This window comes from Myotis daubentonii, chromosome 3 (assembly GCF_963259705.1).
Source record: "Myotis daubentonii chromosome 3, mMyoDau2.1, whole genome shotgun sequence".
NCBI classification, from domain to species: Eukaryota; Metazoa; Chordata; class Mammalia; order Chiroptera; family Vespertilionidae; genus Myotis; species Myotis daubentonii.
Genome location: NC_081842.1, coordinates 167,377,319 through 168,530,751, shown reverse-complemented (window position 1 = coordinate 168,530,751; position 1,153,433 = coordinate 167,377,319). Strand labels below are relative to the sequence as shown.

General features: G+C 37.5%; 2 protein-coding genes and 2 pseudogenes across 2 annotated transcripts; all 4 read right to left on the bottom strand.

The window, feature by feature from the left end:
- Window positions 1-143,621: 143,621 nt before the first annotated feature.
- On the bottom strand, window positions 143,622-143,766 carry LOC132232224 (small nucleolar RNA SNORA48; annotated as a pseudogene).
- Window positions 143,767-197,723: 53,957 nt separating this feature from the next.
- LOC132229744 (chromatin target of PRMT1 protein-like) lies at window positions 197,724-198,474 on the bottom strand (annotated as a pseudogene).
- A 19,299-nt stretch (window positions 198,475-217,773) lies between these two features.
- NEGR1 (neuronal growth regulator 1) lies at window positions 217,774-1,111,000 on the bottom strand. Its single transcript, XM_059689178.1, has 7 exons — window positions 1,110,586-1,111,000; window positions 778,104-778,336; window positions 611,698-611,823; window positions 534,816-534,947; window positions 432,343-432,463; window positions 408,957-409,108; window positions 217,774-220,882 (listed from the first exon to the last, which is right to left on the bottom strand). The coding sequence occupies exons 1-7, from the start codon at window positions 1,110,759-1,110,761 to the stop codon at window positions 220,758-220,760; spliced, it is 1,065 nt and encodes a 354-aa protein (XP_059545161.1). The 5' UTR covers window positions 1,110,762-1,111,000; the 3' UTR covers window positions 217,774-220,757.
- On the bottom strand, window positions 300,535-300,968 carry LOC132229468 (mediator of RNA polymerase II transcription subunit 10-like). Its single transcript, XM_059686079.1, has one exon. It carries the CDS (start codon window positions 300,966-300,968, stop codon window positions 300,597-300,599), a length of 372 nt encoding a protein of 123 aa, XP_059542062.1. The 3' UTR covers window positions 300,535-300,596.
- Window positions 1,111,001-1,153,433: the final 42,433 nt, after the last annotated feature.

Here is a 1,153,433-nt window from a genome sequence, read left to right as displayed (position 1 = left end):
CACAAATGAAAGACTAAAATGCAGGTGAGAAGAGATATAATGTTTGTTGATTCATTAGCACATGCAACTCAATTATGCATTGGAGTCTACTGACTAAGATCCGTGTCATGGAAAACATAACTCTCTCTTGAGTGCTGTTCTTCTAGGCTCTTCTAGCAGAAAGATATTTTTAGGAAATACTATGAAATTCAAAGAACTGTATGAGGTATTGGAAAAGGTAATGAGGTATTCTGCACAGAGCAGTGTACCATATCCATTCCATCACTGAAAGATTAATGGCATGAGTCAGAAAAGCTGAACACATATACATGTAAATTTCTTAAAAATGATGTGGGTGTGCAGTTAGTTAATTATTTGGATGTTTTGTCAATGTTTACTTCCTGCTTAGACAGTGAGCATCTCCACATTCAGCCATGTCACAGATTTACGAGCATAGTTGAACTTCCCTGCTTGACGGAGATTGGAAAATGATCCACTGTTGTGAAACAAGTTGGAGAAAATGAGTTAATAATTCGGTTCCAGGATGAAGAGAAGTACGAATCCTTATTCAAGACCCTGGGGATCCTGTGAGCCAAAGGAATTGAACTTCAAATTTTAGAGGTCAGAAGAAAGAAGGGACATTAGATTTGCAGAGCCACATATTAGGCCAATTTTTTTTTTTAGCCAAAAACTGAAGGCAAAATAATAAAAAAGAGCAAAAGCCATTTGGGAGAGAACAGATGGTTCCTCAACAATTCCTTCATTTGACAATGCTAGGGGATAAGATGACTGAGGTTCTTTTTATGGAACAGTGGTGGGCACATGATAAGTGGCAGGGGTCACGCTGGATAAAAGGGCAGAGAGCCACGCAGATGATTATTGGTTATTCTTCCCTACAATAGACATTACTTAGTATTCTCAGACACAATTTAAAATATTCAACACCAAAAAAAGTGACAAATTTAGTCAATTATTTAGTTTTTCTATAGGATTCTAGTTTTTCTATAGTACTGATTTTTAAAAACTGAATTGGATGATTTTGGAATTCAATTAGTTATATAGAGCCACAGACTCAAGATAGGAGAAAATTTTCAAGATTATCCAATTGCTCTTGTTATGGGAATTCTTGCTGTAGTGTTTAGGTTGAGTGACAGTCTAGTGTTTGGTTCTCTGTTGACAAGGTCATGCTACTTTATGTGGCACCCCAATTCCATTGTGTACATCCTTATATTTGTAATTATTTTTGGCTGCCTAGACAACTTTACTGATTTCTAGCAGCATTTTAATTTATGTGTATGAAAATTCCTCTTCTCTATTGGATACAGTACAGGAGAACTACTAATCATGGATACCAACATGAACAAGGCGGACCAGCAGTCACTCTCTTCCTCAAATTTGAAACTGAGCAGTGACAAATGTTTGGTGTTGTTTCATTGCCAGCAGTGGTGCCCTGACCAGATATTTGTTTTCCTCTGAGACTCTGTAGTTCCTGCTTTCTCATTCTGTGAATGAATCTGCCCTGGTTTTTCTTATTTCCAAAATTGATTCTCCAGTTTCCTGTCAATTCTGTGTATGACAATAACCAAGGGATCCTATTAAAAATGAAGATTCCCAGACCTCGCACCCCTCAAGTATGTAATTTAGTAATATAGGATGGGGGCACAGGAAGTTAACTTTGTAACACCCACTCTGAGTGTCACTGATGCAGTCGGACTAATGAGATGACTTTTGGGAACCACTGTTTAGATGATATAACTCAAATGTATATTTGCACTTCAATAGAAAAATGTTTGAAAATATAAAAGGCTTGCTGGCCAACTCATTAAATGAAGAATCCCAGTTCTTTCATTCATTCACTAATTCAACAAACAGATATTGAGCATTTATAGTGTGTCAGGAACCATAGTGTGTCCCGGGACACATAATACCATTAAGACGAGTTGAGACTGGTTATCCTAGCTCATTATTGGTGGGCATTGAGGCACTGAAAAGAGAGCAAGGAGTACTTATCTGCATGTCCAGGTCCTATATTCAGTAAATATTACCAATAATATTCAAAAGAAATGGAAAAAACATTTATTTTTGTATTTCCATATAACCCATACTTATAACTGCAGCAGTGCAGATTTTAAATTCTAGGCATGTTGCTTCACGCATCTAAAAAAAAAAAAATCCAGGTAAAACTGGAAATAGCAGCTCTAATTAATTAGTGTTAGACACAGTAATAAAATTCCATCATACCGATTTTCTGCCAGGTTTAATAAAACAAGATTTTCTTCTTTTATTGTGCTACTAAATTGCCTCACAGTTACACACAAAATATATAGCAAAAACAACTATGTAGTTGAACAGGATATGAAAATGTTTAGAAACTCTTTCAGCTAACAAAATATAACTCTGATGTAAAATGCTTGCTGTGAAATTGGCTAATATTTCATATTATTTTGGAGGGTAGTTTAGGATTTTAAATCAATGGTCCTAAGTAAATTATATTTTATTTTTATTTTTTGTCAATCCTCACCCGAGAATATTTTCCATTGATTTTTAGACAGAGTGGAAGGGAGGGGGAGAAGCAGAGGGAGAAACACCAATGTGAGAGAGAGAGACATTGATTGGCCAGGTAGAGCCTACAAACGAATCAAATGTGTCCATTTGATTCTCTCCAAAACCCATATTAAAATACACGAATGAACTTATTTTTACAATTGGAAATTCTTTATTTTCTCTCTCTCTGAACTCCTATTTCCAAACCACTTTTCCAATAGAATTTTATTCTAGTTTAATATATTTTAAATGCCTGAAAGTCTGTTTTTTAGTGATCACTTTTTCATACTATGAAAAAGTGCATGCAGATTGAAAAATAATTTAAAGTGTGTGACCATTAAACTCCAGGTGTTAAAATTTCTTCTAATTGAATTTTTATTACACTTATTAATACAAAATTAATCTAAACAACATAAATAATCGCACATTTAGGTAATAAACATAAAGATAACATTTATTAGAAATGTATCCATTATTCCAATGGTTGTGTTATTTTTTGTTTAATGAATATATGTATCTGTGGCTGCATATTATTTATTGCTAGAATGAGACAAAGCTCAGCATCAATCTATTCTATTTTTGCTTTTATGGATGAAAGATCTGAGAAAACATATTCCCATAAATAAGTAGATGAGAATGGAAAGAGTTTTGTTTTAGCAATGTCACACAAAGATTTGAATTCCTTCCAAATTATATGCCCAAAGTACATAGTTATCTATCATTAAAAATTATTTTAAATGATCTACCAGCTGTCACCTTATTTTTTTCAACTTCATTAAATGCAAAGTATCAAAACTAATCCTAGATGTTATGACTTAGTTATTAGTCATTTACTTTCTCAACACTAAAACCAATATTTTGAATTGCCCCATTGTTTGGAGATCTGGAGATTTTTTATACTCAGGGTCAACGTACCACAGTAAGATGGAAAAATGGGTGACAGGCATACCCCTCTTTTTAAAAATGACCAACTGGTGTGAATATTCTCAGCCAGACAAATTTTGGAAAAAGTACACGTGAAGCTTAGAATCTAGAAATTATTTCCTTAAAATTATTCATGCCTCCAAAGTGCATATACCCCCATCTGAAATCTGATGGTCTAAGCATTTCTCCTTTAGAAGATAGTTACTGGTTATTCAGCCTTATGTGAATGTAGATTTTTCAACATCGGAACAAAGAGAACAGTGGCAGATCATATATATCAAAACAGCTGCACAAAGACCCCCTGTCCCACATTCTCTTCTTACAATGTGACATTGGCACTCCTTTTGCGAAGTGGAGGGCTATTTTTTATTCCTTTGGATTTTAGGGGGATTGTGACTATGGAGGAAGTAACGCTATGTAATTTGGGAGGTTACATCATAAAAGGTGATAAAACTTCCTCTGTTCCACTTGGGATAGGAACTCTTAAAATGCAACTGCAGTGCTGTGAGGAAGCCAGACCACAGGGGTAGAAGATGGGTAGCTACATCATCTGACAGCCTTATGTGAGGTCCCAGAAAACAGCCAGCCTCAACTACTGCATGTATGTGAGAAAGTCTCTGAGATTACTCTAACCCAGCGTGGGCAAAAAAAAAAAAGACCGTACCCTTTTATGTAATGATGTTTACTTTGAATTTATATTAGTTCACACAAACACTCCATCCATGCTTTTGTTCCGGCCCTCCGGTCCAGTTTAAGAACCCATTGTGGCCCTCGAGTCAAAAAGTTTGCCCACCCCTGCCAGCTTCCCTCTTCATTTGAATATAATTGCATGAGAGATTCCTAGCAAGAAACCTAGAACTAAGAGAGATAATAAAATAATTATCATTGGTTTAAGCCACTATGATTTAGGATGATTCAGTCTGTAGTAATAATAATCAGAACATGACCTAACAGATGCCTTAGTAACCAAAATAATTTGACACACATTCAATTCAAAATTTAGAAAAGTTTCATCTGATTTGGCCTGAAATGCATCTTTGTATATTATGAAAATCACAAAGTACATTAGTAGTGCATAAAGTCATGGAATTTATTAAACAGTCATTTTTTAATTTTAATAAAGAAAATATAGCTTGACTTTCATATGTCCCAATTTATTAGAGTACTATATATATATATATATATATATATATATATATATATATATATATAAAATTATCCAAACTCCTTATCTTTTATTTTACTTACTTAAAAATTAATTATTGTTCTCAAAGTAATACTTATGTTTGAATTTAAAAGCCATCCAGTACAGCGAGCCTAAAACAAACAAGCAAACAAACATATGGAAACAAACTCCTGTCCTCTTATTCTGTTCATATAAACATTTATATTCAATCTCTGTTAGTTGTTTACCTCCCAATTTCTAATACTATACTTTATTGCTAGTTCTGTGCATTTTTGTTTTCAACTTTAGACATTATCTATTAGATAGAATGATCTCGTTTACACTGGCCTCCTCAACCCTAATTTCCATGCATGCACCCATTTTTCCTCCTATTCTTCCACTATAGTTATACGATGCTTTTCTGATACGTCAATATGTATAGTTTAAATTTGTATTGTACGTTGATTACATCTCTCCTCTCCTCCTCTTTACAAGTTTTTAATTATATCATAGGTTCCTGTGACTATTTGAGACCCAAACGGTCTCACAGAACTGTAAGGCAGCTTTCTATACCGTTAATGCCTTTGAACATATGCTCTCCTCCCCTCTATTTTCTATCTTTTATCCCCCCCACCCCCGCATTAAATCCCTCATTTCTTGGGTTTTATGTCTTCCTCTTACTTGGTCTATTTCTTTGTCTTCACGGAGCACATCTTCTAGAATTTTTTTTTACAAAGCCTACATACAGGATAAAATGTTTGGAGATCTTACATGCTGAGAATATTCTAAGTCTACCTTTGCATTTGATTAAAGTACAGCTGAAGACAGGGATTTGGTTTGGAAATCACTTTCTCTTAGAACTTAGAAAACATTGCTTTGCTAATTTCTATTGATTTGTTTGTTACAATTTGTAAGTCTGAAGCTACTTAAATTTCTGATTTTTAAAATATATTCCTGAGCCTTTTTGATGATTTGCTACTTGAATCTTTTAGTTCAGCTTTATGAGCTCTGCTAGGCAGCTTCCACTATCCATGTCCTTTCCATCTTTCACAATTGTGTTTTGATTTCTTGTCTGCTGTTCATGCTGCCCCATTCCCTCTTCCACTTCCTTTGTTCTTGTGGTTTTATACATTTTTCATTCCTTAGCTCTTATTTTAGTGTTACTTCAGGATTGAATGTACGTGTTTAATTCACCATGTTTAGCCTGAACTCTATAAAATTTTAATGTTTTTTACTTCAGAGTTAGTAGTACTACTCTCTGTAAGTTACTTTTACTTCATAAAATTTTTGCACATTTATCAAATATGTATAAACCTATATGAAATTAACAAAATATATATCTTTATTATTTTCTCTTGATTCATTAGTATTATGAGAGATAAAGACGGTGTGTTATTAAGTGTTAATTCAGAAAAGCTAGGTAACAACATAAGGAATTAGTTAAAAATTGTTGGAAAGCCCTAGCTGGTTTGGCTCAGTGGATAGAGCATTGGCCTTCGAACTGAAAAGTCCCAGGTTCGATTCCGGTCAAGGGCATGTACCTTGGTTGAGGGCACATTCCCCAGTAGGAGGTGTGCAGGAGGCAGCTGATTGATGTTTCTCTCTCATCAATGTTTCTAACTCTATCCCTCTCCCTTCCTCTCTGTAAAAAATCAATTATATATATATATATATATATATATATATATATATATATATATATATATATATATTTAAAAAATTGTTGGAAAGACTAAAGGAGTGAAGAGGGGAAGGAGAGTTGCCTACCTACCACCTGCCTGGTTGGAGGAGCAGCAGGGGAATAGGGTTTTCCAGAACCTAGGATTGCTGTGCTCAGGAGCCTGTTGAGTTTCTACTGCTGCTCTTCTGCTGTTGCAACTATCACGGCCCTTTGCAGGCAGCTGGGAGCCCATACCCCCACTCATGCTGCAGCAGCCCAGGAGCCCACAGTCTCCTGCCACAGAGGCCTCAACTGCTGCTGCTGGATGGAGGCACAGCCCATTAGCACCGTGTTGCCGAGCACCGTCTCTGCCACTGCTGTGGAATTGCACTGCCTGAGCAGGAGCCCGCAGCCTGCACTGCCCTGGCCTCTGGCTGATGCTTCTCTCTACCACCAGAAGCAGGAAAAAAAAACCCACACCTGCCTTTCAATTCCCTGGTAGTGCCTCCCATTGGCAGAACCTCACTAGAAAGCAGCTGGCAAGGAAGTCTGTGCGATGTAGTTGACAGGCTCCCAGCCATCTTGTGGTACTGAGGAAATTCCAGGAGGCTGGGAATAATGCTGAGAGCCAAATGACAGGGAGCCAGCCCAGAGGGCTTAAAGGGAAAGTCAGTAACTGACTTGTGAATATTTTTGTTTTTTGGGGGAGGTATATCTATCTGGCATATTTTCTAAGTGTGATATATATATAGTAGTCAATGCCTTTGAGAATAAAATCAGAACTGCTTGTGGCAAAGAGGTTTGGTAATTCTCCAACTGTGAAGAAAACCTTGATGATTATGGTATTTCATTGATTATTTTGGCATTTCTAGAGTTTATATCTTATAAATTGCTGTGTGTTTTTTCCTGACATTTTACAGAACAGATTGCAAGTGACACTTTTTCCATTGTCTCAGATTTTTGGTTAAGGCCAAAACCTGAACACAAGAGATGTTAACTTTCTCACATTCTAAAGGCTGCTGTGAAGACAGCCAGGCTTAGGTTCAGAGACCATCCCGAAGGCCAGCTAAGAGAGCAGGGCTGGACCCACTGTCACCAATCTGCTCCCTTCCTCCCACTTTCCTTCCCTTGCCCTGAACACACTCTACTAGAATGAATGACTGGACACTTCTTTTTTTTGAGCTTATATATTAGAGTGAGTATGATCTTTCAGGTGAATCTGGCTATTTTTTGCTGCTAAAATTGAAGATGAAGAAATTTCTGTTTGACTGGTCAATGTGTAATTGTAGACAATAAAAGGATGTCTGTCTTTCAGGTTCTAGCATTAATCCTGCCAGAGATACTAGGAGTTCAGCTCTGCTCCTTAATTAGTTGCTCATGTTTTGAAAAAGTCAAAGGCAGGGCACATTCATTGCAGGATATAATAGTCTCATTTACTTGTTCTTATTTCTTAGGTAGAACTCAGAATAAATGAAAGGGTGTTTACTAGAGTTGATGGCAATGTGACAGTTGGATGGCATGTGGCCAGAGGACACATGAATGTCCAAATCCTTTGCTGCCTAGACTATTCTTCCCTGAGTATATGTGCAGGGCACTGACTGACAGAACACAGTGACATCACACCATGAGAACAACCAGAACTTCTCTTCCAAACTCCAAAGCAGAACAAGAAGAAACTTGTTTCCAGGACTCTATGGCAAACCCCTGGCGTATATATACTGGAATCCCTGACCTATGTATAAATGTCCTGGAAGCAAACAACTGACTTACAATATTATGTTAATTTCAGGTGTGCAACATGGTGATTCAGTATTCATATACATTACTAGAGGCCTGGTGCATGGATTTGTGCACCGGTGGGGTCCCTCTCAATCCAGGACCCCTCAGGGGATGTTGGAGAGCTTGTTTCAGCCCTATCTCCACAGGCCACGCCGAGGGACCCCACTGGTGCATGAATCCATGCACCAGGCCTCTAGTATACATACAAGATCTTTGGTTAATCTCTCCCCACCTTCCCCCATCCCTCCTTCCCTCTGAGATTCATCAATCTGTTTCATGTTTCCATGCCTGTGGTTTCCGCTCCTGTGTTGAGCATCTGCCCCCGGAGGTCAGAGCATGTCATCGCTACTGGACGGTCAGCCGGTCAGCCAGTTGGCCAGTCAGCTGGTTGCTTAGGCTTGTATATATATACTAGAGGCCCGGTGCACAAAAATTAGTGCACTCTGGAGGGAAGGGGGGGTCCCTCAGCCAGGCCTGTGCCCTCTTGCAGTCTGGGACCGCTCGGGAGATAACGCCCTGCTGGCTTAGGCCTGCTCCTGGGTGGCAGAGGGCAGGCCCAATCCCTAGGTGCAGCCCCTGATCGGGCTCAGAGCAGGGCCGATTGGGGAGTTGGGGCACCACCCCCTGTCATGCACAGAGCAGAGCGGATTGGGAGGTTGCGATGCCACCCTCAGTCACGCTCAGGGTAGGGCCAAGTGGGGGTTTGGGGCACCACCCCGTGTCACACTCAAGGCAGGGTCGATGGGGAGGTTGCGGTGCCACGCACAGAGCAGGGATCATCAGGGGGGTGGGGCTCCGTACCCTGTCACGCACAAAACAGGGCCAATCAGGGGGGTTGGGGAGCTCCCCCCTGTCATGCACAGAGCAGGGCCCATCAGGGGGTTGAGGAGCTCCCCCCTGTCACCCACAGAGCAGGGCCGATCAGGAGGTTGGGGTGCCGCTTCTCTCACACTCAGGGCAGGGCCTATGGGGAGGTTATGGCTCTACCCTGTAACACACACAGCAGGGCCCGTGGGGGTGGGGGGGTTGGGGCGCCGCACTCTGTCACACACAGAGCAGGGCCGATCAGGGGGTTGGGGCACCTTCCCCTGTCACAAACAGAGCAGGGCAGATAGGGAGGTTGTGGCCCCACCCCCTGTCGCCCATAGAGCCACAGGGCGATCAGGGGGTATGGGCACTGCCCCCTGTCACACTGATCCCGGTGCCAGGAAGCCTCGCGGCTCTGCTGATCCTGGTGCTGAGAGGCATATTACCCTTTTACTATATAGCATAGAGGCCTGGTGCATGGGTGGGGCTGGCTGGTTTGCCCTGAAGGGTGTCCTGGATCAGGGTGGGGGTCCCCACTGGGGTGCCTGGCCAGCCTGGGTGAGGGGATGATGGTTGTTTGCAGCTGGTCACACCCCCTTCAGGGTGGGGGTCCCCACTGGGGTGCCTGGCCAGTCTGGGTGAGGGGCTGAGGGCTGTTTTCAGGCTGGTGGGTGACTGAAGCTCCCAACTGCTCCTTTTTTTCTTTTCTTTTTTTTTTTATTCTGGGCCAGCTTTAGCTCTGGCTCCAGCTCTGAGGCCTCTGCTGCTGAAAGCAGGTATCTGGTTTGTTTGGGTTCTATAATCGAAACAATGTATAACTCCAGCTCTGAGATCTCAGCCTGCTGAAAGCTGGTTTCTGGGGTTTCGTTTAGCTTCTATATTTGTTACAATGTTTCAAACTGCAAGCTCAGAGGCCGGCAAGGCAGGCGAGGAACGTTGGAGTCCTCCGTCACTGAAGCAAGCAAGCCTCATGTTCGCTTCCAGCTGCCTGGCTGCCGGCCGCCATCTTGGCTGGCAGTTAATTTGCATATTGCCCTGATTAGCCAATGGGAAGGGTAGCGGTCGTATGCTAATTACCATGTTTCTCTTTTATTAGATAGGATATGTAGATGAGGTGATTACCATGATAAGTCTAGTTATCTTCTGTGACCAAAGGCCATGTCTTTTGAATTAAAGTGGTACCTGAGAAAAGAGCGATAGAAAGCTCTTCCTTTGAAATGACTCAGCTCAGGGGGTTGAAATAGGAAGCTGTGATGAATCCTAGAAGGATAGGTTGAATTATTTTTTCATTCTCATTATACCTGTGACTATTGTTCTCTTTCTCAGAGCCAAACAACAATTACAATGAGAAATTATAAATGGAAGAAAAATAATGGAAAGTGATTATACTTTCCAAGTCAACATGCTGTTATGTATATCAGATCATTTAATCCACACAATGACTTTATTAAAAACAGAGTTATTATCTTTGATTTATAAACTAGAAGCCTAAGGCTCAGAGGATTTGAACAATTTGCCTAAATCCCATTATCAGTCATGGCAGAGCTGTGCTATGAACACACCCTCATCTAGCCCATGACCTTGACCACCAAAATGGACTCTCTTGAAGGCTAAGAAGTATCCTTGGAAAGAAAAAAGGTGGAAACCTTGGAGAACAGGAATGGCGTATGCTTCAGACAACTTTTGGGAAGTTACCCAAATCATCATAAATTTGAACCTCACATTTTATGAAAATGGCAATCGGGCCCATTGAGGGTTTTGGACTCACACATTTACTGAGGTTTAGAAATAACCAAGAGACACTTTAGGTTGAACTTTAAAACTGACATGTTTTGCTTACTGTTCTGCATGATAGTCATTCTCTGCTGAAAAGAATGATTTACTTGTATACAAAAATGACCTGTGATTGGTTTATTGTCAGAAACATATAAAAAAAGTTATAGTAAACTATGACAGGTTATTTTGAAGGTCTTAAAAACCTGGGCTCAGGTGCAGTATTAGTTTTTATTTATGTGTACAATTTCATTTACTTTGTCTAGAGCAAGTGTTTTTGTGGGGTATTTTTTTTTTGAATAATGAATGGAGTTATTTTAACTGAGTGCTAATGTGGTGAGTGCCAGGTGAAAAATTCAATTGAAATGCTGTCACAAGATTCTTTTGTTTTACTGACAAGAAGTGTCATGTTCTCTTGATTCCCGCTATATGGAGAGTGAACTGATAAATAGTTTGGAGATGAAATTGTCAGTCACCATTATCACACTCAAGCAATTATCTTTTCAGGTGGCTTGCACTGCCATAAAATTCAAGTTCTGGAATTTAGAAGCAAAGAGAAGGAAAAAATAATATGGATATGACTATATATTGAAGAAGTGCTTAAATTAAAAAGTAAGATTCCAAAGGGGTTTAGATATAGGGGGACAATTTGCTGCTACTTCCATGACTGCAAGAGGAAGGAAGCCACAATGAGGTGGCAAATCAGAGGAGGATAAACCTTGAAGGTAATGAACTTCAGGGTCCTTCCATGACAGAGATTATTCCAAAGCCTTGATAAAGACCCTCTCAAAATGTGTTCACACAGCCAAAGACTATTGTAAAATTTATACAAGATATGTATTTAACTGCATCAGTTAAGTATCCTGTCTTTTCCCACTCTGTCTTCTCTTCCATTACATTTCTCCTTCTTTGGGGTGGCTTTGGAGTGACCCCAGACATTGTTTGAGGTCTAGCCAAGAAAATTTGAGTAGAGAATATATTTTTAATTTAGTGGGATATATTTATGTGACTCACACCATCACTTCCCACATATTTAAGTTGCTGCTTCCTCATTCTGACAGAGGAATAGCTTCCAGGAATACTCTTATTGCCCACTCTGCCAACATGATTGATGCTATAACTCACAGATATGTGGCCAAAGTGATATGAATATGTCTTAAGGTGTCTAGTATCTAAAGTATGTGTGTAGTGAAACAAAAACAAGGTTTGAAATATATGGAGCCAGAAGTTAGTTTATGGAAAACTTTTCTAATCATTAGATATTTAAAACTATAATTGGAGTATTTGGTTCCTATCGATATCCTCACCTGTCAGGTATATACTTAATAATACAGTGTATGAATTAATCACGTTTTTGCTTTTTTGGGGGGTGGAAATTGTGTGAAAGAGAATTTGTCAAAATTCCTGCATTTGTAGGGAAAATCTCCAGTATTTCTACAAATAGTGATTATGTCTATAATCCCATATAGAAAAGGAACTTTAGAAAAGTTGTATCATTTTTTATTGTTGTATAACTAACCTCCCCAATATTTACTGACTTAAAACCAAAATTATTATTCTGTGGTTGGCAATTTGGCCTGGGCTCTTCTAAAGTGGCTCATCTTACTCCATGTGGTGTTTTTTCTGAGCATGCACATAATTCTGGGATCTCAGATGGAGGGACTAGTGCTTTTTTAAAATATATATTTTTATTGATTTCAGAGAGTAAAGGAGAGGGAGAGAGAGATGGAAACATCAACGATGAGAGAATCATTGATCCCACACTGGGGATCGAGCCTGCAACCTAGGCATATGCCCTGACCAGAAATTGAACTGTGATCTCCTGGTTCATAGGTCAATGCTCAACCACTGAGCCATTCTGGCTGATCTTTGACTAGTGCTTTAGATTTTTCCCACAAAATATCGAATTCTTTACGAAGCAGCCAAGGTTTGTTTACATTCACAGAGTAATAGCATAAGCAAGGTCTCTTGAGGCCTAGGCTCATACCTCATACAATGTTGCCTCTGCTGCATTTTATTAAACAAAGCAAGTCACAAGGCCATGTTAGAGTCCTAGTAAGTCATGGAGCGGATGTGACTGTCCTGGACAACAAGAGGCTGCTCACTCCCTGTCTTGTCCTTGTAATGTATGTTCTGCCCACTGTTCCTGTACTAGGAGTTATTTCAAGGATGCAGACTTGAGAGAGCAATGTGTTGTTGAGACAATCTGACCTGAAAATGTGACTGAACCCAGTTAAGGCCTCTATCTAAACTTTTAAGATTCTGGCAGGCAAGTGAGGAGATCTATGGGTTTTGTGGTTACCCAAGATAAGCATGGTAAATAGTTCTCTTACCTATTAAACCTGTCAATTACCAATCTGGAATGATCTGCCTCTTTCTTTGATCTCTACTTGCCCATTGCTTGGGGGCCAGTTTCAGATTCCAACTGGGAAGCTCCTGAGGTTGTGAACTGTCAATTGGCGATTCAGCCAGGAGACTGAAGAAATGGGCTCTTGACCTCTATGTGGGGAGGGGTAGCCATATGTTAGATGGTTGTGGACCATCGTGTGAATTTAGGGATGCTTGGAAAATGCCGGCTGCTGTAATGTGTTTGTTTGAGGAACCGTGTAGCATGCACTGTGGCAAAGAAGGGACATGGATGATTGGCACAGTGGGCAGACCTCTACCATGGGCAGAAGCTGGGCACTGATGTATATCTAGGGGCTGAAACTCAAGTTAGAAAGTTGGAAGAAGAGCTGAGATTAGAGAAGGGCATGCAGTTGTCTACTAAGTTGTTAGCTTTAGGGCCGGGGACAAGGTGGGTGAGCAGGCTAAGTTGGAGAACTTATCACGCCTTCAACAAAGCTAAGAAGGCACCAGCTGCCATGGATGAAGGTTCAAGGGCTTATGACAAAGCTTGATTGGTACACTAAGAGGTGGAATTCCTGGGAAAGTGAAGAGGATACTGTTGTGATTGACAAAGAAATGGACACCCCAGTGCTGTCTGATCCCTAATGCGAAAGAAATCCAAAGCATAACAATAACCTCAGCCAGTAGGGCAACCCCAAATTCAGGGAATATTCTATGATGAGAGAAGATATTCCTGCTGAGCTTATTGATGTAGCTGTCAAGTTCCAACAATAGGCCAGGGAAAGTATCCAGGCATGGTTAGTCTGGCTAGAGGATACAAGGGCTGGTGACATTTCTCTGACCTGGTAGGAGGCAGAGAAAATGAGAAACATCACTCCACCACCTGCTCTCTGGCAGTGCCTGCATGGCAGTTGGGGGAGGGGAGGCATTCAAGGCACTCACTCCCTTATAGATTGGATTATTCCAGCCTGCAGAGAGACTTGGCCCAATGAGGGGTTTCTCCCTGGGCGCGTGGGTCCCTACAAATCTATAGAGGAGGCACAACAAATTCTTAAGGAGTTGGGAATAGAGGCAGGCAACCTATGCCCCTGTCTTTGAAAGCCCTGATAGGGTCACATTCACTGCAGGAATTCACTTGCTATGGGACACTGATTCCCATGCTGACCCCAATCCTGGGACAAGACATTGATAGTGTTGGGCAAGCCACTGCTGATGTGGGAAAAACCAACAAAATCTGGGAACAGGTATGAGGTGTAGGAAACACCCCAGACTAAAAACTTGGAAAGCCAGAAGTCTATCTCAATCTGCTTTAAAGTGTCCAATAAAAGTAACCAGTAAACAAATGTGGTTTGATCTCATTATTGCTGGGACTCCACCTGCAAAGAGAGACTTGGCAACCCAACACTGTGTTTGACAGCCTGTGGGAAACTTAAAACCTGAACAACAACTCAGACCTACCCCACCTGCCCCTATCATCTCTGATGCTCTACCTGCTCCAATGAAGGCCTCAGGGATACAGTCCTGTTCAGGGTGGGTGCCTCCATGTTCCTGCGTCAATTTCAGATTTTACCCAGGAAGCTCCTGAGGTTGTGACCAGCCCTGATTCAAGGAGTGGCAAAATGAGTTGCTGCAAAGAACTTAAGGTCACTTTTTGTACTCTCCCCAATAGGATTTTTCAATTTGACCAAAATATTGAACATTAACATAACAATACTTCGAAATCACTACATTAGCAATAATAAAAATATTAAGTCAGTTATGCTAGAGGCAAAGCTGAATTACCATTCTATTCTCTCTAAAAAATGATATTAGAAAATTGTCATATGGAGAGGCAAATCCAAGAGCATGGAGCCAAAAATAAGGTGAGCATGGAGAGAAGGATCAATGAAATGTCTTTGAGATCCAGTTGAATCTGCACTAGGTTTATATAAGCCAAATGTCCGCACCATGCTCGGGAACTCATAGGCCTGGGTCTGTATACATTAACATTACTGAACAGTCGAGAGATTCTGGGAAAGTTACCTATTTCTTTGAGAATCAATTTTTCATCTGAGAAAAAGAGTAATACTTATGTTTTTATGTTCTCTTGTGTGGATATTAGTATATTAAGTAATGTTTAAAGAGCTTATTGTTATTCTGGTATGTAGTAGGCATAGAGAGAGACATTGTTATTGAACATGCCTACTGTGTCCCAGGTTCTGTGCTAGAAACTGAGGTATAGTGGTGAACAAGAAAAACATTTGCCAGATTTCCACGCCCAAGAAACTTACTCTTTCTCTTCCCACCCCCAATAGTTACTCAATAAGAGTGCATTGAGTTTCTTCCATGCTCTCTTTTTTAAAATTCTTTATTATTGAAAGTACTACACATGTCCCCTTTTCCCCTGTTGTCCTCTCCCAGGCTGCCCCCAAAACTTACTCTCGAGAAGCTTATATCCGAGCCTTCAACAAATTTTACTTTCCCTTAATAGTTAGCAAAGACATTAATAGAATTGTAAGGAAAAATACTTGAAGTGATAGTCTATGGAGATTTTGTACATTTTCTACTTAAAAGTTCATTAATTGATCAAAAAGGGTTTAAAGAGAGGAGATGCTGGGAGTTCACCTATAATGAACTTGCTCAAACTATAAATGGAGGCTCAATTATTTAGGATTACTCTAATCCAGTTAGCTACAAAAATTGGAACTCTCTCTGTCACATTTGAAAGAAGAATTCTTATCGAAGGCAAGCTGTTCCTCCGTTTCTTTAGTATCCTGGAGAATTTAAAGAAAGTCTAATTTAGGAAAGCTTTTCTGTCTTTAAAAAACAACAACTCAGTATGGTGAAAAGGCAACATTAAAAATGCATTCCCTATCTGAATCATGATCATATTGAAAATATCAAATATTGAGCTTGTATGCATTTTCTTTTACCATCTACTCTTTCTATAGAAAGGACATTACAATATGCATTAAGCCTATTAATTTATTTTTTCTCCTAGAGATGAATAAATTACCGATATATAGTTGCCTTTCTGGGAGGGGGAAAAAAGCTCTCAATTTTCATTGAAATTATAATTTCAAAGGAGGGCTCATTATAAATCTTGTCTATCTTTAAACTTTGGCAAATGGTTTTGTGCTTGTGATTAAATATAGTTTTTCTGAAAACACCAGGAAATACTAGGAAAATAGAACAACCTCTCATTTTATTTTTAATTTAGCTGTAAAGCCTATTAATGTTCTAAGGTTTTTAAAATTATATTTCCTTAGGTTTTACAACATGAATGAAAAGTGATGAAAGGCACAGTTATTTTGTCTACACATGCCTGGGAGGACGTGGAACATTAGCTTATTGACTGGTATGAAGTATTAAAAAATACAACTTATAATTAGAAAAACCCATTTTCAAAAGGCGTCTCCCTCTAAAAGTAGTTAGGTATTTTTGCTTATTTCACATATGGTCCAGACTTAATTGTGTACTGGAATTAAATTTGTGTTTTCATGTTAAAAACAGTTTTCTGGCTTTCCTATCTAGAATATAGTTTAATATTTCAACTGAGCCATACTCCAAATTCCCCTTTCTATTAATTTCCCTACCTTTTTCTTTACAAAAAAAGATTTTTTTTCTCCCTTTACTATTCTTAATTAATTAAGAGCCGACTCCCTCCTGCTTTGGGCTTTATTTTGAAGAAGGGTTTGAACAAAGATAAGCACGTTTGACTTCCCTTCTCTACACCAAGACTAAACTATTTTAAAATAGTAACTTCTATTATAGAATTGATCTTTTCTTTTCTTTTACCCTAAATCAAATACCTTCTCAGTCAGGTATTATGAGCAAGGTTGTGCAACATTCTTTGTATTCACACTAGTCCTTTTTGCAAACAGTCCATTTCGGCCACGCAAATAGATGGTTTAAATCTCTGAATTTGAATTGCCCTGGTTAGACTGATCAATCTATCTCCTTAACCTTTCAGTCATTGTCGAATCCTTTTCATATAACTTTTTTTTCTATAAAGGGAAATTGCACAAACAGCACAGACCATTAAAAATAGATAAATTGAACTTCATCACAAATAAAACTTTTGCTCATTGGAAGACATTATTAAAAAACTAAGATAATTTGTGTATATCTGACAAAGGACTTGTATTAAGAATACATAAAGAGCTCTTAAATTGTAACAATAAGGAAATCAAATAAAAAGTGGGCAACAGTTTTGATCAGGTGCTTCACAAAAAAACACACAAATGGTATCACTAGTCATCAGTTTAATGCCAATTAAAGTCACAATGAGATACTACTACATAAACTGAAAATGACCAATGATGCTTGGTCTTGGTGAAGAGGCGGAGCATCTTGAGCTCCCATACATTGCTGCTGGAAATACAAAATGCACAGGCATTTTGGAAAAACAGCTTGACACTTTCTGATTACATTAAATATATACTTACCATAAAGCCAGAAATCCCACTCCTAGTTAATCAGTTCTGAGAAAGAGAAATGTATTCAAATATTCACAACCACTTTATTCAAAATATCGAAAAAGAAAAAGAAAACTCAAATGTCTTTTAGCTTCTGTATATATAAACAAATGGTGCTGTATTCATACAAAGGAATCCTACTCAGCAATAGGAAAGGAAAAACTACTGTTACATACAATAACATGATTCATCTTAAGAACATCACCAGGTGAAAGAAGCCAGTCACAAAAATACTTTATACTGTATGGTCTCTTTTATAAGCAATTTTTAGAAAATATAAAACTATAGCAACAGAAAGCAAACCAAAGAGCAGATTGGATGGACAAGGGAATATATTTCAAAAGAGCATTAAGAAACTCTTGGGGAGAGGAGATGTTTTATATCTTGACTATGGTGTTGGTTACACAGCTTTATACATTTGAACTGTACCATGAAAATGAGTTCATTTTATCCATGTAAGTTATGCTTCAGGAAAGCTATTAAAAAATGGGCCCTCGTCAGTTTTTCTCAGTAGTTAAAGCATTGCATGTGGACTGAAGAGTCCCGGGTTCGATTCTATCAAGGGCACAGACCTTGGTTGTCCTTGGCCCTGGTCGGGTAGCATGCAGAAGGCAACCAATCGATTTATCTCTCTCACATCGATGTTTCTCTCTCTCTCTCCCTTCCACTTTTTCTAAAAATCAATGGAAAAATATCCTCAGATAAGGATTAACAAAAAACAAATAAACAACAACAACAACAAAAAGAAATGTCCCCTACTAGTTGGATTTCTCTATTTTTCTGATGAATCTGGGGAAAAGTGAATGGAGGAGGAAGCCTGTGTGACTGCAATTCTTATTGAGCAGGGAGGACACTGGTATAACAACTATACTTTCTCCCTCACTCCCACCCCATTCAATGTAGTGGCTACAGGACCAGGGCTGCAATTACAAATGCTGGAAGCAGGGATAATTCCTAAACAAAACTGTAACTATATCTTTAAACCTTTATGTCAGAATTCCTAAGGGCCTGATGGGGTGGGTTGTGCTTTCACTCTATTGGTGTTAACAATGAATGTGGTTATATTGCCTGGTGGTAAAAATAGACCTCTAGTTGTTCACCTATGTAACTTTACCTGTATGATGGAATAGACTGAGAAACTGTGGAACTTGCTAGACTGGCATTGCTGCTTGTAGCCAAACAAGCCAAACCCAATGTTCTTCCCAAAGTTAGAAAAATTTGAGTATAAATGAAGAGGAGGAATAGTAGCTGAGCGTGAAAAGTGAGTAAATGGGTATTTAACTAGGCAAACCCAAAATTACATTAACAATTTAAAAGAGGTCCAGGGAAAGAAATGCTATTGTCTTTTATTTTTATTATTTTTTAAGATTTTAAAATTGATTTTTAGAGAGAGAGGGAGAGAGAGCAAGCAAATTGATGTGAGAGCATAGCACCGATTGGCTGCCTCCTACACATTCCCCACTGGGGAACCTGCAACCCGAGTATGTGCCATGACCAGGAATCAGACTGGCAAACTTTTGGTACATGGAATGACACTCAACTCACTGAGCTGCACTGGCTAGGATATGATGATATTGTCTTTTAGCTTAATTATACCAGTTGTCTGAAAAAGTGAAGTCATGTATTGCTGAGATTGCTCCTGTTTTTTTTTTTTTTTTATAAATATATTTTATTGATTTTTTACAGAGAGGAAGGGAGAGAGATAGAGAGTTAGAAACATCGATGAGAGAGAAACATCGATCAGCCGCCTCCTGCACATCTCCTATTGGGGATGTGCCCGCAACCCAGGTATATGCCCCCGACCAGAATCGAACCCGGGACCCTTCAGGCAGCAGGCCGACGCTCTAGCCACTGAGCCAAACCAGTCTCGGCTTGCTCCTGTTTTTGGAACCTGAGGAGATTGCACAGAAAAGTTTGAAAACCTGAGTGGCCTTTCCCTGGGATACATTATCATATAATATGGTGATTTACTGGACTAATTACCAATGACTGAGTGGAATTCTAGAAATGTACCATTATCTTTGGACTTTTACAATCTCTTTGCCATAAGAGGTCTATGACCAGAGACCAGGGGTGGACTGTGATAATTAGAAATCTATAGTTGGTCTCTGCCCCTGTTCTTGACACAGAGCTTCTGAGATCCTTGGACTCTCTAGTGTGATGTCCTTTTGTATATTAATAAGATGACTGGTAGCTAGCGGCCCCTAGATAGCCTCAGGAAGAGGGCTGGTTGCCAGAAAGCCCAAGACATGATTAGAATGTTGGAATTTCAGTCCCACTCCCATCCTCCTGAGAGGGAGAAGGGGTTGGAAATTGAGTTAATAACTAATCAAGCCTATGAGATGAACCCTCTATAAAAAACTCCAACTGAAGGGTTCAGAGAGATCCCCAATTGGTAAATACATCATATTCTGGAAGCATGGCCCACCTCACTTCAACTCAATGAAAAGAGAATCTCTTGCATTCTGAACCCTTCCAGACCTTGCCCTATGTACCTCTTCATCTGGCTGATTGTATCCCTTATCAATCCTTTATCTTCTATCTTCTATCAACACTAATAAAAGAGAAAAATGGTAATTGGCGTACGAGCTACCCTTTTCATTGGCTAATCAGGGCTATATGCAAATTAACTGCCAACTAAGATTGGCAGTTAACTGCCAACAAGATGGCGGTTAATTTGCATACGTAGGCACAATGCAGGGAGGCGAAAGGGAAAGCAGGAAGAAGCTCCCTGCCACTGACAGTGATCGGAAACCCAGGGGGGAGCTAAGAGCTGGGGGGCAGGGCAAAGGCAGCCCTGGGGCCACCTTTGCCCTGCCCCCCAGCCATGATCAGAGAATCAGGCGCCTTTGCTGCTCTGGCCAGTGATAGCAGGAAGTAGGGGTGGAGCCAGCAATGGGAGCTGGGCACGGTCGAAGCTGGCAGTCCCAGGAGCTAGGGGTCCCTTGCCTGGGCCTAAAGCGGAGCCCATGATCGCGGGGCCGCTGCAGCTGTGGGACCCCGCTGCCCGGGCCGGACGCCTAGGCCAGAGGCCTCAGGCCTGGGCAAGGGGCCGATCCTGTGAATGGAGGGTGATGGGGGTCAACGCCTGAGGGCTCCCAGTATGTGAGAGGGGGCAGGTTGGGCTGAGGGACACTCCCCCCGCCCCACACACACCCAGTGCACGAATTTCGTGCACTGGGCCCCTAGTTTATATATAAAAGCCTAAGTGACTGTTATGGTGGAACGACCAGAATGACTAGAACAACAGGTCACTATGATGTGCACTGAGCAGACAGGCAAACAAGTGGTTAGGGGTGAGCAGGCAGGCAGGCAGACGAGCAGTTAGGGGCAAGCGGTCCTGGATTGTGAGAGGGATGTCCAACTGCTGGATGTCCGACTGCAGGTTTCGGGCCTAAACCGGAGGTCAGACATCCCCTAGGGGTCTGGGATTGTGAGAGGGTGCAGGTTGGGTTGAGGGACCCTCTCCCCCCATGCATGAATTTCATGCACTGGGCCTCTAGTTATATAATAAACTGGCAAATGTAGGTAAGTGTTTTCCTGAGTTCTGTGAGCTATTCTAGCAAATTAATGAACCTGAGAAGGGTGTCATGGGAACCCTTAACTTATAAGCCATTGGTCAGTAGTATGGGAGACCCAGATTGTGATTGGCATCTGAAATGGGGGGCAAGTCTTGTAGAACTGAGCTCTTAAGAGATCTGATGCTAAATGCTGGTACATAGTGGCAGAATTCAATTGAATTGTAGGGTAACCAGGTGGTGTTGGAGAATTGGCTGGTATGGGGAAAAACCCACACAGCTGTCATTCCTTTTATTCTATTGTCTCTCCAGATTTTACATTGGTGGTTTGTTTTCTCTGAGACATCATTTCTATGAAAAGAAAATCCAAGAGAAGTTGTTGATTTTTAATTTGTTCAGCTTTTTTCTTGTAAGGATGGGAGTAACGTTCAAACTCTTTATGTGTCAGAGCTGAAACTGAAGTCCACAGATAGTAATTACATCTATTGTTTCTTCTAAATTTTATGCTAGAGCTTGCTTATTTAGGCTATAATGCGGATGACCAGAGATTTGCCTGGGATCCTGGTTATATTAGTTGGTAACATGTTAAAGCCTGTAACTTATTTTAGCATCCCTTTTCAATCTTAAATGTTTCTCAGTTTGGATGTAAATCATAGTCACCCTTGCTATATAACACCCTTGAGAATAATTAAAGACTTCTCTGACGAAGGCAGTTATATTTGTTTTTTGCACCCATACAGTTTGTTACTGGAAAACCATATGCTACTCTTTTTCCTTTCTTTCCTCCCTTGGTGTCTCCTTTTTCAGCATTTGTGTTTATTTTTGTTGTTTTCTCAGAGAGTCCTGTTGAAGTAACTAAGATACGTTCTACGGTGACAATTAAAATCTGTGTGGCCACAGAGCTTAACTATCAGGACCCAGATTTGAGAATGTCCATCCTAACATGACTCTTTTAGTCTGTTCAGGCTGCTATAATGATTTCAAACACTGCTACTTTATAAACAATAGAAATTTCTTACTCATATTTGTGGAGGCTAGACAGCCCAAGATCAAGGTGCCAGTAGATTTGGTGTCTGGTTTGGACCTGTTTCTTGGTTCTTAGATGACTGTCTTCTCATTGTGTCCTCTCACGCTAAAAGGACAGCGGAGCTCCCTGGAGTCTCTTTGAAAAGGGCATTAATCACATTCACAACAGCTCTGCCCTCGTGACCTAATCACCTACTAAAGGCCCCACCTCCAAATACCATCACATGGGGGGTTAGGTTTCAACGTATGAATTTGGGGGGGAGGCACACAAACAATTAGTTTATAGCATTCTGCCTCTAGGCCCCCCAAATCTGTGCCTTCCTCACAGGAAAACACATTTATTATACCCTAACTGCTCCCAAAGTCTTGACTCATTGCAGTACAATTCTAATGTCTAAAATCCAAAGTCTCTTTTAAATATCACCTAAGACAGCTGTGGATAGTATGATTCACTGTGATGGAAATTCCTCTGTAGTTATGAATCTGTGAAATCAAACAAGCAATGTGTGTCTAAAATATAATGGTGGGACAGCATAGTACAGACCTTCCATTCAAAAAGAGAGAAATATAAAAGAAGAAAGGGGTAATAGATATCAAGTAGTCCAAACTATAAGGCAAACTCCATGAGATTTTAAGGCTCAAGAATAATCCTTTTTGGCTCTAGCCGGTTTGGCTCAGTGGATAGAGCGTCGGCCTGCGGACTGAAGGGTCCTGGGTTTAATTGCAGTGAAGGGCATATGCCCAGGTTGTGGGCTCGATCCCCAGTAGAGGGCATGCAGGAGAAAGCCGATCAATGATTCTCTTTCATCATTGATGTTTCTATCTCTCTTCCTCTCTAAAATCAATAAAACTATATTTTAAAAAAAGAATACTCTTTTTTGGCTTAGTGCTCTGTGTCTCCAGGCAATTTGCTTGATCTACAAGTTATTCTGATGGTCCTGGACTCCTTGTAGTATTAGAACTTTTGAGGCAAGTACATTGATTAGACTCCGCTGTAATCCTTAAAACACTGGACTCCCCCTCCTGAGGAATTAAACCAGGTAGAAAAGATAGACACATTTTTTCTTTAGGTTTCATTGCTTGTCTCTATATGGCCAGACTCTAATTCAGCCGTGGGCAAACTACGGCCCGCGGGCCGGATCCAGCCCGTTTGAAATGAATAAAACTAAAAAAAAAAAAAAAAGACTGTACCCTTTTATGTAATGATGTTTACTTTGAATTTATATTAGTTCACACAAACACTCCATCCATGCTTTTGTTCCGGCCCTCCGGTCCAGTTTAAGAACCCATTGTGGCCCTAGAGTCAAAAAGTTTGCCCACCCCTGCTCTAATTCCACTGATTCCCATAATAACAACCATTAATTCTTACACATTTCTATGAATTAAGAATATTCTTATCTCAGCTCTGCAAGTTGGGAACATGGGGCAGAGGCTAAGTGACTTGCTCAAGGTCACAACATGAACCGAAAACCTGGCTGAGATACAGCCCAAGTCTCTTGACTCTCAGATCATGCTCTGTGCACCAGATGTGCTCTGCCATCATTCTGCCACCAGTCAGCTCTGCCGTCAATAAGCTCCTGACCTTGTATCCGTCTTCGCTGGCAGAAGTCTACCACATGTGCTAATATTATTTCTGTAGTTTATACCTGAATTACTTTTCTGCCTGGCCAACTTTGCAGTGTTTCAGCATTTTCAGAGTATGGGAAACACACTGTAAAATAGTATAAAAATTATATTAGATATAGGAGTTAGAGAATACACAAAATATACTGAGTCTTGCAACATATAGCTTCATCCTAATAGAAAAGACTCAAATAGGTTTCAAAATTGAGCTTTGCTTGTAGGTAAGATCTATGTAGCCAACCATATACTATATCCTTCAAAAGGAAAATGGGTAAACTAATGTTGCTTTGTAGCACCTAGGATAGCTAACAAATCATAAGTTATACTGTAAATACAGGGCCCCTTATGAAAACTCCCTTGATTTAGGCAGGACATCTTTGAATTATAACCTTCTTTCTATTTCTATCTTCACAATGCTTCTCCCAAAATGTCATAAATTGAAATGGTTTGTCTTCCAATAAAGTCCACTTTCTTTGTTTTATATCCCCCTTTCTTCATTCATTAGAATCATATTTACTATAAAGCTGCCTCCTTGATTTGTTTCTTTGGAGGCCAAGCCCGATCAAATAGACTGTTACATTAAGGTCTACTGAGGGCTTGATCATTCCCACTCACCTCAGAAGGCTTGAAGAGGTAATAAATCTCATTTTAAAGAAGTTTCTGAAGCATTGCCAGTGATGACTAGAAAGATCTTTCAAGGAGCAAGAAGCGAGTTTACTCACCTGAAAAGAGAAGCTCCTGAGAATCCTGAGTAACTGCTCCCAGCTAAAACAAGCCTTCGGTGGCCTCTTTACCCAGAGCTTAATTAGGACTTGTTGCAGAATTCCTGGACCCTCAAAAGCTTACCTCTAACATTTTAAAGGGGAAGGCCAATTCTTCCTTAGTCTCTTTGCTCAGCATTGCCTGAAAAACTTTTGTTTTGAAAAGTTGCTACTGTTTATTTTGAGAAGATAGATACAATTCTTGGACTGTACTTATGTGAATCAGAGATAGTATCGCATAAAAGGGTTTGGATGGCAGCTGTAGGAATAAGGGATAGGAAAGAACTGGTCTTGAAAATAAATCCACTGGAAAGATAGCAACACTAGGCACCAAGTAAGAAAGAGTAAACAAAGTGTCTGTGTTGATCCAGGCACCTCCATGCCTTGTACGGCCCGTAAAGATGATAAATAGTTCCTGCCTAGATCTAGCTCAATGGGGAATACATTTATAGAAACAGGCCGCCAGAAGAACAGCGAAGTTTAGAAATAGGATTCAGCTAAGCTAAGGAGGGCTTCCTAGATGATATAATACCTGAGAATATTTTTAAGTAACTAACCTCTGATATTTAACATGTGTACTAGTTTGCTAGGGCTGCCATAACAAAATACTGCAAACTGGGTGGCCTAAACATCAGACATTAATTTTTGCAGACTTCTGGAGCCTAGACTCTGAGATCAAAGTGTCTGGCAGGTTTGGTTTTCTTCAGAGGCCTCTTTCCTTGACTTGTGTCCTCACATGGTTTCTTCTGGGCGCACTCCCATCCCTGGTGTCTGTGTGTGTCTAAATGTCCTCTTCTTATAAGGACACTTGTCAGATTGGATTAGGCTCCACCCATGTGACCTCATTTAACATTAATTACTTTTTAAAGGCCCTATCTCTGAATAGGGTCACATTCTGAGGTACTGGTATGCATAAGTATCATATTGTATAATTTTATGCCCAGAAATTATTGCTATCTTTTATACTTTACACTTATTCAGTGTTTATTATATGACAGACACTACTAAGGTATGTCATATGTATTCATTCATTTAGACTTCACAGCAACCCAATAGGTCGTTATTAACACCTCCATTTCACGGGCAAGGAAGTTGAGATACAGAGAAGTCAAGCACCTTGCCTTCGGTTACTCACCTAGTAAATGGTACAGCAAAGACTGAATTCACACTGGCTCCGGAACTCACGCTCTTAGGTGTTATGCTATGTTGAGCAAGAAATCTCAGCCCTGTACTCTCTTTTAAATCCATCAATTCTTAAGGCTTCTCAGGTTGTACCTTGTAGGATTTAAAAGGCATCTTGGATATCTTCAGAGGAGCAGAGATGGCATGACCCCGTGTTCTTGTGCATCTGTGCAGCCCTCTGGACCCTCCTGTTGTAGTGTCGGACCTGTGCTGAGCTGTGTGGAGCTATGCTGCTAACATATGCTGACTAGCAGGAGGGAGGAACGGTGCAGTTTGAAAGATGTGATGTAGTTAATATGCTACACTCTGCCTCTCAGGCCCTTGGGGGCACATCTTTTGTTATTCTGCTTATTTCTCCTGACAAGGGCATGATTTGGCAGTTTGTTAGGGAACAACATTACCATTTAGTGGAAGAGCATTTTTCGTTTTAAAACTTTTAACTTGAATTAATGTCACGTAGAGTATATTTGTTTTAACCTATTGGCTCTTAGCACTTAAACACTTTAGTCAAGATCCATCTATATGTACAGAACCTGATACCATTTGCAATTTGGGAATGTGTCTCATTGTAACATTTTAAAATTTCGTTATGAATTAAATATAGTAGTATCCTCCTATATTCCACTTTAAGATTTTGACGTTGACACTAAGTTTCTGCAAATAAATCCCAAGCAAAAATTGGCATGGTATGCTTTCCAGCTTACACATTTATGGTATTTTAATCTTTTCATTTAAAACCCTGAATAGTAATTTTGGAGACTATTTTTTTTTTAGTCCTAGAGATATATTAGGAACCAAGAGATGCCTATATTAGGAGTTATATTAAAAAGTTAAGTAATAATGGGTACATTCAGGACTGTCTCCAAATCAAATATCAAGCTTAATGAAACTTGACCTCAGCTAGAGCTTCCTACTGTGTGTCCTCTTCCTCTGGTGTCCACTGTCCTCTGGATGGCCTGTTACCTTGCCTCTCTTGCATGTGTCTTTTTCTATGCCTCCAGGAGTATGCGTTTCCTGCATCATCAAAAGCCATGACAACTCCTTCCCCCCAAACCCTGCTCCCCGCTTGCACAGAGGCGGACAATGAGTCACACCGCCTGTGGGGCACACAGAGCTGGGACCAGGCCGGCAGCCACCCCCACCTGGCTGCTGGGCCACTGTCTGCCTTGAGGCCCCAGCTCCCTTGCCCCCATGCCCCCCCTCCCCTAGGCCCCTCACAGGCACTTGGGCTCAGGCCCCTGGATGCTCTTGTCTCCTCTCCCACTCCTCCACCAGGAGCATACCCCCCACTCTGCCCCTGGAGCCAGCAGGTTCTCTGGAGGGTGAAGCTGGTGTGGGGACCCCCAGGGACCCCTCCTGCACCAGCCCTGGGGAGGCTGGGACTCCCCCACCGGAGCTTGGGCTGAAGCTCGCGTCCAGGAGGAAAGAGGCCGGGCGGAGCGCCCCTGCCCCGGCACCGAGGCCCCTGGGGCAGGGGGAGGCTGGCTGCAGCCCTTTTATAAATATGACACACACACACACACACACACACACACACACACACGCACACGGGTTGAGGACTTCTTCTTGACGGAGTCCAGCATGAGCAGAGCAAAGACATCCGTGGGCCCCCCACTTCTAGCTCAGCCTCCTCACTCAGGAGGGCTTCAGGCTAACGTGGATCCTCCAAAAACCATTACTTTTACTTTGACACAATGTAGTTTAAACATTGAAGGGAAAAGTGTTGCCTTATTAGCATGTCTCTGACCTTGTCTTTTTAGAAACACTGGCTATCTATAATAGGCCTGAAGACAAATAAGATATTTTTTTGTTTGGTAACTTGATAGTAAACTCTACTTTAGTTTTTATGGGCTATTTTCTTTGTTGTTTGGGAAATGACTTTGGGAACCAGATTCAGCCTCCTAGGTTCAGAGACCAATTTTGATTCTTTCATCTAAAAAATGTAACTGAGTGCCAATTATATGATAGGATTTGTTGAGGCAGTAATGAGCAAGGCAGACAAATTCCAAACTCTAATGAAGTGAATGTTCCAATGGAGGTGGGGAGACAAACAAAAACTTGATAACTAAAGAAGAAAAATACAAGTTTAAGTGTTTTGCACAGTGTTAAAGTGGAGTGGTGTGCGAGAGAGAGAGAGTGACAGGAGTTCCTTTTCAGCAGTTCTCAACTTATGGGTCGCGACCCCTTTGGTGGTCGAACGACCCTTTCACAGGGGTCGCCTAAGACCATCCTGCATATCAGATATTTACATTACGATTCATAACAACATTATGTACTACGATGTTCTACGATTCAGTAGCAACATTACAGTTATGAAGTAGCAACAAAAATAATTTTATGGTTGGGTCACAACATTAGGAACTGTATTTAAAGGTTGAGAACCACTGCTTTAGATGATCAGGGAAGGCTTCTCTGAGGAGGTAATGTTTAAGGGCTAGCTGAATAACAAACAGCAGTGAGCTATCTGTGATTTAGAGGGACAAGATTCCTGGCAGGGCAAAGGCCCCATGGTGAGAATGAAGAGATGTTGTTAGTTTAGCAGTGATTTTCAACCTTTTTCATCTCATGGCACACATCAACTAATTACTAAAATTCTGTGGCACATCGCAAATTGACTGTACCTTTCCTATGCCCCAAGTCACGCCCACCAGCCAATCAGAGCGACTATATGCAAATTAACCCAACCAAGATAGTAACTGGCAGCTGGAGCAAGCAGGAGGCTTGGTTGCCCTGGTGATGGAGGAAGCCAAGCTTCCTGCCTGCCCTGGCGGGCTCTGGCCTCTGCTGAAGGCAACAAGGTTTCAATTATAGAAGATAAATAAACCCCAGATACCTGCTTCCAGCCAGCCTCCACTGGAAGCTTGGGTGGCTGGGGACCGTGGCCAGCCTGCAAACAGCCATCAGCCCCTCACTCAGGCTGGCTTGGCACACCACTGGGGACCCCGACACTGAAGGGGCTGTGGCCAGCCTGCAAACAGCCATCAGCCCCTCACCCAGGCTGGCCACACCCTCGTGAGGTCAGGGTCCCCGCTGGGGGGCTTCGCCAGCCTGAAAACAGCCATCAGCCCCTCACCCAGGCTGGCCAGGCACCCCAGGGGGGACCCCTAACCTGAAGGGGCTGTGGCCAACCTGAAAACAGCCACCAGCCACTCACCCAGGCTGGCCACACCCTTATGAGGTGAGGGTCCCCGCTGGGGGGCTTGGCCAGCCTACAAACAGCCATCAGCCCCTCACCCAGGCTGGCCAGGCACCCCAGTGGGACCCCCACCCTGATCCGGAATACCCTTCAGGGCAAACCAGCCGGCCCCCACCTGTGCACCAGGCCTCTATCCTATATAATAAAAGGGTAATATGCAAATTGACCCTAATAGCAGAATGACTAGGAATGACTGGTCACTATGACACACACTGACCACCAGGGGCAGATGCTCAATGCAGGAGCTGCCCCCTGGTGGTCAGTGCGCTCCCACAGGAGGAGCTCTGCTCAGTCACAAACCAGGCTGACGACTGCCAGTATAGTGGTCGTGGTGGGAGCCTCTCCCGCCTCCTCAGCAGTGCTAAGGATGTCCGACTGCAGCTTAGGCCTGCTCCCCGCTGGCAAGTGGGCATCCCCTGAGGGCTCCCGGGCTGCCAGAGGGATGTCTGACTGCCAGTTAAGCCCAATCTCCCGGGGAGCGGGTCTAAGCCAGCAGGTGGTCATCCCCCGAGGGGTCCCAGGCTGCGAGAGGGCACAGGCCAGGCTGAGGGACACCCCTCCTCCTGAGTGCACAAATTTTTGTGCACCGGGACTCTAATATATATATATATATTTCTGATCTGACAAAAATATAGGTATAATTTTGATCCATTCATACCAGATGCCTATTGTTGTGTTGGCTGTTGTCATTTTTTAATTTGACAATCTAAGGGAGAAGAGGTCAGTGCTCCTGACTAAATAGTCAGGTATTGAATGTTTTGAAAATTCTTGCAGCACACCAGTTGAAAATCACTGGATTAGAGGATTTAAGACAACTGAAGAGTTCCAGGCAAGAAGAAGAATGACAGGAGAAGCTATGAGAGAAGTAGGCAGAGGTCATATCATGTAGGGCATATTAAGGAGTTTGGATTTTATTGTAAATCTATGGGAAGTCACTGGAGCTTTTATGCAGGATAGTGCTATTTTAAGATGATCACACTGGTTGCTTATGGCAGGTCAAAAGATGCTAAAAACTTACAAGAAGAAGCCAGAGGAAGAGAATTGGCTAATAAGCAGGTTTGTTCCCTTGGCAGTCTTCCTTTTTCTTCTTCTTCTTGAGAGTTCTTAGGATCTTTTGACTTTTGATACTTTTATAATCATTGAAGCTTTACTTGAAATCTTGCCTCAACAATAATGCTTGGTTTCCAGCATTAATACATTCAACAAATACCAAGATTTCATATCCTTTTTATCAGCTAAGGGAACCAGGAAGAAAACACATTTTAAGATAGAGGGATTACTGAGCACGACCAAGCAGCTACATTTAATACATATAAAAAATTAGAGGTGATAGAGAGTTGTGACATTGCTTAGCCCTAGAAGAAAGTGGGTAATCAGAAGTTCAACTGGAGTGATTTGGATGTGAAAGCCCTGTGTTTAAAGTAGGAAGTTATAAATAACTCCCCCATTGACCAATTTTGCTTAAAGTTTCTCATAAGGCTGCTGATGAGGATCATTAAAGTATTGTTTATGATGCTTCAATTTCACATTTCAATTTGAATTTCTTTCTTCCTTCCTTCCTTCCTCCCCCGCTTCTTTCCTTCCTTCATTTTTTTTTTTGTTGTTGTTCTTACTGTGTGTCAGTTACTAGACTAGACTGAGATAATGTTGAGAACAATATAGTCATAGAACTTGAAGTCTTAGAAGGAGAGAACAAGATAGTCATGGAGTTTGGAGTCTAGAAGAAACAAGACCAATTAGCCTCTTTATTGACTGCGAATATGATAAGTGCATGAGTTGTTCTATATGCGTCTCTGCATTTGAAAAATGACTGATGCCCAGGCCCTAAAGCCAACTAGAATCTCTGGGTAAGACCATACGCATAGTATTTCTGAAAACTCCCCAGATGATTCTATTGTGCATGCAGGATTGATAATCATTGTCCTATAGCAGGATTTCTCAGTCTCGGCACTATTGACATTTTAAGTGGAATAATTTGTTATTTGGGGGCTGTCCTGTTTATTGTAGGATATTTAGTAGCATTCTGGGCTCTACCCACTAGGTGCCAATAGCACTCCCTGCAAGTTTTAACCACCCAAAATGACTCCACACACTGCCCAATATTCTGGGGGGGGGGGAGGGGGCGGTACGGGGGTCGGGGGGAGGCACGGGGCGGGGGGGGGGGGCTGGGGACAAGCCCTCCCTCTCCTTGTTTAGAACCACTGCTCATAGGAAGTAGTTCCCTGACTATCTCTTTGGCATACACTTTACCACTCTCTCCCTTGTGGATTCAGCAATGACAGCTCCTGAATGTTCCTCGAATCCCATGCTCCTGTTCCAGCTTTCAATGACCACTGGCAAGGTTAGAATCTGGCTAGCCTTTGAATTAATGATTTCTTCCTGCCATTGTTATGAACAGAGAATTTCCTAGGGACTCAAATGTAGTAAATTCCTTTGGAAGGGAGGAGTATGCAGTCAGAAGTATGAGCATGGACTTGCCTGGAGCCGAGAGACCACATCAGTGGGTAGTTGGCAGTCAGGAGCACTCTGCTTGGATCTGGGGACAGAATATAAAGTAGGAGGGAAATTAACTAGTGCATACTCTTTTTTCTTATTTGTCAAGGACTTTACATGCATTATCCTATTTAACCTTCACAATGACCCTACTAGGCAGATGTTACTAATCTTATTTTACAGAAAAGAAAATCAAAGTTCAGAGAGATGAAATAACTTGCTACTGTTTCAGAGTTAAGAAATCATAAAGGCAGGATTTGAGCCATGTTCTAAAACACTGAAAATCAATGTTTTTACTGCTGTATCACATTGCCAAGAGGGAAAGAGGTGATAGAGACAAACTTTGACACTATCACAATGTTGTGTCATTAATACGAGCGCAACACTACAGTCTTTTAATAGACCAGGTATAAGGAGTAATAGTGGAACATCATGTAAAATAAGATATATTTTGGATTTAACAAAGAAAGTCACACTATCAGAACTCTGGAAGTCACTGGAGTAGGGGAGTGCAAATTAGCATAAGAGCCTCAAGTGCTTTTGGGAGAGAAAAAATTATAAATCCCCAAACTAGCTTTTAGCACTGGACTCAGGTAGATGCACAAGTGTGTTTATCACACTGGTAAAATAAGAGAAACCAAACCCGAAATACAAACCCGGGACGAGTGAGCCAGGGAGACTTTTAGGACATCCTTGTGTTGAGAGTTCAGAGTTATATACATCTGAATGTTAAAAGAAATATGACCTAAAACAGTGATGGCGAACCTTTTGAGCTCAGCGTGTCAGCATTTTGAAAAACCCTAACTTAACTCTGGTGCCGTGTCACATATAGAAATTTTTTGATATTTGCAACCATAGTAAAACAAAGATTTATATTTTTGATATTTATTTTACATATTTAAATGCCATTTAAAAGAGAAAAATCAACCAAAAAAATGAGTTCGCGTGTCACCTCTGACACATGTGTCATAGGTTCGCCATCACTGACCTAAAATGTACTCACAGGATGGTATGTGGTACATAGTTGCAAATATATCATCACATGAAATGGCCAGTGGATTTCCCTTTACCCTCTAGCATGCTAATTTTCCCTTGAAAATATTATTTCCTCTCTATTCTACTTTCGAGGGCATTTCAAAGCTCTTTACTACTACGTTTTAGCTAGTGCCACCCAAAGTTCACAGGGGCACCCTAACACTTTGGGGTGTTTCTCTTAAAACTTTTAGTTTGGGGTTGGCCAGGACTGGCAGTGCCATCAGGAAGGAGCACACCAAGACTGGATCAATACCGCATCGGATCTGGTCCTGTTTTATCCCCTTTGTGGTGATTTCAAACCTTCTCTGACCCCCTCATATGGTCAACCAGATGCCTTAAGGAGCTCTGGGACTTACACCTATGAGATCATCCCAGGGCTCTGGACTGGGACTAAGTGTCAGGAGGGTGGCATGCTGGCTAGTGTGGTATATCTTTCATAGGATCACATGAGATTTTGGATTATTCCCATTTACACAGAATGTAGGGTGAGTTTAGGGTTCTGATTATGGACAGTCCAACCCCAGCCCTTGGCCTTGTGCTGCATGTGGCAGCTCTTGACTGTGTTCCAGTTGTGGTGCCGCCTCTGGTCCACAGCGCTGAAGGGCTGTGGTGATGGCAGCAGATGTCTTTAACTCTGTCCATACTTCACCTCTGACAACCAGGGCATCATCCCAACTCCTCTGCAGGCTCCATAGCAGGTAGTAGGCAGTCTTTCTGGGGTGAATTCATCTATTTCCTCTGAGACTTTTTGGGACCATTGTTCTGCAACAATGTTAGACCCTTTCAATCAATGTCTTTTCCTGCTTCTAATGGATATGAAAATTCTATGCTATCCCTGGATAATCTTAAGTTGTGCCTGCCAAAGGATGGCAATTCCTTCAACGATTGGCATCACTCTTCCACCATGCCCATGGGCTCTTTTTGCATTCTCTTAGCTGGTGGTAATGTGGAGGCAGGGGTGGTCAACACAAAAAGCAATCACATTTTAGGAATACAATTAAAATTGCTTAAAGTTGCTGTAGACTGAATATGACTCCCTACAATTTATAAGTTGAAATTGAACCCCCAATATGATAATATTTGAAAGTGGGGCCTTTGGGAAGCAATTTGGGGGAAGCCTTCATGAACAGAATTAGCTCCCTCATAAAAGAGACCACTGAGAGTTCCTTAGCCTCTCCGCCAAATGAGGACAGAGTGAGAAGAAGACCATGTATGAACCAGGAGGTTGTCCCTCACCAGATACCAAATCTACTCTCACTCTGTCTTGGACGTTCTAGCCTCTAGAAACATGAGAAATAAACATTTGTTGTTTATGAACCCCCTCCCTCCCCAATCTGTGTATTCTGTTGTAGCAGCCCAAATCTACTAAGAGAGAGCTCAGGAGAAGATATGATTAGAAGAAGTAGTTTCCTATGTTTATGTTATAAGATTCTAAGTGGCAAATTTAATAATCAGAAAATTAACTATCATTCAGTTTTCTCATACTCTGAATAAGACCTACATTAAGGATCATCATTGATGAAACACAGCAACAACCTTTGAAACTGTCATTAGAAACCAATATTCATGGGTGACACAATGAATGATTACATCTATATATATAAAAGCCTAATATGCAAAGTGTCCCCTCGGAAGTTCGACTGGGAGTTCTATCACTTACTGTGACATGCGCTGACTACCAGGGGGTGGCATGGAACAAAGGAAGGCCCTGGCCAGCAGCCGGCAGCTGGGGAAGGGAGGCCCCAGCTGACAGCCAGAAGGAAGGCCCTGGCTGGCAGCCAGAAGGCCCCAATCGGCCCGGATGGCCTTCCAGGCCTAGGGACCCTACCCGTGCATGAATTTCGTGCATCAGGCCTCTTGTTTTTATATGAAACTAGGGGTCCAGTGCACAAATTTGTGCACCTTGAAAGGAACTGTGGGCTGTGAGGCTGCAGTGGCACAGGGGTGGGTCTCAGCCAATCCTCCGTGCCCCCGCCTGGCCCCTGTCTGCCAGCAACCCTGCTCCTGCTGCCACCACTCCGATGCACTGATGGTGCTAGCCCTGCTTGCACCCACTAAAGGCGTGGAGTGATTGGGGCCGGCACCAGCAGTGGGTGCGAGCGGGGCCAGCGCCATCAGCAGGTGCAAGTGGTGGCTGCTGCCCTGATCACCCCTCAGGAGCAGGGGGAAGTGGAGGAGCCCTGAGGGGCAATCAGGGTCGGCAGCCGCCGCTTGCACCTGCTGTGGTGTAGAGTGATAGAGGTTGGTGTTGGGCACTGGCAGCAGGTGCAAGGAACGGCTCTGGCACCAGCAGTGGGTGCGAGCGAGGCCAACCGGAAGGAAGGTCCTGGCTCGCAGCTGGAAGGCCCCGATCAGCCCTATCGAACCAGCAGCAGGTGCAAGTGCTGGGTGGGACTGCGGTGCATGGGAGCAAAGAATTTTCAGTAACCATCAGAGGCTCGCCCAGATGACAGTGACCCACGCCCTGCCTTGGTCTGGTGCCCCCGCTCACCTACTCCACCATCCCACCATGGCCTATGCCCACCATGTTCTGTGCTCTGCTGCCTGTTGCCAACACAGGCCATGTTCTGCATGCGACCCCTGGTGCTCAGCGCACATCATAGTGACTGGCTGTTTGGTTGTTTGGTTGTTCTGCCATTCGGTAGATTTGCATATTAACTTTTTATTATATAGTATAATGAAGTAACCAGTATTAGATATATGGCATTAGGGAACTACAGAGGCAAGAAGATCTATCATGTTTCAATATAAAAGTTTTCAAAGAGCCAGGGGATTGTGAGTATCACAGCATTGCTACATTGGCCTCTTAGCAAGATGTATGAAATCAGCCAGGAATAGAGTATTTGGCAATAAAGAACACAAGGCGATAGTTACTGTACCTGAACAGAAAGAGATAGTAGCTGGACACTATAGAGAATCTTTACTGGCACGGGTGGGACAATAAAATATGTAAGTATTTCTTCTCTACCCACTATTCTAAATCTTTATTCAGACAACTCACTACACCTATTGTAGGCTTGTCCATTTTTAAATACACTTTGAGCTCAAATTGTTTACAGTGTATATAAAAAGTATTTTCCCAGGGTCGGTCCTGCATCACCTAGGGATTCTGTGGTGTTAACAGAGGAAACTAAAAGCATCACAGGATGTCTCCATTGTAAAGAACCCGAATGGATCCATCAAGTTATGAAGCAAATCCTTTCAGAGAAAATCAATATGTGTATCTAAATGGCAGGCTGAGGAGGCAGCCTTGAAAAGGGGAATCTCCCCAAAACATTAATCAGGAAAAAAATGAATAGACTACTTTTTGTGCTAACAAGAAAAGTGTAGCATCAACGTGAGCATTACACATCTCCAAGTGTTAAGTGTTAATAACAGGGAGGGATATGGTACAATAATAGGCCCAGCTCTTGATTACTTTTCCTAATGAGAGTGAAGCACAGCATATGAAAGTGACAACTTGAGATAATTCAAAATGTCACATTAGCTTTGAGTATCAATCTCTTCTATAACCAGTCTTCATAAAAACTGCTAATGAGTAGTAAATTAGACTGATTTGAGTTTTACTTCAATTTGCTTCTTGTGCTAGTCTTTAGAGAAAGGGTGTAAGGCAGTGGATGTCATAGATAACACATCAGAGAAGTCAAATGACCTAGGTTAGAGTCTGCATTCTGCAATTCACAGTCTGTATGACCCTGGGCAAGGAAGGGGGAGAAATTAGCTGTTCATCAACATCTGTCAGGTGCCATGCTCTGTGTTAGGTCCACAGGAGACAGGTGAATAAGGCTGGAGTCTCTCACAGTCTAGCGGTGGCTCTTATTACTCTAGTGGAGTAACTTATTACAAGTCTCTTATAGAGTTATGAGCAATGGACTGTGGTAGCCCAGAATACAAACAATGGGAAAATCAATCGGGATGCATGCTAGTCAGTGCTGCCCAATAGTAAATAATGCAAGTAATAATTAAAATGTATAATTTTATTATTTCTAGGAAGTACATTAAAAAGAGTAGAAACAGGTGGAATTAATACTATATTTTTAATTTAATCCAAGTATTCAAAATATTATTTTAACATACAAAAATACAAAGTTATTTATGCGATGGTTTTCATTCTGGTTTTATCTAAGTCTTTTTGTTGTTGCTGTTGTTAATACTCTCCCCAGGATATTTTTGCATTGATTTTTAGAGAGAGTGGAAGGGAGGGGGAGAAGACATAGAGAGAGAAACAATGCCCCAACCATGGCAGGAAAGCCTTGACCAGAGCAGGGGATAGAGCCTACAACCGAGGTACATGCCCTTGACCGAATCGAACCTAGGACCCTTCAGTCTGTGGACCGACGCTCTACCACTGAGCCAAACCAGCTAGGGCTTAACTAAAATTCTGTGTTGCCCCCAAGTGATGGACATGTTCTGACAATGAGAATGAGGAGCAAATGAGAAAAGGCCAACAGTCATGAATAGGGCAATTATGTATCTGCGTCTGTTTCTCTGCTCCAGAACAGTAGAATCTTCTTTCTCTGCACCAATCCTCCTGCCACGAGATTGGTTAGGCTAATGACACATCAGAATACCATGAGTTCAAGCCCTCCTGTGCTATGATAAAGACAGTGTGTTATATTGAGTGAAAACTGACAGTAGTAAGCTGATCATACTCCTCCATTTATTACTGTTCCTTGTTTGTGATATTTTTAACCAAGAGCATAGCCCTATGTTTCAGCACTGTGCAATCTCTGTACAATGTAAGGTGAATTGCTGATACCACCCATTTTAGACAGAGAGCTCAGAGTAGCAAACATTTATTGAGCACCTTCTGCATCTGGTACTATATTAAGTGCAAGGGATACAAACATAAGTAAGCCATGGCCCCTGCCTTTGAAGACCTCACATGGCAGTAGAATTTGGGTTTGGGGTATACTATAGATTTAGCTGAAAATAATGATAATAATATTGGCAATAATCATCACTATTTAGTTAGCATTAGCACCTTTTTTTTTTCTTAAAGAAAATGCTGTGTGTTTTACATATATTGCCATAAATTCTTTTGATAACAGTGCGATAAAATGCAACCTATTTGCATTTTAATTAAATAACTTTCTTGTTTTATTCAGATATCCTATCTAATAAAAGAGAAACATGGTAATTGGTGTACGACCGCTGTCCTTCCCATTGGCTAATCAGGGCGATATGCAAATTAACTGCCAGCCAAGATGGCGGCTGGCAGCCAGGCAGCTTGAAACTAGCATGAGGCTTGCTTGCTTCAGTGACAGAGGAAACCAACATTCCCTGCCTGCCTTGCCGGCCTCTGAGCCTGCAGTTTGAAACATTGTAACAAATATAGAAGCTAAACAAAACCCCAGAAACCTGCTTTCAGCGAGCCAGGATCTCAGAGATGGAGTTATACATTGTTTCAATTATAGAACCCAAACAAACCAGATACCTGCTTTCAGCAGCAGAGGACTCAGAGCTGGAGCCAGAGCTAAAGCTGGCCCAGAATAAAAAAAGAAAAAGAAAAAAAAGGAGCAGTTGGGAGCTTCAGCCCTCAGCCCCTCACCCAGACTGGCCAGGCACCCCAGTGGGGACTCCCACCCTGAAGGGTGTGTGACCAGCTGCAAACAGCCATCATCCCCTCACCCAGGCTGGCCAGGCACCCCAGTGGGGACCCCCACCCTGATCCAGGACACCCTTCAGGGCAAACCAGCCAGCCCCAACCATGCACCAGGCCTCTATCCTATATAGTAAAAGGGTAATATGCCTCCCAGCACTGGGATCAGCATGACAGGGGGCAGCGCCCAAACTCCCTGATCGCCCTGTGGCTCTGTGTGTGACAGGGGGTGGGGCCACAACCTCCCTATGGGCCCTGCTCTGTTTGTGACAGGGGAAGGCGCCCCAACCTCCTGATCAGCCCTGCTCCGTGCCTGATACGGGGGAGCTCCCCAGCCCCTTGATCTCCCTGTGGCTCTGTTTGTGACAGGGTGTGGCGCCCCAACCCCCGCCCCCCCACGGGCCCTGGTCTGTGTGTGATGGGGTAGAGCCATAACCTCCCCATCGGCCCTGCCCTGAGTGTGACAGTGGCGGCGCCCCAACCCCCTGATTGGCCCTGCTCTGTGGGTGATAGAGGGCGGTGCCCCAACCCTCTGATCCACCCTGCTCTGTGTGTGACAGGGGGTGGTGCCCCAACTCCCCTATTGGCCCTACTCTGTGAGTGACAGGGGGGAGCTCCTCAACCCCCTGATGGGCCCTGCCCTGTGTGAGACACGGGGGAGCTCCCCAACCCCCTGAACGACCCTGCTCTGTGTGTGACAGGGTAAGGAGCCCCAACCCCCCTGATGGGCCCTGCTCTGTGCGTGACAGGGGGCAGCGCCCCAACCCCCTGATTGGCTCTGCTCTGTGTGTGACAGGAGGTGGCTCCACAGCCTCCCCATCGACCCTGCCTTGAGTGTGACAGGGTGCGGTGCCCCAACCCCCCAATCGACCCTACCCTGAGTGTGACTGAGGGTGGCATCGCAACCTCCCAATCTTCCATGCTCTGTGCATGACAGGGGGCGGCGCCCCAACTCCCCAATCGGCCCTGCTCTGAACCCGACCAGAGGTTGCACCTAGGGATTGGGCCTGCCCTCTGCCACCAGGGAGCAGGCCTAAGCCAGCAGGGTGTTATCTCCCGAGGGGTCCCAGACTGCGAGAGGGCACAGGCCAGGCTGAGGGACCCCCTTCCCCCCGAGTGCACAAATTTTTGTGCACCAGGCCTCTAGTATATATATAAAAGGCTGAGCTAGAAATTGAACCCAAGGCTTTCTGACTTTCCATCATAAGAACTTATCTAGCAATTAAATATGCCTTGGCAAAAGCAAGACATAATTCATAATGGGCTAATAGAAGCCAAGGAAAAATCTGCCAAAGAAACCATCTTGGTGTGGGAACGAACAGTTAGAGCAGGACTCACAGAATTTCTCAAGACCAAAAGTGGGTGGAGCTGGAGCTGCCTTTTCTATTTACACACAGAGAAAGCAGCATTCACTGAAGCGGTTGGGTTAGTGGCAGAAGGACACTCTCAGTGGCTGAAGTGCATTAATTCTGAGCTCATCTTCATTCAGAATATCATAGTTCCTTGGTCTCTGAGTCCAATTGTGTCCAACCTCCCAACATTAACCATTTCAAAATATGGTGACTTTCTTTGCTTAGATATGAATTAAGAGAGCCAGTAGATATGCTTATTAAGTAAAGCAAAGTAAGTTTTACTTTAGGTTTCTTACATCTTTACAAAGTATGCTGTGAGGATTCTTTTGATAGTCAAATGCATCTATTTATGTATCCAGTAGATGTCAGCATTGGGCTATTTCTGACCACTTAATGTTTCTATATTAATTTGAAAGAACCATAAATATTCAGTATGAAATATACTGAGATGTAAAATAGCAGGTGCAGCAAATCTGTGGTGAGGATACATTTAATGGGTGAAAGATTCAATATTCCATCTACTGAGCAAACAACTGTATATAAAAACCCCATCTGTAGCTTTTTTATCCATGTCCATTTAAAAAAATCAATTTATTTCAAAAAAACCACCATACTATTTTGTAGAAGACAGCTTTATACAATTGACAAAATGGATTAGAGTCATTGTCATAAATATAAATATTTGAGTAATTTTAGGTTGCATCTGCTTAAAATCAGAAAGGGACACTGAAAGGTTTTTTAAAAAATCTCATTAGGATATAATTTTAACCACAAGTTTTTGGCAAAGGAGTTTTTGAGCTACTCTCTTTTCTCCTCAATATTAAGTTTTCAGCTTCTTTGGAGCACCTTAAGACTCCTCCTGGTAATCTGTATCCCTGTGAAGCCAAATGGGTGGGTGATCAACATTAAATGGATGATATGTATAATTCATGTCCCTACCAGATTCTAAAATTGACATGAATATTTTAGATTCTTGGCATATAGAACACAAGTTTACTAGGAAATTCCTCAGTTCTGTGGCTGAGCTAAGTACATCAGGCCAGTATCAAACAGAAATTGATTAAGAAGTGAAGGTATCTTTGTTTCCTGGAGAGTGGAGTCTGATTTGTCCAGTCATTGTCAATTCATTTTATGTAAATATACAGTAGCAGAGAGATGAAAGATGAAAAAAAAAAAAAAAACACCCAGAGAAAACATTTAGCACAGCATTTCATGAAGACATGGAAGACCAAGAGATCTTGCTTAAGATATCAGAGCTAGTGTGTGAGCATGTGTCTTCCTGTAGCATTCTAGCTTATTTAACAACAAAAAAGTATATATTTTGAGAAGATATGCAATATTTGATAGTAGTCACCAAGAGGAATTAAAGATTGTTCTTATTCTCAAGAACGTTGGAAGAGAAGACAATTGATAAGGAATCAGACACCTTCAGTGAATATCAAAATACATTTTAGCGACTTTAAAGATGATGCGCAGATAAACGCCACTTAGCTCAGTGAAGGAGGGTCTTCATGATTTCTAGACAATGAGCTATTTCTTATTTGAAAACTCTTCCAGGAGTTATGTTGCCAAACTAGGAACAGGCAGCATCATTATTTGATGGGGCAGCACATGGGGTCTGAAGATCGCTTGATTGACCTACTACATTTTTGGTGTTAGGGTTTTCTTCTCCCCTCAGGTGAGGATTTGTCTAGTCCAATATTTCCCAAGTGCTCATAAATGCCTGTATATTAATCATCTCAGAGATTAGGATTCAGAAGTTTAGGCGGCCTAAGGAACAGAAAAACAAAAATAAAAATAACAGTAATTTTGAGGCAAAGGAACCACTGATCTAGTCTATACTGAACTGCCCATATTGGTTCATCTTGAGACCAACAGCAAGAAATTTTCATTATAAGGAATAGTCTTTGGTCCTATAAGAGGTTCATATAGAAATGAAAAGTATAAGTGTAACCTCATTTATGCTCTGTTCTTTCTTATTTATTTATTTTTAAATCTTTATTTTTGGAAGTATTACATATGTCCCCGTCCCCCCTACCCCCCGTCCCCATTGACCCCATCAAGCCTGACCCCCCTCCCCAGGCCTTCACCGCACTATTGTGTTCACCCACTGTGTCTGTCCATGGATTCTGCATACAAAGCATATAAAGTCTTTGGTTGATCTCTTCCCACGCACTCACCCATCCTTGCCTTCCCTCTAAGATTCTGTTCTTACCCATAAAACTCCTAGGTTACCATGTGTGATGACTACCTCCAAAATGAGTGCTTTCAGGCTTTGGAAATATGTGTATCTGGTCATATCAATACGTTAAAAATGACATTCAAAGAATGCTCTATTTCAACATAATTTAGGTGAATTTCAGTGGTCACACAATAGACTGCTCTCTGGAAATGAGAGTTTAGCCAATCTTTTCCTTGCTTTTTTTCTGAATGATGGGAAAGAACACCTCTTTTATGAGCACTAAATAATATTTCCAGCCACCTTTTTTCATCTCTTTGGGACAGTGCAGGGAAACACATTAGGCCATAACTCAGTACTGGAGAAATATTCTGATGATGAACCTAGCTTGTTCAAAGCCTCTTTGACATTAATCTGCCGTATGCAATCATTGTGTGTGAGATTGAAGATCGTATTTCAGGTCTGTGTACCAGAACACACAACCTTATCATACACTTCATCCAAATCACTGGAGAGGTATTCCTCTCCAGATAACAAATCTAGCACTGGAAATATGGACAGATTCCAGGGAACACAATGACCTAGTTTTTCAATTCATAGACTACTTGATATTATGATCAGTGACAAAAATTATTGTATATTCCCCTGAGTTTCTGTGAACTGGAATTATTCACACCAGTGGGAAGAAAATGTGCTTTTATATTCAAGCACCTTTTTATTTGGATTAAGCACCAAACATTCTAAATAATACCTTTGGTATATACTCAACACTCCCTGTTTCTGTATGCAGAGGAGGAAAGGGGATTAAGGGTAGAGGAGATGGCTATGAGGATGCTGTTCTTCAGAAATTGGGTGTAGCAGTTGTTACACTTTGTTTGTACAATTATTTTAGAATTAAAAGTCGTTTGCATTTAAATTAATTTATCTTAAGTATATTTAATTATTTTCAGATTTAATTCATAAGGTTTAAACATTCAAAGCCCAGGTTTTCTCTCTCAAGATTTTCATTTATCCCTTTCCAAGATAAGTTATTTTAGCATATTTATCAATCTTATTTTATTACTCTTAATTCTTTAATTTGCTTTTATCAATCGGTTGCCATTTGCCCACACTCCTTTCTGCCATGTAAGTAAGGCACTTTCTTTGGTGTTAAAGACCTAAGAAATGGGGGTGTGATACTGAAGGAGTATTTGTTTTTCCCCCCCATGAGTATCCTAGAAATTTAATCTTTTTTACTTGAGGCCATGTATTTTGATTTCAATGGCTAACCTTTGATCACTGTACAAAATACTATCTCACTGATGGGCATTGATTATAAAGTTAATTAAAATAATTGGCTATAATTAACCACAATCCCATGACGAAAATGCAGATTTCGGGGTTCAGTTGCCATTCAGAGAGATAAATATCCCGGTACCTGCTGCTGTTGTGTAATCTCTAGGGACAGTCTATTTATTTTTGCCAGTGTGCCAATCTAGTCTCAGAGGATTTTAGTGTACTTTTGCTGGTGTTAACTAAGAAAAGTGACTGTTTGTGTATTTTATTTGAATTTTATTCATCGTGATAATAAGAGTGATCTGCATACCTTTTAATTCAGGGTTAGCTTTTCTATTTCATTTTCCCTGCAGTCTGTCAGTGCTTCAAAAACACCAACAACTGATAGATTTCTATGCAGCTGCCCAGGCAGCTGTGGTAATGAAATGTGAATGTGCTTTCACAATATCTGGAAACTTCTGCTTGAGATTTTAAGCAGAAAGAAAGAACAGCATTTTAAGAAGATGTTGGCATATTCTTCAAATGTTGTTCTGAAAATAAATAATTTATTATTCCAGGGCTGCTGTAGCTTTATTGGTTTTAACAAGATACCCTCCCATTATAATCCTTTGTGTGTCTCTCTCTCTTTAGGGCTCATTATAACAGAAGTCTGGAGATCTGGCTTGCAAAGATGGCACAGTAATAAGCACCAAAGGGTTGGTCTCAAAGAAATGAGATACAATCCTGCATGGGTGAAACACTAGAGAAAAGAAAAAGGCCTTTTTTAGTGCCTTCATGCATATACTCTTATGATATTCAGTGATTTAGAAATTATTTTCTGTAATTTGAATGAGACAGGTCACATCTCCACTGAATATGAATACTACAGACTACTTTTTTGTATTATATTAATCTGAGCACGAAATAACTATTCCTAAAAAAATAAAGATTTAGAGTCTACATAAAATCAGTATGTTCAGACTGCATTTTTATTATTTCCCTTAAATACATAGAACAGAAGTTTTATTTTATTTTGTATATTGAAATTAACAATTGCTGGTCATCCAAAGAAAATCAGTGATAAATAATGTTTAGAAGTACAAACTCAACATGCTGACTCTGTCTCAAGCCTAAGGCAGCCCTGTGTGCGGCTTGCTCTCAGATCCCAGCCAGGGAACAAGCTAGAGGCCCAAATGTCACTGCTGGAAAAATGCAGTATATTCCAGAGTCATTCATTTTGGGTTCTGAGGCTGCCAAGAACTCTGCAATTAAGTTGGTATAGAGAACATTTCATCAATGAGGGGGGTAAGAGAAGAGCACTTCCACCCACCAGGAACAAAAGGAGATGACTCTTATTGAAACATAATATATAGATTTTAGAGGCTATAACTAGGGTGTCTAGTTAATGAGATATTTATTAAGAACCATAGGCAACTAATACTATTTCACCTCAAATTATTAGAGCCCTTTGAAGTGAACATCTACACAATATCTTAAAATCTTAAATTCCCACAGGAAATTTTTGTCTCAAAATATAACTTAGGAAGAAATATGGCCAAAAGAATTGTTGAGAAATATACTTGAATCTTTTTCCTTTACAAAAAAATCCACAATCTCTCAGCAACATCTAACATGATGAGAAATTCATATTTTTGTTTGTCCTAAAATGTAATGTATTTCTGTCTTAACCTTTTAGCCTCAAGCTTTATTCCAGGAAGGTAGCTATGAACATACCTATCTTTTTGAAAGTAAAGTTTTATGGAATAACATCCAGGAATAATATAACATATACTAGAGGCCCAGTGCATGAAATTCGTTCACAGTGTGTGTGTGTGTGTGTGTGTGTGTGTGTGCGCGCGCGCGTGCGCGCGCGCGTGTGTCCCTCAGCCCAGCCTGCACCCTCTCCAATCTGGGACCCCTTAAGGGATGTCCAACTGCCCGTTTAGGCCCAATCCTGAAACCAGCAGTCGGACATCCCTCTCACAATATCCAGGACTGCTGGCACCCAACTGCTCGCTTGCCTGCCTGCCTGCCTGATTACCCCTAACCACTCCCCTGCCAGCCTGATCGATGCCTAACTGCTCCCCTGCCAGCCCGATTGCCCCCTACTGTCCTCCCCTGCAGGCCTGGTCACCCCCAACTGCCCTCCCCTACAGGCCTGGTCACCTCCAACTGCCCTCCCCTGCAGGGCTTGTCTCTCCCACTGTCCTCCCCTGCTGACCTGGTCACTCCCAACTGCCCTCCCCTTCAGGTCTGGTTGCTCCCAACTGCCCTCCCCTGATGGCCCTGGTCTCTCCCAGCTGTCCTCCCTTGCAGGCCTGATCACCCCCAACTGCACTCCCTTGCAGGCCTGGTCATCCCCACTGCCCTGCCCTGCTGGCCTGATCGCCCACAACTGCCCTCTCCTGCAGGCCATCTTGTGGTGGCCATCTTGTGTCTACATGGGGGCGGCCATCTTGTGTGTTGGAGTGATGGTCAATTTGCATATCATCTCTTTATTGTATAGGATAACTTTCCTCAGTTAACATAGTTTTACTAATTTATCTATTTTGGTTTATGTGAATATATGCATCAAATCTAAACATTTGTAATCCCAAGGAAAGTTCTAAGTATATAACTTAAAATAATTTAGTTTATGCAAGTAAATTTTATCAGAAGTTATTAAAAATAAATCCTTAAGGACCAATGCATTTTCCATCTTAATTTTTAAATGTTTGAATATAGGGTCAGAATAGATAGCAATACTCTTGCTAAAAAGTCTAAGTATCTCCCTAAGCACAGAAAACATAGTCAATAAGGTCCAGAATTTTATCTTTTCACAGGTAAATGGTATCAGGTATCAAATTAAAATTGGTTTCATTTGGTTCAGATCAAATTTTGTACCAGTATCATATTTTTGGTATTTTTCTAGGCATAGGGGTTTGAAAATGTTATGAAGATTGTGTAAAACCAGTGTCTTATTTTCAAAGAGCTGATGATGGTTGGGATGTTAAGGAATATGATCCACACACAAGACACATGTATTAGGCTGCACTCACTGGAACAGAGCTCAGCTCAACCTGCATGTGTGAGACACGCAGCTTCTCCCATTGTTCACTTTGATGATTTTTGAATCGGATGCTAAGGGCAAGGATTCTGTGTGTTGTGGTTTGGGTTCCTCTAGAAGCCAACCCTGAGACAGGATTCAAAGGTGATTGGTTTCTCAGGAGGATGCCAGGAAATCATTGTAGGAGAATGGGGAAGAAGAACAGGGCATGAAAGAAAGAAAATAGAGGCTGAGATGCTTCTCTGTTATACCTACTTTTGTCTCCCCAATCTCTATAGCAATGCCTGGCCACAGCTATAGAGATTGACCATAATAATTGTGGTCAATAAACAATTATTATGAATGGTGGACGGATGAAGGTGATTTCCTTCCTGGCATATAGCCAAGTCCCTGATTTCCAAGTTCTAGGAACCCCATAGGAAGGCCCTTGAAGCCTGTCCATAGGAAACAGGGTTCAGAGATATTTACCAGGGAAGGATGACAGGGTTAGGGAAAGCCTAAAAGAAGCTAGATCCAGTATTATGATAAGTTTCCATGAGTGAAAAGGGACATGATTTCCATGATAATTATCTTTTCCCCTCTTCTGTCTCATCAGTGGGGATAGACAGTGGGTAGAACGTGGTCTGTGGGCACCTGGAATCCCATGAAACTGGGATATTCTGTGTATTCTCAGAGATACATGGTGGCTTTCACAGTCTCTGACTCCACAGCTCTACGTCCCCGAGGACAGGCCCTGGGGAGTTTGACCTTTGTATCCTTAGCTCCCAGGGATTTATCAGCTGAATGAGAGGATGCCACTATGAAATTGCTTGACGATTTCCTTACTGCCTTGAATGCTAAAATCTGAATGTGAACCACCTAGTACTGAAGGATGATTAAACCTTGGCATCCATGTTCAGTTTTTGACCCGGCTAACATCTAGAAGATAGGAAACATTAATTCTATCCTGTCTCAGTCAGTATTTGGATTTATGGCCAGAAAAGAACTACTTTAGTTCCTTGAAGCATTTACCTCATCTATAAAATAAGAACTATGGCTTCCTATCACTTAAAATTGGAGGGATTTATTGACCTTAACCAAGTGGTTAGTCTTGTATTATACTTTGCATTCTTAGAATATCTTATTTCTTTCAAAGATGTTATTTGGTCCTTTCAGCAACAAAATGAAGAAAGTGAGACAGCTATTATAAACTCAAGTGGCAGGTTAAATAAAAAAGACACAGGAAAGCCCTTTGAATTATTTAACTCTTATAGCTGGTTAATGATAGAGCCACATGATTTTTGATATATAGACAGGTCATTCAGAGCATTTATTTATCTCCTAACATACGCAAGGCTGTTCTGTGTATGATACGTGAAACTTACTCCACCCTCACAACAGCCCTGAGTGGTAGGATGGTAGGCTGAAATTTTGGCCTGATTTTTAATTCCTCCCCGTCTAATTCTTCACATTATTGCCATGCCCTCATTGTGGGAGAATCATATTTCTCTTCCCCTTGACTTGGCCTTGTGAGCTACTTTACCCAGTTACATGTGGTCCTAACACTGTGTATTAGTTAGGCTTCTTCATAAAATCAATAGGGTAGATATTATCCTACTTATCATAAACTTATTGTAAGGCATTGGCTTACATGATTACGGAGGCCGAGAAGTCTAAGGCCCTGTAGGCAGTAAGCTGGGGACCCAGGAGAGCCGATGGGGCAGTTCTCGTCTGAGTTTGTGGGCCTGAGAATCAGGAGAGCCAAGGGCATAAGTTTCAGTCTGAGTCCAATTCCTAAGGCAGGAGAAGACCAATGTCCCAGCTCAAAAACAAGCAGAGAGTGAAGTCACATTTACTGACTTTCCTTCTTCTAGTCATTCCTTCAACACATTGGATGAGGCCCACACACACTGGGGATGGTAATCTGTTTTACTCAGTCTACGGATGCCAGAAACCCCTTCAAGTATACACACATAATAATGTTTAGCCAAATATCCGGGCACCCCATAGCTCAAATTGACACATGAAATTAACATCGTGCTCTGATTTGGGAGGCGATCAAGAAGTCTTCCCAGAGGAGATGGTGCTTATACTGAGTCTTATCTAAGAGGGAGTATGTATATGTACAGCATAAGCCTAACATATATTTGATGCTTATTAAGTGCTAAATTATTTTTTTCTATCTCCTAAAAAAGTCATAAGGACAAATATTACTTTCTTTGTCCAGTGGAACTTTTCAGGCCATCAAGCATGAGAGATTTTTTTTTTTTTTCCTCATGTGCTGAACTAAAGAAATGCTGACTTTCTGGCTGATGATGAGGGTCACTGGCATGGTTCACTTGTAATTGCACAACATAATTCCACTCCCAAATCGAATGTTTTTTGATGGTGTTTTAAAATCTCCAACTGCTTTTTACTTATGAGGTGAATTTACAGTGAGTTATGTTACAAGGTAATTTAACCTGACAAGACACACCATACTAAACACTCACAGACACAGTTTTGTTTTTCCCTCGAGAAGAAGCTGTTAGAATAGAGTGGTAATCGCTGTAACATGATCAGCATGGGGGAGATTGATCACACCTAGGAAAGTGACCTCGTGGAGTTTCTTTGCAAAAGGCACACCTTTCCTGTTGATTGATTACACATCATGGTGACCATTCCTGGGTGGGAAAACCCAGTGTGGTCCCTACCTTCTGCTGGCACATGCATATTTTTTTGTGTTGGAGTTCATGCAAGATTGATGTGCAGCAGCTGTACTGTAGGGTCCCAAATATTCATGCCATGAAAATCCAGCTAGTTTTGGAGAGGGAGAGAAAAGGATGCACTCTCCATAAATATAAATACAAAAAGCCCATGCAAGATGGTGACTAAATTTGAATAAACCCACGGAGGGTGGTCCTTTTCAGAATTGCTGAGGAGGGGATTGAGATGTATTCATGGAAGAAAAGGCCACTGCCCTCTACCTTTTGTGTCCAACATGCCTCGGGGTTAGTGGTGTATCAGTAGTTTTCACTTTTGACTTTTATTCCAGATCATTACTCTTTCACTTTCATACAAAATCTCTGTTCATTGAGGCTTACTCCATCCTCCACACAAAATTGTTGGTGTCATCACTTGCCTAACCAGTTATTTTCCCCTCACTCCTGAAGAAATCGACACTGGCCTTATAGTCCTTTACTTCATGCCATTTCTCTCCACCCTCCTGAGTACTTGCTTCAAGGATAGTACATCCATTCCAGTCCCTCTGTGCCTTTACCTCCCCACCTTCAGTGATCTTGACCTTTATTTACACACTCCCCAGAGCAAGTCAGCACCTTGTTGTCATCATCTGAAACTGCTTCAATTTTGAAATACTAACTAAAAACATTGTAGTTTCTGACCACATCATCCTATCTTTGCCTCTTCCTCAGCTTTGTGACTAGATTTGTTCCTCACGTTCTTAGGGCTTCTAATCCCTTGGTGATTTTACTTTTCCTCTGTTAGCTCCCTCTCACTGTTACTTTCTTACCCAGCCTAAACCCTCTCATTTATTACTTCAAACAATTTTTATTTTTGCTGTTATCCTCAAGTCCCTTACACTATTTTATGTATCAGTCATTGGGAAAAATTCTAAACTTTACTTCAATCTGATTTTCCCCCTCTTCTCTTTAACCAGGATGAACATTACTTAAAAAAAATGTCAATCACGCAACTCTGAAAATTAATGCCACTTAAATGCTATTAATTCCATTTAATTTCATGATCTCCAAACTTAGATGGATCAATACCGCCTACAATTTTTTTCCATAGATCCCTCATTACTTTTTCTCCCATTCTGAGCGTCAGCTTTCTAAAATGTCTCCAATCTCTTCAAATATCCATGCTTCCTATCTCTCTTTCTCTCAGCAGATGGTGTTGCCTCTGACTTCATAAAGAAAAGAGAAATCACTGGATTGAAACTACTTCAAAGTTCTGGCACCTCACCCACAAACTTATTCTATTCAGCCAGTTCTTCTGGTTCTTATATCTCTCAGTGAAAGTGGAAAATGTGATTTTTGTTTTAAAGCTAGTCCTCTATGACTCTATATCTTTCCCCTCTCATCATTGCTTGCTTTTCTAATATATCCAATTTCTTACATAGAAACTTGTTTCTCACCTTTGACTCTTCATTTTCCCTCTTTTTCATATTAGACAATCAATAAGACTTGTCAAAACTATCCCCTAAAATACTTGTATGCATGCATATAAGCATAACCAATGGACATAAGACACCGGGGGATAGGGGAGGCTAGGGGACTGTCTAGGGCGGGGGGAAAAATGGACACATTTGTAATACCCTTTGTAATACTTTAAGCAAAAAAAAAAAAAAAAGAAATGAAAAAAAACAAACAAAAACTATCCCCTAAATATTTCTCAAATTCATATTTTTTCTCCATCCTGAAGCCACTGGGTTGCCACAATAGCCTTTTTATGACCAACCAATTGGCCTCCAGTTGTACCTCAATCCAATCTGTTCTCTGTATCTCAGCCAGAGTGATTTTTCCAAATGCCAGCACGATCCTGTGACTCTCCAGCTTAAAATATTTCTTTGCTCCATGTTGCCTTTAAAGTTCAAAGTCTTTAAAGCGGGTTTCAAGTCTTACCTTGTAAACTTACCTCTCTTGCTTTATTTCTCACCAATGCCTCCTACCTAACCTAAACCAAACTAAGCTGTAAATCAACTGAATTTTCACAAATGTGAAACACCTGGTCTTATGGTCATGGCACTTGTGGTAGCTTTTACATTTTTTTTTTAAAAAACTTGTTTTTTATTTCAGGTTTCAACTTAGTACCTCCTCCATGATCTTCAAACTTGACCCTCTCTTCAAGACAGAGTTAGACATTCCATTGCATCTTGTATTTTCACCATTTTAGTTCTTATCACACTGTGTTGCAATTGTTTGTTTTTTCTGTGCTCTCCCATATTAGCCAATGAGTTCCTGGCGGGGGCAGGGGTCGTCTTTTTCACTGGGCTATCCCCAGTGGACTTGACACAAAATAGAGGCTCAATAAATGTTTGTTGACATATCGGATTCCAGTAGCATAGTGATATGTGCTATGCTATTTCTCTTTCCTGAGTGTAGAAAGATATAGATGGTTGGAACCATTGGTAGTCACCTTGAAGAAATAAAGAGAAAATGTGGGCAACTAATTCACCAAAGTAAGGAAGAGAGTCAAGAGAGAATCATAACACATTTTAAATTCATGTTCATTTAAAAATAATTTTTATTTTTGGGATATGCATGGGCTTCTGATACTCTAACAGTGGTTGGCAAACCACGGCTCGCAAGCCACAGGCGGCTCTTTGGCCCCTTGAGTGTGGCTCTTCCACAAAATCCTGGCTCTTCCACAAAATACCAACTTCTGTGCATGGGCCACGAAGTTTCAATCGCACTGTACGTGCGCGTCCGCACGTGGTATTTTGTGGAAGAGCCACACTGAAGGGGCCAAAGAGCCACATGTGGCTCGTGAGCTGTGGTTTGCTGACCACGGCTCTAGGACATTCATTTTCATACATCTGTCTTTGTTATAAACGAGATGATTCTCTACAGAGTTTTTGTTAGAAGGGAGGTGGGTGGGTGGGAAAGATAATCTCTTGGTTTTGTAGCCATTTTATGACAGAAATTTTTTCACACACGATGCTAGGATGTAGTAGTTTGTTTTCATGCCAGGTGGTAAGGCTTCTTCCTTCAATAGTGGCATTTTATTAGGAATTATCATTCACAGATAATTTCCAGGAGGACATTTGAAATGGACTATTATAAGAAAAGGAATTTTCAAATTGTCAGCTTCAAACTTAAAACTCTTGGATGAGCCTGGCCAGCGTGGTTCAATGGTTGAGCGTTGACCTATGAACCAGGAGGTCAAGGTTTGATTCCTGGTCAGGGTACATGCCTGGGTTGCAGGCTCATTCACTATTTGGGGCGTGCAGGAGGCAGCTGATCAATGAGTTTTTCATCATTGATGTTTCTATCTCTCTTTTCCTCTCCCTTCCTCTCTGAAATCAATAAAAATATAAAATGTGTGTGCGCGTGCGCAACTCTCTTGGATGAAACTAAAAGTGTGGTTGATCTAATCGACCAGTTGGAACTCTTTGTTGCAAATATTATTGCTAAAGACAACTTTTAGGTCTTTCATAATTCTGGGTTGCACCCACTTACTGCTAGTTTTAGTCATGTTTCAGGGAGGGTATTTGAAAATTGAGTACTAATGAGTTTTGGTGTACAAATGTAACCTTCTATCAGGTAGGCCAATTAAAATGTCACATCTGAAAAAGCACATATTCTGATTTCTGCTTAGGGATGTATTATATTAACTTACATTTGGACATGATTTTGCTTTATTCTCTTCAATTAATGACATCTCCCAATTTATTCTCTTGTTCAGGCTAGCTCTCCTCCTCAAGGGCAAATGAAAATAAACCCCAGACCATGGATTTGATCCCATAAAGGATAGTTGGTGCTCACTGAACAGAACATAGAAAGACATGCCTTGCTCATGTCCACACTTTAGCTCTTTTTCAATTGTGATTTTTAAAAAAAGTTCAAAAGTGAGATTGGATAGATTTTTTTTCAAGGACATCATTTTCCTCCTGAAAAGATAAATCAAAGCAACCTGGTCAAGAGGGAAATATTACTGTTACTGTCTCCCTTTCTTGGATACTTTGGTTTTTTAGAATCCCAAGGTAAGGTAAAGAAAAATGGACTAGTCTGGCTCACAAAACCCTAGGGAACTTGATTGTCTTCATAATAATACCAGGATCATAAAAACAAGCAATGTAACAAATTAAGCCTAATTCTAAGGCAGAAACTTTTTTCCATCATGTATTTCAATTATTTATTTAAACATAAAAAATGTAAAATTAAACAATGATAATTAAATATAAAAGTACAGACAAAACAACCATGAGAATACTTAGGACACAGAGAAAGGAAGCTGAACATGCTATGTCTTCTCTATAGCACAGATTCTTATTATTAGAATTCAATTATGCCATTAATGCTATCATGTCAGCCTATGAACTGTAAATTACATGGTCTAGTTATTTGGCAGGTTTTGGATATGACCTTCAATTTTGGTCCTTATTAGTCTGCTTGGGCTGCTATAAAAAAAAACACACCCACAGACTGTGGCTTAAACACAAACATTTATTTTCCCACAGTTTTAAAGGCTGGAAAGTTCAAGATCAAGGCTCCAGTAGGTTTGGTTTCTGGTGAGAGCTTTTTTCCTGGCTTGCAGACTGCCACTTTTGTGCTCACATGGCCTTTCTTTGAGAGTGCCCAGAGAGAGGGAAATTTATCTCTTCTCTTCTTATAAGGCCAGCAGTCCTATAAGATTAAGGCTCCACACTTATAACATCATTTAACCTTAATTATCTCCTAAAGACACTATCTCCAAATACAGTTACATAGAAGGTTAGGGTCTCAACATATGGAATGGGGGGTAGGGGGCACAATTCAGTCCATAGCAGACCCTAAGAAAGACTAAGAGAGATTATTAGAATTTAAGAACAAATGTATAGCTCATATTCAGGGACAGGGCTATGAATGAAGAGTATGGAGCAATTGAAATTAGCATCCCCAAATTTTAATCTATAGCTGCTGAAATAAAAGGAGACAAGTTGTGTGATGGAAATGAGATGCATTATCTGTTCCTCCTTCAAGAAAGAACTTATTGCCGAGCTATTGGGAGTGCTGTTTGCAGACAGATTTCAGTGGTCAGTTCCTGCAGTTTAGAGAGCTCCTTGGCCAAGGTTACAACTTTCACAGCACTGCCAATATCCAAAAACTGGTCAAGGTAGGGGTGTTAAGAGATTGCTATTTTGACACAGCAAGTGACAGCTCTTATGGGCCAGTTTAGCTCCAGAGTGCCCCATGGGGTAGGCTGAAGCTATCATCAGGCTGCTTCCTTTTTCTCTGTTCTATGGGTATTAATCCGATGGCACAGCCTAATAAATATTCTGCATATCCTTTTTCTCTGTTCTATGGATGTTAATCTGATGGCGCAGTCTAATAAATATTCTGCTATATAATTATATAGCCTATCTCAGAGTCTGCTTCCTGAAGAACCTAACCTGAAACAGGTTGTGATCCAGTTTCATATGACTAATCAGTTTAGAACCATTATAAATTATGATCAGAAGCAAAATAATGAGCTGACTTTATGTATAATGACAACTAACTTTACATCATGATTCATTTGACCCATCACTGTATCCAAGGATTTCTATTGTTCATTTGTATTTAGTGCACAAAAGGGTGTGTATATAATTTTTATGAAGTTGGATTATTATATATATATATATATTCATTTGTTTATGTCTGCTTATTAAATTGAGGTCTTTCTTCCATGTCAGTACCTAAAGAGTTTCACAATACATAGACGGTTTCAACTATCCCTCCCAATTTTCTTTTTCTTTTTAGGGTTTGGGTTGATTTTATTTATTTTTTATTACAATATGAAAAATAAACCTATTACCAGATTATGGATACAAAATAATTAGCCATTTACATACAATAAACATTAATATTTCAAGAAAAATGATTTTAAATATAATAATATTACCAAAACTGTACTAACATAGTAAAATTTCACAAAAGTAGGAAATATTAAAAATCTGCAAATAATAGGATTATTTCTATTATATTCTAAAATATTTTTTTTCTCTGGCTCTATTTTTGTTCATTAGTTTATGTTGTTCATTATATTTCACAAATGAGTGAGATCACGTGATATTTATCTTTCTCTGATTGGCTGATTTTGCTTAGCATAATGCTCTTCAGGTCCATCCATGCTGTTGCAAATGGTAAGAGTTCATTCTTTTTTAAAACAGCACTCGTAGCCCGGTGCACAAAAATTTGTGCACTCGGGGGGCATCCCTCAGCCCAGCCTGCCCCCTCTAATAGTCTGGGAGCCCTCACAGGATGTCCTACTGATGTCCCTGTGGGGACCGGGCCTAAGCCGCAGTCTGGCCTCCCTCTGTGGAAGGCAACTGGCAGATCAGGTATATAGATACTTTCTGAAGGCAGCACAGACTCCTTCCTTATTTCTTTCCTCTGTGGTTGGAGAATAGGGTACTAAAAGGTGGAGACAGAACTGTGGCCGGGCCTGGGGCTCTTGTAGGCAGCAGAAAGAAGGAGAGGGCTGGGGAAAGTCTAGACATGGTTTTCTTCTATTGTCTTCCCTTCCTCTGGGCCCCTCACTCTGTTCTTTCCTTGTCATGGTGGACGCTTGGGCCTCGGACTGACAGGAGCCCAGCGATGGTGGAGTTCAGCCCCCTCACTTCTCAGCTGAACATACAACCGCCTCACATTCCAAGGGGAGCTGTTTTCAAGTGGCTACAGTGCTGGCAATTCATGCCTCCTGGCCTTTCCCCTCTCGGGTTTCCTCCTTGGGTCAGTTGCAAACTTCACCGAGACACCGAAGCAACTCTGCCCTGGTACTTCTGCACCGGCCCCTGCACTCTTCCTTGAGGTCTCTGGGTCCACAGTCTGAGCTCAGGGAGGTCACCCAGAGCCCGTTGCCCCGGACAGGTGGGGCAGGGGGGCTAGCTTGAAGAGCTGGAGGAAGATGGCAGAGTAAGAGTTGGTATGAACCGGCGCCTGCTTAGCCAGACTTCCTAAGCTCCCCACCGGGCCCAGGCTGGGCCCCTTCCCCTTCCCCAGTTGAGGTCCCCTCCCTGCACCAAGCGCTCTCCTCCCTGTTCTACCACGAGGGGAAGGGAGCAGCTCACCTGCTCTGGGCCCTGCCAACCTGGCAGGCTGAGGCACAGGTGGTGCAGCCCAGGGTGCTGGTGGCTGCGAGCCTGCTCCCCTGCCCTGAAGCATGGGGTGGGATTGCAGCAGCTCACAGCCACCCCTGGGCACCATGAATGGAGAAACCGCTCTCCACTGAGCCACCATCCACCCGAGACCTGTGGGGGTTGGGGTGGCCTCAACGGGCTCCCACTGGCCCCACTGAAGCCAGACTCGGCTTGGCCGGCCACCCCCGCTGCCCAAGGGCTGCACATGCCCCACGGGCCTCATCACCCTCATGAATCGCCGTGGTCTGACTGTCCCATTCCAGGAAGTGGCCATCCTGATCGCCGTGGCTCACTCCCCGGTGCAGTTGGGCCTGCCCAGCAAGCATGTAGGCAGGAGCTGGGCCTCTGAGGGGAAGGAGGAGGCATGACGGGCCAGGGCAGAAGTGAGGAACTTGGTGGTGTAAACACAGCCTCCCCCAAGCTGTGCCGGCCCTTCGTGGTGCATTCCCAAACCCCTGGATGTCCCTGCCCAGCACTGTGCTCTCAGGCCTGGGGTGGGGGTGAGGGGCCTGGAGCAGCGGCCTGAAGGTAGCCCTCGCTGGCTTGGAATCACAGTGGTTGATCAGGGAGGGATGCCGGATGCAAAATTCCGCCTCTCTAAATCTCTCTCTCTCTCTCTCTCTCTCTCTCTCTCTCTCTCTCTCAGAGTGGGCCCCATGTCTCGGGTGGGCGGGTGAGGGCTCTGTTGAGGCAATGGGCACCGCTTGCCTTGCCCCAGCCCCCAGATCGCATTGGGATGTGTCTTAGGTTGGCAGGCGAGGGCTCAGGCGAAGCGATCTGCACTGCTTGCCTTCCCCCAGCCCCCGCGAATTGGCACATGTCTCTGGTGGGCAGTTGAGGGCTCTGGCAAGGCGATCCACACCACTTGCCTTTGCCTCAGCCCTTGCCCGCCCCTGGGTCGCATTGGGACATGTCTCAGGTGGGTGGGCGAGGGCTCTGGCGAGGCGATCTGCACTGCTTGCCTTCGCCCCAGCCCCCTTGCATTGGGAGGTGTCTCCAGTGGGCGTGCGAGGGCTCTGGTGAGGCAATCCACACCAGTTGCCTTCCCCCAGCCCCCGCGCATTGGCATGTGTCTCCGGTAGGCAGCCAAGAGCTGCTTGAGGTGATGGGCACCGCTTGCCTTGCCCCAGCCCCCGCGCATAGGCATGTGTCTCCGGTGGGCGGGGGAGGGCTCTGGCAAGGCAATCTGCACCACTTGCCTTCGCCCCAGCCCCAGCCCCCGCCTGCCCCCAGATCACATTGGGACATGTCTCTGGTGGGCGGGGGAGGGCTCTGTCAGGGGATCCACAACGCTTGCATTGCCCCAGCCCCCGCCACCCCTGGGTCCCATTGGGATGTGTCTCCAGTGGGCGGGGAGGACTTGGGTGAGGCAATCCACCCCAGCCCCTGCCTCCACCCACCCCCGGTTTGCACAAAGGAGTGGGCCCCCTGTCTCAAGTGGGTGGGGAAGGGCTCCCGCAAGGCAATCGGCACTGCTTGCCTTAGCCCACACGCAGGCCTGGATGGTGGCTTGCGCTATCCCGCCCTGCTTGCAGTATGCAAATTAGCCGCCATCTTTGTTGGCGGTTAACCTCCACCTTTGTTGGCAGTTAATTTGCATATCCCCCTGATTAGCCAATGGGAAGTGTATCAGAGGTACGGTTAATTATCATGTTTGTCTATTATTAGATAGGATAGTATTCCATTGTGTAGATGTACCACAGTTTTCTAATCTACTCATCTGCTAATGGGCACTTAGGCTGTTTCCAAATCTAAGCTATGGTGAATTGTGCTGCTATGAACATAGGGGTGCATATATCCTTTCTGATTGGTGTTTCTGGTTTCTTGGGATATATTCCTAGAAGTGGGATCACAGGGTCAAATGGGCATTCCATTTTTAGTTTTTTGAGGAAACTCCATACTGTTCTCCATAGTGGCTGCACCAGTCTTCATTCCCACCAGCAGCCCACGAGGGTTCCTTTTTCTCTGCATCTTTGCCAGCACTTGTCGTTTGTTGATTTGTTGATGATAGCCATTCTGACAGATGTGAGATGGTACCTCATTGTTATTTTGATTTGTATCTCTTGGATGATTAGTGACTTTGAGGATATTTTCATAGGTCTCTTGGCCTTTTTTTTTTTTAAATTAAATCTTTATTGTTCAGATTATTACAGTTGTTCCTCATTTTCCCCCCATAGCTCCCCTCCACCCAGTTCCCACCCCACTCTCTGCCCTTACCCCTCCCCACTGTCCTCATCCATAGGCATATGATTTTTGTCCAGTCTCTTCCCTCCCCCGCACACCCCTTTCCCACCCGAGAATAGTAAGTCCATTCCCTTTCTATGCCCCTGATTCTATTATATTCACCAGTTTATTCTGTTCATCAGATTATTTATTCACTTGATTTTTAGATTCACTTGTTGATAGATGTGTATTTGTTGTTCATAATTTGTATCTTTACCTTCTTCTTCTTCTTCCTCTTCTTAAAGGATACCTTTCAGCATTTCATATGATACTGGTTTGGTGGTGATGAACTCCTTTAGCTTTTTCTTATCTGTGAAGCTCTTTATCTGACCTTCAATTCTGAATGATAGCTTTGCTGGGTAAAGTAATCTTGGTTGTAGGTTCTTGCTATTCATCACTTTGAATATTTCTTGCCACTCCCTTCTGCCCTGCATAGTTTCTGTTGAGAAATCAGCTGATAGTCGTATGGGTACTCCCTTGTAGGTAACTGACATTTTTTCTCTTTTTTGCTGCTTTTAAGATTCTCTCTTTGTCTTTTGCTCTTGGCTTTTTAATTATGATGTGTCTTGGTGTGGTCCTCTTTGGATTCCTTTTGTTTGGGATTCTCTGCGCTTCCTGAACTTGTAAGTCTTTTTCTTTCACCAGGTAGGGGAAGTTTTCTGTCATTATTTCTTCAAATAGGTTTTCAATATCTTGCTTTCTCTCTTCTTCTGGCACCCCCATAATTCTGATGTTGGTACGCTTGAAGTTGTCCCAGAGGCTCCTTACACTATCTTCATATTTTTGGATTCTTTTTTCATTTTGCTTTTCTGGTTGGGTGTTTTTTGCTTCCTCATATTTCAAACCTTTGCCTTGATTCTTGCGATCCTCTAGTCTGCTGTTGGAACTCTGTATAATATTCTTTATTTCAGTCAGTGTATGCTTAATTTCTAGTTGGTCCTTTTTCATATCCTCGAGGGTCTCACTAGATTTCTTGAGGGTCTCACTAAATTTATCGGCGATTTCTAGAAAATTCTTGAAAAACCTTAAAAGTATGGTTTTGAACTCTATATCCAGTAGTTTGCTTTCCTGCATTTATGTCATTTGTGACCTGTTTCTTTGTCTCCACATTTTTTATGCTTCCCTGTGGTGATAGAGTGGCTTTCTGTGCTAGATGTCCTATAGGGTCCAGTGGCTCAGCCTCCCCAATTACCTGAGGTGGACACTCTTGGTGCACCCCTTTGTGGGCTTTGTGCACAGTCTTGTTGTAGTTAAGCCTTGATTGTTGTAGGTATCACTGGGAGGAATTGACCTCTAGGCCAATTGGCTGTGAGAATCAGCTGTATCTACAGTGGGAGAACTTCTGTGCTGGAGATACCCTTCTGGGGCAAGATTTGCTTCAGTGGGGCTTTGGTGCTCACTGAGTCTGCCCCCTGAGTGTGTTCCTTATGGATCTGAGGAGTTGTAATCTGGATGGTCCCACTCTAACCACTGGGTACACTGGCTCTTGGATCTCTAAGGAGGTGCTAATTTAGCCTCTGCCTGAGGCTACCCAGCAGGAGCTATGGAGAGATCTGAAGATTCCTCTTCTTTGTTTGGGGTTTGGAGGTGCCTAGATGAGGCCCAGCTGTGAAGCAATGCAAGCTGCTGTGGGGCCTTGGGACTTCTTTTGGAAGTTCTGGGTCTCTCTGACACAGCTGCAGTTTGTTAGGTAATTTTCAGATTGCAAAGGGCCAAACCTTTCATATGCAAAAGCCTCTGCACACAGATTGGGTGGGGCGGGGTCTCAGGGAATCAACAGGGCAGAGCAAACAGTTATGGCTGCTCCTCAGTCCTACCCTAAGAGGCCCCGCATCTCAGTGTCCCGGTAATCGCTGCAAGCACCTCTGAGAGAAAGCTGCCCTCGAGTTCCGACTGATGCCAGACAGTCCAGTTTCTCCCCATATGAGTCTGGGTCCCCAGAGACTGGCCCAGAACTGGAGTTCAGAGCAGTCGGGAGCTTGAGACTCGGTCCAGATTGAAAAAGACAACCGTGTCCTCAGTTGCCATCCCTTTCCATGTGTGCCTCTGTATCTCTGCACTTTACTTCTGCACCTCCTCTGAGTCTCAGTGTGCTTTTCTCTTTCCTTCTAGTTGTAGAATTTCCACTCAGCCAGCCTTCCTGTGGTTCTGGATGATGTCCGTTTTGTCTTTTAGTTGTATTTTTGAAGCGGTTGTGCGAGGCAGCAATTTCCGGTGTTTACCTATGCCGCCATCTTGGTTTTTTCTCTTGGCCTTCTGTATGTCCTCTTTCAAAAAGTGTCTATTTAGGTCCTTTGCCCATTTTTTTAAAAATATATATTTTATTGATTTTTTTACAGAGAGGAAGTGAGAGGGATAGAGAGAAACATTGATGAGAGAGAAACATCGATCAGTTGCCTCCTGCACACCCCCTACTGGGGATGTGCCCACAACCAAGGTAAATGCCCTTGACTGGAATCGAACCTGGGACCCTTCAGTCTGCAGGCCGATACTCTATCCACTGAGCCAAACTGGTTAGGGCCTTTGCCCATTTTTTGATTGGGTTGTTTATCTTCCTTTTGTTCAGTTGTATGAGTTCCCTGTACATTTTGGAGATTAACCCCTTATTGGAGGTAACATTGGCAAATATGTTCTCCCATGAACCGGGCTTTCTTGTTGTTTTGTTGATGGTTTCTTTTGCTGTGCAGAAGCTTTTATTTTGATGTAGTCCCATTTGTTTATTTTCTCCTTAGTTTCCATTGTCCTAGAAGCTGTATCAGTAAAGATATTGCTACGACATATATGTCTGATATTTTGCTGCCTATGGATTCTTCTAAGACAGACGGAAATTCCCGTATTGGTGAGGGCTCCCCTGAGGGCTCCAAGATTGGAGAGGGTGTAGGTCAGGCGGAGGGACCCCCACACCCTCCAGTGCACAAATGTCGTGCACCGGGCCTCCAGTATATACATATCTATCTATCTATCTATCTATCTATCTATCTATCTATCATCTATCTATCACCTATCTATCTATCTATCTATCTACCTACCTATCTATCTATCTATCTATTTATTTAACTGTCAATTAAGAGCGAGTTGCAAACCTCAGGACAGTTTACTATTAAGTACTTTAGTACATATTTCCTAAGCACAAGAATTTTCACTTAATTGAATCAAAATACAAATAATTACCATACTTCAAATATTCAATATTGTTATAGTGTTTCTAATATATAATCCATCATCAACTTCTACCATTTATCTCAAAACATGTGTTGTTGTTTTTGATTTGACGTCCAATAAAAGATGATATACTGAATTTTAGTTGCTTGTGTTAGTATTCTTTAATTTTTCCTTTTCCATTTTTTATAGCATTACCATTTTTGAAGAGTTCAGGCTGGTTATTCTGTACAATGATCTTCAATTTACAAACATGTAAAATGTTTGCTCAATGCCCAAACGTGTCTGAGAGATCCACACATTATAACATCTAAAGGTGGGTAAGAGGGATTAAACTGGGGAGGTGAGAAGGGAGAAAAGCTGAGCTAATCTACCATCCTGGAGAGGGGAGAATTCAGCCTGGAAGAGCAAAGAGATACAATGAGCATTCCTGAATTAGTGGGTAGGACTAGCTGAAGCTGAGCCCAGTGACTTGGGACGAAGAGAGGTGTGGCCACAGTTGTCTGGCAATTGGTATTCCAGAGAGAGAAACAAAGTCACAGAACTTGGCTACCATCCCTGAACCTCCCAGAGCTTACCTCCCTCACTCATCAAGTTGCGTTGCAGAGCACATTATCTGCAAACTCAAGAAATACCACTACAGAAACAGTTTTATTCCTAAATGAAGGGAACACTCTGTAACTAATTGAAGGGTTGGGTGGGGTCCACTGAGGTTCAAAGTTGCCATTGTGGGAAAGGTATAGCAACAAAGGAAGTGGCTGGGTTCTCCTAGTTTACCCCACCCCCACACATTGAGGCTGCACTGCCAGTGGCATCTGACTATGGTGTCAGCACTGGGATTTCACAGATTTGGAAGCCCCATTGCCCAACACATTCCCCTGTGTAGTTGTTCTCCTGGGACCAGAACAACCAGATCACAAGGGAGGCACCCATCTTTCTAGGGAACACAGGCCATTTTCCACCACCCTGCAGAGACCTGAAAAGGCAGAGAAGTGCAAGAGAGCTAAAAAAAACTTGTGATTCAGCACCGCCTACTGGAAAACAATAGAAAGACTTCTTATGACTGATAAGATTGACATTTCTTTAGTAAATTTACTAGAGAAATGCCACCCTTACATAGATGCATAGACAGAGGAGGAATCCATCAAATACCATGAATAACCAAGGTAATGAGGCAACTCAGAAAGAAAAAATAATCTCCATAAAATAAACTTAAAGACATGGAAATATGTGATTTAAATGACAGAGAATTCAAGATTGCAGTTCTGAAAAAAACTCAACAAGATGATACATAGGTAGGTAGTTCAATGAACTCTGAAACAAAATAAGAGAACAAAATGAGTACTTTACCAAAAAGACTGAAACTTTAAAAAAGACCCAAATAGAAGTTCTGGATATGAACAATTCAATAAAAAAGATAAAGAATGAACTAGTGAATATAGAAAATAGAGCTGACCAGATGGAGGAAAGAATTAGTGACATCAAAGATAGAAATCTAGAAATGATGCAGAGAAAAAAAGAAAGAGACTTGATAATGAAAAAAATGAAAAACCTTTATGAGAACTATCTGACTCCATCAGAAAGACCAATATAAAAATAATAAGCATACCAGACGAAGAAGAGAGGGAGAAGGGAACAAAGAACCTATTAAAAATAAATAGTTGGCAAGAAGTTTCCAAACCTATGGAAAGAACTAGATCCTCAAAGCCAAGAAGCAAACAGAACACCTAATTACATCAATTCATAAAGGCCTTCTCCAAGGCACATTTTATTAAAACTGTCAAAAATTAATGACAAAGTAAGAATTCTCAACGTAGCTAGGGAAAAGAGGAAAGTAACCTATAAATGAAAACCCATTAGGTTGTTGAACTTCTCAGCATAAACTCTACATGCTATAAGAGAATAGAACCAAATATTTAAACTAATAAAAATTACCAGTCAAGAATAATATATCCAGCAAAGTTATCCTTTAGATATGAAGAAGAAATAAAAATGTTTTCAGACATAAAAACACTGAGGAAATTTATCGCCACAAGACCTCCATTGCAGGAAATACTCAAAAGAGTTATTCTACCTGAAAAATAAAAAAGTCACGAAAGTACTATTGAGACCACCAACAAACTCACAGCATAAACAGGGATAATTTGTGACAAAAAAAAAACACCCAACAAAAAACAAAACCACGAAAGGACAGGTAAAAGTCTGAATTTGTAAAAGAATATGGAGATTAAATGTATTCAAAAAAGAAAGGACTACTGTGTACATGAAACTTTTTTGTGTGTGAACCTAATGCTAACCACCACCACAAAAAAAAAACAACCCAAAATTGAGACAAACAACTAAAAAAAAGAGGAAATAGGAGAGAAAGGAGTTACACCACTAAACAAAAACAACAGACAGAAATACAAAAGAATTAATGAAGGCACAGAACTGTCCAAAAACAAAAGATACAATGCTGTAAAAAATTTTTATACATCAATGATTACCCAAAATTTAAATAGACTGAATTCACCAATAAAACTGCACAGAGTAGCAGTTTGGATCAAAAAACAAAATTAACCATATGCTGATTTCAGGAGACACATCCAAGCTGCAAAGACAAAGATAGAATCAAAGTGAAAGGGTGGAAAATGACTCTTTAAGCAAATAACATCTACAGAATAGTCAAAGCAATCCTGAGAAAAAAGAATGAAGCCAGAGGTATCACATTACCTGACCTCAAATTATACTGTAGAGTAATGATAATCAATATAGCATGATGGTATTGGCAGAAACAGACACACAGACCTATGGAACAGAAGTGAGAGTCCAGAAATAAAACCACATGTATATGGGCAAATACTTTTTGACAATGGAGCCAAAAACATACAATGGAGAAAAGAAAACCTCTTCAATAAATGGTGCTGGGAAAATTGGAAAGTCACATTAAAAAATAAAAAAGAAAGAAAGAAAGGAAGAAAGGAAGAAAGAAAAAGAAACTAGACTACAGTTTGTCCCCATATAAAAAAATTAATTCAAAATGGATGAATGACCTGGTATACTGAAACAAATTACATAGAAGAAAACATAGATATTAAACTTATAGACCTTGGTCATAGAGAACATCTTATGAATTTGACTCCATAGGCAAGGAAATTAAAGACAAAAATAAATGAACAGGGCTACATCTAACTAAAAAGCTCCTGCACAGCAAAGAAACTGCCAATCAAAGAAAAAAGAATGCCAAGCAAATGGGAGAAGTTCTGATAAGGGGTTAATATCTAAATTATATAAAGAACTCATACAATTCAACACCAAGCAAAAAATCCAATTAAAAAATGGGCAGAGGACATGAACAGACACTTCTCCCAAAAAGACACACAAATGGCTAAAAGATATATGAAAAGAGGCTCAACTTTGCTAGCTATTAGGGAAATACAAATAAAAACTACAATGAGATACCACTTCACACCTGTTGGGATAGCTATTATCAACAAGACAAGTAACAAAATGTTTTGGAGAGGTTGTGGAGTAAAGGAACCCTCATTCACTGCTGGTGGGCATGTAAATTGGTACAGCCACTATGGAAAGAGTATGTTAGTTCCTCAAAAAATTAAAAATAGAGTTATCATATTACCCAGCAATTCCTCTTTTAGGTACCTATCCAAAAATTTGAAAACATTATTTGCAAAGATATATGCACCCCTATGTTCATTGCAGCATTATTCACAGTGGCCAAGGCATGGAGACAACCAAAGTGTCCTTTGATAGATGATTTGACAAAGAATATGTAGTACATATATACAATGGAATACTACTCAGGCATAAGAAAAGATGAAATACTGCCATTTGTGGTAACATGGATAAAACTTGAGAATATCAAGCTAAGTGAAAAAAACTCAGAAAAAGCTAAGAACCATATGATTTCACTCATATGGGGGATATAAAATGCGAATTCATGGACACAGACCATAGTATAGTGGTTAACAGAATGAAGGGGGTGGGGTGTAGTAAAGGCTAAAGGGAGTCAAATATATGGTGACAAAAGATGATTTGATTTTGGGTGGTGGGCATACAATGCAATGTACCGATCATGTGTCATAGAAATGTACACTTAAATCCTATATAACCTCATTAACCAATGTCACCCCAATACATTTAATAAAAAATATTATAATACATGTAAAAAAAGATCTGGAGTAAGTGAACTTGTAAATATGACATTGGTTCTCAACTCAAAAATGTCCTTAGAAGTACTATTTAGGTATCTTCTTCTTGTGGCCTTTTGTTATTTTATGACACACAGTGTCTACCCAAAAATACTTAGGAAAATTCCTTCATGGATATGAGCATTTCTACCCTCTTGTCACCTAAGATATTGCTTGTTTCTTCCTCAGTGCCCAGTGAAACTAAATTAGATCAGATGAACATCAACATTACGTAAATTCTACATACCAAGTGGAAGAAGAGTGAAGGTAAACCTTAAAGACAAGACATACTGTAATGCAGAAAGTCTCCAAAGTTAGAAAGTGAAAGGATATTTGAGACCATACTGATAAAGGAAAATAAAATAAAAAAGGTAGAGGCACAAATGTAATCAAATTCTCTGTAAATTACTGTAAATAGTTCATTCCAATCTAAGTGGAATATTTCTCTTTTAATATTTGAATGAGACAGTTTGGGTTTAAAATTCTGGCTCCTCCCTTTTATTATTGTTTGATCCTGGATAAGTTAGTTAATTAAATTCCCTAAGCCTTATTTTCCTCATTTATTTAATGGGGATAATAACACCTAAATTGTATAATTTTTGTTAGAAATATTGAATGCTCAATTCCTAACTTTCAGTAGCCATTGAACAAGTGGTATCTACTGTTATAAGTATTACTAATGAACCTTTTTGTGGTGCTTTGAAGTGTATAGGCAACATTCACATCAGACATTCTCTCATTTGATTCTTTCAAAAAAAATTTTACAGATAGGAACTGGAGGCTCAGCAAGATTAGCAAAATTAGCAACTTGCCAAGTCACAAGATTATAAACATTAAAGCTGAAACCCAAACCCAAGTCTTTTCATTTTTAACTTGTATTCTCTTCACTATACAACATTAAATGAAGAATAAAGCAATTGTGCCATCTTCCTACACAAAGAAAATATTTATTATTAATATCTTCAAAGTAGATGAATAAATAGTAGACACCTCATTTATGCAATGCAAATATTAATAAGAAATAGTAGACTTGAAAGAAAAGGAAATAAACCATTAAACAGGATTGCAATAAACAATGTTTCTTAGAAACAAAGCAATTATCTCAACATTTCTTTAGAGAAGCTATCATCCCCAAATATGTTCCTGAAGACCCAACCACTGTTTTTTTGTCTTTTTAAAAGAGCTACAACAAGATGGGTTTGGGGAACATGATTATTAGATATTCTAGCACTATTTGGCAGGAATTCATGCTTTTTATAAAATCAATTATTCTTTTTAGTTGGCTTTGTGGGCAATTGTTTATACTCAATTGAGTTAATTAATTATACAATCAATTAAATAACCATTTAAATATGTAAGCTATGTACTGGCTTGTGCCTACATAAATTGGCTTATGTCTACATGACCTTTTAATCTATTGGAAGACAGGCAAATAAATACATATGTAAATATATAAAATAAATACTTATTGAGCTCCTATTATACGTCGTGTACTGTGCTAAGCCCTGGAGATGAACAGCAACAACAAAAGACTCACTTATTGCCCTCAAGGTGATTATAGTTTGTTGGAAGGAAAAATGTAAACAATGAAATATATAATGTACCAAAAGAAGTTCGGTGAAAGCTAGTTTGCGATATAGGTCACAAAAAAACCAAAAGCACCTCATTTCAGGATTGCATAGATTGAATTAGGGCCTTTGTTCTTTTTCTACAAAGATCTGAAGGGAGTCAGCGAAGATTATGCACCTTCAGAACAGGTTCAACCACTGGGCTGAGCTATGGCCCTTTCGATATTTCCCTGCTTGGAGTTATATCTTTATGGAGTTGGAGTTTGTTTTCTGTAGAGTCAGCAGAAATGACTTGGCCTTTTATATGACTTTTGGATGAACTCTGTCAAATTATATGGCATGGGTATATAATGGTGGACTGATTTTTTTTGGTTTCCACTGGATTGCTTTTCTCACTGAATAAAGTTGGGTTGGGGTGAAGGTGCCCAAAGAAAGTGAGGCTGATATTCAGAGGCCATCAAGATGTGTTCTGATACCTGGACAAAAGTGACCCTTTCAGTATGACTTTTCTCTCTGACCATCTGCTTTGTTAGGCAGTCAGACTCATAGGAGTCCTAAATCATAGCTCTTTTGGTTTATAAAGCATTTTCATGGATCACTTCATCATACAAGAACCCCACGAAATAACACAGGCAGTACTTTATCCTTCTCTGTCAGATGGAAAAGTTGAAAGAGAGCAAGTTTATTCACATACAGTACAAAGGTTGAGCTGAAAGTAAAACCCTGCTATTCAGGCTCTAAAATATTTACTTTTTTTTTTTTACTCTAGCACACCAACTTCATGCTGTGCAATCCCAAATATTATGGTGTCTTATTTTTTGCTCTTCTTTTCTTCTTCTACTCTCTTCCCCTTCTGTTTTGCTCTTCTTTTCCTGCCCCTTCTTCCTCACTCCATTCTCCATTTCTCATTCTTTGCCTCCCCTCCCCTCCCCTTCCATCCCCTCCCCTTCACTCCCATCCCCTCCTCTCCTCTCTTCACCTCTCCTCTCTTTTTCCCCTTTCCTTTCTTTTCCTATCCTTTCCATTTCTCCTCTTCCTTCTGCTGCTCTCTTCTATATTCTTATGCTTGAAATTTAGAACTAGACTGTCATTGGTTAGCTGAGGGAAGACCTTGATCAAACTGTCCCTGCTCTAGAGGTTTAAATCAGGAGGGCTATCCATTTCAAAGAAGTATATATAAACCAGGATATGTAGACTACCTGGGTTGGAATGGAACGTCAGTCATTTTGGATTCTTCCACTGAGAAGTTGATCTCCCTGAGTCCTAATATTCAAGCCTGTGAGGGGCAGAGGGTTGGAGGCCAAGGCAGCAAGGGACAACTTTCATGGAAAAGAGCGAGAGAAAAGTAATATGGGTTTTTGTACACTGACAGCTCTTGTAAGCAGTCCCAATGTTATTTCTGCTCCTGCCCATTTCTGGGAGATTCAGAGCAAAAGTAGGCCAACTAGGAACACCTGTGTATGAAGCATAACAAAAATTATATATACACATATATGATGTGTATTATACAAGGATGACTTTCTTTTTTGCTGGTGCTCTGCAATGAGAGGATTGTAAGAATAGCTAGGAAGTGGGAGATTGAACAGAAAAGTCATCCTAAGCACAGTATTTCCATTCTTCTTTTCTAAACATGAAATAAGCTTTCCATTTCCTTTGCCTATTTTGCTAATGCCTCTTTAAAATAAAGCACTTGTTGAGATTTGTATTGGAAACTATTTTTGGAGATAACTGGAGCATGCAATCACTTGAGTAACATCCTAAACATTTAGTTCCTCTCTTTCCAGAGCTCTAGAATTGCCCCTTTTGGAATTTGCAACTCATCTACCCATCTGTGCATTTGGTCCCCAAAGACCAATGCAAAGGCAGAAAAGATAAAAGTCCTTGGGAGTCTTTAGGCTTTTGGACATTAAAACTAGGATGAAAACAGTATTGTCCTGGATCTTGGATCAGGACAATCTAGATTCTGGATCCAAGATCTGCATTTAGTACTCTGTGACCTTGGGGAGGGAAAAACACACACACTTGATTTCTATGCAATTTTCTTATCTGCAAAATGAAGAGCCTGAACTAGGGCAAGATCTTATTATTTTTAAAAATATGTTTTTATTTATTTCAGAGAGAGTAAAGGAGAAGGAGAGAGAGATAGAAACATCAAGGATGAGAATCATTGATCGGCTGTGTCCTGCACGCCCCACACTGAGGATTGAGCCTGCAACCTGGGCATGTGTCCTCACCAGGAACCGAACTGTGACCTCCTGGTTCATGGGTCTATGCTCAACCACTGAGCCACACCAGCTGGGCGAAGATCCTATGATTGTATGATAGTCTAAGAATAGCCTGTGTTTTCAAAGCCCTAAAATGTCAAAGGAAAAGTGAGACCACTTGGATGGATGGAAATCACTTTCTGGTTTATCTTTCATTGACTTTTATAATAACATTATAATAGGACAGATGTTTTTGATATTTAATGAGTGATTGATATAAATTGCCATAATAATATTGCTTTACTGTTTTCATACTGGTTCATTAACTGTCATTAAAGACATCACATGACTTTGTGTTGCATGTGTTGTGCTGTAATCATCCAGAAGCTGCGTTCTTTCCCCAAGTCTACCATTTGAATCAATGATGGTGTGAAATTCATTTCCAGACCATCTCTTTAGGAGATCGCAAGGTCATTGACTCTCATCAAGAACATGGATGAGGAAAATGAGATACTGGAATAGAGCAAGAAAGAGAGAAGCCAATTCCCACTGCTCCCTGAAGTTTAGATAGTTCCCCTGTGGTTTTAAGTTCAATTCTGTTCTGCTTTTAATTTAAAACCATTCTCTACCAGGCAACTGATTTTTGCTAGTCTCTTGGGTGATTTTCTAAGACAGATTTCACTGTATTCTACCCTAGTGTGAGCACTTAGCTCCCATTAGCTGTAATGGGTGTTATGCATGTATAGCTCCCATTAACAATAATGGAAATTATGCGTGTGCATCCAGAGGAAAGTATGCTCCCCAATGTTGGAAATTTTTTCAGGAGGAAAAGTACTCCTTATGCAGCATTTGGCTTTTGTTTTAGTCTCTCTATTGTGGTGACGATTGGTGCTGCAGAGAATGAACACTGTATGAAAGACTGCCAGCCTCCCCAGGAGAAATCTGTACAGTATTTTTTAAAAATCTTGGCTTATCATTTTTTGCCTGACTAAAACAACAGTCAGGCAAAACTCGTTAAACAAGTAAAACAGATCCAGATCATTTATCACAGGGTCAGGGAGGGGGCTAAATAAATTCCTTAAAGCCAGGAATTCTGGCTTTAATGTTACCTGTTTCAGGCTAACGCAGAGTAGATTTGAACAGATGGAGAAAATAATTCTTCAAAAATAACTGAGTGTTACTTATGCAGACCAAAATGAAATTTTTCCAGAAGAATATTCTTTAACCAAAAGAGACAATTTTTATCACACTACAGTGATGAAAAATGGTAAACCAAAGGTGATATTACAAGAGGTTGTGAATCATCAGCATATTAATTTTGGAATAAATCATGCAAAAAAGGATATTTAACTTTAATACAGTATCAAGACTATGATTCATCTTCATTGCTATGATTGGCAGAACGCATTTAACACTTAAAATGTTTTTTGGCTTTTCAAAGTGATGGTCTAAGTATTTATCTATTCTGAGAGTATTATTGTTAATCCGGAACAGAAACTGCTCTGGGTCTAGTCTCGAATACCCCTGGCACTGCTTGGAGCTGTATAGAGTCCGATCCTGTGTAAGGCCTGGGCTTTGGTTGTAAGAATGAGGCACATAAAACACCTTGGAGTGATTAAGAGCACAAACCTGGGGAGAGACCTACTGAAGTCCAAATGATGACTCTGTCACTTGGGAATTTATTTTACTTCGCTGAGCCCAGGTTACCTCACTTGTAAAATCAGGACCATAATTCTCATCTTGTAGTTGTTGTAAGGATTAAATGAGGTCTAAAAATTGCATTAGCTGAAGTATTACTAAACTATTAAGGAGATTTCTAGATAATATCAGAAATCAAAACATTTTTCTAGCCAGACCATGTTGACTAGATTCTAATTGTCTTTTACCTATTGTATATTTTAAATATAAACTTTAATTTTTCATAACCTAAAACATGCCTGCACTTTTATTTTGAGGAAAAGATAAACATAACCATATTCCCAAGAAAAGATTCCCAAATGACACCTCCTTTATGCTTCATATTATAAACTTTAAATTTTTAATTTTAAATTTAAAAAATTATAAACTTTAAATTTTTAAAGAATATATACAGGAAACTAAATTTCTTTTTGAGGATGGTGAGGACCCATGTTTTCTTCACCTTGTTGACTCATCACTGCACACTGAATGTGCAAGAAATTTGTAAACAACGTAATTTTTTGCAATGCTTATAAATACATTCTGACCATTACTGTCTTAAAGGTACTAAGACATTATGTAAAAATCTAGATCTTACCATTCAATTGGTATCTTAGCTGGTCACATAGCATGTTACATTGGAAGGAGAAAGAGACTACCTGTGTGACCACAAGCATAATACTTAATCTCCATAAACATCAATTTCTGCAAAATAAAACTAGCTGAGTTTACTTCATGAAGTTATGTTGGGGAGTAAGAAACAACATGCACCATGTATAAAGCGCTTCACGTGGTGCCTAGTAAGTGGTGTTTCTCTGAGCAAGGTCTTGAGAATGGAGAGAGCAGCCTTAAGAAGGCTCCATAGTTGTAGGCTGTGGGCAGCAAGCACACATAGGGTATCGGGATGGGAAGAGTAAGTACTTCTGTGAATGTGGAAGGCTCTAGAAAGTGATAAAGGATGTATACATTTTGCTGAATACTCAGGTTTACCTGGGCCAGCGTCAGCAGCTGTAATAAGGGCATGCCTAGTTATTTTTCAGAGTAGTTGGCCCTGAGGCTGAAAGGGCAAAGCTTATCTCAAAGAGATACCAGGGCAGAGATCCCCGCTGTCTTAAGATGCATGGTGAATCCCAACCTTGTGGGGGCCAAAGACTACTTTGTTCTAGTAAAATCCCTAATTTTTTGAAGGATTCTTTTTTTTTAAACCGGACAAATGTCATTTATTAAGTAGTGACTGGGATCCTCATGTTTATGACATGTGTATCTGTCAATTAGGATTTATGATTAAATCTAGTCTGTGATTCCACAGAGGTGAGGTAACCTGTAAGTTAAAAAACAGTTTCTATAGTTTTCTCTTAGTAAATACTCAACTTATTCTTTAATGGTTTGTTTGTTTACTTATTTATTGGAAAAACTGAATATAGTTTGTAGACCCCTAACAATCCGGGAACTTGGGCTTGTTACTATTGCTTGCAGGTCATTGCAGATCAGATCTGTGCATGCTGATTTGCCCAGGCTTGGGCAGAGCCACTGGGTGACTAGTAAGTGCTATCTCTACTACCCTCTGTACTCCTAGCTTACTTTATATTTTCTTTTATACTTTATTTTTCACCTACATGTACATGTTATGTTTTCATTTATTGTCTGTCTCCATGAGGGCAGTAACTTTGCCTATTTTTCTTACTGCTCTATCTTTATGACCTATGCAATTGCTTGGTATGCAGTAGGTACTCAGTACCTATGTGCTGAATGAAGTGGTTGATGAACAAGGGCCTCCTTTAAATAGATACATTCTTCTGTAAAGGTGCAATGGAGCAAGGGAGAAGGTGTTTTTATGGCATTTTAGCTGAAACAAAGGCAGCATGGGACTGGGAACCAACTCAGCCTCTTGGGCAGAAGATGCAGGTGTGAGTCCTACCTTTTGCATGAGCTCTTTGGAGATGTCAGTTGATTTTTTTCTCTGAGCCTTGGGTTTTGAATCTGTGAAAAGGGGATAATAAATACTACCCTCACAAAGTTGCAGTAAAAATCAAGCACATATGTCCTATTGTCTTTCAGACTGCAAATCTTTGTTGTTATTAGCAGGGCATCACTGGAAAAAGTAAGATGTTTTGGACATTGTCCAAATAGTTGTGCTCTGTCTTAAAAAGCCAGATGAGTTTGGGTCAAATCTATGAACTTTTCTAGGTCTCAGTTTCTTCACCTGGAAAGGGAATTGTTATTATAATGACCCTGAACACCCTAGCCAGCTATAAAAGGTCCATGTCACGAAGGACATTATTTTTATTTTTGTGTGTCTTCCTGAGGTCAGGAGTGTAGTGTCCTCCAATTTCTATGAAAATAACATAAAAGAGATTTAATGTCAGGTGTTTGCTTTATTTGCTTTATCACTATTAGGCATTGTTCTACTTAGAGTGACAAATGCACCATTGAACAGTACTCAAGTTTGCAGTATCTTTTACCATGACAGCCGCAGTGGCTACAAGGAACACCTTTTCTCACCTAATTACCACTGTTAACATGAAACTCAGCACATTGGACAGAGGCGGCTTGCTGTAGTGGCAGGGTAGTGAGTTACACTGGAGTTCAGCTTTCATGTTCACATTATTCTGTCTTTGGAAAACATACCCTCTACTCACCCCCCCCCCCCAAAAAAAAAATGGGAGAGAGAAAACTGCTTTGCCTGTAGAGAACATTCTATTTAAAGATATTCTGAAACGATCATGACCGCCATGGGATGGGTTTATAGGTGAACTGTACATACCAGGTTATATCTTATATCCTAGGCCAATGAAACCCAAGGTTCAAGTTAAGGCATCTGGGCTCTCTACATGGCAGAGCCCAGGCCTTTCTCTAGGATGAAGGCACGGAGGGGCAGGTATTCCTATAGAGGAATACTGTTGTTAGGAAAAGAAACCTCTTTTAGGGCAACGCCTTTTTATGTCCACATAAGGGATATGGAACTGCCCTGTACCTGTCTCAAATCCTAGTTGGGGTTGGTTAACAGCTATTGGGCCTGAAGCTATTGGGAACTGGTAGTGAACATAGATGGAAAGTTATTAAATCAGTGTCTGGGTGGGCAGCTACATACTTGGGTTTTGGTGAGATAAGTGGAGTGACAGTGACTGCAAAGATTAACTGGAGTTCAAGTACCTTATATTTTAATTAATTAAAATGTTTTAAAGCTTGCTGTAATTTCGTTCCAATTTATAGGTCTAACGCTTTCCAATTTCTCCTCAGAACCTACCCTTCATTCCAATCAGGTAAATCTTATGGCCTTTAATAAGTCACATTGAACTTCATCTGTGTTGCTTTGCTCATGTGACACCTTTAGTCTAGAGAGGTCTCTCTCCTTTGCCAACATTCATCTAATTCCTGTACTATCTATTCTTCAGGTATAAATCAAGTCCTGGCTGCCTCATTTGACCCTAGGAGCCGTATAAATTTATTCGCTTTCTGAACTATTACTATATTTTATGTTCACTTGTCAGATTTAACTCCTTCACAGATTACATGGCCCTCTGATGTCAGAGTACACTTTTTTTTTTAACTTCTTATGATCCTTTGTGAAGTGTTGGAAATATAATAATTCTACACAAGTTTCTTATTTATTGGTTGCAAAGATCTAAATGATTTTAACAATTGTTTTCTTTCCTCTCTAAGGTATATTGATCCCCAAACTTTCATTTATTTTAAACTATCTTCTTTTTAAATCTGTAAAGAGCCATGTAAAGAGTCTAGCACAGATCCTGGCATATACTAAATACTCAATAAATGTTGGCTTTATCAAAGTCACCTTCACTGGCTTTGATTCTCACAGCCCAGGTTGTAATGCCAATACAGAATGGGTTTCACTCTTAGTCCTTTCTAAACACACACACCCTCACACCTTCTCCAAGTTCTCAAGCAAGCAGAGTAATTCTAATTCATTCTTGGGGGGTAGTCACTATCCTTTTTCTCCCCCCTCCACCATCATAATACTTCTTTCTGCTAGTCAGTATTATTTCCAGTATCTTCTAAATTTATTTTTTTCTTTAACCAATATGCTGACCTCTTTCCCCATGGAGTCTTTCATAATTCATGAACTATTTGTGCTTAACCATAGCATTAAAAATTCATTAACAAAACTACTATGAATGATAATCATTCGGGCAGGTTTTTGTGTATATTTTTTTTCTAAAATAGTAGCAAGATCCTTAAAGTGATTCTATTTCATATACTTTATAAAAAGCATTCAAAGTCTTTTGCTTAGATTTATTTTCCTGAATGCTTCCAAATCATTTTGAATTAATTTAAATGTAAATAATGAGACATCTTTTCTGTTTAAAGAAACGTTATTTACAACAAAAGTAGAGCATGCAACAGCTGGTTGAAAATAACCCAAGATGAAGAATGATAACATCATAAACAGAAAGATTAATTATTTTTCTTTTTCTTTTTTTTAAAAAATTGTTTTATTGCTTAAAGTATTACAAAGGGTATTACATATGTCTCCTTCCCCCCCCCCCCGCAATTATTTTTCTTGATAACTTGTTTTTGTACTTGAAACTAGCTTGCATTTCTTCTAAAAGTTGGCTAGGGGCGTGGGAGGAGAAGAACATAATCTATATGTGTGTATACTGCAATCAGATTTAATCAGTAGTAATTCTGGCTGTGCCATTTTCTATATGGATGAACTTGGGCAATTTATTTAACTTTTCTGGGCTTTTCTCATATGTAGAATAGGTAGAATATAGTTGTAACGACTTTGTAAGATTTTCATATTTTTAAAATTAAATAATGTTTGTAAAAGATAATCCAATGTCCTGGCATATAGTAAGTATGTGTTACAACTCTGCAGTGGCTGAGTCAGCCAGGGGAAAACTTTGCTTGTTCATAGTCCATCAATAATTTCCCAGGCAGCTACCTTGGCCTGACATTCTCTGTAGCTTTGAATTCACTGGAATGACCGAAGCTATAGCCCTCTGGGGTGCGCAGAGCTGGGGCTTCATTAATTTAACTATTGGCCAATGTCTGGAGGCTTCCCTATGAAAACAGGGGAGGAATATGAGGAGGTTCAGTTATAAACAAAAGTACAAAGGAGAACACTGATGGTGTTTAATATCTGAGCATTTACTTTTCCTATGCCTGTTGTTTAAAACTGTCATGTGCCTGGGTATGTGTGGCAGAAGCTGTAGGTAATTCTAGACTTGTCATTTACTCAGTTCATGGACACAGCTTCAAGCAGAACATGGTAACTGGAAGCCATGGTGATAAATGACAGGGGCAGTTCAGCAAGGAACCAGGGAGTTCTAACACGGAGAAGTCTTTTATGCACGTATTTATTCATTCATGTACTCATTTATTTATTCAGTATTTATTGAGGCTCTTCTATGTTCTAGGCAGTGGTCCAGGTGCTTGGGATATTCAGGTTAACAAAACAAAGACAGGATGTCCCGTTTCAGAAGCTTAAGACTTAGAAGAACAGATACACAAATAGAATGGATACACAATAAAATGCCAAGAGAAGGGTTGGAAGATAGCAGAGCATAAAGGACTTTGCTTTAGCCTATGATCGAGGAAAGACCCCCCTTAAAGGAGTGTTGTTTAAGCTGAGGGGGGCATGGGGGCATGAAGCTTGTTTCAGGGAAAGGAAATGCTATATGAAAAAGCAGATGACCTTGCAGGAATATGCTGAAAACCAGGGCTAACACTTTGTCACCCCTTAAAATGGACATTTGAAAAACTATTTGTTTAGTATTTATTTCTTGGGACCAAGGAAAATTTGATTTTTTTTATTACAAAAAATTATATGCAAAACACATTCACTTATAATTCACTTAAACTGGGTCAAGGCAGAATCAATATTATAGAATTATTCAGTGAAATGTTCCCTATTTTCTTCTCTTCAGTTTGTGTGTGTTTTGAACCAGAGAACTTCTTGGGAGCTATATTTAAAATGCAAAATTTAGAGAATAAAATAAACTATTCATTTCTAAAAATGAGCTCTGTGCCATATATGACTTGGTTTTGTATTTTCAACTTGCTGCCCACTTTCAGTATGTCTCGAGGACAAGGAGACTGTTTTTCTTCTCTTTTTTAAAAATTTATTTATTGATTGTCAGAGAGATAGAGAGAAAGGGAGAAAGATAGATTTGTCGTTTCACTTATTTATACATTCATTGGCTGATTCTTTTTTTTTTATTTTTTTTTATTTTATTTTATTTTTTTATTGCTTAAAGTATTACAAAGGGTATTACATATGTATCCATTTTATCCCCCCGCCCTAGACAGTCCCCTAGCCTCCCCTATCACCCAGTGTCTTATGTCCATTGGTTATGCTTATATGCATGCATACAAGTCCTTTAGTTGATCCATTGGCTGATTCTTGACTAGGGATTGAACCCACAACCTTGGTGTATTTGGACAATGCTTTAACCAACTGAGCTACCAGACCAGGGAACTCTTTTTATTTTCCTCTGTGGGTGCTGACTCTTTTCCCAGGAGCAACACCAGTATAAATTTTGCTAGTTAAACAAGAAGTTGGTGGAGAACCAAGATGGCGGCGATATAGGCAGACGTGTCCCAGGTCGTGTCCCGGAGCAAATGGAGCGAGCAGCTGAAGCTAGTAACACTCACACCGAATTGGCGAAATTGCTCAGCTGCTGAGAGGGTTTGCAGCCAGGAAGAGCAGAACTCCCCTGGAAAGGTAAAAAAAAAAACCAGGGATTTGGGCAGGAAAGTTTGCCAGACCTCTGAGCCCAGAGAGTCGGAGGGAGACCGAGTGGCAGACAGCCGCTTCCCTTGGGACAGGCACAGCCCCTGACGGGGGAAAGGAGAACCGCGGGATTCCTGGCGCCGCCAGGGAAATTGAGAGCTGGGTTCTGTGATCACGGAGGACTGAGCCTAAAGGGGCCAGCCTGAAGAGCTGACCTGACCATGCAGTCCCGGTAAGAGAAGAAGCTTACAGAAACCAAGCCTTCCCCGTTTCCGCGGCCGGCATTTGTTTGTTTGTTTTCACTGAATCCTGTTCATGGGACATTTTGGATACAGACACTCACCTGTGCTGAAGAGAGGGAGAGTGTGCTGAGGAGTGGAATCTGGGGAGAGACTGGGGAAAGAGGGGGAGCCGGGAGAGGTGGTAGTGAATTGAGTGCTGAGACACCCCTGAGCCCAGGACTGGGGCAGCCACCCTCTCCTGAGAGTGAGTCTCCTCCCCCCAGCCCCCAGGCAAGGAGCACAGCCACACCCAGATTCCACCCTATACGAGATCAAGGATTAAGATAACCTGATCAGTCCCTGGGAGTTAACAGGGTCTGGCCTCTAGGGGGATTTTCAATCCCAGCAACAACATAGCGCCGGTAACTAACTATTACGCAGTCAGCTCTGGGCAGTGAACTTCCACTGGACAGAGAGGCCCTATAGCCTCAGAGGCCAACCCCAGAACACTGCCACCCAGAGGCTGACCCACAAACTGACTCTTTGCTAAACACAAAATAAGGCAGTCTGGGAAATAAATGCGGCATGCTTTAAAATAAGGACTGTGGTTTACAACACAGAGGAACAGTATATCGCAGGGAATCTCAACACTCTCCTGAATACCTGGAAGGTCTAAGGCGAGCCACACTGAAGAATAGAAGAAACGAAGGACCTTCACTACTGCAATTTTTTTTCTTTTTTCACTTTTTAACTAAGAAACCAATTTTTTTCATTCTTTTTTTTCTGTTTTTTTTTCTTTCTTTTCTTCTTTTTCCATCACCTGATTTTACCCTTTTAATTACTACCTTCTTATTTTTAACCAGTATTATTACTGCTACCATTTTACCATTTTTTAAAGTGCCATTTTATTTTTTCTTTATTTTATTTTGGGATTAGTGTTCACCATTCTATTTTCATCGTTATATTATTGGTTGTTTCTAGTTTGCATTCATATCCAGGGAGCTGTTGCTGGAATTTGTTGGGATTAATGGCTGTTCTATAGGAGTATTCTCCTCATATAAAAAGTCTCTTCCCCTCTTCCACTTCATTCTCTCTTTTCGCTCTTTTTTTTTCCTTTTCTTTTCTCGCTTTTATTTTCCCCCTTCCTTTTTCCCAATTCCATTTTTGCACTCCCTTTTTTTTGGTCCCTACTTTTCTTTTCCTTTTTCTCTTTTATCTTTTTCTCTTCCTTCTTCCTTATCCCCTAATTCTCTTAATTCAGGTGGTCACCTTTAATTGGGGTTATTAATATCGTGAATATATTTGTGTATAGTGCCTGGTACGTGGTGCCTTGTTGTGTTGTATTTTGTGTCTTTAAATCAACGCAGCAGATCCAAGCAACAGCAACCTCCTGAGCACCACATCCTCTGCTGAGGAACAGCAGCTGTACGTGAAACCTCGCCCCACCAGCCAGAAGAGCCACCACAGCTGTGAACAGCACCCACCAGAGGAGCTGCTGACAACTGAAGAGCAGCTGCTACCGCAACCGCCCGAAGAGCAACCACAGACCAAGGAGTCACTGCCACCAAGGGAGCAACCACTGAACAACTCAACGTCTAGATATGTCAGTGAGATCAAACATGGGTAGACAAAGAAACCCCCAAAGGAAAGAGAAGGAGGACTCTCCAGAAAAGCAGCTAAGTAATACAGAGGCATGCAACATGACAGATAAAGAATTCAGAATAAGGATCCTAGAGTGCATAAACCGGATGGAGGAAAAAATCGACAACCTCTGCAAGAAGCAAGAAGAAACAGATGAAAAAATCGATAATATATGGAAGAAGCTAGAAGAAACAGATGAAAAAATCAACAACCTAAGTAAGACCCAAGAAGAAATGAAGAGTGATATAGCTGCAATGAAAAACTCCATTGAAAGTATCAACAGTAGACTAGGAGAAGCGGAGGACCGAATTAGTGAATTAGAAGACAAGGAAGCAAAACACACCCAAAATGTACTGCAATTGGAGAAAAAAATTAAAAGACAGGAGGAGAGCCTAAGGGAGCTTTGGGACAACATGAAACGAAACAACATACGAATAATAGGAGTACCAGAACAACAGAAGGATGAACAAGGATTAGAAAACCTACTCGAAGAAATAATATCAGAAAACTTTCCTGAGGTGGGGAAGCAAAAAGTCAGACAAGCCCAGAGAGTCCCAAACAAGGTGAACCCGAAAAGACCCACACCAAGACACATCATAATCACCATGGCAAATGTTCAGGACAAAGAGAGAATCTTACAGGCTGCAAGAGAGAGATGGATAGTTACATACAAGGGATCTCCCATTAGATTGTCAAATGACTTCTCAACAGAAACACATCAGACCAGAAAAGAATGGACTGAAATTTACAAAGTGATGCAAAGCAAAGGACTGAATCCAAGAATACTCTATCCAGCAAGGCTATCATTCAAACTTGAAGGGGAAATAAGAAGCTTCACAGACAAAAAAAGGCTAAGGGAGTTTGTCACCACCAAGCCAGCAATGCAAGGAATGCTAAAGGGACTGGTATAAAAATAAGAAATAAAAAGCTCAGAAAGAAAACAGCCACACAAAAAAAGAAATGGCTACAAACAAGTACCTTTCAATAATAACTTTAAATGTAAACGGACTAAATGCTCCAACCAAAAGACATCGAGTGGCTGAATGGATAAAAAAACATGACCCATACATCTGCTGTCTACAAGAGACCCACCTCATTAGAAGGGACTCACACAGACTGAAAGTGAAAGGATGGAAAAATATCTTTCAGGCAAATGGAAAGGAAAAGAAAGCTGGGGTAGCAATACTTATATCGGACAAAATAGACCTCAAAGTGAAGGCCTTAACAAGAGATAAGGAAGGCCACTTCATAATACTAAAGGGATCAATACAACAAGAAGATATAACCCTGGTAAACATATATGCACCCAATGTAGGAGCACCCAAATTCATAAAAAAACTCCTGGAAAATATCAAAGGAGAGATCGACAACAATACAATCATAGTAGGGGACTTTAATACACCATTGACAGCACTGGATAAGTCCTATAGACAAACAACCAGCAAAGATACAGCAATCCTAAATGACTCACTAGATCAGATGGATTTAATAGACATCTTCAGAACACTTCACCCCAAAGCCAGAGAATATACGTTCTTCTCAGGTGCTCATGGGACATCTTCAAAAATAGACCACATATTGGGTCACAAGCAAAGTATCCCCAAATTCAAGAAGATTGAAATCATAAAAAGCGTCTTCGCAGACCACGATGGCATAATATTGGAAATAAACTACAATAAAAACAACCCAAAATACTCAAACACCTGGAAGCTGAATAGCATGCTATTAAATATTGATTGGGTTACCAATGAGATCAAAGAAGAAATTAAAAACATCCTGGAAACTAATGACAATGAAAACACAACAATCCAAAACCTATGGGACACATTGAAAGCAGTCCTGAGAGGGAAGTTTATAGCTCTACAGGCCTATCTCAACAAACAAGAAAAAATGGTAGTAAATCATCTAACTCTACAACTCAAAGAATTAGAAAGAGAGCAACAAGAAAACCCCAGAGTGAGCAGAAGGAAGGAGATAATAAAGATTAGAGCAGAAATAAATGACATAGAGACCAAAAAAACAATACAGAAAATCAATGAAACCAAGAGCTGGTTCTTTGAAAGGATAAACAAGATTGATAAACCTCTAGCCAGACTCACCAAGAAGCAGAGAGAGAGGACCCAAATAAATAAAATCAGAAACGATAGAGGCGAAATAACAACAGACCCCACAAAAATACAAATGATTGTTAAAAAATACTATGGACAGCTTTACTCCAACAAACTAGACAACCTGGAGGAAATGGACAAATTCCTAGAAAAATACAACATTCCAAAACTCAATCAGGAAGAATCTAAAAATCTCAACAAGCCAATAACTATGGAAGAAATTGAAGCAGTCATCAAAAAGCTTCCATCAAACAAAAGCCCAGGACCAGACGGCTTCACAGGGGAGTTTTACCAAACATTCAAGGAAGAACTAAAACCTATCCTCCTCAGACTACTACAAAAAATTCAAGAGGAAGGAACACTTCCAAGCTCATTCTATGAAGCCAGCATCACCCTAATACCAAAACCAGGTAAAGACAACACAATGAAAGAGAATTACAGGCCAATATCCCTCATGAACATAGATGCCAAAATCCTCAACAAAATCTTAGCAAATCGGATCCAGCAGTACATCAGAAAGATCATACACCATGACCAAGTAGGATTTATCCCAGGGATGCAAGGATGGTACAATATCCGCAAATCAATAAACGTGATATATCACTTAACAAATTGAAAGAAAAAAACCACATGGTCATATCAATTGATGCAGAAAAAGCATTTGACAAAATTCAACACCCATTTTTGATAAAAACTCTCAGCAAGGTGGGAGTAGAAGGATCATACCTCAACATAATAAAAGCCATATATGACAGGCCCACAGCCAACATCATACTCAATGGACAAAAACTAACACCATTTCCCCTAAGAACAGGAACAAGACAGGGATGCCCCCTCTCACCACTCCTGTTCAACATAGTACTGGAAGTGTTAGCCATTGCAATTCGGCAAGAAGAAGAAATAAAAGGCATCCAAATTGGAAAAGAGGAAGTAAAACTGTCCTTATTTGCAGACAACATGATATTATACATACAAAACCCTAGAGATTCCATCAAAAAGCTACTAGACTTAATACATGAATTTGGCAATGTAGCAGGATACAAAATTAACCCCAAGAAATCTGAGGCATTTCTATACACCAATAGTGAACTTTCAGAAAGAGAGATTATAAAAACAATCCCGTTTACCGAAAAAACTAAGCTACCTAGGAATAAACTTAACTAAAGAGGTAAAAGACCTCTACTCAGAAAACTACAGGACATTGAAAAAAGACATAGAGGAAGACATAAACAGATGGAAGAACATACCGTGTTCATGGATTGGTAGAATCAACATCATTAAAATGTCCATACTACCCAAAGCAATCTATAAATTCAACGCACTTCCCATTAAAACACCAACAGCATACTTCAGAGATCTAGAACGAACTTTCCAAAAATTCATCTGGAATAAAAAAAGACCCTGAATAGCTGCAGCAATCCTGAAAAAGAACAAAGTAGGTGGGATCTCAATACCAGATATCAAGTTGTATTACAAAGCCACTGTTCTCAAAACTGCCTGGTACTGGCACAAGAATAGGCATATAGATCAATGGAATAGAATAGAGAGCCCAGAAATCGGCCCGAACCAATATGCTCAATTAATATTTGACAAAGGAGGCAAGAACATACAATGGAGCCAAGATAGTCTCTTCAATAAATGGTATTGGGAAAATTGGACAGATATATGCAAGAAAATGAAACTAGACCACCAACTTACACCATACACAAAAATAAACTCAAAATGGATAAAGGACTTAAATGTACGACAGGATACCATAAAAATTCTAGAAGAATCCAAAGGCAAGAAAATCTCAGACATATGCCGAAGCAATTTCTTCACTGATACAGCTCCTAGGGCACTTGAAACTAAAGAAAAAATGAACAAATGGGACTACATCAAAATAAAAAGCTTCTGCACAGCAAAAGAAACCATCAACAAAACAACGAGAAAACCTACTGTGTGGGAAAACATATTTGCCAATGACATATCTGATAAGGGCCTAATCTCCAAAATTTATAGGGAACTCATACAACTTAACAAAAGGAAGATAAACAATCCAATCAAAAAATGGGCAAAGGACCTAAATAGACACCTTTCAAAAGAGGACATTCAGAAAGCCAAGAGACATATGAAAACATGCTCAAAGTCACTAATCATCCGAGAGATGCAAATCAAAACAGCAATGAGGTACCATCTCACACCTGTCAGACTGGCTATCATCAACAAATCAACAAACGACAAGTGCTGGAGAGGATGTGGAGAAAAAGGAACACTTGTGCACCGCTGGTGGGAATGCAGACTGGTGCAGCCACTATGGAAGACAGTATGGAGTTTCCTTAAAAAACTGAAAATGGAACTCCCATTTGACCCTGTGATCCCACTTCTAGGAATATATCCCAAGAAACCAGAAACACCAATCAGAAAGGATATATGCACCCCTATGTTCATAGCAGCACAATTCACCATAGCTAAGATCTGGAAACAGCCTAAGTGCCCATCAGTAGATGAATGGATTAGAAAACTGTGGTACATCTACACGATGGAATACTATGCTGCTCTAAAAAGGAAGGAACTCTTACCATTTGCAACGTCATGGATGGAACTGGAGAGCATTATGCTAAGTGAAATAAGCCAGTCAATAAAGGAAAAATACCACATGATCTCACTCATTCATGGACAATAGAGACCATTATAAACTTTTGAACAATAATAGATACAGAGGCAGAGCTGCCTCAAACAGATTGTCAAACTGCAGCGGGAAGGCCGGGGAGGGTTGGGGGGCAGGAGTTAGGGGGGTAAGAGATCAACTAAAGGACTTGTATGCATGCATATAAGCATAACCAATGGACATAAGACACTGGGTGATAGGGGAGGCTAGGGGACTGTCTAGGGCGGGGGGATAAAATGGATACATATGTAATACCCTTTGTAATACTTTAAGCAATAAAAAAAAAAAAAAGAAGTTGGAGATTCAAGTTAGCAAACCCAATATTCTTAATGTGCTCCAGTGAGGTGATCATCCCAGCTAGTCCAGTCCCTAATAAAACTATTAAATAGTTGGAGTGACTAGTGCATAAAATACAAAGGAGAGGTGGTGTGAGGCAAGACCAAAAAGACAAATGGGGCCTTGAATGACAGAGGAGGAGTTTGCAGTTTGTCTATAAGAAATGGGAAACTATTGAAGGGCTTTAAGTAGGAAAATGACACAGCAAAATTCTTGCTTTAAAAATATATTTCTTGCTGATCCAAAGAATTGGAGGGAAGCAAGATTTGATAATGGAAGATATGTCCGTAGAACATTCAAATAATTGAGGTAAGAAATCATAGTAACTTGAATTATGAGGGTGTTAGTAAGAATGGCGAGATGTAGAGTTAAGCTGTGTCTGGCAGTGGGGTAATTGGTAGCACTAGAGAAGGCATTATCAGGTGATGGCATATAACTGTTGGCGATAACAAAGCCCCATCCCCTGGACTGGAGTTCAGGGGGAGGACTCCAGTCCATGGGCATAGGGCGTGAGATGTAAGAGTGAGATGAGGCTTAACTAGGCAAGATCTTCGGGTAAATAAACCTCCCTCATTAAAATAGGGATACTGGAGAAGGAACTGACATGTCTGGTAGAGACTTTATTAAAAGAAAAAGACATGAGAAAAAGTACAGGAGAGATGTGTAGAGAAAAGGACAGTTCAGTGAATATGTGTATACGTGATGGCTCTTAGTCTGAGGGTTCTAATTGTCACACTCTGACATCAACAGTTACTTGGAAAGAATTTGAGACTAGGATGCTAATCACTGATAATGGCATAATGTTTTACATATTCAATCTTTGCCTCCCTCCAATTCATTCTCTGCATAGCAGCCAGAATTTTTAAATAGAAATCTGATCATTCATTGCTTTGCTTAAAACACTTCAGGGTATTTTTGATAAAGACGAAAATCTTTGCTATGTTTTACACAGCTCTACAGACTCTAGCCCCTGCTCGCCTTCTGATGGCCTCACTTTGAGGCACTTTCTCCCACGCCTAGGGTTCAGCCACCAGAGTCTTTTGCTTTTTAAATTCTAAATAATATTGTGTTTATTTTAAGGCCTCCAGACATTCTATGTCTGATGCTTTGCTTTAGAACCATCTTCTCCTCTTCCTTTACGTTTAATTTAACTAAAAATATGTTTTTATTGATTTTAGGGAGAGAGGAAGGGAGAGGAATAGAGAGAAACATCTATGAGAGGGAAACATTGACTGGCTGCCTCCTGCACATCCCCTACTAGGGATAAAGCATGTGCCTTGACTGGCATGGGTTGAACTGGTGACCTTTTGGTTCCTGGGTTGACACTCAACACTGAGCCACACCAGGCAGGCCTCTTCATTTACTTTTTAAGTTTTGGGCTAAATGCTGCTTCATCAGGAAAGTTCCTCTGTTACATACTCTCATAGCTTCTCCATTTCTTTTCATAGCCCTTATAAGTATAGCTAGAGGCCTAGTGATCAATATTCTAATGCTTGGAACTGGGTAAGATTTTAGAACCTCAACACAAACCTGAGGGTGGAAGAAAGCCTAGAAATAACTGAGGTTGAATGTCTCACTAACACCATGGGACTTAGTTCTCAGAATAGAAACAAATTGATTTACAGATAATAATAAAATGTGATTTTTTGTTCACCTGGTTAAGAATTATACCTACTACATTAAGCAAATGAACAATAACAATAAAAATGCTGTACTAGTCTGCTTCCTATTTTGAGGGTACAGTTAATTTTTACTTAACAAAGCTAAAAAGTATTTCTGAGTTAAATGCTCAAAATATTACAAAGAGCTAAGCACTGAACTATCTGCACTGAACAAACTGATGTCCTCATCAGTAGACAGAACTTAACAGTACTTTGATGATAAGAATACTGTAGTCTCCACTTATCCATATTTCACTTTCCATGGTTCAGTTACCTGTAGTCAACCACAGCCCAAAAATATTAAATGAAAACTTCTAGAAATAAACAAGTCACAAGTTTTAAATTGCACACCATTCTGAGTAGCATGATGAAATCTCTTTCAGTCTATCTTGTCCCATCCTGGATATGAATCATCCTTTTGTCTGACATTTTATCCATGGTGTATGTTAGCCACTTAGTAGCTGCCTTGATTATCAGATTGACTGTCTCAGTATCACAGAGCTTGTGTTTGTGTAAGCCTTATCTACACTAATAAAAGAGAAAAATGGTAATTGGCGTACGAGCTACCCTTTTCATTGGCTAATCAGGGCTATATGCAAATTAACTGCCAACTAAGATTGGCAGTTAACTGCCAACAAGATGGCGGTTAATTTGCATATGTAGGCACAATGCAGGGAGGCGAAAGGGAAAGCAGGAAGAAGCCCCCTGCCACTGACTGTGATCGGAAACCCAGGGGGGAGATAAGAGCCATGATCGGAGAATCAGGTGCCTTTTCCGCGCTGGCCAGTGATAGCAGGAAGTAGGGGTGGAGCCAGCGATGGGAGCTGGGCACGGTCGAAGCTGGCAGTCCCAGGAGCTTGGGGTCCCTTGCCTGGGCCTAAAGCGAAGCCCACGATCGCGGGGCCGCTGCAGCTGCAGGTCCCCGCTGCCCGGGCCGGACGCCTAGGCCAGAGGTGTTAGGCCTGGGCAGGGGCAGAGCCTGCGATTGGAGGGTGATGGGGGTCAACGCCTGAGGGCTCCCAGAATGTGAGAGGGGGCAGGCTGGGCTGAGGGACACTCCCCCCACCACACACACACACACACACACACACACCCCCAGTGCACGAATTTCGTGCACCAGGCCCCTAGTCTATATATAAAAGCCAAACAACCAGAACAATGGAATGACCAGAACAACGGGAATGACCGGTTGCTATGACGCACACTGCAGCGGCCAACCGGCCTGATCGAGGCCCCAATTGGACCTCCCTAACCTCCAGCATCCCCTCCCCCTGACCAGCCCGCCCCCAATCTGCCCCCCACCCCGATTGGGGGCGGGCTCGGCCAGTCAACCTCCCATGTCCCCTTAACCCCCGCCAGCCTGGCAGGCTGGCTGGACCCCACCTGTGCATGAATTCATGCATCAGGCTTCTAGTTTTACTTAATAATGGCTCCAATACAAGAGTGGTGATGCTGGCAATTTGGATATGCCAAAGAGAAATCATAAAGAGCTTCCTTTAAGTGAGAGTACAGTACACTAAGATATTTTGAGAGAGATACCACATTCACGTAACTTTTATTAATGTGCATTTTTATAATTGTTCTATTTTATAATTAGTTATTATTGTTAATCTCTTACTGTGCCTAATTTATAAATTAAACTTTATCATAGGTAGGTATAGGAAAAGACAAAGTATGTATAGGGTTTGGTGTAAATTGCAGTTTCAGGCATCCTCTGAGGGTCCTGGAATGTATTCTCTGTGGATAAGGGGGGGGGGGGGACTACAATCATACATACAATAACATTTTGTAATTCATTCTGATAGTGATATCATGCTGAACAAGTCTGCGGGGCTACCATCATTATTTAGAAGAAAAAAGTAACACTGTGTTCATCTATTATCAGCAAAGACTGGTTATCTCAGTGAAGCACAAAAGAATGATCTTATATGACTGTCAAACCTCAGAGGGAAGGCAGGGAATGGTGGGGTAAGAGATCAATCAAAGGACTTGTATGCATGCATATAAGCATAACGAATGGACACAGACACTAGTGGGGGGAGGTGAAGGCATATGCTGGGGGGTAGGAGTGGCCCAGGAGAGGTCAATGGGGGAAAAAGGAGACATATGTAATACTTTCAACAATAAAGAGTTTAAATTTAAAAAATAATCTACACATCAAAAGACACCATTAAAAATAAATATGCAAGCTACAAACTGGAAAAAAATAATTGCAGCAAAATAATCTAAATATAAAAAAATAGGATAGCTAACAAGCTTCTACTAATCAATTATAAAAAGACAAATAATCCAAAAAATAAGGGCGAATTTACTGATTTCACAAAAGAATATGTGACTGGTCACAAAGTTCATGGAAAAGGTATTTAACATCATTAGTCATCAGGGAAAAGTAAATCAAACCACAGTGAGAAACCATTCATAGTCATGAGAATGATCAAAATAGAAAAGAGATTGACATCTCTAAATGCATGTCGTTAAAATAATCTTTTTGGTTTTGATTTTAGTTTCATTAGAAAATAAATTAACTGTGTGCTCAACCAGATTTTTTAGCTTTCCTTTCTTTCCATCAATCTCAGAGATTCTTGTCACCAATAAACAAGCCAGGTTAAAATAAAATAAAAATTATCTTACACGGAAGAAGGCAATCAGTCATGTGCTCCCCATTATAGGAGGAAGATCACAGGCCAAGGGTCTACTGTAAGGCATGTTGATGATGGCCTGGCGATGCCAACTTGACATTGGTGAATTGATGGCTAACGTAAAAGGAAATTCAGAAATCAGAATGCTGACTACTTATTTATGTGACTTTATATTAAAACAAGCTTTTTCTATTTAATCATTTCTCTTGTGAAATTATTTACTCATTCATTCCATTGTTTTTCCCAACAAATATTTATTGAAGGCTCATTGTGGGCTAGGCATTGAGCTGGATGCTGTGGGCAACATTGGAATGAATCATACATACGTTAAGTATTTAAGGTATTTTTAACTTGGGAAAATAATGATACATTATGACTAACCCAGAAGTAATAGGTTTGTAAAAGACAGAAAGAATGATACTTTTTTTCTCTTCTTCTTTTCCTATGTCTTTTTTTTCTTCTCTTTCCCCCCTTTTCATTTCTTTTCTATCAATATTTGCATACAAAATGTATAAAAGTTCTACAAACAAGTAGAAAATACCAGGTTGAGGATTTCAGCCTCTGTCTGTGTACACAAACAATATAATTTAGGGAGTAGCAAAGAAAGCGGGCCCTGTGAATTTATAGGGAATAATGTTTTCGAAGGCAACCGGAGGTGATTTTTTTTTCCCAGGTAAAAATCCATAAAGAAAGGCTGGGATAAGGCAAAATGAAGAAAGCAGGGCCAAGAGCATGTTGAAGCTAGCTCACGTTCATGAGAGATGCTTGTCAATTGTTTAAGAAGTTTATGAGCCAGATGTTAAGCTGTTGGTAGCTTAAAATTAGCCATCGTGGAAAAATTTCCATCACATAAAGAGGTAAATGCTACAAATAATCACACACACACACACACACACACACACACACACACACACACACACACCCCTAACCAGAAAATAGAAAGCTGCTTTATCAGCCCACCATGGAAATAACAATTTGGAGTTTTTTACCTTTCTAGTGGGCAAACTTGTGGATATTCTGTGTGTGAGCTTCAAAAACATTTAAGGGAGGCAATAACATATTTGAAGACATGCCAGAGATCACGAAACTACTTATGGGCCCCAGAAAAGCAGGAAGCTCATGGAGCTGTAAAGAATAGAGCAGGCGGGCACACTGATGGTGAGAAGAGAACTCACCCTCTACTTCTTCAAGCATCAGGAGTAAGCCAAAGGGCAAATAGATGAGTGGATAATAGTTCTTTGGGGAAAGAGAATTCTCATTCCATATGCCAACCACTAATGATACCTGTTTTCTGTTAAATATGTTTCTTACTGCAGGTTTGTGAGAAGGCATGGTACATAAAAGAACCTACGCTTTCCCCTTGTTATTTAATCCGGACTTGACCTACATATTAAGCATTAGTTATGGTTTATTTATTTATTTATAATGATATACATATTTATACACAGTAATAAACATCTAAATAGTACAGGGAGGTACAAAACCAACCAAACAAACAATAAGTCCTTGGTTTCTCATTTCAGTAAAATGTTTCAATTTCATCCTGAATTCTACCACTTTTAATATGCCACATACCCAAAGGGTCCTAGTTCCTTTCATTAAAAAAAAAAAGCAATAAAGATAAAATCTAGTGGCTAAAAGAAGAGATCTTAGTTGTTGTTGTTGTTGTTTTTTTAATTGCCAAATAGCAGACTTTATTCATGCACAGGACAAAATATTTCCTGAGTGCCGTCTGATGCCATGGCGGTATTAGAACTGTAAGCATTAAAGACACAATCCTATTCTCAGGTAGTGCAATGCCCAATGGAGGAGTTGGGAAATTTTCTGCTAGTTTTTTCTTTAAGTGTGGGGAGCACCATAGCAGAGTGCTATTTGGTGTGGGGGTGGGGAGGAGAGGAACAAAACACTTTACTCTTTCTGGTCAGATCAGGGATGACTTCTGAATACAAGGTGTTTATAGATGAATTTTGAGGGCCCACAGTTTCAGTAGGTTTCTTTCTTCTTTTCCATTCAGTTGAAATGGAGATTAACTGGGCTACTGGCCACTTACATAGATTATCTCACTTACTAATAACCCGATGAGGTAAGTCTATTTGTTCCTTTTTTTAACTATTGTTTTAAGTTTTACATATGTCTCCTTTTTCCCTGATTGACCACCCCCTCCTGCCACTCCCACCCCTGAGGGCAAGCCCCCAACACCCCAGTGTCTGTGTCCATTGGTTATGCTAATATGCATGCATACCAGTCCTTTGATTGATCTCTACCCCTCCCTCCCCTGCCATTTGTCTCTGGCTCTATTTTTGTTCATCAGTTTATGTTGTTCATTATATTTCACAAATGGGTGAGATCATGTGATATTTATCTTTCTCTGACTGGCTTATTTCGCTTAGCATAATACTCTCCAGTTCCATCCATGCTGTTGCAAGTGGTAAAAGTTCCTTATTTTTTATAGTGGCATAGTATTCCATTGTATAGATGTACCAGGTTTTCTAATGCACTCATTTGCTGATGGGCACTTAGCCTGTTTCCAAATCTTAGCTATGGTAAATTGTGCTGCTATGAACATAGGGTTGCATATATCCTTTCGATTGGTGTTTCTAGTTTCTTGGAATATAGTCCTAGAAGTGGGATTACTGGGTCGAATGGGAGTTCCATTTTTAATTTTTTGAGGAAACTCCATACTGTTTTCCACAATGGCTGCAACAGTCTGTATTTCCACCAGCAGTGCACAAGGGTTCCTTTTTCTCCATGTCCTCTCCAGCACTTGTCAATTGTTGATTTGTTGATGATAGATAGCCATTCTGACAGGTGTGAGATGGTACCTCATTATTGTTTTGATTTGCATCTCTTGGATGATTAGTGACTTTGAGCATGTTTTCATATGTCTCTGGGCTTTCTGAATATCCTCTTTCAAAAAGTGTCTATTTAGGTCCTTTGCCCATTTTTTGATTGGATTGTTTATCTTCCTTTTGTTAAGTTGTATGAGTTCTGTATAAATTTTGGAGATTAAGCCCTTATCTGAAATAGCATTGGCAAATATGTTCTGCCATGCAGTGGGATTTCTTGTTTTGTTGATGGTTTCTTTTCTGTGCAGAAGCTTTTTATTTTGATATAGTCCCATTTGTTTATTTTCTCCTTAGTCTCTATTGCCCTAGGAGCTGTATCGGTAAAGATATTGCTACAACATATGTCTGATATTTTGCTGCCTATGGAGTCTTCTAGTATTTTTATGGCTTTCCATCTTATATTTAAGTCCTTTAGCGATTTTTTAGTTTGTTTTTGTGTATGGTGTAAGTTGGTGATCTAGTTTCATTTTTTTGCATGTATCTGACCAAATTTCCCAGCACCATTTATTAAAGAGACTGCTTTGACTTCATTGTATGCTCTTGCCTCCTTTGTCAAATATTAATTGAGCGTAATGGCTTGGATAGATTTCTGGGTCCTCTGTTCTGTTCCATTGGTCTATATGTCTGTTCTTGTGCCAGTACCAGGCAGTTTTGAGAACCGTGGTTTTGTAATATAGCTTGCTATCTGGTATTGAGATCCCTCCAACTTTGTTCTTTCTCAGGGTTGCTGTGGCTATTCAGGGTCTTTTTATTATTATTACTAGAGGCCCGGTGCACAAAAATTTGTGCACTAGGGGGGAGGGGGGGTCCCTCAGCCTGGCCTGTGCCCTCTAGCAATCTGGGACCCCTTGGGAGATAACGACCTGCTGGCTTAGGCCTGCTCCCGGGTGGCAGAGGGCAGGCCCAATCCCTAGGTGCAGCCCCTGGTCGGGCTCAGAGCAGGGCCAATTGGGGAGTTGGGGCGCCGCCCCGTCATGCACAGGGCAGGGCGGATTGGGAGGTTGTGATGCCACCCTCAGTCATGCTCAGGGTAGGGCCAATTGGGGGGTTGGGACACCGTCCCCTGTCACACTCAAGGCAAGGTCGATGGGGAGGTTGTGGAGCAACCCCCTGTCACGCACAGAGCAGGGCCCATCAGGGGGTTGGGGCTCTGTACCCTGTCACGCACAGAGCAGGGCCCATCAGGGGGTTGGGGTGCTGCCCTCTATCACCCACAGAGCAGGGCGGATCAGGGGGTTGGGGCACCGCCACTCTCACACTCAGGGCAGGGCTGATGGGGAGGTTATGGCTCTACCCCATCACACGCAGAGCAGGGCCCGTGGGGGGGGGGAGCTCCCCCTATCAGGCACAGAGCAGGGTGGATAGGGAGGTTGTGGCCCCGCCCCCTGTCACACACAGAGCTTCAGGGTGATCAGGGGGTTTGGGCGCTGCCCCCTGTCACGCTGATCCCGGTGCTGGGAGGCATATTACCCTTTTACTATATAGGGTAGAGGCCTGGTGCACGGGTGGGGCCAGCTGGTTTGCCCTGAAGGGTGTCCTGGATCAGGGTGGGGGTCCTCACTGGGGTGCCTGGCCAGTCTGGGTGAGGGGCTGAGGGCTGTTTTCAGGCTGGGGTGACTGAACTCCCAAACGCTCCTTTATTCCTTTTTTTTTTTTTTTAATTCTGGGCCAGCTTTAGCTTGAGGCTTGGCTCCAGCTCTTAGGCCTCTGGCTGAAAGTAGGTTTCTGGCCTTTGCTTACAATGTTGCGATTCTGCTGGCTGAAGTTGGGCGTATTTGTTACAGAGTTTCTTAAACTGCCAGCTCAGAGGCAGCGGCAGGCGGGGAACGTTGGTTTCCTCCGTCACTGAGGCAAGCAAGCCTCATGTTAGTTTCAAGCTGCCTGGCTGCCGGCCGCCATCTTCGCTGACAGTTAATTTGCATATCTCGATGATTAGCCAATGAAAAGGGTATCGGTCGTACGCCAATTACCATGTTTCTCTTTTATTAGATAGGATTCTTATTCCAGATGAATTTTTGGATAGTTTGTTCTAGGTCTTTGAAATATGCCATGGGTATCTTAATGGGGATTGCATTGAATCTGTACAGTGCTTTGGGTAGTATGGACATTTATTTTAATGATGTTGATTCTACCAATCCATGAACATGGTATATTCTTCCATTTGTTTATGTCTTCCTCTATCTCTTCTTTCAATGTCCTGAAGGTTTCCGAGTACAGGTCTTGTACCTCCTTAGTTAAGTTTATTCTTAGATATCTTAATTTTTTTTTTTTTTTGGTGCAATGGTAAATGGGATTTTTTTTTCCATTTCTCTTTCTATGAGTTCATTATTGGTGTATAAAAAGGCCATGCATTTCTTGGTGTTAATTTTGTATCCTGCTACATTGTCTGCATCGATTAATATGATGATGTGATTTTTGTCTCTTAATTTGTTTATGTGATGTATCACATTTATTGACTTGCGGATATTGTACCACCCTTGCATCCCCGGAAAAAATCCCGCTTGGTCATGGTGTATGATCTTTCTGATGTAATGCTGATCCAATTTGCTAGAATTTTGTTGAGGATTTTAGCATATAAGTTCATCAAGGATATTGGCCTGTAGTTCTCTTTTTTTGTGGTGTCTTTATCTGGTTTTGGGATTAGGGTAATGCTGGCTTCCTAGAAAGAGCTCAGAAGTGTGCCTTCCTCTTGAATTTTTTTGGAATAGTCTGAGGAGCATAGGTTTTAGTTCTTCTTTGAATGCTTGGTAGAACTCCCCTGTAAAGCCGTTCAGGCCAGGGCTTTTGTTTTCTGGACGATTTTTGATCACTGCTTCAATTTCTTTGGTAGTTATCAGCCTATTCAGGTTTTTTGATTCTTCCTGATTGAGTTTTGGAAACTTATATTTTTCTAAGAATATGTCTATTTAATCTAGGTTGTCCATTTTGTTGGAATAGGGTTGTTCATAGTATTTTTTCATAATCTTTCGTATTTCTGTGGGATCAGGTGTTACTTTACCTCTTTTATTTCTGATTTTGTTTATTTGGGTCCTCTCTCTTTGCTTCTTGGTGAGCCTGGCTAGATGTTCATCAATCTTTTTTTTTTTAATATATTTTATTGATTTTTTACAGAGAGAAAGGGAGAGAGATAGAGAGTTAGAAACATCGATGAGAGAGAAACATCGATCAGCTGCCTCCTACACACCCCCCACTGGGGATGTGCCCGCAACCCAGGTACATGCCCTTGACCGGAATCGAACCTGGGACCTTTCAGTCCGCAGTCCGAAGCTCTATCCACTGAGCCAAACCGGTTTCGGCAATCTTGTTTATCCTTTCGAAGAATTAGCTCTTGGTTTTGTTGATTTTTTTTTTTTTTTTTTGGTGTCTATGTCGTTTATTTCTGCTCTGATCTTTATTATTTCCTTCCTTCTGCTTATGCTGGGCTTTTCTTATTGCTTTTTTTCTAGCTCTTTGAGTTGTAGTGTTAGATAATTTATTACCATTTTCTTCTTGTTTTTTGAGGTAGGCCTGTAGAGCTATGAACTTACCTCTCAAAACTGCTTTCACTGTGTTCCATAGATTTTGGATTGTTGTGTTTTCATTTGGACTGTTGTGTTGCCATGATGCTTTTTATTTCTTCTTAGAGCTCTTTGGTAACCCAATTATTGTTTAATAGCATGCTATTTAGCCTACAGGTATTTGATTTTTTCATTGTTTTTATTGTAGTTGATTTCTAATTTTATGCCATTGTGATCTGAGAAAATGCTTGATATGATTTCTATCTTCTTGAATTTGAAGAGACTTTACCTGTGTCCCAATATGTCGTCTATCTTTGAAAATGACTCGTGCACTTGAGTAGAATGTATATTCTGTGGCTTTGGGGTGAAATGTTCTGAAGATGTCAATTAATTCCATCTGATCTAGTGAGTCATTTAGGATTGCTGTTTCTTTACTGATTTCTTGTTTAGAGGATTTATCTAGTGGTGTTAGTGGGGTATTAAAGTCCCCTACTATGACTGTATTGCTGTCAATCTCTCCCTTGATATCCTCCAGAAGTTATTTTTTATGTATTTGGTTGCTCCTGTATTGGGTGCATATATGTTTACCTGAGTTATATCTTCTTGTTGAATTGCTCCCTTTAGTATTATGAAATGGCCTTCCTTATCTCTTGTTATGGCCTCACTTTGAGGTCTAACTTGTCAGATATAAATATTGCTATCCCAGCCTTTTTTTCCATTTTCATTCACCTGAAAATTTTTTTCCATCCCTTCGTTATCAGTCTGTGTGAGTCCTTTGTTTTGAGGTGGGTATCCTGTAGACCAGGGGTCCTCAAACTTTTTAAACAGGGGGCCAGTTCACTATCCCTCAGACCGTTGGAGGGCCGGAGTATAGTTTAAAAAAAAACTGTGAACAAATTCCTATGCACACTGCACATATCTTATTTTGAAGTAAAAAAACAAAACGGGAACAAATACAATATTTGTATTTGCATGTGGCCCGCGGGCCATAGTTTGAGGAGCCCTGCTGTAGACAGCAGATATATGGGTCATGTTTTTTTACCTATTCAGCTACCCTATGTCTTTTGATTGGGGCATTTAATCCATTTACATTTAAAGTTATTATTATTATTATTATTTTTTATATATTTTATTGATTTTTTACAGAGAGGAAGGGAGAGGGATAGAGAGAGTTAGAAACATCAATCAGCTGCCTCCTGCACACCCCCCATTGGGGATGTGCCCGCAACCCAGGTACATGCCCTTGACCAGAATTGAACCCGGGACCCTTCAGTCCGTAGGCCGACGCTCTATCCACCGAGCCAAACTGGCTAGGGCAGGAAAAACAAAAGCATAAAATAAAAAAAACCCAAAGTAACAAACAAACAACAACAAGAAGAAAGAAAGAAAAAGAAAAGGAAAAAAAAATTTGGCTAGTGAAGAAAGAGCAAAGGGAAGTGTGCATGGCCTTGGAGCAGGGGAGAGGAAATTATATATATGAGTAGGCCAACAGAGATTACTTTAATAGTAATGCATCAATAAAGCAGATAAAGAAGATCAGTTTTTAACAGGGAGTGAGAGGTAAGGATAGAGAAAAACTAAAGCAGGAACGGGGAAGAGAAACAGGATGAAAAAGGGAGAAGTGAGGAAGAAAGTGTTGGCATAACGAAAAACTTGAGGTAGAGTAAAATAATGATATAAAAATAAAAATAGAATGTAGGACACTGATCCAAAAAACATAAAACTTAAAAAATGGTAATAATAATAATAAATAAAAATATAATAAAAAATAAAGTATACTGAGAAAAAAAATTCAGTTTCTTAAGTAAAAGATAAAAAGTAAAAAAATGAAGTAGTGAAGTTCGTTCGCTTCAGCGGAGTTTCAATGACCCATTGGGGCTGGTTTAAGACCACTCTTTACTGTTCTGCCTGCCATGTCTCAGTTTCCTGTCAGGTATTCAGCACTGTGTTGAAGCTCCCAGGGATCCACTGCTCCTCTGTGTTGTACACCACAACCTTGGTTTCAAGCAGGTGGGATCAATCTGTCCACTTTGTTTTTCTACCTGCTTTCAGTTGTATTTACACAAGCTTCTATTTCTGACACGGCCCGCTGGGTGGTGGTGTTTGTGTATTAGTTTCTGGGACCAAATGGCCCCTCAACCCAGTCCCCCAGGGCTCCCTGGGGGTATTTAAAATCTTCCTTTCCCTGTCACGCTCAAGACTGGGTGTGGCTTTGCTGCTATGAGGAGCCTGGTCTTTAGGAGAAAAAAGTCTGTTAAGGGTTGGAGAGATGGACTGTCCCAGAGCTGGCTTTCTGCTTGTCTCTCCCTATTCTGATCCCCAGTTTCTACAAAAACCACCTTTCCCTGCAGTCTCAGTGAGTGTTTTTAATTGAAAGATTCTATGGACCGGGTTTAGCAAGTAAAAGCAAGGAAGTTATAAAGACAGAGCAACCATGCTGCCTCCTGTCTTTCTGCCCCTGGCACCACGCGGCCGGTTTAGAACTTCAGGCTGCCTTTCTGGGCACAGTCTCCCATGGCTGTGGGCTTAGATCTAGAGTCCCCCTCTGCAGGCAGCCCTGTGGACCCCCTTCCACAGTTGAGGGCTACACTGACCCCAATGGGCACGGATTTGGTGCAGTGCAATCTCCCTCTGAGACTCTAGTCCCCGCTGCACGCGTTTCTCCCTCCAGCCCAGGTCCCTGATCCCACCTCTCTCCAGGTGATCTCAGACCTTTCTGTCCACAGATTGCCTCACCAGCTGTGTTTGATTCGCCAATTCTGGGTGGACGTTATTCTACTCAGCTGTTTCTTCTATCTGCTCTGTGAGAACCCGTCTGCTCAGGACCCGTCTGCCTATTCGGCTGCCACCTTGTCTCCCTCTGGACAAACTTTTTAGGCGCCTGTGGCCAGGGAGGCTAGAGTCTCAGTGTTCGTGGGTTTGCAGCCAAGGCAGCTGGTCCCTGGGCATTGTGGCTGTAGGGTCCCGGGAGGTCTCCCCGGGTGAAGGCTGGGCTTCTGATTACAGCTACTCTCCCCTTCAAGATGGCATGGTCTTTCAGCAGAGCTGGCCAGCCTGGGAGAGATTTCAGCAGTAGTAGAGGCTGCCCAGCCAGGGGAGCTTGGTCCGCCAGTCCCCAACAGTCCTGTGGAATATAGCTGTCCCTCACTTACAAATACAGACACTCCCCGCACCGCACGTCCATGCACTCTCCTTTCGCTCTCTCACTCACTCACACTATCTTGCTCACTGCTGTCTTGTGGGCCGCCATTTAGGATCTGAAATTTTAGCATTTTAAATGTGAATTGGGGATGCAGCATGCCAAAGAAGCCACTTGAGCTACATAGAAGAAAATACAATTTCTTTTTGTTTTAAAGAAAAGATAATCCTATGATGTTATTTTCAACTAGGTTTCCAAGATGAGACTTTTAAATGTAATTTCTTTCTCCAGTATTTTTGATGTAACTTATTGTCATACCAAGTAACATTTTGTCATATATATTTAGGAGTCTTTCCTTATTCTGGTCTTATTCCCTGCCTTAAGTACTCTAGAACTGGCTACCCAAACAACTCCCTTTATCAGCATTTTGGAGGGCAAACTGAGAAGTAAAAGCAATTTACTCTCTTTCCTAAGAAATTATAAAGAATATACAGGCTGCACATATCTAATATTTCAAGTGGAATGATATACAGTTAGCCAGCAATAAAAGGATGTCTTTGAGAATTTTCCTAAAAATAACCTTTAACTTTTTGTTTCCATGGGCACTTTAGTCAACATATAACTTTTATTTCAGATAGGTTTGGTATTGAAATACAGTAGGTATATACAAATATTTATTAGCTCAATATTACTGTTTCAATGTAACTATTTAGAGAATGTCAGGTAGTGTATATAAATGTTAAAAATCAGAATGTTTTCAAACCTCAAGAGGTTCAGGAGAAACAATTTCTGCAGGTAATAGTGCCTGGTTCCACAAGATTCAACTCGAAATAGACAACAGCACAATGCATTATAACATATTTCATATTCAATGCTATGTCTAAATTATATTTAAATATCTATAATTGATTCATTAATAATTCTAGAAATTTTCGGTCCATTTCTAATACTTTTCATGTTCACATAAGATAAAAACAGAAGTTATCAACTTTTAGCAACAGAAAGTTTCAATTCATATATATGAAATATGAATATATAGAAGATATATCAATGCATAGTATGCCTGTATTCCCAACTTGGAAATTCGTGTTCATCAAATGATCCTCCCAATATAAATAGCCAATTACCTTATTCTTGCAATTTGTTAAATTTAGCCTTACCCACAAATGTTAAAAATGGTTTTGCCAAAATCTTGACAGGCTAACTAGGCATTGAGCTTCCTGCTTTGGGCTATGATCAGAAATTTGTTCTTAAAATTCTGTGGGTTATTTTAAATTCTTCCCCACCAAAGATAGTCATAGGAAATTAAATGCTTCCAGTTGACTATCATCTGTCAGGGACCTGTAAAACTATAATGTCCCATTTTCAGTTAGTATCAGACTTTACTTAAGGACACGCTGCCATTGGAGGGCCTTGTGACATCCTACACCCAGTTCATTCAAATGTCACTTCTACAAAAGACTGCTGGCCTTCCCTCCAGTTTTCTGGAGCAACTTGTGCTGCTCTGTTGTGCCAGTTCTCAGCACGTGGCTGCTCCCCTGCTCATTCTTCTCCCACATTCCTGAAGCTAGAATTCCTGATATTTTATTAACATTGATCCATTTTTAATTCCCTTGTATAATATATATTTCCTCTGCTCAATATTATCAATTTGATAACCCCTCCAGTCAGTCTAAGTAGGAAAATATTTAGATAGACATGTCTGAAAAATTGACATCTATAAGTTCATTTCCAGGATGACACATGGTTCCTAACAATACTGAATGATAATATTAACATAATTCATCTAAAGAGGATAAATAATTTATTCCCACAGACATAATTATGTTTAAAAGAGATGACTCTCTTAGACTGGGCCCAACTGAGATAAGGAGGAGATTGACATTGCAGCTGCTTTCTCTAAGCTTACAAATTAGGGGGAAATAATTTTCCTTTCTCTTTTCATCCATTTTTAAATAGGTGATTTAGAATATCAATGTAAGGTTGGCATTTCTTAATAGAAAAGGGATGGATGTTCATCATTGCAAGATAAATTGAAAGATTTTAAAATATGGGTTCCAAACTATGGACAGTGAGCGAAATTTGGCATGCACCCTAATTTTGTATGGCCTGTGATCTAAACATGGTTTTTACATTTTTAGAGTTGTAAACACACACACAGAAGAATATGCAACAGGAATCATATTTGGCCTAAAATATGTACTATCTGGCCTTTTACAGAAAAAGTTACAGACCCTGTTTCAAAATAGCTTTAACAAAATCCTATATAATAAAAGGCTAATATGCAAATTGGCCAAATGGCAGAACACCTGGTTGCTATGATGCACACTGACCACCAGGGGGTAGATGCTCAATGCAGGAGCTTCCCCCTGGTGGTCAGTGTGCTCCCATAGGGGGAATGCCCCTCAGCCAGAAGCCTGGCTCACGACTGGTGAGCGCAGCGGTGATGGCAGAGCCTTTTCCACCTCCGCAGCAGTGCTAAGGGCCCCTTGGGGGATGTCCACCTGCTGGCTTAGGCCTACTCCCCACGAGGGGACACAGGCTGGGCTGAGGGACTGCCCTCCCGGGTGCACAAATGTCATGCACTGGGCCTCTAGTGATAATATAAAATACTAGGGGCTCAGTGCACAAATTCATGCACCTTGAAAGGAACTGTGGGCCGCAAGCCTGCTGTAGGCACAGGGGCGGGCCTCGGCCCATCCTCCGTGCCCCTGCCCAGCCCCTCCCACCACGGTTCCCTGTCTGTCAGCAGCCCCACTCCCACTGCCACTGCTCCCATGTGCTGATGGCACCGGCTCTGCTCTCACCCGCTGAAGGCTTGGAGTGATTGGGGCTGTCTCCAGCAGCAGGTGCAAGTGGGGCCAGCGCCATCAGTGGGTGCGAGCAGCAGCTGCTACCCCAATTGCCCCTCAAGAGCAGGGGGAGGTGGAGAAGCCCTCAGGGGCAATCAGGGCCATCAGCTGCTGCTCGCACCTGCTGATGGAACCGAGCGATCAGGACCAGCGCCAAATGCTGGCAGCAGGTTCGAGCAGTAGCTCCGGCACTGGCTGTGGGTGAGAGGGGGGCCAGTACCGGCAGCAGGTGAGAGTACCACGCGGGACCGTGGAGCACAGGAGCAAAGAATTTTCAGTAACCACCAGAGGCTCACCCCGATGGCAGCGACTGGTGCCTTGTGTTGGTCTGGCACCCCTGCTCACCTGCTCCACCATCCCACCACAGCCAATGCCCACCATGTTTCCCGCATGCTCCCTGGTGGCCAGTGCACATCATAGCGACCAGTTGTTCTGTTGTTCCAGTTGTTCCGCTGTTCAGTGTATTTGCATATTAGCCTTTTATTATATAGGATTTTTTATGTGACAGGTACAAAGAATTTTGTATGTATCAACTTATGAAATCTCATAAGAAAGGACCTTAAGTGTGTTGAGAATTAAAGTATTGTCCCCATTTTGGAGATGAGAAAACTGAGGTATGAAAGGTTAATATCGTGTAAGTGTCAGAAATAAGATTTGTAATAAGGCAGCTGGGGACTAGAGCCTGTACTTATAACCACTCTACCATACTGCCTCTGAATGTGAGCTGATATTTTTTATTTTAGTTATGTGTGTGTCGTATGTGTGGGAATTCCACTCTTGACACCAATCTACAATTAAACAAAATAAGAAGGTGATATGATTGACAAAACATTGCTCACACACAAGGCAAACTATACAAGTCCTTTAAGCATGTAAAGGCCGTAGTTACTACACACAAACTGGCCGTACTGTGCGATGAACACAGCAACACTATCAGTTGCATGAGCATGACCCTCTTACTCTTAAGTCCCTGAGAAGTTGCCTGACTACTAATAATGTTACTTGGTTTGGGTGATGATTCTTCAGGGCACTAGCCTTGACATCCTCAGTGGTTTTGGAGTTTGCTGGTCCCTTACAACTCTCTCTTTTGAGATTTTTGCTATGTGCCTGTCTGCCAACATTTGAAATGACTGTAGTTGCTACATTCCCAAAGCATTCCTCAGTACTATTGTAGACTGGGGAGATTAAAGGTAAAATCTAGGTTGCTGCCTTGTTGGCAGGTTTAGGCTTCAGGCCTGCCTGAAGCGTATCTCTGCATAGCCAGTTTGCTGCTTTTTTCAAGTATCTTTTCTGTTCTTATTCTTGGTATCTCACCTATAAATTCAGGGAGAGGTTTTGGTTTGTTGTGAGATGAGTTTCCTAGCTCTGCTGCAATGTTCTTCTATGTACATCCTGAGTTCTGGATCCCTCAATTATAGTGTTGTTTTTTTTAATTGAATTTTACTTGCCTTTGGTTTTGCAGGTATCTGTTAAAATATTTAGCTTACCATTATATTTTCATAAATTTGTTCCTTTTATAATTTTATAGCATTATTTCAAGAGACTTTTGGGGAAGAAAGGAAAAGTAAACAGATATACTCGCTTCACCAATCTGAAATAGAACTTATTAAAATGTAAGTGACAAGAAAATGCATTTGGAGACATACTGATAGGTTTCTTTTCATTTCATGCATTATTGTATCTCTTCTCTTATATTTTGGGAGCCTTCTCATTAGTTCTGGAATGATGAAAATAAGAGAATCTAAGAAGCAATTCTTGATTTTAAGTTAAAAAGTCCATGGTGTAAGACAAAACATTTGGGCAGATACATTATTGTCCTATCCCTAGACTACATAGGATTCCATGCAATGGGAAAGGGAAGAAAACAAGGACTATGTGGACTGGAGTGATGTCAGCATCAAGAAATGACCAAGCTCTGTGCAAACCAGAACCCTATGTTATTATCCTGTGGAATGCCAGGAACTGAGGCTACTTCTGGACACTATCCAGTCTCTATTCCAGTGAGTAGTATACATTGCCTGGATTGAGAAGCTGTTAGGAGTTCTTTTTGTTTCCACTGATGAAGGTCACCCATTAACAGCAGTCATCAGCTTGCTTGTTTACCCTTCCAGAAGGATTGAAGCCTTGAGATTTTGTCTAACCTTTAAATTATCCAGTGTAAATAGCCTCATTTCATGGTCAAGGATATGTTTCAGCCAAAGAAGTAAAGACTATGGCTCCATGTACCTAGTGAGGAAATGATGGGAAGCTGTGTCTATCAGTCAGGGACCTTGTAGGAAAAAGTCGACACTTAACTAGGTAATTTTAGAAGAGTTTAATTGCCTTTATGAAGGTTTTGACAACTTTAGGAACATCAATAAGAGTGGTTACAAAACCCCGTGGTTAGCTATAGTTGGGATTTACCTTCCTAGGACCTAAAGGGTCAAGGGGAGAGAGTGGCTCCCAGAAGCTAGAGAGGGTTCCTGCATGAAAAGGAATTGTAATAAAATAAAATTAATAAAAAATATCAGTCCTTCTCAAGCTTATTTGACTAATCCCCTTTTCAGGTAATATTTATTACCATCTTGTGGAACTTTAGGGAATGCTAGTATAGATATATTCCTGCCTAATGAGGTAAACTAAATGATTCCGCCTGACAGTAGTCCTAATTTTATGGTTCTACGAAACTTTCAGAATTGGAACTGTCATCCAATAAGGCCAATTTAAAAAATAACCTAAGCTAAACTTTCAGTTTCTGAGTTGTTATTCTACACTTTGTAGCAGCTCTTTATTGGAGAATAAGGAACTGTGTTAAAGGTTCACCTGTAATGAAGCTATTTCTAATTTTATATTATCTTTTGCTTTTCATGTTTGCCTGTAGTTTCCTGGAAACTTGTGATTTAGAGGAAAACTTAGAATATATTACTAAATACTTGGCTGTTGAAGTATTTCATTTATATCAAGTTCTGAAAATTTATAATAATTTCATAAATATCTTTAAACAACAGTATTGTGTAGCATTAATAGAAGAGAATAATTCATTTTAATTTCACTAGACACATATTAGCATGACTTAACTATGCAAAACAAACTGTTAAATTCAAATGGGAATTGAGAATAAAAATTTTGGCTCTTGTGACTCTTATAGCTAGATTAAATAAGATACACAATGCAGTGGAAACCAGAGGTTCTTTTTGCCCAAATTCTACTAGTTACTTCTTACTTAAAATCTAAATTTTCTGCAGGCAAATAATTTATTTAAAATCATTTCATATGTCTCTTTTGCTGTCTGTAGTCTAAACAAGAAGTTCTATTTTTTGTATTTTTCATTTCCTTTTCCAAATATTAAATTTCTTCCTTGCTCAGAAAAGTCATTTAAGAGGAACAACGATCCATCATTTCATTGATACTTGTTAAATAATTAATGTATTTAATGTATTGGGCATCTAGATAGCCTGAGGATATTGGATTTTGTTTTTTTTTCTATTACTGTATGATATAGAACATTTATGTACCTACCCTAGTCCACAGTGTGTGGAATATTTAAAGATATGTAAAATCTTTAGTTTAAAGGGGTACAGGATTACTTGGCAGTGATAAGACAAATTCTTTAACACATAGATTATGTTATAACATTTTCTTAGAGAGAAATAATCACTGTTTAAAGGTAGAATATAGTGTAATAGTTAAGATAATAGTGCAATGGTAAATATTTGACAGCCAGCCCTGGTGGGGTCAGGGAGTGGAGGGAAACCCTGATTTGAGTGCTGCTAATTTCCATGGTATAAATGTTTCCATCATGTCCACTTTCAAATTAGGAATATGACTTTATCAAACAATGAACTGGAAAAATATGTGCATTAGCCCACCATTATTTAGTGTTTCTACCATGAAGTATAACAAGACATACATAAACTCAAGAGCATTGATAATAAGGTAGTTAAATCATGATAAATTAATGTGTTTTGACTACTTATTATCTTTGTGTTTAAATAATTTATTTAAGTGTAAATTTATATAATTTGTTTTTACCAATGGCTATATTTAACAGCCAATTTTAAAAAGTTCTAATAATTTAACAATTGGCTTTCATGAGTTACTACACTGGATAAAAGTATGAAGTTTAAAGTTAGATAGTTCTGAATTTTATTACTAGCTCTGTCACTTACAAGCTTTGTGGACATGTAAAGTTTATATTTATTCTTAAAGCTTAGTTTTCTCAAATGAAAGGCAGAGGTAAAAATTCTATCCACTTCAATTAGTTGTGATGACTAAATAAGATGATAATAGCTCCACCTCCTCTGGGGAGTAAGGATCCCTTGGCTAAAAACATCACAAGTTCCCTATTAGAACTGTAATCACGAAGGGTACACCTAAAAGACGGAACGGACATCATCCAGAACCACAGGAAGGCTGGCTGAATGGAAATCTACAACTAGGAGGAAAGAGAATATCATACCCAGACTCAGAGGAGGCACAGTGCTAAAGTGAAATACTCAGGTGTGGAGTGCAGAGGGCGCGGTTGTTGTTTTCAATCGGGAGGGAGTTTCAGACTCTGAGCTCCAGATCTGGGCGAGTCTCTAGGGACCCAGACTCAAACGGGAGAAGCGGGACTGTCTGGCTTCGGTCGGAAATCGAAGGCAGCTTTCTCTCCGAGGTTTGCAGCGGTTGCTGGGACTTAGTGAGGCAGAGACCCTGGGGACGGGACTGAGAGCAGCCATAACTGCTCGCTCCACCTGACCGCCCTGTTTGATCCCATGCGACCCGCCCCGCCCCGCCCAAGCCCTGCACAGAGCCATTTGCCAGATAGCCTCAGGCAAAGGCTAGATTAGCACCTCCCCAGAGGACAGAAGTTTTCCCACTGCAGACACAGCTGACTCTCACAGCCAGTTGGCCTGGAGGTCAAATCCCCCCAGTATTAACTACAACAATCAAGGCTTACCTACAACAAGACTGCGCACAAAGACCACTAGGGGGTGCACCAAGAAAGCATAAAAAATAATGCGGAGACAAAGAAACAGGACAAAATTGTCAATGGAAGATATAGAGTTCAGAGCCACACTTTTAAGGTCTCTCAAGAACTGTCTAGAAGCTGCCGATAAACTTAATGAGATCTACAAGAAATCTAATGAGACCCTCGATGTTATGATAAAGAACCAACTAGAAATTAAGCATACACTGACTGAAATAAAGAATACTATAAAGACTCCCAACAGCAGACCAGAGGAGCGCAAGAATCAAGTCAAAGATTTGAAATGCGAAGAAGCAAAAAACACCCAACTGGAAAATCAAAATGAAAAAAGAATCCGAAAATACGAAGATAGTGTAAGGAGCCTCTGGGACAGCTTCAAATGTACCAACATCAGAATTATAGGGGTGCCAGAAGATGAGAGAGACCAAGATATTGAAAACCTATTTGAAGAAATAATGACAGAAAACTTCCCGCACCTGGTGAAAGAAATAGACTTACAGGTCCAGGAAGCGCAGAGAACCCCAAACAAAAGGAATCCAAAGAGGACCACACCAAAACACATCATAATTAAAATGCCAAGAGCAAAAGTCAAAGAGAAAATCCTAAAAGCAGCAAGAGAAAGAAACTCAGTTACCTACACGGGAATACCCATACGACTGTCAGCTGATTTCTCAACAGAAACTTTGCAGGCCAGAAGGGAATGGCAAGAAATATTCAAAGTGATGAATACCAAGAACCTACAACCAAGATTACTTTATCCAGCAAAGCTATCATTCAGAACTGAAGGTCAGATAAAGAGCTTCACAGATAAGGAAAAGCTAAAGGAGTTCATCACCACCAAACCAGTATTATATGAAATGCTGTAAGGTATCCTTTAAGAAGAGGAAGAAGAAGAAAAAGGTAAAGATACAAATTATGAACAACAAACATGCATCTATCAACAAGTGAATCTAAGAATCAAGTGAACAAATAATCTGGTGATCATAATAGAATCAGGGACATAGAAAGGGAATGGACTGACTATTCTTGGGGGGGAAGGGGTGTGGGAGATGTGGGAAGAGACTGGACAAAAATCGTGTACCTATGGATGAGGACAGTGGGTGGGGAGTGAGGGTCGGGTGGGAACTGGGAGGAGGGGAGTTATGGGGGGAAAAAAAGAGGAACAAATGTAATAATATGAACAATAAAGATTTAATTAAAAAAAAGAACTGTAATCACAAAACATCGTTTTGTAAACTAAGAGAGAACCATAAGAAGAATATGCAAGGCTCCATGGAGATGTAATTTGCATAATTCAAGGAAAGATTGGCAGGCTTCTTTAAGAATTCATACTGTGCTATAACTGAGAATGAATGCTTTCCCTTGTGATATGTGTAGGTAGTTCCAACAAGCATTCTTCCTGCCTTCAGTGGTAAGATACTATTTATGGAGAGTTTGCACATGTCCTTTTTTTTGAGATCTGTAGGCCAAATCCTTCTCCTTGGCTCATCCTTTACAGAGTCAGTGGAAGATGGTAAAAACGGGTGAAGATTCACATGGGTTACCTTAGAAAAGGGAGGGAGTGATTTAGGAGACTGGCATAAATTTGAGAGTAGGAAATAAGACTAAGAACTGAAAGTGTTATGATCAGAAAGACCAGCAGTAGTTTGCCTTGATGAAGTCATTGAGTTTAATAAATATTGTGATCTTTCATTATGGACTGCTCCACTGAAAAATATTATCATTCAACACTTCAATACCAATAGTTTGTTTTGAAATTGTTTCTGGTAATTTTACAGAGAATTAAACAGAACATAAAATAGAAAATAATGTGACCTGAGTTGATATTCTGAAAATACAATAAAGTGATAAAACTGTTTTACATCCTGGCTTGTCTATTCCAAGACTAAAAGGTTGTATCTATTGTTTGGTTTAAGCTGTTTTTAACAAGACAGTCATTGCTTACAACAGGTGAGTTTCCAGACCAGATGTGTATAATGAGAACCTTGAAAGTCGTGAAGATTCTTAGAGAACAAGAAATCTATATTTACTTGGATTATAAGTAAATCAATTACAAATGCCTCTATACTAATGCCTTGAATAACAGATAAGAAAGAAAGAATACCTAGTGCTATTTTGAAGAGCTTAATGTAAGTAATTAGTATTATTACGTTTTTAAGTGAAAGACATTTGCCCTTCAGAGATCATAATAAAGACTGTCTGTCTTCAAATTGCTAAATTTGATCCATATTTACAAGAGCAGTTGGGAAAATGTCAAAATAAAGAAAGGAAATGTGACATATGCAAAATAGTTTAAGAACTAACTGTAATAATGGGAAAATATGTGCGAAATGAAGCAGTAAACAAAACTAACAAAAAGACACCCAATATTAATCATTTTTCTAAACTGGAACAACACCAATTAATTAGTAATTATTGTGCCTTACTGTTTTAACAAAAACACAAACAAACTGATGAATAATTTTTAACATTTTTTTGCCCATTGAAAACCATCCAGATTTTGTGACTTTAAATTTTAAAAAAAAGAAACAAGTATGGAAAATGGTAACTAACAACTGAAAAAAATTAGCAGTAAATGGTATGACAATGCAGCTGCTATGAAAGGTGAGAACAAAGGCTGCAAACACTCTTTAAAAACTTTAGTAAGTTAGCAGAATATGTGTCATGCCAGCTCATCTCCTTAATCTTGTCAGAGAGAAAGCTGCTGTGACAGTAACTGAAGTTGTTGACTGCTTCAGTATCTTCCAACAGTGATGTTTTCTTCCCAGACCCATCATAGATAATTTGCAACAATGGAGTATTTTTAAAACACATGCAACTTAGATTTTCATTAGAACATATCTGCCGTACCTAGACTACTGATTCAAGTTTTTCTTATAATTATTTGCAGCAACCCTCTGTGCTAAGAGACTGGCTTCTGGAATCAGACCACCTGAATTTGTGGCTCTCCCACTTAATAGCTATGCCAACTTGAGCAATTCTGAGTTTTGTCTTTTTCATCTGCAAATAAGGATGGTAATATATTGACCTCTTTTAGCTGTTATGAAGATCAAACATAATGAGGAACACAATATGTATCATTTAATGAATGAAAAAACAAATAATAAATACAAAGACCAGGGTGCAGAACTGAGCAAAAATTCAGGAAAGCAGATCTATAGGAGGAGCGTGAATCCCAAAAAATGTCATGATAGGAGGGCCTTCAGAATTGTGAGAAATAAATTTCTGTTGAAGCCATCCAGTCTACAGGATCTTGTTATAGCAGCTCGAATGGACTAAGACATGCCCTTTCTTGGCCAGGACATACCTTAGGCTTTTTGCTGTCCATTGGCTAGGAGAGCAGCCCCTCATAAGGAATGATCTTCCTCAAGCCACTCGCACTAATAACACAAATGACAATCAATATGATTGAGCCATGGTTATGTGCCAATCCCAGGCCAACGGTTTAAATGCATCACCTGGTCCATATATACCATGCCCTTTTTTCTCAGGGAAGCCTCTGCTGGAACAGAATGATAAGTGGAAAAATTTTGATACCTCCCTGAGTTGTTCACTTGGAAGATTCTCCTCAGTGGTGTGTGCTCCTCTCCAAAACTCCCACTTCTCATGAGCTGCCAGCACCACGTTTGTTATGAAACTTGAACACTTATTATGTGCCAGACATAGTTCTAGGTGATTGAGGCACAGCAGTAACAAAACAAAATACTGTAAATGCAGTTTTCATTTGGCGTATATTTGGTTGGTGTGTTTCAAGTACTTTTTTAAAGTCTTTGCCAAATTCTTAACACCTCTCAGTCACATTCTTACTACCTTGGTATTAAATCATGCATCAGAAAATTTCTAATGTGAATACATATAGTGATAATCAGCAGTAACTTCTCTGTATGAGGTCAATTTTAGGTATAGATATATTTTAGATTTTTCTTAGGTTTCATAACCATTTACCCAGACATGTCATGCTCTCTAGAACCACTGGAGACATGTACTTAAGTGTAAACTAATGCTGCTTAGAAGCCTGAAATGATTCTGGATGTTATATTTTGTCTAATGCTCTGTTTCTTATCAGTGACCATTACTTTCAGGCTAGTGGACTATCAGCCTTCAGGCAAAACTTAAAAAAAATGTTGGTTCATACATTGCTCCAGTCTCATACCAGAGCAATCTGTAAAATTGCAATTTTCTTAATCAGGTTATATATATATATATATATATACAGAAATAACATAGCTGTGGTTAATTATAAAATTTATTTTGCTGTTAAACAAAACAACAGTTTTCTTTAGATTTTTAGAACCCAGGGCATGTATCTGAGAGAAGAAAACACCAGGGATACTGTAAAATTAATAAAGTGGGCATAATAATCCTGCTAAATTCCTTGTATTGTGGGTGTACTCAGGTATGAGAAGTAATTAGGATTTCATATGTGAAACTTCTGCAGACTCTTGGAATCCACATGGGAGATGGGCTGCAGAACTATAGATCAGGGGAAATATGTACACATATCTTGTCTTGAATTCAGCGAAAGATTTGATAAAGTGCCTCCATATTGTTGTCACTGAGCTGGAAAAATATGAGTGGAATGTGCTGTAGTTAAGTAAATCTGCACAACTGTACTCAGATAATCTATTTGACTTATAGATGTTCAGTAAATGTTTGTGGAGCTAAATTGAAATGAATTGATCTATGTTAGCCTGTATGGAGTGCCATAGTAGTGTACATTGCATCATCCTAAACTCTGCTCAGTATGCTGATCAAAGATGTGTGAAGATTTCCAGGACCAACTTGTTGACTTACATGTCTTCAGTTAAATTGCTCTAGCAGTTGCTTCCTAATAGTTCAATCTAACAAGACGCTTTCAGCTCTATCTTATCTGCTGCCTCTGTCGCATGGAATGCTGACTTCCTCCTGTTTCTTGCTTTTACTTCCAAGGTACCATTATTCTAGTTTCCCTCTTTGAGAAGGAAAACAGGGGGGCAACTTTGGAGGCTTACAGCTTAGTTCAGTATCTAGTTAAACAGTAATCTTACTTCCCCATTCTAACTGACTTGGGCGGAGCTACAAAGCCCACCTGAGGGGCCCGCCACGAGATGATATATATATATATCCCCACATTGGCCATTCAGGCTTTGGATCAAAGTCCCCTGGACTAGCAGCACTGTGTAATAAAGGTTTTACTTTCCTGATTCCTCTGGGTGCTGGCTGTCGCTTCTCTGGGTCATTCGCCACAACATCTTAACTCTATAAATATTCCTTCTCCTTCCTTGATTTCACTCCTGTTGCCCTCTTATATATTCTTTCTACATCATCTTCACAATTTTACCACACTGAGCGATTTCATTCATGCTCTTGGCTTTACATAACCATTTTATAATAGACCCCCCAAATCTGTACCTGCAGTCTAGACCACTTTCCTGGGCACCACAACCATCTGTCCCATATCATTCTTGGCATATTGATGCCTCTTTTAATTTAATTAGTGCCTTGAAACTATTTAACATGAGCTATCTCAATCTCTCTTCTCTCAAACATAAAGTCTCTGATAATTGAAAATGCATTGGCATTGGACAAAGCACCGTGTTTGATATTTTACATTCATCACTTAGTACTTACACAAGTCAGACAAATTACTTAACCTATGTGTATTAGTGTTCTATTGCTGCACAACAAATTACTACAAACTTAGTGGCTTAAAAAAAACACTCATTTATTATCGCTTAGTTCCTGTGGGTCCAAGATCTGGGCATGGCATAGTTGGATCTTCTGGTTAGGATGTCTCATGAGGCTGTAAATCAAGGTTTCAGCAGGCCTGGGTTATCAGATACTGTACCGGGGAAGAATCCACTTATAAACTGTATACAACTTATTTGTATTTGTTTATAAAATGGGTTGAGGTATAAAACTCAGATAATTATAAACAGGTGCTTTACTTACACTAATATTTGATATGACATTTGGAAATCCTGTGGGATGTGGGTTGATTTTATATTATACAAGATGGTCCTATGAGTTTTTGGTCCCTAGACATTAAATACCATTAGTGTCTCCCATTTTTTATGGTTACTAAAAACACCTCAACAATTTAAAAAACATCCCTTGTGGATGATACTGCCCTACTGAGAGTCACTTGGTAAGGGGTTTAAAATATTATTTCTAACAAACAAATGTGAATTCTCTTTTTTTAAAAATATTTTTTTATTGATTTCAGAGAAGAAGGGAGAGATAGAAACATTAATGATGAGAGAGAATTATTGATTGGTGCCTCCTGCATGCCCCCTATTGGGGATCAAGTCACAACCCTGGCATATACCCTTGATGGGAATCAAGCCCAGGACCCTTCAGTTTGCAGACCTATGCTCTATCCATTGAGCCAAATCAGCTAGGGCCAAACGTGAATTCTTATTGAGAACCTCCATGTGGAAGACACTGTTCTAAGTGCTGTATTATTCACATAGTAAATAAGACATTATCTCCTCTGCTTCAAAGATAAACCTCTTAAAAATGTAGAGCTTATTAGATACATGAACTCTTTTATTTTTTAACTCCTTGTACAAAGTTCAGTTGAAGTTTACCAGGCAATGTTCTATGAAGAACAGGCATGTTTAAATACACAACATAGTTTTTCAAAATATAACCATAAACTTTTCCCCCAAGATTTTTGTCCCCCCCCCCCCACACACACAAAAATTTTCTTTTTCAATCAAATTGAACCATTGGCTATTTTGTCGAGCACTCTTAAACTCTTCCACTTCTGTGCCTCCTTTACACTGTTATCATTGTCCAGAATGTTCCTTATCTGGAAGACAAGGGAGATGGGGAGCAGAGGGCAACTTTAGATAAGGTGGCCAGTGAAGACTCAAAAAATTTCAATAAAAGCTATCAAAATTTTCACCTGTCAAAATTCTCTTTCATTTTCACAGCCCTTCCATGAAGTCTTTTGAGTTAGTAAAGCAGATGTGATATGTGATATTTTTAAAAATATTCTATTCTCTTAGGTTTGATATAGGGACAGAGATATCAAGAGGTCAGTAAGTATTTGCTAAAAAGAAATTCTGCTTTATAGTATGGTTACCTGTGAATTTGACTAATCTGTAATTCCTACTTTATCCTATTTATTAAACACTATAAGGGTAGGGTCTCTATCTTACTCATCTTTCAATTTCCCTGATAACCATTACAGTATTATGTACTTATTGGCTTATATATTAATCAGGAAATACTTGTTGAATCTCCTCCATCAGTTGGAAACTATATAGGTGCTGGGGCCAAACACCTTGGCTCTGGAATTAGAGAACCTGGGTTCAAATGCTACCTCTTCCACTTACTGGCTGTACTTGACTTCCTCATCTTTAAGGTAATGATGATAGTGGTAATTACCATGGTGGTGGTGATGACGATGATGGTGGTGGTGATGGATAATGTACTGTGTACTGGGCACTCTATTAAGAATTAGGCTCAAGAACTAATGTCTTTGGAATCAGACTGATAGGAGATCACATTCTAGCTTCATTGTATGCTAACTGAGTAACCCTAAACAAGTTGATCAGCATCACTAAAGCCTCCATTTTATTTTTTAACTGTTAATTTATTGAGTGAGGATAAATATGTCACTGCTTTTTATTGCCCATAAAATAAAATACAAACTACTTAATGGTCTAAAGACAACACCTAAATTATCTGACACCTCCCTATCCATGCCAACCCTTCATTTGCTTACTTCAGAGTGGTTCATTTTCTGTTTTCAAACAAGCCAAGCCCCTTTCTACTTTAGTCCTTTATACTGTCACATGAGAGCCTCGTTTTTATGTTTACTCAAATCTCACCTCTTCATTAAACCTTTCACTGTCCATATTATCTGAAGTAGTCATCTGCTCCCATCTCTCTCATCATCCAGATATTCTCTCCAAATTTATAAATCCTGACAAATACGTTATTTGTTGTAATTATTTTTATTTACTTATTTGGGTTTTTGTGGGTCTAATTGGGGTTTAATAGCATATTTCATCTAGTGGAAGCTTTATCGGCTGGGCCAGAGTGTGCTGTTTGCAAATCTAGTTCCAGTGTCTGGCATATTGCTCCACCCAATAAAAATTTCAAAAAATAGAATTGTTGTGCATAAATGGAAAAATAAATACTTCATAGGTTGTAAAGAAGATTAAATGCGTATACTACCTGGCAAAAATAAGTGATGAGTTGATATTAGTTACTATTATTATTGCTAATTATATGAAGATAGAAACAGTACATGCTTTTGTAAAGTTTGCAGTGTCCATAGGAAGATACAGGTATGTAACAGGCCAATTATAATTATTCTAAGTACTGCAAGAATGGTGCTTTTGTGATATGGAAACATGTAAATTTGTTTAAGAAAGATTTGCTAAACTGCTATTTTTATGTTCTTAAAGAGCACGGTGTAAGAATAAGCACAGCTCAAGAATAAAGAGTGGGGCCCATGCCAATCTTTCTAAATAGATTTAACATTCTGTTACCTTTATGGGTAATGATCTGCTATCCAGTGTAGGAAATGGCTTTCTTTTATATTTGTTGACTTTACCATCTTCTCCATCATAGCTCCTGAACGTATAACATATTCTAGTTTAGATAATGTTTATGCTTTTATGACCTTTTCCCCCTCATTCCTACTGCTGACATCAAAAAGGATTTTAGTTTTCCCATAATCTCCCAAAAGCCTCTCCAGCACTGCCCAAATTAAGTTTATTCTACGTGAAGGCATGTACCTGCTATATGATTGTAGCTCCCAGAACAGTCCTCTAGCAGCATCCCCTTTTCCAACTGGGTTGCTGCTCCTAATCTTCTCCTATGTAGACATTTAGGGGCTGCCACCTCTCTCTTTACATCTTCCTCTGTCCATGCCCTGTAACTGCTCTCCCCAACTCTATAGATTATATATTTATCTTCACAGAATATTATATATCTGTATCAACTATATCTATATCTATAACAACTTTCAGTAATTACAGTTTTATTTTTAGAAAACATATTTTCTCCTATTAGAAAAATTTCAGAGCACAGTCGTGAAGCTGTGAAGCTAAGACTGGCCTCTTAAATTTTATTATTAGAACCATAATGTTTCCATGTTGATAAATTATAGATACAGCAAGGCAGTTACTTTTCCCACCAGGATAGCAGCTGGGGCATACTAAAACTGCCAAACAGTAAGAGAGAGACAACATGATCATTTTTTCTTATTGGTTGATTTCCCACATCAGGGATATGCCCTAGCAGGGGTTGAAATAAGAACATTAATTTTATTTTAAAATAAAGAAATACATAAAGCAAGATCTTAGTATAATGTATAAATATGTGCTGCTAAGGATGGTTCCGGTGAATCATCTCTAAGTACTTTCAGTTGGTGATTTTGTAGACACACAAGTTCAAAGATCAAATAATGTCTTCAGAGTTTGATAAGATACTAATGACAGTTAGCCATCTGGCAATACTATCAGTAAGCTTGTTAAGAGCAGCAAAAAACCACTGCTGAACCTCTCTGAGGACATATCAGGTCCCTGGTAGGAAAACAGACAGGAGGGACTGTGTAGATAGATAATGACTATAATTGGCCAACTTTTAGAAGGAACAAGATCCACAACACTTTCCTCTAGATCAGGGGTGGGCAAACTTTTTGACTCGAGGGCCACAATGGGTTCTTAAACTGGACCGGAGGGCCGGAACAAAAGCATGGATGGAGTGTTTGTGTGAACTAATATAAATTCAAAGTAAACATCATTACATAAAAGGGTATGGTCTTTTTTTTCAATAGTTTTATTCATTTCAAACGGGCCAGATCCGCAGGCCGTAGTTTGCCCACGGCTGCTCTAGATTATCATGCAATAGATTTCCTATGAGTAACATTTTTAGAGAATCTCTCTGCCTTAGAACTTTAACAAGAAGCTTAAAAGAAAATTCTACAAAAATGGATGTGTGCTGTTAGAACAAGAGATTTTAGGGTGGCAGTGGTCATCATTATAATTAACAGTAATAATAATAATAATAATAATTGTTATTATTACAATAATATACAGGACAGACAACATACACATATAGCAATATAAAAACAAAATATCAGAGAAAATAAAACTAATGATGGTAGGTAAGAATTATTTAGCATCTAATGAATGTTTTTATGCTTATTATTTTATTTACTCACACAACCAACTAAAAATATAATCCTATCAAATAAAGACAAAATATGCAAATTGACTGTCACTTCTGGACAAAGATAGCGGTGCCCACAGCCAGTAAGGAGGGAATATGCAAAGATGGTGGTGGCTGGCCCAGAGTGAAGGCAGGAGGAGGCGGCAGCCAGAGCAAAGGCCCAGGTCCTGCGTACCAGAGGGAAACCGGTGCCGGCAGCCAGGGGAAGGAAGGCCTATTCTTGCATGAATCTTCGTGCATCAGACCTCTAGTAATCAAACAAAGTTGAGCATTCTACTTCTGGGAAAAGGAGTATAATATTATTGTACATATTTCCTTTGAAAAACTTAAATTCTATTCATGTTTTACTATTGTATGCCATAACTTAAGAAAGTAGATAAACTAGGACATTGCCATTAGCAGGCAGAAGACAGTGGGCTCAGGTAGGAAAAAAGAGAGAAAATTATCTGAAAGGCTTTTGCTATATGCTTGTCAGATTTTTAAAAGGCTCAGCAGATAACTATGCATGGCAGAAGTTAAATGTGAGAAAAGGCTCCCTGAATCCTGAAAATCTGTTCTATTTTAGTTACAATTTTATTTTGAAGAATATAATAAACTTGACTAAGACATGAAGTATGAACTCCTCTTGGATCTTAGTCCCTCATACTCCTATCCTACAGAAAAAATTGTCTGATCTGGATTGATTGGAACAACTAAGTTATGTTATTACAGGCTTTTTGTTGAGGACACTGGTAGGTCCAAGAGTAGCACATATCACCCAACATTCCAAAATCTCACCAATCTATGGATATGAATGAGGACAATTATATCAATACTCACACTTTTCATTTGTAAGCTAATGTAGGAGCTTTAGTACCTTGTAAAGTTCCACAATTCCACAAGTATTTTGGGAAATCATGAAGTTTCTTATAGAAGTTTATTAAATTCACATAAGCTTCCATCATTTGCATTTTGGCTATAATCATTAAGGCCCCTGATGATTCACTCCAGTACTGATGCTCTTAATCTTTATGGTGCAATAAAATTTGGAGTCATCAATGCTCAGTTGTGTGGTTGTTTGGGCCCTCTAATATTAAGCTATTTGTGGGGGGATGATCCTTTTTCTCCTTGGAGTCTATGCTGCCAGCAAGGAAGCCAAGCTAGGATGAGATTTCAGTATCTGTCATCTCACTATATCTTTGCTGTCATCTAATCCTCAAACCCTGTTGTGAAATTGTCATTCCAGATTCTTTCTTCCCTTGGAATAAATTCTTTCTCAGGAGCTTTGCCATCTTTCTGTGCCATCTGGCAATCTTACTCTCTCCCTCTCCCAATCCAGTCCAAAAAAACATGTATATTAATCTGAATTCCTCTCACCATGTTGAGAATCAACCCCCATGTAAATCAGTGCAGTGCATACAAATAATATGTAATATGCCATCTAACTCCATATGACAGTCATGTCTGATTCTGAGCCTTGGCCCAACTGTGACCTCACCATGTTATAAATACACTGTAATCTATTTGGTTCCTAAGTCACAAGATATGTCTGTCAGTAGCCAGGGCTTCACTGGAGATTATATTCATTTATTCATTGGAAGCATTCTTCCCTTTGGAAGTGAATAAAAATATTTGCGGATTGTATTAGTCAGGGCTCTCCAGAGAAACAGAACTAATATAATATAACAAATATAAATACAAATATAGAATTTATTATAAGAAATTGGCTCATGCAATTATGGAGCCCAAAATATCCCTATATCTACAGTATAGTCAGTAAGTTGAAGTCCTAGGAGAGCTGATGATGTAGTTTTAGTCCAAATACCAGCAGACTCAAGAGCCAGGTAAGAACCAATGTTTCAGTTCAAGTGTGAAGATAGGAACAAACTGATGTCCTAGCTTGAAGGCAGTTAGTCAGGAGGAGTTACCTTCTACTCAACAGAGGATCAACTTTTTGTTCTGTGTAGGCCTTCAACTGATTGGATGAGGCCCATTCACATTAGGGAGGGCAATCAGCTTTACTCAGTCTACTGATTCAAATGTTAATCTCATCTAACACCATCATCAAAACAAACAAACACACAAACAAACAAATAACCTTACCAACACACCCATAATAATGGGTATAATAATAACCAAATACCTGGGTACTACATGGTCCAGTCAAATTGATACATAAAATACAAGGATCATATGCCCCAATTCCCAGCCTCAAAAGATGTGGTTAGCTGCTAAATAGTCTAGACCTGGGTAGAAATAAACAAGTTTCCAAAAAGCTACAAAAATGAAATCTTGTTCTTTGGATTAAAAATGAAGAATAGGCTTATATTGTAGAATCTCTAATATAATAAACTAGAGGCCCAGTGCACAAAAATTTGTGCACTCGGGTGGGTCCCTCAGCCCACCCTGTGCCCTCTCGCAATCTGGGGCCCCTTGGGGGCCCCTTCCCCTGGCTGCTGGCACCAGTTTTCCTCCGGTGCCCGGAACCCAGGCCTTCGCTCTTCGCTGGGAGGGGCCCACACGGTGGGCGAGGGGCTTAGCTCTTTTAAAAATACTTCTGAATGTTTGGTAAATAACCCTGTAGGAATCTACTTTCTGAAACATGCTGGTTGTTAAGGGCTGATTTGGGTAATCAACAAAATGTATGTTAAAATCCTAATCCCCAGAACCTCAGAATGTACCTGTATATGGAGATAATATCTTTAAAGAGGGGATTACATTAAATTGTGGCAGTTCCAGTGGGACCCTTAGCCCATCTCACTGAAGTCCTTATAAGAAGAGGAATGTTGGGGTCCAGCCCCAGCAGGTCCAGGGGTTCCCAAAGAAGGAATGACACAGAGGCAGCATTCAGGTTATCATCATAGCCAGGTTCTCTTTTTATTGTCCTGTTACATCTATATTTATACTATTTGATCCTATAAACATGCCTCTATAAGCTTTTTTTCTTTTTTTTTGCATCGGGTCCATTTATTGGGGGGTCAGTCAAAGGGGGAGCTGGCTAGGGTGGGGTAGGGCAGCAGCTTGTCTGGCCCCCGAGAAACCCAACTTAAGTCCAGAGCCTCGAGGGCTTAGAAGCCAAAGTCTTCCTCCACCTTTATCTGCACAGGGGCCAGCTCCGGAGTCAGCGGGACTCCTGCCCAGTGCCCTTCCTATGGCACTCGCCGCCTCTTCCAACTGCTGGGCCCCTCGCCAGGGGCCGGGCTGCTGGCTTCTGTGGGCGCTGGCGTCCTCCTGGGCGGGGACAGCCCCTCTTTCTCTGGAGGCTCATTCTCAGTGTTGCCTGGGTTGGGGGCGTCTCTGCCCTGGCTGCCCTCGTCCTCCAGTAAGATGGTGAACTGGCTGGCCCGGTAGTTGTCACCGTAGGAGTCCAGCACCTTCATGAGGAACCTCCGCTCCTGCTGGAGTCTCCATGTTATCCTCTATATCTGATGGAGCCTGTTCAGGACCCGCTCCTTCGCCTGCTCAATCTCCCTCCAGCGCCGATCCAGCGCCTGGTACTTCCTGCGATTGAGTTCCTGTTGGCGCCGCCCTTGCTGGCCTCAGGCTGCCTCCTCCTCTTTGTCTCGCTCCTGGAGGCTGGAGCTGCCCAGACCCCCAGACACGAACTCCACTTCGGTCTCAAGCTCGCTCTCCAGGATGTGACCACCTTCAGCGGAGGCAGCGCCAGCTCCCAGCCGGGAGGTTGAGAACTCCTCAAAGCCCACAGCTGCCATGGACCCCTCTCTCTGCTCCAGCTCCATTTCTCCCTGGCTCCCAGCAGAACTTCCAACCTTGCAAGCCTCTAGTTTAAAGTGGCTTTCGAAACTACAGCCCATCCGATTTCACAGCCAGGCACCCAGGCCCTGGCCGCTAAGCCTCCTGGGAGTTGTAGTTCTCTATTTCCGGCTTGCCTCCCTCGCCCCACCCGCACCCCAGTCCCAACTGAAAGGCCCTGCTGGCTGGTCTAACCCTGTGGCCAGGCATCTGAGTCACCTCGGGTCTTTATTCCTGTCCCGACACCACGCCATCTGACCATGGAGACTCTCCTCTTGCGAGGCCCCTGGGTCTCCTTCTGGGTCTCCTCAGCCCAGGTACTGGATCGCATGCCCCAGCAGCGATACAGCCCTGGTGCCTGGGTCTCCTTCTGGGGCCTGGCTGTATCGCCCCCGGACCGGATGGCGTGCCCCAGCTGCGACGCAGCCCCGGGCCCTGGGTCTCCTTCTGGGGCCTGGCTGCGTCGCCCCTGGGGTCCAGATGGTGTCCCCAGGCAGCTATGCAGCCTGGCCTCTGGCCCCGCCGCTGGGTGTTCTCCCATCACTGGTGATCAGTGATCTGAGAAGCCAGGCAGACATCCGCCTCTTCCCTGCCCCACCCAGCTTCTCCCATTACTGGCCCAGGGCCGGCAAAGGCGGCCAGGTTCTCTTATCACAGAAGCCGGAAAAGGAGGCCTGGCTTCTCCGAGCAAAGGCAGCTCGGTTCTCTGGCTCTTGGCTGCCGCCTGGGTTTCCGATTGCAGTCAGCGGCAGGCAGCTTCTTCCCTCCTTCCCCTTTCGCCTCCCAGCATTGCGCCTATGTCGGCAGTTAACTGCCAATCTTAGTTGGCAGTTAATTTGCATATAGCCCTGATTAGCCAATGAAAAGGGTATCGTCGTACGCCAATTACCATTTTTCTCTTTTATTAGATAGGATAAAAAATGGAAAAAATCATAAACAAAGATTCAGACAAAAAATGTAGCCACCAACAAAAACTAATAAGAAAAGGGGAACAGAACACTATCAAACACTTCAGAACAGGCAGCAATGATGGAAAGAAACTGAAGTTTCTAGAGTGAATCACCCCATCACTGAAAAGCCATTTGGGAATGTTAACAAAGCCCTGAGCACGCTCATAAATTCTTCCAAAGCTGGAGAGAATTGAATTAGGAGCATACACTTATGTTTTTCTTTCTCAACATAGTTGGTTGACAATATGAAACCATAGAAATGAACAAGTGCTGATTTTCTCTGAAAGAAGCTGTATTATTTAGGTCAAAATTAGGCTACAGATGACAGAGAACTGAAAATAGGAGCTAATCAAGATAAGCATTATTTCTTTCTCCCAGAAGGAGGCCTCAGCCTGGGTTATGACACTTTCTTTGTATTATGGGTGACCTGAAGCATCTTCTCTCTTGGTGCTCCAACTAATAGTTGTTTTGATCTCATTGACATTCACATTCCAAGCAGTGGGATGCAGGAAAGGACAAGCATGCTGTCTCTGAAGAAAGGTATCTGAAAGCTTTCACATACTTTCCTTGCATTCTTGTAGCTAGAAATTGACTATACTAAACTCTAAGGGAGGTTTTTATTCTGATCAGCAGTGAGTCGAGCTTAATATCAGGAGTTCTATCCTATATAATAAAAGCGTAGTATGCAAATTGACCCCTTGATGGAGTTTGTCTGGGAGTTCGACCAGGGGGTGGGGCCACTGGGGGAAGGGAGGGAATACCTGGCTGGCAGCCAGCAGCCACTGAGGACCCTACCAGTGCATGAATTTCTAGTTACTATATAAAAGAGAACAGATGCTGGCATGTGGCAATCCTAATACATATGAATTTTAAGGACCAACCTGAAGTCTGAGACTATTACCTAGGTGTCATGGTATTTTTCCACAATTAGAAGAATTTAGCTTTAGTGTAGGGCGTTTAACAAATTCTAGAAGAGCAGAACTAAGGGAGTATAGAAGACTGAAAATTAGTTTATTATGCCAACTTTGATTCCTTCACCTCACCCTATCTGCCATGCCCTCAGGTTATGGAAAATGTGCAAGGAAATTTTAGGTAGTTCAGAAGAGAAGACAAACTTGTGTCTGATATTAAAGGATGGAATCAGAAAGTCTCTTACACTATAGAACAGTAAATGATAAAATAAGACAATTGGGATAAAAATCAATAAAAGAAAATGGCTTGGCACAGCTACTTAAGTGATCTAATTTTTAAAAAATTTACAATGCAAAAGACAAAACCCAACTTTGAAGAAATAAAACCCCAAGGGACAGAAACATATTCTCACAAGAGATTCATGCTGTGAAACAACTTAATAAGAATATAATTAAATAAAACAAGAAATCAGAGAAGATGACAGAACAGTAGAATGAGATTAGAATAAAGATTATATGTTAAAGGAAATGGAGTAAGGATCAAATAATATCATTTGGAACTACCAAAGATGCTGGACTAAGACTTAGAAAGTATCAGTTATTAATACTGTATTTGCATTACAATGAATAGATGCAGATAATTCAGGGTTGGACCTCTGATTGTATTTCCATTTCAGACATGATAAAAAAAAAACTCTGGGGCTTGTGCAGCATATATATCTTGATGACTACACTCAACTCCAAGGGAGGTTTTTATTCTGATCAGCTGTGAGCCTAGCTTAATATTGAGGAGATTTTTATAGTTATCCACAGAAAAACTATTTTTTTCCAGTGGATTAAATTTCTTTTTTTTTTTTTAAACCACCCAAGATTGAAGAAACAAGTGTGGAGTGTGAAAATGTCATGCAAGATTTGTTTTTTTTTTTTTTAATTTTTTTTTTTTATTGCTTAAAGTATTACAAAGGGTATTACATATGTATCCATTTTATCCCCCCGCCCTAGACAGTCCCCTAGCCTCCCCTATCACCCAGTGTCTTATGTCCATTGGTTATGCTTATATGCATGTCATGCAAGATTTGACATTTTGAGATTTATTTTCTAATAGTTTCATACAAAGAATAGCTTGGTTACCTCTGAATTCACATGATGCTTCCCTCCATATGAAGAAATTTATATAAAAGTAACACTTTTCTTTATACAACGCTGGTCTGAAATTTAGACCACAAACAAAAGCTCAATGGTGAGGTTAATGCCCTGTATAGACTAGACAGAGCAATTTACTCACTCTTCTTGGTAGCCTTTGTTCCACCCACTCCCTTCCTTGTTGGTTTCCTTGAGATTGCTGCAAAAGTCAGGGAAGACACATATACAACTTTGAGAAATGGTTTACTCAATTGTTTCTGCTTGCCTGAACTATATTTATCTAAACCAAAACTTGACTTGAAAAGGTATTTATATTATGGATAGGTCTGTTTGTTTACATTTCTATAATTTATTCAGTATACGTTAATCACTTTTTAAGTGTGAAAATATTTTGACTTTGCTTTTTCTCATTTCTTTGACTTCTTGAATAATTTTATCCTGAGATTGGCTCTAAATCACATCTGTTCTCTGGGCTTCTAGCCCTTTATTTAATGTATACATCCTTCAGTGTTGGTGCTCATGGTTCTTGTTCCTGGAATCTGAAAAACATTTTTAGCTAATTGGAATATTGTTATGGAGGTGGCTTTAGCCAATCTCATTTTTGATGGTTAATTCTGGATAATCACCCCATCTGCATATTCAAAATAGTAAAGATACACCTTTAGACTAATCAAATTTAGATTTATTCATGTTCCAAGAACAAAACAAGATACTTAGTTTTGAGCTAGGAAGGTCAGTCAACAAAATTAGATCTGCTTGACCCTCTCAGAAGCTATATAATGTGTTTTATCTGTTGCTAAAAGATTTATAAAAAATGTAACTTTTCTTTATATGAAAGGAATCATGTGAATTCAGAGGTAATGCTTCTTATCTGCTCCTCACTCTTAAAAGCTACCTAAGAAATGCACAGGAGGAAGACATGTATTTGTGGACTTGAAAAATGGATTTGGAAAGTTTCATCTCCTTAATCTAATGCATTTACAAGCTTTGTAAAATCAAATGTCAAAACCTAGATGGTGCCCACACTTAGAGATGAGTCCCTTTTCCAGTCATTACCTAATTTACACGTCATGTTCCGCATCACCATCCTTTTCTGACAAAGCATCATTCTAATGGGCCATTTAAGTGATTGACGGAGAAGATGAACATGTAGTGCAGAAAGGCTCTTGTTGACTAATCACTTCTCCACACAGTTGATGTCTTTATGGTTTTTGGAGCGGGTATTCCTGAAACATCTTATTAACAGTTACTATTAGGAAATGGTCACAAGTACAATGGGAATATATATTATGCTTCTTGCTGTTACTAGCTTGATATCTGGCGTATTAGAAATTCAGGAAAAAAGTGGAGATTTTTCTCAGGGCATGTTAAAGCAGCCTTTGCTATAGCTGTGAGATTTTTAAAAGTATTTTCCAAGACATCTATCTTGCACAGACAACACCATTTTAAATTGGACTCATTAAATCATTTGTTGTCACAGCCAACAGCCTTGTGGAGGCTAGTTAACAAATGAAAAATGAGCCTTTCTAACTTGTTTACTTTATATGGATGCTTCTTTTATGTCAAGTTTTTTTTTCTTCCTCTGGTAGCACATTGACTTGGGGGATCTTGTTACAGTGCTGCCTGACAAAATTTAAAAATGTGAAGGCTGAAAATACTATAGATGCAATGCCCAAGTTTACATAAAATACTGATGAAGTGGTTCCCACTTAGTGATACCTGGGCCCATCTTCTAGTTCAAGAAAGGGAGCTAATTAAAACCTCATTCACATTCTTAAAAGGTAACAGGGAATCACTTGAGAAACACAAAATTCTTGACACAAAAAGAAAAAAAAATGATGGTCCTAAATTTGTGTTCGAATTTTTCCTTCCAGCCCCTGTCCACCAACCGAAGATTGTTCTCACAATTAGACTAAAGTATCTTTGTTCATTTAATCGTTCATTCATTCATAACTTTGTTCATTCATTCAATTGTTCATTAATCTGCTTCTAAATGTCATAATTGAATGAAAGCCAGTTTTTACAAGTTTGTGGGTGTGTTATTTTGCTACTTGGTATCAATTAATCTTCACTTAATTTAAGTTTATAAATATTCTCTTTCTGTTGTGGGTCAATATTTTTGGACTGTTTTCATAGCATTGCTTTCTTAGCTATGGTCTAGAAAAATACATTTACTTTTTTTTTTTTATTCAGGAGTTGTTGCTGTTTTACATTTCCTTACTTTTGTTTATTTCTTAATAGCTTTCAGTGAATGTGTTGGCAAGTCTTAGGTGAAGTGGAATGGTATTTTCTGATTAGCCTTGTGCAATGCTGTGTATTTCAGAGTTTGCAATAGGAAAATGTTAATGATAAAGAAGAACTTCAGAAATAGGTATATCAATGTTTAAATCTCACTTCTACCAATTTTCTTACACAGGAGTAGGCAAAAGTAGGTTTTCAGTTGTAATACAAATAAATGATATGATAATAAATAATGCAAGAATGAATGTTTAGCATAATTACAACTGTATATAAAATGGACATGATAAACTAGGAGTTAGACTGAAGATAAAGTAAAGCATACATAAAATTCCCTGCACATAGTAGGCAATAGATTTCCCATCTACCCAGAAAACTAGAAAAATAAACGAAAACTGTTCTTTTTAATTGTCAAGTGATATCTAATTTTCTGCCTAGTATCTAACACTGGTTCCTTTTAGCTCCTTAACTTTATCCTATTTGAGTGATTAGAATTAAATTCAAGTGAATTTTTGTACTTTAAATATTTATACACAAATATTTGTACTTTAAAAGGTGTTCAAATCAATTCTCCTTAGGTTTTTGAGGTAGTTGGTATTACTTGAGAACTGGGTCATTACTAATATTTGCATCAAAATTCAATTTAGGATTATCTACATTTCCATTAATACAACACATATTTTCTTTTCCAGATTATTAATAACAATGTTGAATAAGCAGAAATGTCACAACAACCCTCGAAATACTACTTAGAACATTCCTACATTTAATTTATTCCTATTCATCATTGCTCTACTCTGTGGTCTACTGGTCAGTTTGCTTTGTAGAGTAATATAGCATAAAGCACATTTGAATTAATTCCTCAAGTTATTGTACGTCCTCCAAATTTCCCATTAACTTGTATAGTCTATTCTATATTATATTAATTTAGTAGCTCCCCCATTTACCCAAAATTTTATCTTTTCTAACTCTCTTTTCTGTTTCCAAGTTTGGATTAGATGTATCTCATATATAGTCTTGTATTTACTTAGTAAATTTGTACTGAATACCTAATATGTGTCAGGTATTCTTGGCACAGAGGAGGGAGCAATGAATAAAACATAGTCTCCTGACTTCTTGGGAGTTACATTTTAATGGAGGGTAGAGAAAGGCCAATGATTATTGTGTAAGCAAATAGACAACATGATTTAAAATATTGATGCTTGCTATGGAGAAAATAAAATATTACAATGGGATAAGGACTTGGTGGAGTGGTGATACAGTAGCAATTATTTCAGCCAAGATGGTCAGGGAAGGCTTGCCAGAAGAGGTGAGACCTAAAGGATAAGAAAGGAAGAATGCTATAGGCAGAAGGACATCAAGTTAAAAGGTCCTGAGATGAGAATGGGTTTAGTATCTCTGAGGCATGAAATGAAGGCTAGTGTGGCTGGGGTGAGATAGACAAGGTTAAAACATTGATAAGACCAGATGTGGAAGAGGTAGGTAAGAGTCAGACCATGTAAGGTCTGGTTGGATATAGATAGTTGTTTAGATTTTTTCCCCCTCTAAAGTCGATAAAAGGACCTGAAGGTTTTTAAGCAGCAGAATGCTTTCAGAAGATGATTTTGGCTGCTGAATAGAGAACAGACTGGAGATGGGAAAGCTGCAAGAGTTGAGGCAAGGAGACTACTTAGGAGACTATTGCAGTAGTTGAAGTGAGAGATAATTGGGACTTGGACTAGGGGTGTAAATAATGGAGCTATGAGAAATAGTCAGATTTGGGGGGCATACCAACAGAAGTAGTTGAGAGGTTGGATGTGGGAAGTGAAAAACAATGGCACCTTGTTGTATTTACCAGTTGAGAGAAAAACCTTTATAGGACACGTGTATGATATAAGAATAAAGGAGACAACTTCTTGGAACACACTTTAGGGAATGAGATGATTCAGCAGATTCACACAAGCAAATGTATAATCTAGAAAGGAACCTGAATGTTTACAGGTGAAAAGCAAGTGTAGAACATACATATGGACAGGTCATATATATCTTCTCATTTGAATGCTTAAAGTTCAAAATTAGATAAGATGCAGGTCTTTCATTAATTGCTTAAAAGAAAATATAACTACCTTAAATATTAAACTATTATTTGCAATATAAGGGAGACATCTCTATTAATTAGAATACTTTTGGGTATAACTGACTTCCCAAACCTAAATGTTTTAGGCAGAGAGACTATTGACCCCTGTAACAGAAATCCAGGAGAAGGCCTACTTAGAAAATGACTTACAAGGGTTTAAATGATGGGCTCCTTTCCCTTATTTTATAGCTTTGTTTTTTACTCTTGCTTTAACTTTATTTTCAAAAGATTACAAGATGGGAACATCAACTCAAGAGTCACAGCCTCTGATTTTCAGCGGAGACAGGGAGAGCTTCAACAGTGAAACAAATGTCTTGACCCTGGCTCCCACTTGCTCAGTTTGGATCATGTGTCTGGCACTAAATAATTTGTGTGGCATAAGATAAGTGGCTCCTCAAAGGAACTTGTGGAACTATTGGGAAGAAGGAATAGAAAATGTCAAAATCTTTCAAACTTTTAAGCATGTGTGTATGGCTGAAAAAATATATTTTGAGATACATTTGACTTTCAGCTTCAAGAATACAAGAATACAAGAATTGGCCCTGGCTGGGTAGCTCAGTTGGTTAGAGCATTTTCCTGATATACCAAGGTTGTGGGCTTGATACCCTGTCAGGGTACATACAAGAATCAATCAATGAATGCGTAAGTAGGTAGAACAACAAATTGATCTCTCTCTCTCTCTCTCTCTCTCTCTCTCTCTCTTTCTTTTGCAAATCAATCGATAAAATAACATAAAAAAAGAAACTACAAGAACCTTCAATTATTCCTATGTCCCTGGGACTTAATGAGTGCATGGTATAAAGTACATACCCCATAATACTTGTTGAATGAATGAGTAAACACAAGACTGCTTAACCTTACAGAAATCTTTGCTGGACTTCTCTATCAACTTGTGTGATAAAGCAAAATAAATAGTTTGGAAAAATTATTTATAGACTACCAAAAAAATGTAAAGATTAAATTGTTAGATTCAATTAATTACAGTAACCTGAAAAGGTTTTACAAAGAGAGAGATTTTGGCCTGTATTTTAAAATTTGGTTTCCTTTTGATCTCTCTCACCTTTTGAGTATAAAATAAACGCCATATTTCCTCTGGCATTTCAGATAACTGAACTTGATAATTCTGGCGATGCTACTTTGCTCTTTTGAGACATTCAACAGCAAGCACATGTGTGTCTGACTAAATGTCACCGTGCTTAAGGTTTCTGTAATTTGGATTTGGAAGCTGGCAAAAGGAGAGGGAAGACAGAACATTTTAGTTTCTTATTAACCTATCCCATGATGTTTCTTTGTTCTTTTGATTCTAATGATTCCAACAGGAGTTGAAACAAAAGCTGGAGGATTGGCCTACCATGGGTTAATTACTTAGTGCAAGGGCTGATGGTGGGGAATGAGTGGGAAAAGACTAATTAGATAAGCTTCAAGTTCTAGGGAAATGGTAGTGGAACAGGTGAAAATAAACTGGTGATAATTGAGGGGCTAATTATCCTTCATCTAGGAATTGGCCACCAGTGTTCTGTAGTACATAAAAGAAGGGACTGGCAGAGTGGCAGAGACTGTTTTGTTTAGAGAAAGGAGAACTGGTGGAGGGAGCGGAGGGAGGGAAGGCAAAAAAACAAAACAAAACAAAACAAAACCATAAACAAAACACACCAGAGGATTTAAAATCCATAAAACTGTGTTTCTTATATTTTTCACTTGTTTCCTACTTCATTGAATAGAAACTGGACCAAGGATATGTGCTGGTGTTTTGTTTTATTTATTTCTTTTTAAAGAACTTGTTCCCCTTTTCATCTGTATAATCATGATGTTATTAATGTTGGGTATACACATACATGTATTCTTGTAATTGAGTTTATTAATTACAATCTTGTCATTTAACAGTCTATATGGTGCATTTAGTAAATGGAACTTTATTGGCATTTAGAAAGGCCAGGATTAATAACAGAATGGAAACCAACCTGTCTGAATTGTTATGAGCATTGGTTTTGTAATGACCAAACTTTCTTTTATTTGTGCTATATCAGAATGTAATGAGTTCTTAGACTATTTTTAGTGGTATCAAACTATTTCATAAAGGAACTCTCTTTTACTGCCCTAATTTGTCATTTTGAAAAAGTCAATATTCAGAATTCAGTAGCTAAACAAGACTATCCTTGATGTAATATTTATAGGTAACATAAGTCAATTAAAAGATGGGGTTAATGATTACCATTAAAATAATATAATAACCCATTCATAAATAGTTCTACAAGACAGGGAGAGCATGACAAAGGCAGAAAATAATTTAAAATGGCAAAGTTGAAAAGTAGACTGTAGCTCAGATATATGTGACTTACCGCATGCTGTCCTTGTAACACACAGGCTCATTTGGTCTAGAGCAGAGAGAGCATTGCTCCTTTGGAGCAGGCAGTTTCCTGTGGAGCTAAGACCTATCCTACGAGACCCCTCAGTGCTCAGTGGGGGTGAAGCTCTCAATAGTGAGACTGTACTGGCCTAGGACATCTATGCTGCAGGTTAAATGATTGCTTTCAGGCTAAGAGTTGCTTTTTGTTGTCTTTTTCTGCTTCCCCTGGCTTTGGTGTTGCCTTTGGAAGGCAGAACAATGTTAAGAGTGACTTTGGGAGTGGATTTGAATCATAGCTCTACCACTGATTAGGGCTGTGACTTTGAGAAGAGACTTTAAATTCACTGACTTTTGCTTTTCCTCATCTGTAAAACAGAAGTAATGGCTATTGGCCTGGAGAGAACTTGTAAGTATTAAATAATATGTAAATATTTTTTATCACTAGGGTCTAAACAGAAAAATGAAACTACAGTGTAGAGTATAAATACTATGAGTATACTGGAATTGAATGCAGAGAATATGTAACAAATGTAGTGGAGTCATTGAACAGCTAAACAAGGAATGGTTAGGCAACTTGGGTGTTAGTCGCAGCGGGAAGCAAGTCCCACTCCTGTGCTGAGAGGACAGGGAGAGTGGGCAGTGCTATTGGAACCCAGGTATGAGGTCAGACTTGGCAAGTCAGAATTGCAGCTGATGTGTCTCCATAGAGGACACATTGACAGTGATGCTCTCAGAAACAGGGGAAATACCCTGCTTCTCCTTGATCCTATCCTCCAGTCTCCATCTCTTGCCTCCCATCAGCTCAACATAGCCAGAAGCCCACCAGGCATGGGAGGCAGCCTGAGAAATGCAGCAACCTGTCAACTCAATTGCCCTGAGATACAGAGAGAACCGGAGAAAGGCAAAGGGTGGCTCAGATAGCAGTAATCCAAGGACTGGTGCCCAGGACATGTTGCCTGATACGTGGTTAGTACTTAATGGAGGTGTCAATGGATCCATAGCTTTTCTTTCCCTTGGGTCCTGGAGTCTTGCAGCTTTCTTTCCTCTCCCTTACTCTGATCTTGTGAAGCCTGGAGGGGTCAGAGAAGAAACATCATCCTCTGCATACGGGCTGTATACTAGTGCCTCTACCTTTCTATACTACCGACCTCCTTGGAATCCATCTCTTTTCCTCCATTTCTCTGAGAGAAAATAATTTATCCTTCAGATGAATATAAGGAGTGAGGTGTTTTTTAAGTCCTCTTTTCCCAGATTCCCAATTTGTCATCTTAAATCCAGGGAACCTGATTTACTTTAAAAGCACACATACAAATCATTTAATCACATTAGGTGCTAGAAAACCCTGCTATAACTGACTTTGATGAATGTTACTCTTCAGAACAATGCCCATGCCTGATTAAAGGAAGAGCCATTTTTAAGTAGCTGCTAAAAGTTGACAAACTTAGCTACATTTATTATAGAGTTCTTAATAGGCTGGTGTATCTTTCTTCCCTACCGTCAGCAGCTCATCGTAACTGAGGACACTGTAGGGGGTAAGGAGAATGGGGACAATAAAAAAGTACACACAGCCTTACAAGTAGGTCTGGATTTGGTGGAGAAATATCAAGAAAGGAAGAAGGAGAGCCAAAATGAACCAAACTGTGTTCCCTTGCTGGTCTTGATGTGGATGATGATCTTGAATAAAGGAATATTGAATTATTTTCAGCATCTTCTGGAGAAGGAGGCTGGATGCCTCCTAAAAGATTTTGGATAAAAAAAATGTTAAAGACTTGACTTAGTAAGAAGTAAGCCTCAGTTGTATGAATAATTATCCATTCTGGGTTATTTTGGTCTGCTTTTATGCCATTTAAATGAGGTATTACTCTATAGTAGAGCCTGCTTTTTGTTTTAAATAAGTTGCCCCACATAGAATCATCAAAGGTTTATCACTTTCTAAAAGCCGAACAAAGAACAGATAACATTTGTATTGTAAAACAGATGACTTTTTTATTTTTCGGTGTTTACCATGTATGCAGAAATTAGATGTTAAAGATCAGAGAAAGACTACAATCACCTTTTTAAAAAATTATTGTGCAAGTACCCATCTAAGAAGTCCTCATACTTAGAACTAGGCATTATGAGAGGCATCTGTGGAGAAGGGAGTCATGGGGATTAAAGGTTAAAGATAAGAGAAGTCTGAGTGTGTATATTAATCCACTGGGGAAGCTGTCAGCAGCATAATTAGAAGGATAAGCTGCGAAGGGACCATTCAGAATACAGCTGCTAAACTACAAGTCTATGACAATTTAGAAAATCCATCTTTTTTAGTCTTAAAATAAAAGCTTTCCCCACATCAAGGACTGTCTGGAGAATATGTCTTCCATAAACTCTGCACGAAGACCTATTTAAGAATGCTGAAATAAAAAACAACGTATTTCATTGGGGACACATTCCAAATTTGAATAGCTTCTCTTTTACAGTGCTCCATCTTGTTAACTCTGGAGTTGCTTGAAGTTCTTGATTTCGTATGGCTCATGTATTCCACTTTTTGAAAAGATGCTTAGCAACAATGTAAAATATTTCAGAGGAAGAGTCAGCAATGGTTTGATTTAGTCAGCTCCAATAGCCTCCAATTCCCAAGAGAAAGGATAGGTGAATAAATCAGCTGAGTACCACACTAAAGCATTTAGACAGCCCAAAAGATCTATTACCAAGAAAGCCAGCACTTGTCAGAGTAGAGGGAATGGTGACAAAGAGGTGATTATAGATGCTAAGCCAAAGTAGTAAATTTTATAAACACTATAAGGTTTCAGGAGAAAGCTCTATGTTCCCATTAGTTAAGTGTTATTATTGTTGTTTGCAGGTAATAAAAAATTCACTGAAGCTAGTGAGACAAAATAATTTATCATAATATTAATTTTTTGGTTATTCTTCTTTAACTTCTTTCTTTCCTCATTTCAAATAGATAGCCAGCTCTTTTTTATTTCATATCATTATCAGGGTCATTTGCGGGACCTTAATTAGAAGCTGCTTAAAAACAGCACTTTTTACCTTTTCTGAAAGCCTAAACTCCTTGAAGAGATTATGAAAGGAGGGCAGGGAAAGGGAATATCTTTAAGAGAATTTGGAAGGGAGAGGGTGAGAGTGAGGGCTAGAACAAGGGCTCTTTTCCTCTCTCAATATGGTGAGAGGTGAGGGTTCCATGGGTAGTAGGGACTTTTTGATGCTTATGACAGTGACATCAGAAGAGGCAAAACCTCAGGAGGGATGGAATTGTGGTCATTGCTGGAGCTAGGCACAAGATCCTCCAGCTTTACTCAAGTTTCTGACACTCTACGCTCTGCATGAAAGTTGCTGAGTCTCCAAACCCTAAGAAACCCTAAGGAATGACATAACGTGTCTCAGGTGTAACCCCTCATGATAATGATAGATTACTGAAGGAGCCTTTCAGAGCCATTGATGTTGTCCAAGATGCTAGAACTTTCACATAATACTTAGGGTGGATATGAAAGTGGGAGCAATGACAAATGAGATCAAATTCCAGTCAGTATGGTAGGATAAGAGCAGGATGATCAATGTAAGTAGACTTAGAAACAAAATTTGATAGTTTTCATAAGTTACTGACTAAGGAGATTTAGACTCACTATACTTAAGCAGAAATGAGAAAAGTTATCTAAGGATAAAATGATATCCTTTCCCTTGCTTATGTCTCCAAATCTATTTCATTTTATCACTCTCCTTCCTTCCCCCAGACACGCTAATTGGTCACCAATTTACCGTGCTCCTTTATGCCTAAGTATCTTTCTATTTAAACTTCCTTTTGCCTGAAAAATGCTCCTCCAAATATTTGTATGCTTGGGTTTTTCTCACTTTCAGATCTTACTTTAAATGCCATTTCCTAGTAGAGGTTATCCCTGACCACCCTAATAGAAGGAGTCTTCTCTCACACCCACTTCTATGGCAAAGCATTTATTTTATTTTTTTATTGATTTGAGAGAGAGAGAGAGGAAGAGAGAGAAAAACATCAATTTGTTGTTCCATTATGCATAACAAACCATAGAAAAGTCAAATCACATTAAGTTACTAGCCATCTATCTATATCCTATCTTCTGTAATATTGTTGGCATTTGTTACTGGCTATTTTCTTTCATGCACTTTTCATTTTGATTTTACACATTTGTTCTTCCTTTACAATCATTTTAATAGTGGTGTAGGCTAACTGTACAGATTCAATGTTTCATGTTTAATTTAAAGTCAGCTATGTTACTTTAAGCTTTGTTTAATATAACTTTAAAGTCCTAAACCCAGGAGAATTTCTTATTCTTCACTGTGCTAAACTTCCATTCTTAGTGCTTCAACACATATATTTTTAAAAATTAATTATGTAAGAAGGTATTATTTAGGAAATTATAAATGGTATATATAACATTGGCTCTTTTTGCTGTGGATACAGTGAAATTTTACATATGAATCTGGGTTAATATAACAAAATAATATCAGGTTACATAACAACATTTACGTTGTTAAGAAGGATATTTGGCTCAAGGTAACCTTCAGTTTCAGTTCTCATCAATTGCCTGGACAAGTCCTACCTATAGTCCACCAAAACCATCAGCTTGCTGGTCTCCAAAGAAAGCTTCACACATTTCAGTCTTTGTGCTCTTGTTTTGTGTATTTCTTCTTAGAGCGATTCATTCTCACTTGCTATAATCCTTTTCATTTTTCAAAGCCAACCTCAAAAATCACCTTTCCTGAGGCTCTTAACTAGGTATTCTGTCTCTCCTTTTTTTTTTTTGTTTAAATCCTCACCTGAGGATATTTTTCTATTTATTTATTTATTTTTTTTTTGAGAGAGAGAGCAAGTGGAAGGGAGGGGGAGAGACAGAGAGAGAAAAACATCAATGTGACAGACATATCAATTGGTTGCCTCCAACACCTGTCCCGACCAGGGCCAGGGATCAAACCTGGAACAAAAGTACTGTGCCCTTAACTGGAATCAAACCCAGGACTCTTCAGTGCTTAGGTGGATGCTCTATCCACTGGGCCAAACTTGCTAGGACTCTGTCTCTCCTTTGAACTGAGTATTTGTACTTCTGGTCCTTTCTTGACTGTAGTCAAGTTGTGAATGATCTTGGTTTATCTTTCTTGCTAGACTATAATAGTCTAGAAAACAGAGAAAGTCCTAGTCAGTTCTTTTTGAGTGCTTTTTCATTTATTAAGAGCTCAATAAAATCTCTTTTTATTTTTTGACATTTATTTATATTTATTAAATTTAAAATCATTAATAATTTTATATTTTACAGAACACAGATATAATGACCAATTTGATTTCAATTTAACTCCCACATCACAGTAACTTTTATTTAATTAGTATTGGGAGGTACAAACTTATTTAAATACTAGTCTCTACAAAATTGAGAGCTATTTGTTAATACTATTATGCACCCCCAACCTGCCTAATTGAAACCCAAACCAAAACATTCTAAATCCAAAAATCATACTTAATTATCTTATGACGTAGATAATCTGGGTATTTTTAAAAATTAGGGCAGTGCCTTAAGAACAGATTTCATAGACTTATAAGGAAAGGTTTTAGAACAAATTTCATGTAGGCTTAAAGACTTGCCTGTTCAGTGTAAAAGACCTAAGGAGTGTCTTCGGTTATTATTAGAATAACAGGAAATGAAGAAGACATCTGTTTAAAAGATATTCCTGCTGAAGCAAAATTGGGAGCAGAGATCAGTAGTTTAAGAAGGGAAGAGAGCAGAACTAAGCAGATGATACATGGAGCAGTTTTTCCCCAAGAGGTTTGACTGCAGAGAAGAGGTATTACCAATGTACTAAAAGCCCTTCAGGGAGTCAGACAGCTTCAGTGCATTGATCTGTGCACAGAATTGGATATTGAGAGGCATGAAGATAGGCCGGCCTCAATAATTTGAAAAGAGTTTGACTTCCTCAAAAGCCACACACATTTCAATATAACAAATAGTATATTTTTTCAACTTTGCACAGCATTCCTGAGTAATAACCAATGATTTCTTCATTTTATTTTTTCCATGGCTATGTCATCAGGGAGAAAAATAAAGCATATTTTCTTTTTCTACATACTGTACACATGACCAAGTAGTGGCATGTCACAAGAAAATGAAAATAGAGGAGGACATAGGACTTTGACAAATTAAGCAAAAGGAGTGGCTAATAGACCAGTACTTTGTCACATGACAGGTAGGTAATAAATATCTGCTAAATAAATAATAGGTGAATGCCTCAAATCTGGTCACTGAAGACTAAGTAGTAATTGATAGTTTTAAGCTGATATGAAAGGAGTAACAAGAATGAATCAAAAAATACTTTTCTATATTGTGACAGCGAAGCATGCTCCCGACACAGAACCATAGCATGTTAGAACAGGTTATATCAAATAACTCATAGTTCCTCATTATGCCACTGGGAGCCTAGAACATGGGTTGTTGAAGTCTTGTCCAGTGCCCAAAGTTAGGACTAGAATTCCAGTCTCCTCCTTTTTTGGGGGTGCATTTATCATGCTTTTTCTAATCTCTACTCTGCCAGAAACAAGCCAGGATTATTGAGCAATATATGCAACAGCTATTCATTTGCCAAACAAACAAATAAACAAACAAACAAATAAACAAAAACCACTTTGCATACTTCTTTTTTTAAAATCAGGACAATTTATATGATTCTTCACTTATCTTTGTGTGTAGTGGTATTTGTCTCCAACTAGAAGGAGTGTCATAACCATATGCCTTCATTCATTCACTTGATCAATATTTACTGTATTCCTACTATGTGTTAGTCTCAGAAAAATCTACTGTTTCCATTCATTGACTATACCCTCAACAATGATGAGTTTTGGATACAAAGAGCTGGATCCATATGTTTTAAGGGGAAATAGGCTTTATAAAGCACATGACCCTGCTTTACTTAAGATCCTTGCATTTGGTACCCAACCTGTTTTATTCTTGGCTATATCCAATTCCTTTAACCTCAGGCAGTCATTTGTAAACCAATGCCCTTAATTCCAGAACTATAGAGAATATGAATCATTGTACTTCAGTCTTTTACATGGTAAATATATAGCAGAGTCATATTATTATGGACAGGGCTACGAGGAAACAGAACTGGTCTATATTGCAGATGCGATTTTATTTCTTTTTCTTTTCTTTTTTTTTTAAAGAATATAGTACTAAACATAATGTTATATAAAAGTAAAGTAATCTTAATAGCTATTTAACTCTCTTCCTGGAACTTGGTCGTTGGGTGGTAGTAAGGAGCTTTTTGAGGGCATCTGCAGTGGCTTTCTTTTTATAGCTTTCATGATTATTAGGCAAAAGCATGTCATGAGAATAGTAAAACCATGTCTTTTGATTCCTGGGCAGGTCTCTGTAAGCAATTTAATATGGTTCACCAAGAGAGGGTATGGTAGCTAGTCCATGTTAAGCCTAAACAAACTGCAGTAGAAATTGAAATGGTTGTTCCCGGCTCAATTCATGCCACTGGATTAAACTGAAATATTACCCATGTCATGTAGGGATATTGAAGAGAGTTGTAATTCTGTTGGTTTCAACTAGGTACTGCCAGCAGTAACTGCTATATGAAAAACAGTGAAAACACATTTCCTGAAGAATTATTAGTAAAAGGTGAAACTCCAACAAGGAGTGCAATTCAAAATAGTAATAAAATACAGAATAAAAAATTACTTGCCATCTATCTAGAAGAGTAAAATTATGAAAAGCTGTCATCAGTGAAATTACCCTCCTCATAGAATTACAGAATTGTTTAGGTTTCTTTTACAGCTTCTGTTGAATAAGCCGAGTTTACATTGTTTCAAGAGACACACATGTTCTATTATTTATTTTTGTAAGTGGTAAAATTCCAGCATCATAAATAACTTTTTCTACAGCCTGTATGGCTTTATTTAGTGTGTACATATTAATGCCTTAAATTACATTTCGATAGCACATTCAATGAGCATACTAATAAAATCACAGCCGCTTCAATGACCTTGAGACTGAACCCCAGTCTTTCACCTACAGAATTTTAAAACTACAGACATAGAGGAGGCATGGGGAAGATGCATAAGTAATTGTGGATTCAAAGCATATGTTTATCTCTGGGAGTATTTGCTCCCCAAATGCTATTAATATTTAAATATACTTTTCTGAAAGCAGCCATCCTCTAATAATGAGAACTCTTGCAACTAACCTAAGATTATGTAGGTGCTGATCTTTCAGTTGGTCCCCTTAACTGTGCTGGTCTCTGTAATAGTGATTGTCAGCTTGGCAATCCCTTTAATCACCAAAGCACTTCACTAATATTAACCAGGAAATCTCACATAATTCCTCTGAGATTATAGTTTTCTTCCTTCTTAAAAAAGGAACAACTGAGCATAAGAAACTTGTCCTATAAGTGCAAAGGAGAGTGAGGGACAAGACTGGGATTAAAATTCTGGGACCAGCAACTACTAAAACCAACAATCTTGTATTAGCAAAGCCATTTTGTATTTTGATTCCCTAATGAGGAAAGGAGTATAAAGACATGAAGGAATTAAAGTGTATTTAGTTAAGTGTGTTCATGCTTTGCTTTTGCCATGTAGGTTTATGTTTCCTTAATTCCTAAGAGTGAGGTTACAATAAAGCACAATGAGTCTAACAAAAACCCTAAAGTAATGATAAGCTTTTTGTTTTTTTTGTGTGTGTTTTTTTTTACACTATTGCAAGCTGGAGTATTCCCAAAGCTCACTACTACTCAACCCTCAGAAAATACTTGAAAAGAATATTTTCTCTGAGAATATTATGATTGAGGACATTCCAGGGATGGGTAATGTGGATTTTCTGGTTATCAAATGAACTAAGTATTATACCTGTTATTCCTCATATATTTCTAGTCTAATAATACCATAGTATTTTATTTTTTATTAACCCTTGCCCAAGGATATTTTTCCATTTATTATTTTACAGGGAGTGGAAGAGAGAAGGAAAGACAGAGAGAAACATTGATGTGAGAGAAACACATCTATTGGTTGCCTCCTGGGAGCTCTGATTAGTGTCCAGGCCTAGGAGGAACCTGCAACGGAGGTATGTGCCCTTGACTGGACTCGAACCTGGGACCCTTTGGTCTGCAAGCCAATGCTCTATCCACTGAGCCAAACAGGTTAGGGCTGTACCATAGTATTTTAAAAAGTAGATTAAAAAATGCACTTTTGGGCCCAGCCAGCATGGCTCAGTGGTTGAGTGTCGACCTATGAAAGGAGTTCGCCCTTGGATTTCTGGTCAGGGCACATGCTCGGGTTTTGGGCTCGGATCAATGATTCTCTCTCATCAATGATGTTTCTATCTCTCTCTTCCTCTCCCTTCCTCACTGAAACCAATAAAAATACATTAAATACACACACACACACACAAATGTACTTTTATAGATGGTTACTTTTTTACCTCCTGCTGCTTTGAGGAAAAATCAAAATTAAAAAATATATTTTTTGAAACATTTATATTCTACTTTGAAAATTTTTATTAAATTTAGACCATCATATTTTTATTGTGATTATAACATATACTTATAAAACAGTATGATAGACATGTAACAAGAATAGAAAATCTATCAATTAGGATAACAATGCAGGAAGAAGACAGAAGAAAAGAGAGAGACATGACTAATATTCTGGGCAATTATTAATGTGCTCTACTTTTTACAAAATTCTAAACCATAAGCTCACTGAATATTTTAGACCTAGAAGGACATAGATATTATCTTTTAATATAATGTCTTCATTTAATACTGCATTCTCAATACTTTAAGACCACATTTTTTTTCACATGTTAACACCCCTAATATTGAAGTGCATCTAACAATCAAAAGTATCTTATTATTGCTTTTGGTTAATGTTTCTAATTTTCCAATAGATATTCATCTTTGGAATTCATAAGTGAAAAATCAAAATTCCTGGAAAAAATTAAGAATTGGCTTAATTATGTTATTCTGCATTTTTCATAATACATTATGTATTTTAAATAATAACCAGTGACCATAATGATAAACAATGAATCATTTTTCTGTGATAAGATTATACTAAGAGTTTCAGAGGTTTCTTATTTAAAAATGATAGGAAATGCATGGCTTATTGACATGATGAGTCAATATATTATAATAATTCATAAATGTCTACCTGATATAGACATCTCATAATAAGACACATTTTTGAAGCTAAATAAATATCATTTAAGATATAAAAAGAGTATACTAGGTATTTAATATTTAATATTTACATTATTCTTAAAGTTTTAAAACATAAAGCATTCATTACTCCAATTGATAATCTTCATCTTTGTTTTGTAACAAATATTCCAGATATAAAATAATTTCATTTTGTACTGATGTTGATCTGATTGAATGAATACTATATCCAAAGCAACCTCAACTTTGTCAAGTTTGTTGTTAAGGTATATGTTGCTTCACATGAACTCTTTAAAAAAAAAAAGTGAAGATAATTTCTTTAGTTGGCCTTGATGTTGAAATCAACATTGCTTTTGCTATTTCTTATTTTAGACTGGTTTTTATTTCATATTGTAGTGTTCTACAACAATGTCCACAATTTTTGTTGCATTTCTTTTGTTACACTATTCATAGAGAAGTGGACCTACAGCAAATATTAAAAAACTACAGAATGCCAGTGAGTATAACTGGGTAGTATGATACAGGATTTGGATGTCCTACTAGAGTTAACAGTACTACACAGATTTACATGTCAAAATTGATGATTTAAGGATTCAAAATTTGTTAGTTTTTAGAACACCACACAGGATTGATATAAACATATTATGCTTATAAACTTCCCAATATTTATTTTATTTGCAAGAAAAGCTCACTGTTAGCTGCAGAACAAGGTCACAGACTCATATACGACATGGAAATGACAACAATAATGATTGATTAGTAGTGGCTTTCCATTGATTGTTGAGCTTTATTTGTTCCCAAGAATTATAATACTTTTCCTGTTTTCTCTATTGATTTTCTAAAAGATTTTTGATTCAGAGACATGTATAAATTTCCTAAGGAATTTTCATGTGGAAACACTACTGTCAATCAGACAGCAGTTATGACACAGTTGTTGCCTATGCAGTTATAAACATCAAAAGAACCAGCATCAAAGTTTATAGAATGAGTGACATCAACTTAGAAGAAAATTCCAGAGATAATAGTAGAGCACTCTTTTAATCCTCACTCTAGACTAGAGGGTTGGGAAGAAAAGGTAGAGGAGGGGATGTATCATAAATGTTTGACAACATTGCTGAAGCGAGTTTCACAAGTAAGACAGTTCTACATAATTGTAAGGTGTGCTTAAAGCCCAACACCAAAGGCTTTAGTTTTCTTAGCATTTTTTTTTTCTTTGAATGCTGCACTTTTGATGGCACATAAGATGCTATAGTGTGGGGAAAATGGACATCAAATGACTTTCAGTCAAAAAATGATTCAGAAAAGCTGGAGTCTGCAAGTGGAGATCTTTTAGAAGGACCTTAACCAATTGAGATTGCTTAAATTTTTCTTTTTATGCAGGCATATGATAAATGATAAAAATGTCATGCACAATTAAGTTTGAGAACTCTTTCTATAGTATTAAAACATTTTCAAAGTGATAAAGTACTTTCTCATAGTTTAATTGGTAGTGTTTTACTTTCTTAATGGTACATAAAATAACAATACATCTTATAATCAATGATATGTCTGATTTGATAAAATAGAGATGCAGGGATTGATACAGAGAATTAGATGACTTCCCAAACATACCAATACATGTGATGTTTTGATATACGTGCACACATGATGTGAAACTGTATATGTACATTTTAAATTGATTCTAACATTTTTGTGGTCTACCTATATTAAAATATATGGATCAAGCACATTAACTTAATTATTGAATCAGATGATTACATGAACTTCCCACAATTTACCAAATCTCAACTGATGAGCTTTTCCTGTGTTTCTTATTAACAATGCCACAGCAAACATCTATATTGGTAAAGAAATGTTAGCAACTCTGATTACAAATTTCCAAATGTATCATGGTTTAAACGTGATAGAATTTTATTTCCAGATCACATAAAGAACAAAATGCAGGTGGCTGATTAGTGGAGGCTTCCCTCCAAGTAAGAGGGGCCCGGGTGTTTACATGTTAAAATTCCAATATTTTCATCATATAGTTCTCAAAGTCTCTGCTTGTTTGGTTCAAGCTAGTGGGACAGGAAAGAGCATGGGGATTATGTATGGCTGTCTGTATTTTTATCAGGCAGGTCTGGAAGTGCTACACAGTAAATCCTCACTTATTATTTACTAGAGTTTATTTGCAGGGGTCACATCTGATGAAGAGGAGATGAGGAAATTTAGTCTAACTGTATGCCAAGGAAAAGGAGGATATAGGTTTAGTGAAGTACTAGTCAACCCCTGTCCCAATGTTCTTATACATGTCTCCTCATACCTGCTTATGAGGGTCTATCTAGGGCATATATCTAATGGGGAACTGTTGAGTCTTAGTGAATAGATCTGCAACTTATTTAGATATGAGTCACTGTGTAAGTGTGCTACTATTCTCATATCCTTGTTAGCTCTTCAGCTTATCAGCTTTTAAAATATTTGTCATTTTATAACTGTGAAACAATAACCATGGCTTTAATTTGCATTCCCTTGATTGATGGAAATGTTGATAATCTATTTTGATTATTTGCTACTCAAGCAGCTTTATAAAGTCCCTGTTATTATTATTATGTTTTGCTGATTTTTTTCTTTTTGATTATTATTTGTTCATTATATATTCTAGGTAATAATTCTTTGATGGTAATTTCCATTGCAAACATATTCTCCCAGTTGTGGCTTATATTTTTATTTTGTATATGTCTCTTGATATACAGAAGTTAATTTAAATTTATCCTTTCCTCTATCTTTTGTGCTTTTTTGTGTTTTGTTTAAAAAAATTCTTTTTTCTCTGATGTCATGAACATATTTGCCTACATGTTCTTTTAAATGTTTAAAGATTTGGTTTTTTATATTTAGCTTTTAAATCAACATAAAATTTTTTTATAGATAATCATAAGGCAGTAATCTAATTTTTTCCATATGTATAGCCAGTTGTCTCAGCACCACTTATTGAATTATCCTTCCTTTCTCAACACATCAGTAATTATGTTCTATAACATGATTTTCCATATGTATGAGGCTGTTTCTAAGTTCTGTTTCATTGAACCTACTGTGTAGCCTTTAATATTTTTTCACAGAATGATATACTGATGTAAATGCACCCTTAAAATGAAGTTTCTGTTATTTTTAATAACAATGAGATATGATATAGATATTTCTCTTTGTCTTGCTCTTTTCATTTCACAATCCTTCTCTGAACATTTTTTCAAGTCATACTAATTCATCTTCTTGGATGACTACCTAATAGTTTCTGGTATTAATATGGGATATTAAACTATTGGCATGTAAATGGAAATTTATTTTATTTCAAAATATTTAACCTCTGAAAATAATGCGGAACTAAGCATTCTTGAATATGTGGACTAAGATTCCCTCTCTACAACACTCAGTTCAAGTAGCAGGTCTGAATTATATGGTAGCTAAATAGAGGATTTTAGCACATTTTTCCAAATTGTTCTCCAGAAAAATGGTGTCAGCTCCCATTTCTATCAAATACACATGGCATCCTCCTACCTCCTCTTCTCTTCATTGTGCCCAGCAATAGGTGTCACTGCTCTTTGTAATGTTCAGCAGTCAGGTGCATGGGCCTTGTTATTATGCTTTACATTTCCATTAGTAATAATGAATTTTAGTATCCTGTCATATTTTTGACCATTTGTAATTGTATATTCAATGGAATTGTCAAATTGCCTTTTGGATTTTTGCCGTTTCTTAACATTTTGAAACAGTTTTTTTTTTATAGTATAGATCAGGGGTCCTCAAACTATGGCCCGCGGGCCACATGCAAACACAAATATTGTATTTGTTCCTGTTTTGTTTTTTTACTTCAAAATAAGATATGTGCAGTGTGCATAGGAATTTGTTCATAGTTTTTTTTTAAACTATAGTCTGGCCCTCCAACGGTCTGAGGGACAGTGAACTGGCCCCTGTTTAAAAAGTTTGAGGACCCCTGGAGATATTAGCCTTTTTTGTCATTATTCCACATTATGAATTTTTCTAAATCTAACATATAATTATTTTGACTTTATTTGCAGTACCTTCTCAACAATATATATTTTTTATGTGCCTTAGGCATGAAACAGCTCTGGCCACCGACACAGGCATCAAGCTAGGATGAACTAAGGACTGTACATCTGCTTTGCCCCTGACTGATATAAGAGCAACACCACCAATCAGGTGTTTCCTTACCCATTGCCAGGAGGTTTACAATATTTTTACTTCTTTTTTTATTAAATTTATTGGGGTGACATTGGTCAATAGAGTCAAATAGGTTCCAAGTGTACATTTCTATGATACTTGATCTTCATACTGCATTGCGTGCCCACCACCCAAAGTCAAATCATCTTCTATCTCCATATATTTGGGCCCTTTTATTCTTTACTACCTGCCACACCCCATTCCCTCTGGTAACCAAATTTTTGCTACAATAAATTTTTAAAAGTATATCTTTATTGATTTCAGAGAGGTAGGGAGAGGGAGAGAGAGATAGAAACATAAATGCTGAGAGAGAATTATTGATTGGCTGCTTCCTGCACTCCCCCTTCTGGAGATCGAGCCCACAACGTGGGCATGTGCTCTGACCAGGAACCCAACCATGACTTTCTGGTTCATAGGTCAATACTCAACTACTGAGCTTCCCCAGCTGGGTGTTGCCACAATAATTTAAATGTGAATATAGTCACATTTATTTTTTTCTTATTAAGACAGTCATCCCACTCAAAATAATGTGTTACTTCATACCTCCTAGGATGGCTATAATGAAAAAACACACATAAACAAGTGTTGATGTGAAAAAAATTAGAACCCGCCAACATTGCTGATAAAAATATAAAATAGCCACTGTAGAAAATCGTTTGGTGATTCCTCTAAACGCTGAACATAAAATTACCATTTGACCCAACAATTCCACTCCTTGGTATATACTCAGAAGAACTGTAAACAGTGACTCAAACAGGTCCTTATATCACAATGTACACTGCAGCTTATTCACAACAACCAAAAGGGGGCTCCTGGGCTAGAAGCAACTTGCTGACCCCTGCTTTAAGCTTCTAAGTTTTGTAATCTTGCCTGACATTTTCTTCCCCCCCCCACCCCCATGGATAATCTGCAGCTCATCAGGATTTCTAGAAACCCTGTATAGACGCTTCCCATTTGCCAAAGTCACACTCCTTATAGTAGCTGTTCAAACTTCATCTTCCCTTTCTACTCTCTCTCTCTGCCAGATCCTAAGCCCCTTTATTTCCATCAATGTACCTCCAAGTTATTTGTTCTGTGAAAATATTAACTCTCTTATCACGTTTTCTTCCATTTTTCTTTTATTCTTAATATCTGAAGGATAAAAGGGACCTGCCCTCTTAGAAGATCAGGTACATGGGAAATGTACATATTTATCATTTACTCAGCACACATTATTTACTCATGCCAGTGATACTACCACTTGAGGCTATAAGAAAATTCTTAAAAGCAATGTTGTGTATTAAAACTAAACCCTTTTAAAAAGTAATGTTTCATATGGATAGGAATAAACAGAAGGCAGGATTGAGTACCTCTTAATACCAAGGCAAGAAGAAATGACCACTAACTGATATATCATAGTTAAATGCAACCACAAACCCAGATATATTTAAAGTGTGATTCAGCACTGCAAATATTTTCAACTCCATTTCAATAGATACTGACGTTTAAACTGGAAGTGCACTGTGACAACTTCAGCAAAGCACTATTAGGTTACATGCATCTGCACTTGTTCAGATAAACGTACTTACCAAACTGTGTAATTCCCTTCGGCGGGATAAGGAAGCCCATTAACCGAATCTCATCACTGACCAGGATGGAGCTGGTTATCGTTTGTCAGGGACAGTTTATAACACATCCCTTGGTACCCAGAGGTACTTGATGTGCTGGTGGTGTCTCACACCGTGGAATACATTTTCCAGCCTAATATCCAAATAAAATGAAGAAGGGTAAATTCGGGCTCTCCTTTCACTATTTTCTTTTCCTCGTAGCTTCCCTCATACAATTTTAATCTGACAATCTTCTTTCAGAATATTTTCTAGGACAAAGATATGGATCAGGACATCAACCCACAGTGGTCAAGTCTAGTTAATGTTGACCAAAACGACAGATGGAGAAGGAAAAGAGGAAAGACGAAGAAAAGAGAAGGGGAGGGGAGAAAGAGGCGATAAGGCCTGAGAGAGGGCAACATAGGGAAGGGGGAGGTTAGGAAAAGGGAAACAGTGAGGAGGGCACAGGACAGAGAGAGTAGAACTTACATTAGAAAATAAGGGTTAACTTCTCCTAAGACCTCCTGGCTACAGAAGAAAGAAGGAGCTGTCTTAGATCCTGCCTGGTAGAAAAGGATTAACAAATTTAAAACTGCTGAAAGCTCTGTTTTATTGGCAGAGGAGCTGTGTCAACGTTAACAGCACTTTTGAATTGTTTGAACTAGGTTTTGTCCCTAGTTCAAAAACTTCGGAAAAGGGATAAGCTTTAAAAGTTCAAACAGGAAATACCTCAGAGACTGGGGCCTCAAATTTTGATGTCGGGATACAGCGTGATGATTTCATCTTACCTGCCAACTGTCAGCACTTGCTCTGTTCAGAGTGCTGTGCAGAGAGCCCTGTGCCACTTCTGGGTGTGATATTGGCAAGTGCACCATCCAGATCATTCTCTCAGGAAGGCTTTTTCTGTCCCCAGCTTCCAGAGAGCAGTTGGCAGACAGCTTCCAGCATTCAGCTGCCTCAGGGTCTGCCTCAGCTGCAGAGAATCATTTCAACCAAGGCAGCCTGCATCCAGTGATTGATTGTGGTGAGGATAGGAGGCCCAGCCATTTTTGTCCTCTGGCAGTAGAACAACTCTGATGGGCGTACGCTCCGGAGTTTTCACAGTCGTTGTCTGAGGCTTTGTCAGGCCTGCATCACACTCCATTTCTCCCTCTGCCTGATCCTGTTTCCTCCCCGTGGCTTCCATGGTGTTAATCCCTAATCAATACCCGGCACCCACGCTCCATCTGCATCCGTGTCTGCTTCCAGAGAACCCAGCCCGCAGCACTTGCTTCAGGAAGAGAATGTTGTAATTGATTTGTCATGTCTGCCATGGGCCAGGGCAAGACACTTCTTGCCAGGACTTTACCATTCTTGTTCTTCAAGCCTGAAACCATCAGGACAGAATAATCAGGAACTTTCTGGGCCTGAGAGTTAACATCAAGGGGAATATTGGAATCTTGTGGGAAAGACACCAGAAAGATTCAGTCATTTATTTATAAAACACTTGATATTAGCTCCAAACTAGTTAGAATCTAGTAGAACATATTAACAATTAAAACTTAACTTAGCTTGCCAAACTGGTTCAGTGATTGAGCATCAACCTATGAACTAGTTCAATTCTCTGTCAGGGCACATGCCTGGGTTGTGGGCTCCATCCTCAGTGGGGGGCATGCAGGAGGCAGCCGATCAACGATTCTCTCTCATCATTGATGTTTCCATCTCTCCCTCCCTCTCCCTTCCTCTCTGAAATCAATAAAAATATATTAAAAAAACACACCAAAAAAAACACACAAACAAAAAACATAATTTAATAGCTACCACCTGGGACCTTTTAAAGAGTGTGTGGAAGCATAGATAAAAAAGGGAAAACTTTGCTGAGAGAAGTTGGGAGGAAGAAATGACACCCATTTCCCTATCATAGAAAGAATGTGGCAGGGCTCCTCACATTCTCCAGGTGGCAGGTACACAGGTGGCGAGTCAGGCAGCATGCTTGGTGGTTCAGCAGGATGGAGTGTAAGGTGGGGAAGCCTGCAGAGAGGATCAGGTGGGGAGGCCGAATATGAGACTAGAACATTTAGTTATTGCCAAATGGAGAAGGTCTTTTTTTTTTTTTTTTTCTTGCTTGGGAATTTGGACTTTATCCAGCAGCCAGTGGGCACTTTGGGACGGAAACTGTGATTATTTTGTGTGTATCAAGGTCTTGAATAGATGTCAGGCTTTTCTTGTGTTGTCTGGATTCTAATATTGCTGTCCTTGAGATTAGTTTACACCTGTGTGGGCCCTTTATCCCCTAAAAAGGGCAAGTGTTTCAGGGACCAATTGAAAGATGAGTAAAACATGACCTGTGAATCAGATGTCTGAATTAACTTTCCCTCTGTTATCCCAGAGCTTTAGGGAAATTGTGTGTAATGGTGTGTGTCTGAGCTGGACTGGGGGTATCTCCCTGGTGTGCCAGCAAGTGGAATTAGGAAACAACCTGCTGGAAATCCTCCAATTGCTCTGGGCAGGCTGTCTCCTTACCCGGGATAGGATACTTAGGGACACAAACAGATGTCCGGCCACATTGCCTGATTTGTCTGGGTCTCAGGAGCCTCATGAGAAAGTCCATAAACTCATTCACACTTAGAGTTCATTACAGATACAGCTGATAGACCCAGGGAGGGGGTGGGAATTCAGGATGGCGGGAGGGAGGCAGGATGGCGCGTGACTGGGGGAGGAGTGGACTTTCAGGAAGTATGATGTAGGAGAATCAACAGATAAGTGTAAGCTGAGGAGTACACGCAGCAGCAGGCCTACAGGTGGAGTCATTTAGGTACAACAAGAAGTAGTACTTAGAGCTGTGCTCACAATACTGCCTCCTGTGGAAACAAATGCTCACTGGGAAGGAGGAAGCTAGGTAATCAGATGGTTAGGATTATCACACAGGTAATTCTACCATAAAACCTCAGCATAGAGAGCTGGACTAGAGAAGGGCTAGATAACACCCCCAGCTAGAGCGACAGGTGTGGTCCAGAGACTGGGAGGCACTCACTGGTGTCATTAGAGAGAAGATAAGATTCTAATCTATCAATGAAACTTGACACTGAAGAGAGAGGAGAATGTAGGTGGTAACATTAATAGGGCACTGGCATTAAATGTGAGGAGTGAGTGAGGCTGAGGATCTAACAATGTGTCTGTGACTTTTTGGGTAGACAATGTTATAACAATTTAGTAAGGAATGCAGGTAAAAGAACCAGCATGAAGAAAAATGAGAAAAATGATGCATTTTTTGGGGGGAAAGTTTTCATATGTTGGAGCGTGTTGCTTCATTACCTGGTATCATATTTGGGATACTAATACACCAGGCATTAGGGTAACTTGGATTAGGAACTTTTAAGAGAGTGGCTGAGGAAGAATTAAAATTGAAGATGGCTAAGAATAGAAGCCTAGAAAATACCATATTTAAGGAACCATCAGAGACAGTGGGATGAAAAGGAAGCAGAGAGTGCATAACAAAAAATATAGGGGGAAACAAGGAGCTACCAGGATGAGCATTTTGTGGAAGTTTTAGAGATTATTGCTATCCTGGAAATATATATTGGGTAAGGTCACCACTGTGAGGTCAGGTGGTCATTCAGTAAGATCAGAAGATGTGGCCTGTGAAACTGTTGATCTGTGGTCACAGAGCTGGGGAAAGTTCCTCCGATTACCAGGAGTATAGCTTGTGAGGATACTGACTCTGTAGCCATGTGGCCTAACGCATTGTAGTGTAGAGAGAAGATGCTAAGGATCTGCTCTTAGGAACCAAAGAGAACGTCCAACCCTAAGAAACAAATGCAATTATTGGTAAAGGGAAGGAATACAATTAGTGCCACTCGGTTACCTACCCTGTTATTTCCCCTTCTCCATTCTCTGCTCATGGCTCACAGCATGCCCCGGGGAGCTGCCTCTGAATCTCAAGGGGGTAGACATGGCACTGGGCAGGTATGTGTAGTTTGACAAACATTTCTCAGGAGATTTTATCATGTCTTCCCATGGCTGAGAAACTCCTGCTTTAGAGCTGCACTTGAACCATTTCTCAAGTGCCAGGGCTGAGGAGTGTTCTAATAGTTAGAGGACCCAGGTGGCTACTAAATGAAGATTGTAGTGTCTAAGGAGGAACTACCTTCACATGGTCATCAGTGCTTCAGTGACCCGGCACTATGTAGGAAGGGCTGTACAACTTGGACATGCTGCTTTTCCGGGATTATTATTGGGTTCAGGTGCATTTTTGTTGAAGAGAAAAATCAGCTCCCTCTCCTTTGGCACCCTTTTCAGACCCTGCCTTGGATGCGCCATGCTTCAGGGGAATACTTGGAAGTCTCACTTCCTGCCTGTGCTCTCTCCCCACCCCCCACCCCATTCCTCCTTTCCTGGGTATGCTCCAGGAGCCCCAGCTCCTCCACAAAAATTGCCACAACTGGGTATTAACACTGAAGAATCGCAGTGTGCCTCTCTCCAAAGAAGGGTAGATTTTTCATTTTTCCTCACATATAAGGAAATAGACTAATGCCCTATTTTTCTTGTTTTATCATGCACACGAGAAGGAGAACAGCAGGATTTACTGAAGAAGAACACGCAAATATTTGTTGTTTATAGTGTGGAAAACTAAGTTAAACCAGCAAAGGCAATTTTGGCTCTTGTAGCCTCTGAATAATATTCACTTTTCTTGTAAATGATGTTTAACTGAGATCTGGTTTTCAAACTGCACAAAAGTAGAATTAATGAATACTTTCCTCTTTTAAAAAAACTGTGGCTTTGTTTTCAAACTTGATTGAGACATTTGAGTCTATTAATAACAAAAATGTAAATGTTATTATTAGCATAAACTAAGCAAAACTGAAACTCCTTTATAAAATGATCCTTACAGAGGCAAGAGAGCTGCCTGATAAAAATCAATCAAAATAAGTCCAGAAGTGCCTGTTCTTCCTGAGAAAAAAAATAGTGTAATTGTTTAGCCAGAATAGAAGAGAATAGCTCCTCTAAATTATTGATTAAAGTTCAATGAGCTTCTCTATAGTGCTTTGAAAAAAGTAACTATTTTGTAGGTAATGGAGACCTTCTGAGATAAATAAATGGAGTTAGGTAAAGACATTTATATTAGGGGGATCTCATTTTATTAGTCACTCACATTAATTGAAGCATAATAAAATGAATTCTTAGAAATTCTGATATAATTTCTTATAGTATCTTAAGGCACAACAGTCTATATGCTTTCCTGACATTAAAAAAATTCATTCATTTGTTCTCAGATATTTACTGAACACTCACAATGTTCCAGGCACTATGTTCGGAACTCTTAGCAAAAACTCCCTCAATTTAATTTTTCTTTATGAAGAATTAAGAGTGAAAACATTTCCTCTTATAATCATGCCTGGATACAACTTTCTTTTATCTCTTTTCATGCAGAACTTTTTTTGGCATAAACATATTTTCACTTTTGACAAAACAAAATAAGTTTTATCCTCACAGCTAACAACAAATCTAAAGGCATCTTTTTAAGTTCTTGTCTCAAATTTGATTATCATTTCCTTTTCCTTTCAGGGTTCTCAGCATTACACAGGAATATACTTAACTTCCTTTCTTCTCACTGCCCTTTACACTATTCCTACTGCTCTCCTTAGAACCTTTCCTATGAACTCTTATCTGGCCAAATAAGAGCAAACAACTTTACTGGCAAACATAAACAAAGTCTAGTTAAATATGCTAATATCTCTAGTATATTCGTTTTAGAAATTGACAGCAGCTATGGCAGAGTTCACTTTAACCTTCTTAGGCCACTGGAAGTCACCAAAATGCCTGTTTCAGTTTTATTTAACTGAGAAAAATTACATTAACCAATCACATTTAGAAAGCAAATCAACCAACCAAATCAACAAACCAATTAACTTAGAGGAGCCCAGAGACAAAACTGGAGATGGCATCGTAGCTGATTCATGGGAGGGACCTGAAGAGAGAGTGGGTTGGAGAAGACAGCAAAGCCCTTCTTATAATCAGATTTTGCAGATCAGCAGTGAGAAAACGGATAATTCCTTAATGTATTGACAACTGAGTGAAGCTGAAATTTCATATGAATGGAGGTATGTGGTGATGTGCACTTCTAAGTGGTCTTTGTTGTGAATTCCTGACCTCCATTTCCTCCCTTCCTTCCTCCCTTCCTTCCTTTCTCCCTCCCTCCCTCCCTCCCTCCCTCCCTCCCTCCCTCCCTCCCTCCCTTCCTTCCTTCCTTCCTTCCTTCCTTCCTTCCTTCCTTCCTTCCTTCCTTCCTTCTTCCTTCTCCTCATTTACTGACAAAACAACATTATTCTTACTTTATGAAGATGAAGCAGGAATAGATGAAAGCTTCTATGTAGGGCTCCCTTGAGGTCTTAGACAGATGTTAATATTCTTAGCCTCAAAGAAGTCATGGTAAATTTAGTGGTTAAAAACATGAATTTTGAAGTCAGATGAACCTAGGTTTAAGACTCTACTCTCTCGCTTATTATCTGTGTGACCTTTAGCAATGTACTTATCCTCTCTGTATCTCAGTTCCCTCCTCTGTAACATAAAGATAATAATAGTATTTACCTTATAGGTTTGTACTAAAAATTGAATAATAAAAAGCAGCACTGCACATGTTTTAAAACTTAGATAAATATGTTTTGAACATCTTTGAATGAAGAGCAATGACACATGGCTCATGAGTACTTGAAAAAAGTGCCCTGGAAATAAAGGCCAGTATTATGTAGAAAGGGTTCTTCTGCCATTTACTGTTTTCAGGGTGCATGACTTATTCATCATTGCATTCCCTGTATCAAGCACTATTGTCAAAGCAATAGTGGATGGACATTCAGTCTTTGCTCAATAAATAAGTGAATGATCTTGAAGACTAAATAAATTTCATCTTCTGTACCAAGTCTTGTTGGTAGGATTTAGGAAGAATTATAAGGGTACATATGTGCTTGCTGCACCAATCAGTCTGCCATGTCTATCTAGAGACAAAGCATAGGCAGAGGGAGCGGTGGCTTGAGTGCTACTGAGGCATTGACCTAAGCCTTGGCCCCAAATCTATTCAAAGAAAGAGATGAAGAGTTAGAATTGAGGCGATAGTATTTCCTTTTGTGTCCACTTGCGCTTAATTAGAAGAGACAAGTAATCTTACCACATTCACCTCGGAAGGACTGGCATCAGAGAAAGTTGTGTTGTTCACAACCTAAGGTCCAATTATGCAATCCACGGTCAGTACTTTTCTCATTATTTCTTTTAGACCCAGAAAAACAGATGTTTCTTCCCCTTTAATTCTTCCCATTATTTTTTAAGGTTCCTTTTCAACTCAGATACTGGGGTGTCTTTCATTTAATTTGCTTTCTGACAGGTTTTGCTCCACTAAGCTAGGTCAGATTTACCAGTAGAGATTTTTAAAAGTAACAATGGAGCACTGTTTATGTCTGGTTTTCTCTAAAGCTGAGGTGGCAGCTAAACACTCACTCTCTGAGGAGTATAGTGATGCTATTAATCATGTGGCATCTTATAAGCTGCATGTCAGTGATGCCTTTTATCTGTGGCCTATAATTCCATTGAAGATTCAGTACAACCTCTTTTTGCGGCATTCTTTGAAGACCAAGCTGAGGTAAAGAGGGAAAATGGAAAGCAAATCCCCAAATATCTAAGAGGATATGAGAGTAAACTCTGCCTTCCAGTGTTTAAGAGGCCTGAGATAGATAACTGACAAACTGGCACAAAAGCTCCAGAGTCTTCCCTGGAATTGGAGAAGAAGTTAACCAAGCTCCTGCTGGACCTGAAGACCACAGCTTCTGCCAACAATGACGTTAATGTCTTATGCTTCATGGGAAAGTACCTGGAGGAACAGAAGGATAACAAAACCACCTGCAATTCCAGCTAGGATAGCGTAAGGAATTAGAAATCAGGCCCAGGAGGAGGAAGACCCATTGGGAAAGCCTGCTGAAGTGTTAGGTAAATAGACCTAACATCTGAAGGCAACAAAGCAAGCCCTCCCATTATAGTAGGTCCCCAGATAAGCTCCTTGAAGCTCTTAATCTTCCCCATTTGCCAGAAGACTGCTTTCCTTCATTGGTGTGTGATATATGTTAGCAGTTTGCGCTGCATTCTAGGGAGGGCAGGAGTAGGGACTGAATTCCCTGCTATTCTAAGCCCTGAGGTTTCAACACTACTGGGAGGCCATTATTTATACGCCAAACAGTAAAACAGTCACACCCTTGGAATAATACTTGCCTTACCAAGTTTTCATGAAGATAAAGTGTATTAACATTTGTAAAAACACGGAAGGGCTTGGTCCTTGTCTCTCTTATCTATCTCCAAAGCCTAGAAGAGTCCTTGAGAATATCTGTTGAATGACTAAATAAATGTTATTCTTCCTTTCCTCATCATCTGATCCACCTTAGCACTTTTACTCTATCTTTCTAATGATATTTATTATATTTTATATTGTAGTCTTGTTAGTCATATAATCTCTTGCATTGTACAATCAGCTCCTTTAGCACAGGGTTCATATCTCTTACAGCTTTGTTCCCCTACAGAACATAACATAGTATCTGGAACAGGAGTTGAATGAATTTATGTTGCATGTATGTATGTCGCAAGTAAACACAACACATCTTACCTAATAATAGACAAACATGTAAATTAACTGTCCCTCCGCTAAGCTCACCAGCCAATCAGGAGAGTATGCAAATTAACCCAACAAAGATGGCAGTTAATTTGCACACATAGGGGCGAAGCGGCAGAGTGAAGGCTAAAGGCTCCATCTGGAGCGAAGGCCTGGGTGCTGGAGAAAAACCGGTGCCGGCAGCCAGGCGAAGGGAAGGCCTATTGCAATGGGCCTCTAGTATGTATAAAAAATGAGTGCTCATCTTTTTATTTTCAAAAGTGGTGTTAATTGGTAATAGAAATAGTCCATCCCAAATCTTCCAAGTGAATTTGGCAGAAAAGAGAATTATTGACAATATCTGACATTTTTTTCTTTCAACATTGTTGGATAACACTGCTTGGTTTTTAAATTCTTAATACATATAATGACTATTTCAATGATATTTAAAGTCACACAAATATATAAAACCTATTATAATAGGATTTTTGTAAACAGAAAGTTATTCTAAGTAGTGCGGTTCTTTTCTTTTTGCAGAATGCCTTCAGCGTTAGGCTCAATGGGAAAGAAGGGAAAATTGGGTTGATGCCTTATTTTTAGCCTCTGTTAGATGATTGCAATTCATTATTTGCTAGGTTACCTGAGGGTATACTTTATCAACTTTGATGCATTTAGCATGCAGCTGCTTTGTGACTTCTGAGATCTAGGGTTTCTCAGCCTACCATTCCTCCTGAAATCTCCCCACTGTTTCCCAAAGAAGTAGTGTGTCAATATTATGCTTTTATTGATAGCCACACAATTCACATTCTACTTCTTTTCTTAAACTTTTTCATTATGTGATTATATCTGCTGGCTTAGCCCTTCCATGCTAGCCATTTGTTTTGCCCCCAAGCTTCTGGCCTGTAAAACTATAATGCATCTTCCTGGCTTATTGAATAAGAGATGTATGACTGTGTTTGTAGTCAGGCATGACTGTGCTTACACACTAAGTCTTGCTGAAGTACTCAGCTTCTTCAATACTGTGTTAATTCTCATAATGGCCTGACAAATTTCCTACTTGATATGTGATTATTAAGGTTATGCTGCATTAAAAAAGTAAGTTAGGCCTGATATTGGTTCTAAGACTAAAGACTTTAATCTCCTCCACTCCCAATATACTAGAACATACTACTCAGGCCATCAAATGCACATGCAAAGTTATTCTGTATAGTGATGAAGTGATACTCCTTATAAACAAAGAAGAAACAATAGATGTAAAATATTTAGTTTTCAGAAGCACTTGATTCTGCCTCATATCATATTTTCACTCACAAACTAAAAATTAATGGCTTAGAAAACATTCTTCTAAAATGTGAGTTCACTATTTACAAAATAATTATAGATACAGAGAAGGCAGAGAAGGCAATTATTTTAACTAATCTAAATGACTTGCTTTAAATGCTGTCAATGAGCCCTGGCTGGTGTGCTCAGTGCTAAGAGCGTCAGCTGACCCATTGAAGCGTCACAGGATCAGATTCCTGGTCAGATTCAATCCCAGCATGGTCAGGGCGCATGTGGGAGGCAACAAATGGATGTATCTCTCTCACATTGATGTTTCTCTCTCCCTCTCCCTTCCACTCTCCAGAAATCAATGGAAAAATATAGCCTCGTGTGAGGATTAACAAAATAATAATAATAAAAAAATAAATGCAGTCAATGAGTAGAAAATGGATATTTGCTAAATATCAATGTACATTTTTAAATGTTATTTTACGTAAGTGTTAGAGACAAGCTTAAGATGGTTTAAAAAATCTAGGGAAAAATAGGAATAGAATTTATAACTTTGATATTTTAAAAACATTAACTATAAATAACTCATCAAAAATGGTAGAATATATATAGAGATGTACCAGCCTATATATAGTTGTAATATAGGGGGAAATAGATAGGCATGACTTTAAGAAATTTTTAAAAAGTGCTGGAAATCAGAGTGAAAGTCCTACAGGTTAATAAGCTATTAGTAGAATGTTATCCTTCAATTAGTACTTTAATACCTCAATAATAGCATATGGTAGCACTTATCAAAATGTATGCTAAAGGTTCATGTGCCCATTTCCCCCCATTAAATTATGAGCTCATCCTGTGGAATGGAGTATACTGTTCATTGTATCTGCAGCACTTAACCCAGTGCCTAGCACAGTGCAAGTTTGCATTAATCTTTAAAATTAATCAATTATTATCAATAATTTAATGAATTAAATAAATATCATAACTAAAATATAAAAATAAATGTGTGCTATAGTAAGAGGGAAGTAAAATTAAGAATTAAAAATAATCTGTATACTATAGTTAACATTTGATGAACTTTTTAAAATTATGGGTTTAGTTTTAGAGTAGAATAATAATATTGAGAAACTTGCTAGATTGGAAACAAGACAACATTCCTCGTGGAGGAGCTATGAAGCTTGTAATTTGATCAACTCCTCCAAAAGATTAGGCAAATTCCCATGGAGTTTTGCTATAAGGATTTAAAAAAGGGCAGGACTCGTAATTCCAAGATTTCATATATTTGGCTGTACAGTTATCCTTAAGGTTAAATTTTAAGTAGCTGTTTGAATAATGATACTACTTCTATATTTGCTAAGACCAGGTTAGTTAGGCTGCCAGTAACAAAGGCCTGAACCATTCACTCCGGCCCCAAAAGTGGCTTAAATAAGATAGACATTTTTCTCTCATTTAAACATGACTACAGTGAGTTAGTCCAAAGTTGAGCAGCACTTTCAAAAGAAACATATGTTCTTTCTCTTAGGTTTTATCATCTTTAGCATATTGACTATGATTAAAAGTGGTTGATCAAATCAGTCATGTTTCCATTCCAGCAAATAGGAAGAAGAAATCAAGAAAGTTCCATTCTTTTTCTTATGGAGACCACTTAGAATTTGCATACCGAAGTCCTGCATATATTTCATTGGCTGGGTTCTCTTTCTGTTAAAGAGGAAGCTCAGCTACATATTGAAAGGCAATCAGCAGTTCCTGTGACATGATTTTAAAAAATGCCCATGGTAACAACAACAACAAAAAGAAAATAAAACAAAAACATACATGCACAAGAAACAAAAAACATACAAACCAACAGTGTGGAAGGATACAGGTGCACAGTTGAAATTTCCCTGTCCCTAAGGGAATCTGTCATTGCAATTTGCTTAGACTTTTTTTGAACACCTCTCATTTTTTCAAAAGAAGAGAAGAACAAATTTGTATTTTGTAGTTTTTCTTCCAGCCAGGATACACGTATGTGATTTAGATTATACCAACAGAAAGTCTGTATGAAGCTTTGATTTAGAACTAAGAGGTGGGGTTCAGGGCATCCATTTGCTGGAGCAAATTGTGGCAGAGACACATGGTTCTGGAGTCAGTGGCTATGGTGACAAGTTCCTGGGTCTTCCCTCCCTGACTGGGGAACTGCTAATGTGAGGCGCTGGCAGTGAGGTTCTGGAATGGGCAGCCAAGGGGGCAGCTTTTGGATTCAGCAGCTCCTTGATTGTTGCAGAGGCGGCAGCTCCATTAGTTGGCCATTCCTGCTGTGTGTGTCTGGGCATCTTATGGACCCTTAGTTTAGGGGCTCTATGTCTGGCTTCTGCAGAGATTCTTTCAGCGTAAGAAATTAAACATTCCTATGGAGTTGAAGCTTCTGTGCAGACCCGTCCTGATCAGCATCTCCTTTAACGCCTTCTTTAAAAAAAAAAAATATTTTTATTGTTGATAGTATTACAGATATCTCCCATTCTCCCCTTTCCCCTTTCCTTTACTCCCCTCCTCCCAGCCTCTACACCGCCCCCCCCCCCCCCCGCAGGGCTTCACTACCCTATTACCCATGTCCATGGGCTATGCATATAAATGTTCTTTAGTTTATCTCTTCTGGACCCTCCAATACCACATTGAGGTATGTCAGTCTATTACATGCCTCCATGTTTCGGGTCTTATTTTGTTGGTCAATTCATTTTGTTCATTATATTCCACAAATAAGTGAGACCATATGATTCCTTTGTCGCCTTTGACATCCAATTCTTCCCCCCACCAAGATTATCACTGTCCTGAATTTGCTACTTATCATACCATGCAGTTACATTTTTAAAATCTCTCTCTTTCTCTCTCTCTCTCTCTATATATATTCTTAAATATAAAATACCTATAAAATATTGTTTTATTTGAATTTACTTATCCTATCTAATAAAAGAGAAACATGGTAATTGGCGTACGACCGATACCCTTTTCATTGGCTAATCAGTGAGATATGCAAATTAACTGTCAGCCAAGATGGCAGCCGGCAGCCAGGCAGCTTGAAACTAACATGAGGCTTGGTTGCCTCAGTGACGGAGGAAACCAACGTTCCCCGCCTGCCGCTGCCTCTGAGCCGGCAGTTTAAGAAACTCTGTAACAAATACACCCAACTTCAGCCAGCAGATTCGCAACATTGTAAGCAAAGGCCAGAAACCTACTTTCAGCCGGAGGCCTAAGAGCTGGAGCCAAGCCTCAAGCTAAAGCTGGCCCAGAATTAAAAAAAAAAAAAAAAAAAAAAAAAAGGAAAAAAGGAGCGTTTGGGAGTTCAGTCACCCCCAGCCCGAAAACAGCCCTCAGCCCCTCACCCAGACTGGCCAGGCACCCCAGTGGGGACCCCCACCCTGATCCAGAACACCCTTCAGGGCAAACCAGCCGGCCCCACCCGTGCACCAGGCCTCTACCCTATATAGTAAAAGGGTAATATGCCTCCCAGCACCGGGATCAGCGGAGCCGTGAGGCCTCCCGGCACTGGGATCAGCATGACAGGGGGCAGCACCCAAACCCCCTGATCGCCCTGCGGCTCTGTGTGTGACAGGGGGCGGGGCCACAACCTCCCTATCCACCCTGCTCTGTGCCTGATAGGGGGGAGCTCCCCCCCGCCCACGGGCCCTGCTCTGTGTGTGACGGGGTAGAGCCATAACCTCCCCATCAGCCCTGCCCTGAGTGTGAGAGTGGCGGCGCCCCAACCCCCTGATCCGCCCTGCTCTGTGGGTGATAGAGGGCAGCACCCCAACCCCCTGATGGGCCCTGCTCTGTGCGTGACAGGGTACAGAGCCCCAACCCCCCTGATGGGCCCTGCTCTGTGTGTGACAGGGGGTTGCTCCACAACCTCCCCATCGACCCTGCCTTGAGTGTGACAGGGGGTGGCGCCCCAACTCCCCAATCGGCCCTGCTCTGAGCCCGACCAGGGGCTGCACCTAGGGATTGGGCCTGCCCTCTGCTACCCGGGAGCAGGCCTAAGCCAGCAGGTCGTTATCTCCCGAGGGGTCCCAGACTGCTAGAGGGCACAGGCCAGGCTGAGGGACCCCCCCTCCCCCCCCGAGTGCACAAATTTTTGTGCACCGGGCCTCTAGTCTATATAATAAAAGCCTAAGCAACCATTACAGTGGAACAACCAGAATGATCAGTTGCTATGATATGCACTGACCACCAGGGGGCAGACGCTCAATGCAGGATGCTCCACAGGGGGAGCGCCACTCAGCCAGAAGCTGGGCTCATGGCTGGTGAGTGCAGCGGTGGTGGCTGGAACCTCTCCCACCTCTGCGGCAGTGCTAAAGAGCAGTGAGCAGGTGGGCAGTGAGGATCGAGGGGTCCGGGAATGCGAGAGGGATGTCCGCCTGCAGTGGACGGACATCCCCCGAGGGATCCTGGGCTGCAAGAGAGCACAGGCTGGGCTGAGAGACCCCCCCGCCCCCTCCAGTGCACGAATTTCATGCACTGGGCCTCTAGTATATGAATAACATCATTCTTCAAGTGTTTTGTAGCTTTATCCACAACACATTATGTTCATGAGATTCACATATATTGATTCATGCAACTTTGGTTTATTCATTTTCACTATTGCATAGCATATAAATTCAACACAATACATATCCATCTCATGCTAATGAAAAATTAGTTTTTGCTATTATTAATAAACCTGCTGAAAATTCACTTTTAAAAAACATATATGTGCACTTGTGTGTACAACCAAGAGTTTATTTAGAAAGTATGCCTAAATTTTTATTCTTTTAATAAAAATAAATTATAATAAATGTATTTACATGTAATAAATCACATATACTATATAAATGTCAATAAAAATAAATAGTAATAAATATTATCCTCATCTTTTTACATACCCTAGATGTTTACATCAAAGTTTGATAAGAACTGGCTTTAAATAAATATCATAACTAAATTAAAATATGTCAAACACACCTATAGTCATGATTGAATAATTGTACTTATAATCAATGTACACAATTGCTTGATGATTTTTAAAATGTGATATTTTAAAGCAATACAGCTATAATTTTTGTGTGGAAGACAATTTTCTTTTTTAAAAAATCACAGGCGAGAACCAAGATGGCGGCGATATAGGCAGACGTGTCCCAGGTCGTGTCCCGGAGCAAATGGAATGAGCAGCTGAAGCTAGTAACACTCACACCGAATTGGCGAAATTGCTCAGCTGGTGAGAGGGTTTACAGCCGGGAAGAGCAGAACTCCCCTGGTAAGGTAAAAAAAAAAACAGGGATTTGGGCAGGAAAGTTTGCCAGACCTCTGAGCCCAGAGAGTCAGAGGGAGACCGCGTGGCAGACAGCCGCGTCCCTTGGGACAGGCACAGCCCCTGACGGGGGAAAGGAGAACCGCAGGATTCCTGGCGCCACCAGGGAAATTGAGAGCTGGGTTCTGTGATCACGGAGGACTGAGCCTAAAGGGGGCAGCCTGAAGAGCTGACCTGACCATGCAGTCCCGGTAAGAGAAGAAGCTTACAGAAACCAAGCCTTCCCCGTTTCCGCGGCCGGCATTTGTTTGTTTGTTTTCACTGAATCCTGTTCATGGGACATTTCGGATACAGACACTCACCTGTGCTGAAGAGAGGGAGAGTGTGCTGAGGAGTGGAATCTGGGGAGAGACTGGGGAAAGAGGGGGAGCCGGGAGAGGTGGTAGTGAATTGAGTGCTGAGACACCCCAGAGCCCCGGACTGGGGCAGCCACCCGCTCCTGAGAGGGAGTCTCCTCCCCCCAGCCCCCAGGCAAGGAGCACAGCCACACCCAGATTCCACCCTGTACGAGATCAAGGATTAAGATAACCTGATCAGTCCCTGGGAGTTAACAGGGTCTGGCCTATAGGGGGATTTTCAATCCCAGCAACAACATAGCGCCGGTAACTAACTATTACGCAGTCAGCTCTGGGCAGTGAACTTCCACTGGACAGAGAGGCCCTATAGCCTCAGAGGCCAACCCCAGAACACTGCCACCCAGAGGCTGACCCACAAACTGACTCTTTGCTAAACACAAAATAAGGCAGTCTGGGAAATAAATGCGGCATGCTTTAAAATAAGGACTGTGGTTTACAACACAGAGGAACAGTATATCGCAGGGAAACTCAACACTCTCCTGAATACCTGGAAGGTCTAAGGCGAGCCACACTGAAGAATAGAAGAAACGAAGGACCTTCACTACTGCAATTTTTTTTCTTTTTTCACTTTTTAACTAAGAAACCAATTTTTTTTTTCATTCTTTTTTTTTCTGTTCTTTTTTTTTTCTTTTTTCTTTTCTTTTCTTTCTTTTCTTCTTTTTCCATCACCTGATTTTACCCTTTTAATTACTACCTTCTTATTTTTAACCAGTATTATTACTGCTACCATTTTACCATTTTTTAAAGTGCCATTTTATTTTTTCTTTATTTTATTTTGGGATTAGTGTTCACCATTCTATTTTCATCGTTATATTATTGGTTGTTTCTAGTTTGCATTCATATCCAGGGAGCTGTTGCTGGAATTTGTTGGGATTAATGGCTGTTCTATAGGAGTATTCTCCTCATATAAAAAATCTCTTCCCTCTTCCACTTCATTCTCTCTTTTCGCTCTTTTTTTTTTTTTTTCTTTTCTTTTCTCGCTTTTATTTTCCCCCTTCCTTTTTCCCAATTTCATTTTTGCACTCCCTTTTTTTGGTCCCTACTTTTCTTTTCCTTTTTCTCTTTGATCTTTTTCTCTTCCTTCTTCCTTATCCCCTAATTCTCTTAATTCAGGTGGTCACCTTTAATTGGGGTTATTAATATCGTGAATATATTTGTGTATAGTGCCTGGTACGTGGTGCCTTGTTGTGTTGTATTTTGTGCCTTTAAATCAACGCAGCAGATCCAAGCAACAGCAACCTCCTGAGCACCTCATCCTCTGCTGAGGAACAGCAGCTGTACGTGAAACCTCGCCCCACCAGCCGGAAGAGCCACCACAGCTGTGAACAGCACCCACCAGAGGAGCTGCTGCCAACTGAAGAGCAGCTGCTACCGCAACCGCCCGAAGAGCAACCACAGACCAAGGAGTCACTGCCACCAAGGGAGCAACCACTGAACAACTCAACGTCTAGATATGTCAGTGAGATCAAACATGGGTAGACAAAGAAACCCCCAAAGGAAAGAGAAGGAGGACTCTCCAGAAAAGCAGCTAAGTAATACAGAGGCATGCAACATGACAGATAAAGAATTCAGAATAAGGATCCTAGAGTGCATAAACCGGATGGAGGAAAAAATCGACAACCTCTGCAAGAAGCAAGAAGAAACAGATGAAAAAATTGATAACATATGGAAGAAGCTAGAAGAAACAGATGAAAAAATCGATAACATATGGAAGAAGCTAGAAGAAACAGATGAAAAAATCAACAACCTAAGTAAGACCCAAGAGGAAATGAAGAGTGATATAGCTGCAATGAAAAACTCCATTGAAAGTATCAACAGTAGACTAGGAGAAGCGGAGGACCGAATAAGTGAATTAGAAGACAAGGAAGCAAAACACACCCAAAATGTACTGCAATTGGAGAAAAAAATTAAAAGACAGGAGGAGAGCCTAAGGGAGCTTTGGGACAACATGAAACGAAACAACATACGAATAATAGGAGTACCAGAACAACAGAAGGATGAACAAGGATTAGAAAACCTACTCGAAGAAATAATATCAGAAAACTTTCCTGAGGTGGGGAAGAAAAAAGTCACACAAGCCCAGAGAGTCCCAAACAAGGTGAACCCGAAAAGACCCACACCAAGACACATCATAATCACCATGGCAAATGTTCAGGACAAAGAGAGAATCTTACAGGCTGCAAGAGAGAGACGGAAAGTTACATACAAGGGATCTCCCATTAGATTGTCAAATGACTTCTCAACAGAAACACATCAGGCCAGAAAAGAATGGACTGAAATTTACAAAGTGATGCAAAGCAAAGGACTGAATCCAAGAATACTCTATCCAGCAAGGCTATCATTCAAACTTGAAGGGGAAATAAGAAGCTTCACAGACAAAAAAAGACTAAGGGAGTTTGTCACCACCAAGCCAGCAATGCAAGGAATGCTAAAGGGACTGGTATAAAAAGAAGAAATAAAAAGCTCAGAAAGAAAACAGCCACACACACACACAAAAAGAAATGGCTACAAACAAGTACCTTTCAATAATAACTTTAAACGTAAACGGACTAAATGCTCCAACCAAAAGACATCGAGTGGCTGAATGGATAAAAAAACATGACCCATACATCTGCTGTCTACAAGAAACCCACCTCATTAGAAGGGACTCACACAGACTGAAAGTGAAAGGATGGAAAAATATCTTTCAGGCAAATGGAAAGGAAAAGAAAGCTGGGGTAGCAATACTTATATCGGACAAAATAGACCTCAAAGTGAAGGCCTTAACAAGAGATAAGGAAGGCCATTTCATAATACTAAAGGGATCAATACAACAAGAAGATATAACCCTGGTAAACATATATGCACCCAATGTAGGAGCACCCAAATTCATAAAAAAACTCCTGGAAAATATCAAAGGAGAGATCGACAACAATACAATCATAGTAGGGGACTTTAATACACCATTGACAGCACTGGATAAGTCCTATAGACAAACAATCAGCAAAGATACAGCAATCCTAAATGACTCACTAGATCAGATGGACTTAATAGACATCTTCAGAACACTTCACCCCAAAGCCAGAGAATATACGTTCTTCTCAGGTGCTCATGGGACATATTCAAAAATAGACCACATATTGGGTCACAAGCAAAGTATCCCCAAATTCAAGAAGATTGAAATCATAAAAAGCGTCTTCGCAGACCACGATGGCATAATATTAGAAATAAACTACAATAAAAACAACCCAAAATACTCAAACACCTGGAAGCTGAATAGCATGCTACTAAATATTGATTGGGTTACCAATGAGATCAAAGAAGAAATTAAAAACATCCTGGAAACTAATGACAATGAAAACACAACAATCCAAAACCTATGGGACACATTGAAAGCAGTCCTGAGAGGGAAGTTTATAGCTCTACAGGCCTATCTCAAAAAACAAGAAAAAATGGTAGTAAATCATCTAACTCTACAACTCAAAGAATTAGAAAGAGAGCAACAAGAAAACCCCAGAGTGAGCAGAAGGAAGGAGATAATAAAGATTAGAGCAGAAATAAATGACATAGAGACCAAAAAAACAATACAGAAAATCAATGAAACCAAGAGCTGGTTCTTTGAAAGGATAAACAAGATTGATAAACCTCTAGCCAGACTCACCAAGAAGCAGAGAGAGAGGACCCAAATAAATAAAATCAGAAACGATAGAGGCGAAATAACAACAGACCCCACAGAAATACAAATGATTGTTAAAAAATACTATGGACAGCTTTACTCCAACAAACTAGACAACCTGGAGGAAATGGACAAATTCCTAGAAAAATACAGCATTCCAAAACTCAATCAGGAAGAATCTAAAAATCTCAACAGGCCAATAACTATGGAAGAAATTGAAGCAGTCATCAAAAAGCTTCCATCAAACAAAAGCCCAGGACCAGACGGCTTCACAGGGGAGTTTTACCAAACATTCAAGGAAGAACTAAAACCTATCCTCCTCAGACTACTACAAAAAATTCAAGAGGAAGGAACACTTCCAAGCTCATTCTATGAAGCCAGCATCACCCTAATACCAAAACCAGGTAAAGACAACACAATGAAAGAGAATTACAGGCCAATATCCCTCATGAACATAGATGCCAAAATCCTCAACAAAATCTTAGCAAATCGGATCCAGCAGTACATCAGAAAGATCATACACCATGACCAAGTAGGATTTATCCCAGGGATGCAAGGATGGTACAATATCCGCAAATCAATAAACGTGATACATCACATAAACAAATTGAAAGAAAAAAACCACATGGTCATATCAATTGATGCAGAAAAAGCATTTGACAAAATTCAACACCCATTTTTGATAAAAACTCTCAGCAAGGTGGGAGTAGAAGGATCATACCTCAACATAATAAAAGGCATATATGACAGGCCCACAGCCAACATCATACTCAACGGACAAAAACTAACACCATTTCCCCTAAGAACAGGAACAAGACAGGGATGCCCCCTCTCACCACTCCTGTTCAACATAGTACTGGAAGTGTTAGCCATTGCAATTCGGCAAGAAGAAGAAATAAAAGGCATCCAAATTGGAAAAGAGGAAGTAAAACTGTCCTTATTTGCAGACGACATGATATTATACATACAAAACCCTAGAGATTCCATCAAAAAGCTACTAGACTTAATACATGAATTTGGCAATGTAGCAGGATACAAAATTAACCCCAAGAAATCTGAGGCATTTCTATACACCAATAGTGAACTTTCAGAAAGAGAGATTATAAAAACAATCCCGTTTACCATTGCACCGAAAAAACTAAGCTACCTAGGAATAAACTTAACTAAAGAGGTAAAAGACCTCTACTCAGAAAACTACAGGACGTTGAAAAAAGACATAGAGGAAGACATAAACAGATGGAAGAACATACCGTGTTCATGGATTGGTAGAATCAACATCATCAAAATGTCCATACTACCCAAAGCAATCTATAAATTCAACGCACTTCCCATTAAAGTACCAACAGCATACTTCAGAGATCTAGAACGAACTTTCCAAAAATTCATCTGGAATAAAAAAAGACCCCGAATAGCTGCAGCAATCCTGAAAAAGAACAAAGTAGGTGGGATCTCAATACCAGATATCAAGTTGTATTACAAAGCCACTGTTCTCAAAACTGCCTGGTACTGGCACAAGAATAGGCATATAGATCAATGGAATAGAATAGAGAGCCCAGAAATCGGCCCGAACCAATATGCTCAATTAATATTTGACAAAGGAGGCAAGAACATACAATGGAGCCAAGATAGTCTCTTCAATAAATGGTGCTGGGAAAATTGGACAGATATATGCAAGAAAATGAAACTAGACCACCAACTTACACCATACACAAAAATAAACTCAAAATGGATAAAGGACTTAAATGTTCGACAGGATACCATAAAAATTCTAGAAGAATCCAAAGGCCACAAAATCTCAGACATATGCCGAAGCAATTTCTTCACTGATACAGCTCCTAGGGCACTTGAAACTAAAGAAAAAATGAACAAATGGGACTACATCAAAATAAAAAGCTTCTGCACAGCAAAAGAAACCATCAACAAAACAACGAGAAAACCCACTGTGTGGGAAAACATATTTGCCAATGACATATCTGATAAGGGCCTAATCTCCAAAATTTATAGGGAACTCATACAACTTAACAAAAGAAAGATAAACAATCCAATCAAAAAATGGGCAAAGGACCTAAATAGACACCTTTCAAAAGAGGACATCCAGAAAGCCAAGAGACATATGAAAACATGCTCAAAGTCACTAATCATCCGAGAGATGCAAATCAAAACAGCAATGAGGTACCATCTCACACCTGTCAGACTGGCTATCATCAACAAATCAACAAACGACAAGTGCTGGAGAGGATGTGGAGAAAAAGGAACACTTGTGCACTGCTGGTGGGAATGCAGACTGGTGCAGCCACTATGGAAGACAGTATGGAGTTTCCTTAAAAAACTGAAAATGGAACTCCCATTTGACCCTGTGATCCCACTTCTAGGAATATATCCCAAGAAACCAGAAACACCAATCAGAAAGGATATATGCACCCCTATGTTCATAGCAGCACAATTCACCATAGCTAAGATCTGGAAACAGCCTAAGTGCCCATCAGTAGATGAATGGATTAGAAAACTGTGGTACATCTACACGATGGAATACTATGCTGCTGTAAAAAGGAAGGAACTCTTACCATTTGCAACGTCATGGATGGAACTGGAGAGCATTATGCTAAGTGAAATAAGCCAGTCAATAAAGGAAAAATACCACATGATCTCACTCATTCGTGGACAATAGAGACCATTATAAACTTTTGAACAATAATAGATACAGAGGCAGAGCTGCCTCAAACAGATTGTCGAGCTGCAGCGGGAAGGCCGGGGAGGGTTGGGGGGCAGGAGGTAGGGGGGTAAGAGATCAACTAAAGGACTTGTATGCACGCATATAAGCATAACCAATGGACATAAGACACTGGGTGATAGGGGAGGCTAGGGGACTGTCTAGGGCGGGGGGATAAAATGGATACATATGTAATACCCTTTGTAATACTTTAAGCAATAAAAAAAAAAAAAAAGAAATAATTAGGTCAAAGGTGTAAAAAAAAAAAAAAAAAAAAAAATCACAGGCATTTATACTTTGAATAGTTTGGCATTTTTTGCACTTATATGACTTTACACTTACAAAATTATTTTCTGTCATAATAAATATAAATTCATGTATTTTATATCAGATCTGTCTCTGAGAAAAGAAACATTTTGCAAACAATTTACAATAGAGTTCATATCTACTATGCCTACTAACAGTGTTACATTGATCGGGAAATCAGTAATATTTTGCTAGTGGTGCAAATGTTATATTATTTGCTTCTAAAAATACTATATGTTTTATAATAAATTATATGTTACTTGAAGTTTGGGCTTGTTAAATTGTTCATGGTTCACACAGTACTTTCTATTAAGTTTTAAGCATCGCTTTGAAAATATGGCATGCTGACCCTCTTTGTATCTAGAGATGCAATTAAAAATAATGGCCAAAATATTCAAGTGGTAGAGAGCGTTGGCAATATGACACTGAGAGTATTCATTTGACCTTCTTTTGTGGCTTGCAGGCATATAGTTTGTTTTTAAATGGATGGCACGTTAAAGATCTGCAGTCATGTCATTTTTCTCCTTGACAATTAGGAAGATATAGAAGGAGAAAACTTTCATGAAGAGAAATTCCAACTCGGCTACTACCCACACATCAATAACATCGAGTGTTTCCATAATGTAAATATACTTTAAATCTCTAGGGACTGAAGAAAGATCAGCTTTGTGTACACAGATTTTTCATTTGATAAGTAAACAATAGATAAAAAAAAAAAAGTGCCATAGTTCTTCATGGAGTGTTTCTGGGATTTAGAAGTGATTTACAGATATAATCAATTAAAAGATAAGTTACTTTAGTTAAGTATCCCATAATCTGTAACCATAAAAAAGATTCGGAAACCACATCAAAATTACAACTAAAATACTGAACAACTATCATTCAGAAATACCTGAATCTGGCTGAATGGAAGTCTTACAACTAGAGAAGTAAAGAAGAAAGCACACCCAAACTGGTAGATGGTGCAGAGGCATAGAACTCTGGTTGGGCTGGCCCAACACCCACATGTGGTATTTTTGTTTGTTTGTTGTTGTTTTGTTTTTAATCAGGAGGGATATCTCAGCTGTGGAAGCCTTCCTAGAGGAACAAGGGGTCCCAGACCCACACCAGCCCACCAGCCCAGGGTTCCAGAGCTGGGAAGAGAAGTCCCTGTTATTTTGGGCTGTGAAAACCAGTGAGGCTTGTGGCTGAGAGCTGGAGAACCAGGCAGTTCCTCTTAAAGTGCCTGCACACAAACTTACTGGGAGTCACTCCCTCTGAGCTCCAGCACTGGGCAATGGCTTTGGGAGGTTCCAGGGACATATGGGGAGGAACTGGATTGTCTGGCATCAGAGCAAGAACTCAGGGGCACCTTTCTCATAGACAGAGGTGTTTGCATGGGTCATTTTTCCTATGCTGAGAGAGAACCCGGCCTGCATGGCTCAGTGGTTGAGCATCTACCTGTGAACCAGGAGGTCAACATTCAATTCCTGGTCAGGGCACATGCCTGGGTTGTGGGTTCAATCCCCAGTGTGGGGTGTGCAAGAGGCAACCGATCAATGATTCTCTCTCAGCATTTTTTGAAAATATATATTTTTATTGACTTCAGAGAGGAAGGGAGAGGGAAAGAGAGATAGAAACATCAATGATGAGAGAGAATCATTGATTGGCTGCCTCCTGCATACCTCCCAGCTGGGGATTGAGCTCTCAACTTGGGCATGTGTCCTGATAGGGAATTGAAACATGACCTCCTTCCTGGTTCATAGGTCAATGCTTAACCACTGAGCCATGCGAGCCAGACAGGATCTAGTATTTATTCAAAGGGATTGAAAACTTATATCCACACAAAACCCTACACACAGATGTTTATAGCAGCTTTATTTGTTAATTGCCCAAACAGTAACACCCTCCACTGATTAGTTTGGGGGAGGTGGTTAAGTATAACATTTTTTTTCTATTATAGTTGACATTCAATATTACTTTATACTAGAGGCCTGGTGCATGAAAATTCATGCACTGGAGGGGGAGTCCCTCAGCCCGGCCTGCCCCCTCTCAGTCTGGGAGCCTTCAGGGGTGGGAGGCGACCTGGCAATCAGGGGAAGGTGATGCCCCCATCACACCTCTGCTGCTGCCACTGCCGGCAGCACGAGCCTAGTTCGGCCCTGGTTTCCTCAGCCTCGGGCCGGCCCTGGGCGGCTGGGGGGGCTGAGAGGACTTGGGGACTCTGGAGGCAGGCATGCAGAGTGGCCGGGTCCACCTGGGGGCGGGCCTGGCCTTGCCATGCACCTGCTGCCCAGGCAGGGGTGAGGGGACTGGGCACCATCATCTTGTGGCTGTGGGCGCTGCCATCTTTGAGGGCAGGGCAGTCAATTAGCATATTCTCTCCTTATTGGCTGTGGGCGTCACCATCTTTGCAATGGCATAAGGATCAATTAGCATATTCCCTCTTTATTAGATAGGATTAGTTTTATGTGTACAGCATAGTGGATAGACATTTATATAATTTACTAGAGGCCCATTGCCCGAAGATTCGTGCAATAGGCCTTCTTTCCCCTGGCTGCCAGCACCAGTTTCCTCTGGCACCCGGGACCCAGACCTTCACTCTGGCCACCACCTTCCATCTTCACGCTGGATACAGTCTTCTCTGTGGCTGGAGCCTTCAGTCTTTGCTCCTTGCTCCGGTGGGAGCCTTCAGTCTCCGGCCAGAACTGCTCCTGTAGCTCCTTCTGCCCCCCCACTGTCCCCCTCATAGCTTGATCGCTGCTTCGCCTGCAGACCTCGCCGATGGGCTCCTGGGTCCCGGGGTGTCGCCTTGCCTGCGGCCAGGCTTTCTGATCACGAACACAGGCTACAGGAAAGGGGGCTCCTGGGTTCCGAGGGGCCGCCTTGCCTGTGGCCCGGCTTTCTGATTACAATCATGATCACGGGCCCAGGCAAGGTGGCTCCTGGGCCCCGGGGTGCTGCCTTGCCTACGGCCCGGTTTACAATCACAATCACTATCACGGCCGCAGGGTCCCACCGCCCAGGGCCACACACGGGGGTCCCAGCTGGCGGCGGGGCTTAGGCGGCACAGGGGGGCCCGGATGGTGGCTCGTGCTGGCCCACCCTGCCTGCAGTATGCAAATTAGCCACCATCTTTATTGGTGGTTAATTTGCATATCACGCTGATTAGCCAATGGGTACAGTCAATTACCGTGTTTGTCTATTATTAAATAGGATGAAGTGATCCCCCAGATAAGTCTGCTACTTACCTGATACCATAAAATGTTTTTACAATATTATTGACTATAACATATTCCCATACTGTGCTTTCCATCCCTGTGAATACTTTGTAACGACCAGTTTGTAGTTCTTACTCCCTTTGCCTTTTCCACCCAGGCCCTCTTCCATCTGGCGACCATCGATTTGTTCTCTGTGTCTATGAGATTGTTTCTGTTTTGTCTGTTTGTTTATATTCTTCTTTAGATTCCATATGTAAGTGAAATCATGTGGTATATGTCTCTCTCTGTCTTACTTATTTCACTTCTTTAAATTGTTCTTTCCTGAGAGTGCCCAGGATTTGTTCTGTTCTGAAGCTGTTCTCTTAATTTTATTACTGTTTGCCATCTGAAGACACTAAAATTTCAAAACCACTGAGTCCTGGATACTTTCTGTTTAAGAGTTCTGATCTTTCTTTGAGGTTTTACTATAAGAAACTTGAAACCAGGTAGCACCTTCAGCATTCTACCTTGAAATCTTTTATAGTTAGGTCACTTGGCGAATTAGATACATTTTCTATTTTCTACATTAGCATAGGCAAAAGCATTGCTAAATTTTCTACCACTGCGTACAGGAACCCCTATGCTCTGATTTCCAAGAAAAGTTTTTATACTATCCTCTAAGCTCTCACTAGAAACTCCTCAAAGCCATCATATTTCCACAAATAATTTCTTCAAAGCACTTTGCATTTTTACTAAAACTCTCCTCCAAGTCCCCCCGTTTCTACACTGCCCAAGAATCAAAATTAGTATTTGTTATCTAGTGCTGCATAACCCTTTGCTCTATAATATAGTAATTTAAAACAACAGAAAATATACTGACATTGTTACATTTTCAGCCAACATGTACATAGAGATACACTACATTGGATTTTTGAGATAGTGTTGTCCTATAGCTGAAAGATAATATTGAAATAGCCTCAGAGGCAACTAGATTAACTTTTAGTCATAGAAATATATGCACAATGAATTATTTCTAGATCTATTTTGTCCAACTGTATTCATAGGAAGTCAGAGACATGTGCAAAATATAATGTGTGAGTTTTTTAAAAATACAGAAGCTAAAGAGAAATGAGGGATTAGTCATTATCGCAATTCATAACTGCAAATAGACCTTTTAAAACTGGTGAGTTGTCTATTTTGTTACCATGGACATTAAGTGATTTGCTGATTGGGTCTTATTTATATTTGCTGGACAGCTGAAAGGAAAGAAAGACTATTTTATAAGAAATATTCTCTCGTTTAAAAAAATAACAGGAGTTCAACAAAGTTTTTGTAATTTTGAATTGGTTTTGATAGATGAGGGTAAGGATGGGACAGGAGGAGGGAATCTTAGAAATTGCCTGCGATTTCTGGTAATATAAATGATGTACAACTAATCTAATTTAATTAAATTTAGAATAATAACAGACCTCTTTTAAGAGCTAGTGAATTGCTTTTCTTTTGTATATCTCCTTACTGCTGAAATGCAGTACATTAAAATGAATAAGAACAATAGAGAGTTCCCACGAAGCTCATCTGCAACTCCATCTGATCGAATGTGAAGATTTTAATTAAAGCTGGACTTTGTTCAAAAAGAGGAACTATTATAACAAACCATAATTAAGTTGATTTTTTTTCACAGTGCATGGGTCACACATTCATTTTTTATTATATTTGGTCCTCCTAGTGTCTTTAATTTTTTGTTTGTATATTAATAACAAATTATGAATTTTCTCTTTTTTCTATAACAAGCATTATTCATTCACCTCAGTGATGATCTGTCTTGAGTTATTCCATCCTTAGAAACTTTTGGACACCTTTCACACATAAATATAAAACAGATATTAATTCATTATGTTCCTGTTTCCTTCTATCAAAATTAAACATAATTATGCATATAACTTATTAGTCTAATTTACTTGACAATGTACAGTCCACACACACATGCACAAGACATAAAATATACTGTTTTTCCTCTATTTTATGTTCAGTAGTTCCCCCTATGTTATAAGTGTACCTTGTTTAATTTTAGTGGGGTCTCCAGGAATAACTATAATTGCAGCCCCCATAATAATCAAGGCCATGGAGCTTTGCCAATTGGTGCATTTCAGCAGATGTTAAAGTTACTAATATAATATTGAACGTCAACTGCAATTAAAAAATCAAAATGAAGACAAAAAACAAAAATACAGTTAAACTCTTTAATTCAGGTTCTTTAATGCTCTAATTTTCACTTCTTTGGAATAATCTTTTTCCCCTCTAGCTTATTTCTCTTCAGGTTTGAGTCTGTTTTTATTTCTCTTGCTTGGGATACATGCTAGTAGAGCTTCTCAGATCTGTATATTTGATATTTCCCCAGTTCAGGAATATTCTGTCATTATCTCTTCAAAAATTGTCATTACCTCGCTTTCTCTTTCCTCTCATTATGAAACACAAATTTGTCATGTATTAGACTCATGTCTTCTAATCTCTCTTTCACAATTTTAATCATGTTACCCATGCATTTCCCATTCTATCTCATGACCTCTATTCAAAATCAATAGTCTATTCTTCAGTTATAGCTACTTTCCTATAAGCACATTGATAGAGTTTTAAATTCTAATAAATGTAATTTCCATTTGTAAAAGTTTTAATTATTACTTTTAATATAATGAGTCATGTTTTAACGTTTGATTGCCAATCTTTGCATTTCAATTCCTTTCATTTATTCATAGTTTGATAATTATAGTATCAAAACTTTCTGTATATTCTGCTGTATGACTTGCCATCTGCTTCTCACTCATAGTACTTTGTTCTCCTTTCAGGTTTGACTGTGAAGTTACATTTTTAAGCTTAACTGTAAAAACTATTTGCATTTCAGGAGGAACACAGGTTACTTTAGAGTATATTTGATTTGCTTCTTCCAGGAACCTGGAGAATTGGTCTAGGGTTAATACATTTTTAATTCTTTACATAAAGCTTTTTGGACCATCCACACAATATTCATTTTTATCCCAATGGTTTGAAGAAATGCTTTTGGGTTAGGAATTCCTAAAGAAGACATTTTCTCTTCTCTATTTAGCATCAAAATTCAAGACGGAACTTTCCTTGTGGTATTGAATGAAAACTGTAATTGAAAAAAATGAAAAAATAAAGTACTAGTACTTTTCACTTGCAGTATTTCTTATGGAATTGTTTTAATTATAAGGGGATAACAATTTTTTTTCTTATCACAAAGTAATGCAGAAAAATGGAAATTCAATCTCATAGATTCTATGTGAATGTAGAAAGATAGCTCATGTGTGCTAAGCTATCATACTGAGAAAGAGCAATGAACATGCTCCCTTTCTTTATATCTTTCGTAGGTGCCCTCACACAATTATATGGGCTTGCTCATACCACAGTTTGGGTCAGGGAGACATTAGCTTCCACACTGAAGCTTATCTTCTAAGAACTCCCCCTCTTGGAATTCAGTATCTATGTTGTAAGTTAGTCCTAGCTCCCTTACTGGAGAGAAGTTATGTGGAGGGGCCCTGGAGGATACAACATCACACAACAATGAAGGTAACTGAGGCCCCCAGGAGGCAGCCAGTTCTAAGGCCCAGATGTGAGCGAGACCTTCTTGAATCTTCCAGCTCAGCCAACTTTTCCTTTTTTTAGATCAGTTACATTTTTAAAATTGATGTGTAATTGACATAACTAGCTCAGCCTATTTGGATACATGCAGTCTCAGAGTGACCCCAGTGGACAGCCACTAAATGGAGCCGAAACATGAAAAGTAATACATCTCTGTTTTTTTAAGGCACTCAGTTTTGGAATGGCTTATTATTCAGCAATAGAGAAGAAACATCATGTAAGACGATAAATTTTGCTTTCTTGCATAAAATCATGACATTAAAAGCCAAAATAAGTATGCATTCCTTTTATTTTGATGCTGTTTATTTCCAAAGTACTTTGAAATCTTTATTAAAATATACATTGGAGACCTTTTTCACATCCTCCCTCTTTTATAATATTTCACAGATATTTTATTTGTAATGAACCCATTTGGCAGAACTCAAATAATTCTATTATTATTTTGATCTATTTTAAGTAAAATATTATGCAAATGTTTGCTTTCACTGCTAAGAGCTGTCATGAAGAGATTTATATTCTATACTGATTAATAATCCCAAGGCTGTGTTTCATGCCCTTTAATAAAATTTTGACCTTATTTGCTCTTTAAAACATTTTCTTCTGCTCTCAAAGGCTGCAATTCTGTTGAATGATTTCTCAAATGCTTGAGGAGTCATACTGTGTAATATTGGCTATTCTTCACAGTGTGCAACATTATATTGCATGTGTTTTACTATCAAGTGATTTTATTTTGTAGTCTTGCTAGTACCATCATATAATTAAATTGTAAACTCCTGTGGTGTAAAGGTCGGGCACTTTAAATACACAAAAGCAAATGCTAGGTGGATTTAGGGTTCTACTCTGCACACTGAAATCTGCATAAGGAATGGAAAAATCATGTATATTTCAAGTGAAATTTCTAGTCTCTGGAACAAGGTTTGACAGCATCCTGTTACTATAAAGGAAGTTTCCACAAATCCTTAAATTAAAAAACAGCCTCCATTTTTTTTAGAATATTCACAGAAGAAACATATTCCTGTTAGATATTTTCAACCTAGTCAGGAATAAGACTGTTCACTGTAGCTGGTGGCTGTTTTTTCCTTCTTAACAATTTTCCCTGTAAATACACCTTGATTTTTGCTTTGTGGTTGCTTTCACAGTATGCCTTTTGGGTGACCAGAAATTTGGATGATCCTAGCTGACTTATTCTTCATATCATAGCTCTTTTAAAATGGGTACAATGATTTATAACTATTTCTAACTTTCTTTAAAATCCAAGAAAACATGTATGCATATACTAATTATATTTATTCTATGTTATCCTTGTACCATGGAGATTCCAGAGAAATCAAAGCTTAACCAATCTTGGGCAATATTGTTATTAGATGGACCATGAGGCTGTTTATATAAATGGTTCTTTGTAAAAAATAAATATTCCAGTTATTCTTTGAGAACATTCTGAATTAAATTTAAATGTTCCAGGTGCTAATATGATAGAATAATCATATCATTCATAACACATTACCTCTTCAGAAGAAGAGCATTAGATTATTTATTCATTTACTTAGAATCTGAGAATTACTTTGAGTAGGCATATATATATTAAAGTTTCATTTCTTCCCTTGATCATTGATATCTTCTACCCTAAGTCTTCATAACAAGTGAGTCCATGACAAGGCTTCCTGAGAAGTTCTATGTATATATCCATATATGTATTCATCTGGGAAGAATGTTCAGCACTTTCATTAGATAACTGCAAAGATGTTATGAACTTGATTGTCCACCTCAGGCTTTACAACCCAAATGTGAATACTTTCCATGATGAATAATATGCAATTTCTTTAAATTCTTATGTTGAGATTAAATATATTTCCACATTTTTTTCTATTCTTAGTTCTATCCCTTCCAATAATTAAAAATAACTATTTTGATTATTCTCATTACTTGTGGATGATAGGTAATGTAAGAAAGTATTTTATAGTAAACCCATTAATAATTTAATATCAGCAAGACCTTGATTTATGTGCAATGATGGAAGGAAATTTTGGCTTCATCTACTGTACTCTTGATTTCCTGTAAATTATTCTTTATTTCAGTTACTGTATATTTCATTTCTGACTGGTCCTTTTTCATGCTGTTGAGATTCTTACTAAGTTTATTAAGCAAACTTATACCAGTGTTCTAAACTCTGCATCTATGCCTGGCTGTTATGACTCGGTGCTTGAGCGTCAACCCATGAACCAAGAGGTCATGGTTGATTTTCCTTATTGGGGCACATGACAGAGTTGTAGGCTTGATCCCCAGTAGGGGGCTTGAAGGAGGCAGCCCATCAATGATTCTCTCACATTATTGATGTTTTAAAAAAAATAAAAGTCCTGCCTGGCAGGTATGGCTCTCTGGTTAGAGCACAGGCCCATTGCTTTTCTCCATTTTGTTTTAGTTCTTTTTCTGGAGTTTTGTTCTGTTTTTTTTTTTTTTTTTTCATTTGGCACATGTTTCTTTGTCTCCTCATTTTGTATGTGTGTGTGTGTGTGTGTGTGTATGTGTGTGTGTATGTCTGTATTAGCTAGAGCTGCTACATCTTCCAGGCTTGGTAGAGTGGCCTAATGTATTCAGTATTCTGTAGGGTCCAGTGGCACAGCCTCCATGATCACCCAGGTTGGGGACTCGAGTTTTAGCCACTGTGTGGGCTGTATAGACACTCTTGTTGTAGATGAGTCATCACTGCTATAGGCATGTCAGTGGGAGGAATTTACCCCTGGGCTAATCATCTACAAGGACTGGCTTTGACCGTGGACCACTGATCTCTTACCACTGTGGAGAATCGGCTGTGCTGAGGCCCACCCCACAGAGCAGGACTTACCAGAGTAGGGCTCTGGTTCCCACTAAGTCTACTCATTGAGTGTGTCACTTGTGAAGGTGATTGTGTGGTGGTGCTATGACATAGACTGAAACTGTCTACCAGGTGCACTGGCTCTGGAGCTTCCTGGAAGGTGCAGGCCAAGGTCAACCACCACCTGTGCTCTGCCCAGGGTCACCCAGCATGAGCTACAAAGCAATCTGCAGGTGGCTGCTACTTGTGCTGAACTTATGCAAGGCAAAACTATGAACCAAGACTGGTTGCTGCTAGTGCCAGGGCTTGGGCCACTTAGCAAGATGTATGGGGCACACTGAGACCAAATGCTGCTTGTTTGAGAGATTTTAGAAAAATCTGAAGCATGAGATAAGACAGGCCATTTGTATAGAGAAGCCACTGGCAACAGCTTGGGTGGGCCTGAAAGCTGGGTGGGGCAGGGTCTCAGGGAATCACCAGGATGGGACAACCTGTGAGTCAGGTTGATGGAGTCTCAGATATGGTGCCCACCTGCGAGCTCTATGTGGGGAGGGCTTGTCAAAGGAATGATGGTCTCTGTCAGCTCTTCTGTCCCAGAGAATATTGCCATCCCTAGCCCCTAGTTCTCACTTTGATGCCAAATGTTCAGTTCCTCCATGCATATTTCTGGTGCCTTTCAAGCTGCTGTCCCAGTGCAAGAGCTCAGAGGGAGTGAGTCTGAATAAGTCCATGCACCACTGGTTTGCACAGCCAGAGTTATGGGGACTTCTCTTCCTGGCACTGGATGCCTGTGATGGGGACCCTGGTATGAGGTGGGCACTCCTTGCTCTTCAGGGTGGACCTCTGTAGCTGAGATATCCCTCCCAATATTCATCTAGTGTGGAACCTGCCCATTCCAAGTCTCCTCCCCTCCTACCAGTCTCCATGTGGCTTCTTTAATTCCCTTGTTGTAGGACATCCATACAGACAGATTTCAGATGTTTCATTCTGTAGTTCACTTGTAATTTTTATGTGGTTGTGGGAGGAGGTAAGTACCACATTTAACTATACCACCCTCTTGCCTGGAAGTCTAAGGTTTATTCTTAAAATAGATATAGTAGTTATATTTTACTATTAATATCTAGTCATAACCTTTCAAAAATAATTGCTCTGGACTATATCTCAGGAAATATCTGAATATCACTAATATATGCACAAAGGTTACAGATTCTAAAAAATTTTTAAACATTTACCTAGAACTGTTAGAATTGTAGAGACATACTCTGCAGAAATACTCATTTATATGTTGTGACATTATATGTCTTTCCCATTAGATGCTTTTGCTTTTGTTAGTGATTTTTGTTGTCTTTTTATTTTTATATTTCTATAATAAATTTTTATTGATTTCAGAGAGGAAGGGAGAGATAGAAACATCAATGATGAGACAGAATCATTGATTGGCTGCCTCCTGCATACCCTCTAATGGGGATCAAGCCCACAACCTGGGCATGTACCTTAACCAGGATTTGAACCGTGAATTCCTGGTTCATAGGTCAATGCTCAACCACTGAACCACACCATATATTTTTATATGCAGATAGTTAAAATGTCTCCTGTATCTGATTGTACAGAGAGCATAAGAATATCTTTTTCATTCTGGGTCATTGTTCTAACTACATCTCATCAAAAGGAAGAAAAATATGAATTTATCAACTTAAGAGTATCAGGATGTGTACAAAGAGTTGACAGAAAATCTTGTTTAATTATGATTATATTTCCTATAAAATTGAAGTCAAGACCATTACATAGACATAATTCAATCATTTATTAAACATTTTAAATTTAGCATTTAATTCGAAGAAAATTGTATTCAGTTTTTGCACTATTGAAATATATTAAGTATTTCTGAGGGACAGACGAAATGTTTCCTTTTGTATTATATTTTTATGGAAGAGATAATTTTATTCTGTATCTGACTAAGTGTGAGAGTTTTGTTATATTATGAACACTATTATAAACAAATTACTTTGATAATTTACCATGATAATACATAATAATTGGGTATGCCCAATTTGACTTTTAAGAGTATATTTAGAGAGGTATAAAAATAGTGAAGAAGATGAAGTTAAATCCATCTTCTGATACTAATTTTGATTCCAACCATCTGATATCAACAGAATACTACCCTAAAATTAGAATATTTACTAGATTAGAAGAAGGTATCATTCACAATTACATAAGGATTATTTTCCATATTCTTAAGCTTAAAGATTTTGAACATCTTTTTTTATTCTTCCTGTGAATCTGGAAGGTTGACAGAGTTGCTTGGAGGTTACCTTTAAACAGGTTTCTGAATACTGCCAGAAAATGTGTTACTTATGTACTTGCCAATATTTGGCTCTACATTTTTATTTACATATCAAAAATTGTATCCAAAGGAGCTTTTGAAGCTATAGTTAAAAATAAATTAAAAATTACTAAAATATTATTTTAATGAGCCATTTAGAAAATTAGCATTTAAATAGAATTAGCTCCCACATATTCATCACCTAGCTTCTACAATTTTGCCAATTTTGTTTAATGTATTCCTTCACTTTTTTTTAAGAAAAAAATATTTTTAAAGAAAATCTCAAAAGACATTATGCTATTTTAACACAAACAGTTCAGTATACATCTTAAGTTGATAAGAACTTTTATTTTTAACTGCCATTCAATTTTCATACTTTACACAAATGTTTCTGTGTAATTATTTTTCAAAAATAATTATTTTTCAATGTTTAGCTATGGAAAAATATTAAATTTTCTGAAAAGTTGAAAGAAAAGTGAAATGAATACCTGCATATCCTTCCTTCATTTAAAATCAGCAATTGTTGAAAGAAAAGTGAAATGAATACCTGCATATCCTTCCTTCATTTAGAATCAGCAATTGTTAAAATTTTCAATGTCTCTCAATTGTCCAGACTACCCATTATAGTTGTTTATTTTATTCTCAATATAGGGGTTAATCAAGAATAATACTTTGTAGTTAGCTTCCATTAATCTAGAACATTTCCCAAGTTCTTTTGTTGTTGTTGTTGCTATTGTTTTGTGTGTCTTTCATGACATTGAAGTTTTAAAATAGTCCAGACCAATTGTTTTGCAAAATGGCCTTCAATTTTCCTGGCCTTCAATGGCCTGATTGTTGCCTTATGATTAGATTTTATTGATTGATTGATTGATTGATTGTTAATTTTCACCAGAGGATTTTTTTTCCATTGATTTTTCTAGAGAGAGTGGAAGTGAGGGGGAGAGACAGAGAGAAACATTGATGTGAGGCACATTGATTGGTTGCCTCTCATATGTGCTCCAACTGGGGCAAGGGATGGAGCCTGCAATCAAGGTACCTGTTTCCTTGACGAGAAATTGAACCTGGGACCCTACAGTCTGCAGGCCAATGCTCTAACCACTGAGCAAAAATGGCTAGGGCAATATTTTTTTTCTTTTTTGGCAGGAACATTGCATGGTGTTTATGTAATATTCAAGAGTTATATGGTATAAATTTGTTCCATTAGTGTTGATATTACATTTGCTCATTTGGGTAAGGTTGTGACCACTAGATTTCTTCATTATAGTTTTTCTCATTATAAATAATAAGTAATATGAAGAATAAAACTTAAATAATATGTAAATATCTTATGTCCCCCAAATTTTCACTAAAAAATTACTACCTGTATTATATTATCTTATACACAATTTTCATATAAAGTTTCTTCTTTGCCTATAAATATCTTGAGTTGTTTAGTTTAAATTATGATCCAAAGTTTACACATTTTCTCTAACAGTATCCCTTCCCACTTTCCTCTCTCTTTCATATCCTTCATTGCTTTGTTACATAAATTGGATCAATTACCATGTAGAATGATCCTTTCCTTGTGTTGTATTCAACTTGAACTTTTATTTTCCTTATTTCTTGTAGACTGGTATTGATGTCTAGAGAACTGATTAAATTTAATTTCAGATTTCTTTTCAAAAGCAAATACTTTATGTGCTGCTGAAGTTTCCTATTTGTGTCTTAAAGATAACATCTTAACTGGTTTTATTTTGCAACTAGAGCCCCAGTGCATAAACTTGTGCACAGGTGGGGTCTGGCCAGCTCGCCTCGATCAGGGCCGATCAGGCTGGCTGGCTTGGGGGAGGGGACTCGGGAGGTTGGCCAGCTGGCCCCGCCCCCCAATTGGGGTGGGGGGCACCAGGGGCGGGGCCTGCTGGGGGGAGGGGCTGTGGGTGGTTGGAGGGCCAGCCTTGCCCCTTGGTTGAACTCCCGGTCGATGGGACAATTTGCATATTAGCCTTTTATTATATAGGATGGTGTGACAACAGATGACACAGTTCTATTCTGTGAAGGTGGGTTCACTGCCTGTGTAGAAAGTGCCATTATGTTCAGAATCTGAGTAGGGACAAACATTCAAATCAACATTTTCTTGCTCATAAACACCTTATTATAGCTATGACCATAAAATAAAGAGAAGACTAACAGAAAATACATCTGTGTGTGCAAGTTTAAGACTAAAAGTGGGAAAACTTGGAGCAATAACTACCTTTGTCCTATAAAAGTTGTATTTCATCTGCCTACATGACACCTGAAAGACAGAGATGATTTTAAAGCAGAGCAAGAAGAATTTTCCAGTTGAGTAGCTATGTAACATCTGAAGTTGTACTACTTTCATATACACAAATATAATGCAATGACCATTTTAAATAGGATCTTTAATTTTTAAAACTAAGAGGACAATGCGATTAGTCACCCAAGTTTTGCCTGAATATCTCTAATGAAAGGGTGCACTCTTCTCTCTGAAAAAGACAATTCTATTGTTAAGTAGTTGTATTTCAAATGATACAAATTTTCCTACATTTTCTTAAAAGCTGTCTCCCTATAAACTCCACATTTAGTTCCTACTTATGCTTACTGTGAAAACTTAGAGTAAATTCATTTTCTTAAATGACTGAAAAGCACAGCTATAGCTCCTTCTTTTTAGACCACATATCACCAGAGCCTCATCCAGGGATCTGTCAGGTCAGAAACTGACACACCTATGGAGACTGGCTGGTGGCATGGAGGTGTAAAGTTGGCTGGGCTAAGATGGAGAATCCATAGCTTTTCTAAAGAAGCTAGGCAGCAGCATCCCAGATTGTCACCAAAGGGAATATGCGGGGTTTATGCTGCCAGAACTTTTAATTTCAGAGAAAAAACTAGAAATCTAGTTTGTATGTGAAATCTTCTGATTTCTAAATATTAGTATACATTCTAAACTTCAAAGCACTGTGTAGTTTAGCACTGTCCAAGCCAAACAGAAGTCATTTGAATGGTCAGATTCTACTTGTCCACTTCCCCCTCTGACTTGTATTTTAATAATTCTAACATTGAAAGAAACCCATAATCCTGGTCTTTTTCTTTTGGAAGTCCTGTAATTTATCCATCACCTTCTTAAAATATAGTTCATGGAGTTGAAACCAGTTATGTTATGATGCTAAGATCATAAAATTGTCAGTTCTATTAATTCAGCTTAGGTATTACTCTCTTTTGCCACTTTATCATTCATTACCTCATTTCAGTGTGGTCTACTAGAATACCCAGATTTTTTTCACATAACCCGCATTTAAGCCATGCAGTGCCTCTCTAATAGATATTCTTTCCATTACTCTAATTCTGCATCTGTTTTTAAAACTTACTGTTCTTTGTTATTTGAAAACTTTTACATGGCAGTTGCATGTTTTTCTTTAAATAAATATGTTTACCTTTGAAGAAATAAGAGTTTGTAATGGGAAAAATCTAAATAATGTTTCTGTGTTTAACTTGAACAGAGGTTGTGTAGATCACAGAAATATGACAAAGATATTTGTTACATAAAAGTCTGATTGGGAAGAAGTGATGCTTTTCTTTTTCAGCTCTTTAAAGAAGTGAAATAAACATTTCCATAAAATAGAAACATGTTGTTTAATTTTGTATCTGGCAGGATAGGCTGAATCTCAATCTGATTATCTGATATAAACTATTGCAATATCCATTAAAAAGTCATTCTGTTAATGGCAACAAATGTGCAAATGTTGCTTCCTTTACAAATGATAATATACTGCTATAAATAGTTGTTATTATCTCATTAGCTAAGATAGCAAGCAGTTTTTGTTTTGTGTTTTTTTTTTTAAAGTGTTTCTAATTTAAGACCATCCTCTGCTGGATGCCAGTGGAAATTCTGAAAAAATAAGTAGTTTTATTTTTTTTACATGGCTACAATTGATCAATTTGTTTAAGGTCTTCAATACAAATTTGATTTTTAAGATGGAATTAATGAAAAATACCATCATATATTTAAATATCAAAACATGATGAACAACACCAATTTCTAGATTTTTCAGTAGTGCTTAGTCTTTAATTAAAACTACAATAAAAAAAAGAAAGAAAAGAAAACAGAAAAATGGACACAGGACATGAAAAGACATTTCTCAAAAGAAGACATACAGAGAGCCAATGGACATATGAAAAGATGATCAACAACACTAATCATCAGGGAAATGCAAATCATAATCACAATGAGAAATCGCCTCACACCAGACATAATGGCTACTATCAAAAAGCCAACAAATAACTTTTTGGGGAAGAAGAGGAGTGAAGGGAACTCTTCTGCACTGTGATTGGGACTGCAGACTGGGTCAGCCCCTATGAAAAACAGTGTGGCGATTCCTCAGAAAACTAAAAATAGATACATCACAGGAACCAGGAATTTTACTTCTGGGTATTTATCCAAAGAAAATGAAAACTCGAATTTGAAAAGATATATGCACCCTTATGTTCACTGCAGCATTATCTACAGAAGCCAAGATATGGAAACAACCTATGTGTCCATCAGTAGATGAATAGATAAAGAAGATGAAGATGTAGTATATATTTATATACAATGGAATATTACACGGCCATAAAAAAGAATGAATTTTTGCCATTTACAACAACATGGATGGAACTGGAAGGTATTATGCTTAGTGAAATAAGTCAGGCAGAGAAAGACAAATGATATATTATTTCATTTATATATGTAATATAAAAACAAAACAAATAAAAAACAGACTTGTAGAAACAGAACAAAAGGATAGTTAGCAGAAAAGTTGGGATGAGTGAATGGTGAATGTAATCAATAATATTGTGATAAGTTTACATGGTGATAGATGATTACTAGAATTAGAAGGGTGATCACATTGTAAGGTATAAAAATGATGATCACTATATTGTATACCTGAAACTAATATAACCAATTTAAGATTGTATATCAACTACCTATATATATAAAAGCCCAGCGACTGGAATGGTGGAATGACCAGAATGATTGGTAGCTATGACACGCACTACAGCAGCCAACCAGCCTGATCCAGGCCCCTATCGGCCCCCCAACCTCCTGTCCCAGACCCCGATTTGCCCCCAACACCCAGATCGGGGGTGGGGCCGGCCGGCCAACCACCTGCGGCTCCTCCCCCCCACCAGCCTGGCCTGATGGGCCCCCATCAGAGCAAGCCAAGCCGGACCCCATCTGTGCATGAATTTGTGCACCAGGCTTCTAGTACTTAAATAAAAATAAATTAAAATTTTTAAAAGAGGAAGAAAAAGAAAAAAAGAAGCTTGAGTCCTACATTCTTATTTCATGTTTCAAAGTTCAAATTTATTTATAATTTTTATTACTGCATATTTTGTCATATATATTTTACTTTTGCAAAGTAAAATCATAACATTATCTCACATTTTTTCTCTTCTCCTGTCATCTCTTAAAGTTCAGTGATGTTTGATATTGGGACTTTGTAGGATGAAAATCTGGTTATATGGAATAATAAAATATGTGATAATAAAACTGGGCAATTGAAATTCTATTTAAGTTTTGAAATTTAAATTTTACTGCCATTTGTAACACAAACACAACCAAAAGAGAAAGCACACTACTCTGAAAGCAGCATAATCATCAGCTCTAAAAGTGTTCACGTAAAGAAGAAAAAGTCACATAAATGTTACCTTTGTTCTACTAAGTGTTCCACAATTTTCATGAAAATAATCCTGATTATGAAGCCATTTTTATGCAAATTTAAAGTAAAAATACAGTCAACTTTATAAAAGAGGACTGTGAGTTTTATAAGTATGTATCTCATGTTATAGTTGATATTGTCTTTATTCCTATCACCTATTCATTATGTTAGGTGTTTTTTTTTTAAGTGCTAATAGAAAAATGCTAACAGAATGGACTGTGATAGTGTGTGACCACTATAGGGTCTGCATGTGTGCATTGCTGGGAAGCATAGATTTCCTACTTACACAGCATTTGCTATCAGTCTTTTTGTCCAAATATATTAAAGCACTTTGTTGATGATTAGAATTGAAAAGTGTTAATGACATAATGAAGCCAAATGCCAACTCCAAGTAGCAAGAATATAGGACACATTTAAAAACTTGATTTCTAAAGGTTAATTTTAAGGCAAAGAAGCATTCAATGGTTTCATTTACAATTAAAAGCATAGGGAGTAGATTGCCCACTGCTCAAATTGTTAAATATTTTTTCCCCCTGAAAAAACAGTTTAATGACTTCTTGGTGGAAGAGGTGCAACAACTATAGTATGTTAGCCATTTCAACACATCCCAATGGCTGTGTTATTATAAAACGACTAAAAAGTTGTGAATGTTTCCATTTACTTTCAATCAACAATGTTTGTGAAAATTGGTAAATTTCCATAAGGCTCCACACATAAATATCCAGAACTCTGAAATTTGAGCTATTGGCTGGGTATGCATCCAAATAGAGGAGAAACAAGTGATATATAGTCTCCATCAAGTTCTTCAGTTCAGGGCCACCTCCTGTGTGGGCTGTGGACCAGTCCACCCGAAGAGGAGATAAGTTGTGTGTGGGCGATTAGAAATTGTCAGAGCACGTTGCCATTGCTGCTATTTTTAAGCACATGATCAGTGGGCTTGTCTGTTAAATCTAATCAGAAGTAATTGAGCTTATTTTCTGCTATCTCGCTGCATATTTTCATTTCATGTTTGTAACTTATTTTATCACATTTACAAGGAGATGTTGTACAATGGATGGGAAATTAAAACAAAACAAAACAAAGGGTTCTTCACCAAAGTTTGACAAGGACTGCTCTAAATGTTAACCACCTGGGGCCCTGAGTTGTGCTACCCTCTTTTCAGAATCCACCAGGCAAGTAAGCGTCAGGGGTGACACTAAGCTACTGGATGCCTGGCTTCACAGATGTCAGCACTATGTAAGAATTCTAATTATTAATTTTTAATTCACCCTTTCTTCTCTTATTTATTAAGATGGATTAGTTTAGAAAAGATGACAGACAGTGCCGAGTGAAATCTGGAACAATATTGATGTACTAGTAGGTTCAATCCTGTCTCCATTCCTCATTGACGAGGCTCAACTTTCTTATCTCTGTAACATCAGTAGTCTCTCTTGCTGGGCCACTGTAAGTACCAAGGGGTGTAGGTTATGCAAAGTACCTGAGACATGGTAGGTGCTCAACAAAGAGAGAAAAGTTGGCCTTTTCCTTTTCCTTTCTCCTCTGAACACAACAGAGAAAGCTCAGTTTTAAAATGCATGGCTGAAACTGGCTCAGATGCTCCTGATCAACAGTTTTGACAAATGTATATTCATTTCTTAAGAAATCCTTTGGAGGAGTCCTATATTTTTTGCTTTTATAAAACTTTTTATGAGTGCAGATTGCTATGAATATACAACTAAAGGAAAGATATAAATCAGTTAGATGTTTTTCTCTACCTGCTGATCCCTACAGGAAAGCTGTGACAATAGACAAGGGGATAATATCATAAGCCATTATTATTTTCTCTATCAATGAAATGATTTATAATGATCATTGGGCAAGCTGTGTGCTAATAATGAAGTCACTCGGTATAATTTGTAAAAGCGACATATGGTGATACACCACTTCCTACTGCTTTACATTTATTTATAGCTTAATTATCTGTTGTTATTGTTAAAGGGGTTGTTTTGAGATTGAACAGTAACTGAGCTCAGCTGATGGCAAAAAATGTGTAAAAATGTGTTTAGCTTATTTTGTTATGTCTCTCTTTGCGAGGTAATGCCCAAATCCCTATGATTTGAATAAGTATTTTGTGTTTGGTTTATAGATTAGATACAGTATTTACTTTCAATTTCTATTTGCATATAAAAAAGTTTTTATATCTGGTGCCATTAGTAACATGATTGCATTGTTAGATCCAGTCAAGGAATAAATTAGGCTCATTTGAGAACATTTCTTGTCTGCTGATAAGATACTCTTTCTAAAATTATTATGGTGGGTAATGACCACAAAAGTGTTAATGCCCTCAGCAATGTACCTCACTTACTTCCTCAATGACTCGTTGGAAATGTAGGTAGTCATATTTTCAATTTTTCCCCTTGAATTCCCTTTGGCTTGAGCACTATCATGCATAGCAGTTTTCCTTTTGTCTTTTGAGTGTGCATGTGTATGTGTGTGATGCAATTAGGTTGCACACTTTTTAACAGCAGTTTAACAATAGTTACTTCGAGAGTTAAATAATTGATTGTGTTTCCCCTAATTTGCCTTTGTTTATAGTTATTTGATATCCTATCAAATTATTTGGTTTTAAAGCAAAATAATTAACAACACAGTGTTTAAATGATGTGGGAAGGCTCTAGATAAATAGTTCTTCGAAGAACATTTTGGCAGACTGAAATGATTAAAACTAATTATTGGTGTCCTACATTCATAGTGCTGCTAGAAAATTACTCTCCATAGTGAAATATCGTGCTATTTTGGCTTCCATACAAGTTGACTTCAGGGGACACAACCAAATTTATTATAAAAGGTCACATCATTGAAGATACCACTGTCTAAGCAGAAAACAAAAATGCCTTAGTGGGGCATTATGGTATTCACACTACTAGCTAGAGAATGACAAAGTTACCATTCTTTAAATTAGAATACATTTAACAATTTTGTGTTGTGGAACTGTTTAATATATTAAATGATCTGCAAGATCCTCAGTTTACGTAGCATCCCCCAAAACATAAGGTTGTTTAATAAGGGGCTATGACAGTGATCCCTGCCAATTATTAAAATGAATAAATAAGCACATTAGTTAAACTTTAAAAAGCATTAAAAGTGTTATTTATTTAAGCTATGTTATGTCAGAAGCAAATGAATGGTCATCATTGTTTTGTTTGTTCCTTTATTTATTTATTTATTTATTTATTTATTTATTTATTTATTTATTTATCTATTTATTTTTAATTTAAATTCTTTGTTTAAAGTATTACATGAGTCTCTGTTTTCCCCCATTGACCTCTCCCTGCCGCTCCCATCCCCCAGCACATGCCCTCACCCCCCTACTGTCTATGTCCATTGGTTATGCTCATATGCATGCATACAAGTCCTTTGGTTGATTTCTAAGCCCCCACTCCCCTGCCTTCCCTCATAGGTTGGACAGTCTGTTCAATGCTTCTATGTCTCTGGTTCTATTTTTGTTCATCAGTTTATGTTGTTCATTATATTCCACAAATGAGGCTTATATTACTTAACATAATGCTCTCTAGTTCCATCCATGCTGTTGCAAATGGTAAGAATTCCTTCTTTTTTACAGCAGTGTAGTGTTCCATTGTGTAGATGTACCACAGTTTTCAATTCCACTCATTTGCTGATGGGCACTTAGGCTGTTTCCAAATCTTAGCTTGGTAAATTGTGCTGCTATGAACATAGGGGTGCACATATCCTTTCTGATTGGTGTTTCTGGTTTCTTGGGATATGTTTCTAGAAGTGAAGTTACTGGGTCAAAACGGGAGTGCCATTTTTAATTTTTTGAGGAAACTCCATACTGTTCTCCACAGTGGCTGCACCAGTCTGCATTCCCACTAGCAGTTCAGGAGGGTTCCTTTTTCTCCGCATCCTCACCAGCACTTGTCGTTTGTTGATTTAATGATGATTCCATTCTGACAGGTGTGAGATGGTACCTCATTGTTGTTTTGATTTGCATCTCTCGGATGATTAGTGACTTTGAGCATGTTTTCATATGTCTCTGGGCCTTCTGTATGTCCTCTTTTGAAAAGTATATATTTAGGTCCTTTGCCCATTTTTTGATTGGATTGTTTATCTTCCTTTTGTTAAGTTGTATAAGTTCTCTGTAAATTTTGGAGATTAATCCCTTATTGGAGGTAACATTGGCAAATGTGTCCTTCCATGCAGTGGGCTTTCTTATTGTTTTGTTGATGGTATCATTTTCTGTGCAGAAGCTTGTGGTAAATGTTTCCCTCCATGTCCCGCATGGTTCAGGGTTCAGGATCTGGAAGAAGAGCCCCACACAAATGAAAGAGAAGAGACAAGAGATAATTTGCGAATATTGGGGGACCAGACGGGCAACTCCAACTCAAGGAGTAGGACTTCCACTTGTGCTCAGGCTGCGCCAACCTTTTATTGGTCTGGGATACACACATAGCCCTTAGGCAGGCAATTTCCAGTAACAGGCAGACTAGCCCATCAGCAAGGATTTACATAATAATAAATGGGGAAGTTGCTTCAGCTACCATTGTCTGGACTACCAATGGGTGCACAGCCCTGATCTTTTCAAGGGCTTCAAGGATCACCAGCCTTCTGGGTTCCTTGTCCACACCTCTCTGCTAGTGAAGACAATAGGTGGTCTCCCACAGAAGCTTTTTTTAAAAAAATATATTTAATTGATTTTTTACAGAAAGGAAGGGAGAGGGATAGAGTTAGAAACATCCATGAGAGAGAAACATTGATCAGCTGCCTTCTGCACACCCTCAACTGGGGATTTGCCTGCAACCAAGGTACATGCCCTTGACTGGAATTGAACCTGGGACCTTTCAGTCCGCAGGCCGATGTTGTATCCACTGAGCCAAACCAGTTAGGGTTGTGCAGAAGCTTTTTATTTTGATGTAGTCTCATTTGTTTATTTTCTTCTTAGTTTCCATTGACCTAGGAGCTGTATCATTAAAGATATTGCTATGACATATGTCTGATATTTTGCTGCCTATGGATTCTTCTAAGATTTTTATGCTTTCCCATCTTATGTTTAAGTCTTTTATCCATTTTGAGTTTATTTTTGGGTATGGTGTAAGTTGGTGGTCTAGTTTCATTTTTTTTTTTTTTGCATATATCTGTCCAATTTTCCCAGCACCATTTATTGAAGAGATTATCTTGAATCTACTGTATGCTCTTGCCTCCTTTGTTAAATATTAATTGAGCATAATGACTTGGGTCGATCTCTGGGTTCTCTGTTCTGTTCCATTGGTCTATATGTCTGTTCTTGTGCTAGTACCACGCAGTTTTGAGAACAGTGGTTTTCCACTATAGCTTGATATCTGGTATTGTGATCCTTCCAACTTTGTTCTTTTTTCTCAAGATTGCTGTGGCTACTCAAGATTTTTTTTGAATGGTTATCATTTGATACAAATAAAGGACATTTAAGGTCCCATACATTTTTCTGGTCTTTGTGCAGAGTAATAAAGATCCAAACCAGAACTATGGCCTGTAGTGCCTTGGTAGTAGTCCAGGTTCTCTTTAATCATCTTTTTAGCTGGTTGGGAGCTGATTCATATGGAGGTTATAGAATAGAGTATGTATAGTTACCTTCTCCCTGGAGAAAGGGCTTGGGCCTTATGTGGAAATGGAAGTAGGCAATGAACTTGGATCTCATGCTCCCTCCTGTGACTTCAAGAAAACATTTAGCATATTCACTTTCAACTGTGGGAGCTTGACCAAGTGAACTGAACCCTTCTCACCCTGGGTGCCAATGAACATTAAGTTAACCCAGCTATGGCTTAGACCAAACCAGAGCCTAGAAATCCAGGCCTGCTACTGCCACTTTTGACCTGGACAGCCACAGTGTCACTTAAGGCATTTTAAAGAAAACCTAATAAACTTTATCTCTTTAGAACAGTTGTAGGTTCAACAAAATTGAGCTGGAAGTAGAGTTTCTGTAAATCCCATTTCCCCCACCAACTCCCCGCAACCTGTCGCATTATGGATATCCTGCACCACATGAACTTACAGAGATACAGCAACCAATATCTATAGTTTGCATTAAGATGCTGTAAATTCTATGGACTTGGACAAATTATAACAACATGTATTCACCATTGTATTATCATATAAAATAGTTTCAATGACCTAAAAATCCTCCTCTCTCTGCTTATTCACTCCTCCCTCCTCCTAAGCCCAGACAACCACTGATCCTTTTACTGTCTCCATAGTTTTGCCTTTTTCAGAAAGTTATATTTTCCTTAAGATGATTGCAACCTCATTGAGATGATAATTTATCAATGGAACTTTGCAAATGCTAATGAGCTAACTGGACTATTTATGAATATGGCATGCATGAAAGGTACTATTAAATTTCTATAGGTTTGATTTCAAAAGCACTACACATGAAGAGTAAGTATGCAAGTTGTAACACTGTGTGTTTTTTTTATACCTCATAGCCTTATTATACCAACTTGCCATGGGGAAATCAAAGTATCATTACTTTATTAAGGTACCTAATGTAAACTGAAATTTAGTACAGGAATTAAAAAAAATATATCAGATAGCTTCTTAATTAGGCAACACATAATTATTAATTGTTCAGTCCTTTTACTTGAAGCAAAACAATAAAACTAACAATATGGACTTACTTTTCATTTGAGAAAAAGGTGCATGCTGGGTTAACAAAATGCAATTACATTTTATAGCTACAAAATTATTTCAACAGGACCATTAATTGCTCTCATGATATAACAGGTAAAATTTACTGCTAGCAGCAGCTTATTTTGTAATAATCACACGGGAGAATTTTTCCTAAACTTTAATTTCAATAGATATTGGTTTAATTTATCAGAATTTGCCATTATTGTGTTTTTAAGTAAGGCATTAAGTTATTACTCAAACACAATGGTGTCTGAGTTCTTATGTATTACAAACTGAGTGAGCAGACAGAAACAAAATTATATCTCATTCTAGTGAAAATGACAGAAACATTTTTTTCTCTAATAGCATCCTACAGGAGGCCCAAACTGATTTGCAGTCTGCTCTCTTTGTATAGTTAATTAATCTAAAAGCAACATTTATTAACTTGAGTTTTTAAAGTTTGCTTAACTATAATTTTTAAAGCCCCTCTTAAGTTCACACATTGTTTACCAGACAGAAGCAAGCAAAGTTGATGTAGTTCCCTAAGACCCTAAAATGTACTTGATAAGAACATGTATTCCCAGTTGTGAAAACCCATAGTTTCCACCCCCCTCCCTATTCTCTTTCTCTCCCTTTCTTTTTATAGATATACTAGAGGCCCGGTGCGTGGAATTCATGCTGTGCTGGTGGCAATTTTGAATTCTCATCCCTGATCTAACCTTCTTACAGTGCGAGCTCTGTGAAGGCAAGCATTAGTCTTGTTCATTCTTAGTTCACTCATGGACTTTACCTGTGTCTATGTATCTATGTTAGCACAGCATGGTGACTGGTCGTTTTGGTTGACATGGTCACTGCCTTTTTATATATATAGATAAGGGATAGGGGTGTCCCTCAGTCTGGCCTGTACCCTCTCCAATTTGGGACCCACAGGGATTGGGCCTAAATCAGCAGTCAGACATTTCTCTCGCAATCCAGGACCACTGGCTCCTAACCATTCACCTGCCTGACTGCCTAATGCCCCCAACTGCCCTCCCCTGCTGGCCTGGTTGCCCCCAATACCCCTCCTCTGCCGGCCTGGTCGCCCCCAACTGCCCTCCCCTGCAGGCCTGGTCAACCCCAACTGCCCTCCCCTGCCAGCCTGATTTTGCCCCTAACTGCTCTCCCCTGCCAGCCTGATTACCCCTAACTGCCTCTGCCTTGGCCCCCACCACCATGGCTTTGTCTGGAAGGAAGTTGGACGTCCAGAAGATGGCTGGTCAACTGGGTCTAATTAGTATATTACCCTTTTATTACTATAGATAGATTATATAGGATAGGATTGCTTAAATGGCAGGGGTGGGGGGGAGCCTTTTTCAGCAGGAGGAGATGCTCTTGGCAGACAAAAATACATAACCCCTATATCTGGACTGATAGCCAGCCATATGCACTATACTGTCAAACCAGTCATTAAAAAATTGAACCGCTTTCGTACACCTTACACAAAACAGCTGTTGCCCTTAAAATCCCTCCTCAGCCCCCACCTTAGGTTCTGACTTAGCAGTTCACCCAGATTATGTTCTGATTGGTTGATTCTATGCCAGTCAGCATCAAAAGCTCTGCCTCCTAGGCAGCCGTTGGCTCCTCTGGGAAATCCAGAAAGGCCCCACCATCACATCAGTGCCAGCCCTTCAGTCACGCCCCCAGTCCACTACCAGGTGTATCTCTGGTCTGTGCTGGTGGCAATTTTGAATTCTCATCCTCGACCTAACCTTCTTAGAGTGCAAGCTCTGTGAAGGCAAACATTTGTTTTGTTCATTCTTAGTTCACTCATGGACTTTACCTGTGTCTATGCATCTAGCACTGCATGGTGACCAGTTGAAGGTCGTTTCGGTTGCCACGGTCGCTGCCTTTTTATATATATAGCTAAGGGATAGGGCAGTATAAAGGGAATTAAATTGGATATTGTATTGGTTTCCTATTGTGGGTGCATTATAACAAATGTAATTACTTAAAACAACCCAAATTTATTTTCTTAGAGTCTGTAGTTCAAAAATCCAAAGTGGGACTAATTGGTCTAAACTCAAGGTGTTGGCAGGGCTGCCTTTTTTTGTTGGTTTGTTTTTTAATGGCTCTAGGTGAAAATCTGTTGTCTTGACTTTTTATTTATTTTTTTATTGATTTCAGAGAGGAAGTTGAGAAGAAAAGAGAGATAGAAACATCAACGATGAGAGAGAATCATTTATTGGCTGCTTCCTACAAACCCCACACAAGGGATCCAGCCAGCAACCGGGGTATGTACCCTGGTTAGGAATCAAACCTTGACCTCTTGGTTTATAGGTCGATGCTCAACCACTGAACCATGCCAGCCTGGCTTGACTTTTTAAATAGTATTAAAATGAGACTACAAAAAGGAATGAAGTATTTGAATGATATTTTAATACAATACTGTGCCTTAAAATTATACTTCCAAAGCTCGTAATTAGTTAAGAGTTAATGTGATTCAGAGGCTGGACATTTGTACTATGGTTTCAAATTTAGACTATTTTAAGATTTAATCCCTTAATAAATGTTAAAATACAAGTTCTTCTATCTCAGGTTATTAATGCTAGTCAGAAACTCAATTTCCCTACTGAACCATTTTTTTCCTGCAACCTGAAATCTGGTAAATGAAAGTTCCTTGTCGCTTGCATTCTCTGTAGATGTTGACCTGAAAAGTCACATATAATGAGAACATTGCTAAAGTAGTAACCATGTCATTTTTATAAAATTTCAGCCAATAGTTTCCTGATATCAGCAATAGTTTCAACAGATAGAAGAACAAGTGACTCTCTTGAAATCCTATGACCTCAATAGAATGTGAAAGTAATAAATGCATTCCTCAAGAGAGATGGTGTGGTTGAAGCAGCAGATGTTTACAATTTGTCTCTCAGCTCTCAATAATAAGAAATTACACAGATTCAATACCTAAATGAAATTAATCATTGTCTCTTTGTCCAATACAGTACATATAATGAGTTATGTATAAATGGCAATTCATACACAGATTTGACACAGATGGTTCATGTTCTGTTATATCTTAATTAATCATATCAATCACTCTAATGTACTAGAATTTTTAAGATTTTCAAACATGCCATTTTAAAAATAAAATGCATGAAAGTAGTATAGAGTGATGGTTAAGAGAACTGACCCTGGAATTAGATCATGCTAAAAAAAACAAATTTTACTCACAATTAAAGAAGTTCAAAAAATTAGATTTTATGTACTCGTTTTAAATGGACATCAATTTTAGACTTAAAGCTTGAAGAAAAAAGTCATAATTTTATTAATTGGAAATTTTATGTAAAAACTAGAGGCCTAGCGCACAAAATTCGTGCAAAGGGGAGGTCCCCTCAGCCCAGCCTGCACCCTGTCCAATCCAGGACCCCTTGGGGGATGTCCAACTGCCGGTTTAGGCCCAATGCTGGGGATCAGGGCCTAAACCGGCAGTTGGACATTCCTCTCACAATCCTGGACTGCTGGTTCCTAATCGTTCACCTGCCTGCCTGCCTGGTTGCCCCTAACTTCCCCCTCCCTGATGGCCTGATCACCCCTAACTGACCCCCTGCTGGCTTGGTCGCTCCTAACTAACTCCCCCCTGCTGGCCTGGTGGCCCCCTCTGCCAACCTGGTCACCCCTAACTGCCCTTCCTGCCAGCCTAGTCACCCCTTACTGCTCCTCCGCTAGCCTAATTGCCCCCAACTGCTCCCCATGCCAGCCTGGTTGCCCCCAATTGCCCCCCTGCCAACCTGGTCACCCCTCACTAACCCCCCTGATGGCCTGGTTGCCCCATACAGCCTGCTTGTTCAGTCGTTTGGTCATTCCTCACTAACCACCCTGCCGGTGTGGTCTTAGGCAGCCATCTTGTGAGGGTGCGAGGGTTAATTTGCATATTACCTCTTTATTATATAGGATACTCAAAGAAGTCAGTAAAGATACTAAAGGTATTTATAAATTTTACTAACTAAATATGTACATTACAGACTTTGAAAATTTCATTTTGTTAAACTTTTACTTTTATGTTGAATTTAAACTTTTAAAGAAATATTTGCCTATATAAATGGACTTCAAGTAGTGCCATGAGTATAAATATGTTTAACCTAACACTACATCCAAGTAGGAAATAAGATTCACTGAGACTAGCTTCTTGTGTGAAAACTTTTCCAAGTGTATGTGCTTTGCTAATTCATCACATCAGGAAGTCAGTGAAAAGAGTCATTTGTTAGTAGGGATTAGACACAAAAATCTGGGTACTTCATCTGAATGTAAGATTTGAAGTAGAGAAAATGGTCATTTTAGTGTGACTTTTCAGCTATAGAATGAGTTACCTAGATATTGTCTTTGTACCTACACATCCTTTCCATGTCTTTTTGATTAGGCTGTAAATCTCACTGTCTTATCTAGTACTAATATGGATTTTCTTTTATTGTTTTGTCAGTTTATGTTTTTATCCATTTTTTCTTCTTAATATTATAATTCTATAATTTCATTGCTATCAAATAATCATTTCCTTTAAACCTAGAGTAAATTTGGAGTCAGGAAAAGATAAAGTCATAGAACTAATAGAATGCAGTTTGTACAGGGAGCTCTGGTTTTTAGCTTTCTTGTTATAATAAGCCAGACATACAAGATTCTACTGACAAAATACAGTTGACCTTACAAACCTTCAAGGGAAATAAGAGGATCAAACAAAGCCAATGTATGGAAAAGACTGGTTTAGGATAAACCTAAGAATTACATCCAGCATGGGTATCTTTCTTTTACTTGTTAATCTTCACTGAGGATATTTTTTTCCATTGATTTTCAGAAAGAGTGGAGGGAAGAAGAGAGAGAGAAAGAAACATTGATGTGAGAGAGACACATTGTTTGGTTGCCTCCCGCACACGGCCTGACCAGGACTGGGGATTGAACCTGTAACCCAGTATGTGCCCTTGACCAGGAATCCAACCTGAGACCATTTGGTGCGCAGGGCCAATGCTCTAACCACTGAGAACACTGGCCAGGTAGCATTGGTATCTTTGACCCTCCCCAGCAGGTATCTGCCATAGTTCTCCCATCCCTTCTGAAGCTTCTGTTTTCCTTCTCTATTGAAGGTAAAAGCCAACCCAACAGTACCCTATTCCATGATGCAAAGCCAAGAGGAAAGTTTATAAATCTTATTCCAGGGTAGAAAGTATCAAACCACACAATCAAACCAGCACACATTATGTGGTGTCAATGCACATGGTAGCAACTTCAATCAAATCAGAGCCACTACCATGTGTAACCTGTTATGTGAGCCTGTAGCCAGGCCAGTGTTCCTAATTTACTATACTAAAATATCAACAAGGCAGAATGCATTTTTGAATCCTAGATTTTCTAAATACTTCTAAGGGGCTATTAAAGTGATGTAGAACAGAATTGTATTTCAGAAAAACAGGCACGAGAGCGGGATATTGATGGATGCTTTCTGGGACTTTTTCAGGGGCACAGTGAGGAGCAGAGGAAATGTTAGAACACCACACCATATATGGCAGGTGAGGGGAGGCAGCGGTGGAAAGAGGGCTGACATATTCATGTTCAAAGAAAAGTCTGGGAGAAGAAGAAAAGAAAAAGGAACAAAACAACAAAAGGTAACCAAACCCAAGTCGGAGTAAAAAAAGGTTTCAGACAATACAATATCAAAAAAGTAACAGGGGGATGGGGGGTAATGTGGAGATAAGGACACATATGTAATAACTTAATAAAAAAAAGTAACAGGAACACACTAAATGCACAAGCTGGTGGAAGGTAACATTGTGATAGGTCCTTCCAGCATCGGCCAGGTGGGTTTCTTCTGATCCGTTACCTCAAGGTTATTTACAGAGGCGATAACTTTAGCAAGAGTCTCTCACGGGAGGGCAGGCATGCTTCACTCGTCGGTTCGGGATCTGTCGGTACCTTGTAGGTACCCAGCTCAGCATCCAGGTGTCCTTTTTTTTTTTTTTTTTTTTTTTTTTGACATGTAGGCTTCCAACTGGCTGTCCAGCTGCTCCTTGATCAGTACAGGGCGAGCCAGCACACCTGTCCCTGGTTACCCTGTCCTCTGCCTCCAAAGTCCCCTCTTGCCGACCTATCATACCTCGACCTCCACCACTGATTCTGCCGCCTCTCCCGGACCTCCACGACCTAAAATACCACCTCTTCTTAAGCCCGTTTGGGGAGCTAAGGCTTGTCCACCTCGGAGCAGGTTTTGACCTGGGAGAGACACCTACGTAGGGTTCTTGTGGCACGTTCTCTCCCGCCCCCATAGTCCTCCTCTGGGCAAGCCTCTCTGAATTAAGGGCAGACCTCGTCCCCGATCGCTCACCTGGTCAGGCCCCCTGGGCCGGCTAACTGTGACTGGAGGTTCCTCTTACCCAGGCGCTGCTTTAAGCTCTTCTGCTTAAGTGTCCCTGCTGCCAGGACAGAGGGCCAGTCTTCTGATTCTGGCGCTGGCTCGCTGCTGCTGTTGCTGCATCGAAGCCCGAGTAATCAGGGGCACTGGCTGTTTGTTCTTCAGCTTATTAGAAAAGCGCTCATTGAGAGACACCTTGGTGGGGCGTTTCAGCACAACTTCCGGTGCAGCCATCTTCAAATTCTGAGAATGGGAGGAAAAGGACGCCCGTGTTCCTCCTAGGGCTGCCACCACTGTTGCGGAAGGCAGGCGGGGGCCGCGGAATCTGAGTTGATGGTGAGGAGGCTCTGGTTAAGTTGTTCGGGGTTGGGTAGGTGTGTGAGCGGTACACTGCCAGGTTAGTTCGTTGTTATTGGCTGTTTGTCTGGTCAGGGAGTCCACCTGCTTGCCCCGCCTGCCCTTTCCTGCCTCTTGTCTGTGCCACCACAACCCCAGCCAACTTCTTCTTGGTGTCCAAACAGAACGCACTGTTAGTTCTCTTGCTATGTGATGACCTTGACTTATGCTGGCTCCTCAGGTTCTGATCCCATTGATATGTAGCAATGGGGCCTCATCCTGTATAATAAAAGCCTATGTGGCCGTGTAAGGAGCAATCACCAGGAGGCTGCATGTGCAGAGGGTGCATGCGGGTGGGCGGAGGCTTGATGCCGCGAGTGCAGTGCGGAGGTGGGTCCCCCGGCTCCCCTCTACCTCTTTGGGGCAATCCATGAGGGACTCCCGCATGGGTGGGCAGGGCCTATCTCTTTGGGGCTATCAATTGGGGGCTCCCGCACTGTGAGAGGGCACAGGCTAGGCTGGGGGACCCCCCTCGCCCCCCAGTGCATGAATTTCATGCACAGGGCCTTTAGAGTTCAGCTAAAGAAAAAAAGAATAAAGAATGTGGGGGAGAAATGATGACAGAAATTCTTCTTCCTTATTATTAGTAAGCCCTTTACAGAGTTGTACCCATCTAAACACCAGTGAGAAAGGCGAAATTATGGAGTTATCATGATACCTCATGGGGCTGCCTGTGAGTTTTTACTATAGGTTGCAAAACCACATAGCATGCTTTCCCTAGAGCATGGCTATTATTTCTTGTCTTCATGGGGGAAAAATGTTGCTTTTATCTGCCATGGTACATCTTAGCCTTTGAGCTGGGAGAAGAAAATATGCTCTTTGAATTGTGCATCTTTCTGATGAAGCTGTGCCTGTAAACCTAAAGTTTATGTTGTCATTATTGGTCATTTTTTAGTGACAAATGAAACCTATCAAAGGAAAAACTCAATAGTGCATTGGGTCTAACCAGCGAATATGATTACAGAATACTGAGATTGGAAGAAATGTCTTGTACATTATGTTGATTACTGTGAATTCAGCGTTGGATTAATTATGCAGTTTGGGATGAAAATACACTTGATGTGTGAGAGTTCCATAAAGGCTTGCTTTCTGTCATTTACTTGTTATGTATGTGGTCCAATTTTTAACTCATGAAAAAAAAAATAGCCCAAATTTGTGATGTGATTAGCTTACCATGTCAGGTTTTACCATCTCAGTAGTGATGTTTTCAGATATTAATCAGTATTGCTTGACCTGTGTTAGAAGACAGCATTCACAAATAATATTCTATCAACATAAAAATAGAAGACTGGTTCAATTTATGTTTCATTTCCCCTTGTTCTTCTGAATACCTACTCAGCTCATCTCAGACAAACCTAATTATTATCTGCTGCCTGCACTTTTCTCTCTCTGTGGATTCTTTCTTCAGCTCCTGAATACTTTTCTTAATTTATCCAATTATGCCTTAAAATGTACACTATGTATGTCAGATACCATAGAGCACTTACATTCAATAATGTTAATTGACATTTAAAATTTTTTTCAATGGATTTCTGATGTAAAGTTGGATTTCTCACATACTTTGTTGGTTTTTTTCCAGTACATTTTTATCATAGCTAGGTGACCATATAATTTATTGAGCACAACAGAATACTTTGGATTGAAAGGGAGAACTATTAATAATTATGCCACGCCAATAGATACAATTGGACCTATCCTGGGAAAACTATGGAACATGGACTAAAGACAAGCCAACATCTGCTTTTGAAGAGTCCACAGACTAAGAACAACTTTTACATTTTTCAATGGAAAAATTTCAAGAGAAGAATAATATCTCATAATGTGAAAATTATATAAAATAATTTGTGTTCATAAATAAAATTTTATTGGAACATGGTCACATCAAATCACTATAAATGGTCAATGGATGTTTTCTTACTGCAGTGGCAGAGTTGAATAGCTGCAATTCACCAATTGCTTAGGATATTTACTGCTTGAATCTTTAGAGAAAAAGGATACTGCCCCCGAAGTAGAGTAATCCTAAACCTAGCCCAATTTAGATAATTCATTTCCATAGGGCAGGATCCTTTTTTATAATAGTGCCCATGAAAATGGCATATCTACAAATAATACTTGCATGTATTATTATCTATATATATAAAAGGCTATGTGACTGACCATCTGTCCATCTGACCATCCAGTACATATGAAGGGGAACTGGCAATTTAAAACTAAATGTTAACTCATACATGTGCGATACATATAAAGCTCTCACTGGCACCAATCGCATGCTTGTGTTTCTATCTGTTATCAATTGTGAATTTGGTGAATTTTGGATATACTCGATGGAGATTTTCACACCTATTTGAGTGATGATTCCATCGATTCAACAGATAATGCCGAAAAGGAAAATTTTCCCATTGGATTTTAAAATAGTATTACACCTTCAGGAATGCCGTGTCATAAATTAAAATTCAAAGTAGGTGCAATCATCATGCTACTGCCAAATCTTAACAGTAAATGGGGTCTTTGTAATGATACTAGATTTATTATCAAAAGATTGTGACCTAACATAATTGAAGCTGATGTATTAACAGGATCTGTGGAAGGAGAGGTTGTTCTGATTCCAAGAATTGATTTGTCCCCGTCTGACACTGGCCTCCCATTTAAATTAATTTGAAGACAGTTTCCCATGATGCCAGCATTTGTGATGACTATTAATAAATCACAAGGACAAACTCTAGATAGAGTCGGAATATTCCCATCTGAACCTGTTTTCAGACATGGTCGGTTATATGTTGCTTTCTCTTGAGTTTGAAGAGCATGTAACATTAAAGTTAAAGTTGTCAATACTTCATCACAAGGGAAATTAGTCAAGCACTCTGAAAGTGTTTTTACTCTTAATGTGATATACAGGGACATATTAGAATAAGTTTAATCAATTTATCAGTTATTGTTTTTATCAATGTTGTTTTTATATCATGTTTTTGTTGTTTTTATATCATGTTTTTGTTATTTTATATCATGTCTTTGTTGTTATATCATGTTGTTATTGTTTATTTATTAATCAATTTATATATTATTTTCATATATATTTTACTATTTTCTTTCATCTCTGACACTTTTATTATAGAAAAAGGGCAGATAGTGATATTAAAATATTTATTCTAATTAATTTTCTTTCAATGTGCACAAATCTGTGCACCGGCCCACTAGTATATTATAATGCTGATGTTGATGATATTTCTGGTGATATATTTACCCACTCTGTAGTTTCCTATTGACAAATCTCTTCCAGGTCACATTTTTGGCTCCATCATAAAGTCCGCTAGAAGATCTTTAGTTCTTCAACAATCTACTTTTATTTATCTTTTCAACAATATACGTTTGCATGCAATTATTCAAGTTAATTTTGATATGAGTTAAAAATAGATTTTTCTTCAAGAACCATACTGCTTCTATTTTCTCTAACTTTCTGAAAGCAGCTTTGGGTTTTTGTCTGAATGCTTTTAAAAGTGTGGGGTAGAGTAATATTTTAAAACAACCTCATGCTGTCTCTTTGATATTGAATCAAAAGAGCTACAGAAATTCAACCTCATTGTCCAGTAGGCCAGATACGTTTCTCTTTTAAAGCGAGTCATTTATTTATTGGTTAATTAACAAGGCAGGTGCTCTCATCAAAGCTGACACAATTGGCGTATGTGCATCACCATGTCTATGAAGCTTAGCTGAATGTGTGCTTATTGAGACTCTTTACTGCTTTTCAGATCACTTTGGCTCTGTCCTAGGCATATGTGGAATATTTTTGAGACCAACACGAAATACAAAAATTATGTAGATCTTGAAATTAAGTTAATTGGAAATTACATTATCAATAGAACAAGTTTATTGTCCTTGTACCTCTTGTTAACCATTTAGATGTCCAAATGTTGACTTTTGTGAAATATGACAGCCAGAATGAGCTGGAAGCCTGTTAGGAATGAGGTCTGAATTAGTATTCTCTTGGCACCAAAAATGTGCCATTCATATTTTCTTTTGTAGCTCTAATTACATATAATAATTCTAGGTTTTTCGTTTTTAAAAGAGCCCTTCATGTATAGAATACTGTATAACTATTCAGTTCATATGTCAACCCTAATTAAAACCTATCTCAGAATTCATTAAAATTGGATCAACTGTTTAATATCCCTTACAGCAGTGCACCTTTAGATGAAAAAAACTGCACCCTCCATTTTCCCCTTTTCAGTTTTTGTGGTCTAATTAATAGAAACCATTAATTTGGAGGGATGAATTAAAAATGGAATGAATAGTATAGCCTTTGTGTGATTCTCTAAAGGTTTTCTATGCCATAATCAAGGTGAAGAAAAAAATGCTTATTGCAAATGTCCTGAGCTGACAGAACCATATATTTGGAATCATTAAGTCTGTGGTAACTGGTGAAAATAAAATGTATATAATGAGGATAAAATTAAATGGATGATAGATTCCAAGCTTTAATGACTCAAAGAAAAAAACAACAACAACTCCAGTTCCTAAGTCCATGCTAGTCAAAGGGAAATAAAACTCATTATTTTAAAAAAAAATAGCAAGATGCTTTACGATTTTTATCCAATTTGTAGTGTGGTGATAGAAATTTGTTGAAGTGGCCCTAGTAGACATTATAAATATGTATGAAAAAGAATAATGAGTCTTTGCTATTCAGAGAAAATGAAGTAAAAGATGTGATCAGCTGAGTAATTAAGAAAATATATGCTTTCCAGGAGGGCAGAAGTGTGAAAAGCTCTGTGTTTTCACACCAGTACCAGAGTGGTTGTCCTTCTATTTCAAAAAAAAAACACACAAAAAAACACAAAAAAAAACCAAAAAACTTTGAGAAGGTGTTCATAGACAAAAGTCTGACTCCGATGGCTATGTCTTAATCCATTCAGGGAAATTACCATAGACTTGGTATCTAAACAAAACACACACAGAAAAACATCTATTTTTTCCCAGTTCCAGAGGCTGGGAAGTCTAATCTCAAGGTGCTGACAGAGCCGATGTCTGGTGAGAGCTGCTTCCTGGTTCACAGACGACAGTCTTCTTGCCGTGTCCTCAAATGTTGGAAAGAGAGCTAGTTTTCTGGGGTCTCTTTTCTAGGGCACTAATCTCATTCATGAGGGTTCTACTCTAATGACTTTCACCTCCCAAAGGCCTAACCTCTTAATACCATCACATTGGGGTTAGGATTCTGACATTAATTTGGGGGACACAAACTTTCATTATATGCGACGGTGATAACTCTGAAGATGATTCACAATGAAGCCATTGCCATAGCTTTGCACAGATGATCTACTAGAGAATAAAACAAGTACTAAAGAGCCTAACATGATGATTAGAGGCTAACGCTAGAGGTAATGGTCTAAGAAGTTATTCCTTTAAGAGATGTGTTGTGGGCAACCTCCATTAAAAAATTTTAGAATGGTTAAGCTAGTGATACTTTAATTTCTACTCCTGGTTCTATCTTTAACCATTAGAAATAAATTATTTGTATGCAAAAATCTCCCAGTAAAGTAAACTCACATTATTATTCCTGACCTGAATCATTTTCAAAGCTGAGCTACTACTGGGAACTGGAATTTGTAGTGCTTCAATGGGAAAAACTATCTTGGAATTTGATACAATGGATACCAACACCATAAAGCCTCTGTCTGCACCCTAAACTTGCTCCTGGGACTTCTGCATGAAAACAATGCTACATACTAGTCATTCATATATAAATTAAAAATATAACTTAACAATGATTTTATACTTTCAACAAAGAAAAACTAATTTTGTCTTAGGAAACATGTTTCATCTAATGCTTAAACAGCTCATTAAAGACACATGGTTGATCTCAGTGATATTGTGAATTATTAGTTAATTTCTGAAAAATTTATAAGAATTCATTCATATCCTTTTCTACTTCCCGGATTCTTGAACACTTACCAAGTTTGGTATGGGTGTATCATAGTGAAAACTGTCTTTCATGAGATAAGAAACATGTTCAGAGGACATGATTCTAAACCCATGCCAAAAAGATAAGCCTGAATGAGTTTTTTATGTCTTCAAATTATACTACTTGTTGCTTATTTTTCATTTTTTGGAAATCAAACTGCTAATATTAGGGCAAGAGTTCTCAGAAAATGGAGTACCCGTAGACATTATACATTTCATAAAAGTTCTGAAACCTTTTTGTCATCATCATATTTGCTATCATATAACCTGAAAATAGGACAAAATAAAAATATTCTCTCCAGATAGTAACAATCCTTCAAACTTAATAGCTATGGCAGAAATTGGCTGCTAACCAAACTGGTTTTCCTTTCTGCTGAATCCACAGATAGACATCATTTATAAGCCTTTCTTGAAGTTGGATGGGACCACATGTCTGATGTCTGGCTCCGTGGCCCGTAGACTGTGAATAGAAGCAATGTATCCTACTTCTAATCTGGCTCAAAAATCAAAGTGAATGAAGTACAGAAATTTTGCAATTGAAAGAGATGGGAAAATGGCTGTCACTACACTTCTAAAAATAGAAAATAAAATTGAAATACTTCTGGAGAATCCAATGGCCTATGACAAAGATCAGACCAAGGGTGTGGAATTCTTACTGAAGCAGGAATCAGACTTCCAAGGCCTCCACAGCCCCGAATGAGGACCTAATTGCCCACACCAACTTCAGATATGGTGATGGAGGTGGTAGATATTTCCACAGGGTAAAGGAAAGGGCCAGGGAGAAAAAATGGATGAGAGCTGTTCTCAGAAACTAAATTCAGAGCCCAATCAAGAAATATCCCCCTATCTATGTTTAGCAACCTTCCAAATGTCTGCTTGGCAGGATTTCATAAATTCTTACCATAGTCACTTAATTTGTTTATTTTTTCCTGAATGGAAGCTTTTATTGTAGTGTTTTTTCTTTTCTTTTCTTTTTTCTTTTACTAACTTTGTAAATTGGGCATGTGTATGTTTTGAGAGTAAGGAATGGAAATATGCTGATTTATATTCATAGTGTTATCAGTCCATAAGGAACCACGTTCAGATTTAATGGAGAGTTTTTGCATCACCAGAAGATACTAAACTTCTAGCTAGATGCAGAGACTAGACAGGACTTTAGGGAAATGTGAGAATGAGTTCTACATTTTGTTGTGGGAATAAAACTAAAATGAACATTTAGTGACTATAAGACTGAGGCATAAACTGGCTAAATTTAACAAAAATCATTTCTTCTTTCTTTTTGGCACACATTTTCTGGTCTTTCTTATCATGCTTAGACATGGCATATAGAAACTTTTCACGTGTACTTCTACACTTTCTCTTCTTCTGCCTTGCAGTTGATGTTGAATGCCTGAGTTGACTATAGAAGCCATGTTTTGAAGACGACAGAGGCTTCATCAGCCTGGGCTATTGAACACCTGTATGGAGGAAAGTACCCCTCACCTCAACCATGATTTTGCATAAATGAGAAATAAACTTCAATTGAAATAAACCACTGAGATTTCAGCATTTATCTGTTATATATATATATGTATATATATATATATATATATATATATATATATATATATATATATTATATATATATACTAGAGGCCCAGTGAACAAAATTCGTGCATGGTGGGGGGTGTCCCCTCAGCCCAGCCTGCACCCTCACCAATCCAGGACCCCTTGGGGGATGTCTTACTGCCAGTTTAGGCCTGATCCTGGGGATCAGGCCTAAACTGGCAGTGGGACATCCCTCTCACAATCCAGGACCACTGGCTCCTAACTGCTCACCTGCCTGCCTACCTGATTGCCCCTAACTGGTCCCCCTGACAACCTGATCAGCCCTAACTGCCACTGCCTGCTGACCTGATCACCCCTAACTGCCCTCCCTGCTGGCCTGGTTGCCCCCAACTGCCCCCCACCCCCGCCAGCCTGGTTGCCCCTCACTGCCCACCCCTGCTGGCCTGGTTGCCCCCAACTGTCCCCCTCTACAGCCCCTGGCTCTCTCTCTCTCTCTCTTTGTCAAAATACACAGCTTTTAAAAGTCCCACTTAAAATAGTATTTTAAGATTAAGAAATCCAACATAGCATATTGCTGATTTTAATTGAAATTATGTTTGAAGTGATAAAAATCATAAAATTTTGGGTTATGTTATAATCTCAACAACTAAACAACTATTCTGTTTTCAGTACTATCAATCTTATTGACATGGAAAGACAAGAGAGTTCTTCTTCTTTTTTTTTTTTTAAATATCCCAATGATAGTATTTTGCATGAATTTTTGGAAGGAAATAGAACATGAAGTTGCAAAAATCTCATTACATACAACATAAACCATTTGTGTATTAGGAAGTTCTTCAATAGAGTGAAAAATTACAATTAGAAACATCAAGACAAATAAAATGAGTCTGTGGAGAAGGTTAAAACTGGGTATATTTTTAGGGAAATTAGAAGAAAATTGGGAAACATTTTTCATAGCAAGAATGTTGGCATCCATTAAGGTTCAGCTCAGAAAAGTCACACCTCAGTTCTGCAGCTGAAATTCTAGCCTGGGAAGAAATCAGTGGAGACTGTGGGACAGGGAAACTTTCCTTATGTATTACTAGTTTCCTCCTCCCAGTTGTACTAAGGGCTTCTGATTTGGTAAGAAATATACATATTCACACTGCCTTTTTAGTAGTTTCCTAAGAACAAGTGTGCGTCAATACTCAGTACTGAAATTGATTTCTATAATCCTGAGACCTTATGTAGCATTTTATTTATTTATCTACCTATTTATTTAACAACTATTTATTGATCATCTATTATGTCAGGCACTGCTTATAAATATTAGAGATACAGTAGTGAACACAAAATTCTGCCATTATGGAGCATACTTGCCGGGGTCCTGCCCCAGCGGGTCCAGGGGTCCCCAAAGGTGTGGACGGAGTCGGAGAAGGAAGGGCATGGAGACAGTGTTCAGTTGATCTCTTGCCAGGCTCCGCCTCCAGGCTCCGAGGCCAGTCCCTGTCCAGGATCCTCCGGCATGCTCTCTCCAGCGAAGTTCTTCTGTCTCTAGAGAACGTTCTGTGTAGGTTCTGTGCCTAGGCTCTGTCTCTCTTGGTCCTGTCTTCCAAGCCCTGTCTTCTTAGTTCTGTGTTCTTAGTTCTGTGTTCTGAATTCTGTCTCATGAGTTCTGTGTTCTGAGTTCTGTCTTCTTGAGTTCTGTGTTCTAAGTTCTGAGTGTTTCTGTCTTGTTACAACTGTATTTATACCAGTTGATTCAATCCTATCAATCTCTATTACAAAGGTTAGGGCGTTTCTTATCTCCATTCCAGGGAGAAAAGATTATGTAGTTTAAGCATGATTGTTCGTAGTTAAAGGGATTAATTACCCGCCTGGCACTTAGTTGAGGGGTTTTATTCCCTCCCTAACTTCAGGGGAAAATCCCTACCTGGGGATTCAACCTTTCTCGGAGAGGTGACCTTGGTTAAAACACAGTGCCAAGAAGGTGAGCAAACATATTTAGAACCGTATGCCATATATGCCAGGTCCCTTGAAACAGCAAGGATGGACCGGCTCCCGGCACATACTTTGATGAGAAAGACAGAAATTATGAAAGATAAATCGCTAAGTTATATATTGTTAGTTAAAAATGCTAAAGAGAAAAGCAAAGAGAGAGAAAAAAGAAGGATACAAATAATTGAGATAGAAATTATAATTTTTAAAAGAGTGGTAAGATTTCAATGAAAAGGTAAAATTTGAGGAAAGATATAAAGGAACTTTTGGACCTATCCACACTGATATGAAAGCAAGATCATTCCAAGTAGAAGGAGGAGCAAGTATGAATACATGAATAGGTAGCATACTTGACATGTGTGAGGAACAGTAAGGAGGTTCATGAGACTAGAGTTAAATGAGTGTGGAGGGAGAGTTGCAGGGAAATATTTATTGCAATTTACCATCAACATGAAACATATTGCAAGTTCAACTTCAATGTCATTTCTTTGAAGTCTTTCCTACCTTCTTCATACAGTTAATTATTGTGTCTTCTGTGCACCACAAATACTTTATAAACATACTTGCAATATTTGTGTTGTAATATTATATTGCAACATTTTCATAATTTGTGTTGTAATCATTTACTTATGTTTCCAACTCTTTCATTACATTGTGAGTCCCTCATCCTTATATAACAACACAGTGTTTTGGTAAAAGTGTGCACTCAATAAACATGTGGTGAATGAATGAATGATTATCACATTATAAGTCAGTCTAAATGATATAGAGCAATGCAAAAAGGAAATTTATTGAGTGTTAAAAATTACCAGTAAATATAGGGTTGTCATTCACTTTTCTAAAGATGAAAGCCTGATAGGTTAGGGAAATAATGATACCTCTTTTTTGACTGTAGCCATGCATTGCCATTATGAAATAAAGGACCTACAAAATAATTAGTCATGAATGTGCCATTCAACTAATAATTATGATTTTATATTTGTATTTTTCTAGGTTATAAATTTTAATCTTTTCTCATTATTAATATTATTCAAATTATTGAATTAATACCTTTATAGAGAACAGAGTTTAGATACAATTTTCTTTCTGAGGCATAAATCTGGAACTTGGTTCAAAGACTTTTTGAAAATGTTCATGTTATGAGAACTTATCAGTGTTCAAACTAACATTACTATAATCTCAATTTAAAAGAGAGACAGTTGATCTGATTTGGAATTCTAGGCTGTTCTATGAAGCTGCTTTCCCAAGGGTAATTAGCTTTGATATAAATTTTAATATGATTCTTACAATTTGCTCACACACATAATCTTGTTTTAGGCATTGAATTAGAATACAAGAAAAATGCCTCTTAAGACTAAAATATCAAACACATATATAAAATCCTTTATGCTTCTCTACACTTTAAACAAATAATTGTCATGAACACAAAACTACTATTAAAAAACCCCTTGTTTGAACTATGCACTGAAAGTGTATAGGTTTAAAATAATATGCTATTTCTATTCTAAATAATATTAGGCAAATATTTTGAGTGAGAGAGACTTTTTGTCTGTGTGCTTTGATTGCTCTTTTAAAAAAAGCAAAGAAATTGCTTGCTCATTTTTTTCCCTACTAGAAAATGTCCATCTTGAGGAAAGAAAAGTTGTTTTTATCTATCTATCATCTATCTATCTATCTATCTATCTATCTATCTACCTACCTATCATCTATCTAATCTATCTATCATCATCTATTTATAATCTATTATCTACCTAGCCAATCATTCTACCTCCCCAAATTGAATTTTTCATCTTTATGAACTATTAACTTCAGACTTTATATAAACTACACTGTACTTGTCAAGACTACATCAAAGAAAATATAAAATTCTGATGAATTTTTCAATGCATTCATTTTAATGAACAGCTGAAGAACTTTGGTGTAGAAGACCCTAAATATGAAGACATAATTGGATCTTTTTCTCTAATTACATTAAAATAGATAAACTTTAATAAATTAGTACGGCAGCAAACATATAATGGTATTCCATGTATAATTTTTTACACTCACTTACAGGCATGTGTAATGGACAATTTTTATATTTTTACTAACTTGTATCTGAACACCCTGCCTCTTTCTAAATGTCTCCAATGAATGGATTTTTGTTAAAAAAAAAAAGGGCCCTGTCTTTTGATTCTAAAACTTCAGTGGGGTTGATATTGCATGCATCTGACAGCTTAATTCTTGAGTATATAAGCTTAGGTATGGCCAACTGCTCAGGACTATGGGTCTTGGGAAAGTGAAGCAGATGGGAAGAAATAGATATTACTTAGGGTAGCAGTAATAGAGCTGAGATTCAAGTGGAGGTGACAGATGTCCATGAAGGTAGTGCGCTTACCTGTGGCATGACCTTAGCTGGGTTTGGATGCCTACTGGCTGCATTTTTGGTTGCATTTCCTGTCTTGGTGTTATTTTGTTCTCCTGATTTTCCATCATTGTGAAAGCTATCCAAAATTCTTTCAGTGAATTTCTTTTCTGCTCAAATTAGCCAGTCTGTCCCTGTTGTTTCCAACCAGGACTGATCAAATATGACATGTGAATATATTGATAGCATAAATTTATGAAACACTGACACCCCTTAAAATAAGTTTCGCTTTAATTTGGTTTTGGAAAACATTTTCCAATTTCTCTTAAAGCCTGATATTAAGAATTAAATTCTTAAGGCTTTGGAGATTTCTTTTTTACAGACATCACCAAACGTTTATATCTGACCATTATAGATCTGACTTTACTTCACTGTGAATATTTACGAAGTGCTGACCTATCCAAATTCAGATGTTATTTTTTTGACTGAGCAGTTTTAGCAATTGTTAGGAGAATTCATCATTAACAAAGTCATAGAGCAATGGAATTTTTATCTCTTTCATTATGTTATGTGATGAAATAAAATATCGTCATATTTTCTTGAGAAATGGGTTCACTGCTGTCAAAATCTAATTTTAGAGGAATAACAACTAAAATTTTAAAACTTAAAGGAAGCAAGAGGAGTGGCAACTTGGAAAATATAGAAAACCAACCTTTATTCACATCACTGTGTTTACTAATTATAAATGTGGAAATTGAAATCACATTGCAAAAAGGAGATATTATTTTTCATGATAGATCCAGGGAGCAGGAAGTACACACACACACACACACACACACATACACACACACACACGAAGTTTTTCCTTTGGCAATATTTTATTTTATGTTTTTAAACTTAAATTTATATAGGTGACATTGGTTAATAAAATTGTATAGGTTTTAGTGCACATTTCTATGATACATGGTCTGTATGTCGCATTGTGTGCCCACCACCGAAAGTCAAATAATCTCCTGTCATCATATATTTGGCCCCCTTTCTTTCTCTCCCACCCCTTTCCTCTGGTAATCGCTATACTATTGTTTATGTCTATGAGTTTCACTTTTATATTCCACAAATGAGTGAAATTATATGATTCATGATTTTTCTCTTCTTTTTTGACTGACTTATTTAATTTAGCATAATATTCCCAAGGTCCATCCATGTTGTTGCAAATGGCTGTATTTCATCTTTTCTTATGGCTGAGTAATATTCCATTGTATGTATGTACCACATCTTCTTTATTCAGTTATCTACAAATGGAAACTTTGGTTGTCTCCATGTCTTAGCCACCATGAATAATGTTGCAGTGAACATAGGGGTGCATATATCTTTGCAAAAAATGTTTTCAAAATTTTCTCCATGTCAGCATTTAAAGCAGTTTCTAACTTCTGATTAATTAAACACAATATGTTACTTGTGCTACAATCTTAGTAAATGAATCTTAAACAGAAACTGTTGGCTTCACTCTTGTCAATTTTTTTTTCTTCTCTTCCTTCTCCTCCCCCTCCTCCCCCTCCTCCTCCTCCTCTTCCTCCTCTTCCTTCTCTTCCTCCTCCTCCCCCTCCTTCTCCTTCCCCTTTCTTCTCCCCCTTCCCCTCCCCTCCCCCTCCCCTCCCCCTCCCTCTTCTCCTCCTCCTCCTCCTCCTCCTCCTCCTCCTCCTCCACTCCCCTCCCCCTCCCCCTTCCTCTCCTCCTCCTCCTCCTCCTCCTCCTCCTCCTCCTCCTCCTTCTCCTCCTCCTCCTCCTCCTCCTCCTTCCTTTTTTTAAAAATTACCCAGAACATCACATGCCTGGCTTGCAAGATTATTTTCCAGACCACTGATAGCAATGCGGGTTTGTGTTTGTGTGGATATGTTTTGTTTCATCAGCTTGAAGCAGTTTAAAATCTCTAGCTATAATTTCTTAAGGAGTATGTCATAAATGAGCTAATGACCACTTTATGCCAAGTCACTTGTCAAACGTTTGCTAGGGACATGTCGAATTTGGGGATGACCACAGTCCATGTTTAAGAAACTACTTGAAGTATGGTGGCAACCATACTTGCGTGGGAATTGCTGTTTAATATTTTAACCCTGCTGACTTGGCTTCTGTCATTATTTGCTTGCTATTTTGATTTCCTGAATTACATAAAACATCCTATTGATTGTATACCCTATTGAATACCCTATTGATTGTAATGTAAATATCCCATTGGTTGTGGTCATACTGTTTTTAGAAACCACATTCCTCTGTACCTGGAGACCAGCGCTGTACAATTACTCTAAATTGCCTCAGTGGCTACAGATAATGTGTTTCCACTGACTCAGTGGTCCCAAGACCCGATGGCTTCAGATAATGTGTTTCTGTCAATTCAGTGGTCCCAAGACCCGAAACTATAATTAATCTTTGTAGATAACTAATCTGCTCAATTTAGCTTCTGTAACAAGCTGCTTTTTTGCAAACCAGGTTCCTCATTCCAAACCCCGAGATGTAATGAATATCTTTGTGATTTTTGCCTATATAAATCTGGTGTTGGGGCTGTGTAAGCACTACGAGATTTGGAGAGCAAAATGCCCCCTCGTAGTCCGGGCTTCAAAATAAATGTGACTCCTTAAGTCGACTTCTTGAGGCGTCCTTGTGTGATTCGCGGGGTACATTACAACACACTTAGAAGACTATGAAGGAGTTCTGTGGATCTTACCAGGTGCTTTAGAACCAGCAAGAAACCTTTGTTCTTTATTATTAGCATATTATAGTCTCCAAAGAATATTCTGTAAGTCTTTTTTCTAAAATATAGTTCCCAAATTTTCCCAGAAAATTCCATGAGCTTGGAATACTTGCTGAAACACAACTCAGAACTGCAGGAGATAGAAGTATACTGTGGTTAAGTGTGAAGTTAACTTTTTTTTTTAATGTGAAAAGGTCAGAATTAATGAAGAAACTAGCAAATTCTAAGTTCCACTGAGGACATTCCAATGCTTTTAGCAATTCTCTTGAAATGGAAGAGGAGAACCACCCCTTAAACATTTTAAAGCTTTGAAAGCCTAATGAGCCATGCTACCTCCTGTAGTTTCTACCAAACCAAGATTTGTGCAAGGACTGGGCTCATTAACATTTAGTGGAAACAGATCATTCAACTCTTGGAATAGCTTCTTGAAATATTTTCATCATTACCCTTGTATTTGGTTGCTGAAATATTTCTTTCTCAACTGTTACTTCATATTTCTTCTTGTTGTTAATGTAAATGTAAAATGTTGATTTCAAGTCCCATATATGCATAACCCGTGGGCATAGATAAATGGGGTGGAGAGGGCTTGGAGAGGGGGGGAGACGGGAGCTGGATGGAAGAGGTTAATGGGGGGGGAAGGAGAACCTATGTAACACTTTCAACAATAAAGATTTAAAATAAAAAAAATAAAAACCCACAAATTAAATGTCCCTCTCTCCAAATGACAAAAATACTTTTTCTTTTCATGTGTCCAAAATATATTCATTTTTCAACAAGGTAGGTTCTTGATGCAAGTTGTTCCTGTTATAGTTTAATTGTTTACTTTTCCCCAACTAAATAAGGAAGAAAATTAGTAATTAGAATATACAGAAAATAGAATATTAGGTATATAGATAACTTATGTTTTTTGATTCATTACAATAAATGTTACTATGTTATCAAAATATTAGCAATATATTTAACTCAACTATTTTTAAGATTTTTACATCTCATAATTTTAGGGAAAATTTTGTGTTACAGTAAAAAAAAAACCCCTACATTATTTAGAACACACCCTTCCAGGTTACTTAATTCTAATTCTATGAGGACTTTAACTTTTATTAATTCGAGCTATTCTATAAGGTTTAGGTAAGTTATACTAAGGCAAAATGTACAGGGGGGTGGCAAAAGTAGGTTTTCAGTTGTTGGTATGGAAAATAATGCAATAATTAATACATAATAATAGAAGAATAAACTGTTTTATGTACTAGCAACTGTAAAACTACTTTTGCCCCACCTTGTATCTTGTGTATAGACATGTAAATGAATTCTGCTGGTTAAAGATTCAAGTGAATTCTCCTCCTTCTCTGGAAAAAGCCAGTTTTGTTCCACTAGCAAATTAATTTCAATATTCTAAATTTATAAATGTGTCTGTTACTTATTGTCCTTTTATCTGGTTGTAACATCTTACCCTGGCCTTCATTAAGTAATTGTGTTCATTTTGTATGTATATGAAAGTCACTCTTCATTTTTTTCTTCAAACTACGAAGTTATGGCCACAGGATTGGTATTATATTTGTCTTTTTACAACAAAAATACAAATGTATTTCTTAGGTTGTATATAATTTAATTTCTAAAATTAGAATCTCCCTCTTGTTTTACTGTCCCAGCACAAGCAGATGTGCAGAAAATTAGTATTTTGACATAAATTGTCTGAAACATAACTCAAAATTAAAATCAGTATTCTATTGTGAATTTTAAAAATGTTTTCATGTATTTTGGTCTCCATTTCCCTAAGAATTCTGTTGATTGAAGATGCCTGGGAAATAATCTTAGTGGATTATCCCAAAATTAACAGGTCTTTTGCAAATTGCTATGTTAGAAAGATATATATGATGATGATAATATTCTCCATTTGGTGTGATGGGCCTAACATTATAAGGGCTGTGTGTCCAAAAGCAATTGCATTATATGTTTCATACCCCAAAAGTTTTAGATGAGATGTATACCATGATCTGCCTTTACACCACATCCCCTCTGAAGACATTGGAAAATAAAGAGATAGATTTAAAGAAAAATAATAAAGTTACTTATATGTAAATATAAATATACTTACAGTTGTTTGGGAAGCTAGAGATGTAATTACATCCTTCTTCTGTTCCTAAGGAGGCTAATGGAAATAGAAACACATTTTCCATTGCACATCTGGCTCAAACCTACCTCTTAGTAAAGTATAATCTTCAGCAAATGACTTAAAATATCTGAATCTCGTTTTCATCAATACATAGCAATGGCTGCTCAAGTGCTCTGCCACTGGAAAAATGTAAGGTAGAAATAGTTGTGGCCCTTCAGGAGTAATTCTAGCGGCTGCATCTGTCTCTGAGGCAAAGCACATTTCTTAGATTCAAGGTGTTGGTAGAGTCATGCTAGCCTTAGTATGATTGTGGGCGGAGCTTTTAGGAAGAAGTCCAAACAGTGTTCCTTCTTTCTTCCTCTCCCACAGACTGAAAATTATTTATTTGATTCATTTGTCAATCTGTTCTCTTTCCTCTAGAAATGTGAATCCCTAAATATTTTCAGTAAATAGAATTGTTAGAAAAAGGTGCATATGAAGGCGAAATCATATTCATTTTGGGAAGTTCAGAGGAGGTACTTTGGTGTTTGGATCAAATTTCACTGTTAAATGAATTATTCTTGGAAAGTTTTCTCTTAAAATTCTTAAATTTCTGCCTGACAGGCTAAAGTAGGTAACTATTTCCCAAATACCTGGGTGTGGTTTTGAAGTATCTGTGTTCTAATCCTGTCATGTTCAAAGAAAAAATAGCTCTGCTTCACATGCTAGCTTGCAGGGTCTGAGACTTGATGCTTCTGTTTCCATGCGATCAAGTGTAGTACAAAAGTTACAAGGGGATAAATAATGAGCCAGTGGGAAAATCAGATGTTTATTAGTGTGTTTTTATTTTTATGGGGGGGTAGGGATTTGGTAGATGTGGTTTTCCCAGAATAGCAATGACACGCATATTTCAAAACAGCTTATTTCACCAAGCATGTATCTTTTTCAAAGGTTTGCTGTTTTGTTTGTTTATGTTCCTTTTTATTTGGTTGACCATCAGAGATGGACAGATTTGGAGATGAGGGCCTAAGTCATTCACTTAGGGTGGCTCTCATTTGCATATTATAGTAGTCACGAACTAAGAGCTCTCAGAAAAATGATGTTTTACTTGGAAAGCAGTTTTTAAGAAAATTGAATTTGAATGCCTTGAGGTGGAGTATATGCTCCCTGTTTTATACCCAGCTGTCTTATAAAATTATGCTATCTGTCTGAATCCTATAGACATTTGAGTTTTTGGATACTTAGCCCATAAAACCAACAAGATTTTATCATCAGTCTCTTGAGAACTCTGCTGCTTTTTAGCAGATAAAAGTCCTAAATAATGATAATAAAATCTTTCCAGAAAAATTCTTCTTAGGATGGATGTCAAAGCTTTTGGAAAGGCTACAATGTGGAGCCCTTTGATACTGTAGCATCCACATTTTCACCCTGTATTTCTTTGGAGTACCTGAAAGATATGAGTGTGGTACAGTGGATGGATGAAACACAAAGAAGGGAATAGCAGAAATATGTTTAAATTACTTTCTTCCTTTTTTTCTCTTAAACTAATAACGTTTTAAAATAAATCAAATACATATTTTAATTGATAAACTGAATTTATATTCACCTATTGGAAACAGTACAACATATCTTACATCAGATTACGAAATATGGATGTTTTACTAAAAGACAGGAAGAGTTTTTCCAAGTCTTTAAAGTAAATACATATTCAAAGGATCTTAAGGCATACCATTTATTCATATTCATATCTATTGAAATACTGTACATCCACATACTTCAATAAATAGTTAAAAACCTGACCTCTTTTTAAATCATTTCTAAAATTCAAAAAACAATTTTTATTGAAAAGATTAAATAGGTAACTTTTGGCTGTGTCACAAAGCTAAACACAATGGATAAATTAACAATAGTCAATAAATTTGATTAATATAGATGATTGGCTTTGATAAACTTCTCAGAGTTTTCACACATTGGGGTATTTATGTATATATAATTTTTCCTGAATTATCTGGCTAATTTTCTCAGTTCTCCAGTCTACTTTCTAGATATAGTTTAAATGTCATGATGAAGCATTAATTTTTCAGTTAAGTTTTAAATCCTCCAAAAGTAGCTTTAAGTTTGACATTCGCTCTCTCAAATCTTTTAGAGTCCCCCATAATACACAATATTATAATTTGGGTAGCACTTTTCATTATATAATTGCTGCATAATAGGAACTTCATGGTGTAACAGGACTTTTGTTTTGAATAGGATCACTGTAAAACATAATTACACCATTTTTAATTAAACCAAGAATGCAAATGAACTACCCTAATATTCCAGTTCTTCCTCTCTTCCTCCTATTCTTGCTTTCCTTTTCTCCCTTCATTCTTTTCTTCCTCCCTTCCTCCCTCCCATCCTCCCTTCCTTCCTTCTTCCTTCCTTCCTTCCTTCCTTCCTTCCTTCCTTCCTTCCTTCCTTCCTTCCTTCCTTCCTTCCTTCCTTCCTTCCTTTTCTTCCTTCCTTCCTTCCTTCCTTTCTTCCTTCCTTCCTTCCTTCTTCCTTTTTATCCCACTGTCTTTACCTCCTTCACTTTTCTGTCTTTTCCTTTTCTTTCTGCTATCCTTTCTCAACTTCTTTTTATTTTTTTTCTTTCTTCTTTCTTTGAAAAAGAAATTCAGGGCAACAAAAGGAATCCCACAAATGTAAGTTGTGGAAATATAATGCTGAAATGAATAGCTAGAAAAAATTATTATACATCAAAAGATAAATCAATTTCATAAAACTGCTATCTGAAATTGCAACAATCTTGTACAGTCAGGACTGATAAAATGAAGTAATCAGACGTCTCATATGTCCATAAATGTAAAATCATCTACTTGAACATTATATGCAATACATTCACACAAAAAAGCAAATACTGTAGCCTTATTTGAACAATATTGAACTCATAAATACTCATGATTTCACTCTGTCCAGGGGTCTAGGAACTAGGAATGTTGCTGTGATACAGAAAAACATAGTGAATACCTCCTCTATTTAAAAATATCACCCAAGAACGTCTCTTCTAACATAAAGGCAAATACATATAGCTACTGAGCTATGACTGTACTTCTGTCACATTCTATGGTAATAACACCAGACTCCACAAATTTGGAATCATGACAACACTTTGAACTAATTATTTGGTTCATCCATAGTTTATATCTCGATTTACCTCACATTTACCCTACAAACCTTACAAAGAGGAGGTATTTTTAACTCTAGGAAAGCGGTCACTGTATAATATGCATTCTTGATCTGTTTCTTTCTTCCAAACAATGATACTGATGGTTAACACTTTTGTGGTAGCACCACTATTTCTAGTAAGTAGATTATTATGGAGTGTGCCACTTTAAAGCTGCAATACAAAAACAAAAAAAACAAAAACAAAAACAAAAAAACAACTTTGTAGTTTGCTCCCAAATTCCACAAAGGATATTTTAAAAAATCAAGTCAATAATAATCAAAGTTATAATGCTGTATGTATTTAAGAGAACATTTTAAATACATCAGTCAAAATAATATAATAAATTATTAGTGAGTAAATTTAATAGCATCATGCCATGTTATTGCCATTTTGTGAAAACATTGTATATTTACGCCTCCTCATTTAGGATTCATTTTTCTAATTAAAATAGATTTACGGTGTACTTTGGGACTAATTTTACTTGGAAAAAAACACAATTTCCAAGTTCTCTCTTTCTGGGAAAAAATATTAGATATCCTAAATATTTATAATTTCTATGGAATTTCCTGTATTTATCTTTATTAGTAAGTTTTTGGTGTTCTTATGGCTTGCAAAGGGGACTGAATGTTTGCAGAAATCTCTGTTGGTGTAATGAAATTGGTAAATTTATAAAACTTGTAAAATGACTTTCAAGGCTATGGCCTTTTTTTTAGTAAAGAATAAAACCATCAAACTATTCCTGTAATATAAACTACTTCTTAAAGTAACAGCATTTTCCTTAAAAAATGTAGTTTTCACTGTGATATAATTTAATACTTATGATAATTTAATAGTTAATATCTTAAGATATTCTCATCACTGGTCTTGTCTTCATTTGGTCATATCATCCTTATACCATGTAAGAAAAAGATAAAGCATGGCAGTATGTTTTTCTTGGCCTTACTTGTTTGGGTTGACATGGCTATAGAGAATTATTACAGAATTTATTACAGAATTAGTTATTTCAGGGATTGATCTGCTGCAGACCAGCATGAAACATTTGTTGTGATATATTTTGAACAATTGTTTTATATAACATGCATCCCAAACTATCAACTGAGTGACGTTTTCAGATGAAAAATATGCAAAATGCTCCAGTCAACAGGAGCACCTTCTCATACCACCTCTCCTGCCACGGAACCAAATTAATTTTGAGTGCTTACCAAGTCAGGCAATATTAGGTGATTGGAATTGGTGTCCTTTCTGAAAAACCATCCTGGCAATTTTGGCTTGGAATGGTGAGAGGAAAAGGTGGGTTGCTGGGCAATCTATTGGCTGGACTGTGCTGCCATTTTAAAAGGATTATTTCCCAAAGTGGATCTAATATTTAGCTACATTGAAATAAATCATATGTCAAAGGTACCTGTATTATGTTAATTAAATTGTTTTTCATCACAAAATTGAGTTATTGTGGGGCAAATTTCACAAACCTCACTGGTAACGAAGGGATTTTTACAGTCTTATAGTTACTTTACCCTTTAGAGATTGGATATGGATTAACTTTATCATTATAGTTTATTTTTGTTTTCAATTGTAGGGTTTGGCAATATGTTTTTATTAGTGGAAGGCAAAGAGAGAAATACTTCGTGAAGGCACACCCATGCTGAACTTACAGGAAAGAAGCAGAGCTGAACAGCCAGTTATATTACAAGGCTCATTCCTGAAACCTGAATATCATGCGAGCAGAAAAATCTAGATATGTGTGTGTTTTGAAGAAATGATCTGAAGGCAATACTATTTGCTTTTTTTTTTTTATCAAAAGAGAAAAAAAAAATGCATCTTTGTAAATGCGGATTGATTCTTATTGAAACAGGGAAATGAATGCTTGTATTGCAGCCTTAAAGAATCACATATTCACTGCAATATTCGTTTTTGTAAACTACAGCCTGCAACCTAGCAGACCATGACTGAATGCTTTTGAAAAGTTGTAGATTACAAACATGAAATCACAATTAATATCCTCTAAAAGTAATTTCAGAGCCTTCACATCTTAAAAAAAGGACAATGTGTACTGCTTCACAAGGTAATGTAGCTAATCAAAAAAAGAATAGAATTAAAGTATTTACATAATGAGCAATTCTACAGAAGGCGATCATCCCCTTGTAAGCACTGCTGATTATATCCCACGCTGCTTTTAACAAACTGTACCAGATTGGATCCAGCCATCAGCACTTTCAGAGAATTCTTAAGAGCCTTTTATGGGTCTTTAAACCTATTGTAGAATGGCATTCTTCAGGTGGAATATGCTGGTGAAAGAGGACAGTGTCAACACAAGGTACCAGCAGGAGAAAAGGACGTCGGCGCTCCCGGTAATTCCATACTGGGCTGTACTTGGAGCTGGAAAGAAATGGAGAAAGACTAAATCAAAATCTAATTCGTGTCTTTCAGGATCTTAACGATAATCAAAAGGCAGCTGTGTATATTGGGGAGAGCCCTGGTATTGGAGTCAGACAGAATTAGGTTCACATCTGTTTCTGCTGTAGGACAATGTGTGACCTATTCGACTAACCTTTCTGGGCCTCATTTTTCTTAAGGAAAAAAACAGAAGTGATATAATCCACTTGGCAGGGCCGCAGTGAGAATTGGAGATGAAGTACATATAATAACACATTGCACTGGGCTGAACTCATGCTAAATACTTACTATTTCACAGCTAACATTATTCCTCTTATATGCATTGATAATATTTGTAGTAGTGAACGATATTCACTCATGCATATTTTTCAAAAACATATTTTTATTGAGATAAAATTGATGTATGACATTGTGTAAGTTTAAGATGTACAACAGTGTTGATTTCATATGTTTATATACTGCAATATTATTACCACCATAGTGTTAGCTAACACCTCTATTATATCATATAATTATTATTTCTTTCCTGTGGTGAGAATAATTAAGATCTAGTCTACTAGCAACTTTTAAGGTTATAATATAGTACTTTTGACTATAATTACTATGCCGTGCATTAAGTCTCCAGGACTTAATCTCTTGATGAGTTCCAAGTTTACACCATTAAACAACAATCCCAAATTTCCCCACCCCTAGCCTCTGGAAAACACCAACCTACTCTCTATTTTTATATGTTCAGCTTTTTTAGATTCAACATATAAGTGACATTATACATACATATGCACATATATTTGTAAATATTTTTTACTGGTAAAATATTGTACTAAATGCTGCAACAACAAACAAGTTATCTCTTCCACCAATGTTTTTGGCGGTGAAGAAAGATATTCAAAAATATAATACAACCCTAGAAATATCAGAGTTGCATGTGCAAACTTCAATGACACAGAAAATTGTGTATTTAAATCTGTCTGTGCAAAGGAGGGATGATTTAACAGAGAATTTTATCATAGGGGATGGTCATTTGGATAGAGGTTACAATATATTCAAAAGCATGAGGAAAAGAGAGAGCACAACATATATTCTAGGATCTAAAAGTAGATTAGTATTGTTGCACCATGAAAATGGAGGCCTGAAGTAGAGGGAATTAAAACTGGGACTCTAGGCAGATAGAATGATCTTAACTATAAAGAAAAAAGTTTACCTCTTTATAATAAAGGAAATTTTGAAGAATTTGGAGCTGTTGAATGATATGATTACATTTATTTACACATTAGAAAGATCACTGTTTTATACATGAGAAGCTCATGTGGTACCTGGCTAACAGACATGTTGAATATTTACTGAGAGATTTCACCCAGAGACTGACCACACCTTGGGAGTCTACTGAATGAATTCCACTTCATTTCACAAGAGAATAGTTACCTCTTTGAATGCGAATTAAATTGTGTTCCAGAAATTGAATGTCGCAGACATGCTCAGCCTTGCCTGAGACTGATTCTCACTTACCATAATAATTATAACAGCAATAATAAAAGAAACCTCACCAACATACTTTTAACTACTTTTTCTTAATGAAACCTGGATTTCAAGCACTGTTTTCTAATACAAAATAAATAATGTAATAAAAATATATTATTTCACTGCCAAATCCATAACTCAAACCAGGAAGCAGTTTTAGTCACTGAATTTGAATTACCAGCAGGTAGTTTTTAATGGAACTTTCACCAAAGACTATATTTCCATGTTACAAGAAGAATAAATTGCCTTGTTTATACCTCTAAGAAATTAGAGGGGATGACAGATGCATTGGACCCTGCCAGTGGGAAGTTTTCTTCACATTACAATTGTTGGTTCCAGGTGAATGAGATTCAAGGGCTAAGATTACTACTCTTTAGTAAACACAGTGCAAAATCAACTATTTAATGCTTCTATTTGCATCACAAATGAGTCCTAAAGAATGAAAAGATTATGAAGAAAACACATCTTTATCATTGGACAAAGGCTTGATATATAACAAGTCTAATATAAAACCACAAAACTCCTTAAATTACTTTCCTTGTTCAAGCTTACAAAGATGTTGTATTTTTTAAAATATAAATAAATATTTAATTGGTCTGTTGCCTTCTCAATGACAGCTATTTCAGAGTTATTTTTGCTGTGGTTTTTAAAGAATCTTGAGTGCAATCAAACCAGTATAGCAGTACAGGACTAATAACAAACAAAGCATATAAAATGATTTCATAAATAAGAAATAAATCTCAAAAACTAAGCATGTATAACAAAGATAAAATTTTATTATCTTGACTAATTAAAAAGTGCATTAAGTGGGTAGACTATAAAGGGCCCTCAAAACTCCATATCTATTCTTTAAAGTGCATTTTGGGGGCAATCTTTTCTAAATCTCCTCTTCTCCAACAGGCTGAGCAGATTACCCTAGTGTGTCATTAGGTCACCATATATATTTTTTTTTATACAACTATAACACTGCACTGCTAATATATTTATACATAATCTATTTTACTAGATTGTAAACTCTCCTAGTTCATGTTTTATTTATTTTGATGTTTCCAGACACAAAGTCTGGCAAAGTCTGGTACCTAGTAGATGCTTAACAAATGTCTGTTGAATGAACAATTCAGTTAAATAAATAGGTCAGAATTAAAAGGGGTATTTTTCTCTTATAAAAGGACTTTCTTCTAAGGCAGTGGTTCCCAACCTTCCTAATGCCACGACCCTTTAATACAGTTCCTCATGTTGTGGTGACCTTCAACCATAAAATTATTTTCATTGCTACTTCATAACTCTAATTTTGTTACTGTTATGAATCATAATGTAAATATCTGATATGCAGGATGTATTTTCATTGTTACAAATTGAACATAATTAAAGCATAGTGATTAATCACAAAAACAATATGTAATTATATATGTGTTTTCCGATGGTCTTAGGCGACCCCTGTGGAACCCAAAGGGGTTGCGACCCACAGGTTGAGAACCGCTGTTCTAAGGCAAGCCACTTGCCTACAGGCTAGAGAGTCTTCAATACACCTCTTTCAGTCATCCAGCAAATAGGCACTGAACTAGGTACCAGGCTCTGTACGAAGTACTGGGAATACAAAGGCTAATATGATAAACATGGTTCTTTTGTTCCTTAATTCCATATATGGCCATAGGTACTCTATATTCTCCTTTTCATCATATACCTTCAATGCCATCTTTTCCCCCTACATCCTTTTACCTTCTACCCAGTCTCCTATTGTGTTAGATAAAGGTATATCAATAATATATTTAAAAATTAAATACTACTTTGCAACTAAAAGTATATATTTGTCCATTGATATCTCATATTGATGTACTTTTTAGTCTTGTGAATGCAATACTTCTATTAGTCCTAAAATAAAGTAGGAACCTGTTGCTGCATTGTTAGCATGCAATTACTATAAGAAATGAACTGTAGAATAGCTATTGACAATTAGTAGGCCAAAAAACAGAGTGGAGGTAGTCAAGGGAATGTGAGGTCAATTACCTAGTGCCAAGTCATCTATCATGATTCATACTCCTTAAGTAGATGTTGAACATCTTTCATGTGCTGGGAATTGAACACAGCTAAAAATCAATACAACTCAATCTCCACACTAGGAAAGGTTCATTCTAGTTGAATATATAAATAAAAAATCAAATATAGAACATTAGAATATATATAGTGAACAAACATGAGAGGGCTCTCCAAAGAGTCATGGTAGAGGTGAGTAGTCTAGGTGGCAGATACAAATACAATTATTTTTCACAAAATGCAATGATATACACATGCTAGTACATGTATATCTCACTGTAAAAAAAATGGTGGCATTGGGGTTCTTGACTTGGGGTATCCTATTACTATATAACCTTAGTTCCATTGACTGATATTTATTTTTGTTTGTGTGTGTGTGTGTGTGTGTGTGTGTGTGTGACTTGTTGACTCAGTGATTTAGAGCACAAGACCAATAGCACTAAACTTAGGAGTATCAGTACTATTTGGACTAATTAGATTTGCTTGGCATGTTAAATCCCAATCAGCTCCATAAGAAATTATAGGAAATCTTAAGAAATTACAGAAAATAGCTGTTAGTTATTAGTAATTAGTTATTAGAAATTAGCTTCAAGACCCAGTTCAAGTATCCTCTCCTTTAAAAGAGAAAACTCTTTATAAAATCCCACTTGCCAAATTAATTTGGCATCATTTTTGATATCTTATTTACATATCAATCACATCATATTTACATATCAATTTTTTTCATTAGACCAAGAATGTCAAGCCAAAATTTATTATATGCATCTTTATCATTGGTATTGAACAGAGTCTGATACTTAGTAAATGTTCACTAATATTTATTGAATACTGATAGTCCATTTCCCAAACTATCACCATAAACATACAAGGAGGTACAATGCCTTGAACACTTTTTCCAGAAGAATATTGCTTTTCACCATTCAGTGTTTACTTTCTAAGACTTGTTCAGAGTCAGAATACTTCCCTTCAGTATTTGAGCAAGAACTAAATCTTGAGGCAGCCTATATAACGGATGAGCAGGCACCCGACTTTGTACCTCATCCTCTTTCAGCAAGAGACTGGGAGTATAGATAAACTTATGGCCCTTAATATACATCTGAATTTCTTAGGAGACATTCAACTGTACCTTTGGGATGGTCATATCTTTTGTATGTTCTTTGCCATGTTTTTAGTTGCCTGAGAATATCATACTGCTTCTCATCCTAAGTAAAATTAGGAGGAATAGGACATGTGAGGGTTTTGGTTTCATTCTGAGTGATATGGAAGCCTTAGGAGGAGTTTGAGCAGGAGAGGTTAGCTGACAGTTTTAAATAATTGCTTGGGTATCTTGTGACCAACTGACTGTACTAGCAGATGTGAGTAGAAGACTATGTTAGCCTGAAACCTTCAGGGGTCTCCACTGACTATTGAGGGAAGCCAAGGATCTGTAGCTCAGTGCTCAGGGCCTCTGTTATCTGGCTCTAGTCAACGTATCCAAACTCATGCACACTCAGCTCCAGTCACACGACCCATTTTCTGAACACAAAAGTGTTTTTATTACTCCCTGTCATTTACACACTCCATACCCTTAAGCCTAAATGGTCTTCCTTCCTATTTCTCTTCTTTATGCATCAAAGTCCTACTCATCCTTAAAGATCTAAAATACCGCCACCTCCAAGAGGCCCCCTAATATCTCTAATAAGAAGTGCTAGTCTTCTTATTCCTGATTTCAGAAACAGTTCTTTTAAAATTTATTAATATATATATATATGTAAATGTATAGCTTTCTCTTTGGTTTATAAAACATACGGAAGTCATGGAACATTCCTCCTTATAATGTGAGCATCTGTATCTTTTATAAATGTGTTCAATAGATGTGTATGACAATGAATATGGAAAAATGTTCTTAAATATGCATTTATCTCATTCAGGACAACTTCTATAAAATACTTCATTAGTTGCTCCTATGATTTTTTTTACTCTTAAGACAAAGTGTGTGAGAGGGAAACTGTTCTCTTTCTTTTCTACTACGTCTTTAATTGTCTTTTTTTAAAAAAAATTGATTTTAGAGAGAGAGAGAGAGAGAGAGAGAGGAAAGGAGAGGGAGATATTTAAAGCACACACACACATACACATACACACACACACACACTCAGAATGAATTTGCTCATTCATTTAGCAAATTGGATGTGTGCTATGTGCTAGGCATTCTCTGAGCAAAATAGAAGTGGCCTCTGTCCCCATAGAACTTTCTCTTTAGCTTAAGATGTTTTCCATGAAACAAGCATATTTTACTTCAATCTTAATCTACACTTGGTTAAGAAATCAATGTTTCTCTGCCTTTACAAACTGTCCTCCAAGTTATCTGCCAAAATATGTATTCTCTTCATTTTCTGGGTTTATTTTATTTAATGCCATTTACTGTACTGTTAGATATTTGGCCATTCTCCTGGTTTTCAGGCTCCTTGAAGGCAAGGAGTATGACCTCTTCCTTTCCCCTTCCTCTGTCTTTCCCTGAAGAGAAGGGTGCGGTGCATGGCCTTTAGAAGTGGTTCCAGGGCTTATCTAGTGCTGTGTTTGGTTTTGGCAGGGCGCCCAGGCCTGGAGCAGAAGGGCCTGGGCTAGTTGTGGAGTCCAGGCCTTTGGGATCTCTCCCAGTTGTCAACAGGAAGATCCAATCTGTGTTTTAACACATATCTTACATCTTGTCTAATTATAATTAACACCCCCAATTACTTACAGCTGCTGCATATTATTTTCAGTGTTGGCAGTTTTCCCTTGTATTGCTCCAGTTTTTATTTTTAGGCAAAAGCCAATGTAACTGTGAAATATTTAGTTTTGGTATAATACCAATTACTTGCCTAGGCAATTTTCTTAAATTACTCAAGATCATTACTCAAACTGCTAAGATTCTTGTTGCAATCTTAGGTAGAGTTACTTAAGCTACATTAACTTTGTTTCCATAAGTAAAAATTGGCCTCAACTTACGTTTTACTGAGGAAGATTATGCCTTAATGAAAAAGCGAATTATTTACACCTAAGTTAGACTAGAGCCAGGGGTGGGCAAACTTTTTGACTCGGGGGCCACAATGGGTTCTTAAACTGGACCGGAGGGCTGGAACAAAAGCATGGATGGAGTGTTTGTGTGAACTAATATAAATTCAAAGTAAACATCATTACATAAAAGGGTACGGTCTTTTTTTTTTTTTTTTTTAGTTTTATTCATTTCAAACGGGCCGGATCCGGCCCGCGGGCGGTAGTTTGCCCACGGCTGGACTAGACCATATAAAAGAGATTAATGTGGATTCAAAATACAGTGCACATTAGTTTACTCAGAAATCACGCACCACTGATTCTATCCAAAAGACAGTGAAACTCCGTTTCATTACATACTGTGGGAGGCATTTGCTCCACAGATATTTGAGTCCTCTCTTCAGGGACATCTGCCTCGTAACCCCATCAGTAGATGGAGAAGATACCCAGAACCTCAGATGACCCCCACACTTTTTTTTATATTGCTTAATTCTGCCTAAATACTTGGGGGAGATTAGGAGAGTGGAAGAGCCCTAGAACAGGATATGCTTTACAATAGACTGTATAACCTTGGGTGTGGTGTCTGGAAGAATCAGGCAAGTCTCAGCACAGATAACATCAAGTCATTATTCCTTTTTATACTATTTCCTGGGCAATCATATGGCCCAGGCCCTACGATGGGATGTGTTAAAAACAGCACAAACCATGTCTTCTCATGGACTTTTCACATCTGGGCACAGTGCCTTCTGAGGGAAGGGCTTTGTTGGTGTAGACATTGCACGCTCCTGTACTTAGAGCCTCAAGATCTTCTGCTTCCCCTTTGGCTTTGGGGTTGAGGAATGCCTGAGTAGCATAGTTGTCATGTGGCCGGGGCACCGATATATATACTTATGGATTCCTTTTACACAAAACACCTTTATTGTACAAATTTCGTGCACAGGGGCGGGGGGGTGGGTGGGGGAGGAGGTGTTCCCCTCAGCCCAGCCTGCACCCTCTCTAATCCAGGACCCCTTAGGGGATGTCCGACTGCTGGTTTAGGCCTGATCTCCAGGCAGTCGAACATCCCTCTCACAATCTGGGATCACTGGCTCCTAACTGCTCACCTGCCTGCTTGCCTGATAGCCCCTAACTGCCCCCCCTCTGCTGGTCTAGTCAACCCCAACTGCCCCCCTCGCTGGCCTGGTTGCCCCCACCTTACCCCCCCCCCCCCCGTGGGCATGGTTGCCCCACTCAGCCTGCTGCTCGGTCGTTTGGTTGCCCCTCACTAACCCCCCTGCAGGCCTGGTCGCCTCATGCAGCCTGTTTGGTTGTCCGTTCGGTTGTGATGGTCACTTAGGCTTTTATATATATAGATAAGCAGTTCTCAGACTGGTAGAATAAGGTTTAATTTATGAGCTGCTATTATCATAGCCAGCTTTGAATTCCTGCCAGTCAGCCTTTGTTTTTAACATTTTTAGGAAGAATTAGGCTAACCAGTGCACATTGGTACATTTTTATGAAATTCGAGGTCTATGTTATAGAAAATCTGTATGTAGATGCTTATTTATGTTCATTGCAGCATTATTTACAATAGCCAAGATTTGGAGGCAGCCCAAGTATCCATCAGAGGATAAAAAAGCTGTGGTACATTTACACAATGGAATTCTACTCAGCCATGAAAAAGAAGGAAATCTGACTCTTTGCAACAGCATGGATGAACCTGGAGAGCATTATGGCAAGTGAAATAAGCCAGAAAGAGAAAGAACTACCACATGATTTTAGTTGCATGTGGAAGCTAATGAACAAAATAAACTAACAAATCAGATAGAAACAGACTCAGTGATAGTGAATAAGCTGATAGCTGTCAGAGGCGAGGAAGGTTGTAGGGCTGGGTGAAAATAGTGAATGGATTAAGAAAAGAAAAATACAAAAACACTCTGAGACACAGAAAAAAAAGATACATATTCTAACATTTTACATTTTTACTTTTTCACTTGGTCAAACTATCTTTAACGCATTCCAACATCTTTTACAGACCAAGCCTTCACCAGCACAAAATTATAGAGTACTTATTTTCACTGAAAGTATTTCCACTTTGATTTATAAACAATGAGGGGAATGGCTAGAGAAATCACACCATTCCTTTTTCTCTCTGACTCATGGAATTTTCCTGGCAGCTTTTCCCCAGTCACCGCTAAGCTGTTTCTCTGGAAGACCCCCAGCCTTGAATCTTTTCTGCTTGCTGACTAGCCATGTTGCCAAAGTTCATGGTACACAGTCCTATTTACTCAACGTCAACTACATTAGGAATATTAAGCATTTGTTTGATCCTGCTATTACCTATATTCATAAATCTGCCTATTTGTAGATAAATACTTTTATCTGCAAATAGCCAGCTAAAACTCTTCAAGAGAAACAAATTCTGCTGCCCTTTTCTGTCCTTCATATTCATTGAAAATGTTTCAAAGCTTGAATTGAATTGTTCACTGATATCTTGTCAATGTATTTTTTTGTTTTATTTTTTAGCAAGTCAGAAGTGATTTACAATCATCTATATATACTAGGTCTTCAGGAGAAGTGTGTTGCCAAAAGAGGTGATTTTGTAGAACCCTAACTGGTTCTTTGAACTTGAGCAAAGCACAGTTGTTCAGTCCAGGTAGGTTTGCAGATAGGTTTCTATATATGTGCTATCACATATTTTGGAGTGTTTGTGTCTATGTGTGTGGAAGGGAGTATGTGTGTTTTAAAAGCTGGCTTTTTGTGTGTGAAATATTTACCCAGACATACAATACAAATTGCCTTGACTACATAGGTTTTTAGTTTGGGCCTTTAAGGAATCATTTAGGTGAAGAAAAGAGGTTTTCACAGCAATAAAAATAGAAACCCAGCTGTGCTCTTAAGGTCACTAATAGTCACTGCCATCAGCTGTATCATCAATGTGACATTGCTAGTGTGGTAAAAAAAAAAAAAAAAAAAAGGGGGAGAAGTTGCAAACCAGTAAACACTGTTGCAAGTTGAAGGCATTTTTAAGGTCTGCATGCGAGGTTATGTGAGTGTGAAATTATTTTTGATATAAGTGTTTAAACTTGGAGCTTTGATGATCAAATTGTCTTGTTTATTACATTTTATTCTTTACCTCTTTTGTGTTGGGAAGGTTATCCTAAACTAGCTTCTTTTCTGTTATTCTGCAACATTGTTCTTTAAGAATGAAAAAAGAATTTCAGAAGGTTTGATTATTTCTCCCATTATTTTTTTTTTGGGGGGGGATACTCCATTTACCTTCCAATTTTTTTCTTAACTTTTCAAATGCAATAAAGCCAGTGATTACCTGGCCTGTAGTTCTGATTCACTTAAATTGCTCCAATTGTTATGCTCCAGGTTGATTTTCAGTGACTCTCAATGATTCGCTAATCATTTCCATTATACTTGGACTATTTAAAAAACCTTCATAACATCCAAGGCCCTCTTTAATCTTCCTGAAAGTACCTCTGCAGCCCTATCGCTGACTGCCCTCTGACAGGGTCCTCTAGTCACAGGAGGCAGGAAGGCTCTTCATTCTCAGAAAATGGCCAGACACTTGTGAATTTGCTCACATACTGCCTTCCTCTGGGATTGACTTCTGTATCCTTTATTCTAGAATATGCCTATGCCTATCTCAAATGCAAACTGCTCACAAAATTAGACTCTGTTAGAACTTTAAGGATTATTTATTTTTTTAAATATGTTTTTATTTTTTAAATATATTTTTATTGATTTCAGAGAGGAAGGGAGAGGGAAAGAGAGAGAGAAACATCAATGAGGAGAGAGAATCATTGATTGGCTGCATCCTGCAGGCCCCCCACTGGGGATCAAGCCTGCAACCCGGGCATGTGCCCTTGACCAGAATCAAACCCAGGATCCTTCAGTCCACAGGCTGACACTCTATCCATTGAACCAAACTAGCTAGGGTAGAACTTTAAGGATTGTGGAGGACAGCCTAGCCTGCTGCCGCAGGGGTACAGGAGCGGGAGCCCTCTTGCTTGTGGGGTTCTTGGGGAGCCACTGAAATAGCATTTTCAGAAGCCTCCACGGCACAGAGTTATATGCCTTGGGTTGTCATATCCCAGTTCTCCCAAGCCAGTCCTGAAAGAGGCAGCTGGGACTTCAGCGGAGCCAGAAGCTGGGCCAGTGTCCAGAGTTTCCCTTCCATGTTGCAGCCGGTGTGGGTCAGCATTCAGGCCAGATTCAAGCCTATCAGTCCATCTGTAGAGCCCCACATGGCCCTGCACCATGCCGCACAGGGAGCCCAGACCCCTGCAGCAGGCAGGAGTGTGAGAGCCGAGAGAGAGAGAGAGAGAGAGAGAGAGAGAGAGAGAGAGAGAGAGAGAGAGAAAGAGAGAGCCACTGACTCGCCCAGGTTTGATTGATGGGCAAGTACCTTCCCATGTCACTCAGACCTTACTGGGCATGTGTCTATCTGGTCTTCCCTTTCACTCCTTTCCTGTTAAATATTAACAATGGTATCAGCACAACCCTTCAGTTTTATAGATGAGATGAGGCTGGTGGAGATTGAATGATGTGCTTAAGGTGGAGGCAAAAATAAAACTAGAATTCAAGTATGCTGACTTCTTGTGCTTCTGTTTCTATGAAATTTCCTGATTTGCTACCTAACTCTAGTTGGAATTAATCTGCCACTTCCTCTTTTCTCTTATAGCCATTTGTTTTTACCTATACTTTATCACTCCCCTGTTAATTTCCTTCAGTAGAGTCTAAGTTTCTTGAAAACAAAAATCGGATTTAATTTAATTTTGTATGACTCACAACACTTGATCAAGTGATTGGCACTGCAAAATATTTATTACAGAGAACCATAGAAAAATTGTTTTAATTTCTGTAGTTTAATGAGATTTTGCTATGAAGTTCAAGAAAAAGAAAGACATACTATAGGGAAGGTAATATCAATGAAGAACTCGGGATTTGGAACTATTGATGACCATTGTAGAGGGAGACTGGTTCTATTTTACTGAAAAGAAGAATCTTGTGTTCTCTAGATGTCTCTGACGATATCATACCATAAACTGGCAGAGCTACACACACACACACACACACACACATTGAGAGAACTGTTGGAGAATCGCTCTTGTCGGTGACTTCTATTTGAATGCATTAGTTATGGATGGAGACCTTATTTGTATCAAGCACATCATGTACTAGCTGAGCATTTCTAAGCCTCAGTTTTCTCAGCTGAACAAAGGCGGTAAAAGCATCTTCCTCATAGTGTTGCTGAATAAGCAAATGAGCGAAGAAAGTGCTTAGTTACCTAGTGCTCATTTAAGTGTTCATTAGATGGTAGCTTTTAAGATGCATTAGTATTTCTACAGACCAATGCAAACCCCTACTTTGGTCCAAGAAGAAATATCCAGCCCTAGCTGATTTGGCTCAGTGGACAGAGTATTGGCCTGCAGACTGAAGGGTCCCAGGTTTGATTCTGGTCAAGGGCACATGCCCAGGTTGCAGGTTGATCCCCAGTAGAGGACATGCAGAAAGCAGCCAATCAGTGATTCTTATCATTGATGTTTCTTTCTCTCATTTCCTCTCTGAAATCAATAAAAATATATTAAAAAAAGAAACAAACAGAAGAAATATCCAGTTGTTGGAATGAGGTTATGTGTAACTCAAAATTCTACCACACCAACAATACGTTACAGCTGTAAAAATGAAGACCAGGAAATTCACTTATTAAACCAATTAATGCCTGAGTATCTAAAAATACTTATGAGGACTTCTTGTGCTCTGTATACTGTTCTGTGGGCTGGGATATAGTCTTCATATATAATTCATCTAAGTAGAGCACAATGCTCTGAGCAAACCATACCAATAACCCCTTGGGTTTCAATTCATGTTTGTTTGTTGTTTTTTCTACTTGGAATCACCTTCTTCGACTTCCTTCCAAATTTCACGCCTCCATATAGAATGCTTTTACTTCTCGTTAAGGACACAATTCAAAAGTTATCTCTGTGATAACTTATTTGGCCCTTTAACCACCACTTGTTCTCTCTGCTGAGGCCCCATTGGAATTCAAACCCCTCCGTCATGGCCTTGCTCACTGACTTGCCTCCTCACCCAGACGGTGAGTTCCTAAAGGGCAGGAACCTTGACTTTTCCATCTCTCTTTACTTCTTTTTTTCTTTTCCCTAGTGGCTAACACAATGATTGCACATAATAATGTTTTAATGTATAACTGCTTCTTTTCCCTCCACATAAGATAAATTTGCAGAATATATTTGTTTCACAGAACTTTTGTGTCCTACCTTATATCCTGTTATTTATTACCTCTTTACTTTAGCTACTGCTATGACAACCAGCTGTGTGCAAGGCAAACAATTCTGAGATATATTCCATATGGCTCCTCAGAGGGTCCCCAGGAGGGAGGGGCCCGTGACCCAGGGACCAGTTCAATAATATGCTCTTGGACTGGCTTTCCCTTCTTCCCTGTTTAACTTGTTCCAATCTCCTTGAAATTCCTTTCCAAAATAATCACCTATAAGTGAGCTGCTCATTTTGGGAGGACCCAGACAAAGATACCACTCTTATATGAAGCAGAGAACAGTAGGTTTTAAGTTCCATGTCTAGTGTAACTTCCTACCCCCCTACAATGCACGGTCCTTTGCACATAGTAGGTGTGCAGTAAATTAATTTTGGATAAATTGATAAAAAGTAAACATCCTATCTCTTCATCTCCACTTTTCTTTGCCTTTAATAAGTCACTTGCGTTGCTTTTATGAGGTCTGCATTAATTATATTGTTAGCAGACACATATTCTTAATAATGTAAAAGGGGCCTTAATTAAATCTGATTATTTTTTCCTCATAGATTTTTATCCCGGGAATATTACCCACTGTTTTATACCATCATCATTTTGGTTTCTGCTATACCAGCAACATTGCCTAATGAAAGTTCTGTCTCCTATTGTATTTCTTAAATATTTAAAAGCACCCATGGCTCTTATATTTTTTATTATGATTTCAACTATAAAATACTCATCTCCCTACAACCTTGAAACGCTCATTTTCAAGGTTTCAGACTGCCTTGCAGTTTCTGCTTAAGTTGATCCAACTTGTAAAATGGGAAAGTGGAAAGTACAACTGCTATGAAAGGAGCTTGAGGACGTATGCACAAAAATTAGGTATTTAGAGAACTCTAGTGCAAAGATGGTCTATCCGAGGATTCAAAGAAAAAATGATAAATACATTTTCATAGTGATTCTAGCACTGAACACATTACCCACTATGGATTAATATTGATTTTTAAGGATATTTCGTCACGTTCTTTCCTCCAAGTAGAGACAATATGATGCTTATAATTTCTCTGGACACTAGTCAAGCTATTTTTTTTAAAAAGGGGAAGTGGGGATAAAGAAGGGGAAAATTGGGGGACATCTGTAAACAATAAAATAAAATAAAATAAAATTTAAGAAAAAGAAAAAGAGGGTGGGAATTTTCCAAACTATTATATTAGAAAACCTTACCACTGCCTCATTTTTTTTTTATAGATATGGCAAATTTGATCGCATTATTGTTTGAAAGAGTTTTTTTTAAAAAAATATATTTTATTGATTTTTTACAGAGAGGAAGGGAGAGAGATAGAGAGTCAGAAACATCAATGAGAGAGAAACATCGATTAGCCGCCTCCTGCACATCCCCCACTGGGGATGTGCCCGCAACCCAGGTACATGCCCTTGACCGGAATCGAACCTGGGACCCCTCAGTCCGCAGGCCGAAGCTCTATCCACTGAGCCAAACCGGTTTCGGCTGAAAGAGTTTTTGACTATAGCTGAAGTAAGGCTTCCTGGAACTACATTAATAAGTTTTTCAGTCAATCATCTGATAAAATTATATCCACAGTTCCTTTGATCACAAATCACAAGGAGAAGCCTTGTCATTTCATAAGACAGAGCCTTTAATATATTAACAGAAGCCACACTTTAACAGTATTTTTTATTATCCTTAATCAAAATACAGCTGACCCTTGAACAATACGAGTTTGAACTGCACAGGTCCAATTGAGGATATTTTTCAAAAAATACTGTAAATGTATTTTCTCTTCCTTACGATTTTCTTAGTATGTTATTTTCTCTAGCTTACTTTATTGTAAAAATACTGTATATAATACATAATATATAAAATATGTTTTAATTGACTGTTCATGTTATCAGTAAGGATTCTGGTAAACAGTAGAATATTAGTAGTTAATTTTGGGGGAGTAAAAATGATAGGTGAATTTTCTACTGCATAGGATGTTAGTGCCCCAAACCCAGTGTTCAAGGGTCAACTGTATATACATTTAAACGTCAAACTGGAAAATTAATCTCAGACTCAAATAATTCAGAAAATGAGTAACTTAAGAAGAATTGAGTTTTATAATATTAATCACATTATTCATTCAACAAATGCTTACTGAAATTCTACTTTGTGTTAGGCATTGGGCTCAGTGCTGAATGTACAAAGATGAACAAGACTTACTCCTTGGCTTTGAGGAATTTTTATAGTCAAGTAGAAACAAAATATTCTACTCTGGAAGAAAAGGGATGACTTTTTACCAAATCATGTATTATTAGAATTCCAAGTTTAAAAGAAACGTTGAGAGACTCTATTCCCCTTTGTCAAGTATAATCAAATCAGAAATCTAGTTAGAGAAAGGCATTGTAGGGTTATGCCATTTTAAAGCCAACAGGACTGAAACCTAGACAGGAGAGAGCTGCACAGAGAATTAATTTAAATCTTCAGACTTTGAGTTTTGTGTCCTTTCTAGCACATTGCACTACCCACATTAATTTTAGTATTGTGTTTCAGGTTTCTATAACTCTTACTGCTTATTAATATTGAATGAAGCAAATACCATCTGCAAGTGTTTCTAAATAAAATATGATCAAAATAATTTCATAATCTACTAAATTATCCAACAGTTACACATCACTTTAATTAGTCATTTCAAGTAATAAAACACAAATTAGTTTGTTCTATATACATGCTAGAAGTGATAGTTATTTTTCAAAATATCAAACCTTTGAAATAATTTCTAAGATATGTAGTCAATGTATGTTTTATGGATAGCTATCATAATGTGTTCAACTTGTAATTTTTAATGCATCAGGATATTGAAGCTCATAGTATTTCTTGATCAAATATTAGTGGTATCTGAATAATTATCATATTAGAAATCTAATATGAATGGTTAATTTATTTGTATAAAGAAGACTGAGAACACTACCTAGAATCAAAAAAGTAGGTATCTAAAGTTCTGCAGAATGTCTAGATTATGTGTTGATTTCTCAGTTTCTCAAAGGTACACATGAATTCAGAAAAAGTAGCATTCAGAATATCTCTGCATAAAACAGTGCTTTTTCTGTTTGCTTGTTTTGTTTTTAAGTAAAAACCAGTTTCAGTTTGTTATTCATGTTTGAGGTCAGGACTTTAAAACTTGAAAAATGGAAAAAGAATTAAGGGAACTCTAGATTTTTAGAAAGTAAGGTCTGGTATAAAAACAATAAATGTGACAATTTGGTTTTATTGCATTAACAGTTTCTGTACATCAATTTCTAAATCATTGCTAATGAAATCAGAAAGTCACATGTAAATATATTTATTCTAATATACATTGCCGGGGTCCAACCCCAGCAGGTCCAGGGGTCCCCAAAGGTGTGGATGGAGTCGGCGAAGAAGGAATGACACGGAGACAGCGTTCAGTTGATCAGCAGCCTAGCCAGGATCTCCAGCCAAGTTCTGGTCTTGATCTCCAGAGAGGCTCTGCTTCAGATCTCCAGCCAGGTTCAGTCACCAGGTTGTAGTCAGGTTCTCTTGCCATGTTCTATAGTCAGGTTCAGTCCAGGATCTATTGCCATGTTCTCTCCAGCGAAGTTCTTCTGTCTCCAGGCTCCGTGTAGGTTCTGTCTTCTGAATTCTGTCTCCTGAGTTCTGTGTTCTGAGTTCTGTGTGTTTCTGTCTTGTTACAACTGTATTTATACCAGTTGATTCAATCCTATCAATCTCTATTACAAAGGTTAGGGCGTTTCTTATCTCCATTCCAGGGAGAAAAGATTATGTAGTTTAAGCATGATTGCTCGTAGTTAAAGGGATTAATTACCCGCCTGGCACTTAGTTGAGGGGTTTTATTCCCTCCCTAACTTCAGGGGAAAATCCCTACCTGGGGAAACAACCTTTCTCAGAGACCTTGGTTAAAACACATAGTGCCAAGAAGGTGAGCAAACATATTAAGAACCGTATGCCATATATGCCAGGTCCCTTGAAACAGCAAGGATGGACTGGCTCCCGGCAATACATTTTCTATTTCACACTAAATTTAAATATAATTGCAATTAATAAATTTAGTATTATTCTAATGGTCAAAAAGAGTTTCTAAAATTCCCTGTAAATTTATGCGCAAGATTTACGGAAAGCAACCATAAAGCCATTTCTTTTGTATTTTTAGAGAAGTGTCTTAATATAAAAAGGCTTGGGCTATGTAATTGAACTTGGGTGTACTTTAAAAGTCTTAAAATTAGAAAAAAAACAGATGATTATTTTCTCCCTTCAGCAAAATGGAAAAATATATTAAATGTTAATATCACATTGTTACAACCCCCACTCCCCCGAAGAAATGGGATATAAAAAGGTTGCAATAAACACTGTGAGTATTTCTACTAATCTTACCAGAATATCTTCATATATTAAACCATTTCTTGTTTACCCTGTTTAAACTGATATTCTTCACATATGAACAATATGATCCTTTGTTTAAGCATTATGGCAGATACCACATTATAAAAAAACTAGGGGCCCGGTGCACGAAATTCATGCACTGGGTGTGTGTGTGTGGGGGGGGGAGTATCCCTCAGCCCAGCCTGCCCCCTCTCACATACTGGGAGCCCTCAGGCGTTGACCCCCATCACCCTCAAATCGCAGGATCGGCCCCTTGCCCAGGCCTGACGCCTCTGACAGAGACGTCAGGCCTGGGCAGGGGACCCTCATTTCCCCCCATCACTGGTTCTGCCCCCAGCCCAGGCCTGATGCCTCTGGCCCAGGAATCATGCCTGGGCAGGGGACCCCATCTCCCTCTGATCGCTTGCTCCACCCCCCGCCCAAGCCTGACACCTCTGACCCAGGCTTCAGGCCTGGGCAAGAGGACCATCCTATCCCCCCAATCCCCGGCTCCACCCCCCACCCAGGCCTGATGCCTTGGCCAGAGGAGTTGACCCTCATCACCCTCCGATCACCAATCACCGGATCGGCCCCTTGCCCAGGCCTGAGGCCTCCAGCAGAGGTGTCAGGCCTGGGCAGGGGACCCCCAGACCCCTCCGATTGCTGGCTCTGCCCCTTGCCCAGGCCTGATGCCTCGGCCAGAGGTGTAGACCCCCATCACCCTCCGATCGCCTGATTGGCCCCTTGCCCAGGCCTGACGCCTCTGACAGAGACGTCAGGCCTGGGCAGGGGACTCCCATCTCCCCCCAATCACTGGCTCTGGCCCCCGCCCAGGCCTGAGGCCTCTTGCCCAGGAATCATGCCTGGGCAGGGGACCCCCATCTCCCTCTGATCGCTTGCTCCACCCCCCGCCCAAGCCTGACACCTCTGACCCAGGCTTCAGGCCTGGGCAAGAGGACCATCCTATCCCCCCAATCCCCGGCTCCACCCCCCACCCAGGCCTGATGCCTTGGCCAGAGGAGTTGACCCTCATCACCCTCCGATCACCAATCACCGGATCGGCCCCTTGCCCAGGCCTGAGGCCTCCAGCAGAGGTGTCAGGCCTGGGCAGGGGACCCCCAGCTCCCCGCGGTTGCAGGCTCCGCCCCTGCCCAGGCCTAACGCCTCTGGCCTAGGCGTCCGGCCGGGCAGCGGGGACCTGCAGTGGCAGCGAGGGGCGCCGCAATCGCGCGGGCTCCGCCCCTGCCCCTGCAGGACGCCTCTAGCTGAGGCGTCCGGCCCGGGCAGCGGGGACCCGCAGCTGCAGCGGCCCCGCGATCATGGGCTCCGCTTTAGGCCCAGGCAAGGGACCCCTAGCTCCTGGGACTGCCAGTTTCGACCGTGCCCAGCTCCCATCGCTGGCTGCACCCTACTTCCTGCTATCACTGGCCAGGGTGGCAAAGGCTCCTGATTCTCCGATCATGGCTGGGGGGCAGGGCAAAGGCGACCCCAGGGCCGCCTTTGCCCTGCCCCCCAGCTCTTAGCTCCCCCCTGGGTTTCTGATCACTGTCAGGGGCAGGGGGCTTCTTCCTGCTTTCCCTTTCGCCTCCCTGCATTGTGCCTATGTATGCAAATTAACCGCCATCTTGTTGGCAGTTAACTGCCAATCTTAGTTGGCAGTTAACTGCCAATCTTATTTGGCTGTTAATTTGCATATAGCCCTGATTAGCCAATGAAAAGGGTAGCGTTGTACGCCAATTATCATTTTTCTCGTTTATTAGTGTAGATAATAGAGCAGCCTTATCTACATGTCTGAATTAGGAACAAGAAACTCACCAATAGTATAGATAGAATTTTTTCATTAAGCAGCATTCCTATTTATTACAGAGCAACAATATTTTTTTTTAGATTTCAATTTAACACTGAAAACAAATCCCAATTTTCCATCTCTTTGATGCAGCTGGCTGATATACAAGGGCAGTGTCTATTGTTATAGAACTGGCTTATTTGTGTACTGAAAGCTTCACTCAAACTTGTATGGTTTAGAATTTCCATGAAATGCACACAATGACTCATTTCAGTATTCCCTAATTTGTCTTAACGGTTTTTTTGGGTGAGAATTTTTCTTCTTTAAGATAGCCACAATGTCATTTTTTCCCATAAGGAACAAGGTGGCAATTCCTATGAAATCTCAGAGTCCAATGCTGAAGGTAAGGTCCTAGGTCAAGCTCAAAGTCATTTATAGGACTATGAAAACTACCTCAGACTAAATCTGGGGTTACCAGCTATGGAAAAAATAAGCCATGGAAAGTCTTGTTTTATTGTTTGCTGATAATGAAGTAAAATATAATGTGGACATATTATGAAGAGGATTTTTAAGTGAAAGGAAGTGGCTGAGAAGAAACAAAGTGATTTAAAAACATATTGAAACATAAACAATTCTGGGGAAGGAGTTGTGTAGGGAGATCCCATGATTAAAAGCATTAGCAAACAGATGATCATATTCATTTTGGCAACTTGCAAATACATCTCTGCACGTTAGACATTTTGAGTCCTTTTCTACTTAAGGATGTGCTTACTAAATTATGAGTCTGTTAATTCCAACCATTCTTTGAATATCCACCCTAAAATACACATTATACTATTGAATTACAATTGGGTTTGTTAAGTTACAGAAAAGGAATCTTAAGTCAGTAAATATGGCTTGACCTCTAGACCACTGGATCATAAAAATAGATTCAAAAGCTGTATTTGTAAAAGAGAAAACTACAAATCCTTGGGGAAAAAAAATTGACTGTCAGTATTTCTGAGGTACCAATTAGAGCAGCGGTTCTCAACCTGTGGGTCACGACCCCTTTGGGGGTCGAACGATCCTTTCACAGCGGTCGCCTAAGACCATCGGAAAACACATATATAATTACATATTGTTTTTGTGATTAATCACTGTGCTTTAATTATGTTCAATTTGCAACAATGAAAATACATCCTGCATATCAGATATTTACATTATGATTCATAACAGTAGCAAAATTAGAGTTATGAAGTAGCAATGAAAATAATTTTATGGTTGGGGGTCACCATAACATGAGGAACTGTATTAAAGGGTCGCGGCATTAGGAAGGTTGAGAACCACTGAATTAGAGACATATTTGTCTGTTGTTTATTTGAAGAGAGTACCTTTTTGTCACTTCATTGGTAGTAACGATCAGAAGCCCCTTTCCAGCTGGTAAGACATAATGCTGGAAAAAAACTAGACTCTTCTACTTGACATTGGTGACTTACTATTTTAATTCCTAATAAGACGTACTTCCACTGTTCAATACAGAGTGGTTATTACAGTATTAATAATCTTTGGTTATTGAGAGTTTTAGGGGAGATAATGTTTGTGACTATGCTTTATAGTGCATACATCAGTTTATAAAAGCAATTTGGTTCCAGGGCATAATTCTCAGGTGCTGATAGTTGGTGTTTAAAGAAAAAAAGTCCCTTTTAAATTTTTTGTCATTTGTTAAACGAAGAATTGCACTCTTCAGGTGATCAATCAACCCCCTCAAGGCCATAAGGTGAAGAATAATGACCATCAAAATCTTCTTACCTGGATGCTCAGCTTTACCTATTAGTACTTGGTGTGATGAGTTATCTGACTTCCAAAAGTATCTCTTTTACCATTCATTTGTTCATGCATTTGTGAATTAATTTAGGAAATATTTACTTAGCATCTACTCTGCAAGAGTTCTCTGGGTGTGACAGGTAAGCCCATCTCCCACGATTCCCATTTCCGGCTAATGAATCAAACACTAATCAAGATACTGCTGTGCGTGGATTTTGTGAGTATAATTAAAGTCCCAAGTTAGTTGACCTTAAAATATGGAATGATCTGGGTGGGCCTATTCAAGTCTCATGAACTCCTTTAAAAGTAAGCTAGGTCTGCGTGGCTCAATGGTTGAGCGTGGCCCTATGAACCAGGAGGTCACGCAGGGTTTGATTCAGGTTGGGGCACATGCCTGGGTTGCAGTCTCGATGCCCAGCAGGGGGTCTGTGGGGGGCAGCCAATGATTCTCTCTCATCATTGATGTTTCTGTCTCTCTCTTCCTCTCTCTTTCTCTCTGAAATCAATAAAAATATATTAAAAACCAAAAAGAAAAGTAAAAGTAGGCAGTTTTCTCCACACGTGGCAGAGAGGAAGTCAGAGACTACAATCCAGAGGGACATTCCACTTGCTCTTGCTGGCTTGAGGACCGAGGCCCTGTGCTAAGGAATGCACGTGAGCTTCAGAAGCAGAGAGCAGCCTCAGTCTTATAGCAGCATGGAAATGAGGACCTCAGCCCTGTAACCCAAAAGAACTGGGGCCTGACACTAATCTGAATGAACCTGAAAGTGGATTCTTTCCTGAAGCCTGTAGATGCCTTGCAAAATTATACATGCATCTCACCAAAAACTTTCATTTCTTTTAAAAAAGTGTATATTTTTAATTTATAGTTGACATACAATAAATTACTTTGTGGTATAAAAAATTATTCACGGTAGTTATTTCCTAGCGATAGAAAACAAATGCAACCAATGATCTCCTTTCATACTGGAATACATCACAAAAGCAATGCAAGGGTTAAGGAGACAAGATTTAGAAATAGGAAACCAAAAGGTGGAATGATTGAACATCAAATGAGCAGCCCATATAATAAGTGCTCTTAGCTCCAAGAAAGCTGTTTCACAGAGGGCTGGACTGTTCTGAGTTCTTCCCAGACTAGAGTGGGTATAAAGCATAGGAATGCTTGGCAGGGCAGAATTTCTCTTATAACGTCAAACAAATCTCTCTTTGAACCAATTTGTCTATCTTTAATTCATGCTTTTTTTAGGTGACATTCTAGAATCCTATGCTGTGTCTGATGTCTGTGTTTTCTACAAACCTTTCCTCAGTTTTGCAAACAATAAAAACAAAGGTTCCAATCAGAGACTCCAGGGGTCAGTACTATTGTCCCATTGAGTTGAAAGGAAATAATCAGAAGCCACTTATAAATCCAAAATTATTCCAATTCCACGCTGAGTCCTGAATGAGATAATATGTACATCTGTGTAATCTCTACCCAGAGGACTGCACGAAAGCTTGACCAGAAGCTGTGTGTGCATCCCCCCTCACACCTTTTAATTGTAAAAAGCCTACAACTGCATACTTATCAATGAATAACTAATCCTCGTAAGCACATAACCATACTCATTTTCTAACCCCTTTGTGATCAAATAATGAATACAGATGCTACAGAAAATAGGCACCATGGCAAATTTGGACAAATAGCACTTAGAGGCAGAGACAGGAAGCTTTGTCAAGCATGATGCTAACAAAACATAAAGCAAAAATCTGGACCAAAAGACAAAACAAAACACCAAATGGTCCCCAGTGGCTCATGATTGCACAAGAGCCTGTATCTGGACTCTCTTGGTTTAACATGACGCCCTCTATTTTTCTAGCAAGCACACTCTTACAGCTAAAAGATATTTGCAGTATAACGATCATTATTTACAGCAGCTATTGAAGCTACAAGAATAAGTAAATAAATAAAAGTAATAAGTAAATAAACAGATAGATAAATAATAAGTAAATAAATACATACATAAATAAAATAAAGCCCTGAACTCATCTTGTTTTCCCAAGGTTATCATCTAATTGTGTTTCCAGTGGGGGAAAAGGCACACACACACGCGCCCCTAAAAATGCTTTTTTAATAGACAAAAAGTAAAGCTGACGCTTTTTTTACTTGTACAATTTCTTCATTTAAGCTGCTATTTGCTTCTTTTCATGCATGAGTAGAAGAAAGGATGGAATGAACAAAGCATGGATTTTCATTGTTCCTGCCATGTAAAGTTACAGCAAATAAATTACACAGAGGAAAGGATAAATGTAGAAATAACTGAAATCTTTTTATGTAGATGAGGTGAAAAGCAGTCTCCTTTAGAATTGCTTCTCTAGGTTATAATAGCAATTTATGTTAAAAGTCACTATGACAAATCAGCCCATAATTTATTTTAAGAAGTCAAACTAGCAAGATCAAGTGGACGGTAGGTGGTATTTCATCTTATCATATTAAAACAGTCTTCCCAAATGTAAAAGATAATCTCAACTGCAGTGTTCTGTAAGCAAGCAGAAAATTATGTAAATCTGATTTCCTTACTAGGCGTTTGCTATCTCTTTAAAGCTTACTAAATCATATCCAGATTTGTAAACACAAAAGCACTGGATCCAAGATACATTTGCTTTTCAAACACTCAGAACGAAAAAAATAAAAGGTATTTTGCAGGGTGTAATTGAAAATTTCCTATCTGTTTTCAAAAGCTAACAAATCAACCATTGTGTGAAATTTTAAAAAAGTACAAAACATCACCTCTTTACTTATTATGGGCTTAATTGCTTCCTCATAATGGAGTGTGATTGCAATAAGAATAGCGCCAGCTTTGAAAATTACATATCAAAGACATGCCAATGAGGAGCTGGAAGCCAACCTGGCAGCCAGGCTGAAGTTCTTCATCTGTACCTTAGTTTGCACGACTCCCTACTCCATCTCCTTTGGGCCTGTTTAGGTTGATTCCTAGAATAACTCGTATTTACTGTGTAAGCTCACCTAAAAATGTCTGCACCTGTAGGCCCAAACCTTGAAACTCGAAGGCATGTAGGCACACGCAAGTAGTTGGGTATTTACCTGAGCCCAAACTCAGAAATTGTCTTCCTTCTAGACACACAAGCCCCCTGCATCGCCCAGGCTACAGCCTGCTTTTCCAGGGTAGAGAAGACAGACCTTGTGAGCCAGATTGCATAAGCATCTCAAGTCAACAAGCATGCCAATGGATAGACTGTCCTCATTTCCCTTGTTTTTTTTTTTTTTTTTTTTTTCTGAAGAAGAAAATCTTTTGATGTTAAGGTTAATTAGTTAAGTTCATTCCAATCATGGATTTGCATCCATTTGTGTTAACATAGCTTAATCTTTTTGTAAATATATGTCTGATCTTATATATTCTTTCACCAATGATTTCTTACTTTGTGTTCATAGCAAGAGAGAAAATCCTTTACTTTTTCTATGAAGAGCTGACCAATGGAAATAAATCAACAGGTTAAAAAAACCCATTTACATTACTAGCTATGTTTTAGTTAATAGAGATGCATAGTATTTCCGGCACCTTTTAAAAATGAGCATACTAAAAAGCAACTCCATTTCCAGATCCTGGCATATAATATGTTTAAGTGTTTGTTGAATAAATGAATTGTATTCAATAAATACAGTAAGCAATAAAATATAAATTTAATTTCTATATTAAGGAATCATGTCAGTTGTAAAATAAGTCAATACTCCATTCTAACTGTCTAGAATTTTAAGTGATAGACTAAGACAATGACACGAAGAGAGTAATGTTGCACTTCAATATGGCATGAGCCCTACAAGAATAATATGCAACAAAGAGTGTAGGAAAACCAAGAGATGTGCTCAAAGGGAACTATGCAGCCACACAGAAGAACACACAGACTGCCAACACACACACTTCTCATATATGCCACTACTTCAGAGACACATGTAGACACTTACCAAAGGGACAAAGGAAGGCTGATAATTATCATTATGGGTGGGGAGGGAGACTGCCCCAGCATTTTGTGTATAGACTCCGAGCATCCTCTTGTATTTTCACAGCTGAAAATACGAATGGCAATGCTAGCACTTGGTGCTTGCCCTTCTTGCTGGATGGCATTCAGCTGAGCTCTGTGTTTAGCCTGTGGGCAGAAGGGTTACACACCTGCTGCAAAGGCAGCCTGTGTTAAGTCTCATCCTAAATAGCAGACATGGAGAGACCAAGCCAAAGCTTCACAGAAATAAAAAGGACTTGTCTTTTTATCCATAAAACAGCTACAATGTTAAGGCACTGAAGATAAGCCCTAATAATTTCAAATGCAGGGAACATAATGTCAGTGAAATACAAGGCTAAAGAAAATAAAACAATTTACATGTTTGAAGACCTCTTGGACTTAGGAGATAGTAAGACGAATAGCTGATTCTTTTATAGACCTATATATGATGTTTAACTATTGTTCTAAAAACTCTGCAAATATAAATATATTTACTCCTCACAATAGTCTTATTCACCCCAGTTTATAGATAGGACAAGCTGACACACTGTAAGTGCTGCAGATCTGTTTTCAACCCAGCCTATATGATTTTAAGATCTTTGCTCTTAACCACTTTATCATGCTGCCCTCACAGAGAAGCAAAAAATCCAAAGGTAAAAATTTTTTAGAATAAGATCTGCCATTAAGAGCAAACAAGCGAACACACAAACAAACAAAACCACCTTTGGAGTCAAATAAAGAAAAAAAGAGCACTTTAAAAATATTTAGCACCTAGAGTTAAGGTACAGATAAAACCTTTTAAGACACCTCTTTTACAAACAAACCAGTATGAGTAAGGAGAAACCTTTGCGTGACCTACACATCATTTTTTTTTTTGGTTTTATGGTTAAGAAATAACATCTGGGTAGTTTCAGTATATTTTTCAAAAACCACCTTGCCTTGAATTGCTGATACCACGTTATAGCATAGCCATGTTATTTTCAAGGAACTTAGATTCAATGTACCATCTATTTCTAAAGAAGGAACAAACTACCACCCAGTATTTAAATGGATTCTTTTACAAGTAAGGAATATACATTGCCTTGTACCACAGCAGTTTTTATTATTTTTAAGGTAAAATGAAAAAAAAAAAAGCCTGAAAGATTAAGTAAAGTCTAAACTGCATTTCATTTTTAATTCAAATGCTCAGTTCATTGCACGATAAAATCCTTACTGGTGAAAATCTGGCTGAGTAAAACTTCCTTTTGTTAATAGCCTGAGCCAAATCACCCGGAGCCAGTGGCCTCTGAGGCAGTCTGCACAGAGAGCCATCCATCGGGGGCTTTGTCCATCTGTCAGGCCCACTGTACAGAGCGTGCCATTTTGTTCTCACCCTGGGAGCTCCTCTAGCCAGTCTAGACACTCCCCCCACCACCTCATTATTCTGCAGCCAGACAAATGGGGGCAATTAGAACATCGTGGTAGGGGTGACATACGATGGCATGGTGGAGAAGGCCCTTCCATTAAAAAACACACACAGGTTGCTTTGCTTAACACTTTCAGATGGAAACTTTGTGTTTGTTTTCAGTTCAAAGTGATTCTGCAAGTGAATTTTTTAAAAGATGTATTTTGTTTTATAGTGAAAATACATCTTATGGGTTCCCTGTGCTCATTTATGGAGGATTCACTGGTGTGTGTGTGTGTGTGTGTGTGTGTGTGTGTGGTGATTTACATTTGTTATTCAATGAAGTGTGTTTAGTGCCTACTATATGTTATAGGCCCTTTGCCAGCCCTGGTCTCTCTTCTCAGAATGCCAACTGCCTAGTAGGGCAGGGAAAACCAATGCCTAAAAAAATGCTACTCGAGTACCAAGTCCCCAGGGCCACTGTTTATGGTCTCGTGCTGCAGTATCAAACGGGGACAATGTCCCTTTAAACCACTTGGGCAACTCATCTCTGCACTTTTGTTGTTTGGCATCTTTTGGCAAACTTTGGCCATTAGTTGGAAGATGCCTTTTCTCCCTTTTAGCGAATAGGAAGATACCTGTTAGATCTTTGGTTTGCTTTGAGCCTCAGCTGCTTTCCTGACCCGACCTCTGCTCCCGGGTTTTGCCCTAATACACCCTTTATCTGCAGCTGTCTGCTGCTTTTTCTTGAGGCTTCACTAGGTAACTGGGAAATATAATGTGCCTCTTTTCCTTGTTTTTATTTAAAATTAAGTTTTGTGTTTCAGATTTTTAAATGAAATTAAATACTGTGTAGTTAATGCAGTCATACTGTATTTTCACTGCAAAAACTCTTAGATGTGTAAAAGTCCTATACCACAGAATTACTTATAAAACACTGAAATTTTAGCTTGATGATACAGAAAATATATAATTCATACATATTACTAAATTTTCAGAAATGGTGTGTCTTAGGGATTTTTTATAGCTGTGACTCTCCACATAAGAATAAAGATAGAAGTGATTATTTTTTGTTCAGGCAATAAATACATATTCCCTGACATTGTTTAGATGTATTTAAAACCCACAAATACTGATTTGAAAGCAAAAGAAAATGTATCTGGAAATATGATGCAGCTATAAATCATGAATTCAGTTTAATATTAAAAAAGTACAGTTTGGATAAGGTAAAAAATGGCTATAAGATTCTAAGTTTTCTAGTAAAACATGCACTAATGGAAGAAGAGGAGATGAAATATGTGTATGCAGGACCCTACAGAAGAATGTTCATGATCAAGCCTCCTCATTGTTTCAAATATTTCATCCAGTGACTATAAAATGTCAGCTCTAAAAGCAGGTTTATAGTTAGCTTGTCTGATTAGAAAATTCTCTCATATTTTGAATCTTTCAAAGTTTCCTTCAGGTCAAAATAAAATCAGGCATTCTTTTTACCTAATTAAATTATTCTAGGATTGTATTCATGTTATACAATATTAGGAATAATTTTAGGACAAAAGCTTATTTATAGCCCTAAAAGCAGAGTTGATAATTTTAAATTGTACTCAGAAAAAAAATGTTATGTAGAAATTCCATGCTTCTATATTGGAGATACTTTATCTGAAGAGAAAAAGGATCCATATTTCATTCATTCATTCACCCATTTGTCCAGTTATTATCCATTCACCCATTCAACAGACATTTATTCAAAATCTACTATTATCCAGGTACTACTTACACACTAGGGATACAGCAGTAAACACACAAGTTTCTTGCAATTAGGGAGCTTCTATTCAGTCAGGGGAAGGGAGAAAAAAATTGATCAATTAATCAATCATTAGGTGGTGATAAGTGTTGAGAAAATAAAAAAAAATAGAACATGGGAATAGAAAGTGATCGGAAGGGTTGGGTGCTGCTATATGTATGGTCATGAATTTGGAGACTTGTAACTAGAGAGTTGAATAAAGTAACAACATGAGCCATAAAGATATTTGAAGGAAAACTGTATTAAGCAGGAGGACCAGTTAGCATTAAGGCCCCAAGGCAGGAGCATGCTTCATGTGTTTAAAAACAGAAATAAAATGAGAACAGCTAAAATACAGTAGGAGAGTCCAATGAGAGGGTGATTGTAAGAGATGGGGTTATAGAACTGGGGACAATGTCATACAGGCCACAGTGGAGACTTTGGATTTTATTTTTAGTGAGACAGGAAGCTACTGGATGTTTTTGAGCAGAGGAATGACAAATTTTAAATGTATCACTCGGGCTATTGGTGGTAAAGAGTAGATGAAGCTGGGGAGACAAATTAGGAGTCCATAGGCATAGCCCAAGCGAGAAATATGTTTTTGCAGTTGCTTTTAAGGAATCTTCAAAGTAGACACCAGTCACTGGGCTCCGCACTGTCCCGTAACTGTCCTGGGCAATACAGAAGTGTGACTCCTGGGGCACAGTGTGCATGGGAGGCAGAGAGGGAGATTATTCTCTGCAAGCTGAAAGGTGTGTTGATACTGATACTAAACATGGTAGTTCTCTATCTTTCAAAACAACTTGATAAGCAAACAGAAACAACGGAAAAAAATGACTAAAAATATGTTTTCAGTCAAATATATATTTTTATGAATTGAAACCATATTGAGGTCGTTGAATCAGTAATGAGCCATCAACTTAGAAATAAGTCCTGTTTCAAAGTGTATTTATATATATTCTCAACTATATTTTAGAGCTTTAAATATAAGCTATATTAGTTCTACAAACATTGTAGGTACATGACTGTAAATGTATGGTTCAGAAAAAAATTAATAATATGAAATATATTTATCTGCATAAAGGTAATCAGTAAGATCATTATAAAACATTATTATTCCATTTATATGAAATGTCTAGAATAGGCAAATATATAGAGACAGAAAGATTAGTGGTTGTAGGGCTGAAAGGGATGGGATGTTTTGGGGGGTGATAGCTAGAAGGTATAGTTTCTTTCATAGGTGGTAAAAAATTTATAAAATTGATTGTGGCTATGGTTGCACAACTCTGAATATACTAAAAACCATTGAGTTGTATGGTATGCAAATTATATCTCAAAAAAGCTATTACCTCCCCCCTCTCCCCAATGATGATGAAACTGATGGATGAAGTCTTACTCATTCATAGAAAGCCATGGCCACATAAATTCATGTTTTAAAAAAATCTAACACATTAGTGAGTCAAGAATTTAAAATGCTTTGCACCAAATATGAGCATGTTTACAAACTTTCTGTCCACTTTACATTTACGAATGATTATGAGAAAATTGGGGACAGGGGAAGTCAGGCTGAGAACAAACTTGTTGGAAAGAAAAAGTACCATTAATCATCATTTGACGGCCACTTATCATTAATTAACTGCTCCATGGAAATTAAGTGCCTGAATTTGTGCAGTCTAACATATGTCTAGAAGATCTGTTTGAAGTATCCTTTGTGCTTATAGTAAATTTCAGGCAACGAGACCTCATCAGGTCAGGCATCAAGAAGTATGACTTTCTTTAAGTCAAAGGAAGATTTATAGTGAACATGTTCTTCTTAAAGCAGCACCGCTGTTTAGTGGCTTTAAGTCTTCTCATTATTAACAATTTTGAAATCTGGAGACACTTTCTCACAGGGATTGCATGCCCTGATGGGCATGGTTCTTACATTTATTTTTTATCAGCAATAGCTACCAATCCGTGGTTCAAACCAGCTACCTACCAAATTACAATGCAATAAAGAAAATATTTTTTTCTTGTTTTTGTTTTGTTTTAGGTTGAAAAAGTACCTAGGCACAATAGTAGTTTAGTAGTTTTCACTGGTTTGGAGCATCACACAAAAGAAGGCCCTGGATTAGGTGCTGTGATGAACTGGTCTCAATCCAAGCTCATGATTCTAGTTGTCAAAGGAACCTAGACATCTCCCACAGAATATTGCAAGTGAAGTGGGGCCAGACACTCTTGAGTGAGCACCTGGCCCCATTTGGCGCCAGGACCTGAATATGCTGATCTGAAAGACTGGCAAGTGTCCCTGGCCAGTGACAGAGCAGTGGAAACCTGCCTCTTCTTGGTAGCTCAAAGGAAAAGCAGGTTCCAGGGGTCAGAGGCAAAAAAAAAAAGTGATTACTTTGTGTCTGGCTGGATTATATTCATTTTTATCCTGCCCTGACCAGCAAATACCAGGTAGTTAGCTGTTCATTACCCTGTCTAAAATTCCCACAAAAATCAAAGTTCCCCTACATAACTTTCCAAACAAATCCCCAAATCCTATTTTCTTTCTTTACTCCTGATTACATTTTCTATCACTGTTTTTATTCTTCTCCAAACTACTCTAATTAATCACGTCTTTCAAGCACTATACAGTAAGCCTTTACTTAATTTGTCAAGGTTCTTAGAACTGTGGCTTTCATCAAAACGATGTATAAGGAAACCAATTTCCCCAAAAGCTAATTGATATAAACAAGAATCAAGTTCCTTTGGGGTATTTTTGGTCACAAAAACATCACCAAACTTCTTAATAAAAATCCAAAATGCTTCTAATATTAAACATTGTAATAAATGTGAACTACACAAACATTTAAAGAAGATCAATAAAAACAAGTGAGATAATTCTTTCTTAACTTGCTTATTCCAGTTCAGGGTCCTGGTTGGCCAGAGCCTGTCCCAGCAGCTCAGGGTGCACCGAGGGAACCTATACTGGACAGGACACCCTTCCATCAGAGGGCGCACTCATAGCCACACCCCAAATCACTCAGACTGGTACAATGTACATGTGGTAGTTCACCCCACATGCACATCCTCGGGATGTGGGAGGAAATCAGAGCACCTGGAGAAATTGCAGGCAGACCTGGGGAGAATGTGCAAACTCTGCACAGACAGTTGCTCTGGGCAGGAATTTCCCTTTCTTTCTTTCTTTCTTTCTTTTTCTTTTCTTTCTTTCTTTCTTTCTTTCTTTCTTTCTTTCTTTCTTTCTTTCTTTCTTTCTTTCTTTCTTTCTTTCTTTCTTTCTTTCTTTCTTTCTTTCTCCTTCCTTCCTTCCTTCCTTCCTTCCTTCCTTCCTTCCTTCCTTCCTTCCTTCCTTCCTTCCTTCCTTCCTTCCTTCCTTTCTTCCTTCCTTCTTTCTTTCCTTTCTTTCTCTCTCTCTCTCTCTCTCTCTCTCTCTCTCTCTCTCTCTCTCTCTCTCTCTTCTTCCCCGCCCCCCATTCGTGTTATAATGAAACAATGTTGGTACACCAAGGAAGCATAACAAAATGAGGAGACAAAGAAACAGGACAAAATTGTCAATGGAAGATATAGAGTTCAGAACCACACTTTTAAGGTCTCTCAAGAACTGTTTAGAAGCTGCCGATAAACTTAATGAGATCTACACGAAAACTAATAAGACCCTCGATCTTATATTGGGGAACCAACTAGAAATTAAGCATACACAGACTGAAATAACGAACATTATACAGACGCCCCACAGCAGACCAGAGGAGCGCAAGAATCAAGTCAATGATTTGAAATGCGAGGAAGCAAAAAACATCCAACCGGAAAAGCAAAATGAAAAAAGAATCCAAAAATGCGAGGATAGTGTAAGGAGCCTCTGGGACAGCTTCAAGCGTACCAACATCAGAATTATAGGGGTGCCAGAAGATGAGAGAGAGCAAGATATTGAAAACCTATTTGAAGAAATAATGACAGAAAACTTCCCCCACCTGGTGAAAGAAATGGACTTACAGGTCCAAGAAGCGCGGAGAACCTCAAACAAAAGGAATCCAAAGAGGACCACACCAAGACACATCATAATTAAAATGCCAAGAGCAAAAGATAAAGAGAGAATCTTAAAAACAGCAAGAGAAAGAAACTCAGTTACCTACAAGGGAATACCCATACGACTGTCAGCTGATTTCTCAACAGAAACTTTGCAGGCCAGAAGCGAGTGGCAAGAAATATTCAAAGTGATGAATACCAAGAACCTACAACCAAGATTACTTTATCCAGCAAAGCTATCATTCAGAATTGAAGGTTAGATAAAGAGCTTCACAGATAAGGAAAAGCTAAAGGAGTTCATCACCACCAAACCAGGATTATATGAAATGCTGAAAGGTATCCTTTAAGAAGAGGAAGAGGAAGAAAAAGGTAAAGATACAAACTATGAACAACAAATATGCATCTATCAACAAGTGAATCTAAGAATCAAGTGATTAAATAATCTGATGAACAGAATGAACTGTTGATTATAATAGAATCAGGGACATAGAAAGGGAATGGACTGACTATTCTTGGGGGGGAAAGGGGTGTGGGAGATGTGGGAAGAGACTGGACAAAAATCGTGCACCTATGGATGAGGACAGTGGGTGGGGAGTGAGGGCGGAGGGTGGGGCGAGAACTGGGAGGAGGGGAGTTATGGGGGGAAAAAAAGAGGAACAAATGTAATAATCTGAACAATAAAGATTTAATTAAAAAAAAGAAACAAGAAATAAAAGGGGAATGACAAACAGGAACAAATAAAAAAAAAACAATGTTGAACTAAATGGCAGTTATTTGAGTAACTGCTGTATAGCGCTGTAATCAATTTTGGGTAGGGCTCTGTGGATAAGAAGATCAACTGATTTTACAGAAGCAAAAACTGAGACAGGTGAATGAGAACCATAAATGTTCAAATAGGAGCAAAAGTGTCAAGTCTATTATTTATTGGCTGGGTTTCTAGGGTGTGAATGGAATTTTATCATATTACCTTTCCTTCAATAAATTTTAAAATATACTGAGTATTTCCACTGATGCCCTATGTCCTTTCCATGGCTCATTAAAGGTCCTAAGAAGGACTCAGGGTGAGAGATTCCTATTTTCCCTTTTTTAAACGTTCTTAGCTCTTCTGTCTGCTTCCCAAATTGTTTTACTGTTATTTGATGATCTATTTCTGTTCCCTGGTTTGTAAGCCTATTGAAAATAGGTGTCATGTGTCACCAACTATCACTGATTCACCTACAGTATCTACCACCAGGTAATATCCTGGTAGGTGCTAAATATTTTTGAGTGAACAAAATAAGTGCCTTTATCCAAAATATATTGCACCTTATTCTACAAGTAAATCAATGCATTTTGTTCATGGATGAACACAATGACTGATGGTTTATTAGGAAGTGAGACATACTGAATTATCAGTAAAGTTTCATGAGCATTGATCCAATTTACCTGTCCAGGTGTAATTCTGCATTCATTGCCAATAACCACAACCTGTAATAGAGTAATAAAGTAGTTGCTATTTGATGAATATGATTTTATTTTGATTACAGATCTGTTTCCAAATTATAAATTCTATTCATTTTCAGCATACAAAAGTATCACAGAATTTTGATACATGAAAAAAATCTTCAGTAGTCTACATGTTGAGTCACTTCTCATTATTTTAAATGGATAAGGATTTTATTCAGAAAGGGTTATCTTTAGACCCTTGCCATGTCAGTGTGGTTTGAGCACCAATAGCATCAATATCAGCTAGAGGTTGTTAGAAATACAGAATATTAGGCTTCAGCCAGACTATTGAATTAAAGTGTGCAATTTAACAAGATCTCTAGGTGATTCAAATGCACATTGAAGTTTGAGAGGCACCACATTAGGTCTTTATTTCTATCAAGGAAATTAGAAATGTCATATTTGCAGAATTGAAAGGATAAAGTCTTATTGTGTCTGATTTTGATTGGTCCTACAAACTCAATCAGCTTAGCGGATGCAGGTGAGGAGCTTAGTAAGGTTTTGAATATTAATGTTTCCACATGATCAGAATCACAGAAACATATTGGTCACCTTTATTTTGAAATGGGATAAAACAAAGTAGCATTTATAGGGTGCTCACTGTGTGCAGAAATTTAGGTGAGGATTTCCAGGCCATTAAAAATAAATATATTTCTTGGATGGCATGTTTGTTTCAATATATAAACAGTTGAATCTAGGGGACATGTGGCTAAAATCATTGTTATGTAAATTAGACCAGAATACATTTCTCCCAGGCAAAATTCATGGCCATGTCTGAGAATGTGATCAACCACATGACCCATGTGCTATGTGATCAACCATCACTTGGAAATTAAGTGAGGATATCAACTACTTTGAAGTCAGTGTGACTGGGTACAAAAAGGAGTCAGTGATCAGAAAAATACAATCATGAATTTGTATGTAACCTGGTGTGGTAAGTTGTGCTATTGGCCCCAATCCATTAGCCCTCCCTGTATCCATACGCTTTGCCATGTACTTTTCAGAGCCTCCCACTGTAGGTAGTACTTCCCTGCTCATGACTTTAGTTCAGTCATGAGACTTGCTTGAGCCAATGACAAGATAGAATTTGCACTGCACCAGTTCTGACCCTAGGCATCAAAAGAACTTGGAGAACAGTGATGCACAAGAGTGCATCATGTGAAGCTGGGGAGATGAGCAGAAGTCAGAGCATTCAGGGTCCTGTAGACAACAGTAATAGATTGGATTATATTTTTAGTGATGGTGGGCTTTTAAGAAATCCTATTCTACCCTCTAGCATAGGTATCTGAATACATGTTACCACCTTTACTAGATTTTTATAGTCCCTTGATGATGGAAATCTATATAATCTATCATTGAATTCTTCTATGTAAGCACAAGATGGGTGTTTTGTAAATATGTCAAGTGGTAATTGCAATGGTTATGTGTGTTAATATGCTACCAATAACACCATTGGGCAAGCATTTACAAAAATATAATAATCAGATGGGGAAAAAATATTGTTTGTACTGACCACATCTTTAGTACTTTTTTATTATTATTATTAGTTAAGGGATTACAAATGTGTCCTCATCCCCCCATTAACCCCCAATCTCCCCGCCCCCCTGCCCCGCACACTCATGCTCCCATCCCCCTGTTTTCCATGTCCATTGGTTTGGCTTATATACATGTATACAAGTCCTTCGGTTGATCTCTTCCCCTTACCCCCGCCCTCCCCTACTTTCCTTCTGGGAATTGATAGCCTGATCGCTGTTTCTCAGTCTTTGGATCTGTCCCTTTTCATCAGTCTATGTTGTTCTCTATAATCCACAAATGAGTGAGATCATGTGGTATTTATCTTTCTCTGACTGGCTTATTTCACTTAGCATAATGCTCTCCAGTTCCATCCATGCTGTTGCAAAAGGCAAGAGTTCCTTTTTTTTTTTTTTTTTTTTTTTTTTTTACCGCAGCATAGTATTCCATTGTGTATATGCACCACAGTTTTCTAATCCACTCATCTGCTGATGGGCACTTAGGCATCTTTAGTACTTTTTGGTCCTTGAAGATGGGAATCTAAATTACCCAACACTGAATACTCTCCATGGTTATCACAAGGTTGATATTTGGTAAATATGTCAAGTGGTAACTGAAATAGGTACATGCCATTTATAGGTCAATGTTTTTAAATTGCTGATTATGACATCCTATAAAAGAAACAGAATTACAAAATGGATGTGTTCATTTACCATGTTAGAAAACACATTTCCATGATTTACATTGAATGAAATACCACCTTTACATACTAGTAAATGTTTAGCAAATAGAAACTCCACATGTTACATGAGCATTCATATATGAAGCATTTTAAATAGTTTTACATTACTTTCCAAAATAACACATAAACAATTTGCTGTTATGAAATAATTAGACATTTTAACTTCATGTGGCACAATCTTAGCAAACGTTTAAAACTGTAGTGACAGTAGGCCAGGGTAATGGGAATTAGCCTTAAAACAAAAACATGGGACAGTTCTGAAACAACATTAGGGATCTGCCTACTGGGCCTTGTTTTGATAGAAGGTTATGGCTGACTCTGACCTTTTGTCAGAAACAGTTGAGGGTTGTTGTAGACAATCATCTTCCCAGATGTTACAGCATCTTTACAGAAAAATTCCTATGTTCTTTTCCCCCTTTATTCAGGATCCTACTGTGTTCAAGTTAATCTGTTATCTGCACATTGAGAGGCTCAGATAGCAGGTGGAAAGAGGGAAGAATTGGTGATTTCTGTCACTGAGTAAATACTTGTTTACCATGAACCTCCTCGTGGGTCTAGGTCTAGGACCAGGGTACAGAAAACTGACAATTTTGCCTACTTTCTTCAGCTATGTAAATCTTAGATATATATTTATGCATCAAATATTTACTGGGTGTTATTTACTCTTGAAATTCCTTTGTAAATCTCTTCTCTACCAGGAAGCCTTCACTGATCATTCTAGTTCTTAATGGTCCATTCCTTCCCACAAGTCCCTATTTCTTGTATTACTTATTTGGCACTTAAGAGATATATCGCCTTTGAATGCCTTTTATCTTAAGATTATATCAAAACATTTCATTGGGTCCACTTTTATGATCTATGTTATTTCTACAATTAAAGAATTGCTGAGGGGCAGAGGGAGCTCCTCATATATCTTTGTGTCCCTATAGCACTTAGCGGGGAATAGACAATATATATTTGTTGATCAAATGCATGCATGCATGCATGCATGAATGAATAAATGAATGGCTTTGTGAGCATTATTCATTTTTTTTTCGTGAAATTATATATAGTGGGGCCTTGACTTACGAGTTTAATTTGTTCTGTGATGGAGCTCGTAACTCAAATTACTCATATGTCAAATCAACAGTGAACGAGTGAGACACGTGATGCTGGGCTGATGTAGTGGCGTTCACTGTGACGTTCGCTGTGCCAACTAGTGGTGGGGTATCTGAAGCTGGCTCATAACCCGAACTTTAGCTCGCAACTCAAAGCAAAAAATCAGCCGAGAGACGGTTCATATCTCGAAAAACTCGTTAGTCGGGAAACTCGTAAGTAAAGGCCCCACTGTAGTGTCTATTCTTGTGAAGCTCATATTTTAATTGGAAAAATATCGCATTCGTGTATTTTTATAAATTCACCTAATGCTAACAGTTTTTTATGATTTGTGAGAAATATACACTAGCCTATTTTTTTCTAATAGATGTAAGTAATATTCATTTGATGTTTATTTACAGTTTTTAGCAGATGGTAATATATAGCCAACTCTTGATTAAATGATGTGCAGATTTTCTAGATTTTTTCATTAGCAACTTCAACTGTGTTAGAGGGTTAAAATGAGAAGTAAATTTCAGCTTTTGTTGTAAAAAAACTGTTGTAAATTGACAGAAAGATGAAAGCCTAGCCCTATTGATTTCTGTGACCCTTTAACATCATCTGTGGACATCATTTATGCTTTTGGTTCTTGAATCAATAATTATCAGTAACTGAGAATTGTGTTCTGTATCTACAGATTCTCACCAACACGTGTGGAAATACATCTTACTCTTTCTACTTCTACCCCTTACTACATTTTAGCTATAGGAATCCTAGGGCTTGAAGATATGGAAATTGTTATAATCAGAGAATGTAAGGACAAATGCCCCATCATTTCCAGTCCCCTTCTTTAAATGTTCTGCTGTATAGTCTATTTAATAGTTGCAACTACTCAACTCTGAATGCATTAAAACACAAATGCATTCAGAGACAATAAGAAATCAGTGGGCATGGCTATGTTCAATACAACTTTATTTCTGAAAATGGACATTTTAATCTTATATAATTTTTAAGTGTCATGACTTTGGATTTAAAAAGAAATATTTAGTGCCCGGCCACCATGGTTCAGTTGAGCATTGACCTATGAACTAGGAGGTCATGGTTCGATTCCCAGCTGGAGCACATGCTTGGGTTGTGGGCTCAATCCCCAGTGTGGGGCGTGCAGGAGGCAACCGATCAATGATTCTCTCATCTTGATGTTTCCATCTCTCTCTCCTTCTCCTTTCCTCTCTGAAATAAATAAAAATATATTTTAAATAATATTTAGTAATTTAAAACCCATTTTAGCTGAAGGACCATATAGAAACAATCATTAAAAATATATAACTACTTTTTTGCTACTACTGCAGAGTTAAATCCTTGCAGCAGGGTTAAGTACTTGTGAGAAAGAACATAAACCCACAAGACAGACTATTTACTATTTGGCCCTTTAACCCTTTGAGTGCCAACCAATATCCTAGGAACTATGCTAAAATTGCCAAGGCATTGTTGCTGATTTTACAGTAGTTTAGGAAAAAAATTATGAATTGCAAGTAAATGAAGTTACATACTCAAAAACTTAAGGAAACCTTTACTATATTTATTTTCATCTTTGCCATATATTGTTTGCTGATTGTATTATAAAATACTAGTAGAAAGAAATTGAACAAAACATATAATGTTAAAATAGAGGGACACCCTTCTCCAATATCTTCCACAAAATCGTCATCTTCACAGCAAGAATTGACATATTTAGCAATATCATCATCACTAATAAAAGCAGACTTCGAATTGGACGCCATTTCGAAGCTTTAGGGCTACAAAATCTGAGTAAACTTCATAAAATCGTAGTACCTGTAAAAAATTAGGCCGATAAATGCCAGTGGTCAATTTTAGAACTACAAACATTTGGCATCATAAGTAACCTGCACTTAGGTGCCATCTGTCAATAAAGAATGAACTACTAGCATCTAATAGTGACACTGCAGGCGGAGCGTGATAGCGCTCCCGGCACTTTTGGCCAAAGACTGGAGGAGCCGCGATTGCACTCCCGGGGAAACTCTAGGGGTTAAAAAAAGTTTGCCAATCCTTGGTTTAGATAGTAAAATAGCAGTAAGTATTCAAATGCTGTACAAAGTATAATATAAAATACATTTTTGCCCCCAAAGCAACACACATTATAACATAATAATATTCATGAACTCACATAATGTATTTTGAACAGCTACTATGTACCAAGCTCTGTTCTAGGCATCAGTTACTACAGCTCAATAACATAAATGGGCATAATATCCACCCTTATGGAATTTACATTTCTGTTTGAGAGCCACATAATAACAAATAAACATGCACATACACAATGCATAAGGTAATGTACAGTTAAAATGATTCCCACAAATACTTCTGGCTTCTGAGCAAAATTAGAAATCACAGAAGTAGTACCGACAATTTTATTTTAGGGTTGTCCAAGCTTGAGGCTGCAAGCTGCCCATTTAAACTCTAGTTGGGGTTAATGACTAATGAAGAAAGCTTAAACTTTGTCTGCTCAGAAATGGTAATAAATCAAAGAGAAAATACAAGCTCAAGGTTAAGATAGCCTCAATGTATTTTTTAATGAGTTTAAGCTTCAAAACTGTTTCAAAGCAAATATTTTAGATAATAGAAGAATATAATTAGAGAAATGTAGAATTCTCTATGGAGCCCTAGAAATAAATGTCTCTAAATATTGTTGCACTTGAAGTTAGTTGAAGATTTATGGTTATGGAGGAGCAGATTGATAGACCATAAAAATGAATTAGAAATTATGACTGGATAGACTAGAGTAAGTGATCTGCTTGGGGTCTGACTCCTGAGTGTTCTGACTTCAGTAAAGTTCTCAAAGCAAGAAACTTCAATCTAAACTGTGGATACCTGAGAACAATTCAATTTATGATACTGGGAGATTAAGACAAGAAATATTCATGGCTTTAAATAAAAATGGAATTCTTCAATATGCTTATTCTTATGTTCTAGCAAGCAGTTGGCTTCCTGATGAGAACCTGCATGGGAGAAGTCCAATGGTCAAGTACAGTGTTTCAGTCATAGTTATATGACCTACTGGATATCTACAAGGACATTTAGCAAATACTATATACAATGTGACTCTGCAGCGTAAAATCCCTGTCACTGAATGTCCTAGCTTTCTGTTGTAAGAATTAAAAAGAAAAGCACAAGAAGGAAACAAGATCATATTGTATCTTTATTTTCAAATCCTCCCTCATATTTTCACTTTACTTATTAGAGTATCCTTTTGTAAGGAATTGTCAAAATAGCACTAAAATGAACACTACTATTGTTGGTGAAATAGTCAAAGCAACTCAGAATATAAAATTTCAATCATGTTGCCGTAAAGAGTTATGAGTGCAGAGGACCTCATGTGGCCTTTAGAGCATCTATGACCACATTAGAAGATATTTTCTTCCTTATGAGAAGCCACGCTTCCTCAATTGAGATGAACTCATTGGAAATCATTTCACAGAAAACCGCGAGGAAAAGGAAATAGGAGGCATTTCAAATCAGTTGTATACCAAATAGATTTCTGTTTATTTTGTCCTGAGACAACCATCTCAGAAAACAAAGCCGGGGAGGTTTCTTAAATGTCATCAAATAGTGATTGTTTCCTAAAATCAGGAAACAAGCCTCTGCAATGTGCTCATTATTTTGAGAAAGTAAAATGAATTATTTTTGACAAGATTGACTTTTAAGAATTGTGCACAACACTATTGAGAAGGGGAAATAATTCAAAACTGACATGTTTTACATGGATTATGTCTCTATGACCAATTTAAAGGATTACAAATTTAGTTGGCATGTTGTGATTTTAATTAAATACGGCCATATTAGATTGTTGTTTGTTCAGAACAAACACTGGGTATTCATTATTACTTTATTTTCTTTTTCTTTTTAATGTAAACTTTTAAGTGAAGTAGAACAGAAATGTGCATAAATTGTAATGTATAGCTTGAAGAGTTTGTACAAAGGAAATATATTCATGCCACCAGCGTCCAGATCAAGAAGCACCCCTGAAGGAACTGTGACCTACTTCTGAGGTCACAGAATATTTTAAAATATTTAAAAAATATTTTTTATTGATTTCAGAGAGGAAGAGAGAAGGAGAGAGAGATAGAAACATCAAGGATGAGAGAGAATCATCTATTAGCTGCTTCTTGCATGCCCCCCTACTGGGGATTGAGCTCACAACCCAGGCATGTGCCCTGACACCATGACCTCCTGGTTCATGGGTTGATGCTCAGCCACTCGGCTATATCAACCAGGCAACTGTCCTGATTTTTAAGAGTAATTACTATATTGATTTCTAACTGTGGCAATGTTTTAACTTGAAATAAGCAGAATCAAACAATATATACTCTTTTATGTTTAGCTTATTTTCATTCAATATTATGTTTGCAAAATTTATTCATGATAGTGTATGTAACTGTAGTTCATTCATATTCATTTCTGTATAAAATTCCATCTGTTCTGTTGATGGACATTTGGGTTCTTTCTAGATTTGGGCCAACACTATTATGAATAACACTATTCTGTGCATTCTTGTATATAACTTTTGGTAAACATATGTCTATTATTTCTATAGGTATATCTAAAAGTGGAATTGCTATGTCATAGAGTAGGAATATGTTCAGCTTAAATTAATACTGCCTAACAGTTTTCCCAAATGGCTGTGCCAATTTACACCCTTCCCCAAATGTTTAAGAGTCCTGTTTGTTTGATCCTAGCCAACCATTACACTCTGTCTTCTTCATTTTAACCATTCTGTTGGGTTTGGAGAGGTTTCAAATTGTGGTTTTAATTTTTATTGCCTGATGACTAATGACAGTAAGTGCCTTTTGAAACATTTATTGCTTATTTGGATGTGGTCTGTGTAAAGTACTTATTCACTTTTTTCCCCACTGATTTGTTGCTTGCATGTCCAGCCATAATTTTATTGTTTATAGAAATTTTTCTATATATTCAAGATAGAAGTCCTTTGTTGAATATATGTATTAATTACAAATATCTTCTCCAAAACTGGACAAGTGGTTTGTATTTTTATTTTTTATTATGTTGTATCATATTATTGAATAGAGACATTACCACTTTTTAATATTATCTTCAATTATTTATTTACCAATTAACCGTAGTAAGATACATGATTTATTTGAGTCTTATGAAGTCCCAAATAGAAGGATCTATTTAACCAGCATATTCAAGTTTGGCCTATATTGCAAAATTCTATTCAGAAATTTTGCCCCTAAGGTATGATTGAAAATCAGGCTATATAATTTGTTCTACCTTTTTAATTATCAAAATAATTTGGCCTCAGTGTTTTCTTTGTAATTAACTATCTCAATTCCTGTATTTAAAATATGATCTTTTCCAATTTTGAATATAAATAAATGCTCAAAAGACTTGAAGATCATTGAAAATAAAAATAATTATATCGTACTGACTCTATGAGTATGAGGGTTTCGTACCCAGTATTTCTATGCCACAACCTCTTCTTGCACTGTAAGTGACTCCTTTGAGTCTGTTTTATAGTGCATTATCCTCTTGACTAGTATCCCTACAATGCCTGCTCCACCTCTGCTGGAAGCTAATTCCAGCAGGGCATAACAAAATGCAAGAAGTCCTCAAAAGGTTGATGGGCTTCTATATTCAGCAGGGCTGAATCATGTTATTGCTGCTGGAATAGTTGAAAGCATTTCCCCAAACCTAAAGATTTGCATATATTATTGCCTGCTGCCTGATAGCCAAGGGCAGTTCCTCTAACCTGACAATGCCTACTGTTTACCAAACCTTACCTTTGATATGTATATCTGCTTTGCTATAGGGCAAAATGTGTGAATAAAGAGCCCTGGTTCCAGAGATAGAGAGAACTTGGTTGCTTTAGCTAAGTCTCCTCTGGCTCCCCCATGTATCCCAAATTTATATTTCTAGTCTCTTTATTAATTTACATGCAGCCCCTTCTCCAGATTCCTGAATGCTTCTAGATGCTGAGAAAGACCCTGGCACACCTCTATTAAATATACCCTCCTTCCTGTTACCAGCGGTATCTCTATCAATGTACATTGACATAGATCACATCCCAGGTAGAAACATTCCTATGCCTTAGGATAAACATTACTTGCAATTCTTTAAACAGCCAGGGGTTAGCACTCTTCCACAATTAGAATGACTTTACCCCCCTTATTTTCTTTCAACTCTGACTCCTTTAAATCTCAGTTTATACACCTTTGTAAGGCCTTCCCTGACCTTCATAAGCACAATTGATTCCACCATCTGGGCTCCCCAAATATTTGAAAACAAGTCATATTTATCTCCCTGTTTATACATTTTTCTCCCTAATTGACTGTGAAATTTCAGGCAGAGACTAATGTCTTACTCATTTTTCTGTTCACAGTGCTTGGAATAGGCCCAACAAAGTGTCTGGTATAAGTCTGTTGAGTGAGTAAATGAATGAACCATTATTTTCTGTAAGGTTTTTTCCTTTTCAAAATACTACAAAAATATTAATAAAATTTGAGTGCAGAAATTATGTCTCCTATCACAAAGAATGATTACAAATAAAGAATAAAGGCAAAGCTCTGGTCAGGTAGCTTAGTTGGTTAGAGCTTCATCTTATATGCAAAGGTTTTGGGTTCGATCTCCAGTGAGGGCTCATACAAGCATCAACCAATGAATGTGTAAATAAGTGCAACAACAAATCAGTGTTTCTCTCTCTCTCTCTCTCTCTCTCTCTCTCTCTCTCTCTCTCTCTCTCTCTTCGTTCCTCTCTTTCTAAAAATTAATAAATGAAAATTAAAAATAGAAGAAAGCATACATTTACATGGAGACTAAAAGAGGAAATTCTTCAGTAAACTTGCATTTTTTGATACTTTCCCAGAGCTGAACGTGAACCCTATGGGAAGGAAAAATATGACCCTAGAGAAGGACATTATAAGCTGTTTCCTTTTGTCCAGCTGGGCTGTGTACCAGTCACTAAATGGTTATTTGAAAATTTTCGTATTTGGGGTCTTTAGTCAGTACTGAAAGATAGAAGTGTTGAAAGGAGAGAAGTAAGGCTTTACAGAGCTGCGAAGAAAGAGATGCTTTGCAGTGCCTGCTGAGAAAAAAAAGCCATTGTTCCTTACACCCTGTCAGATAAGAGAACTCCTTGATAAGAAGAGGCTGAGAGAGATTAGAGAAGTTGATGCAACATTCCAGAAGCAGAAAACTCTCAAAGCAGGTGGCAGGGCAAGGTTTCCCAATGGATGCAGGGCAGGCTTCCAGCAACCACTATCTAACAAAAACACAAAGAAGGTTAAGGTGCTCCCCAACTGAAATGTAAGTTATACAATTGGCTCCAACTGTTTCATAGGAAACATTCTAAGTTACATCACGAAGAGCTTTCTGAAATCTTCAAGTACAGTGACAACTGCACAATAAAAGGGCATAGGATAAAAATCTCATTACTTTTTATTTTTCCCCTTTTCGGGAGGCTTATGTTTTGATGCTGTGTCTTTGTCAAATTTATTTGAGTTGTCAAAGAGTAACATGAGACTGTCACAGAGATAGTCTTAAAGCATAATGCTTTCCTGCCTAGTCCGTGTGCTATTCATACGCAGGTACCATGGTATTATCTACACTACCCATGCGATGTAGGTGTTAGATACTTCAGTGGCTCCCTCAATTCGAACCTGATCATAGCAGAATTCATATTGACTATTGCAATATCAAGGCTGGGAGAGGTATGAGAGTTAATGCAAATATTTAATCATCCAGCCCTGGGCACTGTGCTCAGTGGGTTGAGCACTGTCTCATGCACCAACAGATCACAGGTTTGAGTTCCCAGTCAGAGCACATGCCTGGGTTGTGGGCTCAATCCCCAGTAGAGGACCTATCATGGATGTTTCTCTCTCTCTCTCTCTCTCTCTCTCTCTCAAATCAATGAAAACATTTAAAAAATTCAATCATCCATTAGAAAATTTTACTGTTTCACAATATAAGCTAGACTGATTAGAAATCGCTAACATTTAATTACTTTGTCACTATTTACATTGACTAAAATTATATTCAATGGTACCTACATTTTTGTGAATTTTGAACAATAAATTTTATGTGGAAAAATAAAACAGCACTACATTTAAGGCAGTTATTTGAATAAAGGGTCACCTTACTGATCAAATCTGAGCTTCAAAATTACCTCTGAATTTTTTAACTTGGAAGACAGACCATGCTGGTAATATTAATTTTAAGTTAGATTCTATGAACCATTATGCAATGACAGATATAAAGAACTACAGTTCAATTTTTGGAATTAAATTTAAGAGCTACATTTTTATTGTTGTTGTTAATCCTCACCTGAGGATATTTTTTCCATTGCTTTTCCAGAGACAGTGGAAGAAAGGGAGGGAGGGAGGGAGGGTGAGAAAGGGAAACATTGATGTGTGAAACACATCAATTCCCTGCCTTCCACGCATGCCCTGACGGAGGGTGGGCAGTGAACCTGCAACCCAGGTATGTGCCCTTGATCAGGAATCGAACTCGAGACCCTTCTGTGCATGGATGGACACTCTAACTTAGTACACTGGCCACAGCAAGAGCTAAAATTTAAGTTTAACATAAGTAAATTATGTGCTAGCATTATTTGAGTAGCTACTTCAAGTTTATAATACAATTTCATGTACATTACTAGTATATCACTTAATTCTCATAATACATTTTTCAGCAAATTTTATCCCCGCCCCTTTTTTATATATGGTAGAACTGAGGCTCAACAGATTGAGTCATGTGCTCAGGATTATACAGTAATTAATTAAATGGACTCAGGACTCACACTTATGTCTCAGAACTTCAAATCCTAAACCACATTGTCATCTCAGCCTGGACTGTCTTTTTTTCTTTTCTTTGTATTTCTATTGATTAGTATAAACCCAGAATATAATTTAAAAAAATGAATAAATTTATATTTGCTGTTTTTTTTAAATTAGGGGCTTATCATTGTATACCCATTATTTTTTTACTAAAACTTCTTTCTGTCATGAGTTCAGTGCATATCAAGAAAGGATGTGATGTAACATTTAAATTATAAATGCTGTACATAACTAAAACATGAGAATCATTTTCTTAAGAGGAATTATTAATATGTTATTCTAAAAAGTAGATGTAGTTTCAATAGTGGTTATCTTTGGGTATTGAAAATATGGATGACTTTTTCTCTTTTATGTTTCTATACTTTCCAGATCATCTTTAATGACTATGTAATACTTGTGGCACTGGAAAAAATGTTTTAAAAGAAAGTGTATGGTCTCCTGTTGGTCTTCAATGTTTTGAAAATTTGAGCCAGCCCAACCTCTAGTGTACTGGACTTCAGAGAGCAGTCCAATTCTTACATCCTCTCCTCCAAACCTTCCATTTCTAATCAATTACACCAGTTGGGCATTTGGAAGATGCTCCTTCCAACTCTAGAATTCTTTAGCACTTTTTCGGGTAGGTCAGATCTGCTTGTTCAAGATAAGCTTTAAATAGACGTTCTTAAATTGTTCCAAGACTGTTATAAAAAAAAGTCTGAGTTTCTTTTTTTATCCTACTCTACAGTGAAAAACTTATTTCAGGAAAGAACCAGTAGAACCAACAGATGCTAGTAGGTGCCACAGATTTCCTAGGAGTTGGAATCATCACTCATTTTACAGCTTGACTATTGGTCTTGAGGCCAATACTAAGCATATAGAAACAGACAGAGCTCTGCCTTTGTCCTTGAGGAGACTGTGTGAAAACTATGTTACTATATTTATAACAGCAAATATTTAAAGTTCCTTTGAAAAAGGATACTTTAAAAATTGGTTATTCCCATTAAAAATATTCAACAATCCTATTCTATATTCTAGTACATAATCCTAAAACATGAGTCCCAGGTGTGATTTTGATTTTTAACATGTAATATTCATTAGACTGTAAATTCTTTCAGGGAAGGGTCCATATCTTATATATGTTTACACCCACATCCTATCTCCCAGCATCAGTAGGGACTGAAAATTATCAGCTGAATAAATTCCATTCAAACACCATGAGGCATCTTTCATGTTACACTGAAAATATTTGTGATTTTATTGTGAGGAAAATAGTAGGTCCTGATAGCTGATAAATTGTATCAACTTATAAACTACCCCAACACATACACACACTCATACATATGATTACCTTGAACCTCCTTTTATTTTATTCCTTCAAGTATTTATTTAGGTGGCTAATTCTCATCCCATTAGGTTTTATTAGTGCAGAGATGTGAAGATAATCCTCAATGATATCACTACACATAAAGCGCAACAAAATGTCTTAATTTTTAAAAGTTTAATAAGATTTCCTGTTAAAGTAGTAATCTACATTGCTACAAGGATTGAAAATAATTTTTACCTTTTATAACTGATGTGGTGAAACTTCTCATTTAATGTTCCAGATACAGCAAGGGTTTCCACAAGGGCAAGATAAAATGGTTGCTTTTAGACATGCTCAGAGTAGGAGAAAATGCATTGTGAAAACACAGTTCATGGGGGAAATACAGACTTGAGTAGTCATTAAATCCATGTCCCTGTCTCATCACAGGGTTCATACTATCACTTCAGTTAATGATTTTGAAGCCTCCTTTGCCTTTTTTCTCAGCCATCCAATCATGTTAACACTCCCTACCATCTACCACACTATGAAGTTTCAGATAAATGAAAGCGGTTATTAATGAAGAAAAGTTGAAGCCTATTCATTTAAAACAACTAAGAAAGGTGAGTAAAAAATAACTTCAAGGAAGACACAACATAATAGTTCTAGCTCCAGCAATGTCATCTGTACTAACAACCTTTATAAAAGCACCTATAGCAGATTTATTTCAGTAGCATAAACACTGGAAGAGTCCTTTGACTTCCAAGAGGATGAAATAATTCGTAGGTCATGAATACATAAGGTTTATTTCTTTAACCGAAAGTATTTCACCACTTCAAGAAGTATTTATGAGGCAAATTACTGGAATAGTATGGAATTAAATTTGGTTTTATATAGCATCCTTCATATCCCAAGTACCTCAATAGCTTTTCTAAAATACAGAAATGCAGTGACAATTGGAACTTGAAGAAGCTATTATGCATTTAAGGACAGGCTTGGATTCAGAGATTTGCTTTATGGATTCAGGGAATAGGATATTCTCCCACTCATCTTTGACAAGTTCTGTGTCATCTTTATGTCCTACCTGAGCTGCTGCAACCAAAGACAGTCAGTGGGCCTTAGTGTAGTAGCTCCCTTAATTAGAGAGTAACCTGTCCCTAGGGTTGCAGGGATGGGGTTGCAATATTAGAAAAACTTTGGTGATAGGATTTGAAATCCTCAAATCTCTGGCCCTGTGATCAGTGAGTCATCATACTTGATCTAACAGGGGTGGGCAAACTTTTTGACTGGAGGGCCACAATGGGTTCTTAAACTGGACTGGAGGGCCGGAACAAAAGCATGGATGGAGTGTTTGTGTGAACTAATATAAATTCAAAGTAAACATCATTGCATAAAAGGGTACGGTCTTTTTTTTTTTTAGTTTTATTCATTTCAAATGGGCCGGATCCGGCCCACGGGCCGTAGTTTGCCCACGGGAAAATACCAGTCAGTGCCCAGGCTATGAATAAACTTGCATTTAATTTCCTGGGAAGACGACAGTGACTAAACCAAGTTTTATGCCAAGATGGTCAAGAAATGGGAAAACTGGAGACATATCAGCTTATTGTGTGGTGGAATTATAATTATTGCCAGGCTGGAGAAAGGTCTGAAATAACAACAGCAGCCTTTTCACTAAGATGTGGGGAAAAGAAGCACAAACAAGTGCTATTGCCCTTCAAGGTATTTTATATGGCAGAACTGTTTGTAACTGGAAAGTATTGTTCTGTCAGAGAGGAACTCCCAGGGAAATGAAAAACTAATAAAGATCAACATGAAACCTGGAGTGGTTCTGAGCAGAATGTTCACTGATGGGGAACAGTACTAAATGGAGAAGGCCCCACATGCAGTAGTTGAAAGGTTAGAACTCAGCATTGCACACAAAAGAAATAACCTCTGCCCTTTACTCTAAAGTAAGCCACAATTACCCTGCAAATGTTAGTCTCACATTTGCCCACAAAAACTGGTGGCTGATATGGCCCCACTGTTTTCTTCTTTTTTGTTTCTTCTCTTCAACCCTAATTTGCGAGCTTGCTTTCTTATTTTTGAACTTATATAGCACATTCTATAGACTTGAATTGCCCATTTCTCAAGAATATGCATAGCCTTAATTTACTCTCCACCCACCTTCTCAACTCTGTGCCAATCAGCATCAAATGACAATTTAAATGACTCATATTTCCGCCAAATTTAAACATTTCCTGTGCAGTTTGTGTTTAAGAAATTCTCACTAGAGTGTTTGCCTGCTCTTCTTATAGTACTGTCTGTTGTCATAATTCTAAATCCAACTGGTTTTGGCTTGTTTGTTTGTTTGTTTGTTTGATACAGCTTCTTGTCCCTTTACTTGATAGGAAGAGTCTTAGATATTTACATTATCTTCCACATAGATACTGTTCACATATATTACCACTACTCTCTGAACGTATTCTCATCTTCTAACATGTATTCACATCACTTAATTGAATCCTTTTTTAATTTGTGTGAGGGGACATGGAATTTACTCAAATATCCAGCTTTCCTTTGGGAATTTCTTTTATTTACCTTCCATTCTTACAATGTGAACCCCAAAACCCTGAATTGGGTGGAAAATTCTTGATTCTTGAGAGGAGCATGGGAAAACAGAAAAAGTATCACATCTGTGACCAGAAGAACCACCTTCAGATTTTGGTCTCCCACTTAGTGTGTATGCTTCGGCAAATCACCCCTTTCTATTGCCTTGTCTAGAAAATTACCTATACCACAAAGTGAATTGGGGAATCAAATGTGGTAAATGCAAAGAGGCTTTGTAAACTACTGTAGTGGACATACTAGTAAGGTGTTATCTTACTCAGCATCCTTTCTTAAGACACCATTCCTTCCCTCTTAGAATTTGTGGTTATATGAAGGTGGCTCTCTAGCCTCTTTCAGCCCTACCTTGTGGGTAAGCAAACTTTCCAAGTTTGGCCTGTTAGATCTCATGTCAATTGCTTTTGAATGCCAGTGAACCAATAAGACTTAAATTTTGAATAACAGTTGGGAAATTTATTGAGACCAATGATCACATTCTGAAGAAGCTATCTATTATTTCCCATGATGCAAATTCCAAGAACTGGTCTCTGTTCTTTTGCAAAGGTAAGTTTTTCAATATTGCCTGTAATTCCATTATCCAACTTATCCAAAGTATCAACAGTATTGAGGTTGAGGAATTTTTTTATTGTTTGAAGTATTACATGTCTCCTTTTCCCCCCTAATAACCCCTCCCCCCCGGCCACTCCCACCTTGTCTGCTCAGTGCCGCCTTGTCTCTGGCTCTATTTTTGTTCATTAGTTTATGTTGTTCATTATATTTCACAAATGAGTGAGATCATGTGATATTTATCTTTCTCTGATTGGCTGATTTCACTTAGCATAATGCTCTCCAGTTCCATCCATGCTGTTGCAAATGGTAAAATGAGGTTGAAGAATCTTGCTCTAGAAACTTGTGTAGTGCTGGGTATAAAATACACTTATTCTGTCACTCTTTACTCTCTCAATAAGTATTAATTGAATGACTATATGACTGACTGAATGAAGGTTGGTGATCAGATGGAAGTCTGTTATCATTAAGCAGCTTGTTCAAGTTCATTCAGCTAGCTTTTTGCAAAGGTGGGAGTTGAGTTAAGACTTTTGACTAAGAGATGGTGCTTTTATTGCACTGTCTCTGTTATCTTTTCATGTTTTCCAATTAAAGTTCTTAATTTATGATTAATCACTGTAAAATTATAAATTTATGTTCTATCTCCTGTGACTTATAAGCTCAAAGACATAAAACTTGAGGTTATAGTATGTGTATGTTTCACTGCTAGGTTACAAAGTATTGTGTGTTACTCCTCAAAAATCCCAGTTGGATCAGAATTTCAATATGGAGAAGTTCCCTTATTCATTACAAACACATTTTCAACAAAGAATATTCCTTTGTAATTAGTTTTCAATAAATGGGAATACATATCATAAAAATGTAATCAAAATTCAAAACTAGAGTCAAATTAGATTTCTAAAATCCCTCTAAGGTTTGAAGATATATTTAAATACTTGCTTAAGTATAATATATATATATCTTGAGGGACTCTAAGCAGAGCATTGTGGAAAATCTGACCAGCAGAAGAAATCCTTGCTAGGTTTCAGTAAGGGTGTTTTTTGTAGAGTGGAGGATCTCACTGCTTGGTCCCTTTTAGTTCATAGGTAGGTAGAGAGCTTTTTGTCCAGTGTAATGAGGTGTGCACAGATCTGGTCATACTATAAGGGACTTGATTATTTTGGAAGGTAGTAAATGTTCCCTAATCATTTTTTTCATCTTCACAATGACTGGCTCATGGCAAAATATTTGTAGGAAATTTGTAGGCTGCTATTACACAAAACTCTGTGGAAAGTTGAGAGGTAAAGGAAATTCTGAAAAAGTTCCTATAAGACACACAAATAACTACAAGCACCAGTGAACGCGTCCTGAAAATTTTACCATATAACTCGGCACAGATAAATCTCATTTTGTTCTTCTTTTCCTACATTTCTCCCTCCTCCTATGCTTATTTTTCCCAATTTTTAAAATGTCTTATTTTGGCATTCCAGCAATTTCACTGTACCTCTGTGAAAGGGAATGAATGACAACTCATCCCAATTTATTTGAGACTTTATTCATTTTAGCACTGAATTTTCCTGTCCTGGGAAGCTCTTTGACTTCTTGCTTCCCCGATTGGTTTCTATTGGATGCACTACTACCTTCCTCTAGTTTCTAGGAGTCCTCACATCTCTTCCATACTCCTCTCTCTTCATTTGATCACTAGGTCCTGGGATTCTACCTTCACAGGGCTCACATCTACCTCTTCCCCTCCTTCTACTCTCACGGTCTATGTCCTCCTCATTTCTCCCCAATGCCTGGACACCAGGATAATATTTGTAATGTAGCATCTCATCAAATCATTCCTCTCTGCTCAAGGACTTTCAATGATGTGTCATTGCCTAATAGATAAAGTTAGGATCCAAAGATCAGGATCAGCCTCCTACTTCAATTTCTAATATTTTCTTTTATTTATTTCGAATGTGAACTCTGTAACATAAATGGATATGCTCAGTACACTCAAATCCACTTTTAATTTTTTTTCAGTCATTTACCACATGTTTATAGTCCCTGTATGACTCAAAAATGGTGCTGTGTCCTAGCGCAAGGATTTTCAATCTTTTTCATGGCACACATAAACTAATTACTAAAATTCTGCAGCACACCAAAAATACATATTTTGCCAATCTGACAAAAATAGGTATAATTTTGATTTATTCATATTGAACAGCTATTGTGTTTACTTTTGTCATTTTTTTTTTAATTTGACAATCTAAGGGAAAAGAGGTCAGTGCCCCTGGCTAAATCAGTCAGGTATTGCATGTTTTAAACATTCTTGTGGCACACCAGTTGAAAATCACTGTCCGGGAAAAGGGGAAATGAGAGAGAAGGTTTCTGACCTTATGTGTATTGTTGTCTAGCAAGTTTTTCTTATTGCAAATTTAGTGAGGAACTAACATTGTTGACACTCACACTTGAATTTACATGTATTATTTCCCTTAGTTCTTACAACAGCTATTGTTTTTCCTATTTTATAAGAAAGGTAAATAAGACTCAGAGAAGCTACACTACTACCCAACATCACACATCACACAGATACACAAGTCTTCCCTTACAGTCATCATAGTCTCTAAACTCCCACAAACTTTTATTTTCTGTACCAGTCCTTTGTCATTAGATTAAACATTGTCTTGTCTTAATATAGTGTGTATTTGTGTCTTGCAAACTCAGGTGAATTGTGAGCTCTTTGATGACAGGGATTGAGTGATATATTTTACAGTTGCCTCTGTAATGCCCAGCATAGTAGTACTTTACACATAGTAGGTTCTTATTAAACATTTATTTTCTATTGTCAGTTTGCATTGCCATGTTTTAAATAATTTCATTCAGACTGTCTCTTTGTTGCTCAATTTTGATATGGCTTTAAGTATCTCAAAAGTTGGAACTGTGTCTTTATTCACTTTTGTGAAGCTACTTCCTATCACGGGGTCTGGTGCACGTGACACACAACACGTATTCCCTAAACGATTGGATGACTGAATTAGGAGTCTGACTTCCTCATGGTAACAAGGGACACGTTTTCTACCTTCTTTTCCTAGTGTTAATCAACTACGTCTTTGACATAGAATTATATTGGATCCACAACTTGGTTATTTGTTACCTAAATGACTTTAACTTTCTCTTTAACAACTCTCATGCTTCAGTATCTCCCAGTTTCCATCAGTCTCATATGTCTCTGACAAACTTATCTCCCCTCTGCCTCTTTGATCATGCCACCCCATTCCTCAAAACCCTCCCCTGACACGCAAAACCAAACCAACTCGCAGACTGCAAGCTTCAGGTTCTTTATCAGTCCTGGCTATTTTCCCCCCTTGTCTAGTTTATCTATTTTCATTGCTTTAAGCATTTTCTTTCTTCAAAAATTAAATTCTCCCCTTCTATCTTTTACTCAATATTTTGAAAACTACTATTTCAACTTGGGGATACCTTTTCTTCAATTACATCCCTTCTTAAATTTAAAAGATCAGCTCTGAAGAGGACATCTGTAATACTTTTAACAATAAAGATACATTAAAAAAATAATAAAAGATCAGCTCTGGTATTTTTCTCTCCCATAAAGTCTTCTCTAACCCTCTTCTAAGAAAAAAACCCCACAAAATAAAAAATAAAAAATTAAACCCCCCACAAAATCTCTTTAAGGGTACCAAATTTATCTCTCAAATGGTTTACAAATCTGAGATTAGAGTGCTCACACCTCAATTTTCATTTTTTTCTCTGATATGTGACTGCATTAATAGATTTTATACCTCTAAATATGTAACTTTCACACTCAATATCTTTTCAAAATGTTCTGCTGCCCACCAAATTAGGCTTGCATTTAAAGCGCCTAATGATTGCATTACACTTCTATTTAACTCTCTACCTTACCTACCATCCCACTATCCTGGCAAACGTTGCTTTGTACCCCACCAAACCTTTTCTACCTCCGTTCCATTATTCTTAATAAACCCTTCAGCCAAGCATGCTCCCCTTACCCTACGTCTGCATGTCCAGATCCTGCCAATCCACCAACACACAGGCTAAGTGCCAACTCTTCCAGGGGCTTCCCTTAACTACCTCCACCGAGAATCCCAGCCTAAGCACTCATAATGTTTTCTTCACATAATCGATTATGTTCTGCATTACATACAAATTACTCATGCTTGTGTCTTTCCCTACCTGCTATCATGCCCAGAATTTCCTTACTCTCCTCTTCATGTACTAATTTCTTCAACTTTTGCATATCACCTCAATCATCACTTCTCATAATGCTTCTAAGAATTATCTGAACAAGTCAAATATCAGTATTATTGTCACTCACAGCACTATGTACTTGGTCATGACACTTGTCACAGTTGCAATTTACTTTCAGTTGAGTGATTATTTCATTAATGTCTGGCTTTCCCTCTATGCCACAAAAGCAAGTTGCTATGTCTCTTTTGCTATGCCAATGTGCACATTCCTAACTAGACACAGTATTTGGATTGTAGCAGGTCCTTAATAGTTGGATAAATAAATCAGTGATACATATATCTACAGGCTGAGGATAATGTTTCATAGAAAGGATCACGTATTAAAGTGATTTGTCACTTGATGAATACCATCAGTATTTCTGAGTTGGGGAGCACAGCTGAATGAGCCACACAGGAAGTGAGTTAGATTGCTTCAGTTCTTCTGAATATTTGTGAGACCATGGACAACAGAGCCCGGGATCTGGTGGGATAAGCAAGGCGCCCACGGCTAATGTATAAAATTTAAGTAGGTTCTTACATCTTGGAGAGTGAATGCCACACTAAATTTTACATTCTGGATACTTTACTTCCTTCACCCCAGTCTCTAAGCCTTGATAGACATTTTTCTTAACCGGTTTTCTTAATTATAAAAAGAGAATTAAAAAATGTATCTACCATATAAAGTTGTTTTTAATATTCTATGAGATAAAATGATAGTGTACCTGGTGCATAGGACTTGTCAATAGGTATTAGTTTTATTACCTATTGTCACCAAGACTAGAGTAAGGCCTTGAGGCAAGGTAGGTTTAGCTGGCATGATAAAGCAGGGCACCTTCTGCAATTACCTGGAAAAAGAAGTCAGAAAGCACTACAGATAGTTAAAAGAAAGATATAAAGAGCAAGAATAAAAGAAAGAGGAGTAGACAAGTGTCAGAAACAAACTCATTTGCTTACTTCTGACTAGGCCTAAAAAGCTTTATAGTGATAGTAAAAGCAAGTTTTGAGGTTTTGGTTTTTGGTTTAATCCAGGTTGTATAATTTAAAAGAAACTAATTCCATATCATTGACAAATAAAATATGTTTGAGGCTGGCTGGTGTCTGAACCTGACCTAACCCTCTCTGGTCTTCCTCACGGAAGATGAACTTTCTATTTAAGTGCTGACTTGTCTTCTTCATGATTGAAAAACTCTTCCTTATTTTCAATCAACAGGTGTTCATCCAATGTCACCTATTTACAGTATCAACACTAAAACCCCTTAATGTATAAAAACATTATTATCCATTGTTATTCTCAAGAAAGGTAGTTGTTCCACATCTTTGGCTAAATTAACAAAAATATAAATTTTTTCTTGCCAATCTATCATGTTACAAAGATTCCTCCCCAAATTGTATATCTTCCTAATGTATGCTTCTTAAAATAAGACAGATCACTTCTAAATGATGGTCTTTAAGATTTGTATAATTAGCCAAACTAAATTAACATCCTGAACTTGGTCATGACTGCCAAATGTGGTCTTACATCCATTTTTTGTTGAAGAAGTTTGGATTAATTTATTCTCTTATAAAGTTTGAATGCATAATCAGATTCTAATTTGATTAAGCAAACTGGCCCAGAAAATTTTGCAAATTACTCTAATAGGTTCTCTTGGTATTTCCCACAGAAGGCCAAACGGATGTTGACAGAGGGACACACTGTTTTGCTTATAGTCTAATTTTCACATCTGACTTATATAAATGTCACAAATGAATCTCAGACACATGGCCAATGTCAAATATCCATATGATGTCCTTATGAAAAAGCAATCTACATTTAAAGACTGATTAGAGAAGATGAATATTTAGCCTGAAAGAAACTGATTATTGAGGTGTGAGAATCAGGGAAGGCATAACGGTATGGTGAGAACTTTGAAGAAAGGTGTGCATTCAGAAAGATATTCAGTGAAGATATTGTTGAGAAAATAGTCCACAGCATTTTCTCTCTGAATGCCATGTGCTATTCATTGTAATAAAGGCTTTCTATAACTCTTCCTATTTAGTCTTTATGGTCTCTTTAGCCTATGAGGAAATGGGATCTTAAATAGCTCAAATAATAGCCAGTGTCAGAAAACTGGCCGAAGAGGATTCAAACCCTGGTTTTCCTATTCCTGAGGTTACAATTTTAATCATCACATCATACATGGGTTTGGCTACATTAACCTACTAACCTTCATTCTTTAAAATGAGGTGTTACAGAACAGTTAACATTATTAGAGTAGTAGGTAATTGCATAAAAAACCTATAAATAAAATTCACTTATCAGTAAAATCAATGATGTAATCCAATGCACTGAGGGGAAAAAGACTCAGCAGCTTTTAGCGTGAAACCCATAATTGCTCCTTAAGTAGGAATAGCCTCAGTTTGTTAGGGATGCCTTTTAATCTTCTTTCAGGATAGGACCCATCTTTTAAGATCAAGTAAAGATTTAATAGCTGGTATTAGGAAATTCAACAGAACCTTTTAGAAGAGGAGCCTTTTCATGCCAGTGTGCCAGTTAGAGAGCAGTGGAAATGCAAAGAGGAAAATCAAGCACTAATAGGTGCTCTCAAGGTAGTTTCCTTTTGTAGTGCAAAGCAGGCCTTAGAAAGCGGGGCTGTGCCCAGCAGGATGACCTCCTGCCTGGCTGGTGACTGTGAGCATTAGGCCAATCACAGAAGATACTTCAAATGATTTTACCCTGGGGAGTGTAGTGAAAAAGGCTTTTGTATTAAAAGACAGAGATTGCTGGAATCTAATGAACAAAATAAACTAACAAACAAAATAGAAACAGACTCCTAGATACAGAGAACAGTATATTTTCTTTTCTTTTTATTTATTTATTTTATTTTTTGAGGTTCAAGGCTGAGGTTTCTTTTTGTTTTTGTGGGGATTTTTTGTTTGTTTGTTTTGTTAATCCTTACCCATGGGTACTTTTCCATTGATTTTCAGAGAGAGTGGAAGGGAGGGGGAGAGACAGAGAGAAAAACATTGATGTGAGAAACATCGATTGGTTGCAGCCTGCAACAGAGCGAGGTGCGTGCCCTTCACCAGAATCGAACCTGAGACCCTTCAGTCTGCGGGCCCACACTCTATCCTCTGAGCCAAACTGGCTGGGGCTATTTTTTTCTTTTGAAGTAAAATATAAGGAGCATATTTTTTTTTGTACTGTTTATTTAAAACAGTCAATTGATTAATTGGTAAACAAGTTTTGACACAAAATTTTATTTATAAATTGTGAGTTTCAAAAGAAATAATCCATTCTCAATGACCAACTTGAGAAGACTTACACATATGTGTGTTTGTGTGTGTGGATTTATGGTCACACTAGATAATACATATGATGAAATAGGGGAAAACATGGAAAGAAAATAAGATGAAGCTAGATGTAGACATGCTGTAAGGACTTGTGTAGTTCTTTCTTTTTACTGGATAATTCATTGACTTAACAAATATTTATTGAGTGCACCTTATGTACCTGACCCTTCTTTAGATACTGAACGTTTGAAGTGAACAAGAAAGATAAAATGTCTGCCTTCATGTAAATTACAATGGAGATTGGATAGGGTTGGGGGGGGGGGCGTGGGGGGGAGGATGGATAAGCATAATAGCTCAGTAAATTGCATGCATCGGACACAATAAAGTAACAAAGACTAAGCAACAAAATTAAACAGCAGAAAGGAGACAGTTGAGGAATGCTGGGAGAGGGGCATCGAATTTTAAGTGGGGTGCTTTTTTAGGGGGATTCACAGTATTCTTGTTCATCTGCTTCCAGAACTATGACAGGACTACACTGCCCTGCCCTGTTGAATTTTGTCATGGTCACATGACTCACTTTGACCAATAGAATAGGATCAGAAATGATGTGTCACATTTGAACAGAAATCTTTAAGGGAAGTTAATTATTCTCCAAGTTTTCTTTTTCCTCATATGGCAATCAGTCACTGATGGTACAGGTTCCTGCGTCCACAGGTAAGGACACAGGGGCAGTGCTCTCTGCTGACCCTGACAATCCTGCAATGTGAGCAAGAAGCAAGCACACTTGATGGCCATTTATTATTTCACTATCCCACCCATCCTGAGAAGTATAAATGATCTGAGTCCATTTTAAATAGTTGCTGAAACCAGACTGCCAATGGGATGCTTTATACAGGAGGTTGCTGAACTATAGGCCAAATCTGACCCCACCATCTATTTTGTATGTTCTGCAAGTTAAAAATAATTTTTACATTTTTCAGTGGTTAAAAGAAAGATAAATCCTATTTTGTAACCCATGAAAATTATGTAGAATTCAAATTTTAGTGACTAGAAATAAAATGTTACTGGAACCGAGCCACATCATTCATAATGCAATGCTTCTGGCAGCTTTCCTGCTACAACAGCAGAGTTTGTAGTTGTGTTGAGATTGCAAAGCCTAACACACAATTAGGCCCTTTACAGAAAAACTTTGATGAACCCTTCATTATAGCAGTCACATGGCTATATCATTGCTTAGAAAATGTGGTGTTACTCTTCCTGGGCACGAGAGTTCTAGTGTATAAAACCTTTCCATAGCTCCTGTAACAGGAGAACCTGTGAAATGTCATGAACACATTCACCAGGAGACTTTCTTATTTGTATTTCTTTTTTTATATACTTTATTGATTTTTTACAGAGAGGAAGGGGGAGGGATAGAGAGTTAAAAACATCGATGAGAGAGAAACATCGATCAGCTGCCTCCCGCACACTCCCCATTGGGGATGTGCCCACAACCAAGGTACATGCCCTTGACTGGAATTGAACCTGGGACCCTTGAGTCTGCAGGCCGATGTTCTATCCACTGAGCCAAACCGATTAGGGCTCTTTTAAAAAATATATATTTTATTGATTTTTTACAGACAGGAAGGGAGAGGGACAGAGAGAGAGTCAGAAACATCAATCAGCCGCCTCCTGCACACTCCCTACTGGGTATGTGCCCGAAACCAAGGAACATGCCCTTGACCGGAATCGAACCGGGGACCCTTGAGTCCGCAGGTATTTGCATTTCTTAGTATGGCACATTGCAGATAAATTCATAGTTCATTAAAAGCAGTTCTACACTGGGACAAAATGATGCAACTACATGTTTTGTACAGGCTCTGTACTAGACTTTAACTCTCAAGGAATTTATACCCTAATTAGAGAGCAAATGCCCCCAAGAATACTAACATTAAATAGACGGGGCCTATGCTAGATTACTTGTATGGCCAAAAACCCAAGGGAGACTTCATCAGTCAGAGTGAGGCATGTCCCCTTGGAGAAGGTCGGAGTTAGACTCATCTCTTTCATGGGCTGCTGCTGTTGCTGTTAAACCCCAGTTGGATTTCAAGACATCTGCAAAGGCTCCATGTAGTTAATAAAAGTAGATTAAAGTCAAGTTTTCATCTTCTATCAACAGATTGCTTACGTAGCCTCTTCATTAAAGAAACAGAGCAAAAAAAAAATCAGATTCTCAGGTCAAAGTTGACCCCATATTGTGTTATCAAGTCAGGGTTGCACAACTACTACATATTATTATTATTACTGGGCTGCACATTACTGTATCCAGTAAATATGCTATACTATACATTACTCTGATTTTAAGTATGACTCAGGATGGTTAAGGAATATGGGACATCTGTTGGATTAGGAAAGATTCAATGGCTTTTAGTTATTAGCAACATGGTTAAGTTTAAAAGAGAGAGCAAATGAACTAAAGAGAAATGTAACTGAACAGCATGCACCAAAGGAAAGTGTTGAGGGAATGATAAAGAAAAAGGCAATGAATGACATCTAGTCAAATTAGGGTCCAAGATTCCCCCCACCCCCCGCCCAATACAAATACCAAAATCTGTGGATGCTCAAGTCCCTTATACAAAATGGTGTAATATTTGCATATAACCTACCACATTCTACTGTATACTTTAAATCACTTCTCGGTTACTTGTAATAACTAATACAATATAAATGCTATGTAAATAGTTGTCATACTATATTGTTTAGGGGATAATGACAAGGGAAAAAAAGCCTTTATGTGTTCAGAACAGACACAACCATTGCAGGCCTAGCCATATAGTACATGTCAGCAACAATTGAAACTTTTTTTTTCTAAATGGTTTTGATCCTCAGTTGGTTGAATACACAGACCTAAACCTGTGGATCTGGAGGGCTGACTGGATGTATCCATGTCAGTGCCATTCCCCTTTTAATTTTACCAGTTTAACTAAACCAATATGGTTTTTAAATTGTCTAAAATGGAAAACTAAAGATACTGAGTTTTATTATAGAGTACCAAACCCTCCCAAGGATACAGTTGTACTGCAGATGTAAGTCCATGCAGAACCTACATGTGTATAAATTAAAGAGCTTTCTTTACAGACCACAGAAAATGAAGCACACCTGCAAGCCAAGTCCTCTGGGAAAATATGCTTTCCAAACGAAATACAAGCATGCTGCCTCAATCGTGTGCACATCATTGACTAGACAGAGCACCTCACACTGGAAACTTGTTGAGGGAAGCCTGCACCATGGAATCCTATATAATAAAAGGCTAATATGCAAATTGTCCCCTTGACTGAGAGTTTGATAGGGACTTTGACCAGGAGTTTGATCGGGGGCAGGGTCGACCTGCCAACTGCCCATGGCCCCTCCACCTGGCCAGCCCTATCGGCCCCAATTGGGGTGGGCCGGCTGGACCCCATTCATGCACAAATTCGTGCACCAGGCCTCCAGTCTAAGATAATAAACTGAATCTGTGGTTGAAGCACCACCAAAGGCAGTGTGGTGGCACACAGTTCTGCAGCTGAAAGGAGCTTGGCTGGTGATTCACTCAAGAAAATCCAAGTCAGCTCTATCTTCAGGGGAGGATTACATTTCCAAGAGAGAGAAAGGCACTTCTCATCCTTCCTTCATTGGGCAAATATCTGGGGATGCTTGGATGCTGGTTCAGACCTTCGAATTTGCACGTTTTATTTCTTCACCATCTCAAATTCCTGCACCTACTGCAATGTTAATACAATTATAGTACAAATAATGGGAAACAATTTTAAATTGGAGTTTTGGTGAGATCAACAGCAATAAAAACAATAAAGTCATTTATTGAGTGTTATTTTGTTCCAGCGACTGAGGTAGATCTGAGGATGCAGCAATGAATAGGACAGTGTCTGCAGTTCCTCCTGAGTGGCTGCCAACACAATCCCTAATTATCCGCTTCATTATTTCAGGAGCAGAACAGTGCTGGGCTGCACATTGGTCCTGCTGACAACTTGTCCCCTGTCTTTGTGATTTGGGTACTGGATCGACCCCTAGTCTTCTAGAACTTATTTTAACAACGTCCCCACGTGCTGATTTGGAGAAAAGGAGTGATACATTTTTTTGAAGACAGTGATGATATCAGGGTTGCAACTTATTTAAAGTTGTATATTTATGAGTCCATTAAGTTACATACACAACTCAATTTTGCAGTTTTTTTGTTCATTTTATCACTACTTTCTTCAAGTCCAACTTTCTTACAGGATGGGCATTGGGGAGAGAAAGCTGCATCAGTGAATAAAGAGAAACTGTACTTCATGGGAACACATGGGGGCCTCTGATCAGATTAATGGTATTATTATAGCTACACTTTAGGCAGAGGAACCTAGCACAGGTTATAGACTGGATAGAAATAGAAAAGAATATTATTTGGGAAGATATCTTAGTTTATGTTACAAATAATAGGTCCTTAAAATAGAATGTATATATACAGGATATTGAGGAAAAAATGATTATTATAACCGACTTCTGCCAAGTTGATATTAGAGATTAGTATTTTATGGGTTGTAAAATGATTAATAATATAATCTTTGAAGATTAACAAACCCACATTATACTCCTAACTCCCAGTTATCCTAGCTGTGAGATAACTTACACTCTTTGAATCTCAACCTGTATGCAAACAATACGGACGATAAAAAGAAATATGATGATTTGTGTGAAACAGTTAATGGTGCCTGGCATACAATATATAGATACCAAATGAAAGCCCTTAGTAAAAGAAGTAGCATCAGTAATGGTAGTAACAGTACTACTAAAATGCTATGTAATTACATATAATCAACCACTGTCCAGGGCTTGATGTACATGTTCACTATTTTCAATCCATTTATTCAACAAATATTTACTGACCACTTACTTTCTGACAGGTTTTCCCTTCTCTGGGACCGGGGACACATGTACTTAACATAGTACCCCAAATTCCTGTCCTCTCAGAGCTTAAGTTCTAGTAGGAGCAGATCGATTACAAAATCTACAATAATAAAAGCATAATATGCTAATTAGACTGGACGTCCTTCCAGAGGACCTTCCGGATGAGGCCGGGGCTGAGAGGGAATCCAGGATCCCGGATGCCAGAGAGAAGCCAGTGCCAGCAGCCGGGAGAAGGAAGGCCTACTCTTGCATGAATTTTGTGCATTGGGCCTCCAGTACAAATCATGGGCAGCCCTTGAGCCAGCTCTCAAACAAACCTGGAAAGTGCTTTTTCACATCTTTCATGCTTTTTATTTTACATGCCACAGCCAGAAGATTTAGTCCTTGTCCATGGACAACATTTATGTAGTAATACTAAAACATGTATTCATAAAATATGCCTTATGAAATTAATAAAGGAAAGGAAAGTAAGGTAAAATTGGCCTCTGTCTTCTAAGAAGTCATGCATTTTGGCACAGACCTTGAGGCTGAAAAATTGCCTTAGGTTAGTCAGTAGGTTAAATTTAGAACTGGAATCATATGACTGGATCCTGAGGCTGTGTTGGTGTGTAAGGCCCGAGAGAGGCCTGCCTGAGGTCTGGTGGTTTGCTAAAGTGGGTGTCATCATGTGAAAATACAAAACACGGTAATAAACGAATGCTCAGATAATGATATAATCTGCATTGCTCTTGTTATCTGTCATTCATGCTGTACTGCAGAGCCAGATTTCACTAATGCTTTAGGAACAGTAGGTGAAGGGCGCCTTTACTTTTTAGTGCCATATTTTTAAAAGTAGAAGGTTTTTAATATGAGAGGAAATTTTAACTAGTGAACTACTTATTTTGATGTGGTAGAATTTTTCTCATTTGCATTTTGGACAATTATTTATGACTTATATAGATAATTAGGGGTTGTGTGCTTTTTAGAATACTGAAAATAGCATTAAAAACATTAGCTGAACCAGTAATTTCAATGGAGGTATGAAGCACTTTATATTTTGACCTTTTAAACATATTGTCCTATTGGAAAAAATTGCCTGTCAAAATTATAGCTATCTTTCCAATTGATATCCAGCATTGTAAACAGCTCTTGACTTAGATATAACACATTTAAATCTAAATATTTGGTGGTAACCACTGATAATTGTCCTCATAAATCAAACTTCACTGGTTTTGAATATTTTAAATGGAATCGTATAGTATATTGTAAATAATAAATTATCTTCTAGTGAAAATTCTGTGCTTTCCAGAATGTTTAATTATCATTCCTCTCAACATATCTAAGGGTGAGAAACTTTTGTTTGTTATCCCACAGACAAGAAAACAAAATAGATTACACATATACAAGTATCTTATTAGCAACTTAAAATGATCTGGCAGTATCATTTGTCTTGTCCTTATAATCACATTGATGACTTGGGGGGGGGAGGGGAATGGTATATATATTTTTGATGATTATTTTGATGTTTCATCGGTTACTTTTATTTATTATGTTAGTTTAGACAGTGGGGCAATGGGCTATGTCCAACCACGACTATTAATGAATCTTCTACATGGGATGAATCCATCAGTGTTAAAAGTCTTACTGCCAAACTGAGCAAACACATTTCCTAAGACCTTATCAACCTTGACATGGAACAGATGAGCAAAAAGCTGAGCTGAACTGATGAAAAGTATCCCAAGTCATTAACTACTAATGATGGAGCTTGTAAAGTACCACATCTCTGGAGGAAGAAACTGGCTTGCCTTCTATGCATCATATTTTTATCTGCATTTCAATACTGCTTAAATATGTACTTCATTACCGGGCACAACTACAATAGAAGGGCACCTACTAAGTCAGAGCCATAAAACAGATCTACAGCCTGCTGGCATGTGAAATTTCTCTAATTTATATTTTTTATGAAACTACCCTCACATTATGTGGTTGGCAGCATAAATAATAAAGCATGTTACTTAAGCAATTTTACATTTACTGTACTAGTAAGTAAATGCAATGGCCACCCTTATTCTCAAACAATAAAAACTACCCAGCCTTTTCATGACAGATGATTGCAATTTCCATTGGCCTGTATGTGCAATAAAAAACCATAACTCATCAAAATTTCAGCTATTTTCTCTTAAGATAGAAGAGCATTTTGCTTAAACATCGAACGTGATATTAAATATTCATGAAACTGAATAGAGTTTAAGTACTAAGTAAAACTCAAATTCTTTTCAACTAGATTGAAATTCTTTTGAACTAGGTAAAAACTGCCACTAACCTGGAGAAGTGTTCAAAAAAATACCATAAAGCGATTGTACGATGTGTTCAAAGGGCTACAGTTATTTGGAATTGATTTTTCTGAAAAACGTGTTCCTCCTCTGAAATTGATTCATGATAACAGGCTCCATTTGGGTCAAACAGTATTTAACCGCTTGTAAATTTTAATTAAATGATTTGTCACTTTGAACACATAGTTTGTCATCTTGCAACTAAACGATGTGTCTTTATCAGAAAATGACTCAGGGGGAAGGCATTCATCTAATTTGTCACTTGGACACCCATTAAGATAATTTGGCTGTTGCATAGGGATAAAGTTGAAAATTTATAAAATAGGGTGCACCACTTTTAGTAAGCAGGATCACATTGTAAACTATTATAAAAACATAATTTTCTCTATAATTAAATTCTAATAAGTACTTTACTTCTGGTCATTTTTCATTAGCAGATGTTTAACTTTCTGAGAAGAGAAAATTCTCTGGCTGAATTTAGTATCTGCGTGAAAATATGGGGCTACAAATGAAAAGCTATCCGCTGAATTACAATGATCTGGGTTGGGGGGCACTCATTCATCACAAGCATTTACATCATCACAGACCCAGCTGAGACCTTGTCTGCGGCCCGATTAATTTGACCAGAGATAGCCTGGGACAGAGTGACAGGGACACGTGACTAGTTATTGAGACTGCAGAGATCATAAAGCCTTTCTCTAAAGAAGGGCATATTTGGCAGAAAGGAAGGCACTAAAAATATTCATTTAGTGCCCAAGGATTATTCAAAGGTTAGTGTATATATGTTTAAGTGCTCAAGTCAAATAGGCCAAAGCCGATAATCACTGTAGATGACAGTGCAGTTGGATCTTTTCCACACTGACATAGTGGTGACATCACCCAACAGGGAGCAGACATATTAGCCAACATAACAGAACATGAAATTAAAGAGTAGAGTCTTTTTAGTCGTATTACTCTCAGGAAGTCCTGAACAACTCGGTGATAGAACAGGCTTGTGTGAAGTGAATTGGACCTTACCTATAATACCTTTTTCCAACTAAAGTCTAAGTCCCTTGAAGTCAGTGACCAAGCCTTAGATGCCAATATTCCCCTTCAGAGTCGATGAACACAATGCATCAAAATCTTCTGGGAGTGTTTTTATTTATTTATTTTTATTCCAATGGCCCAATTTTCATATATCAGGTTCAGATCTGGAGTAGGGCCCGGGTACAGGTATTTTCACATTCCGATTTGTAGCCAGGCTTAAGAAGCGCTGAGCCGGCATAGGCAGTGCTCAAATAATGTGCAGTGCTCATACAAGATTTGAGAAAGGCTGGTTTCTATTAGTAGAATAGGTGATCTCCTAGGCATTCACATTTAAAATTTAGCACTCTCTTGAATTTCTATTTCTTCCTAACATCCTTTAATCATCCCTCATCCCGCCACTACCAGCCTACCAACTGTTTATTCTTCTTTGATCTCCATTTGTTCTCTCTCCTCATTATGTTTCATATATTCTGACACATTTACTAATAGCTATTACAAATCTGTTTCCCAGCTAATGCTGTTTTCTGTCTCTCACATATCTCATAACTCCATTAGTAAATGCTCCAAAAATCTTTGTAAAATACAACGCTTATTAAGTTATGCCTCCGCTTGGAAACCTCCAATGGCTTTGGAAACTGAAACCATCTATCCCTACCTAGTTTACTAGTTACATTAATGTATTTCTCTTCCATTGTCTTTATTATCAAAGGAGATTCTTGCCTAATAAATAAATGATATTGTGCATTGCAGGGACTTTCTGAGAGATCCATTTATTCTTCAGCAAAAAGCATCAGTAGTTTATATCCTAGACTTTTTGAATTCCTCATCTCAAAAGTCTCAAAATCCTCTCCTTGCTGTGTCCAACAATTCTAAACAATTATATGGTGATCCTTACCCTATCCTAACCAAGTCCCATGTTGAAAGGCCTACCCTAAACTACACAGCAAGTTCTCAATAAAACCTAACCTGATCTTCTGCCTCTGGGGCACTACCAAATTTCTCAAGATTGTCTTTTTAGTTACCTACATGAACATCAAAACTCAACACTGTCTTATCAACATGTTGCCTTAGTGATATTTGGGAAGCCAGTATTCTACACTTCTTCAATCCCAGCAGAACTGTGTCCCAGCATTCCTTCCCAGCCTGGTATTCCAGATCTTCCAGAGCAGAATCTCAACGATCTTTCTTATCTTATCACTTACAATTCTCCTTTACCTTCTCCGTGTGTCAGACTGTGTGGGCAAACTTCTACTCTCTGCAGACATCACTACCCTTCTTATTCCATGTTGCTCCCTCATACTAACATCTCTCTTCAGCTTAGTTTTCACCTGAACTAACATTTGAGGAGAATTTATAACACAGCTAAACAATTGGGATTAGATTATTTTTATGGCCCCTTTGAATCTTTTTATGTTAAGACCTATCATTGAGTCTATGCCAGCAGTGAGGTAAGGAGTGAGCAATAGAGGGATATTGGCTAAAAGGATGGAAAGATGTTGATTAATGATATACTATCAACCACAAAATCCCCTGACTGGCTATGATCTTTTTCTAATTTAGAGATATTTACAAACTTGACTTTCACTTTATCTTCTTTCATTCTTTGTTAATATCAGCCTTCATAAGGCTTTAGTGAAATTTTAATAGGTGAAGGTTTTGATCCCTCCTCCTCCAGGATCATAACTATGGTGTAAAAAAATGAAATTCAATTGGCTTAGTGAGATGTGTGCCTCCCAAAGACATTTTGATTCTTAGTACTCTAAGATCTCTTAGGCACTTGGAAATTGGATGTACCTTGATTTATCTGTAGCTCTATTATCATCCTGGGCTGTAGAGCCAAGCTGACTGATCTGAAATTCTCTTGGTTTCTATTTGTTTAGAAAGAGTGGTGGATTTGAAACCTTTCCTTAGACTGGGGGTTGGTGGAAAAGCTATTTTGTTTTATTCTGAGTCATGAAAAGGCAGTACATTTATATTATGTAAGTGATAATTCATAAGGCATTTGGGAAATGAGTATCACTTAGACACTTAGACATTCATTAAAAAAAGAAATTATAAAACAAAAACAGGTAGAAATAAAATAAAAACAAAAATATGGAAAAATATATGAGATCAAAAAATGAAGAATTAAAAAAACCTTACTTTGGGACAGTGGGGCAGGAAAAGAAAAAGCGAACCATAGAATAAATTCACAGGAAGGGTGCTAAAATAATTTTAAAATGTGTATTAATAAAATATATATAAGATAAAATAAAAGCAGAAGGTAAATTGAAGGACTCCAACAATTGTATGAAATAGATTTCTGCAGAATAAAACAGAGAATAATAGGGAAGCAATACTTGATAAGAAAATAGATGAGAATATTCCAGAATTAAATAAACATGAGTCCTAAGATTAAAAGTTCTCATTGAATATCAGCAAGATAAATGAAATTAAATACATACTTGACACATGAACATTATAATGAACCTGCAAAGGACAATAATAGGGAGAATATCTTAAAAGTTAAGAGAAATAGAGGATAGATTATCTCCAAAAGAGCAAAAATTAGACTGAAAGAAAATTTCTTATTAGAGTAGATGTCAGGAGATCAGGAACGACAGCTTGGAATTACTTAGGGGGGAAAAAAACCACCTAAAAAACCCCCCCAAAAAACCTGTCAACCCAGACATACAATATCCTATAAAACAAATGGGAGGTAAAATGTTAACACTGGGCCTATGATTCCCTCATTATTTATTGGGTTGGCAACTGGGGGGAAGTGAATGACCTTTAGCTTCCCTATAAAATACCAATGACCTTGAACAGACCTCTTTGCAGTATGATAATGGTAATTACTATAGACAGGGAGTCTTTATCTAGAAAATGCTTTTCAAAGGATATGCTTTGTGTAACTAGATTACTTCTTGTAAATGAACCTGGAGTTTATGGATTTATGGAGCATGGCTTGCTGGAGAATGGGGGGTAGTCATCTAAGCACTCCCCTATGTCTGTAATTATCAGAGTATAAAATAAAAGAGCTCCAAGTCCCTAATGTCTTATTTTATGAAAAATTTAGCATACAGGGGTTGGCAAAGGTAAGTTTACAGTTGTGAGTACATGAAACATGAAGTTTATTCTTGTACTATTATGTATTATTTATTTTATTATTTACTTGTATTACAACTGTAACCTTACTTTTGCCTGACCCTTTATGCTGCTCAACATTATTCTGTTTATCTGAAATGGAAACACATTCTAACACAGGGAAAGGAACATTTTCAGAAGCTGCATATGTTGGTTTTGAGTTCTTGCAGGAAATGAATGTCTTGCCTGAGCTCTTGCTTGCCTGTATCCTTTGAATCATTAATCAAGTTTGGTGCTGGGTAAGTTCTATAATGTGCAGAATGTTCTTTGGCAATTCAACCCTTTGGGTTAACACAGCTATCATTAAAATATCCTGAACAAATTTTCAAGCATACCAAGAATAAGAAAGCTTGCCACCCACAGACTCGTACTGGAAGAACTAGAAGATGTTAACAAAAAGAAAAGTTAACCCAGAGGGAAAGAGGATACAAAAGAAACAATGGTGAATACAGAAAGTGATATATTTTGGTAAAGTTAATTAACTGTTAAAGGAAGAAAACATAACAAAATCAGTGAGGGTGTACAGTCTTGTGTTACTTTACAATGGGGATGCGTTCTGAGCAATGCTTCATTAGTCAGTTTGTCATTGTGCAAACATAGATTTCATTTACACCAATGCAGGTAGTATAGCCTCTACACTATAAAGTATACCGCTATCATATATGCAGTTCATCGTTCATTGAAACACTGAGCATGGATGTGTGTGTATATGTTTGTGGGTGTGTGATGCTTTATATAAACTCTCATGAGTTTTTCCTTAAACTAACTTGACTTATCTAGAGAAAATATGAGCCAGTTGAATGATTTATAATTGAATGGCAGGAAAGAAAAAAAAATAAGGGGAAGACCATACTAGTCTTTAATAGCTTTAACAGATTATAGAGTCAGTTCTTGACTCATGTCCCTTTTGTAGCATTCAATTGTCATTTTTGACAATACAAATTAAAATAAATTTATAAAATAATATATGGCCACTCACATTTTATCAGGTGTGTCTTAAACAAGTTAACCTTGCCAACAGACGAGTCTGTCCTTTGGTCTTTGCTTCTGGGAAGCCACATCTAAGACCTTGGAATAGTTGGTAGGAAGGTCTTTTTTTTTTTTTTTTTTTTTTTTTTTTTCAAGTTCATCAGGGGATTTTATTTTTTTTTTTTATTTTTTTTTTAATTAAATCTTTATTGTTCAGATTATTACATTTGTTCCTCTTTTTTTCCCCCCCCCATAACTCCCCTCCTCCCAGTTCCCGCCCCACCCTCCGCCCTCACTCCCCACCAACTGTCCTCATCCATAGGTGCACGATTTTTGTCCAGTCTCTTCCCACATCTCCCACACCCCTTTCCCCCATAAGAATAGTCAGTCCATTCCCTTTCTATGTCCCTGATTCTATTATAATCAACAGTTCATTCTGTTCATCAGATTATTAATTCACTTGATTCTTAGATTCACTTGTTGATAGATGCATATTTGTTGTTCATAATGTGTATCTTTACCTTTTTCTTCCTCTTCCTCTTCTTAAAGGATACCTTTCAGCATTTCATATAATCCTGGTTTGGTGGTGATGAACTCCTTTAGCTTTTCCTTATCTGTGAAGCTCTTTATCTGACCTTCAATTCTGAATGATAGCTTTGCTGGGTAAAGTAATCTAGGTTGTAGGTTCTTGGTATTCATCACTTTGAATATTTCTTGCCACTCCCTTCTGGCCTGTAAAGTTTCTGTTGAGAAATCAGCTGACAGTCGTATGGGTATTCCCTTGTAGGTAACTCGGTTTCTTTCTCTTGCTGCTTTTAAGATTCTCTCTTTATCTTTTGCTCTTGGCATTTTAATTATGATGTGTCTTGGTGTGGTCCTCTTTGGATTCCTTTTGTTTGGGGTTCTCCGCGCTTCTTGGACCTGTAAGTCCATTTCTTTCACCAGGTGGGGGAAGTTTTCTGTCATTATTTCTTCAAATAGGTTTTCAATATCTTGTTCTCTCTCATCTTCTGGCACCCCTATAATTCTGATGTTGGTACGCTTGAAGCTGTCCCAGAGGCTCCTTACACTATCCTCGCATTTTTGGATTCTTTTTTCATTTTGCTTTTCCGGTTGGATGTTTTTTGCTTCCTCGCATTTCAAATCATTGACTTGATTCTTGCGCTCCTCTGGTCTGCTGTCGGGCGTCTGTATAATATTCGTTATTTCAGTCCGTGTATGCTTAATTTCTCGTTGGTTCCCCAATATAAGATCGAGGGTCTTATTAGTTTTCGTGTAGATCTCATTAAGTTTATCGACAGCTTCTAAACAGTTCTTGAGGGACCTTAAAAGTGTGGTTCTGAACTCTATTTCTTCCATTGACAATTTTGTCCTGTTTCTTTGTCTCCGCATTTTGTTATGCTTCCTTGGTGTACCCCCTAGTGGTCTTTGTTCGAAGTCTTATAGTTAAATCTTGATTGTTGTAGCTAATTCCAGGGAGGGTTTGACCTCCAGGCCAAGTGACTATGAGAATCAGCTGTGTCAGCAGTGAGAGAACTTCTGTCCTCTAGGGAGGTGCTAATCTAGCCTTTGCCTGAGGCTATCCGGCAAATGCCTTTGCCTGAGGCTATCCGGCAAATGCCTCCGTGCAGGGCTTGGGCGGGGCGGGTCGCACAGGATCAACAGGGTGGGCCGGAGAGAGCAGTTATGGCGGCTCTCAGTCCTGTCCCCAGGGGCTCTGCCTCTCTGAGTCCCAGCACCCGCTGCAAAGCTCGGAGAGAAAGCTGCACTCGCTCTGACCGAAGCCAGACAGTCCCGCTTCTCCCGTTTGAGTCTGGGTCCCTAAAGACTCGCCCGGATCTGGTGCTCAGAGTCTGCGACTCCCTCCCGATTGAAAACAACAACCGTGCCCTCCGCCGCCAGCCCGCTCCGCGCACTCCGCACCTCAGAATTTGACTTCACCACTGCGCCTCCTCTGAGTGTCCGTGTGCGTTTCTCTTTCCTCCTAGTTGTAGGACTTCCACTCAGCCAGCGTTTCTGTGGTTCTGGGTGATGTCCGTTCCGTGTTTTAGTTTCACTTTTGAAGTAGTTGTTCAAAGCAGCAAACTCCGGCGTTAACCTATGCCGCCATCTTGGTTCTCTCCCGGTAGGAAGGTCTTTATTTGCCTGGGAGTCTTGGCCAATGTAACAATGCGGCTTTGAGCCACATCAAAAATGTGATTGAGGGTGGGGGCTTTGGGTCACATGGTATCAGCTGTATCTTCTGAAGGGCTGAAAGCTGAGATATCCTATGGGCAGTCAACAGTGTTTATGTGATAGAGGCCCAGGAAAGGCTTGGGACACAAAGGTTCAGGTGCGCTTCCCTGGTTGGCAATGCTCTGTGCGTGTTTCAGACATCAGTGCCAGGAAAGGAAATCTTGACTCCCAGGGGAGAGAACAATGGAAACTCCACATCTGGAAGTTTTCCTGGATTTTGCCCCATGTTCTTCCCTTGGCTGATTTTAATGTGTATCCTTTAATGAACAGTAATGAACAGTAATCCCAAGTATAGCAGTTTTCAGTGGATTTTGTGAGTCCCAGTCTAGTGGATCATTAAAACTGAGGTGGTTTAGGGGGACCCACCAAACTAATACTAGGTAAAATGAAAATACTTAATGCATGCTCATCCACGTGATTATAAGTTTATTTCTTTCACCCTGGCTTGTCAATAAGCACATATTGTTGAGTATCAGTTTGATATGTACATGAAGAAGAATATTGTCTATGAATCAATTTTAATTCTAACCAAGGCTATTTGGTAATATTCCTTATGTTAAAAATTGCTGAAAGTATGCAGTTTTATTATTTATTTATGTTTTTATTGAATTTATTGAGGTGACATTGTTTAATAAAATTATATTGGCTTCAGGTGTACAAATCTATAATACATCATACGTATATTGTATTGTGTGTTCACCACTCCAACTCAAGTCTCCTTCCATGATCATTTATCGCCCCCTTTACCCTTCTCCACCTCCCTTCCCCTCTGGTAATCACCATGCTACTGTCTGTTTCTATGAGGTTTTTTTGTTTGTTCGTTTTTGCTTACTCCCTTCACCTTGTTCACCCAGCCCCACAACCCCCTTCAATGTGCACAATTTAAAGTGTTACAAAAACAATAACCAGGCAGCTTTGCTTTATATTGTTTATATGAGGCAGGTATTTCAAAGTCTGCTTTTTGTGTGTGTGTTTTAGCAGCAAATTTTGTTGACTTTCACTGGAAGCCCATCTTTAGGGCAGAAGATTTTGGTGGATGTTTTTGTGCAGCAGGTTTCTTGACATCTGTGTGTGGAAAGCTATTTTTCCCCTCTCACAGGGACTGGTCAAAGGCTGAGGTTTGCTTTCAGTGACATTGCGTTAATTGTCTCCCTTGAGGATGCCAGAGCGCTGAGGGCAAGTTAGCATTTCCTGACTTCTGCTTCCTCTGGATTCCATGCTCCTTGCCTCTAATAGCACTGTTTATGCCTGCAGCGTGGCTGCTGCCACCTCCTGCTTTGCTGGGACTTGCTCTACTACCGTTTACTGATGCCTGTCTAGTGAACTTAAGGGAGAAAGTGTCCAGTTACTTTGGTCTAGTTAGCTGCAGTTGATGCTAGATGGACAGAGGGCTGGTTTTAAGGAGAAGCAGGGTTGGTTCCTGGACAGTGAAGCCCTTGCTTGAAATCCCATCACCCTTCTGCTCGAGGCATTTTGTTCTCTCAGTGGATTATAGAGCTTCGTTATATTTATTTTCAGTCTACATTTTGGGTTTGATCTCAAATGTCTCCCAGAGAGAATGAGGAGCTATCCCAATAAACAGATCACGATATTTTCCTCTGGGAACGGTTTTTTATTGTTTGTTTGTTTTGCTGCACAAGATCAACACCTGTAGGGAGTCTGAGGGCATGAGGAATAAAAGAAGTCACGATGATCTTTCACATGTATCACTTTATCAGTGTTTCCAAATAAACTGAAGCCTGTTTCTATTGATTTGAGATGCTTTTTCATAGGCTCCTCATAAAAGGAATGTAAGCTGTTATCCTTTGTCTCACTCTGCTTTGTTCTCCAAGAACGGACACTCCGTATATTATTGATTTCTTTTGCTATTAAAAGACACAATGACTGTGGCACACTGAGGACGTGTGTGCTGCGCACATGTGTACATGGCGTAAAGAAACTCTGACCAGTCTACGAAGGTACAGGCTGAACATGTTATTCCCCTGATTAAAATCTTTCAAAATCTCCGATAGCAAGGAAAAAAAAATCTCAAATCCATTGACATGGCATTTGAAGCATTTCATGGTCTGGCCCATAGACCCTTTTCCAGCTTCAATAATTCACAGTTACAATGATTATTTGTGAATATGACATTCCTCACTCATAAAACATGTTTCATAGTAAATAGGTTTAACTTCTGAAAAGGATTTTTAAGTTCCCTCCCCAGTGCTATATCCTTCTCCTTTGTCCATAGTAAGTTGATATTTATCTGGAAACTGTACTCTTCTCCTAGTCTCTGTTTGGGTGGGATTAATCCCCTACATCAGCACATCCTATTCCTCTGGATAGTAAATAGTTAATGAACCAAATTGGGCCACAGAATGAAAGCAAGTCACAAAATATAGGTAGGATCTACCAGAAGAAATCACTTTTTCGCCATTCCCCCGACCATGGTATTGAAAGGAATTTTAGAGATAAAACAGTCAGGGTTAGGGAGTCCTAGGAATAAAGAGGGTCCATGGGGGAGGGATGCATAGGTGAGGAAGGCATACATGCACAGAGAATAGAATAGTGCCACAGGATAAGGGGAGCAGATGGCATACACTCACAGAGGATAAAGAAAAGTCACAGAGTATTGGGAAGAAGGAAACATACTTTCACAGAGGAGAGAGAAATGTCTACAGATGCTGGAAAGAGGGAAACATTTTCACAGGAGATAGAGGAATGTTGCAAGATAAGGGGGGGGAGCAAGAGGGGGAACCACGTGGGTTTTGGACTTTGAAGCTGATACTCTGCAGAAGGGTGACAAATTAGAAAGCATAGGGTCATAAAATGGGGAAGGGGTCCAATTAGAAAGGAGCATGAAGAGATAAAGAACTACAGCATTTATAAACCTTAGAAAAAATGGGGCTCAGTTGGTTACTCCCTTGGGAACCACTTCCTACGTGTGAGTCTGTATTTGCTTCCAATAAATTTCCACCCTTTTACTAACAAGACCTTTTAGTCTGCGAATTTGAGGCAAGAACTTGCAAGGGGGAGATCTGCTTCCCAAACCCCATGTTTTAGTATTGTGTGAGAATGAGAAGTCTGGAACTTGTCTATCATTTTGCTTCTACAGGGAGAGAGAATTTGATTTGTTGGATGTTGGTGTAGGCATGTGAGGATGAAGCTGATATCATGGATGATGAATAGACAGACACAGGGCAGAAGTAATTTCTCAGTGACATTATGAGCAGCTTAATCAAACATTACCTGAAGCCTACCCTTATTTCTTCCCAGCTTTATTGAGATATAATTGACACATAACATTGTGTAAGTTTAAGGTGTACACTGTGTTGATTTGATCAGTTATATGTTGAAAAATATTTACACTATAGATTAAACCTTACCTAAAGACAGCACCCCTTACAATTTTTGGTTACGTGAGCCAATATATTCCTTTTGTTATGCCATTTCAAATTTTTGTCTGACACTTTAAAATGTAGCCAATGGTCCTACAAACAACTGCTTTGTAAAAACATATAAGAAGTATAGTCTAATTATAAAAGCTTCCTTATTGATAAAATATTTTCTGTATGAACTAGACAGAACTAATCATTTTACTTTTCTAATATAAAAATAATTTAGCTCAAGAAACCTGATTGAGCTTTATACGTTTTCAAATCTTTACTTATCCTAGGTTCTGCTTAGCTGAGCCAGTCAGTTGAATCTGCTCTAATGATATTCCCTGTGCTTCTTTAGTTGGCCTGAACTTACTTCCTGCTGCGTTAGTCTTGCTTGCTCCTTTCTTTACCTGCTGCACCTCTCTTAGGCACGTATGCAGTACCCTGACATGGCATGAGAAAAGCAGTCAGAAAACCAGCATCCCATTGTAGCTGGTTAGATGTAATCCAAATCAATTCACTATCTAGTAGAATCAATCAGCAGAAAAAAAGTCATTATAAAAGTATATCTCACTTGCTTGTTTTCTATCCCAGACAGGCTAAATATTTAATAGGAATCCAGGTGTTATTTATTCATTTTTATTAGGTTCTTCTGACACCCAGTCCTACATTGTGATGGGCAATTAAGGTAAATATATGCATATGGAGAGAACTTTGCTCTGGGAAAGTATTTTTACACCAGTCCCAGTCCAATTGAGTTATGGTTTAAGTATCTCTTGCTTAAAAACTTTATTTATAGGTAGTATATATACCTTAAACTATTTGTATTCTTTTATTCGTGAGAAAATCAGAAACTCTGATTGGTAGTGAATCTTTTTTTCATGCCAATATGCAATTAATATTGTCATTGATTTTGTTATCTACAATGGTGGTGTTGCTTATTAAAGATTCTTAGTAGCTCTGAGATTGCTTGCATGTAAATAAATTACAACTACACAATTGTTTAGTGTGCTTTGAATATTTATATATTTTTTTACATGGTTTATCTAAATTTTACTTGATTATAAAATTTTCAAGGATGGCTCGCTTAATATTTTCAGGCTTTTAAAACATTGAAAATAAAAATAATTAGAAGGGCCTGAAAACAATGAAATTGGTAGACTACATTTCAGTCAACCTATATAATTACAGTGGCCATATTTCCCTAACTCCTTTTAATAATAATAAAAATAATAATAATAGCAATATTAGCCAATACCTATTGTTTACTATGCAGCAGGCATTATTCTGCTCTTTATAGGGAATATAAGTTCATATGAGCTCTTTATAGGGAATAATTTATTTAAGCATCAAAGCAATCTTATTAATGACAATATTATTTCCCCCAATCTACAGATGAAGCAACTAAGGCCAGAGAGATTAGGTAACTTGGCTTGACCTTTTAGGATAATAAGTAACTAATAAGTAAAACTGCAAATCTCTCTCCTTCTTACTTTGTTGTACCCACTCCCCTTCCCCTCCTCCTTTCTCTCTCTCTCTTTTTCTCTCTTTCTTCAACCCTCCCCCTCCCTCTTCTCTCTTTCTTAGAAAATCTTTATCACTTTCTAATATACTGCATAGTTTACTGATTTATTATGCTTACTGTTTGTCTCCCCTGTTCGAAGGAGAGCTCCATGAGGGCATGAATCTTTGTTTATTGTATACCCCAGGCCTGAAGCAGTGAGGGCACAAGGTGGGTAGGCAATGCCTACTTGCTGAATGAATGAATGAATGAATGAAGTTGTAGCACCAGCAGTAAATAAAGGGTGTCTGGCAGCAGAGTACTTGCTTTTATTCACAACTCTATCTCGACTCAGAACCAACTGGGAGCAAGTAGAACTGGGCTCTATAGTAAAAGAAAAGATATTTAAAATAATAACTTATGAATCACGGGCACACCAGGACTTTTTGTATCCCTAACCTCTAATTCTCTCGAAGAACCTTACAGGTGGGAATACTTATTCCTAGTTTAAAATTAATGAAACAGGAGAAACCAAGATGGTGGCATAGGTAAACACCGGAGATTGCCGCCTCGCACAACCACTTCAAAAATACAACTAAAAGATGGAACGGACATCATCCAGAACCACAGGAAGGCTGGCTGAGGGGAAATTCTACAACTAGCAGGAAAGAGAAAAGCATACCGAGACTCAGAGGAGGCGCAGTGCTGAAGTAAAATACAAAGGTGCGGAGGTGCGTGCAGAGCTGGCTGGAAGCTGAGGGCACGGTTGTCTGTTTCAATCGGGAGGGAGTCTCAGGCTCTGAGCTCCAGTTCCGGGCGAGTCTCTGGGGACCCAGACACAAACGGGAGAAGCGGGACTGTCTGGCATTGGTCGGAACTCGAGGGCAGCTTTCTCTCCAAGGGGCTTGCAGCGATTACTGGGACACTGAGAGGCAGAGCCTCTGGGGACAGAACTGAGAGCAACCATAACTGCTCACTCCATCTGCCCTGTTGATCCCCTGGGACCCGCCCTGCCCAAGCCTTGTACGCAGGCATTTGCTGGTTAGCCTCAGGCAGAGGCTAGATTAGCGCCACCCTAGAGATCCAGGACAGAAGTTCTCCCACTGCAGACACAGCTGATTCTCACAGCCAATTGGCCTGGAGGTCAAATCCCTCCCAGTGTTACCTACAACAATCAGGCTTGGCTACAAGTCTGTGCACAAAGACCACAAGGGGGTGCACCAAGAGTGTCTACCTCAGGTAATTGGGACACTTAGCACAGAAAGCCACTCTATCGACACAGCAAAGCACAAAAAATGCCGAGAAAAAGAAACAGGACACAAATGACAGAAATGGAGGAAAACAGGCTGCTGGATATAGAATTCAAAACCACACTTTTGAGGTCTTTCAAGAGTCTTCTAGAGACTGCCAATAAACTTAATGAGATCTACAAGAAATCTAATGAGACCCTCAATGTTGTGATAAAGAACCAACTAGAAATTAAGCATACACTGACGGAAATAAAGAATATTATACAGAGTTCCAACAGCAGACTAGAGGATCGCAAGATTCAAGTCAAAGATTTGAAATACAAAGAAGCAAAAAACACCCAACCGGAAAAGCAAAATGGAAAAAGAATCCGAAAATACGAAGATAGTGTAAGGAGCCTCTGGGACAACTTCAAGCGTACCAACATCAGAATTATAGGGGTGCCAGAAGATTAGAGAGAGCAAGATATTGAAAACTTATTTGAAGAAATAATGACGGAAAACTTCCCCTACCTGGTGAAAGAAATAGACTTACAAGTCCAGGAAGCGCAGAGAACCCCAAACAAAGGGAATCCAAAGAGGACCACACCAAGACACATCATAATTAAAATGCCAAGAGCAAAAGACAAAGAGAGAATCTTAAAAGCAGCAAGAGAAAGAAACTCAGTTACCTACACGGGAATACCCATATGACTGTCAGCTGATTTCTCAACAGAAACTTTGCAGACCAGAAGGGAGTGGCAAAAAATATTCAAAGTGATGAATACCAAGAACCTACAACCAAGATTACTTTATCCAGCAAAGCTATCATTCAGAATTGAAGGTCAGATAAAGAGCTTCACAGATAAGGAAAAGCTAAAGGAGTTCATCACCACCAAACCAGTACTATATGAAATGCTGAAAGGTATCCTTTAAGAAGAGGAAGAAGAAGAAAAAGGTAAAGATACAAATTATGAACAACAAATATGCATCTATTAACAAGTGAATCTAAGAATCAAGTGAATAAATAATCTGATGAACAGAATGAACTGATGATTATAATAGAATCAGGGACATAGAAAGGGAGTGGACTGACTATTCTTGGGGGGAAAAGGGGTGTGGGAGATGCGGGAAGAGACTGGACAAAAATCGTGCACCTATGGATGAGGACAGTGTGTGTGGGGGGTGAGGGTGGAGGGTGGGTTGGGAACTGGGAGGAGGGGAGTTATGGGGGAAAAAAGAGGAACAAATGTAATAATCTGAACAATAAAGATTTAATTTAAAAAAAATTTCCAAGATAATTCTGCCATACAGGATCAAATGCATTGTGCTCAAAAATGTGCACTCACCAGCCCTCTGCAAAGGTTATGGTGATTCACACAGGACTGGATGTTCGAAGAGGAAGTTATGATGAGGGATGGTCCTCCCCTCAGATACTTCGGTACTTAGCCATGTCTTCTGAAAAGACTTTAGAAAGTTCTTGAGTCAACAGGCTTTTAAATTTCTTCATGGTATCAATCTTCCCTTTAACTTGTTCATTTTTCGCCAGAGCTCTTTCCAGGCACTCTTTGGTGTAGAGTTGTGGGTTTTGACCTTGATTTATATATTCGAAAACTTCTAAAGGTACAGTCATGTCTGGAAGCTGCTGTCTGCACTTACCAATATCCTGTAAGCCGGCCACGATCAAATTCAGTTTCTGGTTGAGCCCGGCCTGGCTGCTGGGCTGGAAGTCGCTGGCGATGATGCCGAGCTGCCGGATGTTCTCCAGATGCTCCTCCAGGTGGTCCCAGTTCTCGGCCATGGCCCCACGACCCCCTGCAACCCCATTCGTGTCTTCCTGCTTCCGCCGGAGCCCACGGCCACTTCCCTTTCCTCTAGGGGCGGGAGGAGGGGGCTGGATCTGGATGCCTGAACACCTCATCATGGCGGGATTCCAGGAGCACATAGCTCAAGAGAAGCAGCAGTGAAAGGGCGAGTCGTTGCGGGACCTACGTGGGCCGGCCGCCGGGCCCCATGAAGCACAGCCTGACCACGCTGCTGGCGGCCTCGGGCACCGACTCCCCAGCCCACGGCGGGAGCCCGCCACCCGCCTGCCGCCCCCGGACCAGGCCCACGTGGCAGCAGCGGCGGCGGGGGGGGGCATGTGCCCTCGCCCGAGGAGATGGAGGAGGAGGCGATCGCCGGTGCCCCCGGGAACAAGACGGAGGACGTGGACTTCCTGTCTGGGCTGGAACTGGTCAATCTGCTGGACCCCCGGCAACTGGACTGGCCCCTGGAGCCTGGGCTCAGCTCGCCCTGGGGGTGGGGCTAGGACTGCGCCCTCCATCTTGCCCTGGGTCTTCCATTTTTGGGGCAGAACCATGTGCTCGGAGGCGGGGGCTTCTTCCCGGAGGCCCAGGCCTCTGCTGGCCACGCCCAGGATTTCTCTGGACTAACCAATGATAATCAAGGGAAGTGCACGCCATCAATATGACCACATCCTGTGTAACAAGACCCGACTTGCACCTGGCCAATCGGTGGGGCCCACAGTCCCCTCCCCTGCCCTTACTATAAAACCCACAATCCCATCAGGCCTTGCTCTCTCTCTGCCACTGGTCTACTGTTGCATCAGTGAGTGTTGTTGGGGAGCTGAACTAGTTCGAAATGAAGGACTCTTTGCTTTTGCATTGGACTCGCTGGCTCCCTGTGGGTTCTTGGGAATCTTGAAATCTGGGCACAACAGCAGAAGCTGTACTGCCTTTTATGGCGATGTTGGGGTCCAACCCCAGCAGGTCCAGGGGTCCCCAAAGGTGTGGACAGAGTCTGGCAAAGAAGGAATGACACGGAGACAGCCTTCAGTTGATCAGCAGCCTAGCCAGGATCTCTAGCCAAGATCTCCAGCCAAGTTCTGTGTGTTATTGTTTTGTTACATCTGTATTTATACCAGTTGATTTTAATCCCATCAATTTCTATTCTAAAGGTTAGGGCGTTTCTTATCTCCATTCCAGGGAGTAAAGATTATGTAGCTTAAGGGTGATTGTTCGTAGTTAAAGTGATTAACTACCCTCCTGGCACTTAGTTAAGGGGTTTTATTCCCTCCCTTACTTCAGGGAAAAATCCTCACCTGGGGAAACAACCTTTCTCAGAGAGGTGACCTTGGTTAAAACACATAGCGCCAAGAAGGGGAGCAAACCTATTAAGAACAGTATGCCATATACGCCAGGTCCCTTGAACCATATGCTGTGCAGATGTTTTTTCCCTGCACCGACTGTGCCAAACAGCAAAGATGGACCGGCTTCCGGCATGGACTAACCTTAGAAGTCCTATCATGTCACTTCTACCAGAGCCTTGGTACATTTAGATTTCTGGAGAGGGAACCTAAACCCAACCTGCCCATGGGAGAAGCAAATTACATTGTTGGAAGAACAGGTAACATGGAAAATCTTATTGAAGCCATTTTCAGATAATACAACCTGTCACACTTCATATTGCAAAGAATAACAATGATCTACCGGCCTTTTCCTAGGACTGCACAAATGGTTAAACATCTTCAAATCTTTTCTATAACTAAGTCCATGAAAGAGTTTGGAAGAAAAATACCACCGGTAGATTTAAAAAGTACACAATTGAAAAATGCAACCTAAATTCATGATTAATTAACTAAAGAAACTTCTGAGAAAATTAAGAATAGAAAGAAACGTCCTGAATCTAATAAAGGATAAATAGTAAACTCTTGCAGAAGGCAGCAGACTTAGTGATGAAACTGTCACCCCAACTATTCAGTATCACTTTACACTGGAGTTCCAGTCAGCTTAGAGACAGTCATGGAAGTAAGTAGCACGTGGCCATTCCTTATGTCCTTGCTATTGTCTGCAGTTATTTTGACATTGAATCTCCTGAATTGTCATTAAAATTTATTTTTCATAAAAAAATAAAATAAAATTAATGAAACAGGGTCTCAGAGATGTCAAATAACTTACCTGAAAATTACAGTGTATGACTAGTAAAGATGAAAGCCTGAGTCTGATGTGCTTTTTTCACACTTAAATATTAGGTTCCTTCTATCAAGCTCTTATTTCTTTATTTTATAAAATATCAATAGCTAATGTTTATTAATGGACTAGAGGCCCAGTGCACGAATTCGTGCACCATTGGAGTCCCTTGGCCTGGCCTGAGGGATCAAGCCGAAACCAGTTCTTCAACATCCCCTGAGGGGTCCTGGATTGTGAGAGGGCACAGGTCAGGCCGAGGGACCCCACCGGTGCAAGATTGGGGCTGGGGAAGGACTTGGAGGTGGGCCATCTGGGGAGGGACCACGGGAGGGCTCCAAGGTGTTTCCGGCTCATCTCGCTCAGTCCCAATCAGTCGGATCCCAGCAGCAAGCTAACCTAAAGGTCGGAGTGTCTGCCCCCTGGTGGTCAATGAACGTTATAGCAAGTGGTTGAGTGGCCTTAGCATATTATTAACATATTACGCTTTGATTGGTTGAAAGGCCAACGGGTTGACCACTATGACTGTTTTGCATGCTTATTTCATGTAATAAATATTATTCCATAACTTCATAATTCAGGCACTATTATTAAGCCTTCACCAGGAAAGAAAATGGATATAGCATTTGATTGAGGTCACATAGCTGGTCAGTGGGAAAAGTACTTCAGAAAACCCAAACCCAGGCCTTTCCACACTGTCCTGGGCAGCCTTCTTCTATAAGTTCCTGCTAGATCCCAGCCCAGTAGATGTTCAGTCCATGCCCACCCACATGAAGAAATGAGAAATATATATATATATATATATATATATATATTCATAGAATATATAGGAATAAAATATATGACATAATTGAAAAATTAATTTAGCATCTATAAGCAAAATTTTTGCCAACTGAAAAATTTCTCTTTATTATAACCAATGACTCTTCTTTTGGGAGCATAATCACTTGGGTAACAATAACCCTTTCTTGGTTTAGTCCATATATATTGAGTATACTTGTAGGTGGCTCACTTTGCTTTGTGTTCCTCTTTTTAAAATGGTACAAATGATAAGAATGAACTCTATATCAAAATGAAACAAAACTTTTGAGTGGATTGGTGTTCCTTGGAGCATGGTTTTATGGGAGTAGTCTTTAGCTATTTCTACCAATGAAGACTTTAGAAACTATCACACTTATTCACAGAATGACCCTTTAAAATAAAACTATTTTGTAAACTGTATTGCTAAGAGATAATGTATAATGTTAGGCACTGACTTTCTTAATCTTCCTCTCCCTGTTTTTTTTTTCCTTTTAAGTGTTTATTTGAGCGACTGCTTTTATAAGTATCAAATTTTATTTAAATTGTTTCCCTTTTCTATTCATTTGTTTTCCTGATGAAGAAATGCTTTTTAGTCACGTAAAAATTACATTCATGCCTTTGGTTTAAAATTTATTAAATTTCCTTTTGTTGTTGTTTTTCTCTTTGTTTCTCTCTCTGAGCCCCATTTTTCTCATGTTCCCTGTATCCTTGTTTTCTGGACACTGGCCCAATCCTGAAGACCAGAGCCCAATTTCTGGAGCGGATTACAAATAATTGAGCCTTGGGACTAATGTACCATCTCATTTCAAGCACCAGGTCTTTTGATATTGATGAAACACTGAATCAGGAGCAATGAAGATTAAACCCCTGCTTATTTTTTAAAGTGCCATTAATTCTTTTTTACTAATACCTCTATACACTAAACAGCCAAAAGACAAAAACAAAACCCATGCCACAAATAACTGTTCATCTTCATTGCTGCCAACGCATAAACACATTAATATTAAATAACTAGTTTTCGAAACATTACAAAAAGGTATTTTTGGTTGAGTCACTGAGAAACATCTTGCATACATAGGATTTTTTTTAGCATAGAGGGGAAAAAACACCTGCCACAGCTCATCTCTCTAAACCAAATAAACTGTTAGGTAGGTGGTAGGCAACAGTGAGAATTATATTTGCCTAATACACAAAATCTTTTCTGACTTAAATATCTTTTTTCATATACAAAATAGCAGTCACTATTTTAAACATAAACTCCAGCATCAAAATATGACTAAGACATGTTGTTCTGCCTTTTCATTTTTATTATTTATTTAGTTTTGACTTTTAAATTTTTATTGTTGAAAGTATTATGTATGTCCCCCTTTTAAGTTCTCATTTCTTAAGTCTTATATAGGAATTTGTGCCAGTAGAGAATTTTTTGATTGTTTATTAAGAATAAAAATATTTGGGTATCTGTCATTTTTAAGCCCCATATAGAAAGTCCAAACTGGACATGGCGAATAGAAGTTGTGTTAATCATGATTATCTCAATGCCTACTTCACATCTGTACTTCCCCTAGTCCTTGAGGCTGGGCATAACTTAATCCAGTGAGCCATGTAGGCATTAATTCAACAAATAATTGACAGGTAACTATATATCATCTGCAATGGGTGCTGGGGATAAAGTCATGAGGAAAGCACTGCCCTGAGGACACTTCCATTCCAGTTGAGCAGGGGAAACACACTTTTGTAATTCAAAAAATTATTCAGTACAAGTGAGATAAAGACACAGATTAACCAGGGAAGATGCATTGAGAATGGCTGGGTGGGCTGCATTTAGAAAGAGCCTGGCCAGGGTAGGACACACCCAGAGAGGACATCTGAGCAAAGACTTGAAGAAGTCATTACAAGGGCACATGGATATAGAGAACTATATTCTATGAAGAAGGACAGCCAGTGTCATGGCCCTGAGACAGAGGCCACTGGACAAGTCATGTTCTAGGAATAACACAGAGCTTAGTCTGAGTCCACCGGATTGGCCAAAGGAAAGAGAATTGGGAAATACAGTCATAGTAATGGCAGAGTGCCCGATGATGTACATTTATGGAGACTGTTACATGGTGCTGGGCTTTTACTCTAAGTGAAAGGGGAACCTATGGAGAGTTTTGAGGAAATAATCCAAGTAGAGATGATGGTGTTAGTATTATATTTTCACCTCCAGAGATGATTGGACTCCAGTGAGGTGTATGTGTGCATGTTTAGTTATATATAGAGATAAGCCAAAGTAGGTTTACCATTGTGAAGCACAGAGTTTATTCTTGTATTATTTTATGTCTTTTTCCTATGAACAACTGTAAACTACTTTTGCCTGCCCCTGTATATGTAACTATACATAGAGATGTATCAAACCTTTAAGGTGGGCATGGCTCATAGGTTTTATCTCCAGTGCCAACTCTCATCTGTTGGTAGTGGCTGCCAGGTGTGTTGTGATGAGAAAGAGTCTGAGACCACGTTCTGGCTCAGAGGGAAAGTGTCCCGCAGTGTGTGAGGTGGTGTGGAGGTGATGGCAAGTATGTTCAATCTCTGTTCAAAGGCAACCGTCACTAGTAGATTTTAAATAGCAAAGACTCTTTCTCTTGGCTTAGAACACATAAACTATCATTTAACAGTAATTTCTACAATAGCAGTACCTAAAAAGGTTTTTAAAATGGCACTTTCACTAAGAATTTTCTTCATCAAGATATCTGTTCCTTAGCACTAAAGAACAAAATGCACCTCATTTTCTATACTCTCTGGAAAATAACTGATGTGTTCTTACAGAGGATAAACTTAAAAACCATACAGGCTTTTTAGGTAAACTAATTAACTATTACCATGTTCTCCTTGATAGGACTATGGACTTTGAGCCCTGACTGAGAAGTACTTTTGCTAATATCAGCCTTCCATTCTGTTTCAGCTTTTGCAATGGGCTTCGCGTATACCAATTTTCATGATGATTTCAGAATTCTTAGAATGACTTCATTTGGGCACATGGATAAAATACAGGCTAGATGTTACCCTCTAGTACTATTGGGATAATATTCCCCTTCACATAATGTTATATTTTTCACCCCCAGGGCCAACTAATTTTATTTATTGCTACTGTCTGTAACCCTTAAAGAATACATATGAATCTCCATATACATGTGTATAAAATAAAGCCTTAAAATGATTTATTCAAAATAGCAATCATTTGCATTTAGCAGGCATTGCAAATTTATCTTCTGTATAATGCTGCTACATCTTAAAAAGGCAATATCACAAATGAGATTATCCCATCAGAAAGCAATCCCAGACTAAAATAAATCAAGATATGTAGACTTTACAAATGGCCTCTAATGAATATTACCAGAAAGTGTGTGCAACTCAGATGTTCTAAGACAACAATTCATTGTGGAATTCTCAATGAAGGTTTTCCTTTAAAAATATATTACCAGCCTCAATCCAAGAGCATTAATAATCTTCTACCTTTTCAGAGCTGAGAAGATGGACATGGGATCATACAAACTGAAGTCTTCCAGTCCAACTCCCTCTTTTTAGGGATGGAGAAACCGAGGTCCAGAGAGTGAACAACAGTTTAGTGAGCAACAAAGACAAGAAACTACTGGTGTTAACTCACTAAGGACTCTTTATTATACTACACTGACTTGGTCCAAATTTTCTTTGTATGAAACTCTGCCTCCAACTTCCTTGCCATCGAATAGAACACAATAAACATTTAATATGTGGAGGTGATAAATTGGCTATACCATTTTTTGGCTAGTGGAAATATTTACAGTGCTTTCCAATAGGAGCCAAAGTTATGAATTAAATAACCATCACCAAGATTGAGGTTATTTTAGTGAGATGAGGAACAGGATTCTGAGTTTGGTAATTTTCGTCTTTGTTTAGTTAGTAGATAATTGTGGGAGTCAATTGAGAAAGGAAAGCAAAGCAGGAGGTGTGGTGGGAGGGGACGGAGAAAGGAAGAAAGGCACATTTACTCTATCACTTATCCTCTTCCTTTCTGGCCATAGCCTTTACCATATGATTTTTTAAAAAAATATATTTTTATTGATTTCAGAGAGGAAGGGAGAGGGAGAGAGAGATAAAAAATCGATGATGAGAATCATTGATCGGCTGCCTCCTGCACAGCCCCCATTGGGGATCGAGCCTGTAACACGGGCATGTGCCCTTGACCAGAATTGAACCTGGGACCCTTCAGTCCTATCCACTGAGCCAAACGGGCTAGGGCCCATATAATTTTCATAGTAAATAAAAGAAGACAAAATTCAACCTATCTGTCTAGGCAGGAGAAGACTATAAGAGGTTTGAGACAGACCTCTCTAATAACCCAGCTGATGCTTCAACTAGTATTAGCATAGCCCCAAACAAAGTGACATTCAGACTCAAGCATAGCATACTGGGCACAAAACAGGTTTTGCCCTTGTAGTCTCTGAAACCTTTCTATTGCTAGTTCAGCTTCCACTGTTAGAAAGTTGTTTTTAATGGCATATTTTTCTGACGGTATGTTATGTGTCCTACACTGACATTTCAAAATCCTTTCCCCTCCTGAATTCAAAGCAAGCTTAAGAGCTAGAGATAAAATAAAATTATCACAGTTCCTGGCAACAGTATCGAGTGAATAAATACTATTAATAATATTAACAATACTTTAGATTATAAGTAATATGCTATTGTTTCTCTTTTTGTTATGTGAATTCATATAGTACCTAACATCTCCAGTTATCCCCCCCCCCCCACAATGTTCTGTACCATCATCTTTTTTTTTTTTTTTTTTATTAAATCCTCACCCGAGGATATTTTTTCCATTGATTTTCAGAGAGAGTGGAAGAGAGAGGGAAAGACAGGGAGAAACATCAATGTGAGAGAAACACATTGATTAGTTGCCGCCTGCATGCTCCCTGACCAGGACCCGCAAGGAGGAGCCTGCAACCGAGGTATGTGCCCTTGACTGGAATTGAACCTGGGACCTTGGGGCCTGCAGGCTGATGCTCTATCCACTGAGCCAAACCCGCTAGGGCTGTGCCATAGGCTTGAAAGTTTGGTCAGTTGAAGGAGGGCGTATACTTGGCTATGCAAAACAGCAAGGCTGCACAGCAGTTGGAAGGGTCTTAACCACTTGTGCTCTACCCAGAGACAGAAAAAATTAAGAGGAAGGGAGAGAATACCTAGAAGATTTTTACACTTCAAAGCTGTTTATAAATGAAAGAAGATTCATCCTAAAATTGGCCAGTCTTTCTTTCATAAGACCACGCCACACTTTTAGGAAGTAATCCCTAGTAATTACTGTGAGAGCCCAGCAGAGAAGAATCAAGGATGTTCTTGATGGCACAGTCCTACCTACTAATGCTTTGTTTAAGGTGACAATGACATCTGAAGATGCATTCTCCTCCCCGGCTACCGGAAACTACTTTCCCCTTTGTCCTCACTGCTGCCTCCCAGGCAGATGATTTTAGCGTGATACCTGTAACTACTCGGCAGCCCCTCCGGAGCGTGCTCTGTTCTCTAAAGCCTTTCAGCTGCATCCCTCCGGTTCTGGTCCCAGAGCTTTGTGGCTCTTACACATTGTTATTGTAAATTCCACAAGTTGTCTATTCACTTATCAAACTCTCTGAGTTGCATACCTTCTTCCACACTATGTGGCCCTATTTTAGTAACATTAGTCAAATTTCCTAATATGAAAGTTGCCAGGGTGGTTCAAAATGAAAATAATGAGCTAGCTGAGAAGTAAATAGTACTGATTTATAAAATGACAAAGTTTTGCTCAAAAACTTTGCTTATGGTGCGAACGGTTTATGTTGCCTAGATACCCTGACATCCGGTAACATAAAAACAAAAATATTTTGTGAACAATGGACAAAAGTTACCTTTTGTAAGCAAGTGTACTTTTCCTTTAAATTTAAGAAAATTTTGTTTGCTCATTAATTTTTCTTTACAATGTAACAAATTTGCAGCAACCAATCCTATATTCTTTATTTTTTTTTAAAAGATATTTTTATTGATTTCAGAGAGGAGGGAGAGATAGAAGCATCAATGATGAAAGAGAATCATTGATCAGCTGCCTCCTGCATTCACCACCTACTGGGGTTCCAGCCCACAACCTCAGCATGTGCTCTGACTGGGAATGAAACCATGATCTTCTGGTTCATAGGCCAAAGTTCAAGCACTGAGCCACGCAGGCTGGGCTATTCTTTCTATTGATATGCGTATTTTCTAAAACATGTTAATAGTGTGGTCAATGGAACAGATGAGCTTACTTGGCATTTTTTCCAGCATCTTCCTGATGGGTCTTGTACTACAGAGGCTGGAGAGCTAAAAAATGGCATTCCCTGACTCACCTGGAGTGAGACTTCTAGATGTGATATACAATTCGCAAATAGCTGTATATAAGACTCAACCTCAGTGCTTAGGTTAACAGACAGAGAGGGAGTGGTATGTGGGTCCCTTTTGCTCCTGTGAAACTTACAGGAATAGTGCGGTTCTGGAGTTGACAATATGGCCTACCCCTTGATGATCTCAAGATTCTAATTAAAGAAGGGTGTTTCCAGAGGCATTAGTTTTTTTTTTAATTAATTTTTTTTATTGCTTAAAGTATTACAAAGAGTATTACATATGTCTCCTTTTTTCCCCCACCCTTGACAATCCCCTGGCCTCCCCTACCCCCCAGTGTCTTATGTCCATTGGTTATGCTTATATGCATGCATATAAGTCCTTCAGTGGATCTCTTACCGCCCCCTCACTTCTGCCCAATGCAGTTTGACAGTCTGTTTGAGGCAGCTTTGCCTCTGTATCTATTTTTGTTCATAAGTTTATAATGGTCTTTATTATCCATGAATGAGTGAGATCATGTGGATTTTTCCTTCATTGACTGGCTTATTTCACTTAGCATAATGCTCTCCAGTTCCATCCATGCCGTTGCAAATGGTAAGAGTTCCTTCTTTTTTATAGCAGCATAGTATTCCATCATGTGGATGTACCACAGTTTTCTAATCCATTCATCTACTGATGGGCACTTGGGCTGTTTCCAGATCTTAGCTATGGTGAATTGGAGGCACTAGTTTTTTGTAGGTTTTCACTGATTCTCCAGCTTTCTGGCATTGGCTAATGTAGTAATTTTCATGGAAGGAAGGTATGAACTGCTGTTCTAGAGCCAACCATGGAGGCCAGCCTAGAAACTGTTATTGCAGCCTTCCAAAAATTTTGTTAGCATAATTCCCTGTAAAAGTCACTTTCTGCTTATGATTCCACAGAGTTGTTTTTGCCACTGAACTTTCACTGATTCAAGTTTGAGGTCCTAAAACTAGGGTTTGAGGAACTGGATGGTTTTGAATATTCTCCAAATTCACCATTCCATTCCTCAGAGTCCATTCTTTCCCCAAACAGTGCTATGATTTTCTGCCCATGGCCTTATTCAGTAATTCACAGAAACAGATACTTCATGCAATTGTTGGCTAAATTAACCAAATATATTTGCCACTTTTGCCGCCTAGTGGTCAGTGTGCATCACAGCGACCGGTCGTTCAGGTATTGGTCGATTTGCATATTAGCCTTTTATTATACAGGATTGGCATGGCTTTGGAATGATTATTTAACCTTTTGGATTCTGTTTCTGAGGAGTTAAATGCCTTATAGAGTTCTTGTAAAGATTAAATGAGATAATATATTCACATGCATAAAGCCCATGTTTTTCCTAGTGGACAATTATTCTTCCCCATTTTGTGAAGAAGTAGGAAAGATAAGCAGATCCTATAATAAAAGCCAAAGGAGGCAAGTATTTCCTTTGTTTGTATCAGGCCACATAGGGGATAGGAACAATGACCTAAATATAGTGAATTGAAGGTCTTTCCTGAGATTTGAAATCTTCCAGGTAGATTGAAATTTATTCGTTAAAAATACTAAGAAGATAAGTGTGGAGTCCTGCCCTGACAGTTTCATGCTGACTATCCAATTTTCTGTTTCTTGTCCCTCGAGAATTCCCTTGCTTCCTGTCCATACTCAAGCCTGGTTCCTGTCTCTTGTTGATGCTGTTATATCCTAACTTATCTTTCCAATTAATTAATTTTTTTATTTAAGTTCCTCATAGTTGGTTTCTGTTGTTTCCCATAAGGAACCCTGATTGGTAGAGTATTCATTGTTCCACTCCAAAAGAGGAAACTAAGACACAAGAGGGTTTTGTTACTAATCCAAGGTCACATAGCTATGAAGTAGTAAAGCCATGATTTAAAGTTGGGTCGTTCAGACTGCAAAACCCCAGTAAAAGCTGTTTTTCTGCTTAACAAGAGCTGTCTCACTAAGCCCAAATTTGTCCAAGTGATCTTATTTCCCTGGAGTATACCTAGGAAGCTCCTATTCAAGCCAGTTTGAGTTACTGTAAAATAGGAAGGACAGAAAACAAAAGGAGGATTTGATACATTGCTTTCAATTCATCACACCTTGGCCCTAAAATGGGATAAAAACAGAAATGATTGCACTTATTGGAGAGAAAAAAATAGCCCCTCACCACCCAAATGAGGCAATAACCTTATGTTAATCCACAAATTAAATTGATTCACATTATCACTTAGGTTCTAATCTATATAACCCACTTACTATTTAAAAGTATGACATAATTTGAATAGATTCATACTATGTATTTTTCTTTACATTATGAAATAATCATTGGACTGTCAATGTGATGTCTATAGTTCTATAGTAGACACAATGTTCTTGTTTTATTTAAAAAAGTGTTATTTTCCAAATTATTCTTTTGTAGGAGTATGTTTTTTACTTTGTACATACCAAGATTATAGAAATCCAGCAAAGGTGACAATAACTATTATATATTTGTTCTAATTTTGAAACACAAATTTAGAACTAATATACATTTTTACTCATCTAACTAATATGAAACTTCAATATTCTTATTCAAATAGTGCTTATGACAATAGGATACAGTGTTCATGGCCAATGACATTATTTTAAAAAGCAACATGTAAGACACACGACCTAAATGAGCATTATTCTCCAAATTTTCATTGATCTGTTTTATCATCTTTCTCTCTCTCTCTCATCTATCTCTATCATCTATCTCTATCTCTCTATCTATCTATCTCTATCTCCGTATATCTATATCTATATCTATAGCTATATCATCTATATCTATATCTCTATTTATATCTATCTATGTCTATGTCTATGTCTATGTCTATGTCTATGTCTATGTCTATGTCTATGTCTGTCTATGTCTATGTCTATGTCTATGTCTATGTCTATGTCTATGTCTATGCCTATGCCTATGCCTATGCCTATATCTATATCTATATCTATATCTATATCTATATCTATATCTATATCTATATCTATATCTATATCTATATCTATCTATATCTATATCTATCTACCTAGTTAATCTATGTGTATCTCAGATATATTCTTTCTTGTTGGCAGAGTCTAGTGACTCTGGGGTAAATCCCCATTAGTCTAAACAAGTCCAGGTATTGTTATCCCCCTACCCCCATTGCTTGAAGAAAGACCATGTGACTCAGTCTTGGCAATGATTGAGTCATATCTCAGCAATGCAGGATCGCTGGGGAGGTTATTCTGGGGAATGTTTCCTCAGTGATAAAAGGAACCACAGAAGAAGAAATGGCTCCTTTTTTTTTTCTCTTCCTTTGGACATTGATGTGTCTGCATGGAAAGCCTGGAACTGTAGTCAATTTGTGATTTTAAGGGCCTTAACAGAACACAGAGCAGTATTAATGGAAAGAGCTGATTCCTGAGTCACTGAATTAACTAACTATGGAGCTGCTTTCTTGTTATGTGAAATAATGTTTCCTTATTGTTTAAGCAACTTTTTCTTGGGATTTTCTGTTATGTGCAGCCCAAAGCATCTTAATTGATACATAAAGCAAATATCTCACAGACGATCTTAGCACAATGACTGGCCCACAGTGAGTGCTGGAATAGCATTTATTAGATAAATAATGAATGCCAGGAGGTTAACACTATTTGGAACTCACAGACTTAAGCAAACACTAGGGAACCCATATTTATTTGGGCTAAGGATGATGATAACAGTGGCTAAAAGAAAATAATGGATAAAATACAAGTGATACAATTGAGGGAAATGCAGGAAAAGGAACATCTCAGAATCTCTAGTGACCGCCTCGGGGCTTGACCCTTTTTTTCTTGAGTGAAAATGTGAGCTCACAGCACAGTGTTTTCTACTCACCGGTCATCGTAGTGTGAATGGTGTTCAGCCCTGCCACGGCCAAGGCTGGCCCTGCCACGGCCAAGGCTGGCCCTGCCACGCTTCTCGCCTGTAGGCACCACACTAGCAAACATGCTCTCATTCCCAAAGGGCTACATTTTCAAAACGGAAAAATAAGACAGCCGCCAAATGTGTAAAATATAAAACAAAACAGAAGAATGTGCTTCTTGGCTTTTCTATCAGCATTCTAGGAGATAGTCTTTTGAAGGCTCATTTAATTGGGCAAAGAGAAAATATAAACTACCATGGAAGGAAGATTCTCATTTGAGGGAGAAAGGTAGAGATAGCAGTGAAGAGCATATATGTCCCTCACAGAGAGAGCCTGACTACATCTGTAAGTGTCCCTTAGGCATAGGGTATATTCTTCTAATGAGAAGTCCTAAACCATTTGCAGTACCTCTTGAAAATTATCAATTAAACTTTAATTGAAAAAACATTAAGGCCTTTTCTCCACCCTCATTATTAAAACCTTGCAATTATCCAGGCCCTTGATCTTGAAGCTCTGGCCCTCAAGTGTCCATACAATGTACGATCCTGATCTTTCTCCCCTACCTCTAACTATAAGGCTCTTAGTTCAGCAATTTCCCTCTCCCTTCTCCAAGCAGTCAGTACCTTCCTTTCTGTTTTTCTCTATGTCCTCTTAGTTTTTATATTTATGGATTTCTCTCAGAATTTTATCTAAGTAATTTAATATAAAAATATTTACTGGAACTGTTCAAGACACAAAACTGGTTTGGTAAAACAAAATAAAAAAAAATGCTTAAAACTTTGACCCTACTCTCAAGAATGACAGAAGCAATTTTAGTAGACAGATACTTAAATAGTCCTAATATAAAACATACTGTGGAAAATTTCATAATGAAAAATCTTTAAGCAATGAAAATAGAAGGAACTGGCCTCCCACTGGAGTCTAAATGTAAACTGTTTTCTGCCTACTGCCTACTGAACCCTTTCTTCATTTCAAATTCACCACCCTTAAGAACAGTGGTTCTCAACCTTGGCTGCACATTAGAATCACCTGGGAATCTTTTTAAAATCCTGACTTCTGGGCCTCATCCTCCGGAAATTCTGTTTCTTTGTTATGGGGTGGGGCCACAACATTAGTAACAAAGAAACAGAATTTTGGGAGGATGAGGCCCAGAAATCAGGATTTTAAAAAGATTCCCAGGTGATTCTAATGTGCAGCCAAGGTTGAGAGCCACTGCTTAAGAAGGAAATTTGCCATCTTTCCTCCAAAAATTGTTCTCCGTTGTGATGACTGTTTCTACCAGTACTAGCAGTTTCACAGTTAGCCTAGTCACTCATGCTTGAAAGATGGGTATTCTTCACATTTTGCTCAGATTCATGCTCCCCATCTAGCCATTTACCAAGGTCTGTTCATTTTTCTTTAAAACATCTCTTTTATCCTCTGTTTATAGTCATTACCACCTTTCTAATCCAAAATGGGATCACTTTACACCTATATTCCTGCAATTTCCTGGCAGATGTCAATGGATCCAGGCCTTCCCTCACTTGAATCATTCTGTGTACTTCAAAACTGCCCCCCAAAAATTCAGTTCTAAAATAGGAAGAGACATTGCCCTATAAAGCAAATATTTCTACAAGTTAATTTGAAAATGCAGGTGAATAGCCATCTACTACCTGGATATTGATAGTAACCAACTACCTAAAAAATGTTTAATTTATAGATTATTTTGATTAATAACAAGTATTTTTATATTTCCCTGCCCAGTGTGGCTTAGTTGGTTGAGTGTTGCCGCATGAACCAAAAGGTTGCTGGTTCCATTCCCAGTCAGGGCATGTACACAGGTTATGGGTTCGATCCCCAGTACAGGAAGCAACCAAAGAATGTTTCTCTCTCACATTGATGTTTTTCTCTCTCTCCCTCTACCTTCTTCTCGATTGGAAATCAATAAAAAGATATTTTAAAAAATTATTTTAAAAAGTTTCTTATATTGCTAGTCTATACTTTTTTTGATTTACTTTCCCCCATTGAATTGTAGTTTTGCTCATTTGAAATATAAAATCCCATCAGGCCTTTAAAGAAAGATCTCATCTTTTTTAAGCCCTATTTTTTTTAAAAAAATGGCTAAATAGACACTTCCCATAATTGGGCCTGATAGAAATTTTAAGCCTCATCATTTTGATTGCCCTCTTTTCATACTTTACAGTTCCCAGGATCATTTAAAATGTGGAAATAAAAATACTTTGGAATTTCTCTACATAGAATTTTCATCATTCCACTCATCCCACAAACTCAAGAATCTTAAATATTCTCAATTTTTATAGATCCAAAGCACAACTTCTGAATTACTGTCCTCTGTTCTAGCCCAACCTATTTATCTCCACTTCTAAAACATCTCCTGCATAGATAGATGGGCTCCTCACTTCAGCGTTCTTTCTCTTTCATTCATTCATTCATTCATTCATTCATTCATTCATTCTTTCATTCATTCACATATACATCTAAGCCTTTCCTTATGTTTATTTTTTTTTTTACCGGAAATGACTTATCTCCTGTCTTAATGTTCTCTTTCCTTTAAAACTCAGTTCAAGACTATGTTGCAAGGAATCCGGCTTTGCTAAAAGAGAAGTCTAGATTTAGCCCTAGACCTTTGGAGAAGATCTCTAGGTCTTCAGCATGTCCTGCTTGATAGGAGTGTCTCTGTTTGTCTGGGGGCTTTGGCCACTACCAGACAGTCTAACAATATGATGTAAAACAAGGGCTTTGAGGCCGTGCTACATCAGCTCTGACCTCTGTGAATGGGTGGAGACGAAAAGGCAGCCACATAAGCAGTCTGTAATTTTAAGCCCTAATAAAAATTGGACACCAAAGACTTGAGTGACCTTCCCTGGTCACACAGTGCGTCCAGGAGGAGCTAACGCCATTCATGACTCCACAGGAAGAGGTCATCCAGAAGCTATGATTTGGGCCCCTCCCAGACTCTGCCCTATGCGTTCCTTCCTTTGGCTAAATTTCCGTATCCTTTTTTCTGTAATGACCATAAGCACAATAGCTTTCAGTGAGTTCTCTAGTCCTTCTAGCAGATTGTCAAACGTAAGGATGATTGTGGGGATCCCTGAATTCATTGTCATCTGGTCTGAAATGACCGTGGCCCTGGGGAACCCACAAAATTACAGCATATGTCTAAAGTGAAGGTAATCTTGCAGGGACTGTTCCCTCAAACTGTACAATTGGTTAAACTCATTGCTTAAACTCATTTCCTACTTAAAGCCTCCTTTAATTACTATCTACTTCACTGATATCCTCTTCTCTCAAATAGCTATAATATTTAAGTTGAGCATCACAAAATCTGTCATAAACATATACCATTGAAGGTAGATTATTAAACAGACATTAAGGTAAGTATCAGAAAGGTTTGGATTTTGGTAACCACACAAATTTAGTACTTTGGTAACTTCTGAGATCAGAAGGAAGTGAAAAAAAAAGGGGGGGGACTATATAATGCTATGAAAAAGTGGGGTAAAGAGAAGATGATAGTAATATTGGCAATAGGATATTAAGTATTTTCATAAGAAACCATTGCATTAAAGGAATAGTTTAACAATTCTATCAACATTTAATGAGCATATACTAGGCATTGAAAATGTGCCACCAACTCTCTGAGGATGAATACTTGAAAAAAGCATCTGATAATTGTTATAATTTTTGATAGAAATTTATTTTTGAGTCTTTAGGTTTTGAGAATCAATCTAGATTGCCTTTCCCACATCTTAAATTTCAGCTGAGAGACTGTCTACATGCTTGCTGCTTGTGACTGGTTGTTTACTTCTTAATTATAAATTTTTTTAAAAAATTAAAGTTATTGGTATTACATTGGTTAATAAGATCATATAGGCTTCAAATGTACATTTCTATGATACATGATCTGCATATTTCATTTTTTTCTATTTCCTTTTCATGTAAAAGATGCCAATGGTCAGTGTGCAGCTCTTGCCCTGTTTAACAGAAAGGGATAATTTTAAGTAATGTAAGATACTCAAAAATAGAAAGAGTAGTCATGAATAGCACATAAATAGAGCTCATAAGTAAATATACAGATGGAAATAAGGCATAAAAACCAGAAGGGATAGAGGAATTAGAGGGCCAGAAGTGATCTCATGTTGGCATCTGCAACTAGTGTGAGGAAGATATCCATGGAAACTTAGAAAAGTCCTGAAATTAGAAATGCTGATGGATTGATTCTTGGTTTGAGTACAGCAGCAGGAGGTGGAGGAGGGGGTGGGAAGAATGAAGGCACCCATTGGCCAGAAGTTTGATATACTCTTCTTGTATAATACACCTTGTTTGCCTGATCTTATTTTTACTTTTTTTAGAACTGTAAGGGGATCAGTTCCTTGGGCTAAGATTATGACAGATTACATTCTTATTTATTTTATTTGAAGGTAATGCTTTTCAGAAAGAAAATCATCTCAAATAGGCATCCTGATGAGTCCTGATGCACCTTAAATTGGGACAATTTTGTAAAAACAGAGTGTTTGATTTTCTGCATGTTATGCTCAAATAACACTACAGACGCTGGCTGAGCTAGGGAGATGTGCAGTAGATTGGTAACAAAGCAAGAATTCATTGTTTACCTACCAGAGCCCTATGATTTATCAATAGAATAAATGTATAAACCCCTTCTTTATAGGCAGTCTCCACATTCCACCAGACCCCTTCATAGATAGTTAAACCACCTGCAACTTTGCTAACATCCATCCTCAATACTTAAAAAATTGATCAAACAAAGTAATACATTACATTTTGATGTGCTTAGTCTGGTTTCTGTTTGAAACATTAGCTTATATGAAACAGATAAGCTAGGCATATTGTGTCCAGTTTCTATAATGCTGATTCTAATACACTACAAACAATAGGGAGACAAGCTTAATTAATATGAGATTTCCAATATGAAATGCATGTTTAGTTGAAGTGATACTAGCTAGTACTTTACATACTGGGCCAGTAAGTGCTGATCAATTGACAAATGATGCTGTTCTTATGTAAAGAGAAACTTCTTTCTGATTGAAAGAGATGAGAAATACACTTTTTCAGCAAACCACATATATCTTTATGATTTTCTGTGTTCCAATAGCCATCTGAAATAATGCCATATATATTGTGTATTATAAATATATATGGAACTACCTGAATTTACCCTGCAAATTGTTTGAAATGTGCATTTTTCTTTAAACAGAAATATTTATTTGTATTCTATAGTTTTAAAAAATTTCCAAATATGTTTTTCTCAAAACAATTTGAGAACCTTTTTAAAACTGAGGGTTTTCAATCTATTTTATGAGATCAGATGAATAAATTACTTTCAAGGCAGCTGATTCCCCAGGGTAGAATTGGTTTGTTGTTTCACTAAATTGTGGTGGTTTAAGAACTCATTTTTTTTCAATATAGAATTGCTACTTCTTTAAGAAGCTAAATAAAGTGGTTGAAGAAAGAATGTAATTGCAAATACATAGATGTAAATACATTCAGCATAGTAAAACATGAAGATACATAGACCCAACAAAAATTCCATGTAAATAAAACCTGACCCTAGTGTGTTCTATAATTAGGACCTCATTTTCTATTTGCTAGTATTTGTTTGAATCAGGATAAGATGTTAAATTACATAATTTTTATGGTTCAGCCAAGGTAGGATGCTAAAAAAAATATTATCTCCATCTTTTTTCATAAAAAAACCAAATGTACGCTGAATTAAAACTTATGAGCTAATAATCCTCCTGGTCCCTAACAAAATAGTGAAAATCAACATTAGTTCATTAATAATTATGGAAATGATATTGTTTCTGTAAGTCTGGGACTACCTAAAATAAGTATGCAAACAGAAAAACATGGGCTGTTTTAACAGCTGATAGGTAGTGGTCATCTAGTATTCCCTTTTCTTGGAGTGGTTTAAAAATTCTCTGTATATTTAAGGTGAAGTTTGTTGCATTCAAAATCATAGCATCGTAAAGCATGCCTTTATCTTTCTTAAACATTTCTGTCAGGGTTAGGAAGTATTCTGCAGTAAGATAGTGTGTGATGGACTAGTTGACTTCCCAAGGTCTCTTAATCTATGAAGTGAAAATTAATATCCTTTCATCAGACAAGGCTGGTATCCAATTATCTGCAGAGCAGATGTTGTGCTTTTCTGCTGGGTATAAAGAAAGGAGATGTGCTTCTCATGCTTTAGGAGCTGTACCGATATGAGTAGGGCATGCTCACTGTGCTTTACTATCATCCTAAAGATAAATTGCTTGACTGTACAGCAACCTCCTGCAATCCCTCCAAACAGCAGAAATGAAAAGCAGAGCTATGAAAGGTCCAGCTTGGCTCTCTTCGTCAGTAAATTATGGGGCTATAACTCATACAGCTGCGATGGGTACTTCCTGTCTGCCAGGTCCCTTTGCTTCCATTTCTTCTGCCCACTGGGTATAGCCAGTCATTTCCAGAAGCTAATCTGCAGATGATTATGCAATCTGCCAAACCCAATCAACGTACATACTCATGACCACTCATAAGATTATTTGCCTTAATCATAGGAGACCTCTAGGTCATTACTCCACCAGAGAGAATATATTCAGTGGAGATGGTTGAGAGGGTGCCCATTGCACAGAGCTGCCTGCCAGGTCTCCTGGCTTCCATTATTTTCATCTCTTGGATGCTGTCAGTTCCATCCAAAGTCATTTCAAAGGCAAATATTTCCCATCAGTGAAAAAACATCTGCTGACTATTGCCTTCTGAGGCAGCAGGGTAAATACAAAGACCTTGAGGTCACTTCAGAATTCAGGCTTTTCTTTCTTTTTTTTTTTTTTTTACTTTTAAGGGATAATAATGTTAGTTTGGAGTAAGAGTTTATTCTCTTCTATGTAGCAAAATAAACTAACAGAATGTCTACAAACAGGTGTCTAACAGAATGGTCTTCTACAAGCCAAGTCTCTTGCCCTAGACCAGTGGTTCTCAACCTTCCTAATGCTGCGACCCTTTAATACAGTTCCTCATGTTGTGGTGACCCCCAATTTCATTTGTTACAAATTGAACATAATTAAAGCATAGTGATTAATCACAAAAACAATATGTAATTACATATGTGTTTTCCGATGGTCTTAGGCAACCCCTGTGAAAGGGTTGTTCGACCCCCAAAGGGGTTGCGACCCACAGGTTGAGAACCACTGCTCTAGACGGTTTGGCTCAGTGGATAGAGCATTGGCCCTCAGACTGAAGGGTCCCGGGTTCAATTCTGGTCAAGGGCACGTACCTTGGTTGCAGGTTCCTGGCCCTGGTCAGAACACGTGCAGGAGGCAACCAATTGATGTGTCTCTCTCACATCGATGTTTCTCTCCTTCTCTCTCCCTTCCTTTCATTCTCTAAAACTCAAGGGAAAAATATCTTCAGGTGAGGATTAACAAAAATAAAAATAAATAAATAATCAGATCTTTTACTATTGGGATTTGTTGGCCTATAGTCCCTCTCAAATCACTGTTTGAAATTTTTATATTCAAATTTGTTTTTTAAAAAATGGGTCAGATCATCATATTTTAGCAATATATATGTACATATACATTGTACATGTATATTGTGTCTGTTCTATGTTGGGCACTATTATGGGCACTCAGGATGCAACAGCAAACAAAAATGACAATATTCCCTTCCTCATGGTGCTTACATTCTAGTGGTGATAGAAACATTGGTGCATTTATTGCAGGATTATTTCTTCCTGAGCCCTGACAGAGCCATTGCACCCTTCTCAACCTCTGCTCTGGATAGTCACTATTAATCCCTAAGAGGGAACATTTAGAATGAGACTATTGGACATCTCTGATCTAGTGCAGTGTATCTGTGATAGAGAAATAGCTCAGCCACAAAACAAAGTCCATAATATTGAAATACCTAAATTAAAATATTTACACCATAATAAATGCCAGATCAATGTATGGACCCTTAACTATCTAAGCTACACCCCTTCTGAACACTGAGTCTCATTGAACTGTCAAGAAAAGTGATTATATTTATTGAATGAAACTTCAATTTTAAAACATATCCTAAAAGGCTAATTAACAAATTGTTATTAAAGAATTTTTAATAAATTTTTATAAGCCCCCAATCCAAACACAATACCAAAAAAATCAATTGTATAATTTCTTCATGGCTCCTCTTCTGTAAATATAAATATATTTCAAGAAAATAATCCATAGTTAAATTTTGTTTAACTCATTACATCATAGGTTAATCTGGCTGCAATTGTGTTGAATATATTATTGCCAGTGACATCTTGGTTTGAGCAAGTTCCAGCCTCAGCTATTAGGGTTAGATTAGATTGAGAATGAATAAAACTATGAATGGACAAGTTGATGCTTGTAGAATTAATCTAAATGAGGAAATTACAGTAATAACTTTCTTCATTTTTCCTACTTTGAACTCTTCACTAGGATCCCAATTTCATGCTTTTTAAAATCTGATACCTAAAGTGAAAACCCAATATTTGACAAGGATAATGTCTTGCTTTTGGAATTCATCAATTTCTTTACATCTGATACATAAAGAAGTGCCATCTTCTTTGCTTGTATAAACGTTTTTTTTTTAACTTCCAAAGAGCAGATAAAGTACTATCTTATCCTCAAAGAGTTTATCATTTCAGCCAACTGCAATAGACTCCTCTAATATCTATCAACATTAATGTTTATAAGAATAATAGCATATTTAAATATGATAATTTAAAATCTTAAGTTATAACTTTCTTATATGGTCTTTTGAAATTGTCACAGATTTTATTCTCCACAATAGGATTGACATTAGTATGCATATGGTACCAAAGAATAATATGAGATTTTCCAGGTATTTATTATCGGCCCACGTAATTATTACCTATTTACTGTATACACACATGTACACACACACAAACTTCTATTTGTGACCCAATAAGTTGATATTTGATAAATACACAACTTTTAATCACTTGACATATACATAATTGATTTATATTTTTAAGAAAACAATGGCATATTTTTTAAAAAATTAATATATCATTTGGGATACATTAGTGGTGATTCAATGAATAAATGAACATTAATCTTACTATAAAGTAAATATTTTCAACATATTTTTAATGTAATTTGGGATCTAAAGAATCCCATAGTCTGTAATATTGCTGAATGCCTCAACCATCAGTTTTCTGGTTATAAAATGGATTTGACCTGAATTTGAGAAACAGTAAAGTAGGCTTTATCATCTGCTTCTGCTTCTAAAATCTGTATGAGTCTAGAAAAGATCTCCATTAGCCATTTGCAAATAAAAAGCCAATATTTTATGTTAATACAAATATGTGCACTCCCTGATAACATGCCAAAGAATGACAAAATATACAACACGAGAGTGAAAAGACAGTGTTTATGAAAATGCAAATGGTAAGAAATTTCATGCAGCCTAAGTACAGATGAAGAGAAAAATACATTAGGGACATTTACATATTTGCCCTCAAAAGTGTTTATTGCAGCTATTGAAAATCACATAAAAAACATTTTGTTAAAATAAAGCATATTCATTCCTTGCTTATGTATTCAGAAGTTAAACATTGATCAGCATCTTGCCATATGTACAGAGTTCTGTTGACTTCTTTCTTCCACTTTCAGAAGGCAAAACACATTCTACCTAAACTTCAGGTTTACCGTAAATTTGAATATATAATTAGGTATGCCCTGTGGTTATGCACTCACAGGCCAAATCTTTTGGAAAAGAAGATACACTCATACCTGAAGGTTGGTACACTGAGTGTACTCACAATTCCTTCTGGCTATGAATGTCTCCTAAGGCATAATTAAGTCCGGAAACTCTTGTGTTGCAAAACATGGTTAAAATGTCCCCCTCCCCAACCCCTCCAAGTCTAGGGTTGGCTTGATGACTTAGCACAGTGGTTCTCAACCTTCCTAATTCCGTGACCCTTTAATACAGTTACTTATGTTGTGGTGACCCCCAACCATAAAATTATTTTTGTTGCTACTTCATAACTGTAATTTTGCTACTGTTATGAATCATAATGTAAATATCTGATATGCAGGATGTATTTTCATTGTTACTAATTGAACATAATGAAAGCATAGTGATTAATCACAAAAACAATATGTAATTATATATGTGTTTTCCGATGGTCTTAGGCAACCCCTGTGAAAGGGTCGTTCAACCCTCAAAGGGGTCGCAACCCACAGGTTGAGAACTGCTGACTTAGCAGATTCAGGCTATAAAGAAGTTTTGTTGGAGTGTGACTTGGGAAGATGGAGCAAGATGAAAACAGAGCATTTTGTCAGTTTTTCGGGTACCTTAGGTACGACTGATACCAAGCCCTGCAACATTAGGCTTTGATTAATAAGAAAGGAGGAGTAGTATTCTAGTCATTTATCAGCCTTCTGTATTGCAGGATATCTCATAGTATCTAGTGTGCTTAATGTATAACTTGAATTTTCAAGACAATGATATAATATGTGGAGTCTCCGAATCTGTTTGACCAACAGTACCATTTTGTCTCAAAATACTCCACAAGACTAGTATTTGCAGTCAAGCATATACACTAAGTGGCCAGATTATTATGACCACCTGATGTTTGTAGGCAAATTAACTATAATTTCATGCTGAAGTTGCTAGAGGGCCAGACCATTATAAATAGGGAAGCAGGCTGTTTACCACGACAGAAGTGATTTTTTTCTGAAGATATGGATAAACAATGCGATTTAACAGCCTTTGAACATGGGAGATTGTATATATGAACGTGTATATTGAACATATGTGTGTGTGTGTGTGTATGTATATATATATATATATATATATATATATATATATATATATATATATACTGAGTGGCCAGATTATTATGACCACCCCATCAGTACTTCGTTGGGTCACCTTTTGCCTTCAATACTGTGGTGATTCTTCTTGGCATTGACTCCACAAGATGTTGAAAGGTGATGCGAGGAATCTGACACCATGGCTGATGAATAGCACTGTCCAGTTCTGTGAGATTTGATGGTTGTAGAACGAGCTGCCTGATGGTTCTTTTAACTTCGTCCCACAAATGCTCAATTGGATTGAGATCTGGTGATTGTGGGGGCCACCTAAGCAAGGTAAAGTCTCCCTCATGTTCTTGAAACCACTCCTGCACAATACGAGCACTGTGGCATGGCACATTGTCTTGTTGGAAGAAGCCATCTCCATTGGGATACGCCATAAACATGATAGAATGAACTCGATCAGCAGCGATACTTAGGTATGTTGTGCTATTCAGACGTTGTTCCACACAAATTAAAGGGCCCAAATCATGCCAGGAAAACGTGCCCCAAACCATAACACTGCCCCCACCAGCTTGAAGGGTTGTACTCATGCATGTGGGGTGCATGCTTTCATGCTGTTTCTGCCAAATTATCACTCTGCCATCTGCATGATGCAACTGGGAACGTGATATATCAGACCACATGACTTTTTCCCAATGCTCGTCTGTCGAATCCTTGTGTTCCTGTGCGAATTGGAGACGTTTTATCTTGGTAACTGCAGACAGCAAAGGTGTTCCAACAGGCCTTCGGCTGTTTTGCTGATACTCGCTCCATGGTTCCAAGTGCCAACAATCATCCCACATTTAAAGGCTGTTAAATCGTGTTGTTTACCCATATCTTCAGAAAAAAATCACTTCTACTGTCGTGGTAAACATCCTGATTCCCTATTTATAATGGTCTGGCCCTCTAGCAACTTCAGCGCGAAATTATAGCTAATTTGCCTACAAACGTCAGGTGGTCATAATAATCTGTCCACTCAGTGTATAAACTCCCCTCTGTCTTCAAAAGCCTTTATTTCACTTTTACACATCATGTGTATTACATTTAATTGTTCATCAGATACTCAACCAAAGTGGAGAGGGTTTAGCTTCTGAGAGCCCAGAGACTTCCACAGAAGTTCCACAGGGTTGAAGCATTATTTTTAGTTATTGATTCTATGTAGATCAATGTCAGGATGTTGTAAAGTAAATCATCTGATAAGAAATGCTTTGTGGTTCTGTTGAGATAAGCTTAATAATAATAAAAAAAGATATGGGCCTTTTTTTTTTTAACATTCTCATGGCTGAAACTCTCAGCATCTGTATTTGCACTGAGGTGATTGGTCAAAAAAACAAACAAACCCATAGAATCAATATTAAATATAACTGATGTGAATAAATGTGAGTGTAAATACACAATAAGCGCATCTTTCTTCTTTTACATCTAAACTTAAATCATCCAAATTCTACATCAGGATTTTAGAAAAATTTACCCTCACATATGCATCTAATTTAGGGTTTAGATATTATAAGTGTGATTATATTCTGTTACATAGGTAGATTCATTGAAAATGTGTCAAAAGTTAGAATTACAGGCATTTTAGATGCAAGTAAATGATAACATATGATGCATAAGGAAAGTGATAATAGTTTGCTTAAAGCACAATTTTTGTTCTTTATTCTAAAATTAAAACTGATATTTTCTTCTCAAAATAGAAATATTTCTTCCTTTTTGTAGATTCAAGTGTTATATTTTAAAGTAACTGTCAATTACACTAAAATAAATCTTTTGTAATAGTGAATGTTTTCAGTTGGGATTATTACATGTAAAATTAGTTCTCCCCCTCCATAACAGTGTTTACAAAGTATACCATACACAAAGACTAAATGTCAATGGCACACAAAATTTGTATAATATCAGTTCACAGAAAAATTATGTATAACATTCCTAAGCTAGGTTGCACTGAGAAGGAAACAAATATTGACAAATTAAAAAAAAATTGTTTAGCCCTACCTGGTTTGGCTCAGTGGATAGAGCGTCGGCCTGCGGACTCAAGGGTCCCAGGTTCGATTCCAGTCAAGGGCATGCACCTTGGTTGCGGGCACATCACCAGTAGTGGGTGTGCAGGAGGCAGCTGATTGATGTTTCTCTTTCATTGATGTTTCTAGCTCTCTACCCCTCTCCCTTCCTCTCTTTAAAAAATCAATAAAATCTATATTTAAAAAAAATAAAAGTGATGCCTTTAAAAAATTGTGTAAGTAAAATAAACTATAGGCATAAGGTGTAATAGAAACTGTGAACATCAAGAAACTAACAGTTTTGCTATATATGTAACATGGATAAAAAATACCACATACACAGAGTAAACTAATACATATGACAGATTAAATAATTTCCCTGATAGAGGAACTATAGAACAATTATATAAATGATTTAGAAAGGCCAAATTCAGGCAAATCTTGTCGAAATCAGTTTTATTACTTTACAAGCAGACTTTATATAGTAGCTCAGAAAGTTAAAGTCTGGGACATTTTTTGGTGTTGCTTAGGCATATTTAGTTCATTAAGCTGCTGAACACATTTTCCTTCCTGTTTTCTGTCTGGTACTGAAATCTCTCCTCACCTCCCCCTCTCAAAAAACGTGAGCCATAGCCATGAGGAAAAGTACACAGTGGATTTTATCTTGGGAAATCTACCATTATTTAGGGTCTGGCTCTCAGTTTTGTGAGAATAAAAATCTATTTCTTCTATGTTCTTTAGTTAATAAAAAAGGTAAAGGACTATTGCCACATAAATGCAGAAGAAACTGAGGTAGGTACGCCAATTTCTCAATGTATAATAACAACTTCGGTTGATCAGCATCTTTCTCCTGAAGACAAAGCCTGCATTAGTACTGATATCTACCTTTATTACATACATTCAAGTTTATAGATATTTTCTTAAAATATCTCAAAGCCCTAATAGGTATGTTTTTACCTTCGGAAACTGAGGTTTAGGGAAGTTAAAAAGCCTTTTAAGATCACACAGCTAGTAATTCACCAAGTCATTCAAACCAGTCTTAGGCAGTTTATTTTGATGCAGTGTTTCCCAAACTGAAATGTGTCTGAATTCCTATTAAATAGATAACATATTCTTGTGGACCTGAGACTGTTCATGGACCTGAGATTTTTAAAATTTAATTATTATTCATTACATAGGGGGATGTCTTTTTTCATATCTGGCAAAATGATTCTCTAAGGATTGTCATAAAAGTGAAAAGAAACAAAAAAAACAAAATTCTCATAGAATTTGTGGGCCCTTCAGACTATGGGTGAGAATCTCAGTTGAGAAACAGGCTTATTTTTTAAGATCACAGAATTTAGAGTCAGATAAATCCTGACTGCAATGACTCCCTCAGCTCCCCACCCCCTCCCCCACCCCCGGAAATTGCAATGAAAATATCTACCTCTAGGGTTGTCATAAAGGTTAACTGAGATGATGTATTTAAATTTATGTAACACAGTGTTGGCTACAGAGTAATTGCTTAATCAATAGTCATGCTGTGATTTGGGTTTCCACCCAATGCTGTCCACTAGGACCTACTGACACTCCCCGCCCTCCCAGTTATTATAATGTTGCTCTTTATGTCTGGATTCAGATTCAGCCCCAAGCGTCCATGTCCTGCTAGGCAGATCCAGTTCATTTGTCTGCCAGAGAAATCTTCCCTGCACAGGGCTTAGAGAGACAATGTTTTGTCTCAAGGATTCCCTTGGCCTGTTACAAATACACACCCTACAGTCTGTTAAGATCTGGAAACTGTGTACAAGGCAGTCAAAGGCCTAAATCTTTTGTTTGTTTGTCTGTTTATTCAAGGTAATGCTTAAGCCTTATCTGTTTACTATTAGAAAACAGACTTATTCCCCAGTTCTTGAAGTAGCACTTCATTTTGGTTCCTGAGCACTACCTACAATGAGAAATATCTTGTGTGAAAAAATACGTACAATCCACTGACCCATAGGTCTTCTCTAGTGGCACAGGCATGGCTGAGACAGGGAAAGGCAAGAGGGGAGAGTAGATGGAGAGAATGGGAAGGTGATTTCAAATCTGCCTTAAGAAGGTATGAGGAAAGAATAAAGAAGGTATGAGGTACCCTGCTTTTATTTGCCACCAGAAACTTTCTGTCACTCCATCCCAGTGTAGCAGGCTTTGAAAGGTTCATTGATCTGTGGTTACAGGCGCCCTCTGGAAATTTTTGCATTTGCACAAGACCCATGACTTTTGCAATTTTCCAGGGTAAAGGACAAGTTAGCTATGATTTGCCACGCTTGGGAATTTTAGTTAGTAGCCTAATAATATAGGAATCTGTAGGGTCATTTTCTATCACTTGAGGTTTGTTCCATGGCCTCTGACCTGGAGCAGCAAGATCTGTGTCTGAGTTGAATCTTTTTTCATTCTAAATTCCCAGATTTAATTTAAATGTTTCAGAATAAACTATATTCACAAAAGTTCTATGACCCTCTGACTGGGAAACAGTCAATTTAACTAAGCTCATAAGGAACAGCATGGCAATTTCACAGCTGATTTAGAACCATAGACCTTTTATACCCTTTTTGTAGGAAAGCCATAGAATTTAAGAGTTGAAAGCATTCTTTAAGATCATGTAACTCTATCACTCCATTTTTACAGTCTATTTTCCCAGGGAAATGAGAGTTCCTTGAGGACAAGGACCACATCTTAATCATCAATGTTCACAAATATGTTGGGACATGCCTGACACCCTAAACTAGTCACTGACTTGATTTTACATGTCCTAATAATTGTGTTGTACTCCCTAATTAGATTCTTTTATAACACTCAGTCCCAAACAAATGAAATGGTAAATGCAAATAGATGAGTGTGGCACCGTGCATTTCAACCACCAGGGAACGAGATGGAATTTTTCATTTCTCAATTGGCTGTGGATAATGAGCAATTTCAATACATTACTATTAAGTCTGTCGGAGCAATCCTTGCCCAAGGGGTTAGTGCAAACTGTACTCTAAGGAATATTACTGTAAGAAAAAAGCTCTTATAAAATTCCAACACCAGTCAGTATACGGAAAGAACACTTGTGAGTCTTCAGTAGAGAATACAGCACAGAGGTGCCACCTAGTGACAGCATTCTTCTGGCTGTGAAAAGCACAGGTTTTTAGCATGGAGAATGCGATTTGAATATAGTTAGGGCATTTTAAAATACATTATAATAGAGAATGTATCTTCATAATTTGTTCTGCTCTGTCAAATGCAGTAGATAAGCTGGGTAATGCTCTGTAAGCCTTTATAAGTCACAAAGGCAAACCAGTGTAAGATGTTTATCCAAGTGCTTTCTCCTTATGGGTGCACGTAGTCTCATCTGTAAATAAATCCAATAAACAGAATTGCTAACAGATGACGTGTTAAAAAGTAGAGGACGCATTTCTGCAGCCACTGTAATATTTTAGGGCTACCTCCTAAGATTATTTTTTAAATATAGCACACTCTGTACCACACAATATACACTTGATAAAGGATGTTCAATGAGTGAATGCATTTATGAATGGATAACTACATGAATCCTTGAACTTAAGGAATTTCAAGAGAGATGACATTACCTTTGAAGACGGACAGGTCTAATTTGTCCTCACTGTCTAGATGACCCGTAGTGCACCATCTGGGTAGTTGGGTATAATCTCATTTGAAATCTGAGAGAAATTCTGAAATTAAGGGACTTTGTTGATTAAAGTTAGGAAAGGGGTAGAGGAAAAGGTAAAACTAGAAAAAGGATAAAAAAGTACTATGAATGAAATATAATTTGAGAATTTCTGAGATGTGACAGCAGAAATCACCTCTAATAGGATATATATGCATTCATGGTGTGAACCACGTCAAGTTGTCATTATCAATTGTAAGATGTGTGTATAAGACCTCTCTCTCTCTCTCTCTCTCTCTCTCTCTCTCTCTCACACACACACACACACACACACAAACACAAACACACAAACACATAGAAAAGGCCAGGCTCATGTGCTCACATGTGTGGTTTCCTAACAATTATGCACCTTGCTGAGTTGATTAGTGCTACTGTGATACAACAAAAAGAAATAAGAAAATGCACTGAGCAGTCCATGAATTGAAAAGATTTTGATACCGAGCTACATGATCAGAGGCAGAAGTCCATATGCCCATGAACCAATCAGTAGTTTTTTGAAAACCACTAACATCATCTCTCTTCAAAACTTCTAAGATGCAAAATGTGACATTAAAGGATGAGCAAAAGATAGTTGATTCACTTAACAAGAAAACCAGTTGGCATATTATTAAGAAAAATGCCCAAACATGGGTCTCCCACTCAATAATGGCTCAGATTTGTGATCATTATCAGGCAGCCAATCAGCAGTTGAGTTTGGTTTGTTAGATTGTTGTGACATTGGGATGAGAATAGAAGTAGCACCCCTAACACAATACAGAAAGACCCGTCCAAAGAAAATATTTGCTGAGTCTTTGGGTAAGTTATTTAAACTCTCTGAACTTAAAATTCCTTACTTATAAAATGTTGATACAAATAGTTCAGATATCACAAGATGCTTTTGTGAAGTAGATGTTGGTTGAAAATAATTTTAAAACTGTAATTCACTTTGTAATATGAGTTATGTATATCATCATCTTCAAATAAAGCATTAACAGCCTTGTCTATTTGTACTTGCAAAGCCTCTATTTCAGCGGTTCTCAACCTGTGGGTCACGAACCCTTTGGGGGTCGAACAACCCTTTCACAGGGGTCGCCTAAGACCATCAGAAAACACATATATAATTACATATTGTTTTTGTGAATAATCACTATGCTTTAATTATGTTCAATTTGCAACAATGAAATTGGGGGTCACCACAACATGAGGAACTGTATTAAAGGGTCGCGGCATTAGGAAGGTTGAGAACCACTGCTCTATTTGGTCTACTTAAGGTACACAATGGGTTGCAAAGTTGGCTACTACAGCTGACCAGATGGTCAGGAAGAGGCCTAGGATATAGATTCCTGGATTTAGTGATTTAGATGGCAACAGAAAGGCTCTTCCAGCCTATATAATAAAAGGGTAATATGCAAATTGACCCTAACAGCAGAACCACTGGGAATGACTGGTCACTATGACACACACTGACCACCAGGGGGAAGACGCTCAATGCAGGAGCTTCCCCCTGATGGTCAGTGTGTTTCCACAGGGGGAGCTCTGCTCAGCCACAAGCCAGGCTGATGACTGCCAGTACAGCGGTGGTGGTGGAAGCCTCTCCCGCCTCCTCAACAGCACTAAGGATGTCCGACTGCAGCTTAGGCCTGCTCCCTGCTGGCAAATGGACATCCCCTGAGGGCTTCTGGGCTGCCAGAGGGATGTCTGACTGCCAGCTTAGGCCCTTTCCCCCGAGGAGCGGGCCTAAGCCAGCAGGTGGTCATCCCCCGAGGGGTCCCAGACTGCAAGAGAGCACAGGCCAGGCTGAGAGACCTCCCTGAGTGCACAAATTTTTGTGCACCGGGCCTCTAGTCTGATAATAATCTCTCAATGTGCATGGTTAACTTTGAAATTTGCAACATTAGAAATAAACTATTTAAAGTTAAATAGGGAGCCTTTTGAAAAACACTAATACCCTAAGAAGGTGTATAATTGAGGTTGCATTAAGCCCATCACAAAAGCATACACTGGTTTAACAACTTATCTATACTAATAAAAGGGTAATATGCAATTAGATCAGGAGACCTTCCGGGCAACCTTCCAGGGATTAATGGCGGAGCACAGGCCCGGTGGGAAACACCTGCCTCTGCTCTGCCATTGGTGGGCGGGGATCAATGGTGAGCCCAGGCCTGGTGGGCAGGGCCTCCCTGTGGGCTGGGATTAATGGTAGAGCCCAGGCCGGGTGGGAAACACCTGCCTCTGCTTTGCCATTGATCCAAGAGCCCCAGCTGGGTGGCCAGGGCCTCCCTCTGTGCAGCATTGATCACAGAGCCCTGGCAGGGTGGGCAGGCAGGCAGAGGGAGGCAGATGGGGGTGAGCAGGCTGCCAGGGTGGGGGCAGTTGGGGGAGATAATGCTAGCAGGGGTGGCATTTGGGGGCGAGCAGGCTGGTAGGGAGGCCAGTTAGGGGTGAGCAGGTTGGCAGGCTCAGGCAGTTGGGGGCATTCAGGCCTGTGGGGGGGGAGCAAGCAGGCTGGTCGGGGGGACAGTTGGGGGCGATCAATCTGGCAAGGGGTGCAGTTGGGGGCGAGAAGGCCAGTGGGGGGAGGGAAGCTGGGGGTGAGCAGGCCGGCAGGCAGAGTAGTTAGGGGTGATCAAGCAGGCAGGCAGGTGAGTGGTTAGGAGCCAGTGGTCCCGAATTGAGAGAGGGATGTCCAACTGCCGGTTGAGGTCCAATCCCACAGGAATTGGGCCTCAACCGGCAGTTGGACATCTCCTGAGGGGTCCCAGATTGGAGAGGGTGCAGGCTAGGCTAAGGGACACCTCCCCCCCCCCCCCAACACTGTGCACAAATTTCATGCACCAGGCTACTAGTCTACTAATAATAACTGGCTGAAATTTGTTCATTTTCCCACTCTAGATATGGTCCTGGATTTCTAGTACAGTGAGAAGTTCTGGCTGCATTCACCAACTGAGGATATGGATGTTCTACAGGAGACCAGGGGCCACTTGTTCTTCAAAGGTGGTTGAGAACAGCAGAAATCAGATTGCTTATCTTCCAAGCAATTCACCCTTCATTCCTAAATGCAAAATCCCCATAAAAACACCTCTTTTCATTTTCAGTTTGTTTTCTAGTATTCAGAATTGAAGTTAACTTAAAATAGATGCATTCCTACTTAGATCTAAAAACAAGCATTTGCTTGTGGCTTTTACAGAATCTGGTGTCCAAGAACAAAGGAAATGTTTCCTACATGTATTAGTGAAAGGCTAATCACTTAATCACACCAAAAGTCATTAACTCCAATTCTTTCAAGATTTACGAGCATTTCTGATTCTTTCCTATATAGATTCTTTCTCTAATTGACCAGTGGGCCAGTTGGGATTTATCTTTAATGTTAAGATCTTTTAGTCTTCTGTGTGTGTGTGTGTGGAGGGGGGGAGTATATGTGTAACATCAGCTTATTTGTTTTATAACGTAATATTGTTGCCAATAATGTGGCCTGGTGAGGGTGATCTTAATAGATATTTTTACCTCTTGTACAATGAAATTGATAACTAGAAATATCTATAATAATAAAAGCATAATATGCTAATTAGACTGGACATCCTTCCGGATGTCCTTCCTTCCAGACAAAGCCGCAGCAGGTGGGGGCTGAGGCAGAGGCGGCAGAGGTTCCTGGCCACGGCAGCGGGCGGAGGCCGGGACCAAGGCCCTTGCGTGAATTCCATGCATCAGGTCTCTAGTTTAACATAAAATCTAATGATAAAATAGCCTGTATTCTCAAACTCATTATCTGCATATTAAAAAAATCCAAGGAGACTTGGATTCTGAGGGAAAATATTAGATGTAGAGAAAAAGAATGATTTGATTACCTGAGGTATAGACAGAATAATGGCCTCCCAAAGATGTCCACATACTTATGACTGGAAACTATGAGCTTATTATATTACATGGCAAAAGGAAGTTAAGGTAGCAGATGGAATTATGGGTGCTAATCAATTGACCTTAAGATAGAGAGATTGTTCTTTGTTATCTGGGCCCAATGTTATCACTGTAATCAGAAGGGTCCTTAAATGTGACAGTGGGAAGCAGTGGAATCAGGGTCATAGTGATGTAGTATGAGAAAGACTTGAATGGCCACTGCTGGCTTTGAAAATGAAATAAAATAAACAAAGGAATGTGGGAATCCTCTAGAAACTGGAAAAGGCAATACAATGGATTTCTTAGTAGAGCCTTCAGAAAAGAATGCAGTTTTGTTGACTATTTTAGCCAATAGGATTTATTTCAGAATTCTGACCTCCAGAACCATAAAATAATAAAATTGTGTTGTTTTAAGCCACTATGGCTATGATGATTTGTTACAGCACCCATAAGAAACTCATGCACCTAGGAAATCATCCATCCATCATCCATCTATGCATCCAACAAATCTTGCATGACTCCTAAATGCAAGACACTGCCACATTCACCTATTCAGGGTTCAGCCATTGGAACTGCCTTTTGCTAACTTCTATTTTCTTTCTTTCCACTGATCAACCAGGAGTGGTTAGATGAGTAAGAAATTTTCTCTTTTTCGTGGAGATTTTTGGAGAAAATTCTACTTTCCATCAGCCTTTGGTTTTCTCTTTTCGAGTAGATATATAATGAGAACTCTTTCCTAAGATAAACCTGGGCTCATGCTGGACTTAGAATAATGCATGTATTTTTCTTTTATAATATAAAATATAAAAAATATGCATTTCAATTCTTCTAATTTTTCATCATGTTGAAATACTCCTCACATTAATTCACTCATCATTTATGTATTCATGCAATGAGATTGGATGTTTCAGACACTGTAAATAAAAAAAAATAAAAAAAAACACAAATAAAAATCTTGCTTCCTTCTGTAAAGGGTCTTGAAATCTAGAGGTACAATAGACACATATCTCCAAATATAATGCAAGGCATTATTAGTTGCTTTGATGATTGTAACATAACTCTATAATGTATTATACAGTCCTATGCAATAGTATGTACTTGGTAAATATTTATTAGAAACTCTAATGTCTGTGTTATTTTATGTATATAGAGTAAAGTAGTGGTAATCATTAGTAATCTTAATACTTCTGCTATATATAAAATGATTTGATTTAGCATTTTAAAGGCTTGTTACTAGTATGTATGTGTTTGAAGTATTAATCCCTATGCTTGGCCATACTTTACTTTGAGCCCATTGTAACTCAAAAGACCAATAGCCTAAAAATAATATCTTGAGACAGAGCTGATGATATGTCAATGAAGAAAGGACTGAATAAACAGTGAGAGCAGAGAGCACCCCACTTTTCATTATAAAAGACCATGCTATTCTAAATTGCATGACAGATTTTCTGCTATACTTTTATCTAGAAATTAATCAACTAATTATGGGTAATTATAATTAATATCTGAATTCATTATATTCAGTTATATTATTAGAATTTGAAATATATTCTGAGCTGTCTTAAATTCCGTATACTCTAACAATCAGAGAATAATGGAAGCTTGATTGTTTTAATTAGAAAAACCCACAAACCTTAAAATAAATTTTGAAATAATATCACAAGTTTGATACTTATGTTGCAGGAACTCATCACCAGCTTTTACAGAGATGTTTGTACTCAGATAACTATTTTCTTAAGAGATGGAACCAAACTTGTCCCTAGGACTGCACTTTTAGAGACTGCTTAGTGCCTACTCACCTCCATTCTTGATTTTTACAAAATACACATTAATAATATTCTCATTACACAAAACAAAACTTTGAATCTTTTCCCAAACAACAGGATAAAGTCTAAACCATTTGGTGTGACATTTGGGGTATTTTTGCTATCTTGGTTGGCATCCCCACCGTCCATAGAGAGGTGGGATTCATCCTTGCTTGACCCTTTCCTTGTCCTCTAATTCTAATCAATAACCAAGCCCTGATGAATTTTCTTTCTAATTTTTGAGTTGGTCCCATTCTCTCCTTGTTACCACCACTGTCCTATATCAGGCTCTTATCTTTTCCCTGATGCCAGTCTTGCTCATATTAATTCATCTCTTACCTCGATCCTCAGAGTTACAGGAAGCCTAATAATCAGCCTATGTCTATGTTTAAATAGACCAAGCTTCCAAGCAATGGACACAACCCTTCATGAACTTTCCCACCCACTTTCCAAGTCTCACTGCACTCTGCTCAATTTACACTCCAGAAATTACTTGGAATTGCTCTCAAATACACTGTGCTGTTCTATGCCTCTCTTCTTTTGCCCATGCTGGGTTTTCCATGTAGAATGGCTTTCCCCCTTTACTCCTATATTTAAACTACAGAATTGAAAATTCACCTCCTTCAGAAAACCTTTCTAATATTCCTCAGGTGGAACCAGAGTTCCTAGAGTACAATACACACATCTCTGTGAAAGCACGTGTTGCATTATATTAATTTCTTCTGTTTTCATTCTTTCTAAAGATTGGGATGTGAGAATCTTGAAAGACAGGCAGCGGGCCAATCACTTTGCATCTCTAATACATAAGGTAGGATCTGAAACATTCAGGTGCTCAATAAGCATCTTGCAGTTCTTGAGAACTGACAGAAACTTCACAAGCTGACTTATATGTTTAACTTCTACCAGTTTCCTTGCATTTATTATGCTCTAGTTCTATGAACCACATGTAAGTTTATCATCTAGTCATCCACCCATCCATCCACCCATTCATTCATTTAGTCATCCATCCATCCATAGATAGTCAGGTACATGCCTTTGATTTAAGCATTTTCTATTGAGTAAACAACTGGGTAAATTACCCAGCCTTTTCTTGCTATCATGTAAGTACTTTATATTTATTATTTTCACCCTTCTCTATTCATGAGTTTTACTGAAGCACACTACTGTTACTTATGTTATTTTTCTTTTTTAAAAAATGTTTATTTTATTGATGTTTTACAAAGAGGAAGGGAGAGGGATAGTTAGAAACATCGATGAGAGAGAAACAACAATCAGCTGCCTCCTGCATGCCACCTACTGGGGATGTGCCTGCAACCAAGGTACATGCCCTTGACCAGAATCGAACCTGGGACCTTTCAGTCTGCAGGCCGGCGATCTATCCACTGAGCCAAACTGGCTAGGGCTATGTTATTTTTCTTATGTTCTAACCCTGAGGACTACATATGAGTTCTTAAACTATTTATTCAGTTTTTCACTCATCCAATTCTTGAGGTAAGATAAACCCATGACAAATGGACATTTTTATTTTCTAACATAGAATACGATGATGCAATTAAAAAATGGTTTAATATTTACCATTGGAAATGCTAGAATATAAATATTTTATATATTTATATAAATATTTATATTTTATTGCCAAAACCGGTTTGGCTCAGTGGATAGAGTGTCGGCCTGCAGACTGAAAGGTCCCAGGTTCGATTCTGGTCAAGGGCATGTACCTGGGTTGCGGGCACATCCCCAGGGGAGGGTGTGCAGGAGGCAGCTGATCGATGTTTCTCTCTCATCGATGTTTCTGACTTTCTATCTTTCTCCCTCTCTGTAAAAAATCAATAAAATATATTTTAAAAAAATAAATAAATATTTATATTTTATATAAATATATCTATAAACTGTTGTATGAGAGTGAGTTTTGGTTTAATTGGTAGTAAATTTGTATTTATTTTATTATCTTCTTTTTAGGTGTGTTTTAAAAATGATAAAAGATATGACCTAACGTAAACCAAAAGATGTTATGTAGTTAGTTGTCTAGAAACTTTTTAACATTTGTGTTTAATTTTTGGTTCAAATGCTTTGGCTAGTTCAGCATTTTTATTGAAGCCATTTGGCATACCCAGAGAACTTGATAAGTACAAGGCACAGTAGAGACCACGGATAAAGATCAAATCAGATTTCACCCTGATTTTTGTACTTTCTACCTCTTTGACTGTTTAAGGCTTTCTTTTGCTTGTGATGGTACCCACATTTTTTGTAACTATGCTTAATCTATGAAGATCCTGTTCATATATATGAAGATTTCCTTCAGGCAAAGTTGCCTATTTCCTCTTCTAGACAGAAATTATAGGCTATATTATCTTTAATGATGGTTATTTACACACGTGCCATTCTCTTTAATAGGTTATAAATCCCTTTAGGATAATAACCTTATGTCCCCACCACTCAGTGAATGATACAGCTGTTACTCAATTCATGTTTGCTAAATGATGAACAATATCCTTCAGAGGAAGAAAGGAAATGGGGCTTCCTGGTGTAAGTTGAATTAAGGCATTTCCTGTTTTAAAAAGTCCAGAAGAAACATTCTGTGTTGTTTTTTTCCCCCCAAAATGATTTCTGTTGTTTAAGTGAGGTACATATAGTTGATGATCAACTATGTACTGGACATTTTCATTTTTGTTTTGCTGTATGCTTGCTGACCTTGGGTAAAAACAATTGTTCTCTCTTTCCTCAGCTGTAAAATGAAACTAGCCTTGTTGTATGGACTTTAAAATGATGGTACAACACTGATAAGTACAATGTGCTATTTTAAAGTAACAGCATTTTTTCAAGGACAGTTTAAGCTTCTGCATTGAGTTTTTGTGTGTTTCCAAATATGAAAAAATCATACTTTTTGTTTGTTTTTGTTAATCCTCACAAAAATATTTTTTCCATTTTTAGAAAGAGTAGAAGGGAGGGACGGGGGAGCGAGAGAGAGAGAGAGAGAGAGAGAGAGAGAGAGAGAGAGAGAGAGAGAGAGAGAGAGAGAGAGAGAGAGAAGAGAGAGAGACATCCATGTGAGAGAGACACATCAATTGGTTGCCTCCTGCTCATGCCCTGACCAGGCCCGTGTATCAAACCCACAACCCAGTTACATACCCTTGACTAAGAATTGAACTTAAGACCCTCAATGCGCAGGCCGACACTCTAACCACTGAGAAACACTGGCCAGGGTGGAAAAATCATGTTTTTAAAGCACATTTCCATTTGTGTAAAGATTTATAAATAAGCCATTTTTACTACAAACAATAATGGCATTAATTAAATTAATTACAAAATAATATTTGTTTACTACTAAAGATTACTTCTAGGGACAAATTAAAGACAAATGTTAGGTGGGACAAATCCCAATTCTTTTTTTAAAAAATATTTTTAGAAACATTTTTATTGATTTCAGAGAGGAAGGAGAGGGAGAGAGAGACAGAAACGTTAATGATGAGAGAGAATCATTGATCTGCTGCTTCCTGCATGCCCCCTACTGGGGACTGAGCCCACTACAGGGCATGTGCCCTGATATAAACTGAACTGTGACTTGGTTCATAGGTCGACATTCAAGCACTGAACCACACCGGCCAGGCAACAAACTCCAATTCTTAATCTTTTGCCTACAGCCTAAAAAAAGTTGACTGAAGTAATGTCTATTAAATTTTTTGAGTCCACATGAAGTCTAGTGAATGCTCATTTGGCTAGACTTTCACTTTTTGAATAGTCAGCTTAATGATATGTAGATAGTTATAACCTAGAAATGTAAATTCAAAATTAGAGTGTCACTGTGAATTTGATTCTAGAGTAGGAATTTCAGCCTTGACTTGTTGGGCTCAAGGTCACAGTAGAGAATTCTTTTGTAATATATTCAGGTAGACATGCTGCTCTAGCAAACTAATAGTTTTAGAGATACTCGTTTGTCCTCTTCAAGGTTGACAGATTTCAACTGTAACCTGCTTTTCATCCTTTAACGAATAAAAGTCAAATATTAATCTTAAAATATACTTCAAAAATGATCACAAAAATGTAAATTAAAAAAAATGGAAATGGTTAAATAGCTTTAATAGGATGCTATTGGTATTGGCCTAATGGCAAGCATTTTAGGACCACTGCCCAGAATAGCACATAGCAAAGCAATTATAATAAAAGTAGTCTAAATTTTCAAATTCACTGCATATCTCATTTGTTGTAAAAAAATGCCCTGTACCTTTCAAACTTTGAGACTCTGAGACTGATCAAAGGAGAGTTTTCTTTTGTTCTTATTACTTACTATATTTCATGGCCTTTTCTTGAATAATGACTTTAATAATTCAATTTTCATTCCCATCAATTGAAACAGATTCTGACTTGTCAAGAATATAAAAATATAAGTTATGACTTTAGGACCTTCATTTCTTTAGAACTTATGGACATAAATGATATAAATCCACTTTTTCCCCCAGTATATTTTCAATGTGTCCAATATTTTCATAACTTTATCCACTTTATCTCTGCTTTAACTCTCAGGCAGTAATATTACAAAAATATGATTTGTCTTGAGTTATTTTATGTTCTTTTTTTTCCACTTGTGTAAAAGCAGTAAATGAACTAGTTTAAAAATCTGATATTTCTTATCCCCTGAATACTTCTGTGAGAATTTTCATTTACTATTTTTATTTGGATAACATGTTTTTAAAAGTTTGTTTTAAATGACTGGGCCTTTTAACAGACTGGCTTTATTCATAGGGTAAATTATCTTCCCATCTACCTTTAATGATCTTTTGCCTAGAATTATATACTGCCAAATTTTTCATTTTTGTATCTTGCACAACAGACTGCACATACTTTGTTTATCACTTATACCACTCTTTAAATCCTGCTGTAACCACATGTTCTTCAGATCCCTGATGAAGCAAGCCGATCTCTGGAGGCCTTTAACAAATTCACAATTAATGAAGGATAAGTTTCATTGAAAGCTGTGTTTGTTTTTGATCCTTCTATTTATTTCAATTAAACATATATTTACTAATTTTTCTACAATAATTTTTTAAAAGCTTACATTATCTTCATCAAAGACTGCAGTGATAAGGAGTTCAATTTTAAAACTACTTTCATGTGTTCATAGTTTTGAAACATTGAATCCTTGCAATAAATTAACCATTTTTGGGTCAGTGTCTGTTTGACTTTTTTAATGTCTGTTGCTTTAGGCATTCTATATGCAGTGGCAATAATTTTAAGGTCTCAGAGAACTTGATAGAGTACATAGCCCTATTTTTATATAATACAATATATCTCTATGTATATATTACATATAATATTTTATATACATATGTTATATTCATATTTTTCCAAAATTTAATCTACACTTTTATCATACTTCCTATATAGTAGGTGCTTTACCACTAATGACATACTCAATTTTCATAATAGCTCTATACAGTAGATACTATTATTACCCCACCTCAACCTATTTTACAAATGAAGAATTTGAAGCAGAGAGGTTAAGTAATTTGATTAAGTTTACACAGCTAATTCTAGGTAGCAGACCTAGGATTCAAACCCATAGGATGCAAAGTCCATGTTCTTAACCCTTATGCTATGCATTATTTGAAGAAACATGAATCTTTGTAGAAGCAAGAGCAATTTCTTTGTTTGCTTTATGACGTTAATTTTTTTGTAAGAATCCCTGCCACTGAAAAAACTTTTGATATAAATTGTCTACTAAAAAAATCCTTAAGTCAACAAATACTATGCTACTAAATGACTCCACATACCACTTCTTAAAATATTTTGCATCCCACTCTTCTTTATCTGAATAAACAAGGAAGATAATCTACCTTTTTAATTTATCAAGACTTCCTCTAATAATTAGGACAATGGTTTAAGAAGAAAGTAAGTACTTATATAACTTAATTTCAATCCATGAGGTGACACAATGATATGGAATTTACTTAATATCCTCTTTAAGCTTGATGGAGAAAAAAGATAAAAAAATTGACTGACAAGATTAACAACTCTAAGATCTTATATGAACCTGACATTATATAACTCTGTGGAATCCATAGGTATTCATAACAATAAGACTTAGTGAGTCTTTTTATAAGTTAAGAGAAAATTAGATTCAAATGACTAAAAGTTCTAATTATATTAACATGGCATTCAAACTCAGGAAGCTATTAATCCTACCTTTAAAATAGAAAAATGTTATTAATTATATAACATGAACCTTGTCTATATCAACTATAAAACCAGTTAAAATAGACTACTCAAATATGTTTCAGTTGAGGGATTATGAAATGTATTCTATAATTTGACCAGAAAGTGTTATATTATGAGATTCTTTAAATATATAATCATAGACTTACTTAAACTTGCTTCATTTGCGGGGTGGGAGTAATTCATAATCATCTAAAGTAATTTTAAGCATTTTTGATTGATTACAATTTGAGATAGATTTTTTTTTTCATTTCTAAAATACTCAGTTTCTCAGATCAGCAAATCCTGTTTTAGACTAAAATTTAGAGGCATTTCTGGAATGAGAGGAGAAACAACTATTTAACCAACTTATACCTCTTCATGGGTTGGCAGCATCAACAAATTCTTTTACTCAGCAGTTACAAGAAAGCCTATGAACTTTCTAAAGCTAAATAACTTCAGCAGTTCCACTTTCTTCTTTAAAGAGCCAGCAGCCAACTTTCAAATGAACTTCTAAATTCCTATATAACAGGATAAAAGTTGTTTCTAATATCAATAGCTTTTATCTTGATTTCATGTCACTCAGAAATGTTCACAATAGAAAACAACGCTTAAAAACTCACTTATACCAATGGCCTATCTTTTCAGACTGAGTATTTCTGGTTGAATTAGGAACAATCTGAAAATAAAACCCAACTGAAGTAAGTCCTTTGACTTGTCAGTTTCAAGAGACCCAAATCTCCCACTATTATATTCCAACAGTGGAAGCATAGGTATTTCCCCAGCTATTGTTCCTTTTAGATGTGCTAAATGCTGTCCTGTTTTTAAGGATTTTATAATAATGAAATACTACACCAAAGTAAATAGTTTTTAAATAGCTACTGAGGAAACATTGCACACTCTCTTCAGACAGGTTTGCAAAGATATTGCAGAAGCTAATCGCCTGGAAACTCTGACACAATGTGACACAGATTTACTGCATAAGCCCTAAAGAATAAAGTAAAAGATATTAGTCTCACATCAGGGTCAGATCACAAAATCCAAAGGGAAGACAAATCACAGACAGACGAGGACAAGTAACAGACGTTAGAGCAGCACCGCAAGCATGCGGCCCGTGTTCCACTCAGTTTATTTCTATAACAATGAAGAGATCTTGTTTAATGGAGAAAGTACCCAGACATACTTTGTGAATGTATGTGGATACTGACCTGGACTTGTGACAGGACTAGAGGTAGTAGGCTCAATAATTTCTACAAAAAGGGAAAAGGGAAAAAAAGAAAAACATTTTGCATATTAATCATACATAAAAGACAAACACACTCATGAGACAATCAACGATCATGCAACATATACACAGGTGGTCTTTCATTTAAAGGCTTCCCTGACCTTGGGAACCATTGAACAAAGACCAGCCTCTGAGTTTACACAGTGTCTTTGATGTTAAGCCATCTTTCATACAGAGCCAACGTTTAGGAGTCCTTTCTGCATTCTAATCCATGGCATCATGTTTGACTGTGTTAAGGTTAAGGTCTGAGCCTTAGAGTCCTTACAACTTCTTCCTAGAAAAGCAATAAAACCTATATGTACAATGTCTTATTCTGAGAGAGCTAATGCCAGTTCCTATAAAGTCATTCAATCAGTTGTTGTTTCTTAATATGTACTAAAAAATGGGTAAAATTAAAATAAACTCAAAATGTCTTTTTGAAGATAAATCTCCTATTTTTACAAGCATATCAGCAGAATTTGGTCACTTAGAGGACCAGTGATGTCTGCCTTTATGTCTCTACATAAAATGTAAACACACACAAACCACACATATGCAGAAACATGTACACATTTTGAATTACCTGAAATATATTCATGACTACAAGGCACTGCTGGTTGTAGTCTAGATATAACTATGCCACTGGTCTATCAACATAATTTTCCAGCAAGTATGTAACAAATAATAAATTTTATCAAATTTTAAATTATGTATGTACTTTTATTTAAGATTTCTATTTTTAACTTTTTAAATAGGATGTTTCTTTTCAAGTGTTAAATGGTGGTGGTCATAAGAATAATAGCAATACAAAAATTAAACACCATTATTGATAATCCTAAAGGCTATGAACAATATTTATGGAAGGAGAATGCAAATATCAGGAAAACATGGCATTTCTGAGACACTCTAATGATGCATTGTCCTGAGAAATTTATTTCAGTACTAACTGCACACAGGTAATCTACTCCCTTTTAACCTAGTTAACAAACATGTCCCATAATAGTAAAAAAAAAAAATATCTAGATTCTTAGAACTAAACGCAGTGAGCATGGCTGTGAGAGGTAAAAGGATAGATGGTCATACAACATTTTACCTGTGAGCAAGATTTGCCTCCTTGCTCAACTATGTTCTTATAACCTACAAGAGAGATTGTAGAGCACAAAAAGAAAATTTCCCTTTAAATTTGCTAACTGCTTTGGGGCTCTTGCTATCTTTCACTGATTCTTCCACTGATAAGGCTGTAACAAATTCCATTCAATGGTGAACTCAAACTCCTTCTCTAGTGGTCTAGTTCAGCTATTGCTTGGAATAATAAATCCTAGTTTAGCAAGAATTATAAAATGGAGCTTCCAAAAATATTTCTGGGGGTTGATTTTTGGGATGAATTAAAGCCTGTGTGTGTTCCAGTCTGCAGGATTCCCTGGGTTGTGTTTTGACTGTTATGAGCCAATGGGTCATGTAAAATGTTCAGGAGAGTGGATTCGGGTCATGGCTTAAGTTTCATTAGATCTGGGAAGGGGGAATATAACTTTTGAAAAGAGACATTGCAAAATAATTACATAACAAGTTACAATTAAAAATTCAAAAGTCTTGTCATCCATCTGGCAGTGAGACTTGATGTTGTCAAGAAGTGACAACTTACCAAGACAACTCTGCACTAGCTTACTTAAAAATGAGAGAATTTTTCTAATTTCCTTTTTCGAGGACAGCTATATGCACTAATATATCACAGTTAATATTTATTTTATGTGTCAAGCTATATTTTAGGTGCTGGGATTATAGTAGCTAATAAAACAGTTAAAATTCCTGATCTCATGAAGTCTATGGATTGTATAAGGTAGGTTTTGAAAATATTATAATATTTCATTCTTATGTCAAAATTCCATTATTTATAGAAAATTAAAATTTAAAATAAAATATCATGGATAAATGCTACTCTAATTTAAAAATTGTTCTTTTGTTAGGTTGCATAAACCCTCAATTATTTTTTATGCATTTATGGTTTTAATTTTTCTTTAAAAACTCCTTCAACGAAAAGAAAATCTATGTTTAAATTTGTTTAATGCTACATAGTGGATCTCATTAATATACATTAAGAGTGTACTCAAATAAAAGGACTTTATAATTCAAAAGAAGATTGAAAGCATAAAATGGATGGAATAGTAGAAACTCAATCAGAATATTTATTCAGGGGGAAAACTAAATTCAGTAGGACAGTGAACAGAGTTTTCTATGTTCAGTAATTTGGACATTTTCACTTCAATTTCTTCAATTGTTTGGCTTTCATTGTTTTGAATTTATAATGCTTATTTGAGTGTTCATTGGAAAAGATGGAGTGGCATGCGACTACAACTTCATCTCAGTGCAAGGATGGTAGAAGCAAACAGCTCTCTCTGTAAAGCAAGCTCTTCATTGTGCTTGCTTATGTAGAGCTAAACTGCTTATGTGAAGCAACACTGTCTTTTAGAAAGGTCTTTTGCAAGAATACAAAACTTTAGTGCATAAAAAATTATGTTGTACATAGGATTTATTCCATAATTTCATAGTCAAAACATAATTTAGTTTCAGAGTCAATGCAAGATATTTGTCCCACATTGGCCTAGTAAGATAATTTTATGTAAAACAAGAATTGGGACCAGCTAAGTTGGTTGAGTTGGAGATTTCAGATTATAAAAAGCTAGAGGTCATCCATGGGGCTGGATGGGCATGAGCAGAAGAGAAACCAGAGGAAGTGAGGCCAAAGCACCAAGATTAGAAACGGCTGGTGCAGAAGGTTGTGGATGAGAGTCAGCTCAATTATTTGATGTGAGACAGTTTGACGAGTTAGAAAGGACCCAGATTAAACTGGTATTAACTCTCAAATTTGCCATTATTCAAGTATGATGGTGAGCAACTTAACAAACCTATCCAACTCCAGTGTCCTCCTTTACTGACCATAGAACAGAACTCCTACTTGGATGGTTGTTGGTAGGATTAAATATATTTTATGTAAACAACCAAGTGAGAGTGAGTAGCAGAGTAATTTTTGTTATTAAAAAAGTGAATGAAAAAATTAATATCTGAATCAATGACAAGAAAAGTAGAGTGTTAGGATTTGGGAGGATTTAACTTTATTAGGTAGAGAAAGATGGAGAACAGCATGAGCAGTCGAAACTATATAAATAACTAAATTCCACCTAGAATGTGAACATTGATTTTTTCCAATTAAAAAAGTTAATGTATTATGCTTTTGGGTAATTATTTGGGAGGTATATTGGCTTTTGGAAAATAACTATAGAATTCAAGGTATTTAACAGTTCTGATTTAAGTAAGAGTAGAAATTTATAGATCAAGATATTATAAGTTTTGTGAGGGAGAAATGCACTTTAATTTTAAAGTGAGGCTTTTGTGGCAAATTTCAGGCATGCATTATTAAGATATACAGAGATATTTTAAAATAAGTCCCCCTTATATCTCCAAAGTATAATGATTCCACTAACTCAATATGGCCAAGTTCTTTTTAATGAAATCTTTTATTATACAGAAAATACATACAGTTTGGATCATAGTTGAAGCTGACTAGATCCAGTAAGTCTGCTATAGATTTCCTTATATTCTTCAGGTATTGATTAAATTATTCAAGAACTACTTTTTAAACAGCTGTTAGAACAACAGTATTATTATTATATTAATTAAAATTACTAACATTTATTAAACTCTTAATATGTGCCAGGTACAGTTACATATATTAACTATATATTAACTATATATTAACCAATTTCCTTATCTCAAAGACTCTAGATATGCACTATTATTAATTCCCCCTGCACAGATGAGACAATGGAGCACAGAGAGGTTAACTAACTTGCTCATAGTCATACAGCTAATAAGGAGTAGAAATGGGAGAGATGCTGCGATAGGATGTTTTAGCATTCCACTTTCTCAACTTTTTGGAAAAAATACTGTGCTGACTTTCATTATAGCTTTACTTAAATGGGGCATTCTTATACAAGGGATCTTACAATTAGTTACTCTTCTAACTTCCCCAGTAACAGGGTAAGTAATAAAGGAGTGTCTTCTGTCACCAAATTGGAAAAGAGACATACATAGTCAATTTTCATTTTGGAGGCGTCTTTAATAGAGGACTCTGCTTGGAGAAAAGGGTTCGTAACACATAATTTTCAAATCTTGTTCTCATATTCCAAGTCAACACTAAATATAGTTGTTCACTTCTGTATAAGCCTTCATGCCATAAAGGGACAATTCTCCAAATAGCTCAGAGGACATGGACATAACTGGATTACACAGTCGAATAAGAATCTTGACCTTGTAAACTCCCACTCTGTTAGCACAATTTGACCAGATATTGCTTAGCTTTCAAGAGCGTTGTTGTTTTTATATGGATCAGATTTGAGCTGTTGTTTCATCTTAGTAATCAACTTGTAAGCAGTGAAATATTCTTCAGGAGGTGCCAAGTGGGCTCTCCTGATGAACAACAGTAAATGTGCTCAGTGAGACTTTCTCATGTGTCTCATTATGTGGAGAAGCAGAGTGAGCACTCCAGGGTTAACAGCAGAATATATCATTGTAGGCAACTGTATTACTGTAGGGAATGGCCTCAGCAAAGAGATGGTTTTAATTGTACATAAAACAGAGGTGAAGAGAAGTTCACCAAGACAAACATTTTCGACAGTTATGTGGAAAAAGGAGGTGTCCTGAAAAACAAGATTTTACTTTGTTAGTAAATGTGAATTTGGCCAGGAGAGGAGGAAATGCTATTAAAACAAGGTGTTGAGGAAACAAGTGCATTATAAGCAGCATGAGCCTTTCGATAGATTTCAATACTATTGTTTACATTTTTCTAACCCTGCACACACAATATAGTGATAGATTGTCCAGCATCAAACCTCTTGGTTTCTATGTATTTTGGAAGTTCATATTTGGTTTCTTGGTTGTTATTTTATCTTTATGTTATTACACAGCCATGACGTGTGTGTTATCTTTTAGACTGTAGAGAGATAACATGATTTGGTGTTGAGACATGGCAGGAATTAATCCTTTTGGTTGCCATGGTTTCATCTGAAAGCTCTGACTCCCAATCATTGCGGAGTGGAGCAATGTCATTTCACAGTGGAATAAAGAGGATGTTGCCCTGCAATGACCAAGGTTAGCGCTGATGGAAGCCGCAGAAGACAGCTTGTGAGCTAGGTTGGACACAGAAGGCAGAAAAGGTGACTCTTCTTTTTACCTTTGCGGGGAGGCCAATAAAGGGTGTGCTAGGCCTCCTAGGAATAGCAGAGACTTTGTGCAGTGAGAACAATTTAGACATCACACTTTTGCATGACCTGTGAACGTTCATGGGGTTGAAGCTGAGAAGAAACACATGACCTGTGAACGTTCATGCGGTTGTAGCTGACATCAGTGACCACACGGTCTCATACAAACAGCACTGTCCTGGCGCTTAGGTTCCATCCTGTCTGCTAATCGGAGTTGTGTAATTCTAACCCAAGCCCACTTTTCTGACATGTAATTAAGAAGCTAGAATAGCTGGCCCTCATACTTCACTGAGTTATTTTTGTTTTCATCACATGGTTGTTGTTTAAAAGATGGTGTAGCACAGTGGTTAATCATAGCGGCTCTGCAGGAAACTTACCTAGGACCAAACCCTGGGTCCAAAACTTATAAGCCACTTACCCTCTCTAAGTTTGTGCATTTCATAAAATGAAGATAACAATAGTATCTACGATTCAACATTGTAATGAGGGTAAATGAGAAAATGCATACAAATCACTGTGCACAGTGACTGCCTAGCAAATAATTAGTCATGGCTCTATAATAGTTAACTTATATTTTTAATCAACATGATGATAAATGACCTTTAAAACTATTACAGCACTATCAACTATAATAACATGTATTATGTTATTATACGTGACTATCATATAATTCAACCTGAAAAGTATTTTTCCCCTCAAGAAAACCATTTCTTTTAATGAAAAAAATTGTAAAGGTATTTCCAAAATTTTATAAGGAAGAGCTTACATGTCAACATTAGCTGCATTTGCCCTCCCAAAATTCACTGAAACTTTACAAATGAACAAGATTATTCTGCATTTATTTTGAAGAAGCTTTAGTGCCTAGTGGAAGGAATATGCTCCATATAGCTGTTGTTTGCAGTGCTTGAGTGTGTGTGTGTATGTGACAGGGTAAAAGAGGATTCACAGAGGCATAGAATCAGAGTCGCATTGAGTATCTCTACATATGTGTTTAACTCCAGGATCCATATGAAGACAAAGCCCTGCATTGAAATGAAAATAAGCATGTTTGTTATCCTGATAAATCTGAGGGTGTATAAATGTTGCTGTACTTAATCTTGGTCAAAACAACTTCTTTGAATATAAAATATCCTCTTAGTTGACCCAAAGCCTGTTCTGAGTGAGGAAAACAGTTTCTGTAGTAGCAAAGGAACATTAATAACAGATGGTGTACTCATATGCTTAATAATATTAATAACTTTCTAGACATATCAGTTGTTTTAATATAGTTCTTTACTGGGTCAGATTTTGAGAGAACAATTTTGGTCCATGTTATGCATTAAATAGATTGAAACGTTTGTCCCAGACTTCTCCTAAATAAACTACCAGCTTTCAGTAAATAGCATCATCTCAAAAGGCCACCAAAGAACTTTCGGTTTCAGTGAATATTTCAATAGCACTCTGGCGCCAGACTCTGTGACTTTTGTCATTATGTCAATGATCTCTGGAAAGGATCTGATGAGAGTGCTGTGCTACTTCTCAAACATACCACCCAATATCACGGGACAATACCTGCCTCAGCTTTCAGCAAACACACTTGGTTTTCACTCTCATGCAAATTAGAACAAATATCGAAGTCAAAAGAATGTAGTTAAGGACACAATACACTTCCAAAAGAGAAGCATTAACCACTGATGTATTCATAAAAGTCCATTGTATTGATGTCATGCAAGGAAATGCAGAGCTCAGACAGCTGGTAATTAATACTTGGACCGTGTATTCTCTTAAACCTACAAAATCCTAATTACTTTCAAGGACTGAAATGCAACCTGTGAGCCCTTTCCAACTCTTCCCCACATATGACTGTGCAGAGGAATGGCTTTTAGTGACCGCCTCTGGATTTTGTTGACACAGGGATCCCCAAGGAGCTTGCAAATGGCCAGATACTTTGTGATACTCATTTCACTGCATTAGCACATTACTTTATCAGTTTGATACACTGGATCTAAAAGGTAGTTCGATGAATTTAAATCAACACTATTACTGAGACTTAGGCAAGTGAGGTATGCTTTTAATATTGTTGGGGTCAGAAGAAATATATTTAAATCTCTGCCATATAGTAGCTGTGAGATGTCTTTTTCTAAAAAAATCTTTATTGTTGAAAGTATTACATATGCCCATTGACTTCTTCTACCCCATCCCCAACCTTACCCCAGGCCTTTACCACCCTATTATCTGTGTCCATGGGTTATGCATATATGCATACAAGTTCTTTGGTTGAACACTTCCCACCCACCCACCCTCCCCCTCCTTCCCTTTGTGATTCGACAATCTGTTCTATGCTTCTATCTCTCTGGATCTATGTTCATTTAATTTATTTTGTTCATAAGATTCCACATATGAGTGAGATCATGTAATACTTATCTTCCTCCGACTGGCTTATTTTGCTTTTGCTGTGAGATTTTTGTATACATTAATAATCATAGGTAAAATGGGGTTTTCAAAATGAAGAACCAAGATGAGACACCTAATAGAGTGACTGGCATATGGCAGAAAGATACTAAAATTTGCATGTGCAATTCCTCTTTTACTGTGATTAAAAAATTCTGATATCATAGAAGAAAGCTTTTAGTCTCCAGCTATTCCTATGCCCTACTTGGGCAATATATTTGTGAACACTGGGCAATCAAGAAAAACACACACCTTAAAACTAGTAATAACAAGGCAGTTTGAGAATGGTGACAAATGTCCCTTGGAGTATTGGCTTCCCTGAAAATACGTTAAATGAGTCCACCTGTTGGCCAGTGTGAAACAGCCTACAATGGCAAACCATGACCAAGAAGGATACTATGGAATATCGGTAATAGGCACTGAAGTGAGTTGCACTCACATGCAGCTTCTGTAAGCTGGGTAAGAACAGGTTCAACACAGAACAGCAGGAACAGAAAAGGCTGGCAGAATGTGTGTTCCTAGAGTCACCCCATTGCTCTGTTTGAAGCCACATGGCAATGATACAACTTTTCGGATACCTAAGCTAGCAAAAATGAGGCCTGCTAAGGAGCAGCTATGCTATTGGCTCAGCTAAGAAAAAAACCAAAGGCCAAGGGCAAAGCCTTGAGAGATGATCACAGTGGGTTTCCTAGAGAAGGGGTGCATGATCACTGTCACAATGACAAATCAAATTATTTGAAGATATTCATTTTTTTAACACACTTTTTGGGTATCTATTTCCATGACATTATGCTAAGTGTGTGGGTTCAATGGTGATAAGACAAATTTCCTTCTCTTTAAAATACATTACATAAGAGATTAGCAATGAATAAAACAAAATAATTCATAGTTTACACTGTGGTAAGAACTATGGGAAACAAATACAGAGTACATTAGGAGCATGCAGCAGGGGAATCTGTCATGTAACTATGATGTGGGATTAGAAAAAACCTGTTGGAGAGCCAATACACTAAATTTTAGTTTTCATATTTCACTCATGTGCCTTGTCCAGGCTGGTGACTGACAACAACACAAAGAGATGTCGGATGGATTCAATGCTGGTGCAAGCTTTTAGCAAGTAGCTACCACGCAGACTGTACTGCGCACTGCTCTTGAGAATATGGGATGGTGAGAGGCCATGACAAGATGGGCTCTCTAATAATCCCAGCTAGAAACAGATGACGCTACAGCCTGAAGACATCTTCAAGGCTATCCTGATCCCACCAGTTCCTAACGGATGAGAAAATGAGTCCCAGACAGATATGTATCGTGATGTCCAAATCACACAGCCCCTCAGTTACAGAGATGGAAGTAGAAGCTCGTTGCACTACAGATCCAGTGACAGCGAAGAAGAGAGAAATCTTTGCAATGCTCTACCCAGTAACATTACTCTAAAAATGGCAATCAAAGAGAGACAAGTCTCCTTGGTAATGTGCCAGGGTAGGTGGTATCATAATTTCACTACTGGCATAACGTTTGGTCCCATAACTCTATAAGGCAAGGAGAGTAAGTGACTGAGGATCAAGGACTCCACAAGCAATTTTACTTGGCGTCAAAGCCTGACTCAAACAATTCTGGAACATATTCAACTTTGAAAAAATTTTCTGCTTTGTTTAAAATTGACTTGGAAAAGTGCAAATGTGCACATGTATATTTAATAGACTGTCAGGTGAGTGTAATAGAGTGTAACAAGAGAGTATGTAAAATTACACACTTATACATATGTGTATACTGTATATGTATGCATATATGTGTGTTGCATGATATGAATATACATATCATGGTAAGCCTCTTCGTTTATTCATTTCCTGTATTTATCGCGAGAATGTAAGCATCATAAAGGCAGGGAATTTGTTTTGTTATTGTATTCTCAAATCCTGGAACTGCCTAGCACATAGTAGATGCTCAATAAATATGTATTATGTGAATAAAAGAACATGTGTGCAATTGCATGTGCTTATGTGGGTGCATCCGCTCATGTGTAAATATTGTGATGTGGACATTTTCTCATACATACATGTCATATATATGTGACAATTCTGCAAAATCCAGTGAAATAGGTGGATTCGTGACTCACATACTCCAACCAAACATCTTAAGGATACAGTTTAAATAGATTGCCAAGATGAGAAGAATTCTATTACTGAGTCTGAATGGAAGTTTCAGCTTTGCCTGCAAAATGAAAGCTTTTTCTTAAAAAAGATTATTTTTAATTATGCAGGATTGAAACAGTTACTATTTTACAAATTGAAATAGTAAGTCTGATCAAGATATTTGTTGCCCTGACTGTATAATAATTTTTATATTTTATTCTCCTGCCATTTAACTCCAAAATGTTTCATTATCACAAAGAAAGAAGATTGATAATGCAGAAGGGCATAACGAATTAGACTTACATGTGTCCTATTTGCACAATCTAATGCACATACATAAAAGAGAAACATATGATTATAGTCAAGTTTAGTTTTAAAGAACAAACTGTTTTCAAGCTCAATGTATTTAGTTATTACTTGGTCTGTATCTTCTAGTAGATGTTGTTAATATAAAGCCCTTTAACATACTCAGAAACAATTTGAGCAAATATCAGCTATGACTGGTTTTTACTCCAAAATACATATTTCAGCAAAGCAAGTTATTCTTGGGCACACAGAATTAAACTCTTAGGAAATAAGTCCAGGATACAGCACCAGTTGATCAGGGTGGATAGAATGTTTAGCCATTCAAATCATATTATATTTAAGGCTTTATATGAATTCAAAACAGTTGGTTTAGCATTATTTGCTTATTTGACTTCCTTTCTCACCACAGTATTTGAGGAAGATGCACTCATTGAGGCAATTGTCAGAAAACAACATTATCTATGTGGCAGGCCCTTCCCCCTCTATCTGCAGAGGATACAGTCTAAGACCCGCAGTGGATGTCTGAAACCACAGATAGTACCAAGCCCTGTATATATACATTTTATTTTTCCCTATACATACATACCTGCTCACTTAAAGGGAGCACTTTACAGCTTCTCTTTGCCATAACTGAATTGCCAGCATCACTACTCTTCTGCTTTGGGGCCATTATTAAGTAAAATAAGGGTTACGTGAACACAAACACTGCAATGCCACAGCAATCAATCTGACAACTGAGATAGCTGTTAAGTGACTAAAGGGTGGGCAGGGAGTGCATACAGCATGAAGACACTGGACAAAGAGAGATTTCATATCCTGGGCGGGACGGAGCTGGAAGGCGTGCGATTTCATTACACTACTCAGAATGGTGCTCAATTTAAAACAGATCAATTGTTTTTTTGCTGAAATTTTCCATTTAATATGTTCAGACCCCAGTAGACAGCAAATAACTACAACCACAGAAAGTGAAATCTCGGGTAGGAAGGACTGCTGTATAGTGCCTTGCCAAATTCAGAAACTCCTCAACCTTCCTCTAATGCAGTGGTTTTCAATCTTCCTAATGCCGCGACCCTTTAATACAGTTCCTCATGTTGTGGTGACCCCCAATTTCATTGTTACAAGTTGAACATAATTAAAGCATAGTGATTAATCACAAAAACAATATGTAATTATATATGTGTTTTCTGATGGTCTTAGGTGACCCTTGTGAAAGGGTCATTCGACCCCCAAAGGGTTTGCGACCCACAGGTTGAGAACTGCTGCTCTAATGGTAGGCTCTCCCTTCCCTTCCTGCTCATTACATCTTTCTATCATTTGCTAAAGTATTCTGTTTTAAGTGACTTATTTGTTTAACATTCATTTATCTAAATCATTTAAATAGAGCATTTTTTACAAATTAACATTAGTTTTGCATCGAAAGTGCCTAGAGGCAGTGGATGAGGAAAAAATAAATCCATACCAGAAGCCAGAAAACTTGAGTTCAGGTGGTGTCATTTACTTGTTTAATAATTTTGGATTAAGTCATAAATGCTTTGAGCCCCACTTTGTCACTTGGAAAAAAATGGGGAAAGTAATATCTATCTCTTTTACCTCACAATGGTAAAATTGGTAAAATGGTAAAATTAAGCATTTTCTCTGGTCTTTGTTTTACAGAACTGTAGAATGGGAAAAATAATGACTTGTCTCATAAGGGAATTGTGAAAATTAAATGATTTCTGTCAAGATTTTAGCATAGCACTCACTGGGTACATAATAGGAACTTTAAAAAGTTAGCAATGATTATTAACTTGATGAAAATAAATTTCATATGTGTCCTATATTAGTTATTAAAATTATTTGCATTTTCTATCTAAAGACAGCACAGGATGGAAAACTGTTGGGGAAGTGGATGGAAGGCAGTCTGAGTAGCTATGGTTGGAACAAATGAATTAGTCTACAATTCCATTGAGATCCGGATTACTTTACAGGAACACAGCAAGTTTCAGTAGAAAGAAGGTAGACCATCCTGGGACTCTATCCTGGCTGTGATTAACTCTGCAGCCCTGGGCAACTTACCTATGCTCTCTAGGGTGTTTCCTCAGTCAAAAAGTGAAGCAAAGAGTCAAGAAAGAGAATATAACTTATCAGCTGCCACAGGCTACTTGTGATCAGAGTTGAGCTCAGAGTTCAGGTTTTCTGACTGCCAGGTCAGGTCTCCTGCTTTAGAGGCTAATTGGATGCTGGCTCCACCTGAATCACTTCATTTATTAGTTCAGGCTACAAAATGTATTAATTATTATAGGGAGTAGATTGGGTATCCGAGATATAAGAGTGTGCATGAAGAGACAGAATCTCTGCCCCATGAAGCCTAGTCTAGTAGGGAGGAGTGGTTTGGGCTATGGAGTCCCATGTTGGATTCATAGAATCCCAGCTGAGCTCAAAACCACAGATCTGAACTGGTTTGTCTACCTTTGACCTGTCCGCAGAAGTAACAGGGGCACCTTACAGCCATGGCATACTCAGCCCCAGGGCACCTTATGTGCCATGCCAGCTCATCCTGGTTCAGTGACCCTGAGAGTGGGTGGTGAAGGATTGAGAAAAGACAGACAAGAGAATGAGCTGGTTCTGGGTGGGACACTGCCCCCTGATGGAGAGACAGCACCAGCACCCACAAGCCGTGTCTTTATTTTATAGCAGATGCCACAAGGCAAAGTAAGGGTGTGGTCAAGATGTTTACAGCATTCTCCTGGGTTTCGATCCTACTCAATTACATGCACCTGAACTATATCAAGCCCACATCAGACACGTGGGGCCATGTGTTCGGACCATAGGTTCAAGCTTACAACTACAGCTGTTGGTTATAATTGTGTTGGGATGGCCCTGCCCTCCAACCTGCGACTTGCACGTGGCAATGAGAGGACTGTGCCCTCTCATCAGTCCAAGGCTTGAACCTGTCCAAAACACTGTAGCAGCTCCCCACACCTTATACTTTTATCAGGTAAGGGCATACTACACATGCATCTTACTTTTTAGGAGTTTCACTGGTGTCCACGGCAACTACCAAACAAGTTTTGTGCGAGAGAAAATCTCTCCTGAGCTATCCCAGCTTGGAGGTGATTAGACTCCTTTGGAAGCCAAAGCTGTGTTGACTTCAGTGTTTCATATAGCCCCTTTAAATACCAATTTTGCAGATAGTCTACTGTCTTCTGTATCTTCTTTCCTTTTGCTTCTTTTCGTCTCTTTCTCTCTTGACATATTCTTACCTTAACTTTTTTCCTTTGTCTTTTAATGGGATGTGGGCTATGACACTTTTGTACATGACTCATTTTGTGATAAATCTCCCAATATTTCCATTTCCTATGGATTTGATGAGCCACCTGGAGCAGGCAACCCTGGCAACTGCCTCTGCAGGAAGAATCAGACTTGGTGAGGGAAATTCAGGCTGTGTAATGACAAGGATGGACTCTGCATTTACAACTTATTCCATGTATGTATTTAATGACATCAAGATTTTATGGACCAAATGGTTATATCAGAGAAGAGGAACCTGGGTCTGATAAGCATATAAGTGGTATCCTATCAAAAGGAAAAGTAATCTTTTATTTAAGATTTAAAAGAAATGAACACAACAGCTCTGCAGTCACTAGTGACTCTCCCAAACTATATAACCAGGGTTGGTTATAGTTAGAATAATGATAAATTGACCAAACTTTCTTTAATCCAAATCAATAAGGAATGCCCATAGCATATACAATTGTAAAAAGGCTCATTCGTTCAATAGACGATAAAATAAAAACTTAACAGTGAAAAATAAAATCACTTGGCTTTATCTATTAATTAGCTAATTAATGAATTAATCTATCTATTTGAAAGTTGACTGAGTTCCTACTGTGTGCCAAGTACTATACTATGTGCTGAAGATACAAGGATAAATAAGACAACGCTCATTTTCAAGTGGGCGGCAAAATAATTAAAATAAAATCTATGTAACATCACATAAAACATAAAGAAGGCGAATATGTTTTTAAAGGTGGTGATTTTAATAGTATGCATGAATTGAATACATGCCGGGCAATGTTCTGAATGCTTTAAACACATTAACCCTTTTATGCATCACAACAATTCAGGGAAGTAGATACTACAATGATCCCATTATTAAAGAGGAGAAAACTGCAAGTAAATAAATTGAGTCACCTGTCCAAGGTGACACAGAAAGTAAGTGGCCTAGCCAGAATTCAAATCTAGAGTACGTTCACTGTAGCCTGTGCGCTTAACACTGAAGCCTTGGAAGGTATTATGGTTCTTAAAAGGTATTGGGGAAGGGTGGTCCTCAGTATAACTGGGTGGAAAAGATAGCCTACAAGACTTAAGGAAGAAGAATTAATATCTGCATTACCAATGAACAGTTTTATATATGAAGAACTGCTCGATTGGTTGATGCCTCTGTAAGTCATTTCTAGCTACTAGCTAATCAGGTCACAAATTCAAATGGGTCATAATGAGGGTGAAAAAATAGAGGGAGGCTGGCAAGTTGGCTTGACACCCTAATCACTGTAAACATTGCTCTTATTTTAAAAACATCTTTTATGACTATTACAGCTAATAACTGTGTCTACCAATTTACTTTTCTTCCATAATTGTTTTGATTATGGCCACTACTATTTTTTCATATAGTTAAAGTAAGAGGTGGAAAAATCCTTCATGAATAGCTCTCCTATTCTCCTTCAAGCTTCTTTGTTTGAATCCTCATTTTACTGCCAGTTCAAAGCAAGAGTCCCTTGCCTTATTGTCTGATACTGTCCATCTAATTTGTTCATTTGTCAAGAGACACAGACAATAGACTGGAGACTATTTGTTTGGGGATAATTAATTAGAAATTATAGCACATGTGTTTTGCAAAAGTCACTGGAGTAGAAAGAGGATAGGCTGTGTCTGCCACACACAGGCTATTCTATGTCTTTTCAATTTGGAAAGAGGACTTCTGAAAACTGGACTCATAGCTCTGCAGCTTTAAGATCTCTTGGAGAAGAATCAAGCAAAAACGGTCCACTACAGAAAGAGAATATAAAGTGAGAGATACTTAGAGATGTACAAAACATTGTAAAGTAAGCATGGGAGATTAAATAATAGGAAATTCTTCCATATCAGTGTGGCCCCAAACAGAAGTGGAAAAGGGAAGAGCGCTGCTTTGCCAGTTCCGCCAAAGCCAGCCTTCACGATGGCTTCCGTTATTCACATCATTGTACCAGAGCTGGTGTTTGACCAACAGCATGTGCAGAAGTGATGGTATGTAACTTTGTTCCAGATGAAAAGAGACAATTCAACTTCTGTCTTGAGCCACTGCCCACCCCCTCTGATCAGTAGCTTGGGGGAAAGGCATCTTATGAGCAGCTCATGGAAAAGTCCACATGGAAGTGACGATCTCCTCCCAGCAACCACTCTGAGTGATCTTGGAAGCAAATCCATTAGACACATCAAACCTCAGATGACTACAGCTTCAGCTGTCACTTTGAGTGCAGTCTCATGTGAGATTACCTAGCTAAACCACTCCTGAAATCCTGGCCCCCTAGACACTGAGATAACAAATGTTTGTTGTTTTAAGCTAATAAGTTTGGGGTGGTTTATTATGTAGCAAAACATAACCCGAACGGTCCCACTATCTCTCTTCTTGAGATAGGACTGGTTCTGTGTTCATGGTAAGCCTTTCCATAGCCGGTGGCTTTTCTTAGCAGCAACATTCCTGCTGTTTGGGCATAACGCTTCTCTGAGATACCTTCACACTACATGAGGTCCACTCCATGCTGCCTTCAAATGCAAGGGTTTGTAATAATGGATTTTGTAGGGCTTCAACCCTCCAGGCCAAAACAGTGCCCTCCAAATATCTCAACTTTCAGAAAAGAGGAGACATAATACTTTCAGGCTTTGGGCTCCAGTCTAGATTTGACTTCAGCTTCTCGCTGTTTCAAAGACATCTTAGATTCTTGGATATTCTTGACGTTTGAATCATGTGTCAAGATGTTGTTGATTCTAGTGATGGCAACATTTCATCTCATATGCAGAGCAGATTGTTCAAACATGCTGAGGCTGTGGTGCTCCTTCCCATTCTGCTGTTCCCAATTTTATTGTCACTTCAGAAATAAACTACAACACAGAAAGGAGCACTGAGGAGGCGGCTGTAGGAGCCCTGGGGTAGAGCTAAAAGCAGCTCCCTTGATTTTATGTTTGAGCCATCTGGTGCTTACATCAGCTACCACTTGTTTTCAAATATATATTATTTGTGACTTTGTAGAGCTGAATAACATGAGTCCCTTTGGTACAGCAAATATTGTCGACGTACAGTGATTTAAATAAAAGAAGGAGCTAGTCATTTTATATAAGTCTGTGTAGAGAGAGGTTAATAGCTTCTCTGTACTGAGAATAGGAAAGTTGCAATACTAAAAAAAGCCTAAAACTTCAACCTCTTGGACACCAGGAAAATAAACAATTTTAGAGACAGCATTTGAGTCTTGAGTAAAGGCTAGCATTTATCGAGTGCTTCCTTTATCCCAGACACTGTGCTAAGCACTTCAAATGTTTTCTATGATCCAGAAAAAAGTGAGAAAATTCTGCAGTAATGAGAAACTTTTAAATATCAAGGAATTAGCTTAAATATTATTTGTTGTCTTGCTATCTATATATTCCACAGAGAGCAGGTTAATTTTCTTGTTATTGTACCATTTGGAAAGAATAAAAGAAGTTCTTCTTGATCAGCTTGAGAGGGAAAGAGACAGTGCTCTGCATTGGCTCTTCTACACTTTGATATGGAAGCCACATAAACCATGATTGCTCAGAATATCATTGGTTGGACCAAGTCACATGATCTGGCCTACAGTCTTCCTATAAGCCTGCAAGGAAAGGAAAGCCAGATCTAAGGTCTCCTTCTAGAAGTCTCTAAAATACTTTCTTTAAGCAGACATATTTAATATGTGAAGAAACCATAACACAGAGAGGTAAAGTGATTTTTCAAAATCATTTACCTAATAAGTGGTGGAACTGGGTATATAAACCTGGGCCTGTTAAAATCCAAAGCTCATGACCTTCACCAGTACATATGGAGGAAAGGATTCCTGGCCTATAACAGCTCTAACTGGGGGATAGGTAGGGTCATAATATATCTATTCTGCCTGCATAGCATTCTTTCATGGGTTGTTTCAGATGTTTATTTCATATCCCCTAAGTGAGTGAGGGCAGGGATCATGTCAGCATTTGACCACCATTGAAAGCTCAAGTTCCTAGTATATTGTCAGGCCCATACTCTAGTAGCAAGTGCTCAGTAAATTTTGGTTGAAATCTATGAAATGGATGCTTAATTTGTGACAATGAATTATGTACTAGTATTACTGTATATACCAGCATCTGAAGAGCATAGTCACTGCTGCTTTAGGAAGAATAAGAAAGTTTCCAATAGTCATTTCCTTCCTCATTTATACAGTAAAACAGTAAAGTTGAACTATATTATAAATTTCTCATTCTTCCATGAATGTAGAAGCATTATGGGGCAATCATGTCTACTGTCTAAGGCCAAATGGTGGAGCAGTCAGTTCATGTTTGAGTTATTTTGGCTGCTTCTTTCTTTGTCACATGTGTCTTATTTGGAGCTCCCAAGTTCATCACATATTAACTTCTTCATCTACGACCATTTTCATTCTCCTTCTCATTGTCCTATTACTTTCCAAGCTTCTCATACATTATTTTTTTCACTTGTTCTAATGTATAAATAATATAACATTTTCAAGTTGAGACTGTCTGGACCTTGCTATTTTATTCCTTCTGAGCTCCTTCCTCTCCTAGGTCCTGAAGTTGCCATTTCCTAAAAGCACATTTGCTTCAAGAGTCCATTCAGGCTCTAACTCACTTGCTCCTGTAAGAATCATGAAGCTGACATTTTGCTGCTGACCCAATTTCTCTATTGCTGTGAACATGACTTTTCTTGAATCCAGCCCTCCATGCCAGAACACTGTGACCACAACTATGGGGCATTGATCCTCTCACCAAAGCTTGAGACATGTGGATAAAAAATTCTTATTCCCTTCTGTATAATACCCAATATCCATAATCAACCTTTCCTCTAGTTCCCGAGACCACATCCTAACCTGGTACCCAAAGGCTTCCCCCTATTATTCACCTGCTGCTTCTTATCACTTGGCAGGAGAAATTGGACCATGCTCTTCCATGGTACAGAAATAATCTGCTTGTAGTACTTAGAAGACAATCAGTGTATGGAGAGGGATTTAGAAACTTTTGTTCCCGTGTCAGTATCCTGAAATATACCACCTAGGAAAGCTACGAAATTAGTCCTACCTACAAATTCATTGTTTTAAGAGTATAATACATCTCTCTGAGTATAACTTAGAACACCTACATCATGGGCATTATGTTGTCACAGAGACCAGCATTATAAAAGGAATTTATTAGACTACAGTGTTGTGCTCTACATTTTATGTTCTTATGAAGAATTTTTATGGATAATGTTTATATGTACTTAATTAAATGATATTGTATACTCTATCAGGATTGCCAATGGAATGTCTCTTATTTTAACATAAAAGTGCAAATATGACTACACTTTTACAATATGCAAACATACTCTCTCAAAGTGATCTTTATTTATTATAAAATATAATCATTGACAGTTTTTGAAAATAGATCACATTCCATTAGAAATAATCATGAGGGAAAAATCAATCATAATTGAATTTAATTGAGGGGATTTCAATCACATTGTCTCTCTTTTTAAAAAGAAATATATTTTATTGATTTTTTACAGAGAGGAAGGGAGGGGGATAGAGAGTTAGAAACATCGATGAGAGAGAAACATCAATCAGCTGCCTCCTGCACACCCCCAATTTGGGATGTGCCTGTAACCAAGGTACATGCCCTTGACCAAAATCGAACCTGTGACCCTTCAGTCCGCAGGCCGACACTCTATCCACTGAGCCAAACCGGTGAGGGCTCTTATTTTTAAATAAATAATGAGAAAGGGAAGGTGAAAAATACATTGGCAGATGTACCATATAGTTGAGTGTTTCAAAAGACATTACAGGCAGCCATGCCCATATGTACACATGCATACCTGTTTACAGCATATGATTTTGTACACAAACAATATTTTCTACTAATACTCAGTGTAATATACAAAAGAAAGACTAGAAATCAAGACCCGTGTTCTTGTTCTTTTCTGCACTTATTCATGTTTAGAATCTTAGGTAAATTACTTAATGTTATTTAGCCAGTTATAGAATAAAAAATTTAAATCAGAGCAAAGAACATGGATGCTAGTTTCTCCTCTCCTACATGTAGACATTTGATCAGGGCACTCATTTCTGGTGCCAACAAGGCAGTCTCAAACCTTTTATAGTACATCCGGCAGCTCTTCCAATTGATTTGATTTTACACTGATATAAAGTCCATTGGTCATCCCAGGAAGATAACTTTAAATGTTTCTTCTGAAATCTCATTAAAAAAATATATATTTACCATCTTTCATATTGAAAGAATATGGTAATGTTCTTGGTAATAACTTATTCATAGTCATGTGGATAATAGCAAAACAAGTGGTAAGAGTATAAAAACATCTATATCTTTAATTACAGATATTATTTCCTTCTCCTTCTTGAAATATAGTGTATATAAATAGGCAAAAATGCATTTTACTTTACCACATAGTCTGAGCAGAATTCAGCAATTGAAACTTTCCAATTTCTTGACAACACAAAAAATTGGCAATGATGTTTCTTTGCATTTGACTTAAACATAGGGACATACACCAATATTTCTACTCATAACTTTTTGCAACACAGATTTAATTTATTTACATTTTATATCCTTCCACAAAAGAATTGAGTCAGCTTGTAAAAATGACATATATTTATGAAGCAATTGCCTGCTTTTTTCTTGTTTTCTCCTAATATTAAAAATTCTACTGAATATACTTTCTAAAATAAGATTACATTTCAAACTACATTGTTCCCATAAAATATGTTTCTGAGCAGCATATACCACAGTATTTTATATTTTACTAGAGTCCGGGTGCACAAAATTCGTGCACGGAGTGGGGGTATCTCTCAGCCCGGCCTGCACTCTCTAATCTGGGACTCCTTGGGGGATGTCCAACTGCCGGTTTAGGTCCGATCCCTGTGGGCCTGCGGGAACCACAGGGATTGGGCCTAAATGGCAGTTGGACATCCCTCGCACAATCCGGAACTGCTGGCTCCTAACCGCTTGCCTGCCTGCCAGCCTGATCACCCCCTAATTGCTCCCCTCCTGGCCTGATTGATGCCTAACTGCTCCCCTGCTGGCCTGGTCCCCAACTGCCCTCCCCTGCTGGCCCAGTCCCCAACTGCCCTCCCCTGCTGCCCTGATCGCCCACAATTGCCCTCCCCTGCTGGCCATCTTGTGGTGGCTATCTTGTGATGACATCACACGAGGGTGTGACACCACCTGGGCTTTTATTATATAGGATACTTACCTTCTTTTTGAGAGGCCAGTCTTATATCTAAATTTTCCGGTATCTTTAAATAATGAGGCTATTTTAAGCATTTCAGAATGAGTAGTTAATTGCCTAGCCTGGAATCTGTCTGGTACCAAAGTATTAATGCCTGAATTAATTTTCAACTTATAACTGTTTTCATTTACACCTACTTCCTTGGTAGTTATTCAAGGCAATTTCATCTTCCCTGTCTGTGGCTTATATGTTAATGTATTTCATTTTAATGAACGCTCTTTAAGCTGTAGAAGTAGGCCATACGCTATCAGAATGTGTCATATGTGGAGAAATCTGACTCAAAGATAAAGCTTTCAGATGAGAGGTTTAAAGGAATTGTACAGTGGAGATATTTTTAAGTCATAGCTGAGATTTAGTCATCTGACATATATTTCTATAACAGGTTCCATCTTTTTCTAGGAATTAAACACAGATGAGGATTCATATGGGTTTGTGCAGTTTTAAAAAATTTTACCTGTGACTATGTGTGCACACAAAGCAATCTAAAAAAATGTATGCTGAGAGCTTCCAAAATAACTTATTTGACAACTCAAATCACTTCAGCCCAAGTATCTTTACACTATTAACATACTCCTAATAATTACATTTAATTAGGTACCAAATTCTTTTCCTGTTTAACATATTTCTTTTGTTAGTGCTAAATATCTCATCATAGAACACTTTGAAAGTAAGACTTAATAGTAAATTGGGCTTATAAAAAGAACTTTTTATTGTAATAACCAAGTCAGCATTCTAAATGAAGATTTATTGCTTTAATTAATACTTTTGAGAACTAATACAAATAATTTTGTTGTTTGGCTTTTATCTTTATGCCCTTCAGATATTTTAGATGCTAGAGTAGGGAAATACAAATGGTTTATCATTCTATAAACATGTTTACTCAACTTTTGAGCCCTATCAAGTTTTCTTTTTTGGAATATTGATTTTTTTCTATTATTGAAAAAGTGGGCATTAATAAATATAAATGAGACAGGTGTCAATCAAATGCTAATTATAGACCATGTTATTTTGCTAATTGGGCAATATTGTATGCTAATTAGGGACATTATTTTCAAAGAATTAAATACTAATATAAAAATCAAACAATTGTATTAACTCTCTTAATAATTCAGTTAGCAGAGATATTGGGGTTTCTCAGCCTCCTAAATCCTATTATTGCCTCAAACTCCAAAACATACAACACAGAATATTACATTTCTATTCTTGGATGGGATTTCTTTACAGACCCCATACTCTCCTACTCTTCCTGGTAAAAAGATTTGGACAAGCTAGAAGAAAATTCCAAGGCCCAATTTATCATTTCTCTTGATTAGAGAACAGCTTTTGAGCATGGAGTTCCTGGAATTTTTCTTCTCTGTATTTGACCAATTAGGTTTCCAGAATCAAAGATGCCAGCATGTAGAGCTGGCTAGGAGGTTGAAATTAGAGCAGCTCAAGTACCTAAAGGGGAAGGTTCAGTAAACCAAAGTTCCAGGAAACCTAGAACCTTAAGCTCAAGATCTTTCCAGTATCTCCGGTGAAAGACACCAATAAGTACCCCAAGTTACTCAAGAGTTTCGTTTTTCCCTCCCTCCTGAAAGTGCACTCTTTCAAAGAATCATTGCCCTCCCCCCGAAAAAAAAAGTTGGGGAGAAGCCACTTGGAATTCAATTGGAGACCAAGTATTCTAGCCTTTTGAGTCCTAAGTTGAGAAGCCCTCCTTGGATATTGCTGCCCTGCAGCTTCCTCACCCTCAAATTACTGATATCATCTATTTTATATTATATCCAGTTTAAACAGCTCATCATTTTCAAATATCTTTCAGCCAATGAGGATTTCTGGCATGCTGACTCCGACTGATTGGTAGTGTACATGGCTTAGTAGTAAAAAGGCTGATAAGTAATGCCTTCCAGGGAAGAGGAGAGAGAAGATGCCCACCTGCCATGTTACACCGCCCCCCCACCCCTCGCCATAGGGAGAGGTCATTTCCTTTCTGAATCTTGGTTTATGGTATTATTTGCCATTTAAAAATGGGAATTTTTATAATGTTTACTACTTTCAAAAGATATATAGGTAAAGGAGCCTGTTTGTGTTCTCTGCCCACAAGGAAGGAGAAAGTGAAAATGTTATTCTAAAAGTGATCTGGAAGTGAGAATTCTATGAGTACTGCTGAGTACGCACAGAGCAGAGCACTAGCCAGTCTCAGGGATCAATGTTTAATATTTTGCCAAGTTCTATTCCTTTTGTAGGTAACTTTAAAAAATGAGGTAAACATAAATTAATTAAAATAAAATAAATATCCTCTAGTAAGACTATATGCAGTTTATCTTTGAATGGGTGAAAGTCACTTTCTGATACTCCTTTGTTGCTATCTGTTACCCTAGGAGTTGAGAATATCTTCAAATGTCCTTCATCCTCACTGAGGTATTTATAATATACTAGAGGCCCGGTGCAAAAAAATTTGTGCACTCGGGGGCAAGGGGGTCCCTCAGCCTGGCCTGTGCCCTCTCGCAGTCTGGGACCCCTCAAGAGATAACAACCTGCTGGCTTAGGCCTGCTCCCGGGTGGCAGAGGGCAGGCCCAATCCCTAGGTGCAGCCCCTGGTTGGGCTCAGAGAAGGGCCGATTGGGGAGTTGGGGCGCAGCCCCCTGTCATGCACAGAGCAGGGCGATCGGGAGGTTGTGATGCCACCCTCAGTCACGCTCAGGGTAGGGCCGATTGGGGGGTTGGGGTACCGTCCCCTGTCACACTCAAGGCAGGGTCGATGGGGAGGTTGCGGCGCCATCCCCTGTCACCCACAGAGCAGGGCCAATCAGGGGGTTGGGGCACTGCCCCCTGTCACTCACAGAGCAGGGCTCATCAGGGGGGTTGGGGCTCTGTACCCTGTCACTCACAGAGCAGGGCCGATCAGGGGGTTGGGGCGCCGCCACTCTCACACTCAGGGCAGGGCCGATGGGGAGGTTATGGCTCTACCCTGTCACACACAGAGCAGGGCCGATCAGGGGGTTGGGGCACCGCACCCTGTCACACACAGAGCCGCAGGGCGATCAGGGGTTTGGGGAGCTCCCCCCTATCAGGCACAGAGCAGGGCTGACCAGGGGATTGGGGCGCCTTCCCCTGTCACAAACAGAGCAGGGTGGAGAGGGAGGTGTGGCCCCGCCCCCTGTCACACACAGAGCCACAGGGCGATCAGGGGGTTTGGGCGCTGCCCCCTGTCACACTGATCCCGGTGCTGGGAGGCATATTACCCTTTTACTATATAGGGTAGAGGCCTGGTGCATGGGTGGGTGCCGGCTGGTTTGCCCTGAAGGGTGTCCTGGATCAGGGTGGGGGTCCCCACTGGGGTGCCTGCCAGCCTGGGTGAGGGGATGATGGCTGTTTGCAGCTGGTCACACACCCTTCAGGGTGGGGGTCCCTACTGGGGTGCCTGGCCAGTCTGGGTGAGGGGCTGAGGGCTGTTTTCAGGCTGGGAGTGACTGAAGCTCCCAGTCGCTCCTTTTTTTCTTTCTTTCTTTCTTTCTTTCTTTCTTTCTTTTTTTTTTTTTTTTTTTTATCCCGGGCCAGCTTTAGCTTTGAGGCTTGGCTCCAGCTCTTAGGCCTCCGCTGCTGAAAGTAGGTTTCTGGCCTTTGCTTACAATGTTGCGATCCTGCTGGCTGAAGCCAGGCGGACTAAAGCAGGTTTCTGGGGTTTTGTTTAGCTTCTATATTTGTTACATAGTTGCTTAGAGTTGCAGCTCAGAGGCCTGCAGTAGCAGGCGGGGAATGTTGGAGTCCTCCCTCACTGAAGCAAGCAAACCTCATGTTAGTTTCAAGCTGCCTGGTTGCCAGCCCCCATCTTGGCTGGCAGTTAATTTGCATATTGCCCTGATTAGCCAATGGGAAGGGTAGTGGTCGTACGCCAATTACCATGTTTCTCTTTTATTAGATAGGTTAGGCTTGAGAATAAGATCCTTGAGGAATTTTTTCAAATTTTTGTTGGGTTTCTATCTGACAATGTTCTTACATATCAGCCTGAAAACTCAGTCAGATATTTTTTTCTGGTGTTATGTTATGTATGAAAATATGACTATAGATCTTCTCATATTTGATAGTATGAGATCATAAAAGATGGTACAGAGTTCTGAACTTGACATACCTAGTTAGAGAATATTATTTAATGTACTATAAAATATCATTTACCAGACCTCTTCTCTTGAAATGAAAATAAAGTAGTTTTTATATGAATTCTGATAGCCCAGATTCATCAAACCTTAATGCACAATAGCAGTCTCTATATTGCATCGAAAACTAGGATTTCCCTGCTGGATTTTAGCCTTTGAATTATAGAACTCATATTCCATGTAATGTGTCTGAAAAATCTTTCTGTATTAAATGTCTGAAGCAGTCTGCTCATTACCTAGTCAAGAGATTGGCCAGACAGAAAGTGGGAAGTGTTTGCTGAAGAGAGGGGGGCATACAGCTCTATTAGTTAATGGGGAAGAATTTGACTGTTTGAAGAATTAATGCAATGTGGCCATTATGTCAAATTGAATGTTATGGTTTACTTTGCAATTCCAGAAGCATTTACTATGATAATGTATAAATTCTTGTGCATACATTATCTTGGATAAACATAAAGTTCTAAGAAAAATCATCAATGTGTAACATTTTATCATTCTATCCTTTCAGTGACAGTGTTTTAAAATAAAATTTTTCCATTTCCTAACTCTACACACAAGTGAATACACACACACAAACTCATACTCACACAAGCACACTCAGGGAAAATAGAACACAAAGAAAGAGAGAGGGAGAGGTATAGTCTCAAAGTGCAAATGTAAAGGGGAGGAGATATTCTGTTTTTGAAGGTAGACATAAATGTTCAATTAACCTATTTCTCATGTCTTTTTTATGACTACATATGGTGACAAATATCTATATATATAAAAGCCTAAGTGACTGTTTGACTGCTCAACCATCTGACCAGTAGCTATGATACACAATGATCACAAGGGGCAGATGCTCAACGCAGGAGCTGCCAAGCTGTGGTGACTTGGCAGCTGCGGTCCTCAGGGGACGCACCCAGAACAAGAGAGGAGGAAGCCCGAATCTGGGTGTGTCACCCGAGAACCACCCTCTCGCAATCTGGGACCCCTCGGGGGATGTCAAAGAGCCGGTTTCAGCCGAATCCCCACAGGCCAGGCTGAGGGACCCCACTGGTGCGTGAATCCATGCACCGGGGCCTCTAGTTCCTAATAAGAGGGTCACAGAACAACAGATGTGTAAAACAGCAACATGAAAACATCTCAACAGATGTATAATATTTATTTTGAATGAAATAAATAGGAATGTGGAGAGCACATTTTGCAAAGCAGGAAGACTCCTTAAATTAGGAAGGCTATGAGTTGGGATGGTTTTAGACAAGTTCTATGGATTGATTTGAAGAATTCAGGAAATACCTTTTCCACTGTATATTCCCAAATATTGTGAGACTTGATAGTTTGCAGTTAAAGAATTAGTTCTTTGAAGTAGATGTAGTTCATCTCCCACATTTCTTTTTGGAAAACACAAATGTCTTTGTGAGGGTACATTAGAAAAACAACCATCTTAAAGACTGCAAAATAGGGGAAGAGATTGTAAAGAGAAAGGAAGGAGCAGAGTCTTAAATCCTGAGTTAGGTGAGGGCTTAGAATTGCTAATGACTTCTAAATAGGGTGAAGCCTGAAAAACTTGGCTCTGTTCCAGACAAGTGTTAGCTGGAGGTGATATGGAACCAGGGGACTGTCAAGTCTAAAAATGCTTTGATAGTTACATCAAGTATTGGAGGAAATAAATCAAAATGAGGGAGAAAGCAAATATTGATAAACTCTTTCTAGTTTTTCTTATTGTATTATTCCATTAGATTAAATTAAATTGCTTATCACTTTAATCAAGCAAAGTCTTTATTTGACACTAGAGGCCTGGTGCACAAAATTTGTGCACTTGAGGGGGGGCGTCCCTCAGCCCGCCCTGCATCCTCTTGCAATCCAGGAGCCCTCAGAGGAAGTCTGATTGACTGCTAAGCCAGTAGTCAGACATCCTTAGCGCTGCTCGTCAGCTGTGAGCCCAGCTTCTGGCTGAGCGGTGCTCCCCCTGCGGGAGTGCACTGACCTACAGGGGGCAGCTTCTGCATTGAGCGTCTGCCCCCTGGTGGTCAGTACACATCATAGTCACCAGTCATTCTGTGGTTCAGTCAATTTGCATATTAGCCTTTTATTATATAGGATATTTTTTCCCTTTAACTTTTTATTTTGAAATAATTCAGACTTATAGAGGAGTTTCAATAGCTAGAATAGAGAGTCCACATATACCCTTTACCCAGCTTCCTCTGAGGTAAAATCTTATGTAGTTATGAGACTGTTACCAACTATAAGTTATTGATAATCAATATAATTACCAACACCAAGAAATTAACATTGCTACAATATCCTTAGTTAAACTAAATTTTATTCAGATTTCCCCTGTTTTTTCCACTACTGTGCTTTTTCTATTCCAGGATTCAATCCAAGAAACCATGTTGCATTTAGTTCTCATGTTTCTTTTGTCTCTTTCTAAAGATAGCCTGTGATATTTCTTTGGTGTCTTTCACTACCTTGACACTTTGAAGTGTACTGCTTGGTATTTCACAAAATGTCCTTCAATTTGAATTTCTCTGATGTTTTCTCATGATTAGACTAAAAGTATATTTGGGGGAAAAGTATAGTTTTTTTGTTTTGTTTTGTTTTTTAGCTGGAGGTGACATGGAACCAGAGGAATGTCATGAGACAGCTGATATCCCCTGCCCTTCCCTTTCTACCATATCAGGCTACAGTCTATCAACATGTCTATTGCTGGTAATGTTAACCTTAATTGTTAGGTTACAATAGTAGTTTCCGTTAAGTTTTTCCACTGTAAAGTTACTATTTTTTTTCATACTCTGTTTATTAGCAGTGAGTCACTATGTACAGTCCATAGCAAATGAGAGATAAATTAAATCCCACCTTTTAGAGGGTAAAGTATCAAAGAATTTGTGGATATACTAGTATGTTAATTCCTCACAAATTAATACATATTTTGGGGATGATACTTTGAGGATATGCAAATATTTTATTTCTATTTAAAACTTTCCCACTTATTTTAATACACATCTGATCTTACCTGCAGCATTTATTGCCATGGTATTCTGATGGTGGCTTTCTATTTCCCACATTTATGAACTAGAATTATTCAGTAAGAAAGGATTATTACGCCCTCTCTGTATATGCATTATATAATTTATTTCTATTTGTATGGACACACAGATATTTATTTTATTCTTTGGGTTATAATCCATGGTATCAATATATTTATTTTGTAGCTTAAATCGTTCCAGTTTTGGCATTTTGAACTCTTTTGGGTAGATCCTATGTCCTTTTGATATTCTTCTCAACCTTTATTATTATTATTATTATTATTATTATTATTATTTGTACTCTCTTATCTATGGGCACCACAAAATTTTCTAAGCCCATCTTGTATTTTCCCTGCCCATTCTTAGAGTCAGCCATTTCTCCAAGGGCACTTGGTCACCTGGTTCCTATTATTGGAGAACTAGAGGCCTGGTGCATGAAAATTCATGCACTGGAAGTGGGGGTCCCTCAGCCTGGCCTGCCCCCTCTCACAGTCTGGGAGCCCTCAGGGGTAGGAGGCGACCTGGCAATCAGGGGAAGGCAATGCCCCATCACACCTCTGCTGCTGCCAATGCCAGCAGCACAAGCCACAGCCGGCCCTGGTTACCTGAGCCTCCGGCGGCCCTGGGCGGCTGGGCAGCCACCATCAAAGGCTTCCCTGTGCCTCGGGCCAGCCCTCGGCGGCGTGGGGGCTGAAGGGTCTGGGGGTCTCTGCAGGAAGGTGTGGGGAGTGGCTGGGCCCGCCCAGGTGTGGGCTCGGCCTTGCTGTATGCCTGCCACCCTGGCAGGGCTGAGGGGACTGGGCACCACCATCTTGTGGCTGTGGGTGCTGCCATCTTTGAGGGCATGGCAGTCAATTAGCATATTCCCTCCTTATTAGATAGGATGGTATTAGAAATCAAGATCTAGGTGTGAGTTGTGCTCATCATTACTGGGGTGTCAGTGCTTCTAGGCCTCTAGCAAATTGTATTAGGGAATGTATCTATGTATACTTACTCATGTAAGCACACATATCTAATTTACTTATATATCTGTTTGTATCCATATTGAAATCAACATGAGTTCATATTGATATTTCAAATCCTAATCAACACCATCGTTAATTATAGCATTTTGTCTTTGCCTATTTGTAATTTTTTCCTTGGACAATGGAAATGCTGACTCTCATTATCTATAAAATATTTACTTATTTGTTCATTCTAGTATATGTGCAATATTGATTTCAATTGCTAACCATAATTCTATCAGAAATAAATGTACTAACAGGAGTACAGTTTATTTTTATCTTTAGCCTTACAGTATCAAATCAAAAGACAATTTTAGTAAGTTCCTTAGATCTGCTCTATTCTTCCACATTAATTTCAGTGTGGTTATGTGATTCATTTGTTACTCAGTTAGATTCATTTGTCACAGTCTGCGTTCCATCTTGGGTTTCTCTGACATCCTGTTTAATTTTTTAAATTTACATAAAATAAAGTTCATTTTTCATGATGTACATTTCCATGGATTTTGACAAAGGCATAGAGTCTTGTATTTACTACCACAGTATCATGCAAAATACATTCATCATCCCCAAAGTTCCCAGCAAAGTTTACTGAAATAAACAAATAAAATAAACAACAACAATAGCAACCCTTTAAGTTTTAAATACAATTCTTAAAATTGCTTTGTGATGCGCCTCCTAGGTTGGACTGTGATTGTCTCTGGACAGATCTCACTATTTGCAGGGAATCTAATACTCCACAAAACACCATTGCATGTACACATCTATCCACACTAATATCTCTTAAATCACAATATAATTCTGGTCAAAACAATCTTCAGGGATTGTAAATGCTGTGAATATTTCATGATCTTTAGAAGACTCCCAAGATCTCAGCTTAGAACTGCTTGTTCAACCTAATATTTTACCCTATCACTTTTTCATACTTTATTTTACCCTCTCACTTTTCATACTTTATTCTGCCCAATGTTCTCAAAGCATTGTCTAAAGATCAGCTGCCTCACCTTCACTTGAAGTCTCATGTCTATGGTTATCACCTGCATAGATATTGCCCTAGTCACAAAGAGGCTGTAGTGATGATAACAGTAAAGATAATGGTGGTGATAGCTATAAGTCATTTATAAAGAACTTTTATATGCACTTTTATAAAAAAAACTTTTTACAGTAATTTTTACAGATATTAAGTAAACCTATTATTACAATATCCACTTAAAGATGAGGAAATTGAGACTCAGAGATTATCTCCAGGCTAAAAAGCTAATAAATAGCAGATCTAGGACTTAAGTCGGGTTTTTTTTGGCAAATTTCTTACCCTTCTCATTATCTGTGTTGAATCTCTTCAGTGCTACCACAGTGGGTGAAGGGGAGGGAAAGGGGAGAAGTAATAAAATCAATTTTCATCACATATTATCTTAATATATATCAAGTATTGTATAATTTTCCATCATATATATTCTACAATTTACTGTCTTTCTTTAATTCTGTAAGGTAAATACGACCAGATGAGGACATCAGGACTCAGAGGCAAAACAGCTTCCGCAAGTCACCCATCAGACTAAACATCAAATTATGTGAGCAAAGACTGCATTTTCTTTCCACTAGATCACATTGTAATTTTGTTAAGGTGATTAGAATTACCCTTATCTCTGAGACCCAATGTTTTGTGTCTCATGAAGGTGAACATTTTAGATCCCTTAAAGGACCAGCCACGACTCTAACAGGCACTAAATGAGACAGGATTTGATGCTGTATGAAAGAGCAAGCTTTATATCCATTCTCTTTTCTGATGTAGAAAAAAATTCTGACTTTTGCCTCCTAGCCTTCTGAAAGCTGCCCCTAAGGGAAAAATTCTCAAGAGCTTTAAAAAAGTAATGTAGCTTTTGCTAGCTAGCTACAACTGGTTTTGAATCAGGTTTCACTATGCATTAACTATATGGAGTTGGACAGGTTATTTAATGTCTTTGAGATTAAACTTTATGTTCTGTAAAATTGGAAAACTATGTCATAATGTTGCAGTGACAACTAAGTAATATGCTGCATATGAAGTCCTTAGCATATTCTGTCAATGATCATGAGAGCAGGTATTAGGGTAGGCAACTCTCAATCTCTCTGAGCTATTTCAACAACCTCACCTTCCTTTTAGCCAATAAAGAGATTGAGTTTAAAGAGTTTACCAAGAACATAATTAAAGCAAGCCTCTAACAAAGATCAATGGTCCTGTTAATTTTGATTCAGCATTTAGATTCCAAATGTTCCCATAGCCAGTGTGATTATATGTCCTGGTTTGCCTAAGACATCCTTATATAATTTTTAATAGAGCCCTGTTTTACTCTATTAGCTTACTATCCAAGTTTTTCAATTTGGATAGTAAGCTATGAGGTCACACTACTTAAAATGTTTTTGTGGGTTTTTAAAAAAGTCTGCATTAACTAGTTCCATTGTCTTTTACTCCTTAAAGATAAACAAAAGAGACTTACTGAACTGGATAAAACTACGTGCTCACTTGAATTTATAAAATACTAAGTCAAGCTAAATTTGAATTGATAATCCTAAACCTTTTGTAGAATAAAAATAAAGCTGCTGTTGAAATAGTCATATGAAATAGAAGTGCTTAGGGTCCCAAGTTTTCAATATAATTGTTCCTCCACAAACTTTGGCCTCCAAATAGCTAAAGGCAAGCATAAACCATGAATGCACAGACACTCGGAATCCTGTGTGGCCAATCATATTGAGGTCTAGAGTTTTCAGCGTTGAACAGATGGCTTAGGTGTCATTTTAGTATCTGCTCTGCTTACATCAAAAAGAGAAAAAAGTGACAAAGTATTTTTTTGGTTCTTTCTTTCATGAATATGCATAAATATAGCATTCATGAATCATTGAGCTGTAGGAGACTGTTAAGTTGCACTTTTGCTAGAGTTAAAAAACACATATGATTAACCATACTTTGAGTAATTACATGTCCTTATTTAGAAGACATTTTTTTAAATCTGTTCCACTGCTGGTTTTTGGGCTGAAGCAAAATGTAGGCACAAAAATATACCAATGATGAATTATTAAAGGTGTTATTATTCCCCTATGGCTAAAAGCTTTCAGGTGTCAATGTAAGTTCCAAAGGTTTGATTCCATTATCCTGAATAAATCATATAGATTATTTGGAAAAATAATAATTAAATTTTTTAAAATATGTATTTTCATTGATTTTAGAGAGGAAGGGAGAGGGCAAAAAAGATAGAAACATCAATGATGAGAGAGAATCATTGATCGGCTGCCTCCTGCACCCCCCACACTGGGGATAGAGCATGCAACCCCTGCACGTGCCCTGACCAGGAATCAACCTCCTTAGTTCCTGGGTGATGCTCAACTGCTGAGTCACAGCAGCCTGGTGGGAAAATAATAATTTTAAAAGATGATGATGAGAGAGTGAAAAGAGTACACTTTCTCAATAGAACTTATTCTGCATTGTTGCCTTTTCTGTTGTTATCTTCCCTACCATTTGAAAGCATAAATTTTCCCTAGAACCTAGAGAAATAGTGTTTCCTTCTTTAAAATACTGCATATAAATTTTCAGGTTTACCTTGGTATTTTTCCTTGTTCTAGAACAAGGTTAACAAATGTATTGCTGTGCTTACCATTACTCCCATCATACACCAGCAAATAATAATCTGTATTTAGGTCATATTTTAGTCTACAGTGAGGGGCTTCATTTTACTTCCCTTTAAATCATTAATACGGATCCTCTTTGCTAGCTCATGCTATGGTAACAGTCTTAAAATATCAGTGCCTCCACAAGAAAAAAATATTTCTTACCCAAGTTATTTGTTGGCAGTAAGTGAACTGCAATTCTCCTTCTCCATGTGTCTTCCTTCTAGGGTCAGGTTCAAGGCCTATTTCTTACCTGGCTCATGCCCTTCTTATGTAGAGAAAAAGTCCAAGACAGAACTACTAATAGTTCTGATGGCTTCTGTTCAGACATGGTGTACACTGATGTTGAGGGAAGGGAGGTCTTACACATCACTTAGAAGTGTAAAGATGTATAATCCTCTTAGAGGAAGGAAAGGGAGAATTCCTGACAAATAGTAGAATCTCCTGGAGACATATGCTTCCTAGTTGGTTTTTTTTTTGGAGAGCTATTGCGCCATGCAATATATTGGAATAGAAAGATACAGAACTACCTTCTATTTATTTATTTATTTATTTATTTATTTATTTTTTATTGCTTAAAGTAATACAAAGGGTATTACATATGTGTCCATTTTTTCCCCCCGCCCTAGACAGTCCCCTAGCCTCCCCTATTCCCCAGTGTCTTATGTCCATTGGTTATGCTTATATGCATGCATACAAGTCCTTTAGTTGATCTCTTAACCCCCCTACCTCCTGCCCCCCAACCCTCCCCGGCCTTCCCGCTGCAGTTTGACAATCTGTTTGAGGCAGCTCTGCCACTGCATCTATTATTGTTCAAAAGTTTATAATGGTCTCTATATGAGAGATTTCAGGTTTCCTGCTGACTCTGGGAGATACTTAATCTCTTGGAAAGACACATCTATGGCTTTTGACTGGAAACCAATAGATAAGTGGCCAGTGCATGAACCCAAGATACAGCTGATTTTTTCCCCTCACGGTTTTTATGCTGCTTTGCACCTGGACTCCATGAGCTAGTTCAGAGAAAGTCCACAGAACATTTTTGGAGAATAATGTTTTAAATGCCTACATAGTTTTGATTACAGATCATGCTTAAATGGATAATTTAAAATATGCTCCAGTCATACAGAGGGAGAGTAAATTATCTTCTATTATTTACAGAAATACTAGGAAGACAAGTAAACAGTTGCTAGGTCTTTTGCTATCACTTGAAGAAATAAAAGACTATCAAAAATGGTAACACCATGAGCCTGGAGGAATGTAAGTGCAAGATATATTTATTTTTGTGTTACATTTTCTTAACAGTAGTAAGTCTGAAACAAGGAAAGAGACTTTTACTGGGAATACTGCCTTTCCAGTGTAAAGGAGGTTGGCAACTTTAATCAATAATTTTTAGCTTTTGAGAACTGGCAGTGGTGGTTTCAAAAGAGAAAGAATCACAGTGCTGAATGAAAGTTTGGGGACTTGTCTCAGCAGGTTGACATAAGATGACTTAAAATGATGCACTGTTGGTGTCCTTTGTCCTCACCATAGGTGATAGATGACTTTGATACAGAACAGGCACACGGATCAGAAAACAAAACAAAACAAAAAGCCAAGTTTCCAATCTATCATTTCAAAGTAAAGATGAACTTATGTTCAAATAGGGAAAGATGAAGAACAAAGGCATTACGTTTATTAAATACCTGCTCCCTTGCTACTCACAGCTTTGGTGTTACCCAGGAGCTTGTGCGAAATACAGACTCCTAGGCTCCAGATCAGACCTACTGTATCAGAATCTGCATTTTAACAAGATTCCTAGGTGATTTGCATTAACTTTAAAGTTTGAGAAACACATCTCTAGAATGACCAGCTCCTTGCTAGGGAATGTGTGTATATCATCTTACATAATCATCACCACACAGTCATCACCTTCTTTTCCAAGGGTTAAGAATAAGAGAACTTGTATCAGATCTCATAAATTTGGTAAGATCACATACATGGTAACCAGTGAATCCATTAGTTTTTATTTCTCTCACTCTGCCACCTCCTCTCACTTTTATTTTTTATTCTTTTGCTCTGAATATGGAAAAAAATTAAAAGCTCTGCTTCTTTAACAACTCCATTTTTATACAATCCAAAACCCAATGCCCTCTCTACTCATATTTGCTCTTATCTCCCTCCCCTTCCTTAGAGCTGACAAGCACAAAGCTATACCCTAGGCACTAAAACAACAACAAACAAACCTTCAAAAATCAAAATGATCTTTTGTAGTTCAAAGAAATAAGGAAAATATTTATCCTTATCTGTGCTTTATCACTTATGGATACTGACAGTTTTCATAAAATTGCCAAGGCAACAAGTACTATGTGGCTATGATCGAATATTTACGTTCCACAAAGGTAAAACTGGAACTCAAAGGTCATATAATTATTGAGTCAGAGCTAAAAAGGGTGTTAGAGATCATCTTATCCCATGTCCTGAAACCTTAGGTGACTCAAAGTTTACCTCTTATAGTGCTGTGTTTAAAATCCAGGTGTCCTGATCCCCAGCTTGGGGTTCATCTTTTTCTACTACAAATCACACTACCTTTAAAGAGGACCCATTAGTTAGAAATCATTACAGAAGCAAACACATTGTGCATGGTATTTTCAAATAAATAACCAGTCCTGAGAGCCTCTCCTCCCACCAGTCAATGACCCATTTATTGAGGGCTAACCGGGTAGAATAAAATGGTACTAAAGAAAACATTCTCTGATGGCTCCTGGGAGGAGGCCCTCCTTCCACTGCTTGGAGGCTTTCTATGAATTCTACCCAGAAACAGGGTTGAATTAGATTCCCACTGAGATCTTACTTGACTTAATCCTTGGCTTGGGGTTACTAGAGAATTAATGCATATTCAAAAGAAAAGAAAAGGAAAAAATAAGCAGCTGGAGTTTGTGTGCTTGTGCATGCTTCTATGTATATAGACACAATGGTGTAAACCTGACCAGGACGTCTATGATTCATGTCATTTCTTGTACACAGACTTCATCTCAGTTCTTAATGGTTTTCAGTAATAAGCTATTTGCTTAGCAAGAAAAATAAGTGTCTCTCCCTATGATTGCCAACATTGTCCTGGTTCCTGTGCAGAGCATATTTCCTCTTTAAGAACTCAGGCCTGCTAAGTAGGACAGAGCAACAAGTACTGGCATGCAGACAGGAACATGCAGAGTACCAGCTGACTGATAGTCTCTTTCCCTGGTACACAGAAATGCAGAGAGACAAATAAAACAAACAGCACATACACTTGAGAGAAGGAAAGGAACATCGACTAAATATAATGAATTAAGAGGAAGTCATGGATATTGAAAAAGAGAGAATACTCATAGGGTCAGTGAGGCAGGCTGGAGAAGACATTCTTAGAAATAGGTTAGGAATGTCCTCTCTAACAAACTTATATAATTTTTTAACATTTCCTAAATTTATGCTTTTATTCTGCATATTTTGATAATACTTTCCTGCTGACTTATGCCCACAGTTAAGTCAATCATAAAAAATAAATGCTATGATTGAACACAACGTCTAGCACACAGGTAAAAGGCCATTGAAGACAAACAGAGATGGGAGTTATGTTGCCACTAGCCAAGAAACATCAAGGATTGTTGGCAATCACCAGAAGCTAGGAGGGAGGCATACAGCACATTCTATTCCAGAAAGAACCGACCCTAGCAACATTTTGATTTTGGACTTCTGGCTTCCAGAACTGTGAGAGAATAAATTTCTGTTGCTTTAAGCCAACTAATGTGTGGTAATTTGTTATGACAGCCCTAAGAAATTAATACAGAGATCTAAATGAATAAATGTTGAATATACCTTTAGCTTTCAATGTATTTAGACTTTTAATATTATATTGTCATTAGAAAAATGTGCCAACAAGGAAGAACAAAATATTTTTTAGTATTTTCTGTATTTTAAAGCTAGGAAACCAAGGCATAGAGAAGGCGACAACTAGTAATACAACTTTCAGGCAACTTTATTATGAGCATTTATTGAACACTATTCTTCATCAGATAATTTGCTCTGGTGGTATTTGTGCAACTTCTCATTTATTCTTAGAAAAAATACTCCCTGTGAGATGGGTATTATATTTTCCAGATTAAGTAACAATGTGAGTAAATAACAGAGTTGGATTTGAACCCAGGTCTCTTTAGTCCAAGTAAGTTCATGGTTTCAAACAGGGGTCAGAAAACTTTGTAAAGAACCAGGTAGCAAATACTTTTGGCTAGGCAGGCTAAATGACCTCCTTAGCTACTTACTCTCCACTCTGGTCTTAGTATCTGCAGACAATGCGTAAGCAAGTGGGCAAGGCTGTATGTCCACAAAACTTTATTTATTGACTTTGAAATTTGAATTTCAGATGATTTTTCATTTGCCATGATTTATTATTCTTTTGATTCTTCCAATGATTTATAAGGGCAAAAATAATGTTTATTTCATGAGCCATACAAAAATGGGTGGCTGAATTTGTTCTATGGGCAATAGTTTCAGACCCTTGTTTAACTATAACAAGACAAAGGGGACAGCCATGAAAAATCCTGGGAAGTAAAACTAGAAATATACTCTAAAGGGACACAAGGATTTTACTTCATTGAATTTGAAAACAAATATTTTGTTTGAAATGTTTTTCTTTGTAGCATCTCTCTTATAGCAGAGGTGTCTCCTCTTCTCCCTACCAGTGTGAGAGTCAAGTTCAATTGGCCAGTGAGGTCTTCTGTGAAAGAAAAGTGAATAAAGGTTTTGGGTAGAAGCATAAAGCAGGTGTGGCAGAGGCCAGAATGAGGAAGGATTGGCTCATATTGAGGAGAAACAGGGAGAATGTTACACTAAATCCTGTGTTACCTGGGCCCTAATACAGAGGGAGTTATCAAAGGATGGCCATGCAGGATAGAGAGGAAGTGGTTTAAAAAATGTCAGGTGAGTGGACCGTGGGGAGAAAACAGTAAAAGACCATTTTAGAGGGACAAGGAACCAATATGGAGCTGCCTTCTTGCCTTCCTGCCTTCAAAATACCTGCAATCCAGACAGAAACTAGTTGATCCTTAGCTTTGCCTGCAAGAGGAAAGTCCACAATTGTTTTTTCTAAGACTTGTCAGTTGACTGCACTCATGACTGATCCTAGATGAGCAAGAGATGTCTCTGTCCCTTCTTGACTCCTTTCACCCATGTGGATACCGCATCACCATACTGACAGGCCATCTGGTAAGATCATAGGAAGCCATGGCCTGAGACTCCTACATCTGATGTTATGGGAGCCAGAATGCCCAAGCCTGACATTCTTGAGCTGAGAAAATGAGTGATGCCTCTTATTAATATTCTAAATCAGTGGTTTCACCCTCATTGCTCTCTCTCTTTTTCATCACATTTAAAATTTTAAATGTAAGATAATCTGCTAGCACTCAAAACCTTTTTAATTGATACTGACTCTGAAGTAGAATATACGGTAAAGTATAGAATCAAAAGATTAGGCATTAAGAGTCTAGAAGAAGTGTTCTGATTCCCTCAGGACAATTTGACAATAAACAGAGAAAAGAAAGCTATCAATTTTATTTAGAGAAATGCAGACCCACAAAATTATATTATTTGCTTTTTGTTGTGTTTTCTTTCTTTTATCCCTATTTCCATTATATTTCAAAACTATTTACTTGAGATAAAATGTATTAAATAATGCAGAGTTTGGTGCAGTTTCAAAAGAACATTTTTTATATAGACTCTGCTATGAATACAGTAGTTGAGTATTAGATAAATGGCTCAAGGGAAGATTGTTCAAAAAATACTATTTTCCAGCAAAAGGCATAAATGATTTAGAATTGATAAGCATGTGCTATTACCTATACTTTTATCAACTGTGGTTTTTTTTTGAATAGTCACTTATATTTTCTAGTAATGAATGTTTATATGCAGTGCTTTTCTGCTTTCTTGATACTTAGAATATAACTCAGGCAAACCACTAACACTTGATTTCCACATAATAAAGACATATGAAAATTCAGAGTTTTCTGTGTTATTTATTCTAGATTTCACATTGTAATTGATTTGTCATTGTTCAGCTCAAAATAAAGTATATCAGCATATGCAATGTATAAGTTCAAAGACTCATAAAATGATGGCATTTCCATTCCACTCATTCAATCACACATGTATCAAGAGAAAAGGCACTTTTGTTCATTGTCAGTTAGATTGTTGATTTCCTTGCCTGTTTTAGGGAAGTCATTTTATTAACCTGTTTCTGAAATGGGCAGATTAGAGGACTTTTAAAGCTTCCTTGACAGGGAATATGCATTCTACACCTGAGAGCCCTAGGACCTCAGAGTATTATGAGCTCTAAGAAGAATCTTGCCAAATGTTTAGTCCTCGTGCCCCTGATTCTATTCTTTTCCCCCTGAGAGACAGTCTATAGATGTAGAGAGAAAACCCAGAAGGCCAGGAAGAGCGCTAGGTTTCCAGGAGGCCCCAAGGAACGTAGAAGTTATATGCCAGATGTGTAAACCCAGAAATAAGTAATTTATTAATTATTAGTCACTCAGATATTTATTGAAACTGCTATGTGATGAGTTCTCTGCTGGAAATTGGTTTTCTAATGGTAAATAGAAAAACATATTAGTGGGGATGTGAAGAACACCCTCCCAAAATTATAAAAATGTGTTCATATATAAATTTATATGTAGTTTGTATATATTTTATTTCCTATATGTGTGTATATCATCTGTGTTTTTAGAGTCAAGTTCAATTGGTCAATGAGGTGTATATATAGCATATAAAGTAAAATGATACATATTTCATAGGTGCATAGGTGTGTACATATGTACATATGAATGTATGTGTGCATACAAACATAAATATATCAGTATATACATATATAAGGCTTCTTGTGGCAAGGATCTTGTATTATCTACTAGAGGTCCGATGCATGAAAATTCGTGCAAGAGTAGGCCTTTCTTACCCGGGCTTCCAGCACCGGCTTCCCTCCTGCACCTGGGATCCGGGCCTCCTTCCTCTGGCTGCCAGCAGGCACCCAGGACCCCATCCGGCTTCCCTCGGGCCCTAGCTTTGTCAGGAAGGATGTCTGGATGTCCAGAAGATCAATCGGCTGTCAAGTCTAATTACCATATTACCTTTTTATTATTATAGATTGTTAGGAGTAATGAATGAATTTTGGAATGTTAAGTCACTTCACATAAGACTGGACCTAGGGAATATATTAATAATCTGGGGTGGAAGGAGGGGTTGAGAAGAAGAAAAGGGGAAGGAGAGAAAGTGAGCCAGCACACATCTGCTGTGCAGACTTGTCAAGATGCAGATAGGTAAACATGGTACTTGGATTCTCCCACAGTGACATCCAAATTACAACGGAACTACACAACAACCATCATTCACACTGCCTGAAATCTAGTTTAACAGATGTCCCTTAACTAAGGACATAAAGATAAAGCCACACATTGTCCAGGTGGTTAGAGTGTTCTCCCAATACATCAAGGTTGAGGGTTCTATCTCTGGTCAGGTCACATGCAAGAATCAATCAATGAATAAGTGGAACAACAAATTGATGTTTCTTTTTCCCTCTTAGTCTCCTCTCTCTCTCTTTCTCTCTCTCTCTCTCTCTCTCTCTCTCTCTCTCTCTCTCTCTCTCCCTCAAATCAATCAATCAATCAATCAATCAATCAATCAATCTATAAAAAGAGGCCACATCAAGATTGGTAAGAGGGGCAGAGATGCTGAAAGGACTGGTCCAACACTCAGGTGTGGCAGATAAAAATCAGGACGGATATCTTTGCTGCAGAGATAACCCCTGAGAAGCCAGGGGCCCCAGCCCCACACCAAGCCCTGCCCTGGGTTCAGTGCCAGGAATAAAAGTCCCCATAACTTCTGGCTGTAAAAACCAGACAGAAGCTCCTGGAGTCCCAGGGAGTTCCTTTTAAAGGGCCTGTATACAGATATAGACTCTCTTGCTCTGAGCCTCAGCACTGGGACAGCAGCCAGAAAGACACAAGGGAGATATGGGAAGGAGCTGAATTTTTTGGCATCAGAGTAAGAGCTGGATGGTACATCTTTCTTCCAGACAGAAGTGCTGGCAGAGGCCATTGTTTCTTTGATGAGCCATTTCCCCACAGAGCCAGCTGATGAATCTAAGTCTCCATCAACCTTGGCTAATACTGTTCACCCCGCCTTGGTGATTCCCTAGGAAACTGTTATACCAAATTTGTTGTCCCACCCAAACCCTTTCCAGTGTTTTTTATGTATAAATGGCCTGTCTTGTCTCATGTTGCAGACTTTCCTATAATCTCTCAAACAAGCAGCATCTGGCTTCTGTGTATCCCATACCTCTGGCTAAGTGGTCCAAGACCTGGCATTAGCAGCAGCCAGCCTTGGTTCACAGCTTGGCTTCTACTGGGTACCTCCAAGCCCAGCAGAAGTAGCAGCCATCTGCCAATCTCTTTGTAGTTGATAGCAGGTTTACTTAGGCAGACACAGGTGGCACCTCCTAGAAAGCCCCAGAGCCAGTGTACTGAGTGGAAGGCTTTAGACCATACTGAAGCACTACCCATTCACCTCCACGAGTGACACATTGAAGATAAACTAAGCAAGTACTTGAGCCACACCAAAGTGAATTCCACTCTGTGGTGTTGGCCCCTGAACAGTAGGTCCTTCATGATGGTCACAGCCAGTTCTCATAGCCAATTGGCCTGGGGTGGGGGGAAAGCCTCAATAAAGGCCCAACTACAACAGGAAAGTGTACACAGCCCACAGGGAATGGTGCTCCCTGGAGCACCCAACTCAGGTGACTTGGGAAGCTGCACCATTGGGCCCTAGAGGGCACCTACTATATAAGACCATTCTACCAAGACCGTGAGACATAACAGCTCTACTTAATACATAGAAACAAACATAGATAGTTGCCAAAATGAGGATACAAAGAAACAGGTCTCAAATGAATAACAGAACAAAACTCCAATAAAAGAACAAAACTCAAATAATACAGAGACATGCAATCTACCAGATGCGGAGTTTAAAACACTGGTTATAAGAATGCTCATTGGACCTAAAAGAAGAATAGAGGAACTTAGTGAGAACTTCAACAAAGAGATAGGAAACATAAAAATGGAAATAGAAAAAACAAACAAAAAAAAACACTAGTGGAAAGGAAGGAAACACTAACTGAAATGAAGGATAATTTACAGGGAATCGACAGTATAGTAGAAAAGCAGAGGATCAAATCAGTGATTTTGAAGATAAGAAACCAGAAAACACCCAATCAGAAGAGCAAAAAGAAAAAAAAAATACAAAAAATGAGGGTAGTATAAGGAGCCTCTGGGACAACTTCAAGCATATAAACATTCTCATCATAGGGTTGCTTGGAGGAGAGGAGAAAGAGCAAAAAATTTAAACCTATTTGAAAAAATAAAAACATTAAACTTTCCTAACATGAGTGAAGGAAAGAAAACATACAAGTCCAGGAAGCACAGAGGGTCCCAAACAAGATGAACCCAGAGGCCCATACCAAGACACATCATAATTAAAATGCCAAAGGTTAAAGTCAAACAGAAAACCTTAAAAGCAATAAGAGAAAAGCATTTAGGTAGCTCCCATAACACTACCAGCTGATTTTTCAACAGAAACACTTCAGGCCAGAAGGGTTTGGCACAAAATATTCAAAGTATGAAAAGCAAGGACCTACAACCAAGATTACTCACTTTATCAAGCAAAGCTGTCATTTAGAATGGAAAGACAGATAAAGTGCTTCCCATACAAGAAAAAACTAAAGGAGTTTATCACCACCACCAAATCAGTATAATAAGAAATGTTAAGGGTCTCTTTTAAGAAGAAGAGAAAAAAAAATAAAAATAGAAATAACAAAATGGCAATAAATATTTACCTAGCAATAATTACTTTAAATGCAAATGGTGAAATGATCTAATCAAAAGACATACTATGGCTTAATGAATAACAAAATAATACCCTTACATATGTGATTTTGGACTACTTAATTTCTTGATGACTCAGTTTCCTGAAAACCAGAAAAAATAAGTGTTGATGCAAGATAATTTGAAGGACCAGATAAAGGATTTTTAAGTGTAATTCTGGCAATGTTATCTACTACTGTTTTCACAATCTTTTGACACACACAGGAGTTTTTCAGGGGAAGCCCATATTTTAAAAGGATTCTGGGAGAGAATAGCTTAGTAATTTTTATGTCTTTTATAGCAAGAAGTTGTTTGTAATTTGTATTTGTTATTATTATAGACTTGGAATATATAAAAACCCTGGGTCATAATGACCAGTAACGACTGAGGCTCAACCAACCAGAAGTCAGTCCTGTAGTCAGCGTTGGTTTGCCGTGGCAACCCAGCGCTGACTGTTTTCACTACAGGCGGGTGCCCCAGCACTGACTGCTGAGGGGGCTGTGAATCAGGGCCAGAGAGAGGCCTGAAGAGAGAAGCAGGGACTGATCTGTTGCCTCTGTGGCAGCTTTTGATCAGCACTTGCCTCTCTCTCTCCCAGTCTGGCTAGCAGTTGGCCTTCATTTCTCTCCAGGCCTCTACTGGGGCTGCTGATCAGTCCCACCTTTCTGATCAGGCCCCATTGATAGGCCCAGAGACACTGACTGGCATAGAAACTTATCAATCAGAACCAAATCTGGGTGAAGTGTGAGAAACCAATGGCTGCCTAGGAGGCAGAGCTTTTGACGCTGACTGGCATAGAAACTGACCAATCAGAACCAAATTGGCTGGCAGAGGAGGGCAGTTCAGGCGAGATCAGGCCTACAGGGGAGGGCAGTTGGGGGCAAGATCAGGCTGGCAGGGGAGGGCCATTGGGGGAGAGATCAGGCCAACAGGGGAGGGAAGTTGGGGGCAACCAGGCCTGCAGGGGAGAGCAGTTGGGGGCAAGATCAGGCTGGCAGGGGAGGGCAGTTTGGGGTGATATCAGGCCAGCAGGGGAGGGCATTTGGGGACAACCAGGCTGGCATGGGAGGGCAGTTGGGGGAAAGATCAGGCCAGCAGGGGAGAGCAGTTGGGGGCAAGATCAGGCTGGCAGAAGAGGGCAGTTTGGGGTGAGATCAGGCCAGCAGGGGAGGGCAGTTAGGGGCAATCAGGCAGGCAGGCAGAGGCAGTTAGGGGCGATCAGGGAGGCAGGCAGGTGAGTGATTAGGAGCCAGCAGTCCCAGATTGCAAGAGGGATGTCCGACTGCCCCCAAAGGGTCCCCGATTGGAGAGAGTGCAGTCTGAGCTGAGGGAACCCGCCCCCCCCCCCGTCATGCACGAATTTTATGCACCGGGCCATATATATATATATATATATATATATATATATATATATATATATATGCCACTTATGGTCTTTTATTTGACAAGTGGCACACAGTTACATTTGTACTCCAATGCTACTTACACTCTCACAGAACTTTATATGTGCCTTCCCTGCTAATACTACTAGTATATAGTTCACTGGGGTCTGAATATATATAAGTTTTTCTTAATAGAAAAAATTATCATACTCCCCAAAAGAAAAGTAGCTGAAATGTTTGTAAGCTTTAACCAAATTGAAAGGCTAGAGAGTTAATAAAATATTTTGTTTGTAGCTAATACTTAGTCTAAAGCTTCTGTAATTGTTTTTTGTTGTTGTGTTTGTGTGGGTTTTGTTGGTTGGATGGTTTGTTTTACATTCATGGAAAAAGACTGTTTACTGATATATATCTTTGATACTAGGTAAGTAGGTAAGTTAGCTCATTGTGAAATTAAACTGATGATGTTTCAAGAAGTAAAACGTTTCCAGAAAACTAATCAATACATTAATGAGTGAAGAGCTCATATACCATGTGAGAAAATTCATACTAGAAAGTGAGGTACATTTTAGTAAAAATATAACATTCTATTATTACTTTCTTCTTAGTCATGAATATTTTTTGGGGCAGACATATCTAAAGATTTCTGAAAATCAAGATGCAGGAGCCACACATGTTCAGTTGCCTCACAAAGCATGTTTAGGAAATATGTCCTCACATTATTTAATCAATACAGGACTATTTCCTGAGGCACAAAAACATCCATTGTTAATCATAATCTGAGTCAGCATCATGAACTTACCATTTTAACAAATAGTTTTCTGTATGATTGACCAAATTGATTTTGCCATGACCCAGGTCAAACAAAATAATTGGCAAAAATGTGCAAAACTAATAGTAATAAAAACAATAAATAAGTTTTAAAATCTGAAATATGAGATGATTATACAGAAAGCAGATATCTTCCAAGTAAATTTTTTGGAAAATGCATTTTTTTAAGAGTCAGTAGTGTAAAATGGCACAAACAAATATGCCTTGTCTACATCACAGCTAATTTTCATACCATGCCCAGTATAAGCATGGAGTGGGGCAGACAAAATTTCCAAATTAACTCTGAGGATCAGCCTTTCTCTCTTATATGAGAACAATGATGATTTCTGGGTTTAAATACGCTTTATTTAGCTCAGTTGCAACTTGCTCATTAGAGTTTAAAACTCCAACAGTCTATCAAAGCATTTGTGACCTCTCTAGTCTCTTCCATTCCTTATTCTTAATCACAACTACTGAAAGTGTCCATTAGGCTTGCAAACACGTAAGTGTTTTAACCCACTTGAGGTTGGAATCATTGTTATGGAAACAACTCTAGGTAATAAATGCCTGACTGCACATATCATTGTGCTAGACACTCATAAATGAATAGAAATGGCACCTTGCCTTCTGGTTTGTTATATCCTCAAAGGAACCCCTAGAGGAGTAATCAATGAACAGTTGAAATAGGATGGCCATTTTACATTGGTTTGCTAATATCATCTTTTTTAAAAACTTAAATATATTTTATTGATTTCAGAGAGGAAGGGAGAGGGAGAGAGAGATAGAAACATCAATGATAAGAGAGAATCATTGATCAGCTGCCTCCTGCACACCCCTTACAGGGGATTGAACCCAAACCTAGGCATGTGCCCTTGACTAGAATCAAACCCGGGACCTTTTATTCCGCAGGCCAATGCTCTATCTGCTGAGCCAAACCAGCTAGGGCGCTAATATCATCTTTAAAGCAATTTTCAGTTCCCAAGAGATGACTGGCAAAGGAAGTGTCCCTAGAGGAGCCTGGGTTAAAGGAAACCTCCAGAGATTCCTTATAGTGAATAAGAACTCCTTTGCTGAAGGCCTCTCCTTCCCATGTTTGAAGTCACATGATGTCACTGCCTCTGGTTTAAGAACACTGGGTTTGTTTAATATGGGTATGAATTGCTGTGTGCCAAGAATATAAATAATTTGAGATTTGACTGAGGAAGTTTGTATTACTAAACACATGCATAAGAAGTAAAATATAGGTTTACCTTTCTATGCCACCGAAGACGGCTTAAAGAGAGCTCGATCTAGAAATAAACAATGGTCTCTATTAAAAATGAGACTCAGATAGATTACGATTGAGTGGATAGAACCGCTGAATGGAGGGAAAGGAACTTGGACATTGGGGTATTCACACTCCACATCTTCCTGATAGCAATTCAAAAGGTTAAAAGATTTCTTTAAGGCCTCTGTAGCTATATGTTCACCAGCCAATGACATCCAGAGCTGTGAGATGTATTGTGTAAACCAGCAAGCTTGCCAGACCAATCTGCTTTTATCCGACCCTGTGTCCCTTGAACTATGCCTCACTGTCTCTCCTGGGTAGAGGTGTAAACGTTACAGGAGAGAGCAAAATATCCACCTACGGGCCTGAGTCTACTTTCCATATTTTGTTTGTACCTGACCAACCTCTGGGTAAAATGCTTAGCTACAATAAAGATCAGAGGGACTTAGTTAGGTTATTAAAATTTCCAAAAATCAACCTCTTTATTTAATCCCACTCCATTTCCAAAAACAAGGGCAACAAATTTCGCAGACATGGAGTGATCACTCAAAGACCAAGGAAATGGCTAACCTAGGAAAAGAAGCAACCTCTTCTGAGTCCCTGGCCAGATTTCTGATTTAGGCTTTAAGCGCTCGTTCTGTGGGAACAGCAATGGACCCAACTGAAAAACAAACTATACTTTCTAGCCTTCCTTACAAATAGAGTGGCTATGTGACAGTTCAGGCAAATTGGGAAAGCTCCTAAAAAGATAGCAGATTCAGCCAGCCTATGGCCCTCCCTTCTTACTTGGGGCATGGTTGTGATGTTGGAGAGCTGTCTGCTGTCTTGTATCAATGAGACAATAAGAACATGCTAAGACAGATCGAAGGAATAGATTTCATGATCCTGTTAACACTGTGGTGCCAACATGAGGGCCAGTTTTCCTATCTCTAGACTTGTAGTTAGTTGCACAAGGAAAACAAACCCACAAATTTTTAAAGACACTATTTATCAGTGTCATCTTTTACTAGCAATGAAAATTAATCCTAAATGATATACATAAAGATATAGAGTCTAAACACATATGTGTTCATATAAGAACATATTCGCTAAAGTCTCTGAGTCTAACTTATAACACTAGGAATGGATGTTATCTTAAATTGGAACTCTGCCTGCAATTGCAGGCATATTCCATTGCATCAGTAATTCTACCCTTGAGGCTGTGTTTGTAGGGAGAATCTGGTGACGAGGCTTCTGGTCTGGGCTCTGCCACTAACTCTCAGGGGTACGTTGGACTAGTTATTGGGCTGCAGTCTTCCCACCTCAAATATTAAGCTTAGATAAGATGACCTTTTTAGGACTCTTATAGCCTTTACACCTGAGATTTAACAACTAGATATTTTTCATTCCCCTTATCTCAATCAATTTGTGATCTCACTTTAAGTATATTTTGGACTGAACAGACTTTTGTGAACCTAGGAAAGTTTCTTTTGCTTTGGGGATTTAAACATACTGCTTCCTCTCCCTGAAGCCCTCTAGCCTCTCCTTTTTGCCTGGCTAACATTCACTCACTCTTAAAATCTCTGACTAGATACCAGTTTCTTTAGAAAGTGATGTCTGATCCTTGAGTGTTACATTGGTCTGATAACACATCTACATCTTCCACGGATTATACATTTCTTGAGGATCGGGGCTATGGCTGCCTTATTCCATTGCATCACTGGATATGGGTCCTAGCACAGAGTTCATATTTAGCAATGAAAAGATGAATAAATGCGTGTTTCTGTAGAGAAAAGATATTCCAACTTTCAAATACTGGGCTAATGAACCAATAATTTCCAGTGGAATATGGCTTACCTATGTGTAGAGGTAGTTTGGCTAGAGTAGATATATATTTATTTATGTGTGTGTTGTGGTATGTATAAAATTAAAGACTTTTCATAATATTAAATCTTAGAAACATTTTCTAAGTATATACAGGTCCTGACTGGATTAGTCATAGAAATTAATAGGAATAGTATACAATATTTGATGTGGTTTGGACAGTGATAGTGTAATTCATAATTGTGGCCTTCAAAGGCAACTGTCCTAAAAGCATTTCAAGGAAAATAAAAAGATCATTTTAATTTTTTAATTTGAGTATATTTTTTAAAATTTTTATAGAGAATCCAAATAATCAGTTGAATAAATAAACAATGAGATGACTGTCTGGTCCTTGATTGAATGCTTTTGGATGGACTATGCCCCACCTCACCTGCAGAATTGAAAATGATGGAAATGAGTTTGCCCTCTGAAAGTTAAATGATGAAAGCAACAGATTGGAACAGATATATGCAAAATTACCTCTTAAAGACAAAAAAAGGATTATACAGCAAATAGAACTCGACAGAAACCTGATGGACTATATTAATACCTCTAAACAAAGAGTATGTTACTCCTAAGGGGATAAAACAGAGATTGAGAGTCTGGTCAGCTGCATGCATAGATAAAGGAAAGTCACAGAGGCCCATCTGGAAAGAGGAGAAATTCAGAGATAGATGTGATGCATGCACCTCACAGAGAAAAGAGAGCCATGATTACTGAACTTTATGCATATTTTGTCCCATTAGTAAAGCTGCCATTTTTTTAGAAGTATGAAGCAATACTGATTTGACCCTGATGCCATTAAATATTTGATTTATTTATCTCTCCTTGTTCTGATTCCAGGCTCACCAAGCAACCTGCTGACTATGATTTGGTGTCCCACGTGGGTTCAGCTACAGAGAGTGAGCCGATCCTACAGACTTCATGTATTTTCTGTTTTCACCCAGTGATTTCTGATGATGAATTAATAAAATGACTTCTGATTATGACATGGCTTCTCATGTAGCTTCATTTTAGGAACAGAGTGAGTTGGTCATGATAATATGAGTATTATAATTTAAGTCACTCTCTTATAATTAATAAAGCAGTATCCTGAGGTCTACTCAGGTATATGTAGTGGCCTCATATATTTTTAGTCAGTATCAGTCTCCATAGTCTTCTAAGTCCTAGCCAGTGGTCTATAAAGACTCTCTGGGCCTTTGAAATAGAGTCCCAGGATCTAGAACAGTGGTTCTCAACCTTCTGGCCCTTTAAATACAGTTCCTCATGTTGTGACCCAACCATAAGATTATTTTTGTTGCTACTTCATAACTGTAATGTTGCTACTGTTATGAATCGTAATGTAAATATCTGATATGCAGGATGGTCTTAGGTGACCCCTGTGAAAGGGTCGTTCGACCGCCAAAGGGGTCGCGACCCACAGGTTGAGAACCGCTGATCTAGAATATGGTGACTGAAATAAACCATTCCCAGACCTACTCAGACTTCCCTCAGAGCCTTACTCTTTAATGAAGTGTGGTCCTTAAACTTGCCGCATTCGCATCCCTGGGAACTTGAAGAAATTTAGGATCTCAGCCTCTGCTGCAGACTTATTGAATCAGCCTGCATTTACCAAGGTTCTTGGTATATTAGTGTGCCTAGGGCAATTTGGGAAGAACTCCTTGAGAGGAAATATCCACCATGTTTATCTCTCCACCTCTACAGGCTGATGGGAGATACTCCTTCAGGGATCTTTCAGACTGGCATATGCTTTTTGGGAATGTTTAGAATGCAAGGCCTCAGTAAATAATAAAGAATAAATACTCTTTTTTCAAGCCACTTCTTGTGGAATGAGGCAATGTCTCTCTCTGAGCATGCTTGGTTCCATAAGCTCAGCAATCTTCTCCTTTAACAGAAGCCATGGCAAGTAGAGCATCCATGTAGGCCATTCATGGTGCTCCTCTGTGAATTTGGGGCTCAGGGAACAGATACAAACATAGAGACATCTGGCTACTGTGAGAAATACAGTCTTACATCTCTGACCCAGGAGTCTTGCATTTTCAGCCAGCAGCCATGAAACTGTGGCAAGTTAACATTAGCTTATAAGTAAGGTAAAATCTCAGACTTCATAGGTATTGACACAGATGCCTTTTGCCTTTTTTATCATAGTTGCCCAAAATAAAGTGTTAGGAGAACTAATTTCTTATCTAAATGTTGTAGTAACATATAGAAATGTTTAAAAATGCTTTGAGGATGCCTGGAAAATGTCTAAGAAAGGTTTTTAAATGTTTGAGCTAACTTTCCTTGAAACTTAAAGAGTGATTTTAAGAACACATTCCTCACTGCCCTGAAGCGTGTGTCCCTCATAGATAAGTATTTGAACTTCAGTAAATAACTCAGAGTGACCTGTCAAAATAACCATCTGAGTGAGTGATGTACTCTCCCTAGATAACCACATGTAGCTCCTCGCCCTGTTTGAGATAAACATGTGTGCATAGATGTAATTAATTGATAGCTACCTGGACTGCTGCAAGTGGGGTGCAGGCTTTAAAAGTGGGGGTCCCAACCAGCCTGGTGCTCGTCAGTCAAGACAGCCACAAAGGCATGTCCTCTTGCCAATCTGGCAAGCGACACCACTCCATACTCCTCTCTCTGCCAGATGACAGAAGAACGAAGAACGGTCAGTACCTCCTGATTGAGATACAACCGAGGTCTTGGGTGAGTAACACTGGCGGCCCCCTGCATCCGGATCAGACCAGCCTAGCTGCCGGACCCCCGAGGACAGCACCACTGGGACCCCATGTAAGCCTGTAACTGCAGCACCAGGAATTGTGTGAGTAATAAAATGCTGTGTGATTTGCAACTGCATATGTTTCATGTGGTGTAATTCCTCTGGCAGTTAATTGAATTATTTTGCATACACTTAAAGGTTAAAATTAAAGTTTCTGGTCTCTTTTTGGTCCTAAGCCTGCCCTCTGGTCCTGCTTGCATAGAGTAGCCTCTCTGCTAGCAACTACTTAAATGTCTCACATCTACATGGTTAAAGTTTATCTCAAGGGACACCTTGGATAAACACCCCAGATTCTTTTCCAGGATCTATTTGGGACACTAAGGTCTGCCATTAACTACCTATGCCAAAGAATTGTATTTTCCTCTTCTCTATGAAATGAATGCTTCATGTATAAAATGAGAGGTGAGGAGAGAAGGATGAAGGGTTCATGAGAGTTTATAGATGCTTAGTTTCTTGAGGGCAGGGAGTATGTCTTCATAATATTTTGTTATTGTTCTCCCCTCTAAGATTCAGCATATTTTTTGAATGTTGGAAAAATTGATAAATATATGCCCTATTTTAGCTCAAGGGACTTGAGAATCTTTTATAGAACCACTAGGGGCCCGGTGCACGAAATTCGTGCACTGGGTGTGCGTGGGGAGGGGAGTGTCCCTCAGCCCAGTCTGGCCCCTCTCACATACTGGGAGCCCTCAGGCGTTGACCCCCATCACCCTCCAATCGCAGGATCGGCCCCTTGCCCAGGCCTGACGCCTCAGACAGAGGCGTCAGGCATGGGCAGGGGACCCTCATTTCCCCCCATCACTGGTTCTGCCCCCAGCCCAGGCCTGATGCCTCTGGCCCAGGCTTCAGGCCTGGGCAAGGGGACCATCATATCCCCCCAATCCCCGGCTCCGCCCCCCACCCAGGCCTGATGCCTCGGCCAGAGGAGTTGACCCTCATCACCCTCCGATCACCAATCACCGGATCGGCCCCTTGACCAGGCCTGAGGCCTCCGGCAGAGGTGTCAGGCCTGGGCAGGGGACCCCCAGCTCCTCGCGGTTGCAGGCTCCGCCCCTGCCCAGGCCTAATGCCTCTGGCCTAGGCATCCGGCCCGGGCAGCGGGGACCCGCAGCTTCAGCGGCCCCGCGATCGTGGGCTTTGCTTTAGGCCCAAGCAAGGGACCCCTAGCTCCTGGGACTGCCAGCTTCGACCGTGCCCAGCTCCCATCTCTGGCTCCACCCCTACTTCCTGCTATCACTGGCCAGGGCGGAAAAGGCACCTGATTCTCCGCCTTTGCCCTGCCCCCCAGCTCTTAGCTCCCCCCTGGGTTTCCGATCACTGTCAGTGGCAGGGGGCTTCTTCCTGCTTTCCCTTTCGCATCCCTGCATTGTGCCTACATATGCAAATTAGCCGCCATCTTGTGTTTCAATCTTAGTTGGCAGTTAATTTGCATATAGCCCTGATTAGCCAATGAAAAGGGTATCGTCGTATGCCAATTACCATTTTTCTCTTTTATTAGATAGGATATTAAGTTATTTTCCTTACTCATTATACTTGGGGTGCCTGGCCAGCCTGGGTGAGTGACTGATGGCTGTTTGCAGGCTGGCCATGGCCCCCAGCCACCCAAGCTCCCAGTGGAGGCTGGCTGGAAGCAGGTATCTGGGATTTATTTATATTCTATAATTGAAACTTTGTTGCCTTGAGCGGAGGCCAAAGCCCGCCAGGGCAGGTGGGAAGCTTGGCTTCCTCTATTGCCAGGTCACCCAAGCCTCCTATTGTTCCAGCTTCGTGCCTGCTGGCCGCCATCTTGGTTGGGTTCATTTGCATATAGTTGCTCTGATTGGCTGGTGGGCATGGCTTGGGTCATAGTGGAGGTGCAGTCAATTTGCATGTTTCTCTTTTATTAGATTAGGTAGTACATAGAGATAAACAATTTTGCTCCTAAGTGTCTTTGGACAGCTTCTTGCCACATACTGTGTAATTGAAAGAAAAAAGAGATTAGACCAAACTATTATAGTGTTCATTACTGAAGAGATTAACAGTGTACTAGAAAACAAATTAGGAGAGGAGGGTAAAGTTTAAAAGGGTTAAAAATTTCATTAAATAGTTCAGTACTAATTATTTTACTATTTAATCAGCACAATAGGTCAACAGAATAAACTAAGTGTTCTTCCTTTAAGTAAAAATTGGCCCGAGCATTTATGGTTTTCTAGAAACATATAAGGAGGTAATACATGGGTATATGTATCTGGGGAGCCAGAGGAATTAAGACTCAGACCAAAAGTAGTCTTTATCTTAGTAACTGAGCTTGTTTTACATGAGATAACTTAAGAACAAAAGTATTACATAAATTCCAGGAATAATTATTTGTCTCTTTTGTCACTAACATTTAAAAAGCTATCAGTAGTATATAAAAATAGTTTTTAGATGATGACACTTCTAGAACATGCTAAAGAAGGTATAATTTGTTTACAAGGCCTTTCATGAGCCAGCATCTTCCTTCCTCCCCATCCTCATCTTTCCACATTTCCTTTGATTGTCATCTGTGCTCCAGCCATATGGTATTTTTTAATCATTCATAATCTCTCTCTCTCTCTCTCTCTCTCTCTCTCTCTCTCTCTCTCTCTCTAACTCTTTCTCTCTCTCTCTCTTTCTTCCTTTTCTCCACCCCCCCACCTCTACAAAGTGATCACATTGTGTGGTAACTAGTTGTGCTCCCAACCTCCCCTTCCAACATAGCAGTCTTCAGAAGGTTAGGAATCAAATATTATTAGCTTACCTTTATATTTCCACCATAGCACAGGACTAGGCATTTAGATGGCAATATACTTAATGAGTGAATACATACTGAAGTTTTAAAATGATGACATATATCTCAAGGTATGCAGCCTATAAAATACGGTTTTCTTATTTTAAACAAAAAGAATGTGAAAATGAAATAACTTAAACATTTTGGGGGAGTCATATAAAACACACACACTGATCCCATCTATATAAAAATCAACTTTTTTTTTTCTTTCCCTCTTTCTTTTTTATCTTTAATGTTGAGAGTATTAAAACAACCTAATGAATGTGTATTCCTCCTCCTCAGACACTGGACAGATTAGAGGAGAGATAACATTGGATCTGAAATAGATTGTGAGGTTAATATAAGACTTTGAACACTTTTAATGACTAAGTGATATATTTGTCTTTCTGTTTTCATAGGATTAAAATATTATAAGAAAGCATCCTTCAAAGCTTTACAACTTTAATTTTAAATGTTGCTTAAAAATTGACATGGAGTGGGAATGAGGCATAGTGATAGAGTCCATTTTAAGAGGATGATGTTTTGTGTTGCAGCAAATGTCAACAAGGAATGTTTTCTGCATGTGTGGGCACTTAGGTATGCGTGAGTTTATCATGAAGACAGAATGAAATCTCAATTGTACTGGGGCTATTATATGAGTTTGAAGAGACTGAGTCAAACCATACCTACCTTACAATAAAGTTCAAGAGAGTATAGCTATAAAAAGGGTGACTGAAGCTATGGAGGAGAGAGAGGAAAGACAACTAATGAATCCCTACAAGGTGCCAGGTGCTTTACCTATATCCTGTTTAATATACGCTATTTCCACCTCTAGGTGAGCAAAGTAGAAAGAGATGTAATAACTCAAAACTCCCTTATAATTATATAATCTTATAATTAATCTAAATTATAAATATATAAAATAGGCATATAGAGATAGTAAGGTCTGTGTGAAAATAAAAGTAGTTTTGTGAGAAGGTTAGATACTGTATAATTAATATGCAATACAAGGGGTAAACATAAAAAATAGACATTTATAATGAAAGCCTGCTATGCCCTAGAAGAGTGTTTGTAATGTTATTTTGTGCCAATCTTAATAAAATATTTTGGAAGGAAGAGAGGGAGGTGTCATAGAATGCAATGTCATAGAGACTATGAAAGGTTCTTTTGCTTCCATTACAGTAAACATATTCTTTTTTCAACTTCTGCTTCTAGAACTATAAATTTCAATATATTTCTGACATTTTTCTATATCTAATAGCACAATATCACATTGCCTTATTTTCCCCTCATTAATTTTCATTTGCCCTAAATTTTAGTACATGTATCGAAGGATTAAAACTCATATTTTCAAAGTCTGGAGAGACTCTTTGGGAGAAGCAAAGTTTTCTCAAATCCAAACAAACATAAAAATAAGCAAAATATCCTTTGGGCAGCCAATTCTCTGACTAAGAGAATATTTTTAAAAGTAAGCCTGATTTTTCCCGAGGAACATATGAGACAATCTTCCTGCAAATTTCAAGCACAACCAAGTTGTTTCCCAAATTGGCCATTTGCACTCCAGGGCTAAAGCTGAAAGTGCACAGAATTGCCTGAGTAATTCAATTGCAGCAGAATCAATGCAAGTGTGAACGCTGCCCTGGTCAAAGGTTGGCCCTTGGGCTGAAACTTAAATCAATTTGGGGTAAGCTAAGTTTGATTACACTTTCAGTGATGAAGCTTTCAAAAGCAATGTTGAGCTTGCCTATTCAGAAACTGCTTAGTTCTATACCAATCCACACTCCTGGTTAGAGAATCATCTACCTATGTTTTGGTAATGGTTAAGTCCTGGAGTTGAGGAAAAATGAGAGAAAGAAAGAAAAACAGAGGACATAATTCAGAAAGCAGAATATAAATAGCAGACAAGAGTCTGTCTCTAATAGTATGTGAGTCAGTGGTGGTTTTTGTCTTTTGAAAAAAATATATAATGATGACAAGCATAAGAGGGGCAAAGGAATCAGGGAGTATGCTAACAAGGAAAAGAAAGGTAAATCATAGATGGGAGATGATTATGATAGTAATATGTGTCAGTCTAAGGATATTTTGGCATAAAAGACCCATGCTTTCAGGTGCTGCTGGCAGGAGGGATATTGGGGAAATACAGGTGGTTCTGAAGTATGAAGAAAAATGGGTGTAACAAAGGATGTCAAACATGGACTCCAACAAGCAGTATGCCAGCTTGAGAGAAATAAACCCTTTCAATTTATCTTTTTCCAGCAGAGTCAAGCCTGCAGCGTTGTGCAACCAAAGCTTATGCAAGTCTTCTTAAAATGTATTTACTCAGTTAAATAGTTTGATTATAGATATTATCTACATTTGGGTAAGCATATCATTATACCATAAACTACAGGTCTCCCAAGATGTTATGATTTATTTTTGGAGAAAATATAAATTTCCCTACAGGTTCAACCACTAGTTCTTAAAACATAGGCTATCATCCCGCCAGTTTTAGGAAAATATGTTGTTATATCTTGAGTCATGAAGTACTTTAGAAACCCAGTGATTCCTCATAATTGGACAGAGTAGTACTCTAATGGTTCTTTGACAAGAAAGATGATCGGCCTCACTAATTAGGCTGCTCCACATGTGCACTAATTGGATTGATTAAAAAATTAAAGAAAGTAAACGGAAGAGCATGTGACTGTCTAGTAACACATTTTAGAGCTGAGTAGCTTAAGTTACCTCTTTTCCTTAAAGGTTCTTGGAGAGAAAGCTTTTAAAAAATGGACAGAATTAGAAACATCCAACCTACTAAACATGTCTGGCCATGCCACAGGTGAAATAGCATTTCTATGCAAGCACATCTTGCTTGACTTATTCAAATCTTACTTAAGTATACATTGGGCAGATATCTAATTTGCATCTCTGGAGAGAAATCTCCAATGAATTATATTTATAAGTAAGGAAATCGAGTCCATGCTGAATGGACACATTCAATAAGGACATGACATTTTCAGCCCCTTCCCCAGCAGCTTTATGGCTACTAAAATGGAATTTACAGCGTTTTAGAGAAAGCATAGCCCACTAAAATACCATTGCTTTCACAACTTATTCTTTCTATTATTATTCTCAAATCTGAAATATCAACACGGGAAAAAAAAGCCAATTTCACTTTATTTTTTTCCTTTGGTGATGTTCTCTATTAATTATGCTTTACATTGCCCAAGGAGAAATGGGAAGTTTTATAATAATGCCACTTAATACTTTGTAATAATCAGCATATTCACACATATTCTTGAATTTTATAATAGGGGCTGCATTTCCATTTTCTTAGAAAAAGAATCACAGCACAGAAGTGGAGGTGGGAGAGTAGATGAGCCCTTATCATCTGATCAAACTATTAGATCAAACTTCAAATCTAGTCACAGCTGCAGAGAAAGCAGTGCATGATGGGTAAATATTCAAGAGGCTTCTTAGAAATAATGGAAGGGAATCTCTCATAGGACCTCTAATATGCTCTGTCAGAGTAAAGGCTGAGAAAGGCACTATTAAAGTAGAGGATGGTAATTTTTTTTCTAGAAATATTGGCATATTTTTATTCTTTCAGTGTCTTAATAAGCACGACTCCCATTTTATAGGGTCATGTTTGGACCTAGTTTGTTACAGGGTTAGAGCTTTGTGAAATAAAACAGCAAGCACAAAGGTCTATTCTAGTGCTTTTTCATAGGTTTTTGGGCTACAGAATTGAAACTGTGAACATGAAGGAAATTTCCCTGAAGAGTAAAAATCTTTGCAGAGATGACATGATTAGGCCAGCGGTGCTATTGAGCTAAACTTCATGGAAACTCACCGCAGAGCAAAACACATAAAAATACAATTCTTTCTGTCAATAAAAAATAATTTCGAGTTCAACAACAAAAATGTACAGAAGGGAAAAATATTGGCAGCATTTCTACTTTGCTAAGGAGTAAATATAACTGTTTTGAATAACAATCAATAAATACTATTTTGAAACGTATATAGATTTCTTAGAACTTAAAGCATTAGAGCTGAAAGAGAACTTGGAGATTAGTTATTCTTGTGACTTTATTTTATAGATGAGGAAACTGAGGCCAGACAGTTAAGTATCTCTACAAGTAAAGGCCAGAACTTAAATAGTCTGACTCTTAAGCTAGGGCTCCCAATAAATTTTTGTGGTTAAATTTGAAACTCCTTTTGCTTTTGCTATATCTTTTTGGTACCTAATTCCCACATGGCTGCTACTTTTCAAGGCTGATCAATGACAGCAGCAAATACCAAAGCTCCCCTCTCTCTTTGGCATTTACTGACCCTTTGTCAGCTATGGGGACGTATGTACAGTCTTAGTAGCTTGAGGATACAGCTGTCAAATTGCCTTTTAACCTGAGAGAAACACATTATTAGAGTAATTAATCTTGTACAACCTTCTCCATCAACCTGACTACTTTTTTTTTTTATCAATGCAAGTGAATGCTTATGTGCATGGCTGATTTAATGAATAATTCTAATAAAAAAAGACAATATCATGGTGATATACATAAGCGCATTAATAAATGAATCAAAGAACCGGTGCTGTTCTGGGATGCTCAGTGAGATACAGTTACACAGTTATTGAGGTGTGTAGATCTGGGCGTCTCTTGGCTTACCCTTCAATGTTTGGATTATACATAACAGAGAGGAAAGGAAAGGAAACTAACATTTAATGAGCACTTCCTTTGAAGTAGGCACTTTATCTTAGTCAGCTTATATATCCTACCTCATTTAATCGTCACAAAAATCCTATAAAATAAAGTTTTCCCCCTCTTATTTTATGGGTGAGATGACTGAAGCTTAAAGATTGGGATTGAGAAAACTGGCAACATCATGCAATGTGGGATTGTGGTTTCAAATCAGATCTGTTTGATTCAAAAGCTTTTGGTGGTTGGCTGTACAGTGGAAAGAACACTGGAAGTAGAAAAATCTCAGTCACATTCCAGCCCGAGGTCTGCTGTGACAATGTCAGCTTTGAGTTCTGATTCACCTCCTTTGGGCCTGAGCTCCCTCACCTACAAAGAGAGAGCTAGACCAGGAATTTTAAAACCTAACTTTCTGGAATACTATAACTTTTTGACAGGTCCGAGGGTCACTGTATCATTTGATACAGAAGGAAAAAGAGGGGATTGTCCAGGTTTACCTCCAAATCAACCAAAGTAACCTCAATTTTATATTTGTTGTATAAAAAGGTTTGCATTAAGTTTTATTTGGAGAAAGAAAGGAATTCATTGATTTAAAAAGTTTGAAAAAGATTGACTAGGCAATATTTGACTTACTCTAGCTATAAAGTTATGACAATTGACATGGGTAACTAAATCTCTGTTAGTATTTGTATTTGGTTTTCACTGGTGGCAATTTGCCGAGCTGGGGCAGCACAGGTTCCAACAGTTATTCTGTTTCAAGCTGTTGGGTTATTCGAGAATGGCACTGAAAGTCCATTTTGTGTCTGGCTTCTCAAGAACACAGCTCTAGGTTTAAGGTTGGGAGGGGAAAAAATCCTCTTTTTTTTTTTTTTTTTTTTTTGCTCATAGTCCATTTCAGCAAATATGCTTGCATCAAATAATCAGTCTGTATTTCTGTTTAGTAGAATGCAATTCTATTGGCAGATTTAGATATATAAAAATCTACCTACAACTGCAAACCTGATTTTTGTCAAATGTTTTTTTACTAAGACATCCGCAAAAGGCTTCACATTAACATGAAGCTGTGAGGATAAAACAAGTTGCCTCGCACAGCATGCTGTCTTCAACAATCATCAATTCTAAATTTATTACTGCCTCTTTCAACCAAAACCCCATCTCTTTCAAGTTGCAAGACGAGAGATCAATTTCAATCTAAAACATGAATCATTCAGATTTGTGGTATCACCTTTCACATGGAATCAAGGTTCATTATAATAGTCAAAAATAACAGAGAGCCATACAATTGCTAAGTGGCATGTGGGACATTTGCAGCAAGCAGAGCGATGAAATATTACTTACAAGGGCACAGCTGGTTCCATGTTCAACAAATCAGTCAAAAAATAACGTTTGCCTGCATCAGTCAGATCTAAACAGGGAAAAACGGTTATGCTATCCACATTCTCACTTTCTCCAGTAGCCTCTTCCATTTTCCTTTCAGATATAAGCTACTGATATATATATATCAAAGAGGAGGTGTTCATCAAATTAGAAATATTTTCTAACATGAGAGGAGATTTTCTAGAAAGTTATATAGCACTGATTCTATAAAGCATTTAAAATTGGAACATCATAATCGTCTCCACAGGGTTGCCAAGGCAAGGAAAAGACAGTTTGGGTGGATCCTTTGGATATTTTATATGTAATATTTCTTAGGCAAATGTTTTACTATATGAATAAATGTGTGTGTGCGTGTGTGTGTGTGTGTGTGTGTGTGTGCACACGTGTGCGCCTGTGTGCAGTAGAACTTATCTTCCAACAAAAGACTTGATACCACAATTTTGGGAACCCATTAAATGTGGCGGGGGTGGCACCCACACACTGCATTAGTATTATTGTTATCTATTTTGAACTGTAAACGCTCTGCTAATATTAAAGTTTGAATTGTCCCAAATATTTTCTTATATTAGGTTTCAGGAGAAGGTTGTATTAAACTAAGTTATGTACATTTTAAGTGCTTGGTTTATGTAGCTATGATCTCCTCCTTCTTAACTAATTCTTTGTCCTTTTCCTTTTAGATTTTGAGTCTTTTAATACATGTTCTATAAAAAAAATCTGTTCTTTTGTGAAACTGGGAAATGAAGCATATATCAAATGTCTTACCTATACTAGTAGATGTTACTTTTATTGGTTATTAAATTACTGATCAAAAGATGGTGTACATTTGATTAACTGGACCCATAGATGGCAGGATGGGACCATGCAGTTCACATTCTTTAAGGAGAAGACTTAGAGGAATCATCCCTTTCAGTTGCTCAGGTTCAGGATGCAAAAAACACAGTTGGAAATAATAATAACATAACAAATAATTATGAACCCCAATTTTTACTTAACAAAAATATTGTCTATGAACAATTGGCACACTGTCATCATTGCTACTTTTGTTAAAGCACTTGCTCCCTGAAGCTGATCTACAGATGATTTAAGTGACTGCAGAATATTTTCATCCTCTCTTTCTCTCTCTCTCTTACACATGCACATACATGCACACACACACAAATACTTTTTAAATGCAGACATATTTCAGAAATTTATGGATAGACAATCTAAAAGATGAGGGATCCATTGTATACTAGCTTCCCTATAGTTTTTTTCATGATCCAGTTTGTTTTCCCCTTACTTGATAAAGTATATACTCTACCTGAAGTAATTATATAGGTGAAATTACTAACTCCTGTACTTGGAACTGCAGTCCCTCTTATAATTATAGTCTAAGGCCTGTGGGCCATGGAAGGCAAAGGCATTGGATCATATTAAATCAGAGCATTTCTTCTTTACCTGGGGCCAAAGAAGCATGTGAAAAAAGAGGCAAACTGGAATGAGGGAGGCTTGCAAAACAGCAAGAAGCATAGCAAGTATAGTTCACTGAAGATTGACATTTTTGCATCTTTGTAGGCTAGAGACATCTTGACAGACACAGCAATTGGGCCTTAAGAAACCCAAATCAGACCAGATGCTGAGGCATCAAGGCAAATCATCAGCCTGTGTTCTTCCTTTCATAGCTTAGCCTACAGAAGGAGGAAGCTTACTGAAGTGTTTCTGTTTCCTCATCAACTTATTTAACTTAATCCATAGCAATGTGACATCAAATGCCGGTTTTCTATAGAAACTGGTCTGGTGAAGATCACCAGTAACTGCCAGTTGTCAGAGACAGTGGCTGCTTTTCAGACTTTCTCTGACCTGATGTAGCATCATCACTGCTGACCTTCCCTCCTCTTGAGCTGGCCTCCTGCCATGGCTTCCACAGCACTGATCCTCCTCTGGCATCTCCACTGACACATGCTTCTGTAGGATGCTTTTCTTCCACTGCACACTCCCCCATGCTCCTGATGTTGATTTTGCTTGGATGTTGGTCCTTGCTCATCTTTTCACTCAGCTATGCAAGTTTTAAAGCTATGCAAGTTTTAGGCACTTGGTAGTCTCATAACTGAAACTACCACCTCTATTGTGATAACATCCTAATCATCTCCATTCTGGACTTCATATGTAGCTACCTACTGAACATCACTTCCAACTGATACACCTAAAATTGAACTTATTTCTCTTCTTTCAATCTCTATGTTCTTCCCGGATCTAAAAGTGCTAAGTTTCCTATCGTGTTCTATTCTGGTGAATGCCATCCAAACTAACTGTTGGGAGTTACCAAGGTTCCTACAACTGCCTGCTATTCTCTCCAGATCTGGAACTTATCTAGAGTCCTACAATTCCCTTTCTAGTCTCGATTTACCCACTCCTCTCTCCTAGTTATCTCTTAACTCTCTCATTCCTGCTACTCTTTTTGTGCAATTATCTCCTTTTGCCTTTATTATTGTAAATCTATAGCTTTCCACATTGCCTAAGAACATCATTCAGAAACAAAATCTGTTTATATCCGTTTTTCACTCTCCAAAACCAGAAGGATAAAGTCCAGATTCCTTCCTGTCCTAATTCCACCACCTTGTCAAGCCTGATCTCACAACAATCTCTTCTTCCACATTTTACTCTAATCATATGTCTTCAAATTATTTCATACTGCAATGTCAGAGCTGTTCCATATGAGAGAATTTCTCTCTCTCTCTCTCTCTCTCTCTCTCTCTCTCTCTCTAATATGATTCCAACACCCAGGCTCAACCCAAGCACATCCTTAATTCAAAGGTCATCTACTCTATACCTTGCCCTGAGTCATTGAGACTGACTTGATCATTCTCTTATTGTGCTCATAATTGTTGTTGAATAAATTCTGTGGAGTTCTGCCTCTAAAAATAAGACAGTGATGACTAAAATGGTATTTGAGCTACAGCTTAGTCATAATGCATGTAGTGATATTACCTGCTTTAGTGGGCATTGCTTTGATGATGCCGGAGACTGAATTGTTAGCTTCTTCTCTACCCTACTACAATACTATTGACTAGATTGCATTAGTTTTCTATGTTCTTGTCCCCATTCTATCATGTGTCTAAGAACTCTTTGAGGATGGGATTCCAGGTCTATTAATATTTTATTTCCAATATCTAGCATTTAACACAGTGTTTTAAACATTGTAAACAGTCAATATGCATATTTGAAGAATGAATGTTGCTATTGAATGAATTGTCTGAGCCTGAATAGAACAATTGTTTCAGTTCTGCATTTACTCTGAATTTTTTTAAATGTCTGAACTTCTATGCTGCAAACATCATATTAATCTGGAATTAGTGCCACAAAGTCTGTTTTGTGCACTGAGCAAAATAAGCTTTTATAAATTAAAGAATAGCACTTTAAATTATTAAAGAAAACTTGATAAAAACTACAAGATGAACAAACATATTACATGTTTGTTCTTTCAAAGGGTATGTTGTAAATGACACAATTTACCTCTTACTCCACTGATGGTTTTACACTCATAGTGATGGAGAAATGTAGGAGTGAAAAGCTTGGGCTCCAAAGCCAGCCTGTCAGGATTCAAGTTTTTGCTTTGGCTTTATTATTTATTATTTACTAACTTATTAAGCATTTGACTTTGGCCAAGCTTTTAATTTCTCTTTATCTTAGTTTCTTCATCTGTAAGAGGGGAATTATAAAATTTATCTTTTTAGGTTGTATGTGAATTAAATGAACAAGTTTATATGAAGAGATTAGAGTAGGATCTGGTCCATAGTAAGCTAACAGTAAGCGCTGTGACATGATTTTGTATATCTAAATGCACATTCTACAGCTAAAACCCAGTTCATTAATTTACTTATTGTCCTTTCAATCACTTATTCAATGTTGAATTTATTTGTTCATTAAAGATTTGCTGATTGGCTATTAAATATTAAGCACTGTATTGGTTATATGAAATATAAAATATTAGATATGACCCTGTCTTCTCAACAAATGTAATTTGGTAAAGAGATGAAAATATATAAAAATAATTACTGTACACAGGAATGCAATAAGATCTTTAGATGAAGTTGTACAAGAGTATTACATATGAATATTTTTTCAGACTTCAAGGGCTATGTTCATAATTATAGACAATGTGGATTGCATATTATGTCTTTAATCACAAGTAAAACAAATTGTGTTAGTACTTCATAGCACCTCTAAAACAGGAAGCTGGTGGCAAAGAGAGAGTGAGATCATTGAAGTCCATCCCAAAGATACCATGTTTAGAAGCCTTTGAGCAGAGCTTCACTTCCAGATGATTGTACTAAGGTCCCCAGAGTGAAATAAACACTTTAAGTGTCATTTGTTTCTAATTTGTGGCATTCATGAATGTTTCAATTTTGAATATCAGAATGTGACTTAGAAGTTCAAATAGCAAAAGCCTAACATATTATTAAGTCTTAAATTTTTTTTACTTTGCCTTTCTAATTCAGTTATTCTTTCAGATTCTTGAATATTTAAACCATTTAAAATATTAATAGCATATTGAAGAAATACTAATATTTACATTAATTTGGAATTCACAGTACTCTATAATATTTTCAGTGCTTTATATTATTCATAATTACACTAAATAAAGCACCCTCATGGAAGGAACTCCAGCAAGTATAAATGACTATTGCATGACAAGCAATACTTTTCTTTCAGAGTGGAGATAATAAAAATATTAAGTAATAATATTAAGTAATATTAAGCTAGAAAAACAAATGAGGTGATATTTGAAAAGTGTATATAGAACAAATAATTTTCAAATGACTTTTTTTATTAACAGCAAACTGACACATATATTGTATATATATTATTTAACATCAGAGGTTTTTAAATCATGGTAATTCAAAGTTTACAAATCATAAACCTTCTTATTATAGTAAATTTTAAGTAGTAGGACTATTATATATCCCATCCTAACTTCTCCAAAATGGAAATGATCATGTCTGTGATTAACTAAAAATATTTGCATTTTTCAGAGACAGTTTAGGATTATAGGATGATAGCATAAATATATACATCAGGTTTCAGTAAAAATATAAGAGATAAGGATGATTCAGCTAACTGTGGAACTGAAAATACAGTGAATTCTCTGTCATCTCCTTTCAACATTTTGAGAAACACACCATTTCCAAATAAGGAATATCTAAGGGTTACAACATTTTGTTGTTGATTCAGCTACTAAAAAGCACTAAAATGAATTTCAGGAGGAAACATTACATTAGGTTGCAGACCCCTCAACTCATCCTTGTGTTGGCTCTTCTGTTTTCATTTCTAGGAACTAAGATATATACTGTATTATATATATTAGTAAAACCTTACGTTGTATTCTAAAATACACTTTTGAGTAAAAATGTTCTCTTTATAGATAAAATATTTTGTATGTCATCATTTACTTACTATTTCATTGTGTTTATGGAATGTGAAATTCTTACTATTTCAAGATGAGTATCTAAAGAACATCAACCAAGAAGAGTACATTCAACCTAAATTAATCCACGTTTCAAGATAATATAACACATTTTAAAAGACAAAACAAAGAAAATCTGACTAAACTAAATATCTTTAGTCAGGAGACATTTTTCAGTGGATCTTATTATATATGCTTTCCCCCCACCCTTTTCTCATTTCTAACACATTTTTCTAAGCACATGTAGACTTCTATAAAGATTATAAAATTCTCAAGCACCCATATTATTTTGGGGCCAAGTTACTCTGTGTAAGAAATGTATCACATCAAGTTGAGTTCTAAAATGAACATACTCTTTTATGTTTTTATCTTTACTGATAGATAGAAGCCAAGAGGCCCATGGGGGCATTTTGGCAATACTGTTACTTACGGTTGAGAGGCAGGCTCGCATTGGTTGTGCCTAGCTTGTTGGCAGCCACACAAGTATAGTTCCCGAAGTGCTCCTGTGTCACATTGGTAACGGTGAGAATAGATCTTGTGCTAAAATTTTGAATGATAATTCCTTGTTGGCCATTGAAGAGCCTAGAAGACAAAATAAACTATAGGTAAGTATGTATTATAAGTATCATTTTCATTTTTATTTTAGATGGGGTTGTAATGGCAACCCATAGACAGTTTTGACCACTGGCATTGGTATATAGCATGATAATGTTGAATTATATTTTCCTTTTATTAATAGATATTGGACAGAAGAGGCTGTATGCCAACTGTAGACTGTTCTTATGGGATTATTTGCACTATTTAACAAACTGAGCTTAGATATGCATGACTGATTTATACATTGTTTTGTATTTTAGAAAATTAAACATACCAAAACAATGGCATCTTATCTGTTAAAGTCAAGAAAGAGTAGAAAAAATTAAATATAATAAATAGTCCATTAAAAGCACAAACTGGTAGTTTCTAAGTAAACTGGTTGGGATATGTCTAGACCAGTGGTTCTCAACCTTCCTAATGCCATGACCTTTTAATACAGTTCCTCATGTTGTGGTGACCCCCAATTTCATTGTTACAAATTGAACATAATTAAAGCTTAGTGATTAATAACAAAAACAATATGTAATTATGTATGTGTTTTCTGATGGTCTTAGGTGACCCCTGTGAAAGGGTCATTTGACCCCTAAAGGGTTCGCGACCCACAGGTTGAGAACCGCTGATCTAGACCAGTGGTCAGCAAACTGCGGCTCGGCAAACCGTGGCTCGCGAGCCACATGCGGTTCTTTGGCCCCTTCAGTGTGGCTCTTCCACAAAATACCGACTTCTGCGCATAAGCCACGAAGTTTCAATCGCACTGTATGTGCATGCCCGCACGTAGTATTTTGGGGAAGAGCCACACTGAAGGGGCCAAAGAGCCGCATGTGGTTCGCGAGCCGTGGTTTGCCGACCACTGGTCTAGACCATTTCAGGTGATATTATTGAATAACTCCCATTAAAGTTTAACCTATACCTGAGATAAGGTGATTCCAGGGTCAGCACCATTTTACTGTTGCCATGTACAATGAGACAGAGGTATAGTACTGAGGATAGTATTTAAAGTTGAGTCTCATCTCTGCCACATTTTAGGAATATGCTTATAATAGTCCTTTACCTTTTCTGGGCCTTAACATAGATTCAGTTTTTCCAGATTCCACCTGGACTACCCATTAATCTCTCTCCAGACTACCAGCAGAGGCCCTCGCTCTCACTCTGGCTGGTATAGCTTCATTGTTCTCACTGCTTGCTATGCCCAGACCTGCTTCACTCTTTTCCTGAATCTACACTCAATGCTCATCATCTTCTTTTATCTTTGCCATCTAGAGCCTTCCCTCCTCATTTAGGTCTGATCTAGTCCCATCTCCCTTTCTCTGATGCACCTTAAATGAATCTCCTCTCTTTCACTCTGCATGTATCTTACCAAATGGTTGTGGCATTTATAAAGCAAAAACCACATTCTTGAATTGTTTTTTCTAGCAATTTCTATGCACACAGGTCTTTTCAACCCAAATAAATTCAGATTCCTCACAAAGCACAGCCTTATGGACATACTTTATATCTGAATCCTACATTGCACTTAATAGTGGTATCCTCAGTAACAAATAGTTCAGAGTCAATGGAGTCTGGGTGATGTCCCGGCACCACAGGGACTGGTAAGCTTCTTTCAGTGCCCCTTCAGGAAATTCTCTCTCTCATTATGAATTCTGATGTAAGGAGGTTGCCAATCAGATAATAACTTCTCCTAAACTAGCCCCTCTGTTTATTGTGAAAAAAGATGTGCTGATCACAATATGGACTATGTAGGCTCATGTTAGTTTTACCTTTTAATGTGTTTAAGTTTTAGCATTAAATATTTCTTTAACTTTAAAGATACTAATAAATGGCATTCCTCTGAGAGTCTAGATTGAAATTGTTTGCATTATGTTATGTGACTTGCATCTGAATTTAGATAAAATACACTGCAGTTATATGCAGATTAAAATAAGCAGCCATCCTTGATTACTCTGGGAATTCCTTATAGTTCATGTACTAGCTGGATTTGAATTATCTAAAACTCAAACTTTAATCAGATTAATAAAGCTTTGAGTTGAAAAAAATATTGGGAAATCTTTAAATTGAGCAATAAACCTAATGATCTCAAACTCTGACACAAGAAATTAGGGCATAACAGCCTGGCTGGTGGGGTTCAGGGTTTGAGTGTGGACTTAGGAACCCAGAGGTCACTGGTTTGAATCCCTGTCAAGGCACATGCCTGGGCTGCAGGCTCAATGCCCAGACAGGGCATGCAGAAACATCGGCTGATCAATGTTTCTCTCTTGATGTTTCTATCTCTCTCTCTCTCTCCCTTCCTCTCTCTCTAAAATAAGTAAAAGTATATTTTTTAAAAAAACTAGGGCATAACATATTAAGACTATGGCAGATTTTACTCCTCTGTCTCATATTGTAAATGTATCAAAATGTATGCTAAATTCAGTGATATTGCATATTTTTCTGCATCACATTAATAACTTTGCCTTTAATGAATTAGTTTATGTCCTATATTAAAAAAACACAGTTTCATTGTTTTTAAGAACATAAGCATTATAGCTCAAATCAATTTGTTCATAATTATGCTATGGACTTATTTTCCAGAGAACTTAGCAACTCCCTAGACTACTAAACCCCATTGTGCCCCATCTACCAAACCAAGATCAATTTTATTGCTAGATACTTGAGAAAAAGTCAGTGTCTTCACTTGGCTAGACTCTAGGGAGAAAATCTCAAGGAAATATTGAGATTCAATATTCCCTTGAGTTACTTCAAGGCACTGTGGGCTTATGTTCCTTATGGCTATCTTTCTAAGCTGGCTTGTAGTTCTCTGTCCTTTAATGTTGCTTGTAGTTCTCTGTCCTTTAATGTTGCAAAGCCACCGATGTTGCTAAATCATGCATCACATCCATGTTCTGAATGTCTAGGCCCATTTTTGACTTCTGCCAACAGTGCACATCAGTGCTCCAAACCTTGCTGCTCAGATCAGTCTGGCAGGTGATTATGGCCAATAAAAAAGAAAAGGATCTCCCCTGGGGTTGTTTCTTCCCTAGGGAAAGCCAGCTCTCTGAGATTACTGGAGAACCCAAGGCTTCCTTTCTTCTGTAGTTGGAAGTTTCAGAAGTGCTGACTCCTCAGGCATCACTTCAGAACCTATCTTTGCCTGGTGGATGGCTGCGACAGCCTTGGCAAAGCTGACCTTGAGGGAGAGTGACTTCTGAGATGGAGTGGATCTCTTAAGAGTATATCTCTGTGATTTTCTTGCAGGTATCCTGGGGGTAATAAAGAACTTTCTCAGCTATATCAATTCTGAAAATAGTGATTAAAATGCTACAAAGATGAGTTCTGCACTGTGATTAGGGCCTAGGCTGGGCAACACATGTTCTTTGAAGATTTTTGAAGGCCCTTGAGAAGGTCAAAGCTGAAGATAAGAATCAGGGATATTAACAAGTGTTTACAACAGAGGGCATTTTAATCACAAGGGAGACCCTGTTAAGATGAACACATCTATTCTCAGTTACTGCATATAAAAATTTGAGCCACACCAGGAAGTCCTATCAATATGGCTCTAATGTAATTTTACTCTTTGATAAAAACCAAATAATAAAAGAGGTTTTTAATCGATGGTATTATTTTTTCTTTAGGAAACAGATTTAATTTAGTATGGTCTGATATAATTATATTATCTGTATTATCTGTAAAGAAAATAATTCTTTTTTATCAGTAAAAACATATATTTTCCAAATTGAATTGTTATTATGTGTTAAAGAAAATGCTTGATCAGTTTGAAGCATATATATATGAGCCTGTTCACAGGTGATCCTGGCCCCATAGATTTTTCATATCCATTTCAGACTTGTTTGAAACCAGACTTCCTTGCATTGGTGATGTGAAATCTGAAGTGGCAACTCAAGAAATTGTTTATAATATACCTTTCAATAAAATCAGAGAACTAAATTCAGAATACTGCTTTATTTGGAGTTATGTATTTCTTTTCCCTAAACACTTAATTCTTTCTAGTTCTAAGGGAACCATTTTTGTGTTGACTTAGATTATAGAATGAGACATTTTTTTCTCATAGTCCCCCTCCCCCCAAAAGAGAGAGTAACTAATTTTGCTGGGCTAGATCAGCAGCATATGGAGCTTTTTTATAAATATGTGGCCATCTTTATTTTTTCACATTTTTACCATTCAATGGACCTCATGGCTATAAGATTCTTCTGTTACTATGGTCTCCTACCCTCAGTCACCAATAGGAGTTTGTGCCACTATAAAATGAATGTTTGTGTCTCCCCAAATTGATATGTTGAAATCCTAATCTCTAAAGGTAATGGTATCAGTAGGTTGGGTCTTTGAGAGGTGCTTAAAAGGGATTAGTGTTTTATAAAAGAGGCTTCAGAGGGATCCCCAGCCCCTTCCTCAATGTAAGGATACAACAGGAAGTTTGTGACCCAGAAGAGGACAGTCACCAGATATGCTGACACCTTAATCACAGACTTCCAGCTTCCAGAACTGTGAGATAATTTTCTGCTGTTTCTAAGCTAACCCAGTCTGTAATATTTTGTTATAGCAGCAGAAATGGACTAAAACACATACTGAGGACCATTCACCTTATTCTTGTACCTCTGCCTTATGCTAATAAATGCCTCAAATCTATGAACTGCAGGATATTAGCTTTGCCAGAAGATGCTGACAACCTATCAGTGACACAGCCTGACCAACTAACTAGTCTTGAATTAGGGCAGCCTCTTATATTTTCATTAGAGGCCCAGTGCATGAAATTTGTGCATGGGTAGGGTCCCTAGGCCTGGCCAGCAATCAGGGCAGATAGGGGCCTTCCAGGTACTGGCTGGGGCCTCCCTTCCATGGCTGCCGGCTATTGGCTGGGGCCTTCTTTTGTTCTGCACCACCTCCTGGTGGTCAGTGCACATCATAGCGAGTGATCGAACTTCCGGTCTCCTGGTCAAACTCCTGAGGGGATATTTTGCATATTAGCCTTTTATATCCTATCTAATAATAGACAAACATGGTAATTGACCTTACCTTCACTACACCTCCCATTGGCCAATCAGCATGATATGCAAATTAACTGCCAATAAAGGTGGCGGCTAATTTGCATACTGCAGGCAGGGCGGGACAGTGCCATCCCGCCTGCCCCTCCATCATCCTGGCCTGCAATCTGCGACCCGGGGTGGGGGGCATCCTGGGGCAGCTGGGTGGTGCAGCGGCGATGGGCTGGCCCGCCCGGCCTCCATCCGGCCCTCCCGCGGGGGACCCGGGGCCGCCAGGTGGGACCATGGCGATCTGCCACCCGCCCGGCCTCCATTCGGCCCTCCCACGGGGATCCGGGTCCCGGACTGCAGGCCAGTGCCCGTGTGCAGCCGCAGAAGCCACCTGCCTGCCGCATCCCACCATGATCCACTGAGTTATGAGGCCAGAGAGTAAGGAGAACTTCCGCCCCTGAGTCAAAGTGGGGAGTGGAGGACACGGCCTCCCCTCCTAAAGTCGCCAAAAGACAAGACCTAACCTAAGCCACATCCTCTGAGAGAGCACGGCAGGCACCACTGACCCTCTCTGCAGGCCGGGACCCCCTCCCCCTTCCCCTGTCCCTGCACAGCTCCCATAGCTCCCCACTGGCTGAGTCAGGCACAACAGGTTTGCAGCCACAGGGACGATTTAGCAGCTAATGAAAAATGCGAGAATGAACAAATGAAGCAGCTACTGCAGTGGGCAAAAGATGTTCATCAAATTCTTTGTCTCTGAGAAACTGAGGCAGCCAGCACCAGCCCCTGCACAGGATGAGGCCTCTGCTTCTAAAGAAACGTCCTGGGGTTAGAGGTGAGGGGGTGCTGCCTTTCCCCTCTCAGAGCTCTCGGAGGAGTCTGTGCTCCCCCTCCTGGTATTCTTGACACCCAGAAACCCCTCCCCAATCCAGGGCAGGAATGTTCCATGCTGACTGCCTCCAGAAAGCAGAGAACAAAGAGGCACTTCTTGACTTCAAGCCTCTAAACCAGTGGTTCTCAACCTTGTCTGCACATTAGAATCACCTGGGAATCTTTTTAAAATCCTGATTTCTGGGCATCATCCTCCGGAAATTCTGTTTCTTTGTTATGGGGTGAGGCCACAACATTAGTAACAAAAAAACAGAATTTCCGGAGGATGAGGCCCAGAAATCAGGATTTTAAAAAGATTCCCAGGTGATTCTAATGTACAGCCAAGGTTGAGAACCACTGCTCTAAACAGACTTGACCACTGTGGGCAAAGACCTGCAGCTGAGAGGGGGCAGGTTCTGGGTGTCGAGGTCCAGAGCGCGGAAGACCTCCTGGGGGAGCAGTGGATCTGGAAGCCTGTGTGCTGGGTCAGAGACACGCCTGCCTCCCACCCTCCCCTGCCCTGCACATAGATGTGCCTGGACTGGGGTGAGGAGGAGAAGGAGAACTAGAGGGAAGGAACACAGTGTTTGTTGGCGGCCATGTAAAAAGGACTGTGACCCTCCCCTCCCGCTGAGTCACTCCCTAAGGCAGCAGGAGATGGAGGGTCTGAGAGCAGCCACACAACGTTGTGGCCGTGACCCAGGCACCAAGATGGTGTCCATGCAACGGGGCTGAGGAGGTGTCAGAGGACCTCACCCCAGAAAGCCCAATACCTCTTTGTGTGAGAGAGAGAAGGTGGCAGGGAGGGAGGGAGGGAGCGAATTGGACTCAAGAGGCCTCAAGTCCCAGATGAGGAGAATATACCAGGGATCAGCATGGACTTGAGCTCTGAGGTGAGGGTCAAGGGCAGCTGGGTGGGGGCCAGCCCAGACGGAAGACTGAGGTACAGATGTTCTTGATCCTGCTTGGCTCTTTGGCACCTCTGCCTGAGATATAAACTGTCTGACATGGAAGTACAACTCCAGAGAAGGGGGTGGGGAACCTAAGTTAAATAATATTTTGTTTTTGTTTTTTCACTTGGCAGAATGGGGGCTGAAGTTGAAGTTAGGTTTGGTTACTAAACAATAAAGAAAGCAACATTTCTCATATACTCAGACTGTGTGGTCTGAGTTTGCTGCTGCCTATAAACCTAGAAAAAGTTGTAAAATGAAGTACTAATCTCTAGGGTTTAGGTCAGACTGAGGAGTAGTGCCACTCAGCCAGAAGCTGGCTCATGGCTGGCCAGTGCAGAGGTGGTGGCCGGAGCCTCTCCCACCTCCGTGGCAGCACTGAGAATGTCCAACTAACAGTTTAGGCCTGACCCTTGGGAGCCTAAGCCTTTAGTCGGACATCCCCCGAGGGCTCCCTGGCTGCCAGAAGGATGTCTGACTGCAAGCTTAGGCCTGATCCCCCGGGGAGTGGGCTTAAGTCAACAGGTGGACATCCCCAGGGGTCCTGGACTGCAGATGGGCACAGGCCGGGCTGAGGTTCTCCCCCCCCCCCACCGAGTGCACAAATTTTTGTGCACCGTGCCTCTAGTATATATAGAAGTGTCAGGGAAGTATGGTAATAACTAGCAATACTTATATTTCTGACTCATGAAATGTTCAAAACCTTTACAATCATCACTTTCTCTCAGTCCATAGCTATCTAGGCTGGCCAAGAGACCACACAGCAGCACCACAGAGCAAACCTGACCACATAGCCATTGGCACTGATTGCTAAGATTGTGAAAATAAATGGACCAACTTACACCAGACCTCATCCATTTTATTTTTATAAATTCAGCCTCACTACACATTTTGAGGCTTTTATTTATTATCTGCCTTTCCATGTCTGCAGTAACAATAAATATTTCTAGAGATCTAACTTTCAGGTGCAAATAGTCACAGAAAAGCTCCATTGCTAATATAAGAAACATATATGAGAGTATCAGATGACAATATTTATGATATTAAAATAACTTGGAATAGGAGTGGTAGAGATGTTCTCAAATAATGGTAGAACTTTCATAAGACTTCATTTATAAGGGAGTAAGATAATAATATATTATGTTATATAACTGAATATCAATACAATCTTATTAATTGATCTTTGGGTATTAGCATAGCATAGATGAAAGACAGTTCTTAAATCATACAAGTCATTTTTACAGAAAGAAATGTAACTTCCTGCAATGGAGTGTATATTTGCAGCACTCAAGAGGTGGTATGAGCTAAAGATATAATTCAACAAGGAGATTTAGAAAAAGTCATGGGTAATGTTGAGGCAGGTTAACAAAAAAAAAAGGAAAATTCACTGGCAAGTGGAATGCCAGAACAGTTGAGCAATTAACAGCCAGCTAATAAATCACAAGACTCTATCCTACTTTCTATCCAAAGATAGAAAGAGCAGGTAGTTTAAATCACCTTAGTCAGGGTGGTAGATAATTAAAAATAAACCAACACAGTTATAGTCAGATTAATCCAAGATAAAGATGAAACTAACCAATGTGCTCATTTTAATACATCAGCATATTAAACGACATGCCCAGAAATCTAATGAATATTCTGTTGATACCCTCCCCTGGGACCGCCCCTAAAATCCCCACCTATAGAAAATAGATAAAACCCTCAGGACAAAGGACCCCAGCAAGTGCTCTTTGACCATGTCCTTGCTCCCCTTTCCTCAGACATGCAATTTTCTTCTATCCTAAGCTCTGAGGGTCTGCATGAGACTTGCACCCAGAGGAGCAGTGGGCAGTGGCAGCTTCTCCTGGGCTTACCCCCTGATCTTGTCTCCAGGGGCCCTTCCTTTGCCACACTGTCCCAAGCTGTAATAAACTTACTCTCACTTTCACCTGGATTCATGTCCTGAATTTTTCCTGCAGGAATCGGGAACCTGGAGGTTGCCTGACAGGCACACACATAAGGGTCAGATTGTTCAGGTGCAGGGCCAGCCCTCAGCACTGAAGCAGTCCAGTGATAGTGGTAGGACTCTGATATGGTTTTAATGGAAATGAAGTTTAATTTGGTCACCAAACGATGACTGAGTACCTCCTGTCCTTGAGACACTGGTTTAGAAACCAAGAGGAGGAAGAGATGTGACATGGTTATTATCTAAGGGACCTTAGATCCACATGAAAATCTGAAGATGAGATTGAGATGGCATATAGATCCTTGTACAATACACTTCATAATGCCTCTCTCAATGACAGTATTCTCACTTCAATATATTTTGGCTCTAAATCACTATTATACTTCTAGTCTTCTCATTGTGAGTATGAATGTTTTTATTTGTGGAACATGTTAGCTGTTCTTAACACACTTATGACTGAAGTAATCTAACAAAGATTTTTAGCATTGCACAAAAAAAGGTTGATGTTAAAAGTATGGAAAGTTGACCTTCAGAAAACATTTAAACATTTTCAAATGTATGTCAACTAATCTTCATCTCAAGCTGAGGAGGTATTATTAGAGCATTTTACAGATGAAAGATAAGAAGTTTAGAAAGATTAAGTTAATTAATCTTGCACCAACTGATATGTGATAAAACCAAAATTCAGATCCAGGTCTTCTTACTACTATTGGTATTCTCCCCAAGTAGCTACTGGCATTTAAATCACTAAGTAGGAACAAGAATATTGCTTTTATGTTTGGAGAAGTCAGAAATCATCTTGGTTCAAGGAAATCAACTCAAACCAGCAAATAAAACAAATGGAGCTAAATAAAGTGTTATGTGGCATCTGAAATATACAAATACCACAAATACCAAGTTCAATCCATGGGGTGAATCTAATGGGGTAGAAAGTCAAAGATAAATGTAGGTTCAATTTAGGGAGCTATTTGGCAGTTTCCTTGGAGGTTAACTATTATTTTGGGGCTAGTTATGTGCATCACTGCAGCCTCTTACAGAGGCTGTCTTCAGCCTCCAAAAGAGTCTGACTCTCCAGGCTACTCTGAGAAACAAGAAATGAGCATTGCCTTCCTCTCTTCTCAAACTATATCCCCCAACACACAAAACTTCAGTATCAATTAATGTTTGTTTTCTCCCCCTAGATTCACTAAATATTTGGGTGGTAATCTCACCCTATAGTATATATGCAATATGTAATTAGAATGGCAGAAAAATACAACCTAGACAAGTAGCAAGAATACAATATTTTTAAGTAATTTCAAAATTGTTTCTAAAGTTCAAGTGCTAGTGATGCTACAGAGTTATTGTCAAGTCATCATCATATCAAATCCTTCTCTTGGTGACACCACTTCAGTTGTAAGTTTTATATATTAGTATGGCTTTGATTGCTGTCAATATTCCCTTAGAATGCAACTCTACTAGGGTAATATTCCTGGGTGGTGTTGCCATTCACTGTATTCCAAGCGTGTAGCATAGTGCCAGGTACTTAGTAGGTACACAGTGAGTAATTGTTATACGCCTGACTGGATAAATTGTTCTCACATTTTAACAATTTTTAGTTTTTCACCTGTGAAATTGGAAAAAAAATAAAGGCAATCTGAATAAAGTGTTGATGTAAGAATGTTTTTAAATATATAAAATGTAGTGTCTATGCAGATATACATATCAAATGAAATAGGCACTAGATATATGATAGGTGTTATTATTGTTTAATGATAGGGTCTGTTTCTTAGAAAGAACAGATACATTTCCTCTCAGATGGCAGCAAAATATTAAATATTGAGCACACAGGAAATTATTTTTAAAGAAAAGATGTAGGAGAGTGACTGAAAAGATCGTGGCATCATGATTTTAAGATGCGCCACGCTCTCCCAGCTACATGAGCATTATCAACCTCATCTAGGCTTTTCACAGATGCGCAGGGTAGGTTTTAAAAAAGTTAAAAGGAGGGTAAGAAACTAGAGAGAAATTAAAATTTTTTGAACATGCTTCTATAGCAACCTAGGGGTTTATCATGTTGCTTGGTACCCAAGGCTCAAAAACAATATGATATCAGTTACTCCTAGAAACAGACAGGAATATCATGCATCAGTGTCTTAGCCCCAAGAGTTATCTATCTTTAGTTGCACATTTGAATATATTAATGCTATTATAATATATTAGGACGCTTTAATGATTTAGACTTTATTAGGCTATTTAAAATGTCTTATTTACTTTATCATTTTAATGACATTGATAATTTTAGGTTGGAGAGCTTTGAGCTGCTTTACTTGTGACAGTTTGATTCAGTTTGGGGGAGATACTGCCTTTTAACCCTACATCGAATAAACAAAGCCTACAGTGCAGGTGTCAATCCTCTCCTGACTGCAGTGAATCTTGTATCCCTGACAACCTGGCCTCTGACAAGACCTCTCCCCTATGCTTGAACTGCTTTGCGAACATCAATGTGTCCATGATTTTAATGTCAATTTTCATCCTACAATATACCAACACAAGCATTTTGCAGAGACCACATTCACATAATAGAAATCCTGGGAAGTCGGACTTGAGCAATAGAAACCGTCTTCCTTTCTGTAATCATATGTTGGGTTGAGAGCATCACACAATCTAGAGTTACAGGATGCATTTGTACTAATATCCTCTTATCAGTTTGAAAGTGTATTAAAATAAGAATGGCTATACTTTGTTGTTATTACAAGGCCACACAACTCATTTTTACAACATAGTGTATTCCAAAACACCATGTTAGAGCCAATGAACAATGGTGAACAGGGCAGAATCCTCACGCTTAGGTAGATTATAGTGTAGAAGGAGTGGTGGACAAGTAAAAAAGGTGAATATCCTATATAATAAAAGGTCAATATGCAAATAGATCAAATGGCAGAACCACCGAACAACCAATCAAAGAGTAATATGCTAATGAATGCTAAGGATGCTCAACTGCTCACTATTACCGGCACTGACCACCAGGGGGCAGATGCTCCCACTGATAGGTTAGTCCCTTAGCCTTGCCTGCACCCTCTCACACCAGGACCCCTCGGGGGATGTTGTAGAGCTGGTTTCAGCCTGATCCCACAGGCCACTCCCCTTGGGAGGGCGCCAGATGCAGGGCTCATGCCTGGCGAGTGCTGCATGGCTGGCGAGCCTCTCCCGATCGGGACTGATTGGGAGTGGGACTGATTGGGAGCGAGCCCACAGCAGGCACAGTGGGGCCTGGATGAGCGGGAGCAGCAGGCAGGAGCTGCAGGCGGCATTGGACTGTGGGTTTCAGTCAGATCTCTGCAGGCCACCAAGAGGGACCCTACCTGTGCATGAATTCGTGCACCAGGCATCCAGTGCTTTATAGAGATAAGTTCATGGGAGTACTCCTGGAGAGCTTCCTCCAATAGTGGAAAAGGCTCAGGGTAGTTTTCCTGGAGAAGGTGACATCTCAATTGAGACTTAAGGACTAGTGGAATAAAGCAAGCTGAAGGTAATCAGGCAAGAGTGTGCATGTGGAAGGGTATTATAGAGGTCAACATAGGAAAGGCCTGAAAGACAAAGACCAAGCCACAGTTTGGGAAATAAAATATTTCAGATGGCTATCATCCCTATTGTGAGAGGGTAGGAAGGCAAGATTCATAGCCAGAGAGGTAAACAGGGGCTAAAACATGAAGGTCTACCATACCATACTGTGGTGTTAGGGACCTTATTCTAGGGACAATGAAGAACCACTGAAAGGATTCAAGTATAAGTTCAAACATTTATTTAAAAATTTAACTATAAATTTAAGAACACAAACACGTTCCAGGGGAATGTGAGGCTGTGTATGCAGTATTGTATAGATCAAGAGCAGAATGGACTTCTTGGACACCTTTGACAATTTGGAGTCACTGTCAGCCATGACAGTTATGTCAAGTGCTATGTCAAGACTTATGTTAATGGGATATAATGGGAATACCTTTAGGAGGGGTCCTAAATACCCAAAACCACAAGTCTGGATGCCTGGATAAGTACTCCACCTGCACACCAATATGAGTGGGACCTCCACCCCTGGTGGACGATAAAATCTCAGAGCTCCACCCACCCAATGCTCTAGCTTGGCTGTATCATGGATCACACTCGGAGTCCTGCCAGATTTTCACTCCATGGGATGTGTGCCACCAATGCAGACACCTGCTGTAAGAGTGACAGCTGCCTGTCCACCTTTGAAGGTGGTCAATGAAGGGACTCTGTGCCAGACGCTTGCCCTGCTTACTTTTATCAGCTAAGCTCCCTCTCTCTGTGTCACATGCATGTGACTCTATTGGCTTATTGGAGCTGTCTCTCCTAATAAACCTGGCATTATGGAAAGATACAAATGTGTGTGTGAGTCCTTTCAGGGATACTCCCTTACTCAGGAGAAATATTAACATCTCGGTGTCAGCTTGTCCCAAACCAAACTCAGCCCGATCCCTCCCAGCCTCAGATAATGGCTTCACCATTTACATTGCTATTGAGATAGAAAACTTGGGATACCTTCAGATTGTCATTTTTTAATATATATATATATATATATATATATATATATATATATATATATATATATTGACTTTTTACAAAGAGGAAGGGAGAGAGATAGAGAGTTAGAAACATCGATGAGAGAGAAACATCCATCAGCTGCCTCCTGCACATCTCCCACTGGGGATGTGCCCACAACCCAGGTACATGCCCTTGACCGGAATCGAACCTGGGACCTTTCAGTCTGCAGGCCGACGCTCTATCCACTGAGCCAAACCGGTTTTGGCCAGATTGTCATTTTGTTGTATCTAATCAGTCACTAAAATATACAAATACCATATTTCCTCTCTTGCTGTTTTTTTATTTTCAGCTGCACAACCAATACCCTAGCTTCAATCAATTACATATTTTTCCCTTCCATTTCTCCCAATTGCTCCAAGAAACATTTGTGAGACAGGGAGTGGGTCATTTTACTACCTGTGCAAAGCTCTTCAACGCCTTCCCATTGTCTATGCAATAAAATTCAAATGTCTTATCCTGACATTTAAGACCTTCCAATTCTTGCCCTGAGTGACTTTCTAACCTTACCTCTTATTACACCTGATTTCACATCCTGCACCACAGGCACACAAAAAACTCTTCACATCATGGTGTATGATGTTTCCACTGTTATTTCTTTGCCTGCGATTATTTTTGATCCCTTGCAATGTATGTAAAGGCTGCTCACCCTTCAGTGTCCAGCACAGAAGTTACCTTTCCCTAAAGCATGTGTTAATGATCTGACTTGAGTAGAATGGACTCTTGCTGTGCACTTTTACCAGACTCAATTTAGAGTTCCCTTAGGTTTTCTGACTTAGTACTTAATTCACTGTGATGAATTTTATGACAAATCATAGACTCTAAGTCAGGGGACGCAAGCTGGAGATGGTCTACTTTCGATGTTGTTTGACTAGACCCAAGTTTTAAATATAATGACGTGTATTTATGTCTTGCATGGACACGTGCCTTCCATTCTCAGTAATTGAAATGCTCCCACTTGTTTCACATATTTTTCCCTTATCTTCCCGACCTCAGATGACAAAGTCATCACAGAGGTGATGGAGTTGTGCTAATAAGAATTTGGTTATTGAAAGAAGTGAAATATCAACAGAATGGAATTAATAAAATAACATAAATAAATAAACACAGAAAAATAAGAGAGGTAACATTATAAATTCACGTTCCTTCAATACAGGAACTTATTTCCTTTAAAAATCTTCAACTTACCTCACAGATAGTGTCCGAAACATGATGTTGAGTGAAGTAAAATCTGAGCTCAGCAAGGAAAATCATTTTTTTTTCTTTTTAAAATTAAGGGATGATGAAAACACATATTGGCACAATTTCACAACTTGGTTTTGAGACTAGAGGTTCACGGAAAGTCAAGCAGCTATTACAGAAGATGAGGAAGGTTTTTTTGTTTGTTTGTTTTGTTTTTAATATATTTTTATTGATTTCACAGAGGATGGGAGAGGGAGCATCAATAATGAGAAAGAATCATTGATCAGATGCCTCCCACATGTACCCCAATGGGGTTCGAGCCTGCAACCTGGGCATGTGCACTGACCGGGAATCGAACCGTGACTTCCTGGTTCATTTGTCAATGCTCAACCACTGAGCCACACCAGCTGGGCAAGGAAAATCATTTTAACATGGGTTCGTAATGAAGTTATTTCTGGTATCATTCTAAATCTAAACATGTGATTGCTCACTCTTGAGAGATGAGAGAAAGAATGAAAGAGTGATGGGGAAGAGATATATTTATAGTCTCTTCTGAGTAATCAAGGTTGTGGTGTGAAATCTAGATGAGGGATATTCTGGCACAACAGTCAGGAAATTAAGAGTTTGTCTTGTTTTCTCCTGTTTTAAAAAAATCACTTTATTGAGGTATACAAAGCTGTATATATTTATACTAGAGGCCCGGTGCACAAAAATTTGTGCACTCGGGGGGGAGGGGAGGTCCCTCAGCCTGGCCTGTGCCCTCTAGCAGTCTGGGACCCCTCGGGAGATAACGACCTGCTGGCTTAGGCCTGCTCCCGGGTGGCAGAGGGCAGGCCCAATCCCTAGGTGCAGCCCCTGGTCGGGCTCAGAGCAGGGCCGATTGGGGAGTTGGGGCGCCATCCCCTGTCACACTCAAGGCAGGGTCGATGGGGAGGTTGTGGAGCAACCCCCTGTCACGCACAGAGCAGGGCCCATCAGGGGGTTGGGGTGCTGCCCTCTATCACCCACAGAGCAGGGCGGATCAGGGGGTTGGGGCGCCGCCACTCTCACACTCAGGGCAGGGCTGATGGGGAGGTTATGGCTCTACCCCGTCACACACAGAGCAGGGCCCGTGGGGGGGGGCGGAGCTCCCCCCTATCAGGCACAGAGCAGGGTGGATAGGGAGGTTGTGGCCCCGCCCCCTGTCACACACAGAGCCGCAGGGCAATCAGGGGGTTTGGGTGCTGCCCCCTGTCATGCTGATTCCAGTGCCGGGAGGCCTCACAGCTCCGCTGATCCCGGTGCCGGGAGGCATATTACCCTTTTACTATATAGGGTAGAGGCCTGGTGCATGGGTGGGGCCGGCTGGTTTGCCCTGAAGGGTGTCCTGGATCAGGGTGGGGGTCCCCACTGGGGTGCCTGGCCAGTCTGGGTGAGGGGCTGAGGGCTGTTTTCGGGCTGGGGGTGACTGAAGCTCCCAACCGCTCCTTTTTTCCTTTTTTTTTTTTTTTAATTCTGGGCCAGCTTTAGCTTGAGGCTTGGCTCCAGCTCTTAGGCCTCCGGCTGAAAGTAGGTTTCTGGCCTTTGCTTACAATGTTGCGAATCTGCTGGCTGAAGTTGGGCGTATTTGTTACAATGTTTCTTAAACTGCCAGCTCAGAGGCAGCGGCAGGCGGGGAACGTTGGTTTCCTCTGTCGCTGAGGCAACCAAGCCTCATGTTAGTTTCAAGCTGCCTGGCTGCCGGCCGCCATCTTGGCTGACAGTTAATTTGCATATCTCGCTGATTAGCCAATGAAAAGGGTATCGGTCGTACGCCAATTACCATGTTTCTCTTTTATTAGATAGGATGGGTTTGGCAAAAGTAAGTTTACAGCTTTTCATATGGAAATAATACAACAATTAATAAATAATAATACAAGAATAAACTGTGTTTCACGTAGTCACAACTGTAAACCTACTTTTCCCCCACCCTGTATTGTACATATGATGTATACAAACCTGCAAAAATATTGAGGATATGTATACACCTGTGAATCACTACCAAGGCCATAAACATATTCATCATCTTCCAAGTTTCCTTGAAATTAGATTTCACTCCTTATCCAGCACTTCCCTTCAACAAGTCATATAACCTTTATGAGATACAGTCCTCCCTCAGGTGTAATTTAGTTAAAATGGTGCAAGGAATGGGTGAGATTATATGTGTGTGGTAAGATTGTAAAGTCAGCATGTAGGGTAAATGCTGCATGTCATTAAAATTGTCCTTGAAAATTCCTTAACCTTCCTCACTTTAAGCTACCATACTTTAAAAGAATCTCAAAAAGAGAGGGCAAATACGCCAAGGGGGGTAAAAGTCACCTTTTGGAGTGTGGGAAGAAAATAACAGATAGTGCACCTAAGAATGTCCATTGGCACCTTATCTTTTAAATTTGATCTGTTGTACTTCATTTAATGTATGCAGTATACCAGTTCAGAAATGTATGTGCATAATTTGTAAATAAGTATGTATATATTGGTAGTTTTTGCTAAGGTTTAAATTATACTCATCAGGATATAGGTTCCAAAAGTGTTCTAGTTGTAGACTATTGTTTTTATATCACTATCCATGGTTGAGCTCCAGATGAAGTGGTAGTTTGAGAACTATGTGATATTAAGTACACATCTTCAACATGAGACTATCTGTTAGATTGGAGAGCTACACTGTCAGAGGCATATGGAAATGAAGACCAGTTGAAGGAACAGCAAAGTATGTCCCATTTTATGTCTTTCTGAAACTCATAGAGCAGTGTACACGTCCGCACTATTTGAATTGTTATTATTATATGTTTATATCTTTCTTTTTTTTCTCTCTCATGCAATACTCCAAGTTTAAAGAGTTGACTCTATGTACGTGAAATGTAAAAATGTGCACATTTTGCAAAACTACCATATATAAAAAATGTTTTGAATATCACAATGTGTTATACAAATGTAATGTATTCCTACCTTTGACATAAATAAATTATATGAAAAACAGCAAAGAAAGAGGATCATTGATGATACAAAGAACTATTTTAACTCATTTTCTGCTTTCCTTGAAAATAAAAGAAGGGAAGAAAACACCCTCACTTATATGCTTTTATTAAAGTGAATACTACTCAGATAAAATTTATGGCCTGTCTAGATGATAGGGTCGTATATATCTAGAATAGGAAAAACGAGAGGAAAGGTCACTTTATTTCATTATGATTTCTCAAGTTCATCTCACCTCTGTAGAACCAAGAATGAAAAATCATCATCCCCTAAAGTAAAAACCTAACCTAACTGAAAAAGGTCATTATATCTCTGTGTGAAGGGAGCATGGCATACTTAATTTTGGCCATTTTCCTATCCATTCAAATACCTACATGCATTTTGTAAATATCTGTACATGCATGTTTTAGGCACATAGATAGCTAATCCAAAGCAAAATGGTAATGCTTATCACATTTCCTCTACAGCAGTGGTATAGACTGGCTAAACAATTAACAGGATTCTGAAATGAGAGATATGCTGACATAATATTGGCTATAAAGTGACTTAAAATGCATAGATTAAATTTAAACTTATTGCTTAAAATGTCAAAATATTATAGGTACTCATGATCAAATACAAAATATTCAATTTCTTAGGTACAAATTTGTTTTTTTAACTGATATATAAATAATTTGTAATATTTTATTATATATTTGCTTTTCATTCATGGAGCTAATGTGTATTTACCTCATTTGTAACTTTTATATCCCTATCTTAAATTCTGTTGGAGGATTAAGAAAGAAAACATGTTGTTATTAAAGAATTCCAAAACTCATTGCTACTATTGGTCATTTGCCTGAATACAGGCAAAGTGAATAATGTACTTTTTTAAAAAATGCCTAGAGCAGTTAAATGGCATTAGAAACCAGTGGGCTTATCTTTCTAGGCCTCAGAGCAGGATTTGAGGATATCCAAAAAAAGGGAGGAAATTCAAACAAGCAAGCAAATAGCAAAATTCCAATCTGAGACAAAGGGTAATGACATCTTCACAAAGTAATGTAAATCCCATGTTTTTGCAAAAACATGAGTTCATTAAAATTTATGTATATAGTCTTAATCATAAATGAATGTACAGCTCTTAAGCCATAGATTAACTTAATTTCACGTCATCAAAAATATGATTTGCTTAATAGTACTTGCCTGGTTCAAAGTGTCTTTTTACTACATATATAAGGAATATATTTCTTCTTATCAATCTTCTCTGTTATTAATAAAAACATTAATTTGTGGCTCTCTATTTAATTGAACACACAACTCTGATATCCCAATATTTAAATGTATCTGAAACAAAATTAAGTCTAATTGTACTGTCCCTGCCAGGTATGCTGAAAGAGATTACAGTGTTAAGAAAAGGACCATTTTATAGCAAGGGATAATATTTTCATAACAACTATTAAAACCTGAGTCATTCTCAATACTTATCTAAACAATGCAATGCATTACGGTCAAGTGGCTAATATTTCTAATACAAAATAATTATATTATCCATGATGGAGACAGTGTGGGAGTCATCTTTGAAGATGGCATCTAATGATTCTTATCTCCTGATACTTATGTTCCCGTGTGGCTCCTCTACATTGATTAGGATCACCCTGTGTAATCAATCAAGTATTGCAGAAATGACAGAGCATGGCATCTGAGACTTGGTCACAAAAGATACCTTCAGCTTCTACCTCGCTTTTTCTTGGATCACTAGTTTTGGGGCAAGTCAACTGCCATATCACGTTGACAGTCCAGCAGTCCTATGAAGACGTCCACATAGGGTTTAACTGAGACGCTGTCAGTAACTAGCACTAACCTGCCAGGCATGTTGGAAGTGAGCTGTCTTGGAAGCAGTTCCTCCAACCCTCCTCAAGCTTCAGATGCTGATCAGAGATCTGGAGTTATAAATGTACAGCTTAGCTGACCCTGATTTCCTGACCCCAAAAAACTGATTGAAATAATAAACGATCACTATTTTAAGCTGTTAAATTTTGGGTTAACTTGTTACTTGTTCAATAGATAATTAACAATGTCAACATATACAGGGGAAAAGGACAGGGACTAAGAGGTTGACAAATCTAAAATGTATCTTGATGGCAACTTAAAGTTGGCAGACTCCAAAGGACCATATCTTAGTTTTGCCTTCAGTAAACTGAAAATAATAAATTGTACCTCACAGAGATTTGAGGACTAAAAAAGTTAAAAGTATTTAAAGGGCCTGGAAAAATGATTTGTCTTCAGTAAGTATTTGCTTTTTTTTAATGTTCTTTAAATTGTGCTAAATTTGACAAGATTTTCTTTTAAAGGTTATCAAGTGGATTATTTCCAGTACATAGAAATGGATTCCACAGAATGCAGAATGCTATGCAGAGAAAAGACTAGGGGTGGTCAGGTACTGTCTCTGTTTTTTTTGTGTGTGTGTGTGCTTATTTGTTTATATTTATTTTATTGACAATCTGACTTTGAACATTTAAGAGAGGTGACTTTTTATAAATATCCCCTTAAGTAGAAATAAAAGCAGTGTGTAAGTTATTTCTGAATATAGTTGTAAGCCCCAAGCATAAAAGATCTCTAGGAAATGAAACTTCTCCAGATGTTGTGAAAACTCCCCTTGACTCTGACATGGTCTCTGACAGGGTCTCTGACAGGGTCTCTGACAGCTTCGTGCTCTAGTCAGACACCTGGAGGTCAAGAAAACAACTCAGAAACATGCTCTATCTGTTGCTTCTCTGTGTGCCTACTTTGATTCCACTATTTTTGTGTGGAAAATTAATAATAAATGGGGAAATTATAGCTGGTTGTTTTTATGTGTCATATTTCCTTTTGGCTAATTCATAATTGATTTGCAATGCCTTTACGTTTGGCCTTTAATGTTGACATTTCAATTGATTTTTGGTAGACTCGGAGGGGCCATGACTTAAACTAAGTGCCATAGTGTAGGGGTTAAACTCATGGACTCTGCACGAAGAACTGCAAGACTTTTTGGGTTCAAATCCAAGCTCTGTCACTAACTGTATCAACCTGTGCAAATTACTCTGAAAACACTCTGTTCTTTTATCTCTCCCAAACAAGTAGAAGAAAATGATGATATCTATCTTACAGGTTCATTATAAAAATAAGCTGGTTAATATTTATTAAAAATTTGGAACACTGCTTATCAAATAGCAGTTGCTTGTGAGTTTTTCATTTTGATGAGGTAAATATTTGAATGGCCTGGGCTTTGAAACTACTATGTAGATCCAATTAGTGAGTGTAACAACAACTGATCAGCAACAAGCATATTTCTTTCTCCTATTTCCTGCATATATTTAAGTGTGCTTTACTATATTGAGAGGAATTTGTACATTCTAATTATGTTTGAGAATTTGAGTATTTCCTCAACTCCAATCCTAACAAAGATAAATGTATACTTTTCTCTGAAATGAAAATGTTTGCTATTTACATATGCATTTTATTTCATAGCTCCTAGACTTTCTCTAGGTGTACAAGTGTTTTGGGGAGTGACACTGATTGGGGAATATTAATCTATCTTTGATAGGAGTGGTTTTAAATTTCTTTGAAAATCCAATAATAGCTATAGTCCATCTCCTCAGTAGGAAAAAAAAGTCACTGAAGTTATGGCTATGAACATCAATTGGCATCTTGCTATAATTGCTATAGGCCAAAAAAATGGACTAGGGATTATTACAGCCATTTTTTAAAGGTTCTGTATTTAGGAAAGGGAGAGAAAGAGAAAACAAGAGAGAGAGAACAAAAAACACCCCCAAAACAAAGGAACAATCAAAAAATTCACCTCACAAAATATTGGAAGCAAAGTAGACTTTAACGAATGAGCTCTCATTTGCACTACTGGGAATAATTGTTTGTTAGCTTTTAAGAAAAATGACACAAGATCAAAAATGACTTTAGTTTGTCATTATTTAAACTGTTTTTATTTTTTTATTTTTAATTTATTAATTATTTTTTTTTGTGGAAATTCAGGGGTGGGGCCAAGGGTGTGGGGGGACTGAAAGGATGTCCCATGAAAGGGAGGTTTCGGAACAGGTGGAATTAAGGTTCTATTCATCCACCCCATATCTACCAGAGAAGTATTACTTTCATACTGTAGCTATTACTTTTTGAGCTTCTAAACAAGATTGCATTTGAATAAAGGAGTGCATAGCTTTCAAAGTATTGAGAACCACTTTTCTAGATGATTGTCCATAAAGATAATCACAAATTGAAGTTATCTCGCCCTGGCAGGTTTCTCAGTGGTTAGAGCATCCACCTGCAAACCCAGTGGTCGAGGGTTTGATTCCTGGTCATGGGCACATACCTCGGTTGCAGGTTCCTCAGCCCCGGTAGGGACTGCATGTGGGAGGCAACTGATCGATGTGGCTCTCTCACGTTGATATTTCTCTCTATTTCTCTCTCCCCTCCTCCTCCCACCCTTCCACTCTCTCTAGAAATCAATGGAAAAATATCCTCTGATGAGGATTAAAAAAAGAAGAAGAAACAAATATGCTAAAGAAAAAAACAAAAACAAACAAACAAAAAAACAAATTGAAGACATCTCAACCGAGTAGCCAGTTGAATCTGAGAACGTTGTATTAGGCGATACATAATCTTATAGGGTGCAACAAGGGTGACCCAGAGAGGTTTGTCTTATTCTAAGTAAATAAAAACATGGGGGCTTCCATGAAGCCACAGAAAGGTAGATTTAAAATTAGTAAAAGCATTAATTACTTAGTTAAAAGAATTAAAAAGGGAATATCCCAAATGGTAGAAGAGATTCTATGCAAAATAGCTGCAATTTATTTTTTAAGTAAAACTACAGTCATGGTTGAACCTAACATTTGCTTGAATACATCCCTCCCTGGTTTTAAAGTGATTATATATATATATATATATATATATATATATATATATATATATATATATATATTATAGCTACTACCCTTTCCTCTACATCCCATCTTCCAGTTAATCCACAGGGGTTCCGCTCTTTTTTGATAGCTAAGACCAGCTAAAGAAGTTTGAATGAGCTTACTGCTTGAAAATAACGAGAAAGTAGTGGAGTCCTGACTTCTCTTGTTCAAATGCTCTTGCCAAGGCCTTCTGAGGTTTCTCAAGGGGACAATGGTTACAGAGCTGAAGTTAGAGGAGCCTTAAAATCACATGGGATAGTCCTTTAACCATGTACTTTATTTCCTCTACAGCCCCTTTAGTGACAGAATATCTAAAACACAGTGAGCTATAAAACAAAGTGTTAGAATGTCTTGAGGGAGAGCAAGGCAGGTGAGAGTGTTGAGTCTTATCAAGGAAGCTGGGCAGAGACAGAGACTCCCATGGCTTTTGGAGTGCTCTCATGGAGTCTATGCCCAAGTCCTTTAAGTGCTGGTTTACTTCCCAATTAAATGTGGTTGCCAGCAAGAGCAATGGCGTGCTGGTTCAGAAGGGAGAAGCACAAATAAAAGAATCAGCGATGAGGGATTTGCAGGCATTTCTCAGATCATATAAACCAAAGTGGACATTTCTTCAGGATGCTATTAGCTCCTCTTCTTTCCCACGTGGGATCCTTCAGTTTGCTTGCCTGCGAGGAGGCTGTTGAGAATCATTCAAGCCAGTTAAAGAAATTGCTTAAAGTAAGGATCTGAAACACAAACACATTAGCTCAAAGTGCTTGGAACACAGTAACAATCACAAAGTCCTTACTTCTTTTCTCCTTTGTACCATTCGAAGGCTGGAGGCGGCACACCTGCACCTTCGCATCTTATCAATCCACTGCGTCCGGGGGCCACGGTACCGGATTTAATTTCCTGGATGGTAGGAGCAACTGAAAAAGAAACACACACAAATAAACCGGTGGGTAAGTAAAAATAATCTTCAGCAGAAATATAACACACATATATTTCCATTCCTTCTGTATTCAAAGCAATCTTACGCCTGATAGGCCAATGCATCACATTTTCAGGGTGTTATGCTTCTAATACAAGACTTTCAGCTTCATTTTTCAAGTTGGACAATAGACGAATGTTCCCAGAGAGTGTAGAGTAAATGCAATACATTTTGGCCTTGCTTCCTATTGGAAAACGGCATTGGTGAGGGACACACTTCATCTACACTCCAGCCAAACTATACTCCAATAATAGCTCTCAGATATTGAGTGATCGCTCGAAGCCAGGCACTGGACTAGGTGATTTTTGTTCATGATTTCTTCACAGCAATACCCTAAGCTAGATGGCATTATCCCTTTTTACAAATATAAAAATTGAAACTCAGAGAGGGTAAATAATTTGTCTAAGGTCACACAAGAATTTGAACTTGAAGCCAGGCATGTTGACTCAGAACCTAAGCTCTTTCAATATTCTATGCTTTTCCCTGTCTGCTCCCCATGTATTAGCTCTTTAGCGATTTTTTGAAATGTGGTTTCTTCTACCTGGAATGTTGTTCTTCCTCATTTTCACAGATTCAAGTGCTAATTTAGGTGTCACCATCTCCAAACTCTTCCCTATTGCTCTGGCTACAAACAGTTTTCCCGTCTCTAAGTAGTGTTTATAAATTTCCCATCCCAAACTATTTCTATCTTGTATTGCATTTATTTATCAGTAGCTCAGGATTCCTTGTTAGTTTCCTGAAGGCAGGGTAAGTATGTGATCAATTTGCATATTCAGATATCAGAGCACAATGCTTGGCACAAAATGATGCTTGAAAAGGTTTTCTGTAGAATAGTCATTCCTTTATTTATTAAATAGTTATTGAGCCATCAAAAACTGTCAGGTATTTCCCAAGGCACAAAGCAGTTAAACTTCCTGACAGGATGAAGCTTATACTCTAGGGGGATGGAGAAACAGAGTATAAGCAGTAAGTATCATAAATAATTAATTTAAATGAAATGTTAGAATCTGATAAAATATATGGTAAAACATACAGCAAAGTAAGAGGCATTAGAGCAAAGAATGGATTGCAATTTTATGTAGGGTAATTTGATTAGGACTCATTGAGAAGGTAAGATTTAAGCAACACACATAGTCTTCCAGGAAGAGGGAGCAGCTTGCAATAAAGGTCTGAGGCTCCAGCAAGCTGATTTGTTTGAAAAAAATATCAAGGGGATCAGTGTGGCTGAAGCAAAGAGACAGAGGGAGAGCAGAAGATGGAATGTGATGGGTAATTTTGTGTTACCTAGACTGGGTTCAGATATTTGCTAAAAATTACTTCTTGGTGTGTCCATGGAATATTAGCATTTGAATCAGTGGACTCAGTAAAGCATGTTACCCTCTCCAATGTGTGTTTGCATCATATAATCCACTGAGGGACTACAGAGAAAAAAAGGCACAGGGAGAACTCACCTCTTCTCTGCCTAACTGCTGAGCTAAGACAGCCTCTGAGTAGTTATTAAACCATTGGCTTCTCTGGGTTTCAGACTTTCAGACAGAGACTGACTATACCACTGGTTTTTCTGGGTCTCCAACTTATAGACAGCATATTGTGGAACTTCTGACTGTATAATCACTTAGTCAACCCCTTATAATATATATATTTTAGTGGCCCAGTACATGAAATTCATGCACATTAAAAGGGAATTAATTAGAGTAAATATTTTAATATTGCTTTTTGCCCTTTCTCTATAATAGAAGTGTCAGAGATAAAAGAAAATTAGTAAAATGTATATGAAAATTTCCCTCCTATCAGAGTCTGGGGCGTGCCGCGGGACCCAGAATCAAGTTCCTGCCCATCTGAATACGCCTCAAAATCACGCAAGACCCAGACCCCGTCGGCCCCACCCACATCAAGCCCTGCAGGGAGGGTGGCGCGGCCTCAGGTCCCCCGGCCCCAGCACAAGGGCACGAGGATGCGAGGGCATGAGGGTGTGACAACCATTTGCATATTAGCTCTTTATTATATAGGACATATTTATATAAATACTAGAAGTCTGGTGCACAAATTCATGCACAAGTGGGGTCGCTCAGCTTGCCCAGTGATCAAGGCCTATCAGGAGGCCGGCCCAGGGGGAGGGACCTCAGAAGGTTGGCTGGCTGGGGGAAGGGGTCCCACCCCTGATTGGGGTGAGGGGTCCAATTGGGGGTGGGGCCAACCAGGGGGAGGGGCCACAGGCAGTTAGGGGTCGCCTATTGGGCCCAGATCGGGCCGGTTGGCTACCACAGTGCACAGCATAGCAACTGCTTGTTCTGGTCATTCTGATCGGTCCACCATTAGGTCATTGGGCTTTTATTCATTTTTTTAAATTTATTTATTTTTTAAATATATTTCTTTATTGATTTCAGAGAGGAAGGGAGAGGGAGAGAGAGATAGAAACACAAATGATGAGAGAGAATCATTGATTGGCTGCCTCCTGTACACCCCCCTCTGGGGATTGAGCCTGCAACCCAGGCATGTGCCCTTGGCTGGAATCGAACCTGGGACCCCTCAGTCTGCAGCCTGACGCTCTATCCACTGAGCCAAGTCTGCCAGAGGGCTTTTATATATATAAATATATGTGTGTGTGTGTACACACATATACATACATATATACATAGGTGTTTGTATATACAGTTGACCTTGAACAACACAGGTTTGAACTGCATGGGTCTACGTATATGCAGACTTTTTTCCAATAAATTCATCAGAACATTTTTTTGGAGATTTTCTTAGTACTCTGAGGCAAACATATCAATTACACTAGGCTAGCATAAGGCAATCATATTGCTGCTTCTTTATTACCAATGCATGAATGCCTATATATAAATACCAATTTCTTTTTCACATTATCTTTTCATTTCTGATGTCTACGAAGCTCTTTATTTCCACCTGCAATGTTAAATGATAGCCTTTCTTGGTAATCTTAGTTGTAGCTCCTTGCTTTTCTTCACTTTGAATATTTCATGTCAATTACTTCTGGCCTGAAATGCTTCTGTTGGGAAATCAGCTGGCAGGCTCATGAGAGCTCCCTTGCAGGTAACTGTCTTTCTTTTAATGCGCTTAAGATTCTCTTTATCTTTAACCTTTTCCATTTTAATTATGATGCTTCTTAGTATGGGCCTCTTTGGGTTCATCTTGATGGGGACTCTGCTTCCTGGACTTGTGAGTCTTTTTTGTTCACCAGGTTAGGAAAGTTTTTAGCCATTATTTCTTCATACAGATTCTCGATCATTTGATCTCCCTCTTCTTCTGGTACCTCTAGGATGTGGATGTTGCTATGCTTGATGTTGTTCCAGAGGTCCCTTAGACTTTCATTTTTTAACATTTTTTTGATGTTGTTGGTCTGTTTGGGTGTTTTCTGTTATCTTGTCCTCTAAATTGCTGACTTGATTCTCTGCTTCTTTTAACTTGCTGTTGATTCTTTCTAGTGTAGTCTTCATTTTAGATATTGTGTTCTTCATTTATAACTGTTTCTTTTTTATTCTTTCTATGTCCTTTTATGTTTTTTCTATCTTCTTGTTTAAATACTCACTGAGAATTTCCATTGTTTTCCTAAGGTCTTTGAGCATCCTTACAGCCATTGTTTTTTATTCTGTATCTGGTGTCTTGGTTGCTTCCATTCCATTTAGTTCTTTTTTATGGGGATTTCTCTTCTACTTTTATTTGGGGCATATTTTTGATTTCCAATTTTGTCTGACTTGTGTTTATTATTGTGTATTAGGTAGATCTGTGATGACTCCCAAACTTGTTATGGTGGTTTTATGTTGTAGGTGTCTTGTGGGGCTCAGTGGCTCAGTCATCCAGATCACCTGAGCTCGGGGCTCCAGGAATGTCTCTTATGTGGTTTCTGTGCACCCAGCCTGTTATAGTTGAGTCCTAAATGATATGGGTGGGTTTAACCCTCAGGCTGACTGACTGTAAAAATAAACCTTGATCATAGTGGAGGAGCTGTCATGTGGGGGCTGTGCCCTGAAGGGAAGTTGTTTTAGCAGCGTCTGGTGCCTGCCAAGATCTCCCTTTGGGTGTGCCATTTTTGTGGTTAGTTGGGTCAGGCTCTGATCTGCTCTAAGGCCCTCCACTCATTGTGTTGGTTCTGAATCCACTTGGATGGGGTTCCAGTGCAGGTTTATATTGGGTGCTTCCGGTAATCAGCCTAGAAATACCTGCCTGGAACTATCACGCAATTCACTGTTTGTGGCTGCATCTATTGGGTCAGAGTTTGCATAGGAGAGGCCAAGCTGTATACAAGGGTCAGCTTCCTCCAGCTCTGAGCTGAGGGTAGATCAGTAAAAGTTCCAAGGCACTCTGAGCTCTCTACTGCATCCTATTGGACACACCCTATGCATTAGCTCTATAGTGATTTTTTTAATGTGATTTTTTTCTACCTGAAATGCTGTTTCTCATTCCTACACCCTGAAGTTGCCTGGTTTTTCTCAAGAACTTTCCATAGAAAGACTATACAGTGGGCCCAAGCTGGCTTAAAGTCACAGACCCTTACACAAGGCCCAAGCTCCAGAGGGCAGAATATCCGAGGGTCAAAAGAATGGAGCTAGTGGGTCTCTGCTTGCGGGCAGTGTGGAAGGATGGAAGAGCAGACAGGAACTTGAGAGTCATTTTAAAGGCTTAACTTTTCTTCTGAGTGAAATGGTGAACCTCTACAGAGGAAGGACATAATGTGACATTTGTTTTAAAGGTACCACTCTGGCTGTTGTGTTGAGAAAAGACCAGTGAGGTTAGGATGAAATCTGAAAACTAGTAGAAAGCTATTGCTGTAAGCAAGGCAAAGTTAGGTTGACAGCTCTGACTGGGGTCGTGGTACTAGAGGTAATGAAAAGTGATTGGCTATAGTCTATTGAAAAGTTGGAGCCAATATGATTTCTTGACATATGTGAAACAAAGAGAGGAATCACTTTGGAAGGTTAGAATACTGAGAAGGAGAAGACAGTATAAGTAGAAGAGATCGAAAGGAAACATTGGCATTGTAAGCATGTGTCCTTTTTTAAATAGAATTTTAAGAGCAGTTTTAAGTTCACACACAATTGAGCAGAAGGTACAGAGATTACCCATATATTCCTTGCCCTAACACATGCATAGCCTCTCCATTATCTACATCCCCTACCAGAGTGGTACATTTATTGCAATTGACAAACCTACATTGACACATCATTGTAACCTAAAAGTCCACTGCCTTAAAATTTTTCTGTACTCTATTTATCTCTACCACCCTTGAGAACCATTGATCTTTTTACTGACTCCAGAGTTTTATCTTTTCCAGAATGTTATGTAGTTTAAATCTTATAATATGTAGCCTTTTCAGTTTGGCTTCTTTCACTTACTAATATGCATTTAAAGTTTCTCCATGTCTTTTTTCATGGCTTGCTAGCTTATTTCTTTTTAGCATTGGATAATATTGCATTGTCTGATGTACCACTTTATCCATTTACCTACTGAATAACTTCTTTGTTTCTTATAAGTATTGGTAATTATAAATGCAGCTATTCACATCTGTGTGAAAGTTTTTGTGTGGACATATGTTTTCAAGTCCTTTGGGGAAATACCAAGTCCGTTGGATCATATGGTAAAAGTATGTTTAGTTTTCTAAAAAAAGCAACTGTCAAACTGTCTTTCTAAGAGTTTGTACAATTATGAATTACTACCAGCAATGTATGAAAGTTCCTATTGCTCCAATTCTTACCATCATTTGGAGTTGTCAGATTTTAGTTATTCTAATAGGTGTGTAGTGATATCTCATTTCTTAAATTTGCATTTCACTGATGCCATATAATGTGGAGTGACTCTCCACATGTTTATTTGCCATCTGTATATCTTCTTTGGCGAGGTGTTTAGTAAGGTCTTTGGGCCATTTTTTAAATTGGGTTGTTTATATTCTTATTGTTGAGTTTTAAGTGTTCTTTGTATATTTTAGATAACAGTCTTTTATCATATATGCCTTTTACAAATATATTCTCCCAGTCTGTGGCTTGTCTTTTAATTTTATTGATAGAACTTTACACAGAGTGAAATTTCTAATTTTAATAAAATCTAGCTTATCAATCATTTATTTCATGGATCATGCCTCTTGGTGTTATATCTAAAAAGTCATCACCAATCCCAAGGTCATCTAGATTTTCTCCTATGTTATCTTCTAGAAGTTTTATATGAATGTCTTTTTTCATATTTTCTTTTCCACCAATATTTAAAACAGAATACATTTTAAATAACGTTATGAGAAAAAGTTCAATATAATAAGAACCTTGAGGATGAAAATACTAATTCATTCAGATGAATGACTTGAGTAAATATGCACTTTGGATATATTTTAGGTTTCTTTAGAAAGCAATAAAAATGTACAGAGTTTAATGCTTTTTCAAAATGCGGTGAATATGAAAACTGTAAACACTCTTAAAACAGAACATTGCCTTTTCTTTTAAAAATGCCCTTGCAACTCCATCATTTTCTGTTAAGGATGATACTTCACTTTGAAATTATAGACCTCTACATGTCTGTGATATTTTTATTCTTAATAGTAAAAGTTTAACTTATAATTCTGAAAAAAAATCAAATAAATATTTTTATTGAAGTGCTTGGCAATAATGCTAAAAAAAATAATGAACATATTTACCCAGAAAGTCTCACCCATAAGAAAATGTGAGATAATATACATACACACATTTTTATATATGTATATATGTAAATATATACTACATATACAGAGTGCCCCAAAAATGTATACACACTTTAACAGCTGATAGCTCAAATTTTAAAATTAATTCTATTTTAAATAAACACCACCTTTATAATTTATGCAAAGTGTCTATATACATTTTTGAGGGATACTCTCTCTCTCTCTCTCTCTCTCTCTCTCTCTCTCTCTCTCTCTATATATATATATATATATATATATATATATATAAATACAAACACACAAACACTCAATCATATCAGGAATCATTTTAATAATGGTTTCTGTGTTAAGCAAAGATCCATGTTCCCCTATAAAAGTAAATAAAATGTACAAAAGACATCTATAAATAAAAACCCACCTATTAGTCTATTATTATGACACTGTTTTGCTTGTGAAAAGTATAGATCAGATTGTATTTTCACTCTTGTCCTCACAAACTGCCATCTCTCTTTTTCCCTGTCAGGCTAAGGGACCATAATCTTTTATGATATTCAATTGTTATTGAAGATGAAATAACCATATGCATTAGGAGACCCATCACAAGCTTCTATTGATAACCTGGTTAGATCAATTAGTCTCTTGTTTGTCAAGGGAGCTGTGACTCATTACAAACTAAACCATGAAATCTGGAACACTGCCTGAAAACCCAGGTGTAATGAACTGAAATAAAAATCTAATTTGTCATTAGAATGCTTTTATGCAGTACAGTGTGCATATGGCTCAGCACTAGGTGTTTCACCACACAAGTCAAGGGAACATGATGCTCTTGTCTAAGGGTTCATGGGCTGCTGTGATGAACACCAAAAATGTCATGTGGAAGTGTATAAATAATGAATCAAAAATTAAAATTGAGCATAATAAAAAAGTCCCCAGAGTATTTATTTTGTGCTACAGAATTAAAGAGCTATGAGCTATGGGAAATCAATATGGAGAGGAGGGTCTCACATAGATTTCATTTTGAGGCTAAAATTCTTAACTTGAACTTGAAGGCTCTATTGATTATTCTTGGGAACATGAATAAACTCTTATTCATGTTATTCTGCCTCCTTTGTAAATGACTAGTTAAGAGGAAGAAGATTAATCCACTTATTTGCTTTTAATACCTTCATCAATTCAACAAATATGTTTATTATGGGCCACATTGATAAAAATAATACTCCTGGCCTCATAGGAATATTAGTTTTGAGATTTAGGATTTGGGGGTTTATTTTTTTGGGGGGGTATATACACATGTGCAAACAGTAAATATATATTTAAATTTATATAAATAATATGAGGTTGATATGAACTGAAATGAAAACTGAGCAAGGTAAAAGAACAGACCCTTACTGATAAGGCATAATTGAACAGAGCCTTGAATGATGTGAGAAAAGGAATCAAGTAGTTATCTGTAGGAAATTAGTAAAGTAAGAGGAAACAGAGAAGTCAAGGCCTGAGTTGAGAGCATGCTTGAGGTAGAAACATGCTTAACAGATTAAAGGAGGGGCAAGATGGTCTTTGAATTTTATTCTAAGGAGATGAAGTTTTAGATATTTGTAGTAAAGGAGTCACATGGCTTAATGAACATTTTATAAAGATTCTTTAGCTGATGTGTGAAACACAGTCTGCAGAGAGGCAGGTGAGGAAACAGACAGAGTAGCTAGAAGTCTATTTTTAGAATGATGAGAAAGTCATTGGCCAATCCACAAGAAAGGTGAGAATTGAGATAATTTTAATTAATTACATCATTGGTCAAGAATCAACTCATTTTAGTTAACAGTCAGTGACAGGACATACAGTCAAATTTCCAAGTTTACATCATTCTGAGCCCTATTATTTTGCATACATAAAAGAGTTATGTGGCCACAAAAATGTCTGATTATACCCAGTAAGTTTCTTTTCTAGGGCATATCTCAGAAACTGTGACATATGAATTTCTTATCATATGGAACTTTTTCCAAACATATGAGACCACAAAATTGCAAAAGTTTTTATATTTGAGTTTTTGTGGGTCTCTATTTCTTGGGACATATTCTGGGTATACTGGACAGTTGGACTAGTAGATGTTTAAGGTCTATTCTACATGCTATGTTGCGTGATCCATGACTTTTCAGGTCAAAAATCATCACAGATTCAACAGGCTCATGAGGTATAATATATTCATAAATTTTACATGAGGAGAAGACCTCAATTATTTGCATTATCAAGATACTTACTTGCCAGAAATATAGAATTCACAACACTTATGACTAATTAATTCTACAACTGGAGCTATAACTATATATATAAAAGCCTAAGCAACTGGACGACTGAACAACCGAGTGACCAGTTGACTGGTCGCTATGATGCGCACTGACCACCAGGGGGCAGACTCTCAATGCAGGAGCTGCCCCCTAGTGGTCAGTGCACTCCCACAGTGGGAGCACTGCTCAGCTAACCAATGGGCACCAGACACCAGGCTCAATGCTGGTGAGTGCAGCTGCCATGGTGGCTAGCCTCTCCTACCTCTGCGGCAGTGCTCCTGAGTGGCAGGCGCAGCGAGGCCAAGATGAGCGGGAACTCTCTGGTGCCCAGCCCTGGCTCGGGCTCCTCCCTGACCACGTGCCACTTCATGCACTACTACATCCCTCGGGGCATGTCGGACTGCTGGTTTCAGCCCGTTCTCCACCTGGCCTGCGGGGATTGGGCCAAAACCATCAGTCCGACATTCTCCCAAGGGGTCCTGGATTCTGAGAGGGCACAGGACAGGCTGAGGCACACCATCAATGCACAAATCCATGCACCAGGCCTCTAGTAGTGAATTATAAGCATGCTTGACTAAGTCATACAAAGCACTCATTTCCCACTAAAATGTTCCATGTCCTAAGAAATCAAATTGGGCCCTTCCTAGAAAAGACAATCACATAATACAACCTGAATGATTGCTCCCAGAGCCTATTTCGTTTACCGCCACACTCTATTGCTCTGTGAATTCTGGCCATGACCAGCGACACAAGCTGTTTTTATAGGGAGTGTGTGCATCTACATGTGTTTGGGCTTCTGGAACTGTTTTTCTTTCCATGGAGATAGTTTTTTGTTCTTCTCAGATATAATGTCTTCCAATTACATCAAAGAAGCAAAGAAGACTGCTCAAATTGATGAGTACAAATGGCATCTTTTGGAATAAACTGATTCATCTGTATTGCTGAAATTTAGGGATACTGTCTTTATGTCAGATTATATATGACTATGAGCTGAAGCAATTGAACACTAAAGCAAATTAATTTCAGAAGAATGTTATTATAGAGATGTGGGGAACAGCAAAGAACAGATGTTGGGAAAAGTCAGGAGTGAAAGGGTGTAGAAGGAATATTTAACTCCTGTGTGATTAGATGCTTATAAAAGAGCATTCTTCCATTTTCATTTACTCAACGGGATTATTTCCTATCATTGTTTAGCCTGTAATTTCAGGATGAAGATAACTGAAGGTTCTTCATCCCAAACTCCAGGCTCTGCAGGTGCAAGCAACAGAACCTTAGCACTTGGCACCCAATAAGCCTAATTGAGATTCAAGGTTTTTTTTTAGTTACATGACACCAGCCACAAAGACCTTCTTCCTCTCTTGCCATCCTCAATGGGAACATTGGTTTTGTGCTGGGGTCCAACCCCAGCAGGTCCACAGTCTTATTATTAAAAAAAATAAGAAAGAGTGAGCCTTAGTTGAACTGAGATAGTTGAAATGAAACATGAGAGTTCCAATTGCAAAAGTATTTTGAACATCACCCTTTCCCTCTCAAAATGATGGACAATGATGAAAGTACCATATTAAATAATTACAACAATAAAGAAGGATGAGAATTAGTAAAAGAAAATAAGTCATTAAGAAATTCATCCTACAGAAACTACATAAAAAAGCACTGTGGTAAATAAGCATGTTGACCTTGGTCTAGAGACTTTAGAACTTGTGAGCTACACTAAAACAGCCTTTATAAAATAGTCTTTTGAAAAAAATCTAAGGTTTCCAGTACCTATCAGAAGAACACATCATATAGGATGTGTTCAGTAAAATATTGTTACAGATGAAATTGATGATAATTGCATAATTTGACAATCTTTCAAAGGTTGTCATAGATCCCATAGAAATGGATCACAAGTTCAATAAACAACTTCTATGAGGCAAATATATCCTTGCATTCTGGACTAATTTGTTCTCACAGAAAACTACGAACTCCATGTTATTGCTAGGAGAAACATTTTAAAAAAGAATTTATTTAGTAAGATTTTTTTGAAAAAAATCACACTACTGAAATACAGCTGAATCATAATCTTCATAACATAAAGGACTTTCACTTTGAATTACATCTCTGGCTGTTTTCTCAGGGGATGAAAATAATCCAGTTTATAATGTATCTCCAGCTTCCCCAAGACCTTAAACATTTAGCTAGTGGCAAAATAGTGTGGTGAAAAGGATCTGCTTTGCAGTCAAACAAAAGTGGTTCTCACATTCATTGCTTACCTAACCCTTCTAAACCTTAGTTGTTTTTCACCTGTAAATTAAATAATGCCTACTTCACAGGGTTGCTGTATAGACAACATAAAACACTTCATGGAAAGTGCTTACCTCTGTGCTTTTCACTGAGTTGGAAGTAAACATTAGCTATTATTAAACAGGAATTATTACAAGTTTATAGGGTATCATAGACATGCTTCATTTAAAAGCATGGAATCATGATAAGGAATGGATAGAAAAAGGAACTGATTATTTAAAAAATACATTGTCTAAGTACTGTACATGCGATTAATTTAATTACAATCTGGACTAGTATATCATTTTTACTCTCTTAGAATTCCATCCATATTCTACTTTTTAAGTGTAGTTAACCAAGAAAATCTCCTTGAAAGGCATTTATGGTAAGTCTTGTCTTATTTCTTGTTGACAAAGAAGGAAGAGGCATGAGTTCATAAATGTGATACAAAATAAAAATTGTGTGGAACACAAAGGTATCTTCTCATGAAAGACATGCAATGGTGAAGGTACGTTATAGGTTAGGACATACAGAAGATCATTTTAAGGCATAAAAAGATCAATGTATTGATTCAGTTAAGCATGTGATGAAATCTCTCACAAGAAAGACAATAATAAGTGGAATTTCATATATAAACTTGACTTCAATGGTTTTATTAAACATGTAGTGTATTAAGCTGTTATCTCGGATCCCTTATGTTTACACAGGTACATAAAAAATATTTTGTAAAACATTTCAGAGCTAAGATAGCAATTGCATATTAAGTCTGATTTTAGGGCCATTGATGAAGGCCCTCGCATTGGTCCCCTAAACCGTCAAAGAAAAATCTGTGCATTTTTAAAAACTAAAACATCAGAAATTCTTTCCCTAAATTTATGGTTTGATGCTTTTATAATAATAAATGTGTTCAAAGTGTTTAAATATATGCAAGCTTTCATTAGTCATTTATATTGTGGTGTGAATGGATCTGAAAGTGTGTTGATTATTAATGTTTATCTGCTAGAAACCATTGAAGAATGAATGGTGGGGTTATCTGTGACTCATGAAGTCAATAAAAGAACAATAAAGAAAGAAAGGGTTATATAATGAGGAGTTTGTTGGTGCTTAGGCAGAATTCATTCATATATAATGTTTTTGGCAAGGGTTAGCACTAGTGAAATTACAGCTTGAAGTAGCTGCCCCCTTATAGTCAGCAATGCTCACTCCACTGATGCATCAACTGTAAAATGTCTGAAATTCTTTGGGCCACCAGTTTTATCAATAGGAATTAAATGGTTCACTGTTTTCCTAGCTGGTGAACCCAAACTTTCTTTCTTTAGACTTCACTCATGATTTGATCTCTTCTCTGTTGTCAGTCATGCTGAAACTATAGTCTTATATGATTGATTTGGATACAAGGGACACATTTGCAAGAACTGTGAAGTTGGGATTTCCAAAGGCATCTCTGTTCTCAGCATGTGCTATCTTGTAACAAAAGTTGCCCATCAATCCAAACCTTCTGAATTCTTAAACATTTGAGTGAATTATTTTCTGATTAAAACTATTATACATTTCCTAATATAAAATTATTTTTCAGTTAATCCCCAAAAAATAAAGATTAGAAGAGTTCAAATGTTTTCTTTAGATTACCCATAAAACATGAAAATATTGTTAGGAATTTTTTCTCATAGGAAAATTTTCTAGTTGTAGTAATCAGTCAAGATATGTTATTTAAACTTCTATGTTTTTTTGTTGTTGCTCTTGTTATGTTTTAAGTCATGGTTCATTTTAAAAGATTAATATTGATCTCTCAGGTATAAATAAATTAGTCTTATATATAAATTTAAGATTTTTGCAGTCCATCAGTGTAAAAAACATTACAGAAATAAAGATGTATTTGGTAATTGATGGGGATAACACCAGCGGAATCTTTCCTTGGGCTGGTTTCTCACCAGACCATGTTTCTCTCTGGCCCCAGGGCCAACCTCTTCAAGGACCTAATAGTACATGTGAAGGCACAGGGAGCCTTGAGCTGGTATGGTGTTGGCCCTATGCTGAGTAATCACTGGATCAGATTTTTTAGTTGACTGAATGGCTTATTATCTCTTTTTCTTTCTGTGGTCTGCAATAATCTTAAAATAGCACATTTAAAAAACTGATTAAAATTGTTTAATTCTAAGAAAAATGAACAATTCATATTACTAATATATTCTGAAGAATTACTTTCCAAACATATTCTTGAAGAAAAGAAAGCTTCTGAGTAGATAAAAAATTAAAATAAAAAATAAGATTTATATTATAGAAATACAGTTGTAAACTATTCTTTTCTCCCTGCCCACCATCCTCAAATGCATGACAGAGAATGTTAGACGTCTAGCAAGAATATAGGAATGTGTTAAGTGAATGACATTTTCCAAAAGTATAGGCACAGATTCCCTAGTAAGAAAATGAGCATTGAACTGAACCATTTCTCCTCTCCATGTATTTTGAGGTGGCAATCAGCTGTGTCCTTACACCTGCATCATGGAAGTTGCATTGCTATAGTATTTCTGTGTGACTTAAAAGAGTAAAGTAACCGAGGTCATGACAGTGACATGGATGTTCTTCATGCATAGACTTGCCATTTTCTTATGAACAAGTAGAGAAACAACATAGCAGAAAGGGATACTAGATGTAGAATTGAGAATTTTTCTTTGCATTTGTAAAACATAGTTTTGCATACTTGTATTTATGAAGAAAGTCAAATCACAGCAAACATAATATGTAGTAACTAAGAGCAAAAGATTAAGAAGACATAAAGTAAGAGAGATATTTTACCCACAGATGGTATATCTTAAAGAAATCAAAAGACCTGGGAGGAAGGGTGGTAGAAGCACTGTAATTTTCATAAATAATAGTATGAATTTATTTGAGAGTATGAATGTTTTACAAAGAAAAAAATGTCATCCTTCAAAAAATGATTAAGCTAAACATGATATGAGAAAACTCCAACAGCCAAAGTAATTTGACAACTAAAGGGTGTGTCAAGAAAAGAAAAGTCTGACTAACAAGTAAGAAATTCCATGTCAGCAACAGCAGCACATGAATGTTTGGGCTCTTTCTTCCTTTGCTCAGAAAGAATATATATATATATTTATTCAGCTGCTACCTTCCTTATAATCTCAATCTTATTTAGTGTCCCTTAAGTCAAAAATCATGAGATTCCTCTCTATTTATTGCACTCATCCTGTAAAACTTATCTGAGCATTTGATGAACAGTTGCTATTACTAGTCCATAAACGTCGTTACAAAACATTCCCAAGTCTTGAGAGACTCTATAATTTTGTAGGTCTGCCTTTAAAATGCATCTTATCACTTCTCACCACCTTATAACTACCATGATGGTGCAAGCCCACATTATCTCTTGCTTGGAAATATCATAACTGGTAACCCCTGGTTTGGCCTTTCCTCCCTCTACAGGCCATTCTCAGTGCAGTGGCCATCATGTTTCTGTTAAAACAAGAGACATCCTCCACCCTTACTACTACACGCAACAATGCTCTGGCTTCCCCCTTCACTCAGAATACAAGTCAAATGCATTACAGTTGTCCACAGATCCATAAATAATCTGACTTGCCTGCTCTTTCTCTGACTATACTTCTGTCCATTTTCTCTCTTGCCCAATCAGCTCTGGCTACACTGAACTGACTACTAGATATTCATGGAACATGTAACAAGAGTGTTCCTACTTTAGGTTCTTTATACTTAATAATTCCTCAGTCTGGAATACTCATCACTCAGATATATGTATGTCTTGCTAGCATCTTCATTTCCTTTTAGGCCAGTGGTTCTCAACCTGTGGGTCGCGACCCATTTGGCGGTCGAACGACCCTTTCACAGGGGTCGCCTAAGACCATCTTGCATATCAGATATTTACATTACGATTCATAACAGTAGCAACATTACAGTTATGAAGTCACAACGAAAATAATTTTATGGTTGGGTCACAACATGAGGAACTGTATTTAAAGGGCCAGAAGGTTGAGAACCACTGTTTTAGGCTCTACTCCAATTCCAACTTAATTAAGAGGACTACCCTGACCCTGTATGTAAAATATAATCTTATCCCCTTACCTACACCCCCTTCCTCTTAACCTTCATTATTGTTCTCATTAATAATAATCTCCATACAACATAGTATATATTTACTTCTTTGTTTGATGATTGTCTTTTTTCCCTTATTAGAAAGTACAATCCATACAGGAATTGTGTGCCTGTAAAATGAATAATGCAATATCTGCAAATAGGTGACCTTCATGTTTTTGCTATATAATATAACCTTATTTTTTCATCCCTTTAAACTTAGATGAATATGTAAAATACATATATTGTCAATATATAATCAATAATAAATGTTTAATATATTTACTATCCTATATAATAAAGAGGTAATATGCAAATTGACCATCACACCCTCACACAAGATGGCCACTCCCATGTGGTCACAAGATGGCCGGCAAGGGAGGGCAGTTGTGGGAGATCAGGCCAGCAGAGGAGGGAGGGAAATTGGGGGAGATCAGGCCAGCAGGGGAGGGCAGTTGTGGGAGACCAGGCCAGCAGAGGAGGGAGGGAAATTGGGGGAGATCAGGCCAGCAGGGGAGGGCAGTTGTGGGATATCAGGCCAGCAGGGGAGGGCAGTTGTGGGAGACCAGGCCAGCAGAGGAGGGAGGGCAGTTGGGGGGGGGGGGCGGGCCTGCAGGGGAGGACAGTTAGGGGCGACCAAGCTGGCAGGGGAGGGCAGTTGGAGGTGATTGGGCCTTCAGGGGAGGGAAGTTGGGGGCAACCAGGCCTGCAGGGGAGTGCAGTTGGGGGGACCAGGCCTACAGGAGAGGGAAGTTGCGGGTGGCCAGGCCTGCTGGGAGGGCAGTTAGGGGCAATCAGGCAGGCAGGGGAGCAGTTAGGCGTTGATCAGGCTGGCAGGGGAGTGGTTAGGTGGTGATCAGGCTGGCAGGCAGAAGTAGTTAGGGGCAATCAGGCAGGTGGGCAGGCAAGCAGTTGGGAGCCAGCAGTCCCGGATTGTGAGAGGGATGTCTGACTGCCAGTTTAGGCCCGATCTCACAGTCAGACATCCCCCAAGGGGTCCTAGATTGGAGAGGTTGCAGGCTAGGCTGAGGGACACCCCTCCCCGAGTGCACGAATTTTGTGCATTGGGCCTCTAGTATCTATTTACATATTTAATTAAATTTAATATATTCCTTATAGTACTTAGATATTATTTGAAACAAAGCATCAGAAAGTAAATGGTTAACTTTAGCATTTTATTCTTATATACAATATAATATCAAATGTAACACTACATAACTTGGCATTAAAATACTATATTTCTGGACAGCAGAGTTCTAGAAAAAATTCAAGCACTGTTTGTCTATGGCTTCTACCAATATATTGTGACTCAGAAAGCAATTACTGATAACCTTTGGGCTTATGCTATATTTTAGTCAGCTATTGCCACACTAATACTATGTAACAAAGAACCACCACATCTTGGTGACATATGACAGTCAGCATCTATATCTCACTCATGTGTCTGCTCTCTGTCTTATCTGTAATGCCCATTAGTCAAAGCAGTCACTTGGTCACGTCATCAATGAGCCATTCTGGCTGAAAGTCTCTTCCATACTAAAGTCACAGAGAGTTCAATGGGTTTGCCTTGAAAAGTTTATTTTCCACTAAGGATTTCTTCTTACTGAAGTAATCCTTTGAGATAGCCTAGTCATAGCATCAAAATAAATTATTTCAATGTGTGTTTGTGTGTGTGTGTTTGTGTGTGTGTGTGTGTGTGTGTGTGTGTGTGTGTTTTAGCTCTGTTTCTTTCAAGCTGGAAATAAACCTGTAATTGGTAACTAAACCAAATGTTCGCAGGGCATTTTAAATGCATAATACCTAAAAAACAAAAATAGTAAAACAATAGACAGACTCTACTGACATTCATTTAGCTATAGAAAATATGCAAAAACACTAGGTAGAACAGGTTTTGTCTTTTAATATTTTAATAAGCTTTGGAAATTTCATGCCTAATAGTTATGTTGCCCTAATTACTCATTATATTTCTAATAAGCATTTTATATTTAATTGAAATGCTTATAAAAATTTGGTATGGACAGTAAATTATTATAACTAGCATGTGCATAATGATTATGAACTGAATTTATTAACTTTGCTACCACCATTCAGTTTTGGTAACTTTCAGTTTCACCTTGGTGATTAACCACATTGTCAAATTAAACAAATATTTGTGTAGAATTAATTGTAAATGGCAAAAGCAGTGTCCTCTTTTTTGTTTCTTGCCAATTTTCATCAAATTTTATTTTTATTAGCTGTTAATTAAGAGACAAGCTCATTTAAAAATATTAAAGTATTATTAATTTTTCTTAATTATTTAAAGATTGTAGGCTTGTTAAGACATTTCAACAGGGAGCCCAATGCCAGGTGATTAGAAGCTTCCTGCTAGGTAACAGTGAGTGGTTTGCTGAGATGTCAGCTTATTTACATCCCAAACACAGAGGTATGCAATGAAAAAATGATAATTCTCATGTTTTATAAACAATGAGAATAGTTGGCTTATATCAATAAGAATTTCTTTTCCCATTTGGCATAAGTATTTCCACAAGTCTCAGATGTTAATTCTTTGTCAAATTATTTACATTAAAAAATACTAATAGCTGCAGATTAATTTTCTACCTTGAAATATAGTTCAGTGTCTGAGTCAAGTAGGCAATCAATACATGCTAGTTGATTATTAGGATGGTAATAAGATTTCCTTGTAAAAATTCACATTCACTTAGAGATAAATAAAAATAACCCGAACTTGAATGTTAATGAAAACATATCTTTGTCAGTTGAGGTCCATATTTTTGGACTCCAGATAATCTTATTCCTGACCTGGGTAATATTTACCTTGAGTGAACAAGGGAAGGTATGAACGACAAAGGTCATGCAAGATAAGCAAGGAGGATTTTTATCTAAAAAATTCCTTGATATAAATATGTAGTATAGCAGCTAAGAGCTCTGCATTAAGAATTCAGTTAGGGTCTTAGCTCATAATTAGTTACTAGTTGTGGAATGTTACCATATATGCATATGATAACATTTTGCAAAGTTTAATAGTTTTAAATGTTTTTATATAAAGAATGACTACATAAGTATATAAGGAATGAGTACGAGGAAAAGCCTTGAAAATGCTAGGTACTATCACAAATACTACTGCCACCCTGATTCAAAGCGATTATTTGGCAGAACGATGCAGGTAACTTAACATTCACCTTTCTCAAATTCTCTGGGATCATATCATTTATCCATTGATGAGTGAAACATATATATATATATTAGTATATATATAATCATGTATATGTGTATGTATGCATAAATATATGTCTATATTTGCATAATTTTTAAATCACTTACATGTCATCAATTGACCATTTAGAATATAGATATAAGAATCTCATATACCATTCCACTGTTTACTATGTACTTATATTCTAGTTTGCCTTTTGCATTACTTTTATGAAAGCAATCATCTCAAGACTTGTATGCTATTTATATATATTAATTAATATTGTTTAATTTCTATGATAGCAGTGTTATTAATAATAAAACCATTATATATAACCATCATATTATTTTATGCAAATTGTGGTATTTAAGTATACATAGAAAACACATACAACTGCATATTAATATAGCATATTGTTAGTATAGCATCAATATTAGTAATAATGCTATTATCTCCATTAGTGCATTATAGTTTCTAAGCTATGGCTTATTTCTTAATAATCATTTTTTCTGTAAATAGCAAACATTTATTGAGCATTTGCTGCTTGTCATTTACCATGACCTTAGCAGCAAGAACTATGCTTTGCACATAATAATTTCTATAATTTGAGTAAACAAAGTGATAGATAAAACTTATTAATCCAGTTAGTATTTTCATGGCAAGATTCTCTGAATATTTATTTAATTTAATGAATTAATTAATAAAGCATTTTGTTAAGAAATATACATACTGCATAAGTCTTTTGAAGTATTTTTAACATGATTTAATTCTAAAAACTTAAATTACTTTGAAATTGAGTTTGTGCCAAATTGTATATTCTTCTTGGTAATATAATACATAATACTAGAATAAATAAAAAATGTTTCCTGTTTTTCTATCCATTTTTCTGACATCTATGCATTTGATTGTGCATGCCCAATCTGAAATTTTCATAACTAAACAGTCTGTACCTTGTCTATGCCTGGAGCTCTTGGTTCTTACCATCAGGAATTCTTTTTCATCTTGTCAGTAATTATATATTATAGTCCCTTGGCAGTCACATGTTAATATTTACATTTCTTAACTTTCCCTGAGAGATTTCAAAACCTCATTACTTGTATTGTTATTTTCCTGTGATGCAAAATTGAATCTTGTATAATTCAATTGTGGGTAGGGTGGACTAGAGGAGTTTGGGTGTAAAGGGGTGAAAATTGCCTCAGTTCAGTTCATCATCCAGGGCTGAACTATGGAAGTGTCAACAGAGTTGGAAAGTCCTGGGGGAAATGATTGACTAAATATGGGATTTCAGGAGAAACATCCATTCTTAGGGGAAGTCAAAGATGAGGAGAGATTTTAATTTCATATATTTGGCTTCTCTCTACCCACTTGTTCACTCCCATCCATAGAAAGTAGAAAGACTGAATTTTGCAAGTAGAGAGGGATGGTCATTTATAGATTGACCACATCTCTCTCTTTCCTCTTAAGTACCTAGCTCTCAGAAGGACATGGAAGTTTTACAAAACCAGGCAGCTCATGTGGGGAGGCCTGCACTTCCCCAGTATGTCTCTGACTGCAAGATAAGTTCACTTCTCATAAGCATTACAATCTGGTGCACCGGGCCAGAAACCTTGATGAATAGACAAGAGATGAATTTAAGGCACAAAATAAGCATTCAAAGACAGAGGGTTTTGGCAGGACCAGGTTGCTTTGGACATGAGTTACACATACTCTGTGAGCAATTTCTACAATTGTTTAGCTGTCTTGAATAGCTCTGACCAAGAGTACAGCTTTAGGTCTTAAATGTGCACCATATGGGATATTCACACTAGCATGTGGGTCTTTGTCCTAAGAGAATTATTTTTATGATACAGATGAGCAGAAATATTATAGAGAAAGAGTCATTTTTAACAGGAGTGCCTTGGATTATGAATGTTTGAGTCAACTGTGCAAAGGTATTAATTGATGTTATGGGTAGGAATGAGATTGCAGGATTGACAGAGAGCTTTTCAAAAACTGGTATCTCCTATTTTGTTCCTCTCCATCTTAAAAATACTTCATATTGTCTATGCTAGGCTAATAATATAGTATCCTGTTAGCAATAATATTTTTTTGATCTTGTCCCCGGAGAAATGATATTGTATACAAGCAGAGAATGCTAAACATAAAACAAATAGTCAAAGAGAAACTAAATCTAAGTTAGAAGTAATTGGTTGTTTTTGAAGTACTCTTAATCTTATGTGCAAATACTTATCTGTATTATACAAATATAGGTGATTTTTTCATACCTTTTAAATATTTTCTGAATAGAAATCCTTAGAATGGTAGTGCTATAGTAGTCCCAGAAACAACTAAATATTTTGTTTAAAAATGTATTACAGTAAGTTCTGAGAAAGAAGATTGTCGGACTTGTCAAAGGAAAGTAAATAATTGGAAGCAATTTTTAAAAATCCAGATACATGAAGAAAATAATTTCTATTTCTAATTGGTTTCAGGAAAATTAATAGTCTAGAAGTTCTATGTATATTTCATACCTTTCTACTCTTTTGTAAACCATTTCATTTTTATTTTTTATTTTTATTATCAAAATGATGGAAATAGTTTTCTAAAAGGCAAAGGTAAATAGACTTTCATGTGACAAGGAAAACTATGAAAGATTAGAATTACTATCGGGGCAAGGTTTATCATGGAATGATGGATTTACAGGAAATAGCACTGAATCATTGCCATCAAAGGCAAACTTCTCCATTTTGAGAGAAAATTCCATAAGATTCTATCAGATTCTAATGTTTTCTAAGAGATATCATCAAGTAATATTTTTCAGACATCCATGGCATATTGGTATTTGATTTTATAGAATGCCTGAACTATTTTGAGTTAGCTATCATATTGTTAGTGATTTTCAAAAAAAATTATTAAGACAACTATTATCATAACTGAATGCTATTCAATGGAAGCTTTAGTTACAAGCAGAAAACATATGTGTTCCACTAAGCAACAATCTGGACAGTATTTATAAATGTGACTGGGTTCTTTAGAGGAGTCTTTTCCTATATCCTTAAGGTCCTGTTTCTGTAATAGTATCCCAGGTCCTCCAAGTCAGGGAAAGGACTGGAGTAAATGTCAATGCAGATGCTTACAAGTATTTATGTGGGGAACAGGAGTAGGGTAAATAAGGAGACATTTATTGTATGAACTGTATGGTATACAAGCTATCAATAAAGATTTGTTCTATGTTTCCCTTTTTATGACAGAGAGGAAAAGTTGGTATTACAACATTTCCCATAGTTAAGGTGTTCTAATAATATAGTGTAAGTATCTTAACACACACCACTAATATGAACTGCTTTGATATGCACTCCCTTCATATGCAGAGGCCTAAACAAGCCAAATAAGCCAGGACATTATTACATATCATCAATTTCCAAGATTTTTAGGAACAAAAACTCATCAACTAATTTATACATCCTAGAAATTTAGGGCATTTACAGATGAATGAAATAAATTCCTTTCAGTTTAAAGAGTAAGGCTTTTCCCATATTATTTTTTGATTAGAGGCCTGGTGAACAAAATTTGTTCATGGCGGGGTGGGGTATCCCTCAGCCTGGCCTGCACCCTCTCTAATCTAGAACCCCTCGGGGGATGTCTGACAATCCCTCTCACAATATGGGACTGCTGGCTCCTAACCACTCACCTGCCTGCCTGATTGCCCCTAACTGCTTCTGCCTGCCAGCCTGATAGGCCCCTAACCATTCCTCTGCCGGCCCAATTGCCCCCAGCTGCCTCCCCTGCCAACCATCTTGTGACCACATGTGGGCAGCCATCTTGTGCAAGGGTGTGGCAATCAATTTGCATCTTACCTCTTTATTATATAGGATTATATGTTCAATTATATGTGATCATGCAAAAGTGAAATATCCTAATATAAAATTAAGGGGAAATAGATTAAAGGAATTCTTAATTTAACAGAGATGGACTTTACAGTGATGATTATTTTTAGGTATATAATTTGGTATTAGGTAATTTAATTGCCATGGATAGCGAAGATAGTAGTGATAGAAAAAAGTTTAAATGTTTTCTGCTTATAGAAATTTTAAACAATTTATATAAACTTTCATATGCTATGTAATTTTAATCATAATAAAGATAGAATGGGAAACAGTCATATTGATGTCACTATGCCTAATCAATATTTACTAAGTATTATAAATACTTAGGAGAAGGAGAAGAAAAAGAAGAAAAGGATGAAGGGGAAGAGAGGAAAACAAAGGGTTATCCGACACTTACATTGGTCACTTAACCCATGTTACTATCTCTGGCATCAATAAACCCTTTCTGTCCTCACGCATACAGTCCCTAGCTAAGTACTAATAATGAGAATTAATCTAAATTAAGCATATATTAAGTGTCAAATACAGACAGCAAAGTTCTTTAAATGCATTATCTTAAGAATACATATATCTTAAGAAGTCTGAAGCTATTTTATTTTTATCTTAAGGATGGAAAAGTTGAAATCAGAGAGGTTGAGTCACCACTCAAGTTCATTTAGCTGACAAATTAGATTCAAATCCAGATCTTTCTCACTCAAAATTTTTCATTATACAGGTAAATATAAGTTATACCACAAGCAGTTTGGACGTGGCTATCTCAGTTCATTTAATTTCATTGTGAGAGAATAATCTTTTCATCTCAATTAAGTTTGCCACCTCCTCCGTGAAGACCACATAAATCCTTCCAGAAAGATATCATCCCTCCCTCCAGCTCGATCTCATCTTGTGGATCACATGGACCTGTTCACGTGGCAGCACAGTATAGCTTTAGAATGGATTTAAATTCTGTGAGTCTTTGAGCTCCACAATCCTGTTTACTCCTTGGTAAAATGGGAATACACACCTTCATTGTAGAGTTGTTGTAAAATTAGATTATAAAAATAAAGCACTTAGCAAGTTTTTAATGTTTGGTTCTCTAAATTGGATGTGAATTGGACAGTGATAAGAACATAGACATTCTTCATATACTTAAAATTAACCAGAAAACTCAGCATATATGAGTACATGAAATTCATATATGAGAAAATGAAATTCAGCCCATTATTTTCCATCCTAATGAAGGACAAGGGACATGGCAAAAGCTAGCATAGGTTGAGCACTTATTTTGTGCCAGGAACAGCTCTCAGCACACACAGTTCATGGGCTAACGCATTTAACTTTCACAACAATTCTATAAGTACTATTATGATTTCCATTTCACAGCTGAGAAAAGAGAAGGAAAGTGTCTGAGGTCACACTCTTAACTGCAACCGTTTTATGGGTAGTAAACCTTTAGATTTAAAAACCCTTCATATTCATAGAAAGGATTATTATTAACATACTGGGCATTTTCCATAATGTTTCCACCTGTGTATATGCTAACTGTATTTTCTGAATCCTTTAAAAACACCATGTTCCCAATTTTCAGAATCTGTCACTGGATAATACCACCATGTCAGAATACTGAGGGAAAAAATACCAGTAGATTTTAATAACTATACTCATACTCATTTCATCTGGTACAAGGGGAAGGGATAAAATAAAGATATAATGAATGACAATAAGTCTATACCCCAAACTCACACCTCGTGTGAAAGCCCAAGTCTCTCCTATGCCGGTACCATGGTGTCAAAGGGAAGGCATGTTCATTTCTCAGCCCCGTGAGCCAGTGCAGAGCACTGTGCAAGTAAACCGAAAAATAGACCATCTTTGCATGCAATGCTGCTGCATATTTGAGGGAAAATACATGGGTGGGGGAGGGGGGGGAACAAAGCAAGTTCCCCTCGCCAATCAATGGCTTTGTCAACTAGGTGAGTTTATGCTTTATCATTTTCATCAGCAGAAAAAAAGAGTTGCAATTACTGAGCATTTTCACAACTCTTCAATGTGCGGCTACAAAGAGCTCCTTCAACAAAGTGCCTTTTCATCACAGAGGATTGTGCTCCTATTTCTTTTGTTGCTCTTGCTAAAGACATTTTGTCAATATTTTCTCAGTCTTTGTGTTTTGGGTAGTATGAAGGTTAGTGTCTATGGTCTGGCAGTATGATAGAAGAATGTGTGTGTGTGTGTGCGTGTGTGTGTGTGTGTGTGTGTGTGTGTGTGTGTTGTGTGGGGAGATGGAAGGTGAGGTATAGTCCTTTGACACTACTATTTTTAAAGTGTTTTCTCAGCAAATACTGCACTGCTGGTGAAGAGAGAAATCAGAGTCACCAACTATTATTCATTTGTGTTTGGGCTCCAGGCATTTGTGACCTGCCAAGTAATGTGGTGTGGGCCCAACAAGCATGTGTCGTTGATGCACCTGAGTACCTGAGGCAGCATGAATAGAGCTGTACATTTCATCTACAGCGACTTCATGATGTATTAGCAGAGGGGCTGAGGGAGGGGAGGGGACGACACGAAACCAATCAGGACTCTCCAAGGAGAAAAATCAGGTCACTCAGCGCACAGTTCTTCACTTCAGTCCTAAGGATGCTTTCGACTGTTTTTGCCAACCAACATTCATGCATCCAGACAGAACTGCTCTTCTTTTTTTCTGAAATGCTCAATTCCAGCCTTATGTATTGCCTGCCCTTATGACTCATTCATATGTTCATTTATACAATTATGGGCCAACTATGTAGCTTCTATTATTATTCTCTAAGAGCAAGTAATGTTTGTAATGTGAATGAACTGCTGTTCAGTCAACAGTTTCCACTATGGGTTACCTCATTGCAGGAACAGATTATGTGATAAATGCAATTCAACATGGGATTCTCTCTTGGTTGCTCTGTGGCCACACTGCTATCATAATGGGAGTAGAAACCATGGCCATGGAGAGAGCTGTGCATACGCAAAATTGGCTCTGTAGAGACTCAGGGAGTTCAGGACTAATCTGCCTGGAACATGGAGCTTCCCTGAAACTGAAATGATGCTCTTGGCTTCAAAAGATACATTGCCGAGGAGAAGATTCCTCAGATTGTCAAAGTGAATTACTTCTCCTCACAGCAATTCTCTAGTCACCCCTAGTGATTCAAACCAGGAAACAGCAGAAATGGAATATCCTGGCTCCTTTTAATGGTAGGAAGTTTCTGTCTTAATGAAAGTGATAGAGCATGAGAAGTGGTTGGTAAATTTTAAGTCTTGGGAATTGAGTATTCCCACCCATCTAAATCTCTCCCAAGGTGACAATTACTTGAAAAATAAAGTTCTTCATTAATAATTCAATATCGACTAGAGGAAATTATTTCAAGAGCTGAATATATATGAGCTTAAATATTCAACCTAAGAAGTCATTTATAATTTACTAAAAAACTGAGAGCTTTTGACTACAACATAAAATCTAATGACTAACTTGGAGTCACCAGATATTTGCCTTATTAATAGATTGAAATGAATGGATAAAAAACCCAGACATTATTCTGTTTTGTGTGTGTGTGTGTGTGTGTGTGTGTGTTCCCAATACCTAAGAGTGCTGGACACACAATAAAAACTCAATAGACATTCATGGAATGGGTGGTGGATAACTCCTCACCATTGGGCAATTAACCAAAACTTCTCAAACAAAAAAGTTCCTCCAAAAATCTTTGTAGAGAACCAGCTGCTAATTCTGCTGGTGTTGATTTTGCAGAACCCACAAAACAAAGTATGTAAATCCACGAACTCAGATGGCGTTTCTGAGGACACTGCTCATTACGACTGTATAATAAATGGGAGTGCACAAGTCACCATTAGCACAGAACAGATTGTTTGGGTAGCAAAGACAGCAGCTGTCACAGCTTGACAGCTTTCTTGTTAGTAAATCAGCTTTACTGACAGCCTATTTGATTGAGAACCACTGTTCACTGACAGTGTGTTATAGCTGATATACATATGTGTCTCATGAAAAATGAGACAGTTCCTGAAAGTTTGAGGAGCTACTACCCTGTGAACTACATTAAAAAAGAATGAACTTATGAAGCAGGTCTACTAGTGCATAAAACATGTTGTGTTCTGAAAAACAGAATGTTACTGACCAAAGTACACATGAAAGCAATGATGGGTGACCTAGTGGTCTCGTTTCTGTGCATTGTTTAAATGTCTTCCTGTTATAAAAATTTTATTTGCAACCAAATGAGGCCAAAGTGAAAATAGAACCTTTGGGAAAAGCCCATTCATCCTACTTATTAAATCTTGGGACTGTCACAGGATAAATGTCGGGGGGCGGAGGTGGGCATCCTTTCTCAGATTTGCACTTGGGATAGAAGTACCATGAGCAGACAGGGGATGACATCAGGAAGAAGAACCAGTCATGGATAAGGCAGGTGAGTGTGGTGTACACTACGCAGCACAGACTTGGCGATGTATTTCAATGCCGAAAAGTTTCCGTTCAGCCAAAGTAGAGATATAGGAATAAGAATAGTTTACATATTTTTAAAAAGTGACAAGAATGACATCTCACTGGAACAGAGGTACCACTTTCATTCATTTGGTCTTCTCTGTGAGGTTCACTAATCTATGGTCCCTAAGCTTTTCTTTAGAAAGATCCATATGCTTGGGGCCTTAGGAAATATGGTGAGTTAGTGCATTTACCTGGTCACGTTCTCCAAGTTCCCATTTTCATCATTACCAAATTAGGCAGAGTTTCTGGCTTCTATGCAAATGAGAGGCAGGATTGGAATAATCAGCATGCTTGCAGTCAGGTAGCAGAGCAGCCACACTCAGACATTAATTGAGGTAGGCTGGCTGGGTTGTGCCTGTCACTACTGGCAAATCCAACTGTTCTTGGTGTAGGTGCTACTAATAATGCCTGGCAACATGGCCAGAAAATAAGTGTTTGAACAAATTATAAAATGTTTAAGCCATGAAATGAAGTATAAAGCTGATCATGTTTAAAAAAGAGAGGAATATTAATATATAATTTGATGTGTGTATAGAAAGAAAGAAAGAGAAATGGAAGGAAAGAAGAAAGGAAGGAAGGAGGGAAGGAAGGAGGGAAGGAAGGAAGGAAGGAAGGAAGGAAGGAAGGAAGGAAGGAAAGAAGGAAGGAAGGAAGGAAGGAAGGAAGGAAGGAAGGAAGGAAGGAAGGAAGGAAGGGAATGGGGAGATAGATGGGGAGAGAGGGGGAAATAAAAGGGGGAAGAAAGAGAAAGAATAAGAAAGAGATCATGGGTATATCAATGAAATATTTTAAATGGTTAAGGAGATCAAAAATTAATTAGGGCAGCGGGGTTTTTTTGTTTAATTTGTTCATTCATTCACTAGATTCACTAGAATTAATAAAATAGACTGTTCTTGCTCTAGTATTTAGTATGCAGTGGGAAATCTATAAATGTTTCTTATAGCTTACAGTAGGCAAAATATAAATATCTGTTCTATAAAAGTTGAATATGTTTCTTCCTCATCTCTTTTGATACTTCTTCTGAGAGTCTGTAGCAGCAAGAGTCTCAGGCAGAGAGTCACTGTTTTATCTAGTATTGGACTTGTATTACTGTGACTTTTAGGCAGGGCTAAATATACTCCTGAGTGAATAAGAAAAGTTAAAAATAAAAAATAAATAAACAGAAAAGAGAAGTAAAATCAACCAGATAAAGGAGCACAACCATAAATTTGGTGTTGCCAATCCCTTCAAATGAAGATGATTTCTATTCTATTTTGGGCAACAAGGTCAGCCTGATGAAGTAGGGTGCCTCTTCTTCAGTGGGATGTAAGATGATATGAAATTGCATGTACCCCAGATATTTCCCCTACCATCCTCTGACCTGACCTGAAGTTTCCCCAATCCTTCCTGTTAGGTCGGAGAGAGCCCAGGATCAGATACATGCAGACATGTGATGAGACAATGGACTTCCCCTGGGATTGCTCACAGATCAATGTGCCAGACACAGATACTGGCTTCTCCATGACCCCCACACAGATACTGACTCATTCCTGAATACCTGGCTGACCCCTGCAGCTGAAACTTCCTCAACTGAATACCTCAGCTCATGTCCCCGCCCCTCACCCAACTGCAGTATAAAAAAAGTTCCCCCCTCCCTGTTGGCGTGAATCCACATGCCCTGTCCTGGGGGTATGTGGGTCTCCCGGGGACACAGAATAAACCTTTTCCTTTCCTTTCTTTTCTGATTCACTGGTCTCTATTTCTTGCGCCGCCTCCTGAGCCACCTAACCTAACACTTCCCACAATATTAGGCTTGTCAACAAGTCTGTAGAATACAGTTTCCAAAGTTCAACCTTTTGGACAGAAGAGACCTTATGTTTCAAGCAACATGTCTTTTGAGTGATCATGGTAATGTTGGTGAGTTAATGATTGTATCTCATGAGGAGTATCTCATGCTAGAAAAAAATGAATCATTGGAAAACTGGTGGTTGAATTTGAGAATAGATTGCAAAGTCAAGCAGCAAATGTTGCATCAAAAACATTAATTTCATTGACTTTTCAACTTTACTGGGCTAAACGTAGCTGAAAGAAATATATTGGCCTGTTATGCTGCCTCTGTAATTTCCTAAGACCCACTCTTAGGAAGCCAGATAGATGAGAAAAGAACCAGTGTTTAGGAGAGGGAAGCATATTGTTATTCTTTACACTGCTACTACCCCAATCATAATTCAAACACAAATGCATACTCATGTGGGTGGTTGCTACAGTTTGTAAACTTCAAGCTTCTTTGAATTCTGGTTCAGAAATATAGTAATTTTCCCAGATCCAACAGGACCTCATAAACAATCTATAGTACTTCAAGTGGTAAATAGAACGCATTTAGAACTGGCATTTGATATGATTTGGAATCATAAAGGGTCAATAAAAATAATTAATTAGCTTTCCTGAATCATTTAAATGAATCATAAACAATTTGTGGTGGTTTTTATTACTTAACAAAAATGTTTCATGTGGAAAAACATTAGGCCAGAGGGAAGGGAACACAAAGCAACAGCACATTCTTTTCTTGCCCAGTTAGAGCTTCTTCCACGCGCTGACAGCGGCAGAGCTCCCAGCAGCCCAAGGGAGCAACACATTCAACTGGGAGCGAAAGCCATCATCACTCCAATGGCTCTCACCCACCCAGATTCTGACCCTTGTGACTCTGACTGCTTCTCCTGTTCCCTGTCTGCTTTCAGTCCTCTGCAAGTGCATGAGTCTAACCTTCAGGCCTCAGCTCTAGGTTTTTTCCCTGGAGCTGAAAACATTCTTCCCTAGATAGCCACCTAACCACCTTCTTCACTTTCTTCAAGTCCTTGCTCTAACCTTCTCAAAGAGTCTCTAGGGAGAACTCCATCCTATCCTATCTAATAAAAGACAAATAGGGTAATTAACCGTACCTCCGATATGCTTCCCATTGGATAATCAGAACTATATGCAAATTAACTTCCAACCAAGATGGCAGTTAACCGCCAACAAAGATGGCGACTAATTTACATACTGCAGGCAGGGCGAGACAGCGCCATCCCGCCTGCCCCGCTGCCATCCGGGCCTGCTATCTGCGACCCGGGTGGCAGGCGGCCTGTATGGGTCCTGATCCAGGGCTGGTGGGCGGGACCACAGCGATCCGCCACTGGCCACGCCCACAAATGGCCTCCAGCGGAGAACCTGGGTTGATGGGTGCTAATGCACCAATCCGCCACCGGGCACGCCCACAAACAGCCCTCCTGCGGGGATCCGAAACTGGCAGGTGCTAATGCATCGAGCACAACCGGGCCGCCTTTGCCCTGCGCGAACTATGCAGCTGGGAGAGGGGCAAAGGGCCTCTGAGAGCAGGGCAGGAACTTCCCGGGGTTTGCGTCAGGCAGCCCAGAGTGGAGTGCAAACTATCCGGATGAGTAGCTGCTTGCTCATTCACTTACTTGCTCATTCATTCACTCATTCACTCGCTCATTCATTCATTCACTCCTTCACTCACTCAGCAAACCCTCTCAGGTCCCTGGCACCAGGCCAGGCACTGAATTTGAAGCAGGATAAGACAGAGCTATGTCCTCAAGATGTTAGTAATTCAGTATGCAGCCAGGAGAGGGGTGCCAGGCTGCTGGGGGCAGGGCAGGAACTTTCCCGGGGTGGGCTTCAGGGAGCCGGGAGTGGGGCTGGAACTTCTGCCGCATTGCCATTGCAACGAAGTTCCCGCCCCTTAGCTGCTTGCTCATTCATTTACTCGCCCATTCATCACTCATTCACTCACTCATTATTCACTCACTCAGCAAACCCTCTCAGGTACCTGGCACCAGGCCAGGCACTGAAGGTGAAGCAGGATAAGACAGAGCTATGTCCTCAAGATGTTAGTAATTCAATAGGGCGAAGCAGGCACATGAACGAGGCAGTTGTATGCACAGATGCAATGTACTGGATTTGGTGAGGGCTGTAACTAACGCCAACTTTGTTCTCTTGATAAAATGGGGCCTCAGGAGCCAGGCTGCCCAAGCCTGTAGGCCTGTGCCTAGGCCAGGAGTGGCCGGGGTCCTGGAACATAACAGAGGGTCCAGGTCAGGCTGTGCACTGGGCTACTAGTCCTATCTAATAATAGACAAAAATGGTAATTAACCATACCTCTGCTACGCTTCCCATTGGCTAATCAGGGCGACATGCAAATTAACTGCCAACAAAGATGGTGGCCAGCAGCCATGCAGCTGAAGCGAACATGAGGCTTGCTTGCTCCAGTGATGGAGGAAGCCAAGGTTCCCCGCCTGCCGTAACCCAGCTCTCAGCTCTGGATGCAATAATTTTTCAATTATAGAAGCTAAACAAACCCTAGGTACCTGCTTTCAGCTGGCAGCAAGCTCAGAGCTTAGAGTGGTAGTGATGGCGACAGAGTTTCAATTACAGAAGCTAAAATAACCCAGATATCTGCTTTCAGCCATCCCCAGCCTCAGAGCTGGAGCCAGCTCTCAGCTCCAGTGATAGCTATAAAGGTAAATAAATCCCAGAATAAAAAAATAAAAATAAAAATAAGATGCTGGGAGCTTCAGTCACCTGCCAGCCTGAAAACGGCCCTCAGCCCCTCACCCAGACAGGCCAGGCACCCCAGTGGGGACCCCCACCCTGAAGGGGTGTGACCAGCTGCAAACAGCCATCAGCCTGTCATCCAGGCTGGCCAGGCACCCCAGTGGGGACCCCCACCCTGAAGGGGTGTGACCAGCTGCAAACAGCCATCAGCCCATCATCCAGGCTGGCCAGGCACCCCATTGGCGACCCCCACCCTGAAGGGGGTGTGACCAGCTGCAAACAGCCATCAGCCCCTCACCCAGGCTGGCCAGGAACCCAACTGGGACCCCCACCCTGATCCGGGACACCCTTCAGAGCAAACCAGCCAGCCCCCTCCCGTGCACCAGGCCTCTATCCTATATACTAAAAGGATAATATGCAAACTGACCCTAACAGCAGAAAGACTGGGAATGACTGGTCACTATGACACACACTGACCACCAGGGGGCAGATGCTCAATGCAGGAGCTGCCCTCTGGTGGTCAGTGTGCTCTTACAGGGGGGAGCTCTGCTCAGCCACAAGCCAGGCTGATGGCTGCCAGTACAGCAGTGGTGGTGGGAGCCTCTCCTGCCTCCTCAGCAGCGCTAAGGATGTCTGACTGCAGCTTAGGTCTGCTCCCCACTGGCAAGTGGACATCCCCTGAGGGCTGCCGGGCTGCCAGAGGGATGTCTGATTGCCATCTTAGGCCCAATCGCCCAGGGAGCAGGCCTAAGCCAGCAAGTGGTCACCCCCAAGGGTTCCCAGACTGCTAAAGGGCACAAGCCGGGCTGAGAGACCTCCGACTCCCGAGTGCACAAATTTTTGTGCACCGGGCCTCTAGTTCATAATATAATTTCCTACTTGGCCAGCGTGGCTCCATGGTTGAGCTTTGACCTATGAACCAGGAGGTCATGGCTTGATTCTTGGTCAGAGCACATGCCTGATTGCAGCCTTGATCCCCAGTAGGGGGTGTGCAGAAGGCAGCCAATCAATGATTCCCTCTCATCATTGATGTTTCTCTCTTCCTCTCCCTTCCTCTCTGAAATCAATAAAAATATATGTATATATATATATATGTAATCCCCAACCATTGAATGTCTGTATCTTTAATTTTTACCCATAGTGCTATCACATTCTAATATATAATTTACTTTTTTGTTGTTTTGTTTTTCATGCCAGTCATATATTGTCTGTCGTATTTTGCTAAAGTGAAAACTCAGTAAAGCCAGGTTCTAGTTTATTCACTCATGTATCCTAGGACTCTAAGAGAGTGTCTGCCATGTGATAAGTACTCAATTAATAGTTGTCAAATAAGTATAATAGGTGTGAGATCTTGGGGAAGGTACTGAAAACACATAACTCAATTTCTACAGCTTTTAATTGGAAATGATATTGATGTAGTGAGGATTGAATAGGAGTGGTATCAAAATGCTTACCCTCAAGCTTGGCACATCTACAATATCCTTATTATTAATAATAAAAGAATCTTCTACATCCTCTTGTGTTACTTCCAATACCGTAGTGATCCTTATCCAGAGGCTTATTCTGATAATTTTCCCAGATTAGAGTCTGTTCATACACTGAGTGGCCAGATTATTATGACCACCCCATCAGTACAATGAAGTGAATTAGTTATGCAAATAATAAAACCTTGAGAGTATTTGCTTAGGAAGTTTTCAATATTCAGTATTTTTTGGAAGTGTCAATGAAGTATTGATGGGGTCGTCATAATAATCTGGCCATTCAGTGTATGAACAGACTCTAATCTGGGAAAGACTCTATTGTTAGTGAAGGATTCTGAAGTCTACTAGAAAGAACTATTTTTTTCACCATAAAAATATTTCCCTTTTCTGTCAATTTCCTACTAGCTTTTCCTACAGGCTGTTCGTTCTCATACCATTTATTCATTTGTACAAGTCTATATCTTACGCCATTTTGCCACCTTGATAAGCTATATTAAGACATTCTCTTATGCACTCTACCCCTCAAACACAAATTAGGAACCAACCCATGTAATAAGGCAGGTTTGCATCATGCCCTTTCAGTTTTCTATTTTTCAATTCTAGCAGAAATCTTAGATTACATTTGAGTTTACAGTTATTTTTAGAACAACTTCACATTTTCTGACTTTTGAAAAATGCAAGCACTTTTAGAGTGCTTTTCACAGAGTATGCTTGGAATACACATTTGTTGAATAGTAGGTAAATCAAGCTTTGTGATATATTTTGGGCATAACAGCTCAGAATACTAAATATTCAAGTCAGCAGTGTCCCCACAGTTTATGGTTTAATCCTTTAATGCAGAAAGAAATATGAGCACTTAATAACAGCACTACTTCTCACATATTACGCTTTATTTACATAACATAGTTTTAGGAATACAACATATTCCTGAATTAGGTGGTATTTTTTATTTGCACAGCAGCAAACAGAGTAGTCTCTCAAAAGCTATTTTTATAATAAAGTAACAAATGAGTGAAATAAATCATTACCTTAGGACTTCTTATGCTTATTAAATATTCAGTAGAACCATTTTTGAAGCCCGTGGTAAGATTTAATTTCTCTTACAGAAAATGACTAAGCCTGAAGTTTCTGGACATTTGAAGAATATACGAGAAGCAAAAGAGGCTAACATTTATCTCCACATTGTCTGTAGTTCCTTGACAGATTAGGTAGAATAGGAAAAATGGGTTTTAAATTTTATTCAGGGTTAATCAGTGGACACGTATTCGGTTGGTGAGAAGTTGAGTAATGATTGAGAAGTTCCATATTTAATCATCGGTTGCCCGCCTTGCCCTGCATAGGTCATGCCCTCTAGACAGGTATTTTTAGATTGTAACATTCTTACGAAAGAAAAATTGCTTCTCGGAATGTGATCCTGTTCTTCTACTGCTCCCATTATCTTACAGAAGTGGAAATAGTATTAGCACTTTGCCCCAAAATGTGAAAGTTTACCATTATAATATTTGGTGTTTGCAGACATGGATTCTTTGCCATTTCCAACAATGTGTGTGTGTGTGTGTGTGTACATTTACATATATACATTCATGTACATCTATATATTACTTATATACATTAATATTTTAAGCAGTATTTCATTATTTTTCTTTGTGGTTTCCTAAGAAATAGTGAATCTAAATCGGTAGGTCACTCTGAACTGCCATAGTATCTCTTCTAGAAAAGCAGCATTGCCTCATAATTTAACTATAACTAACATGAACCCTCATTACAAAGGAAAATATGCCAGAAATATCTATAAGTGAACTGATCCTTCCCCCTCCCCCCCTCCCCCAAGAACTATATAGTACATGGCAATTAAGAGAAAGATTAATCTTAGGGCACACCTAACACATGGGTTCATCCTGGTTCTCTGCAGGAGAATGTGTATTAGAAAGCAAGGCAATCTATTCATGGTAGGAGAGAATTATTAATGAGCACTACGCATTTGAAAAATGGTTTCTCTCTTCATGTTTAAAAATACATATATTATTTCAAAGTAAGGCATAATGGAGTCTGTTTGTCCTTGACCAGAAATAATATCTAAGTCTCAGAAAGAAAACTGATCTGTTATGCTTCTGCACTGCTGAGGGGGACCTTCAGGGTTTTCCCACAGGAACACTGCAAGGCTGTGAATGAGACCAAAGCAGGACAACTTGCATACTATGGAGCTAACGTTTCTAACTTAAAATGTTGTCCCTCATTAATATTTCTACTAATTATTATTATTATTACAGATACTGACTATGAGTGAATATGTTAAGGAACTAGTTAGCTATGGATATGGTATTTCATTTAAAAAATAATCTTCGTGTTTACAATGTGTGGCTCTAGCCATGTCACATTTATTTAAAATATATGCCAATGAAATAACTTATTTATCCAATAAAAGAAAAACCAACGGAATTCTTTATATTGTACCAAATGTGCTCAGGGCTCTTTTGGTTCACCTCCAGTCATTCTTCACATGCTCTTTCCAGTCCCAAGTCTAAGCCATAGGAACTTTCTTTTGCCACCATTTTCTACCTTTGGGAACCACCTGTGAACACTGATTCATTTGGAAAGTTTTCTAAATGCTTGCATGCAGTCATCATTCTTTTCTAACTCAAGTGTCCATTAACCTAAACTTACAACTTTCAGAAATTTGACCAGCCAAAATTTCACTGGTTCCACAGAGTTTGCATTGGCCCCATCCCTGGTATGGAAGGGCAGTCATATATCTTTCTTACAATCCTATCTATATTATTATTGCTGAAGAAGTAGTCATTTGCTTACAATAAACATTTGAGGTCTCATACAAGTACTTTGATTCTGTGCTAATAGATGAACTACCATTAAGCCATTTTTCTTTTTCTTTCCCCTCCCTCCTGACAAGCTCTAATGACCATTCAATGACTCAGGAGTGAGATTTAATTCAGTTGTTATTTTCTCTGTGGTAATGATAGATTTATACTGATTCTTCTACACCTTTTCCTTCATTCCCCTTTACGGATAATGTTACTCCTTGCAGCTAGGGGTGAAAAGAGCCAAAGAACAGGAATTGAGTGTATGATCTCAGCCTTATTAGCAGCATGCACTGATACCTACAAATGTCAAACAATCTGCCTTCAGACAGTGTCTACCCTTAGCACACTATGTATGTGACCATAACAATGACACATTTCTATGGAAATCAAATTACGTCATGGCTACTACAGATATTATTCATAAGAGCATATGCAATAAGGAAAGAAGGTAAAATATATGAGAGAAAAGCAATGGAGAACTCCTTCAATTCCAACACAAAATAATATGTAATGTATTCTACTAGTTTTTCTTGAGCCAGAAATATATGTAGTCGACTGGCACTATTCCCATTCACAGTTGCTTGTAAGTTTCTTAAAATAATGCTTTGGGGCTAAACTACCTTATAAATCATCTTGGTCAAGAAACAATTTTGTTCAGAAATTCAATTTAAAACAAAAACCAGACCAGTTTCTGAATTACCTGACCACAGGGAAAAAAAAAAAAAAAAAGCTGTTCAGCTATCAAAGAATGTATATGCAGGGAAACACTTTTATTTTATTTTTTTTTTAAGATTGGCATGGCCCAGAAAGCAAAGAACTTGATTGCCAGTTATAAGCAGGTTAAATCCAATAATTTTGACCAAAGCAAAAAAAAAAAATGTTCATGTCTATTTGGTTCTGTCTTCCCATTTTAAAGAGGAGGAAACTGAATTTCAGGGAATTTAAATAATTCATTCAAGGGCGAAACATAACACTACAACTCCGTTTGCTTAGAGATGTTTTAGTCCAAAAAAATTGTGCAGCGATCACTCAGCTGGGAATTAGAAGGCCCGAATTCTACTTCTGGCTCTTCTAACAAGATGAGAGCCCCTGCAAAGCACTTACCTGCTCCGCTTCCTCGCGTGGAAACTGCGGAGTGGAGCGAGAGCATCTCCAGAGGATTCTCCCAACTCTGAAGAGCCATGATTCAGCCACAGAAATGGCTACGTTGTTTCTCTTGCTTTTCGTTTGTTTTTCTATGAGCCTTTAAGGATGCCCTGACCGCAAACCATTCCTGTCAATTTCTCAGGGGACTGCATATGGAAACGTTCACTTGCCTTTCTCTGACTTGTTCATGATATCTCTCCACCATGTTCTGTTTTCAGTTACCATTCCCTCTTGTCACCTAAATCTTTTTCACTTCTTCAACTCATTTTTTTTTTCTGTTCAGTTCCACACCTCAAATAATTTTCCAATGACTGTCGAGACTATGGCTAAATGCTTTCTCTGATCCTCTCAGCTGAAATTGACCCTTACTTTCTTTGCGCACATTTTCTTAATTTCACCACTCTCTAGTTATTTAGATATATGTAGAATGTCTAAGAATCATGTGACAAATGTCCATTTTAATTTTAATCAATGCAAATTAAAATCAGATGTCCTATTTTATCTATCAAAAATGAGATATTACACAATGATAATATTCAGTATTAGTTGTGTGTGCAGGAAAAACAAAAGTTTCATGTTCAGAGAGTATCATTTTAAACTGGCACAGCCTTTTCAGAAGGATAATTTGCTAACATGTATCAGAAGGCTTAACATGCATTATCTTATGACCCAAGAATTTCAATTTAAAGAATTTATTCTAAGGATACAAATAAAGATGTACAAAAGAGCAAGTACTAGAATTATGATCTCATCATAGTATTACTATATAACCAAACTGAAAACAACCTATTAAAAAACAAAATGCTGTTTTAAATTGTGATATACCAGTATAAGATACCATTTAGCTATTAAAAAGCATGTTTATGAAGATTAGCTAATTGTATGGGGACAGGATAAATATATTGAAATGGAAAGGGTACAAAACTATATACATGGAATCTATAGAAACATAAAATTCAAAATTTTAACAGTGATTATTTTTGGATGAATATTCTTTTTCTCCTTATTCTCTGACTTGTAAAACCCATGATGTACTGCTACTACCTAAGAAGTCAAATTATAAATGTGGAGATACGTTATGTTTTTCCTGGCAGGGTGTCCTGGTCCAGGCAGTTTGAATGCTTAGATGAATTCTAGATGGGAAGTCAGAGTCTGTGGCTTTACTCTTAGGTCTCTTCAGTGTGAACTAAAGACAAGCCAGACAAATTTTTTGACCTTCAATCTCCACATTTCTAAAATGATGTGATTGGAGAAAAGTGACCTTAGACAAAATATACAACAAAATTGAATACACATGGAAGTATACAGTAAGGAGTTGCTGAACATTCTATTACTAAGTCTGACACTTCAGATTTTTCAGTGCTCCCATATAAAAATAAATAAATAGATGTATGGCAGGAAAAAATCGTATTTCTCTTTTGTCTATTTATTGGTGGAAAAGTTTTAAATGATCGAGTCAGCCTATATGGAAATGCTGTGATGTTAAATAGAAACTTCAGTGACCCTTGCATAACAGGATCCATGATTGCCAGTTTCTTTCTGGTTTGAACTGGAAGTTGTAGTTTACACTATTTATGTGCATAATGACTCCATACAGATGGGGAAATCAGATCAAGTGGAATCAGAACTTTGGGTTCTAATTAGATCCAGCTGTTCGGTGGAAGTTGAATCTTTTATCTCTGAGGCAAAAAACTAGTAAGCACAAGTTTCACAATTTAAAGAGCATTTGGAACCTGTGAAAATATAAATGCAGAACTAGCAAATTTTGAAATGTAGAACTGTGTCTTTATCATAAATGAATCCTGTCTTTTTGTGTTGTTATTGAGAAAAGATCATAGGAGCTTTCTATCTGCAGCTTCCGTATGAGAACACTTTTCTTTCTTTTCCTTTTGGCATTGCATATTTTTCCAAAAAGAAAACTTTCTGCCAATAAAGCTTTATTTTTTTAGTTGTATTTTTCTAAGTTTTGATTAAAATAACTACAATGTCATCACTGTATTGAGAGTTGTGATTTTTAGTGTAAAAAGAAAAAATTAAAAGTAAATATCAACTATATGGAGATCTAATTTTGCTTTCTAATGACTTTGAGGCATCAGCTTTTTGACACCTTTATTTAGGAAAATAGAATAACACTTAGATAAATAACTTTGTGCTCTTCTATGAGATAAATATTAACAGTGTTTTGATAATACATTCATACCTCAGTCTTAAAAATAATTTTTCAAAAAGTAAAACCAATCAAACAAACAAAACCTGACTACTATGTGACAAATATCTGATCTGTGTTCTTTACTGATGTATGTCATTCCCTGGAATGGTGCCTGACACACAATAAACATTCAAAATATATTTTGGCCTTGGCCGGTTTGGTTCAGTAGATAGAGTGTCAGCCTTCGGACCAAAGGGTCCCAGGTTTGATTCCAGTCAAGGGCATGTACCTTGCTTGCAGGCTCCTCCCAGGCCCAGGCCCTGGTCGGGCTCCTGCAGGAGGAGCCAATCAATGTGTTTTTCTCACATCAATATTTCTCTCTCTCTTCTACTCTCTCTAATAATTAGTGGAAAAATATCCTCTGGTGAGGATTAAAAAAGACATATATTTTTTGAATGAATAGAAAAATGAAATTCAAGGATATAAGTATTTTTTGATCAATGAATGAAATATGCTATATAAAAGTATTTGCATTGAAGAATAACAATTGACCTCTCTATGGGGGATTAAACTTCCACTAAGCAGAGCTTGTGGAGAGAGTCTATATAGCAGAGTGATAATAACATTGACTGGGGGGATGGGAATGGTACGAGTTCAATTCCAGGATAAGAATTTTGCTTATATAACCTTAGGAAAGTCACTAATCTTTTGAATCCAGATTGCTTTTCTACAAAGTATGTATAATAATGTCCAGCACAAGGAGTTGCTTTGAGGTCTGAATAAGAAATGTAGAGGTTCCATAAACAGCATCATATTAAGTTCTGCTCCCTGGACATGCCTATCTAACCCCTGTTTCTCTCTTTTGCTCTCATTCTTTGTTTTATCTTTCATAACTTTCAGCTCCACTAATTGAAATACAATTAGTTCTACCCAGTTCAAATGTAATTTCTTTATGAATCCTTTCCTGATTCTCCAATCAGATTTAATTTCTCTATCTTTGTCATAGCATTATCACATTCTATTCTGCATATTTTGAACTTACTTTTAAATGTATATATCTTGCATATTACTGTATTTAGTAGTGATAGTAACAATAGCAGCAGAAACTAGTATCAATTGAACACAAGTGTTTAAGTATTTTTCACACATGATCTTATTTAATTCTCACAATTTTACATAAGGTACTATTATTACTTTTTTTTCAGCATTCTATATTAAAGTTACCTAACAACTAAATAACTACCTATAAATTCTTTAAATGCACATACTCTATTCCATGAATTATATTAAGTGCTTTATTAAAAGCTCTTATGATTGTTATCTAAACCAATTTTATGATGTAAGATACATCTACATTTTACAAGTAGGGAATCTAAGGCACAGAAAAGTTAAGTAACATAATCAAAATTATGTAAACATAAATGACACTTAAGATTAAAAATTAGGTACATCCAACTCCAAGTCCAAAATCTGCATTCTTCCACTGCCCAATAAACAAGAGTATATTATTTCTACCAATTACTCAAGAAATACTTCTTTGAAAAAAATTATATTTCTTCTCACACATAATTATTCCACTATTTGCACGGTGTCATAATATGGATCTGTATCATTCTTTGCACGAATTGTCAGACTTTAGTAAAAAATAGTTTGATTAGTCATTTTAGTTTGTAATCTGAATAAAATGTTTTCAGGTTAATTCCACTCTTTATCTCATTTTCTAACCTAGAAGTGAGCAAACTGGTCAAATCCAGCCATCTGAATAAAGTAAAGTTTTATTGGAGCATAAGGTAACCATCTGTTTACATATTGTCTGTGGCTATTTACACATTATAGTATCAGATCTGAGTAGTGGCCACAGAGACCTAAGAGCCCACAAACCTAAAATATTTATTATTAGCCCTTCACAGAAACAATTTACCAGGTCCTGTTCTAAATCATTATGGGTTCTATATTATAGTCTCATCTTTGGTAAATTGTCTCCTTCCCTCTAATTCAATATTTTTAACTATCTTGGCAGATGTAGAAATTCATTGAGTCATTGACTCCCAGTACTCCCCAAGGCAAAGTAAATTCATTGACACTAGATCAAGGCTCTGTATTAGGTACTTCAAATACCAAGTATAACCAACATCAATGCTAAAAAACAATCTGTTTACTTCAATTTTTCTGTTTTAAAATCTCAATTTTCAGGTTCATAATTTATTATAATCCTTTTTAGTAAAAGGCTGAAAGAATAAAAAGTGGCAATGGTGACTGTAAACATAGTCTATGAATCTGAAACTCTTGACTTTCCTGTCAATCTAATATCTCGGATCTCACTAAAACATTCTTTGGAGTGTACCTAGTAAACACGAAATATTTTAAATAGTTCAGAAATGCCTGAACTATTTAAAATATTTCGTGTTGAAGAGAAAATTAACAAATGGGACTACATCAAAATAAAAAGCTTCTGCACAGCCAAAGAAACCATCAACAAAACAACGAGAAAACCCACTGTGTGGGAAAACATATTTGCCAATGTCATATCTGATAAGGGCCTAATCTCCAAAATTTATAGGGAACTCATACAACTTAACAAAAGGAAGATAAATGATCCAATCAAAAAATGGGCAAAGGACCTAAATAGACACCTTTCAAAAAAGGGCATTCAGAAAGTCAAGAGACATATGAAAACATGCTCAAAGTCACTAATCATCCGAGAGATGCAAATCAAAACAACAATGAGGTACCATCTCACACCTGTCAGACTGGCTATCATCAACAAATCAACAAACGACAAGTGCTGGAGAGGATGTGGAGAAAAAGGAACACTTGTGCACTGCTGGTGGGAACGCAGACTGGTGCAGCCACTATGGAAGACAGTATGGAGTTTCCTTAAAAAACTGAAAATGGAACTCCCATTTGACCCTGTGATCCCACTTCTAGGAATATATCCCAAGAAACCAGAAACACCAATCAGAAAGGATATATGCACCCCTATGTTCATAGCAGCACAATTCACCATAGCTAAGATCTGGAAACAGCCTAAGTGCCCTTCAGTAGATGAATGGATTAGAAAACTGTGGTACATCTACACGATGAAATACTATGCTGCTCTAAAAAGGAAGGAACTCTTACCATTTGCAACGTCATGGATGGAACTGGAGAGCATTATGCTAAGTGAAATAAGCCAGTCAATGAAGGAAAAATACCACATGATCTCACTCATTCATGGACAATAGAGACCATTATAAACTTTTGAACAATAATAGATACAGAGGCAGACCTGCCTCAAACAGATTGTCAAACTGCAGCGGGAAGGCCGGGGAGGGTTGGGGGGCAGGAGGTAGGGGGGTAAGAGATCAACTAAAGGACTTGTATGCATGCATATAAGCATAACCAATGGACATAAGACACTGGGGGATAGGGGAGGCTAGGGGACTGTCTAGGGCGGGGGGATAAAATGGACACATATGTAATACCCTTTGTAATACTTTAAGCAATAAAAAAAAAAAAAGAAATGCCTAATATCCATGTGGTACTCCAACTTCGCCCCCCGCCCCGAAATTTAAAATTACATTAACAATTTAAAAAACTTTCTATTTCAGAAACTTTTGCTCAACTAGATGCATTACATAGGGATTCTTTTTCCACATCATTCACTTTCTATTTTGCTTTCATATTTCATTGTATAAATTAGCTTAAAGTTTTTTATATTTGTTTACTGTATTTTTTGACCATTGACTTAACAGTATTATCTGATTGTTAGTGTTACTCTACTTGCCTGTATTTATGAAATAAGTGATGTTTATTAGAAGCAGACATTTGTCACTGAAACAATGCTCTTGTATGCCAAGCATGGTGCTACTACTTCCATGGTCATCACAGCTCCTGCCTCTGTTGTCAGCATGATCGGGTACTGTGCTAAGGCTTTACATGTTTTTTTGTTATCAAAACCATTTCAAGTTGGATAATATTTCCATTTGAGAGATGACAAAACTGCAGCGCAAGCTCATGGCTAAAACATGGCCAAGCTACTTTTAAAACCCATGGCTCCAAGGCTCCAAAGTCTCATTCTTTTCATTACATGCCACCTTACATCACCCCCTTTGTTATTGAAAACAATCATTATAAAACCGTCTGTGCATTATTTAGCACTTAAAAGAGATAAGCTGTCAAGACATGACATGGACAAAACTTAAACACACATTTCCAAGCGCAAAAAGCCAATTTGAAAAGACTACATTTGGTATGACTTTAACCACATGACATTCTTCAAAAAACAAAACTATGGAGACAGTGAAAACATCAGTAGTTGCCAGAGTTTCAGGAAAAAAGGATAAGGGATGATTAGGTGGAACACAGGACATTTTTAGAGCAGTAAAAACTATTATGAATTATTCTGTTATGGTAGGTGAGTGACATTATGCATTTGTCAAAACCCAAAATATCTAGATATATAAACCCTAATATGCAAATAGACCAAACAGCGGAACAACCAAACAACCCATAGCTATGATGTGTGCTGACCACCAGGGGGCATGTGTAGAACATGGCAGGTGTCTGCCATGGAGGGGTGGTGGAGGTGAGCGGGGACGCCAGACCAAGGCAGGGTGCCAATCACTGTCATCCGGGAGAGCTTCTGGTGGTTACTGAAAATTCTTTGCTCCCCTGTGCCGCAGTCCCACCTGGTGCGCACACCCACTGCTGGCGCTGGTACCGCTTGCACCTGCAGCTGGTGCCAGAGTCACTGCTCATACTCGCTGCCAGGGCCCAGCACCAGCTCCATCAGCAGGTGCGAGCGGTGGCTGCTGGCCCCAATCGCCCTGAAGGCTTCTCCACCTCCCCCTGCTTCTGAGGGGTAATTGGGGCAGCAGCCGCCACTTGCCCCCACTGCTGCACCTTCAGCGGGTGCGAGCAGGACCTGTGCTGTCAGCATGTGGGAGTGGAGGCACGAGTGCTGGCTGCCAGCAGACAGGGAGAGCCATGACAGGAGGGGCCGGGCAGGGACACAGAGGATGGGCCAAGACCCACCCCTGTGCCCAATGCAGCCTCTCAGCCCACAGTTCCTTTCAAGGTGCATGAATTCATGCACTGGGCCCCTAGTATAAAATATTAAGAGTAAACCCCAATGTTAGGCTTAGTTATTATTAATATATCAAGATTGGTTCATCAGTTGTAACAAATATACCATTCCAACATAAGATACTAATAATAGAGGAAACTGGTGGTAGTGTTAGAGTAGTCAGCTAGTTAGGTACTAAGCAAAGAGAAGGGAAAAAGCTAGCTAAGCTTAATTAAGTTAGGAAAAGAGCTTCCCAGACACTCCAGGGGATAACCGCATGGCCCCACCAAGGGATTAATGTCCCTCTGTCTCTCCACTGGAAGGACTGGCTTTCCAATCACCTGAGGGAGCAACCAGTCCCTTTGTCCAGATTAGGGTGGAGAGGATAAATGGTAAGGGGAAATTCCTCTGCTCGGGCATTCCCAGGAGACAAAATGGTGACCACAAAGGGAGGAGACAAACCTGGAAAAAGGGGATTGGACAGGGGTAGGGCCCAGCATAGCCCTAGGAAGATCCAGGAAAAAGACTGGATAGTGTGAAAGAAAGCCTGCTTTCATCCAAGCCCAAGGAAATATAACCAAAGCTTAACAAAGGCGGGAGGCATTCTTACTCTGGTGGCCACGCAGGCTGAAGTGCAGCACCGGATCTCAGGCGGGATGGGAACAGAGAAGGTTCTGGACTATTGGAGCCCTGAAGCCAGGCTAATGGCACGCAGCTCTGGGGCCTGGGCCTCCTTCTGTGCTTGGTGGGGACAAGGGCAAGTCTGTGGCTCGAGGCTGGACTTCTCAGCTCTTTGGAGCTGAGCCACCTGGTGGTGGATGAGACATCACCTAATCAGTGATGGCGAACCTTTTGAGCTCAGCGTGTCAGCATTTTGAAAAACCCTAACTTAACTCTGGTGCCGTGTCACATATAGAAATTTTTTGATATTTGCAACCATAGTGAAACAAAGACTTATATTTTTGATATTTATTTTATATATTTAAATGCCATTTAACAAAAAAAATCAACAAAAAAAAATGAGTTCATAGGTTCGGCATCACTGACCTAAGTCCTTTCTTTGTTTTCACTCCAATAAATCTTGCCACTATACCTCAAATCCTGCTATGAGTGTATCCCTGAAATGGATTTTCTGTGATACCATATACAAGAATCCTATTTCCCCTGGCAACAGTCAGAGGGGAAATACAGGAACTCTATATTTCTGCACAAGTTTTCTCAACCCAACACAACCTAAAATGTAAAGACTAGGGCTTCTGGTTTCTAATGTTACACACAGTTCTAAAAGTGAGTAAAAAAGCTGAATAGACTGAAAACAAACAAACAAACAAAAACCCAACTCTTCTTGGATCCTAAGAGAAGGGAGGACAGGTGGGGGGCTGGGCTGCTGCATCCAAGGTTAAAGAGACACAGTTAAATACAGGAAATCACAGCTTACAGGAGCAGGGACCCATCAGATGAAACCACCCAGGGAAGCTAGGCCATGGTTCAAACACCTGGAATGTAAGTGATGAATTGTCCAAGGCTCAGTGAGTAAATTCTGAGAGTTAAAAACTCCATGGGGATGCAGTTATTGGTGGGGAGGGGGGGACACAATATTGTGAGATTTACATTTAGGACTTAGACCAGGTTCTGGCAGAAAGTATCTGAGTCCAAGCCCCTGAGGCTTCCAGCAGGCAAAAGGGAAAGGAACCATTCTGAAATGCACCAGAGCACTCATTTCCTTTGAACAAGGCCAGCCCTCAGGTGAAACTGGTTAACCAAACAGACAGAGCAGAGCAAGGATGACGGGCCAGGCACAGAAACTCGCCAGGCAGAAAGCCCCGGGTGCCTAGCAAGGGGCAAAACTGGGAAAACAAGAATCTTGCCTCCAGGCTTTCCGTTCCTCCCCTAGCTTATCACTGGTCATGAGACTTGGACCCCTGAGCTGTCATATCGCTGGTCACGTGGTTTAGACTCCCTGAAGATAACATCTAGGTCTCAGTTGTATTTCATTTCCAGGCCCAGAAAAGCAGCGGACCCAGACAAGTGGCACCATGGCTACCCAGGACCAGCTGCACTGACATTGATTAATGACACCCTGCCCTGGCACCGACCAGTCAATGGAGACCATGACCCTGAAAGAGCACTCCTGGAGAGCTGATGAATATTCTATTAAGATCTGCCCCTCCCAAGATTTCTACCTGCAGGAAAGAAAAGGAAGGAAGGAAGGAAGGAAGGAAGGAAGGAAGGAAGGAAGGAAGGAAGGAAGGAAGGAAGGAAGGAAGGAAGGAAGGAAGGAAGGAAGGAAGGAAGGAAGGAAGGAAGGAAGGAAAAGAAAGAAAGACTCTCGGGACAAAGGACCCAGAGCAGGTGTTCTCCCTAGGGGAACATGCCAACCCCATTCCCTTTTCCCCTCTTCCCTTTAGGAGACCCCACAACACTTGCAACCAGGGGAACAATGGGCAGCAGCAGCTTATCCTGGACTAACCCCCCTGAACCTGTTTCCAGGCCCCCTTTTCTCTGACTTTCAGTGAGTCAGAGCAGCCCAGTCTAGGCTTTCCTGTTGCCTCCTCTATGCCCTTCCTTATTTCATTGTCCTATGTATATTTTTGCTGCCATCATGGACCCAATACCCTTTGGCTCAGTGTTGTGTAGCCCTTCCCTTTGGGTATCCCCATCCCCACCCCATTTCCCTTAAATAAATTCAATTTATTTAGTCTGTGATGGCTATTTAGCCTGCCCACACATCACGGACTTGAACCTTTCTCAACACCTAACTTGCTGAGGTATAATCAGAGCCTAACTGACTTGGAGGGAAAAAAATACCTGACTCTAGACCAATCTAGACATTCTGTCCCACCAAACGGAAGAAACACTTGTGAAGTTCACAGTCTAGAGGCAGAGACAACTAAAAAACAGATCTAAACTTCAGATTATAGAACAATCCCCACCCCCACACCTTACCACCATATTATAAAAGCCTATTTAAAGTAGTTTATCTTATCCAGTACATCATGAACAGCTAGCAAGATAAATTATAAGGCATAACAAAAAGCAAAAAAAACCCCAAAACACCACAATTTGAATAATAAGAACAAGCATCAGAACCAGGTGTGGGAGGGAGGTTGGAATTATCAGACCAGGTAACAACTATGATTAATATGCTAAGAGTTCTAATGGATAAATAAGACAGCATGTAAAGATGGGCAATGTAATCAGAGAGATGGAAATTTTAACAAAGAACCAAAAATAGATGCATAAGATTAAAAGTAATTGTAATAGAAATAAAGAATGCCTTTGATGGGCTTATTAGTAGACTGGACACAGCTAAGGAAAGCATCTTTGAGCTATAGGATTTATTGATAGAATTCTTGAAAACTTAAAAGCAAAGATTTTAAGACTGAAAATAACAGAAAAGAATATCCAAATATATAGGACAACCGCATAAGGTAGAATATATGCATAACAGAAATATTAGAAGAAGAAAGAGAAAAAGAAACAGAAGAAATATTTGAAGCAATAATAACTGAGAGTTCCCCAAATTAATGTTAGACACCAAACCATGGACACAGGAAGCACAGCTCAGAAAGAGCCAAAAATGATAAATGCCATAAAATAAAGAAGTAAAAAAGAAATATATCTAGGCATGTCATTTTCAAATTTAAAAAAATTAAACATAAAGGAAACATTTTAAAAGGTGCCATAGGAAAAAAAATACACCTGCTTACAGAGAAACAAAGGTAAGAATTATGTCTGACTTCTAATAAAGCATGTAAGCAAGAAGACAGCAGAGTGAAATATTAATGTGTTAAGGGAAAAAATCAACCTAAAGTTGTATGCTCTGTGAAATTATCCTTAAGAACTGATGGAGAAATAAAGACTTTCTGAAAAAAACAAAAAATGAGAGAATTTGATAGCAGTACACCTGCTTTGCAAGAAATGTTCAAATAAATTCTTTAGAGAGAAGAAAAGTTATACAATTGAGAAACTTGGATCTACATTAAAAAAAGGATAAGGAAAAGTATAATAAAAATAACTTTTTCTTATTTTTAAGTGATTAAAAACTAACAGTTTGTTCAAAATAACATCAACAAAATATTTGCTTAATTTAGCTATGTACGCTCTATGTGCATAAATGTTTATATATATATGTATATATATATTTGTGATCATGTATGCTTATATATAAGTGAAAAAATGGCTAAAATGGCAGCAATGACACGAAAGAAAGGAATTACAATGATTTTGTTATTATTCCCCTACCTGTGAATTACAGTTACTTGAAAATAGACTTGGATTAAATGAAAATGTATATTGCAAACTCTAGGGTAACTGCCTAAAGAAGTAACAAAGAAAAAAGAAGTATAACTAATACATTAATAAAGAAAGAAAATGCAATCATATGGAATGCTCAATTAAAATCACCAAAAACAGTTAAGGACATGATAGATATTAACCCAACTACAAAACCACTCTGAACATCAAAGGTCTATATGCAGCAGTTATTCTATAATAATAAAAGGGCAATGTGCTAATTAAACCGGGTATCCTTCCGAATGTCAGGATGAAGGCGAAGCTGGGGCTTGAGCAAAGCCTGGGTCGTGGTGCCTGCCGGTGGCCGGAGGACAGAAGCCTGGGTCCCAGGTGCTGGGGGGAAGCCAGTGTCAGCAGCCAGGGGAAGGAAGGCCTACTCTTGCATGAATTTTCGTGCATTGGTCCTCTAGTATATATATAGATTGTCAGAATGGATCACAAAACACAACTATCTTTGTAATATAGGAAATCCACTTTAAATATAAAGACACATAAAGGTTAAAAGTAAATGGGTGGAGAATAATGTAACTAATCAAAAGAAAGTAGAAGGTCTATTAATTTCAGATGAAACAAACTTCAAAGTAAGGAAAGTTATCAGGGATAAAGGAGGGCATTGAATGAAAAAGGAGTCAATTCTTGAAGAATATATATAATCCTTAAAAATGTATGCACCTAACAACAGAGCATCAAACTACACGAGCTAAAAACTAATAGAAGTGAAAGGAGAAAATGATAAACTCACTATCATAGTTGAAGATTTCAACACTACTCTCACAGAAATGGACAGATCCAGCAGTCAGAAAACCAGTAAGGATATAATTTAACTCAAGAGCACCCTCAATCAACTTCATATGATTGACATCTATAAATTACTTTATCCAACAACAGCAAAACTTGCATTTTTTTCTCAAGATCACATTGAGCATTCACCAAGATATACCACATTTTGGGCCATAAAATATACCTTAATACATTAAAAAACATAGAAATTATACAATACTTGCTCTATAACAACAATAAAATTAAACCAGGAATCAATAACAGAAAGATTAATAAAAAGTCCCTAAATACATAGATATTAAAAACACACTCCTAAATAACACATTGGTCAAAAGAGAAGTCTGGGAAAATATTTTGAATTGAATGATGATGAAAACACAAGTTATCAAAATCTGTGAGGCAGATTTTAGAGGGAAATTTATAGCATTGAATGCATATATTAGAAAGATCAAATATCAATAATCTGTTTCACCTTAAGAAATTATAAAAAGAAGAGAAAATTGAATCAAAAGTCATTAAAAAAAGAAAATTATAAGAATTAGAGCATAAATCAATACAATTGAAAATAGGAAATAGAGAAAATCAATGAAACCAAAAGTTGGTCCTTTAAAAGAAACCCACAAAGTCAGCAATCCTCTAGCCAGACCAACAAAGAAAAAAGAGAACCACAAATTACTGCTATCAGAAATTTTAAAAAAATGTGGTGTCACTACAGATCCATGGAAATGAAAAGAATGGAATTAAAAGGATGATAATCTGAATAACTCAATGCCCACAAATTTGATAACTTAGATAAAACAGACCAAGCCCTTAAAAAACTAAATGGAAAAACACATAAAAAAGAAAAAGACAATCTGAGGGGTCCTACATCTATTAAAGCCATTGAACCAATAATTAATCACCTTCCAAAAACAAAACATACCAAGTCCAGGTATGTTCACTGATAGATCTACCAAACATTTAAGGAAGAAATTATAGCAATCCATTATAATCTCTTTCAGAGGCGAGAATTAAAAATAATACATCCTAACTCATTATATGTGGTCCTATTACCAACTCAGCCTGAGACAGTATAAGAAAAAACATCATACCCTAATATCTCTCACGAACATTGATGCAAAAATCCTCAACAAAATATTAGCAAATTGAGTCCAAAAATGTTTTAAAATACTTATACATCATGTCCAAGTGGCATTTATTCAAGGTGTTCAAGACTGGTTCAACATTTAAAAAATAAATCAATATAATCCATGCCATCAACAAACTAAGAAATAAAAATCACACAATCATATCAATAATAAAGAAAAAAAGCATTTGAAAAAATCTAAGACCCATTCATATAAACATTCTTAGTAAACTAGAAACAGATGGAAAAATTCTCAACTTGATGAAAACTATTCAGAAAAATTCTACAGCTAGCATTGTACTTAATAGTGAGAAATTCTTTCCCAGTAAGATGAGGTATAAGGTAAGGATATTGTCTCCCAGCACTCCTTTCAATGTGATACTGCAGGTCCTTACTAATGCAGTAAGGCATGTTCACTGATTGAGAAGAAAGACACAAAACTATCTTCATTCACAGATGACAATTATCTATGTAGAAAATCCAAAATAATGGATAAAAAAAGACTACTGGAACTAATAAGCAATTAGAGTAAGATTGTTGAATACAATGTTAATATAGGAAAGTCAATTTCTTTCCTACATACCAACAATGAGCAAGTGGAATATGAAATTAAAAACATAATACTATTTACAAAAATTAAGCATTTAGTTGTGAGTCTACTTAAATATATACAACTAGAGGCCTAGTGCACAAAAATTTGTGCACTCGGGAGGGTCCCTTAGACCGGCCTGTGCCCTCTCACAGTCTGGGACCCCTCGGGGGATGACCACCTGCTGGCTTAGGCCCACTCCCTGGGGGATTGGGCCTAAGCTGGCAGTCAGACATCCCTCTGGCAGCCCGGCAGCCCTCGGGGGATGTGCACTTGCCAGCAGGGACCAGGCCTAGCTACAGTCGGACATCCTTAGCGCTGCTAAGGAGGCAGGAGAGGCTCCCACCACCACCACTGTACTGGCAGCCCTCAGCCTGGCTTGTGGCTGACCAGAGTTCCCCCTGTGGGAGCACACTGACCACCAGAGGGCAGCTCCTGCATTGAGTGTCTTCCTTCTGGTGGTCAGTGTATGTCATAGTGACCAGTGATTCCCAGTAGCTCTGCTGCTAGGGTCGATTTGCATATTACCCATTTATTATATAGGATAGAGGCTTGGTGCATGGGTGGGGGCTGGCTGGTTTGCCCTGAAGGGTGTCCCAGATCAGGGTGGGTGTCCCACTGGGGTGCCTGGCCAGTCTGGGTAAGAGACTGAGGGCCATTTTCAGACTGGCCAAATCCCCTTCAAGGTGGGGGTTTCCCTGGGGTGCCTGGCCAACCTGGGTGAGGGGCTGAGGGCCGTTTTCATGCTGGCCACACCCCCTTCAGGGAGGGGGGTCCTGCTGAGGTGCCTGGCCAGTCTGGGTGAGGGACTGATGGCTGTTTTCAGGCTGGCCAAGCCCCCCATCGGGGACCCTCACCCCATAAAGGTGTGGCCATCCTGGTTGAGGGGCTTATGGCTGTTTGCAGGCTGGCCACAGTCCTCAGCCACCCACCCAAGCTCCCAGTGGAGGCTGGCTGGAAGCAGGTATTTGGGATTTATTTATCTTCTATAATTGAAACTTTGTTGCCTTTAGTGGAGGCTACAGCCAGCCAGGGCAGGTGGGAAGCTTGGCTTCCTCCATTGCCTGGGCAACCAAGCCTCCTGCTTGCTCCAGCTCCATGGCTGCCAGCTGCCATCTTGGTTGGGTTAATTTGTATATAGTTGCTCTGATTCGCTGGTGGGCGTGGCTTGGGCGTAGCGGGTATGGTCAATTAATGTCTTTGTCTTTTATTAGTGTAGATATCTATAGAGTAAAATGATAAAACTCTGATGAATGAAATCAAATAACTAAATATACAGCAATATATTTCATATTTATGAATAGGAAGACTTGATGTTTTTAAAATGTTAGTTCTTAAATTGATCTATAGATTTAATGCAATCCAAATCAAAATCCAAACTGGTTATTTTATTGGTATCAAAAAATAATTCTGAAGTTTACATGGATAGACAAAGGACTCAATCTAGCCAACACAATATTGCAGAAGAAGAGCAAAGTTGGAGGACTAACCCTAGCTAACTTCAAGACTTATTATAACAGGATGATAAAGACACTGTAGCATTGGTGAAAGAGTAAACAAGTAGATCAATGGAATAGATAGCTCAGAAACAGATGCCATAAATATAGTCAACTGATCTTTGACAAAGAATCAGAAGCAATGTGATGGAGCAAAGACAGTATTTTCAACAAATTGTGTAGAAACGAACATTTTCAAGCAAAAAAAAAAAAAAATGACACAGACCTTACACTCTTCACAAAAATTAACTCAAAACATATCACAGACCCGCATGTAAAATGCAAAACTATAAAACTCTTAGAAGATAAAACAGGAGTAAGTCTAAGTGACCTTAACCATGTCATTTTAGACACAACACCAAAGACACAATCCATGCAATGGAAAATTAGAAAGCTGTACTTACTAAAATTAAAAAAAAATTCAGCTCTGTGAAACACAATGTCAAGAGAAGTAGAGGACAGACTGGGGAAAAATATGCAAAAGATATATCTGATAAAGGACTGTTATCCAAATACAGAGAACTCTTGAACTTCAACAATAAGAAAACAAACAACCTGATTTAAAAAATAGGCCCAGAAACACCTTAAGAGAGACCTCACCAAAGAAAATATACAAATGGCAAATGAGCCTATGAAAAGATGTTCCACATCATATGCCATCAGGGAAATGCAAATTTAAACAGAAGGTACCATTATGCCCTTATTAGAATGACCAAGATGCAGCACATTAACAACTTCAAATGCTGGTGAGGATGTAGAGCAACAGGAATTCTCATACATAGTTGGTTGGAATGGAAAATTTTACAGCCATTTTGGAAGACAGTTTGGTAGTGTCTTACAAAACTAAACTTACTCTTAGCACTAGATCCAGTAATCACATTTCTTGGTACTTACCTAAAGAAACTGAAAACTGATGTTCACACAAAAAATATGCACACAGATGTTTATAGCAGCTTTATTCATAATTGATAATAATTGGAATCAACCAAGTTCTTTAGTAGGTGAATGGAATAAATAAACTGTGGTAATCCAGACAATGGAATGTTATTCGATGCTAAAAAGAAGTGTGCAATCAAGCCATGAAAAGACACAGCGAAACATCAAATACATATTTCACTAAGTGAAAGAAGCCAATCCCAAAAGGCTGTATATGCCTATCAGTAGATGAATGGATAAAAAAGCTGTGGAACATTTACTCAATGGAATATTATGGAGCTATGAAAAAGAGAGATCTCTTACCCTTTGAGACAACATGGATGGACATCTAAGGCAAATATCACATGATTTCACTTATTGGTGGAATATAATGAACAAAATGAATTGACTAACAAAAGAAGACCCAAAGCATGGAGGCCTGGAATAGATGGACATAACTCATGTGGGGTTGGAGGGACAAGGAGAGATAAAGCAAATAACTTACTAGGTATATACTTATATGAAAAGCTCATGGACACAGATAATAGGATGGTGAAGACCTGAGAGGGTGAATAGGGCCTGGGCGGAGGTGGTTAAAGGGAGGGGGGTTATGTGAGACAACTGTAATACTTTCAAAAAATATCTATCTATATATCTATATATCTATCTATCTATCTATATATATATATATATACACATACATACATACATATACATATATATATGTGTATACATACATATACATATATATATATGTGTATATATATATATTTGAATGATTTCAACTACAGTTGATTTTTGCAGAGCCTGGGTGGATAGGATTACCAACCCCCCCCCCCATGATTAGTTGAATTCAAAGATGTCAAACCAGGGATACAGGGGGGAGGGCTGACTATATTTTTATTCGGGGGGGGGGGTGAGGAGGGAACCCATGCAGTTCACATTGTATTGTTTAAGCATCAACTGTATATGGCATTTGGGAAAAGGCAAAACCAAACCATGGTGACAATAAAGAGATCAGTGGTTTCATAGATCCTGGTCATTCTAACAAGGTTGTGCAATGATATCTCTTGTTAAAATTTGCATTTCCCTGAGGCATTTGCTATGCTTTTCATATGCTTACCTGCTGTGGGAACCCTGATCAAAGTATGCCGGATGTTCAAGGCCAATCTGAGTGTGGGAGCCCTGTGCAGAGTACGCCAGATGCTCAAGGCCAGTTCATCATATGCAGGTGCAAAAGCAAGGACATAGCGATTACTGTACACAATATGCAGGCATGCCTTTCTGTAGCCCAAATATTGATGTCACTATTTGAATAGAAGCCATTTTTGTCTAAGTTAATATAAAGATGTGTTGTTGACCACCTGGTGTGAGGCTCCTTGGTATGGCTCCTGTGTTTGCTACTGTTAGCAAGGGCTGCTTTGTAGGGCTACTTCGTAAGCTTCTTTGAAGAATTGTTTTGTCTGATGGCTCCTTAGTAGTGATGGCTACTTAGGCTACAATAAAGACTCTCCCATATGCCTATGATTGCTCATATCTTCTCTAATACCTAGCGTCCATGAAGGTCAAGTTCCTCTCAGAGGACCTGTGCAACCCACAATTGCCATTTATATATCTTCTTTGGTGAGGTCTTTCATAAGGTTTTTCTGCACATTTTTTAAAATCAGGTTGTTTTCCTATGTAGAAAGAAGTTTAAGAGTTCTTTGTATTTGAGTAACAGTCTTTTATCAGATATTCTTTTTCAAATATTTTCTCCCAGTGTGTGGCTTGTCCTCTCCTTCTCCTGACATTGTCTTTCACAGAGCTGATTTTTTTTTTTTAATTTTAGTAAGTGCAATTTTTTCTTGCTGGAATGTAAAGATGAGTAGGCAGGGCACCGTGGATTTTTAGAGCAGTGAAAGTACTTTCTATGATATTATAATGATAGATGTATGTGCTTATGCTTTGTCTAGTCAGGGGTGGGCAAACTTTTTGACTCGAGGGCCACAATGGGTTCTTAAACTGGACCAGAGGGCCTGAACAAAAGCATGGATGGAGTGTTTGTGTGAACTAATATAAATTCAAAGTAAACATCATTACATAAAAGGGTACGGTCTTTTTTTTCAATAGTTTTATTCATTTCAAACGGGCCGGATCTGGCCCGCAGGCTGTCGTTTGCCCACGGCTGGTCTAGATACATAAAATATACAACACCAAAAGTAAATCGTAGAGTAAATTTTGGGGTTTGGTACTTATGATGTGTCAATGTAACGTTCCTCCTTGGTAAAACATCTATCAGTCTGGTGAGTGATGCTGATAATGGAGAGTGATATACATGTGTTGAGGCAGTGAGTCTATGAGAAATCTCTGTACCTTCCTCTCAGTTATGTTGTAAGCCTAAAACTGCTCTAAAACAGTCCACAAAATAAACTCCACTAAAATATAAAATAAATAAATCATGAATATGGTTGTGATTTCACTCATAGTTAACTCATTTCCTTCGCCCATTATCTGTTCTTGAAAGTGCATATTCTGTACTCGGAACATATTCAGTAGGGTGTGAAAAGGCAGTGCCAGCTATGAGATAGGATGCAAGATTTATTGTTGGTTAATATCAACTAGGTCAAGTGATAGATAATTTCTGAACTCATTCTGACAGAAATGACAAGTGATACTATTAATGCAAGTGGATACATTCTAAACATAAATAAAGTTTTGACATTATGAGGTTCTGGTTTTCAATGGATACATAAATTTGGGAGAAGTTTTCTAACACATGAGTTCAGTAATAGAATACTAAGTATTTCCCACTGACAAAAAATTCCCTAGATAAATGGTGGTGAAAAAATGCAAGATATTTTATATTGTGAATTTTAGTATTGAAGTGTAGTAAAATCACCCATCACAGCTAGGCTATACATATTTGAATTTGCATGTTTGTCAATGGAATTTTCAGTTCTGTGCTTGGCTATCTCCATTCGAAACTCTTCCTATGGAGTCAAAACTACTTTTAATTTCATTCAGAAGAGAATTTATAATGTGTGCTTATATTCATTTATTCAAGAAGTTTTTATTAAGTATCTTCATTTTGGCAGAGTCCAGAACTAATTACTGAGGTGGGAGGTTTAAAAAAAATTATAGTGATGTTATGAATGTTCAAAGGTCTTAGACAAAGTTGAAGAATAGCTTAAGCTAAGAAATTAATAGCATATACTGGGAATATGAATTTTAGGGCCTTTCGTATTGATATGTCTGAAGAAAAGAGTGATCGGACCAAATGTACTAAACAGGCAAAAATAAATATGAAAATATCACCCTTTGTAGCTTAAATCCTATCATACACTTAAAAACAATAAGTTCCTTGAATAAAAATTTCATTGAAAAAGGTACACAAATGTATTTTCAGGGGATTTGTGGACTCCCATTCTTCCTGCAGTTAATGATTCTTCAGTATTGGGAATCTCCTAGCATTACTTTATACCAATACAGAATATACATTATGCAGAAATAGCTAGCACACAGCAGTATCTGTGTGCTACAGGCGTATCTGGTGAAGTACCAATTACTGTTTTTGCAGGTGCTGGGGAAGATCTTGCAAAATCTGATTCAAATTCCTCTCATCTACTTGCCTTGGGAATAATCTATAGTTTTGCAGTGTGATCCAGAGCATGGATTTCTGAACACCCACTTCCCTCATATCCTTCCCCATTCCACTCTTCCTCTGCTGTTTCAGAGTCTGAAAACAGAACAGTAATACCCACAGGTATTGTCTGTTTGCCAGGCACTGTGCTGCTGGAGGAGCTACTTGAGGAGTAGAATGGTAAGCAAGGCAGACCAGTCCTTGTCCTTCTTTAGGTGTAGAAGGCACTGAGCAAATTATTACACAAATGATTGTTTAGAGTTGTAAAAGGCACCAGAAAAGGGAAGGAAAAACTGCCAGTCTATTACAAAACATAGTCTCTTAATTCTTATCCCAAGATCTCCTGAGCAGTTACCCTAGCAAGCTTCAGCTTGGTAACATTAAGTACCATTATTATTAACATTTAACATTGCTATCTTTTTGAAGTGCATATTTAATACAGAATTCTAAGCTAGAAGCAGTATATATATATTAGCTTTCTTAACCCTGCACACAATCCCATTTAGTTTCCCCCATTTTAAAAGTGAAAAAAGTGAATAAAGCATGTCCAACTCCAGAGTATTTATAACCAAGATTGAGTTCTCACTGAGCCCGATTGACCCAAAGGTCGATCCCAGAGCTCACCTTCCCTATCCCAATCAAGTGCATTGCCTATTTCAAAAATCTAGTGCAAGTGCATCGATGTAAAAATGGCATAATTATCATTAAACCCTCATGGTACAGTGAAAAGGCAGCATTTTCTATTAGAACGCAAAACAGTTCTGCTGGCCCTTCTGCCCCTCTGCCATTAGAGAGAATTTCTTATCATCTTCAAGCCTTTGTTTATCTATAAAATGAGAGGTAGGACTAGATATCTCTTAACCTTTTTCTATCATTGAAATTATGATAAATTTTGTTAATTAGATTCTACAGCCCTGACATAAGGGGAATTCTCCTCATGAAGAAGATAATTTGGTGATTTATCTTTATTAATTTAAGTACCACCTTCCAAGTCTCAGTTATCTAGATATATCTGGTAAGTTCTTAGAGAAGGTTTTGACCTGGATTTTCCAAATAGCTGCAATGTGTCTCTACTTCATTTATTAACACATGGAATTGGTGTCCCCAAATTGGCTCCAAGGCCATACTATTGCAACATAGACATCTAATAATACTCTTCACTTCAAAAATAATAACTAGGCATTGTCACACGGTACATAGAAAGATGCAAGAGTATTGAGCTAGGAACCCCGTGGGCCACTGTAGTTTGATAAGGAGATCTGAAACAGCAGTCCACAAAGAATGTCTTGAAATAGCTTTACACTCAGACAGTGAAGCACAATAGTATAAAGAACTAGTGAATTCTTTAAAAAGCAAACAAAACCTCATGTTTCTTCACAGGAACCATCCCTGGGATTGGGCTCTAACAATGGTTCAAAGAGATTCTATCTCGACCTTTACGAAAACTGTAATAAGTGTTGGGAAAGGCCTGAATCAAGAATAAAATAGAATTCTCTGCCAAACATCTGTTCTTAGTGAATTAAATACTCGTTTTGGCTCTGAACATCATACTAGTAAACATCATCTGTACTCTGATTTATTTGTTGCTTTATATTACTATAAAACCAAATCACTAATCACAAAAGATGCCCCCAAATTGTGTTAATGTATTTAGAAAGAAATATTCAGTTTCTTCCTAAATGTCCAACATGAAGAAACTAATTTAGAAACTAGATCTTTCTAGAAAGAGTATTTTAATAACATCAAGGATTAAAAAAGAAAGGCAATATTAGGGTCTGGCAGGAGAAGGGAGCAGATGCCAACAACTGAGAAAAGGAGCTTACAGAGAGCAGGCTGGGAGCCTGCCTGAACTTTACATATGCCAACTTTGATGGCTTGATTATCCCTGGGGGCTCCTTTGTTAATAGATAATAAGGATGAAGTTTGTTACAACTATTGGGGATGCTTTACAAGTGCTTTCATAATAGAGAAAAGAAATGTTTTCAAAATCTATAGTTATATTTAGAACTAAATTAATAACTACAACAGCATGGCTGAAAAACATATTTTATTCTTGTGTAGTAACTAACTCAGATAGGTTTAGTGACTTGTCCAAAGTCCCTTGACAACACATTCTTTCTTTTTCTACCAAATGACTAATCTTTTCAGTCATATTTCAAATGTCATTTCCCTCAACGATCCCTGCCCAGCCCATCCAAAGCATAATTAATTGGTCTATGCTTCCATTATATCATATGCATACTCCCACATGTTTTATTTTGGAGAGTGAGCTTCTTAGGTGCAGGAATTGTTCATTTATCACTAGATCCACAATAGTTAGCACAGTGTTTGATGGGTAGAGATTGCCATGCCAAGATTATTTTTGTTTATATTCTTTTTAGGGATAAATGGATATATAATTAAATCTTTAATTGAATGAACTTATTTCTGTTGCCTACATGCTTTATGATTTATTCATTAATTTGACAATAATTACAATTTTATATGGGCAGGAATAAACTACTTTTTTTTTCTGCATCAAGGATTCAGAAACCTGTATTTTCAAATCTGTGCCAGATGCCTTGTAAATGTGCCAAACTCCTGAATCGCTTAATATGGGCCATGTGTTAAAGAGCTGCAGAACTGTTTGTTATGGCAAATGGTGGCTACTGCACCTCTGTGTCTTGCATGTAATCTTTTTTTTTTCTTCTTGACAAAACATTTTTAAGATGAGGCCTCTGATTACATCTGACCTATATAATATAATAATAATAAACAGAAAAGAGTAAAATAAAATTAACCAGAGTTTCTACAGAAATATACATTTTATCCGCTTTAAAATAACTCTGGAAGACTAAAACTTTCAGAGAACTACAGCCTTCTGAATATATTCTATGTCAGTAAATTTTGTACTTGAAAATTCACATGAAGATATTATTATAGGCCACAAAATTATTACTCAAAATAATTCTTCAGCAAACCCAAAATGTAAAGTTGGAAGTCTCAATAAGGAAAGTCTTAAGTGTTTAGATGATTATTTTTGTAACACAATTGTGCAGGCTAAGAAATGTTCATTTTTTTGTAACTAGTTTGACCCAATCTGATGAAGTGGAGGTAGTGACTTCATGGAAAGACCACTGATCTTGGAGTTGGAGGGCTTTTGCTGACAGTCAATTTTCAAGACTTGCTAGCCATTTGACCTTATTTAACTACTTCTCTGAGTTCAGTTTATAAACAGCCAGCAAGATTCCTAATCCTCAGTTGAGTGGGAAACCAGAAACAGTTGGTAGTTTGTATGTTGCATGAAGGCACCCATACAGGAGAACAAGTTGGCTTAAAATACAGTCTGTTCTTCAACAACCGAATTGTGAGTCCTGGAGTTGGGTTCTGTGAAGCAGGAGGCAGGGAGGGTATTCTCCTTTGCAGTTTCTTCTGCTTACCTAAGCTTATACCCCCTCAGGCTGCATCTGCCCAGAGAAGGTGAACTTTTTCTAGTTCACTCATGGTTGTCCTATAAGCTCCTGTGATCCTGATTGTGAAAAAACAAACCAGAAGCTGTATCTATAAATTCTACACACATAACAAACTTTATTAATTTTAAACATCTTTGTGGGGGGTTTTTGTTTTGTTTGTTTTGATGTGGTCTTTTATCAAACATGTTATAGGAGTGGATTACCAATCTATGGAACAATGAATTATGCTTTTAATTTTTATCATTTAATGTAAATGATGACTATTCTAAGGCTAGTACAAACTTTATAGTTCTATATATAACAACCAGAGGCCCGTTGCATGAAGATTCGCGCAATAGGCCTTCCTTCCCCTGGCTGCTGGCACCGGTTTTCCTCCAGCACCTGGGATCCAGGCCTTTGGTCCGGCCGCATCGGAGAAGCCAAGCCTCGAGGCTAGGCTTTTCCACTCTGGCTTCAGCGAGGCTTGGCTTCTCCACTCTGGCCGCAGCAGAGAAGCCAAGCCTCTTCAGTCTTCAGTTGTCTTCAGACTTCACTCTGCGCCTTCATATGCAAATTAACCCACCATCTTTGTTGGGCTAGTTTTCATGCTCATCCTGACTGGCTGGTGGGTGTAGTGGAGTGATGGCCAATTTACATATTTCTCTTTTATTAGTGTAGATTATTATGCCCACTTCAGAAGAGAACTGAACTCAAATGAGAGAAGTGAATGTGCAAAGTCAGGTAGCTAATTTGTGAAAAAATGAGAATTCAAACACAAATCTACCTGATATTCAGTCCTATGTCCTCTTTCCCCTACCCTACCATACTGCCTATATTAGTAGAGTTGAAAGTATTTCTCTCTCCATTCTGCATCTTATTAGTTTTCTGGCTTAAGGCTAAAGGTTTAGAAGAAATGTAGCATGGAGATTAAAATTTTAGGCTCAGGAATCAAAGACATGGGTTTAAACTCCAACCCTGTCACTAAAATTGGGAAAATGAGTTCTTTGTAGAACAGAGATAATGATAGTACTTCTTAGAGTTGTAAAGATTAAATGAAATAATATATAGAGAGCTGTTAGTTAGCACCATGCCTGCGTATAATACATAATTACTAATCTTTTCTAATAGGGAATAAGAATTTTGTAGTTTAAATCTCAGTTCTACTATTGACTAAGCACAAAGCCCTGAATAAGTTATTTAACCACTCTCAGCCTCAGTTTCCTTCATTAGTAAAAGTAGAATTAATTGAAGTACTTATCTCATAGTGACTGGGAAAGAATTAAATAATCAAATATAATTAACAAAATATCAGCATCATTCTAATCTGTAGATAAAGCTTAGATGTTTTTGCTATTCTCACTCTGAAATTCAGTGGTAGCTAAAGGAGGTGATTATGTGTGGACCATGGAATTTAAACCAGCTTTTGATATATACAACTCCCCCACCCATTTTGCAAAGCAGCATCTATTGAGAGATATTCAGGTACTATCATGCCCTACCTAGACTTGTAGGCTGAATCTTGGTTATATCACTCATTGAAAAAAATATTTAAATTTTTGTCCCAGTTTTCTCAACTGAAAAATTAGAGTTTTAAATAATAGATATATCACATAGTTACTATGGGTATCAACACTTTTCATAGAGTAAATTACAATGCAAAATATGATCATCTTTATAACCTAAAAAAATGGGAATTCAGAATATATAACTATTGCAAAGTGACAATGAAAATATACATCTAAATCATTTCTGTGAAAATTGTACTCATCTGAAATTCCTCAGTATTTTTAGGTTAATTTAAAAATAGAATTAAAAGTAGTTCAGTTTTATTAAAAGAATATCTACACATAAAAAAATGATTTATATAGAAACACCTCAAAAATATCAGTCTTGCTATCTATTTACTTTCTGGAATTAATTATTTTTAGCACTTTTGATTTTTAGTATTTATAGTGGTTACTTGTATTACTTAAAATAGTATAGTATTTCCACTGATTATATTTAAATTGTATATATTCACTCCTGGGGATGAAAGATGAATAGATTAGAAATTAATCCTTCTTTCTTCTCACTTTCCTATATCTTAATTCTTGTCATGTTATTTTATATCATCAATGTTTGCAACATACTTATCTTTTATTACCTATAATTAAGTTTTTTTTCCCAAATCTTGAACCCAGTAATTTAAAATCAACAAAATCCATCTTTGCAACTTATGAATAGATACATATTCTTAATTACAAACAGCAATTGTGTTTTGCTATGCCATTAAATTCCTACTCCTAAAAGAAGAAATTCCAAAATGCCAAAGTCTACTGGAATCCCATTTAATTACTTTTGCATTTTCTTTGCATCTGCAAGGTCAATCAGCTGTCGTTTCTTAATTTGTCTTCTGCCATTTTATTTCTTATAGCCTTTTAAAATTTTACTGGAGTACATCATTGAGAAATTGATCTAAACTCTGTGTCTTTGCCTATTTGAAATGAAATATCTTTATTTTGCCTGGATAGTTTGGCTTGTATGGAATTCTACTAGGTCCACAGTATTGGTTTTGGTTGTATTTGCATTTTATTAATGTACTAGGTTTAATTACCTGGGTAGCAGTTCTAGGTTTTCTCTAAAGGTAAGTCAACTGTCTCCCTATCTGACCTCTGTGTTAAAAGGTAGCTAACTCTCTTGAGAGATAATTATGGTTTCTATTAAGTGGGCATGCTGACTGCATACTGACTGGCTACTTCCATTTTAGGATGTGTGAGGGTGAAGCTGTTATACATGCTGAGTCTTTAATTGTTAAAATAAGAGACCATTGTAGTTCAGTAATTAATAAAAAACTCCAGTGCATTTCCCACTGAAGTACAACTGACCTCTTTGTTTTCTTTTTTAACTTGTGCTCTTCATACCTTTGTTAATATCTAGCATTTTCAAAAATCATTTCTGTCTTCCTTAGATCCCCACACCCCCATCATAAGTTCATAATATGCAGAAAATTCTCTTCTTACAATACAATTCCTGGGTTTTATCTATATGCCCAGTGGAAGCCAGTGGGATGAAATAATAGAGTTCTACTATTCTACAAGCAGCTCTTTCATTAATTACCTTGATGATTACCAGTGATCTGTGATTTCAGTTTCACTTCTGAAATTAGCACATGATACTTCTGAACTTGGGAAAGATGGCTCTTATTCTTGTATTTGTTATTTCATTATTTTCAACTTCAATCCCATTCTATGTAATATTTTATCTTCTAAGAATTCCTCAAAATTTCATTTGCGATTTTCTAGTTCTTCTTACACACACACACGCACACACACACACACACACACTTTTTTGTAATTTCATTGGAAATTTGCAAGATAAGGGAGTTAGATGTGTGTTTCAAGCCTGTTATTTTGTACTGAAATAAATAATATTAAATCTATTAATTTTGTTTTTGAACATAATTTGAAATGAAGCCTTGTGAGACTTCAACAACTTTCTTTTTCACACAATCAATCAAAACTTTGCCTTGTGTTACTTGGCCTCTAAGAGAAGAAAAAAATCACACCTCTCTGGCAAGGTTAAGGTATATTGTACAAAATATCTTTTTGTGTTTCTGACACTCTTTTTCCCTTGATCTGTTTAAGTTGATCCTATTATTGTAGCAGAATAGGAGAAGAATAGTAGCCTGCCATTTGGACTTACTTTATCTAGAAACATGTAAGTTTCTGGGATAGATAACCTTTAATAAGAAGGTATAAACACACAGTTTCCATCAAATCTTTTTTTGGAATGACTATCCAAATGTGGAAATGAGTTAAATCCGACAAGATCAGGCCAAAGTAAAATAACTGTCAAAAGGTTAGGTCAGCAAAAGAAAATTTAATAACAGCATATCAAATATTTACCAAAGCTATTTGCAAAGTTAAATCATTCATGAAAATATATTAAACACTTTAAAATAGGCTTTCATATGACAGATGAGAAACACTTAGGAAGTAAAAGTAGAATATTCTGTAATAATAAAAATAATTTTTCTAAAACTATAGTTTCCTTTACACACAATTTTCATTTATCTTGGCTGTCTGGGGACAAAATACATATTTTTTAATCCCATGTTTAAGTTCAACATACTTCCTATTGACTTTAAATCATAAGGAGTTAGTGGGGCTTCTATAAACAAGTGGATATTTGGGTTCAGAGTGGAAAATGAGCAATATCCCTGAGAGATTTCTATTGAGCCTGAACTATATTAATTCTATACATATATGGAATCTTATCATGTGATAGATATGAATATACATGCAAGGGATAAACATGGTTCCTGCCTTTTAGGAACTCACACTCAACTTTGCTTGCAGTGATGTAGCACACACTCAAGGCATGTAGTTTGTTCCAATGTAAAATATTCATTCCCCTTAAATTGAGCCCCACTGTGCTTCATTAAACTCTCATCCACTCGTTCTAATTCTTTGCTTTGGAACTACACAGATATTCATTCCACTTTTCATTGAATAAAACTTCATATACTTTGAGACTAATTACAGCTTCCTAAACCTTTATTCTTCCGGATAAAAGATTACCAGTTATTTCAGTTGTTGATAGAACATGTGCTCCAGAGTTTTAACACCTTAGTTATCTTCCTTAAGGTATGCATTTTATTTTTGAAACTTTATAGGTTCTCTGGTGCCTACAACATAGAGTCCAACTTCTACTACCGGGCTCACTCATCCTTAAAATATTAAATATGTTTATTTGACAGATTCTGTGCTGGGCATTTTGGACACAGTGGTAAACTAGAGCTAGTCCCTGCCTTCAAGAAGTTAACAATTTAGTGATCAGTCTCATTTTATGTTATTCTCCACTCACATTAAACACTGACCCTGCTCCTCAATGTGAATGCACCAATGAACCTAAATGCTTCAGAGAACCTATCTAAATATCTTAGTCACTCAAGTACATTATTTATGATCTACTTCCACACAATGGTCTTATCTTTTTAAAAAATATATTTTTATTGATTTCAGAGAGAAAAAGAGAAGGAGAGAGAGAGATAGAAACATCAATGATGAGAGAGAATCATTGATCAGCTGCCTCCCGCATGACCCCACTAGGGATCAAGCCCACAACCTGGGCATGTGCCCTGACCAGGAATCAAACCATGAACTCCAAGTTCATAGGTTGATGCTCAACCACTGAACCATGCCAGCCAGGCAGAAAAGTCTTATTTTTCATACCATTTCCATGTTCTGAAAATAGTTTAAAAACTTTAGGATATTCAATACCGCTACAGACAATACTTATTTGCATTAAAAGCATGGGTCTCAAAACAAGTCTTTCACTTATGGAAGCCACATGCTAAGAAAGCCCTTGAGGGGGGTTTCACTTGTCTACCTTTGATTGCAGAGTGTGGAAAAAGACCACCATGGAATAGGATACTCAGTTCTTTTAGAAGCCAAAGCATGGACACTCAATCAGAATTAAACATGAAACATACTAGCATCCATTGTGGATCTATTACTGCAGAACTTTTATTTAGACTGGGGCATAGAATAGGCAGTGTTCATCTCTGGAAATGCCAGTCAAGCCTTTCACAGGAAAAAGAACCACATTGATGGTGAAATATTTCAAGCCCAAACTGCAATTATATTGAGATTTACTACAAATCCCTCATCTAACAATATACCTTCTCAGTAGTAAAAGCTTGCTCTCCTTTTGTTCTGTAAATCTATGCCAAAATATAGTTCTCATTATTTCAGAAGTGTTACATACTGGAGAAAGTTGTGCAGACAGGGCTGAATAACGTCTGCATTTCATCACTCTTTAAAATGTAATTTTGAACATTTTTAAAAGTTGCATTGTAAACCACATTACAAGCCATGATTATTTATTTTGCTACCAAAGCCATTCTATTATTTCCCAACTACAGAGTCTATAGAAAAATGTCTCGTGAACTCATATTTAACAAACCAATTGCACTATTCTGAAAGCATCTGTCTATAGGCATTAACAAATATTTGACCAGGTATTAACATTTCTAATATTATTATAGTGTACCTTTCTATAGAAAAATATTAATTATTATATGCCTGGTCATCAATTGAAGTCCATAAAGAAAAAGAAAATAGAGTAGGCTGTACTGAGGAGGCAGTGCATTTGACCAATGTTGGGTTCCCTAGACAAGGTGGAAACCATATGCTGAATAAATAGAATCTTATCAAATGCCAAAATAAAACAATTTATTTCTTGACAGATTTAAGGCTAGAATTACAAAGGTTTGGCTTTCAATGTGAGTGTTGTCAGTTAAAAGGTAAATTCAGAATATTTTGAGCAATCAATGCAAACTGCCACAGTGACATTAAAAGCTGGTCTCAAAGACATTGTAATGAATGAAGCTTTTTCATGTAACTATGTAATAAAACCAAAGTCTGTGAAATACACACAAGTGAGAATGCGAATAATAATTCCAGAAATATGGTGCCAGATGGGCAAATTAGTGCTGCAATCTGGTGACATGGCCGACAGAGGTCCAGATGGGGTCAGGAGATCTGGGTTCTAGCTGCAAAGCTATGCCTTGGAGAGAACTATGTAAATGGGAAGGAATACAGTACAGAAGAATTATGGGAAGGTTTTAAGGAAAATCTTTACCTCATAATTTTGTTAAAAGAATCCATATAAGGTGTCCCAATAGTGCATTGTTTGATGAAGGCTTTACTAAAACTCAGCTATTACCTTTAAATTTAGTCTAACAAAATGATTAAAGGCACAGCCTCCTAAACCAGACTGTCTGGTTCAAATGCCTCCTTATACCTACTGGATTTGTGACTCTGAGCAAGCTATTTCACCTCTCCTAGTGTCAGCTTTTGCACCTCTAAATTAAGCTTCATAGTAGGTTGCAAAGAATTAATGCTGTTCAGTGCTTAGAACAGTGCATGGCATGGTTTGGGAACTAGATAAATTTTAGCTATTAGTATTATTATCACTATTAATATGATTAATCTACATAAAAGTAGCAGTGGATTATATTTAGCCCACAGGTTTACTCTTCCTCTTTTTTTTTTCTGAAATACTCAATTTTAAAAAAAAACAACAACACTTTTTTCCTTCCTCTTCGTATTTTTTTTTAATATATGTATGTGCTAACAGTTAAAATCATTATTTTGGTTGGGTTGAGCCAAATATAACTTTCAGATAAGACAATCTTTTTGTGTGTTTGGACATGTCTGACCAGCTCACAGAGAATCACAGAGGTTCATTCATAGTGGTAAATTGCCCATTACTCTCGCTCCTCTTTCTCATGAGAGAACAATGCATCCTTATTTGACCAGAGGAAGCTGAAACTCCTCACACTCTCCTTTGATTGGGGGAATACCTGGGCAATTACTGCCTGTGTCATTCCCAGGGCAGCAGTGAAAGCAGTCACTGAGAGCTGCTAAAGCATCATTTTTGTGACTGTCAGGCTAGAGGAGAAAAGAGTCCGGTGCTTTTTAGCACAAGCATGAGGGTACAGGACTACTAAATGTTAGAGTTACACTCATTCTTGGATAACTATTTTCATTGACAACTGATAGAATATTTATCTTTGAAAGATATGTATCATTAAAGATGTCACTAGTATTGGAAACAACGGTTCCAATGGTTCTCGTTAATGGGAAGATAGAATGTGATGGAGAGGACCAATATTCACTTTTTCTTGGGAACCTAGAATCCACCCTTTACCTAGAGCAGTGATGGCGAACCTTTTGAGCTGGGCATGTCAGCATTTTGAAAAACCCTAACTTAACTCTGGTCCTGTGTCACATACAGAAATTTTTTGATATTTGCAACCATAGTAAAACAAAGATTTATATTTTTGATATTTATTTTATATATTTAAATGCCATTTAACAAAGAAAAATCAACCAAAAAAATGAGTTCGCCTGTCACCTCTGACACGCGTGTCATAGGTTCGCCATCACTGACCTAAAGCATGAAAAAATCAGAGTCACCTGAATAACACCTGGGAATTCCTGGAGACTTAGGGAAGGAACACAAGGAAGAATGCCTTGTTTAGAAGAGTTGGTGTTTTCTAACAGAAGTGGGAAGAGTCTTGCAGAGAAGGACTCTGTGGTTATAGTCAGAATATGAGGCTGGAGAGCCAGGCCAGGAATGGAGAGAAGGTTTCTGAGATCAGAGAGCTTTGTGTGAGACAACAGTTTAGGTCACATATGTTGTCTGCTGTTCCCATATGATTGTAGATTTACCAAACTCTTTTAAAATCATATTAATTTTTAAATGTATTTTGATTCTATTTTGAGTGCATGCAGATTTAGAATTTTGATGTATTCCTAATAGTAGACCTCTTTATCATTAATTATGAAATGTCCCTCTTTATCTCTAATAAAGTTTCATATCTTAAGGTCTAATTTGTCAGATACCAGTAAAATTATGAACACCAATTCTCTTTTGGTTCATGTTTCATGGTATATCTCTTCCTATCTTTTTGTATGCAGAGCTATATCTTTGTATTTAGGTTGTGTCTGAACATCCTTAGTCTTTGAATCTTAGTATATATTCCATTTACTTCCATTGAAATATTTGGATATATATCTACCATCTTACTATTTTTTCTCTAACCTGCGTATGCTGCATTTTATCTTCTTTTTAATCTTTCTCAATACCTTATTGAAAATATTTTTAATATTTTATTTTTTCTGTGTCACTTTTTTGGTGAAGATGTTTTATTATCCTTTTGATGATGTTTCTAGATATTAAAGCATGCAATCTGAGTTACTGCAGTTTAATTTAGATGATTACTTTTACTATTTTACCTATAATATTAGTATCATAGAACACTTGGCTTTACTACTTACCTCCAATCTTTTGTGTTGCCATCATTTTAATTCTAGGTATGTTTTTAATATTCTAAGATGTTATTAATAGTTCATATAGTCAATATTCACTGATATGGACTTCATGTTTACTCTCTCTCTTATTCTTAATTCCTTCCTGCATTTCTGTGTTACCATCTGTGATCATTTTTCCTCTACCTGTAGAACATTTTTTATGTTTTCCTTTAGTGCTCATTTGCTAGTGATGAATTATCTGAATTCTGGTTTATTTGAAAGCATTCTTATTTGACTTTATTTTTTAATAATCTTATTGGGGTATACAGTTCTGGTTTGATATTATTTTATTTCAGCACTGTAAGTTATTTGCCCATAATCATTATGTATTTTTTAATTGAAAAATTAGGAGGGATATAGGGGGCAAAATATTTGATAGTGGGAGACATTTGAGTTTGGGTGGAGGACAAAAGCAATATATAAATCATGTATCATAGAAGTGTATACTTGAAACCTGTATGATCCTATTAATCAATATCACCCCAATAAACTTAATTAAGAAAAAGAAAATTTACCTGTTTGTCTTATTGATGCTCTTTTGAAGATATCGTCTTCTTTTGGCTGCTTTTAAGGTTTCCTTTTTTTTTTTTTTTTTTACTGTCTTTAGTTTTCAGAAATTGGCCTATTATGTACTTTGCATAGGATTCTTAATATTATACATCTTGTGGCTCATGCAATTTTAAAATTTTGATTCCATCACTTCCATCGTTTTGGAAAAATCTTAACCATTAGAGCAAAATATCTCTTCAAGTTGTTCTTCTGGTCCATTATCTTTCTAGTCTTCCCTTGGAATTCCAATTATCCATATACATTTTTTACAATGTCTACTATGACTCATATTCTTTTCTGTACCTTAGTGCTTTCTCCTTGAGCTTTACTTTGAATATATTCTATTGACCCATCTTTCTATTCACTAATTATCTCTTATTGTATGTTTGACATGATGTTAAACCCATTGGTTTATCGCTTACTGTCAGTTATTACATCTTTTTAGAATTTTCACTTGATTATTTGTATAGAGTCCAATACGCTGATAAGATTCTCCATTATTTCATCTATTTCTTTGAAACCATTAATCATAATTACCTTATTGTCTTGTCTATTACTCCAGTGGCTTGGTTATGTGTGTGTCTCTTTCTCTTATCTCTTTTTAATCTCTTGGGTTTAGCCATTTGTCCCTGTCTTCAGCATGCTGGTTTTTAAATTGGATGCCCTACATTAGGTAATAAAAATTACAGTTTCTAGATCGTACTGTCTTCCTCCAGAAAACTCCACTTTTCTTCTAGAAAAATAAGGTCAGAAACTGACGATGTTAATCAAAAGTAAGTGATCTTCATTAATATTTTTTAAAGTCTCTACATATCTCTGGTTGGTTCCCACTCATGGGCATGGCCATTTGTGAGCTCCAAATGCAAGTCAGGAGCTTGCTAGGGACCTTCCCCTTGGTATCTATAAAAATACCAAATATTTTCTCAGTATAGAAAGATTGGTAGAAACTCAAGTCAGTTTTCTTAAGGCTTCCCATTTAGTTTCTAAAATTTCCATGTTATTCTTAAAATTTGCCATATATTTTTTTGGGAAAAAAATCCTGTCAGGTATAATTCCTTACCTAACTATTCTCACCTGCATCTTGAACCTTAAAGCCCCCTCTCACCCAGTTTTGTCTCCTCAGCATAGTGAGGTCTGAAAAAAATCCCTCTGCTCAAGAAAAACCTAGATTTGTAGCCTCCAGTCCTGAACCTTAAATCAGCAGAATAAAATGGCTAAAAATGTTAACTCATAATATCCTCCCTTCACAAATGTTTGCCTCAACAACTCTTTAATGCCTTTAAGTAATTCTTTGGTATTTTTATATTTTCTTCTTGTGTTTCATCTTGAGCACAAGTCTACCTCAAAAAATTTCATCCTTGTTGAAAGCAGAACTCCAATAAGCTGTTTTTAATATACTAAATATTAATCCTCATTCTGTTATATTGTGTTATTTTAACTTTGTAGTAAAGAACTTTATATATTTACTAGAAGCTCAATGCGCGAAATCATGTGGCTCTGCCCACCCGCTCAGGCCCTGCCTGCTCACCTGCAGCCCTGCCCACACACCTGCAGCCCCACAATGCTCATAGCCCCGCCCACCCACGCTGGTCTTTGGTCGTTACAGCCACAGGCCTTTTATAACATAGATTATTATTAGGGTTTTCTTTTGGTCTAATTGAGTTTTATGTGGAAATATGATGAAGTAAGGTCAAAGTAATTCCACTTTATTTTTGGTGAAGTTCCAGAGATAAATGACTGGTGTCTTGTAATGAAGTTTATACTCTTGCTCCTGTCTACAGCCAACGGGTCGATTCAACTGTAAACACTGGGGAAGACCTATGAGGTAAGTAGCAACATTCAAATTGCTCCATAGTTAGTAAAATTCATCTTTAAGAGGAAAAAATGGAGGAACATGGCAAAACCTTGACAACAGTTATGAATAATAATTGAAAGAAAGAGAAATTATAGGAAACAATTGTAAGTGATAGAGTTTGAAAGGCAATGATTTTAATAAAGAAGATATAAAATGTATCTAGGAGAAAATCACTTTATATGGGAAACATATTTTAGGGTATTGTTCTCAAGCAATGATATCTAGTGTATTGTTTATAAGCCTGCCACCTTGCCAAGTTCATCATACATTCAACTCTATCTTAGTCTCCGATCTTTCATCCTTCAGTTGTCTCAGCTTCCATTATATTCCTCATTATGTATGGCTTGATCAATATCATGGTCAGGGTCATTCTGATTATCCTTTATTAGAACCAACTCTTCTTCAACTGCATTATTAGTTTGTAAATCATAGGTTCATGATAGTGTTCAATTAACCACACTTACAAAATTCCACTTTATCTACCTCACTAGATTTATTATTCTTGTTTCACATTTCTAAGACAGATTTTCTTCCTGTCCTATATATATTTGTACCATCTCATAAATTACTTTCTTAAAAGTTACTTTAATAATAAGGGTCATGCCAAATAACTGTTATGAATGGCTAAGTATACTGAAGGATTAAACTTACCAATTTAATACTGATTCCTAAAGTTAATATCTTGCTGCTGAGAAAATTTAGGGCAACATACCCTTGTAATATTATTATTCACTTGATTAAATTTTTGATGTGGAGACCAAGTGAAATTAAAGAAAATTATTATAGTCATTAAAAATTAACCAAATGCCATCTTTGTAGCTTTTAGACAAAGATAAAAGATACCGTGGAGTAGCATTTTTTAAAATGTATTTCAAAGGACATCTATTTCTTGCTCAATTGTACGTTCTACTAAGGCAGAAACCATGTCTGCCTTGTTCGCCACTATGTATCCAGATTTTTACACAGTGGCACATTTTAGGTGCTTAACAAATATATGTTGAATCAATAAACATATGAAAGGGGAATATTGATGTCAATCATGTCAATCAATGTTCTCTTCTTCACAACCACTCAGAACCTTTCATTGAGGAAGTGCTCTGAGATTACTCAAAAGAAGGATAGATTGTTCAGTGTTTTCTTAATGTTGCTTTCAAAATAGCAGGCTGTAGTAATCACTTTGATAGAGGATTATTATTATTACTAGAGGCCCGGTGCACAAAAATTTGTGCACTCAGGGGTTCCCTCAGCCTGGCCTGTGCCCTCTCATAGTCTGGGATCCCTTGAGGGATGTCCACCTGCTGGCTTAGGCCTGCTCCCCGGGAGGTTTTGCCTAAGATGGCAGTCAGACATCCCTCTGGCAGCCCGGGAGCCCTCGGGGGATGTCCACTCGCCAGCGGGGAGCAGGCCTAAGCTGCAGTCGGACTCCTTAGTGCTGCTGAGGAGGTGGGAGAGGCTCCCACCACCACTGCTGTGCTGCCAGCCTTCAGTCTGGCTTGTGGCTGAGCAGAGCTCCCCCTGTGGGAGCACACTGACCACGAGGGGGCAGCTCCTGCATTGAGTGTCTGCCCCCTGGTGGTCAGTGTGTGTCATAGTGACCAGTCATTCCCAGTCATTCCGCTGTTAAGGTCAATTTGCATATTACCCTTTTATTATATAGGATAGAGGCCTGGTGCATGGGTGGGGGCCAGCTGGTTTGCCCTTAAGGGTGTCCCGGATTAGGGTGGGGGTCTTGCTGGGGTGTCTGGCCAGCCTGGGTGAGGAGCTGAGGGCCATTTTCAGGCTGGTCAAGCCCCACAGTGGGGACTCTCACCCCTCTGGGGTGCCTGGACAGCCTGGGTGAGGGGCTGATGGCCGTTTTCAGGCTGGCCACGTCTGCAGGATGGAAGCAGGTAACTGGGATTTATTTAACTTCTATAATTGAAACTTTGTAGCCTTGAGCAGAGCCCATAGCGGGCCAGGGCAGGCGGGAAGCTTGGCTTCCTCCATCGCCGGGGGCAACACAAGCCTCCTGCTCTTCCAGCTCCATGGCCACTGCCATCTTTGTGATGGAGTGAGGGTTAATTTGCATAGTACTCTTTTATCATATAAGATTATTATTATTTAACACAGGCCTATTCTTTGATACAAAACTAAATTAAACCCGGGGGGTAGGGGGTGGGAGCAGTTGTCAATAAATTGTAAGATAATAAAACTAAAGATGTGTTAGAATGAGGAAATATTAAATTGGGATTTTTTTTAAAGCTTATCATACCACAATTAGCTGCATGGTAGGACACTGTGGAGGTTACTAGTAAACCCAACAAATGCCACTCAGTGCTTGTACCTACATACTATGTCCAGGGTATCAACTTATTAGCATACTAATGAGTACTTTTGTCAAAGTTGACCAGGCATTGAGGTATAATAGACAAGAGAATCCAAATGTGTTATCTTTGTTCACACTGTAATATTCAGTAGGAATGTGTTTAGTGCCATCATTGTGTCAATTACTGAAGGCACAGATATAACTTGGTTCCTGTCTATTTTGAATTTATGAATTAAAATACTAGTACTAATATTTTATTAGTCCAACAATGCTATTTTGGTTGGTACTTAATGTGAAAAAATATTCTCTTAATATTTTCTTTCTCAACACTGAAAACAAAGAAGCTTTAGGAAATGCATTTATTTCTCAAAAAGCATATGCTTGTAATGAATAGCATCATTTGTTCCCACTACTTTAAAGATAAACGAGAGATCTACACACATTTATCTTCCCCATGTTGTTAATAAAAAATGTTTCCAGGAATTAACTAGAAGTCTAACTTCTTTCCACCTAAAAGAAAGCATCCACATAAAATCAATACTTACTACTATCTTAAATAGGTCACGATTTTGAAGTAAGCACAACGCTCATTTTTTACCCACAGAAAGATCTTGAAAACTGCAAAATGAACATTAGACCAAAAAATCATATATATGGAATAATCCAAAATTAGGACATGTTAGCACTTCCTGTGCATTTATTTTTACATTTATTTGAAGGTATCTTTCCACTTGTACTACTCAACTCTTCCTTACTTATAAACAATGATAAGTTCTTTGTTGCCTATTCTATTTATATTTCATATTGTACTACATATCCAATGCTTCTATGCAGTAAATAAGTCCATAGTCTTATAGGCTCAATTGATCAACAGATCCTGGAGGACACACACTGACACCAATACACACACACGTACTCTACTTAGTACTGTAATTCAGTACTAGATGTCCTCCTGGATGACCTTCCAGACAAAGCTGTGGCAGTGGGGGCCAAGGCAGTGGTGGGGGCCAAGCCCCTTGCACAAATTTCGTGAATTGGGCCTCTAGTCTATATATATATAAAAACATAAGCAACCGAATGACCAAATGACCAAATGGCCATTTGACCGGTTGTTATGATGTGCACTGACCACCAGGGGGCAGACACTCAATGCAGGAGCTACCCCTGGTGGTCAGTGCACTCCCACAGCGGGAGCGCTGCTCAGCTGACTGATGGGTGCCAGACTCCAGGCTCACGGTTGGTGAGCACAGCTGCAGCAGCACAAGCCTCGCCCGCCTCTGTGGTAGTGCCCTACCTAGCAGCAGCAGCCATAGACACAGTGGGCTGTGATGAGTGGGAGCAGCGTGGTGCCCAGTGTGGGCTCAGGCTCCTCCCCAGCCGCCTGCAGCTTTGCATACTACTACATCCCCTGATGGGTCCCGGATTATGAGAGGGTGCAGGACAGCCTGAGGGACCCTACCAGTGCACGAATGCATGCACCGAGTCTCTAGTGCAGTGGTTCTTAACCTTCCTAATGCCGTGACCCTATAATACAGTTTCTCATGTTGTGGTGATGCCCAACCATAAAATTATTTTCGTTGCTACTTCATAACTGTAATTTTGCTACTGTTATGAATCATAATGTAAATATCTGGTATGCATGATGTATTTTCATTGTTACAAATTGAACATAATTAAAGCATAGTGGTTAATCACAAAAGCAATATGTAATTATATTCGTGTTTTCCAATGGCCTTAGGTGACCCCTGTGAAAGGGTTGTTTGACCTCCAAAGGGGTCGCGACCCACAGGTTGAGAACCACACCTCTAGTGTATTATGATAATTATGCATTGAAAACTAACATTGTATAGATAAGATTTCCTTGAATGAACCAGCTGTACACATAGTTTTCCCCATCACATTCTCCAATGAAACTCAAGTAGAACCTTACCAGGAGGACTTCTCTGACCACTCTACATAGCATTTCTCTTACTTTCTACTTACTATTTATTTTTTTCCTTAATAGCATTAATCAACACCTTACATACTATGCATTTGCTCATTGTATGCTTTTACTCAACAGAATGTAAGTGCCTTGAAACTTGTCTGCTTTGTATCCTTAGTGACACCAGCAGGGTGACATTCTAACACTAAGTACCATTTGAAATATTGGATATATCTCAGATGTTTTATGCACATTATACAGAATTCTTAGAAGTAATATTCAAAGAAGGCCTTAGTATGCCCAATTAACAAATAGGAAACAAACTAATTTCAGGAACTCTTAAGTTACAGAGTTGGGTGTCTTTTAACTCAGGTCTTGCCTGACACCAGAACTATCACTCCCTCTGAATGAGTCTTCTGGCATGTACAGGTACTCAAGAGTCCTTCCACAGAAACATCCATGGCATTGAGCCATTCTGGGGGAGCAGTATAGACAGAGTTTCCCATTCCCACTAGGCCAGTGGTGGGCAAACTGCGGACCCTTGAGTGTGGCTCTTCCACAAAATACCGCGTGCGGGCCCGCACGTACAGTGCGATTGAAACTTCGTGGCCACACTCAAGGGACCAAAGAGCCACATGTGGCTTGCCAGCCACAGTCTGCTGACCACTGCATTGGGCCATCAAGGAGAGGAAGGTGTCTTGTTTTAAAGGGTACGACAAGAGCTGTTCTTGGCACCTGGAGTTATGAGTTTGAACTTGGATTGTATTTTCCAAAGGAATAGTGAAAAACTAATATTTACTACCAGACATATAGTTCAGATGCAATAAATTAATCTCTGTGGCCAGCTGGTAACCAAACATGCATGTGGCACATAGTATACAGCACACAAGTTCTTTTAATATATATATATTAATTGATCTCAGAGAGGAAGGGAGAGGGAGCGAGAGATGGAAACATCAATTATGAGGGAATCATTGATTGTCTGACTCCTGTATGCTCCCCACTGGGGACTGAGCCCACAATCTGGGCATGTGCACCCTTCAGTCTATCCACTGAGCCAAACAAGCTAGGGCACAGTTTCTTTATACTGATAAAAAGAGTGATTGGACTCTCAGCACATCACTACACTTCTATAAGAGTCAGGTATTCTATTTGTAAAAAAGGAAAAATTCTATTGGTAACATAGAATAGTTGTGAGAGTTAAAATTAAATAATTTAAAGTGTTTTTTAAGGTCTACATTTTAATTAATTCTACTTTTTATTTGGGAAAAGTGTTCCAACCCATGAAAGCCATTTTGGGGAGAACACATTTGTAAATTGGGGACCATGATTATTCTGTAAATTACTGTTAAGAATAATTTCCTTTTCCTATGCCTTAAAGGTTTTGTGGTTTAATAATGAAAATAAGGAAGGTAAATATCTTCTAAATGTTATCTCTTGGTTAAAAGACTATTAGCATCTGGTAAGAAAAATAATTATCTTGTGGCCTTATATCATTTTCTCTGAGTCCCCAGTTCCAATGAGCCACAGTCAATGCAAATACAAGTGACCTTAGAATGAAATGATTGCTGGAAGACAAGAAAAACCAATAACAACCAACTGTGAGTGGCCTCACATGAAGTAGACTATTTCTTCTCCATCTGCACTTTCTTCAATCCCTACTGAGTGCCTTGTTTGGTAAAAATATCCCATCTAGTCATCTCCATTGCTTACTAACTACTATCTCTTTTAAATGTAACCCCAAAGTGCCTCACAGGACCTTTCTTATTGTTTTCTTTTTCTTATAAGATAGATCCATCCGATAAAATAGATGAAAAAATAAAGTAGTTCACTCCCTAAGTCTCTCTTACAAATCATGTCAGAAGAAAGGGGAAAGATCGAGTTAAAAGAACATTGAGGAGAGGAGAACATGCCTGGAAAACGCCGTTAGAAGGGAAATTATAACACAGTAAGATTGCAGGTAGCTCCCTTGGTAGATTCTCAATAGAGAGAGTGTAACTAATAGTTCATAGCTTCAGTTTTCCAATCAGATAGATCACACCCCCACTGCATTGCATGAGCATGTGTGGGTTAGTTAAACTCTCAGAATTTCATGTCCTTCATTTTTAAAATGGAGATAACATTAGCCAGACCCTTGGATTATTGTAGAGATTAAATGAGATAATGTGTGTGGAGTGTTTAGCTACCGGCTGGGCTGGCACATTGTTAGCCCTCTTTCCTGGTGGTCATTATTCTGCCCCACATGCTCAGAGCCAGCACTGTTTCCATTTCCATCCTCCATGATTCATTGATGGTGACAGGAGCCATTTGTTCCCACAATCTGCTCCCTGGATAGGAGAAACTCGTAACTCACCACCACCCAGGCAGCATTATCTTTACTGCATGCTTTTTAATGATTCACAATCAATTACAATATCATCCTTTAAATTCAATCCACAGCAGTCAAATAATTATGTACTATAATTAAATTAATGATATTGAACTTTAATTTTAGTTGCATGGCTGCCTTTGTTTGATGTCTGCTGTACTCTCATTGAGCGAACATTGGGTTCTGGTGTGAAGTTATTACATTTGTTTTCCATTCACAAAAGAACAAACCTTTAATATAATTTAAAAAGATAACCACAAATAGAAGTATTTCCACATGAGCCCATTTGGAGGTTCACATTTGCTACTCATTAATTTAGGGGTTGAAATTTTAACATAAATTAAAATAAAAGCCTGTCCCACAGAGCATGTGTCTCATTCTTCATGTCTCAGCATGACCACACTGATGTTGGTGTTTAGTAATTTCCTTAAACATAATTTACAAATGAGAAAGTTAGTTGGGCTGGAGTAATGCATCTGTAACTTGCAGTCTAGCTTCCCAATACATTAAAATCCTGTTAATCTGAGACTCAAGTTGTAAAGAAAGAATCAAGATTATCAAGTAAAATGTAATGGAAAATGCTAATAAGATTTATGGGTAACAAAACTTTGGATTATAACTTATCTATTTTAATATTTTAAGTCAATTTGAAAATTGGTCTCAAAAGATATGTCCTGATGTGGACTGAGCCTCAAATTCTATTAAGTTTTCTGGTGTGTGTGTGTGTGTGTGTGTGTGTGTGTGTGTGTGTGTGTGTGTTGTGTTTGTGTTTTTTTACAGAGCACATGCAGATACACAGTGATAAATTTATAAAGTACAATAATAAAGGAAAACAATGTACACACCTCCAAAACAATTTATGTAAACAAGTAATGAAAAGTGTATGCATTATTATATTTATATTATGAGGAAAGATAGGGGGCTGGCTGTTTATGTCTGGTTGGAAGTAACAGAAAGGGGATAAAGGTAATTTAAACCAGATACATTTCTTATGTGTATTTGGAACACTGAACAGCTATGATATATGGCAAAATGAATATTCATATTAAAAGCTTGTCTCTTTACTATATAACACTGAAGCTTAGCATCTATTTCATCAGTCAATTACATGGCATAGTAAGAATGTGATTTATTTTATGGCAAAATTGGTATAATGCAGGAACTAATGAAGTGTTTATTCAAAATTTATCTTAATGTGGACACATTCTGAGTGACTGACTATAAACAAATTTAATAATATCCCCTTACAAACTGCTTGTCAGGTCGGTCTAGAGCAAGTCTAATGTAATGGCCACATCAAAGAACTCAATGTATATTCAATAACAATATGCATAACACCTCTGTGGAAATTTCCTTACACTGTGAGCAGGCTGCCAGAAATGTGCCATCTTTTGGTCTTATTTATTGAACATTTAATACAATAGTTATCTATTGGGTGTCAGGGACAGTATTGAGGGCAGAGTATAGAATTCACTCATCAGTAGTAGGGCAGAACAAAACATCTTCAGGATGGTGCATTCATACACTCAGAGTTAAGAAACCATGGTAAACATTTGTTAAGCACACAGATTCATCTTCCACCATTTCAGTCTAAGTCCCTAATAATAAGAAAAATGTTCATATTTTTCAAATGTACTAATTTGTATTTAATTTCAAACTAACTGTTGGTTAAATAACTATTGCATGTTAGTTATCTGTATCTGATATATGTACACATTTTCAATAAAAAATTTATTTGGAAAAAAGAAAAAGAGAAGAAACCATGGTGAATTCAGAAAACTGTGAGTACCTCTGAGTGGGTGGGACACCATACTAAGAATAAGAAAAGGGGAGCCTGGAAGAATACTGGTCAAACCGGCAGTGGCCAAATCAAGAAGAGGCTGGCAGACTGCAAAAGGTTGATATAATCCTGAAGGAATAGAAAGCCGCAGGAGATTTTTAAGCAGGAGAGTCACAGTATCAGATTTGTACTTTGTAAAGATAACTCTGGAAGTTACATGGAGAAGCTTTGAAATAAAACCAGATTTGAATTTCAGCTGTAATTTGCCCATTACTTAGTTTCTGGTCTCTATAAAATATTTAGTGCTCTACTTATCATTCTTTCCATCAACCTCACACTATCTACATTGCAATGTATGTATCCCCCCCAACCCCCCTTCCCCCCCCCCCCCCCGTCTTCTTTAGGACTGTCTTGAGTTGTCTTGGCTTCTTTCTTCTTCATGTCAATTTTAGAATCAGTTTATCCAGTTTGACAAAAATATCTGTTGGAATATCAACTGAAACTGTGTTTAATTTATAGATCAATTTGGGGACAATTGACATGCTCACTGTATTTGCAATACTGAGTTTTCAGATAAAAAAATACAGGAGATCACCCTAGCTGGTTTGGCTCAGTGGATAGAGCATTGGCCTGCAGACTAAAGGTCCCAGGTTCAATTCTGGCCAAGGGCACATGCCCTGATCCCTACTAGGGGGTGTGCAGGAGGCAGCCAATCAATGATTTTTCTTTCATCATTGATGTTTCTCTCTCTCCCTCTCTCTTCCTCTCTGAAATTAATAAAAATATATTTATAAAAAATACAGCAGACCTCTCTATTCATTTAAACTCTCTTAAGTTCCTTCCAATAAACTTCACAATTTTTCTATAAAAGTTTTCCACATTTTCTCTAAGATATAATTTTGTATATATTTGCAATTGTAAATATATTTTTAAAAATAACTGGTTTCTGATTATTAATGAACTATTCAGAACCACTGCTAAATTCTATTAATAATTTAAATAATTTTATATAGATTCTTTTGACTTTACAGAGTGATCATCTACAAATAAAAATAATATAGAAGTCTTCTTTTTTTCTTTTAAGTTCTCTCATCTTTTATTTCTTTGCCATTTTGTACTGCAATGGTAAGAACATCTATTTAAATGTTAAGTAAGAATGCTAATGGTCAAATAATTTTCTTGATCTGAAAGTGAAAGTATATAATTTTTCAATATTAGATTAAGATACTTTATGTAGAAACTTTGCACATGCCTCTTATGAAATTAAATAATTCACCTTCTCATCATAGTTTACAAAATAAATATGCCTGAATTTTATGTAATTTTTTATTGAATCTATTAAAATAATTACGATTTTAAAAATATTTTCCAATAATTCCAAAAAACATTCTGAGCTATGTTTCTTTTTTTAAATTTGAATATCTATTTTTTATTGCCCATTTCCCTGTTCACTATAACATGTTCTTGGAGTTATATTTTACATATTTTAGACATTGCACTCTGTTATTTATATCTCTTTCTAAAATTCTGTCCCTTGTATCTCTGAATAGTATTCTAATAATTTCTCCAGATCCTTCTTCCAATGCACTGGTTCTCTCTTTAGCTATATCTATCCCAGTTTTGTTTGTTGTTGTTTTGTTTTGTTGGGTTGTGGTATGTTTAAGTTTAATTATTCAAATTTTTCATATCTGGAAGCTCTATAAAATTTTTATTCAAAACTGCTTATTCCTTACTCATATTTAAACTTAACTTTTTCTTATTAATAGTATATAGTTACAAAATTCAGTATCTGAAGATTCTGTGAGTTTACTTTTCTTATCAGTTGTTTTTGCTAATTGTCCTCTATGTTTCATTGTAAGTTGTATGATTTTTGTCTCAGAGATTTTAATTTTACTTGACATTTTAGTTATAGAGATATTTTGGAGCCTAGAATGAAGTTGTAATTCTTCAGGGAAGATTATCATTTGTTTTTAAATTTAACCCTTTGGGGGTCTTACTTTCATGCAGGAGGAGTCTCCTATGGTTTTAATGGGCCTTGAACTTAATCTTCTCTGTGAATCTGGTAAAGTCATCAAAATGGGCATTCAAAGTCTCAATAGTTCAGCAGATACTGTGAGGAAAAATGAATGTTTTATACTTACTTATCTCCTAGTTGTCCTAGAACATTAATTTTAGGGCCAACCATTTCTTTTTGTGTGCACTCACAGTCATGCATTGTATTTATTTGTTTCTTTGTTTTTCTTTTTATTGAATTTGTTAAGGTGACTGGTTAATAAAATTATGTAGGTTTCACATGTACAATGCTATAATACATCATCTGTGTATTACGTGTTCCCTATCCCAAGTCATTAATCCCCATTTTACCCTCTTCAACTGCCCCCAACTCCCCTTTCCCCCTGGCAAACAACATACTGTTGTCTGTGTCTGACGTTTTTTGTTAATTTTTCCTTAACTTTTTCAACTTTTTCACTCCCCCCTCCACCAACACCCCTTTCCTCTGACAACTCTCATCTGCTCTCTGTATCTATGAGTCTGTTTCCATTTTGTTTGTTAGTTTATTTTGTCCATTAGATTCCACATATAAGTGAAATCATATGATACTTGTCTTTCTCTGACTGGCACTTAGAATAGTGCTCTCCAGTTTCATCCATGCTGTTAGTGTACTTGCTCCTGCTATTTCTTAAAAGACACCAAATAAGTTATCTAAGGTTTTTTTCAGAGGTTTGGAATCTTGTCATTGTGGTTTGGGAATTAAAATTTGTTATTAAATTTGGATCAGAACATATGACTCATACTATTTATGCTTTGGGGAATTTTTTGAGATATGTTGTAGCTAATTTTTGTAGATAATTATGATTTATAAAAAATCGGTGGCTGCCCTGAAACATAGTCTATTTTTTGAGAGTGCAAAATCAAGTATATATATATATATATATTCAATATCACTAAAATTATCAAAATTCTTTATTTTCTTATTTACTTCTACTTGATCTGCAAAGGATGAGAGGTTTAAATAAAACCTTCTCCAAGCATTGGTAAATTTGTAAATATTTCCTATGACTTTATACAGAGGATCTTCAAGTTAACGATGTTTCAACTTACAACTTTTCAACTTTATGATGGTGCAAAAGCAATACTCAGTCATACTTTGAATTTTAACTTTTGATATTTTCCTGGACTAGCGATATTCAGTACAACACTCTCTCATTATGCCAGGCAATGGCAGCAAGATGACTTTGCCCAACTGTAGTCTAATGTCAGTGTTTCAAGCCCATTTAAGGTAGCACCTTTAAAGTTCTTGTTTCATCCTAGAAACACATATAAATTAGATAAAAGTTCAGTGTCCTTCAAAATAATTCATCTTCTCTTTCCTAGTTTTCATTTCTTTGGCATTTTCATGTATATTTCGGAAGCATTCTATCTTAGTTTTACTATCTAGGCATTCACCCCTGAACAATGTATTGTTTTCTTAAATTTATTTTTGAATTTTATTTAAACAATGTCATGTTATATATATTTTTCTATTCTCCTTTAACTTAATATTAATTTTTGAGATTCATTCAGACTGAGTATAGATTCACTTTCATTTCTGTATAGAAGTTTATTATATGCTAAGTTTCTTGTTTATGAACATTTAGGTTGTTTTTTGTTCTGTTGATACTATAAAGAATGCCTCTACAAACATTCTTGTATATGCCCTCTGGTTGATACATATACATATTCAGGGAATATGCCTTGAAGAGAAATTGCTAAGCTGTAGGGTATGTAGATGTTCAATTTTACTAGGTGATATAAAATTGCTTTGCTAAATTATTGTTTAAATTCACATTTCCTCAACAGTATTTAAAAGTTCTTTTTGTACTATATTCTCACAAAAATGTAATATATTAAGATGCAGTGTTCTTAAGCTGTTCTTGTATAATGATATGTGATTATAGTTTTAATTTGTATTTCCATAACAAACATGATATTGGACATCTTTATGTATGATCCAATAGATTTTCTTCTGCTATATATTGTAGGTTTTCTGGGCTCTTTTTAAAAAGTAAATGTTTTTAATATATTTTCTGTATATTTATTCTTTGTAGGTTTTATGTACTTTAATACCTTTCCCAATTTGTGTTTTTTCTTTTTGCTATCTTTCATAAAAACTTCAATTTTATTGTGGTATAATGTATGTCATTGCCATAATAGTTTTCATTTTCCTGGGTAGTTTAAGGAAACTTTTCCTACCAAGCGTTAGAAATTTAGTCTCTTATATTATCTTTTAGAGGTTTTTAAAAATTTGCCTTCTACAATTACATCCTCAATTTATCTGAAATTAATTTTGCTTATGTTGTGAGGTAGAGTTTCCTTTCATTACCTTTTACTTTTTACTTATGAAAACTGTTTGCTCCAAAATGATTTATCTTTTCCCTTATGCTCCATAATTTCTTCTCTTTTATATATCAGAATTCTACGTATGAATGGATCTGTTTAGGGGCTCTCTGTTCTACTCTAGTGGTGCATTTATCTATTGTACTGATACCACACATTTAAATCTCTGTGGAGTTCTATTGCATTTTGGTATCTGTTAGGGTATCTTCTCCCCCAGACTTTTTTACTTTAGGCATTTCTTGCATTATTAATATCAAATTTAGAAGTAATTTTGAAGTTTCATGAAAACCCAAGTTTGATATTTTTATTTGAATTCTAGTGAATCTGTATTTTGTTTGAGGGTAATGATATCTCCAAAACAACTCTAAGTATGCTATGCTTCTCCATTTAATTAGGTCTAGCTTAATGGATTTAAATAATTATATATATTTCATTAGATTTACCCTTAGTACTTTTATATTTTGTTGATATTCTAAGTATTATTTTTCTCAATTGGATGTGCTCATTTTTTGTTTTTTGTTTTTGTTTATAACAATACAATTCAATTTGGTATGCTGATTTTATATCTATTAATCCTAATAAATTCACTTACTTGTTAATTTATCAGTACATCCTTCTAGGTTTTATATATAGAAAATGACATCATCTTGGAATAATGTCAGTTTTATTTTGTATTTTCAATACTTTTACCTCTAATATTTTCCTGTTCTTATTTTCCTATCCTGACTATAAAAAGTAATGAAAGGGGTCATCCTTGTTTTAACTGATCTTAAAGAAAATGTATTTATATTTCATCCATGTGTATGACACTTACTATAAATTTTTACTGATGCCCTTTGTCAGCTAAATGCATTTCTACTTAGCAAAGAGATTTTGTAGAACATTGATCAATTTGGATGGCATCCTATTCTTTCATGATACTTTAATTCCCTTTTCATTTTTGTAAGCACTTTAACATCTTGTTAATATTCTATTTGCAATATTTCCAATCATTGTATTATGTGTATTTATTTTAAAGTTTGTTTGTATTTCTGCCGCTGGCTTGTTTTCTCTTTTGTGCACTGGATTTTTTTTATTAAGAATTCGTGCTTCTTAAATATCACTTATGAAAAATTGCAGCTTAGGTTTAAAATGTTTTTGACAGAAAATATTACTTTTTTCTCTGTAGACATCTAAAGGGCCATACCCTAGCACCACTTTAAATTCAATTTTCTACTTGGCATTTCTCAGGGTCTTCAGTATAAAGTCAGCCCAAATCTACATGAGTGAACCTTGTGATATGAAATTCTCAGAGCATAATTTTTTTTTCATAATCCCTTTCTCTTGCCCCATTGCCTTGTATCAAGAGGGGGATAAGCAAGATAGAGCTTTTGGTTTGTGTCCTGATTTACCACTTTTTCCTCTTTATGGTTTCGTGATACCAGTTTTTATGTGGCAGAACTGTTTTCTGGTTTTATATGTTTAAAATATTTTTCTTGCCCGGCTGGCATGGCTCAGTGGTTGAGCCTTGACCTATGATAGACCAGGAGGTCACAGTTCCATCCCTGGTCATGGCACATGCCTGGGTTGCAGGCTTGAACCCCAGTGTGGGGCTTGCAGGAGGCAGCCAATCAATAATTCTCTCTCATCATTGATGTTTCTCTCTCTCTCTCTCTCTCTCTCTCTCTCTCTCTCTCTCTCTCTCTCTCTCTCTCCCTTCCCCTATGAAATCAATAGAAAATATATTTAAAAGAAAAACAAAACAAAAATTCTCTGTTTTACTATAGCCAATCATTTAAATACTAGTTTTTAAAAATGTGTTTTTACTTATTCTAGTGCATATTTGCATATGTTCTTAGCGTTCCCCTATCTCTTTCTGAGAAGTGCTCTAATTCAAACTGATGCTTTGCAGTATGTAGTTTGTAAATACCCCACTCACTGTCTTTCTGATTTCTAGTTGGATGCATTTCCCAAAGTACAGGCCAAAGTGCAGAGCATGTTTATGGTCACAACTGTTCTCTCCTTTCCTGGGTTTACCAGGGCAATTCAGATACACTTTTCAGGACCAAATTGAGTTTCTTTTCTGCCAGTAATCTCTGGTACCACAATAGTTGGAGCCAATGGAAAGCTATAATCCCCAACAGATCAGGTTCTAGTACTCTTCTCATCTTTTTCCTCCCACATATACAATTTTAAATTGTGGTAACATTCCCTTTGAAATGCAATGGACCAATGGATAAAGGAGGGTAGGATGAAAGCAAGAGAATAATACTCTGAATGTCTTCAAACGCTGCAACCATGTACAGAGGGGAGATTACCCAGTGTTGTCTTTGGTGCAGTCTGGAAGTTGTTAAGCTAAGTAAGCAGCAGGACGGCAGAGCTGTTTCTTCCACTGGGCTAAGCAGGGTATAGCATTGTTTTGTTTAATTTAGTGTCTGTCTGTGTGTGTGTGTGTGTGTGTGTGTGTGTGTGTGTGTGTGTGTGTGTGATAATTCTCTGGGCCTTTTACTTTGTTGAAATTCCACCTGAATACTACTGACTGTGAATTACTTTTAAGTTTTGAAGGATTTTCAACCATTGTGCATTTTTCTTTGTTTTTAAGTCATATTTTGTCAGGAAAGATTATGTCAGAGGTAGATGGTGAGATGCTATTTTGAATCCAATTGTATTTTTGAGTCAAATCATACATATAAAGCCTGAAAGGCATGATATTCATAGATTATTTCTTCATGAATGACAAAATTTGCAATTAAATTTAGTTGGCTATGCTTCATCTTGGAGGAAAAAGAGATCCATTATATCCTTACTCTTCTAAGAAAGCTTTCAATCATTGTTTCTGGACTATATTTTTTTAAAGAAAGATATGAGGCAAATCTTTCTACTCTACACTGAGTATTTGAGTCTATATAATTAATTGTATTAGTCAGGTGAGACTAAGCTGTGATATAAAATCAACCCAAAACGTGCAATGTGTCAACAAAAATGAAGGTTAAATATCACTCACCTAATAGACCATAATGTTTCATTTCAGTGAATGGTTAGGAGTAAAATGAGGTACAGAGGTAGGGACATTCTTCTTCATACAATTACTCAGGGCATCAAGATAACAATAGCTGTGTTCACGTCAATGTGTAGCTTTCAATGTCAAACTATGGCTTACTATCCATTAGCTAGGAAGGGAAATAAGCACGAAAGTGTGCATGGGGCTTTTTTTACAAGCCAAGCCTGGAAGAGGCCCAGTCATTTCTGCTCACATTTTGTTTGCTGGAAATCAGTCACCGTGCCAAAACTACCTGTTTGTTTGTTTGTTTATGTTTAATTTTCAATTACATTGTACATTCAACACTTTTTGTATTAATTTCAGGTGTGCAGCATTGTCTTTAGCCAATCACATATTTTACGAAGTAGTATCCTCTGATAGTTCAGGTGCCCACCTGGCACAATACATAGTTATTGCAATATTATTCACTGCATGCTGTATTTTACATCCCTGTGACTATTTTGTGACTACCAATTTGTACTTCTTAATACCTTAAGCTTTTTACTCAGTTCCCCAATTCCCTTTCACTCTGACGGCCATCAGTCTGATCGCTGTATCTATGAGTCTATTTCTATTTTGTGTATTCATTTGTGTTGCTCTTTAGATTCCACATTTAAGTGAAATCATATGGTATCTGTCTCTCTCTGTCTCACTTATTTCCCTTAGCCTAATATTCTCTAGGTCCATCCATGCTGTCACAAATGGTAAGATTTCAACCTTTTTTATGGCTGAGTAATATTCCATTGTGTAAATGTACCACAACTCCTTTATTCACTGGTCCATTGATAAGCACTTGGGTTGCTTCTATATCTTGGCTATTGTAAATAACACTGGAATGAGTATAGGGAGCATATATTCTATTGAATTAGTGTTTTGTGTTTCTTCAGATATATACACAGAAGTGGAATCACTGGATCATAAGACAGTTCCATTTTTAATTTTTTGAGAAACCTCCATACTGTTTTCTACAGTGGCTGCACCAATCTGCAGTCCCATCAATAGTGCATGAGGGGCCCTAACCGGTTTGGCTCAGTGGATAGAGTGTCGGCCTGTGGACTGAAGGGTCCCGGGTTCGATTCCGGTCAAGGGCATGTACCTTGCTTGTGGGCACATCCCCAGGAGGGAGTGTGCAGGAGGCAGCTGATCGATGTTTCTCTCTCTTCGATATTTCTAACTCTCTATCCCTCTCCCTTCCTCTCTGTAAAAAAAATCAATAAAATATTTAAAAAAAAAATAGTGCATGAGGGTTCCCTTTTCTCCACATCCTCACCAATACTTGTAATTAGTGGATTTATAGATGACTAGAGGCCTAGTGCACAAAAATTTGTGCACTCGAGGGGGGTGTCCCTCAGCCTGGCCTGTGCCCTCTCGCAGTCTGGGACCCCTTGGGGGATGACCACCTGCTGGCTTAGGCCTGCTCCCTGGGGGATAGGCCTAAGCTGGCAGTCAGACATCCCTCTGGCAGCCCAGGAGCCCTTGGGGGATGTCCACCTGCCAGCAGGGAGCAGGCCTAAGCTGCAGTTGGACATCCTTAGTGCTGCTGAGGAGGCAGGAGAGGCTCCCGCCACCACCGCTGTACTGGCAGCTGTCAGCCTGGCTTGTGGCTGGCAGAGCTCCCCCTGTGGGAGTGCACTTACCACCAGAGGGCAGCTCCTGCATTGAGTGTTTGCCCCCTGGTGGTCAGTGTGTTTCATTGTGACCAGTCATTCCCAGTGGTTCTGCTGTTAGGGTCAATTTACATATTTCCCTTTTATTATATAGGATAACCATTTTGACAGGTGTGAGGTGACATCTCTTTGTGGTTTTAATTTGCAATTCTCTGATAATTAGTGGTGTTGAGCATCTTTTCATATGTCTATTGGCCATCTGGATGTCCTCTATGGAGAATTATCTATTTAGTTCCTCTGCTCAATTTTTAAATTGGAGTGTGTGTGTGTGTGTGTGTGTGTGTGTGTGTGTGGGTTGAGCCACAACTAACTACACAGTATAGTCAAAGCATTGGGGGAAGAAAGAAGATAAAATACATGTTTTGATAAACCACTTAAAATTTCTACCACACTGAAAAATCTATAAAATTCTATCAGGGCACTTAAGTCTTAGTCACAGTTATGCAACTTGACCCTTAAAGAATTCACAAATCATCAGATCCTTCTATTTAGTAGTGAACTGTGCAGAACATTTCAGGAGAGACTTTACCAAAGACTGCATGTGCATGTGAATTGCACTGAGTCCAAAGTCCTTTTGACATCCACAGAGAAAAATAGAAGGATTTGCAAAACCAATAGGCTCACAAATATGAAACAACTTTAACAAGTAGCATTTGTGAACTTTAGCTCAGTATTGATGCATTAGTACTTCATCCATCTGATAATGTAAATCCAATTGCACTAAATGCAGAAACATCCTCAATATCTGTTTTAGGCTACAGAATGCTAACTTATTTGGACTAAGAATAAGTATAACTTACTGGAGAAAAATTAAAGTGCATTAAGCTACTATGGCCTATTATATTATCTAAATATTAGAAATTTTATTAAGCTCCTAACTCTAACTCTGAAACAACTGGGGAGTTGTCACCGAACTATTTTTAAATTGTTGATAAATTTAACAGAACAGACCTCAAGGCAATAAGAGCAGAATAGTGAAACTTTTTGTTTTGTTTAATTTGTTTTCTTCTGGTTAAAACACATTTTATTAGATGTGGTATTTAGAATATATTTTCATTTGTATGGGATAAGACTTGACAATATTACTATAATGTTAATAGTAGTATATGGTATTATTGCCAACATTTCAGAGAGAATTTTACACTTATTTTTCCTCAATTGAATTTTTAATCCCCCTCCCCACGACACACACATACATAAGCATACACACACATTGTTTTCAATTTAGGGGTGTTGACAAAAAGCTTTATAAAAAATGAAATTCTATAACAAAAGTAAGTTAAATTTAAAGACATTATCTAAGAAATTCTTCTCATATGTAAAATACCATTCATTAGACAGAAATAAGAATATTGTTTCCAGATGCCAGTTATTTATTGATTTTTCTATTGCAACTATTTTTGAGCACATATATAAAATCCAGAGAAAGTATATGGAAAAAAAAAACTTTAGAAATTCTGTAATAGCAACATCCTTTCCAATGCAATCATCATCATTATCTCTAGATAAATACCATTTGAATGAATGCTATTTGATAAAATTGTTATGTACAGGGAAAATGGATTCTGAATGCAGATTAATCTGGCTTTGAACCCCATTTTTTAACTAAACTTATCTTAGATAAATGACTTTTACCTCATTAAGGCTTGATTGTCTATATGTTAAATAAAAATAACTTTTTGGGAGTCTAATCAGTATAATATATGAGTAGATTATGGCATATTTTGGCATATAGCAGGTGTTTAATAAGTACCACTAATTTAGTGAGAATTATAGAGGTTCTCAAGGTGTCGTATGAGGATGTCTCATGGTTTCTGACATACTTTAAGAGAATTATTTCTTTGTGTAGAAAACTATTTCATTCTAAGTTTCCATTTGAATTTTCATTCACTCACCCATGTACGGAGGAGTTTCTCCAACACTACATGATGTGTGAAGACCTCATTGCTCTGACTTATAAGTCTAATCTGCTTTGTGTTAATTTTAGTTATTTTTTAGCTGTGATTTAAAATATAGAAAACATGCTGTAATCTACTTTGTGTTATTTTTAAATTTTAACTTTTAATTTTAAATATAGGGAACATGAAGAGATGTAATGTATACAATCAAAAGCTACTTGGGGATCTCAATAATCGTTAGGAGTGTAAAAGGGTAGTGAGATCAACAATTTGAGAAAGCTGTGCTATAGTCTCAAACACAGGGTCCTGCATGTATCATGACGCAGCTCCCAATACGGAGCTCTGAGTGTGCGAGGATGTGTCACGGAATGGACCATGACTGCGTGGCGATAAGAACAGAGGAGTGAATCTTAAACATGAAACAAATACAGATTGTTCTAAATAATACATTATCATCTTTCATTTTAATTATAAAAACTAGAACTGTTTAATGTCCCCAGCAGAATGGGCTTTTTTGTTTGTTTCTTTATATTTGGGATGTGTGTGTGTGTGTGTGTGTGTGTGTGTGTGTATGTGTGTGTGTGTTTGCACTGCAGTTAACTTCACTGTGCAGCAGTAAGCAGGCAGGCTTCCTGACTCTGCCACCATTACATTCACTATTAAACAAAAGCTCTTACTTCAGACAATATTTGAACAAACCAATTCTGAGAGCAGCATTATTCCCAAGGATTGTTTATTGTGATTATCTTATCTGTTCACTTAGAATCCTTATTGGTTCTTCCCTTTATTTCAGTGTCAGCCGTTCTGACAGCGAGCACCTGTGTATATTCTGGTTATTCAAATCCTTCTTGCATCACACACAACGATCCTGCCTCGTTACCCTTCAGATTACATACTCTTTCATAAAGCCCCCGGAGTTTATAGGGTTGACTGAAAAGAATTACATTCCATTTTTGTGTTTACATGGAGGCAGGCTGCTATAATAAAATAGCCTTCTGCTAAGAATTAGGATCTCAGGATTCCATTCTGAGCACTCCTGTGAACTCTAAGATCTAATTTACAAAATTTTGTGAATGCAAATGCATATATCCATCAGGGGAAGAAATCTGGGTGATTTAACAACCATTAACTGTAGAATTCCATGTGTTCTTATTTTATATTAATTAATTAATTAATTAATTAATTAATTAATTAATTCACTCAACTGATAAACATTCATTACCAGGCACAGTGTTAGGGATTGGGAATAATAATAATCTGCACTAAACATTTTCATGTATTACTTTCATGTAATTACTCATACTCTCCACCTAATCATTTAAGAAACTGGCACACACAAAGCTAAATAATTTCACCAAGCTCTCAGAGTAATAACTGGCAGAGCTAGACATCAAAGCAAGAATGACCAGCTCCAGACCTTGCCCCTGTAACCACTAAGCTACACTGCCTCATACTCCATTATCCAGTAATCTCCAAACATATATGTTTACTAGAGGCCTGGTGCACGAAATTCATGCTCTAGGGGGGTCCCTCAGCCCGGCCTGCACCCTCTCACAGTCCTGGAGCCCTCAGGGGATGTCTGACTGATGGCTTAGGCCGGCTGCCAGGGGGCCAGAGAAAGCGGGCCTAAGATATCAGTCATATATCCTTAGCACTGCCGTGGAGGTGGGAGTGGCTCCCACCACTGCCACTGTGCTTGCTAGCCTTGAGCCTGGCTTCTGGCTAAGCGGCACTTCCCCTATGGGAGCATACTGATCACCAGGGGGCAGCTCCTGCATTGAGCATCTGCCCCCTGGTGGTCAGTGTGTGTCATAGTGACCGGTTGTTCTGCCGTTTGATTGACTTGCATATTAGCCTTTTATGCCTTCAGGATAGAGCCAAACTGGCTCTCTGACATCCCCTGAGATGTTCTGGATTGCGAGAGGGTGCAGGCAAGGCCAAGGGACCCTACCTGTGCATATCGGGGCCAGGGAGGGATGCAGGTAGTTGGCCAGCTGGGGAGAGACTGCCAGAGGGCCCCAGAGCATGTCTGGCCCATCTCACTCAGTCCCTATTGGCTGGACCCCAGCAGCAAGCTAACCTACCAGTCAAAATATCTGCACCCTGGTGACCAGTGCACATCATAGCAAGCGGTTGAGGGGCCTTAGCATATCATTAGCATATTATGCTTTGATTGGTTGAACAGCTGACCAGACAACTGGACACTTAGCATATTAGGCTTTTATTATATAGGATTATTATCACCTAGAAAATTTCTAAAACATTTTACCCATTTGTTTATAAGGAAATATAATATAGACCAATTCAGCATAAGGAGTGGTTATTTAGTAATCTGTATATTTAAAATGTTTCCAAGATGATTGAATAAAATTCATTGCTAATTCTCATTATATACATGTCTTCCAAAATTGGTTTAATATTATTGTATATGTGGGTAGAAATAAGGGGAAGAGAAAGGAGGGAAAATATAATGAGCAAAGAATACTAATGGACAAGAAAGAGAAAATGAATACACACATGAAAGAAGGAATGAGTGGGGACAGGCAAAGTAAGCTCAGAGGTACAAAGGGAGTTTCCCCAAAATGTGGGCCCTTTTGTTCAAAATGTATCTACCACAACTCTTTTATATACTGCTTTCATTTCTACCATTCTATTCCCCTAATCACTCCACCTTCACTCTCTTCATACACATGCACGCATGTACACAAAATATACAAGTATGTGCAATGGCAGACCTAAGAACACCTTACAATTCCTGTGGATTCTCTTGTTAACGATATGGAAAAGACCCAAGATTAATTCAGTGTTGCTCCCAATAGCTCTCAAGTGTTCAGTTAGAATGAATTCAATTCCATAAATTATCATGCTTGATATGTATACTCACTGAGGAAATATGCTGATGAAGTTGAACTTAAGTAAATACAGGTTTATGAACTGTGTGTTTGTGCAAGGTTTGAACTTTCAATCAGCTTGAAGAATATATTCATAAGAAGCCACCCTGAATTTTTCAGAGTTTGACACTTTGATATCTTACTAGAGCATGAATCTAGATGAGTACACCATCAGAGAAGCACACATACAAATGGGAGACTATATGTATATTTTTTTTCCTAACTTCACCTCCTAATTTGGCATAGAATAGTTTTTAGTCCAGAGAATTTTACTCTGTTAGAATTGCTTTCTTACTATTATCTAATGGCCAGACTTTATCATGCTATTAATTTATATATATTATGTACGATTTATATATATATATATGTACATTTTCTAAGTGATAAATACCAACATAGAAAGAACTATAAACAAAAAAATAATCAGACTCACCTAGCAGTTTTGCTCACATATTAAAGCAAGAAAATGATTTCATCTTCCAATTTTAAAGAAGATAAATAATAAAAATATGTACATACAGTTACTACAGATACATTTTTGATGTTCCATGAGCACAAGGGTGAAAAATTACTACAGACTTTTAACACTAAAACTCCTCTCAAATCCTAGATAAAAGAATGGAAGAATACATTTAAGTTCAATTGAGTAGAAGACTCATTAAGTAAAAATAGCCTTGGCACACTAGTCATTAATTGAAGTGTAAGTCTAAAATTTAAAATAAAAGATCAATGATGTCTCCTTCAATAGAAGAAATTAAGTATTCCTTAACTGAATGTTTACTAACAGTTTTACTTCAACTAAGGGATTATATAAACCATAGAATTAAGTCTATACCATAAAGTCCCAAGGTGAAAATGTTTTACTCTTAGATATTTTGTTATTCCATTGAGAAGAAAGCTTTTATTTAAAATTATACTAGATACCTGGTGCATGAAATTTGTGCACTGGTGGGGGGGGGTGGTCCTCAGCCCACCTGCCCCTTCGTAGAGTCCAGGAGCCCTCAGGGGATGTCCTACTGACTGTTTAGGCCCACTCCCTCTTTGGTTTCTCCAGCTCAGTGCAGTCTGACAGACCCAGCAGTGCCTTGTCCCCTGATTTCTATGAGGCTAAGCAAATGCTGCTGCTTCTGTTTGAGAGACTACTCTTCCCACCACTCCCTCCCCCAAATACACACTTTTAAAAATAACAAATATATCTCAAATTCAATTTTGCCCTTCAGACACCATCAGGTTCAAAGTATCTTACAAACTTCCCATGATACCTCAAGGCTGTGTTTGGTGCCCTTCTGATAGCCTTGGGCAACACCTTATGATTGGTTTATCAAAGCACATGCCACATTGCATTATAACTATGTGTTTCTTTTTCTTTTCCTTTCCTTGATGGTGTACTTGAAGGCCAGTATCCCAGGCCCTAAGACCTTGATAGTCTCATGGTAAACAATAAGTAAATAGGTAAATAAATATATAAATATAGATAATATAGATTTGCTGAAGTGCTTCATTGTTACTCTAGAAATGGCATATGAACTAGTACTTTATTTAGAAGACAGCAATAGGCAGGCATTATTTACACCCTGAGTTCTTCCAAAGAAGTGTCAATTAGCCTATAAAGAAATATAAGATATAGGAAAGGAAGGTAAATTTTAAACAAATGGGAAAGATGAAGTAAATGGAAAGTGACGTAGGAGCATAAAATGAAGCCAGAAATATAAACTAAGGTGATAATTATAAATTCACATAAAACCATTTGTCTCTGGTCATGATAGTATCTTTGCCCTATTCAAACTCTAAATGCAGAGATTTTCTCTTTATTTAAAGAAGATCTGTTTGTCACCTGCAATTTCTTCTAGTCTTAAGTCTGACATGCTTCCCTAACTTGCCCAAAGTTTTGGAGACAACTTTATGAAAAGCTTAAGAAAACTGCTCATTTCATTAGAAGCCTTGATCTCTTTCTTCTCCCAGTGGCCCCTAAATTCAGGCTTTGATACAATTGTACTAAGTTATACTAATTGGTACATTCTATTCCATATGTTTGGAGCTAGTTATATTGAAAGATAAAGTGCATATTTGCATATATAAATATGCATTGGATGCAAAATAATGCACAAATATATGCCAGTGATTTATTATATAAAATCTTAGTTCACAGTGTATCCAAAAATATCTTCACTATTTGTCAATAGGAAGTATAAATCAATTCTATTTTACTGGAAATTATGTGCAAAAAGTTTTCTCAAACCAAATAAAATGATCAATGCATAAATTTGACTGTCATGAATGAAAACTGAAATGTCTAGATCTATTTTTATCTCAATCTGGTTTACACTATAATTTTTCTGCTTAATTAATACTTTTCATTATTCATGTCTGTTTTGTTCTTGAAAATCAAAGAAGTTATTAAAGGTTAGAATCTCCCCGAACTCAATATTCTTATCTGTTAAAAAATGGAATTAGTTTTTCCTCTCTTTGGGTGAAAGCACTATCTAAATATTAGGTTACCTTTATTGAATCCACCTGAACAATTTAGTAAAAAGAAATATCAGAAGTAAATTACTCACCATACTGATTTCATGTTTTTCTTAGGGGGGAGGGGGACAAAACACTTGAAATTGTGGAGAAAACCGAATATCTTCTTCCTGTTTTGTCTAGTAGAATGATTCCCTTAAAGAATGCTAATCTTTTTAATAATTAATTTATTCGGTGAGTATTTTGGCAGTGTCTCCTCTGGACCAGGTGATGTTCTACATGACAGGAACACATCATTGTATAAAGGAAAGGAAAATCCCTTACTGCACACACACACACTCGCACGCATGTGCGCACGAGAGAGAGAGAAAGAGAGAGAGAGAGAGAGAGAGAGAGAGAGAGAGAGAGAGAGAGAGAGAGAGAGAGAGGAGAAATTGATTTTATTCAGTTGCCTACATACATCAGGCACTATAGGCTTTGTACTAGTATGTACATCATCTCATTTAATCTTTACCCAAACCCTGAAATTTATGTATTTTTGCCCTCAGTGTACAGAATTGGAAACAGACTCAGAAAAGTAAAGTGGTGACCCAAGTTCTCAAAGCCCAACAGATTATAGAACAGGGGTTTAAATAAGTTATTTCTGAGTATAAGGGCCACATTTCTAAAACAGTTACCCTTAAGTGGGAGAATGCATCTAAATAGGGTGGAGAACAATCAGCCCCTGACAAGATCAGGGCACCCTAACCCTTTTACTAATAGCATTCCTTTTGGAGGGCTAGGTCATGTAGGCTTTCCTGATTTCTAATATCTGGGGATCTGCTCCCTATAGAAAGCTACATTACTTAATTAGTCTATGATACTTCCTAACCTTTCCAGATTTAACTTCAAATAAGTCGCCTTTGCTGATTTTATAGAATCTGAGTTCTCATCCCTAACCAGACTTTCATAGCTCCTGTTTTTCCCATTTCAGTTGAACCCATGGGTTTTCTGGAAGTCATTCATTCTTCCAGTGTGTGTGTGTGTGTGTGTGTGTGTGTGTGTGTGTGTGTGTGTGTGTGGTGTGTGTGTGTGTTTAACAATAAAAATTGTGGAACTACGATAAAAATAGTATCCTCTAGGCTGCTTCTGGGATGGAATGCAAATGCAAAAAGAACAGAGAAACTGTCCAACTCTAATCCACTAGCTCCCTCTGGCTTAGTCTACCAACTGGTTCCAAATTGTCTCTCTCTTGCTATGTGTATGTGTATTAATCTTTTAAGGTTTAATTAACATACTGCCATAATTCCTTTTTATTATTTAGGTGTTTTTAAAAAAATTTCATGAAGTATATACATATGTTAAATGCATGTATGAAGACATTTTTATATATAATTATAATGAAATACAGATCAAGACAAAGAATAGTCACCTAAAAAATCTGTAAATAACTCAAAATTAGCCATTTTATTAAATCAACTAACTAGTCCAATCTATACAAAATACATCAATTATACCAATTATTTCATTACACAGCTGTTTGATTAAATTGAATAGAAACTCACATAACAGAGTATCAAGTATGATGTTATTTTTTATATGGCAAATACGATGTTATTTTTATTATATGTGTGTGTTTTATAATACAGTGAATATGGCAGAAGCATTAGATAAATAGTTAATATCAAACATTTCTAACTTGCAAGGAACCTAAATCTCTTTCTCAAATTGACTTAACACATAACTAAGTTTATTAGAGCTTATAAAAATTATTATATTTCATCTTGAACCCCATTTGGGAAAAAGGACAGAAGTTCTCTTCAAATTATGTCACAAAGCGACTGCAGTTATAGAAGCACAATCGATATTGATGAATAACGATGAAAAGGATGGCTGCCTTGAACCTGGCACAATTCTATCCTCAGGGACTCTTGGGGCTGTCTGGGGATGCTCAGTTCTGTGCTGGTAACATAAACGACTCTACTCAATTGTGATCATTGACAAAATAGAGTTTGCTCAGTAGGGTTTGGCTCATTTCCTTTGGGAAATCATCCCAGTAAAATCCTTAGATAGTGCTCAATTTTTTGACTTATAAGTTCATAAAACTAACACTTTTCAAAGCTCCTCATAACTAGGAACAACTACACACACTCACACACCTACATGACTTAGACATCATTGGTATATGTGTGACATAACTATTCCAAACAAAGGCAAAACTTAGGTCTTGACCAGAAATCTGAACAGAACTCATCTCTTACATTAAATACTGATTCAATAGATATGAATGCAATGTATCAACCAGTATTATATACAATTCTTCATGGTACATTTAGGAAAAGGTAGGCTATCTTAAGTATAATTTTGGAAGGAGCAGAAGACAAAGTTGATTGTTTGAAATTATTAAAAGTTCTATTGGGTCCATTTTTTTAGTGTGAGCTATGTTAATAGCATGTGTGTACCACGACTTGTACTTAGGACTGACTATAATTTAACTGAAATTAGTTCTTTAAAAAATAAAAAAAAATTTTCTTGTGTTCTGATTTTAAAAAGCAACCTCTTTTACTTTTATTCTAACTTTCCCTTTTTCTTTCCTGTTTCCCTTCTGAAGGTAAAGTTGGTTAACAAAGTCTTCTTTCTTACCTATCCTTAGGTGTCTGACACGCTACAAAGGCCCTGAAGCACACTTTTCTGCTGATGAAATGTCTCCAGGCCCTGCTTCAAACTTTCCTGCTCCCATCCTGTGCTGGAAAACAATTATCCAGGGGCCTCTTGTGTTTCTGCATGTCTTGTGAGCAGAGGCACTGACAGCTTTTGTTCCCAGCTGTCTTTTCAAAAATGTGTGTAATAGCGAACAGTCTCCAAAGACAGAAGAAGTAGCCCTCCTTATGGAGCAAAGGGCAGGTTTGTTTACAGTCCAGTATAATAAAGATAATTGCTCCCTCTGTGGTAAAGGGCAGGTTTGCTTGCTGCCATTATAAAAAAACACAAAACAAAACAAAACACACACCAAGTTTCCTAAGCTCAGGCAACCTCAGCTATGACATAAACTGGGCATGTAGGTGTCACCCAGCCCTCATTGTATCACCCTGAGTGGTGCCTAGGGGACTTCTGCAAGATGACAATACTTTGCCTACTGCTGTTGCTATGAGTAATAAACTGCCCTTTCTGTCTCCTGCCAATGTACATGAAACTGTGGCAGGTCCTTCACTGTTCCCAGCATCTTGTGTCCCCAGTTTCTGTCCTTCTGTTTTATATAAGGACTAGAGGCCTGGTGCACAAAATTTGTGCAGAGGTGTGTGTGTGTCCTTCAGCCCAGCCCGCACCCTGTCCAATCTGGGACTCCTCGAGGGATGTCCGACTGCTGATTGGGCCTAAACGGGCAGTCGGACATCCTTCTCACAATCCAGGACTGCTGGCTCCTAAATGCTCGCCTGTCTGCCTGCCAGATTGCTCCTAACTGCTTCTGCCTGCCAGCCTGATCACGCCCTAACTGCCCTCCCCTACTGGCCTGGTCACCCCTAACTGCCCTCCCCTGCTGGCCTGGTCACCCCTAACTGTCCTCGCCTGCTGGCTTGGTGACCCCCAACTGTCCTCCCCTGCTGGTCTGGTCACCCCCAACTTCCCTCCCCTGCCGGCCATCTTTGACCACATGGGGCGGCCATCTTGTGTGTTGGAGTGATGGCGAATTTGCATATTACCACTTTATTATATAGGATTCTCTTCTCCACCCAGATCCTATAGATGATGACTCATTGATTGGTCAGTCATCTCTAAATCTTTCAATTTAATTTCTCTCAAATCTCTGCCTCCTTAGTCTAAGGTCTCCCCGTGTGTGGAAAACACAGAATCAAATTAAATAATAAGTGACAATGAGCTAAAGTCAGCGGGATAAAAAGGATGAGAAAGAAAGTGTTAAGTACAACGGGAAATTTGGATTTTCTGTGGCGGATGGGCCATGAGAATCCTTACAGCAGCTGGATTTTCGATGCCATCCCCACTGGAGACATCCCTCCTGGGTCTGGGGTTTTGGAGTGGGATGCCTTGCTGGGCTAGGTACCTTGCTAATTTAACAGTTTACTCCACCTTTTCACTTCTTTGTACTCAATGCTAAATATATTACTTCCATAGCAGTTCTATTTCTTACCTCTCTTCCTACCACTTCAACAATAAAATCAGTAGACTGACACTCAGATAAATATGGTTAGTAGTCATGATTTTTTACCTCTAATTTTAGAGAGTTCAGGAGGGATGACCGATAGCCCTCTGCAACTGGAGTCATGAGACTCAATGGCTACTTATTACAAATGCAGATCTGCAGGCCGTGTACGCCAAGGATTTTGATTCAGTAGGGTTGATGTGGAAAAACATAAATTTTCCATTTTTAATGAGCTTCTAGGATAAACCTAAAGTTTTTCTGCAGGACATATATGAAAAATTCTCCACCTTTGCTCAATCTCACGGAGATAGTTCAACCACAAATGCATAGATTAGTCACTGACAAATCTTACTTTATGGCAGTGATTTGACTTGGCAGATACTTTACTGCCAGGGGTATTTAGATAATTATTTTTGGCCCATGAAATGGAAAGATATATGTTAATATGAAAAAACTGCTTTGTTCTAAAATTTTGGCATATATTTGGAAATTTTTTTTTCTGATCTATGGTATGATACTGTATTAATTATTAACATAGCCATCAATAGGAAGATGTATAACTAGAATGAAAAAATTGAAAGCTATAACTTGTACTCACTTGGCAAAATATTAGTACCCCCAAAGTACTTTATTTGAATAGGTTAAATAATGCAAAATTTTTTAGGAAAATACTAAGGGGGTATTTTTAAAAGTCAAGACTATTGCATCAGATAGTGAGATCATGTGATACTTGTCTTTCTCTGACTGTCTTATTTCACTTAGCATAATACTCTGCAGGTCCCTCCATGCTGTCTGAGGAGCAAAACAGACCCAAAGACATGAAAGCTTGGAATAGACAGACTAATCTCAGAGGAAAGAGGGGCAAGGCGGGAAGAGATTAATCAAAGATCTTATATGCATACTAGAGGCCCGTTGCATGAAGAGATTCGTTCAATAGGCCTTCCCTTCCCCTGGCTGGCGGTACCAGTTTTCCTCGGGCATCCAGGACCCAGGCCTTCACTCCGGCTGGAGCCTTCAGTTTTCGCTCTGCCACTTCATGCCTATGCATGCAAATTAACTGCCATCTTTGCTGGGTTAATTTGCATACTCTCCTGATTGGCTGGTGAGCATAGCAGAGGGATGGTCAATTTACATGTTTGTCTATTATTAGGTAAGATATGTATAACCCATGGACACAGACAATTGTCCTGTTGAAGTCAGGGAGTGGTAGTGTGAGGTGGAGAGGTCAATGGGGGAAGAAAAAGGAACATCTGTAATCCTTTCAACAATAAAGATAAATTTTAAAAAACTATTTCAGTTATGGCTGTTGAAATCATAAGGTATAAAATAGGGTGTTAATGAAAAATATTTTACATCAATAGTTTGAGATGCATTTAAAGAAAGGGCATGGATAGTGACATTGATAGTTCTGCAGATATCTCTCACTACATCAACTTCCTAATAATGATGTTTATGAGAAAAGTTATTTTTTTCCATGTTTTTTAAATTAAATAACCTAAGTAATAGGAGCAGCACAGTAACTGCTTTCTTTGTTGAGTACTGACCAGCACACTTCATTTCCATCAGGTTTGATTAGGAGTCTCACAGTTACATTAAGTCAAAACAAGCTACAGATGAAAGCTACAAGAATGACGAAAACACCATGTGTCTGCAGTGCTTTAGAGGTAGGGATACCACCGTTTAGAATGGCAGGGACTTGGGGGATATAGGAAATATTTCCATCTGCACATTCAACTGAATGATGATGGGATTATTGGGGATAATTGATGATACATAAAACAATTTGACCAATATTTTAACATATATGCATTTTTTACATCATTAGGTGGTCTTTATCAATAGACTATTAAAAACAACAACATAAATTTCAGACAGCATTTTTCCTCTGAGGTTGTTTTGATAAAAGTTGATGGGACTTACAGTTTACGACAATTTTTACTTTCTTCACATCCGGGAATGACACATCGTTTTCTGCACTGCATTCATATTCTCCAGCCTGGTCCCTGGTGATTCCATAAATGTCCAAATACTGTCCGTTTTCAAATGGTTTGGCTACAAGAAAAAAAAAATTAGAGCATTTTAAATTGTAGCCACCTGAGGCTTCATTCAAGTAAAACAACAAACTTGGGTCTTCCTATTAGATATTGGTGACAAAACAATTTCAAATGAAACTGGGGAATTATTAAAACCTTTGTTCTCCTGTGTTCAGAGGAAACGTCAGAGAAAAAAAAGCAAAAACTGAACAAGGGACTATAACAATACTGTTTCCCCAGAATAGGATCTACATGTGTTCTTTTTAATTGATTGTGGTCTCCTAACCTTGTCATGCATCAAATAGAGCTTGGCACATTTCTGTAATTGAGTTCAACAACCTCCTAGCAGTGCAGATGAAGTTCGCTAATATCACTTGGTTCATATTGACTTTTATACACTGTATGCTAGCAACCTGACACTTAACCTAACTAAATGTTACTTTCCTTTTGGGGAAATCTCATCCTCAGTGTTTCAAGCCAGATGGCTTGAAAATAGTAGAGAGATATAATAAATCATTACCATGTTTCAGTTTCCAAAATTATTAAATTTTTTTCAAGAGAGGTACATCTTATATACTATATATGACTTACACAATAAACCTCAAAAAATCTTTATGGCTCTCAAAAGAAAAGTTATAGTGGTCATTAAAAGCACACTAAATTATCTTTATTTTTAATATTTCAGGAAAACATCCTATTTGACTAAAAACTGCAGCAGATTAAAAATATAAAGACATAATCACAGGTGAAAGAATATCCCCAATGAGTTAGATTGAAAAAAAGAACGATGCCTTCTGAAATAATGGAATTTTTATTTATTTGAAAGCAGAGAAACATGTGGCGGGAAAGGCTGTGATTATCATGGCAAACGAAATGTGAATTTCAAGAGGTTGTGACCCTTCTCCCTTCTTGGACAAGTCTTTTAAAATCACATTTCAAGGCATACCAAAGAAAACTGGAAAATAAAACAATGATTCCATTAAATGGTCTGTTCCCAAAATCATCCGTAGTTTTGTGTTCATCTTACTTTGTCACCAAAACTACTCTAATAATGTATGTTATACAACCAGTAAGAATATTGAATTTTATGTGAATGAAGCAAAATAAAATTTAGTTATGCTGCTCCAAATCTAAAATCCATGTCAATTAAAAACAACAACAACACTTTTATTTTTTTCCTGTGGGATCTGTTACCTGGCCCTAAATCAGTTGCTGCTCTGTCTGCCTTCTAGGTTACTAAGACTTTGTTAGTTGCAACCTGGAGTGTTTAGGAAGTATATTATTAAGGCATTACTTCTTTTTTTTCTGGTTAATCATGAAGTGTAGACAGAGGAGTGTTATACTTGGATGGTAATTGGCTGGTAAGCTATTTCAGGTATAAGAAGAAAAGTTACAAAAGCACAAGTTGTCTTCAAAGTCCATATACTTAAAATCTGATTCTATAATCACTTTTTTGGTTCCACCCAGTGTCCTTACCTGACTCCAATATACAAGTAAAACATTGATTGGTTTTCTATTGTTCCCGTCCTCTTCTCTTATTTTCACTCTTATTAATGAAAATAATCTAAGCTTATATGTATCTGTAAAATCTACTAAAATATAGGGAGGGCAGAATCTTTAATCACATCCTAGAATTTTTAAAGTATAACTTGAATTAATGTAAGAACAATATTAAATGGAAATTAAAGTATGGAAGAATTGATATACTGTATCAGAATTAACCTGGATAGCAATGAAAAATGAAGCCAATCACGTTAAAGGTATCCTACTATAAAACATTGTGAAAACAAATTTATTAAGGCCTAACTTATTTTCAGCATTAAAATGTTACTTGAATATTTCTATTTTTGTGTACTGAGATAATTTTAAAAAAATTTATCCTCCAAAATGAATTTTTTGATAAAAAAATGTACATTATACCTGTTTGAATAATCAACTATTTTCTAATTCTTAAATAAATAATTAAATATGGTGTGTGTGAGTTTCTGTATTACTGCCTTTTGCTGTTTAAACATTGTAGATATATGAACAATTGTTATTAAAGTATTGAAGGATAAAAAGAAACACATTAGAAAGGTATGTCTACCAGGAAAAAATAAAAAAGGCTCTGAAAGATTAAAAGCAACTATAATAAGCTGCACAACAAAGATATCTCCAGTGTCAGAACCACTACATCAGTCAACTCCAAAGAACACCATTTATAACTAGTGAGTGTTTATCTCTGGAGCTCACTACACAATCTACTTAACCCTATTTCGGGATCCTTCTCAACTCCACCAAAGAACAATGTCCCTATTTACAACTACCAGAATTAGCAGTAAGTGTGTATGCATTTCTTAATTCGATACCTATAGAACCTGTGACTGAATGGTATTGCCAACACTAACCATCGGTAATATAGCACTAATATAAAGACACTTATGGGGCGGGAGGGTGAGGGGAAGCATAACTTCATGGTTCACTTTATTTTTCTCACTTACATTCAACATACTATGCAGCAGCTCTTCCTGTATGTGTGCTCTAAGTATTCTCTTGTGTTTACACAAGTAGCTCTGTTTCTATCCTGAACTCTTCCTTGCTCTCTTCTCAGTCTGATCTCACCAGGCATAAATTTCAGTTTTGAAACTTGGAGTAGCCCCTCAGGACTCAAACTCTGAAGCTTCCTAGTTGTCTGTACTTGGCTTGGCTGCCTCTGGTTTTTCTTGTCCTATTTTCCCCAATAGTAATTTTTCACCTTAGTTGTGGAGCCCAGGAAACCAATCCTCTTTTATACTTGGCTGGGTTGCCTCTTTTTTCATCACTCCTGACACAAGGGGAGAGGATTTGAGCACAGTACATTAAAATGCAAAGAACATTTCAGTCTATGCAATGTAGCCCAACTACTTTCCCCAAAGGCAGGGTAAAGAGCAAGACTGAGTGATATAGGGAGCTAGAGACATGAGGACCATCACTAACACCAAGCCTTTACAGTGTTTATGAGGATATTCAATACCTTCGGGTGCTCTTATAAATTTAGATGAAAAATAAAAACATTATGCAATATTTTCTTATATTCAGGATACCAATATAAATAAATGTCAATGAAATACGGCAGCCCTCTCTGGTCACAGATTTTGCCAATCTCTGTGAGTGCAGTGACAGTTTCTGTTTTGTTCATCTCTGTGTCTTCAGCCCCAGGGGCATGCCTGAAACATCCTATTCTTGGTAACTATTTGAGTAAATAAATAAGGACACTTATAAAATGAATGAATAAAGCCCTGTAAAGATAAGAGCACAGAAAATCAAAACTAAGCACTTACATTCAAAGAAGTTGTCACTTCTCTTTCTGAGTCAAGGAGAAGGAAAAGGAATTTACAAAGCATTGCCATCTTTGCTGACATCCTGAAGTGATAGGTGATGGCCATGGTGAGAACAGACTACAGTTTTCATAGATCCTTTGCAAAATCATAAAGACTAACAAAAACTTTCAATACGATTTGAAGAAAAAGGGATAAGTACTGCCTATACTCTCAACAATAGTTCTCTTTTATGTGTAGTCTCTTCCAGGCAGAGGTAGACTTGTCTCAAAAAATGAAGAACTGAAAAGATTCCCCATGCTTTTAATAATGCCACTATTATCACCATTTTCAAAAGGAAAGCTGAAAAAATAGGATGTAGCTATGCTTTATAAAATCTCTCTCGTCAGATTTATAAGAACCTGGCCAGAAATATTGCTATGGTGGCCACGAAAAGTGTATTAAGACTTAGCTTCATGGTTTGATAAGTCATATGAACCATACTTTATATTGCACATAAAAACTGCTAGCAACAGCATCAAATTTCTACAAAGTACTAATAATTTTCAGAAAAAAAACATTTGACAAAATAAATCTTGCTTTTCTTAATTTCTAGGACATTATCTTTCATGAGTTTTCCTCTCATCTTTCTGATCATTTGCTTTCACTTTTTCAAGAGAAATCCTTTACTGTTTCACATCCCTTAAATATTGATTTAGTCCTGACTTTTTTTCCCCTCACTGAGGACACTATTTACAGGGGATCTTGTTCATTCATTTGCATTTCATTACTATTTATGTATTGATAAACCCTTGATTGATCTACTTAGTCTATAACTCTGTCTTGAAACTTAAATACATTTAACCGGACATCTCCATTTGGATGACTCACCGACATCTCACAGTCGACACACTCAACACAGCCCGCCCTTCCCTGCCATCTCTGCAGCTCCTCCTGTGCTCCAAGCCTGTGAGTGCTTTGACCATCACCCAGTTGCTCAAGCCAGAAACCTCCTTATTAACTTTGACAATACATTTTATCTCAGTGCCCACAACCATCAGTCACTGTGGCCTGTAAATTTTGCCTCCTAAGTAATTCTCAAACCACTTCTAGAAGCCCCGTGTCTCAGTTACTGGTCTCTGAATGCATATACTCAGGTCAATGATTGTATATTGATTTGCAGAGTTATTCCAATCGTTTTCCAAAACCCTTGCTCAGAAGGAGTCATCCACTTTTCAAGGTTTTACTGCAGGAGTATATTTTGTTAGGGTCTCATAGCCATTTATTACTGAATGGTCACCTGCAAGTGAATTCTCAAAATATCCTTCAAAGGGTTTATTTACATTTATGATTGTTATTTTCTGTCAGCTTATTATCCACCAGCATATTTGGTATCCTGCAAGTATTTCTTCTACGGATGTTACCATACTGAGAAGTTAGGGATGCGGGTTCTAGAACTGTCTATCTGGCTTCAAATCCAGCTCTGCCATTTATAGATATATTTTACAAGAAACTTAATGGTGAGTTTACTCATCTGAGATGTGTGAGGATAACAGAACCTGCCTCATATAGATGTTGTGAGGATTAATTGGGTTAATGGAATTAAAGCACTTAGAACTCATCTTAGGAATTAAAAAATGCATTACCTGTTATTACAATGCACAGGTTTAGGCATGCCAGGAAGGTCAATTTAGATAAATATTGTTTCCATGGTGAGAAGTCACTATATTCAAGAATTAGTGCTTCTGTCTTAACATGTTATTCAAGGGAACTAGAAGTTAAAGTAAGAAAGTCACTCAAGTAGCATTATTAGAAATTACCAGTTCAGTTCTCATACCGCTGTAGGAGATCATCACACACATTGTCCTGTAGATCTGTAGGTGGAGTTGACAGTTAATCTCATGTGGGGTCACTTTCTCTCTGTCTGAATGCCCAAGGGCAATTTAACCTTCTTGATTCACTCCACTTTTCATATATATATATATATATATATATATATATATATATATATATATATATATTTTGAGGCTAACGGCTGCCTGAACCCATGGCTGCCATGAGCCCCACGCCTTGCAGCCACTGTGGTTTTGTCCGGATGGACGTCTGCCCTAATATATATTATATATTATATATTATATGTTATATGTTATACGTTATACGTTAGACGTTAGACGTTATACGTTATACGTTATATGTTATACATTATACATTATACATTATACATTATATATTATATATTATATATTATATATTATATATTATATATTATATATTATATATTATATATAATATTCACTATATATATTATATATATATATGTATATAGTCATCCTTGAATAGTCTCTGATCTGAAAACAATATTCAAAGATGGCTTTTAGCTTTGAGTTTGTGAAGGGAATTGTCAGCTGAGTGAGATAGCATCCTTCTGGACTTTTTTTTATCTTTATGCACTTGATTCTTGCTGCCTGAAACACCTTATCCTTCAATTCACCCTAATCACTGCTTCTCATCCTTCAGGTCTCTGCTTATGCATTACCTCCTCAGAGGAACCTTTCATGACTTACTCACAACTCAGTCTAGTAGATTCATGTCACATGTTTACAATATATATGTATATATACATATATATATATATCACTAATGTTATGTGTTATGTACATGTTTCCTATTACTTATTTAATTATTAGTAACTTTTAAAATATGTTTTGTGTTACACTGTAAATTCTGTGATATAAAAAGCCTCAACATATTCCAAGTTTAGTATGGGCTCTATATATTTGTTGACTATATAATTAAAGAAAGATAAGAATAGAAAGTTCAGAAAATTTGACATTTCATTAGAAAAGGTAAATTAATCTTCTTATTTAAATAATGATTAACCACATCACCATAAATAAAAATAACATATACCTTTTATTAATTCCTTATTGTGTGTAAGGTATCGTGCTAAATGATTTTACTATGAATTCCTCAGTTAAACTTAGGTATACATATGAGGTAAATTTCATTACATATAATAAGACTAGAGGCCCAGTGCATGAAAATTCGTGCACTGGCGGGGGTGGTCCCTCAGCCCAGCCTGCCCCCTCTCACAGTCCAGGAGCCCTCAGGGGATGTCCTCTTTAGGAGGTGACTGGGCTGATCAGGGGAAGGTGCCGCCCCCATAAACCTGCTGCTGCTGCCACTGCCGGTTAGGGCAGCTGCGAGGCCTGAGCCCCAGGCCTCACAGCCACTGAGGCTCACGGATGCCTGAGCCCATGGCTGCTGTGAGCCCCATTCCTTGCAGCCACTGTGGTTTTGTCCGGATGGACGTCTGCCCTAGTTAGCACATTATCCTTTTATTAGTACCGATACTAGCATTTAAAGAGGTTACATTTCTTTCTGATGAGCCCATTGACAGATATGATATTCAGAACTAATTTCAAAACCTATATGCCTGATCTATATATCACTGAAATGCTACATTAGCATTAACTTTATAAATGGTGATAATAAACATGCTTATTCTCTATATGCACTAAAGTAGGTCACGTCTATGTAATCGTTGCTCTTAGAACTATAAAATAATATATAGTTATTAATTTAATTTTTGAAGGATGTTATTGGTCTTGTGTTAGTTTTGTATGGCTGTTATAACAAATTACCACAAATTTACTGGTTTAAAATCATACAAATTTAGTATTTAGTTCAGAAACACAGCACAGGCCTGTGATAATTAGAATAATGGGTCCCCCAAAGATATCCAGACCCTAATCACTGGGGTCTGCAACTCTATTAGCTTGCATGGCAAATAAGACTTTGCAGATTTGATTAATGTCAAGTACCCTGAGATGGGCAATTAATTATTTGGAAGGGTCCAATCTATCACATGTGTCCGTAAGAGTAGGACAGGACAAAAAAAGAGTGCACTGAGAGATGTGACGGGATAAGTCACTATGGCTGACTCTGAAGATGGAGGGAGTGAGGTCCAAGCCAAGGACAGCTGTGGCCTCTAAAACCGGGAATGGCCCTCAGATGACAGCAAGGAATTGATTCTCCTCTAGAGCTTACAAAAAGGAACACAGCTTGTCAACACGTAGCTTCTAACCTGCTGAGACTGGTGCCAGACTTCTGACCTACAGAAGTGTAAAGTAATACATTTGTGCTGTTTTAATCACTGACTTTGTGGTAATTTGTTACAGCAACAACATGAAATGATTCAGGATCTCATTCAACTAAAACAAAAGTGTCAGCAGTACAAGCTTCCTTCCTGGAGGCTTGTTTTGCTCCTTCGGGTTGTTGGGAGGAGTCTGTTCCTTGCAGGTGTATTGCCGGGATCCCCGTTTCCTTGGTGGATGGTTATTCTCAGCTTCTAGAAAAGCGGTTCTCAACCTGGGGTCGCGACCCCTTTGGGGGTCGAATGACCCTTTCACAGGAGTTGCCTAAGACCATTGGAAAACACATATATAATTACCTATTGTTTTTGTGATTAATCACTATGCTTTAATTATGTTCAATTTGTAACAATGAAATTGGGGGTCACCACAACATGAGGAACTCTATTAAAGGGTCGTGGCATTAGGAAGGTTGAGAACCACTGTTAGAGACTACTCTCATTGCTTGGATCACAGCCCTCTTCCTCCATCTTCCAAGCCAGCAAGTGGTGGGTCAAGTGTCTCTCCTAATTTAAATCTCTATTGCCTCCAGTCTCATCTCTCTGAGCCACTCTTCTGCCTTTCTCTTCTACTTTTAAGGACTCATGTATTAAATTTAGTCCACCTGCCTGATCCAAGATAATATCCTTAATTACATCTGCACATTCTCTTTACCATGTAAGGTGACATAGTCACAGGTTTGAGGGATTGGGGCATGGCCTTCCTTGGTATCATTTTTCTGCCTGTCACAGTTCTTCACTAGACTTGGCAGTCCTACTTGCATATAAAAATCTTAATTTGTTTATAATTTTCAAAGACAGCAGGAAAAAATAAGTGGCCTTAGTTATAAAGTTGTTGAGTTTATTAATACCTCTGAAAATATGAGTGAAGTTAGGAAAAATAAATCTAATAAGACATTCCTTTGAAGCAAGTTATTTTCATGAGAATGTACCACAAATCAAATTGGGTAATATGATTCTGGGAAGTTTTGTTAGAGCACAGAAAATAGTGGGGTTTAAAGGAGCAATAAGGGGAGGGTGTATGGTTAGATGAAATTATGGAAATTATATACTAAATGATTGAAACAAAGGTATCAGAAGCAAATAAATGCAACCAGTGATTAAAAGCTCAAGGTTTTTATTGTTTTGTTGTTATAATTTATCATAGTACACCAGATAGCACTGAAGGAAAGCTCTCAATTCAGCTCCTGATCAATTGCTGCTTTCTTTCCTGCCTGCATTCTTTCCTTCCATTCAATAGATATTAATTATGTGAGAATCTCTGACCAGTGAACCATATTGTTTCCATTTCAAAAAGTGCATCGTTCATTGGGGAAGCAAAAATATAAGCAGGCAAGTTCAATAAAGTGAAATAAATATTATATTTGGGACAAATATAAGATGCTTTGCCATCATAATTGTGCTGTCATAATTTCAAGTAAAAATTCTAAAAGTTTGGCCTGGCCAGTATGCCACAATGGTTGAGTGTCAACCTATAAGCAAGAGGCACCAGGTTAGATTCCCAGTCAGGGCACATGCCCAGGTTTTGGGCTCAACCCCCAGTAGGGGGAGTGTAGGAGGCAGCTAATTGACGTCTCTTTCTTTCATCAATGTTTCTATCTCTCTGTCTCGCTCCCTTCCTCTCTCGCTAAAAATCAATAAAAATATATTTTAACAATATAAAAAATTTTAAAAGTTTGGTTAGGTCAGAGCATTAATTTAGCAAGAATGGGTAGAGGTGAGGCTGGTATTTTCAGCAGAGAGCAAAGCCTTTAAGGTCTTGGACAATTTTTAATGAATTTGTTTGAATTTTGTAACTTGAGGAAGAATTACACTACTATAATCAAAAGAGTATGACACATTTGAATATTTTTAAAAAGATAACTCTGGAATTCTGCTTCTAGTTACATTTAGGAACAAAGACCAGACTTACCTTTTTTGCTATAAACCACTAGAAAAATTGATAAACTATTTGAAAGACCTTTTCACACATTCACAGCATATGATATAAACAAGGCGAGCTCCAAGGTGAGCTCCATGGCTGTCTATCTGAAAGCAACTTTCACGCCCTAAACTCAGAGAGGTGGAAAGCACAGCCCAATGATACCATTGAGCTAAACAATGAAAGATTAGCATACAGGCAGGCCAAGGGCCCTGGAAGTAGTGGTACAGAATTCTAAGGAGAAGAAACCCACACAACCAGCTAAGGAATCTACATTTGTTTCCTTGCATGTACTGAGGCCAAGGCTTTACATGCAAAGGAAGAAACACCAAAAAAGTTGGAGAAAGAAGAATGAGTGTGTAAGTAGGAGAATTCTGAGAGGTCAGACAAGGAAAGTAGACATTTGATTTCTGACCATCAAGAACCGGGAGGCTCCTGTAAGTACCAGAGCATTCAGTGGAGGGCTCATGTTTAGGTAGTAAGGCTGGTAAAAAAACAAACAAACAAACAACAAAAAAACACAAAAAACAACAAAAAACAAAACTAAAGACTTATATAGACTTCTTTTTATATTTTAAAAGCAAGGTTCAATGGACCAAATTTATCTTTAAACAATGCAGCTTCCTATGAGAAAAAAATCCAACACTTTAAAAACCAAACAATATCTAGACATTCAACAATGTAGCAACACAAGGTCCAATATTCAATAAAAATTACTATATATTCCAAGAATCAGGAAACTGAACATATAAGGGCAAAAAATCAATAAACAGAATGAGATATAGGAGTGATAGAGATGATAGAATAATCAGACAAAGGTTTTAAAGTAGCAAGCTATTAAAACTATGTTCAAGTATTAAAGAAAATACATGAATATAATGAGATAAGTGGGAAATAGAAAAAAAATGAAAATTCTTGATATAGGGACACAAAACATTTCAAATAAAATATTAATTTGCTGAAATCAACAGCAGAGTAGATACTGAAAAATTATTAAATTTAAGAGCATAGCAAGAGTATTTCATATTTATGCAATCTGAAGCAAAGGGAGAAAAATACTAATAATGAAACAAACAGTAATAAGTGGAACAGTATAAAATGTTCTCATATATGGATACAGTAGGTCCTTGGGTTACGTCGGAGATCCATTCCTATGGTGCCACATAACGTGATTTTCGCTGTAAGTCATAAAGCGGAACCCACTTACATAAGCACCTACGTCACCCACATGGAACACATAAACAGCAGCAATGAAGTGAAACAGTAAAAAAAAAAAATTAAAAGAAAGATAACAACCTCTTACCTTTACTTATGGTAAATAAATAATAAAAAAACATAAAGCACATATGTACATACGTCTAAATGACGGATCTTTTTTTATATATATAAATAAATGGGAGATGGCGACTTAGCCACGAAACCACGTAACCCGAGGACTGTATGTATTGGGATCCTATGAAGGGGTTAGAAAATATATTTAAAGAAAATAAGGCCACATATTTTCTAAACTTGATGCATACAGTAAAATGGCAACTCCAAGAATCTTACAAACTTCAAGCAGTATAAAAACAAATAAAATCACTCAAAGGCACTTTATAATTAAGCTGCTGAAAACCAGAGAGAAATCTAACAAGTGGCCAGATATAAAATACACACTGCATACAAAAAAATAGAAATAAGAAATGTTCAGATTTCTTATCTAAAACTATGCAAGCTTGAATACAATGGAAAGACAACAAAAAAGAATAAAAATTTTAAATTAACCTCATAAGCTTCAACCCTACAAAGCTAGAAAGAGAACCAATAAAACCTAACTTTAAGTAAAATTAAAAATGGGCAAAAGAGAATTATTGAAACCAAAATCTATTCTTTTAAAAGTTTACTGAAATGGATAAATCTTACCCAGATTAATAAAGAATATAAAGAATGATGACACAAATTAACAATATCAGAGGTGAAAGAGAGGGTATTACTATAAGAAAAAAATGAATGGCTACTAATCAAATATTAAGAAAAACTTCCTATCATTTAACACAATAATTTAAATTAAATAGACAAATTCCTTGAAAAACACAAATATCCAAACTGACTTAGAAAAATACAAAATATCAATATTTAACATGCATGCAATTAGAAGAAATTAAATTTGTAATTACCCACAAAGAAACCTCCAAGGTCATGTTTAGAAAGATTTTATGGAAGACATAATATCAGGTTTACACAAATTCTTTCTGAAAATGGACATGGAAAACTCCTCAATTCATTTTATGAGGCTAGCATCATCTTAATATCAATACTAAAGGCAACACTAAAGGGAAAAAGCAAATATATACACAAATATTTTTAAAATGTACAGTAAACAAATCCGGTAATATTTTAAAATTATAACACACCAAACCAACTGTGTTTTTTTCAATGATTGAAAGACTTGTTATACAACTGAAAAAATAAAGCAATATAATTCACTATATTAAGAACAACAACAGAAATATACAAGTATTTCTAGATGCCAATTACTCATTGAAAAAATTTAACATTCATTCAAGATAATAAAACAGTTTCAGAAAACTGAGAATTAGAGGGAACCTTTTTAACCTGAAAAAACTTGTATGAAAGCCCTATATCTGACCTCATATTTAATTATGTAAGAATAAATGCATTCCCCCTAAGATGTGGGTCAATTCATGGTTGTCGGCCCTGACCCATATCTTACATATTCTACATAAATTAACTGAACACTCATCATTGACCTAAATGTGAATCCATACAGCTATAAATATTCTAGAGTAAAATGAAGGAGAATGTCTTTGTGACCTTGACTTAGGCGAAGAGTTTTTTGATATGATACAAAACCACAAGCCACACAGAAGATATTGATAAATTGGATTTCGTCAAAATTAAACAAAATGTTTGCTTTGTAAACACCATTAGTTAAAAAGGCAAGCTACATAATGAGAGAAAAGTTTATAAATCACATTAGACAGAGGGTTTGTATTCAGAATATATAAGGAACTCTCAAAATTCAGGAAAATTTACAACTTCATTAAAAAAAATGAGCAAAACACTTAAACAAAAACTTTATTAAAAAAAAAAACTCAGATGGTAAAAAGACATGTCATAAAATGATGAATTGGCTTAGTCATTATAAAAGTTAAGGGGAAAAAAGAAAGAAATGGAGAAAATGAAAGAAAACAAAACATAAAAAACAAAACACTGGATAGTGCAGGTGAGAAGTAGAACACCTTGAGTTCTCCTGTATTGCTGGCAGAAATGTAAAACCCTACAGTCCCTTTGGAAAACAGTTTATCAATTTTTCATATTATTAAACATGCAGTCTCACTCCCAGAGAAATAGAAGCTCATGTTTATACAAAAATCCTATATAATAAAGAGGTAATATGAAAATTAACCCCTACGCCCTCACAAGATGGCTGCCTACAACCAGGCCGGCAGGGTGGTTAGTGAGGGATGACCAAACGACTGAACAACAGACTGCATGGGGCAAGCAGGCTGGCGGGGGACCGTGAGGAGTGGCCAGGCCAGCAGGGGGTCAGTTGGGGGAGACCAGCCTTGCAGGGGGGCAGTTAGGGGTAACCAGGCTGGGGGGGGTGCAGTTGGGGGCAACCAGGATGGCAGGAGGGCAGTTGTGGCCAATTAAGCTGTCAGGGGGGGCAGTGAGGGGCAAGTAGGCCAGTGGGGGTGCAGTTGGGGGCAACCAGGCCAGCAGGGGGGGCAGTTAGGGGCAACCAGGCTGGCAGAGGGGGGCAGTTGGGGGCAACCAGGCCAACTGGGGGGGGCAGTAAGAGGTGACCAGGCCAGCAAGGGGGGCAGTTTGGGGTGATCAGGCTGGCAGGGGGGGCAGTTATGGGTGATCTGGCCAGCACACAGAGGCAGTGAAAGGTGATCAGGCTGGAAGGGGGGGCAGTTAGGGGTGACCAGGCAGGCAGGCAGGCAAGTAGTTAGGAGCTAGCAGTCCTGGATTGTGAGGAGGATGTCTGACTGCTGGTTTAGATCGGGCCTAAACTGGCAGTTGGACATCCTCCAAGGGGTCCTGGATTGGAGAGGGTGCAGGCTGGGCTGAAGGGACTCCCTCCCCCCACCCCCCTCCCTGTGCACGAATTTCATGCACCGGGCCTCTAGTATGTATATAAATGTTTATATTTACTTTATTGACAATTATTAAAACTGAAAACAGCCCAAATGTCCTGTAATCAGTGAATGTGTAAACAAATTGTGGTACATCTATATAATGCAATAACATTAACCAATAAAATTATTCATATATGCATAACATGAATGAATCTCAAATACATTTTACTAAATGAAAGTAATAGACACAAAAGGCTACACGTATTATTTCATTTATATGACATTCTGGAAATAGAAAAACTATACAGGAGAATAATAGATCAGTTTCTTTTGTTCAGGGTTGGAGAGGGGAGGAAAGTTGACTACAGAAGGGGAGTATGAGGAAAAGTCTTAGAGCAATGAAACTGTTCTGTATGTTGAGTGTGGTGGTGGACACATGAGATGTGTTTGTCAAAATCCGTTGACCTTTACACTACAAATAGGGTCTATTTTCTTTTTATAAATTTAAAGAAAATCCATATTTATATACTACTACACAGCTAATAAAATGCCCCAAATTTAAAAGATTTTATAATACCAAATGTAAGTGAGAAGATGGAGCAGTCAGCACAGCTCTCTCCTCAAAATGCACAATCCTTTCCTGACCCTTTCCGTTCTGTAGGGAAGGAGTTTTAGCAGTAATCTAATTGGTTCTTGGTCAATCATATTTTAGCAATTTCATAGAGGTGATGTGAATTACAACACACTTTACTGTATGTTGCCTTAGGATTCCAGCTGAAGGTTTCATTTTAGCATCCTGTTATATTAGCTTTGTGACTCAGAGCTCTCTGTGGATAATATACTCTGTACTCCAGAGCCTGGCCAGAGAAGAAACCTTTGACTTCTTTAGTGTTTAATTATTATCACACATTCATGCAGAGAAGTAGAACTCATCAAGGATTTCATGAGGAAAATTCATTTAATTCCTCAGCTATTTAATATTTTTCATTTCAGAATAAGCCAGATAACTGTACTCTTTCACTACCACATTCTGGTTTCTATTAAAATTTCCTTTACCAAACTTTCACTGAGGGACATAATAAGAAAGGCCATATGGAATTTCCTATTACATTTTTATCATAAAAGTTATTGAGTTCCGACGGCTATAATCAATGTGTCTATTTACTAAGGACCCCTGGGAGAAATTCTTTGTGCATCTTAGCACCAGGAAAGACTCTACTTCTGACATGCTAATTTGCTTTGATAGTATGATCCATGATCTTATAAACTGGTTGTTTCTCTTTTTTTATAGCCCAGTAGAAAATTTAAAGCCACAGTAAAGGAAAATACACTTTTGATGTTTCTATACCTAATGGTGTTTAGAGGATCATTAAGTAATATGTGGATAGATCAGAATATAATAAATAAGAATATAAACCAAAGAGATTTGGAAAATAGTGATATTACATATATTGGTAATAGAGCAGAACTCCGTTAAAATCAAATGGATTAGATGAGCTCCTATTAGTTATTACCACAGAGACTTTGGATCTTACTTTGTTTACAAGCAGAAATATTTTCTGAGGACACAGAACACAAAGAAGCATGATGTCTAATAGAAATGCTGTAATAATTCTGACACCACCTTGAGAATATCAAATAACATTCAAGTAACTAATCATAGTGAGGCTTCTAAAAATCGCTCAGCATTTTGAGGGAGTAGACAAATACCAAAGTTCACTCTAAAACAGTGGTTCTCAACCTTCCTAATGCCGCGACCTTTTAATACAGTTCCTCATGTTGTGGTGACCCCCAACCATAAAATTATTTTCGTTGCTACTTCATAACTGTAATTTTGCTACTGTTATGAATAATAATGTAAATATCTGATATGCAGGATGTATTTGGCGATGCCTGTGAAAGGGTCATTCGACCCCCAAAGGGGTCGCGACCCACAGATTGAGAACCGCTGCTCTAAAACATGTTCATATGTATTCCTTTATAAAAAGAAGGACAAGAGAGATAATTATGCAACAGTAATAGAGGAAGAAGTAACTAGGAATATGGGCTTCAGAGCAGATGCACTGGTTTTCATGTGATGTGAGGTAACATTTTGAATCTCTCTTGGAGTCAATTTTCTCCTATGAACAAAGAAAACAATACCTACTTCATAGGAGTATTATGAGCATTTATTGTTAGAATACATCTAAAGCACTGTATAAAATACCAAGAATTTTTTTTAATTTGTATTGATAAAGATGTATTAATAAAATAGAAATTATGACATGTTGTTCATTGCCTGTAGCATTTGTACTTAAAAGATAAGAATTGTTTCCTCACATATCATGACATAATTTGATTTTGTTAACCAAAGCTTACAGAGCCAGGAAAGCAGTTTAATAGTTTCAAGTGGAAGTAACAACACATATGCCTATGCCCATCAGGTAGGGATTATATTCACTCAATATTGCACTAATAGATCCTTTCTACCTGCTGTTACCCATTTTGGAGTTTGTGACTGTTTTTCTGGCCTCTCTACATTTGGTGGTCTGAGACCCATTTTCCCTGGGAAATAAGCGATTTAATCTGCAGTGGTAAGTTTAGTCATTTAGCTAACACATTGTACATTATACTGGGGAAGAATTACCCCCTCCATCTTCTTTCCTCCTCTGCCCTTAACGTAAGCACCTTGCTCAAGAGGGGTTAATTTTGAAAAGAAAGTGCCTGCAGAGAGAGGAACCAGCTGTTACTATTTACATGCTTGTTTGCAGCTAAGTTCTGTTCAGACCAGGTTGAGGCAATGCAATATTTACTCTCTCTGAACAAAGCCATATGTTTTTGGTCTGCACTATGTGAAACCTCTATTATGTTCTATTTGAACGTATTGTAACTTATCTGAATGCACTAGTCTACATTGGCTATAGTCTAATAAAGCTATCTTCTCCAAATAACAGTAGTTTCAGTTTTAGAAGGTTAAACTGGGTGCCAATAAAATATTGTTTACACTTCCACTATGCCTATAACTCACTCTAGGGCTTTATATGTCTCTTGATATATTTGCTCCTTATTTTTGTTTCTGCAAAATAGAAATTGTTTATTCCTACTATTACTTTTCTTGAGTAAATCCCAGTCACAGATGCTGCTCTTCGCGGTCATGTGAAATAGCCCAGTGCCTATGTAGATCTGTAGAGCTCATTTTAATTATGTGCCATAGCTCTCCTATGTGTCTATATATTTTTTGTAAGTTTCATCAAGGTCAAAACTTAATATATCAGTATTTTTAAGGTACATGTAATATATAATAGTGTTCTGATTCAGGAACAAAAATATAAATCTTCAGTGAATGTTTTTTGGTTAATATTGCTTCATGTTATGGGCTGAATTGTGCAATTCCTAAAATTCATATGTGGAAGTCATAACCTCTGTTGCTACAGAATGTGACCATATGTTTGGATAGGATCTTTAAAGTGGGCCTTTAATTAATTCAATATTAGGTCATCGGAGTGGGCCTCAATCCAGTATGACTGGACAGAAACATGCACAAAGGAAAGACTATGTGAAGACGCAGGGAAAGATGGTAATCTGTAAGTCAAGAAGAGAGGCTTGGAACAGACCCCTTCCTCGTGCCTCTTACAGGGAACCAACATGTTTACATCTTGATCTTGGACTTTTAGCCTCTAGAGCTGTGAGAATATACATTTTTGTTGTTTAAGCCACCCAATCCGAGGTACATTGTTATGGTAGTCCCGGTAAACAAATACAGATGTCTTATGAAGACAGTAAAGGCAAAGCCTGCCTATTATGATACATTACTTATATTTATAATGCTTGAAATTTGACATATTGCCTCTTTTAACTTTTAGTATATGCCATTTTTCACAAATTCCAAATATTTGTTTCTACTATTTATCCTTAAACAACATGGAAATTATCACGGAATGTAGATAAGAGCCTGTCATTTTTCAAAAGCACTCAGTTGTTTGTTGTTGTTTTGTTTTCCCTGTGAAAAACACTTGTAACATATAAAAAAATCAAAGCAGTAATCCCTTCATTATTCCATTTCTGTCTCCTTTATATTCTCCTTTGTCCTATTCTAACACTCCATCCTATTCCCACTAAATAAGGTATCCCCTTCTGTATGCTTAAGAGTTTGCCTATTTGGTCCCTCTTATAGAATTTCAGCCAAAAAAAATCTATAATATTTCTATTATGAGCAAAAAAAAAATAAAAAAATACTGCTTACCTAATATCTGAGGTTGGTGCTAGAAAATAAATAAAATAAATAAGAGTTTGAGTTTGAAGATGTCATGGAAGAGAGTTTGAGGAAATAAATTGGGCTATTCTCTGGGGAAATAGTTTTAAAATCTTTTGTTTTTACCCTAAATACATCATTTGATTTCTGCCAAAATAAATATCCTTTGAGCTAGCCCTTCTTGAATGTGAACTGACATGATGATATATAAAGCTTAATGAGAGGTTCTGTTCTTAACTTTTACTCTCTCTACAGCCAGTATCTAAGAAACAGAGAACTCCAAAGTTGTGGCTTATTAATACACTAGAGGCTTGGTGCATGAAAATTCGTTCACTTGAAAGGGTCCCTCAGCCCAGCCTGAACCTGCTCACAGTCCAGGACCCCTCGGGGGATGTCCAACTAACGGCTTAAGCCTGCTCTCCATGAGGGAGCTGCCACAGAGGCAGGAATGGCTCCCACCTCTGCCACTGTGCTGGACAGCCATGAGCCGGCTTCTAAATGAGCGGTGCTCCCCCTGTGGAAGCACACTGACCACCAGGGGACATGTCCTGCATTGAGCATCTGCCTCCTGGTGGTCAGTATGCATCATAGCGACTGGTTGCTCCTGGTTGTTCCACCATTAGGGTCAATTTGCATATTATTCTTTTATTATATAGGACTAGAGGCCTGGTCCATGAAATTCAGGCATAGGGGGGTGTCCTTTAGCCTGGCCTCTGCCCTCTCCCAATCCAGGACCCCTCAGCTAGGTTCCCTAGCTATCAGGGTCTATTGGGGCTTTCTTTCCCCAACTGCCGGCAGCTTGCCCCACCTCTGCCGCTGCCACTGCTTGCCATCTGTACGGCGCTGCCCCACCCTCCCCCGCCAATGGTCGCCTCCCTCTGCAGGCAACAGGCATGGGGTGCTATCATTTGGCTGGCCTGTGCCTCCTTCTGCAGGGCAATTGCAGGCCGGCTCCGCATACCCGCCATGGCATCGCTGGCCGGTGGCCTGGGCCTCCCTCTGTGGGATGATCAATTGTGGGGCTCTGCAATTGATTGCCCAGCAGAGCAAAGCCCCTCCCACTGAGCCGGAGCTTCATGATCAATCACTGCACAGAGGGAGGCCCCATCCACCCATTGCAGCGCTGCAGGCTGGGTAGCCTTGGCCTCCCTCTGTGGGGCGATTGTGGGGCAATGGCGCCCCCCCCCCCCCCCCCGACCAATTGCATTGCACCTGCCTTGCTGGTCTGGCGCCAGTGCGTGTCATAGCACGGTCATCCGGAAGGTTGTCCGGATGGTCATTCTACTGTTTGGTCGTGTGGTCAATTTGCATATTACAATTTTATTATTATAGATGGGCAGTGTTTATTGTATTTGTTATAGAAAAAAATCAAAAGTTATTGAATGGAAGAACAATAGAATGAATTTACAAAGTAATGAATTTCCTGGTCATTCTAGAGTTTCATTGTTAATGTACTTGCCTCTAGGCCTGATATATCCAATATATTGGTGGGTCTGAAATTGATATAAAAAATGGAGCTAACATAATTGTTATCATCATCTGGGATGACCTCATGATAGCAGTAAGAGAGAAATCTTCCACCATCATTACATTCCCAGATCTTTCAAACATTTCTGGACAGACCAAATAGAACCCACTATTTTTGAAATGTCAAGAGCAAAGTGAGAAATAGAGACACTTTAGAGTACTTAGAATGAAAAACAATCAAGTTTGACCAAATGTAATCTCATGAACCTATAAAGAAGCCTGTACTCCACATGATGACTATTTCTCATATAATGCCCATTCACTAAGGAAAAGAAAGCTAAAGTGAAAAGGCAGTTGTGGTAAAAGTCTATGATGGAATAAAATCATTCTTTCTTTAAATTTTTAGATGTTACTATATGATTATAAGAGTAAATAAGGAAATGACTGCTATTTTAAAGGAAAAATGAATACAAAGATGGTAGATATCCAATAGCAATGACAATTTTAAAACAAAGCAAATATTTCCATTTTACCATATTGTAACAATATATGAAGGGATATATTGTGCTATAAAATAGGTGATAGGAATATGCTGGTTCAATAAAAGTGATACAATCTATTGACTATATCACTGCCACCTCTATGCAACAGGAGGGAAAAGGAACTCTGTTGAGGCCATAACTGTCTTTCTCTGTGTAGCTGAATCAGAAGCAGTGTACAAATAATCCACACATATGCATGGCCGATGGGACATAACAGGCATCCAAAGCTTTGCCAACAATCAAATACATATATTCAATGCTGGTTTTCCTGTGAATAACATTCCTGTCATCATCACTGGTTCTTTTAGTTAAAGGCATTTTTCCCCCTAGAAACTCTTGCTTAAAATGTAAATGCAATAACTAAGAAGTAAAATATATAAACTTATTGGTGCCCTATTTCCTTAATAGATCTAAAATGAAATCCTAGCTCCACCACTCTGTGAGCCTAAGCAAATTCCTTGATCTCATTTTAACAGATTTCTGCATTTGATAAATGGCATGCCAAAGTGACTACTAAGGATAAAAAATACTGCACAAAATAGTAGAACCAAGTTTTCTATGAGGGCTAAGAGAGAAATGCTTTGATGAACTCCAGACTTTCAGTTCCATCATAATCTGCCCAAATATGAGCACGACTATTCACAATCTTTGTTTCTTCTGAATTCTTTCTCTATAAGAAATCAACAGTTAAAACTATTACTTCTACTGTGAACAAGGAGGTCAATAGTTATTTCTCCAGAGAAAATATCAGCTCGCACTGCAATATCTTTTCAAATATAACAGGTGGAAGCAAGTCAGATTAGATATAAGTGTTAATTTATTTATAGAGCAGCAGAGAGAAAATCAGAGATACAACGAGTTTGCACATTTAAACACAAATCATTGACCCTGCCAGAGATTTAGGCAAGTCGATTTATTTCACAAGCTATGAAAAGAATTTTACTCAAAAATGGTGTGAGCTTGGCAATCTTCCTTCCCTAAAGATTTCTGGTATTCACAGCACTTTTTTATTTCTGTTTTCAAACTGGTAGAAAGTTGATTCCCCTGTCCTTTAGTCTCAAATCACACTCTGGCAAAACATTTATTTAGCTCATGATGGTGGTCAGTTGAAGAAATATTCAACAAGTATTTAATATAATGAATATATTGATTGCCTCTATGAAAAAAGGTATGTGGCATTCAGTAAATACTTATTGATAAAACATTCTGTGGTGGTCATTACTTTAAGGGTTGGGAATGTAAGAGTGAACAGCATACCTATTGCCCTTGTTCACAATGGACTTTCAGCGTATGAAGGAATAAAAAAATGAAAGAGAAAAGTAAACACAAAAGTGACTATCATATAATTATACATGATGGGCAGGGAATTAAAATGGAGCATGTTTTCAGAAATTTTGCAGTACTAATAGGTTAGTCATAAAATTCCTGGTTACAATATCAGTACACTGTACAATGTTTAGAGTTTCCCTGGCCTCTACCCACGAGATGCTAGTAGCAGTCACCCCATCTCAAAACTTTTCCCACACATTTCCAAATGTTCCTTAGGGGACCATACTGGCATCTCCAGTTGAGAACCACTGAAGGAATGTGATATGATAAAGAGTGACTACCTAGTCACTGGATGAATGGGCTTTAATGATCACAATAGGCTGTTTAAACTGAGCCCCTAGAGCAGTGGTTCTCAACCTTCCTAATGCCGCGACCCTTTAATACAGTTCCTCATGTTGTGGTGACCCCCAACCATAAAATTATTTTCATTGCTACTTCATAACTGTAATTTTGCTACTGTTATGAATCGTAATGTAAATATCTGATATGCAAGATGTATTTTTATTGTTACTAATTGAACATAATTAAAGCATAGTGATTAATCACAAAAACAATATGTAATTATATATGTGTTTTCCGATGGTCTTAGGCGACCCCTGTGAAAGGTCGTTCGACCCCCCAAAGGGGTCGCGACCCACAGTTTGAGAACCGCTACCCTAGAGCCACCTTTGTAAAGACTTCAGAGAGAACCATCCATTCAAAAGAAACAGTGCAATGGCTGTAAGGCAGGAACAAGAGTGCCTGGTTTGAGGGATGGAAAGACGGCCAGTAAGGGGAAGAGAAGTGTGAGAGGAGAGTTGGGGACAGAAGTTAGTTTACCACCAGAGTTTTCCACCAGGTAAGGAATCGTATTTTATTCTACGTGTAATGAGATGCCACTCAGAGTTTTCATCAATGAAGGAATATTACCTGGCTTGTGCTTTAAAACAATCACTTTGGCTTCTGTCTGGAGAATGAATTGAGGAGGCATAAGTAGAAGATGGAAGACTAATTAGGAGGCAATAACTGTAGAAACAGTGAGATGATGATGGTCTCAATGATCTGAAAATATCGGTACACCTTCAGGAATCATGATTGGCATGTACACATTGCAAATGTGTGTTTTCTTTCCAGACCCTTCACTTGTGCATAGGCCACCTCCTCTCTTTCCTATCATCAGAAATATCATATATGTATATGTATATATATATATATATATATATATATATATATATATATATATATATTCCTATTTCATCAATACAATAGGCCATTACATTTTTCATTTATTTATATAACATTTACTTTATAAACTTATTAACTGAATAAAATTAAGCTGCATTCAGGGATGTAAGAGATAAGATCCCTGTCATTAGAAGCTAACTTTTCACTAAGCATAATGTTTCATATTATATTACATTGATTCCATAATTTTTGTTTCCTACAGCCAGGAAGATCTTTTATAATTTTCTCATTATGTCTGTATGGCAGCAAGGAATAATAGGAATAAATAAATGGGCATTGATGTCAGATATGTTTTGTTTTGTTTGAACCCAGAGGCAAGCCTTTTTAACATTGCTTGAATTCTTTAATTGTTTATAAATCACAAAACCTATATATTTTGCTAGGCATTTTATTCATTAGAAGAAAACTTTTTTTTTGGCCATTTAATGTATGTTTTGTTTTTATTTTAAACAGTTTCATCTAGCTAATACTGTCATGCAATAAAATGTACACATTCATATACAATTTAATGTTTTAACATAATACACCCACTAAACTGTCACCCCAGTCAACATAATGAGCATATCCATTGCCCTCTATAGTTGCTTCATGCACCTGTCCAGTCCTTCCTTCCTGCTCTGCCTGTCCTCCTGCATTCAGGCAGTACTGCTTCTCCTGTCATCATACACATTAGTTTGTGTTTCCTAGTATTTTATATAATTAGAATCATACTGTTGCTTACATAGTTTCTGACATAAAATCTTTTGTCATTCTTATCTTTGTTCCTCTATTTATACTGTGTCCTCTTTCTCTGGCTTCTATTAAGACCATTCCCTATTTTCACTGTTTTTTGGCTATTTGTTTATGATGTGCCTTGTAATATTTTTCTCCTTTCATCTTTCTTGGGCTTGGATTTCACTGAACATCTTTGGTTTTGGTGTGATATATAGAAATATACTTCCTCTTTGTCCCGAGTTCCTGGCACAGAGGTCCCAAAATGCGTGGTATTTCCTGAGTGATAAGAAAAACAGGTATATTTTTCGTTCTGATGAATTCACTTTTGGTGGGTCCTTAAATTTCTTTAGGACAGGAGTTGGTGATCTGAAAGTCTAAACGCTGATTAGAAACTTGGAACTTTTAGGCCCCCTCCCCTACCACAGCACATCCAACCTTCAGGCAGGGAATAGAGCCTGGAGACTGAATTAATCACTACTGGCCAATGATTTTATCAACCGTGTCTATATCAAGAAACTTTCATTAAAAAAATGACAACCTAAATGATGGGGCTCAGAGTGCTTCTAAGTTAGTGAATGCATCCACATGCGGGGAAGGCTGTGCATCCTTGCTCCTTGGGGAAGTAGCTCTTGTGCGCAGGTCATATTTTCCTGCTTATTTGTGTGCCTTCTAATTTCTTATCAGATGGTACACATTGTCAGTTTCACTGATGGATCATTAGATACTTTTGTATTCCTATAAATATTCTTCAGTCTTGTTCTTGGGTGCATTTAAGTTACTTGAAAACAGTTTAATCTTTTCCAGTCTTGCTTTGAATATTTTTAAGGTGGGACCAGCACAGTACTCAATCTAGGACTAGTTATTTCCCACAGCTCCAGACACTGTTACCTTTAATTCTTTTGGTTGATTTCACACCCTACTCTGTGTTTTTCTTCACATAAATGTGGGAAATGTGCTAATAATATTCAAGGGAAGGCAATTTTCCCAGACTCTTAGCTTCACCTTTATCTCTGTGAGTGGGCGAAGCTTTGCTTGGGTTTCACCTCCCTGGACCACGGCCTACTTACTCTCTTAAAGCAGAAAGCTGGGGAAACTGTATGGCTTTCCTTCCTTATTTTCTGTCTCTGAGGATTCATCATTCTTCATTACTCAATGTCCATTATCTTCCAAACCATTGTTTCATATATTTTGTCAGTTTCTTGGTTTGTCATAGGGAGAAGAACTAGTCTCTATTATTCCTTGGCTGGAAATGAAATCAAGATGTTTTCAAAATATCTGGCCCACAAAATTATCTCAACAATAATAAAACCTAAAATTTAATATACTTGGTATTCTAGGTATTTAGGAACCTATACTAGGTCTTTTAGGTGCATGGCATTTTCTCTCCATGACTCTCTCCCTAGCACTCATTCACTGGGAAGTTCTGTGGTTATATACCCTCACCTTGATACTTTTTGCAATGATGCAACTAGGCACCTTTATAAGCTGTACTTGAAATTTTATTTTCTGTATCACCATGGTGAAACTTTGTCATTTGTTCCTCTATATTTCTACACAATTCCTTTTGGTTTCTTATCTAAATGCTCTTCTATTTCTTTTTATTTATTTATTTATTTATTTATTTATTTATTTATTTATTTATTTATTTATTTATTTATTCTTTGCTGGTAAAATTTTAAGATAATTTGGGGTTTAAATCTCCTTCATGCTGATGAAGGTTAAGAATGTGGGTTAACTACATTATCATCAGTTAATCCTGTGGCCCTTTTTTAATTTTCTCTGTAATCTTTGCTGAGGAGCAGGTAGTTGTCATAAGTGAAGGGAATATGCTGAACTTTAAGATTAATCATTTCCTATTTTAACTGTATCTTCAAATTTTAAAAAAAGGAAAATAAAACCTGTATAAAATACAATGTTAGCTTTTAGCTCTAGGGAATTTATTTCCAGAGTCCACGCTCAGGAAATCTCTGTAGGCAGGGCTTTTATTGTGATTATTCTCTTTGAGAATACTCTGAGAGATCTAAACTTGCATAACTTTTCTCCTTTTTTCCCCTCATTTGATTCACTTTAGGCATCTTGGATTATGGCACAATTTCTAGATTTTACTCAAAAGCTCAATTAGGATGATACCCTATGTCAAATGACGACAGTATCCCTGCTGGTCCTGTGACGGAAGAATTGACTTTATCTGCTCCACATCTCTCTACTTCCATTTTTGTCCTCATGTCTGTGTCACAAGTTGGTTGGAAAAAAATATTGATGAATATGCTATCTTTAGGAAATGGGCATGCTCTGAAGAACTGATCAAAGATAGCTTCTTAGTACTGATGCCTGTGAAGGATGTTGGATGACAAATTGCTGCTGTTGTGAGTTATTGGAGTTAGTATATAGAAAACTTTAAAAGTACTTCCCTGATACTTATTTGAAATACAGCTGTCACTGTCAAAGCTGGAATCCTTTTTTTGTCTGTGAAATCCGACTCTGAGTGTTTCTTTTATACTTTGTGCAAGTAATAGTAAAGTATCAATTTTTACTCCCCCCTAGTTTTAGAGTAGAAGAAAAAGAGAAATTGTGAGAGATTTTTCTTACTTTGCTCTTCAGAGTATCACATGATAACTGCATTAGCTCTGATTCTGTTCTTTTAAGGTGACAGAAATTCATTTTAAGCTACTTAAACAGAAAAAAAATATAATTTACTGTTTCAGGCAATTGAAGAGTCCAATGTTAAGTCACTTGAACTGAGACATTTATCATCAGAATTCATAAGACCTACATTTCTTGGTAATGCTTCCTTTTCTGTTTTTTATTATCAGACAGGTTTCTCTATGTATCAGGAAAGAGAGACAACCCCCTCTTTGAAAAGAGGTGGAAATTAACACATCTTACTGTGCTTAATCTCAGAAGGATTGAGACCCTTTCTTTCCAGGATCCAATCAATTCAACCCTAAAATCTCTGATAAGCCCTGATGTGGTGATGTGTCCATCCCTAGAGAATTCAGTGTAGTGAAGGAAATCTATCTACATATATAAAAGCCAAGAGACCAGAATGACAGAGTGACCAGAACAACCAAAATGACCGGTCACTATGACGCGCACTGCGGTGGCCAACCGGCCAGATTGGGGCCCTGATTGGCCCCCCCAATTGCCTGTGGCCCCTCCCCCCCAGTCATCCTCACCGCTGATTGCTCCTCAACCCTGACTGGGGGCAGGGCTGGCCAGCCAATTGCCTGTGGCCCCTCTTCCCAGCTGGCCCCACCCACAACCATGCCCCCCTGATTGGGGGCAGGGCCAGCAGGCCAACCTCCCGGGTCCCCTGCCCCTCCACCGGCCAGGCCCTGATTGGCCCCAATCAGGGTGGGCAGGCCGAACCCCAACCATGCATAAATTTGTTCACTGGTCCTCTAGTGATATAATAGAACTGTTGAAGCTTCTATTCCATGATTGTTCTGGAGGAAATACAGTGAATCTGTATATCGTACCACCTAGAAGAGTTCTTTCCCCCAAATATTGACTTCATTACCAAGGGAGGAAAAAGAAATGGTTGGCACACTTTATTATAAATATCTACTATTAAACACCTCAGGTATACTTCTGTGGCATGCCTCACTTGATATCATTAAAGCTTCTAGTGATAGCTTAGTCTTCTTAGATTCAGAAAACTGAGTCCTTTACTGTGGTCAGCAAATGACTGAGGGCTTTGACATTAACAAGATGCTGGAATTTCTGCCATCTTGTTTATTTCTGTCCCTTATTAATCATCCATGATTCAACTAAGCACCCTTTATAAGCTGAACTTAAATTTTATTTTCTGTATCACTTATGATGAAACTTTGTCATCTGTTTCTCTATATTTCTATCCACTTCCTCTCTCTTTCTTATCTAAATGCTCGTCTATTTCTTATAACTTTTTTTTTTTGCTGTTAAAATTTTAAGGTAATTTCTTGCCGGGAGCCGGTCCATGCTTGCTGTTTCAAGGGACCTGGCATACATGGAATACTGTTCTTAATATGTTTGCTCACCTTCTTGGCACTATGTGTTTTAACCAAGGTCTCTGAGAAAGGTTGTTTCCCCAGGTAGGGATTTTCCCCTGAAGTTAGGGAGGGAATAAAACCCCTCAACTAAGTGCCAGGCGGGTAATTAATCACTTTAACTATGAACAATCATGCTTAAGCTACATAATCTTTACTCCCTGGAATGGAGATAAGAAATGCCCTAACCTTTGTAATAGAGATTGATAGGATTGAATCAACTGGTATAAATACAGATGTAACAAGACAGTAACAGACAGAACTTACAAGACAGAGCTTAGAAGAGAACCAAGAAGACAGAACCTACACAGAACCTACAGACAGAAGAACTTCGCTGGAGAGAACATGGCAAAAGATCCTGGACTGAACCTGACTACAGAAATTGGCAAGAGAACCTGACTAGAACCTGGTGACTGAATCTGGCTAGAGATCTCAGACAGAACCTGGCTGGAGGACCTGGAGAACCTAGCAAGAGAACATGGACACAGAGCCTGGCTGGAGATCCTAACCAGAACTTCGCTGGAGATCCTGAACAGAACTTGGCTGGAGATCCTGGCTAGAGATCCTGGCTAGGCTGCTGATCAACTGAACGCTGTCTCCGTGTCATTCCTTCTTTGCCGACTCCGTCCACACCTTTGGGGACCCCTGGACCTGCTGGGGTTGGACCCCGGCAATTTCTGAGTATATATAAGTTTAATATACGACCTTGAGAGGTAAACAAATAATAACCATTTTGAGTTAACGTCAATAAAATAAATCCATGCCGTAACCAGTTTGGCTCAGTGGATAGAGCGTTGGCCTGTGGACTGAAAGGTTCCAGGTTCGATTCTGGTCAAGGGCAAGTACCTTGGTTGCAGGCACATCCCCAGTGGGGGGTGTGCAGGAGGCAGCTGGTTGATGTTTCTCTCTCATCGATGTTTCTGACTCTCTATCCCTCTCCTTTCCTCTCTGTAAAAAATCAGTAAAATATTTATTTTTTTTTTTAAAGAAGAAGATGGTCCACATCAACATCATCTTTAAAAAAATAAAAATAAAATAAAATAAATCCAGGATATGCCAAAAAATCCAGGAAAGTGGTGAGGTAAATGGCTAATATGTTGATAAAGAATTTTTCAATTAGTCATACTTTGGGCATTAAAAATGTATTAGGGTCTTAATGAATAAAAAAATCAAGAGAAGTAGATATCACTCATCTACTTCTCAAAGATATCACATTGTGATTTGGAAGATGCACAAGCATCAATAAAATAGATCCAGAGCATGCAACATACTGATGAATCTCAGAGGGAATGGGAGGGGGCAAGCAGGAAGAGTTTAACTAAACAACTTATGCATATAAGCATAGCCCATGGACACAGACAATAGTACAGTGAAGGCTTGGAGAGGAGGCTGGAGTGGGTGGGGCAGTGGGGGGTCAATGGAGAGAAAAATAGGAGACATCTGTAATACTTTCAGCAAAAAATAATTTCTTTAAAAAGCATAAATATAAGAACAGATTTTGTGTGCTGTGGTGTAAACATTCATAAAATCTCAAAAACTCTCAGAATGGAGCACTCACTGAAGACTCTGAGGGAAAAGCAACACTTGTACAGTCTAAAAAGATGAGTTGCCATCATGGAGGGCATTTCCAGTTAGCAGTGAAGGAAAAAGGTTCATAGGCAAGAATGATCTTATGGCGCTAGCCAGTTTGGCTCAGTGGATGGAGCATCGGCCTGTGGACTAAAAGGTCCTGAGTTCAATTCTGGCCAAGGGCACATGCCTGGGTTGTGGGCTCGATCCCCAGTGTGTGGTGTGCAGGAGGCAGCCAATCGATGATTCTCTCTCATCATTGATGTTTCTCTATCTCTCCCTCTCCTTTCCCTCTGTGAAATCAATAAAAAATATATATTAAAAAACAAAAAGAATGATCTTACGTCACATGTGGTAGAAACAGTCCTAAATCTGCTTGAGAAGAATGTGGGGTTTATGTTAAAGAGCAGTGAGAAATGCCCTGAGAACTTCTGGTGGGGTATGAGGCCTTAGTAAGAAAAGTTGGGAAGAGCCTTAACTGGTTAGGTTCAGTGGATAGAGCATCAGCCCAGGGACTGAAAGGTCCCAGGTTTGATTCCGATCAAGGGCATGCATGTACCTTGGTTGCAGGCACATCCCCAGTAGGAAGTGTGTAGGAAGCAGCTGATAGGTGTTTCTCTCTCATCGATGTTTCTAGCTCTCTATCCCTCTCCTTTCCTCTCTGTAAAAAACTCAATAAAATATATTATAAAAAAAGAAAGGAAAAGTTAGGAAGCAATAGCACAGGCTGGGATTAGATGTTAGAAAGAGGCAAACAAATTTTGGCACAGTGCAGTCATGACCCAGAACCATCCAATCTAAGGAGAGGTATCTGAAAACCATGCAGTCTTCTCAGTACACAGGCTTATGGTTTGAATCCCAGACAGCAGAGGCAAGGTTCCTATGGTGTGCAGGGGAATGTGACTAGAATGTCCAGTCAGAAAGGAGTGCACTGCCTGGCCTCTGTGGCTCGGTGGTTGAGCATTGACCTATGAACCAGGAGGTCATGGTTTGATTCCAGGTCAGGGAACATGTCAGGGTTGCGGGCTGGATCCCCAGTGTGGAGTGTGCAAGAGGCAGCCAATCAATGATTCCCTCTCATCATTGACTAGTGGCCCAGTGCACAAAATTTGTGCATGGGGGGTGTCCCTCAGCCCAGCCTGCACACTCTCCAATCTGGGACTAAACTGGCAGTCAGACATCCCTCTCACAATCTGGGACTGCTAGCTCCTAACTGCTCACCTGCCTGCCGGCCTGCTTGCCCCCAACTTCCCCTCCCGCCAGCCTTCTTGCCCCCAGCCGCCCCCCCCCACTTGCTGGCCTGATCATCCCCAACTGCCCTCCCCATGGGCCTGATGACCCCAACTGCCCTCCCTCCTGGCCTGATCACCCCTATCAACCTCTGCCTCTGCCTTGCCACCATGGCTTTGTCTAGATAGAAGGACGTCTGGAAGGTCTCCTGGTCTAATTAGCATATTACCCTTTTATTTGTATAGATGTTTCTATCTCTCTCTCCCACTTCCTTCCTCTCTGAAATCAATAAAAAATATTTTTTTAAAAGAGAGGAGGGTGCTGACTGAAGTCAGTTGCTTATATAGGTGAAAATCCAAGAAGCCAGTGGAGGGTGGGATGGTGGTTCATTTCAATTCAATTAAACAAATATACAACCAGTTCTGGAAGTAGGAGACTTGTACAAAAATCTGTAGACAAAGAAGGAAAAACAACCGCTGGGGTCTTGGCCGAATGAGTTAGAGAGAGGAGGGACTAAGACACAGGACTGGCCTTGCTATTGAGAAAACTACTGGTGAAATTGATCTTTTTTTTTACTGCCCTCTGAGATGAAGACTACAGACCAAACACATTAAAACAGTTCTGTGTTCTGATTTCCTTCTCTTTTATTGCGTGTTCTTAATACATCTTTTATTGATACCTTATAAAATTATTTCAACGGAACTAACAATTTGTTTCTCCCCTTTATTTTACAGTGGGCTGTACTGGTTGTGTGATTTTAGGCAACTTACATAATCCCTCTGATCTTCATTCTACTCATCTTCAAAATGAAAACAATAATTACTGACTGTCTCTCAGAGTTTTGAAGATTAAATGATATAAAATATGCCTTAGTACATAGCACAGAGCTATCCCAAGTACATGTTTATTAATGCAAGTTTTCTTCAGTTCTTCACACTCTCCTTTCTTCCTCTTTTTTTCTATTTCAAAACGAGGTGGAAGTTAAGAAAAAGCAATGAGCAGCAAAATCAAGTTATTCTTCCATAGTGATGTTCTACCCTGAGAAAAACCCGATAGGAGAAGGATGAAGGAGCTGAGAAGCAGGTATTTTCTGTGGTTTTGATGTGTGATGGAGAACCACTACCCAGCTCTGCAGGAAAGCCTGATAAAAGAAGAAATGTAAAATCTCCACAATGGCCTAACAGCTATTACTGATCTGACCTGCTCTCTGATCTTTCAGATTTGATTTCCTCACCTCTCTCCTTTGTTCTCTCTGCTCTAGCCTCACAGGTCTCCTCACCTCTCTTCAGACCTGAAACTCTCCTGTGTCAGGGACTTTGCTCACATCTTTGTTCAAATGTCACCTTCCTAGTGAGGCTACATTTTAAATGGCAACATCTTCCTTCCTGCTCCAGCATTACCATTCCACTTTATCCGGTTTTATCTCCCCACCCTCCACCCATCTATTTAATCTGCTTCTAATATACTATGTGATTCAATATCTATTATTTATTTTGCATCTTCCTTACTGAAAAAAAAAGGCTTTACAAAGAATAAAGCTTTTATCTATTCTATGCACTCCTCTGTCCCAAATTCTGACATCTGGTAAAATATTAATAAATCATTAGTAATTTAATAAATAAAAGTTGTACTTTACAAGATAAATCTGAGTGACCTACATTAGTAACTTAACAAAACTCATTAAGAGATATGGCTTAATGGTTTCAATGAGAAAACAATTAATTAAGATTTTTTTCTTTGATCAGAAGACAATACTTACAAAGGTGTGTCCAAAACTAACTTAGAAATAAAATTGGATAAAAGTCAACCAAAGTAATTAGAAAACAGGAAAATCTCTGTTCAATCTAGTAATTGGAATGGGACCAGGAAGATGAATTCTGGAACAGGCAGAAATTCTAAAGTCAAGGGGCATGAGAGGCTTCCTAAAAAAATGTTTTTTACAATAAGAGGATACAGACAACCCAGAGTAATTTATTGGAGAAATAACTGGCATGTGTACAGATTTCTTAGGAATAAATAATGCAGTATGGAATGGTGACAACTAGAGCCTCAGAGAGAGCTGCTAAAGTGCTTATTTTTCACTCTGATCAAGGAAAATGTTGATAACAGCAATAGAGAAGATACAGGAAATGATTTAGAGAAATAGATACAATTCAGAAAGTCTAGAATAAAGGTCTACATGTCTAAATTGTGATTCACGCTGAGATAATTATAATGATGCCCATGATTTTTTAAAAATATATTATTTTGGTACAGTTTATATGTCTTATTTAACCAAGGTTTGTGAAAGACAGTTTTCACAAGAAAGTCCTATGTGATGCACACATAAAATCATTATACAATTTCCATATATATATATTTTTTTCCTTTTTTTAAAATCTGGAAACTATATATGCCTTTCCAAACTTGAAAATACATTTCTGAAAAGCATTTTATATTCACTGCCATATTTTCCAAAATATTATCAAATAGATGATTAACATCTATAATTATTACAAAAAAATCACAAAATATAAATAAAAAGTTCTTTCCAATATTCACAAACTTTTTTGCTTTCATTCAGATTTAGTAGCCAAACTGTTTGGCATTTAAACCTTCTTGATCCATCCATACCAACAGATTCAGATACATATTTGCTGCTAGGGTAGAGAAGCACTGGTATTTCTCTTCATGTGTGTGTGTTTGTGTGTGTGTGTGTGTATGTGTGTGTGTGTGTAGTGGTGGATTGTATTTCGTTTTATAAAGAAATTACCATTGCCCTAACTGGTGTGGCTCAGTGAATATGTTCAAAGTCACTAATCATCTGAGAGATGCAAATCAAAATGACAATGAGGTACCATCTGACATCTGTTAAAATGGCTATTGTCAACAAGTCAACAAACGACAAGAGCTGGACAGGATGCAGAGAAAAAGGAACCCTCTTGCACTGCTGGTCAGAATGCAGACTGGTACAACCACTGTAAAAACCAGTATGGAGTTTCCTCAAAAAATTAAAAATGGAATTCCCATTTGACCCAGTAATCCCACTTCTAGTAATATATCCCAAGAAACCAGAAACACCAATCAGAAAGGATATATGCATCCCTATGTTCATAGCAGCACAATTTACAATAGCTAAGATTTGGAAATAGCTTAAGTGCCCATCAGTAGATGAGTGGACTAAAAAACAATGGTACGTCTACACAATGGAATACTACTGTACTGTAAAAAAGAAAGAACTGTTACCATTTGCAACAGCCCGGATGGACCTGGAACACATTATGCTAAGTGAAATAAACCAGTTGGAGAAAGATAAGTATCACATGATCTCACTCACTTGTGGGATATAGTGAACAACCTAAACTGATGAACAAAAATAGTTCCAGAGACAGAGAACCATCAAACAGAGCATCAAACTTCAGAGGGAAGGCAGGGTAGGGTGAGTTGGGGGTAAGAGATCAACCAAAGGACTGTAAACATGCATATAAGCATAACCAATGGACACAGACACTAGCAGGGTGAAGGCATGTGCTGGGAGGTGGGAGTTCAGAGAGAGGTCAATGGGGGGAAAAGGAGTCATTTATAATACTTTAAACAATAAAGAATTTTTTAAAAATAAAAGAACAAAAGAAGGTAAAAAATGATTTAATTTTGTCACTATTAGACTTTTTACTTTCTTTTTTCTCCTAATAAGCACGGAGGCTCAGAGAGCAAGAAAAGAAATTTGTCAGATTTTGTTCTTAGGTGGATTAGTGATTTCAGCAACTTAAGGAAGATAAGACCAAGGAGATCATTCTTATTAACAAGACAGTATAAGTCAGGAAGGTAAATTTCATGTGATGAATTTTAGATGGTATGTGTTCTACAGCCTCTCTCCTCCTCATTTTTTAAAGCAGCATATACCATTTTGTGGAATAAAATACATAGAACTCAGGTCTCAGCATTACCCTGAGAGGAGCTCCCTCTACTCAGATGGCACTATTGTCAATGGCCATCACTGCATGATTACATGATGGTGGCGTTCAGCTTCTGTGATTAGCACTTAGGGTGAGGAGCGATCGCTCTGACATCTCAAATCATACTTTCCAAAACACATTTTTTTTAAAGAAGAGAGAATGTAGCAAGATATATCATTTAAAAAGTTAACAAAAGTATTGCTAATTATAGGTAATTTTTTGGTAGAAACAATAATACAGGGTGTCCCAAAAATGTGTACAAACTTTGAATTATTATAAAGTGTTTATTAACATACAGTTCATTTTCAAAATCTAAAAGAATCTACAGAAATGAATATTTTTTTGTCAATGCCTATTTTCAAACTTATGATCATTCTGGTCCAGGTACTGCTGATAAAGCGAAGCAATGGAATCGCAAGCATCAAGAATAATTTTGGTCGGTATTTGTGAGCCCTCAATTTGACTGTTGCTTGTGTTGTACCTTAAACTTTATGTTTTATGTATCTCCATAAAAAAAGTCTAGAGGCACATTAGGATGAATTTTCTTTGTTCAAAGCTGAGTCTTGGTTCACCCATTATTTAAAACCATTTAAGCCTGAAAAGGAGTGAAAATTAAGTGATTTATCAGCTCTTAAAATGTATATACATTTTGGGGGGGATGCCCTATGTAGTGGAAAAAAGACAATTTCTTCAATATAGAATATAGAGACAGGAATTCCTTTTTTTGTTGTTGTACCAATTTCATTAAAAGACAATTACACATTGCTTCTCTCTTGACTCCCCGCCAGAAGAACAGGCAAAATTGGACTTGCCTAAAGTGATGGTTACTGTTATATGCCACTGCAGAAAACACAAAACTGACATATTGTTTTCATATACAGTGTCTTCTGAAGACTAGTGCTTTACTAGCACATAAGCATTACATGGAATGAGTATACAATTGTTGGAATTTAATTTTCAGATAGTTTGAAGTTCTAGAGTAGTACTTCTATGAAAACTTGATTATCTGCTCCTATTCACAAATGAACAAGGGGAAGTAAATGAGGAGAATCAATAAGCATGATTACTTGTTAGGCTTCAATTTACACTTTCATTGTAAAGATATTGATTTAGAATTGATGCCTCCAGTTTTTATAAGACAGAGGTCCTTATCAGCAATGAATAATAAAATATTACATTTCACAAGTCTATACAGATTGTAGATAACTTGATTTTCTATCAGGAACAATGTGTTCAGGCAATGTGTTCGATTTTATACTCATCAATTACTATTTTTAATTCATTAGTGACACATTCAACACACATTACTGAATGCCTCTTTTTTTTTTGCCACTTTCCATGTTTTATACTAGAAATATAAAGTATGGTAAACTGCTTACTTAATTAATATGCTTGTTCTTCTATATTGTAGACATCGTTTTGTCATTAGCCCAATATTTGTAATTTTAAAGTGGTATCTGGGGGGAAATGTGATGCAACATTCAAGTAAAACTTTGGGTACCAATTTCCTGAGATTGCATTTCATAGTTCTTTTGAAAGGCACTTGCATTTTATATTACTAATACATAAATAATCAAGGATCCTGACTTTTCTCCGAACTGCTATTGTTCCAGAAAGCACAAATCTGACTGCAGCATTGAAAAATGTATTTTCTGTTTGTTTGTTTGCTTGTTTGTTTGTTTTGGGGGGGGAGGTAGGAAAGAAGAAAACAACCGCCTTGAATAAAAAACATTTTATAGGACATGCTCTTGATAGGATTATGGAGAAAATGTTTTCCCATTTTCATATAACTTTGGGAAATACTGGATTAAACAAAAGAAGCACATTTTCAGATTCTGGACTTCTTAGAGCCTTTAATACGGAAATGTGCACTGTGACTCCTCAAGAAAGGTGTGCTCAGCTTTCCTCAGGTCAGTTTGGTCACAGGAATTTTTTTCCGGTAGATCATCTACTGGTTATTGTCCCAAAGAAAACACTTCGGGAAAGCTGCCCAGTGTGCTGATTAGCTTCAGAGATTAGACTGAGATCTAAAAGTCAAGCATATCTCCATCTTAATACTGAGACATCTGACATGTGTACTGCTGTTTGAAAGGAAGCACATTGTCTTTGTAGAAAATGATAAGAATTGGTGAGGGTTCAGAGTGTGGAAGTCACTCAGATTGTTTGTGGGAAAAGTTTTCAGCTCTGCATTTTAGCATCTGAGAGGCAGCATTCCTCCAGGGGACTTGAATATATACACTGAGTGGCCAGATTTATTATGACCACCTGACGTTTGTAGGCAAATTAGCTATAATTTTGGGCTGAAGTTGCTAGAGGGCCAGACCGTTATAAAGAGGGAAGCAGGTTGTTTACCACGACAGTAAAAATGATTTTTTTCTGAAGATATGGGTAAACAACGCAATTTAACAGCCTTTGAACGTGGGATATATCTGAATGTGAGTGGCCAGATTATTATGACCACCCCATCAGTACTTCATTGGGCCACCTTTTGCCTTCAATACTGCTGCAATTCTTGGCATTAACTCCACGAGATGTTGAAAGGTGATGCGAGGAATCTGACATCATGCGTGATGAATAGCACTGTCCAGTTCTGTGAGATGTGATGGTTGTGGAACCAGCTTCCTGATGGCTCTTTTAACTTTGTCCCACAAATGCTCAATTGGATTGAGATCTGGTGATTGTGGAGGCCACATAAGCAAGGTAAAGTCTCCCTCATGTTCTTGAAACCACTCCTGCACAATATGAGCACCGTGGCATGACGCATTGTCTTGTTGGAAGAAGCCATCTCTATTGGGATATGCCATCAACATGATAGGATGAACCTGGTCAGCAATGATACTTAGGTATGTTGTGCTATTCAGACGTTGTTCCACACAAATTAAAGGGCCCAAATCCTGCCAGGAAAACATGCCCCAAACCATAACACTGCCTCCACCACTTGAAGGGTTGTACTCATGCATGTGGGGTGCATGCTTTTCTGCCAAATTCTCACTTTTCCAATTGCATGATGCAACTGGAAACGTGATTTATCAGACCACATGACTTTTTCCAATGCTCGACTGTCCAATCCAGCCTTCGGCTTCCATATCCCATATGATGCAGTGTACAGCTAATTTGCCTACAAACATCAGGTGGTCATAATAATCTAGCCACTCAGTGTGTATATATATATATATATATATATATATATATATATATATATATATATATATTCCACATTCAAAGGCTGTTAAATCGCATTGTTTACCCATATCTTCAGAAAAAAATCACTTCTATTGTCGTGGTAAACAACCTGCTTCCCTATTTATAATGGTCTTGCCCTGTAGCAACTTCAGCGTGAAATTATAGCTAATTTGCCTAAAAAACGTCAGGTGGTCATAATAATATGGCCACTCAGTATATCATATATATATATATATATATATATATATATATATATATATATACACATTAAAAGAAAAACTTTCTTGGCAATTTTAGTCTACTTTATAACTGAAGGTTACCCTGTTCAAATTTTCTCTTATTCATCACCCTGCCTCCAGTTTGTTCAAATTGTAAATGTCACAATTTAGATTGAGTGAAAGTAATGTAGATCTGATACATTATTTATATTTCAGCTTCATATCACACTTTTGGCTGAAGAGCCGAAGGCTGTAAGAACTTTTCAATAAAGCAAAAGTAATAGAAGTTAGTTGGAGAGTGGAGAAGCTACGGCAAGGAGAATGAGAATGAAGGACCTAGAAAAAGTAAGAGTAAATCCTGACAAATAATTCAAAGTTCATTTTTTTAAAAATATCAGAGTATAAAATAATCTATATATATAAAAGGCTAAGTGACTGACCATGCATCCATCCAACTGTCTGACCGACTGACCGACCGGCCAGGACATATGATGTGTACTGGCAATTAAAAAATAAATGTTGACTCGTGCATGTGTGATGTTTGTCCCTGTCTGACACTGGCCTCCTATTTAAATTAAGTCGAAGAGAATTTCCTGTTATGCCAGCATTTGTGATGACTATTAGTAAATCACAAGGACACATTCTAGACAGAGTAGAAATATTCCTACCTGAACCCGTTTTTGAACATAGTTATATGTTGCTTTCTCTCAAGTTCGAAGAGTGTATGATGTTAAAATTAAAGTTGTAAATACTTCATCACAAGGAAAATTAGTCAAGTACTCTGAAAGCGTTTTTATTCTTAATGTGGTATTAACAGGTTGATATTACAATAAGTTTAATCAATTTATCAGTCATTGTTTGTATCAATGTTGTTTTTATATCATGTTTTTGTTGTTTTTATATCATGTTTTTGTTGTTTTTATGTCATGTATTTGTTGTTGTTATATCATGTTGTTATTGTTTATTTTCTAATCAATGTATATATTATTTTCTTATACACTTTAGTAATTTCCTTTCATCTCTGGCACTTCTATTATAGAAAAAGGGCAAATAGAGATATTAAAATATTTCTTCTAATTAATTCCTTTCAATATACACGAATCCGTGCACCAGGCCACTAGTAGTAATATAATATAACAAAATGAAATTGCACATAATTAGGTATATCTTACAAATGTATGTATAGTATGAATTCCATAACAGAATATATCACTGACAGTCTCTTACAAAGAAGAAACAGTTATGCACCTCCACCATGGACATTCCTTTTCAACCATCATGTTGAAACTTCCTAAATTGGAAAGTATCAAATCTTTCAACAAGATTAAATCTTTCAACAAGATTAATATCTAGAAAATCTGGTTAATTTTCTTACTTCTGTAAGATTCTCATAAAAAAGAAATCTAGGCTTTCTCATATTACTGAGAGCCATTGATTCCTTTGTGGTAGTGTGGGACTGACACATTCCAAACCTTGCCTGGGACCCTAAGGAAGGGACAGAGTATAGAATTCACAGAGATACACCAGGTTTATTTGTAGAGCTGGGGCTCTGAATCCAGATGGCCTCAGTTCAAGTTATATATTGTTCCTTTCTGTTAGGGTGACTTGGGGCAAGTTTGTTAACCACTCTTAGCCCAGCTTCAATGTCCTTATCTATAAAAATGGGTATTATAATAATAGTACATTCACCTTGTAGAATTGTTGGAGGATATACTAACTTATTTTTTTAAATATTTTTTATTGATTTTAGAGAGAGAGGGAGGGAGAGGGATAGAGATAGAAACATATGCTGCTGGGGATTGAGCCCGCAACCCAGGCATGAGCCGTGACTGGGAATTGAACTGGTAACCTCTTGATTCATGTGTTGACAACCACTGAAGCACACCAACTGTTCATACTAACTTATTTTACACAAAATGCTTTGAATACTGCCTAGCATTAGTAATAGCACAATCAATAATTATTCTCATCATTATTTTGATATTATAAGTAACTTTTATCCATTAATTATCCTCTTTCTTCTATGTCAATGTCTCTACACTGTCTTCTCCCTTTTAGTCTGATTTCCCCAAAGTGAAAATAAATGTTCCGTGAGCTATGCTTCTAACTTAATCATCCATTCCATTTTTCTCCTTCTCTTCCTGCCACACTTCATTAAAGTCTCATTCCTCCCAAACGCAATCGGTCCTTAAACCTCTGTCATCTTAGTGCACCAGGAAACAGCTTTCACTCAGTTCACCAATGGCCTCTTAGTTTTAAATGAATTGAGCCCATGCATAGTCTTGCCATCATTGTCTTTGATAGACTTAAATACCTTATTAGCCTTTTTAAGGGAGCATGTTCCTCTTCAGTCACTTAAGTGGTTCTTCCCTCTCTTTGCCACTTAATTTTAGTCATCCTCCTAAGCATCTTTCCTCGGCATTTTTCACTTCAACTTATATACTTCCTTCCTGAGAATATCTTTTACCCCTTCAGTTACATGTTGTTCACTAGATGTGGCCTATTTTTTTTTATTTTCAGTTACTAGTCACATTGACATTTCCACATGGATGCCCCATCAGCACTTCTAACTCAGCATGAATTTCCCATTTCTTGATTCTGTTTCATCCATTATAATGCTGCCAGATTTAGTATTCATCTTTCAGTACACACTTCAAATAGACCCTCCTTTACAGATCCTTCTAAGAGTTTCAAGTTAAATTTTATCAGAACCCCACTCTTTGTTTTAATCTCTTACATATATGTGGTTAGTTTTTACATATATATCCATTTTTAGCCCACTACTGACTATAAGCTGCTGAGAGCCCAAAACATTGTTGTAATTTTTAAAGTTCTTAAAAAATGACAGATGAACAAAAAATATTATAATTAATAAATGGTTGCTGAATTGAATTGCTAGATGTAAAGGGAGGTATTACCTCTTAAAATGATAAATGAGACAGAGTGATTACATGATTTGTACAAAAACATATAGAAGCATAATACAGTTGCAGAAATTGGAGTAAAAAATAAACAAGATTCTAATGACTGTGATAAGAATAGCGAAAATGACTATTTATCTATAGATTTTTTTATATAATGTATACACATATAATTAAGTATAAAGAAATTTAAAAGCATAAAATTAATTATTTGCTTATATTATATCCAAGCTTCTTTTGTGATGATAGGTGAGGACAACAACTAAACAATGACTCATCCTAGAATAATATTATGTGCTCAAGGTCATTTAAGAAAAATTAATTTTAAATTGTTACATATGAATCAAAGGGCTAGAAAGGACTGAGAAAGTCATCTATTTTATACTCCTGCCTCAGGGGTATAGAGGGCTTAAAGTTTTTACATTCTATTGAAATGATCAATTAATATTCAGTGAAAGAGACTATTCATAGAGTTTCAGACAATGTGATTCAGGATCTCGCTAGATTGTTATTGTTTCAATATTTTCATCACTCTCTGTGTAAAAAGCCTAAAATTACCAGGGATGTTGACCAAAACCAGATTAGCTAACTAGATAGAAACTTTGTTTTATTTTTTATAAAAGAAAATACTACCCTCTAACTTTTGAAATTAAATGAAATTTTTCTTATTGATTATTTTCTGTTATTACACATAACCTTTGTATTATAGTATTAGATTCTCCAATTTTTTATATTTTTGGAAAACATTTTTATGAATCTTATGACCAAAATAGAATCTGGGTTTTGATATTTAAGAACTTGTAAAATAATATATACACATATATGTATCTTTACAAAAATTATTTTTCTTTTTTATGTATACATTCAGAGATTATGAAAGTATAAGCAATATATTTTATTTTACATATCAATTTTACAGTTAACCATTACATTAACATTCAAAATGCACATTTTCTTTCAAAGTTTGTGCAGCAACATTAGAGAAAACCACATGACTTGAAATAATCGGTAATTTGTATATGGTAATTGGTACAGAGTACAGTTTCTAGAAAAGGTACAGTTCTTATCTAAGCCTCTCCAAGTTGTTCAAGCCAAGAAGCCATCTACTGATTGCCTCTAGGGCATAGTTTGAATGGAATCAGGAGAGTCCTCCCAGACCAAAGTTTCTACAGGAGATTACCTGACAGCCAAGCACCTTCACTGTCATCATGCCTTCTTGTATCTGTCATAATAGAACTAAATGTTTGCTGGAGAATTAAATGCACTTTTCAAGATGAAGGAGGAGAAAAAAAGGGGATAACTATCTGCTCTCTCACAAGTAAGAAAAGCCAACTTCTGCAATTCTATTCCAACCAAACTAAAAATGCCAGGCGATGTTTAACATTGTGAAGGCACATTCCGCATGGGCTCTGTAAGAGGAGATAGGAAGGAACACTTGAAAATGCAATGCAGTCAAGTTGGGTGCTTCCTAAGATTGTTCTCTAATATCTGGATGGGAAGAAATCAGAAACCATTCATCCATGTTTTAAGCAAAAAGAAAGAAAAGTATGTGAGAAAAAACACACACACAACTCTTTCACCTATAATAAATTCCAAGCAAAAGTAGAGATGTAACCTGAATTTTAAAATAAGTCCTTCTGATTTTTCAACTTATGAAAAAGGAAATGAAACAGGCTCAATTATATTATATCCAAAATGTCTTTAAAATGTGACCTTTTATTCAACCAGTTTTTTTAATAGTTCTAAAATTACAAATTCTAGTCCTGACTTTTCTGTATATTTCCTACTCAATCACCTTTGGGATGGAGGTAAGAAAAGAACCCTTTTTCTTGTAGAGGAATACTAATGCTGGCTGAAAGCCATAAGCCTAAGTTTGTCCCATCCCTCAAAATGGAGATAAAGGTGGATAAATGTTATTGTTCCAGTAACAAAGATAAGAAGAAAGTAATAAAGTGGGAAGAGTACCCTCTCACAATGCAAGTTACCATTAGTTTTAAGACTTTTTAACTATAAACATGAAAAACGAAGTGGGGAGTAAAACATGTTTTATACTTTTCCAGTCTTCCTTCAGACAAGGCCAAAATAACTATATGTATATTTCAAGTGAATTTTCCTAGTGCCATTTACTAAGAAATTAAAAGTTGGATCTAATAGCTGCCTTTTCATCAACAGGTAATAAACACTCTAGCCGAAACCGGTTTGGCTCAGTGGATAGAGAGTCGGCCTGCGGACTGAAAGGTCCCAGGTTCGATTCCGGTCAAGGGCATGTACCTGGGTTGCGGGCATATCCCCAGTGGGAGATGTGCAGGAGGCAGCTGATCGATGTTTCTCTCTGATCGATGTTTCTAACTCTCTATCTCTCTCCCTTCCTCTCTGTAAAAAATCAATAAAATATATTTAAAAAAAATAAACACTCTAACCTCCTCCCTGACCCATTTTCTGGATCTCTCAGATCAGGCTAATAGCCCTGATGGCTGGCAAGGGTTACAATCCTTTTAGGCAACCCTGTATCTGCCCAGAATCAATATTTGCTCCTTCCATCATATGACTTCCATCCAACAGCTATGGGAGGGAGAGGCCTTGCTGGGGTATGAAAGTCTTATAATCCTTCTTTTCTCTCCTTCCTAGGTTACTATTATTCCATCTCTTTCCCCTGAAGTAAAATTCTAAAAATCCTGCAGACTTTGTCCTCTATGAAAAGCCTTCTATGAACCTCAAGGTCTTTTTTTTTTAGTTACTGAGTATACATAGAATTGCATGATATGAGCTCCCTGCTTTCCCTACCTAATTCAAATTATGACCTCTCTGTTTATTATTAGGAACTAAAGAGACAACATAACAGGAGAGAGAGAGAGAGAGAGAGAGAGAGAGAGAGAGAGAGAGAGAGAGAGAGAGAGATATCAAAACAAAAAAATCAAAAACCAAAGTCAAAAAACCCTCTTAAATCATTCTTATAAATGACTGGATAATTCCCTCATATTCTACTTTTGTGCAATTGCACCTTTTTCCCAATGAATCCTAGGAGTGTCTAAAATAAAAGCTTACTTTTCTTTCATGACCTTCACAAAATCAGGAAATTGATTAATTCACTCAATAAAAACTTTATTCAGCACATATTAAGATCTAAGTGACATGAATATAGTAGTGAACCAAAAGAATAAAATCAACCATCTTAATGGAGTCAGTAGATTTTTGTTTTCCTGCTTCCACATCCCTATTGATTGCATATTTATAAAGCATAATTCAACTTATGTTATTTCACTGCTCAAAAGTATTTAATTACTTTCAATTTTTACCAAATAAAAAATAAGGTCTAAGATTCCCACCATTTGTCCTAAGTATCCTCACTGTATTCCCAAACACTCCTTGCATAGGACCATTTGATGATACCCTACTCCAGACTTCCCCTCCTCTCCCATGAGCTCTACTATTTGGAGTTCACTTCTAATTCAAATACTTCATGATGTCAGAATTATATGTGTCCCATCTAGATCTGGTATACCACATCTGTGCCTTCCCTGTAATTGTATTCATTATTTCTCTTAGGAAATGTACATCATTCATTTCTATAATACAACTATGTATACCTCCATCTTCCTAATACACTATAAACTTTTAAAGGCAGTCAACCTTATTTGTATATTTTTTCAGCCATTCTTCATTATTTGGGCCTCTAATAAAGCATAACATATAGGTAGTTCTCATCAAATTGTGAATGAATTATCCCATTATTGCTGTATAATATTTGTATTATTCTTTAAGCTTGCTACTCTGTACCATATATGGATTCTGTATATAGAGATTAATATAAGTATGTTTTAAGAGAGGAACATGTAATGGAATTAAATATCTAGTTCACCTAAAAAATACAAAGCCTACTTTTCCTCCTGGATAACCCACATCCTAGGAGCCAGGTTGGGACCCTAAGGAAATGCGCTTATATGATGCCATAAAGATGTTTCCTGGGACAATAATGGAAGGGCTTGTCTGCTTGCTGTACACAGGAAAATAAAATAAAATAAAATAAAATAAAATAAAATAAAATAAAATAACATAAAATAAAATAAAATAAAATAAATAAAATAAATCTTGACCAATTGAGATTTTGATTTAGTGAAAATTCTATATAATAAAAGCCTAAGCATCTGTTACAGCAGAATGACCAGAACAATCAGTCGTTCTGATGCACACTGACCACCAGGGGGCAGATTCTAAACGCAGGAGCTGCCCTCTAGTTGTCAGTGCGCTCTCACAGGGGATTGCCACTCAACCAGAAGCCAGGCTCATGGCTAGCAAGCACAGCAGTGGTGGTGGGAGCCTCTCCCCACTCCATGGTAGCGCTAAGGAGCAGTGAGCCAGCCGAGCGGTAAGGAGCACCGAGCAGGCAGGCGGTAAGGAGTGATGGGTTCCAGACTGTGAAAGGGATGTCTGACTGCTGGCTGAGACCCGCTCCCCAGAGAGTGGGCCTAAGCTGGCAGGCAGACATCCCCCAAGGGGTCCCAGAATGCGAGAGGGCACAGGCCGGGCTGAGGGAGCCCCCTCCCAGTGCATGAATTTTGTGTACCGAGCTTCTAGTTTAATATGTAAGGTATACCATTTAACATCACCCCTGCCAAATTTCAGGGGATCATATCTTTGGTGCCTTTTGGAACAAGAAAGCAGACATACTAGTACTTTAATATTATCATTTTATTACCTTCATAAATAAGTAATGGGGATGTTTTAACAAATAATTTTATAGTCAAGCTAGGCCATTAGATGCTTCAGAGTGGATAAGTAAAAATTTATTTTCAGGAATTATTTTGTAAGCCTCCTGCTTCACTTCATTGTGACTCAGAATACTGAAAGAGACACCCTAGAGATGTTTCCTCAAGTACCTCATTAACCATCAGAATATGGAGTCTAAATTACTCACAGAAAAAAATCTGACCAAATGATTTCTTTCATTTACTGTTTCCCTTTTAGGCATTCAACCATGTGACATTGTATACTAAATTCCACAAATTCATTATTGCTCTAAGGAGAAGGCACCCAGAGTTGTGGGCTGATCTGTTAATTCTTTATGTGGATCCTTTTTGGGCTGGAGGTTTAACAACTATAGTTGCAGAACATAGTGCAAAGTTATGCTAAAATTCGGGCTCAGAAAATATCTTAAAATCTTTCTAATGGTATGGAGCTTTGAGCATCTATGGACACTATAAAATTAATAGGAATGATGATGAATATCATATTTGTGTTTATCATCTTTTGCCATTACTGATCAATTTATTTTTAAGTCAGGTGATAGTTGCTTTCTCATATAACCCTATCCCTTCCATTCCTTTCTGTTTCAAAAGTAGATATTCTGTGCTTTAGATCCTCCAGGCTCATCTTCCTGGGAAAACTAATTCAGCTCTCCAAATATCCATTTATCCTTTATGTAAGTATTTGCCAAGTTACCTACCACATGCATTGCTTCTTAAGTTAAGAACTATGGGGGATCAAAAATATATAATACAGAATTATCTTTCAAAAAGAAAGTAATGTATCATTGAATATACATACAAAATAACTTTTGCAGAGGTTGAGATAGTACAGAATTGAAGTTATCTGATTTTATCAGTAAGATTTTTATTTGAATAGTTTATAATTCAGCTGTCATTGGTTTCTCCAGCCTAAGAACAATTTCAACTAAAATTTTCATAACTGGGTCAGCCTCTTTGTTACAATGAATCTTAATTTTAACTAATGATTAATATGTTGAATCTGAAAATGTCTTTCAGTGTGGTATTATTAAAAATAATGTCATTCATGTTCAAAATGAACCTTACTTATAGATTCCCTTTAAATGCTATTGTTCTGTCAGACTTCCAACTCAGGGCCTAATAGCCTATAAAATGATCTTCAGTGGGGTGTCGGTGCGGGTGAAGATCAGCCTACAGTTGCAGAGCTCTGTTGCCTTTCTGAGCATCTTTCTACCCTGAAGCTGAGTTCATGCTTGAGTTTCTTATTTAGCTAATTGGAACTTAAGTCTTGTGAATTGAAATGTCCTTTCTTAGTCATATAATTGAAGCAAAGTAGACTCTACTCTTAGTTTCTATTCATTCATGCATCATCTAAACATTGAAAACTATATATATATATATATATATATATATATATATATATATATATATATATATATATATATATATAAAAGCCTAAGTGACCAAACAACCGGACAACTGGTTGACCGGTTGCTATGATGCACACTGACCACCAGGAAGCAGATGCTCAATTCAGGAGTGCCCCCTGGAGGTCAGTGCACTCCCACAGCAGGAGTGCCACTCAGCTGACTGACCCATCCTGGTGGCCCACCAACCCAGGCAGCCACTCCCTCCCTCAGTAGTCCTACAGGTCCAATCTCCAGAGAACAGGCCAGGCACTGACAAACCGGTGCCACTGGCATGATCCCAACAGCACAGCTGGCCTCCTGGAAGTTGGCTTCAGGCACCGTGGCCTCTTCTCCTCCTAGATGCTTCACAAGGAAGAAACAATATAAAAGAGACTGCCAGGTGGCTCCTGACAACAAGTGCGAATGTCAGCAGGGCGGATCTGGATCCTGGGCCGGCAAGGGCATCCCACTGCCCACTGGGAGCATCAATCGTGTCCCGGCCGCCCCCATCCCTCTCGGGATGGGCGCTAGATGTAGAGCTCATGGCTGGTTAGTGCTCCTGCGGCAGGCGCTAAGCTCTCCTGATCAGGACTGACTAGGCACAAGTGTGAGGGCCGGAATGAGGGGATGAGTGGAGGGGCAGGCAGCCTTGGACTACAGGTTTCAGGCCAATCCCTGCAGGCCACGCAGAGGGACCCCACTCATGCACAAATTTGTGCAACAGACCTCTAGTATGAAATAACTACCTTCTTAGTCAAGAATTGGAAATATGATTGGTCCTGAAATTATTTATCTCTCCTTTCTGGTTAATTCTACAGTCCTCTTCCACCAGCAGCTTGGATGACCTTAGGATTTACTAACAACAACAAAAAAATGCTGATTTAGTTCTATATCTGGGGAGCAAAAGTTGTCAACTAAGCCTAGGCAGATGACATTTGGAACTTGCCATTATTGTTTTAAGCCATTGACTATTATATAAAGAAAAAGAGCATACATTTTATAGTTATAAAGCTCAAATTCCAAGATCTAATTTTGTTCTTCAGACTTAACTTCTCCTCTGTAAAGGAGGGATGATCATAGAATGTTTATGATAATTAAGTAAGATAAAAATATGATGTGCTTAACAAATATAATGTAGCAAGTGCTCCATAAATAGTAGCAATAATGATAATAGTCCATGAAGATTAAAAACACATAAATCAACATCAACACCATATATCTGTATCCATGACATGCAGTTTTAATTAGTGCATATATGCTCATCTGTGCTCATTTTAACACAGGAGTCAGGAAACTTTTAAAGTAAAGATAGGGATGGTAATTATTTTAGGTTTCCTGGGATATACTATCTCTGTTGCAACACTCAACTGTGTTGTCCTAGCATGGATGCATGCTTCAATAGGTTGGATTTGGCAAGGGAGCTGGAGCTGAATATAGTCTGCTGACTGTTATGAACTGAATATTTGTGTCCTCCACAAACTCAAATATGAAAACCTAATTCCCTAGGTGCTGATATTTGGAAGTGGGGTCTTTGGAAGGTGATTAGCTCATAAGGGTGGAGTCTCATAAATTGTATTAGTTCCCTTATTAAAAGATCCACATACAACTCCAAAAACACAACTCTTGAAACAAAAAATTGATAAAATAGACTAAATAAATAAATACTTCTGCTCTGTGAAAGAAAATGTCAAGAGAATGAGAAGACAAGCCATAGAACTGGGAGAAGATATTTGTAAAAGACACATCTGATACAACACTGTTATCCAAAACATACAAAATGCTTAAAACTCAACATTAAGAAAATAAAAAACCGCTGGGCCAAACACCTGAATACACACCTCACCAAGAGATTATAAGAATGGCAAATAAACATATGAAATGAATCTCCACATCATTTAACATCAGAGAAATGCAAATTAAAAACTATAAAATACCATTAGACAACTATTAAAATGGCTGAAATATGGAGCACTGATAACACTAAGTGCTGGAGAGGATAGAGAGCACGTTGGAACTCTCAAACATTTCTGGTGGAAAGCAAAAAGTGGTGGTATGCATCCACTTAGGAAGGCAGTTTGCTGTTTGTTTTTTGTTTTTGTTTTCTGTTTTTAATTAAATAGACCCTTAGCTTATGAGCCAGCTTATCATGTTCCTTGGCATTTACTCAAAGTAGTTGAAAACTTATGTCCACATAAATACCTGCGCACAAATGTTTATTGTAGTCTTTTTCATAATTGCTAAAACTTGGCAGCAACTAAGGCATGCTTTAGTAGGTAAATGTAGCACCTCCATATGATGAAATAGTATTTAGTGTTGAAAAGAAAGACGTTATCAAGCAAATGAAAAATAAATGGAGAAACATTAAGTGAATATTACTAAGTGAAAGGAGCAAATCTGAAATGGCTACATACTATATGATCTCACCTATATGTATTTTAGAAAAAAAATATGGAAACAGTAAAAAGATAAGTGGTTGCCAGGGGTGAGGGGGTGGGAATAGGTAGAGCACTAAGAATTTTTAAGGCAATGAAAATACTCTGGTGATATTTTAATAATGGATGCACATCATTATATATTTGTCCAGACCCACAGAATGTACAATACTAAGAGTGAACACTAAGGTAAACTATGGAGTTTAGGTGAGTATGATGTGTCAATGTAGGTTCATTTTTGTTAACAAATGTACCACTCTGGTGAGAGATATTAATAATGGGTGAGGTTATGCATGTGTGGAGGCAGGGGGTTAGTGGGAAATCTCTGTATCTTGCTCTTCATTTAGTTGAAAACTATACTACTGTAAAGAGTAAATTATTTAAATGAAAGAAAACAAGTTCAATCCCCAGAGAGCTCTTTCACTCTCTTTCCATCATGCTAGGACATAGTGAGAAGACGGCTGTTTATGAACCAAGAAGTTAGCTCTCACCGAATTTGTCAGTGCCTTGATCTTGGGCTCTGTTCCCTCCAAAAATGTGCAAAATAAATGTTTGTTGTGTAAGCAGCACAGTCTATGTTTGTTGTTGTTGTTGCTGCTGTTACAGCAGCATGAGCCTACTAAGACACTGTCCCTATTGTAAATCACAAAATGTTTTCACAAAAATCTTCAATCCACATCTCCTTAACATAAATGTCCATAGATCCAACTAGTAAAATGACCAATGTCTGTCCATGGCAAAGTTTTACTAGAGAAGTGAGAGTACGTAATGAGTTTTTTAAAAGACAAGTAAAGGTTAAGTTAAAGCAACTTCTTTTATTTTGACAAACTGTTCTCTTTTGTGTTAAAGCATTTAATTGAGGACTTGATGGTGACAGATGATGTAAGTTAATTTTAAAGATTTTATTTGATCTTATAAAATGCTGACACTATCCACAATATCACTCACCACTGTGGGCCAAATAATAGAAATTGCATGGCCACCAAAGGTAGTGCAAAATTATTGTTTTAATTTCTATAAGAAAATACTTCATTATTAGTTTGTAAAATTATATTTCTAAGTTGAATAGGAATTTTAAGGACTTTTTGTCCAAACATTAGCTTATACATAAACTGTCATTCTAGCATACCTTATATATTCCAAGCAACTGAAATGCCCTCTTTGAACACTTCACGATTTCAATGAAATCTTGCTTTACTTTTACAGCACTCCTGGAGTATGTTCTCTTTTACATAAAAGTAAAAATCTGTCTTCCTGTAACATTTAGAATATATATGGTCCTTTGTCTACCCTCCAAGATTACACATAAATGATTGATAGTAATGTCACAGAACATCCTTTTGATATTTGAAATCAGCTCTCACTCACAAAATAAAAAAGAAGAAACCAAAAAACCTCTTTTCTAACTAACAAGATAAAAAATTTCCCAGTTCTTTCCATTTTTCTTAATTTTTATTTAGAGAGATAGAGAGATTTCTTGTTCTACTTATTTATGCATTCACTGGTTGATGTTGTCTGCACCCTGACTAAAGAATGAACCCACAACCTGGCATATTGGGAGGATTCTCTAACCAACTGAGCTATCTGGCCAGGGCAAATCTCCAATACCTATTTCTTATCCTCACTCTTAGTAATTTTGGTTTGTAATTTCATTGATAAAATACAATGAATCTTATGAGAAATATCAGCTCTGATAATCAAATATATAGGCTTATCAGCATTTGAATCTATAATCATTACATTGGGATTTTTTAACATTTAATTAAAGATGATAAATTAAGATAGGTACTAGTATAAGAGAAGGATATATAAATATGTTTATATATCATGATATATAAATGACTGAATATTGAAAACATGCCAATTCTACCTCTTTAATCCTCAAAAATTCCTCTGGGTAATTTGTTGTTTTTGTTGAGGAACTTTTCAAAACTTCCATATGTACTTACATGGAAGAATGAAAATCCAAAAAGAGCTAAAAACAATTGTAGCTCGGCTGCTGTTGCTCAATAGCTGAGCATAGACTTATGAACCAGGATGCCATGGTTCGATTCCTAGTCAGGGCACATGCCCAGTCCCCAGTGGGGGGAACGTAGGAGGGAGCCAATCAATGATTCTCTCTCATCATTGACGTTTCTATCTCTCTCTCCTTCTCCCAACTTCTTTGAAATCAATACAAATATATTTTTAAAAATTGCAGGGAGTGATTATCACATCATAGCTAAGGTGCTATAAAGCCATTTAATAAAACATATGGCAAACATAAAGAGCAGACAATTAGTCTAGTATTCTGTGTCAGGCTTTATATAAATATGTACTTAATGAATACATAAAGTTATTAAATTTATTGCTAAGGACTGCAACATGAAAGAATAAAGGCTACCTGGAGGAAATAGTGCAATTGCAGGATAGGCTGTTCCAGCACACCTGAAATACTCTTTTGTCTACATTATTTTGTTAAACCTGAAAGCTATTAAATACCCTGAATTCATATTTTTTAAAGCAAGAAAGAGTCAGATATCTTAAACTTCTCATTATCTAAATCCTTAAGTGACTACCAGTTAAGATTTTTTTTTTTCCTATTAACCCTCCCTGGAAGTTAACTTCCAAAAATACAGGTAAATTAAGTTTTCTCAAAGCATGTTCTCTGTTCTGCCACTCTGTCATAACATTCACACAATATCAACTCACCTGAAAAATTATATATATAGTTTGAATATTTCTAAATTTTCCGAAAGGAAATTAATGGATGTTTTCTGCAGTTTCATTCCTCTTTTAATTACATGGTGCACTCCCTCTCTAAAATGCCTTTCCGTCCGCCTAGGTATTAGCCATTAAAAATGGAATATTGCTTGTCTCAATTATGTAAGAAGCTTATCTGATTCTAAGGGTCACTGAAGTTTCTAACCCTCTTCCGAAAATAAAGGATATAGAGAGCGTAAATGATTCCGTTGCATTACTGGCTTTCAAATGACAATTAAATTGAGTGTAGGAGGGAGGCTCTCTTCCCTAAGACTATTTCCTCCAGTGAGTAGTAAAATACATCAGCTTTTTATTACATAAAGAGGCAATTGACTTAGTGACAAATAGACACAGTTGTAGAGAGCTATTCTGAAGTCAGGCATATAAATCTCATTTTTAAAAAGTGAAGTATTTCCTGTATAGATATTTACCAGAAGGGATTCTAGGTAGGCATATCAGTCAGCCAATCTCCTTCCATTAAACCCAGCTCAGTATAGCACATAGAATCAATATTAAAACATATAAATATAAATGTTGGAATCAGTGTCACTTCTGAGTGAAAACAGGCTTGGGGAAATTTTCTTTTCATCATCTTTATATAATAATAGAAACCTTAACAGAAGAGTTGGGGTGGGTTGATTTTTCATTTTTATAATATTATTTTTAATCCTATCCCATCCTTACCCCACACTTCACCCTGGAGTTTTGCATGGAGGTTTTATTAGAGAGATCTAGATTACAAAGTTTTGGGGAAGAAAACAGAAAGAGTTGGAAAGTTGAAACTACATCCTAGCTCCCAGGTTCTTTCAAATCCAGTTTTGTAGGACACAACACGTCTCCTAATATCCTACTGATGCTTGCTTCAGATTGATTTTGAAAATGCTTTTATGTTGATTATTCCATCTTGTCCTCAAAGTAATCAATTTGGATAAGTGTAACTTTTCCCATTCTGGTTCAAGAAAATTAAATTCCAAAGAGGTTAGTTTACTGGCACAGGCACAATTTGCAGAGCTGTGAGAGAAAACAATTCTGTTGACTCCCATTCCAGTGCTCTTTTTATTTTCCCTACTTCCCCCCAGAGAATACATCACAGGGTATAATTAGCCTTTTAAGCAGGAGTCTGTCCTTCAATGTCAGTGTTACAAGCTCCTTGATTATTGAATATGCTGGTTTACAGTGTAGTTCCCAAGGGTAAATATGAAGCTCATTCCTGATAAAAAGTATAAGTAGGCCTGAATGGACTCGTTGAGTAAATATAAGTACATTCACTTTTGTTTTAATTAAAAGGTAGACTGCTATCCTTTGGTGGAAATATGATGATATATTAAGACATTATCAATGACTCATGATATTTGTATTGTGGGAAAAATAAATGAAAAGTTTAAAGGTTATGCCCTTTGATTGTGTATGTTTATGTATTTGGTGTGTTTATCCCTTTTAATTGACTAATCCAAATGAAATTAACTTTTTTTTCAGCCTTTAAAAAATTTTTATGATGATTTTCAGAAAAAAAAATACCCTGGGACCATTTGGTTCTGACATAATGGCATAATTTAAAACAAATGAAATGATACAAATACATTTTCACTTTGGTCTGAAAATGGACAGCGTCTCTAATACTTGGAGAAACTAAGTTCTATAAAGGACCGTAATATACTTCTTATGATTCACACCAGAGGAGAAAAAAGGCCATTTAGAGACTGATCAAAGAAAACTCTCTGAAAAGAATGGAATCAAAAGATTGCACAATGAGAATGGGAGCAAACTAGAAAAAAGGCTCACTATAAATATAACAAGATCGTGATGCTATTGTTTTTCTTGAAATGAAGCAGAGTTTAACTTAAAATAAGAAGGATGTTTTTATTATGTGCTACTAAAATATACTTATTTGACCCTGAAATAACTTATAACTTATTCATAATAACAGCATCTGGAATAAAATATTCTGATGAAATATGTAGGGGGATATTTAATTGAGGAAACAGTTCTCCCTTTTACCGCTATTACCAAGATATCACAATTATTCACTGAATTACCATTTGGCAAATTTCATTTTGAATAAAAAACTGAATTCAATGTTACCTCAATATAAAAAGACTCATATTTTATGCAGGCTAACTACATAGCAACAGTGTCTCCTAACTTAGTATATTCATTTAATTATGTAAACCTCAGTTTCTTTGTGAGTAAAATAGACATGATAATAATAGCACATCTTCTTTGCATTGTTACGAGAATATGTAATATGGCACACTTGAAGCACTTAGCATAGTATCTGTAATGCTATAGCTACTAAAGAAAGGGTAGTTATTTATACTTTCAAGCTTTTGTCTCTCATATCCTATCTTTGACTGCTAGTTGGGGTCTCTAATTTGAATTCATGTGTCCTGTTCCTGTCCCTCCTGCTGCAGCTGACTCTCAGCTCTAGCTCCACTTCCTAGAATCTGGTAAAATAGTCCCAATCTCACTTTTAGGTTTCTAAAGAGCCAGTCCAGTTCCAAATTTGAGACAAGTGGTTGTGTTGAACCATTTTCTTCTCCAGCCTTTCGAGGCTGTATCTCTTTATTAAGTCAGGTCACTGTAAAGTGGCACACCTTTAACATTCATCATGGAGTAACATAGAAACAGCCATTAGAGTTCCACTGACCATTTAGTGCCCTCTGGTCACAGACATTATATTGGCATGTAAAAATTCTTCTCAAAGCTCACAAACAAATCAATCTCTCAGGATGAAATGTTTTGCTACCTTCTTTTGATCAGCAAGATTTATATAAGCTATTGTAATGGTCTCTGTTCCCCATGTGTGTTAATTAGCTCTGATTTTAATTTTTACTGAGCTGCTATTTATTTTCCCAGAAAGCAGGTCTATTATTTAATTTTTATCTTTCATACCCCGAAGTATTTTAGTTCATAGTCAGATCACGACTCTGTGTATGTGTGCTCGTGTATGTAAATTTCATGTATTTGTATTTTAGGACAATGTAATGAGACGGAATGTTGTATGCCCCATCTATGGAACTTAGCTTAACTAGATATACAGAATTAAAGAACTTTGGCAGGACATGCCTTAGAGATTCTCATATACCTGCATTTTAGGTGTAAGAAAGCTGAGTTCTTAAGAAGCTAAGGGGCTTGCCCAAGAGCTCATAGTAAGGTGGCAGGACTTACACTTATGACTTTTTCTCTTTTCATTAGCCATGCAGTCTTGCTATAGAAAAGATGTTCTATCAAATGAGAAAATTGTAAAATGCTTGGTGTACATCTCATTCCTGCTTTGTGGGTTTTTGTTTTCCCTTTTATCCTGCATCCTCTAACACAGAGTAATATCCAATGTGATTAAGGAATTCAGTGGTTTCAGGTTTTGTCTCCTTTTTTAAAAGTGATGAACTCAGCTAAGGTCACCCAGGAGCTTCCCCAAACATGTCCTTTTAATTTTCCATTTCAAACTTACATACACAGTTTACGTATTTCACTTTTAAAGGGTATAGATAGTGCTTATTAGAGTTTAGATTGCTGTATAATTTGAACACATCTAGATATGTATTTGACTGCTGGTACAGTCAATGATCAACATTTAACACAACGAATCCCCATTAAGGGCATATGAGGCTCCACTGGGGATGTCTCTGAAGATCAATATTATTAAATCAAAAATTTTCCATTGTTTGAGTTCCCAAATCTCAAACAGAGGCCTTATTGATTTTACTAGGCAGCTCCCCTCCCCCCCAATCACGGTTTGTTTCTTGTGCTGTTCTCTACCCACTGGATGTTGATGAAGCAGTGACTTTTATCTTACTGCGTGGGAACTATTCAGCCTAGAGCTGCTTCTGTGGCTGTCACTCAATGAATGCCCACAGGCCTCCTGAGCAAATGTGCAAACTTCTTTCCCAAGAAAAAAATTCTGCCTCACTCAAAGGTGGCTACATAAATTGGCTTAAAGCAGCATTCTTCCTAGAGAGAAGTCCAGAAACAGATTTTCTCTGTCTAAAGAACAATGTAATCAAGGATGTATCCATTCTGAACTTGGTAATATAAACCTTTCTTGGAATAGATATGGAGGTAACTGTGTGAAAGTAGTATCTATAAAAACATGAAAATCGGAGATTTTACATTTTAAGAATTTGAAGAAAGGTCAATAGTCATCTGGTCAACTGGTTGACTGAAGCTTGGCAAAAATAAAGCAAAAATGGATGCATTTAAGGAATTAGTTGAAGAAATTGGGAGATAGTTCTTACTGGAATTATATAACACCTAGGAAGTACTAACCATGAAATCAAGTATTGGCCACTAGAAATTAAGCAGCAGTCCATGTTCGGTATAATACTAAGGAGGAAATGGGATCTTTTTATAATCTAAAGCAGGAGTAAGAACATGGGAAGGACCAGATAATAAATATTTTCAGATTTGCAGACCAAATGGTTTCTGTTGCAATAACTCAAATTTGCTGTTGTAGCATGAAGGAAGCTATGGACAGTGCAAAAATAAGTGGGTGTGGCTGTGTTCTGATAAAACTTTACTTACAAACACAGACAGAAGAAATCTGTTTTACAGGTTGTAGTTTATTAATTCCTGATCTAGAGAAAATATACAATTTTGGTTTTATTGACTTGATAGATAAATAGATAAGAAGGATTTCTAATGTAAAATTATCAATGATCTATTTTTGCATAGCGCTCTTTTATTTTAAACTAGTGGCCCGGTGCACAAAATTCATGCACTTGAGGGAGGGTCCCCCAGCCTGGCCTGTGCCCTGTCACTATGCGGGAACCCTGCGATCCATCCAGGTAGGCCCTGCCTACCCATCCAGGGCTCCTTGGTGGATTGCCCCAAAGAGGTAGGCCAGAGCCGGGGGTCCTGCCTCCATGCAGCACGAAGCCGCAGGACCCTCAGACCTCGCCACATGGAGCTGAGGGACCTCCAGGTCTCGCCGTGCAGAGGCCTCCGCTGGGTCCCGCCTCCTGGACAGGCAGCATAGAGGCCTCTGGAACCCGGGCACAGGTGCACAGAGGCCTCTGCTGGGTCCCGCCCCAGGGCTGGGCCACATGGAGGCCTCCAGACCCCCGGTGGAACCACGTGGAGGCCTCCACCGGGCCCCAGGTCTCCTGGAGATGGATTGTGATGGTGTGACGCAAGTCTCCTACGCTGCAAGTTCCTGCCCACCTGCTCCTGCTGATCGGTCATTATGTGTGAGGGTGTCCCAATCATTTGCATATTACCCTTTTATTAGTATAGATGTGCATCCTTTCTTCTTTTTTTGCATTAACATATTTTTAATGAAAAAAATGATAATAAATTACAAAATTTTGTTAGTATAATATATATATATATAGCTACTTATACACTAAGCAAATTTTATAATTTCATTAAATTTCAAAATTTATAATTTTAATTTATTATACATTATAACATCATATATGTATACATTAAATAAAATTTTACCACTTGTTCTCACTTGTTCTCACAAAAGATATGTTAGTAAAAAAAAGAAAACAGGGTACACATTTAGAATAAAAGACAGTACTATGTAAAAATGGCTAGTTGATTACATATACATTATATATACAATATGTATATTATATCTAAAATATATAATTGTATCTGTTTCTGTGGAGAACCTAGACTAATACACGGGCCTATAAATACAATATTATGGTATCAATCCTTAGTGCATTCTCTCACATTCATAGGTAGTGTTCTTCATAAGAGATTATATATTCTTTATTACTATTTCAGTAATAGGGATTTTACTACCTAATAGGGTCTGGGCTTCATTTTACAATAGCTCTCATTATTAGAAATTGTTCCAGAAAATCGTGTCCATTTTGAGATTAACACTATTCTATAACAGTAAGCCGGCAAACCAGAAATTCTAATTCTACTCTTAGCAACTCCATGTAGCCAATACTTCATATCCTTTATGCTCTTTTTAGTGATGGCTAATAGCTTGGGCTTTGGAGTCTATTGAAATTGATTGTGAATTTTAACTCTGAAACATACGATTGTAGTTCTGGGGAAAATTACTAAAAGTTAAAGCCCAGTGGTTTTTAGACTTTATTTTTTTTTTCATTGCAATGATTTTTATTTTTTTTATTTATTTTTTTTATTTATTGCTTAAAGTATTACAAAGGGTATTACATATGTGTCCATTTTTTTCCCCCGCCCTAGACAGTCCCCTAGCCTCCCCTATCCCCCAGTGTCTTATGTCCATTGGTTATGCTTATATGCATGCATACAAGTCCTTTAGTTGATCTCTTACCCCCCTACCTCCTAACCCCCAACTCTCCCCGGCCTTCCCGCTGCAGTTTGAAAATCTGTTTGAGGCAGCTCTGCCTCTGTATCTATTATTGTTCAAAAGTTTATAATGGTCTCAATTATCCATGAATGAGTGAGATCATGTGGTATTTTTCCTTCATTGACTGGCTTATTTCACTTAGCATAATGCTCTCCAGTTCCATCCATGACATTGCAAATGGTAAGAGTTCCTTCCTTTTTAGAGCAGCATAGTATTCCATTGTATAGATGTACCACAGTTTTCTAATCCATTCATCTACTGATGGGCACTAATGGCTACAAACAAATACCTTTCAATAATAACTTTAAACGTAAATGGACTAAATGCTCCAACCAAAAGACATCAAGTGGCTGAATGGATAAAAAAACATGACCCATACATCTGCTGTCTACAAGAGACCCACCTCATTAGAAGGAACTCACACAGACTGAAAGTGAAAGGATGGAAAAATATCTTTCAGGCAAATGGAAAGGAAAAGAAAGCTTGGGTAGCAATACTTATATTGGACAAAATAGACCTCAAAGTGAAGGCCATAACAAGAGATAAGGAAGGCCACTTCATAATACTAAAGGGATCAATACAACAAGAAGATATAACCCTGGTAAACATATATGCACCCAATGCAGGAGCACCCAAATTCATAAAAAAAAAAAACTCCTGGAAGATATCAAAGGAGAGATCGACAACAATACAATCATAGTAGGGGACTTTAATACACCACTGACAGCACTGGATAAGTCCTATAGACAAACAATCAGCAAAGATACAGCAATCCTAAATGACTCACTAGATCAGATGGACTTAATAGACATCTTCAGCACACTTCACCCCAATGCCACGGAATATACATTCTACTCAAGTGCTCATAACACATATTCAAAAATAGACCATATATTGGGTCACAAGCAAAGTATCCCCAAATTCAAGAAGATTGAAATCATAAAAAGCGTCTTCACAGACCACGATGGCATAATATTAGAAATAAACTACAATAAAAACAACCCAAAATACTCAAACACCTGGAAGCTGAATAGCATGCTATTAAATATTGATTGGGTTACCAATGACATCAAAGAAGAAATTCAAAACATCCTGGAAACTAATGACAATGAAAACACAACAATCCAAAACCTATGGGACACAATGAAAGCAGTCCTGAGAGGGAAGTTTATAGCTCTACAGGCCTATCTCAAAAAATAAGAAAAAATGGTAGTAAATCATCTAACTCTACAACTCAAAGAATTAGAAAGACAGCAACAAGAAAACCCCAGAGTGAGCAGAAGGAAGGAGATAATAAAGATTAGAGCAGAAATAAATGACATAGAGACCAAAAAAACAATACAGAAAATCAATGAAACCAAGAGCTGGTTCTTTGAAAGGATAAACAAAATTGACAAACCTCTAGCCAGACTCACCAAGAAGCAAAGAGAGAGGACCCAAATAAACAAAATCAGAAACGATAGAGGCAAAATAACAACAGACCCCACAGAAATACAAATGATTGTTAAAAAATACTATGGACAGCTTTACTCCAACAAACTAGACAACCTGGAGGAAATGGACAAATTCCTAGAAAAAAACAACATTCCAAAACTCAATCAGGAAGAATCTAAAAACCTCAACAGGCCAATAACTATGGAAGAAATTGAAGCAGTCATCAAAAAGCTTCCATCAAACAAAAGCCCAGGACCAGACGGCTTCACAGGGGAGTTTTACCAAACATTCAAGGAAGAACTAAAACCTATCCTCCTCAGACTACTACAAAAAATTCAAGAGGAAGGAACACTTCCAAGCTCATTCTATGAAGCCAGCATCACCCTAATACCAAAACCAGGTAAAGACAACACAATGAAAGAGAATTACAGGCCAATATCCCTCATGAACATAGATGCCAAAATCCTCAACAAAATCTTAGCAAATCAGATCCAGCAGTACATCAGAAAGATCATACACCATGACCAAGTAGGATTTATCCCAGGGATGCAAGGATGGTACAATATCCGCAAATCAATAAACGTGATACATCACATAAACAAATTGAAAGAAAAAAACCACATGGTCATATCAATTGATGCAGAAAAGCATTTGACAAAATTCAACACCCATTTTTGATAAAAACTCTCAGCAAGGTTTTTAGACTTTAAATGCAAATAATGCCACTTATAGGATAGAGTGTTTTCTTTTTGAGCTTTACTTAAGGAAATGAATATAAATTGCATGGCAGATAATAAGTGCTCACCTAAAAGGATATTGCTGATATTATTGTTGCTAGTGGAAACAGAAGAGATAAAATTATTACCCAAAGTCACCAGAAACATATTTGAGTTTTTAAAATTCAGTCAAAAAATTTAAGCACCTACTATATTGAAAGCACAATGAAGACAACGATAGAAGTGTATTCAGCTCTTATGGATCTTTTACAGTAGCAGAGCTATACTTGTACCCATATGGATCCTCAAATGTAGGCCCTGGTTAGTGGGTTTGTTAAATTTCAGTTTGGGGACCATATCTAAATACTTCCAAAATAATAATATGCATCTCTCTTAGCAATCACTGAGGTACATACTGCCCCTTTCATCATTCATGACAGGGAATCACTAACACCAATAATGTCTTTGCTTGTGGACTGTTAACAAGATTCCTCCACCGATTTTCTAGTGATTATACATACCCTTGTTTGTATTTTAAAGATGGGCTTTTCCCATGTACATAGTAGGTCCATATCACCTATCATAGATAGCTTTCAAGATCGTGAATGTTTTTAGAGATATAAATAAAAAATAATTTAAAAATAATAAAATTGAAAGGAGTGCATAAAAAAAACTGTTGCTAAGACAATCTCAATTGCATATCTTAATCCAGGCATGTTTGATGTTTAGTCTAGACATCATGATTAAAGGTAATTATGTCAGGGCCTTAATAAGCTCAACATGTGTCCTTCTTTGCTTTAGTGGGGTTTGGAGAAATCATATTCTATTCAACCCCTTACATCTGATTACCCTACCATCTGTAGAAAGAAATCCTAGAGAGGATAAATTTGAATACTGAAACCTGGTAAACGTGGGTTTCTAATTCCATTATCAAACTTCCTAAATCAGAATTTTAAATCCACCTTAATTCTTTCAGATTATAGTCTTGAACTGTACATGGACTCAATTTATTACAAGCAATATCTGAGAGATTCAACACAAATTTAAGAATCTATCAAATTCACCAAATATACCATCTTAAAAAGTTTACTTTTTGGCTTAAAGACTCAAATTGTATTTGACTGATTATTTTCTGTATTTAGAGTGAGCCAGTATACTCTTTATTGTACACATCGGAATCAACAGGTGTGTAGATTGTAAACTTTTTTTTTCTCTAATCATCTGGAAACTACACCAAATCACTTCCTTCTTCCTGATTTAACTCTGTGGATCCAACATAAGCTCTGTAACATTTCTGAATGGTGATAGGAGCAATTGGCAATGTGAGATGGCTGCAGAGCAAGAGAGCACCTGGGAAGAGAAAGACTGCCTTTTTGAAGGCTGCACCTCTGTTACAGAAAGAAAGAAAAGGAAAAGAATAGTGATTCCTTTGAGCAATAAACTGCCAGGTGACATTTCCAGGCTGGTGCCATTCAGAGCAGCAGATGCCTGGGGTGATGAATTGGGCATAGAGCACACACAATTTCAGGACAAAGCAATGGAACAGAACTAAGAGACAGGGCATGTTATCAAAAAGAGGAGAATAGAAGCTTTCATGAAAGAGTTGGAACTGAGAAACTTGGTGCTCCTCATAACTGACAGGAATGTTGCGATGACAGAGCTGAGGGAATGGAGCTTGTGACCAGCACACAATCCACACCTGTGAGTTTTTAGCTCTTTGCGCACACTGTTGATCACCTTGGGTTGAGGTACAAAGCAAAAAGAAGGAGACACCACTTTTACAATCGCTACTACTTCTGTTTTGTTTTTATGATCTATTGGAGTTTAAACGTTCGGCAATTACTATTACTAATGAACCTTTTAACATAAACATTTTTGTGGTTTAAAAGAACCCCCTTTAAGTTGAAGAAGGCAACACAGATGAACAAAATTAGCCATGCATTGATAATTGTTGAAGCCAGATGATAAGGACAATAGGTTTGTTATATTATTCTGTCTCTTAGACCTTATACAACAGTTGAAACATCCCATTACTCTCCTCCTGTCACGAAAATATCTTGAAAGAGATAAAATTTCTCCACTGGTTCTCCACACCACACCTACATTCCTTGTTTAACCCACCCTATTTGGCTTCGTTTCCCATAGTGTCACAGTTTTATCAACATCAGAGTAATTTCCACATTGCCAAACACAATAGACACTTTTCTGTATGTGTCTTATTATTCCTCTCCCTACATTTCGATACATTAGATATTTTTTCTAATTATTAAAACAATCTCCTCTCTGAGCTTTATTCTTCTAGGTCTTCATCTCTCAGTCTAGCAACCCTTCCTAAGTCTCATTGCTCTCTTGTTTTCCAAATTCTCATTGACCATGGGCGACCTTCTTATGTCTCTCTACTTGCCTCCATATTCAGGCTTATACTCATGACAAGTCTTATTTCTTATTCTGGCCTCTTCCTTAAGAATGAGCCTCATATATCAAATCATTCATTGACATTTCAATTTGCATGTCTAATATGCCTTACAACTTAAAATGACCAAAATTTTAATTTTTCTCCAAAATATATTTTTCTCCTGGTTTGCCTCACCTCAGTTGACAACACGTCCATTCTCCAAGTTGAGAAAGCCAGGAAGCTAAAATCTACTGCCCATCTCCCACCTATCCAAGTCGCCTGATTTTACCTGTATAATATGGCTTTCACCTACTTCATTCATCTTCACTGCAATCACCCTTGTTAAAGTCAACATAATTTCCCACTTCACCTGCTACAGTGGTTTCTTAAATGGTCTCCTGCTTCTTCTGATAGATTCCCTGCAATTTGTTCTCTACGTAGCACCGCAAACTTCTATAGATTAGCAGCAAGTCATGCCATTTCTGTGCTCAAAAATTCGCCATGTTTTCCTTTTGCATTTAGAAAAGAAAATCTTATCTCCTCGCCACGGCCTACAGTCAATCCCTAGTTGATATGAACTCTCAGCTAATTTCCAACCTGACTTTAAGCCACTCTCCCCCTTTTATCAGCTAGGTCCAGGCTTTCTGTTTTAGAGCATACCAACTTCTTTGCTGCCTTCAAGCATTTACAAATGCTGTGCTCACCACAGCACTGCTACACACAGCAGCCTCCCTCTCTTCAACTTTAAGGTTCAGTTTAGAAGATAACTTTTCAAAGATGCCTTATTGTGTAAGCTTTCCCTATGGGGAGCAGCCCTCACCATTCTCTTCCTTCTCTCCTTCCCCCACAGGCAAGCATCTCCTAAACTCGAAGGGTCCCCACAAGACTTGCAACCAGGGGAGCAATAGGCAGCAGCATCAAGTTCCAGGCCAATCCCCTGAACCTGTCCCGAAGGCCCCCCTTACTCTGACTTCCCGTGAGTTAAGGCAGCCCAGCCTCAACTCTCCTGTTACTTTATGCCAAACCCTTCCTTGTTTAACTATACCCAGCTTTCATAAATGTACCCTCATAGTAAAAAAAGAGAGAGAGAGAGAGAGATGCCTTATCATTGTGGTCAGTCTTTAGTAAATGTGTTATTGTCTCCCTCTTTTTTTAAAAAAATATTTGGACATTTTTTAAAAATATATTTTATTGATTTTTTTTTTATAGAGAGAGGAAGGGAAAGGGATAGAGAGTTAGAAACATCGATGAGAGAGAAACATCTATCAGCTGCCTCCTGTACACTCCCTACTGGGTATGTGCCCACAACCAAGGTGCATGCCCTTGACCGGAATCAAACCTGGGACCACTGAGTCCGCAGGTCGACGCTCTATCCACTGAGCCAAACCGGTTAGGGCTATTGTCTTCCTCTTTACCTGACTCTTTGCAACAAGATTGTGAATCCCTTAAAGGTAGCAGCTGTATATTTTCCTCTTTCAACTGTATACTCAATGTTTAGCAAACTGTATAGCATGTGAGTATTCAATAGATGATATTAGAAGAAAATTCATTTAAAATAAATATTCAAAATATAACCATTATGTGATGAGTTACGGATGTTTTTCTTAAACAATCTACTTTTTGTAAAACATGTAAGCCAGGCAGAACACTTGAAACCCGGGATGTGCTTTGTTCAGTGATGAAATTAAGAGTTTCTCTGTGTGGTTTTTTGTTTTTTTTTAACATATGAGATATATCTAAGAAAAACTTACCCTTGCAATAAAACTTATTGATCACTCATGACAACTCAATCTAGTGGAAATAGTTAGGAGCTGGCTAAGAAGAGTTGTTGATTTTCTCATGTATTGCCTGCTGATCACCTTTCAGTCAGGTATTGTATATCTTAACTTTTGTCTGAAAATTTAAAAAGTGCCAATATAGACTTTATTTGAAAGATAAATATTTTTCACACCTACCCCATTTTAATAAATCAGTTTCTGGGTTAATTGTATATTGTAGGTTTATCTATTCAATGGATAGCATTGCTTATACAACTTTCCCCCAAATCAATTAAATGTTTCCCCGCAAACCACCAGTCCTCTACTGTTCAAACACGGGTAGGGAAGCCTTTGTCATTACAGATGTGTGTTCAAAATCCATAATTATTCCTTGTCATGTCACAAAAGAAAAAAATGGTATATATTTCCATGAAATACCCGGTTGTAATAAACTCCACGGAGAGTCTTGCTCAGAGAGCTCTCTCCTTCTCTTCAATCGGTTCTTTTGTCCTGTAATTGAATTGAATTTGCTCCTCGCCCCATTCCTTCTAGACAGCTTCTCATTTGAGGGCTCTGAAGATGTATTACACTAATATATCGTCTGAATGACAATGCTATGATGATGCATGGGTATAATACATCTTCAGGGCTTCAGCACTGTCCAGAAACAATGCAGTTGGCACTTGATTAAATTTAAACCTAATGCAGAAGGAAACACTAAAAAAAACACCACTACTGGCTAACAAGGAAGGCAAAAAAAACCCCACACTAAATAAAAAAGTTATTTCAATGAGCTTCATAATCCTATATACGTTGAAGACAAGTTTTCAAGACTTTAGCATGGCTTATTATCAATTTGTCAAGTTATGCAAGACTATTCTTTATATAAATTTATAAAGATGATGAAGAAACATGGCCCGAGTTAGACAAAAATACACAATAAATCTAGTTATTTAAATCACAATTTCTTCGGCAAAGCGTACATATAAAATTTTATGCAATAAAAGTTTCATTTTGCCTCTTTTGTCAGTCTGGCAAAATTAGTCTCCACATTTCAGGAGTTATTTTCATTATGCATTATACTAGGAGACATTTCATGAAAGTTGAACCTCTTCCCTTAGGACAAAATTCCCTTTGAAACATTTTCATAAAGAGTGAAAGTACTGTCTTCTGAAAGAAAATATTTCATAAATTTTAGGAAACTTTAACAGGCTGAAATTGGGTGGCATAGTACTAGGATAACTTATTAATAATAATAATAATAATAATAATAATAATAATAATAATCAGAAAAACATAGCACTATTATTCATGTTCTGGTCATAGTATCCTTTTTATTCTTTATCTTGGCTTTTTTTGGGCTAGTAAACCAAACTCTTGAGAGACTTGGGCCTTTATTATGAGGGCAACCTCTCAGTAATATATAGCTGTTTAAAAGACCTTTCTTTTGTTCTTTATTTTTATACATTTTTTATACCAAAAAGTAAAGCAAAAGAAAAACCCAAAGGTATCCCTCTAATGCATTATGTTTCTTGTCCTTTCCTCTCATCAATAGCCTTTTATGAGAACCCAAATAAATAATTATAACTTTGTTTGTGGAAGTTATTCTGGTAGTTGCTCAGTAAACAATTCTCTTCTACCTTCTATGCAGAGACAACTACAAAATAACATCTCACTAGTGTAGCAATGCAATCATTACATTGCATTTATCTGATTTTAATCAAATAAGAACACAGTGTTTATCACTGACATCTTTTATCATATGTCCTCAAGCAATTTTTAGATAAAGATAAACTGAAATAAATTTTGATAATAGCTTAGAATTTGGCACTCTTAATTTGTGTTTGCTTTAAATACTTACATGTACTATCTCCTTTATATAATAGCCCTGTGATATGATTATTTATTATTATTATTGTCACCTCCATTTTGCAGATGAAGAAACTGAGGCACGGAGAGCTTAAGAAATTTGCCCAGGATGACACACACAGTGAGTGGCAGAGCAAGGATTTGTAGCCAAGTAAGTCCAAGTACTAAGCATGCCCTTTTAAGCACTGTGCTCTGTTGCCTCATTGGGGAATAATAGATTCACAATTATTATAAATGAAAATAATGAATGGTAATATTAATTTTTAAGACATTAATCAGTTAATATAAGTTTATTGATCATGTAAAGAATTTATAGTATTCTAAAACATTGTCATTTAACAGTTAATTATTGAGAACCTACTATGTAGCTATATTTGCCTGCTAAATAGATATTAAAATGAGAGCACCCAAATGATGAGATAAATAGTGTTTATCATAGTTTTATTGATCTATAATCCAATATTATTAAAATCATTCTAATTTTATACTAGTGAGAATTTTTCCTAATTATGGTCAAATTAATCAAGGAAAATATAATTTTAAAACAAGCTGGAGTATAATTAAAAATGCAATAATAACATATCCATTTTGAATGAAGAAAAATGGTTACAGTGCTTCTTTACATAGCAGGTCATAATTCCTCTATAAATAATTATTGCAAGCCAAAGATATGCTCATGTCTATAATTGTCAAGGACATTTTGAGTCTTGATTTTAAAAAATCATTATTAACATATTTTCTTTTTATTATTTATGTATATTTTCATAATTATCCTGTAACAGCTCTAAACTTCCAGTAGGCCTTGTTTGCATACAAATGGAGCCTTGATGGACATGATCATACATTTATGGGGAAGTGAAACCAAGTTGTGCCTTCATTGTCTGTCCTGGCTTCAAATGAACATAATGCTCTTTTCCTCATGAATGTGATACATGAAGTTATAATAATTCACATGTAAACTAGTGAATATATGTTAACCTAAGATATATTAGAACAGTGCCTGGAACACACTAAATGCTAATGAATAATACTTAAATACTTTTTGGGTTCATTTTATACATTCACAGTACCTACTGGTGCTCTTTCTGCATCTTTTTTGGATCTATCTCAATATTATAAGTGGAATTTTTACCCAGGAAGTCCTACCTCAGCATGAATTAGCATGACATTTACAACCAAAGTAAAGCTGCATTTTCTAACTTTCATTTGTCTGTTTCTAAAGCCCTCTCTACTTTTATTCAGTTAGTGGTGGGCTCTCTGTATTCAGAACCTTTAAACAAGCCCCTAATTTGTTTAGACATAACCATTTATGTAAAACCTTTCCCTAATACATGCAACATGCCACTGACAACACTTAGAAAAAAGACTCTTCCAAAACCTAATTCCTAGAACATAAACACCCGAACGCCAATCTTTAACCCCAAATTTAGTCCATTTTTTTAAAGGGAGACAAAATTCAGATCTATTATGAAATGCTTTGAGATGCTTGATGGATTCCTGTTTCCTGTTTTATTATGGATAAAGCACTTTCCTCTTAGAGCAGTGGACTATTTTTTTTTTATAATAATGCATCGTACCATCAGATCCATTGTTTAACCTTATATGTGTCTTAAAACACTGAATATTTTCTTGTTAAGTACAGTCATATAGTAGGCATTATCATCAGGTCCATTGTTTAGCCTTGGATTTTTCTTAAAACACTGCATATTTTCTTGCTTTCTGTAGTCATATAGCAGGCATTAACAGTTCTAAATACAGAGAGCTCATCACTAACTGAATAAAAGCAGAGGGGCCTTTAGAAGCAGACAAATGAAGGTTTAAAAATTACTATAAAGACAGAATCAGAACAAAGAGGCAATTGTAACTGCATACATAAATTATTTGTATGCAATCTCATGGTAAAAGTTTAACTAGCCATCGTTACGTAGATTCATTCATTATATAGTTTTCCTTTAGTAAAGTCATTCTGGAAGTTCCCCAAAGCTCTACATAGAGTGCGGCTCTACAGTGGAAATGGAAGCATGACTTGTAATCGGAATATCTGGTATTGTTGAAATGGCATGAGCATAAATTGCTGATTTTACTGAATTTTTTCTTCCTAACATTAAATAGCAAAGTGTAGTGTCAGGATTGCAAACCTGAGAAAATGTTCAAAGAATTAAGTGTTAGGGCGATAGGCTGCCAGCTGGCAAGGAGCACACACACACAGCCTCTTCATCATAACACTCTTCGTGATGGCCCAGCACTCAAGTATTTCTTTCACAAGAGGAAATTATAGTAGAATCAAGAGCAATAATAGAAAGTAGTACTTTCCAGATTATACCTGTGATGATTTAAACTATTATCAGAATTATTAACAGCAGATTTCAGTAGTGTACATGAGTTTTAGATAGTAACTTTCATTTTATAGTCTTTTATGTGTTTTTTTCTCATAATTAGTAATTAACATTTTCTCTCTTAAGAATGTATTTAATTCTCTTTAAAGGTTACAGAAGCTTTAATGTGCTAACATTAAACTTGTATGTCTTGCAGCTGTGAAACAAAATGTAAAGCACCTCTTTTAAAATATTTAATGCAGGGCTCAGCAAACTTATCCTTAAAGGACCAGATAGTAACTAGTTTAAGTTTTGTGTAATTACTCAACTCTATTATTATAATACTAGAGGCCCAGTGCACGAAATTGGTGCACAGGTAGGGTCCCTAGCAGCTGCTGGCTGCCAGCCGGGGCCTTCCTTCATTCTGAGCCACCCCCTGGTGGTCAGCACACGTCATAACGAGCAATCAAACGCCAAGGGGGGGTGGTGCACTTTGCATATTAGGCTTTCATATATATGGAGATGACAGCAGCCATAGACAATATGCAAAGGAAGGAGTGTGACTGTGTGCCAACAACAACTAAAACTCCATTTATGAAAATAGACTGTAGGCCAGTTTGGCCCACAGACCTTAGGCTCCTGACCCATGGTCTAATGAATATTTGACCTTGTTTATTGTGTTTATTCTGAAATAACTCTCATTTAGTAATCTCAAAGTCCTTAAAAATCTCTTCATTTTGAATAATTTATTGTATTCCTGATTGCAAATTTATATTATTTATCTTATAAAGGAGAAAACCCATAGCAATACTTGTAGAAAGCATACTTATGGAAAGCATAGGGAATATTGCCTTTTATCTTTCAGTTTCTATACTTTAATCCACATGATTTCCAAATAATGTCTTTGGCCATTTTATGGCTACTTCGATGTTAAATGATGACTGACAGTATTCTATCCCAAGCAAAGATATACTTCAGAAATGAAGGCAAAGCAAGACATGCACAGATGAAGACTGCTAAGAGAATTTGTCTCCAGAGCCTAATTTGTGTCTGGCCCTGTGCTAAGCCATGGGATACAATAGTAAACTGACACTGTTTCCCAACATAAAGAGTCCCCTGTCCCATAAGCCTTAGCCAGTGGTTCTCAACCTTCTGGCACTTTAAATACAGTTCCTCATGTTGTGACCCAACCATAAAATTATTTTCGTTGCTACTTCATAACTATAATGTTGCTACTGTTATGAATCATAATGTAAATATGATATGCAGGATGGTCTTAGGTGTCACCTGTGAAAGGGTCATTTGACCGCCAAAGGGGTTGTGACCCACAGGTTGAGAATTGCTGCCTTAGACAAACAAAGCCACCAACTCTAATTCTGAAAAATAGTTTAACTCACGTGGTACAACTAATGTACAAAAAGCACCCCACTTTTCCTGGGATGCTTAAGAATGGTTTTATTATGGATTGGATACAGGGATAAAGGATGTTCCTAATAGCAAAAACAATGTGTGTTAAAGTAGAGAAATCAAATTTTCATCTAGACCAGTGATGGCGAAACTATGACAAGTGTTTCAGAGGTGACACGTGAACTCATTTTTTTGGTTGATTTTTCTTTGTTTAAATGGCATTTAAATATCCTATCTAATAATAGACAAACATGGTAATTGACTGTACCTTCACTATGCCTCCCATTGGCTAATCAGCGCAATATACAAATTAACCACCAACAAAGATGGCAGCTAATTTGCATACTGCAGGCAGGTCTGGGCCAGCATGAGCCACTATCAAGGCCCCCATGGCGGGACCCCCATGTGTGGTCCTGGGCAGCAGGACCCTGTGGCTGTGATCTTGACCGTGATCGTGATTGGAAACCAGGCCGCAGGCAAGGCGACACCCCGGGACCCAGGAGTCACCTTGCCTGTGGCCCGTGATGGTGATCAGAAAGCTGGGCCGCAGGCAAGGTGACACCCCAGAACCCAGGAGCCACCTTGCCTGCGGCCCATGATCGTGATCATGATCTTGATCGTGATCAGAAAGCTGGGCGCAGGCAAGGCAGCACCCTGAGACCCAGGAGCCGCCTTGCCTGTGGCCCATGATCCTGATCATGATCAGAAAGCCAGGCCACAGGCAAGGTGGCCCCCTGGAACCCAGGAGCCCATCGGCAAGGTCTGCAGGCAAAGCAGCGATCAAGCTATGAGGGGGAGTGTGGGGGGCTGTAGGAGCTACAGGAGCAGCTCTAGCCGGAGACTTAAGACTCCCACTGGAGCGTGGAGCAAAGACTGAAGGCTCCAGCCACAGTGAAGACTGTGTCCAGAACGAAGATGGAAGGTGGTGGCCAGAGTGAAGGTCTGGGTCCCGGGTGCCAGAAGAAAACTGGTGCTGGCAGCCAGGGGAAAGAAGGCCTATTGCATGAATCTTCATGCAACGGGCCTCTAGTATAAAATAAATATCAAAAATATAAATCTTTGTTTTACTATGGTTGCAAATATCAAAAAATTTCTATATGTGACACGGCACCAGAGTTAAGTTAGGGTTTTCAAAATGCTGACACGCTGAGCTCAAAAGGTTCACCATCACTGATCTAGACTAATGGATGCATAGTTTTGCCTCACATCTAATTCTTCACTGCCCATATCCTTTTAAGCCTCCACCACTGGGTTTCTGGCCCATTGTCACTGAATTGTCACATGATCACCAAACAACCCAATGCAAAGGTAACTATTTGGCTCTTATCTGACCTGATTAATATTGCTCACTGCACAGTGCTCCAGGAAGTGTTTTCTCCTTTTAATCTCTCAAAATCATGGTTGTTTGCATTCTTACATCTCTGACCTTTTGTTTGTTTTCTCTTTATAAAAGCTTAATAATTTTTTTTATTAAACTAAAGTGATCCATGTCAAAAGAGTGCATTCAGAAAACAGTTTAAATTTGGGCAGTGGGAGTCAAAAGGAAAAGAAGAGTTTAAGATATTAATGAAATAAGAATCTAAAAGAATGGAAAGAGATGTAATCCAGAACATAACAGGAGAAAGGTGCCTTAACTTATATTGAGTTAGGTAATATTCTTAACTCCTATGGATAATTACAGTGAGAATATCCTCCCAAAAGGCATGAGGCAATTGGAAATTAGAAAACGAAGAGTTTGAGACATACAGCCATTGTTTCTCTCATATTTTAGCTTCATAACCAAAATAATATCTTCATCAGATAATAAATAGCAGAAGGATAGAGTAAGAACATACCTGGAGATTTCAGATATCAAATAATAGGAATACACTAGGTAACAGTGATTAAGATAAACAGCAATGACTAGTAAGTGAAGATTTGACAGAGGCTTTAGAAATATCTCAGGTTTGTAATCTGGAATCTATCATTTAAAAATTTATCTTTTAACTTTTCCTATTTTTTTCTGACTGAATCTAGATTTATTGATAAAATGATATGTGGTTAAAATGTTTATTTTGTCATTGTATTCAAAATCAGGTGGCTTATGTAAACTGTCAACGTTCTCCAGGAGTTTGAAGTGATTTTTGGCTTCATAACACACTCATTTGAGAACAGTTATATGAATTGCATTTCAGAGCTGTAAATAGTCCCCTCACTTTCAAAAACAGGCTTGGAAGAGTCTATCTAGTCAACATTAAACACAGTTGAGTAGTCCATTAATAGTTAATATTATGGAATATTTTCTCTAAATTATGAAATCTTTTCAATACCCTATGCCATTCTATTTAGTCCCCATAATACTTCTATGAATTATTATCAACACTTATTACTTAAAATTAAAGAGGTTAACAGTTTTGTCTAAGATCTTACACTTGGTATGAGAAGACCGGTGTCTTAAATTCAATTCTGATTATCATCAAAGTTCATGATCTTTATCCCTGCTATTCTGGTACTACCTGATGCATAAGAAATTACTGATAAGAATAAGAACAAATCATATATTTTATGTTAGGGATTTGGGAAAAACCTTAAAAATTTTCTGAGTAGGTAAGAAACTAGTCAGAGATTACTTAAAACAATTGGATTTCTTATGAACAAGGATGTATGAACCTATTTAAATCTCCAGCAAAAGAACAATTTCCTACTTATATTTTCCTTAATATAAATATTTTTACTATTAATTCCATAAGCATTTTTGTATACACACAACATTGCTGGCCCCGTTCCATGCTAATTGTTGGAATAAACCAAATAAAATATAGTCTACCCTGTGCACTGAGGTTATGTCAGGTCTTGTGGTTATTATAATATCACAGAAAGTGGCCTAGGCCTCTGAGTCTCTGATAATTTTTCTGTAAGCCCAACTAACTGTTAACTATCATAAACCAATCTGCAATGATACTAACCCCAAGTGTATGGTTTCTAATCATTTGCAGTAAGTGAAGTGCTTGATTCCAGAGCTGGGGCAAGAAAGACACAAGATGAGTCTGGCATATTTTATCATGAAGGAAAAATAAAAATGCTAAAAAAAATGATTGGACATATCACAACAACACAAGAGTCAGAATGAAGTCACCCCACTGGCCAAATAAGGGATGATTTGAGCATCAAAATAATTAGAACAGTAATGAACTATAATAATTTTTAAAAGTTAGGAATCCATAAGTCTACATCATAATACATAGATAAATAAACAAATAAATAAATAACAGGGGGAAATGAGGCTCATGTTGACAGAAGAATGCCAAGTACTAATTGGTGACAGTAAAAAGAGTACTTCAGCTTGAAAATATCCTCTTTGATGATTATTAGGGTAAAGATTGGTTCACAAAAGAATCACTGGTAATGCTAAATCTAAGTGTAAGGTGGACAAGTATCAGATATTTGTAAGTTATGATCTTAAAATCTTCCCCTACTGCTTATTGGTAGTGTAGGGCAAGAAAAAATTAGCTACACAGTACAGAAATCAGACAACATCTTGTTGAGTAATGGAAATTAACATAAAAAAATAAGGAACAGATGGATATCCTGTGCCTCTAGATATCATTCCTTGAGAAGGTTACAACTTCATTTATTTATTTCCAGATGGGCATAACTAGAATGCAATCGTGAAGAAATGAGCCAAACCCAAAATGAGAAATATTCTGTTTTAAATAAAGGGTACACACATTGTTAAAAAATATCAATGTTCAGTAATGACAAAGAAAGATAAAGAATTAGTCCCCAGGCTAAAGTGATATGACAACTACATACAAAACTTGGATTCCGTAATAGAGGAAAAAGAATTCCATAAAGGACACTATTCGATCACTTGCCAGAATTGGAAGATGGATAGCAGTGGAATACAAGTATAATGACAATGTTAGACATATGAACATCTGTGGTTATGTAATAAATGTCCTAATTCTTCAGAAATGCACACTGAAATAACTGGGGAGAAGAGAGCATGATAAATACAGGTTGCTTTCAAACAATTCAATGAAAAGGTATAATACATGTATTTTTATACATATTCTACACATAACAAGTGATGAAGCAAATGGGGAAAATGATCATGAATGAAAATTTTGATTAGCGCTTCAGAGTCCACACATACAGAGGGCCCACTGTATGCGCTGATCTTATAAGTCCCCCATTTTATATAGTGGACTTAAGCATCTGCAAATTTTGGTGTCTGGGGGTGGTGGTGGTCCCGGAACCAATGCTCCTTTTATAACCAAGGAACAAGTTAAGTTTTGAGGAAGTAAAAATGATCAGGAATGAAAATATAATACGTGTATTTTTCTACATATTCCACACATAGCAAATGATGAAGCAAATGGGAAAAATGATCATGAATGAAACTGATTAAAGGATATAGTGTGTTCTTTAAATGATACTGCGATAATTTTCAAATATAAATTTGAAATTAATCTCTGACTATAGACTAGAAAAAATAGAAAGAAATCACCGGTATACGTAAACTCTAAGGAAACATATATCCAAGACAGTTCTCTGGAGAGATGAGTTTTAGGAAAATGCACTGAGTTGTTTGAACTAAGAAGTGAAAGAGCAATTCCAATGGCCTCAGGTGATTAATGTCTGCGATGTGGTGGAACACACAACCTAAGTTTCCTGTAGATTAGGGAGAAGCTCTGTGGAGTTATCATTCTGTTACTACATATTTCTTGTTAATTTTAAAAATGGAAATAGACCATGAATGAGTTGGCAAAAATTACCAAAGGTATTGGTAAAAAGATGGAAACAAATCACACAGGTACAAAAGCTAGACATCTCTCCCAATGTTGACAGGGGGGACAGTTGACCCTGGAACAGCAAGGATTTGAACTGCACTGTTCCGCTTATATGTGGATTTTTGTCAATAAGTTCCCTGTGCTAATTTTGATGAGTGCTTCAGAGTCCACAGATACAGAGGGCCCACTATATGCATGGATCTAGGCCATTTTACATAGGGCCTGAAACTTTTGGTGCTGTCAGGGTGGGGGGTGGGGTCCTAGAATCAATACCCCTAAATAACCAAAGGATAAGTTAAGTTTTGAGGGAGTAAAAATTTATAAGTGGATTTTGGGATGCACAGTGCCAGCACCTCTAACCTCTGCATTGTTCAAGGGTCAACTGTGTAACTGTTTTAACACTAAACTTTGCTTATATGGTGACTGCTGTTTTGAGCCACATTTCTTTCATGAAATAGCAAAATTAAAAAAAAGAGAATATACAAAATATTGATATTTCTTAGGTAAAACATTAACATACCTGAATTATACAATTTAGCATTCAAATATAAATATATAAATGGACAAAAACTAGTAGAATTATCAGGCATGTTACTTAAAGCAGGAACTCCACAATTCTGCACATTTAAATATAGATAGTTAACAAATTATAATTTGAAAATATTGGAAGCATTTATAAAAATATCAGCCATGTCTAGCTATTTATTAGATAATAGTTGATACTTATGCTAATTTTTCTAATTCGCTCTGTATGGCAGGATCTGGAAAACAAATCTATGTACAGTTTAACTTATAAACCCAATCTGTCTTCTTTCAGCTTCATGATGTTATCCATTATCATTATTCTAATAACTTCACTAACCAATATTCATGCTATTTAATTAAACTAAAATGTACCCAAGCACTTTAAAAGGAAGACTATGCATAATAACAAGAACTGCGAAGCAGGAGAGTTAAATCCAACATATTAATCTTAAATTGTATAAAGATGGAGATTCTGTGCCTCATTCTTACAAAAAATATATTACCATATCAGATTTAAATCCCTGGAAAGATGATTAAGAATCAGTCATACATTTGCATATCATCTTATACTTTATAAAGCACGTTTAGGCCTAGTATCTATTTGCAGTCTCACAATAGCCAGGGATCATTATCATTTGATTTTGGAAAGTAGGAAACTAGCTGAGATAACCGAGGCTAAGCGATTTGCGCTAGCATTGGTTGCACTGATGACTAGGGAATTGGCGATAGGAACACATTTATCCCAACTGTTAGTCCTGCATTTGTCTCACACTCCACGGAGAGCCCTGTAACTAATTCAGTGCTCACATGCCAGTTTTTATGATCCTGTAGCCACTCTCGAGAGTGAAGTGTTTGCAGTCAAGAGTGCACTCGTGCTTCAGAAACATTATAGAGGCCATAATGCATATCGTATAAGTGTATACTGCTGTTATATTGATTTCCTTCTCACATTAATAGTAATACTAAGCATATGATGTGAGTAAGTCTCATCAGACCTACTGCATAAATGAGGAAACTGAAAGACACTTAAGGATAAGTGATATTAAAGAAAGCATTAGCAGATCAAATAGATGTTCCAGCTGTCCTCTTCCTATGCCTCTATAAATGTGTCTTTCTGATTTCTTTAAAAGCATTTTCATCACAATAGCCTTGTTGAAACTATTTCCACTAAAAATATAGAACAAATAAAAATCAATTTTCATTATCTGAAATGTCGTGGCATCCTGCTCATTAAAAGCACCGCCTTCACGTCCATGGTAAATTTAAAGCTATATAGTTCAAACGTTAAAATCGGACACAAGTTGATGATTCTGTTAGAGTCGCTGCTGTGAAAACAGCAGTGTTTTGATGATTATCCTCAGTTTCCTAGGGTGAACTTCCCCTCTTCATGCCACGCCCCTTAATTCCACAGAGGCACATGGTCTTGTACAAGTCACTTAAGCTCTTGGGTTTTAAGATCCCTTCATCACTGAAAATGTAATTCTAACTACCAGATCCTTGATTCTGAACTGCATTTTCAAATTAGACCCAGCAACCTCATAGTTTGTATAATGTGATTTCCCCCTGATTCCCTTAGCCGTTCATGATGGCCTATTAACATGTGCATGCGGACAGAATAAAAAGCTTTACACATGTCAACGAAAATATTTCACTTGGAATATTTCCATTTGGGCCTTTTGTCTGTGGATGTGCAATTCTCCAGGACACTAGAATGAAAATAACTCTGACTAAAAATCATGAGACACGGGTTCTATTCCAGGCTCTGACTGGAAATGTTCATTTAACTTTTGTGAGCGACAGCATATTTAGGTATAAAGAATAAGTATAAAAAGACGCATTCTGCCTACCTCATGAATAAGATGTGAGAAAATAAATGGACTCAAGTTTGGAACACGTGAGGGCAGAGGAGAATAGTGAACAGCACAAACAACACTGGCATAGTTCTGCTTTACCTGACGGGGAGATGTGCCGCCAAGAAATGGTAGGCTCTGGTTTCCCAGTGGCCAAGCAAATGAGGGTGACATTGGTTCCTTCATTGATGGTCATGTCACTTGAGATGTCATATATCTTCGGAGGAACTGAAATGGTAAAACATGCCGTGGTCAGAAAAAAATATATAAAATTCTGTTGAGCTACATATGATAACTCCATGGTCTCATGCACTAAAGCTGGGGTGGTGGGATGCACTTATGGCCTATGATCATGATCAGTACCCCAAAGATAGATTCTCTAGCTCCTCAAGACTCTCCTAGAGTTTTCTTTGTTAGTCGGTTAGTTTTATTTTTTCTAAATTTTAGATGTGTAATATTTAATAACAAAAATGTTTAAGTGTTGCTTAAATTAAAGTTTTATTGTGGATATTTTTTATTGTTGTTGTTAAGCCTCACCCAAGGATATTCTTTTTCCATTGATTTTCAGAGAGAGTGTGAGGGAGGAGGAGAGAGAGAGAGAGAAACATTGATGTGAGAGAAACACGTCCACTACTAGCCTTCCACATGTGTCCAAACCAGGGCTAGGGATCGAGTCTGTAACCAAGGCATGTGCCCTTGAACAGATTGAATCCATGATGCTTCCGTCCACAGGCCAACGCTCTAACCACTGAGCAGAAACCAATAGGGTTATTGTGGATATTTTGTATTAAATAAACTGGAGTATTCATAATCAATCTGTTCTATCCATGAATCTTCACCATAATGATGGTTTTCTTGTTGAAAAGAGTAAAAAAAGTGGAAATTTAGAAGAGACTTAAGCTAAAACAGTTGTGCCTACATCTTGATTCAAAAGCTGAGTAAGATAAAAACATGTGCAGGACTGGGAAGTAAGATTCCGGGTTCTCAAAGGCATTTTGGGCCTCAATTTTCTATCTGCTAAATAGTAGGGCTGGAGATTGCCAGCATTTATGTTCTAAGAGACACTATTACTAGGGTCTGTGACACTTGTGTTCCGCAAGAGTTTTCTTGTCAGTGATGGCTGGAAACCACTGGTTGAAACAGTTCTTCACTTTTGGATTTCTTAGAGCCTCTGTTATGCCCACTGTACCTCTCAAGAGTAAAAGGGAAAATATTATGCTGTATTTTTTTATTGTCCCTGATGTATTGGACTATGGGAGCTTTTATCCCAGCAGCATTTGGTGAAAACTTTACAGACCATGGAATACAAATTGGGAAAGTTGGATAGAAAAATCCTTAAATTAACTTCCTGGATTAAAATGTCCATTACTCTCTCAAATACCAAATGGTCTCATTTAAACCTCAAACAACATGGATATGAATCCTGGGTCCTCTACTGGCTAGTGAGTTATCTAGGGCAAGTTACTTAATGTATCTCAGACTCAGTGTCTTCATCTGAAACTTGGAGGTAATAATACAAACCCCATGTAGCTGCTGGGAGCATTCTATAAGTCAATACATGTTAAAGGACTTAGAAAAGTACTTGACATTGTTAGCTATTATTTTTAGATGCCTTAAAAGACATATCATATTGTATTTAATTTCAGTACTGCCCTTTTCCCATGCCTTAAACTGCTTTCAGAACTTCATCACTTTGGTAGTGTATGACTGGCTTATAATACACATTTTGGTTTACTATATAAAAATTATAGTGTACTGAGAGAAACAGCCACTGGTTGCCTCCCAACAGCAATTAGATGCCTTGATAACTATTAGAAAAATATGCTTTTTTTACTGAAATATTTTAATTGTTAGAGTTTCTTCATGCAAGAGATATTTAGACAGTTATTTAAAAAAAAGTAACTAAAATCTATCTTAAGGATAAATTAAATTACCTATCCTGTGAATATCATTTTTGATTTTTTAAATGAAATCATAACTCTGCTATAAGAAAAATCTAGTATAGTTATTATGGTATAAAGCATTTGATTATATGTAACTGTTGCTATGATTGAAGAAAATGCCTATTCCTAAGTGATATACTATTGTAACTGTTTCTAAATGCCATATTTTTAATGAGCATCTAAAACATGTTATCATTAAGCTCATCAGTGAACTATTCTCAGGCAAATAATAATAAAAAAAACATTTTAAACAGGTACTCTTTTTAGCTTAACTGACACTGAACAAAATATAGACATTAAGATACTATAGACAGAAATAGGAAAAAATGTGAACTATCTATTACTGGTGAACCAGGAGAGTTAATAAAAATAAAGTTACAACATTAAATAGGAATACCATTAACTATGTGGATGTAGGTATAAATTTGATATGGCAAACTATTAAATACATGTGTAAATATGTGAGGATATACATATATACACAAATGCACATACAAACAAATACATATATACTAATGCTCACTATTAATAAAATAAAAGAAAAAGTTACTTAGTACTTTCTCCTTTATATGGAATATAGTACATAGAGATCAGCCTAGGATGGTTAGTTTATTTATATATTTTAAACACATAACTGATTCAACTTTAGACAGAAGTTGTGTGTCTATTTAAGAGAAATGATGAAGTGTCATAAGACCATACATCCTATCCTCTCAATTACATTATTTTGTCAATTCTATCAGATTTTAAAGTAGTTTAGTTCCACCTTATGCATCTGCCTGTATTTTAAGCAGTAAACATGAGTGGTACACTGATATTAAGCACAATATTTGACTTCTCGAAGAAACAACAGAGTTTCTTAGCCATAAACTTAGATTTGACATTTAACTATGGGAAATTGCTAAGGGAAGAGTACTGAATTCCAGGTGTGGCATGTCATCTCAGTGATTGCAATCACCTCTTGGGGCCTCATGATTCAGGATTGCTACAGGGAAGGAACATATGGAAAGAGGAGGTAAATAAGGGAAATCCCTCTGGCAAGGCTCTTCTCCCCAGAATGCATCACCTGTTGACATCAGATACTGTGTGTTAGGTTGGGAGATGGAGGCAATGAAATCTTTCACGTGCACTGTAGTTTGTGGAGGCAAAAACAGATGTTGCTTCACTGAATATTCAAAGCATTTGTCCATTCTATCTAAGAGTTCTACCGAATGTATGAAAGGTTAATTCTGGACACACAGCAAATGTAGAAATTTCAAGGCATAATCCTTGCCCTCAAGGAACTTAAAATTAAGAGAAGGAGGCAGATAGGAATGTAACTAAGATAGGATAAATATTTTCCACATTTTTCTTTACCATTTTACATGAGTAACACATATTTAATAACTATGCCTTCTGGGTTCAAATCGGAAAAGATTGGTTTCATATTGGTTTATTTCCATGTGAAACATGTAGAACAACTTATGCACAAAGCTATTTGGTCCAGTGCTATTTATAATGGAGAAACACTATTAATAACCTCAAAGTAGGACAGCATAAATGTAGACATTCTCAGCTCTATATCCAGAATAAGGCATGGTGCTGGGGAAGGGTTTGGGATCATTCCAGGTGCATCAGGCTAAGGGAAAATGGAAAAGAGATGCTTCTACGTTGGGTGGCAGGGACTGGGAACGATGCTGTTATCTCAGGCATCTTAAGACCATCTGGTTCTGGTATCTCTTCCTGGGTTACAGATTGTGTGTAAATGATCCACATGCACCCAGGTGGGAAGAGCTCTATTGACCCTTCTGAACAACAAAGCAAGCAGTGTGTCTTATGGTATGTCCAATATTTCTATGCTCTAGCATAGAAAAACAAGAGTTAAAATAACTTACTATTTATTCTAGATGCCTGATCCTTTTCTACATACTGTATTCCAAACTTTCTCAAATGCTTTATTTAATAGATTTTTATTGATTTCAGAGAGGAAGTAAGAGGGAGAAAGAGATAGAAACATCATTGATGAGAGAATTATTGATTGGCTGCCTCCTGCATACCCCACACTAGGGATCAAGCCCACAAACTGGGCACGTGCCCTGATAGGGAATTGAACCTTGATCTCCTGGTTCACAGGTTGATGATCAACCACTGAGCAACACTTGCTGAGCTCAAACACTTTATTTAGAAATTTGATTTAAATGATGTGTTTACAAAGGAGCAAAGGTGTTAAATCAATTCAATTATTTTAAGTAACTATGAATTTTGGACTTCTGTGATATTATTAAAGTATTTATGACCACAGCAGTGTAATAAAAAATATGTTATTTGTCTAAATGTAAACTTATTTAATTTACAGTAAATAATTATTATAACATTATAATTACTCTCATCATCAACATGACACCATAAATAAAAACAGTAAAGTACTGTTTTACTTAGGCAGAAGTTCTAGATTTCATACAAAATCATAGAATATTTCTCTCCTAATTGGACTTTAATTGGGGATATATGAGATTTTATTATTTTGTTTATAATTATGTGTTGTGTATGGCCAGTGAAAGAGATTGTAAAATATCAGAAACTTTCCAAAAACAGATGTTGGGGGAGGAGAACCAAAACAGAGGTGTAGGCAAACACCTGTGCTTGCCGCCTCCCACAACCACATCAAAATTACAACTAAAATACAGAAAAACCATCATCCAGAATCACCGGGAAGCTGGCTGAATAGAAGTCCTACAACGAGAGAAGCAAAGAAGAAAGCACACTGAAACTGGTAGGAGATGCGGAGGTGCAGAACAGGCTGGTCTGCCACCAGGTGTGCTGCTTTTTTAATCAGGAGGGGGATCCTCTTTGCTGAGGCCTCTGGGAGGAGCAAGGGGTCCCAAACCACACCAGACTCTCAGCCCAGGGTCCCAGAGCTGGGAAAAGAAGTCCCCACAGACAGTAAGAACTACTGGCCATAAAAACCAGTGTGGATTGAGGCTCAGTGACACAAAGGCTGCTGGAGACCCAAGTGCTCCTCTTAAAAGGCCAGCACCATGAACTGAACTTACAAACTCCTGCTTCCTCTGAGCTCCCATGCTGGGCGAGTCTCTAGGGGACCCAGAAACCTATGAGGAGAAACTGGACTGTCTGGCAACGGGGCAGGAACTCAAGGGCAGCTTGCTTTCAGAAGGAGATGCTCGCAGCAGTCGTTGTTCCTGTGCTGGAACCTTCACAGTGTCAGAGCTGACTGACAGCCATTTCTGTTTGCTCCGCCCTGGTGATTCCCTGAGACCCTGCCTCATCCAATTTATAACCCCATCCAAGCTGTGCACTGCAGCTTTTGCATATTAATGGCCTTTCCTTGCTTAGGCTAAAAACCTGTCAAACAAGCTGCAGCTGAGTCAGGGAGCCCCAAACCTCTCAATAAAAGGCCCAGGACCCAGCACCAGGAACAGCCTGCCTTGCTTCACAGCTGGGCCTTGTCTGGGCACTTCCAAACCCAATACAAACAGGAAGAATCTGCAGATGTCTCCATAGCTCCTGCTGGATGGGCCCAGTCAGTGGCAGACTTCGCACCTCCCTGGAACCCCAAGAGCCAGTGTACCCAGTGGTCAGTGTAAGACCATACCAGATTATAACTCTACACATCCATAAGTGACACACTCAAGAGGCAGACTCAGTGAACACCAAAGCCCCACTGAAGCAAGTCCTGCTCCATAAGTGTGTGTCCTGCATAGCGACTTTCCCACTGTAGTCACAGCTGGTCCCCACAGCCAATTGGCCTGGAGGTCAATTCCTCCTAGTGACACCAACAGCAATCAAGGCTCAACTACAACAAGACTGTATGCACAGCCCACAAAAGGGTAGACCTAAAGTGTCCACCTTAGGTGATTAAGGAGGCTGAGCCACTGGGCCCTACAGGACACCTACTACACAAGGGAACTCTATCAACTCAAGGAAACTTAGCAAATCTACCCAACACCATAGAAACAAACACAGGGTAGCAGCCAAAATGCAGAGATAAAAAAACATGTCACAAATGAAAGAAATGGAAGAAAGTTAACTACTGGATATAGAGTTCAAAATCACCATTATAAGGTTATTCAAGAATCTTCTAGAAACCTCCAAGGGACTTAGTGAGACTTTCAAGTATCTTAGTGAGAATGCCAAAAAACTGGAAAAGGACCAGTCATAAATTAAGCTACACTGACTGAAATAAAAAATATTATACAGGGATTCAACAGTAGACTAGACCATTGACCACTGGTGGTCTCTGAGCTCCAAAAGGTTGGCAACCACTGGTTTAAGTAAACCTTTGGAGCAGTGGTCACCAACCAGTGGTCCGCAGCCCACTAGTTGTCTGTGAGGTCTGAAAGGTTGGCAACCACTAAACTAGAGGATGCTGAGAATCAAATCAATTATTTTAAATATGAGGAAGCATAAAGGAAAAATAATTCAAAAATATGAAGATAGTGTAAGGAGTCTCTGGGACAACTTTAAGCATAACAACATCCAAATTATGGAGGTTCCAGAAGAGAGAGGGCAAGATATTGAAAACATATTTGAAAAAATAATGACAGAAAACTTCCCCTACCTGGTTAAAGAAATAGACTTACAAGTCCAGGAAGCACAGAGAACTGAAAACAAGAGGAACCCAAAGAGGACCACACCAAGACACATCATAATTAAAATGCCAAGAACAAAAGACAAAGAGAGAATCTTAGAAGCAGCCAGAGGAAAGCAGTTAGTTACCCATAAGGGAGTGCACATATGACTGTCAGTTGATTTTTCAACAGAAGCTATGCAGGTCAGAAGGGAGAGGCAAGAAATATTCAAAGTGATGAATAGCAAGGACCTACAACCAAGATTACTCTACCTACCAAAGCTATCATTTAGAATTGAAGGTCAGATAAAGAGCTTCACAGACAAGAAAAAGCTATAGGAGTTCATCACCACCAAGCCAGTATTATGTGAAATGCTGAAGGGTATTCTTTAAGAAAAGGAAGAAGAAGAAAAAGATAAAGATTAAAAAATATGAACAACAAAGTGGCAACAAATACATATCTATCAACAAGTGAATCTAAAAATCAAATGAATAAAAAATCTGATGAACATAATAAATTTGTGAATAGAATTGAATCAGGGGCATGGAAATGGAACAGACTGATGATTCTCAGAGTGACAGGTGTATGGAGCAGGTGCAGGAAGAGATTAGACAGATCTTATATGCATGTATGCATTACCTATGGTCACAGACAATAGGGTGGTGAGGTGAGGGCCTGGGGTGGGGTGGGAACTGGGTTGAGGGGAGCTATGCATTAAAAAAGAGGGCCATCTATAAAATCTCAACAATAAAGATTTTTTAAAAAAGAATCAACCAATGAATGTATAAATAAGTGGTAAAACAACCATAAATAAATAAATACATTAATAATAAAGCTATAAAAAATAAAAACAAAAGTTGTAAGTAGATTGAAAGTTTGTGTTCAACTTAAATGTTTTATAAAATTTCCATATACATTTATTCCTCTTTATTGAATTGATTAGGGTGACATTGGTTAACAAAATTACACACGATTCAGGTGCACAATTCCACAACACATCATCTGTACACCATATTGTGTGTTTACCACCCAGTCAAGTTCTCCTTCCATCACCATTTACCCCTTCTATACCCTCCTCCACCTGCAATCCTCTCATTGTTGTCTGTGTCCTTGAGGGTTTTTTTTCCTTTTTGTCAATACTTCCATCCTTCCTTTCCCCTGAGATCAGTCAGCCTGCTTTCTGTCTATGGGTCTGCCTCTATTTTGCTTGATAGTTCATTTTGTTCATTAGACTCCACATATGAGTGAAATCATATGGTACTTGTCTTTTCCTGACTGGCTTATTTCACTTAGTATAATGTCCTTTGATGTTGCAAAGGGTAAGATTTCCTTCTTTTTTATGGTCCAGTAGTATTCCACTGTGTAAATTTACCACAGCTTTTTTATCTACTCCTTTACTAATGGGCATTTAGGCTGCTTCCAAATCTTGGCTATTTTAAATAACATTGCAATAAATAAAGGGGTGCACATATTATTTTGAATTAGTGTTTAGTGTTTCTTCAGATATATTCCCAAAAGTGCAATCTCTGGGTTGTAAGGCAGTTCCATTTTTAACCTTTTGAGGTAACTTCATACCGTTTTCCACAGTGGCTGCACCAATCTGCATGTCCCCCAACAGTGCACAAGAGTTCCCTTTTGCCTACATTCTTGCCAACACTTGTTGCTTGTTGATTTATTGGTGATAGCCATTCTGACAGTTGTGAGGTGATACCTCGTTGTGGTTTTAATTTAAATTTCTCTGATGGTTAGTGATATTGAGCATCTTTTCATTTAGATCCATGTAGAGAGTGCAGAAATAAACCTCACATTTAGTCAGGTACTATAGGTAGTCAATATTTGACAAAAGAGGCAAAAACATACAATGAGGTAAAGGTAGTCTATTCAATAAATGGTGTTGAGAAAATTGGACAGATACATGCAGAAAAATTAAACTAGACTATCTTTTACACCACACACAAGAATAAACTCAAAGTGGGCTGAAGACTTAAATGTTAAACACAAAACCATAAAAATCCTAGAAGAAAACATAGGCAGTAAAATCTCAGACATTTCCTCATAGCAATATTTTTTTCTGATATATCATCTTAGACAAGGGAAACAAAAAAAAACAACAAACAAATGGAACTATGGCTAAAGTTTTTGCACAGCAAAAGAAGCCATCAATAAAATGAAAAGACAACCCACTGAATGGAAGAACATATTCACTAGTGATACATCTTATAAATGGTTAATATCCAAAATATAAAGAACTTATAAAACTCAACACCAAAGAAACAAAGAATCCAATTACAAAATTAGCAGAGGACTGGAGTAGACACTCATCCAAAGAGGACATACAGATGTACTGTATGCATTTAAAAAAATCACTCTAGATCCCTCAAATTAATAATCTGCTTTGATTTTAATTATTCAAGGGTCTCAAATTCAACTGCTACCTAATATACCCTGTCCTCAACTCCTATTCATTTGCTTCCATCATGAGAGAATGGTGCATATTTCAATGTATCTATAGATTTAGATTCATTAAAGGTAATTTACATCTCTTGTTGGTTTCACTTTCTCCAAAAAAGTAGGCAATCTGACCTGCCCCAATTACCTTTTGCCCATTTGAGTCATCTATCACAGTGTCATTGGGCAGGGTATAAAGCAGTATCAGCCAGGAAAGTCAGATAAATCACATTCAGGCCAAATACCAGTTGGTATCATTCCCTACGGTGTGCAATATAATGGGCAATTGAGTTTGTGAGAGGTTGCATGGTTTACTTTGTTGTTGTTAATGTGTACTTATTTCCTGAGCTATATAAATGGGTTTTTGTTGGTTTAATCAGCAGCCTTCACTGATTTCAATTAAATTTCTTCCAATAATTCATCTTGTAGTCTGGAACATAGCCATTAAAAAGTCAACACAAGGATGGCTAACCTACACATCGCAGGAGTCATATGAGGATAGTGTTTTATTATACTAAAAGTCTGTTCAGATGATTTTATTTTTAGAAATAATAAATAAAATAAAGTTTACACCTGTACTTAGTTGCATGAAATTCAAGTCTAGGTCACACATAATATTGAGAACCATTAGAGGAGGTATTTGATGGTTAACTTAACTGTAAATTCAAGACATGGACTATTTGGATCTGTAAATTTACATCGGCTCACTGGAATCAATTACATGCACCATCGAGTTCTTAAGTTGTAATAGACCATGAAACACCACAGATACCAATCCATTGGAGGCCTCCTTTAGGCTGCCAGGGATAAATGTTGAATAGAGTATTTATTTAATCCAACATACATAACATTTATTTAGTTACACTCACAGATTATGGAAAAAAAATCAGTTCAGCATTTATTGTAACCATGATATTCCTTAGTCAGGGTGTAAAATTCATGTTTTAAAGGAACACACACTGAGTGTACTCCCACTCATTCTCTGAAGTCATAGGCTCATTACAAAAACCTTTAAAGTTTTTACTATCTTCAAACATGTTTTCCAGGCCAAGCAGGAAATAAAAATAAAAGTGATTCTATCTTTTTGGGGTCCTGCTTGACAAACCTCTTCACAGTGAATTCTTCCACCCTAAAAACCTACCAGAAAGACAAAAACACTGAAATGTGAATTTTTTAGTGAATGCTAAAAGGTTAAATTTTCATTTTAAAACACTGCATCACTGATAACATCAATCGTCTTAAAGCAAGACCCAATTTTTCTGAGTATGCATCTTGTTCAAATAACCATTTGCACCCATAACCCCCTGTCCCTTATCACTCCTCTTTTTCTTATAGTCTCTTTGTTATAATATGCTTTGCAATCTGTCATTGTCATTGGTTTTTATTTACCTGTTCATTGCCTGTCTTCTCTTCATAGAACATAAGTAAAGTCTTATTGTAGAAACACCGTCTGCTTTATTCAACAGCATATATATCACCAGCACCTACAAAAGTGCCTGACATATATGGGATATTCAACAAGTATCTGTTTTATTTTTCTTTCCTGTACTGAGCTAATATTTCTTCAATCTCTTAAAGATTTCCCATAGAGTTTCATACTCTGGAGAAAATGATGTAATAAAAACTCTGAGAATATAGTAAAAATATAATTATAAAGCCAGGGGTTCTATGTGACTTTTTCAAAGATCCTCTCAGTTTGGGGATTCAGTATTCCTTTTAACTCTTCTAAAAAAAGGTACTTTTCTATTCCATTACCTACCATATTTTTTGCTGTGCATAAATCAGAGAAATAATTGAATGATGGTCCTATATATTGATTTGCAACAGAATGGGCTGTGGCATCTTAGGCAGCACTGTGCACACTGGTTACATATTCTTTGATTTTTACTTGAGAAGTCATGCAAATTTAGGGTCAAACGGATTTGACTCTAAGAGTATGTACCTATTATTTTTGCTTTTTTCTCCCCTCTCCACAGACTTGGAATCTGATTTAGTTGGAATAAACAATATATCTGAAGATTTTTCAAACTGTTTCAGTGAACAAGCTAGACATAACTATAAATCTGGGGAGAATTGGCTTTTCTTGCACTCCATATCTGGAAATGGCTGGCAATATCAAAAGAACAGTCCTACTTTCCCCTGGCTGCCACTTCCCTTCTCTGTCTTGGCCAGCCCCCAGAAAGCAAAAGCGGATCTACGTTACATAACAAACCTCCTGGAAAAGGTGTTGTTCTCAAACTGAAAGAAGAAATTGTTTCATGATTTTTTTTTAAATTGGTTTTCTTGCAGGTGCTGGATGATTTCCTGGCCTGAATCTAACTAGCAACATTGTTTTCTCCAGTCACGGACTCTAACTGACTTTTTGTAGTTTATGACATTTCACAGACTTCTATGGCTTCTCCCCTCATTCTATCACATAGGTAGCGACAGGAGGAAAAAATATCCAGTCATGACTTGCAAATGCAGACTTGCCAGATTTGTGAATTACCTGCTGATGGAATAGAGCAGAACTACTTTTGGGGGCAAAGAACATGTTTGAGGAAAATGGTATCTTTCAGATTTCGGTTCAAACTTTGAATCATGTTGCTTAGTGGTTTTTCATTTTTTGGAAACCCACATACACATTTTTTTTTTCTCAATTGACTGTGTCTTTCAAGGGGTCAGTATATAAAATGGCAAAAGAGTCAATGACCTATTTTAATCACTCCATCCCTCCATCCATACAAATATTTATTGAGCATCAGCTTGATTAGGCAGAATGATCTTAAAGAGTATATATTTAAAGAGTTAGAAAGACCTAATACTATCCTATATAATAAAAGCCTAATATGCAAATCAACCGAACAGCAGAACGACTGGCCACAACCACTGGTTTCAACGACCGGTCACTATGATACACAATGACCACCAGGGGGCAGACGCTCAACACAGGAGCTGCCCCCAGCCCAAAGGCCCTGACTGGTTGCAGCTGGGAGGGGGCGGGCGCGCTGTCAAGAGGCGGCACCAGGCCAGCCAAGGCAGGTGCCAGTGGGGGCCCCCCAATCACCTGCCAGTTGCCTCCCACTGCGGGGCAACCAGTGGGCAATCAGGGGACCCCCACTGGCAGCGCCAGGCCAGCCAAGGTGGGTGCCAGTGGGGGTGCCCCAGTCACCCCGCTCATCACCCTGCAGATTGGCCCTGATCACCAACCAGGCCTAGGGACCTTATCCATGCATGACTTTCATGCACTGGACCTCTAGTTAATTATAATATGGAGTCCTCAATCCTACAAAGTGGATTTTGTAACTACAAGGTGTTTGGGGAACACAGAGTAGTAAATATAACTCTGCCAATGGAGTCAGAATTGGAGAAACTAGAGAGGGCTTTATGAAACAGGTGGCATTTGAGTGGAATTTGATGGTTAAAAATAGTTTTCTGCATCCAAACAATCAGCAGGCTAATCTAATGAGACTTTTTCAACCCTAGGATTGGGAGGAGGGCTAACTCAGGAGATCCTAGACCAATAGTTATTGAATAAGTTACAAAATCTATAGGTTTGAAAACTGATTACAAGGTACCAGAAAGACCACTGCACACACATTTCTTATTTATTTAAAAGCTCCACTCTAATCAGGAAGGCCTTCCTTCACATCCTCAGAGCATAGTTATTTACCTTCAGGGGCCTGATCTATAATAATAAAAACATAATATGCTAATTACACTGAATGTCCTTCCGGATGTCCTTCCTTCTGGACAAAGCCACAGCGGGCGGGGCTGAGGCAGAGGTGGCGGAAGCCCCCGGTCACGGCAGTAGCAGGCAGGGGCAGGGGTTAACGCCCTTTCACAAATTTCGTGCATTGGGCCTCTAGTCTATATATATAAAAGGCTAATATGCTAAGTGCCCCTCCCTCATCTGACCAGTAGCTATGACGCACGCTGACCAGCTGGGGGCAGATGCTCAACGCAGGATCTGCCAAGCTGCAGTGAATTGGCAGTGGCAGTTTTCAGGTGACGCACCCCAAAACCAGAGGAGGGAGCCCAATTCCTCACGGGGCCGAGGGATTCCACCTTCGACCATGGGTTATGTTGTTGCTGAGGCATTTTTGGCGCTGAATCTGGTTTACTGCATACTTGTGTTTGCGTTCCATACCTTGCATGATAGCAACTTTGTAGAATGCCCTCTTGCACTCTGGGACCCCTTGGGGGATGTCGGAGAGCCAGTTTCAGCCTGATCCCCACAGGCCAGGCTGAGGGACCCACCTGCTGGAGGGGCCCCGTTTATTCCACCTATGTCCTTGGAGCCATGGCACCACCCCAGGTGCAGCCAGCTGGGGAGGGACCTGAAGTGGTTGGCTCCAGGGTGTGTCTGGCCCTTCTTGCCCAGTCTGGCCCCAGAGGCCACCTTCTAATTAATTTCCTTTCAATGTGCACGAATCCATGCACCAGGGCACTAGTATTAAAATAGAACTACCCTTAGAAGAGATGAGACTTGAGTAGCTTGATTTCTTTTCATACTTCCTGAGAGCAGCACGATGGAAGTAAAGAGGGCTTCAGACTGGAGGTGGAAAGTGCCATGGGCAACTTGTCCCCACTGAGTTATTTTCCCTTGAGAAGCTGCAGAATCCATTTTTCATAGCAGTGAGCAAGACAATCAGCAATGGAGAGAAGAAAGCAAGCATCTAAGAGGAATACCCCCAAGGATATGTAGTCATGGAAAATCAAAGCGGCAATAGTGTTCCTCTCTTGCCCTTTTCTCCATCTCAAATTGACTTCCTAAATCCTAAATTATGCATCAAGTAGGATGAGAAAAAGTAACTACTTCCTAACTTTTAAAACAGATTTCTTTTTTCTCATTGAAGAAATGTGCAGTTATTTGCTAGGTAGATTTTCGGTGGCAAACACACACACACACACACACACACACACACACACACGCACACACACACGCACAATCTCATGAGGCTAATGGTTTAGAAAGAATAGGTTTTGGTAGCATAATATTTATTTAATGATTTTAAGTTTTTTGATTGAAGGCAACTTTTTTTACCTGCTATCTAAACATTTTGAAGTAAAACATGCAATGTTGTTTTACAAGTTTCAATATTTTAGACTATAAAGGTGTTTCTTTTACTTCATTTTGGCTAGAGGATCAATAGATGGTCTTTACACATGAGTGTTTATACAGCAGAGTGCAAATCCCTGCTGTACCTCAGGCTAGCTTCAGCTCCACTTATTGGATGGCTCAAAATATAAAATACTGCTTCAAATCAGAACCATAATAGCAGATACCCCCTCAGGCGGCGGCAGCAGTGGCAGCAGCAGCCACAGCACCAAGGCCAGAGCACACTTGCAGCCGGTTGTATATCACAGGGTGTCTACCATGCCTGCTTAATCACCCTCCTCCCTAGCAGAAAACAGGTACAAAATACATAGGGAGAATGCCACAACTGAAATACCTTAGAGCACCCAAATGCAGGTCCCCATACCTAGTGAGGCAGAATTCTTAAGGAGCCAACTTTATCTTTAAAACCAGCAGCGATAGTAATATTTTATTAAGAATTAATAATGAGCTTTTTCCTGGAAACAATTTGGCAGTATATTTTAAGAACTTTTAAAAATTCCAACCCAAATGAGCCAATGATTTCTCCTTCCAGGAATTTATCTTGAGGAAAGCAGGTACCTTTTGTGAATATCGTCAGTATTCCCATAAGCCTGGTGGCCAGCTCCACTGTTCTGTTTGGAAATGTGCCAGAAAACACCCCCTGAAGAGGCCCGGGTGAACTTTTCTTGCCTCATCCTTGGCAGTGAACTCTTCTCCACATAAACCAGAGGAAACAGCCCAGCTGTGTCATACTAGGATCCAGCTGCCTCCTTTTGCAAACATTTCCCATCTCTAAAAGCTTGCTTTAGAATTTTTTTTTTTTTGAAACATGAGTCCAATGTCTACCCTTGGACTCCTAGAGTTATAATGTAACACCTGGCTTCTCCTTTCACGAGGTAAGTCGGTTTCCATTAAATATGAGTTCCCCTCGATAAGCTCAGGTTTTTATAAATGTATTTTGGCAGATTTCTGTATCTAAAGGCTGCTAGGTTTTAGGGACTTGCAGAGATGATGTGTCATTGCAGCACAATCAGAAAAATCATGCCTTTTATAAAGTACTCTGGTTTCTTTGTTCTCGAACATATTTATTTTCCTAATTATGAAGGCAGTACGCACCTCTTGAATATAATGTAGAATTAGATATAAAGAATGAGGGGGGCATCTATTAGGTTGAAACATTGAATATTGCCTTTTGGCAGGTTGAAATCAAATGGCTGCTGGTAATGTCATGTGAATCACTCTTAATTGTTTGAAATATTTTATTTTGTATTTTTATGCAGGTATTTTTACAAAGATCCACAAGGCCCAACAACCTCACCAGAAAATTGTGCTTAAGCCTTAGCTGAAAATAAAGTGTCCTTTTCTCTAAGACATACACCCTCTAGAAACTGAGCTAGAAGGTAGTAGGAGAAGGATTCAAAATCCAGCACTTTAGTTCTCTTCCTTTTCTCATTGGACACAGGTCTAACAAAAGGATATCTATAGCAAAGATTAATATGTGTTGGACGTTACTATGTGTAATGTAGTGAGAGCTTAATCACTTTTACTTTGTTGACTGAGTGGGGCCTATCATGGGGCAAAATTTCACATATCCAGTCCCCAATTTCTTCTTCCATCCACCCACTTACTTCTTTGTGAGTTGGCTTATGTGACAGTTTTATAATGTGGTCCCAAGTTCTTCCCCCATTATAAATGAGGTCTTTGTACTTTCTTTGCCCCATCCTCAGTTGAATTTGAGTAGGCTCCTGGAAGCTTCAAATAACAGAACTGAGAAGAAAAGCTAAGTGACTTCCAAGACTGAATCATAACATGTCATTTGTCATCTGCCTTGTTTTCTGAGGACACTGACTCTTGGAGGTCTGAGTTGCCACATAATTAGCCTGACCACCATGGACCCACTATGCTGGAGAGAATGTGTGGAGACCCCACATGGCGAAATTCGGACACAACAGGAACAAAAGGAGAGCTTAGGAAGCACCTCAACACTCTAGGCCCTAACTGTTGAAGGCATCCAAGTGAGACTTCAAATACCTTGTCCAAATTGCGATATTGTGAGCAAAGTACATACTGGTAGTTGTTTAAAGTGACCATGTTCGGGCATGGTTTGAAAAAGAATGGTGAAAATTAGAGGACTTATGCTGGAAGCCAATTCCAGCATGTCATAATTTCAAGTTTCATCAAAAGGTTGATGGAACTTGGGGGGACTCAACAAGGGCTGAGTCACATATGTTGTCACCTGTTGGGAATGGCTGAGGGCATTTCCCCAAACCTGAAAAGGGATGATTGTTTGCTGCCAGACAGCTCAGGGCACCTTAATCTACATGTTATTGCCTCCTACTGGCCAAACACCTGAACAGCCATAGGCTAATTCTCCCCATTCTGACAATGGACTCTATATAGGAAATCCTGACCCTTTGAAGTGTATATCTCCACCTCGCCTCAGGACAATTTGTGTTAATAAAAAGCATGGGGTCCTGAGATGAGGAGATCTTAGCTCCTTTTAGCTAGGCTCCTCTGACCCACATATGCCTTTCAAAATTATGCTTCGTCTCTGGACTCTTAAGTTACACACAGCCCCTTTTCCAGATTCCTGAACCCTTCTTGATGCCGGAACAAGAACCCCGGCAGACTTATACCAACTGACTTCAAGACATTATTATACAGTTACAACAAAGAAAGTGTAGCATCAGCATCAAAATAGACAGTGGGACAAAATAGAGACTCCAAAATAGATGAGTACACTTCCCATGAGGTCCAAAGCCCTGGTTACTTATATTAGAAACTATGATACTTAAAGCAATGCATACATAACATCGTGACTGATGTAGGCGAAGAGAAAATGTGCAGATGTGCATTGTGCATTGTGAGTGATAGAGCCTAGTGGGGAGCACTGGTCTAAAGGGGGCAGTATCACTCATAATTTCCATTTAGGAAATAGATGTCTAGGTTTTCCCATCTTTCAAGCATGAATTTTTCCTTTTTTTTTTTTTTATGCCATACCAAACTCATCCAAGTATCTGTGACTTACCCTGGCCCCAACCCAAAGGGTACCATTATGGGAATTAGAAAAATTTGCCACTTACTGAAGACACTTGATCATCACATACTGGGAAACTGTCATAATATAGAAATCTACATGGGCTATGAAAGCAAACAGGGCCCACGGATTTATGTGTGTACAAAATCCTCACCATGTGTTCCAAACCCTGTGTGGTCTCGATTCAGTCTTAAAGTCCTAATCTTGCCACTGCTGCCTTCCATCCCTCAGGCTCTTCATTTACCTTGTAGGACCCGAGGATTCTGTTTTCACATTACATTGCTTGGTTCCTCATCAAAGCTGTGCATTTTGACACTAATGTGTGGCTGCTCACCTATCATAGAATAACCATGATTAGGTCTAAGGAGTGACTAGAGTCCTCGCTTAGGAAATATTCTGAGAATGAAATTTATCCAGAAATTTAAATAATAAAAACATAATTCACATTAACATCCTGTCCCCCCCAATAATTATCACCTACATTTTAAAAATCATCATGTTACTTTATATACTTTTCTCAAATGCTTTATTTATGTTTTCTGAATGAAACAGCCAAAGGTTACTCTGCAACTATATGCCAGGAGATCTCAGTAGAGTCCTGTTTACATGCACAATTTCTCTCTAAAATTGGGTTAAAAGGCAATTTGCCATGTTGCCAGCCCCTAGATCATTAGTCACAGTGGCCTAAGTGCATTCTGTTATAATTCAATACCAAAGAAATTGCTTTTATGGCATTAACTATATTATATTCAAAATTGTATAAATTATTGAAATACTACTATGACTACTGCCAAGATATAAAATGGTTCACATGGAAAAAAAGTTGCATTTTTAATTATTCATTGGAAAAAAGTCAGACTCTTGCCAGAAATTATTTTATACTTGGTCTAGCTTCTGGGACTTACATTTAAATATGAATCACAAAAACTCTGAAAATTTCATATACTCATAATTATCTTGCTTTAAATAAGAGTTTTATCTTTTTAACTCTTTAATTTCTATCAAGTGGGTTGAATATTATAAATTGTCTTGTATCTAGGTGTTATACTAATGAGTATTTCATTAGTATTAGTAGACAAAGTAATCAAAGGTAATTCCTTTTAAGTTATGATAAAATGATATAGAGGATTCACATCAAAATACTGAAATTTTATAACATTTATTCAGTATTTTAAGTACAATACAGAAATTATATAACCAATTATATATACAATCACATAAACTATAGTATACATATATGTGAATATATATTCATATGTTTTGTAGTGATATATATATATATATACATTATATTTAATATGTGTGTATATCTTTTAAAATCATAGTGTTCCTCTGTTTATGCTGAAATATGGTAATAAAGGGGCAAATGTAATTATAGTAAGCTAACCTCAAAAGATCTCTCTATATAAATGTGTATATATATATATATATATATATATATATATATATATATATAATTTATTTGGTCAAAAGATATGTATTTATCACTTGCTATGGCACCAGGAAATATGGTAGGTTCTATTTATTTAAAAACTAATAAAATAGAATTGCTTCTTTTCAGCAATTTATATATAATGGGAGAAAGCAAAGATTGAAGTGAATTAAAATTATAATTACATGAAGTTATAAAGGAGACAAATATATGAAATATTAATTCTAAAGGGAAATCCCCTCACTTAGATGAAGGTAAAAGTATGGTGATGGAGATGCAAAGATGCACTTTGGAATAACATGTTGTAACTACCTGAACAGAGAAGTGCATTCCAAGTAGAGGCACAGACTTGGGAAACATCGGGACTCATCTGTAGACCATGTATTCACCACTGTGGTTGCAACAGTTGAATGAACTAATTTAGCTGGAAACAGCTAAAATTATCCCTTCTATTCACTTTCAAGATATGAACAAATTAATTTTTCTGCACATTTCTAGAGAACTCGCATAAATGCAGGAACTATTTTCTGTTAATCCCTGATTACTTTGCAGAATCATACTAAGTACACAGTAAGTACTCGGAAAGTGTTGAATAAGAAGGTTTTCAACAGTTCTAAATTTTCCTTATTTGAAAAGTAACACATTCAACGAAAAGTCATATTCTTCTTCATATTCTGAGAAACAAATATTTTTACAATTTCTCCCTTCTGAATTAAAAAAAACAAACAAAACAAAAACACAATACTTTGTGAGTAAACTACTCCTTGGGTATCCTATATAATAAAAGCCTAATATGCTAAGTGTCCAGTCGGCTGGTCTGCCATTTAGCCAATCAAAGCATAATATGTTAATGATATGCTAAGGCCACTCAACCAATCACTATGATGTGCACTGACCACCAGGGGCAGACAGTTGACTGGTCAACCAGTCACTATGATGTGCAGATGCTGCGACTGGTAGGTTAGCTTGCTGCTGGAGTCCAGCCAATCAGGACTGAGCAAGATGGCTGGGCACTCCCTGGAGTCTCCCATGGTCCCTCCCAAGCTGGCCAACCTCCTGCATCCCTCCCTGGCCCCAATTGTGCACCAGTGGAGTTCCTCAGCCTGGCTTCCATCTTCTCACAGTCCAGGACCCCCTCGGGGGATGTTGGAGAACCAGTTTCAGCCTGACAGCAGAATGACCAGTCGCTATGATGCGCACTGACCACCAGAGGGCAGATGCTCAATGCAGGAACTGCCCCCTGGTGGTCAGTGCATTCCCACAGGAGGATTGCTGCTCAGCCAGAAGCCGGGCTCATGGCTGGCTAGCGTAGCAGCAGTGGTGGTGGGAGCCTCTCCTGCCTCCATGGTGGCACTAAGGATGTGCAACTGCCAGCTTAGGCCTGCTCCTCCAGTGGGCCTAGGCCAGCAGTCAGACATCCCCTGAGGGCTCCGGACTGTGAGAGGGTGCAGGCCAGGCTGAAGGACCCCCTGAGTGCACAGATTTTGTGCACCAGGCCTCTAGTTATTAAACAAGAAATATTCATTTATTTAGCCTCTCCAAGGTACTAGGTGTGCATTGTTATATTACAGTTGAAAAGTACCATTTACTATTATTTTTGCTTTTCAAATAATATAATATTATATGTTTAAGAACTTGAAAATGCAGTTAAGGCTGAGAAATATATTCCCTTGGGCACATGTTCTATCGCTACATCTCCTACCTGCTGAACTTTCTTGTTTTAAACACTCTGGTCTCATCCCTTGGCAAAACCTCCCAAAACAAGCTAAATCCTCTCCTCTTTCTGAAAGTTGGAACACTCAAATGATTTACACAATAAAAATTAGCTATTTTTTTGTTATATATTTTTGCCTATCCTTAACTATCATTATTTATTCTTTTATCACAGCTACTACTATAGTGGAAGGGTAGAAAATATACCTAAATTTTTGGGTTGAGTGTTGAGAGAAAGGAAGGGCTAGGTGTAGCCATGTCAAAATAACTAAATTTACTTTTTGGATAGGTTAACTAATATAGTAGATAAATGAATTCTATGAACATATGGAGTTTATAAAAACCTCAGGAGTCATTGACAGTTGTTGATGATAGTTCAAACAACAGAATGGAGACATGGGGATGAGGAACTCACACAGCCAGGAAGAATCCTGTCTGGTTAAGCAACTACAACTAATGTTGGCGGGTGGATTCATGTCAGTATGAAGTGAGAATGTCAGAGATGTACCATAGGAATCTGTGCTTTGCCTCCTGCCTTCTTCATTGTTAAACAACTTGGATGAAATTCTTAGAGACAAGCTTATTGATAAAACCGTACCAGGGGTTGTGTGTTCAGTCATAATCACTAGAGTTTAAGAATGGAACACTGATATGTTACTTTACAATTTAGTGGTCAATCAAAAGAGTCAAGTGCCCAGGCACAATACCATGTATAGACACAGCTGAGGTAGCTACATATTTACCTAAAGATAAGAAATATAAGAAAGAGAAAATTTTGGATTGATTTGTGCATGTATTCTTAGTTGTTCTGGTGGGCAGAATAATGGTAGATTTCTGGTCATTATAGTAAAATATCCTAACGAGAAGTGCCCCCACAACAAAAGAGATTATTTTATCTATAATAATAAAGGCATAATATGCTAATTAGACCAGACAGCCCAACGACCTTCTGGACATCCTCCTGGACGACCTTCTGGATGAAGCCAAGGCTGCGAGGGCTGGCCGAGGCTGTGAGGGACTGTGAGGGCTGGCTGAGGCAGCCGGGGCTGTGAGGGCTAGCCAGGGCTGCAAGGGCCGTGCCCCTTGCATGAATTTCGTGCACCGGGCCTCTAATAAGAATATAAGCTCCTTGTCATCAAACCGTTCTCAGAGAATATTGTAGATGAGTAGGATTAGGGAAGGGATTTTTATTTTGAGTTGGGTGCTTGGGTCAAATGTACTCCTAGGATTTTTCAACTGTTTGGTTCTTTACTCTTTGCTGTATGGTATATGGTTATATGATGAAGCAAATCAGAGTAAAACAAATGAACATAATAAAGGGTCTGGGTAAATGGTTATTTCCTATATTTCCTCCAAGTGCTTAAGATATAATAGGCCCAAATAAGTTCTATTGAATTTGTGGAATGGAAAAAATATTTGATTATTATTTTAAGGAGAAAAAGAGATGATTCTCTGCTATTTGAATATTGCATTGGCCAATTTTATATTTGCCTTTCCAAACATATGAATATTGCATCAAGTGTTTATACCTAAGCAAATTTTTGAGTTTGTGTGCATTATACCAGCCACAGTGAATGCATCCAGATCAATGTGTTAGTATAAGCAGATGGAAATATGTTTCTCAGCTGATGAGTAACGTTAGAGCCCTTCTCATCCTGTTTCACCAAACACCTAAACTCACACACTTTCTGCCCTGGTTCCTTTTTTGTTCCACATTTATCTCTGAGTTCCTTTTAATCTTCAGAGACTGGGTGGCCACCTGCCCTTTAAAAATATTTTAAAAACAGCAGTGACTATGGTTTATTTTGCCAGCCAGTTATTTTGTTGAAGAGAAAATGTACCAAATGACAGCAGAGTCACCTCACCAGCTGATGAGAGGAATTATTATGTATCTAACATTGTGCTTTTTGTAGGGAGTCAGCACAACTGTGCTGTGATTGCAACGTCAAATAGTTCCTATCAGGCTGAGAGATGTAAGACTCAATGGTCTCTTACAAAACTGAGTTGTATGCTTGATGCTGAATGGTACTTTTAAAAAAAGTGGAATTAAATAAAATAACAGGAGAAGAAAATAAACTTTTCTAGTAAAGATACATAAACTGTTCCTTTCTGGGTACAGCAAGGGTGCTAATTGATCACCAAATACATTTTCTCTTCTTGGCATACAATTAGATTGTGTTTCCTAGAATATTTTGCAGTTACTTATGAGTGAATTTTAAACAATGGAATCTGAGCAGATATGATGTGTGTAACTTCTATGCTTGGCCCACAAAAACTTTCTTTCATGGTCCTCCATTTTATTTCCCCCTTTACAGCTATGCACGTAACCTTCAAAACTGAAAATCATATTTGGAAGATGACAGAAATACAAGATAGAGAACTGGTCTCTAGTAGCAAAAAGTAGCCTGACTGGCAAGGCTCAGTGGTTGAGCACTGCACTATGAACAGGGAGGTGAGGCCCATGCTTGGATTGCATGCTGGATCTCCAGTGAGGGGGTGTGCAGCGAATCAATTACTCTCATCATTGATGGTTCTCTCTCCTTCTCCCTCTCCCTTCCTCTCTCTGAAATGAATTAGAAAAGTGTTTTGTAAAAAAGTAAATAATACACACACAGTTTTATAGAAGAGATCTACCAATATTTAAGGGAATAATCTCTGTTTTATAACCCACTCAAAAGTAGATTTATAAAGCAGAATGTAATGAAATAATTGGTATAAATCATTTCCTAAAAATAAAAAGAGAAAAACCTCACCAATTCATTTTATGAAACCAATATAATATGACATTAAATATGGACAAGTACTGTCCAAGAAAAGTAATTTCACTTATGCACAAAGAAAAACTGTAATTATAATACTGAATCTATCAAGTGAATCCAGCAATGTATATTAAAAATCATGCCTTATTCTAAGACTGGGGATATTAACAATTTATCAACTTAGTACTCCACAGAAATAATTGAAGGAGAAATGATCATGTCAATAGATTTAAATAAAGCATCACATAAGAAAAAAACACTAAACTTATAACAAAAAAGTTGCAAACTAGGGACAGAAAGTTTTTTTCATAATGTGACTAAAATGATCTACCAATAATTCACAATTATCATTATCTTTAATTATGAAGTGCTGGATATATTTCATAAAAATGGAAACAAGATTAGAAAGTCCATTTTCACTACTTCTATTTTACACTGTCCTGAACTTCCTAAGCAATTCAATAAGTCAGGAAATAAGTTAGAAATGTAAGTATTGGAAAAAAACGTCTAAAACAGTTATTGATCATCTATATATATAAAAACCTAAGTGACCGGCCAACCGGCAGATCAGTAGCAATGATGCACACTGACCACCAGGGGACAGACAATGCAGGAAAAGAAACCACAGGCATGGAAACAAGGAATAGACTGATGAATCTCAGGAGGAAGGGGAGAGGAGGAAGGGTGGGAAGAGATTAATCAAAGATCTTATACGTGCACACTAGAGTCCCAGTGCATCATGTACTGGTGGGGTCCCTAGGCCTGGACTGTGTCCTCTCGCAATCCAAGGAATGACAGAGAGCTGGTTTTGGCCCAATCCCCGCAAGCCAGGCCAAGGGACCCACAAGTGCAGGAATCCATGCACCAGGACTCTAGTATCCTATATAATAAAGAGCTAATATGCAAATAGTCATCACACCATCACACCATCATGCCTTAATGGCTCAGACACTCACTACTGGGGAGAGAGGAATGGGCACCAGCCAGGCACAAATGAGCACACAAGAGAGGAATGGGGACCAGCCAGGCACAAATGAGCTCACGAGAGAGGAAAGGGGACCAGCCAGGCTGCAGCCCAGGAGAGGGACAAATTGCCTATCCCCCAGTCCCAGGAGCCAATGGCTGTGCCTGTGCCTGTGGCTCAGGAGAGGGACAAGCTGTCTGTCCTGTGGTCCCAGGCACCAGCGCCTGCACATGCAGCCCAGGAGAGGGACAAGCCACCTGCCACTCAGTCCCAGGTGCCTGCATCTATGGCCCGGGCAAAGCCACCCACCCACAGTCCCCTGCACCTGTGGCCAGCCTGGGTAAAGCTGGCCCGCGTCCTGGATGCCTGTGACTGGCCGGAGGAGGGAATCCTAGGTCCTGGGTGTGGGGTGATGCAGGGACAGTTAGGGGCAATCAGGCCAGCAGGGGAGTAATTAGGGGTGATCAGGTAGGCAGGCAGCGGTGGTTAGGAGCAATCAGGCAGGAAGGCAGGCGAGTGGTTAGGAGCCAGCGGACCCAGATTGCGAGAGGCAGTTGGACATTACCTGAGGGGTCCTGGATTGTAGAGGGTACAGTGCGGGCTGAGGGACTCCCCCATGCATGAATTTCATGCACCAGGCCTCTAGTCCTATATAATAAAAGCCTAATATGCTAAGTGTCCAGTTGTCTGGTAGGCCATTCAACCAATCAAAGTGTAATATGCTAATGATATTCTAAGGCCACTCAACAGCTCACTATGACGTACACTAACCACCAGGGGGCAGATGCTCAGACCAATAGATTAGCTTGCTGCTGGGGTCAAGATGATTGGGACTAAGTGAGATGGGCCAGACATGCCCTGGAGCCCTCCCATGGTCCCTCCCCAGTTGGCCAACCTCCCGCATTCCTCCCCAGCTCTAATAATGCACTGGTGGGGTCCCTCAGCCTGGCTTGCACCCTCTCGCAATCAGAGCGGAGGGACGCCCCCCCCCCCCGCCTGAGTGCACAAATTTTGTACACTGAGCTTCTAGTATAATACAATTGTCTTTGCAGAATATTCAGGAGAAGTTACATATTATTGAAACTGATAATAATGGTGAGACTTTAGCTAGCATACAATAAAAATATCTTAATTTTTCCTCAATACATCCAAGAATTTTAAATTACATTAAAACTTCCATTTGTATTCACAGAGGTCAGCAAGGTTAACCTGGTATTAATATTGAAGGGTAGAGGACAAATACTAGCCACAACACCTTGACTTAGAGAAAAAAAGAAAGATAAGTTAATTCTTTCACACTCTTAAAAATTATAAAACTCTGGTGGAAAAAAACATACCAGAATGAAACTGATTCATACAAAACACATAAAATGCCCAGAACAAACTCAATCAGAGGTTTAGATAATTAATTGCGACAAATTAGGGGAAAGGAATGTATAATTCAATCAGTGGTATTAAGAAATTCAACTACCTTAGGAAAAATACAAAAGTGGATCTTGGCCTCACATCATGCATATAAATAAGCTGGACATATATTAAAAGCCTCAATTTTAAAAGTAAAATATTTAAATGTTTAAAAAATATAAAGTAACTTTATTATATTGAAGTTGGGAAGGAGTAAGACATAAAACACACACCATAATGAAAAAAAATCAATAAAGGCATCCATGTTAAATTTTAAAATGTGTACATGTAAATATGTGTATACATATATGTATATGTAAAACATGCCATATGTATGTTTACATGTATAAACATATACATGACATATTTATATATGGTATAAATATATGACACCATAGATAAATGTAAGTGAAGTGGCAGCTTTACAGGACATATTTATAATGAATTTACACAAAAAATGATTAGTATTCTGAATATGTAAATAATTTCAGTAAGTTTAAAAAAAAGAAAGAAAAAGAATGTGTTATTAAAAATGGATGAAGGAATTCATAAAAGAGGAAAATGTGATGACTATTTAAGTAGTGAAACTTCATTAATAGAAAAAATTAAATTCAAAGAACACAATTTCAAATCCATAAGGTAAAACTTTAAAAATTAGATAATACTTAGGTAATGATGGTGTCAGAAAATGGAATGTCATATGATAATGAAAACAATATAAATATGTGAGCAATTTGAAAATAGCAAATCAAACTGAAGATGCACATGTATCTCTACAGTTTCATTTCTAAGTATTTACATACCCCAGGGCCTTGTTACTTTAAAGTGTGGTCCTCTATCACCTGAGAGCTTGTTACAAAGGCACATCTCAGGTGCACCCAGATCCACTAAATCAAAAGCTGCAATTTAACGAGATCTCTAGGTAATATACTATATGCATATTAAAATTTGAGAAGCAGTGTCCTAGATAAAAGTAGTGGTTCTCAAAATTGGATGCACATTAGGAAAACCTGGGATGTTCATAAAGTATTCCAATGCATGAACCTTAATCCAGACAAACTGAATTGCCAACCATATATTTTATTCAAATAAATAGTAACTTAGAGCAGACAGAACAAGGAATCAAGAAAGGGAAATAGAAAGTAAATGTTTAGCTGCAAATATTATTTCCATTTTTAAGTGAAGTGAATTGATATTATCAAATGGTTAAATTTGTGTATTGGTATAATGATGTTGATATCTTTTCAGTTATTTGTATTTTTCAAATTTCAAAATAACTTAGAAATTTAAACAAAATGTGCCGAAACCGGTTTGGCTCAGTGGATAGAGTGTCGGCTTGCGGACTGAAAGGTCCCAGGTTCGATTCCGGTCAAGGGCATGCACCTGGGTTGCGGGCACATCCCCAGTAGGAGATGTGCAGGAGGCAGCTGATCGATGTTTCTCTCTCATCGATGTTTCTAACTCTCTATCTCTCTCTCTTCCTCTCTGTAAAAAATCAATAAAATATATTTAAAAAAAAAGAAATTTAAACAAAATGTGTACTAAAAGGGTCCTTATTTCATGCGGTGTTGTGAACCTGAAAAGGGATGTGATGCTTGAAAGAAGAAACGGTTTTGTAAAGTAAATGCTATATAAGTATTAGCTGTCATTATTAATAACAATTCTTTTAAGAGAAACTAAAAAAACACACAGGTTAACTTTCTTTCTCATAAAAAATGAAACTCATATAAAAGGAACTGAAAACATTCATCATTTTTCAGTCTCTCTTTTTTTAATTACTTGCTTAATGCTTATGCATACAATTTATTCATTCATTGCTTCTTCCATTCTCTTTTACATTTTTCTTGTTTCTCTAAACCCATTATAAGTGAGATATGCAGCAATTCCACAAGTACATTATCCCATGGTTTTAATAAAGAATTTCTATACATCAAACATTAAATGTTTTTGACACAACATATGATTGATGTTACAATAACATTGAATTATTTAAAACCAACAATCACACAAAACGAATACAAGCAAAAATACAACAACAGCGATTAAAAAAACATTAATTTATCTTTTTGTAGGCTTCATTTTCAGGAAAGAAATGATGTTTGATGTCTGGTACCACCAAATATAAAGCCAATGGATTGAGACCAAGGGGGCATTAAAAAGATATACTTTCCCCACCTTATTTGGAAACTGAAAGTTCACATCCTTCAGGAAAGAAGCAGTGCTTTGTTTAATGGTATACTGTGACAGAAAGAACAGCTATCATTTGGATCAAACTAGCCATTGGGGATCATTTCAAAAGACTCAGTAAGTCCCAGAGAAATGGTGCGTTTCTCTGTGTGCACACACAGGTCTCAGATAAGCCAACTTTTGGTCATAAAAATCTAGCTTTTGTAGCAATGCTGATGCTAACCTTGGTCTCCTGACTGCACATCGATACAGTTCAAAATTCTGATTGCTAAACATTTGGTTAGCCTGAGTTTCCATCCAATATCTTGACCCTGGCCACCACAGACAATAATACAATTTTCCTTCTAAGTGTATGGCTGCCTTCTTGTGTGTGCTCTACCTCCTCCACAGCCTGGGCCTGCTTTAGACAGTGCAGAATGAGTCTTATTATTTACCCATCTCCTTGTCTGCAGGTGCTTTTGAGAAGATGTTCTGCCAATGCGTAGCATTATCATTAAACACATTCCTCCCTTTATTTTGAAGACAATGATAAAGTTACTGTGTTTTTTCAACTCATTCAAAAACAATATGAGTTGGTGCTTTTTTATCATGTTTAAATGATCTAGAAAATGAATGAGATTAAGAGTCAAAAGAGAGGTTCAAGCAATCTGGATGTAGCAAAACCTGGGGTGACTGAGTTGCTTGTTTTTTTTAATTTATTGGGGTAACATTGGTTAATAAGATCATAGAGGTTTTAAGTGTAAATTTCTATGATACATGATCTGTATATTGCCTTGTGTACCCACCATCCAAAGTTAAATCATCTTCCATCTCCATATATTTGGCCCACTTTACCCTCTACCACCCTCCCCATCTCCTTCCCTCTGGTAACCACCATATTCTTGTCTGTCTGTGTCTCTCAATCTCACCTCTATATCCCACATATTAGCGAAATCATATGGTTCTTAGCTTTTTCTGACTTAATTTCCTTAGCATAATATTTTCAAATGGAGTTGCTTGCTTTTAGTACAGCACATAATTACCTGAAAGAATTTTTCAAAATGGATTCCAGTGTAAAAAAATACTTCATTAATTTTATCCATCAGAATGTTGGTAAATACCTATCATGCACACAAGGCAGTGTTCTCCCTTAAAAAATAAAATAAAAATAAATAAATAAATAAATAAATAAATAAATAAGCAGATGTCAACTTCCCATCAATCTCCTAGGGAACCAGGAGCCATGAAAGTACAAAGAGAATCACAAAGGGAGTCAATTTCCCAGACAAAATAATGGTATACCAATTAAGTTCTGGAAGCATTGAGGAGCACTTTAGCCTGGAGTGCTAGGGAAGACTTTTCACACAGGGGCCTGATATACCGAATTAGGAGCCTAAAGGTAGGGACCATAGGGTAGCAACTTTTACAAAAGACACTAACTTATTTAGTTGTCTTTATTTCCTCTTAATAATGTGCAGTGGGTGCTGACTCCTCATCTAGGATTAGGTCTTGCCCCATAAACTATGTCATACATTTTCTATTTGTATTCATCATCTTTATAGAATATTTTTAGAAAAAATAAATAGAGCTTTTTTATTTAACTTTAATTGTTATAGTATCCAGTTATAGAATTTGCTCAAGTATAAAATCTCTATGTTTTTATCCCCCATTAAGTATAATTTCTTGTCATTTTTTTTTAAAGTATGTTTCTTTAACATCAGCCAATCGGTGGCAGACATTAAAGGATACTGAGCCACAATAGTCCCCTTTCAGATCCAGATTTCCTCTTTTCATATAAAGCAGATAGAACACAGCTGGGTGGGAACAAGAGCACAGAAAAGCCAGAACCCAGAAGATAGGAGTGGCTTTTATTTTTATTTTTTATTGTTTAAAGTATTACAAATAGTAGTACATATATCTCCTTTTTTTCCCCCCCAATTGATCTTCCCCCGGCTTCCCTTACCCCCCAGCACATGCCCTCACACTCCTCCCAGTGTCTTATGTCCATTGGTTATGTTCATATGCATGCATACAAGTCCTTCGGTTGATCTCTTACCTCCCCCCATGAGTGGATTTTTGTATTGTCACTCACTCCAGCCCATTTAGAGGGTAGAATCAGAGTAGGTGAAGAAGGGAGTGTCCACAGTTAGCCCAAAGATAAAACGCAATTGAAAGATAAAAAAGTAGTCTTAAATAGAAACTTCATGGTGAGGAATCATCTTAAATGAGAAATAAAAGATGCAAAGGGTAGCCTGGCCAACATGGCTCAGTGGTTGAGTGTTGACCTATGAATGAGGAGGTCATGGTTCGATTCCTAGTCAGAGCATATGCATAGGTTACAGGCTCTATTCCAGTATGGGGCATGCAGGAAGCAGTTGATCAATGATTCTCTCTCATCATTGGTGTTTCTCTCTCTCTCTCCTTCTCCCTTACTCTATGAAATCAATAAAAATATATTTTTTAAATATGCAAATGGTAAATATAAAAATAACTCCTACTAATGAGTAAGAAAAAAATTATAAAAAGGAAAGGTGACAAAGCTAAGACACTGGGTAGAAATCCTATATAATAAAAGGGGAATATGTTAATTGACCCCAACAGCAGAACGACTGGGAATCACTGGTCACTATGACACACACTGACCACCATGGGGTGGATGCTCAATGTAGGAGATGCCCCCTGGTGGTCAGTGTGCTCCCACAGGGGGAGCTCTGCTCACCCACAAGCCAGGCTGACGGCTGCCAGCACAGCGGTGGTGGCGGGAGCCTCTCCTGCTTCCTCAGCAGCACTAAGGATGTCCGACTGCAGCTTAGGCCTGCTCCCTGATGGCAAGAGGACATCCCCCGAGGGCTCCAAGGCTGCCAGAGGGATGTCTGACTGCCATCTTAGGCCCGAACCCCTGGGGAGTGGGCCTAAGCTAGCAGGTGGAAATCCCCCGAGGGGTCCCAGACTGCGAGAGGGCACAGGCTGGGCTGTGGGACCTGCCCTCCCAGTGCACAAATTTTTGTGCACCGAGCCTCTAGTTTAAAATAAAATAGCATGCAATAAAATAGTTAGACATATAATCTAATTTTGATAGCATGTTCACTATGTGCCGGACACTCTTCTAATCACTTCTATATATTAAAGATTCCACCTTCACAGTATTTATGAGAGACACCACTACTTCCATGATAATGATGGGGACACTGAGGCAAGATCATTGACTTTCTTAGATCACCTACCTGTTAACTAGGAATCTAGGATTCAAAGTGAGGTGTTTCGACTCACACCTGATCTTGTCTCTAAGACTATATAGCAGAAAAATAAATAAATATTAGAGATTTATAAAAAAAACTCTGAAGAGAAGAGAAGCGCATTATATATAGAAAACTTAAAAGCGTTAGGGAAGAGTATTGGCAACCTGCCACTATAATCCTTTTTGACCTTCTATTTTGTGAGCTTGCCCATGAATGCCTTCATGACTTGATGTACTATATATGTTGCATATAGTAGCTGAATCTACTATATTAAGATATTTATTACTCTGCATAATTAAATTTATATCTTCACTTGTCTGCCTTGCCACACTGTGGGCATCTTGAGGGTAGAGAGAAAGATCTTGTATTGATTTGTGTTCTCCAACATCAGAAGGATGTCTGATAATATTGTAGGTATTTAAAACTCCTAGTTTGCTCTTCTCTTTATCCCTGCTCCTTATTCCCATGGCACACCATTCATATCCTCATATTCCACTTTCAAAATCATTTGTTTTCTCTCCACATGGAAATTCTCTATGCGCTTATGAACTTATGCACTGCCTTCTTACTTTTTAGCAGACATGTTCCTCTGTTCCTGTACATGCCTAACCCTCCACTGGGCATGGAACCCATTCCTTTCAGTGGCTCAAGAGATTCATTATATCAATTATTCTGCTGTCTCCTACATCATCCAGTATTTCACATTTATTGGGTCATTCATATAACATGTGCTATAATTTCTGGAATCTTAAAAAAAAACACAAAAAAACCCCAGAAACAGAATAAAGCAACACAAAACCTATTGAGCACTCTTTCCCCTTCAAATATTACATCACTTTTAGACTAAAATTCCTCAAAATAGAGTCTATACTCACATTCTCAATTGTCTCAATATACTTCTATCTTGATTTTATTTTAATTAAACTTCCAGCACCACTACAACTCTATATTGCCTTCTCTCTTATTACTCTAGTGATTCATGTTGTTTCATCCTGTGGCCAGTTCTCAGTCCCCATTTTCTTTTATTTATTGTTCCTCCTTTAAACACTTTATTTTACTTCCAGGTTATCACACTCTCCTTTTTTTTTTTTTTTTTCCCCCAGTGGCCTCACTTCCCAGTCAGCTCTGATGGTCCTTCCTATCTCACTGGCCTCCTGGTGTTAGAGAATCTCAGGAATGAATTTTTGGACCTGTTCTTTGTCTACATTATTCCTTTAGAGATTTCATCAAATTGTATGGTTTTAAACACCAATAGATGACAGATCTTCCCCAAATTATAGACAGAGTTTTTTGCTGAATTATAGATCAAAAAATGTATACACACTTTGAATAATTATAAAGGTATTGTTTATTAAAATACATTTCATTTTTAAAATGTGGTAGAATCAGCTGTAAAAGTGTGTATACATTTTGGGGGGACACCCTGTATAAGACTGCCTGCTCAGTATCTCTGCTTGAGTTCTGACATATACTCAACCTTAATGAGTCTAACAAGAATTCTTATTATTCCCACTCAAATGTTCTATGTTATCAGCCTTAAATCATAATTAATGATAATTGGTGTTTCCAATGTGCTCAAACCAAAATCCTTGAAGTCATATTTAGATTCTCCCTTTTTCTCACACTTCACATCCAATGTCAGCAGAACTTTTTCACTTTGTCTTCAGAAAGTCCTAACTGCTCTTTCTGTTACCATTCTTGGCCTCTATTATCAATTCTCAACAGAGAAGCCAGAGTAACTTTTATAAAATAAAGCATATGCATTGCTATTCTGCTCAAAACATCCCACTAGTTTTCCATCCCTTGTGTACCACATTGTGTTGTTGATCACAATGTGGATGCTAAAGGCAAATCCTGTCAGAGCTCAGAAAGAAAAGAGCTATACAGAAAGCTTCCATTCTCTTCTAGAATACATTTATCATTATGAATGGATATTCTTAGAAATATGAGCATTAAGAGTGCTTCTGATGAGGTGTCAGATGAGAATGAGGAATATGCTATTGGAAACTGGAGAAAAGGCTATCCTTGTTATAAAGTGGCCAAGAGTGTGGCTGAATTGTGACCTACTGTTTTGTGAAAGGTAGATCTTGCAAGCTATGAAGTGGGGTACTTAGCAAAGAAGGTTTCTAAGCAACGAGTTGAAGGTGCAGCTAGGTTCTCCTTATGACTTATTGTAAAATACAAGAGGAGAGAGATGAAATGCAGAGGGAATGGTTAAGCAAAAAGATACTAGAACTTAAAGATTTGAAAAATTCTCAGCCTATCTCTACTGTCAAAATGAGAAAGTGTGTTCTGGAAAGAAAACCAGGGATGGAACTGGATCATCACTCCCTAAATCCATTTCCTATGCATTTAATCAGCCATCTCAGCAGAAGCCAGGATGAAGCAATAGAGCTATTTAGCTACCAATCTGCCTTACCTTTCAAGAAAAGGGAACCTGTGGCTTCAGAGTTTACCAGTGCTGCCACTCCCACCACAGGCCCCTTAGCATCCAGTCCCAGAGGGCAAGGCTGCTTCCACCCATTTCAGAAGGTGAGGCCACATCCTGGGTTTTAGTGTCCCAGGATAACCTTGCAAAGAACCATGGTGCAGGGCCTTCTCAAAGAGCCAAGAAAATGGATCAGAAGCCTGGGGCTATGGAGGAGACACTGCAACCCCAGTGGGCCTGGAGGGCAGAGCATCCAGCCAGAGAGGATCATTCTTAAAAATTAAGATCTAGTAGAATTTGTATTGCTAGGATTTGGATTTGTTTGGGATCTACTACCCTTTTCTTTGATCTGATGTCTTCCTTTTGAAATGAGAGTGATTATCCCATCTAACCATTGCATTTTTTGCACAGAGGAAAGGCCATGTGAAGACATAGCAAGAAGGGGGCTGTCTGCAAGTCAGGAAGAGAGGCCTCACCAGAAACCAACCTTGATGATAGTTTGATCTTGGATCTCCAGCCTGCAGAACTATGACAAAACCAAATGTCTGTTGTTTAAGTCACCTAATCTGTGATAGTTCATTATGGTAGCTCCAGAAGACCATCACACCCAGAGAAAAAGGTAAAGTCATTCCAATGCTAACAGTGGCCTTTCCCTCCTCATCTTATTACTTTTTCAATATCATATATTACTCGCTCTAGACCCACTAGCTCCTTGCTTTCTGGCCTTCCCCTGCCTTAAGGACTATAATTTGCAGTTCCACATGTCTGGACTCTTCCTTCAGATATCTGCAGAATGTCTTCCTATACATCTTTTAAATCTTTAGTTAAAAGTCACTTTAGGGAAAATCTTTTCCGTGATCATTGTATTTATAAGTTTCACCATTCCACCTTCCTTGATAAAAATTCCTCCATAGAACTTATCTGAATTATTTACGCATTTTGTTCTTTGTCCACTCTCACTGAAACAAATGTTCCATGGTAACATATTTTTATCAATATTTGTCCCTGTGAAATCCTCATTACCTAGAATAGATTCTATCACATTGTAGATGCTTAATAAACATTTATTAAATAGATTGAAACGCATTTAAATTTCCTTCTCTGAGAGTCAAAGAATAATTACTTTCATCTTTGAATTTCTAGTGCCTACAGGGTAAGTATAAAGTATTAAATTTTATGTTAAAATAATTTATATCTTATTAAAAAGAGTCAAAATAAAGCAATACCTCAGATATCAGTCTTATATGAAGGAATGAATGTTTGATGATATTAAGGAGAAGAATTGAGCATCTAAAATCACAACTCTACCATTGCCATAATTTCTGATATGTATATGAACATTTTTAAGTAATTTTTGAAAATTATTACTAAGAATCTGACACTTATTTTAGACTGTTCGTTTTTTCATGTGTTATAAACTTGATAATAAACAGCAATCACATGCCTTGTTGCCAATCTTCCCAATGACTGTGAATGTTGCTAGGTGGATTAATTAGTAAGAACAGATGTAATGCAGTTCTAAGAGATCTGCTGGCCATGGTCCAGTAACTGGCCTCCTAGTACAGTCTCAGTAAAGTACATGTAGACACCATCCTATTTACATTCACGTGTGAAATCACAGAGAAGGCTGTATATGATTTTTGAATATCACTTTCAATGATAATAACACTCTAGCACAATTTTAGAGATAATTGGAATGTTGTGTGTTGCTGGAGATTACATTGCAAGCTCATTACAGTTTGCAAACAATATTTACAATTTTTCATGTTTCTTTTTGTAAAAATGCTTAACTACTTGCCTACTGTAATGTATAATAGGAGGAGAATTGAAATCCATCTGCACCTGGTTTATTTAAATGACAGATTTCATTCATGTTCTCAGTAATAGGTATTGGAATGGCAAAGAGAAATTAAGTGGTTAATGAAAAAATAATGACGATAGAAAATTTTCTTTTGCAAACCTCTCAAGCTCTCATTATCAAAATAAAAATGATTGAAAATAATCCCCAAAGAATATAAAGATTCCAAACTACTACTTTTTTCTGTAATTGTGTGTGCAAATTAGCTGCCACTCTCTTACTATGAAATTTTCATTATTATTTTTAATATAAAGAAAGATGTAATTCAATAATTTCAATTTTGGGTTGGATAATACATAATTATAAATATGTCATGAAAAATCATGTCACAATAAAAAAATCTTTGTAACCCCATTTGTTCCTGGCTTAATCCTTTTAGTAAGTTGTTTCTCTTTAGCCAAGAAACTATAGAAAAGATGATATTGAGATTGTAAAGAAAATGCTTTATAAAATATTCACAAATTTAACACCTGAGCTAAACATCATTGGAATGAAAAAATTATCTTGAAGTTCTCTCATACTGGAGTAAGAATCCCTATGACTTGGGGCTTATATGGTCAAAGAGTAAAGCTCTGTGGTAATAAAGTTTTTACCACTGTAATATAAACAGTATCAAATGAATATGTAGTTCTATGCAATGTAAAAAAAATTTAATTACAACTCAAAATCATTTTGGAAATACTCTCCTTCTCCCTCCCACAATAAAAAATCCATCCAGTATTTTTCTCACTTCAACTATAGCTTCCTTGTGTTAGAGCCATAAATTGTCCTTTAAAAATTGTTTTAATATTAATATTAGTTCATATTTATAGAGAAGTTATTATTTTCCCAGAATTATAGTAAGAAATTTCCATACATTATCTCATTTAATTCCCACAAGGACCTAAAAGGAGATATTCTTAGTATATCTATTAAATAGGTCTTTTAAAAATGAGTAGTTAAATAACCTGCCCAAGTCATGAGGCAGGTACATATCTGAGTTTGGCTAAGATTTAGATGTCTTTTGGCACTAAGCTCTTTGCTTTTATTCACTATTCTATAACTTGAGTATATCACACAAATGTAAGTATCACACAGATATATTCATCTATTTTTTGCAATGAATGGACTATGGGATGTTTTGAAGAGTTACTGAAAAATGTATAAATTGAATTTTGTGTAATTTGGCTAATCAAGACCTACAACTTAAAATTTAAACTTTGAACATTTATAAATTGAGAAATTGGCCCAGAATGCGTGCTTAGTGGTTGAGCATCGATCTATGAACTAGGAGGTCACAGTTTGATTCCCAGTGTGGGGTGTGGAGGAGGCAGCCAATCAATGATTCTCTCTTATCATTGATGTTTCTCTCTCCTTCTCCCTTCCTCTCTGAAATCTGAAAATATATTTTAAAAATAGAGAGATTGAACATTATCTGTAAGAGGTAAGAAAATATAAATAAATCAAACATATAACAACAACAACAACAAAATATACTGAACAAAGCCTAACCAGTAATGTATACAAATAGAAGTAACAATGGACAAAAATAGAAGTAAGGACAATGATACTACATTACAAATCAATGATTTAGTTCCTTGTGAAGAAGAACTGAAGTTAATAGAAATCTTTCATGTTTAACTTCATATGATGCTTTATGTAATTCTTATGCTATGTTATAGATTTAGGCCTAGTTTATGTTGTTGTTGTTTTTTGTTTGTTTGTTTGTTTGTTTGTTTAAATTTCCAAAATACTAGTATACGATAACAAACCATCTCAAAATGTTCTAAGTCAACATTTAAACCCAAGAGTTCTATTTGGATACCTAAGATACAATTGAGAAAAGAAAGCCTCTTCAATAAATGGTGCTTAGAAAACTGAAAAGCCACATGCAAAAGAATGAAACTAGATTATTGTTTGTCCCATATTCAGAAATTAAAAATGGATCAATGACTTAAATATAAGACTTGAAACTACAATGGAGGAAAATATATGCAATAAACTTATGAACCTTGGTCTTAGGGAAGAATTTATGAATTTGACTCCAAAACCAAGGAAAGTAAAAGCAAAAATAAATGAATGGGAACATATCAAACTAAAAAGCTTTTGCACAGCAAAAGAAACTGCTAACAAAAAAGAGGTAGCAAACTATTTCGGAGAAGATATTTGCCAACAACAGTTGCAACAAGGGGTTGATATCCAAAATATATACATAATACATACAACTCAACACCAAACAAACAAACCAACCAACCAATTAAAAAACAGGCAAAGGACCTGAACAGACACTTCTCCCAAGGAGACATACAAATCATCAACAGGTACATGAAAAGATTCTCAACTTCACCAGTTATTAAAGAAATGCAAATCAAAACTACAACAACATGATTTTTGTACAAACAAGAGAATGTCCTTCATCTTCCCTGAATCCAAGGCAATACCAGTTCTTAACTTCTAAAAGCATTAAAGTGAAAATAAATAGAATCTTTTGCATAATTACTTTCCCCAACTCCCAGTTACATAATGTTATTTTAGATGAAAGGAGAGAACAATAGGAGAAAATGAGAGATTTTTCACAGAGTGGTAAACACCCAAAAAGGATATGTGATTTTTTTTCTACCCAGAGAGTAAATTATCTAAAGCTTTTAAATCAATGCACACCAAATTGGCTCAAAGCAAATACAAAACAACAACAACATCCATCTATGTGTAGTTTGCTTTCCATATATGGCAATTCCTCACTGGCTAGCGAAACCTAATAAGAATGTTGTTTGCCATTTACCATGATTAGATCCACTGTGATTGAAAAGCCTCCCTTTAAAGATCTCCACCTATTGCTTATTAAACATACACCTCCATGTGAGCTAAAGCGGCAGCAGCAGGGGAACTGACAAGATAAGTGATGGCTGCAAAGGAAAGAAAAATGGCTATGCCTCCATTCACTGTTTGTTCCCAGTTTATTGGTGTTGCAGAAGCATGTGGGCCCTTTTGGAAAGCTGTGCTTTTCTGAGCTTTTGATTAACCTGGATCATCATACATCTCCCATCATCATGACACAAGGCAGCTAAGTAAATAAAGATAAAAGGCGGTGGTTTTGTCTCTAGAAATTTATTGCTATGGATAGTCAGCCAGTTATCTCATTTGCCTCTTTTTTCAAAGAGTGATTTAAGTGTCACCCACATCGTGCAACAACAGTAAACTAAGTTGCCATAATCATTCATTCATTCATTCACAAAATATTCCTTGTGCATCATCTGTTTCTCAGGCTCTTTCCTAGGCACTGAGGTTATGAAGATGAATGGAGCATGCTTTCCAAGTCCTTTGCAATGTACAAGGTGTACTGGTTAATAATGCGGATTTTTTTTTAATAGATGGAGTTACACATATGTTGATATATATGCGATTTGATATGTATGCTATTTTGTTGTATTGACAACAAATTTCAAAACTTCATACGTCAAATTTGCTGAAGGTGTTAACATCATAGATATTTTTACACTTAAAAATGTTGAATTTCATGCCATAAAAAGAGCATTTGCGGGAACTTTTAATTCATTACTTTATTTTGAGGAAAACTGCTGCTGAATACTTCTGGAAGCTTATGGTGAACATGCTCCATCTCAAGATACTTTTGAACACTGGTTTAAACACTTTAAAAGTGATGATTTCAAAGTGAAAGAAAGAACGTCCAGGTCAATGAAAAAAAGTTTGAAGACCAACAATTACAAGCATGCCGGGGTCCAACCCCAGCAGGTCCAGGGGTTCCCAAAGGTGTGGACGGAGTCGGCGAAGAAGGAATGACACGGAGACAGTGTTCAGTTGATCAGCAGCCTAGCCAGGATCTCCAGCCATGATCTCCAGCCAAGTTCTGGTCTGGATCTCCAGAGAGGTTCTGCTTAGGATCTCCAGCCAGGTTCTGTAGCCATGTTCCCTCGGTAGGTTCTCCAGCCAGGTTCTGTCTGAGATCTCCAGCCAGGTTCGGTCACCAGGTTCTAGTCAGGTTCTCTTGCCATATTTCTGTAGTCAGGTTCAGTCCAGGATCTTTTGCCATGTTCTCTCCAGCGAAGTTCTTCTGTCTGTAGGCTCTGTGTAGGTTCTGTCTTCTGAGTTCTGACTTCTAAGTTCTGTCTCCTAAGTTCTGGGTCTTGCTGTCTAGTTACATCTGTATTTATACCAGTTGATTCAATCCTATCAATCTCTATTACAAAAGTTAGGGCGTTTCTTATCTCCATTCCAGGGAGTAAAGATTATGTAGATTAAGCATGATTGTTCATAGTTAAAGGTGATTAATTACCCGCCTGGCACTTAGTTGAGGGGTTTTATTCCCTCCCTAACTTCAGGGGAAAATCCCTACCTGGGGATTCAACCTTTCTCGGAGAGGTGACCTTGGTTAAAACACAGCGCCAAGAAGGTGAGCAAACATATTAAGAACCGTATGCCATATATGCCAGGTCCCTTGAAACAGCAAGGATGGACCGGCTCCCGGCAAATTCCCCCTTTTTTATTTTTTAAAAGCAAGCATTAAAAAGAAAAACCTCAAATGCTCTCTTATATCCATTTTAAGAGTAGGATTGGCGCTTTCTGCTATTACCTGAGTCCTGATCTATCATCCCAGGGAGAGCTTGCCAATCCTGCACTTTCCCAGGGTAGAAAGGCTGCAGTGGGGTTTAAGGATAAGGCTCCTTGGGCCTACCTTCTCCCATGCCATTACATTTACCTTTCCTTCCTCAGAAAAGCATGGACATACTTCTTGTATAAAACGTTCTGTCTGACTGGGAGTAACCTTAATTCCTCTGCTAGCAAGCATATATGTTAAAAGATCAATACAGAGTCTTTTTTCTTTAGACTCAGTATGGCACATCTTCTTAATCTAAAGATCAATACAGAGTCTTCTTTCTTTGGACTCAGTATGGCACATCTTCTCAATCTAAGTTCTGTACTATCCACCTTCTTACCCTACTTATCCTCTATAGGGGGGTCTGTAGCACCCTGGTGGAGTCCTATCCGTCCTGACTGTGGGGGTTCTCAATGGGGGGGGGCTTACCTAGGGGAATCCTGTTCCAGGGGTTCCCAAAGGTGTGGACGGAGTCGGCGAAGACTATCCACCTTCTTCCTACGGTGGAGTCCGATCCGTCCCGAGTGCAGGGCGATTACCTAGGGGTCCCTGTTCGGGCACCATATTCCGGGGTCCAACCCCAGCAGGTCCAGGGGTCCCCAAAGGCGTGGACGGAGTCGGCGAAGAAGGAAGGACACGGAGGCAGCGTTCAGTTGATCAGCAGCCTAGCCAGGATCTCTAGCCCGGATCTCCAGCAAAGTTCTGTTTCGCATCTCCAGAGAGGTTCTGCTTAGGATCTCCAGCCAGGTTCGGTCACCAGGTTCTAGTCAGGTTCTCTTGCCATATTTCTGTAGTCAGGTTCAGTCCAGGATCTTTTGCCATGTTCTCTCCAGCGAAGTTCTTCTGTCTGTAGGTTCTGTGTAGGTTCTGTCTGTAGGTTCTCTCTTCTCAGTTCTGTCTCTTTCTGTCTTGTTACATCTGTATTTATACCAGTTGATTCAATCCTATCAATCTCTAATACAAAGGTTAGGGCGTTTCTTATCTCCATTCCAGGGAGTAAAGATTATGTAGCTTAAGCATGATTGTTCATAGTTAAAGTGATTAATTACCCACCTGGCACTTAGTTGAGGGGTTTTATTCCCTCCCTAACTTCAGGGGAAAATCCCTACCTGGGGATTCAACCTTTCTCGGAGAGGTGACCTTGGTTAAAACATAGCACCAAGAAGGTGAGCAAACATATTAAGAACCGTATGCCATATATGCCAGGTCCCTTGAAACAGCAAGGATGGACCGGCTCCCGGCCCAAGCATTATTGGATGAAGATGCCTGTCAAACTTAAAAACAACTTGCAGAAAGATTAAATGTTGCTCAGCAAACAATTTCTGATAGTTGACAAGAAATGGGAAAGATTTTAAAGGAAGGAAAATGGGTGCCACATCAACTGAATGAAAGACAAATGGAAAACCGAAAAGTCATCAATAAAATGTTGCGTCAATGTCATGAAAGAAAGTCTTCTCTGCATCAAATTGTGACTGGCAATGAAAAGTGGATTTATTTTGAGAATCCCAAATGCACAAAATCATGGGTTGATCCAGATCAACCATCAACATCAACTGCAAGGCCAAATCGCTTTGGAAAGAAGATAATGTTCTGTGTTTGGTGGGATCAGGAAGGAGTGGTGTATTATGGGCTTCTAAAAACAGATGAAACCATTTACACTGATCGCTACCAACAACAAATAATCAATTTGAACCATGCTTTGATTGTGAAACAACCAGAATGTTCCAGAAGACACAGCAAAGTAATTTTGCTTCATGATAGCGCACCATCACACACTTCAAAACCAGTTAAAGACACATTAAAAGATCTGGCCTGGAAAGTATTAACCCACCTGCTGTATTCACCAGACCTTGCTCCTTCAGATTACCACTTGTTCTGATCAATGGCACACACACTTTCTGAGCAGCACTTCAAAACATACAAAAAAGTAGAAAATTGGGTCTCTGAATGGTTTGCCTCAAAACAAGAAAAGTTCTGTTGGGATGGTATCCACAAATTACCTGAAAGATGGGGAAATGTATAGCTAGCAAAGGCCATTACTTTGAATAAAGAACTTTTGATGTTTCTCTTGAAATTACTATGTTTTTCTTTGATTACAAAATCCACATTAACCGGTACATCTGGTAATGAATCCAGATGATAAAAAATACTCATTAAAGATCCAAAATCTAAAAATTATTCTCTTTATCAAAGGTATTCATAGCAATAATTAATGAAAATAAATAATTTTTCTGTTAACTATTCATTGGGTTTATTGAGATATCATTGTTATAAACAGCATATAGCTTTCTTTCTGCCAATGGGAAGCTGATATATCTGATTTGGTACTGAGAAGTGTATGTGTGTGTAGATACTCAACACTCTAAAAGAACACCATTTGTACAGATACAAAAATGTAACATGACTACTCAAAGTTTTTTATTCTCTTTGGATCCTAAAACATCTGTATCTGTAGTTTAGAAATAATTTCTTTGAGCAAGTCAAGGGAAATCTATAATAATAAAAGCATAATATGCTAATTAGACCTGGTGTCCTTCCAGATGAAGCCGGGCTGCGAGGGGAGCCCGGGTCCCAGGTGCCAGAGGGAAGCCGGTGCCAGCAACCAGGGGAAGGAAGGCCTACTCTTGTACGAATTTTGCGCATTGGGCCTCTAGTATAAAATAAAGAAGAAAATATGGTTGTGTATGAAAAGAAACTGAAATCATCTCAGAAAAATAGTAGCAATTGTAAAAAGATTTTACAAAAGGTTTTATTGTCACTGAACTGGAATGGTTGATCCAAGTGAAATTGATTATGAACCATAAGCTGCTTTATGTTAGAGGAAATAATACAGTTTCATTTAGTCAAGCTAGCAATCTGCACTATTAATAGTTACTAATACCCTGACTTAACTGGCAATGGCAGACAGAGGGGCAGTTTGGGGGAAGGAAGAAGGCTCCTACACTGAGGTTTAGCTTGCCTTTGCGTGCTGGGCCTAAGGGTGGCTCTCCTATTTGTCTTAAATTAAAACAAAAGTTATTTGAAATGATATTATAATGGCCTTTTTAAAAATCATAGTGTTTCTTCTACACAGAGAATGAGATTAACAGCATGGTGTGCTTTCCCTCCAGAAGATCTAGTATACATCTGAGCTACTCACCTTATTGTTAATTTTGTAATTTTCCAGTCAGGTAATCTAATCACCCTCATGGATAGAACTGGAACAGTATTAAAACTGAATAAAAAATATTGAATTGCAGTAAAAGCTTTTTAATGAGTTTACTGAAATAGAAATATTGTACAAGACTTGCAAAATATGTTAACCCTTGTTTATGAAGTTATGTATTTCTCAAATTTGCTTTTCTACAAAAGGGACATTCATAGGCCTAAATATCAAGAAAAACTCCCATGAACATTCTGGTGGTTTTTAACGAGATGTACAATAGCAGAATATTCCATTGTAGGTTCTGTGAAGCACTTTATGGGAACTTCAGGTGTGACCCAAAGGAGTCAGTACAAAAGGTAGATTAGAGTTACCCTTAAATCTTTCAGGAAACTGTACCATCGCTGTGAAGAAATACTGAAGGCAAATCCCATTTTAATAATTATTATCTCCAAGGCGCTGTGCCATATATTATTTATTTTTATAGTAACCTCTAAGAGAATATTATCACCATTTATTAATGAAGGAATTAAAGCTCAGAAAATTTAAGTTTCTTATCTCATTTGACAGAGCTACCCAACTTCCACTTTGACTGGAATACTTCTTTTGTGTAAGTGGTTCCTTCTTGTCATTCAGATCTGAGCACTAATGTCACCTTCTTGGAGAGGCCTTGCCTGACCACCTTACTAAATAGCAGCTGCATCTCTCAGTCCAAGTAAGTGACTATCTCATTAATTCCTTTTATTTATTTATGGTACTTACAACTTGAAGTGATTTTACTTATGTACATATGCATGCATGTATATAAGTATGTATGTATGTATGTATGTATCTTTCTCCCTTTTCTACCCCGCCACTAGAATGTAAGCCTCTGAAAGAAGAACTTTTCAATTTGTTATTTGCTGAAAGGTGCCTATACTTAGTAGTTGTTAAATTAATATTTGTTGAATAAATGTATACATGAATGGATAAGTGAGTGAATGAATGAATGAAGTAATAGAGCCAAGATTCAAATCCAGGTTGTTGGATTCAATCCTATATAATAAAAGGGTATATGCAAATCGACCCAAAGGTGGAATGACTGGTTGCTATGATGCACACTGACCACCAGGGGGCAGATGCTCAATGCAGGAGCTGCCCCCTGGTGGTCAGTGCACTCCCACAGGGAGAGCTCTGCTCAGCCACAAGCCAGGCAAGCACAGCAGCAGTGGTGGGAGCCTCTCCCACCTCCATGGTAGTACTAACGATGTCTGACTGCAGCCAACATTCCCTGAGGGCTCCCAGACTGCTAAAGGGCACAGGCCATGCTGAGGGGAGCCCCCCTGCCCCCAAGTGCATGAATGTCCTGCACCGAGCCTCTAGTATTTAATGTTTTTTTATTATATATCATGTTGCCTGCAGATACTCTAAATCTGAGGATTCTAATCAGGGTCTTTGTTCCTTGCATTTACAAATAAAACAATTCTTCAGCCCACTATGCTATTGGTAAAATCTATCATCACTACCCTCTTTTCTTCCCTTTTTCAGTATACCTATCAGTTTCTCTTTCCATTTAAGTCAGCCAGTGATCTCTGATAAACTGGATCATAATTAGAGATTGTAAAAGGCTCAACCTATTTCTCTTTCTTGAAATTTGTCTTCTTTTCCACAATCAGTCAACACTACTCTTATATCCTTAATTTGTTTTTTACTCAAATTGTATTTCAAAGTGCATCAATAAGATCAATTCCTTTCAAACACCCTAATTTCTTCACTCACATTATCCTTTACAACATTCGTCTGGGAAACTCAAAAACCCAGTAAAATCAAAGTATTGCCTACATACTTGCTAGCTACTGTGAATTCAAATTTATGACCACAAAACTCACATGAGACCTGAATGGGTGCAATCCAAATCACTTCCCTCGCATCCTGGTTTTCCAGTGCTGAACAAATCCATAGCTTCTCTTTCCTCAGATCTCCTATATGATTCCCCTGCCTTTTCACCCTCCTCCCCAATTACATGCCTCTAGTGGAAAATTTATAGGAAATCTCTTCTAACCCCCAAATCTCTCACTTAATATGTATATGTTTCTACACTCTGCCTTCTGGACTATTACCATGGATAAAGTATTTCTGATCCTATCAAAGGCCAGCCATTTGAATTGTACCTGTATTACATCCATTATGCTCCTGAAAAATCTTTCCTTTTCAAATCATGTCCTATTTTTTAGAATTATCTTTAGTGACCTCTTATTAAAAAAACAAAACAAGCTTTTTATTTTGATGTAGTCCCATTTGTTTATTTTTTCCTTTGTTTCTCTTGCCCTAGGACAGCAGTTCTCAACCTGTGGGTTGCGACACCTTTGGGGGTCAAACGACCTATTCACAGGGGTCACCTAAATACATCCTGCATATCAGATATTTACATTACAATTCATAACAGTAGCAAAATTACAGTTATGAAGTAGCAACGAAAATAATTTTATGGTTGGGGGTCACCACAACATGAGGAACTGTATTAGAGGGTCATGGCATTAGGAAGGTTGAGAACCACTGCCCTTGGAGAAGTGTAGGCAAAAATTCTGCTACATGAGATGTCTGAGATTTTACTGCCTAACTTTTCTTCTAGGACTTTTATGGTTTCACCACTTGCATTTAAGTCTTTTCTCCATTTTGAGTTTATTCTTTGGCATGGCATAAGCTGGTAGTCTAGTTTTATCTTTTGCATGAGATAATACCTCATACCTGTCAGAATGGCTGTCACCAATAAATCAACAGACAGTGCTGGCAAGGATGTGGAGGAAAGGGAACTCTAGTACACTGCTAGTGGGAATGCACACTGGTGCAGCCGCTACAGAAAACAGTATGCAGTTTCCTCAAAAAATTAAAAAATGTAACTGCCATTTGACCCAGTGATCCCACTTCTGGGAATATATCCTAAAACTCTGAAACACCTATCAGAAAGGATACATGCAACCCCTATGTTCATAGCAGCACTATTTACTAATAGCTAAGATTTGGAAACAGCCCAAGTGCCCATAAGTAGATGAATGGGTAAAAAAGCTTTGGTACAAAATTAATTGACCAACAAAATAAGACCTGAGGCACGGAAGAATGTGACAGACTGACATATTTCCGTGTGTGTTTGTGAGGGGAGGGGGGGGGAATTTGAGAAGAGATCAACCAAAACACTTATACATTTATATGCATAGCCAATGGACACAGACAATAGTGTGGTGAAGGCCTGGGGGTAGGAATAGGGGTTGGGCAGAGGGGAGTAAAGGGGGAGAATGGGGGACATCTGTAATACTGTCAATAATAATTATATATATACTAGAGGCCCGGTGCATGAAAATTCATGCACTGGAGGGGGAGTCCCTCAGCCCGGCCTGCCTCCTCACAGTCCGGGAGCCCTCAGGGGTGGGAGGAGACCCAGCAATCAGGGGAAGGTGATGCCCCATCATACCTCTTCTGCTGCCACTGCCGGCAGCGCAAGCCTCAGCCGGCCCAGGTTACCTGAGCCTCGGGCAGCCCTGGGCGGCTGGTTGACTAAGAGGACTGGGGGACTCCGGAGGCAGGCGCGGGTCCAGCCTTGCCATGTGCCTGCCGCCCCAAGGGGCTGAGGGGACTGGGCACCGCCATCTTGTGGCTATGGGCACCACCATCTTTAAGGGCATGGCAGTCAATTAGCATATTCCCTCCTTATTGGCTGTGGGTGCCACCATCTTTGAGGCGGTGCAGTCAATTAGCATATCCCCTCCTTAATGGCTGTGGGTGCTGCCATCTTTGCAATGGCGTGTCAATTAGCATATTCCCTCTTTATTAGAAAGGATATATTTTAATAAATAAATAGATTAAAATTTAAAAACAATAAAAGCCCTCTTGATCCCCTTTTCTAGCCTCCATTTCTTTATTTGCCTTTATTGTAAACTGACTTTCCAACTTTCTGTAGTTGCATTATCTCCTTAAAACTCTCCAATTAAATTTTTGCTTCCACCATCTTCTGGAGACTCTACATGGGAAGGAGACCTATGGCCTCTGTGCAGACATGGAGTGTACTGCCTCATTTCCCTCAAGAAAGGACCATTGTGCAGCAGCCAGGGGTTGTGGTCAGCAAGTTGGCCAAATATTTCTTAGATATTTGCTGCAGTTTGACAGTTTCTTCCACTTAGTCCTGCTTACTTTCTCCTTTATTTCACAGGTGTTGTTCCCTAATAAATATCTTATACCCCCAAATCAGTATCTGCTTTCAGAGAACCCAACCTGTGCCTGTCAGTACCTGGAAGGATTTCAGAATCCAGGCTGCAAAATGGGGTTTGGTCTTAGGAGCTGGATCACAAGTCACTAGGCAGCCATGGCAACTTATCACTAGCCAGGGAAACACAGGTGTCGCCTTGGACAAAGTAGCTGTCCAACTAAAACGTTCAACTTTGGTGATTTGGTTGACCACAAGGATATATTGATAGACTGGCATATACTAGCAAGTGATTCCATTGCTGTTATTGAAATGTATGGAGAAAATACTCTATGCTATATAATAAAAGGGTAAAATGCAAATTGACTGAATGGCAAAATGGTCAGTCTCTATGATGTGCACTGACCACCAGGGTGCAGACACTCAATTCGGGAGCTGCCCCCTGGAGGTCAGGTGCTCCCACAGTGGAAGTGCTGCTCAGCCACAAGCCAGGCTGAAGGCCGGTGAGCACAGCAGCGGTGGTGGGAGTCTCTCCTGCCTCTGCAGCAGCGCTAAGGATATCCAAATTGCGGCTTAGGCCGGCTCCCCATCAGTCAGACATTCCCTAAAGGATCCAAGACTGCTAAAGGGTGCAGGCTGGGCTGAGCGACACCCCTCCTCCCGAGTGTACAAATGTCATGCACTGGGCCTCTAGTATATGAATAACAGGATTTCATAGCTATCGCTAAGCAACACAGGTGTCCTGTAACCATACAGCCTAGTAGAGTAGTGGCTGTTATGTACTTGAAATCTGGCTATTCCAAACTGAGATGTACTATATATGTAAAAATCACAACAGATTAGAAGACTCATTACAAAAAAAAATCATAACTCATTAATTTTTCATGCCAATTACATGTTAAAATACTATTTTAGTTATACAGGGGTGGGAAAAAATAGGTTTACAATGGTGAAACAGAGTTTATTTTTTCAAGTTAATAAACTCTGTAATAACCAAAACCTGTGTGTCTTTCCATACACACAGCTATAAACCTACTTTGGATAATACCTGAATTGAATTAAATAAAACATTATAATTTCATGTTTTAGTTTATTTTGTTTAGTTTCACTTTTTAAAATGTGACTACTAGAGATATTTTAAAGTATATATGTCCTTTGCATTATACTTCTACTAGTAGCCCAGTGCACGGAATTCGTGCACATTAAAAGGCAATTAATTGCCCTAACCGGTTTGGCTCAGTGGATAGAGCATCGGCCTGCGAACTCAAGGGTCTTGGGTTTGATTCTGGTCAAGGGCATGTACCTTGGTTGCAGGCACATCCCCAGTGGGGAGTGTGCAGGAGGCAGCTGATCGATGTTACTCTCTCATCGATGTTTCTAACTCTATCCCTCTCCCTTCCTCTCTGTAAAAAATAAATAAAATATATATTTTTAAAAAAGGGGAATTAATTAGCAGAGATATTTTAATATTGCTATTTGCCCTTTTTCTATAATAGAAATGTGAGAGATGAAAGGAAATTAGTAAAATGTATATGAAAATAATATATAAATTTATTAATAAATAAACAGTAACAAAAGGATATAACAACAACAGAGGCATGATATAAAAATGACAAAAACATGATATGAAAACAACAGTGATGCAAACAATGACTGATAAAATGATTAAACTTATTCTAATATCTTCCTGCATACCACATTAAAAGTGAAAACACTTTCAGAGTGCTTGACTAATTTCCCTTGTGATGGAGTACTTAGAACTTTAACTGTAACATCACATGCTCTTCAAACTCGAGAGAAAGCAACATATAACTGACCATGTGCAAAAACGGGTTCAGGTAGGAATATGCCTACTCTTTCTAGAGTTTGTCCTTGTGATTTATTAATAGTCATCACAAATGCTGGCATCACGGGAAACCGTCGTCGAATCAATTTAAACGGGAGGCCAGTGTCAGATGGGGACAAATTAATTCTTGGAATCAGTACAGCCTCTCCCTAGATAATGTTAGGTCGTAATCTTTTGATAATAAATCTGGTACCATTACAAAGACCCCCATTTACTATTAAGATTTCTCAATAGCATGATGATTGCACCCACTTTCAATTTTAATTTATGACACGGCATTCCTGAAGGAGTAATACTATTCAGAAATCCGATGGGGAAATTTTCCTTTGTTTCTTTGTTATGGGGTGGGGCCACAACATTAGTAACAAAGAAACAGAATTAAAACTTTATTGTGGGGAGCCGCTACAGTGTTTTGGACAGGCTCAAGCCTTGGACTGATGAGAGGCACAGTCCTCTCATTGCCACGTGCAAGTCCCAGCTTTGAGGGCAGGGCCCTCCCAGCACAATTATAGCCAACAGCTGTAGTTGTAAGCTTGAACCTATGGTCTGAGCACATCGCCCCACGTGCCTGAGTGTTGTGGGATTGGTAGAGTTCAGGTGCATGTAGTTGAGTAGGATTGAAACCCAGGAGAACGTTTGTAAACATCTTGGTCACACCCTTACTTTGCCTTATAGTATCTGCTATAAACTAAAGGCATGGCTGTGGGCATGATCACTGTCTCTCAGAGAAGCAGCATCCCACCGAGACCCAGCTTTCATTCTCTTGTCTGTCTTTTCTAAGCCTTTCAGCCGCCCCACTCAGGTTCACACTTTAGACAGATCTGCCTCCAGGCTCCCAGGACGGGTTCCTGCCTCAAACTCTGCTCTTACAGGGAACAGCTCCGGGAAACAGCTCAGGGGGAGGGTGCAGCCGTTGCCAAGACAACCCCTGTAGGACTGACTTCCTTCCGCTGGTCGCTGTTCGTCCGTATGTGACGAACACTACCCATCGTTTTTATATAAGTAGATTGTGCAATACTGCTCTATAGAAAAAAGTAAACACCTGAAATTGAATAACAGGCAGTTTAAAGTTAGATTTAGAAGCAAAGGGGCTTTTTGTTTTTATACAAAGAAACTAGAATTGTCCCTAGGGAGAGGTTGGAGAAACCTGAGGGCCCAATTCTGGATTTAATAGTCAGATTGTACAAACATTACAGAGGTTTAAACATCAACTAAGGCCAAGGTTAGGATGGAGACAGTTGGGTACATTCCTCTAAAAAAGATCACTCCCTAGATTTTTTGAGTTTTGTGAGCCTGTGGCAGGACCTACCCACCCACTGGGAGTTTGCACCTGCTGCCAGCCCTGTTGGAAGATAGTTTAAAGTCCTCTCTCATTCAGGGAAATATGTACCCACTTCAGGACTTGTCCTTCTCTCCTATGGCACTGGGCCTTAATCTATGATTGAGTCACAGCATAACCCAGGTAGTGAGTGATCTGTGCCCCCAAAGAGCTACCAGACCCAGCCAATGTGTCCTAAGTGGGGTTGGGTAAATGCATGTGGGACTGGTTTCCAAACAGGGTTATTCAAGGGATAAAAATTGGACAGGGAAAAGTTTATTGACTTGCGTGTGTCTTCCTGAAGTACAGGACTTAACTAGCAAGGATCCTCCCAAAAAAGGTTGTGAATCCTTACTAGTATGACTCCTAAAAACTAGGGGAAGGTGATAGCACACACTGAGCAAAGCTGAAAAGCCAGGATGCCATAGCAGGCACTGGAAGAAGGATATAGGAGGCTCAGACAAATGTTCAAATGACTATGCATTGTACAGCTGGAAGACTCGGCAGATGACGACATTCCACTCTAAGGCCATTTTCTAAGGCCATGAGGAATGTGCTAAAGGGATGGCACCAGCATCAGTGAAAGTTCATTGGTAGCTGTCTGGACAGAACTGGAAGAGAAGAGTGATGTTACAAAGCTTTACTCAGTGCCATCAGTGCAGGTAATTGAACTGAAAAACAAGAGAGATTAAGTGGCAGTGCTTAACTACCATTATCCAAGAGGCTTTCATTTTGTTGTAGTGAATGAATAAATAGCCAAGGAAGCCTGAACCACAGGTGGCCATGGAGATTTTAATAGAACAAGGCATCCTTAGGGGTCAAGTAGATGAGCTGTCAAAAGGAGAACTACTCAGCTTGTACCAGCAAAATAACACAAGGTTAGATGAGCAGGGCATGAGGGCAGCCGTACTGAAAAAAAAAAAAAGTTATGATCCTTTGCACAGTTTCTAAAACTGAGTTAGTTTTCAGCCAGAAGACCCATTCACTGAAGATGGGATAGGGTTTCCAGGTGAAAGGTCCTCACTACTATATGGAAAGTATACATGGTGATGATGCCCCCAGTCCTTCCTCCAAAAGACTGTGGTCATTTACTTGGGGTAAGCAAATGCCTAGATATTTGACAACTGTTACACACAGGGTCTGGGATGACATTGATACCCAGAGACCATCATAATGGTCTTCCTGGTAAAGTGAGTGTACATGAGGGTCAGATGAGAAATGTAGTCACAGTCAATGTCCATGCATATCCACTAATGGTATATCTCCTAATGGTCAATTCTCCAATCCTTGAATGTATAATCAAGAATGGCACTTAGAAGTGTGATAAACATTTTTATTGGATCTTTGACCACTTGGGTAATGGCTACTATATTGGGTAAGGTCAACTGAAAGCCCCAAACCTGTTCCATCCCCTCCATAGTCATCAGGAATTGAACAACATTGTTGAACTGTGAGAGTGGGGGAAGAGGTTAAAGATTAGTGCTGCTTTTATGGATGTAAAGGATGCAGGGACATTTGTTCTTATAACATCATTATTTAATTCACTAGACTGTACACTAGAGAAACAAGATGGATCCGGAAAGATAACTGCAAGCTTAACCTAGTAATAGTCCCTTTGTAACTGCCATGCCAGATGTGGTATATTTGCTAAAGCATATTCATATGGCCTCGGGAACTTGGTATGAAGCCAATATTCTGGGACATGTATTTGTTTCTATCTCAATCAGAATAGACAGTCAGAAACAGTTCACATTCACCTGGATTGAACAACAATATTAATTTACAGCTTTGCTCACAGCTATGTTAATTCTTCCACCCTCTGCCATAATACAGTCTGAAAAGATCTGGACCATCTGGACAACTCATAATACTTCAAATTAATCCATTACATTGATGATATTATACTGATCACGCCAGATGAGCAAGAGGTAGCATTCTGGAAGCCTTGGTAGAGCACATGCATTCCAGAAGGTGAGAGGTCAAAACTCTGTAGATGAAAGGGCCTCCCATGTCCAAAACAATTTACAGGGCTCCAAGTAAAGGACAAATCACTGTATATTCACAAAGTAACACAAAGAAGGAATCATAATGTCCTAGCAGGTCTTTTAAAGTTCTAAAACAAAACATATTTCTTCCATAGCTAGAAATGTACTGGTTGGCACACACACAGAGAAAAGACAAACATTTAGCAAAGCTCAGAACAGAAATGGGCTTTACAGCAGAACCAGGCTAAGGTGCAACGGCCTCACACTTGGGTCACAGAATATGGTGGATCCTATGGTGTTGGAGATGTAAGTGGTGAGAAGAACACCATATAGAAATTGTGGGAAACTCAGGTGACAATCATAACACATTCCCCTGGATTTCTGAAGAAATGATATGCCATTTTCAGAGAGAGAATCATATACTTCTTGAAAAACATGTGCTGCTTGGTCCTCACAGAGACAAAACCCCTAATCATGGGACACCACTTGATGTGTGGAAATTACATGATCCTGAGATTGGTCCCTTCAGATACACTAAGACCTAAGGATTATTTCTGGACCTCTCCCAGCAATGATAAAAAAATGAAAGTGGTACATGTGGGCTAGAGAATGAGCAGGACAAGAAAACACAAGCAAATAGCAGATAGCTTATGAGCCCACAGAACCCAGCACTACTGCAACAGCACCCCTTTCTCCAGCCCACTTCTAGGGCACATGGGGATGAGATATGACCAATTGATAGAGGGTTTACAGAGGTGTTGTCTTTGTCTGCAGGTCAAAAAATATAGAGCAGCTGAACTATAGGGTTAAAGGATAGTGGTGAGAAAAAAAATTACTTTCCTGAGTTGGGACCTCAGGCAGTGCAACTGGTCACGTACTGTGTGTGAAAATAGAAGTATCCCAAATGGCAGTTAAGAGGTGGCCTGTGAAAATGTCCTGGAAGTAAAAGACTGGTACTCTAGCCAAGGAGTAATGAGGCAGGATTGTATAGATGGACCTATAAGAATGGGCACAACATGAGAAGATCTTTGTATCACACATTAAAATCCACTAGAAAGCATCCACAAGGAAAGAAGATTAAACAACCAAGCAGATAAAATTATCTGGCCACATAGGTAACATGACTCATATGTCCTTGGCCACAAAGTGCTGGCACATAAACAAAGCAGCTATGATGCCAAATATGAATATTACACATGGATCCAAAAGCATCAGCTCCCACTTATCAAGGCTGCTCTAGCTGCTACTGCTGCCAACGGCCCAACTTCCCACCATAGAGACCAATGCTGAGCCCTGGATATGGCACCATTTCTTGAGGACAAGTTGGCTACATTGTTTTAAACCTGGAAAGACCACTGGTTTGTTTTCAGGAAAAGGCATCCATTCCCCATATAGGGTTGCTTTTCTTGCCAATAAAGTCTTAGCTAGCCCCACTATCAAAGGCTCACAGTATGTTTGAGCCACTGGCATGGAATCCTACTAACCAGGCATCCCCTTTTGTAAAATTTATTTATTTAGTAAATAAGGTGCATGAGTGGATCCATGATCCCAGGACCCACTGGTTGTATCACATACTTCACCCAGACTGCTGACCTTAAGATGTGTTAGAATAGTTTGCTGAAGTGCCAAGTTGCAGGCACTGTTTTGCAAGGAGGGGGTACAGAATATGGACTAAACCAAAAACCTTTATATTTGTTATGGTACTGACTGGAAGAATAGGTCCAGGAGTGGAATCACTTGATCCTAATCTAACTCTATGGAGACAGGGCAGCTCCCTAGACTATTGGAAGAGGTGCCTCCGATTCAGGCTCAAATATCTCAGTAATGGAGATGTCTCCCTCCAAAGTCCAAATTTCTGCTCATTTCTTACACCAGGTCATACACTTTTTTACAGGACGATGGATAGTGAGTACATCCATTCTTTTCTGAAGAAAACCAAATTTCCACTCAGTAGGGTATAATCTTTTCCCAATCTTGTGAATGGGGTTATCACAAATTATTCCTAAATTGAGCACGGTTTATTCCATTATGTCCACAAAACCTTGTTGTATCCTTTCTATAATTCTGGGTAAAAACAATTGTGATAGGGAATAGAAGTTAGGAGATAAATACATTGTAATTGTTTGGGGGGAAATTTTGTTTTGTAAAGAAGATAACAAAATTTCCATTTCCAGGGTAATTCTTTCTGTCAAAAGTTATAGAAAATAAACGTGAGGTTTTTTTATATATTTTATCTTCCATTTTCTGCACACTTTTTTTTTTCTACTTCTCAGTATCTCAAAACTGAACCTATAAACCTTAGGACCTATTTCCTAAATTTCAAGAAACTTAGGCCTCACACCAGCGTTTTCAGTCAGTATTTTGTTTCTTCTTTCATATTTCCAGAATTTTTATCTCTTTAGGAAATGTCTGTGCAGATAAAGTGTTGGGAAAACACCAGCAATGATAGCAGATTTACCACCTGCCCATTTACTGCCTGCAGATTTATGGCCAATGCAGCCTATTTTGCCATCTGGGTCAAAGTCATATTTTCACTGGAAATATTTTGGTAAGTTATCGCTGGCATTTTTTACATGCAGGTGGTGATTATACCGGTTTTATGGCACTTTCATAACTGTGCGTCTGACTGAAGTGCACAGAAGCTGATCTTTTGTGAATGTCTACAGAAGCGATTTGATGAAATGGAATGCACTCTATTCATTACATTTACCAGTGTATGGGGAACTCCTTTAACATAAAATGTAATCTGGAAAAGGAGCCAAGTTATCTTCCCTGGCTGTATCCAGAAGTATAGATTATGGTACTAAAAAATAAAAATGGACTACTCTTGGACATTGAGGCTAGAGTCATCTGTACAAAGAGATTTTCAGAGTTGGTCTGGGCATCTCTCCAGAAAAGCACCAAAACTAGTTAATTTTGATGCTTTGGCCTTTGCAATGTTCTCATCTTTACATTTTTTATTATTAAAGAAGATGTTTCACTCTGGTGTATTTTTTTATAGTTATGTAGCTACATTGTGAAGGAGAGCCTTATGCTTATAAAGGAGCTATTGGAGAAAGTAAAAAGCATGAGACTTTAAATAAGAAGACCCAGAGTAAAAACAACAACAACAAAAACAAAACAAAGTGAAGGGACTAGCAAAAACAAAGAAAAAAAAACAACCCACAGACATAGAAAACAGTATGGTGATTACCAGAGGGATAGGGGGGTGGGGGCAGGTAGGAGAGGGTAAAGAGGGCATACATGGTGACAGAAGGAGACTTTACTTTGGATGGCAAACACACAATACAACATACAGATGCTATAGTATAGAATTGAAACAGATATAATTTTAGTAACCAATGTCACTCCAATAAATTCTATATTTTTTAAAAAGAAAGAATGAGACCTGAATTTGATGTAAGTTCTATAACTCCAGAGCCATAAATCTTACCTTATCCTCTCTGAATCTCAGTTTTCTCAGTTGTAAGTGAAGGAAGAGAGTAATAATAGAAACTATATACTTTTTAAAAAATATATATTTTATTGATTTTTTACAGAGAGGAAGGGAGAGGGATAGAGAGCTAGAAACATCAATGAGAGAGAAATATCGATCAGCTGCCTCCTGCACACTCCCCACTGGGGATGTGCCCGCAACCAAGGTACATGCCCTTGACCGGAATCGAACCTGGGACTCTTGAGTCCGCAGGCTGACACTCTGTCCACTGAGCCAAACCGGTTAGGGCGAAACTATATACTTTTTAAAATGGAATTAAAACTTACATGTACAGATATCAAGTTTTCAAAACAATGAATTTTGACTTCTCCACACTTCTGTGCAACCACCATCCAAGATATAGAATATTTCCATCATCCCAGAAAACTTGGTCATGCCCCTTTCAGTCTATCTATCCCTAGCCCCCTCCGCACATACAAGAAATTACTTACTGACTTCTGTAGTCATAGACTAGTTCTGCCTTTTCTTGTACTTTATGTAAATAGAATTATCTAGTTTCTATTGCTCAATAAAATGTCTTTAAAATCTGTCCATGTAACATATATCAATCATTTCCTCTTTCTTTTTGCTGAGTAGTATTGCAATATATAAATATACAACAATCTGTTTATCCATTCTCCTGTTTAAGGATATTTGAGTTATTTTAAAATTTGGACTTTTATGATTGAGGTTGCTATGGACATTCATGTACAAGCTTTTTATAGAGATACTAGAGGCCCAGTGCACAAAAATTTGTGCACTCAGGGGGGTGGGGGGGCCCCTCAGCCCGGCCTGTGCCCTCTCGCAGTCTGGGACCCCTCGGGAGATAACAACCTGCTGGCTTAGGCCTGCTCCCGGGTGGCAGAGGGCAGGCCCAATCCCTAGGTGCAGCCCCTGGTCGGGCTCAGAGCAGGGCTGATTGGGGAGTTGGGGCACCGCCCCCGGTCATGCACAGAGCAGGGCAGATTGGGAGGTTGTGATGCCACCCTCAGTCACGCTCAGGGTAGGGCCGATTGGGGGGTTGGGGTACCGTCCCCTGTCACACTCAAGGCAGGGTCGATGGGGAGGTTGCGGCGCCACCCTGGGTCACGCACAGAGCAGGGCCAATCAGGGGGTTGGGGCACTGCCCCCTGTCACTCACAAAGCAGGGCCAATCAGGGGGTTGGGGCGCTGCCCCTGTCACACACAGAGCAGGGCCCATCAGGGGGTTGGGCCACCGCCCTCTATCACCCACAGAGCAGGGCCGATCAGGGGGTTGGAGCGCCGCCACTCTCACACTCAGGGCAGGGCCAATGGGGAGGTTATGGCTCTACCCTGTCACACACAGAGCAGGGCCCGTGGCGGGGGGGGGGGGGTTGGGGAGCTCCCCCCTACCAGGCACAGAGCAGGGCCGATCAGGGGGTTGGGGGCGCCTTCCCCTGTCACGAAGAGAGCAGGGTGGATAGGGAGGTTGTGGCCCCACCCCCTGTCACACACAGAGCCACAGGACGATCAGGGGGTTTGGACGCTGCCCCCTGTCACGCTTATCCCGGTTCCGGGAGGCCTCATGGCTCCGCTGATCCCGGTGCTGGAAGGCATATTACCCTTTTACTATATAGAATAGAGGCCTGGTACACGGTTGGGTGCCGGCAGGTTTGCCTTGAAGGGTGTCCTGGATCAGGGTGGGGGTCCCCACTGGGGTGCCTGGCCAGCCTGGATGAGGGGATTGATGGCTGTTTGCAGCTGGTCACACACCCTTCAGGGTGAGGGTCCCCCCTGGGGTGCCTGGCTAGTCTGGGTGAGGGGCTGAGGGCTGTTTTCAGGCTGGGGGTGACTGAAGCTCCCAACTGCCTCCTTTATTTCTTTTTTCTTTTTTTATTCTGGGCCAGCTTTAGCTTGAGGCTTGGCTCCAGCTCTTAGGCCTCCGCGGCTGAAAGTAGGTTTCTGGCCTTTGCTTACAATGTTGCGAATCTGCTGGCTGAAGTACAGCGGTATTTGTTACAGAGTTTCTTAAACTGCCCGCTCAGAGGCCTGCAGCCACAGGCGGGGAACGTTGGTTTCCTCCGTCACTGAGGCAAGCAAGCCTCATGTTAGTTTCAAGCTGCCTGGCTGCCGGCTGCCATCTTGGCTGACAGTTAATTTGCATATCTCGCTGATTAGCCAATGAAAAGGGTAGCGGTCGTACGCCAATTACCATGTTTCTCTTTTATTAGTGTAGATGTTTTTATTTGTCTTGGAGATATGTCTAGGTCTAGGTACCATTTTACACTCCCACCAGAAGTTCTAGTTCTTCTACATCTTTGTCAACACTTGGTATTATAAGTCTTTTTATTTTTACAACTCTCGTGGGTATAAAATAGTATTTTATTATTGTTTTAATTTATATTTCCTAGATGAAGAATAAGGCTGAACTTCTTTTCATGTGTAAACCTCATAGAACTTAAACGGGCTTTACATTCCCTTCAGAAAACAGTCTAATGTATGAATTCTTTTTTTATTTTCCCTTGATATTTTATAAATTACCTATGAATCTTTGAAAAATAATATATTAAAGGTGTATAATAGAAATATACACTTGAAATCTCTATGATCTTATTAACCAATGCCAACCCAGTAAATTTAAATGAACAAAGAAACAAATTAGTGAATTAGCACATGTTTAATTCTACTTGCAAACATTTTAATTCAGAAGATATGGCATAAGGCCTAGAAATATAACTCTGATTAAAAAAATAAACCAGTGGATTACGTTACAGGTATCTGACTAATGCTATTAATCTGTTTATTAGATCATAAAAAAGTAATATAAAATTAAGAGCATAGACTTTAAAATAAAGAAGACTAGATATCAGATCTTAGTTTCCACTTACTGAGTATGTGATTTTGGGCAAGTTGCATAAATTGAGGGTAAGTATAATACTTACTCTATAGAGTTTTGAAAAGCACCAAATGTGATGATGCATGTAAAATCACTACCATTGTGTCAAACTCATAATATATGCTCAATATGCTTTGGAAGGAAGGGGAAAAAAAGTGAGAATTTTTTGAAAAAACTAAACATATCAGAAACTTAATGTCGATAATTTGAAATATGCCTTTACTACTATTGTTTAAACCAGGGATCCTCAAACTTTTTAAACAGGGGGCCAGTTCACTGTCCCTCAGACCATTGGAGGGCTGGACTATAGTTTTTTTTTAAAAAACTATGAACAAATTCCTATGCACACAGCAGCGGCAAAAACACCCGGCGGGCCAGATAAATGTTTTCGGTGGGCTGCATGTGGCCTGCGGGCCGTAGTTTGAGGACCCCTGGTTTAAACTATTCATAAACTGTAGACAATATTCTATAAAATGTTTCTTACTTTGTTTCATCTTTCTTTCACCTGTATTGTTTTTGTAGACTGACATGTTGTCCCAGGTCTTGGTATTCCCAATTTTCATAAACTTCTCATGTGATGAGTAGTAGAAGGTGTGCTTCTGTCAAGCTGTTAATTAACCAGTACAATGTCTCAGAGATGGCCTCTGGTTTCCTCCTGCGTCTCTGTTTTCATCTGATGCTCTGATCTAAATTGTTCGGTTCTTGTTTCTGAATTCTCAGCTCTCTTTTCCCTTCCCTTCACACATTAAATGAAAATATGCAACCAAGCATACTCTCTCTTTCTCTATTATTTTAAATCTACTTATCTGTATATTTCCATTCCATTAGTACTCTCATGATGATATTTTTAATTATTAATATAATGGTTTCCTTTCAATTCACAACCGTGACTCTACCTATGAATTACTTCATTCACTAAATGTACTCTCTCCTTTTTAATGAAAACATCTGTTTTACACATTTGAGATTCATTCTGCTTCTGGCTGTTTGTTTGTTTGTTTGTTTTGTTTTAAAAATCAGTTGCAGTGTCCGTGAAAATGGAGGAAGGAAAACTCATCAAAATGGAGGCAGGAAACCATGAAAGGCGACTGTTCAGACACTGCCACTCATTGCAGCTTATATAACTAGCAAGAAGGGAGATTTCTTCCCAGCCTGCCTCAGCAACAGAAACAGCACTCTCTCCAGCACCACTAAGAAACCCCCACAACCCCACCAACAGGCTTCTGTTCAGTACCATCCTCCCCAGTTTCCTCCTGGAACCCAACAAATGCTGGGTTTCCTTTCATCTCTTCAGATTTGCCTATGGATTGACATGGTTCGCATGTCTCAATCTGCAAATCCTCTGCCATTCCCAATAAACTCACTGATCAGATAACTGTTTGCTGTTTAATTTTTAAGGTTGACACTTCCTGTTTAAACGGTTTTCCTTCCTTTATCTGAATAATTGGTAATCAGCGTGACATACATTTTCTAAAAGCAGATATAAGTAGATTTTCATTTCGTTAAGATTATATATGAGCCTATGGAAGTAAAACAGCAAGATTTTCTCCCCTTTTCTCTGTGAAAAGAAAGGTGTAATGTCTTGGTTTCAACCACATAAGAGAGTTGTCTGTTACTCATTTGTACAAACGTACACAGTCCAAATCTTTTGAGTTATTAAAATTTTCTTCTTATTGATGAGAGCAGGGTTAGCTAGTAACCAACATAACCGTATTTCTACAATATAAAAATAAAATGACTCTCTTTATAGAATACTTTTTAATACATTAGTGAAGCCTAAGGATAATGAGAAACATAAGAACATCCTTTAAACTAAAGAATATTTGTCAATAGTTAACATTTTATTAATGATGATAGTCCACGTTCCTTTATTAAAGGAAGGTGAAAACAACTATTACAGATGTCCCCTTTGTTTTTGTGTGTGTTTTTCCCCCCTATTGACCCCCTCTATCCTGTACATGCCCCTCCCAGGGCTTCCCCATACTATTGTCTGTGTCCATGGGTTATGCATATATGCATACAAGTTCTTGCTTAATTCCTTCCCACCCACCCACCCACTGACCCACTCACCCACCCCTGCCTTCCCTCTGAGATGCATCAGTCTGTTCCATGCTTCTAAGTCTCTGGATTTATTTTGTTCATCAGTTTATTTTGTTCATTATATTCCACATATGGGTGAGATCATTGTCTTTTTCTGACTGGTTAATTTTGCTTAGCAGAATACTCTCAGGTCCACTGCTTTTAAACTTATACTTTTGCTCAGAGCGGTTTTCACTTTTGGCACTTCTCCTTTGACAAGTGATTTCTAAAAACATGAGAATAAGGGTGAAATTTAGATTGCTATGACAGTTCAGTAAATATCCAATAATTATATAGAAAATTAAAGAAGTCTTTGTTTTATATTTTTCTTATTCAAAAAAAAAATGGAGCAGAGAGGAAAAGGAAAAGGTTTTGCTTGAGAAATAAGTGTTTTACTACTGAGCAATAGAAGCAATCCCAGCTTTACCTCTGATGGGTGAAATTTGGTAGGCTGCTGAAAATTCTCACAAGAATGTCTAGCTTTCCATTTTCCATGTAAATTGAAGGGTCTACATCTCTTACCAACAGTTATTTTGTCACACAATCCTATCCAATCAATGGAGAGGCTGAGAGACTGACTTTAGATAACCATTCTTCAGATTTTTATGCCATAGGTTTTTCTGCTACACTTTGTAAGTCAGTGTTTTTGGTTTTATGAAAAATGCCAAGGTCGATAGGGTCGGGCGGATAAAGACAGAGAGAGATGACTAGTGCCAGGACTTGCTGAAATCCCTTATTTATATACCAGAGGCTCAGTGCACAAATTTGTGCATGGGTGGGGTCTGGCTGGCCCAGCCCCAATTGGCAGATAAGGGCCGGGCCTCTTGGGAGGAGAAGATGGTGAGAGGTTGACTGGCTGGCTCGCCCTGATTGGGGCAGATCAGGGCTGGGCTGGCTGAGGGGAGGAGTCATGGGCGATTGGCTGGTGGGCCCCACCACTGAATGGGGCTGGGGGAGGGGCCATGCTAGGTTGTCTAGCCAGCTCCACCCCTGGTTGGTGTGGTGGGGGCTGATTAGGGTTGGGGCCAGCCAGGGGAAAGGGCTGTGGTTGGTGGGCTGGCTGACCCTGCCCCTGAATGGGGCTGTGGGGGGCTGATTGGAGGCCTTCAGCCTGGAGGAGGGGCCATAGGTGGTTGGCCAGCCAGCCAGCCCTGCCCCTGATCAAAGTGGGGCAGGGGCTGATTGGGGGCAGAGCTGCCTTGGGAAGGGTCTGTGGGCTGATTAGGGTGGTGGGGGCACATATGGAGCAGGGCCAGCCTGGGGGAGGAGCTGCAGGTAGTTGGCTGGCTGACTCTGCCCCTGATGGGGGTGGTGGGGCCCCATCTGGGGTGGGGCAGCTAGAGGAAGGGGCTGCCAGAAGTTGGCCAGCCAGCCCCACCCCTATTGGGATGGGGGGACAATGAGGGGTGAGGCCAGTGGTAGGGGATGTGGGTTGATCTGGGTGGTGGTGGCCTATTGGGGATGGGGCCAGCCAGGGGGAAGGGCTGTGGGGGGGTTGGCTGGCCACTCCACCCTAGATCAGGATGGGAGAGGCCAATCAGGGGTGGGGCCAGCTGGGGGGAGGGACTAAGGGAAGGTGGCCCGTGGAGGCCCCCCCTCCGATTGGGCCAGTTTGCTGGCCGCAGTGGGTGTCATCGCAACCATTCTGGTCATTACAGCATTCAGGTTGCTGGCTTTAGATAGATAGATAGATAGATAGATAGATAGATAGATAGATAGATAGATTTTTTAAGATTGTTCTTAATAGATCACCCAGAAAACACAGATATTAAAAACAAATGGCAACATAGAACTCTTCTCTAAAACATGTTTCCAGAGTTAACTATCTGAAGAGTAAAACAAGCAACACACAATTCTTATTCTTTTGATTTCAAAACTGTTTCCTTCTTAGAACAGAATTGTTATGTAACTATACCAAGAGATAAACATAGCATTAAAAATACCATAATGTCCTCAAGATTTTTATCTCTACCTAAATTGACCCAGATAAAAATACAAACACCTTGTCTACTATAAATAAGTAAAAAAGAAAAAGAACAACATGTGAAACCAAATGTCATGTCATGTCAAAAGTTCAGCTAATAAATATTCAATTTCTGGCCATTTCTAGAATAATTCACAATTCCTTTCTAATACAGCTAAAGTTTCAAAATCAGATGAAAGACAGAAATTTCTTTTAAAGCCAGAGGGGTATTCAAATTTTTGAATTATGCCATTATAACACTATCCTATATAATAAAAGGCTAATATGCAAATAGACTGAGAGGTGGAAAAACAGAACAATCAGTTGCTATGATGTGTACTGACCACCAGGAGGCATGTGCGGAACATGGCAGGCATCAGCCACAGCAGGATGGTGGAGCAGGAGCCAGACCAAGGTGGAGTGCTAGACGCTATCATTGGGGTGAGCCTGTGGTGGTTACTGAAAATTTTTTGCTCCCACGAGCTGTGGTCCCACTTGGCACTCACACCTGCTGCCGGCTCCAGCCCTGCTTGCACCCACTGCTGGTGCTGGACCTGCCCCTCGCACCCGCTGCCAGTGCCCGGAACCAGCCCCGATCACTCAGCACCGTCAGCGGGTGCGAACAGTGGCTGCCTCGGGGCTTCTCCACCTCCCTCTGCTCCTGAGGGGCAATTGGGGCCAGCAGTTGCCATTCATACCCGCTGCCTGTGATGGCCCAGCTCGCACCTGCAGCCAGTGTCAGAGCTGCCGCTTGCACCCACTGCCAGCACCCTACACTGGTCCTGATCCTTCAGCGCCATCAATGCATGAGAGGGGTGGCTCCAGGCCCTGATCCCCTGAGGGCTTCTCCACCTCCCCCTGCTCCTGAGGGGTGACTGGGGCAGCAGCTGCTACTCGCACACACTGCTGGCGCCAGCCCCAATCTCTCCGTGCCATCAGTGAGTGTAAGCGGTGCCAGCACAGTCAGTGTGTGGGAGTGGCGGTGGCAGGAGCAGGGCTGCCAGCAGACAGGGGATCTGGGGCCATAGTGGGAGGGGCCAGGCAGGGCGTGGAGGATGGGCTGAGACCTGCCCTGTGCCCCTGTGTTTCTGCAGCCTCACAGCCCACAATTCCTTTCAAGGTGCATGAATTTGTGCACTGGGCCCCTAGTGTACTATAAGAAAGATATGGACTAAATATTTTGGGGTAATTGAAATGGAATAAATAATTGATTGTAATTACTCTGTACCATACTTCATCTCTCTTACTCTACAACTAGACTGAATTTCAGAGCAATATGTGTCCAATATGTTTAATTCATTTCTATGCGTATTGTTAGTATTCAATAAGTGTTTCAAAATTTTCTTTAGTCTTGCATTCATTCTAATTTTCATCCTTTAAATGGAAAGCAGTAATAGGAACAGAAAACAAAGAAAATGACCATAATAAAGAGAAAAGAGCAGTTGTATTTTGGGCTCCTAAGGAGCAACACAGAAACACACCCTGTTGCTGTTACATAGGCTTTTGACCTTTTCTTTTTCCTTCATTACAAAAGACAGGTTTCCCTTCTCTCCTTCCCTTTCTTTATTTTCTTTTATTTTTTTTTTCAAATGTTCACCTACACAATCCGCACAGCTCCCCACAATTCCACTCTGTCTTTTTACTCTTCTAATGAGTATGTCGGTCATGTCTGTGGGATACAAGTCTATATTGCCTCCTATTTCCCAGTAACCTCGGCCTGTTGCCATCAGAGACCAAATTCTTGAGTTTCTAACTTTCTAGCAAAGTACACCTGCTGTCCTGCACTCCACAGGAGCTGCTGTTTGTTCTGATTCTGTGTCATTATTTATTGCCTGCGGTGTGAGCTGTGCTCCCTCAAGGAAAAAAAGGTTTGGCTTATGTTTTCCTCCCAATCAATGCACAATAAATACTACTGACGGCTGAGCGATGAGAGGAGGCTGAAGCCTGAGGGTCAAGGGCCTGTCTATGTGTTTCAGAACAGGATCCATTCACAGAGAGGGAGGAGGGACATACAATCATAATTGGAAATGGTGCAACATGAGTATAGTTTCACCCTCCTATCTCATGTCACAGTCCATTGCTATTATCTGAAGTCTGAATCCATATAAGTTGGAAACAAGACTTCAATGTATTTCATGATTAAAAAAAAAGATTCTTGAGTTTGGCTTGGACTATTATATAAAATCAAACTGAAGTCAATTATAATTAAATTTCACAAGGTAGTTTTTTTTTCATATTCCTTTCAGTTTCTTTTCTATGACAAATTAAACTAAAATCATCATTTTTTTTTGAGGTCGAACAGTCATTGAATCCAGCCTATCTCTGGCATCACCAACCTATAAGGAAGACTCTGCTGCACTTCCAGCAATACTCCAAATCTCAACGCAATAAGCTCCTATCCATGTGATGAGGCAGACAGCTCACTGTTTTCAGAGATAGCACACTCCAATTACTTCTGGCAGGGGCCCTGATATATAATCAGAGCTACTGCTACTGCACTACGTCAGCTCAGGATTCTAAGGTTCCAAATACTCTTTTGGTCTCTTGACCATTATGTCTGACTCATAATTATGTGCTCATTTCCACCAAAATAGCAACAACCAAAGTGTGATGATTCACATGTTTATGTTCTGCTAAAATTCACATGTCAAAATCTTAACCCCTATGTGATGGTATTGGGAGATGGGGCCTTTAGGAGGTAATTAAGTCCTGAGAGTGGAGCCTTCATGAATGGGATCAGTGCCCCTGTTAGAAGAAGCATGACAGAGCTTGCATTCTCTCTCTCTCTCTCTCTCTCTCTCTCTCTCTCTCTCTCTCTCTCTCCCTCCCTCCCTCCTCTCTGCATGTGCCACCTGTAAACCAGGAAGAGAGATATCACCAGAATCTGACCATGCTGACACCTTGACCTTGAACTTCCACCTTCCAGAACTGTGAGAAGTAAATGTCTGTTGTTTATAAGCTATTTAGCCTGTGGTATTCTGATATAGGGGCCTAAACTGACTGACAGATCAGGGTTTCCCTCCTTTCTAGCAGTAGCTCTCTCTAACACGCTCTTTCCAAGAAGAGGTATCTCAGAGTCCCTAGGGATTCACAGTGGGTCCACAGTGAAATGTCTAGTTCTACTCTTGACATGCACCACCATCCTTCCCAAGGCGGTGGGGCCAGGAAATGTCAGGCACAACCCTTTACGACCCAGAATAATCACTTTCCCAAAGTAGTTCCACATGTAGCCTACCCAAGATTCTCAGATTTCTCTTCTCAATGGTGATTGTATTTCAGAACCTTAATTGACTTTCTACTCTAATCTTCTTTAAAAGCACAGGCCATGAAAAAATGCTTATACAAATCTCTGCCAATTGGGGCTAAATTCAAATTCTCTTCCACAGCATTATGGGTCCCCTATAGATCCAGGGATAGGACTAGACATCTATTTCAGAGTCTCTAAACATTTCAAGATATACAGAGGGCCTTGGAAGGCATGACGGAGTATTATCTAACATAGTTTATCTCTGACTCATGTATTTATTATTTCATTAATTCATATAATAGACATTTACTGAATATCTAATAGGTGTCAGGCACTGCTCTAGACCAAGGATGGGTAACATCTGGCCCTCAGGCTGTAGAAGGCCTGCAAATTCTTTTGGTCTGGCTCTGCTAAGGCATTAGGGGTGAGTTAATTGTCTGACCAAGTATACCAGGCTAACTTTTAAGCTGATAATTTGGTATGGCCCTCGAATGATGTTATAAATATCCAAATGTTCCTTGGCAGAAAAAAGTTCCCCACCCCTGCAGTCTGGACCAAGAGTTGAAAACATTTTCTGGGGTTTTTTTTTGTTTCAATACCTGTTTAAAGTTTCTTCCTGAAATGTGTTTTCATTAGAGATGTTGAATTGGCTTCAATGCTTCTTTGATTATCCTTATCGTATATTGCTTAACAGTCCTATTGATGAACACTAAATGCAGCTTAATGGCATGTAAGAGAAGAATGCATACCTCTCTTCCTATCCTTATTTTCAAGGTCTCCCTCTTGCAGATGGTGGGTATGAATTGTCACCTGTGGTCTGTGGGGGAAAATGATTACGCAGGCACAAGGCAGGCCATTCCCTGTGGCTGAACAGTGGGCAGCACCAAGGGCAGGGACTGTCTCTCCTTTAGATTTCTGCCTTCCTCCCTACCCGGGGTTGAGGCTCAGCCGTATGTCACAATGGTGATGTTTGCAGCATTCTGAGTACAGCTCCTATGTGAATGTTAGTTGATATTTTCACTGATGTTAAGGAGTAAGACAAACATAAACAGTGAAGTGGTATGTTGGAACTTCTTTCATCTGTCAAGAATGCAAGTGGGTGCTGAATTAGATAATAGTTTTGAAGACAAAAACATTTCAGTTTGTTGTGCTATTGGCAGTAAAACAGCTATAGGCAAGACACACTTTTAAGTTTAATCTGTATTTTCAACATTTTCTTAAATCTAAAAATCAATAAAATAATAAATTCATCCCTTAAAAAAAAAGAAAACCTTTTCTGCAAAGGGCCTGATAGTTAATATTTTTTGCTTTGCAGGGCATAAAGTCTCTATTCAAACCATTCAATTCTGCTTATTGTAGCACACAAAAAACAGCCATAGCAAACATGTAAGCTAATGGGAATGGCTGTGTTCAATAAAACACAAGGCGGGAATGATTATGTGGGCAGGTTTGAAATACCATTCCATTAGGATAGTTCTCTAGTTTATCCCATATTGATATTTCCTTCTCTGAGCCACTATTAAAGCTTAGCTCTTAGCTTTGATATCTAGTCATTCACTCCACAGCATCCCTTTAGTGTTCACTGCGTGCAGGACACCATGCGTTATGGGAAAACATAATTCTATAAGCAACATTTTCTGCTGTTAAGAAGATCACACCATACTTGCAGGGGAAAATTGTGTACCATTAGCATCCTCTGGATCTAGGCGTTCTGGAGATATTTTAACCTGTTAAATTAGGAAGTGTTTCCGAAGGCTGACTCGACATTTTTCAAAGTGGCCTTAAGCAGGAGCACATTACATGGGCGAAAGAAAATGAAACATACAGCAGCTTTCTTTGAGTTGATAGGTCCACACGTAAAGATGCAAACAGAAAACCAGTATTCTGTCCTTTAGGACAGTGTTTTAGCTCAGCCAGCAGTTGCTGTGATAGACACTGAGAATCTTGTGCTCTGGAAGCCTAAACATTCAAATCCCAGGTTCTCAGTTATCATCACTGAGCTAGATTCTACCAAAGGATCATAGGGCTAATTATATGTGGTTTCTGTCCATAAGGAGCTTTTTGGAAGAATATAGTTACAAATGAAACAGATTGCTTCACTTCATGAAAGCTCCTTCATGCCTGTTAATCATTATAATCATCTTTAGATACAGTGCATATTGCTAAACTTTTCTTTGGTTTAGAGTTAAGTATTTAGAAAGGAAGAGTTTTAAATACTTCGACAAGTAGTCAATGAGAAGCTACTTCGAGGCAAATACTTCTGGGCACATAGGGTTACATAATTAAACAAATTAAACAAGTGACTCTTTCTGGCGTCAGAGGGCTCATTATGGAGTGGGAGACACAATCATGGGAATAGACAATTATAGCACACAGTGATAGGTGCTGTTACACAGTATTAATGGTTGCTATGGAAGCACAGGGGATTTGAGTGTGGACTGAAGCTGTTAGAGAAAACGTTGGGAGAAATGAAACTTGTGTTGGTCTCTGAGGATGTTAGTAGGATTTCAAATAAGAGAGGGGATGCTGAGGCAATTTTGGGTTGGAAGGAAAGCATTCAAAAAGCAATGAGGCAGGAATAAGCATGCCTCTTGGTGTGGTATCTAGGTGTGCGGGGACAAGTGGGAGCTCCGGTGTGAATGGAGTAGGATGTACCAGTTTGAATGTGTTTATCAAATGGTAAGAGGAAATGACTCCAGGTTATTCAACAGGAAATAACAGAAGAACAGTGGCGCTTTAGGAACATTGGGCTGGTGTAATTATGAACGATGGGTTACAAATGGTCAAGACTGGAGTGAGAGAAAACAACTGAGCATCCCTGTGAGAATCATAAGCCTAGATGACTGAGGTGGTGATGGGAAAGGAGAGGAGGGCAGGAGCTGAGAGACAGTTCAAAAGCGGAAATGACAGGATGCAATGACAGACTGAATACTAGGTTCTAATGAGAGGGAAGAGGAAAAAGACAGTCGGGGAGAATGGTGAAAGCAGTGACAGAATCAACACAGCCCCTGCAAACTGACAAGCAGAGGATCAAAGTGACACACCACTAGACGCAGATGTCTGAAAGCTCTTCATCAGAGATACTAAGCTGAAAGGAAAGTTTCCTCTAGATTTTTCTCGCACAGGAGTACATGGATACATGATGAACGTTACCAAACTAAGGCTGTAGCCAATGTGACCTCATATGTCAAGCCAAATTAAGAGTAAGCAGAGTAAGAGTCAGCTCTGATGTCTATACAGTTCAAAACTGCAGATAGGCATTGCATTCTCCTTGTGAAGTTTCATCCAGGTCACCTGTAAACTATAATAAAACATCAAATAACAATACCTGGTAGGCCTTGAATAGAGATGTGTTGAACTGGACTGAGGACTCGGGGTTAACAACAAGTCAGTGGGGAGTAGGTCTAACTTTTTAACACCGCCCACCATGTAAGCAGAGTGGAGAAAGAACGGCTTTAAAAAGCCACGAAGCCAATGCCCAGTGAGGTGAAATGTGATGGCCTTCGAAAAAGGAAGTGCTAAGTGCATTGCAATGAGTACATGGAGAATTTCAATCAGGAAAGCCCATCCTATCTGGAATTTGTTCCCTTCTCTATTTAAATGTTTGGCTTCGTCTGAGTGGTCCTGATTGCAAACATGTTAAGAACATATAGGGCTATTAAATAACTGGGTATCTACATAACTCAACGTGGAAAGAACCGGTCATTCTTTGGGCTCTGAGGTCACGTTTGATACACGGAGATAAAAGCATCATGAAAAGCTGATTCAGAAACATGATACAGAGGGAATGCATTTTCATTACTTAACCAATAAAGAGAAATTATCTGTTTTCCTTGATGCAGGCTACTGTTTTTGAGATGATCAGAAACAGATTTTGTACTGCCTATTATGATTTATGCACAATAACGTAAGTCAACTACATGTGTTGTTGTTGTTTTTTGACCTGAAAAACATACTCTGTGCACTGGGCAGTGGCAAGGTGTTGGGACTTTTCTTTGAAACAGGAAAATGAAATGGATCTTGTACAATTCTGAGTCAAATCCTATTGTTTTCTAAAGGCAAATACCATTAACTTCTATCAATGTTTCCTTCTCAAGAGTTAGAAAGAGGAAATTATACACTATGAGAGAAAAAAACACACATTTATTTTTCAATGGTTGGTCAAGCCTAGAATGTGTTACAGAGAGAATCTTTCTGGAAGAGGCCAGCATTTTTATGGGCTGGAGATAATGGAGAGGAAAGCAGAGCTGCATGCAAAATAAATGGCAAATGTCATTTTGAGTTGGTGGCTCTCGCATGCTGGTACGTGGTGTGATTCTCTATTCTGTCTCTGGCAATATATAAAGCTGGGTCAATCTTTTTGTATTTGTCTTGGGTTTATGGCTGTAGTAGAATTGGTGTTATAAACCAATTGCACCAAATGTACTAATATATTGTGTTCTCTACAGAGTGGGTTGAAGAAATTTGGGTCCAAGTCCATTCTTAATATGCTTAATTATTCTGACAAATTGTTTTAGAATTTTATGTGTATGTCCCTTTAGATCCATAGCACTCTCACTGCAATGTAAGTATGGCATTTAAACCAGGAAATTTCCAATTAGTCTACATCCTTGCAAATAACTCTCCTTGTTCTGCCTACGTTATTTAGCTTAGAGTTCTTTCTGAGATCATAGATTCTTTTAAAATTAATTGCATAAAAATGCCAAGCACAGGGCTTAGCATATGGCAGGCACTTAATAAATGTTTGTTGAATAAATAAATGAGTTTGCTTCAGTCTTGGATTTTGGCCTATCTTTTTATAATGTTATCCAAATAAACTGGCTTGTGTTGGAGTGAAGCCAACTCTATGGATATTGGAATTTGCTTCATAAACTTGTCTTGATTCATGCTTTAAACATTTGGATTGAAAGTTAGGAGAAATTTATATCTAGATCTTCATTTACTGTTAATTACTTAGCTTGTTTTCTTCTGGGCAGGACAAGACCTGGGTATAAGGTCATACAACTTGAGAGTAAATACTGGCTCCCACCATTACTATAACTATAACAGAGCTTTGTTAGCTCTGAAATGCTGTCTTTAGATTTTAGGCAATAATATTTATCACTTATCTACTGCTGCATAAGAAACACCCCAAACTCCCAAACTTAGTGGCTTATTTGTTTTTACTCATAAGTTTATAGAACATCTGGGCAGTTCTGCTGATTTAGGACAGGCTTGGCTGGTCTCAGTGAGGCGTCATTGTAGTCTTTGCCTTATAGCTAGTTAGCTGTCAGCTAGGGCAATGAAGCTAACTGGGTCATGCATTCCCATCAACATCTTCTCATGGTATGGCAGAAGTTCAAAACGGTGTTCTTTTTAAAAATATATTTTTATTGATTTGAAAGAGGAAAGGAAGAGAGAGAGAGAAACGTCAATGACGAGAATCAGTGATCAGCTGCCTCTTGCACGCCCCCTACTGGGGATCAAGCCAGCAAGGGCTGCTGCCATGAGGGAATTGAAACCTGACCTCCTGGTTCATAGGTCTACACTCAACCACTGAGCCACACCAGCTGGGCTTCCCTCAGTCTTCTTGAAACCAAAATTAAGAATTAGCAAAATGTTGCCTCTGCCACATTCTAGTGTTCAAAGCAAGTCACAAGATTAGCTAAAATCCAAAGGTTGGGAAAATAAATTCTATTTTTAAAAGATATATATTTTTATTGATTTAAGCGAGGAAGAGAGACAGAGAGAGAGAGTGATAGAAACATCAATGATGAGAGAGAATTATTGATTGGCTACCTCCTGCATGCCCCTCACTGGGGATTGAGTCCATAACTGGGCATGTGCTCTGATGGGTAATCAAATCATGATGTCCTGGTTCATAGATCAACACTCACACACTGGGCCACACCAGTCAGGCTAGAGTCTATCTTTTAATGTGAATAATTGTAAATTCACATTGCAAAGGCTTAAGGACAGAGAGGACAGTAGAGAACTGTGATCATTTTTTTCAGTCAACCACAACCTAAGAAGTTGTTCATAGTACCTGCATATATGCATTTAATAGAGAGTATTTATTGTTATTATTAACCTATAACCTGTGCTTTCTTGTTAGCCTTTTTCTTTCACTCACACCTTATTCCTTTTAGGTGTGCAATTCCATAGTATTAATAAAAAACTAAGATTGCTCAAGTAAAATTTTGTTTATCCCCCCTATCAGGTCTCCAGTATAACTAAGAAGTAATTACAGGAAAACCTATAGCCATAAGGGATGGCTCCTGTAATTTTATTTAATTCTTCAGTTTCTTGATCTTATAATTCACTGTTGAAGTCAAGTGAGGCATTAAAGGCAGCATAGTTAAGCAATAGTCACAGAGTTAGAATTATGACTGACAACTCATATCTATGTAATCTTGTGCTAGTTAATATCTTTATACTTCAGAGTTATAGAGTTACTGAGACGTTTAAATACAAGTTTTATATATATTTCTGTGTAGTATATAGTGACCCTGGTATGTATGTGTGTTTATATATTACATTTAATTAATTAATTAATTAATTAATTTCAGAGAGATATAAAATCATGAGTGTGGCCTCTTGGATAATTAGCAGACATGGCAAAAATAGTGTTGTGTGGCTGGTTGACTGGGCCCACTCATTTTTCTCACATTTACACCAATCCTAACCTCTGAGTATGTGTGACAAGTTATTGACCTTTGAGTTAAAGCCAAATAGACAAAAAACCATGAATGTTAAACCTACATATTCTATTTTTAAAGAAAATCTAGGCATGTAATTAGAGTTAATTTTTCTTAATTTATACTACACTAGAGGCCCACTGCAAGAAAATTCATGCACTGGAGGGGGCGTCCCTCAGCCCGGCCTGCCCCCTCTCATGGTCCGGGAGCCCTCAGGAACAGGAGGCGACCTGGCCATCAGGGGAAGGCAATGCCCCATCACACCTCTGCTGCTGCCACTGCTGGCAGTGCAAGCCTCGGCCGACCCTGGTTACCTGAGCCTCGGGCAGCCCTGGGTGGCTGGGCAGCCACCATCTGAGGCTTGCCTGTGTCTCAGGCTGGCTGGGCAGCCACCATCTGAGGCTTGCCTGTGTCTCGGGCATCGGCTGGGCAGCGCCATCAGAGGCTTGCCTCCACCTTGGCTGGTCCTGGGGGGCTGAGGGGACTGGGGGACTCTGGAGGCAGGCGTGCGGAGTAACTGGGCCCGCCCGACCTTGACACACACCTGCCACCCCAGCGGGGCTGAGGGAACTGGGCACTGCCATCTTGAGGCTGTGAGTGCCGCCATCTTTGAGGGCGTGACAGTCAATTAGCATATTCACTCCTTATTGGCTGTTGGTGCCACCATCTCTGTGATGACATGAGGGTCAATTAGCATATTCCCTCTTTATTAGATAGGATTCTTTTATTTGGTTCTATTGTTCCTGAAGTTTTGTTTTCCTATTTTTATTTATTTTATTTTATTTTAATTTTTAAATCTTTATTGTTGAAAGTATTACATATGTCACCCTTTTCCCCATTTACCTCTCCCATCCTGCCCCCATCCCAAAACCCAGGCTTTCCCCACCTTATTGTCTGTGTCCATGGGTGAAGCCATATATTATTACTCTCCACCACACTTCTGAGGAAAGCACGTTGGCCAAATCAGACCTGATAATTAAATTCCCTGCAGATGCACAGAGCTAGATTTAGCAGCATTTCTAAGAAAGAAAGGAGAGAGGGCAAAGGGGGAAAAACAGAAACAAAAGTTGTACCTCATAGTATTCAGAAAATTTGAATTATGTTGAAGTTACCCTTGTATTTGTATATTAAATAAAGAACTGACAGATCTAGTGTCTTCTAAGGTCAAGCAGACTCTTCTTGTCTTTTCCAACCTCCACCAATACTAATTTGCTAGCAAGCAACTCTATGATTAACAATTCAAAGAGGCCTCTGTACACTGCTCTGGAACTGCTTATGAGGAGTGTCTAATAAAAACAGTAGATATAATACCAACTATTATTTATAGAAGCACTTCTTTGTATGTCTGATACTCTTCTAGGTGTACTACTTATATTATCCTTGTTTCTAACAACAGTCTTCAAAATAAATATTATTCTATATTTTACATAGAGGACAGATGCAAAGTTGACAAGCTTATAAGAAAAAGACATGGATTCAAATACAGATTTGTCTCATCCCAGACTTTATGCTTTTATTGTAAAAAATACTTGAACACAGACGTTATATTTCTCTTCATTGCTTTTACTTGAAATATATTCATTCTTTATTTTTCCCAGAACATTCACTCATGTTTGTTGTCCTCTTGCTAGCACTCTCCTTAGTCTCTATATCTCTCTTTTAATAATGGGATCCAATTGAACCTAGCACTCCACTTATCCCATAGTAAATAGTTTTATAACCTTATGTTTCCCACATGAAATGTTCTTTTAATATTCTTAAGCATGCCACTGCAATTTTCCCCTCATTGACACAGCCTTAATTAACATCCCTTTAAAACAGTAAAGCAAGATCCATGAAATAGATATTGAGTTAGTGTTAATCATTCACAATTGGGCACTCATATAATTAGAAAACTACTGAAAGATATAATCTAGTTCTCTCATTTCTTTTCTAGATATGTCAATAGGAAGAACATTTCAAAAGTTAGATGAGTTTGGAATCTCCTTGATGTTCTAAATATATTACTGTCAGAGAAAACATACATTAAATAAGACTGACAGTAATTATTTTACTAAAAGTTTTATAATCCTGGATAATATCCCAATTTTTCACATTACATGAAGTACATATATTTAAAAAAATCTGATCTTATAATTTCCAGTTTCTACAGTTTAGTTTTTTTTCTCTTTCATCCAAAACAGTATATGGTCAAATATGTATTTTAAAAAGTTATCTGGAAAATCATAAGTATATGCATTTGAGAAAATGCTTTCTTTACAAGAAAATGAATATGGATGATACAAATAACTCAGAGGTTAGACACCATGGAGAAAATATTAATGTTCTATCTATGACAAAGGTGAATTGTATCTTAATTGTTTTTAAATATAACCACATAAGAAAGCACAAAATTCTATGTACTTTGGGAGCTATGTATTCTTGGGAATTAATTATAACACAGTGATTCCTTTCTTCAGAAAAAAATTCATTTATACATATATACAAAACCATTAGGGGAAATCATTATTAATGCTAACTAAAGGAGTCCTAGTTTTGGTGAAAGTAAAATCATTGATATGTTAGGAACTCAGAATTCTACTGGAAAATATTTAGGTAATAACAAAAGGCTGCATTTAGCTTACTGATGAGCTAAATTGGAAATATAAATGCATATTGTCTTTAAAAGTGAGTGTGAAGTGTTTTGTTTCATTCAGAGTAGTCTTGAACTCCAGTCTGTTAAACATCTTCATAAATGATCTGCAGTTAGTTTTTAATGACATTAATTAAATTCTCAGATGAGAGAGGATATCAAGTGATGAGATATCATATAAGAGTACAAAAAGCCTAGAAAAAATTGGCATGAAATTAATCAAATGAGATTTAATCTTGCATTGCAAAGGGCAGTATTTGATTAAAAAATAGATCCAATAAAAGTTGAAGTAAAATTAAAAATTGGTTTCAATAAAGAGATTCTAATAGTTAATATAAAGTTGATTTGATATTCTGTAATGGGCTTTGAGAAAATGCAAGCTGTTTTTAAAATAGAAATGAATATGAAATCTGCATAGGAATCATCACCAAAAAATTCCAGTGGCTGGCTGGCCACATTGGGAAAGTTGAAATGTCATGGACAACTTGTGCTGTAACAGAACCTTCATGACCATTAGACACCTCTCCAGCAGAAGGAACCCAGGACCCCACAAGGAATCTTTGGAGAAGAGGATTGAAAAAGAAGTACAGCTGGAGGAAAAGGCATCCGATTTGTTATGACAATTTTATACAAACTCTTCAAAGGTACCAAACTTTTCTAAAGAAGTAGTAAAAATTAAAATAATGGGGAAAATCAAGATAGATAAAAATATATAGCTTTGATAGATTCAATTTTGATTGTGATAAAATAGGCTGCTTCTTCATTAGCAGAGCTGAACACATCACTTGCAAGTATTAAAGAGGATTTTATTTTAATGAAGGCATTTAAACTCTTCTCCATAATAGAGCCTTCATCCTTATTTATGCAAATATTCGAGTATGTATTGGGAGAAAACATATTCACAGAGGGTTCTTCAAAGTGTTGCTTTTGCAATAGTTTTTAGAGCCTTCATATTGTTATTCTTTGAAGGAGATGCTGAAACTCCAGCTTCATAATTACAGCTTTACAAAATAAGTGGTTTCTTTTGAGGGTTTTAGTGGCGATTTCTTCTTACTAGTATTAGGATAATGGCAACAGAACATAGCTGCAGGTGATGATGTAAAATTGATACCAAACAAGAATGTACTAAGGCTTTTCCATTTTTAGCAAATGTGATTATATGTATTATCTCTAGAGCAGGTTTCACCTTTTCTGTAAATATAATTCCTGAAGAAGCTCACTTTATGGAAGGACTATAGACATGTGCTTTTTTTGAGTCTCTCTTTCATAAGTTACTTAAGTGAGGCAGGACACATTGGACATCAACATCTGAAGATTATGTTCAACTACAGCAAACATGTTTAAAGTTTTACTACCATAAAAACTAAAGTGTTCAAAAGTACAATGTCATTAGATCATGTTAAACATCAGTATTTTTATATGTTCCGAAGTAATTTTTATTTTATCTACATAATTTAAACAATAATAAAATGATTTCTATTAAGTTGATTAACTCTTCAATGGGGTTCATTCAAAAGACTGAATTCCTTTTCATTGACAGTAATAAGTTTCTGTGGCTTTTCAGATATGAAAATAAAGGCTTTAACTATTCTGTTTCACCACTGCTATATTGAAAAATTAGTGATCTGGTATGCCTATTTAATTTTTACTTTAAACATGTAGACTTCACTCTACTAAAAATAGGATATGATACTCACAATAATCACCACCTAAAAAATTTCAGTGGCTGACTGACCACATTGGCCACTTGGAACGAGATATACTAGTACAGGTTTGTGCCACAATAAAACCTCCCTGATGACTTATGTCTCAATTGGGCTAAGTCACAGTGCCCAGATATTTGGTCAAACATTGTTCTGTATGTTTCAATTAGGTTGTTTTGGATTGGGATTAATATTTAAACTGGCATACTTTGAATAAAGCAGCTTGCTCTCTACAATGTGGATGAATCTCCCCCAATCAGCTGAAGGTCTGAATGCAATAAAAGATGGACCTCCTGAAGCAAGAGGGATTCTGCCAGCAGAGGGCCTCTAGATTTGAACTACAACATAAACTTTCCCCTGGGTCTCCAGCCTGCTGGCCTACCCTGCAGATTTGTGATTTTCAGTTCCTTAAAATAAATGAGCCAATTCCTTAAAATGAATCTCTTTTTTCTATAGTACAGTTGACCCTTGAACAATGTGAGGGGGGTAGTTAGGGGTGCTGATCACCCATACAGTTGAAAATCCATATATAACTTAAGCCAGCCCTCTACTCATACTTGGAAAATTCCCAGATGAGCGAACCCACAGAGTTCAAACTGCATGTTCAAGGGTACATACATTCTATTAATTCTGTTTCTCTGAGGAACCTTTGATAGTACAAACAAAATGCATGACCATCAGGTACCCACTCAATGGAAGGAACAGTGGTTACATGAGAACTCCTTTGCAAAGAGTATTATATAAAACACAAATGTTGTTTCACTTTCTGTATAAAAATATAAATTACAAATAAACATTAAAATTTAAACCCTCATTTTGAGGGGAAAAAAAATGAGGCCCTTATGGGGAAAAGGGTATGGCCACTTTCTATAATTCCAGTATTCAAGAATTAGCTTTTTAAAAGATATATCCAACAGAGGGTCAAATCCCAAATTTGAGAAACTGAGACAGACAAGCATTTATTTGTATCTGGCAATAATGATCCCCCCATTTACTCTATTTCACAGACATATTTGTACATACCTTTTCCCCCTCCGGACAATATACTATCATGTGACTCAGTATAATGTGGTAGTTATTAGCGCCCATCCTGGGGTCATGATGAGGGAAGGTCAGGCAACCTCTCAAACCACCGGGTTCCTCATCTATAGAATGAGAATACCAATGCCTACTCCACGGGGCCAATATAAGGAGAACATTGCGGTGCTCTTCACATAAAGCATCGTAGGATCTGCTTCTTCCTTTCAGCCTCCTTAAGGAGCAATGGTGGTTTCTTACGTACATTCCACCCCACCCCACACATCACCTAGTTCAGTGTTTTCTATGTGGTCAACTAGATAATAACTAAAGATAATAGCTACCAATTATTGTGTGTTTATGGTCTATTAAAAATGTAGAATTCTCCTAAATTCCTATTTTCCCCATTTTTTGGATGAGGAAGCTAGTGCTCCGAGAGTAGTCGCTCTGAACATCACGCACAGCTTCTCAACAGTAGAGTCAGCATTTAATTTGAGTCTAAATCAAAACTGTGCTCACTGTGCTTTGCAGCGCGCTGTCACTGTCTATTAGATGATGGGTAATAGGCATTTGTTAGTTCCCAAATCGCATGGGAAGTTGCCATTGATCACAATATTCTGTCCTTTTATTTCCTTTTTATGCCGCTTGATGATATGGCTCTGTCCCACTTTGAGAGCTAGGAGTCTGGCTGTTTTGGCTTGTTAGACAGTGTAACAGAGTAAAAAAGAAAGTTATGAAAGCATCTTCCTGTTGATTCTTTTGAAGGAAAAACATACCATCTATTGAGCTTAATTTTTAGATTTATCATGCTTGGACAAGATATAAACTTGTCATGGACAGCATCTATCTTTCAATGCCTCTTTCCAGGAGGCTAAAGATAAGTATTATATATGTTTTGAAGATTCTTACAGACCTCCATGTTTGTGATCTTAACAAAATAAGAAATTTCTTTAAAATGTTTGAAAATGTTCTCCATTATGCCTAATAAATACCACACAAATATACACTGGGGAGATGTTCCCATGTACATTGTTAAACAGGTATTTCAACTTTTCATGGAGCACTTTTCTGCATGCATTTCAGTTATAATAGTATTAGAGATTTCATGTAAAAAGAAAATATTAGTCTAAATATTAGTTGAAAATATTAGTCTAAATATTAGTTCTAGGATAGAGTGATTTCCTCCATTATGAAACACTTTTCAAATTCCAGGGAGTAAAACATTTGATTTCAAAGATGTGCCTCACAATGCTATCATTAAATTACCATTGTTATTCCTTAACTCAGGAAACTCTGTTATGAAGTCCACAGACTGATTTTTGTAACCAAGAGATCTGCCACTCTCACATACTGAATTTAGTCACCAAGTTAACTATAAAATGACCCTCTTTGTGAAATAGAAGATTACAGCAATTTCCCAAATCCATGGTACTATTGCTAGTTGAAAAAAGGAACTTCTTTAAGCAATATTTCTGCCTTTTTTATTTTTATAAAATTATTTTACAATTTTCAGGGTAAGTAAGCATGGCATTGCCTCAAGTGTCACATCAGGTACATCTAAATGGCAAATGCATGTCAGTACCATACCCAGGAGGGAACTCACTTTGATTAAAGAGGACATCCATGCCCAAGGAGAGCTGCTGTCATCAGTTCCCCAGTGCCCTCCTGTTTGCGGTGCAGGGAGCAGGGAAGGACTTTTATGATTGCTTAGAAACACAGCTCTAATCTTTGGAGGGAAATAGACATTGATATGGAAATAGAGCATCCAATGGAAAAGCAAACCAATAAAAGCAACAAAACTTGCAATTTGTTTGGAGATTTTTAAATAAATCCATTTCCCATTAGAGTACAGAAATTGGGGGTATTGTCTCTAGTGCACTGAAATGGAAGGTAACAGGGTGATTTTAGTGGTTATATCCTGCCAGAGACAAGCCTTCTAGGCAAGGGTTTGTCACAGGCCAGTTTGCATCCTCTATTATTTCTTAATGTTAGAAGAGATTTCTCTTAGAGCAAAATTAAAGTCTCATACTGTTGTTACAAAGGACAGTGAATAAGGACCAGAGAAACAATTGTAATAACTCTAAAGACCAAAAGAGAAGAAAGTAGTATCATTAGTGAGACCTAAAGCCAACTCCAGAGCCAAGACTTTTGAATATAAATCTTAGTTCAGCATTTGAAAAATTTGAAATTGGCCTATTTTTTACACCTCATTGTTTTTCTAATTGAAAAGGCAAGCAAGACACATGAGATGCATTATCTATTAGGGACAGGATCGCTCCATTAATTCAATATTTTAGTGAAAACTTAACGTGTCTAATTGACAGGAAGCATAAAGTTTAAAATCTGTGGATGTGATAGGCAGCACTTACTGTGCTGGGATATTGAACAGCTCTCTCCCTACACTTGCTTCAGTTTCTCCAGAAAGTCAGGCTATCTTTCTTTTAATTGAACCGGGGATGGAGGGGGGAGAGGATGTCAGACCTCTCCCACTGATGAGTGTCACATCCAATTGCCACTCTTACCAGAGGGAATGAAACTGGGTTAAGGGGACAGGTTCTGTATTTTTTAAAAATTACCTGCCATGTATTTTTTTCCCAAATGTCAGGTGGCAGCCTCTATTAGAGGTATACCATTAATCAAACTAATGAGAACCCTGGATGTAACCATCCCTTAACAAAATCATAATGCCTCAATGCGGAAAGGAGCAGAACGGAAGAATTTTATGAAGTAGACCTTTCTGCATAAACACTTGCGTTTGAGTCACTCCAGGGTGTGCAAATCAGGGCCTCCTGATCCCTGCAACAGTTTAATGTTCTCTAAAGGAGAACACTGTGTGACTGAATCAAAATCGTTTGCTTATGGTTAAGAAAAAAAAATCACACTTGCTTTGCAACGATAAGGCATTTCAAAATTATTCTTAATGATCTCAGTCTTATTGGCGATCCTTCAGGTTTTTGAAGAAGATGCTAAAGAGAGAGGAAGTATTTTTAGGGAAATATGATCTTGTAATCAGTGGTAATGTGGGGACTGTTCTTGATTTTTTTTCACATCTCTAAACTACTCTGAGTTATTCTGTCATACTGTTAAATGTAGACTAGCAAGAATGGCATGCAAATCAGAATTTTATGCCTGCAGGCCTGAAAAGAAATAAATTAAAAGTTCCTCATCAGAAGGAACAGTTCAGTCTAATAGAAGAAGCAGCAAAGAGTTGGGAGATGCAAGCAATGAGCAAAGTCAGAGCTCTAACATGTAGGGACTTGCCTTGGCCATGCCATGGACAGAGACTGTCCTGACCAGCTACACATCATGATGAATATCTTTGAAGAGGAGGACTGCCAGAGGTGAAAATCCATATGTATTCAAGAAACTGCATTTCATTTGCAGACAGGGATTATGTTCCTGTTTTCAAGGTTTTGGTAATGTTTCTTTAAAAGTTTACTTAAAATTTGACTAGATTTAAACTAAAGTTGACCCATCATTCTGAGGACAAGCTAAAGAGAAATTTTCATTAAAGTTAAAAAACAATATAAATAACTCTTTTCTTTTCATACCAATCAGTGGAGTCACTAAATATTTGTGGAAATTATTCTTAATACACAATGACTTACATAATGTTAATTGCAGAGTATTCAGTTATAACACATTTCCCATGATAATGCCTATCTAACTTTATGGCCAGAAAAAGTAGCCTATTTTTGTCTTAATTTTTTCATAATGGATTATAGATTTTTATATGTCTCTACAAAACAGATTTCATGCTATAGAAAATAATGTTTATACACATATGAACAGGCAGAAATAATAGTCAGTTTATTAAATAGTCAAAACATAAATAATTATACTTAGAAAACCAGAATGAAGAGTAGGAGAAAGTAAGAGAAAAGATAATGTCTCACCTAATAAACTCCATAAAGACTTTGTTCTCTAACCCAGGAGAACAAAGTCTTCCACTTTCTTTACAAGTAGCACTAAAACTAAGTACCAAAGCAAAGTGATAATGAACAATGATATCTATTAAGCACTTACTCTGTGCTATGCCCTATTCAAAACACTTAAACATTGAACTCAACTTTCCCAATAATCTTATACATAGCTGATACTATTATCCCCATTTTTAAACAAATGAGAACACTAAAGCACAAAGAAATTGTTTGACTTAATTCACACAGCAAAAAGACAGCAGAGCCAGATTCATACCAGGTACGGACAGTATGACCCCTGGGCCTATGCTCTCTGTTATGCATCTGGGAGTCAGAAATGTTCCTGTTTTCTCTGCTCTAAGGTTGGCCTTACAATTTGGGTGAGTGAAAAACAAGTGTCTCCTCTCAGCTAAACAAAAATTTAACTTATATTGCTTGTCTAACACCAAATACAAAGAAATACTATTAGTCACACCTACCTAAAATAACAAGAGGGCTTAACTACTGGTATGTGATTATCTCCATTGGTCCTCAGAGCTTCAAACACGCGCACACACACACACACACACACACACACACGTGTAGGTTATGGCATTTAAGATTGCCAACATGTTTTCTGGAGTATGTTTTCTGTGACAATAAAAGTGAGCAAAGAGTAAAGTTAGTCATTGGCCACTCCCTACCTTCTTTTCTGCCTCATTGCACCCTACAACACAGAGAAACTCAGCAATTCTATACAGATTGCTCATTAGAGGTCCTCTCTTTTCTTTACCATCACATACATTCAAACACAATTATCTTGTTAGACTACACTCTACTTTAAAAAATGAATTCTTCCTTCTTCTTTTCATATAACTACTTCTCTTCACTGGTATCACCTAGCAAAACCTCTCACCCTCACTATAAAATGTTTGACCCAAATCTACTGCAAATTCTGAGTCAATAACACAAAGGTTGAGAATATTTTACTACAATGGGGAATAAGGCCTCTTAAGGCCTCATCACATCTCCTTTGGTGTGTTGATATTGACTATTTGGACTATTACTGAAGATTTCTTCATTTTAGTGCAAAATAAACTCCTACACAGCCCTATTAGGAATATCCTCTGCCATACCAATCTGAATTCCTACTAAGTGAATCTGTATATATTAGTATCTACATGTTATTTTTTAATCTTCTTTTTTGGGGGGGCAGGATGATGAGAAATTATTCATAAATATGTGGGCTTTTGATTTTATAATATTTTTTCATGTTAATATTGAGCAAAGAGAGCACTGAAGTATGAAAAATTGGCATCGTGTCATACATTCAGATGCTCTAATTAAACTATAGGGCATCTAGAGAATGTAATCTAGATGACTATCTCGGGGTGCCATAATTGCCTATAAAGATCCCAACACTAGTTTTAGTAAATGTCCTCATTAAAGTATACTTAAATGCTCAATCCTGAAGCACTGCAGGTTGAGAGTTCCCTGAGAGCAAAGGGTATAGCTCAAAATCACTTTTTAATCAGAGTCTAGGAGACAGTAGTCTCATGGACTATATAACATCAGGCTACCTGTATTTATCTAACCACCCCTGATGGTTTCCAGTTTAGTGTGTTTCCTGTGAGCCCTTCAAAGTGCTGAGCTGGGCTATTTGAGTAGAGAAGAGAGTTTTCCTAACAAATAGCTTTGGCTATCTACATGACAGCAAAGGAATATTTTGGCAGGAAAATACAGAACACAGCAGGATACCAAGGTTTGAACAAAATGTTTTTATGCACTGTGTTACCGGGGGAATTGGTTTACATGTTGACACTACCGCCCACACAGAAGCCCCAGTTCATTTCCTGACCAAATGAGTTTTTCTTCCTAATGTTTTACAAATACATCCTAAATCTAATTTTTACATAATTTAATAAATGGTTTTGATGCCTTATATTGAACTAAGATTTTTTAAGCACTTCCAGCAAGAGGTGAATTTCTTTTAAATAGCAGTTTCTTTTAAATTAGTATTTAGCTACATTTAGACATAGCCTACTCTTTGTATCAGGAAATACAAAACCCTGCAATGCCTATATTTCTCATTTCACTCAACACAGTTTTATAGCTCCAACTCTGAGCAAGGGGCTTTGCATGATCACAACATATTGATATTCGTTAGTAAAAGAAGTAAGATCTGTATGCACATTTTAACACAAGGTAGATGAGAGAGATGCAGGTACAGTCATATGGGAGCTCGGTGGAGATTACTTCTGGTGAAAACAATCAACTGGAAGTAAGTTTTTTCTTTCTCTCATCTGGAGCTTATGCATGCCAGTCTCTGCTACTCCCTATTGTTAATTCTACCCACTCCACCCATTTTGTTACCTACCTGGCCCTTTTAGGAACTTGAGTTTGTGACTTCTATAGACAATGGGTCATTGTTGATTGTATTGTAATGGGGGTGGGGAGCTGACAGGTAATTTCAGGACTATAATATATCTGCAATTTTCAGATCTGATTAGAGGAAAGACAATACTGGAAATAAATAAAACAGAAGGTTTTCAGTAGTATAAAGGATAGGTAAAAACACGTGTCATATTAATGCAGAAATGGCCAGAAAAGAATTCGTATAAAAGTTATTCCAAAAGTATAATCAAGAGGATTTTGATAACTGATTGGGGAAAAAAGAGAAAAAAAGATTAATATTACTAAAAAATGACTGGTGTGCTTAATAGAAATGGGATAAATCAGAAAATGGCTAGAGATCACAAATATTTCAATTTGGAACATAGTAGTGAATTGGATTTTTAAATTTAAGGAAATTTCCAATTCTCATGAGTCATGGCAAAAATCAATGCTGACCTTCAGAAATATTTGCAGATTCTAATCAATGACAATAAACTGTGACAATGATGGGATTATATCTCTTCATGTCATCTCAGAGCTTGGCAAAGTGTATGTATGCCCTCATTTTTATTGAATTAAATCATAGATAATATGTATACATTTTATCACTCTTTAGAGTGCTATCGTATTTTCACAGACCCTACTCATAACTTTGAACAATTAAATTTGTCATTTTCAAATCTACAGCATAATGAATTCTCAGATAGAACTCTGCTCTTGTTAATTATTCCATGTGAAGTATAGGAATTTAATGTGACTTTGCTGAATGATGATTACAAGAACTCTGAGCTATGTTTAGAAGCCCATTAAAATATACATGTTAAAATTTTCAAAGACAATTGTGTAGTGTATAATGGAGTAGAATTCCACCAAATTGTGTCTTTGTCTTGAGATTTCCATGAGCATATCAGGGATTTGATTCATTCAAAGTAGCAAAAAGAGGCAGAAATAAGAAGCTCCTGCTAGAGAAAATTGAGGGCTAACAGGAGGGACATATCTTGATTCTCTTTGGTTCATTCTTCTGTGACTCTAAATTTACAGGGTTTCTGCTCACAACAGCCAGATCCAGAAAGGCTAAAGAGACAGAAGAAGAAAGTAGAGGAATAAAGAAGCTTTCGGTTATCATAATACAACTTTGTTTTTTACAAAAAGTGCCAAAACTTGTCTATGCTTTCCTTGGAAGAGGATTACATTTATGAAGCCGTACCCTTTTGGTTGTAGCACTGCTGTAATCTGTTTTAATGTAAATGTGCTTAATTCATAGAAAAATGGAGTAGTCATGAAATATGCAAAATAAATTACTAAATGAGACAAGACTAGTGGTTTTCAGACCTCAGTTCAAATGGCAGAGTAAGTGCCAGCTGATATTGCTAATTCTGTATTGTGGTCCATTGGGAATTTGACTTTTACTGAAAATGCTTTCTTTGAATAGTTAATCTAATATTAAATCTCTTCAACTTTAGATAGTTTGTTCATTTGATTTGCCCTATTCCTTGCCAACCTGGAAAACTCTTATCCACTCATTAAAACCCACTAAAAGCCCTATATTTTCTTTAAAACTATCCTTAATTCCTTTCTTCAAAGTTTATTGGGTAGCTTTCATATACCTCTATTTCATATACCTCTACTTAACATGCTGACTAGAATTTACTTCCCCTGTGAGCTGTAAATGCGAATTCTTAGTTTTCAGGCCCAAGTTATAGTTATCTCTATGTTCCTAGTATAGTACTAGAATACAGTAGGTTCTCAATAAAGTCATGTTGGGCAAATGAATGAATGAATAAAAGTATATTTTATGTACCCCCAATATCTAATACAACCTCTGGTATTTAAAAGAAGATTGAATGAGAATAGATTCATCTCAATACCATAAATCAGTTGGTCAGTCAGGAATTAATGAGAACCAAAAAGTTGTAACAGCCGATGTCCCTTGAAGCCAAGACCCAAGCAATTTTGGGATATTACAACAGAATAAGGTCAGTTATATAAGTCTTTTGAGTTTACCCTTTTCTTGACCTATGAGTTTTGATGCTTGAATTTAAGCTCTTCCACACTTCTTATCGTTAAATACTCCCCAGTGAATATCACATTTAGGCATGTAGAGGTTCTATAAATCATTTTCATTGCCCAAAGTCCCTTTCTGAAAATGTACCTCTGTTGTATATTTCCCCATATGCAGTCTGTCAGGTCAAACTGCAACCCGTTTCATTTTCTTTCAATAAACTCAAATCCCTGACCTGCCAAGTTCCTTGTAAGAAAATGTGGCAATTAGAAGGAAAAACAAGGTTTATTCAATCGATATGTATTTGCTGACAAATAACATTTGTATAATCTCTGGTTTTCCCTGATGGACCTTGAAGAAATTTCATTTTTTTCCCACTAGTGAGGTTATTTAGAAGACCCTTAATAATATACATATATTTTTTCTTTTAAAATAGAATAAATGAATCTGGGTGCTCCCTCAGTCCTAGGAGAAAAGCAACTGATTTATGAAGCAGAAATAGCCAACCCAATTCTGGAGGAAGCTGCCAAAGCCATTTATCCTCTCGGAGAAATACAGAAAGTCCTTTAGAAGATATGTATATTGACATTTAGAAGATGCCGAAAAATAATTTTAAAATGTTTAATATTGAGACTTAGAATGTATTAAGGATAATGTTTATTTTTTGATTATGCTTAATCATCTTTATGGTTTAGTAACTATAGCTTTGAATTATGTATTTTAATAAAATCTTAAAATTAAATTTACAGTATAGTTTTCTTCAAGGTACTCAAAGTATTTTGGAGGGCACAGGTAATAATTGTTATCATGAAAAAATCATTTTAATAGATGATTAGGGTGGTGATAAGGTGAGTTAATTCTATTAGGAAATGGCTGGATTCACAAAAATACATTCAAAGTGTCTCATATTGGAAATTTTATTCTTAAAGATGTAATTATGGATCATGATTCCAGTAAGCAAATATCAGTGCATTCTACTCTCCAGCTATACTTTGCAACCCCTCCACCTACTCCCAAAGATGCCTTTTTACAATTCTATGTCTTGACATGCTGCATTTGCTATACTTGCTATACTTCTTATGCCCACCCTTACAAGCCCCTCTGGCTAAGAGTAAGGATGGGGTAGAAAAAGGCAGATATTTTCAAAGTGTTCACCTTCATAGTAGTGAAGTAAAAATAATGAGTAAAAAATAGTGCCTATTTTAAAGGAAGAATTGGTCTAGTAAGAAGACAGTAATCGCCCTGACCAGTTTCGCTCAGTGGATAGAGCATCGGCCTGCGGACTGAAGGGTCCCAGGTTCGATTCTGGTCAAGGGCATGTACCTTGGTTTTGGGCACATCCCCAGTGGGGGGTGTTCTGGAGGCAGCTGATCAATGTTTCTCTCTCATTGATGTTTCTAACTCTCTATCCCTCTCCCTTCCTCTCTGTAAAAAGTCAATAAAAAAATAAGTCAGTCAGAGAAAGATAAATATCACATGCTCTCACTCATTTGTGGATTATAATGAACAACATAAACTGATGAACAAAAACAGATATAGAGACAGAGAAGCATCTATCAGATGCTCAAAACTCAGAGGAAAGGCAGGGGAGGGTGAGGGGGAGGGGGAGAGATCAACCAAAGGACTTGTATGCATGCATATAAGCATAAGTGATGGATGTGGACAACAGGGGGTGAGGGTGAGGGCAGGATTGGGGGGATGAGAGGACATTGGGGGGAAAAAGACACATTTGTAATATCTTAATAAATAAAAGGAAAATAAAAAATACAATAACAAATTATATATATGTATCAACACTAATAAAAGAGAAAAATGGTAATTGGCGTACAAGCTACTCTTTTCATTGGCTAATCAGGGCTATATGCAAATTAACTGCCAACAAGATGGCGGTTAATTTGCATATGTAGGCACAATGCAGGGAGGCGAAAGGGAAAGCAGGAAGAAGCCCCCTGCCACTGACAGTGACCGGAAACCCAGGGGGGAGCTAAGAGCTGGGGGGCAGGGCAAAGGCGGCCCTGGGGCCGCCTTTGCCCTGCCCCCCAGCCATGATCGGAGAATCAGGTGCCTTTTCCGCCCTGGCCAGTGATAGCAGGAAGTAGGGGTGGAGCCAGTGATGGGAGCTGGGCATGGTCGAAGCTGGCAGTCCCAGGAGCTAGGGGCCCCTTGCCTGGGCCTAAAGCGAAGCCCACGATCATGGGGCCGCTGCAGCTGCAGGTCCCCACTGCCCGGGCCGGATGCCTAGGCTAGAGGCGTCAGGCCTGGGCAAGGGGCCGATCCTGCGATTGGAGGGTGATGGGGGTCAACGCCTGAGGGCTCCCAGTATGTGAGAGGGGGCAGGCTGGGCTGAGGGACACTCCCCCCCACACACACCCAGTGCACGAATTTTGTGCACCGGGCCCCTAGTATATATATATATATATATATATATATATATATATATATATATATATATATATATATTTAAAAAAAAATAAGACAGTAATCTACCCAATTAAGTGCCCTACCAAGTTATATATACATGAAGAGACATTGGTTCATAAAGAGCCATTTATACAGTATTGAGCGATTTCCTATAAGGAAGCACAAGGTCCCAGCGGGAACTGTTGTGTCATTAACAAACGTGTATTCTCTGCCATATGCCAGATACAGTGGTCAGCAAGATTTAGTTTCTTGTTTAAAATAACTCACAGTCTAACACACGTCATATTATGGAAGCAGATAGGTTATGCACCTAACAGTTCTTGGCTTAGGCAGGGGAATATAAAGAAAGGTTTCAAAGTAAAAGTAAAGCAATAGTGAGATAAATAGAATTCCAGACTTATTGCAAATATCATCCATTTTTTTACTCTTTTGTCCATTTTCATACTTACTATCTATCAGCCTGCTTTGGAGTCAAAAGAGTTGGGTTTCCATTATTATTTCTGTATCTAAGATTTAGTTTCCTCATCTGAAAATTGGAAGAGCAAATGAGAGAGTGCAGGCAAGGCTTGTAAACAGGAAAGAGTAATGTTAATGTTGGTGGTACATGATTCTTTACCTCCAACTTCTGGGTGACTATAAAACTCCAATATTGTTTTTGAAAACAGCACAGAACCCATTGATTTGAAAAAGAACATGGGTATTTAAAAATACCTTATTTTAGAATTTTTAAAATACGGGTTGAAATTGTGGTTACAAAACCCCTTGTCATTTAAATTTCCCGAGCCAAAGTTTTCTCACCTGAAAAATATTCTGACCCATAAACATTCCTGGTTTTGTATGAGGATGTATATAAAAATGCTTTATGGCCGAAACCGGTTTGGCTCACTGGATAGAGCATCGGCCTGCAGACTGAAAGGTCCCAGGTTCGATTCCGGTCAAGGGCATGTACCTGGGCTGCGGGCACATCTCCGGTAGGGGATGTGCAGGAGGCAGCTGATCGATGTTTCTCTCTCATCGATGTTTCTAACTCTCTATTTCTCTCCCTTCCTCTCTGTAAAAAAATAAATAAAATATATTTAAAAAAAGAAAAATGCTTTATGAAGTGTTGAGCTTTGTAGACATAGACGGTGCTGTTATTTATCTCTTGGCTATGATAAATTAATTATATCCAGCTTAGTTTCAACAAAACATTCACTTTCCCTTTATCTCAAACATTCTATAAATTCCCTGCTTTCCTATAATCTCTAGAGACTCTAACTAATGGGATGATTCTTCTTAAAGGCTTGCTGTAGTAAGTCTTTCTTCTTTTTTCCCTTGAAAAACTAAACATTCTTCCAGGACTTCCTTTCCCTCAGAACATTCTCTAGGGCATTGACTTTGGCAGGCTTCACTTTCCCTTTCCACTCTCTAACACCATGTGTTGTAATTTGGCTTTCACTTTCTTCTATCCTAAAATCCATTTTTCTAAACATATTTTCCCTAGTGTTCTGCTGAAGTGGTGATCATCGGTGGTCAGTGTGCAGCAGCACAAACATATTTTTGATTAGTTGATCCTTCGGGTCAATAGCCTAGAGAGCTACTATTCAGACGTTCTTCTCACATGCTTATCCAAAGCTCCCGATGAAGAATGCGCTTCTTATTCTGATTTTTTTGAAGCATTCTTTTCTAAAATTCAGGACTCCATTGCTCATAATGAAGTTTCCAGTTAGTCTTGCCGGTAAATTTTAAAAGCCATGATGGCTTTTGCATTAGATGGAACAGACTGCCTGCAGAGCAAGGCATTTGTGTAACCATCTCTGAACTCATCATGTAAAACCTGAGCTTTGTGAATTTTAATGGGAAATTATTACAGTGGAACTTTGATAATTCATGTTAGTGATGAAGAGTCCTATTTCAAATTGCTGCATTTCTCAGTGATGATTGGAGAAAAGTGAAGAGAATTGAAAGGAACTTAGCTGCTATTTTCCTCCTGTTTCAGACTGCCTGCATATTCACAGGGGACATTCAAATCACAGCCTCGTTATGGAAAACAAATGAACAAACAAAAACATCTTTAAATCCTAATGAGTAAACACCTTATGGCTAGCCCAGCAGATGTATATGGAGGACAAGTTATTCATACCACAACTATACTTGCATGAAAGTAAGAAATACTGTTTTATTATTCCATTTCAAAATGACATTATTTTATTTCCCTACTCTAAATAAATGTGACATTTCACTGAAAATCAGGTCTCTATTATTATCATTGTTATTTTTAAAAATATATTTTATTGATTTTTTACAGAGAGGAAGGGAGAGGGATAGAGAGTTAGAAACATCAATGAGAGAGAAACATTGATCAACTGCCTCCTGCACACCCACTACTGGAGATGTGCCCGCAACCACAGTACATGCCCTTGACCAGAATCAAACCTGGGACCCTTCTGTCCACGGGCTGATGCTCTATCCACTGAGCCAAACCGGTTAGGGCTATCATTGTTATTTCTTGCCACCTCTACTACTATTTCCCAAGCCAATGTCTTCGCACACTTAATTTTCACAACATTTCCTAGTTCTCCCTGCTCTGGCCTTATTCCCTATCAATGTGTTTTCAACTCAGCAGCCACAGAAAATGCTGTTCAAATGTTCCATAGGATGTCACTTGGTCAAAACCCTCCAAACACCTCCCACCTCACTCAGAATACAAAGGACTTACGATGGCCTCCAAGGCCTTACATGATTACTTGATGCCTTTTTCCCCCAATTCTTGATCGCCTGCCTCTCCCACCTTATTCACTCTGGGCCTCTCTGCTGTTTCTAGAATATTCCAAGTATCCTCCTATCTCAGAGCCTGTGAACTTGCTGTTGTTTCAGCCTAGTATGGCTTTTCCATAAAAGCTGCATGGCTTCCTCTCTCACCTCCTCAGTGCTTTACATAGATGCTACCTTCTCAGTTACTTATCCTCTGATCACTCTATCAAAAATATATCCTGTTCTTCTTCTCCTTTCTGGCTTTATGTTTAACCATACAACTTACTAGAATCTAATTCAGGGGTCAGTAGAAATTTTCTGTTAAAAGAAAGATCCAGATTCTGCAACCAGTCTGTACTAACACAAAAGCAGGTAAATGAAAGGGCATGACTGTGTTCTAATAAAACTTTATTTATATAAGCAGGAAGCAGGACAGATTTAGCTCACAGGGCTTAATTAGCTAACCCTTGATAAAACATATTATATATTTTACTTATTGTATCTATGATCTGTTTCTTGCCACATTTTGGATATGAACTTCATGAGGGCAAGGGTTTCGTGGCTCTACCACCACGGCCACAACCGTACCTGGAACACAGGTGACACTCCATAAATTAACTGTTCAGTAGAAGTTTTTCATTTATGTATCCAAATCTCAAGGTAACTAATCACACTTTAAATGAGGACAGTAGAAGAGGAGGACCTCTGTCTCCATAGCCATGTTCCTACTTCTTCTGGAAAATAACACAAGGACCATCTGCCATATTCATAATGATTAATAAAGAAGGAAGAGGTGCCAATAGTCTGTTTCCAGATCCCCACTGCTTTGTAAATTCTTGCAATATGCTTGAGCATTTCCTTCCAGATCCTGCCAATCCAGGTCAAACATACCCTGCTATCCTTATTGTGGGCGCACCAAGAAGCTGGTAGGCCTAAGATATATGTACTAATGTGGCTGGGGGAGAAATTCCACTCACTCATGAACTACCCAGAAAGGGAAAGTTTGTGAGAGACAACAGACTTTTTCCTTCTTTCCTTTTAACACGCATTTCTGAAAACATGACTTTGCAAGTCTCTTAGAAAGTAGATCATCGCACTGAACAACATTCTTTATTATGTTCTTTATAGTGCTTTCTTCGGCAGCCTATTCACAATCTTTGCCCAGTGGATCTTGGGGACCATCTAATATTGTCTAAGTATAGTGGCAGAATGTTTAGAATACTTTATGTTTCAGGAAACTATGATTTGAATTTACATTAGAGTAACTCTTTAACACAAATGTTTAATTAAAATAGTTTTTAAAATCATATGTTAGAATTTAGATGATCACTAAATACAGTGAGAGACCATAACATTTACTAGAATTTACTGTGTGCAAAATACAGTAACGGATAAGTACCCAAATTAAAACAATATAAAGCTTCAATTCCATCCCTATGTAACTGCAGAAGGATAACATTTTAGAGTTGAAAAATCACTAAGGATTTGAATTACACCTTTGTCTTTTATGTACAGATAAAGAAAGTGAGCCCCAGAAAGGATAAGCAATCTCCTAATTCATAAAGAATTTCTGTGGTTGGGAATAGAGAACACACCAACTTGAAAAAAATAGATATTATTTTTATAGAATAGCATATTTGCATAAGCAATTTAAAATATAATAATTTGGCATCTGATAAAACCAAAAGTAAGAAGAGGCCATAGAGAACAATTACTAGTTTGCTAACAACTGAAAGCTACAAGTTACTCTCTTTTAACTATGGTTTATTTACATCCTACAATAGGGAAATGGATGGTTTGAGAAGCCACACAGCACAGGGCTTCTGATCACAGGCTCTGGAGCCAGCAGCTTGGATGTGAATGACAGTTTCAATACCCAATAGCTGTCTGATCTTGGGCAGGTTTCTTAATCTCTCTGTGGCTCATTTTCCCCACCTGTAAGACGAGGATGATAATGGCACCTACTTCCTAGAGTCATTGTGAGAATTAAATGTGAAACACTTAGAAGAGTGCCTGGCACACGATAACCACCATACACTATTATTATAGTCTAAGGGGGGTGGACTGCACAGCTCCACGGGAGTGTTCAGAGGGCTTCTGTCCTTCTCCCTAGAGGCAGTTTTGGTCCCCTCCATTGGACATGCTAGGAGGCACTCAAGTGCCTACAAGCATTGGAAATAGCTGAGACAGAAATCAGATTTTCAGGCCCTAAATTCAGTTATCTGCAGACATATTTCCATCCTATGCTGCCCTTCCATGCCAGCAAGAGCAGGGGAAATAGATCTGCCTGCATCTCTAGCCTTGGCTTAATTTGCACAGTCTAGCAAGTAATGAGAAAGGGATAGCTTAGCTAAGAAAGATGGCTAACCTTTATAAATAAACTGATTGTTTGCAAGCATAAAATGAAATTAATTTTGGATTATTACAGGGGAGACGTGAGTAAACTATACTTATTAGGGCATAATGTAGTCACATTAATTCAAGATAGTGAGTAATTATCACTGTTTCCATTTTTCATTTTAACCATTGAAGAGGTCTGACTCAGCAGAGTTGAACTGAATGAAATAGATTTCCCTCCATGAAAAGTAAAACCATGTATTTAGATAAAGTAACTTCTGCCAGGACATCATTTATAAAGATCACATCCGCTTTTCTATGACATGGTGTAGGTTTTACACACACAGAGGTGACAACCTGCAGAAATAATTTACTCAAGACAAAAGAGCAACATTTGAGAGGTTTCTTTTTGCATTTTGAGGGTGTTTTCCCTGCATTATGTGTGATTCATAAATTTGGCTTAATTTATTTTCAATGTGTATAACAGTTTTTTGAATGCTTATTATATGTAGGTCTCCCACCGATCATTAAAAAAAAATCACTTTCTTTAATTTTCCTGCCACAATGCCCCTGCCACATTTATTAGATGAGGAACTAAAAGGGATGAAGGACTCCACTAGAAAAGGGCAAAAGAGGGAATTAAATCTACAAGTGCTGACTTTATACCTCACACTCCTAACTCTTTATGTGACAAAGCTATGCTCAAGTTCCCATTTCACTCTCATTTCTGATGTGCCATAATTCACCCATTTAAAAAAATCACTATGAATAACTTCTGTCCCTTCCTTCACTCTCTCTTTTCCTAGATGTCTCCTAGAAAAAAACTATTCTGGCCTAGTGATCTTACAAAATCATCTCAACCTACAACCCGAGGTAAATCTTGGCACTGCCCATAGATTCCTCTGCTCTGCACTTCTATTAAAAGATCAATGTCTTTCCATTCTGTTCTGTGTACTGTCCCATACATTTTAGATTTTATTGCACTGTAACCAATCGATTGACATATCTGAGTGCCTCTCAAAAGAGGGGCATGTCTTTAGATATCCTTAGGAACTCAGTAGCTAGCACAGTGTTAAGCACACAATATGCCCTCAATAGATGTATTTGAATACATGGGTGATTGAGAGAATATTGGTTATACTTATTTTGTTTATTTGTTTTTCAATTAGAGTTCCTACACGTTTATTAAATTCCCAAAGCAGATGCCATCTTCCACAATCAGAAATAGAAAGTGTGTCTTCCACAGCCCCCTAAGGGAGTAGAACTGACTGGTCTGGCACCAAACCAAAGTGGTGATTACACATGATGAACAGGAAGACTGTCCATTATTAACAGGATGTTAAAAGATCATTTCTTATGAATTCCTATGTGCTAATCACTTTACAACTGCTATCTTTAAGATGGCATTTTTTTCATGGGTCTTTTATAGATGAGAAAAACGAAACTTGGCAAAGTAAATGGATCACTAAGTCACACAGTACTGCTTGGAGGCTACCTCAGATCTTTCTGACAAGATCATTTGGTGCTAAATTGTGTTCCCTTTCTGGCTTTTCCCTCAGTTATGGTGAGCAGTATTCACTGGTGGTGACCAGATGGTTGCCAAGGAGCTATAATAGCATAAGACCCCCTGGTCCATAGGTTCCATGGTATCACCTTTGGCATTGCTCATGCTAAGTCATTTTCTGTTATTGAGACTGCACAGCTTAGTCCTTCTGGGAGACACAGGTCTGCAGTTCATGGGCACAGTTGCATCCTGAAAGGGAAGTTTTAGCCCCTCCTTCACTTCATCCCCAGGGCTGTGTGACATGGCCTGAATGCTCTAGCTGTGACTAGAATTTAAACTTTTAAGAATATTATGTGCATAATTTGCTGGCCTTCCCTACAATTTGATTACACCTAAAAATTAGAAGGTCATCAGAGAAAAACAAGAAAATAAATTTCTCTGTGAGGGAACTGTGACTAAAGTAATTTTTCTTGATATATTGACGGATGTTGTATAGTAGGTGAAAAAAGTGGCAGATGACATTTTTTATTTCCTTAATTTATTGACACAAGTGCCCTTCAGCCTCCAAAGAACCTTCATCTGACAGAAATTAAACAAAATTTCAAAGAAAAGGGCAACACAAGACAGGTGCTATGTCCAGTGCTGAAATAGAACAGGAACCACACAATAAACAGCAAAATCCCTCCTACAAAGCATACAATAAATAAAACATCAAAAGCACAAACAGAAGAACTCAATTAAAGGAGTAAAGTTTCAGTCTTCCCCTGAAGGACATAAATATTATTATTTATTATTTATACGGTGCTCTACATGCACATGACTTTATATCCGAGGTTGAATAACACACGAGAGAAAAATAATTATCCTGGACGATTTCCGTTTTAGGGACACATTGCGAACAGGAGAAATGCATAGGCTTCTTCATATGAAGAAAAGCAAATATACTGAAAGCAGTTCTATGGTCCCCTTTGTAGAGAACAGTTTCTAGTAGGTTTTGCAAAGAAGAGAAGCTCAAGGTCAGAGTTGACTGGGTGTCTGCATGTCTATAATAACCATGAACATGGTGAATTAAAACATGGCAAGTAGGAGGCCTGATAATATGGCCAGAACTTTCCAGTAGCCACTAGCTGAATTCCTTCCCATCTTTTTTATTTTTAGCATTTGTCCCCTGGTAGATCAGATCTGAAATGTCTTTCTAGCCATGCCTGGAAGCTCAACATAGAACGTCTCCAACAATCTCACAAGCATTGAAACCCCTGCATAAAAATCTCCTTGGGTTTGAAATATTTTGAGTGTTTTCTGTACAGAACAAAGACATGTACATGTTAAAGATGTCTTATGAATAATACTATTATATTCTATTGTTCTCCTTCTGTGCTGAAAGTGTTATTTTAAAAATTCCAACATCTAAAATATAGCACAGTTTTCCTAACCCAGGTTTGAAATACCTTCATGTTCTATCATTGAGCATGCGCAAATAAGGCTACAAACAGAAGCCTTCTTTCCCCTTACTTAAAGGGAAGGATGAGGAGAGAAAAGAGGCAAGTTAAATGCCAAAGGTAGTTTCTCTTGGGGGGGGGGGATCTATTTGAATAATATAAGAAAGACTTAATTGAATAAGTATCAAAGAAAAAAATTGACAAGAACAGTAAAATATCTTCTAAGTAGACCATTAGCAATTATTAGAAAAATAAATTTTAGTTTCAGAGGCAGAGTTGAAATTGTTTTGGACATGATGTTTCATAACATCATATCATCCATTATAATGTCAGTAAGAATAGGCTAATCAAATAATAATAAAGAGGAGACACTTTCCCAACTATTTAGTTCTTGTAATATTGCAATATTTAAACAATGATAAAAGGGCATAGCTATTGTGAATAATGTAAGCTGTACTTTAATAGCACAAATATCTGACCCTACTAAGTTTTGCACATTTTACTTAAAATGGCTAAGATATTAAACTGTTTCATCAGAGTTTTCTTCCAATATTTTGACCCTTTAAATATTCTGTACTTTTTAGCAACTCTCACCAATGTTTTTGGTAGTTTATAGATTCATCTCTGGAAAGGGCTACTTTTGTGTTAAGCTTGTACCTGATTTTATGGTCGGTAAACAATATTTATGGAAGGAAATATAGTATATTTTAACGACTATAGTATATTTAAAAATAAATTTGGTGAGGAGAGATAGTATAATGGGATGCTTTCTGGATGTAGTGTCAAAGATTCGTCAGGGTTCTATACCTAGAATTATGAATTTGGCAAAACATTTAACCTTTCTGAATTGCAGTTTCCATATCTGAAATATGGGAATCTAGCTAATTTCTTTTTATTGCTCTGATTAAATAAGACAGTGTAAGTGAAAGTTATTTGTGAGGCATAAAGTTCATAGAAATGATAAGTATCAGTTTTATTGTACCTTGAAAAGGTAAATAGTGAACTGAGAGGTACATTATCCCTATAAAGGGATTTAAATCTATTGAAATGGATAGAATTAACCTAAATTGTTTGACTAATATTTCATATAAAGAATGATGAAGAAATTGGGGTTGTTTAAATTAGGGAAAGAAATACTAAAGAGGGATTCAATCTCTATTTAAAAATATTTGAAAGTTGGTAAAATAGAATAAGGAGTTGACTTCTCCTTTGTTGTTTCAGAGGACTGGCACATTAATTATCTTCTGATCAGAACTTCCACACTGTTAAATAGATACTATAACTTTCTATCCACACAGACATATTAGCAGTAATGAAAAACTGCCACACATGCTAAAAAATAGAATAAAATATTTTATAGATATGGACATTTAAGTCTCCTTCCAACTTTAAAAGTGCATAATCCCTTCAAAAACTAGTATGTATGTGAAGTAATATCAAAAAGCAACATTTGTTAGTTTTTATTGAGTCTCCATATTTTAGAGTAAGTTAATTATTTTACATACAAGCAAATAAAGGAAAGCACAGAGGTTGATTTAAAGAAACATTATTTGACTTTGAGCATGTTTTCATATGTCTCTTGGCTTTCTGGATGTCCTCTTTTGAAAGGTGTCTATTTAAGTCCTTTGCCCATTTTTTGATTGGATTGTTTATCTTTCTTTTGTTAAGTTGTATGAGTTCCCTATAAATTTTGGAGATTAGGCCCTTATCAGATATGTCATTGGCAAATATGTTTTCCCACACAGTGGGTTTTCTCGTTGTTTTGTTGATGGTTTCTTTTGCTGTGCAGAAGCTTTTTATTTTGATGTAGTCCCATTTGTTCATTTTTTCTTTAGTTTCAAGTGCCCTAGGAGCTGTATCAGTGAAGAAATTGCTTCGGCATATGTCTGAGATTTTGTTGCCTTTGGATTCTTCTAGAATTTTTATGGTTTCCCGTCGTACATTTAAGTCCTGTATCCATTTTGAGTTTATTTTTGTGTATGGTGTAAGTTGGTGGTCTAGTTTCATTTTCTTGCATATATCTGTCCAATTTTCCCAGCACCATTTATTGAAGAGACTATCTTGGCTCCATTGTATGTTCTTGCCTCCTTTGTCAAATATTAATTGAGCATATTGGTTCGGGCCGATTTCTGGGGTCTCTATTCTATTCCATTGATCTATATGCCTATTCTTGTGCCAGTACCAGGCAGTTTTGAGAACAGTGGCTTTGTAATACAACTTGATATCTGGTATTGAGATCCCACCTACTTTGTTCTTTTTCAGGATTGCTGCAGCTATTCGGGGTCTTTTTTTATTCCAGATGAATTTTTGGAGAGTTCGTTCTAGATCTCTGAAGTATGCCGTTGGTATTTTAATGGGAAGTGCGTTGAATTTATAGATTGCTTTGGGTAGTATGGACATTTTAATGATGTTGATTCTACCAATCCATGAACACGGTATGTTCTTCCATCTGTTTATGTCTTCCTCTATATCTTTTTTCAACGTCCTGTAGTTTTCTGAGTAGAGGTCTTTTACCTCTTTAGTTAAGTTTATTCCTAGGTAGCTTAATTTTTTTGGTGCAATGGTAAACAGGATTGTTTTTATAATCTCTCTTTCTGAAAGTTCACTATTGGTGTATAGAAATGCCTCAGATTTCTTGGGGTTAATTTTGTATCCTGCTACATTGCCAAATTCATGTATTAAGTCTAGTAGCTTTTTGATGGAATCTCTAGGGTTTTGTATGTATAATATCATGTCGTCTGCAAATAAGGACAGTTTTACTTCCTCTTTTCCAATTTGGATGCCTTTTATTTCTTCTTCTTGCCGAATTGCAATGGCTAACACTTCCAGTACTATGTTGAACAGGAGTGGTGAGAGGGGGCATCCCTGTCTTGTTCCTGTTCTTAGGGGAAATGGTGTTAGTTTTTGTCCATTGAGTATGATGTTGGCTGTGGGCCTGTCATATATGGCTTTTATTATGTTGAAGTATGATCCTTCTACTCCCACCTTGCTGAGAGTTTTTATCAAAAATGGGTGTTGAATTTTGTCAAATGCTTTTTCTGCATCAATTGATATGACCATGTGGGTTTTTTTTTTCCAATTTGTTTATGTGATGTATCACGTTTATTGATTTGCGGATATTGTACCATCCTTGCATCCCTGGGATAAATCCTACTTGGTCATGGTGTATGATCTTTCTGATGTACTGCTGGATCCGATTTGCTAAGATTTTGTTGAGGATTTTGGCATCTATGTTCATGAGGGATATTGGCCTGTAATTCTCTTTCATTGTGTTGTCTTTACCTGGTTTTGGTATTAGGGTGATGCTGGCTTCATAGAATGAGCTTGGAAGTGTTCCTTCCTCTTGAATTTTTTGTAGTAGTCTGAGGAGGATAGGTTTTAGTTCTTCCTTGAATGTTTGGTAAAACTCCCCTGTGAAGCCGTCTGGTCCTGGGCTTTTGTTTGATGGAAGCTTTTTGATGACTGCTTCAATTTCTTCCATAGTTATTGGCCTGTTGAGGTTTTTAGATTCTTCCTGATTGAGTTTTGGAATGTTGTATTTTTCTAGGAATTTGTCCATTTCCTCCATGTTGTCTAGTTTGTTGGAGTAGAGCTGTCCATAGTATTTTTTAACAATCATTTGTATTTCTGTGGGGTCTGTTGTTATTTCGCCTCTATCGTTTCTGATTTTATTTATTTGGGTCCTCTCTGCTTCTTGGTGAGTCTGGCTAGAGGTTTGTCAATCTTGTTTATCCTTTCAAAGAACCAGCTCTTGGTTTCATTGATTTTCTGTATTGTTTTTTTTGGTCTCTATGTCATTTATTTCTGCTCTAATCTTTATTATTTCCTTCCTTCTGCTCACTCTGGGGTTTTCCTGTTGCTCTCTTTCTAATTCTTTGAGTTGTAGAGTTAGATGATTTACTACCATTTTTTCTTGTTTTTTGAGATAGGCCTGTAGAGCTATAAACTTCCCTCTCAGGACTGCTTTCATTGTGTCCCATAGGTTTTGGATTGTTGTGTTTTCATTGTCATTCGTTTCCAGGATGTTTTTAATTTCTTCTTTGATCTCATTGGTAACCCAATCAATATTTAATAACATGCTATTCAGCTTCCAGGTGTTTGAGTATTTTGGGTTGTTTTTATTGTAGTTTATTTCTAGTATTATGCCATCGTGGTCTGCGAAGATGCTTTTTATGATTTCAATCTTCTTGAATTTGGGGATACTTTGCTTGTGACCCAATATGTGGTCTATTTTTGAAGATGTACCATGAGCACCTGAGAAGAACGTATATTCCCTGGCTTTGGGGTGAAGTGTTCTGAAGATGTCTATTAAGTCCATCTGATCTAGTGAGTCATTTAGGATTGCTGTATCTTTGCTGATTGTTTGTCTATAGGACTTATCCAGTGCTGTCAATGGTGTATTAAAGTCCCCTACTATGATTGTATTGTTGTCGATCTCTCCTTTGATATCTTCCAGGAGTTTTTTTATGAATTTGGGTGCTCCTACATTGGGTGCATATATGTTTACCAGGGTTATATCTCCTTGTCACTAATCATCCGAGAGATGCAAATCAAAACAGCAATGAGGTACCATCTCACACCTGTCAGACTGGCTATCATCAACAAATCAACAAACGACAAGTGCTGGAGAGGATGTGGAGAAAAAGGAACACTTGTGCACTGCTGGTGGGAATGCAGACTGGTGCAGCCACTATGGAAGACAGTATGGAGTTTCCTTAAAAAACTGAAAATGGAACTCCCATTTGACCCTGTGATCCCACTTCTAGGAATATATCCCAAGAAACCAGAAACACCAATCAGAAAGGATATATGCACCCCTATGTTCATAGCAGCACAATTCACCATAGCTAAGATCTGGAAACAGCCTAAGTGCCCATCAGTAGATGAATGGATGAGAAAACTGTGGTACATCTACACGATGGAATACTATGCTGCTGTAAAAAGGAAGGAACTCTTACCATTTGCAACGTCATGGATGGAACTGGAGAGCATTATGCTAAGTGAAATAAGCCAGTCAATAAAGGAAAAATACCACATGATCTCACTCATTCATGGACAATAGAGACCATTATAAACTTTTGAACAATAATAGATACAGAGGCAGAGCTGCCTCAAACAGATTGTCAAACTGCAGCGGGAAGGCCGGGGAGGGTTGGGGGGCAGGAGGTAGGGGGGTAAGAGATCAACTAAAGGACTTGTATGCATGCATATAAGCATAACCAATGGACATAAGACACTGGGTGATAGGGGAGGCTAGGGGACTGTCTAGGGCGGGGGGATAAAATGGATACATATGTAATACCCTTTGTAATACTTTAAGCAATAAAAAAAATAAAATTAAGAAACATTATTTGGGGAGGCTTCTTCTCTCTTTACAAATTGAAAACCAATAAACAACCAAACAAAACTCTACCCTTTACTTGTAAGATAGGATTTCCAAAATTCAACTAAATGTCACCTTTAAGTAGTAAAATTCTACATGTGTTAGGAATGGTCTATTGGAAGTATGGGGCACTGATGAGAAGATAATTTGAAAATAATTAAAGAGTTGAGATTTCCTTTGAAAATAAATAATGGTGAAGTCCATTCTGAAAAAGGACTGCATGCAGAGACACATCAGATTAAGAAGCAGTGGTAAGGCGAGCAAATTTTTGAGTTGTAGAAGTTTAGCTTGATCTGGAGAATCCAGATTTGAGTTTATAAGTTAATCACTGTCAATACATAATTTACCATGTGAAGGTGCATACAGGCCACAACAGAAACTGGTAGAGGAAAAGGCCCAAACTGGTGACGCCAAGACAAATACCACAGAATTCAGTAAGGAGAGAACATTGAGGCTGAGACACTGAGTAAAGAATTCATGGATTTGGTGAATTATCCTGGTCTTCAATTTGTAAAGGCTACCACTGTTTGAGCACAACTGTTAGCCAACCATAAAATTATTTTCGTTGCTACTTCATAACTGTAATTTTGCTACTGTAATGAATCATAATGTAAATATCTGATATGCAGGATGTATTTTCATTGTTACAAATTGAACATAATTAAAGCATAGTAGATAATCACAAAGACAATATGTAATTATATATGTGTTTTCCAATGGTCTTAGGCGATCCTTGTGAAAGGATCGTTCGACCTCCAAAGGGGTCATGACCCACAGGTTGAGAACTGCTGATCTAAGATTTTGAGGGGCTTTATACAATTTTGGTGTCCCTCTGTAATAAAAATAATACAAAATTAGAAGAATAAAATTCAGACAGAGAATTACAAATTTGTAATACCTGAGAAATATCAGAAACATCCAAACCCAGAAAAATATTATATTTTATTATTTAAATATCTGACTCACATAGGAAGGCATTCCTCCTCAGCCTTTATGTTTTAGCGTAGACATCACCTTTTCTCATAACTTGTATCCTTTACCAGTTTTTACTTTCTATGAAGGCAGGATCTTTCTGTGTCTTGTTTATAGATTAATATTTAGTACTGAGTAGAGTTTCTAGATTAAAATAGTGGTTAAGTAAATATTTGATGAAAGACTAAATAGATGAGAGGAAAGAATTCTAAATGAAATTAGGCAAACTAGTTATTTAAATCAATTGATACAAGTCTTCCAAATCTGACTTTTATATGGAAAGAAACTGGTACAGATATTTTAAGAAGATATGAATGATTATGAACTAGAGAAAAAAGTCCTAGAATATAGTGCCATGGTTTTAAATAAATCTTACTAGAAAACATAGCAGGCAAAAGTGATTACCTTTCCAAAATCTGGGAAACAGATAGTCCATAAGGGAAATGCAATTAGACTCATGTTTATTTAAGGTGACGGATACTCATTGCTAGATAACGTTGACAGTGCCACATCAGGCTCATTTTCAGGTAATAGAGCTCTATGGTGGCTAAAAAGGTAGTATAGGTTGGGAATTTGCCCAGACAATATTTGTATAGGTAAAGATTAAGACATGATAATAAAAATAGGGAATATATGTTCAGCTCCTTAGAATATAATATCTCTAAAGTGTATTTTGATTTCCTTTTTCCTCCCTTCTACTTAATAGGCAGAAACTATCAGTATTTTTTCCAATAATCTATGATATGTAGCAGTAGCCTTAATATATATTAATGGATTCCTCAAGCTCATTTGTAGTTGCATCAAATATTTCTATGAAGTATTTGTCATAAATTGAGCACTCTGAATATACCAGAACTGAAAAAAATACAATTGCTTTAAACATTTTTAAATCTAGGAATGCAATATTGACAAATACCTATTACAAAGGCTACAATTTTAAAAGATTAATTTAAATAAAGGAATTAAAATAGTTCATGGATACTTATATTAGTTAAAGGAACATTTAACAGGTTATTTCCTGCTCTTTGGCAAAACAGCAGATTAGTTTGAATAGGTCACCAGTAATTAAATAAAATTCAGAAATTGGATGAGAATATGTACATGTATATTAAAATGGCCTACATTAAATTCATACTTTATTTGCACCATAATTAAAGCTTTGTCGGGGTGAGGGAGTGATTAGGTATAGCTGCCAGCTATTTTTAATTCCAGACTTTTGTATTATACTGTCTTAAAGATTAGGTAATAATTTTACTATTCATTCTTACTCTTGTGAAATTATGCTGGCCTACAGCTAGGTTGAAAAATCACAGGCCTATGCATGTGACTATTATCTGGCTCTATAAGTGCCTTTTTATTCATTCAAATCTGTGTGCTCAAATTTGAGTTCATATCACACTCATGCAATGTTTTTTAATGAATGTGCTAACCTGAAGGGGTGAATGTTCAAAACACTGGAGAGGCAACATTCACCCAAAATGCAATAAACTAACAGATTTTGTATGTGCCTCGCCTAAGCAGAGTCTTGAAAATTCACCCTGAAGGCTGGAATATTTTGTTTGTAAGAATCTCAGCTTTCATATGAACACTTGGGGATAAGAGTGCCGTGAGAAGCAAGTCTAAATAGAAGTTAAACTCTATTGCAGAATTGCATTAAGTAGAAGAGCCATTCAGAAGTTCTCCTCAGTCTTAGAGCTCTTTCTCCAACATGTGTCAAGATTATCAAGTACTTGACTATTTATCATCAATGTTTCAGTGACTTGGGAGTACAGAGTATATGTTATAAAGTGCCATTTATATAAAGGCTTACAAAAGTAGTGACATATTATGCTGAGACATGAAAAGACATAGCCCAAAGGAATGGACTCAGAAGTGAGTGACCTAGTCATTTTTAGAGGTCTTACCTAAGTTTTAGATCTCTAAAATTGCTATAGTTCTTCAGACTCTAAATTGATAGAACAGTATTTCTGGTAGACTATAGGTGAGGACTACAATGTTTTGAAATAATTTTGCCTTGTCAGGGCACCTCTCATGGCACTATTATAAGTATCACGAGAAAAGTTAAAATAAAAGTGACTGACTTAGGACTACACAACTTTTTTTAATGTGGTGTCTCAGTTTTTCTGGTTGCTTAGGTTCATTCTGAGCCCAGAATGCATATTGAGCAGCCCTGTCAGTTGCAGACACTTTACATACCTTGTACATTTGTTGTAAGCCATGAGACAATATGCTTTATATTGGCATGCCACTGCATGACAAGTTAAACTAATTTGTACTAGACAAATAAGAACCTAACAGACTTTGAAACCAGTAATGAAAGCTTTAAATCACATTACCATCTTTTCTGGCAATAAAATAGCTTTTTTAAAAAAATCAGATTTAAATGTATGTTCCTTTTATTTGTTTCAGAAGAAACTTATTTTCTATACTGCCCACAGAGGGTTCTTGTTTTCATAAGGTTTCATTCATGAATTAAATTTTCCATGAACTTGAGCTCTAATGATCTACTAGTATTTGTGTTTGAGAATAAGGGAGATATCAATTCATTCTTTCTGAAAAGAATTATGTGAAGTATTACTCACAGCAGATTTTCTTACTATAACTTGCACAAAATTAAACACTCTCTGCAATACTAACCTTGGACTTTTTGTCTATGAAATCCACACAGTATTCTGGCCAACTCAATGATAAAGTGGAAATAAAAATAAATGGTGGCAATCATAGGAAATATCACAAAACTAGTGAAAAACTATAGTATATTCAACTGTTAAAGAATTTCTGAATCAATCTGATGATAGTTATATAATTAAATATTGCCTCAAAGTACCAAGAAAGCATAAAAAATGCGGAGACAAAGAAACAGGACAAAATTGTCAATGGAGGATATTGAGTTCAGAACCACACTTTTAAGGTCTCTTAAGAACTGTCTAGAAGCTGCCGATAAACTTAGTAAGGCCCTCGAAAAGACTGGTGAGACTGCCGATAAATGTTGTGAGATCCTCAAGAAATCTAATGAGACCCTCGATGTTATATTGGGGAACCAACTAGAAATTAAGCATACACGGACTGAAATAACGAATATTATACAGACTCCCGACAGCAGACCAGAGGAGCGCAAGAATCAAGTCAATGATTTGAAATGCGAGGAAGCAAAAAACACCCAATGGGAAAAGCAAAATGAAAAAAGAATCCAAAAATGTGAGTATAGTGTAAGGAGCCTCTGGGACAGCTTCAAGCGTACCAACATCAGAATTATAGGGGTGCCAGAAGATGAGAGAGACCAAGATATTGAAAACCTATTTGAAGAAATAATGACAGAAAACTTCCCCCACCTGGTGAAAGAAATGGACTTACAGGTCCAAGAAGCGCGGAGAACCCCAAACAAAAGGAATCCAAAGAGGACCACACCAAGACACATCATAATTAAAATGCCAAGAGCAAAAGACAAAGAGAGAATCTTAAAAGCAGCAAGAGAAAGAAACCCAGCTACCTACAAGGGAATACCCATACGACTGTCAGCTGATTTCTCAACAGAAACTTTGCAGGCCAGAAGGGAATGGAAAGAAATATTCAAAGTGATGAATACCAAGAACCTACAACCACAATTACTTTATCCAGCAAAGCTATCATTCAGAATTGAAGGTCAGATAAAGAGCTTCACAGATAAGGAAAAGCTAAAGGAGTTCATCACCACCAAACCAGGATTATATGAAATGCTGAAAGGTATCCTTTAAGAAGAGTAGGAAGAAGAAAAAGGTAAAGATACAAATTATGAACAACAAATATGCATCTATCAACAAGTGAATCTAAGAATCAAGTGAATAAATAATCTGATGAACAGAATGAACTGGTGATTATAATAGAATCAGGAACATAGAAAGGGAATGGACTGACTATTCTTGGGGGGGAAAGGGGTGTGGTAGATTCGGGAAGAGACTGGACAAAAATCGTGCACCTATGGATGAGGACAGTGGGTGGGGAGTGAGGGCGGAGGGTGGGGCGGGAACTGAGAGGAGGGGAGTTATGGGGGGGGAAAAAGAGGAACAAATGTAATAATCTGAACAATAAAGATTAAAATAAAATAAAATAAAATAAATATTGCCTCAAATTTGCTTTGAGGAGGTGTGGCATGTAGAAAACCAATGATGATTCTGTCTGAGTACACTCAAGTGGAAGCCTGTGTTTTTTCTGAGATGGTTTTGATATATTCTGCTAAATTAACTACTTGTGTTTTTCAGCTCTATGGTTTTCTAAGACATGGTTGTATGGATTGTTCTAACCACTAAACTTGTTGTGTTATAGACATGAGCGCTGTTAACCAAATTTATCTGTGTCAAACCAGTTACAGGGGGCTCAGGACTCAAAATGAGCAGAGAGGAATGTTACCAGCAGAGGTGATGTGCGTCACTTCCTGGTTGGTTGCAGAGCCTCTAAGGCAGGGGTAGGGAACCTTTTTTCTCCCAAGGGCCATATGGCTATTTATAATGTCATTTACTTAATATAAATTTATGTTGCTTGAAAAAAGCTCTTAGATTCACTGAATGTCAAGTCCTTCCTGTGGTTGCCTTGGCAAGGACAGACCAAATGAATCCGGGGGACCTTATACAGCCTGCAGGACAGATATTCTCACCCCTGCTCTAAAGCATTCTCTTTTCCCTCCAGCATAGTATCATGTTCAAGATGGTGGCTGATCTGTTTTCTTGGATCTGCGTCTATGATGAAAGATCCTCAATCTAGCACAACTTACATAGAACATGAACAAAGAATAAAACTTGGTTATTGTAAGCCACTGAAAATTAAAGGTGTTAAAATATTGCAGTGCACTTTATTTAGCCCATTCTGACACATATGGGCTGTGTCCAGTTCAAATTTCAGTAACATATTTCTGGCCACACTGCTGAGAAAGCAGTTTGTATGAACTTAGAACAAGCATAGGCAATGGTTTATAGTATCTAAGATTTTGATGGTATAATAAACCAACTGTACCACTAGTTCTCATTCTTGTTTGTTCCCATGTGCACATTGTTGTCTCTCTTTTCTACTTCATTTCTTCTGTATTGTCTTCCTGAAAATGCTTTAGGAGGTTAGTGGGAGCTGGGCTACCCTTACACTTCACCAATGTTTTACATTCAGACAAAATCACCTGCATTTTATGACCCAGACATACTTTCTTTTTTTGCTTTGCCTCTTAATTCTTATGCATTCTTAAGATGTAGAAAAGGCAAATAGGTTATTCTGAGATTTTGAACAAAAAATAAAATCAGAGGGAAGTGTTTTCCGCAGAGTTTTAATGCAAACATTTACCTACTTATCCAGAATAACATTTATGTTTATAAAGAAATTTGAGCTTCAGACTAAAAAAAATGTTTAAATATAAAAATAAATATATGAAATATATAAAACCATAGCAAAACATTATTTCTAAATTTGTTTTGCAGTGTGAAGAAGCTAAAATATATGCTAATGAGGAAAAAAACTACAAAATTTTTAAAAGGAGAAATGTTATTGTAGTATTGGTTAGTGAAAAAGTTTTGGAATAAAAACATTAGGGTAAGTCCCTGATATAGAACTTTCTTACTATATGACCCCATGTCTATTAATTAATATATGTGAATTATTGCCTCTTTCACTTTAAAATATGGGAAAAAATGACATCTACCTTACTAATGCATATGGTAGCTGTAAGCAATTAAGAAAAAATATATAAAGACATTGTGCATATTTCAAATAATTTGAATATACATATGCAAAATTATCATACTTCTCATGCCTCTACTCTCAATCAATGGAAAATATGAATTGAATATGATGGGTAATGCCACCAGTGAGTCAAGCCATAGTGGGTGTTACTGTAATAGTTCATATTCATCATTGCTATGGTTGAAAATGTGCATTTAGTTGAGGTTGAATAGTTCACATCAAAACAAAATCTCATCTGTATGACAGAAAATGTTGTGTTCGGCTTTGAACATAATCCAAGACACTCAAGACAGTAGCAAAATTAGGCAATTGGAAAAATCAGAATAAAAAAGGCATTTCTCATGCTTATTTGCTTCAAAGGATGCTCTGATTTTGTTAATTGCCTCAAAGAGTGCTTCGATTTGCTATTTTCTGCAAACAGTATTCTAATCTAGTTTATCCTCTGAGTCGCAGCTGTGTTCAAGTATCCTAATAGATTTGGTGCATGCTGAACTATTTTTCTGCAATTAATTCACTTGGTTGTTCATGTGAAATGATTTATACCTATTTAGATCTAAATTGGAAGCATTGCTTATGAAGTCATTAATACAGCTTTTAGATGACATTAATTTGCACTTAGTACCTCTCATATAAGGATCTCAAAGCACTTTATGAAAATACATTGTTAATGGAAGGAAAAAGAAGAATGAACACTGTATTCAGGAATGATGTGCAAGGTACGATATAAAAGTTTATCCTTATGTTTTAGTGTAAAATAGTTCTACAACCTCCAATTTCTCATTTTATTCCCCTGTCTAGAAAGTTTGTGGGTTTCTGTTTTCTTTAACCACAACCCTGTTGACCAATCTCATACTTACCAGCCAACACTGACTGATTCTTTTGCCAAATGATGTGTCCTCTCCATTATTACTTCCTGCCTTTTAAATATACCAACCTAATATTATAATTTTCCTGCTCTGAAAAATATTGAGAGCATGTAAATTACTTGGACTGAAGTGGGTCGAAGCTGCCAGGCCTGCTTTTTAAGCATGGTAGCTTTCTAGAGGCCCAAGTGTCTTCAATTAAAAGATGCTAAACACTAGAAAACTTGGGTTTTCATTCATCACCATAACATCACAAGAAAATGTTCTGCAGATATTGATTGCTGAGGAAACTTTTGGTTTCCATAGCATTTATTTCCTCTGTAAAATATGCCTTTATTAAATCACAAAGACAAATATGAATAAACTGGTAAGCCTTAAAAATGACTTTGTAGTAGATAACACTGCATAAGGAGTCTTGAGAAAAATGAAGTCTAGCCCCAATTCGTCATCCTCCTCTCTGCTATGTTAATTTGCTTTAATTGTGCTGAAAAGCAGGTCTCTGTTTTAGACCATAATTAGAATATTCTGTATTGTCTTTATGAACTTGTCCTGATCCAGAAGTGTCCACCAAGTAAAGGTAGTTATACTGCCAAGTTAGAAATTTTTTATTTAGTCTTAATCTCTCCTGAACTTGGTTTCCATACTCTGCGTATCTCCTGAGATTGCTATTCTCTATAGTTCTCAAATTTTTAAGCTAATGAAGATAACAAGAAGCTTTTTTTGGAGATTATCTTTAAGCATTATTTTAACATAGTAAACACCCTCCCCTCAAAAAACAAAACAAAAAAAACCAAGAAATTCTTGAATATAGTGGGGTTATTTTTCTTTGAACTGTCCAGTACTATTCTATACTGTTAGCATACTAACCTAGAAATATGAGAAACAAATCAGTTCACTATCCATTGCTAAGTTAATGATAAATATTAAAGGTATTTCAGAAGATGAAGCATAGGCAACAGTGCTTAAGAAAGATCTTAGGAGAAAGTGGAAACTTGAATTAGACCTTAATGGACATTTCTCTATAGATTTTTAAAAATATTTTGTAGATATAACCATTCATTCATTCATAGCAAGCAATCTGAGGATCTTAGATGTGTCTGAAAGTTACATAGAAAGACAACAGGAATGAGGATTATATTCCAGCTGCAGTGAAAAGCTCACAGGTTTGAAATCCCTGACTATAAATAGTATGTGGAGGATGGGAATAAATGAAATTGCTATAAGTCAGAGTTTCATTTGGGACGTATCCTACATAATAAAGAGGGAATATGCTAATTGACCCTCATGCTGTCACAAAGATGGTGGTGCCCACAGCCAATAAAGAGGGAATATGGTAATTGACTGCCCTGCCCTCAAAGATGGTGGCATCCACAGCCATAAGATGGACAGCAGGGAAGGGCAATTAGTGGCGACCAGGCCAGCAGGGGAAGGCAATTAGGGGCCACCAGGCCAGCAGGGTAGTGGTTAGGGGGTGATCAGGCTGGTAGGCAGAAGCAGTTAGTAGCAATCAGGCAGGCAGGTGAGCATTTGGGAGCCAGCAGTCCCTGATTGTGAGAGGGTGCAGGCTGGTTTGAGGGACACTCCCCTGCCCCAGTGCATGAATTTCATGCACCAGGCCTCTAGTCATGTAATAAATGGGAAATAAAGCACTTGTTTTAAACTAAACAAACTGGAGAATAGAGAGGATGAGGAATTTAATGTGATAAACTAGCTTTAGAATACACATGCTACCTGCATTTTGGAGACCAGGATAGATTGACAAGAGACTTAGAGAAAGTGTACCCTATAGAAAGAAGTTTTCATAGCCCAGAAAAGAGATAACAAACTATGGTAGTAATAGTGAGAATAGAAACATCATGTAAAACTCTAGCAACAATGACTGTGCAGGGTAAGGGGTAAAATGTGAAGTGGTGAATGATAAAAGAATCAAAACAATTTCAAAACAATGCTAGCACAGTGGAAAGAGACAAACAAACTAATAATAATCAAGAGAGCCAGCTCTACCTAGAAAAAATTCCAGCAGGGGACCAGAAGTAGCTACATATGACCTTAGAAGAAGGAGTAAGGACTATAATCAATAATAGTAACTGTATTAGTTTGATAGGGCTGCCAAACCAAGTACCACAAACTGGTGGCTTGAATAATAGAAATTAACCATCTCACAGTTCTGGAGGGTAGACTTCAGAGATCAAGGTGTAAGCAGTTTTTCAAGGTGTTTTGAAGCCTTTCTTCTTGGCTTGTAGATGATTATCTTCTATTTCTGTTATTTACATGGTCCCTCCTCTGTGTCTGTGCTAGTTCTAATCATCTCTTCTTCTATGGACACTAGTCATAGGAGATTATGCTTCACCTTCATGATGTCATTTAACCTTAATTACCACTTTAAAGGCTTATGTCCAAATACAGGCATTCCTCTTGATATTGTACTATGCTTTATTGTGCTTCACAAGTGTTGTCTGTTTGACAAATGGAAAGCAAGACTAACAGAGTGGATCCAGAGTCAAGGAAGCAAGGAACAGAGTGCAGAATCTCAGAGGAAAGGTGGGGGATGGTGGGTAGGTAGGAGATGATCAGCCAAAGAACTTGTGTGCATATATGCATAACCTGTGGGCACAGGGCGGTGAAGGCCTGGGGTGGAGGGACAAAAGAGCTCATATGTGATACTTACAACATTAAAGTTTAAAAAGAAAAAGAAAACAAGAATCTTCACCAGCACAAAGGCTGACTCCCTTCACTGTGATATTTGCTCTTTTACAGTGGTCTGGAAGTGAACCTGCAATGGCTCTGAGTACAGTCACATTACTAGATGCAGAGGGTCAGGACTTCAACATGTAATTGTTGGGGTGGGAAACACAATTCACTGTTAACAACCAATAAAGTAGACTTGACAACAGTGGAATTGTCCTGGTGTTAATTTACTATTTATACTTTTACAATAATGTGCATTACTTTTATAAGATGAAAATAATAGCATAAACTGATGAACAAAAATAGACCCAGAGACACAGAAACATCAAACAGACTGTCAGTCCTCAGAGGGAAGGCAGGGAAGGGTGCAGTGGGGGAAGAGATCAACCAATGAACTCATATGCATATGCATATATACATAATCCAAAGACACAGACAATAGGGTAGTGAAGGCTTGGGGGAGGGCAAGAAGAGGGAGAGAACAATGAGGAGGGAAAAAGGACATATGTAATACTTTCAACAATAAAAATTTATTTAAAAAAAAAGAAAAAAAATTGGGGAAAATTACTTGCCTCAGCAGATAGCCGAGATGCCCCAGGTATAAGTACTTTGTCCTTTATGAAGGCAGTCTTATTAAGTTTTATATTGTAACTTAAGAACAACAAAATATAGCATACCCTGAACTTTATTTAGACTTCCATTAGTTATATCAGGGTAATCATTTACTATTTTGCTGTCTCTAACTCATATTAGAAATGACTCCAAAATCATCCTCTCCTTATAATTTCAAACAATAGGAAAAATCCATTCTGACTTTTATTTGGTGGGTAGAGAATAAAGAAATACTTGAATGACTTTTTTAAATTAATAAATAATCTAAAATCTATTCTGGCCAATTTCAGTGGTCAATGTATTCTTTTACATTTATATTTGCTTCCCTTATAAAGCTGTTTTGCAAAGATTATCCATCTCTGAATAAAGCCCTCTCTTTATGCTTCCAGCAGTTGTTCTCACTTTGACATAAATTAGAATCACTTGGAGGGCTTGATAGACTATTGCTGGCCCTCACCCTAAGTTTCTTATTTGTAGTCTGTAGTGTAGCCTGAGATTTTTCATTTTTAGTAAGTTCTCAGTAATGTTGATACTGCTGGTCCAGGAACCATTCCATGAAAACCTCTGCTCTACAGTCATATTTGCAACTAAAAAATCAAATTATTCCATTTCACTTTGAAAAAGTATTTTTTCAAATGAAAATATATAGTTTTAATTAAATAAATTAAGTCACCATTATGAATGATGAGAAACTTTTGGAAATAATTATGACATGCATGGTATCTAAGAGGATATGATATTAACCTCTGCTATCACCACCAAGAACCAATTGAAGAGGTGAATAACTCTAAGAAGTCAGTGTTCATTTAAAGTATTTGTTGCTTGGCCATGTGTCGCCTTAGTCTTAGCCACTTTAGTGTGAAGATAATAAAATCAATATCATAACTATCAGTGCATTCCTCTATTAAGAGCTATAGCTAGGTCAATGAAATAATTGTCTCCATTACCATTACAGATCCAGAGACAGAGAAGCATTGATCAGAATGTTAAACCTCAGAGGGAAGGTAGGGGAGGGTGGGGGTAAGGGGGAGAGATCAACCAAAGGACTTGTGTGCATGCATATAAGCCTAACCAATGGACACAGACAACAGGGGGGTGAGGGCATGAGTGGGGGGGCATTGGGGGGAAAAGAACACATATGTAATACCTTAGTCAATAAAGAAAAAAAGAAAATAAATTAAGAAAAAACATTTTGAACACGAAAAAAAAAAAAAAAGGATGATGAGTGGTGAGAGGTATTTCTTGTTGCCCTTGATTGAAGCTAAGGGCACTGTGAGAATAAGAGATGATTTTCACCAAACCCTATTCATCAATATAAAAAGAGGAATGAAATGAAATACATTGGCAGCCTTTAAGGAGTTAATATCTAAGAAAAGAGAACTGTTTTGAGAAACTAAGTTTGCCTTTAAGGAGATGAGAATTACCAACAAGTTGGCTCAAGCCCAGCTATTTTTAGGGAGGCTAATCAACCACAGGAGACATTTATGGAAATGTGGACTTTTCTGATGAACCTTATGCTGACACTATGGATGGAGAGATAATTAAATGCACCATGATAATTACAGAGCAAACTCTTGCTCAAGAGTTTAAGATTCCTAAACATGCAAAAAGTTCTAGTTTATCAAGAGTTTTGAAGATTTTTTTTCCCTCTATGGAAAATGTCTTAACTTTTTTGCTCTTTATTAAAGTCTTTAATCTTTTTTTAAAAAATCCTTACCCTAGGACATTTTTTCTATTGATTTTTAGAGAGAGTGGAAAGGAGGGAGAGACACCAAAAGAAACATGGATGTGAGAGAGACACATCTATTAGTTGCCTCCTGCAAGCACCCCAACCAGGGCCGGGGATTGAACCTGAAACCGAGGTACATGCCCTAGATTGGAATTGAACCCTAGATCCTTCAGTCTGCAAACTAACGCTCTAACCACTGAGAAAACTGGCTAGGGCACATTTCCTCTTTTATCAATATCTTTCCTAGTTAAATGTACTTATTGTTCATATTTAAAAGAAGGAAGGCTGCATTTTGAAGTACAGTTTGCACCCTATTCCTAAATTTAACAAAATTATTACTTTAACCCATTTAAAAATATATTTTTAGAGATAAAAATTATATTCCCTATTACCCAAAATAATTCTGTAAAAATATGTGAAAACTGTGTGTTAGCAGAAGCAAGTTTCTTTGTTGATGTCTTTTCCTTTGTTGTCCTCTGGTCAAATTTTAAGACAACCTTTGGTCCTAGATGAATTTTCTTTTTGCAAACATTTATTTCTTTACTCCTTTGAAATGAGCTCCCAATATTTTGATAAGATAAAAAACCTTATAGTTTCAATGAAGCTTTTTAAAGTACTCTTCTACCCTCTGGTAAAATATTATTTTGCAGCCTCCTACCAAGATAACCTACTGCCTTCAATTCTGGCTGTATGCATAAATATTTTTCTTCTTCCCTAAAAATGCAACACCTCAAAGAAAGGTTAAGAGCATTGGACAAAGGCTCTATGCTTCCAGCTGTTAGCATTTTCCTTAAGACCTCACATCTTCTTGCTACATAGAAGAATAAGTAGTGGAGGGGCCTTGATGCTTAATTATTAATATTTATAAAAATTTAGGTTAGATTTCCAGCTGAAATTAAACATTTTGGAGTTCTGTGAGAATGATAGGCAACATATCCAGTAAATATAATAACAATGGCAAGTGCTCAGAATATTGAAAGAGAGGTGTTGTTCTCATACTTAAGAAATTTATTTATGGACTCATCTTTCCTTGGTATCTTACACTTTTTATCAAAAAAGGATTCTCAAGAAAGTTCTGTTCAATTAGAATCTTTCCTACAGTGTAGCATGTTTCAGAGAAATTTCTCCTCTATAAATTCTATAGATAACAGGATCCCTAAATATGCAACTGTTTTATGAAAAACGTTTGTTTGGGACAATAAGAGTCCGATGTAGAAAAGGATTTTTACAAAAAGAAGAAGGAGGATGTTTAGGAGGGGAAACTAATTTGCTTTGGGGCAAAGTCAGCTTTTCATAAGAATAGGGATAGTTTCTTCCTTACGTTCTGGTGACATCAGCAAGCCTTCTGGTGCTTGCATGCAAATTCCCTAAAGAGTTTTAAATCTTAGTCTAAAATAAATCATAACTGTTAATTTTTTGGCAAGTTTCACCTCAATTAGGCCTTTGCACAGACTTCTACATTTACATTTCTCTAAACTTGTTATTATGCCCGTGTATTTTAAAATATACAGACTATTTACGTATAAAGCTGTAAATAAGTGATCTTAGCTAAAAGTTCTGCAAGGTACATTTGTTTCCTTGATTTATTTTCATTTGATTATGGATTATTACATTCAAAGGGGTGCATTTTTACTATAAAAATGCATGTGGGAAAGAAGATGGGTGCAAATATTTCTTGACTATAATGAGTATAATGTGACTTTCATCTATTGAAAAATGTGCCAGCCACAAGTGAGTTTCCAACTGAATTATTTTAGTACTAATATGTTCTTTTTTGAAAGTCTCTCCCCTTCACCCAACTTTTTTTTTTCCTTATAGTTTTGAAGGTATGTGCTTAATCTTGCGATTTCAGCTCTATCTGTAGTGTAGAAGGCAGCCAGTTCTTAGAATGGCTGATAAACTAGTTGACCTCTGTAATCTACATTTTTAGAGAAATACATTTCAACTGCAGATGTTTCCAAAGGTAGAAAATCTGGGAAGAAAATTAATCTGTAGCGGACAGATGTTTTCATATTAATGCAGATTGGAAATACTCTCTTCCATACATGTTGCCTTCCTGTGGAATTCAAGAGCACTGTTATCTCACTCCCCTAGGCTCTCAGATCCTAAAGCCTGGCACCAAGATGGCCCCTCATCTAAATAAACAGATTCAAGCCTTGCTTTAACTGGTGCAATTTAAATCTGTTGACTTCTACATTTGCTCCTTTCCATTTAATTCAATTAGTTGTATAACTGGTGATAAAAATATTTCAAAGTCCAGTAGAAGGCACAGTGAGTTGCTTATATCAAAACTCAGAGTCAGTATAAATGTTGCCAGAAGATTTCATCCTATTTGGGCATTTTAAAGCATCTTAGGGAATTGTTTCCCCCCCTAAGGACTTTATTATTAATGGGAGCTGCCCATGTGCTCTAAGGAGAGGATGGACTTCCTCAATTAGAAGACCTTTCAAGAGAGTTAACCAAGAATTTATTTTCTCATTTAGGGAAGAGAATGTTTCCTAGAAGAACACTGAATCTTTCATAGCTGCCTTTCTTGCAAACACAATATGTAAAAATTTTAGTTCCTTAAAAATTAAACACACACTGTGAAATTTAATAGGGCCAAAAAGGAACCTATTTTATTATTTCTGTTTTCTCACCCCCAGGTATTCATCATAACAGGTTATCAGCTCCACATACTAAAAAAAAATAATCTTCTTCAGAAAAAAACAAAAACAAAACAAAACAAAAAAAACATGTTAGGTACTTCCAAAATATTCTATTTCAGTGGTACCCAATCTAGATCTGAAGGAAGTTACAGGAATACCTTTTGTATACCATTTACTATGTGATTATGAATAATTTCCTTTGCCTTCTGCTGCTATGTTATTTGAGAGCCATATTACCTACTTCACAGAGTCTGAAAGGTTAGAAAAAAATTATCTAGAATAGGTATTTAAATGGATAATTTGTAACAGTTCATCAACTGCCAAAATATTTATTTCTGCTTAACTCAATACAGGTGAACTCAAAAAGTGTAAGTTCAGCTTTGTGTCTGTTTAGACTTAGAATTTTAATCTTTTGGGAACTCAGTTTTTTTCTATGTATAAAATATTACTTCAACAAATGTAAATTACACTTTACTCACCTAATCCATAGCACCATTGTAGGATTTATTCATCACAAAAATATATTGCCTTAATTATACTCCATTCAGAACATAAAACTGCCACCTTTTATAATGTTACACATTGCATGCAATAATGAAATGATTTTAATAATTTCCTTTAGATTGAAATACCTGATTAACTATATAATCATTATATATGTTTACTTCTGTGATTTAATACTAGAGGCCTAGTACATGAAAATTCATGCACTCCAGGGGATCCTTCAGTCTGGCCTGCACCCTCTCTCAGTCCAGGAGCCCTCATGGGAGGTCCACCTGCCAGCTAAGGCCCGCTCCCTGGGGAATGGGGCCTAAGCTGGCAGTTAGACATCCCTCTGTCAACCCCAGAGCCTTTAGGGAATGTCAGACTAATAGCTTAGGCCTGCTCCCCATGCTGGACATCCTTAGTGCTGCCGCCTCTGTGCTGGCCAGCCATTGCTGGGAGCCGGTCCATGCTTGCTGTTTCAAGGGACCTGGCATATATGGCATACGGTTCTTAATATGTTTGCTCACCTTCTTGGCGCTGTATTTTAACCAAGGTCACCTCTCCAAGAAAGGTTGAATCCCCAGGTAGGGATTTTCCCCTGAAGTTAGGGAGGGAATAAAACCTCTTAACTAAGTGCCAGGCTGCCAGGCGGGTAATTAATCATTTTAACTATGAACAATCATGCTTAAGCTACATAATCTTTACTCCCTGGAATGGAGATAAGAAACGCCCTAACCTTTGGAATAGAGATTGATAGGATTGGAATCAACTGGTATAAATACAGATGCAACAAGACAGCAAGAGACAGAACTCAGAACACAGAACTTAGAAGAGAACCAAGAAGACAGAACCTACACAGAACCTACAGACAGAAGAACTTCGCTGGAGAGAACATGGCAAAAGATCCTGGACTGAACCTGACTACAGAAATTGGCAAGAGAACCTGACTAGAACCTGGTGACCGAACCTGGCTGGAGAACCTAGCGAGGGAACATGGACACAGAACCTGGCTGGAGATCCTAACCAGAACTTCGCTGGAGATCCGAAACAGAACTTTGCTGGAGATCCAGACCAGAACTTGGCTGGAGATCCTGGCTAGAGATCCTGGCTAGGCTGCTGATCAACTGAACGCTGTCTCCGTGTCCTTCCTTCTTTGCCGACTCCGTCCACACCTTTGGGGACCCCTGGACCTGCTGGGGTTGGACCCTGGCAAGCCATGAGCCGGCTTCTGGCTGAGCGGTGTTCCCCCTGTGGAAGCGCACTGACCACCAGGGGGCAGCTTCTGCATTGAGCATCTGCCCCCTGGTGGTCAATGCACATCATAGCAACTGGTCGTTCCAGGTAGTTCCATTGTTAGGGTCAATTTGCATATTACACTTTTATTATATAGGATGCTTTCATGTTGACTAATTCTGGAATTTTTGCTAAATAAATAGAAAACTCAAAATGCTTATTTTTTTTATTCAACTAGAAGTTTATCACAGATAGATAATTCAACACAAAAATATGACCATTTAATAAACTCCCCAGAGGAGAAAGTTTGTCTAGCATAATGATAATTAGAGGTTATTACATTGAAATATAGTTTTCAGTTATATAAAGGAGATATTTTTTCCTAAAGTTAAAATGGACTCACTTGATAACCTCACATAACACAAATTGTTTGCTATTATTGTTAGAAACAATACAGATTTAAATGAGATAATTTTTCTGAAAAGTGTAAAGAGAAGAGCTAACAGCAGCCTAATTAAAATAATTCTCTGTACTTTCTTTAGTATTATGACTCTTGTGTCCTTAACCATAATGCTATTCTGTCTTTATGCTTTACTCAAATCAATAAAATGAAGTGGTTCAATTTCTCCATGGGGCCCCTTAAAATATACAAAAATAATTTCATTTATTCTCTCCTAACACAGATATCTTTCTTAACATTGTCTTTAATTGGCAATTGTTTCCCTCTGTGGGTGGTGAGCAGCTTCTATCTTTACCTTACTTTTCATTGTTGGTTCTTTCTTTTGTTTCAAGGGTGATATTTTTCCTCATTTCTTGGAAGAAGTGGTATAAAATTTTTTCAAAGAATTTCAATTTTTTTGCAAGTCATCTATTATTCATTGTAACTGGACTACCCACACCCTCACACACAGACTCACCCACAGTCTAAATTTTTACCATAACTGATCACTGCACATGCGAACAATTCAAATATTAGTGCACTGGATCAACTAGTTTATAAATACTTCTATTTAATAAGTTAATCAACCAAACCAAATCAACAAGTGATTAAAATCACAGAATTTGAAAACTGAAATATGTCTTAAGAATCTTCTAGATCCAATTCAAATTTCATGTTTCTCTCTTTGAGTAGAGAGAGGGTTGAATTTCTTATTGTAAATGTATGGTATGCAAAATCCTATACTTGGCATGTGGGAAATGGAGAACTAGATGATACACTCACCACTTTAATGAAGCAAGTAAAACAAAGCGAAGTTATATTTTGAAAGAGTATGTAATGATTATTTAGAATGAAACTGAAAGACATGTCAGGAGCTAATACTATATAATAAAAGCATAGTATGCAAATTGTCCCCTCAACCTGGAATTGTTCAGGAGTTCAACCAGGGGGTGGGGCCAGCCAGGGGAAGGGAGGGAGGCCCTGCCTGCAGCCGGCAGCCACTAGGGACCCTACCAATGTACGAATTTCGTGCACTGGGCCTCTAGTCACATATAATGATTCAAAGCAATTGTCTGGTTATTGGTTTAAATCACTTGGAGAAAGGCTGGGTTTGCTCTTGATCTTATCTCTTTTTGTAAATGTTTTTTCTCTGTATGTTTCAGCTGGTAATGTGAAAGAATCAGAAACAATTTACTGAGAGTTCCATTTTGACAAGCTAAGACCTATGCCAAGTGCTTTTTAAATCTTGTTCATAAATCTCAATGGCCCTTGAATCCCTCTGCCTTGGTCAAAATGGAGTTAAACTGTGGAAGGGTGAGTTTTTCTTAGCACAGGTACTGGCAATTTCAGTCCAATATCTCTCCACCTGGGTGATTCTAAGGATGTCACAAAATAATGAGCACAGTAAACAATTAGCATCATCCAAGAAACAGCGCTCAAATAGACTGTGGCATCTGTTTGGCCCTAGCTCTAAAGCTAATAAGAGCCAGGACTCTCCAAGGTACCTTCCTTTTCAGCTTCAAGTCTAATTACACTTCCTGCATTTCAAACCAGTGAGGTACTTATGGCTAGAGAGAACATTCACATTATTTTATAGTAAAACAAATTAAGAAACCCTGCATAAGTGGGCAGGATGCCAGCTTGCAGTTCTCCCAGAAGACCTGACTCACATAGCTATGGTCCTTGTAGGAATTCTACTTGTTTAGATTTTTTTAAAGATTTTTTTTCTTATTACAAGGAAAATTTTAACATTAGCTCTTTTAAAAACTTCTGTAGTAAAGCACAACATTAACAATGCAACTATAAGAAAGAGGATCTGGAGGAATAGAAAAACACATGGAGTTTACAAATAATAGCCAAAATATGCAATAAAATATCCTATCTTCCTAGAAAATGGTTCACAAGCCATTAATTAATCACACTGAACATGATTTTTTAAATATACACAGAAACACTAGAGAGTAGGGAAGTACTCAATATTGTAGGGAATTCTTTATCCATGATCACACACATTAGCAGTATGATGTGTCCAACTATCTGGTAACATACTGTATGTTTCTCTTGAAACCTTTATCTGTTCTAGGTTCACTTGGATATTTTTCATAACCAGACAAATGGGTTTTTACACACAGCATGGACATTGATATGTTTTTCACAGAAATACTAGGTATGTTTATGTTATAAAATGGGTAAGATAGACTCATGCTTTTAATAAGAAGGCAGGCAGAAGACTTAGTTTAAAAGATTTAGACTTAAAATACTAATTAAAATCTTGAGATGAAGTTTCTATATCAAAAGACAACAGCATTTTCACTTATGCATGTCTGTGAAAAGACTATCAGCCATTAACGGAACTTACAACAAACTTAAAGTCTAATGATTGCAAGCTTTCAAAGGAGTTGCTAATAATACATAGAGGAACAAAAGGTTTTGGAATTTGGAACAGAAGGTTTTGGAATTTGTAACAAAAGGCTTTAGACTAGTCCAGGGAAGTTTCTTGAAGTCAAAACCTGCTAAACATGTTCTAACCTTGATAATTATGATTACCAGATATGCCTTAATAAGAATAGTGAATAAAAATGTTATATCTATTTTGGCAATAATAATTTAAGAACAGTAAGACCTATACCTTATATTTTATTTTTCTTCCAAGGTATTAACCCATAGCTACTAGTGTTATATTATGTATTATGTGTCTTTGTGGCCTCTGATTATACTACAACTAGAGGCCTGGTGCGCAAAATTTGTGCACTGGGGGGGGGGGGGGCCTGTCCCTCAGCCTAGCCTGCACCCTCTCCAATCTGGGACCCCTTGGGCCTAAACTGGCAGTCAGACATCCCTCTCACAATCTGGGACTGCTGGCTCTCAAACTCTCACCTGCATGCCTGCCTGCCTGATTGCCCCTAACCACTTCTGCCTGCCAGCCTGACCACCCTCTAACCACTCCCCTGCCAGCCTAATTGACGCCTAGCTGCTCCCCTGCCCACCCGATTGCCCCCAACTGCCCTCCCCTACCAGTCTGATTGCCCACAACTGCCCTCCCCTGCCAGTCATCTTGTGGTGGCCATCTTGTGACCACATGGGGGCGGCCATATTTGACCACATGGGGTGGCCATCTTGTGCAAGTGCATGATGGTCAATTGCATATTACCTCTTTATTATGGAACAAATAAAGGAAAGAAGGGACAGATGGGAGCAGGACAGATAAATTAGTCTTTAGTTTATCACATCTAATAAGGTAAGTTATTTGTTTTAGGTGAAAGACTCACCCTTGCTTTTTAATATCAGCCGGCTTATGAAATGGCCATATAGATGGTAATAGGCATCCTAAAGCTTCTTATCATTCACCCACTCCCCAACTTGCCTTAAACAGAGGGAAAGATAGAGCACTACTTGAGAGGCATTATATAGGTATTGTATTTTTATATGTATTTTATTTAATAGTTTTCTGAAATAGAGGCCAGAGAGATGCTAAGAAGTGAGGATAGGAGCAGAGAGGAGAGGTTGTGTCTACTACTGTTATCACTTAGTTATTTTGTACTGACCAGTGCTAAGCACAAAATTCCACTTTGGGTGTAAATATTGACCTATTTATCTACAAACAGAACAAGTTTTAAAAATGCAAGTCTGTTTTATTTATTTTTCCTTTCTTTTCCTCCTTATTCTCATCCCACTTATGAGGTCAGGAGCAAATATCTAGTCCTTTGTATTAGACTATTTTTTATTACCTCCCCTTTCTTTACTGCCACAGTTTTTGCTCCCTAATATTCATCTTTGTTACCTAAGGATAAGACTGGTGGAAACTAACCTTCTTTATGTGAAATTCCTAATCTAACTGCTCTCACCCTCATCCAGAGTCCCATTCACTTTTCTGTTTTGTTTTTTAACTTTTTATTATATTTTATTTTTATTGGTGATATTATTACAGATGTCCCCATTCCTCCCATTGCCCACCTCCACCCAGACCCTACCTTCTCTTCCCTCTGGCCTTCACCACCTTGTTATCTATGTTGCTGCAATCTTCCTGGTGGGTAGTACCAGAAAATGTCAAGGTAGCTTCACCTTTTGAAAGGCCACACATTTACACTCCTTAAGAATGACAAGCACATATATGAAAGCCTGACAGTCTCAAATTTATTAATTTTGCCACTGGCCCAGAGTAGAGGTTAGCCTAAGTACTCTAATATTTTGAGTTATCTCTATATAGGAAAAAAAAACTTATTTGGAATAGAGGAAGTCAAAACACACAATCTATTAGTATTTTCTTGAATGCTACCATAAGTTCAAAACAAAAACATTATTAATAGTTCAAGAATAAGAGGAGGCACATTAAAACAGGAATAGGGAATATTTGCAGCATCTTTCTAAAATTAGTAACAATGACACTATTTTCTATGTACTGAGCAGTTACCATGTAACAAGTATTACACTAAATTATTTGAATGGATGATACCACTTTCCCTTAAAACAACACTGAGATGTATGAATTACTCTCCCCAGTTTACTGATAAGAAAAAAACAAGTTCAAACAAGATAAATAATTATTGAGATACTGGTTGATATTCAACCAGTACTAGAGGATCCTGATTACTAAGTTAGCTTACGTGTTAAAGACAAAGGTCTTTTAATAAAACCTGAAATCATTTACTGAGTTTTAACTTTTTTAAAGAACCTACACAAGAAAAAATAAGGTCATACACAATTTACTAAAATCTCTCTACATAAAAGACTAATATGCAAAGTGTCCCCTCAGGAGTTTGACTGGGAGACCAGGAATTTGATCACTCACCATGATGTGCGCTGACCACCAGAGGGCAGCATGGAACATGGCAGGCAACCACTGGTGGTGGCAGCACATGGGCAGTGGGGGAAGGAGGAGGTGGGGAGGCAGGGAGACGGGGGACCGCACAGTGGTGCTGCATGGGGAGCAGGGGAAGGAGGAGGCGGGGAGGCAGGGAATCGGATTGGCCCCGATAGCAAGTCAGGCAGGCCTCAGGACCCTACCAGTGCACAAATTTTATGCACCAGGCCCCTAGTCTATAATAATAAAAGCATAATATGCTAATTAGACCAGATATCCTTCTGGATGAAGCGGGGGCTGCAAGGGAAGCCCAGGTCCTGGATGCCGGAGGGAAGCCAGTGCCGGCAGCCAGGGGGAAGGAAGGCCTACTCTTGCATGAATTTCATGCATTGGGCCTCTAGTCTACACTAATAAAAGAGAAAAATGGTAATTGGCGTACAACGCTACCCTCTTCATTGGCTAATCAGGGCTATATGCAAATTAACTGCCAACTAAGATTGGCAGTTAACTGCCAACAAGATGGCAGTTAATTTGCATATGTAGGCACAATGCAGGGAGGCAAAAGGGAAAGCAGGAAGAAGCCCCCTGCCACTGACAGTGATCGGAAACCCAGGGGGGAGCTAAGAGCTGGAGGGCAGGGCAAAGGCGGCCCTGGGGCCGCCTTTGCCCTGCCCCCCCAGCCATGATCGGAGAATCAGGCACCTTTGACGCCCTGGCCAGTGATAGCAGGAAGTAGGGGTGGAGCCAGCAATGGGAGCTGGGCACGGTAGAAGCTGGCAGTCCCAGGAGCTAGGGGTCCCTTGCCTGGGCCTAAAGCGAAGCCCACGATCGCGGGGCCGCTGCAGCTGCAGGTCCCTGCTGCCCGGGCTGGACGCCTCAGCCAGAGGCGTTAGGCCTGGGCAGGGGTGGAGCCTGCAACCGCAGGGAGCTGGGGATCCCCTGCCCAGGCCTGACACCTCTGCCGGAGGCCTCAGGCCTGGTCAAGGGGACGATCCGGTGATTGGTGATCGGAGGGTGATGAGGGTCAACTCCTCTGGCCGAGGCATCAGGCCTGGGCGGGGGCCAGAGCCAGTGATCGGGGGGAGATGGGGGTCCCTTGTCCAAGCCTGACACCTCTGTCAGAGGCGTCAGGCCTGGGCAAGGGGCCGATCCTGTGATTGGAGGGTGATGGGGGTCAACGCCTGAGGGCTCCCAGTATGTGAGAGGGGGCAGGCTGGGCTGAGGGACACTCCACCCCCCCAACACACCCAGTGCACGAATTTCGTGCACCGGGCCCCTAGTATATAATAAATGTCTACAAATTGTTTCCAGGTACTTCTATGATATGATTTTGCAGTTAACTGTCATTATGGACTCAGTAGAACATTTTGTGAATGGTTGGATGGAAGAGAGTTGAGTGATAAATTAGGTTTTACTTTGGGTTCTAATGTATTTCCTACTTATATGCCTCAATTGGACCAAGGTTTTGTTATTATTGTCATCATCACTATCAACTAACTTTAATAAATACTTATTATTTAATAGATACAGTCCTTCCCTTTTCATATATTATCTCACTTAATCTTACAATAACCCTTTTAAGTAGATTGTAATTTTTATTGAGATATGACCTATATAGCACAAAAGTTACCCTTTCTTATGTACACTTTCATTGTTTTTAGTATATTCACAAAATTATACAACCATCACCATATTTTCATCAACCCCATAGAAATGCCATAACCATTAGTATTCACTCTCCATTTTCCCTTCCCTCAAACCACTGATTTATTTTCTATTTTTATGGATTTTCCTACTTTAAATCTTTCATTTATATAGTCTTTGGTGTCTGACTTATTTCATTTAGTATAGTGTTCTAAGATTCAACCATAATGTAGAATAACAGTACATTATTCTTTTTTGTGGCCAAATAATATTCCATTCTGTGAACATATCACATTTGTTTATCTCTTTATCAATTAATGGACATTTGTGTTTTTTTCTCTTTGGGGTTATTATCAATAAAGCTGTTAAGAATATGTACAATTTTTTCTGCCGAAACCGGTTTGGCTCAGTGGATAGAGCGTCGGCCTGCGGACTGAAAGGTCCCAGGTTCGATTCCGGTCAAGGGCATGTACCTGGGTTGCGGGCATATCCCCAGTAGGAGATGTGCAGGAGGCAGCTGATCGATGTTTCTCTCTCATCGATGTTTCTAACTCTCTATCTCTCTCCCTTCCTCTCTGTAAAAAATCAATAAAATATATTTAAAAAAAGAATATGTACAATATTTATTTGGATATATGTTCTTGAGATATAGATAGATAGATAGATAGATAGATAGATAGATAGATAGATAGATAAAATACCTGGGAGAAAAATGTAATTATACAATAAAAGTAATAAAAAAGTTCATAAAAACTTTTGAGTTTAAACAACTTAATCTTAAATTTGGTCACTCTCCATAGTATTAGATCCTTGTAAATAATTTGGGAAAATCTAACCAATAATTATAGTTTCATTGTATATTTAATAGTTTAGATAAATATTGCATTTTAAAGAAAGAGATAAAATACAATATATTCAGGAACCCAGGAGAAAACCATTTCTGATTTAGAAATTTTAAATAACAGTTTTAGCTCTTTTAGAAAGTTAATAGAGGTTTTTGGCTTAGGTATGGAATTTCTTTTTGAGGAACTGATGCATTTTAAGTCCTCAAATGTCACAGTTACTAGTGTGCCATGTCTAATAATGGAAGAAGACTCATTAACTAGGAATTACCGAGAGTCTGTAAATAGTACATAATTTATCTTCTAAAATTTGGCTAAAGGCACTCAATGACATTTTGAAGTCAGTCTGATTGGTGTTTATAATATCAGTCATTAGGGAAGTTAACATATTCTTTCTCAGTGCTATGGCTGTGTCATTTTTTTCTCTCTCTCTCTTTAAATCCTCACCCAAGGATATGTTCTTATTGATTTTAGACAGAGAGGAAGGGAAAGGAAGAGAGAAAGAGAGAAACATCACTGTGGGAGAGAAACATCAATCAGTTGCCTCCCACAGGTGCTCTCACTGGGGATCAAACACACAACCTGGGTATAAGCCCTGACATCCTTCAGTGCACAGACTATGCTCCCGCTAACTGAGCCACACTGGCCAGGGTTATTTTCTCTTTATAGTATATTTTATCCTCTTTATGTAAAAGGATTTATCTTAGAAAATGCTTAAAGACATAAAAAGCAATAGGTTTTTTAAAATGAAAGGTGCTATACAGCTTATATGCTTGTTTCATATAATATTTTAGAAGTCTAAAGCAAAGCTTGAAATAATTGAGATCCAAAGGTTCTGCTTGGGTGAAAAGAGAGCAATATTTTACATAGGTGCCTAGAACTACAATAGGAAAGATGTTTGTAAAAGCAAAATTCCATGGTGAACATGTCCATTTTTAAAACCTCTTTCAGGAGACTGAGAAATTAAACCATTGTCTCCTGCATTGATGCCTGATAAGCAGTTGAATCAAAGTTTGTCACTGTTTTCTAAACTTCCTACATAGATATCTGAGTTCTGAATATAGACCTTAGACTGAGACCCTGGGAAAGGGGGGGCGGGGGGCGTTCAGTGTTGTGTCAGTACTGATCTCTGAATTTCAGGGTATGGAGGATGATTCAAGAGGGAGAGAATAGGAAGACAGTGATAAAAGCCTATGGGCCCTGGTCTGAAGATAGGGTCAACAAACATTGGACAGAGATTCTTGGATACCAGACCTGGAAAAGAAGGTTAAGAAAAGAAGTGAGGAATTATAGCCTGAGATTCTCTGAGATTCCAATAGAAAGGAAGAAATACTGAAGAAGAAACTGTTAAGAGCACCAATTCACTAAGACTTCCAACTCCAGGAACTGGTTAAAATTTTACACAATTTGCATTTTCAGTTTTACAGTTTCTGCCTATAGCTTCATTTACCCAAAATAAAACCAATATTTATATTCTAATTAAATGTGATTTAATTTAATGTAGAAATAGTTATTATTAATGTTGGAATGTCTTTAAAGCAAGGTCATGTTATTCATAACTAGTGGCCCGGTGTACGAAATTCGTGCACATTAAAAGGGAGTTAATTAGCGGAAATATTTTAATATTGCTATTTGCCCTTTCTCTATAATAGAAGTGTGAGAGATGAAAGAAAATTAGTAAAATGTATATGAAAATAATATATAAATTTATTAATAAATAAACAGTAACAAAAGGATATAACAACAGAGGCATGATATAAAAACAAAAACATGATATAAAAACATGATATGAAAACAACAAAAACATGATACAAAAACAACAGTGATGCTAACAATGATTGATAAAGTGATTAAACTTATCCTAATATCTCCCTGTATACTACATTAAGAGTGAAAACACTTTCATAGTGCTTGACTAATTTAACCTTGTGATGAAGTATTTAGAACTTTAACTTTAACGTCACATACTCTTCGAACTCAAGAGAAAGCAACATATAACTGACCATGTGTGAAAATGGATACAGGTAGGAATATTCCTACTCTGTCTAGATTTTGTCCTTGTGATTTATTAATAGTCATTGCAAATGCTGGCATCACAGGAAACTGTCATTGAATCAATTTAAATGGGAGCCCAGTGTCAGATGGGGACAAATCAATTCTTGGAATCAAAACAACCTCTCCCTCTGCAGATCCTGTTAATACTTCAGCTTCAATAATGTTAGGTAGTAATCTTTTGATAATAAATCTGGTACCATTACAAAGACCTCATTTACTATTAAGATTTCTCAATAGCATGATGATTGCACCCACTTTCAATTTTAATTTATGACACATCATTCCCGAAGGAGTAATACTATTAAGAAATTCAGTGGGAAAATTTTCCTTTTCAGCATCATCTGTTGAGTCAATGGAATCATCACTCAAATATATGTGAAAATCTCCATTGAGTATATCCAAAATTTCTTCATTTAATTTTTGAACATGCTCTTTTTTTGGACACAGAATCACATGTTTAGATATATTTTTAATATTATCTATAGATAAACTATTTCCAAAGGTAGCTTCAATAATAGATCCATTACAAATAATTTCATGGGGGATTTCAATAATATCCATTCCTAAATGAAAACTGCTATCAAGTTTGCCACCTCCAAATTTTACTAACCAGTCACTATAAGCAGAATCCTCTGATCTCATATTTGTTGTAAGAGATAACTTTCTGAAACATCCCCAAACATTACAGAACTTTAAACTTGTTTGTACTATGGCCAATCACATAGCATGCGGTACAATACTGAGACTTTGTCGAAAATACCCTCCAAGAAGGAGAACTTTCTTACAAATACAACATTCAAATTCTTAATTTCTCTTAGTAATCTGTCTATGGCATTTATAGCATGACTGGATGCCATGGTGTATTCATTAATGAGATGTTGGGCCTTTTTAATAGTTTTAGCAACTTCACTGTTTATATCGAGTCTAGAAATTGAAGTTTCATTTGGAATGGTAATTTATATTGGGAATGAAAGGTCCTTCCACCGAGAATTAAATTTGCAGCAATTCCTGTAGACACTGTGGGTAAAACAGTACTGCCACGACCTCTAATATAATGTATTAAAACTTTATACAGATATGCAGGTGAAAAGGATTCCTAGCTGGAAGACCCCTGGACAGCAAGCTGGCCACCTGTCAATTCCGTGAGGAATGGGGCTCCCTCCTCCCTCCTGTCAGGGTCCGGGATGCAGGTGAATGGGGCTCCTGGCTGGCAGGCCACTGACAGCAAGGTATGCAATAGCAGATTCTGTGAGGAATGGGGCTCCCTCCTCCCTACTGTCAGGGTCTGGTTTGAAGGCTGGCCATGCCCCCTGTTGGACCAGACCCAGAGTTCTACCATGCGTGGCCTCTTCCTCAACAACCCAGGTCTGACTGCTGCTGGGCGCTCCCAGGGTGGGTTCTTCCCTCAGGCCTCGTGGGAAACAGCTGGGGGAGGGTGCAGCCCTTGGCAACACGACCCAGGACTCAGTGCATCCATGCTCTGAGGGCAGGTTCCTGCCTCAAATCTCGCCCTCATGGGAAACAACTCTGGGAGGGCGCAGTTGTTGCCAAGACGACCCCTGCAGGACCTACTTCCTTCTGGTTGGTAGAGCCTCAGATGTGAAGGGTTACACCCAGGGTTTTTGTATAAATAGGATAGAGCTACTCCATTCTGGTCAGAAGCCATTTTATTCCTTTTCATAGCAGGTTTGTCTGAAATTTTCCAGATTGTTCCCATTTAGTTTCCTCCGGAGCTCATCAAACATGTACTAACGTTTTCTTCCACTAAGTGTCCAAATGACAGTACTACTGGCCAAAGAACCTCTCTCACTGGTGCTGATTTTTCTCTGGCCCTGAAGCCCTCCTTCTGTCCTTCCAATAGGATAGTTATTGGAGTACTTGAGGGCTTTCCAAAGGGCTACAAAGAGAATGGGGCTTGTGAAGGAAAACATTTGGGTTCGATACAACCAAAAAGCCCTCATCGTTGCACTGTCTGCTCACGTAGTGTTCCATTTTTTCTACTTCCAACCAAATATTACAGTATGCTATTTAGTATGCAGTCCTGCTTAAGAAAAGTCCTAAGCAGTTTCTTTGACCTGATATATGAGGATTTCCTCACAATGATAAAAGCCAGGGGTTTAAGAACTCTTATATTAGATGCTACAGTAGAGTTAGACCACATTTAATTACATAACTTATGAACTAGAGGTTTAGAAGTATAATAACCTATGCTTTCCTCTATTAGTCTCTGTTTAGTATTTACACAATACATTATTTATCGAAGTCATGCAAATAAGCACATTACTTATTGTTATTAATTAAAATTATTTATTGCATTCACTTTATTATGTTGAATTGTCCAATTATTTTTGAGGCAATTTAACAATGTAAAAATCCCTAAGCATATTTATTTAGTTTTTGGAAACAGAAATAGTTCATTTTCATTTAATAATATTCAAATCATCTTAATTGCCTTCACTGATACATGTAATGTTTTGAATCTTAATAATTAGAGTTATTTAACTTGCAGGGTAGCCAACTATGTACTGGAAAATGAGGGCAGGGCTCCAATTAATATGAGAAAAGAATGTTTGCATGTTTTAATAACTTTTAAGAGGGAACATAAGATTTAAGCTGTAACCACAATTATAGAAGCTAAAGATAGCACATTTATTTGCTTAACTTATCTCTCAATATGTACAGGATTATTGTGTACATATTGAGCTGTTTTGTTTAAATAATATTAATTTGAACTGGGGAAGATATATTGAAGTGAAGAGACTCTGAAACAGAGAAACAAGATCTATTACTAGGCTCTAATTGTATTTAGGTATAAAATAGAGAAGAGTGAAAGAAAATATATAATCACCATCATCATCATTATCATCATCATAGCTAAGCAGTACTAATATGTTTAAAATATTTCCTGATTAATATTCATATAATGTGTAAACAAGTTATTTCAACACAGATCCATCTGACCTAAACACTCATATTTTTCACACTAAAGTCATCTGATAAAGACATTAAATATACTTTCATATACATATTAAATTATAAAAAGTTGGTATTTTTCTGGGTGAGCTTCATTTGTAGATTATGTTTCCATGTGTTCTTGTGATAATAACTTATTGGCTATGTTAGTTAAATAAAAAAAAGAAAAACAACTACTGAGTCTAGGACATACTAATGAATCATTGAAATACTATGATTAATCCTCTTTTATTAGCTTTCCATTTTTATTTTTTATCTATCTATGAAATTTACTTCTGCTAAGTCTAGGATTTTTACATCAAGTAAAAAGGAGGAAACAATCCATAATATGTAAACCTCCAGAGACCTAGTTGAAAAATTAGAAAACCAAGTTCTCTTCACATTACTATTACTTAAGCCCAAGTTCACCACTGCACACCCATAGAGGCACTGTTGACTTTTGATACCACTGTGGTGATATCTAATCATTTTTATTTCTGCTCATATTTTTAGTATGTTTACTGAATTAGAAATGTTATTTAGCTTAAAATTATTTTGCTCTCCAGATAATTAAAGCAGGAATTTTATTTTCAATGCTATTTTTATGCACTTCACTTTATAAAACATTAACCAAACTTGACAAAAAAATTGTTATATGATGATAGCATTTCAACTAAGATATTTAATATGTCAGATATTGTTAGTCTTAAATCAGTCAAAGAGCACCATTTTGACCTCAATCTTTCAACTAGAGATGTCGTAAAAGTTCCTTGACTAAGGTTATGTATTTAATCATGTGACAAGAGTGATCATTTATGGAGTTTGGTATGTATCCAAATACATTTCCATTTTATGTTTTTTATCTTACTTTGAAGGATGCTATATTTATATCTATATCTATCTATATTTATCTATCTATCTATCTATCTATCTATCTATCTAATTATAATTATTTTTCTTTTCTGTAACCAGGCAGATATGTGATAGGCATGCTATTATTTATTGAGTTTAATGTTAGTGTACAGAAACAAAGTTCTGGCCTTATAATTTGTATCAGTCATATTTGCTCATTTAATAACAATTGATTTATTACTTTGCTTCCCTATTTATACAATACAAGAGCTTATTATGATGAGTCCATGTCATCATTCTGCTATGTATTATATTAAAATCCTTTAGTCTATCTTTTATCTACCCAAAATGAAATTCAGTATGAAGCAGTGCCTCAGGGAACAAAAGCAATTGTGATTCCATCACTAAGGACAGCAACTGTATTTATCAGCATTACATGAAAATGAAAAGAGGGGGCTTGGGCATGTTTATTAATAATGTGATTTCAAGTAGATACTACTTACTAAAATTATAATATTGATGAAGAAAGTATATTACAAATTATAAAACAGCTTGATTAATAACTTTTATGTGTCCATCTACATAACTGGACAGAAATGCTTGACAATTGTGGTACAATTTCCAAAATCTAATTGAGTTTGCCTTATGGTACTACACAACACTATCATTCTTAAATGAAAGATAATACAATTGCCATGGTAGAGACAGAAAGTCTGATAAAGTAATATAACTTAATATAGTAGCAATGTTCCTTAAACTTTTGAACACTGTCATTCAAGATTTATCTCTATGTCTCTTCCAATATAGGACTTGGCAAGACTAACAGTCTCTTCTTAAAAAGAGAAGTAATGTCTGTCTGGAAACTTGTATAAGCCAATCTCTATACAACTGCCTGTTTCTGCAAGCAAACTCATTAAAGAATGATCATGTTTATTAGTATTTCTACTCCTTTGGTACCTACCCACTCAATATGTTGTCTAGAAAGAGCTCACAATGTAGATGATGGTGGCATCTGGCAATTTTACTATCAACACACACATTTGCTCAGCAGAGCAAGATTCTGTGATCCTACCATCAGCAGTGTGGATCTAGGATGTGCCATACCCAAGACTGCAGCTTTCCTGTGAGGCCTTACTACCAATAGAGACAGTAGTAATTCAACTCATTCCAAATACAACTTCTGAATGAATGCTACAGAAGCCACCTTAATTCTCTCCATAATTAGAATGCTCTCAAAGGACTGTGAAATATTTTTTTTCTTTAACCAGGACATTGTGTATAGCTAACTGGTTTGTTTTGTTTTCACAGTTTGTAACTTAAGAATAAAGATATTTGATCCAATATTTTGGTTGAGACTTTTGAAAAAGTACTTAGTGTCAGTTATGATGTTATTCTTTAATTTAGTTTTCAATTCAGTTTTTAATGCTTACTTGTCTGCAGACACAAAACAAAAAAGGTTAACTATTTTTTCTTAAAAAGCTGTGTTTAGATATAGTTCATTTATTTTAAAATCATATTTTGACAAATCCAAGGTACCTTATATTTTTACAAACATGCCTTTATTTACATTTACATATTATTCATACCTAGGAAATTCATATGTAGTTGACATTTTCCTCTTATGCAGAATCTAATTCTTAGGACAATGTAAATATGATCAATACGAATAAAAATCATGAAGATTACTTATTAAGTTAAACAATATGAAATTCATTGGTCATTAATTAGTCCTTTACTGTATTGATAGAGCTAATGAAGTAAAATATAGCTCTGAATTTAATAATAGTTTGAGATAGCCTCTCTAAAATAGGAAAAATTAGAAAGCTAACAAAAAAGAGAATATGTTTAAAGCGGGATCCACTGATCACTGCTTTCCAAAGAAATTAAGCCACAGATAATAAGCAGTTTAACACATTATGCTCATGGGAAAAGAGAACAGGAACATTACAATACATGTATAATTTACAAAAATAACATTTTGAAGGCTCACTAGAAATATATGACCTATTAACTCTTTCCCTCTGCCAAAATAAAAACTAACAAAAAATAATATATAGTACAAGGTGAAGTATACACTTGGCATCTTGATAACTTGGATTTCAGAAAGTGTTTCTAGAGCTAAACTAGTTTCTATCTCTTAGCTACACCTAACTCTTACCTAGCCCTAAGAAGCAATTAGTAAAGGAAGTCATCAGGAAGTTAATTGCAATTCAGAAGACTCTCCCTTTGTTTTCTTGCTTTGATTGTTCCTGCCACCAGCCTGCAGGTTAACTCTGGTTAACTCCAGGGAAATCGTTAGAGATAGGTCATTTTGTCTTGGTTCTTGACCCTCATGGTCAGTCCTCTTACTTTCTACCTGCACTTAATTTTATGTGAAAAAGTTTAAACTAAAAGGGATGATCAATATTTATAGAATATACTGTTTCTAATTTAATAGAGATGAAAAATGCTGCTCAAAGAGAGCACTTTCATGAAGATTTAAAAGTAATGTCTAGGTCTATTCTCTGTTTTCATTACTATATCTCCATAGTAGTTGGCACTTATTGGCTCTAATTTGTGATAATATAATTGGCCAAAACTTTGAATTACCCATTATTACAAATATCAATTAAATGATTTGGAATAGATGCAAAATTATCTGAGGAAGAATCTGAAAAAAAGACACCAGTTAAGTCCATATGAAATAATCACTGAGTCTCTTATATACAACACTAGAGGTCTGGTGCATGAAATTCGTGCATGGGGGATCCCCTCAACCCAGCCTGCACCCTCTCCAATCCGGGACCCCTTGGGGGATGTCCAACTGCCGATCCCTGGGGATCGGGCCTAAACTGGCAGTTGGACATCCCTTTCACAATCCTGGACTGCTAGCTCCTAATCGCTCACCTGCCTACCTGCCTGGTTGCCCCTACTGCCCCCCCGCCCCTGGTAGCCTGATCGCCCCTCACTGCCTCTGCATGCTGGTCTGATTAGCACTAACTGCCCCCCACTGCCGGCCAAGTCGCCCCCAGCTGCCCACTCCCTGCCGGCCCTGTTGCTCCTAACTGCTCCACCCTGGCCTGGTCACCCCTTACTGCCCCCCTGCTGGCCTGGTTGCCCCTAACTGATACCCTCTGCTGGCCTGGTCACCCCTAACTTCCCCCCCACCAGCCTAGTCACCCTTCACTGCCCCCCTGCCAGCTTAATCGCTCCCAACTGCACCCCCCCACACCAGCCTGGTCACCCCAACTGCCCCTCTTTGCCAGCCTGGTCACCTCTTACTGCCCCTCCTGCCAGCCTGGCCACCCCCAACTTCCCCCCTCTGCTGGCCTGGTCACCCCCAACTGCCCCTGCTGCCGGCCTGGTCACCCCATGCAGCTTGCTTGTTCAGTCGTTTAGTCATCCCTCACTAACCCCTTTGCCAGCCTGGTTGTAGGCAGCCATCTTGTGAGGGCATTGGGGTTAATTTGTATATTACCTCTTTATTATATAAGATGCCTTAGAATTGTTTGTAGCACAGTTTTCATTCTAATTTAATGCAAACATTTCAAAAAGTATAACCACAATTATACATCTGAATTATGGAAAGGTTTAATCCAAACATAGGCCAGTTCTAGAAAATGTGCTAGAGTTGAAAGAACTCCAGACAAAGAGAAGAGCAGAAAGGAAAAGGAACTAACATGAAATGAACATTCCATGTTTGACAGGAACCCAGTCACATACTTAAATGTCTTAAAGGTATCAGAACCCATATAACATCCTCAGAGATAGGCAATGAGCCTCAAAAGGTTGAAGAAAGGAGGCTGCAAGAGTTCCTCCAATTAGGAAGAAGCAGAAACAGATTTTAAATTTAGATCTACTTGACTCCTTGCTACCCTATAGCTACCAAAATCATTCAACTAATATGAGTATTAGTGCCCATAGCTGTGAATTGATGTCTAAAATTTCTATGCATAAGTTCTATTATCTTAAGTCCATCTAATCAATGCCACAGTTATTAATCACTCAGAGCAGCATATATTATTACTTGTGTTTTGTTGTTTTTGTTGTTTGCTATTGTTACCAATGTAGACACTAAATAATTTTTAGTTTATTTCTATTTCCTTTCTTTTCTCAAATCTAAGAACATAAGCCAATTTATATGCCCTCATTTATTACATACATATATATGTTTAAATAGTGCAAAGTTTAACACTGTTGACAAAGGACAACTCATTTGGAAGCACTCAGGATTTTAAACTTGGAACTCCCAGTAATGTTATTTGAAGTTTAAAGACTCTTGCTGCTGAGATACTTGGAGAATTCCCTTTGGATTGCTTGCAAGGTTTTCAAAACAATTAAGTCTACGCTACAGTGCCCTGAGGACATAATCCTAAAGATGAAAGATGCAATGATTAATTTATAGAGAGTAGGCTTTAGAGAACGCATTGCTTCATGCTGTCATGTATAGCGCACATGGGCAGAAGCCCATTTGAAATAGCTGGTGTTTGTTCTTTCATAAAGTATTCCACAAATCAGGCAAAATAGAATTGGAAATGAAAGAGTGCGAGGAAACTGGAAATGATTGTAAAAATACAACTTTATATTTCTTCAAAGATATATCCGGGAATAAAACAGTCTTTTAATGTTCTGATGTTTGTTGAACATGATTGCTTTGTCATTGTTTGGTTGATCTCACCAAATCACTTCTAAATTATATATAAAATTTTTCTTCTATCTTGTTCTTTTTGTTCTGAGCTAGGACAAGATGATAAAAGTGGCTGACATTAGTGAGTTAATTTTATAACCAAAACTGACATCCCATTCAAATACCCACAATGTAAGAGAGTAATAAATTGTCAGTTTTAACTAGAAAGGGGTTTTTATGTGATTTTTAGAAGACCTGAATATTTATTTTCTTCCACTTTACACAAATCTATATAAGATTTATCTCATTAGTTACAAATGTATTTCTCTCTTGGACAGATTTAAAAATAAGTTAGACTTCACAAACATTATAAATACTGAATCAATATGTTAATATTGAGGAGGTGTTTGAAAGATATATTAACACAAAAAGAAAGCACATATTACATCAACATTATTAAATGTATTTAATCAAAGTCATTTATTGTAGGTATGCATAGACTATAAATAGTGGAGGATTTACTTAAGTATATTATAGAATCAGTGGAGTTTATCATATAATTAGATGCTTACAGAAAAAAAAAAAGGAAAAGCATTAAAACTAAACTCGACGGGGTAAGATAGCACATCTTGGTTTTATTTTTAAAGGTTTTTTCCTCATCACTGATTTTTAAAAGTAACTTCACAAAATCAGACATTATAATTTAGCCAAAGGACTTTCAGTGATGATTCTCACGCCTTCAACCAATATTTAACAAATGTTTACTGGAGGCCAGACCCCATGATAAATGCTGATGATAAACTTCAAGTAACACATCATCCCAACCTTTAAGACACTGAGAGCCCAGTGGGTACATAAGCAAACAAGCAACTAAAATTGAAGTGTGAATATTTAAGTACTGGAATACTTAGAAAGGTTTGTAGTCAAAACCAGTTTTAAAGGTGCAATTTAAATGAAATACTTGAATGCCTATTAGGTACCAAGAACCCTCAAAGACAGGCCTGATTATCCTCATTTTACAGATGATTAAACTGACCCTGCCTGATTATAACTTGAAATTTTTCGCTGAGGTACAATGTTAATCATGGTAGAGTGGGAATTGAAGTCCACGTAATTTGACTAAAAAATCCATTCTATTTCTGTTTTACAGCTCTGCCTACCATTCTAATCAATTAATAAGTGAAATTACATTCAAAGTTACATTCAGTTTATTTGACAAAATCCTAAGCTTCTGGAGTAAGTTAAGAGATCATGTCTAAGGCTATCCTAGAGCCTTGGCTTCTAGCCAGAATTTCCTGCAGAGTTTAATATATATATACACAAGCATTAGCACCACATTAGCAAGACAAATATCATTTTATTGGTTTACTTTCATTGAAATCCTTCTCCAGATGTAAACATATCAAACATTTACAAAGAAAAACTAAGGTACTATGTTAATCAATGACATTGCTTCAATGTTTTTGATTAAAGTGTGTATTTACAGGCAATATACTAATTTTTTTCAATTCTTAGATTTGTATAAAAATAAAGCATTTTGAAAGAATTTTGTATTGTACTATTTACTCAAGAGGTAGATCACATCCTTTAAAGACCTGGCTCTGCTATTCTCTTATACATAAAACTAGAGGCTCAGTGCATGAAATTTGTGCACAGGTAGGGTCCCTAGGCCTGGCCGGTGATCAGGGCTGATCTGTGGGGCCAGTGATGGAGGGGCCCCTGCTGGCACCGCCCGTTCACTGGCCCCACCCCTCATTGCTACCACCGGTCGCCTCTCTTTGTGGGGCAACCAGGGGGCTATTGGGGAGGTGCCCCACTGGCACCCACCTTAGCCTGCCTGGGGTCTGAGAGCTGGGGGCAGCTCCTGTGTTGAGCATCTGTCCCCTGGTGGTCAGTGCACGTCATAGCAACTGGTTGTTCAGCCAGTTGTTCCGCTGTTCGGTTGATTTACATATTAGGCTTTTATTATATAGGCTGGGGATAATGATAACTGTTCATGGTATTTAGGGAATTGTTGTAAATAATGCAAATAAGATAATAAATGCAAAAACAGTTTTAACTATAAGCATGAATAAAGCTAAATAGTGGACACTAAGTCCCATGAGTGTGGGGACTGTATGGGGGACATAAATACCTGATGGAATTGAGGGTAAGAAACACAAAATTGCTTAGCTAGGTTATATGGATATTTAATAGCAAATTTGGAGTTAGAATCTTAAGTATAGTCTCTTTCCATTGTGTTACCTATTCTAAACATAAACAGGTATAGTTGCAGAGAAATGCAAAAATGAAGAAATAGTGCCAAGCTACATTGAAAAATCAGAAATTTAAGGCATAAATTTTGTAGTCAGTTTTTAATTTGAATCCTGGCTCTGATACTTCTTATTTACATTATTTCGTCTAATTATCAAACCTACAAGAGCTCCTTTCCATAATTTCCTTGTTCATAAAATAGTAGTAATTACAATATTTATATTTTTTGTGATTTGTATTGATTATATATAACATAATGGAAATTAAGCAGTTTGCATGGTATCTGGCATATAGTAATCACTTAAACACACACAACTGACATATTAGTTGTCTGTAGCTGCTGCAAAAAATTACCAGAAACTGTGCCTTAAGGCAACAAATACACTTATTATCTTACAGTTCTATAGTTTAGAAGTCCAAAAACTGGTCTTATGGGGATAAAATCAAGGTATAGGCTGGTCTGCATTTCCTTATCTTTTCTAACTTCCAGAGGCTGGCCACAGTCATTGGCTCTTGGCCCCTTTCTCAATGTTCAAAGATAAGTCAGTCCTCACATCAAATCATTTTGATCTCATTTTCTTTTCTGTTATTTTTAACTACTGGTCCAGTGCACAAAATTTGTGCATGAGGGGGTCCCCTCAGCCCAGCCTGCACCCTCTCCAATTGGGGACCTCTTGGGGGATGTCCAATTGGAGATCGGGCCTAAATCAGCATTGGAGCATCCCTCTCACAATCTGGGACTGCTGGCTCCTAACTACTCGCCTGCCTGCCAGATTGCACTTAACATACTCTGCCTGCCTGCCTGATCGCCCCTAACCTCTCTGCCTGACTGCCTGATCATCCCTAAACTGCCTCTAACTGCTCTCCCATTCTGGCCTGACCTCGCCCCCTACTGCCTCTGCCTGTCTGATCACCCCTAACTGCCCTCCCCTGCTTGCCTGATCTCTCCCAGTTTCTGTCTCTCTTTGTTTTCCTTAGCAGTCCTCCAGGCCTCCCTGTGTCCCTCTTCCTCTTTCCTGGCTGGGAGGGGGTGGGGCCAGTAGGGGCTGCTCCACCCTCTTCCAGGCCTCCCTTCCATCCAGACCTCTTCAGGCTCAGTCTGCTTTGTTTCCATCTCTCCATTCCAGTCTCTCCCAGTCTCTATCTCTCTTTGTTTTTCTCAGCAGTCCTCCAGGCCTCCCAGCCTCCCTGTGTCCCTCTTCCTCTTTCCCAGCTGGGAGGGGATGGGGCTAGTGGGGGCCGCTCCACCCTCTACCAGCCCTCCCTTCCATTCAGGCCTCTTCAGGCCCAGTCTGTTTTGTTTCCTCATTCTGAGAGAGGCTCTGAGAGCAAGCTTGGAGGGAGGGAAAGAAAGGGAGAAAAGGCTGTGAGCTGGTGGGCGCTGTGTGTGTCTGTGCATGTGTGTGGTTGTGAGTGTGAGTGCTGGCCCCGCCTCCCCATCCCTGTTTCCCCTGCCACAAGTGCTGCCACAAGTCTCCACCCACCAGAGCCTGCTGCGTGTGCAGCCTGGGCCTTAAGTTGAGTCTTTGGTCATTGTGGATGTGATGGATCCAGGGTTTTTAAATATTAGGATTGAATTTTGAGGAGAGAGAGAAAGAGAGAGAAACATGGATTTGTTGTTCCACTTACTTATGTATTCATTGGTTGATTCTTGTTTGTGTCCTGACTGGGGATCAAATCCGCAAACTTGGCATCTCGGGATAATGCTCCAAACAACTGAGGTACCCGGTCAGGGCTTGACCTTATTTTCCATCTTTGTCTTCTATTTATATGGATCCTTGTAATTTCATTGAACTTACCCATATAATGTAGGACAAACTTTCTATTATAAGTTCAGCTAATAAGCAATCTTATTTCCATTTGCAACCTTAATTCCTTTTGCATGTAAAGTAACATATTCACAGACTCCAGGGATCAGGAGATGGACTCTTTGGAGACCATTATTCTGACTACCACAGATGCTATGATTTAAAATAACTGCTTTTATTTTATATGTATATGTATTTACTATATATATATTTCAGAGGAGAATGTATTTCATTTACATATATATATATATATATATATATATATATATATATATATATAAATTTACTTTAGATTGAATATTTTCATATACCTTATAATAATTCCAAATCTCACTATTAACAATAATTTTATTTTTCTCTCATATTTTTAACAGTAGTTATAATTGTTTGATACATGTGACTCAATGCAGTTCTCTGGAGGGAATTTTTATCAATTTGAGTAGTTTTAAAAGTATACATTAGATGCTAAATTCATATATTTCTAACCTCATATATTTACTAAAATATGAAAACAATCTGTGCCTACATTACATTTTCTACTCTTATTTAGAATGGACAAGAAAGAAAAGGAGCCCACATGATGTCACTTCTAAATGCATATTTTTGAGTGATATTCCATGTTCTTTTTTTGGGATTTCTCAATCTTAGAGATTAGATTTTGAAGGATGAGACAATATGTAAAACTGAACGGAGATCCAATGCCAAATGACATGCCTTCATCAACTGATTAGAATTTTTCTTTCCTATTCATTTTACCCTGATTTCATTTCCAATTATTTTCTTTCTAGTTGTTCAGCACTTTTTAATCTTTCATAACAAAGGAATAGATGGCACATACACACAAAAGAAAAAAATAGAGCTGCCATTCCGAATTTTATTTTACAGTCATTAACACATGGTTGTAAACTCTGGTAACACAAAATGTTTCTCCTAAAAAAAGGGAAAATGAAAAAAAAGAAACGCACAAAAACTGATAAGTAAGTATACCCCTTGGTGTGTGCAAGACATTTTTATGGCCTGTCTCTAATCCCTCAGTGGTTTAAGCTTCTCTGTGAACATCTGATCACAATACCAACATCCTCTTCATTAACATAACAAATGCTAAATTTGAAACAAAGACATTCTAATTTCTTTGAGAAGATTGTGAGATACTCCTGACCCTTGAGATCAGAGTTTATGGTCAATCTAGAATAAGATATTGAGACACCAAACCTGAGTAAGAATTAACTCTTTCTGAGCCAACCTGAGCACTATCTATATTCTGTAAGAAGATACTGGCAGGGCACCCATTAACATCACAGACAGACTTGATCCATCCTTTACTTCAACAGTCAAAATGTAGGTAATTGCTACATTAATGAATGATCAACCTTATTTTTTCTTCCATCCATATTTAACAGAAGAGTAAATGAGGCACAACATTATTGCCGTTATTGCATAAATTAACTGGATATATCACTTGCTTCTGGATTTCCAAAGCATGTCATAAAATTTCTACAGGCTCCCTCTCAGGAGACAATAAGAACAAAAAATAATACTTATAAAGAAATCTGACAATTTAATTAAAAAAAAAAACAAAACAACTAAGCCAAGCAAAGAGAAATAGGCACATAGATTTTCCACATTAATCAAAACTTTTGGAAATTCATACGAAATGAATTTATAGGGGTGCAAAATCTTTACAAATTAAGTCAAGATTTATTTTTTAAATATTACACTATGGTTTTATGTTCCCTTCTCTGCTATTAATTTCCCAAGAGTATGGAACATCTGCTGATTATGGTAGCGGTCCAGGCAATGAAGACCAGATGCTTTAAATCAGCGGTTCTCAACCTGTGGGTCGCGACCCCTTTGGGGGTCGAATGACCCTTTTCACAGGGGTTGCCTAAGACTATCGGAAAACACATATATAATTACATATTATTTTTGTGATTAATCACTATTCTTTAATTATGTTTAATTTTATTTTTAACAATGAAATTGGGGTTACCACACACTGAGGAACTGTATTAAAGGGTCGTGGCATTAGGAAGGTTGAGAACCACAGCTTTAAATCATTATGATTCATCCAATCAGCCCACCTTATATATGATTTTAAACTTGATGCTATTACTTGGTGCTGTCTGTCCCATTTATCATTAAAAGTAAGCCCCCTCTGTCTTTTCTGCAGCAGTTCAGAGGTCTTAGTTTATTACTTCTATAAGTTTCCACAAACATCTAAGTACTACAGCACTACTACTTGGTCCTATGGAAAAATATGGTTCTTCCTTGAAAATAATTTTTGCATAGTGTTCTGATGGGATATAGGAGCTGGGAAATACCACAGTCTAATGAAGTGTCAGTCTCTCTCTCTCTCTCTCTCTCTCTCTCTCTCTCTCTCTCTCTCTCTCTCTCTTTATGTCTTAATATCAAAATATTAAGAAAACAGTTTGCTTCCCTTTTGAGTAGCTCCATACAGAGACCCATGCTGCCATCATTTCACTATAAAATCTGCACATATTATTGCCTATTTTAACAGTTGGATTTATTTGCTCTTGACTTCTTATTCTGGCTATTGTTAATAATCACCATTGTGTATGTAAAAGACTTTTGACTACTAAGTACTTTCTCTTCCTTTAGGTGGCATCAAAAGCAAAGAACTTATATGCATATGTACATAACTCAGGGGAACAGACAATAGTATGGTGAACTCCTGGGGGTGGGTGGCTGTGTGCATGCTGGAGTGAATCAATGGGGATAAAGGGGGACATACTTTCAAAAATTAAGATAAATTTTTAAAAAGTATTTCCAACAATATGGTCTGTGAAAGGCTGAGGGCTACGCCTTCCGTCTTGCCCCGAATCCTCCATTTTTGGGCAGAGCAATGTGCTCAGCAAAAATCTCCTTTCTGGAAGAAGCCCAAGCCTCTGCTAGCCACACCTAGGATTTCTTTAAACTAACCAATGACAATCAAGGGAAGTGCACGCCATAGATATGACCACATCCTGAGTAATGAGACACCGACTTGTGCCTGGCCAATTGGCGGAGCCCACAGTCCTCTCTCCTCCCCTTACTATAAAACTCTTCCCATCGGGCTACCTCACTCTCTGCCACTTGCTGCTGTGCCAGTAAGAAGGGTAGGGGAGCCAAGCCCAGGTTTGAATAAAAGACTCTTTGCTTTTGCATCGGACAGGGCTGGCTCCCTGGTGGTCTTTTGGGGATCCTGAAATCTGGGCATAACAGTCTGTAATTACTATGTTATTACAAAAGTTAGAGGCCACACAATAATGTTTGTTTTTTGGTGTTTTTTTTCATTGCTTTGTTGGGCTGGGAGATGATTGATTTAGAATTAAGAATCTGACAAAAATTTCATCAATTCTAATAAAGTGACTGGGTGGCATTTTAACAAATTTAGGTTTAACAAGAATCTTTTGTCATTACAAAGGGAAAACTGGCTTGGCATATGCATTTCTCTATGTTGTGCTGTCATCCCACTCCACCAAACAACAACAACAACAACAAAACAAAACAAAAACACCTAAAACCTGAAAGTTAGAGAAACAGGCATTTATATTTGTACAGATGATCTTCGGTACATCTATTAAAGGAGACAGAGTGACATTGCGGAGGAGTAACCAAGGAGTTAAGTCACTGATTTTTTTTTTTTTTTTAGTAACTATGAACACCCATACAAATGTCTTAAAAGACTTCCATTACAAATAGTAGTAATAGCATCATTCATTGAGTACTGACGCTGTTCAATATTTAATACATTTCATCTCTTAATTTTAAAGGTAATGCTGTAATATATACGTTTCATTATCCACAAGGCCTCCCAAAAGATCAAGTGTCTTAATCCTGAGTTTACACAGAGACTAAGAGAGAACCAAGCCCCAGGTCCAGATGTCCTAATGTAACACTTTAGCCCTTCCACTGTGTAAGCATCAGTGATGGCATCATACTTTTGGAGAAGCCATTTTCTCTACAAAGCATGATTCTATTAGCTGACTCATATTAGTTATGCTCAAATAAATTAATTCATTATGAAAATATTTATTAAATATAAATAAAGCATGTTGTCTATTCTCATGTGGTTTATATTTTGGCTTGAAGCACAGACATATTAACATATTTGACTATGATAGAAGGGGGAAAGGGTCAAAGAGGACTCAGAAAAGAGGTGATTGATTCTAATTAAAGGGAAGGAAGAGGTATTCAAGAAGAAACAACAATGTAGAGATATGAAACACCAGAATTTTTTAAGAGAACAGCAAAATGTTTAGTACATTCATAAAGTAAAGTTGGGCAAAGGAGAGGAGAGGGAGCACGGTTGTTGCACTGGGGGGAGCAGGCCACGAAGGGTTTGCTTGCCATTCTGGCTAGGCTGCTATTTAGAAAGAGATATTCAAAATCTAATCACTTGTTTAAAAACCCATTACCTATTATTTTGCCGGGAGCCGGTCCATCCTTGCTGTTTCAAAGGACCTGGCATATATGGCATACTGTTCTTAAAATGTTTGCTCACCTTCTTGGCACTATGTGTTTTAACCAAGGTCTCCTCTCTGAGAAACGTTGTTTCCCCAGGTAGGGATTTTCCCCTGAAGTTAGGGAGGGAATAAAACCCCTCAACCAAGTGCCAGGTGGGTAATTAATCACTTTTACTACGAACAATCATGCTTAAGCTACATAATCTTTACTCCCTGGAATGGAGATAAGAAATGCCATACCCTTTGTAATAGAGATTGATAGGATTGAATCAACTGGTATAAATACAGATGTAACAAGACAACAAGAGACAGAACTTAGAAGACAGAACCAAGAGAGACAGAACCTAGGCACAGAACCTACACAGAACGTTCTCTAGAGACAGAAGAACTTCGCTGGAGAGAACATGGCAAAAGATCCTGGACAGAAACTAGCCTCAGAACCTAGAGACAGAACCTAGCGAGAGAACATGGCAAAAGATCCTGGACTGAACCTGACTACAGAAATTGGCAAGAGAACCTGACTAGAACCTGGTGACTGAACCTGGCTGGAGAACCTAGCGAGGGAACATGGCTACAGAACCTGGCTGGAGAACCTGGAGAACCTAGCAAGAGAACATGGACACAGAACCTGGCTGGAGATCCAGACCAGAACTTCGCTTGAGATCCAGACCAGAACTTCGCTGGAGATCCTGGCTAGGCTGCTGATCAACTGAACACTGTCTCCGTGTCATTCCTTCTTCGCCGACTCCATCCACACCTTTGGGGACCCCTGGACCTGCTGGGGTTGGACCCCAGCATTATTTGATGTTCCATAAGTATATATATATATATATATATATATATATATATATATATATATATATACACACTCTCTCTCTAGAGGCCAAGTGCACTAAATTTGTGCACTTGTAGGGTGGTCCCTCAGCCGGCCTGCATCCTCTCACAGTCCAGGAGCCCCTGGGGGATGTTCAACTGATAGCTTAGGCCCGCTCCCCAATTGGAGTTATCAGTAGAATATCCTTAGCATTGCCACGGAGGCAGAAGAGGCTCCCACCATCGCCTCTGTGCTCACCAGCCATGAGCCCAGCTCAGGGCTTCTGGCTGAGCAGTGCTCCCCCTGTGGGAGTGCTCCAACCACCAGGGGCCAGCTCCTGTGTTGAGTGTCTGCCCCTTGGTGGTCAGTGTGCATCATAACGACTGGTTGTTCTGCTGTTCAGTCGATTTGCATATTAACCTTTTATTACATAGGATTTTTAAATTATTTTCTTTTTTTAAAATCAGATCATTTTTAAATATATATTTTTATTGATTTCAGAGAGGAAGGGAGGAGAGGGATAGAAACAACAATGATGAGAGAAAATCATTGATTGGCTGCCTCCTGCATGCCCCCACTGAAATCTGGGCATGTGCCCTTGATTGTTGTCAAACCTGAGACCCTTCAGTCCGCAGGCCAATGTTCTATCCACTGAGTGAAACCAGCTATGGCAGTCTTTATATTTTTTAAATTTTAAAATGAAATAAATTACAAACTGCAAAACAAAATGAATGTTATTAGAAACAAATTCCTTTTATTTTCCCTTACTAACCACCACAATGTTAGGTAACTACCAATTTGTGGTAAAATTCCAGGTGCCGTGTAGGTCCTTAAAAAATGTCCCATTCATCAATAAACAATCAAAATGGAAAGATACATGTAGAGCCATCAAGTCAGAATACCAAATACCAGAGATTTTTCTATCTCAAGTACACACTATTCTTTTCATTAGACTATTCCAAATGGTAGGCCTAGTGTTTTATTCAGCCATCTACAAAGTTTTCAGTCTGGGCTCAAACAAAGGGGTCCATGGGGCAGTAAAGGATGGGAGATTTTTGAATATTTGCTTGATAGGAGTCAGGAAAAGAGAGAAAGGTAGAGGTTGGTGTAAAATTTTCTTCTTGATGTTTCATGTGTATATGTATGACCTCTACATCTCTAGCTGTGTCGGTGTTCTTAATTTTATGGAATAGTCAGAGAGGACTGAGGCCACAGTAGGCAGAGGGCACTGCACAGCATTTGGTGCCTATGGCTGCTCATAAATATCACCATGGTGATGATATGGGATGTTAAGTACTGCAGTGGGACAAGGAGAGAACTGAAAATTTATGGAGCATATTAAATCAAACTGGTATATTCAGTTATCTTTGAACAGTAATATAACAATTCTATAATAAGTAGAACAAATAACTCCTATTCTTTCAGAAGGTGATGAACCAGAAGGCTGACCCCTTCATTTACCATAAAGAAACAGAACAGGGGATAATTTTGCTTCAGAAATATATCGCTCTTCCTATTTGATTAACTCCATATTTTAAGCCTTGTGTATGAATTGAAGGGTCGAGGGACTCATACATTCCCTCCCTTTGATCTTCATAAGGCCATGTTGATTGATTTTTTAACTACATGCAAATGCAAAGAGTAAGTCATACCACATTTTGGCAGCAGCCAAAGTGGATAACAAACCACACTTCAGAAAGCAAAGATTGAGTTAGGTTGCCTTTAAGGGGACCACACTGCTGTGTACTCCAAAGTTAAAAGAGGAGCATATCATGCTGTCAAAGACGGGTGGGCTGTGAGAACTGCAAGCTCAAAAGCCTTGCAGTAATCCCAACCACATGCCAAGTCTCAGAAAGTGGGGCAGTGTCTCCTTTGGAGATGGGAAACAATACTTCAAGGTATGCAAAGCTGACAACTCTCCATGAGAGATGGATGAGCCATGGTATGTTTTCTGCCTTCAAATAATTGTTCAAATGCTCTGCAAGGCATTTTCATTAGCTAAATAAATGCCCTTGAGAGCAATTTTATTTGTCTAGATAAAATGTAAAGTAACTCTTTCCAGGAGTCTTAGGAGGTCAGGAGCTTAGGGAGTAAATGTATGTTACTTTGAAAAATACACATAGTGATTTCTGTTAAAAACGCTTTTTTAGGTTTACGCTAAACCTAAAAAAAAAAATGAGTATGCCAATCTTACAAATTTGAGTCTTCTCCTTTGTGTTGTTCTTCTGACATTTCATTCTTGGTCACTCAAACCCCAATTCACTAATATACTCTAAACATGACTCACTTTACTTCATTTCATTGTTTGCTCGGAACAAATTACATAATAGGCAAAGATTGAAGGTCAAGTTTATCAATTAAAACCCTTAGCAATGTAGCATCTATTAAACCAGAGTACACTGACTCCCTTGTGGCTTAATCCACATGGAATTTTTCTAGATGAAGTGAGTGATTTTCACAGATATCAGCAACATTATAAGATTTCAACAAAGAAATATTACTAGATATATTATAATTTGAAAATTAAAGTGCTCACATTCACAAGTTTAACATCTCTACCTTCACACCATTTCTTCCATTTCCACAGTATCCACACTAGTTCTCAGAGCCTCACTCAAGTATGAAGCATCAAAATACTTTTCCAATTTGATTTTCTTTCTCAAGTCCTTGTATCATACATCTGTATCACCCAAATTTAAAAAAAATAAAAATCAGTTACTTTGCTTCTATCCACCCCATCCCCTTTTAACTGAGCTTATGCTGGTTCAAAAAGATGTAAATTAAATCACTAATGCATGAAAATATGTTATTTCCCATGATATTTCAATAAGAAAGCCTCAGAGTAATGCTACTTCATGTCAACATGATTATTACACAACTCATCAGTTAAACAACAGGGCCTTTTGTAGATAAGTTGTTGACAGATGTTACCAAGTTCTCTATTGGTTGACTTTCTTTTCTGGCTTCTTGATGAAAATGTCATAGTGTTTTAGTGTCAGGAACTCTGACAACAATTAAAAATGATAGTCATTCTTTCCAGAGGAAAAATATCAAAATATATCGAATTTTACATATACTCTCATGGATTTAACAATAAATGAATCCCTCAATTAATTTATTTTTTAAAATATTTTTTATTGATTTCAGAGAGGAAAGAAGGAGAGAGAGAGAGAGGAAATCAATGATGAGAGAGCATCATTGGTTGGCTGCCTCCTACAGGCACCCCACTGGGAATAGAAACAGCAACCTGGGCATGTCTCCTGACCATGAATCAGACAGAAATGTGACCTCCTGATTCATAGGCCAATGCTCAACCACTGAGCCATACCAGCTGAGCAATAGTTCCTCAATTTAAACTCGCGTCACCTTGTTTTGGCTAGTATAATATCTATTTTTAGGGTAAAAATGAACCTCAATAAATAAATAAAAAGCCACACTTTTTATCAGCCAAGGAAGGATGTATCAGAGTTTGAGAACATTTTTTATTTAAAAATCTCCAACAAGAGTTTGTCAACCTTGTCAATATATATATATATATAAGACTGTGTTTCCACCATTTCAAACTGCCAAGATGATGGACCTGGATGAATGACTCTAAAGTTTCCCTAGGATGATACTCAAAAGTGCTGCTTCCCATGGTAGCTTCTTAATCTGAGAAAGCTCCAGGCCATGGCTCCCCAGGGTTCCCTGCTCCACAGCTGCTCCTCTCAGCAATGAATGCCTCCTGTCAGCAGTTGAGCCCAGCAATTGCAGCCTCCCACAGCTGCTCCCCAAGTCCCATTGCTTCTCACATGTTCAAACAACCTCCACCAGCTTCTTGATCTCTCAGGAGCTGCCCATTTGAGCATTTCTTTGTCAGCACCATTCCTAAAAGGTGTCCTATGGCAATATTCTAATGGAGCCATTCCCCCAATCTGAAGAACTGGTCCTGTTCCCAAACCACCAATCCCTCAACCCTCATTCGATTTTATGGAACAAAACCATGTGACTTCATACTTCTAACTACTCCTTCAGCCTTTGCTGGGTCTCAAAGTAACTTCTCATTCAGCTCTCAATGCTTTATTATGCACACTTAGAGTAACTTCCAAGCAGTTTCCTACAGCTAACCATCAGTTCCTGCCTTATATTCAAACCTCAAGCTCTTCTCCCAGTCAACTTCTTCACTGCAAAAGCTGAGCATGGCCCTCCATAAAAAGAGGACCACTTCCTTACTTCCTTTCTATGCAACCTGCATATACATCTATCCTAGCTCCTACCTAACTTTAGTGCATTTATGTGCCTCATGCCAGTATAGCCCCACTGGTTTATAAATTCCTTGAAGGGAAAAGCAAATTCCTATTTGTGGATTTTTGTTTCACTAACACCTAGAACAATGTTTACCACAAGACAAATGCTTTAAAAATGTGCCTACGTTGCATTAGAGTTAGTGTCCAAAGTCAGGTAACTGGTTTATTGGAGAAAAATCCCAAATTGCTTTTTATTGTTTCCCTACAAGGCACAGGTGCAGCTATAAAAATCAAGGCCCAGAATATTGCTGGCCAGCTCCTAGCTCCCAGGGTAAATGTACAGCAACACTGCACAGCCTCTCTGTATGCTATTTTTCTTAAAGTTACAGTCTGTGTGGATAATGAAAGACTGCCATTACCACTCATGCCATTGTGTATGTGTAGCTCTAATGTTCATTAAAGATGCGACTGAAATGCTAATGATAATTGCACCCAAAAAGGTAATAAAGAGAAACCCAAGGCTCACATAAATGCCAGTATTTAATGAGTATGCATACGTTCATCTTTTCTCCCTAATTTATCTTACTTTCTGATAATTAGTTTAGTAAATCTGAGATCCCAATGTATGTGTAATTAACTTAAAAATTTGTTTTATATTTGTTTTTTTATACTCAGAATATATACTCAAGAATAAAATATATTTTTTTCAGAACATAAAGAGGTAGTTATCGTTATATAAAATGGTTACCTATATGAGAGATACATGTTAAAACATACCTTTTGTGATTATCTGAAACTAGGAAACACTTGAAATTTTAGAGAAAAAATCTGTAACAGTCAGAATCCAGTTAAGAAACTAGACAGTGGCCCAGCTAGCATGTCTCAGTGGTTAAGCATCGACCTATAAACCAGGAGGTCAAGGTTTGATTCCAGGTTAGGTCACACGCCCAGATTGTGAGCTCAATCCCCAGTAGGGGGCATGCAGGAGGCAGCTGATCAATGATTCTCTCTCATCATTCATGTTTCTATCTCTCTCTCCCTCTCCCTTCCTCTCTGAAATAAATAAAAATATATTTTTTTTAAAAAAAGAAAGTAGAAACTGATTTAAGTATTCCAAATAAACAGGGTTTAAACTAGGAAGTCGTTCACACAGTGATGAAGGGCAAAAAGCCAAAGCATAGAGAAAATGAGGACATTTGTAACAACAAGGAGCCACTAACTCCTACAAGGAGGCATCATTACCAGAGCCCAGAGGTCAGGGCTGTTCCCCAGGAACTGACCCCACAGCATGGAACTGCCCAGTGTGAGCTGTGTCATTGGGAGGATGGGTGTCCAGCAGAAGCTGGGGCCAGGGAAGAAAGTCCTTGCAGGAGGTACAATCTGTGGCAATAAGGAAGGGAAAACAGCCTGACTTCTTCTTCCCTCCTGTCCCTGATCTCTTTCCAGTGTCTCCCACTGGGTGAATCTTCCAGAAACCTGATCACATAGCAGCCTGGGAACACACTGTGAGTATGAGCCAGCCCCCTTGTTTAAAGCACAGCAAAAGAGGTATAAAGAATGGCTCTGAGATTCAATAGGCAAAAAATGATTGCCACCATATCTTTTCCTTAATTTTAGGCAGTAATCAGTTTTTTTTAAGTAGAAGTCTTTTCAATTATTGTAGCCTAAAACTTTAACACTGGTATAAAATTTATTATATCTTTCACATGGAACTTTTCCACAGGAAGAATAATTACTTTTATTAACATTTTACAATTAACTTTATTACCTATATTCTAAAATAAAAATCACTTGGAATCAATGAGAACAATCTCAATTATATCCTAATTCAAACAGAGAAAAAAGAAAGGCTCTGTATATTATTAGCTCACTGGAAAAAGACAGATGGTAACATCTATTGAATGCCTACTCTGAATCAGACACTTGGAGACATTTCTCATATAACTAATTGTTTTTTAAAATTCTCACAGCAATCCAGAGAGTTGGGTATTATTTTATACTTCTCAGAGAATGAAAATGAGGTTTAAGGAGATAGACACTTAACCAAGTTTGCAGTCTTTATAAATATCAGAGCTGGAAGTCACCTGACATCAATCTTATGCCTATGTCACACTAAACTAGGAGAACACAAGCAATTATTATTTTTAAAGGGAAAATCATCCAAACCATTACTAAATGAGAAAAACATCAGAAGAATTTTACCTGGTCATTGCTAGCTTGTACTCCCAGGGGACTTCAGTCATTCATTGTATCATTTATTAAACATTTATTTTATCCCCAATTATATACCTGTCCTTGTTCTAGTCACTAAGGGTAGGGCAGTAAGATAGATAAGATCCATACTTACATGGAGCTTGCCACAACTGGCTAGGCCCTGGAACATTTAAGCATGTGTCTATCTTTTCTACTAGTTCAGTGGTTCTCAGCCTAGAATGATTTTTTTACTCCAGCAGACATTTGACAATGTCTAGAGATATTTTGGGATGCCACAACCAAGGGATGGTACTGGTGCCTATGATGTTGGTGGCATTGTTTTCTGTCCATTCAGGCTGCTATTACAAAATATCATAAGCTGGGTGATTTATTAACAACAAACATTAATTTCTCACAGTTTTGAAGCCTGGGAAGAAGACCAAGGTCACCTCACCGGAGTCTGTCTGGTGTGGACCCACTCTTAGATGACCATGTTTTCACTGTTGCAATTTCACATGATAGAAAGGGGGAGGGGTCTTTGTAGGGTCTTTTGATCAGAGCACTAGTCCCATTCATGAGGGCTCTGCCCTCACAACCTAAGTATACCTCCAAGGCCCTAACTCCTAATACCATCACATTGGGCATTATGTTTCAATATATGTATTATGAGGTACACAAACATTCAACCTATAGCAGTCAAAGATGTTCCTAAACATCTTATAATATAAAGGATATTCCCTCCCTTCCTATAACACACACACACACACACACACATTATATGGTTCACAATGTCAATAATGCCAAGTTGAGAATGTCTCTCTTAGGTGTGTATGAAGGCACCTTTATTTTTGAGTGTGTATGTGTGTATTAGTTTTCTTTCAGTTGCCATAAATTCCTATAAATGGAGTGGCTTGACAAAACACAAATTTATCATACAGTTCTGTAGGTTAGATGTCCAGTATAAGCTCAGTGAAAGTTGACATGTCGCCAGGGCTATGTTCCCTTCTGGAGTCTCTAGTCAAGAATCCATTTCCTTACCATTTCCATCTTTGAGAAGCTTCCCATTTTCATCGACTTATGATCCCCTTTTCTGTGATGAATGGGGGGTTGAGTCCTTTCTACATTACATCACTCTGACCTACTTCTACAGTCGTATCTCCCTCTAATTGCCTTCTCTCTCTCTTTTCCACTATTAATCACATTTTTTATTTCATTGGGCTCACCTGCAAAATCCAAGATTATATCCCTATGATAAGGTGAGGTGATTTGCAATATTAATTCCCTTTGTCTTGCAACCTCACATAGGCACAGGCTCCTTGCTTATTTTTGGGTACCATTACTCTGCTTGCCACAAGGAGGAATGCATGGGAAACTTTTAGCAAAGTTATTTGCACAGAGTGGGTACTGAATTAAAATGGAACTACACGGTATTCCATGAATTAAACTAAATGCATCTTAGAAGTCCTTTAAAATGGACCACTTTTACATGAAAGGGTCATAGTACAGGAAAAACAATTCACATGCCTTGCCTTCCTCTGCACTGATAAAGAGCTCTGAAATATTCTTAAGTCACCAACATGACATTTTAAAATGTGTCCATCCATCAACTTGCTCAAATCAAAACCTGGAAGAATGGGTAAAATACATGAAGACATTCTAATTTCCTTATTTTTGGCCCTTTTAAAATATTAACCCCTTGTATGGGTTTGGCATTAGGAACTTTGTTTATAATTTTTGTAGCTAAGACTGTCTGTTCCATATAAATATTATGTTCTCAAAATAACATCCCAAGGAGAAAAAAATTTTGCAAAATTTGGTATCTCATTTATTATTTCTTCACTACAGCATGGTCTGCATTTGTGAAAACATGGGGATTAGCAGAGGATAAGGATGCTATGACCTGAAATGAAAATAAGCAACCTAAGTCATGAATGCCTAAATAATCCTCTTAATTTAAAATTTTTCCTGTTATGTCAGCATTCCTGGTGTTATGCCCTAAAGATAACATCAATACATTAAGTCACAGCTTAAGCAAAAGTGATTGGCATGAAGCTGGGGAAAAAAAATAAATCTCTATTGAGTCCCTAACATTTGTCAGGCACTTTCCTGAATATTTGAGATTAAGACCCAGTTCTTACCCTCAAGGAGTTCACTGGGGTTCTTATTTGAAGTCCACACATAGATTTAGGGAGTTTGTGATCATTCTGTTCATAAAACAACTTTTTAAAATGTTAATGGTATGTATTTCTAGAAACCAGGTCTACCGGCTACAACCAGATTTTCAAATGGGTTCATGATCGGAAAATGTTTAAAAACCATTGGTCTAGATGCAAACCTACTAAAGTGGGTTAGAACTATCTCTGACAGCCAAGTGCAGGTGCATGGTCCACGCTTCCCGAGTCTCTCTACTGCTCTCTCTAGATAACTAACTAGGAGATGCTGAAGGAATGGGAAGTGAAGTGGTGTGGGGCAGAGAGACCTGGGGACAGACAGTCAGTCTGATTCTGAAAATTGAACTTCGCCACCAATTTTAATTATGCCATTTTCCTCTTGGCACTATACATAATTAATTCTTATTGTTCCACTATAAATCATAAGATAAACAATATCATTAGCAGATTCAAATTTTCTCCTCTGCTAACTTTTATCTTTGTCCTACATAAAGGTTACGAGGGGCATGCCATTTAGAATTTAGTTAATGAAAACACAAAATCTTAATTGCGTTGGTGTAATTTCTTAACTACACACATAACTTAGGGACAAAAACAGTGAAATGATTTTATAGATTAAATCTTATTGCAATAACTTCCAAGGAGAAGACAAAGTGTTGCACCAGACTTAGATTTCACTTGCAGGGTTTCTCAAAATAAGTGGACCAGCTAAAGGGTGGTAATCTTTTATTTATGGAGAAATGTTTCATGCTGATAGTGTACATTGCTTTGGGATTTGACAGGTATTATACAGTTATTGTCTTTGTTGTTGTTTTTTTTTTCTTTTTGTTTTTTTAGGAAAAGAATAAAGATAATTTAAAATAGGCAACAAATATAACTAGTTTACAATGTAATACACAAAACAAAACTCAGAATTACTACCAAGAAAATTTTTAAAAAATGTGATCAGTCTAAGCTTTGAGATATCAAACTATCTGCTTCAAGAGCTAGAATAAATACTTATTAATCATTGAAGGGACTTTTATTTTATTTTTAAAGAATTTTTGTGAGTTTATTTGAGCCAAACTGTTGACAATTGCCAGGAAGCAGGATCTCAGTGTATTGGGATAGTGCTCCCCATTGAAGGGACTTTTAAAGGGCAGCAACTTTTGATTAGAGGGGTAATTCCTTCAATATCTGTCAATTTTATTTTTTCTTGCTATTTCACACTTCTCTTCCATTTATAAATAAAAGCATATTGAAAGTTGATAGGAAAATACCATCAATATTTAATTCCCTCTGTAGAGTAGGCAGTACATTATAGATTTTTACATAGTTTGATGAATAATACTACCCTAATATAAGATTGTGTTAGACTATATTAAATTATCATATACTACTTTTTTTTTGTTAGGAAAACATGATCACTACACTTACAGAAAAAAATATTTTTCAATGAAAAACCTATTCATTAAAACCTAACATCTTTTCTGCTACTGCTTTAATCTCAATCACAGAAAAATACTGGCCTATAGTCTTTACTAAAGACTATATTTAAAAAAAAACCACACAAGTATATTTAGAAAAGAAGAAAAATGCCTATTTTGGAAAAAGTGCCAATATTCAAATGAAAATTTGTTCAATTAACCTTACTTCTTATGGCCCCTAACAGTTAAACCAATAGCGTAATTAATGTTAACAACCTCCCAGATAATAATTGAGGTAATGGCTTCCTAGAATCTGTCCTGATACACTGCCATGTAACCATAGCAATTGTAGCCAAATTGAAAAAAATAAAAATAAAAAATACCATGAAATAATGCACCTAAAAATGCATTAAGTTTTAAAATTTTTATGAAATACTTCACTGCTTAAAAAAGCCTATCTCATTTAAGTCCAGATTAATAGACCCGAGTTTGTCTGTGAGGGTATGTTTGAGGAAATAATTTTACTGAAGTCTAGATCACAAAAGACACCCAAAGGATTTATTTTTCTCAGGTTTCACTAATTAGGCATAATTGTTCTAAATTGTTTAGATGCCAGACTACTATCTGTCTGGACATCAACAACACTACCTCATATATTTCAACAAATTAAATGCTTCCAACTGTATAAAGACAATGAGAGTCTGATTAGCTAAAGAGGCATATGTCTTCAAATGCTAACATTCCTTTCTTCCTAACTTGCAAATCTGGACATTTCAGATCAAAAGAAAGAGAAAAATGGGAGGTTTTAGGTATGGTTCCAGGGTTATTACTACATCATTGTAGGGGATATCTGTAGGGCAAATACAACCATATTTAAAGCTTTTAATCTACTCAATTGGTCTTTGACCCACTGATCAGTATTTACCTATTGATTAGTTTGTATGAGCTCAGTATATTTTGCCTCCCATTGAATTGGGGTAAGCAAAAACTTATTTATGGTAGAATAAGTAAAACATTCCTGCAGAAGAAATGAGTATGAGTATGTATACCCTTATCCATGTAACCTATTTGATATCAATTACTTGATATCACTTATAACCTATCAATTATTTGATATCACTTATAACCTAATTTTAGAGAGTAAATGATGTCATATATATGTATCATCCCATATAAGGTGATCTTAGAAACTAATCTCTGTTATCTAGTTGATGCAATAAAGATATGGATCATACAGAAAAATGAAGTCACTTTTAGGGAATATTCTTCTTAATATTTTTTCTTTAAAAAAAAGAGTTCATGGACACAGAGAACAGACAGGTGGTTGCCAGAGGTGAAAGGGGGAGAAATGGGTGGAGAGGGTTAAAGGTTCACACTTCCCGTTATAAAATAAGTCAGGGGAATGTTATATACAGTAGGGTGACTATTGGAGGAAGTCATCTAGAGAATGTGATGACAGCTTGGTTCTGGATCTGAACCTGGGCAGTCTGAGGGTCATTACCCCTCCACTGTACTTGGAATGTAGGTACTGCCCACTGTTCCCACACTAGGAGCTGTTACAAAGATGCAGCCTTGAGAATAAGGTGTCATTGAAACTACCTGCACTTAATATATGACTGAACCTTATTATCCTTATTAACTGAACCTCTATATAAACATTTAATGTTCTGGCAAAAGGGTCTAGAGATCTACTTGTCTTACAACCACACAAGACAAGCCTTGTGCGTAAGTTCCTTTACTCATTAAACCTTCCAACTATCTACCACTCTGCCTCTTTTTTGGTCTCCCCTTTCCCTCCATATACCAAGGCCAGTTTAAGATTTCACCAGGGGAACTCCCAAGGTTTCAAACCAACAATGACTATATATATATATATATATATATATATATATATATATATATATATATATATATACATACACACACACACACACATATATACTAGAGGCCCGGTGCACAAAATTTGTGCACTTGGGGGGGGGGCGGGGAGGGTGCGTCCATTTGCAGTCCTGCGCCCATTTGCAGTCCTGGACGGGAGATGTCCACCTGTTGACTTAGGCCCCCTCCCCGGGGGATCAGGCCTAAGCTTGCAGTCAGACATCCTTCTGGCAGCCAGGGAGCCCTCGGGGGATGTCCGACTAAAGGCTTAGGCCCCCAAGGGTGGGGCCTAAACTGTTAATTGGACATTCTTAGTGCTGCCACGGAGGTGGGAGAAGCTCCTGCCACCACCTCTGCACTGGCCAGCCATGAGCCAGCTTCTGGCTGAGTGGCACTACTCCTCGGTCTGACCTAAACCCTAGAGATCAGTACTTCATTTTACAACTTTTTCTCGGTTTATAGGCAGCAGCAAACTCAGACCACACAGTCGGGTGTGCGAGAAAGGTTGCTTTCTTTATTGTTTAGTAACCAAACCTAACTTCAACTTCAGCCCCCATTCTGCCAAGTGAAAAAACAAAAACAAAGTATTATTTAACTTAGGTTCCCCACCCCTTCACTGGAGTTGTACTTCCATGTCAGACAGTTTATATCTCAGGCAGAGGTGCCAAAGAGCCAAGCAGGGTCAAGAACATCTGGGCCTCAGGCTTCCGTCTGGGCTGGCCCCCACCCAGCTGCCCCTGACCCTCACCTCAGAGCTCAAGTCCATGCTGATCCCTGGTGTATTCTCCTCATCTGGGCCTTGAGGCCTCTTGAGTCCAATTTGCTCTCTCCCTCCCTCCCTGCCACCTTCTCTCTCTCACACAAAGAGGTATTGGGCTTTCTGGGGTGAGGTCCTCTGACACCTCCTCAGCCCCGTTGCACGGACACCATCTTGGTGCCTGGGTCACGGCCACAGAGCTGTGTGGCTGCTCTCAGACCCTCCGTCTCCTGCTGCCTTAGGGAGTGACTCAGCGGGAGGGGAGGCTCACAGTCCTTTCTACATGGCCGCCAACAAACACTCAGTGTTCCTTCCCTCTAGTTCTCCTTCTCCTCCTCACCCCAGTCCAGGCACTTCTATGTGCAGGGCAGGGGAGGGTGGGAGGCAGGCGTGTCTCTGACCCAGCACGCAGGCTTCCAGATCCACTGCTCCCCCAGGAGGTCTTCCATGCTCTGGACCTCGACACCCAGAACCTGCCCCCTCTGAGCTGCAGGTCTTTGCCCGCAGCTGTCAAGTCTGTTTAGAGCAGTGGTTCTCAACCTTGGCTGCACATTAGAATCACCTGGGAATCTTTTTAAAATCCTGATTTCTGGGCCTCATCCTCCGGAAATTCTGTTTCTTTGTTACTAATGTTGTGGCTCTACCCCATAACAAAGAAACAGAATTCCCAGAGGATGAGGCCCAGAAATCAGGATTTTAAAAAGATTCCCAGGTGATTCTAATGTGCAGCCAAGGTTGAGAACCACTGGTTTAGAGGCTTGAAGTCAAGAAGTGCCTCTTTGTTCTCTGCTTTCTGGAGGTGGTCAGCGTGGAACATTCCTGCCTGGACTGGGGAGGGGTCTCTGGGTGTTAAGAATACCAGGAGGGGGAGCACAGACTCCTCCGAGAGCTCTGAGATGGGAAAGGCAGCACCCCCTCACCTCTAACCCCAGGACGTTTCTTTAGAAGCAGAAGCCTCATCCTGTGCAGGGGCCTGTGCTGGCTGCCTCAGTTTCTCAGAGACAATGAATTTGATGAACGTCTTTTCCCCACTGCAGTAGCTGCTTCATTTGTTCGTTCTCGCATTTTTCATTAGCTGCTAAATCGCCCCTGTGGCTGCAAACCTGTTGTGCCTGACTCAGCCAGTGGGGAGCTATGGGAGCTGTGCAGGGACAGGGGAAGGGGGAGGGGGGCCTGGCCTGCAGAGAGGGTCAGTGTTGCCTGCCGGGCTCTCTCAGAGGATGTGGCTTAGGTTAGGTCCTGTCTTTTGGCGACTTTAGGAGGGGAGGCCGTGTCCTCCGCTCCCCACTTTGACTCAGGGGCGGAAGTTCTCCTTGCTCTCTGGCCTCATAACTCAGTGGATCATGGTGGGATGCGGCAGGCAGGTGGCTTCTGTGACTGCACACAGGTGTGGGCCTGAGGTTTCTGCGGCTGCACACACTGTGGGCAAGCGGCTTCTGCAGCCGCACATAGTTGCGGGCCTGCAACCCGGGACCGGATCAGGTCACAGGCAGCGGCAGGCGACTTCTGTGGCTGTACACAGGTGTGAGCAGGCAGCTTCTGGGGGGTCTGGGGTTGCCGCCTGGCCTGCGCCCTGGACCTCCCGTCCTCCGATGCCATGGCGATCGCTGGGCACAGGCCCTCCCGCCCTCTGATCACCATGGCAATTGCTCCACACAGGCCATCACTAGCTGGGGGGTGGGGAAAGGCGACCTTTGCCCACCCCCCAGCTCTTGCCTGCCACCTGGGTTGCCGATCACCGATCACCATTCTTCAGTCCTTCCCCTTTCGCCTCCCAGCATTGCGGCTATGTATGCAAATTAACCGCCATCTTGGCTGGCAGTTAATTTGCATATCACCCTGATTAGCCAATGGGAAGGATAGCAGATGTACAGCTAATTACCATGTTTCTCTTTTATTAGATAGGATATGGCTAAGTGACCATCCAACTGACCGACCAGCTGGTAGGTATGACACACATTGACCACCAGGAGGCAAACGTTCAATGCAGGAGCTGCCAAGCTACAGTGCCTTAGCAGCGGCAGTTCTCAGGTGACACACCCGGAACCAGAGAGGAGGGAGCCCTATTCCTTGTGGGCCTGGGCAATTCCAACAGGCTGTGGGACCCCACCTGCTGGAGGGACCCCGCTCACTCCACAGACCCCCTTTCAAGGGCCCACGGGAGGTTGGCTCCAGCGCATGTCTGGCCCCTCTTGCCCAGTCCCGCCCCACTGGCCACCTTCTAATTAATTTCCTTTCACTGTGCACAAATCCGTGCACCAGGTTACTAGTAGTTAATAATACTGTACTGTACATTTAAGAGTTGCTAAGAGACTAAATCTTAAAAGTTCTAATCAGAAGAAAATAAATGTGTAGTTATGGATGGGCCTAGTCCTGAGCTATCACTGCATTCAGCCAATGACCATTTTAACATTTTGGGGCTCTGTAAAACTTTTCCTAGTGCTGATAATTTTTCTTTAGTTAATTTTTTAGCTTGTTGAAAGTCTGAAATATTTACTGTTGCAGGACAATGACTTGACTTTCCTAATATATTGGACATTTTAATGTGCTTGTTGACCATTATAGCTCTTTCCTTCTTTAGAACTTTTGAGGAAGACAGGCTTATGCTTTGTGATGCCATGTTATTGCCCATAAGCTCAACTTGGAACAGAAGTGTGGTGTCTTCCTCTTCTAGCATGTACCTTTCAAGGCTTTATGAATCATGAAAAGGATGTTAACATTAGGTTAAGATGTGCTGGTCTTTACAGAATATGGCTCTATGCTGTAGTCAGATGGAATAACTACTCCCAAGATATTCATTAGTAACTATAATTTTGAAATATCTGTACCTAAATTCCTATTCAAAGATCCACCAAGGGAAATAATATTTGTTGAGGTTTGACTCAGGAAGGACAGGTTCTAAAATTTACTCAGAGATGTACTAGCATCTTATTGATTTTATCTCTCGATTTTTTAATAATGTTTTAACTTCCCTGTACTTTGGGCTATATTGAAACATGTTATAAGGAACAATCTTATGAAAGAGTACTGTGAGAACTACACACTTCCTGCTGAGTTGTTCCTCATAGCTCGCAGTGATATTCTGAGATGACTCAGTGGAAATCCTTCTCCATTCTGAGTAACAGGATCAAGGAAGTAAGAACTATAAGTTTTAACCTTATCGTCCATGAAATGAATAACTGATCCTGTTTCTCTTGTTGTGTCAGCTGCTATATATCTTAGAATTATTTCTTTACCAAGCTTCAAACATATATAGAAATCATGTTACAAATGTTATGATCTAACCTTATCATTTGCTTCAGATTTCTCCTATTTATCTTGATTTACTAAATACTTCTTTAAAAGCTGCTTTAAATCCCTCCCGATATAAAACAGACTGTTAATAATAAATTATGTTTGAATGCATTTTCTTTCCACTCTACAAAGCCTTTCTCAAAACAATGAGTAAGCCTAAGGCAAGGATCTAACATAGTCATAGTTTAGGGTCTTTGGGAAGTGAACAATAAAATGAGATGGAGTTGGAGTTGACAGTACAGGATATTTATTAAGGGATATCCTTGTGATAAATCCCTGGAGAAGGAAGAAAGTGGGATTAAACAGAGCAAGAAGATAAACTGCAGTACATACTGCTCAACAGCTTCGCTGCCTACGGCCAAATGACCCATCAGAGTCACTTTCCTTAGGCTGAAAGAGAGGGGCCTTTTTGCTTCCTGCTCAATCAGTCATCAGATACTGATTGCTCTAGGCAGAGGTTGACTTTGGGCAAGGTGGTTCTCTAGGCTACCTTCAAAAGGGTTGACTATTAAATACCATTTGCTAATGCCATTTGCTTGATACCTTGCAAGCCCATCCTTGTAAAGAGAAGCATAGCACACACACCATCTATCACTGAACAATTAGGTAACTTGATTTATTAGCATCATCCTATGTAATAAGAGCCTAATATGGTAAGTGTCCAGTCATCCAGTTGGCTGTTCAACCAATCAAAGAGTAATACTAGTATGCTAATGATATGCTAAGGCTGTTCAACTGCTCACTCTGACATGCATTGACCACTAGAGGGCAGACAGTTGATTGGTCAGCCAGTTGCTATGATGTGCACTGACCACCAGGGGGCAGATGCTCTAACCAATAGGTTAGTTTCTGCTGGGGTCCTGCCGATCAGGAGTGAGCGAGATGGGCCAGACATGTCCTGGAGCCCTCCCGTGGTCCCTCCCTGGCTGGCCAACCTCTCACATCCTTCCCTGGCCCTGATCATGCACCAGTGGGGTCCCTTGGCCTGGCCTGCACACTCTCACAATCCAGGACCCTTCAGGGGATGTCGTAGAGCCGGTTTCAGCTCGATCGCGCAGGACAGGCTGAGGGACCTCACTGGAGCATGAATTCGTGCACTGGGTCTCTAGTATTACTTGTAATTTTTTCACTGAGTTTGTTATCTAATTTCTAACCCTTGAAGCAAAACCCAAATTCACCACATTCTTCAAATTCCATGAGTACATGCATTGTTCGGCTCAGTTGGTGAAAGAAAAACATGGAGATAAATAAAGCACACTTGCAGAGTAAATACAAGATGCCACTGTCTGGAAATTGTTTTGTATGGTGCACAATGGAAGTGTTCTACAAATGTTATGAATATATGTTTTTAATTTTTTAACTGAAATCTCTTTTTTACCTTTCAAATCAAAAGCTAATAATCACACTGGATTTTTTACTTATTTATTTTTTGGTCATCTGTCTTTTTGGTTTTGACTGCCATGGACCTTAAGACCTTCTGAGGCCTCATCTTTCCAATGAGAACATTAGAGTTTAGAGAGGCTTGATAATTACCCACTTCATGAAGAAAATTTTAGAATTGAATCCAGGTTTTCCAACCCATATCCCAGTGTTTTTTCTCCCTCATTGCTCCATTCATTAGAGCTATTGATATTAATAGCTCTAATAAATCAATAGCACCAATGAATTTCCCATGCGCAATGTCAGCCTTGGCATGATATCCCGTTTATTCCCCCTTTCTAAAATGATTTTAAGTAGCTTCTTTGAGTACATAGCTGCAACAATTAAAGATGAGCTTTATTTTTTATCAGCCAATGTTTGTTTGACATCAGTGATTACTACCCTTCTTTCAATTACTAAATTTCTTTTTCTTGGTGAGTAAAGGCTTAACAAATTGTTTGGCAAAGAACATACACTTCAAAACTATCCAGATACACTGAGCACCAGACAACGGAACAAATTCAGAGACTGAAGAGATGAGCACCTCAGTTTATTTCCGTTCTTTGAGAGGAAATGCAGCTTAAGCAGGCTTGACTTTTCATGACATTTGCTTAGTTCTTGAATTGACTGACAAGCCTATTAATGGATTCCCTGAACTTTATTAATGTAATTGGAAAACTGCTCACATGCCAATCAACTTCTAATAAGTAATTATGCTCATAAATATGTAAAATTATTAGCTTTTAATTTGTCCCAAGCACATGCTTTCAACATAGTAGCCAATTTTTCTTCTAGAGGAACAAAACGTAATACTGGTAAAACATTCAATGAGTGTGTTCCTAATACGCATTCCCTGAAGTGGTACTCAAAAGTTCACCATCATCAAATGGCCAGCAAAAAAGAATGCCAGAGTAAGGCGTGCGACCGCTTTTAAAATGTGCATAATATTAAACAATCTATGTAACATAAGGTTATAAAGAAATCCTATGGAAATCAAACAAGTTTCTAGGCAGGCTTATATATCCATAATCTGGTTTAAAAATCTCCTCCAAACATGGAACAAGAAAGAATGAGAAAAAATGAAAGAGGGATATATTCATGATCTAAAATACATCATTTAAATCTAAGCAAAAATTTTGTATCTCAAGTCACTCAAATATATTATTGTCCAAGTTTACTTTTTCTTATGTAATAAGAATCTTTAGTAGTCTCTGAGCTAGAAACACAAGTCAAAGGGCACTGAACTACACCAGAGAATCAGATTAGGCCTAGATACAGAAGAAATGTGTTTCTGACTTACAACCTCATGTTAGTTTTTGAAGCTGGACAAAATCCTGCCCTCTGGAATCTCTGGATAATCTCTGAATAAAGGTGGGCTTTGGTGAAAAGTACTATCTTCTCCTATGCTTTTGAAGGAGGGGCTTATTATAATTAGCAATGATCAAAATAAGAAAAGCCAATGAGAAAATTCACTGATTTAATTCTCCATTATACTTTCTTCCTTAAAGTTAATAGCTTAATTAATAAATTTAATTTTTATCACAGTTAAAATATTTACTAACAAGTGAAGTTGTATTTGAATTCAGGTTTACATTTATATAAGGAAATAGATTAACAATATTTTCTAGATATAAGCCACTTGCATAAATTAACACTTATTAGTAGTGTAAATTATTAAAAGGGTTAACTCAGAGGTAGTACAAATAACTTGCTTACTCAGCATTCCTGTTAGGAATAAAACATGTATTCACTGGCACCACATTATCATACAATTTGTTATTAATTTTACTTAGAAATGATGCAATGTCATTTTGAGTTCCACAACACAATATTTCTATGCAACCAAACCATGATTAATCTAAAACGCATGAGGAAATAATGTAAATGGCAAAAATATACATTTTCCATTCTATTTGCATTATAATTTCATTTTTCTTGAGAAGCATTTGTGTTCAGAATAAATATGCTCTTACATTTTCGTGTGCAAGAAAAATAACATAATTTGATGATTCTTTTTGTATTTGGAGATTGCAAGTTAGCTAGCATGATTTATGATCTACTGAAAGTATGGCAAAGTAGAAAGCATTGTGTACCATATTTTTTCAATTACTCTATGTTTAAATTAAGTATTTCTAGAAGGCTGCTTCTTTTCATTGTAACTTTAATCAAAGTAAACAGAAATTGGATTGAGACAGAATGTTGGAAACCTGTAGAATTACTTTTAAAGAGTTATTCTCCATATTTTAAAAAGTTCTAATATTTTAATGTATCCCTCATGGGTTATCAAATATTTATTTTAATGTATCAATCATGGGTTCTCAAAGATTTATTGAAGGGGTAACTCAAAGGAAAATAAGAAGTGAATCATACACAAAAAATCACAATGTGATGTGAATTGATTTTATCTTGGTATGTGGTGATTCATATGACTATAATACCCATTACACTTAATGGAATCTAGGAACATAAATCCCTGAAGACTATGACCACATGTCTTTCAACATTGTCAGTTACTTCTGAATAATTTTGCTATCTAAAGATTGAACATTTCTGCCCTAGCTTGTTTGGCTCAGTGGGCAGAGCGTCAGCCTGCAAACTGAAAGGTCCCAGGTTCGATTCCAGTCAAGGGCACATGCCCAGGTTGTGGGCTCAATCCCCAGTGGGGGACTTGAAGGAGGCAGCCGATCCATAATTCTCTCTCATCATGGATGTTTCTATCTTTCTCTCCCTCTTCCTTCCTCTCTGAAATCAATAAAAATGTATTTAAAAAATAAAATATAAAGATTGAACATTTCTAAGCATAGTCCCTCCCAGTAGAGCAGTGATGGAAATGCATACCTTGCACAGTTAGATGCACCTGCATTGTTCTCGGCGTATGTTGAGTCTGAACAGAGCACGTGTATGGGCCATCATCTGTCACATCCACATTTTGTATCTGGAGGCTGTAGTCCCTTTTATTCAATGTTGAAATTGAAACTCGAGGATCCACGGACCACTTATCACCTCCCGCAAAAATAATACTTGACCGGTTCAGCCAGGCACCCTTTGAAGCTCCATCTTCCAAATAACACCTACAAATTACCAGAGACAGAACACTATTAATCAAATGGAAATGAGAGACATTATCTTTGCTCTGACTGTATTCTCATCTGATGAATTAGAGCACTTCATCGCATCCTAACATCGGACATAAACACGGGAAACATGAACACACTGGTAGGTCTCCATTCCCAATACAAATGTGAAACAATACCTGCATACAGTTTTGTTTTGTGAGAGCATGTGTGCGTGTGTTTTCATTGAAAGCCAGTCAAAATCAGTTTTCATTCTTTCTGTGTGACAAGTAAATTTAATAAGGCTAAATTAGTTCATGTAACAATTTCTGACATTAAAATACATTCTGTTCTTTGAAATAATAAGTAGGAAAGGTGTATGAGTCAGCCTCTTTCAACCCAATCCAATTCTGAATATAATGTACCAGATGCAGAAAGCAAAGCATAGAATAGTACCATATACATGTTTATTTTTAAAATCTCCTGCATTTTCAGAGTGGTAAGTTTGCACACTAAAATTATAAACTGCATTTAACTGGATAATATTGCTGCTGTAATTAAATGTAGCAATTTTAGTAGTAAATTTTTGCTGCCTTTTCAATGAACCGACCAGCAGCTTTTCCAGGTAGCATTCATTTATTCAATAAACATTTATGAAGCATCTACTACTTATGGGTTTTAAAAAAAGATATTATCCTTGCTCTTCTAAATGTTTAGTCTAGTAAGGAAGACAACCAAACAATGTAGTTAATACTGTACATTAATAAAACATAATGTTATTAATTCAAGCTAAGGTCCATGAGAGACAAGAGTGGGTTACTTGACTCAGTAAGGGTGTTGGGGTACAGAACATGGCTTTCTGAAATAGGATAGGAAATGCCCGAGCTAAAGCAGTGAGAAGTGGAAGATGTAGCCTTTTAGACAGAGGTGCTATACGTGGGCAACATCAGGGAAAGGTGAGAGAAACAGGCATTCCCAGGATGTACAAATAAGCATGAGCTATAAGGGAAAGATGAGAGAGGCAACTGGAATGGTGTACTGGAACCAGAGGATGATGATAGTAAGCATGATGACAGTAGATTTTGAGGCCAAATTTGAAGCCATTTATTCAAAGTTGTACTCTGTAACAAGATTCAACTATATAGCTTTGAATCTGATAGAAGTCGGGCACATCAAGACTTAGAACAGAAGGCTCTGGTCATATGTCAGTGATTTTGCTGAGGCCTGGAATTCTGTTTCATCTGGAAAACATTCTGATACAAATTAAAGACTGGTTCTCTTAAATGAGTACAAAGCGCAGCTACAGAATGAAAATACACACACATCGAAATAGTTTGACAGCATTTCGACAGAACACCTTGGGGGACTGAACACAGTGTTTGAGATTGCTCCAAAATTGCAAGCTGAATGCAGCAGGGGAAGGTTGCTGCCAACTGCATGAAACTAATCAGTGGTGAAAAAAACAAGGAACAGGGTACAGTGCAGAATCTCATTTGTAGTCAGCTTCACCATCTACAGAATCCAAACCAGTGGAAGTCATGAAGGTCACTGTTCATTGAAAAGTTTTTCTTTATATATGTAATGAAGACAATAAAACCCACTTTAATGATATAATTAAATAATTATAGTGTATTTCTATTCTTTTAAATATGCAGAAAGAAGACAGAGGATGCCTATTTCCATTTCACAAGATCGCATGTATGCTTTTGGGTACAATACTAACATACCACTACCAGGGTTGTGATAATTCCAACGTTTGTATTTACCATCTGGATTTGTGAAGTTTATTGTGTGACCTCTCCATTCATGGCCTTCACACATTATCTGGTGCTCATAACAACCCTGTGGTGTATGGATTGCTATGTCTAATTCATCACCAGGAAACAACTGGAATGCTTTGGTTATAAGATTTGCCTTAGCCACACCAGTAGTGAGTGGCAAAGTTGAATATATAATTGAGTCAAATATTTCTGCATCCAATGCCCTTTCCACCATAATGCATGCAGATCAAAGACTTTTCAAATAGGTTTCAGAAATGGGAAGATGATTAGAATGTTGCAGATATTACTGCAAGTAATTTCTTATTTACTGAATATGACCGACTACTTAACCTGTCCTATTCTAAAGGAAGCAGAACATTAATTATTAATGGATATTTGACCATGAAAGTCTGATTTTGAACACTCTGCTCTGCATTTCCCTCTCCCTAGAGGCAGAAGCAGCTTTTCCTTTATGTGGGGGGTATGAGAGAACCACGGAGATTAACTAGCCTACAAACACGAGTGCTTTCATACAGCTGATCTGGGTTGTAACTTCTAGTCTTAGCATAAGCACTGTTCCTCTGTTCTGGCATGTCAGGGACCATCAGGAAGAATAGAAGTTATCTTCTACTGTGAAAGTGAAAAAATGAGCCCTTTTGTCCTCTGGGTTTAGGTAACTATATTTCATAATTGCTATTGACCCCAACTCAAAGCTTTTGAAGACATATATTAGAAAAATCCTCAAATGAGACTCAGAAAAAAAGAAGGAAAAAAACCACACTTTTTTTTTTTGTATTATTTCCTCGGACCGCTGCATAATTATTATCAAATTATACTACTGAGTTAGAACTTAAATAACTCAACTATAATGGATTTCATAAATTGGAAGTAGCAAATCGTTCTATTTCATAAAAATCATAAGATACTTATATAGAGTTTATATATTTTAAGGTCAACTATAATATGATTATATAAAATATATGAAATAGGCCAAACAAATAAATCTAGTCCTTGAGAATAACACCTATGTCCTCTACCTCCACGTTCACCCTATTTTTTCCCCTTTACAATACAAAGGGTTCTGCCTGGCATGTGCGCTGTATTAAGAAAGAATTCTGGAGGGAAGGAAGGAAGGTATCATGAACAGAGCCAGTCAGCGTGAACTCTTAACTGTGGTGATAGACTATGCTATGTATTCTTAGAGCCGGACATCAGCAAGGGTGAGAGATTCTACCTGTTTAGGATGGAGTAATTCCTGTGTGAGGGAGAGGTTGCTGAAACAAAGGTAGTCATGTAATTAATGAGAGCAGTATAAAGCCATAATTCTAGGTAGCAAACTCAGATCTTTTTATCCTCTCCAGATTTCTAAATGGAATATTTTAAGAGCCAGTGAATTTAGGATCCCTGTAAGTATAGATAATAAAATAATAATAAAATGTTTAATAATGAATACATCCTTTAACTGAGTATGGCATGAATTTTCTTGAAAGTGTTTTATTTCTTTTTTTAAAAAAAAAATCTTCTCCATTATCTACTTTATAGGGGGATGAGGGAAGCAGTTCAAAAATACACTCCTCAGCATAAGCTGTGTTAGCACCATGACAAATGCTTCAATTTTCAGTCAATCATCCAGGTGTTTTGTATGCATAGTTCCAAACATCTGGTTGTTAGAAATATGACAGCTATGTGGGGAGGATGGGTGAAGGGATGAGGAAAAAAAAAGAGAAAGAACCCATTGACCAGGACAACAGTGTAGTGATTATAGGTGGGTGGAGGCGGAAGAGGGTATAGGGAGAATAAATGATGATAAAAAAAATAAAATTTCATTTCATTTCATAATTTTTTAAAAAAATAAAGAAAGAAAATAGCTGGAATATTTATTTTGTTTCACGATTGTTAATTATATCAACCCAACTTTGGGTTGATAAAATTAACCCAAAGTTAATGCTTTTCTAATCAGAATTGCATTTACTTCTGAAGTCTCTGAAGGAGTGCCTTTATAAATGACATTACCACATATTAGCAGGTCCCTAGTTTGGGAGCAATAAGTTCTATTTGGTATGCTGCTAGCTGATCAAAACTGATGTTGGAATATTCTAACTGACTCTGTCTGTGATATTATCACCTGTGGTGATTAAATATGAAAGTTGGACCTCAGAGAGTTTAGTAGAAATTAGCATACTTAGGTTATTTATTATTTTTTAAAGCTCTATTAGGGAAAAAGCCTATGGCTGCGGAGGAATGATTTGTTTCACTTTCATATCTCTAATGCCCTATAACACGTTCCAAAAACATAATCCTTAGCACCATTACCAGTACGCTACACACCAGGATTTATTCAGGTTTATGGAAAGAGACCAGCTTTTCTCTAGACACGGTGATTAATGAAAGTTCTCATCAAAGGTACTAACTAAAAAGAGAAGAAAATTTCTTTTATTAATTTCCTTTGGATTCAAAACTATGCCATGTGAAAACAATATTGCTGTGAAGAAACTGGCTAGCTACCTTCATGGCTGTCTTTTCATGGTATCACAAAGTTCTACATTTGACAGGAGAACTTTTAAAAGAATACAGAGAAAATAAAATAAATTCAGAGCCCATACAACCTCCATGCTAATTCTTGCATGCAAAGAGAGCATTGAGATCCTGAAGTCCAGGCCACAGTGAAAGGCAGTAAAGTTCAGATTAAAAGAAACAGAACAAATTCTATCTCTCTTTTACTTGTCTTTATTTTTAAGGCACTCTCTTTCTTAATGTCTTTCATGCCAGTTATTCACTTGATAACATCACAGGTAGACATAAACATAGAGATAGAGATGGAGATGGAGATAGAGATAGAGATGACAGAGATTGAGATAGAGATAGAGATAGAGATAGAGATCAATGTATATTAATATAGATAGATGTGTATACATATATACATAAATAATTTTATGATTATATATTTAATATTTTCCAGATAATAATATCATTATATATAACATAGTGGTTGACTTAATACTTTAAGTTCTCTTTTACTAATATTATGACAAAATCTTATTTGTAGCAGAAACAATTATTATTAACTTCTATTTATTGGCAGGTGTAGGAGGTATAAGACTTTGTCAAGGAAAACCCACACAATCAACAGTTTGTCCAAATGAGCTTCAGTTACTTAACTAAGTACTCATGCCTTCTAAATAATGAGAATTGAATTTTATATAAATACCTATGTAAAATGTACTTGTGCAGGAAACAGCTAAATACTATTATGTAGAAAATAATAGACTAACATTATTGTCTGCCAGATACTCTTGTAAGGGTATTACATATATTTCTCACTCAATCTTTACACCAACTCTTTGGGACAGGTACTGTAAAGTACTATGATAATGCTTATTTTACAGAGAGGAAACTAAGATGCAGAGAGGTTAAGTAACTTATTAAAATGACTTTCTTATTGAAATTTGTACTGTATAGAAATAACTTTATTATGACAAAATTGAATTAAACCTTCAGGCATAAGCTATCTAGTAATATCAATGATACATGTACAGTGATTTTTAGAATGGAAATTATGATATGTTGGGCATATTTTACTTCATGTAGCATAAAAAAGAAAACTAATTTCTAATTTTTTAGAGAATGAAATCCATTTCCTTTATATTTCCTTCAGGCACTTCTTTATAATAATAAAGATTTATTAAAATATATTGGGTAAGAGACTGAAAGTTATCAGCTGGTTCCTAATTATAAGAAAAATTCTCAAACAACTTAAATATTTTAATATTTTAAATCAAAAGAAAATAATAAAACTTTTCAAGAAAAAAAAAATAAAACTTCTGCTTTTTTTTTATGAGATCTAAATCTAATTCCTAAAAGATGGGAACTTTAATGCAATCAAATGATAGTGTAAATTTATGTCTTTTAGTCTTACTTTACTCTGCAATTTAAATTACTTAAGTCTTTATTAAAACTAATATTTACTCAACATTTTCAATGTCTAGGAAATCATTAAAAGTTGGTTTTGGATTAATCACTAAATTTTAAACATTAAATTCACTTATTTCAACTTGTAATTAAACCATATTTTTCTATAATACTACAATTTTATTTATCTTACTCTTTCCACTAGCTTATGTAAGTTGAGCCTCCATGTAAGCAAAATATCAATGTTTAGTAATGGCAACACCAAGGAGTTTTTACATTTAGAATACTTGAATACATTATTTGTAAAACATTCAACATATAAATTAGCATTTATGAAGTATGGGTAAAGAGAGCCTGTACCTTATCCTATATAATACAGATTGACCATCACTCCAACACACAAGATGGCCGGCAGGGGAGGGCAGTTGTGGCGATCAGGCCAGCAGGGAGGGCAGTTGGGAGGGGCCAGGCCTACAAGGGAGGGAAGCTAGGAGCAACCAGGCTGGCAGGGGAGCAGTTAGGTGTCAATCAGGCTGGCAGGGAGTGGTTAGAGGGTGATCAGCCTGGCAGGCAGAAGCAGTTAGGGGCAATCAGGCAGTCAGGCAGGTGAGCGGTTGGGAGCCAGCAGTCCTGGATTGTGAGAGGGATGTCCGACTGCCCATTTAGACCCTGGTGGGATCGGGCCTAAATGGGCAGTCGGACATTCCTTGAGGGGTCCCAGATAAGAGAGGGTGCAGGCTGGGCTAAGGCACACACACCCCTGTGCAAGAATTTTGTGCACTGGGCCTCTAGTAACTAAATAAAATAGAAAAGTCTGATTGGTAAAATGACTTCATTTTTGGCCCACTACTGAAGTCTAATCATCATCATCTTGTCTTGATAATAATAAAAAGTTTCATTAGCTGATTGATAACTATGAATGGACTAAGAGGAATGGAAAATACTTTAATGCTTGATCACATTTAACATTCACAGAGCCTTTTGAGAGGTAGGTAGATCTTATCTTCACATTAAGAGTGGTGCACGCATGAATGCAGGGTTGATGAATGAGGTAGAGATTGTAAAAAGGACAAGGTGTTACATATTGAGGAAGTTAGTTTAGGACTAGCTATTTTCAAATGACTTTAAGCATGAATAGAATTGGAAAATGTTTCTGTCGTTTCTACTTTTTGTTTTTGAATCCAACTAAACCAGCTTGCTTTCTCCCACGTGGACTTGAATGTGAGATACTTGGATCTGGAAGGGCTTCAAGATTTCTGTTAACTAGCAGGTGCTCTGAACCGCTGTGGGGAGAATTCTGTCTGCAGTGCTGCTCCCTGGCAGATGCTTCCTGGAGAAGTTGGACTTTCACCTCAGGAACTATAAAGGGAGTGAGCACTACATTCAAAATGCATGCAGGAGACGTTTAAAGCAACTGCATCTGAGAGAGAGAGTCGAATCAGCCCAGAGAAGTGTCCCGATAAAGCGCTAAGCTCCAGGCACACCTTGCTCTTCTGTCCTCCCTGGGAGAAAGCCAGTACAGACACCTCATTCTCAGAACCAGGGAAAAACAACATGGAGTTCTGCATTCAAACAGTATCAGCCACTCTACTGCCTCGCATCAACCACCTTTGTGTCTAAGTCATTTAGAAAGTATTCTATTTGCATATAAATACAACCAATAAAAGAAGAAACATAAATAAAATATACAGAAAGGTATATACTCCTTTATAGCATTGGTGAATATGGACATTTAAATAATAAAGAAAAATTATAAGAATCATTCTCTCTATGTTGATCTTTAAACTTTCTGCTGGTCACTGCTGGATTTTTCTTTCATTTTTTTCTACTAAAATATATTCTGAACACAATTTTTTTTATGAATAAAAATGGATGCACAGTACAATTAATTGAAGCCAGACTTGCAATAATTAACTAAAGTAACCATTAATCCATGTGTATATGTCCTCTTCTGATAAAATTGACTAAACCATATTTCAATATGATCTATGCCTTCAAATATATGAGGCAATGTACCTCAGAGGGAAAAAACAAAATGCAGTTTGGTTATCCATGTGCTCCCTGAAAACAAATTTAAACTGATTATATTTTTGCAAAAGATGTTAAATGTTAAAAATAGTCTTCAATTTTAACTCTTAGCTCGATCACATGGACAATTCTTAGAGGCCGCACATAATGTAGCGAGTTTAATACTGGAGTGCAAATGTCAGCTTTCTTGTGCACTATCCCTGGAAACTGGAGTAAACTTTACTCACCTTAGGTTTCTTACCTTTATCATGGGATTAGTAAAATTATTGATCTAAAATCATTATTATGAAAATTAAAATAGTTTGTTTAACATGTCCAGGATGGTGCCAGGTACCTGGTAAGTGTGTAAATAAAGGCAACTGTTATTAACCTACCTTCCTATGGTTGGCTTTGTTTAAAAAACAAGACAAAACAAACTACCACCATCATCAATGACAACAAAAAGCCTGTGCTATAAAATATAAATGCAAGAAGGAAAATGAGGCATTTGCAGAGCTTCGTTTATCTACATTATCATAGTATAGGGGGGGTTCACAAGAAACGATTTTGCAGATAGATGAGTCATTACTTCCAGAAAAGCTTTTCTTCCCTTCGTACTTCCCTATCTTAAAGCAGAACCCACGTAGAAAAGAGAGCTTTGGTGTTATATTGTTTTAATTGTACTTTGAAATTTATATAAATGTCTGTTCGCTATGTTGTACCTCTGAAACCAATCTAGTATTGTATGTCAACTAAAATTTAAAAAAATAAAAATTACTTCTCACTTAGTAAAAAGCATATATATTGAGACTCAAAACTTAAGTTTAGAAACCAACTCCCTGGTTTACTAGAAAGTTAGGGGTCAAGTAACTCAATTTCTATTAAAGCTTAGTTACTTACTTGCAACATGGAGATGGTATTACCTGTTTTATGTAACTCCTATCTATAATAATAAAAGTGTAATATGCTAATTAGACTGGACAGCCTTCTGGACATCCTTCCGAATGACCTTGCAGATGAAGCCGCGGCAGCGGGAGCTGAGGCAGCTGTGGCGGCAGCCAAGCCTCTTGCGCAAATTTCGTGCATTGGGCCTCTAGTTTAGTATAAGATCAGTTGAGTCTGTGCCTGGAAGGTAAACTTGCAAACTTATAAAGCGAAATATAAGTGTAAATATTTTATAATTATGGTAAGTTTTATGAGTTAATTTTCCTCAGAACTATAGGACATGGTTATAAATCTCCACTTGGAGATTTCATGGGCATTGGGATCTTCCAAAGTTCAGTGAGATGAAGTAAAATGGTACCAATTTGTGTTCTCTTTGCTTTCAGGGCCAATAAAATGATTTTCTACACTATGGAAAGCATTTTACATTTTTCAATTACCTAAAAATTTTATTATAAGCTGAGTTCCTTGCAAAAATTATAATTTCTGATTGTTGTTATTATGGTTATTTAAAAACAAAGCTGTTAATTCTTTCTTGTATCCAAGAAAAACTAATAACATAGTGATTTGATATTCACTATCATCCACTTGCAAAATAATGAATAAGCTCTAGTCTAAAATAAATGCTATATTGTTTCTTTTTCTCCTAGACCTCATATTTTCATTCTACTTCTACCATACAGTTTGATCTCAATCAAATTTTAATTTTTTAACTCTTTTATTGATACCTTATCTTCTTTGCAATAAAATTAAATATATAAATTGGCTATAAAAATTCTTATGACTGTAAGAATTTAAATGTAAAAAAATATTCTGGATAAAGTTAGTTTTATAATTATTGATAACACACAATTGATTAAATTATATTAAGCATTCTGATAAATATTTATTTAACTTTGTGTTTTACTTTGTGTATCTAATGCTGGATGTCTTAATGAGGTGGTATTATCTAGACACATGGACAAACATTTTTGAGTAAACATACTATACTAGAGACCCAGTGCACAAATTTCATGCACAGGTGGGTCCCTCAGTGTGGCCTGCAGGAATTGTGCCAGAACTGGCAGTCCAATGCTGCCTGCCACTCCTGCCTGCTGCTCTTGCTCATCCCAGCCCCGCTGCACCTGCTGCAGGCTCATGCCCAGTTAGTCCTGATCTGGAAAGGCTCGCACTGCCACAGTGGCACTCACCAGCCATGAGCCCTGTGTCTGGCACCTGTCCCAGGGGGCAGGAGGGATGGGACACAATTGGCCCTCTGGGTGGGTGGTGGGATGCCCTTGCTGGCCTTAGATCCGGATCCATCCTGCTGACGTTCCTGTCGATTGTCAGGAATCACCTGATGGCTGCTTTTATATCGTTTCTTCCTTGCAGAGCGTCTAGGGAGGGGAAGTGGCCACAGTGCCTGAGGCTGACTTCCAGAAGCCTAGCAAGCACTGGTCCACTGGTTCCTGGCCTGTTCTTCGGAGATCGGACCTATAGGACTACTGAGGGAGTGAGTGGCTGCTGCCGGGCTGGTGGGCCACCAGGATGGGTTGCTCAGCTGAGTGGCACTCCACTGTGGGAATTCACTGATCACCAGGGGGCAGTTCCTGCATGGAGTGTCTGCCCCCTGGTGGTCAGTGTGTGTCATAGCGACCGGTCAACCAGTTGTTCAGTCGTTCTGTTGCTTAGGCTTTTATATATATAGATGCTTACATGACTCTGGGTCCAGAATTAATTGTGATAAATCCAGTTTTCTTAAATTAGACTATGGGAATGGAAGGAGTACTGTTATAGAGATGTCACTCAAATCTTTTACTCCATCAGAGAAATGTAAGTAATGTCACCAAAATCATTTCTAAGGCTCTGTCAGTTTATAACCCTATTATAACTTCCTGCCAATATGTTGAAAAGCAATTTGGAAATTATCTATTCATCGTCTCAACATCAACACCAATATTTTAAATAAACTCCTTGTTTTATTGTGTGAAAGTTTTATACTTTGGGCCATGCTCCATGATATGTTCCAAAGATTTTGTGAAAGAAGATTTAAAAGCAGGAGGTATGAATTGGAACAAATCCAACCACAGACCTACTCTCAGGAAGGCCACTTTTAGGGGAAAATATATAAAAAATTAAGAACAATAAAATTTTAAAAACTGTCAGTTCCTACATAGACCTTGGAAAATCATTAAACACCCTTTGGGTATTTATACCACAGTTTAAAACATTTTGATATCTAAAATTCTATATTTCGTGTCTTTTTCTGCTGTTCAGCTATTGAACTCACTCCTTATTTAAAGATATCAGCATATTTGTGTCCAATTTTTCTCCTTTTCCAACTTCAGATTCTATCTGCTTCGGGGTAAGGAAAACAGAAGACTGGGTTTGTGTGAGAATTATTGGAATGCTAGTTTACAGATTAATTTTAGTACCCCAAAGATGTTATTTATAAAGAAAAGGTCCTTCTTAAATATAATTTCAAAAAGTCTTTCACTTTCGTTGGTGTTTTAAGATTATCCTTACAGTGACTAAAAATCTGTTGAATACAAAACAAAACTTGGTTGAGACAGGCTATATTATAATTGTCCATATATCAGTAAATTAAAATTATTTACCTCATCTCTTAAAACTAACAATAATAATATCTGAATTTTGCTGAATTCCATGAGTTTGATTATTCATTTGTATTTCTTAATATTTAAACACACTTGAAAATTTTAAGCCAGTACCCATGGATTTTAAATATTTCTTTTTAAACATAACCTTGGTAGTCTCTTCTCCTTTTGAGAAATCTAAAATATACTTATCTTTCTAGAAGATCAACTCTTTTGTTATTATTAAATCTTTGATGCCTCAAGATACGTGTGTGTATTTCAAGAGCTGTGTTTGTGTATATGTGAGTGTATGTGTGTGTGTGTGTGTGAGAGAGAGAGAGAGAGAGGAGACATTTGATGCAAAAACTGATAGGAAATGAAAATGAATATTTATAATTATAAGAATGGAAATTTTGAATATGTAACCAACATTTAATTTATATTCATTACATCTGACTAGATGCCTACAGAAATTTCCAGAGCCTCCAACTCTTGCTGGAGGATCCATCCAGCAGTAGTCTCTAGTGGACAGCTGGACCTGTCAGATCTCAGTGCCTGGCTGGCTGAGGAAAGGAAGTGCCTCCAAGGGATGTAAAATTCCACTGTGATTTGTGAAAAGCTGAAATTCCAGCCATGAATTTCTGGCTGGGCCTCTATTTATTAGATCACTGTTTATTCTCCTACCCCCATGACTGAATTCTCAAGGTCACAATTCTGTGATATTGGTCATTACCTTCTTGAGCCACTCTAAATAGTGAACCTCAAGAGTCAAGAAGAAAAGTATCACTGTAATGTTCTCTAAAAACAGGTGAATTGGAATCTGGTGAAATGTTAATATGCTTTCTCCAAGGATAACTGTACCCTGAATTCAAACAACATGGGGTTGAATCACAATTTTTCCTGACTCCTACTAACCTTAGACATTTGGAGACTATTTAATTTTTCTTCTGTTTTCACACTTGATTCTTTAAAATGAGGAAAGTAATATGTCCTTGAAAGAGCTATTTTGAGGATTAACTGAAATGTCCCATGTGATAATACCTAAGCACTTAACCTTAAATACCATTGCTTTGGGAAACTCTTCCTGACATCTCTCTTCCATGCCCCAAGGCAGGTTTAATTGACCTCTCCTAAAGTCTGCATTGCCCCAGCACATTAACTATCTTGTTCGCCCCTTGCTGTGAAATAGGATTTTTTTATTTATTTATTTTAAATATATTTTTATTGATTTCAGAGAGGAAAGGAGAGAGAGAGAGAGATGGAAACATCAATGATGAGAGAGAATCACCAATTGGCTGCCTCCTGTACACCCCCTCTGGGGATCCAGCCCGCCACCCAGACACATGCCCCTAACTGACATGAAACCCAGGACCCTTCAGTCCACAGGCTGATGCTCTATGCACTGCACAAAGCCGGCTAGGGCTGAAATCGTTTTTTAAATCAGTTATTAACTATGCTAAATCGTAAAGGGCCCTGGTAGTTGACTGGTTCATTGTGATGTCCTGCAACAACTGCATTTCTGTCACATAGTTAATGCCTAAAATATATTTTTAATACTGTGAGAACTCTACATAAAGTACTGTGAGAATGGTGCAAAAAAGAAACAACAAACTGCTGGGAACAAGAATGGGTGGGACTAGCACAGAGCCAGCATTGACATTCACCTTATTCCCATTGTACTTCCAACCTTTGCTCTTGGTTATCCTTAAGGGAAGAACACACAGAAATCTCTGGATTTCCTCCATGGTTCAAAACATGGAATCTAGCATGTGGAACAAAAGGCTGTGCTCACTATCTACAGAGGGTACTTGTACCTGCCCCTTCATTTTACCATAAGAATAATTTAGTGATGCAAAAATCTAGCTTTGATGTACTGAAAGGAAAACAAACCTCCATTTGTCTCAGAAAAACAAATAGAAGCCACTCACATAGTGTTGTATTTTCTCAGAACATGTGATCAAAACTCAGGAGCTAGTTTAAATAGATAGTCAGTGAGAAAGAGTCATAAAGAAAACTTACATGAATAAATATATTGTTTAATTATGGGAAAAGCTTACTCATTTGGTTTTAATTTGATTGGAACAATATGCTATTTTTAGATTATTAAATTTTTGATGATCTACACACATGTTGATTGTAAAATATTATTAATGTTTATGTCGATTAGGTCAGAGTTCTTACTTTATGACAGTAAGTCTGTCATTTCTTAACCAAAGAAAAATTTATTGTTCACTGTCTTTAAAATTATCTGCATTTTCTTGCTGAACACACTAATCATTACTGTTCGTATCATTTGTAGTTAACATAATTCTTATTTGGGTAACATCATTAAACATAATAAATGTATATAGTAGTAACTTAGAGAAAAAAGAGTAAGAATGGAAATTTAATACATTTTTTTAATTAGAAATATAAGATGTAGTACTTCTGAAATTTTAAGGGTTATTACATTTTTTTTTTCACTTGAGATATTTTCCTTCTCAAAGACTTTTTTGTTCCTGAGCTGGTTTCCTGTGTATGAAACTCCTTACCGTTTACTCTACAATTCTCTACCTTAGCCATTAATCTCTCACATGAAGCTGCCAAAAATCTTTTATGGAAATCGAAGTGTACTATATCCACTTTTCTTATCTTTCACAGCGCATTATTTTCAAGCAGCCCAGCAAGTTAGTTAAGCATAAACTGCCTTGTAAAATTCATGTTGGAAATACAACCACGCTTTCCTCAGCTTTTATTCTGTTACCAATATTTCACAATTGTCTTTGCAATCAATACTGAACACATGAGGCTATTGTTTCCTGGCTTGCTTGTCTCCTGAGCTCCTTAATTCATGACTTGCTTCTGATTCAAAAGCACTTCCTAGATGTCATGCTATATATACACATGCATCCTTTTAGTCTCTCTAATTGGCCTTTCTAATTATGAGCCCTTAAAAAAACTATTATATTTCTTTGTTTTCTATAAAACATTAGCTTACCATATGTATGTTTTCAGGATTTCAAATCAAAATTGTATTATTCTTTGACAGTCTACATTAGTTTGCATGTACTTAGTACAAAAGAAAAAAAGATGAATTTAAATATATATCCCTTTATGAAGAGCTAATAGGTTTTCAGGTGACATTTTATTGAGTTATGAGCAAATGAATGAATAAATTTCCTTTGAAATACACACCCACCCAACAATGAAAGTAAACTATTTTTGCCAAAGCATACTTCAGATTTTTTAAAACCCCAAATTGTCTTACAAATAGTGAGAGACATTTATCTTTCATCTTTAGTAATGACTGAAAGTCATGATTATCTGATAGATTCTCAGTGACCCTTGTGAAATGAGTTGGTTATCCCAATCAATTATTAATGGACAGGCAACTATAGTGGAAAATCACCAATAGTATCATTAAATAAACTCCACTTTATATTTAAACACAGAACATAAAGTGAAACTGAGCTATATTTGTCTAATCTCATTGAGAAATAATCATGCTTCAAAATGAATTCAAGATTGTTACTTTGAGATAGAGACTGAGTTAGTTCCCATTTCAATCCCCCTTGGAAATTTACTTTTTAGTTCTAGCTATGTAAGAATACTACAAAATTAAAAGACAAATACAAAAAAAGTCCTTGCTTTCAATAAGCTTACTATCAAGAATGGAGGATATACAAAATATTTACACCATGATAGACATGATAGAAGTTATATAAGAGACAGACTGGTATAGAACTTTTAGACGGTGAGAACATATCTTATTGCATTAGAAGAATTAGAAAAACTACTAAAAATAGGGAAGGAGGAAGGTAAAAAGCCAAAGAGAAGATAAAGAGGGAAAGCATAAGTCTCCTTTGTGTAACCTGAATTGAAGTTAGGATTCTTAAAACAGACAGAATATTCAATTAGAAGCTATTATCTTCACCACCAATCATGAAAGACTAGTCTAACTTGTCAATATAGAAAATTCATAGGAGGAGATAGATGGGAGAGCCATGATCAAGATGAAATTGTTAGTCTTGAAAGAGGTGGGGGGGGGGGGGGTCTAGTAAAAGACAAGAGTGAACAGATGGCATTCTTTTCAATTGTAGAAACTTGTATATCTAGAAATATCCAAGAACTCCCTAAATTTGGGGAAATTAGAAAGATGACTTGGCTTGAGGACAGAGATAATAATTATTTTTTAACATACTGCATTTGATACATAGGTACTGTCACCAGGAGGAGATGGTCAACAAGTAATTATAAATGCAGTCATTAGTAAATAGACATATATGGAAATTATTCACAATAGGTGTAAGTATGGTCATGCTATGGGGCATTATGAATAAAAAGGAGTTTCAAAGACAGAAACTTACAGCGATACCACTAATTTTGTTACTGAGAATGATAGGACAAAAACACATTTTAACATGAAAATCAAGAAAAATTTTAATAAGGAGTGTCTTTAAGTGTCTAATACTATAGAGAAGTCAAAAGGGACTGAAAACATGTCATTAACTAGATGATTACTTCTCAGTACATTTTTGAGAGCTGTTTCAGTGCAGTGATGAAGGATGTAAGTATTTTAAGAGGTTTTAGTGGAGAAGAGAATGAACAGAAAACTATAATTTTATAGTTTTTATAATGTATAGTTCTTTTATAAGAATTAGATTCATGTAAAATTGAAACTTGATAGCTTTCTCAAGCTTCCTCACTTTCAATCTCATTGCATTTTAATGTCTCTAAGTATTATTTCTTTAGCCTACTACCTATATACAGCCGGCTTTCATTAGAGAAAATAATGACCAATTAGATGATCTTGTGCATCCCTAATCTGTAGCTTTGAAAGTGTAAATCACAAACTCACACTTTGGTCCTGTTGAATTGGTAAGCATTATTTAATTACCAATAATACTATTCTGAAATTTTTATTCAAAGTTTGTCTTCAGCCAACTAACATTTTTGTACAAGTTTCTTTAGAGCCTAGTCAATATTTCTGTCCTCAAAATAATATATTTATTGGATATTTTTTCATCTCATTTAATTTATTTGGATAATTTTAAATGTATAGATGCAGGATAGCATCTGACACCATTTCCTACTCACTTAGGACTTTTAGAAAAGATAATGCTTAGGTTGTTTATTTCTTTCTCATCATTAGATTTTCAATTAGTGTGTGGGTGGTGGTGTATTTTTAATCCTTAAAATGTATTTCTCTATTTCCTGTCTATATAAACAATGGTTATTTAATAGCCACCTATATTGTGTATTTTTGGAAAGCAAAGACAAACCAAGGAAGGGAGAATTTCTTTAAGAAAAAGGGCTTTGACATGAATTGATTTACTGATTATAATGAATCCAAATTCTTTACCTTTCTGAAAGAACATGAACAACAGTTCATAAATTCAGGTTTTGAAAAATTGAAAGAGGTATTCTAAAGTTGATTGGATATAAGCCTAAATAAAATGAAAACATAAAAAAATTATGCTGACCTAAGAAATTACTGAGATAATTTGCATATATAATAAACTGAGAATTAATGGACATTAAATTGAAGCTGAGGGAAGTGTTTCAATAATCATTATTGCCAACGATCCATGCTTTTCTGACTTCCAAAAGGGAAATTGCAGGGATCACGATATTACAAATAAAAATCCATACAAGCACATCGCAGAGAATACAAAGTCTAAAAATAAAATCAATCCTAATAAAAGTATTGCAGTCTTGTAGCTGTCAATCACATGTAAATAATCAAATAACGATTACCATCATTTCATCATTAGTGATAAACTAAACACTAATCAACTATACACAAGTACTTTATAAAAGCTGAGACTTGGAAGGACTGCAATGGAAAGATTAGGGGGAAAAAAACTAATGGAAAAGATTTGTCATCAGAGACCAATGCAGAGATCATGCATACCCTCCCACTTCCAATTACTAAGTACGGATTTGAAAGTTGGGCAGTGAAGGAGGCTGGTAGGGATAAAAAGATTCTTCACTTGAAATATGGCGTTAGAGGATAGCTCTATGAATATCCTGGACCACCAGAAAGCTGAACAAATGGGTCCTAGAAGAACTGAAGTCTGAAACATCCCTGGAGGCAACATGACAAAACGGAAACTCTCCTCTTTTGAGCACACCATAAGCCAGGAGGCTTCTTTGGAAAAGATGATAATTCTGGGAAAAGTACAGGCAGTAGGAAAAGAGGAAAAGCAAGTATGAGAGGAATTCACTCCATAAAAGAAGAGATAGGCATGGATAGACAGGAGCGGAGTAGGGCTGTTCCGGGCAAGAGGTGTGGACATCACGCATGCATACAGACCCCAGGAGTTGGAGCTGACTCAATGGCACATAATACTCACACTTTATAAAGCTTTGCTGTTCCTATACTTTACAGAAAAATAACATGGAAATTAATAGTATAATACTACACACGAAAAGTGAAGCTGAAATTTGAACTCAAGGTATAACTGAATCCAAATACCTGGCCCATTCTACTAGATTTTCCAAACTATTATGAAACTACAGTTTTCATAGATATCTTTCAACATACCCACAAGCAACACTTTTTTTGCCTGGCATGTTACAAAGAATTATCTGAATAAGTCCATAAAATAAATAATATATTTTGGTAGGCCTTTATCAGATCTTGAATTACTGGGCCCAATGACACAGTAACAGAACAGAAAGGCAAATAATATTGTGTAGAAAGTAATTCTCTTATGTGGAAGTGGATACATTCTTTTTTTATTATTGATTTCAGAGAGGAAGGGAGAGAGAGAGATAGAAACATCAATGATGAGAGAGAATCATTGATTGGCTGCCTTCTGCATGCCCGCCATGCCACTGGGGATTGAGCCCGCAACCCAGGCATGTGACCTTGACCAGAATTGAATCTGGGACCCTTCAGTCAGCATGCTGACACTCTATCCACTGAGTCAAACCAGCTAGGGCTATTCTTGAATGTTAATATTGTCCTTTTCCTAGCCTGCATATATAAAAGACAATGAATTCGGGCTCTGATATCCTCTGAAAGAACAGATTGCAGATAGCCTGAAGTCAGTCTTGAACAGCAAATGTCAAGCAGGCCACACTGCGGAACAAAGGAAGAACTAGTATTCTAGTTCAGGTAACTCTATTCTCTTACCTGCTTATGTCTTATAAACATGGATTATTTGTTTGCTTTGGTACTGCAGGGACCATGAATAGAGTCCAATGCTTTACTCTGACCAATGTATCAGTATTGGTCTTTAGTGATTTGCTCTAGATCAGTCTTCAGCTTTAGTGTTAAATGAAGGCATTTATTAGTTATTGTTTATAGTTTTGAATTCACTTTTTTTCCCCAAAAAAGAGTTAAGCATTGAGAATTGTTAGAGTAAGGTTTGCTAAAATATCCACACCTCAGGTGTAGGTCAGCAGTGGCACAGATCATGATACATATCTCTGATGTCAGTCTCTTTCTTGATTTTGTGGCCAAGTCCATAAAATTCAGTTTCCACAGAACCTTCAGCTGGGTTCATTTAACTATGCTCTTGTTGGGTAAAGAACAGGCTTATATTACCCTGACTGGTTTGGCTCAGTGGATAGAGCACCAGCCTGCATGCTGAAGGGTCCCAGGTTCGATTCCGGTCAAGGGCATGTACCTTGGTTGCAGGCACATCCCCAGTAGGGGGTGTGCAGGAGGCAGCTGATCGATGCTTCTCTCTCATCGATGTTTCTAAATCTCTGTCCCTCTCCCTTCCTCTTTGAAAAAAATCAATAAAATATATTTTTTAAAAAAAGAACAGGCTTATAAACAAATCACACTTCCGTGTGAAAGCTTATGTTCACACATTGTCTGTAGAGAACATTTGCCCTGTTTTAAAGATGAAGATATGCTGAAGACAGCATTAAAATGGATAAATTCATTTTTTTTCATTTGAATTCACTTGTAAATCAGGTATATCTCAAGATACAAGTAAATATTTTAAAAGGCAGAGCAAATACTGAATAGTTTGGGCAACCAAAGGATACTCCAACAAATATATATTGTATACATATATGATCTGATTTATTGCAACACTAAACATAGTTTCAATATTTAAACTTGATTATCAACTCCTGGAGTTCAAGGATATTCTTGCTGCTGATAGATTCAGAGCCCAGCACAGTGTCTGACATCTACAATGCCTCAACCTTTATTGCTTGAATAAATTATTAATTAAATAAATCATCTTTCAGCATGATTATTAGCATACATTACAAATATATCATATCCAAAGAAATCATGGTGAAGCAGCATCCTCTTACAAAACTAAATTCTCACCTTTCTTCTCTTTTAATTATGTTTATTGTTAAGGTGGCAGGAACAGTGAAGGAGCGAGCACTCTTTCTATACATGATAAAAGTAATGAGCAATAAGAAACCTCAGGCTCCATTAGTAAAAGTGAGAAATGAAATCAATGTTTTATAAGACTAATAATTTTAAAGCTATGCAATGTTTATGAAATTTTTTATCAATGCATGCCAGTCATATCAGGAAGAAATATTCACATTTTACTTTCTGTGAATTAGTATCTCAGAGAGGCAGAAAGATGACAAACTGAAAGCCATGCCTATAGCCCACTGCATACTTCAGCAAGGTTCACTTTGTCCATTTTGCTCATTTAGAAACTCGGTCTATATACCAGAAGACTAAATGCCAATAGCTATAGTACTAGGATTAAATGCAAAGGTAAACATGATATTATCAGATATTTTGTTTTACCTGGGTAATCTGAAGCTCTAAATTCAGTATCAAAAGCACCAAAGTTACATTAAACAAATTTTAGACAAATAATTAGTCCACTCTTTATAAAAATGAATCAAACCAAATAAGTATAGAATTGGTATTTTTTAGATAAATACAAATCAATATAATGACTAATAATATGCAAATACAACATTTTGAAGATTTATAGCAACAGAACGCTTTTGTTTCTGCAGTAGGGAGAAAAAAGCATATACTAATTAAGTTATTGTGTAAAATATTGTCTTCTTATGAGACAAAATCATTTCTCAATAATCACTTTTAAATAATATCACATGAATAAGTCAATTGAAAATCAGAACTCATTCAACATATCTATCCAACTCATTGGTATTGTAAAATTGTTTAATATAGACAAAATGTCCATATGAACAAAATCTTGTTGTTGGCAAATCAGTAATTGTTTAAAAAATGTATATGACTCTACCAAGTATAAAGGGAAACTTAGGAAACTTATAGAATAACGTATCACCTTATCATCAGATAACTTACAAAAAACACCTTACTACCTTACTACCATTCTACCCACTTTTATTTGATTAATTGTTCTTAAATTATACTTTGATTATGCAATTCTTCATTGCCTACAAAATCAGGACCAAAGGCATTATCCTGGAATTAAAGATATTTTATATACTTTACTTAGAGTCCCAGTGCACAAATTTGTGCACGGGTGGGGTCCGACCTGCCCAGTCCCAATTGGGGCAGATCCGGGCTGGGCCTGGTGGGAGGAGGAGATGGAGAGAGATTGGCAGGCCAGTCCGCCCCAATCAAGGCTGATCAGGGCCAATCCAGCTGGGGAGAGGGTCCACGGGTGATTGGCTGGCGATCCCTACCCCCAGTTGGGGTGAGGGGGCTGATTGGGGGTGGAGATGGTTTGGGGAAGGGGCCACGGGCTGATCAGAGTGGGGAGGGCCAATCAGGGCCGATCACAGTGGTCTGGAGAGAGGCTGTGGGATGTTGGCCAGCCAGCCCCACCCCTAATTGGTGTGGGGGGTGCCATTGAGGGCAGAGCTGGCTGAGGAGAGATCAATGAGGGGAAAAAGAGACTTACATAATACTTTAAACAATAAAGAATTTAAATTAAAAAATTTAAAAAGCAAAAGTAAATAAAATAAAATAAGTAAAAAGACTTGTGGCTGTATTAAGCAATAAAAGAAATTAAACAATACTTTTATTTTCCTGGTATATACAGAAATAAATTAACTTCAATGAATCTAAACTTTTTCAATATCTTTGTTTCCCAAGATATACCCTCCTTTGTCAATGTTTCTTTTTGGTTGAAGAAATGTTTTACAAATATACATGGCAAAGTATTTTAAATATAATATTCACATATGGACATGCTAGGTTCAGTTTGCTGTTTCTCTGGAGTCTGATTTATTTTGGGTCTAAATAAATTTAAATGAATATTTAGTTTTTGTTATCCTCTTTTTAACATATGTATTTCCTAATAATTTAATTGCCTATAATTTATTTTTTGTACTTTTAAAATTTCATACTTATTTCTTCATATTTAATTCTACTTTATTTTCATGACAAAATTCCTTTACATCTTCTAACAGTTATTAATTTTGACTGACACTTCCTGAATTGAAAATATTTACAAACATGAAAAGATTTTTCCAAATATGTTCCACAGATAATTTTGATAAGAATCCAAAATGAGCATCATCAAAATTGAAAATGCAGTCCAGATTATCTTACATTATATATTTTCGATACTAGCTTTCCAAAAATTGCACATCATAGAAATGATAACAATGTTATTTTATATAGACATTCCTCTATCTCTCAGATCTCAAATAAGTAATTTTCATAGGTAGGCACTAAGGCAAGTATGTATTCACTCTGAAAGGTATCAAAATTACATCTGTCTTCATGGATGGATGGTATTCTTTCAGATTAGCAAAAGTGACTTTAAAACCTTTTTCAAACACTATCTCTGGAGTGTTTTTTGTTTATATAAGTGTTGAAGAAATCTCAAACATTCCTTTTAAATGAACTCAGTGACATTTACTGACCACCTCCTATGTGGAAGACATTGTGCTTGCCCTATGAAACTTCTTCGAACCTGGTTCTTGAAGAGAAGTATTTTTCTAATTGTTCTGTTATAACACTAGAGGCCCGATGCAAGGGTTCGTGCACCGGTGGGGTCCCTTGTCCTGGCCTGCACCCTCTCGCAACCTGGGACCCCTTAGGGGATGTCAGACTGTCAGTTTCGGCCCAATTCCCACAGGCCAGGCCGAGCTACCTCACAGGTGCATGAATCCACGCACTGGGCCTTTAGTATGCATATAAGATTTTTGGTTAATTTCTTCCCGTCCTCTCCCTCCCTTCTCTCCTCTGAGATTCATCAGTCTATTCCATGTTTCCATGCCTGTGCATTGAGCATCTGCCCCCTGGTGGTCATTGTGCATCATAGCTACCGGTTGAATGTTGAATGGTCTGACAGTCGCTTAGACACACACACACACACACACACACACACACACACACACACATATATATATATATATATAGAGAGAGAGAGATTGCTGGTTTCTTTATACTTTGTTTTATAGTCAATGGTCAAAGTTACAAGATGGCATTTGTTCTACAGTAGGTCCTTTAAAGAAATGTTTATTGTCACAGATATTTGAATCTGATACAAAGCAACTAGATATAATTTTACAGGAGTTTTATACTGTCTAGAAAAGTATCATAGTATAAAATACAAATGCAAATTTCCTTTATTTCCTATTAAAGTTTAATTTTTAATAGCCAGAGCAGATTCTCCAATTAATTATATTACTGTCATTAGGCTTTCATTTCTTGTATCCTCCTAAACTCTGTCCAGCATCCCATGAACATTAGTGGCTCATTAGAAGGCTCAGAGTTAATCCACAGGGCTAAACATTCGTTCCATCATTAAGGTCTGCTTTTCCCAGACTTATAAATAAGCAAAAATCTAATTTTAGTTAATTTTATTGCCTAGGTCATAGCAGTAAATTCAACTCATTCTGGAAACTACTCTTATAAAATTACCTTTTATTAAAATGGCCTATATGTTTGTACAAATGCAAAAATGTTCCCATGGAGACAAAATTCCTTAAATGCCAGAAAATAAAATAAAATTATGCTTATTTTCCTTAGGTATCATTTGGTATAATATTAACTCCATGGTTTGTATAATTTTATGACTCCTAACTCTTCCATAAGCAAATTATACTAATACTCATAGATCAGACTTTTGTCAAACACACACAGGGGAGAATTTTATCATATTCTCATTTTGCCTAAGCAATTCCCTGATAATATTTTAGGCTCACTGTGAAGAATCACTCACTTATTGCAATATACTGGATGTTTATGTGTCTCCAAAATTAATATATTAAAGCCTAATTCTAAATGTGATAGTATTAGAAGGTGAGGGCTTTGGGAGATGGGATTAGTGCCTTTATAAGAGAGCCCCTAGAGAGCTTACTCACCCCTTCTGCCAGGTGAGGACGCAGCAAAAAGATGGCTATCCGTAAACGAGGAAGCAGACTCTCATCAGACACCAAAGAAATCAATGCCTTCACCTTAGATTTCCCAACCTCCATCATATATATTTTTTTTAAAAAAAAAAGATTACAAATTCACTGACCACACAGGTGGAAGTGAGAATTAAATTAGGTGATATATTGGGTGTAAAATCATTAAGCCATGTGAGTCACAATGGAGTCATGGGAATAAAAATGCCAGAATTCAAATTTCAGGTCTGTCACTTACTAATTCTGTTCTCTTAGACACTCACTCCATTTATCAATCTTTATTTAATATTTTTGCAAAATTTCAATATTAATAATGAACTTTGGAGTTGTTGTATGACCAAATGAATTGACATCCATAAAAATTCTTGGTAAATGTTAAAGAACTTTTCAAAGACATATCCTTATAAGTATGATACGGATAATAGCAGATTTGAAGTCAGACAGACCTAGATTAGAATTCCATTTTTCCACTTAAGGGTTATGTGACTTTTCTAAGTCAGATAACTTCTCTGAGCTCAAATTATTTTCACTTGTAAAATAACTCTGAGTCAGTTATTTTATAAGAACTGATGAAATAATCATACATTGGGGGACAATATCTAAATATGCTACTTTATTAATATTAACCTTCTTAAAAAATTCTTAGGAATGAAAAGAACTGACAAACTCAACTCTCAGCCAGTAATGCTTTCATGAAAAAATCCAATACAGTCTTAAAAAGTGATGAATGCCAAAATGTCATATAAGACAAAAGGAAAGGGATATATTATAACAACCCATTTCATGAAGAAAACAGTACAATGTACTCTTGTCAACACTAAAGGTCAATACTTTTGTGGGCATCATTTAAAAGCTATTGGAAACAAATCAGAAAACATGATTTATTTTTTGGTTTTACACAGCTATGTCAGAAATGATAATAAAGGGAAGTGTATAATTATTGTGACAAAAATCCACAGCATTTGCATTTACATACTCTCTTGAAAAAATGATTTCTTCCTTTATTAAACTACCATTTTACTTCCTCTCAAGTAAAATGAGCAGGACTGAACATTTACAAAGGAAATTAAACCCTCTTGATCTAGCATGGTCAGTGGTCAGATGGTATAAGTGGAGAATTAGCCTGCAATCATTGGCATAATGATATCTCTTTATACTGAAAATCTGTCCTAGTTGGCTCTATTCTATATACTTAAAAATCCTTTAGAAATTAAGATTCACCTATCTCTTAGATAATGATATGTTAAAGCATATCTCATTATTGCATTTGTAAATGCTGATTTGAAGAATAAAAAATGTCTCCTATTGATTTCCCTTAAATAATACACTGTAAAAATATCTTGGGCTTTTACTTTATGTCTTCTAAATTCCCATGTATTTTTCTGTAAATATACATTTTTCTGCTCCCTGCTCTCGCCTAAAAAGATGAATCACATTAGTGACAGTTGTTCTTAACCCCAGATGGACATCATAATCAACTTTGTAGCACTTTAAACAAAAAAAATATACTAGGCCTTTGTTTTAAAAACAATGAATGCCCGTTTCCCCCCCCCCCCCCCCCGAGGTGATTTGTTTTACAGCGAATCATCTGTACACTGTATGGTGTGTTTTCCACTCCAAGTCAAGGCTCCATACATCACCATTTATAATTATATAGAAATAATCACTCCTTACTTTAAAACCCCAGTATCTCTCCCCCAAGGAATTAACTATTTCTTTCATGTCTTTCTAAAAATTATATAAACGAGAATACTTTTCTATACCTATATCTGTTTAAATTTTTTAACATAAATAAGTTAATCTTATATTATAAATACCTTGCTTACCTTTAGAGCATATATAAAGTATCTTTGCATAATGCATACATTAGTCCTTAAAGATTTATCCATGAACTATTTACAGGAGAGGCCCTATATGATATTTATCAGGGCAAGGGGTATACTAAAGAGAAGCCAGCGTACTAGATTTGAGAGGTCATGAACAGTCATTCTGTTTTACAAAAGGAATGCAAAGCACTGTTAATTTTGATGTCTTCTAAATTAAGTTTCATTAATTATCTTCTAGTAGACAGTTGCTAATCCAATGCTGCAATAAATAAACTTTGAATGTTAACAATGTGAGTACAGCTAAATCACAAATTCATAGAAGTGAAATTGCTGGGTCAAGGCTATGTGAATCTTTACTTTTGCCAAATTGTCTTCTCAACTATTGTGTTAATTATTCCTTTCATCATCCCTGTCTTGGTGTGTATGTTTTAAATATTTTGATGAATATTTATATTGAGTTTAAACATATGTACAAACCAAAATAATTAGAATTTCTGTGACTGGGTCTGAAGATTTTATAGCTCACCTCCTGGTATTCACCAGTGATTGCTTCTAGGACCTTCACGGATTTCAGTATCTGTGGATACTTAAGTCCTTTATATAAACTGATGTAGTATTTGCATATAACTTATGTCTACCCTCCCATATGCTTTAAATAAGCTATGCATTACTTATAACACCTAATACAATGTAAATGCTATGTAAATAGTTGTTATATATTGTATTGTTTAGAGAAAATATTTAGTAATCACTTCTTATTTAACCAGGCTAGATTTGTTATATACACAGTACTTGTGGAAATTTCTCACCTGAATTTGTGATACAGTAAATAGAAACTGAGATCCATGAAATAACACTCCATATATCTCTTTGGTGCTTTGTACAGCTATATTGTTGAGAAATTATGGTTATACATTACATCAGAATCCATTCTGCAGTCAGATTTCTTAAGTAGCAACAAAATGAGGGGTAGTATTCTCTTCTCTTCTCAAAGCAGACCTTCAATTGTTGTACAAAGTTTATACCTGAGAAGTTTAAAGTAAGTTCAATCATAGGGTCTTTACCAATTGCCACCTAAATTCTCTACACCTTCCTCATACTACTTGTGGCACACTGTATTTTCCGAAGCTGGAAACAATATCTTGGATCTCACATACTCTTCTGCAATAAGGCTTTGCCAATCCCTGATCAACTGGTGGAGTCTAAGTTCCCTTCTCTTAGTCTTGGGTAGGCTTAATGATAGGTTCTAACTGATAGATTGTGGTGGGAATGATGAGTCAAGAAATTTTGAGGTTAGATTTTTAAAAAAGCCATATGATTGCTATTCTGTTCTTTTATAATTCTCACTTTTCAGATTATTCCTCCCAGGATTTTTTTTTACCATTTGCCAAGGAAAGGCTATGTATAGATGACCTGGCCAGGAGTCCTGAATGTGCCCACCTTTTGATTCCTACCAATAGAGGTGCCAGACTTAGGAATTAAGAGGCCTCCAGATAATTCCAGCCTCCAGTCACGCCCAGATTTTCAGTTCTTCCAAGCTAAGGACCCAGACAATTCTGAGCAAACATAAACCAACCCCATTGTGCCCTGACTGAATTCATGATTCACAGAATCTGATGGCAAATTAAAATAGTTGCTATTATATGCCATTACGTTTGGGGTGGTATTGTTATGTAGTAATAGGTAGCTACATTACCAAAAGACTGTTTTATATTTGCAAGTGTTAGAAAAACATATTTATCTATTGCATTTACATATAATCACATAAAAACAAAATATTTTCCAAAGCATTGTTTAGTGAGTGGGAGTTTGTGAAAGCAGTATTTCTCTCACACACACACACCATTATATAACCATGATTCTCAACTTGAGGAAATACTGAATTCAGCAGACACTGTTAGTAGCCTATTGTCTACCCAATATCCCTGGATGGTTATAAATAATTGGTCTAAATGAAACATGGTCATTATCCTCCCTTTGTTAGTTATTGGTTTAGCAGCGAGTTTGTATCCCAGTGCTTATAAATGAGACCAGACTCAGACCCAATGGAGGGGTCTGGAAAATATTTCCTTTCCCTGATAAGATAATCAAGGGAATATACATAAAATTATTTTTCCATGTTCTGGCCATTGTACCACCATGATCACTGTGTAATCACTGACTTTGTGCTCTTAACTTTTGCTATATGAAGACTTGAGCCCTGATGTCTGAAGCAGTGATGGCTATCTTCTAAACATAAGGTTTAGGCCAAGGCAATAATGGAAGTTCTGAACCAAAACATAGGTATGGCATCACTGATCCACCAAACAAAACCTAGAGTCACATATCTCTATATCAAGCAAGACAAGGTATGTCTGTATGATTTAATCAACTTCAATGAGTTTTTTCTATGCCTACAGCTGAACACATTGTGAATGCTACCCTTGGTTCAGATGAAGTGTTACTCTCAGCAGATGGCCACTTAGGCAATTCTTCATAAGCTATGATGTGAATGGTATTGATGGATTTGTGTAGTGTAGTGGCCCTCTCAGTATGCATTCTAAATCTTCCTTGGGGGATAAAGTATTTCTGGGTTTCAAAGACTAATTTAACTGCCAACTGCAACATTTTTCTTTTGGAGAGACATTGTGGTCTGAAAAGTATCTTTGGGAAAGTGTTTTGGAGTCTCTTTCTTATTTTCTAAGGGGGTTTCCTGACCTATTATACATTCTTAGACCTAGGATTTCTGCCTTGAATTAAAGTTTGGTGAGGATCAAGGTGATGTGTTTATTTATCCATGGAAAATGGTTAAAGAAAACATAAGTTTCCCATCTACCCATTCTCTCTTATGATTTGGAATTTTACATATCATTTTCTATGTTAGAATGTATGATTCATTTTTATTAAGAAAATGTTTACCTTTTTAATAGAATGCAATATAATAAACTAGAATTTAGATAGTTACATTTGGGAAATGAATATTGAACTCAGATCTAAATCACCTAGAAATTATTTTGGAACATTAATCTTTCTATACCTTTTAAGCATCAGCTTCATTAATTCTGGCAATAAAAAAGAAAAAGGGAAAAACTAATTTTCATTTTGCATGTTTAGAAAGTAAGAGGTTATAAATGAGTCAATGTTTGTATAGTATGCCATGTCATAAAAATGGCCAATCTAGAAACAATTACATTATTGAATCTGTTAATTTATTCATTGATTTGATAACCATGTGCAAAACATTAATGTAGAATGCTAATAACTATGTCACTAAAGTTCAATAATTCCCCTCATTCATTCAACTAACATTTGCTGTTAGTAATAATATTACAGACTCAAACTTTAAAAGTATATCTGCATGTGTTTTTTAGTTTAAAAATAACTGCACCTCCTGGTTCTTAGTACTTCATTAAATGTAGATATCTCTCCCTTTCATTATAGCACAACTAACTCTTCAAATGACAGCTAGTTAATCTGACAAACTCACTCAGGTTAAGGTTTTAATATTAACGAATGAACACTGGTCCTTTGTCCAAAGCGGCAGTTTTTTGTTAATATGTGCATACCTCCAAAATGTCTTAAGTTATTGGCATTTCACATACCATGGCAAAAAAGTGAAATAAGCCCTAGTGTTCCTTCAACCAAACTAAGTAGATAGCCACTTATGCTGCCCATACATGTTTGAGCTATACTCTTTTCCCACCTACTGATACTGATGGTTGCCCTCTGCTAAATTCCTCAATAGCAGGTTTTAAAATATATCTTATATTTTGTTTTCCAAGTGATTTTGAAAGTGGAAAATTATAAATTTCTAACTGTAACTTATGTATAAAAATGTCCTTTTAAAGAGCTAAAGAGTGTACAATGTTTCCCATACTGAGTTTTCAGTATAAAGAAGGCATCTTTTGTAGTACACTGATCATCAGCCATGCCTCAATCACATCCGCAGGCAACTCAAAAATTCCTGCAGGTGATGACAGCCAGTGCAGATGGTACTTCTCCCCTCTGATGTTCTGCTCTGTGGCACAGAAACAGATATTAAAGGAGTTAAAAAGCAACATACGGCTTGAGACCATAGAAAAGTGGTTGATCATGCCTAAAGGACAAGAAAATAAGCAGCTTTGAAAATGCTTCATAATATTTAACATGCTCACAACTTGGAAGAAGGGAGCAACTCAATTTTATTATAATTTTATATTCAGTAGCTAAGTCTGGGCTCCACCAGCTGGGTTGTTAATACAGGTCAAGGAATAATTAGCTGCATTTGTTTCAGTTTTAGAAAACCTAAATGAGCTCTTAGTATATTCAAGGCTAAGAAAGAAACAGGATTTCTTCCCTGATGTAATAGGTTCTGACAAAAACATGAGAGCAGAGAGCAGAGGATTATTACACTAAGATGCACTTATGAAAAAATAATGAATGGAGAACTGATATTATACTTGCAAAATTCAAATAAATGCCACAACTCTGTAATAAATGGATGATGACAGTGAGGCAAGTCCATGCTGGGTGTTCCTACTCATAGCAAGCAGGCATATAAAGAAAATAGAGCAATTCAATCTAACCAACATCCAAAGGCACTAATAATTTTTCTTCTGTGGTACTCCCAGACAATGGTACATTTAAATTTTATATCACCACAGGCCTTTGCAGAGAAGGAGACCCTGTAAGCTTGAATTTTAAAGAAATATGATCCTATCTTACTTGAAAATTTTCAACAACGTGAACAAGTTGAATAGCAGGAGATTATATGTTATTATAATTTTTTAAACAGAGAGTTTTATCTCAAAGCAAATTCATCTGCCATCATAATTTTACATATAATAAGTGAAGAGTATTTCCATGAAATCAACAACTCTGGCCTGGCAAATTCCAAAATAAACATAAAATAAATAAATGAATGTACCCAGGGGACAGCACTAGCCATCACTACCTTCTTCATCTTCACCTTTTAGTTCAAAATGACCCATAGGCACTGCGTTCGTTTATGATGTGAATTAAGCACATATCTGATGGTACAGTAAATCATTTTAAAAATCATAGGAGTGGAGAAGTAGTGACATAGTCTTATGTCCAATGCATATATGCCACATTCTTCATATTCCTTCGTTTTTTACTCATAGACTCATGAGCTGAAGTGAGAAACCATTTTGTAATGATGTATGGTGATTAGTCAGTCACACAGAAGACTTGTAGCCTCACTGTCACTATTGAGAACAGCCTCCAGGAAGCCAAGCAAATTTCTCAGATTGTCATGTTTTAAACAAATAAGATTGAAAGGATATCACTTTCACTCCTCAACCTGCTAACAAATTACTTCAACTAGCTGTTCTCTCTAACAACTCTGAAGCATTATCAACGTTTCATTTAGAAATTAAATTTGTATAATTATAAAAAAATGTACAAGTTGTACTGGAAAGAGGAAACATGGATGTGTAACTTAATCCTTCCATTTGATCCTTCATACAGGAAAAACTTCTGAAAGGACTCACCACTCAACCAGTGAGAGACAACACCTCAGTGATAGCTGACCATAGCTCAGATGTCACACATTTAAAACTGCAGGTGTATATATACACCATCATGTTCTAACAACTGAGATTCCTCAGGGGAAATCCTGTTATATAGCATTTCACTGCCTCTGTCATCGTGTGGCTGATGAATGTTGGAGGAAGCATACAGTGCAGGTTAGGTTTTGTACAACTCTGGGATGCTGGCATGGCCATGACCAACCAGTTAACACAATCACCTTTGAAGTCATGACTGTCCTATCATGAAATCATTACTTGCTTCCCTACCTTTCTCAGTATATTTTAACACTTACCATTGAAGTGGGGGCTAATGGAATAAGATATGTAAATACGCTGCCTGAATTCTTAAAGGGTGATTAGAAAGTCCTAGATTCATGAAGAAAGAGCAGGAATAAGGACGCTGGGGACGCACTGTTTGATAGTCATCTGCTCACTGGATGCCCAGATGTGTTTCCTTCTTGAGGAGCAGTGTGCCAAAAAGTCAGAATAAGCCTTTTTGGAACAATATGAAGACACTGAGTCATAAATGGCTAGGCAGCTTTCTGCCTCTGTTTTATCCCATGCATCAAGATATTCCGATTTCAATTTTTCACAAATTGCATTCATTTATTCTTTCAACCTACATGGAAGTGTCAGTCAGTATTGAAAATGTAGCTGAGAATATAGTTGTGTGACTTGCCCTCAGAAGTTTATAGACCATTGAACAAACAATCACAGCAGGCACACAGGATAGGGTAGGAGTTGCATAGATGGCCATGGGAACCCATAGCAGATTCACCAAACCTACTCTAGGTTTTCAGAAAGGACAGTCCATCAGAAGTGGCTAAGTGAGACCAGAGAGTAGGCCGAAGAAAAATGGTGGCAGAAAGCTATGTAGATGGAGGGAACAGCATGGGGAGAATCTTGAAGGCCAGAATGGGTAGAGCATAATGAGTTGGGAGGGGAGAGGTAAACAGGAGCTGAAGAAGAAGGCAGGGGCCAGATCCTGGTGGACGCTAAATATTACTTTAAAGAATGTAGTTTTCATTTTAAAGTTAATAGGAATGTAAAAACACATTTTTTTCCGCACAGGGTGATGGTATAATTTGTGTTTTAGAAATGTCACTCCAAATTTAAATGATGCTGCTCTGTGACATATGGCCTTGGGCATTCTTACATATAAAAGAAAGAGAAGATCTACCCAGGCGATTATAATGGCTATTAAATAAAATATGTACCAAGCACAGGCCCTGATACAATCATACAGGTTTAAGGGAACAGACTCTGGATTATATTTGTATTTATATAGCAGTGATGGCGAACCTATGACACGCGTGTCAGAGGTGACACGTGAACTCAATTTTTTTGGTTGATTTTTCTTTGTTAAAAGGCATTTACATATATAAAATAAATATCAAAAATATAAGTCTTTGTTTTACTATGGTTGCAAATACAAAAAAAATTCTATATGTGACACGGCACCAGCGTTAAGTTAGGTTTTTTCAAAATGCTGACACGCTGAGCTCAAAAGGTTCGCCATCACTGATATAGAGCCTCCAGCTCCACACCAGAGTGAGGTGACTAGTCTCACCCCCCTACACCCACCACCAAGTTCAGTTCTGCTCAGAACTTCAGAATGTAACCTATTTGCACATAGAGACTTTGCAGATGTAATTGGTTAAGAATCATCTGTGTGTGTGTGTGTGTGTGTGTGTGTGTGTGTGTGTGTGTGTGTAGGAGATGGGGGGTGGGTGATAAATCCAACATCAGGTGCCCTTATCAAGAAAAGAGAGAAAGCCAAAGCCGGTGTGGCTCAGTGGATAGAGTGTCGGCCTGCGGACTGAAGGGTCCCAGGTTCGATTCCGGTCAAGGGCATGTACCTGGGTTGCGGGCACATCCCCAGTAGGAGATGTGCAGGAGGCAGCTGATCGATGTTTCTCTCTCATCGATGTTTCTAACTCTCTATCTCTCTCCCTTCCTCTCTATAAAAAATCAATAAAATATATTTAAAAAAAAAAAAGAAAAGAAAAGAGAGAAAACATAGAGACACACAGGAAATACCTTTTAAAAGGAGGGAGCGGTTGAAGTTCCCCCCACCAGAAGCCCAGGAGTGCTCGGGGCCAATAAAAGCTGTAAGAGACAAGAAAGTGTTCTTCCAAAGAGCCGTCAGAGATATCTTGGTCCTGTCAGTAATTAGGTTATGGACTTCTGGCCTCTAGAATTCTGTTAGAATAAACTTCTGTTTTGGATTTGTTTTGTCTTGTTTATTTGTTTGTTGTTGTTTTCAGAAAAAGAGACCCAGACTGTGGTACTTTGTTATGGCATCCCTAAATATCAACAACAAAACCTTTGATGCGCTGTTGAGTAGGCCACACAACTGTCTCATTTCGTAATTCACAGGGATATTATGTGAATTGTATGAGATAATAACTGAGAAATACTTAGAGCAATACTTTGCTTGACACAGACTGAATAATGAATTCTAGTTCCTATAACTATTACAAAAATACTAAGTAAATTTAAAAAAATGGTTAAACTATTTTGACTTGTAAAGCATCACATTCAAATTGGTAACTACTTCGTAATTTTGTTCAATTATCCATGCCACACTTAATGATATTTAATATTAAAATATTTACTATTACTGTCAAATTATTAAAAAATTCATACTTTAATAACAATGCAATTGTGCTTTTTTTTAGAAAAAACAACCTCTGTCCTTAAAGTTACATATTTCATTTCTATCAAAATATTTTCAAATGCATTTGTTAACACTAAATGCTTCCTTCCCTGAATGCAGTTTTTTCCTCTTCATGTAAGAACATCATTGACACAATATTCTTACTTTAAGAAGATACTCACATTTCAATATAATTCTCTCAAGATTGTTTTAAGGAAAATAATAGAGTAAATGACAGAAATGAACTATCCATTGCAGTATAATTTATCATGGAGTGGTGCATACCACATCTGAAAAAGATGCAGTGTAGTAATCACTTTGAGTAGTGATAACGCATAATTGTATGCTAGTCATAAATTATAGGTGAATGGCAGTTTCAGCTAATGAGTGCCAAATAGCAGAGCAGGCACTGGAGTGATTAGATAAGATGTGGTTATGAATGCATTTATTACTGGAGGATTACAAAGCTTTTCAAATTAGAAATGGCAGCTATGTAAATAGACACCATGCTGGAACACTTATATCTACAACATAAAATATCTAAAGCAGTGGTTCTCAACCTTCCTAATGCCGTGACCCTTTAATACAGTTCCTCATGTTGTGGTGACCCCCAATTTCATTGTTACAAATTGAACATAATTAAAGCATAGTGATTAATCACAAAACAATATGTAATTATATATGTGTTTTCCAATGGTCTTAGGAAACCCCTGTGAAAGGGTCTTTCGACCCCCAAAGGGGTCGCGACCCACAGGTTGAGAACCACTGATCTTAAGATACAGATATTTACCAAGGACAGAGAGAGATGAATGAAAAGCAGAAACCAAGAACAAAATAAATCCCACTGCTGATATGCCCTTCTTCAAAAACACTTCTGTCAGACTGAACTCATTTCATGTCACTTTAGGAAAAAACATGTACATACCTAACTTCAGCTGTATTTGTTCTCTATTACATCTTAAAATTAACTTGTGTTGCTTATCTGACATGGGAACACGTCACTCTCCACTGGCTGGCAGTATTAGTATTTGTCTCTCTAGAGAAGATTTCAAAATTCTACAGAACAGCTACTATTTTATTCCCTGCTTTATAGATACTTTTTTACAGGGTGGGGCAACTGTTGCTATTCAGTTGTGAGTACACAAAACATAGAAATTATTCTTGTGTTACCATTTATCACTTATTGTTTCATTTTCCATATAAACAACTATAAAGCTACTTTTGCCCCACTCTGTAGATTCAACTAGTCCCTGTTTATACTTGAGATGCTATGAGATGTTCATATATTTTGGTACAGCAAACCCAAAAAGGTAATTTATGAGATATAACTGAGAATAGATTATTTCAGCAGTACTATTTCTTCCCTAGTTAATTCTTCACTTTAAAATATATTTTAACTATACTTTATTGTTGTCTTTTTGTTGGAAATAGAAACTCATTTTTTCTTTGTTTTTTGTTTTTTTTCATCACCATTTATCCCTGCTATGCCCTCTTCAACTACCACCCATCCCTCTCCCCTCCACCCTCTAATCACCACATTGTTGTCCTAGTCAATGAGTTCTTTCATTTTTTTCTCTCTTTTGCTCAATCCCTCCAGCTCTCCAGCTCCCCCTCCACAGCTGTCAGCTTGCTCTCTAGAAACTCATTTTTTTAAACTGTAGGACAAAATAATGTTTCCCCTAAAGTCTCATCTTAAGAGCGATTATAAGTTTCACTCGCTGAGGTAAGTGAACAGATGCATACATATTTAGAAATAGAGTAGCCCTGGCCTGGCCACTGTGGCTCTGTTGGTTGGGTGTCACCCCGTGCACCAAGAGGTTACCAGTTCAATTCCCTGTCATGGCCCATGCCTGGGTTGTAGGTTCCATCCCTGGTAGAGGGCATGCAGTAGATAGCTGATTGATGTTTCCCTCTCACATTGATGTTTCTCTTCCTCGCTCCCTCTCCTTTACTATCTTTCTTAAAAATAAATACAATTTTTTAAAAAATAAAGTGGAAGATTTAAAAATATAAATTATATAGTTTTCTTTGAAATTATAATAAAATGAGAAAATGCACAAAATTAACATTTTATTTATTTTTATTTACCTACCTTTGCCTAACAGTCCTTACATGGTTTCTTTTAAACTGCCTTTCTATTAGATTTATCTGACTATCTATTTTTTTTATCTGAACAAAAATAAATAGATATGTGTTAAAGTAAAAATGGCTTCTTCTGGAAAAGCTTTTATTTCTAAAAATTAACTTCAAAACTTTTTTCTTTCAATAAATCAACTGTTGGCACAAAAGCTATAACATTTTTAGGATTTTTTTCCCAAAAAGTGCTTTCTAAAATCCTTAACTTTAATTCAAATAAAATTTAAGTATATGCTCTTTTGGTAAATTTAATATTTCCTTGCTCAAAAATATAGAAAATGTTATAGTAGAACTTCCAGTTCTATGTGTAAGGGCTTTAGTAGTCACAATGCCATTATAACAATGAATAAAAAGCTAAAAATCAACAATTCTTTGATGGGGAAGAAAAGTGAGGGCACGGAAAACTGCTGCCCCAAAGATTAGGCAGTCAAGCAAATACCAAGAGTCATAATTTACCAGAGCAAAAACTTATGAGTAGAAACCACTGCCAAGGTGGGAAAACCTGACCTGCAATTGAAAAATTGGTAGAGGCTCAGTACCAGTGGTCGGCAAACGCATTAGTCAACAGAGCCAAATATCAACTGTACAGCGACTGAAATTTCTTTGAGAGCCAAACTTTTTAAACTTAAACTATACAGGTAGGTACATTGTTATTAACTTAATTAGGCTGTTCTTAAGGCTTAGGAAAAGCCACACTCAAGGGGCCAAAGAGCCGCATGTGGCTCGCGAGCCGCAGTTTGCCGACCACGGGCATAGACAAATCTGAGAGCTAAAAATCTCATGAATATCCAGTTAGAGGGTGGTCCCCCACCTTTGTGAGCTCTATCTCCAGAACCCCAACCAGATTTCCATAGTAATATTGGAGAAGGAAAAACAAACAAAACAAATACTGCGCTTTTATTAAGGGGAAAGAAAAAGGAACCGTTTTTGCAATACCACAGAGCATTCTATTCTTATAACATGGTCTTTCCTCTGGAGAAATTATTTAATCAGAACCTAATTTGCTGGGGTTTTATTGGAGTCTAACTGGCATGGAAGAAGGGAGACACCAAACTCCACCAGTCCCAATCTTCCACAAGAGAAAAGGGGAATACTTAGTTCTCACCCACTCTGGCCTTCTATATGGGAGAAAGTAAATATTCAATTCCATGGCACTCTAAACATTCTGTGCCACTTATTGGAGGTGAGGGAGTAAGGGGAGACACTGAGAAGCACCTGTGAAATCAAAGTTCAGAAGTATAGTCTTACTAAAAATCGGAGGTCTAATCATAGGACTATAGAACACTTCCCACCCACCTCCAACATGTCACCGCCACATTACTAGAAACCTACTTAGAGAAGTTCCTTTTATACAGTACACTAGAGGCCCGGTGCACAAAATTTGTGCACAGCGGGTGTGTGTCCCTCAGCTCAGCCTGTACCCTCTCTGATCTGGACCCCTTGAAGGATGTCCAACTGCCCGTTTTGGCCCGATCCCACTGGGCTAAATGGGCAGTCGGACATGCCTCTCGCAATCCAGGACTGTTGGCTCCCAACCGCTCGCCTGCCTGCCTGATTTCCCCTAATCACTTCTGCCTTCAAGCCTGATCCGCCCTAACCACTACCCTGCCAGCCTGATCGATGCCTAACTGCTTCCCTGCCAGCCCAATTGCCCCCAACTGCCCTCCCCTGCTGGCCAGGTCACTCCCAACTTCCCTCCCTTGCCAGCCTGGTCCCTCCCAACTGCCCTCCCCAGCAGGTCTAGTCCCCCCAACTACCCTCCCCTGCAGGCCTGGTCCCCCCCAACTGCCCTCCCCTGCAGGCCTGGTAGCCCACAACTGCCCACCTCTCTGGCCATCTTTTGGCAGCCATCTGTGTCCACATGGGCGTGGCCATCTTGTGTGTTGGAGTGATGGTCAATTTGCATATTACTTCTTTATTAGATAGGATAATTACATCATGTCTGGCTACCAGATAGATTAGATGATAGATAGATTACTAGATAGATAGATAGATAGATAGATAGATAGATAGATAGATAGAGGATAGAGACATAGAATACTAAAAAGCAAAAAACATACTTTGAAGAGACAAAAAAAGCATCAGATCGAGAGATGGCAGAAATGTTGATGCTATTCAAAATGATAACACCAATGATTAATATTCTTAGGGATCTAATGGGTAAAGTAAACAGCATGCAAGAACAGGAGGACAATGTAAGCAGAGAGATGAAAATCCTAAGGAAAAACCAAAAGAATTGCTATAAATTAAAAATATATAATTGCAATAAAATGATGAATGTCTTTGATAGGCTCATTTGTGGACTAAACATTGCTGAGGAAAGAATCCTTGAGCTTGAAGATCTATCAATAAAACCTCTAAAACAACACACACACACACACACACACACACACACAGAACAAAAGCTAATAAAAACAGAACAGAATATTCAGAACAGGTCACTATAGGACAACCACAAAGGTGTAGCATATTCATAATGGGAATACCAAAATTAAAAGAAATGAACAGAAAAAATACTTGAAACAATAATGACTGAGAATTCCCCACACCAAACCACAGTTCAGAGAACACCAAGCAAGATAATGTCCAAAAAATGAAAAAGTTCAAGGATTAAGGATGGAATAATATAATAATAAAGGGGTTAATTATCTGGAAAGACATAACAATTCTTAGGCTTTGCATGTGCTTCACAACAGAGTGACAAACGACATGCAGCAAAAATTGATAAAACTGCCAGGAGAAATAGGTGAATCCACTATCATTACTGGAAATTTTAACACCCCTCTCAGAATGGACAGATCCAGCAGGCAGAAAATCACTAAGAATATAATTAAACTCAACAGCACCATCAATCATCTGGATATAATTAAAATCTATAGACTACCTTATCTAACAAAAAGCAGAGTACACATACTTCTCAAGCTCACACAGAACATTCACCATGAGAGATCTCATTCTGAATTGTAAAGAACACTGATAAAGCCCTAACCGGTTTGGTTCAGTGGATAGAGCGTCGGCCTGCAGACTCAAGGGTCCCGGGTTTGATTCTGGTCAAGGGCATGTACCTTGGTTGTGGGCACATCCCCAGTGGGGAGTGTGTAGGAGGCAGCTGATCGATGTTTCTCTCTCATCGATGTTTCTAACTCTCTATCCCTCTCCCTTCCTCTCTGTAAAAAATCAATAAAATATATTAAAAAAACAAAACACTGATAAATTTTTAAAAATCTTACAATGTCTGCTTTCAGACCACTATAATATTAAAGTAGAAATCAGTAACAGAAGGATAACTGAAAAAAAAAATCCCCAAATACATGTCACGTAAACAATAACTTCCAATTAACATATGAGTCAAAGAAGAAATCTAAAGAGAAATTTTAAAATATTTTTAATTAAATGAAAATAAAAACATAATTTATCAAAAATCTATGAGAGGCAGAAAAAGCAGTGTTTAGAGGCAAATTTATAGCATTAAATAATATTTTAGAAAAAATAAAAGTAATAATCTATATTTCCACCTTAGGACATTAGAAAAGAGCAAGTTAAATTCAAAATAAGAAGCAGAATCAAAATAATATGATTTAAAACATAAATCAATGTAATGGAAAACATAAGTCAATAGTGAAAATCAATAAAAGCAATATCTGGTTCTTTAGAATGATCAATAAAACTTATAAGCAAGGCTAACTAAGAAAAACAGAGAAACTAAATTAGTAATGTCAGATATGAAAGAGGGTCTGTCACTATAGATCTAATAAACATTAAAAGAATAATAAAGGATTTCTATAAGCAATTCTTTGCCTCAAATTTGATATCTTAGATGAAATGGACCAATTGTTTGCATGATACAATATGCCAAACCATAGAAAGAAATATACAATCTGAATAGGCCTGTATCTATTAAAGTAAATGAATAAATAATTAATAATCTTCCAAAACATAAAACATCTTGCTCAGATGCATTCACTGGTGAATTCTACCAAACATTTAAAAAAGAAGTTATAACAATTCTCTAGTCTCTTTCAGAAGTAAAAGTCCTAACTAATTCAATGAGGCCAGCATTATCCTAATACTAAAAACAAAGACATTACAAAAAAAAATGAAGCTACACAACAATATCTCTCATGAAGATAGATGCATAAATCCTCAGCAAAATATTAGTAAATTGAATCTAGCAATGTATAAAAAGAATGAATATACCATGACTAGGTACATTTGTCCAAACTCAATGAATGACAACACCAAGAATGAACTCTTAAGCACACGGTGGACTTTAGGTGATAATGATATGTCAATGTAGACCCATGAAATGTAACAAATGTATCATTCTGGTAGGGGAGTATTGATAATAGGGTGCTATTTATGTCTGGGGCAAGAACTATACAGGAAATCTCTGTACCTGCCTCTCCATTTTTATGGGAATCTATAAGTGCTCAATAAAATAAAATAAAATCTTATAAAAATAACTTTTAAGTGTCAAAAAATGCTCTAATACTTTAATTGATTTTTAAGTACTTTTCTTTGTATAAACTAATTATATACAATTTCCTTTATAAAGTGTGTAGTACTTTGTTAATCTCATTGTCTTTATATCTCTAACATTTTTAATGTAGAACCTTGAACAGTAGTTATTCTATAAATATTTATAAAATAAATCATTATATATATAATGCATAACAAAATCCAACATTTGGCAAAATCTAACATTTCAAGAAATAGAAATCTGTATCGTATCTGTACTGCCCAGCTGATTGGGTTGATACCTTAAAGTTTTAAATATCTGATCAACAAACTGACAATTTTCTAATTATAAAAATAAATGTGAGAGAATATAAATTTTTATATCATACCAGTGGTATACACTCAAAATTAGAAACTAAGCTAATTTGAATGGGTCAATATAAATTTAAATATCAATAAGATGTTTAAATACTATAAAATTGCTATAAGTATAACTTACTGATCACTTTTTGTGTCTAGAAATGGTAACAAGAACTCTTTACATTTTAAATTTTAACCACAATTTCATGAGATAGGACCTGGAACCATCCTAATCATAGCCTATTCGCAGGCAGGTCACTTTTAGAAAAGAATACTTAGCAACATTTAAGACCAAGAAATTGCTGGAAACTACATGCTAGCCCTTAGAACATCAGCATGCACCCTAAGGGTAGTTGTCCATACTTGAAGCCTTCAAACTACTGTAGGGTGCCTGGAATTCTATGTCTTATGCATTTTGCTACTATTGGAATTATTTACCTAATGTCACATAGCTAAGTAATGGATGTTGTAATTCACACCCGGGTCTATCTAGCTCTGACATTCGTCTTTTCAGTCCTTTTGCTCTACTGTTTTCCATAGATATGTTGATTAGATCTCATTGGATTGCATACCAAACAAAGTAATTTTAAATAATGAAAACAAAATATGTTTTCCTCTAAATGTGTTCATATTCTAATTCCTAGAACTTGGTAATATTACTTTATTTGGGAAAAATTCCTTGCAGATATAATTAACTTAGAGACTTTGAGATGAAGGGATCATCCTGAATTACCCAGGTGGGTCCTAAATCCAAAGAGTGTCAGTGTAAGAGACAAACACCTGGGCTTTGACAGACAGAAGAGGAGGCGGCGGAGGATAATGGAGGCAAAAATCGCAGTGATGCTTCCACCAGCCAAGGAATACCTGAATGCACCAAGAGCTGGGGGAGACAAGAGACAACATCTCCCTTAGCGCCTTAGGATAAAGCATTGTCCTTCTGTAGATTCAATTTGGACTTTCATCCTCTGGGCTGTGAACAAATAAATTCCTGTTGTTTTAAGCCACCAAATTGGAAAACTAATACGGATTTTCATTTTAACCCAGAAATGTTGGTGTTTGTAATCTACCATGGAGAACAGAAGGGCAAAGTGTCTTATTTAAAACATTTATCTTTAAGCAATGTTTGAAAATTACTTGGGGGAAAAAGGGGAATTATCATAATATTTTTTCCATTGCTCAGCAAAATGAATATCACAGATGATAAACAACCAAATGTGTACTAAAATATAAAATAATCAATTTTCATCTTTACTTGGAAGGATATGCACAGAGCATAAGAACAGGGTATTAGAAACTAAGAGGATGCCCTGAAGAGACTGCCTGGTCCCAGGGTTGATACATTACATTGCCTGTTGCTTCTTGTGCCTGCAATACTAACTGGACAATCTATTTTTTCTCTTATTTTTTTTTCTTCCCTTTTCTTTTTTTCTTCTTTCCTTTTCCTTCCTTCCTTCCTTCATTTCCTTCCCTTTTTTTTTTTTTTTTGAGCACTCTGGGAGCCCATTCCCATGTTCATGCTGCATTTGCATTTGTTCATTCATCGTGCAAAAAATTTTTAAAAGAGGATTTTTTTTTTTTTTTTACAGAAGGCAGTCAAGGAAGTAGGTTACTTAGTAAAGCAGTCATCTCTACACACCTGGCGCTCTTTATCTTCTCACTGCAGACACTCACACCACTGCCTCAGAAACCCAGGAACATTAACCACATGCCCTCAGGATATTCAGTACTATTGATTCTGACATGCTGATTTTCTCTATAAAATTGTTCACTATCTGTTCGATATTAACAGTAGGTAAGCCAAAATAGGTTAGGCCCTGAGTAATAACATGTATGCTTATCTGAGTAAATAAAATGAATAATGAATAAAGTCATAATCATGATTCTACACTTGGAGGATATCAAATGAATTTATTTATAATTTTTAGAGTATATTATTAAAATTAAGGTTTCTTTTTTTGAGCTTTTCATAGATTACTAAATTAAACTATTTTAATAATATAATTATTCATATAAAATAGTCCACAAAATATGATGAATATAATTAAACACACACATTAGTTTTGAATTGAGCACTAATGAAAAAATGATAAAAAATTAATGGGTAATAGGCATATCTCTTGATTTGCTTGCAATATTTAAAAATTATTTAAGGGCAAGTTTTTCTGAATCTTATATGACTAATAAATCTTTTCATTTCAAAATTAGTCTGTTTTATATCTGATTATATATTAATTATTTTTGCAAATGTCTACATCTGAATTCAGTTACTCAACATCAGAGATTAGCATATCTTGCTTATTTCATAAATATGAAAGAATAATAGTTATATCTTAATCATAATGTTTTACCATCTTTTATTCAAGTCCCCACTGAAATTAACAGAAGCTTTAATTAGCTCAAGATTAACTCAAGACTGAGAAGTAATGATTTCATCTTGTGTCAGTGTTTCCTTCAGTCATGTACTTAACTGTCCAGTTTGGCACTCACAGAAAAGACTTCATGCTAATATGAGTCTAGTGGAAAAGCCTACATTCGGAGAAGACATACCAACCCTTTTTTTCAGTCATAGTTCTGAATTTCAGAAGTAGTTATATTCCACTATATACACGTTGAATCACTTATTAAACAAGCATTACAAATTTCAAAGAGGAATTCCTACTTTTCCTAAGAATCACATAAAGAAAAATCTTAAATGTATTTCTATGGCAAGGCAGAATATAGTCAACATAATTTTAAAAGTAGAACAAGTAATGTAAGCTTAGTCTTCAGGAGGTATGGGGGAGTTGAAAGTGGCTCTGTTCTTTCTGGCACATTTCTTCTCATTACTTTTGCCTTCTTATATTTATTTTTCTCTTCTTCACAATGTGTCTAATATACTATACTGAAGATATGTCTTAGAACCTTAACATACTGCAATTTAATGAAGTACAGATAATTAGAATAAGAAGGATGTGGAATAGGAGCAATAGTATGTCACTGTTATCTACTGCTCTTCTGTCCCACTTTTCATGCAAAATTTGGAAATCAGTAATATTTTTAAAGTGGAGTCTGACCATACTTTTCCAAGAGCTCCTACATCTGTGAAATGAAATCAACATAGGCATCTACACTAATAAAAGAGAAAAATGGTAATTGGCGTACGACGATACCCTTTTCATTGGCTAATCAGGGCTATATGCAAATTAACTGCCAACTAAGATTGGCAGTTAACTGCCAACAAGATGGCGGCTAATTTGCATATGTAGGCACAATGCAGGGAGGCGAAAGGGAAAGCAGGAAGAAGCCCCCTGCCACTGACAGTGATCGGAAACCCAGGGGGGAGCTAAGAGCTGGGGGGCAGGGCAAAGGTGGCCCTGGGGCCGCCTTTGCCCTGCCCTCCAGCCATGATCGGAGAATCAGGCACCTTTGCCGCCCTGGCCAGTGATAGCAGGAAGTAGGGGTGGAGCCAGCGATGGGAGCTGGGCACGGTCGAAGCTGGCAGTCCCGGGAGCTAGGGGTCCCTTGCCTGGGCCTAAAGTGAAGCCCACGATCGCGGGGCCCCTGCAGCTGTGGGTCCCCGCTGCCCGGGCCGGACGCCTAGGTCAGAGGCGTCAGGTCTGGGCAAGGGGCCGATCCTGCGATTGGAGGGAGATGGGGGTCAACGCCTGAGGGCTCCCAGTATGTGAGAGGGGGCAGGCTGGGCTGAAGGACACTCCCCCCGGCCCCACATCCAGTGCACGAATTTCGTGCACCGGGCCCCTAGTGAGGTAATATTCGGTAATTGTCAGAAATTTTCATTAAAACATATTCTATGCAGAAGAAAATATCTCTGGCATCGAACCTGGTCTTTTTCACTCTACTGAACTGAATCCTAATTGAAGATCCCTATTAGCCATGTGACTGGAGGCAAGTCCCTTAAGTTCTCTGTAGCTCAATTTCTTCTATATAAAACTAATATTTTAGTTGGACTAGGTAATCTCTAAGATCCTTTCCAGTTCAAAACTTATAATTATTAGGTTTATTTTATCATCCGGTCAAATTCACCTATCATTTTGAGAAGAGAATATCAATAAATTTAACCACCTGATATTTGGAAAGAGAAAACTACTTATTTCCAGTTTCTCCCAATTGCATAGCTCTTAACTATCTTGTGTGGTTACCACCCTGCACAAAGCTTGAAATACAATAGGTGCTCAGTAAATATGTTTTTAACACATTGAGTCTCTATTAGTGCTCCAGCATTGGGTTCCATCACCACATTTATTATGAAAATAGAATAGCTTACATAGTAGACTCATGCATAAGCCAAAAACTAGAATAAATTAATCTAAAACAACCCAAAGGGACATTTATATTTTCATGTGTTTTGGTTTTGTCTTCACTTCAAGAACTCACATTATCACATCATAACTTTGAAACACAGTTATGAGATTTCATCCAAAAATAAAACATTGATGCAATTTGGATCCCATCCGCTTATATAATATGGGTGTGAATGAACAGCTAAAAGAGTAATGAGGGGGTGCCTTTGACAGTCCTCTGAAATTTCAGGGCTATTGTTTTATTTTATGATTTACCGGAATATTTTCTTTGAATATGCATACTTCATAATGCATTAGATTCAGCCAGAGAGTTTGCATTTCATTTAATTTTAACACCTGATAAGTGAATCTGATTGAGGGAGCCTGGCTGGTAGCTATAAGAGCTGGCAGAATTTTCTTTTTGGGGGGGTGATCTCAACTGTAAACAATTATCTCTAAGTTTTTGGGAATGAGCACAGTTTTTTAAAAAGTTACTTTTAAAACAAAATTCTTTCTGAGATGGTAAGAAAAAAAAGAAATTTTATTGTTCAAATTTCTTTTTACAATTTGTTTTTAGCTTTTGCACTAAGGCTTTTTCGATTATCTGCTGAGATGTGGGAGAGTTAAATAATATTGAGGCTTCATGGATCAGAATGAAATAACTGAAACTTGTTCTGCAGTTTATATGCATGCTGTGAACTATGTAAGGATTTTAAATACACACCTAGATTGGAGCTATTCAGTTCTCCTTGGAAATAATGAATCACGTACATTAGCATTGTTTACATTGTGGAGGTAACAATAATGTTTAATGACTTTTGGGTTTTGTGCGGTTTTTTTGTTTTTGTTTTTTGTTTTTGTGTTTTGGGGAGTTTTTTTTTTTTGCATCTAGTGAGCAATTTCCCATTAACAAGTAATTTGTTACATTGTTGTTACCTGGTTCTTTCAATTTATAGAAGAAATGATAATTTCAAGAAAAGTGAGTAAAAAAAATACAATAGAGCATAAAAGCCTACTTTTTAAAAATGAAATCTCTCTTTCTTTGGGCTTTAAAAATTCAAACTAAAGACTACATACAAATATGGGCTTATTTTGAACCTATAAATATACAAGTTCAATATAAATCAATAATCATATGAATTTACATGACTTTTTTTTCTTCTAAGCACTTTGAAAATATCACCCCCCCCCCAAAAAAAAAAAAATATCTCATTAATCCTTACCAACTCCTGGCTTGAAAGGGTAACATTCTTTTATACTGATACTAGAGGCCCAGTGCATGAAAATTTGTGCACTTGGGGGTGGGAGGTCCCTCAGCCCAGCCTGCGCCTTCTTGCACAGCCAGGACCCCTCAGGGGATGTCCACCTGCCGGCTTAGGCCCACTCCCGGGGAGATCAGGCCTAAGCCATCAGTCAGACATCCTTAGCGCTGCTGAGGAAGAGAGGCCTGTGGCTGAGCAGAGCTCCCCCTGTGGGAGCACATTGACCACCAGGGGCCAGCTCCTGCATTGAGCATCTGCACCCTGGTGGTCAGTGTGCATAATAGCAACCAGTCATTCCTGGTTGTTCCACCATTAGGGTCAGTTTGCATATTACCATTTTATTATATAGGATTTGGCATAGCATAGAAAACATAGCATCTTTATGGCTTCGTACAGCTACCTAGAATCCCAGCTTCTTTAATTTTAGTTTATATCTTTCTTCACACCCAGCCAATGTGGTTTAGTTGTTGAATACTGACGCAGGCACCAAGATGTCACAATTTGATTCTGGGTCAAGGAACACACCCCAGTTACAGGATCTATCCCTGGTGGGGGTAGGGGGATACAGGTGGAAGCCCATTGATATTTCTCTCTCATCAATGTTTCTCTCTCTCTCCCCCTCAATCTCTCTAAAATCAATAAAAATATATTTAAAAAAGTATTTTTTCACAAAGAAACAAGTGATTCCCAAACACCCGAGTCCTGTTTTCTAGATCCTTTCCTGATTTCATGAAGTAAACAACTGTATCTACGATTTCCTTCACCAATTCCACAATGCTTTTCTCATTGCAATACATACAGCAGGGGTTCTATAAATGTTGACTAATTAACTTGAAGCAGACTGCAGTGTTTGGATACCTGTAAAACTCCAACTGGATTCAGATACTCAGATAGAGGGACAAACAAAGCAAAATGATTTCATTAAACTAAGTTCAATTAGACAGTGCCTGCCACAAAGATTAATGAGTATAGCAATATGTACAAATAAAGCATAATTCACCAAAGCCTATTTCTAAGGAGAAAAATCATTGAAAGGCTAAACACACAAGATCAAGAAAATCTTCCTTTTTATCAGGACAGATGGAAAGATAGATGCATTCTACTTCACTTATGTACAATTCATGGGAATATTTCTCCTCCAGGAACTCTCTTTGGTGTTCATGTGACTTTGCACATTTGTAGTTCTTATAAATCCTGTACATTAAACAAAATCTTGCACATGCTAGTTGGATTTGCTAAGTTTAGCTAATGAATGTTTTTTTAAAACTATATTTAATAGTTTAATCATAGAGAAAACAGCATGAAGCATAATCATTTGTTAATGATTAAGATCACTTTGCAATTGAAATTATTTAGCCGATTGTAGTCTATATCTGCAATGACTTAGAAAGAAATACTGATTTATAGTTAAACTCAAATTATTAAAAGTATTAATAGTTATACAACTTACTGAAAACTTATTTTAAAATTGCAATTTAATATATCAATTTTACTTATATGATGACATAAATAATTCTACATAATGATATTTGGGAAATGAAGTAGTAGAAAACACATTTCTTTTCCCAAGACAAAAATCAGATTAAGTAGCTATTTTTCAATCTAGTAACAAATAAAATAGGATATTTTTTTTTAACTACCATCACTTACTCCTCTGGGACATGTAAGGGAGAGGTACATCTGCAGTTGCAGAGCAGAGCATAATTCACCACCTTCCAAAAATGTCTGCATCCTCCACAGGAGCCATGCTTTCATCAGTCTTACTTTAAGTAATATGGACAAGGGGCCACATGCTGACCTGACAAGTTCAGGGGAGGCCTGCAGGGCAGTCTTGCAAACTCAAGAGACCTAAAGTAACCACAAAGGATGGTCTGAAATTAAACTTTAAAAGCAGTTATTGTGGGCAGTTACATACTAGGCTGGTATCTTCACTGACAAGGTCAACCTTTACCTTAACTGAGCCTATCTGTCTTTTTGCCTCTATAATAACATACCCTTGAAATGTCTAGGTCAGCAGTTCTCAACCTGTGGGTTGCAACCCCTTTGGGGGTCGAACGACCCTTTCACAGGGGTTGCCTAAGACCATCAGAAAACACATATATAATTACATATTATTTTTGTGATTAATCACTATGCTTTAATTATGTTCAATTTGTAACAATGAAAATACATCCTGCATATCAGATATTTACATTATGATTCATAACAGTAGCAAAATTACAGTTATGAAGTAGCAACAAAAATAATTTTATAGTTGGGGTCACCGAAACATGAGGAACTGTGTTAAAGGGTCCTAGTATTAAGAAGGTTGAGAACCACGGGTCTAGGTAACTTGTAATTTCCTTTCCTGGAGCCCCTGGGGCACAACCAAATATGCTGGGAGCCAGGACAGATACCACAAATTCCTTCATTATCATGTTAATTGTTCCTGCACCCATTTAAGTATGTGTCCATTATTTTACTTTTTATCCAATCCCAGGGGTTTCCCCTGCTTTGCTTTATCCCACCTCCTTAATCTATCACCAATAAATTTCATGTAACCCACCTATGTCCCTCCTTTGATTGCAATGTATAAATACAAATGTAACCCGTCATTCTCTGGAGCATTATCTCAATTCGTTGAGGTTCTGCTTCAGGGCATATGTCAACAGTTTAGCTCAAATAAACTCACAAAAATTCTTTACAGGTTTCAATGTTTTTTTTGTTGTTGTTGTTTTGTTTTGTGTGTGTGTGTGTGTGTGTGTGTGTTTTATGTTAACAGTAAGTAGAATCAAATGAAATACACTTCACACTTCTGCAAATGTTCTTAGTAAGTCTTTGGGCAGCTTTCTGGACAACCAGAGACTCAGAAAGAAAAGACCTATTTAGAGTAAATGAGCCTTGGCCTGTGTTCCCAGTGGTTAGAGGGTCAGGCCTTGCACTGTAGGGTCACAGGTTCAATTCCTGGTCAAGGACACATACCTGTATTGCAGGTTCAATTCCCAGACCTGGTAGGAGGAAGCCAAACGATGTGTCTCTCTCACATCAATGTTTCTCTTTCTCTCTCTCTCTCTCTCTCTCTCTCCATTCTCCCCTTCCACTCTCTCTAAAAAGCAATGGAAATTTTTTATCAAAAAAAAAAAAAAAAAAGAAATGAGTGAGTTCCATAAAGGGAGGTTGAACAATGTGCAAGTCATGCATATATGTTCACAAATATAAAACCAACTGATTCCAATAGCAATGCATACAGATAAGTAATTGGAGTAAACTCCACTTTTAGTATAATTTATTAGTTCATTTTCCTATCTATAACTTTAAAATGTAGTCAAGAAATTAACCAAATGTGATTTAAAATATTCATGAAATTCTGTGAGTCATAAAATCATGATGTTAAGGGAGTATCAATGCTTTCATTAATCCAGCTATGATAAAATTTCTCTTTGAAATATTTTGTGTCATTGCATTCTGTTGATGTAAATCTAGCCCTGAATACAAGCTTTCAGAATTTAAACTTTGCCCTTTCAGTTGTCTCCATGCCACTTTTTGGATCTCTTCTCTCTTTTCATTCCTTTCCTTTGTACTGCATCCTGCCCACCCACAGCAATGTTGTCTTAACTTTCACTGGTTCCACAGCTCAGTCATCACCTATTGTGTACAATTCCCTGAGGGTTCTATTGCTTAACAGAATAGTGATTCTGTTGAATTAACTGTTAACATCCATTTTTCTCACTTGTAAAAGTAACACAGCCATTATGGACAATTTGGTAACTATAGAGAAAAATCATAAAATTTAAATCTGTATAATGTTATGTAGGTTCTAGAGTTAGACTACTTTTTTTTGGATTCTAGTGGCATTAGACAAATAATGTAACCTCTGTTATTCTCAGTTGGATCATCTACAAGATAGGCATAATAAGTCTTTCTTCATGTAGTTATGGTCAGAAATAATTGGAAGAATCTATATGAAGTGAATATCAGAACACCTTACATATAGTAAGAGTCCAGTAAATGTCCTATAATTAATTTTCAGAAAAAAAATCCTGATATTTTAATAGCAATATAAATATTTTCAATCACAAAAAACAGAATTCTCAGTTAGTCTTTGCTGCTTTCTAGGTGCATAAGCTTAAGCATACTTTTTAATAACAAAAATAATGATATAAAAGCAATAGCTAGTTCATATACAGTACTTACTATGAACAACCATTTTATAAACCTTTTATGTATATAACAACCAAATCCTCAAAGTAATCACAGGCAATAAGTACTGTTATTATTCCCATTTTACAGATGAGGAATCTGAGGCATGAAGAGGTTAATCACCTGAAATCACTCAGCTAGAAAGTGAAACCTTATGCTAGAATTTGAACTCAGGATCTGAGTTCTGAAACTCTGTACCACATTACATTAATCTCTGTGAGCTTCAAATTCCTCTTTTATATTATAAGAAAAGTAATCTCTCCCCCACAGGCAAAATCATAATCCTAAGTACAAATCAAAGGAAATTACAATAATTTGTGAAGTATGACAAATACCAAAGTCTTTGGAATACTGTAATCATATGAAGATGGGCTGGATTTCTCTTGAACTTCCTCCCCTCATTGTACCTTTCAAATTGTGAAGACATTTCCCTACAATTCTGTATAATAAAAATATCCAGAGCATTGTGGTAAGCACTTTATGTGTTATAGTTCATTTAATCTTCACAGGCTTGATGTACATGAGGAAACTGAATTGTAGAGAGAATAAAATTACTTGCCCAAGGTTAAGACGCAGATAAATCTCTGAATTAAGATTGAAGGTGGGCAGCCTAACACTAGATATAGTCCACAAAGCCATGTTATTTTTTCATAGTTTCTACAGGAAATGGAAGGAGTGTATTCATGCCCTGGGTGTTTCCTTCAATGGCCTTGAAAATGTATAGACAAATATATTAAATTATACATATCTACAGTTTTATGGTATCTATATATAACCATAGAGTAATGCACAGAAAAGAAGCACTTTATCTATTTGAATCTATTACGCATTCCATTTATTTTACATCAGTGACTCCCCAGACTATCTATAAAATTAGGGTATTTGATAGACTTGTCTATTCACTCTCTAATTGGTAGACAACCTGCATTGCTTCACCATACTTGGAAGTGCATTATATTTGATGAAATCATTTTCTTCAACCACCAGGGTTTCTCATGTTTGAAATGAGGATAACTTTACTCATGAGAAGAAAATTGGAAAAGAGAGCACTTGAAGTACATTAGCTGAGAGAATATATAAGAGAAGACTGTTAAAGGGAAAAGGAGACAAAAATCTTTAGTACACATAAAACTAAAAAATGCTCACATATTTATATTTATTTGTTCTCCAATCTCATCTAAAAAGACATAGCTAATTAAATTTGGTTTCACTGTGTGAGAATTCTATCCAAGGCAGAGTAATTGTTTTTTATCATTTCATAAAATAATTCTTAGCTACTAAAAACATTTAAACCTCTAAATCCAAGATATTTATCACTAGCTTAAAATTGGGCTCCAGGCCTTAACAACAGCTGGTAATTCATCTACCAGATATATTCCACATGATAGTGCATTATGAGATTTTAAAGGAAACATTTGTCTTGGCTGAGTGAATGCTAGAAAGTTTTATTTTCCAGTTCTTTGGGACCCGACAACTCAGTAACACTAAGATCCCCTGCCACATCTGGCCTGCCCTACGGACTAGTCTTTATCTTATGCTTCTCCCTTATCCCCTTTTGCAACTTTCCTGCTTTCCCACTTGGTCCTGCTCATAGCCCCCACACCCCTTATATTCTCTCCTCCAAGAACACATACCCAATTCCAGAGACAGGCAGAGGCTCACGATGTTGATCAATGGAATAAAAATAGTCTAGTAGGACTGTGGATGTTTCACAATAATTTCTAAGTGCCTGTCTCTCTGGGCCACCCATTGTATGACAGCCCCTCCCTTGACATCATGACCTACCCTAGGTGGCTTCACTGGACTGTATCAGATTTGCAGATTTGCAGACCCCACTTCCAACCAGCGTCTTTGAAGTTCTACTTTCCAGTAATTCCCCTGTCAGAGATTGTTCAGAGTCCTCCTGTCCCGTGACATTTTCCTATTCAATGTCCTTGAGACCAGAAAGGGAAGGGAAATTCTTCTGTAGGAGGAAAATACAAAAACTAAATAGTATTACCAGGGTCTGTGAAAAAAAAAATTTCAATGTCTACCTTGATATTGATATTTTAAGGGAGAAACGTTTAACTCAAGGGTTAAGTGCTTTAAAAGCAAAATGTTGAGTGATTTTGTGAGCAAGAGGTTGTCTGGAAGGGGCATTCCTGTGCAGTCTCGAGAAACAATCTGCTTTTTCAACAGGATGGCCTCATCAGACGCTAGAATTCCTTAGGAGTTCATGTTCAGTTCTCTCCTGGACCTACTTAATCCTGCTTGTTCTACAACCTTCATTTATTGCATCCAGATAAAAGGGACAAGATGTAAGAATAGCAAGTGGTGAAAGAGTTACTCCAGTGTTGAAATCAAGGCCTGGTGTCAGCTTCATGTCTGGCCTACAGAAAAGAGATAAAGAGACAGGCAGGAGAGAGAGCGGGAAGCAACAGCTACCAGGGAGCAATGCAAACCACTCACCTGACAGTGATCTATTGAGAGGGTAGATGGAGGGGAGTCAGTGCAAACATAAGACTAAATATCGTCAACCCAATAGCCCACCACTGAGTAAAGAAAGAGAGGGCAGGCACAGAATGCAGGGCACTGACCCTCCCTGACTGCTGCTGGAGCGTGAATGTACCTAGCGGTGCTCAATGAGCCAACTTATTTGAGTGCACAGGATAGAGCACACTGGAGAAGACACCACAGAAGCACATTCCTCTTGAAATTTCAGCTACCATTGAGCGGGGGAGGGGGGGATAAACACCCCCATTTGTGGTACAAAAGGGAAAAATTACATCTATTCATGGCCCGGGGAAAATCTCTAGAATATTATAATGAATTGAGGAAATCAGGAGATTTTTATAAAATCTGCTTTATTAAAGCCATTTATTTCTGACTCTCTTCTTAGTTCCTTTTGTATACAATTAACTCAGTGAAAGGATGCGGATGAGTGTAAAACAACATTGCCACATGGAATTTGAAAGAGTCGTCCTGAAAGGATGCTTTGGGGGCTGATCAAAACCTCATTTGGAAATTCTTCTCCAGCTTTAAGTCTCTAATAAAGACAGACACTGTTTCTTGTTCCCTAAGACCACTTCCAGGCTGCAGATGGGCATGCAGAGGAGGCGCCTTTGCCCTCTCATCCCTCGGGAGTTGATGCCAGGCAAAGGTTTGTTTTTGGTCACTAAATTCCCTAAGAGAGATGAGTCTTCCATCCAACGCACGAAGGATAAAGCCCCAGGCATAGAATAAAGGAGAGAAGAAAAAAATAAATAAGGTGTTCTGGGGATGATATGAAGAGTAAAAGAAGATAGGATAAAAGGGAAAAGAGAATTACAAATGTTTCAGGTGAGGGAAATATAAAATGAAAGAAGGTATAAAATTCAAGAGGGTAAAATAAAAGAGGGAGAAGAGTACAGTGTTAAATATACATGTAACAATAGTACACACACAAAGAAAGTCTATTATCAAGAACCATGTGGCTGAGACGACTCACAGAGAATGAAAACTTGCTATAGTTTTATGTGGCCTGATTAAAAATAAAATGGCTATGATAAAGTAAATGGACATATGTGATTTGGAGCACAAGGGGATTCTACATACCCATGTCTCATTCCTGGATCATCAACCATACCTGGTATCACATCTTATCTCTTTGTGCTAAGTACTGCCGTATTTGGAAGTCCACTTTTTTTTTTAATTGCTTAAAATATTACAAAGAGTAGTACAGATGTCTCCTTTCCCCCCCCCCTTGACCTTCCTCCCCTCCCCCCCCGCCCCCATGTCTTGTGTCCATTGGTTATCTTGTAACACATATTAGTAGCCCAGTGTGAATTAATTTGGGAATTAGAAACAGAATATTGGGGTTGGGAAGTAAAATAGGATAGAAGTGGCTGGCATAGCAGGAAAAAAAAACATATGAAGTTAAAGTACCTCAAATACACAGAACTGTCATTCTTTGTCCTGTGACTCATAAAGGAGGGACTGAACATGTGGGATGAAGATTCACAATGCAAGACATTGGGCTCTATCATGCTGGGTGTAAAAACGCCTTCTGTGCACTAGGGAAAGTTTGGGGAGATACATAAGACTAAGAAAGCAAAATAATGTTGTTACAAAGTGTTTGTGTGTGTGTCTGTGTTTTCATCTTTAGCATCCAAATTACTCTGTTTCTCTGGGTCTACCAAATGGCAGGAAGAGTAAAATCTAAATGCCTGGAGGTAGGTGCTGAAAGGGAAGGGAGAGCGAATGAAAAGATGTGAAATGCCAAGGACCTGTTTACATCTACACAAATTTGCCTAGCTGATCCTGCAGGAGTGTACGTAGAGGTGATATGAGTCCCAAAGCACATGTAAACCTAAACACATGTTTACCAGCTGTCCTCTTCCACAGATGTTCAATGAGAACAAAATAAATTAGATCAACATTTAAAAAATGCATCCAGTAGCTATTTGCCCAGGGAAACAAGACAAGTGGCTATTTCAATAGTTGATGTACTAGGTCAGAATACTCAATATATGATAAAAATTAATGAGCCAGTAAGTGATCCAGCTGCAGATCTGATCAATTCAGCAACTGCATTCTGTGTTGCCTAAGTAGAACAAATGAGTAATGGAATTTTATGGCATGAGCTTATATAACTGCAAATATTATTAATGATTTTAATCCATCTTTAAAACTGACCCAAGTCCATTTAAAAAAGATCCTTCCAGCATGATCATTCTGTCAAGTTGGGAAAAATAAAGCCTCACCATAAATTGCACCGGTAAGTATATTACTGAAATCACTACTAAGTATTTCTACTAAATTGTATTGGTCAGAATATTTCTAACAAAGTTAACAACTAAAAGCCTCTATTTTTCTTTTATAAAATATAAAGCAGAATAAAGAAGACATTGGAATAATTTTGCATCACAGCTTTCACATTTGTTACTCTCTCAACCAAAACTTGTGTAGATTTTCTCATTTATATACCATTGCAATTCTTGTTCTCCAATCACTCATCATATGTAAATCTTAATGCATTTCTAAATAGCCTGGCTGTTTTCTCTGAACCTTTTTGATCTCTAATATGCCTTAAAATGAAATAATCTAACTTGGACCATGTACAATTGGGATGCATCATTTGACATGGAGTCATTATATCATTTTACTATTAAAGGTTTTCCTTTTCCTTGTGCGCAAAGTGCTTTTGTTATTAACTACTGAGCTGCAGTAGAAAAGTGTCTTCAGTATCTGCAGTACTATGTTCCTTACAGAATTCAAAAGGTTGCAATATAGTTTTAATAGTTTAATCTACAAAAAACAGGTCAGATTTATAAAAGCTGTTCATCTTATATAGACAAGTTGAATTCCATCTGTCATACTCACCTGATTCCTCAGAATGCTTCAAGTTTTTTGAAACATCTCATTATTAGTTAATATCAGTAAACAAAAACACTACTTTTTTCTATGGTATATACATAGATTTTTCATAGACATATTCATATTTGTATAAGGGACAATTAAGTAGAGAGTTATGTATTTTGATCACCTTTTTATGATCCCATCCTCTCTTTATAAGGGGCATCTAAATATGTGATATCAATAACAATTATGGTATGCTGGAAAATTGCAGTTCCTAGCTATAAAATGCATGCCAATAAATATATTTCTATATTTGATTTACATAAACAGGAATAATAATGTGGGTACCCATCATTTATCACTGGTAAAATGATAACTTAGTAAAATTATGAAACATCTGTCTTTTAGAACAACCCTGGCCTACAAAAATCCATTGATTATATTACTAATTTTGGAAAATGCATCCTAGGTATTCTCTAATATCATCTCTAATATTTGCCAATTTTCATCAAAAGACTTAACTAATCCCCAGGCCTCTGTTCATGTGACTCTGAATTTTGTTTCTGAGAAAGCTCAACCCACGAACACATTTATATAACTTTTTCTTTAATGATGACTCTCATATTCTCCATCTACAGGCCCGTGTGTATAATTAATGACTAAATGATCACAGACACCTCAAATTCAATGTCTTCAAAACTGAACACTTTTTCCCTGTACCAATCCTGCATGCTTCCTTGTAATCCCTATCTTTGAAAATGATATCCTATAACCCAAGACAGAAACCTGAGTGCTATCCTAGATGTCTGTGTCTTATTTATTCCCTGCCCTACCTCTTACAACATGCAAGTTCTTTGGCTGAAGTCATCATAAATTCTTGCTGGTTATTTGCAATAACTTCCTAGTTGACTTTCTCACCTCCACGCTTCTTTCCCTGAAATCTACCTCTGATGTTTTGTCAGAGTTAGCTCACACATTGCAAATCTCCCCTCCTTCATACTCATTATTATTATTATATAATGGATCTCTTATTTTTAGGATCACATATTTTATCATCATCCGTCCCAATCTCAGCTCCTGGCACAACTCTCTTCCCTTTCAGCCTCTCCCACCAATAACAAACACATCCTTTGGTTAAGCCATAGAAAATGCATTAATTTCCTAAACAGGCCACATTTTATGCCTCTGTAACTTAGCTAATGCTAGTGCTGAGATGTTCTTACCTCTTCTTCATCTGAAGAATATTAACTGGTCTATGAAACTTCTACAACTTAGCTGCCACTCCTCTGGGCACACTTTCCTACCTTCTTCACTCTCTCAGCAACTTATGTTTACTTCTATCAAAATGCATTTTTTTTAAAATTCTCACTCTCACTAATATTTGTTTGTCTATTTAATCTAGATTGTGAGTTATTTGAAAACACTAAGTTTGCCAAACTTTATATCCTAAACCTAACATATTATAGGTCTTCATGAGATGTTAGTGAATGAACAAATGAGTATATAGTACTACTATATATAGACTATTATTGTCTATATATTATTGATACAGATAACATAAGTTGTTCTTGAAGAATGCTATTAATATCATGATATTATTATTTAGAATTTATATACATATATGTTTACAATAGAAATTAAATAAATATAAAATGAAAAAAAAAGTCTTTAAATAAAAAATACTTTAGGACCCCAAATCTTGAACTACTAAAATTTTCTTAAATATTTGAAAGCATCACTAATGCATGGTCTTCCTTAAGACATCTATAATTACATGTCTCAACACATGACCAGTAGAAATGTATTGCCAGTCACATACATATGTAGCTACTTTGAGGAAACAGTGAAAAGAAGCATGTGAAGTTATTATCATTATTTTTAAATATACTTTTATTTATTTCAGAGAGGAAATAAGAAGGAGAGATAGAAAATCAATGATGAGAAAGAATCATTGATTGACTGCCTCCTGCACATTTGCACAACCCAGGCATGTGCCTCGACTAGGAATTGAACTGTGACTTCCTGGTTCATAGGTCTATGCTCAACCACTGAGCCAGACCAGCCGGACTATTTTTATTAACACTTTACTTAATTTAATATTTTTTAAATATCATTTCAAAATGTAATCAATATAACATTTTGATGCTATATTATACAAATATTTTTGATACTAATCTCAAAATCTATTGTGAATTTCATAGTTATAGCACATTTCATTCAGGACAGATGCAAAGTAAGTGTTTAATAGCCAGGTGTGGCTAATGGCTACTGCATTGGTAAGTTTATAAGAACTGTGAGGTTAAAATTCACTCCATGGCAAATCAGTTAGACTTCAGCTCTGAATGAAATCTGAATTAGGCTAGGAAAATTAGTTTTTGTTTGGTTTTAAGTAGTAACTATGACCAAAGTAAAGTTTACATCACTTTAAAGAAATTAACCTAGAGTGTATCTTCCATAGAAAACAAGGATGACTCCCGAAGTGTAGCTGGGGTTTCCTTGTCACTATCATAAGGAACGCCAAATGAACAAAACACACCAACTGCAGACTTGAAAGCAACGTATGGAGGGCCAGCTTGCTCTGCCAGAGATTTCCTGAGGCAGGTTTTTATGCAGCACATGATTTATTCTATGAAGAAAAACTGTTCAGCAGGTTACTTTATGGACAAATTTGGTGCGGCTAATTCTGGCAGTTCACACTCTTCTCAACTGAGGATTCTTAGCTTCCATCCCCTAGTCATTGCCCTGAGTCAAGCTCCACATTATTATAATATTATGTATCCCCTAACAACTCCCTTAGAATGACTAAAAGAAGTTTCAGGCAGAAAAGTAATTCTTTGAAGCAAGTGGGAATGGTGTAATGGCCAGAGCACAAAGAAGAGAGTTAACAGAGTTAATTTCTGGCTAAAGTTGCCCACTGACTGACAATGTAGGCAAGCCAGTGAACTTCTCTGTGCCTCACTCTTTACACATGGCTAAGCTTGGGAAAATAATGCCTCATCTATTTACCTGACCAAATTTACTTATAAAAATAATGTTAACTGTAAGACTCAAATCTCCAAAAAGTCAAACATTACATTAAAATGGGTTGTTTTATTAAGATAAGCATTGTCATTATTTTTAGTGAGATAGTGAAAGTTGAAGAACATTTAAGAAATAATAACAACATTAATACAATCATGATAATAGCCACATATGTACTCTCTACCAGAAAATGTGCTAAATGTACCATCTGGCTTAACCTTCATAAGCTACCCTATAAAGCAGGCATTATTATTATATCCATTGTACAGATACACTAAATGAGATAACAGACTAAAGAATCTCCTCCATGTCATGCAGTTACCAAGTGCAGATTTGAGATTTAATCTCTTGAGGCCAATGCCCTGATCTTAACCAGAGTTACTGTCTGAGAGCTACCCGTGGTCACTTAGAGCATTTTCCAAATCCAACCATTTCTAAGGCGTTCTTCTTTTCTATCGGGGCACGTTCAATCTGGCCCAAATGACTACCTATTATAAAGGAAGGGAGAGGGAGAGAGAGAAAAAAACAAACAAACATGGATATGAAAGACAAACATTGATCACTGCCTCCTGCACACCTCCTACTGGGGTTCCACCCCGAAACTCAGGCATCTGCCCTCACCAGGCGATGCCATTTTATATAGAGGACTTAAGCCTTCAATAATTTAGGTATGGACATGCATTTCCAGAATCAATCCTCCATGAATAGTGAGGAACAACTAAGTTTTCAGGGAGTCTAAATTTACATGCTGAGAAACAGAGAGAAGAAATAAAAGAGTCACGATAGTCAAGCTGCTAAATTATTAAAATCAAATTCTTTTGAGGAACCTATTCTATTCTTTTTTAAACTAGTTTAGCAACTTAAACTTTTGAACATTCCAGTCCTGCCTCAATGTCTGAATGTACATCAAACCTCCAGATAACCCTCTGATTACCCCTTGAAGGACTAAAAAAAAAAAAAGTTAAAATATCCAGACCACCTGGCATCCATTATACAGCCCATGAGTCATCAAAAGAATTACATATGGGACCAATCAGAGGCTAGGAATACAGGCCAGATTCTTTCCAGAATGTGGCTTTTACTATAAAAACTCTTAACTTTTCATTCTTTGGAACACTCTGGGTATTGCTTAGTTGTGTTTCCAGTTGCAAACCTAAGGACCCTTGAATACATGTTTAACCTTTAACCACCAGACTCTTTTTGAGTTAGACAAGACAGATTTTTGCTGGGGGTGGGGGAGCATAACTCCTGAGCTGTTCAAGGGTCAACTGTATATATTCACCCACTGCAGCTAAACAAATTATTTTTTTTTTTACAAATTATTTTTATTGAGACAATTTAGAACCATGCTATCCTCCTACAAGTGGAAGCTCGCTATTTCTTCTGCTTATTCATTCGTTCTTATCTATTATTTTCTCATAGACATGTTTCAACCCTTTTCTAAAACCTCCAAGAATCCAATCAATTCCATCATTTTAAATAGATGACTTCTCTTTCTACAGCGTGGAACAATCAAAGTCATTAAAGTGGATACTCTGACAATCTTTCTAACCATCTCAAAAATATTAATGATTTTTGCCGGGAGCCGGTCCATCCTTGCTGTTTCAAGGGACCTGGCATATATGGCATATGGTTCTTAATATGTTTGCTCACCTTCTTGGCGCTGTGTTTTAACCAAAGTCACCTCTCCGAGAAAGGTTGAATCCCCAGGTAGGGATTTCCCCTGAAGTTAGGGAGGGAATAAAACCCCTCAACTAAGTGCCAGGCGGGTAATTAATCCCTTTAACTACGAACAATCATGCTTAAACTACATAATCTTTTCTCCCTGGAATGGAGATAAGAAACGCCCTAACCTTTGTAATAGAGATTGATAGGATTGAATCAACTGGTATAAATACAGTTGTAACAAGACAGAAAGACTCAGAAATTAGAACAGAATCAAGAAGACAGAATCTACACGGAGCCTAGAGACAGAAGAACTTTGCTGGAGAGAGCATGCCGGAGGATCCTGGAGAGGGACTGGCCTCGGAGCCTAGAGACAGAGCCTAGCGGGAGAACATGGCAAGGGATCCTGGACTGAACCTGACTACAGAGATTGGCAGGAGAACCTGACTGGAACCTGGACACTGAACCTGACTGGAGTACCTGGACAGAACCTCTCTGGAGATCCAGACCAGAGCTTGGCTGGAGATCCGGGCTAGAGATCCTGGCTAGGCTGCTGATCAACTGAACGCTGTCTCCGTGTCCTTCCTTCTTCGCCGACTCCGTCTACGCCTTTGGGGACCCCTGGACCCGCTGGGGCTGGACCCCGGCATATGGCGCCCGAACAGGGACCCCTAAGTAAGCGCCCCGCACTCGGGACGGATCGGACTCCACCGTAGGAAGAGGGTGGATAGTCTTCGCCGACTCCGTCCACACCTTTGGGAATGCCTGGAACAGGATTCCCTTAGGTAAGCCCCCCCCTCATTGAGAACCCCACACTCGGGACGGATCAGACTCCACCGTAGGAAGAGGGTGGATAGTCTTCGCCGACTCCGTCCACACCTTTGGGAACCCCTGGAACAGGATTCCCTTAGGTAAGCCCCCCCCCTCATTGAGAACCCCACACTCGGGACGGATCAGACTCCACCGTAGGAAGAGGGTGGATAGTCTTCGCCGACTCCGTCCACACCTTTGGGAACCCCTGGAACAGGATTCCCTTAGGTAAGCCCCCCCCCCGCATTGAGAACCCCACACTCGGGACGGATAGGACTCCACCAGGGTGCTACAGACCCCCCTATAGAGGATAAGTAGGGTGAGAAGGTGGAGAGTACAGAACTTAGATTGAGAAGATGTGCCATACTGAGTCCAAAGAAAGAAGACTCTGTATTGATCCTTAGATTGAGAAGATGTGCCATACTGAGTCCAAAGAAAGAAGACTCTGTATTGATCTTTAGATTAAGAAGATGTGCCATACTGAGTCTAAAGAAAAAAGACTCCGTATTGATCTTTTAACATATATGCTTGTTAGCAGAGGAATTAAGGTTACTCCCAGTCAGACAGAACATTTTATACAAGAAATACGTCCATGCTTTTCTGAGGAAGGAAAGGTGCCGGAAAGGTAAATGTAGAGGCATGGGAGAAGGTAGGCCCAAGGAGCCTTATCCTTAACCCCACTGCAGCCTTTCCACCCTGGGAAAGTGCAGGATTGGCAAGCTCTCCCTGGGGTGATAGATCAGGACTCAGGTAATAGCAGAAAGCGCCAATCCTACTCTTAAAATGGATACAAGAGAGCGTTTCAGGTTTTTCTTTTTAATGCTTGCTTTTAAAAAATAAAAAAGGGGGAATTTGCCGGGAGCCGGTCCATCCTTGCTGTTTCAAGGGACCTGGCATATATGGCATATGGTTCTTAATATGTTTGCTCACCTTCTTGGCGCTGTGTTTTAACCAAAGTCACCTCTCCGAGAAAGGTTGAATCCCCAGGTAGGGATTTCCCCTGAAGTTAGGGAGGGAATAAAACCCCTCAACTAAGTGCCAGGCGGGTAATTAATCCCTTTAACTACGAACAATCATGCTTAAACTACATAATCTTTTCTCCCTGGAATGGAGATAAGAAACGCCCTAACCTTTGTAATAGAGATTGATAGGATTGAATCAACTGGTATAAATACAGTTGTAACAAGACAGAAAGACTCAGAAATTAGAACAGAATCAAGAAGACAGAATCTACACGGAGCCTAGAGACAGAAGAACTTTGCTGGAGAGAGCATGCCGGAGGATCCTGGAGAGGGACTGGCCTCGGAGCCTAGAGACAGAGCCTAGCGGGAGAACATGGCAAGGGATCCTGGACTGAACCTGACTACAGAGATTGGCAGGAGAACCTGACTGGAACCTGGACACTGAACCTGACTGGAGTACCTGGACAGAACCTCTCTGGAGATCCAGACCAGAGCTTGGCTGGAGATCCGGGCTAGAGATCCTGGCTAGGCTGCTGATCAACTGAACGCTGTCTCCGTGTCCTTCCTTCTTCGCCGACTCCGTCTACGCCTTTGGGGACCCCTGGACCCGCTGGGGCTGGACCCCGGCAGATTTTCATTCAACTTTCCTTTCAGGACAACTATCCTCACTTCTAAGGCTATGTTTTGAACATATGATCTTGATGTCATTCCTTCTTAACTTCAGTCAATCCTTGCCTCTAAGAAATGTATATCTATTTTTATTCCTATCTAGCTTTGTGTTAGGCAGTTAGACATACATGAATAGAACAAGAACAACCAGTCAGGTACAGAAGGTCATCAAGGCAAAACGCAATGTGTAAAACTGGGAAAACAAGGACCTTGCCCCCAGGGTGACCTTTCCTCCCCTGGCATATATGCCGGTCATGTGATTTAAGCTCCCTGACCTTCCCTATCATTGGTCCTGTGGTTCAGACCCTCCCTGGGCTTTTCCCCCTTGGCATATAGCTAATCATGTAGTTTTGAGCCCTGTTAGAGGAGGAACAAGGAACTGGAGAACAGCCTCATAGAATCCCATACAAGCCCTTGCATAACCATTGCCTTAAGCATTAAGCCCTAGAGATAACATCTAAGCTTCCATTGTGTTTCAGGTCCAGGCTCAGAACAGCAGCAAGGCCAGAGGGGTGATATCATGGCTGACTCAGGACCAGATGCTATAACTAATCACATCCTGTCCTGGCATGGGCCAATCAGTGGAGACCATGACCCTGAAAGCACACACCTGGCAAGCTCATGAATATTCTATTGAGATCCTCCCCTGGGACCACCCTTAAAAACCTTATTCTTAAAAGCCCTTAAATGAAGGACCCAGCTCAACTCTCAAGCAGGCCTGTACCTTTCTCCCAGTCCCTTCCCACAGATACGTTTTCCTTGCCTCTTTCTGCTAAGCTGCAAGAGCCCTTCTTTTGTCTCTATAACTGGTTTCTTGAGCCCATGTCTTCTATGGTTCAATTCTAACTCTGTGAATATATATATATATATATATATATATATATATATATATATATATATGAAATTGATTTCAGAGAGGAAGGAAGAGGGAGAGAGATAGAAACATCAATGATGAAAGAGCATCATTGAATGGCCACCTCCCCACCTCCCACACACACCCCACGAGGGACTGAGCAGGCAACTTGCATATACCCCGATCAGGAATCCAACTGTGACCTCTTGGTTCATAAGTCAATGCTCAACTACAAAGACATACTGGCCAAGCTATCTCTGTGACTTTCTAAACATACTTTTGCTTGTATTTGAGTCTTGGCTCTGAATTCTTTCTTAGACAGAACTCAAGTACCAAGTACTGAGGTCGCTGTTTCGCCTCCAACGTTCCAGTTACTATGGAAGGATCAGGAGATGTAAAAATAAATAAGATGCGTTTTGTCTTCAAAGCTCATTTTCATTGTCATAGCACCTCTAAATGTTGACCTTTGACCCTTACATTCTAAGTAAAGTGCCTCTAACCTTACTGTTATAGTAATAAGTTTAGTTAGCATAAGTTACCATAAGCAAACTCCATTTTGTATTAGTATAGGTTAGCATAAGCAAATTCCATTTTATATTAGAGTGAATTTTAACTTTACTTAGAAGTGAAACTTAACTTCTGTGTGTGTGTGACCCTGATAAGAACTTTGTAGCCCCCTGTGTGTGTGACCCTGATAAGTACTTTGTAGCCCCCTGCGTGTGCACTCCTGATAAGTACCTTGTAACCCCCTGCGTGTGTATCCCGATAAGTCCAGAAGGCACCACCGGGGCACACTGATATGAGACACTGAAGGAGCCCATCCATCGGGTATAAAAGAAGGACCCTCACACCAGCAGCCAGACGCCTGTCTGCCCTCCACAGACGAGACGTTCTCCTTACCCTCCTGGAACCTGCCGTCCCTGCTCTGCCCTGAGCCCAGATTGTTAGAGGCCTCTCTTCATGTCAAGAGACCGAGTACCTGCAGCTGCGTATCTAATGACCTCCGTGTGTCTCTGTTAACGGGTGTCTCCAGGTGGCCTGCCAAGGACTGAAACCCATCAGCTCTCTGGTAAATAAACCTGTGTGATTCTTGCATTCTGTTTGTCTCCTGTGTCTCCTCTCTTCTTAGTTTTGGTTTAAGCTCGGCCTAAATAATAAAGTACCCTTTGACGTCTGTATTGGTATATCCAAATGAGGCGCACTGGGTCACCTGTGCATACGTTCCCATAGAAGTGGAACACTTACTAATGAACTTTGAATTTACTTATTCCCAGGTTTTGTTTTCCTTAATCCTCTTTGAAACATGCTCCTTCTTTTATTTCTATAATATAGTATGTTCAAAAATTCCTCCTTTTTGCTCTCTTTACCTACTTACTATAATCCATTAAAGAAAAGTATACTCCATTTCTTTTTTAAAATCAGTTGTTAGACAATGTGTTTACAGTTCATTAATGCCACCTCTATTTAATGTTACTTCAAACTTAATATCCAGTCCTCATTTCTATTCTCAGGTTCAGTTTTATAACTCAAACTACCTGTTGAATAAACTGCCATTATCTAAAATTTGACATGGTTAAACTGATGTTCTCATTTTACCCATAAAATTATTTGCTTCTGAAGGGGGACAAAGTTTGTTCCCCCAAAATATACCTCTTTGGTACAAGAATTATATTTTGATGAATATTTTCAAGAAATAGACATGGGAAAAGCTCCAAAAACCCAGAAGTTACCCTTTTATAAGGAACATTGACATTTATAAGGTAAATTAGTAAGGGTTTCTCCTTTTATGTAAGAGGTATAGAAAAATACTAATTTTTTTAGAAAATTATAAATGAAGGCAAGAACATCTGTATATTAACCTTATGCTAGTTTACTGTGCTCCCCCTAAGTTCCCCAAAGCTTTTCATAACTGGCTCCCCTATCCTCAACATCTTCTTTTGTCTTTTAATGGAGATCCTATTTAAGGTGGTGCCTTTGACCATTTTAAGGTGTTAGTTTTTCTCAGTATTTTCCATATATACAGAAGGTATCATGTTTTTTGAAGATAAAACAAATTAATGCATTTTCAATTTTTCAATGATTCTTTGCATACAATTCAATAATTGGTGTGTATTTTTATTCATTAATTTCATCTTATTCCAGATATTCTAGGCAGGAGGCTGTTTCATTGAAAATAATTTCATGATATGCCTATAAAATAAACCAGTTCATAAAAATCCAGTTTCAAAGACTACCCTGGAATTATTTTTTTTGCAATGTCTTCTGACTTTGTCATTTAAGTAAAGCCCCCATTTTATAGTGTCACTATAATATTAATGAGTAAAAGAAGCTAGAACTATTCGAGTAACTGTGTGGTTTCCTCCAAAACTTTGTGAATTCTTGTGATTAACAAAGGTCATTTTTTTAAAAAAATGGAAGAGTTCTCTATGAAAACACATGAGATCTTCCATGACTGAGTTCTCAGTTTCCCATTCCTATCACTAATACCTGAGTAAAGGTGCCTATCATCTCTAACCTGGACTATTGAAGCAACTTTCTAGATACTACATTCTGCCCTCTCCCCATTGTTATCATATTTATCTTTCTAAGACACAGGCTGATCATGACTCTCTACTGCTTAGAACATTTACTTAGCTTTCTATTGCTCAGAAAATAAAATTCAAAATCGCTGGAAGAGAATTCAATACCTTCCACAATAGAAGTCTAATTTATCATTCCACCTTATAATGCCATTACTTTTCTCACACATGTACACTAAGGCCAAATAAAAGTCATTTTATATACTTTTAAGTCTCATGTTTGGTTGTTTTTTTTTGTTGTTGTTCTCCTTACAATGCCCTTCCTAGACTCAATCCTCATTTTTCTATATAGATTCTTACTCATACCAAAACATACCACTTAAAAGATCATATCCTCTACAACATGTTCATATGCTACACCCCCATATACTTGTGTATGTATATATAAGTACATATTTTAAATATATTGTATAATATGTCTTTAGAATATAAGTATACATATAAAATAATGTATAAATATACACATAAAGGTTATATACATATTATAATCAAAGAGTGTAGAAATTTATATAACGCACATACTTGGGAGTATAATAATTCACATACAAAACTTTCTCTTCTATTAGGTCATAAGCTCTGTGAGATATGTATCTTAGCACAGCGTCTGGTACATATTAAATTATCAATATAGTTTTCTTAAAGGTGTGAATATGTAATCGAATGAGTTACCTTTTGTTTTATCATCTATGAAAGATACAAACTCCAGTCTTTATAATGGTTTTCAGCAATGCCTCATGGGCAGATATCAATTTCTAAAATGCACTTTCTGAGTCCCAAGTATTTGACATTACAAAATTATTGGAGTGAAAAGAAATATAACAGTGCCCACTCCAGGCTTTGATGGGGCCATCATTACTTAGCAAAATACCTTCTCTATTTTAAAAGACTTCAACTTTGAATAGAATTCCATAGCCTGCCCATTTGCTCATCTTATATAATAAAGAGCTAATATGCTAATTAGACCAAACAGCAGAACGGCCACCTGGACAACCTTTCACACAAAGCCTGGGCTGTGAGGGCTGGCCAAGGCTGCGAGGGGCTGTGAGGGCCAAGCCCCATGCATGAATTTCACGCATTGGGCCTTTAGTCTATATATAAAAGGCTAAGCAACCAGTTGACCGTTCAACCGGTCTACTGGTTACTATGACATGCACTGACCACCAGGGGGCAGGCTCATAATGCAGGAGCTTCCCCCCAGGTGGTCAGCATGCTCCCACAGTGGGAGCGCAGCTCAGCTGACCTGCATGAGCAGGGCAGGATAAGTGGGAGTGGCTCCTCCCCAGATCCTGGCAGGCCATGCCGGAGGACCCTACCAGTACACGAATAGTGTTTAATAATGCCCACTACTAATTCCTACAATAGTTTTGAGATTATTTTTCAAGGTAATTGAAGCATTACTGTTTTTTTCTCCTTTTTTTCCCCCTGTCTGGGAAGATGACATATAAAGAAGATTTTGAGAAAAATTAAATATAACATTATAAGCAAGGACTATGACAGATGGGTCTTGGTTTCAGAATTAAAGCACCTCATCTATTTACAAATATCTATTTTTACTTGGGTTTGTTGATTCTGTTTCCTGAAAACTTTTAAGATATACTCTTTCTCATTCCTAAGATTTGCTATATTTGCATTTTGGACAAGGCAACTTTCCCCCTCCCCCTTGATGTCTGAGCCTTGGCTTTCCACACCTTTAATCACTGAAAATACGCACCTTTCACTTAGTTTATAGACTGTTAATAACACTTTTTTTTTTCTCACCTGAGGACATGTTATTAATTTGAGAGACAGAGATCCAGTGGTTGCATCCTGTAGGCACCCCGACCTGTGATTGAACCCCCACACCTAGGTATGTGCCCTGACCTGAAATCAAAGCCACAACCTTCTGATATACAGAAGGACACTCAACCAACTGAGCCACCCGACCAGGGCATGACACTTTTTGAGCTTTGAAGGCATCAGTCTTAATACCTAACCCTTGTTAGATGTAATATTTTGCTTACTTTGTCATTAATTAATCTACCTTCATTTTTCCTTGTTCTAGTGGCCCTGGTTTGTCTCAAAAGCAGAGTTTATAATCGAGTCTCTATTTTGTGTTGGTCACTGTACTGTGAGCTAAATAGCCATTATTTTGTTTCGTTTTTATAATAACCCCTTGAGGGAAGTCATCAGAAGACATAACCACCAGTGACCTGAGAACTGGACCCAGGCAATTGAAAGCTTCTCACCTGTCCTTGGAGGCCCTGTCCTTGGAACATGCATTGCACTTGCCTTCCCCAGAAGCCACTCCAAGGACACAGCCTCCAGATAGTCATGTGGTGATGAGACTATTCAGACTGGGTATGGGACTGAACCCAGGTTAAGTCTGCTGTGTGCATAACTGAACCCAGTCATTTCTATAAACTTTTAAGATTCTGGCAGGTGAATGTGGAAAACTACCTGTAACCACCTAATACAAATCTTTTAAGTTTCCTTGCTTATTGAACCTGCCCCCTAGCAATGTGGAGCTGTCTGAATTTTTTGTTGGTCTCTCCCTATCCTCCTGGTAAGAGGCCATTTTCAGATTACATTTGGCAAGCTCCCTGCCAGAGTCTTAAACCAAGGCTCATTAAGGCTAAACAATGTAATCAAAATTCCTGGAGTACACTCAAATCTGACCTCAAAGCCTACATTTTTAAATCTCCAAGTTGTTCTGAAAACTGGAATATCATAGTGATAACTGTCCTAGCAATATCATCATATATAACCTTTATTATAAGACTAGAGGCCCGGTGCACAAAAATTTGTGCACTCGGGGGGAAGGGGGGTCCCTCAGCCCAGCCTGTGCCCTCTCGCAGTCTGGGACCCCTCGGCGGATAACGACCTGCTGGCTTAGGCCTGCTCCCGGGTGGCAGAGGGCAGGCCCAATCCCTAGGTGCAGCCCCTGGTCAGGCTCAGAGCAGGGCCGATTGGGGCGTTGGGGCGCCGCCCCTGTCATGCACAGAGCAGGGCGGATTGGGAGGTTGCGATGCCACCCTCAGTCACACTCAGGGTAGGGCCAATTGGGGGGTTGGGGCACCGCCGCCTGTCACACTCAAGGCAGGATCAATGGGGAGGCTGTGGCGCCACCCCCTGTCACGCACACAGCAGGGCCCATCAGGGGGCTGGGGAGCTCCCCCCTGTCACACACAGAGCAGGACTCATCAGGGGGTTGAAGAGCTCCCCCCTGTCACTCACAGAGTAGGGCCTATAGGGGAGTTGGGGCACCGCCCCCTGTCACACACAGAGCAGGGCCAATCAGGGGGTTTGGGCGCTGCCACTGTCACACTCAGGGCAGGGCTGATGGGGAGGTTATGGCTCTTCCCTGTCACACACAGAGCAGGGCCCGTGGGGGAGCGGGGGGGTGTTGGGGCACCGCCCTCTATCACCCACAGAGCAGGGCCGATCAGGGGGTTGGGGCGCCGCCACTCTCACACTCAGGGCAGGGCCGATGGGGAGGTTATGGCTCTACCCCATCACACACAGAGCAGGGCCCGTGGTTGGGGGGGGCGGGGTTGGGGTGCCGCACCCTGTCACACACAAAGCAGGGCCCATCAGGGGGTTTGGGTGCTGCCCCCTGTCAGGCTGATCCCAGTGCCGGGAGGCCTCGCGGCTCCGCTGATCCCAGTGCTGGGAGGCATATTACCCTTTTACTATATAGCATAGAGGCCTGGTGCACGGGTGGGTGCCAGCTGGTTTGCCCTGAAGGGTGTCCTGGATCAGGGTGGGGGTCCCCACTGGGGTGCCTGGCCAGTCTGGGTGATGGGCTGAGGGCTGTTTTCAGGCTGGGGGTGACTGAAGCTCCCAACCGCTCCTTTTTTGCTTTTTTTTTTTTTTTTTTTTTTATTCTGGGCCAGCTTTAGCTTGAGGCTTGGCTCCAGCTCTTAGGCCTCCGCTGCTGAAAGTAGGTTTCTGGCCTTTGCTTACAATGTTGCGATTCTGCTGGCTGAAGTCCGGTGGTATTTGTTACAGTTTCTTAAACTACAGGCTCAGAGGCCTGCAGCCGCAGGTGGGGAATGTTGGTTTCCTCCGTCACTGAAGCAAGCAAGCCTCATGTTAGTTTCAAGCTGCCTGGCTGCCGGCTGTCATCTTGGCTGACAGTTAATTTGCATATCTCGCTGATTAGCCAATGAAAAGGGTAGTGGTCGTATGCCAATTACCATGTTTCTCTTTTATTAGTGTAGATATCCTGATGAACCAGTGAGCAATTTATCAAGCTACCCCAAGGTGAGGGTGCTCTGCAGCACCAATTGTTTATTTTATTGTAATATCTACATCATTTATTTCCTATCTTTAAGGGTCTTGCCACTCAAAATCTGCATCATCTGAGACGTATTAAAAATGCAGGATTTTGGGCTTTCTACTAGAATCTTGATTCAGAATCTGCAGTTTAGCATGTTCACTGGGTGATGTGCATTAATGTTGAGAAGCACTCATTTAGGCATTGAATTTGATCTATAATCACAAGATCATGGCAAGTGAATGCTCTGGACTAACCACAAAGAAAAAAAATGCTGAATATTAACATATAACCATTAACATCAGACACCAACCAAGAAAAGCAGAAAGAAACAAAATGAATGATAGACAATTAGGTATTAGTCAAGTCCTTTGATGTTAAGAAGGGCATTTTTAATATTGCATGCAATTCTATGGATAGCAGCTCAAATGCTAGCCCGGTGGAGGGTCAGAACTTCACAGGGTTGAAGAGAATGGAAAAGCAATTGCCAATAAAGCATAGCAGGATTTCATCTCCATAGAGACAACCCAAAAAGGAATATACTCTTCAGTAACTTAAATTCTCATTTGAAGGAAACTGTGTTCTTGTGATACATAGACTATGAACATATATACGTTTTTCTTTGAGTGTTTCCCCAAAAATTGACTTGATAATTCATTGTAGAGTTTTCCTGGGGGTTGCAATGGATTTGCAGGTTTTTTTTAAATCAATTTTTTCTTTTTTTTTTTTAACTGATGTATTAATAAAATTCTAGACTGCTGTTTTTTGTTATTTTATCTTTTCCACACTGCTTCTCAAAGTTTAATATAATCAGTTCTTGGTCATACAAAAAATTGTTGAAATTCTTTAGGGAAAAATTAAATTAAACCTAGAGGTATATTCACTTCTTTTCTACCTTTAAATTGTGCTTTGATGCAATAGGGGAAACAGTCATAGGATAACTTTTATTTTGTTTTATTTTTTCTATATATTTTTTTATTGTTGATAGTATTACAGATGTCCCCTTTTTTCCCATTGACCCCTTCCACCCTGCTCCTGCACTTCCCCAGGCCTTCCCCACACTATTGTTTGTCCCTGGTCTATGATATAAGTATAGAAGCTCTGGTTAATCTCTTCCCACCCTCCCCTAAACCCTTCCCTCTGAAATACATCAGTCTGTTGCATGTTTCTATATTTCTGGATCTGTTTTGCTCATCAGTGTATTTTGTTCATTAGATTCTATATATAAGTGAGATCATGTGATACTTGTCTTTCTCTGACTGGCTTATTTTTCACTTGGCATAATACTCTCCAGGTCCCTCCATGCTGTCTCAAAAGTTAAGAAATCCTTTTTGATAGCTGCACTAGAGGCCTGACGCATGAATTTCTGCAAGGGGTTTGGCCCTCGCAGCCCTGGATGCCTTGGCCCCTGCAGCCCAGGCTTCGTCCAGAAGGTCATCCAGGTTGTCTGGAGGGTCATTCCACCATCTGGTCTAATTAGCATATTAGCTCTTTATTATATAGGTTAGTATTCCATTGTCTAAATGTACCATAGTTTTTTAATCCGTTCATCTACTGATGGGCACTTGGGCTGTTTCCAGATCTTAGTTATTGTAAATAATGTTGCTATAAACATAGGGGTGCATTTTATTATTATTATTTTAATAAATTTTCATATAAAAATCACAAAATAAAAATTTTTTAAATTGTTTTATAAAATCACAAAATAAAAATTTTAAGTATAGCAAGGTGATACTATTGTCTTTAGTTCCCTCCATTGAATTCCTTAACCTTTCCCAAGCCCCCAAACCCCCAAACACACACACACACACACACACACACACACACACACACCCTAGAGAGAATGGGTAAAACACAACTCACAGTGCTACTTAGGCAAATAAAATGATGACTCTAATGTCAACTAATAAACAGGAACTTGTAACAATGTGATAGAATCTACAGCCTCAGGAAGGAGCCTATGGTCCAATGATGTGATAGATAATGCTGATTAGAGAATAATAAAAGAGAGCATGTAATGCTTCAAGAGTAAATGTTCAACAGAAGTTTAAAAAAGTGGGTGGAAGAGTGTTGCAATAATGAAGCCATATAACAAGAGGAAATGATATTTTCAAACTTAGCATTCATATTGCTAATCAATAATGTCATATGGATTGTCTACTTTTAAATGTAAATCAATACTAACTTTCAAAAATGCAATTCAGCAATTCATTAATTATTCTTTACAAATTGCACCAGAGAGTTGACCACAGATCTTTCATGGTTTCCTTAAATCAATGCAAAGAACACATAAACTGTAAAATGCTCCTTGTTTCTAAGCTTACTAAAAATAATTTCTGCTAATGGGTTACAATTTTAATAGCCCATGAATAAAAACATTTGGAGGGGGTTACACATGTTATTAACCTGTAAAATGGCTTAAAAGTAGCATTTAAAATTAGGCAGCATTCAGATGGACTCTTTCAAGGTTAGCAAATTACAGCTGAAAAACAGAGATTTAGAGAAAAGCTAGAAAGAAATCCAATTCTGTGTTCAGGTATTTGCTTCCTTGACACCTCAGACTCAGGAATGCTTATGATGCTTATTCAAATGCCTAAGGCGTCCTTTCAGCATTGATGCCTTCAAACTCTACCTGAAAGGTTGGGCCTGCGGGGTAGGCTTTACCACCCAGCGGCTGCTCTGCTCTGCCTGGTGGAAACTGACTTTCATAGGATGCTTTGGAAACACCACCATTTCTGTGCCTCAACTCAAGCTGAAGCAGCACAGCAAAAATGCAGCCTGTCAGCAAACAGGCCATGCCACTCTAGAAGGGGCTTGGCAGAATTCAATTAGAAAGTTAAATGAGCAAGGAGGAAATATTGGTGGGAAAGGACAACACCAGAAAGAGGCGAAGAAAGGCACTGCAAAAGTAAAGGCCTTAAAAAAATAAAAAGCTAATAGTCTGATATTCCAAGCATGCAGAAAACCGATAACTTGGAAAAGAAAAAAGGTCATGAAAAAGGCCATGAAGTTATTGGAAGGTAAGATCAAATTTTGTTTTAAGGCCATATTAATTGAACTTGATTATACTGATAGACTTTCCTTATTGTGTAGGCTTATATAAATAAGCATGGCGCAATGAATGATATAAAATCTCACATGGAAACATCAAGTTAAAGGAATAAACACTGCATTTTTACTTTTGTAGAAGCTATTCAAGTAAAACCTGGGAGATCAGAATGAACAAAACTAAAATGTTTTATTCCAATTCAGAATTCTTATAAAGCACATAATTTATTTATTTGTGTTATAGCTTCATATAGTCAACCTAGTACCAGAGATTTACAGTTTATTTACATGAGGTATTTACATGTAGTAAGGGGGAGATGAATGTATAGATACTAGTAAGTGATTGAGAGATTAAAGGGTGGAAACATAAAGGTAAGCTTTCCTGCCATTTCTTTTATGTTGTGTGATCAGTGTGCCTGGTTAGTTGAAGAGGAAAGAACTTTAAATAAAATAGGTATGTTAGTTCCTTCAGCAACAGAAATTTATTTCTCACGGTTCTTGAGGTTAGAAAGTCAGATCAGGGTGCCAGCACAACCAGGTTCCAGGGAGAGCTCTATGGCTGGTTTGCAGACAGCTGACTTGCTGTGTTCTCACTTGGAGAGAAAGAAAGCTCCCTCATGTCTCTTCTTGTAAATGCACTAATCCCATCAAAAGGGCTCCACTTTCATCACCTAATTATCTCCCAAAGTTCCAGTTCCAAATACTATCACATTAGGGGTTTCGAGTTTCAACATCAGGATTTGGGTGAAACAGAAACATTCTATTCATAGTGAAAGGGGTATATATACTTCCCCTAAGAAACATCTGCTTTAAACCACATTTTTTTTCTTCCTTTTCTTTTACTTTTGCCCAATCTGTGTGTGTGTGTGTGTGTGTGTGTGTGTGTGTGCACGCGCGCGCGCGCCTGTGATAGTGGTGATGGTGGGGGATGTATAATAAATAAAATCAAGAAGTAAATCATTAATATATGTACATGCATGACTCTAAGCGATAAATACAAGTCCTAATGGATGAGATACTCATTTGATATTAGAAGCAATATTCATATACAGTTTATTTAAATGAGCCATTTTCAATGGCAAGGGAGAGATGAATGGAGATATAGATATAGATATAGATATAGATATAGATATAGATATAGATATAGATATAGATAGATATAGATATAGATATAGATATAGATATAGATATAGATATAGATATAGATATAGATATAGATATAGATATAGATATAGATATACCCTAGAGGCCTGGTGCATTAATTAGTGCACAGGTGGGGGGTGGTCTGGCCGGCCTGCCCCGATCAGGGCCAATTGGGCCAGGCTGGCCAGGTGAGGGGACATGGGAGGTTAGCCAGCCTGCCTTGCCCCCGAAGTGGGGGGGGGGGTGATCAGGCCAGGCTGGTCGAGGGAGGGACCACAAGAGGTTGGTGGGCTGGTCCCGCCCCCTTGTCGAACTTTGGTCGAACTCCTGGTCAATAGGACAATTTCCATATTACCCTTTTGTTATATAGGATACAGGGTGGGCAAAAATAGGTGTAAAATTATGAGTATACCAAACATAGAGTTTATTCTTGTATTATTTGTTAATTATTGTATTATTTTCCATATAAACAAATATATATTTCTCCTTATAAATTTTAATTATTAAAAATATGATAAAGTATCAAGACTTATTTTTTAAAAAACTAAGCATTTACATTTTATAATTAAACACAGCTGGATGTATATTTCTTTGAAATTCATAACAAGTAATTTTAAAAACCTGGATCCAAATTGCTTTAAATAGTTTTAGTTGAGTTATAATTAATACATGGTCATAGTAGTTTTTTAAAATAAATCCAGCTTCCATATTTCTTTGATTCAAGTAGTAAGTTGATCATCTGTATAATGTCTGCAATGACTTTGATATTTTGAAATATTTGGCAGTAGACAATCATGAAATGATCAGAAAAGAATCACTTATGAAAAAAAATTATATAATCACCTATATTTTGATTCAATTCATCCTTTAATTCTCCTCATATATTAGTAATACAAATAGTAATTATGAAATATATCTTTCAGTGGTTAACCTTTTCCAATAAAATTTTACTCATTTTTGCAGGACAAATATCTTTTTTACCAATAAGTAAAATGGCTTAAATTTCTATGAAAGTAAAAATTTATGATAGGCTACCGAGTTTGTGACCGCTATGTCTGTCATTTAATCGTAGCATTTATTCAAATTCAAACCTTCCTCAGTGTAACTCACATATATTGAAAACAAAATATGCAAATAAAGTCAGTCTCTGGAGAAGGGTAAATTCAACCGTGAAGCAGAATAGATTTTCATTTTCCTAATGCACTGTGGCACTTCCGTGTGTCCACTTACATTAGCCTATGAAAGTATCTCCAGTTCTGTCAGCCCCCTAGAATGTGTTAAAATGACATGGTAAATTTAGAGTTCTGAGAGTAAATAAGCTTTGTGTAATAAAGGCCTTTAAGACCACATAGGTATAGCAGAAACATTCCATGCATTTTAAATGCCTATAATCATAATTCTCCACCACAAAATGTAATATATGTTCTATCAGAATTATTATTTTCCTCTATAAGTATCAGCGCCACCAAACCAACTGCTGTATTCACATTCTCTCCTGGTCAGTACACAGTGTAATGCTGCCAAGAGCGTTAGGAAGGGAAGAAAGGAATACATTAAGGTACATTACGCATTTTGAAATTAAGCACCCTAGTAATTAGCCAAGTACCTAACTGTATAATGTGATAAGGGAGAACATGACAATTAAGTCAGAAGAAAAGTGTTTCAAAAAAGTCCCACTAAAAGGAATAATACTAGCGACCAACTAATGGGGAGGTAAATCTTTTATAAATTTCAAATAAATACACATCTAGATTTGTTTAATTATAAAATGTGAATGCTTAGTTTTTAACTTGTTTCATTGTCTTTAATTAGTAGATATTCTATTTTCTTTATTGATTAAAGTATTACATATGTTTCTTTATCCCCCCATTGCCTTCCCACCCCCACCCTCACCCCCACTCATGCCCTCACCCCCCCCCCCCCCGTTGTCTGTGTCCATTGGCTAGGCTTATATGCATGCATACAAGTCCTTTGGTTGATCTCTCCCCCTTACCCCCACCCTCCCCTACCTTCCCTATGAGGTTCAACGGTCTGATCGATGCTTCTCTGTTTCTGGATCTGTTTCTGTTCATTAGTTTATATTCCACAAATGAATGAGATCATGTTATATTTATCTTTCTCTCACTGACTTATTTCACTTAGCATAATGCTCTCCAGGTCCATCCATGCTGTTGCAAATTGTAGGAGTTCCTTCCTTTTTATAGTGGCGTAGTATTCCATTGTGTAGATGTACCACAGGTTTTAATCCACTCATCTGCTGATGGGCACTCAGGCTGTTTCCAAATCTTAGCTATGGAGAATTGTGCTGCTATGAACATAGGGGTGTATATATCCTTTCTGATTGGTGTTTTTAGATTCTTGGAATATATTCCTAGAAGTGTGATCACTAGGTCAAATGGGAGAACCATTTTTAGTTTTTTGAGGAAACTCCATACTGTTCTCCATAGTGGCTGCACCAGTCTGCATTCCCACCAGCAGTGCACGAGGGTTCCTTTTTCTCTGCATCCTCACCAGCACTTGTCATTTGTTGATTTGTTGATGGTAGCCATTCTGACAGATGTGAGATGGTACCACATTGTCATTTTGATTTGCATCTCTCAGATGATTAGTGACTGAGCATGTTTTCATATGTCTCTTGGACTTCCTTATGTCTTATTTCAAAAAATATCTATTTATGTCCATTGCCCATTTTTTGATTGGGTTGTTTATCTTCCTTTTGTTAAGGTGTATGAGTTCCCTGTAAATATTGCAGATTAAACCCTTATCGGTGATAACATTGGTAAATATGTTCTCCCATGCAGTGGACTTTCTTGTTGTTTTGTTGATGGGTTTTTTTTGCTGTGTAAAAGCTTTTTATTTTGATGTAGTCCCATTTGTTTATTTTCTCTTTAGTTTTCATTGCCCTAGGAGCTGTATCAGTGAAGAAATTGCTTTGGCATATATCTGAGATTGTGCTGCCTGCTGATTCCTCTAGTATTATGACGGTTTCCCATCTTATGTTTAAGTCCTTTATCCATCTTAATTTTATTTTTATGTATGGTGTAAGTTGGTGATCTATATATAATAAGTTTTGATACTTCACCACATTTTTAATAATTATAACTTATAAGGAGAAATATATATTTGTTCATATGGAAAATAATACAATAATTAACAAATAATAATACAAGAATAAACTCTGCTTGGTATACTCATAACTTTACACGTATTTTTGCCCTACGCTGTGTGTGTGTGTGTGTGTGTGTGTATCCATCCCTATCCATTCATCTATCCCTTATTTTATGAAAATGGCTCTTGTAAATAAACTGTATATGAACATTTCTAAAGTACTGTCATGATTTACTGTAGTAAAAACTATGTAAAAATAAAATGGCTGGCAAAGAAAAGGCTAGATTGCCTTTAACAAGTCCCTCTGACCCAGTGTCAATAGTCTCTGCTGCATCCTTACCTCCCTTACTGAGCACAGTGGGAATAAGTAGATTGTTAATCACTTTTTGATGAAAGTGTATAGGGAGAGATCAAGGTCAAAGTTGACGGTGTAAATTTTTGCTTGTTATTGTATGTCTTAATACACCTGTGTTTCTCTACATATCTCTTTGCTGTTAGTCAGGTCTAAGTATTTTCCTTCCAAAGGTTAAAATTCTCCATCTAAAAATAAATACTGCTTCCATTCATGAGAAAGGAGAGTAAATATTAACACTAGGGCAATGAGGAAACAAAGGACAGGATATCACTTAGCTATTTGTGTTTCCCCTAGACGCACTTGCATCATAAATGTCTTTGGGCTCATTTATGAGAGTGACCATTTCTTTCATAACTGCTCATACATTCCTACCAGTCTAAAGTTGTATTTTAAAATTAGCATCCCAGTGAATTTAGGCATTAAATTCTTTTAAAACTTTTTTTCTCTTTCTAAGTCAAAGGAATAAAAAAAATGATAAGGAAAGAGAAGACTTTTTCTCCTTTCCTATCTAACCTGACCAATTTTCTTATTTTTTTTTACAGGTCAACTGATCCAATTTTATATATATATATTTGATTTCAAATAGAGGCAGGGAGAGGGAAAGAGAGGGAGAAACACCAATGATAAGAGAGAATCATTGCTCTGCTGCCTCCTGCATGCCCCCTACTGGGGATCAAGCCCTCAACCTAGGCACGTGCCCTTGACCGGACTCGAACCCCAGATCCTGCAGTCTACAGGCCAATGCTTTATCTACTGAGCCAAACCAGCTAGGACTCTCTGTCTTTTTTTAAAAATCTTTTTAAATCTTTATTGTTGAAGGGGTCAATGCAGGTAAAAAGGGGTCATATGTAATACTGACTGATTTTCTTTTTTTAAAATATATATTACTAGGGGCCCGGTGCACGAAATTCGTGCACTGGGTGTGTGTGGGGGGGTGTCCCTCAGCCCAGCCTGCCCCCTCTCACATACTGGGAGCCCTCAGGCGTTGACCCCCATCACCCTCCGATCACCTGATCGGCCCCTTGCCCAGGCCTGACGCCTCCGCCAGAGGTGTCAGGCTTGGACCGGGGACCCCCATCTCCCCCTGATCACTGGCTCTGGCCCCCGCCCAGGCCTGAGGCCTCTGGCCCAGGAATCATGCCTGGGCAGGGGACTCCCATCTCCCTCTGATCGCTTGCTCCACCCCCCGCCAAAGCCTGACGCCTCTGACCCAGGCTTCAGGCCTGGGCAAGGGGACCATCATATCCCCCCAATCCCCGGCTCCGCCCCCCACCCAGGCCTGATGCCTCAGCCAGAGGAGTTGACCCTCATCACCCTCCGATCACCAATCACCGGATCAGCCCCTTGACCAGGCCTGAGGCCTCCGGCAGAGGTGTCAGGCCTGGGCAGGGGACCCCCAGTTCCCCGCGGTTGCAGGCTCCGCCCCTGCCCAGGCCTAACGCCTCTGGCCTAGGCGTCCGGCCCGGGCAGCGGGGACCTGCAGCTGCAGCGGCCCCACGATCGTGGGCTTGGCTTTAGGCCCAGGCAAGGGACCCCTAGCTCCTGGGACTGCCAGCTTTGACCATGCCCAGCTCCCATTGCTGGCTCCACCCCTACTTCCTGCTATCACTGGCCAGGGCGGAAAAGGCACCTGATTCTCCGATCATGGCTGGGGGGCAGGGCAAAGGTGGCCCCAGGGCTGCCTTTGCCCTGCCCCCCAGCTCTTAGCTCCCCCCTGGGTTTCTGATCACTGTCAGTGGCAGGGGGCTTCTTCCTGCTTTCCCTTTCGCCTCCCTGCATTGTGCCTACATATGCAAATTAACCGCCATCTTGTTGGCAGTTAACTGCCAATCTTAGTTGGCAGTTAATTTGCATATAGCCCTGATTAGCCAATGAAAAGGGTAGCGTCGTACGCCAATTATCATTTTCCTCTTTTATTAGTGTAGATTGATATTTTTACAGAGAGGAAGGGAGAGGGATAGAGAGAGTTAGAAACATCGATCAGCTGCCTCCTGCACAACCCCTACTGGGCATGTGCCCACAACCAACGGACATTCCCTTGACCAGAATCGAACCTGGGACCCTTCAATCCGCAAGCCGAAGCTCTATCCACTAAGCCAAACTGGTTAGGGCTTGACTGATTATCTGGGTCACACTCACTGTTGGCAGAAGGGGAAGCCTGGGTGCTTCTGAAGAAGGAAGGTCACTTCTCTCCACTAGCTGAGACCCTTTTCTGCCACCACCAAGCTGTTACCACTTGCCCTATAGCTACCAGTTGGAAAAAATACATATAAAACTCTAGTATCGAAGCCAGAGCACCAAAACTGTAACTTCCTATATAAAAAGTGAACTAGTTAAAAAACAACATTTGCTATCATTTTCTTTGATTCAAAGCTACACATTTTAAATTTGTAACATTAAAAAAGTAATATAAGTCTAGAAAATAACTTAGAAGATAAATGCTATTTTCTATCATATATTAATAATTATATATATTTCTTCATTAAGTACATTAGTACTTTGAACAATGCTTGACTTTTAATTCTTATAAGTTTCTCAGAGAAAACATGTCAAGTGAGTCATCTTATGGTTGGGTAATAGGCATATAATGAGAGAGAGAGACTGGTTCTGGACTATGAAGAAGAATTAGGACAGATGTGATAAAACTTTGAATTTTTTAAAAAGTAACTCTATGTCTCAATATTACATTTTGCTTTAATTAATATTTGGGGATAATTTTATTTAAAAAGATAAACATTACTTTGGAATGATAAATAAATAATGAAGGTATGGATATACAAGCTCATTGGTGGGTTTTATTGGTGTCAATGGGTATCATTCACATTTTTATAGAATAGAACATTGAGTTTAGTTGACATCATATACCCAAAGCCACAGTTACTAAATAGATCAATCAAAGAAGCGTTAGACATTTCCTTCCAAGGATCCCAATCTAGACATCTTCTCCTATGAAGCCTCTGTTTTTGTTTCTACAAAGAAACTTTTCTTTTTACTCTAATAAAATACGTGTATTTGGTCTGTTTGTAATCTACCAGTATGCATCATGACATTTTCCCTAGTCTATATTTGGAGTTTCCCATTCATAAGTCTAGGACGCAGGGTAAGTTGTAAGTCATGTCACCACACCAAACTCAAATTTCTCATCTGCAAATAGGAATAAAAATACCTACCTCACTGGGCTGTTTTAAGAATTAAGAGATAGTCTGTGTTAAGCCCTTACAATAGGGCCTGACACACAGTAAATGCTCATAAATTTTAAACATTATTATTCTGAATCTCCATATCCACATCAGATAGTAACCTCACTACAAGTTGAGACTTGACCTATATAATTCTTTTTGTGCAGTCCCATGATTGAGTCAGTGCTTCATATAACTTGTCCAGGAGGACAGGTGATGTTAATACAAAAAATAAGTCAAAACTTGTAAGAGCAGTATTTCAACTTTATATTATCTTCATTACAATGGCCTATGGTGTCTGTCAAATGCACACTCCTGAGTTATACCACTGATGTTTCAGAAAACTTCTTCACAAAACTTTAGGGAAAAGATGAAAGTCAAAAATATCTGCATTAAAACCAGGTCCTAGCACAGACCACTGCTAAGGATAATGAAATCTACCTGAACAACTTCTCCTCTAAAAAAAGGGGTGGGAAGAAAAGGGGAAAAAGGGTGATAGTGTTAATAATAACCTCACAGAATTATAAAGTGGATTAATGATATTTTTGCCAAAGAAATTTATGTAGAAGATGATGAACAAATCTAGTATTTCTTTCCTGCATCTTTTTCTTTACCCTTCATAACAGAAATAATCAGAGCTCAATATAAGGAGGTTCTTTCTTGTCAGCGACAGAAACTGCAGGAGACTCCTCAAACCATTCATTTGCCTCTACATTTCAGGGACTGTTCCTCTTTAAGTTCTCCCAGTCTTTGTGAAGGTTAGCATATGGATTCTTATATAATATTCTAATTTTGTTTTCATTTAAATACAAAATTAGCATAGTTTTCCCAACTTCTCTTTACTTTTCCCTTTTAAAAAAAAATCATTCAACTTTTCAGTGAAAGTTTTTGTTTGTTTATAAAAAGTACAATCTCGAGAGAAAAATAATCTTTGAACAAAGTAGTTCTCAAAGACCTTACTACCATCAACAAACACAAGTAACAACCTAACAATTAGGGCAGGAACTATTCTATGACAGATTACATGTAACCTAAGGGGTTACCCATTCAAAATTCCCAGTTTGTCTCCCCACAGTTCTGCAGTTTATTCACCTGTTTTGTATCTAACTGGCCACTACACGCTGAGCTATTCAATAATAGGAACCATGTGTTATTCATATCTTTGGCCCTGATACCTGGCAGCACTGGCGTATCATAGACATTTATGTTCTCAAAGAATGAATGAAATTTAGGGTAGATATGTGTAAATTTGGAAACACAGCTCAATACAAGGGTCAAACAGTCATTCTAAGCTTGTTAAATCTGGGAAGTGGAAAAAAAAATCTCAGCTATTAAATGCAAAAAAAAAAAAAAAAGAATGTATAATAAAAAGAATCTCAGCTGTCAAAAACCACATGGAGGAAATGACAGCAAGAAAATCCAGTGGCAAAAAAAGACAAAAATGATTTGACTAAAAACGAAGTCCCCTCTGCCACTGTTCAGCCAGTTTGTCAGTTTAATTTGCCAATGGAGAAAAGAAGGGAGATAAGTCAAAACAGGTGTTTGGTGTTTTTGTGGGTTTTCCCCCTTTTTAATGGGGGAAGATGAAGTGCAAGCACAGCTCTGCCGGCTATGAAGAGCTGCTGACACTTTTGGTTACCACGTCCCACACTCAGGAGATAGGTCAGAAGCAGTTACAGACAGCTGATAAAATGAGGTGCCGATACAGGTCGGGAAAGAAGGCAGAAGAAAATCAGTGCTGGATTAAAAAAAAAAGAAGGAAAGGGAAAAACAAATGGTGCTCCTAAAATGTCCAATTCTAATATGGCCTTTTTTATCTTTGTTTTTCTAATTAGTACAAAGCCATACTCTTTTTCTTTTCCCTCCTTCTGTTCAGGAAAGAAACATGATGAAAATGGTTAAAAATGAAATGTTTGCCTTATGTGCAGTATATAAATCTATATACCTGCCAGGCTCAACGAAAGCCTTGCAGTTTTTCCCCCTGGATATTTATATTCCTCCCCCGCCCCGCCCATTCCTTACCCTCCCACTCACACCAGGGCAGTGGGGGGAAAAAAGAGATTTATTCTCTGTGAGCAGAATTGTACGGAACTCAATGGGAACTTGCCTTTGGCTACAATTCTGAGGGGGCACATGGGCAAACACATAGGCATTTATTTGCTGATAGAAACGTGGGAGAGGACTGGGTAGATGCGGGTGGTTCTTTGATCGGAGGAGGTCATCATGACCATAGTTAGACTTCTAAAGATAATTTAAAATAGGTACGCATGGCAACCATGACAGTGTGCGCCCTAGCCTTCACCAGTATCTTCATTCATGAGACTTCTTGTTCAATGAGGCCCTAGAAATAATATTTTGGTGCCATTAACAATGGAGAATGAAAAGATGATGCCATAAGAATGATTGTTTTAAGCTAAAGAAAAAAGTAACAGAAGGAAAACTAAGTATGTATTTAAAACCAATATTCCTATCAAGTGCCTGTTTTTTTAATTATCTAATGCAGTACCCTCTGCATGATTTTGGTCCTGTCAATAAAGATCAATTTGGGCACCATGGGGGCTGATCAACACTCTGATGCTCTCCCCTGAAAGGGGGCTCTGAGAGAACATAAGAATTCAAAGGATATTACTGGGCTCAGCATGTCTGAGAAGTTCATTACCAGCAAGTGCCTGAGTCAGATGCAGTTGGTATTAGAATAATTCAGAAAATCAGTGGGTGAGCTGATATCTTGGGGAATGAGAAGTTTAGGGTTTGAAAGGACAATCTTTCAATGTTATGCAATACAGAGCATTCACATAGGAATACCGACTTAGCAAATCAAACACTCTCAGGTACTAGGTGGAACACTTAGAGGGTTCACACATTTTTAAGGTTATTTTGCCAAATGGAACTATTTTCTAATACTCAGTGGGATCAATCACAACCAGAGACAGAGCAAAATGGTATAGGGATGCTAGAAATGAAGCACTACACCACAATATTTGCCCTAAAAAAAAGCTGATATGCCTAGGGACAAAAAGGCATTCAAACAGTTTACTAGAATACAGCATGGTCACTGCAAATATTAAAAGCAATCGATTGTGTAAAATGGGAATATAGTTAATTGGCATTAAATCCAGTTTTTGATTCGGGGGTTAGAAAATTCTTCTAGAACTGGTGATGCCTAAGTGGAATCTTAGACACTGAGTTGGAGTTAATCTTCCCATCAGAACAATATACACAAAAGCAGAGAAGCAAATAAAAAAATATGGTAAAGTGTGCAGGGACCTATCAACACCTAATTAGTGAGAGAGCAGACATTGATGAAGCGCATGCAGGCGTCTGGTGGGGATGGAGAGTGGGGCATGTGCAGGTCTGGAGAGCCTTGTGCTCTGTCCGAGTTCTAGGAGCCACCCTGAAAGCAAAGGGGAGTCAGCCTTTTATTAAAGTGTGTCCCTGTGGTACAATGCCCGAGGTGTAGTTATCTTCCAAACCCCAGGGGAAGACAGTACTTCAGATCCTAAGGTTTAAATTTCAAGTTATATATGTAACTCTTGACCCTTTTAAACAGCCTGTTTTTCTTTCAATCAACTGTATATGAAATGAATGAATTTTTTGGAGGAAAGATAGTACTCATCTCTCTTCTTTGTTTTTATAATTTTTTTTCTTTAAAAGGAAACAGATGAAATCTAACTAGAATCATGACAGTATATAATCTCCAGCAGCCGAAACCGGTTTGGCTCAGTGGATAGAGCGTCGGCTTGTGGACTGAAGGGTCCCAGGTTCGATTCCGGTCAAGGGCATGTACCTGGGTTGCAGGCACATCCCCAGTGGGGAGTGTGCAGGAGGCAGCTGATCGATGTTTCTCTCTCATCGATGTTTCTAACTCTCTATCTCTCTCCCTTTCTCTGTAAAAAAATCAAAAAAAAAAAAGAAGAAGCTATAATCTCCAGCACTATCATGTAATATTTCTGCTAACATAAAGTAGCTATAAATAAATTGTCTCATTTATTAATAAAAGAACAATTATTAATGATGGAAGGTATTAATTGATTATTATACTCTGGCGATTATGAGCACTTGCAAAATGGGAAGACTAATTTTGATGCAGCTGAAAACTTTATTCCTAAAATTCTGGTTATCAGACTGTCATGTTCACGAAAGAAATTTTTTAAACATTCACTATTCTGACATTTGACATTTAGTATTTAAATTTTTTAATACAAGCAGTTGAAAACCTAAGCAGTATGAATTTTACATGAATTATGATTAATAGGTAGATCTTTATCAAGATATCATTTAGGAAAGTGTGTGGGAAGAACCCTAGTCCTAAGAGATGCTCAGTGGGGGAAAAAATATATGGCTTCAATAGCTAATTAAAGTTGGGAATTGTAGAATTTTAAGAGATTCACAATGCACATTAGCATCTAAAAGCTCTAAGAAATGCTGGAGGTGGGGGGAGCTGTTCATCATTTTTGTATGCAACATTTTCAAAATTTCTTTAACCATATAACTTCTTTAATTTTAAAGTGAAACTTATTAACATTATCATCATGATACTACAATTTATTGAATGCTTGCTTACTCTTTGTCAAGAATTTTGTACTACAAATGCCATTTAGTGGTTACTGTATCTCTTCTAATATGAGGAACCCAAATATAAGGAAGTGGCCTGAAGCCCCAGGAGTAGTGGGAGAGCAGCGATTGAACCTAAAACTGTTGAGTTTCACAGATTGTACATTTAGACATTTATGTAATTCTGTTTAACTTTAAAATAGTTTTTTTTTTTAAACTCACTTCAAAAATGGTTTCTGAGATACTTGACACAACATTTCCCAGTAATATTAGTATTACCGCTACTACTAACCTCACTTTAAAATTCAGTATACAGCGTTAGCCTGTTTGGCTCAGTGGACAGAACTCGGCCTGAAGACTGAAAGGTCCCAGGTTCAATTCTGGTCAAGGGCACATGCCCAGGTTGTGGGCTCAGTCCCCAGTGGGGGGCGTGCAGGAGGCAACCAATCAATGATTCTCTTTCATCATTGATGTTCATATATATATATATATATATATATATATATATATATATCAATAAATAATAATAATAATAAAATTCAGTATACAATTTTTAGTTCACATATATTCATGTATGTAGCATAGCGTGTAAAAGTTATATATCTTTGAATCTCCTAAAAGAATGAATGTCCAGAAGTTATATTAACAATACTATATTCACATACCAAAATTTAGTTAAATAATGTTCAAATAATTATTTCCAGCTTGTAAATGCAATATTAACAATGTAATGCTCTCATTAAATCGGTGTAGATATTGAATTTTTAAAGGTCTTCATTTAACTATGATGTTCTCATCAAGCCAGAAATGCTTAATACTTTTTACCCATTACAACAAAGACACTCTTTTTCATAGCAATTATTCATAGCTCTTGGTGTGAGTAGAAATGCAACAATTAAGAGGTCTCTGACATACAACAAATGAAGGTGTTTCTTCATAAGTAATACACCAAAAGTGTAGGCATTTGGTTGTCATTAAAATTATATTAGATTGCATTTTTCACAGGGTTGTTTTCTAAGTATCTATTTTAAGAAACTCAAGTAAATAAGGCTGTGCTCCGTATATGCTACAGCTAAACCTCATTCGTTCCAATTATTTCTAATATCCAGGAAACATATTTTAGAGAACACACTAATATGAGTCAAACCATAAAATAAAATTAAAAAAATAGATACGTTTTGGAAAAAGTAACTCCTTGAAATTGTCATGCAAACATAGAAGAAACATACTGAATAAAAGTCCTTTTCGCTGCTGTGTTTTTAATGAACTTAAATAAAATTGGTTACTCTGTTTTGCCTTGAATCTTTTTTTTTAATTTAAAGTATGCACTGTGGCATTTTGCCTTCACCAAAGCAAATACATTGATCTATTAGAATTTTTGCATCACAAAAATGCGCATTTTAATGTCCCATGGCTTGAGCATCCATCTATGCTATTCTACTAAAGTTGTGAAAACAAATAGTTAACCTCTACTAGTTAGTCATCTGCAACCTTTCTTTTTAGAATTTACCATGGATAAATGATCATTAAGATGTTTAAGGTAAATTGCTACAAACATCGGTGTCCATGGTCAAAATCCGAAGAATATCAGAGTAGAAACAGGTCTCCAAAGTTACCTAGTCAGTTCCAATCGTGAATACAAATGTAGACTGACATTTTGTTTGCTCCAAAGAGAAATGAGAAGAGCAAGCATGCTGCAGTGACTTTTATATAAAGCTAAATTTTCTCAATTTATGAAATTGTCTTTCATTCTGAGATCATGCCATCTTACAATTTTGTATTCAGTGACCTTTATTTATTTAGAAAAATTCCTCATCATATCACTGATAGGTTTGGATCCAATCTTAGAGGAGCAATAACAAAGACTGACCCCAGTGAGAACAGAAGATTCAACTCAAAGTAAACAATGCAATGTGCAAGAAAGAGAGATACAAGAAGTAATTAACACCTGTTACCTACCATCCTTTACAAAGAATTTCTAATGTGATCATCTAAAAAGACCTGCAAGGTATAAACTGTGTTACTTTTAACAGGCAGAAAAACTGGGAATTAGAGAGTTAATACTTCAAAGAGGTTGCGATTGTGAACCAGTTTGGAAATTCAGGCCTGTATGCCTCTGGAGCCCACGCTCTGTGTCCTAAACTCATTGCCTCCTCAAATAAAAAGGACCAGAAAACCATGCAAGAGTTAAAGGAGTAGGCAAACAATGTAAAAACTTATAAAATTCCTGACATTTCCTCCAAATACTTCCATAATGAAGATAACAGAATTGGACACAAGATGCTTTCCTCTTAAGTATTAAGATCTTGCTAACATGTACAGGGGAGATACCCACCTATAAGCCAGGAAGATATGTACAGCAATTTATAAAAGTCCATATTCCAGGAGCTCAGGTGCTTGGGTTCCCTCTAAGAAACACTGCTCTGCCCTTATCTCAGAGGGAAGGCACGTGGTTCAGCAAGTTGTGTTTAATATGCAGTTGTTACAATGCTATAACCATTTTGATCTGTTCAGAGATTTTTGTTTTGCCTCCAATTAATTATAACCTCTGGTTCTTATACCTGAACACCGTTATTCATTTAACTTTTTTGGAAGCCTTTGAGTATGGTATGCATTTATATTATTGGACTTTGTTCTAGACTTTTATCACTATAACTATTATAGTTATTTTAATTTATTCTATATAATTTGATAAAATATATGTATGGAGTAAATGCAATGCAATATGAATATAAACATATGTAAATATAATATACATATAATACACATGTATTAGCCAAAGGGAGTTAAAAGAACGAGCTACATGAGTAGATAAAGAACTAGAATAAAAGCAGACTGTGTCAGTTGACATCAAACAAGCTGAAGGCAGGGTCTAAGCTCAAATCTCATTGTTTCCTTGTAATGTGCACTGCTTGTTATATATAACCGCTGACATAATATTTGCTATTATTTCTTCATGAAAGTAGTACAATAAAATAAGCTTCTTACGATCAGAGAACACGTTTTATAACTTTATGACTTGGCAAACCACCTAGCAATATTTAACCTGAGAATATTTGTTGAATAGATGAATGAAAAATTAAATGATCAGTTTGTGCAAAACTCAAAATAACTTTTAAATGATTCCAGCACTTATGCCATTCTGTATATCCCAGAGCTATCACTCCAGCTGGCTTTATTCTGAAAGCTATGAGCTTTTCTTAAGACAGATGTAGTGGGTCTTATAAATCTGTTACAATCCAATTGTTTTCTTATGCAGAAGACTGGTTTTCTTTTAATTAGTCACAGTTTGAGAAAGAATCTTCTAAAATTACTTCGGAAAGATGTGTTAAAAAGCTGCACAAAAATAACAGTTTCAATTACATTGAATTAAAGGAGGATTCCTTAAATAATGCTATGAATAGGCCCAAAGAAGTTAAGGGACTTTTATGAAGGAAGCACATTATATAATGAAAAATTCTTTAAAAGAAGATAGATTTTCTTATTTTTTTAAAACTACACTTATCTACTTGATGAGAATGTAAACTCTACAAGGGCAGATATGTTGATTTATTTTACTCTGAGATCCTAGAATATTATGTGGTTCATTAAATGCGCTGAGTATTTCTTAAATGAACGAACAAGCCAGTGAGGAAATGGGAGGTATAAAGTTTACTGAATTATATAGAGCCAATGGTGTATATTTGTTTGCACATTCTAGATAGAAAAGACTAACTAAATATATTTTTAAAAATTATGAACAAATATTTATTGAAAGCTCACTATGTGCCAGGCATTAGTCTGAGAGCTGGGAGCAGAGGAATGAACAACATAGATAATGCCCTCGCCTTTATCGAGCTTACAATCTACTGAGAGAACAAAAGAAATTCACAGTGGTTGTCAACTGGCTGTAGAGTTTTTAAAAGTTGCCAATGCCTAGGATGTCTCCCTTCTCTCACCCCACCAAGACATATATCCATGTAAAATGCTTCTGGCAATTCTGGCATTTTTGACGTGTAATTTATAATTTTAATAACTCTTCAGGAATTGTTGATATGCAGCTAGTTTAAAGAAAATCCACAACTAACACATGCTCATAAAATATAAGCCAGGCAATGATAAGTGCTGTGAAGCAAAATAGCGCAGGCCAAAGGCAAAGGAACTGGCAGGGACTGCCCTCTAGCAGGGCATGTGCCTACCTAGGGAATGACATTTCAGGAACTAGCAGAAGACCAGTCTGGCTAAGCTGAAGCAAAGAGAAGCATGGTAAATATTTTTCAAGGAAATAGGGGCAGCATGGTAAATATTTTTCTCAAGAAAATAGTCAGGGGTCACGACAAGGATGTTATGCTTTCATTTAACTGGGATGGAAAAACATTGGGGGAATCTTAGTGAAAAGGAGCGTGATCTGGTGTAGGATACACAGACATCCTTCAGGCTGCTCTGCAGAGAATATGCTGTAGAAGAGCAAGAGTAGAAGCAGCAAAACAAGTCAGGCAGTATGAGAAATGGTGGGGACTTTTGGGTGGGTGGTAGCACAGGGAACCATGATATATGATTCAATATGCATTTTGATGTTAGAAATGAGGATATGTTTGCATGGATTGGACATGATGTGAGGAAGTCAAGGATGATTCCAGGGTTTTTAGCTCAAGCAAAGAAGAGAACAGCAGTGCAGTGGTCATAAATCTTGGAGTTTCATGTTTATGTATTTCCATCCAACTGAAAACATAAAGAAGATGGGTCTTGGTCCTAAAATAGGATGGTTAAATAATCTATCCAGAGTTCTCTTTCTCTTCCACATGTATATACAGGAATAGTCCTGTCATATGGACACAGCATAGACACATTTTTGCATAAGCAGATTCACAGCCTTAAAATGCTCTTAAGTTTAAGGAACGTTTTCTTGTTCTACCCTGGAAAACAGTGACAGAAAAAAGAAAATAGAATACAATGTTGTCTTGAAATGCAGCTAAACCATATCATGGATCCATCAGTATGAACCTGAAAATCTTTTAAGAGTTCCTAAAAGTTAGAAAGAACTAATTAATGAAAACATATCATCAAAGACATAAATGAAACGTTGACCAGATCAATAAATCAATTTCAAACAAGTAGAAGCCTGGAGACAGTAAAGGCATTTTAAATTGGTTTTGTCTTAATTTTAAAGTTGCCACTTCCATTTGATGAAAGTTGAATAAAGGTTGAGCTTCATTACTGTGCCTAATTTGCCACACAATATCATACTCCCTCACGATGTTCCATGCAGCACTGCAAATTTGAAGCTATACATTTTATTTTATTTTTAATATTTTTATTTTTATTGATTTCAGAGAGGAAGGGAGAGGGAGAAAGAGATATAAAACATCAATGATGAGAGAGAATCATTGATCAGCTGCCTCCTGCACGCCCCCTACTGGGAATTGAGCCCACAACCCCGGCATGTACCTTTGACTGGAATCGAGCCCGGGATCCTTCAGTCTGCAGGCTGACACTCTATCCACTGAGAAAAACCAGCTAGGGCTGAAGCTATATATTTTAACCTCAATTCATTCACTGTGTCAATAATAGTTTGTGTTTTATCACCACCAGTTCTTTTTTGAAGGCATCCCTCATTTAAATACACTTCTTCACTTAAATCTTTGACTATCCAAATCAATCACATTTACTGAGTATGTGGCTATCAGTGAGCCAAGGGTTTCACATATTTTAGTTATAATAAAATATATAATGTTGTTAAGCAGGTATTAGAATTCCTGTTTTTTAAATGATACAACTGAGGGACTAAAGTTAAAAAAAAAACTTTGCTAGGTCATTCTTTATTTTTTATCTTTATTATTGAAAGTATTACACTTGTCCTTTTTTTTTTCCTCCACTGACCCCTTCTAACCCACACCGGGCCCTTGCCCCAGGCCTTCACCACACTATTTTCTGTGACCATTGGTTATACATATGCATAGAAGTTCTTTGATTGATCTCTTTCTACCCACTTACCCTCCCATGCCTTCCCTCTAAGATTCCACAGGCTGTTCCATGCTTCTATGTCTCTGGATCTATTTTGTTCATCAGTTTATTTTGTTCATTAGATTCCTCATATGAGTGAGATCATGTGATACTTTTCTTTCTCTGACTGGCTTATTTCACTTAGCATTATATACTCCAGGTCCCTCCATGCTGTCTTAAAGAGTAAGAGATCTTTTTTTTTTTTTTTTTAAAAGCTGCATAGTATTTCATAGTGTAAATATACCACAGCTTTTTTATCCACTCATCTACTGAAAAACACTTGAGCTGTTTCCAGATCTTAGCTATTGTAAATTGTGCCGCTATGAACATAGAGGTGCATACATTCTTTCTCTGTGGTGTTTCAGGTTTCTAAGGATCTATTCCTAGAAGTAGGATCACTGGGTCAAAATGGCAGTTCCATATTTAAGTTTTTGAAGAAACTCCGTACTGTTTTCCATAATGGCTGCACCAGTCTGCATTCCCACCAGCAGTGTGCTAGGGTTCCTTTTTCTCCACATCCTCACCAGCACTTGTCATTTATTGATTTGTTGATGGTAGCCATTCTGACAGGTGTGATACCACAGCTTTTTTAATCCACTCACCTACTGATGGGCACTTTTAAAGTTTCCTTTGCTATCTAACATTTTTAATATACATACTTTATTTTTAAATTCCATTTTTCTTTGGCAATAAAGCATAATAGATTTTGAGGAAAATAATTCCAATATAGATCACCAAAAAGTACTAGTTAGCAGGAAATTTGGGGACAGAAAGTCTGCCCAAGGGCCAAAATTAAAGAATGCTTGAAGAAAGAGAAGTAAATCATGAAAACTCTCTTAAATTGATTGGCCTAATTTGGCTACTTCAAGCCACTCTTGAAGGCAATAGACAAAACACCTGACCCGGGAAAGGTGGATGATTGAAAGAATTCGCTCCCATAATATTAGACCTCTGACAAGCAACAATCTAGGTAAATAAATCAAGAAAAACACTCCTTCCAGAAACAGAACACACACACAGAAAAGTAGGAAAACTTGCTAGTTTAGACCAGACAAAAAATGTTAGACTAGGTAAAAGAAAACACAGCCTAGCTTTATGCTCTTTACAAGAGAAATTGGATAGAAAAATACACTGGAAATTAAAAGTCAAAAGGCAGCTGAAACCGGTTTGGCTCAGTGGATAGAGCTTCAGCCTGGGGACTGAAAGGTCCCAGGTTTGATTCTGGTCAAGGGCATGTACCTGGGTTGTGGGCACATCCCCAGTAGGAGATGTGCAGGAGGCAGCTGATCGATGTTTCTCTCTCATCGATGTTTCTAACTCTCTATCTCTCTCCCTTCCTCTCTGTAAAAAATCAATAAAATATATTTAAAAAAAATAAAAGTCAAAGGGCAGAAAAAGGTATATCAGGCAAATTCTAAACAACAGAAATCTGATATAGTTATAGTAACATCAAAGTAAACCATAAGATAATTTAGTAAAAAATCAACAACAACAAAAAAAAATCCTATATAATAAAAGCATAATATGCAAATAGACCGAATAGCGAAATGACCACCCGGATGACCATTCAAATGACCATTGGGGACCACGCTATGACACCCACTGGTGCCAGGTCAGCCCAGGCAGGTGTGATGCGATTGGTCAGAGGCTCGCCGGGGTGATCAATTGGGGGCCTTCACAATCGCCCGGAAGTGTCCCAAAGAGGGAGGCCCAGGCCACTAACCAGTGGGCTGTGGTGGGTGTGTGGGACCTCCCTCTGTGAGGGAAGCCAGTGCTGGCAGCCAGGGGAAGGACAGCCTACTCTTGCACGAATTTCATGCATTGGGCCTCTAGTAGATACAATAAAAGTCACACAAGTTAATATGTTTTAATTTAACACAAAGATATAAATGTCTAATTTTAGATGGTCTTATAGGATAGCCACAAAATGGTTAAATAAAAACATGACACAGTTACTAGAAAAAAAATTCAAGCATGTCTTTATAGTTAATTTTTAGATCATGCAAAGAAAAAAATATTATGAAATTATGCAGATGGTGTGAAAGTTATTATTTACACTGACAAGTCATAAATGAACTGTTTCTATGCCCAAAACACGTTCAATAAACTTAGTATCTATTTATAAAAGAAGCTTTAAAAACTGAAAAAGGATATATAAGAAAAATTATAAAGAGCATTAATAAAGGGAACAATAGTATTATCCATAGTGAAAAGCTAAATGCATTTTCTTTGGAACTTGACACATATTTGCTATCATCAGTTAGTTTTTAAAATCTAACAAATATTTTAACCAGTACAATATGACAAGATAAAGAAATAAATGGTATAGCTTGTGAAAGAAGTATCCAAATGGTCATTATTCACAAATGATGTACTTATCTTCATGGAGGCACCAAAAGAATTACAAATTCATAATTAAACTTAATAACTGTTCAGCAAGGTTGCTGTACATAAAACTAACATTATAGAAAACAATTGAATTTTTGTATTGTAGTAGCAAGTATTTAGAACCTTTCATTTTAGAAAGTATCTTACACAACAACAAAAATACAAGGTATCTAAGAAAAATTTTGATAACATTTAAAAGTTAATATAACATTTAGTGTTAGATAGCCCCCCAGAATATTAGACCCCCAGAGCAAGGACGATGGGCCAGGTACAGAAACTCGCTAGGGCAGAATGTCCTGGATGCCTAGTAAGAGGCAAACCCACGAAAATAAGAACCTTGCCCCAGGGTAACCTATCCTCCCCTAATACATCACTGGTCAGGTGGTTTAGATCCCCTGACCTTTTCCTCCCAAAGATAACATTTGGCCTCAGTTTTACCTCTGGGCTCAGAAAATCAGACAGGTGGTGGTGTGGTGGTCGATTCAGGACCAGCTATATGGAGACCATGACCCTGAAAGAGCACACCTGGGAAGTTGATGAATCTTCTATTAAGTCTCTCCCCTGAGACCTCCCTAAGATTTCCACCTACAAGGAAGGGATCAATATGCTCAGGACAAAGGATCCAGTGCATGCCCTTCCTCCAAGGTGCATACCTGTGTCATTCCTCCACTGCACCTTTGCCCCAACCTCTAAGGGACCCCATGAGACTTGCAACCAGAGGAGCAATCAGCAGAGGCAGCTCGTCCCCAGCTAACCCCTGAATCTGTCTCCAATGCCTCCTTTTCTGTGTGTAGCCTTTCCTTTTGGATATCCTATCCCCTATCCCCTTTTCCTTAAATAAATTCAATTTTTCTTTAATCACCATCTGAGATGGCTATTTAGCTTACCTGCTCACACCATCCTCCATGTTAATCTTTCATTTAGAATAAAACAAATACAATAAATCTATTGGATTTTGAAAAGCTCTTAAGAAGCAATGACAATTTTTAAGGTTTTATTTTACTGTGTTTTTTAAAGGTTCTAAAGACTCATAATAAAAAACAATAGAATCACTCAAATCAGTTAAGAATAAAATCTTTACTACCTTATTCCTTTCATGAAATGTTATTTTATTTACACAAATAATTGCATTTCAGTGCAAGAAAATGCCCTGAAGTAGTAAAAACACGTAAGAAAGTAAGAATGAAATCTGTATGTATCCAACTTCTTTCATTAAAGAGTATTTCATTTCCTCAATTATTTGCATTTCAGTGTCATCAGCATTATCATTTCTGTGGTAGAAGTTTTTAAAAAGAAAGCTGACATAAACCCTAACTCTTTCTCTGTGTGTGTTCAGGCATATTATTGGGCTTATATTGCTATTGGAGGCCCAGTGCATGAAAATTCATGCACTGGAGGGGGTCCCTCAGCCAGGCCTGCCCCCTCTCACAGTCCAGGAGCCTTCAGGGGCCAGAGGTGACCCAGCAATCAGGGGAAGGCGATGCCCCCATCACACTTCAGCTGCTGCCACTGCCGGCAGTGCAAGCCTCGGCTGGCCCTGGTTACCTGAGCCTCGGGCAGCCCTGGGTGGCTGGGGGACTGAGGGGACTGGGTGCCACCATCTTGTGGCTGTGGGTGCCACCATATTTGAGGGTGTGGCATCAGTTAGCATATCCCCGCCTTATTAGCTGTGGGCACTGCCATCTTTGTGATGCTGTGAGGGTCAATTAGCATATTCCCTCTTTATTAGACAGAATTGTGGTGATGACCATGGTGGTATTGGAACCTAGGCAGAGGCCTTGACACTGGTCTGATTCAAATTAAGCTCAAACCCTTTACATAAGTAAAATTACTTCATTTTTATTGCTTATGTATCTGTAACCACTTAGCTAAGTGTTTACAGTTTCTCCCCATACCTATTTGCTGCCTGAATCCTAAAAGCTGATTTATCAGGGGGGTATTAAAAAGGCTTAGTGCTTTAAAATGCAGATGCAAATTTTCCCACTTAGAGAGTCAAATCGGCCTGTTCTTGTGTAAATGAGAATTAGGCTGCTAAATCCTCCATAATGATATTAGAAAATATCTTGTAAATTAAAGCAAGGGATTTTTAAAGTTAATATAATGCTTCCCTGATAGATTACATCCCATGTTTAAAACATTTTAATAAAAAATCTTAGCAAATAACACAAGAACAATAATTACTCAAACAACAAATTAAAGAGCTGAGCTATATAAAGGCTTTCAAATTCACTGGGGATCAATAAACATTAAAGTGAGAAAGAAAACAGTTTAATGAACTAACAAAATAACATAGTAGGAGTATTAGGACTAGTAAATGTCATTATATTTTATTATACTCTCCTTTGAAATTATGCCATGTTTTCCTATCTTGATACACTGTACTGTTTAAACAAAAAAATAATCATATCATAGACAAAGATAGTGAACTCAGTGGGTTGCTTACAACTCTTACCTTCATCATATTAGTAATAACCTTTAAAAGGACTATCATATTTTTAAAAAATCAATTTTTATAACCCAGCTCCAAGATACAAGTTATTAATCCTCTCTAATACATAGCATCACCCTTACTAAAATTTAGAATAAAATATTTTACTTACACAGGTCATTTCTCACATAAAGCCATCTAGCTGCATGACTTATTACAGAAATACATACCAGAAATTAATTGAGAAAAAGTCTACATACTAAAGGTTTTTAATCACCTCATCATATATCTCTTACCTCCATCTAAAATAAAAACTAAAATATATCTGTATATAGTATGTATCATCTCATGTTTCTTAGTTGAAGCAAGAAATTCAGCAATTACTTTTGTTTACTCAATTTTAAAGGAAATATTTCCTGTTAAAACTTTTGATGAGCTATAAAATAAAATAAATAATTTTTAAAAATTGATGGTAAATAGTGTCACAAAAGCACCACAACATTTACAACCATAAACTACATACCCTAGGAAAAATTATGTATCCACTGGTCCATTTTATTAGGCGATGCAAACAAAATGCTTTTCTGCCAAGCTATTAATGATCAAATTTCCAAATAATTTCCTGAGCTTGTTATGAACTCCACATAAAGATGTAAAAAGCCTTTACTGAACATTGGCACAGCCACGTTTTATTTAATCAAGGTTATCACTATATTCAGCTCTGTATTTACTGTCAAAGAAAAGATTTGATCGTTATCATGAAATGTAAGAATGCTTCAAGCTCCCAGAACCTGACAATTGCTAATCTTTAAAATCTCTCTTTACACAAAACTTGACAGCTATAAGCTTGCTTCTTAAAAAGGAAATATACCTTGATGTGTTATAATGGTAAATTCAGATTTCTGAGCATAAGATGATCATTAGCATAATATAATTGTTTCTGCCTTTAGGATAGCCAATCAGATTGTGCGAACGCACCTAATCATGGAACCTTTGAAGTGATTTGCCACTTGGGAGTTATAGTGAAACAATCCAATTTCACTTTTCTACAAATGAATTAAGATCCAAAAATCAAGAAAGTCTATTAAACTTTTAAGAAACACTTTTCAGTCTAGACACCAAAACGTAACTCATAAAACATATTGCTATGTTTTTATATCTCATAGAGCAGGGGTCCTCAAACTTTTTAAACAGGGGGCCAGTTCACTGTCCCTCAGACCATTGGAGGGCCGGACTATAGTTTAAAAAAAAAACAAAACTATGAACAAATTCCTATGCACACTGCACATATCTTATTTTGAAGTAAAAAAAAAAACAACAACAACAACAAAAAAATGGGAACAAATACAATATTTGCATTTGCATGTGGCCCGCGGGCCGTAGTTTGAGGACCCCTGTCATAGAGTATAACCTTTATAATGACCCCACCAAAAAAATAAAGCCAGAAGCTGCTCAAATTCTATATATTTTCAACATTTTAACAATGTGGAGTTTATCGATATTAAATTTTATATTGAACCATAATTATCTCACAATATTCTTACCATATTGGAGACTAGATGTTTCCAAAGTTCCTACTGGCTACGCAAAACTTAAAGTAAAAATGATTATTTTAACTAGCTTGATACTCTTCTATCATGGTTTTTAAAACACTTATTAAATAATAAAATATATTGATTGGTTCAGTAAATACCTAGAGAACACCTTCAAAGTTTCCAGCCACTGTGTTAATCCCTGGGAGTCAAAAGTTAACAAAATACCATGATTAACCCCAAACCACTCAGTATTGCCAAGACAGGAAGATAGGTCCAGGGTTAAATTGGCAAAAAAAACAAAAACAAAAAAAAACGTAAAGTTTTAATTTCAGGATCTACCTGGAATCATGTACTGCATTCTAATTTCCACTTAGCAGCATTTAAATAGATCACTGACGAGAGGCAGGGTAATTTTTGTCCTCCTTTGTACTTCCTGCCAAAAACTAAGTTGCAGTTCTGGAAAAGAGCGCCCCACTTTCCAGAAGGGACGTCATTAAAGCAGATGGCTCATTGGATCAAATAAAGGAGCGTCCCTGCTCCCTGTGAAGTGGCTCTCATTTTGACTAATTTACTAGTAAGAACAGAATAGATGGGAATACAGAATCTCAACTGGTTGATTCAAGCTGTCATTTTTCCAGTTCCATTAAATGGAATATTAATGGAAGACTGCACCTAAGACCCTGGTATCTACTTCTAATCTATTTCTTTCCCTATGGTAGAGTCCTCTGCACAGAAAAAGAAGTAAAAGCAGTTGCCAGCAAAGTTGAACTTTGACATTAAAATATAATTTTAAATATGAGTTTTTGTCAACTATTCCACTCACTGTATACTGTTCACAATTAAATTCCTTATGCAAACAAAAATCAGTATCTCTTTATCCCTCCTCATCCTTAACCCTCAATTCAATCTTCAAGCCACAGTTATCTGGCTGCTTCGGACTTCTGCCTCTGCTGACGGTGCCTGGAAATGGCCACTATCCGCATAGCAGCAGGCATTCTGCATATAATGGATGCTGTCTGTCACCCACCTAAATTTCATTGACTGGGCCTTGTGATATTGCAACCCATTCCTCCCTGAAATGCTCTTTTGTTTTGACTGCAGGAACCTGAAACATTCCTGACCTTATTTCCCCTCCAGCAATCCTCCATTTGCTTAACTGGTTTCTCTTTCTCTACTCATCTCTGAAATGTTCCTGCTCAATAGGAATCAGTTTTAGGCTTTACTATTTTCTTTCTCATTTTATGTGCACTTCCTCGATTCAAGTACCATTCCCCTGGCCAAGGAGGCTCAATTGTTTGAGTGTTATCCCATGCACCAAGAGGTCACTGGTTCCATTCCAGATCAGGGCATATGCCTGGGTTTCAGGCTCTCTTGATCCCCGGTGGAGGGCATGCAGGAGACAACCAATCAATGTTTCTCTCTCTTTCCCCTCCCCTCTCTCTCTCTCAAATTAATAAAAACATATTTAACAAAACAAAAACAAGTACCATTTATATGAAAGTTTGTGCTCCTTCAATTGCCAATTTGCTTGTATCATATTTTAATATAGGTTTTATCAGGTTTCAGCTGCCTCCAATAGGCTCAAAACTTGTGAATTTATATCTCTAGCTTGTATCTCGTAGTTGAGTATTAAATTCAACTGTCTGTTAGATCCTTGCTAAGCAAAGTGTGGTCCATGGACAGATATTATAGCCATCACCCAGGTTCTTGTCAGAACTGCAGAATCTCAGGCCTCAACCTAGATCCACTGAACCAGAACCTGCATGTAAAGAGGACTCCCCAATGATGTGTATGTGCATTAAACTTTGAGAGCAGCGTACTCAAATTTCCCGTCAACACTTCATGCGCATAAAACTTGCTTTCCCACATATTCAACATTTCCCTCCCTGCCCTGATTCCAACTCTTTCTCCTGAAATTTCTATCCTAATACCTGGCTCCACAAATCCACTCAGCTAATCAAACCAGTTATTTCAGAGACATCTTCACTCTACACAACAAATCACTGAATCCTATTTAAGCTACAGTTTAAACCACACTAAAACTCTTTCTTCCTCTTTTTACCACAGCATAGCAGTAATCTAAGCTTTCATCAACTCTTAAATTAGCTATCTCAAGCTTTCAAATTGACTCCATCATCCTTGTTCTAATCTAATCTGTTCTAATCTGACTCCATCATCCTTGTTCTATATTGGCATTGTGTTTCAAAAGCATGGATTTTATTTATACTCCCCTGATTAAAGGCCTTCACACAAATATATCTGGTTTTACATAGGCATAAATAGATTCCACTATTTATTTACATTCATTTATCAGGAGACCTGACAAATGAAATGTAAATAAATGTATGTAATTATTCCTCTCTGCCTATAGGATAAAGAAACAATTAACCCCCTACCCCTCATCTCCTGGTACCTACCTACTTTTGACCACTTTACCCACAGATTTCAGTTTCCTGAACATATCACACTGGGGTTGAAGCATTTAGTCATTCATGTCGCTGTCTTTGCAAACACTGATATTTTATGTAAAATGTCTTCTCCCACCTTTTTAAATCAGTAATATACCTATTCAACCTTCAAGAGTCCTCTCAGATATTTCTGTCCTTGTCAATTATTCTGATGTTCTCCAAATAAACTTTATCACTTTCTTTATATTCTCACTGTATCCTACACATCTCTTTAATATAGCATTTTGAAAATTACAGGAGTTTCAATGTTTATTTCCCTTATTAAGTCATGAACACTTTGAAGGTGAAAACCATGCTTTATATTTCTAACTTAGGGCCTGATGATTAATAAATGAATGAAATAAAAAGGTGAAAAAATGTACAATTATAAAAAAGAAATTCTAAGAATATGAAACAGCATAAATATCTCTAAATTGTTCAAGGACAAAGAAAATTGAGTCAAATGACTAGTTAAAGAAAATATCAGAACAACTAATTATATAGGTTGATATGCAAAGATTGACTCCATAAAAATAATTTGAAAATGTAGAAAATAGATTTGTGTAAAAGAAAAACGAAAGACAATGAGGAAGACATTTAGAGAGAAGGAAGAAAAGGGAAGCGACCTCAGTATTGCTTTATATGCTAATGAAGGTACTAGAAAAGGCAAGCAAGGGGCAAGGCTCCTTAGCAGTGGATTGGCTGTATGAGCTGGCAGTTCTGGATTAGTAGTCTGTGGCACTCATAGGATGGATCACTTAACAGTCTATCAAGTATTGTGTGCTTATCACTGAGTCATTGTGATGTGTTTATTGACAAGTAATGCCGTCTCCTATGGAATATTAAGCATATGTCATTGAAAATTATGGGCTTTTAAAGAGAAAACATTATGCCAACTTAAAAAAAAAATTATACTTGTACTTCAAAAGTTATATGCAACAAAATAGAAGATAACTAATTTGAAGAGCATGGGATAATTTAAAGGATGAAAACATATTTCAAGAGATTCACAACATGCAAGAATTGTGTTTATGCATGATTAATTAAGGGAGTAATACTATCTGAAAGGTAAGTAAGTCAGAGTCCAAATATAGTAACACTATTCAGTCTTTATGCCTTGTCTAATTTGGCAATTGAAGTAGATTTCAGTATAAAAAGTATATGAATATAATAGGATTATATTCATACTAAAAGACCACGAACCTGTTGTAAAAATTGTTACTGATTTTTCTCCTTCCACAAATCCTAAATGTTAAGAAATTTTCAAAAGAGCTACAATGTGGAGAAATGCTTACAGCTTTGCAAAGATAGCAAAAAATATAAAGCCAGTCCTCATATATCTAAAAAATGTCAAATTCACATTTGCTAAAGCTCATTGGCATAAGTGAAAATCTACATTGTAAAGTTCTTACATGTAAGGTCCCAACTAGGGATAATATAGACAGTAGTCTATGGAGAGGCAGATTTAAGATAGAATACCAGAAGCTAATAATTAGTGTTCAAGAACTTCATTCTAAGAAACATGACTTTGTCATTTTAAAAGGTACAATAGCATATAATGCATAGTTCTTTATTTATGGAGTAATAGAGTGATCCTATCAACTGTATAAGATAAAGCAATACAGGCTCTTCTCAAATGTAACCACCACACTGAGAAATAGAAAAAAATGTATTTTCAGAAGATAAATTAAAAAATATGTATCATATATAATTAAAACCACATGGGAGCATTAACTAAAAGCAAATGTAGTTAGAGTCATTGACATTCCCAAGTGTTTGGGGTTAACATACCCTTGTAAAGGATGACAAATATTTTAATGCTCATAAGAATCACAAAAAAAAACATTGGCTGAAAATTTTACGTACTTTCTTGGGAAAGGAGACACTGAACTGGGACCTAGGACAGAAACCAAATGAAGAAAAGAAGCTCCTCATGTAGAACCCTTGAAACAATTATGTTTTCTTCATTTTTCTTAAAATTGAGTTATAAATGTTTTCTGTTACATGTGCTGTTTAATATTCATCTTCATTTTAGTAAATAAAAGTAAAGACTTAAAAATCTGATCACATTGACTAGAAATCTTCCTACCTATGTGGCCTTGGGCGGTTTATTGAAACACTCTCAGACAGTTTCCTCATTTATAAAATGGGAATGAATGAATGAATACATAAATAAATAAATGCCTTCTAGGTTTATTACAAGGATTAAAATTTCTAATAACTCATGTATTTAGAACAGAGACTGAGCCTGGCATACAATAATTGCTATATAAGTGTTGGTTATTATCATCATTATTCTTAAAATGTATACTACCAGCTGTAAGAAGAAAATCTTACCATTTGCAACAGCATGGATGGACCTGGAGAGTATTATGCTGAGCAAAATAAGCCAGTCAGAGAAAGATAAGTATCACATGATCTCACTCATGTGTGGAATGTAATGAACAAAATAAAACTGATGAGCAAAATAGATCCAGAGGAATAGAAGCAAGGGGCAGACTGTTGAACCTAAGAGGGAAGATAGGGCAGGGTGGGAGGGTAGGAAGAGATCAACCAAAGAAGGTGTATGCATACATGCATAACCCATGGACACTAACAATAGGGTCCTGAAGGCCTGGGGCGGGGGTGGGGGTGGGCGGGCTAGAAGAGGTCAATGAAGGGAAAAGGAAATGTATGTAATGCTTTCAACAACAACAAAAAATTAAAAAAGAAAAAAGAGCCCTAGCAAGTTTTGCTCAGTGGATAGAGTGTTGGCCTACAGACTGAAAAGTCCTGGGTTCGATTCTGGTCAAGGGCACGTGCCTGGGTTGCGGGTTCGCCCCAGTACAGGGTGTGCAGGAGGCAGCCAATCAATGATTCTCTATCATCATTGATGTTTCTATCTCTCTTTCCCTCTCCTTTCCTCCCTGAAATCAATAAAAGAAATATTTGTAAAAAAAGAAAAAAGGAAAAAGGATCAACATTTCACAAAATACAAACATAGTGCAAAGTTTCAACAGTTATTCACAGCATCAAAATTCTACTGCAATGTAGCAGATAAGCTGAAGTATAATCGAAGAGTATTTCTGAAAGCAAAATATTAAACTTCAGGCTTTGCCACTATTATAAATTAATATATTTACTTAACCTAGGAAATTATGAAATCTTTTAATATATGTATGGGATATGCCTGGCATGATAAAAAGGACTGTACTATTTCAGTAATCACATATTTTATTGAAGAGCCTTTGGGCTATTTTAATATTCAAATCAGTTGAATATTTAGTAGTAATAATGTTAGATTAATATTTGTTCAGGCACTTGCTCCTTTAACAACAAACATTACAGGCAAGCTATTAGCCTGCTATAATGGAAAGATTTTTTAAAGCACTATCAAAAGGGAGGCTTTTACAGGTTGGAATTTTATTCTGATACCATATATTTCCATAAATGATGCCATTTCTGAAAGTACGAAACATTTATCATCAACTTTCCCACTATTACGCCTTCAAGTAAATTCATGCACCTTAAATTTTAACCACATTACCACAGGCAATCATCTTATGATCATTTGTCTAGTTTTAATTGTTTATTAAGAAGTTCGCCAAATTTTTGAGACATCAATAGTATGAGACATCTAAATAGGTTTACAAATTAAATAGCTTTTCAGAAATTTCATTTTATACTCTACTAATGCTTTGCCCTGTGTATGCTGCCTAGTAAAATTACAGATCTACATTTTCTTTTTATATATAAATTCTGTTTCATAATACCAACACAGTACGCCAAACAGTATTTTTCTGGGGGATTATTACATGTCCCCGAAGAGGACAAAGCCACTAGGACTCATGCTTTAAAATACCCCCTTAGGTATTCTATAATGACCCAGAACATTGGCCTGCCTTGATTTATTGCCTAATTTTCACATTTTTACTTTAAACAAGGAAAGCAACAAAGTGCTCTTCTTTTATGACAGAATGCATGTGTTTCAGGACAGTGGAACAAACCTAAGCAATATTATTTTCTTGCATCCAGTCTTAAAATGAAAACAGCACAGCAGCCGTGGAACAGAGGCACCCTGGAACACATGCAGAATGAAATGACACCTTTTTCCCCAGATGAAATTAACTACAGAGTATACTTATTTGGAAACATTTGGCCAATTACAACATACAGAGGTACTAGCCAAAAGCACACAGGTGTGTTACTTCCTGGCAGTGTCGTTTTATTTCTTTAGCCCTTAAAAAACACCAGAAGGGGTTCTATTGTGCACGCAGGTGTGATCACCTACTGTGGAGCATAAATTGTATCGCCTTTTAGATGAGCAGAAAAGGGAAGGGAAGAGTGTTTGGAGTATTTACTTCTTGGCTTGTCACTATGTTACTTCTTAACTAGGTTGGTCCATTTAAAAAAGAAAATCACACCTTCCACATATCTCAGTTTCTCTCTTCTCATCCACAAAACCCCATTTTGTCACGTTCTATTAAACTGAATCTCAAATAGACAGAGCAGGTAAGAAATATCTTTGTTCGTAAGGAACTGGAATATTGGTGGACAATTGCTGCTACCTCCCTGACTCAAGGGCCCCTTAATAAGTTGGGAAAGGTATTTACATTTACTGGTCCTTATTGTAGAAGGGCAGTAAGGCATCACAAAGTAGTTGATGATGGTTTACAGATGATTTTCACAACATTAGCAGGACTGAAATTTGGCTCTCCCCCAATCTCACTGAACTAAGTATTATTTCCCTGTGTTTATGGATATAGATAGGGCTCGGGAAGTTAGAATGTTTTGCTTAAATTAAAACGGGAAACAGATCGCAAAGTTCAGACTCCAAATCTTATTTTTTAGAATTTATGCCAACAGTTATTTTTATATAGATGTGGGTGAGAGTGGCCGGGATGTCAGTCGCACTGCTGGGAAAGGGTATTCAGAACGAAAATATTTAAAAGTTTGACGTATTCTACAAAAATTAAAATCGTTACCAGGAATTGCTAAGGTCTCTGAGCCAGATCTTGTGCTCGGCACTTTATTATTTTAATAAGTTGCTACCAAGGCTTAGTTCCTTTTACAACTTCTATCTGACATATATGGAAACAGAGACCAGAAAGTTAAATATGAGAAAGCTCATATGGCCCTTGAGCAGAATTGGGATAAGTTCACGTCTCCCATCTCCCAGTGGCCATACTCATTATGTTAATAGTGTTTAATAGCATCACATGTTACAGATGGGCAGATTCAGGAATAACTTTAAATGTAAGGAATCGCATCGCATCAGAGTTGAAATTGATTAAGGTACACGATTCAAAAGCTGTTCTCCAAAATAGTGTAAATGTCTGATTATTTCAGGTTCCATGTTAACAATGCACAAAATCTAAAATGGCACTTTTAGTATTAGTACATTTTAGAGAGTTCTGATGTAATGCTGTTAGAAGAGAACTGTTTACAACAACCTATCTCCTAGACTGATTACTGAGATAGTCCATATACATTATTAATTTATATAATGAATTCAGTCTTGAAATATAAAACCTCTACATAAAGTGTCAAGCATTCCTAAAGCATTTAATATTTCTGAATGTCACAAATGTGTATACGGTCCTGCATCTTCCCAGTCTATGGTAGATAAAAATATGCTCATCTACAGATTCACAATTAAAAGTAATATTAAATTACACAGATGGAAAATTAAATATTTATGTTCACTTAAAACTGTGTTCTATTATTCTATTACTAGAGGCCCGATGCACGAAATTCATGCAAGAGTAGGCCTTCCTTCTCCCGGCTGCCTGCACTGGCTTCCCTCCAGCACCCGGGACCCGGGCTTCCCTCGCAGCCCAGCTTCATCTGGAAGGTTGTTCAGAAGGGCATCCAGAAGATTCCAGTCTAATTAACATATTATGCTTTTATTATTATAGAGGTTAGGATGTTCAAAGGGAAAAACACATTTCTAACCTGTTTCTCTGTGCTATAAAGCCTGTATAAGAATATGAAAATTAAAGATAATATATAGGCCAAATAACTACAAATAAACAACAATAGTTAATTTTCCATTTGTTTTTTAGGCGGGGCCTAATTAAGTATATATTAATTTAAAGTGTGTGTACCAACTAAGTACAGAAAACAATAAAACAAGAGCTTTAAAAAAATTGATGATGATAACCCAGTTGGTGTGGCTCATTTGGTTGAGCTTCGTCCCATGCACTGAAAGATTGCTGGTTCGATTCCTAGTCAGGGCACATGCCCAGGTTTTGAGTTGAATCCCCAGTCAGGATGCATTTGGGAGGCAACTGATCAATGTTTCTCTCACATCATGTTTATCTCTCACATGGATGTTTCTCTAAAAATCAATAAAAATATATTTAAAAAAATAAATGGCTTTAAAAATTCAATGCTGCAAATCTTGTATTTTTTACTTACAAGGAAAATTGCTACTTTTTCAGACACAGATTCAATTTACTTGATGGATCATGAGTGATGGTGATGCTTGAATTTTGTGTTCTTGCCTGTGAAAACATCCTGCTACTTCAATATCTATCTCTGTCATAAATGAATCTGTATCTGGATATTTACATTAAATGCATATTTTTACCACCTCTGATATGTTGAGCATAAAATCGAGGAAACATACATTGAGACTAACTTGAGAATTACCAAGATATAGGGATATTTACTAGGAAAAAATACAGCATAAGTCTGTATTTAGAAAAGATAGCTGCTCTGTGTTATTAAGCATTTACTATATTTCTGGCACTACTAACAATCCTATATAATAAAAGAGAAACATGGTAATTAGCGTACGACCGCTACCCTTCCCTTGGCTAATCAGGGCGATATGCAAATTAACTGCCAGCCAAGATGGTGGCCAGCAGCCAGGCAGCTTGAAACTAACATGAGGCTTGCTTGCTTCAGTGACAGAGGAAACCAACATTCCCCGCCTGCCTTGCCAACCTCTGAGCCTGCAGTTTGAAACATTATAACAAATATAGAAGCTAAACAAAACCCCAGAAACCTGCTTTCAGTGAGCTGGGATCTCAGAGCTGGAGTTATACATTGTTTCGATTATAGAACCCAAACAAACCAGATACCTCCTTTCAGCAGCAGAGGCCTCAGAGCTGGAGCCAGAGCTAAAGCTGGCCCAGAAAAAAAAAGAAAAAAGAAAAAAAAAGGAGAAGTTGGGAGCTTCAGTCACCTGCCAGCCTGAAAACAGCACTCAGCCCCTCACCCAGACTGGCCAGGCACCCCAGTGGGGACCCCCACTATGAAGGGTGTGTGACCAGCTGTAAACAGCCATCATCCCCTCACCCAGGCTGGCCAGGCACCCCAGTGGGGACCCCCACCCTGATTCAGGACACCCTTCAGGGCAAACCAGCCAGCCCCACCCATGCACCAGGCCTCTATCCTATATAGTAAAAGGGTAATATGCCTCCCAGCACCGGGATCAGCGTGACAGGGGGCAGCGCCCAAACCCCCTGATCTCCCTGTGGCTCTGTGTGTGACAGGGGGCGGGGCCACAACCTCCATATCTGCCCTGCTCTGTTTGTGACAGGGGAAGGCGTCCCAACCTCCTTATCAGCCCTGCTCTGTGCCTGATAGGGGGGAGCTCCCCAACCCCCTGATCGCCCTGCGGCTCTGTGTGTGACAGGGTGTGGTGCCCCAATCCCCTGATTGGCCCTGCTCTGTGGGTGATAGAGGGCGGCGCCCCAACACCCCCTCCCTAAGGGCCCTGCTCTGTGTGTGATGGGGTAGAGCCATAACCTCCCCATTGGCCCTGCCCTGAGTGTGACAGTGGCGGCGCCCCAACCCCCTGATCGGTCCTGCTCTGTGGGTGATAGAGGGCGGCGCCCCAAACCCCTGATCCACCCTGCTCTGTGTGTGACAGGGGGTGGTGCCCCAACTCCCTGATGGGCCCTGCTCTGTGCATGTTAGGGGGGAGCTCCCCAACCCCCTGATCGACCCTGCTCTGTGCGTGACACGGTAAGGAGCCCCAACTCCCCTGATTGGCCCTGCTCTGTGCGTGACAGGGGGTGGCGCCGCAACCTCTCCATCGACCCTGCCTTGAGTGTGACAGGGGGCGGTGCCCCAACCACCCAATCGGCCCTACCCTGAGCGTGACTGAGGGTGGAATCACAACCTCCCAATCTGCCCCGCTTTCTGCATGATAGGGGGCGGTGCCCCAACTCCCCAGTAGGCCCTGCTCTGAGCCCGACCAGGGACTGCACCTAGGGATTGGGCCTGTCCTCTGCCACCCGGGAGCAGGCCTAAGCCTGCCGGGCATTATCTTCCGAGGGGTCCCAGACTGAGAGAGGGCACAGGCCAGGCTGAGGGACCCCCTCCTCCCCCCCCCGAGTGCACAAATTTTTGTGCATCGGGCCTCTAGTGTTTTTTATAATAATGATCCCATTGAATCCTTACAACATGATGAAGTCAATATTATTGTTATTCCTATTTCACAATGAGAAATTATGCATTTACTCAAGTCATTTTTTTAATAACTGACAGAGCTATGTAATAAACCTAGACGATTACTTATCAGAGTCATGGTTCTTTTGACCCTTGGTTTAGCAAAAATGTTGTATAAGTTATTTGAAGGCATTCTGCTTTTAAAACATCAACTGCAACTGCAATTTCCCTAGTTATAATTCTTTGCATTTAAAACAACCTTTATAAACATACATAGAAAAAATAGAATTCAATCTTTTCATATTTAAAATCAAGCTATAACCTATTTCATGCTTATCTGTTTAAAGGATGATTCAATCTTGACAACTGTAAACACCTGAAAGTAATTTCATCATGTGTGGCACAGATATGAATGCATTTTTATGTACCATTATGTAACATATAAAAATGCAACTCTCTATTAATAAGTGTACTTCTAGAATGCAATATTTGCCAGGTCATGTATCAGTATTTGCTCCCTGAACTGCCTGTATTTTAAAAAGCACCATTTTTTTTTTTTTTTTGGTATTTATGGTTACCATCCAAAGTTGCTGCCACCTGCTGATAGTATTCCTTATTATAAAAAAGTTCAAGTTCCTTTGGTTAAGTGTATTTCCTAGCATTAGTAATTCTTAGCCATTTTCTAAATACTATGTCCTCATAGGTCAAAACTTAGCAAAGGTGTCACATAACTAGTAAGAAGTATAGTAAAGTTTGAAAGGTTTAAAGCACAAATCCGAAGCTGTTAACCACTATACTCTAGAGGATTCCTCCTTAGAAAAATCTTTAAATAAGTGTGTTATATCCATAGTATCAGATGTCCTACAGTGGTAAATAAGAATAAGCTAGTTATACACACACTAACAAGGATAAATACCTATGACATAGTGTTAAGAAAACAAAAAGAGGTTGCAAAACATTATGCACATAAAAAGATGTTTAGATTTATTTAAATAATGAATTATAGATAAATAGGTTTAAGCTAAGGATGGAGCTGGATATATTTCCATAGGATGCTTATATTTCTTTCATCAAACCATGGATGGTTCAAGAAAATGTAGTTTTCAAGGTCAAGGGATCTATTCAATAAGTCAGGAGTCTTTGCTGAGATACTGTGTTCTGCCACCAAGCATACAAACTGATGCTTTTTTAAAAATATATATATATATATCTCTTGTATAATAACTCCATCTGCAAATGATTTCTGCTAAAGACATTGGGGTACAAAAAATGAAACCTATTATATCTTTCTTCAAAAAGCTCGTGACTTTTTTCCAAATCCCTTCATTGCAAAGATCTTTGTGTTCCAAGAAACAACATTAGAAAATATTATGGATGCTCCATGAGTCAACATATTATAATAAAATAAAAAGATTGCAATGTCACACTGAATAAAAGGCACTGAATATCACACACTTCTAGTTTTTGAGGAATCCAATAATCAGGTCATTGAAGATTCCATCATTGAGTAGAGGACAAGAATAATATATTTAACAAGCATATGTGTCAGATTCTATAATATGAATCAAACAAAGAGTGAATATATGAAAGGGAAATTTTCCCAAAGAATGAGACAGTGGAATCTGACATAAAGTTTGTAAAATTAAGACATTTTCAGGTAACAAAGTAGGAAATGGCCATTCCAGGCAAACAGAACAGAAGGAATCAAGGCATGGAGGTGGAATACACCATGAAAAGTTCAGAAAACACCAAAGTATGCATTGGAATTGTAGTTCAGTATAGTTAATATGCAGTAGATTATAACAGTGATTGTCTGATGTTGAAGAAATGTAAATATTATGGTAAGGAGGATAACTTCTTTCCTGTAAGTATGAATAACCCACTGAGATTTCTGATTAGGAAAGTGACATGGACATTTCTTAATTTCAAAGAGAACATCATATAACCAAGATAAAGGGTGGATTAATAGATGTGGAGTAGCTTTTGCAGATGCCCAAACATAAGATCATGCTAGCTACAATAGGAAGTTAAGCAAGAGAAAATATGAGATATTTTAAAGGTAGGCTCTTGTTAAAATTATATAATAAAAATGTACATTTCTTCTGGCTTCTGATTTTCTAACATTAATGTATTTTGATTTGACAGTAAGAACTCTCTGAGTCTTGAAGAGTCAACAACGACAACAACAAAATCCTCTCTGTTACTGGATACCAGCTGCATATTGTGATCAAGAGGACAAAGAGGATTTTGGATTTTCTACTATGTAGGATCCCAGAAGGATATAAAACATAATAGAGGAACTCTTAGCAGCTTGATAAGAGGAATGAATATAACATCAAAGAATAAATACTCAAGGACTGTCTTCTCGTATTAAGTGCAAACACCAATTGCATGTCAAGAATGTAGAGAGGGGATCTTCAGATTCACAGAAATATGAAATTCTTTTATGATCAGAGGAGTATACAGGCTTATTCAGTTTTTACTTATACTGATCATAATTGGCAATATATTTAAGAATATTTTCCAGTGAGAAAAAAATGCTGCTTGTAGGCATTTAACTCAGAAATGCATTTCCTATATATCATGAGGTAAAGAAAGAAATATTCAATATACACAGCTGTGAAAATGTAATTGCTAGATACACATGCAGCTGCAAAGAAATAAAATATTAAGAAATACAAACACCTTCAATAATTTAATTTCCTGAAAAACTAACAACTTATACCACATATTTTTACATTTAACTATTTGTTTTCTGTAGATTTGCTTTTACATATCATAATGGCCAAGTCCACATATATTTGAAACTCTTTTCTGGTAAAGGCTTTGTCAAAGTCTTCCTCTGAATCCCACAGAGAGGATCCCAAAATGCTGAAGGATAATACAAGTCAGATAAACACTTGTTACATTAGAAAGAAAATTTTCACATGAATCTGCAAGAGACAAGAGCATCACAGTCGCCTAGAATCACTTAGAATGAACCATTCTCCAGAACCACTCCCTGTGAGGACTGCATTCACAGTGCACAGAAGCCAGCAGTTAAGCACCACTTAAATAAAAAATACCTTCTTGAATGAATTGGTAACAATAGACCTTGAGTATAAAATGGAAATGGAATAGATGGAATGGATAATGATGAACTTGTCAGCCTGCTAACTCTCAGCAGTTACACTGGCAAGTATAGTAAGAGCAGTGACAAAAATATCAGAGAATAAGTCCATCAACTCTGAACCTTACTGAAAGGAAATTGTGTGTGTGTGTGTGTGTGTGTGTGTGTGTGTGTGTGTGTGTGTGTCTGTTTGCATATGCATTCAGGAAAGAAAAAGGACCTAATGCCTGTTACAAGGTTCTTGCTATAAATGAAATATGTGATTAAGTACATGCAGATTATAATAAATATAAAAGGAAACACCAATGCAATTTGTCAAGAACAACACTTTGAATTTGGTTAAATATTAAATTTCACCCAAATACCATCTTGCAACCATTCCAGGACATAATTTTCATAATCTTCAACATTCCTCTCTCCACTAAAGACCAAAAGTAAAGGTAGACCCAATCACAACAGTCTCCCCACTCTCTGGCCATCAACCTAATAATCTGATTCTGTTTCAATTCATTCCTATGTCAGTATGTTTCAGGTAGTTGATGTCCCTTTATTGAAATTTGTTACAAATTGGGAATTATTCCATGTATCTAAGTTAAACTTTGGCCGTCAACTTTTTTTGTAATAGGTTGAATCTCAATCCTTTCGTCCTAACCATTTGTCCTTTATTTTCTTCTTCTGTCCCTTTGGGTCTCTGTCTGGATGTTTTGCAAGGATTTGGATCTCTTCATGTGTTTAATTCAGTTAATATATACCTGTAGTATTTTGTTGTCTTAATTACAAATACTTACATTATTTCTAACCCATATATTCTCTTTCTCCTTTTGTCTCCCGAAATTGCACATTCCATTAAACTGGGATGTTTTCCTTTTTGAATTGTGTGCATATTCAAAGATGGAGAATTAAAAAAATGAAAAGCAAGGCTCCCCAGTGTTCCAAAGCAAGATGCCAAGTCACATCTATGCTATTGCTTCCAAGAGAGGAATCAAGTGCTGGTTCGGTGACTCCAGACAGCCCCTTCTTGAGACTATCATGACTGATTTTGAAGAAACTGGTGGAGGATTTTTTTTTTTTTTTGAGAAATGTTTCATGTCTGTGGGGTACATTTCTTTACCTGATGTCAGGACCTTCAACACTCATAGTATGTGGAGTCTTTGACCACAGACACAAAGGCAAGATATTAAGTCTACCTTGTTCCTCAAATAGCAGGGGAAGGTGAGGTGGCCATGTAAAGAATTCCCACACTTGCTGAGTTGCTCAGAGCAAGGGTATTTGGACCATTTGTAGACCATAATGGAAAGCAAGCAAACCTGGGATGACTTAGAGGATTCCACTTAGGAAACTTGCTTCTCAGGTCATGGCAAAGCTACAAAACCACTATAGAATGAGGGGGCAAATTAAAAGAAACGGTCCAGAGAAGGCATATCCTGCGTAAGAGGAAGTGCAGTTGGATATTTCCAGGAAAGACATGTCCAAATAAAGTATTAATTTTGAACATCTGCCAAGAACAGAGAGCACTGATATGACTTCACAATGACACAAGTCAAAAAATAACTTTTTTGTATCTTCTCTCTCCTCAGTCAGTAATCTCCTTCATTCACTCAAGTTAAAAAAAAAAAAAAGTAAAAGTTAAATTGAACACAGAATCCTCTGAAGCAATGGTTCTCAACCTGTGGGTCGCAAGCCCTTTGGGGGTCAAACGACCCTTTCCCAGGGGTCGCCTAAGACCATCGGAAAACACATATAATTATAATTAAAATACATCCTGCATATCAGATATTTACATTACAATTCATAACTAGCAAAATTACAGTTATGAAGTAGCAACAAAAATAATTTTAAGGTTGGGGGTCACCACAACATGAGGAAAGTTGAGAACCACTGCTCTAAAGTGTATATTGTACAGCAAAAAGGTTATATAATATCTTTAGTACTGTTATGAACCAAACTGTTATATGTTTGTATTCATATGTGATTTGAGGTGTTTGTTTTTTTTAACCTTCTCAACATAATTCTGACCTTGTTCAGCATAACATAACCTCGTCAGAATTCCGCACAATAAAATTTTTTCTTTTCATAACTGGTACAAAATATCTCTAAATATCTCTATTGATTTAAAAAATATTTTAATGAGCACTCGGAAATGCATCCTCATAGCAAAAAGAAAAACACTATTATGAAAAGGCATCTATTGTTACATTAAATAATCTGTAAAAAAAAACACAAACAACTAGAAACAAACAAGCTTGTTAAATCAGCATCTATCTTCATGTCTATTTGAAGAAACTCCAAATATGCCATACTTCATAAGTTTCTCTATTATCATCAACAGATCAAATTCAATACCCCAAAATGGGAGATTCAGAAGAGAAGAGCTTAGAAAAGATTAGAAGGAAATGTATATACTTTTGTATGAACGTATCTACAAAGTATTTGAAATACCTTAAAATGATAAGAGAAGTCCAAGTGTATTTTTTGGGAATATGGTTTCATCAGGTGTGAATTCTTTTGGTAAAAAATCAAACCTGGCTCATTTCTGAAATAAGATAATTGAGGAGAAAGAAAACCATCAATGGCAAGTCTAATGACCTAATAGGGCAAATGGAGACAGAAAGACTCAGTGTCTTAAAAGAGAAACATTAATGGGAAACATGAACAAACAAACACCTGCATTTCTGAGTGTCAAACTAGTCATTCAACCACAAACTTCATGCCTACATATATAACTATTAGCCTTAGTCTCAAGGAATATAAGTGTCCTATATTTGAACAAAGAGTAAAGTTTGAGAGAAAGTAAATACTGAAAATCTAATAAAATAAATTTGACAAAGGATGAAATGACAAAAATTAAATATTTTGGAGATGCACCAAGAAAAATAAAGCCAAGAGAACAAAGAACATACTGAGTGAGGTAAGTGTATATGGATATAATTTTTAAGATACTTTCTTAGGAAAATATAAAAGGAACACTAAATTGGCTTCAGAAAGAGATAATGCTTTTATTCAATTCAAAGACATTGTGTTTAGGTCAGTGCAACCCTTCAAAATAATAAATTATCAGTTCTAGATTATAGCCAGATGAATGACCTGAAGCAACATGTATCTATTTTATATTAAATTATATGAATAGTTCAATATATTCAGCAGTAAATAAAATAACACTTAGTTGTTGAAAACATTTGACCATTTAATAAACCTTTTTCCAATGATAAAGAAAAGTATGTATAGAGCTTTTATAGGGGTCTATATGTAGTGTGCTTTATTTTACCAGAATACAAACATTTTAAATATGCCAGACATTAGAGAGAGGAAATATTAATTCAAAATAAGGATATTTGCTAGATGCTTAATGTATAACAGATGAAGACTAATAAAATGATTAGAAGATCTACAGTAAGATACAAAGAAAAATGTTGCAGGCAAGAATATTGGAATGTTCTATTATTGACTAGCTGCAGTCTGTGCTCTACAAACATCCATCCCCTTCTAATATCTTTCATTTTTAAGCAGGCGGAATGGTACACAGATTGCAAGAAAAGATTAACCACCCTCCCGCACTCCCCATCAAAAAGCTCTGATTACTTTAAAGTGAGCATTCTCAGATTCTTGGCTTCTATCCAAGTTCATTTTAAAGATTACTTTCTCCTGTTTTCTCTCTTTTTTTCCCATTCCAGCAATCTGTTCTTAGCCTTTTAAATATCTACTTAACCATTTTAGCAAGAATTTCAAACATACAGATGAAAGATGATATTTAGTATTAATAAGATATTGAAAGTTAAAGCCCTAGAAACAATTTCAATATTTATCTCTGAATATCTTTTGTAACCCAGAATATAAGAAAATTAAGGGAGCATTATTTCAATTCACTGAGGTTCTGCTTCCTAGCATATGTCAACAGTTTGCCTCAAAAAACCACAAAAATTCTTTAAAAAAAAAGAAAATTAAAAAAATGGAAGCAGAAATAGAGTTAAAAATCTAAAGAAAGGTCATTGGATTCTAATGAGTAATTATGTAAGATGATTCCATTTCCTAAAATAAACACAATCCATGATTTTTAAAAACGTATATTGAAGAATAATTAAAGAAATATGCACACTTTAATATAAAAATATGATAGCTTAATATCATGCATAATTCAGATATCACTAAATATGAATTTCATAAATTATCAGTAATTTATTAAAACTCAAAAAAAAAGTTTTCCAGTCTTTCATATGATGCTAAAATAGACTCCAGAATTATCTCTGATAGGTTGGGCCAATCACTATTTATTTTAATTCACAGGGAGTATTCCTATTATAAGTAGTCATTCAATCCTTATATGTTAAAGACATGAAAAAAAAACACAGAAATCAAACTTTTTATGTAAGAAATGTATTAACAAAGGTTACTAGTAATACCCTAATAAGCATTTGATTTAGCAATTGACACTCAATAGTTTTATTATAAACTGATGGCCATTAAGTCTTTCTCCCCTCTGTAGATGAAATATCATCTATAGAAGTATATAGCACACCAAGTGTATAAGTTCTCTTCATTTGCACAGAAGGCCCTCCAGAAGTTAGCCTTATACGTACCCCATGAGGCAGCCAAAATGGACCAACTACTTAGTATCCCTTTGACTCATTTCTGCTTTTCCTGGCTGGGAGTTCCCATCTACCGTCAATGTTCTTCCCTGTCTTGTATCTTCCACTCCTGTAAATGTTCAAAATCTAGCCAACCTCTCTATCCCTGGGAATTCCACTCAAACACGAAACTTGTTTCTTAAAACTTTATTTTTATTATCCCCTGCCAGAAGTGGTATAGACAGCACTGGATTCTCATAGGACTTATTCTTTGTCATAATTTATATTATTATACAGTATGTAAAGTTGAAACAACTTTAGTTTTCATTTCTCCCATGACTCTGTTTTTTACACACCAGAAAACCGAAGTCTCTGTTTAATGAATTGCTTAAGAGTCCATCATTTGAGGCAAAAAAGGACTGTATCCCTGCTACTTGCTTGCCTCCCCTGTATATTGAATAGCTCTGCATGTAGTTCATCACCCCCTTTAAATGTATAAGCTTCTTCAAGTTTTATATTTTATCAGTATATATTTACACAGCAACTTTTCTAAAAAGGGCAACCATTGAATAGGTAATGAGTGAGGTGGAAAGGGGAGGGCAGGCATGAGTAAGTCTTGATTCCACTAGAGAGTAAAAGATTCTCTAGAGACCCCAGAAGGAATACTATTATTTCTAAGATGCTTTTTTGGTCTTTTCCCCAAAACTGCAGTGGTTAATCCTTTGACATCTTCCAAGTGAAATCATATTCAGAACATTAGTTCTTTTCTGCATTTACCATAGTCTTGAGACATTCTGAAAAATTAAATCAAATAATCAACAACCTTAAATACACAACAAAAAAAGAACATCTCAGGAGCAGGGATTCTCCTAATACAACCTCTATATCACTTGCCCCAAATCACAAATGCTCGCCCTGACCAGTTTGGCTCAGTGACTAGAGCGTCGGCCTGTGGACTGAAGAGTCCCAGGTTCGATTCCGGTCAAGGGCATGTACTCTGGTTGCGGGCACATCCCCAGTAGGGGGTGTGCAGGAGGTAGCTGATCCATGCTTCTCTCTCATGGATGTTTCTAACTCTCTATCCCTCTTCCTTCCTCTCCGTAAAAAAATCAATAAAACATATTTTTAAAAAAATCACAAATCCTGACTTTCCATGCTAATGATGAAGCCCATAAAGTTATCAGAAATAAGAAAGAAAATTAAGATCGTGCAATTGTCTTTAGGAGATATAGAAAATAATGAAAAAATAACTTGGGGGCCACTTTAGAAGGACTGGTCATTAAGATTTAACTAAGAAAGAAACATTTAAACTGAGACTGGAAGAGGAAAGTGAACTAAGCGCAGGGAGAATTTGAGGAAGTTTATTTAAGCCGGAGGAAATAGTAAATGCAAAGATATATTAACATGACCTTAGGTGGTAACAAGGCATATCTATCAGAAACGGAATTTTTCCATGGTTTCAAATAAAACAAAATAACCATGTAAAGTGGGAGAACAGAAAGTTGTTTGCACACATTTTTTTTTTTAATTTGGATGCAGAGCCCAATAGCACGAGCATCCTGAAGCTCATTCCTCTGTGTCTCCACCATCATTGTGCACGTGGCTGATACACACAACTTCACCAGGGAGCAGGCTAACTACGGGCATGCCAGTTTCCTCTACGAACAGGTGAATTTTTTAGGGGGGGGGGGGAAACATCTCTTAGTCATCTTTGTTCTCCAATTCTTAGCATATTGCAGGAAATTAATAAAATCTGAATTGTTGATACATTATATTTCATTTTACTCCATAAAGTAGGCTGCAGTCCAGAATGGTCGAACCTTTCTAACAGCAAGTTTGGGGGTATCGGCCTCTGACTAATGTGAAGAAAAATACTTGCATGCTTTGCTACTGCATCTGGCACAGAGACATTCTGTTGATTTATAAATAATTAAGTATTTTTACATTTTTTTGGAGAGAAATGACTGCTAATATAGGATAAAAATAAATTTAAATTACCTTGTAACAATGGATTCCATTAAAGTTCCCTGCTTTTCTAGACAAAGGAATTTTTGTTTCTATTCTATTCTAAAAAGAGAAAGGTAAAAAAAAATGTAGGAAAATCATAAAAATTTTAAAATTAAGTAATATGATATATAAAATTAGGTATATAATGTTCAATATTAAAAGCAGACTTGGAGAATTAAAATCTTCAATAAACTAAATGCTTTATAAATAAATTAGTAGATACACATAATGACTCACTGATTGAAAGGTATTTCTTTCTTTATAAAAATGTTTCATTTAAATCGATTTTAATCGCAAGTTGGAAACAATGATTGCCATAAAATTGTGTGATCTATACAATTTCAAACAAAGGAATGAATAATTATTTTTGTTCTGTATACGTTTTGTTGAAAGATTAGTTGCTAGGTCTATTTGTGACTTACTACTATCCCTTAAAGAACTGAATTATTCGCTAAAATGTTTTGTCCACTTAAATTCTGACATAGAGAAAGACACACTTTTATTCTTACCCATGGGTGACTATTCCAGATGTCCCGCTTATGTGATGACAGTGATGGTCCAATATTGGATGTAATAGTCAGCCTCCAAAATAGCTCGCAATAATCTGCCTCCTGGTATTCATGTGTTGTTCCTTCCCTCACTGAATAAAGCTGACTGTGCTACCAACAGAGTATTAGGAAAAGGACTACCTGTGACATCTGAGGCTGGGTCATAAAAGGCATTCTGGCTTCTACCTGGTGCTGCCTTGAATTGCCTACTCTGGGGGAAGTAGTATCATGTATTGTAGACACTCCAGCAGCCCTATGAAGAGGGTCACATAGAGAAGAACTAGAGTCTTCTTCCAGGAGCCGGCACCAATTTGCTGGCTAGCTGCATGAACCAGTTTGGAATGACATCCTTCATTCCCAATCAAGCCTTCAGATCTGACCTTAAACAATAACAGTCTCTGATATTCGAAATTTGTTAAGAGTGAAACAAAAACTTGTCTTCCCTTGACATAAGAACTACTTTTCCTAGTTAAATAAGGAAATAGAAAAAAATCTACATTTTTGGTGTTTGGTTTGTGGAATTTGGGAGCGTGTTCATTGATCCTCAAGTTTCTCATATTCTGGAATTCTCTACCATTGCCCTGATAAGCCAAGTTTTCCACCCCATTAAAGGGCCCACTCTCCTTAAAATCTCACAGGCACTTTCCGATTTTTGCCTTTGCATGTTATATTCCCAGTGCATTTTAAACCCAATCCTTTTCTGAATGGCTAGTATGCCTACATATTCATCAGTAAATTTCATAGGACCCATAATTAGCATTTAATGTACAACAAGAATATAGTGAAAGCGTGAGGCCACACATTTTGATGAAGCACCTTGCATTTGTCCATCATGAAAATACACAGTACAATCACATATACTGTCATGAGAAGACAACTTGATATAAAATGGAAGCATCTGTACTTAATCTGGATTTTTCCAATATACAAATATTTGTTTTGAGCATTACAATTCCAATCATAATAAGAAACACTTCTTTTGGAAAGTGACCGTGATGATACTATGAACCCTGGAAAGAATCTAGCTCATTTGTGGTTTGGAACAAAATAAGATACTTCACCAAATCTACAAAATTATTGGCATTTGTATTATGATGTACAATTTTTATAGTATTGAATATTTCCTTTTTTTCTAGCAACCCCCCAACCCCATTTGAATTATAAGGGCCACTGACATCCTCGAAAGTGTGCAAAGTTTCTTTGCCAACATAAACTTAGCTTGGAAAACAACAACAACTCAGTAACTTGGAGCACAGACGGAGCACCTGCGAGGCTTGGCAACATCCGTGGCTTTGCTGCCCTGGTGAAGAAAGGAGTCCCGCGCTTGACTGTGACTCACTGCTTTCTGAGTTGGCATGTGCTGGCAATAAACACACTGCCAGCCATCCTGAGAGGATTTTTGTCGACTGTCCTAAAAGTTGTCAACTTTATCAGAGCCAGAGTCTTGAATTACTGCCTTTTTAAGAAATGTGTCAGGAAGATGGAAAGAGAATACAAAGTTCATCTCTAGTAAATAGAAGTTTGCCAACTTTCTAGAGCACATGTTCCAAAGCCCTTGATTGAACTTTGAGTAAAAAGTTCAAGAGAAAGATAGCTCATCCTTAGAACAATTTTATAGAGTGTCTTGGTGGCTTGATTTACTTGGGAGTATTTATGGCCATAAGAATGAATAAATATTTTCATGTAGGGCCTTGTGACATGGTTTTTGATGAAGTATGTTATTTTGTTTAACTTCCTGATTGGGGAGAGAAGTTTGACAACTACATGAGCTTCCTTCCAAATGCTATTAAAAGCACTTATTCAGGGGTAAGGAGGTCAGGGCACAACCTTGCCAAATTCCTCCAGGAAAATATCTTTAGGTCTCTGGAGTCACAACAGAACTCTTGCTTACTGGTTGTGTTGAAAAGCCTTTTAAATTTAACACACTGAATAATTCTGATATTGGCTTTTAAAAAATTAGAGAAGCAGACCTGGTCACATCTGACCCCAACTTGTACATGTGTGTTTTTTTGTTGTTGGGAAAAAAAAAAATGGCAACAAAATGATATTCAAAGCATATGGAAAGACTGAGTCTCCCACCCCACCCTAAGAGACTTGTGTTTACAGGAAGAATGATTATATTTCCATCTCCTTTACTACTAGTAAAGGAAGTTGATCTGGCAACTGGGTAAGATCAAACACATATAAACAAATTATGTGACATTTAAATTTTGTTTGTTTGTTTTGTTTTTTACATAATATCTAGTCAACTATCACCTTTAAATACAAGAAAAATATTTTACAGAATATTTAAATAAGAATCAGTACCCTAAACATAAAAAGTAGTAATTAAACCTTTTCCAATTAAATTAAATTTTATGTAGCATGGACAAATGTTCTTAAATCACCTTTTAATTTTTCACATCACAGTTTGTGCTTGGTTCTAGATACAATTCAGTTGATCCATTCTTTAAAATTAATTGCCAGAAACCCTGGTAAAGTAGTTAACATTAAACTCAAAGTCCACATATCTCCAGCCAAATTCTATTTGTAATTAGCTAAGTACTCATTTAACTTACAGGAAAATGAGAAATGTTGAATTATTTAGATACTGAACTTGTTTTCAATCCCTTTGTGCCCATACTAGTATCATATTTTGTATTTAGGCAGAATTTCAATATCAAAAGTTTTAATATAATAATTTTAGAGATAATATTCCTATCTCTAAAATTAATATGGCCATTTTCCCACTTTAATTTTATTTAAGATTATTAGCCCTGGCTGGTGTGGTTCAGTTGGTTGAAGTGTTGTTCACCAAGAAGTAGCAGGTTCCATTTCTGGTTGGGACATAGAACCTGGTTACTGGTTCATTCTCCAGATGGGAGCATTGGGAAGGCAAATGATTGGTGTTTCCCTCTCTCTCTCTGTCCCTCTCACCTTCCTTCCTCCCTCCCTTCCTCTCTCTAAGATCAATAAGAAAAAAGATTTGTATAACTTACACATATTAGAGCCTCAACTAAATGTTTGTTGAACCTCATTTAGTACTACAAATATTCTGAATGAAACCATCTCTTCCGACAGAAAGCATTGTTCAAGCAATTAGAAGAGTATAAAGCCATAAGGTAAGATGATAAAATCTAAACTTGCCAAAGTTAATTAGCTCTGGGGAATAATTTTTAAATAATAGGTACATTAGCTAGAGAAAATTACAGCAAAATATCTCCTGCATAAAAAATAGAGTGTGTGGTAAAAATAAAATTGGGAAGCAAATGTCTTTTCTAACCTAGTGCAAAGTAGATCCTCAGAGCTTTTTCATATTAAACTGGAAACTCTCCAGTGTGCAGGGAAACCCCTCAGGAAGTACGCCATCACTGAGCAAATGACTGAAGCTTTTGACTGTTGAATATTTATATCCATAGCCCTAGCATAGCACTTTGCATCTGTGTTCTCTCTCTCTCTCTCTCTCTCTCTCTCTCTCTCTCTCTCTCTTTTTTTTTTTTTTTTTTTTTTTTTGCTGTTTGAAACCCTTCTCTGAATCTTCAGTCTTAGACTAAAGATTCTTTGAAATAGTTTATTATTCAACTTGCCTGGCTCCATTCCACAAACTAAGGTACATTATTTAAAACTTTAAATAAATTTTATTTTCAAAATGAAATTGTATCCCTGAACACATCTACTAGTAATTTATATCTACAAATACCGTGATACCTTATTTAGCAAAACATATTAATTTCATTGTTTTGATGACAGACTTATTTTGTAAGTCTTTGCCACATCAGGGTAGTATTCACCATAAATGTCTCATTAGTAATTAATTTGCTGTGAGATTTCACCCAACATTTGATTTTCCATATATGCTAACTATACAATTAAAATACCACCTTTTCAGTGGTTCTCAACCTGTGGGTCGTGACCCCTTTGGTGGTCGAACGACCCTTTCACAGGGGTTGCCTAAAACCAGCCTGCATATCAGATATTTACATTATGATTCATAACAGTAGTAACATTACAGTTATGAAGTAGCAACAAAAATAATTTTATGGTTGGGTCACAACATGAGGAACTGTATTTAAAGGGCCAGAAGGTTGAGAACCATTGGACTAAATCATCATCTCTTTATCTGTACATAAAATAAAAACTTTCTTCCCATATTAACTTTTAAAGAGTTCTCTGTATATATATTAGTAGTTGGAATGCTAATATAAGTTTGAGAAGTTATGATTTACAAAATTAGAAGAAGGCGGAAACCACTAATTATCCCTGGAGATCAAAAACTTAGTATTTTATTTGCAAATACATTTAATTTATGGAAGCTATAGTACTCAAATAAGAATATTAACACATATGGCACTTCTCATCTTCAAAGCCTTTTTCCAAATACTAAGTAATTAGCGAGATTACACATTCAATAGGTGACATGTGGACCACATGTTTTTCTTTTTCATGGTAAACTACATACATATTTTCTTCTTGCTGCTACCAAATACCATAATTTTTTTTTAATCTCTCCTACTCATTGTGAATATTTGCTCCAGGTCATTAATATAAGCATATTTAACAAAGGTTAAAGGCTTAAATTAAAGATGAAGTATACATTATCTTTGTCCTTAATGCTATACACCAGGCCTTTTGAAGGAATTATTTACAGTTAGTTTCAATTAATGCAATGAAACAAAATTACTTTACCCTTTGCTGAGCAAATAATTGTCTTTATTTATTGTTTTCTCTATATTCACTACTGTAAAATGCTGATTGACTTGGCCCATTCTAGAATTCTCTGCTGTTTTAATGTATACTTTCTCTTGATTCTTTGGAGATGTATGCAGATACACAGATTATGCATTGATTTAGACAAGTAGAAACACCAAGCAGTATTTATTAACAAATTCATTTGAAAAGGGGGTACTGTTCTATTCCCAAATACATTAAATGCTTATAGAAAAGATATAACAATTTGGAAAAGTAAATACCAATTTATATGTATTTTGAAAAATATGAAATATAGTTTGATAAAAATATTTTATAAAATATGTAATACCCTTTGTAATACTTTAAGCAATAAATAAAAAAAATAAAAAATAAAAAAAATAGAGTTCATCTTATACATGTTATCTGTGAAAAACATTTATTCAATTCTCTAAAAATATAAAGCACAAGAAAAACAAAAGGGAGGTTACATACCTAGAAATCTGGCTTCTAATACTAGGCCTGAAAGTAACTACCTGTGTTACTTTAAGTAAGTTACTTAGTCTTTCTGGCTTGCCATTTCATCATTACTAACAACCTGAATTTAAGCCTATAATTTTAATATTTGAATGTATATTTTTCTCTATTTCTTATATATTATTCCTACTTCATTGGTAAATCAGTTACTTCTTTGAGATATCTGCGTATATATTATGTGGGATTTGAATACATCTAATTTCCCAAAGAGTCATTAGATATAATGAGTTAATAATACTTCTTGATGTTCTTATGTTATATAATAAGCTACTACTCTCAATGAGTTAATCAAATCTTTATTTTTCTCTGTGTGGGTCTTGTTTGGTTTAGGGGAAAGGCTTAGTGAAGAGAGAAACCTTAATTTTGTACATTCCCAAAGTAGAATGAGTAATTATTTACTATTCATTTATTCATTTTTTTTTCTGGCAGTTCATGGAGGGTTACTTTGTTAATGATGACTAGAGGATCAAAGAGTTTTAGCTAGGTCTGGATAACAATATGAGAACAGCTTTTTCTTTAAAACCTCTCAGAATTAGTACTGTCAGTGCCCTTCTGGATTCTATGGTGGAAATTGCAATTAGAATAATCTATCCAGTAAGTGAAGTTCTTGCTAGAATTATAGTGCTTTACTTTAAAAAGCTCACCAAAATGATAAGGATATCATTAGATTCTCACTAAGTTACTATTTTAAGACACAAATGTCCCCTATTGCTCATTAATAAGATTTCCACTGATCTATGTCCCGTGATTACATTTAAGATGTAGAATAGTAGCCAGTAATTCATTTTTATTGAATTAGTTCTTTCTCATTACACGTAGCAATGTTTTAAGTAGGAACTAATAGGATGTAAAGTTAACTTTTGTTTTGAAGTCTATTTGAACTATATTTTCTCTACTTGCCCACTAATACATCCTATTAGCCACCCGTTTCTATTTACTCTGCCTCAGAACAATTTTTCTGATTCCACACAGTAAATTGCACTTGGGTCCTTCCATGTCCATTAATGTAGTTACATTCTTGTCAAGTCTACCTGTACTGAGGCTGAGCCAGTCCTCTCTGCTTTGTGCTCCCATAGGCCAAGGTACTTAGTTTCTACCTCAGAAGTTTTCATTCTTCCTTAAAGCCACTGCCCTCTTCCCCCTCTCCACCTCCCACTACATTCCCCTGCTAAGAATTCCTGAAATTGGTGGGAGTGCCTTAATAGATCTCTAAGTGCATGGTATTACTGCTGATACATAACGTTATTATTTCTTTAAGGGAAGGAAGAATAGGCGGATAAAATAATGAATTACAAAAGTTATTAAATTCTGGCTACAAAATGTAGATTGTGTATTAGAGGAATACAAGTAAATTGAACTTCAAGTTTTAAGTATTCATTTAGTTTTGTGCATTTTAGATTGTCATGGTTAACACTGTGTGCTAGTTCAGGTAGCTGGGTTCTACAGAAACACATCTATTATAGTTTCACAGTTTTCTTGGGTCATGGTTATAAGTAAAGGGACATGTTCACAATTCACTTAGCTTAAGATTTGGCAAACAAAGAAAAGAAGGAATCAACATTCTTCACTTCCAGGCCACTGATATGGCTGAAAGTCTGCTGGCCTAAAGGAGCATGAGATGTCCTCATCAGATCTGCATACTCTAGAGGAGAAATCCCCTGCCCCAATATACACCGTATCAGTCCGCTAGGCCTGGAGACTGAAAAGTACAAGATCCCAATGCCAGGAGGGTCAGTCTCTAGTGAGGATGCTCTCCTCAGCTCATGCAGAGCTGACATGACTGTGTTCTCACACAGCAGAGAGAGGGAGAGCACTCAGTTATCTCTGCCTCCCCTTATAAGGGCACCAGCTCTATCTGATCAGATCTCCACCCTTATGATGTTATTTAGCCTCAGTTACCTCTTCCACGTCCTATCACCAAGTACACTCATATTGGGTGTCAATAGTTTTGGGTTTGGTGCTTCAACATAGGATTTAGTCCATGACACATACACACTCTCTGATTTTCTTAGAAATGTATTTCGCTGCTATTTCTTGAGTTAATTGGACACAGCTGGACACAACTGAACTAACAGGGCACACATCCAGTTGTACAAAAATACATCTGCCTTTGGGGTTCAGGACCTGAGCATTCCCTTCGCATGCAACTTCGCTATGCCCAGGATAAGCTGGACCCTGCATGGAATAAGACTCAGTCTGGAAATCTGGAGAGAAGTGAAGGAGTCACCACAAATGGTGCTCACAAACATTTTGCATTTGAAAGTGCCCAAGGTAGAGGAACTTGGCAAAGATGACCAAGAGAAAGGCTTCCTTTGTAATCTAACATTAGAACTCCAAGCACGCTCCAATTAGGTTCTATGATATCTGGCATGCTATCTGATTAACAGCAAGTTGAAGCGTGTGGGGCTGTTGGTTCTTTTGAAGGTGGGGATTCAAGTGGTCTCTAAGTAAAGGGGTAAATGTTATATAACAGTAGGGAGTTAGAACAAAATTTTTAAACAATAGTTTTGTCGATGTCTAGTTTGTTTCATGCGTTCCTTATAGTCACAATGACTAGGATTCATTTTATTATACAAATATTAAGTTGGTAAGCTAGGCATCGACTATAACTATCACTTTAGTTTTGAGTTATTAGGTAGGAAAATGTTTTATTTAAACAAGGCTAGCTTTACATTTAGTGTCATTGCCTATTTATTACTCACCAAAAAAAAAAAATCAATATGTATTCTAAATTACACATATAATTGTTTTGTGTTTTGGTGCTTAATTCCTCTCCTTGAAATGCACGAAAAGAATTAAAATGTTCAAACTGTTTCCTTTAATTCCTTTCATGCACATTTGTGGGGGAAATTAACCTCCACACTCTAAAATGATTGTATGTGTAATATTAAAAATGGAACATCTCATTTCCTTTTTATTTCTACTGTGGGGATTGTAAACACCAGAGGTATCTAATGAAGATCTTACTTTTACAACATCACAAAATGAAAAAGGCACATTGGAAATACAACTGGAAGCTTGTCTTTTAGATTGGTCCCCAGACCTCCTGCAACACATTGATTTTTTTCCCCATTTTCTTGTTGCCTTTTTCTTACTTCAAGTTTCTAGTAAATTTAATGTGACAAGGTGTCAACAAAGCAGCCACAGAGAGGCCAGCATCTAGTTACAACTTAAGCCTTCTCTATCAGGCTCCTTGATTTTCTCATTTTAAGCCTGGGGGTAAGGATTATATACATCTAATGCCACTAAGTACTGCTAAAATGCAATTCCACAATAAATGGTCTAATCATCACTAACATTGCAGACCTTAGATTTTTTTTTTTAGACCCTGCCTCTATAGACTCACAGACCATTCATTCTTTGTGGAGGGCAAGAGGGTAAAAGTTTCTTTGCCTTAACAGATCAAGTCATTGCTTATCAGATACATGCTTTTAAATGAAATAGGATTTACTCATTTCACCTTCTAAGTAATAATTATTAAAAGTTTAAAATTGTTTATTTTTTAGCATTGTTGACTTTATCCAATACACAATGATAAGTACGTGGCAGTCTTGCCACCACTATTTTTTTTATAATACATAGATTTAGTGGATATTTTGAATCATAATATATAACAAGTAATGATGACAGAGAGTAATATCCTGCCTTTCATTTAGTTTTGCTCATATATGAAGCAGAATTGTTGCATTAGTCTACTGCAGGTTGAATGATCCATGAATATTCATCCAATAAACATGTTTTAATAATTATGAAATTAAGTACATCTAATAAATGTATACACCATGCATGTTAAATATTAAATCATATTTTACCAATTGATATTTTTAAAACATAAAACAGACAGGAAAGATCACATTTGGAAAACAAAGAATACATTCCTCCCTGACTTGTAATTCTTATTTCACACATAAAACCTGTGTGTCCCTTCTATGACAGAGCCTGAAGCATTTCAGATTTCAGCATTATTTAGATGGAAACTCGAGTTTTAAAGAATCCATCTTGCAATCCTCTGACAAAGTAATTGGTTGGAAAAATTATAATAAAATTTTCATAAAGTTCTTATTTATGAAGTGACAAAAATTGCTTTTAGGAAATTACGATATTAATAATTTATATTCATATCAATAGCATTCTCAAATACCTCAAGCTCTCTACCTTGAACGTTATAAGCACACTTTGATTTTTCTCCCATACACAGACAGTTAAATATGCTGAGACACATTGAGATATAGATACAGATTATTCATTTAAGAAGATAGCTCCTTGTTTAATTAGAGATTTATCATCTTAACTAGCCGTACTGTTGCTCTGAATTAGTTTTCCAGGGTTTGCAGAATTAAAGATGGTAATAATTGATGAACCTTAGCTGTATTTCCCCCCGAAGGGTACAAACTTTTATTACATTTCAGATGCAAAACACAATTAGCCTCTAACCTAACCATGTTAATCTCCTTGAGTTAAGCCTATATGTTTCTGTTTGTCTAGAAACTTTTAATGAAAGATCTATGTCTTTTACAGCCAATTTTAATAACCTCTTTATTTGCATCTCTGCCCTTGTTTAGAGGAGGAGTTAATATGATAAGCTCCTGGATTACAGAACACGCTTTTAAAATTGAGCATAAATAACATTCTGTGACATTCAATTGAAGCAGCACTCAGCAGGAGATGGACATCAACAATAAACATAATTCAAGTTCCAAAAGTTTGCATGTAATTAACTAAGATGGCTACATTAGTGTCATCCATTATGTTTCATTCTGTAAACTCCAGACTCCTGACCATTACGCAGGGCCATTTTAACAAGACTGAATTAAAAAAAAATTATTTACTTCATGGGTAAATACTTCTTTAAGTTTTAAAGGTGGATTTTTTTTCTTCTTCTCAGCAACAGAATGGTTGCAACTTATCCATACCTTACAGTGGTTCTCAACCTTCCTAATGCCGCAACCCTTTAATACAGTTCCTCATGTTGTGGTGACCCCCAATTTCATTGTAACAAATTGAACATAATTAAAGCATAGTGATTAATCACAAAACAATATGTAATTATATATGTGTTTTCCGATGGTCTTGGGCGACCCCTGTGAAAGGGTCGTTCGACCCCCAAAGGGGTCGCGACCAACAGGTTGACAAAACGCTGCTATGTGTTTTTCACAGTACGATCTCAAATGCTCGCCTGCTCCCAAACTATACTTTCTGCTGAGCAAAGGCTTTGGTGTGGTAAATATGCCCTGTCTCAAATGGAAATAAATGATCACTGTGGATTTCCTCACTCTGGGCTAGAATCAATGACATAGCTACTTCCTTACTCCTGATAAAATGGCTGATAACTATTGTGGGCACTCTAGTTTTATCTTGTATGAAGGATTCATGTTATAAAAAAGGAAACAAAAAGAATATCAACACCTTCCATTTCCATGCTGAACTACAGAGGTAAAAAAAAAATGTTTTCTGTGTTTCAGAACTGTCTAAAATAAAAGAATGCAGTAACCTTATTAACCTCTCACTGTACTGATGGTTTAGCTCAATGCCCTCTATTTCATTACTAGCAGTGTGAAATTATTTCCTCAAAATGTAATGGAGAAATCATGTCCAAAAATGGATTTATTTTGGACATTTAATGATAATTTTTCCAGAAACACCACACCACACATATCATTTCCAAGCATAGAATCATTATGATAGTTTATAACAAATAGCATCATTTATTGTCAGACTCTTAATAGTGAGATGCCCACAGACAAAGGCTGTGTCTCATTCAACATCCTGCACTTAGCCTGGTATCTAACATATGAAGACAATCTATAAAGATTTATTGAATGAAAATTGAATACATGATTGAATGAAAAGAAAGATTTTTACTCACTCACCAATACATACCTAGAACAAGAAGAAAAAATAATTTTTAAATGCATGATTTTCATAAAAAGTTGGCATAGAAATTTTACCCTCATCCAAGTAACTTATCTACAATCATTTCTATTAATGATGTAAGTTTTCTTACCTTCTGGAAATGTCTAATGTTCTACAGTCAATAAAACCCCATTCTATGAAGCAGGAGCTGCACTACTCTGACAGCAAATTGTGAGCTATGTCTAGCCTATTGTATTCCCTTCTCAGGTTATTGCATGATTTTTATGATAGACTCCTTGCCTGCCATCTCCTCTTAGCCCAGTCCCTAACCCCAGGCTACTTCCTACATTGTTACTGGAGACAATTTTCTGCAACATGGTTTTATCCTTGCCTTTCCCTAATGACAGTTTTCAAACAGCTAGCATATCATTGCTTCGGGAATGAAGTCAAAGGGACTCACCACATCATTCAAAACCCTTTCCAAATGGGTCCCAACCCCATCATCTTGAACTGCAACTCTAAACAAAATATACTTACTGTCTTCATATAAGGTTACCCCCAAGAATTATGAATTTAGCTTTCTCTCAGCCTTTATTTTTGTTTCCTCTGTTTACAAAATGTGTCCCAATTTCCAATCCTCTGTATTTAACTGGCAAGCCCAGCTCCAACATCACCCATTCTTTGAAGCCTTACAGAATCCTCCAGGCAGAATTAATCACTCCCTGATCTGTGATACCATAATATTTGTTATGCATTTCTATGACAGCACCAAGCATGCTCAATATTAGTAGTATTTATTAGATGTTATGTCTTGTACTACATGCATTTATGTGTCTCCCTCTTCTGAAGGGAAAAAGACTCTCCTCATTCATCTTTGAATGCTTAGCTTCTAGAACAGTGTGAAGATGCAGAATGAGTTCAATAAATATAAATAGAGCATGAAATAAAGTGGTTACAAAGGACTTTGGGGACACACATATTTTGCTTAGTGACTAGACTGATTAACTCCCAATAGACCTGTGTGGCTTCTTGTAATCTTTCACTCCCAGTGTCAGAGAAGGGGGCGGGGGGGTCTGTGCATGTCTCAGTAGCCTTTTTTTTTTTCTGGCAAATAGCTTTTTTGACCTAAAGTAAATGCAGACTAACTGCTTCTCCAACACCTGAGGCAGGAGCTAAATTGTCAACTTAGCTGACCATGGTGGTCTCTGCCTACCCAGCCTCCAGTGGGTATGTTTCCTCAAGATAGCTTGCCCTGAAGAGGAAAACAGGGCCTATCCACCAGGCCTTACTGACAGGTTCAAAAATGGGTAGGCACTTTCAGAGAGAATTTATCTCTGACTCCATTCTTCTCCCTCTATTATTAGGATTAGACTGAGCGGAACAGTATTTATCAGTGGCACTGGAAAGTGGGAGGAAAGGCAAACAAGGAGATTCTATATGTGATTTTGAAGATGTATTTATTTTGGAAGTTAAAATAAATTAGGACACAATATTTACTTTGAAACAAATGAGCTCTGTTTAGTGGATCAGTAAAAATCATTTTGTGTGATAAAATTGTAAGTATTGAAACTAAATAGTCCCTCTAGGGCATTGATCGTACCAGTCAGCTACTGGGCGCTGTGCTTTACATATAATTTCTTTAATCTTTTAAAATTCCTTACAAGGTAAGACAAGGACACGGAGTCTCACATAATTTAACTGACTTTTCCTAGGTCATATTTGCTAAATGACAGAACCAGAATCTGACCCTGAGTCTCAGATATGGTAAAACCACTTTTATTTCCAGCGCTCTCTGAATGTAGGGCGTGATTTCTAAGTTAACTATGTAGATTTAAATATGTAGATTACCCACTGCAAGCAGTTTATAAAATCATCTCACATGCCATCCTGCAAGTAGCTCCTGGGAGTAACCCGCTCGGTACCTAGGTGCACAGTTTGAATCATGACTGTCAGTCCACACGGTAGCTGCCAGTGACAAAGCCCAGATTTTGGCATTAATTACCCTGGCTATGTGTTCCTCCTAAGACTTATACTCACAGAATCTCCTTCTAAGATGCAGTCTGCCAGGTGTTAGGTATAATGTCATTTTTGAGAGCCACCTTCTGTAAAATAATTCCCAGTGACAAGGTGGCTTCATAGACTCCATTTCAGCTTAAAGAACAATTCAAGAGGTGCATTTTCTAATTCTTTTTCTATATTGAAGCAAAGAGAAACATCTAAAAGTTTTAAAAAAGAAGAAACTTCTTCCTTCTTGAATTTGTTTTGCTCAACATTATGCCAACTAAGAGAACAAGGCGTTAAGTCTGATGCAGAGAAGTGATGGGTAATTAAATCTGTGTCATTTATTTTTATAGCAAGACGAAGCCTTTATCAGGAATTGCACTGCCTTTCCAGTCTCTCAGAAGAAAAAAAAATATTTTCACTTTGCTTTTTTCTCTTCAGTTACTACAAACAAGCCCTCCAAATACAGAAACCAGACTCAGGTACCTAAAGAAAAGAAACCTCTAATCCTCTCTCCAGGCATGTGGGGAGCTGAGGCTCCTTTGGCTCTGCGGCTTTGTTAGTGCCCCAATAACTGAAGCAAGGTAAACTCGGACAGAACAAGCAGTATGTTGATAGTGTCTGTGCAAAAGCTCCTGTGGATCAGCCAGCTGGGATCAAACCAGAGCGCAGTGGCCCTGAGCACGACAGCTTCCATTATGCTGGCCCCATTCTTTCACCAGCGCTGTCCAAAGACAGTCATTCTCGTCAATTGATGATGCATTTAGTTTAACTTTCTGCTCAGAATGGACTTTTAATGGGATCTGTGTTTCCAAGGAATATTTTCTACAAAAAAAAAAGCAAAATGTACACTGTGTCTCTTATTCATCGGGGATGAGAATCATCGATATTTTTGTTATCGCCACTAACCCTACCTAATACCTGATATTTAAATTGTTCCTTCAACATTGCAAAGTATTTTTATATATTTTTTTGCCTTGTAATATTCCTACAGTAGTCTTATGTGATAGGGGAGGTCTGTCGTCTGGTTTCCTTTAAATAAATGAGGAAACTAAGAAACAGGGAGTGCATGGCACTTCATCTAGGCTTCTAGCATGTACTTACAGTGTTGGGATTAAAAATGACTGCTAACTCCAGGTTTTGTTTTGCATTATTATTAATATTACTATTATTATTATTAGATTGCATATATAACTGTATATCAAAAGCAAATATCAAACACTCTGAGGAAAGCCAATCCCAAGCATCTCAAGATAGCCACTGTTATTTTGGTTTATACAGATATAGATGTATACATATGTATATTCTCATACACACACACAGTGAAAGCAAACAGATAAGTTACTGTCATCATACAAGGTTATAAAGTACTTTTTCACTTTTTTTAAGGAACATGTTCATACCTACATTTTGAACCCTTGTTCTGTCACTTTCTAAAGGATAAGTTACAGGATGTATAACTTCTGGGTCAAAGAAGGAGCACAATTAGAAGGATTCTAATCAGCCTATCGACCTGCCATTAAATCACCCAGTTTCTCCTTAAAACTTTATATTTTCTTGGAAATCCTTCCTCTACTGCACCCATCATTTAGTGAATGGCCCTAAATGGGGTAACTTGTATTTATTTTATCAGAATATGATACCCACTCAACTATTACTTTCCCATAGATTTGGACATGAAACACTGCCTTGTACATAACTGCCCAGGCATCAAACAAATAAACAAACAAAATCAATCTGCAGAGACTGTTTTGGAAGCTGAGAACCATCTCCACTTGCTTACTCAGAAATGTCCCCAAAAGTAGAAGGAAAAATTTGAATGAAGTAATGGCAGCTGAGGGAAAAAAGGCTATTGTTTAGGTTTGGCTGAATTAAAAAAAAAAAAAAAAAAAAAAAAAAAAAAAAAAAAAAAAACAAGTATGAAGCACACACTTAAGAGATGTTCATCTTTATATTAATACTTATATAAGGAAAAAACCATGAGTAATTAATTCTTATTTTGTTCCCAACAATGCTCTAAGCATTTTTCTACATTACCACATTTAATGCTCACAACATCCCCATAATGTGCTATTTTTAATAGTTATTTCACCCATAATCAAAATTATACTTAGAGAGGTTAAGTGACTTACTTCTCAGAGGACATCCTGCTAGGAAGTAATAGAGGAAGGATACAAACCGAGGCAGCCTGACACCAGAATCCATACATATAACCAACTTTCAATTTAAAACATTTAAAAATAATTCTTCACTTTAAAAAACAATCAAAGTACTCCTTTAAACATCAGAATATAGAGAAAATATCATCAATAATAAAAAAAACAGGCATTTACTATTTGCCAGAATATTTCTAATACTTTGTGAGTCACTTTTAATGTGTTACTTATACCAATATTGCACATCAGAAGACTCAGGTTAAATAACTTTCCCAAGTTCTCTCAGCCAATAAGTGGTGGAACTAAAATCCAAACCCAGGCAGTGTGGCCTAGATTTGTGGGCTTAACTACCAAACTATAATGCTTCTCATTGACATTTATTTCAATTTAACCATTTTTCATGAGTAAAATAATTGTGTAAAATAAGATCTAAAGGTAAAGAATTAGTCTAATACACATAGAAGCCTATAATGGATACCAAATCTTAAGTTGCAGAGTAGCAAGAGAAAGAATGAAAGTGAAGGCTATGGATTGAATCGTGTCCCTTCACAAGTCATATGTTGAAGGCCTAACCTTCAATGTGGTCCTAAATGGAGACAGGACATTTAAGGAGGTGACTGAGGTTTAATGAGATCATATGAGTGGAGCCCTAATCCAATAGGACTGGTGGCCTTAGAGCAGTGGTTCTCAACCTTCCTAATGCTGCGACCCTTTAATACAGTTCCTCATGTTGTGGTGACCCTCAACCATAAAATTATTTTCGTTGCTACTTCATAGCTGTAATTTTGCTACTGTTATGAATCATAATGTAAATATCTGATATGCAGGATGCATTTTCATTGTTACAAATTGAACATAATTAAAGCATAGTGATTAATCACAAAAACAATATGTAATTATATATGTTTTTTCCGATGGTCTTAGGCGACCCCTGTGAAAGGGTCGTTCGACCCCCAAAGGGGTCGCGACCTACAGGTTGAAAACCGCTGCCTTAGAGGAAGAGAGAGAGAAAGAAACACCAGGAAGGTGCCTGTGAATCGTGTCCCTTCACAAGTCAACACCAGAGAAAGGCCTTGTGAGGACACAGTGAGAAGGCACCTGTCTGACTGTCTGCAAGCTGAGAGGCCTCCAGGGAAACCAAACCTGCTGGCACCTTGAGGTGGACTTCCAGCCGCCAAAATTGTGAGGAAATAAGCTTTACTTATTTGGGCACCCAGTCTGTGGTATTTTGTTTTGGCAGCCCTAGCTGACTAAGACATCGACCAACCTCTAATGCAAATTTGGTTACTAAAGAACAGTTAAGTGTTAGACAAGGTCTGAAAAGGGAATTTTAAAAACTAGAAAAATCCTAGTGATATATTTCCAGAGCAGAAAAAAAAAAAAAAGTACATTTTACGGCATCCCCGCACCCATTCTAATTTTTGCCACAAAATCCCAATATGATCAAAACTTATATTATTTCATAATATATGTATGGCACCTGGTAAAATAAGTAAAAAAAAATAGTTGTAGCAACATTTGGTGACAAAATAACAAGTTCTGAAACATGGGAAAGATCGATTTGATTTGTCAACCAAATTATATACCTTTTAATTTTAAGATTCCCAACTCATGAATCTTTCATACTTCGTAGTATCCTGTACATTAGAGATTTAAATTTTGTTGTGGTGTAACTGTGTCTGTATATGTTCAATTTCCATTACTCTTAATGAGTTATCTGCTCAAACTGGCTTGTAAAAAGTTCACAGTGTGAGATATATTTTGATTTTATGTAAAGATGATATTCATCTTGTCATACCTCAAACACCAAGTAGAAGATAAAATGCATATTTTAACACGATAACCATTTCTTACTAAAGAAAAAAATTGACTAGATGTCTACTCCAATTTTAGGAAATACAACTTATTCAATTTATAGAACTTTGAAGATAAGGTACTGTAATTTACAGACAATTTACTTGCTCCAAATCCTGCGTGAACTGTAGTTTTACACTGACTGAGTTTCCTAATCTATGTTCTAGCTTGTCAATTTGTTGTCCACTCTAACAAGAAATATAATCAATGATGCATAATAATATCAGGTTTGTGGGTTTGAGTAGATATGACAACCAGGGGAAAATAACTTGTTCTTTATATACATGAATTAAAGTGTTTAAAGGATTTATTTTCCTACTTAAGACATACAGAAATAGCTGGTATCTATTTTTAAAGAAGGTTACTCTGAGTATAATGTCTATTGTTATTGAAGATTGTATTCATTATAAAATATCTGATAGACAACATGCCAAATAGAATGAACCAAATTATTGTTCCTGTGTATCTTATGTATGGGTTTTAGCATTAAGGCATGATATGCTTATTGACAAGTTCTTCTCTAGCACCATACTGCATAGGTAAACCAGCACTACAAGAGATAACTCTTTTAAGTTACCTCACAAATTACAATCAGAGGGTCACTGATTATTGCTTAATTCACTCTACTATGTGAGTGGATAAATCAATGGACAGGAGAATGAAGGATTAGGTAGTCCATGAATTTTAGCATGTGTGCTTCTAAGTCAGTGCTTTAAAAAAGTTGCATAAGGTAACACAACTTCTTGAAGTAATTACAACTTTATAAATTCAGGCTATTTTAATATATTACCAGTATAAGCAGACTGAAAATATTTTACCTGAATTAATAACATTTATAGTTATTGTTAGCAATTATAAAATAATTTTATTAAATGCTAAAAGTCTATCAGCTTGGAATGATTTTTGAGGAATGTGTTATATGAAGTATATACTAGTGTCTAAATATTTAATTATTCAAATTTAACAAATTTATTGTCAATAATATATATATTTAAAAGGAGAAATTTTAAATATATTAAAGTAGTTATATGTTGTTCAATTAACACTTGGAAAATGTGTTTTTCTTAGAAGAGTCATCATGTTGTCTGATTAATATCATGGCTAATAGAGAAACCTTCAGATTTTAATTAATAATTAAATAATGAACCAAAAATAATTTCGTTATATATATTTGAGTGTCTACTTATGTTTGTTATATAAAGGAATTTTAACATTATTTTTATCACATTATGTATGCATATTATAAATCTACTTCTGCTACTTCCCAAATAAATATTCTCCTCTCTCCATCTCCCCTTTACACACACACACACACACACACACACACACACACACACACACAATATTTCTATCTGTTTTTTTTCTTTCTCTTACTATCCAGTACCCCTTCCAAGTATTCACCCCTGAAATAACACTGTATAGAGCCAGGAGAATGGTATCCTACTAAAATGAATCCATTTTGTATCTGTAATCAAGTCCTATAATGTGAATGCTGCAACTGCACTGGAAATATCTTTGACTATACCACCAATCATACATGCAAGAATGCGTGTGGCACACTAATGAGGAAGTTCTCTCAGAATTGCATCAGATATGACTTGGGCAGTTTTGACAATGTAATCCTTCTTTATAGGATCTGAAACACAGAAGATAATTTCAAGTACCTTTAGGTCTATTAAAATAGGCTGCATTAATTTTTCACATAGCTATATATGACACTTATTAGTGTTGTGATGATTTAACTATATCATAATCTATAACTCAAGATAATTAACAGTGGACCTCACATGACAGGTATAATTTTAAAATTATTTTAATTTCAAAATTAAATAAATAGAAATGCATTTTGCTTTTAAAATTACTATTACAAAATTCAATAAACTTTGAAAAGCTGATCCACAGATTACTGATTTTTAATAGTGTACAAAGAAAAGCAAAATTAAATAAACAAAAATGTATTTTGCTTTTAAAATAACTATTGCAAAATTCCATACTTTCTGAAAAGCTGATCCTCAGATTATTGATTTTTTAATAGTGTACAAAGAAAAGTAGATTGTTTGCATTAATTAAATTGGCTTCCAGCTTTTTAGAGTTCTCCGTAATGTTGTTTTTTTAAATATAGCTTAATGCTTCTTTCTTGTAAAATTGAAATTTCTCTCCTAATGGCTGTTTTGTGTACTTTCTCTTTTCCCAAAAGACTCATAGGATTCTCATTTCAAGTTCTGTCAATACTAGATATCAGTGATGACTTGGTTAAGAAAGTTTTCATGTTTAATACTGAAATTTCCTATGCTTCAAAAAAATTTTAAAAAAGAAATTTCCTATGCCTCAATTCATATTTTATTACTACACGTAGCAGAAGTTTAAGATATGATAAAAAATGAGAGCTGTACTTAATAAGTAATAAAATAAGGATTCTAAAATTAATATCTACCTATTTAGATAAAAGTGTTAAAACATGAGACATTTTATGTTAAGTGCTAGGGCAATAGAACATCAAAGGTAGACTAATGCCTTGGATGTGAACACTGGCATTAGCAATCCCTGACTCCATCATAAAACCAAGGACAACATAAACACCCATCCAACTAAGCTTTGATAGCTGAACTTCATTTTTACTATCTACTTAGGATATTTTTTAAAAGTCTTATTTATTTTATAGTATAGGTTATACCATATTTAAAAATTAAGATTTTTAAAAAGCACATATTATTTGTTTTTAATAAAGGTATTCAATGTAAAATTTTATGTCACCTCTACCTTGTAAAATGCCCCTTTTCATATAAATGGGTCCATGCTAGCAATTTTTAAGACACAAAAACTCAACCATCACTATTTTACGTTTCATTCATATATCCCACAAGATTAAGTAGAGCACTGTTTTTGTTAAAAACGACAAAGCAGAACCCACACTTTAAAGTTCTTTGAATAAGAGAGAAGTGATACTCTCTTGTGATACTACACCTTTACTTCAAAAATTCTTAGTCAAAAATGAGTACACAGGTCTTTGTATATATGTTCCAGCCCAATAGCATGTTCATTTAAATGGCAATATTACTGAAAGCAACTAGTCCTAATTAACTCAATTTGTTTCAATAAACATATTTCAGATATTAATAATCTAAGACTGAAAAATCAATGTAGTCCAGGCAAAAAACTGCATTAGCTGTTCTTTTTGCCTACATCTCAGCATCCCCATTATATTCTGTGTATGTACATGCTGCCTATGATGATCCCTGATAAAGTATTCTTCATCAACTCTTCTTCCTTTTTATTTGTACTATGTCCAATTACTCTCCTATTCCTTTTGACTCTACAACTGAAATATTTTTTTTGCATGTGAAAAGGGTCTGTTTCTATTTCCACAATCCCTTCTCTAGTTAGAAACATTAATCCTCTCTCTACAACCAATGATATAGTTTCCCTGACACCAATGTCTTCATTCTCTAGTCTTACTCTCCCAGCCTTCCTCTGCGCTACATGCTTTCTGAAATGAATTTAACCATCATGCTCTCTTTCTTACAGAACTTTTGATGGCTCCCATTGAAAGGATTTAGAAACAGGAGAGGCAGTTGGGGTAGGATTCATAGGAAAGGAATGCATACATGATGGATGGAGCCAGCTCCAAACCCTCAGAATGTTTATCTTACAAGAGGAGGAGGGAACCAGGTGAGCTTTGAAACTTTGAAACTGATACCAACCAGGGAAGGGGGAAATAAGCCAACTAGCAAAAAACAGACATAAAATGAGGAAGGGTCCAATTAGAAAGTAGCATGTGCAGACAAAGAAGCTGCCAGCATTTATAAACCCTGAGACAAAAAGACTCACTCATTTTTCCCATTTTGGGGACCCCTCCCCGGGAGGGTTTTTCCATTTTAGGGATCCCTCCCTAGGGTAGAGTTTGTGGGAGTTTGTATATGTTTGAAGTAAATTTCCCCTCTTTTGCTTAAAATCCTTTTGTCCCCAAATTTTATTCTTCAAACTTTGAAGGACAAGAACCAGGAGAATTCCAGCTTGCCATTCACCATATCAATATGGATTTTAGGATAAATTTCAAAATCCTTACTCTGTCTTATTATTCTTGTTAATCCTTTTCAAGAACCTTCAGAGAAAAATCCTTCCTATAAATATATTATTTTTACTAAGCTCAGTTACATGGCATTAACATTGACTTTGGTTATTCATTTTTCATTATTTCCTTTTAATGACACTCTTTTATTTATTTTTATTTATTTCAACTAGTTTCTTTTTTTGTCAAGATCAATTGAGATCAAGTTGAAGGTTGTAGGTATTTTCACCAATAGTATCCTATATAATAAAAGGGTAATATGCAAATTGACCTTAATGGCAGAACAACTGGGAAATCCAGGGGTGGGGGGGAAGCGAGTGGGTCTAAGCCAGCAGGTGGAGATCCCCTGTGGGGTCCCAGACTGCGAGAGGGTGAAGACTGGGCTGAGGGACCCCCAGGAGTGCACAAATTTTCATGCACCGGGCCTCTAGTCTTTGCTGTAAACATTTGCTGCAAGAATGCTCACAGCAAACATTTCCTATACATATAATCCTTCCCTCAAAATAAAGATGAATAAATAATAATGGATTTGATCTAGCCTCTGCAGGTACTGGGTTTGAGTCTCTAGGTAAAATAAAGGCTGAGTGTCTTTACTTAGTACTTTATCCATGTGGTTCTCAAATGCATCTTCTGAGTTCATTTCCCAGCACTCCCTGTTTTCTAGTTTTTCGAATGAGAATTCCTTTTGAGTTACAAATAGCATGACCTATCAGGGCAGTGTCGTTCAAATATTGCTAAATAATTGCTGGAGAACTAGGCCTGATTTCTTCATTCACATGCAGACAATAATGACAAAATATGCCCTCCTGGTGTTTTGAACTCCTGGATGAAGATAAAGGTTTATGTATTTAATTTTTAAATTTTCCATCAGCTTGCTGTCCAGTCTGAGCTTTCCAAGGAGCAGACTCCTAAGTAAAGATTTGAAAGCAGGGCCTTTATTATAGGAAATGCTCCTGGGATTAAACACTTCAGAGGGTGGGAGGCTGTTTTGAGCATGATACAGAAAACCTCAGCCAACCCCACTGAGATCTCTGGAGATAGGATAGGCCTTCATAGTTATTCCTATTTGTGTCAAGGGCATCAGGCCTGCATATGCCCTGTGATGGTAAATCATTGGTTTCAGACTTTAACAAAAGAATGTCTGAACTGGAGCAAGGCAGTTGTCTTCATGGGCTATCTTTTAACAACATTTCCAGGAGTTAAGAAAGTAATTTTCGTACCGGAAACTGATTTGGGTGATACTACATGCTGTGCCTATTTCGTCCATGACCTATGTTTCTATGTGTCTACGTATCAATCTTAAAGCATTAACACAAGATAAGGAGAAACATAAAGCTAACATTGTAAAAGAGGTATACAATTTGATACATCAATTTAAATAACATTTAAGTATTTAAATAACATACATTTCACATTGAATGCGGCATCCATATGTTCTTAAACTGCTACAAAATAAACAGATTAATGTCCAAAGTTTTTCTAAAATATAGCTGATAAAACTCAAGCTTTCCTGAGTTATACCTCAGACAGAGATGTCCTTAAGAGTCATGAAAGGGCTGCTGTTACAAAATATTTTTTTTTCATTTTACAAAATAAGAAGTGACATGAAAAAGAAAAATGGAAAATTATGGCGTATCTGTAAAAATTTTATGATATTGAACTTCAAACTATACAAACTAATATCACAGAATGACAAGTAATATTTAATGTTAAAATACAGACATAGAAAAGTCTTAAGGCTCAAATATGCAAGATTAAACATAACAGATAACATATTAAAACAATAGCACATTTGCTCAGTTTTAAGATGTACTCTTCCACATTTTGTCACCCCTCAAATTAGTACAGAATTTAGAATTAATAGAGGGTCATTTAATTGGATTTCATTCTTTCATAAGGATATCCTATATAATAAAAGCCTAATATGCTAAGTGTCTGGTCAGCCGTTCAACCAATCAAAACATAATAGGTTAATGATATGCTGAGGCCACTCAATCCCTCGCTATGACATGTACTGACCACCAGGGGGCAGACACTCAACCAGTCGACCAGTCGCTATGATGTGTTCTGACCACCGGGGGGCAGATGCTCCGACTGATAGGTTAGCTTGCTCCTGGGTCCGGCTGATTGGGACTGAGCAAGACAGGCCTGACACGCCCTGGAGCCCTCCTGCAGCGCCACCCTGGCTCCCAACCTCTCACGTCCCTCCCCAGTCCCAATCATGCACTGGTGGGGTCCCTCAGCCTGGCCTGTGCCCTCTCGCAATCCAGGACCCCTCGGGGTATGTCAGAGAGCTGGTTTCAGCCTGATCCTGCAGGCCTGGCCGAGGGACCCCACTGGTGCAAGCATTTGTGCACCGGGCCTCTAGTATAAAATAATATGTCCTACAATAGAGGATATCTTAGATTTGATGAAATATGGTGTTAACTTCAAGGGTGATAAAAGTAAAAATAGTAGATTAAGTAGAGATGATAAATTTATTTATGACTGCACTTATACTCCTAAAGTTTATTTGTTAGCTTTCCCTATAAAATTAATATAAATAATTGTTACATTTCTATGTACCACCTATACATTCATATAGTTTAACTATACTACTATTAGTATATTATTTGTTATCATTTGATATGCAAATGTATCTCATATATTGTGGGTAAAAGAAAATAAAACATTTTTCCATCCACTGCTGTTCCACGTTCTAGAATGCATTCTTCTACGCTTATGACATTGAAAGAACAACAGCTTTCTGATGAAAGGGAAAGTCTAAATTTGAGATTGGTATGCTAACCTCCTCTAATACCTATTCAAAATTATGAATAAGCATAGATTTTACTTATTTTTACTTTATTTTATATTTCCAAAAGTCCTTCTTACAGTGTGGCATTTATAAAAGATTATAATTTTCATATTGTAAAACTAAAAATAAGTAATACTTTCTCCATTTTATGGCCCTGCCATTATATATTTTATTCTGAATTTATGATTTTATGATTCCTAAGTCTTTTTTTATGCTTCTTAATATTTCAAATTAAAATTGGTTGAAATCTTTTGAGAGTCAGGCATATAGAGTGCATATTTCACATGGCATTTCTATATTCCACTTTAAGGACATGAATATAGACAATCCTGAACTTGAAATATTGTAGCTTGAATTAATTTTATGCCTAACAGATATGACACTTGAAACATGGAATAAAATGAGTTAACTTTTTTTTTCCTGTAAATCACTTTTTAAGAATGTTAGGAAACATTACAATATTTCAAGCTACCAAATAGATATACAGAAGTTTAGCACATATTTTATTTTTACAAATAAGAAACCCATGATATGTAATTAAAGTGGAAAATTATCTTGGTAGCAAGTAAGTGATACAGGTTTCATGAATTCTTCAATAAAATTTGCTTTCTCTCTGTGATTTACCTATAGTGTTACAGAAAATTAGCAAGTTAGTCTGAGAAAGGTTGACTACTCAGTTTAAATTCTGAGTTACAAAATAAAAAAGCTTAAAATAATCCTCCTCTAAACATTACATATGTGATGATTAAGATTATATACTGGAATGTAAACAATTAATATGTAAAAGGTGGCTTCTCTCCCTGTTTTTTTCTTTCAAAATAAGAAGAACTCTGAGCTTTCAGGCACATTTTTTAAAAAAATCATTTCAGCAGAATCAAGCTGTGAAGCTTCTACAGCTCATCTGCATATACTAATTTTCATCCAAATTTTTATGGTGCTGACCATCTGGATGAATGAATGCTACAGATGACTACCCAGGTCCTTTCAACAGAAGCTAAAGTTATGCCTGCTGCTATGGAAAAATATATTTTGGTTGATCCTCAGGAAGTCATTTGTCAACATGCTGGAAAGTGAAAATGTGCCTGGGTTTGTTCTGCATAGAATTTCTCTTCTATGTATTAAATTATAATTCTGTAGACTATAAAAAAGAGTGTCGGTTCCCAATTACTAGTAGAGAGGTTAAAGAATTAAGGTTAGAATCAGAGTCCTTGGGTTTGAGTAGGATTTAATACCTTTATTAGTTGTTTGTTATTTATTGGCAAAGCTCAAACTTTCTGAACTCCAGGGTCTTCATCTTTTAATAGGATAACAATACGTGGAATGAAAATGTAGAATTCGAATCTGAAACCATAAAACTAGAAAGAAAAGCAAAACAGCTTCTTGACATTGGTCTGGACAATGATAATTTTGGACACAACACCAAAACCACAATCAGCAGTAGCAAATCAACAAGTGGGACTACATCAAAGAAAAAGCTGCTCATCAAAAGAAATCATCAACCAAATCAAGTGGCAACCTACAAAAATGGGATAAAATATTTGCAAACCATCTATCAGATAATGGGTTAATTTCTAAACATATAAATAACTTATACAGCTCAATAGAAAAAAAAAAAGAAAGAAAGAAAAAAACAAACCAACCCACAAAGAATCCAATTAAAAAATTGGCAAAGGGCCTGAATGTATATATATTTTTTTGAAAAAGAAGACATACAAATGGCCAATAAGTACATGAAATCAGTGCTCAACAATACTAATCATTAGGGAAATATAAATCTAAACCACAATGAGATAACAACTCACACCTGTTAGAATGGCTAATATAACAAAGCAAAGATAATAAATGTTGCTGAGAATGTGGAGAAAGGGGAATCCTCGTGCAGTGTTGGTGAAAATGTGAATGGCTGTGAAGACTATTGAAAACAGAATGGAAGTTCCTCAAGAAGTTAAAAATCCAACCACCGTATGACCCAGCAGTCTCACCTCTGGGCACATATCTGAAGGAAAGGAAATCATTGTCTTAAAGAGAGATAGATACCCTCAGTTCACTGACACATTAATTACAATAGCCAAGACACAGGAACAAGTGTCCATTGATGGATGAATGGATAAAGAAAATGTGAATGGATAAAGAAAAAAGCCAAATTCATATAAACAGAGTACAATGGTGGTTGCCAGGGGCTGGGGAGTGTAGGAAATGGTGAGATGTTGGCCCAAAGATACAAACTTCCAGTTGGAAAATAAATAGCTCTGAGGATCGAATATTAAGCATAGTGATTTTAGTTAACAATACTGTATTGTGTACTTGAAAGTTGCTAAGAGAATAGATCTTAGATGTTTCCACCAAACAAAAATAATAAAATAAAAAAACAGAAGTGAATTACTTAAGTAATTCATGACATAACTAACTTCATTGGGTTAAAATTTTTGCAATGCAAATATGTGTATCAAATCATCATGTTGTAAACCTTAGAATTACACACTGTCTTAAGTTAATTGTGTTTCTGGTATCTTTGCCATAAGCATCTTTGCTGTAAATATCTTTGCAGCAAGCATTTTTGCAGCGAACATTTTCACTTTACAACTAATTGGCTGTAAGGCTAGTATGCCTTAAAAGATAAAATAACTGGTTGACAGTTTGGTTTTCATGAGACAGACTTAATGTAGTTAAACTTGTTATTATTTTGGTTTCATTTCTCCATTGACAAAGTTTTCTCAGTATTCCCATTTTTATATTATATAAATCTTAGCCCTCACAATGGTTTATACAGTAATGAGTTAATGTGGTGGTTTTAAAATAGTGTATGATAACAGCTATGTATAATGCCAGATTGCAAAGCTTTATGTAAAGCCAGATTGCATACTATACTAGAAAATGCTAGCACACCAGTTTGCAAATCCTAAGTGAGCAGTCATCCCTCCCACGAGGCAAAACCAAGTTTACCAAACTATGGCAAATATAAAAGAGGTGGTTACTCATCCACAACAGTGCTGGAGAGATTTAATTATAAATTCTTTAGTTAGAAACAGATACCGCTCTTAATGAAAGAAGGAATTGTAGCAAAAAGGAAAAGGGCAACGCTGAATAAGGAGATGAATCATCAAGCAAAAAAAAAAAAAAGCCTAATACTAATGAATGAATGACAACAATGTCTTTCATTTTTCACAATAATCTGTTTGTTATAAATTTTTCATGATTCATTTCATACCTTTTAGTATCCCTTTTTCATATTTTATTTTTTTACAAAAATTATCTACATCTATATTAGTTGTGCTCCAAAAGTGACTGCAGGAAAAAAATGCTTGCAGCAAACATTTGTAGCAAAAATTCTCAAGGCAAAAATACCTAGAACTGCCCTAACTGGTTTGGCTCAGTGGATAGAGCTTCAGCCTGGGGACTCAAGGGTCCCAGGTTCGATTCCGGTCAAGGGCATGTACCTTGGTTGCGGGCACATGCCCAGTAGGGAGTGTGCAGGAGGCAGCTGATAGATGTTTCTCTCTCATAAATGTTTCTAACTCTCTATCCTTCTCCCTTCCACTCTGTAAAAAAATCAATAAAATATATTTTAAAAAATACCTAGAACCATCAGTTATATCTCAATAAAGCTGTGTGGGGTTGGGGGGAAGAGAAATTCAAGGAATCCAAATAAGTGTCCACTGAAAGGCAGAAGAATACATAAAACATTAGCAATATTTAAAAGTCATAAACAATGAGTGGAACTAATTTATGCAAATAAACCTAAAGATTTAGGCAAATTAGAGAATATTCTAGGGGAAAAAATGTTATCAAAACTGACTTACGATGAAAAAGAAAACCTGACTAGACCTATGACTATAATACATGTAATATAACATAGAATTGAAGAAACCCAAATAGACTTCTGAAAAACTGCAGAATTTTATTGGTATTCAGGAAAATGTAAATAAATTAGTACTCCACAGATATTAATGTTTTGTCATTCCAAATATCAGTTAAGGGCTTGAGGTCATAGAACACATACTGGTAAGAGTGTAAGTTTGTACAACCAATTTGGAGAGAAAATTCATTAATACTTAGTAACACTGGACATATAGTATCTTCTCAGACAGGAAGTCTACTTGTAGATACCTTCCTTAGAGGAAATTTTGTACTTGAGCAAAGGGGACATGGGATAGAAGTTTTGTTACAGTATTGTAAATAAGGGACAACCCTGTCTCAGAGGAATCAATAATTAATCTGTTGTTTATTCATTCAATGCAATGCTATAAAGCAATAAAACACATCTTCATATTAACCTGGGAAAATCTCAAAAATAACATTGACTAAAATAGAAAGTTGGGAAAATATGCACACCTCATCATGTTATTTCTCTACATTTTAAAATAAAGCGCACTATACCCATCCTATTATATATAATTCACATATAAACTTCCAAATGGTTACTTTTGTAATCCTTTATCTATAGGAGATAAAGCAGATAAAACACATACTAATATGTATTTAGTCTTGAGTTATGTGCCTGTCATATACGGGCTATTCTTTTGTTTACTTAAATTCTAACATAACTTCAAATCAAAGCAGTTTGTATAAGAAAAATATAAGAATAGCTCTAAGAATCATTCATTCATAAATACTTAAACTAACCAATAATAAAATTAATCATAAGATGAAACCTGCCCCTAGTATCCAGTTATAATTTCTAAATTTAATTTCTTACTAAGAAAAATTAGTGTTCTTTGGACATAATGGCTTGTTCCAGGGTCTGGATCAAAAAAAATAAATAAATAGAAGGGGAGCTTAGGATGTCACAGTGTATGAGAAAGCAAGGTAACTACCTGGGGCTGTGTGATTAAAAGGCAGGACCCTGCCCCTTCTGACTATGGAGATGGAGTAAATTGGTGGCCAACTGCCACTGGTATGCATTCTTACACATTTTTTTATTATTATGTGCCCCTTATTTATTGAAGCTCCTAAGAGGATTTCATCTCTACTCCTTCCCCTTTCATCTATATCCCTGAATAATGTTGTAAGGAGATAAGGAGTTAGCAAGTCTATTTTGACTTAAACTATATCCTTCAACCTAGATCATGTGATTTTGGACTCCATTTACCTTAGTTTTTTGTTTCATTTTTAAATTGCTTATAAACATTTATTGGGCTCCCTCATATACTCTATCAGTATATTTTGGCCAAGAAGCATGAATAAAATATTCTCAAGAAAGGCAGCTAACTCTTCACCCATAACCCACCACATCAACAATAATGACAAAACAGAGCTATCTTTCGGCTGGGAAAGGCAACCTGACATCATGGCCCAAATTCTTTGCAAACTCCCAAAATTGTCACCATAGTAGCCTCTTTATATACCAGTGACAGCTCAAACTTGATAAATTGGTTTGTGCATTTGAAAAGCTTTGCTATGTGTGGAAGTAACAAAAAGCGATACACAGAGAAGGCAACATGCACTGGATAATTTTGTTTCAAAATAAGCTCATTCAAGCATGCTTGGCTTAATCCCCTACCCGCCTTTACAGCCAAAGACCATCTCTAAATTTTACTGAATGTCAAAGTCTAAACTGAATGTCCAAACTCAAAAGAGTGAGCAAAAATGAGAGAAAATGTGCATACTCATGCTCAAGCTCTGCCTTCTAAAGATATAGTTTCCTTGTCTGAGGATCAGCCTCTTGCTTCCATGAGTAACAACTCCTCCCCGTGTAGGGGACAGTCCATGCCAGTGGACCTCAGAAATGACGGAACCAGTAGTTTTCAAGAGAATAGGTTTAATTAATATCACCACTGGGCTCCACATCTTTGCTGTGAAGGTTGTTCCTCTTCAAAATCAATAAACTTCGGAATTAGAGCTACCTTTGTTCTCATTCCCATGACAATGTTGCCTTTTACCCAATACTTGTGATCCCAGTAAATTTGGAAGATTAAAGATACCCCCGCTTTTTGTGTTCCAGAAAAAGGCTTAATGCAAAGAGACATCTTTCCTTCCCCATGACTTAGACAAGGCCCAGAGATTCCCCCCTTGTTCACCGATGGCAAGGCTAGACGCAGAGCTTAAGAATTCTCACTCTTTGCCTCATAAATAATTTCCTAACTAATTTATCCCAACTGACCTATAATTAAGAACAAAATCCTTGTTAACCAAACTTTCCCCCACACTGTGGGACCCTGGGCTGCTCTCAATCCAAGCCAGCATAAAACTCCAGAGAATAGGCTGACTTAAGGGTCAAACATTCTCTGAGCTACTGTTTTATCACACCATCCTCATTCATCCTGCTTCCCCCAACTCACTTCTTGCTAGCTTTGTTGACTCTTCCTTACTAAAGAAAAGCCCTTTTCCTCCTAACTTTTGAGATGCTTGCCGCTCTCATGGGCAAACCATAAGGCAGAATTCCCCATACTCTTTTTGCAATAGTCCCTTTAGCTTTCTTGCAATAATCCTTTTGAATAAAGATTTTTCTTACCGAAGTCCCCATTTGCTTTCTTGTTGACACTAGTGATAATAGCCTGTGTGAGAAACTTCCAGTTTCCTCCAATATCCATTCTCCCATTTTCTACAGCAAAGGAACTTCTGATTTCCAACTTTGAAATATAAACTACACTTCCCAGGATCCCTTGCAACTAAATGCAATCATATAACAAAGTCTGAGGAAAGAGGCATGTACAGAACTGGTATTCAGCTTCCAAAATGCTAAATAAAGGAAATGTATGATTTCTTTTCATACCCTGTGCTCTTGTTAAGGGAACTTGAATGTGATGTCTACAATTGGAGCAGCACATTGGACAGTGAGACTTCAGCCATGTGTGGAAGATGGAGAACCAATACCGAATGAGCCACTGTTTTGGGGGGAGTTTTATCACCACATTTCCTGATAATTGAATTACATTACTTAAAGTCTCCTTTTCTCTACATAAATCCTCTACTACAAATTTAAACAAACCTTTGCCACCTCACAATAAATCCCACTTACTGAACAAATATTTTTAGAACTGCTCTTTTTCAAATCAAGCACAAAGAATTGAAAGAGAACTTACTAGAAATGAACAGTGGACAGTCCCCTAGAAATTACTACAAATTAGCTGTTGATGCAAGTATTTTTCTACAGATTTTCTTTATTAGACTGTAATAAATAATTAGAAATAATCAGAGCACAGTGAAAATGTGGCACAACTAATGAGCACCCTGTTGAAAAGACGCATATTCCTTGTTTATTAGCTTGGAACTAACAATGTCTTGCTTCAAAAGAGTATAATTCCGACATCCTGTCCATTAGACAGCCTGTCTTTTTATCCGTGCTCAACTATGAGTACTAATTTATTACTCCCTAATTTAACCCAAAGAGTTATCCAAATTGCAGCCAAAATGAAACAGCAGAGACGTAAAATGTAGTGTACTGGTATGCAAACACAAAACCAGGAAAAGCAGCTGTAGCATAGCAATACCTCAAAGAATTTACTTTACTATAAGGCCACAAAAAGATTTAAAGTAATCTGAGTACCACTGATATCTTTCTCCTTTTACTTTTGAGCTGAAAATTCTCATTAAAATGTATTCATAGCTGTTTGGAAAGCATATGCACACAAATATAAAAACCATTATCTTGAAGACAAGAGATTTTATGGATCTAGGTTTGTCTTTGGATATGTGTTCACAAATTCCACTGATATCAGTAGAAAGAATATGCACTTATTTAAGTATGAAAATTCACCATCACTATAAATTAAAATGATATAAACATTTCTATACATGTATTATCTTATCATATAATTATATTAATTTTACTTCCCATTCAATCTATAACTCCTGTTCCTGAATATAACTTTACTTCAAATTATAGATAAAGCTAAGGAAATGCATATAAAATTAAAATGACTTATGTTAATTATTTAGATAATATGAACCTATTTAATAATGTCACATACAATTGCATATTTTAAATAAGATATGTCAACAAGTTAATGTCATATGTAATGTTTATATGTCTATGTAACTAAACTAATACAGATTCAAGTTAAAATGTAACAGTGACTTCAGCATTATTAATACTCATTTGTTCATTTAAGAATATACCTCCCTGAGTGATTTTTGAGTGATATAATTGCTTGATAATCAGATTTCACTTTCCTAACAACTCTACAACATCACATCAACTCTAATTTACAGTAAATCTCACCTAATTAGTATACCAGTGGGAATAGAAATATACCTACTAAGTCATTGTCCCAGATATAAAATTCCCATAGGAGAAAATTAAACTAGCTAGTAAACATTTTTTCTTAAATTTTAAAAATTAAAAGCGTATCATATTTAAGAATATATCAGTCCTATTTAACAATCTTAGTACAAGAGCAAAGAAAAATTACAGAGAAATACATATTTTTTCTTAAGAACTTAATAACTAAAATAATGTCAGTCATTATAATAAATATATGTTTGCATGTATTTCATATTCAATATTCAGTTGATACAGGTATAGATAAGATGGAATATGTGTGAATTATTTCAAAATAATTAAAATTTGGGCCATTAAATTTACTTTTGAATTTAGAGCAATTAAGAAACAAAACAAAGACTTACATACATCTTAACAATTTTCTATCTGTGTAAAGAGAATCCCAAGCTCTGCTTTTGAATATGAAAATATATGTCCATGTATTAAGTAGTGAACTTTGATAGTTTCAAAATAAAGTTGTTTTAATTAATTTAGTTATATCTATTTCTAGGTAGCTAGATAGCTATGTCTATGTATCTATCTATCTACATATCTAGAATAACTTTGATCTATTTATTTCAAATTGAAGATCCCTAAATGAAAAACTTAAGTTTTTGAATTCTACTTCACTTCATAGATGATCTTAATAGGATCAAAGATTGTATTTATTAATTTGAAAAAATATCTCTCCAAAACTACTATCGCTTTTTTTTTTTCAACAGATGGAGAACCATTAGCTTGCTTGAGTCAATAACCCTCCAAATATTATATCTAGCAGCCTACCAGTAAAATATTTTTGACAACGTGTAAACTCTATAATATTTATATGTTGGTGCCATTATTGTTGGTTTTTCGAACAGAGATTTGATGTTACAAATACATTTTGTTATTCTTCTAGAGTCTAACATCAGAGGTTTTAATTTTAAGTAAAATGTTTAATATCATGACACATTGAAAATAAGCTTGTATCTTGATAAGCAGTGAGTGTCTTGAATGTATTAACTATTTATGTACAAACATCCAGGTAGTTTTTGATTGAGATAAAACTCATTCTAGAATTATGGTTTTAAAACTTGCTGCATATATTAAACATTTTTCAGATTCTTAGATAACACACAAGATTAATTAATTTATGCATTTATAAAACATACTCTCCTTATTACTGTGGATAATTAAAGAATGATATGCAGCCTGCTAAAAAGGTTTTTATAGTTAAAAATGAGGACTAGATATTTAAATTTTAAAAATTATAATAAACTTAGGATTAAGAACTACATTGAGATAAATCCAGTGTTATGAAAACATAGAATGAGAGTGTGATGGTTAACTGTTGAGATTCTAGAATTATCCTATATAATAAAAGCCTAATATGTAAATCGACTAAACAGCAAAACAACCGGTAGAGCGACCCGTTGCTATGATGTGCACTGACCACCGGGCCTCTAGTACATTTATATTCTGCTCTGGTCATGTACCTGCTATAGGATTTATTTTCCCCATTTGGGAATGAAAAAGAATAATAAAATAACCTCATAAGGTTGTTATGAGGTGTCAATAAAATGAAAGGATGAAGCATGCCTAGCACAGAAGCTCATACATACAAAGCACTCAGTAATTCCCCTGGTGGAATCAAGGAAGGCTTCCTGGAAGTTTTGGTAGATATTCTGGGCCCACCACTTAGCAAGATGCCTGAAATGAATGAATAAATGCGTGCATGAAACCATAAATGGATCTCTGAATGGGAGAGGTAGTATTTCAGACTAAGATACTAGTTAAACCAAAAAGAATAGAAATATGAAACAGCGGGTTCAAAGAAACAATTAGTAGTTTCATGAAGCTGTAACATAGTAAAGATGAAAAGATTCACTGTGGATAGGTTCTAACTATTCAGATACTTGTCTGCTCAGAAAAACATAGGCAGGACTTGGGTTCAAATGGGAAGTCCCTCCTGGGAGTCTTAAAGGAAGAGCCATTACCATTATGAGCCTCCAGTTCAGGACATTCTGGAGAAACCAAATAAAAGTATAGAATAACTGAGACAAGACAGCTTCCTCAAGCCTCGCCCTATCTTAAGGCTACCACTTACTACTATCACTGCTGGTGCTGCAAACATTTCTTTTACTCAGCAGGGGTGTATTGTAACTTCAGACTGGTTGGTTTCCTTTATCATTAGGACTGTTCAGGGAAACTTGAATATGCTGATAGGCCTATTTAAAGCTGCTGAGTCTATTGTGTGTGTGTGTGTGTGTGTGTGTGTGTGTGTTTATAAGCCATTTTGATGTAAGATAATGTTATATTTATTATGGACACATTTTTATTATATTTTAAATTTGTTTCAAAACTTTGTCAATCATCCAATCTATAATAACATTATATTATTCTATGCATATTTAATAACTTTTGACAAAGATAGTGTTAACAACTTTTCATGGCAACAAAAACAAGTTGTTAGACAGTACAGTAAACAATAATTGTGATAAAAAATACATGGTTAGGGTTTAAGAAATTTGTTTTAATTATTGCATAATATCTCAATACTAGGATGAGTTGTGTGGCTGTTGGTAAGACCCTCTATCAGTGGTTCTCAACCTTCTGGCCCTTTAAATATAGTTCCTCATGTTGTGACCCAACCATAAAATTATTTTTGTTGTTTCTTCGTAACTGTAATGTTGCTACTGTTATGAATCGTAATGTAAATATCTGATATGCAGGATGGTCTTAGGCTACCCCTGTGAAAGGGTCATTTGACAGCCAAAGGGGTCACGACCCACAGGTTGAGAACTGCTGCTCTAGATCCTCTTTATCTTTAAAATGAATGGTACGAATATACAAAATCTAAAGGTCTCACAATTCTATGATTCTATAAATACTTAGAATATTTGGCTTAAACTCAGTATAAGAAAAGCCATATTCATGAAGAAAGGTTATATTTAAAACATTTAATAAGAGAATGGCATTTAATAATCAGAACTATATTTGCAGAAATAAGTACAACCCTATAAGAACAACTTTTACTTAATATAGAAGAGATGGCCTGTATGACAGAATAAAGGAAATGACTAATGAGAAGCAGTAAATCTATATGTCCAAAAAAATAGGTGTACCTCAACTTTCCAAGAATTTCTCATTAGGTAGATTATTAATCCCCTCATTCAGAAGAATCAATTCGCTGACTAGTTTCTAGACTCGGAGCTTTTTTGTGTACAATGGGATTGGTGTAGTCTACAGCCTTCCTTAATGGCTAAGTTAATTAATTTGGGACACTTTGTTGGTAATCAATGTAGATGAAATCAGAGAGGAGGAAAAGTGACTTGTTAGTGTGGTCCCTAGACCAGTAGTAAGAGCATCCCTCTGAGCTTGTTAGGAATGCAGAATCTCAGCTCTCATCCCAGATATACTGAAGTCAAAAACTTTGGAGCAACAGTCTTAGGTTCAACAAGTAACAAAGTGATTCTAATAAACACTAACCATGAAGAATGACAGACTTCGGCTATCACAGTGGGCTGTTATTATGATAAAAAAGAAGAAAGCTGCTTAGATGGTGTATTTCAGATATATTTGTTCTGACTCATCTCAAGTTCTATAGGTTAGGAAGCAACAATTAGGTAATCTGCGGGCCAGCAAGCAAGAACTGAGCCAGCCGAACCCAGATCGGCCTTAAACAGTTCATATGTTTAACCGGTATTGCTTCCATTAAAAAAGCAAGATCAAGAATATTAAACTAATGATTCCTGGCTCAATACCTTAACACTTAGCTTTGAATTTATATACCATTTTAAAGATGCTGGCCCCAAGGAAATTTTAGATTCCTTTAAAGAAACAGAAACATAAGTTATCAGTTAAGAATATAAGACCACACATAATGTAGTTCTAAAAGAAGTTTTTGCTTCTTTCAGAGGCAGTAGTTACAAAGCCATGCTTGTCCAACTTTAATAAATCACCTAGGAAATCTTTTAAATGCAGAGGTTGAATCATTAGGCCTGCGGTGGGGCCTAGATATGGCATTTCTACCAAGCTCCTAGAGGAGTGACTTTCAACCCTTTTCACCTCATGGCATACATAAACAAATTAGTAAAATTCTGTGGCACACCAAATAGTGTATTTTTTGCTGATCTGACACAAAAAAATGGGTATAATTTACATTCATTCATACCCGATGACTATTATTATGTCAGCTGCTGTCATCTTTTTATATGATAATCTAAGGGAAAAGAGGTCAGTGTCCCTGATTAAACAGTCAGGTATCGCATGTTTTAAAAATGCTGTGGCACAGCAGTGAGCCAACCATGGCACACTGTTTGAAAATCACTGTTCTTCCATAGAACTCACTCTGGGTAGCGAAGGTATGGAGGTGGGATCTGAACCAGCACAACCATTAATAACCATGTATGTATGAGTAATTAATACATTTTTCTGGGCCCCATCTGTAAAATCTGGATAGGAATAGTGCCTATCTTTTAATGAATGGCAGATTAAAAAAGTTACTATATGCAAAATGCTTAGAATAGTGTCTGACACATGCTTATCATACAATATTATTTTTTAGTTTTTTATATTTAGACCAGGGAGTTACCTATCATTATAAAATATATAATTTTCAATCAATATTTCAAGTGATTAATTCATATAAAGTAATATATAAACATTGCTTTTGAAACAGAAAATCCTGCAGGAAAAAATGACAATTTTTAAATTAGTACAATAATGTTTTGTTTCTTATGAAATACTGCCTGACTCCTAGCTCATATTACATATGCTTACTGCTCTCATATTTAACCATCAAAGATAATATCAATAACTTCTACCAAAAAATTTATTTTTCCTCATACTCTTTTTTTCTATTCTTTAACTCCATCTTACTAGTTACAGCCTATGTCCACTTGGGCATTTTAAATAATTTCTTACCCAAAGACAGAAGATTAAATTATGGGCTATTAAATATATATACTAATTAGTCCAGTGATTAATTTCAAATTTAGTTGAGATAAGAAATCCTGAATCATACCTAACTTCAGGGATTTATGGTTGGATATTCTCCTAATTTCTTAAATAGGAAAATGATTACTACTATATTTTATGAGCCTTTTAATCATGTAAATGGTCAAATTGGAAATTAAAGTCGGAAGTTAGGTATCTGCCAGAGGACCAATAGCTTACCATTAGATTTTAACCTCTATCAAAAAAAGTGAGGTAAAGATGTAAAATAATCCCTGACTGCTGTAAATAAATCACATTTTCATACTAAGAGGATAGTGTATATTTCTTTCTTTAAATATACACAGGAGTAAGAGACCTTAGAGATTTAATCACTCCTCTGGGATGTTGCCATTTAGAATCCTTTGGGTATATAGTCTTTATATTAAGGAAATAACCTAAGGTGAAAAGTTCATCAAAGAGTAATTATATATCTGCATTTCTGGAGCCAGAGAAAGAGACCTAAAATATTCCAACTTCAGTTCACAGAAGAATTTTCTTTTTTTTCATTCTTAAAAAATAAGAGCATCTGCCATGGAAATAAAGGGTAGTTTAGTGAGAGTTTACTTTGTAATTAATATGCATGGGAATTTACACAGTTAATTTACATTCACATTTACAGGAATTACCTCTAACCTACATATTGACAGAAGAGGCTCTTTAATTTTATGAATCCAAGAAACCTATCTAAGTGCCTAATTTTTTTCTCCATTGCTTTTAATTAAAATAACTCCAGGATCATCTACCTGATAATTTGGATAATTTTTTAACAGGAAGCAAGTTTGCTCACTGAACACATTTGCTAGGCTTGCCTAATGACAACTTTAGATTTGAAAATTAAAATGAGCACATTCACAGCAGGCAGCAGGTCCATTCACAGGAAGTCAGAACACCTGTTTGCTTGCCGTCTCCCTGGTAAACCAGACAGCTGTGGGGCTGTGGGTAAGTCATCTAACACCCTGACTCTAGTATTCACATCTGAAAAATAAGGAATTGAGCTAATCTCCAAGGTGCTATCAAGCTGAAATAACATGCAATGTCATGGTATCCCTAAAATATATTTAGGAATTCTCTAGGAGATAATTTTAATGCTTTTCAGAGTCCATAATGATGTAATTCTAAACTATGGAGCTTTTTGGAAAAAAAACCCATGTATCTTTACCTGCCTCTGGTACATTAAAATATTTAAAATTAATTGGAGCCCTAACCGGTTTGGCTCAGTGGATAGAGCGTCAGCCTGTGGACTCAAGGGCCCCAGGTTTGATTCCGGTCAAGGGCATGTACCTTGGTTGCGGGCACATCTCCAGTAGGGGGTGTGCAGGAGGCAGCTGATTGTTTCTAACTCTCTATCCCTCTCCCTTCCTCTCTGTAAAAAAGTCAATAAAATATATTTTTTTTAAAAAAATTTAAAATAAATAAAATTAATTGGACAATCCTCCACCCCCAAAATTGTAAAAAATGGTTTCAACTGTTTGTTTGTTCATCCTTCTCAAAAACTAGAGAAGTTTCACTAAAAGCAAGCACAGAGTAAGAGAATATGCCATACTTACATGTTTAACATCATATTCTGTCATATACACTGAAGCACCCAATGTAATGTTTAATTATATCTCTGATGACAGTGATGATCATGGTATTGTGGCCTTCTATTGATCAGATCTCTCGTTTTCCTTCCTCTTTCTCTCTTCATCCCTCTGTCTCTTTTCTCTTTCCTTCCCTCCCTCCTTCCTTTCTTCTTTCTTTCCTTTCATTCCTTCCTCCATTATTCCTTCCTTTCTTCCTCTTTCCTTCCATCCTATTCTCCTTCCTTCATTTGCACAAGACTGAGCTTGATATATTTAAGGGCATCACAAACCCATAAAAGGCAAGAATAACTAAATCATTGCAACGATAGAAAATGCAGTTTCATATCACAGCTTTATGTAAGTCGGCTGTGAGTACAGAGCAGGGAGGAACACAGTGATGGCGAACCTATGACACGCGTGTCAGAGGTGACACACGAACTCATTTTTTTTGGTTGATTTTTCTTTGTTAAATGGCATTTAAATATGTAAAATACATTTTAAAACTATAAATCTTTGTTTTACTATGGTTGCAAATATCAAAAAATTTCTATATGTAACCACCAGAGTTAAGTTAGGGTTTTTCCAAATGCTGACACGCCGAGCTCAAAAGGTTCGCCATCACTGGATGTTCGGTGACTTACCCAATGCCCCACAGCTCTCTGGTGTGCCAGGGAGAAGGCAAGCAGGAAGGATGGCAGGAAAGACATCAGAAGCTTTACTGAGACAGTTTAACTATCTTAGTCCTACAGAAATAACCAGACCAATTATATTAGTTGTCTGGGGCTGCGATAGAAAGATACCATAGACTGGGTGTCCCAAATAAGAATTTATTTTCTCATAGCTCTAGAGGCTGGGAAGTCCAAGATCGTGGTGCTGGCCAGGTAGGTTTCATTCTGAGGTCTTTTGTGTGCTGCCAGGACCTGTCCTTTGTGTGCCAGCAGATTGAGTGAGCTCTCTGGTCTCTCTTTTTATAAGGACACCAATCCTATCAGATCTGGTTTCCCACTCTTATGGCCTCAATTAACCCTGTAGGCCCTATCTCCAAATACACCCACATTGGAGATTAGGACTGCGACATATATATTTTGGGAGGACACAAATATTCAGTCCATGACAACGATGACGAAGGTGAACTTTGCATCAGTCTAATTGGGCAGTGGAGTGAGAAAGGGTTCTATGTGCCAGGCAATATAAAAAGTTCAGTACAACTAGGGTAGAGGTAATATGTCTGAAATTTTCAGAAAAAAAAAAGACAAGAAATGTAGGCTGGCTGAAATCCTCAAATAATAAGGCATAAAACAGGACTATGTTAGGATCCTCAGCAATGTGTTCTAACTAATTTCTACCTGGTCCATATTTATTCTCTAATAACCAGTGAAGGAGCTTTCTGACTCAATGCACCCCACTTTTTGTCAACAACTCACTGTGAGGTAAAGATGGATTTGTAGTAGGTGTCTACCTGAAGCAGAAATATATGTGTTTATTACATATTAAGCTTTTTTCTGAAATAAACATACTTTGAAAACTATGTTGCCCTATAATTTTAACTTATCTAGCACAGTTTTATTTCACACAGAGCACATAACTAACAAGTAAAAAGCAATTATGCTTTTTCTTCAATTCCAATCCATAATGAACACAACAGAGATGAGCTCGCTTCTTCTTCTTAGATTACAATGTACAATTTCCTCAAATACTTACTATTGCTGGTGACTTTTTAATTTTCTTTTAGATATTTTTAACACCTTATGTCTACTACACAAGTTCCTTAAAAACGAGAGAATCAAATGGTAACACAAAACATAGAACAAATTAGGGATATGAGTGTAACAGTTTCACATTAGTATGTTCTCTGAGTAAACTTTAAATGGACTCTTCAAAGATTTGAAGAAGAAAATATTTACACGTCATTTTCACACTTACCAGTAGTTTACATTTGTGTAAAGGCAAGATTATCCTGTGGCCATTATGTTTTTCTAATGTCAGGGATTTATTATTCTAAAGAAAAGCTGTATTTACATATCAAAACCTAATGAGAGAATTGATAGAAAAAACAAGATGGCTGCATAGGCAAATGCCTGTACTCACCACCTCCCACAACCACATCAAAATTACAACTAAAATACAGAACAACCATCATCCAGAACCACTAAATGGAAGTCCTACAACTAGAGAAGTAAAGAAGAAAGCACAATAAGACTGGTAGGAGGTGCAGAGGCCAGAATAGGCTGTTCCGGCACCCACGTTGGCAACTTTTTTAATCAGCAGGGATATCCTCTCTGCAGAGGCGGCCAAGAGGAGCAAAGGGTCCCACCCCACACCAGACTCCCAGCCCAGGGTCCCAGAGCTGAGAAAAGCAGTTCCTATGGGCAGTAAGAACTACTGGCCATAAAAACCAGTGTGGATTGGGGCTCAGTGACACAAAGGCTGCTGGAGACCCAGTTACTCCTCTTGAAAGGCAAGCACCATGAATTTAACTTACATGCTCCTGCTTCCTCTGAGCTCCAATGCTGGACGAGGCTCTGGGGGACCCAGACACATATGAGGAGAAACTGGACTGTCTGGCATCAGAGCAGGAATTTGAGGGCAGCTTGCTTTCAGAGGAGGTACTCACAGCAGTCATTGTTCCTGTGCTGGGACCTTCCTGGTCACAGAGCTGACTGACAGCCATTTCTGTTTGCTCCACCCTGGTGATTCCTTGAGACCCCGCCTCATCCAATTTACAACCCCATCCAAGCTGTGTGCAGCAGCTTTTGCAAATTAATGGCCTTTCCTTGCTTAGGCTAAAAACCTGTCAAACAAGCTGCAGCTGAGTCAGGGAGCCTCAAACCTATCAATAAAAGGCCCAGGACCCAGCACCAGGAACAGCCTGCCTTGCTTCACAGCTGGGCCTTGTCTGGGCACTTCCAAACCCCATACAAAGAGGAGGAATGTTCAGATGTCTCTGTACCTCCTGCTGGGTGGACCCAGGCAGTGGCTGACTTTGTACCTCCCTGGAAACCCACGAGCCAGTGTACCCAGTGGTCAGTGTCAGTCCATACTAGATTATAAGTCTATACATCCATAAGTGACATACTCAAGAGGCAGACTAGTGAGCACCAAAGCCCCACTGAAGCAAGTCCTGCTCCATAAGGGTGTGTCCTGCACAGCAACTCTCCCATCATAGTCATAGTTGGTCCTCCCAGCCAATTGGCCTGGAGGTCAATTCCTCCAGTGACACCAATAGCAGTCAAGGCTCAGCTACAACAAGACTGTGCACATAGCCCACTAAGCTGTGCACCTAGAATATCCATCTCAGGTTATTGGGGAAGCTGAGCCACTGGGCACTATAGGATACCTACTACAAGAGGCCATTCTATCAACTTAGCAACTCTACCCAATACATAGGACAAACACAGGGAAGCAACCAAAATGTGGAGAGAAGAAACATGTCACAAATGAAAGAAATGGAAGAAAGCAAACTATTGGATAGAGAGTTCAAAACCACAGTTATGAGGTTACTCAAGAATCTTCTAGAAACCCCCAAGGGTTTTAGTGAGACTTTCAAGGATCTTAGTGAGAATGCTAAAAAAAAAGGAAAAGGACCAGTCAGAAGAAATCTAGTGAGACCCTCAAGGTTATGAAAAAGGACCAACAAGAAATTAAGCATACACTTACTGAAATAAAGAATATACAGGGATTCAACAGTAGAGTAGAAGATCCTGAGAATCAAATCAACAATTTGAAATATGAGGAAGCAAAAAACACGTAACCAGAAGAGCAAAAAGAAAAAAGAATCCAAAAATAGTGAAGATAGTATAAAGAGCCTCTGGGACAACTTCAAGCACACCAACATCCAAATTATGGGGTGCCAGTAGAAGAGAAAGCAAGATATTGAAAACCTATCTGAAGAAATAATGACAGAAAACTCCCCCTATGTGGCAAAATAAATAGATTTAAAAGTCCAGGAAGCACAGTGTACCCCCAACAAAGAGGAACCCAAAGAGGACCACACCAAGAAACATCATAATTAAAATGCCAAGGGCAAAAGACAAAGAGAGAATCTTAAAAGCAGCAAGAGTAAAGCAGTTATTAACCTACAAGGGAGTGCCCATATGACTGTCAGCTGATTTCTCAACAGAAACTATGCAGGTCAGAAGGGAGTGGCAAGAAATATTCAAAGTGATGAATAGCAAGAACCTACAACCAAGCTTACTCTACCCAGCAAAGTTATCATTTAGAATTGAAGATCAGATAAAGAGCTTCATGGACAAGAAAAAGCTAAAGGAGTTCATCACCACCAAGCCAGTACTATATGAAAATCTGGAGGGTATTCTTTTAGAAGAGGAAGAAGAAAAAAATAAAGATTAAAAATTATGTACAAAATGGTGGCAACAAATACATATCTATCAGCAATTGAATCTAAAAATCAATAGAATAAAAAATCTGATGAACAGAATAAACTGGTGAATAGAATAGAATCAGGGGTATGGAAATGGAACAGACTGATGATTCTCAGAGGGACAGGGCATGGGGGTGTGAGGGAAGAGATTAGATAAAGATCGTATATGCATGTATGCATTACCTATGGACACAGACAATAGGGTGGCAAAGGCCTGGGGCAGAGTGGGTACCAGGTGGAGGGGAGCTATGGGGGGGAAAAGAGGAGCATCTGTAATAATCTCAACAATAAAGATTTTAAAAAGTAATAAAATAAAATCAAATCCCCAAAACAAATAAGAAAACCTAATGAGATATTGCATTATATTAGTAATGTCTTTTTTTACCTAGAAAAATATTTGTAAATAGTGAGGTTCATGTAGACCATTTCTTATAAGTCAGTATTTTACTAAAATCAAAGCTTGGTTAGATAAAATTTATAAATTTTGTTAGTAGATATTCTCAACTTAACATTTTGATTTCTTAATGAGCTTCTTACAATAGCAAAGGTTAGATAATTAGCATGCTGTTATTCTAGCAATCTTTAAGTAGAAATCACAAATGCAATTAATTCATCTCTACAATATTGAAAAGTATAACAAATCTTGCAGAATTTTGTTACTTAAAAGTCAGTAACAATAAGGTATCCAGGTATTTTTCCTTCCCTTTTCTTACTATTTAATAATTAATAGTATAACTTCTCACTTAAAATATCATACTCGGCCTCATATAATTTAAAATAGTATGCATCAGTCTGCTAGTGCTTAAAATTAGGGGAAATGACTCAAAATATAAGCTCATAAAAATTAATTATTACAAATATGGAAGACATTATGAAGGAAAATATCAGAGGGTTATGTTAAAAAAGAAAATAGCAAGAGAGACCTAATTTATGTTTGGTGGAGGATTATGGAAAAAAAGTCTAAGATTTCAGTGATTAATAAGTGTATCCAGGGAAAGAATTGGAAACATTACGCCAGGCAGAGAGAATAACTTGTGCAAAGGCCCTGAGCTGAATTAGAAACGAGGTTCTTGCTCTTTCTATCTCAATGAGTACAGGGAATTCACACACATCATATGTTGCCATAATGTGAATTGGCAGTAACTGTACTGATTAATTATGAAGTGTGATTTTCATTATGAAAGTATGTTATAACCCTCATCTACAACAACTGAAAACCTCAGACAAAATTTATTAGGCTGGCATCACAATTTCTTTGTCTGGGTGGTTTGTTGTTTATTTATCGGTGATATGAATTTTAAGAAAAGAGGGTTGATAGAATGCTATGCAGGGATGAGAAGAGAAAGGTCATTACACTTGAGCAAACACTAAATCTAACCAAAGGCTGGATTTTCTCTATAATTAAACCGTCAAGCTCATTTTAGCTACAGAATACCTTTATTTCTAAAATTTCTCCAGAAAAAAAAAATGTTTGTCACTGAAACTCTGAAAGTCACTGACTGCTTTTTAATCTCATTTTCTCCATTAAAACAATCATTTCTGAAAGTGATTATTGATAACCTAAGGCTCCTTAGAAAGACAAGTATATTTAGTGAGTACTGGGACTCAATCTTGGAGGAACACTGTCTGACACAGATAACTCAGCAGTCTAGCATAGGAAAGAATACATCTTCCTAACAAACTACGCTTCCTCCTAGCTGGGTCCTCACCCTTCTTCCAAAATATCTATGCTGTGAGCATTTAACCATCAGATATTAGTTAAGTGCCCAGCATTCACCCCATGTATATAATCATCTAGTTATTTTAGCATCTGTTTCTTGGATAGCTACCTGTGCTTCTCTTCCTTATATTTTCTTGTTCTATCACAATCCAAGAGGTTCTCCCTCAGAGTTCACACTCATATGACACATATCCATTAACAGAGTTCAAGTTATTGCACTAACTCCAGAGCTACTTTTTCCTAATACCCACAGAAATGCTCTATTTCTCCCCCTGGTTTTTCTCCTCTGCCCCTTTGCACCACAAATTTCTTCCCATAAATAGCTCAATAATCGTTCAAATTCATTTTGTTCAAGTTAACATTCCCAGTACTTTCACATTTAAAAAAAAAAAACACAAACAAACCTGAATGGGCTTCTTCTAAGAAGGATTTGAGGGTTGTTTTTTGTTTGTTTGTTTTCTTCTTCGGTGTATGCCTAAACACTAATGGAACCAAGCAAACCATAGTGCCAAGTTACTCAATGGAAATGTCTCCATAGGAATTACTACCTCATCAAAAGTAACTTTTGTTAAAATGAAAAACAGAGGAAACCCTTGAAAATTCCCAGAGCTGACAAAACCAGTCTTATCATATAGACAAAGCTTAAGTTAGCTTATTTTGCAAGACTTGCTCTATCTGTGTAATTTCCTGCTTATGTCTATGGAAATCACAAACAAAATTTGAACTGTTTTCCAAATTTGATATGAGGTAACTTCTGTAAAGAATAAATAGTCACTGCTTTCTCACTATATGAGTTGCTTTATAACAATATACCCATGAACCTCATTCCATGTTTTAGTTTGATTGGTGCTGGTTTGCAAACTGTCTTTTTGGTGTGTGCACAATAAACCTATACTAATTATTACCTCAGTAATTCATTGATTTTACTTCTACAATTCCTGAGCTTTTTATATTTTGAAAAGTATGAATGTTTAAAGAAAACAAATTTTAGGAAACTTACTAGTAGGAAATATCGTATATAATAAAAGCCTAAAATGCTAAGTGTCTGGTCAACCAATCAAAGACTGATATGCCAATGATATGCTAAGGCTGTTCAACCGCTCACTATGACATGCACTGACAACCAGGGGGCAGACACTCCTACTGGTAGGTTAGCTTGCTGCTGGGGTCCGGCCAATTGGGATTGAACAAGACTGGCTGGATATGCCCTGGAGCCCTCCCATGGTCCCTCCCCAACCCCTATCTTGCACCTGTGGGGTCTCTCGGCCTGGCCTGTGCCCTCTCCCAATCCGGGACCCCTTGGGGGATGTCGGATAGCCAGTTTCGGCCTGATCCCGCAGGCCAGGCCAAGGGACCCCACTGGTGCACAAATTTGTGCACTGGGCCTCTAGTAAATATTTATAATCACATAAGGTAGACCAAAAGTAATATGAGTAAATTGATAAAATAAGCTAGTGCAATACAACTTCCAAATAAGTTAAAGGAATGAATTAATGGTTCTGTATGAACGTCAAATAAAACTTCACCTCATGAGTTTCTGTTTTAAATATAGAAAACTCCAGCATTTTTCTAACTACTACAATCCACAAAAGGAATTATTCTATCTGTGAAGATGCCTAAAAACTAAAATGTACAATTTAAAAATAATAACATTATATTATGTAAACATGAAAATTAAATGCATTGACACATCTCAACCTGGCTGATGTGGCTCAGTTGGTCGGTGTGTCATCCCATACACCAAAGAGTTGTGGGTTTGAGTCCCAGTCAGGGCACGCACATACACAGGTTGAGGTTTTGATCCCCTGTCCTAGCATGTACAGAAGCAATGGATCAATGTTTCTCTCCCTCTCCCTCTCCCTTCCTTTCTCTCAAAAACCAATATAAAAATATAAAAGAATACCCTCAGATGGGGACTTAAAAAATGTTTAAATGAAATAAGACATCTATTTTTTCAAGCTTGCCTTTTTATATTATTGATATAAATCTTCATTAAACCTTACATGTTAGCATATATACAAAGATGAATGGCAATTTTAGATTAAAATACTGTTTCAAATATCTTGGTAATAATTCATATGTTTATTTTGCACTAAAATATGGATATTCCTTTGAAAATTTAAAATAAAAGTCTATTATATGCTTCCTGGGAGAATACAGCCATAGTTTCCTTACTTTATCAAGGCTTTTGTGTTTGGTAATTTTTTTTTTTTTGAGCAAAATTATACCACTTGTAAGAGTGTAAATCTTTTACTGTAGGAATCAAGTGAAGATTCAGGAATACTTCTGCTAATTGATTAGTGTGGTAAATTTCCTTTGAATGCTTTATATTAATTAATGAATCCCCTGCCTCCTACCTACTACTTGTAATAAAAATTCCTGTTTAAATTACGTTCTTTTCTTTTGTGAATGCCAAGTTCAGCATATTGGCTACATTTCTCAAACTCAGGATATCTCCTTCCCAATATCTGACATTAAGATGTGTGTGTTTTTTTAATTAAAACTTTAAAAGAAATTATTAGATCTATTACCTAATTATTATTTAAATCTTTCTAATACAATATGCATCTCATAGATTGTAAAATTTGCCATCTACAAACTCCAAAACTGCTGCAATTTTGATAGTAAGCCTTGACCCAAGCCACTCTCAGATCATAAATGCTTATTAGAGTTTATCCTATAATAAAAGGCTAATACGCAAATTGACCCTAACAGTGGAATGACCAGCTGCTATGACACACACACTGACCACCAGGGGTCAGACACTCAACATAGGAACTGCTCCCTGGTGGTCAGTGTCCTCCCACAGGGGGAGCGCTGCTCAGCCAGAAACTGGGATCATGGCTGGTGATTGCAGTGGCAGTGGCAGGAGCCTCTCCCACCTGGAAGAGAAAGAACCCCTTGGGGGATGTCCACCTGCTGGCATAGGCCCACTCCTTGGACATCCCCTGAGGGGTCCCGGACTGTGAGAGGGTGCAGGCCAGGCTGAGGGACACCCCCCCTCCCAGTGCACAAATGCCGTGCACCGGCCTCCAGTTTGTAATAAAAATAGAACTGTTCTCCTCTCTCTCTAAGTTAGCCATGAGAGCATTTTCTTTTCAATTCTCCCCACCACCTCATATCTCTGCTTCTCCCACACCCACATTTACATTTCATAATTAAAATTATGGGTTATAGACATTGCTTTTTCTTTAAGCTTTGATCCAAAATATATGATTCTTAAAGTATGAGTAAGCATCTTGCTAAGACTTTCACAAGGCCTAAGGCCCAGTTTGTAGTACTTTTCTTTTCTCTGGGGAACACATTTCTTTACACTTCAAATACAAAGCCTTATATGATCAATTTTCCAATTAAGGATTAAAAACACCAAATAATTAGAAATGATGTTTGATGTTTCAAGGTGAACCTGAACTTCACTTCATTTTAAATGTTCCTATAAAGGCAAATGCCTCCTTTATTCCATTCTTTGGTTTATGGAGATCCCAGACCTTGAGTAAATAAAAACTTGAGCAGATAACATAATGAAGCAAAAAATTATTTTATAGTATTTCACTACATAAAAAAACCTCAATATAAGATCTCACTGTATGAGTAACTCATTGTATTAGTTGAGTTCTTCAGTAAAATTTTAAAGGTAACTATCAAGTTTTGTCCAGCTTTGTTTTATTTTTATATAAAACAGAGTTAAAACAAATGTGACCTAATATAAGAGTACATTAAAATATAGTTTTTATATAGATCAGAAACTCATAAACACAGTCACTAAATAGCCTGTTAATTATAGTTCCTGATATTTTGAGTTTAATTCATTTAAACTCTAAATAATAAATTCATGTATAAAAATAGTTTTCATTTAACATATCTTCAACAAGTCCATAATACTAGGTAAATATTTTTAGATATTTTATATTTAATCTTCAGTTAAAATAAAATTGTATAAAGTCTTGTATAGATTGTCTTAGTTTTTTTTTTTGTAGGGGTGGTTGTTTTTTTTGTGTGTTTTTTTTTCCTCTTAAAATCCAACTAACCTGAAAGACATCATATTATTTTATCTCTCTCTTTTTTTTTTTTTACTTTATAGAGGTATAACTGACAAAAAATGAACTTGCAATAAATTTAAAGTGTAAAATGTAATGATTTGCTAAATGTATGCACTATAAAAGGATTCCAAAAATCGAGTTAATTGACACACCTCCTTATCTGAAAGGTGGTATTATATAACAGTTAAAATTAAAGACTCTTCAAGTTGAGTTTGAACCCCCCCACCCCTCAAACAACAACAACCACTACCACTATCACCATCATCATCTACTAGCTAACAGATATTAGGAAGTTCTTTAACCTCACTCTATCTCAGTATGATTGGGATTATAACAGTATCTTTCTCTTAGTGTTGTTGTGGGGATTTAGTAATATATGAAAAACAGCTATTATGTCTTACACCCACACTAAGCATAAGTATTAACTATTATTATAAAACTATTCAGATTATTTGATAATATGGATGGCTAAGGAAAGACCGCCAGGATACTCGGTTGTGCCTCATTATTTTCTTCTATTACATGGGCTTGGGATTCTTCCATGGTCTAATTCAGGCCATCAATTTCTCTTTTTAGACAATGGCATTGTAAATGGTTTAATAGAAAAAGGTAAACTGGGCCTTTATTTGAGTTCAGATATTTTTAATCACTGAAAAAAAATGTTGGGCTGTTGTTGTTTTTTCTGTCCGCAAACCTTCCCATTTCATGTTTTACAAAAGACCTAGAGAGTGGAAAGATTCTTATAAGCTCCAGTTCAGATATTAGCATAAGGATTTCACTAAGACCAGAGAATGGCTGGCCTGAGAGATCCATAAAATTGATTGAATTGAGTTGACTAATTCTTAGGGGAGGAATGTCATAAATGCTACAGAAAGATGTCTGAGATCATTAGGATTATCCTGAAAATGATCAAAGAAATCAAGAATATAGGTAATTTTTCTAATACTTCCATATCTCTTTCTGTGTGCTCTTTGCATTGGAAATTGTAATCTGTTCTCTTTGGTTTAATTTGGGGCATATTTTGACTCCTGGTTTTAAAAACTTTGGTTATAAACCTTCTTCTACTATTTGTCTATATTGTAGAATCAAATGTGAACTCCAGAGTTTTAAATGCTGCTACACAGCAAGTGTCCTGTAAATGGTTCTATAATCAATCTTTTAACAAAAAGAACAAGAATGTAGAGCATTTCCTTCAGTACATCTATCTATGACCATGGCAAATCAAACAACTGGGTAGACCTTGATTGATCATATCCTTGGACCATAATGGTTTATTGTCCAATTCAGGCTGATGATATTTTTTCTAACCTAGTAAAAATTCATTGTACATTTTCATTAAATATTATACATGCAAGTTTATTTTGTCTTCTGCCTATAGATCATTAAATACTTTTAGCTGACATGACTTTAAAAAAGGAAAAAGCAAATATTTTTATGTATATATGTAGCAGTATACAATTGAATTTTAAGTGGATAATATTCCTATATTTAGTAGTGCATGGCCATAGAAATATAAGTAAAGCATCAATAGTAATCTTGGCATTGCCAAGATAGAAGACTGAAATTTAAATACTCTGATGCTAAAAATAAAATACTTTGATTCTCTTCTAAGGGCTAAAATACACTTACATGTTCTTTCTGACCAATTCTCTATTTTTGAGGAATAAAGGAACAAATGTGGAACTATAGTAATAATCAAGGGCCCAAGTGTGTTACTTGAAATCAAACCGATACTTAATTTTAAAACATCCACAAGGAAAGTTTCTGTACTAGTCCATGCAGAAAACTATGTACTAGTACATGGATGTCCTCATTTTTACTTAAAATTGATTTTATCTAATTTCAGTACTTCTTCCCTTTTTTTAATTATTACAATCACCCCAAACCATTAACTCATTACAGCTCTGCTCATATAAAACACCAGCATAAGATCTTAACTATGCATTTGTTCAGGATACTGCAGAGTTGAAAGTTTTGGTGCCCTTCTAGAACTTAGTCACTTCAGTAAGCAGTAAATTTGACTTACTGTAACCACATTAATTTTAAGTGTGATTTATTGCTATGCTCCAGCTGTGGAAGGAGCACTGCCCGGTTTCCATCATACACACATATAAACAGTTCTAACTGATCAGTTTATTAGTTAGAATTACTTTCTGTGTGTTTCATCAGGCATGGAACTTCCTCTACTGAGGACAAAATGTGCTAAGACTTAACCACCAAGTTTCTGCAGTTATAATCATACTGTATGTCTTATTAGACTATCTGTGCTGCCATAATAAAATAGTGTAGACGGGGTGACTCAAACAACAAAATTCACTTTTCTCACAGTTCTAAAGAATAGAATCCCGTGATCAAGGTGCTGGCAAAGTTGGCTTTCCTGCCTTGCAGATGGCCAGCTGCTCTGTGTGCCTCCTATGGCATTTCCCCTGCGCACCTGCAGAGAGAGCTCCAATGCCCTCTCTCTGTTATAAGGACACCGATATCATCGCACGAGAGCCCCACCTTCATGACCTAATTCAATCCATTGCCTCCCAACGGCCTATTTTTGTGTTAATTGATTTATTGAGTTTTAACAACATATTATGTTGCTATTTTAAATAAAGTTTAGATCTTTACATAGTTTCAATAGCCATCTATCCATCCGCCCATCTATTCCTTCATCTCTTATGTATTCCTAAGGCTCACACCAAAAATGCCATGCTGACTCTGCAACTCTAAGAAGCAGCATTTCGATCCCTAGAGGACAACAGTTAGCAGATGAGTTACTCCTGAGAAAACTAAGGTTCCACTTAGTTTCCACAACAATCCTCAATAAAGTGTGCCTTACACAGAACAGTGCAGCTAATTCAGGAAAAAAGCATACTTGCAAAAAGTTTTACTCGTATGATGAAAAACTTTTGTGTGATGTGATGAGTTAGATGACACAGGTGGTATTTCACCCCCACCCCCCCCCCCACCATCCAGACAATTCAATTACGCTCTAAAAAATGCAGAAGCCCCCATGGTCTTTATGAGGGTGACCTTCAAAATTAAAATGTTAAATTAAAAAAAAAGCCAATTTGCATTAAAGTTGCATTCCTGTTATTTTATAAGTAACTTAGCTATAGGCAGTATTTTATGCTCTAACTGTAACTTGTACCTATAAAATTCAAGAAAATTGCATTTAAGTTCCATGAACTACTCACATTTGGAAGATACTAAAAACAGCCCAGGTCTGTAAACATGGTAACTATATATATAACTTCCTTCTAATGAGGCTGTAACTGAAAAGCTTTTAAAGTGGGGTTTTTGCTAGCTGAATCCTTACCAAAGCAAACTGAAGTGTCACATCTCATTATTCAACAAAGCAATAAAATATAATGTACTAATATATATGCACACACATATTTTATATCTATATTTAATATTATGAAGCTATTTATATTTACTTACATAGTAATTTTCCCTAATTATTGCACATTTTATGGGTAAAGCAATAATACAGAAAATCAAATGACTCCACATCTAAATAAATACTAGAAACATTTAAGAGGCAAGCCTCTTCAGCAACAGCCCTACTATAAGAAATAATTTTTCAAAAAAAAAACTGCTGCATTTATTGAATGGCAATTGCTTTCAATTATAATAAAGTGAACAGATGGGGGTAAAAAGGTACATAGTCAACCACTCTTTGATCCTTTCTTGTTCTCATTGTGCAATGTCCACCATTGCTTGAAACTATTCTTACTTATTTTTGTCTTCCTATTAAAAGTGCTTTTCTTTAAATGTACAACACCAAACCATGTCTTTTATATTTGCTCCAAAGTAAAATGAAATTGTTTAAACGGCTCCACTGATCATGGGCTTTCCAATTAAAAAATGAGGCGATATATATTATTTAGGATGATTAAGCTGGCATTGTCTTACAGAAAAAATATATCAAGAGATTTTTAATAAATGATAGCAGATTTGTGGTTATTGATAAATAGTAGTTGAACAGTAGTAGTAGTAGTAACAGTAACAGAAGTATTAGTAAGTCCTTGAGTTATGTTGGAACAGTGGAAATTTAAAAAAGGAAGTAAAATGGACATTTATTGTAGACAATAAAGAAACAATAAAAATGTGACTTTGAAGTAATTATTTGGCATTTAAATAGTGGTGTCTAGGATAAGAATTGTTCCATTAATCACAATTTACTGAAGAAGGGGGAAGTTATATACACCCAGCAGCTAAATATTGAAGAGAGAGATAAAGTTGGGTATACAGAGGTGAAGTCTACTCCATAGAAATGATAGCTAAGTTATTTAGGTTATGAATAAGAGTCAAGGGAACAACCATGAAGAAGGCCTGCATGTAAGGACTAGCTAAAGGAAGAATAATCGCACCGAAAAATACTGAGCAGAAACAGGGGAGCTCAACAAATATGCCTTGTGCTTTCCCAAACTTCTCCTTGTAGAAGGATCACATGACTTGTTCTGGATAACGGGCTATGGGAGAAGTGACATGTGATTTTCCTGGTTTGCAGCATTAAAAAATAGCAGTCAACCTCCAGTGTTTCTTCCCCTGAGTCAACAATGATATTTCTGTGTGTTCCAGGTGATGTAGCTATATGATTATGAAGTCTCCATCACCTGGATAGCTTGATGACTATGTATAGCAGAGTCCTGCCACCCTGAGTATAAAGTGAGTAAAAAAGAAACCTCTGTCTGTTAAAACTAATGCAATTTGGAGGTATTTGTTACTGTACTGACATGTCCTGAAGAGTAGTATATTATAAAGGAGCGACAGAAGTACATGAGGAAGAGTTTCAAGAAGAAGAAAATCACAATCAATGTTGAATGTTTTGAAGATGATGGTTGGGTGTATGTGGTGATTTGAAGTCACCACTGATACTATGAGAATAATTTCAAAGCAAGGCAGGAGTCTGACTACAAGGAATAAGTGGTGAGGAAAGTTTGGCAGAAGACAGATTATTTTATCAAGGACATTTTGAAGTAAAGGACAAATATTGACAGAAAAATAAAAACAGCTATAAGAATCATCAGGGTTTGCTGAAATCTTCCTTAGGATGTGAAAAGTTGAGATTATTTCTAAATATAAAGAGAGAGATAATTATACAGGTAATAATAGCAGAAGAGGACTAGGGCATTAATGAAAAAAGTATGGATTGGAAAAATAAGGAAGGATGGAGGTGAAACATAGCAATGAAAGGCAAAGTTGATCAAGTGCATATTCAAGGCCTTTATCTTGGTGGAGAAAGTTGCTTTAATAACTGAGAAGAAATTCAGTGTTAAGTTTATTGAGAATAGATTTTTGGAAATGTTTAATGGAAAACAAATGGGAGATTCATAAGAAATTCTAAAGACAGTGAAAAATCCAGAAATAACTAAAATAAATATGAATGTGCCCTTGTAAAAGCAGGATCTAAACAAAGATTTTGAGCAGGACCAAAATTAGATCACACCTTTTCTAAGATGATTGCATTGGATTGAAGAAAATGCAAAGAACTGTAAAGATAATTACTAGCTAATTCAGTGAGCGTAAGCTATAAGAAACAATAATGGAAAAGTTAAAGAACATTTAATAAAGGTAACAATAACATACAGTAAAAAAGACTCATCATCTGTAAACAATATAAAAATATGACTAGATACAAGGAAAAGGTTTTCTCCCAGTGGTAGATTTGAAATTTCAGTTAACTTTTCTTGCTTCACTATCCTGTAGCATGACAAGCTGAGAGGCATTGGAGCACTCAGATTCAATTTGAGGAAGCAGTGACCCTGGAACATGCGATGTGAAAATTTTACTGTCTACTTCCCCAAAGAGCTTTGTTCACAGGCATGTCTCATTATGCAGGAAAAGCTCAGTAGACATTACTATGTTAGTTTAAATCACTCATATTAAATTCCGGATATGAGTTCTCCATTCCAATTATGAAATCAGAGGCAAGAAGAAGAAAAAATAGATTTGAGTGATAAGGTTTTGATTTCTAGTATGATTGGATTTTGCCTCTAAAATGGCAGGTTATCAATTTATTCCCATTGCTTTGAATGAAAAAGTAAAATAAAAATATGACTAAGGAAGACAACCATGCATTTTGAATAAGAAACTCATCACTTTGTCAAACTTTTTGACAAAGAAGAATTGAATGACCAAGAGCAGTAGTAGTTTAGAGGTGAATTTACTACTTGAGATTATAAATTTCGGATAAATCATTAGACAAATTGTGAATGAAGTTAGTATTTTCAATGTTCCCTCTCTATCAAAATCAAAAGTGTCATTAAAATAGAGATATAGCCCTAACCAGTTTGGCTCAGTGGATAGAGCCTCAGTCTGCGGACTCAAGGGTCCCAGGTTCGATTCTGGTCAAGGGCATGTACCTTTGTTGCAGGCACGTGTCCAGTAGGGAGTGTGCAGGAGGCAGCTGATCGATGTTCCTCTCTCATCGATGTTTCTAACTCTCTATCCCTCTCCCTTCCTCTCTGTAAAAAATCAATAAAATATATAAAATAAATAAAATAAAATAAAATACAGATATAAATATGGATTTAGATATATGAACCATTCCTGTTTCCTTTCATGGCCTTAGTAAGAGGTGTTCAGTTGCTTTCTGTAACAACTCCATAAAATTCACATTATAAAAGATTCAAGCTTGATTTATGCAGCTTCTGTAAGAAACCATTTTTTTTTCAGATAAGAAGTTTTCTCTTAAGACTATATACAATGATTTGAGTGAAATATCATTAAGGTGGGAAATAATCACACATCTTAAAAGTAGGTTACAATGAATCAACTGATTGCAGAACTGCTTTGCAATGATAACATAGAAAGGAAATTATATTGGGGATATTATAAATTTCATTACATAAAATTACCACAGTACAGATTTGTGAAATCATACTTACAAATAGAATGATCTATTTCATAAACTTCATAAGTCCTACATATACTTCAGCATACCTAATTACTAGAGAACAGGCCTTACTTTGGAAGAGGGGACTTGTATTGACAATATGAAAAAATTGGCCCGGGAAGAGTAGAATAGATGCATAAATGTAATTTTCAGAAGTTTTTATATTAAATGTTAAAATATGCTAAACGGTTTTACCTACTTAAACCCAAGTTTAATATGTTCTATTGGATGGGTTTCTAGTTTCATTTCAAAGAAGAGATAAATTTAGCATTTCTTAGGCAAAAATATGCCATATCCATTGTGCTTTGGACTTAAAACATGTTTACTTATTCACAGCATTCTCTAAAACTCATTTTTCTACTCTAAAGTTATTTTACTTAGTTTATTTAAATACATAATTATATCAACATCAATCACACACACACACACACACACACACACACACTCTCACATATAATAAGTCTATTTCATTCTACACAGGCCATTTTTCCTCAATGCTAGCAAGCATTAGGCTGAGCCCTTACACTATTTCATCCCTTTCCTGAAATCTGTGGTTCAGTCTGCTAGATACATCTAATTTATAAGTCTCATAATTTTTTAAAGCACAATAGGGATTTCTAGAAAATAAATAATAATCAATAAAGATCAAGTTTTTAAAGAGAATAGAAAACAACAACAACACATGAACTTTATAACCTAATAATTGCTAGAACCTCTCAAAGGGTAAGAAAACAACTGAATAGGTATTACAAATAATATTTTTAAATCACTTTGCACTGCCTTCTCATGTAGTCATTCACTCAACAGACCAGATATTATGACAGAGATTCAGAAAGACTTTCTAATTTTTACAAATAATTATTGTGTTCATTTTTACCTAAGTACTATTTCAATACCATGAACTGTTAACATTCTCCCCTAAGTTCATTAGAGGCATTATCAGTGAGACCCTCCTAGTTGTAATTTACATTTTGTCTCATGATCATTTGAATTCCTTCAGAAGTATAGCATTACATAAGCAAATATGATCTATATGCAATATCATTACCCATTCTAGAACTAAATAAATGATATGCTATTTATAGTTTATAACTTAAGACTAAGAGTCTGAGGATATGTAAATAATTCAATATGATTCATTTTACATATATAAAATTTTAGCAAAAGGAATATTTCATATTATCGCAAAGATATAACTTATATAGACATAAGAAAAACAGATTATAATTTAGAGAAAGTACTTCATGGAATCAAGAATATATAAAGAGTTATTTGACAAGGAAAGCATAATTATGAGAGGCAAGATAGAGAGTAGAGTAGAAAATAGATATTGCAGCCTCCTTAGGATTTCAGAGAGATATTTAAAGCCACAGAGGTAGGTAGTGGCAAAACGGAGACCATGAACCAAGCCTCCTGTACCCGCTTCTGGTTGACTATGCTTGGCATCAACGTTAATTCAATGCATGCCATAGTTAAGCATCCACTTCTAGCTTTTTTTAAAGACTAGTTTTTCCCTTTCATTTAAAACACCACTATAATTACCAGATTGTTTTCCTGTTAATCTTCATCCAATGATATTTTTATTGATTTTTTTGAGAGAGTGGGGGAGGGAAAGACAGAGAGAAACATTGATGTGAGAGAAACACATCAATCGGTTGCCTCCTGCACGTACCCCGAGAAAGGCCCAGGCTAGAGAGGAGCCTGCAACCAAGGTACATGCCCTTGACTGGGACCCTTTGGTCTACAGGTGGATGCTCTATCCACTGAGCCAAACCAGCTAGGAGATTATAATGAACAGATTTTAATATTAGAGTCTTCTTCTCCTGGTTGCAATGAATCAATAACTTCCCAGGTGAGTAAGTGCCATTATTAGACACAGTTATCATGGTATAAAAAGCATTCTATTACTTTAATATCATTTTCACATAAACACATTTGCAACTAAACAACATACAAAATAATTTAAAAATGTGATTGTCTGGACAAATTCCTTATATCACAGCAGGAAGCCTAGAACAGGCTTAGACAGGAAACACAGCGACAGAGGAAAAAGGGGGACATCTGTAACACTCTCAACAATAAAGACAAATTAAAATAACAATAAAACACAATTCAAAGAAGGTAAAATAATTCATACTCTATGCTATTATTTCACTCTGTTTTATCTGAATCTTTTATTTCAAGGGAGATTGGGGGTAATGGTTTGGAGGGAGAAAAAGGAAGAGTCATAAATACAAATACATCTAATTCTCAACATGTGATAAGTACAATGCACTCATGCCTGATTCTTTTTAACACCACAGAGATGAGTATTGTTAATGAAAGATTTTCTTGATAAGAAGCTACAGAAACTTATTAACCTTCAATTGATTCTATGGAGTTATCTTGAGACAAGTATTATAATCACTGTTTGTCTTCCAAAATTACAAATGTGCATTTTTCTTTCTCCACCTCTCTATTTGCTTTGGAAATGTCATTCTTCTTACTATGAAGCCAGAAACTTGAGAATTGTCTAATTCCTTCCTAAGATCAGGACCCACTAAAAGAAAATGAACACTCACTGATTTAAGTGGCAAACTTCTAACTAGCTTAACCAACCAACCCAAAATTTGCATTAAAAATATTGATTTTCATGTTTGTAAAATAAGGAAATATGACAATTAGGACATAGAAAAAAATTTGGACTGGTTTATGCCTGTATGTAAAATCTTGGACGTATTCTTAGGAATTCTTTAAAAATGTATAATTAGAAAACCTTTCTTCTCATTTTTTCCCAATCAAGCTAATATATAAAAGAACGAAAACACTGATGATATTGCTTAGAAAGCCACAAAATGGACTTTCCATTATATCAACTGATAGGAGTGCAAAGGCTTAAAGAAATGAATACTCCTAGAACTTGTCCATTCCCAGTCAGAGAAAAATAAATACCACATAATTGCACTTAAATGTGGAATCCAATGAACAAAATAAACTGACACAGAAACAGAAACAGAGGCATGAATACATGGAACAGACAGACAGCTGTCAGAGGAGGGGTTTGGGGGGCTGGGTGAAATAGGTGAAGGGATTAAGCCAAATATAAATAAAGCACATAGACAGAGACAACAGTATGGTGATAGCCAGAGGGAAAGCAGCTTGTGGGGGAGGTGGAGGTGGACAAAGGGAGGGAAAATGGGAACTGAAAGAAACTTTGTATAGGGCAATGGACACACCATGCATTGTGCAGAGGACGTTTTGTTGAGTTGTATACTTGAAACCTGTATGATTTTGTTAAACCAACGTTAACCTGATAAACTCTCTAAAAAATTGGAAAAATATTTCTAATACTTGCTTAACATTTTATTATGCTCTCTCTGGAAAGAAGTTATTTTCCATCATTAGCCACTTTTTGATGCTTGTTTTTTAAAAGCCAGGTTATGCAGAATTTAAAAATATTATAAGCCAGAACAGATCTTTTCTCCAATCAAAACTATATAACCAACTCTTAATTATTTCAAGTAGTATTTCTATGAATTGAGAAACTTAAGAATACTATATAACATGAATAAACATGCTAAGAAATACAATAGTGTACACTTGGCTTTCACAACTTTTTATCCTATTTAATTTTATATTTCATCTATTGATCTGTGATTTCTATCTCTATATTTTAACTCCAATAATATATTATTATTTGTAATTGTCATAGTAAAAATATAGATATTATCTTTGGGAACCTGAAAATAAATAGAAACCCAATGTATGAGTAGTTATTCTATCATGTTGCTTACATTATTTGGTTTACTGTATTTAGTTTTGACTTATTGAGTAGGAGTCAATAATAGTTACACAAATTTAATAACTGTATATAACAATGTGCAGACTTTTCAGGCTCCAGTGTATAGTGAATTGAATGTGAGTTGCATGTCCTTGGGCTGGTTATTAAACTTTTCTAAACTTCAGTTTTCTCACCTGCAGAATGAGGGTAACAACAGTGCCTATCTTATTGAATTGTTGTGAGGATTAAGTCATGCAACCCATAAAAAGCAGGTACCACAGGTCTGGCATGTAGCTGGAGTGAAATAATATTAGTAATTCTAATTATAATTATTAGATGTATTTTTGTCTTCTCATACTAGGTTTTATAGAAATTAACCACTTGGCTCCCTTTCTTTTCTCGCTTCTCAAAGCATAGCAGATTATGAACCTAACATTATGAGAAAAAATGAATCATTAATATAATTATACCAATATGCATAAAGTACTGTTATTAAGTCAATTTATTTTAATAAGCATTAGGCACAGCATTAGACATAGTACAGTATGAGAAGATGAGTAAGATAAAACATGGGTGTGCAAAGACATCAGAGTTTAATGGAGACTAACAGATAAAGAACACTCATGACAAATGAGTAATGATAAATATAAAAACTCATTTTCTTTTCTAATCCAAATTATGGAAGTTCTCATAGTTTGCAGTCATAAAAACCTTTGTTCCATAAAAACCCTTTATTGATATGAATAAGAGAATAACTGACTTTGCAATGGAGCTTCTGAAAATCAAACAAAGAATTGCAGGGAATAGTAAGAATTGTTGTGCAAGTTCCTGAAATGTTTGTGGCAGGAATTTGCACACTTACATCTCTGCTTCCTACAAGAGATAAGTACAAAAAGGTAATAGATTTTTTCCTGAGCACCTATCATGTGCTTCATTGTTTTCATTTTGGTAATGATCATCACATTTTCACAGTAATTCTGTGAAAAGGCATTATTTTACAGACAAGAAAGTGAGATTTAGAGTTGTTAATATGAAGAATACACACAGTGGTTAAGTAGCAAAATGAAATTTAAAATTAATTTATTTTATTCCACATTCCATAGTCTATCCATAATACTAGGCAGTCTATTTCATTTCTCCATTTTCATTTTCCAACTTGAACATTAACAAAATAGACCTAATTCTTCACAGTTTTTATTTATCTTAAGAATATTAATGGCCCTGAATCTTATTTTTCTCTTTTGATAAAAGGGAGATAATACCTCTTTGGCTTACTTTTTTTCTTATATAATTATCTGAAAATACAAAGTGGCAATGAGAGTCCTATCTTAGTATATCTTCATTATAGTTTATATATTAATTATATTTTCCACAATTCATTACTTCTTCCATAATATACCCAATGTTATTATGTTTTATCTTCTATTATCCTAATGTTTTGTTTTGTCTTCTAAAGTTCCATCAAGTTATGCAGTCATTGATTGATTCTTAATTGACATATCTATGGTGTAGCCAATAACTATTTGGTTTTTTCCCCCTTTTATTGAAGCAAAGACCCGATGATTTATTTTATTTTTAAATATGTTTTTTTGTTTTGTTTTAGAGAAACAGGAAGGAAGTGGGATAGAGAGATAAAACATTGATGAGAAAGAACATTGATCAGCTGCCTCCTGCAGGCCCAGTACTAGGGATCGAGCCCTCAACCAGGGCATGAGCCTTGACCAGGAATAGAACTGGTAACCTCTTGGTTCATAGATCAATGTTCAACCACTGAGTCACACTGGCCTGGCAGAGCCATTGATTTAAAAGAACATGGGGCCCTAACCAGTTTGGCTCAGTGGATAGAGCCTCAGCCTGTGGAGTGAAGGGTCCCAGGTTCGATTCCGGTCAAGGACATGTACCTTGGTTGCGGGCACATCCCCAGTAGGGAGTGTGCAGGAGGCAGATGAATCGATGTTTCTCTCTCATCAATGTTTCTAACTCTCTATCCCTCTCCTTTCCTCTTTGTAAAAAATCAATAAAATATATTAAAAAAATTTAAAAATAAAAGAACATGGGTGTTGGTTACAAACATTAAAGGAGGAAATTATTTTCTAACTAGAAAATAATCCCCCCCAATTTTCAGTTATAAAGTTAATATGTTCAGGGAATCTAATGCATAGCATGGTAACTATAATTAACAGTGCCATATTACGTAGTTGAAAGTTGTCAGGAGAGATCTTAACTGTTATCACCACACACACAAAGCTAATATTGTGAGGGGTCAAAATGTTAACTAACTTAATGTGGTAACCATTTGTAATACATACATGTTCAAATCATCATGTTGTGTACATTAAAGTTACATATATTGCATGTCAATAATATCTCAATCAAAGTTGGAAAAAGAAGACACTATTGTAATCTATAAAAATGACACTATTGCATTAAATAATTTAAAACCTGAACTGCGGTGATGCCAAATGAAATTTTAAAATGGTGTAGACATAAAAGACAGTAGCAACAATGTGAAATAACAGGGGCGCTGCCACCTCACTTATACTGGTTGGAATCCAATTTGGTCCTTCTTCTGGGCAACATCTAATTGTGTCATTTAAGCGATCAAAGGGTATCTGTAGACAGAATACCATCCAAAAAACATTAATTTTGCCCTAGCAGGTTTGGCTCAGTAGATAGAGCCTCGGCCTGCAGACTGAAGGGTCCCAGGTCAAGGGCACATTCCCTGGTTGTGGGCTTGATCCCCAGCGGGGGGCCTACAGGAAGCAGCCGATGATTCACTCTCATCATTGATGTTTCTATCTCTTTCTCCCTCTCCCTTCCTCTCTGAAATCAATAAAAAAATATTTAAAACAAACAAACAAAAAACACACACATTAGTTTTGTAAGGTCTAATTTATATCGGGACAGAGATAATTAGTAACAATTTTGAGACCTACCTAGCAATTCAGTGGGAATGACCAACCTACATACATGAAGTGACATACATAGATGGAGTGATATGGTGAGTGATGAAAAACAAAGAAGAACAGAAAATAATCTCCCCAGGCTGGAGGATGCAGAGAAGTGGAAAAAAAAGAGAAAGCAGTCTATAAGATACAAAAGAGAATGGATCTTCCTAGGATCAGAAATGGGAGTGTGCAATGTCCCAAGAAGGAAAAATGCATCCAATTCTCAATTTGTTGCTGATTACACTTCCTGGAACTTCTGCCTTTTCTCCTCCCCTCTCCTGCTTCCTCTGACCTCTTTCTGAAAAAGCCCTCTGACTAGGAATGGCTTATTACAAAAGATGTAACGGTTTTGGATCTAAGCTTTTGAGAACACTTTTAGAGTATTTGGGTGATTTATCCGGTAAGTCTTAAGTGATGTCCTCACTGAAAATCAACCTCCTTTTCCAAGCCCCTCTGTCACTATCATCCTTAGCAAAGTCATAGCTTGAAATCCTGCCAGCTCTCCTCTTAAATAGGTTTTTGTTGAGTAATTTGGGGTTTCTCCAAAACTTTTATATGCCTACTTTTTCTAGTGTTGCTCTTTTATTTTCCTTTGTTTAGCATCACCTCCATGACACACACCAAAATTTTCTTTAATTCTTCCTTCTGTTTCTCAAGAAGCCATCTGAACTAATGTATCAGAATGAATCTCTGACCTATTTCATTAAGTGATCTGAATTTTAATGTATTCATTCTTCAGCAAAGTGGGAAGTCAGGATTGCATGTTTAGCCCTGCCCCATGAAGCATCTAGGAAGATTGGACCCCAGGGAAACGAGCACCCAAGTTGCCAACCTGGCTCATGAGAGGCACAGAGAGCCACTAGACCAAAGGATTGCATGACAACCGGGATTATTGGCTTACCATTACCAACAAACTGTCTGGACCAATGCTTAAGTCAGAGTTCCTTATGAGACTGAAATTGTGACTGAGCTTTGGAGTTTGGAAAGCCAGAACCAAAACTGGGTTTACAGCCAACCCAAGTGAATGGCGACTCCAAATCAGAAATTCATATATAAAGTAGAGAAAGCAAAATAAGATTTATTTGTTGCAAATCTGTTAATCCTCATCTGGGGATATTTTTCTATTTATTTATTTATTTATTTATTTATTTATTTATTTATTCATTTATTCATTTTTTATTTTTTAGAGAGTGTGGAAGAGAGATGGAGAGACATAGAAAGAGAAACATCAATGTGAGAGAGCCACATTGATTGATTGCCTCCCGCACGCACCCTGATCAGGGCCAGGGATCGAGCATGCGACCAGGTAGGTACCCTGGACCAGAATAATACCTGGGACTTTACCTCTGAGAGCCAATGCTCTATCCACTGAGCCAAACCAGCTAGGGTTATTTGATGCAAATCTGAGCTGGTGAAATGAAATTTATAGCTGCTATCTTTAGAGAGTGGACTTGAATGATGGAGTAGGCTATTATACGGAATATTGTGTGTGTGTGCGTGTGTGTGTGTGTGTTTGTGTGTGTGTGTGTGTGTTTAGAATAGAACGAATACAAGAGCAATGCCAGAGAAAAGGAAAATCATAAGTAGAAAAGTAAGCAAGGAAATGGGGAAAGTGTGGTGAAGGATGAGAAAAGCTGAGGAATTGTATCTACTTTAGTTCAGTATTTCAAATTACTTTTTCTAAGAAGATTCAGACTGTGATCTTTCCTTGATCCTGGATTTTCTGCCCTCTCAAAGTTAGGTGGCTTTCATTTTCCTCAAATACCATCAGACTCTCAGTCAGTACAACCTCTCACAACACTTAAGCCTGGATATAATTCTTGTGTATGACAGCACCATGAAGATTGCTTTATCAAGCAGGGTACTATTGCTGTTCTATCGTGCTTACACTTCTACCACATGGCCCGCTGAGCCAGCCATACCTCTATTTTCTCTTTGTGAAAACATTTGTAAAATTTCATGTTATAATTTACTAATCATAAAACAATGTAAGTTATAATTTTATACTTAAAACTTTCAGAATTGATCAACTCATTGAATGCAGTAGTTAATTTTATGTTTCAATTTGGCTGGGCCATAGAGCCCAGATACCTGGTTAAACATTATTTTAGAATTTTCTGTGGAAAAAATGTTTTTAAATGAAACTAACATTTAAAGCAGTAGGCTCTAAATAAAGCAGATTATTCTCCATAATGTGGGTGTCCTCCATCCAATCTGTAGAAGGCCTTAAGAGAACAAAAAACAAGAAGGAATTCTCCAGACAACTGCCTTTGGACTCAAACTTCAACTTTTCCCGGGGCCTACCCTACAGATTTGAAACTTGGAAAACTTTCATAATCATGTGTGTCAATTCCTTAAAACATCTCTCTCCTATCTCTACCCATCTCTTCTCTCTCTCTCTCTCTCTCTCTCTCTCTCTCTCTCTCCTTCTCTCTCTCTCTCCTTCTCTCTTTCTCTTTCAGTCCTGTCTCCCAGTTTCCAAATTTTTTATACAGCATATGAGTAGAAAAGAGCCATTTAGGCCAGAGTAGAGCTCCATGCCTCCCAAGTCAGCAAGCCCTTTCCTCTCCAGGACCTATGTCCGGAGCCTAAATGAACACACAAACAAGCAAGCCCAGACTGAAGTCCATCCCAGGACTTACTATGCTTCACCCTTCACCTACAGCCCTTCAACTTACTAACTGCAGTCAGACCAGATATATCTATACACATGATATATAGATAGAAATGTAGAAATAGATCGAGCTCATTCTTATTGATTTTGTTTCACCTGATAGCCCTAATACAATGAACATGAAAATCAGACTTGGAATCTATGTATAGAAAAGCCAAGCGACCAGAATGCTGAAACGACCAGAAGGACTGATTGCTTTGACGCGCACTGCAGCCCTGATCACCCCCCTGCAACCCGACTGGGGGTGGGGCCAGCCCGCCAACTGCCTGCAGCCCCTCCCTCCGGCCAGCCCGGCCCCCAATCCACCCCCCCTGACTCCAATTGGGGGTGGGGCCAACCACCCGTGGCCCCTCCCCCTGGCTGGCCTGCCCCTGATTGGCTCCCTGACCCCAATCAGGGGCAGGGCCGGCCAGCCAACTTCCCATGTTCCCTTCCCCCGTGCCAGCGTGGCCCCGGATGGGACCCAATCAGGGCAGGCCGGCTGGACCCCACTAGTACAAGAATTCATGCACCGGACCTCTAGTGATTACATAAACAAAACTGATTCTTCTTTGAAAGGAAGCTTTCCACTTTCTTATAATATTTCAAATTATGAGAAAATATTTTAGAAGATATTGCTTTTTTTGTTTTTAAATAAAGAGTACAAGAAAAATGTTTGAAAATATCATTTATTCTATTTCCCACCATCCTTGGGAACAGAAGCACCTGATCTAACTGGTCACCCAGGAGAGTCACACTGCAATTCATTGAACTTGCAGATTATTATTGAAGGGAAATTAGAGTACTCATGAAAAGTTTGAGTTTTTGACCACGTTACTTCTTATAAGAAGATGTAGTATAAAAATGGCACTGTTGTTTTTGATGCCAAAATGGGATCAGTAGAATATTGAAAAAACTGGCTTTCCAAAACCAGATGATTTTTTTGTTTGTTTGTTTCCTGGAAGACAGAGAGTAAACATGCCTTTGATTCAGAGTTTTGCTTTGTTAAACTTCCTGAAGTGAGCCTTGGAGTTATGTCAGTAAAAGGCAAAGAACTTCACCAGAAATAGAAGTCCTTGAGAAGCTGTGAATGATGCACTGATTTTTGCCTTTTATATTTTAATGTGATTTTTTTTTTCATTGAGCATATAAAATAATGTCACACTGCTCTGGGTTGAGAAGAACACTTTCTAAAAAGAATGGGAGCCTCACCAGGGTAGCTCAGCAGTTGAACAGTGACCCATGAACTTAAAAGTCACAGTTTCAATTCCTAGTCAGGACATGTGCCTGGATTGCGGGCTCAATCCCCAGTAGGGAATTTGCAGGAGACAGCCAATCAATGATTCTCTCTCATCCATGTTTCTATCTCTCTATCTCTCCCTTCCCTTTCTCTAAATCAATAAAAACATTTTAAAAAAGGTAATTCCCACTATAAATCATAGATCAAGAAAATATGGCTGGCAATAAGTTTGATAATGCTACCTAATAGCAAGTTTTAAGTTAATTCATATTATAGCTATCATCTCTTCCTTCAATTTATGCAAATTTTTGTTCAAGGTTTCAGCCCGGCCTCAACAGTGTGGGTCTTCAAACTTGTTAAGGCCACTGGGGCATTAGCGTCAGTGACTCGAGTGATGTTACTTGTGCCAGAAATTCTGATACCATCAGTGGCTTCTGGACCCAGCAGGTACGAGCAGATTGCAGCCTAACAAAGCAGGCTATACACCTGGATTTCAAATGAGAACAACACCTTGGGACGTGCATATGCGGGAGGTAAGAAAGGGTAGTGTTTTTTACTGCTTCGCTAGAGAAGGCTGTAGGCCTCTAATGGGTGTGCCAGAGATAGAATTACTCCTGCCATATGCAGAAAGCACCACGGATGACAATACACTGACTAATCTAAACTCAAGTAAGGGGCACGCACTAAAAGAAAGGAAATTAAGTGTGGATTCTGAGTCTTGAAGGTGTAGGTCTTACCTCTTCTGCCATGCCATCGTGATGGAGGGAAGGGTGGCAAAGGAGTTCTGATAACACAAATATAAGCTCATGAAATCAAGAGAGCAATTAGGGTTCAACCAGTAATAGGACATCGCTTAAGAACATCTGGGTTAATTTAAAGTTTAGATGGTCTTTTATGCGTAGCCTGAAATTAAGCAAAAGTTGATCAGCCTCTTTGAAACATAAGAAAAATATTAATTAGGGAAACAACCTTGGGCAATATTATTATGATTCTCAACTCAGTTTGGAGGGTCAGCAAAGAATAACAGAGATTTCCATTTTCAAAACATACTGTAAATAAGTTTCACTCTGGGGAATGCAATGGAAATGGGAGCGGTATTGGTGCAAAACTTTTATTTTAAAAAAAACAACTTTTATTTTTTATATAATACCATTCTATACTTTATTATTTTTATAATGTTGTGCACATTAAAGGATATTCAGAAAGTAAAGCCATAAATTTTAAGTTTAAATATATCTATCTATCCATCAAATATCTTTCAAAAGTAACTATGATCTGTAAAGCAGCAAATGCATTAGTAATAGCATTTAAAAAGAATTGCTTTGCAAAACATAGATCCTTTTGAATTGTGAATAATAACATTCCATTTACAACCTCAGATTTAGCATTTTGGATTTCCTTAAAGTCATATGCAGCCTTCATGCTAATTAAACACCTTGTTGTACATACAGAAGATAATCAACCAGTATCTGTTGACTAAAATAGTCAAAAGTGGTTTTAATTACACTTCACTTAATCCCTACCTCATAGAAACAAAATATCCCAACATGATTCCCACCCTCCTGGCACACCTGTGTGTGTATGTCTCACACACACACACACACACACACACACACACACACACACACATTTATTTGGTAATGATATGTATTAACAATAAAAAGTACATTATTTTAATTAGTTTGCTTTAAGTAGAATAATTATACTGACTTTCAAATAGCAGATTAACACTTAAAAACATTTAATTATATAAATAAAGATTAACATAAATCTTCAATTGATTAAGTCTGTGAAAATGTTTAGACTAGTTATTTCCACTTATTTCTTTAGAAATAGTTTGCTAACACTAAAATATTCTCCAATGTCTACATCCATAGGAAGTTTTGATAAAACATTTTCATTGATCTTGATAACAACAATATTGATTGAAATATTTTAATAAGTGACACCTTAAAATCGTTCCCTCATAGCTTAGTTCCATATGCCTCTGATGATGTGTCTTTATCTGAGCTGTTTATTTCTGGTGTAAAAGCTCAAGTGAAAGCTTAGTAGTTTTCTGTGAACTCTGACTCGTAAAACAATCGATGTATTGCAAACCATGTTGAGATTAATCTATTCCATCTTCTTACCCTCTTTCTGCTTGATGAGTTTTACTGACAAATATTAAAATAGAGTGGAACAACGGAGTTCCATTCTTTTTGCATGCTATAATGCACATTCTGGGATTATTTTATGTAGTTTTTAATGATGTGTCTAATTAAATTCATTAATTTTATTAGACCGAGAGGTGTTCTGCATGGTTTCCTTTTGTCCTCCATGATCCCTAATAAAAGGACTTAGTGGTTACCCTCGCTGCTTTACCGTTCACAGTAGCAGTACTCTGAAAAGGTAGGGAATTACCTGATTGAGAATATAGCTTTAATGCAACATATAATTTAGCAACAATGACACTGCTTTCTGTGCTTTAATCTGCTAGCATTCTAGGCACAACAGAAACATCTACCAAGAGATCTTCAACTTTGCTCTCTGGAGGAATACAGGGAAAACCCCATTGTGCCTGGATAGGCTCTGCGGCAGGACAGGGGGATTTGAAACAGCCTGTCCACTTGCACACACTATGTCCCTGACACTGCTAGTATTTCAGGAACTTCCCTCTGCTCCCCAGTCCCGTAAAGTCTGAAATATATTCCCAGTGCGAAAGAAATACCTCCTTTTGGTTTGTGGGCAAATGCTTCCGAGAAAGGACACCTGCTAGTTTAACATTCTTTATATAGGCCAGACTGTAAGCAGAGGGATGTTCACTTGCCTCAGGGTATTTTTGATTCTCAAGTGCCACCTGCTCTAGAAACTGCAGCCAAATGTTATCTAAGAGAAGTGGAATGAAGTATGGCACAGAAATCCCGTGGCTACAGAAGACTCTATAAGCACTCCGGCTCCTAACTCTAGAAAGTCACCTGCATCGCTCTGATGGAGATGAGATGGGACCGACGCCTTGGGCACTGCTGAGACTTCTCTTCAGCAACAAAGCACGTTCCTCCTCCTACTTCTCAAAGCCAGATGCAGTTTTTGAGGCCATGGAATTATTCCTATGTGTCCGAGACCTGTGTCCTTACAACACTAAGCTCAGTGGCTTGTACGTAATACTGGATGAAATGTATTAAGAAAAAATATAGCATGATATTTTAAATCCCCTTAATAGGTTGAACTATATAAAACATTGGCCCTAGAACCACACTATTTGTGGTTGAATCCAGACTCTGCCACTTACAAAATTATAGTGGATTCGGATGGGTTTCATCTGTCTTTCTTCTAATCCCTTTTTCTGCACCATTTTGTACCACAGAGAATGTTGAGCTAAAAACAGTATTTCTGAAACTCCCTTTCAGCAAGACTCCAGCAGTGACTGAGGTTCCCCAATCAGGTTCCAAATAGGAAGTGGAAAGAGAGGTGATGGGCCACACTGTACTTGCTTGGGTAATGAAGGTTGAGCAGGTATTTTGTGACTCAGGTGGCAATAATCCTGGCAGTGGCTAGGGTGGTATGTTCTTGGAGCAGGTAGTGAGAGAAGTTGTGCCTGATTATTTTACTTTGTAATTGTAGTAAACTAGCAGTTCTACACCCCTAACCACTCACCTGCCTGCCTGATCGCCCCTAACCACTCCGCCTGCATGCCTGATCTCCGCTAACCACTCCGCCTGCCTGCCTGATCTCCCCTAACCACTCCGCCTGCCTGCCTGATCTCCCCTAACCACTCCGCCTGCATGCCTGATCTCCCCTAACCACCTCTGCCACGGCCCCCGCCACCGCGGCTTCATCTGGAAGGATGTCCGGAATGATGTTGGAAGGTTGGCAGGGAAGGGCAGTTGGGAGGACCAGGCCTGCAGGGGAGGACAGTGAGGGGTGTCCAGGACAGTGGGGGAGGGCAGCTGCGGGGGACCAGGCCTGCAGGGGAGGGCAGTTTGGGGCGACCATGCCAACAGGGGAGGTCAGTTGGGTGTGACCAGGCCTGCAGGGGAGGGCAGTTGGGGGGGACCAGGCCAGCAGGGGAGGGCAGTTGGGGGGGACCAGGCCTGCAGGGGAGGACAGTTGAAAGCGACCAGGCCTTCAGGGGAGGGCAGTTGGGGGCAACCAGGCCTGCAGGGGAGGACATTTAGGGGTGACCAGGCTGGCAGGGGAGGGCAGTTAGGGGCAATCAGGCTGGCAGGGAAGCAGTTAGGCATAAATCAGGCTGGCAGGGGAGTGGTTAGGGGGTGATCAGTCTGGCAGACAGAAGCGGTTAGGGGCAATCAGACAGGCAGGCGAGCGGTGGGGAGCCAACAGAACTGGATTGTGAGAGGGATGTGCAACTGCCCATTTAGGCCTAAATGGGCAGTCGAACATACCTTGAGGGGTTCCAGATAGGAGAGGGTGCAGGCTGGGCTGAGGGACACACACACCCCTGTGCACGAGTTTTGTGCACTGAGCCTCTAAATATATATATTGCATGTGTTTCTACATTTCCATTTCTATTTTGGAAACTATTTTCAAAATTTTAAGTAAATGTATTTGTGATACTTAAATATTTCATTTCTTAAGCAACTTTTATAAAACAATATCTATGTTGTATATCTGAAACTAATATGCTATATATCAAGTACATTTCAATAAAAATGGGGGGAAGATAGATACAAATCCCACCAAAAAAAACTATAGCTGACTTATTTAATAGTAAAATATTAAAATTCTCCTTCTGAGGTGACAATTAAAAGACAAAAATTAAAAATGATTCAAATGTCCATCATCAGGAGAATGGAATGTTAATCCTATAAAAGGGTAATATGCAAATTGACCCTAACAGCAGAACGACTGGGAATGACTAGTCACTATGACACACACTGACCACCAGGGGGCAGACGCTCAATGCAGGAGGATATAGGGGGAGCACTCCCATAGGGGTAGCTCTGCTCAGCCACAAGCCAGGCTGCCAGCTGCCAGCTGCCAGCACAGCGGTGGTGGCAGGAACCTCTCCCGCCTACTCAGCAGCACTAAGGATGTCTAACTGCAGCTTAGGCCTGCTCCCCATTGGCAAGTGGACATCCTCTGAGGGCTCCCGGGCTGCCAGAGGGATGTCTGACTGCCAGCTTAGGCCCGATCCCCCGGGGAGCACAAATTTTTGTGCACCGGGCCTCTAGTCTATCATATATTCCTCTAATGAAATACAAAATGATAATTTAAAATAAAATGAACTACTGATTCACCCAACAACATAGATAAATCCTACACACTGTGTTGAGCAAAGGAGGACATCATAAAATAGTTTTATTTTATTTATATTAAATTTAAAAACAGGCTAAATGAATTGATGTTTTTAGCATCAGAAGAGTGATTACCTTGGGTGAGTGGGTGAGGTGTCAGCAGAGAACTTTTCTGAGGTAATAGAATTGTTTTATATCTTGATCTGGATGTTGGTTGCTCATATGCTTTCATATGTTCAAAAGCACGGAGCTATATGCACTTCATATTTGTACAGTTTCCCGTCTCATGTATTTTAGACATAATTTAAAAAAAAATGTTAAACCTCAAAGAAGATAACACTGCACATAAATTTTGGGGAGCACATAAGTACGGAGCGGGGTGCAACAGTAAGTTTAGCATTTTTTATTTGGAAAATAAAACAATAATAAATATATATATATAAAAGCCTAAGTGACTGTTACAACCTGGATTGACTGGTCATTATGACATGCACTGACCACCAGGGGGCAGACGCTCAATGCAGGAGCTGCCCCTGGTGGTCAGTGCGCTCCCACAGCCAACCTCCAACAGTCCCTCCCACTGGCTGGCCGGCCGACCTGATCAGCCCTGGTAGGGACTGGGCGAGATGGCCCTGATAGGCCTTAATCACCTGCTAGGCTGAGGAACCCCACCCATGCACGAATCCGTGCACTGGGACTCTAGTTAATAAATAACAACAGAAGAATAGACTCTGTTTTGCCTACTCACAACTGTAAAGCTACTTTTGCCCATTCCTATAGATTTCAGTAAAAAAGAATATTAGGAAAAGAGAGTTAAGCATGTTTTATTTATATCCAAAAAGTATTTTGACTACACGGCAAAAAGGAAAAGGTCAATCTGCACAATATATTTTATGGATAGAAAAAATGATTTGGTGATGAAGTCAAAACCTTAGAAAAAAATGTATATGTAATTGAATAGTATAACTGAAAATATAAGAAACTGGAAAGATGCTATGTATCCTGTAAATAAACTTAGAAATTAGAGATTAGCCACCCAATACAAATATCCTATTAATGTTTTATATATCTGTGAATAATTTAATACTTCTTAAGATGCTCATTTAACAACCTCTATTTTTTAAAAGGAGAAATTAGGTCTATTAAAAATTCATTCCATTTTTCCTTACCCTTTGTAATTTACAGTGATCCATGTATCATTCTGAAGCTATATAATTTAAAATATTTTTATAGTTCACTTTAACACACAATGTTATATAAAACTTTTTTAAAAAATGATCTGTGATTGAGGTAACTATACTTGATTAAACATAACTCACTAGAATAGAACAAATTTTTACATATATATATATATATATATATATATATATATATATATCAAGATTATGTTTAAGCTTCTTTGTAAACATTAAATTTTGGGGTGCTCAAAGAAGTAATTTTTCACATGACAGGTATTTTCTTACTCTATATATTTTGTATATAAACTACTTTCATTAAATGCTGCTATAACATATGATAAATCATCTCTTTGTCCCATTTAAAGCTAAATAAGTTCAGGTTTGTGCTGACAAAACCAAATTTTACTCTAGTGTTACAATACATCTCTTACATTGACATTTATGACTACACACACACACACACACACACACACTCACCCACATCACATCTACGCATCCCCACATACCAAAAAACAAAGGTCAATTTTATAAAATATAAAATATCAAAACTTATCTTGCTATTTTTTTAATTTGCTAAAAATTAAAAAAAATGTATAAAATGCTGAGCCCCAAATTTTTGAAAGTCAATACTATATGTATAAGTATGCTCTAGCATATTCAAGCTTTTACATGTTATGTACTAAAAGTATAATAAATGTCAGCCCAGCCAGTGTTGCTCAGTGGTTACAGATCCACCTACAAACCAGAAGGTCACAGTTCGATTCCTGGTCAGGGTACATGCCAGGTTGCAGGCTCGATCCCCAGTGCGTGCAGGAAGCAACTGATCAATGACTCTCTCTCATCACTGATGTTTCTATCACTCTCCTCTCCCTCTCTGAAATAAATAATATATATATATATATATATATATATATATATATATATATATATATATATATATATATCATATCTAAGCATCTAGATTATCTTTAGCTATGAGAAAATGAAAAATAAAGATAACTCAAGTTTTCCTTCATTATGTAAGTAAATATCTCTTAAGCAGTAAAAGTGTTGCTTAGGATTATAAAATAGGCAAAACTATGAAAGCAAAATGTGTTGGCAGACAAAGTAGGGTGAACTTTATTCTATCCTCCCCTCACCCCTTTTTAAATTTATTTTTCAACTATAGTTGACATGCATCCTCTTCCCCTTTTTTTTCAGAAAAATGATTATCTAGATATTTAGTCAAAATCCACTTAGATTAACTGTAATAAGGAGAGTTTATCAACTAATCTATGATTATGAAAATATTATTATTATTTTCTTTTCTTTTTATGGGGCAATGCAGAGAATTTTTAAGGTATATATCCAAATAACTTTCTACTATTTTGATGTAAATGTTGTTTACCTGGATACCAAACTGAATACTAATTGCTTTCCTAAAAGGAGGTTTACTATAAAGCATGCATGATTACTTTCTTCAGGAAGAATTTATAATTATCAATAATACCACCACAGGAACATATTTCCTATACTTGTTCAAAAAATAAAAACCACCCTATATTCACTCAATAAGCTGAATTTTGCTACAAATATATCAGAACATGTTGTATTCATTTATTTCCAGAAAGCCTTAAACCACTGCTCTCAACAAGCTGTTCTCATTTATAATACAGTGCGTTTTTAATGCTGGTAAATGGGAAATCCCAGAGCAGGTGAATAAACAGGAAGCTTCATCTAGTGCTAACAATCCCCCAGGACACTATTTGTAAAGAAATGGCCTTTGTAAGAACATGCACAAATGTGCAGTTTGATAATGGGCAGAAAACTTGTGAATTTTAGTCCCAATCCATTTAGTAACTTTATGCTTTTTTCACATACGCAAACATATACAAATTTGTGACCTTGGTCATGTTTATGAAACTCTCTCTCTCTCTCTCTCTCTCTCTCTCTCTCTCTCTCTCTCTCTCTCTATATATATATATATATATATATATATATATATATATATATATATATATATATATATATATATACTAGAGGCCCAGTGCATGAAATTTGTGCATGGGGGGGTGTGCCCTCAGCCCAGCCTGCACCCTCTCCAATCCAGGACCCCTTGGGGGGTGTCCAACTACCGGTTTAGGCCCGATCCAGGGGATTGGTCCTAAACTGGCAGTCAGACATCCCTCTCACAATCCTGGAATGCTGGCTCCTAGCCGCTCACTGCCTGCCTGCCTGGTTGTCCCTAACTGCCCTCCCCCCCGCCGGCCTGATTGACCCTCACTGCCTCTGGGTGCTGGCCTGATCACCCCTAACTGCCCCCCTGCCGGCAAGGTCACCCCAAACTACACCCCCTTCCAGTCTGGTCATCCACAACAGCCCTCCTGCTGCTGGCTTGGTTGCCCCCAACTGCTGAGCAGGCCTGATCGCCCCTCATGGTCCCCCCGCCAGCCTGGTTGCCCCACGCAGCCTGCTGTTCAGTCGTTTGGTCGTCTCTCACTAACCCCCCCAGCTGGCCTGGTCGTCCCATGCAGCCTGCTTGTTCAATTGTTTGGTTGTCCCTCACTAACACCCCTGGTAGCCTAGTCATAGGCAGCCATCTTATGAGGGTGTGAGGAATAATTTGCATATTGCCTCTCTATTATATAGGATATACATAGAGGCCAGGTGCACAAAATTCGTGCAAGAAGGGGGGTCCCTCAGTCCAGCCTGCACACTCTCGCAATCTGGCACCCCTTGGGGGATGTCTGCCTGCCAGTTTCAGCCCAATCCCACAGGGATCCCTGCAGGATCGGGCTTAAACTGGCAAGCAGACATCCCTCTTGCAATCGGGTCTGCAGGCTCCTACCCACTAGCCCAGGGGTGGGCAAACTTTTTGACTCGAGGGCCACACTGGGTTCTTAAACTGGACCAGAGGGCCGGAACAAAAGCATGGATGGGGTGTTTGTGTGAACTAATATAAATTCAAAGTAAACATCATTACATAAAAGGGTACGGTCTTTTGTTTTTTTAGTTTTATTCATTTCAAACAGGCCAGATCCGGCCCGCAGGCCATAGTTTGCCCACGGCTGCACTAGCCTGTCTGCCTTCCAGATCACCCCTAACCACTCTGCCTGCCTGCCTGATTAGCTCTAACCACTTGCCTGCCTGCCTGCCTGATCGCCTCTAACTACCTCTGTCTGACTGCCTGATCGCCCCTAATCACTTGCCAGGCTGCCTGATTGCCCCTAACCACATGTCTGCCTGCCTCATCACCCCTAACAGCCTCTGCCTTGGCCCCTGCCACCGTGGCTTTGTCTTGAAGGACATCGGGAATGACATCCAGAAGGTCATTTGACTGTCCCGTCTAATTAGCATATTATGCTTTTTTATCCTATATAATAAAAGGGTAATGGGCAAATTGACCCTAACAGCAGAACGGCTGGGAATGACTGGTCACTATGACACACACTGACCACCAGGGGGCAGACGCTTAATGCAGGAGCTGTCCCTTTGTGGTCAGTGCACTCCCACAGGGGTAGCTCTGCTCAGCCACAAGCCAGGCTGACAGCTGTCAGTACAGCGGTGGTGGTGGGAGTCTCTCCCGCCTCCTCAGCAGCACTAAGGATGTCCAATTGCAGCTTAGGCCTGCTCCCCGCTGGCAAGTGGACATCCCCCGAGGGCTGCCGGGCTGCCAGAGGGATGTCTGACTGCCAGCTTAGGCCCAATCCCCCGGGGAGTGGGCCTAAGCCAGCAGGTGGTCATTCCCCAAGGGATCCCAGACTGCAAAAGGGCACAGGCTGGGCTGAGGGACGCCCCCCCCCCCCGAGTGCACAAATTTTTGTGCACTGGGCCTCCAGTTATAGATAAGTATGCATGTAAGTATATATACATATATAGATTATACATCATTATGCATATATGTGAATGATATACATGTGATTTAGCAGCAATTCTTAAGGCTTGTAGAATGAGCTCTCTAATTATATAAAATATCAGCATGGCATAAAATGGAGTGAAACTATGTGCACAGGTGACATCTGGTTGCCCTCCCTGATGGAAGCTGATCAGGGGTAGGGGCAGCCGGGGGGATGGGCCGTGGAAGGTTTGGGGGGGCATCATTTGGGGTCGGTTGGTCACTGCAGTGTGCATCACAGCAACCAGTCACCGGTCATTCCAGTCATTCCATTCATTCCATTGTTCTGGTAACTTGGCTTTTATATCTATGACTAGACGCCCGATGCATGAAATTTGTGCAAGGGGCTTAGCCCCTGTAGCCACGGTGGCTGCCTCTGCCTCAGCCCCCACTGCCACAGCTTCATCAGAAGATCGTCCGGAAGGTCGTCTGGTCTAATTAGCATATTAACTTTTATTATTATAGATAAGGTTTATATTAAAGTCAGAAGGTATTCTAACTTCTTACATGTCACTCAATAAAATGTCAGTTATAACCTCTATAAACTGTTTTGAAATGAGTGGAAGCTATATAAAAATGGTTTTGCTAAATAAACTCCTGTGATTGCATCCCATTCAAATTTCATATTATATTTTTATTACAAAACCAAGAAAATATTGAGTAAGAAATATAAAAAGTCCCCATTCTTACCAGGAACAACTGAATGTCCCAGATAGAGGGTTACATAAGTAGGGGCATATATAATTTAGTTATTTTCACTATAAAATTAAAAAATTGTATTTTAAAATTTATTCATGGCCTCTAAAACAGCAATAATGGTAAGAATAACACAATTTTTATAGCACTATCATTACTACAATATGCCAAAAGACGTATAAACTATAAAGGCCAATACAAAATATAGCCAAATAAAAATTTAAATTTAGTCCATAAACTATATATTGAATTACATATATTGAATATCTATTGTTATTTGTAAATCAGTTATAACATTTCAATATTAAAATCCAATGGCATTTTATTCTATTTTATGAATATAACAAGAAAACATTATTACTATTATGGATATACACAGATCACAGATAGTGTATTACAAAGACCACATATAGCAATGAATACGTATTGTATTCAAAATATGTATGAAGTAATTCCATAGGATAATACACCAATGCCACTTTTGAAAGCTTTTACCCTTCTCACACAGAATCAAGAAACTTTAACTATTATAATTAAATAGTTCCTTTAAAATTATTGAAAGTAATCAACCTTTTCCCCCCACAGCACAAGAAAGTAGGTGGCATGAAAGTTAAGTAACATGACAATGATCAGGTGGTGACACAGGTGAGAATAGAACTTGGTGTCCAGAATTTTAATTACATTTTGTGTTCCTCAAAGACAATTTCCCAACAATGAAATAATTCTAGTTTATAATAGTAAGATTATGAAATCCTTAAGAAAAACTACTAGTACTATTTGAGTTAGTTTACTATGTGATGTGATTCTTCCTGTAAGCCATCAAAAAATACAATTGTGTGTGTGTGTGTGTGTGTGTGTGTGTGTGTGTGTGTGTGTGTGAGAGAGAGAGAGAGAGAGAGAGAGAGAGAGAGAGAGAGAAAATACTTTGTGAGAAAAAGCCAGTGGTGTAAATTAGTGTTTCATTTCTATCTCCATAGTCCCCGATCTTTGCAAATTCCAGGCATCTTTTCCAAAATCAAAGTACAATTTTAAAACTAAAGTTACAAAAATCTGAAATAATAATTACAATATTTTTCAAATGTTCTTTTATGTTAGCTTTACTGAAGATGTAACTGAATCTTAATGAATACATATTATTTTATTTTTGCTTCATTAACTTTTCATGACTATAATGAGCTGCCAGAATGAATCCTGACTGTCTTTAGTTTTAGTGACTTCCCAGGAGATCATCCATTTAAATTACCAGAAGGAAATGGGGGAGTGGGGAGGTAGCAAAGGGCATAAAGGGGATAAATGGTGATGGAAGGAGAGGACTTGTGGTGGTGAACACATAATACAATATGTAAATGATGTATTGTAGAATTGTACACCTGAAACCTATATAATTTTATTAACCAATGCCATCTCAATAAATTCAATAAATAAAAAATAAATAAATAGAAGAATGTCTCAACCATAAAAAAATATATAAAGAAAATGTAAAAAGAAATTTTAAACAATCATGGGCTGAAAGTCCACTCCCTAGAAGCAGCATCACAGTATGGCAAAAGCCTAGGACCAGAGTTCAAGTTCTACCTCTGTCATTTATGGCCTCTAAGGCTTGAAGCTAGTTTTCTGTTGTGTGTCTTTTTTTCCCCTCCCTGAGCCTATTATTTCTTCTGTAAAATGATGGTGGTGTCAACTGTCCAGGGTCAGAGATTTCATTCTCCATGTAAACTAATATGTCAGCCCACCACACTTTTATAAAGGCTTCCAGTGGACAGGAGACTGTTGGGTCAGAGAAAAAAAATCAACTTTATTATGCATTTCCCGAGCTTCATATTTTCATCAGTTCCTTTTCCACCCAAGAATCATGGGACAATGCTAAATGGCCCAGAAAGCTACTCCAAAGTGGGCTTATCACAGCGGAGGTTGTCTGAATTTAGGAAACCCCCAATCTTAGAACGGGCTTCCAGGAGGCCTGCCCATTATTTGGCCCGGAGGAAGATCTTATCTTAATTACACTGGGCTAAAAAACATACCCCTCCTGCCCTGGGGGGAGATACCACTTCAGAAACCTCCTCCAAAAGGTAGTCAAGAACACAAGTTGTCACAAATGTATAGGAATACCATGGATAATTGCCCCCCAACAGGTAATAACATCATCTTTGTAACTATCAACAGCCAAAATGTTTGAATGATAGCACTTAAACATGCAAAAGTTGTCACTTGTTATGTAGTGTTAGTTTACACCACTAGAAATGTTCTTTAAAAAATAGTTTCCGTAGTGACTGCTGAAAATTAAAAGCTTCTGAAGACGGTAAAATAGTCTGATTATTAAAGTAACTCTCGGGCGCCCGGCTAGCTCAGTTGGTAGAGCATGAGACTCTTAAAAGTAACTCTCAATAAAGCCTGGCACCTTGAACATATGTATTTCATCTATAAAATAAGCAGATCAACAAGTAGCTGTTGTCTGTCTTTAGTGTACTCAAGTCCTCAATGAAACAGTATCTGGAAGAAAAGTAATTCATCATAATCAACGAATAACTGACTCACAATGCTTTTGTTTCTAAAAGGGAAAGAAATGTCTTTATATACAATTATATATTTACAATCCTATATCATCTTTTCTGAAGCCCAGAAGAAAAAGGGGAAGTAAACATTGTTAGCTCTAACTGGTTGGGGCACAAAAACAACACAAATAAACAAAATAGCTAACAAACATGCATTAGAGAGGTATTTTAGGAAGAAGGAAAATGGTATGAGAACATAAGTTTCTGTCAGTGAAATGAATATGAATAACCCCCAGGAACAGTGATCCTACACACGCTTAGCAGAATCTCACAGAACATTTAACGTGACCTGAAAATTACCTGGATAAAAATCTCATCTTCCTTTGATGACCACACTAAGTAAAGCATGAAACATGTCTCATTTGCTACAGGAAGGAGGTTGTTACAAGCTCAAGAAGTGTAAAACCATAACAAGCTAAGATTGCATTATACAGTATAATCACACTGGATCATGATAAAGCATTACATTAAGGGTTTGCAATGGTGTTAAATCTCTTTAAGAGAAACACATTCATAGAGAACAGGTGTGGAACATTGTGGCAACTGAGACAGACAGTATTATTAAAGTGCAGCAATAAATCATAAAATTGTACATCTGAAAAGTTAATAGCCGCCCCTGAGTGTGAAATTTAATAAACAGTGGTGCCACTAAGTAAACATATCAGTTACAACTCAAAATTGCAACAATAACAGACAATATCCATAAGTTGTATAAAACAAGATTTTCAGAGATATGAATATGTTTGGCAGTCATATATGAGTGACCATGCTAAATCTGAAATAGTTTTGAAAATTCTATATATTTTAAGGAAATTATTTTGCAAAAAGGTGTTAAACATTTTCTATTAATTTGCTCTGATTTTGGTATGTTCAATCCTTTTCAATGTTATTGTTAAACTTCTTGAATAAGTATAAGTACTTCTAAAGTCACATTTCTATTGTTTAATTCATATATCATTTACTCACTTGACTAGGATGTATTTAATTTTCTAAATACAGCAAAATAAAATAAACTACATCCAGTTAATATTTAAGTTATAATATATTTTATTCATTAATAGAAACATAGGTTTGTAAATTACTTTTGCATACCAAAATCAGTGGAAGTGGGTCACAAATACTGAGAAAGATATGTAGAGCAAAGACTTTTTGTTCAAACCAGGAAAATAAGTTATAAGAGATCAAAATAATAAAATGCCGCAATGTGGGCAAGCAGAAAACATTTGGAGGTCCAATTTATTTTTAGTGTTTGGAGCAGAATCAAATTGCAAGTTCTAAGAGAAAAAATGAAAAGCAATGTAAGTAAATAATATTGACTATTTTCTCAATTAATGACAATTCTATTCAGTTAAAGTTGTTAACAAGGAAAAAAAAAAAGAAAAAACAACTTGGAGCTCTCACACTCCATATCCAATTTGTCAAAAAATACTTCTACCTCTGCCTTCAAAATATATTCAGAATATAACACATTTTCACTATCTGTACTATTAACACTCTGGACCAATTCACCATTACATCTTGCCTGGATTATAGCAATTGCCTGAAATTTGGTACCGTGCTTTGATAGCTTCACCCTTAGAGCCTTTTTCTCAATCCAGCTGCCAGAATGATCCTATTAAAAACTAACTCAGATATTGTAAGTTCTCTGCTCAAAATAGCCAATACTTCTCATTTCATTTGGAGTCAAATCCATCTCCTTACAATGGTAGACAAACAGCTTGTGCTCCCCCAACCCCATTATCTCTGAGACCTGATCTTCTGTTTACCTCCTGCTTATTCCAGCTATTCTGGCTTCCTCAGTGAAGGCTAAATGCCCCTAAATCCCTGACTCACATCCCTAACAGAATATAAGCTCCATAAAGACAGGGATGTTTATCTCTCTAAAGTAGTTCCCAACAACTAGTAAATGCTTGATAAATATTTGCTGGTTGGATGGATGGGGAATAAAAGAAAGAAAGACAACTAAAACAACTGAGAAATTCTTGAAAGAGAAACATCTGTCTACAAGGTTCTAATGTTCATAACACAAATTTTCTATTGCACCATTTGTTAGGTCATGCTTGTATCCGTCTAACTGGAAAACACTTTTACATTATAAACTGTCTCCTGAACATCCCAATTAACTTATTTAAAATTTCCCTTAATCTTGATCAAGCTCCTTGATAAGGTTAACTCTATATACTTTAACATCTAGAATTCATCTACTTTATACACTTATTATTGAATTTATGTGACAATACACATTTAACAAACATGCATTATGTATTTGTTATGGTGTCCCAGACACTCTGATGTACAGAAATAAATCAAGAACAAGAAAAAATTCCTCTCCTTGGGATCCCATAGTATAATTGAGGAACAAGTCATGCAAACATAAATGATGATAGAATACAAGATAAAAAATGGAAAAATTAAGACAAAAAAGAAATAAATTCTAACTGGGTGGGGTTAGAAATTTCTAAACAAAGATGGCCCAGGGTATAATAGTCTCATGAAAATTTCATTCTCAAATAAACTACTTTTAAATTTGGTGGTAACTTGAAAACGAATAGCAATTGTAGAGATTACAAAATTTGTTTTTATGACATCAGAAAGAAATATTATGGAGACTTTTAGTGTTGTATCATTTCCAGAGAAACTGTTTAAATAATTTTAAAAATCTAATAAATTGATTTTAAAGACAACCTTATAATATTAATAGAATTAGTTGATAAACCTAGAAATATATCACACATGTGAGTTTGATGTTTTTAGATTCCACATATAAGTGAGATCATACAGTATGTTTCTTTCTCTTTCTCACTTAGCATAAAGTCCTCAAGGATCATCCATGCTATCATAAATTACAGGATTTCCTTCTTTTTTTTAGACACAAAATTCCCATATATCTCTATTTCTATCTCTAAACCTATATCTATACTTATATCTGTATCTGTATTTATATCTACCTATATCTATATCTTATATCTTCTTCATCCATTCATCTCTTGACAGACACTTATGTTGTTTCCATATCTGGCACTTATGAATAAAGCTGAAATAAAGATTGGAGTGTAGATGCCTCTTCCAGATACTATTTTCATTTCTTTTGGATATATACTCAGAAAAGATACAATTGGCCAACAGGTACCTGAAAAGATGCTCAACTTCACTAATCATCAGGGAAATACAAATGAAAAACATACTGAGATAGCCATTCACACCTGTTGGAATGGCTATCATTAAAAAGACAAGACATAACTAGTGTCAAGAATTTGGATAAAAGGGAACTTTTGTGCACTGTTAGTGGAAATATAAAGTGGTGCAGCAACCACAGAAAGCAGTATAGAGATTCCTCAAAAAATATATTTAGTTTGTGTCAGGCAGGGGAGCTTCTCTTCCACTCAGTTCTGTGTTCTCCCAGTTGCACCAGATGTACGACATGTGTTTGATTCTTGGTATTCTGTTCCTAAAGAAAGTGACATATAATTAAATATTCACTTGTATTTGTAAGTGGACTCAGTGATCAAGTAAGTAAAAATGTAAAATGCAAAGAAATATGATATAAACATTTTTGGATAAAAGCTGAAAATATTTTAGCAGATTCTCTAGCACATAAGTAGCAGAATCAAAAATGTCCTCTGTTTTGACTTTATGGTTAATATTTTAAAAAGGCATTAACTATATATTATACTTTAGTTATAGTATACTTAACCCATTTGAGTAAAATAAGTTATGAACTTTCATATAAACATTGCAATGATTCTTTAATTTTAAAAGAATATTAAACAATGTTTACATATTTCCAAATTCTGTCAAAATAATGCTATAATGTTTTGCATAGATAAAAAGACCATATATTTTGTAAAAAAATTTTTGTTACAAAAAATTTATTGAACTATCATTTAGAAAGAAAACAAACTAAGATGGTATTATAGCACTATATTTACTAAATGGTTATTACCATGAAAATTTACACATTATCTTTAAATGCTTCCACCAACACTGCACAAAAGTTCCCTTTTATCCCAAATCCTTGACACTAGTTATATCTTGTCTTTTTGATGATAGCCATTCTAACAGGTGTGAATGACTATCTCAGTATGTTTTTGAGTTGTATTTCCTTGATGATTAGTGAAGTTGAGCACCTTTTCAGGTACCTGTTGGCCATTTGTATCTTTTCTGAGTATATATTTTTAATTCATAACTTTCTTACCTCCATTAAAGTTATATTTAAGTATTACTAAAACCATGAAAATAATAATTTCTTTTTGAGGAATTTGCTTATGAACAATATCCTCAGGATCTATATATTATAATATTAATACTTTATATTCAAGAAAATTTTATTACTAAGCCAGGATTTATCCTAATTTTTATTATATTTGCGGTATAATATTAATTTTTCCCACTATTTATAGAAATAAATAAGGATTTACACTACAGACTAAGATGGAGCAAGAGGACTAGATTTATGCCACAAGCGAAAAACCAGACACAATGTAAGAAACAGCTTAAAGACATGAGCTTTAGACTCTGAAGGACAGCGATTCCCGGGAGATGGCAAACAAACGAGTGAACTCTGTGAGTGCATCAACTTGCTGCCTAGTGTCCCCACTGTGGCACAGGGGGAGTAAACAGAGCTAAATGAGTTGATGTGACAGAGCTGAGTGACTGGGATTTCTAAGGCATGCGAGTTTTCAAGACAGAATAAAAAAAAGAAACTCATGGATATTTAGAGGGCCCTCCTTAAGAACTCAGCAAAGTGCTCATCAGTACAAACATTTGAGGAAACTACCCAAAAGGAGGGAAGAATCTTCTGAAAAGTTAAAGGGAACAGTACTTGGCACTCGCATAGGTCACACAGAACAGTGACAGTTTCCACTACCACATGCGAAACCTCCTGATTCACAGAGTATTTGGTGGAACAGCCCGAGCTAGTGCCTTAGTGGTGGGGAATAATTTGCCTGGCTGAACATCTCTGGTTTGCCTAACATACTTTAGTAGTAAAACCCTAAAGGATAACATCGTTTCCAAGTAATGAAAGTGCCAGGAATGGGTTAGAAAACTCACTCACTGGCTAGTTTGCAAGAGCGCCTGTTCCTCCCCAAGCCTGAGATAATAAAATCAGAGCACAAAAAAGGCCTCGGGCCAGGTAGCACACATTGGCCTGGTAACATGTGTTTGTTGGCCTGTTCGTTTGCACATTCTCTCATTCTCTCCTCAGAGCAACCATGCAGGCCTAGTGGCGCATGCCAGGTCCCAAGCACTGGCTCCAAGTGTGGGTGACTATAAGTGCGAGCCTGGGTGCTGCAAGCAGCACCAGCCGGAGGGCGGGCGGGAGCAGAGGCTAAGCTGCCCGGATGAGGGCAGAGAATGAACTGGACTAAGCTTTGGCACGGATGGAACCCATGGCACCGTATTTCTGGACCCTGGCGCTTTTCCTGAAGACAAGGCTGGACTTCTTTCACAGCAGGACGAATGGGGATAAGACACAAGGAACCTGGGGGCATTCTTTTATTTCTATTCCAAATTCCAATAAATCCCCCCACTACCTGTCACCTTCCCATATATGGGTCCCCGAAATGCTTTACTTGTGACCTTGTGGAAGGGCCCTATTTTCAGTAATACATTTTTAGAGGAATTCTATAATACATGCGCATTTAATTTAGGTAAGTTAGTTTTATACCAAGTAATATAGCAATAGAAAAACTGCTTTTCCTTAAACATTGTTACCAACCTAATTTTTTCTTTCATGCAAACTAAAAAAATACATATATTTTTAATGAACTAATAAAAGATATTCATTGTTGACAGTGTTACAGATGTCCACCTTTCTCCCCCCCCCCCCATTGCTCCCCTCCACCAGGTTCCTGCCCTGCCCCAAGCCTTCAGCACCCTATAGTCTGTGTCCATAGGTAATGCATATATGCATATAAATTCTTTGGTTAATCTTTTCCTGCTCCCCTCCTCCTTCCCTCTGAGTTTCATTGGGTCAAATAAAATATATGTATTTTTTTATTTTAGTAAAAAAATAATATAGTCAAACAAGTTCATGTATCCAATATATACAAATAACCAATTTTGATTCTTGAACAATGTGGAGGTTAGGTGTGCCAACACCCCTCACACAATCAAAAATCTTCATATAACTGACTCCCCAAAAACTTAACTAGTAATAGTCTACCATCACTTGAAGCCTGATGAACAACAGAAAAAGTCTATTAACACATATTTATATAATATATTATATGCCATATTGTTATAATAAAGCTAGAGAAAGAAAATGTTATTAAGAAAATCATAAGAAAGAAAATACATTAACAGTATTTACCCAACAAAAATCTGCATAAAATTGACTTTTGCAGCTCAAACCATCTTGTTTAAGGGGAAATTCATCAATTAGATGCTAAATTATTAATAACTAATATGATATGTTTAGATAATAAAAACTTTTTCCACTTATTCATTTTTCAGTATAACTTTTTAATCGGGACTTATATTTAGATTTGTAAGGGAGTTAAAGTTGTCAATTATTTTTTAACAAAATTACATTGAATGCCTAATACGTGCCACATAATTTGCTGCATGATATGGATATAGAGATTAAAGATGTAGACCCTACCATTATATATGCCATTATATGTACACCACATAATATTATATATCCTAACACAGAAGAACTCACAAAGTGCTTGAGAACATATTAAATTAAGAACAGTATATTGGAAAAGGGGAAGGAGAGAGGCATTCCAGGGAAGAACTCAAGTGTGTAATCTATATATAATCTATATGGTGGAATCAGGGAGCCACAAAGTAGTTCAGTTTTATAGAAACACAGGCCATGAATATCAAAGATGCAACTGGAACACATGGAACAATCTTCTGAGGATATAAGAACACTTTGTGAAATAAGCAAATGTCTGAATATGTAATTTCCCAAATTTATGGAAATATAAAAGATACATTTTATACAGATTTTCTAGTACTGACATATGAATTTATGCCAGGGAATTCTATTAAAAGATAAGAAAAATTACACATTCAATAAATACAATATCCATTCATCCTATGGTATGTATTATCCTGAACTGATTTAGAAGTTGTTTATTAAAATTTGAATAAGTCATTCTCTTATTAAAGTATTCTGTAATCAATGGGATCACCAGTAAATTTATTGGGAACTTTATTAAACTTTAATATTGGTCAATGGATAATGTCTCAATTATAGCAAGGTATTTCTCTAGAATCTGTTTAAATGATGTTAACTACAGATTTTTGACAAAATCCATTGGCCCTCAATAAACAGTTTCTTTATAAACCTGGAAATATACATATCCCCTAGGCTAAAGACAACAAAAGGAGAAGGGCTTTTCTTTCTTTTTTAAATATGTTTTTATTGCATTTGGAAAGAGAGGAAGGGAGAAGGAGAGGGAGAGTGAGAGAGATAGAAACATCAATGAGAATCAAACATCCATTGGCTGCCTCCCACATGACCCCTACTGGGAATTAGGCCTGCAACCCCAGGCATGTGCTCTGACCGGAAATGGGAATCAAACCGGTGACTTCTTGGTGCATAGGCTGACTTTAAATCCACTGAGCCACACTAGCAGAGCGAAAAGGCTTTTCTTTAATGTACTGTGCCCCTTGCTGTATGGCTGTCTATATGATACAAGTTTAACAAAAGTAAATCTCCACAACTGCTAGTCAAACAATGACAATTACTAGAAGTTTTATGCAGTGCTATCAAAGTAATAATTAATAATTTATAGCAAAAAGGGAAAGCATGATAATAAAAGTCATAAGCTAATAAAGAAAAGGAATTAATAACTGCATGAACACTGTCCCCATGCAATCATCATAAGTAAATTATTTTAACAAAGAAACTCTGTACCAGAGAATCAAATAGCAGAAACTGGAGGGGACCCATAGTTCATCATTCATTCTACTTCACATGACTCCAACTCCATGCCCTCCGATCAAGGAGGTAATTGGTACTTAGATTTTATAATTTAATGCTTTGTCAAGAAGGTTTCACTCTGTCAGAGTGTGATTTTTTAATTTCCTCCTAAGCAAAAGGTAATTTTGAATGATTATCAGACACACACGGAAACAGAGACACATAGACATGAAAAATGTAAGACTGATCTTCAACAGTCACCCAATTTTCAACTATTGAATATAATTTTAGGACACAGTGAAGTTCATGCTACAAAATCATTTGGTTCACAACCTGCTATGATGTTGATAATTTGTCATAAAAGACACATTTTCCCACTATCAGTGTTATTTCAGGCAACAAGCCAAGCCAATAGCTAATCACAATAATCTGAAAGACACACAGACAGACAGACAGATAGAAAGGAAGAAAAGAAGGATAGAGATAGAGATATAGAGAAACATAGACAATACATATCAGTTTTTGGTTTAAAAATACCTTAATATATTTTGTCTCATTTAAACAAAAGAATTAATTTGTTGAATACTATTTTTCAGAGAAGCTTACATATGCAATCTCGTAATCTTAAAAATATCAGGAACTCAAATACCCAATCATCCTTAAACTTGGTATTTTGGGGTTCCTGGTCCAATCATCTTTACATTAAACCATATTCTGTTAGTTAAAATGTATGACACTTAGAATGGAGAGGATATAAGATCTAAGAATATTTCTCACTAGCACATTCAAATTAATTACATTATTTGATTATTTTATATCTTCCTGTGGAAGATATTTTGTACTACTATGAAGAAATATGTAGAGTGGTTCATAAACTGTGTGTGTGTGTGTGTGTGTGAGTGTGTGTTTGAGTGTGTGTGTGTGTTTGGCAACTGTGTGTCAAAAGCTGAGGGATGTCTGAGAGAGCACTGGCAAGTGGAGAATGAATGGGTGGCAGGTGGTGGAGATGCCTGGTAGGGTTAAACTCAGTGGTGCTGAGGACATATCTCTCTTTTTGCCTATTGTTTTATTTCCATACCTGGTACAGTTGACTGGAGAATAGGTGTTCCACAAATATTTGTTTAATGACTTATCGGGATCAGAATGAAGTTCACCTCAAGATACAAATTTCACAAATTTTGCTATTCCTGCACCATATCAAATGAGATTCCACACACGAAATTGTTTTGTTTTTTTTTTAATTTTGTTAGCTCTTCACAATAAATGAGCAACTAATTCTCTGTATAAACCTTAGTCCTTCCTCATTCTCAAGTAATCAAACTCAGGCAACCTCTGGTTCTAATACATAATTAGCACAAAGATTAACATGGGGTGAGATAATAAAAAGTACATGAATAAACACAATCTAATGAACGTATTAAAATACTGCTCATTATTTAGAAAAAAAATATTTCTTCATTACCTATTAGAAAATGGTGAAAAAGACCACAACTTGACTAGAAAGTAAAATGATGGCAATCATTACTAACCCATACTCATGACTATTTACACAAGGCTTTACCAAGAGGAAATATTACATTTTTTAAGATTATAGACTCTGTAGTCATATCACCTGGCTTCATAATCCAGCACTAAAACTTATTGTTGTGTAATATATGGCAACTCATTAACATCTTTTGGGTTTTCATTTCTCTTGTGTACAGTGGGGATTATAATATGTTTATTTTATGATTGTAGTGGGGATTGCATTATTATTATGCAGAATTTATGTTCAGCCAAATAAATTAGTACTTAATCACACTATACACATAATAAGGTAACTTATGTTCAAAAATGGTCAAAGTATCGACTTCCACTTACTAGTATGAGCTACTAATTTTCAGGTGGCAAGTGATGAGTTTTATGTAGATGAAATAAATTAACAGAAAAATTTAAAGGTAATCATTGGTTAACAATGATGTAAAACTTACTACATTCTTTTGATTTTTTGAAATTTAATGACATGTAGATTTTATTTATTTATTTGTTTGTTTGTTTTGCTGACATGTAGATTTTAGCATAACTAAACTTCTCTCACACTTAAAATCTAGTAACAAACAAATACTGAGATAGGTTTTTCAAATTGTTATTAAAATGAATTTATTTTCATCCCACATTTAAGTGCCCATAGAAACCTCATAGTTTAAAAGTGTGCTTAGCTAATGTACTCATTAATTCAGGAGGTGAGTACAGAAAACTTATCATTTGCCAGGAACATACAAGACATTCTGTCAGTATTTGTCGAATATGCTTTGCAAGACTTTTTACCAGTTCTGCCAGACAATAACACAATGAGTACACATTTATGATAAAAGATAGTATGACTTGGTGAAGTGTAAAACCAGTGGATGTACAAAAGTAAACACTTTATTGAGAGAAGCATTCAGACAGCTAGACAGAATACTGTTCCTTACAACAAGGAAGCCAGGATCAGATGGTTTCCAAAGATTTAAAGAAAAATTAATGCTAATCAAATTCTTCCAAAATATTTAAAATGAGGGCATACTTCCTGACTTATTTTATGAGGCCAGCATTACCCTGAAACTAAGTTTCATGACTAAATATTCACTTTTCCTTATTCACAAAAGAATGTCATTTTAAAGCTGCCATTTTTTTTTTTACCCATTGGTGAATATACTTTAAATAAGTATGGAAAGCAAGAGAAAAACCTTGCCTAGGTAATTTTACTAAATATTTAGAAAATTTTAGTATCTCATTATGTTGTAAATTGAGTCCACTCATGTTTTATTCCTAGATAATGTGCTGACAAAAAAGAATATATATATATAGTCTCGATTAAGTGCTTTTAATTGGGGAAGGACTTGTAAGAATACCTGGGATTTTCTTGATTTTCTCTATGCCTTTCCCCTTTCACATCAATTCCACTTTTAATGGAGAAGTGTTGTATCTCTCAGGTTTTGGAGTAGAATAAAAAAAAAAAAAAAGAAAAAGAACTGCTTATGTACATAGGATTCAGAAAAATAAGCACAAAACCAATTCTGAGTTGAATGTTCCAAACATACATGATATTTCTGCTCACTTTAAGATATGCCGGCCTTATATTCTTTGTAAATTATATCTATTTTTTTCATTTATTTTTATTAAATGTGTATTATTGAACAACCAGGCATATGTTAAGATTTGGACATACATATGGAGGAACAGTGCCGGGAGCCGGTCCATGCTTGCTGTTTCAAGGGACCTGGCATATATGGCATACTGTTCTTAATATGTTTGCTCACCTTCTTGGCACTATGTGTTTTAACCAAGGTCTCTGAGAAAGGTTGTTTCCCCAGGTAGGGATTTTCCCCTGAAGTTAGGGAGGGAATAAAACCTCTTAACTAAGTGCCAGGCAGGTAATTAATCACTTTAACTATGAACAATCATGCTTAAGCTACATAATCTTTACTCCCTGGAATGGAGATAAGAAACGCCCTAACCTTTGGAATAGAGATTGATAGGATTGGAATCAACTGGTATAAATACAGATGTAACAAGACAGAACTTAGAAGACAGAACTTAGAAGACAGAACCAAGAGAGACAGAACCTAGGCACAGAACCTACAAAGAACGTTCTCTAGAGACAGAAGAACTTTGCTGGAGAGAACATGGCAAAAGATCCTGGACAGAAACTGGCAACAGAACCTAGAGACAGAACCTAGCAAGAGAACATGGCAAAAGATCCTGGACTGAACCTGACTATAGAACATGGCAAGAGAACCTGACTAGAACCTGGCCACAGAACCTGGCTGGAGAACCTGGAGAACCTGGCTGGAGAACCTAGCAAGAGAACATGGACACAGAACCTGGCTGGAGATCCTAACCAGAACTTCGCTGGAGATCCAGACCAGAACTTGGCTGGAGATTCTGGCTAGAGATCCTGGCTAGGCTGCTGATCAACTAAACGCTGTCTCCGTGTCATTCCTTCTTCGCCGACTCCATCCACACCTTTGGGGAGTACAGTGGTGAATGATAAGACAATCATTAATAACAATTTATATTTTTCAATACTATTTGCATTTGAGATGTCTGACTAATGGAGAAAATATGTAATTGCACAACTATAAGAAACACTGTTAAAAGTGGATTAAGTAATGAACCATACATGTGCACATATACTATTGTTGCCATAGGATGTAAACTGGAAATTCAGGATATAGAGTGAATGTGCATGGAGCACACTCTTATAATCATATATCCACATATTTCACATGTGAAAGAAGCAAATTACTGTAATAATATTTTAGAGTTTTACCATAGTTGGTACTCCTTAATACTCCACTATTGATACACAAACTGCATAGATTTGAACATTTTTCCCACACAGCTTTTCACCCCTCTGATAAGAATATATGTATTTCAGAGATGAGAAGATCATTGAACAAGGACCCATTGATTCATACACTTTAGTAGGAAGGAATCTGTCTTGTTTTGAAATGTATTTTTGCTTTTCTGACTATCCCCCCACAATCCTCAGAACCAAAGCCATTGTTCTTATTTTTTTTCCTGATTTGTTTATAATATCTCTTACCTTAGAAAATTAGAATGGAAAACTTGACCTTGGCCCTTCATTCAAATTTACATATGCAACTCAACCCCCAAGGTTTGTATTGTTCTTATATAATATGTATATATTACCTGTCTATCTTCAAAGTGAGCTGTTGATAAAAGCATGAAATGTCAGAGTCATGCATTTGTCATTTTTAACAAAGACTTATATGAAAGACATTGTAATTCACAATGGTCAATCTGGAGTTTTATAAAGAGTGAATAAAATATGTCCACATGGTCTTCAAAGAAGAAAACAAGCCCAAGCTGGTTTGGCTCACTGGATAGAGTATCAGCCCTTAGATTGAAGGTTTGATTCTGGTCAAGGGCATGTGCCTTGTTTGCAGGTTCCCCGGCCCTAGTCAGGATGTGTGGAGGAGGCAACCAATTGATGTGTCTCTTCTCACATCGATGTTTCTCTCTCTTTCCCTCTCCCTTCCACTCTCTCTAAAAATCAATGGAAAAATATCCTTGGGTGAGGATTAACAAAGAAGAAAATAAAAATTCATCAGGACTTATCCTAACAACCTCTTCAATTATCGGGGTTAAGATAATACTAATACACCTCAAGTATTCTGAATAGTCAGTAAAAAGACATGCTCAGTAAAAGGTATCCCAAGTTATCTACTTAAAATTTATATCGAGTATGTTCTTCTGACTTTCATTTAGGTATGCCCATGTAGTTTTATTTTCACTCCATGCACATTCATCATTGAGAGTTCATTTCAAGCGAATCAGGTTGTTGAACAACAGTTTGTCAGCTGCGAACTCTAAATGTGATAGCAGAAAATATAGTTTGCAAGGTGGTGTGAAACAGAGTTTTGAATGGGGCACTGAAGCAACCATGTGCAACCTTGAAGTTGATAGGAGAGCATGCATGCATCATGCTTTTCTAAAATATATGTTGTTTTTGCCTGCCCTATGAAGTGAGATATGTTTTGATGGGTTAGATTGATAAAAATTGCTTTTCTGTCTCACCATAGGTAAGTGGGCATTTCATGGTATGAGACACATTTCACAAGACATAGGTCATCATAGAAATATTTTGTTTTGAATTTCTGTTTTTCTGTGTGATTCCATTCAAACATTTATTCTTCATTTCATTAGTTTTCTTTTTTCTTTACTCATATTAGCATAAAAAACACTGCTAGAATATCACTCTATTTCTTCTTTTAAAGGATTGTTCCCTTAGTAAATGTTATTCCAATTAGGGCTTATTTTTATTCATTCTACCCATTTTTCATATCTACTTTTATTTTCCACTCAAATATTAAGAACTCAATCTGCTATGACTTATATTATCACTCTGGAATTGAATTATTTTTGTCTTTCTTTGAAAGTTAAAGAACATTATTATTCAGAATTCTCAGGTTTGTTTTTGTTTTTTTACTTAGACACTACATGATTCCCATCATTCCTTTTTTCTGTTGGGTAGTCTTGGGGAGTCAAGTAAAATGTCTTCACAAAACTACATAAATTCATGTCAGAGCAAATTCTTTCACTGTGTCAATAAAAATACTATATCTGTAAAGCTGTTTAATTTGCCATTTTAAGACTAGTGGGTAGGTGGCATAATTAATTGCACATAGCACATGTTGTTTGTGTATATTCACACAATTCAGAGACTACATTTATAAGTAGAACCTACGGTGGAACTTTGGGAAAAGTAGAATTTCCTACTACATGATGGTGTGCAATTTCTTTCAAATTCACAGGGACTTATTATACACATTCTTCATTGACCTGTAGTTCTAATTAATGCATTTTGGTTATGGCTGACTTAACTAATCTCTTTTACTATGAGAAACCGCTCACAATCTGGGACCCCTCGGGGAATGTTGGACTGCTGGTTTCGGCCCAGTCCCCGCAGGCCAGGCCAAGGGACCCAACTGGTGCATGAATCCATGCACTGGGCCTCTAGTATGCATATAAGATCTTTGCTTAATTTCTTCCCGCCCTCCTCCCCCCACTATTCCTCTGAGATTCATCAGTCTGTTCCATGTTTCCATGCTTGTGCATTGAGTGTCTGCCCCCGGTGGTCAGTATGCATCATAGCTACTGGTCGAAGAGTCTAACAGTCAAACAGTCAAATGGTCAAACGGTCGCTTAAGCTTTTATATATATAGATAACTGTAAGACCAGTTTATAACTTGAATATCAGACATATTCAGAAAACCTGTCACACATATCTCTGTGTTGTTCTCTTCATATATCACTACAGTGGGGCCTTGACTTACGAGTGTCCCAACTAACACGTTTTTTGAGATACCAGCTATCTCTCCGCCAATTTTTGCATTGAGTTGATAGAGCAATTTGAGTTAATGAGTTCCTTAACAAGCTCCTTAATGAGCTTGGTCTCAGAACGAATTAAATTCGTAAGTCAAGGCCCCACTGTACTCTGAATCGTCTCATAATTTCCCTTATGGAATCCATTATGGTCTATAAAGTCCCAAAGCTGAGTGTCTTAAAGAAGATGTTGCAGATTTCCTCTACCATTCATTTATTAACTTTAATATTAATTTGAATTACCATGAGCCCTGACACCTGTCACAAAGCACACGCCTTCCAAGCTACAAAGATACTATGAATGTGTAACTGACATGCATTGACTTGAGAAGAAAAGCCAGTCATTGTTTCTTAAAAAAAGAAAAGAAAAAAAAAAGAAAAAAACGTATAATAAAGGAGGAAGCCTGGCTGAGATTTCTTCTAAAGAGTGTGATGTTTAAGAGACTGTGATATAAAATTCTTGCTTCTATGCTAACCATTGCAAAAATAAACTAAAATAGATTTAAGGAGGATAACATTTCTAATAATTATTTGATAACTGCAAATAAAACAGAACCTAATAAGTTTACTTGGCAATGTCAAAGACAATATATCCAATTTCACTATGTGTATTTCAGATCTGAAATGTTGGCATAGACATATTTTTGGTGGTGTTTGGTTATTGGTAAAATGGATCATCCTACAATGTGGTTAATTAGAGTTTGTGGAAGAGCCTTGACTCCTGTATCCACAACTGGCCAGGAAAATGCAACAAGTTTAGATTTGATGATGCTCTTTATTTTTTTGTAAATAGGCACATTCACATTAATGTTTAAACCAGAAATTGAGATTCTGAAAGTTGTATAAAGGCCAAAATGGTCATTTTAATTACTCACATAATTTTTGTAATGCCACTCTATAACATGAGCAACAAAAAGGTTATAATAACACAAAACTTATCACCATCTCCCTGATTCACATGCTTTTTGTTGCTTGGTTTATTTCTTGGTCCATCAGAACTTCTCTGATTCTTTAGCAAGTATTATTAAGAAATAAAAGAAAAGAAATAAAATAAAAGAACAACAAAAACCAACCAACTAAACAGGTAAATATCTTCCTTGTAAAATACTGACTTTAACAAATTCAGAGAAATATTTTGTTAAAATAAAAACAAAAATACTCTAGAGCATAGTGATCAAAGTTTTGCATAATGGTTCTCTCATTATTTATTCTTTAGTACATAGCAATTTGATTCTGACTCTCTCTCTCTCTCTCTCTCTCTCTCTCTCTATATATATATATATATATATATATATATATATATATATATATATATATATTTACACTTTTTTAAATGTACTTAATACTGAATATCTACCATATATCAAGCAGTATGCTAGTCAATGGAGATATGATGTTCGTCAAAACAAAGGAGATTCCCCTAAAGAAATTTATAGCTTATGGCTTTCTGGACAGATAAATAAGAAATGAGCCCTAACCAGTTTGGCTCTGTGGATAGAGTGTCGGCCTGCGGACTCAAGGGTCCCAGGTTTGATTCCAGTCAAGGGCATATACCTTGGTTGCGGGCACATACCCAGTGGGGAGTGTACAGGAGGCAGCTGATCGATGTTTCTCTCTCATTGATGTTTCTAACTCTCTATCCCTCTCCCTTCCTCTCTGTAAAGAATTAATAACATATATTTTTAAAAAATAAATGATAATAGCAGAGTATATAAAGTTACATGTAAACACACACACATATACAGTAATACTCACATATGTGTGATACTTTATGGTAAAATATGAAAAACACTTTGTGTTTATGTTAAACACTTTAAAAGCGTCATTACTACCATTACTACTATACAAGGTGTATTATAAGTCTCATCAATGTAATAAGACTAAAGAAACAAATGGGAGGTATAATATTATAAAAGAAAAATAAGTGATATTGTCACAGTCTTAGACAATATTGAAAAATATGTCTATGACCTCAGAAGGAGTTGATTTCTTTAAAAAGACAAAAAATCAGCCAAATAATAAAAATTTTATTTTACTATATCATGTGTCATTATATAATGAAAAAAGTGTCAATTCATTTGTAAGATATAATAATTCCAAAGATGCATACACAATAAAATAACCAATGTTTTACACACAAAAATTCATAGAACCAGAAGAAAATATATATAGTAATTACCAAAGTAGGAGATGTCAATGTGCTTCTCACAATACTGATAAATCATTTTGAAATACAGTACAAATATAGAATATTTAAAGAACATGACAACATAGGCTTAATGGAGGTATATGAGTCATACAGAGCATGCTCATTCTCTCAAGTTTATATCAAGCAATTTCAAAAGTGTCCATGTACTAGTAATTAAGCATAGAACTGATCTAAAGAAATGACAGAATCATGTTTTATAACCATAATTTTTTAAAAAATGAAATAAAAGAGTATTAAATTTATATATTTGGAAATTTAAAAGTACATAATCAATGTGATAAATCATAATGGGATTTTAACACATTTATAATTGAATGATAACAAAAATCACTACACATCAAATGTAGATGAGTAGAGTGAAAGCAGTACTTAAAGGGACATTCATAACTTTAACTATATCAGTAAAGAAGAAAGGCAGACATAAATAAGCTAGAATCCCACTTAAGAAGTGAGAAAATGTAATAGTGTCTACCTGTGAAAACTAAATGGATCAGAAAAATGAAGCTACGAAGAAAAAATTTATGAAATTGGTAACAATGAGACAACTGAGCCAATCAGTGATGCCAACAGGTGATCTGGAAAAATGTAAACAGCTTTTCAGATGTCTGGACAGAGGTGAGCATGTATATATATACGCTAACAAATATGAAGCAATAAAAAAGTAGAGACTTAAGACACAGGAGTGCACATTTTAAGGCATAAAATGAAATCCCTGAGAAACCAGGAAATTGTTTCAAGCAAATTCAATGACAACCAAAATCAGAACCCAAATAATTTTTCTGGTTTCTAGTTCATGATGGTCTCATTCCTGTTGAAGCCAGTCTTCCCAAAGCCTCTTCCCAAATTGATTTCTGTCATCAAGGTAGCTCAGGAAGCTCTGTCTCCTTCAAGTCACCATGGGGCTATTTAACTTTCTAGAGCAGGAGCATAACAAACACCCACCTACTGGGAAAGATTGTAGGAATGCCCAACCCATGTAGAAACTCACCAACTCTGAAATATTTGAACTCATCAAAGACCAACAGAGTGTTAGAGATTGTGCACCTCATGAAAATTTTACTTCACTCAGAATATAAATGTGTGTATAGAACTTTATAATGACATCTCAGAGTCATGTCCTAAGAAGGCACATAACTTTAAGCTAGTATTTTCTGCACATGATTCACAGGGCAAATCTGAGCCCTGCTGTTTTGGCAGTTACTAGATGTCCACAGGTCACTGGGTACATTAATACATTAATAAATTATCCTTCAGAATGAATGTCAGCATGCCATATTTCAACAGAATGGGTGAAGGATGAGACTATTATTAGAGGAATGGCTATGAATAACTTTATGGTTTGAATATAATAATGTATATAAAACATAACATAAATAATGATAAATATTAGAGAATGGCTCTGCAAATTTGTCCTCCAGGAAAAAAAAATATATGGCAGAAAATATAACAATCCTTAAATAAATTTTGTCATTTGTTCCTTTATTACTTTAATTCTACTTTTTCTCCGATCATAATGTACCAGTAATTCATACATCTCAATTATGCCATGAGTACTTTCTAATTGTTTTAACCTTATCATCATTGCTGAAACAACCACAATGATTCTTCTTCCAGTAGTGATTCCAAGAGCATTTCTCTTCAGTAATAAAAATGCTCACTTCAAATGTGAGCAGTTAAAGGACACGGAAAAATCAACTCTCAAGTTCAGGGAAAGAAGACCATCTTTCATAATATTTACAGGTCACAATTTAAGGGAAGAAATCTCATGAGCAGCCATGTTCCTAGCGGCCTAGACAATTATCCTAAGGACAATCAGATTTACATTTTGAAATAATTACCATTTTAGCAAGGATGGTACTCTTTATAGCTAGTGACTGCATCATAACTCAAATTCTTTAAAAATGATATATTAACCACATTGTGATTCTCAAGAGATTTGGGTATTTTCACCTACTAAGATTATTCATTGAACATACAATATTTATTTTCACCCTCCTATTATCTTAATATATTTACTAAGCGCAGAATAATTATACCAATATTTGTAAAGCCAGTTTAGGCTTTCAAGTTCTTTATAGGCAGAATAGTGTTAGCACTGTATTGGGGTTTGGGAGTCAACAATGCTATCTAGCACTTTTTTTGAGGATTCAAAGAAATTACTCAACATGGGTCTTAAGTAAGAACAAAAATATTGCAAGCAATGGGGACAAAAATCATCTCATTCCTTCTATATAAATTGTTTTACCATTCCAATGGAATTGCTATGAAGCAAAATAGTCTTCCTTTTCCACAGCGCGAGACTGACTTTTCTTGATAGAATTGTGCTGGCAATGACAGATTCTATACATACAAACTATTTCTTCAATAAATACAAGAGTTACATTCTTTTCTTTTTCTCTTTCTTTTTTTAATTGTCTAAAGTTTTACATATGTCTCCTCCCCGCCCCCCCGCCCGGAATGACCACCCCTCCCCTCCAGCCATTTCCAACTCCAGGCAAGCTCCCACTGGCCCAGTGTCTGTGTCTATTGGTTATGCTAATATGCATGCATACAAGTCCTTTGGTTGGTCTCTAACTTCCCCCCGCACCCCCCTCCAGCTCCCCTACCATTTGTCTCTGGGTCTATTTTTGTACATCAGTTTATGTTGATCATTATATCCCACATATGAGAGATCATATGATATTTATCTTTCTCCGACTGGCTTATTTCACTTAGCATAATGCTCTCCAGTTCTTATTGCTGTTTTTTGTCACTGCTATTATTATCATAGTCCTTTTTTAAACCAAGGCACTACAATGTTTTTAATATGTCCTGTTTTCATTTCATAAATTATATCTGTTATAAACCAGTTAGCAGCAGTAACAGTCTAGAACAAATGAAAGAGAAAAAATTTTGACTAAAATGAATAAACACAATGGCAAATGCTTTCCTTTTTTATTTTTAAGATTAAAAAATGTTGTTTGATATCTCCTGATTTTTTGAAATTTGATGATCACAAATAAATTATTTATATTTGATATAAGATTTTCTACCCTTTCAGATTATTTTACTCCAAATAAATATCTTGCACATCCAAACTATAAAGATATTTTCATTCATATAACAGTGACACATTTTACAAAAAAAAATATTTCCTGCAAAGATTAATGCAATCCCTAATGTCAGCATTGTGATCACTTTTATGACAGTGAGGTCCAGAATCTGCATGTTGTGACTCTCATGTGTACATCTTATGCATAGGTACGTGCCCTGTACACGTAGAGCAGCTGCACAATTATAAAACACTCTTCTTGTAGGAGGAGGGTATTTGTTAAACTTGGGCAAAGCGAGGTGAAACCTTCTATCTGATGTGAGCCTGTCAGCTGGGCCACCATGATAAAAACTTCGACAGAAGGAATGCAGTGGGGCCCTATTCACAGCCCCTGCTTCCTCTGGCTCCAAGGCAGCACCACCTCATCATGTGAGACTAACTGCAAGGACTGCCATTCATCAACACTGACAGACGTGCTATTCGCTCCCCTTTGAAGATATTCCCATTCCCTTTTTCAGGTCAAGAGCAGATGCCAATCTATCACTACCACAAAGCTAGCACTACCACGTAGCTACTTGAGAGCAAAGCTGAGTGCATGATGCCCTATCTAAGAGGACAGAACGTAGCCTTTTTCAGAGCAAATACTTGACATTATTTTCTGGAGACAGTTTCCCACATTTTTACCATACGATCCATGGAAGTACTGTAAGATAAAGCCAGGGCTCCGCACAGCCACAGTGTAGGCCTACACATGACACTGCACGCAAAGATTATGGAAGGGATTCTATCATGTTCCTCCAGGGGCACGTTTGAAAAGCTCTACAGTAGGGCCAGGCATTCTTTGCCACCTGAGAGAGTGCCTGTGTTGTCATCAATGAAAAGTGGGCACTTAAAGTCGTTGAGGTGTTGGCTCAGGGTCAAAAGACATCCTGAGAAAATATTCTGTGAATATAATATTCTGTAATATTGGCGGGGTGTAAAGGGTCTTAGATGATGTAGTACAAGAAACAGGATAGTCTGTGAAAATCCTTCCCTGCAGTGTAGCTCTCAAATTCTGGAGTAGTTCTTGCCCAGCTACCCTATTGGCAGGCCCAGGCGGCAGGGCCCACTGTGCCACTGATATAGTTGGAAAAGCTAATGCTGGAGAATACTTTTTATTTGGCACAGTGTCCCGACTAGTCCCACTAGCTTACAGATATCACACTCTATGATCCCTGCCATCTTCTGTTCCCCGTTCCCCTCTTCCCCTCTCCTGCCTGATGCATTTACCTCGAACATTTTGATTTTAATTTTAAATCAGATAGAACTGAAATAGAGCTGTCTCTGCAGAAATGAAATGGGAGCCCTTTTTCTAGGTCACCACATTCCAGATTGGAGACCATTTGTGCAATAAATGGAGCTATCATCTAAAAATGAATAATAAAAACTTATCTACAGTATATATTACTTGATCAAGTTTCCCAGGGTCATTACATTGGTTGAGTTTTAAAACATGGTGACCAGAACTGAAGTGAAAAGAGAGCTTTTTTTTAAAAAAAATCATAAATCCTCTGTGGCATGAATGGTGTAAGAATTCAGTTGATAAAGATGAGCCCTAAGAGGATCTAAATAAGCATGTTAAACTGAACCCGAAATCAAATCAAACACAGGTGGCAGGTCCTTATGAGGCTGAATAATGCATCTGCTGAGGCTGCAGGTGGTATGTACTTTGCCTAGATAATGTGAAATTAGTATAATAGAGCCTAAATGTCTACTAAAGGTTAGACATGAGCATTTTTCTCCCATGCTTATAGGTGTCTATTGCCATTCCAATTTTGATACTTTGGTTTAAAAATCCACCTAGGTTATAGTCTCAGCTGTAAACTTCTATTTGTAAGAGAGAAGCAGAGAATTTAGGATTAGGAAGAGTCTTTCTAATAATCTCCTTACTCTTCAGTAACTTCTATCCTTCATAAGTGAGAAGAAACTCTTATATCTAAGAAAGCAATAGGCCAAACCATTAGGTCTTGGTTGATTGAACACAACGCCTTGAATATCACTCCCAGGTAACATACAGAGCGCAGATGCAATATTGGGTTCACATGCGTAAGGTAAATGAGTCACTGAATTCTGCACAATACAAAACCTCCCCATGGTCTTCAAGGACTCCAACTATGAAGTAATACAGAGCTTCAGTAAGATGGGCAATTGCCATCTAACTTCAAACATTAAATATTGCAAATAGTGTCACATACCCATTGTCCTCAAATTAAACAATTTGAGTTTAAAGACTAGAAGAATGGAGAGCTTTGCTTAGGTATCACATATTTTAACTTTTTGTGTCTGCCGCCCTACATTTTATTTGATTTGCCTATAATTTAATATTAAGTGCTGTGGTTATTTTCTATCTTTTTAAATATTTGGGGGTGGGCAAGATTATGCATATTTAAATGAGGTACCATAAGAAAGACACAGATGGGTATATGTGCAAGTCTTATGGATAAAAGAATATTTTAGGCTTTACATTTTATATATTTGAATTCATTTAGCTTTTGAATAAAAACAAAATTACATATAATTGAGTAACGTGGAATTAAGACATACCGTAACTTCCAAAAGAGTTTCCTGCCTCTTTAACACTAACATACTGTGCAATCATAGTTAAAATAAATGGACTTTACACAATCTGCTCATTAAATTATCGTTTTGGAAACTCTTCTTTATATTTTTTTATTGCTATTCGTTTTTGAATGGCTAACCGATGTTCCTGCAAACAATGTCTCACTTTCCTGAAAAAGATAAGTTTGATTTTTCCAAGGCGGGTGTAGCTCATTATACAGTAGTTCTGAGTGTGACACTATCAAAGTTTCATTCCTTTTCCCAACTCAAACAGCTGCTACCATCTCCGAAGAAGCAGGTGTTGATGCGTGAACAATATTAGCACTAAAAGGAACAGACCGTTTGGTGATGACTTTTCTCACTGGAATATTATAACAAAATACTTTTAAATTCCTTAAAGTGCCCAGGTGGGAAGGCAAATTAAACTTTAAAACATCTAAAAATATCTTAATAGTTTCATTTGTTCTCCTTCCCCTTACAAATCCAATATGCAATTATCAGAATTACAACTTGAAAAAGAATATTACATTTCAGGGGTTTTATTGTTCTTATCACTCTGCATGAAAATATTTTTAAATAAAAAGGTCAATTTCAAAAGTTAAAATGCCCCCAAAGTAGTAGATGTAAGTCAAGTAGTGCAAGCATTCAAACCCAAATTTGGAACTTTAAAATAAACCCAATTTACAATAATATTCACATGGAATTTATCATGACACTGAAAATACTAACAAAGGAAATTTTACTAACAAAGGGAAGATCATTAGAACACCTTTTAAATAGATGGCGCTTTCTCAGAATGTTAGCAAGTGGCATTTATGTAACAAAGCATTGTTTTTGAGGCTAGAATTTCAGACTATTGGAAGGTAGAAGAATGTCATATAAAAATGTGTGAGCGGGTTCTGTCTCCTAAGGCTAAGACTTGGATTTTTTATTTGTGTTGTCAGTCCTTTGGTTCTGAGGGAAAAACAAACAAACAAAAACACCCAGTTGAAACTATTATTTCAGTCACTCCATAGCACGAATCTACCCATGTTTCATGGCCGGCTGCATTCTATGAAAGAAAGAGAACTGCTGTGTTTAGTAATGTCAATTAGGTGAATACCTTTATTACATGTTTACTGAGCTACAAATTGTTACTTTGAGCAGTTGTTTCAGGAACTCGAAACATGACTGAAAAAGAATTACTGCCAAATGGGTCCTGCAGTCCCAAGAATCCCTTTACCATATTCTGAGATGGATTCTGAGAAGTGATTGACTTAATGGGCACAAGGATCCATACTTTGGAAAGAGGCTACTCTTTGGGCAGCAAAAATTACCAGGTGGTAACCGTTAGTCTTGTCTGGATTCTTAGGTAAGTGATGACTTGGGGTGTTTCTCGGGTTGTAATAAGCTGGTCCACATCCCCTAGATTAGTGGACCTCAATCAGGGATTTGCCCCAAAGAGGTATTTGGCAATGTCTGGAGACACTTCTTTTTATTGCCATGACTTGGAAGACCAGGGTTGCCCCTACCTTGCACAGAGCAGCCACCTCTTGAAAGAATAGCCAGTCCAAAAGGTCAAGACCATGGCTGTTGAGAAACCCAGCCCTGCCTGGGTGCAGGGCCGGCATTATGCTGCTCTGTGTTTTGGGCTTTCCCTTAAAGGTTTGTTCAACCAGTATTAACAGTTACACTTCCGGCTTAGCTGTGCTCTCAGAAATCATGGAAAAGTTAATAACCACAACTGGCTTTAGACAACATAATGCAGTTAAAATGAACTCTGTATTGAGCGCACAAGGAAATGACGGGGACACCAAGGGAAGGCATTGCCTCGCTGCCCATCTGGAGAGGCGGGCATCATGAACACTGCTGTGCCCAGCAAAGCACTGACATCTTGTGTGACAGCGAACCCAGCAGTGAAGCCAGGAAAGGGGAGTCCGGAGCAGAACAACAGGAAAAATGTGTTGTTAGAAACACATGAAACAAGCCCTGGGACACTCCACAACCAGCAGGGGATCACTGAAGCACTGAGACCAAGGGAGCCTTGAATACTAACAATTTAGGCACTAAGGGCCACGGTGATCTCATTCCATGACCTCATATAAACTGCAAAGGCTAGAAGCATTTAAGTGACTTTTTGCTCAATAACAAATACTTATAAACCTATATTTAAAATAAAATAAGCAATTCCAGAGCCATAAGAACACAGCAGTTTAAAACAGAAATGTTCTTGTTCTCTTGAAGGTAGTATTAGATAGGCATTGCAATAATGTAGACCATATTTAATGAGAATATCATTAGTGAAAATTTCATATTTCTTGAGAGAGATATAGTTTTCTGATAAGATAAGAATGCTATGTTTTAGACAATTTTCCAAAAATGTTACAGATTGCTGATGTTTGGAAAATACAGATTTATTTAATCTCTCATTTATTTTGAATTCGTGAAATAAAACTACGTATTAAAATTTTATAAGTGGCACATTTTCTTGGGAACAGAATTAGAACAATATTATGAGATTCACCAAAAATATTACAATGCACTTATTCATCTGTATTCTATCACGGTGACAACCTAAATTTAACCATGCTGTTCAATCTACGGGAATTTTTTTTTTTTACAATAAATATATGAGGATGATTACACATATTGAGCAATCATTATATTGTCACTTCATCCTTGTGACAGATACTATTATTATTCCTACTTTACATATAAGGAAAACTCAACATACACAGGGTGTCACCAAAATGTATATACACTTTAACAGCTGATAGCTCAAATTTTGTCTTTATAATTATTCAAAAAGTATGTACATATATTTTTGGGACACCCTATATAACTTGCCATAGGTCATCTTTTTACTAGTTTATGAGGCCCATGTCTTACCCTACCCTCAGAGCCTCTCCTGCTAACCTGTGGTATAAAGTTAAGCTTTAGCAGTAAAGCCTTTGTTTAATAATTACATGCTCTTAAAGCATTCTTGTTATTATTTTATGCTAATTTTTTATTTTACTTGCTTTCTTTCTTCCATGCCCACATCACACAAAAAACAAACATGATTAGAAAAAATAAGCTACTAAAAATAGCCAAGCTAGAAGTCTGAAGACCACGCAGACCAAATGGAGGCGTGAGAATGTCATTTTAGAACAAATATGTTTCTAATCTAGGCTCTGAGCAGTTACACCACTTTATCTAATTTATAAATTATCTGAAGGTGCCACTTTATAAAAGCCGAGTCAAAACTTCTCAAAATGCTTTTGTGTCCTCCTCTTAAAAATGTCAAGGCAAATATTACACCATATTACTTGGGTCAAAGATGCACATTTTTTCCCAAATTTTAACATAAGAAATTGTAGAGTGTGTTATTTCATTATTGCGACATGAGTCATTTTTCCTATTAGGAAATGAAAAATAAACAATTACAAAAACAATTGTTATACCACAGACAGTGAAACTTTTCTGGTAAGTTACGAGTTTATGCCTGACATGCAGCGATACCACTGGAGCAAATATTCCTAGGATACAGAAAGTATAAAGTGATTCTAACTTTCATAAATCTACAGACAAGCATTTTTTAAATTAAATAACAATAACAAGCAAAATTGAGATAGACTCGTAGATAGAACAGGCTGGCAGCTGTATGGTCAGGGGCTGAGTTAGGGTGGGGGTATTGAGAAAAAAAGAAAACAAAGAGAAAAACTCAAAAACTAGAACAAAAGTGTGGTGATTGCCAGAGTGGGGGAGGTTGAGAAGGATATAGGGGGAATAAATGGTGATGGATGGAGACTTGACTTGGGGTAGTGAACAAACAATACATTGTACAGATTATGTGTTGTGGGATTGTGCACCTGAAGCCTGTATAATTTTGTTAACAAATGTCACACCCCAATAAATTCAATAAAAAGTAAAAAATAATAATCTATTGCCCTGACCAGTGTGACTCAGTGGCTCAGTGGATAAGAGTGTCGTCCCATGTACTGAAGGGTTGCAGGTTTTATTCCCAGTCAGGACACACACCCAGGCTGCCGGCTAGGAAGCAACTGATCAATGTTCCTCCCTCATATAGATGTTTCTCTCTCCCCCTCTTTTTCCTCCTACTTCTCCTTCTCCTCCTCCTCCTCCTCCTCCTCCTCCTCCTCCTCCTCCTCCTCCTCCTCCTTCTTCTTCTTCTTCTTCTTCTTCTTCTTCTCTCTCTCTCTCTCTCTCTTTCTCTCTCTCTCTCTCTCTCTCTCTCTCTCTCTCTCTCTCTCTCATCATGAAAAACCATATCCTTGGGTGAGGATTTTAAAAAAAAGAATAGAACAATACGTTGCAGCAGATTAGATGCATTAGCCAATATGAGAATCCAGTCCATTTTAATTAGGTCAGACATCAGGGAAACTTGAAAAAAAAAGAAAAGTAAAGTGAAAGAGAAAAGGCAACACAGAAAAATCCAAAGTTAAATTAAAATAAAGCCATTTAAAACTAGAAACCAGAAGGGTAGATGCAAAGGCGGCTTCCATCAGGTTCAGCAAGTGTGCAGGCCCCAAATGTATATCATTTTACTCATACACAAACCATAAGATCCAACTGAAAAACTCATGAAGTTTGTGCTATTTAAGTATTTCCTTTGCTCTTAGAATTCACACCTTTTCTGTGGAGGACCTAATGCTTAGTATCTTCTGTCAGTGTCCGGAGTGCTTATATTCACAGCTCCCTGTTTTGCTACTCCCCAGTTTTCCTCACTCCCTTTACTATTATAGAAAGAAAATTATGGTAGAGCGAAGCAAACAAAGTGCACCTATTTAGCATTTTTATTAATGCAGTGGTTAGACTAATCATGGATATAAATAACAATGAAAATTCTGATAGGGAAGAGGAAGGTTTTAAAATGTCACTTGCCTATGCTAAGTATCATTCTAAATAATTTCCTAAAAAATAAACGAAATGTTTCTCTTTGCTTTTACAAACACACTTTAAAATCAGACTCTTGGTAATTTAAGTTAACTAACATGACCATTTCCTTATCTGTAAGATTGTTGGAGCAGAAGTTATGAGTCTTGATATAGTTTGTGATATTAGATGTGTCATTATTGGTATTACAGTAACAGTTATAATTTATCAAAGCAGTATCTTATGGGAAAATTACCATCAACAAAAAATAATGCTGATAAGGGGAATAGCAAAACATCAACAGTTGTCTCCAACTATTAAATAGAACCTAACATTAGAACTTTTAATTAGAAAAGTCACTCACATTGAGAAAACAGTTTTGTGGTGAAACATATTTTTATTTACAGAAGATACATTGTTTAGTTAGAGGGGAAAAATGGGTCCAAATAGAATATTAAATAAATATGTTACTACTGCTTAATAAAATATGAGTTCATACAGACAAGTGAAGAATATACACAGATTGCCATCGGCAGTTTTAGAACCAATGATTCTAATGAATCTATGCCACCGAGTTAACTAGGCCTTTAATCCAATAGTAAAGAGAGTCCTGGAGAGTATGAAGCACTGCAAATGTCTTCCAGCTTCTCTCTGTCTGTACCTGCATCAGTACAAGAAGCATTTCCTACTCTGTTTTCTTTCATCGCCGTACTCCTCTCTGGTCAACTCTCCTTTCTTCTACCAATCTCATTCTCTTTAAGCAATTGCCTTTTCTTTACCAAATCTGGCTTCTTGGAAGCTTAAAATAAATTTTGTAGCAAGGCACCATGCCATCTATCCTCAGTATCTAAATATTTGTGAAACTGTCAGTGGCACCTGGGTTGCTAAACAGAATATCTTTCTTGATGTGGGAAGCATTCTCCTCACTATTCTCAATCTGTGGGTGCTGCTGGTTTGGGAAATAGATTAGCAAGAAGAAAAAGACTATGGATACTTTCTCAATATGTGTCCCCTTCCAACTATCACATTGGCTTTTGTTTAGGTGAGTAAGTGACATTTTTGTTTGGTTAACTATCTTATAAGAACTTTGATTTCTAGTATCAGAAACTCAACTTGAACAACCTTAGGCAAAAAGAGTTTACATAATTAGGAAGCACAATGATATAGGCAGAGTTGATGGAATTACAAGCCGGAACTTTTTTCTATTTTCTCTTCTTTAATCTGTGTACCTTGTTCTCTTAAACATAAAATCTCAAAATAGAGATTCTTTATAAATTGGGAGACAGAGAAGCTTTGGGCTCACCTCTTGAGTTTTATCAATAAAAAGGAAAGGCATTTTTACTGCCAAGTGTGAGGTTTAAAAGATTATATCCCAGATAAGAATTGAATAACTTGGTTCAAATCACTATCTCCTAAATTTATGTTTAAGGACAGATGGCCAAGTACTATGATTGACCTCCCCTGAGTGACAAGCTAATGCCTTGGCCAACCCTGGGGGGTAGAGAGATGAGACAATATTGTGAGCTTGAGGTGGGAAGCAATTCCTCAAAGCAAGAAGATACTGTTCAAAACATAAGAAAGGAATTCTCTCTGGGCAAAGTAAAATGTTTCCTTAATCTTTATTCTTAATATAGTAGAAAAGTAATTAAAATCTCACAGAATGAAGAGATTTTTAAATGACATTTATAATACAGGAAAGTTAAAGGAAAACAAAAAAATTGGAAAACATAATTTAAAAATTATTGAATTGTGAGTAACTAAGCTATTGAAAATTAAATAATTTCACGCAATATTACTATGTTTCTAAGTAAACAAATTTTAGTCAAACAAATCATTGTTCAAACCTGCATATATAGTGATATACAACATATGAAAATTAGTATAAATTAATATATCTAAAGCAAAAGTGTTTTCAGTGCAAGTGGAGTTCTTGGGGTGTCAAGAGGCCCTCATGGGAGAATGGGGTCCTCCTGGTAAGCTTTATTGATGATGCAAAATTAAGAGGGCTCTCCTCCAAGGTCCCACCTCTGTCTGTCCCACCATGGAAAAAGCTCAATCTTGCCTTCAGCAGGACCAGAATTAAGGCCACTGCCCAGAATTTCTGCTCCATATTAAAGTACAGGCCAGCCCAGCATCTGGCCAGCTTAGCTTGTGCTCCCAGATGCAGTCTATTGGGCGTGGGGTCTACATGGCCATGGGCAAGCAGCTGCTTAAAGGCCACATGGGCATGGAAGAGAACAGGCCATCTCACCAGAGAGTATGGGTCATGGAGCAAAATCATGAGAAGTCTCTGTCTGGGGATTTTAACCAGAAGCTTCTGCAAACAAACCAATTAACTTTTGGAAATGTCATGCTCTTCTGATGGGGTCCACCCCCTAGCAAATCCACTGTCCCCAAGGCTAGACTGACAGGCAAGCACCTCCCCTGTACCACCCCAACATTTACTGCACATATGCTCTTCTCTCCCCTCTCCCCACTAGAATCCAGTACCAGATGGGGAAAGGAGGGTGTTAATCCCTTGGAGAACAGTGCTGTGTGAAGCTGTAGCTTCCTGGTGACTGTGCTTATGATGTCTGACTTCCCCTTGCTTTATTTCCTTTATTAATATTACTAGCTAGTTACAATGATAACAAAAGGGGGGAAAGTTTTATTATAGTTTTCTTTCTAGTGCTGCTTATCGTCACTTAAAAATGGCCTCTAACTCAAGGTTTCTTCCATCATTTCAACAAAAAAAACTTCTGTCTGCCAAAGACATAGTTTACTCTAATTGAGCTCTAAAAAATGAAATATAAATAAACCTTGAAAAAGTTTTGCTTAATATCCTGATATGAAATTGTAAGCACTGCATATTACTCTCACTCTTTAACCATTAGATATTACTCTCACTTTTTAACCAATTAACCAATTGTTTTCTTTCAAACTAATGTGTCACTGTATATTGATTAGTTTATGGAATTCATCTCTGATGTATTAATTGTTCCAAAATTACAAAGGAAGCTTTTCAAAATTTTCTCACTGACTTCTATAAGGCCTTTATTTAGAAGGTATTTACATGAAATATTGGAGAAAAACTGATGAAATAAAAGAAGGCGGGCTCTTTTCTTTCTTGCCCTTCTCTATTCCTCTTCTCTCTGTCCAAATACATACACAAGTATACATAATCAAACAATTTTGAAAGGAGGAGAATTAAGAGATTTTCTGTCTTTAAATTTATTTTATTTTATTATATTTTTTTTGAACAATGTGGCTGTCAAAAAAAAGTTAACACTGCTCTGAGTACAATTATTGAGATTATCCTTTCAGGTCAAGGGAGGAGAAAGCACCTTGATCTACTAGGCACTAGCCATGAAGGAACCTCAATCTACAGAAAGGGTGATGTAAAGAGAACGTGCTATAAATTTGGTGAAGGTTTGGAAACTTTATCAAATGCATAGTAGCTGAAATAATTAGGATGACACTGAGAATAATGGGGTATGCAAAAGAGAGAAAGAGAACGTGACAATGATTTTGAATTAAAAAAAATACTATCATAAGAAAAATATACTAAAGTTATTCCCTACAATTAAAAAATCAATATAACTAGTAGGAAGTTGCACAGTCAGATATTCATACATATTCAACACTTACTATGAAGAAAATATATTAAGTGTTGTGTTGTTGAACAAAATTCTCATAATGTCTCTATTAGGAAAGTTTTAAATGTAAATTAGACCTTTAAAAATGATATTCATATTTTCAAATCACCTTTAGAAATTCTTCCCCTGAAAATCAGCAAGGTGAAATTTTCAATACATTATTAAATATTGCCTTAATGGACCTTAAAAAGGCTTCAAATATTCTAAATAAGCAACTAATATCATATATTAATTTAAAATAAATAAAACTACGGTATAGTATTTTAATTCTGATTTTTAAATTAATTATATATTCTAAGATAGTTTGCCTCTGGCCTGGACTTAGTGTGTAAGCTTATAATTTTGGAATTAAGTACATTGTCTCTACTGAATTTTTTTATGGTTTTTAATATTATTTCTGCTTCTGACCTTTTACAAGATTCAACAGGTTAATGAAATATAAACTCTCTAATGCTTATTCTTATGCAAAGAATAATTATTTTCTGCAAGGGTTTTTATGTGATCCAGAATTTATGTCAAATTCTCTGTGTAATCTCCGTTAAATGGATCTTAAATGAGGCTTTCATTCTGACCCATTGTTTTATTTTGTTGCATGTTGTTTTTTTGTTGTCATTTAATCCCTTTTCACCCAGCCCCTCAACTGCTTTTAACAAAGAATGAGATCTGACACTTCCTAATCCCTGAGATCTTTTCCAAATTTAGTGAACTTTAACAAATGTCAGCTAAAGGTTCACTGGCAAATTGGAGGTGAATAGAAAACAAATGAAAGACTCAACAGACACATGTTCAACAGAAGAGGAATAAGAGATATCTCGTGAGATCGTCATATTGAAAAATAAAGTGTGGGACCACTAATACTGGTTTTAGGAGTTTAGAGCGAATCAGAGAATTCAAAATTATATTTCCTTATACTTTATATAAATTATTTTATTTAGATACACACAAAATACCTTTATTATTTTGTATTTGTACCTTTTTTAAAATCTCTACTGCAATATGCTAATGATATGCCCTGATAGGTTATAAGCCTTTGGTAGTTCTGTGTTCCTCTGAAGTACTGAGGGTCTTACACATCCTAGGCACTCACAAATATTTTGAATTAAGAAATGAATATTTCATCTATATCTCTGTAACTTTTTAACTGACATGAATCTACATTCTAGACCTACCCTTAAATAGCACCTTTACAAGACCTTTCTTGGACATCCTACTTGAAATTGCAAATCCACTCTTATTTCCCCCGATTTATTTTATAGAATTTATTTCCACCTAACACACTGTATGTTTTACCCATTTATATGTCTCTCATCAGTTTCCCCAGCTATAATGTAATCTCCATGAGGACAGGGATTGAGCTGTTGTGGTCTTTACAACAATGCAGGTGTTTAGCCCATGGTAAGTGTTAAAAATGAAATGTAGGATGAGCCAATGAATGCAAATTTTATCATTCTTGGAACTTAAAAACTTTAAAGAGGTTGCTAAGCCAGGAAAATCCTTAAATCTTTTCAAAGTGAGTCCTTGCAGCTCTATGTTTATTTTCATTGAGCAATGGGGAAAAAAATAATCTTTTTTTTTTTTTTTTTTTTACAATTTGATACCTAGTACCCAAATGTGCTAATTTGTGATATCCACTGTGCTATAGTTGCAGGTATGGCAGGCTAACCTTTCCTATGGTGTCCTAGTTCAAGCATCACCTGTTGTCTTTGGGTTTCCATAGAGAATCCTTAGATAGGATCGGAGATATTTCAGTTCTATGCAGCTGTTATCACACAGGAGCCCTAATGAAGTGGTGGCGAGATGTAGTGGGAAAGGAAGCACTCAGTATTCTATGATTGGGTGCCAGTCTTTTATTGAGCCTGTGCCTCTGGGCTGCAACCTCAACAAGCACTTTTCATTCCTCTGCCCCTGCCATCCACCCTTACAGGAGACAGGGAGGCTACCGGGCCTGGAGTTGGGTCCTTCCATTCCCACAGGTCTGTTAGACTCTAGTGAAAACCCACATAGCCAGACTCTGGTGAGATAGTGTCCACTGAAGGGAGGCCTAGTTAAGAACAGAGTTCTCTGGGTGTTTTTCAAAATGGCTCATTTTCCCCTCCCCCAGCCATATGTGATGTTATTTGCTTGTTATGCTAAACATATTGTATTATTTTCCTATTGCTGCTGCAACAATTTACAACAAACTTAGTGGTTTAAAATAACACACACTTATATATCACAGTTATGGAGGTCAGACGTCTGAAATGGGTGTCACTGGGCTAAAATGAAGGTGTCACTGGAGCGGCAACCTCTGGAGGCTCTAAGTGGGGACCTGCTGCTTACCTTTTCTATCTATCAATACTCCTTGGCTCATAGCTGCTCCTTCCATCTTCAAAGCCAGCATCTTGGGTTAAATCCTTCCATGCTGCCATTTTTCTGTTTCTTGTTCTTCCACTTCCTCCTTCCACCTTTAAGATCCTTTGTGATTACAGCGCGCCCACCTGGATCATCCAGGAGAATCTCCCCACTGTAATGCTAACTTTTACCAATGTTCATTCCATCTGACATTTAAAATCCCTTTTTCCACCCTAGCTTGTGTTGCTCAGTGGATAGAGCAACAGCCAACTGACCGAAGGGTCCTGGGTTCAATTCCAGTCAAGGGTACATATCTCCATCGCAGGCTCCTCCCCAGCCCAGGCCCTGGTCAGGGCATGTGCAAGAGGTAACCAATCAATGTGCTTCTCTCACATTTCTCTCTGTTTTTAACTCTCTCTTTTACTCTCTCTAAAAATCAATGGAAAAATATCCTTAGGTGAGGATTAATAAATTAATTAATTAAATAAAATAAACTCACTTTTCCTACATAAACTAATATAGTACCATGTTCTTGGTATTAAATTCATTAATGCAATGTAATTTAATGTTATATTGCCAGCTTTCATGGAAATTTTGTAAATATGTTCTTGAAAGTATGATATTGAAAGGGAAAAAAATGTCTGCAGTAATTACTTCATCTTTGTGTTTCCTTCTCCCTCAGTTTATGGGCTACTTAATCTCTAATGATTTAATCTGAAGTTTAAACCTTGGCTACATATCATATAACATCTTTTTTATTATTTCTGTTCTATTAAATAATAAAAGATAAATGAAAATAATCTGATAGTGAAGTAGTATTTCATAATTATAAAGCACTTTCATTTTCTTATTCAATTGCACAACAATCCTCTCACATAGGCATACTATGCATTTTTTTTTCAATTTTATCTATGGTTTTAATTTAATGGTATAAAGTTGTTCCAGTTATTATCCTGATTTTTAATGTATAATTTATTTTTAGAAGAGTTTTAAGCTCACAACAAAACTGAACTGAAGATATAGAGATTTCCTATATATTTCCAGCCCCTTAATGCATACCGCCTCCCCCACTATGAAAATCCTGCACCAAAGTGGTGCATTTGTTATAATTAATGAGCCTATATTGACCTATCATCATCTCCCAAAGTCCATAGTTTATGACTCTTAGTGTTGTACATTTTATGAGTTTTGACAAGTGTATAATGACATGTATCTGCCCTTACAGTATCATTCAGAATAGTTTCACTGTTCTAAATATTCCCTCTGCTCTGCCTATTCATCCCTACATTCCTCCTCATCCCCTGGCAACCATTGATCTTTTTACTGTTCCCATAGTTTTGCTCCACTGGCATTTTTAAATCTTATGTTACAGGTGAGTTAACTGAGACCTTAAAGATTCACCACCATGCCTCAGGCCACCTAGCCAGGCAAGTGTCTAGAATTAAATTAGAACAAATTCGTTTTGAATCTACTAAGTTAAGTGGATTTATTTTAAATCACGTTACTTTTTCCAAATGATGTAGTAAGTTCACACCCTAATGTCAATAGATCAAAAGGCTAGGAAGTTATTCTATGTAAAACTTTTAAAAATAGAAAAGAAAGTCTTTTTACAGCTTTAAATCTGTGTTTTATTGCATTACCATGAAACAGGGGAGGCAGTGTGGGATATTGAATTTAAAAAAGCACAGAATGAGAAGGCAAGGGTTCACTCAGCTTTGGCAAATTTTTTAGACTTTCTGAGAATTTATCTGCAATGTGAGGATAATATTGACAATCATTAAGAACCCTGTAGGCTAAGTCCAGATTTGGTACATTTAAACTCACTGTGTAAATTATAGAGTTCCTTAAAATATAATAAACCATTGTAACAATTAGATTATAATTATTAGATTTGGTTGCCCAATTAGCAATCGACAAAAGATGACAGGCTATGAGTTGACTCAGGCAATGCTCACAAATTGATCAGAAATGAGTCATTATCCAAAATTAACCTACTGAGAAGAGGAATGATATCTAGAAGTTACCCCTGCTCTCCTGATTTCTAATCAATGCTTTGCCCATCCTGGCCTTTCCTCTGTTTATGTTAGTGAGTTGTCTAATTATGCTTTCAGATGTGGTTTCCTAACGTCACCTAAGTGGAAAAATATTTACTTTTCCTCTTTGTAAATGTGTAAAATTGCTACTAGTATGACAGTATCATGAGTAGTTGGAATTCTCTAGGAAATAGTCCCATCACCCAACAGTGCTGAGATAGGGAGAACCAAGATGGTGGTGTAAGTAAATGCCAGTACTTTCCATCTCCTACAACCACATTAATATTACAATTAAAATAAAGAGCAGCCATCATTCAAAACCACCAAAAATCTGGCTAAATGGAAATCCTTCAACTAGAGAAGTAAATAAGAAAGCACATTGAGACTAGTCAGAGGGGCAGAGGTACAGAACAGGCTCATCTGACATCCAGTTGTGGAGTTTGTTTGTTTTTTTAATGGGGAGGGATATCTCTGCTACAGAGGTCTCCCATGAAAAGTAAGGGGTCCCAGACCCACACCAGATCCCCCAGCTAGGAAGAGAAGCCCCAAAACTTTGGCCTATAAAAACTAGTAGGGATTATGGCTGAGTTGCAAAGAGGTTACTGGAGACCCAGGCAGTTCCTCTTAAAAGGCCCACCCACAGACCTACATGAGCCTGATACTCTGAATTCTATTGCTTGGTGGCAGCATTGGTGAACCAAGGCCAAATGGGGAGAAACTGGATTGTCTTGCATCAGAGCAAGAACTCAGGAGTGGCTTTCTCCCAGATACGGGTGGTTGCAGGGGTCATTGTTCCAATGCTGGGACCTCCCACATTGCAAAACTGACTAGCAGCCATATCTGAGTTTCTATCAGCCTGGTTCACACTAATCGATCTGCCCTGATGATTCCCTGAGACCCTACTCCATCCAATTTGCAGCCCCAACTAAGCTTTGAGAATGGCCTGTTTTGGCTCAGGGTTCAGACTTTTCTAAAATCTTCCAAACAAGCAGCAGCTGGCTTCAGTGTGCCCCATACCTATCTATAAGAGGCCCAAGACCCAGCACTAGCACCTGTCTACTGTGCTTCACACCCTGGCCTGGCCTGGGCACTTCTAAGCCCAATACAAGTAGCAGCCATCTGGAGGTCACTCTGTAACTCCTGCAGATGGCCCCAGGCAGTGGCTGACTTTGCACCTCCCAGGAGGCTCCAGAGAACCTGCACCTGGTAGAAAGCTACAGGCCATACCAGATTACTACTCTACACATCCACAAGCAACACATTCAAGGGGCAGACTTAGTGAGCACCAAATCCCCACTGAAGCAAGTCCTGCTCTATAGGAGTGTCTCCTGCACAGCAGCTCTTCCACTGTAGTCTCACCTGGTCCTCACAGCCGATGGCCTGGAGGGCATTTCCTCCCAGAGATGCCAATAGCAATCAAGGCTCAACTAAACAAGACTGTGCACGCAGCCCACACAGGGGTGCACCTAGAGTGCACAGCTCAGGTGACTGGGGAGGCTGAGCCACTGGGCCCTACAGGACACCTGCTACACAAGGCCACTCTATCAACTCAAGGAGACTTAGCAGCTCTACCCAATACATAGAAACAAACACAGGGAGGCAGTCAAAATGCAGAGACAAAGAAACATGTCACAAATGAAAAATGGAAGAAAGCAAGCTATTGGACATAGACATAATTCAAAACAAAGTTGCTCAAGGATCTTAATGAGAGCTTCAAGGGACTTAATGAGAGTTTCAAGGGGGGAGGGGCCACGAGAGGTTGGCTGGCCGGCCCCACCCTCCGATCGGGCAGGTTCCCTGGCTGCAGTGGGCGTCATAGCAACCGGTCATCCCAGTTGTTAAGACATTCCGGTCACTGGCTTTTTATATATGTACTAGAGGCCTGATGCACAAAAATTTGTGCACTTGGGGGGGGGAGGGTCCCTCAGCCTGGCCTGTGCCCTCTCACAAACTGGGAACCCTCGGGGGATGACCATCTACTGGCTTAGGCCCACTCCCTGGAGGATTGGGCCTAAGCTGACAGTCAGACATCCTTCTGGCAGCCCAGGAGCCCTCGGGGGATGTCCACTTGCCAGCGGGGAGTAGGCCTAAGATGCAGTCGGACATCCTTAGCGCTGCTGAGTAGGTGGGAGAGGCTCCCACCACCACCGCTGTACTGGCAGCCATCAGGCTGGCTTGTGGCTGAGCAGAGCTCCCCCTGTGGGAGTGCACTGACCACCAGGGGGCAGCTCCTGCATTGAGCGTCTTCCCCCTGGTGGTCACTGTGTGTCATAATGACCAGTCATTCCCAATTGTTCTGCTGTTAGGCTCAATTTGCATATTACCCTTTTATTATATAGGATAGAGGCCTGCTGCATGGGTGGGGGCCGGCTGGTTTGCCCTGAAGGGTGTCCTTGATCAGGGTGGGGGTCCCGCTGGGGTGCCTGGTCAGCCTGGGTGAGGGGCTGAGGGCCGTTTTCAGACTGGCCACACCCCTTCAGGGTAGGGGTTCCTCACTGGAGTGCCTGGCCAGCTTGGGTGAGGGGCTGAGGGCCGTTTTCAGGCTGGTCACACCCTCTTCAGGGAGGGGGATCTTGCTGGGGTGACTGGCCAGCCTAGGTGAGTGGCTGATGGCTGTTTGCACGCTGGCCATAGCCCCTTTACGGTGGGGGTCCCTGCTGGGTTGCTTGGCCAGCCTGGGTGAGGGGCTGATGGCTGTTTGCAGGCTGGCCACAGCCCCTTCAGGGTGGGCGTGGCTTGTGAGTCTAGTGGAGTTATGGTCAATTTGCATGTTTCTCTTTTATTAGATAAGACTAGTAGATATGCAGTACCAATGTCACAGATAATAGGGTGGTGAAGGTCTGGGGCAGTGCGGTACCTGGGTGGAGGATGGCAATGGGGGGAAAAGAGGGACATTTTTAATACTCTCAACAATAATGGTTTAATTTTTTTTTTAATTAAAAAAGTGCTGAAATAAATTATGTTGAAGAAGAAAACTAGGGTTTTGTTTCAAATAAATCTTTAAGTAGGGGTTAAATTTAAGGAACATATGTGAATTCAAGTGCTGATTTTCTATATAAAAACAATTCTTGCTTGTCATTTTTAGAAATATTATAAAACCAAGATATTACAATTTGGGATTATAGCTGTTTTGTACAAATAAAATTTTACTCCTTTTTAAAAAATTTTATACATTTCACACTTTAAAGCAGCCTTTCACTGAGGTATGGGCACTGTGAATACCACTATTGTATGTCATTGGTTTGAATGTATCCTAGTAGTCTTTATGTACTTAACGCCAGGAAAATGAAGATTATGAACACTATAAAATACATTGTGGACCTTAGAATACAGTTAAAAATCAGGAGAGGGCTAAATATTTCTGGAAGATTTTCTAAGAAAGGTACATAAATTATACTGATATTAAAAATATAATAAATACTTTTTCTTGAAAATTAATTGGAAAATCAGCATTAAAGATAACCATAGCCAATTATCTTTGTCCCCTCTGCTTTTTTATACAGTTTTAGCAATGGTAGTTAGAATTTTAAGTAGAATTTGGTCTGTGTGTGTGTGTGTGTGTGTGTGTACGTGTGCACGCGCACGCGTGCATGTGTGTTTACCTTATAAGATATTATACTTCCCTTTGATTATATAACTTTTCATATCTATTTCTACAGTGATAAAAACAATTATATCAATACATTATTAATATGATCAAAGCATTTATAGAGCAGCTTTTATGCTCTAAGACCTGTGCTAGGCACTAGGAATACTCCTAAGAGTTTTCCATCTATGTAATCAAACTCTCCTGGGAAGGACACCAGAGAATTAAAATATAAGGTAGTAAATGTGATAATAGAATTGTACACACAGGGTTATGAGAAGCCAGAGAAGGGACATCTAACCAAACCTAGCTCAAGAAGGAGGTCAAACTCAGTTAGCTAATAGTTAATAAATGAGTGGAAGTTAACCAGTCAACAGTGGGTATAGGTGAGTCTTCCAAGGCAAGGAGATATAAATAATAGCATTGGCTTAAGAATATTAGCTTGTCATTCTACAAGAAAAAGAATAAACACTTTATAATGGCGAGAACATAAACTATGATGCAGAGTGGCAATAAGTGAATTTGCAATTGTAAGCATAGACAATCAAGGGAGGCCTCCATACCTTGACATATACAACTCAGAAGACTACTGAGAGGTTTTAAGCAGATAATGAAATAGCCAAACTTAGATCATTTTAGCAGCTACAAATTAGGAGCTGGACTTCAGTGGGAAAAGAAGCAAAGTTCGGGAACAGTTAAAAGTCAGTTGCAAGATGGATTTAATGAACATTCTGCATATAAAATGAAATAATTAAAGGATTACACCATCATCTTCACAATAGTGAAAAATGATGCTGATTGAAGAGCTATTATCCGTCAGATACTGATTGAAATGCTACATTTATATGATCTTGGTTAACCTAATGCGTTAGGTCCTCCTATTATGTTTATTCCAGAAAAGAAGAAACTGAGATATGGAGAAGACATAATTTTTTTTTTTCATGGTACACAGTTAGCAACAGGCAGAGTCAAGATTCAAACCCAGGCATATAGGGTGTGATATGCTGAGTGAGAAAATAGGAGTAGTAATAACAATGTCTAGTTTCTAGCTCAATTTACTCCAATGAGTGCCACCAACTGAGGTTGAGAAGCAATGAGAGAAGCTCATTTTTTAAATATGTATTTTTATTTATTTCAAGGAGAAAGGGAGAGGGAGAGAGAGGTAGAAACATCAATGATGAAAGACAATCATTGATTGGCTGCCTCCAGCACACCCCCTAATGGGGATTGAGCCCAAAATTAGGCATGTGCCCATGACTAGAATGGAACCTGGGACCCTTGAGTCCCCAGGCTGAAGCTCTATTCATTGAGTCAAACCACCTAGGGTGAGAGAAGTTCATTTTAATCTTTTAGTATACCACAGATCAACCATTTTCTTATCATTGGACACTCATTTAATTTATTTCCAATATTTTATTACACTACATTGAATATCATTGTACATACATAATTACATGTTTTGAATTATTTTCTCATATATAAATTAATTATAATTTTAATATTAATGCCAATAGTATATGAAAGTAATAATTTCTTCATAAAGCTTACTAATATTATCTATTTTATTTCCTACCAGCCATTAATATTCTGACCTTCTGGATAAAAACACAAACCTCTCCCCATACACACACACACACACACACACACACACACACACACACACATCCCACACTATTTTAATGTAATTGTACAATATCCTTCTTCATCTCCCCTCCACCACGCCTTCTAAAAATGTCAGTACATTCACAGGTTATTTCTCAATCACTAGAAAATACCTACAATGCATATAGTGCAAGGAAGGATAATGAGGTCTGTTGAGAAGGGCACAATGACGCTGAGATGAAGCATAGCTTACCGCTTTTCAGATCCTAGCTATGGGCTCTGAGAAAGTCATACCTTTCTAGAAACTCAGCATCTTAAAAATTAAGAAGGAGAGTATTAACCTAGTTCTCAAAAGTCTTTAAAAGGAGAGGGTGTGTGTGTGTTTAATTACAATACAAAGAATTTATTTAATAGAGTGAAACTGGAGTCAAGGATATTGCACACATATTTTCTATTTCCAACGTTGTTTTTGTTCATTCTTTAGGGGGAGGTGTTTAAAGAGAACAATTTATCAAGTTTAATTAAAATAGTTACCACTCTTTCCTCTATTCTTTTATTCTCAACAATTAATTTTATTTTTGAAAAATCAAAGATGTTGAATTTGGGATCAATACCCAATTGTATTTTCTGACTTTTATGGCCATTCCCTAAAGATAGAGCATCCCATTAGCTAGTCCACTTCTCTGAAACTCACACATTGTTAACTTGCAGAATCCCAATTAATTCTCCTCTCAGTGGCACCTTGTCACAGCACTTCCCTTGCCCTCTATGGATTCTGCTTGACAGCTGGCATGAACAAGTAGCTAAATCAGGACACCAATGACTCACAGAGGCTTGAGGACTCTTACAGCCCTTCCAGCTTAGCTTGTGTCTAGCAATGTTGTGACACTGCTTTTCTCCTGTGTGTTAGGGGACTCCCTAGCTCTAAAAATTATCAGCTTATTAGATGTGCTGGTCACATTTTTTATTAACGTGCCAGATACAAGATACACTGAAATTTTGCATATGATTTACTCAGCTACCTGATGAAATAGAACAAAGAACGGTGTTGTTAAAATGCATCAGAAATAGGATTTTCTAAGAGGTTCTAGCATTGTATTTATCATCATCATCATCATCATCTCAACTGCATTAGCTCAAAAAAACAAAAAGTCTACACACTAATGATGTGTGATCTGAGTTAAAAGTTTTTAGTACCTGAAGTGACTCCTGCCTCATTATTTAAAATACTACACCAAGAATTAAATGAAAAAAGGTGCACATGAAAATTGAAAAGTACAACTTCTGTAAGTACTAATCTACTTCAAAAATATTGTGTGTTCATTCAATAAAATGGTATGCAGATAATTCAATTATTTAATTATGAGCACAATTAATTAAATATATCATTTGTCTACCTATTTGGCTCTGTGTTTGTGTGTATATAAAACATATATTTCATATATGTAATAATTACGGAAAAGTGATAGGTCACACATAATTTCTAGCACTTATAACAAGACTTGACAATATTTGTGGATTTAATTATGTAAAGAATAATAGAAAGTCAAACTAATAAGGATTGCAGGATGCTTACATGAAGGTTTTTCTGGTTATTTTAGATATAGTCTAAATAATCTTGACTTATTACATTTTTATAATTTTACAGTAAGTGATATACTACTATATGAACTATATTTGAAATTTTGATAGATAACCAACACATGATGTAAAACAATCTAATTAAACTTCAAATCCATTCTGTTATCACTATGATTGCTTCAAGTAATTTTTCTTTTGCCCAAGATTATAATGAACAAAACTGAATATTTTTGACATACATGAGTGTTGATCTTCCTCTTTACCACAAAAGTAATGTCAAGAAGATGTAAAAGTCGGGTAAATGCTCAAATTCTCCTTATGAAACTATCTTCAAAGACTTATCCCTTCTCTTCTCTTAGAACAAACTACTGACCCCAGTCTCTACTGTGGTAACCACTGTTCTAGTTTATTCATTTCTAGACTTTTGAATGGTCTACTTTACTTTTCTTTATATCTTCTATAGTCACTTATTCTTTTGTTCTTTCAAAACATATATTTAGAAAGAGGGTCCTTTTATGTCAACAATACCCTCAAAAAGTCAATCACAATTGTGTCTTAGATGCATCTGCAGTATTTTGGGAAATTACACATTTAAAAATGTATTTGCTCTTAGTTTCTGTTTCTGCTCTTGGTGTCCTGATTACCACCCTTCTGCTCCTTTTAGGGTCGTTCTCTTCATCTTCCTCATTCACCCAAATGCAGGTTGTGCTTGAGGCTTCGTTCCTGACCCCCAGATCTCTTTCCCACTTATCAAACATCCAATATTTACCTCATAGTTTTAACTCTCACCACGTGGCAAATGATGCCTAAATCTTCTATCCTTCTCTTTATGAACTCCAGCTCTTAATTTCTAATTCTCTTTGGGACAATTCTATTTTTATATTACCCTGTTGTTAATCTAAAAATCAACAGCCCTCCAAAACCAAAATCAGTATCTTTCTCTTGACCAGCCCAGACCCTCTTCCGAATATTCCTGTTGGAGTGCATAGTTTCACTATGCTCAGGCTCCAAACCTTGAGGTTAAACTTAACTATTTCCAGAATTTTCCCCATCCTGGGATAAGTTAGCAGGTCTATTTACTCTTCATTCTCAATGTATCTCACATAGTTCTTCCTTTAAAAAAAATACAACCTAAATCTGGGCTTCCTAACATTACAGTTATGCCCAATAATAGCCATTCAGTGCTTTCCAAGAGGCCAGATTAATCACTGACCCTGGTTTCTACAATCAAATAGTCTGTCTCTTTTTAAAAACATTATACTGGCTCTGGTCTCCTCATTGTCCTCCAAGCATGTGTACATAATGGCTGTTTATACTCCACTATCTTTTTATCTCAAATGCCATCACTTATTTTCTCTGACTATGCAAATTCTAGCCATATTTCAGTCGGCTTCAAGCTCTACATCCCATGATAGTGACTATGTTTCTATGCCACAATAGCAAATATTCAACAGCAAATTGAAAATCTATTTTTTTCTTAAATCATATACTACCTGTATGCTCTGTTTATGTGAAGTTATACTTATGTCATATCTTCAACTATATATAAGGTTCCTGAAATTTGGGGAGGCTTTTAAATTGTTGTGTCTCAGTTTCCTCATCTGTAAAATGGAGATGAGAAAATTATTTGTCTCTTAGCATGTGTATTATTTTGCATTATTGGTCTCAATAACTCATCCCTCCATACAGTCACACACTCTGCCATGTAACTTTGCAGACTATACACTATGGACATGGTTCACTTCCCTGTATCATGACTACTCTGGGCTTGTATTGACCAATAAAATGAGGCTAACAGCGTGCTAGCTTTGATCCCAGACTTTATAATGCTTTCAGTCATTTCATTTACCTACTTGCATATATATATATATATATATATATATAGAGAGAGAGAGAGAGAGAGAGAGAGAGAGAGAGAGAGAGAGAGAATTCAGAGATGAAGGAAGAGGGAGAGAGAGATAGAAACATCAATGATGAGAGAATGTAACTGATTGGCTGCCTCCTGCAAGCCCCACACTGGTGACCAAGCCTTCAACCAAGCCAAATGCCCCGATTGGGAATTGGGAATTGAAGCGCGACACCTCCTGGTTCATAGGTTGACACTCAACCACTGAGCCACACCAGCTGGGCATTTCTTGCACTCTTGCCTAGGCCAGTCTACTGATCCAAGAAGTAAAATTAAAGGTACATGAATCAGATGCATCCCCCACACAACCACTGATCTGTGAATGAACCAAACTGAAACCAGAACACTTCAACTGCCTCCAAAGCCACAATTTAAAAACTTTCTGGAGATTTGTAGCTTAAACATATACTTATTCTTGAATGCTGCTGAGATTCTGCAGTTAATTTCTACACTGAACTGTTATGGCAATAACTAACCACAACAGGAGACTTAGGAATAAATTGCCTGTGGAATGCTCAGAACAGTGCCTACTACATAGTACGCGCACAATAAGTATTAAAACATTATTTAGTTATTTAAATTTATCCTTCCAGAATATAAGAATGGTTTTATAAGAAAAGTTCAATAAACCAATGGACATAAGACACTGGGTGATAGGGGAGGCTAGGGGACTGTCTAGGGCCGGGGGATAAAATGGATACATATGTAATACCCTTTGTAAAAATTTAAGCAATAAAAAAAAAATTATTAAAAAAAAAAAGACTGTCTTCAAAGTGTGCTGTACTCTGAGGCTCTTCCTCCATCTTTCTTCCTTCCATTAACCCTTCCACAGATGTCAGGACTGTGACAGTGTCTGAAGGCTCTCCCTTTCTACTTCCACTTCCTCGCCTTTATCTTTCTCAATTGTTGTCTCTTTAAGCATCATGCATCCAACCCTGGGTGGATGACTGCGTCTCAGAGGACCTAAACTGAGCTGTAATAAAAAACAACATATATGATGATTCCGCAAATTTTAATTGATTTACTTTCTTCAAACTTTTTCTTGACAGATAAATGCCCCTTCCCTCTGAGCAACTGGTTAAGGAAAGAACCTCAGACTTTATAGAGAGGACAGGTTTTTTGCTGCTGCTGGAAGGAAGTTTTAGGGAAAGTCAGAGTTTTTCTACATAATAGTTCAACAAAATATGGTCTAATCCATGAGCTGAACTCTTCAAAGCAATCAATCAAATATGAATATACTTCTTGTGACTGACTTCATAAACTTAGCAATTACTTGCTCAGGGTCTGAGAACTGAACAATAAGAGCTGCCTTTTCCCAGGAGAGCTGTAGAATGGCTGAGTGATAAGTAGGATAAAAACTGCACAGATGGAAAGGAATTAATTGAGTTGTCTCCATGCATTGAACAGGGCCTTCTACCATTAACATTGTATTTTCTACTTGATGTCACCATCATGGTGGGGGGAGGAGGGAAACTAAGTTTTTAAAAAATCCAATCTAATTTTCTATTCCGTCAAAATCTAAGATGGAACGCATATCTGATGAGAATAATTCTTAAATTACTATTTGGGTGTTTCCTAAATTTTGCTCAGCTCTATAGTAAGTGTAGAAGTGCTAAAGACCTACGTTTATGGTAAGTCTTTCTGTATCCAAACCAACTGAGATGATTCATACAGCCTTTGTATCACTTAACTGTTACATACACACTATATTCACCTTAATGGGAAAATAAATGCTCTACTCTGGCATTGTGTGATTTCATTCTTTATATCTGAATTCATGTGAAATACAGAAGATAAAAACATTTACTAAATGCTAGTTATGACCTTCCAGATCATCAGACATGGTTAGTTTTTACTCATTCTGTAACTTGGCAACCCAAGAAATTTCTCTTAGTAAAAAAAAAAAAAAAAGAAAGAAAAAATAGCAGCTCCAAATCCACTGAGCAATAAAACATCTTTCTAGAAGAAGCTGCTCTTCTCCAAAGCTAACTTGGAACATCTCATCTAACAAAGTTGAGACCATTCTGCCATCTGTTGATTTGTCCCAAACTAGCTAAAATTTAGCACACCATTCTCTCAACCTCCACATGAATTGGGAAACATTAACTATAATCAAATTCTATTTCAAGTTTTTTCTCTATTCACAGAAAAGCATTTATAAATGCTTCTCAATAGGATTCTTGAATATCCATAATCTTGTTTTCCACTCATTCTGTTCTCTACTCAATCAAAGTGGCTTTTATTGGAGAATTTGTATCCTTAAGAATGGTTCGTCTTAGATATTGTATAAATTTCTGCCTAAAGTAATGTATATCTTAAGCCAGAAGTTCTCAACCTGTGGGTCGCAACCCCTTTGGGGGTCGAAAGACCCTTTCACAGGGGTCGCCTAAGACCATCGGAAAACACATATATAATTACATATTGTTTTTGTGATTAATCACTATGCTTTAATTATGTTCAATTTGTAACAATGAAAATACATCCTGCATATCAGATATTTACATTATGATTCATAACATTAGAAAAATTACAGTTATGAAGTAGCAACGAAAATAATTTTATGGCTGGGGGTCACCACAACATGAGGAACTATATTAAAGGGTTGCGGCATTAGGAAGGTTGAGAACCACTGTCTTAAGCCATTCAAGAAGGGCAGCAACACAGAGGGAAGGGGACTGAGATGAATGACACTCTATGAATGCTAAAGTCTCAATTTTGCTACTTACTAGACATAGAACTGAGACAAGCTGAAGTAATTTTGTCATTATAACTAGAGGCCCGGTGCACAAAATTCATGCACAGGTAAGGTCCCTAGGCCTTCCAGTTGCTGGCTGGGGCCTTCCTTTGTTCCATGCCACCCCCTGGTGGTCAGTGAATGTCAGAGCGAGCAATCGCACTCCCAGTCTTCCTGGTTGAACTCCCAAGGGGACACTCTGCATATTAGCCTTTTATATATATAGACTAGAGTCCTAAAAATTTGTGCACTGGAGGGGGTCCCTCAGCCTGGCCTGCCCCCTCTCACAGTCCAGGAGCCCACAGGGGATTTCTTACTGACAGCTTAGGCCCTCTATCCACAGGGAGCAGGCCTAAGTCACAGTCTGGCCTCCCTCTGTGGGAGGCGACCGGGCTGATCAGGGGAAGGCGCCACCCCCGTCGCCCTGCTGTTGCTGCCACTGCTGGCCACAGTGGCTACGAGGCCATAGCCCTAGGCCTTGCAACCGCCGGGGCTCATGCCTGCCTGAGCCCCGGGCCTCTCAGATGCTGGGGTTTTGTCTGGATCAGGGGTGGGCAAACATTTTGACTCGAGGGCCACAGTGGGTTCTTAAACTGGACCGGAGGACCGGAACAAAAGCATGGATGGAGTGTTTGTGTGAACTAATATAAATTCAAAGTAAACATCATTACATAAAAGGGTACGGTCTCTTTTTTTTTTAGTTTTATTCATTTCAAACAGGCCGGATCCAGCCTGCGGGCCGTAGTTTGCCCACGGCTGGTCTGGATGGATGTCTGGATAGATGTCCAGAAGACTTCTGCCCTAATTAGCATATTACCCTTTTATTAGTATAGATGAGTCTTAAGACACTACTGAGACTCTTTCTGTTCATTTGCATAAATTCACAAAACCAAAAAAATCTAATTAGCAGTAAAAATCTTCTCTTAATCTGGAGCTTTCCAATTCTATATGTTTTACTCTTGGAGGTATTGCATCCTGTTCTGTCTTAATAATGTGCTTCCTCATCTTTAAAATAGGAATAATAAAACCTTATAGGGTTAGTTGAGAATTCAATGAGATAAAACACTGAACTTTGAAAACTATAAAATCTTTTGCAAAAGACTGTCATGAGTCATCTGGTAGTACTCCATGGGGAGTGTTTTGTGGGATCTGCACTTGCAACAAGAGGAAAGTGATACCCACATTGTTTTTGTTTTTATTATGTTTTGTTTTATCCTTTCTCTCTCTTGTAGGTGAAGTGCTTTCCAACTTTATTCAATATGAAAAAAAAAATCTAGGCCAATTTTATTTTCTTTCACTGCTTCAAAAGCAATCATTACTATGGCTTAGTACTCTGAATTTAGGATGCTGTCTTTTTAACTAGCCAATCACAATGCACTAAAACATATTCTTCCCCTTTCCCAAAGAAGTGGTGTCTAGTTCCCAGTGCTTTTCTCTTTAGCCGGAGGAGGGCTTTCTTTATTTGGGGTTTATCCTTACCCTTAGCAATTTATCAGCTGAAATTTCTCCCCATCTATAGAGCTCATTCTTTAATAGAAAGTTTCTTACCCTTCAAAACTTTACCAGCAAGCTCTACATTTTTTGTCTCAAAAGAGACACTAAGTTTTGTTTAATTTATATTAGATTTTTTTCTAGAAAATACTAATTAAAATAATATAGGAGGGTTCTTAACACAGTATTAAAATCATCTCAAGTATTTATGGTTTACTTAATAAATTAATTATCAGTTTATTTGATTTGACCAATTAAAACAAAGACTTGGTCTCAGAACTTTCTTGAATGTTATATACACAGTTTACAACCTTAGGGGCACCATCTTCGACACTCCTCTAGGTCTCCCGTGGGGAAGCATGAGACTTGGTTGGAAAGCTTGTAAGAAGGATATTCCGAGAAAAGCGAAGTGTGTGGAAGGCCACCTGCCCTGTTTATCAGAATTTCCTCCAACCCAGTCTCATGCTTCCCCACATACAACTGATAATACAAACGAGTCTAGGTTTTACTATGTTTTCTTGGATTCAGGCTGTAAGATTTTGAGCTTCTTCTTCTACTTTTTATTCTTTACAGAATGTCCAGGACAAAATAAAAATAATAACACACCCAAATATTATTTTTTAAACATGCCACATAATACACAATTGAAGGGACCAGCATCTTGCCACCCTAAAATTGCTTTTGGGGATATTAATTTTAAGATGTTTCTTAAGAAACAAAGGATGCACAACCTTTGACCCTCCCCCCTTTCCTACCCAAGAGATTCAGACAGAGAAATCTGTTCCAGGAAAGAGGTTTTACAATGCTGCCTTCGCCTAATTTAAATTACGTGTTGCACATAAAGGGCTTCAGGCAGGTGCCTGTGAGCTAGATACTCCCTGTGCCCCATTCTTTCTGAGTCCAGCAAAGATTGTTCTGCCATGTGTGTTCAGCTCTTCCTCAACTACCTGTAAATCGCCCATTCTCACTTCTGAAATGTAAGACCCCTTACCCACCTTTTCTCCTTTGTCCAAAATGTCATAAATACCCAATGTTGCCTCACAGGACTTATCATCTCCATGTTAATTCCCCATGCACTTGGAATTAAACTTTGACTTTCTGCTATTAATTTGACTCTGTTAATTTGGTTATTAGCCCAGCCAGAAGAATTTAGAAGGTGGCGGTGAAGTATTAAAATATTTTTAGCCTCCACACAGCTCAAAGCTAGTATATTTTAAAGGAATAATAACAACAACAATAAACATTTACTGAACCATAGACCAGGTAGAGCACTAAGACCTTTCCATGCATGACTGTATTTAGTCTTCATCACAATCCAGTTAAGTTAGTTAGCATTTTTAACTTCTATTTTGAGGACTAGGTAACTTAGACTTAAAGAAATTGAGAAGTAGTAGAGCCTCTACTAAAATTCAGACATGTAGGAAAAGTCTTTGTCACTGTGATATATATCCTTATTTGCATTATATACTTCATGTAATGTTCCTACTGATCATTTTACACTGGTCAATTTAGTCAATGCATACAGAAGAATTGCATCGAGTTTAATACTATCAAGCACTTAAAAATCATTCTAAGGCTCAGAACAGTTTTGGTTCCTTGAGCGAAAGGAATGTTAAACTGATGTTAGATGCTGATATATTTGCTCTCTGGGATGAATATGAAGAGACTCACACTAGCTACTCATGTCATTCTCTAGCTGTATCTTTACCTGTTCTTGAAAGTGGCATAAGTTTTGAAACCAAACTATTTTAGAAAGATGGGCCTTTGGAAAGGGTCAGTTATTCGGTAAATTATGAACTTAGAGAGAACAAGCATTAGGGATTTTTCTTAATAACGATGGTCATAAGTTTATCTTTCAATGTGAACACCAATGGCACATCTTTTAAATCTTCACAATCTTTATATTTAATACTTCAGCTGCCTTCATGTCACTTCCCTTGTGGACTTGTCATTGCTTAATTCTTGACAATAGTTCATTAATAGGAATAAAATAAGTCACATTCTTCCTTTCAGAGCCTGTACTTTTATTTTTTGTTAATATATTTTTTTATTGACTTCAGACAGAGGAATGGAGAGGGATAGAGAGATAGAAATATCAATGATGAGAAAGAATCATTGATCATCTGCCTCCTGTATGCCACCTACTGGGAATCGAACCCAAAACCCAAGCATGTGCCCTGACCGAGAATTAAACCATGACTTCCTGGTTCATGGGTCAACTTTTAACCACTGAGCCACAGCAGCTGGGCCAGTGCCTATACTTTCAAAAATGATGTTTTTCAGTGACTTTAATTTAAAGATTAATTTATCTGAGATAGTGTCTGTAGCTTTTTGCTTAAGCAAGAGTCCTATATAATTATTATTACTCATCCTAGGAAATGTTTGCAAATTGTACATATTTACCCATGAGACACACAGATCACAAAGAACAACGGTTGGCATATTAAACTTAGCTGTCACCCTTCTGCTTCATAGTGATATTAAATATGGATTTATAAACAACTTTCCTGAGCTCTACCTTCCTACTATTATAACCAAAATTAAATTATTATTTTGATTTTATTTAAACAATCGTCAGGCCATCAAGTCAGGATAGGCACTTCAATATTGAAGGGGTTAGCACTAGCCCCAGATAGCAGTTAGAAACAAATTTGGAAGGGAGTTAATTCTCAACATGTAGTCTTTTTTCAATATCTGCTCTTAGATCCATAAATATATGTTCATTAGACACAGAGTCTTTGCCTCAAATTTCTGACATGAAAATATATTTTATAAATGTAACACATTTGCAAATTTCAATAGTTTGCCAACTGCCAGCTTGATGCCCACCATCTCATTTTTCAGCTTCAAAAACAGTATCTATGTTTGAAAGGTAAATTTACTTCTTGTCACATTGTAAAATTCTATGTGTGTATCTTTCCTTTAAATACATAATTATGTTATTGTGCTATATACTCATTCTTGGAATGTTCTCTCCCAAAAGCTATGCAATGTAGCAATTTTTCCTTTACCTTTCCATCACACTTCATTTGCTGTAATATACAACTGAAGTGATTGAAATATCAAGCTGTTTCTCATCTCTTTAGAGTTATTCATATTAATCTCATACTCCGGAGAGTTCCAATTCATCTTTTAAAGCTCAGCTCAGTAATCAGATTTTTTGTTGTTAATCCTCATCCGAGGATATTTTTTTCCACTGATTTTTAGACAGTGGAGGGGAGTGGAGGAAGGAAAGAGAAATAGAAAAAGAGAAAAAGGAGAGGAGAGGAGAGGAGAGGAGAGGAGAGGAGAGAGAGAGAGAGAGAGAGAGAGAGAGAGAGAGAGAGAGAGAGAGAGAGAGAAGAGAAACATTGATGTGAGACACATAAATTGGTTTCCTCTTGATTGTGGCCCAACTGGGGTCAGGGATATGCCTTTGACCCCTTGACTAGGAATAGAACCCAAAACCCTTCAGTGCAGAGGCCAACATTCTAACCATTTAACATACTGGACAGGGTAGCAATCAGATTTTTGAAATTTTCTTGACTTCCCTATGCTGTGGTACTTATAATCTGTTCTGGACTCCCAAAATAATGTTGTCTTATACTCCCCTCTCTGTATATAAGTCTTTCATTCTTGAAAATAAGCTCTTCAATGCTTAGATGCATTTCATTTATCTCTATATATGGAGTGACTAGTATTATTGAGGTCCAAATAGGTCCTGGAGAAATGATGTTTACATTGATCAGATTAGTGAAACCATAAATTATAGCCTGCATAAGAAGGTAGGTGTTATATTGCTTGAAATATGTTTATTTTCATATTTTATAAATGTTCTTTCTATAAAGCAGATAAATATAATAATGACAGTCATATAATAGGAACTGCCATTATACTGTTCATGACACAAGGCTGTATTCCTCAAGTCTTCTGTTGAAGAGCATATAGTCATTTAGGGGTTGAGAAAAGATTCAAAGTCAGGTCTTTCTGGATTTAAAAAAACCTTGTCTCGGTCTTTACTGTCAGATGGTAATATACAATGCCCGTCTTTTCAGTTCTTCTCTCCTTTTTTCTTGTTTCTTTTCTCAGCCCTCATTTACTTCTTTCTTAAATTCACAGCATTAAGAAGTCATTGCCTTAGAATTATTTTTAAGAGCCAAGTTTCCCATTTCTCTACTAAAAAAATATTTTTATTGATTTCAGAGAGGAAGGGAGAAGAAGAGAGAGATAGAAACATCAATGAGAGAGAATCATTGATCATCTGCCTCCTGCACACCCCACACTGGGGATCAGTCCCGCAACCTGGACATGTGCCCTGACCATGAATCGAACTGTGATCTCCTGGTTCATGGATCGATACTCAACCATTGAGCGACACTGGCCAGGCAGTCTTAGAATTTTTGTCTTAACAAAAGTTTTAAATTTTCTGTTAATAAGGAAGTATTGGCACATTAGGCAATATAAATTATACATGATGAGGAAATTTTAATTTCATTGTTCAAATATAGCTATATTAAGTATAAACTGAGGAGAAATAGAGTCAGGATATATGGACACATGATGTATCGATGCCAAATATCATGTACATTTTCTTATTTTCAGCTGTATATGTGTATGGGTGTTGTTACTTCTATGGAAAATAATATAACTGTATGCAAGTTTTTGTGAGAATGTTGTATATAATTTATGTGAAATGACTTGATAAATGCTAAGTATATGGAAAATGCTTGCTGATAATTACTAAGGAATTACCTTTAACTGAGCAACTTAAATGGAAACATGACTTTACATTTCTGAATATTTATTCAGATATTTACTTTTTATTGTATTGAAACTAGAAAAATAGTTTTGGTAACTCATATGCAGAATAATCACACATTTTTATTTTTGCCAACAAAAAATGGTGTTCCTAAACATTTGTTTCTATTTAGTTTTATTTTCTGCTAGAGGCCCAGTGCACGAAATTTGTGCACTCGAGGGTGTCCCGTAGCCTGGCCTACGCCCTCTTGCAGTCTGGGAGTCCTCGGGGGATGTCCTACTGACGGCTTAGCAGAGTGGGCCTAAGCCATCAGTCAGACGTCCTTAGCACTGCCACAGAGGTGGGAGAGGCTCCCGCCACTACTGCTGCACTCACCAGCTGTGAGCCCAGCTCAGGGCTTCTGCCCCCTGGTGGTCAGTGTGCATCATAGCAACTGGTCATCCTTCCATTCAGTCGATTTGCACATTAGCCTTTTATTATATAGGATGATGTTACTAGAACATATCAATCAAATGTTATGTCACAAAATTAACATGTTGGTTAAAGTTTTTATATAAGCAAGAAAGTATATGTCTGCTAATATAACTGAATAAATAATAATGATGAATGATGAAACTACCTAGAGTCACTAAACTACAATTTGGAAATACCTGCCACTCCCCTTAGGTGTAATGTAACTACTTAATCATTTTTGTTCTCTTTATAAAAATTCATTTAAAATGTTAATATATGACAATACATGGTAGGCAATGATTAAAACCCTTCAACCCATTCAGTTATTCTGCAATTACTAGTTAGATTCTATGTCATATAGATTCTTCTACGTATAGAATTTTTGTCATTTTGCTGGCTTTGACACTCTCAAGTATGTATAAACAGTGATTCAATTAATTTTACAGGTTTTTCCATTTTAGTAAATGTTTACTTAAGAGCCAGTAAAGGTTTACATGGTAACTCAGTAACTACAAACTCCTGTGCATACAGATCATTTGATGTGATTCCTTAAAACTGCCAACATACATACAAGGTTCTGTATGCATAATATTCTAATGCTCTAAATTAAGTTATTATATATGTGTCCTTATCCCCATGTTACCCCCTATTCCCCCCACTCATACCCTCACCCCCCTGCTGTCTGTGTCCGTTGGTTAGGCCTATATGCTTGCATATAAGTCCTTTGGTTTATCTCTTCACGGTTTCTATGTGGTCAAAAGTCCATGGCTGATTTCTAAAGCTAACTGCTACCATTTTGAGGCAATACCTGATGGATTAAGTGGAGACCAAAAAACATACACACACAGGCACATACATGAAAGAAAAACTTGTAGAATCAAATGCTTATTTTAACTGGCTTGTTTTCATAAGCACATAAAAGTTTAAAATGCTTCCTTAGATGTCAGGATGTTTCTTATTTAAAAACACACACACACATATCCAAATGGTATGTGTATAGTCACAATAAATAACTCCCTAATGGAGACTGTTTAATAAATTCTCAAATCAGTTTTTATCTTATTTACCCTTACCAAACTCACACGCATATATAATCTTTTTATAAATAAAGTTTGTCAACATTCATGTAAAAGACCACCTTTAAACTGTGATTGAAAGCAGGCAGCATGCAGCCTAAATGGAACACTGCAGGAAAGGTAACATTTTGCTTAGCCGTTCATGTCAACTTAATCTCTGGCCTTTTGGTGAGGAGCTAGGAAAGCAGAGTGGGTCGGTCCAGCACGTACAGTCACTTGCAGCACCAGCTTGCAGTGCAACTTGCCTCTTTCACGAATCAAAATTCGGAAGCAAAAGTCTAGTCCCTAAGGTAACTCAGGTAACCCTCCCTGCAGATCTTTCAGCTTACCACTGAGTATAGATCTTTCAGCTTGTTTGAAATTATAGTGTTTGCTCATTTTATTTTTAAATGCTGCACTTAAAAAATAGTTTTGGAACAGTACAAACATTTTATTTAAATGGGTGGCTCAAGCATGTTGGTTTAAATTAAACCACATGCTTGGGATATTCATGGAGCTATGTAAGGACTATATTTTGTGAAAATGCAGGATGCTGAGCTGCAAAATTTAATCTGGAGGGCACTTGTCCTCAGTCAAGCGAGACAAGATGTATTAGCCATAAATGAATTGCAGCAGTGCTACTTGCGTTTCTTTAATTTTCTAAACCAAGATTGTAAAAAGAATCAGTGGTATTGAATCCCACTAGCTATGGTGAAAAGGCAGTGCTCAGAGATAAAGAGCAATTTATCTTCTGCTGTAAAAAAAAAGAAAAAGAGCAGTTTTGGCAGAAGGTAAAATGCATCACAGTATAATATACTCTAGGAAGAACATTACAAAGTATGGATTTTTTTCTTTAAATTTTATGAGTACTGATTCAGTATATAGTCCCAAATAAAAGAAAAATGAGAGGGTTAATTGCAAATTAGAAATATTAAAAATGTAAATTACAGTCTAGGAGGGCATATGCATATGTCTTCATGAGACACATCCTTAGCAATGAATCAGTAAGAAGAATATATTTCATTCATGTAACTAAAAATACTAATTAAAGCTTCAAAAATTCCATGCATTACCACTATTAAATCAAACAGTATTGACAATGTGGAATTGTCACTTTTGTTGGGTGTTACTTTGACGTATCAAGTTATAGTTTACAGATAATAGGGTTTATCACATCCAGACTTTTAGTAAATGCCTGATGACTCTAGCATTGGATGGTAGGACAGTTTTGCCTCAGCTTCAGATCCTGATTTCTATCGTGTTTTTCTATATATCAGGTTAGTGATGACTGATTTTGTCTCTCTTGTTTATTATTCCTATCAGTACACCAATAATATTTAATACATTTTTAAAGGAAAAGTACATTCTTGTCTAGGCTATGACTTTTGAACTCTATGAGGAGGAGGATGGATACATTTTTTTCTGAAGTCATGAAGCTAGTGAGTGATGGAACCACTCACTAACATTGAGCTTTAAGTATATACGTAACATTATATATTCAGATAACAGAAGCAAGAACTTCTGTAAGACAACAGAGATATTAATTTTTGTCTGATTTTTCAGATAATTGAACATGAATAATTTTTAATTTGTCCATGTCACCAAGGTAACACTGATATTAGGATGCCTTATAATTGAAAAGCAAATCAAAACATGTTTTTCCTTGTCTATCTTTGCAATAATTTCATACAGAATAGTCACAAAAGTTTCAGTACATCAATGTTCTGAAAATCAATACAAACATAATGTAACATAAAGTGTCAGAAAAATATGCATATAATCTGTAATATCTCTCTTTAACGTTAGTATCTGTGTGACTCAAAAAGGAAATTTTAAGAACTATAACATTCTGTCACTCTCCCTAAACACCCATATTATAGAGATTATTGGCATCAGAGAAGCACATACACAAGATCCTTAAAAGGTAGAAAGAAAATGTATTTTAAGGCCAGCAATGTCATTTAATCCTCTTTCTAATTCAGTATCACAAATATGATTTTTTCATGTTACACTTTATTCTTAGATTATATTGTATTATTTTATTTTAGGAAATTAGGTGCATATTTTGTAAAAATAATTTATTTTGGATCACATACAGATACATTCCAGGTCATATTATAGCCCTGAAGACATGTCTTCTATACATCATTTTAATTATTTGAGACTAGCCCTGTACATCAACTATGGAGGACTTACCATCATAATATAATGCCATATCTATGAAATACAAAACCTAAGGATGATATCAAATTTTTTAATGATACTGGTCTAAGGTATTATTTTATTATACTAATTCAATGGGCATCATTCTTATACAACATAAATAAAATAATACATAAAATATACATTTTAATATTATTATGAACATTTGAAAAGAGTGCAGAATTGGAAAATCCATTAAAATCAACAGAATTTAAATCTATCACTTGAAATTACAGGATTAATTATTCTACCACAATATATAGCATTAATATTTGTCCAAAGGTCTATTTCCCTTACAACATTTCTGTATATCTGAAAAGAGGGGCCTATTTCTTTACTAGATTAAGATAAACTTTATAGAGGTACAAAGCCTTGCTCTTTCTACATATACATGTAATAGAATGTTAAAGGGAATGGTACTAATATTTTTGTAAGTTTATTTTGTCTAAAGTACTAATCAACAGGAAGAAATAAATTAGGAGTCTTTTTTTATTTTTAGTGGTAACATTCTGTTCTAAATAAATATTTTATTCGCCATCTAACTTTGAATCTCAAAAGTAGAAAATGTAATTACTAAGAAGTAATTTCTTTTAGAATCAAAGTCCAGAGCAAACACGCTCAGGGAAATTGCCAAGATTCTCTAGCTGGTTCTTTCAAAAACACAAAAATCAATTATAGGACTCAGAACTAGACCGCAAGCAGGTTTATACATCAGCTTTCCAGGGTGATAGCAAACAGAGAAATTGATCTTGAATCTCCACATCCCTGACATATGGAGGTTTTTTAATTTCTCTTGCTTCTCATTTTTGTGAAAATTCTGGTTTCATGACTACATGTCATGAGAATGGTAAAAGAGCTTCTCAAAGTGCTTAATTGGACCTTCATGTCATATCACGAGTTTTCATTGGTCCCATGAAAGATTGGTCCCAATCTTTCCCATGTCCTGGAAGGCTGTGCAGATGGGTCCGAAATAGGGAAAATGCCTTCCATGTCATCTGCTGTATGGAGTGATCTGCACAGTCATACAAAGAGGCACTGTGCTGCAGAGTTTGTTGTAATTTGAACATTAAAGGGACTTCTTTCTCATGCATTTGATGGCATCTTTCTGTTCAATATGTCACTGTTCCATCATGACAATGAAACGGGAGTTTATCAAGGATTAATAGCACTGCATTCAATATCTAAGCTTAACCATTATAATAGGCTAATGGCCTAATGGAAGGGGGCTCATAGCTATGACATTGTTTAACAAAAACCACAAAAGTACTTTAGGAGAGTGGATATATTGCTTTGAGGATGAAGAGCTCCTGCTCTTAGTGATGCTTATTCATTCTTTCCTAATAATTTCAAATTTTACCACTTGTTACTCTAACAACCCATTTCTAATTTCCAGTACACAATTCAGAAAAAAATCATTTTCTAGAGGATGATAGGCCTAAACTCTTTCTACATTTTTGTAGAAGTTGCCAAGCATAAAATTATTGATAAACATATGTTAGGTTTAATAAACATTATTCTTCTAAGATGTAATAACTTAGATATTTTTTCTTATTATGTAATATAATATGTTAGTTTAAAAACTATCAACCAAAGAGAAATCAATGTTTAAGTTTAGAAAAACATGATGTAATTTTACAGAAAATGAACAAAACCCCATAAAATATTTGTTTAAGTAATAACTGGTTTAATCAATCATTTAATTCAGGCATCTTTTCCAGAATAGTAGATTACTATAGGCTAAAGATTAAATATTTTAAAATGATCTTCTTAAAAGCAATTATTCGTTATTCATTATTGATCAACAATGTATACTTATAAACCTGCCACTTCATTTGCTGGCACAGAGTCAGTCACTGTCTAACACTTAGCAATGTAAACTTCTAAGTGCTGAAACTTTCTCTAGTTTCATCTTAAGAAAAATTGTCTTCTACATAATATGCCAACAAGGAAAAACATTTGGATTCCCAACCTACAGATCTAAGAATAAAAAACCACAGAAAAGAACTTAAAATATATTGCTCAAAAGTGGTGCAAGACACTTCTACATTTAGTAAGAGTCTATGACCTAAAACCAAAGTAAGACTTTTTCATAGCTACAGAATAAGAAAGAGTGAATTTAGATTATTCACATCAAAAGCAGATTTTAGTGAAACCAGTTAAAATTCAGTTTGGTATTTAGATTTGTGTTCTTTGATTTAAAGTGGCATGGTTAGTGCATTACACAACACCATGAGGATCCCTCACAATGAATGATAATCCTGAAACTGTTTAAAACAAGTGGTACTTTAAGTACCGAGCACAAAATTCATAACTAATATATATTTATTAAATAAAAAAAAACATAAAAAAGGAATAACTAAGTCTTGATAGTAAATTAATTTTATATTATCTCAACATTTTAAGCCACATAAGACAAAAGGTCATCTCTCCTTGGAGAGTATAATGTGCCATTGCCCTCCTGGTTCCCAAAAGATCTGTAATTGGTGGGAGGATGAGTCAGAGGCAGCTGGCATTTCCAGTAAGTACTTTCAGCTCGGTACTTCTCTAGCTGAAAGTACCTACACTTTTTAGATGGCTGCACCTAATAAAGATCACATTTTTCAGCCTCCTTTGCTAGGGGCATATATCTGGCCAAGTTCTGGCCTAAAAATTGGGGGTGGAAGAAAGGGAAAAGGTAGCCTGTCTGGCCAAAGAGGAAAGAATATGAGTTTCTCCTTTCCTGTCCTCTTTCCTATAGGCTCAAATGAGATGTGATGTGGAACTAGAGAAACTTTAAGCCATGAGGTGGAAGGGACCTGGGTCGGTATGTGATAATCAGGAACTCCACACCAACTCTGAATTACTTACCTCTGGAAATTGATGTGTGACAGAATTCAGTTTCTGTCTTGTTTTAACAGCTGTTATTTAGTATTTTTTAATCATTTGTAGTCAAACCTACTCCTAAAACAGAAGTCAGTACTCAATTTGATTGTTTTCTGGCTTATTGTTTTCTTTTTCTTTCTTTTTCTACTTTATGCTGTCTTTGATTAGGAGAACAACTAGAAAGGTTAAATAGATAATACCAGCTGAGAAAATATTTTTTTCCAAATTTAGAGAAACTTCTGGCCAGCAAATGTAACAGAGGTGATGAATGACATTGACTTATACTTAATCAGAAATGTAATATAAAGTACAAAATTCATCACCCCAAATATCTGGAAGTTAAAAACATCTGAGGATTTTTACACTATTGTAAAAAAGAGAGATTACTACTTTGAGTTATAATAATCTTTCAACATAATTTTTCAATAGAGAATTGTTCAGTTATTTTAGCTTTTACATAGTCCACAAATTCTAAGTACTCTTTAACCACCAGATGGAACCTTCCTTACATATTACTAGTGATAAAAATTTTCCCTATGTACTATTATAAAATGACTTGGTAATAGTTATCATTTATATATACGTTTTTTAATACCATCTCTACAAAGGATCTGCCAATGCCTATTGCATTCATTTACATTGTGTGGAATGTCAGACAATTATATTACAGATATTTCAGTAACTAACAGCACATCCTAAGTTAATGGTATCTTCCTTTGTTAGGCCTTATAAATACTTGGTTATAGTTTTGAAAGAAAGCATATTAATTTCTCCAATATTGAACATTTGTTGCAATAATATCAAATTTATACCATTTTTTCTTTTTTCATGTCTTCTGAGAATATAATACTCTTAATTTCACTTTAAACTACATATTATTGTAATAATTGTAGACATTTTAAGTGGCAACTAAACTCCATCACTGTACTCAACAATGCACACCATTCAGGAAAATTATGAATATTTTGGATGAAGTTTCTACATGCACATATAAGCACAACAGTGTCATCACTACTGCCTGTCTGACCACAAGTGTAAGATTCCATGGATTTGAAGATGTGTCATGATTTCAGCAATCTTGAGATGTGGGAGAGGTAGAGGAAATGTCTTAGAATCAGTGGAATGCAGGGTATGTGTATTTACTATGTAGTTATTTTGTATTAAGTATTGATTAAATTCCTCTCACTGAAATATTAATTTTAATAAAAAAGTATGTATAGTAAATTACAATCAGATGTTCATAATCACCAAATCCTCCAACCTTACAATGAATTTGGCCTAATTCTACCAAAGATGCATACATACTGGGAAATGTCAGGATACCAACTAAAACACTAGAAAGCTAACACTTCATTTAAAAAGTCACAGGGATAACTTTGTGGTAGCTTGAATTATGTAAATTACTATATGTGTTTCTTGACTACAACCACACAGATCATTCAATAGGTTCCTTGTAAAGATCTTTAAAGTCATCTAAACTCACCATTTAATGAGAAAAAAAATCATTTCCTTCTTCCTCACCATTTTTTTTCCTCACCAGCATGCACTCTCCAAATAAGATCAAAATTGATTTTAAGAATAAAAGAATCTTTACAGAAGTAAGCCATAAGCTAATACATGATAACAAACCCAGCCATTATGGTCAATAGTTGTATCAGTAGAACCTCTGTGTTTTTCAGTTCCCCATGCAGTGATACATAAAAGTCAAAGAATGTTGAGTTTTCAGCGGGGAAACGGTTGATGCTTGCTGTCTTTTACAGCTTGGAGGATTGCTCACAGTTCACAGCATGTGAAACAATGCAATCTGTTTTTCATATATCCAACCTAATTACATCCTGACTTCCTTCCAGTATTGCTCCAGTTTGGGTTTCAAGCACACACAAAAAATCTGTATAAAAATAATTTAGTCAGTTTCAATGAGCTATATAATATATACTGATTCTCATTTCTATTTTAAAGCCATTATGCAGAATAATTAACTCATGTTTAATTTCATAATGAGAATAAAATGTTATGTAATTAAAGATGTTAGGATGTAGCCCCTAATTCTGATTTGTGAGAAACACTAGAAATATTTCCAGTCTCCCTTCTATAACTTGTCATGGCAAATTTAAATCAAGTCGTCACCTCTGTAGAGACAAATGACAGTGCTTAAAATAAAATTATATGACTTTGTGGAATGCAATATAAAATAAGCAAATATGAGATCATTGATCATAGGCAAAGCAAACTGTTTGGAGTATGGAGAAAGTATTATACTGAGAATGTAGGCTTTTCCTCTCATAAGGTCATAAATGGGAAGAGGGCAAAAACATAATTTTCCTTAGGAGAAGAAAATCACCAAATTAAATTGCTAATATGTAATCTGAAAGTTATTTTGAGTTAAAATAACGAGGCTTATCTTCTAGTGACCAGATTCTTTGATTTTATATTACTTTCCCATTCTAACCCAACCCACTTATGTATACCAGAAGCTCTCTAACATTATAATTACTTCCTGCTTGAATTTCCATGTATGGGAAAACCACATTGGGTTAAAATAACAAGATTCTAAAAGCCAGAAGAGTGAAAGATACCTCTTTGGCCTTCATGTACTTAAATATTACTTTGAAGATGACACTGGATCAAGCAAATGCTAAAATTGTGTGTTCAAGACTAGTTGTAGTTCTATTAAACTGGAATGAGAACATGGATGTTGTTAATCTTCTAATATTTATTTTACATTCACAATTCTTTGCTACTTAACAATAAAGCTTCATACTAGGAGTCCTATATAACAGTTGATTTTTGTTAATTAAAAAAAATGTCCTTTAATTGTTTTTCAAATTAATGCAGATATTTTCTATTGAATATCTAGTATGTGTGAGACATGTCAGATGCTGGAGATACGGAGATGAATGAAATATCTTTATTCTCATGAGGACATGGTTTTGTAGAAAAGACAAAGAAATAAACAACTAACTCTAATATAATATGATGTGAAAATGTTATTTAGAAGCATGGTTAAATACAATGTGAGCACAGATGGCATGATTAATTCTGTGGAGTGGGAAGGTCGGACAATTTTGTATGTATGGGAAATACTATTTTTAAAAGCATCAACTACATATTGGTACCAGATCATTATACTTGAGTCTTAGCACAAACCTATTTCTTAAAAATGTGGTATGGTATAAGAAGAAAACACAAATAACTTGAACATTTATCAAAATATCTGAACCAATAGCAACACTGAACATTCAAGAAAAACCAGTGTCCTAAAGCTCATTGCACACAAGTACCCAGTGATACTAATTTTGTGTTAAAGTGCCTCACAATTTGATACTATTTATAAGACTTGCTAACTTTCTACATTTACAATCTTGACCTTATTTAATAGCTACATCTCCCAATAAACTAACCTTGACATTTTACTTTGTTCTCACTCTACAGGCTGATTTCTTTCCATACATGGGGATGAGTAATGAGTTAGAGATTAAAGAGGCTGGGTCCTCATAGTTGAGACAACCATTAAAAGAGAAGAGGGGAAACAAGTCATGTTACATTTTATGACATCAACTCTCATTTTCATTTTAATCCCTACAGCTAGTGTTTTAAAGTGACTTATCTTTATTTTGTTATCAGTGAAAAGAACTTAAATAATGCTCTTGAATATGTCTCCCTTTTAATTGCATTAAGACCACAAGATAAATATTATTAGCTCTCTTTCCTGATTATGTGTCCTAGTTCATTTTAAAGTACTTTAGTAGGTATATATTGGGTGAGGTGTAAACATGAATATATACATATACAATATATTATAAAGTGAACTTCACACAAGTTGAAAATTAACAGCTAAAAAGTAAAACCATAAATGTGCATTATATTTATACTGTGTTTATGTTCATTATTCCAAAATGGTAGCTATATGGAAACAAAACAAAAATATTTCTAAGACACTAGTTTTAATAATAAAATATAAATAATTTTAATAATTAACAAAAATAGCATACAAATAGATCCTTTTAAATTAACCAGAAACTGTAAAGCCAAGAAAAAGAATTCAAAAAGAATGTAACCATATATTTCTAAATGAATAAATCCATGAAACTTATTAGAAAAAAATGTAATGCCAGTGTTAAGATTGTACATATACACAACAAAGATTGTGAAAAATTTGTACTTACATTCATGTTCTTACATGAAATGTTAAAAAATATTATATATTTGTTTTAATATAAGTACTTACATCATTAGTAAGCAATTAAGAACATTCATAAAGAAGTCAAGACCTGTTTCTAATTAATAGAAAATATTGAATTTATTTTTATCACCCGTGGACATACTACTGGAATGCATTGCCAACACAATTAAAGCCCCAGACATCATCATTTCTTATATACATGATGTTTCTTATGATCTTACCAATTTTTTTTATTGATTTCAGAGAGGAAGGAAGAGGGATAGAGAGATAGAAACAACAATGATGAGAGAAAATCATTGACCAGCTGCCTCCTGCATATCCCCACACTGGAAATCGAGCCCTGAGCCCAGGCATGTGTCCTGACCAGGAATCACACCGTCACCTCCAGGTTCATAGGTTGACACTCAACCAATAAGCCACGCTGGCCAGGCTTATCCATTTCTTTAAATAATTCCAATACTGTGTCTATGAGCTGAATGGGAAGATTTGGTATGTAACTTTTAGGACAAAATAATTTTGGATTGAGCCAGGCTGTAGTGATAGCTGATTTGGGCATTAGTATACCATTCACTTGGAATTGAGCATTCATTTCCCAGAAAGATTATGCCTAGAGATGGAGACTTGCTAAACTTCTATACAAAAGTGAACTCTAAAGTACTAAAATTTCTGAATGGTCAAAAAAAAAAAAAGGCTAAGAATGGAAATCTGGGGATGCATCTAGTTTTATGCTAGGGAAGAAACAGAAAATCTACAATGACCAAAAGTGAAAAAACAAACAACAAAACAAAGACGACTGGATTTGAAAAATACAAAAACAGAACCAGAAAAGCGAATAACAAAAAATACTTACAAAGGACATGGAAATACACATATTTTAAAGGGTTGGTTTGCAACAATGTAGATATTACATGTATATATCAGGGAAAGAAGAATTAGTTATTCTTAGTAAGTATAAGGACTGTAAAAAAATTGAAACATATGTTATTTATTAGAAGGTGTTTAGAACCAAAAGATGAAGAACAAATGCAATGGATGAATAATAATATCTTGATTAAAATGGCTGTAAAAGACAAAGGAAAGATGCTGTAAGTTTGAGAAGAGCAAAAGACAAAACAAAACCAACTACAAGCCAATATATAGACTCCTTAAGCAGGCAAAAAAATAAAGTAGATGCCCTACAAGCATGCAGGAGGCAGCCAATCAATGCTTCTCTCTCATCCATGTTTCTATCTTGCTATTGCTCTCCCTTCCTGTCTCTAAATCAATAAAAATATATTTAAATATATATGCAGATATAAAATAATGTATACATTATATGTAATATATCCATATCTATAAAGAATTTGGCAAACTATGAAATGCTAATATATATTACACTATTAGTTTAAATATCAGAGTAGAGATAAATCAGAGAAAGGATACTTTTTTGTCAATATATCTCTGTTACATTGTGATAAGATTCTGTTATTAACTCTCTGAATAGAAATTGGATTTTTATTTTACATCATATTTATTCACTCAAATAATGAACTAGATACACATATTTTCAGTTCTCCACTGAAATATTCAGATATTTTTTCTTCCCATATATTGTTATGTTGAACTTGAAAATGTAGAATAGTATATTTAATGAGGCTTCTTTAGAAAAATAAAATGGATTAAAGAACTGTGGTACATCTACACAATGGAATACTATGCTGATGTAAAAAAGAAGGAACTCTTACCACTTGCAATAGCATGTATGGAACTGGAGAGCATTGTGCTAAGCAAAATAAGCCAGTCAGAGAAAGATAAATATCATATGATCTCACTCATTTGTAGAATATAATGAACAACATAAACTGATGAAATAAAATAGATCCAGAGACATAGAAGCATCAAACAGACCATCCAACCTCAGGAGGAAGAGGGGGAGTAGTAAAAGGGAAGTGGGGGAGAGATCAACCAAAGTTCATTGATGTAGTTTAAAATTTTACATCGCAATGAACCATTTTGAAAACACCACTTGTCAACTTTTGTCATCCTCTTCAACTCTATATTTGGCGAGGCTAATTTTCTTTCTATATTCAATCAAATATCATGTCAGAGATTGAATGCAGAATCAGAATGAGGAGCCTTTTGTCTTCTATTAAGGCAGACATTGAAGAGATGTGAAAAAATGTAAAACAATGCCATTCATCTCATTTTAATATATAGTTTTATACATAAATTATATAATTTTATAATATGTTGTTTACATTAATGTAATGGGTTTGTCTGTCATTTATAAATGAATGATAAATATTTTCAAATTTCTCAATTTTAATTTCTAATATAATAAATATGATAAGCCACATAAGCAGAATCTCTTTGGTATCCTAGGTATATTTTTATGAAGGTAAATTTATTTTATCTTAGATTTAATTAAATTTAGATTCTAATAATTAAAAACTCCAAAAAAATTTTTAGAATAGACAATTAATTTCATGAAAATAAATGTATACCACAAGCAATTAATTCATGTCTGACTTTTGCAGCAGAGCCATAAAGTTTTTTACTTTTTCCAAAAATAATTTTAACTTTATTAAATGATCATTTTTTTTTTGCCCAAATACTATACAAAAGCTACCTTTGCTTTTCATTTATGTTGTACTTTGAAAGAATTTTTCCCAGTCATACTTATAGCCAGGGTGGCAGATGGCTCATAGGATAGGTGCCTGAGGTGGACAGGACCAAATTCAAACATTTGGCTGGAACTTCTCTCTGGAAGCCAAGCTTTGTGGTAGGCAGGTGGACACCAAATTTATCAAAACCCCACAGCAATCAAAGCAAAATTAATCTCAAAAGATATGAATGTCCAATTTCTGAAGAGATTCTTATAATCTAGATCACTACATAACACTCACCCTTACATATAACTTACATTCTGAGCATTTGTTTATAAGCTGTTCTAACTAAGCAAGGATAATAAAAATTAGGAGGTGATAATCAAAATAGTCAATGTCCGTATGAAAACTGTGTGGAAGGTAATAAATACAGGCTGGGGCAAAATTAGGCTTATAGTTGGAAGTATGCAAAACAGTTTAATATTGTATTATTATTTATTATTATATCAATTTCCATATGCACAATTGTAAACCTACTTTTGCCCCACCACATATAAAATTAGGAAAAAATCACATGAAAGTTTTAAAATCCTTCCATTTACACAAAAGTTAATGAACATAAGATAAACAGAAATGGCTATAAACTATATTTAAAAATATATATAGAAGACCTCCACCCCTGAAACTTACATTTTAAATGTGAGTAAAACTTACAAAGTTTTCATAAAAAGTACAAAAGAAAGAGTCTTTTAAAAAGAGATTGTACTGCCGAAACCGGTTTGGCTCGGTGGATGGAGCGTCGGCCTGCGGACTGAAGGGTCCCGGGTTTGATTCCGGTCAGGGGCGTGTGCCTGGGTTGCGGGCACATCCCCAGTGGGAAATGTGCAGGAGGCGGCTGATCGATGTTTCTCTCTCATCGATGTTTCTAACTCTCTATCTCTCTCCCTTCCTCTCTAAAAAATCAATAAAATATATTTTTTTAAAAAAGAGAGATTGTACTATGTGTCAGGTGTATGGTAGGAACTGAGGAACAGTATGAAACAGTTGCTGAAGACTGGGTAAGACAATTGAGGTAGGCAATCAGGAATGTAAGAGTGGTAGCTGGATGAAAGGGTGCAAGGGCATTCCAGTAAGTAGGCAAAGCCAAAGGCATGGAAATAATAATTCTGATGAAGAGGAATAAGCCTTGGTTAGGTCAATGATATATCAAAATTCTAAAAATTCTAAAGCTATTAAATCCAGGCAAATATCCATATTCTTTTCTGGTAATTTTCTGAGGAGCAGAAGACAGGGTGGACACTTACAGAAGCAAAGCGCAATTCACAAGAATGAATGAAGCCAAATTCAGTATTAATGGAATTAGAAACATTTTTGTCCTGTTTGTGTAAAACATTTACAGAATTGACTCAGTCTTTCCATATGCTTTGAAGATCATTTTGTTGTTGTTTTTGTTTTTCCCAACAACAACAAAACACACATGGATTTGATATGATGATAAATTATGCAGTTTATAAAAATCCATAATAAAATTTTTATATTAGGTATTATGAAGACATTCATGCACATTATTCACAAAGAACATACTTTCACTTATAATCACATAATAGTACCATCTTTTAAATCACCTTTCTATGAGAAATATTCAGCTATATTATACTGTAAGGGGAAATGGAATATTGAAAATGAAATAGTCCAAACACCAAAAAACATGGTCAATCCTGAAATTTTCAAATATTGTTCATATGTCATACTTTGTTTAGTGAAAATAAAAAAGATGTTTTATCATATGCTATGAATGTTTATTTTCAAAGATATATTTTCTAATAAAATATAATTACAAAGTAATTTGGAGTTCCACAAATTTACACATGAAGAAATTGTCCCTGTCATCACAGATGAGGAATCCAATTGCAATGTCCAACTAACCTCACAGAAACACATACACAGCACAAATCAGGATGGAGACAGCAGTCTCTTGAGTGAAGCCTCATCTTTCTCACGCATGATGTCTTCCTTCCTCACACCCACATAGCACCTGGCTTACCTCTAACACAGAACTCATCGTACTGCACTGATGTGGCACAAGTACATGTTTTCTTACACTGTGACATCTTTCAGGATGGCATTCAGATCTGCATTTGGCTGTAGGTATCCAACAACTTTTTTTTGAATGGATGAATAGTGACTAATGCCAGGGCCGTAAAATCATTACAAAATAATCATCTCGAAACAAGTCAAATATTTCCAGCCTGTACTTCTTACCATGGATAATAAATATGGTCGGTGTTAACATTTTCTACATTTTAAAGTGTTAATTGAAGTTGATATTTATTATAATTGACATATTATACCATATATTATATCTAATTCCTTATGTATAATAATAATAATGATATATATGCTGAGTTATTTACTTGATGGTACCATGGAAATCTTATTATTTCCCAAGTACTTTCTTTGTAATCAAAATTAACTTAAGCAATCTTATTCTATGAATTTCATGGGAAGAACATATTGGTTAATAATTTATATTGAAGTAAATTAACTTATTTCAGAGTTCACTGCTTGTTTCTAATACATCATTTTTTTTTCATGTAAGTCCTAACTCTGAACAACATAGATTATAATCAATAGGCATGTTTATAATTACATGACTAGGATCTTAAATAGGCTATAATATAGTCAACTCTAAACTTGACTTCTGTTATAATTACATTAACTCTGATGAATAGTGCAGGAGCATAACAGTTGAATAACCACTTTGAGATAGTGAAGAGTTTATTATTTGTCTATCACATATATAATTTGTCACAAATTATTTGTTTTGGTTCTACAAGTAAAACTGATATTGATGGCAGTTACCTGCATCTCCTTAGCTATAAAGACAAATTGCTTCTATGATTTTTTCATGCAATTTCAATCTAACTATTGCCTTAACTCCCAAATTCCATTGACTACATTCTTACTGAAGCTCTTCTGTGTACATAATTTTATGCTAAATACTATCCCCATGTGAATATTGATAATAATTTTTACAGTCTGCAGTTCGAATTTACTAATAAGCTCACATTGTTTTAAAACATATAATCACTCTATAGTTACCTGTAATTCCCTACTGAATCTTAGAAAAAATATAAATTAAAAAAATTTTACATTGGGCAAAAATAATTTTCTTAAGAGAAGAATTCACTACTCTACAAAATTTTGTAAAGTAGAATTCAAATAATAGAAAAAGTTCATGTACAGATAGGCTTTTTCAGGAACCATGGTCAATATAACAGACTCAAGGGATTTTAGAAATAGAAGAAAACTCAGTTTACCATTTTCCAAATTTTCCTTCTGTGTAACTTTAATGTTACCAGATATGAATAAGTGTTAATTTAATAAGTCATGCCTTGGTAAAATACAGTTATTAAACATGGCATGCAATGCCACTTTGGAAATTAACCTTGAACATCAGCATACTAAAAACTATGAAAATCTCTAAGCATCAAATTTTATTTAAACAAAGTCTCCTTTGGTCACTGAGCCCACTCCCATCATGTTTATAAATATCTCATTTTCCAAAGCACCATGTGTAACACGACTTAGTCCATGGTGGTTCTAAATCCTGGCCTCAGCATCATTGACACTCCTCCACTTATAGGCAGGGTCTATATCTTCACACCTTGAATCTGAGTCTGGGTGGGCTTGCTATTGGTGGGGTTGTTGTTTGTCCAATAGAGTAAGGTGTGATGACCTATATGACTCCCGAAGCTAAATCCTAATAGACCACGCAGCTTCAGCCTGGTCCAAGTGCAAATGCTTGAAAAACCCTCTCAGAACTCAGTCGCTATGCTGTTAAGAACCCCAAATGTAAATGCCCTATCTACATACTTTAGTCAATAGTCTCAACTGTTCCTGACTTTTAAGTCATCCAAGAACAGGTGTTATATATTTGGGTGTAGATGCTTCTAGATGGGTGCTGTCCAAGAGAACATTCTGTGATGATGAAAATGTTCTGTATATTAGCACTAATAGACACTAGCCACATTTAGCTATTGAGAATCTAATATATGGCTAGTGTGACTGAAGAACTGAAAAGTGAATTACATTTCATTTTAATTAGTGTAAATTTATATATAAACTAGTGGCCTGGTGCACGGATTCATGCACTGGTGGGGTCCCTCAGCCTGGCCTGCACCCTCTTGCAATCTGGGACCCCTCGGGGGATGTTGGACTGCTGCTTTCGGCCCGAGGGATGTACTAGTGCATGAATTGGCAGGTGGCCAGGGAGGAGCCTGAGCCCAGGCCAGGTGCCACGTGCTCCTGCTCATCCTGGCCCTTCTGTGCCTGCCGCTACCTTGTAGCACTGCTTTGGAGGCGGGAGAGGCTCATGCTGCCGCAGCTATGCTCACCAGCCGTGAGCCTGGCATCTGGCGCCCATTGGTCAGCTGAGCAGCGCTTCCACTGTGGGAGCACACTGACCACCAGGGGGCAGCTCCTGTGTTGTGTCTGCCCCCCTGGTGGTCAGCGTATATCATAGTGACAGGTCAAACAGTCTATCTATTTTATATATATAGATAGCAGCTACTCCATTGGACAGTGGGCATATAATTATAGCCCCTTGCTATTTGCATCACCCTCTGCTGACTCCCCAGACATCACAGAGCAAAGATAAATCACCCTATCTAGCCCTGTCCAAATTCATGACCTAAAGATCCCATGATCATTTCTGTGTTATTCAACAACGTTTGGAATAATTTTTCATGCAGCAATAAATAACTAAAACAGAATTCCAACCTCCTAAGTATTAGAAATAACCAAACTAAGGTCCAAAAACTGCACTTTGCACAAGTCAATGACATGTTTGCTGAAAAATTTAAAATATAATGCAAAAAAGAGAAGTTTGAAACTATTATCAGAAATGGACTTTTAAAAATAAAATTGTTAAACTTGGTAATCTAAAACCCCGTGATGAGTGATAGATGGTTCTCATTTACATAATGCATTCCTGAAATATGTTGTAAAAGTAGCCATAAGTATAACTGAAATTCCATTAGTCAAATAAAGGTGCTGCTTACTTTATATGGTCTTCCCTTAAAAATACAAAAATTTAAAATAAAGTTACTTGCATAGAAGTTATACCAATAAATAGCAAGTGATGCATATTTGTTAAACATTGACCAAAAATAACATTACAATAATTCTGATACTTCTCCTATCCCTCAAAAAATGCCATGATTAGTTTACTAATAAATAAGGTATCAGTAGGACAACCAATACAATTTCATAAGTAAAATACCTTTTTCATTCCTGATGTATTCAGCATATAAGTTAAAGGCGTCAGAATAAATTAGAAACACAAATCAGCAACATCCCCATTTCCCAGCAGCTTGACAGCTTTGCTCTGGTTTAGATTCTCCAAGGACAATCTCAGGACCAAGATATTGATTTGCACCACTGCACTTTTCTGACTAATTATTACCAAAGCAGACCCTCCACTTAATCAGCTCATTCTCACAGTAAGAATGGCCTTCAGTTTAAATTCATTAGGCTGATAAATGACAACATTATGGCGGCATAACAATTGCTTTCATTAAAAATATTTTGACAAAGATTAGAAGACTATTGTATGCTGAACTATACTAAATTGACTACCTAAGTCTCTGTCCCCTAAGAATTTCACCTTTCAATGATGTATGCATCCAACATTTTCTAAGTTTTGAAAAGGAGTTTCCTCTCTCATAACATTATCTTGACAACTATGTCAGTAGGATAACCATGAAAAGAACACTTGTTGGGAAAACTGTCAAATTCATTGACCTTTTTCCCTAATTCATGTCCAAGTTACTTAAGATGTAATGAAAGGATATGGGAGAGTAGAGGATGCTATTTAAAATGGGGTTAGGGCCCTAACCGGTTTGGCTCAGTGGATAGAGCATCGGCCTGCAGACTGTAGGGTCCCAGGTTCAATTCTGGTCAAGGGCATGTACCTTGGTTGTGGACACATCCCCAGTAGGGAGTGTGCAGGAGGCAGCTGATCGATGTTTCTCTCTCATCGATGTTTCTAACTCTCTATCCCTCTCCCTTCGTCTCTGCAAAAAATCAATAAAATATATTTTAAAAATAAATAAATAAATAAAATGGAGTTAGGGCCCAGCGGGCATGGCTCAGTGGTTGAGCATAGAACTATGAACCAGGAGGTCATGGTTTGATTCCCAGTCAGGGCATGGGCTTGTTCCCCAGTGTGGGGCATGCAAGAGGCAGCCAATCAATGATTCTCCCTCACCATTAATGTTTCTATCTCTTTTATCTACTCCCTTCCTCTCTGAAATCAATAAAAATATATTTAAAAATAATAAATAAATAAATAAATAAATAAATAAATAAATAAATAAATAAATAAATAAAATGGGGTTAGGAAAATCTTGATTATCTCCAAGAAGAATTCCATGCAGGGAATACATAAATGCAAGTACACTGAATTATGTGCTCTTTACATGTAATATTCGATATAATTCTCATAGCTTCCCTATGATAGCTACTATTATTATTACTACTGTATTATTCAATGTATGAATAAATCCAAGCTTACACAATCAAGTAACTTGAAACTTGTCCGTTCAGAGAAAGACAAGTATCACATGATCTCACTCATTTGTAGAACCTAATGAACAAAATAAGTTGATGAACAAAATCAACCCAGAGACACAGAAGCATGGAACAGACTGTGGAATCTTAGAGGGAAGGTGGTGATGTGTGGATGGGTGGGAAGAGATCAACCAAAAAATAAATAAATATATATATATATATATATATATATATATATATATATATATATCCCACATTCAAAGGCTGTTAAATCACATTGTTTACCCATATCTTCAGAAAAAAAAATCATTTCTACTGTCATGGTAAACAACCTGCTTCCCTATTTATAATGGTCTGGCTCTCTAGCAACTTCAGTTTGGAATTATAGCTAATTTGCCTACAAACGTCAGGTGGTCATAATAATCTGGCCACTCGGTGTATGTTTAACCTATGGACACAGACAATAGGGTGGTGAAGGCCTGGGGTGGGGGGCAGGGTGAGCTATAAGAGGTCAATGAGGAAAACAAGGGGACACCTATAATACTTCCAAGAATAAATTTTCTTAAAATAATAATTAATTATTTAATTTAAAAGGACAGTTTTTTTCTAGCTTTGAGTATTATAATATATCCAAGACTGGTTGAGTAAATTGCATATACAAAGACAAGAATGATTATTGTAATTATTAATTTAATTAACATGTTATGTTCTAACTTAGGCTATATTTTTTTTTACTTTAAAAATTGCATCAATTTATTTTGTACCTACCTAATAGTCTTGAATAAAGGAGTGAATGAAGACATCTGAGTAGCAAGGAAAAACCTGATTACAAAGGTGAATCTTATAGACCTTTGTTTCTCCACCACAGAGCAAAAATTTAACAGGATTGCACTAAGTAAATAAATGCCCAGGCTCTTAAACACATGCTGGTCCTATTAGCTGAGGCCTTCAGACCAGAATCTATATCCTAGAGCAGTGGTTCTCAACCTTGGCTGCACATTAGAATCACCTGGGAATCTTTTAAAAATCCTGATTCCTGGGCCTCTTCCTCCGGAAATTCTGTTTCTTTGTTATGGAGTGGGGCCACAACATTAGTAACAAACAGAATTTCCGGAGGATGAGACCCAGAAATCAGGATTTTAAAAAGATTCCCAGCCCTAACCAGTTTGGCTCAGTGGATAGAGCATCAGCCTGAGGACTGAAAGGTCCCAGGTTCGATTCCGCTCAAGGGCATGTACCTTGGTTGCGGGCACATCCCCAGTAGGGAGTGTGCAGGAGGCAGCTGATCAAAGTTTCTCTCTCATCAATGTTTCTAACTCTCTATCCCTCTCCCTTCCTCTCTGTAAAAAAAAAAAAATCAATAAAATATTTAAAAAAGGATTTTAAAAATCAATGGAAAAATATCTTTGAGTATTAACAACAACAATAAAAAATGGTACTGGGAGCTATAATGGCTTAATTATTGTTATACTAGAGGCCCGGTGCATGAAATTTGTGCACCTGGGGTGGAGGGTTCCCCAGCCCGGCCTGAGCCCTCTCACAGTCCGGGAGCCGTTGGGGGATGTGCAACTGCTGGCAGTCAGATATTCTCAGCGCTGCTGTGGAGGTGGGAGAGGCTCCCGCCACCACTGCTGTGCTCGCCAGCCATGAGCCCAGCTTCTGGCTGAGTGGTGCTCCCCCTGTGGGAGTGCACTGACCACCCGGGGGAAGCTCCTGCATTGAGTGTCTGCCCCTGGTGGTCAGTGTACATCATAATGACTGGTTGTTCTGCCGGCGGGCCAAAACCAGCACTCAGACATCCCCCAAGGGGTCCCCGATTGTGAGAGGGCACAGGCCAGGCTGAGGGACCCCACCGGTGCATGATTGGGCCGGGGAGGGATGCAGAAGGTTGGCCAGACCGGGAGGGATTGCGGGAGGGTTCCAGGACGTGTCTAGCCCATCTCGCTCAGTCCCAATCAGCTGGACCACATACGAACGTGCAGAAGTCACATGGTTAGACCAGGGGTCCTCACAGGCTCTGTTAATTTTTGTAAAATTCTTATAATTGTCTGATTTACTTGTTTCAATAAAAGCAAAACAGCCACACACACACACACACACACACACACACACACACACACACACAAAATGGTCAGAATGTCAGCCCCTTGGTGGTCAGTACACATCATAGTGAGAGGTTGAGTGGCCTTAGCATATTATGCTTTGATTGGTTGAACAGCTGACTGGACAAACAGACACTTAGCATATTAGGCTTTTAATATATAGGATTAGAATAGGCAAAATGGCTATCCATTCCATTTTCACAGAACAGCTATGAAATTGATCTCCTTTGGAGAAAAATTGAAGTTATATGCATGCAAAGCATTTAATCACAATATGCTATGGTTAAATAATGTATCTAGGAATATTCATGACCTGAATGAGAAAGAAAACATTGGAAAGAATTTGAACTTTGAAATCAAAGTTGGGATACACACTATTATACTTAATGGTTTTGAAACTTCGAACAAGCAAATTAATTTCCTTGGAACTTAGTTTACCCGTCTCTAAAATGAGAATGGCAAAAGCCTACTTAATGGCAAAGTTAAGGGAATGAGAAGCAATATTATAAAACAATGTCCCATAAGTAATGAGCACCTAATAAGCAACAGAGAAAGTTTTAAAAATTGTATCATTCTGACAGCTATTACCAGAGTCCTCTAAGAATGTGAAGTACTTGTAGGGGAGAATATTTTAAAGTTAGATGGCTTGAGGTAAAAAGTGCAATCTGAAGGTAAAGTAACAACAGAGGGTATGAAAGAAAAGGTTAGGAAGAAACTGGTTTGCAGAAGACACAAAGAATCATTTTGCTTCCAAGAGGGAAGAACCCAGAAAACCAGGGTATTACTAAACTGGAGATCAGATTTTTTTTTTTAAGTTTTTCAAAGAAGGGTCTAAGTAGTACTTAGCTTTAATCCATCTCTTCCTCTTCCAAGTGCAATGCAGGAATTCAGTAAAGTTAAATTACTAACTGAATGAACAAATGTTGGGGTTTACATTTCCATTTGTATAGGGTATTAAATAATCAACTATATTTTTAAAATCATTACCAAAACTATTTTCCTAGATCGACTTGTAGAAAAGCCAGAGTCTTGACAAAAATAGTATCATCCCATGCTACTGCAATGTTTAAGCAAGTTGATACTGAAATCTTTATTATGAGGCATTATTAATATTTTCAGTGTATTGTCAAATAAATGCAGACACCTATACATGTATATAAAACATTACTCTGATTGTAATTAATACTTATCAAGAGTTGACTCTATCATTTAATATTTTAAAATAATCCAGAATTATATACTGAATTTCACATTTTTTCCAAAGTAAATGATCTATATTTCCCAAAATATATCATTTATCAATTGAGAGTTTTAAATATTCATTGCAAAAGCAGTGATCAAAGCTGGGGAAAGTAAAGTTATAATCTGGAAGATACACACTTAAACTAACTATTAAATCCTTTAGTGTTATATCATGTGGCTATAACAATATTTTTATATTCTTTCTTTTTAAAATAGATTTTTAAATAGAACTAATAATGGCAGTTTCTAATCTATGTATATAAAAGGCTAATATGCTAAGTGTCCATCCAGGTAATGACGTCACGTAGCAATGCCCAGCTTCCTCTCCCTGGCGACTAGCCTCTTTGGAGTTTCTTCAGCCCAGTAACACGACTTGCTTTATAGCTGGGTGGAAACATTTTACACTGTAACCAAATGTCTGTGAAGCATTCTCCCCTGCCTCATCTTATTTGATTCTCATAGAAGTCCTGGAGTAGGTAGATAGGAGAATCGGTGGAATCCTATTTTCTTTTCATTAGCCGGAAAATGGAGATTTAGAAACTTGACCCACTGAAAAGAAGTAAGAAATGGTGGACCTTGAAAATGACTTCACGTTTTCTCACTGCGCAGAATATAGTCAAACACTGCTGCAGTTAAATATTTTACCCTTTGTTCTCCCTGCATGATCTACAATAATAATGTGCTTCATGTTGATATTTACTGCTGTGTTGCTGACAATTACCTGAAAGAGAACTTGGGGTGCTTCACTGGGCTGGAAAAAGTTTAGCTAAATCAGAAAGCAGGTCTAATTAATCAAGTTTATTCTATATCTATAAAAGACTAATTTGACTCATGCATGCACAATACATATAAAACCTCTTACTGGCGCCAATCACATGAGTGTGTTTCCATCTGAATTTGGTTGACACTTCTATTATAGAGAAGGGCAAATAGCAATATTAAAATATTTCTTCTAATTAATTTCCTTTCAATGTGCACGAATTTGTGCAGAGAGCCACTAGTGTATTATTAAATGCCTGTAAATTAAAATTTGTTTAGAGTATCAGATTTGCCCTTTGATTTTAAAGATGTCTGCCCAAATTCATTAGCATGTAATGAAAATTACATTTCTAAATTCCACAATCTTCTAAGACATTCTCCTTTTATCAAAAGCAGATTTTGTACAATAAAGGGTACACTGTGTAATTTTTCCACTCAGTCCCTTTAAGAAGTTAGTAAAATGAACAATCAATCAATCCACATGATCTTTACACAGTTGCTCAGTATATTAGAATAGATCATACATATAATCATGAGTTTAGTGGGAGTTTTCTGATTGTAGAGGATTTAAGCAACTACATTGGATAGAACACCTTGCAAATTTCACTGCTGGAAATCTCACACATGAATAATTTGTCAAACTAATTCTAGCAAAGCAAGCAAAGTTTACACTAATAGTTAAAGTCTGCTCTTTAAGAATTGAGTTACCTATCACCCTAAAATGTTATCTTTGGCATAATGATATGATAGTTGATTTGAAAAATATTTGTATATAATGCCTAACATTTAAAAATAATGTAGTATCGATTGGTACAAATGTCATAGGGGAAGTTATTTGTATAGCTTTTTTTTTAATTTTATTTTTTTAATTGTTTTATCGCTTAAAGTATTACAAAGACTATTACATATGTCCACTTTTGTTCTCGCCCTTGACAATCCCGTGGCCTCCCCTAACCCCCAGTGTCTTATGTCCATTGGTTATGCTTATATGCATGCATATAAGTCCTTCGGTTGATCTCTTACCCTCCCCTCCTGCCCCCCAACCCTCTCCGGCCTTCCCGCTGTAGTTTGACAGTCTGTTTGAGGCTGCTCTGCCACTGTATCTATTTTTGTTCATAAGTTTATAATGGTCTTTATCATCTGAAAATGAGTGAGATCATGTGGTATTTTTTCTTCATTGACTGGCTTATTTCACTTAGCATAATGCTCTCCAGTTCCATCCATGCTGTTGCAAATGGTAAGAATTCCTTCTTTTTTTACAGTAGCATAGTATTCTACTGTGTAGATGTACCACAGTTCTCTAATCAATGAAATAACTGAACAAAATGGCAGACACCATCATCTGAAAAGCCACCTTCACCAACAGTCAGAAAATGGTTGTGTGTGGATAGTCAGTTAGGGTATATGGTCAGGAAAACCACAGTAAGGAACTCAGTTGTGCCCCAGTGTGCTGTGCACTGTGGTGATGAATTGTCCTCAAAAGGACTCTGTCCCAACCCAGAGATGCATGGTGCAGACACAGGATACTGGGAAGGAGGACTTGAGTCCAGAACATGACCTGGGCTTCAGGGAAAACATGGTGAGAGACATTGTCTAATTTAGCCAGTAGGCTTACAGACGACAGAATCACATGGCCAGTAGGGACTAGCATGAATAAGAGGAGAGCACCCATCCAAAGAGACCAGGTTCATGTAGGACTCCAGCACCTGTCCAATGAGACCAGGTTCATGTAGGACTCCAGCATCACTTGGGAATATTAGGTCCCAAATTCATCTCCAATTGTATCCACTACTGCAGGGTGAATGTCAGTGCCACATAGGAAAATCGTTTGAAGGGTCAAAATGAGGCAAGAAATTCATCACAGAGTCAAGTTATACCACTTCCTGTGAGAGGTGCAAGGTCCATCTCTGAAAGAAAACCAATATGGCAGCATAGGTAAACACCGGAGATTGCTGCTTAGCACAACCACTTCAAGAATACAACTAGCCCTAACTGGTTTGGCTCACTGGAGAGAGCGTTGGCCTGCGGACTCAAGGGTACCGGGTTCAACTTCAATCAAGGGCATGTACCTTGGTTGCAGGTACAACCCCAGTGGGGAGTGTGCAGGAGGCAGCTGATCAATGTTTCTCTCTCATCGATGTATGGCTTTATTGCTAGAAAAAATTTTGGTAATTTAAGGTAATACCAGATAGGATTCAAATGCATTGTACATGTCATCAAATATGTAAATCAAATTATGGTGTTCTTTTATTACAAACAAAAATCTCAACTTCTGCTGAGTTATTATAAACAAAGCAATAATAGTCTTTGGCTAGTCCTTGAATTTCTTTCTAAAGCATTATTAGTAGCTAGTCATTTTCCATTTTTTTATTTATCTTATATCCAATCTCAATTAGTTCTATTCATTTACAATAAAACTGAATATATCTCTAATTTGTCAAAGTTAATTCAAATTCTAACCTTACAGTATCCCAATTCTATCAAATATATCCAACTTCCTGTCATCCAAAATTTAATGCTCTCGTTTAGCCTCCGAAACAGTAAATTATATAAAATAATATTGATCCTCGAACTGCATCCTTCCATCTAAGATTTAATGTAGACTTTTAGGTCAACACTGAGTCATTCACAAATATACATTGTTCAGCTATTCTAAAATATGTGCACTTTGCTAATAATCATTAGTACTTCTAAAAACTTTTTGCTATGATCTCTAAAGAGTATGGAAGGATTCCAAAGGTGTCCAAGAGGGTCCTCATTCCTGAGTCATGCTCTGACAAGAATACCATAACAAGCTTATGATGAATAAATGCATGAAACTGTTGGCTAAGGAGCAACCAAAGAGAATAGGGTGATAAAAGTGATAGATTGTCACTCTATTTATACCCATTTCTCATCCAGCCCTTCAGACTAATTCTGGAAGACAGGCCTGCCAACAACTTCCATAGCTTCTTTTTGTATTTACCCTTTTGCCTTTCTTTTCTCTCTTTTTGTAAAATGATTTTCCCTTTCCTTTACTATATGCTGAAATGTTGCCTCCTCCATAAATTCTGTTGATTAAAAGCACAAGTTCTGAATCAAGATTTTTTGGATCTGATCTTTGCTCCACCATTCAAGACTGAGGTCTGGGAGAAGTACATGTCTTCATTTGGCATCAAGTTCCTCACATTTATCAAGGGGATAATGGAATTACTTACCTCAGGATTGTTCTAAAGATTGAATGAGTTAATGTATAAAAAGGACTTACAACTATAGTAAGTACTATGTGAGTATTTGTAATTATTATTCTTATTGTAATTACTGATGTTATATGAGATTTTGTCCACCTTTACAGGATGTATTACTTTATCATGTTTCTTCCTAAATAGCTTTATACATATCTATTATGACATTGTGATAATTTTGCTTGTTGATTTGAGTAGTTCTCTGCCTGTACTGTGAATAACAAGAGAGCAGAAGCCATCTACATTAATCTCTTGATCTTCTGATCATAGATGATCCTTAAATAATTTATTTTATTTTTAGGAAGAATGGTAACTAAAACAAATGAAGGGATACACAGGGCAGAGCTTTCTAAAGGAGGTAAGATGCTGGCTTTGCTTTTATTGCATAAAGTCAGTAAGGTCCTGAGATAATTCACCAATACATAACCTCTCTCACAGAGATGCAAAGGAAATCTACTAAACATTGCTTCATGAGTTGCCTGCATCTGGATCATAGGGGGATGGGTATTTTAAAACTATAAATAAAACATACTCTCAGCTACTGATCAAGATCTCAGAGAGTGGCCTCAGAGTTGATATTTTAACAAGCTTTCAAGTTAATTTTAACTCACAGCCAAGCACATAAATTACGTCTATGCTACATTTTAATCCATTTGGGTAAGGACATCCAGCTTCCTTAGAGAGAAGGTGAGAGAAGAGTCACTTTAAGTAGCTGAATGAGCTGTGTTACCAACCATTTCCATGGCCATAACTGAGTAATAGCCTGGTCCTGAAAAACAATGTCTGTAAAACTGTGTGCTGTGATTTGTTTAAGTGATACATTTTCCTTAGAGTAATAGAAAATAGTTTGAATTGTGTCATAGAGCCTATTTTTTTTTTTACTTTTATCAAGTGTTTTTGTACATCTGGAAGGATAAGAAAAATGCATTCCATTATGTGGAGCTGGGCAGGTGAGAAACGGACAAAATAGAGGACTAAAACAATCTAGGTTGTTGCCCATCCTTAAATCGCCATGGACTTTCTCCTGTTACCATACAAGTATGAGGTTATCTAACCTCTTTGGAGCCTCTTTTTCTGCCCTCAAAAGCAAAAAACATAGAAAACTATAGAAGGACATAAAAAATCTAAAAGGCAGGGAGAAGAAATTTAATTTAAAAGAAGTAAACAGTGAAGTCTTGAAAAACAGCTAGCTAGCTATGTAGCTAGGTATTCAGTTCTCAATCCGGATAGGTATGGGGAAACATATCTCCATCACATGCTTGCTTTCACCAAATTTTAACATTGCATTTATTATAAAATTATATACAGAAGAATATAGATACACTGAAACACTGTAGCTTCTATCCTCAAGGAATTGAAAATATGTAAGAAGATCTTGACACATACATAAATATATATTAAGGTGCAGTCCCTGTTAAAAGCAAAGTATAAAAGCTAAGATAGTCTTGAGGAAGTAGCAATCTGTTATTGTTGTTCTTATCAAGAAAACTTTTACATAGGAGGTAATGTTTCTTCCTGGCCTAAAAGAATGTACTGAATATAAAAAAAAGAATCAGTAGAGGATGGATAAAAGAGAGTTATCTTGTACATTTTGTACATTTCAGCAGAAAATTGTGAGATAAGGGGCAGAAATGGGAGACCATAAGATGTATTTAAGGTATAACAACACATAGCATGGCTGAATTATCGAGTGTCAGTGAAGGTTGGTATGTGAAGAATGAATTGAAGGGTAGCAAGGAAATATGAAACAAAATCATATCTATAAAACAATTAGCAAAATGTGAAATACAAAATATATAAAAAACAGTACTATTATTTTCATGAAGAAGGAGAAGAAAGTGTGACATAAAGGCAGAAAATATGGTATTTTGAATAGCAAAAATAATTACTTATTGAGAACAGAATGTCATTCTTAATAAGAAATAATGGGAAAGGAGAATACATCTCTAAGGATTCCAATACTAATTTCATTGATAATAGGAACTATTTCCTTTGCATGAAGTAACATGATTAAGATTATGTGTTGGGACACAACATTTGAAACAGATAAGACCTGGGAATAATCTTAAGCAAAACATATTTATGAAAGTATATATTTTAAAGTAAGATTATGGAGTATAAAAATGTGAGGATTATGGATCATATACAATTTTTGAAGTACCTAAACTAGCACCTAGTCCATCACTGGAAATAATTGATTCCAACTTAAATTATAATCTTATAATTGTAGTATTAATTATCATGGGCTATTTCTCTGTGAAAAAGTTTTCTTTATCCTGTAAGAGAGAAATAAGGAATGAAAGGTATTAACAAGTTTATTTTTGGGTTCTCTTTCCACTATATATCTGAACAAGTCACTTTCTGTTTGCCTAGGACTTTTCTGATCTGATAAGTTTCACTCTTCTAATATTTCAGAGTACTATTTTCATTTATATACACAAAATAATCTATAGAGATTTCTGTTATGAAGAAAGAGTTATTATGATTCAAGTGACACTGTGTGCTATGCAGCTGGGTAGTCTAACTCAGGATAAAAATATTTTGTTATTCCAGTAGTTTTTGTTTGCTGAGAATAGTTAAAAAATGTTTCCATGCCATGCAGATTTTTTCTAAGAAAACATATATTCCTAACTTTAATATAAAATGAAAAATTCCAAGCTTTGTTATTTAAATTTTATTTATTCTTTAATGTATCATCTTTCATTATTTTTCTCAATAATCATTTATGAAGGTTAAAATTAGGAAAAGTCATATCAGTATATAGATTCATCAGAGAGCTATGCCACACTAGACAAAAAAGTCTGATAGACTATTGAATAAATATTTGGCTGTTTAAAGGAATTTATAACATATATTTTGATTTTTAAAGGATATGATCTGCATATGTAAAAACAATGTCAATTACAGAATTATTCATCATTTAAAGCAAATGTGATTTTACAGTTTACTACGGGATCTATGCTTTCTCTAACTAGTGAACTATACTCTATTACATGTGAAGATTTGTTTATAGATTAGCCATGAACTAGTGGGGATTTAAATACAAAGAATCAAAGGAGATTTTACTTTGGGTGTAAACATACGATACAATGTATAGATAAAGTTTTATAGAACAGTACACTTGAAAACTATATAAAGTTATTAACCAATGTCACCCAATAAATTGAATATTTTTTAATTACCAAAACTTTTCTAATGTCATGTTTAATTTTGATATAAAATGAAATAATTTCAAAAATCATTTCCAGGAAAAATAATAAATGAAATCAATACCAATTAAATGTTAGTCAGACTAAAAAATTTGATTTTCACATGTTACAAAATATTATAAAATGGGAGGCATTGTTACTGTTTCCAATTATTAAAAGTATGAAAGTGAAATATCTTTAATGTTCTTATGTTAGACCCTTTCTTTCCAGAGTATTTTGTTTTATTTTTTAAAAAAATTTTATTGATTTTTAGAGAGGGAGGAAATGAGACAGGAGGAGAAGAGAGAGAGAGAGAGAGAGAGAGAGAGAGAGAGAGAGAGAGAGAGAGAGAGAGAGAAACATCAATCGGTTGCCTGCTGCACGCCCCCTAACCAGGATCAAACTCACAACAAGGGCATGTGCCCTGACTGGGAATTGAACCAGCAACCTTTAGGTGTACTGGATAACACCCAACCCACTGAGCAACACTGGCCAGGACCAGAGTATTTCATTAGGGACACTGGATGCTATAGAGAAATTTGAAATACCTAAAGATCTGTGCTCTCACTTTGGTTTGACATGCATTAGTCATATAGCCTTAGGCAAGTTACACACAAATAATATATATGTGTAATGAAGTGACTAACCTCCTTATGTTGGGTTGCTGTAAGTATTAAGTGAAATAATTTAGTAAAGTTCCAGTATAGCACCTTGTGTACAGTAAGCACTCAGTAATTGTTTTCCTTACTACTTTCTCTCTCTTTCACCTTGAAGACCATATATCATTTCTTGCCTTACTACTTAAAATTAGTTTTTATTTGTTATTTAAATGTCTGATAATCTGAAATTGGTTGATTTCCATCAATTACTCTGCCACATGTAAAATCCCTACCTTTACTTTGCAACCCATTAAGTAAGGACTCAATAAGAAATCACATTCTCTTCCCTCCTTCATGAAACAATAGCCATTTCCTTGGCACTGTGGTAAATTTAACAATACGGACAGTAATAGCATATGATCTCAGTCCTTAAGAACCTCAGCCTCTAGTAGGAGAAACAGACATTGAAACAAATAATTAAAATATAAATGAATAAATGATCATTCAAATACATGTAAAATTTAAATCCCTCCTTAATTTTAATATGTATTCTTTAAGCCATGCTAAATACCCATATCAAATTGATTTCCTCATTACCTGCTATGTGTTAGGCTGATGGAATTAAGCAAACAGACAAACCAGTCTCTACCAGAACAAGAGGTTTTGGAACCATAATGAAAGTCAAGCAGTTTCCAACACAGAGCTATCAGTACAGTGCTCCTGAGGCACTGATGTCACCTTCCATCTGTCACTGGAGATTTAGCAATGTGACTTATGATAGAGACCCTTGTGTCCTACAGTCCTCATTCCTTTGATGATGCAATCCTGTGCACTTCATCTGAACTAATAGGCTTGTGTGCCCTCCTTTCACTTCCCCATAAAGAGCCTGATGCTGGTACAGTTAAGTAAGACACTTGTCTTCAAAAACTTACACAAAATGCAGAGTAAACAACAGAGAAATTAAAAGTACAAAAATTTAAGGAAATAAAGCCCCTGAGGCATAAGCACTTAGTGTACTTCATATCATGGAGCCTGCTGATTAGAATGAATTTTAGAAAAAAGACACTTCTCAGTAAACTACTTTTTCTAAAAGATTTGCATTCTCCTTCTTTCCATTGTTCATGGGCCTCATGTCAACCAATCACTCTTTGGCATGGAAACTTAATTTTGACATGAGGAGAATGTATCCCTAATCTTTATGCCTTTTCCGTAATAAATTATGTTTATCCCTAAATATATCAAATTGCAAATGAAAGCAGTCAACTCTGCATTCAGGACAATAATATCCGTATATATAAAAGCTTAATATGCTAATTGTTCCTCCAAGCGTTCAACCATTTGACCAGTCACTATGACGCGCACTGACCACCAGGTGGCAGATGCTCCAACTGGTAGATTAGCTTGCGGCTGGGGTCTGGCTGATCAGGACTGGGCGAGATGGGCCAGACATGCCCTAGAGCCCTCCCACAGTCTCTCCCCGGCCCTGATCATGCACCAGGGGTGTCCCTTGGTCTGGCCTGCACCCTCTCACAACCCAGGACCCCTTGGGGGATGTTGGAGAGCCAGTTTTGGCCCGATCCCTGCAGGCCAGGCTGAGGAACCCCACCGGAGCATGAATCTGTGCACTGGGTCTCTAGTAGTCAATAAATAATCATTGAATATTTTTTAAATATATTTTATTGATTTTTACGGAGAGGAAGGGAGAGAGATAGAGAGTTAGAAACATCAACGAGAGAGAAACATCAATCAGCTGCCTCCCGCACATCCCCCACTGGGGATGTGTCCGCAACCAAGGTACATGCCCTTGACTGGAATCAAACCTGGGACCCTTCAGTCCACAGGCCGATGCTCTATCCACTAAGCCAAACCAGTCAGGGCAATCACTGAATATTTTATTTTCAGTCAAAAATTTTTTAAATTCATCCTAGAGACAATTAACTGTTATGCTTATTTTGTTTGTAATTTTGTTTGTTTGTTTTTTAATTTTAAAAAACTTTAGAGATAAACAACTTTGTAAGTATCTCAACAAAGTGATTTAGCATTTTCTTTTTGTGCTACTTAATTTTGTTGTTTTGAGTAGCTAAATACTGTTCTAAAATTAATATCTGAAAAGGAAATATGAGGTGAAATTACATAATTTTTATTCAATAAAAAATACACAGTTCCTCAAATACAATGACAAAAACAGATCAAGAGGAAAAATAATAAAGTTAGAAATAGTATTTACCTAAAATTTCCCCAATAGCCTTGCATCATTTGGGTTAGATGGACACAAAAAAAACAGGGATAAAATTGACTTTTATTCAGTAAAAAAATAAAAAGTCGGCCTCTTTCCATAATCCACAAAAATGCTACATCAAAAGAATTAAGATGAAAATTAAATTAAGCTAATTTTATGAAAACATTTGGTCCTTAACATGAGAAAAATTTTATAACATGGTATTTGGATTTGCAAATTAGATTGTATGTATTGCTATACTTATGATCATCATGAATATAACTTTGGAACTAAGGTCTTCCTTGTTTGTTTGTTTTAACAAGAGAAAAAACTCGAGTCCCATAGATTAAGTGAATTACTTAAATTCAAATAAAAAATATTCAGATAGGATCAGATCCCAAATTTCCAGACACAGATTTTCTCTCTCTACCACAGTATTACATAGACTAATTTGGCATGAATAAATGAATTAATTAACTATATGTAAGAACTTTAGAAGGTGTATATGTATTTTTTCTTTTGAATTCTGAGAATGTGGGCCAACTACTCATGTTCTATGAAATGCATGGAACATGGCCCACAAATAACTTTTCTTCTTACACACTAACCCTGACCAATAGTTAGAAGCCACCTAGATGTGTTAAGATTCTAAAGCTGTGCCTTGGTTAATCAGTAGACAATAGTTGTGTAATCACATCAGGTAGAATGATATGTCCAAGTACTTTAAATCTTTGAATTCTTTATTCCTCAAGCTGTTATGTTACCCAGAAACCATCCAAATTAGAAATCACTTTTATCATAGAATGGAAGAAAATTAAAATGAGGAACAGTCCTAATGTGACCCGATTTTACAATAATTAATACGTGTATAGACCTATTGAATCAACTGAGTAGCCAGTATGAAAAAACCCTGTATCTACATGATAAATCTGTATATAATTAAACAACCTTTGAAATGAGCTTTACCATATTTTACAGTTAGAAAAAAAAGCATTTTTTAGGATTTTAAATAAAAACAATTACAAAGATGACTTAAATCAAAATTTAGTGGATCCTAATATTCTTCTCCTTCCAGACCATCCAAAATTAAACAATTTCATATTAGAGATAGCACAGCATAGGTAGAGGTAGTAAGAATGCAAATTCCGAAGCTAGCCTTGAACTCTATCCAGGTCAGCAGATTGTGAATGCAGTCACATGACTTAGCCTAATTTTATCTCAATTCTTCTACTTGTTATTTTGTTCAATAATAACACCTACTTGAGAGAGACATTGTGAGGATTTAATAAGATGATATGATACCTGGAAAACCCTTAGAACAATACTTGGTACATATTAAGCATTCAAAACAAACTAGGTACTATGTAAAGAAAACAACATTTTTGTCTCGGGTGAACTCTTACAGTTAGAGCTTATTATAATTTTTATTATTTGATATTTTTATTCTTATCTAAAAATTAAAGAAGGATGGGAGGGATAACAATGTGGTTTATAAAGTAAAATATCAAGGTTCTGGCAAATAAAATAATGACAAATTCATCTTGATGTCATAATCATAAAATATACTTGCTGCCCTCTAAGTTATTATTCTTCATATATCACCCATTTAATATTCAAGGTGAATTACAATTTAAAGCAGTTATACTTTTGAATATTATTCCTTTAAAAAGAAGCAATTTCCACAAGCCCTAGTTGCAGTATAATGAATTAGATACTAAAAATTTGATCTGTGATGGGAAAAAAATTAAAGTACAAAGCATTAATAGTCACATACCACAAATGTATTAGATTTATATATAAATATATGCATATATATATACATACATACTTACTACTTAATAATAATAAATGCCTGTTATTGGTTAAAAAAGATAATTCATACAAATCATATCTAATTATTTCTACTATAAAGGTACACCTCTAGCCAATAAAATGTCCTTATAGATGTTGAACATGCCCTTACAGATGCTAATGTTAAAAAGGTTACTTTGTTTTCTTAGAGGAATATATCTCTTAGATAGCAGGATGGATAGCGTTAATATAGTGGGAGAACAACATTATCTATTCCTCATGGTTGATTGAGGATTAAATGGTAAATAATCTGGAATTTTAAGATTTTTTTAAATTTTGTTTTATTGCTTAAAGTATTACAAAGAGTATTATTACATGTCTCCTTTTTTTTTTTTTTTTTTTTTTCCCCTTGACCTGTTTTCACCATTGGAATTTGAGGCATTCTCTGAAAGTCATGTTTCTGTGCTGCTGTCCAAGGTACCTTTCTTAAGTAAATAAAAAAAATTATTTTTCTATAAGTATTATAAAAACAGAGATTGACTACAATTATAACAATGTAGAAAAAGATGCATGAAGTGTGTATACTTACTGGATTATATCCATTATAATTATTAACTCTCATTACTTACATGCATTAAGTATCTCAAACATTACATGATTTATAGTGCTCTTTTATGCTACTTTATATTATTTCTAAAAATAAGTATATTAATTTCTGTGTGACATGAAGCCTGGATAAATATTTTCTGATTAGTATATAAAGTAATCAAAGTTTTTAATTAAATTTGAGCTAGAAATTAAATTCTCCTTGTTTTAGGTTAATAGGAGATTTATAGAGAAAGCTAGATTTATCCTTTCAGACTTATCTAAGTATAGCATCTTAATCTGATTTTCCAGTATACCATATTTAGTCCCTGATCCCAAGTTAATTCTCTGTCTCATTAACAATTTATTTTATTTTTTATAACAATATGTGATAGAGAACTTCCCATATACATGTGAATGAATTTTCTATTTATTCATAATCAAAATATATATTCTAGGATGCAAGAGAGGATTATTGCATCCAGGTTGCTTTTAATGCCTTAGCATTTTTATTATTAGTTACAAGATGTATGCCTTTTAAGAATTTTCTATGTATGAAATAACCTATCTTTTTTAATATCCAAGAGATTAATAAATTTTAGATCTGTTACATTTTATAAACCTGTTCTGTCTACTTTGTATAGTGACAATTCAGGTAGAAAATTCAGGAATTTTCTACCCACCTATATGAATTTTATATACATTTTCAACTTTGTTTTAGACATATAAAGCAAAACACTGTTTGCTTGTGTATCTTCTATCTCACACTGTGAAGTTACCATGTGGGAATTGAAAATACAGTCAATTCTCATTACTCGTGGTAGTTATGTTCTATTAAGGTGCTGCAACCACTGAATCAGCAAATACCAAAACATTGCTCCTAGGGGAAATAAAGGATTAGGTTCCTGGGAGCCTCTGGTTACAATATTTTTGTCACCTGATCAATATATGACCTTGTTTTACGTATGTTTCCATTTAAATATGCCTTAACATTTAAGGCATTAAAAACCATGGTATCGACATGAATTAAGGTCTAATTAGCTCATTGAACTCACAACCAATAGCACTTTAACTCATGCCATAATGAAATTTACCTAACACATGTATTTTCTCCCTAAAACCATCACAGCCCTTGTACTGAAAACATTACTTCACACTTCAGCATCATGCATGGGGGCCATTTTAAATAGTGAAATCACAAACAGAAAGCAAAATAACAGAAAATGTGGCCCTAAATAGACTGCAAAAATGACACTTGTTTACAATATGTTAATAGTATGAGCTGAAAGAAGTGACAACGTGTCTGACTTCACGTTGGAATGTGTGCATGAGTCCCCTCAAAATTTTTGCTTCTCTGTGCATATGTACAAATGACTGTGAAGTGTCCCAATATTCATTTTGGCTTGCAAATAAGTTATAGCAAACTTGCAATTATGAAATCTACAAATAATGAGGATCAACTGTATGTTGTCAACATTTCTATGCTGGGCCATCCAGCCAAAAAACATTTTCTAATTGATTAAGAAGTGATTAGAACAGATTTTAAGTAATCTATTCAGCAAATCAACCAAAAATTACTAAAGCAATATATAGGACTACAAGGTTGATAATGCCATTTTTATTGAAACGATCCATGTTTGTCACAAGTACTATTCAACTTTTGAGTCAATTGTATAGTTATGGCACCATTAATAATTCATGAAAATTGCAGAACATTTTAATGTAATATGGAATAATTTTAATAATTTTCTATATTATAACTTAGACTTTGCAAATAGTTAAACAGGTATCATCTTTTAAATTATATTATTTTAAAATAATATAGAAGAATATGACTATTGGCTCTCAGAAAATAAAATATTTTGGCTATTCATTTAGAAGATCAAACATTAATTTTAAATATAGAAGAAATACATATAGATGAGTTAAACATTTTAACTTAGCATGAAGTTTTCTGCATAAACAGTGATAGAATATATTATTAATATTTCATTTAAAGAAAATTGCTAAATAAATATTCCATTAATCTAAAAGTAACTCTAAAATTCCAGACTTTATATTTCGAAAACTTCATTTTAAAACCTGACACTCAACCTAAGTTTCAAGATGTTATTGACACAGAACTATGTTATACAAAACTAAACCCTAAGTGGTGTTAAATGTATAGGTTATACAAATTAAATACAAGTTTTAAAACAAGAAATCAAAATATTAATTACTTAATACCCTAGTAATATTGTTACCAGTATTTGTTATAAAGTACTCTCTTGAAATATTTAAATTCCATTATTACAATGAGATGAATTACAGTTATAGAAAGTGTTTTATTCCATCCAATAAAATCAATTTTTTATCTGTCCATTGTTTGTTTTCAATAACCTGAACTAATGATCCCACTTCCAGTCTTTCGCTCTCTCTTCTATCAATTACTTTTCTAAAATATAATCCTGACTAGATCATTCTGATACTTGAAACAATTCAAAGCCAATAAAACCCAAACTATTGCCAGTCTTAAAATACCCCTTTATGATCATATCCTTGTCTAGTTCTTAAGCCTCACCTCTTGCTATGTCTCCTCTACATAAGATATCTGAACAATAATCCAGTAACTTTAATTCACCCCAAACCACTCTGTTTTATGTCTCCATGCCTTTCATCCGTATCGTAGAATTCATTTTCCTTTAGGCTGCCTACAGAACTCTTACTTATTTAAAAATCACTCTGAAGTGTTGCCTTCCCTATAACTCTTTACCCAACTGCCTTGAGAAATATGTTATCATGTTTCACTTTAGAACTGTTCACATCTATTTGTTGTTGCCTTTTATCATACAGAAGTAGGTTTCCAAAAGACTTAGTGTCATTATTTATTAATATCCTTTATTTTGTATTATTTATTTCATAAGTCAAATACTAACGGCGTGCTCATCACAGAGTGTGTGCTAAATAATGTGTGTGTAGAGCGACAAAATGAAAAAGACCTGCGCCCGCTCCACACCCACTGTCAGTCTGGTTTAACACAGAACACAACCATGGCGTGATTCTTCACTCAGTAAACATTCACTGGTAACAGAAATAGGGAAATATTTTCATTATACATATTAGCAACACACGTTAAAAAGGATTAAAAAGATTCAATATGTAACATAAAGTTCATCAAATACCACTAACTGAACTATTCCAAGCTATATTTTTATTTTAGATTTATATACCATCTATTTTCAGGAGAATTGAAACATTGTGTTAAAGTATAAATTAAATACATTCAAATATAGAGAGCAGATAACAGTTAACAAAGGATGCTTTTATCAGCTAGGCACTCTTCTAAGTACTATAGCTATATTGATTCATTTAATCCTCATGGCATGAAATGATATAGGTGTTATTTTCTCCATCACCATTACAAAGAAATAAATGAAGATACATATCACATGACCTCACTCATTTATGACATATAATGAACAACATAAACTGATGAACAAAAACAGATCCAGAGACAGAGAAACATCGATCAGACCATCAAACCTCATAGGAAAGGTAGGGAAGGTGGGGGTAAGGGGGAGAGATCAACCAAAGGACTTCTATGCAAGCATATAGGCCTAACCAATGGACACAGATAACAAGGGGGTGAGGGCATGAGTGGGGGGATAGGGAGTAATGTGGGGATAAGGACACATATGTAATAACTTAAAGAGATTTAAATAAAATAATTAATTTTTTAAAAAATGAAGATACAGAAGTTAAAAAATAAATAAATAAAGCAAAACACTTGCCACAAATTACTCATCCAGTGTCTGAGACCGCCAGAGTCAAATCATGTGGTCCCACTCCAGAACTCATGCTCTTAATCATACCTCAACACCTCCCCTACCTCAGGTGATAGAATGAGGAGCAGATATCACTAGACCCTCACTATGAACTTAAAGCTAGACTTGAGCATTAAATTACAGTCTGCATTTTATTTGGCTCATTACAAATACAAATATTTTTTGATTATTGATATCTTGTCCTGGACCAAGTATTTTACATATCTATAATAATAAAAGCATAATATGCTAATTAGACCAGACAGCCAAACAACCTTCTGGACGAAGCTGGGGCTGTGAGGGCTAAGCTCCTTGCACGAATTTCGTGCATTGGGCTTCTAGTTATTCTATAAAATGATTTCTGTAAAATAACATTTTAGTATGTGGCCATGTAGTATATCTTAATGAATACTGTGTCAACTGACTGGATAAGGAGAGGAGTATTAAGAACAGATTTAGTATCATTTCATTTTTCAGAAAAAACAACAACAACAACAGCAAATTTAGGTAATGTTTTCATTGTCAAATGGTAAACAACTGTATCAAGATGGAAACTGATGTTTCCAAAACATAATTCCTTATTTGATGTAAAAGTTATATGTTAAACTGAGTTTCAGTGAGTGTTTATATTTCTATAAGTAATTAGACTCAAATGCCACAAATGCTTTGCATTCTGATGTTCTAATTTACTATAACGGATATAGTCTGAAGTACCTAGAGGAATAAATAAAGAGTGTACCTATTAAACCATCTCTCAAATATCTATTTGCCGGGGTCCAACCCCAGCAGGTCCAGGGGTCCCCAAAGGTGTGGACGGAGTCGGTGAAGAAGGAATGGTCTCGATCTCCAGAGAGGTTCTGCTTCGGATCTCCAGCCAGGTTCTGTGGCCAGGTCCTGGTCAGGTTCTCTTGCCAATCTCCGCAGTCAGGTTCAGTCCAGGATCCCTGCCATGCTCTCTCGCCAGGCTCTGCCTCCAGGCTCCGAGGCCAGTCCCTGTCCAGGATCCTCCAGCATGCTCTCGCCAGCGAAGTTCTTCTGTCTCTAGAGAACGTTCTGTGTAGGTTCTGTGCCTAGGCTCTGTCTCTCTTGGTCCTGTCTTCCAAGCCCTGTGTCCTTAGTTCTGTGTTCTGAGTTCTGTGTCTTTCTGTCTTGTTACAACTGTATTTATACCAGTTGATTTAATCCTATCAATCTCTATTACAAAGGTTAGGGCGTTTCTTATCTCCATTCCAGGGAGAAAAGATTATGTAGTTTAAGCATGATTGTTCGTAGTTAAAGGGATTAATTACCCGCCTGGCACTTAGTTGAGGGGTTTTATTCCCTCCCTAACTTCAGGGGAAAATCCCTACCTGGGGAAAACAACCTTTCTCAGAGACCTTGGTTAAAACACATAGTGCCAAGAAGGTGAGCAAACATATTAAGAACAGTATGCCATATATGCCAGGTCCCTTGAAACAGCAAGCATGGACCGGCTCCCGGCAAATTCCCCCTTTTTTATTTTTTAAAAGCAAGCATTAAAAAGAAAAACCTCAAACGCTCTCTTTTATCCATTTTAAGAGTAGGATTGGCGCTTTCTGCTATTACCTGAGTCCTGATCTATCACCCCAGGGAGAGCTTGCCAATCCTGCACTTTCCCGGGGTGGAAAGGCTGCAGTGGGGTTAAGGATAAGGCTCCTTGGGCCTACCTTCTCCCATGCCTCTACATTTACCTTTCTGGCACATATGGTTCCTCGACCTTCTGTTTAACCTCTGTAAGGGTGGTTGTTTTTCCTGCTGTACAAGGTAGGGATTTCCAGGCACTTACTGCACAACTGGTTACTTTGGTAAGTGCCTCTGTGGGCATATTCATTTGCTCCTCAGCCGTGTTAAAATCACCTTCTCCTAATATCATGTCTAGGGTTATTCCTTTTCTGGTTTTTCCGCTAGTGGCTACAGCTTTCTTAGCAAGATCATCATATTCAGTTTTCCATAATAAGTAATCGCCTCCTGAGAGACAGGATTTACAAACCTGTGACCAATCATAAGGAGTCATCCATTTACTGGCTAGGGTTTCTACCAAGGTTTGTGTGTAAGGAGCTAGAGGTCCATATTCAGAGCAGGCCAATTTTAATTCTTTAAGTACTCTGTAAGGTATAGGCTCCAAGGTGGGGTTTCTATTCCCACCAGACTCATTCTCATATGTAACTGGGAAGCAGAGTGAGAATTCAAGATCTCCATTAGCTTCAGCTTCTCTTATCGCCCTTTGAAATTTAGACATGGAGCTCCTAGGAGCCACAGGACCTGGTTTAGGCTTCCTTTCTAATTTGGGGAGCCTGTTTTGAATGGGAGGGCCACTCTCCTCTCTACTGACTGGAAAGGACCAATGGTCATGTTTATGATATTTATTCTCCTCCCGATCAGTAGGCATAGCTAAATTGCTTTTAGATTGAGCTGAAGACAATGATGATGTATCCTCTCTGGGTGGAGCCGAGGGACTATTTAAATTTTGAGAAAGTTCAACCGTTTTTGCCTCTGGTGCCAAGGTGTCACAGATTGATTCCCAGAGGGAAAAGAAACATGGCAGGACCTCGTCAGATTCATGGTGTTTCTTTAATTGCTTTCCTACTTCAACCCAAGTTTTTAAATTAACAGTTCCATCCTCTGGAAGCCATTGACATACTTCTTCTATAAAACTTTCTGTCTCACTGGGAGTAACCTTAACTCCAATTCTGCTAGTAAGCATATGCGTTAAAAGATTAATACAAAGTCTTTTTTCTTTAGACTCAGTATGACCCATCCTGTCAATCTAAGTTTTGTACTAACTACCCGCTTACCCTACTTATCCTCTATAGGGGGGGGTCTGAAGCACCCTACGGTGCAGTCCTATCCGTCCCAAGTACGGGGGGACTTACCTAAGGGAACCCTGTTCGGGCGCCAGATGCCGGGGTCCAGCCCCAGCAGGTCCAGGGGTCCCCAAAGGTGTGGACGGAGTCGGTGAAGAAGGAATGGTCTCGATCTCCAGAGAGGTTCTGCTTCGGATCTCCAGCCAGGTTCTGGTCAGGTTCTCTTGCCAATCTCCGCAGTCAGGTTCAGTCCAGGATCCCTGCCATGCTCTCTCGCCAGGCTCTGCCTCCAGGCTCCGAGGCCAGTCCCTGTCCAGGATCCTCCGGCATGCTCTCGCCAGCGAAGTTCTTCTGTCTCTAGAGAACGTTCTGTGTAGGTTCTGTGCCTAGGCTCTGTCTCTCTTGGTCCTGTCTTCCAAGCCCTGTGTCCTTAGTTCTGTGTTCTGAGTTCTGTGTCTTTCTGTCTTGTTACAACTGTATTTATACCAGTTGATTTAATCCTATCAATCTCTATTACAAAGGTTAGGGCGTTTCTTATCTCCATTCCAGGGAGAAAAGATTATGTAGTTTAAGCATGATTGTTCGTAGTTAAAGGGATTAATTACCCGCCTGGCACTTAGTTGAGGGGTTTTATTCCCTCCCTAACTTCAGGGGAAAATCCCTACCTGGGGAAAACAACCTTTCTCAGAGACCTTGGTTAAAACACATAGTGCCAAGAAGGTGAGCAAACATATTAAGAACAGTATGCCATATATGCCAGGTCCCTTGAAACAGCAAGCATGGACCGGCTCCCGGCATCTATTCATTCTTTCAACAATGTTTATTGCACCGTTTGTGTCAGATGCTTTTGTAATTGCCAGGGACACTGCATCAAACAAATCAAACAAAATTCCTCCACTCATGAGCTTATACTCTACACCCAACAGTAAACAGATAAATATATAAAAAAATTGGTATATCAGGTGGTTATGAGCACTAAACAGAAAAACGCAATTGATAAGGTGACCCCAGATTAGAAACCAGAAGTAACAGAGGTGGATGACTAAGGGAGCAATGTTTCAAGATTAAGCAACATGAATAAAGGTCCTAGGGTAGAGCATGATTTTCTATAAAAGTACATACTCCATTCATCATCTTATCCCCTATTTTTTGTCACCATATATTCCAGAAAGCTTGTTTTTATTGCTACTCCATAATTTGTTTTCACATGTTCAAATTCAATGTAAATGGGAAAACATACTTGCCAATGATACATCTGATAAGAGGTTAATATGCAAAACATATAAACAACTTATAAAACTCATTACCAAAAAAATAAACAATCTAATTTAAAAATAGGCAAAGGACCTGAATAGGCATTTCTCCAAAGAGGACATACAGAAGGACAACAGACATGAAAAGATACTCAATGTCACTAATCATCAGAGTGATATATCAACTCACACCTGTCAGAATGGCTATCATCAATAAATCAACAAACAACAAGTGTTGGCAAACATGTGGAGAAAAAGGAAACCTCACACACTGTTGGTGGGAACACAGATTGGTGCAGCCACTGTGAAAAGCAGTATGAAGTCTTACCTCAAAAATTTAAAAATGGAACCACCTTATGACCCAGCAATTTCACTTGGAATATACCCCAAAAAACCTGAAACACTAATTTGAAAGAATATATACACCCCTATGTTCATTGCAGTGTTATTTACAATACCCAGGATTTGGAAGCAGTCCAAGTGCCCATTAGTTGATGTGTGGATAAAAAAGCTGTAGTACATTTACACAATGGAAAACTTCTCACCGTAAAAAAGCAGGAATTCTTACCCTTTGTGACCTGGAGACTATTATGCTAAGTGAAATAAGCCAGTCAGAGAAAGACAAATATCATAGGATTTCACTTAAATGTGGAATGTAATGAAGAAAATAAACTAACAAAATAGAAACAGACTCATAGAGAGAACGGACTGACAGCTGGCAGAGGGCAGAGGGGTTGGGACACTGGGTGAAAAAGGTGACGGGATTAGGAAAACAACAACAACAAACAAAACAACAAAAAACCTCATAGACAGAAAACAGTATGGTGGTTACCATGGGGATGGAGGGTGGGAGGAAAAGGTAAAGGGGGATAAATAGTGATGATCAATTAATTCTCTCTCATCATTGAGGTTTCTCTCCCTCTCCCTTCCTCTCTGAAATCAATAAAAATATATTTAGGAAATCTGTATGGAGATATTTAGGGACAATGGTTTGAGTTGCTAGTATTGGTACATAATGTTGAAAAATTAGAATAGAGCCAAGATTGTTTATTATTTAAATTTGGAATAGTGTCAAAATCACATTTTCTATTTGGAAGGACAGAAAAGTCACTTGGTTATTTAAAACGAGAGAGAAAGAATAAAAGAGAAAGAACACATTCAATTTGATGAATATTTTTACGATAGTTCCTGCCATCCTTAATAGTAAAAATATGCCATGACAGTAACTTCGCACATATTTATTGGTAACTACTGAAAAGCTTAATATTAGTAAGGCATCCTGAGGTCTAAAAAAGAAATAAAATTGAACTCCTCACCCAAAGAAATTTAACACACTGTCATGTGAAATATAAGATAGGTAAGTTAAATTGGAACACAATTAAAGACCAAATTGTTTAAGTTAGATTCCATTTAAATCGGGAGAAAGAGAGAGGAGAGGAGAATTGCAATTATAGGTGAAGAATAATAGGTTTTAAAAAAGGAATAATACAACACACTGGCTAAAAAGGATCAGTTTTACTAATATATATGATTCCTTTTTGTTACAAATGCCCCACATTTTCTATTCATTATTTGGGATATCGGTATTGATACCAGAAATAACAAAAACTTGCCCGATACTACCTGTATTGCTTACTTTTATAAGTCTAAGTCAACTTGTCTAAGCTATTGTGCTCAGTTGATTGTTCAAATACTAGTCTAGATTTTCTATAAAGGTAGTTTTCAGATGTGATTAACATTTAAACCAATAGACTTTTTAAAAACTTATCATTATTGTTGAAAGTATTACAGATGTCCCCCACTTTCTTTCCCATTGACCGCCTCCATCCCACCTCCCAGACCTTCACCACACTATTGTCAGTGTCCATAGGCTATCCCTATAGCAGATTATCCTCTGTAATGTGAGTTGGCCTCATTCAATCAGTTGAAAAAGGTTGAGGTTTCCCAAAAAAGAAAGAATTCTCCTCAAGACTGCAACAAAGAAATCTTGCCTAAGCCTCTACCATTCTGGCCCCCTCACAATCCCATAAAACAATTTCTTAAGACAGATCAAACTTACGCCCCCCCCTTTTTCTTCCCTCCTCTGATGGATAAATCAATGAATGGATGGATGGATGGATAGATGACAGATGATAGATAGATAGATAGATAGATAGATAGATAGATAGATAGATAGATAGATAGATAGATGATAGATAGATGATAGATAGATGATAGATAGATAGATAGATAGATGATAGATAGATAGATAGATAGATAGATAGATAGATAGATAGATAGATAGATAGATAGATGATAGATAGATAATAGATAGATAGATAGATGATAGATAGATAGATAGATAGATAGATAGATAGATAGATAGATAGATAGATAGACAGACAGACACACAGAAAATACACATACATAAAGGATATACACATATATATACTGATTCTCTTTCTCTGGAGAACTATAATATACTACCCTTGAACTATAACTAATTACCATTTTCTCTACCTCGTTAAAAAAAACTTAACATATGCATGCATATTGTGATATTCATAGAACAGAGAAATGATAACTCGTTAGAAACAAATGCCTGATTAGAAATGTAGCTGTTTTGTTTAATTAGGAACAATAAAATACAAATACCTACATTCTAATAACAAAATAATCAAATATAAAAGAAATATGAAAAACAAGCCAATGAAGAATGTCTACTTTCTTATTTGCCATTATGTCTAAAGATACAGCATACATAGCATAAAATATTCTTTAATAATCTTTGAATCCTGTAATACCTTTACACATTAGAGAACTTCAATAATAGAACAATACATTTTAACTGTTAAAAGTTCTTTTCTTTTGTCCATTTTATCTGAAAATTTACAGTGTTAACATGTGCTTTTTTGACATAATTAGAGTCTCAGGCACTGAAATATATTCAAAGCAATATGGAAACCTAGAAGAATGTGATTTTCCCTGCCAGCAGCAATCTGAAATAGGGCCATATCTATATAGCCTAAACAGCTCACCCCCACTGGGAAATAGCAACTTCCCTGTTATGGAGATGGCATTATTTTTCAAGATGATCTGCTCCATGTACTGCTACTCAGCATGCTATCCATAACTCTCCAGATAAATTGAAGGGACTGAAAGATTTATGAACTCATGAATTCTTTTCTTGTAGGGAACCCCAACCGAATTCACCAGAGGGTTTCTTATGTCTACGTGAGAATCCTTTGGCAAAATAGAAAACATGTGGAAAGAGTAATGGGACATTAAAATCGACTCCTGTTTACTAGAAATTCTCCTGTGAATGTGTACAAGAAGAGTAACCTAGGAACATACTATATCTTCTTAGGTCGTACTATATCTTAAAAGGGTGCATATTATGTTTTGTTGACCAATGTACCTTTTCTTTAACCATTTTACATTGATTTTTTTTGAAGCAAGGAATTAGTTTAAATAAAAGCTTTGTATATTATGTAGATCTTATTCTGCCTATGAATTATTTTGTCATAAAAATCAGATTAGCAATATATTGATAGATACAAATTGTTATTTATTTCAAAAATATATATTTAAAAATAACACAGAAATAAAGGACTAACAAAAATACACACTATTTTGTTTGAATGATATAATTATATCTTTATAATAAAATAATTTTCTTACAATGTTTATTTAAGACAATTTTTCTTTGCACTAAAGAATGCAGTCCAGACAAACTTATGAAAGTACTTTCTAAAAAAAAAAAAAAGATTAATTAGAAAAGAGTTTTATTTACAAAAATTTCAGCACATTATTTTGTAGATATCATGGTTTTTGCTACATATAATTGGTTAATTATAAAAGCACATTTTCTCATTAACCACATTTTATTTGAGTCTCCCAAGGGCAGCCATTAGTGAATTTTTACATAAAAATATGTGCGATCTAACCTCTTATATATTTGTTTATGGAAATCAGTGAATTATTTGAGACAAGTTCCTTATCAGGGCTCAAAAACCACTTCAAGTATTAGTGTACCAAACTCTAGAGCCAGGACTTGAGTTTGGTAAACTCAGGTCTCAGTTAGAAATTCTAACTGTATCACATTTATTATTTCTCTTCTTCCACAATTAAGTTCTGTTACTTTAAAATTCCTTTGTAAAGTTAACTCTATAATTTAAATATTATTAATTTACCTTTTAAAAAAATTGTGAGGAATGTGTGTCTATGTGTTTACATGTGTGTAAATATGTGTGTGTTTGTGTTTGAGAAGGAGAGCATGATTTAAAAAAAAAGGGCTTCTCCAAATTAACCAAGAAGAGTGCTCATTTGGGGGCCTATAGATATAACTCCCTAAAAGTGGCATAAAATTTAGAGTATATAGTCGTATATAACCTCACATCATCTAGTTCAGACCTCTTAGTATAAATGGTCACATTTAGGGCAAAGTAAATTTTTCTAAGTTTAGAATTCAATTAAATTGCTAAGGAACAATAAATCGGTAGTGCCTGCCTAAGCTAGGTATATGTTTGCATTTCTTTTGTTGTTGCTGTTGTGCTTGTTGTTTTAATTACAGGACATTTTTTAGTTTGGCAAGCATAAATACTGTGGCCAGGGGGTGGGGGACTCATGTAATTGGGTGCATTGGCTCTTATAGGCCCAAATATGTAGAGATTTTTCAAATTATCTGAAAATGTACATTCATAATTTATACTGAATTTGTTGGACAGTATTTTTTGTTAAGATATTAAGCTATAAACCTCTACTGCATCATCCATCATCTTTTCCTCACTGTCAGCAAAGAATGGCTAATAGTTCCATTTTCACTCTCTCTTTTGAAATTACTTGAAGAATTGCAAAGTTCATGTTAGAATGCTTTGGGGATTCTCTAGGAAATCCTTCCATCTCATTAGGCTTGATGCCCAGAAGTTTAGGAATGAAAGTCACACAACACATTTCAGACCAAGTTACAAAATCAGAATACTCTTATGGAGTGACAATAAGACTGAAGATGGATTAAATAACAAACCAACATTCATCTTCACTGCAATATATTATACTTTCTGTCATATCTTAGGACACAGCCAAGTACAGGTCTTTTCCATTCGACTACAGAAGAGAGCATGGGGACAGAAAATTGACCTTAGAACGAAGTGGTATACAGGAAGTGTTCATACAGAAAAAAGTAAAGGCTAGAACATTGTGTTATCAACAGAAATAAAAATAAGATATCCATAATAGATTTTAAAATAATTCCAAATGGAATAGATATAAAAGTGAGGTACAGGAAATTAATCCAATATCTACAACTATAGTTGGAATCAATAGAAATATTATTTGGATATCAGGATATCAGCAACAAACTTAATACCAAGCATAGTAAATGTGTACTGAAACTATGATATTGATGTAGAAATTTCAGGAAATTTGGATTGTGTTGGATATGTTATTGAAAGAAGAATTGGCAGAGACGCTAATTGAAACTGAAATGCAGATTAATTCAACATGAAAGATTGAATATAGAATTTTTTTCAACTCCATCATATTAAAGATAAAATGTTGAAATCTGAAGTGGCAACAAATGAATTCCACTAGGCAAAACAAATGAATTTCCCAAATTAGAATTAGGTGACATTCTCTAACAGAACAAAGACTAACCTATGTTCTCTCCCAACCAAAATTCTATACATACTCAAAGGTTCACCTCAAATCCCACTTCACTCCTAGGTTTCTATACCATATATACTCCCCTATCTCTGTATATAAGTATCATATAGTATCTTTATAAAGACTTTACTATATATTATGCTGTTAAATCTTTCACGGGTGTATTTCTTACTGCTACCATCAAAGATTCTTCTAATGGACACCATCTTTATAAGTTTCCAATACCTAGTAAAATTATATGTATTTAGGAGGCATTCAAAGAATGTTTGCAGCTTGGAGGAAATGAAGAAGGAACATTTCAAGGCATCAAATTAAAGTTTTGAAAGCTTTTGTGTTTTCAAAAATGAGACCTTGGCTCTCATTTCATGTATACATTAAGAAAAATCATTTTGTTCAACATATGGTCCAACATGTTTCAATAGCCAGTAAAATGTTGAGACATTTTATGTAAAGCGTTGCTTTATTTTTTTCCATTGAACTACATTTGTCCTTTCTTTAAAAAGCGTCTCTTTTACTTTTATTTTTTTCTAGTGATTTTTTTCCAGAAGCTTTATGGCCATTCCTATGTCTTCAGATAGCCCCTTAGAAAACTTATATATCCACCTCAATATATGCAGTAAGATGTATGTGTTTCTACAACATTTTAATATATGTTTATTCTCATTACCCACATTAGGTTTTATCTTCTCAAATGCTCATATAATCTTTCATTACCTCTATTCATTGTATTTATGAGTCATCACAATCATATGAAAAATAAACCCATGATCAGGTCCATTTTTGCGTAGAAAGTACAGGTTGGTTAAATGTTTGCCTTGTTTATTAATGCAACATGCATGTTATTTTTTTTAAATCCTCACCCGAGGATATTTTTTCCATAGATTTTGAGAGAATGGAAGGGAGGGAGGGAGGGAGGGAGGGAGGGAGAGAGAGAGAGAGAGAGAGAGAGAGAGAGAGAGAGAGAGAGAGAGAGAGAGAGAGAGAAACATCGATGTGAGAGAGACAGATCAATTGACTGCCTCCAGCAAATGCCCGGATCAGGAGCCAGGACCAAGCCTGCAACTGAGATAGGTGCCCTTGACCTGAACCAAGCCCTGGACTCTTCAGTCTGCAGGCTGGCACTCTATCCACTGAGCAACCCAGCAAGGGCCATGTACATCATTATTAATAAAATTTTATTTACAGTTGAAGTAACTGATTTTACTTATAAATGATTTGAATAAAATAATACCATGAATGATAATTCCATCAAATTAATTAAAACCAATTAGTTCATTTTCAGCAAAATAAAATGACAGTTAAACAGCTGGCACACAGTAGGTGCTAAATCTATATTTGTTAATGAATAAATAACTGTCCAGAAAACAATAAAAACATCAGGATACAATCTTATCTCACTGTGGATATTAATGTGTCATCTGACTCATGTAAGGTACTTAAAATTTGCTCATTTAAGAATGTCTACTATGATTTATCAACAAATATGTATTAACTTCAAAACATTAAACTTCCCTCTGAATGTAGTGAATATTTATTATTTTTCTCCAAATTAAAAATAATAGCTTAAAATTATACTGGGGAGCAATCTAGAAGCTTATATGTTGTGCTTTCTATGGTAATTAACCCACTCAATAAAAATAATAGACATTGGAGCTTAATTACTGGAAAACATATATTTTATAAAATAATCCACAGAATCTGTTTTGTTTAAAGCTATACTATCACCAAAACATTAAGGCTTAGAAGTTTGTAGTTTAGGTTAACAATTGGGCATGCAGTGCACACACTGAATAGATTTTTACCTTTTCTACCAAAGAGTATTCACCAGATGATAATTATTATCTGCTAAGTGCTCTTCAGACTAACTTGATATCACCAAGAAATATCACAAAAATGTTGACACAATGCTCATCCAGCTGGGGATTCCAAATAAGTCTATTTTCCCTGCCATTTACTATACATTTTAACTGCACCAGCTAGCCAGAGCCTTTCCCTTACACTATTCTCAACAGAAGAGAACAAGAATGTGTTTTTTGTTTGTTGGTTGATCTTCTTTATCTAGTTTACACTGATGAGGAGGTAGGAAATTCACATTTAAAATTAAGTTATGCATTATAATTACTCTGACCAGGCAACTTCATTATTTTATACATACCAAATATATTTATTTCCTAACATCTATTTCATTATTGCAGTTCACAAAGGGAGAAAAAAATGAGCTAAACTTTATGTATAAACCAGAATATAGATTCTGGGCACAAACAAAGTTTTTAGTTTTTATTTACTGGTTTTAATCAAAATTTGTGTACTTGATTAGATGAATAACACAGCTTACATATCAAATTTGAATTTATATTAAAAATAAATATAATGAAAATGGAATGCATATGAAATCCATGTATGAAGTGGTTAACTAAATACATTCTAGAGTAAACCAAACCCAGATTTAAACACAAACTAAGATCTGTAGTTTAATGTCTTTATCTGTATTTTCTTTAAGCAAACAGATAAGAATAGCTCATAATAATATTTCTTAACCTACAAGGTTGGGTAAGCAGTGAATGAAAAGAATAAATACATGTGTAAGTTTATTTACACAGTTCTTGGAAAATTATAACACTTGATTATCATCACTGTTTTTATTAAAATATTAATATAAATATACACATATAATATCATACTGGTTTATATCCCATATGTCCATCCTCCATATATTTTGAGATTTATATTCCCATGCATTTTTGGAGTAGACATTTTTCTATTGCGAATAAATTGAAGGGTAAAAAGGGAAAGGCAACTCAACCTCCAGTATCTCCTTCCTACTCACTGGTACACATCTTTTGTTCCCTCCTTCATGTCCCCAGTCCAGAGATGTTAATCTCAGGCTACAATGGTTGCCTAATCATTCTTCACTTGGAATCAAAGCATGTGAAGACTAGATATCTTAGGCCCATAAGGAATGAAAATAAAAATGTTGTATATTTAAGAATAATTTAAATCAGATAAATCACTGAACTCTTTTAGCAGAGAAACCATATTTAAAATTCTCTAATTTAGAAAAAGGTTATTTTTTTAATTGTTTTACGGTAAAGGTGATGGAAAAGACTTAAAGGATACCAAATTAAGAATGACAGTAAGTCACAGATATTCTCCAATATTCCCAATCCTTCCCAAATCTCCATTTATGCAGGTTGCCTTAGTCTGAGGCCAATGAATCAAGGACCACTGGACTATAATTCAATGGCTCTCAACCACAAGTGATTTTGCCTACCAGAGGACATTTGACAATACATACATGGAGATCTTCTGGGTATCATAACTCAGGGTTGGATGCTACTAGTATCAAGTGGATAGGGGACAAGGATACTGGTAAACTTCCTCACCAAAAAGGACTGCCCATAAAACAAAGAATTCACCAGGCCAAAAGATCAATGACGCCGAGATTGAGCAACTCTGGCTGGGCTTTTAGAGGCACAGAATAGTTATCTGCGTGCATGTGGACATCTGCTGACCCGTGTGGCCTCTGATTCCATTAAGATTATCATCATTACAGATGAGATAAAACTCTCCGAAAGAAAAAAGAGATACATTATACATAAATAACTATAGGCATTTCTGAAGTAAAATTAGCTATTACCCTGAGGCCCATCAGGTATTGTGACTAAATTATTATATGTAATACAAGTTTGTAACTAACATGATACAAATGCATAGAAAGAAGGTTCTTAGTCATTTGGAAACTCTGCCTCAAAGTTTACAGAAAAGATAATGAATACTGAGCAATTAGTCTATAACTGGAAAATAATCTAATATGTTAAATCATAATGTTTTATGATTAGTGTATGTTTGTGCACTAAAATTCACCTATCACCTTTTTAGTTCCATGATAAAAACAGATTAGGTGCCAGGATATCTCATGTTAAGTTGTTTACTCAATAGTTTTTACTAAATAAATAACCAAATGACCTTGGTTATTTTATCTCTTAAAATTCTCCCAACATTGATTCTTTCTGAGGATCACAAGAAAGATTAACTTACGGAAGTTCTTTAAAAAGTGTATCTCAATATAAAATATAATGACGTTTTCCTGCTGACTTCCAAGCCCTTTATTGTTATGCACTTTTGAAATATTTTTTATTTTCTGCCTTTATTCCATGTGATCTGAACCATGACAAGACCAAATAAATTATTTTATAACTAGGTTTAATCAAGCTAAAGTTTGCAATAGAGGGAGAGTTTTATCTCATTTGTAGTAAGAGGAGAAAGGTGTAGTATTTTATTACATTCCACAGCAACATGGTGCCGTTTTTCAATATATCAAACCTATTACAGAAAGGGAGGTTATACATAGACAGAATACACCTCATTATATCCTTTTAAAGGGTAACTATCATGTTATTTAATGGGCCGGTACAAGAGCATGAACATGAGTAAGCCTAATAAATATTCTTTGACAATAATGAGGTACAAATAAAACGGTTCTTTTTTGTAGTTCTGTTAAGCAAAATTGCAATACAGGCAAAGTTTATCTTTTGTTATCACTAATCTTTTTTATTGTTTTCATTCCTCAGTTCCCAGTAGCAATTCTTTCAATTTTTTCCATATGATTTTTGTGTTTGTGGATTTGCTTTTTCTTTTCATTTAAAATATTTTTTCTGAAATAATTAGCTATAATATGAAGTTAAATAATAGTAATAATATAAAAAAATCTATCAATTACTTACACTGTATCCTATAATGAACCGCCTTATGTAAATTTCCTCTTTTTATCCTCACAGCAACTCTAAGTACAGATTCAGTTCCATTTTACAGGTAACAAAACCATGTTTTTGAGAGGTTAAGTGAACTGCCTGAACACCCAATAGCTAGGAAGTAAATTAATCTACATTGGTCTGATTTTGAAACATATGGGCTTAAAAACTATACTTCCCTTGAGGGTGTTTATATAAAGACTAGAGGCCCAGTGCATGAAAATTCATGCACTGGGGGGTGAGGGTCCTTCAGCCCGGCCTGCCCCCTTTCACAATCCGGGAACCATCAGGGGATGTCCTACTGAAGGCTTAGGCCCACTACCCTTGGGCCTAAGCTGCAGTCTGGCCTCCCTCTGCGGGAGTCAACTGATCCGATCAAGGAAAGACGCTGCCCCCATCACCTCGCTGCTGCTGCCACTGCTGGCCCTCACAGCCACCACGGCCACTGCAGCTTTGTCCGGAAGGATGTCTGGAAGACGTCCAGTCTATCCAGTCTAATTAGCATATTACCCTTTTATTAATATAGATATCCTTCATCCTTGGTTTTACCCCAAACCAAGATTTGATTATCTATTGGTAAGTCCAGTTAGTATGAAGAATATTTTCAAACAGAAACTTTATTCTCGTCCGTTAAATTATATGGTCTATATTAGCAAACAGCATGTAATAATTTACTAATATTTACTAAGCATTTACTATGCAATAGGCACAGTTTTAAGTAATTCACAAGTTTTTTATAAAGTGAATCCTCATAACAACTCTCTATAAAATATGCACTATTAGTGTCGCCTGTTTATAGATCAGAGCATCTGCACAGGGAGTAAGCAATCTGTCTAGTCACACTTACATGGTAGCAAAGTTGTGATTCAAAATCAAGCAGTGAGAGTCTAGAGATAACACAGTGCACTAATATCCTGTTACCTTGTCAAGTACTCCTCAAACTAACTCACCCCAATGAAATACTCTGTGGACGAAATACACATTATTTAAAAAGTTGCTCAAACTGGAAAATAAGATTTTAGATGAATTCCTTTTGGAATTCAATGCAACTTCACACTTCATTCAGTATTCCATAATACAGTAAGAGAGGCAAGATTCTTAAAAACTGATATTTGTATGCAGATTGGATAATTGCATTCCTTTCTGATAAGTGAAAGAATTATAAAAAATACTCTAGCAGCAAAATATAACCAAAACAATTCTGGTGCCAGCATAGGGCGATATCTGGGTAGAGGGGGGCAGTGAGGAGAAACCGGGGGGATATGTGTTATACTCTCAACAATAAAGAAAGAAAGATAATAAATAAATAAATAAATAAATAAATAAATAAATAAAATAATTATGGTGGATTAAAAATGATCAATTTTAAGCAGAAGCTGAAAAATAAAATGTTTGAACATGTCAACATGCTCTTCTGAATGATTCAGAAAGATTGTAAGTTATAAGTATAACATAACTGATACAGTTATAAGATTATGACTTTTGTTTTATACAGTGATATGTATTTTAGAAGGACCACAAGTAAGTCATAAAAATATTTATCTATTGTTATCCAAGGGGAAACTTATATTTTACATTGATGTCAAAAGTAAACAAGGAATATTGAGAACTAATATGATCCTAAATTGATGGCTATGGGAATATACAGCTTTTGCACCACCATTTTACATATTTATATTTGTCCTCATTTAAATCAATAACCAACTTGGAGAGCAACATTTTGGCACTTAGCATGATGTGCTAAAAATATTTTCAATTTGATCAGTTTTTAGAATAAAACTTATTACTCAAACCTTCTAATGGATATATATGTTTCTCAAACTATATTCTGCTGAACAGTGATGTGAAGAGATACTTCTCAGAAAAAAATCCAAGAAAAATAGTTTTGATAAAACTAAATATTTGATAATATGAATATTTAACACTGTCATGTTAAACACAGAGAAGTCCTATAATTAAAAAAAATGAAACAATTTAAAAAAAACCAACTTCTATTTTTAAAATTTAGTTTTTTCTGTCAATAAAACTTTACTGAGCACCAAGTGTTGGTTCAGGCACCACTTTGGCCCTGGAGATAAAGCTGGGTAGAAATTATGCAAGGTCCCCACTTTTACATAATACTAGTGAGACAATGACAAGCATGACCACATGGAAAACATATCAGAGGTAGGAAACTGGCATGTCATGCCCAAACCCAGTCATGTTTACTGAGGGTCTGCCCCAGATCAGTGACAGGGGAGGTTCCTGTGGAGGTGTCTTTCAAGCTGAGACCTGACTAACAAGAATGATGTTAGAATACTATTCAGTTACCTTTCAGCAAGTTGAGGAAATCAAATGCAGTATCAAAGGTAAAAATAAAGAGTGTCTATGAAAGGCCAGTTGGTGGAAGTAGATTGGGAGATGAGGCTGTGCACCCTCAGTCCAGGGAGCACTGAAAGCTTTCCTGAAGTGAAAGCAAGTCAAATAGTATTTAGTTTCTACAGCCTCAGGAAACATCCAGATGCAACACTCTAGGACAAGAATACTGTTTCCATTACCTTCTCCCATATTAGGAACCCTGTTTCCTTCTCTAGTTTTTTTGTTTTCGTACCTCGATAGATTTACCTGACAGAGTATGAACTCCTTGAGGACGGGGATTTTTTTTCATTTTTGTACCAATGAATCCCAAGAACCTAGAATGATAACCTCATATACTAAATCCTTAATGAATGTTAGTTATATCAATGAATAAATATTGCCTGTCCTAAGAGAGCAAGAGGGAGTTTCTCTTTTCCTCTATAAACAGCAATTTTAAACTGTAAATTTTAAAATGTGAAGTAAAGGTGCTCATTAAACACCTTTATGAAGACATTAATTTTCCCAAAATTTCCCCATAGCATATTCTTTAGGAACGTCTTATAAGATAAAGATCATATTGGTCAGTTCATCAAAAAGGAATTTATAATGTTCATACCCAAAATATTTTGTTTTCACTTAAACATGTATATTCATATGCCAGTATTTAAAAATTGAGGCAACTTCTGTTGTTAGCAAATACGACTACTGACTAAAGTTCCACAGTCTTTCTTGTACCATATACTGCTCCAATTAAGATTATCAGACTTTTAGTTTCTGTTTCTTCAAAATGGGATGAGAATTTAAAGAATCTGTGAAGCATTCTGAGTATAGAATGCATCTACATTTTATTATTTTCCTACAAATATTTTACAGTTACTTCATCTACCTCTAGTCAAACCTAATTGTTTTTAACAATTGCCTTTATCAAATAGTTTCTAAGCATTCAACATTATTTTGTAGAGGCAAATATCTTTTTTGATCACACTCATTTAAACTGACTCTGCTAATCTCAGAATTCAACTGACAGGAAAAAAAAATCATGTACATATTAAAGAGAAATACTGCATGCTGTAGGCACCAGTTAGAATTTTGTAAAGGAAATTAAAGAGTACTTTCCAAATACAGGTCAACTAAAAGAGCTTCTTTTGTATTAACATTGTATAGATTAGCTTTTCCCATAACACAATTTGGGGAAATGCTGATCAAGAGTGATCAAAGTGCTCTATTATTTTACTAGTGGGAATTACCTACCCAAATTGAAAGTTTTATTTCTCCAAAGGGGATGTTCCATGTTTTTAACATGTAAATAGTTTTTTTTAATGAAAAACAGGAGGAAAAATCTATTGCCAAATTTAAATAGTATATGCTTATAAAAGCAACCTTACATATTTAAATAATTAAAAATATTGGTGGCTAGTCTGGAAGATGGCTGCCGATGGGAAGGCAGACTGCAAGATAGTGTGAGAGGGAAAGAATGAAAGGAGAGCGTGTGGACGTACGGGAAGTGTATATTTGTGGGTGAGGGACAGCTAAACTCCAAGGGACTGTTGGGGACTGCTGGACTGGGCTCCCCTCACCAGGCAGCCACCACTGCTGCTAAAATCTCTCCTGGAGTGACAGCTCTGCCACAGAGACTGCACCATCGTGAAGGGGAGAGTGGCTGTTATCAGAAGCCTATACAGCCTGGGTCTCTACAACCACAAAACCCAGCAACCAGCTGAAAACCCAGGAACACCGGATCTCTAGCAGTAAGTATACATACGCAGACTCAGATGAGCTCTGCACCTTCTCAAGGAAAGGTCAGATTTGGCCTAGGAAAAGGAGAGAGAGTGCTATAAAACCAGACGCCCAGAGAAGAGAGATCATGGGGAGACAAAGAAACAGCCCACATATGAAAGAAAAGGAGGCATCACCAGAAAAGGAAGTAAACGAAGTGGAGGCAAGCAATATGTCAGAGAAAGAATTCAGAGAAATGGTCATACGGTTGCTGAAAAGAATGGAAGACAAATTCAACAATATGTACAAAAACCAAGAGGAAATGAGGAAAAACCAAGATGAAATGAAAAATGACATTGCCACTATAAGGAACTAAATAGAAAGCATCAACAGTAGACTAGAAGAAGCAGAGGACAGCATCAGTGAGCTAGAAGACAAGGTAGGAAACAATACCGAAGCAGAGCAGCATCTAGAAAAAAAAAAAAAAAACTTAAAAAACAGGAGGAGAGCTTAAGAGAACTTTGGGACAACACAAAATGAAACAACATCTGCATAATAGGAGGAGAGGAAACTGAGCAAGGGATAGAAAACCTGTTTGAAGAAATAATGACAGAAAACTTCCCTGATATATGGCCCTGATATACGGAAGAAAAAACTCACACAAATCCAAGAAGCTCACAGTGTCCCAAACAAAATGAAACCCAAAAGACTAACACCAATGCACATTATAATTAAATTGGCAAACACCAACGACAAAGTAAGAATCTTAAAAGCGGCCAGAGAGAGACAGAAAGTTACCTACAAAGGATCCCCATCACACTGGCGACTGATTTCTCAACAGAAACATATCAGGCCAGAAAGGAATGGAATGAAATATACAAAGTCATGAAAAGGTAGGGTCTGACTCCAAGAATACTGTACCCAGCAAGGCTATCAATACCCAGCAAGGCTATCAGTAAAAATTGAGGGTAAAATCAGGAGCTTCACAGGCAAAAAAGGACTAAGGAAGTTTATTACCACCAAACCAGCAATGCAAGAAATGCTAAAGGCTCTGCTGTAAAAAGAAGAAATAGGAAGCGAAGAAGGCATAAAGAATAAAAATGGTGACAAACAAGTACCTATCAATAATAACTTTAAATGTAAATGGATTAAATGCTCCAATCAAAATACAGGGTAGCTGAGTGGATAAGAAAACATGACCCACATATCTGCTGTCTACAGGAAACACACCTCAGAAAAAAAGGACTCACACAGACTGATAGTGAAGGGATGAAAAAGGTTTTTCAGGTGAATGGAAATGAAAAAAAAGCTGGAGTAGCAATAGTTATAACTGACAAATTAGATCTCAAAGTGAAGGACATAACAAGAGATAAGGAAGGCCACTTCCTAATAATAAAGGGAGCAATCCAATAAGAAGAAATAACTCTGGTAAACATATATGCACCCAATTCAGGAACACCCAATTACATAAAAAAACCTCTGAACAATATCAAGGGAGAGATTGACAGCAATACAGTTATAGTAGGGAACTTTAATACCCCACTATCACTGTTGGAAAAATCCTCTAAACAAAAATTCAGCAAGAAACATCAATCCTAAATGATTCACTAGATCAGATGGAATTAATTGATATCTTCAGAACATTTCACCCGAAATCCACAGAATATACATTCTTCTCAAGTGCACATGGGTCATTTTCAAAGATAGACCATATATTGGGTCAAAGGCAAAGTCTCTTCAAATTCAAGAAGATAGAAATCATATCAAGCATCTTCTCAGATCACAATGACATAAAACTAGAAATCAACCACAATAAAAAAAATCAAACACCTGGAGGCTAAATAGCATGATATTAAACAATGACTGGGTTACCAGAGAGATCAAAGAAGAAATAGAAAGCATCATGGCAACAAACGACAATGAAAACACAACAATCCAAAATCTATGGGACACAGTGAAAGCAGTCTTGAGAGGGAAGTTCATAGTTCTACAAGCCTACCACAAAAAAAAAAAAAAAAACCAACAAGAAACAATGGTAATAAATTACCTAACCCTACAACTCAAAGAGTTAGAAAGAGAGCAACAAGAAAAGCCCAGCATAAGCAGAATAAGGAAATAATAAAGATCAGAGTGGAGATAAATGAAATAGAGACCAAAAAAACAATACGAAAGATCAACAAAACCAAGAGCTGGTTCTTTGAAAGGATAAACAAGACTGATGAAGCTCTAGCCAGGCTCACCAAAAGTCAAAGAGAGAGGACCCAAATAAACAAAATCAGAAATAAAAGACGTGAAATAACAACTGATCCCAAAGAAATACAAATGATTATGAAACAATACTATGAACAACTCTATTCTAACAAAAAGGACAACCTAGATGAAATGGACATATTCTTAGAAAACTCAGCCAAGAAGAGTCAAAAAACTGAATAGGCTGATAACTACCAAAGAAATTGAAACAGCAATCAAAAATCTTCCAGCAAACAAAAGCCCTGGTCCGGACAGCTTTACAGGGGAGCTCTAACAAACATTCAAAGAAGAACTAAAATCTATCCTACTCAGACTATTCCAAAAAATTCAAGAGGAAGGCACACTTCCAAGCTCTTTCTATGAAGCCAGCATTACCCTAATTCCAAAACCAGATAAAGACACCACAAAAAAAGAGAATGACAGGCCAACATCCTTGATGAACATAGGCGCTAAAATCCTCAACAAAATTCTAGCAAATCGGATTCAGCAATACATTAGAAAGATCATACACCATGACCAAGTGGGATTTATTCCAGGGATGCTGGGATGGTACAATATCCATAAATCAATAAATGTGATACATCACATAAACAAACTGAGAAACAAAAATCATATAATCATATCAATTGATGCAGAAAAAGCATTTGACAAAATGCTACACCCTTTCTTGATAAAAAAAAAACTCTCAGCAAAGTGGGAATAGAGGGATAACCCCTCAACATAATAAAAGCCTTATATGACAAACCTATAGCCAACATCATACTCAATGGGCAAAAACTAAAACCATTTCACCTTAAGAACAGGAACAAGACAAGAATGCCCACTTTCACCACTCCTGTTTGACATAGTACTAGAAGTACTAGCCATAGCAATCAGACAAGAAGAAGAAATAAAAGGCATCCAAATTGGAAAAGAAGAAGTAAAACTATTCTTATTTGCAGATGACATGATACTATACATAGAAAACCCCAATGACTCCATCAAAAAACTACTAGACCTAATAAATGAATTTGGCAATGTAGCAGGATACAAAATTAATGCCCAGAAATCTATGGCCTTTTTATACACCAATAATGAACTCACAGAAAGAGAAACAAAAAAAAAAAACAATCCCATTTACCATTGCACCAAAAAAATTAAGATACCTAGGAATAAACTTAACCAAGGACATAAAAGACCTATACTCGGAAAACTACAGGACATTGAAAAAAGAGATAGAAAGACATAAACAAATGGAAGAACATCCCATGTTCATGGATTGGTAGAATCAACATCATTAAAATGTCCATACTACCTAAAGCAATCTATAGATTCAATGCAATACCTATTAAATACCAACAGCATATTTTAAAGATCTAGAACAGTGATGGTGAACCTATGACACGTGTGTCAGAGGTACACGCAAACTCATTTTTTTGGTTGATATTTCTTTGTTAAATGGCATTTAAATATATAAAATAAATACCAAAAATATAAGTCTTTGTTTTACTATGGTTGCAAATATCAAAAAATTTCTATATGTGGCACAGCAAAGAGTTAACTTAGGGTTTTTCAAAATACTGACACACCAAGCTCAAAAGGTTCGCCATCACTGATCTAGAACAAACTCTCCAAAAATTCATCTAGAATAAAAAAAGACCCCAAATAGCCACAGCTGTCCTGAGAAAGAAGAACAAAGTTGGAGGGATCACAATACCAGAAATCAAATTATATTACCAAGCCACGGTTCTCAAAACTGCCTGGAACTGGCACAAGACCAGACATATAGACCAATGGAACAGAATAGAGGATCCAGAAATTGACCCGAGCCATTATACTCAATATTTATCAAAGGAGGCAAGAGCATACAATGGAGTCAAAACAGCCTCTTCAATAAATGGTGCTTGGAAATTTGGTCAGATACATGCAAAAAAATGAAACTAGATCACCAACTCACACCGTACACAAAAACAAACTCAAAATGCCTAAAGGACTTAAATGTAAGACGGGAAACCATAAAAACCCTATAAGACTCCATAGACAGCAAAATTGCAGACATATGTCATAGTAATATCTTTATAGACACAGATCCTAGGGCAAGAGAGACTAAGGAGAAAATAAACAAATGGAACTACATCAAAATAAAAAGCTTCTTCACAGTAAAAGAAACCATCAACAAAACAACAAGAAAGCCCACTGCATGGGAGAACATATTTGCCAATGTTATCTCCAATAAGGGTTTAATCTCCAACATTTATAGGGAACTCATACAACTTAACAAAAGGAAGATAAACAACCCAATCAAAAAATGGGCAAAGGACCTAAATAGACACTTTTTGAAAGAGGACATTCAGAAAGCCAAGAGACATGAAAACATGATCAAAGTCACTAATCATCCAAGAGATGAAAATCAAAACAACAATGAGGTACCACCTCACACCTGTCAGAATGGCTATCATCAACAAATCAACAAATGACAAATGCTGCGAAGGATGTGGAGAAAAAGGAACCCTCCTTCACTGCTGGTGGGAATGCAGACTGGTGCAGCCACTGTGGAAAACAGCATGGCATTTCCTCAAAAATTTAAAAATGGAACTGCTATTTGACCCAGTGATACCACTTCTAGGAATATATCCCAAGAAAACAGAAACACCAATCAGAAAGGATATATGCAGCCCTATGTTTGTAGCAGCACAATTTACAATAGCTAAGATTTGGAAACAGCCTAAATGTCCATCAGGAGATGAGTGGATTAGAAAACTATGGTACATCTTCATAATGGAATACTATGCTGCTATAAAAAAGAAGAAATTCTTAACCATTTGCAGCAGCATGGATGTAACTAGAGAGCATTATGCTAAGTTAAATAAGCCAGGCAGTGAAAGAAAAATACCACATGATCTCACTCATTTATGGATAGTAAAGAACATTATAACCTAACTAGGGGCCCGGTGCACGAAATTCGTGCACTGGGTGTGTGTGTGGGGGGGAGTGTCCCTCAGCCCAGCCTGCCCCCTCTCACATACTGGGAGCCCTCAGGCGTTGACCCCCATCACCCTCCAATCGCAGGATCGGCCCCTTGCCCAGGCCTGATGCCTCGGCCAGAGGCGTAGACCCCCATCGCCGTCGGATCACCTGATCAGCCCCTTGCCCAGGCCTGACGCCTCCGCCAGAGGTGTCAGGCTTGGACAGAGGACCCCCATCTCCCCCTGATCACTGGCTCTGGCCCCCGCCCAGGCCTGAGGCCTCTGGCCCAGGAATCATGCCTAGGCAGGGGACCCCCATCTCCCTCTGATCGCTTGCTCCACCCCCTACCCAAGCCTGACGCCTCTGACCCAGGCTTCAGGCCTGGGCAAGGGGACCATCATATCCCCCCAATCCCCGGCTCCGCCCCCCACCCAGGCCTGACGCCTTGGCCAGAGGAGTTGACCCTCATCACCCTCCGATCACCAATCACCGGATCGGCCCCTTGACCAGGCCTGAGGCCTCTGGCAGAGGTGTCAGGCCTGGGCAGGGGACCCCCAGCTCCCCGCGGTTGCAGGCTCCGCCCCTGCCCAGCCCTGACGCCTCTGGCTGAGGCGTCCAGCTCGGGCAGCGGGGACCCGCAGCTGCAGCGGCCCCGCTATCGTGGGCTACGCTTTAGGCCCAGGCAAGGGACCCCTAGCTCCCGGGACTGCCAGCTTCAACCGTGCCCAGCTCCCATCGCTGGCTCCACCCCTACTTCCTGCTATCACTGGCCAGGGCGGCAAAGGCGCCTGATTCTCCAATCATGGCTGGGGGGCAGGGCAAAGGCGGCCCCAGGGCCGCCTTTGCCCTGCCCCCCAGCTCTTAGCTCCCCCCTGGGTTTCTGATCACTGTCAGTGGCAGGGGGCTTCTTCCTGCTTTCCCTTTCGCCTCCCTGCATTGTGCCTACATATGCAAATTAACCGCCATCTTGTTGGCAGTTAACTGCCAATCATAGTTGGCAGTTAATTTGCATATAGCCCTGATTAGCCAATGAAAAGGGTATCGTCGTACGCCAATTACCATTTTTCTCTTTTATTAGATAGGATGAACAGAAAGATAGATATAGAGGCAGAGAAGCATCGAACAGACTGTCAAATTACAGCGGGAAGGCTGGGCAGTGTTGGGGGGAGCAGGTAGATCAATCGAAGGACTTATGTGCATGCATATAGGCATGAGCAATGGACACAGGACACTAAGAGGGTGGGGTGAGGGCATGTGCTGGGGGGTAGGGGAGGCCAGGAGAAGGTCAATGGGAAGAAAGGGAGACATGTGTACTATTATTTGTAGTACTTTAAATAAGAAAATAAAAATTTAAAAAATATATATTGATGACTATAGCTAGTCAAAACAGACAAAAATAAATATATCCTGATAATTTAAAGTTGTCTTTACTTGAATATTTTTATATTCCTTGAACAACTGCTATGTAAGCATTTCTTTCTGCAATGAATTCTCTCTCTCTGACTTTCTGGCTTCCAAATTAATTGTGCAATTAGCTAGATAACCAGCATTAATAGATATTCATTTTTGCCTGATAATTCCTTGTTTTGAGATAGAGAGTGAAATAAGGTAGAGAGTTTAATGTAAAAAATAAATTTACAACAATGTATGTTTTAGTGATTTCTCGATATAAAAAAATATGTAATTGGTACTTAAAGGTAGATGATATAGGAAAGTCTAGATATGGTCTACCAGAAACCAAGTGATTTTATACATCAGATATGAAGAGAATTTTTAGAATGCCCCAAGAAATGTCTGAAAATCAGCTCCTCAATATTGAGATGAGAGAGAAGTGTCATTCATTCCATTGAGGTCAGGAGGCTTAGGATAGTTTAAAAATGAAGTAGCAAAAGCACAGACATGCTATTTCAATGAAAAATTCTTTGTAGAAGAATTTTAAGTATTGTTTACTTTGAGGGTCAAACAGAGGATCATGTGGCAATCATGAATGGTTCATTACATAGATTACCATTCCAACCAAGAAAAAAATGATAACGGAAGTATACTGAGAAAAGTGTAGGATTTTAGAGGAAACACATAATGTTGGCAAGAAGGTTTTGAGGCCAGCAGAAGAAACTGAGAGAAAGAAAATATACTCTTCATGGACATTCAGAATATGTCAAAAACTGGCAAATTTAGGGGGAAATCCATGTACAAAAAATATTAAGGAGAGGACAGTAAAAAGGAAAATCATTTTAGATGAAATAAAAATGAGTCCAAGATATAAAAACTACTGAATGAGATAGTCATCTCATGTTCCGATTATCTCTACTTTTCAAAGAAAGCTTCCTTGAATGAAAAACAGGTGAGCCTCGGAAATTATTAGAGAACAAATATAATGTATAAAGCACAATATGACATGAACCATCCCTTTAACTAGATAGTCCTGGCCATAAGTTACAGCTATATGAAAGGATGGATGAGGAAGGTAAAGAGAAAAGCCACTGATATTGAGTGTCAACTGTGTGCTTAATGCCACTTAGGACACATTCACATATGTTATTATCAAGATTGACAATAAGTACAGTATAGGAGTAGCTAACAGTATTTTCATTCTACCAACAATAAAACTGAGTTTCTTTAAAACCAAATAACTCGCTTGTGACCAGAGAGCCAATAGATGGTAAAGTAAAATATGAAACATAAGTTCTTTACACTACCCAATACTGTTTAAAACACAGGTTGAACTACAATGTAAGTTCAACAGAATGGACTTTATTTCTTATTATCACTATATTTCAAACTTATAAAAAAGTGTCTAGTATATGACACGGACTGAATAAACATATGCTGGAAAAATGATGAATGAAGGTCTGATAAACATGTTCCTATGAAAAAAACACACCTCCACAATAAAAAAAAAAAAGATAAAGAAAAATCAATTCAAGTATTCCAGAATTCAGTAAACATATTCTATACAAATACTAATATACAAAGTTCTGTGAAGGATTTGTGATAACACAAGTGAAAGACTGTTATATAAGATAATGGCTGTTATATTCCTTTGCAGAATCATAATAGACAACAGTATACTGTAATAAAATTGACAGAATAAACATTTAAAATGGAAAGTTGTAGGAATTCAAAATTCAGAAAATAAGGAGTTAGAATTGAACTAGAGAATGCTGAAAATTTTCTTAAATACTATGGGACAAAGATAGGACTTTATGTTAGGAAAACTTTGTATAGCCAAGGAATGAGACATCCAGAAATTTACTCTCCTCTTTGGGACACATGTAAAATCTGTAAAAGGTGAATACAAAAACTCATTAAAGAAGATTCTTAAAAATCTTATAAACTTATAACACTTACAAACTTATAAAAATAAGTTTCCACTCAGATTATAAACTATGTAGTATATCTCTTCTACAGCTAGCACAAAAAGGCAACCCATCTACTTCCCATGTTTAATTTTATACACTGACTGCAATTAAAGAATTAAGACTTTATAACATATTAACAATATGCTTAATAAAATTGGAATGAAAGCATCTTTTTTGATTCCTGAATTTTTTAAATTTATTTTCCCATCTGTCTTGGAAAATAATGGTGCTTTACTCTAGGCTGCCTAACCTTTTTCAAGGAGAATTTTAAATCAGTTTGATTCATTATTTTAAAGTTATACCAGAATTCACAGTCAAATGATTAAATTGAGGACTTGGTGAACTACAGCAAGCAACCTACAGCTTTTCCTTTTTGTTAATAACTACAGAATACAAAAAGCCTCAGGAAATATTGTGCCGTAAGTAATAATAATGAGCATGGGCTTTGGAGACACACACAAGTCTAGGACCAAATTATGGTTATGTCATTTACTACCTGTATTAAAGTTCAAAAAGTTATTCATCTTCTATGAGATTGTTTTTCCACTTATAAAGTAGAAAAAATGTAGGTTGTTTTGAGGACTCATCAAAGTAACCAATGTATAATGCCTAACTATAAATGATGTCCAAAGTTGTTTTTCTCTTGTATTACCAGTAACTTATAATCATTAGGGATGAAATCATCTTAGATGAAATGTTTTTACCAGAATATATATGGTTTCAGATAGATAAAAAGAAAAAGAGAAACCTCGTGGACATAGACAACAGTGTGGTAACTTCTAGGGGACAATAATATGGTAACTATATGTAGTTTTAGATTGAACAAGGAAGAAAAGAAAAAGAGAAAAAACTCATGGACACTGACAACAGTGTGGTGACTTCCCAGGAGCTGGAGGAAGTATGGGGGATAAATGGTGATAGAAGGAAACGGGATGTGGGGTCGGGAACACACAATACAGTGTACAGATGATGTGTTGTGAAATGTGCCCCTGAAACCTGTGCAATTTTGATAAGCAGTGTCACCCTAATGAATTCAATAAAAGGGGCGGGGGAGAGAATTCACTATTTTCCAATCTAGTGAATGCTTATTACTATCTAATATATGTTAAGTACTTAATCTCATTTAAAATAATTTAACATTTCCTTAAATATATAATGCATTCTTGATTTTTTATCATTGTTTATTTAGCAGTATTTTAAAATGCATATGGTACTTATTAAATGTTAATAATTGGATAAGCAATAAATTTATCATTTGTTTTTTATCTTTTAGTGAGAAGCACAGATTAAAAAAGTAACGAGGTTTGGGATAAAAGGACCTAGATTTGAATTCTAGCTTAGCCACTACTTGTTCTACCCAGGGCAGATTACCTTACCTTTCCAAGCCTATGTTTATTTGACTATAAAACCAGAAAATTTTTGCATACTATTGTGATGGTATGTCATATATAGTAAGTACTCAATGAAATTTGAATATGAATCATGATGTTCAGAGTTGTAACATGATTATGTACTTAAATCATTCTGCTGTGCACTTAGCAAATATGCAGAATTAAAAGAAGCATTCATATTTTCTGAGCTTCTACTGAGTTTATTGCCTGTGGATAAAATGGCAATATAGATAGAAAAATTCTGGCCCATACAGTCTGCTTCTGAACCCTATTGTCTTCAGCATAACATAGAGATGTCATAAGGGTCATAAAAGCATAGTTAATCCTGAATAATCATTTGCTGTCCCATCTACAATTCACAGTTGACTATTGTTTTTTAATCTAGGTGTTGATGGTAGTTGATATCTCATTGTTTCAATTTTTATCTCTTGGATTATTAGTGACTTTGAGCATCTTTTCATAGGACTATTGGCCATCTGTATCTCCTCTTTGGAGAAGTGTCTATTCAGACCCTTAGCCTATTTTTTAACTGGATTGTTTGTTTATTTTTGATGTTGAGTTTTATAAGTTCTTCATAAATTTTTTATTGGATATCAACCCCTTATCAGATATATTATTGGCAAAAATGTTCTCCCAAATGAAATGTTTTTTTCATTTTGCTCATGGTTTCCATTGCTGTGCAAAAACATTTTAGTTTGATGTAGTCCCATTTGTTAACTTTTCTTTTGTTTCCCTTGCCTGAGGAGATATATCAGAAAAAAATGCTGCTACAAGAAATGTTTGAGATTTTACCGCCTATGTTTTCCCCCCCCAGGATTTTTATAGTTTCCAGTCTAACACAGGTTCTTTAATCTATTTTGTTTATTCTTCTATATGGTGTAAGAAGGTGGTCTAATTTTATTTTTTTGTACATATCTGTCCAATTTTCCCAGCACCACTTATTGAATAAACTATCTTTATCCCATTGCATATTTGTGTCTCCTTTGTCAAATATGAATCAACTATACAGACATAAGTTTGTTTCTGGGCTCTCTATTCTGTGCCATTGATCTATATGTCTGTTTTTATACCTATACCATGATGTTTTGACCAGCTCACAACTGTCAAAATGGCTATCATCGATAAATAAAATAACAAATGTTGGCAAAGATGTGGAGAAAAGGGAACCCTCCTGCATTGTTGGTTGGAATGTAGATTGACCCAGCCACTGTGGAAAATAGTGTGGAGTTGCCTCATGAGATTAAAAATTGAACTGTCTTATGACAAAGCTATTCTATTTCTGGGAATATATCCAAAGAATCCTGAAACATTAATTTGAAATAATATATGCATCAGTATATTCACTGCAGTGTTATTTACAATACCCAACATTTGGAAGCATCCCAGGTGTCCATCAGTAGATCAGTGGATAAAAACCTCTAGTACACGTACACAATGGACTACTACTCAGCCATAAAAAGGAAGGAAATCTTACCCTTTGAAATAGCAATGGATAGACCTGAGGAGCATTATGTTAAGTGAAATAAGCCATTCAGAGAAAGATAAGTACCATATGATTTTACTCATAGGTGGAATCTAAGGAACAAAATAAACTAACAAAATATAAACAAACTCATAGATAGAGAACAGAATAATGGCTATCAGAATGGAGGTGGGTTGTGGGCTGAGTGAAAAAGGTGAAGGGACTAAGAAAAAAATAAAAATAAAACACTAATAGCTCATAGATGCAGACAACAATATAGTGATTACTAGAGAGAAAGAATAAAGGAGGGATAAATAGTGATGGAAGGAGACTTGACTTTGGGTGGTGAACACAAATACAGTATACAGATAACATATATAGAATTATATACCTGAAACCTATATAATTTCATTAATCAATGTCACCCCAATAAATTCAATACTTTAAAAAAATGATATCGCTTTTATAGGAACTACTCCAATGTTGTCATCAGTTGTCACCTCTTCCATTCTAAACCCTGTCACAAATATTAATCCTCATCTTCTAACTCTTTCACTGCCATCATATTGTACTTTCTTCTGTCTCTTCTCATTTCTTCTTCAGTCCTCATACTCCCTATGACCATCCAGTTACAGTAATGCTTTACCTCTGGTAAGTTAATTAAATCAGCATCAATCTATTCAGCATAAAATTTATGGTTCTTGTGCTATTGAGTAGTCTTGGTCAGCACCCTAATAATTAAAACCTCTTTTGCTGTGTTTTGACTTTCCAACTGGGAGTCATTTCATTTGCTACTGGGTTAACAATAATAAATATAAGTTGTCCATTAAATAGACTCTTTGAAATATAAAATGTCAAGAGTTTAGCTGAATTACTCCATACTACTGTTTCCTTAGCATTCATTTTGTGTGGCAGAAAGGCCAGCAGGGACCTTGAACTAGCATCAGTCCTTCCTTCAGTTCATACCCTAGATAATAACCTGAAGAATCATAGTAAATTGAAGTGCCTGATATCACTTCCCCAGCAGTCCTTGAAATTAGCCTCCCAGTCTCTCCTCTTGTGCCTTCCCTTTGTTCTCACCTCTCCCTCTCCCTCTCCCTCTCCCACTCCCTCTCCCTTTCTCCCTCTCTCTTTATGGTTTGAATTTACCTATTCTATTTTCATCAGCAAGCACTCATCCTAGGACCTTAATAAAGGCATATGTCCCAGGTCCTGCCACTTCCTCTGCCTGCATCTGGCCTTGAACTCCTTGTGTGGCCCTTGGAGGCATACCGTGTGTGTCCTACCAAACTTGTGAGTAATAAACTTCTTTATTTCAATTTTTCTTGTATTCTTTTGAATCAGGGCTCACCATCTGATACCCCAGGAAGCTACTTATCAAATGTTATTTTAACAAAATCACTATATATATATATATATATATATATATATATATATATATATATATATACAAATAAGTATAATGATTTCACATATAATTGGCACAGTGATATGTGGAAAAATATACCATGTCAGTAATCAAATTTCAGACTGATATCAGGAAAATAAAAGAAGCACAAAATCATTAGCTAATATAAATTGAGTTCTTACTATGTAGTAGGTACTGGGTTAGCATTTTACAAGCATTTCTCACATCATCTATGTCATTTTGCTAGGGAGGTACTAAGTGAGGATGAGGCATTTGTTCATGTTGCATAGCCAGTAAGCAGAGAAATAAAAACTCAAACTCCCATCACCCCTATTGTGGATACCTCAAAGCATGATGGGTTTTTCAATGCAACTATACAATTATAATAAATGATAAACTCTGTGCATTAGCAAAAGTAATCCCTTATATCTATTTCACATTAATGACATATGAGCAAAACATTGATTAATGGCATATTCTCAGGAAGACAAGTGAGCAATTATTCAAAGATTTATACATACATAAATTCCTCTTATACTACAAAACATTGGTCCTTGATCCCATTGCAGGCCAAGGTATAGAGCTACTATCTATCTTTTATAATAAACATAAACAGACCAGCAACTTTGGAGGCAGACATATACCTGAGTGTAAAATATGATGTATGTCTAACATTATTCCAATTATAACATGAATTATTTGAACTAAAATTCATTTCTTTTATTATAATTATTCCATATAGTAAAATTTATGGGCTTAATTTTTGTCATCACAGTGAGGTGGTTTTATTAGAAATCACTCATATAGCATAACATACTTATATCTCTTCCTTCCTCCTTCTTTCCCTTCCTACCCCTTCCTTCAATTCCTACTCAGCATTCAGGTTTTGAGCACTAATAATATGTCAAGCAATATATTAAACAGTAGAAATGCCATTTTCTATTCAGCTTATCAATTACCTAGACATTAATTTGAAAATGGGTTACTCACAAATAAAATATATCTAAGTATGTTCTCCTGTAAGAGATATTATATCTATAAGATTAGAAAAACTTTATGACCCCTTTGATTTATTCACTTAATATCCCAATACAATGGTATGTAATGTTACTGGAGAGAATATATAGGCAATACTCTCTTGCCTTCTGATTACAGCTCTTACGTTCACAATATCTCCTAAATCCTGTTAATATCTCTAAATTTAATTTAGTTCCATGAGAGGAAAGGAGTTTCTGGAGACAACAGAACACATTTTTTCCCATGGCCTTTTAGATCAGCCAAACCTTTCAAGACTTTATGGCAGGAGCTATAGCTTTAAAGAAATCTTATTTTGTAGCATGAGCATGGGCACTAACCTGTGTCTAAATGACTTAGTGAAATACAGTAAAGAATAATTTAGTTCTGGATTGAAAAGGGTTATAAACATCTCTCTTAAATTGAACAAATTACCAGCTATCCAAAAAGTATAATATATTGGCTTCTGTTCAAAAGAGTAACACTTAATGTTGGCAGCACTGCCAAAGTCTTGCTTTCTTATATTCCCCTTTTCCTAGAGAAAGTGATTAAAAGACCAGTTCCCATGCCAGCTGGATGCTTAAGAGCAGCAAAGGTCCTCTCTCAAGATTCAGAACTTGATATGGCTTAGAAACCGCTATGCTAACAGATAACCTCCCCACCGTTATAAATCAAAGCCATATGACCACATTAAAATTCTATCAGCTGTAGCAACACCCTGTGGTTTATAAAGTACTGTTGCCCTAACTCTGGAAGACATTTGGAATGATACAAAAGTTCTGCCCTGTTTGGGGTGTGTAGCTACTTTTCACAATTGAAAGCTTTTCATCCATAGCAAATGGCCAATTCTCTCTACCTCTTTACTTTTATTGATTTCATTTAATTGAAACCTTAAGAGAAAGGAAGAGGAGGCTCCAGGCATTGAGGTAGAAACAGAAAAAATGTTTTGCTGTTTTGAACTGTCCTTGTTATCTGCTGATTATAATTGCAAATAGCAAAAATTTTCCTATATAATTTAAAAGCTTGGGTCTTCTTAAAATTATACCGACATCTCAAAAATCTTCCAATTAGTATCCCATTGCATTTCAAACTTTTTCTTATGAAACCCTCAGTGAGACATATACATCTAAAATCTTGACACAACACACACAAAACACACACACCATAAAAGCTTAATCGAACAATACTTAACTTACCTTTATTATATATAATGCCTTTACTCTTATGAAATACATTTTATTTTAAAAAATACTTTTAGTATACTTGTTCTTCAAGGCACACTGTAGTTTGTATCTTAGTTTAAAGACACTGATTGATTCCAATGTGTCTTATCCCTAAATTAGAACTTTTGCAGGAATTACTTAAAGCAGAGGCTCTTCATATATAGATTCAATAAAAAGTGCTTAATCACTATAAGCATGCAGATCCAACACAGTCTGACAGATATTACAGTTATTAAAATCTGAAACAATTAATGAACTAAAAAAACAAATACATTTATTCTTTCATTTCTCCTTCAATGGTGTCATTAATTAAAAATAGTGATGTCAGCCTGATCTATGCAGAGTTATCTGCTCAGCCCTAGGGATAGATGAATAACAGTTGTAACGCTTACAAACCCAGGTGTTTTGTCAAACAAAATTAATACAGCTAAGAACAGAAAGTACATTTTTAAAAGAATCAAAAATAGTACTATTATTAAATACATTTAACCACATTTTAAATATGGTGAACTAATTAAAATCCAATCTGATAATGATTATAACCATGTAGGAAAATGTTCGATTTTACTCTCTAGTAGTATGGGAAGTTCTTTTTTGTGTTGATGAATTTGAAACACATAAAACACCTAATCAAAGCTCATGTTACCCTATTTTAATTTAAAATTTTCTTTACAAAAGCCAAAAGGCAGGTAATGTTATACTGTTCAGGTAAAATAAAACAGTAGACATAATTTTCTCTTATACCTATAAAGCATCAATGATAATCTATAATGAATCAGCAAAACTTTGAGAAAGATGGAATGGCAGAGATCAATTAGCAACTGCCCTCCCAATTCAGAAATCCTTTCTTGAGCATCTTTGAGAGAAGGTCATTTCATTAATGATGGTTTCAATTAAGATCTTTTCTGTGAAAGTGTGGAAAAATGTACCAAATAGTAGGGTTTGTTTATATTGGAGCCAGGCACCTAAACAAATATCTTTCAGAAAGTATTTTAAAGAAGCTAGGGGAAAAGTCACCACATCATCTAATAGTCAGTTAAGAGGGAGAGTAAATTAAAACAAAACAAACAAACAAACACAAAAAACCACAATATCCACTAATGAAGATCCCCTTAGCTATTCTATATAAGTTATGTGATGTCCATAATGTCTTAATTTATGCTAATTTGAACAGGATATGGTAGAAAAGAGATTTGATTTCTAATTAGAAGATTCAAATGGCTTGAGAGACTAATTTCTACAGTAGTCAAATACTTCATGGGCATCGTTTGAAACATGGGCATCGTTTTGGTCATACACTTTATAAGAAACTGAAAACTCCTTGGGTATTAAGCTACATAAAAGAAAGACCTTTAATTCCCATTGATTTAAATAGGCAAAACTGTAAGAATTATCTCAGCATTTTGATCACATATCCACAAGCATTGCTTAGCCCTGGTTCTCTTTTGCTCAGTCAAAAAAAAAAAAAAGATATAGTATTATTGAATCTTGCTAATATATACCCATCAACTTCTTTATTTTTCCCTCCCATAGCAACATTACATATTTTTTTCACTAATTTATTCAATTGTAAATTTAATTAAATGTTTGCACACTTGTTTTATTCTCATTATAATCTGGGTATGGAAACAAACAAACAAACAACTATCCATCTTTCTTGTTTGTAATATTCCCCAATGTGGCTATCCAATGCTGGCAAGCAACATTATGGTGCCATGGGTGAAGTAGTAATTTAATCAAATATAATTAAAATCACTGAAACCATTACTTTTCACTTTGTATTAATAAGGACTCTACCAGAAAAACCTAAAGCATTCTGGATATTTAAAACAGAGGGAATTTAATGGAGGGAGCTGATTACAAAGGGATGGAAAAGCTGAGAAGCCAAACCCAGCAGTTAGAACAGCAGGAAACCATTACTGCTCCTAGCATGAAAGAACAAATGGATGAGGCATAAACAGAAGCCCAAGAGCCAGTTATGGGGTGGGAGATGGAACAAAGAGGTTCCAGTGGGAGATGGAGACATTGCTGGACATTGCCCAAAGCAATGAAGAGGGGGAGGAACAAACACTCTGGCCTCTCACTCTATGTCCTCCATTCTCCCAAACTGCCTATTCTTGGCCAACTGCAGCCTGAAGACATGGGAGACTGAGAAATATGTCTGAGGAATTAGCTCCACCATCTACCTCCAACAGCCCAGAGCAGCAGAAGGCTGAAGGTTGGATCTGGTCAATTGGGCCCAGAACTGTCACATGGAGGATGTGAACATTTCTTGAAACGCTTCGGAAGTCAAGAAATACAGAATTAATTTATTTCATGGAGCAGTTTAATTACAAAGCCAATCTATTTAAAATAAGTACTTCATTAACATGTTTGTGTTCCAAGAGTTCTATAACTGCATGGGCTTACCAATTCTTCAGGATGAAAAGACTGTGGGGGAAAAAATTCTTTATAAATGTTAAAAATACTATTGCTCTTAAGTATAATAAATGATTGCATATTGATATGCCAAGTATTAATTAATGCTAATAGGTCAGCTCAGAAAAATCACAACACGTAATATTGTACCAATTCATTCCATATTCTGAAACACAGTTTTCCAATTGAGTCAGTATGACAATTTATCACCCCTTCTTTTTTTAAAAAAAAAAAAAAAAGGGAAAAAATCAGAATTTTAAATATACTTGTTCAATGGCACTATTTAATAAGTATATAGGTTTTTAAATAATGCCTTAATGTTTCAAAATTGAAATATCTATATACTTGAAAATGTACCTGGAATGTGTAGGGATGACTCAATAGATAATATGAGACTTTTCAATGATATTCTGAAAGTACAGCATAATTGATTTATATTGCTATTGGTAATTCTCCATTCCCATATGTAAATCATTTACTTTCTTGCATCCAAATAAAATGAATTAACTTAATCAAAGGCAAATGTATAGGAAAAATAAGCTGAGAAGTAATAAATACTTGTCATATCCAGTTGTAAGTCCACTTATAAAAGTTTTGTGTCTTCCAACTGATGTACCTTCTGTGGAAATGTGCTTTATGTTTTTGCTTTAAGCAAAAGTTTTCTTCCTTTTACAATATCATTTCAATCAACTACATTAACAGATGTGTGTTCAACTTTGCTCATGTAAAATATGTCACATTTAAGAAAAGACTCTCCTTTCCTTTGGTTAAAACATGACAAGCACAGAAGAGAATATTTTGAATTCATATCAGGAAGGTGACGTAAAATGTGCAAAATGCATACAGAAGAGTTGAAGTAGAAACATATTGAAATAATTTCCTTAAAATGACATGTATTTTTAAAAATGTTCAGACACTGGCAGGATGTAAATGAGGATGTTCCTTGTATTGTTTCCAAAGAATATTAAACATCTTGGACATGTTAACATAACTGTGTTTGTTAATAAGGTAAGAATAAAATAATTTAGTCACATTAAGACAACTGTAAAACTATATTTAAAAAGTCATCCGAAATTTATGTACTGATACAGAGCTGAGTTATGTTCTCCTTGATTTTCCACATATAGAAATACCAGATCCTGAAGTGTGATCAATGTGGTTCTATCATCTCCTGTCCTTTGCTATGTGGCCCCATGAAACATTAACTCAAATCTTCTACGTACTGCAAAATGCAATATGAAGACTGGAGAAAAAGTTACTTTCTCCATATACAGTTTAACAAGTTCTCTTAAGTATAAAACACTACTACATATAAATGTAGTTGCAATCAAAGTCACTTTTTAAGAAATTAATGAATGTTTAATTTGTGCTTGTAACTAATTACAATGTACTCTAGACATCCACGCATTCATTTGAATCCAAAGTTTAAGTAAGAGATACCAAATGTTACTTTATTGAGTAGGTGCATCCTTAAATACTTTATAAAGAAGGTCCAAAAAGCTCAAGTGAATCCTTCAGAGATTTATCAGTGCATAACATCATTAGAAGAAATGGACATTTTTGACATTTAATATATTGTTTTACTAACTTTAAAAGCCAAAGTTAAAGTGATAAGCATGCTGAAATTAGTAAATGAAATTTCATAGTAAGTCCTCTATTTAGGCTAAACAGAGAAGATGGTTTACAAATTATAGCTATGGGTAGTGGACCAGAGAATGTATTTCCCTTTTACATTATAACATGCATTAAGGAGAGTTTTGTTTTTCTTGATTCTTTCTCTAAAACAGATATTGTGGCATTTTGGAGATAAAAATGTAACATCCGACCTTTAAGCTTCTGTTTCATTAATGTAACCACAAGCAACAGAGTCACTGACGGACATGTATGCACTTTCAGGCCTTTGGCTCTTAAAGTTATTTGATAACTGTTATGCCACCATTTGCTTTTTATTGGAGACACCTTGAGGAATGTGTTAGATGAAAAATGGAGTATATTGTGTAAAACTTAGTAAATGATATAATGTAATTCAGTAAAATATTTTCTTGAGCATTAGATTTCTGTACCTTAATTGGGGCTGGAGTCTATAGTTGAGGGTAAATTTTGTTTATTTTGTTTTGTTTTCTATGAGTTACAGCACAACATCAAACACAATTCTAAATATCCAAAGCAAAAACATACTATATAACTCTGTAACATTAGTTTTGATGAAAAATATGTCACCTGACTTACACTCAATTAGTCTTTTAAGTTCTGTCTATACTGGTCTATGAACAGAGCCAATACCAGTTGCAGGAGAGGAGCAAAGAAAAATAACTGAGAATTTCTTGTAAATATATATGTAAAAACAGTTAAAAATCCATGGACGATGTAAAAAAAAATTAAAAAAAAAATAAAAATGGGATGCTCCCTAGAGAATTCTAGAATTACTATAAGCAAATTACTTTGGATAAAAAGTAATGCAGCTCAGATTTCTATTGCATATGACAAAAAAAAGGATTGTTTTTATTTTAAAAAACACACACTGTCATTAGTTAGAAATATCATTTAGAAAAGACAGAGATTCTAGTCTGTTTAAAAATGTTAAAAGTCAAAAGTTCCCTGAAATAGGATATTACAAAGTCAGGACACAGGAAAAAAAAACACAGGAGGGGTGAGGTACAGTGCATACAAGTAAACAAGGACTGCACCACACCGACAGCACGGGGCAGATATCTTTCCCACTAGTTAGAGAAGCTTTAGCATTGAAGCGATGAGCAAACTAGCCATAGGTCTCCTAGAAGCGAACCGCGGGTTCAGCTATTTTAATTAGCCCAGTACTTACTAGATTATCCACTAGGAGCAAAATGCCAAGGTAGATCCTCAAAAGACAAGCAGTCTAGCAAATTCTTCAGTTTGAAAATATTAATGCTCATCACAAATAAGCAATATGCTTCGACAAACATATAAATTATAACTCCCATTATGTATGTTTGCAGCCTCTGAAAACAGTGTGTCATCCTTACCACTATTGTTCAAACTTTTAAAACAAACTTAATATAAAGAACATAAATATGGGCTTAATTTATATCCTCTATGTGACAAAGAGTGCATTGCTTTTACCAACAATGAAGAGGTATTTTACTAGGTTATTAAAAAAATTATGCATTACTTTTGTGTATGCCCGGTGGCATTCTGTGTTTACAGCAAAGATAAGAAGATATTATAAAAGCACATTACTAGTTTATATTAGATACTATAATAGTATTCCACACAAATTTGGACTCATAATCATGTTTCAGAAGCTGTAGGTTATATACCACACCCAGATCCCAGTTCATTAAATTTAAAATATGTTACATGATCCAAACAGAAACATATCCCACTCTTTCACTTAGCCATGCCATGTATACTTATTCTGTGCAATCCACTCTTAGAAGCCAACTACCACCCAGTGGAGAGAAAGAAGATCTTTCAGGCAGATCTGAGGTGTACATCAGGTGAGGGTGCCGGGGGGAAGGGAGGGCGATGGGAAAAGAAGGAATAGGGGCGTTTAGCCTTGTTTAGATCTAAGTACTGCTGATCATCCACTTATGTTTTCACAAGAGAGAAAAGGTATCCAGAAGCTCACTCCGCAGTGTTGCTAGCGGTAGCATCAGGCTATGAATGTTCATTAATGACAAAACATTTCAATGCTCAAGCTTAGGGGAAAAGGAGGGAGAAGGGAGAGTGAGAAAAAGAAGTAAAACTGAAAATTGAAGGAGGGAGAGAATAGAGAAGAAAGAGGGAATAGAGAAAATGAGACGAGAGAGAGAGAGAGAGAGAGAGAGAGAGAGAGAGAGAGAGAGAGGTTGTACACATGTGTGAGTGACAGCATGTGGAACAGTAGAGAAGTGTGTGCCTTTTGAACAGTAAAAGAGAATCTGAATGTGAAAGTGGTTGCTAGACCATGGAAGAGCCAATGTGTGTGGGGATGTGAAGCAGAGACTGTGTGAAGGAGTGTGTTCAAGAAAAAGAGATTTGCCAGGGTGAGAAAAAAAATAGTACTGGAGGGTGTTAGAAGGAAGATGCATGTGTATGTGGTAGCGATAGGGAAAGAGATGGGGAATGGGACTGACAAGATCACAGAATAGGAACATTAAGGAGGAACAAAAACAGGGAGTGGGGTGGGGTGAAGAGTGGAGGAAAGGAGGTTAAATTAGAGAATGCAGAATTAGAATGGAGGTGATTAAAAAGAGAAAATTGAGGATAAAATCGGAATAGAAGGAAAGAATGGAGAGAAAATAGAAAAGGGAAGGAAAGAGGCAATGGATGCGGGGGGAGTAAGAAGAGGTTGGGGGAATGAAAAAAAAAAAAAGAAAGAGAAGGGGGAAAGGGGAGAAAACGGTAAAAGCGGTAAAAGGAAAGAAAGCTGAAGAGGGAGAAATTGAGCCGAAGTGTCCAACTGAGAGGGAAAATAAATGGGAGCTGGGAGCAAGCAGTTGGGAAAAGTCGCTTAGACTAGAGTCAAACAGCAACAAACCTGATAAACTTGTCAGACTCTCCCAGAGTACCCAATGCCAGTAAAACAGAGACCTCGTGAATGGAGTTTCAAAGTACCACCTGCCCCTCCTAACCCCCACGCTCCACTCATCCCGGGGCCACTTGGCGTCGGGCAAAGTGCTTTAGCATCACGAGCCCAGCTCACTACCTGCCCCAGCGGAGAGGGACCAGGCAGGGCTGGGGCAGAATTAGCACCTGGGTGTCTTGAGATGTGGTCTTTTGATAACAATCCCCATCAGCGTTATTACTCAGTTTAAAAAAGAGGGGGGGGGGGCAAAAAAAATAAATAAAAATAAAAAGGTGGAGAGAGAGAGAGGAGAAGGATAGACTGAGACAAGTACGAAAAGCACGCCGTTCTTCCTACCTAAGCACCGCCGTGTCCCCTTTTCTGACCATCATGTTGTCCACGGCCGCCCAGGGAAAGTCCACACTCTGTCCAGCCGGGAGGCAGGAGGGCAGGAGGCAGCACAGGCTGAGGAGCACCGCCGCCAGCCACTGGTTCGAGCAACAAGCACCCTGCACCAACAGCATCATGTCCATCCCTGCTAGGGCTGCTCACTCTCCAGAAGCTTTCAGCTCGCACTCCCCCACCCCCTGGTGCTGGCGTCTTCCCGGGAACCAGGCGGCGCGCCACAGGATTTTTTTTTCTTTTTTTCTTTTTTTTTTTGTGTGGATGGGTGGGTTTCTTTTCTTTCTTTCTTTCCCCTCTCTAGTTGTTGGGTGTTGTTTTTCTCTCTCTTTTTTGCCTCCCCGCCTTTTCCTCTTCGCTGTCCCTCCCTCCCTCCCCTCCCACCCCCTGGCACCACACTACACCTCCTCTCGGTTGCTTTTGGCCGAGTCCGGAGCGTGTCTGATTCTCGGGCGGCTCGCACACCATCTAGCGAGGAGGCGAGCGCGCGGCGAGTGAGGGAGGAGGCGCGGCGAAGGCGGAGGCTGGGCGAGCGGCGGCGGCTGCAATCGCCGCAGCGGCAGCAGCAGCAGAAGCAGCGCGGGGCGCAGCGGCCGCCGGCGGCCCCCGGCTCGCGCGCGTTGCCAAGCGGCCGTTTCCTTAGCAACCCCGCCCGGGGATTGGGGGATGCAACAGGGAGGGGGGCGAAATGAATGGAGGAAAAAAAAGGAAGAAAATGAAAATATCTATCAGGAGGAGGTATATCACAATTACGCAGACTGCGGGGGAAAGAGAGATGCCTCCTAGACAGAAGGCTTCCCTTCCTGGCATGTGCCCTGCTTTTGCTAGAAAAGTCTCCGTGTCGGGCCGAGGAGGAGAGCGCAGAGGAGCGCTTGGCTTTCCCTCTCCCGTGCGTTTCACCTTTGGAGGCACCGTAACTTTCAAATCCTCCAAGTTGTGGCCGGCGCCATCATGACGCCTGGGACTGAGAGGGTTTGTTGTTTCTTTTTTATTTGTTTCCATTCTCGCCTGGGCGGCTGTGCTACAGTTAACAAGCAGCCAACTAGTTCACTCTTTACCTCTTTTCGGAAATAGGTAGGGACAGTGGGTGGGGCTGCTTTTTGAGGGGACGCGCAGGAGGTGCATGCAAGGCTTTGCAGTGGAGCAGCTGGAGTGTCTATAGGGTCAGTCAATACGGTTTGGAGGACGCCTCCCTCCCCCGTGTGTGTTGACACTAGTGTGTGTGTGTGTGTGTGTGTGTGTGTGTGTGTGTGTGTGTTGAAAGTGTAGAGTGTGTGCATGTATGTGAGTATATGCCATGCGCGTGCTCGTGCGCGCGCGCGCATCGTGCACGCCGGGCCAGTGCGCGCTCTGCACGCAGGCGCACTGAGAGGGCCCGGGAGGGTAGAGCGGGGATGCAGAGCCGGGAAGAGACTACAATCTAGTATTTTAATTGTGTAGAGCCAGGCCGTCCTGTTATGTAAGAGGCAGTTTAGCCCGTTGGAGCCGATCAGGCGAGATGATCAGCGCATCTGTATCCAGGCAGGGCAGGGTTATGGGGTTTAACGAGTCACAGGATTGCGTTTTTTAACAGCCTCCAGGCCAGGATGGACAGGCTTCCTGCTCGGTGGCGCAGAACCTCTCCCCTGCCTCCCCCGCCGCAGCCCCTTAGCCGCTCGCCCCGCGGCTGCGAGCCGCTGTCCTGGCCCACGGCAGAGTGGGGTGCTGGGCAAGGGGTCGCCCCCTTCATTTTCTACTTCGTCCCTTCTTGAATGCATGTGCAGCTTTAAGAACCTTTAGCTATTCCGGGTTGTTTGCAGATCAATGAGAGAGAGAGAGCCGAGGCTGGAGTCAATAGCAGTTACGCCAATCAGCCAATCAATCTGGTTCAGTGAGGAGTTTGGAAAGCAAAGCGGGGAAGTGAAGGGGAGACACAAGTAGAGTAATTAAAAAACACGCTCAGCACCCGCTTCCTTCTTCCCTTCCTCCACCCCTAGCCTCCTTAAGCAGCCTTTAAAGATGTTCTCCGCCTGATCCCAGTTCTTCTTGGAAGAGATAAATAAAACCTCGCACGTCCCTAACTCGTTTTCCATAATGCTAGCAGGGTCCTTTGGCAAGGCGCACAGAAGCAATAATCTCTGCAGGGGTCAGCATCCGGCTGCCTCCCCAGACTGAGCTCTTTACGAGGCGGGCAGGGAGTCGTTTTGCTTGGCGGTAGCCGCGCTCAGAGTGATTTTTATCGCGGTGCACGAGGATCTGTGCAGAAAGGGAAGGGTTCCATCACCTGTGACCACTACACTGGCTGATGGAAGAGCCCCTAACCAGCATCACCTCCCCGCTGAACCGACACTCCAAGGCTTGGCAATTAACCAAAAACGTTTGCAGCAGGAGTTACTGATGTTATTGGTATTCAAGCCTAACTCTCAAACCCAGCTCAGAAATTGAGAGAGCAATGGTATTCAACCGCATTTTGAAACATCAATAAAATGTTAGTCATTTGCGGGTGAATGGAAACATTCTCCTTACAGTCTTTTACGCTAGGGAAATAATTGTCAAATGAGAGACTCATGCTAATATTGATGCCAAATAGCTAGATCACACTGTCATCGTGTTAACTGCATTTTTTTTTTCTTTCTCGCGTGGTACACTGATGGATAAAGCTTAAAATTATCTAGGGCAAACGGGGGATTAGAAAAATCGACATGTCATGTCCATGGGCAAAATTATGCAGCGTTATTTAGAATTCTCTCTAGAAATAATTGAGATTCATTTGAAGAGAAGCAGAAGACACAGCTTCCGGCATTCTGACTCAGTTTAGCTCTATTTTATGCAGGAGTGGGGTGCCAGCGTTTTCTAGTACAAGCTATGAAAAGCATCCTTTTGTAACTGCTGTTTCCCAGAGATCTGACATCTTCTGGGAGGAAGGAGGAGGGAGCTGGGATTTCTGTGACCAGGGATGGAGCTATGCAGCGGTTTTAATATGTACAACAACCCTTCAGGCTTGTAAAAGGAAACTAGAACCACTTCTATTTTAAAGGCAAAGAGTTTATTTCTATTTTTTTAAATCACTTCCACTCACTGATCACAAAGCACTTAACTCTCACAAAACCCACAGGGAAGCAATAACTAAACCTAGTTTATAGATAGATATGTGGGCTAGTGGAGAGATTATTTACATATATGTGAGGCTGTAGCTACAGTACTTTTGCTGTTCCATGGAGGGAAATGATTTTTAAAACTTCTAGGACTTTCTTCTCCCCTCCCAACCTTTCTAAGGGAATATATTTGAGAGGATTTTACAGGGTTTTGAGATCCTAGATTTCTTCCCAGCATAGATTAAAATCCTGGCAATCTTGGCTCGTTCTGAGAAAAATAAAATAAAAACAAGAATATGAAAGAAAGGAAACCTCCCTGCTTAGTTAGCACATAGGTCCTTAGTATAATTTGTTTTTAAGTATCAAGAATAGGTAACAGCATTGTTTGAACTTTTTAGTGGGTGTAATAGAATGGTCCCTTGATCACAGTTTTTAGGAACTGACATTGGAATGAATTACTACTTCCTTTGAGTCATGTACCTTTATTTTGTTTTCAAAGCTGGACTTCTAATATTTGAAGAAATGTGATAACCGGTATGGAGTGAGTATGGAAAGAGAAAGGTGGAGCCTGAGTATAATTAGTGACTATGACATCATGTAGCTTGATTTTACACCCTTGTTTTTCATGACCAGTGACTTCAGTGTTATTGAAAAGATAAAGTTATAATACAACTTCCTTAGTTTAATTAGCTTGATTTTTATTCCACAGTGCAGATGAAATTATTATTAGGGAAAAAATTTAGACTATAAGTTCACATTTGTTTTCTGATACTGAATGAGTAAACCCAGGAACATTTTTCATGCTATTACTGTCTAGGCATGAGAAATTTTAGGCAAACAGGTCTCAGGATCTAGTGGAAAGAACTAATGAGATACCTTTGTAATTCCTGAAAGAGTCAGACAGGAGGCTCTTATAAACAGGACATATGGATAATAACTCCTTAACTTGGGCCGTAATTGATTTTCTATTTAATTAAGCTAGTTTAAGCTTGGAGCACCTTATCGAATTAAACTGACCAATAGTGATGATTTGCAGATCACTGTCAGAACTAAGATGTTCAGGGAATTTGTCCGGGGGTGGGAAAGTCTTCTTTTATAGAAAGGTTTCTCAACCCAGACACTTTAGACATTTGGGGCAGGTCATTGTGGTCAGCACTGCCTTGTACATTGGAAAACATTTAGCAGCTTCCCAGGCCTCTACGCACTAGATGGCAATAGCACCAGTAGATGGCAATAGTTGCGATAACCAAAATTTCACCAGATGTTGTCTAAATGTCCGTGGATTAGGGGAGAGAGGGCAAAAATCACCTCAGGTTGCGAAACTCCATTATAGATTACATTTATAAAAACATATCATCTTGTGCTTTCACAGAAAATAGTAAAGCAGGTTTGTAGGGGAAAAGTATTTTATTTGAATTCAATAGCTACCAAAGTAGCTCCCCCTTATCGATTAAATCTCTACATTCACCTGCCATGTGATGGAGTGACCTAGGTTAACAAAGATGTAATGAATTTAAAGGTTGATTATAAATGTCTTTCTATGATTTCTCTGTGGGAGCTCTTTTATTTAAGCCAGAGTTGAAGTGATAGTCCTTATTTTATAAGAAATTGTCACTTTGTAGTCATTTGAATAAAAATATAAATAGACGGTGAACTTCTTTCTTGCAAGAAAACTTAAACCTTTGTATTCTTTATATAGTGACAGCTATAAGATGCACAGTCAGGAAATAGCTATTAAATAAAGGAAAATGAAAACAAAGTCAGTTCCCTGTTAAATCACTCTATGTAAAATAAATCATATATTCATACTTTTACCACTTTAAAAAATATCAACTTATCTATTAGATGTAGATAGGCAAAGAGGTAAGAAGTTTGGTTTTTGGTTTTGTTTTTTTGGGGGGTTTTTTTGGGGGGGCGGGAAGGGGGTTTCAAGGATACTACACTGTTTTCAAAGCTCTTTAAATTATTGTCATAGATTCTCACTGAAAATTTCACCTAAGTATTTAAGCCAGAAAGAGAAGTCTTACAATAAATGTGAGTGGTTGTTTGTTTCCAAGCTTTGGCAATTATGAATAAAGCTGCCTCAATCATCCATATGCAAATTTTTGTGTGGTCATAAGTTTTCAACTCCTTTTGTTAAATACCAAGGAACATGATGCTGGATCCTATGGTAAGAGTACGTTAAGTTTTGTAAGAAACTGCCAAAGCACCTTCATATTAATATGAAAATTGTCTGAACCACATCAATAAGCGGACTTCCAAAGTGGCTGTACCGTTTTGCATTCCCATCAGCAATGTATGAAAGTTCTTGTCCTCCATATCTCCACCAGCATTTGATATTGTCAGTGTTCTGGATTTGGGCCATTCTGACAGGTCTGTAGTATCCTATTGTTTTCCTTTACATTTCCCTGATGACATATGTTGTGAAGCATCTTTTCATATGCTTATTTGCCATCTGAATGTCTTCTTTGATAAGGTGTCTGTTAAGGTCTGTCAACCAAACTTTATTCAGTGCAAACAGCTTAATTATGTTACAGCATGGAGGCCGCTCAGTAGTGTTACAGCTCAATTATGAGACAGCACAGCTCTAGAACAGCACAGCTCTGGAAGAGCGTGGCTCTGAGGCAGCCCTGGGGCAAAGTGGCCTGTGTCTAGGTCTCCCTGGGGTGACTTGCTTCTCTGGTTAGACAGCAGTGCTTCTTTCCAATATGGTCGAGTCCACTCTGTCCTGCTCCAGTTTGATCTGGATGCACACTCTGCTTCACCTGTTCTACTCTCTGGCCCTGAGTATAAGACATACCCCGTGCTTCTGATTGAGCTCCAGCTTTCCTGGAAAGGGGAAGCGCTCTCTCTGAGACAGAGGGGAACTAATTTATATAAAGAAAGGTTCCCCACCTCTCCTCTCTGATCGGTCTATTCTCATGCAAATGAGACTTCAAATCCTCACAGAATCCAAATCAGACGTTTGGTCCAAAAAGCAATCTTCTGATTGGTCAGAATTGAGCCACTCTGATTGGCCAGTGAAGACGCTGCTGATAGGGACATAGCTGGAGGGCTCTGATTGGACAGGGACAGTCTCAGTTCTATTGGTTGAAATAGAATTCCAGGAACTGCTCTGTAAGGGCTGACTCAAACTGCAGGAACGAAGAGCAGGCAGGCGTTTTAGTGCAGGAAGCAGGCAGCTTAATTCAGGCTTCTTCCTGAAGTGTGGCTTGTGTGAGAGCTCAGCAAACATATCTGGGACATTATTAGTCACTATTTCTTCAAAAAAAATTTCAGCCCCACCCTCTGTATCGTTTCTTTCTGAGACTCCAATGGCATAAATGTTAGCTCTTTTGTTATAGTCCCCTAAGTCCCTAAGATCTGGTTTTTTTTTGGTGGTTGTTTTTTTCTAGTCTATTCTCACTATTGTTCAGAGGAGGTAATTTCTATTCTACCTTTGAGTTTACTTAGTCCGTACTCTGTCCTCTCCATTTTGTTGTTGATCCCATTCTTTGAGTTTCTGTTTTTGATTATTCTACTGTTCTGTTCTACATTTTTATTTTAGTTCTTTATACCTTTTGTTTATTTTTAGTTGAGACTCTTTTTCTTTGCTGAGACTCTGTTTCTTTGTTGAGACTTTTTTCTTTTCATTTGTTTCCATCATGTTTTTCATTGTTCAATGAAACATTTTTAAGATAGCTTCTTTAAAAACCTTTTCAGATAATCCTAACAGTAGTGTCACCTTGGTGTTGACATCTATTGATGTCATTTTCTAATTCAAGTTGAAAGTTTGCTAGTTCATGGTATGTTGATTTTTTAATTGATTATTTTGTTATCATGAGACTCTGGAAATTATTAAAATCATCTTTTTAAATAGTATGCTCACAACCTCCTCCTAGGATAAAGGGCTAACGTCTCTAGAGTGCCTGATCAGGGTAGAAGTCTATGTTCCCAACCGTAGGGGGGTGGTTCTATGTTATTGATAGGCTGATGTGGAAATTCAGGTTCCCACTAGGCCTCTGTTGCTAGTACTCTGGCTGGGAGAGCAGACACACTTTTTTCTTGCTCCCCACATGGTCTCCACTGACACCACTGGTCTCCTTACTTGTAAGTGGTAATGAAACTTCTGACTCACCCCGAGGCCTCCTCTAACATACTGGCATGTGTTATCACTGCCTGGTGGGAATGAACATCCTGGCAACTCAACTCAACCCTTTTTAATACCACCACACCGCCCTCATTCCCACTCCTGACCCCAAGGAAGGAGGTTTAAGAAGCTTTGTGCAGCCAGATTTGTTTGGGGGAGTATTTGGCTGGGCTTGAGCAATTATTGTTTAAAAGCTTTCTTCTTGCCAGGATGCCCCTTTTCTGGTACTTAGGCTACACTGAGCAGGCTTTTGTTTGGGAATTTTTGTCCATGCCTGTTGGCACTTGTAAATTGCCAGCCTCTCTAGTACTCAGTCTGGCACAATGCATGAAGCAAAAGGAAAACCCAGGGAACACACAGCCAGGTCACTTCATAGGTCCTCAGGCTCCTGGCCAGTCTGTTTTCTCTTTGTCAACATTCAGAGTTATCTTGTGTTTGTTTTACATTTACTGTCAGTGTGTTTAGTACACTTGGTGGAAAGAACATCTAATCCAACTTTTCTAATGCATAATGACATTTTTTTTTCATTAAAAATTTTATTTTTCTAGTAAGCTCAACCTAGGTTTTCATCTCGTCTATCAGTATGTTACTTGAACCAAGCTTGTTTTTTACTATTATAGAATATAATGAAAGTAATATCTATTATGGAAACATAAAAGTTTAAGGAAGAAAACTTTAGTGTATAATAAACTTTCTTAATCACAGAACTTCACTGGCCAAGTGAACATTTTCAGACACACAGGCTGTGTTTATATGATACCACTGAAATGGCTATGTTTCTATCAATCTATATTTTGTTTTTCTGTCACTATTGTTGATTGTCTATGCCAGTGGTCGGCAAACTGTGGCTCGCGAGCCACATGCGGCTCTTTGGCCCCTTGAGGATGGCTCTTCCACAAAATACCACATGCAGGCGCGCATGTACAGTGCGATTGAAACTTTGTGGCCCATGCACAGAAGTCGGTATTTTGTGGAAGAGCCACACTCAAGGGGCCAAAGAGCCGCATGTGTCTCGAGAGCCGCAGTTTGCCGACCACCGGTCTATGCCAATAAGAAACACTTAATGGCTATATAAGTAAATGTGAAGATGTTTACATATAGTAGAAAGACCTTATGGTTTAAAATGAAGGAAAAGTAAAATTTCTTATGGATGTAGCTAATTTTAAATCAGTATTTTAACATTGCATAATGATTATAATTGGAGTGGAAACTGAAATAGATGGCAGGAGACCTTAATTTTTGGCAAATTTTAGCCACTAGGTGGTGAAGGATCAAAGGCAAATCTTTTCTTGGCTCCATTCCAGTTGTTGCAAGACAGAGGGATTGGAATAATATGTAATCTCTAAGGTTCCTTCCAGAATAAAGTGATGGACGACATGTGTTCACTGATTGAATCATGTGAATTAATGCTACCTGCTCACCGGCCATCTCAGTCCCTCCTGGATAGTCAATACTAACCTTCAATTTTTCAATTCCTCTGGATACAATGACTGGATAGAAGTTGTCCAGTCAATTAGTTTCTGTTTTATTATTATGTTAAAGTTTATAATGTACATTACTAAATACAGGTGACATATAAGCTCAATTAATTTTTTCTCAGAGTTTAAGGGAGGGATTTATTTGGACTATGAGGTGGGGATTTATACACAAATAGAGTAATGAATAATGGACACCGAGTTGCAGCTGGCTTTATAGGATTGAAGGAATTAGAATTTCTTTAGACATTGGTGGGAGAGTAAATGCTTTCCTTTTTTGTTTGGTACATATTCTTTCCTGGTGTGCACATTCAAGTGCAGGTGCACAAACACACTTTATTAATAATGCAATATATTTAAGGATCAGCATTGCCTTAAAGAACATTTTAATGGAACACATGTAAGTAGTTTTAAAATTAAGACAATTCTTGGGGGGATGAAAACCCATTTGTAATACCTTAACCAATAAAGAAATTTAAGATAAAAAAAAAATTAAGACAATTCTTCAGTCTAAAGAATGTTTGCCCACCTTCCCACAATTTCTACATGAGGCATGTACCTGATTGTGTTTTAAAACACATAAAATTATGCTCTGTTTCTATAATTATAATCTAGGGGCTACACTTACACTTATTTGCCAATTTTAATGAGATTTACATGGTAAGATTTATGTGTGATCATTTATGATCTAATTTTCCATTACCCCAAAAGCAAATCCAGATGCTCTCAGGAACTCTTAATAATATTTAGTCCTGACTCCTTTGAGAAAGAAGAGAAGGATTGTGGCCAGACAGTAGTAAAATGTCTTACAGTCTGATTAGCTAATTTTTTCCAAATGCTTTTTCTGCTGGCCATATCTCCATTCAGAATCCAATTTTGGCATTCCCAAATGACTAATTTATCTGGATTATTCATATATAATGAGTGTGTCATTTTTCGGTGCAGGATCACATGGCTTTAGAGACTGAAATCAACTTTATTTCATTAGAAGTGATTTTCTAATTTCCACACAATTTTCACTGCAAAATGGGGGCAGCAGTATGAAATAATGATAGATTAATATTTCTCATATTCTCAAATAATTGCTATTTATATTTATCATGATTCCAACTCACAAATGTATTTATTTCAAAACTATTTTTGTTCTAGATGATTAGTGGATTCTCCAGGTTATCTTGTGACCTGGGACACCATTAACACAGTTAAGTTTAAGAAGCTGCTAAGTTAAGAAATTTAAGATAAAACAGATATAATGTCTGAAAAATCATAATATAAAAACTCACCACAAACATTCACTGAGAACTTATTTGCCAAACATGGTGTTTTAATTATTATCTTATTTTATACTGGAGGCCCAGTGCATGAAATTCATACACGGGAGGTGGGTCCCTCAACCCAGTCTGCACCCTCTCGCAATCTGGGACCACTGGCTCCTAACTGCTGGCCTGCCTGCCTGTCTGCCCCTAACCACTCTGCCTGCCTGCCTGATTGCACCTAACCACTCTGCCTGCCTCCTTGATTGCCCCTAACTTCCTCTGCCTGCCTGATCATCCCAAACTGCTCACCTACCTGCCTGATTGCCCCTAACCGCCTCTGCCTCGGCCCTCCCAACATCCAGAAGGTCATTTGGCTATCCGATTTAATTAGTGTATTATAATTTTATTATTATAGATATTACTACAGGCCCGGTGCATGAATTTGTGCACTAGTGGGGTCCCTCTACCTGGCCAGTGATGGAGGCCAATCAGGGACATCTTGCCCAGTCCTAATCAGGGCCAATGGGGGCTGGCCAGCTGTGGAGGGACTGAGGGAGGGCTCCAGGGCATGTCGGCCCCTCTTGGCCAGTCCCAATCTGCTGGACCCCAGCAGCAAGCTAAACTACCAGTCAGAGCATTTGCCCCCTGGTGGTCAGTGTGCATCATAGCAACTGGTCAAGCGGTCAACGGAATGGTCAACTGATCAGTTGGACACGTAGCATATTACGCTTTTACTATATAGGATTTGTTTGTTATATGTACATTACTTTAGAAAACTGAATATTAAACACAGAAGTACTTACATTTATTTTAAAATATTTGTTAATTATAGCTGTAAAGTAAAGCATGAAGTTATTAACCAATCAACAAAATTATTTCATTTCAACATCTCTCTGAAACATATTACTCTTTTCTTTTTATGTTAGTTAAGTATAATAAATTTGTCATTATTAGATTTTCATCATTAAGACCCCTACCATATCTCACTTAATATTTGAAATCAAATTAATATCCAAACTTATTTTTATTGAGCCTATAGTTTGATTTAGAAGAATAAGTAATAAAGTTTCATTTGTTTGCAATTTATCGGCAAATAGTAATTGAAAATTCTCCATCTCTGCTCACCATAAAATAATGATTCTCTCTTGACTAAATAACTTGTCTCCAACATTTCTTTTTCCTTACCTACAACCTCATATTTCAAAATAATTTTTCTAAAACACAGAAGTTATTTCCTCCCTCTTCTTATTCTTTTATGGATTCATATTATCCTCCGGAAAATAACCAAATCCTTAATATAGTCCACAGGCTGCAGGAACTGATTTATCTCCTCCTTTATGATGTAGCCTACCATAATGTTCTCATATACAAATTATTGTACAATCTATCTGTTTTCAATGTGAGAGGATGAACACCAGGAGGCAAGATCAATCAGAGAGCCATCTTAGAGGCTGGCAACTCCATATATTTATTTGAATTTATAATATTGAAATCATATGTGTATATATATATATAAATTTAGCCAACTTTTCAAGCCACTAACATTCTTCTAAACATTATGTTTAGTTACAAAATACTTCATTGTGTAGCTATATGTAGTTCTAATTTTTTGACATATCTCTTATTGAAACATTTAGGTAATTTTACATTTTGCCATGTTAAAACAACCAATGAGCAAATTTAATTTCAGTTTAAAATTTAGTGTTGAATCTTTACACAGAAATAAATTAATATGGATCCTTAAAATGCATTACTAGAATTAGACTATCTTGGTCCAGTGGCATAAGCCTAAATGATAAGCTTTGGATATGTTGGAAAATTATTCTCCAAAAAAATTATTTCAATTTATTTTTCTATTAGCAGAGAATTGTGGGTTGTGTTTTTCTGATTTGATAATCAATGAAAACTCTTGCACTTGTTTTAATTAATATTTATTTGATTACTAATTCTGATGAAATTATTCATAAGCTCACTGGTGATTCATATTTTGGAAATTGCATATATATATATATATATATATATATATATATATATATACATTTGTAAGTGGATATATATAGGGTGGAGCAAAAGTACATTTATAGTTGTGTGTATGCTAAACACAGAGTTTATTCCTGTATTATTATTTAGTAATCATTGTATTATTTTCCATACAAACAACTTTAGACCTACTTTTGCACTACTCCATACATATACGTATACATGTACATAGATTTAATTTTTGAAAATTTTCTTTTTCTATGAATATTTAGAAGACATTACATACTAAAACTATAAATATCATTTTCTTATAAATTTATTGTTAGAACTGTTAGATTTACAGAAAATTGAGGAGGTAACACAGTTTCCCTTATATTAAAATCTTACATTAGTATGAATCACTATTGATATATTACCATTCAAGTCAATACTTTATTCAGATTTCTTTAGTTGTTACCTAATGTTCCAACTTGGACCCACGTTACCTTATTGTCACATCTAAGGATCCTCTAACCCTGACAGTTTCTCAGAGTTTCCTTGTTTTGATGACTGTTCAGTTTTAAGGAGTACTGACCAGGTGTTTTGTAGAATGCTCTTCTGTTGGAATTTTTCTGATGTCTCTTTTATGGTTAGGCTAGGTTTATAGCAGTGGTTCTCAACCTTGGCTGCACATTAGAATCACCTGGGAATCTTTTTAAAATCCTGATTTCTAGGCCTCATGCTCCGGAAATTCTGTTTCTTTGTTATGGGGTGGGGCCACAAAATTAGTAACAAAGAAACAGAATTTCCAGAGGATGAGGCCCAGAAATCAGTACTTTAAAAAGATTCCCAGGTGATTCTAGTGTGCAGCCAAGGTTGAGAACCACTGAGTTACAGGTTTTTGAGAAAAAGATTTCATAGACAAAGTGCTATTTTCTTGGCATCATCTCAAGGATCCATTCTATCAAAATGATTTATTGCTGTTGATGTTGACCTTGAACACCTGGCAAAGTGGTATTTCTTTAGGATTCTCCACGATAAAGTATCTCTCTCTACTTTCGTGAAGGTGGCATATATATGTATATACATATATATGTATATATGCCACCTTCACGAAAGTAGAGAGAGATACTTAGGCATATATATATATGCCTAAGTGAGTGACAGAACAATCAAATTACCAGCCACTATGATGTGCACTGACCACCAGAGGACAGAAGCTCAATGCAGGAGCTGCTCCTGATGGGTCAGTGCACTCCCATAGCCAACCTCCCACAGCCCCTTCCCCAGTCAGCCAACCTCCTACAGCCCTTGCCCAACCTCCCGAAGCTCCCATCAACCCCAATCACCAGCCAGGCCAAAGGACCCCACCCATGCACAATTCATGCACCAGGCCTCTAGTATCTACATAAAATATTTATAATTCCTCTGCATGGGAGATTTGATTTATCTCCCATATTTATTTATTTATGCAATCATTTTAACTTATTTATATTATTGTGGGAACACTGATATTTATTTCATAGTTTGGATTACAATCCAATGTTACTTTATTTTATTGCTCAAATTGTTTGAGGTTTGGACATTGGGTGGCTCTTTCAGTGGATCCTTTGACGTATCCCTATCAAACTCGGTTTTTTAGCTTTTGTGTTTTTTTATTAATCCTCATCTAAGGATATATTTTTTTTCCATTGATTTTTAGAGAGGGGAGAAAGGAGAGAGAGAGAGAGAGAGAGAGAGAGAGAGAGAGAGAGAGAGAGTAGAGTCGATGTGAAAGAGAAACATGGATTGTTTGCCTTCCCGTATGTGCCCAGATCAGTGGGGATCAAGCCTGCAACCAAGGTATGTGCCCTTGACAGGAATCGGACTCAATAACCTTCAGTTGCAGGCCAACACTCTAACCACAGAGCCAAACCAGCTGGAGTGAGCTTTTGTGTTTGCTGGTAATTTCCTTACATTTTGGCACTACTTGATGCTTTAGATCTTCATATTCATCTTTTATATTTCCTGCATCAGTTCTAGAGACAGGAATTCTCCATGAAAACTTTTCCTTTCTTTTTTTTTTGTTTTGTAATTGGAAAATAGTATGAGAAACCAAAATATGGATACTAGGTATGCTTATTTTTACCAGGTTATCATTGTTTCTAGCCCTATCAACTGATGGGGCAAAGAAATACATGTGTATCCTAACCAGTGTTATAGAAATATTTATACATATGTGTAAACATGAGTTCATACTGATATCTCCAACTGTACTTTATTAAAATATAGATCATTCTAAATTTTTCATCTTAACTATGTGCTAATTCCCACTCCAAATAGTGAGAAACATAGTTCCCACTATATGTTATCAAGTTACTTGATTGCAGTATATACGTATTGTAGTATCAGAATTGTTAGCCCAACCCTCCATGGAAAACTACTTTATTAACCAGAGTACAGGGCTTAGGTGGAGTTCTTTTGACTTTAGTGTTATGATTCCACTCATTTCCAAAGCTACTTACATTAGCACCTTTTCCTCCAACCCAATTCAATGAGATCCTTTCATGCATTTTAAATAACAAATTCTTTTGTCATCATCTGCTTTTTATTCTGGTATCCCTTGATGTTTTAAGTGAGATTCTTTGAAATTTGCATACATTAACTTTTACTTTTTGTGCTGTAAAGTTTAATAGGTCTTGACCAATGCATAAGGTCATATACCCACAATTACAGTATTACAGAGAATAGTTTTGTTGCCCTAAAAATTCTCCTGTGTTTCACCTATTTAACCCACCTCCACATCCTTAGCGACCATTGACCTGTTCAACATCTCTATAGTTTTCCTATTTCCAGAATGTTATATACCTGGAAATCTTATAGTATATAGTTTTTTTTCAGATTTCTTTCATGTAGCAATGTATTTTAAAGGTTGATACATGCCTCATTGTGGCTTATTAACTCATTTCTTTTATCATTAAACTAGAGGCCTGGTGCACTAATTTGTGCGTGGGTGGGGTCCAGCAGGCCTGCCTGATGGGGGCTGATCGGGCTGGGCTGATGCAGGGGGAGGGGCCACAGCAGTTGGCCTGTCAGTCCCACCCCCAATTGGGGTGAGAAGGCCAATCAGGGGCAGGGTCATGGGAGGTTGGGGGGGTGGTCAGGGCCCCAATCAGGCCGGTTGGACACCGCAGTGCTTGTCATAGTGACTGGCTGTTCCGATTGTTCTGGCCGCTTGGCTTTTATATATTTAGATAATATGTCTTTACATGGATACACCACAGTTTATTTTTCCATTCACCTATTGAAGGACATTTTGGTTGCTTTTAAGAGATTTTGAATAAAGCTTTACAAACTGTGTACAGGTTTTTATGTGAACATAAAGTTTCAATTCATTGGGGTAAATATCTAGGATCAGGATTGTTGGTTGATCTTATGTTTAATAATAATAAAAAAAAAACTGCCAAACTGTCTTCTAAAGTTGGTGTGCCATTTTATATTTTGACCAGCAATGAATTAGAGCCCCTGTGGTTCTGTATCCCTGTCAGCATAATTCTTTGGATTTTAGCTATTCTAATAGGTATAAAGTGGTACCCAGTTGTTTACATTTATCATTCCCTCATTACAGAAGGTGTTCAGCATATTTTCATATGATTTTTTTCATCTGTTTATTTTCTTTGGTGAGGTGTCTGTTCAGACTTTTTGGCCATTTTGAATTGAGTTATTAACTTTCGTGTCATTGACTGTTAATGATTTTTGTTTTATTTGGATAAAACCACATTATCATATAAATATGTCACAAATATTTCCTTACAGTGTGTGGCTTGTGTTTTCATTCTCCATTTAGTGTATTTTGTAGAGCAGAAGATTTTAATTTAATAAAGTCTAACTTTAATTTTTCCTTTCATGGATCATACTTTTTGTTTATATTTGGAAACTCATCACCAAACCCATAGGCACCTAGATTTTCTATGTTATCTTCTAGAACATTTTTAATCTTCTCTTTTGTATTTAGGCATGTGATCCATTTTGACTTTATTTTTGTGTCAGGTATAAGGTTTGAGCCTAATTTCTTTCATTCTTTCTTTTTTATTACATATAATGTCTGATTGTTCCAGCACCATTTGTTGAAAAGAGCTTTTTTCTTCATTGAATTTTCTTTGCCCATTTGTCAAATATCAGTTGATTATACTTGTGTGGGTCTGTTTCTGGAATCTCTATTTTTGTTTCATTGACATATATCTCCTTTTTTTTTTAACAATAGCACCCTGTCTTTTTAACTGTAGCTTTATAGTAAGTCATGCAATCAGGTAGTGTGAATCCTCCAATTTTATTTCATTTCTTCATATTGTGTTGACCATTGTATGTCTTTACTTTTCATCTAAACTTGGGAATCAGTTTGGCAACATTCACAAAATAATTTGCTATAAATTTTATTGTAGTTTTATTGAATCTATAAGTTAATTTTGAGAGAACTGTCATCTTAACAATAATGCCTCTTCCATTACATGAACAATGATTATAAAATTAATGTCTTTGTCTATCTTTTGCAAAAATATATGAATAGTAATTTGTATTGTAGTTTATATTAATATAATTTGACTTTGTACCTGTTAATATATAAATCCATGAATATTTTTGGTGTTTGTTTGTTTGTTTTAATGAGATAATGAAGGAATTAGTTTTGGGTTTTATTTCATCATCTAATTAATACATTCATATTTATCAAGTACTAATTTTTATATACCCAGAGATATATTATTTTCCCTCTCTTTGTAGGATGGTTTTAATGGTTATGGCCTTGTTACACTTTCTGATGTTTATCAAGACTGATAACCTATTGCCTAATTTTATGAAGTCCAATTAGAATGTTAGAATCAAACAGTGTTACTTTTTTATGGGAGTCAGAAAAATACCCTCTCTTTCCCCAGAATCCCTGCCTCGCCCAATACCAATTTTTGTATTTATTCAAATGGTATTGCCTATTGAATGGCAATTCTCCATAGGTCTCTCATGTTTTTCTGCATGTCTTTTGAGCAGAGGCACTGTCTGCCTTTGGTTTAGACTACCTTTTCAAGGAATTTTATATAGCTTACAGACTTGAAAGAGATAATCTTTACCTCATCCCTCATTTCCTCCCTGATAAAAGGCAGGTTTCTTTACTGTTGAATGTATTAAACAATGTCTTCTGGGGCTAAATCTAAACACACTTGCTGCTCATTATAACAAATATAGGCTCCTTAAGCTTAGAATTCCACTCCTGTATGCACTCCCCTGTGTGTGTGGGTGTCACCTAGCCCTTTTCAAATCCCGCTTTGGGAAAGGGAATTTGAGAAACTAATATGCATGCCAATGCTCTGGCTACTGCTCTTACAGTGATTAGTACACTGTACTTTGTCTCTGACACAAAAGTCATGTTGTTTGCCAGCATCCATGAAACTACGGCGTTCTAACTTAACTTGCAAGTCAGGAGAAATTTCAGAGCATTCTCCATTCTTGACACTGTCTTTATTGCAAGCATGTGAAGAAATAAAAATATAAGGACAAATCAAGAAAGTATCTAGCACAAAATTCAAGATATTTACCACAAAACTCAAAGTGTCTAGCACAAAATCCAATTCCCTCTGGGAGAGGGAAGCAAGAAGGATTTGATGAGGGAAAGGTACTTGGTCAAGTTTCTGGTGCATAACCAATACCCCGCTTCTTTGCCTGAATAGTAGTTAAATGGATGCTGAATTTCTAGTTTTTATTTAAACTATGAATATGTGTTTTATGCATTTTTCTCTATGTTTTCATAATGAAAATAGTTAAAATGATAGATTTGGTACTCAGTGTACATAATATATATTTAAGCACTTAGAACTTTGCATATAGTAAATGCTAGAAAACATTTTTTTTTAAAAAGCAGGATGTACATATTTTATATTTAGTATAATACTTAATTGTATAAAATGTAAGGCAATAACCTTAGAGGAAAATGAAGCCAAATGCTAATAATATTTATCTTGAGTGGTATGAATACAGACTGTTTCTTTTGCCCCCCACCTTTACATTTAATTTTGCAATTTTTTTAATACTATGTAAGTGAGATGGGAAAATTTCCTTAAATTAACAAAAACAAAATGTAAAAACATCTTTACAATTTTTTCTATCACATGTGCCACTAAACTATGTGCATACACCTATGAAATATGCTAATAATGAAACAGTTACCAATTTGTGAGATAGTAAGATACTAGGAATCATACACAATTCTTCACACTGGAGATATAAGGCAAGATGAAGAACCAGAAGAGTGAATTCAATCTAGAAGTCTGAATCAGAAACCAACCCCTCCCACTCTGAAAGGACTAGACTGCCTACAGGGTTTTAAAGCAAAGTGTGTGCCTTTCAAGGAATGCTCAAAGTGGTCATTAAAATACTCTTTCACTTGCTTTAATTATAATGATGATGGATTAATAGAATAATAATGTCTTTAATATGTAGCAAAATATCAATTGGTAACATTTGCTATTCATTTTGCCAGTAATTCACATGTATCCTCTCATTTAATTCTCAGCACAACTCAGTGAAAACAGACAGGTCCTAGTCCCTCCCTTTTTACAAATGTGGAACAACTAAGATCAGAGGGCTTTAAAGTAATTAGTCTTAAGTCACACATCTAGGATGTGAGGAGCCATGTGGAAGAAACCCACGCTGTCTAAATATGAAATAAAATCTGAAAACAGCCAGGTATACTGGCATATTTTTAAAATCATTTATATGAAAAAATATACAAAATTATACCCTTCTCTGTCTTATCCATTCTTTATCTTGGGTATGAATTCACTTTTTATTTTGTTTGCTAGGTTAAGAAGACAGAATAAAAATGAAATTCTTCCTGGAAAACACTGCATGAAAATATAGTGTTATAAAAATTTTTCCCAATTTTTGACTGTTGTTATTTCATGCTTTCTAAAGTCAGATAAGTATGGTATAGAATCCTCTTTCTACCTTCAAATCCTTGGTCAAGTTTTGATAGCTCATTGATACTCATATTATTTATTTATAAAATTTTATAATCAAATGTATAAGGTTATGAATACTAAAGCTGAGCTATTTATATGAAAAATGCTTAGTTTCATAAATAATTAGTGATATTATTTTTCTGTTTGGTAGAGGAAGTGACAGGATAATGCAAAAGTGAAAGGGAAAAGCCTTAGCTTGTTGGAGCCTCTCCATACATTCACATACCTTCTACCCACAACACTTTTGAATAAATTCTCCTCTTACTCAAAAATTAGGCAACATTATTGACTGTGAAGCTGGATTGTTTTATGTGAAAATATTAAACTGAAACAATGTTTTGTCACTATTTTTTCCACAACAACAAGTAATCCCCAACCCCAGCTCTTGTCCTATAGTTCAACTCAATTCTGACACTATCTACCTGGGAGACTATTATCTCTCCCAAAGGTTAGGGGCTTAGTTCCACAAAACTGCCTGAACCCCCTCTTTGGAAGCCAACCTCAAATCCTGTGCTTCTGACCAAACTGCTATAGGTCAGAGGTTTAGGTGGCTGAAAACATGTTCCAAAAACAATAATAATAATTCTGCAACACTGAACAGCAACAACAAAAACCTGTCCAGGCAGTGACTTCAGAGAATGAAGAGGAATGGTGGAGAGACATTGAACCTAATGAGTGGATAACAGGAGCCTTACCCGGCTGTTGGTTTATAAACCTGGGACAGAGAATCTAGGCTTTCAGTTATTACATTATATATCAAAATAAACACCAAGAGAGTTAAAGACCTTGGTCCATTAACTCCCAAGTGGAGCAGCTTGGGGGCAATAATCACCTCTAAAATCCTCAAATTATTTACTTATTTGGTTTAGTATCTACCCCCTCCATGGGTTGTATTAATTTGCTAGAATGGCTCACAGAACTCAGAGTAGCATTTTGCTTACTGGATTACTGTTATATTGTAAAAGGATATAACTCAGGGATAGCCATATGGGAAAGATGCATAGGGCAAGGTAAGGGGAAAGGTGCAGAGCTTCCAAGCTCTGTTGGTGTGCCATTCTCCCCAAATTTCTATGTGTTCACCAACTCAGAAGCTTTCTGAACAAAGTCCTTTTGGGTTTTTTAGAGGCTTTATTACATAGGCAATGTTGATTTAATCATTGATTATTGGCAATTGATTCAATGTCCAGCCTCCTCCCATACCCAAAGGTTAGGGGAGTGGGATTGAAATTTCAAATCATGTTGTTATTGGTTCCACTGGCAATAAGCTCCCACCTAAAAGGCATTCCAAATGTCACCCCATTGATAAATTTTCAGGTGTGGTTGAAAGGGGCTTGTTATGAATACCAGTACACCCTTATAGCTCTTATCACTTAGATAATTCCAAGTTCTAGGAGCTCTGTGGCAGAAACAAGGACAAAGACCCAATCACATCCCATGTACATATATAGATTATGTGTTTATGTGTGTCTAATCACATCCAAAATCTCTGAGGTCATAGAGGAAAATATTAGCTCAAAATGTTAAGTTTAGGTGGCTGAAAACATGTTCCGAAAACAATACTAATAATTCTGCAACACTGAACAGCAACAACAAAAACCTGTCCAGGCAGTGACTTCAGAGAATGAAGAGGAATGGTGGAGAGACATTGAACCTAATGAGTGGATAACAGGAGCCTTACCCGGTTGTTGGTTTATAAACCTGGGACAGAGAATGTAGGCTTTCAGTTATTACATTATATATCTGCCAGGAGCCGGTCCATCCTTGCTGTTTCAAGGGACCTGGCATATATGGCATACGGTTCTTAATATGTTTGCTCACCTTCTTGGCGCTGTGTTTTAACCAAGGTCACCTCTCCGAGAAAGGTTGAATCCCCAGGTAGGGATTTCCCCCTGAAGTTAGGGAGGGAATAAAACCCCTCAACTAAGTGCCAGACGGGTAATTAATCCCTTTAACTATGAACAATCATGCTTAAACTACATAATCTTTTCTCCTTGGAATGGATAAGAAACGCCCTAACCTTTGTAATAGAGATTGATAGGATTGAATCAACTGGTATAAATACAGTTGTAACAAGACAGAAACACGCAGAACTCAGAACACAGAACTAAGGACACAGGGCTTGGAAGACAGGACCAAGAGAGACAGAGCCTAGGCACAGAACCTACACAGAACGTTCTCTAGAGACAGAAGAACTTCACTGGAGAGAGCATGTCGGAGGATCCTGGACAGGGACTGGCCTCGGAGCTTTGAGGCAAAGCCTGGCGAGAGAGCATGGCAGGGGATCCTGGACTGAACCTGACTACAGAAATTGGCAAGAGAACCTGACTAGAACCTGGTGACCAAACCTGGCTGGAGAAGTCCCTGTGTCATTCCTTCTTCGCCGACTCCGTCCACACCTTTGGGGACCCCTGGACCCGCTGGGGTTGGACCCCGGCATATATCAAAATAAACACCAAGAGAGTTAAAGACCTTGGTCCATTAACTCCCAAGTGGAGCAGCTTGGGGGCAATAATCACCTCTAAAATCCTCAAATTATTTACGTATTTGGTTTAGTATCTACCCCCGAGGCCCAGCAGATTGCTCAGGCTTACTTCATAATATGCAGGACATTCTGTCCACGTAGCAGAATTATCACACACTTTCTATGCCTGAGCTACCTTCCATCTTTCTTTCAGCTGACCCCACATGAATTGTGACGGTGTTTGTGGAGCATGTGTATGCTGTTTCTGCTTGTGCAAGGTGTTGGCGGGGAAATAAAGAAATTTCTGAAGTATTTAACTTTTGTGTTCAGATTGACTCTAAGTAATATTGGGGTAACGCTATCTTTATAAATGAAATGATTCAGATCCTTAATTTGTTTTTGAATTTCAAATTCCATAAAATATAAAATGCAGTAATAGTAACTATTATGTTATTAAGATATTAATAAAACTCAGAACTTAACTGGTGACTTTAAAACCCTCATTTTGGTAACAGCTCACATACCTTAAACATGCTGAGTTATGTTTACTAAACAGCTTAATAAACTGCTGCTCAAACCACAGGATATGATCATCTCTAGCATGGCTTATTGCACAGGAAACACCATAGGAGATAGGCTTATAAATGCTGATGTGAAGTATAAAATACTGATAAGCAAATGACTAAATGACTTAGATCTAAACTACTTTATAGGATGTTTTGAGATTTGTTGTTGTTTATCCTCATGGGAAGATACTTTTTTCCATTGGTTTTTAAAATTAAATCTTTATTGTTGAAAGTATTACATATGTCCCTCTTTTTCCCCTCATTGACCTCTTCTAGCCTGCATCCACTTCCCATGCCTTCACCACCCTATTGTCTGTTTTTGTTTTTTGTTCTTTAGAGAGAATGGAAGGGAGAGGAAGAGACACACAAAGAGAAACATCAATGTGAGAGAGACACATCAACTGGTTGTCTCCCTCATGTGCCCTGACCAGGCCGGGGATGGAGTGTGCAACCAAGGTACATGCCCCTGACCCTTGACCTGAATTGAACCTGTGACCTGTCATCAAAAGGCCGATACTCTAACCACTGAGTGAAAATGGCTAGGGTGAGACTTTTTTTTTAACACTATAAATAAAGGACTGAGTAAAAACAAATGGAGAAAACAAAGGTTATATCATATAAAATCTTGGAATATAAATATCGCTGCCTTTGTTTATGTACCATCACTCAGATGGTGAATAAACTGCAGCCCTTGCTTATATTTTACTTTTCTGAAAATTTAAAACACCTCAAGGTGAAGTATTTTGAAGAAAGACCTATGTGTTATTAGCATGAAAGATTGATGGTAAAGTAGAAAACAAAGGCAACAGAGATTACAGTGGAGTGAGGAAAATCCAGCAAAGAAAGAAAAACATTGCACAGAAGGCTGCACATTTCTGATAAATTGAAAGTACTTCAACTTACAGAATTAGAACATTGACTATAAGTGTGGTAATTGACATATCGCTTGTAGGAAATGGTGACATAACATAAACTAGTATGTAGCAGTTTGTTTTCAGGAGCAATTTTTTAATACCAGGTTCTCCAAATGAGGCTATATTTTATAGTAAGTGGTAGGAAGGTTTCAGAGATTCAAAAAATGAAAGAGCAATGGTTTCTAATTAATGGAGGAAAACAGGAGGCAATGATCTCAAAATAATTGTCTTGTTCAATGTTAGAAAGTCATATAAAACCTGGAAAAATAATCTTAATAATATTGCTGATTGTCAAGAACTGTGAAAAACCTGGCATTTAATCTTACTTGCTAGTTTATAAGGTATATTGCCATGACTTCATGAATGCTAAGAGGAGACATGAGACTCCTGGGTCAGAGACAAGTTTCCTGTTCCCAGCATTAGTAATAGCCAAAGTACAAATACTTTCTCTTTTTCTAAATATATTTTATTGTTTTTTTTTTACAGAGAGGAAGGGAGAGGAATAGAGAGTGAGAAACATCGATGAGAGAGAAACATCGATCAGCTGCCTCCTGAACAACCCCCACTGGGGAAGTGCCTGCAACCAAGGTACATGCCCTTGACTGTAATCGAACCTGGGACCCTTCAGTCCTCAGGCCGATGCTCTATCCACTGAGCCAAACTGGTTAGGGCACAAATACTTTCTTGTACCCTTCTCCAAGCCCAATTCCCACAAGAAAAAAAAAAAGCCAGGTTATATCTGCAAACATAGTTTTCTTCCAGACTATCTTTTCAAGAATGTTTGCAAAGTGAACAATCTTGAGATATAGAAGTAGTGTCTCCTTCCTTATAAAAGGAAAATGTGTCTACTACCTATAAAATAATGTCTCCCTTTGGGGCAAAAGGAAGTTCATTATAAAGACTGTGTTTCCCTTAGCTTGGATTGCTCAAATGTTCTCTTTGCAAACATCCTTGAAAAGAGTCTGGTAGAGAACCATCACTGCCTCTGCTCTCAAGATGCAGAAACATGAGAGCTCTCTGTAGAATTGTCTCCTGATACTGACATCTCACTATGTGTTTAGCACTGTTTTAACCTTTTGTTTCTATTAACTGATTTTCTCCTTAGGACAACACTATGAAGTTTTCCTCATCCTTATTTTAGTGAGGAGGAAAATGAGGCACAGAGAGGTAAGTCACTGCCAACTGGTATGTGACAGTCTGGTTTGAAAAAAAATACTCAAATCCCTATGCTATCTTGCAGTGGGAATGTTCTTAGGAGACACTTTGGGTAAATTCAATATATATAGGAGAATACACAACATCTTGGAATAGCTACTTCTTCCACTATATATACTAGAGGTCCGTTGCACAAAATTTGTGCATGGGTAGGGTCCCTAGGCCTGGCCGGCAATCAAGGCCGATATGTGGGGTGACCGGCAGGGCTATTGGGAGGCCCCCATTGGCTCCCACCTTGGCTGGCCTGGTACCGCCCGCTCGCCTGCGGGCTGGGGACAGCTCCTGCAGTGAGCACCTGCCCCCTGGTGGTCAGTGTGCATCATAGCAATCGGTTGCTCTACCAGTCATTTCCCCCTTTCAGTCAATTTGTACATTAGGCTTTTATTATATAGGATATAAACATATATATGTATATATATATTTAATAATATATGTATATGTTATTAATATCAGAGAGGAAGGGAGAGGGAGAGAAAGATACAAACATCAATGATGAGAGAGAGTCATTGATCGGCTGCATCCTGCATGCCCCACACTGGGGATCAAGCCAGCAACCCGGGCATGTGACCTGACCCTGGGAATCAAACTGTGACCTCCTGTTTCATAGGTCAACATTCAACCACTGAGCCACACTGGCTGGGCCCACATTATATTTTGTGCGACACGTGTGTGCAATAAGAAAAAAACCATCAGAATATCCATGTGCCCTAATATTTGGGCACTTATAAAAATACTTTGAAATGCCGAGACCGGTTTGGCTCAGTGGATAGAGCGTCGGCCTGCAGATTGAAGGGTCCCAGGTTCGATTCCGGTCGGGGGCATGTGCCTGGGTTGCGGGCACATCCCCAGTGGGAGATGTGCGGGAGGCAGCTGATCGATGTTTCTAACTCTCTATCTCTCTCCCTTCCTCTCTGTAAAAAAATCAATAAAATATATTTAAAAAAAATACTTTGAAATAAAGAGAAAATAATGGGAAGTTGGATTGAAACATAAAAAAGAAACATTTCAGTGAATAATATATAATCAGGAAAAGAAAAGCAAATAAATGAAGAACAATTAAGTCCCCTTGTTTGCCAGTTCCTACTAAGGAAATGGTAGGAGTTAATATAGAAAGACAACGTAGTATGATGGTATATTTGGTATGACTTGGTCTACATTTATATTAAAATTAGATGTTTAATCAGTTGAACCTTTATGTTCATAGAATGGCTCCAATATTCTCAATGTAGCCAGTATTCTAGGTGCTGGGACATATGCACAATGGTGAATAAAACAAGGTTGTTGCCCTGGCCAGTGTGGCTTAGTTGGTTGAGTGTTATCCCATGTATCCAGAGGTCACTGGTTGATTGCCAGTCATGGCACATGCCTGTGTTGCAGGCATGCAGAAGGCAGTCCATGGATGCTTCTCTCTCCTTCTCCTTTTCTCACTCTCTAACCACAAAAAAATAGTTTTTAAAAATATAAGGCTGTTACAATTTTTGAACTTACATTTTAATGGGGGAGACAGATAATAAACAGATAATCAGATATGGAATAAGTTTTCAAATAATTAAAGCATTATGAGGTAAAATAAACAGGGTAATGAAAAAGACAATAACTAACTGATATTTTAATTAGGGTGTTCATGCAAAGCCCTTATAAGAAAGTGTTTTTTGATAAAAATTTGTATAACATGTCTCCGTAAGGGCTTAACTGGTTTAGGTACTGTGAGGGAGAAACACCTATACAGGTGGACCATATAATCACATCTAAAAACTGTGTTGTGGGTCATCTTTTTTAGAAACATTGGCAAAAACACAGAGTAATTAGTGTGAAAATTAATAATCAAGATAGGGGATGTAGTCTTAACTAGAAGTAGTCGGTAATTTTTCCAGCTAGTTTGACTTTTGTAATTGATTCATTTTTGGTTGCTTAGTTTTGTTTTGTTCTAAGCAACAGGTCCCACTTATGCATATTCTGAATTGCCTTGCCATTACACATAAAGTCAACTCATCACTCTTCCTTTTGTGTATGGGCAGAAATGAATGCCTTCCTTATCTGTAATGTAAACTTTGTTCCCCTGCATCCTAACTGCATATGATCTTCAGAAAACTTCTTAGCTCTTATTAAATTATCAAGAATACTAAAAGTGGTTCCAGGACATATATCTCTTCATGTGTTTATAAGCCAGAAGCCTTCAGGTGTATATAACCCAGAGGAACTTGAATTCACTTTTAATTAGGTTCCCAAAATAGTAGAGATGTCAGAGAAAGACACTGTGGTAATTTTGAGAGAGTAGGTCAGATTAATTAAAAAGGTCTAAATTTAAGAGGACCAAACAGATATGGAGCTAGTCTGATCATCTCTTCGACTCTGCCACTATAGAGAAGCAACATGGTTTACTTTTGAAATAGCACGTTATTCCCTAATATGATTATATATTTGTTTATTTATTGTTTATTTTACCCTTGAAGCAGGAACTTTGCTTTGTTGTGTGTGTGTGTGTGTGTGTGTGTGTGTGTTTTACTGCATTTCCAGTATCTAACAAAACTTGGCACAAAGTAGACATTCAAAAAATATTTGCTGAATAAATGAATTCTGTAAACTTTCAATATTCAAGCATTTGAATCAATTTTTAAACATAATATTCTAATTTGTCCTCTACCATTTTATGTTGATACAAAAATTAAATTGCAAAGCTGCAAAAAATAAAGCTAGCCCACTTGTAACTATTTTCTTTATTCAAGTGGGTTGGAATTGCTAAAGAAAGGAAGAAAGACTTAAATGTAAGTCGTGAAACCACAAAAATCCTAGAAGAAACCATAGGTAGCAAAATCTAAGACATCTCTCCTAGCAATATGTTTACTAGTAGATCTCTTAGGGCATGGGAAACAAAGGAGAAAATAAAATAAATGGGACTACATCAAAATAAAAAAAACTTCTGCACAGAAAAAGAAATCATCAACAAAATGAAAATGGAGCCCACTGTATGGGAGGATATATTTGCTAATGAAACATCTGATAAGAGGTTAATTTTCAAAATATATAAAACTTAACCAAAGGAAGATAAACAATCCAATTAGAAAATGGGCAAAGGATCTAAATAGACAATTCTCCAAAACAGACATACAGAAAGCCAAGAGACATGTGAAAAAATGCTCAGAGCCACTAATAATCTGAGAGATGCCAATCAAAGCAATAAGGTATCAACTACCATCAACAAATCAACAAATGACAAGTACTGGGGAGGATGTGGAGAAAAGGGAACTCTAGTACACTGCATGTGGTGATGCAGACTGATGCACCCACTATGAAAAACAATATGGAGTTTCCTCAAAAGAATAAAAATGGAACTGCCATTTGACCAGTAATACCACTTCTAGGAATATATCCTATGAATCCTGAAACACCAATCAGAAATAATATATGCACCCCTATGTTCATAGCAGCACTATTTACAGTAGCTAAGATATGGAAACAGCCCAAGTGCCCATCAGTAGATGATTGGATAAAAAAGATGTGGGAAATTTACGTAATGGAATATTATGCAGCTGCAAAAAAGAAGGATCTTTTAGACTTTGAGACAGCAAAGAGGGATATGGAGAGTATTGTGCTAAGTGAAATAAGCTTGTTAGAGAAAGACAAGAATCACATGATCTCACTCATATGTGGAATCTAATGAACAAAATAAACTGATGAAGAAAATAGATCCAGAGACATAGAAGAATGGAACAGACTTACAAATCTCAGAGGGAAGGGGGGAAAGGGTTGCTGGGAAGAGATTAACCAAAGAACATATGTGCATAACCCATGAACACAGACAATAGTGCAGTAAAGGCCTGGGCGGGGAGGGACTGTGTGGGGTGGAGGGTGTCAATAGAGAAAAAAAAGGGGGACATCTGTAATACTTTCAACAATAAAGATAAATTTTAAAAAATAAAATAAGATAAAGGAACATAGGAAGGGAAGGATGGAGGGAGGGAAAGAGAGAAGGAGGAAGAGAGTAAGAAAAGAAGGAAGGAAACACAATACAAAACAAAAAGAATAGCTTAAAAATAAAGGGACAAACAGAAAAACTAAGAAAAATAAGCAACATCTAAATGAAATAACAGCTGATACAATTTTGAAATTGGAGACTGTCACAACATGACATTATGAAGTAATAGTTGAGAAAAAAGAGTGAGTATATAAACTGCCATTTTTTTTTTCCAAATACTGGTTTGTAGAATCTCCAACTTTTTTTTTTAAAACCTATTGCTCTTCTGGGTTCCTGTCAAATTCTGCAGAATCAACAATTACTTTAATGGGCAAAATATAAAAGAAGGCGGTGCCTGGCTAGTGTTGCTCGGCGGTTGGGATTTGACCCATGAACCAGGAGGTCACGTTTCGATTCCTTCTTGCAAGCTCCATCCCCAGTAGAGGAGGTGTAGGAGGCAGCTGATCAATGATTCTCTCTCATCATTGATGTGTCTTATCCTTCTTTCCCTCTCTTTTTCTCTCTGAAATCTATAAAAACATATTGAAACAAACAAAAAAGTTGGTTATAATATTTACTTTAGAACAAAATTAAGTTGGTTTTGAATCCTGACTCTGACACTTTTTAACTGGTGACCTTGTACAAGAAACTTACTTATCCTCTCTAAGCCGCAAATAAAGATAGCAATAGCTAACTCAGAGTGCTGCTGTGAATACTAAACGTGGTTAATCATATAACGCATTGCCATTTACTACCTAATTAGTGATCAATAACTAGCATTTCATATTGTTATAGGGAATGTCCTAGACAGATACATAATGAAAATTGATTCTAACATGAATAAAATGGTTCTTCTTCATTGGTGTTAATAACACTGAAAGACCTTGGGGCTTCGGGAAATAAGGAGATTAGAAATGTACATGTGGGACTCTCTGTCACCACTACTGGGCCTTATTAACTGATTTTGTATTAGCATCATATTCTGAATTTAAACTAAGGGTCAAATGTGGGTGGAAGGGAAAGGGATTAAAATACTCTGTGCACTTGCTATGTATTGAATGAGGCACCATTCAAGCTACATGACAAGTGCTATCTCATTTAATTAATTTCTCAGACTGACACATTTGTCCTTTTTTCAGAGGAGAAAATATAATTCAGGGTAATAAATTAACTTGTCCAAGAACATGCATATAGTTAATAAAGGATTTGGAATTTGAATCCAGAGCCATCTAGTTAAAAAAATATGTTCTCTTTTACACTCTGATAGGTTAACTGAATTTCCCTCTAATTCTGAAACATCTGTATCAGAGATGAGAAATCAAGGGGAAGTGATTGTTTCCTGCCAGAAAGCAGAAAAAAAACATATGGTGAAATGCAGATGTGGTCCAAATTCCCAGAGTATGTTTTTTACCCAAGCAAATTTGTTTATTTTAATATCTTATTTTAAGAGCGTGTATTTATTTTCAGAATGTAGCCTTATCTTATTTTTCTTTACAGAGGAACACAAGAGAATACTTGTATTCTGCAAGGCTAAGGAGGCTGTCTACCAGGCATTGCCTAGCGGACTGGGAATAATGTGACACCCCAAAGACCGAGGTTTACCCTTGTAGAGTTTTAAAAATGACTTATGGGCTCAAAACAATGGCCTCTCACAACCATTTTTTTTAAATGATGCACATTTTATGACTGACTGTGCATAACTGAAACAATCTGAGACAACTTAAGGATATGATGAATTTGTAGGTTATATATTAAGGTATCTCACAGAACTTGAGCACAGGAATGAAGCCAGAACTCAATCAGAGGGGCTCAATTTGAATATGGAAAGTACTCCGAAATCCACTCTTTTTTATCTCTGCTTCTGTGATATTATGAAATAGTTTTCTCTCTGTGTTCACTGTGTGAAATATGGATGTATAAAGTACATATGCATATATGTTACATTTTGGAACATACAAATCTCTAGGCACTTACTCGCTGTGTCTGAATCCTAATACCAAATTACTGGGAAAGAGAATCTGAATATTTAGAGCTTAGGTCAAGAATTCAATCATAATACAATCAACTGTAGCCATGGGGCTGGTGCCACGTACAAACAAAGTATGCAAGACTCCTGCTTGTAGGAAAAGGAATGCTCTCTTGGGAGGGGAGAAAGCTTCTTCAATGGAAATAAGTTAACTAACTTCTCTACAACATATGTGCATAACAAATATCTATAATAATAAAAGGGTAATATGCTAATTAGACTGGACATCTTCTGGATGTCATTCCGGATGTCCTTCCTGGCGAAGCCAGGCCAGAGGGAAGCCAGCTGGGTCCCGAGTGCCTGCAGGTGGCCAGAAGGAAGCAGCCAGGGTCTTGAGTGTCTGCTGGCGGCCAGAGGAGGGAAGCAGCTCCGGTCCCAGGTGCCGGAGATAAGCCAGTGCTGGCAGCTGGGGAAGGGGGAGGGGGGAGAGAAAGGCCTACTCTTGCATGAATTTTTGTGCATCGGGCCTCTAGTTTTACATATAATTTCAGACAACTTACTAACCATTCAGAGATTCAGATTTTAAAAAATCATTTAAAAAATTCTGTTCTAGATCCAAAATCTGCTTGCAGCTCTAGCCATTTGTTTTGCAAAGTATGTACGTGTGTATATTTTAATGGTATAGAAATTGTTTTGCCTCATTTTGCAAAAGTAGAGTATGTTGCTTTAAACAGCAGCTGGATCATTTTCTGTGTATAAACATAGAATCAATTTACAGAAGTAAAGAGAATTTGGGCTAGAAAAGGAGAGCAAAGAGCATGTCCAGGAAGATAACTTGTGTGTAATCACTTGAGCTTCCCTGACAGATGGGAGCTCAGTAAACAATAATGTTTTAATAATATTTGCACCCTGTGTAATTCCATGCTGCTTCCATCTTGCCTTTGCCTTTGCTGAGGTCAGCAAATATCTGCCTTTGCAAAGTGAAGTCAGAGGTTCCAGCTGTAGTGAAAGTGAGACTGTGGTGGAGATGCCTCTCTATTAAGAACCAAGCAATGACATCTACATCCTTATGCATGCCTGCTGACAGGCATTTATGATAATGACTTGCAAAGTTTGCTGACCCTGGTTGACTCAATCTGTTCATTTCTGATTTATCCATTCCCATTAGAGTCCTTGTTTATGGATGCAAATATTATTGCTAAAGAGAACACTATTTTTTTTTTCTTAGAGAAAATAAAGTCCGAGCAAATGCTACTTTTAAAGTCTATAAGCTTTTGTTTTCCTCTGTAATGACTCCTTGAGTCTTAAAATCTAGTTAGTAAATTATCAAAAAGGAAACATTATTTATATATAAACAACAAATCATGGTTTTTAATAATATGCCTATCATTATAGCAAAATTAATTTTATGGGAGAGGTCCTCTTTATTCAAGTGATTATTTTCACTTATCCATAGAATCAAATTCAAAAGGTATGTGTGTATATATCCTTTCTAAACAAAAAATAGATTTCTTATTTATTTTTTTAGTTCTAAAGACATGCATGTATATAAATATATTCAGCAAAAATTGTAATTTGGATTTATAGTAGGCAGTTCATCATACCAATATAATGGTTAGAGATTAGGTTTCCACTCTTAGCTCTACTTCTTCCTATAAAATGCTTAAATTTCTTTGCATCAGCTTTTCCATCTGTAAAATGGCATATAGAATTTTGTGAAAACTTAAAGTATTTAGCATACAGCTGACAAATTTAAGGACTTTATATATTTTATATCATTGACATTAATAATAATTACAGTGATAATGTAAAATTCAAGATAGTATTAATTAATAATTAGTGATAAATTGATAATACTACCAGTAATAAACCAAACAAGAAAGAAATAATGCATTATAGAAATAGGATAATACTGTTCAGTAAATATATTCATTCCTAAATACATCTCATTGCTCACCTCCCATCCCCAAATTAAACTGATTACTTTAATGATGCACTGAATTTGAGTAGAATCTAAACTAAGAACATTTATCTATTGTTAATAGTAATGCTTGTAGGTTGAAAAAAACAAGCAAACTACAAAAAAGTAGAATACAGTATATTTATCCTAAAGACTTTTTATGAAATTAACACCGAGTGAGAATAGTAATAAATAAATTTGGTCTTATATAAGCCTCGAGATTTCTGAGGGAAAAAATCAAACAATATTTTAAGCTACACATAAAAATACTCTATTAAAACAGACCTTTCACACCTGGGAGAAATTTAAAGGTCACCTAAAATATCCTGTCTTATAAAACAATTCATAGAAGAACATAGGGGAAAAGAAGAATGCAATCGAAAATGAACTCTCATTTATTAATTTCTTTTTTCTGAAATGGACATAGGGAACAACATGAACCTAAAATGACTAAGACCTTAATGAAATGGGGTAATTGATTTACCTGATAAATCTAATGTCATAAAGATGCTCACAGAGGTCAGGAGAACAATGTATGAACAAAGATATAATTTCAGCAAAGAGATATAAAATAACAAACAGAAATCATACAGCTGAAGAAATACATTAACTGAACTGAAAAATTCAATAGAGTGGTTAAAATCAGACTAGGTGAAGGGGAAAAAAGGGTCAACAATCTCAAAGACAGGGCAGTGGCATTCATCCAATTAGAGGAGCAAAAAGAAAAAGAATGAAAAAGATTAAAGATAGCATAGAGGAAACATTAATACATAAGAAATAAAGAGTAATAAAGAATAGTAGGGAAATTCAATACCCCATTTTCAACATTGGAAAGATCATCCAGAAAGAAAATCAATAAGGAAACATTGGACTTAAATTATATGCTAGGCCAAGTGTACATAACAGACCTGTGCAGAACATTTTATAGAACAGCATCAGAATGTATGTTCTTCTCAAACTCACATGAAACATTCTGTAATATAGAACACATATTAGGCCACAATCAATTCTTACTAAATTTAAGAACATTAAAATTATATCAGACATCTTTTCTGATCACAATGATATGACATGATATTACTTCCAAAAAGAAAACTGGAAATTCCACAAATATTTGGTGATTAAAAAACATGCTACTGAACAACTGTGTCAAAGAAAAACTCAGAAGAATAATAAATAATTTTAAGGGAAATAAAAATAGAAATACAATGTACCAAAATGTATGGGATACAGATATGGCAATTTTCAAAGGCAAGTTCATAGCAATAAAGGTCTACATTGAGAAAAATAAGATCTTAAGTAAACAACCTAACTTGACACCTCAAAGAAGTGGTAAAAGAAGAATAAACAAAGGTCAAATTTAGAAGAAGGAAGAAAATATCAAAGGTAAGAGAGGAAATAAATGACATAGAGACTAAAAAGAAAATAGAAAAAAAAATCAATGAAAGTAAGCTATTTTTTAAAATATACTAGTAAACAAAATTTATGAACATTTAGCTAAACTCATAAAGAAAAGAGAGGGCTCAAATAAATAAATTTAGAAATAAAAGAGGAGACATTACAGCTGATACCACAGAAATACAATGAATTATAAAAGACTACATTTGACCCTTGGACAACCCAGGTATAAACTGCATGGGTCCACTTATATGCAGATTTTATAATAAACACCTGTATTTTTTGGTCTACAGTTTGTAGTTCACAGACTTAGAGAGCTGACTATATAAAATCCTAAAACTTTTATGGAACCACAAAAGACCTTGAATAGTCAAAGGAATCTTGAGAAAGAACAAAGCACAAGTGATAACATCTTCTGCTTTCAAACTATATTGCAAATCTATAGTGATCAAAACAGTATGGTATTGGAATAAACACTAACAGAGATATGAATGCAATAGAATAGAGAGTCCAGGAATAAATCCACACATATGCGGTCAATTAATTTATGAAAAAATAGACAATATACTAGAGGCCCAGTGCACAAAAATTTGTGCACTCGGGGGGGGGGGGGGTACCTCAGCACAGCCTGTGCCCTCTCACAGTCTGGGACCCCTTGGGGGATGTCCACCTGCTGGCTTAGGCCCGCTCCCCAGGTGATCGTGCCTAAGCTGGCAGTCAGACATCCCTCTGGCAGCCCAGGAGCCCTCGGGGGATGTCCACTTGCCAGCGGGGAGCATGCCTAAGCTGCAGTCAGACATCCTTAGCGCTGCTGAGGAGGCGGGAGAGGCTCCCGCCATCACTGCTGTGCTGGCAGCCATCAGCCTGGCTTGTGGCTGAGCAGAGCTCCCCCTGTGGAAGCACACTGACCAACAGGGGGCAGCTCCTGCACTGCACATCTGGCCCCTGGCGGTCAGTGTGTGTCATAGTGACCAGTCATTCCCAGGTGTTCTGCTGTTAGGGTCAATTTGCATATTACCCTTTTATTATATGCCTGGCAGATGGGTGGGGGCCTACTGGTTTGCCCTGAAGGGTGTCCCGGATCAGGGTGGGGGGGTCCCACTGGGGTGCCTGACCAGCCTGGGTGGGGGGCTGAGGGCTGTTTTCAGACTGGCTACACCCCCTGCAGGGTGGAGTTCCCTGTTGGAATGCCTGGCATCCTGGGTGAGGGGCTGAGGGCCATTTTCAGGTTGGCCATACCTCCTTCAGGAAGGGAGGTCCTGCTGGGGTGCCTGGCCAGCCTAGGTGAGTGGCTGATGGCTGTTTGCAGGCTGGCCACAACCCTTTCAGAGTGAGGGTCCCTTCTGGGGTGCCTGGCCAGCCTGGGTGAGGAGTTGAGGGCTGTTTGCAGGCCGTCCAAGACCCCCAGCAGGGACCCTCACCCCTTGAGGGTGTGGCCAGCCTGGTTGAGGGACTGATGGCTGTTTGCAGGCTGGCCACGGGCCCTAGCCACCCAACCTCCCAGTGGAGGCTGGCTAGAAGCAGGTATCTGGGATTTATTTATCTTCTATAATTGAAACTTTGTTGCCTTTAACGGAGGCCACAGCTGGGGCAACCAAGCCTCCTGCTTGCTACAGCTACGTGGCTGCCGACCCGCCATCTTGGTTGGATTAATTTGCATATAGTCACTCTGATTGGCTGGTGGGCTTGGCTTGGAGCGTAGTGAAGTTACTGTCAATTTGTATGTTTCCCTTTTATTAGAATACACACACACACACACACACACACACACACACACACACACACACACACTAGAAGAAGCCCGGTGCATTAAATTCTTGCTCTGGAGGGGGTGTCCCTCATCTCAGCTTACACCCTCCCCAATCTGGGACACTTCTGGGGATGTCTGACTGCCGGTTTAAGCCCGGCAGTCGGACATCCCTCTCACAATCCAGGACTGCTGCCTCCTAACTGCTCGTCTGCCTGCCTTCCTGATTGCCCCTAACCACTTCTGCCTGCCAGCTTGATCACCCCCTAACTGTTTCCCTGCCAGCCTATTGACACCTAACTCCTCCCCTGCTGGCCTGATTGCCCCCAACTGCCCTCCCTTGTCCAATGGCCCCCAACTACCCTCCCCTGCAGGCCTGATGACCCCTGATGGCCCCCAACTGCCCTCCCCTGCTGGCCTGGTCACCACCAACTGCCCTGCCCTGCCAGCCATCTTGTGACAATGTGGGGGCAGCCATCTTGTGATGAAGCAAGGGTGTGAGAGTCAATTTGCATATTGCCTCTTTATTATATAGGATATATATATAGTTTCTTCAATGAATGTTTGAATGGTGGTGGAAAACTGGATAGCCACATCACAAAGAATGAAACTGGACCCTCTACCTTGCACCATACACAAACATCAACTCAAAATGGTTTTGAATTAATAGTAAGACTTTATGATAAAACTTTAAGAAGAAAACATAGGAGAACTACATCAAACTAATTGTAGATTTGTAGATTTTACAAACTCTCTCCTTCTATGGTGGTAAAATCTGTGGAAACCTGGAATTCTCAAAGCTGTGTTTGTCCATGGTGGAAGATCTTTTGAGCTGGTACTTAACATAGAGAAGTTAGATCAGAGTGATACACAGACACATTCTGACGACATTGCTTGCATATTCCCATAGCCAACTCTACGCTTTTGACATGTAAGTTAAGGAGATAATAAATTTTATCTTTTTCACTTAAGGTGGATTGAATTGGGTTTTTGTTACATCCAACTAAGAATACTAACTAATATAAGTGTTTGTCAGCTATCTCTTCCTGAGGTTGAATTTTGGGAAAAAAAACAAAACAAAACAAAAACACAAAAAACAGATCTCTATATGTTTTCTATTCTTCAGTTCAGCAGTCATGTAGGACACTAATGTTATTTCACTTTGATTTTGTTTCCTTTTTTGAAAATGAATATGATTTAAGAGAAAAAAATGGGGACACTAATTAGGGAAATAATAAAAAAGTGTTCAGCGTAAACATTTATATAGTCATGACAACAACTTTAATGACTGAATGTGTATAATGCACAGGGTATGCTTTTAGACACTTCATGCTCACTATTACTTCATTTATGCATCATGATATACTCTGCAGGTTTTTAATTAATGGTATAGTTACCGGCATTCTACAGAGGAAGAATTTGAAACTCACAGAGACTATATAACATTAGTAACTTTGCATGTCTAGCAATTCACAAGATCAAGTTTCAAGTCTAGTCAGTCTGATTCCAAGGGAAAGTCATGATAGCTTAGAAATAGTGGCATTTTATGAAGAATATTTAATGCTGCATATATTAAAAGTATATGTCTTTGAAACACTGCATGTCTTTGCAGACAATATTGTTAGATTTAGCCATGATGGCAAAAAAGGCAGTTTTCCCCTACTGCTTACTATTTAGTATTAAATAGAGACATGGCTATAAATATTTGTAAAAGATTTCTCATTAAAACCATCTGTCATATTTACATCTGCATAGCAATTTTAGGTGAACTGTATACCATAGTGGGACTAATTGCTCAACGCAGAACAGTATAATTAAATACTTACTGAATAGAATTTTGCTTGTACTAGGATTTTTCCAATCTGCATACCTGAATTCACAAAACTAAAATATCTCCATTCTATGTTTGTGTTATATTGTGTATGATAAATACAAATAAGAATTAAGATAGGTGTTTATATTCCAGCAGTAACTCCTACAAAGAAAGCCATTGATCACAGAATTAAGCTGTCAGTTCCTAATTTAGAAAGAACTATTTTACTCTAAACCAGCAAATGAAAATATTAAAAACAATAAAAATGAAAAGCTTTAGAAAACAAAACACAAGGCAAATATCTTCTAATTCTGTTGTCATCTGAAATTAGGGTTACCTTTCACTTTATATTTCTATATGTAACGAGTAGATGTGTCATTTAGCAATAAGAACTAACATGTTTCAAGTAAACCATTTCACACTGAATCTTGCTGGAATTGTGTACTTACCTGAAAAGTGTTAAGACTTTTTCCCAAGTTCAAATATCCTTGAAGGAAAATTTATAGTTAATCTTGGTCATGCCCTTGAGCTGTCTTCTAGTTCACAGGAGTGAGCCAAGCAAATGAAACTCAGATGTACATGTATAAAATTTGACACAGTACTCATTGGACTACTTAGATTTATGAGATAACTTTCATTGGCTAAACATATTCAGTTTAGAGCTCTGAGGTAAAGCATTTCCTGTGCATAAGGTTAGCAGTTCGCTTATTTCTGTCACCCCCACCAAAAACAACTACAGCAAGATCCTCTCAACAATACCTGATATAAAGTTGGAGAGGGTTGAAATGTGTTTTCCCAAGATTGCTTTTCAGTTATTTATTTTTGGGTGAGTTACTGATAAAGGACGGCAGGCCAGCCAAATGTTCATGTTTCTATGTATATGGAATAATGCAATCTTGCCTAGTATGTTGTAATCTATTATCTTGAAAGAAAGAAGATAAGAAATATACAAACATCACTAAAGTATCATAAAGTATTCTCTATAAAAAGAATATGTGCTCTTGGGCACTTTAAAAATGGTAGTGTAAATTATTGAATCTTTGCATTTCATTTGGCTAGTTGGAAAAATTAGAGAATTAAAGGCAAGTGTCTTCCAATTTATGGAGGGTTCAAGGGTGGCCATTTGTTAAGAGCAAAATAGCTAAAACCCTATATGATCTTGATGGGGAAGCAAAGTTTATGTACCTGAAAGGACAAAAAGGAGAACTTTGTGAGAGGCATAGGAAACCATGATGATTCATTCCTTCTAACTGCTTTTCCCCATTAAAAGAAGAAGAAGGAAAAAAAGGAAATGGCAAGGACATCCTATAGTAAGGGTGATATAGCGAAGATTAGGCCAAATTTAATGATATATATGACTTTTCAATATTGGAAAAATGGAAGCTGACACTGGGTACTGAATACAATTTCGTTCATAATCAAAGGCATCAAGAGATAAATCCTGAGCTCATCATCTATGTGATATAAAACACAACACAACACAACACAACACAACACAACACACTGCAAGTTCAGGGGAACACAAAAGGAGAGGGGCCCTGAATCCAGTACTTTCTGATTGGTTTCACCCTGTGATTCTTTTTTCTATATTTTTAAGCTTTAGGTACCAAAACAAATGTTGCCAGTCAAAATGGGGTCCTTTCACAAAGTCTCAAGGAAAACATTTCTGGAGACCCATGCATGGGTTATTGAGGTGTTGTGGTAATATTTATTTGGATAGAAATAGAAGGCTGCAGTCAGGTTCTATGTCTCATCTATGTCCGTCAGTCCAGCCTTTACTTTGTTAAGCCAAGAACAAAGGCCAATGTCCAGGAGTTATGTGCCATGTCAAAGTTTAGTCCACTTTGGCCTTTGTACTATCTGCCTAGCTGTGCTCAGCAGACACTGTGTTGCTATATCCAGGCTTGTGCTTGGAGCCCACACTTGGAGTCTGCAAGGCTGCTGAGCCACAGGAGACTTCTAGGCCCACATGACTGCCATGAAGAGAGAACACAAGAATGAACAGGGCTAGCATAGGCTACCAACCGAGAAAGAATGAGGTTGTTAAGCTTGGATTATATGATCTTGGGCTTGAGAAGGACCAGGAACCCTTTCAAACTAACCAGTCAACTTTCCAATCTTTCCTGGGCTTCGGATAGGTCCTCCCCCTAACCACTCCATTCCCTAGATCTTCTGAGGTTCTGTATCTCTTATCCAATCCAATCCTTTTCCCAGATTAGACAGACAGGCCTTCATGGTCACCATCTTGACTCCTGATGCACATGCCTTGTAGTAGAAACACCTCCCCCTGTGCCATCTTGGCTTCTACTGGGCATGAACCCAGCAGAGGAATCTCTCCTGTTCTTTTTATGCCTCCCTGAGTAATGACCAGTAACTATCTTTCTTGCCCCCTCCTGGATTAGATCCAAGGGCAGAGGATGCAAAGTTTCCCTGGGAGTGTGTGAAGCTGTAGCTTCCTAATGAAGCAAACTTCTTAATGTCTGATTCCCTTTGCTACCTTCCTTTATTAATATTTTGCTATCTACAGCAACACATAGACCTCCCAGTCTTTATGTTTCATTTCAAGGGCTAATCATAAATAGTTTAGAAAAAATAAATAAACAAACAAACATGATCTTTCTTTTCAATACATCTACCTTGATGTTTTAATGTGTTAGGCAAAAAAGTATTCTAAAGTTACCATATGACACTTTCTAGGACAATGTTTTGTGATAAAAAGTCAACTGGTAGGCATATAAAAATAATGATGAGAGAAATATGTGCATGGAATAAAGATATAAGTGTCTTCACAAATATATGATAAGTATAAATACCTTTGAATAGTAATCAATAAATCAATATACTCTAAAATGTTCATAGAAATAAGGTCTTGTATTAAATTATCTAAATCTGAGTTTTATAATCTTTAGAATGAAGCTGCCTGAGCTTGAAATTTTGTATGATTATATCTTCATGAGTACAAGGATTTAAACAAATTCTGGCACTACCTCCCCATTGATAGAATCATAATTCACAGTTTCAGGGCTTCGTCCATAAGACTGTCTTCCAATTTAAACCAACAGCTGTAAACCAGGTTATTGCCTGTGCCTCTGACCAAGTGCCTATCAATCTGAGGTCCTCCCCTGCCCCATCCCCTCCTTAAATTTGATTATTTGGTAGAACTGTTCATAGAATTCAAGAAAACCTGTTTACTCACCAGATCACCAATGTACTAAACAGGATATTAAAGAATAAAAATCAATAGCCAGATGAAAAACTACATAGGGAAAGGTCCCCAAAAAAGGAGTTTCCATTCTCTTGGAACGTGGGGCAAGACAAGGTGGCATGTGGAAGGATTCTGTTTCCCCATTGTGGAAACTCTACAAAAAGGTGCGACAAGCTGTTCTTTTGGGTTTTTATGGAGGCTTCATTACATAGGCAGCATTGATTAGGTCACTGGCTACTGGTGATTAAGCCCCAGGCTGAAACTGAAAGTTCCAATTTTTTATCCCAGTAATTTTCAACTAGTGTGCCACAAGAAATTTTAAAGCATGTGATATCTGAGGCACTGACCTATTTGCCCTTAGATTGTCAAATAAAAAAAATGCCAACAGCCAACACAACAATAACCATTTGGTATTAATACCTTGTCTTGACCCATAACTATGTACAGTAGTTCATATAATAGAGATGCATCTTATTGGTCATGTCACATAATAAGGTTACATGTGATTGGTTAATTCTTGGTACCAGAAATCCTTACATATAAGCACAGGCACCTGATTTTTTTCTTTTTAAATCACTTTGAAGCAAAAAGCATAGGTAATAATTATTTTGTTGTTGTTAAATCCGTCAAAATTATATCTATTTTTTGTCACATAGGCAAAAAGTTATAATATATTTTTTGTTGAGCTGTATAATTTTAGTAATTAGTTTTTGTGTGCCATGAGATAATGTTGTAATCACACAAGGACACCTCAAGAAGTTGAATTAAGGAGTCACATTTATTGCAAATCCGGGACTAAGAGGGGGCATTTCGCTCTCTCAAATCTCGCAGTGCCCTCCCCAGCCCCAACAGCAGATTTATATAGGCAACGATCACAAAGGTATTGATTACATCCCAAGGTTTAGAATGAGGACCCTGGTTTGCACAAAGCAGTTACAGAAGCGAGATTGAGCTGATTAGTTATCTACAAAGATTAATTATAGTTTTGGGTATAGGGACCACTGAGTTGACAGGGACACATTATCTGGAACCCTCGGGTCTTGGGATACTTGTGCTGTCCTGGTTCCCAGGTACAAAGGAATGTGCTTTCTAAAACCAGTATGATCACAACCAATGGGGTATTCACATTACAATCAATAAGGCATTCAACCGAATGGGATGATTTATATAATTCAGAAGATCAAAGTAACGTTTCTATTGTTAAACAAAGCAAATAAGTACAGAAACCAAACAGCAGGGTGAAAGTTAAACTACAGTTTCTACCTGAGATGATTGCTACCATACTTCAATAAGAAAGGTTCAAAATCGCTGCTTTAACCATATTATTGGTTCCTATTGGCAACCAACCCCCAACTTTGGGTGGGGTCCCAAGTTAGCTCATTAACATAACAAGAAACACTATTTCCCTCAAATTCCAAGGGGTTTGGGAATTGTCAGCCAGGAACTGTGATTGAAGACCATATATATATGAGAAATTTTGGTCATCTAAATCACATATATATATCACATTTCAGAGGCACTTTCAATTTCTATGAGTAATTCTTTTGGATTCCTTTCATATTACTAGGAAATGGAGCATTTCCTACCCTTCCCCTTGCAAAAAGGAGAAAACCAGGGTGAATTCTTGTTAACCTCTGGCTTTCTCTTACATAAACAGGAGTTAGGTAATGAATATTGATATTGGAAAGATCAACTAGGTGCTTTTAATATCTGGCAGATACATTCCTAGATAATCTGTAGAGATTGTTGGGATACTTTCCACCCATTTTTCTTAGAGTTGGAGATTCTATCATGAGTCTAGAGTAAATAGATAATTTAAAATCCTATTACAATATTTTTGACTTGAGAAGGAACATGATCTGATTTATATTTTCCAAAGATCACTCTACTTGGTGGAGAATAGATTGGAAGTAGATATTAAACCTTCAAGACAAGTTAGGTGACTTCAGGGTAAACTAGGCCTTGCTGTTTAAAGGAATAGCAGAATCAAGTCTCCTGGGGAGCTTGTAAAAAATAACACATGTCGGGCCTTACACCAGTGGTTCTCAACCTTCTGGCCCTTTGAATACAGTTCCTCATGTTGTGGCCCAACCATAAAATTATTTTTGTTGCTACTTCATAACTGTAATGTTGTTACTGTTATGAATCGTAATGTAAATATTGGGTATGCAGGATGGTCTTAGGCGACCCCTGTGAAACGGTCCTTCGACCGCCAAAGGGGTCGCAACCCACAGGTTGAGAACCTCTGCCTTACACCAACCTAGTAAAGCAGAATATATATTTTAGCAAGATCCTCAGGTAATTTGTACGTTCATTAGAATTTGTGAAGGGCTTGAAGGTTACTGCAGCTAAGAGGATGAGTGTGGAATTGAGAAGAGAAGAGATAAAGATATATTTTTGAGACATAATTTCTGATGACTTTTTGTGAGGAGTGAGGAAATGGAAGAAACCCACAATGATGACTTCAATTTCTAGTTTGAGAAGCACGATGGTGGCTCATGGCCTTTGGGAGAGGACTATTCTTGGTAGAAAGGAAAGAGAAGGTGTAGATTTGGTCACACCAATTTAACATTGTCAAGAAAACATCTTGTGATGCCCCAACCCATCCCTACCTCCCATTGCTATTTCACCCTTTATCTTTCTGCTGCAGTGTAACTCCCTAGTTGAAAAAGTATGATTAGTCTGGCCAATTACAAATCTGAGTAGATCATTCTTATGGTTTTC

Excerpts from the sequence above, each read along its gene's own strand:
- LOC132229468 (XM_059686079.1), bottom strand. The coding sequence starts at position 300,968 with ATGGCCGAGAACTGGGACCACCTGGAGGAGCATCTGGAGAACATCCGG.
- NEGR1 (XM_059689178.1), bottom strand. The coding sequence starts at position 1,110,761 with ATGGACATGATGCTGTTGGTGCAGGGTGCTTGTTGCTCGAACCAGTGG. Across the intron at positions 778,337-1,110,585 it reads GGGGACACGGCGGTGCTTAG|GTGTTATTTGGAAGATGGAG; the intron begins GTAGGAAGAACG and ends GGTAATTTGTAG. Across the intron at positions 220,883-408,956 it reads TGCGAGCCTGCCTCTCAACC|CTCCAAGTACAGCCCAGTAT; the intron begins GTAAGTAACAGT and ends ATTTCTTTCCAG.